The sequence below is a fragment of the Halictus rubicundus genome, chromosome 18, assembly GCF_050948215.1.
Source record: "Halictus rubicundus isolate RS-2024b chromosome 18, iyHalRubi1_principal, whole genome shotgun sequence".
Lineage (NCBI taxonomy): Eukaryota > Metazoa > Arthropoda > Insecta > Hymenoptera > Halictidae > Halictus > Halictus rubicundus.
Genome location: NC_135166.1, coordinates 5,491,886 through 6,645,318, shown reverse-complemented (window position 1 = coordinate 6,645,318; position 1,153,433 = coordinate 5,491,886). Strand labels below are relative to the sequence as shown.

At 41.7% G+C, this 1,153,433-nt stretch overlaps 12 protein-coding genes and 1 long non-coding RNA gene across 16 annotated transcripts; 6 read left to right on the top strand and 7 right to left on the bottom strand.

The window, feature by feature from the left end:
- The first annotated feature begins 54,223 nt into the window (after window positions 1–54,223).
- Ser (protein serrate) lies at window positions 54,224–133,068 on the top strand. The gene is made up of 6 exons (XM_076803282.1): window positions 54,224–55,054; window positions 82,040–82,339; window positions 113,817–114,108; window positions 126,925–127,543; window positions 128,747–129,387; window positions 129,992–133,068. Exons 1-6 carry the CDS (start codon window positions 55,007–55,009, stop codon window positions 131,704–131,706), a joined length of 3,615 nt encoding a protein of 1,204 aa, XP_076659397.1. The 5' UTR covers window positions 54,224–55,006; the 3' UTR covers window positions 131,707–133,068.
- Window positions 133,069–136,480: 3,412 nt separating this feature from the next.
- Window positions 136,481–139,280, top strand: LOC143362995 (uncharacterized). The gene is made up of 6 exons (XM_076803571.1): window positions 136,481–136,498; window positions 136,560–136,745; window positions 136,843–137,325; window positions 137,433–137,940; window positions 138,491–138,904; window positions 138,988–139,280. The coding sequence occupies exons 1-6, from the start codon at window positions 136,481–136,483 to the stop codon at window positions 139,272–139,274; spliced, it is 1,896 nt and encodes a 631-aa protein (XP_076659686.1). The 3' UTR covers window positions 139,275–139,280.
- Window positions 139,281–139,317: 37 nt separating this feature from the next.
- Window positions 139,318–140,366, bottom strand: Arl2 (ADP ribosylation factor-like 2). Its single transcript, XM_076803371.1, has 2 exons — window positions 140,199–140,366; window positions 139,318–139,983 (listed from the first exon to the last, which is right to left on the bottom strand). Exons 1-2 carry the CDS (start codon window positions 140,261–140,263, stop codon window positions 139,494–139,496), a joined length of 555 nt encoding a protein of 184 aa, XP_076659486.1. The 5' UTR covers window positions 140,264–140,366; the 3' UTR covers window positions 139,318–139,493.
- A 44-nt stretch (window positions 140,367–140,410) lies between these two features.
- Window positions 140,411–142,397, bottom strand: Hspbap1 (HSPB1 associated protein 1). Its single transcript, XM_076803643.1, has 4 exons — window positions 142,070–142,397; window positions 141,699–141,988; window positions 141,194–141,575; window positions 140,411–141,112 (listed from the first exon to the last, which is right to left on the bottom strand). Exons 1-4 carry the CDS (start codon window positions 142,271–142,273, stop codon window positions 140,744–140,746), a joined length of 1,245 nt encoding a protein of 414 aa, XP_076659758.1. The 5' UTR covers window positions 142,274–142,397; the 3' UTR covers window positions 140,411–140,743.
- Window positions 142,398–142,851: 454 nt separating this feature from the next.
- Window positions 142,852–144,021, bottom strand: Rrp46 (exosome complex component Rrp46). Its single transcript, XM_076803697.1, has 5 exons — window positions 143,720–144,021; window positions 143,549–143,662; window positions 143,344–143,465; window positions 143,125–143,268; window positions 142,852–143,052 (listed from the first exon to the last, which is right to left on the bottom strand). The coding sequence occupies exons 1-5, from the start codon at window positions 143,817–143,819 to the stop codon at window positions 142,870–142,872; spliced, it is 663 nt and encodes a 220-aa protein (XP_076659812.1). The 5' UTR covers window positions 143,820–144,021; the 3' UTR covers window positions 142,852–142,869.
- Window positions 143,165–146,849, top strand: LOC143363070 (prefoldin subunit 5-like). 2 transcript variants are annotated; one of them, XM_076803699.1, is made up of 3 exons: window positions 143,165–143,277; window positions 146,139–146,279; window positions 146,350–146,849. In XM_076803699.1, the coding sequence occupies exons 1-3, from the start codon at window positions 143,244–143,246 to the stop codon at window positions 146,628–146,630; spliced, it is 456 nt and encodes a 151-aa protein (XP_076659814.1). In that variant the 5' UTR covers window positions 143,165–143,243; the 3' UTR covers window positions 146,631–146,849. The 2 variants fall into 2 exon arrangements, with proteins under 2 accessions (XP_076659814.1, XP_076659813.1); XM_076803698.1 differs by lacking the exon at window positions 143,165–143,277 and having other exon boundaries at window positions 145,926–146,279.
- Window positions 146,850–147,249: 400 nt separating this feature from the next.
- On the bottom strand, window positions 147,250–224,518 carry LOC143363053 (uncharacterized). Of its 2 annotated transcripts, XM_076803672.1 has the most exons (7): window positions 224,412–224,486; window positions 223,808–224,200; window positions 166,945–167,147; window positions 160,930–161,065; window positions 149,719–149,852; window positions 148,362–148,596; window positions 147,250–147,787 (listed from the first exon to the last, which is right to left on the bottom strand). In XM_076803672.1, exons 2-7 carry the CDS (start codon window positions 223,887–223,889, stop codon window positions 147,711–147,713), a joined length of 867 nt encoding a protein of 288 aa, XP_076659787.1. In that variant the 5' UTR covers window positions 223,890–224,200; window positions 224,412–224,486; the 3' UTR covers window positions 147,250–147,710. The 2 variants fall into 2 exon arrangements, with proteins under 2 accessions (XP_076659787.1, XP_076659786.1); XM_076803671.1 differs by having other exon boundaries at window positions 223,808–224,518.
- A 21,302-nt stretch (window positions 224,519–245,820) lies between these two features.
- Window positions 245,821–300,586, bottom strand: LOC143362983 (autophagy-related protein 16-1-like). Its single transcript, XM_076803552.1, has 5 exons — window positions 300,470–300,586; window positions 284,649–284,828; window positions 283,202–283,286; window positions 280,872–281,018; window positions 245,821–247,001 (listed from the first exon to the last, which is right to left on the bottom strand). Exons 1-5 carry the CDS (start codon window positions 300,558–300,560, stop codon window positions 246,905–246,907), a joined length of 600 nt encoding a protein of 199 aa, XP_076659667.1. The 5' UTR covers window positions 300,561–300,586; the 3' UTR covers window positions 245,821–246,904.
- Window positions 300,587–366,883: 66,297 nt separating this feature from the next.
- On the top strand, window positions 366,884–757,499 carry Neo (ZP and PAN domain-containing protein neyo). Its single transcript, XM_076803529.1, has 10 exons — window positions 366,884–366,957; window positions 409,083–409,125; window positions 473,653–473,693; window positions 524,272–524,317; window positions 561,901–561,929; window positions 611,117–611,537; window positions 654,578–654,779; window positions 734,085–734,421; window positions 737,305–737,970; window positions 756,713–757,499. The coding sequence occupies exons 6-10, from the start codon at window positions 611,147–611,149 to the stop codon at window positions 757,274–757,276; spliced, it is 2,160 nt and encodes a 719-aa protein (XP_076659644.1). The 5' UTR covers window positions 366,884–366,957; window positions 409,083–409,125; window positions 473,653–473,693; window positions 524,272–524,317; window positions 561,901–561,929; window positions 611,117–611,146; the 3' UTR covers window positions 757,277–757,499.
- Window positions 693,771–1,138,328, bottom strand: Atg16 (Autophagy-related 16). Of its 2 annotated transcripts, XM_076803544.1 has the most exons (10): window positions 1,138,261–1,138,328; window positions 1,137,841–1,138,164; window positions 1,137,416–1,137,674; window positions 1,137,142–1,137,304; window positions 1,136,971–1,137,059; window positions 1,135,558–1,135,611; window positions 1,134,464–1,134,605; window positions 1,131,716–1,131,821; window positions 1,129,744–1,129,886; window positions 693,771–694,171 (listed from the first exon to the last, which is right to left on the bottom strand). In XM_076803544.1, the coding sequence occupies exons 2-10, from the start codon at window positions 1,137,968–1,137,970 to the stop codon at window positions 694,091–694,093; spliced, it is 1,167 nt and encodes a 388-aa protein (XP_076659659.1). In that variant the 5' UTR covers window positions 1,137,971–1,138,164; window positions 1,138,261–1,138,328; the 3' UTR covers window positions 693,771–694,090. The 2 variants fall into 2 exon arrangements, with proteins under 2 accessions (XP_076659659.1, XP_076659660.1); XM_076803545.1 differs by lacking the exons at window positions 1,135,558–1,135,611; window positions 1,138,261–1,138,328 and having other exon boundaries at window positions 693,814–694,171; window positions 1,137,841–1,138,244.
- Window positions 1,138,329–1,139,196: 868 nt separating this feature from the next.
- Window positions 1,139,197–1,139,817, top strand: LOC143363022 (uncharacterized). The gene is made up of 3 exons (XM_076803597.1): window positions 1,139,197–1,139,223; window positions 1,139,291–1,139,376; window positions 1,139,599–1,139,817. Exons 1-3 carry the CDS (start codon window positions 1,139,197–1,139,199, stop codon window positions 1,139,792–1,139,794), a joined length of 309 nt encoding a protein of 102 aa, XP_076659712.1. The 3' UTR covers window positions 1,139,795–1,139,817.
- A 463-nt stretch (window positions 1,139,818–1,140,280) lies between these two features.
- On the top strand, window positions 1,140,281–1,151,903 carry LOC143362973 (uncharacterized). Its single transcript, XM_076803537.1, has 6 exons — window positions 1,140,281–1,140,715; window positions 1,141,977–1,142,132; window positions 1,148,340–1,148,584; window positions 1,148,666–1,148,955; window positions 1,149,033–1,149,342; window positions 1,149,434–1,151,903. The coding sequence occupies exons 1-6, from the start codon at window positions 1,140,575–1,140,577 to the stop codon at window positions 1,149,711–1,149,713; spliced, it is 1,422 nt and encodes a 473-aa protein (XP_076659652.1). The 5' UTR covers window positions 1,140,281–1,140,574; the 3' UTR covers window positions 1,149,714–1,151,903.
- LOC143362718 (uncharacterized) lies at window positions 1,143,193–1,145,050 on the bottom strand. The gene is made up of 2 exons (XR_013083689.1): window positions 1,144,900–1,145,050; window positions 1,143,193–1,144,834 (listed from the first exon to the last, which is right to left on the bottom strand). It is a non-coding gene; the product is annotated as an uncharacterized LOC143362718 (long non-coding RNA).
- Window positions 1,151,904–1,153,433: the final 1,530 nt, after the last annotated feature.

The following is a 1,153,433-nucleotide window of genomic DNA, read 5'->3' as shown; positions in this document are numbered from 1 at the left end:
AGGGGATATTTTCTGCGGCGAGAGGATCACACGCGAGTTTAATAAAGCGAAGAGATGACCACTCGGATAGCAGGCCCAGCGACGCAGGACACTCGGCAAGAAGCACGCCGGTTCGAGAAAGAAAGCAACAATAGTCGCTCACCGGCGTCACCAATTTCCAAAAATTATGCTTCGCTCTATCCCCGATACCCCGGGGGATATTTTCTCCAGCGAGGGAATTACACGCGAGTTTAATAAAAACCGGAGATGGCCACTCGGATAAAACAGGACCAGCGACACAGGACACTCGGCAAGAAGCACGCCGGTTCGAGAAAGAAAGCAAATCTGCGATTCCTCCCGGATAGCGTCCGCGATAAGATACTGCGCGGCCTGGACCGGCGAGCATATCCGACTCTGTAATTACAAAATAAGGATTTCACAGGGAGCAGCGACACGAATCTCTAATTGCTTGGTCAGGATGGAAAGAGGGCGCGGTTTTCCACGTGTGTTATCCGGCTCGTAGGTGCGGCGGTGATCGCGTGCAGAGGGGTTACACGGTGAATCTTGGCGGACGGTTGGGCGGACACGGCTCCGGCGGGAAAACGGACGCAATAAAAAGCGGGAACGAACGAGCCACGCGGTCGCAGGAGCGCGGCGCGGGCCCGATCGCGGACCCGATAACGGGCCCGGCAATGCTCGTGATAAGCGACGCCTTGATAATTAACAGCCCCGAGTAGGGAACCGGCTCCTCCCCTTACGCTGCAACGCCCATACGCGTGTTAATTGTATCGCCGTCGCTCGTTACTCGGCGGGCCGCGCCGCGGGTACGCGTGTTCCCGAGCGGGTACGAGAGAGCTCGTTCGTTCTCGCCGTTAGAGCCCGACGCGACAGCCAGAATAATAACGGTACACGATCCCATGGATCAGGCACGTTAAAGGATTCCAGTCGCGGCCTCAACGGGCTCCTCGTTACGAGAGCCTGGATATCTTCTCCGCACGTACCGCACGACACAAACCGGGCACCAAAGCGAGCCCGGCGCTCTTACTACCGCTCCTGCTGCTGCTGAAGCTGCTGAAACGTAGGCGTCGATCTCTTCATTTTCACGGTGGCAGCTTCTCCCAGCCACCACGGGACCACGGCTCGGAAACCACAGCCAGTTCGTGGAATACATGAATATTGGATCTGGCCGATGCCCCGTGGAATTGCCGCAAGCGACCGGACTGCGGAATCGAATTTGTACGGGGATGCATGGGAATTGGGAGGCTCCGAACCCCGTGAGTTGTGGCCGGAGAGATGATCGCCGGGATACCGCGCGGGCTGCGCCAACCTGATGAATGAGAACGGCGCGACGCGAGAGACCCTCGTTCCGACGGGGACTGCTCGTCGAATGAATATTGAAATTTCGCGATTGCATCGTGCGGAAGGTGCATCGACGGCCCCGTCGACGGACTTGTACGTCAGCTGCCCGGATCGGGATCACGAGAGTGGCGAACCCTTAATCGAGCTCGAATTAAGACACGCTTAGGGTGTCTGGATTTAATAAATTATCCGTTCGATGATTACGTGCAATCTTGAGACATCTCGAGCTCCCAACGTTCTGATTTCTGTCATTTAACGCATTGCCTGCTGGCGATTTCTTAATTTTTAAACTTCCATGGTCCACGACTTCTAACTTTTTCATTCTTCTAGAGCAATTTCAATTGTGGACCAACAAGATAGCGCCAGCAACGTCATCTGAGAATTTCGTTACAGATTACAGTGATTTTTCTGTATATGTCGCCGAAGCCTGGATGGTAAACGTCGCGGAATTATCCCCACTACCGCGGGGAGTACCCCGTGAGGGGCCACGGACGCCTCTTGGACGATACACGACGCTGGCAAGACCTGTGTTGTTGTAAAATGTATGACATACCAGTGTATGATGTAAAATAACATTTCTGAACTTCCTTTTGGTACAGTACAGCTTCTGAAAATCGTGATAATAGGATTCCGGAAGGTAGTGTTAGAAGAATTGGTCTTTTGCCGACTGCGAATAATTTTTAAACCCTTTGCACTCGGCGCTATTTTCATTCTAAAACTAAATTTTTCTCTTCCGAATATGTTCATTTTATTCACACGAAACTGATCCGATTTCCACATATAATATTTAAATGTTTAGTAATCTGTTAAATACAAATTTTGTAATGTAACAAATACATTGTAATATTTGTTGTAATTTCTTTGAAATAATGCCACAACAATTTCTAGTGGTGCTTCAGAGTCACCACTCGAATGCAAAGGGTTAAAGACATTATTTCTCTTGAGAAGTGTCAAACCATCTTTTACCAAACACAACGCATCTTCCTTCATTTAATTCTTACAGACGCAGCAGTTCTTCAGTACGCAATTTCATGTCACCGAGAAAATGGATACATTAGAACTTTGCGTAAGATAAACATATAACACAAAAATGGAAGATTGCAAAAGCAGTAGAACGAAATCTAGCTTCGTATCGAGCTCGAAGAGGTTTTCGAGCGAGAGGTCCGGAAATGTACGAGCAAAAATCGGTCAAAAAAATCAGGTTCGTCTGAGCGTGCGACACACGTGACAGAATCTGAATGAGAAGCCCGCAAAACACTCTCACGGTTCCAACAGGAAGGGAAAGTGAAAACAAGACAGCCTCTGGTCACGTAGACGGGAAAAAATCCGCGTAACACAGCCGCGCGCCGGCAGGGACTCGGCGCGGCGCGGCGCGGCGCGGCTCAGCGTCTCGCACCCTCTCACCACCGCAGGCGAGTAAATAACCACCGCGCGTTCGTCCTTTGACAGGACTCTCTCGGATCGATATATTCCACGGTGTATATTAGTCCGCCGGCTGGTAATTGCTCGTATCTTGTCCGGTTTAAGAGTTCCGGAAGCCGAGGCGTTCTTTTCGCCTCTTTCCCATCGTCTCGGCTCGCGAAAGCAACCCCCCGCGGACACTTTCCACCAAAACTGGATGCAATCACCGGGCGATCCACGGATCTTGAGCGTGGTTGCGCGCAGTCGGCGGCAGGTGTTAAAAATAACTTAATTAATGCGTTAGAGACCGATGCGATAATTGGTCAGGCGAGCGATACGCTCGGAGGTAGAAACTATGATTAACTCGGCATCCAATTAGCTCGTATTAGGAGTAGCGATCAGTGTTAGCGTGATCGTATATATACCTCCTATCTCTCTCTCTCTCCCTCTCTCTCCTCTTCTTCTTCTTCTTCTTCTTCTTCTTCTTCTTCTTCTTCTTCTTTGAGCCCTCGTTAATCCAGTCCTCGATTCTCTCCCTCTCTCCGTGGCCATGGCTCTATCTCTCTTTTTCTCATTCTCGTTAGACCGGAATTATCGGCGGATTGTTCGCGGTCCACGAATGTCCCGATAATGGCGGCGGCCATTACGTATGTATGACGGGATATCGGTCTTCGGTTTCTTGCATTCGGAAAGACCGACTGCGCCCCCCGAACGCCTCATTACCGTGCCACCGCGTCCCGTGACATTTTCTTTTCCTCGTCGCGTTCTCGCTTTCCATCGTCGCACAACCCCCTTCTTTTTTTTCCCCGCTGCGATTTGTCTCGCGATCGGCTCCGACACGCGGATGCGACCGGTAGCCAACTCGACTAGCCGATATCGTCGCTTGTTTCGTTACACGGCCCCCGGTAGAATGTCGGTGCGCGGACCGTACCGTGTAATTGCACAATAAATTGTTGCTTAATTGAGCGGCGAGCGTCTCGTCTCTGATTTACATCGAGCTTTCACTTCTTTCATAAATCGGCCCGATATGTGGCCGTGCTGGGAAGCGTTTCGCTACTCTCTTCCGCCTACTCGGTATAGGCGATTCGACCGCAAAATGGGCCGTAGTATTGTTTAACCAGAAGTGGGTGCGGTTCAAGCTTCTTGAAATTGACGCCCCCCTTCTTTACCCCCTTCTTCATATAAAGAAAGGGACCAAATATGATGCGAAATTTATATATTAATGATATACATGCATATTTTATGATGGATGTTATTCAGTAGGCCAACATGGAGAAATATGAGGTTTGTGCGATTTTTGCATCCGAAGAGAAGAATTTGTTTTATTTATCTCCAGTTGATGTCAAAATATTGACAAATTTTGTACGATTTCTGTTAGGAAGCCATATTACCCTCACCTTTGTAAGAGGTCCAAGAGGACTTACTTTCATAATACATATTAACACTAAACCTACCACGGTCAAAATGACCGGTTTTATATTTTACAATTATTGAAACTATAAAAATTCATTTATGGAAAATAGCGGAATAAATTTCCTTGTCCACTCATTTATTGTATTGAAAATTACGGACAATCTCAATAAATGTAGGGCTGCCATTTTCTAAGGCAAGATTTACCAGATACTGTTAATGCGTGGTAGGTTTAGTGTTAAACTCAACGAAATTATTGTTCCTTTTAGTTCCGCCTTTTGTCACGCGTAACCTTATCAGTAGACAGCTGATATTATGCGTTTGCGATAAAAAATGAGTTGATGGAATTTAAAACAATGAAAACACTAGAAATTTAGAAATACTGTTATATTATTTTCAATCCATTGAACATATTAATTACTTCACTCCAGTTTGTTGCAATTCAGCCACAGAATTTTTATTTTCCATACAGATCCGCTGTCTTCGCATAAGTTCACCTAAATGTTAAGCAAAAGTTCACACAAATTTAAGTTATGCATTTTCGGCAGGAATATGAAACTGGGGGCCACATTACCACCGCGTCGTTTAAACTAAATGCTGAAACAGATAGAAGAAGAAACTACGTAAACCGGTCTGGTTTAGCATAAAATATTGACGAGAGTGGTACATGGTAGTCAACGTTAATTAAAATATATTTACACGAGGCTGAGAGTGCGTCGCGGGAGCACCGGGTTACGCGCAGGAGGATGATACGCAAATAGGCGCCGGCGAAAAAGTAAGGAACAAATTAGCGGTGGATCCGACACTTGCTAAGAGCAGTCGGACAGGCGAGCGAGGCAAATCGCGCGTATACTTTCTACGGTCGAGAGCGCCGTCTGGTAACGTTTTTTTCTTCCCGTGACACGCGGCTGACCCCTTTAAGAATGTTGCTCACCGGTCCAAGCTCGGCCTTACCCGTCACGGTTATTACTTATTGCCGATCTCAAGGAGATTCGCCCGTGTGCATTGTTTATGGTACACGAGATTGCCGCGCGATGAAGCGATCGTGAAATGCTTGTCGCTCTCGCGACGTCGGCGAGGGACCGCGATCCTCCGCGTCGGGTAAATGCACCTCGAGCCGGATGACGAAGTAACTCCGCTGCTCGATTGGAAACTTGTCTATTTTTGCTAAGACGGTAATAACGATGACGAGCCAGAGAGAGAGAGAGAGAGAAAGAAAGAACCCTGGTAACTAACGACCGTAGACGCTCGATGATACTTAAAACCCATCGAGCCGATCCGCGCCGCGCTGCGAAGCAGCCGGATTATTTTGGTTGCACGATCGACCGGGAATTATCGCGTTAGCTGCATTGATCCGCCTCTCTCGCGTCTTACCTCTCCGGACGTCGACGGGTTTCAATTAAAGTCTGAAACCAGGTGAACTACTCTGATCCGATCGGCGAACCTTCTCCTATAAACAACAATTGGATGACGACGATTAGGGACGCTTTTCCATTGAGTGGTAAGCGGAACTTTCTGATAATAATTATTCACAGATACTGTACAGGGCGTAAAAAAACCAACGATCGCCCATTCTAGGGGTGAATCTGCGCCTTTGGATTGGTGGACATTTGTAGGAGAAACTTACCGCAAAATTGTTAAAAATATTTCGTACAGCAGTACCGTCTGCTCGTCAAACAGTGAAAAGGTTTGAAAGGAACCGTATGTCGCAAACAAATAGTTACCGAGCTATGAGTTCTTAACGTTAAACCTACTACGGTCAAAATGACCGGTTCTGTATTTTACAATTATTGAAACTATACAAAATTCATTTATGGAAAGTAGTGGAATAAATTTCCTTGTCCAAGCATTTATTGTATTGAGAATGACGGACAATATCAATAAATTTAAGGTTGCCAATTTTATAAGGCAATATTTACCAGATACCGTTAATGCTTGGTTTTAAAGTTGCTGCAAAATTTGACTGTGTGGAGTTTATACGTGTAGATAAGACACTGCACCTGACCGTGTCGATGTGGAAGGACGAAATTTAAAATACTTGTGTATATTTTTTCCCTAGCGCCCGTAAACAAACATTAGTGTTTGCATAAAAAACCCCTTACTCAATGTTAACGTGAAAACACAGGGAAATTGTTGCAAGACCGTCCACTCGAAACGGTAAATCTTAAGCCCATTAAAACCGTAGACATCGACCACCGAAAAATCGGCAGAAGATAACCAGTAGAAGATTTAGAAGGTCGGTGGTTTTGAGTGGCTCGTTGAGACCATCGTCTCAATTGCGTCTACTTGAAGTAAATCATCTGCTTCATATATTCGATCCATTTCATCTGTTCATCGTTTGCTCCGCTTGTTCATTCTGTTTCGTCCACTTCACATTTCCCATGTTGTATAATGCTTACCCATTTCACGACACATTTCTGTCATCTGTTTCACCGATTAAAACACCGTTAAATATGTCGGGACATATCACTAACATACCACTATTTCTACCGTAGCTGTCAAAATACGGCATTTAAAATTTTAAGTAAACATTTATTGAGACTGCAAAGATTCATTAAGGAGAAATTATTCAATAAATATATCTCGTTCAATACACAAGATCAGTACAATCGAAAAGGGGGTGATTCTACAAAAAAAAAACATTGTTAAAAAGAATTGCGGTCTCATAAGTGCAAACGTAATTTTTGGATTTCTAAGGACGATTTATTGTGTATAACAAAGTGTTTCAAGATTGTCGGTTGGCTTCGCAGAAATGAACGCGTCTGGTGCATTTTTCGAAACCGACCGAGCCATAACGGACGACAAAATATTTTTGCGAGTAAGCGTGTCTCGTCCGTAGGTATCACTTATATCATTAATTACTATAACAAGCAGTAGTCACGTAATTAACAGGATTAGAGCTTTTAACGACCCGCCGCAACAAGTTATCGTAAACTTTCATATCCCCTCAACGACACGGGCACCATCACACAGGCTTGCCGACAGCCACCGCTGACATTTAAAAGCCATTTAATAATTGTCATTTACCCGGCGTGCATTTCGCGGCGCGGTACAGGGCCCGATTCTCCCGTATACAACGACGCCTGTAAACCAGAAAGAATCACGAACTCCGTGCACGTTCGTCCCGATGTGTCGTCCCGATGTTCCATTATCTCCTTCCCCGAAGCAACCGCAAGCAATGAAATAACACCGCTCCATTTCTCGATCGCATACCGTCTGCCAATTACACTACCCCTCCCCTCGCGGTACCCGTGACCGCATCTTAATGAATATTTTCCAGGATTCCCGTTCGAGGGTTTCGTGAGAAAAATCTGCCCGCGAACATCTCCGAGACCATCCTTGCCACGACTCATGCCAAAAAACAGTTTCCCCGTGAACGAACGGCGGGCACCACGCGATCAGAAAAACCCTGCTCTCTCTCTCTCTCTCTCTCTTTCTCTCTCTCTCTCCACGGTACTTATTACCATTATTCCTAAAAACTAATACCAACCGAACCGGCAGCAAGCTCTGCCCATCGGAAATCATACGTTCCCCGACGCTGGGCCCCGAGGCGACACACCAGATTTCGTGAATGAGTCCGCCGCGTTTAACGACCCTGGCCAGCCCTTCCGATACAGGTTTCGTACTCCAAATTCACCCTTTTTTAGATACATGTTCACCGTTTTGCAAACTAAACTCATCCCTTCACAGATCAAATTTAACTCTGGTAGAGGCCGCATCACGCGACCGGGTCGACAAATCGATTTCTCTTTTATTGCATTTTTTAATAGTACCTTAACCCTTTGCCCTCCTTTGTCGAGTGTGAGTCGACATTTCACAGGTGTTTACAATATTCCGGAGTGCAAAGGGTTAAAAATACTTTCCACAAATATAATGCTTAAGTTCATTGAGATGACAAGGTTATTACATGTCGGTACAAAGTGTTAACCCTTTGCACTCGAAGCTATTTTAGCTCCAAAACGAAACATTTCTTCCGACCTAGAATATTTCCCTTCTATATATTTTGTTCGTGTTATATATTTCATGTTATTATGTATGAAAATGGTGCAATTTACTTGTACAATATTGAAGTGTTTAGTAATTTATTAAATACAAAGAAATTTGATAATGTGAAAAATATTTTGAATAATGATACAGCAATTTTTAGGGGGTCCCTACATTCGAATGTTAAGGGTTAAACGTGTTTATTTCTTGGCGTAGATAAAATCTCAAAAACCACATGGAGGGGGGGTGTAACCACCTGGTTACTCTGAAATTTTAACAAACTACTTCGCGTACTACGCCATTAAATTAATTGTACGGTACATAACATAAATATCTATAAGCGTATACTCGTGTAATTTGTCTGTGGGAAATTGGATTACATAAGGATCGATATTTCTGATTACCATGTGCTTCGACAAAAATGGTCTAACGGGTAATATACTATTTTATTTGGAATTATACAATTACAGGGGGCGATCCATGGGAACAGGATTACGTGAATAAAAAGAATTCTTACGATGCAATAAAATATTTGTCCCATACCCATAAATACTGTCGATATTTACATAATCCTATTTATGTGATCCTCGTCGTATATTAGAGCGAGTGATAAAGCCATAGGTATAATAATGGTACCAGCCCCGTCCTATAATAATCTCCGCTTATCGTGAGAAGCCGGTGAAAGTGAAAATCGACGAAATGAAAAGAAACTGGAAGCGGTACATCAATATCGCAAAACAGAAATAAACCGTTAACCGTGTGTCTGGGGTCTGATTCGACCCGGTCAAAATTTCATTTCTCCATCCCCGCTCGTTCTTTCAATAATTGTTTCAAATTTCGAAAAGACGAAAAAACTCTTACTGATACAGGCTGGCTAAAAAATCACTAGATCATTTAAAAATAACTCAATCTTTTAACTTCCTCGTCTAAATATTCATATTTATTTCTTTTTAACGCTAAACCTATCACGGTCAAAATTACCGGTTCTCTATTTCACAATTATTTCTATTATAAAAACGATTTCATAGGAAATTACTGAATTGACTTCTTTACTTAAGCACATATTATAATGAAAATCGTACAAAGTTTAAGTAACTTCAGTGTTAAACAAATTCGAATTTTAAAGTAGGTTCGGTGTTAAACAAATTCGAATTGTAAATTACCCAATGACCGGGTAAACCTATAACAGATTTTGAAAAATGTCCAAAACTTCGGCACGTAGAATTTCACTAAAAAAATTAACTTTGCACAGTAATTATACTGTCATTAATTGCATTCCCAACATTCCTTGGAACTCGCATCTCAAGGGAGCTCGCTCCCATCGTAGCGTCGAAAATCGACAGCATTCCAGCGAGGATTAACGATAACAATAAATATACCTCGCGTGATCGTCCGTAATTCATTAAAAAAAAAAAACTGGGCAACTGGGTTCTTGCCGTTAGCCCATCGTTCGACACTCTTCATCTAGTTAATGAATTTACCCGTCTCCGGTTACGAGTAATAAAACACATGGTTGTGTGTGCGCGGGGCGGCCGCGAGTTCTGAAACGCTCGGAATCGAATCGGGTTCGCGATCGGCGCGGCGCGAGGAGAGCGAGCGAGATCGAGGGGGAAAGAGCGGGAACGCAAAGCTCTGGGACAACGGTTGTTGACCGACGAAAGGGCCCGGGGTTGGAATCACGTCGTCGGTCGTCTTCGTCTCCGTCTTCGTCGTCGTCTTCGTCGTCGTCGGTCAACTTTCTTCAGTGCGGTGCCGATGGTATTTGATTGCGGGTGACGAGGCGCGGGTTGAATGAGGGACGGCATGGCTGGTGGGGCGATAATACGGCAGTTAGTATGCAGCGGGTACTGTTACTTAATGTTAATGCCGGGGCCCCCATTGATACTTCTCGTCGGGTACGCGACGGAACGAAGAACAGATTCCAGCTACGAAACGAGAAGGCTTTCCTCCTTCTGGCCGGAGCGGCGAGCCGGGGTGGTGCACGAAGAAGCCGACTCTGGAATGCTACGAGTCCCGATCCGGTGTACAGTCCGCGCCCGCTCCAACCTGTCCGGCGTGTAGCCACGGAGCCCGAGAGCCGAGGCAAGAAGGAGAGGATCGAGAGAGGATCCACGCCGGAGAACCGCGGGGGAAGGGGAGGGGGGCTGCACGGGGCAACAGGGCACCGACAACAGGGAAGAAATCGCTTTATCGCGCCACCGGACCCGCGTGCCCCATTTTACTTTTGCGACCGCGAGCCAACAACCTGCGAGCTGCTTCGCCGCGGAAAAATTACGCTCCCAATCATTTTCCGTGCCCGCGCGAGCTGTAAATTTAAACGTCCGGCCGAGTTCCCCACTGCCGCTTCGACTTCCTTCCTGCGAAATCACTTCCTCGACGCTTGTACGCTTGTCCGCGCAAATTTAATAAATAAACCACGCGTACGCTCCGCCCCTCAGTCGACCACATCGAATAATTTTAATGTCAACAAGTTCGTTACCACGATTTCTTTGTGTAATGGTTTTTAGTTACACCGCTCTTTATTGGGTACAACTTGTTACGATTTCTGACAGGTGGTAGCTGTACATTTACCGCAACATTGATCGGTAGATGCCGAACGCGAACGAGTAAATGATACACGTGTGAAAAAATACAGGACTGGAAGTGCTCCTTCTTCTTCGGGTAACGAGTCCTGTTTGTTTATTTCATTGGATCCTTTCGCCCCAGAGTGTGGTCGTACTGGATTAAGAAAGAGGATAATCAGCATTTAATTGGTCGAGGTTTTGTCGTAAAACTAATAGGCATCGTTAAATCGCGAGAGGAATTAGTACGGGTATAATCCGAGTGATTTCAATGCGTGGTGATGGTATCGTCTACGGTTTCGACGCGATAAAAAATTGTACCGACGACGGGTATGTCGGGTTTGTATCTCACCGCGTGTTAATTAGTTCGCTTATCTCTCGGCGGAGAATGTGTACGCATTTTATTAATTCACTTAACACGGCCGGGTTTTCCATAATGAAATCGAAATTGTAATCGCATACCCGCGCGCGGTTCGAGTGATTTCAATGCCGGGCTGCGCGTGCTTACGCAACGCGGTTACCGGTTTCGATATACTCGCGAGTTAAAACGACGACGTTGCGAAGCCCTAAAATCTACAGTTCTGTATCGCGTTTAACAAAAATCATTTCGATTTAGCGTGCACGTCAAAAACAGTATAATGATCGGTTTATTCATTTTTAATGAGGTTCCTGTTTCTCGGGGCTTTCGTTAATTCGAGCGCGGAATAAATCCATAATGTCCGCACTCGATTCGCGAGAGATTGCGCTGTTACGGAATAAGGATATTCGTTCTGGAAACTAGTACTTTCAACGATATGATGAAATGTTTCCGTTTTATATTTATTTTACTCTCTCTCTCTCTCTCTCTCTCTCTCTCTCTCTCTCTCTCTCTCTCTCCATCTCGTCGCATTTCAATTTAACCGTGTTGAGTATTCCATTACGCAATTCGATAAGGATAACTAACGTGTAAACGTCGATCCCAGCAGACTCGGAGCGGAGCGGCCACTTTTACCGACTATTACCTGCTCGCCAGTATTTTAATGGGGCCGGGATGTCTTTATTACGGGGACACCTAGGAGAGCCGACCGGCACGGATCTACGGGTGTTTCGGTCCGGTCGCCGCGGCGCATTTGTGCTTCGCGTCACGTAGATCCGTTTAATCTACGCAGGTATAAATCAGGTTGATTTCTCAAATGAGGCAAACACCGGGGCTACATCTCCGAATTAACCTTGCACGCCGTGACATCATCTTGTGTATTTCTTCGTGGCTTTTTAATGGCGTCGAATAATTCACTCGGAAAGGGCGACGAGTGAAAAGAACAACGAGACGACCAGAAGAAACCGCGGTGGTGGGAGAAAAAAAGGGGAGAAAGAACGAGAGACGGAAACGTAACGAGATGAGAACTAGAAAGAGAAACGCCGGGAAGAGAAAGGGTGAGACAAACGGACAGCGTGTATGTGTGTGTGTGTGCGTGCGTGCGTGCGTGCGTGTGTGAGAAAGAGAGAGGGAGACGGCAGGAAAAAGAAGAAACAGAGTTTGGTCATACTTCGCCGGAAGAAATTTTTATGGGGCCCCATCTACGAGCTGCGAGCTCTCGGCGAGAACGCCTGGAATTTTTAGATTCATTCCCGGTTACTCGTAAAACGGCACGCCGTAATTAAAAGCCACGGTGATCGCAGGATCTCCGCGTTTAGTGTCGCGGACATTTTCATTACGGCGAAGTTACTTTCTCGGACAGATACGGCCGGAACTGTAATGGAACCGCCGCGAAACGGGTCGCGCCAAAAGCACCGTGGCGAATTACTTTATCGACCGTGAAACTACTATTTATCGGAGGTCGCGCCTGTGTAATTGACTAATTATTAAACAGCAAAAATCGGGCCGGTCTGTCGCGAACGAAAATCACCGACGTAAGGCGCTCGTGTCGCGGGCTCGCGATACGCGCCGCCTAAACCCCTTCGAATTGGAATCTTCACTGAAACGATCCAGCTTGCAGCTGGTTGGGCAGTCGTTAGGAATTATCCAGAGAAACGAACCGTTTAATAACAATCAATTTTCTGAGCAACAAAACTGTTTTTATGCCAGACGCTGCTCCATAAAGCCAGGAAAAATGAAATTATATGTCTGGCCGTTATTGCCTGCAAATAAATAGCAGCGCGAGGGGTTGATTCAGCTGCTCGGCCAACGACGCACAGTGGTCCAAAACGCTGGAAAAATGTTCAACTTCGTTCAATCGAATTTCAGGTTCAATTCTTAAATATCCATCGTACCGAAATTCGGTAATCGACGACGTTCTACTGTACCCGTATTTTTTTCCGCGTTCCGACGATTTTGGACCACTGCGCACGAGACTGGTCGGTGCGTCGAGTTCCAAAAACATTCCCGTCATTTCCGGCGGATCGGGCCCCCTATCGGGCCCCCGGTTGTTCGTTCGCCGGAAGACAGGGCGCCGCGGCAACGAAAGGAGAAAGGGAGAGAGAGAGAGAGAGAGAGAGAGAGAGCGGTTCGGTGCCAGAAAAAGTAGAAAGCACGTCGGAAAAAAGCGAAACAACCGGTGAAAGATATCGGAGAAGAAAGACTCGGATCGACGCAGAAAGACAGAAAAAGAACGGCCGGCGAACGGAGCCGAGTGCCGGGGAGTATGGGGGCTCGGGGCGAGGCTTGGAGGGGAGGCAAGGCGAGTGGAAGAAGGACGGACTACCGAAGATTCTCGAAGGATGGAACTATGGAAGCAAAAACAGAAACCAGTCTCACTGACTCAAGGCTGCCTACCCGAGAGTACCTGGGCCCGGAGCAGAGAGTCGAGAGAGCCGAGAGTCTTGGCTACCTGGTCTCTGGCTGTGAGTACCTGTCTGCCTTTACCTCCGACTCCTCTCTTCCTTCTTCTCTCTGCTGATCTTCCTCCGGCTCGACCTCCTCCTCCTCCTCCTTCTCCTGCTCCTGGCCGGCTCGCTCGCTGTTCTTCTTCTTCCTCGTCATCGTCCTCCTCTTCGTCTTCCTCGCGGGAGAGTCAGCTCGCTCGTCGAAGGGGGTCCCTCCGCCGTGGCTACCACCTTTATCCTTGGTCCGTAACACACCGATACGCGGAGTCGTTTCACGCAAATTCACCGGGAACGCCTTCGTTGAGTGCGGGACCCGAACTCGTTCCCCCGTTAAAACCGTGACGCATCGTTGGACCGGTCGAAGCCGGGCATCGTCCACGCCGCGCCGCGCATGTGTGCATCGTCCTCTTTGATCCTTCGACTCGGCGAAAGCACGGGAAAGAGAAAGAGATCCGGCGCGCTTCGATTCTTTCCACGTAATTATACGTGCCACGTACCACGGTGCTCTCGTCCGCCGATAACGTACCCCGTTCGCCGGGCTGCCCTCTCCCGGCCAGTCGTCGATCAGCCGTTGGATTAGACGATCCGCTCGAACAGAACTAATTAAGAAAGACGCAATAAATCCGGAAACCGATAGGGCCCGACCCGCGGACACGGCCGCATAGAACGTTAGCCACGGACAGGACGGCGACGCAAAGCATCTCTGATGAATCGATTTCACACGGCACGCCCGGAAACACGCCGGTAATAGCGCCGCCGCGAGCTGACACGTCCGGCTATGACACGCGAAACGATAAGCGCCGTAATGCGCCGCGGCGAATCGACGTAATTTTCGAGCGGCCGACGACGTTCCAGCGACCGCGTCGCCGAAGCGGACCCCGCTGCCAGATTGATAACGCGACGGGGCGCCGATCGATTTGTCGCGGAAAATTGCCGCTGCCGCTGTGTTCCGCGTTCGATCAACACCGCTCGCTAATGCGTGACCGCCGAGGAAAACGATCGCGATGACGCGCCGACGCGCAGTGGACCCTTTCTGTGGAATAATGGTGGAATTAATAAAATTTTTCATTGATATAGGTTACAACTTTAGGTTTAGCCGGTTAACTACGGAGTTTAATTTTAAAAATCCCTCACGGCGCGGAATTAAAACCAAGCAGTGACGAATATACACGTCGAACGCAGGCCAAAAGGAAAAGAAGGAAAGCAAAATGAGAAAGAATTACATTTTTATTCGATTAGAAATTAACAGTTCATTAACCTTAACCGCACCGCAATAGAGTTTTGGATTTACATGTGTGTACACGTCGAACACGGTTAACCGGTTAATATAGACTTGAACTTTTTGTAAGCTAATAATTGATTGGGTAGTCTGGCAAGGACATAGACGTCTGTGAGATCTGGGATGTACATGAAAAGTCTAAATTCTTTGTCTAGAATGAATTTTTACGCTAATATATTCATTGTACCAAATTTGATTAGGATCTGTGGAGTGCGAGAAAGTTGGAGGACCACTCGATATCGTACATTTAATTTTTTTCAATTTTTATTTCATTAAATTACTTACTTTGATTTTACGGAATTTTTGAGTTTTTGAATTTTTGTTTTTTTCTTGTTTGGCAGTCAAAGTGTTAAGGTAGAAGGTTTAACAGATATCTAACCGGCATTTTCTCTCTGTTCATCTTTCCGCTCTTCCTTACATTTTCTAATAAATTGTGATTTCATGTTTCGTTAATATTCGCGGATTATTTTAACGCATTTATTACCGGAAGCCTATTAGTACGATTCTCAATGACCTATATTAAAAAGAACTTGGAAATCGTATGTTAAAGCTATCTAATGAACCAACTGCTAGCTAATGATTCATTAGTAATGGTCTATCGAGATCATGGCAAATATTACCACTGCTTTCGAAGTTCTCAGCCGTGAATCATAAAGTTAAAAACCTATTAAATAGTTGTGGGCATGTAATATGTTAATTCATTTTGATTAAAAAAAATCTAGTCATTTATTCACTGCGAAACACGACTACTATTAGTCATTTGGTCGTTGTTGATTGGAATTGGTGGTTTCGTATGATTTCCTAAATTGTCGGTGAACGTAGCGTCTCGAATGGAATTTTGTCAGGACAGCAATTTGATTCTATTTCTTTTATCTCTGCACCTCTAATCTGGAAGCTAGATCATTCCATTAAGTCTATAATTTCATTAATGTGTTTTTGCTAATTCATTAGTATATCGACTTTATTCCACACATAAACTAACCTTGTCGAGGCTCGTAAAACAAGGTCCATTTGGCTCTCGGAGATGTCCAGTATCGCGAGTGAATGTCCTTCGAAAAAACCATAACATTTACGACGACTAATAATCTCCGTAGGAGCACGTCGGCCGCTTCTATTGACATCTTATTCGGCAAAAAACGCCGACAGAAGGAATATTTACAAGCATCCTCGAATACATTATCCGAGGAGAATAGAACGCGTTGGTCGCCTCGAGGGAGGGGGGGGGGGGAGGGGAAGCGGCGATTTTACATCGATGATTTTACATCGTTGCATTAGAAGACAGGCCGGGGGCCGTAAAAGCGTCTAACACCTCGTTAAAATGGGATATCAGAGTACTAGACGATCGTTACCCGAGGCTAACGAGAGCCATCATGTCGCAAAACTTGTGGGCTCGCACCGATCTCTCTCTCTCTCTCTCTCTCTCACTCTCTCCGGTCGAGAACTTCGTCAGGCGTCCCTTACGAAACTGTTGGTGTGACTTCATAACAGAAAAATACCTCTTTCTTCAGCGGCGGCGAAGAATGTGAACTCGTTATTTCAGCGAGCGTGGCCGGTGCCCGATCCGCGCGCTGTACAACACACGAAACACGCACGGCATTCCGTCGTGTCCGCGGTTCGATCGTTGCTCGTCTAAACAAACCCACCCCTTGGCCGGTTCGGCGGGCGGATGGTGGCATAAATCGTAATAACGCGCATATTCTCACGGAACGAGTAACTATTGCCTGCTCGCTTACCGCCCTCCGGGTTTCATCGACAACAACGTCCCACTTAAGCCGATAGGCCGGTATAACAAACTGCGACGCTGACAACGCACCGCGTTTACACACAGAGGCAGCTCACCGGTGATCGAGCCTGACCAGTCAGCCAGTCAGGCAGGCGGGCAGTCAGGCAAGCAAGCAAGCAAGCAAGCAAGCAACCAGGCAAGCAAGTAGGCAGGCAGGCAGTCGCCGGTCGCGTTGTAATCGCGGAATAATTGAATCTGTGCTCGCCGCACGCACCGACCGATATCCCTCTTTCTCTCTATCCCCCGATCTTTTCCCTTGCTCGCCTATCTACCGGCGAGATTCCCCGCCATCCCTCTGTCCGTCTCTCTCGCCAGGCTTTATTTATAAGCGCCTCCAGCTACCGGCATAAATGCAGCACCGAGGACCGCATTCATAAAGCCGGACTCTACGACCGCGCCGCCGCCGCGCCAGCTTTCCTAGACCAGCTCCGATGTGTTGTTGTTGTCCTCGTCGTCGGTGCAGCCGACGCTGGTGGCGCTGGCACCGCCGGTGCAACCGACGACCCCGTTTACATCGGCTTCAACGTGCTCCACGGGCCCCCGGGGCACGCTACCTCGCTTACTCGGGGCTCAAACGATCCCCTTTTTGTCCTCTCTCCTTCCACCGGCTCGTTCTTTCTCTCTCGGCCGTTTCACCGTCTTGTGCCTACCACCGTCTCACCTACACACCGAGAATCCTACTCTCGTCCGCCCGCTAAACGCCGACGAGATTATTGCAGCCGCGTCGCCGATCAGCTTCCCTCTGGGCGTGCTTCCGCACCCGCTCCCGAAACCTTTAGACGCGAACTTGTTGCAACCTCGCGCCAACATTCGGGGATCACGAATTAAATGAGCTACGAACGATAGGAGGTGTACGAATTTTAGAATTTTTGGGGTTACCGTGGATGGGATGCTGATAGGGGTTGAAAGGGAGATGTTGTTAGCCCTTGGTAGGCCAGCATATACATTTCTCATTTCTTATTTCTCTTTAGATGGTTATTGTCGAGGATTACATAAGCCACGAATTGCAAGAGTTTCAAGATTTAGGTCATTTTTGGGGGTTACCGTGGATGGGCTGCTGGTAGAGGTAGACAAGGAGACGTCATTAACCCTTGACAGGCTAGCATATACTAATTTCTTTTTAGATGGTTATCATCGAGGATTGCATAAGCCACGAATTGCAAGTGTCTAAAGATTTAGGTCATTTTTGGGGGTTACCGTGGATGGGCTGCCGGTAGAGGTAGAAAAGGAGACGTCATTAACCCTTGACAGGCTAGCATATACTAATTTCTTTTTAGATGGTTATCATCGAGGATTACAGAAGCCACGAATTGCAAGGGTTTCAAGATTTAGGTAATTTTTAAGGTTACCGTGGATGGGCAACCAATAGGAGTTGAAAGGGAGACGTTATTAACCCTCGGTAGGCCATCGCGTTCCCATTTCACTTTGGACTGTTATTGTCGAGGATAGCATGAGTCACGAATGATTAAAGTTGAGCAATTTTTTTTTTTTTGAGCTATGGGCTTCCAACCCATTCTTAGGGACAGATCATCAGCCCTAGGTAATGCAGGAGTTCAATTTGTCGAGTTATAGGACACAGACGATTCCGATGGCATGTATTAATTTAAGTTTACCAGATTATTGCAAAGTATTAAACGGGCTGCGAATGACAAAAGTTGAGCGATTTGTAGAATCTCTGGGGCTGGAATTCCCAAAAGGGGTTGAAAGAGGGACATCGTTTCTTTTTGGAAAGCCAAACTTTTCGAACCTATCATTTACTAGGCAAAAACAACATTGTATATAATTGTATGTAATTTATATGATTGTTTGAAAAGAGACATCGTTTCGCTTTGGTTGGTCGTATATCTGTGCCGCGCATTGGATGCTGGAGATTTCAATGCGCGTATAGCACATCGTTTCAGATAGCTTTATATACAATAGACGTGTTCACAAGATTTTCCTATACTAGATATCTCACACTATAAACAACATTTTATAGAACGGTAGCTGCTGAATTAAGCGTACATCTTTAATCATTTTTAACAACAAAATGTGTTGATTAATGTCCAGCAACGTAAATATCTTACCAAAATAGAACACAGGTCTCATAGAAGATTTTTGAAAATAATGAGACATCTAGATCATATGTGACATTTTTATATGTACACTTTAAGTTATGTAGTGACCTTTTGTTGCTTAAATAATTCACCCTTTGTGGACCAGGATTTTTGAATATACAAATACAAATACAAATACAAATACAAATACAAATACAAATACAAATACAAATACAAATACAAATACAAATACAAATACAAATACAAATACAAATACAAATACAAATACAAATACAAATACAAATACAAATACAAATACAAATACAAATACAAATACAAATACAAATACAAATACAAATACAAATACAAATACAAATACAAATACAAATACAAATACAAATACAAATACAAATACAAATACAAATACAAATACAAATACAAATACAAATACAAATACAAATACAAATACAAATACAAATACAAATACAAATACAAATACAAATACAAATACAAATACAAATACAAATACAAATACAAATACAAATACAAATACAAATACAAATACAAATACAAATACAAATACAAATACAAATACAAATACAAATACAAATACAAATACAAATACAAATACAAATACAAATACAAATACAAATACAAATACAAATACAAATACAAATACAAATACAAATACAAATACAAATACAAATACAAATACAAATACAAATACAAATACAAATACAAATACAAATACAAATACAAATACAAATACAAATACAAATACAAATACAAATACAAATACAAATACAAATACAAATACAAATACAAATACAAATACAAATGCAAATGCAAATGCAAATGCAAATGCAAATACAAATACAAATACAAATACAAATGCAAATGCAAATGCAAATACAAATATACACTGATCTTTCGTTACTACAATAAATAAGGGGTTAAAATTGTCATAAAGTATACGGTTCAGTAGTTACTCGCGGTGATCAAGTCGGCTGAGACACCCTGTATAGAGAAACAAGGTATCGTGGTCGTATCTCTTCTAGTTTCCATTTCCATAAATTAATCCCGAAATTTGCATACAGACGTTGGGTTTAATAACGAGTTTCATTAGCTTGACGCTAACGTCCGTCTCAATAAAATAAACGATAATGATTCGATAGTGGACCGAAATGTTTTTCCCCCGTGTGTAGGCATCCTCTCATAAAAATTCACACGCTTCGAGCGGCCAGTCGGCCGTCTGCGAGACGTTCCGCAAGGTCGTTAAGTAAACGCAAGGAACACGAGACGGGCATGTAACGGTGACCCGGATAAGCAGATCGAACGTGTCGCGAGGGGAATACGAAAATGAATCGATGCGGCACGCAAGCCGCGTTCTAAGCGTCCGCTTCGGTCGTCGTCGTCGTCGTCGTCGTCGTCGTAGTTCCCGGGACCTGACGTTCGTGACGGAGCTTTTAACGCGAGCCAGCGAGGTTGCGACAGAACGGCCTCGTTTGATTTTGTCTCGGTTTCCCAGGGATTTATGAGGGGGGCCGTGGAGAACGCGTACGATGGCATTTCGTTCGGCTTTCCGTCGTGCACGATGATCGCGCCGGAATTCAAATAGGATGGTGCATCGGGAGCCGCCGCGGAAAGGGTAACAAAGGTTAAGAACAACGTTTATCGAATACAATTCCCCGCTCTTCGTTCGGCATTTTTTCAGATGCTCAAGATTAGCCCAGACGCTCGGAATCGTATGAAACGCTTAATTTGTAAGCTGCCGCTTCGGCGACTGTGGGAACTTTCGTTTCGGTTAGCGTTTGATAAAGTTATGTAAACTGTGAATATCAATTCTCGCATACTGTGCAACACGTGGTTGCAGTCGACAGGATTTTCTACTTGTCGAAGAATAGTGACACTCGTGTATGTTATGGGAGTCGGCAGAGAATTAATAACTTCTAAACTAATCCACTTTCGATCCGAGACCTCTAACAATTTTTAAAGATGTTATAAATTTTCATAAATTTTTTGTGGGCTTTGAAAGGTTTTACAATTTTATACCGGAGAGTCTTTCGTTTTGTTTTATTTAGGAAAAAAACATTAAATACATGCAGGAATCACGTGACATTGGTGGCAAAAGGAAATAATCGCCCCAATTAAGGAAAAGGGAGAAAGTAGGAAAGAGAAATTCAGAGGGGTTACAATAATGGATACAATATGTAAAATATACTGTCAAATATACTCTTAAAATATGAGACCATTCTTCGTATCCTCGCTATATTCTGTTAGACACATATGTAATCAGTCAATCACGACAAGTGTTCGGTTATAAATGGATCCTCCGACATTCTAGTTGATAGAAACCCGTATCGGTAAATTACAAGTTGTTTCGTTAACAATTACCAAGTTCGATCTGACCGGTACCTATCATTATGATAAATGTATAATCATCGCAGCGGGATAGCGGATCCAATTCGAAACTACCCCATCGCGTTTATTTCCGAGGTGACTCCTCAAGAACCTGAGGAGCATCCTGGTGGCGCATCCTGATGGAAGCCATTTCCACGAAGAAACCAACGATCGTCCAACCGGGACAGAGAGCCTATTACGAGGGTGAGAGCACCCTTCATCCTCGGAGTAAATCAGTGTACCTTTCGCGCCGTGACAGCGGCGGGAATGGCAGCTCCTCTCGACTTTATTAGCAATAACAATGGCGCATCGAGGGCTCGCGGAACACTAATGTATCATTCGGATTGCGAGACGCAATAAACGGTATACGAGGATGCGGCGCTCAGAGGATAGTAACCCAGACTGTTCGCGGAGCCTGCCGATTTAATGCACCTGAGCAGAAGTTTAAACTCCCGTAAAGAGGATAGGAGCCTGGCGTGTATCCTTGGATGCAGTAAGGCTATTCCCCGGCCTTGGACGTCCGTTCGTTACACGTACAGACGCGAGAGTGTGGAAATACACCTCGCTCGTTATTTTCCCGATGCGTTGTGTAATGAAACACGCTCTCGCCTGCCCTCCTCGACCGTGCGAGCGTTCATTTCGAAGATTATTAGATCCGGACGAACGTTGTTAGCGCTGCTAGGCCGTCGCGGACAGGAAAACGACGTATACTCGGCAGCAATTAAAAAACCCGAACGATGCTACCGGGTACGTGGAATTATTTAGCCGGCTCGCTCGAACGGGGGATCCTCGATCATTCCCTCGCCGCGGGGAAAACGGGGCCCGCTGGAATCCCGAGGCGGAATCGCGCCAGCCTTTGATTCATCGGACAATGCGGATGTGTCGTCGATTTCCGCCGAGAACCACGGCCCTGGCGGATTACCCTGCATCCTTGAAGAAACGCTCCCGAGCACGCGGATACGCTAACGTTCTTTCAAGCTCGAGCGCTATCCTCGATCAACGGAATATGATGCACAACCCTGCACCCGCGGTGATAGAGAAACCGCTTCGAAAGAGTCTGGCAAACCGGGAGCCAGGTTGCGCAACATTTTATTCGATGACGAATGAAATTTGATTGATGAATTATTCGAACGAGAACTTATTCGGATCATTATTTGTTCAGTTTGCATATTCAACTTGTATCACCCTTTCGCGTCTAGAGCTTGTAACTGACTGACGAGTAGACTGCGGTTTTTGACGCAGTTATCACAAAAATGGGTAGGCGTGTTTTAAAAGAGTAAAACCATTTGAAAAATTTTAAAATGCTGTTACATATTATCTTCTCTAAGAAAATAAATTTCTATTTCACTCCTGTTTGTTGCAATTCAGGTGGAACATTTTTATTTCGCATAAAGATCCGCAGTCTACTGATTCGTACACATCCTATTCTGCTTCTGATGACGTGTTTCTGCCATTTTGTACTATGATACGAATCTGCTGATTGTATATGTTGTATTTCGACATTCGGTCGATTCACCTTATGACATAGAAGGACAAGGTCAACATAAACATAGTGCCCCACGACCATAGTACCTAGTAAGAGTGGGACTTATGGTGTCCATGCGTGACTGAATGTGTCCGTTCAAAAACGCTTTGATTCGCGAGCCAGGTCAAGCGTCTATAATCTCTACACTCGAACAGATCCGCAGAATAAGGATCTTTAAGACCGAGTACTTTTTAATATCCTGCGGAAGTAATAGCACTTTCGTTTAAAAAATTCGGTTATCTAACTGGACAAAGCAATACCGTGTCGCTTTGATCCATGAGTTGGAACAAGCGTCCAGTTCTCACGCTCGAAGAGATTCGAGGAATCGTGGATTTTTGAGATTAGCTAGTTTGTAGCAGTTAAAAGTAACCGGCCCATTCGACTGTGTCAGAAGCGAGGCGGTTTCCTAACGATCTTTTGAGACGGAGAGCAACCGGAATCCGGGATGGTCGAAACGATCGGTTCGGTTTTATTGCAGGACTCGATTAAAATACGCCTTTCTCAAGGATTCCGAGCGCGATTAAATTGCTCGCCGGTGTAAACGCAGCGTGACGTTCGGGCCGCGGCGACGCATCGATTAAGATCAACGGGATTCCTCACGCGAAATAATCCACCGAGGATTTTTGCCGGCTCATTAACCCGAACGTCTATGAGCGGTGCGTTTGCATTCGCTGGCCCGTTGCTTCGCCGATCCGCCGGCTAATTACGCGTGAATAATCATGTGTCCTATTATCGGCTCGTAAATTGGACCATTGCGGACCGTACCGCGCGCGCGCGCGAACAATATTCCCGAGGCCAGAACCCGTTAACATTCGTATCGTCGATGCAAAATCGTTTCGCACCCTTTTGCCCCCTGCTTCGGCCGGTGATATACGGTGCCATTTTTGCGCGCGGAAAATCGACGAGACCCCGATAAAGCCGTGATATACTGTACGCGATAGGAAACGCGCAAGAACACGGCAGCCAATCGGGATTTCATACGGTGTGATTCACAGAGAGAATTTCAGCCGGCAGCCTAATTGTGCCTCGCATAAATAACCGAGCCCTGTCAACGGAGGAAACATCTCCGGACATGCCCGGACCGTAATCCCGTTCTCCGGTCACGTGCATGCAAATGGCGGTATTTCGGAGGCTCTCGCGAACTTTTATGTACGATTTTCGGGTTTATACTGTATCCACAAGTGAGCACAGGCCGCGCCGTAACATTCCGAAATAAATTGAACCGACACATGGGAATGCACTTTCGGTTGTTGACTGTTCCCCGTCAATGGGCCCTCGGTGTTATCATTATTCGAAATTTATATCGTTCTTCGTAGATCGTAATTTCGATAGGAACGCGATTTCGAATGGTTTTAGGCTGGCACGGATTCCAAAAATTGAATAACAACTATTATTTGTCAGTCCTTCTTCTCGTTAAAGATGAATTTACACTTCTTCACCTTAGATGCACAGTACTGTTGGCTTTAAAAAGACTTTTGTTGGATTGTAGAAGATTCAAACTATACTCTCCCTTTTCTCCGAAATTCCTAATAAATGCAAACTGTGCGAAGCTTCAAATGGGACACCCTGTATAGCATTGTCATCTCCATATTGTTGTTGCTTTACGAATAGTGTGTTGATTGATCACCACATTTTGTGCTATTGTCAATGTGTTGTTTTTTCCATTTATAAAAGTAATGCGCGACAACCGTATTCATTGACGTTGCAATCATTTAAAAACATAATTAGACATCTCCTAAAAATTGAAGATACAAGATCAGCTTTGTATCTTAAAATTATACATATTCAACCGGAGGATTGTAGTAGTATTTCTCGATGAGAACGGTTCATAGCATTTGCAGTCTAAAATTTAGTTTGGTGTGGTCTATTCTTAACACTATGGTCAATGGTCAATTGTGTGATCTTTTCTGTTCATACAAAACTATTAAATTGATATACTGGCTGTCCCGAATTTCTTGGACAATCGATTGGAAAGTAATTCAACACGCAAGAGTTAGTCGAAAAGGAAGAGTAACATTTTTTCGTTTGGCGCGCTTCGTTTTCGAGTAAATCGAAAACAATCAATTGGGAAGTAATTCTACACACAAGAGTCAGTCGAAAATAAAGAGTAAATTTTTACATTTGACGCTCTTCGTTTTCGAGTAAATCGAGTTTGAAAATTCAACGAATACGCGTGCTATCAGATTCGGATGTGTCTGATCATGACCTAACGATACTACTTGGGCACACCACAGCACGCAAACCCGACGGATCTTTGAACTCGTTTTTCTCGAAAACGAGGCGTCAAACGAAAATATTTTATTCTTTCTTTTCGACTCACTCTTGCATGTAGAATTACCTCCCGATCGGCTGTCCAAGGTACGCGGGACACCCTGTATATTATCGCGAATTTTATGCAAAGAACAGTGAATTCTCGATATATGTCAATAACACGGGTCTTCCCAGCGTCGTGTACCGTCCAGGAGACATACCCGAGCCGTGTTATGTTTACACTCCTCGTGGGGATAGTTCCGCGACGTTTATCATCCAGGTCACGGCGACATATATAGAGAAATCGCTGTAGTAGGTCTAGAATTTTTCTAATCTTGATTCCATAGGATTGTCAAGGCTTGAAAGAAATATTTTGGAGATCTTGGTGAAATATAGTGCGCGTTTCAGAGGTGCTGATACTTGCTTTGTAGCCGAGTCTGCCGCCTCGTTACCCCGGCTGTTTGTATGGGATGGTACGACGGAATTATAAACTCGGAAATGAAGCAGGTAATCGATGCGATAATACGGGACCGTGGGTATTTATTTTAAGTGAAAATTGATTCGGGGAAAATGAGCAGCTCGTGATCGATCCTCGTTCGCGCGAACTTCGTGCGGCTTCGCGCCGCGCCTGGTTTCAGTAGTTGCGTTCCCCGACCCTTTTTCTCCTCGGGCTTTTACAGCGGAATATTATATGGGTGCCGCCGATTTACGAGGAGCATCCGGAGCTGTAAAAACGCTCCGTAAATTCGTGAAAGGACAAAGAAGGTGCCATATAATTTTACTGCTGCCCCGTGCTCTCATTTTCCCCGCCATCCTTACACCTGCGGCTGTGGCCGCCCTACCCCTTTACCTTTACTCGAACGTAACCCGGCGGCCGATATAATTTCCGGTCAACTTTCCGAACGATGTCTATATCAACCGTGGTAATTTTCTCTCGGCGTGTCTTAACTGTTCGTCGTGCAGTTTCGCCTCGAAATTGAAGACAGCTGAAAATTGAAACGAAATTACGGCTTTTTGCGGACCAAGTTGATTGGCGAATTTATTGCTTTATATATTACTTGTCCGAAGTACTTCCGTTTCTTCTTTTTTTTTTTTTCGGTGCCGTTAGACCGCCGCCGTGGCGTGCAACGTGTCGTATATCAAGTTAATGAGATTGTGATGCAATTTATACTCCGCGCGTACATAACCACGCTTTCCGAAATGGCGTGTCCGAACGTCGTCGATGCAATTACAAATGTTTCTGGTTTTATCGTGAAAATATCCTGGTAAATTTTATTGCCGTCGAACTAGTATCGCGTTTCGATCATCTTCGATCGTGTGGGAAACTGATTTGACACGGATTGCCAAACGGTAACGTAATTACCCCAGAAAAACAGGCAGTTTTTTCGAGTCCACGTTAATGGTGTCAATTACAAGACTAAATGTTCATAATAGCGCGGTACTAATGACGACGGTTGATCCAGGCAATTAGGATTTAACGCGGTTTAATACATGTGGCCAGAAGTCCTTCAGACATCCGATGTACGGTCCAAAAGCAGTTTCGTAAGGTAGCGGAACGTAAGGTCCGGTCCGCTACTACTTTTTGTGTCAATTAATATTTCGTCACGGATCAGAATCGACTGTGGGAGCAACGTCTAGAAAACCCCTGCGGGTTCTTATGGGCCATTCAAGACCGTATTCAACTACCAGGTCTCGAAAACGGGAACATCGAGCACCAATTTCTTTATACTCACCGCCCCGACGAGTTTGGCGATCACTAAACTGCCGTTTTTATATTCTAGTAGCAAAAAAAAAAAGAAACAAGCATGCTAAGCACTGCTGAACGAAAGTCCAATAAAAATCTGTTGTTATCCTCGATGTATCAAAATCGTTTACAAAAGGGGCCATTAATTTCAAGTTCTAAAGAGAGAAATCTTAGATTTGCAAAGTAGCATCACCAGAAATGAAAACTTTCCTAGCGTTGTCAACGCTTCCACTCGAAAATCAATTTTTACAATCTATTAAGCGAACCAAATTTTATTAGGATTTACGTTAAAAAATTATATTATAATTCTTGTATTATTGAATAATTGGCCATGAATTTTGCTTTGGTCCTGATGTAGCTATGTGTATCTTGAAGAAAAGAATACCTGCAGTTTCAAGAGTGATACTGAATGCTGTGAAGTAGGTATGATCTCAAATTCCCGGTTTATTTAATCTGTTTTGTCAAAAGACGATTCTTTTATTTCTTTTTCGAGCGGGTCGAGGGCAAAGCAAAAATTCGCGGAGCCTCGCACGCGCCTCGTCTAAAAGCACCCTAACGAGCATGTCGAGTGGGACTAACGTTGTCACCACACACCGAAAGCAGACCAAGAAATTAGCAGCAGGTGGATCGCAAGAGCGGCGAGCCGCGCAGCATGATTTACCCCGGGTTACCCGCGGCGTGTCGCGCCATTTATCGTATTTCGTGATTAGCTTGTCGCGGGCAATTACGTCCGCCTGACAGGCTCTCCCGCAGAAAACTATTTAACGCCGCCGTTCCCCGAAGCCACGCACGGCATCGAGAGACAGCAGGAGCCGACGCCACTTTCCATCAGGGAATTTCGTGTGTGCCGCCTTTATTCTCTCCGCGGGCCACGGTGCCGGCGAAAGTCGTAAAGACCTTTCCCGGGCCCGTCCTTTCACCTGTCACACCTTGACACTCGTAGGAGGCCGAAAGGCTAATGCGTTCGAGTAACCGGATTACAGGCCGCGGGATTAGGAACGAAGAAACGCTCGAGTTGATTCGCCATCTTGGGGAATTAACCCCGGGGGAATCTTTTAATTCTCACGCGTCGGATAATAACTGTTCCGCCTACTCTTTCTTTCCCCTTTCATTTCCTACTTCCCCTGTAATCCGATTTACTTTTTACCGACACTATCGACAGGACACGCCGAAAAGCAGATCTACCAATCTGCCCTTTAACCAGTTAAATACGTCGTTGTATACACGTCAAGCCGAAGCTCCATTACGGTGCGGTTGACGTGTATACTCGTCGTGTGAAATAAAATACAAACTGAAAATTTCGGTAAGATGTAATAAAAATGTCATTTGGTGCTAGGTTTCCTTTATATTACCAATAAATCTGCTATGTATTTTTTTTTTTTATTTGATTGCTGTATTTGCTATATTGGATATTACAATGTATTACTTTTTACTAGCTAAGTTGATTATTTTTTACCTTGCTTGGAAAAATACCACACTGAAGTTCACTGAATTTCTTAAAATTATTTTTTTCTTTCATTTCTCTTGTTGATGAATTTTATTCATTTTTGACAATTTTCAAGTTTTCAATAACAATAATCTTTTCAACAATGAATTGTTAATTTTTTAATCGAATAACAACGTAATCTTTTCTCATTTTGCTTCACTTTTTTCGTAAAATGTATAATAGGAGCATTTGCTCAGCGTTCGATGTGTACACTCGTCATTGTTTAATTTTAATTCCGCAGGATTTTTAAAAGCAAATTCCGCAGTTACCTGGTTAAACACTGATCCATTCTGTACGTTTCGTCGCTTCCTCGAAAATTACAACCCTGTCATTGTTTTTCTTGATTTTATCTTGACAATATTCAAACCAAAATATCTGCGAAGCTAATCATTTTTCGACATGTATGGATCAATACTTTTTTATAGAGCACAAAGAACCGCATCGATTGATACATACAAAAAGTATACGGTTCGATTTAAAAAACAAAAGTTGACCTTTAAATCTCCTAAACGCCTCCACCTATATAGAAGTCATGTACATCATATCATGTGCCCCTTGATACCATGTATCATCAGTAGAAATAATTTTTTTATACAGCGCATAATTTAAACGTTACTCGGGGTGATCAAGTTACGTGTCTCACTCTGTATAATAATTGTTTGATTAAAATATTCTCCAATACTAAAACTGATAGGGGGGCCACATCATCACCTGTTCCTCTAATAATATAGCGAAACGAAAATGTCTCGATTGCAAATTGCAACCGACATTCGAGCAACGTCTAGCCCGGTGGGATTTTTGCGATAAATCAATTAATTGTCACCGTCCCGTGTTCCGCCGGATAGAATAATCCAATTACTCCTAGCGGTTTCTAAATGCGCCCGGGGTTCGAGGAACCAGTCCGTCCATCTTGGACTTATCTTGCGGTCGAATGCGCCGGGGCCCGGAGCGTAATCACGGCCGGTTCTCCCTGTCCGAAAAACCGCTGGATATAGGACATCCTCCCCGTTATCTAAATATATCCCGAGGTGGAAACGGACCAGGACGTTTTAATTAACTAATTAACATTCCTCGTGCCGTACCATCCTCGGTTCCGCTATCGTCGATCGAGCCACAATTTGACTAACAAAAGTCCCACCGGATCCTTCCCAGAGCCTCTTCTCTCTCTCTTTCTCTCTTTCTCTCTCTCTCTCTCTCTCTCTCTCTCTCCCGGTTTCGTTGACTTTGTCGCTTTTTAGGTGGCCACCGAGATATTTCTGTGGAAAGTTCTGTTTAACCTCTGCCACTGCCGGGATCCTCGGCAACTTTCGCTTATCGGAAGGGGTGACTGAAATGTTGGGCCTGATAGCGGTGAAATTCCTTTCGGCTGGTCCCCCCTTTATTCCAACCTCCTTAACATTTATTTATATTATATTATAATCACGATTAAGTAACTATATTCTCATAAAAATCCGAGCTTTACTTTCCTTATCATATTTCATCAAGATTAGTACCAAACGTGCACGCAGCATTGCGTTCTTCCATTTTCTTTTTACCATTGTTCCATTTCTCGGATAACTTAGATTCAAGGAAGTGTCTCCAACGATTTATACTACACAATACCTACCAGTTTAACAGATTTTGAACGTCTATGTCTCTCAGCCGAGTATTTCTTAAAGAATTATTTAACAGCGACGACAATTTTAGAACTAATTATTAGTCCTCGGGAATGTGATACAACTGTTTCTTTCGGGACTATATTTTTCAGTTCCTTTTGCATATATCGAGCTGTCATTGAGAGTCATTCTAACTGGCAAATAATTCAATACGGATCTCGTGAGCCAGCTCCAGGATTACGAAAGAAGCCTACTGGAAACATTATTACAGTGAATACGTCAAATATTTCATGAAAAACATGACGACTGTTGCCAATTTAATACGAAGACATACGAACAAGTTAAATGAAGTTTCCAAGTAGTTGGCATCTCCTAAATACAGATGCGAAGCATGATTGCATAAAATGAGGAATACGATGTATAGAAATTCATTCGAATAAATTAGTGGAAGATTATCGGACCAGATGGGAGCGGGTTTTCGAAGGCTCGCATCGATTTGCCGTTCGAAGTGACGGGAATACAATCGAGTGTTAAAAATGCGAAGATCGAAGAATATGCAGAGATCGTGACCGAATGTAATGATACAATGAAGAAGTTCCCGTGGAATGTTAATTGTAATGTGTGACGGTTTAAGTCTGGCCGGACGCTCTGGAGACCGACGAATATAATATTAAAGTTACAAATTGCATAGGGTTCGTCTCACCTTCGTCGATACGCCCCCGCAAGAATGGCCCCCCTGTGGCAAGCCGAGGGCCCCGTAGAGTCGAGCTAATCGCCGAGGAGCTCTGCGAGCACGCTTCGCCGCCTCGGTTCTGCTCGAGAGGCTTCAGGGTTGGCATTAATAACCGGGCTTTTCGTGTAGATCAGAGGCCCTGCTCCCCTTGCTCCGCGGACTGTATTTAATCCACCTTTCTTTTCGTGTATCATCAACTTTGTCCATTATTATATCGGATGATCCTAAAATAACGTCAAGAATTTTGCAAACGCAGGAACGTTCGCCAAGTTCTTCCATGATTACTTTGAATGACTTTAAACTTCTACTCGCACTGCGTTAATCTTGAAATATACGTCATCATTTACAGTATAACACAAAGTAGAAGTATTCAACAGTTTTTTCAATTCTTGAAGAACATCGAAATTGTATAAAAATATAGGATACACAACGCGATACTTCTGAGCCGTATACTATCTTAACCGAAGCGTCGATAAAAATTTGTTTGCTATTTGGAAACATATAATTTTATATCTCCATTTTAATATCGCCCTGCACTTCCGCGATAATTAAAAATATTTTAATCTCGCCGTTGAAATGTCCGTCATAATTTACAGTATAACAAAGTAGAAATATTAAACAGTTCTTTCAATCTTTATGAACATCGAAATTGTATAAAAATATAGGATACACAACGCGATACTTTTGAGCCTTATACAATCAATCGACGCGTCGATAAAAATTTGTTCGCTATTTAGAAGTATATAACTTTATATTTCCATTTTAATATCGCCCTGCAATTCCGCGATAATTAAAAATATTTTAATCTCGCCGTTGAAATATCCGTCATAATTTACAGTATAACACAAAGTAGAAATATTCAACAGTTCTTTCAATTCTTTAAGGACATCGGAATTGTATAAAAATATAGGATACACAACGCGATACTTTTGAGCCTTATACAATCATAACCGAAACGTCGATAAAAATTTGTTCGCTATTTCGAAGCATATAATTTTATATCTCCATTTTAATATCGCCCTGCACTTCCGCGATAATTAAAAATACTTTAATCTCGCCGTTTCTCTGTTCGAGAGGTTAGCTACGTTGAAAAGTTATTAAAAAATTCAATGTACAGTTACCGAATGGTCCTGTAATAAATTGATGAGGGAACGAGTGTTCTAATCTCAACAAGGAAGCGTAAACAGATTTTACTGCTTCGCAATCTCTACGCCTCACCGTTTGCGGTTTAACGCGTTTCTCTTATTTTACATCCGGCAATCCGAGGTACTTGTTCAAATACTTCGAACGTGTGCACACAGTTGGTTAGAGCAACAACCACCTACAGCAAATGTTATATTTAACAACGTTTATTGGCTTACTTACCCGCCGGTGAAACCTCTCGTGCACAAATATTTTCTTATTCCTTAAACAATTATATTGTACACTCGTTTAGGCTGTCTGCTCTTTTTCTGTCTGCAGATAAACGATTCGTGCAAAGACGAAACGCAGCATTTCAATATTAATCTTGCGGGACTCGTAATTTTCTGATTGAATGCATTTCTAACAAAAATGAAGAAGTGGGATACAAAACTACGAAGAGATTCGAAAAATGTCTATACACCACTTTTGGCTTATTAAAATTATCCAAAGAAGAAATTAATTTTTATGTAACTTCTCTTTCGTACAATTCTTACAATTTCTGATCCTCGCATATTTCACAAGCTTGCGAAAATTAGTCTACGAACAAGAGACTGTAAACAATATTTCTTGCCCGAAAATTATTGTCGCAGCGTTGCCGAGGTGGCAACGAAAAAATCATTCTACCCACTTTTTATTTAGTACTATGAAGGTAATATTAAATTAATATCGAAATTATCCAAAGAAGAAATTAATTTTTATTTAACTTCTCTCTCTTACAATTTTTACAATTTTTATTTTCCACATATTTCACAAGCTTGCAAAAATTAGTCTACGAATAAGAGATTATAACACTATTTCTTTCCCAAAAATGATTGTCGCAGCGTTGCCGAGGCGGCAACGAAAAAATCATTCTACCCACTTTTTATTTAGTACTATGAAGTATTAAATAAATCTCGAAATTATCCAAAGAAGAAATTACTTTTTATTTTATTTCTCTTTCTTACAATTCTTACAATTTCTGTTCCTCACATATTTCACAAGGTTGCGAAAATTAGTCTACGAATAAGAGACAATAAACAATATTTCTTGCTCAAAAATTATTGTCGCAGCGTTCTCAAAAAATCATTCTACGAACATTTTTTTAATACTACCATGGTAGTGTTCAAATAAATCTGGACCGGAGCCGGCATTCCATCGCCGATTTCTGGCGATCGACTCGAAAATGTCACTCGGCGGGATCACGGGCTCTCAAAATCACGGTCCGGATCGACCGGTCGCGGGGCGATCGATCACCGAGCGATATCTCCTCGCGACAGGGGAAGAGATGTAGCCGTCGAACGGTTGAAAAATCCTCTCGAGTCGAGCGTGTCGACGTAAACAAAGTTCGCGTCGTCCTGTATCGCGACCGAAGAAACCGGGATGACCATCGCGCCGGTTTTCACCGTCCGGAATGCCCTCGACGGCGGTGGATCTAGGGGACGTCCGGTAGAAACTAATGATCGATGATAGAGACCGCGCGCCGTCCGCCGTTATCTGCGATCAATGTCAAGATTGTAATCGCCGACAGACCGTTCACCGACGCGATTTTCAATAACGACCGGGCCCCGATCCGGCCAATAATGCAACCCGCCACGGCTGCGTAATAAGCACGCATAATACTCGGCCTTGTAATCATATTATCTGCACGCCAGGAAAGCAGAAAGTGTGCCTCGGTGCACGGCCCGTCGTGTGCAGTAGTGTGCACGCTCCGCAGCCTGGAGCCGACAGATCTCGCCGGTCTCCCATCGCATTCGCTCGATCTTCGCTATCGACGCCGATCGGCTCTCTGGAAACAGATGTGGGGAAATGGCACGAGGTCATCGGTACCATTCACGATCGTTCTAATATACGGAGTCCCACAATATTAGGTCGTTCAATAAATTCATCGGGTTTTACAGATTAGAACTCGCGGGCCTCGACGGAGAAAAGAACCGCCGTAGCCGTGATTCAACAAGACTGGCATTACCGAGTTACCCTTTCGATGATTTCGACACGGTAACGCTGACGCAAAAGCAATATTGATTTTAATTGCATGCACTTTATTCCCTACCGTGCTTCTTAGGAATTCATTTAACAGAAATGAAGTGCCGTTCAGCGAATTCTCGGGACTGTGGCTCGAAACGAACGTGTGTTTGCGAGGCAGTAAAAAACGTGACAGTAAAGGATACAGCAGCAAAGGTTAATCAAATAGTCAACGACATGAAATACCTGCTGTAAAAACGGAAACTTTGTTTTTAAATTTATCATAACCTATTCGGTACGATGTCGCTCGTCTACCGTATAGGTGGATGGCCAAGTGTGACGCAATGTACTTTCGTACAACGTATATTTCTTAACATAATATTTAATGTTTACAATTTGTTCTTAGAGCGGTGATAGAGGAAAATTTAGAAAGCGGTGTCCCAAAAATGTCGGAGAATCTTGAAAGGAGCGGTTCCTTAGGTCTGTTACGTATGGAGACGTTTCTTCACGTTCATTTCGATTAGAAGTTCTAATCTCTTTTCTGAGAACGAAAAGCGTCCCAACAGGCCCCTTGTTTAATGATTGTACTCCGGCTGGACGCAGCTGGCACGAAGCATGATTCAGTAACAGCACCGTACGATTTCCTAAATTGGAAATCTTCAAAACATCCCCTTCTGGAATGTTTTGTCAAGATAGTCTTTGATAGGAAACATCCTGGCTAACCCTTCGTTTTACCCCTATAAACAAAAGATCCAGCTGCAAACCTTAATTTCACTAGAAACGACAAATACGAGTATGCGACCGTAAAATAAAACAGATACATTCCCCTCTCATTTTTAGGGTATATAAACCCATGCATTTTTATCCTCTTTGGTTAGTCGAGAAGCGGTTCAGTCAAGATTCAGACGCGGTTCAGTACTCGTGCAGTCACGTCGCGTCAAGTCTAGTGAGATCGGGTTAAAGTCCCTTTCGAATCAAACGTAACCTTATAGATTCCGTTAGTTCGGTATATATTCTATTTGGCATTCAACAATCGCTATCTAACCCCGCATTGCCAGTGCGTCAACGCCGTGCATCATTAGGTAACAATTTCTCTAATTGTACACTTACTACATCCACTCGCGACACAAACAATTACACTTGTAACTATTCCAAATCAGAATATATTTGTCTTGTTTGTTAACTCGCGTAATCTACAACCTTTAATTATTGCCTGATATCCTAATCTAATAATTGAACGTTCCCACATGATACGATCTTACCGCTCGGATTGTATCAATTAAATTATATATAAGTTACGAGGCTTACTAATCTTAGATTCAATTCAACGAAGATTTCTCCAACCTAGTGGCTCGCCGATTTCGCATTGGGTGCGTCCACGAAAACTATACCATCCTAGCGGATCCCTGATTTCGCATTGGGTTCTTCCGTATCCTAGCAGCTCCCTGATTTCGCATCAGGTGCGTCTGTGAGTTATCCACCTTCCTTTTGAATCGGGTTCGCCGCGTGTCTCTCCTAGTGACTCCCCGACTCCGCATTGGGTGCGTTCACGAAGTTTCATCCTCCTAGTAGCTCCTCGGTTTCGCATCGGGTGCGTCTGCGTTTGACTCCAACCTCCCAGAGGTTCCCTGATTTCGCATCAGGTGCGTCCTCGACGTCAACTATCCTAGCGGCTCCCCGATTTCGCATTGGGTGCGTCCGCGTACCTAACTAACAAATTGAAACCATATTCCTGGGGTAACAACCCCTCGCCGGCCTCTCGCGTTGCTCGCAGCCCTGACTCGTAACAGGTCATTTGAAGTAGCTTTCTCCTTAACGAAAATTTCCGCCACGGCTTCGTTAACGAGTTATTAACGAAAAACACGGACCAATCAGAGCGCGGCTATAGTGAATGCATTTCGGCTCAGCGACGTTGCCGTTGGCCCAGCCATAATATTGGGACACCCCGTAGCATGATAATTGTTAGCGGTGTCTCAGAAAAGTGCAAAGAATTAAGACTAAATAATCCGAATGTTTTAAAGAAGTTAATGAAACTCGATACAGTAATTTCTCTATATACGTCGCCAAGGCCTCGATGATAAACGTCGCGGAATTATCCCCACTACCGCAGGGTATACCCTACGAGGGGCGCCGAGGCTCGTAAACATAACACGGCTCGGGTATGTCTCCTGGACGATACATGTCGCTGACAAGGCCCGTCTTGTTGAATTCACTGTATTTGCAATTATCGTACACGACAATATCGAAAATTAACGTACAGAAATTTTATTGTGTTCACGATCGATCCCAGTACACTGCATAGGGTTACGCAGGGTTTCGTGTAGAGGAATTTTTTCAAGAAACCCTCGTGCGTCACAAAGGGAAACGCGAAACATCGGCGATGTTATTGTTGCATCGGACACGCAACGCGACCATTACAACGCCGGCCCGAAGCGTGGCCCGACACCTTGTCGGCGGGTCCGCAAACAGTCGATTTCAGGTTCGAGGCTCCCGGCGGCCTCCCCAGGGAGGACAAAGACCAGATTTGCGTGGGCCAATGCACCGTCTCCCGTGCTGCACCGATGCAATTACTCGTCGATCCTGTCCGGAGCACGGAGGAATCTTCATCGGTCATCGGCGATCCGGATGCCCGTCACGTGGCAGCGTTTTGCGTGAGTACCACCGTAAGAGCCTGAAGAGCGGTCCATTGAATGGAGGACCCGGCGAGGAGCGGAGGACGCCAGAAGAAAGAGACGGAGAACGAGGCGCACGGGTCCTGACGACTGTCGCGTCAATGCAAACGTCTAGACGTTGGCGAACAATGCGCCGTTCGATTGCTTTCTTTCGAATTCGGCTCCCGCGGCTACAAAAGCTCTATCGAATTTGTAAAACGCGGCCTGGAAACCACGCCAACTCGCTCGCTCGAGAGGAAGTTTTATCAACCGACGCCGCTGACATCCGTGTCTTCGACCGGCAACTTTTTCCCCCGTGCTTCATTCTTCGATGTCCTTGATCGCATGAACTCCGGGGACGCGACCACAAGAATTGTAACACCGGCTCGCAGTGGCAGTCGACGAAATCCTGGACGAAAGTAATATTTCTATACTACGGTAAACTGCGGTAAATTATTCGGATAAATCGCAATATTACTACTCGAAAATGATAACAGTGTACTTTTGCTGTAGTAGGTCCTTGAAGTTTATTTTACACAATTAATTATATCCTTCTTCATCTCTGAAAAACAGCAAAGAACTCGCGTCAGTAATCCTTGACCAAATTAAATTTGTACAATCTTAACACTACCTGTTTCGTATCTTCAATCTCATGCTGTAAATGTACTATTCACGAATAAAAATGGTAGGACTATGCAGGTTTAAAATTAGGCGTACTGAACAGGCGACGCTCCGACCCTGTGCCATAAATGTGCCAATCCACTAACGGCACGCACGGCAAAGAAATAACAATAAGTCGCAATATTGTAGGCAATATTCAAGCCTTATTTAAAAAGAAATTGCCGGATCTTGCTTGATATATTTCCTTAGGAGAAGAGAAAAAATGTATAAATCTTGTAGTCTGCACTAAGCAATAAAATCAAAATATATGTATATTAATTTAGAGCATGTTAGAAAACTACCAACGCATATAAATTCCAAGACGAGGAACAGTAAACTAACAAACCTGAAATATCTAGCCGAAGTTTTGCTACGTATACGCAGTGTCCAGACAATTGCATTGTATCAACCTGGCCCTGTACCAACTTGCCCCGGTCTCTCGTACGATTGTTACCGCTAACGATCGATCCAGATCCGCTAGAATGCGAGGCTAAGATTCTCGAAAAAATTCGCGGAATCTGCAGCGGCGGATCGGCAGAACTAGTCCGCGCGTGGAAAGTCGGTGGTGACACCATCTTGGTTCCAGGTAATGCAGGGCCCCCGTAGGCTGTTTTTCCACGTCGACTCTCGGCTCGCGAGGATGCGTCCTTGTAATTAAATACTTGTGTCGAACGCATTGGACGTTCCTCCTCCGGTATCGGTTCTCTGTCATCGACCATTACGAAAATAACCGCAGCTAGGTTACGGGGGAGAGGGGACGCGAAAACCTGCGAGCCTCCATTTTATTACGTAGGCGCATTCGGGTAAAATACCGACGACACCGATGACAGGGACGGTTCCCGACGCGACGGGAACGAGGCGCAAGAATTTTTAGCGTTCCGCGCGGTTTAATCGGCCGCGGCATTGCATCCCGGCGCGGCGCGGCGAGGCGCGCAACACTGTGCGACCATTTCGCCGCATGAGAAGCCGATAACGCTGATGCGTCCGCTTTATCTTTATTAACGGGCCGATCCTTGTTAACTCCTCGGGGTTAAAGGACGACCGATCGGCCGCCTTCCCACCACCTCCTTCATTCCGTCGTTATCCTACATCCGATACCTTTTTTCCGCGCCGGGGATCGACTTCGAAAAACTCTTCTGCGTATGTACCTGTGGAAATAAAATGCCCGGTGGCGGACGGGTGTGTGCACGCGAGAGCGAGCAAGAGAATGTTCGAGAGAGAGAGAGAGAGAGAGAGAGAGAGAGAGAGAGAGAGAGAGAGCGAGGGAGGGCAAGAGAGAAGGAGAGAACACACCGGGCACTACGGGTCCTGCGGAGCCAATGCAACCGATCGAGAAAGAGCGGGGGAGGGAGAAGGAGAAGAGAGGAGCCGGTTGGCAAGAAATTCCTGCAATTTAATGGGATTCTTTGATTGGTACTTGATGCCAGTCGCCATTGGCCCGATACATACGCCACTCACGTACCCCAAAGGCATTTATAAGAATCGCGGTTTCTGTCCGCGGCAAGGGATTCGGGCGTCACCGGTGCCAACCGATTTTTCCTGCTTTCGAGGAACTTCGCCGCGGCCTGGGAAACTTCGTGGTCCTCTTCAGCTCTTAGCATTCCGTCGATACGCTGCTCGCAGATAATTACGTGAAACATCTTTCGGGTGGAATGATTGATCACAGGATCGTTGTTGAGCGACGGGATACGTCATTCTGACGGGTTCGAAATTTTTGAATTTTTCATTATCGACACCACAAAGCGGAATTTATTTCTTTTTCACTCGAATGGAGATTTACCCATTAAAGAAAATATAACCGTACGATAAGCATCAATTTCTTTTTGCTTACAGGAAATTACGAACGACAAAGAACTTCTAATCGCTATAACTGTAAAATGAATCATAAGGTAAGGGGCTCGCACCGTCGTATTAGCTTCTTGCACATAAAATGTCTAGCTGAAAATCAGAGGACATGATTTTTATAGAAATAGTTCATTTCATTTATGTTGAAATTTCTCATCCACGCTTTACCATTCGTTATTTCGTACGAATAATTCAATTTAATGCCAACGCAGATACATTACAATTAAATAAAAAAATTATACTTTACATTAAATCTCCACCTAATTCTATCGATCATACAGAGTTAGCGCGTATCAACGATGGCGCAGGATCGTCGCGATGCTTGTTCGCGTAGGAATAACTTGACTCTGCTCTGATCACGGTTTTTATATATCACCGCAAAGAGGATTTTCCATATTTTTTTGATCCGCGGCGCGGTACATAAAGCGTTCAAGACCGAGGGCATCGAGCCGATATTGACGACCATAAAAGTCAGGCCGGCTCGCATTAAAATAGTCCATAAGGAATATTCTCGCGGCGCAGCAATGCATAATTCGCAACAAGAAGAGTGCGAGTGCGGGCGGCGAGCCTAATGCCGGGTCCACGCCGAGTAGAACCGTTCGTGTAGCAGTGTGGAGCCGGCATAACACGTCACAGAAGAACAGCGAGGGGATCGGTGGCACGATAAAAACCAAATTGCGCCGATCGCAAGCACAATAACGCCGGTTCGACCGTGCCGCATTCCAAGTTTTACCTCGCCGTGAAACTTCGGTGCAGCTCGGCCGAGTGATCGAGCGGCCGAACGATTTCAATCTGAAAACTAACAATCCGTCGGCTCGTTATTTACCGAACCGCTTCCCCTCGTCGTCGTTATAAGTTATAGTTCACCGGAGCCGTTCCGCCGAGGTCCCGTTGAAAGCACCCAGCGTCGTTAGCCGCCATTATTAATCCCGGAATCGAAACTCCCCGGGGAAAATTGAGCAACGAACGGGCACCCGGTATCGCCCTTATAAATTACGTTATTGAGAACGCGTAACTACGCCGGGACATATCGGTGGTTACTTGCTCGATATATAGTTCCTGACCTCTCTTTCTCTCTCTCTCTCTCCCTCCCTCCCTCCCTCCCAGATTCCACGTGGAATCCGCTCATAACGTATCAGGACGGTCCAGAAATCGTTCGCCGATCTCGAGGATACCGAGGATGGCGCCTATGTCGCAGGATGCATGCGCGATTAACCGCAGCTCCCGACCGCGTGTGAAAATCGGGCCTGCGACTAGGAATTCCTCCCGATGTACACCGAGTCACTTTAATATTCGGACAGTAAACAATTTTCCCTTTATCACCGATCAACGTACACATTCAGTTGCGTATACAATGTTCCCAGTCAACAGTAGTAGCAGTTTCGCAATTCCTACCGATCGCAATTTTTCGAAATCTTGTTTGCATGTCGTTTGGTAGATCAATGCTTCTAATTGTTCGAAAAAAGTCAAGTCGTTTGGGCAAATTTTGAAAAAGTTATTCTGATTTAACCCTTTGCACTGGAAGCTATTTTAACTCCAAAACGAAACATTCCTTCCGACCTAGAATATTTCCCTTCTATAAATTTTTTGTTCATGTTATACATACGAAAATGGTGCAATTTACTCGTACAATACTGAAATGTTTAGTAATTTATTAACACGTTAAGTGCCATATATCGTTCCCAGAGATTCTTACAAAATCAGAGTAATTTAATTAACGAAAGCGAAACTAGACATTTTAAATGTATTACAGGGGTTGCTGTTTTAACCCCTTTGAATTCTAAAGATCTTAATAAAATTCGATTTATCTGGATACGTCACAATAAAAATGAATGTCTAAACCTAGTAAGAAATCACTGTCAGTCACACGTGGCAGTTAACGTGTTAAATACAAACAAATTTAATAACGTAAAAAATATTTTGAATCAATGATATAGCAATTCTTAATGACACCTTACAGTCGCCATTCGACTGCTAAGGATTAAAGGACGTTTGAACACTTTCGTATTCCACAGTATATCTGTAACATTTAAAACGTTATCAAACGGCTGTATCGTGTAAATTCTAGAGGAACAAAAACAAACAATAATCACGTTTTATCACGAGATAACTTGATTGTTGCGGCCGACAAGAATCCGGTGCGACATGCAAATTATAAACTATTGCGATCAGTGACGAAACCAATGGAGACAACTGGCACGTGATTTTCCATAGTCGTTCCACTGTGCGACGACACATTTTCGAGTGATCACCACTTTCCCTCGGGTATTCAAAATATTTTCGATATTTATGCCGCGCGGCAGGCTCTCGCGCGCGATAACGGATGATCGGTGAAACCTGGCGATTACCTGGAAAATTCTTCCAAGCCTTCCGAGGACAGGGCGCGCACAGGTGCTCCCTTCAATTTCACGGCTAATCTAACATCTACGCGTCGTCGCGTCGTCGAACTCCGAAATCCCGGAGCCCCGGGGTCTATCGAGTACGATCTTTACCTCTGTCCTCTTAACGAAGAACGGACACTGCTCGTTAATAACCGACTGAGCGCCACCTAAGAGGCCGTCTAACAATTTTCACGGGGATCCGCCGCTTTTCGGGGGTGAACGCTCAATTTACTGCGAGGATAAGTATCGGGTTCAAGAATCCGGCTGGTAATTGATAGGTCACTCGCTTTGATGTGCTCGAACGGACGTCTTGAATGCCACTAAAAGTGGAAATCTCTCGATCTTGGTCTCTGGAGGTGTCCGGACTTTCTTTAACCCCTTGCGAGGTCGCATTATCTATGCTATCGTGGCTACAGCGATTTCTCTATATATGTCGCCGAGGCCTGGATCATAAACGTCGCGGAATTATCCCCACTACCGCGGGGTATACCCCCTCCCAGGGGGGGGGGGGGTCACGTAGCTCGAGAGGCCTCCTGGACGATAAACGACACTGGCAAGATCCGTGTTGTTGACATATATGGAGAATTCACTGTATTATTCGAATGGTGTCAGATTCCACTTTTTCATGGTTGTAATTACAAAGTTATGTTTCCCCATTCGCATCTTTGTCCTTATTATTCGAGACGAGTTAATTCGTTATTGAAGTTCGCCAGCAACCTTCAGGCATTCTTCGTTTTTTCCATGAATAATTCGCTTAATTGTGTCGTAGTGCCCATATTGGTATAAGTTACATTATATTTACATTGATCACGATAAGATTTTTACCTGAATTTTACTTACACGTTGTTACGTCTTCGTATGCGTTCATGATTGCAAAATGACTCGGTTAAAAGGGTAATAAAAACAAACGAGTTCGATAAGTAAAACAGGTTTAACACGTCCGCTACCATCGACATAAGCGTACATACAACGATAATTATCGCAATTTACTCAAAGATATTAATATTAATACTACACACTTTGCTACTTAATATCATAGTACACGGTATAATATTCAGAGAATCTATAACTCTCTTCTGTTAAATTGTCTTGGACGATTGAGTCGATCAATCACGAGTCGTTCAATTAAAATATTTACATGGTCAACGTCCGACATTTTGCTGTTCAATCATGGCTAATGGAGTGTGTAACATGATTAAAATTTTATCTCCTCCATCACTGTTCCTTTCAAATTGCAATTTTTATATGAATCGCTTCTAACGTTCCACGAGCATTCATCTGATTGATATAAATCTATGTCAATTTTGTCCCAATGTCATTTTGACATATGCAGTGTTGCAATCGTTTGGCAACACTGAATTTTCAATATTCACATAATCATCTACAGTTGAAGCGATCAGGTTGTTCAACCAGAAATGGGGCTACTTCCGATTGTCGTTCGACCAAAAATTGCAAAAGAATAAAACATTTGAACAGTGCAGTGAAGCAAACGGTAGTAGCGAACGTCTTAAGCAAAGATTTCAGAGGTAACCATGCACGATACGAAAAGAGACATCATTAACAAAAATTAGTGACACATAGAAAGATAGCCAATCTTCCCGATAATAGATTATTCGAGCGACAGGGTTCGAAAGAGAAATTCTCCAGCGACGAAAGAAAGAGATTTTAATCGGTAAAATGGGTTTCTTCTTAGCCCTCGTGCCGACCGATTCGTGTGTAATAATTAAACAAAGCTGGACGAATGCGAGGAACGTGGCGGCAGGTAGAGGAGACACCTGTTGATTCGAACGAGACCGAAAATCGTCTCCCACGAGGCGCGACACTCGAGGGCCTCGTTAAAAAGGCCAGCTCGCTCGCTCCCAATATATCACGTCGGTGGCATCTACACGGCTGACACGGACGGACGGGTCCTCCAGAAAACCGGGATCTCGCCGGGACTAATGGGATTTTAACTAACGATCGCCGGAGAAGAAGCGGACACCGCTGGCGACGAGCTGGACCGGCCGATCGATCGATCGCTGCCCCGATGGAATTAACGACGCTGCTCTCCCCGAGCTGAATCCTACCGACCTCCGTTAAATTGGATTCTTTTGTGCCTCCTCGAATCGATCGGCCCGTGCTCCTTGCCCGAGTTCAACGTTGCTCGGTCCCGGCTTTGTTTCGAACCGTCGAATTTTATCCACTCGATTCCGAACGACTCCCAGCTGAAACCCGATCGACAAACGACGAATTATACGGTGATCGACACTTTCAGTGCCGCGTCGCCACCGTGGGCCTCTTTTACATGTAATACAAAATAGGTGGAATTAATGCTAAAATTTTCGCAAGCTAACGGGTCTTTTCGCAAGCTAACATTTGAACGAGATAGACTGGAAAGGACACAGACTTATGTCTGATCTCATTTGGTAAATACAGAGTTTACTCTGTATAGAAGGCAGGACTCCATCAGAAAACAGGCACCAAAACATAGCATTCTATTTAAAAAAACAAAGGTGACCTTCACATTTCTGAAGCGACTCCACCTACGAAAAAAAGATTCACGCCATATTACAGCTCCTGTTGTTCCATTCATCTTTTGTTTCGAAAACTTTTCTGCTACTATCGTACTTTCGAAGTTATTCTAGATAGTTGGTGCCTCACCCTGTATATGTCGTAAATGCCTCCGCGATAAAAGTCCCAGAACTGTCCCCACTACCGCGGGGTATACCTCGCGAGGGGCCAGGAAGCTCGAGAGACCTCGGTCGCCGAGAATCAGAGAATAGTATCTCCTGGTCGATACATGTCCGTGACTAGACCCGTGTTTTGGACATATATCGAGTAAACACTGGTGAAAAATCAAGATGGTAAAAAATATAAAAGTAAGTCTAGGTGTCGTTCAATATTCCCTATAAAGATATTTTCATTGTATTCAATTACTGAAAAGAAATTGTTAATTTCACCAATAATTTTAATCTCACATGTGTACCCCCATTAAATTCGGTCACTTCCTTAATTCAAGCGATCTCTTGCTCAATTCTCGCCTATTCGAATTCATTCGTCATAATGCATACTTGTACAGACCCGGTTTGACCAGAGCCTCGAAGTCGAACACGTGCATCGTAAAGTTCACATTAATTATAAATGTAATCACGCTCCCGTAAAACTAATGATCCCGTAACCACACGTAAAGAAAGTGGTAATGCGTGTCGGTTTGAAAGTACAGATTCGTTAACCTCTTTCGAGAAAGCGGACGAATTACGTATCAACAGGATCGAGATCTCGGGCTCCTTGTTCTCACCAGAATAGGGACACGGGAGACATAAAGTTCCTCGAAACTGAACATCATCGGAATCGACTTCCCGTCCGATTACAAATTCACCGTCGGATCGAACACTCGATATCCCTCGATTACTACCAAAAAAAAAAAAAAAATCACTATCGAGTCGGGTCGGTTGGTCTCGATGTCCGTCGAGATCGTCGCTCGTTAAATCTTTAATTAGAAACCTCTGATCGACTTCCTCCCCTGTTATCTGGCTCCCTTCTCTTCGAATACAGAGAGGAGAAAGGGAGAGAGAGAGAGAGGGGGGGTGAGAGGGAGGGAGAAAAGGTGGTCGCATCGGTGGAGAGGCAGAGATAACGAAGAATATCTCGGTGAGACACGCAGGCTGGGCCTACTAATGATCGAGCCACGGGGCCCGTCGTTCCTGGATGCGCCGCCACGGCTTCGAAAGATTAGATAGGTCCTTACTCGAATTTTTACTTTGATCCACGCGCGATTATTTCGTTTAACGAGCACAATATGTATTCAGAGGGGGGCCCGGAATGGCGAGGAGGGGGGAGAGGGGGAGCACCACGAAGAAAGCACGGAGGAGGTCCGGTACATCACGCGAAATCACGCACGCACCGCTCGAGCCCCCTGCCAGCCCTTATCTCGCCCCCCTTTTCTCCGCCATTAATTAACCCGGGGCCCGGCGTGGGGCCCCTTATCGCGGGGGCCCCCTCGAGCCGCGGGAACGTGGACGCGCGCAGAAACGGTGACTCGTCGCGATTCGCCGCTGAAAATTGAACGATCACCCGGCGGGGACTGAGAGGGGTGGGGGAGGGGGGGCGGACAGACCCCGAACGTCATCGACGTGATTCGATTATTACGGAGCAAACGTCCCGGTCCCCGCCCCTTTTAACGACGAAACGGGAAGAACCCGGGCCCCGTGTAATTACAAATTTTTTTGCTGCCCCCGAAAAGCAGCTTCGTTGCGCGCCCCGGGCGGTCCCCGCTCCGAATACTCGTAATGCGAGCCTCCATGCAAGAACTTCACTACCTAGGGTTGCGAGAACCTTTTTCTTCGCTGATTATTGCTCGAAATTGGACTCGTTCGGTGCCTCCGCGCGCAACGATTTCTCTGTCCCGCTTTGATGCTGCATCTCCGACGGACTACCGAGAACTACCTAGACATGCGGCCCCCGAAAAATTTTCGAGTTATCTCTCTATTCTATTTGGGGCTGATCGGGACCAGCATTTGAAGTCACCGCCTGGTCCCGAAGCAACAAAGTCCAAATTTTTGTCGTAAAACATTAGTAATATAATGCAGTTTGCAATACTACAAGCAATTTTTATTAAATATATGAATTCATGGTTAGAACTGAAACGTAAATGGAATATGAAACGTTGAATGTTTACTCGATTCATTTGATTTTTACCAGTTATGTTCGGTATTATGAGGCCTATCAAATCCTACAAAAATTTTTTGAAAATATTAACAATTTGTCTCAATCCTTCATGTTAAATGTTTATCAACTTCGATTCCAGTTTTAAACATATATCGCAAAGTACCTAGCTGACTTTTTGCATATTAATTCTGATCACATTAATCTTTAAGTAGTAATCCATCATATTTGCCCGACCTCGCACGAATAGAAGAAACTGGCCGAAACGTAATGCTCGCACTTCCGAGACGTATGCACGCGGTAGCCGAGTGCACTCCCGAGGCGTCCGGATCGGTAGCCGTGTGCATCGCGTGTTGCACCTGTGTTGTCGCCCCTGTATCTTCCCAATGCGCAAACGTATCTCTCTGATTTTTGGAACATTGCTTCTGGACATATTACACTTTAAACGGCAATTAATTTTCTTCGGCCATCTCTGCCCGAATCGGAGAAAATTGCCGAAACGTAACGCATGCATCGCGTGACGCATTTCACGCATTTCCGATAACCTGATAAAACAAATTTCCAGACAAAGGTTGATCAACAATTATACGACAATAAAATGCAATTACAAAAAAAGTAGCAAACAGTGGTTTCTTTATATATGCCGCGAAGACTTGGATGCAAAGGTTGGTCAGCAATTATACGACAATAAAGTGCAATAAAGAAAATAGCAAATAGTGAGTTCTCTATATATGCCGCCAACACCTGGATGCAAAGGTTGGTCAGCAATTGTACGACAATAAATTGCAATAAAAAAAGTAGCAAACAGTGATTTCTCTATATATGCCGCGAAGACTTGGATGCAAAGGTTGGTCAGCAATTATACGACAATAAAGTGCAATAAAGAAAATAGCAAATAGTGAGTTCTCTATATATGCCGCCAACACCTGGATGCAAAGGTTGGTCAGCAATTGTACGACAATAAAATGCAATAAAAAAAAAATAGCAAACAGATTTCTATTTAATAAAATAGTGAAGATCGCTTCAATCTTTTTACTTTTATCTTTCACTTTTTCTTTAAAAAAAAAAAAGTATTATGGGTTTTCGGTCGGAAACGGATAATTTTGAAAATTATTAATATTCCAACGACTCCCATAAGAGTCCGAACAATGTCGCGGCTACCCGAATTAAAGCCTACCGTGCTTGATAAAGCTCTACCTCGAGGCGTTTCGAGGGCAAAGTATAATACCTTCGCGTAGGGCACACAGGGCAATTCTTCAGGGGAGGAGGGGCGAGCATCGACATCGCACTGTTGAGTTTTTTTGGGTTGCTTGCGCGCAGGGCCCCGGGTAAACGTGGCCCACGTTCGGCCGGGCCGTCGATAAATCTCCCTCCTTTATCCGGCCATCCATCTATACATCTCCGTCCGATCGTTATTGACAACGTCACTGAATTAACGGTACGACATGCGTCTTTCCACATTTCCCTCTGCCCTTCCCCCTCCCCCTCCCGAGTTCGTGAACAGTCTGAAAGGCCACGGGGGGACCGCGCGTCTTTTCAAAGAACGAATTAGAGGCTCGTATTCCTATACGCGTCAGGCTTGATTCCGCCGGCCGTTTCTTGTCCCGGGATGAATACAATTACGAATCGACGCGCTCCGTGTCCGATTCCGAGGCGCGTTAGCGCGAGCCACGACCACGGAGACGAAGACGAAGACGGCCGCATAGAAAGAACGTGTAATTTGCTGAATAATACGTTTTGCCGGGACGCATTATTAATTCATGAAATCGCCGTGTGTCCTCGCGTGAGCACCGATGCAAAGGTGTTCTCCGACCCGGGGTCCCAAAAATTACACATTGTTACGGAAAGGGGGCGGGCGACGGGGGCGAGGCTCCTTTTTTCCCGGCTGTTCCTACAGGGGAACGGTCAACGTGTTATTAGAGGTTAATGAATCGTCGTCACTCCTGAAGAACCCTCTCTCTCTACTTCTCCCTTCGCGCCCCTTGTACGTACAAGAGGAATCGATCGGATAGTGCTCGACGATTTTGATCGGCGAATGCAAATAACGCTTTTCGCGCCGTTTTCTCCGGGTTGAAACGAATTTACGGCACAGCGTAGCGGGTCGGGCAATTCGTTCGACCGAGGTGATGCTAATGCCCGTGGTTTTATACATTCAGCGAGAGTCGACGCGGTTTTAAGACGAGCCGAGCAGTGGCACGGAATGCGGTTTTTAATTCGCGGGTTTGCGTAACGGGCACGCGATTTCAGCGGAGCAATTAGCGTGCCGTGTCAAAAGGACATCTGACGTGTATTCGCGGTTAACGGAACCGGGGGAACAGAGTTCCTCCTCGCCAGTTTCGTGACATGCATGTCAAACGATACCTCTTCTTAGCTTTCCTCCTTTCGGAACGCGGCCACTTTCCTTGAGAAGGGAAGTCCCGATAAACGGCTTATTTTTTTAGCAATTTTTAGGAATTCGTTGTGTCCAAATAAAATAGTCATATTGTAAGGAAAACTCGCGTCTAGGAATGTCGGGACCTCGGCGTCGGTTCCGCTGTTACAATGTGACAATTTGGAAAAGCCCAGTGGAGTGTACGTCATAAGTCGAAATGAAGCGAAAAAATTTCATTTGCGCCAAACATGACAAGTACATTTTGTGTTCAGCATGTCAAAACGAATAGAATGGCGTAGGTCATGCGTTGAAAGGGAGGTGGGCGTTTTTCCAAGTCTTATCTAAAGTTAATTCATTCACTGAGGCTGTGTTTTGTGATAAGAACAACTCCGCTCCTATCATATCCTCAACACATTGCAACGGGATCAATACGCTAATCCTTTCAGTACATTCTTCAGAAATTTCAAAAACTTTTATGACGATGAAATTATGACAAATACAGAAGGAATAGCGCAACATCGCAAGTAGGTTTTTCTAAGAGGTGCCGCACGGAGCCGATTGATAATTACTTGAAACGGACCGATAAAATTGGTTGTCAATTTATTTAAAAATTGTAAGAATTTGAATCTTGAATGGTGTAAAAATTTGCCCTTTACGTGGTTACAATCAATGGTTTGTTTAAACCTTTAGGTTCACGTTCTGAGAAATATTACAAACGAAATGATTGTAAAATTTGAAGTTGATTGGCCAAATAGTTTTTGAGTTACCGCGGCGTCAACTTTGAAAACGAGTTTAAAGTTTAAAAAGAAGAAAAATTGTACTTTATTTATACTTACAGCTGTCACAACCTAAAAATTGTCTACCTCAATTACAACCAGCCGGGTAAAATAAAAATTTACTTCCGTCCTCAACAGGTCCAATAGGTTGAAAGTAACACAACAATATTTGGAAATTTTTCTGTTTTTACGGTTTTGTGTTCTTCCTAGTCGTTTCTGCCATAAATGCCTACAATCAGCGATATAGTAATAATGCAATAATTATTAACGGTTCGGAAGATCTTCTATGGTGAATGTGTATGTTAGTGTGTATAGTACGTAATGGTTAAGTAAGAGCTCCAACTGCATTTACGATTTATGGATTATTCTATTTATATTATAGCTATTTGCAAATCTACCAACATTAATCCTCTTTCTTCCAGACCAAGAATAAAGTCCGATTTACGAACAGAAAATTAATTTTTTCTTACAAATGGCGGCTATTCGTGTTACCATGTTAATAGCATGTTCACAGTAGACTAAAAGCAATTCGCTTAAGATAAGAAATCGCAAGGTAAAAAATGGCCGAAAAAGTTTGAAGCAGTGACCAAAAGCGAGTAGAAAGTTGGAATGTTTTCACAGGTGACGAGGTCAGTGTTGGGCAAAGTATGTGAAACGACCGGCAACAAAGGTCCCAGCGGTTACGAAACAGGGTCAAAGTAGGCGAATTTTCGTCAATTCCGCTTGCCATCTTCAATCTTTTATCGACATTCGCCCGTGGCTTCCGAACCGTGAGCTAGCAAAGCTCCATTGTTGCACGGCATCCGTCCGTTTTGAAAGGAGATGTTCGTTGCAGCGAGTCGTTCATCTTCCTAAAAGCTTTCCTCTCCACGGACACCAATTTCTTGACAAGCTATCAGGCACAGAAGCTTCTTCGTCCGGCAAGAAGCCACGAGCGGCGGTTGATTTCCATGAAGCGGCCCAGGTGGAATCTGGTATCTATGGCTACCCGACGAATACCTGAAGAAAGATCATTAAAATCCTTCTGCGTATGCGCCCGCGCGGTTTGTATCCCGTCGCGTATCCATTACGCCTTAATTTCGCGAAAGGCCTTTCGGTAAACCAGCTGACGGATAATGCCTGCGGGAATAATCGGAATGGAAATGAGCGGGAAACGTTCCGAGACGAAGTCGTCCCGAAACGTCGCGTCGCTGCCAAGAAAAAGAAAACTCCGAGGTCGATGGAATCATTCCGAAAAGATCAAAAACGATGCGAAACATTTTGGAAGAGAGAACAGGGACGCACGCGCATCGGTAACGGAAAGGCCGAACCGAGTCGACCGTGCTAGAGGCGAGCGAATGCAAAGTAGAAAATTCTGTAAGCGATTCAGAAGTCCGACGAGGGGAGGAGGAGACCGCTTATCGGGGTACGAGCGGAATATCAAATTCCTGAAAGGGATCATCCGGTAGAACATCCTTGTTCCGCAACAGTTTCTCCCATTTGGCCGCGTCCGAGGGACGTAAAAAAGTCCGGGAACTCCCTGGACGAATTCGAAACGATCTCACGACACGAGGGGAGACAACGAAGACAAGGCGGATGAGCACGGCAGCAAGCAACGGGCAAGATATCAGGCAGCACAGGTGGAATCTGGTATCTGACTCTCTCGGCGAGAGGAGCCGGTGGGACAGCCAGAACGACGAGGAGGATGAGAAAGAAGGAGAGGAGAGAGCGGAGAGGAGAAGAAACGAGCCGCGGAGCGAGGCAAACGATCGAGAGAGGAAAGTGAGAAGGGAATAGGGCGTAGAGGGGTGAAGGGCGATTGGACCACGGACGTACGGAGGGAGGAAGGGGTTGGCGCGGATGGTGGGTTCACCTAAACACCCTTGCGTGTACGCTCGCGCGCTTTCTCCGTCCGCCCAGAAGCGCGTGTGCGTTTCGCCTCGACTTTAGCCCCCTTCCGTGGGCCCGGGGGCCCCTTTGCTGGAACCCTCTCCTCGGCTGGGTAGCCTCTGTTGCGCTTGTAATAATGTGCTCACATATTGGAGTACCTAAGGAGTCCTAAGAGGAGAGAAAACAGCCCGAGGAGGAGGACGAACGGGGCGGAGGAGGGCCCGGAGGGGTCGAGGGAGACTGACGGGCCTCTGAGTTGGACCAACGCGGTACCATCTAACCTGCGTACATGTATACAGACGCACACACACACACACACACATGCACACACAGAGACTCGCGAACTCGTTGGTCAGCGTGTGCGCTTGGCCGCGCTCGCGAGCGCGTTAAGCGTGGCCACATGCTCAGCAGCGGTAATAAGAGAAAATAAGTAAAACCCTAAGGTACGAACCGGAGGGGGCATAGGGCGGCTCAAGGTGGAAGCGAGGTGGAGGGGAACCTCGATGGAGGGAGAGGAGGAGGTGAACCTGTTCCCGAGGGAGTTCCTTGACCCTCGGGGGGGCACACTCTCTTGCGAGCCTTCGAGAGACGCGAGAAGCCAGCCAGCGGTGTAGCCACCATGATGCCCGCCGGCTAACTCTGGCCCCTCGAGTAGTAAGCCAGTCCCCGGTGGTAGACGGAGATGGCGAGGAGAGATGGAGCGGGATACCCGGCTGCGGTAGGCAGACGGAAGAAGATGAAGGATGAGCGGCCCGATGGTAGAAAGAGACGACACGATCAGCGGCAGGGAGGAACACGCGGGGAGAGAAGACGAGAGGGAACGAAGAAGAGAAAGATGGACCAGGCGGCGGCGGCGGCGGCGGCGGCGGCAACAGCAGCATCCACCGCGCAGTATCCCACTACCGATGTCCGTTCGTCTGCTCGTCCATCCGTCCCGTGGACCACAGTGCACCATACCGCCACGCTACCACGGGCAACGTTGGGGTACGATGCTCGCGGATCCGCTCGACAGACAGAGAGGGAACCGGCGACGGACTCGCAGACGCCGAGGCGAACCGCAGCGCGGCGTATCGTCTCGGTAGGTACAGGTTCTTTCAGGGGATGCTGACCTCGGTGTTGTAACGAGTGGATGATCAGGGCTGCCGGGAGGATCGCGAAAATTTAATTTCGATCGCCGCGGGGTTCGTTAAATGGCCGCTCGTTTTTGCCCGGGCAGAGATAGATGTCTGCAATCGGCCGGTAGGTGATTGCCGCGGACGCACATAGCAGCCCGGGCACGGTAAAACGAATTTGATCGTCTAGAACGCTGAGCGGGCCCCTCGGATATCGATGATCGGGTTCGCCTTGAACGTGTCGGGAAGCTTTTCGACGCGGCGCGAAAATGTCCGCGGGAACGTTTACCGATTCCCGCGCGGTTCGATTCGCGGAATGACCTCTCGACGGGAACGCGACTAGAATCGAGTCCGGCCAAGACGGTCCTCGGTTAGCGACGATAATTTATTGCCGTTTAACCGGCCGTGTCCCTCTGGTTCACGCGATAACTCGACACGCGAATTACGTGGAACGTCGACGTATACGGGGGCAGAAATTCAATGACGATCCGCGCCGATGGCATTTCTCGCGAGAGCCGATTACCGTGTCCCGATAGTCGGTTAATGACGGTGGACACGCGACAGGACTTATCCATTATTCATCGGCCGAAATCATTCTTCCGGAATATACATAATTTCCCCTCGACCTGGTCTACCGAGAATCTCTCTCCCACGGGACAGTGTGCATCCCTCTCTCTCTCTCTCTCTTTCGCTGACTCTCTTCGTTTTTTCTCTCTCCTCTCTTTCCGGCCACGTATCATTATCGTCAACGTAACCGTACATTTAATAACTCGAATTCCCGTGGCTCTCGGATCACCGGGAACGAAAATTGGATGCTTCCTCGGGAACGCTCCGATCTCGATGGCCCTCCGAGGACCGTTTCCGCGCACGTAACACGGCCATGGGAACCCGTTGACCACCGATCCACGAAATCCGTATCAATGCCTCCCCTCTCCCCCTCCACCGATCGACCCCCACCCTACCCACGGGGGTCCGTTCCCCTGGGCCCCGGTGTGTCGTGCAAACGACTCGATCGGAGCCCCCCGGTCCGAGGTGAGAATACACAACGCGATGAAACCGATCGTAAGATATACAGGCGGTCTTCTCGCGGGTACCTTCTTCTTCTCGAGAGAGCGAGGGACCCCAGCATCCACGGACCAAGCGGGGCACAAGTGTACCATCGTGTAATGCCTTCTAGAAAGGCGAACATCGGTGGTTTGCCGCTGGATTGAACAGAGAAGGAGACAATCCTCTCCTCGTGCACCAACACATCATTACCCCGGCAATTCCCCTGTACACAATCGTATACACACCGGCGTTGCACGAAGACGCGGATACATGGGGGCCCCGGAGAGCTCTCGGGTGTCTTTAGGTGTACGCGCGCGGACGGACACACATAGCAAGAGAAAGAGAGAAAGAGAGATACAAACGGATGGGAGCAAGAGGCTCGCTGGACATACGAGAGAGGCCAAGCAAACGTGTATAAAGAGGCAACGATGAGGAGAACGGATCCATGGGTCGGTCGGGGCGAAGAGTAGTTCCCCGTTTGATGGTGGGAGTCGTTGATGCTCCCGGAGGAGAAGGTGGGGAAGGTTGGGCGGGAAGGGAGTATCACGGGGGTAGGGGACTAGCGCGCGCGAAAGAGAGAGAGAGAGAGGGAGGGAGCGAGACCGAGTGAGAGAGAGGAAGGGGGAGAGAGCGGCTTAGAGCAAAGAAGACACGGGGTAGGGAGAGAGAGCGAACGAGAGTATGGTCGAGCCAAGGGGGAGGGGGAGGCCCGCAGGCCGGCCTGCGGCTCCGACTCAGTATCCCCGGAGCGACCGACTCGTGTACCCCGCGGAGGTGCTGTGTTTCCGTGCTCCAGCGTGCGCAACACACTCTCACACACACACACGCACACGCAACCGACTGTACAGACGTGTTTGCGCGACCGTACACGCACGCGTGCACCGCGCACACAGGAACCAACGGACGGGAAGGTGCGCGTACGTACACGGGCCACGCGCGCGCGTGTGCTCCGATCTACACACCTGTTCTTCCGAGAGGGAGACACGCTGACACACCGGGACGACCGAAGCCGGACAGTTTAGCGACGCGTGTTTATCGCGACCGTTTGTGCTGCGCATGTGACAGGGTTGGATTCGAGAGGCCACCACACCGATCCCTCTGCTAGGCCCCCAACGCGGGAAGGATTTCGCACTGTGTCCTACGCACTGGTTCGTCGTGGATCGACTCGGTGACTCGGTGGGATTAACCGTTGTGCGATCCATGATCTTCGGAGTGTGACCCGAGGACTGTGACCGTTGGATTTCAGGGGTTGTCGTACGATTCTCGTTCCCGGTGCTCGTGTTGTTCCGTCGATTTGAGCAGTCCGAACACAGTGACCGGTGACCGAGCGAACTGTGTCGAGGGGTTTATGGTCGTGCCAGAACTCTGATCTTCTCATCCACCCCCCCCCACCCCCCACAGGAGAGAACGTGTTGTTCAGTGTATACGGAGATCTTTCGCACGACCACGTGTCAGGTTCGCGAGCCTCGAAGTGGGTTACAGGATCCGAGAAGAGGGGACACGGTAAACAACCGCGGCGGCGCACGGTGCAATTAATCGTCGGGGCCCCCGAAGTGAAACGATCGGGAGAAAGGGGGAGCACGAGAAGAGGATCCCGCGGGGCGATATCGCTCGATCGCGCGCGCGAGGGAAAGGTACCTGTCTCGTCGCTTCTTAGCGCGTAAACATCTCGGAGCGCCGTTGCATTCTCTGCTGTACGTTTGGAAAGAGAGCCTAAGCGGAGGCGAGCCGCGGCAGAGAAAAACCGGTGGACAGTATACACGAACACCGGGTCGTGGTGCGCGTCAGGAACCGACACCGGCTCTGGGAGTGTTAAACGGGTGTGTAACAGTGTCGTCGTCGTCGGCAGGATCGAGAACACCGCGGAGCGGCGCGGCGCGGCGCGGCGAACCGTCCCGAGTCGGTACAACAAAGTGGAGAACCGTGAGACCAAGTGGATCGTATGTACGGTGTGTGCGTGGACCGGAAGTAGCGTCGGATAGAAGTGTATAGTGTGCCGATCGCGGCGGGCGGATCTCCGGCCGATCGAGATCGTGGATACGGGTGTGACGAGTGTTGCAACGATCGATTCAGGAATACCAAGTCGGAACACAGATACACGCCGTTGATAAATCATTCGCGGCCGGAGTGGCTCGGGAAGACCGCAGGTGACCCACGGGGAATGGTGATGCGGTAGTCGAGGGATTCCTCGAGGGAAGACATGAGGGCGGCCGCCGCCTACGTCCTGTTCCTTGCCCACCTCATACAGGTACGTGTACGCTTTATCTGCCCTATTCGCGACAACCGAGTCGCTCTTCTCTTCCGTATTCGACTCATACGGGCATGTACGCTGTCGCGCGGCTAATGAGTCCGACGGGGTATCACCGCTTTGTCAGTTTTCAATTTCGATAATCCTACCAAATATTTGACCCTTTGCGGTTCGAAGCGCTTGCTCCATTTCGTTCCAGAACTCGCTTCGACGTCGCGTGATTGCTAATTACAATCGTTTTCACATACCATCCAGCTGTGGTATCATCGATGAACGCAGCGTAGATAAGTTGAACAAGTAGCTATCGGTGCAAAAGTTAACGTGGAGCACGATATAGGACTGCAAACGGTTAACAAATACGCTGTTTCTGCACCGGATCGTAGATCACCGAGAACAGGATTTAAGTCTCGAAATTTTAACGTAGCCCTGGCGGCTTCGTTCTTCTTTTATGTTGTTCGTATTCTTGCGAGCAACACAAAACATCTTATGCATGGTTGCTCTCGGATGGAGGGTTTAGCCGGAAAACAGTCTTCTCCGGCGGAATTTAAAGGGTCGACGGCCACTGCCGCGCGTCATGGCGGCCGAAGCGGAAGCGTACATGTTGCAGGGAGGAATTCCATCGTTTCCCTAAACTGGTAACCTTGAAGCCAGTACGAGCAAGATCTCCGGAATACTTTTATCGAAATACTCGATTTGAAAAGCGAATCGGTCGTCTTTCGCGTCTCTTACGGTATCGCGAGATCGGGAATTCAATGAAAACAGGATGGAAATGTAGGTGAGCAATTGAAATTGTCCACCGATCGGATTAGCATAATATGCGGAAGCTGTGCAGTTAGAAGTATTTAGAACGTAGAAAGCGCATCGGATCAGGTTCGAGCGGATTGCGATAAGTGCCGATAGGACGGAAGATGCGCGGCCGCCCGGCGCGGTGTTTCTCATGCACCTGAAGCCCACGCAGCACCGCGAAGGTGTGCTCGCGTAATAACATCCTACCGTCATCTACGATCGAGCAAATTACTCGGGCAAAAGTCCAGTTAGACGCGACGCGTTCGCGCCGGAGACAGAGCAATTACTCGCCGATGCTTAATGATAACGTCGAGGGCCGCGATAAACCGTAATTACCGGCCGCGGACGCTCCTGTCAGCCGTGTACGTATATCGATCCTGCCCGCGGAAAAATGTTACATATTAATTACATGCATCAGGGTGAACGAAGCGCAAACTGTCGCAAAGTGGAACGATTAGATAAGTAGCGGCGGGCACAGCGATGAATCACTCGATGCCGGTTTATTAACTTATCTTAGACACTAATTTGATGAATGCTTGAAGATGCTCGCCCAACACAGCTGCTCCCAGTCTTTACCTCTCCGTCTGGGCATTATCTTAATCAGCCTCCTTCAATTTTCACAAATTATTACGAATTTAGCTAAGGTCTAGTTCTCGTTGTCGTTAAAACGCGCGGTCATAATTTAAAGGCAAAATTGTTTTTATTGGTTGCATAAGGTATATGTGCCTGATTTCTACTGCCGTAGATACAACATTGTACGAATTTAAATAGCAAAGTGTAGCATAGTTATTTGACTATCTGTGTGTAAATTGCGCGACCGTGGTAGCAAACATGTTAAATAACTGCAAGTGACTTGTTGCTGCAGTAAAGTTGGTAAAATCCCTATTACACATAGAAGATAAAAATTCGATAATAAATCTCAGTAAAATGCTAGTTTTTGAAAGTTTATGTTCCATGTCTAAGGATTTTGTAATAGTCTTGCTTATGATTATTACATAAGATTTTAAGCTTCAGTAGGATCGCCCCATTTTGCACGCGTTGACTATCGGTTAATCGTCCCCCAAAAATTCCCCAAAATCAAAGGAATTTAATCATCGTAGTAATCACAATTGCAGAGTTGAAGTTTGTCACAGAGGTTGTTTCTTGAACTCTCTCAGATCGTACAAATCCGAATGACGTTCGGTTCGAGCAACTGCATTAACGCTCTGCACTCGAAGCCATTTTGATTCCAGAATTTGGACATTTCATTCGATTCATAATATTTTCGTCACGCACGATCTCTCATTTTGTCTATATGAAGTCGAGTGTGTTTATTGGTGCCAGATTTGAACTTCAACAATTTTTTAAACACAAAGTAAGTTTTAGTAATTGTTTTCAAATATAGTCATTTCTATAGGTGCCTCGAAGGGGACAGTCAGAGCGAAAAGGGTTAAGAACAAAATTGATTTTTAAAAATACACGAAGATGGATAAAGTATTAACCCCTTGCGCTGGAACGACGAGGCACAGAAAATTTTTCTCAGATATTTTAATATTTTTACTCCTGTTTCCTCTTGAAACAAATATATATTTTTACTGTACACGGTTGGGTCACGCTTATACGCGTGAAATAATAACCAACGAGTCAAGATTCCGTAGATTCGCGATAATGTAGAGTGACCACATGACCACATTTAGAAAAATGGTTTTGCGTGCCTCACTTTTCGTCCTTATATGAGAATGTTTTTCCCTGGGAAAGGGCTCATTCGAAAGAGGAAGGTTCAATCTAGCGTGCGCTGGTCACAATCTGACAAGATTATGCAGACATTTAGTGACATAAGCGTTAGAAGTAGGCCAAAAATTGACGATGTGTATGCCGTTGAATCCAAACATTTTTATGCCATTGGATGAGTTTTCTGGACGAAATCGAGAGCAGCGCGCGCTAGAAAATATCTCCAGCTACAAATTCAGCTATATTTTGTCCCAATTCTCTGCGAAATAAAGCGAAAAACTTGAAGCACGTTTCTGGCGTCAGAATTCATAATATCGGTAATACAGAGCAAGAAATGTGACAAGTTTAGTCAGAGACATAAGACCCGTCGAATCAAGACCAAGACGGATCTTAAGTCAGTGGCTGAAGGCTGCGAACGGAAATTATACAGCATTTATCGACTTGCTGACTCCGAAAAAGTCCCGTGACTACCCTTGTCCCTTAAGATGGCTGACTGCTGGAACGTAGTGACCGGTCTTTCGATTTCGCGGCGGACCGGCGCGGCGCGACAACGTCGAACACGCGAGCGTCGTGGTTGAATCGGCGATCGCGTATACCTTTTTTGCCGGGCAATTTCGCGACGTGAGTTAGGCGACAGCCGGTGCAAATACCTTGAAAAGCGGTGAACTTCCAGCCGCGTCGCATTTGCTCGCGCCGGTGTACGCCGAGATTGCGATACGCGCCGGTGTCCCACGACGGTTTCGCGTGTTTCCTCCTTCTCTCGGTTTCTCCGGCGTCTTTCGTCGCTTGCACAAGGATAGGAGGGCGGCGCGCCGCTCGTCCTTTCCTCCTTGTTCTCATCAAGGAGATACATACTTACGGTGTAACTACGGGCTTTTTTCCTCGGGATGTTGCCTCGTCACCCACACTTATCATCTTGCCTCTCTCGCCGGTACACGCCGCGTATTGTGCGCCTCTCGGCCCCGTCCACGTATCCCCATTGTCCGCGGCCGCCCCGATACACCGTCGAAAAATGTATAACACGTTGCATCGGTGTAATGGGACGGTCTTATTTGTATCTTCCTGCGGTTATTACACGCTCTCGTGAACGCGTTGTGTTTGTTCAGGAAGTGTGCGCGCTCCGGACACGCAGCAATGGAGACGCTCGGACGGAAATCTTCGCGCCGGGACGAATCGGACGGTGAAACGCGAATTATCTGATCGTCGGAAGAATAATACTGATTTTTCGCCGTTGATACGGAAAACGGGCTTGGTTACGAGGCAATTTTTACACTCGCCCGACTGGCACACGCATTCCATCGAATCGTCGGGATCTAGCATCGTACGGAAATAGTATAAAAATCCGTTTTCTCGCGTTCGTTCGACGCCTCTTCCTGAAACTACAATTTCGCAGTCGTCGGAGTACTTCCACCGTTCAATAATCTTCCATGTTTACTAGTCGTTTGACATTTACGGAAAGTTTTCCCTATTTTCTACCGCGCGCTGCACGTTGTTTCTGTGTCACGGATTTCTTCAATCTCTACAACATTCTAATCGTCTGATTGATGTGTCGAATGCTTGAGATATCTTCGTGAAAAAAAAAATCTATGCGTGCCACTTTGCGTTATGAAAGTTAAAAATCGCTTGTCGAACGAAATTCTCGAGTTTGTTTAGTTTGAGAACTACGATTACTGCAAACCGCAAACCAATTTTCTTTGATTGGACAGCGTTCGTAGAAAGCGTTCCGTCCTTGAATTTTAATATTGAAATTAAAGCGCCGGAAGTGCGAATTAGTGAAAACACCGGGGAATATTTTATGGGACAGACTGTGCAGCCTCCAGTCGAAATTTCAGAGAACCTAGGCGTCCAATTTATTTTCGCGATCGATGAAATCGTTCGCGGCAGACCGACGGTCGACTTAAGAACAACTTCGGAGCGTAATCTCGTTGACGGATAAACACAGCCTCCATGTCAGTCGGAAACCTCGAAACGGTCATCGGCGAGGCGATCTTCGATTTAAGCAACCCCGTGCTGGAATAATTGGAGCTTAGGAGCGAAAAGCTGCCCGCAACGGTTCAGAGTTATGGGACGCGGGGGGAGGGAGGGAGGGAGGACCGGTGGTCTGCTACAAATGACTTTCGAGGAAGAAGGAGAGGGCTGCGGCGTTCGTCGTTCCCTCGATGATTTCGGCCTAGTGCAATTAAGCGTCGCTGCTGCTCTCTTTCAATTACAGTCCGAGCGGAATTACCGTTATAACGCGCGGTGGTTGGCGGCCGAAAAAACGCGGCCAAAAGTATTCCGAGAACCCGAGGTGCTTCTGCTGCCGAAACTTCTGTCACTTTAGAACGCTCCCCCAGGCTCGGCTTTAACCCCCCACCCCCCAAAACATATGGATCTTCTTCGGAATAGTGATCTTGCACCGGGTCCTTGTAATTGAATTGAATTTTGACTCGCAAGGAATGATCCCGAACCACCAAAAATTCGAAAAATTACGAAACTTTGGGGATATGTACTACACGATGTTTTGCTACCAAAATTCACTGTAGGGGGTTGAAATCGACCGTCGGAAATTCGGCAATTTTTCGATTTCGCGTTGTAAGCAAAGTGCATATATGGGATAAGAAAAAGTTGTCTGATATTTTCAGATATTAGTTGTTTACATAATTAGAAAAAATAGCCGGATTTTCAGAGGTCGATTTCACCCCCTTTTGGGGTCGCTCTTTCTGCGAAGGGGGGTAAGACCGAGGGGATGAATCGCAGGATGGCCGCAAAAATGATGGGTGTCGATCGTAGGGGGGACGTGCACGCGAGCGGTGACCGGGGAGCCCGGTACGCCGGTGTTTTTCGTGTCGGAAGCCGCGGTCGATCCATCTCGAGAGCACGTTCGAGGCGGGTAATTAAGACGCGCCGATGGGGGGACGATGAATTATAATCGGGTGCCTGGTCCCTGATAAAAGTTGCCCGAGTGAATCCTTCTCCGAGCTCCGTTCGCCTCGCGGCCCGGCTCGCATGTGCATTCGCGTCCGTCGAGAGATCGATCTCCCCGCATGAGCCTCCATAACGGGGGTTTACGATAATTGCTGGAAGCATCCTGCAATTTCAAGCTTAATGGACCGTCCGTTCGTTCGGCCGGTTCGCATAGTGGCCGGTGCATAGAAATTCCATCGCATCGAAACGAGCCGAGGGTTTGGGGGATGAAGGGCGGGTGCCGCGGAAATTCGCGACGCGGGGATTCGCTGCGAACGCGGAACCACTTCGGGGTTGTATCAACAACAAACTCCCGAGGGAACGATCTCCGCGAACCGCCGTGAAATTGCTTTTTAATCGGCTCGCTCTCCGAGATCGAGAAACCCGCACCGCGAACGAGAAACAGTCGTGAAATTGGTGAATTCCTTCGGCTCGTTCCCTTCGAATCTGTTTGAACGCCGTTCAAACACGATTATTTTATAGCCCGACTCTCGTTTGAACTCGTAAATCTCGGACCAACTGAATACCTCGTTCACGCTTTGTCTTTGCCCACTCCCCCCCTTCCCCCTTCCCCGACACAATACTTGTCGTTTGCCGGCCTACGAAGATCGAGAGACACAATACACAGTTTTCAGTTTATTGCTCCGCCTCGTCTTTTATGGACAAGCACAGGAAAAAGATACTCAGGCGACCGGAAGCAGCAGCTATAATACCGTTGGATGCGCTACGTATTGACGTTGCGATTTCCTTAATGCATGTTTATTCTTCCCCCCTTTTTCTATTTTGTTTTTGCAACTACGATCTAGATCGGCATTGTTGGCCGTTCAATGGAGATCCAAGTACACGCGACGAACTACAAAGACTTTCGTTTACAAACGCTAAAGACTGGTTTGTTTACGATGGGATTAACAACCTTTTACGACACTCTATGTGTTGGTTCTTCCTGTACTTGTCCATCCGTCTCCTATCTTTACTCCCCATTTATCTATTTTCTAATTATTATATGAATATTATATTTCATAATTATTATCTCGAGGTGACCTGCGAGACTTTTCTTATTCCTTACTGCCAAGTTGAACGACTCCATATTTATTAGAATCTAACGATCGCCATAGACCAACTCTCCCTTCTTCGGTCGTCACTACATTTGTGTAAATGTCATTTACCTTATGCAACTGCCGTCATTATTATCACTGCCGCCCTTAGCCCCTGGCAGTATGATTTATGTTACGGTTTCAGTGATTAGATCATCTTGGTGGTTCATGAATTCTTGAAAATAGAAAGAAATTTATGTATGTTGTATACAACTAAACCACTACTATACTATAACTATACAACTAAAAATTGTTAAAACATTTTATAAAACTTGTTAATACATTGTATAAAACATTGTATAATTCAATAGTATTCCTATATGCATCTTTGCCGACTATGTGGAACGCTTGAGAAATACAACAATTGTGACGTACCATTTAATCATGGCATTCTTAACGAGTAAACAGTGAATTCTCGATATATGTCAACAACACGGGTCCAGGAGATATACCCTACCCCTGCGACGTTTATCATCCAGGCCTTTGCGACATACAATGTTTTTTCGATATATGTATCAAATATCCAGCCGATAAAAGTCCCAGAACTATCCTCACTGCCACGCGGTATACCCCGTGAGGGTCACTGTCCTTTTCTACGTTCGGTGTGGATCAAAGAACAGTGGCCAATATATGTCCCTGACTAGACCCGTATTTTGGACATAAATCGAGAAAACAACAGTGTTTTATACAGAAATCGCGGTATAATGTGTATCAGTAAAATAAGGTGCAAAAGTTAAGTCAGGCACGATATAGGACCGGAAGCTATCAGCAAATCGGAGATCATGAGAAAATGGCTTGCCCCCGTGTTCGAGAGAGATCGAAGACGAGAGACCTTGAAAAAGACTCGACACAATCTCTACGGCATAGAATAGGCTGGCTGAAAAGATCCGCGAGGAGTTGAAATCTTTTTTAATCGGCCTGTAACAGAGTCAACGGTGGATCGAGAATGGTCGGCTACCTAGATGGGGTTGAGAAAAAGACGCTCGTATGCCCCGCGGCGTTCGATGACGACCCGTTTAGCGCATTAGCGAGCCGCTTCCGCTTTTGCCCTGGGAACCGATCCCTGTCTACCCGCTCGTCGGCAGCCTCGTGGTCCGCCGCGCGTTCCTTCTTCCTCCTCTTCTTCTTTCGCCTGGTATCACCGCGGCCAATTATCAGCGGCTGGACGGCCCGTAGGCTGTGTCGGACGTGGACGCGCGAGATCGTGCATACGCGTCGCGTGTGCAATAGTGTTGTGCATACGTCGTCGCGGCGTGGCGTGACGCGAATTGGACGAAAAGAGGAAGGTGGGGGACGAGTCGATAGCTAGCGTGACGAAAATGATAAACGCCGGCGGGGCGGCGAGGAGGGAACAGGTGGAAGTACAAGGACGAAACGGGCGTAACACAGGTGCGGAAGTACCGTTCAGGAAAACCGCGATGCCTGGACCGGGATAAGGGAAATGCAAATGGGACCGGACCGACGGTGTTCGATATTAGAAAAACCGTGGACGTCTCAATAAATCGTTGGAACGAGAGATCCCGGCGGCTATCCGATGAAATCGAACGTAGAAGACGAGGAGGAAGCGAGCCTCGAACCACGCGAACGCCAGAAGGGGATCGCTCGCAGAAATGGTACATCGCGCGAGAGAGTGTGATGCGACGAACAGAGAAAGAGAGAGAGAGAGAGAGAGAGAGAGAGAGAGAGAGAGAGGGAACACGGGAGACGAGGAATACCGGGAAGAAGGTGAAAACGAGGAGAAAGAGTGAGAAGGAGACAGCCGGTCCAGCGGCTGCGGAGTTGGGCGGGTTAAAACGAAGCGTTTAGCTAGCGGTCACGCGAACCTCCTATAAAAATCAGCCCCGAGGCTCGCTTCGGCGGACGCGCACCGCAGATAGACAGATAATGCTGTCTGCCCGCGTTGATGCTGGTGGTGGTGTGATGTGGTTTGGTGTGGTGTGGTGTGGTGTGGTGTGGTGTGCTGCTGCTGCGCGAACCTGCGTGACGCGCTGTGTGTTGCGTTTCAGGCCCGCGTTCTCTACCTTATGGACCGTGGCGCACAGGTGCGTGCCTGCCAGTCCTTTTCGCCATGATGGCGAGCCAGCCTCCGACGGTGGGCGAGAACCGACCAGGAACTCGAGCCACGGTTTTATGGGTTCGCGGAAAGGGAACGCGAACGGTTCGGCGTCTTTCGCGTAACGCAACATAAATGAGGGCGTCGATGATCGCGATCGCTCGCTCGGCGAAAAAACGTCTGCGCGAGCCTTTTTGCGACACGGTGGCTGCGGGGCCACCGTTGCTTCCGGGATTCTCGCGAAAATAGTGTAACGTTCCAGCACAATTAACCCTTTGCACTCGGCGCTATTTTCATTCTAAGACTAAATTTTTCTTCCGTCTTGAAATATTTTCATTTTATTCATAGGAAACCGATCCGTTTTCCACATACAATATTTAAATGTTTAGTGATCTATTAAATACTAATTTTGTAATGTAACAAATATTTTGTAATATTTTTTGTGATTTCCTTGAAATAATGCCACAACAATTTCTAGTGGTGCTTCAGAGTCACCACTCGAGTGCTAAGGGTTAACATTTTTAAGGACAGTATCCGAACTTCCCTTTTAGCTACTTCTAACCCATAAATATGTTCGGGTACCCATTTGCGTGCAAAATACAATGATTTCTGTATATATGTCGCCAAGGCCTAGATGATAAACGTCGCGGAACTATCCCAACTACCGCGGGATATACCCCGTGACGCCAAGGCTCGGGGTATGTCTCCTGGACGATATATGTCGCTGGCAAGACCCGTGTTCTTGACATATATCGAGAATTCACTGTAGTAGCAAACTCCTTCTTTTAATCATTTTAATTAGTCGAGAATAGGGTAACAATACTCTTAAAGTCTCCAAATCTCAGTTTTCCGTTTCACTTGTTCATGTTGACCATAAAAGTATAAAATCCGCAGTCTAATTATGAACGACCAAGAAATTCGAGTCACTGTAACCGTAAAATAAATCGTGGTAGAAGGGGTTAAGGATATTGTCGATATAAGAAAGTATCGGCAACATATCAATATTATCGATATTTATCGATTACAGCGTCGATAGTCACACCTCTGCCTCTGGATGGTTTGAAGATTTTATCTGAAAAATTTGTGTACAGTTTTGTTGCTCGCGCCGGAGATTTCGGGTGGGCCACCTGGTCCGGCTTTCCCCGGCGCGTCGAGTATCGATTATCGATTATCGGGCCGCAAGATGCCGTCGTTTTTCGTGTTCAATGAACTTGGCCGGGCCTGATTTGAGCATGCACCTTACGGCCTGCACGGGATCGCGTCTCGGCTTGGGCTGGTCCCCCTCGAAATTCGTCTTTTTTCGTTTATTGTCGCGCCGGGCCGATTTAATGGGTCGGGCCACTGTCACGCGTGCTTACGCAACGTGTAATCGGGAGTAATCACCTCCGGGATCTATAGTCCGTTGATTAGAGGCTCGGCGAGCCGCTTTTTTCGCCTTTGAAAGGGGCTCGTCGGTGCCCCCGGCTGATCAGATTGATTGTTTTTCGCGATCGTTCGCACCGCCATGAATAAGCTGCAAAAAGGGCAACGAGCGTGGCCAAATAGCCGCGAAATTTACACCTGAGGAGAAGAGAGAAAGAGAGAGAGGGAGAGGAGAGAGTACGGAGCGCGTCGATCACCGAACGCGACACCACCCTTCTTCGTCATGCTCGTTAAATTAATTCAGTCCGGCCCATAAAAAGATGATTGAGTAGTCCCGCCGTTACGGTTCGAGCGAATATAACAGGGCCGATTTGAATACGTTTAAACCCGCGAATCTTCGCGCTGTCGCGACAAATTTCAGCGTGTCCAGATTTAATAGGGCGGCGGGGGAAAATGACAGTAGCCGGTAATTGCGGGAGTTTCATTCTGTAACTTTATAAACGCGTTACACGGGGGAAAAGCTTTGCATATACATTGCGAGCGGGCTGCCAGCCCATCAATTATTTCGACAGTCGCGAATCGCTAAACTTTTATTTTGCATCTTGCGTTTTATTATCGGGTCGTTCGGGAAGTAATTTCATTTTCCGTGTAGAGACACCATTGCTTCCATTTTTTATCACTAGACCTTTCTATGCATTTATGACAAAATTGAGCAGATAAAATTTAGAATTGTAGGAAAATTCAAAAATTTCAAACGTCAACACAATATTTCTCATCTATTAAAATTAGCAAGTGAAGAAACAACGTTCTACTTGGTTTCTATTTCTCTTAATCGATGCAGACAATTTTTATTCTACATAAAGATTCGCAGTCTAGTTATTGCTTAACGTACTGTCGTCTATTTGCGAGTACAGTAGAACCTCGATGATTGCACGGGTTGGGAATTATGGTGATTGCACTGGCATAATATCCCGAGCATCTTGGGAAGTGGGGAAATCCGGAGTAGGAAAATGGGGAAACGAATCGCGCTATTGGTCACGCTTGTTTCGTTGCGTACAACCAGCGAGGTTCTACCGTAGTCCAAGGAAATCTTCCCACGAATTTGGTAACTGGTCAGAAAAAGAAGGAGATCGAGTGTACTGGTCAGTAACCCGGTGCTGGAGGAGTTCGAAGAGCGTCGATGGTTATCAATCAGGTGATTCGCATGTTAATGGACGGCACGCAGGAAAAGAGGCCCAATAAAGGCGAATAAAGTTGGCCAGGAGAGAGAGAGGTCCCCGTTCGCGTCGGGCAGCGTGGTCGTTTGCATCCGAAGCACCCTCGTAAATCACTATTTCCCGATCGACAAAAGAAGGTAGCCGGCTACGAGGAGAACAGGTTGTTACTGAGACTCGGAAGTTTTCGGATACCATGTATGTTGGTTAATAGAGCGAGACCAGCGTCTGCATTCTATCGGCGCGGAGCTGGAGCGGGCGAACACGCTCTCGGCGGTGCGGAGCGGAGCGGAGGCCGCAAAACGGTCTTGACTCACACCTGTTCTTCTTGTTTCGAGTGTTCGATTCCCCCGGCAGGCAGGCAGGTAGACGGATCAGGTTAAAGAAACTGGATGATCCTCGGGGACCCGAGGTTCGATCGTGTTTCATCCACCCTTGACCGGGCTAACAAAAGCTCATCGATAACGGCCTGCCGTTTCTGCGCCGGCGACAAGTTCCCATGGCTCTTCCCACGGGGAACACGATACACCCACGCAACGATTACTCCTTAAATCGCCTGAGAAAACGACGATCGGCCTCGTAAAAATTTCATCCTGCCGGCCGAATGGTAGCTGCGACGAGGATTCCGTCCGCCTCGCTGCCAGCTACTCCAACACACGCCGGCGATCGTGCCCAGTTAGCTGTTTTTGACGAGTACACTCGTCATCAAGAAATGGCAATATTTGTGTTGTGACGAGTATACTCGTCATCAAGAAATGGCAATATTTTGTGTAAGGAGTATACTCGGCAAAAGAGCTAACTGTTTGACGAGTTTGCTAACTGTTTTTGACGAGTATACTCGTCATCCAGAAATGGCAATATTTTGTGTTTTGACGAGTACACTCGTCATCAAGAAATGGCAATATTTTGTGTTATGACGCGTATACTCGTCAAAACTACTAATTGACGAATTTGCTAGTTGTTTTTCACGAGTATACTCGTCATCAAGAAATGGCAATATTTTGTGTTATGACGCGTATACTCGTCAAAACTACTAATTGACGAATTCGCTAGTTGTTTTTCACGAGTATACTCACCATGAAGAAATGGCAATATTTGTGTTGTGACGAGTATATTCATCATGGAGAAATAGCAATATTTGTGTTGTGACGAGTATACTCGTCATGGAGAAATAGCAATATTTTGTGTAATGAGTATACTCGGCAAAAGAGCTAACTGTTTGACGAGTTTGCTAACTGTTTTTGACGAGTATACTCGTCATCCAGAAATGGCAATATTTTGTGTTTTGACGAGTACACTCGTCATCAAGAAATGGCAATATTTTGTGTTATGACGCGTATACTCGTCAAAACTACTAATTGACGAATTTGCTAGTTGTTTTTCACGAGTATACTCGTCATCAAGAAATGGCAATATTTTGTGTTATGACGCGTATACTCGTCAAAACTACTAATTGACGAATTCGCTAGTTGTTTTTCACGAGTATACTCACCATGAAGAAATGGCAATATTTGTGTTGTGACGAGTATATTCATCATGGAGAAATAGCAATATTTGTGTTGTGACGAGTATACTCGTCATGGAGAAATAGCAATATTTTGTGTAATGACTATACTCGGCAAAAGAGCTAACTGTTTGACGAGTTTGCTAGCTGTTTTTGACGAGTATACTCGTCATCAAGAAATGGCAATGTTTTGTGTTATGACGAGCATACTCGTCAAAACAGCTAACTGGTTAATTTTCGCAATTTAGGTACACATTTTTCAAAGAGATCGCAAAAGCTAACTGGTCAACTCTCGCGTAACAGTTACTAGTTGGATCCTAATGGTGTAATCTTCAATTATCGATAAATAGTGGATATTTAAATTGTAATCATTTTTCTCCAGGCTTTATGTAACACTGACTGCCGCGCGAATTTCGTGAGTTTCACACAAATTTTGTCTGTTTCGTACAAACGATCTGGGGTTAAAATAGCTTCGAGTACAAAAGAGTTACATAAATATGAGATTGGTGATGAGTAAACTGCGGATTTCGTGCATTTATCAGAATACACAGATGAAATAAACAAGATCAAATAGATGAAACAAAACAGTGAGACATTTAAACAATTTAGAAATACTGTTGCATTAATTTCAACCGATTAGAATAATCAACAAAGGAAAGAAATGTGTATGTAGTGCCTGTATCTGGCAATTAATGCAGACAATTTTTATTTCGCATAAAAATCCGCAGCCCTGGAATCAGCATGAAGGTGCTTTATAAAGTTGATTAATTTACGCAGATGTATGGAGGAATTTCTTTCGAGCAGGACACAGGACGCTGGCTATCTATTTAAATATTTGATCGAAAGGAATTACACTGGAACGATCGAATCCCCTTTGTCTGATCGCAGTGACTTAATCTACTGGGAATTCGTTAAACGCTCGGACATGTCAGCGCCGTGACTTTAGAAAGTGGAATCGACAAATTACAAAGAAAAAGAGTGTTGATCGTTTAAGATCAACAAGCTCTCGCATTAAAAAGAATAATTATACGAAAGTTACTTAACAATGTGAAATGCCTGCGAAACGTATCGATAGAAATCGCATGCTGAAGAAACGTATAATACATACTTAAACAGGCCGTAAATCACGATTCACTCGCGAACATAAATCCTTACGCTTCTCTGACTAAACGCCGGGTGTCGTAAAGATAAAAATATTATTAATTAATTAGAAACAGGCCGAAACTCTTATTGGGCCGCAGAGAGAAGAAATGAATTCTACGTAATCTCCGGACGGATCAAATTTAAAGCCGTCCGGTTAATTAACATCGTCGGATGAAAACCCGGCTTTCAGCTCTCCATTATTCCGGCTGATGAAAACTTTCACCGAAAAGGCACTAAATTCTCGCGTCCAGCCCCCTCCGAGAAGAAAGAAACGAAACGAAACAAAACCGAAACGAAACGAAACCGAAACGAGTCTCGGGCGTCTCCAGCTTCCCGAGAAGCGGCCGCCAAAGGGAAAGAAACGAATCGAATTAATTTATTCCGTCCGTGTCCCTCCATCCACCCACCGTGAAATAATCCCGGGTCGGTCGGGGGACTAGAAGACGACGGGTAACTTCGCAGCGAAATTCGCAATCCTGTTGTCGGGGAGGACGACGTGGACCCTGTTGAAGAGGAGTAGGAGAAGAAGAAGCGGAATGAAGAGAAGATGAGGACTTCCAGGACTTCCCACGCGCGCTCTAACAGTTTTTAATTATTTCGGTAATTTGTGGTCGATCGACGGGTCAGCCGGGCAGTCTCGACGGAATCGAGTGGGTAGCAAATAATATTAAGTATAGGCCTCTCCGCGGAGAGAGAGAGATATATATGGTCGATGGCTGGCCTCACACAGCTTCACGGTACGCGAATATCCTGCGTACACCGACGATACGTGTCCGTGAGGATACGTCCGTGAGGATCCGTCCGGTGTAAAATTAAATGGTGTTCGGTAGGTCTATTCCAGCGGGGCAGGTAGCGGCCACCGGTAATTACTACCTACGACTTAGGAACTCTCAAAGATAAAATGAAAGGCTCCGGACGATTTTCGAAGCCGAATTCGCGTCAGTTGTGCTCTGTTGTTGTTGGCCGTTCGACCGACGGAGAACGCTTCCTCGCACTCAGGGTCCCTGCTCCTCCTCGTTTTGCTCGTTTTCCGGTCCGGCATGGGTCGCGTGAGCGACCCGATCGTGATTTCGACAGCCCAGCGACGATCCGGGCCGCTCTCGATGCTGATCGGTAAACACCGATGATCGGCGATCGTGAATTACGGAGGTAGGTACCGACGGAAACGCTCTGTCCGGCCGTTAATTTCAGAACTACCTTCCGCCCTTGTGTCGGTACGAAATTAATAGCCGATCGGGAGTATCCGCAAGTCGTTACCAGTCGCGAACGAGTTTTATCCTCTTCGAGGCGAAGCGACTACGAAACTGTCAAGGGTGCCGGTTAGCGACACGCGATTTTCTAGATGAATTGGATCTTCGTCGACCAGTTTATCCAACAATACGGTGTCCGCTACGTTGCCCAATTTGCGATCTAATTGGAGCAGATCGACGCTCGAAGATTAGCACGTTTACCATCAAATGATCGGCTTTTTACTATACACTCGATGAGATTATGCGGACGCTGCCAACGGAAATGATTCGATACGTTTCATCAAGTACGTTGCTTCAAACATTGCGCACTATACAAATTGTACAATGGTATTAGTGACAAAATCATGATTTAATATTTCCTAAGTGAAATGCAATAATCTTTAAAATAAAGACAAAATTTCGTTCACTTTTAGCTACGATTTCTGTAAAAAAAAAAACAAATTTTGACACTGGGTGACGTCTCTAGGACGACATTTTAGGGAAAGGGGTTAACACAGTGTTTGGGTGACGCCGCTTGTGAAATTAGAAATTTTTAGAAACCGCTATAACTTTAAAATAACGCTATAAATAACAAAAGTAGTATGTCAATGTAACATAATCCGTCGTTAAAAGACCAGTATGAATACGGGAACCGACTTCCACCAACGAAAAACGGATTTTTACGTGTCGCGCAAACCACCACCAGTCTAAAAAATCGGATTTATCCGTGTCAGGACAAGAATCTGTTAACACGTATTCCAAAGAGAGTGTTACAATTTGTATTTGCAGAGCGCTGATTCGCAAAGAGGAAACGTACCTGGAAGTCCCTTATGGTGGTGTGTATAAATTGGGCTATAAATAGCAACGGGGTCTCTTTGGTCAGTTCGATTTCCTTATTCCCGAGTTTCCTGTTCTGAAACTTGCAATCACGATCCTGCAAACTCGGTAATTCGTGCTCTCCGGGAGAAAGATAGAGGGGGAGGGGGGTATTCCGAGTGGTTTTATTTTCATTGTAATTTTTCGTTGACCGAATGCGAGCAGAATCCGCTAATTGGCATGGTTGCGCGCCGATAAAGCCTGCCTTCATTGATCCATCCGCGGCGAACTAGCCGGTTAACAGGTTCTCAATTAAGATATTGAGAACGCACCTTCCGCGGGCTTTTACATAATTACATCCAGCTCTAATTAAGCATTTACATAATTACACGTATCCCGTTCATAGGTTCCCCGCCCCCGTTTTACGCGCGCTAATGAGATCGTCGATAACAATTAACCCGCGTAACTGGACAGTGCGCGCACACCGCCGCGCCGCGCCGTTTTACCTCCGATTATGCCGGACGATCCGCGCCGTTTTCGAGGAGTCATCTTGTTATTAACTCGTCCAGAACCGCTTCGCTAGATGGAAATAAAATTTTATCGGCGATCCGTTTCCTCAGATCGCTCTCCTGATGACCCTATTTACTCCGAACGATCTGCCCTCGGACTCCGCTGGCAAATTATACACTTAACCAGCCAATTATGTTCGTACATCTTCTTTCCTTCGTACCAATTACACGGTATATGTCCCTAAACTTCGTTCCCCGGTCGACCCAGAAAAGGATTCAAACCTCCCTTCGGAACAAGAACAAAACGAAACGATTTTAACTCGGTTCGTAGAATAGAAATTTCGCGACGAGACAATCCCACGAGAGGGCACCGTAATTTGTAATTGTGGCATAATGCTTTCGGATTTCTTTCGCGGAGAAACTCGATTCGAAATTACGAGAAATGATTTCAACCTAATTTCTTTCCTAACGCTGCCAGACGCTATCTCTCGCGATCAAATTGCACGTTTCCTCGGTGCGGTGTCGTTTGTATTTCTAATCACTAGATGTTTATGCACGTTTCAATTTTTGTAGACAGATTTCAAGAAAATCGAATCGAATAAATTCTTATTTTCCGTGGTAGTGGGCTTCTTAGATCTGAAATAAAGTCGTACTAAGTTCTGTCGAATTTCATATTGTGGCGTTTTTTGAAAATTTTCGGGAGCCATAATTGCATGAAGATCCGCAGTCTAGTAATCACGTTCTCGAGCATCCATACTTCCACTAAATAAATGGCGTCGCTTCGCCGTGAGTTTAACACATTTCTGCATTTTCAAGAAACAAAAATCAAGTGAAATTTCATTTCAAGGAAAACACACAGAGTAAGATTCTTGTGTCTTCAAGATTTCCACTAAAAATAGCAGCGTTTCTATTTCGTCAATTTTATACTCTACCATTTTATTATTTATCTATCATTATTAGACTGCGGACCTTTATGCAAAATAAAAATTGTCTGCATCGATTACAAAAGATAGAAACCAAGTGGAATGTTAATTCTTCGCTTCCCAATTTTAATAGACGAGAAATAGTACATTGACATCTGAAATTTTTTAAATATAATTTCAAATTTTGTTATAAATGCATAAAGATCCGCGTAATTGTAAAAGATTCTCTAAATTCAAACATTCACAAACCAATATTGGGAGCACTCGTTCAAAGACGCTGTAGTAGGATGAGACTCTCGCGGCCTACAATGTCTGCGAGATTGCGTACGCATAAATATGCGCGACCAGGTACGTCACACTTTTTAGCGCGAGTTAATCAGCTCGGCAAGATCAGCGGCGCGATCTAGGAGTCGTTTAAAAAACGCGGGGTTCCACGTCAAGCGCTTGTCCCGCGAGGAAGCGAGATTAAAACGCGGCAAGAGAGGGACGGGGAGGGGTGTACAACAAAGAACGCCGGATTCCTTCGATATCCTCCGGGAAGGAGGATCCCACGAGAAATAGCAGAAAGGATACGGTAGGCTCGTTCCTCAGTATGCGTTCGCCGGGCCGTTTTTTCGCTCGAATGAGTTATTCGTATTAACTCCCGCGAGCTTCGACGTGTATAAAACTAAGGGCAATCTCTCTCTCTCTCTCTCTCTCTCTCTCTCTCTCGGGGTATGGCTGGCTGCACCTTGGCTATGCGGAAAGGAGAGGCTGTTTCTCCCGCGAATCGGCACGCAGACAGAGGAAAGCGTGTGGCTCATCCTCGTGCACGTACACGGTTCTCTGCCAGGACTCGTAACAAGTCACGAACGATGTATACGCGCCGACGGCCACGGTAATTCTCGAGCCCGGGGTTTAAAACGCGCGTAAAACGCTCCGCTCTGCCCGCCGACTCCGTGCATCAGGTGTCCAGAAATCAATCTCGCGACAGCCTGTGTGCCCCTTTGTTTCCCCTCTCGCGAACGATCCGCTCGGTCTCCTTTTTTGTGCGCAAACGGGGGAGAACGTTGGTGGTCCAAGGGCTCGTGGGGTGAAATCGACGCTTTTCGTCACGGAGGATCCTCTGACCGTGGGATTCTCACGAACGGACGATTTTCGGACACCTTCTGCACGCGCTTTTGCACCTTTCCGCTTAATGGCCCGTTTCTATAACATTGGTGGAATTAATCAAAAAATTTCCATCTCTTGAAATAGGTTACAACTTGTTCGCAAGCTTGACTGTGACTGTCTAAAAAGGACACAGACTTGTATCTGACGTAATTTTTTAAATAAATAAATAGTCAAGTTCAAGACTCTTGGAGCAATGTGTGCCAGTCAGTTTTCTTGTCAATGGGTTTTTATAGCACAGTCATTTGTGCGTTTCTACTAAAAGAACTTTTACATTTTTACCTCCCGCCGAAGTCGTAGTTCACTGTTATAGTATCGTATAAAATAATATTCGTATCAATCGTGCCGAAATGTATTTATTTTTAAGGCTGGCTGACTCTTGATTTTCCACCACGTTAGCAAACGTCTCCTGTAACGATGGATGGATCGAACCTTTTTCTGCTCGCCGGCAAGAATTTTCTTAGCATAATTGATGGTGAAATTCTTTTTAGCATCGATGTCGAGCCGTGTTCTTCTTATTAGCATGCGCTAATGGGAACAGATTCCAACGTGCAACATTTCCTTCGAGCACGAACGCCGGAGACGAAGGCTTCGGACAGCATGATGGATAAAGAAATCAGCGGGAGAAACGTTTTTTCATTTTTACCGCGTCAGACGCGCGCGGAGGTCATTCGATGAGATTAGCTTTCGCATAAACCTGAATTACGAACGGGGCAGGGAAAAAAGTTTCACGAGAGAGAGGGAGAGAGAGAAAGAGGATTTCTTGAGGAAAATTAAAAGATGTTTCTTGTGGTGTACCAGAAAGCGATAAAAAGCAGGCGGTCCACGGACGAAGCGGAATGCATCGCTGAGTGGTCGGAGGTAGTTGACACTTTAATGACTGATGCAGCGAGAGCCCCGTTCGTCGTTTTCTTACGCATTTAACCGGTTGCCGCGTTAATGCCTGTTTATATTACGGTACTATCGCCGGCGATCGCGCGTGTGTTCACACGGATCGAAAACGAAAAATGACCAGTCGGTTCGTTGCAGTGCTCATCACGTTGCGCAGGTTTCTCGGGGACTTCCGACATGAGCTGATAGTTCCCAACCGTTCTCAGTGACAACTGATCCTAGTAATAAACTACGGAACATTCCGAAAGACGCTCAATTAATTAGCTACCATGCTCGTTTCGTTTCGACTTTCGCCTCATAACGTTCCATAATAGTCGTCTTGCGGGATACGAATTTTTCCCGTATGACACGGTGAACGCCATGGTGGTCACCGGTTACATTGCTTAAGAAACCGTAAAAACATTAGTAGAATTTAAAAGACCGTTATATTACTTTCAATCTTTTAAACATGTTCAGAACGAAAATATTCTATTTCCCACCAGTTCGTTGCTGTCCGGATAGAAAATTTTTATTTTGGTTAGAGCTCCGCTGTTTTCGGACCAAAAATATTTCCATTCCGTAGATTTCTTAAATAACCTTTTAAAGAATTTTTTCGGCTTTTCCTACTCTCCATATTTATTTGGTCTGGACGATCCTGTTCCCACGATTCAACATAATTTATTTCATTTTGTGGATGTGAAACTGATGTAATACAGTACTCGAATGTTTAGTAATTTCCTAAGTACAGACAAATTTAACACGTTAACTGACTGACAGTGATTTTTGACTGGGTTTAGAAATTCCTTTTTATTCTTTCGAATAACCTTTTTAGTCTTTCGAATTCAAAAGGGTTAACTCAGCATCCCCTATAATACATTTTAAATTTCTAGTTTTGGTTTCATTAATTAAATTACTCTGATTTTGTAAGAATCTCTGGGGTTGATATTTAGCACTTAACGTGTTAATAATGTAAACGATACTTTGAGTAATGCTGTATCAATTTTTAGTGGCTACAGTAGCAATTCAAAATTGGGTAAGAATTAAAATCTGTAGAGTATGACGCAATTTTGGGGATAGGAGAGGGGAGGACAATCGTGCAACAGAAACAAAAGGAATAACGGCGCGGAGACAATCGAGTGTACGCAAGGGGGCGCCTCACGAGAAAAATGAGCTTTCGCACAATTGACCTAATAACCGTGAAAGCGGGCAACGCGGGCGCAGTGATTGTTCTGAGGTTGAAAGGTGCGGTTCACGTCGGGAAGAGGTCGCTAATACGGGGTGTCCACCTTTATTACACCTCTCGACAGCTCGAATAGACGCCAATTATCGCTGGGTGGCAACTGAACCCCCGGCCATGTGGGAAAGTGCCGTGTCATGCCTTCTTTCAATGCTCAGTGTGATCGAGTCGCGCGGAAAATCGGGATAATTTTCTCCTTAGTCATGCAACGCTAATTTCCGGATCACGTCCCGCTGCAAACGAGCGAGGAATTAACAACGGTTCGACTGCTGTCGATTCAAGCTCGTATCAATTCATAAAATAATTTATTACATCCCGCTCGTTTTTTACACGGTCTTGAAATGTCCGGTTCGAAAAAAAAGAAGATACGTATGTATACACTGGTTCCAAAAAGTGTTTGAACACTAATGTTCCAAGCCTCGAGAAATTCTCGATGTTTAAACAGCGACGACTTCGTTAGAACAAACAGCACGAGAATAAAACAAGTCTCATTACATAGCATAAAGCTTCTACTATTACTAACCACGAGGGAATTAAAAACTACCGACACTATTCAAGTGATGATAAAATCGAATTCTCTATATAGATCAAAGGTATATACAGGGATTTCTCGATATACGTCAACAACCAGGGTTTTGCCAGCGACATATATCGTCTAGGAGATACTATTCTTTGATTCTTCGAGGAGTTTCCACTCCTCGGTGTCTGAGACCTCTCAAGCTTCGAAGTCTACACCCTGCGATGGTGGGGATAGTTCTGTGACTTATCCGCCAGGTATTTGCGACATATATCGAGAAGAGATTGTATCGGGAAAATGCAAATCAGGGAAATTAAGTTAGAAACGTTACTTTAAATGTACGCTCTAACATCTTGGATGAGCAAACGACGAAATACCGTAACAGGGGGGATCGTGGCGGAAGAAAGGCGAGAAAAGCAGCAAGGAGATGGAGTTGAACGGGTTGGAAAGTCCGCGAAAGAGGGAACAATTCTAGGCATTTCCAATTCCAATCGACTCCTCGGGTAAAAACGTGGAGCCGGTGGCCGGCTGCCGCGTGAGAAAGAGATCGGCACGGTCGCGGCGGGATCGACTGCTCAAAATTCCCGGCTCGTGTTACGCCCGATACCCATCCGTCGTATCATCGGAACGACCGATCCCAGTTTTCGAAAAGTCCTCTTCCGTGTCGGCGTGCTGGCTTTCAAGCGGGCCCCCGGGCCGCTGGGCAATTTCACGTTCGCACGTGATCGGACTGTGCAAACCCGATGGGGCCCGCGCGCAAACGGTTTCGCAGTTCGCGCTTGTCCTACGCTCCGCTTCCTCTCTCGCGCGAGAGCGATTCTCGACTTCTTTCGGGAGGCAACGGGTTACCGAGAGAAAGAGAGAGACAGAGAGAGACCTTCCAGAATAAGTATGCATGGCCAATAAAACGGTCGACGGTCGTTACGCCGCGTCGTCTCTCCTCAAACATGCGCTCCCCGACAGCGGGAACCATCCTCCGTCTCGGGATTTTAGCGTCCTCGGCTTCTAACGTCGTCGCACCTTTACGACGAGCCATCCGCGATTCCCCGAGAGCCTGGTTCTCGGACGCACGCCGGGACGTGCCATTTTACGGTCACGACGATTCCTCTTCATCTCCGCTGATACACGAGGAGCTGCGGAACATCTGGCGATGGACTCGGGAACAGATTAGGCGCGCGAAAATATTTCTGGTGCTCCGTACCTGGCTCTTTTTATCCGTACCTTGCGCTCGAATGGGAGCTGTGTGACCATTGACATCGTTATCCATAATTATCGGTGATATTAACCCTGAACGGTCCGGAAGTATTTCAAGTTCACTTCCCACCAGGTCCAGGCTATTTTTCATACGAAGAGAAAGTGTGGACTCAACATTTTTATATCAAGTATAGAAAGGAAGATATTTATATTTTATTTATATTTTATTTATATTTATATTTTATTTCAAGTTCACTTCCCACCAGGTCCAGGCTATTTTTCATACGAAGAGAAAGTGTGGACTCAACATTTTTATATCAAGTATAGAAAGGAAGATATTTATATTTTATTTATATTTTATTTATATTTATATTTTATTTCAAGTTCACTTCCCACCAGGTCCAGGCTATTTTTCATACGAAGAGAAAGTGTGGACTCAACATTTTTATATCAAGTATAGAAAGGAAGATATTTATATTTTATTTTATATATATTTATATTTTTTACTTTCTTAAAAGTGCCGTTAAGGGCTAATGATGTATTTGATGATTGAAGAGCGAAGCGTTTCGACCAAGAAATACCGTTAGAATCTACAAGTTCAGCGTATATGTCATTTTAACGTGCAAAGCAACTAACAAAACGCACAGTTACTGTCAAAGAACGGACATTTTCTTTTTATTTTTATTGTACAGTTGTAACCTCCGATAAGAGGTTATTCTTCAGTCTATATTACATATATAATATTACAATAATAACCTTATACTAATGTGTAGGTAATGTAAGAAGCACATATCAGTTGGAGTCACTTAATTGTTAATGGACGTGATAGTGACATTATATACAGAATCCACAATCTTTCAGGAAGGAACATAAGATCTTGCATAGTGTGTTTGTAGGTCTGTAGTATATTACACGACATGGTAAGAAGAAAATCCCCGTAATCTGAGGTTATATATAAAGTTCAATCTGTGAGTGTCACGTACAGAATATTGCCATAAGACCTGATCAATATCCTGTGTCTCATGACCACATGAACAGCCAGGGTTACCACATTGACCACATTGATTTTAGCTAGATAGAAGTAAAGACCACAATGACCAGATCTAATTCCGTTAATGGTCACAATGGTTTCTCGAGATCAATTTTTTCCCGTGTATCAGGGTTTCCTTCAGATTTCATATGCAACAACCTAATACAGTGATTTCTTTATATATGTCGCCAAGGCCTGGATGATAAACGTCGCGGAATTATGCCCACTACCGAGGGGTATACGAAGAGGCCTCGGACACCGAGAAGTGTAAACATAACACGGCTCGGATATGTCTTCTGGACGATACATGACGCTATCAAGACCCGTGTTGTTCACATATATCGAGAAGTCGCTGTAGATGGTGTTACCACTGCAGCGTGCAATTAGCTCCGTGTTGAAGGTGTTAACGAACGCGTTCCTGGGACAGTTGGGCCGAGGTTTTACGCACGGTTCCCCGCGTTTTGCGTCTCCGGTGGACATTATCCGCGATTTAGAGATCGCGTCGGTTCCCGCGAGGCTCGTCCGCGAAACCGCAGAAGCCGAGAGAGGAGAGGAGCTCTCTCGGTTCACCGGGGAAAATGTCATTCGCGGCACGGGGTTATATAACGTAGTAGGAAGCGCGTCGTGGAAAGCAAAGGCCAGCAGACGATCCTCCGCGCTTTCTACCTTCGATCTTACTCTTACGGTAATTACGGAGGGCCGCGCGCGGGGTACCCGGGGCAGCGTGTGCACGATCACACACCGATTCCTCACCAACACACATACACACTGACACATACGTGTGCGCGCGCGCGCGCGCCGTCAGGCCACCGGCCAATGCACGTGCTCCCCCTGCGATATGCAGTTGCGATGCAGTCGTCGCGTCGCCTCGGCCGATGCATTCGAAACCGATAGGTGTAGGTGAAGTGTACGTAGCCCGTGGGGTTTCGTAACCGGACGATGAAAGGAAGACTCTCTCGAGTCGAGCGTCGAAAGCAGACGATTTCGAGCGGAGCGGAGCGGCGCGGCGCGGCGCGGCGCGTTCTCGCTTTTATTATTAATCGAACTCTCCAACCGACGAAACAAACTCGTTCCACAATGGTTCGCCAGCTCGGAATCCATGTACTGGGTGGTCCAACCTGATCTAGCGATTAAATTTCTGCGTTGTTTTTTTGGCGATAAAAAATGACTTTAGTGGGAGAAATTGTTTAACCCCTCGCACTACGGTTTATTTTGTGATTATAATGATTAGAAGTTCTTCATCGTTCAGGATTTCATGGAAAAGGAAGATAGTTTATATTTATTGTATGCTTATGTTCTCTCCAAAGGATATATGTTAACTACAAGAAAGTAGAATTTTATTTCGGTTTAAAGGAAATTAATAACATACGTATTTAGTAGATTCTATTCAGAATCTTTATCACGGGGCTGATTCGATATTGTAGGTCAAGGGGTTAAGACAAAGAGGACTGTAATATGGCAGTAAAGCCTTTTTTGGGGGTGGATTAGTTTCGAAGACTCCAAGGTCACCTTTACTTTCTTAAAAATGGAATCATACTTTTTTTTATATGCTGTCTGATGCATCTCAACATTTTCTGTAAAAATATCAGACTATGCATGGCGAAAAATGATTAATTTAAGAGATATTTTAGGTTCAATATTGTATAACTTTTTATGTTCATTGGACGGTTGCGACTCTGAAGGCAATAAAGGTCACTTGAACTTACAATATCTTCTAAGTTAATAATTTCTCGACTTACGTAAGTTAATAGTTTTTTTTTAAAGAAAATTCCGAGTTGCATGTTCTTTACGTAATTTATGCACTAGAAAATGTTATGGTCAGAAATATTGTGAACAGATTTGGACGTGGAAAGAGGTGCCCGATTGGACATCGGTGACACGACTAATCGAATTTATCGAAAAATGAAAGCGTCCGTGGCACGGTAGTAAATTGTTCTCGGAGTGGACGAGCAAATGTCAGAGTTCACGGAAGATTTACGGGCTGATGTGCGCCCATAAAATTGTCATACTCGAAAGAACGGGACTGATAAAACTGTTGCTCTCGCGTCGGAGCGCATCGATCAGAAATGTTAATGTGTCATTTGACGTGGAAAGTAGCCGATCCTGAAATGTCAATGCGCGAGGTTTCTCACCAGGCCGATCGGAGAGTACAGCTCGGCGATTTAATGTCGGAAGGAGAGTCAATTTGCGGGAACGCACGCGGTAAATTTCAATCATCGTATGTAATACGGGTGATCCAGGGGGCTCTTCAGGAAATTGCCAGTTACATGTTGAAACTGCTCGGTTTCTTTCACCGAATCGGCTAGGCTAAGCTGCCGGCGTGCTCGTAACAGACACTCGAGAGAGGCCTTTCGCCTCCTGGGGCCGCGTGTCCAGTCTTCCGTTTTCACGAGGCCAGCTGGAAAATCCCGCTGTTTTATTATGCCCATTAGAAAGAACCGACTGAAATCGTGCTGTTTAACGAAGCGCGCTGTAATGAACTCGATAAATTCCATTCCAATTCCATTCTACAGTGTGCCCGGGAACGAGAGAGGCCCGACAGAGGGAGAGGAACGCAAAACTATCGGCAAAAACCGACCCGATTGGTTGTTGATAAATAATCCACTTTCGAAAGAAGTCTCTGTGGAAATCGGAGCAATGCGGAAAACTGACTAACGAATCGAAAAATTAGCAAATCCTTCGATCTAGAGATCCGGATAAGCTGTAAAACACGCCTGTACAATTAAAGATTTCGCTGTAGAAATCTTCCAATTTTTAATAAAATTTTATCGGTGTCCTGGTACCTGAAATGCCGTCTCGGGGTCCCCAAAGTTTACAAAGTTCGGGTATCCGCGACTTCGCGTACCTGAAATTGTAGTCGGCTTGCGTCGAGTCGGAGTCAAGAGTTACAATGTAAAATTAGATTGGATGGCGATGAAAAAGCGCCATACACATGTATTTACAAATTTTTGGAAGTCCAAACCCGACCCGACCCGAACCGACCCGAACCTGAAAGTTCAGAGACTGTTAAGAGACCGTTTAAGACCGTTTGACTGTTTTAAGTCTTGATAAGTTTCACGTTAATTTGATGATAGAATTATGAGTGAACTGCGGATTTTATGCGTTTGCGATAAAAATGGATAGCAGAAACAGTATAAGCATTTATAATTGTTCTTATACTATTTTTAACCTGCTGAACCTCTTGCACTATAACATCGAGTCATACTCGTGACTGATAAACATGTATGTTATTAATTTCACTTTAAATTGAAATAAAATTCAATTTTGGCGTCGTTAATGTACCAGCCATTGAAGAACATATAGGCATACAATAAATATAAATTTTCTCCTCTTTTTAGGAAATTACGAATTACAAAAAAGTTCTAATCACTGAAACCGTCAAATAAATCGTAGTGCAAGGGGTTAATTCTCTTCAAACCGAAATAAAATACTAATTTGTTTTTTTTTTTTAATACTGCATAGTCATCGGAGAAGATATGGGAATACAGTAGATATAAATTTTCTTCTTTTGGGAAATTATGAACGCCAAGAAGTTGTAATCACTGCAGCCGTAAAGTGAATTGTAGTTCAAGGGGTTAAGAGGAGAAATCAATTTTTATTTATTTGTTTTTATTCTGTTTGAGTTTGTCGCAATTGAGGCAGAGAATTTTAGCTAATTACGAGTGACAGTGTTGTAACGAGATGTTGTTGATTGTGCAGGCGACACACGCGAGCGGATTCTTCGAGGTGCAGATCCTCTCGCTGACGAACAACAGGGGCACCCTGGTAGACGGTAGGTGTTGCGGCGGGGGAGGCGATGGCGGAGGAAAAGGAGGATTACCACCCTGCACGACGCCGTGTTCGACGGCATTCTGGCTCTGTCTGAAAGAGTATCAATCGAATGTCACTGCCATCGGCTCGTGTAGCTTCGGCAACGTATCTAGTCACGCCCTCGGCCAGAACACCTTCACCCTCACCGAACCAGTCACCCTGCAACTTCACTTCACGTTTCGATGGACGGTGAGTAGACACACACAGCTACCTTGCTCGCTTCTAGTACAATCGAATAACTCGACTTCAAATTTCAGACTTTAAACAATTCCTAAGTTATTTGTTCTATGAACAAATTTTCCAAACAAAGATTTCGTGGTTTCCAGGGGGACATGCAGTGCTGTAATCTGTTTTTTGTTACTTTGCTCTTTTATCGAGTTATGGAGGTCAGTTTTTTAATACTGAACCTACCACGGTCAAAATGGCCGGGTTTCTGTTTCAGAATCATTGAAATTATAAAAACGTTTTCATAGAAATTTATTGAATTGACTTCTTCATTTAAGCACATATAATGAAAATCGTACAAAGTTTAAGTAAATTTAATCTTCTCCCTTCTATAAGACGTTTCATTTTTATATATTTTGTGCTGGGTAGGTTTAGTGTTAAATAAAATGCCCAATATTTTTTCTGGAATACGGATAGAACACCGAATTCAGAGTAAAAAGGTATTACACCAAATAGAATTTAAAATTAACAGTTTCTGAGATATTCTCAAACTCAATGAGGATTAAAATGTTCAACGTGAACAATTGCTCTATTTGCATCTTCAGAACGCACAATAATTGCTTTAGAAATGAACTGTCATAAAAAGACAGGATATTCCATTGAAAAAAATACAAAAGTTAATCTTCAAATCTCCTAAATGCTTGCATTTACAAAGAAATTATGCACACAACACGATGTCCCCCTAGATACCATGTGACATTCGTGGACTTTTTGTATAAAGCATAATTTAGAAATTACTCAAGGTGATCAAGTTAGGTGTCTCATCTTGTACATCGCTTGTTACCACAAACAATCCTACAAAATCTTTCAACGAGGCGTTGTGATCAAGTTGGCCAATGTTCCTCATTATCGTTGCAAACAATAAGCGAATTTCGATATTCGAGGACGCGCTACGCGTATAAACATTTGTTACCGCGGCGATCGAATCCGCACGATCTTGCAACGAATCTTTATCGCCCATTCGGGAACGTTAATTGACGCGCAAACACGGCCGAGGCGCGGTTTGTAAAATTAATTATCCCTCCGGGAATGCTCCGTTCAAATTTGCTCCTCCCGTACGAAAACGAAATAGAATTTGTACGAATAATTCCCCGGGTGAATCACCCGGGATAGTTCCTCGAACTGGGAGGATTCAGCGGCCGGCCGAGGAAATGTTTATCCACCATTACGCTTTAAACAAACACGGGCTCCTCTCTTTCGCGGCGTTCGAATCCTCGTAAACGGCGTTAATGATATTTTCTCAGTCAGCTCGAAAGACGAAGCACGGTTTCGAAACCGTGAACGGATCCTCGCGAAACCGACTCGCGCGGGCGCTGCGCAATCGTCGAAACCGACGTTTTCGATTCTCGTAATGAATCGGCAGAGGGTTCCCGGGGGCCCTTTCGACGACTATAATAAGTCTATCTAAATCAAGTATCAACCTACGAAAACTTCTGGTTTTGATGCATTGCCAATGTGACCGATCTGTGTGGGTACTTGTGAAAAATTTGCATTTTCGTATTGGGATTGTCTATAGCGTCCTTCAAGCGAATTTGTACGCGTGTTTTAGTGATTTGATACTTTTATGATTCGTACAAATTAAAACAGCAGTACAGTGAATTCTCGATATATGTCAACAACACTGTTTACACTCTTCGGCGTCCGAGGCCTCTTCGAAACCCCTCACGGGGTACGCCCCGCGGTAGCGAGGATAATACTGCGGCGTTTATCATCCAGGCTTTGGCGACATATATGGAGAAATCACTGTATTGAACTCAATCCTTGACGGTCCGGAAGTATTTCAAGTTTACTTCCCACCAGGTCCAAGCTATTTTTCATTCGAAGAGAAATTGTAGACTCAACATTTTTATATAAATTATAGAAAGGAAAATATTTCTGTTATAAATTTAAATATTTATATTATTAATTAATTTGATTTTGCCACCGTATACGCGGCATTGGTCCCAGCAAGTAAAAGTGCCGTGCCGCCTGGATGGCGGCATTGGTCCGTTAAGGGTTAAAAAGGACCAGACGTTTGCCCAGCCAGATCAGCTGGCAACGAATGTGTTAACCCTTAGCACTCGAATGGCGACTCTAAGGCGCCACTAAAATTGCTGTATCACAATTCAAAATATTTTTTACATTATTACATTTGTTTGTATTTAATAAATTACTGAACACTTCAGTATTGTACGAGTAAATTGCATCATTTTGATATGTGTAACATTGAAAAAAAATTTACAGGGGGGAATGTCCTAGGTCGGAAGAAATGTTTCGTTTTCGAGTTAAAATAGCTTCGAGCGCAAAGGGTTAACCTATTTGGCAACATGAAAATGTGTGAATCAATTCCGCGGATTTTGTAGAAACGGCCCACTGTGCGCCGTTCTCATTCTCGAAATCGTTGAGAGCCAGCCGAGTGAATCTCAGCGTCGCGTTTCGCAACAATACAGGGAGAGGGGGAGGGGCACCGCCGAAGTCTTCCACGGGGCCCATTGTATCGCGGCGCCGATCGCGAATTTCTAGGCCCGATTCCTTTGTCGATGGCCGGGCGCGCGAGAGAGCCATCGAATCCAAAGGATTTCCGGTCTGTTGATCCTCTATCGGTGAGCTGTTACGCAGAATTCCAGTTCGGTTCCAGTCGCTTGGCAACACACCACTTCTGTTCCTCTAGCTCTCCTTCTCGGCCGCACGGCCCGACCCGACCCCGTCGACCACGAAATCTTCGTCGTACTCCCGTTCGCCTCCGTTGGATTTACAAATCGCGGTATTGTAAAGCAAAGATTGAGGCTGCGCGATTGAGGAAACATCCGCGGGATCGCCCTCGGCACCTACAGCCGGCCGTGGTAACCGCGGAGCATTGAATTTCAAATTCACCCTCCGTCTGCCATCATTCGATACGGTACACGACCCCTGCCCGTTCGGTCAGATATCCCGATTTGAAGCTCGACAGTTGCGCGACAACGGGGGATGAAGATGCACGACTTCGGGGGATGAAGATGCACGGCATCGGGGATGAAGATGCACGCGAGGATTAAGGGTCACGCAATTGTCGTCGTCTGTTTCCGATCCTAATCCATTACCAGCTCTTAATCCACCCCGATCCAACCCTAATCCAATCACCGTCGGCTTGATACACGTCGCCGACAACAGCCGCGGGGGTGGATTACGCTATTATGACAGTTGACGCGGCCCGGGATCTTCTTTCGAACAATAAGACTTCTCACTTCTCGTTACGGTTTCGCACAGACTAATCCGCGATTCCAATCATGCTATCCGCTTTCACTTTGTCCCTTCATAATCGTATGGTTGTCCACAGAAACGGTGTACAGTGTTCACTCGATGTATGTCCAAAACACGGGTCTTGCCAGGGACATATATCGGCCAGGAGGCACTATTCTCTACACTCCTCGGCGACCGAGGTCTCTCGAGCTCTTTGGACCTTCCGGGGTATACCCCGCGGTAGTGGGGATAATTCCGCGACGTTTATAGGCCATGCCTTGGCGACATATATAGAGAATTCACTGTATGTCCAAAACACTGATCTGGTCAGAGACAAATATCGGCCAGGAGATACACGCCGAACGTAGAAAAGGACAGTAGAGGCCTCGATGCATGGCTCCTCATGGGGTATGCCCCAGGGTAGTGGGGATAGTTCTGGGACTTTTATCCGCGAGACATTTGGGACATGTATAGAGTCAACACTGTGCGCAGCGCTTCATCGAATTTACATAAACACGTGATAACAATCCGTTGCTCGTTGTAACCGTTAACACTCTCAACATGTTTTTGATGTAAACTTTTCAAAAATGACGTACTCTAGTATACATCACAAACTAAATGAATTAAATAACCAGTTTTACGTAAATATTAGTATTGAAATCTCTGGGACTGAAACAGTAAAAATATTAGAGAATTTGAAAAATATATTATCTGCAACCTATTAAACGTATTAACCCTTAGCACTCGAATGGCGACTATAAGGCGCCACGAAAAATTGCTGTATCAATATTCAAAATATTTTTTACATTATTAAATTTAATAAATTACTAAACACTTCAGCATTGTACGAGTAAATTGCACGATTTTCGTATGTATACCATGAAGAAAACTATATAGAAGGGAAATATTCTAGGTCGGAGGAAATGTTTCGTTTTGGAGTTAAAATTTCTTCGAGTTCAAAGGGTTAAGAAATAAAATAAACTTCTATATCACTCCAGTTTAGAATAAGTCCAGAATATTTTTATTTTGCATAAAGATGCTCAGTCTAGCAATAATGGACGAAAGTGTATGGTGACTTGTTAGGCCTCGCCTGGCCTCGTGTAACTAATCTTGAATCAGTCGAAGTCTTAGGGTTCTAGTTACTGAAGAGTTATGGAATTCGAGGGGAAACTCGCAACTGTTTTGTCCGAAGTAAGAAGGGCACTTGGCTGCGTCGAAGGGAAACTCGTTGGCAAAGTGGAAAAGTGTTCGACTGCGGTGCACGGTAGCAACTATGGCGTAGGTTTGTCCAATTATTGCCGGGTGTCCTCGAGAGGCTCTCGAGCCATCGAGCAACTCGAAAGACGCCTGGCACGATATATCTTCGAGTAATTAAAAAGACCGTGGCGTCCTCGAGCTAACCGGTGGTGGGACCGTGGGGGTCAGCTTCTGGAGTAGCGATTGCTGGTACATATATATATACATTTGTGCCACCCACGTGACGTGTCACCAGGGCCCCGGTCAGCCCTGTCGAGCGTAATTACGTCGAGACGAACGGCCGATTTCGAGGGGATCCTTCGGGAGGAGGATCCTCTCGAGCCGAGGATGACGACGTGTTTCCTTGCCGAGAGGTATACACAGTGACGGGTACACGTCAAGGGCCCTCGCGTTCGCTACGTAACGGACCGAATCGAGGAGAGAAGAGTCTTTGGGCCAACAGTGGATTATTTGAAGAGCACTGGCCGTGTTTGTATATTTCATAACTCGCTCGCGAGGCTCTAAGAGGGGACCAACGCCGGGGTCCGTTCCTCGAGGGGCGACAAAGGGTGTGTGGGGCCCCGGCGTGTTTCCCCTCTTTCCTCGTGCCCTTAAAGGGGGGGGGGCATAAACAGAAACCCTTGAATTGCTTCCTTTCCGTGAAGGATCGTTTTTTTTTTCTATCCACCCCGCACCATCGGTGGCATTCTCTTTCTTTTCCCGTCGCGGTACGTTTCCTCCGGGCATTTAGCGGCTGCCCGAGCTAATTCAATTATGGTGCCATGGACCAGTAATAAAAAAAATATCTATGGAAAGTAAACACGCCGTGTAAACCGCCGGGTTTTCGAGGGTACGCTAAGCAGACACGCCGGATTCTTCTTCCCCGTGTAATATCGACGGGAACGGGGCATAAGGCGAAGGGGGGGGGCTTAGGATGAAAGCCGCGCGGAGGTATCCACGGTTGCCACGATCATGGTTGCTGGCTGGCTGGCTGGTTGGCTGGCTTGGTAATAACTTTAAGATGATTTTCGCGGCGCCCCGCTCTCGAAAAACGGTACAGCCTGACTTTCATCACTTCGCCGGATAATTCCGTCATTACCGTCTCCGGTGATTGAATACGGTATACATAATCTTTTCCGAGCGGACAACGCGAGCGTTCCACGAACCTGCCACCTGCATTTACCGGGCCCCCTGGGAATCATTGCGTTCTGACTCGTGAATTCTCATCACCGGAGGCTGGGACGACTCGATACGCCAATAACGGAAACGTTTCGCCGCGAAATATGTACAGCATCGTTCGAAATCGTTGCCACGAAATTTAATGGTCCGTCGATCTTTCACCTCGGAAATGAGAATGAATCGCGGCGATTCTCCGTTACGCGAACGCCTTTGCTCTTCTCTGAAATAATCTATGGAAATGCAAAAATAGAAGCGATACAGTCACGGTGTACTCCGCCGTTGTACGAACGTCCTCGCGATGAAATAATTTACGGAGAAATGCGAACATTAGAAAAGAAACTTCTTTATATATTTTACGATAAGATCGAGTACAGTGCGTACAGTTCTTACGGCGTCCGGTTAATGGAAACGCGTGTAAGGTTCCAAACAGTAGTAACAAATCATTTGTTTAGAAGATACTTTCACTTCGCGTTAGAGCATGAGTTATAGTCTATTGCGCGTGTGCGTTACAATGACTTAAGGTTAGATTTAATAGCAGGCTCTCAGCGGTGCCTCGCCTTTTGCACGTTTATTTATGGATATTCATTACACCACTTGCATTTGCATTTGCATCTTTCTTTAATCAATACCGCGTGATTAAGCGAGTCGATTGACCGATCGATCAACCGGCTTCGGAACCGTCGATGCTACCATATCGCTGCTAGGGGTCCGAAAGAATGTTCAAGTGCAGTTAGTTTCACCGGTGGGACGAGACCGTATTGTAGCCCATTAGCTCGCAATCATCGTGCACATTTATCTGTGTCAATGTTACGACGAGAAGTCGAACCTTTCCACCGTCGTCTCTTAAATCTTTATTCCCAAGGACAAACGACCGCAATATTTTAACGTTAAACATTGCGCAAAACCGCCGACCGCGATGTTTGAAATTGTAAAAGTCCCCTGTGCATTGAAAAAATTTCAGTTTTATGTCAGACCGATCAACAACCATTAACGTCCTGCAAAATGAAACGATATTAAGCACACGGAACGAGAGGTACACGCTACCTCTCGAAACGATTATTCAGCGACGGTTTAATGACAGTTGTGCACCATTACATCGTTATAAAATCAGATTATGCCCCCTCGTCGACTGGAGGGTCCAAATGCTTTCCTGCGACGCATAGTAAGGTGACGTAATGTGCTGGACATTGGGAGGAAATGTCGAAATTCAAATTTGAATTTTTAAGATACTATGCGCCTTATGCTCTACAGTATTTTTATATTTCACGGCAATATTTATGGGGTGATGGGGTGACTATTTGTGGGGTGATCTTACGGTAATGTGTTGGACATTGGGAGGAAATATAGAAATTCAAATTTGAATTTTTAAGATACTATGCACCTTATGTTCTACAGTATTTTTATATTTTGCAGGACTATTTAAGGGGTGATGGGGTGACTATTTGTGGCGTGACCTTACGGTAATGTGTTGGACATTGCGAGGAAATGTCGAAATTCAAATTTGAATTTTTAAGAAACTATGCAGTATTTTTATATTTCCTGGCACTATTTATTCCAAGGCGTTCAATATTAAACACCTTGATACACCTTCTTTTATTCTGATGTTCATTCTAGCGTATCTATTTTACGCCTTCACTATCAACTTGATAATTTGCGTACAACTTTTTTTACCGTTCTAGGTTTTTGAAAAATCTGAAAAAATTCTGGAATACGCGTTGAAGTCCCTATCGTGATATTTAATCGTTTGACCGTCAAATGTTTAAAATCTTAACGGGAAAAAGAGATATTTGAAAGAAAGGAATTCAGGAGTAAAATTTCGCTCCGAACATAAACGCCTCGGGTCGCCCACGGAGGGTTAAACATTTTTCCGAATACCGCGTCGTTTTCGAGATATTTAAACGCGAACTTCTCAAATGTACGAATCGTCGTGCACGCTGGCCGGAGTGTGCGAAGTGACGCGGGTTCCCTCGGCAATAATGACAACCAAACTCGACGAAACTGGCGGTGCTGCGGTTGGTTGCCGAAAAGAAAAATGGCCCTCCTCGTCGAGCGTCCTTCGACTTTCTCCGTTTGCAATTTCAATAGCGGCGTAAAGAGCCTAAGGAGGGAATAACCGCCTTTGCAGCAGCGGTAGCATAATGGCACAGGAAACGATCAGCGAGATGAGAGTAGTATACGGCGAGCTTTTGCACAATCCTGTTCTATGTGTGTCTTCAGCCAGACGATACGTTTCTTTCCTTTCTCCGGCCACGTGTGGTCCTCTCTCTTCTTCCCGCGGGTCCCATCTCGGTCCCGCGACTGCGAAACACCATCGCGCATAAATCCGCTTCGTGTTCCGCGGGGCATCTTTGTCTTCGTTTCGAGGCCCGATAATTTCCCCGCTCTTTTCATCGCCGAGAGACTTCTTCACTCTTTCCCACATCGCGAGAGGCTCCTCCGAGTGCCGCCATCGCGTCGTCGCCGCCGCCGCGCCGCCGAGGATATTCCCCGCGAATCCGCACATGCACGTTGCACTCGCGTGCACACGTTGCAAACCCAGCGAATCGCGTCGAAACGAATAGGTAGAGGCGTCTATTCTCGGCGCACAATATCCGCGGCCGGTGGAGGCCTCCGATGATGTGGGCGCCTCTGTCAATGATGCGACGTCACGGCTGCCGGGCCCACGTGGACCTTACCGTTGCCCTCGTTCGCGTATTGTGCCGGGCGAATTAGCGAGACGCTTCGCTCGCCGAGGCGAGTACGCTTCGGGGGAGGCTCGATTGGAAACTGCTCTCGCTGATTCAATCTCTCTTTGATGACGGCTAATGGACGCGTTAATATAATAGCCCGCAGAGTATCGGCTCGAACGTCTCCGATCGAATCGGTCTAACCCCTCAGCCGAAGAAACGCCACACCCCGCTTAAACGGAAGATACCTTGTCCCTTTTCGTGTCACAATTTTGTACACAGGTGCAATGTCACATACCCGATCAGCTGACAGAATATTTTTCTACACGCAGTAGAATCTCAATTATCCGAATCTCCGATATATAACTTTTTCATTGTCCGAGTACGTTTCACGCGTAAATAGTTCAACGGGCTTACGGGACACGTCGAAATGACGGATTCTACTATTTTTAATTTACGATTATCGAGATTGTAATGATTAGACTGCGGATTTTATGCATTTATCACAATTATGGGTAAGCACAATTTAACGCAGTGGACGTATTAAAAAGATTTAAGGACATCAGCGTATTGGTTTCAGCTTAATAAACCAATTAAAGGAAGAAGAAAATTTTTGTTTCGCTCCTGTGTCTTGCAATCAATGCAAACATTTTTGATTTTGCATAAAGATCCGCGGTCTAGTAAGGAGTATATAATATTTAAAATATTTAAAAAATGACTAATAATATGGACAGACACTTTTTCGTTATATTTATAAAGTAAAACGGTCACTCTTAGTACTCCGTAAACCTAGTGTTAAAACAAACTATGTACATAATGTACAACACAATTTATTGTGCAACTCGGTCAAGATTTAAGTAGCCAGGTAACCGTTCTATTATTCGAACACTAGTGTTCCACTGACTAGTATAATCGAGGTTCTACTGTACTCAAAATTATACCTAGGGACAAATTTAAGAAATATTGGATACATGTCTGTTCTTATACTTCAGGACTTCTTGATACTTAAGATTCTTAAACTGTATCGAAGTCTTTGTTTCGCTGTGTTTGAAAGAAATTATTACTACGTAAATATTTAATTTACATCGTTCTCTTTTCCGACAGTTTTTGAAATCGATAAGCTTTAGGAAGCCTCGAGAGGACGGCCAAAGTGCTTGCAGGTAGGGTGACCAACAGATTGAGCTCGCTTCTTTCAACGTTTACGTCTCCGAATCAGTTCCGTGTCGCGCAATTACGATGCCAGCAGCACACCAAAAAATTGCACGAAATTCTCTCCCGGACGCGTTTAACATCTCGAAGCTAATTTGTTCGAGCATTTCGCGTACTTTCGAAGCAGCTGCGCGGTTCTCGAAACGAGTTGAAAAAGGAATCGCAAAGCACACGAGCTAATGGGCGACACACTAAATTGAATCTCGCCAGGAATATGAATCGTATAAAGTTTCCAGCCGCCGCCGGGTGGATCAATCAGCCGGCATTAATTACGTCGGCAGACTTTCTCACGTTCGTCCGCTAGAAATTTAATGGGTAAACATTGATCGACGTAACTGGAACCGGACCAACGGAACTCCGCCGACCCACTCTCGCGTAATAGAGAGAACCGTCGCGACGCGGTGCAAATCGTTCCGAGGCGTAAAGTTTCCCAGGTGGCAGAGAGAGAGAGCGAGAGAGAGAGAGAGAGAGAGAGAGAGAGAGAGAGAGAGAGAGAACGCTATCGGCGGTGCAATTAGCACGACCGTATTAAACAAACCGATATCGCGGCCGAAATAAGAAAAGAGAAAACGGGGTTCGCGTCATCGGGTCGGGTCGGGTCGGGTCGCGGAGCTAGGGAATCGGCGCGGTGCCTGTTACCCTCCTTTCTCCCGGTACTCGTGATAAATTTCGATAATTATAGACCCGATAATAGTCCGTGTAATGATAAACGACACCGGCGTTAACGGTGGACGGATAAAAAGCTCGGGGAACGAAAATGAAGGAGTCGACTGGCACGCCTCGTATCCCCGCAGGGGATCATGAGTCAGGGACCAACAGGTGTATTCCTGCGTCTCGGGCGACTACTCGCCTCGGTCTCTTCTGCATACTTTTCGGCTTATTCGCTGACCCTTTTGTCGAGCCTTTCGTTTCTCTCTTTTCAATGTTCCGCCGCGCCGCATTCGCTCGCCTCGCTCGCCTCGCTCGCCTCCGCTCGCCTCCGCTCGGCGGATAGAACGAGTTCGGCGGATGGAACCTCTCGGACCCCATGCGGACCACGCCGGCCCCGAAGAATGAACGACCCTTATTCACCGACTTTGTATCCTCGACCGTAAAACATCCCGAAATTGTTTATGGATTGCTCCTTGCGCGCGATAAGGCTCCGGCTGGGGCCTTTGTTAATTTCGACCACACTGCAGCGTCTACATCGATCCACAGATAAAACGGACACCGTTGCCCGGAGATTTGTCTGACAAGGCTACTTAGACGCCGGCTTGAATACCGGTGAATACCTTCACCGATCCCGAGGTTTTCGGAGTCCTTTTTGCAACCGGTGCGTTACTTCTCCGGAGAGTCGAAACCTTCGCGCGCAGCTCTCTTCGACCATACGCTTCTCAGAGATAGTTGCACGTAAGAACCCAGAACAATATTTCGCACTTTGATACAACAAATTATGTCTTATTTGTAGCGTCACATTTTAAAGGAAGAGATCAATCATTTTACAGTACACTAGCACCTCGATTCTCGGAACCTCTGATGTCTCAAGTCTTCGGTATCCCACGCAGTCTTCAGTAACATGCTTCATACGTAGATAGCTTGATCTAAGACAATCCACACGCAATACTATTTATTGTACAAACTCATTAAAATTGAGTTTAGATAACTAGACAGCGGATTTTATGCATTTATGACAAAAATGAGTAGGTGTGATTTAAAACGGCGGAAATATTCTAAGATTTTAAAAATCAGGTTGTATTGTTTTCAATCTGGTAAACCTTTAACACAAGATTTATGGGACCCGTCAAAATCACTGGTTCTAATATTTTTCATTTACTATTATAGAGACTGTGAAGATCCATCTACGTGAAAGTACCCAACAAATTTATTTCTTTGTGTATATATTATTTAAGAAATTGCGAAAAACTTGGATAGACACGTTCTTCTTATTTTTATAAAATAATGTAACATACTTTTAGTGCTCCGTAAACCTACTGTTAACCCATTTACATCATTAGCATCTATATACGCTCAATTTTCCTGGGCACTATCACCGGAGCGTATATATACGCTCAATTTTCCTGGTCACTATCACCGGAGCCGTATGCATACGCTGAATTTTGTTGGTCACTATCACTATTCGTTAGTTAAAAAATAGAGGAGGGTGTTGTTGGAGATGAAAGTAGTAATTTTTTCTTATAATGTATTCATTGTAGTCATTTTTGTATTTAAATATAATTGTTAAAAAGTTTGATGATAAAGGCCTTCTTTTCATATTTCTTTATGATGCAAATGGGGTAAGAAAGAAAATAAATTTCAATTTCACTCGAGTTTGTTGCGGTTCAGGTAGAATATATTAATTTTGCTTGAAAATCCGCTGTCCAATTACGACTGAGTAAATATTCTACTATACGAACAGCTAATTCCACACAATTTTCACCCTGGGTACGTTCGAGATGGGAACATAAAGATGACATCCAAGAATCGCGACAGATAGAAAGTATTCCTGTGACACGACAACCTCGTAAACTTTCCGAGGAACGTACACCCTCGGGATTGTTTTATTCCTTCGGCCTTCCAAGCGATTCAGCGGTCCTCCCATCTGCATTCTCTTCTAGCGGCTTGGCGTAGGCCGCTGGAAAAAAGTAAGCAGCTTACGTAATTAACTCCGTGATTAATTATCCATTGGGACGCGGCCGAGGGGGGCATCTAATGGCGAGCGTTGTACGCAGGGCTCAATAACGAAGCAGCTACCAGCCGAGGGCCGGGGTTTCAGATAGCGATCCGGCGCGGTCGCAAAAGTCGCAGTCGTCGCGCGGACGCCACTCAGTCTCCGAGTTCGTGTATCAGATACGCACTGCTTTACATATTTAAATGAAGACAACGATTCGAAGCTCGCGGTGTGCTGTCCGGATAGAGATATTCGTGGCGCATCATTTATATTTCCGAGCGGCCCGGACCGGGCCGATTCTAGGCGCGCGCTGGCATAAATCACGCCGAGGCCGCGGCGCAGTTACGGAAGCAGGATCGATTTGTCAAAAGGTCGGGTGTAGTACGCGAACCGGTCGTTGATCGGCGGTACGGCACCAAAATCGTTCTCGCGATGCCAGCGCGCGGAAAAGACCGTTTTCTGAACAAAACTCCACTTAGTAAACCGGTGCTTCTAATTGCTACAAAGAGGCAGGTCTGTTTGGCCCAACTATACAAAAGTTATTCTGTTTTAACTCTTCGGGGACGACGATTAATCTTCGGGATCCACGTGACATGGTGTTACAGATGTTACAATAATCTCCTGATGATTTAGACTTTTTAACCCTTAACGGTCCGGAAGTATTTCAAGTTCATTTCCCACCGGGTCCAAGCTATTTTTCATGCGAAGAGAAAATGTGGGCTGACCATTTTTATATCAAGTATGGAAAGGAAAATATTTATGTTATAAATTTAAATATTTATATTATTAACCCTTTGCACTCGAATACTGACTGTAATGCACCACTAAAAATTGCTGTATCATTATTCAAAATATTTTTTGCATTATTAAATTTGTTTGTATTTAATAAATTACTAAACATTTCGGTATTGTACGAGTAAATTGCACCATTTTTGTATGTATAACATGAAAAATATATATAGAAGGGCAATATTCTAGGTGGGAAGAAGTGTTTCGTTTTGGAGTTAAAATAGCTTCGAGTGCAAAGGGTTAATTAATTTGATTTTAATTTTGAATTAATTTGATATGCGGCATTAGACTCCGGTAAGTAAAAGTGCCATGCCGCTTATATGGCAGCATTGATCCGTTAAGGGTTAACATTTTCCCTGCCTATCTTCAAATTTTAGGAAATAAACAATAACGCACGAAACCACGTCGAATCTAACAATTTGACCATCTGTAATCGATTTTGAAGTATTTTGAAATATTTGAGTCAGCACGGCGTACTGATGTCGGGTCCGAGGGGTTACCGGGGCGTTCGAATATTAATGCGAGTAACTGTATCCTAGAAACACTTCTGTAAGGACTTGAAACACCAGCATGAAAGTTCACTTTTTGATTTTTATTCATTGCCGACGCGTCGTGTGCCTCGAGCAATCGAGCCATCGAGCAATCAGAAAGCCGATGGACGCTCGATCGTCGAGCGTCCGTGAGATTTACGTTCCCCGGTCTTGGAAAAAACCGCGCCGTCCACTTTTTAGCGGATTTTACGCGCGTTTCAGGTGTCCGGCTAACGATTGTGCTCTCCTGGCCACGAGGGAGGGGGAGAGGGAAGGCAGCACAGCTATAAAACGTGCAATTAGCGTACGAAATTTTCAGATCGGCACGGAGCGATTCGCTTCCTCGAAGGAACCGGCTGATTTATCGACGATGCGCCGCGACGATTACGAGCTGCGCGGTGCGCGGTGCGCGGCGGCCGCGGTCGATCGCCCCGAACGGAAGCGTCGTCGATTTGTCAACACTTCCGCGCTCGTTTTCGACCCGGTCTCTCGTCGACCGGGAAGATATCTGGCCTCTGGGACAGGGCAATTACGAAACCGACACGCAACAGAGAGAGAGAGAGAGAGAGAGAGAGAGAGAGAGAGAGAGAGAGAGAGAGAGCCCCCTCTCCCCCCTTCCGTACCCGGTCGGAGATTTATCGGTTTCGCGTGGGATTAATGCGTTTCCGCGTTCCCGATTCGAATTCAATCGCGGATTTTTTCTGCGGCTCGTTAATTACGCCCTGCGTCCCCATAACTCCCGGGCCCCGTGATTATTAATTATCCCCGTGACTGGACACCCCTCTCCCCCCACCCTATCCAGAAACGAACGGAGATACCGGGCTCACGAGATACGCCCAGAAACTCATCGATTACACGAAACAACCGGGCTGTGCCCTCGTTGACGCGGCAGGGGTCCCGGAATATCCGCGCTCACGTTCCAGATTTACGCTCGGCCGCGGACTTATTGGTCAGGTGGTGAGGCCTGTGCCGCGGACACGACACGCACCGTATCCTCTCGCACACAGGTGTACCGTCGCGTATGCAAATGAACGGGGCTGGGGGGAGACTGTCTCCCCGGTTTGGGCAATGCCTCCGACCAACAGAGCTTGTCCAGGCGGGACTCCCTTCTCCACCTGGCCCCGCGGATCGCTCGCTTTGGGCCCGTCTCTCTTTCGGTCCCGTGTGTGAACCCGCTGCGCGGACCGCATACCAAACTCCTCGCGTCCGAACCCTACTCCTCGTCCTTCTCCTCTCTCTCTATCTCTCTCTCTCTCTCTCTCTCTCTCTCTCTCTCTCTCTCTCTCTTTCTCCTCTTCTCTGCTAGTTAGCCGACGTGTTTCCCGAACCACGTTTTCTGCTGCCTCCATAGGCCTTGACTCTTTACCAAGGATGTGTGTGCGCGCGCCCAACGAGGCACTCGAAGGGACTTACAAATACCCTGGCCAAGATTTTCGCGTTTATTCTGCCCGATTGCTCCGTGGAATTCGCGTATCGCCGACTGCGAATGCGTGTACACCGTGCGACGTATCGGCTACTGCTAGAATCTCGAATCCCTTGCCGATGTACGCGCACGTATTTCGGGGACCCTCGGAATCGGATTTTGTACCGATTCCTTTGAATTTTTAACGCGTTCCCTCGGGTCACCTCTCGGTTAACTATTCGTCGACCTGCTTCGACGATTAATGTTCTTATGTGACAGTGAACAGTCTAGATCGGCGGGTTACTATTTTTAATCAAAATAATGGAGATATTCAAACAGTTATCAATTTCTTATGAAGCAAAATAATATTCTATTTTGTTGTTGACGATATAATTGGAGAGCACATATAAACTTCTTTCTCTTCCTAAAAAATTATGAACGACAGAAGTAAAGTAAAATAACTTGTAGTGCAAGCGGTTAAAGGAAGAATTAACTTTCTGTTTATTGATGTAAACAATTTTTATTTCGTATAAAGATTAAGCAGTTTAATTATATCGTTTCCCTTATCTAGAATTTTATAAAGTATGTAGATTACGAGAACAGAAAGACGTATAGAGTCGATAGTCACACAACAACAATTCTCCAACAAGCCTGGAACAGTTTAAAGTTTCACGGACCGACAGAAGTCAGATAAGTTGCCATTTCGTCAACTTTCAAAGTCATGCGAGCGGTACCATGACGCAAGTGGATTTAATAATCCACCGACTTTATGAAAGATTATTTGCGTTCACCAGTCATACATCAAGGCCCGACAAAAATATTCGAGACAGTTTTTCTACCCACATCGTTGGCTTGTCTCGCCAAGGAATGACTAATATTTTAAGGAATGATTGATCGGTTCCGATTTAATCGCCTTATCGAGCGATTCGATCAACGAGGCCAGCCCGAAGCACGCCTTCGAGATCCACCACTCTCTGGATCCAACGTTTCTGTAAACGTACAAACATTCTCACGCTGGATTCTAGCAACCACAGCGTCGTCAATCTTTATTGACACTTAGCACACGAATGGCGACTACAAAGCGTCACTAAAAATTGTTATATCATTATTCAAAATATTTTTGACATTATTAAATCTGTTTGTATCCAGTATATTACTAAACATTTCATGATTGTACGAGTAAATTCTACTATTTTCGTATGTATAATATGAAAAGAAAATATATTGAAGTTTCGTTTGGGAGTCAAAATGGCTTCTACAAAGCGTTAACACTTCTAGCGATCACACACATCAGCCTCAAAAATTCCATCAAAGCGAAGTGAATCGAATGGAATAAAAATCGAAAAGTTCCAAAATAATTCTAAGAATACTCTTTCGCCCTTCTAGTATTTTGCAGATTGTACCTAAGTGTGCCAGTAATTCAAAAATGAATTTACAAATTTAAACAAATAAATCCATCGCCTATTTCTGGTAGACATGGCAATACTCAATAACCGTTAACGGTGCGCCAGAACTTGAAAATATTTAGAATATATAGAAATTATTTAGGATCATTCTCGATTATTATTCGCGATTGAGGACATTTTCAAGGACCCGTCTCGACCCCGAACAGAATGTTCGACCGGAGATTTTCGCAGACGCGGTTTTTTCTAACCGGCATTTCCCCGGCGCGCGGCGTGATTACTCTCATAAACTAATTCAGGCTCCATCGATCAACGTCGCGCGGTTTCCCCGGCGAGATCCGCGGCAGGATTCATTGAGAGGCGCGTCGTTCTATCCATAAAGCGTCGATGAGCACATGGAGGCTCCGCGAGAGCTCGAGGGTCGGCGAGGCATTTAATACGAGGAATGCCGGTGTGTTCCGTGGGCCTCTGCCAGGATGCAGGTAGAGGCCACCGGCACACACTGGCACTGGCAACTGGCAACTGGCAACGGCAAACGGCAAACGGCCACCACCGTCAGAGAACCGCGCAGTGCGCGCGGGCCCGACTGGGCTGACTCCTCCTTCGGGCCCCTTTAAGCTCGGAGGAGCCGCGACATCCTATACGAAGGAGGCTTCTTGGCCTTGTGCCCCTGTGAATAGTGGCCGGCAACGGCGGATTCTCCTCGTCCCCTGTCGCTCGAGAATCCCCTTCGTTCTTTCGTCCCTTTCTGCTCGTCCAGCGTGTCCGCTTCCTCCTCGGAGACTGCGCTTTTTTCCTGGACTCGCGGTCCACCACCATGGCCTTTCTACGGGTTCCGGGGACACCGCGAGATTTATTAGCCGGCCGGCTAATTGGGAAGCGAGGACGGAGGGAAAGGATTCCAGAACGAACGAAGCGTTCGCCGCCCCCTCTCTTTCTTTCCCTTTCTCTCTCCTCTCTCTCTCTCTCTCTCTCTCTCTCTTGGAGAATCGTCGGAATTTCCAGGGAACCAACAACAACCCTGACTCCTCCGAGCTGTGCTTGGATCCCCTTCTCCGAATCTTCTTCTCAAGGGAGGAACGCGACTGCGGATTTATCGCATCGCGACACGCTCTGTCTGACCTCCATGTTCCTCCGAGACGTGCCCGGAGATTTAGGGTCAACCGGGGGGCGCACCTCTTTCGACCACGATCGGGAGCCAAGCTCCTGGCGGCATTCACACTTTGTCGAGAATCCAGGATTCCGTCGTATCCCGGCTTTTGAAAACGATCAGAGCGGAGAATCCCACGACGGGACGGGACGCTGGAAACTGTCCGCCGGGATGTGTATTATACTACCGCTCGTAATTATTCGGACGAGTCTGGACGAAAGACGGAACGCTGCTCCTGGGAAGCGAAATCGCTTCGTCTGAAAAGTAGCCGCTCGGTTCGTAAATTAGGACCGAGTAATTTCTGCCTTTATGCGATGTTCGAACCTGTGGAACCAATTTGGTGGAACTGCAAATGGATTGACCAAGTAAAACCGTAAAGACATTGCAAGAATTGCGACGTTGCGTCATTCTCAATTTGTTGGAATTATTTGAAGAGGAAATTTTCATCTGGTTTCTGTTTCTTACAATTGACTTGGACAATTTTGTACAAAAATCCGCAGTCTACTCGTCATGCTCTTTTTTCTCAGTCGAGATATACGTACACAGGCACACACATCAAACTACAGTTCACACTCACTCTTGGACATACTTCAGGCTACAGTTCATACTTCAGGATCTTGTTGCCACTTCGCGAGTGTGCATCCTCTTTCTCGTGGGAAGTATTTATGATCTAATTCGGCTTGTGAAGTTTCAATGGAAACAGAAATTGCGATCCAGGATACGTGTAATTAACAGCATTGTATGATGGGTGTTAGCGATTCTAATAGAGTCTTTTGTGCTGATATGGGACACTTGTCGTTAATTTTCAACAGACGAAATAGATAATCATTATTGTTCGGGAACGGTGGTGCATCCTCCATAAATATTTACACGTTTCGTCAGAAGCTTGTAATTATCGCGACACGAATGCTTTGACACGTTCTCGAAACTTATGTTCCTGATAGTCGCGCTTCTACCATTATTGCTTAATTAAAGGACTCTTTCTCATAGCCTCTGTGTCCTGAATATTACGACATTTAAAATAAACACTTTAAATAATTCTGTACATGTTTAAAACATTTGTTTCCGTTTAACGAAAGAACATAACAATAGGTACCATTCCCATTAAACCATAATTTTAATTTAATTAGCGTTTTCGTATGATCCAGACTTTTTAGTAAATTCGTGAGTGCCGTGGCATCAGTACACGGCATCATGTTGCTATAATTAAGAAAGAATGCGTCCTAAATATTACGACACTTTAAATATGAAATGAAATGCAGGCCAGAACAGTTTAAATAATTCTGTGCATGTTTAACTCTCATTCGTTTGTCAATTTGACACAAAGCTCACGGATATAGTATAGATAACGCAATTTCTGCGTATTTTTTATCAGTTGTGAACCACGAGAATAATCATAGTTTCACCCTCTATACCTCCGTGTATCTCCGAAGTCACTGATATATTTTCGAGTCTAATCTTTTTTAGTCATAACATAACAAAGGATCTTTTAATTGTTATTTTACACGTCCATTCACATTCAATTTTTTGTTTATACTATGAATTCATTGCTGATTGCACAGGGTTAAACTTGTCTCGGTTCAGCATAGGATTTTCGCACTCTTCAAAAAAGAATTTACAAAGTTCATTATCGTATACGCTTCCACCGCATGGGTTTTTTAAAAGTATTTTGTCAATTTAGCATCGTGGGAAAAATGAAGCTGTAGAAACGAGGGACCAGTGAGGATTACAAGGTTTATTCCCATTCGCCCAAAAAAGAAAAGACAATTATCCATAATTTCGACTTACATAATTGGCCTGCTCGTACCATCCACACTTTTTAGAAAACACACGAGTGTCCCAATACCCAAGACCTCAAATTCTCGGTGGTAGATCGAAAGGAACGACTTTCAATGAACGCCGATACCACCTCTCTTGGTGTCTTTTGCAAACGATCGAGAGCAGCTTTTTGGATCGCGTTGCGTTTAATTGAGGTATTACGGCAGACGGGCGAACGCGGTGAAATAATGCAGCGGCCCGATGAATAATGCATCGCGCGGCGATTTTACGTAAGGCGCTTTCACGAAATAAATTGGCGTAATCGCCGCGTAAATCCCGGTCGAAATTCGGCCGGGGACAGGGTACAGGTCTCTCCCCCGTTTCGACGGAGAAAGGTGAAAGATGAAAAACGATCGAGGCCGGGCGCGGTCCATCGTGGAAAGCCGATCTTCGGCACAACTCTCGACGGAAGCGTGTCCGCCTAATTAAGCCGGGGAATGTTTCCGAAATTCCTGGGAATCCGACGAAATCGAATTTCCGAGGGTCAATCGAATTCCCGCGATGTAGAATATATGTCATCTCGTCCCAAAAGTTTCTCCGCGATTGAATATTTTTAAATAACTTTAGAATATGCAAATGACACGATGTAAGTTAATATTAATTCATAACACTAAACCTACCAAACACGAAAAATAACTGAATCGTGGTACCTCATAAAAATGACTAAGCTGTACTTATTTAGATCAGTTCCAGTTGGGAATCACTTCCTGCGGGAGCATCTTTGTAATTTCAATAATTGCGATATAAAAAATATGAAACCGGTCATCGTCGGTGGTAGGTTCAGTCAAAAAACTGGGTTGAATTTGCAATCTAATAGTAGAGACATTACACGAGGTTCGATCGAATTTCTTGCCGGCGAGGATTCTACCCGGTGATCTGCTCAGGCCAGTTTGCGAAGAGGGACGCTGAAAACGGTGGAAGAAATCGAAGGAAACCATGCACTCTCATTCAAGGTTCCCCGATCGGCGCGGCGGCGGGCCTCGGACGTTCTCCTCTGCTTAGTACGCGTCCTCACGTTCCACTCGTTCGATCTTTTCCGCGAAACCAAAGACACGTCGCCTGACATAGAGAAGGAGACGCGTTCTATTCGGCGTACGTAAGTACCTACGTGCACTTACCGGACACACACGCGCACGCGTACACACACGCATACATATACAGCCAACCGAGGGATCGGTACGTGGACGCGTCCATCGTCGCCACGATGGAACGACAGCCGAGCCGAGCCGAGCCGAGCTGATAGAGCCTCCTCGTGCTCTACGTGCTCGCCTCGCTTCCGTCGATACCTTTCGATCACGATTTTCAAGGTACCCACGCTCCTACAGCCCACAATTCTTCTTCGAAATCATCGAAAATCTCTCCCCTCTCGATCCACGTTTCTTTCGCTAATTGCTCGACTTACAACTTACAACCCCCGACACAAAAATAGTACGTCTGTTCGAAAACTATCCCTTTTTATGTTATAGCAAGGGAAAGGGTCCGGAAACTATCCCTTTTTGTGCTATAGTAGGAGAAAGGGTTAATCTTGGTCGATAACGGCGATGGTTCCTTTTGTACGTTGTAGGTTTACAGTGTTCAGTAGTAGCGTGTAATACATGTTACGTTGTTGTCTTACATTTTCTGACATTTGGCCCCCTTTACATAGAAGGGTTTAAAGTGTTCGGATGCAGTGGATAATAGTATGGCAGAGTCAAAAGTATGTATTTAGCATCGAGGGGTTAATAATTTACAAAAGAAGATGTGTTTACTCGATATATGTCCGAAACACGGATCCAGCCACGGACATATATCGTCTAGGAGATACTATTCTTTGACCCCCGCGACCTTACACTCGAGCTTCTTGACCCCTCCCGGAGTATACTCCGCGGCAATGGGGATAGCTTTGGGACTTTTGTCGGCTAAGCATTTGGGACATATATACAGTATATCCTGAATAAATAAACTGTGGATTTTTATGGAAAATAAAAATTGTATGCATCAATTTCATGGTACAGGAGCTACATAGCCATTAATCTATTTCCTAAATAATTGTAGTAACCTGGAAATATAGCAACATTATTGTTGCAACTATAATTCATCCTCCGGTGTTGGGTCCATATTGGATCCATATTTCTACATTGTAATTTTTTGGTAGCCAGTTATTCAAATCATTGGCTGTTTTCATTGAATGCACTGAAAAGGAGATAAACGTTGATCTTTAAGAACTACGGTAGTTTCGAAAATATTTTAACAAAATTGACGCTTAGGGATTTGTCTAGCCCTAGGTCGTAGTGGTCATAAATTCAAAATTGAATTAAATTTATTAGGTGTTTTTATTGTTTTGCATTTGATCTACTCAGGAGAACTGAATTAGGTTCGTGTTTGTGAAATGCTGTTTGAATTGGTCGCCCACTCGCGATGTTGTAGAGCAAGGAGATCATGATCGACAGACACAGTATTATGAGTTGCATAAAAAATGTATGGTTTAGATACAGTGAAAACGTACTCAGAAATTGTTTAGACGAACAGATACCATGAAAAATTTAACGTATGCCCGCTCCATTGATTAGTAGTTCGAATGAAATATAGCTGGGCTCTCTCTCTCTCTCTCTCTCTCTCTCTCTCTCTCTCTCCCTCTCTCTGTTATAGTAAGGGAATTCATGCAAATCTTGTCAGGTTAATTTTGACAACAAAATTGATGATTGACGTCGTGATTCATATGGAAGCACACACGCCATCAATCACTGGTATGAATAAATTGTAATGTGTCAGTATGATATATATGATTTTGATTAATTACGATTTTATGCTCGCCTATCACTGTTTTCGTATTCTACCCGATACGATCGAAAGTGGATCTGTACGTGATTCGATTATGCATATAATTTTTGATGAATGGTGTGCCTATGCAAATAAACTGTAAATGTAAGATTTTTCAAAATAACAAAATTAATATATGTGGCTCGGTAAATTCAAGCGTAAACAGTTCTTTTTACATTATATATAGTATATTTTGAATTTACAATTATTGAGATTGTAATTATTCAAGAAATGTATTTCTTTCAGCACATATTATAATCAGAATGGCTAAAAATTTGATACATTCTTATTGTTTTCATAAAGTCATATAATTTTAGCGGTCATACAAGGTTACACAAGTATAAAAATTCGTGTGCGGAAAAGCCGAAACATAGTGAGTCGGGCAAACAGCATCAAAAGTGACAGTGGCCGATTACGCTCCGATAGAAAAACCGATCTCCAGCTGATCGGTGACAGGAAATTAATTAATTAGTCCTCGCGTATCGACATCTCGAGGAATAATATTCGAGTTAATGAATTTCCTACGCCCACGGGCGGAGACGGCCCACGTCGAGAGCAGATCGATCGATGATCGAGAAGCCCGGTGGTCGAGTCATGAATTTTACCGATGCTCCACGATAATTTATCGGTCGCTCGAGGGACGAGGCCGGTTTTCAGTGATATTTTGCCAGTGAAGGGGAAATTCGCGAAGCCGTAAAGCGGTTTTCTGCGGAACGTTGTGCGAACCACCCACACGAATTCCTAGATCCACGGTTATAGGTCTCTCTTCACGTGCTTGGATCACGGTTGCTTGCACTTCAACCGTTTATTCTTCTTCTTCAAACAGTGGAAGATGGTTTGACGTGCAATCAAAAGGTCTTCAGACCCAACGGAACGCTTGAACACACTGTCCTTCAACTATTTGGAGCACTGTTCTTCGGCATCGCATTCTATTTTACTATTAATAATCATATATACAATAATGATAATTCATACAATGATACAATTTATTAATGATAATATATACAATAAAGCGATTATGCTTTTCGTATTTTTGTCAGACTATTGGTGTAATCCCAGCACAAACTATTTACATTTATGGTAAAAATGAGTAGATGCAATTTGTAGCAGAAGACAGATTAAAAGAATTTAAGAGTTCCGTATAAGTCCCAACTTATTAAAATTGCACCTGTTCATTGGAATCGATGCAAACAATTTTTATTTTGTATAACAATCCACACTCTAATTATTGTAACACAACTTACCGGTTTTGTTTTTCCGAAAATAGCAAAATAAACCACAGTAAATTCCACTTTTATGGAATTAAAGAACGATGCTTAGCAACACGGGTCGCTAAGGAAAAGTGTTTTAACCAGTTAACTGCGTCCGACGTGTATACACGTCACTTCAAAACTCTTTTGCGATGCGGTTGACGTTAATGGATTGTTAATTTCGTATCGAATAAAAATGTAATTCTTTCTTATTTTGCTTTACTTTTTTCGTAAAATTTATAATCGCGGAATTTAGCCTGCGTTCGACGTGTATACTCGTCACAGCTTAATTTTAATTCCGCGCCCGTAAGCGATTTTTAAAATTAAACTCCGCAGTTAATCGGTATAATATGCGATGTACAACCATTCTTAAAAGTGTCAATATTGTGTATTGGTCGAAACCTTGATGTCCCAATTTTCTGTGCTATCTGATGTTCGTACCCTGTTCTTTAACATTTAGTAAAATCGTTCACGTGGTGCATTTACACGGGACCGATTCCTTTTTGGTCTTTTGAAATCGGTCGATCCGCTTTCTATTCACCCCGTTCGCATTCCAGGGGCCGGCCGATGCCGATTCAATCAGAAATCGTCGGAATAATAGAAATTTTATCTGATCGTAATTCCGGCGCTGACTCATATCGATTAAGACGCCCCGACAAAAGGGAACCGTCCGCGGCCAGAAAAGAGAGCCTGCACAAAGAACGGCTCTCTTTCCCCCGGGGGCAAGGAAGCGACCGCGACAGGCGAACGAATTAGAATATATATACGAGGTGTAACGAAAAAGAAGAGAGGAAAAAAAATGCGAGCATGAAAGTCGCGGGCGTGGGAACGCCGGGCCCCAAGCGAGCCACCAATTAACACCAATTAGCGCTCATCTGCTCTAGGTAGTGGCAGCGACGAGAACCGACTTTACATTTAGCACGAGACGTCTGACTCGCCACGGATTGGTCACAACGTGGCTCTTTGTGTCGGGCCAGATCGGGACCCGAGAAATTTTGCACTTCCGCGAGACCGCCGCCGGAGAGAACAAAAAAAATGAAATTGGATCGCCAGCCGTCAAACGAACGTGCCGCGAAAAAGTTTTTCTCGGTTGAACGCTGCGCTGCTGAAACGTGCGAATTATTTGGCTTCCGTTGCGTACAGCAACGGGAAACAATCGACGAATCATGTGTTTCATTGTATTCTATTTTTTCATAGTTGTTCCATTCATATTTAAAATTGAATCCTCGCCCATCCCTTATTTTCTCTGTTCGATTTTTCCTTTGGTATCAATCTGATACGATTCTGAACAATTAATATCCAGGAAAAGTAAATGATCAAATTTCTGAATTATTTCATTCGAGAGAACATTAACATTAACATTGTTCAGGGGTCAGAGAAAGATGAACATGACTAGACTGAAGATCTCTATGCAAAATAAAAATTTTCTGAATTTGTTATAAGTAGACTGCGGATGCATTTATGACTTCTGAAATTTTTCAAAAAATTTTATACCATTCAACAGAATTTAGTACAATTTTTATATATTTCAGATCTACAAAGGTTGCTACCACTGAAAATAATATTTTATTTGGATTCTCCTTTTTAAAATTCGTCTAGGAAAATTATAAATTGCATACATTTCCACAGTCTAGTTATAAGGTATAGGGGACACTTAGGAACGTTTTCGTTTGTTCAATAATTTTACTAGGTCGAAACTGATAGGTATATGACAGGCAAACTGAACTAGGTCGAAACTGACAGGTAGTATACTGATGTTATACCGAAATTATAAGTACTCATTTTTGTCATGGATGCATAAACGTAACCTCGTGATTAAGTATGCTATTGCTTACAGTTAGAAATGGTGTTTTAGTGAAGGTTGATATTTTTCAGTGAAGAAGATAAGATCGACTGCTTATACTGTATCCTTTAGAAAAATGGGACAATCTTTCATTTTCTTTTTTTCCCTCGGGATTGCCACCACAAGCGACTACGTGTTTGTAAGCGATAACAGTTTTGTCACGTACGGTGTAACAGATTAAAACGATCCTAATCTCGGTGTCACGTGGGAAGCACGGTTTCAATGTGTTAAAACGAGCGAGATTTTCACAGGTCTTTAGCGAAGGTCGCAGGAGCTACAAGCGAAACGTATGGTTGAAAGGTATATGGGAACGAGTACCTTAAGTGCATAATATGAGAGGAAACAAAGCAAACACGATTCCCATTTGCCGTCTCCCGGCCGTAGCCAAACAAAACATTTGAAATCACAAACTGGTGAACAATATTTCCGTTTAATACAATTCTTTTTGTTCTGCAGAATGTTAAATACAAGTTGACTGTCAACTCAGTGTTTACCGTAATCTATTAAGTAAACCTGTTGGGATCAACAAGGTATAATAATGTTATAAAAATAATCGTCAGAACTAGTCTGCGGGTTTTATGCATTTATGACAAAACTAAGTACATCAAAGGCAAAATAATGAACACATATAAAGAATCTAAAAATACCATTGTATTGTTTTCAATTCTATAAAATTATTCAGAAAAAAATGAATGTAGCTTCTGCATCTGTCTATTAATGCAGACAATTTTGATTTTCCTTCAAAATCCATAGTTTAACAGTAATATGTCGTTTTGTTGAATATCACAAGACAGATTGAAAAACTGACGCGAATATTTACTTAGCTGCTGCAGAACCGAAAAAGATTGAATAACAACTAGCCACGCCTGGGTACACAGACATAAATTCCATTGCACGGAACAGTTAACTAACGAGCTTTGCCTATCTAGCCAAAAATGTGCTACATATACAGTGTGTCTTACCAGATATTACCACTTTGATTTACGTCATTATTATTAATCGCAGCGAGAAATAGTTTCAAGAGATGCACATAACTGGTGTCATCAGTTTCTTTATCATCAGTTTTAAAAGAAAACTCCAGTGTTTACTCGTTATATGTCCAAAACACGGGTCTAGCCACGGACATACATCGGCGAGGACATACTATTCTTTGATCCACGCGACCATGCCTCGGCGACATATATAGAGAATTCAGTGTAATAACACCAACACGTGTATCCCTCGAAACCGTTTAATCTCCATTAAAACATTTCCCACGGCGATTAGTAATAATGACGTAAATCAAGATGGCAGTACCTGATGAAACACCTCTTACACACAGTGTCCAGATAATTTCATTCTATCAACCTGTATCAACTTTCCCAGTACGAGTGACGCATTCGATGATTCCCGAACGAGATCCACCTCGATCAGCCGATCAAAAAATCCGATTCCCACATTCGTTACGTCCTCGTGGGCTCCGGTTGCGAGTCCCTCGAGTCGGAACAAGAAAACGAGGTAAAACAAATGTCCCATCAAAACGTGGTCGGCGCATCCGCCATAATTACTGGTCCGCGTGTAATCGAGCCCACCCCCGCAATTTTTCACGGGATCCATCGATGTCCGTCGGCTGGGTCGTCCCGCCACAAATCAGAATAATTACAGCGGGTCTGCGCGAGTCTCTCTCTCTCTCTCTCTCTCTCTCCCCCTCTCTCTCTCTCTCGATACATGGCGTGGTTCCCCGGTGGTTCCGTTCCTCCATCGTGCGTCCACAGATCGACGGAGAAGCGTCTCCGCTCGTCGCAACGTCGGACCTGATTGGTACCACCAATCAAGGCCCGTGAGTGACGGTCGGCTAATGCAATAAATAAATTCCAATCGCGGCTGCCGCGGAAGACAGGGGCTATCTGTTCGTCCGTGCAGCCGCAGCAGCAACAGCAACAGCAACAGCAGCATCAGCAGCAGCAGCGAGCGAATCCCAAAGGGGTGTCCGGGAGTCCGGGGCCCGACGATAGAAAGCTGGAAGTGTTCCCGATGGAACCGGTCCCGCTCCGAGAAAAAAAGGATCACGCCGCGCCACGGTGCATCGGCGCATCGGTGCATCGGCGCATCGGCGCATCGGTGTCCCGCGCGCTCGACCGTGTGCGCGCCCGGTTTAATGAACTTGAAGATCCTCGCCGGTAGACAATGAGAGGAGGGACTTTCGAACCCACCGGCCACCACCTCGATTTTTTAATTAGAACCGCAGGTGTTTCGCGTGCTCGGGGACCGCGGGGGAGGGGGCTGCCACCCAACGAAAGTGAAAAATATGCGAACCTCCCGGTGAAACGTTACCAACGATCCTGGACAACAGGTTTTCCCTGATTTTTCGAAACACGACATTCTCCCTCCGAGCGCCTTCCGATGTGTCCGCACCTTAACTCTATATCTACCGGAAGCCTATCAATAGGATTTTCAATAAATGTGTTATGCCAAAAGAAAATTTAAAAATTTCTATGTCAATCCTAAGCGAAATTATTAGATTGCGGAATTTGGGATTAATTGTTGGTCCAAGATTAAAATTGCTATTTCCACTGAAGGATCTATTAAAAAATTGACCATAGACTTTCAAAAATTAGAGAATAATCTAGGTGATGTGTTAACAGACTTTCGACGAGGTAGTTGCCTTGACATTTTTTACTTTTGTTTGCTTCTTAACTCCGCAATTTGAAGAGTAGAGGAGATCGATGAAATAGTGTATATCCATTTTTTTTTCATTTTTTCGATGTTAACCCTTAGCACTCGAATGGCGACTATGTATCGTTATTCAAAATATTTTTTACATTATTAAATTTGTTTGTATTTAATAAATTACTAAACATTTCAGTACTGTACGAGTAAATTGCACAATTTTCGTATGTATAGCATGAAAAAATATATATAGAAGAGAAATATTCTAGGTCGGAAGAAATGTTTCATTTTAGGGTTAAAATGGCTTCGAGTGCAAAGGGTTAATAAGCCTGATTATTTCGAAAATTTGTTTGCAGATGCAAAGATTTGATCAGAAACAAGTCGAAAAAAAATGAATAACAATGTTTTCGTTGGACACTTCGGTTTCTAGTAGATCGAGTTTGAAAGTTCAGCGAGTACGCGTGCTATTAGATACGATTCGGCTGACGCGTCTGATCATGGCATATGATTTCTACTTATGGCTAAGGCATGCGGGCTTGGCGGATCTTTAAACTCGATTTTCTCAGGAACGAGACATGGAACAAGAAAATGTTATTCCATCTTTTCAACTTGTGTTTGCATGTAGAATCACCACTCGAACACTTGCACCATGATTTTGGAAACTCCGCGTATAAGGAAACTTGAAAGGCAGTTAAAATAGACCACAAGTAGTTTTACGTGAAAGTTATAAAGAGATTCAAGTAGCTGATATCCAATAAGTATAGAAGAATTTGGAAAATACATTTCTGAGACCGTAAAATTCAATTTTGAGGGTTTGTGAACATGGAAGATCTGTTTTACGTGGGATTTTCCATCGTGATGGATTGTGACGTCATTGCTAGACTGTGGAGTTTATGAATTTATTATGAGTAGGTGCAATTTAAAACAGCAAAAGTATTTAAGAATGTCTATGTAGTGTTTTCATCATGTTGAAATTATTAAAGGAAGAATGTCAATTTTCTTTGCCTCGTATTTCTTAAAATCAATGCAGACAAATTTCATTTTGCGCATAAATAAGTCTAGTCATTGCTCGACGAGGGAATGATACATCTATCAACGAAGATAAGCAGGTGTATTCAATTTTGTCATTCGCAAATGAAATTAAATTTTCATGTGAAACTGATTTTTGTGCCACCTCTTTAGCACTAGATTTACGGGGCACTAAATTATTCTACATTACTTTATAAAAATAACGAAAACGTATGTATCCACATTTTTAGCAATTTCTTTTACAACATATACCCAAAGAAATAAATTTGTTGAATAATTTCTCGTTCGTGCATCTTTGCAATTTCGATAACTGTGAATTAAGAATACTGGAACCCGTCGTTTTGACACAGTGTTAAAAAATCGACCATTGTGCGTTTCCCGAATTCGAGGGTATCGAAACAACGAATCGAACGGTTCTCCTGGCGATATGTGGGAACGGATTACTCCCGGTTGATCGATTCCTTTTCTGCTTTCGGAGTCATGTTCACTCGGCTAACTGCCTGATCGTGACTGAACTACCGATCTCGAATTAGCGAAAACATTCCCTCCTGCTGGCAACCCAAATGCTTAGATAACGCGGCTAATGTCGCCGGTTGCGGGGCCGTTTCTTACCTGCGAATTGCTTCCTTAAGCGGCACGACACTTCCACGATTGGAAGTCGCGTTAGCCTTACGCGCTCGCCGGCTTTTTGCCGCTGGTACCGATTTGGGAGCGAACGATCCTGCTAAGTGTCCGATAATTTTCAGCAATTTTCAAACCTGCGCAAAAAAAACGCCGCGATAGTATAACATTATCTTTTAAGATAGACCGCTCTATCTGGGGCGAAAGTTCAGCCCGAGTTCACGTCAATTTGTAAGCAAACGCTCCTGCTACGAAAGCCAGCGTCAATTTCCGTCTTGACGAATTATTTTATAGGAAACGTGGCACAGCTCTTTTCGTGCTAATTAGCAGACTGCGGATCTTTATGCAAAATTTTTCACCCTTTAATAATTTTAGCGGGCCGAAAATGATACATCGAGGTATCCAAATTCTCTTAAATTTTTTTAAAATTCTATCTGTCCATCCTTAGCATAAATGAAAGAATTACTATAATGAAAACAAATTAAGGAAAATTCTTATATTGTTTAAATTTTAGCTTGAATTTAGGGGACTTTCAATATAAAATTAAATTTTGAAAGAATTACTATAATGAAAGTAAATTAAGGAAAATTCTTGTATTATTTAATTAGTCTAGTCATTAAAGGGAATATATTTTCTACGAATTTTCTGTCCCCCGTAGTTCGCCTGGAAAGTTTAATTTTGCGCAAATGTCCGCAGTCTGGTCGTGATTGCGCGAAGTCAGAAATAAAATAGACTTCTTAAGAGCTGAAGTTTTACAGTGATGGTCCCGAGTGGAAAAATACACTAAGCTATTCGACGTACCGTCGAGGAAAGATTAATCGTCATTATTAACGTACAGCGATAAATCATAAAGAAAATGGCTAGCGTAAAAAAGCGCGTGTACAACGACGCAGAACGCATGTCCCATAATTTATCATCAATGTATTAATATTTTACATGGTCAATCCATGGTTGCGGCGGAGCGTCGCGTCGGTCGTAGAAGAAAAATGGTAATTTTATTCAAGCGTGTTACGCGTCAGCGCGCGAAGGGTCAGGAAACGCTGTATAAATTTGCGAAAGTTCATCTCGGAAGGTTCCACTTAGGGCCACGGCCGCCGAGGAATTATTCAAGCTGGGCAAGGGTTAATTGCTGGCTTCATCAAACCATCTCCTTTCCTCTGTCAAAGCAGCCCTAGACGAGGGTGACGTCACCCGTTCCGTATTCGATTCGCCTTTACCGGAACAGAGCAATTCCAGACTGTAGCATTAACGTCTGTTCCAGTGCTCGCGACAACAAAGACATTTTCCAAGCGTCTATTAATACCAGCATTTACGCCACAGTTCCTCCTTGATTCAACAATTTTCTTCTTTACATACTTCGTCTTTCCTCTGCGGAACACCAGATTATATTTATTATATCTCCGTTCGGTCAACGAGGGACCGTCATTTGTTGACTTTATAATATGAAATTATTTATATCGAAATGCTTTGCTTAATCTTCAGGTACTCGCACTCCATTTTCTACACAATCGTTCACGTGGAATTTTATTTTAAAACAACTATTTTAAGGCGAAGTTAATGCAGGCGACAAAAATTCGTTTGTGCTTCCAAGCAATAAATTCAAATTTATTGGAATAAATGTTTGAAACAAAAATGGGTCTTCAGTTCACCATGTAAAAATATAATAGGAAAAAACGGAATAATACTTTGCGCAGGTAGAGCCTTCAAGCTCTAAAATGAGCCCAGGCTTACGGCTGTACTATTTATTTTCACAAAATGATCACAACTGAAATATCAACAATTTTTTGAGAATCGGTAATGTAATTTAAATATTTTTTGGATCCACTGTATGGCTACAATTCCTCCAATCTTTCTATTGCTTTGAACTGGACTTACTCATTTTTGTCTTAACTGCATAAAATCCGCAGTCCGTTTACATTTGGACGAGCTTGTGGCTCTAGTGTGTCTTCTTTCAATTAAAATTGAATAGTTTCCCTAGTGTGCAAGGGGCCCCGGTTTAATTATTGAAATCGTGGTTTCGCAGAGGCAATTCACGCTGATCCTGCAAGCGAGGGACGAGGCGAGCGCGGGCGTGATCGAGGAAGCGAGTTACAGCGGCATTGTCTTGCCAGGACCCACGTGGCACACCCTCAATCATCAAGGAAGAAACGCTCATTTAGCCTATCGCGTTCGGGTCCAGTGCGCGGATCATTACTACAACGCGACCTGCACGAAGTTCTGCCGGCCACGGAACGACATATTCGGCCATTACACCTGCGACGAGAACGGCGACAAGGTGTGCATACAAGGATGGAAGGGCTCCGACTGTGAGACAGGTGAGTCAATCTTATTCTATTATCTATTCACCTAGTTTCTTCGTCTGCTGAAACGCTGAACGCGTCGAACGATTTTACATTGGATATTCTAGACTCTAGACAAACAACGTTCGCAGCCTTTCTATGAATCATAGCCTTCGCGCAAATCAACTGTTCTTCGTTATGTAAACTTTCGACAAAATCAGCGTGTCACACTCGAGTTTGTATAATCCATTAATCTGAATCCATACTGATCAGCGAATCGATCTTACCAGACGCGTTTGCATATGCATGGTGATTTCTCTATGTATGTCGCCAAGGCCTGAATGATAAACGTCGCGGAATTATCCCCACTACCGCGGGGTATACCCCGTGAGGGGCCATGGTGCTCGAGAGGCCTCGGACGCCAAGGACAGTAATATGTCGAGAATTCACTGTTATTCGAATCTGCAATCGAGATGAATAATGTACAGGACGTTGCGGAAGTCCTTTCGCGAATCCTTATCGCTAGAGGAAGTTTCATATGCAATTCTCTGAAATACGCTGTGTAACACAATCAAGAAACTTGTAATTCGTTGACGGAATATGTTGATTAGTAGAACGCGGATTTTCTGCATTTGTGGCGAAAATGGGCAGCAACGATTTTAAATAGTAAAAATTTTAAAACAATTGGAGAATCTTGTTACTATTTTTTAACACGTTGACTGCCATGTCACCCATATGTGGGTGACGGAATTATTTGTCCTGGTTTTTAAATTAATTTTTACGTTAATATATCCATTGTACCAAATTCAATTACGATCTGTAAAATGCAAGAAAGCTGGAGGACTGCGCAATATCATACATTTAATTTTTTCAATTTTTATTTCATTAAATAACTTGCTTTGATTTTATGGAATTTTTGAGGTTTCTAGTTTGGCAGTCAAAGTGTTAAAGAAAAATGGAAATACCTCATTAGCCCCGGTTTCTTGTCATTTTTATTTTGTATAAAGATCCATAGTCTATTGATTAGAATGATGCTGACTTCCATAAAAAAAAGGTGATGTTTGTTTAACACTAGGTTTACGGAACCTCATTAAGGGACTTTATTAAGACTCCAAAGATACGTGAGGAATTATTCAACAAATTTATTTCTTTGGCTAAAAAGGGTAGCAGATTCTCGTTATTTTTATAAAGCGATGTAAAATAGTGACTTTTAGTGGTCCGTGAACCTAGTGTTAACGTCACGGTTAAAAATCGGACACTTGATATGCAACGACCCAATAATATTGTCGCGGAGCGTAACCGGCTTCCGGCAAGTGACGCGTTAAAGGACGACAGGGCATCTTTCCGCGTGATTTATCGAACGGTTCGATTTCCAACGGAAATCGGCCGCTTCGCGTTGTGAGATCGTGAAAAAGGACACGGTTCCATGGGAGTAAAAACGACGGTAAAAAGGTGAAACACGACCAGGCTGCGCTCGGCGGCCGTCAGCGGTGAGCAAGGCGGGAACGAACGCCGCTTTTGTCGTTGTCGTTGCTGCCTCGTTATGCATGCAACGAAGCGTCGCGCTAGGTGTGTGTGGGGAGGGGGGGGGGCGATATTGGCGACTAAACGACTGCCCGGGTTTTTTGCTCAGCCGGCCGGGGGAATAATTAATCGATCTCCGAAGCGTGAAATCTCGCGTCGCGCGTAATCGCACTTGCGCGACTTGCGGCCGTGCCGTTTCGCTCGCGTTTCTCACGGACCGGTGCTCCCGAAGCTAACGAGAGTAACGAGCTACCATGCGATCGATCGAGGACTTTTCTACTTGCGCGACCGATGCGTGCCTCCCTTCATCGTCCTCGCAAAAAAATCGATTCGATCGATGAAAAAAAAAAATCGCCGAGTAATCGGTGACCTTAGCCTTGCCACGTCGCAACACGTGTTCCCCTGTCCCGATTCGTTAACGGCTCGACGAAGCGGTGAAATTGGATCGGGCGAGACCAAAATGGCCGATGACCAATGTTGCTCGATCCGCGTTCCATATTGCCGATTGATCGACTGAATTCTCCGAGGAGATCGCCCTTCGTCCGGTCGTTCCAGCAGGTTTACGAGTGGATCCGAGATCTTCGAGATCGTTTCCGGTGATTTAAGGAGAAGTAGTTCGTTAGCGAACTGACGGCTATAAAGTTGTAATTAAAAACTCGCTCGATTGTGGTTCGCAGCGGAGAATAGTAATAGCGATTCTTCGCCGGCGAAGAACCAGCCGAGCACCGGCTGTATCAATCGAGTCGCTGAAATTACAGCGATAAGTATCCGATTTTATTTGCCGGGGTATCGAGTGTCCCGCTTTTTAGCGTGAGATTCCACGATTTAGTATCCGTCGGACGTCGAGCGGGGAATTTCGCGTGTTCGGCAGAATGTTCCCGGCTACTTGAACTATAACCCTCGATTAATTGTTCGCTTAACATCGCGCCGTCTCGAGCGCGCAATAAATAATCGCGAGAGGTTGACGGGCGCGCCGTCAACTACCGCAGCGCACCTTGGCACTGCCGGCCCAAAAAACAATCAACCGGGACCATAAATGTCAGCGGGATCCGTGCGTGGACGTGCGGCGGGACGTTTCTCGCGAGTCGCTTATCCAGCCAGAAGGGGGAAAGTGAAAATCGGTTGGATACTCGTTAGAAGCATAAAACCGTGGATGGACGCGAGGATCTGTCGTGCATCTTCGTTCGGTAAATCGTTTCCACCGTGTAGCTGTTACGGGCTTCCGTGTGCACGTCGTCGCGTCGCCGTGGGACTCTCCTGGAAAACAGCGAAGTCCCGTGGGCACGTCGTCGTCGGCACAGTGAAACACACGAATTATCTCGAAGCGTGCCTCAATGAACGGACGTTAGACGCATGTCGTACGATCATATAAAGGTAGCAACATCACGCCAGATCCCGTCGCACAATGCTGGCCCGACCAATATGGCGGCTCTTTCTTCGCTGCTTAATCGTTACTTCCGCCTCCCCGTGTTAGCTGCTCATCCGAGCTGGTGGTATGTATTACACTTTATCCCTCTGCTCGCCGACATTTTCAAGGTGTCTCGCTGCGTCGAGAAAGTTTCCACGGTAACCCGCCAATAACACACCGTTCGCACTTGACGCTGTGCACGTACAGTGGGTCGCATAATTGATGGCACACACTCTGAGGGGTATGGCCACTGTAACGGGCCTAAGAACATCAATAATAACAATTTTTTCAATATCAAGAAATAAGAAGCACTGTTTACAACTCATCTTAAGGTATCTGAAAAATTTTTGCTTGTATTTTTGAGGCCCAAAATGGCGGCGCTATTGCTTACGAAAAACCTAATACTCTTGCCAGCGTCATGTATCGTCCAGGAGACATACTCGAGCCGTGTTATGTTTACACACCTCGGCATCCGGGGCCTCTTCTGTTTCATAACCTTTCACGGAGTATACCCCGCGGTAGTGGGGATAATTCTGCGCGTTTATCATCCAGTCCTTGACGACATATATAGAGAAATCACTGCACATATTTTTTGATCTTCCGAGGCCCGACGTCCACATCGTTTGACCTAGAACAAGAAAATTTCTTTCGAATTTATATTAAAATGGTTAGAGATGTACACAGGGGTTTTTGAAAATGTTGATGGTTTTTTAATTGGCAGGCATTTGAAGTCACAGTTGTAATTTTTGCAACACAGCACAGATGCTGAAAATCCCATTGACAGGCTTTTGGTAGATAAAGTGTGAAAATAATAATTTGATTAATGAATTATATAGTCACCACCATTTTAATTTCAACGGCATCGTTTTCTTTCGTCTGTTGAGGTCTGCGAAAATAGGATATTTGCAATCATCGAATATATTTTATCTCGAAATTACTGAAGTTATAAAGATCTTTCCAGGAGAAATGATCGAGCACGTTCTTTTATTCGAGCCCACATTATAATAAAAATCTTACAAGTCCCCAATAAATCCAGCCTTGTCGTTTTTATAAGATGCCAATTTTTATGCGAAGCAATGAAAGATCTTTCGAATCGTTTGTGACGGTTCGCCTTGGAAAAGACACGTCCTTCGTCGTGATTCCGAAAGCAAAAGTTCAGAACATTGGAAAACACGCAACGGCTTAATGGTGGGAACAGTATGTAAATACAGGTGCGTCTGGTTTTTCTCTTAATTGCTGTTTTTCTTGGCACAAGCGGCCCAGTAAACTAATTTGCTCTCCGAATGAATAACATGAATAGATATCATCAATGGCGTACACGCTTATGCAGAATTTCATTGACTTCCTTCATTTTTTTTCCGCGTCGCTGTTGCGTGCGTTCCACGATCGATTATTATTCAATGGGGGATATAAATAGAATCGGCACATCAGCAAACATCAGGCGCGAGTTGTTTGTTTAAGTGGATAATTACATCCCTCGGCTCATTGTTGGAAACTGATCTCGCACTTTGTGAAATTAAATTACGATAAATGTAATTTTAAGTCGAGAATTACACGCCGCGATAGGTGGGACTCTTCAAACATTATAGTCATGCACGTGAATTACGATTATCTCGAAAGTTATTGCTCAAGTTTATTACTCAAGAGTTATTTAAAGATGCATCCCGGCTTCGATGTTGCTCGCGGGTAAGTAGCAATTTATAATAATAAAGACTCAAAGGAAAACCGACGTCCTCGACGCAGCCGGTTTCCCTTGACACTGTGAACTTTAGGATTTTCTCGGCTCGCACGAAAGCGTGAGCTTCCTCTTCAAACTTCGACCGATCGAAACCTCGTAATAAGAAGCAGTTATTGATACATACACTGTGTGACAAAACGTTTTGCATCTGTGCACTGTGTGCAAATCCTGCATTTTTTAATGCAATACAATATTTTTGCAGTACAGAATTTTTGGATCACCCTGTATCATATCGAAATTAAAAAATGAACAATCTTAGAAGTAATAACTGGGAATTTTATGCATTTTGACAAAGATATTAAAAGAATTTAAGAATGTGAATATTTTATTTTCAACCCTTTCAAGGGAGTACAATATTTTTGGGACACCCAGTATCATATCGGAACTAACAAATGAGAAATTTTAGAAGTAATATCTACGAATTTTATTCATTTATGAGAAAGATAAGTTGATGCGATTTAAAATAGGAATGATTAAAAGAATTTCAAAATCTGAATATTTTATTTTCAACCATTTCGAAGGAGTACAATATTTTGGAACTCCCTGTAGCATATCGAAATTAAAAAATGAACAATCTTGGAAGTAATAACTGCGAATTTTATGCATTTTGACAAAGATAAGTTGATGCAATTTAAAATACGAATGATTAAAAGAATTTAAGAATGTGAATATTTTATTTTCAACCCTTTCAAGGGAGTACAATATTTTTGGGACATCCTGTATCATATCGAAACTAACAAATGAGACATATTAGAAGTAATAACTGCGAATTTTATTCATTTATGAGAAAGATAAGTTGATGCGATTTAAAATAGAAATGATTAAAAGAATTTCAGAATGTGAATATTTTATTTTCAACCCTTTCAAGGGAGTACAATATTTTTGGGACACCCTGTATCATATCGAAACTAACAAATGAGACATTTTAGAAGTAATAACTGCGAATTTTATTCATTTATGAGAAAGATAAGTTGATGCGATTTAAAATAGGAATGATTAAAAGAATTTCAGAATGTGAATATTTTATTTTCAACCATTTCGAAGGAGTACAATATTTTGGGACACCCTGTAGCATATCGAAACTAAAAAATGAACAATCTTAGATGTAATAACTGAAAATTTTATGCATTTATGACAAAGACAAGTTGATACAATGTAAATATAAATAGAAATGATTAAAAGAATTTAAGAATGTCAGTATTTTACTTTCAACCCTTTCGAGAGAGTACAATATTTTTGGGACACCCAGTATCATATCGAAACTAACAAATGGGAAATTTTAGAAGTAATAACTGCGAATTTTATGCATTCATGTCAAAGATAAGTTGATGCGACATAAAATAGGAATGGTTAAAAGAATTTAAGAATGTGAATATTTTATTTTTTTGAGCTCATTACAATTGCGATGTGAGATTAAATTAAAATCAAGTAAATCTTAATGTGTGCTATCATTTTGTCGCTTAATCAGAATGGTTGGAGGGAACAAGGCTCCCAACGAGCATCGTCGAACGGGACGGTCCATGTACGGATCCGAACAATGGCCGAGGAATAATCGTTCACATAGAAAGTGTCCCTAAGGTAACGAACGAGGTCGCATCCCCTTGACACCGGAATATTCAACAGTTTTACGATGCGGGAAGATCATATTATCGTCCCACAATTAGACACGCTCCACTTTCGTCGGCGCCGACGGAGGAAGAAGGACGGGACGACCCCAATTAGGGACTATCGGTGGAAATCGTGTACTCGTGAGACGATGAAACAGCCGGTCGGTTGGTTACGAGAAGGAGAGAACTGGCTCCGGCATTTTTGTCGCGCTGTGAAAGGTCAATACGAGAATTTCACTCGTGCATCGTCTTCACACGAGCTCCCCGAGCATCGCCGGCAACACCGTTCGCGGAGAGAAGCGTTATCCCGGCTCTCGGACGTGGCACACGTTCGTTTGCATTTGACCCCTTTTCGCCGTAAACCGCGATCGTAAAACGACTCTCGATGCTTCTCGTAAAATCGACGATGCTCGCGAACCAACCAGGGACGCTCGCAAAAACTCGTCCATTTCCGAAATGATCGTTAAGGAACTATTCCGTTTTTCGAGTCCGTTTCTCCTCGAATACTTCCGGCAATTTTTTTCAGAAAAACTAGCCAACCTTCCGGGTTGGGATTTTCCACACATTTTCATTGGTATTTGATGAGCGTGTGTGAATTTTTTTAAGTAAACGTAATCAAAATTACGTGAGTTACACGCCCTCAAAATAGTTGCACAAATTTAACCCTTAGTAGTTTCCACCCATTTTTATTTGACATTTTAATTTCAATCGTACACTTCATAAATACATTACTGTAGAATCGTAGACGAGCATAACATTTATTTTCCTTGAGTAAATGCTGTTGAAATGACTATTAACACTAGAACTACAGCAATAAATGCGACTGACGTATATTCATTTGTAACAGTGACAAGACTGTGCCCATTCAGACTTCATACAACTTTTATTGTAATATGTGCTTCAATGAAGAGGTTCATTAAAAAATTTCCGATGAAAACATTTTTACAATTTCAGTAATTGTAAAAGAAAAAATTAGGTACCAGTCATTTTGACTGGTCCGGTAGTTCTAGTGTCAAACGCACGAATAAGTGTCTGCATCATCGGTAGCCGTCGCCATTGTCCTTCAACTTTTAACCTCACTCCTAAATTTGAAAAGAAGGAAAACAAATTATAATAAGTAGACTGCGAATCCTTACGCAAATATAAAAGCTGATTTATAAAAATTGGAGACGAGAAAAGATTTGACTCAATCCTATTAAATTTTCATACAAATTTTACAACGCTGTGTCTTGAAAGACCGATGTTGTTATCAATGCCTAAAATCCGCAATCTAATTATAAACGAAAATCATACTGTCATTCTATTAAAAGGTTAGGCACAATAAAATATTGAAAGATATCCTTACCGCGTTGTTGAAGGATCATAGTGTTCGCCATTTCGCTTAGACACCGAGCTCGCTCGCTAGAAAGCGAAGCCCATGTTTGGAGCGATCAGTTTTCAGAAGTCTCGATTTATAATAAAAATGACGTCAGATGGAGCAAACGCGGTCCTTTGCATGAATGCTATGTCCTCGGATCCGCCGGTGCAGTTTCACCGAGCGCAGTTTATGGCTACGCAGCGGGTAAATCGTAAAATGTCGCGGTTAATAGCGGCGGATAAGTAAACGTTCGCTTTTCCATGGAGAGAGAGAGAGAGAGAGAGAGAGAGAGAGAGAGAGAGAGGGAGAAAGAGAAAAGAGAGAAAGAGAAAGAGAGAGAGATTATCGCTTCTGCCCGTGGCCAAAGGTAAACGTTACGACGTGAAAGTCGTGAACCTTCACCTGTAATTCGATTCTTCTCGCGGCAGCGTCCGTTCCACCGTTCGCCAGGATCGTTGGAACGGGTAGAGGAAATAAAGAAGCCAGCGTACGAAGACGAATCGCGCGAGTTTAATTTCCTCGGTGTCGGCGAATCGACAAAAAACTCATAGACGTGTAACTGTAGACGCTCGGTGCTGGATTTATAGATCCTGAACAACGGGACAACGGTACCCTATACTAGGCGTTAATCAAATATGAATAATCTCCGGGGCCATTAAGCTCGTCCGTGACTTTGCCTCAATTATATCTCGCGCGCTCGATCTACTTTGTTCGATTCGGTTCGGAGAAAAATCCGTGACCGCTTCTTCATCCTTGTATCCGCTGTGCTGATTGCAACGCAGCATAATCAGCCGAACAAAAAGAAGCGAGGGAACACACTTTATGCATTATAATATAATCGCGGAGAGGATACGAATCTACGTAATTTGCCTACCGTTGCGTTAACAGTTCTTCTGACGTGCGATTAACGTAAGGATATACACATGATCTATTCTAAATTGCGGATCTTTACGCAAAATTCAAATTGTCCGTATCAATTACAAGAAAGGGAAGTTATTATACTTGAAAATTGATCACTTCTCTTAGTCATTTTAATGGGTCGGGAGTAATAGTGATGTGAATCTCGTCTGATGTTTCATCTATTTTGGGCTTCGACTACTCGTTTTCCCGTAAATGCACAAAATCCGTTGTCCAATGATCACGTTTTAACAATTCCATAATATTAGGTTCCCGATTTTGAACACTAATGTTCAGCAAACAGAAATTTGTTCTAAATAATGCTTGGTGATCAACGCGAGCAACATATTCTCTCAATTACAAGATTCTTGCCTGCATTACCATAGAAATCGAATCCTTTGGTCGTCCACGTTCTTCATTTATAAGATTGTCATCTGCATTTTATAATATTTTCGTTAATCATCGACGAATTGTGTGTTTCTTAATCGGCACGTTTTGTCCAAACATCGTACAGTGCTATCGTCAATCGGTCAACGTCGGAAGAATTCACAGACATTTTTATATTCTTTTCAACCTATTAAGCATATTATCAAAGAAAATCTATTTCACTTCAGTTTGTTGCGATTCAGGTGGAAAATTTTTATTTTCCATAAAGATCGGCAGTTATTGCATTATTTCGGTTCTTCGTAACCTCAATCAGAACGGACACATGCCTTCTTTTCAGTCGCTGGTGGAAAGCGAAAATAAGAAGAAAGAGACCTGGCGAACGCAGAGGATTCTCCGCGCGGCGAAAGATAAATCTTGTTTTTGCGAGATTCGCACTACCGACCCCGAACTGGACGCGTTCCCAGGCAGCCCACATACTCGATTTACACGATTTCACGCGTAGACAAGTGCAATTAACCCTGGCGCTGGTAGCCGGCTCGATCGGGCAGCGTCTCGAGCAGGCGGTCGGTCGGTAATCGACTTTTCTAAACGAACCGCGAATCGCCGGTCACGAAACGACGATTCCTCGTCCGCTGGGTAATTCCCGCGCGCACCTGTTGCGTCCCGGGACGAGGGAAAACGAGAGAGGAAAAAAGGAAAGAGCGAGGCCGAGTCTAGTTCGCCGGAGAGCAAAACGCGAGAGAGTTCGTCCAACCAGGAGACGATCGAGCACGCTTATTCCCGGCGCGGTTCGAGGGCCCCGTAATTGCCCGCCCGGTAGCCGCGAGGGAAATCTAGATCCTCGCGGATCCAATCGGGAACCGAACGGTCTCGATCCCTCCAGAGCAGAACGAGATGGAAAAAGAGAGAACGGAAGGGTCGTCTTTATTTAGGGCCTCGGGTGTCGTGTCTGCGGTCGCATAAATATCCACGAACCGGCGGGTTTGTCCGCGCGAACGAGAGACCACGACTATTAATCATTAAAGATCCCGCGCGTCCTTCGTACTTACACGCCGCTGAAAATATGCAGCTGTGTACACGCGCCCCGATAGATACACATATATTCCGGCATTAAGGCTGAAAAATAGCTTGGACTTAGCCGTGTGTAAATACGCTGTCCTAGATTCGAGTGGACAGATCGTGACGGCGGGTTTCTCTGATCTTTTTGAAGAAGTGTCCGCCGGGAGTCCGAACACCGGCCCAGAGCCGCGTCTTAATCAACAGTTTTGTAATAACTGGTTTTACGTCGATAGTCGTGGAAAAGTTCTTTCCCCTGTCCTGATAGGAATCACAATTGTAGAGGAGTGGAGAGGAATATACCCATTTTATTTTTTAATCTAGAAATTCCCAGAACAGATATAAGTGGAAAAATCAAAAACAAATATGTAGAAAAAGGAATTCCACGTGCATTTATCAGAAAAATGTGTCGGAGAAATTCAAAACAATAGGAACATTAAAAACATTAGAGGGTGTCAATTTGTAATTTTCAATTTTTTTAAGTGGTGCAAAATGTAGAGGCCCTTTTTGCTATATTTCTTTACCGATGATGATCAGCGTCAATTTGTAATTTTCAATTTTTTTAAGTGGTGTAAAATGCAGAGGCCCTTTTTGCTATATTTCTTTACCGATGATGTTGATCGGTGTCAATTTGTAATTTTCAATTTTTTTAAGTGGTGTAAAATGCAGAGGCCCTTTTTGCTATATTTCTTTACCGATGATGATCAGTGTCAATTTGTAATTTTCAATTTTTTTAAGTGGTGTAAAATGTCCTTTTTGCTATATTTCTTTATCCATCGCGAGTAAAGAAACAGCAGTGTATCAATTGTTAGAATATTAAGGTTAAATTTTAGAACAGTTTTAGAACATTTTACAACAGTTGCAGACGATTTACCTAAAAAGGGCCCATAGACCTGTAGGCCCTTTTTCCAGAAGTGTTCTCAGATGGATATAAGACAAGTTCTTGCGACCGATCGTTGCAAGATGACGCTAGATGCTGGCGACTGTTGCTTGGACTGCCCTGTATGCAGTTCCGCCATTCTCTTCGCGGATAGCGGTATATAAAGCGTTCGTACGACGATTAAAAGTTTGAGGGATTCGTGCACGCGTGTCGCGCGACGTGAATTTTCGTTTCACGGTCAGAGGGATAATCCTTCTCTCTGTCACTTCTCATCCGTCTTTCTGTCCCCTCGACTAATTGAGTTGCTCGGCCCCGACCGGAGATCCCCGTCACGTTCCTTTTTCTTCTTCCAGCCGAGGGAACGAAAGCGTCGTTTCCACGGATACGGTACCTTGCCCGCACGAAATTGGATTTCGTCATCCTGCCACCTGTAAGAAGCATCGCGTACCTGTTGCCCCACCAATCCCGGCTTCTCCTCCGTCCAGTGTAAGATGCGACGAAGATGGCGAAAGAGAGACATATATACACACACACGCTCACGCGAACCGAAGCCATGATCGTTATAATCCTTCGTGGACGTGGACGCGGAAAATAATCCGACACTTATGCTTTCGTGGCCGTGGTCGGATTAATCGTTTGTGTTTTAACTTCCATTCACGGCTGACTTTTGTGCCGCTTGCGGTCCGCTGGCCATTGTTAACGGAGCAGGATTATTCGGTCGGAAAGCCGTCTGAGTTATGGCTGGCCGTGGTTCTTCTTCTTGTTTCGTCGCTCGACCGGCCGATTGAAAAGGAAACGAAGAAATGGTAGAATGGAAGAATAGCTTTGTGATAGCTGGCTCCGAGGATCTTGATCTGTGTGACTCGGCTTTCTGAGAACTTGAAAAGAATCGGTTTTAATTGAACGGATTTTGACCCTCGCTACGCGTCGCACAGTGGGCCAAATGGCGAATTTAGAATTTAGAATTTAGAATTTAAAAATTCTGTCTCTTAACATTCAATTTGTTTCCGTTCCTAAATGCCTATAAATATCTAGATGAAACTTTTCCTATGAAAATGTTTTAAATCGGGTATTCTCTGTACACAGAAATCTGCAGCCGTTGCCATTTTTAAGAATACCGTTAAACGGTAAATCCTTCTGTTTTTAGAAAACAGTCACATTATTTGCAAGTAATATTGCTCTTCGTGGATCTTGCAGAAGAAAGTACGTACTTTCATTCGGTATTCAAAAGATTTTCAGAATTAAATGACATTTAAAGACAGAGGTGCTGAAACGTAGCTAATTTTTTACTTTATGTATTGGAATTTTTAGTGTGGAAGTCAATGGATCCTCGCACGTCCGTCAAAGTTTTCACTGCATTTTGTAATACAGGCTTTGTTCTTCGACTGTTGTAAAGATCTTTGCAAAATATTGTTTAAATAAACTTTGAAGTTCGTGGTCGTTCGTAAAGAGGGTTTGCAATTTTCCTGGCTTATAGTCCTCACTGAGAGCAACAAAAATGAACAAACAACATACGTCTCACAATTAATCCCTCCCTTAATCCATCCCTTAATTGATTCCTCTATATATGTCGCCAAGGCCTGGATGATAAACGTCGCAGAATTATCCCTACTACCGCGGGGTATACCTCGTGAGGGGCCGCGAAGCTCTTCTGGACGATACACGACGCTGGCAAGACCCGTGTTGTTGACATATATCGAGAATTCACTGCACTTACGGTGTGAAGTATGATTTTATGTACTCCCCACCATCAATCAGTCCGTTCCATAACTTCTATTACCATCGACAATGTGAAATCGATTGTCCATAAACAGATAGAAACAAAAAGTCGTGCAATTCAGGAGGTAGGGCTGTGTCGAATAGTGGGGGTCCAGGAAATCCATGAGGAAGTGTGAGAACGAGGCAAATGTGGCTCGTAGATTAACAAATAAAATTCATTAGACTCTTATACTTTGATCGAGCATGCATACTAACCAGGACTTTCTCCGATTGTTTCAGCGGTGTGTAAAGAGGGTTGCCACCCGGTCCACGGCCACTGCAACGTGAGCGGCGAGTGCAAGTGCCGTCACGGCTGGCGCGGCGAGCTCTGCGACCAATGCACCCCGTATCCGGGCTGCAAGCACGGCTACTGCAACGGTTCGAGCTGGCAGTGCATCTGCGACACGAACTGGGGCGGTATCCTCTGCGACCAGGACCTGAACTATTGCGGGACCCACGAACCCTGCCAGAACGGGGGTACCTGCGAGAACACGGCGCCGGATCAGTACAAGTGCACCTGTCCCGAGGGATTCTCGGGACCGACCTGCGAGAAGGTCGACAACCCCTGCGCCTCCAACCCCTGCCAAAACGGCGCGACCTGCAGGGAGCTCGGGGAGAGCGCTCATTGCGAGTGCGCGGCCGGTTTCAGCGGAACTTATTGCGCGACGGACATCGACGAGTGCGCCTCGCAGCCTTGTCAAAATGGCGGGACCTGCGTCGACGGGAAGAACGGGTTCGTCTGCAACTGTCCCTCCGCCTGGCAAGGCGTCCTGTGCCAGTTCGACGTCGACGAGTGCGCCCTGAAGGAGTTCCCTTGCAAGAACTCGCTGACCTGCACGAACCTCGCCGGCGACTACAAGTACGTCTCTACAGGCTACCTTTTACTCGAAACTTTCGCGGTTTCGTAACTGGTTCACCTTAAAGTTTCTAGCCTTCCGAAGTCGAGTGGTAGCCGCGGATCCATTAACGCCGGTTAAATTAGAACGTCTTTATCCGCGCGGCACTCGTTAAATATCGCGGGACGAAGGTAAACGGCGATCGGTTTCAGACGTTGATCTTTCAGCCGGTGCCCGGCGCGCTAATTAATCCGTAGCGCAGTAGAACGTAACTGCCCTGACGCAACTCACCGGCGAATATTTGTTTGTTTAGTCGCGTTCTTTCCATGTGAACTTGACGCGTCACGGAGAACTTCGTTCAACTGGTGGAATTCGGATGAAACGTGACAATTTCGAAACGGTATCAGACAAGGAAATTAGCTGTGTGACATCCAAAAATGCAATTTTTGAAACCAAAAATGCTACTATAGTAGATTTGTTATAATTGGACTGCGGATTTTATGCATTTCTGACAAAGATGATTAGGCGATATGTGAACCAGTGAACAGATTGAAAGAATTTAAGAGTCCCATACATTATATTATTATTGCAATTAAAGTACATTTTTATTTCGATTAAGTTTTACTTCAGACTCGAGATTTTTTAAGATGTTGGAAGGATTACTTTACTAGGCAACGTGTAAATAATTTTTGTTTTGTATTGCTATTGCTCGGTAATGTGAAGAAAAATGTAAAGATCACAATTTTTATATTTTTTATTTGTACCCTTTGTAGATCTAATCACGCAGACTTTTTATTTATGCGGTTCCAACCAATAGTAGTTAAAAAAAGTGATTTACACATTACCTAGTAAACTAGTCCTACTATCTCAAAAAAAAACTCGAGCCGTCTAGTACAATTTTGAAAAAGTTATTCGTTTGTAAAAGTTGTGCCAGTATTTTGTGCACCTACTGTATATAGTTACTGTGTATAGTTTTTACCAAAATTAAGTTAAAAACAATGCTTATGTAGAGTGGTATTCGATTTTCCGTTTCGAATTTTGCGTTTCCGACAATATATCCGAATTCAGCAACCTCCCCAGAGAAAGAGTACCGATTTTCATGAAAATCGTATGAAATTTTGAATTTTGACCAGCTTTTCGGGAAAAGGGACCAGTGTTGATCGAAAGTTCATTATCCGATCGTGATCTCGGTTTCCCGCGTTTGACCGTTACTCATCTTTCATTAGGTGTCGCTGCACGAGCGGGTTCGAGGGCAAGAACTGCACGAAAAACATCAACGACTGCGTGGGACAGTGCCAGCACGGGGCACTCTGCATCGATCTGGTCGATGATTATCACTGCAGCTGCACCGCGGGCTACTCGGGCAAGGACTGCGACGTCGACATTGACGAGTGCGCCTCGAAGCCCTGTCAGAATGGCGGCGAGTGCAGGGACCTGGTGAACGCGTACGAGTGCGTCTGCCCGGTCGGCTTCACCGGTTATCAGTGCGAGATCGACAGGGACCATTGCAGCCCGAACCCGTGCAGGAACTCGGCGCCCTGCTTCAACACGCAGACCGATTACTATTGTCACTGCCCGGTACAATGGCAGGGGAAGAATTGCTCCGAGCCAGCCTCTCACAACCCGCAGTTCGGTGTCATGGACGAGGAGGCCGGCTGCGGAAGCGAGGGTACTCCGTGCGCCGGCAGAGGCAGATGCAGCGGCGGTAGATGCATCTGCGACCCCGGCTACACCGGGATGCATTGCCACGAGAACATCAACGACTGCAGGGGCGGCCCTTGCCTGAACGGCGGTACCTGCGTCGACCTGGTCAATTCGTTCCAGTGCATTTGCAGGGAGGGCTGGAGCGGGGATCTGTGCGATCAGGGTGAGTACTCGTTTCCGTTCGACATAGGGGTAGCCCCGGACACTTAAATGAAACACAAAAATATATGTGTGGAATCAGGATCCCCCCGATCAAATACGTTCGGAGATTTGGGAACGTGGATTCGAGTACCCTCTTTTCCCTAAAGTCCTACATATAGTAAAGTAACCTAATATGGGACCCAGTTTTTTAAAAAAATCATAACTCTCGATCAAGAACACTTTCATTAAAAATCACTACATGCTTTAAAGATACAATGTGTATTCTTTTGGATTATATGACCAGACATTACATTAAGAAAGTATTGGTCAAAGAATCGATAGCAATTATAGTACAAAATAATTTGTGAAGTCTGAAAATGGGTTGTTAATCCTGCCGCGGTTTGTTTGTCCCATTCACATTTTTACTTCATTAATGCCATTAAAATTGAGTAACTTCTTTAGTCCTGATGCTAAGTCCGCGTTGTGTTAAAGATGGTTTTATATTTCATAATTGTACGAAAATTGGACCATAGCAGGGTTAAGAAATCGACCTTAACGGTAGAACCGATCAAAAGAAAAGAATTCTTAAAGCAGCTGAGAGTAATAAAACAATGATTCTCTTGCAGATGTAGACGAGTGCATGAACTCCCCGTGCCGCAACAACGGCACCTGCGTGGACGGTGTCGCGGACTTCACCTGCATCTGCAGAGGCGGTTGGAAGGGCAAGACCTGCGCCCTCCGTGGTGGTCACTGCGAGCCGGGAACGTGTCGTCACGGAGGAACATGTCAGGATCGGGGGGACGGGTTCACTTGCCATTGTCCTCCGGATTGGGAGGGCGCCGCCTGCCACATAGCTTCTCCGTCGTGCGCGAGCAGTCCTTGCGAGAATGGCGCGACCTGCGTGAACACCGCCGACGGTAACTACCGTTGCGTCTGCAGAGAGGGCTTCGAAGGGCCCAACTGTCGGCGAGACGTCGACGACTGCCAGCCGTTGCCCTGCCTGAACGGCGGCAAATGCGTCGACGGGATCAACTGGTTTAGATGCGAATGCGCCCCAGGATTCACCGGTCCCGACTGCCGTATCAACGTGAACGAGTGTGCCAGCGATCCGTGTACCGGTGGCTCCACCTGCGTGGACGGTATAGCGAGCTATTCCTGCGTCTGTCCGCCAGGTAGAAGCGGCGCTCGCTGCGAGATCCGCACCGCCGGGGGTCCAGGATGCATGGTCGCCAGCTGGGACGACGACTGCAACATCTGCGAGTGTAGGAACGGAAAGAACCAATGCAGCAATATCTGGTGCGGGCCCGGCAACTGTCTGAACGGCACTTCATGCCTCGCTCACGAAGTTTGCGTGCCATCCCCCAGCGAGAGCTGTCTCTCGCCACCATGTCCGGCCTGGGGTGAATGCAGACCGGTGGAGACCGGCAGAAGAGTCGGTCCCCCAGCTCTACCGGCACCGCCATCCTGCTGGCCTGGACAATCTACCCCGGGTCCAACCTGCTCCAGGCTCACCATCTTGTTGAGAAGAGACAACTTGGCCGCGGGTACCTCGGTGGAAATCCTCTGCAGACGCCTGAGGAAGCTGCTGGCCGATCCCAGGAGGCCACAATCGATCGTCCTTCTGTGCGATCTGAAGCCAGGAGACAACGACACGGTGGAGGTGACCATCTTCTCGGAAGCCGCCGCGGACGCAGCCAGAGACCTCGGCGAAGCTCTCAGCAGACCCCTGGGCAGGCCTCTCGCCCTGGCCTCCGTGTTGGAGGTCAAGGTGGAGACGGCCTTGCTCAGCGAGCCGAGCTCTGTGAACTCCAGCAGCGCTGGCAGTTACGTGGCCGTACTCGGCGGTGCTCTAGCCACTGTGCTAGTGTTGGCCCTGTTCGGCGGGCTGTGGTACCTCCGGTCTGTCAGGCAACGGTCCAGCCTGACGGCGACGACCAGCAGCGAGACCTCGTTGCACAGACATCGCAGCGATCTGGACGAGAAGTCGAACAATCTTCAGAACGAGGAGAACCTGAGGAGATACGCGAACCCTTTGAAGGAACAGGATCAAGGCGAGCCGAGAGTCTCGGTCGTGAGGCCGCTCTCGGGAACCTCGTTGGGCGCTCTCACCGGAACGGAAGAGAGCTTGGAGATGGTCTCCGAAGAGGGTAGACATCGTCTGCCGCCTCTTTACAAGGCGCCGAGCGCGGAGGCGAGGAACAACACGGCCAGCTTCAGCTACGAGGAGGGACTCCATAAACCGTACAGCAAACCCAGACTACAGGAACCATCGTATTCTCATCAACAGCCGGGAACCAGCCAGACGTCGGTGCCCCATCAAGTGTTGACTGTACACGTGTAACTTTATGCCGACAGTTTAAGGACAATAAGAGCGTTGCGAGAAAGGGCCATCGGAATCACACTGTACAACGTAGTATGTTTGAACTTCGAACATTTGAACGGGCGTCCTTCTAGATTCTCGCGTGCCGAGAACGCTCCGAGATCTATAAGAAACGCGTACTCAAAGCTCGAATGGAGGTGGAAGTCTGTTGTGCAATGTTATTGGTCGATGCGAATCGTTTCTGTGCGTAGCAGTCGTACTGTGTATTTCTAAGCGCGAATCCGGAAGGGTATCGGTAGATCCTGTTCTGCAAGAGTTCGCAGACGGTAAACGAAACGGATGTAGGTAGATCGAGAACTGAAACGGCCTAAAGAATTTTCGCCTTTCCAAGTTGGACCTCCTACGAGTCGAGTAACGTTCATCTCTACACCCTGTGTCTCGAGGTGCGACCGGCTTAACGTTCTCCGTCTACCTGTCCCCTGTACTTCCAGCGGCTCCACGACACACGACAATAACCGATCGACGATACAAAATTATACCGATAACGCCGAGTCGTTCTATCGTTGTACATATGTACATAACTCGTACTTATTAATTTCGCTAAGCTTGTATCTCCTGTAAACCCCGTTCACACTACACACAAACACACCCCCGCCCCCCCCCCATTCTAATCACCGGAACTGTCTTAAGGTTTAAGATTCGACGTTGTATCCGCGTTAATCGTCGGCCATGATAGATCATGGTCCCCTTCCATTCTCCGAAGCTGAGATGTCCGAGTGATGCGGGCATTCGTAGAGACGTAGGCAAACTATTCTGCGCGAACGCAGGCTTCGGACGTTCCGTCGGACGACATTATTGTGATACTCGTAGAGAGAGAGAGAGAGAGAGAGAGAGAGAGAGAGAGAGAGAGAGAGAAAGAGAAAGAGAGAGAGGATATTGTGCGTAAGACTTTCTCATTCTCGCCCCCTATCACCGGTCCCCGTCCCATCCTATTGGTCCCCCGATAAAATGACTAGACTACGGATTTTATGCGTCTATACGAAAAAATGAGTAGATCAAATGCAAAGCAGCATGAACATTTGAACAATTTAAAAAATGGTGTTGCATTCTTTTGCAGCTCATTAAAATTATCGAGAAGAGATATAGACGTCTATGTAATTTTTATTTTGCATAAAATCCGCAATCTACTAATGACCGTCGGTGATCGATCACTGTCCCTGGAAAGAAAGAGCTCGAGACGTCGGCAAGATAGTTTCTCGCTCAAAAATCACAAACGAGAAGGACAGCATCGTGATCGACAACGTCCTCGGCCACTTCTTTCGCAGGAACAGTCTGTAGATCTTCCAGATGCCGAAAAAATATGAAACCAACTTGATAAATCGACACCATGTGCAGCTTCTCGCGAGCAGATTAGCGTTTTATTCTCAATTGTAAATCGATCAAATTTCTCCTATTTCGTGGATCGAGAGCGATCAACTTGACCGACGCCATTCGGAGCTACAATATGGCGTCGTCGGTGTAAATAGAGCCCCAACGTACATAGTTCCACGTCCTCACCCTTTTACCAAGCTCCCTTGAACCTCCCCTTTAGTCCTACGTTCTTCCTCGACCTCTTCCAAACCCTCCCCTCCCCCCCTTAGATGTGCAATTTTTATGTATCTATCCTTCTTCTTTTAGTATCGTTCCAGCGTGTCGCGATCAGCTGGTCGCACGAAATCGCGCGTAAACTAGACTTTAAACGAAGAGGAAGGCGCATAACTCGTATTAGGCGCGGTACCCGTAAGTTCTAAAACGGAAGGAAAAAAATTTTTTATAACAGATACTTTATTTTATAAAGAAATCTATATTATTATACAAAAATATATATATATATAGAACCGATGAAAAAAAAATATATATATATTATATTATTTTATATTATATTATTTTTATTTTATTGTTTTGTATTAATTATTAAGAGGCCACGGACAATAGTTCCTCGAACGTTCCTTCTTCCACGCGCGCCCAGTCGGTCGGCGAGACACGATCGACGACGAGCGCACAATTTCTATCGCACCCGAGGAATTAGTGCCCTAGGTCCACCGTAGATAGCTAATGGATAATCGAATAGATGTGATCAGCCCCCGTGTCAGATACCGAAGGAAAAAGATGTGTACGAGTAAGTGCGTGTAAATAAATAAGCTCCTTCCGACCGCGCCACCCACCCCCACCCCCCTCAACCCCCTCCGCGCCAAGTTTTTCTCACCTAAGGTTACGAAGATTGAAAAAGTTTCAATAAAAAGTACAACCCTTCGAGACCGTGTGTCGTCTTTTCATTGTTGACGTGAACCCACGAACGAATTCTCTCACGTGGCGCTCTACGCCCGACGCCCGCGCCGCGCCGCGCCGCGCCGCGCCGCGCCGGTTGCATTCAAATCACCGGGAACGCAGAATCGATGGTAAACGTGCCTTCCGGGAGCAGCTGCAGTTCGGCCTGCAACAGGACGCTTCTACTTTCCGAGCGTTTTATGCAATCTCAGCGCGCGTCCAAGGCTGCGAATCGGCCGCAACCAGGAGACAAACGATGCGACATGCGAGGACTTTAAAAGATTCGCGCAGTGCTCGATTTTCCTAAAAAATTTGGCAAAAATCGGTAAGACTTGAACATTTAATTTATCTGCCAATAATAAAATTTAATACATCTGTTAATATCCGTAGATGTATTACTCTTGTCAAGTACTTATTAACGCCTCCATCGGTCATGATAGGGCCTGCTATAACAAAACTGTATTTTTCAATTTACGATTATCGAGACCGTAAATTTGAAATTTATTTCTTTTGGTAAATGCTATGAAAAACGGATAAAAATCTGGATACAAGGTAACGTAGAATAGTCGCTTTTAGTGTTCCGTAAACCTAGTGTTAGGTTTCACTTTCCACACAATGGTCCCGATCCACACCCCAATTTTCGCTCTTACTTTGTCGTGACAATTCTTCGTGCTTGCGTCATCGTTGGCGATGACATGTTCCAAGGCAATCCGACGAGAGGGACTCGTTGAAAATCCACGGGGGCCTGTTTTCCGTTTGAGATATATAATAGGAGCGTAAAATGGTTGGAAAGCTGGCGGTGAACAACCTCGTGGCACACGGATCCGGATTTCGTCGCGCCACAGATTTCAATAGATCGTTTCATTGAGGATAATGCTGTTCATTATCATCGAAAGCGCGTCTGCGATCAACAAAGGCCCAGTGTGGGCAATTTCGTGGCCGAGACAACGGTAGGCATCGGGCGATCTTGACCACGGGCCGCGGACGCCCGCGTGACCACCGTTGAATGAACGATCTGTCGAAATTACAATACAATGGCCCAGAAGAGCCACTTGACGAATACCCGGTAAATGAGTCAGCCCTGCCGGTAGCCGAATAAGGCCCGTGTGAACCGCGTGTTCCGAGATCGACGACGCGCGCCGCGGCGTAAATCAGACGCCTTGAGAAAGCGCACGTCCAAGGCTGCGAATCGGCCGCGACAACCGGAGAGAAGACACGGCGACTTTAACGGGGTCATTACGGTAGTACACGGTTAAAGGGACAGCCGGATAAAGTGCCCCCAAATCATATCGATCTTTCATCGTACCATAGGGCCGTGGGGCCCAAAGAAAACCCTCTGTGGCAAGCTTCAAGTCGGTACCCCTGCCACAAGGGTAGTTGTAGAGTCAGCACGGTTTAATGAATTATGCTCTATTTCTTCTGGTCTGCTTAACAAAAAATTCACGAATATTCCACCTAATAGTAAACAGGATTTTTTACTGGAAAATCAATGTTTAAAGAAATTCCAGAATTTTACAATTACTGAGTTTGTATTAAAGTTATCCGATCGCCACGTTTATTTCATTGTGGTAGTTGCGTCTTATTATAATTAATTAATTAATGCGTATTTTCTCAGATATTTCGGATTATGCAAACATGTTAGAAAAATGCGTATTTCTCATAGAATTTTTAGAGACACCTGTTTTATAAAAATTCAGCAGTGAGATATCGTCGAGAGCAATGTTCTTAATTTTTGCAGATATTTTTAGGAAGTGCATCATCGTAGTTAATAAAAAAATCGATTTTTATCGATGTTTACTTCTCCGTAAGTATATTATGCAATATTGAACACTTCTACATTCAAAGCAGCAATGTACATAATTAAAAATGCAATTCAAAATACGCGTTAATTGGAACACGCGTTAAATTCAAACATTAGGTCGTCCCATAAGTTCGTGCTGTTTACTCTTGTACCATTTAAATTCTAAAAATAAAATTCCACAACCTCTTCTGACCATTTTTGGCAAAGACATCATACCGTCAATATAAAATTTCTGCGATTTTTCATTAAAATACTTTTCAATGGTGAATAATATAAACATATCCACGGCACGAACTTATGCGACGACCTAATATAATAACCCTCGATAATCCCGATTAGCGTAAGCTGTAAAGTATCCGACGGTGAAACATCTTTGGATCAGAATTTTTTAATCAATTATTCATGGCGCCTGCAAGCTTTCAGCCCCTTGACATCGCGTGGCTTCTTAAAAGCAACCGTTTATCAATAACAAAACAGTAAATATAACCTGAATCTTATTTCCATAAACTTCGCTCGAATTTCCATCGGCTCATTTTATTGGTACGTGTCGCACGGAGAAGAACAGAATCTCGTTAACGAATCAACGGAGTGAAATGAAACTTCATTTACGCGAAGAAAGCGTAATCGCCGACACATTTAACAGCCGGAGAAGAAAGGAGAAATTGTCGATTTAGACAGGCCTAAAAAATGGAAATGGAAATTGGGGTATACAACGATTTTCCTTTTCACCGAATCCTGATCAAGAAGTAACGAGATCATTTTTCAGTATGACCATCTCACCGAGGTATCGGACTACTCTGATTACCAAATATGGCCGGCGTATTACGAGGACGAGGCCGAGTGTTACGAGTACGAAGACGAGGGCAAAGAGTTCGACGAAGAAATTGAAGAAAAGGTGGAAAAGAAAACGAAGTTGAAGCCGCCAGAGCTGATAGACATATACGCGGACCTGGTGTTGAGATTTCGCGACAAAAGCGCCGAGAGAATCGCGGCTAAGTCCGAAGAGAGAAGGGAGAAACTGCGCCAGCTGATCGGTGTAATTTTATGCTCTAACTTCTGACGTCGACAACCGTAACTCGAGTATAAGAACTTCTACATCCGCATGGAACTTCCAGCTGAAGGAAGAGACCGAAGGATCCGAAGAAACGTTGATCACGCCCGAAGATGAACCCGAAGAGGGTAGCGAAGTGACCTCGGAGGGCTCTCGCTACAACTGTCTCAGAGACATCGAGATCAGCAACTCTCAGCTGAAACTGCGCAATCTTTACACCTCGTTTCCGGTGCCTGACGACCCTGGCATAATACCTGCATTTTGGATCCTCCAAGAGCATGCGGAAAGCTACATACACGACAATGTAAAGTTGTTCCAACACATGGTGAGGAAGACCAAGCTGCAGCCGATAAAGGCAATAGAAAAGATGTTGCACTCGAATAAAATCAGTCTGCAGTACTACGGAATTAATCCGAGGACAGTTAGACCCCTCTGCGAGGCCCTGATGACGAATCATACGGTGGAAGTGGTTAATCTTACGGTGACATCAAATATTTCTTATGTTTCTTATCTTCGAGTCTGGCTTGCTTGTCAAATCTTTCCGAGATTTTGGTCGACGTCTTCTGACACCGTTGGTTTTCGTTTCAGGGAAACTGGCTGTCAGAGGATTCTTGCTACCACCTCAACGAGTTACTCGAAAAGAACAACACTATCCATACTTTGCTGTTAGCAGGATGTCGAATAGGGGCAAGTGGCGCTTGGAGACTGCAAGATGGGATTTCAGAGAGCCACACGTTGACCAACTTGGATCTCACCGATTGCAACCTCGGCGCCGAGGGCCTCGAATACATTGGATTAGGAGTTTGCCAAAGCGATCACTTAAAGAAACTTGTTTTGAACGACAATCATTTAGACGAATCTGCCGTGAATGATCTGCAACATTTGATCGCGTCCTCCGACACGTTGACGTATCTAGGCCTGTCATGGAATTCCTTGTACACTGCGGAAACGTGGAAGAAATTAAGCAAAGCGATCGACGCCAACGACACGTTGGTGGAGCTTGATCTATCGTGGAACGCATTGGGCAACGAGTGCGCAAACCAACTTCGGATATTATTGTCCCGGTCTACACCCTTGAAGAAGCTACACCTGACCGGTAACATTTTGCTCGTCGGATATAGTTCTCGAACGTTAATTTTTCTGTTTCCGATGATCGCACAGTGCGTTGAGTGCAATGGGAATTGAGGGGAAAAACCATATCTTAGCTATCAATGACGTATGTATGCACACGTTAACAAATTAGTGTATTTTGAGTAATCTTTTTATAAATAGTATTTAGTATTTTTTAAAACCTTAAATAAAGTTAGCAAAAACGTGGAATTTTATATAGTCAATTTAATACCAATAAAGTAGAAAGAAAAATCACAAGAATATAAAAGTAGGAAGTACTTACCTTCAATAACAAACTCCATGAGGAAATAATGAAAAAAATTTAATGAAACTTGCACACTAGAAGGTATCCAGACATGATGGGCGCTCGTTTGTTTCTTATAATAACACTCCTTATCTTTGAAATAAATACCAAGAAACACTCCTGTGAGGATCCTCTGTCAACGTAAAAGTTGATTCTTTTATTTGTTGTCCATTAGACAACGCACTGTGGATCGTGGCACAGTTTGAAATAGTATAACAATGCCTCTTTCTAGGAAACAGGTTCAACGAGGAGGACGCTGTACTCATCGCCAGAGGTCTGTCAAAGAATATGATGCTAGAGGAGTTGTATTTAGGTAACAACCCCTTGAAAGCAGAGGGTGCGTTTGAACTTATCCGAGCAGTCACCCCGAATGTGTCTCCGGAAAGTAAGCTACGAGTTTTGGACCTCACGAATATTTGGGCGAATAAAAACGCAATACCCGAACTACAAGCGATCGAGGAGGGTAAACCTTGGCTTCAAGTTAAATTAGGAGGAATACTTAGCAACCACAAGATCGTAGGACCGGATGTGACGGTACTGCTGTTCAAGAGGGCGAACTATGAGGCAATGAAACCGAAAAAGAAAAGACAGCGTAGGAATTTCGGGCACTTTGTACTTTCTCTCGAGGATGGCTTTATCCCTAGATGTACGTAAAGTTCGTTTCATGATTGTGACGTTAGAAAAGCAGTACAGAAATGATTAATTAATTTTATAAATTTTCGTTTACAGCACGCTTTCTGCAACTAGTGAAAAGCTTTAAGCTGAAGCTGTCTCCAACTTTGGTAGACGCGATTACCAAGGCATTTGCTGGTCCAAGACATACTGTGAATCTAGCTCTATTAAAGTCGGTTTACATGGTGCAATATCCTAACACAGAACTTCCACCGGAAAAGCCTAAGAAGAAGAAGAGGAAAAAGACTAAAGGCATTGAATCAAAGAAAAAGAAGAAGACTGAAGACACTGAATCAAAGACGACGAAAAAGGCGAAGACAAAGAAAGTGAAGATAAAAAAGTAACAGAAGCAATAATATATAATTTGAAGAAAAGGAAATGAAACTGTTAAGAAAAATTATGAGTTTATTAAGTTCTTCTAACAATAATAATTGTGTAAACAGTTTGTCAAGTAAAAAATAATAATCTCGTAGCTTCACTTATCAACAGATGGAAAATAAATAAAGTAAAAAATTACAATACTAGCAACATTGAATTGCATAGACTGGGTCACTTTTGCAGTGTTAGTCTATATAAAATATTCTCGCAGAGATGTCGTCCACAATCCAATTTATTCCCTCTACCAGATTTTCTCCTGTGACTGCTGAACACTTAAATATTTGCCAATGATGTGTTTTAATATTAGGCAGCTCCAAAAGTTCTGCGATATCTGATGAGGACATTGCTCCAGACATGTCTTGCTTATTCGCTAGTATTAAGAGACTTGCACCCTCCAATCTTTCCTCTTTTAAGAGTTTATACAATTCCGTTTTGCAATCTTCCAGTCTTCTTCTATCTGCACTGTCAATTACCCAAATAAGTCCATCAGTGGATTCAAAGTAATTTCTCCAATAGGAGCGCAAAGATTTCTGACCACCGACGTCCCATATATTCAGCTTATATCCACGGTGGTCTAAAGTTTTGATGTTGAAACCGAGGGTTGGAGATATTGTGTCGATTGGTTCTCCAATGATCCTTTTTAACACTGTTGTCTTACCAGCATTATCCAAGCCTCTATAAAAACAAATGTTCTCATAGGTTAGGGAACACTTTATATTTTTACTGAATGCTCTTTATTGAATTACAAATATAAATTTTTACAAAAAGTGTCGCCGAATCGCTTCGAGTAAAATTATACTATCACTAAACAAACACTTTCGATGAAAGTGACAGCGAACGTTCTGATAACCTCAAAATTACTAAAGAGATAGCAGAAAGTAGATACGTACAACATTAGAATGCGCACTTCTTTTTCCTTTTGCTTCAATTTTTTAAGAACAGTTAATAAACCCATTGTAATTTATATGGACACCAATGATTTCAATAATAGATAAACACACAATGATTAGGTGGGGAACACTTCTGACATGTCAGACAGTATTAACCTATATCGATCAACAATGATATCGTAGGCAAAACTACATATGTATATACATATTTACATTCATTTGTATTAAAACATTTCTAATGAAACGAAGAATAGTTATGTTCAAATGTCAATCAGAAACATAAAAAACAAAATTGTTCATGTCTTTATCCATGTATATTTAATAAATTATGGATTTTATGCATTTGACAAAAATGAGATGCAATTTAGAAGAACGAATGAATTAAAAGAATTCTATCACATAAACATATTATTTTTAACTTATAAAAATATTACAGAAAGAAAGAAATTGCTAGATGGTTCCTCCATCTTGTAGTTAATAAAGAAAATTCTCATTTTACATAATGGTCTGCTGTGTAATAATTAACCATTTCTAGATATGAAGATTTAAGAAGATAGCAGCAAGTTTGTCACTTTATTAATAACATCAGGGTGACAAAATGCGTTTACAATATCTTCAGCCAATTTATGAGTTAAGGCATCTGTAGGGTCAGAGACAAACCCAACTTCAGATTCACACTCAGCTTCGGATTCAGAAGTGCTGATTATTACCGATTCAATATTGCCTTCAGGAAATCTTTCTCTTTTCATTCTTAAAAGATCTTCCAATTCTGATTTTTCAAGTTCCTGTAGGAGTTTCACGCAATGTGGATATTGCATTGCAAACTCATTTGCTGTCCATTTAGTATGGTTTGTGATTTTACAAGTTGGTTCTACATATTCTGTATTTTTACATTCTCCAAGAGCAACGTCCAGCTGTTGAAAATATTTTAATTACAGACTGAAAGAATTTTACAAAGCATAATAAAATGTTTGTACATTTTCATCGTATATTACCAATTTCATGCAACCAGATAATGAACCGTGAACCTTGTCAGAATTTCTCCAAATATTTTTACCAACTCTGGCTACAATTAATTTCACAAGAGCTTCTTTGACCCGTGATATATTGTCAGTTGCAATTGGTAGCCATATATTAACACTAATAGATAATTCCAATGACTCCACATAATGCCACCACCCCGCAGGAACAAATAAGACATCTCCTGGTTCGAGGGTTACTAATTTTGGTTTATCCTCTATTTTTAATATGTTTCTCTCATCTTCTTCGGTTGGGGCAAAGAAATTAAATTTGCTATACACTGTTGATTCTTCATACGGAATCCTTGTTACTTGAAGACCACTGGTCGAACTTGGGGGAAACAGCAACCATTGTTTCCTAAAATAATTTCTTTATTAATAACAATTAATTTACCGGAATTATCAAATATTCTCGAGAGTTTCGAAATTTTCGAGAACCAAAGAATTAATTATAGAAGAACAAAATTTAAACTCGATTAACCTTCCTTGAATCTGTGCTATTAAATTGCAGCCATAAGAGTCTTGGTGACAATTTGTATGTGCACCTTTGCTTCCTATCCAAAGAGTAGAATCATTTCCTGTCTTCTCAAAACCAAACCTTTTCCACTGTATAGATTCTAATATCTCAGGTTTATCTTTGAACCATTCATTCATATATTTATAGTCGAAATAGGACCATTCTTCAAAGTCATCACCATTCAATTCTACGCTTTTAACAAACTCTGATAATGTCATTGATGTCTCAAGGCAATCCACCTCCCATTGTGGACGCTAAAAATGAAAAATTTGAATAGTAGATGAAATTTACTAGTAAATGAAAAAAGATACACATGGAAGATGTTACTAATGTACCTTGGATCGAGAATTACAACCAATTCGGAAAGGCAGCTTGGAATTCCCAAACTTTTCGATCAACTCGGATAATTTCCAATCTAATAATTTCCAGGTATATGCACCTGCTTCATCTTGCAACATTTTTTTAAATAATAGTGGTTCTTCTATTTCTGCGATGGCTTGTTTTAAAATATTTTCTGATGGAAAATTTAATTTCTCCATATCGACTAATTTTTCGTTTCTATTGCTAGATACAATATTTAACTTTTATTCGCTAATCGTTGCAGGAGGTATAAACAAACGAGGTGTTGTACTTTCAACAGTGAAATAAACCCGCCAATGATCAAAACAATTGCACCGTTCAGATTCAAACTATGATTAGCGCCACTGTAATATTTCCGGATTTATTATGAACTACTACAAAACACTCAATATGTTTCAAATGATAAGTAATGTTGTTATATAGATATAAACAGAGGATATAAATTACTTTAATTGAATAATTACTTCAACACTAAACCATTTTGGTCCGAAACTTTAATTTTAGTATCATATTTCATAATAAATTAGATAATGTCTTTATTCTCTAACCACGATTGTAATCATTTATAAGAATAAATTCCTTGAATGATATAATGTAAATAATTTCAATACAAATTATTAGTAACAGAGAAATCTACATTCGTCACAGACGAATGGATGAGCTCCTGTATGAGCTACTATGAATAAAAATTCATTATCATCGTGATATAACTTTCAATAAGCTTAAAACATTGATGGGGCAACTAAAAGTCACATATCAGAAAAATATAGAAATGTTATATTGCTTTTGCATACTTTTTTACAAGGTTCCTATAAAAATCAAATACATGTTGACTGGCTTGTTTACACTTATCCATTGCTTCAAAAAACTCTGATTGTGTAAAGCGACCTACTGTATGACAGCATATGACATCCTTTTTCATGCTATCAAATCCAAATGTAAATTCAGCCCTAGCATTCTACAAATAAGAGATAATACATATATTACAATAATGTTATTTATAAGTATGTATAAGTCTTGACGATCGTACCTGCAATTGAGTATTGTCAGGATCCAAAATAATATTTTCAGTATCTTCCTCTATCATGCAACCAACTGCCCCAAAGGTAAATTTCATCGGAATTCCAGCATTAATAAGTGCTAAGCAAGATGCATTCAATATACAACATAATAACTGAAAGATGTATGTATATTTCGCATTATAAACTTCAAACATTCATTTATTATAATACGTGAAGACACGCCATACCCCACCAGAATCTTCCAATTCTTGTACATTAATACATATGGATGTTGCTGGATGAAACGTTGTAATAATTGCAGCTTCGCATGTCTCTTTTATATACATTTCTGTCATTCTATCATCAACCTCTTAAACAATTAAAAAATACAATTAGTACTTCATTGAAGTGTGGCTGCATATTGCAATGTTTACATGTCAGCTTTACACATACTAGCTGGACCCTTTATAGGAGCATACGACACTTCCACAGAGGCCTTGTCATACATCATTTTTTGTGCTTTGGCCTCTATTGGCCCATAGACACCAGCAGTAACCGTTGTATCTCCTAAAACATAAATTATTCAAAGATTTCGTCAAACCTAAAAGATTAATATTAATCTACCTTGCATCAACATCGCCGATCCATCCGGCATAGATAGTTGATTGAGCTCACAAATCATTGGCCTTAGCACGAACACATTTTCACTTGATTCTTCAGTCATTTTTAACAATAAAATTAAAATATAGGTTGCTTAAAAATGTTTGGCGGGAAATATAGGCTTTAGAGGTTAAACCACGGGCGAGGTATAGGAATAGACCAATCACCACATATGGGGTTTCGTGTCTTACACAAAAACAACTCGTTTTCTCACGCCCTCTACGCTGACAAACGATAAATGTTGGAACTAGATCCACTAAAATGATCAAATCTGTCAAATACAAATGACTGATTCGAATTATATTGTTATATTTGATATCATTATGTCATACCATTATCAGGCCTCAGAATTATTGGCACGCTCTCGTGGCGGTCATAGTTCTCGAGCCAGCTTAGGAGAGTACCATAGGCGCTATACATGGCGCATTAGGGCGAGACGGCACAGATAATATATATGGTTTGCCATAGGTTTATACGGTCAAAGGGAAGTACTGTCTAAAATATTGAGTGCCCTTATAGAAGGTTTCCCGTATCCACTTCTGCTCAGACCCGCCGCACGACGGTCGTGCGTCTTGCTGCTAAATCCGGATAGTTGTTACCAATTAGTTGTCGAGTCTACCGCTAGATAACGCTGACCTTAAATTACTGGACATTACCATGTGTGATAACACAGTTACTGACACGAAATCTATGTTACATGTAAACATTTGTATTGTATTTTAACACAATCATTTTATGTAAGAATCAACAATGAATAAGTAAATACAATGTAATGAAAAGACGTATCTGCGTATACAATTACTGAACCCTCAATCTTTCTCGAACATCCGACTTGTCGTTGACTTATACTACTGAATTTCGAAATTTACCTAATAGAAAATTCGGTTTTCGAAAAATTTCCACGGTCTGACTCGCTATTGACTTATACTCCTGAAATTCGCTCTACCTCTTTCATTATCATATTCTCCTAATGCAAAGCTCAATTTTCGAAACATTTCGGAAAATTTATACAGTCTCACATGTTATTGACTTATACTACTGAATTTTGTGCCACTTCCTTCGATATCATATTGTCCTAATACAAGATTCGATTTTCGGTATTTTCGAAAATTTATGCAATTTTCGGATTTCAACCAGGAGAACATGATAGCAAAAGAGGTGGCATGAAATTTCGTGCTGCCTGTGTTACTATCATATTCTCCTAACACAACGCTTAATTTTCTCTAATTTCAAAAATGTTGCTGTTCCCGAAATTTTCGAAGACATTAATTTAATTCTATTATCGAATGTTCATGTTCAGGGGGAGAAAGAAGAACACATTGACCGTTGCAATTAATATTCTTTATTTATGACCAAATAAATTACAATGTTAAACGTGTATACATATACAAAATAGAACTAAAATGTATCGATTTAGATACGTTTTACCCGAAGTCTACTGGCAGTCTCCTTTCTTGGCCTGATAGCTCCATTGTGTTTTTAAATGTTTTATAGACGACGTCATGCCGTTTGCAAAGAGGCTTCTTCGTGAACGCGAAAGATCCTGATAGGTAGAGCTTTAATTGTTGCCCTAATAATTTTCCTGGCTACAGAACTCGTGAACTGTAACAAGAAAACAGTGAAAAAATCCAACTGAAAACTATTTGTGTATATTAGTATTAACAAGATCTGAATATTCCATATACTTCATTTTTACTACGGGTGTGTAATATAATTTGGAGTCTGTATGTATTTGATCAGATTTGATCGCGTTTTCCTGGATCTAGTTTCAACATTTATCGTTTGTCAGCGTAGAGGGCGTAAGAAAACGAGTTGTTCTGTGCTTCTATACCTCGTTCGTGATTAAACTTATCACATGTCGATAGATTATTTGAAGATTCAGTTATCTGCGAAAGATGACGCTGCCATCTTAATTTTCAAGGAAAATGTACTGTCGGTAAAATTGTCTAAAAGTTTGAGCGTATTGCCACTACGCTGAGTGGCGCTAAATTCAGATTTTTCGGAGCAGTTATTTCTTGCCAAAATTTACATTGCTCCTTACAAAAATAGCGGAACGAATCATTCGTGCCATATGTATAAAATTTATTTGTAATTGAAAAATGCGTGCTGTAATTGTATCATGCAAAATTGAATCGTAATGTCATTTGATGTAATGTAACGCTGCGAGAGTCACGTATATGGGGCTCTCGAGTCTCGCAAAATCGAGCTACGAAAATAAATAGAATGTTAGTTCTATTCCTATGTCTCGTCAGTGACATAACATCGTAGTCATCATCTCTGCGGCACAGTGTCGAAACATTTGCGTTGTAATTTTTAATTAAAATGTCGGATTTATTAATGACAGACTTGAAACACTTGCAAAAACTTGATTTGACGATCTTAGATCTGCATCAACTGACGGCGTTGAAACAGCAACTGGATCACGAACTCGATATCTTCCAGGAATCATTGCAGACTTTAAAAACTGCTCAAAATGAGTTTCAGGAATCGGGATCATGCCTCGAAAAGATTCCCGCTATGAAAGGTAAGATATCGTTCCTTCTAGTATGTTTAATATATCATGATATAAAAATATGAAAATAACTCTTTTACAGGGAATGAAATTCTTGTACCCCTGACTGGATCAATGTACGTTCCTGGGAGATTAAAAGACGTAGATAATGTGTTAATTGACATTGGGACTGGATATTTTACCGAAAAAAATGTTGCCGAGGCGAAAGAATATTTCAACAGAAAAGTTGATTATATCACAGAACAAATGGACAAAGTAGAACAACTGGGTCTTGATAAATGTAAAATTAGGGATCAGACTGTAGACATCATCGAAACGAAGCTCCAAAATCAAGGCTATAAACGAACCACACGCAAGGCATAATATAACAATTTTTATAAATTAAGCGTTCGAACACTGTGATTTTTGTTGCTTCACCATTGTCATCAAATGGTATCATTATGCATTTAAACTGTAGTAGATTTGATTTATTTGAAAATGCTAGAATAAACTGCAATGTTGTTTATTTTTGCGTAGTATTGAAAATGTTCAATTATTTGTACATTGACGTAAACATAAATTCTGTAGAGAAAAATAAATATTAACAAACCGCTATGGGATTTTATTTCACTCCACAGACAAAATAATTTGATTAAACAGTCTGTTTGCGATACCATGTGACAAAATATAATTAAGTTTTTTCATTTTTGTCATTTAATGTGACGAGCGTCTATTGAAAAATTTCATAATGCAATGAAAAAGAGACTACGTTTAACAATTTTTGCTTTCAGTTTGAGATTAACTGTGTTCGATTAACTATACTTTATTGAAGTGTTTAAAACGGTAACAATGAGCTTGATAACATCTGACATTTTAGTGTAAATTGTTAAAAAATGTGAAATTTCTGAATCATGTATTTAAAAATGCTGTATAATAAAATAATTGGTTACCTATTCGGATGGGAGAGGCTGGTTGAGTAAATGAACAGACAAGAGTAACGAAGGTGAGTTATTTATTTTTTTACTCAAAATCTCATTCTCAAATAATAACAGCTTTCACCTAGAAATGTTGTAAGATACATTTCGGTAGCTATAATGTTACAGAAGAGGTATCAAAATCATTTTTGGAGGATAGAAAACACGGTTGTAATATCGTTGAAATAATTTCGCGAATACCTGCTGCGATGTATCTTCAATCTAATATGTAATATTATGACATATTAATCAGATTATAAATTCATCTCGCTGCGACGAGATTGCGTGCGGGCCGCAATTACACGTAGATAATTCGCTAAATTTTTATCCTATTTACACGAATAACATACGGTCGATATTTATGTTAACGAAAGATCCTTTTTCCTGCTTCCTTTCCCTTCATCGCACTTAATTTCAAAATTTTACAAACAATTCCCCCGTCTCCGGTACAGTCACATCCACAAAACTCGGAATTCTCAGTTCATCGATGTTATCTCAGGTTGCACAGTAACAACGTAACTGCAACATTAAAATAGAACCACCCTTCAATGTGTTTCGCTGCGCTACCTGCAACAGAAAATAGATAAACGTCAGTATAACATATATTATCGCAACTATTTGTTTATACAATGTCAATATTTTTCTATCAACTTCCCATCGCACCAGCAAATTATTAGGGATCTTTACAGATTGAATAAACATTTTATCCGTGGACTACATACTAATCGGATTTATTAACATTTACTTCGTAGTATGCTTATTGTGAAATTAAACTGTAATTAAAAATCTATACTAAATTTTCAGTAAAATAAAATTTTGTATAAACATCAAGAAACGATTACTCATGAGTATCGCCAATAGATTTTTAAACAGTCTCCACTGGTATTATTAAAAAAGAAATTAATCTTAATATTAGAATTACAAAACGGACGGAAATTACGGGATATCGGATATTTCATTACAATTATTGAAATTATAAATATTTTAAGAAAACTCTTTATTCGAACATACTGTACTAAATCTCTTCGTTATTATAAAGCCCGGCATTATAAGTGGCTCGCTTTTAATTTTATTCATATGGGGCAACAAATCAAGGAAATTGTTTACCGATCGTTTGTTTTGTGAGATTCATAGAACGTACCAATATGGGAAGATTCTCGTGTTCCTAAGACAGATGCCAAACGCGGGCGTTCCTCCATTAAATGGACAAAGGCTTCTTTTTTATACAAATGAAAGACGTTGGCGTGACAAATCACGTGTAATCTGCCGTTACCAAAACTATCTGGTATGATCTCGAAGTCCAGTCCTGCGATAGTCATTAGTTGCTGATTGTCACCAAGTTTGTCCGTCACATTCATCATGAAACTAGCGTTCACCTGCAACAAACGTTCTCATTCACATACGACCAACATATTTGCAACATACCAAGAGGTCACGATTTATTCTCATTATTCGTTAACGTCATACAATCGATCTTTTGCCGCAGATTCCATTGTTTCTTTTTGGAACAGTAGAGTATTGCAAAATTTCATTCGACAACAGAACAGAGAAACATATTTAATTGCATTTTTATTTGCACAGTGAATACGAAATCGAACATTTTCATTAAGACCAGTGCATTGAAACGAAAATGTTTATGTTTGTAATGAAGCAGAATGTAGCAGAATTCTATTTAGCCGAATTATTTTCAAAACTCTGCGTTGAAATAACGAAACATGTTCATCTTTCGATTTTTGTATTATTTCTCTGTGAAAATAATGGAAATGTTCGTCTTCCGTTTTTCCGTTCCGTATTATTCCCCCGTTAAGTAATGACCACATTCGCCTTCGATTTTCGTTCTCGCAACTCGTTAATCTTTCTCCTTTATATACAATTCTCCTTTTTATAGAATGCATTTTCACGGAAAGCATTTCAGCGATCAAATCCGGTGATCGTGGTCGTGACAGAGAGATTCTCTACCACGAATAATCCACCACTTACAGAAGTATCTTAATGCTTTCCGTAATGCTTCTCCTAACTGCTGTGCATAATGGCCAGGCCCGGCCATCAAGTTGGTCCCACATTATAATGCGCATTACAATCTTTACACCATATCTTCTATTGGAGTTGATAATACTTCTGTTATACAAAAAAAAAAAAATCAGCAATTTTAACTCTCCAACGTGTTCATCGAACAGAATTTCACCGTACATAGCAGCTCATTGTTGCGTGTAATAAAGATTACAACATGTTGTAACTCTAATGCACAGCCGTAATAAGGATAGTAGAAATAATCCTAGGAACTATTCTCGCCATTTTGCGAATTTTCATTCGCGTAATTTACGCGCGAGAAAGCTTGCGTTGCCGCGAAGTTTAACGTTCGAAATTTCCAATCCGGAAGAATTCGATACGCATTACAATACGGGCGAGTAACTAAAATATTGATCGTTATAATAACGACAGCTAATCGATACCAGCAGACCCACATTCCCCGAAAGTTTATGCATCCATCAACCTACCGGCACTCCATTGACAGTCCACGTCACATTTGCTGGTGGGTTTCCCGAAGGAACGGTACAGTTTCCACGAACAGTGTCGCCGACAGCGTAACGCTGCTTCTCCACTCTAATTTGAGGCTCGCCCTCAGGAAGACCTAAAATTTAGTGAACATTTATAACATAACAACCTTCCCCTTTTATTTGGGAACGTGGCACAATAGACATTACGACCGTATGGATAGTCGCTGAAACTGTAAGTTAACTTCTCTTTAAAAAACAGAGGAAAAGAACGTACTCTCGCTCCTACATTTCATTGTTAGACTGCAAATTTTTGTGCATTCGTGGCACAAACTTTGCACAATACAAGAATACGTCTATGTTGATCGAAATTCATATTGTTATTTTATCTTATATTGAAGACGTCTTTCGATAGATGAACTTCTTGCTTGTTCTGCCTTTTGTAAAACAGCAGTAGAAAAGTTTGTACAATATAAAGATCATTGCAGCCTGTTTATCATTAATTGACCGATACGTTTTCTCTTGCGCTCCTTTTGCGTTTATTCACACCGGTGAACACCACGACGAAGACATTTGTAATAATTAGACTGCGAACCTTTGTGCGAAATAAAAATTTGCCAACTGGAAGAACTACTAATATAATTTAGTTGAAAATAATATAACATCATCATTGAACTCATTTAAATATCTTCACAGGTTTATATTTGACCAATCTGTTTATGCTAAGTGCATAATAATCTATTAATAATGCAATGGTAAATGCATCTTTTTATGTTGATTCATTTTATATATGATATTTAAATTTTCATTATTTCACCAACTATTAGAATACAAAGAAGTCCCAAAGAAGACATTCTAAATAGTAGTATAACAAATGGATCTTTTAATGTCGACATTTCTTAGCATTTCTTGAAGTTGTGTATTTTTCCAGCGCAGGAGTTGCAGTGCGATTATTAAAATTGTAAATTGGTTTGACGTTGTACAAAGTAGAAACTACTTTTTAAATTCTTGCTTAGTAATTGAAAAATTATACGGTGCAGCTATAATCGAGTTTACAATATAACGTGGTCGAGATATTCGAATTATTCTGTTCAAAACTCTCATTATTTAACCGTCTGTTATAATATGGAGTCTAAAGAAAAGTCGCACAATGCCCACTTATGAGGAGGTCTGTCGACGGCGCAGCCCTCATCAAATTTGCATGCTGACCTCTATTTCTGGCAATATGCGCGCACCTTAAATTACGTAACTAGAGGTATGAGGTTTTTTTCAGACCATTCTTGAATTTTATGTGATTCTACGCGGAACAGTGGGCTCAGAATATAGAAACGACGCTGTTCTTTACGGTTCGGTCGTAAAACAAGATTTGTGAACGTCTTCAATGGTTTTCACCCTTTCTCTTAATTATTTTTTCCATTTCATTAATCGTATTTGCAAGAATTCAAGCATATCACTGATTTTTAATCCTTTAAACTCGAATGGAAACTCTGAAGCGTTAATTAAAAAATTATTCATAAGAATTTTTACATTATCAAATTAGTTTGAGTTTAATAAATTCCTACAAAGTGTGGTGTGAATAAGTATCCAATTTCATATGCATGAAATGAATAAATGAGTTCTGGAATTAAATTAGTTTTTATTGCACACGGTTAAATCTTCTCATTTGAGAATTTTACCTAGCATATTAATATATTCATACGAATTATATTAGTACAACTTGTAAGATGATATTTTACACGAACAGTGTGACATAAAATTTGTTTACATGAAAATCGAGTTAAAGTTCGCGCAGCACGTCTGCCTCGGTGTATAGATGAAGTAGAAACGGTAAGCCATGAACAGACATGTCAGCCGTCAGTAGCAAGTGTACCTTATGGACTTTTAAAACTCGTTCCTCATGAAAACGGAGCCCCATATAAAAGAATTTTATTCGCTACTAGTACAACTAATTCGTTCATAATTGTCACTGTATTTTAAACAATAGTTCAGAACGTTTCTGAAAATGTTTGATACGTTGTAAAAAACACCGCAATTATTTTTCTGATTTAACATATTTATAATTGCTGGACGATTATTGTTATATACTATGCATTTTCCAGTACTTTTATTTTCGTCAAACAATTGCATTCCTGGGCTATGGATATTTATTCGCGTGTCTAATTCGTTTTTAATTTTCACTGTATGTTTACTGCATTTGTTACGGACTGGCTTTCCATTAGCATGTTTATTTTCATTAAACAATTGTGTAATTTCCAGGCTATGAATATTGTGCAACGATTCGTTTTCGATTTTCATTGGATTTTAATAACGTGTCAAAGTATTTTTAAAAATATCTCGTATGTGGTACAGTACTCGATAATGAAATTATTAAAGACACAATATGTAAAATGTATTTATTGTGCGCTTGGCGGATAGTGTTATCTACAGCATTACTAAATATGCAATTTGCAAAGGTTATTACTTCGTAAAAAAATAATAATAGATGGTTTGTCATTTAATTAAAATTGATGGCTGTAATGTAAAGTCGTGAATCTATGCAAGTAGCTATAATAATTTGATCACCTACTGTAAACCGTACAACAATTATATTTCTGATTTAATTTATTTGCAACTATTGGATAACGGGGTGAACAAAGTTCCAGACAAATTCTGTCTCCATTCCCCGCTCCTTTTAATATTCTACCATCAAACAATTGTATTATACCCAGGCTATCTTGATGCCATATTTCGTGCTCTTCATTTGCCTCCAGTGATTTCCCTGGGTGTTTTCATAGTCCACCATTTTAATATGAAATACATCTTCTCTTCCGTTCGGGTCACGAAATGTGCCATGCGGGTTATTGCGTTCGAAAATCCACTCGGAACGTAAAATTAGTTCGCTTTAATTTCCACACATACACACCGATAAATACAAAGGCTCTCGATACTTCCGGCGGCGAGATGTTTTTTCGCGCGACTATGAGAGCTGTCCGATAGTAATAGTTTTCAAATCGATAACACGAAATTCACAAAAACAACAGTTCTGTTCCGGCGAACAGTCCTCGCGTGCGCTTTTTACCGTGCCGATTTACAGCCAAGATCCGATACGGTGAGAGAGATCCCCGGGCTGTGATAGGGGAGGGGAGGGGGCGGGGAGAACTCTAAAATTTCTTTCCTCGAAAATGAAGGCTCGTTTGTAAAAATTTTATTCCAAGCCAACCGTCCATACAGCGCTCATGAATATTCATTCGTTTCCAGATTGCGCCCGGCAATAATAAATCGCTCTGAAGAGCAATTCTGATATCGGCCCGAACACTGCGATGATAGCACATCAAAAATTATTTTCGCGAAAGACTCGCGTCGATAAACGTCCCCGCACAAATGAATATTCGCGTCCGGTTATTTAAAACGCCGCGTTACAACGGACACGCGTGATCCCTGCGAAATGATTGAAGTTATGAATACAGACGACGATCGACCGCCGAAATCATGATACTGATGCGAAGCCAATTTTATAGCGACAGAAGAGCCGTCCAAAAAATATGAACACCGTGATACATAAATTAACAGCAAACCGAAACCACATCTAAATAAATCAGTCGGGGATGAACGAGGGCTAGAAGCAGCATTTTAATTTTGCATTGACAAAACGGCCGTCCGAAAAATGTGAACACTGTGATGCATAAATTAACAGGAAACCGTGCCACGTCTAAATAAACCATTCTGGGATAAATGAGGGCTGGAAGCAGTATTTTCATTTTATATATTAACGAAAGATCCGTCCGAAAAATGTGAACACTGTGATACATAAATTAACAACAAAATGTTCCGCGTCTGAATAAATCATTCTGGGATGAACGAGAGCCAGAAACAACATTTTAATTTTATATCGACAAAAGAGCCGTCCGGAAAATGTCAACACTGTGAAAAATAAAGTAACAGGAAACCGTACCACGCCTGAATAAATCATTCTTGGTTAAACGACGTCCGGAAACAGCATTCTGAAGCACATTAAAAAGAACCTGGACGACGGAACAGTAATGTTTAACATATTAATACTTCGTGTGCCAATCGGCAACCTCAAAAGTCGCCTAACGTCAAAGTAATTAATTCACTAACTAAAATTGAATAGTTAAAAGACATATCCAACCAGCATTTTCTCCTGTGTTCTTTCTTATATTTTCTAATAAATTATGATTTCAATTTTCGTTGATGTCCATGAATTATTTTAATATTTTTCGATTTAAAGAAACACAGTCAATTGTTTACTGCAAGATACAAATGACCAAGGTGACTAATATTAATTATATTATGCCAAAGGTGTACTGTGTATATTCGAGTAAAAATTCAGTTTCACATCTAGACAAATAAATCCTTATAATAGTCATTTTATTAAATTCGTTACACAACATATTATTAGAATTAAAGAGTAAATTGTAAGAGTTTGAATTGCAGACAATTTATTACTAAGATTAAGGAATGTTACAAGGAATTAATTGTAGACAACTTAGGATGCAGGAATGAACTCTAATAAAATCTTACTAATAATAAAACATTAATCATCATAAAATTATATTAATGGAGAACGTAGAAATGTTAACATCCAGTTGCGGTTAGGGGACCGTAAATAACGTGTTTCGATGAGAAATATTTTTTACGTCGTTCGCGAAAGACTTCCGTCGATAAAAGTGCAGCATAAATGTTATTTACAACGGTACATTAGATGAAATCTAACGGTGGAACGGTCACGTTACAACAGGGGTGGGTTTGGGGTCGTGATCACAGCGAGGTTAAAGGTATGCGACCATGACATGGAATCTGGAACCGCCAGGTACGGAGGGCAATAAAATGCCTGGTGCCCCCGGAAAACGCTGATTGGGCGATGGCCTCCGCAAAAGAATATAAAAAGCGCTCTTCTCGCAGAAAAAAGAAACTAGTCGACTTCGGTTAGCCGAGCTATCAAGCTCCGCTTCGAACCTCACGAGAGTCGCACCAGAACTTTCCTGGCTGACTCATGTCAAGAGCCACATTGATAGCTTCCGAACTTACTGGGGACGGCCATTACAATTTTGTCGTGTGCTGTCAGGAATTTGTAATTAATTCGGAAACAAGACGGCACATCCAGTGTTCTATTCGCAAAATTTCACACACAAGGATTGCAATACAGCTGTTTGCATATTGTGCAGCGTGAAATGTAACGGTATATAAAAAGTAATGGTCATCCGTCCTAGGGGTGAATCTACACCTCTGCATCGGTGGACATTTGTCAAAGAAACTTGCCGCAAAATTGTTTATAACAACGAAAATTGACGAGAAAAGGAATCATAGTAAGAACCAAAGAAAAGGAACCATATGTCACAAACAAATAGTTATTGAGATACAAGCTGTTAAAGTTTTTGCAAAATTTGTGGAGTGTGGATTGTGTGGAGTTATACATATAGATAAAAGCCTACTACTACAGTCCACCTGACCGTGTCGATGAGACGAAACATAATCGTGTGCGTGTCTCGAGACAAACGAAATTTAACACTAGGTTCACGGAACCCGACAAAATGACGGGATCTAATATTTGTAGTTTACAATTATTGAGATTGTAAAGATGTATCCATGACGAGTTATTCTTGTTATTTTTGTAAAATAATGTTAAGTAGTCACTCTTAGTGCTCTGCAAATCTAGTGTTAAAGGGACATTCGTCGCTGGGCCTGTACCAAATAATTGTCACCCTGCCCATTCGGATCATAAATTTGAAGTTGCAAAATATGAAAGAAAACCTTGTATCCAATGTTCTACACACGAATACTAAACCTAAACATACGAGAACGAGAAATAATACTGCGATTTTAACCGCTTCGCCGTGGGCCTATAAACGCTAGATACGAAAACAGGGAATTCCGGGAAATAGGATCGGCAATTCTGACGTCAGAATTTGTTTACCTTGGTTTTGTATTTAGTGTTTATAGACCCACGGCGTCTGACCTGCATAGTATACCTGACCGTAACACCTCCGCGGGGGCGACGCGGTTAAAATCGCAGTATTATTTTGTTCATGGTCGGAGTAACATGTTCTCGTTCGCTGTCGCGATTTCATAAACTGTGTTGTGTAGTGTAGGTTTCGAAAGTATTCGAACGAGTGAATAATAGTGTGCTGTGGATCCGACGGAGGAACAGATGATTCTGACAAATGTGTAAGTGTACTTTACATTAGTATTTTATAATGTAGGTTTAGTATTCGTATGTAGAACATTGGATGCAAAGTTTTCTTTCATATTTTGCAACTTCTTTATGATTCGAATGGGCAGGGTGACAGTGATTTGGTACGGCCCTAGCGACGAATGTCCCTTTAAACTTCGTTTGTCTCGAGGCACGCACACGATTATGTTCTGTCTCATCGACACAGTCAGGTAGACTGTAGTAGTGGGCTTTTGTCTATACGTGTAACTCCACACAATCAAATTTTGCAGAAACAGCTTATATCTCAATAACTATTTCCTTGCGACATATGGTTCCTTTCAAACTGTTTCTTTTCTCGATGTATAGAAGGTGTTGTTGTAAAGAAAAACTTTAACAACAATTTTCTTTGTTATAAACAAGTTTGACAAAGGTCGAAGCGAGTTATACTGGTGACCTGTTTTAAATGCCCCACGCTGTATATTAATTTTTAATTAATTTCTGCTGCGTTCTTCCTTCATTAATACTGCTTTCGTCTAGAGTGGCTTATAAAGGATACAGTGAAATTATTTCAATATTCTGCATCGTGAAACACTGTATATTAATGGAATATATGTATATTAGTATTTGATTTAATCCTGTTGCGTTATTTGAATCTTCTTCGAGCTGTTTACAATAGTAATAAGTTATATTTACAGTATACTTCATTGTGAAAAGTGAATAAAAATTATTGTAACAACTTGCAGAAAATGGTACAATTTTTGGGACGGGATACCGTTAATAATCTCGAAAGTAGGGACACGAGATTCCTTTCTTGGGTGAAGTAATAAATAATTTTAAATGTTAGGGAGTTGTTACTAACAATAAGTTTCATTAGTACAAGGGTTTTATAAGATTGTAGGTGGTGCTTCTTCGATTGTCGTTTTATTTCGCAAGACAAAACGGGTGTAATTGTTTCCGGGTAATTTCGAGCCTTTGTAGAAATTCTGTTCTGTTCTTGGCATCGGTCAATACGATCATTAGCTGAAGTTCAACAGTTGTAGGAGAAATTCGAACTACCAATTCCACCACCTGTACACGGGAGTTCCTGAATGGTCACCCGACCGTGTCCAACAAAGTTTAACTCCTAATTTAAGTAACTCTTATTTCGGGATTAATGGCATATTACGATCGGATATTGAGCACAAAATCCGTATCTGCGCAAAAGTATAATCTCTCCATTTTAATAACAATGCACTTTGTACAGTTTCTGGTTCTTTTGATAGTATAACGCACGTACTTCGAACGTATCCACTATTTGATTAACTTTTCATGTGACGAATGAAACGAGACATCATTTGTTTTATTTTTTATATCTCTAGAACGAATGGAATCAATCTGGAAAGTTTTTTGCGACGTACTCCGCAGATTTATTAATAACTCTCACAATCGATAACAAAATCCTTTAGAAAAATTCGTGCTATTGTTTCAAACATGTTTAAATACTCGTGCAAAATTTCAATCTACCAAGTCGAATCGTTCTCTTGAAATTAATTCCCATATATGGTCCTGTCTGGACCACTTTCGTCAAGGCAAAACCGACGTCGCTCGTGAAATTAAATTGTTTATAAACATGAGAATGTTTAGAAGGTTCAGAGCAGTTCTCCGGGAACGTGGCGTAACCTTAAGGGGTTGAGATCACTATAAAAATGCAGAAATCTCGGAAAGCCTCGGCTATTATTCTATAATCGCGTCTAGAGTGTCTCGCTAGGCGAGCCCGTAGCGAGATGCTCCGTATACATAACACGCGATGTACATATATCGCGTCCGATCATTATACCGTCCGCAGAAGGCAGTCAATTTCCCTTTAGCGGCAGTGGGGACTGTCAAAGAATTGTCTGGCTTCACCTGAATGACTTCCGCCATGCACTCGAGCGCGGTTCGTCCCCATCTTCGATGCAGCTCTCAAGGACACAGTCTCCGTAGGCTGCAGATTACCATTTTGTACGTGTCTCTGGTAATATTGTGGATGCGGCCGATCGTCCCGTCTGGTGAGAATGGAGAAAACGCGGGAAAGAGAGAGAGAGAGAGAGAGAGAGAGAGAGAGAGGCCGAGAGAGAGAGAGAGAGAGAGAGGTCTGAGGTCTACAAGGTAGGATTCGAAGGCTCGATTCACTATCGAGCTTTTACGAGCGATCCGTGATCGGAAAGGAGAGGCAATCGCCTCGTTCCTTCAAAGAGGAATCGCTACCGAGGCTGTGGCGTCGTTAAGTTGACGCTCAACGAGAGTACGAGATGGTGGGAACAAAACTTCATGTTCTACCCTCTATTCCGCACAGTCTCGTCTCCACGCGTTCCCTCATTTTCTTTTGTTGCGTCACTACCTCCCGGTCCTTTCAATCTATGGCAATTACGGTGACAGTGGCACGTCATACGGCAGAACTATCAACCGTAATGACACCGTCCAACAAATTTTAACTACTCTTTTTTAAACCGCTCCTCCACGGCGCCCCCAATTTCTCAGACATTCCGTTTTAACGAGAAACCGACATTTTCAGCTTCGAGAATATTTTGTGCTCGAATTGTAAAAATTCCGTCATATTCTAGTATGTTCTAGTACATACTAGTATATTATAGTAAATTTTCGTATATTATGGTATATTCTGCTATATTCTGGTATGATCTATTATATTCTCGCATATTCTTGGATATTCTAGTATATTCTGCAATATTATGGTATATCCTAGTATATTGTAGTATGTTATAGTGTATTCTTGTATATTTTGAAATATTATGGTACATTCTGGTATATTGTAGTATGTTATAGTGTATTCTTGTATATTCTAGTATATTCTACTATATTCTGGTATATTTAGTATATTCTGGAATATAATGGTATATTCTAGTATATTCTACTATATTCCGGTGTATTCTAGTATATTCTGGAATATTATGGTATATTCTAATATATTGTAGTATATTATAGTGTATTATTGTATATTCTGTTATATTCTGGGATATTCTAGTATATTCTGGAATATTCTGGTATATTCTGGAATATTGTAGTATAATCTAGTATATTCTACTATATTTCGGTATATTCTGGTATAGTCTGGTATATTCTGGTATATTCATGTATATTCCGGGATATTCTGGTGTAATTTGGTACATTGTAGTACATTCTGTATATTTCGATATATTTTGATATATTCTGGTATATTTTGGTATATTGAAGTATATTCAGGTGTATTCTAGTATACTCTGGTACATTGTTGAATATTCTGTTATATTCTTGTACATTTTTGTATATTCTTGTATACTCTGGTATATTCTGGTACACTCTGATGTGCTCTGGTATATACCAGCATATTTTCCAAATCTGATTATAAATGTTTAAACAGTTCTCGCACGGTTTCTTCACAGAAAAATAAAAATTATTTTGACACGTTGCTCCGCGTCGAACGTTATGAAAAAAATGTACCGTTGTATTCGGAATGGTCTACAGAATCGATCCACGTGAAGAACATTTAGCTTTCGTGATGGAAGCACAAGAAATTCTGAAACTCGAATCAAGGTCAATAAGAATGACGTATTGGAACGCGAACCGGGTGTCGAACTGTGTAATTAGTGGGTCGTGGGTGGCTGAAGATTCGAGATCGCGAATTCGCGGAAATATAGCACGAGGTAGGGTCCTCGATTCGTCGCGGGCACACCGTGTGCTTAGTTTACAACTAATTCGACGTCCACATTGAAAACTAACAGTGCGTACTAATGGATCAGCTCGGCGAGAGCCGGCCGCGCTGGCAACTGAAGGGGGCTAGGGCTATATTTCGCTGGCAACGGGGCTGGTAATTATCGGTAAGTCGGTTAAGAGAGTCGCGGAACACGGACGAGGGCGAGATGATAAAACGAAAGACGCGAGTTCGGTCGTTTAATGAGACTAAGTGGCGAGATCTCTGCCACCGCGCGCAAACATTTTGTTTCGCGCGGAGCGTCGTTGGCGGCTTCAATGAAGCCGGGCCCACATTCAGCGACATTGTGAGCGAAAATCTTTCGAATTGTATCCACGATCGCGTCTCTCGTGCGGCAGTGCGGGCACGTTCGAGATTTACAGCGGGTTATCAAATTGTTAGAGCCACGAAAACCATATTCCTTGAACGCTTCAGTGCTGCCAAATGCACATTTACAATCCGCAAAATACTTCAGAATTTAGCAAGCTTTTCATTTGACAATTTGTTGTCTCAATGCATGCAACGGACAACGATTTGACACAGCGGATCTTTATGCGAACAAATTTTCTACCAGAATTGCAACAAACTGAAGTGAAATAGAAATTAATTTAATATGTTTTTAATATTTTTAATAGATTGAAAATAATATATCAGCATTTTTAAATCCTTCTAATGTTTTTACTGTTTTAAATCACACTCACTTTTGTCATAAATGCATAAAATCCGCTGTCTTACTTATACTGAACGGCAACTTTGAAAACAACTGGGCAGAAACGAAAAATAATTTCAAAGCATATAAATTAAGCAATCGATAACTCGCAACGAACAGTATAAACAATGATAATATTTGTTAGGAGAGAGTGAAAGAGCTTGACCATTTGCTGTGCAACTACGTGCATACAGAATAAAACAAAGTGTACACAACAGGATGCGTTCAATGATCGAGTTATGTACGTTCTTATACTATGCTCTACACAGTTCTTAAGCAGACAATTTAGATGTCAAGGGAGACTCGGCTACGCATATCTAAATCGTCTCTCGTTATCTAAACCCCTTAATATTTACATAATCAAATGGTAGACGATGAGCTTCTTCGGGATCGGCATAAACGCGGTGTTTATACACGGAATAAGTGGATAGTTGCAATTTTGTGCTACAATGAGGTACATCGAATGTCGTTCGCAAGAAGCGCAAGAGCAGAAACACGTATCGTCGTGAAGAATACAGGTAATTCGATAGGTTTCCTTCCGACTTGCTCGCGGGCGTGTTTAGTTTTTACAATGAGACTTAACGGCTTCGGCTCGTACTGTGTTCTGATACACGTTCGTTGGAAAAAAAGTAGAATTGCGATACTTACTGGCCACGTGCATGTAACCAATATCGCTGGCAGTATTAAACGACGGCGTATCACCAGAGACCTCGCAACGATATTTGCCGGTATGATTTGGCTGCACGTCCTGTATAACTACTTGATGGACGTCGCTTCGATTCTTCTGCAATGTGATTAAACACAGCATTAATAGTGATTTCGATAGGTATACTCAAATATCTTGCTACCGAACCCTCAGCATACACAGTGGATCCGAAAAGTATTTAAACACCACATTCCCGATTCCAGAAAAATTGTCGATATTTAAATCCCGATGATCTCCTAAAAAGAAACAATAGAAGCTTCTAGCTTTAAAATGTATCTTATTGAATTTTTTTTACGAAATTGTCACAATTGTAGTATAGTCAATTTTTCATTATTAATTGTAAACCATTTTCATGGCCGAGAGGCTGAAAAATAAACTTATCTATTTATAGGCTATTTTTCGAGAATTTATGTTCGAAAACCTCTTGGACCCACTGTATTCTGCATAGTTCGTGTAATCTGGGAGTACATCAGAGAAAAAGTTGAAATTACAATTAATTGTAAAATCGTGATACACGTCCCTTAGTCATTTTGTTTAGGAGCATTAATTTTAGATTTTGCATTCATGAACTGTTCCTCATGGTGGATGAAAGCAATTTTTATATTAGATCCTCAGACTTGCAGCTATTAACGAACTAGAAATTGTGTGGAATAAAGTTAAAAGAGCAAATGTTTATCTATTTCTTTAGTCGGACTGAAGCTTCGTATCACGAGTGTTTCAGCATGAAAAATATTTTTGTGATCGAAACCGGATCGCAATAAAGCGAAATTCCTAGAATAGACATACCTACACTTTTCCCTTGTGTTCTCGACGCAATTTCAGTTAATTTAGCATCCATGATTGCTGTACAGCACCGGGAACAGCAACGCGTGCACCGTGTATTGCAAATCGATTGCACTTACGTGTTCGCTTTGACATCCCCCGCACATTCACTCCTTCGCCCGACACAATACTTCATGGCAATAATTAATTACGAGTGCCGATTACAGCGTACAAATCACACTGCGAATTCCACTACAGCTCACGGCGCTACAGAATCCCGATACAAGGGTACGAGTAATTGAAATTTGATCAAACAAATGTTTCCACATTCCTAGGTTTTTTTCCCCCTGGGTATAATTACACGAATGTTTCTCCGGGCTTGAGGAAAAATCTTTTAATAATCACGCAAACATGGATTTGCGCTAGCGTCGTTAAATTTTGAATCCAATTAAAACCGTAAAAATGTACACATTTTCCAGCATTTTCAGAGAAACTGTTTCGTTCGTCTTTTTTAATCATTCATTAAAATCTTTCCGTTTTCCCCGTGGGCGTGCAGTTATGATAGAATTTTATTACATTTTCTAGATATTCATTTTTAGTCTAAAACGATTTTTAACATCACAGGTTTGTTGAAAATCGTTTTGGAAATTAATTGAACTGATTGGGACCAATTTGTTCCGAAAACGATTCTTTAGTATAGAGCTGTTCAGCGTCTGCCCGTAGGGGCAACGATCTTCTTGCCCTGGGCGTACACAGAACGGCGGGCACGAAGCCACGCCCACACGGGACACGAAGCCACGCCCCTGCGGACAGGGTTGCATGTATTTTTCACACGCATTGTCACAGCTACGTGGCCAGCTACGGCTGTGCTACGGCCTACCCCCTCTCCGCCGAGTCATTTGCCGGTAGCTGTGCCCGCGGGCATCGGTGGGCGCCATTGCCCGCTGACAGGCATGTTGAGCAGCTCTGCTATAGCATGTCGATTTATTGTTTTAAATACTTTCTAGGCTTTCACGGAATTCGATTCTTTCACTGCAAATTTATATGCAAACTTCCGTCTTCATAGATCATTTCTAAAACACCAACTTCAATTTGTTAACTAAAAAATTCCTTCCAGTAAATTCAGAAAAGAAATACAATTTCTGTTTGTTAAAATATACACTTTCTTGTACTTCACGTGTTTGTAAATGCCATAAATGTAGAAAGACCAGCACGAAACGCATACAATTCATAATCATACGCAGCTTTTACAAAATAAATTGGAGTTTAATGCAGAAGCGGTGTAAGTCAAAAGGTTAATTACAAGATAACGAGAAACGGAGTAAAAACCTCGGTAAAACGTAATAATATTAAATAACGTTACATCTCTTTCGCGCAAGCTGCTGTCGAGTTCTCCGGATTTTAATGTTCAACATAAAAACTTGTCACTGGTTAAATCGAACAGGCAAAAAGTTAATTTACACCGGTCTCGTATTAAACGGCTGATTTGTTCAATGCGATGCTTTGTATATCCTTGTGAAGCACACCGCGGAGATTTTCCATGTTTTAGAATATTATTAAACCAGTCTGAGCGAGCTGAAAATAGCCAGAGGATACTGGATGCAGTATGAAAACGCATTATACGCCTGGACTGGTGTGCTATTTTGGAGTCCGCGGCTCCAATTTGATGATTCCACATTCCGCATTTTACACGCACGTTAGAATGAGGAATTACCTGTTCTATGATTTTTACCGTGCGGCCCGTATGTCTTTTTCGCTCGACGCTAAACGTCCGTCGCGATTTATCGGCCCAGTTCGCATGTTCTGTCGGGAAAATCTAATTGGAAAGGTGCACCGCGTTGCATAACTATAGCGCCACCCATATTTTTCAAATTTCTGAACTTTGCGAGAATAATTCTGGAAAACCAGGTGCATGATAAACGACGAACTGCGGGTGTAAAAAATATTGAGATGCTGTGTACACGTAGAAAAATATACATTTTATTGTTACGTTTTGTTTTAGATAAATAATATTTTCACTCTCGTTTCGTTGTATATAATTTCTTTTTAACTATTTTCACGGAATGAATATTTGGACATCATTGTATAAATATTTGAAATACTTCATTGTATGACATCATTGTATAAATATTCGAAATACTTGAAAATTTTAACGATACTAATTATCTACGTGCCATGAGAGGTATTCGCGGTGGTCGGCTGGTTCGATCGGCGCATGCGTGTGTGAGACCATTCGCGAGCGAAGTCTTTTAACACGTTTTTAACCCCGGAATTCGAACTGTTAATTTTCCAAAGCGCGTGCCTTTCTTTTTTTTTCCCATTTCCACCTGCCGCTCTAGGTAACACGCAAACAGCGAGCGCGCTCTTCTTTGTAGATGGATCCAATCGATATTTACAGTCAGCTGCGGCACGTTCTAATTTGTAACAGCGAATTTGCTCAGAACAAACCGGCTCCGAAAAGTGTTCGAATCGACGATTTTCAACACTAAATTGTCGATATTTACACTGCTGCAATTCCGTAAATAAGAACAGTACAACAACAAAATTCGACTCGCATTCAGTCATCTACTTTTGCAATCGTACATTTCCATATTTATAAAAGCATCCGCAAATTTTTTCCGAGATCCAATTTATTTTAGAACTGAAGATTAATGATTCTCCTTTATTTATGATTAATGATACCTTAAAATTTGGTGTACGATTTTTTCAATCGTTTTGTTTAACTTGGAACGAAGAGTGCACTGTGAATTCTCTATATATGTCGCCGAGGCTTGGCCAATAAATGACGCGGAATTATCCCCTCTGCCGCGGGGTATACCCCGCGAGGGGTCAAGAAAAAAAATTTTTTTAAACGAAGATACGGAATATTATAATTTCAAACTTGGTACATCTATTAACTAACATTTATAGAGTGTACCCAAATTTTTGTGCCTCATTTCTGTTCCACAAAACAGCCAAAAAAATAGGTAGATCAAGTTTTAAAATCTATGGTGCATTTACAATGATGGAAAAAATGTACAGTCCACTCGTTAGCATTCCGAAAACGGTAAAATGTAACGATTCTCGTTTGATTTTCACGTTTCTGGCGTCAATTCGCAAAGTAATCCACGAAGTTAATACGATCATGGAAACTGTTATCGTTAATAAGTAGCCATCATATTAATCAGGATTTCTTCCAGACCATACCGCTGGAACAGCACGACACGTATCGCGCGATTGGCGATGTTTGCGCACCCTTTTAGCAAATTAGAATGCGTGCCCGGAAACGGATATTGCATCGTTCGACCGTGCATTGACGGAATTCGAATGTCAGCCATTTTTTTTTTACTCCAATTCCTTTGGAAACATCGATCCGCCGTTTATTATTTCTTCTTACGGTGGTATGTTGCACGCATGCACCCCCGCGAGCGTAAGATATGTACACCGCATTATCGACAATTGCATTCATGTTGTTCGTTGCACCTATAAATCGCAATAAAATACATTGCCCGACGTGGAACCGTCACCCACAGGCAATAAAACTGAGCGTGCTGTTCTCGTTTAACGAAATGTGTATTAAAAAATAAATATAATGCGAATCATGTTGAATGCTGGAATACTCTTTTTTATTGTGACGAAAAGAAGTGTTCTAAATGGGGATCGCATATAAATCATCCCGCATATTTCGATATGCGGTTGACGTAAACGCTGAGATTTATTGCCATGAATATTTCGCGCGAGCTTCTGAAATATACGTGACGTCAAAATTTGTTTTAATAGTTCAGCCCGCGTGCACAGCAGAAATTATTACGGGGGTCTGCAATATTTTTTTAACGTATGGCGGTCAAGAAATGTTCCTGCAATGGTTTTCTTCTATGAGTCGAATATTCAATTTAAAAAACTATTTAGATTTAGAAAACTTGTACAAGTGAATTATCCAAGCAGAAAAGTGGGCAACTAATTAGCTTATCAGAATTCAATGAATATTCAAGAAACAAGGTGCAACAACTGATAAATGGAAGTCAACTGACTAATCATTATTTGGCAAATTTTAATGAGCGAAGGACAAAAGTTAACCCTTTGCACTCGGCGCTATTTTCAATCTAAAACTAAATTTTTCTTCCGTCTTGCAATATTTTCATGTTATTCGTACGAAACCGATCCGATTTCTACATATAATATTTAAATGTTTAGTAATCTATTAAATACAAATTTTGTAATGTAACAAATATTTTGTAATATTTTTTGTAATTTCTTTGAAATAATGCCACAATAATTTCTAGCGGTGCTTCAGAGTCACCACTCGAGTGCAAAGGGTTAACAATTTACGTATTTTTCGCGATGGTCCCTGTTTGAATTCAAGATCTAATTCGAAATTCAGCTTGTCCGTGGCATTTAGTTCGTTCGTTGAAAAAAATCTGAAACGCGAGAGAAAAAGAAAGTCTGCGAAACTATGAAGCGCTTACCCCGTTCGCTCGCATCTTTAATTACTTAAAAGTCACGTCGGCACATATTTTGTCGAGCACGGTTATATAATAAAGTGAAGCATGAATGGCACTAACAAACTTCCACGCCCGGGCGAAACTTGGGGAAATATAATCCGAGGGACTCGCTTCTGTTCTCTCGGTTCCCGACGATTTCACGTCAGGTGCGAATGTAAAACGTGATTCGCAAAGGATCGCCTCGCAACTTTTAATAAGTAGGAAACTCCGAGGACATTTCTGGCGCGAAATAACCTGGCGACAATTCTCTGAGAAACGTGCAGCTTATTATTGTGCAGTCTCGAAAATGTTTTTATCCGACAGTCGCCGATTGCCGGTGGTCTATCGAGAAAATTAGTCGTGCGAAATGAAAATTATAAAACATACATATACACGAAGATACAGTACCGTGTCCTGAAACTTAGATTTTTCGCATTTTCTCGCCAAAATCTACAGGATTGCACAAAAAAATGTTAAAAATTTCTGGTTTCCCGAAGTGCAGTTTAGCCACACAGAATATGCCCGACTTTTTAAACGACTAATGCCTGAGAAATAAATTGTAATCAAATCGTACTAACAATATAAAGTCGAGCAGTGACGAAAGTGATGACCAAATTGTAGTGTATACGATCACTAAAAAGCAAAAGGGTGTGAAAAGTTTCTCCGATAGAATTTATTCGGCAAATGTAGTTCGTGTGTTCGAAGGTCAATATTTGCGAAGAAGTGCGTACTTACAATAACTTTCTCACCCAAGTCCCCGAAAACAGCGATCGGTGGCATCTCTTTCGGAACGTATCGAAAAAATTCAGGACCCTTGTACCATTTCACTGTGTACAAAGTGTCCGACTCTAGATCGTATCTGCAGCTCATATTGACGGTTGTGCCAGCTGCTACAGCCAATGGAATATCGATGGACACATTGCTAAGTCCACGGACGCCTGGAAAATAAAATCGCGTTATTTTTCTGGCAGCTCTGAAATTAACAGGTTGCCTTCTATATTTATTTTACTGGTTTATAAATCCATTGTAAAAGACACAAGGCGCGTTTATTTTATCAGATCCCCGTACGCTATATTTTCGCTACGGGATTCGAATAAAAAATATTAGACAACCTTCCCGGCTTTTCGATGCGAATATTATTTTCCGCACGCGAATATAAAATTTATTCCTTTCATTATGCAAATATAAAAACTGTACGTTTCACCATTGTATTTAGTGTTTTACTTTGAATATTGCACGGCTAACTTGAAAGTGGGCTTCCAAAGCAATAGCTAGATGAAATGTTTTGATGTTGGTTCTTATCCAATTGTTGAATGAAAATCAGCAAATAACCGTTTAAACATTATATATTGTTAGTGAATTTTAAAAGTGCAAGATGTGGCATTTGCGGTATTTGAGTATCAAATAGTTATTATGAACATGCATTAAATAAATATTATTTTAATAATACTTAAGGGTTCGTGGTTCAGAGCTTAAACAGTAGCAGAAAATATATCAAAAAACGTTGGTCCTGAGACAATCAAGCGTTGTTAAAATTGAAACGTGGACAAATGAAAATTGTGAGCCGTCTGACAGACGGTCTATACTACTTAAGAGTTAATGTAGCGTACATAGAATTATTCGAGCACTCAGGAAGAAGGAATTGAGCCTGATGCTGAGGGTAACCGGTGACCAGCATTGAATATGCTTAATACGCGGTCTGAATGGGCGAGAAACGTTCTTTCTTCAAACTGGAATCATGACCCTCTTCTTACAACCGGGATAAGTGGCGAGTACTTATCCTATGATAACTTAAACGGACAAGTGCTTAAGAAACTTTCTGCGTAAGCTTGGCAACGTCAGCGTTAACGTTAGCCGCCCTTGGGATTACCTTCGCCGGAAGAAAATTCTGCGGTATGACAGGAAAAGTTTCGGCATCGGCGTCGACTTTTTAATACGTATCTCTCGAGAGAATCGCGGCCCGCCGTTTACAGGCGCTCTACAAAAAGATGGTAATTCTTCTCCCTCGGCCCTTGATCCACTCGAATCGTGCATGAAGTACCACTGTCAGACATTGTACGCGTTCATGTGCAACAACGAATTGACAGATAATTCATAGGAGACACGAATTACGATGTGTTTACTGACCGCGGTAAATGGCGGTAGACTATCGCTGTTCTTTTCTACGTTCGGAACTTCATCAAAGAATCCCCGACCACGACAAGACCCGGGCTGCTGACATATAACGTGGATTCACTGTAGACAAATGAGTACTATATTCATTGATATTATTTGTTACCGTTGCTTTGGGAGTTCTGCGAGTTCTATGCCGGAGTCATTTCCAACTCACGCCGATATTTCACTGCTACAGTTTTATTCCGATATAAGACGATGGCCCCGGACCGGCTTTCGTCGTATTACGGATGAGGGTCGACTTGGTTAACCCTTTGCACTCGGAGCCGTCGATTTTAGTCTCATAACGTCCCCTTAGGGGGGACATCGGAGTGCAAGTCAGTGTACAGTGTCCACTCGATATATGTCCAAAACACGGATCTGGCCAGGGACATATATCGGCTGGAAGATACTATTCTTTGATACATTGCCGAACGTGGAAAAGGACAGCGAGAATTATATCATATTTGGTATCATTTTCATTAGAAAAATGCCACGAATATGTTGGTGAAAGGCCCATAAAAAGATAAGAAAGTTGTATTATTCGATTAGTAGTGGTCTCCTGGTCTCACACCGTATTATGTTTACACTCCTCGGGGACCAAGGTCACTCGAGCTTCAGGGGTGTGCCCCGTGGCAGTGGGGATGCTTCTGGGACATTCATCGGCCAGATATTTGGGACATTTGTATACCGAGTAAAGACTGTGTAAAATTCAGCGATATCTTTCGTTGGAAAAGAATAGAATATGACATACCCTCTCCTTTTGAGACTAAGCGGTCTCGAGGGAACAACTTCAGAAGAAGAAGAGGATTTTCTTGTTCCGAAATAAAAAGCGTCGTCTTATATCGGAATGAAATTGTACATATTGACGGTTCCTCACCTCACCGCTACCGCGACGGGTCACGAGTGACTCCGGCACAGCATACGGAAGGTTAATCGTTGTTTCGTATTTTTAGAGTGGGAATTTCTCCGCGAATTTCAAGTGAACCGCAGACTCTAAAGGACACATCGAACGGTACCATTTCTTCTCGCGCGTCTTCGTCCCAAGCATACTTTATTGTTGGACTTGCGGCGTAGATGAATATGCAATGGTGTTTGCGCGCGGTCGATGTTTGTGCACGAACGATAAAGGACGCGGCGAATACCTGGTTCAGTTATCGCCGACGGCCTCTCGCAAGTTTGTCCGTAGAGTGGACGTTTCGGCTTAACAGGGAAAAATCTGCTGCAAGTTAAACGATCGCTGGATCGTGGTCTCTCGTCCAGATCATCGTGCGACGTGCCTACGTGAGTGGAACTCGTTACGGCGGACCAACACCGCCATTTTCTCATTAATTAACAGACTTTTTCTCCGTGGTGATAAGTGCCCCGGTAATTACTTATAAGATGATACATGGCAAGCTTTCGCGGTAATAACGTAATTAATCTTTATACTTTAGCTGACGCGATTCGAACCTGTTCCACGGCACCTAAATAATACAACGCGCGCCACTCCGGAACGCAAAAGGGATAATGCAAATTCTGCATTAGTTAAACATCCGCGGTGTTAAATTGCATCTTTAATCGCAGGTGTACCTTTGATGCTAATCAATGTATTCATTGACGCGATTATCACCGTGCTGTGTTTCAATGTGAGAAATAATTGCGACTGCTCGCCGTTTATAATTGAAATACACTTAAAAATCTTTTGGTTTCGGCAGCTTTAGGTGCGCGCGTATGTGTACAGTTTGGATTGAAAATCGCACAGTGATCAAAATGCTGGAGTCATTTGCATAATTTTGTGTGGAAACAATCAATTTTTAGATGAAAGTCTAGCTACACTGAATTCTTATCATTTTTGTATGAATTTTGTATGAATATGTGTACAGTGTACAGTTTGGATCGAAAATCGTACCGTGATCAATGCTAGAGACGTTTGCATGAGTTCATAGTTTTGTATTGAAACAATCAATTTTTAGATGAAAGTCTAGCTACACCGAATTCTTGTAATTTTTTGTGGCGTCGATGTTTGCATATCTCAACTTTTCCATTAACACAATTAATTGTTGAATGCAATTCTACTACACTAAATTCTCAACATTTTTGTATGAAGTATTGGGGTTTGTAAATCGCGTTCGTAAATACTACTCAGCAGACGGTTAAAAAATGAAGTGTTCGCGCCGTGGCTCTAATAACTTTTCCGTCCATTGTCTAATCTGTTGCAGATAAATCATAAATAAATGTTCGTTTAACTCTTTGCACCCGAAGCTGTATAACTCGAGAGTCGAACGATTTCGTCCGGCCAACACATACAAAGAGAACGCATTTGCTCGTGCCGTGTTTAATCGTGCAACTTTTCAAACGCGAACCAGCTGAGTAACGTGAGGATAGTTCGAGATTATGGTGTTGAAGGTTAAAAAATCACCGGGGACCGTTACTCGGAACAACCTGTGTAATCGCAGCGAATTTGTACATAGGTTACAGGGGTCTATAATCAATTGTTCAGCCGAAGAATCGTTGGTACGCGCGCTCACACACACACACACACACACGCACACACACATCCACATACTCGCCGAGCGTATCGTTCCCGGGGAGATTTAAATAGCAGGTGGCTTGCTAATCACCTTGCTAATCCTTAATTACTGCCCGGGCACGATTGTTATTCCCATCACGGTCGGCGGAACACGTATCTTCCGTTTTTGGAAGGTGAAACCTCGCCATAAATAACAGTAGCCCGAGACAATGGCGTCGCATAAACTCTCTAGCCATACATCAACCCCTTGCCCTTAAATTATCGCCTGGAATAATAGGGGCGAGCGTAGCGAAATCCCCGAAATCATTTTTCTTCACCACCACTTCGGCCGAGCGTTCTTCGTCAAATTGCACGGGCAAACGTTAAACACAGACCCGTACGGATTAGGCGAGCCGGTATTCTGTTATTTAGGTACCACGGAATTTCCCCTCCCCTCCCCTCTGCCCGCTCCTGTAAAGCTGGAGCTTCTATAATCATAGTGAATCCCATGGACGATTGGCTTTCGCGCACAATGTTTCAGATTTCCTTAGGCGGGATGTACACGCGGCGAAACCGCATCGGTATTTTCCCCGAAGTGCACCGGCCTCGGAAATCGCGAAATGTGACCCTTTTGCACTCGCATTCCCGCAGAATTTGTTGTAATTCAATCAACCGTGCTAATTACTTCTCGCAAAAGCTCGCAGAAATTCCACGTTGTCCATGTCACAAAATAACTATGCGAGCAGCCATTAGGTCAGTGCGCGTATCGTTGTCAGAGGGATTTTACGCGTTCATGAGAAAAATGGGCGGACGAAACCAAACCTGCGAAAGACTTTGAAAGGCTTATTTAATCCTTAACGTAGATTATTAAAACTGTTTTTACTTCAGTTCTGTTTGTCACAATTGATTCGGACACTTTTCATTTTGTATACAGATCTACGGTCTAATTATCACAAATATTCTTGAGAAATTGGTGGGAAAAATTGCTGTTAACTTGTTTCACGAGGAACATGAATATTGTTAGCGTTCTTTTGTCTTCTTTTATGTCAATTTTCTTCATACGATTTTATAGAAACATCTGGAGGTATTGTGGTGTCTCGTTTCTAATAAAATACTAATGTTCTTAAAACGATTTTCTGGAAGCATCTAAATTTGTATTTTAATTACATTTTCATATCGAATTAAAATGAAGACACTTTTATAATCAGTATCGCGACTATTAAATGCTACCACAAACGATGAATGACCATATTTGTATTTCTCAAGTTGTCTCACTGATTCGTTAAGGGATGATGTCTTCTTATAAAGAAAATTATCCAAACACAATATATTTTATTTGCTTTGTTTAATCGACTTAACTTTCGCTTCGACTCCGTGAAAAATCGCGTTGGAAAACTGCTAGGTTGTTCAGGCAGAGGCGTTTAATCAAGCAGCATTTAATCAAGCACATTATAATTTGGTTGTTCCGCCGTTCTCATTTCGAACTCCGTAAAATCGTAGCCATTATCATGCGTTCGAATAAATTCCATTGTAAACGACCGTTCGCGGCTATTCGGCCGGGCTCTAAGTAAACGGTACCGGTGGAATCTTAATCAGGCCCTCAATTACTTATATATCTCAGGGCTCAATAGTCTCTGGCCCCCGGTAAAAAGTCTTCCAAGCATTATGCATATCCTTGGCAAGATCCCCTACGGCAGCGAAAACGGAAAAGCCAAAGGCGTAAAGAGCTTGTACTTTGAAATGAGATCCCTTTCTTCTTTCAGAACTCAACTATATGAAACCTCATCCCTGATGCACCGTCGGTTGTGGAGGCTTTTATTGTTTCGGTGAAAGATGAGAAAAAAGGACCGTGTGGAAGGGGTCTTTGAAAATATTTGTTGCGAGGAGGAGGCAGGGGAGAAACACGGTTGCGATCTATGGCCTGTTTGAGGATCAAAAGAGCCTCGGAACTAACGACTATTTTTATTAAACTTATTCCGAGGGTCTATCTATCCCCCTCGGAAGAACGCCTTGCTGTATTTAACCCGGAATTAGTTGTAATTAGCTCGTAAAAATGGCGGATGCAGAAATGCACAAGTACCAGTGTTTTTCTGGTTCTCGATGGAAAATGATTTTTGTTCAATTTATTCTTAGGCTCGTAGATTTATCCTCCGGAATAATGTCTTGCTGGCTATCAGCCTGGATTAATTATAATTAGCTCGAAATAATGGCGAGACGTCCGACTCGCTTGAACCAATTATTCGTATTAAATTTATTGCAAGATGTTCTATTCACAAATCCATCCTCCTCATCCTCCATCCTAATGTTCATCAACGTAGAATTATTTGTAATTAGCTTATAACAATCGCGATCGTAGAAATACGCGTCGACCGACGTCTCTGCGGTGGTTAGGGCGAGATGTTCGAGTTACGGGCAACGTCAACTTAATTTAGGGTTCCTCGGCTTAAGTAACACGATTCCGGGTACACTACCGCATGATTTCAATCGACTATATATCATAGCGGTGTGCGGGCACCCGAAATCTCGGCTCGGGCCGCAAGAAGTCGGCCGAGAGAGGCTTGCCCTCCGAAAGTATCTCCGCCACATACGATTGCTCCGAATCCTGAAACTTTTGGACAGCCCGAAACTTTTGGGCTATTCGGGGCTCGATAGGGGATTGCGGCCGCCCCTGGAATCGGAGTTTCTACGTGGAATTGTGGCAGATTCGAGAGCAAGAGTAATATTTGTGTAACGTATGGCATCCCGTCACTTTATTGTTCCTGCTCGTTACGCAATGTAAATGCATCGCTACCTCGTTGCAATCGATTGCTACTATTTCCCAAACTCTTACCCGTAGTCGACACTTACGTGTCTCCGCTGTATTGTTTCTGAAAAATTCCATTATTCGGGTAATCCTTGGCCACACGAGTGAGACTCGCGATGACGTCTTAGGTTCTACTAAAAATAAAATCCAATTCTCGAAAATTGGAATATATGCCTTTTGCAGACCTAAGTAAGCTACATACACGCACAAAGTTTCATAAAAATGAAGTTGCTATGCGCTATCAATAATTCAAAATGGCAAAAATGGCAACATTTAAAGATTCTAGCTCTTTCAATGCCTAAAAGAGCAATGCCTTTATAAAAAGTTATAAATCGTGGCCCTCTCTTTCCTCTTCCAAATTCCGAGCAATAGCAAATTTGAAAAATTTTTTTCTACACAATAGCTAGTAAGCTGGTCCTTTTAACATTTCAAGAAGACTCGAGTTGTTTCGTCCAATTTTTAAAAAGTTATTAGTTTTTACAGGGCGTCCCCTACATTTGTCCTCGACCGTAGATGTAATTGATGATAACCGCCATGATTTCTGCACCATCCTGATAGTTCGACCACGCGAATTTTTCTTCGAAATGGAGCTCTGGATGTCCAGATAGAGCGAAGATGCAGGTACGCTGCGATTGGACGAGAACTGAGGTCTGCTTTAAAATACGCTGACCTTGCGGTAACGAGGAAAAAAGAATTGAACACGGGTGGAGGGGGGAGGAGGAGAGATTCGTAGTTTCATTAAATCAGAAAGCATCGGGAACCATGATTTTCGAAATCTCGCCAGTTTGGAACTGAAACCGTATCAGCTCTATGTGACCAGCATGAACTTCCCCGAGGATTACGATGCCGCAAGGCAAACGTGTTACCGGAAGCTTCGAGAGCAATTCGCGATACTGCCGCCAATATATCGACGAATTCATACCCAGCAGTCCAACAGCTGAGAACCGACAAATTTCACCTGCTGTGCCTTCTTCTTCTTCTTCTGGCGTTTCCGCCTCCTCGTGACGAAGATGTACACTGACTCGCGAAAGTATTCGAACGCCCCTTAAAACAGTATAACTTTTTTTAAACTGGACCAAACGACCTGACTTTTTCTAAGCAATTAGAAGAATTGGTTTACCGAATGATGCGCAAAAAAGATTTGAAAAAATAGCAAATGGTAAGAGTTTCATGAGAAAATAAAAATTGCACTTTTTACAACTCTTTTATTTGAGCCTCTAATGAAAATTTAAAATATGTGTTTTGTAGATCTATGTTAGTTGTACACATAGTGAAGATTTCATCGAAATCGATTAATATATACACGAGCTACAAATAATTGGAAGTAGTGAAAATCGTGGTTTTCACGACTTCTGGTCTAACATCTTTCGATGCGTGCCATTTTTATCTGCGTCAACCGATTTCGATGAAATTCACAAAACGAAATCTACAAAACGCATATTTTCAATTTTCATTTTATTCTAATATTCTTTTCTATCATGTAGCAGGTGGGAACCTGAAGACCCATTTTTTAAAAATGCTGAAAATTTAGAAAAATTCTTTTCGTAACTAAAACCACCAAAGATTCAAAGACGGAGTCTTCCTCTTCACAACGACACCTTGAAAATTGACGAACGATTTTTATAGTCGTTTTATAGAGCTTTTAATGAGAGGGATGTCGCCAACTTTACAGTAGTATAAGTTACACATAAAATAGCGAAGAAAAGTCGTGCATCAATTTTTAAGGAGCAGTTGTAAAGAGGAGTCTTCGAATTTATGACACTTTTATGTACAAGACAAATTGTTTAATGTTCTTGGACACCGTTGAATTTGTAGCATTTTTGAGGAAAAGTGGGTCTTGGAAAAAGATGGAAAAAATATTAGAACACAGTGGAAATACGTTTGTGTTTTGAAATACTTTTTGCATCCACTGTATGTACACACGGGAGAGTAAATCATAGCCGAGCGCAAATATGCAGCGCACATTTCTAAAGGTAAGCCCGCTCTCGAATCAGGTTTCAGTTAAATCCGAGCAAAGGGCGATTGCCTCGCGATAGAGATCATCCGATCGGTGAATTTAATTGATTCCGCTTGTAATCGTCGGCAAGTATCGTCTAAATTGTAATGGCCAGTTCATCATAGAGTGGGGACTTAAATAACTCCCTCGGGAATGCCACTTGTAATTATACTGCAGGTGTTTGAGCGCTGATGTTTATTGTGAATGTTAGAAACGAGATCAAATATACGTGCAATTAAACTGTGAGTGGTATTTCAGCTCTCGTTTTTACATTTAGGGTCGTTCAACGAGAAGATAAACTTCAGAGTTAATTCTCGAAGTTGAACGTTCGCACTCTTCTAGTTATTAGACGTGATAAATGGGTATTACGCCTTCTTCATAATTTAGTATTGTACTTAGAAATTTACTACTTAATTATTATATTTAGTGTACTATTATCAAATTTTAAGAGTAGCATTTTTACCTGTAGTTGTTCCAATGACGCTAAAACCTAACGCGTCATAAAACTCCTAGCTGGAAACGACAAAACTGTTGTTTAGTCTGATTAAAAGATTTTCCCGAAGTGTCGGAACAACTTTTTAACGAGTCTTCGACCAACAGTTTGCAAGATGCTAACAATTTGAGTTATAGTTTCGAACTTGCCACAATTTTCATCGTGAATAATAAATGAAAAGCTGAGAAGAATTATGGATAAATTATAATACTCATTGAAATGCTAAAAAATCTCAAGCATAAAATATTCAAAAAATGAATTCGAAAACTACAGTGGTTCCATTTGGGAAGAAACTGATTTTCCGTATGTCGCAAAAATATTGCTCGTTTGCAAAAATGTAACGAAATTCCTTCGGTACTCAAATTGAAATCAAATAAACCAACAAGACATAGAATTAATAATTTTCTAAGGGGATAAAACTGTAAAATATAAATAGTCAAAATTTCAAGACGTAGGAGCTTCATATACGTTTACTTCTTTCCTTAATAATTTTTAAAAACGATAAAACTATAAAATATAAATAGTCAAAATTGTCTGCATTAATGTCAAGACGTAGGAGCCACATATAGATTTACTTCTTTCATTAATAATTTTTTAAAACGATAAAACTATGAAATATAAATAGTCAAAATTGTCTGCATTAATTTCAAGTCGTGGGAGCCACATATACATTTACTTCTTTCCTTGATAATTTTTTAAAACTGTAATATATAAATAGTCAAAATTGTCTACATTAATTTGAAGACGTAGGAGCTACATACACATTCACTTCTTTCCTTGATAATTTTAGTTAGTTGAAAATAATATAATTAGGTTGTTCAAGTGTTTACACAGCTTTACATTTGAACTATTAAATTATTGTCACAAACGCATAAAGTCCGGCGCCTAATTGTTCGACCAAAATGGTTACCGCCATTAAAAAAATAGCTTAAGAATAGCTTGAAGAATCCATCAGACGACGACCGGTACTCAACGTGTTAAGAAACGCGAAGCGTGGGTACCGGAACGCGAAAGAATGCGGGGGCGATGATGATTAAGCGTCTGATTAGACGAACCCCGGAAAGTTTCAAGTAGAACCGTAAATGCTTATGCTACTTGCGGCGATAAATAAAAGGTACAAACAGACGTAACAACAGGAAGGCGCATTTCTTGATCGCGCGGCCGGGATAGGTGTATCGGTAGAGCAGATATCAAGCGTAGCGGTAGAACGTGGACAACTTCGTCTGGAACGTGGAACAAAATCATTAAGGCTCGGCTACGATCGAAAGAAGCTTCATACATCGTTCAGCCGGCTTGTACAGTCGCCCGTAATGTTTCCGTCGATCATTCACTTAGAGAACATGAGAAACAAAGAACAGATCCCTGTTGAAAAAATTCTATCGATCCGGTCTTCCTGTCGCGTCAACACATTTTTCACTGATTCCGAATAAATACCGAAACTGAAATTCACAATGACCCCCAAATGTGCCTCTTTTATTAGATTGGTGCACAAATAATTGTTCAATTTGCATATCCAGAAATTGATTATTGCCGACGGAGATACATTTTTTTTTTCAATTCTGCTATTTCATTAATTTTGCCGAAATAAATTGAACTGTTCTGGTCAGCGTTTCAATCTGCATCGAAATCGTACGGAATTATGACAATCAACTGATAAATTGTGATGAACCATTCGGCCGTCATCAATCTGTACAGAAAAATCGTTGGAATTTAAACTGGTGTAAACCGAAATTATTTTTGCACGATGTTAATTAATTTGCGCCATTCTGTCAATCTAACGAGGACAAATTAAATTGAAAAGATTATGCACGGAAATCGCTCAGGGGATCGTGACACGTTAATCGAAGCCTGATCAAAAACGACAATTAAAAAAAAAAACGAAGAATTTCGAGAGGCACGTTCCTGAAACGTCGAAGTGGGCCAAACCATTCTCAAATCAAGCACCGACGTAAATAAAAAGTTCGGCAACATTCCAGCGGCGTCGCTATGAATTAGGAAACGCGACTGAGAAAGTTCGTGGCGAGCGATTTTCATTAGAACGCAACGTAAGGCGCTGAGAACTCGAGGGAGTGCTTAATTGATTTTATAGAGCTTTCGGAGCTTTCCTGATTATTTGTGTGAGAAACAGGCACCTTTACACGCAATTAACAGGCTCCGCGAATTCATGTAATAGTCGGAGTAATTACTCGGCGGGGAACGTCGCCAATTAACAAACTTCGTTTGCACGAAAATTCAATTTCTGACGTATCCGCAACTCCAATCTCGGTACGAAGATTGTCCGAAAAATAGAAAAAATTTTATTCAATCTCCACTGTTTCATCTTCGTAATTCCGGCTGATCGCAATTTCTCCCAAAAAGTAAACTAATCCAAGCTTGGCAGAAGAACCGTTGCAAAGAATGCATACTGAGATTCGAGTTGTGCGGCATGAATTATGAGACTGTATTTAAGACGACCAACTGGCGGGCTCTTCGCGAGAGCCTGCGAATTGTTCGGCGATTTCTCCATTCAATTTTCGCCGGTCGGCAGGCATCATTTGCATGTTCGTCTATGACGCGTCGGGCCGCGCGTTCGGGAGGGGAATAAAAGAAAATTGTTCGCGGAAATTCCGTCGACAGTCCCGCGCGGACGGATGAGATATCTCGAATTCCCCGTGTGCTCCTTCCCGGCCGTAAATTCTACGGGGGTTTTCGTGGGAATGACGGGCGAAAATAATTCGATGTAACGGCAAAAACCGGCAGTAACGCGTAAGTGGAATCGTGCAACGAGCGTCGTATCTCGTCGTCGAGCGTGCACACAGGCGGCCTTTCGTCGCGTTGCACCGCGTCGCATCCCATCGCCGCCGGGCGCGCACCGTCCCTGTACACATTGCACGCATTCTAGATTACGAAGGAGACATCAAATTCCACCGGGCTTATCTTACGATTGACGTGTGTTATTGTGTCGCGTCCAATGTCGACGCGGCCGAGCATTTACACGGCTCCCGCGGAGGGAAACATCCGTTCCCCGACGCCGAACTACACGAACGAAACGACACGTGATACTGACGGGACTTCTGTTTCCTGTGTCCTCCCGCTATTGGTAATCAGCTTTACAGCGACGAAACGATCCCCCGGATCGTAAAGCCTGATGTTCCACGGCAATATCTCGAAGAAGAGTAGGTTAAGACCGGGTGGATCCCCCTTGCCCCCCACCCCGACCTGGCCCCGACACCCCCCGTAATAGAAATCATAAACATTATAGGTCCATCTTCCGCGAGAATTGTAAAATGGATCCTTCATACTGCAAGACTTGCAGGTCATACGAAAAACCCTTCCAAATCCATTTACGTATACCGGGTGATTCACGTAATTGTGACAAGCTATCTCTTTGTTTTGGTTTAAATTAGGAAAACGCCAGTAAAGCGCCACTAAAACTTTGTGTATCATTATTCAAACTATTTTTCACATTATTAAATTTGTGTGTATTTAATAAATTACTAAACATTTTAGTATTGCACGAATAAATTGCGCCATTTTCGTATGTACAACACGAAAAAAAAATATATAGAAGGGTAGTTTTCTAAGTTGGAAGAAATGTTTTGTTTTGGAGTTAAAATAGCTTCGAGTGCAAAGGGTTAAATAGAAAAGATGAGCGGCTTCTGAAGGTCTACAAGATGGTGCCAATCGGTTTTCCCTAGCTGGAGGCATAGCGGTCATATGAAGGTCATTGACATATCTTTCAATGGATATCGATTCTCCTTGCTATTCTACATAAAGTAGTATTAGGAGCATATGGCCGAAAAATTGACAGTTAACAAGATATTTTGAAAAATTTTAGCGATTAAAGTTGATCTTTAAAGTGTTTAGAACGCAATGGAAATGAGTGATTGGGAAAAAATGAAAGTGGAATATGTAATACTGTTTTTTGAAATAATTTGTTTGTATTTCCACTATTTTTTTAGAAATGGAGGTGACCTTCGAATTTTTAAATGCAACACCACATATTTTGCTTCCTATATAATTTTGTGCTACAAATTCATTCCTGTATAATTTTAACGAAAAACAATGTTCTTGTAGCAGTGACACAAAAAGTACATATTTTATGTTCCCTGCATTAAAAGTGGAATACAATTAGCAAGCTGCGAATCTTTATGCAAATCCTCATTTTCATAGATCATTGTACAAACTGAAAAATTCATATTCCCAACCAAAAAATTGCTTACCGTAAGAATAAAGTAAAAACGATGCTAAATGAAATGAAAATGCCCCTGATCCTTTTTAATTTAAGCGCTCCCTTTACATTTTAAAAATGTCTTAGCGCCATAAGTGCATAAATATCAGTCTAAGAATAACTTGCCACACAACAGAGAGAAATATTGCAGATTTACCCAGCATTACCATATATTTACATGATATAGTACAATAAAATTGGCATTGAAACACGAAGTTCAAGAAAGCTTTGCAAATCAGATCGGACAAATTGCATCGAAATTACATCGATGCGCTGTCATGTGTCCTGAATTATCCACCATAAATCGCTTGGCAAAATACTATTTATTCTGCGGCTGCGAAATTTATGTACTTTGTTAATTGAAGACTCGTTTTAAATCTAGTTGGCTACTGTTTCACGCTAAGCCCTGCGAGCTGTGGAAACATAAACGGTGTGTGTGGGACCCCGGAGTTTTTAATTCTCGCATGAACTGGATTTATTACTTAATTAATGATACGTTTATTGCGGCACACTAAATCACGATGACATAAAGCGTCGCGTGAATGCAGCTGGAATTCTGTGTCGCTGCTATTAAGCTTAAAATTAAATATACTTTAAAGAAACACAGAACCAGCAGGGTGGGGGCAGCCATTTTGAAGACGCGGAGGGAAGCAAAAGCGGAAACTCGTGCGAAACACACAATAAAAAAAAAAAGTGAACTAACCTAAAACACTTGAAAGAAAGTACTAGATAAATATTTCAATCTACAAAATAAATATCTCAATAAATATTTAAATCAAAAATATATAAAAATATATGTATATGTATATTATATATATTTTATTTCGTTAATAATATGAATGTAAAAAAGATTGTTTGAAAAGACTGTTCTGCCTCGAAATGTACATATATATACATGTATATATATATAAAAAAAATAATATATGAATAATAATATATTATATATTTTTATATATTGTATATTATATATCCATATATATATTATAAATTAATATACATAGATTGTATATATATATATATATATTTTAATGATATATAATATATGTAAGTATGTATATAATTTTATATATATGTATCTTTTTTCACGTTTTACGAGAGGGTACTGTCGATTATAGATTTCAGAAGAAAACGAATAAATCAAAGGAATACTGAAGAAGTTGACGTGATGATTTGATGAACGTTCCCGACGCCCATAATTGAGCGCAAATGACTGCTCACCGTTTTGTAAAGGCTGCCTATAAATTTTCCTATCGTCTCGCATGGAAACGATTAATAATCTCCGCAAATGTATCATGAGCTGAATCGAGGATGCTGTTTTTTGTTGCGTGAAACGTGAGCGGATCAGGTTCGCCGATCGTCTAAAATAAGATTCAATATTGCTGGAAATAGGCGGCGGGGAAGGCATCAGTGATTCGACGCGTTGCTTTTATTTGTGACAGTGTACGCAGCAGGAATGCGGTAAAAAGAAGTATGCGCATCCTCGTTGATGTACGCACGGTGTTATGAGGAAGCAAGTGCGGCAACAATAGCTGTACATTATACTGACAGCGTGGAGAGGATAAGGCGCAATCCCCTTACACGTCTGCCGTCTCCGTAGTCAACAATGAACTCATATTCTCATGTTTTCTACGATTCTTCCCACCTCCGTGGTTGTTGAACCAGACTTCCCCGGCTTTAAACCGTAAACTCGTTTCAAACCTCAATGTTGTACGTGCCAATCGTCGCCGGTTAAAGACGTATTCGCTCCGAGCTAATGATTCGTTTGCATGCGGGAGGTCTACCAACATTTCCAGGGACAAAGGCACAGGAAATCGTTCCTTAGACACGTCCTGCCCTCTCAATGTCACGGGACAACGACGAATTTCGACTCCCCAAAAAGCTGGAAATAAATACATAGGTTACACGCTTTCCATCTTTTTTCATATTTACATTTTGTCCACAGAATTGTGGACTAAAACAAAATATTTTCAAAACACTGCTGAATTAGTGGAGAATAGCGTAATGATGTCGACTGCAAAAAATTATAATAACATATCTACTGTAATCACAAGCTTTTTCCTTAATCCTTGTTACTTAATTCCTTAATATAATTCTTTATATTATTTTATCATTTCACATAAACCCAATCTTTCAGTAAAAAAAAAGTTTATTTTTGTATTAGAAGCGTGAAACTAATATCCGTAATTTTTGTCAGATTTTTAGTATAATCCCAGCATAAACTATCTAAGTGCTGCACTAGTAGTTTCTTAGAAAAAAAAAAAAACTGAAAATATTAATGGATTTTCCGGCTTTACACGAGACTCTGCCTTAAGCGAACGATCATTGACCGCAGACTACGTCGGACACCCGGTAAAGCCAGTCGATTTTCATAACATTCGCGGCAGAGCATAACTTTTAAAAGTTCGGACTAGCTAATACGACAGGAAACCGAAAATCCCGCGTAAAGTTGGGAATCATCGAAACGTGAAGTTGTATCGCGGGCTTGGTAATGGACCCGGTTGGCATATTAAACGAGGGGAAACTCAATAAAGCGATCCGCGTATGGAAATATAGTACTATAATCCACGAAAAGCATTAATTCCGGCGACCGGCGTCGATTTACTTCGAGTGGCGGCCGTAAGGCGGAACACGATCTTTTAATCCATCAGATGGAAGTGTTACGATCGAACGGTATCGGTTACGTATCCGGCACGATTCCCGGCCATATTTAATTTCCAATGGAAATGGGGAATCCACGAGCCGAGGCGGTCTGGCTTCGGTTAATATTGCAAGATTCAGAAGCGCTTGTTGAATCTTTAAAGTTTCGAGACGACGACGAAGGCTAGTGATCGGGAGAGGGCGCAGAAAAAGGAGGGAGGCACAGCCCGGTTTGCCGAAACCGATGGGAGCCCTCCGAATGGCCTGGAACTTTTATACGATCCCTCGTAAAAAGTTTTATAATAAAATGTACACGAGCGCCGGGGCATTCCATATAACTATCCACTGATGTCGTCTACGAGCATACGAGCATCCTTTAAATCGTGTCCATTTCCTCGATCATTTCGCGGCTTAATGCCGCCACGCAACCAACGAAAGTTCTGCAAATCTTCTTGCACGGTTAAGCTCGCATTCCGACCGGGTTTTCGAGCGTGTAACAATTTCCTTCGTTTTCTTCTGTCCCCGTGATTCTCGCGCGTTGCCAGTCATTTAACTGATTTTTTCCGGCTGTACAATCCACTGCCTTTTAAATCGATTTTTCAATAGCGAGAACTCTGAAAATAAACGCGTCCATTGCGAGACGTAGAAATAACCTAACAGTTCTTTCCAGTTTTAATAATATATTGACGTTCTTGAATTCTTCTGAGTTTCCGGTCTGGTGATGATTAGACTGTGGATCTTTATGGAAAATAAACACTTCCTGAAATTGGAGGTAAATGGAAATTGCTCTCTTTGTTTACTAGGTTTAAGAAGTGGAGAAAAGCACGGGAGGTTCTAGAATCATCCATCTACGCTGTTCTTGTTTCATTCAAGCTCATTTAAACCTCTAAGCGAGTATAATTGAGTATAATCTGTATAATTGGTACTTATTATTTTACAAGTGTACTTAGGTACATTTTGCGTCTGTATATTTTAACGATATCTCGTGTAGCACTCGAATGTGACAAAAAAGTCTTTGATGTCAAAAGTTGGACGTTGGTGTTCCAGGCCTATTGCGGAGTCATTTCTGACCCATGGCGATATTTCACTATAGTTTCCTTTGGATATGAGGCAATGGCTCGGAACCGGTTTCCATCGTATAATGGACGAAGAAGAATTATTTTCTTATTTCGAAACGGAGAGCATCGTCTTATATCGGAATAAAATTCTACAGATTGACGGCCGCTCGAGCTTTTCCCCATCGCTACGGGTCACGAAAGACCCCGGTTCACTTGTAATTTCGCAACATTAAAGTTCGTCGTTTTAAAATAGAGAGAAAGAAATCATTTTCGGTATTTAAAAACAGAGAATGGTCAGATTTGTACCCTTGAGAACATACAGTAAGTGTGAAATTCTTTTAATATTATCACTGTTTTCAATTTCATCTACTCATTTTTATCAGAACTGCGTAAAATTCTTGGTTGAACACCAAAAAGTCATTCTCAACAACGTAGACTCATAATTTCTGTTAGAGTTTTTTCTTTAACAGGAAATTGCTAAAATTTTTTCATTTTTGATAGAGTACAGTTCAGAATCCCATTAATTGGCTTCTGGCAGTTCATGTTCGAACTATTTTAATGATTTTGGGTAGACTTCCTAGTGGTTCATAATTGTTTCACAGATACAATTAGCATTCTTTATTTATATAGATTTATATTTGTTTGTTATTACCAATTAGCCGCAAGTTTCTCGTTATTCACTGATTTTCAAATTCATGAACCGCCGAGGTAAGAATTAATCGTAATATGTACGTCAAGATTAATTTACCGTATCACTCTGCTAACGATCATATCGAGTCAGTATTTCTGAAGAATAAACATTTCGCTGGATATATAATAAACATTTTATCTAGATAATATCTTTCTAATGCAATACTTTATCATCCTTATCTCTCCTTATCATCGAAATCTTGGTTAAGATAATTAGGTATGAACAAATATGTTCTGTTTTTTGCAGAATTTTTAATTACACTTATTCCATTATTTAGCGTATTATATTTTATAATTGTTATTTGTGTTAACAGTAACGATCGGATATTATCGTCGCGTAATTATTCTTGCACGAGCGGTTATTCGTTTATTACAGACGACGAAGATTGTCTTTTTGTTTAATAATTGGTATAGTAAATTTCGTGAACGCTTCTATACCCTTGTATAGATCTCTCCTTACGTGGATAATTGCACGGGATGGATTATTAATGGAAATAATTCGTTAACCATGCTCTGTTTGCTTCACGTGTGCCTCTTTTTTCGTGCGCGATTCTCGTTAACTGACGCGCTTTAATTATGATAACTAAACACAAATTTCACTCCGGAAATGGTACTCTCGAGTGAACAACGCAGCTACTCTTACTTAGACATTGTATGCGCTAATTGTGCAGATTTATTTTCGCGTTCTGGATGTATGTATGTACGCTTGCCGGCAGTAAATTCAACTGTACCTGTGCTATTGTTCTTCTATCTACGAAGGAACTCTGTTGTCCCGAACAGTATAAGACTCGTTTAATTGTTTGTATCGCCAGTTTACTGAGGCCAGGCTTCACAGGACATCTTGCTCTCGGAAATCCGATAAATCGCGGTGGCCCCCATCGTCAGATCATTAATTATTAAGCTGCGGATTTTATGCATTTCTAACAAATAAATCAATAAGAGAAATGGAAAACTGTGAAGACGTTAAACGAATTCGAGCACGCATTATTTCTGACTTATTAGAATTATCAAAAGATGGCATACATGTTTATTTAATTTCTGTTCTCTACTCTGATTCTCAGTATATTAATTATTCACCTTATTTTTTCATTTTTGAAACTAGATATACGTTTTCTAGTGTGTAGGTGTATACAGGATGGAGCTAAAAGGGTAGGGGAAAAAGATCGTTCACGAAAAAGTGCAATTACACTTGCTTTTTGAATGGAAGTCTACTAATTTTTTACATTTATTGATTCTTCGTGCTATTCTGAACAAGAAACTGTTAGGATACTACGTCCAAAAAATTAATATTTGGTGAGATATTTTAACGTTCGTGCATCTTGAATAAAATTTGGAATATCTCACGAAATACTAATCTTTTTGACATAGTATCCGAACACTTTTTTGTTCAGTATGACACGAGTAATTAATTAATGCAAAATAAAGTGTAGGGCTCCATTTGGAAAATAAGTGCAATTACAAAAATAAAAAATTAAATGTATTTCCCCCAACAATTTTGTTTCTATCTGCTAAAAAAGCAAAGTTATGGCCCAGTTACTAGATCCACCCTGTATATTTGTTTTATAAAATGAACAACAATTTGTTTAGACTTTATCAACAAAAAGATTTTCGTTGGTTACGTTTAAGTTGATTCTGTTACGTACGTGTGTACAGATTTTTCACAAATTGTCTGAGATTGTTAATGCAATGAACAATCGGTAAATAAAATTTTTCAAATTTTGTTTAACTACTTTCATCGCCGAAGTCACGCTTTGGCAGGGTATCGACAATACAGGCAAGCAACAAGTTTTCTTCGAAGCGTTTTGCAATGCTAATCGTAATCAAGCAACGCGTGCAATTAGTTTCTATCATTTCACGGTAATAGCGGTAATTAGTCACTACTGTTAACCGAGATCGCGCGATTTATGGCCACGCTAACGAACAGGGAACTCCAATGGCGGTACAGTTCTCTTTCGGATCGTAATGACGTACATATGAAATTCGTGGAAAATCATAGGTAAAAGAAACTGCGAATATAATTCGTGCGCGCGTGAAATATTAAATAAATAAAAAAAAGCGTAACGATCTACGCGGCGAGCGGGGGAAAAAATGCGCGAATAATTACACGGGATTGGAGTTTTTGTTGACATTAAGTAAAATGCTTCGCACGTAGGAAATGGGTTCTAGGATGAGGGGCCAGCATACGGCACAAACTAGGCAATGCAATGCAAACACGATACGACGCGAATTCTGCAAAAGCAATTTGAATTTGCCGAGAGAGAATTTAAATTGCTTTTGAACAGTCTGAATTACAAGGTAGCTTCAAATTGTCTTCTAGCAATTCACATCCGGTTTGCATGATAGAATTCATTTCTAGGGCTCTCAATATTAAAACAGAGAAGTTAAATACGCTGTTCTGATAATTCGAGTAGATTATACTTTACGTTTCAGGTAATTTCTATAACCCCGCCGGCTGGCCGGAATAATTTCAGTCCCGCAATTAAAAAGTTTGCCATATTGTTATCGCATTAACTTCAGCCGAACGTGCGCTCCCTATTGTGACGCGCGCGCACGCACACTCTTTTCTCAAGTTTATCCGTCGGACTTTTATTCAATTTTGACAGCGACTTCGTCATAATATACAAATTCATTCACACCTCTCGAAAACGACAACTATCTTTCATTTATAATTAGCCTGAAGATCTGTATGCGAAATAAAAATTGTTTCAATTGCAAAAAAAAAACAGATCTCCAACAATTTCTTTTTGTACTAATTCTGATAAATTGGGAAAAATATAACAGTATCTTTAAATTCTTCTAAAGTTTTCACTACTCTATATGAGCCGCTTAAGTCTCCGTCCGCGGAGCTCGGGTCAGTTTTGACCCGCACTATTAAAATTGTCATTAATGACTCTATCTTTTGTGACTAAATTTATTGAATGAAATGCTATATTGACGACAACGGAAAGACTAGTGAATCTACAAAAATGATCTTAAAAAATACGTTCAAAGAAATTGACAAATAAATCTGTGAATGGTCCTAAGCAATATTAGTTTTCCAATTGCGAAAAAGATCCCGCGGTCTGCGAATTAATGCAAAAAGTGGAGTAAGTCGATATTTGTTTGTCTGGTTTATCACCGCGTCTCAAGGATTTATTTGTTATTAAATAATGTGATTAACTGTGTCTTGACTTGTACCATTTTTGCCTTAAACGGCTCGTACTTTACGTACCCATTATTGACAGAAATGCAGTCAACATACGCATAATAAATGACTTTCTGTTTAATACTTGTTTCATGTCCCGAGTTGTCGACCTGTGCGTTGAAATATTAAAAAGCGCTTTACAACGGCCATGACATTATTACTTGTCTTTTTTCCTAGCAGATCTCCGCTAGCAGATTTAATTAAATTCCACACGGATGGCTTTCGATTTCGATTATTGTGCTCATGGATGTGTTCAAACGTGAAACTGTAGACCAATTTCCAGTTCGCTTGTCGATGTAAGACGGAAAAATAAAAACAAAGCTCCGGGCGTATTAATTTCATCGGACTTTTGTTCTCGTGATGCGAACGTAACGTGGACATGCACGGTTACTGAAACATTAATGTTCAATCTCGTGGCGAAACCCTTTCAAATTCGAGACAAAGGCTTTTTCTCGTGCTGTTGTTCCACAAGATTTATTACGGTTTTGCGACCAATGAATGCTTTCTACAACAATTCCGAATCACTAACAGATATTTATACACGAACATAATGTTACACACAATTTTACCAGTATCAATTGCGTGACTCTTGGATTATGGATATTAATGTTAGATTAATCTCAGAATAAAATAGTTTCTCTCAAAACGTTTCACTAAGGAATTACAGTAAAGTCATGATCTAAGCCGAACGGAGCTACACGATCTTAGTCACTTGATCCAATTACAAAACTTCTTTACTTTTACTTTTTATGGGACTTTCACCAACTTATTTGTGTATACCGTGTTATTATAAACACGATATAATTTGAACTGTATTTACTGGTTTAATTGACGGTATTTAGTGCACCTTCCGTCCGTGTTTACACGCGCTGTCCTTTTCTACGTTCGACCCGGTCACAAGAAAATATCCTACACGATCTATGTCACAGCACGGACCCGAGGATTAGGCTTGTTAGATTAAGACTACTGTAGACATTTTATCAGACAAAAGCATAGAAATGAAATTGAAATCATTTCCTGCCGACAATGGAACGATAACAAACGCAACCTGGTCGCATAAGAAAACATTTGCATGAAAAGCTGCAGTTGTAATAAAACTCACAGTTTCTCACTTAGTAGTTGTGGAGCTTCCGGTTGGGACATAAGGCTCAGAAGAAGAAATTATAGTTCCGCAGTAGGGAATTTAATTGAAACACGTGATATTTGATTTCATTGCACGCGGCGTGTTCGAATCCACAAGCGATTGTGGCGGGCAAAGGGGCGAGAGGAAAAAAAAGGGAAGAACAACAATACCTCGTGCCCCCTGACCGAGCAATTTTCTGTACGCGCGGTCGACGAATAACGTTTAATTGCCACGCGCGCGAAATTGGGACAACGTTGGTTGTCAGGTACGTCTCGTAACGCGATTGCTTTCGTTCCTCATTTCTCTTTATTTTATCCGGGCTGTCTGGCCACCGTGTTTTTCAATTAAACGTGACTTCTCCGACGTCGGTCGAAAGATCATTTCGCGCGAAAATATAGGAAACACCGTGATCCTGCTTCATAAGCTTTCGCTGAACAATTTTGCTCATTGGTCCTCCATTTCTTACGAGGTAGAAGCTTGTTTGTTCGTGCTCGAAGGTAATACAATGCCATTCTTGCGCAATTATCCTTGTTATTACTAATAGAATATGCATATCAGTGAACACCACAGAATTTTAGAAATAAATTCTTGTCCAATTTTACAAGTTCGAATACAACTTGTCTCCACAGAACTTTTATTTTAGAAATTCTGAAATATCTGTTCCGTGAAAATACATTTTAAACAAATTCTTACGAGTAACACTATTTCTCATAAAAATTCCACGGGTACAGATGTGTTTTTAAACGAAACAAATGCGAGCAGAATTTTTTAAAAAACGAAAGATAATTGTTATTTTCGGTCTCTGGTTTGAATGGTTTCTACAATTTGAATTGTTGAAAAGAAATGATCTAGACGATCTTCTATCGAGAATCATTTAATATGAATGTAAATATCTATTTTAGGTCGACATGCTGAAAAATGCTATTCCAACAATACACTCGTTTCTTGTTGGATAATATTTTATGCAAATGCGATTGGCTCTAAATGATGCACACAAAATGCATTTCCAGTTAAAACACAAGCTCTGTTCGAGGTGAATGCTTGAAAAGTGCAATTATTCTTGCGGTCTTTCGAAATCTAATTATCACGGCACACTTTTTCGAGAATGAAAAATTCGACAAACAGTAATAACAGGTTTTGATGAACGGTTTTAACGTTGAACGCAATTACCATGTTAATTGCCAAACCGGTACCATAAAAATCCCGTAAAGCCGAAAATGACACGGATACTGTCGGGAACGGTGAGGATCTGTCATGCGCGTTTTTATGCTTTCATATCAAACAAAAATGCGCGAGATACAATAAAATATACAATTTGACGAAACGTATCATTGTTTGTAGTTCGGTGTTCAAATATCAGAAATAAATTTTTATTCAACTTTACACAGTATGCGTAGAAAATTTTATTTTGCATGATAATCGGCAAGGTGCCCATTGTTTACAGTGTCCTCAAAAAATTTTGCGTAAAAGTGGGCAGTGTAACCATTTATAGCGTTTTAACAAAATTGTGAGACACTGTATTGTTTGGAAATCTGGGGAAAGAATCATGACAAATTTTCCTACATCAAATTTTGGTTTTACGCCGTTTTGCGTGCTAATTACACAATGTTCACAGTATGCGTGTTCGTGACAAATACAGGCTCTAATTCGATCGAAATGTATATTTCAGATTTACAGCCATCGAGAAGTGAACAAATACGTTTTAACTATGTTAAACGAAACTGGACCGACACGAGGAAACAAGCAAATGGTAGAAGTTCCAACTTCCTTTGATCAAAATGGCGCTAAGTGATACAAGTGCGTATAACTGTTCTAGTGTTTTTCATGTTGCTAGTTTTCTTTATGTACGTATGGAAACGCGCGATAATTGCACAAAGCGTTCGCGTACTCCCGGCAAAGCAAATTCGCGCGAACGTGTTTTCCGTCGTAGAGTCACTGTCACGGCATTAAGTTTTTCACGAAACATCGCGTGCGAACTTTGGCGTTAACAACGTGAAATTAACCGACCAGAGATTTAGATATGCGCGAATTAATTGAAAAGTCTTGTACCGCTTTGCATAATCGATAAATCATTTCTTAATCCCTTTGTTACGTTTATTGCTGATTAATAAGCTGCCAGAATGGATCGTGAGTGCAATTCGATCGATCAATATCTTTCATTATTTTATCCGTACAAATCCATTATTTATAAACAAATCTTAATTTAACAGGCACGTTCGTGCGTTTGAACATTTTTGCGATTCAAATGAGAATATCATTGTAATGAAATTAAAAGTTATTGGACTGTGGATTTTTATGCACAATAAACATTTTCTGTCATTCGAATGATAATGTCGTTGGAATTGAATTCAAAATTATTTGACTGTGGATTTTTATGCACAATATACATTTTTGTGATTCGAATGTCAATATCATTCGGTTCAAATGGAAAGGAATTAAAATATATTTGTATTACTGTATTAATTACAATATTTTGCGATGCTGTGTTACTTGTTAAATGTAAAAGCTACAGAGACATTTATTTCTTTAATAACCGTAATCAGAAAAAAATAATAGTATTTTGAAGTTCTACAAATGCTGTGCCTCTTTTGCATTTGATTTAGTCATTTTGGTAATGAACGCACTTGTCGCACCCGCAGTCTACAAATCGTATTTGCAGTTTCTCAGCTACGTCTACGTATTATTAGAGTAATCAAGGCCCTATTGTAATTGCGATCGTATTTGTTTATGGAATCAATTTCGTTCAATAATGGCACGTTTGCGTTATCGATATTTCCATTCGCACAGTACACATTCCAAACAGCCGTGGCGCACTATAATCAACTTTACATTGGAGAAACTGCACTGAAACACTTCAGCATACAGTGCCAGGTGTCTGGTGACATAGGTTCGTCTGATTATGAGTCGTTAACGTGCATAGTATAATGAAGTGTAAACTGGTAAAAAGGAACATGTGTCGTCGCTGTAGGAAAGCACTTTGTTACGCGAAGAGTCACTATACCAGGTTACTTCCCACGATCGAAATTTAGGGTCATTATTTCGTTGGAGAATTGGTACATTCGTTGGGTTAACATTTGTATTTGATTTTGACGACTTTACTTTCTTCGCTAGCTTTGTGCTTAAACAATGCAAAATAATTCAGTTTTAGCTTTTTAGAAATGCTTTTAACACTCGCAAGGCGCATGCTTTTGACAATTTCATATTCATTTTCATATTTCATTTCAGTCGTGGCTAGATTTATTTATATTCTTATGCATTAATTATTTTTGTATATTTTCTAATCCACTTCTTTGAGATCAACGTCGATTTTCTCGTTGAATACAGTGATTTCTCTGTATATGTCGTCAAGGCCTGGATGATAAACGTCGGGGAATTATCCCCGCCTCGGACGCCGACGAGTGTAAACATAATACGGCTCGGGTATGTCTCCTGGACGATACACGACACTGACAAGACTTGTGCTGATGACATATATCGAGAGTTCGCTGTGTAGTGTAAAATATGTTTAAAATGGCCATTCAAGGGTTAAAGAAAATATCGTAAAAATTCAAGAATGTTTATGTGTCAGACTTTAGAAGTTATTTGTGCGTGTAGTCCACAGTATGACGAATTCCAACGTACAAGTGCTGCAAGTTTCGAAAATCATTTGGCGACTGTAAATGGCAAGTAAAATGTGAATTGAATCGTGACAGGTTCATTTACTAAATTCAATTCTCATTTACGTTAATTTTACAGTTTCGCAGCAACGTTTCCAGGGTATTAGAAAATGTCTCTCGCACCGCAGATATTATTTAGACCCATAACAATTTACGTGGTCGAGTTCTCCGATTCGAGCAATCATAAAGAACGACTATTCCGCGGCACGCGTGGCCATCTTTCAGAAAAATCGGATTTTAAATATCTCGGTCGGGGCCATTCGAAGTTCGAGAATCTTGGGTAATAACGACAAAAGTTGAGTCGGATCTCGGGGCCACATTACGCTTTATCCGAGGATCATAAATAGCGATCGAACATTTATATGCAAAGCAATATTTCATCGGCTCGATCATGTCCTACGCGGAGGAACTTCTCTCTTTTGTTCTTCGTAAGAAGAAAAAAAGCGAAAAAAGAGAAGGAAATAAACGAGCGAAGGTTTCGATGGGGTAGATGGGGGGGGGGGGGTGGACTAATATAAGGTGATGACTTTCTAAATGTTTTTACTTTCCACTGAATTCCCGCCATTGGAAAATGGGGGCGTCTGGGGCAATGCGATTTCGAGCCAGATTGGAAATGCATTCAGACGGTGCAACGGTGAAGTCACTGGAATTCGTTTCCCATCGAATGGCCCCGGCAAACTTTCGAGGGAGGCGTTGCAAGTTCCAGGCGATGTATAGCATCGGCGATGGTTCATTATAAAGGGGCAGTTTTCCTTTTCGATTTTTCCCGGTGATATTAAAACGAAGAAGCACGAAACGCTTCGCGACGGGTTTTTTTCTGCCCCCCTCCCCTCCCTCTCTCACTCGCCACTCCCCTCCATTCCGGTTTCTTCTTTTTTCCCTTTCCGTTTGCTAAACGACAAGTTCCCATTGAAAGCAAAAGCGCCTGATCTGAACTTTCTGGATGGAACGCTTTCCAGTCGATTACTGAATATAACAGACCATGCGCTCAATAATGCGCCGATGTTTTGCCTTAAATTGAATGCGATGCGCACCAAGTCACCGAATCATTCCCCGCAATTATACTAAACCACCCCCCGTTAACCGGGTCGGGAATATTTATGTCATTGCTCGCAAGTGTTCTCCAAATCTTTGCGTTCAGATCTTCTTATGGTCTCGATCAGCTAGAGATATTTATAACAGCTCTTCTTATAATGTTTTTCATTTTCGTAAAGTGTAGTGCAATGTACGTGTTGTGATTACCAGTGCACTTTCATCGTTTCAATTCTTTTTTATTATTAGATTGCGGATTTTACGCTACTTGTGACAAAAATGAATAGGTGTAGTTTAAAACAGTGAACACATTAGAAAAATTTATTGTAATATTATAATATTATTTTCGATGTATTAAACATATTAAGAAAGAAAACAAATTTCACACCAGTTTTTCGGTCATTCGGGTAGATAATTTTCCGCGGCTTTGTTAAAAAGTTACTAACGAAAAACACGGACCAATCAGGCCGTGGCAACAGCGGACCGTTCCCGACTCGGCCAATAACAACGCTACGCTCGGCGGGACCTATCGTCGAGCGGTCCGCTGTTGCCGCGACCTGATTGGTCCGTGTTTTTCGTTAATAACTCCCTAACAAAGCCGCGGAGAACATTTTCGCAAAGGAAAAAGTTACTTCAAATGAACCTCAGGAATCATCTCTTTCAGGGAGGCACATTTTAGGGACACCTTGTATGACGTCAATCATACAGAAAATGACGTCGTTCCTGAAGAGCTAAGAAGTGACGGTGAACTCGACTTACGGTGTACTCGGTCATCCCCAGTAAAAACATTGCTTAACACTAAACCTACCAAGTATTAACACGTTGAACGCCACGTCAGCCATATGTGGCTAACGGAATTATTAATGCAGGTTTTAAAATGAATTTTTACGTTGATATATTCATTGTACTAAACTTAATTAGGATCTGTAACATGCAAGAAAGTTGTAGGATTACTCAGTATCGTACATTTAATTTTTTGCAATTTTTATTTCATTAAATAACTTACTTTGATTTTATGGAACTTTTTGGGTTTCTAGTTTGGCGTTCAAAGTGTTAACCCTTAGCACTCGAATGGCGACTGTAAGGCGCCACTAAAAGTTGCTGTATCATTATTCAAAATATTTTTTACATTATTAAATTTGTTTGTATTTAATAAATTACTAAACTTTTCATTACTGTACGAGTAAATTGCACCATTTTCGTATGTATAGCATGAACAAAATATAGATAGAAGGGAAATATTCTAGGTCGGCAGAAATGTTTCGTTTTACACTTAAAATGGCTTCGAGTGCAAAGGGTTAAAAGTGTCTGGGCAAATATTGTGTCATAAAAATGGCAAAACTAAATCTATTGGGATTGACCGTAATTTTCAGGGAAATTTATTCCATTATTTTCCATGTAAATGTATTTTTACAATTTCAACAATCGTGAAATATGAAACCGGTCGTTCCACCGTTTTATTAAAAAAAAATAATAAATTTTTGTTAAACGAAGAAGCTGAGCAGAGAACGTTTCAAGATCCCGAGGGTTTGTTAAAGTTTGTTCCTGTTTCGCAGCGTTCCGCGACTATTTGACGGTACGGCCGGGTTGTTTATCGTGCCGGTATAGCGTGGGCCGAAGTTTTCGCGTGCTATCGAAGAGGAGCATCACCGTGGTTGATATGTTACCGTCGTTGAGCCGTGGCCCGTTCTCGTTATTCTCCGGTGATGATATACAATACTGGGTATTCTTTCATCGAAGATAACACCGTGGATGGCGACTCAATTACAGGATCAAGCATCGTTCACGGTGGGTCGCGGTAAATCACAATCAGCCTTAGCCTGGCGCGGTATAATGGTCCCGGAGAAAGCGTTATGGGGCCAAGCTACTCGAAGTTAAACCATTTTTCGTTAAACCGGTTTACAGTGTCAAACTTCGGCACCGGGAGCTGAGGATCGATACCCGGATGGCAGCAGCCACGCTAAAAGTCCCCGGTCTGATCCTAGGGATGACTGGGGACGAGATAGTGAGCGAGAGAAAGATGAAGGGAGAGAGGGAGAGAGAGAGAGAGAGGGTGAGAGGGAGAAAGCTTGGATCCGGGCGGGGGAGATAGCAACCAGCGAAATGTGGACTAAGTTTCGAGGAACTGATACCTGTTAAATAACATTTCCTCGAGGAAGCGTAGGCGAAGACGCCGGACAAATTCGATCGAGTGCGCTCACGTAAATCCTCGTTTCCGCTCCCCAACCATCTCCCGGGCTCAGCTGAGAGCGTAGATCGGCAATTCCGTCCGGATAATCCGCGGAAACTGGATCCGAATCTCGAAACGTTTCACTAATCCCGCTCGTTGTAATGCACGACGCCTGATCGCGGATTCTGACGTTTCGCGTGATGGGATCATACTAATTATGTATGTATCACCCGGGATATTCAGCGCCTAAGCGACCGGTTATTTTACTTTATCGGTCAACCACGCGAAAACCGAACATCGAACCTGACGAATATCTGATATCGTGCGATAACGATTATATTGGACGATTGTTAACCCTGAGCGATTTGCTCCACGGTTGCACTGATTAGAACTTGTTTGACGTTCAGAATTTCTTAAAAATAGAACAAAGGTTTTTTTTCTTAGTTCATAGTCGCATCGACGTCATAGGTTATAGAAGAAAGTTTGTGTTTACTGAATGTCCATGCATTCTCTAATGGCTACGGCAACAACCAAATAAAATTTTATTCGGATTCCGAGGAAATTAATAAAATAGAAGATTTTGATTGAAATCTTCATCATGGATTTGGCTTGGTTATGGTGCAAGGGGTTAACACATTGGATGCCATGTTGGTCATATATGGATGCACTGTCCTTTGACCAATAAATTAATTTTTATTGTAGTATAGTCGAGTAAATTAAATTGGATTAGGATATGCATAACAGGCATTTAAAACGAAGAAGACACGTTGAAATTTTTGGCTTTACAACTACAGTGAATTCTCGATATATGTCAACAACACGAGTCTTGCCAGCGTCATGTATCGTCCAGGAGCTGTGTTATGTTTACACTCCTCGGTGTTCGAGGCCTCTCGAGCTTCGCGGCCCCTCGCGAGGTATACCCCGCGGTAGTGGGGATAATTCCGCGACGTTTATCATCTAGGCCTTGGCGACATATATAAAGAAATGACTGTATTTGGTTCATGCTAAGAGGTAGCTGTATTTTTACTTTTTGGCAGTCATAACTATACTGCGGATCTTTACGCAAAATAAAAATGTTCCATCTGAATTCCACCAAATTGGAGTGGACCAAAAATTTCTTTTTCTTTTCTAACACGTTCAATAGGATGAAAGTAATGTAACAGCATTTTTAAATTCTTCTAATGTTTCGATTGTTCTAAATTACAGCTACTCATTTTTGCGATAAATGCATAAAATCCGCAGTCTAGTCATAACATTGATTATGGTAAAAATGTGGTCGTCTCAATTCGACTTGTCTCTTATTTCGCCCTCGTAACTGTTTACGATTGAGATTAGTCGTTAACGTAAGATGGTCGTTAAAAGGAAACTATTGCACTGATTTTAATATGTAGAAAAATGAATATCAATAAATAGATAAAGTTGGCAAAGCATGGTCGACCAAACTAGGTCACCGCTCCATTTTACGAAACTTCATTCCCGGCGAAACGTGCTTTAAACCTTAAAACACGCGCCGAGTCGAAAGTTGTCGAACATTGGACGAGAATTCAACAAAGCAATTTTCCTCTGGTGAAATTTCGCGATTAAATTCCGGAATGGAAATCCCGGACGTCAGCGACTTAGCATTCCGATTGCAAAAATGTTGTTCCTCTCTCTCTCTCTCTCTCTCTCTCTCTCTCTCTCTCTCTCTCTCTCTCTCTCTCACACACACACACACTCTCTCTCTCCCTGTCGAGTATCTATCCGATCGGCGAGACGAATTGATCTTGCAGCAACGTGTAACGGAAAATGTTACGTTTCATTTGACATGTGATGGTTACGAATGGCAGTAATTTCAATCTCCGAGGGCTACTGTTGCGGAACTTTCTGCTGAAACTGTTCCAAGTGAACCGACGGTATATAGCAACGATGAAAAGTGGTTTAACATTTAACAATCTTCCTCTCGATCGATCCGCGCCGATCCCGAGGAAACCGGGAGAGCGAGAGACGAGGAAAAGGCGAAGAAGTCGGAAGGCACATAATCATTCCGAGAATTCATTTGAGAAGTCAATTTAGACGCAACCGGTTCCTTCTCGGTATAATACGGCAGTGTTGAATTAGGATCACCCGACGCTTTCGATATGTTTCATCTCGTTTCGTTCGTGTCCTCGCGGTTTTATTGAAAGTTTTTCAATTTTCCCGGTCGCCGATTGGCGGGGAGCATGTTTTATGCATCTTTGACGAGGAATGAGTGCGTGAAGAAGCATTTTGGTACGTCTACAGGTAATCGTACAGTCAATCGTGCCATAATCGACAAATTTATAAGCACTGTTACTTTATTTAGATCAGCGAAACTGTTTCTAATAAAAGTAGCTTATTAAACGTCTGAAACTTTTGCCACTCCATTTTAGTGTTCGACGACGTGTGGCGTACGTGTTTTATACATTTTTGACGAGAATGAGAGCATGAAAATATTCGTTCGTTCTCCTTATTTTGGACAAGCTTTAATATAGTCTCCCACGTCACAGTTCACTGGTTACTAAATATTATAATTTTATTTAGATCACCGAAACTGTTCGTAATAAAACGAGTTTATGAAACGTCTGAAACTTTTGTTACTCAATTTTGGTGGTCGCCGATGAGAGCAGAGCGCGTTTTATGCATTTTTGACAAGAATGAGAGCATGAACAATTATTTTGGAGAGTCGACAAGTATTAATACGGTCACTCACGTTACAATTCACTGGCTGCTAAATATTACAATTTTATTCAGATCACCGAAACCGTTCGTAATAAAACGAGTTCATTAAACGCCTGAAACTTTTGTTACTCAATTTTGGTGGTCGCCAATGTCTGCAGAGCGCATTTTATGCATTCGTGTGGAGAATGAGAGCATGATCATGCGGACAGGTGTTCATGAAGTCACTCATGTCACAGTTGACACAGTTATTTAGATTACTCAAACTGTTCAAAAATAAAACAAGCTACCAGTTAAGATACCACTTAATGATTTAAGAAAAATCATGCCAGCAAGTGATTGACTGCAATTAGATTTTTTATTAAACAATTTCATGATCTAGGTAAAATCATTAAGTATACAAGTAACGCTGTTCGAAAATGAAACTACGAGCACGTTTGCAATTCTAAAATACAAAACGGTGAAATATTTCGGTTGAAACATGAAACGGCAAGTACGATTACCAGAAAAAGAATGACGCAACTTTGGACAATTTTGCGAGAATATGAAAAAATTGTTTGATGTGTATTTTGAAAGTGGAGATTATGGAAGACAAAATTGCTATTGGAAAGAAGTTTTATGCAATACCGAAGCGAAACTTCGATGAAATTATGCAGCAGGGTAAAGTGTGCGTTTCGTTCACAGTATATCATTCGATTACGGTTCGCCCGGGTAACATAATTTCTATCGGCGAACTAAATTAATATCAGGAACCAAAGAGTGGTGATAAATTTCTCTTCAGGGTGAGGTATCCCGTGAATCTTTCAGGAATATTACCGGGGAAGTGGAATCATCGAGACGAGATTCTGAATATCGATTTGTAATTTGGCACACTGGTCCCAGTGACAGGTGGATATTTCATCGGCATCTGGGAGAAAGATATTAGCCCTGATCGTGGCTGATTGCAGTGAACGTAAATTAGCCTGTTCCCTTTACGCTCGCGAAACCTCCCCCCAACCCCCCACTCCAATGAATTCAGCGGAAATCCTCATCGACGAAGTGTGTGTTTCCTTTAAGGATCCAGAAGAAGCGAGGACAGGCGTTGACACTCGTTTACATCGAACTATCGTTACACTCTGTCCCGGCCAGGCAAATCGATTACTGTTCACTCCATTGCGCTCATCCAATGGTCATGTACGAAAAAGGTATAAAAGAAAAAGGCGGGGTAATAAATATTGCACGTCCAAAAATCTATCATTTCGCTCAATTGACTTTTACGAGGCTGGAAATTCTCGACGCTATCAAGATTAATTGACTTCTCCAATTAGTAAACCCTTACTTCTAAAAAGGTGAATCTAACATCGTGTTTTCTGTCGTTTATAAAATTATATTTACGAAAAGCCGGTAAAATTGATAGTACACAAACCTTATTTCAAATGTAGAATACAATGACACTAGAATGATTTTAAAAAATTTATTCTATTGCACTGGAAAATAGAAAAATAAATATTGATAAGAAAATAGAAAACAATTAAGATACACAAGAAGAGTTTTTAATAATATTGGAATAGAAAACAAATATTAGAAAAAAAGCTTAAATTCTCAACTTAATTGGATGTTCATAAATTATATCAATAATAAAAGAAATTTTTATATTTAATTTCCAATATTTTTTAATATTTTTTTTTTAATTTTTAATTTTCAATAATGTTGTAGCGTTTGTTTTCATACAGAATGGGTTAAAAGTGTTTAAAAGTATTTCAATCGATTAAAGAAGTTTTTATTTTAAAATATATTTAATTCATTAAGATCGAGGTTAAAAATTACGGTGTCCATTAGGATTATGCTGTATTATATTATATGATTGAATTCCAAATTTGAAGCTTTTCGGCTTTGGAATTGACGGTCAAATATTTTCCCCTGCACTTTTCCAATTATAGGGAACGTGGTTATTATAAACGAACATTGCAGACGATGCTATGGCCCAATTAGTCGCGAATTAATTTCAGTGATTAAACAATGGATTTCGTTTTCGTTAAACTTTTATAAAAGCAATCGAACGCGGGTTTGCACGTATTTAACGATTTCGAGAGTTTTAATGGATTATTTTTGACTAAATTGAAGTATGCTAAAAGGTTACACGATGTATTATAATATATCCGACGAGAATAAATTGCGAAACAGTAATTTCGCTTCTCTCTAGGGCATGTTAAAAGCGTTTCGAAAATGTTCAACGGTAAACGCATGTAAAAAGTCATACGGTGCTTTACATTTTTAACTTTGCGAATATATTTATATATTTCACGAGCACCGATCGAATTTATAATATATACAGAATTAAGGACTTATTGCCTTAATGACATTTTCAATTGTAGTTAGTAACAAGCGTGCAATATATTGATAATCGATTGTAAAAGTTGCTGGTAGGATTTGTAGTCGCCCGGGGAACGTTTTGCGAACATTTTGGCACTTTAATTGGTAACCATGACTATCTATTATATATGCTACGTATACGAATAATTCTATTTATTGTACTGAAATTATTTCAACCCTTCAGCAGTAAATTTTGTTACGGAAATTTGCGAGTCACAATTAAAGCAACATTTTCGCGATATAATTTCAATATCAACCATGAAGGCAATTCCTAAAATTATTATAAATATAAACCATTCACTTCATTGCTGATGTGGTTTTCATAAACGAATAGTACCAACATAAAATTAAAAAATCATACAGAATGTATATCATAAACAGACACTCTTTATGCAAATTCTTGTTTCTGCATGTTGTTTCTTTGAAATTCTAATAAACATTTTATTTCGTTCAGTGAAAGACTTCTTGATACCAAGTTGAAATAAAAATTAATTTTAGTTAATATCCGTGGTATTTTGCATGCACATGCCATAAATGCTTAGATCTCCGCAGTCTGTCATAGGTATTCCAACGATTTTAGTTCCATAATGTTCTAAATTGTTTCAAATAATATTTTCAATCACACAACTACTCCTTTTGTTGCTTGTTGATTGCAAATGCATACACTCCAAGTTGTTAAATCAGAACGGTCCAGCGTCTGCCCGTACGGGCAGCGATTTTCTTGCCCTGGGCATACGCAGAACGGCGGGCACGAAGCCACGCCCCTGCGGGCAAGGCTGCGTGTATTTGTCACACGCATTGTAACAGCTACGCAACTGTGCTGTAAGTATTAGGCAACGCTAACACATACAAACAACGTGGTGACATTTTTTCTAATGTTTTAAAATTTTGTGTTCACGAAAATTTTGTGAAAAACTTTTGTGATAATTCAATAAATTAGATTCTGGACTTTTATGCATTTATGCCGTGTGCAAGTTTATGGGGCGCAATATAGAAAAAGAATAATAGGTTTGTTAATTGTTTAGTTGAGTTTTGCTACGGTGAGTCTTCGGGTCCTCAAAGAAAATGTTTCGCTTAGTTTTTGGGGAACAGTCGCAGAAAATGGGAAATTGCAAAAAGATCCGTATAGGTTACCGACAATTGAAAATCGTCAACGTTTTCAATTTGCTTTCACGGCAGAAAGGACGACGTGTATCCATTGGCGGATTTAGTGCGAGTACTTTGTCAAACGTTAGGTGTCGCGTATTTCATAAAGTTCTATCGCGGCCACAAAATTTCGATGATAGTGAATCACGGTTTATGAAGAAGAATCACTTAATTTACATTCTATAAAGTGGAGAATCCCGTTTTACGGGCTGCTTCCTCCGCGGCACATCCGCAGAAATATATATTTTGCAAGGGTTGTAAAGATAGTAGTTGCGGAGGAGTATGGAACCGCGGGGTCGTAATCTTAGCCAGTGTCGAGACGTCGCGACGCCCCGGTCAATATTGAATATACCTTAAACATGATTTTGTATACGAACGCTATCGGGATGGTGGCAGCGGTCAGGTATATTACCGGCCCGCGGAACGCGTAGTATCGATTTGCAATTTGGTAAATCGGCAACTGCGCTAGATGGATAGTCCATTGACTCGATACAATGGCGCGACCACTGACGCCGGGGGAAAATGTGCGCCGCGACGCCCGTCGTCTTGCGAACGAATGAATGGAAATTTCGAATTTTATCGCCGGCCAGGAATCGAGGCGATCATGCCCCTTCCACCATCGAAAAACTGACGTTGATAAATTTTTACTCGATAAGATCGGAACGGCGGCGGCTGCCTCAAGCTCATTTGATTATCCCACACCCGCAAAAGAAAGTGATCCCGGTAGAGAGAAAAATAAATTTAAGAGGGCACATTATAAAGAGAGTAGTTTAAAATATTAAAATCATTGTTAGATTACGGATTTATATTATTTCCAGGTTAGTGATGTTACGGAAGAAATAATTTTCTATTTGCCCCTACTTTCTTGAAATCGATGCGTACAATTTTGATTTTCTGTCAAGATTAAACTACAGTGGGACGACATTCTAAAATAAGTAGACTAGGATAAAATCATTATTAGATTGTGTATTTTGTACATTTTTGAACGAAATGAGTAGATGAAATACAGAACAGTAAAAATATTAGAAGGATATAGGCGTAGCGTTGCATTATTTCCAGTCTATTAAAATTACTAAGGAATAATTTTCTATTTTTATTTTGCATTAAGGTCCACTGTTTATGAATGATTAAACAAGTCATTCATTAATAATTAAACCCTCGGACTGTTACGAGGTCTAGGCCTATGCCGGAGTCATTTTTCTCTCGATATAAGGCGATGGCTGGGGACCGGCTTTCGTCGTATTTCGGATGCAGAAGAAGAAGAGGGGATAGCGATTTTCTTATTTCGAAATAAAAAGCGTTGTCTTACTTAATAATTTAGGAGTTAATAATTTAGGCTGTTTACTTTGGGTGAACTTTTTAATTCCTTAAAAGTAGATGCCACATATGGTTTAAAGCAATAAATACATAATAATAATAATTAGGTACAATCGGGGATCTGTTTGGGTTGAGGATGTCTTTTTAAGTAACATCTTTCTTCGTTTAATATTTTCTGAAGCATATTTCTTCTTAAAGAAATTTTAACTTTGACGAAATGTTAACAGAGAATTTTTATCATCTGATTTTTAATTGGAGAAAAGTTGCATTGAAAAGTATTGGATTGCCAACTCCACAAGTTTATAAAATGTCGTGATTTTATAAAGGAAAAAAACTTGGAACTGAACCTCTTCAAAATGCTGAATTAATTCTGTGTTATTAAATCGAACGTACAAATGACATAAACGATAAGAAACGCGAATCACGGTTGACCAAACGCAATTCGAACCTACTCACAAGGAAATAATGTTGAATTACTGGCAAAAATATATCAACCGACTCGAGATTATCACTTGCAATTAATCGCTTCAGATTTATAGAAATTAATTTTGCTTGCAGGATTTATCGAGGCGATTCTAAAGAATAATTACACAAGAGTGTACATTACAATACGCGTTTACAAATTTCGAAAGGAAACAATGACTAGTTTGCTCGAATTAATCAAATTAATTTTTGATATTGGATCTTTCGCTCAATTAAATGAATCCCTCTTCGTTAAATAAATTCTTCAACAATGAATGAAAAAGCACCAGAAATTAGTAATGTAAAAAATGTATTGGTTTGTATAAAATTACTAAACTAAACTAATGAATGAAAATTCGTATAAAATGCAATTCAAGTTCCAGATCTAGCTCCACCCATACGTTTACAAATTCTGTTAGGTGTACGCAAAAAGTTCTCAATTGTTCATACATGATGACTAGACTGCGAATCTTTATGCAAAATAAAAATTGCCGCGTCTTAATTACAAAAACAATAGCCATATAGAAGATCCTTTGTTTCTTTAACAATCTTAATGAATTGAAAATAATATATTAACATGCTTAAACTCTTTTAAACTTTCTACAATACTATTTATTACTAATAATGGTATTATTAATGTTAAATAATATTAGTAATAATGACTTATAATTATGACGGTTACAATCTTCCGCATTTGTGTCCAATTGTTTGTTATTGATGTGTCTAAGTAACGAATGCCATTATCAACCGTTAACATACCTCGTTTGTTCATAACAAATAAATGAAAGCAGAAGGAAAAGTTTCGCATACAGTTGATATGTTCAATTAATTTTAAGCAAGTTGTTTCCCGAAACGTCGCGTCGCCAGAGGATAAGGGAGGAGTTGATGGCTTGAAGATCCAGGAAAAGCAGACAGGAAGGAGAGAACTTCTAAAGAATGGTCCTTTCCACTTTCTCATTTTCCTTTTTCCATAAGAACAAACAGCTCTTCGCCTCTAGTCTATCCACGTCGGTTTCTGTATCCGTAGTCCTTGTTCCTCCATGGTCTATATTTCCGCCATCTTAACGAAACTGCGAGCAACTGCAGCGAAATATCCTTTCACATAATTAAACAGGCTCCCTCCGCATTGTCTCAGGCAATTTTCGAACTTGACTATTTCTGAAATCTACATTCACTACTATGCCCACTATTTATTGTCAAAGAGATTCTTTAATCCTTTGAGGACGAGAACTTTATTTTATTCTTCTATGGATCTCATAGATCTATATTTACCTTAAAATAAAAATAAAAATAAAAATTGTTTCTATTAATTGCAAGACACAGAAGCTGCACAGACATTTATTTCTATTTTTAATAATCACAAGGAAAATAATACAACAGTATTTTAAAATTCTTGATCCATCCTTTTTTATCATAAATGCATTAAATGCGCAATATAATGATTAAGAATTGAAATGTTCATTTTCGAGAGTTGAATTTGCAAAAATGTATATTGTGCTTGCGAATGTTTGTTGCATCCAACATTGAAAATAATAATTTTTTAATTATTTTATTTTGCTTCATGTGTTAATGTTTGCTGCCCATGATAATGCCCGTGATTTCAGTTAAATGTAATTTTCGTAGTCAAATTTTGGCAAATGAGTCTCTGCTGCGTACATGCAAAGATTAATATTTTCCAGATTATTTATGGAACGAATTTCCCAGGGTACATTATAATCCGGGCGTACTAATTCCATTGTTTATTTACGCTACAACGCGAATACATTGTTCTTAACGATTTCATTTGTTTCGCCATGCTTTATGAAATAAAACTTGGAAATGTGTACGCGGCAGTAGAAACCCTCGTGACAGCGAACACGGTAATTAATAGACCGTGCAGTCTATTGTGTTATTTATTCAGTAAGAATGGGATTAATACTTGCGTCGATCGAGGGGGATTTCAGTTGCGACATTAAACTTTCATTTTAATATCAGAACACCGTCATAATCGGTGCAATCCTCTTTCACTGTCTTTTTTCAATATTGATCCTCATTCTAAATGAGAGCCAGATAAAACTACATAATTTGTGTTTCTGATTAATTTATGCTTTCCGATAAAACTCTGTGCTCTTTTTCCACTTTTCGGAATTCAACAGGTACGTGTAAATTGTTTTATATTTTCTGTACGTTGTATTGTCTCAATTAAGACAATTTGCATTTCCTGTCTCTTTTCTTTAAATATTGATCACGACCTTAAATAAAAGTCTAGATCAAAGTAAAAATCTTTCTAGTAAGCAAAAATCTCAGCTCTGTTTTCATTTTTTTAAGAATTTGACAGATACACGCAGACCTGTTTAGATCGCCTGTATGCTTGTTTACTAAACTAACAAATAAATATTGTTCGAACACTGTCACTATCAAAACAGTTCACTTTTTCTGTCTCTTTCGATTAAATATTGCTCACGACTTGAAACAAAAGCACAGATAAGAAAAAAGGTGTTGCGTTTCCTATTGTTTTATATTTGCAAAGTCCCTTTTCCGTTTTCGAAAGTTCGACCGAGCACACGTAGACTCGGCCGTGCCATTATTTAATAAAAAATAAATTAATTTCGCTGCAGTAAATTAGAAAATTGCTCGTTGAAATCGCGCAGTCGGGACGACGAAGATTAATGGTCAGAACCGTCTGCTACAGAAGATTAGTGTTCCCCGGGCCGGGAGAGGAAGGTTTTCGAAAATAAATTCGCAAAAAGAGTTCGATCGAAAATTTCGATCTCGGCCATGAATTTTAATGAAAGTAACGTTAACGTCGATACATTTATCGGAGAAATTACGAGGCCGCGGCGGTACTCGATCCACCGGAAGAAATGTTCAGGCAATTAATCATCACCAAGAAGATTGTAGGAAGAGCTCGTCCCGCGATGGATTAGTTTATCAAACCTGTAACGAACCCTTACAGGCTCTTCCTCTGCCCATCGGAAAAGTTAAGAACTACCAGCCAGCTTTCCACGAAGAAACTTGTACACGCTGTTTCTCTCCACTATTCGCTATTATAATTGCAGATTCCAATTTCGGATTTTTCTCTGTGCTAGTAAATTGCCACGGTGTCTGATGTCGAAAGTCGGTACTCGTACCAGCTGCTAATAGCGTTCGAAATAGGATCTCGATTATCCGAACCGTCGACATCTGAAGTCTCTGTTAGCCTAACGTTACGAGTACAGTAACGTCTTGATCCAAGTCGAACGGAGCTACACGGTCTTAGTTAGTTCGCCTATCCCCTCCACTGCGTAGTGCACACATGTCTTTATTTTTCATTATTTTTTTATGGGACGTTCACCAACTTATTCGTGGCATTTTTCTGATTAAAATGACACTGAACACGATATAAATTAAACTGTGTTTAGCGCTGTCGTTTTCTACGACCCGAGGATTGGGCTTAGATCAAGACTGTACTGTAGTAGAGGAAACCTGCCTAATATGGATGGGCTATTCTTTTCATTAATCATACATTCTATGTTAAGAACAATTACCGGGACCGGGAAAATAAAGAGACAACGATGTACAGGGAATTGGAGGTTATTGTTTCGCGCTGTCTACTGCTACCCGTCACTGCCGTTAAGAAAGTCATACAAAAGAGTTGTCTTTTATTTTTTTTTTATTTGAAAATTTGTGTTTTAAAATGATTGGACAGCGTTTAAACCTTTCTGCAGTAATTGTTTGTTTTATTTGAAGCTCTACGTGCGAGGGGAAAACGGATGATTTTTTTTTTTGGATAGAATAACGAGAACAAATGCAAAAATTGTGTAGTTTGCTGGGTCTACGCAGTTCCACGGTTTGGAAAAGCATGTTTTGTTGCACTGGCGCACGCCTGTCACTTGTTTTAAATTTTGTTCATGTGTTGTACTACTTCCGGCGCTGATGGTTCAATTTAAAACATACGAAATGCGTGTTTGTGACATTTTTATAGTGTGTAATATTTGGTCACGTCCGTGTGTTATTTATATGCAAAAAATGTAACGATAGTCGGCGATTTTTAATTAATGGTAGTAACCAGATTTTGAAGTCGATGTTGCACTATTTTTTAAAGCTAGATTTGAATTAATTATCAGCTGTATGAGTTAATTCGTAGCCCTTCCTTCGCGAATTTGTTCTTCATTAAAAATCATTTTGTTCGTCACTTGCAAACAATCAGAATACACTCTATTATCGGAAATTATTCATTTCTGTGCATTTCTTCAATTTTTTAAATGGCGATTGTATCTTCGAGTTGAAAGATACAAAATTTGGATTTAAGTTTCAGTCACAACCGATTAATTGTGAAAGCCTAAAATTATAATATTATCTTATTATTATTAATTATACGCCTAAAAATTTAATTCAGTCCAGAAGCGAAGAAAGTGGTACAGGACTTGTGCTTGCAATAATTAGACTGCACATTTTTATATATTAAAGCTCATAACATTTTTTTAGAAATGTCAGAACAACGAGTTTAATGAAATATAGAATACTTGTTACATTTTTGGGCAGACGTTGGATGTTCGAGGCGAATCATTTCTCGCCTCACCGTGATCGAGTATTATGCTGTGCTTCAACTCCAATTTGCCGTTCAAGAGTGTAACTTATTAGACGATAGAGTTGTAAGAGCTATTCTCTAACAATGTACCTACTAATAAGTGTTGTCTCCACTTTCGAGAGAGCAACTAGGAGAAGTATGCCCTCGAGCGTACGTCGCGCGTCGGTATGAAAACTATTCCTTGTTAGTAGTGTCGACGAATTAACATCCAAAATACAGCTACGAGATTTTGGTAAAACTTCCATCACTCGCAAGTTTCTGAAATTGTGTTAAAGCTTCTGTCGTTAGCAATTTTTAGGTTATTTTCACGCAGTTGACTACAAGAAAGCTTGGGCTAGTTTTAATAAAAAATTATGGTCAGTTTACAACTTTTTAAAATTTCTTGCAACACTGAATCCACCATGACTTGGAAAATTAAAGCTTTCCCTTTACAACAACCTCCTAGAAATTGATACACACATTTTTTCGGTTAATTTAGTGTAATTTGAATGAGACTGCCTGCTTTACAGTAAACTGTAAAAAAGACCATGTAACCAAATTTGTTCTCTATTTCTGTTTTACACAACAGCAAGTAAAAATGGGGCATTTTTTATCGTCGCAAGCAGTATGCTTCAACCTCCAAATATGTGGTAGAGTCATAAACGAATGTTGTTACCGACGTTTCAATTTATGGAATTTTGTAAAAAACCTGACCAAACTATTTCTAGAGCAAAAACGTTCTTTCGGTACAAAACTGGCGATTCAGTGAAAACACATGCTACATCATGAAAAAATATCCGAGAAAACAGTGAACAAAAAGTAGAGGCTTCAATCATTAAAATGAGTCTAGATTTATTGTTGTACTATTTTCTATTACGAAATTATCGTTGTTCAAACAACGACAAAATCGGAACAGAATCGACAGAATCGGAAATTGAGATACTAGTTCAAACACTTTTTAGATCCACCGTAAGAGTAACATTATATCATTACCGCATAGAAAAACAAATGTACAATTATGTCAGAGTTGCATAACATGTTATGATGTTTACAGAAAGATTGTTACGAGCTGACGAGTACGAGCAGGATAACTTTTTCAAGCTTGATATTACGCGCGTCTTTGACATCGTGGTATTCGCGTTTGTACACAAGATGGAAACGAAATAGTGGCGCAGTGATTACGATTGATCGATACGCGTGTCATGCAGATCGCGGGGTGTATTAAAACTCGAAGGAAATTGCGGCAAATGGAAGAGAACGGCGCAAGTTTCAAGTGGAAAGGAGCTTCTATTATCCGAATCCAATCTCAATCAAATTATCGAACATTACTATCCCGCTCGGAGGTAGTACGTATACCGGGCGTGCAACCTCTATTAAGAACAAAACGCGTATAAGAACATCGTTATCTGCTAACTAGCGCTTTGATTCTGCGTCGACGAGTTTAGCGGCACGGACCGTCATCGCAACGGTTAATTATCCGGACGTTTTTCCCCCCTCCCTTTCTCGCGGAGGGTTTCCCTGTCCGAAAAGTTCCGTATCGAAAACTCCTCGAGCGTGGCCGAGTCAATTGAATTTATGATGTAAAAACAACATCGTGGTCGTTCCTAACGAATCGTTTGTGCGGCCTCCGGTGCCGCGTCGCGCCGGAGGATTCACTTTGACGCGACAAATCACTTGTCTCAGTTCCGGGAGTAGCACCGCGAGGCATTTTATCAAAAGTTTAATGCAAACGGTAACTTTCTTCGTTATTCTCTTCCTTCCGTCAACATTATTCTCGTATAATGAGGACCGAGGGAGTATAATTTTACTGGCGGACACGCTCTTATCGCCCGGGACTGTTCGCGATGAATCGAGGCAAACACAAACATCGCAACGCGGCCGCGCGGACGCTATACACGCCCGGTGTAATTCGTCGTGTAACCGAGAGCTCCGGGAGATCCTCCGTCGCGAGATAACTCGCGAAACGTGAAATGAAGATTTTTTTTCCCAGGCTGCCATCCGTCTCGCAGAAGAACCATTTCGGAGATCACTGACCGATAATATTAAATTCCTCGAACATATTTCATCAAGGTGCTCCACCGGTCCCATCTCGTCGACTAAATCGATGCGCATTATTATCGCACATTGTCTTCATCACTGTTTCACGATTCCCACTTAAATAACGTTTACGTTGACCCAACGAATGGATAATGACTAGGAGATGACGCGTACGTATCGGGACTCGGAATAGTATGGTCCCAAAAATTTCCCCCGTAGTAATGCGTGCCCTCATTTTTTAGTATTCTTATTTCTCGGATTGTTCATTATTTTTAGCTTTTATTTATCTAACTGCGCCGGTTACTAGCTTAAAACGTTATTGCAGCTTCGCGTTGTGTTCATCCCAACCCGAATTATATATTACAACACTGAATTTGAGATTTTCGAAATATGGAGGACCGAACTGTCACAATTTCGTAAAAAGATCGTAATTTTTTTCGAGAAATCGACTTTCGTAGGCCATTGAACATTTTGTACAAAAATATTTTGACATGATATTATTACACGATATGTAAAAACATTAGACAATTTTACCGGCACTGAGTGGACCATTTGAAGATTGGAAATTACACTTTACAACAAATCTTTAAAATTTATTGTACTTATTTATCTTTAATATTTGATTTGCTGTTTTATGGAACAGAAATGCGGAGTAGGTTTAATACGATTTAATAAGGTTTAATTTGATTTAGATGAATTTTTACTATCTCACTACGTTTCTATCCACCAACCATTTCGACAGGGACGACCATTAAATATAATTGAATTGAATTATTAAGGGTTAATACGCAACGTCGTGCTCGGGAAGATCTTGCGATAGAAAGTAACGAGTTATCAGTGACAACGTATCACCCAAAAAATGTCGGGTACTGCTTCCTCATTTTTCGAAAAACCTCGCATACGAAAAAATACTCGAGACGCGCAGAGAGCCCTCTCGAAGTGTTTTACGCTGAAACTCGTTATTAAAAATTCTGCCAGGAGCGTAGCGCGGAAGCAAAAAGCAGAAAGTGTGCAAAGGAAAAAAAAATAGGAGAGAAAAAAAGCGAAAAGAATAGGAAAAAAGGAAAAGATTTGAAGCGCAACGCAGGTTAATCGTCAATTGGGCCAGTCCCGGGGTTAACTCTTGCTGGATTTACACGCCGGCATAATTAAAGTGTCACGCAGCGAGTAACGTTGATAGCGCATAAAAGTAAGAAGGCCAAAGTAACGGGCGAGCGCCTTTGTTCTTCGACGCCGAGCGAGGGCTTAGTTGTGAGAAATTAAGCAATTAAGCCGCGTATTTTACTACCGGAGATCCGAGAGTTCCATGTGCAGGCCAGTCTCCTGCGACGACGACGCCTGAAAGTCGCCGCGCGTTTCGCGGCGAGTGCAACGAGCACGGACGTGGCGTTATTAAGACGTCGCGAAAGTCCAACGCGAATCTCTGGCCGAGCCAGACCGCGAAACCGCAGATTGGCAGAAAAAGATTAGGCCGTCGAAGTTCGCGCAAGTCGAGCGCAGAATCGCGAACAAGAGCGTTTGATCGGCGCAACCCGGTTTGCCCCACATGCTGTTTCGAGCGAAAATATTAAAAGAAAGAAAACGAGTGGCTTCGAGCTCTAATATGTGTCCAGGTTTACCTCCTTACGAAATTAAATTTAAAACTTTAATTTCACATTCGTTTTTCCTGGGAAAGAGCAGATTTTATTATTTTTTTCCCTCACCGCGGCGCGCACCTCACCAAAAAATTTGACAAAATTCGTGGACGATTTTTATACCGACACACCGACACTCTGAAAAATATAAATGATGTCGCTCTTAAACTTCAAAGCGAAATCCGAATTTTTACGAGTTTTTAATTTTTTACAACCAGGATTTCTAACAGAAAAATCCGAATTAATTGCAGTATATGTACCTGGGTATTCGACAATTTGTACGATTTTGTTCAGAATTTCTACATATGACTAATTAAGGAATGTAGGTCGAGAATTAATATTTTGCATTTTATCCTATAACTACTCTCTCGGTCAGAGTTAAAATTTTACACATGTTTTCTCTCGATGCCCCATTCAATAGCTCATAAGACGTTTAATTTGGTCCGTGGACATTCTTGATCAGTTGCATTATATTAATATGTATTGCTTTACAATTTCGACAAAGTACACTTAGAAGTTCATTCGAAACATTTCTAAAATTTTCGTAATCGTGAAAGAAAAAATTAGGAACCATTTTGACTCGGTAGTTCTACTGTTAACACTTTGACTGCCAAACTAGAACCCCGAAAATTCCATAAACGAAATCAAAATTGAAAAATAATTAAATGTATGATATTGAGTAATCCTCCAACTTTCTTGCATTTTATAGATCCTAATCAAATTTGGTACAATCAATATATTAACGTAAACATTTATTTTAAAACCTGGACAAATAATTCCGTCACCCACAGTCGACGTGTTGAGATTATCAGTGTGGTGTAATTAAAGATCCTAAGCAAATTGATCATTTCACTTATTACGTTTTACGTCGATTGATTTGACTAATGTATAACGAAATGACAAATTATATATCACATTTAAATGTTTGTTCACATATTTGTATAAAATCCACAATCTACTCACGACAGAGATTATGCGAATTATTTCGAAAACGAAAACGTTTAATACCTTCGCATCTTTTTCCTGCGTCGAACAAGAACCGTCGCGAACGCGTTGTGAAATTTGTCCGTCTAACCGTGATCGCAAATATAGGATGAATTGATGTCGAGATTATAGTTATTCAGTGTCGAACACTTCGGTAATAATGACGTAGACAACTGCGAGCGGAAGGAGGAGTATATTTACGGCGTTCTTTCGCAGTACATTTCTCACACGAGAGCTATCCATTATCGTGCACAGACAGGGAGGTTGACTTAAATCTGAAGCTTTATGCCGGATAATCAAAGCTCCCCGTACTCTATGCAACATCGATAACTGCGTCGCTATAAATGCGCGGAATAACCTAATACGCTAGCGAGCGAAAATCATTCTAGCCGGTGAACCGGCCGGATATAAAAGTGAACGGCGTGCATGCATCAGAGGTTACATCAATAACCTCGTATACTTTAATACATGGAGATGCATATCTGTCTAACAGCTGTCTACCGTGTCTGTATGCATTATATATTGGAACAATTACGTGTTTCCTCGCACGGAAATTCAGACGCTCGTTTATCGTCCCGCCGGCGAATAAGATGTCAGATTCGATGCAGCTACTTCAATTCTATAATACGTCCCTTTGTTTCGACGTACAAACGACCTGACTTATTGTTCACCCGAATAGTCGTCGTTCACTTGATGAACACTTTTCACGATTTTATTTATCGCCGTCACTCGTAATAATATTTAGACACTGTTAAAAACACGATAACTCTTTCAATATTGCATTTCTTTCGAGAAGCTGGAACAATTAGTTTGCTGCATCACTTGAGAAAGAAATTTTGAAAAAATTGCGATTGGTTGGAATTTTAAAGAAAATACTAAAACTTGATTTTTACCACTTTTTCATGTGGGCCTGTATTGAAAATTTAAAAAATACGACTCGTTGTTCTGTGCCATATCTATTAGGTTATATAGCATCCTATATATAGGATCTAGTCATAGTTAATTTTTAATGTTTAGAGTGCCTTAAGCTGATACATTTTATTGGTCGAGAAATGTTAAGGTTACTCTGGCATACAAGCAGAATGATTTCCAAATGAAAAATCCTGTCACACTATAAAAATGGTTGCTCAATGTTTACGAAAAGCTCGTTATAAATAGTTACGTTTATCCTCGCGGTAATTTTTTAAAATTACATCGAAACGATTAATGTATAGTTCATCCATTATATCCAGAAAGTATTTCAATCCTGGAACTACTAAACCAAGCAAGATTCTAATTTTACTCTTTCAAAAATATTAGCGTCGCACTCATTCTCCCACGAAATTGTGTTAAAGCGAAAGCGAGTTTAACGAAAGTGATCGCGCGAGATTTATTTGAAGTGGCAGAAGTTAAACGTGCGAACGGTGGGCAAGGATTGATACCGCGCAATCATAAATGATTGAAATTAAACGAGGATTAAATGACAGGTAAACTCAAACAAATCTTTTGAAAAAATAACTGCACTGAAAACTCGCCATGAATGTTTGCACGGTGCAAACGTTCGCCGTCCAATTTGTCAAAAGAAGAATTCTATGGAATCCCATTAAAGGGTTCAATTTGCATGTCCACTGATTGATTTCGCTGATAATTGCCGGTGGAGATACATCTTTTTCAATTTTGCGATTTAATTATTTTTATGGAATTAAATTGTACTGTTCTGGTCACCGTTTTAATCTGCATCGAAATCGCATGGAATTATAACGATCAACTGTTAAATTCTGACGAGCCATTCGGCTGTCATCAATCTGCAGCCACAGATAAAAAGCGGACACGTCGGTGAAGTATGACGGTCTGTATTGTTGTAAAATGTCTTGCGTCATTGTCCAATTCGAATTAGGTCGGTGCAAAAGTAAATTGAGATTTTGTTCTTGGATTGTGAAGCAATTATATTTTTATTTTTTTTTAATTTTATTTTTCTATATATTTTGCTTTATTTTCCAATTTGTTTTAAACGTCGAATGATTTTTGGATAATCAACTTTTTGAAGACAGATCACACGCCGAAGTTCGAACTGACGACAACCGCAATTTAGTCGATTTTGGGACACGGTTGTATTTTTATTAATAAAGTGAAACTTAATTCTTCCCAAAAACATATTCGAAACGATCAATCGATAGAGAATTGGCGAAGACGGCGAATACTCGTTTCCTTGAGAAGCTATTTATTCGAATTGCCTTTCGTTTGAAGATTAAGATAAGGCTTGCGCACGCCGTTCGTTGAATAAAACGCGTTTAAAACTAATTGACCTTTTAACTTCGATCCCGATAACACATTGGTTCTGTAATCCTCTGTAATCGAGGAATCGGGGAAACTTTGGGGGATTTTGATTTTTATCGCTTACAGCACTTTGATTCAGAGTTGCCGGATAAGGGAGATCCTTATTTAATTAGTCGGAGACTCATTTTACAACAGACACTCCTATAAATGCCATAAAATCGAAGTAATTTAGTCGTTGCAGTCAAAAGAATTAACACTTATGGCACGGGACTGCTTCTTGAACTATTCGAGACTCTGCAAATCCTAATGAGGTTCACCTCAAACAACTACAATACGAACAGAAGTAATTGCTGAAGATAGTCGAAGAATTGTGTGTTGAATATATTATATGTACAAATTAATCCGTGGATCTCCAAGTTAATTTTATTTTTATTTTCACATCAAGTCTTTCAATCGTCACGTTGGATATGAATCAGTAGACTCCGTAGGCTTTATAGTAAAAATGGCTGACTACAACATAACACTGCAAAGACGTTAGAATAATTTAAGAACATTGCTACATCATTTCTGACATATTAAAATCACTGGAAGAATAAATACTTTTTGATATAGCTTCCATTTCACACAACCGAATTAGAGTTTATTTTGCATAAAAATCCACAGTCTACTCATTAGCTTCTTGTAAGATTAATTAAATAGAAAATGGCGGACGAAACTGATGGAGACTGTTTTGGACAGTAGAATTTATTTTAGTGATCTGTAAACAATCAATAAATTCACGAAGGAGTGGCTACGAATTAATTTGCACACCTAACAGTGTTTCTCAAATATATTTGAATTTAGATCTTCGAAGAATGTATGTTTTCGAAAACACAGAGTGCAATTAGAAATAGTGAATAAAAGTTTCATGTTCTCAGCTTTCTGACTTTTTTATCGCAGCTCGTATTCTAGTCTACGTGGAAAATGTATTAAAAATGATTACTTATTGGAAAGTTAGTCGACAGCGTAAAATACAAGTACTTCGTACGGTCGCGTCATACTCTGCATGGCTGCCAATGAATATGTATGAAACATTGTAGTACGTTTTGACTCGGCTGTCTCTGAATTTTATTGTACTTCTGCATGTCTTTTTCATATGAAATTTTACTCTCGACAAATAAAGTATTTTACTCCCACGCGAGGAGCGAACGAATGAATATTCTACATAAAAGTGCAACCAAATTTATAAAATACAACACAAAGACTTTTGTAATAACAGAAATGTCCGATGAAAAATTCCGTTTCGCTTGCTCCGTTTGCTTTTAGCGAAATGGTATTTTTTTTTTGCGTCGCAAATTGCACTCTGTCCTTTGTATTTGTCAATAATATTAAACCTTTCATCGGCACGAAGTATCCTTTGATGAATTTGAATGCTTGAATTTTTCATAATCGTCGATAAATATTCACGCTTTTGCCGATGGGTGTGAAAGCAAACCAAAGAATAAAAAACAAACAAAAAAAAAAACGAAAGAGGTTTCAGAATGTTACTATCAGCGAATGATTCAATATGCATCGTAATTAAGTCTCGCCGCTAGTGAATAAAAACTTATAATCAGAAAAAGCAATTTCATCTTTGATATTCATTCCCATTCCCAGCTCGCGGCTCCCGATGGTGAAAATCTACTGAAATAAATTAAAAGTAACTTCTTTGCACTTTTTCCTTCAGGACGACCGACCTGATCGCGAAGATGGCGATCGAGAAATTCTGTAACATTCTCAGGGCCCGTTTAATAGTACCCGTTCTTGACTGTCGCAATTGATAGAAAGCAACTTTTGCTTGTGTTTGTGTGATGTCCATGTAAGTTTAGAATTCGTTTAAATTTTACTTTATCTGACGATTGTATCTCCCGAATCCATTTTACGAGGAAATTTTTCCGAAGATTCCTTTTTCGAACATGAACTCAGTTTTATTTTCGGCAATTCATATTTCAGTTTCACAATTGCAGCATCGTAAAACAGTTTTTATTCTCAGTTCATCCGTAAACGTCCGACTGTATGAATTGTACACTTTGAGAATGAAATAAAATGTTAGGCAAAAGTTATAGTGCATTATAGTGGCTAAATCTGCTTCATACAGGGGAATAAGTTTTTATGTTCGTTTTAGTAGAGTAGTCCATAAAAATTGAATTATTTTTCGAGTCCAAGTTTCGGTAAGTTTTGTTTGATGTTTGCTTTCAAAGCTTGTGTGAAACGATGAAGAATCATCAAATGTAAAGAAGCCATACTTCATTTGATATAATTTTTCCTATCCGAGAAGACCAAGTACTGTTCCATTAAAATATTGCTTACCGACGATTAAATTAAAAAACCGTTTCACAATTTTTTAGTAAATTTTTCAGCAGTAACAACGATTTCATTTGCGAACCAGCGAAGTAGAATCTAATCGTTCCTTTCAGGATTATAATAACGAACAGGATTTCGAAGGTTCCCGAGGTAAAACCGAGAGTTCTACAAACATGCTTTCATCAAACAAAGTTAAAAAATCGTTTGTCCGGCATGCAGCAGCGTTCGATCCACCGGCCCGACCCGCAATTACCGAAAGCTCCGAGCGATTTTCGTCGGAAAACGCGCGGTCCTTTCGCCATCGCCGCAATAATATTGATCCTTTTATACATTAAGGATCCAGAGCGGCGTGTACGTGACCCGTTTCACATAGCTCCTGGCTGATCAGTATTTCCGTCCCGACGTGATCGTATAAAAACTATTCTAATCCTATTCGACGGCGGTTCTGTTCGAGCACAAAAGAACGAAATCGTGACGTCTCGGCGTAGAAAACTTCTTTATTGTCCGCAATCGTCGCCTCTCGAGAGGATCCAGTAGGGCACGGTCATTTAACGGGGGAAGATCGTTCGAACTTCCGAGAGCGCACGCTGGCTTTTCGCGAAATCGAATAATGCGCGACGGCGTTTCTGCACTCGGCTCCCTCTACCTCGTTCCATCGCCCTACGGTGCATCACTATAGCGCCGCCCATATTTTTCAGAATTTTCAACTTTCGAAGAATATTTCTGGAAAACCAACTGCGCGATTTGGGAAAGTATGATGAAAAACGAACTTCAAAACAATGAAGTCGCTGCGAATATGTCGAGATCAAAGCGAGAAACATTTCGGAATCGTTGCAAAATTATGGCACCATCTACGTTATTAAGATTTTTTAACTTTGGAAGAATAATTCAGGAAAATCAAGAGCGCAATGTGAGAAAGCATCATAAATTGTGAGCTTCATACATATATAAAAATATATTGAAGTTGCTGTGTGCAGGAAGCGAGAAATAATTTTAGAAACTGCGCAAAACTATAGCGCTACCCACATTTTTTAGAATTTTCAACTTTCGAAGAATAATTCTGGAAACCAACTGCGCGATTTGGGAAAGTATGATGAAAAACGAACTTCAAAACAATGAAGTCGCTGCGAATATGTCGAGATCAAAGCGAGAAACATTTCGGAATCGTTGCAAAATTATGGCACCATCTACGTTATTAAGATTTTTTAACTTTGGAAGAATAATTCAGGAAAATCGAGTGCACGATGTGAGAAAGCATCATAAATTTTGAGCTTCATATATAAAAATATATTAAAGTTGCTGTGTGCAGGAAGCGAGAAATATTTCAGAATCGGCGCAGAACTATAGGGCTACCTACATTTTTCAGAACTTTCAATTTTGGAAGAATAATTCCGGAAACCAACTGCGCGATTTGGGAAAGTATGATGAAAAACGAACTTCAAAATAATGAAGTCGCTGCGAATATGTCGAGATCAAGGGAGAAACATTTCGGAATCGTTGAAAAATTATGGCACCATCTACGTTATTAAGATTTTTTAACTTTGGAAGAATAATTCAGGAAAATCAAGAGCGCAATGTGAGAAAGCATCATAAATTGTGAGCTTCATATATAAAAATATATTAAAGTTGCTGTGTGCAGGAAGCGAGAAATATTTCAGAAACTGCGCAAAACTATAGCGCTACCCACATTTTTCAGAATTTTCAACTTTCGAAGAATACTTCCGGAACACCAACTGCGCGATTTGGGAAAGTATGATGAATAACGAACTTCATACAAAATAATGAAGTTGCTGCGTATATGTCGAGATCAAAGCGAGAAACATTTCGGAATCGTTGCAAAATTATGGCACCATCTACGTTATTAAGATTTTTTAACTTTGGAAGAATAATTCAGGAAAATCAAGAGCGCAATGTGAGAAAGCATCATAAATTGTGAGCTTCATATATAAAAATATATTGAAGTTGCTGTGTGCAGGAAGCGAGAAATATTTTAGAAACTGCGCAAAACTATAGCGCTACCCACATTTTTCAGAATTTTCAACTTTCGAAGAATACTTCCGGAACACCAACTGCGCGATTTGGGAAAGTATGATGAATAACGAACTTCATACAAAATAATGAAGTTGCTGCGTATATGTCGAGATCAAAGCGAGAAATATTTTGGAATCATTACAAAACTATAGCACCATGTACATTATTAAGATTTTTGAACTTTGGAACAATAATTTAGGAAAATCAATATACGATATGAGAAAGCATCATAAATTGTCAACTTCATATACAAAAATATATTGAAGTTGCTGTAGGAAGGCAGAAATATTTTAGATTCGGAGCAAAACTATAACGCTACCTACATTTTTCCTATTTTTAAACGATCAAAGAATGATCGAGAAACACTAAGTGCGTGATAAATAACGAACTTCATTTATAAAAAATATAGCGCTATCTACATTTTTCCGATTTTTGAACGTTGCAAGAATGTTTGAGAAGCACTAAGCGCATGATAAATAACAAACTTCATTTATAAAAAATATAGCGCTATCTACATTTTTCCGATTTTTTAACGTTGGAAGAATGTTTGAGAAGCACTAAGCGCATGATAAATAACAAACTTCATTTATAAAAAATATAGCGCTATCTACATGTTTCCTATTTTTAAACGTAGGAAGAATGATCGAGAAACACTAAGTGCATGATAAATAACGGACTTCATTTATAAAAAAAATTGCAGTTGCTGTCTACATATCGAGATGAAAGCGAGTGTCGGATATATTTTATTATAATTTCTTCTAAATGAATATTTTTACTCTCTGTTCATTCTATGCAATTTCTTTTTGACTCTTTTCACGTGACGGTATCAGCATTAGGAAATCAATGTACAGATGTGGAAAACTCTCGAAAATTGTAGTGCTACATCTGTGCTCCATAGTGTCCCTCCCTCTGTTTCCCTTCTGTCTCTCGATTTCCCCCGATACTTTATTCGCGAAAGTTACGCGCGGCTCAGGCTCAAAACGCGGCGCGGCGTTCAATTTCTCCGGCGTGATTCCTCAACTAGCGAAAACCGTGGGCGTCGAGCACTCTCGCAAGACGGATCGCTTCGCTTGCCATTTAAAAGCGGCGAGAGCCGCGCCGACAAAACCCCGGGACAAAGATTTGCAAAAAAAAAAAAGGAAAAGAAAAAGAAAAAAATCCAGCGTTCCCAGGCTCAGTGCGCCAATTTGTTCAGCGAGATTACCCCTCGAACCGCGCGAAAAGATTTTTTCGCTAAAATGTTTCTGGCTCGCCTCGCGCGCGTCACTTCTGCAAGATAAACGGGACTCTTTTCATAGTCGAATTCTCGCCTATTCGACTGCCGTATTCTCCTCTCTCTCTCACTCTCACTCTCTCTCTCTATGTTTTTTTCGCACAGCACAAAGTACACCCCGCGCGCAAACCCAAGGATCGAACGGATCGGCAAATCGATTTCGCGAGGAGGGAATCGAAGTTCCCACGCGATACTCTCGCCGCCCTTCTTTTGTTCCGACTGACGTTCCAATCTCCGTGTTTCGCACTTCGAAATCTCATTAACGATCGCCGACATCTTGATCGCGGCCGACAGCCACGCCGCCGGTAATTTGTTGCAATCGGAATTTTCGAACCGCTGAAAAGTGCAGCGACTCCGGCGAGTCGACGGGGAAAATTGTTTGGATGCACTACGACCGTAAAACTGATACTCGGTGATTTATTGGATGTTGTAACTACTCGGGGGGATAAACACCCTCCTAAAAACTGTATCGAGGATCACGTAGCGTTCACTTTCGGGTAGATTGCTCTTCCTACTATCCTCGATCATTTTTCACATAAAATTTCCCCGTTGGCTCTCGAGATCTCCAATCTCTCCAGGACACCTGTTTAATCGGGAGCAATTGTTTCACTCTAGGAGATAAACACCCCCCTAAAATCGGTATCGATGCTCCCGTAACTGTCCTTTATCATCTTCGATTTTTCAGGATATTTCATTAGGGACGAAACCATTAAATCGTTGAAAATTTGAAAGGGAATAGACGCGACGACTCTAGGGGCAAACTCCACCCTAAGAAAATGTGTCATGGCTCCCGTAGCCTTCGCTCGCAGCTACATAACTTCCAAAAGTACCCTTGATAATCTATCCCATAAACTTGCGTTGTTGGTTCTCGGGATCACCAACCTTTCCGAAACACTTGTTCAATCGGAAGCGAACGCATCGAATCGTTGGAGAAATGGAAAGAAATAGATGACTCCGGGAGAGAAACACCGTGCTCAAAAATTGTGTAGACCCCGCAGTATTCGCTTTGAACTGGATTGCAACTATCCTCGATCGTCTCCTCCGTAAAATTCCTCCGCCGGGTCTCGAGAACCGATTTCTTCGAAACACTTGTTCAACCAAGGGTGAACGCGTCAAATCGACGGGATACTAAAAGAAATCGGTGTGACGCGACTTTAGGGGATAGACGCGATCCTGAAATCGGCATGAAGGATCTTCTGACTTCCACTTTAAACTAGATGGCTTCTCCAGCTATCCTCGATCGTGTTTGCACAACATCTGGAGAACACTTGTTTAATCAGGAGCAAATGTTTCGAATCGGTCAAAAATTGAAAGAAATGAATGTGACGATTCTGGGGACTACTCAGCATCCAAAAATCGGTATATCAACGCTCCAGCAATCATACATTTTTCCGAAACTCTCGTTTAATCAGGAGCAAACGCATCAAATCGGCGCGAAACCAAGGAAACGGTTGTAGGGTCCCTAGGAGGTAAAAACTGTATGGAGTTTTCACAACTACCCTCGACCTTCTTCCCCGTAAACTTCTCTTCCCAGGTCTCGAGATTCAAGATTTCTTCCGAACACTTGTTCAATCACGAGCGTACGGTTCGAGTTGTTGAAAAGAAATCGGTACAGCGATCCTAGAAGATAAATACTGTCCAAGGAACGGTATCCAGGCTCCTGTAAGCGTTCTCGATCATCTTTCCCACAAACTTCCGCTGCCGGATCTCGAGATCTCCGGTTTCTCCCAGACACTTCCTCAATCAAAAGCAAACGCTTCGAATCGTTGCAAGAATTAAAAGAAATAAGTGCAACGACCCTGGAAAGGGACCGCCGTAGAAAAAATGGTACCGAGGCTCCCTTCGCTTCAAATTAGATCGCCCCTATCCTCGATCATTCCGTTCATAGATTTCCTTTTCTGGAAATTTTTCTTAATCATTGATAAAAGGAAAAGAGATAGGTGCAACGACCCCAAGAAAAGACTATCGCCCTAAAAATGGTAGCGAGGCTCCCGCAGCTTGCACTTCACATTACACCGTTCCTGCAGCTTCCTTGATCGTCTTTCTCATGAACTTCCGCTGCCGCGTCTCGAGATCCCGGATTTCTCCCGAACACTTGCATCGTCACAAGCGAAGGTATTAAATTAACGAAAAACTAAAAGGAGGATGGACACCACCTTAAAATCGGTATCCTCTGACTTCCACTTTCAATTAGATCGCTCCTAGAACAATCATTGATCATCTTTCCCACAAACGTTCTCGTCCGAGTCCCAGAATCCTGAATCCCTTCGGAACACTTGTTTAATTTTAAAAGAAATTGTTGTGACGAACTTGGAGTGGCTAAACACCACCCTACTCGGTATCAAGGCTCCCGTAGCCTTCGCTTCGATCTTTTTTAGTTCTAGAATATTCCTCGATCATCAGCCGGGTCCCAAAATCCCCGATCCCTTCAGAGCACTTGCTTGATCAGTAGCAAACGCATGAAATCGACGAGAAACCAAAAGAAACAGTTATAACGACCCTAGGGGATCGACACCACCCTAAAATCGGTATCAAGACTCCAGCAACTATTCTCGATCATCCTCCCCGTACACTTGCGCCGCGGAGTTTCGATGTCTTCGGAACACTTGTTTAATCAAGAGCAAGCGCATGAAATCGGCAGGAAACTAACAGAAACAGGTGTGAGTACCCCAGGTGCTAAAAACCACCCTAAAATCGCTGTAAAGACTCCCCCAACTTCCAGTTTAAATTAGATTGCTCCCAGAGCAATCCTAGATCATCTTTCCCACAAATTTGCTGGTCCCGAACCCGAAACTCCCAAACTCCCCTTCACACTTGTTCCATCAGCATCGAGCGATACCAAAGGAAACATGGTCACTGATATTATCCTGTAGGACGTCAGGTCCTTACCGGTCACGAACACGGCGAGCACGATGAAGATCGTCGCGGAGAGGGTAGGACGCGCTTCCCGATGCCTTGCGACACTTCTCATGATGTCTCCGCGGTTAGTTTCCCGTAGTTACACACTCATATACGCGTCCGGCGTCACGGATCACAGCCCCGCGTTCATGTTAAGACATCCGGTTCCGCTCGGTCGTCGCACCTGCTCGTCGATCCATTCACCAGGGCGAAACCGACGACGAAAAGGAGGCGAACCAAAAAGAACAAAAAAAAAAAAAAGAACGGAAAACCCGAACAAAGCAAGAAACGAAGAACAGAAAGGGTGGGGGGAGGGGTGAGGAACACTTCACTGGAAAATTGGTGTCCGGTCTCTTTCGGCGTCCCCCGGTTGTCGCGAGAATCCTTTTTGGCGAACGGGGGTTCAGAGAGGGCTGTTGCGCGAAGGGGTCTCGTTCTCTCTTGTCGGGAAAGAGAGAGACGGAGAGAGAGAGAGAGATAGACAAAGCGCGCACCAACAGAAATTAAAGGGACGCGCGTCGAGGGTGTGTGTGCGGTCGCCGGAAAAAAAAAGAAACGTAGGAGAAGGCCGAAGAGATAAAATTCGATCACCGACGATCCCTCTCTCGTCGGCGATGGCGCGCTGCGCGTCTCAGGACGACGTGACGACAAAGAGCTCTTCCGGTCGACGTACAAGCGGCTACTGAGGCTCCCGCCGCAAGCACGGAGAGCTTCCAGTGCGTCGACTCGGTCGTGCAACCCGAAAGCTCGTTTCTCTCCCCCCTACCACACCCCCTCGCGGCCCCCGTTTCCTCCCCTCTTTCGCCTCTTGGCCCCTCTCCATCCCCCCTTTCGCGATTCCCCCTCGGACTCCCCCCACTCCCCCCGACTCCGGTGCACCTCCCCCGTTGACCCCCACCCCCTCCTCCTCGCCCTGTCGCCTCGTTCTCTTCTTCATCCCCTCTCCTCTCCAGCCCCCTTCGTTTCGCCCCCTCGGCCATTTTAGCGTCGTCGTCGCGATCAGCCGCCCCAGTGCGGGCTGCGCGCGAGCGAGAGAGCTTTTGCGTCCTAAAGCTGGATAGCTCTCGGGGAAGGGGTGATTGATTGGCGCTGAAACTTCGCGACTGATTGAATCTTTTTTACGTTTCAATATCGGTATCCTCGAGTGGGATGTATGCCACACTCTGAAACAGAGTGGCCAGGATCCGACTGTACACGGGTATTAAGCTCCTTCGAGATAGGGGATGTTGCTGCTGGCTGGTCCGATGCTGATGGCGATGGTACCATCGCCACGCGTCCTGGATCCAGGATCCAGTGGAGGTCGACTACTCTCTATAGATCCCCTCTCTTTCGGACCGGAGTTCGTTCTCATCCTTGACCACAATGGGAGTTAAGTTCTATGAGGATTACGACGGATCGGTTTGATGCTCTTTCCGAAATTTGTAGGGCTGTCCAGGCACAATGCTGTCTGATACCCTCTGTATAATTATTTCTTAAGACTTTTGGGGATGGAAAGGGCGAGTGGTGGTTCACGATTTGAGGGGGGGGGGGTATTGATGTTTTTGTGGGCCTTTTTGTAGGGTTGTAACTTGGTGATGATGTCTGGCACCCTCGGTATAATTATTTTTTTGACTATACTGAGAGGGGGTCTGACGAAAGGGGTGACTGTCTCATGATTTATGTGGCTTTTCTGTTATTTTTATGGTCTTTTCGGAATTTGGTGAGTTGTCTGATACCCTCTAGATTTATAATTATTTCTTCACTCTTTCGAAAGAGGGTGCAGAGAAAGGGGCGGCTAGTGGTGATTTATGGGGTGTTATTTCTCAAATCTCTCCGTATGTTCCGACAAAACAGAAGGGTGGTTGGAAGGGTGTCCAATGTTTTATCATTTTTATTGCTTACATTATTTCGATGTTCTTTTTCTGAATTCGAAGGGTTGTCTATTAACATTGCTGTCTGACACACCCTCTACAATACCTCTTAACCCCTTCGAGAAAAGGGCTGGCAAGTAAGGTGTCTACCTTTTTGTAGTTCATACGGATTCTTCCTAATTATCAAGTATAATCTCAAGTTATTTTGATGCTTCTTGCATTTGTAGGGTTGCCTTTTAATAATACTGTCTGATACCTCCTTTGCAATTATCCCTTAACCCTCCCGATGCCATGTCAAAGTAGAAAGGGTAGTAATAAGGGTTGTCTACTGCTCTATGGTTTATATAACTTGGCGCTCATATAAATAATGTGAGAGTCATGAAATTTTTTCTGAAATTCTATAGAGGTATTTTTAAAAATAATAAAATATAAAAATATAAGAAATTATATAAATTGAATATGTGTTAATTAATATTGTCGTGCAGTAAACGTAAGAATAGGGTCGCTTATTTATTCAGGTCATCTTGAAGGTCAATACCAGACAGGAAATAAGCGGTCGTCGTTTCAAGTAGAAACAGCCGTCAATGACCAGACAAAACACTAATCTTCATCGATAGCAAGCGTATTCGACAGATGTTCTTATTTCATTCTTTTGGAAAACGAAGCTTCATGCATATAACATTACATTGTCTTACTCTACATTTACATGTAGAATCACCGACCCTAAATCATTAAAACAGTATAACATACTTCGACGTCTGTATCGATGATTGTCAAATCTCCAGCGTGAAGATTGCATTGCCAAAAACGGTAAGAAAAGCATCGATAAAACTTCAATTGTCGCATAGGAATATCTTAAAATTTTCATTGCACAGGATGAAAAAACCGTGTTCTCTTTCATCTGCTTTTAATCTTCTCACTAGCAACAATATCTTCGCCAAGTGGTTCACAAAAATCCACGATACTAACGGAGCTATATTTAGAACAAGTGCACCGTGGTGCACAGCAATAAAAAGCGACAACTTCGGGTAAAATAACCGTGTAATCTCTTCCTGGATATCATTTCTTTTACGACTGCGCCAGCGTTTAGGGCAGCACAGTTAGAAACGTTTGTATAACACATTGTATACGCAACTGCTTGGACTCGGTGACTTTTAATTTTGATGTTGATACTTACTAATTTAATCAACGAAGTATTCGAATGTGGCTTATCATTTTCTCTATATATTCGTAAAAATTTACAGAATTTTATTTTTTCAAAATTTGACACATTCAGAGAAAATACCTCAAAGAACATCATTTTTCTGTGAAACGTTTTTCTTCGGAATTTTATAACGAAAATTTTTTAAGTTTTTTGTGTGCAGTGAAAACAATTCAATGAATTGAAAAGACATTTTTTTGTGAAATGTTTTCTTCGAAATTCTGTAATGAAAATTTTCCAAAGATTTTGAAAAGATCATTCTTCTGTTGACTGTATTTTCTTTGAGTTTCATAATGAACAGCTCTTTCGCACAGAGTGTCTCAGATTATCCTGAAACCCGTGCGACACGACATTTCGCTATAGGTCAATGTTGACAATAGCAGACCCGGCAGCTCGTGGGCTTTCTCCTACTTCGACACGGTTTATTCATCCACTTTGTCTACAGAAGTTCCTCTACTCTGTCATTAGATGCTACGTTATCTCCACGCGCTTTATACTACCACAATATATGATACCACGGGAGGCAAGGCCTCGTAAGGAGCTCTGTGCGTCGAGGACGTGGCTATAGGCTATTATGCTTGACATCACCTCGGCTGCATTGTCATGATATTAACCCTTTGCGGACGAGGATTTTATTAAATATTAAAAATCCTTCCATCTGGGAATCACACGTCATAAATCCACTGCTTTCAGCACCGAAGGAAAAGAAAAATGTGAACTCTTCTCTCGTTAATTAAATTATTGTATCCAATACGACGACGTTTTTAATCATTGGGATGAATGTTTAATGCTAATTGCTCAGCTAAAAGGGAGGAAAATGATTCATCATTTTTATCAGAGGATTCGAGCATCTAATAAAATGTTTAGTACTGGAAAATGACAAAAATTTTAGCTGTACAAATTAATACTCGTAGATCTTCATTCGAGATTTTTTTATAATTGTTTACAGACAACTAAAACTCTGCAAAATAATCTCCATCACTTCGCACGTACTTTTATTCTATTTTACATAGCTAATCAATCTCCAATATCGTGGTTGAAATATGTCGACCCAAAATAAAGTTACAATTTCTTTTTAATTTATTGTTTTTATTCGTTATGAATTAGTTTGTACATCTACTGTGTACTCATCTGTTGCTATTTAAATAAATAAACAAATAATTTGTATTCAATATGACGACATTTGTCCTCACAGGGTTGAATATGTGATGCTAACAGTTTCAATAAAAAGGAAGAAAATGATGTTTGACAATTTTTTCTAGGATAGTTGATCAGAGTCTTAAATATTGGAAAACAGGAAAAATGTGAACTTATTTCGTCTTATTTAAATAAATAAATGATTTGTACTCAATGTGGCGGCATTCACCCCCTAACGGATTCATGTAAATTGCAAACAGAGTTATTAAAATGAAAGACAATAATTAAAAAATAATCTAAATCATTGGCATACTATTTACTTCGAATTATTCATATTGAAACCGTCTCTGAATTGTCCACGGATTACTAAAATGATTTTTCTCATCGATTTAACAACGCAGTTGTCTAACTGCATAAACTGGGGGTTGTATTTGCAAGTTTCATTTATCAGAGCCGCGCGATCATTAAGTTAATAAATCGACGGTATACATATAGAAAAGGCAACTTGGAAAGCCTGATCCCAATTTCGTGGAGTTCCGCTAAGACCTCTGATTAAGAGATAGTCCAAGTCAAGATTTATGGGACCTCAATTATTACAGGAGAGCAGTTATATACCGTTCCGAGAGCCCTTGTCGCTCTCGGAAAAATGTATTCCTGCGTTAATAAATGATTAAACGTTGGGCGAAATGTTACGGAAATTTTATTAGTCTGTTGAATTCGAGTGTCAGAGTCCGAATGGCTTGCGGGCGACGCAACTGGTCCAACACGTCCTATCCATTTACTTGGCCGAGCCGGAGTACAATAATCACACACGACGTCTAATATCTAGGGGGATTCCGTGCAGAAATTATGGCGAGAAAATTTGTAAGACGAACATAATGGAACGGGTCTGGTAACGCCGCGGAGGCAGCGACTTCTCTTCAATTCATTAAAATAATACCTCGCTCAAGATGGGCTAAATAGAGTGCTACAAAGTGTTTCCTCCTTCGGTTCAGCGAACGCGTTTTTTCGAAATTAAATTCAACAGAGATTCCTGCGTCAAAGGATGCAATTTTTCAAATGGAGCAGAAAGTTTATATTCTGATCCCTTCCGAACCGAACCAAGAATGTTTATTGTATATCCAATCTATAATTTATAGTATTGAATATCCTTCGTCCACTTAGTTTGAAAATAGACTGATTTTACGCATTCGCGAATTTAAACATTACATTTTTTTAGAACCGGAAATGTTTATACTTTTTGCATCCACCGCACTTCTCACAGTTTCTTCGGAGAATTCTTTCGCAGATATTAATTCGATTTCAACAGCTCGCAGCTTTGAGTTTCAAGCTCTTCTCACGTATTTATCTTCCTAATTAGCTGCAGCACGCAGTCGGTGATAGGTCAGCGCGATATACAGCCAGTTGCATTGTCTGATACTTCCTCCACATCTTCGGGCGCGTACATCCTCGGTCCCTCCAGGTGTATATCCTTGCCAGACCTCTTTTTCAGGGCATCGCTGGAACCCGGTTTATATTCGTACACATTTGGCGACCACATCCCTCACAACACCTCGCTCCCTCATATAAGTCGTGAATACACTTGTCGGATTATTGCCTTGCTACTTTCGCCTCGTTTTCCGCGGTTCTCGCCGTTTCTTTGTCTGCTGCTTCCATGTTCGTTGTATTCTTCGTTTCACAGTCGCTCTTTACTGTTTTATATATATTTTTTTTTGGTCCCCGGTGAACCTTTTATGTCTAATCCCCCGATACAATTTCGTTATGTATTTATTGGTGATCGAGTTCATCATGTCTGTTCAATTTCCTGAGACAACTTTGTCACTTGATTGTTGCTAATAAATTGAGTCCATGAAAAGTGTCGTCTGGTTTATTGCGTACGATCAAGGTACCATCAGGAAGCTCTTTCAGCCCTTTCAAGTAATAAAACGAGTTGAATGAGCACGAAAAGACTGTAAAACGGAAATTACAGTAAAGTCTTGATCTAAGCCGAACGGAGCTACGCTGTCTTAGTCAGTTCGCCTAACCCCTCCACTGCGGGGCATAACCCGCGAGGGGCCATGAAGCTTTAGGCGCCTCGGTCTCCGCGAAGTGTAAACATGTCGCCGTAATCCGATACCAGTTCGGGTATATCGGTGTGAACCACTACTAATCCAATTACAAAACTTCTTTACTTTTCATTATTCTTTTATGGAACTTTAGCCAAATTATTTGTGGCATTTTTCTGATTGAAATGACACTGAACGTGATATAACTCGAACTGTGTTTAGCGGTTTAATTGACGGAATGCACTGAATGAAAGTAGTAGCCCTACACGATTTATATGTCACACCACGGACCCGAGGATTGGGCTCGGATATAGAAGACTATACTGTACAAAGTTCCCATACCTGATACTCCCATACTTTTAGAAGGAAGCCATGAGTTACATTTTCCTCCAACACTGAAGCTTTGCAAACTACAAAACGAATACATTCTTTAAACGAGCTTATGACACAAAGAACATAGTATTTCGCACGTCGAGAAAGGAACTTGTTGATCGCGACCAATCACACGAAAACAACGAACAGTTTGCATTAATTAAGACGGGATGCATGATTCAAGCTCAAATGAATGTTCCGAATTCGACATAAACTATTTGTTGCCTCGCAGCATGATTGATATACTACGCACACGGTATTCCGATTTTCCCAACAACTGTGAATTTATTTAAACGTGAATATGATACAGCAACATTTCGTCTTTACATTGAAAATATTGTCTCGTCCCTAAAATCACGCTTCGTCAATCCCCAATAATCGTATTACCATGCTGGCTGCTGTCGAAGACTAAAAAAGAAAGTCGTGATTAGCGATTAAATGGAATCAAAGCAGACACGACTTGATATCCAATAAAACGATCGTTGAATCGGTGTCCATTGTTCGTCATAACCGCGTTTTCAGTTCGATCAGTACGACCGTGGAAAGGAAATACTGCTCCACAATTTGTCTATTGTTTGATAAAAGATTGCGGATTAAAAGTATTTTCTCTCTCTTTCATAAGAAACCAATATCAGCTCTTCATCTTATGCAGTGATTCAATCTTCTCTCTATTGTTGAGGAAAATTTCTTGGGAGCTGTGAAAGCGTTTGACGTAATTAAAGAATTACTCGTCAAATCGGGGAACTGTAGCGAACATTTTCATTCGCTTATTCATAAATCGTTCAAACACGTTGCGTCGCTAGAAAATTCGAAACTCAAATTTAATTCTCGCTATTGGTCCTGAATAATTAATTATAAACTATCGTACGTGAGAATGTGATTGTACTGTTCTTGTTTAATGAAATCAAAATTAATAAAATTGAACACTTTCTACTAAATTTAATGATAAGTTTTATACAGTAATAAGAATCTTTTGCAAAGTGGTTCTTCGTAAAGACGTGGAATAAATGAAACGAAAATTGTTGTACCTGGAATTGAGTTTATTAATTCAAACAATTGGCAAATCATTTGATTGTCACCAGATTCAAATGTTCCAATCGACATTTTCACAGATGACTAATCATCTAAAGTTAATATTAATTATCATGTGTGCGTGAGACATTTAGTTCTGTACCCACCGGGGGAATATTTAGTATGCGAATTTCATGCACGTTACCCAGAATTGAATATCCCGGAAATGCAACGGCGAGTTGCACCATTGACAACTTTCCTCGCGAATTTTTTTCGGCAAATCCAGAAAATCCTTTCCCCGTGTGCATTCAAAGGTACACGCTCAGTCAAAATATCGGCCGGAGCAGTTTGTATTTCCATCTGACAGGACACGAAAGCATCCGCGATCTAGCAGAAGCCGATTCTGCATCAGCAGGCAAATATCACGCTTAAACTGAGGCTCCTACTTGCCTGATGACTGACGTGTCTGCCAAGCTTGCCGACAGCATCCGTTGCCTTTTGCTGCAGGTGACTGAGACCACCTGAACTCTCGTGAAAGGTCCCCCGAACCACGGGCTAATTTATTCTGTCTATTTAGGGTTCTAAATCTTCCGAGTTCTCCGCCCAATTCTTAAACCTCGAGCTCGGAACTTCTCACTTGAGAAAATTCGATTTAATGGCTTCTGAAATTCGTCCCAGATTTTTACTATTCATATTATTTATACTAGCACCAATGTCATTTGATTTATTAGATCTTTTCCACGTTTAACTCATTTTCTTAAATTTCATTTTTCATATTGACAAGGAACGACAACTCTTTTTCTACAGTGAATGGGTTCAGAATTTGATGAAGTCTATAACTAAATCGATACAGTCTCTACTCGATAAATGTCTCAAATGTCTACCCTATAATTGTCCCAGATCTATCCCCACTACCGCGGGGTATACCCTGTGAGGGACCCCGCCGAGGAGTATAAACATAACTCAAAAGACTTGTTTATTTTTCATAATCTTTTTATGGAACTTTCACCCACATATTCGTGGCATTTTTCTAATGACAATGATACCAAATATGATTTGTGAATATGAGTGTAATGAACGATGAAAGGTACTTCTCGTTACAATTATGTTAACGGAAAATTAGTGTAAATATGATCTGAATTATATGCCACGAATACGTTGGTGAAAGTCCCACAAAAAATAATGAAAAATAAAGAATTTGTTTTATTAGATTAGTAGTGTTTGTTAGTATTATGTTTATACTTCTTAGCGAAAAAGGCTTCGAGCTTCGCTGTCCCTTTCTACGTTCGGCAGTGGATCAAAGAATAGTATCTCCTCGTCGATAATTGTCCCTGGCCCGACCCGTGTTTTGGACAATTATCGAGTAGAGACCGTTTAATTTTAGTATTGTAGACATACGTCACTCTTAACACTGGAAATATTTTTTCCAAGATTTCTGTTTCAGACAGGTCCTTCGTTCTAAGATTGTTAAATCAGACTCAAAAGAAAATTCATAATCACCCAATATTATTACCGAAGCTAAAAGAAATATTCTTTTACATGATACATAATGAATACAAGGTGTATTTTAAACTGTAGTCTAAATTAGGCTCGCTCTTCTTGTAAGGCACTATAACAATTCAATTTTGCGGATACAGTGAATTCACGATATATGTCAACAGCACGGGTCTGGCCAGCGTCGTTTATCATCCAGGCCTCTCAAGCTTCGCGGCCCCTCACGGGGTATACCCCGCGGTAGCGGGGATAATTCCGTGACATTTATCATCCAGATCTTGGCGACATATACAGAGAAATCACTGTGTAAGTAAAAAGTCAAGATCAGATACGATCGATGTCCACGATTGGCAATCCTCGCGACAAAAGTTTTGATACGAATTCGATAGAATGATCGAATATTCAATATTTTCGACTTAGGATCGGCAAGTACAATTTCCGCGCTATTACTAAACAGTGTAGGAAACTTTGGTCGGTCGGACATCACGATCGTTTCATGAAAGATGGAAATGCCTCGTAAGGGAATCGTCCTCAGCATTTTTCAAAGTTATCCTCTTTTTGATCCCGAACTATGCGGGGATTTATCCTCAGTCTGCGACGATGGTAACCTTCATCGGAATACGTCTACATAGTTTAGAATAAAGTAGAGTTTCTGATCGGTGTATGTGTGTGGGAGAGGGGAGGGGGGATTCCCACTCTCAAAGACAGCAGATTTCGTCAACATTTGCCCGAAGTTCTTCATGGGAAGCTTCATCGACTCCAGGGGTTCACTAAATTTCCCAACAATCTAAGTTCAGGGTACAACCGGTCGGGAACCATCCGCAGATGACCGCGTACGGCCAGTGAATGGCCACTATCAACGTGTCCCAGCTGTTACCCTCATAAACCGGACCCATTCAGTAATAGTAGAGAGAGAAAAGTTCGGGCACGACTAGTTTCGCCCGCCCGAAAATTGTTCGAGCTGACGCAAATTAATTCTCAAGCTGTCAGATTTACTGCACGCGGGAACCGACGACGAATTCATCGACAACTAATCCTCCAGAGTCTAACGATACCTTTTGATTGCGTTTTTTCCTTCCAATTGCTTTACCCCAGACAACTAAACATTAAATGTTTCAATAAATTCAACATCGAATATTAGGTTGGCTTCAAAGGCTTCGATACGAGGAGACTCGACGAACTTCCGGTCACCGATTTTGTTGAAACTTTTAGTTATTTCCGCTTACGATAGCACAGTTATGCAGGATTAATGAAAAATTGAAAGAATTACAACCACAACGAAACGTTCGTCAGTTTTATTTGTGCTGGTTCAAAATCACTTTGAATACGCATAGGGAACAACTTTTGTGTAAACATTTCGATGAAAAATTCATCGCGTCACCCACGGGCGATTTTTCTTTTGTAGTAACAACTCCGTTGCAATAAAAAGATTTTGCGGTGTTTAGTTCTTTCGTATTCTGAAAACACGTAGTTTCCGGGAAGAGTGCAACGATATTTATCTCCTCGAAACCCGAATAATATTTACACAATTTATCGCATGGCGGACACAGAAGGGAGGCGCATCCGGTTATCACGATACGTTTCTAGATATACGATTCTCTGTAACCAAACATTTGCCAGCTGATTTTTTTGCGCACCTTTTCTGCGTTCCTTTTTCTTTGTGTTTCTCCGATACAGTGTCTAAATTGCGGAGCGGAAACGGGGTTCGTTGATTTCAAATTCTGGTTTCTGCAAAACCGTCTCCGACCAATTGTAAAATTGATAAGTTTGAAATAATTGGCTTAGCAATCTTAAAGCAATTATGAAAAAGAGTTGGACAGAATTATTCACCTAAACGTAGTCGCCTATCTCCGTCAACTGTAAAAACGTAAAAAATATTTTGTGTGCAATTCGTACAAAATAAATTTTATCATTAACTCTACTGTAAACATTATTAGAGTCATGCTACAAATAATGTGGTTATCACACTCTATAACGTGCACCGTTTTTGGACACTCAAACGCATGAAACGTGGACCATCGCTTGTCAAACATATCAAGTGACATTGTTCAAGTACTATTTACTTTTATTTATTTTCATTATCTTCATCAAGTATTATTTCATATATTGTCATTCATAAAACCTACCTCCTAAATGAATGTACTTTTATTTTGATCCTGAGGGAATTCACTTACAATTTGTTATTGCAAACAATGGCAAATATATAATTGATTAAGATACAATTGTCGTTTACTTTACGACGAATAAAATTCGTATATTACATAGAAGATTATAATTACAATTTGTCGAGCGCGTACACTAGTATACACAGCAAGTAGAAAGGGCTCGCCATGCACAGACACGCTAGCCTGTAACCATTTAATAGAATGTCCGATAGTTATAGACCTTGTAGTGATAACCGTGAGGAGTAAGAAATGCCTAATCATCATAGGTACTAAAAGCAATCCTTTCTCTAACCCTCTGACTATCATCTTTTCAGATATTTGGAGCATTATTTAAGAAATAATACATTCACTTTTGTAGAAGATGTAAGGAGGCACCTTCAGTCATATTTTGCTTCACGAACCCTGGATTTCTATAAGAGGGGGATTGAAAATTTGCAGGAAAGATGGCAAACTGTCCTTGATAATGATGGAGATTATATAATAAATTAAGAAATAAAAACCCGAATTTACTACAAAGTTTGTTTTAGATTTCAAAATAATTTGACTTATGGGTTCCCCCTAATAATTGATCGGAATGTTTATCCGGCAAACCGCGGGGGTGTAGCGCACGTGTGGCCGTGCGGGGGTGGTACACAAGGTTGCACACGTGTACCGGCAAGGGTGGCGTGGCCTGCAGGATACGGCGGTCGACGTGCACGAAAGAGAAAAATTTCGGTGGCCCAGATGCGGCCGTTCGATCGAACTTTAACGTCGTTTGCAAGCGGGTTCCCTGGCCGCTTCGCCGCATTCTCACGTTCCATTGCGAAACTGTCGAAACTGTCGAATCGCGGACAAAGGGCGTATAATGCGAAAGTTAGAAACAGAGAGACGCGAGCGCGGTGCATGCGCGAAGAGGATGTGCAACGCTCGCGCGATACGGCATAACGGAAGTTCTTCGACCGTATAATATTCCACGTGCGAGTTGTCACTTCGCGACCGCATTTCAGTGACTAATGAGCGCTTTTGAAAGCACATTAGGTACTGTCAGATACACGCCGCGGCTATATGTAGTCGAATACTGCGAGGGGGATCCCTGGATACATGTACGTATACGGCCAGCGAGGAGGCAACTCTCTGTGTTGCTTGGACTTATTATGCCTCACTATGCCCGATATATTATAAGCGTGCGCGACTACAGAAAAAGGAGGCAACACACTATCACCGTGTGTATCGCCGTCGTGTATCGAGGTTTGCTGTTCGAGAGAATTTATACACGCGTGTGTTGTTGCAGAACACCGCGCGACTCACTTCCGGAGGTCATTGTGCGGCTTTAAACAATGAGAAAAGTTCGGGTAAACATATGATCCGTCTGTCTTCGTTCAGGAGATGCGACGAATTTTGTACACCGCCCTGTATCATGAGTATGTGAGTATGAATCCGATGAAGTTTGGCTGTGGTTCGCTTCAGCGTGTTCTTTCTCCAAGTTTTAATCCTGTGATGACGGTGAGTGGCTTTATTTTGTCTAAACTTTGTTAAAGCATGATCGTCAGCCATTTATTTTAGGATTAATTCGTCAATTTTTATGATAAATTCACCCTTGTAAACAAATCTGGAAATTCCCTTGTTTGAGAAAGGCGTAAAGAAGTACTTTATTTTCAACCTCTGAGTATGAATGCTTGCTATTAAATTGGATAAACTTTGTCTCAGGAAACCAGAAATTTTAAACTATTTTTTATGCAGTCCTGTAGATTTTGGCGGAAAAATGCCGAAAATCCAAATTTTAATCCCAGGAGATCATTGGTTCAAATGTTATACGTGTTAAAAGTTAAAGCAAAAATATTAATTATTATAAGTCGACCATTAAATTTGAATGTTGTGACGTTTCTCGATACCATTAAAGAAATCAAGGGTATTCAAGCGTTCAAGTTTGAGTTAGCATCTTGCGCAAGCGTTGTTTACCATTCGCATTAAGCGAAGGTAATCAGCGCCGTCTAGATGGTGTTAGTATCGAAGTTAGATACTGCGACATTACTTGAGCCGTATGTATAAGCTGGCACAACCGACGCAACAGTTAACAAGTCGTCTTGTTTGGTAGCCGTGAACGGTAGAATTGCACCGTCAACCGTACGGAATTGATTTTTCCTGCAAATAAAACTGTTGTTGTGTGTCAACTAGCAATCAGATGTCGAATAACGGGAACAGGGCTGGACGTTGTATGTACATACACGTACACGTAGACGGTGTTGTTAATAGTGAACGAAACAATTGTACACGGGTGGATATGTTTTCCGACGTCACATATAATTGTCAGATCGTTATTGTGGCAGCTGTGAACGGTTCATTGATGCGTGCTATTCTAATGTAGATTGTTTAATGGATCCGTGTGTGTTCTACGTGTCGCTGTGATCGCGTTTCCCTCCGAATATTACGGAAACGGCAAACAATCGACCAATTGTGTGCTATTAATCAATTCAAGTTCTGCTAAAATAAATTATCTCTTGGTGATACAGTTAGGTTGACAGGAACTTGTAATATCATATACAGTGTTCTGGAAATTGGGAAATTCATAGTTTCAGAAATAAATTGGACCACGTTTGATGATTTCATTCTGGAAAATAATTTTTAACTCGCGAGCAACGTACACAAACTTTTGGCGTTCAATTAGTTTATATATTTGAACAGGAAAAATTACAGTTGAAAGCGAAGGTTCGGTTTTGGGTCAAATTGATTAGAACTATTTATTTGATTTAGGAACTAATGGAACCTTTGATCACAAATATTTATTTTATTTAGGAACTAATGGAACCTTTCGTCAGAAATATTTATTTTATTCAGGAAGTAATGGAACATTTGTTCAGAACTGTTTCTTTGTTTAGGAACTAGTGGAACCATTGATCAGAAATATTAATTTTATTTAGGAACTAATGGAACCTTTGGTTAGAACTATTTATTTTATTTAGGAACTAGTGGAACCTTTGGTTAGAACTATTTATTTTATTTAGGAACTAATGGAACCTTTGGCTAGAACTATTTATTTTATTTAGGAACTAGTGGAACCTTTGGTTAGAACTATTTATTTTATTTAGGAACTAATGGACCCTTTGATTAGAACAATTTATTTTGTGTAGGAACTAGTGGAACCTTTCTTCAGAACTGTTTCTTTGTTTAGGAACTAGTAGAACCATTGATCAGAAATATTAATTTTATTTAGGAACTAATGGAACCTTTGGTTAGAACTATTTATTTTATTTAGGAACTAATGGACCCTTTGGTTAGAACTATTTATTTTGTTTAGGAACTAATGGAACCATTAATCGCCTTTATTTCGATTTCAAGTTGATTGCAGAGCAGTAGTAATTTATTTAATGTAAGAATGGTTGAGTGTTTTGTAATAAAAATGTAAAATATATTTCTACAGGGGATTTTTTGACAATGGCGGTTTTACGCAGAACGAAAAATGTCTCGAAACGCTCACGGTTGTAAAGAATATTCGACAGGCAGTGAACGGCTCGGGGAAAATGTCGATTTTAGACGATGACTTATTTAGAATGTTTGTTGTTTGCTTTGGAAACTCGCGGAAAGGGGAACAAAAGATAAAGTACAGCGTGGTTTGTTTCTTTACTATGAAACAGCCTTTCGCTTCATGGTGAATCGAGACATTCTCGGAACGGGGATGGTGTATTCGGGATTTTTAAGAGAGACGGTTCGCGGCGTTCTCAGATCTTTGCAAGTTGCCCAGAAAAATCTTCGAATAACAACCTGTTCTGTGGAAGCGTGTCCTTCGGCCGCAACAAAGAAACTTTTTGCCTGCTACGACAATGCCAGGTTGAAAAAGGATTCCATAAAAATGAAAAACATGCATAGAATGTTTCTAGGTTTCTATACGTACCGTGTTTCCATTAAAGCAAAGCGAAATAATTGGATCGTGGGAACTTTCAGCGCAAACTTCCGACGTACCTCAGCACGCACACCAGATTGCAAATGTATTCGGCGTTTGCAAAAATATGACAGAAGATTAGAAGCAAATTATTACTGCCATTGAAATAATTGATCTGCTCCGGTGAACCGCGATGTGACAATAGTTTCTATATTATTCTATAATATCGTATAATTCAGTGGAACATCGATTATTCAAACTAATCAAGAGAATCTGTATGTTCGACTAATAAAACAATTACGTTGTTACTATGCTAAACCATTATTAATTTATACAATACACTGTGCTGTACGTGAATATTTTAAGAATTAACTGTTTGCATGTAACATGTTCGGATAATAGAAAATTTAGATATCACAAATTTGGACAATCGAGATTGTATTAAAATATATATTAACAGTTTGACTGATAATCAACCTCGAAAGTTTAATACAATTAAAATAGTTTATTTACTGAAATAAAATATTTAAACGTTAAATTAAACTTATCGCGCTATGGTACACAGTATGCATTAGCGCAAAAATTTATTTTTAAATCTAAACAAATATTGTGAAGTCTTGATCTAAGCCGAACGGAGCTACACGATCTTAGTCAGTTCGCCTATCCCAACTGAGGAGCATACCCTGCGAGGAGCCACGAAACTTTTTTAAAACTTATTTATTTTTTATTATAGTTTTATGGGATTTTCACCAACTTATTCGCGACATTTTTTTATTAATATGAGGCTAAAGACGATATAACTTGAACTGTATTTAGTGGTTCAATTGACGGTATGTAGTGCGCTGTCCTTTTTTACGTTCGGCGCGGTAGACGCTGTCACAAGAAAATAGTAGCCCTACACGATCTATGTCACAGCACGGACCCGAGAATTGGTCTTAGATCAAGACTTTACTGCACTTTCATATTGTGGTACTCAAAGTGCTAAACATGAATTCCTAAACTTTATTTAACGCGCGGGAATGGTGGGGGAATTAATTGAATGCACATAATATTTTAAAAAATACAAGAAGGAAACGTTTAATACATATTTACATGTGCGAACAGTGTATACAACGTTCCTGTTGAAATGAATATTAAGGTTAGAATAATGCAAGATTATAATTGTGCGACGTGCACAATGTTAAAGTAATTACGTAAATTGGACGCAAACAATAAACCTTCTTCATTAATACGCCAATAACAACGTATACCAAACGGAACAACGAGACCGAACGAATAATAATCAGAAAGCTTTTCTGTATTATTGTTCGAGATCGTGCCTCGACGCGTTTCTTCAGGAACCGATTGAACATCGTAGAAATTGATTGCGGACAATCACGACGAAAATTATAGAATCCGTATTTGAATCCTGCGCTCGAACACTTACAAAACTTACATTGTTAACAATATCATTCGTTACAGCGTTATCGTTCCCTCTATGATAAACAAATGTTAATCGCGACGATCCCGTACACGTACACCATTACCACATACAGTTTAGAACCGAGTTACATCAACGGATTACTTCATGTTAACAGTTTACAACGAACGATCAACGAACTTTCGCGAAACGAGACTTTGACGGTTCGCTCGTGCGCGAGCCAATCAAACTAAACGAAATCCATCGTCGACAGTCGGACCGTATCCAGTATCGTGAATGCGTGCAGAGTATCCGAATTAACGGATTAACTTAAGTAAGTATCAAAAATATGAAAAGCTATATAAATTGGCATATTTCCGTTTTTTTTTTCTTTCGTTTGTATGTCGCTGGCGATCGCTGCCGGCGAATCCCCGTGTGGATCACGTTTTAGAACCATTTTCGATCTTACCTCTAGACGTCGAGATCCAGCGACGGGCCAAGAGCATTTTCAAAAATATTCGAATGACAAATGTCAATTTTCAATTCATTTGTTGTTTTCGAATGCGAAATGTGTTTAGATAGTGGATTCAATGTCATCGCTAGACTGCAGATCTTTATGCGTTCATAGGACAGTGATTTCTCGATATATGTCGCGCAGACCTGGATGATAAATGTCGCGGGATTATCCCCACTATCGTGGGGTATGCCCCGTAGGAAGTGTAAACATAACACGGCTCGGGTATTCTCGTGGACGATACACGACGCTGGCAAGACCCGTGTTGTTGACATATATCGAGAATTCACTGTACTTATACGTTTTTCAAATGCCAGAAAGCATGTATCGTAACGAACACTACCAGACACCTCTATTCTGTTCTTACCATATTTTTTGATAAATTGAACTTGTTCTTCGTTTATATAATATATGCAGTCTAGTTATTAAAATACTTGTGTTGAATGTATAAATTAGTTGACAAATACTTTGGTATTTGTTATTCGATCATATTATGGAGCGAGAAATATTTCTGTAATTTGTATTTAAGAGCTCAAAATTCAAAGCTCTATGGTTGAAATGTTCATCTTCTCACTAATAAACAGAATTCAGTGTGCTGGTAAGAAAGTTTTCTACTAATACCATGGGAGCTTGTAATTTCCGCCAAATCCGAAAATCATATTCGTAAGTTTGGGGGGCGGATTTACTTTTAATTCGTAATAGATAAAAATAACAGAAGCATTTCCATAACAAGATCGAGTACAAAATGGCAAGATATTAGTCAATCGGTTTACGTATTCGATACACATGTTCTGATTACAAAAGCATTCGACGCTCCGCCCATCACTGGTCCAGATTAGCAGTCGCTTTGTTAATTATTGTGCTGTACGGCGGTGTGGCGAACTGTTTTTCAGGTTCGAGAACTGGTAAACTATTAAAGCGCGAGTAACACACGGAAAAGGTACGGTCGAAGAAAGAGTATTCGATTACAATGGTCGACGTAAGCCGCCGCCGGAACGCAGTGTACACACCGTCGTTCGAATTTCACGGTGAACACGGCGAAACGATACCTGCAAAACTCCAAACTGGTAACAACGAGCTTCTGGAAATCCAATTTTCAAGGAGAAATCGGGGAATGCTGGACAGAGCGTTTTTCCGACTGAATAAACACCCGAAACGCAGCACGTTTTGCTCCTTCACCTGTGCTTCTTTGTTTTTCTAATTTTTAATCGTAGAAGCGTAAGACGGAGAATTATTTGCAGGCTCGGTCAGCGGGAACTACTAATTAAAATAACTCAGTATCCGTTGGCTGTATCAAAACACTTTTCAATGGATTGTACAGAATTTTAAAGATCGCGTCGAGTAAGTACAACTTTATTTTTTTATACCTCATCTTCTCCGAGATATCAACCGTAACACCATGTTGTCGCATGGTATCGACCCATAATATGATGACCTTGAGTTGACCTTGAAACGGTTATTTTGATATCTCAGAAAAAATGAGATATGCAAAAGTCAAACTGTACTCGTTCGGAGCGTCCCTTAAAATGCTACAAAATGCAATAAAAAGTTTTTCGATACAACCAACAGAATCCGTGTTATTTTATGTAGTATTTCTTACTGACTGAGACTGTATATTTATGACTAGACTGCGGATTTTTATGCGAATTAATAATTTGTCTGTATCAATATTGCAGGCTATATAGAAATTTATTTCTTTGTTTAATCGTTTTAGAAAGCCGAACCCAATACAAGGGCATTTTCCAATCCTTGAAACATGTCCATCCTTTTCAATTTCGTTTATTCATTTTTGTTATGAATGAATAAAATTCGCAGTCTTTTCATGACAGCATTGAATTTTTTGACTTACGAAGAATGATCTCGAATCCGGAAATTCAAAAAATTATGAAACTTTGGAGATATCTAGTGCATATGTAGGCTTACATTATGCGATTTTTGTTTGCCGTCCAAACTCACTTTAACACTAGGTTTACGGGACTCGTCAAATGACGGGTTCTGGTATTTCTAATTTACAATTATTAAGACTCTAAAGATACATCTATGAGGAATTATTTTAAAAATTTATTTTCTTAGGTATATGTTATTAAAAAAAAGTGGCTAAAAATTTGAGCAGCATGTTCTTGTTATTTTTATAAAGTAATGTAAAATAGTCACTTTTAGTGCTCCGTAAACCTAGTGTTAAAGCTTGATATCGACCCTTGAAAATACTTTATTTTTTATCTTTCAATTTTGCGTAATAACTTGCAAACTATAGGGGATAGGAGACAATTTTTCCGACAAAAGTTGTGCTTTTTAACGAGGGCTATCGCCTGGTAAATTATTCATCAATTCTTTATAAAATTAGAAAACAAAATCAAAAAATAGTAAAGGTCGATTTAATTTAAATTTTCAAGGGATGATCTCACCCCTACGTGTCCCTAAAATTTCATAATTCTTGGAGTTCGCGGGTTGAGGATTTTTTCATTGATAAAATGATCAAAAAAAGGAAATCTTCCACTTCCAAACATAGAAAATTTTAATCTCGAATAAAGATCCGCGACAAAGGTACAATCAAATCCACGGCTACTCTGAAGTTTTTATACGCTTCCGGTGTTTAATTCCGAGCTTACTGATGGCGAATTTTACTGCACGAATTAATAGCAAAACAGCTTAAGGTGCTAAGATAAGATTAACTGCGTGATGTATTGGAGAAACGATTGAAATCGAGGATATCACGGTTCTCTAAATCGTAAATGATAGTTGAACGTATGGTTTTACGCTTTTCTGACCGCTCTGAATGTTTATAGCGTTCGGCCAGCTTCTTGTACGGACTATTAAGTTTATTACTTTTGGTGAAGCTAAAAGAAAGCACGGGAGAAAGTAAAATTCGCTTCAACTACAGTCGTTTTTGAAACGAACGCATTAAAGTTGTCAGTGGTTATGATCTAGATAAGACGAACAGTTTCAGTGGAGACGTTAAATAATTTAAATGTATACCTTTCCAATCTATTTCTGAGTCTATTTAAAAATTTTTTGAAAGATTATTATTCACCTTAAAAAATTGACTCACGCTTCGTCCAGCTTCTCCCGAATGGACTCTGCAGGGAGGAGTTTGAGATTTTGCAAGAACCGATTCGCTCGGCGTTGTTAACAAACACTGGCAGTGTAGCGCACACTGATGATTGCCTAACATGAAACAGCTCATTGTAACGTATCTTGTCATTAGATTGCGGATTTGCTGCAAGTATGGCAAATATGCGTAGGCGAAACACAAAATAGAACAGACATCAGATGAATTTAGTATTACTAGTACGCTATTTAGAATCCATTAAAATTATTAATGGAAGAAATTAATTATTAGGTCCCCTCTCTTCTAATTGTTGGAGACAATTTTTATATTCCATACTAAAGACTAAAGGAATATAAGAGTACAGAATTTGCTCGATATATGTCCAAAACACGGGTCTAGCTGGGGACATGTATCGGACAGGAGATACTATTCTTTGATCCACGCCGACCGCACAAAAGAATAGCGATTCTGTAAAGGCCTCGGTTCATTGCCCATCATGGGGCATACCCCGCGGCAGTGGGGATAGTTCTAGGACTTTTATCGGCTAGGCATTTGGGACATATATAGAGTAAACACTCAAATTCTAAACACTGAAACTACCGGAAGCCTATTGATAGAATTTTCAATGATGGTGCAATTCCGAAAGGAAGCTTTACAAATCTTCTATTACATAATAGTCTCAAGCAAAATTATTAGATTACGTCACTGGGGGAAGGGGGCGGACTTGTTTATGTCGCCGGTATATAATGCGTTAGAGAGGTAAGACATCCCTGAGTAATTTTTGTGTTCTCGCGACAGGCGCGGACAATTTTGATTTCGCTGAGAAATCCGCAGTCTAATTAGCATACACCGAAAACGACGTTCAGCATAATGTAACAGGTTACACGGTACACTGAACCAAACAAACCTTGTACAATGCAATTCACTCGGTATTATTATTATTGTTATTGTGGTTCTTCGCTTAATCAGTACACCTACTTCCATTTTATTTCTATCAGACTTACGACGAACGAGTAGACTCGACATCGCGCGGTTGCTTTGATCGTCCGCGTCGACGAAATCAATTCGTAGCCTCGCGGAAACAAAGACTTTTTCGGGGTTTAATCTACAAGAGAAATTATGAATAATAATATTGTGCGCGTCCTGTCGTTTGTTGCAAACGTACATCGAACCATAGAGGAAGGGGAACTTTGTTCAACGAGTACTTTGTTTGATCCCTCTTACACTGCTCGGATTCATTCGAAACCTTAATTTCTAGCTATACTTTTCCTCGTAGAAATATAACAATTAATCTAGTATCAACAAATTGCGTATGTTACAACCTAGTAATGCTTCTTATACCATAGAGCATCCCGTATCCAAACATTAGCATGTTCGAATGAAAATTTTGAAGAATAGCTTGGTTAGAATTTTATACGTTTTTTTTTTTTTTAGTTTGATCGAACTGTTTTTGGTCTCGCCATCTCGACAAACAATATTCAAGTAGTTTGATTCAATTTTAACCCTTTGCACAAAACTGACTCTCCTGAGTCCTCCCTCCACTAATAAAAATAACTATGATGTAGTGTAAAACAATTTCTACATCAGGAATAATAGAAAAATTGACTGTTTACGAGAAGTGCCTTCAATGTTTCAAAGGATTGGCAAATGAAACGGTGAATGCTATAAAAAGATCATTAATTATACAGGGTGGTCAATAACTGGCGGTACAAACGGAAAGCAGGTGATTCTACGTGAAAAAAATAAGTAGAAAATATAGAATCAAATTTTCTCATATGACGCTTTGTTTTCGAGAAAATTGACCTTGAAAATCCGCCAAGTTCGCGTGCATAGCATTTGTAAGAAGTAGAATCGTCCGGTCATGATCAGACGCGTCAAACGATTCCCGCTTCAATAGCATGCGCGTTCATCGGATTTTCAGATTCCATTTTCTCGAAAACAAAGCCTTCATATAAAAAAATGTTATTCTACATTTTCCACTTATTTTTTTATATACCCTTTCCGATTGTACCGCCAATTTCTGACCATCCTGTATAGTTATAAAAATAGTCCTCCCGAGGTCTTCTTGAAATCCTCACCACGAGTCTGACTCGTTATTATACGAGAAGGGGTTTAGTAAATTTAATAATAATTATACGTTGAACATCCTATCGACAAAACGAAAAAGATTACGCGCAACGAACATTATTCTAGATCGGATAAAACGTTGGAATCCTGCGATCGAAGTAGCTTCGCGTGCAAAGGGTTAAATAAATTGTTCGTTTTTAGGGATTCCACGGATGCAGTTACCCTCTATGCAGTTTCGGTGCAGGGTTTGCATTTGATTTCGAGACCGATTGAGCATCGAGACTAGAATTGCAACGGTCGCTCGAACGGCACGCGAGGATTGACAGAAATATGTAGAAAGAACGGTGCATTTGACAAAAAACCGAACGAAGTGGCGCGTAAAAAAACGTTTCGTATATTTTCGTTATTTTCCGGGCGAAACAGGGACGATCGGTCTCCCGGCACAGACGATTGGAACGCGGGAACAGTCTCTTACCAGTGGAACGATCTTCTATACGGTGAATCTCAAAAATAAAAGTAACTAAACCACAAGTTTGTTGAATTTCGCGGGTGCGCGGGGGTTGGTAGGAGGGGTGGTCGCCCCACGTGAAAGGAGTTCCCGACAGCCTTTAGGGGAGAGAACGGCGTGGTTTTATGTACAATAGACCCCTACCGTGTTCGAATCCACGACACGGTGTCTTTCGCAAACCGACGGAGCCCCGAACAGCCACTGATTTTCATTATCCTGCGTCGGCCTGTCCTTTGTGGCGTCGTACTCCTGCGAATGTGTTTCCCTGCTTCTTTTTTTTTGTATTACTTTATTTCTCTCTTTCCCTCTCTCTCTCTCTCCGAGTTTTTGCTTCAGCTCCGTAAACGTCCACCCCGGCACAAAAGAACGCGTCGACCTCCGCGCGCGAAACAATCGTCCGTTTCGGGATCACTCATCCTATCAAACATGATCGCCCCACACCGTCACCGTTTTTGCTCGGTCCACCGATGCCAGATAGGTGCCTTGAGGATGCCAGGACACCGCCGTCACCACCGCCCTGAAACAGACCATGCAACAGATCAATTAGGCTTCTCTCGTTCATGCATCACTCGGCGCTCGACGTGTTGCGCCAAACAGTTGCGAATACACGGAAGCTTCAAGTGAGTGAAACCAGCCTAACTCGATTTTTTGGTTATACTTTAAGGGGGGCTCCTCGCGGGCTTAACTTCACCTTGGCAACCCAGAAATTTTTAACTTTTTTTTAAAGACCTACGCGCGATGGCGAGTACCTTACACACGCATAACTTTTGAACCAGTGAATTCCTAACGTTAAAACTTGGACTTTTCGGCATTATCTAGTCAAAATCTACAGGATTATGTAAAAAAAAGTTAAAAATCTCTGGGTTGCCATGGTGAAGTTTAACCTCCTTGTGTAACGACAATGGAAACGAATAATTTTTAAGAATTTTTTAGAGTAACTATTGAATATATGGCTTCTTTATGGTATAAACGGATAGTCTTGAAGTACAAATGTTTTTCTTTTAGGGCTTTCAAGGGCGTGGAAGTTGAGACTTCAGTCTTTAAAATGAGTACAGACAGAACATTATAATCCATTGTTACACGAAGCTCGTAGAGTCGTTCCAATTTACAAAATTTCAAACAAAGGAAGTCAACTACAGATCCTCGTTTCCTTTTATCACAAAAGCAAGTCTTTTAATTGAGGCTACTGTCATTTCAAGGGTGCGAAAGTAGAAACTTCCGTCTTCGAGATGAACGCAGTTGAAACATCGTAATCCATTTTGACACGAAGCTACAGAAGTCCGAAGATCAAACTTTTCGGTCACAACGCAGTGATCCCATTGTTTCGCAAGCTCGATCTAAGCAGTTTTCTCTCGAACGACCCAACAGCGGTGAGCGAAGTTGAGGAACGCTGATTGTCATCAATGTCGAGATATCAAAGCGTTCATGGTCACCGGGCCACTGGTTACACGGGACGGGTGCCGAATCGTTTCCGCTAAAGATTCCATTTGAATGTGGAAATACACAGGGCGGCACGTAATTTTCTGGTCCAAGCGGCTTCGCTTGTGTAGCAAAAGGTCTATAAAACCTTGAATTCCCGTGGGTGATTCACAGGGTTCCGTGGAATCGTAAAAGGGTGTTTCTATGCGAGGACAAACGCGCTGAAATGACGTACCTTTCGAGTCCCGAGTAAAACTCCGCGGAGAGAGATCGCGCGCTCGCGCGAAACGAACATAAAGCAGCTGTATATTTTTGGAATACTATAAAGGTCAAGTACAACGGGCGAGCGGAACGATGTGCTAAAGAAAAATTAGATTCATAAAAATATGATTAAAAAGTTTATGCGGTGCTTGACTCTGTCCTCTCTCTCCTCACCCCCCCCCTCTCTCTCTCTCTCTCTCGCCCTCTCGTAAAAGATCGAGTCCTCTATAGGACGGTTTTCAAGGAGCGCATCTAAAATTGCTTTTAATATAGGCGGCACCCTTATCGTTTCGACACACAGTCGCCCATTTGTACAAAGACGAGAACGAGTCCTCGCAAAGTCGAGATATATTGTTAGCTATGCGCATACACAATTGCGCACTCTAATAAATAGATGTTTTCGCAATGAAACCCTCGCGAATAACCAACTCCGAATCCTTTGTACATTACCTGGACCAGACCGAATCTTTTCGACGAATTATTTCGACGGAGAAATCTGCGTTTCAGTTTCTTAATTAATCTGCGAATCGGTTAGACAATGTTGCGGAACGAGACATAATGTAGAATAATACGAAAGGTAGTTTTTGTATTATAACTTTTAGAAAAACTTTATTATGCAATAGTGGTTGTACTGCCGAAGAGAATAGCAACAACTGTATACAACTTGACATAACAGTGATAAAAAGACCAATACGAAATTTGTTGTACTAGTTTTTGGATGCATCTTTGTACCGAAAAAATTAGAAACTTCTATAGCTTAATAGTTTTCTACAAAAAAAAAACTTTAAATATTAGTCGATTTTCTTGGATTAGATGAGAATCCGCCCTTAACCCTCGGACTCCTGCTAGGCCTATGCCGGAGTCATTTCTGACCCACGCCGTTGTTTCGCTACAGTTCTCCTTCGATATAAGGCGATGGCTGGGGACCGGCTTTCGCCGTATTTCGAACGAAGAAGAAAAAAAGGGGATAGCGATTTTCCTATTTCGGGATAAAAAGCGTGGTCTTGTATCGGAATAAAATTGCACGTATTGAGCTTATCCGCGCCGCTACGAGTCACGAATGACGTAAGCGTGCAGAGGGTTAAATCGCGACACGTTTCCGATCGTCGATGAGGAAAATAATCGGTCGTGCTCGTAGAACGCGACGCAACGAAAGGAAAAGCGAGACAAAGAAGGGGTGGGAAAAGAAGGGAAGAGGAAAAGCAACGGCGTTCGAAAAAGCTTATTTCCACAGGCTGGTTCGGCAAAAACGGATAGGTCTCCTTTATCACGGCGGCAATATACACACCGAGGCCCGCGTAGGTAGCCGCCCCGTAGCTCTCGCAAAGGTATCCCCGGATACGAAGCCGGGACACTTTGAAAAATATGGTCGTTGTCATGGTTGGTAGCGATGCCTGTGGCGGCGACAGCGGTCGCCGTTCTCGACGGGCGGTCGTCGCGACGCTTGTTCCCGTTGAATACTTTTTCCCCGGCACCCGGTTGTTGTTCCCATCCTATATAAACCGGGGCTTTTTGTCAGGAACAAAGTTTACGTACTCGGGGCCGGCATGTCGGTCACTCGTCGGCCACCGGTTCGGCCCCCGTGGCTCCGTTTTCCCCTTTTCCCTTTTCCCCCATCATTCATCGCGCTTCAACTGTTTGCTTTGTGCACCGGCGCGGTCGAAGTTTCGTCAACAATTTTATCCAGATTTCTCGCCGGCTTTGCTCGTCTAATTATCACCGGCTATTTACATTACCCCCCCCCCCCCCGCCGGCGCCGGAGATCTGCTTTTTCCGGTATTTATCAGCCTCGTCCCTTCTTTCGGTACTTTTCCCCGCGCGCGGTATTTGTCTTCGTCGCGTCGGCAAATGTGTGGGAAACGTGTGTACACCGTCTGATAGGATATTGTGTGGACACAGGATGTATTATTGTTCGAGAAGACACTCCAACGCTCAATGTGTCTCGCACCCTCGACCCGCCGCAGCGTCGTTGACCGGAAAACTTGGATTTTCTTTGAGCGGTACGATTCTTTTGAGTTTGAGTAGAAATACAGTGATTTCTCTATATATGTCGCCTAGGCCTGGACGATGAACGTCGCGGAATTATCCCCACTACCGCGGGGTATACCACCGTGAGGGACCGCGAAGCTCGAGAGGCCTCGGACGTCGAGGAGTGGAAACATAACACGGCTAGAGCATGTCTCCTGGACGATACATGACGCTGGGGAGACCCGTGTTGTTGGCATATATCGAGAATTCACTGTAACTGTTTAACCCCTTGCTCTGTGATATGTTTTACAGATACGGTGGTTACATCTTCGTTGTTCGTGATTTTCCTTGCTGTTTCCTTTAACCCTTTGCACTCGAGTGGTGACTCTGAAGCACCACTAGAAATTGTTGTGGCATTATTTCAAAGAAATTACAAAAAATATCACAAAATATTTGTTACATTACAAAATCTGTATTTAATAGATTACTAAACATTGAAATATTTTATGTGGAAGTCGCATCAGTTTCGTATGAATAAAATGAAAATATTCTAAGACGGAAGAAAAATTTAGTTTTAACATGAAAATAGCGCCGAGTGCAAAGGGTTAACACTAGAACGACCGGAGCAGTCAAAATCACTGATTCCTAATTTTTTCTTTTACAATTACTGAAATTGTAAAAATGTTTTCATTGGAAATTTTTTTATGAACCTCTTCATTGAAGCACATATTACAATAAAAGTTGTATGAAGTCTAAATGGGCACAGTCTTGTCACTGTTACAAAGCAATATACGTCAGTCGCATTTATTGCTCGGTCGTTCTAGTGTTAATAGCTAAATATCGACAACTAAAGAAATACAATTATTCCGGTTTGGAGGAAACTAATAAGCAGACTGTGGATGATTGTGGGGAAGAGGGAGTTAAATAAAAATTGATTTCATCTTTTAATTGTTATGTTAAAAACAAAATTACAATATTCCTGAATTTCTCTGATGTTTTATTTAACCACGGTGTGGACGTCAATGCAACGCTTCGTTCAGAACGCCCAGAACGAGGAAGAAGGTGGTGCCCACTAAAACCCGTGAGAAGAACCACAGTAGATTTCGAGTTTCACCTCCGGACTATAGATTATAAGGAGCGTAAGGATTTTAACGAGAAAGGATACCGTCGCAATGGGGATTCGCTTAAGAAAAGAAAAGCTTTGGTGAATCAGCGTCGCTCATTCTGTCGCGTAAGTGCACCTTGTTTATCCATTCGCGCTCGAGATAATTAAAACAATCGTTCCTAATCGTCTTGGATCTGTGCTCGGATGATGCTAGACACGGCTCGAAGCGGACGAAATGAATGCCATCTTTATGGATTTGCTTGCTGTACGCCTGTCCTGCGAAGATTACCAGCCCGGTGCTTCGATCAGATTCTCCTTTGTTTGAACAGACTGATCATTACAGTCTACGTATTTCACAAACATGATTTTTGGGAAACATTTTTGGGAGACGTTTCTAGAAAAGATTTTCCGGGAACGATTATAGGGAAATCTTTTAATGTGCACAAAAATCTAGAATTTAATAATAATATAATATAAATAGTAATAAATTGACTCGTGTCTCAATTCTTAATTAATCATGGGACATTAATATCATTTTCAAGGGGACGCTGTATCATAAATCATGTGACAATTTTATTTTGTTTTATGTCTTTTAAACTATCAGATACGAGCACGTCATTTCATCGCGTTTTACATAATTATACCTGGAAGCCATATCGCGACGGGTCCAATATATTCAGGTCCCAAACAGGGCCGAAAACATAATCTGATTCCGGATTCGCACGCGTGTAACACATTCAAGGTTCCACTTTGTCAAAGTTCGGTCGGCTATCCGTGCAATGAATAATCCCCGCTGGATCCTCGCGTATCCCGAGATAAGACGCGTAAGCTAGTCGCGGTTCGCGCTTATGGCGAATGCGGGACGCAATCAAGAAAACGACAGCGGAAATCTGCAGTAAGCCTGGCGGTGTCGCGGCCGGTGTCGAGCTAAATAAATGAACGCGCTCGCGAACACTACGAGGCGGAACGAGTCGCGGAAGTGAACGATCGCGGGTAGCAATTCATAGAGGGGCGCGTGGGAGTCGCGACAATTCTGCAAGGAATTGCGCCGGTTATCGAGACAATCGTGGATCTCTGTCATCAATCTATGTGGCCGCGAGCGACACGCATATCTGAATGCTTGGTCGACCACGAACAGTGGCGCCTAATGGCGCGCTCATTGACATACAGTCGCCACGGATTTCAAGGGAGCCGGGCCTGACAATACCTGCAATGATTAGATTGCCGTCGTTCGCGCAGCAAATGACGCGAGACGTACCCGCAACCAATGTCACCGTAAAGAAGCGACGCCTGTGACAGGTCGTTGCTTTTCCTGGCGAGCTGGCATACTCTTGCTGATGTCCGGTAGCATCCTCCCCCGCGATTGCGTGGCAGATTAAACGAGCCAGTTCATTGTTCGAGTCCTAAACTGAAGTTTTATTGGGAAACGTTTCGTTCGATAGTCTGCTGGTGACTCCACTCTGCTCGAAGTACGAGAACGCGAAATGTTTGAAAGGTGTGTACACCTTTTGGATACTTAGCAATTTTATTTCAATAATATACCAATGCATAATATATGTGGAATAATTAGACTGCGGAACTTCATGCAATTTTGGCTCATACAAATTTTCAAAAAATCCTAGATCATTAAATTCGATAGAATTTAGTACGATGTTTATGTATTTTAGATACATAGGCTACATAGGCTATGACTATTAAAAATAAAATTCTATGTGATTCCACTTTATTAAAATTTGTCTACAAAACTTGAAAACTGCATAAACCACGACGAACATTGACTTACACCGCTTTTGCATTAAATGGCTCAATTACACTGTGGATTTTATGGATTTTAAAATGATTGCGTGAAATTTTTAACGCTGAAAAATTTACAATAATTGGGGGTGAGAAAATTAAAAAGAGAAATATATTTTTATATGATTCCTGTGTCTTGCAATCATTGTAAACAATTTACTTGCAGCCTAATAATAATAATACAGGGTGGCCCTTTTAAGTATGGCCACCTATATACCTCTCGCCTTATTGTAATGCAACAAATATTATTTACGTAATGTGCATGGTGCCAAACGACGAATATCTGATAAGAATTTTTTTCCCAAGGTCATTTTTTCCGGAGTTATGAAGGTTATCTGTGTTTTTTTTCATGGATAACTACATTTATTTCAGATATGAATAATATACATTCAGTAATCTATACTAAAAATAGAAATAGAATAGAAATACACATCCAGATGTGTATAATAGTATGACCTTGAAATGACCTTGATCTCCGCAAATTAAAGTTTTACGTGAAACCGATGTCGAATATTGATGGCCAAGACTGGATTCATGAATTCATGCTCGTACCGATCGATACCAATCTAATGGACCCGAAATAATATAATAAACCAACAAATTGTACAGATACTTCCGTATTTTAGTGTAAATGAGTTTAAATTTTGTGGGGCAACAGTACAAAGCCAGAAAAGTCTGAAACAAGTAAAATCCGCGAAATACGTACGTAAATAACAATATTGTGGGACAGCACTGCGAAGACTGGAAAGTACGAAAAACAGTGAAATCTGTGGAGTACCGTGCGTAAACTTAAATTTTGTGGGGCAGTTCTACGAGGAATGAAATTTACCATAACGTAAGTAACAATTTTCGAGGCTTTTAGACATGCGATTGTAAAATTAGATGTTGGCCTACTTTTCCACGACTGGGGTACCGAAATTTTACAGAAAACTTATGCACGTAAGTACACTTCATACGTTTGCATTAAATTCGTGAAATATTAAAGAGCTCGTTTTCAAACCCGTGGTAAGTTCTGAATTTCATTAATTATTTCATTAATTTACGAACCTAATTTTGTGAGTTTTGCCGTTTTCAACCCCAACTTTTCGATTCTTCATTCATTTCCGAAGCTAACTTTGCGACTTTTGTAATTTTCGACCCTAACTTTTCGATTTTTCATTCATTCTCGAAGCTAACTTTGCGACTTTTGTAATTTTCGACCCTAACTTTTCGATTTATCATTCATTCTCGAAGCTAACTTTGCGACTTTTGTAATTTTCGACCCTAACTTTTCGATTTTTGCAATTTTCAACCCTAGCTTTTCGATTTTTCATTAATTTCCGAATCTAACTTGGGGATTTTTGTAATTTTCAACCCTAACTTTTCAATTTTTCATTAACTTCTGAACCTAACTTTGTGAGTCTTGCAATTGGATGAGCAACGCTGCTACAGTATCCCGCATCGCTGAACTTCCGATGTAAAACTACAGTATTTTTAACGATAGAGAAACACTTTATAGCATAAAGTAAGATATCGGCAATCATAAAATACTTTGGAAGTTAATATGAAACATAGATAAGTCTGCGGGGTGAAAAAATTACCCAGTTAATTATTATGCGCGGCGACGCGCATCAACAGCGGAGAGATTTATGTTAATCTGATAGTGAACGTAATACGAGGATATTGTATTGAATATCATAGAAATTATCCGTATCTAGGTAATAAAGATAAGGACGCAACGAAGCCGGCTATCCTTTCCTTTCGCGTAGACCGAAATTAAGGTAAATTATAAAGTGAAAAGGAACCCGTGGGCGACACTTCGGGTGCAGAAGCTACATCACTTTTATCGATTTATAGTTCGCCTAGAGTACCGTCGATCCGACGAGATAAGCGAGCGTACATACATTCGCGATCTATATGCTGATGAATTTACGGTGTCTATTAAGTATTAATATAGATAAGTTACCTTCGAGGCAAACGAAACGTGCTAAACGGAACAGCAAGTTCTCTCTCTCTCTCTCTCTCTCTCTCTCTCTCTCAACGGGCCCGGAAGATCCCGGAACCTGACATTTTCGCTTGCAAAACATTGTTAGGATTTCAGTAGGACTATAACAGCGGTTTACTACGCGAGTGCAAAGAAACTTTGTTGGACTATTGTGAAGTTTGCCGCACGCGGAGATCGCCGTGTCATCCGACATTCCCGTGTGGTAAGGTGTTCTATAATATTTCCCAGTCGAGTCATTAGATGCTGTAATTTTAATGCTTGATACACTTTGGCTACTTTGGGAAATGACTAACGTGAATTGTTACTGGCAGGACCGTTTCATGATTCAAATGGTGTTACATGGTCTCATAATGGTTCTACAATGTGCCATTTTTAATATGGTCTAAAGTATGCGCTGAGTTAAATGTGCAAGATGAACAACGTGATTTAATTACCTTGAATCACTCGTTCAATTTTTATTGCAAAAAATGTTAGAGGAAAACATCGCTTGATTAAAAAAAAACGTAAATATTACGGTAAGCAGAAAATTTCCTTTCAGGAGCATGTTTGTCCAAATTTTAATATATTATAGTTATATATTATATTGTATACTATAATACAGTGTTATATGTTATTATAGAAGACATTCTGTTGGTTTGGATCTCAATTATTATGAAAATTTTCCTGCAACGTTTCCCCATCATTTCTTGAAATTCCTCCATTTTTCCTATCCTTAAAAACAAATAAAATATTCAAGGTAAACAAATTACGTTTGTATAGTGTCCTATAATAATCGATATTATTTATTTGACTTTCCTGGTAAGTAAAGAAGATGTGAGCTAGTGGGAAAAATATTTGTAAGTCAGTATTACCTATACAGATACCATGGCTGCACCATGTATTTATTCATATGTTGTGGTAGACTGCAAATAAACAAGAAATTAGGTAGAATGAAAACGATTATAGTGGAAAGCGTTCATTAAGCTAAACATGTCCTCATAGTAATAAATAGGGAGGTTTATTAAATGTTAGGTGTGTGGCTAGCAGAACAACGATTCATACATCATAGCTAAATTATTTGTTTATTGTTATTTTGTAATGGACCGAAAATAAATGAGGCTTACGTAGAGGGAAATCAATTTTCGAAGGTTTCAGCTGGAAGCCAAATCCACCCCCTACTGCGATAGAAGGGTTTATCGAGTTTTATGGGATAGGTCAGCGTTACAACGATTCATGTATCATAACTAAACCATTTATTTATCGATATTTTGTGATAGATTGTAAATGGATGCTTCACATATTACAATCCAGTCATTCGTTTACGAATCTTTCGTTACGTGCTGCGAACAACCAAGGATTCCGTAGCAGGAAAGATATTTTCGAAGGTTCCAGCCAGAGAAGCTAAACGGACAGCAATAGGTAGATTTTTCATCACTGCGAGGAGTAAATAATGTCTAATCAACCCTAAGTCCTGAAAGCAATCCTTTCCCTGTAAAATCAACTTTTGTGATTTATTACTGTTACATGTCAGAACTGGTTCCCTTCGCAACACATTGGATGCACTGCGTAGACACGACCGAAGATTTGTGCTACGACTTCTGTTTACAACCCTGTGTTTACGTGTACCTCTCGTGTTTACAACCTCGGACTAATACACCTCGAACTAATACACCACCAACTCTGTGTCCAAAGCAGAGTCACCAGATTAAGACTTGTCTCCACACTCGATCTTCCCCTGCTACGACGCTCCCCTCCACGGCCCGGTCACGTGACACGTTTCGCCTCTGTCGTGCGTGCGTCACGTGACTAATCTGGAACTGGCAGAGAGAGAGAGGGGGTAACTATTCTCCCTCAATTCGAGTCAATTCCCCTGGTCTGGCGACTCTCGTCAGAAGCTAAATACAGTGTTTACACGATATATGTCCAAAACACGGGTCTAGCCAGGGACATATATCGGTCAGGAGACACTTCGATCCACGCCGAGCGTAGGAAAGGACAGCGAAGCTCTAGAGGCCTCTCACGGGGCATGCCCCGCGGCAGTGGGGATAGTTCCTGGACTTTTATCGGCTAGGCGTTTGGGACATGTATAGAGTGAACACCGTAATATGATCATAAGATTGAGAGAGGTGATAAAAGTTGATTTCACAAGGAAAGGATTGCTTTTGGGACCAATGGTAATTAAACATTTTTTACTCCTCTCGGTGCGCACTATAGGGCCTAGAAGTATCGAACCTTTTTTTTCACCGCCCTGTATAATATAGGAAATATTTCGGTAGTAAAATCAAACCATCCGTTTGCGAATATTTCGTGGTGGACCGCAAACAAGCAAGAATCACGTAGCAGGAAAGAAATTTTCGGCGGTTTCGTCTAGCAGCCAAGAGCACCCCCGCAGCTGTAGGTGGAGGGTCTCGTCGAGTTTCAGGAGAGGTTAGCGGGAAGCAACGAGGGTGAAGAAGAATGCAGGGGTTCGGACTGACATGTATATCCGTGGCAACCGGCGCGCGCGGCGTCTCCTGGCACGAGGGTAACCGGAATAGGAAAAACAGATAAAAGAGGCCGGAGCTCCCCGGCATCGGCTACCGAAGACGCGACGAAGATAAATGACATAATATCGTGCCGGACCGGCCGATCATTGCCGTAGAAACGAAATCGAGTTAGGCGAAAGCACCGCCACGGGGCAATTGATCTCCGGCGATGCTTCGTTACGTTCGGCGACAATGAAATCGGTCTGATACTCATCAGGGGATGCCAAGGAGATTGGTTTCTTCTCGAGGACGTCCGTATCTCTCCATGTCCGTGCATGTATACATACACGTCTACACGTCCCTTTTCCGCTTCCCCTCCCCCACCCCCGAACGCCATCGAATCGGTATAACCTAATCTTTTCCACCTGACGTGTTTACGTTCGCCTTTTCGATCCTCATCCCTTCAGGCGAGAAGCAGCGCTGAATTTTCATTACCTTCTGAGCAGTTCAATCGGGGAATATTAACATGCACAGTTTAGAGCCTTTAAACCGGCGCCTATTGATTTCCTATGGACGTCTAAACAGAAAGGGCAACCCGTAAAATATATACCGGTGCTTCGGAATATAAAGTACAGTCTGACACACAACTATTGGATCGTCCCGCGAGTAATGCGGTTTTTCTGCCAGCCGAGCTTGAAATAATGGCACTCGTCACGAGCGCCGCTTATCTGCACCGTGTATGCAGCTACCTTTCGACTGCGCTGTGGCTGAGGCTCGCGAGCTTATGTCAAATATCACCCTCATTGTATTCGCTAAAGTGTAAGCCGTTGTCCAATGGCTTATTTTCCAGCTGGGATGGTTGCAGAATTTGTCTAGATTTAAACAGAAATTTTTTGGGCTTAAGTGTTCAGTGTGACAAATTCGTTGGGTCCAGTGTCGTTAGTCCTGACTTTTCAATTTGTGTTTTATTAGATGAATTACTTTGATTTTATCGAGTATTTCGCGTTGCTGGGATGGCCGTCAAAGTGTTGAAGAGCATTTACTCCGAAGTCAGACCTAATCGGTACCTGAGCATTTATTCCGAAGTCAGGCATCGTTTGTAAGAAGCAAGTACAGTGAATTTTCGATATTTTGTCAATAATACGGGTCCTGCCTGCGTCATGTATCGTCTAGGAGACATACCCGAGCCGTGTTATGTTTTTTCATAGCCTAAAATTCATAGTCTAGAGGTGGCGTCAAAATAGTTGAAGAAATGTTTAGCAGAAAATATGGTGGACATTTCCATTTGCAAATTTAATGAGCAGCTATGGTAAAATTAAAGTAACAATTTTCTAGGAGAGAATATGTTGAGGTAAATTCTTTGAATAAAAGATTTCTGACATTTTACAGAGATTGGAGTGTTAAAAGATCGTTTATTGTTACCTGGAACGTGTGAACATCCCTCTACAGATGATTTTCGTTCCGGGATCCCTGAAATGTTCGTTGAAGACATTTTGCGAATTATTGCTGATCAAATGACAATAACAATGCCCGCCGAAAAACCCGGATCACTTATGAAATAACCCAGTACTACCAATCTCGTTACAGAACATACAGAGTCTTCCCCAATACACGTCCAACAAGATTTTTTGCCATTGATAGGTGCGAATTTTTTCAAAGAATATTGCAAAAAACATATGCCACCAATTGTACAAAAATTGTATTAAATATATGAAAGGTTAAAACAACTGTTGCGATTCACTATAGTACAGACTTTAGTACGCATTAATAGTACAACTGCAATAAATTGATGTATAATAACTAAATAATACAATTTCTAATAGACCGATGATCATTCTGAAGATTCAAGGACCAACGTAAATACAAAGTAAAGTTAGTCACGACTAGACTGCAGAGTTTGTGCATGCATAGCAAAAATGAGTGAGTGTGATTTCAAACAGTGGAAAAATTAAATTTAAGAATATTAAAACATTGAAAACATAACCAAAGTCCTAATTGGTTCTTACATTTTGCAATTGAGAAGCTACAGGGCCACTTGCTTCCTACCTTAATAATTGTAATATGTTGGAAATAATAGTATTGTTAAATTCCCGAAATGTTTATACGGTTTTACTCTTGATCCACTAATTTTTGTTACAAATGGTTGAAATCCGCAGTCTAGGCATGTGACTTAATCACCAGCAGGACACGTCATAAATCTCGATTTCCCGGAGGGGTGACAGGAGTTAGCATTCAACCACTTGGAGGGTTAACGATCGTCGAAAGTCGAGCCGCGAATTTGAAATCTGGAGGGAAGTCCGCAATATTGCCAAGCTGTCGTCTGCTTTCAATAAGGTCATAGCCCTTTCCACTGGGAAAGAAGATAATGGCTCATCGGGAAAGGGAGAAAGTCTCTGCCGACAGGAAGTTACTTATAAGAATTAAATATTCCGGTATTGGTTAAGTCTTTAAACGAGTTGAGGCGGATTTATCGTCTCACGGCTGCAAGAAGAGAGATCGATCCTCGATTCTCTGCTTATTTTTAATCGAAAAAGAAATCCTTGGTATTAACTGAATCGCCGCGTGTCGCAATAAATCGGGGGATAGTGTCACAATACTTGTAAACTCTTCGAATGTCTTCACAGACTTGTTTTTTACCCATTTCAACCAAAAATCATAACTTCTTTCGTGACTCGAATGCTGAATGGATCTTAACAACATCTTAATTCTTAAATAACATGATTCTGAACTCGGTACACTTAAGAGCTTAACAACCTTCGTTAAAGCTAATTGGTTGTACTTAGATCTGTACCTATGTGTGAACGTTATTATTAACAAGCTGAGTCCTTGCTATAGTGTTACAAAAAATACAGCTTGATTGTCAATTTCAGATTATTGATATGACCGTGAATTTATTAGAAAAATTTTGGACGCTAAAAATAAAGAAATATCGAATAATGGTGTTTTAATGTCATTTTGTCGACAACTAAATAATTTAAAAACTTTTCAACTTGAAACTATGAATTAAATGAACACTGTCCAAAGAATGACAATCACAAAAATATTTCTAAGCACAGCCTTATTGAATAGTAGTAAAGGAATCATAGTAAGTGGGTACACGGTTACCGCCATAAGGGTGAACTAAGCCCTTATTTTCATCTCCCAGAAGAAATCCAATTAGTATTTTTAAAAAACAACGTTGGAAGCGATAAATCCTTCTCGATTCCTTCGATATATAGAAATCAGTGGAATCTCGTTTTAAGAGCAACAGGTTCTACGCATTATACGCATCAACTACACATTTGTAGCAAGCACTAAGCAGCGAATCACGTTTGTACGATGAAACGGGTTTCACAGTTGTAATAACTGTAACTGTACAGAAGCAACTGACTTCGTTTAGTTAAATCAGTTTGTTTTCTACGATCTAGTGATGACGTTTCCGATCCAGTCGATCCGCGCCGTGCGCTATCCGCAAGTTGCACTCGATGCAACTGGATGCAACTGAACCGTGATGTGTTACGCATCCTTCCGGGGAAACTAAAAATAAAATTTCGTGGATGTTCATTAAAGTTTACATCTGATTGGCACACCAGGAAGCTTACTATCAACTATTTTCCTAATCTTAAACGCAGTCAGATTCAATTAAATTTAATTAAAAGTCTTCTGCATTGATTGTAAGAAACGGCAGATGAACCGAAATGTCATTTCACTTTCGATAACTTTGATAAATGGGAAATAATACATCGATATTTTCAAAATCTTATCACCCTAATAAATTTTACCTACTCATGTTTGTCATAAATGAATAAAATCCGGAGTCCAAATATATCGCAGTAAAGAAAAGAAAATTTATATTTATTGTATACCTACATTCACTTTAATGGATGTTTATTTATTGTACGATTGATATTTAATGTTTTGTTTGAAATCTTCATCGCAAGTCCGACTCGCTGCTACACGGGAAATGGTAAATAAAATTGTTTAATTTCAAATGTAACCGCTTCTGTTTTATTTTTTAATTAGGCACGCACATTTGCAATCTGCGGATTGTAACATGGTAATAATCTTTCGGAGGAAACGGCGTTGAAATGCGTTGAAATTCAATTGCGATCGAATCACGCACCCATCGAGCCTAATTGCTGTAATTTCGAGTATGATTCCCTTAACGCAAACCCAATCAAAAACTTCTGTGCCCCGGAGAGGTTCAAGGAAAACGTGTTTCATTGGTGGAAACAGTCATAAATTCGTTAAAAATGGATTCTAGATCAACGATACATCGGCATGTAGGTATGCAGGTTCTGCTGGCCATGAAAGGAGCGATATTTCGATTGCTCGAGCGCACAATAAAATTTACTTTAGTTTTTCGAGAATTTATATACAACGTTTAGACATCGGCGAATTAATTAACGATTTTATAGCATCAGGAACATCGGCGTGTACAAATACATCGCGATTTTATGTTGCACGCGTAATTCGCGAAGTAATTGTTTCTATACGGGTACGTAATTCTTGCGTGCACATACACGATCAAACATTATTTTACTGTACACGTGATTATGCGGTTTGGATGCGCGAATTGCTTATTTTGGTTTTACGAGCGGTCTTGTGCTTCTTGGTACGAGAAATATACGGTGGCTTTTAGCCACGTGGAAAAATACCTAATGGTAAGATGGGATCAAATGTGACACGCGAGAAAAATAGTCTAATAATCGAGCATTAAGAACGAGTGTGTGGCTGTTTAAACATTGCAAGATTGAATTTAATCAGATATTACGTAATTTTGATCAGAATGTGTGACTGAATAAAGAAGTTTATTGAATAATTTCCTGTGGAAGTGTCTTCATATTTTTGTGTGTCACTAATTTTATTAAATGTTGCTGAATATACAGGGTGCTCCAAGAATGTACTTCCTCGAAAAGGGTGATTCCTAAGGACATTTGGAATAACTTGTTCCTTTACCAAAATGTTTTCCGCGGCTTTGTTCAGGAGTTATTGATTAAAATCACGGACCAATCAGAGCGCGGCTATAGTTGTCGGGACCCGCCTCGGCAACATGTCCCGCTGAGCGTGGCGTTGGCATTGGCCGAGCCGGAGTCCGTCCGCTGTAACTGTGCTCCGATTGGTCCTTGTTTTTCGTTAATAACTTCTTAACGAATTCGCGGTGAACGTTTCCGTAAAGGAAAAAGTTATTTCAAATGACCTTGGGAATCACCCTTTCCAAGGGTACACAACCTTTTTGGGACAAGCTGTATACATTGGGTGTACGCAAATACACCTTTTAGTCTCTCCAAATCATTTTTCATTCGGTTCCATTAGTACCGACAGTACAAAATTTAACAAACAGCATCCTTCTATTAGAAATTGAACAGATTCAAGACTATGAGAAAAGAAAAATGTGTTTTGAAGCGTAGAGAAGCCCAAACCGTTTCCACATGTGTTCTAAAAACATTTTCGCACGCGTGGCACGGTGTTATCGGTGTCTATCGCAATTATAAAACATTGTGAGGATAATTGAACGCTGACACGTTCTAAGCAAATTGATTCCGACAGGCCTCGGCATCGAGCGGCGAGGGTAATAGGATTTTAAACGCGGTCTGCGCGGCGCGTGCAGGTTCTTCGACGGGCAGTTTGTTTTCCGCGGAAACATCATCAGGCGTAGATTCGCGCGCGAATGCGGCCCCGTGTGTCGGGATGAATTCGCAGAAATATACGGGTGCCCGGGTCACAGTGCGCCCTCGACTCTCGCACGTTACGATCATTAGGACGCGGTTATATTTCATCGGGCAGCGTAATAATAATCTTACGAAATTTATGAATACATCAACTAATTGCTGTTGTTGTGTTTACGATGTCTGTAAATATTTACTCGGCGCGGCCGTAAAACATCGCCGTAAATCGTTCCCCCGTCTCGCTACCGCCCATTTTAGCATCATCGGCAGCTCGCTTATTAGAGGCCCAGCGCCTCTAAATAAGAGAGCAACGAATGCAAAGACGATTCCCATATTCAGGCCACCGGTAGTACATTATATTGGTACAATTAGAACGACCCAGTAATCCCGGCCAACCCCGTGGTCCCGGCCACTCGTGCTTAATACGTAACCCAATATTAACTGTTGATCGTGAGTCTCGGGCCGGGGCAATCACGTGGCCTATAGTCGAAGGTGGTCCAGTTCTAGAAGTCACTGACTGTCGCCTCTGTCTTGTTGCACATCGCATGCACAGTCCCGATATCATAACTGTGCTAACAGAGTCACTAATTCGTAATGCAACCATTATTGCTAATTATTCGCCATTCCTCAACGATTCCAACGACCTTGCAATCCACTATGAAGGTTAATAGTTCCAACTAATTCTCCCTGTTCATTGACAAATATTTTCTATATCGATACCATTTCTTTTTTTCAATTAATATGATGAATTTAGTCGAGCGCTAATAATAATACTGTGCTAATAATAGTAATTATTCGCATTAGGGAACTTTCGAACCATCTCAATGACCGTGAAATGCGTTGCCAAGATCAGCATTGCTTAAAGGAATTCCTCAAAGGAATTCATATCATCAATATCCAATGTTCTACATACGAATACTAAGCCTACATTATAAAATACTAATGTAAAGTACACTTAAAAATTTTTCAGAATCATCTGTTCCTCCGTCGGGTCCACAGCATACTATTGCTAACTCGCGCGAATACGTCCGAATAATTGTCCCTGTCTTTCGGAGCCTACACTACACAACACAGTTTAAGAAATCGCGACAGTGAACGAGAACATGTTACTCCGACCACGAATAAAATAATACTACGATTTTAACCCTTTGCACTCGAAGCCATTTCAACTCTAGAACGAAACATTTCTTTCGACCTAGAATATTTCCCTTCTATATATATTTTTTCATGCCATACATACGAAAATGGTGCAATTTACTCGTAGAGTATTGAATGTTTAGTAATTTATTAAATACAAACAAATTTAATAATGTAAAAAATATTTTGAATAATGATACTGCAATTTTTAGTGGCCCACCCCTTACAGTCGCCATTCGAGTGCTAAGGGTTAACCGCGTCGCTCCCACGGAGGTGTTACGGTCAGGTTATACTAGGCAGGTCAGACGCTGAGGCTCTATAAACACTAGATACAAAACCAAGGTAAACAAATTCTGGCGACAGAGGGGCCGACCCTGTTTCCCGGAATTCCCTGTTTTCGTATCTAGTGTTTATAGGCCCACGGCGAAGCGGTGAAAATCGCAGTATTATTTTATTCGTGGTCGGAGTAACATCTCGTTCGCTGTCACGATTTCGTTAAGTGTGTTGTGTAGAGTTTAGTGATTGTGGTCCAATTATTCGCACGTATACGCGTGAGTCAATAATTGTGTGCCGTGGATTCGACGGAGGAACAGACGATTCTGAAAAATTTGTAAGTACACTTTACATTAGTATTTTATAATGTAGGTTTAGTATTCGTATGTAGAACATTGGATACAAGGTTTTCTTTCATATTTTGCAATTTTAAATTTATAATCCGAATGGGCAGGGTGACAATGATTTGGTACAGTAGATGGTAACACTAGATTTACAGAGCACTAAAAGTGACTATTTTACATTATTTTACAAGAATAACAAGAACGTGTCTATCCACATTTTCATCCATTTTTTAAATAGTATATACCCAAAAAATAAATTTGTCGAATAACTCCTCATGGATGCATCTTTATAATGTCAATAATTGTAAACTACAAATATTAGATCCCGTCATTTTGACTGGTCCCGTGAACCTAGTGTTAAATTTCGTTTATCTCGAGGCACGCACACGATTATGTTCCGTCTCATCGACACGGTCAGGTGTACTGTAGTAGTGGGCTTTTGTCTATACGTATAACTCCACGCAATCAAATTTTGCAGAAACTTTAACGGCTTATATCTTGGTAACTATTTGTTTGCTACGTGTGGTTCTTTTCAAACTTTTTCTTTTCTCGGTGTTGATGTAAAACAAACTTTAACAACAATTTTCTCTGTGAGGTGTCAGAGGTGTAGATTCACCCCTAGGACGGATGACCATTACTTTTTATACACCCTGCATGTTTGTGTTCGTTTCGAGGTTAGTTTATCTAGGTGCTGTGTTAATGGTGTCATTTGGTACGACATTTAAAAAAAAAACAAGTTGTCATAAACATAAGAAAACCGAACGCAAGGAATATTCGAGCGAATGTAAAAAGTGTTAAGCTAAGAATTCCACCTAGAACGATGATTGATAGTGCTCCGATTATGTTTAGTGCGTTCTGTTCGTGGCGGAAATAAGCTCATTCTGGGCAATAATGATAATCTGTAGTGATGTACCGCGTCTTATAGGAGGCTTATCTATCGAACGGGTATATAATTAGTTTTTATTACCGGTATTTATAGCAGTCGCGACGATAATACGTATACAGATGTTCGCGTTTCTTATTTCGTGGAGGGCTCACCCGATAGGTATCCCTTTGCTATGAAACCCCCAGTGATTTCTAATACACTATATTTACTATTAGTTTTCCCTTCGTTATCTTGATTACTGGGCTTCGGTAATATCGTCGATCGGATGTTACTTTTATTGCTCGCGACTGTTGCTGCATCATGCAAACGATCTTAACTCGATTTCCATGCCGGAAATTCCGGACCCCGAGACAATTACTCGCGGAGCTAAGCTTGTGCAACGAGGAGTCGGGCGTTCTCGATCGTAATCTCGAACTTCTGATACAACAAATTTTTTAAGCAATTCGACGATGTTTCAAAACGTCGCGAACCCTTCGTGAAATGTTTCCGAACGACTCCTCTCCATGCACAAGCAACAGGAATTTTATAAAACCGCGGCAGGCAACGATACTTTTTCAAAGGTATTTAAACTGAAAATACTGTCATAAAACGGCTCATTCCGCTTCGAGTGCTCGAACGTTATCATTCGGTATTATATTTTATGCAATAATAATGGCTAACAGGTATTCAAAAAATTGAATCAAAGCACAAGTTCTATGGTACATTTACTTTTACGTAGCCTCGTTTATTACACAATAATCAGTTATTATTACGTTCTTTTCATTACTCGTATGAAATATTATTACGTATCAGCGCCAGCGCAAGGCGTTCCCCGGCCCCGCGCTTTATATGGCTACGCGTTGAATTTTGATGGCGTAATTGAAGGCTTTGCAACGAATCAGGCCAGAAAAATTATATAATAATACTCTACCTATATAATACGTCGTCCTATATAATACGTAATAATGTGTTTATAATAAATAATTTATTTATAAGTGTTTCCTTTTTGGCCCGAGAAATTTTTGAACTCGGCGCCCCAAAAGTTTACGTCGGCCATTTTATTTATACTACGTTCCGCGTCGCGTGATAAGCTGAAACGTTTAAGATACTACTCCCGATCTGTAAGCAAGCTTTTTTTAATAGCTACGAGCGCGCCATAACAATTAGTCATCTCCGTTTCAACAAACTTTAACAGCGCCGTGTATCAGCATATTTCAGTTTTAAACTCGCATTTACATATTCCGTAACGAACTATAAATTACAAAATATTATTTTCATATTTAATTACGAAACTTTCGAGCCAACGGTGGTTATTATCGAAGAGCGATAAAGTAGCCTTTTGCCGAGGAATGCGTGCACGATTTTTTCGAGAGAAATTATTGTAATGGTCGGATCGATTACACGGATCCCTGGGTGTAAATCTTTTATTTTTCCCGTGATCTTGCACCGGCGCGTATCGAATTGTCTGAACTCTCTGCACTTGTTGAACTCGCTGAACTCTCCGGTCTCGAAGACCAGAGGACCTTCCTCTTATTGGAGCTCCTTATAGGATCGTCTTTTGTCATACTCTTCCGTGAACGTCGTCGAGACTCTCGAGATTTCTCGAATCCTCGTTCTCGATCACTCGTTCCACAATCCCTTCTCAGATTCGACCGACCACGAGATTTCCGGTATTTATAAACCCATTTTGAAATGCAAAATTATCAATACTCCTAAACGATCCTCAAATTGATCCACGAAGTTTTCGTACAGAACGGCGAAATTTATTCAGCTTCTTCGATCATCTCTTCAATTTCGTGCACTTGCAGTCTCACTTTAATTGTGTACAATATTCCATTATGTTAAAAAATCAATAAAATTAGATTCGACGACAACATCGCGTTGTTTTAATTTCTATTCATTTTGTAAAAATTACAAAATCACCACGTGTTCAAATTTAAGACTTAAACACTGTATTGGTTTAAACAGTTGAAAATCCATCATTGAACTGTCGTGATATTTCTTGCAAATTATAAAAACATCGAGTGCACAAATATAAAGGAAAATATAAAGTTTGAACGGTTTCAAAGTACTAAACATTCCGATTGTATCGTTGCGCTATTTTCTAGAAAAATTTATCACAAAAGAGACAAGTGTAAAATTAGAGACAATTATTTATCGATCCTGAAACTGCAGATTCATTTGACAGAAAAATTTCAATCTCAATGAAAAGGGTACCGTAAAAACAATATTGCAAAAAACTCCAAAAAAATTTGTATTCATTTTTATGAAAAGAAGTGTAATGAATAAGGTGTCCAAGACTGTAGCTCACAGCCTAATAATTATGCATGCAATAAGGCATTTGAGAGAGTAAAATTGTATAAGTGATTCAAAGAAACTTTCTATGTACTTTTTCATAAAAAGTAGAATAATGAAAGAAAAAAGTCGACAAAATTGTACAAACAATTCCATGAAACTGTGTACGCTTCTTTCTCGCGAGAAGAGCTATAATGAAAGAAGTGTCAAGCTAGTGGTTCCCAACCGAACAATAACGCAGTTATTATTAAGTGGAAGTCCTGCTAACAAGTACTCCACGTCCACAAGCACTACGAATTCCAGAGAGAAACCCGTCGCAATCGTCGCAACACCATCAATCAAAAGAACAACGCCGAGCCCCGACACAATTTATTTGCGACTCGGTATGTCAAACATTTAAAACAGGAAACAATGTCTGCGAACTATAACGGAACACGCATTTCCTACGTGACGCAGTATCGGTGCTTGTTTCTGAACTTCTCTAACGGTAACTTCAATCTTCCGATCGAATGAAGAAGTGACTGGTGGTATGTATCCGAGGATGAAGCATCAAAGCGTTTAGCAAAAACCGACTGCAGAAAGATTGGTCTCAACTGCTGTTACTATTCATTGTCCGGTGAAAGAACCGGAGAAAAAGTATTCGATGTCGCCGGCGAACGTGACTGCGTATGAAACGTGAGTTGCTTCGACGGATAAATATTTTATGTTGCGAAAGACAGGCATTAATGGAAAGTAATGGCGATAACGATCGGTAATCGTCCTTCCGGAGAACGCTGAAATCGATGCTGAATGATCATCGATAGATCAATATTTCTTCGCGCCTTTGTGACATAAAATTAGTAGAAGAAACACGAAACGGTTAAAATGCCAGAAGAATTTCATACTAGGACTACTAGACGAGTCAAAATAACTTACTTTTGATTTATTCTTTTAAAATTATTTAAATTGTACAAATGTTCTTATGAGAAGTTTTTGTCCACTTCCTTATTCAGTGAGTTATTGCAATAAATGCCTTAGGAGATCTGGGCGTACTTGGTAATTTAAACGTCAAGGATACTACTTTAGAATTATTAAAATTCTGGAAAACAATGTCTCTAAATGTTTCGTTTCGTTATTAATTAAAAATTATTATTTTTAATATTTAGAACATTCTTAATTTGTCAATATTGCTAATATTTGTAATATTGCTAATATTTTTAATATTCCTAATATTTGTAATATTGTGAATATTTCGAATATTTCAAATATTTTAAATATTTTGAATATCTCTAATATTCCTAATATTTTGAATTTTTGTATATTTCAAATATTAAAAATTTTTCAATGTTCCTAATATTTGTAATATTCCTAATATTTGTAATATTGTGAATATTTCGAATTTTTTAAATATTCCCAACATTTTTAATACGTCAAGATTTTTCCGATTGACATTACCATACGGAGAATAAACAGTATGGTTTTCCGGCTTTGTTACGTGTAGAAAGTCGTTGTTGGGGATCACTCCATCGATCACAGAGAATCTTCCAAGTGCGAAGAATATATTTTACGAGTTATTTAGTGACCCTAAACACAGTTGATAGATCTTTCCGGATGGTCTGTTCTTGATAGGTTCATAGTTCTTCATAGACTTAGCTCAATGCAACCACCTACTCCGTTTCTTCGTGGTGGCTATAAACTGTACAGGCATGAAGACTCGAAATATGCCACTATCAAACGTGACGATAATTTTCCGGAAGTTTTATTCGTTTTTCGCGGTGGGTTCCTAATACGACTCCATTGTTCGAATTATTACGAGACTCTCCTCGTTTCCAATAAAAAGTACTTCCTTTCTTTTTACACATTTGTTCAATCATAATCCTTCTCGAATGACCACGTACAAAATTTTGTTTAGAAAAGCATAAGCTAGGAGAGGAAAAACCTTTTAGAAGGTATAAAAGTTTACGACCTTCTTGTTTCCGAATGTAACATGGAACATTTTTGTTTGATCAAATTAAGCGTCGTGTACGATGGAAAATTGTCATCTTCATTTTACCAACATTTTATGAAAACATATCAATGCACACACACGATTAGTGTAGCCTGAAATGAATGAGTTCTTACGTTGCCTTTTTGTACAAACCTTCAAACATTCTTTGTGTGAAAATTATTTCAATATGTTACGTTTCTTTCTGACGCAATTGAATTTTAATCTATTCATTTGAAATATACTGCCACGAGAATACGTAATTGTTGAATTATCGTATAAATGAAGAACAGAATTTATTGTGCAGCTATTTTTGAAAAGTGCACGAGGGTTCAACAAAACTCATGGCACCTGCCTATTTTTCATGCTTTCAAACATTTTGACAACAGAAATAATACACACTTCCTACTACTATATACTATAATATTTAAAACATGATGTATTCTTATTTAAATCACGAGACCATTCTTCACATGACTTCATTTAGAATTAAAGTGCGAAGGGAAAATGCAAGAATTTATAGTGCAACTATTTTTAAGGACTGTACGAGAGTTAAAAAAAATGACGAGACCTGTCTATTTCCCACGCTCCCCAACGACAAAATTCTAAAAAGAGAATAATACAAAATTCCTGTTTCTAAATACCATAAAACATTAGATTCCCCTCTGCGTTGCAACTGGATACATTCATTTAAAGTACGACGCCCCAAACGCTGCGAGTCGTCGAATTAAAGTGTAGATAAAAAAATCGGAGAATTTATCGCGCAACTAGTATGTGCGAGGGTCATGCAAGGAGCCGTGCATTGTGCATTTTACGTTTCGGATCGGCGAGCGCGTGCTCGAAAGTGTCAGGAAAGTGTTTTTCGCGATCGTGCCGGTGAAAACACGGGAGCCGAGCGGTGCCCCGTGAAATATATTAATCGAACTACTTCCTTGGGGGTTCAGTCATACAGCCCGAAGGATCCGCGGCAAAGTCGTTCGCTCGTAAAGTACAAGACAAAATCGCCATAAATGCGTGCGTGACTGAAATATGGCGTAGTAATATTTATGAGATGCTGTTACCTGTCAGTTACCGGCTGAAAAGAATAATAACCGGCTCGGTTACCACGCCTCGCCACGCATTTATTTATTAATAACAAGTTACACAAATCAAAGTATCGCTGCCTTCGCGAATGATAGCTTTTATTCGTGGCGTGCACGTGGGAAAATCTTTTGTGGGCTCGAAACACGTTTGTTCACCTGTTCCGCATTCTGTATTGCTGAGGACGGTAACTAGCCGTGCCAGTGATAACTGGTAAAAATAAATAATTTATTCCAAAATTAATTCGAAAATCAATAGATTAATAATTTCTTGGCGGAAATAAAAATTTTATTCTATATTTACGGTTGATTTTCTCATGTAGGTTCAATTGAGGAACGGTTCAATTGAGATCCATGGTTCCTGTGAGATTTTTGTTCCTCGCGATGAGTACTATGCGATGCAGCAATAAAATAATTTGACCTTGAAGAAAAGGGTCAAGGTCAATCTTACCGTCCACTGTTTTAAACAGATCTCCACCGATTCAGAGGCGCAGAATCACGCTATAGTGGTCACGGTACATCATTGTGAAACACTTATTTTTATTAGTTTAGATATACTTATTTCTAATAGTGTTAGATTAGTTCCGACATGTGTTAGTAAATGTAAAAAACTTATTGTCTAATACATTAGCTTATCTGTCAACGAGAGGCAACGCCGATGCCCGTGGCCACCGGTCGCGATCAATTAAATTTTTATCATATCGATCAACGCCGTCAGGCAAATTAAGGAACAATGAGACCCGCCAAGATTTAAAATGCAAATATCAATTTGATATCGTTAATTAGCTCCCGCGGGAGGGACTGGATAAACCGCGGATGCTCTTATTACTATCCAGAGTACTAGCTGTCAGTTTATTATCCGGAATAATATTTTAATGCGCAGGCTAATCTGCTATAACAATCGTGCCTCCCTTTGCTCTGAAAGCCTTTTCATGAAAATGCACGAACGCAGTTGAATCGTTCATTTTATCAAGTATTAAATTAAATATAATCACAGCTTAATCATACTGATAATACTAAAACGAGAAACGATGCCTTCCGAGCCTGCAGATAACATTTTTGCGTATCGCAAATTCTATTTAAACAACAACACGTTTCGCGAATTAATTACCGGATTTCGTGATTTTTCTCAGTGAACACAAATTTTTGCAACAATATTTCAATTTACACTACTACTGGTGCGTTCATTTAATGAGAATTCGAGGCGAGTCGGTGGTGCAAATTAATTGGAAATAATGTCGACGTTACATTCCTCTGTGGAATTTACGAGCGAGGTTGTCAAACTGCAGAGACACAACAGAGCAGGATAATCATAAGCAGACTAATATTATAACGTTATGAAATTATTGCGTTAGTTGAGAGATAATCCTGTGGAAAGAATGCAAGCATTTCCTTAATAAAGTTGTCCGACACGAGGCAAAAGCAAGCGAATTATGCAAAGGTAAGTGAAACAATTTCCACCGAATGAACTAACAATACGCGTTATCAACGGTTGCGAAGACGCGAAGCACTATGCGAGTTGACTTTTGATAACAGAACACGGATGCGATGTTAACGGTAGCGTGGTATACAATTACAGCCGGCTATGGTCGTGTCAATTTAAAAGTACGGGGACAGAGAACAATAAAGACGGTAACGTTATTTAGTCGCTAATGCATGCGACAGTTTGCAGTTACGCAGAAGCGAATGTCATTTAAATTGCAGAGCCCGTGCGAATAAATTACGCAATTTTATTAGCCTCCTTTTAGATGAATTTTTAATTGAAATATTTAAATGTAAAAACGTTGGGATCAGTTTAGAACTAATGGTATTATCTATACTTTTGTACGTAATTTTGTCAGCCGGTGAAATTGTTGCTTCCCATGTTGCGATTTTTCTGCTACAATCTATGAAAATGGGAATTTGCATAATGATCCGTAGACTAATTACGACCGGTGTTCCGTTAAAACGGTTTAGTATAGCGGTTCGGTTATATAGACATCAAGGGATATCGTTACCGACGTCAATTTAACCAATTTGATACACAATGTTGCAATAAATATTGCATAACTTCTTCGTTTGTATTAGAATTGAAGGAACTCTATCGACGCTTGTACTAAAATGTAACATTAGATAAGCAGCTTGAGAAGTTCAGTTAATTAGAATTGTTCGAAACAATGAGACTCGAGGTTACATTGTACGCGGTATATTACTTTAATTGGCTGCTTCTGATTAATCTACTTTATTAAGATCGCTGTCTTGGAGCGCACGCTAATGTACTTATTTATAAAATAGCAACGTACTCGATTTATCTTATATCTTTAATGAATTTTTCCATGGAACGATACTTGTACAGCATTGTGATATTTGTTAGAGACTGTGGATTCTTATGCAAAATTGTATTATTCGCAAGATGCAGCAGTTACAATTATTTTTTTTTGTCACACTGACTGTCCCACGATCAGTTTCACATTTTTTATTTTGTAATTATTTAAATTACAATGGTGCTTCCGTTAGAAATTATTAAATCAATTTCTACGTTCAAGCGTGTATTGTTATAAAAATTGCGAGAAATCTAAATAAATTCATTCCTGTAATTTTTATAAAACAACGTGTACCAGTCCCATTTTGTGCTCGGTACGGTTAGCGTTAATAGTTCTGAGTTGAGAACTGTACAACATGATTTTAAAACTTTTTTAATATCCTCAGTTTTATATTCTACCTATTCGTTTTTATTATAAATGCAGAAAGATTCTAGTTATGAAACATTCTACACGCGCGTTAAATAAATTCTTCGAACGGGGGAAGAAAAATATTTCTCTCTTAGATGTATTTTTACACGAACGCATCGCAAATGAGGAGCAAAATGTTTACGAAGTTTCGGTAAACTTTTCGGCAGTATCAATACGCCCTCATTTCTAACGAAGCGGAACGCAAACGAATGAAATTCGTTTATATTCAGCGTCGAATGTCTTTCATGTTTTACCCGGATACTTTAAATTATACACGAGTTATTTTCCGTAATTAATACTGCGCTCGCGCGAACAAATATTCATTTCCTATAACGCTGCAAGTTACTTTAACACTAAACCTACCGAGCCTTAAAAGTAACTGATACATGTTGTCTTAATATGCGTATTTAATGATTTCCCACGAAAGCATTTCATTATATTTTTTAATCACCTTTCACAATTTCGCGGAGTGTATGATACAAATCCCACTTTTGGTAAAATTTAACAGTTAAATGTGAAATTGCTTTCGAAAAGCTGAGCATGTGAATAGATCAAAAGTGATTACTTTGACCAAGCGTGTGAGATAATGAAGTGGAAGGTTTAATGCACTTGATGTACGCAGTTAATAAATTGCCAGTATTCTAAAAAAGATATTTACATGTTCTGAATCCGAAGAAGTATCTTTTAACGGAATACATAATTTTTATTTTAATTGTATCAGTTACATGTTTGTGACTACAGTGTTTACTCGATATACGTCCACAACACGGGTCTAGCCAGGGACATATATCGGATGGAAGATACTATTCTTTGAAACACTGCCGAACGTAGAAAAGGTCAACGAAGCTTCTTAACCCCCCATGGGGTATACCCCGCAGAAGTGGGGATAGATCTGGGACTTTTACTGGCTAGATATTTGAGACATATATCGAGTAAAGACTGTACACTGCCAATATTTATGCAAAGTGACGTTATTCGTCATAAATATCTATTTATGCATTTATGACAATGATCGGACACTTAGAATATAGTATACTTTCCTTAGAAATCCGCAGTCCAATAACCTTCGCACTCCTGCGAGTTCCAGGCCTATGCCGGAGTCATTTCTGACCCACGCCGGTATTTCACTATAATTTTCTTTCGATATAAGGCGATGGCTCGGGGCTGTCTTTCGTCGTATTTCGGATGGAGAAGAAGAATAGGGGGTAGCGATTTCCTTATTTCGAAATAAAAATTATCGCCTTATATCGGAATAAAATTGTACGTACGTATTGACTTTCATCAAATCATCAAATCAATTATGAATACGTCAATCACGAATTGACTGCGGATTTTTATATCCAAAATAAAAATACTAGTTATCAATTTCTACGACCGGGAGTCAAATAAAAATTTCATTCTTCCTTTCCCAATGTTGCCAACATAACCTCACTTCTCCGCAAAGCGTTCGAGAAATACTACGAGGAAATAAGAACGTGCGAGCGTTAAGAAAACAGCGTTTCGTCGCCGCAGATCTCGACACAGTCGGTTTCCCATGACTTATAAGCATCGCGAGGCACCGTCTCGCATAATCGACCAGGTATTACGATTCCTCGGGTAACAACCCAACATCCATCGGATCGGTTAGATTCGGATAAGCGGGATCCCGGGTGTAACCGGGGCGCAGAACACGGCGCCAAACAAATAAGAAGAAGATCACGCACTATAATCTGTTAACGCCGGCGACTAACCCGCCGTTACACATCCATTCCATCAGTTTGCATTATAGGATTTCACGAAACGACCGAATCTCACGCTTTATCCGTGATGGATGTGGCTACGTGTATCAGGCTTTCGAGAGCGCGCATTAAATACGAAATCGCGCGGCTCGCTCTTTCTGTCGGGGTGTGCGCGTGTCCGTGTATATTGCCTATGTGCTACGATGCAGTATGCTAGCGCAGGAGCATGACAGAGGCCGGGGCACCGATACCGCTGGAAAAAGAGGGCGAAAGGGCGAGGCGCTTGTTAAGTTAGTCCCGGGGATTCCTGAGTGCGCGCGTACACGCCGCTGCAACGTACGAATTACATGATCCCAGAGAGGAGAGAGAGAGAGAGAGAGAGAGAGAGAGAGAGAGAGAGAGAGAGAGAGAGAGAGAGAGAGAGAGAGAGAGCTTGTGCACCGATGATCACAAGAAGTCGAAGGGGAACGACAGAGAATGAAGGTGATGAGGACGACTAGGAGAGATGACGACGAAAGATGACGGTCGGCCACGAGAGCCTGCCTGGTAACGCTCTGCAACGCTCTGCAACGCTCTGCAACGCTCTGCAACGCTCTGCAACGCTCTCCAACGCTCTGCAAGGCTCTGCAGAGGCTCTGCTAGCCCCTGTTAGGCTCTGGTTCGACTGCCATCGGTCTGCCATGCTCTCTGCGTTTCTCTCTCTCTCGGTGAAAGTAATAACAGTGAAACGTGCGCATACACGCGGCGAAATCACGCACGCAGACCAGCTCACCGGACCAGCTTACCGGACCAGCTTTTACGTGACCGGTGCTTAAGCTATTTTTCGATACGACCGGTACTTAGGTGCACGCCGGACTACAACCGCCCGCTGGGCTCTCCCATAGAAACCACCACCGAAGATCTCCCGCGTCCTTGGGAAACTCGAGGAGGCCGAGGACGACGAAGTGGCCACCGTCGTATCTCCGCCAAACGGACAGGGAGGAGAACGAGGTATGGATAATTGTAGAACGGACCGACCAGAGAGACCCGCGGCATCACACGCAGCGCCGCCATGGTGGTTGATTTTTCGAGAAACTGGGACGAAAATCAGCATGATTTGAAAATTTAACTCATTCCCGTAGTCGAGCTTCATAGATCGATGCATCGGTCTTGTTGAGTAATGAGATTTCAGATCACTAAGAATTCTAGGTCTACGAATTTCAATACAAAATATTAAAAAAAATGTTTAATCCACGAAAAATCAAGGTCACCTTGAGTTTCTAAATGTCAATATGACTGACATTTGTTGATCTTATAATATTGTGGCCGATGTCGAAACGAATCCAACGACCTAAACTACTATACTAATATATTGTTTAATCCACAAGAAATCAAGGTCACCTTGAGTTTCTAAATGTCAATATGACTGACATTTGTTGACTGACATTTGTTGACTTTATGATATTGTACCCGATATCGAAACGAATCTAACGACCTAAATTACTGTACTAATATATTGTTTAATCCACAATAAATCAAGGTCACCTTGAGTTTCTAAATATCAATATGACTGATATTTGTTGACTTGATAATATTGTAGGTGATGTCGAAACGAATCCAACGGCCTAAATCACTGTACTAGTATACTGTTTAATCCACAAAAAACCAAGGTCACCTTGAGTCTTTAAATGTCAATATGTTTTGTTGGCTATATAATATTGTACCCGATCTCAAAACGAATCCAACGGCCTCAATTACTATACTAATAGACTGTTTAATCCACAGAAAACCAAGGTCACCTCGAGTCTTTAAACGTCAATATGTTTTAATGACTTTATAATATTATAGCCAATCTCAAAACGAATCCAACGGCCTAAATTACTATACCCTTAAACTTTCAACTAGTGCTGAAATCTTAATGGACAGCTGGATCCGACACGGGGACCACTGTGCGCCGTCAGGATCCCAGTGGAAACGATCAACGCTTGCCCACGTCGGACACTAGATCGCTTTTCAGGGCTCTCTGTGTTCCTCTTCCTGTGCGTCGGTGTTTTAGAATTTTTTCCTTTTTTAGGTGGGAGATTAGGGAAGGGAAGAGGGTTCGGGATGATCGAAATTGTAATTTCGTTGGACGATCTGCTGTGAGTTTGGTAATTCTCTTTGTGGCCGATGCAAGCGACGAGTTATCTACATATTGGGTTAGACATTTCGTTTGCATGAGAATATAGAATTGATAAAGAATAGAAAGAGAATCATGTATGGACGAATTTGTCGTACAGCGTTCGATGGACTCAGATATTTAGAGATTTTAATATAATTCAGCCAATTGCAATTTTTGAAGTTTGGAACCATTCTATTTTAATGCGGGAACGGGAAGAAATTATTTTCTTTGTCAGATCCGAGTTTGACTTGATTAATTACCTTTTTAAAAAAAAATGCAATAACTAATTTGAAGACAAGTGGATTTATAGGAATAAAATCTATGCTAGCAACTTGTATTGAATTTTTAAAAAAGAAACTAAAAAACTGTATTCTCCTTCTGAAAAGTAATTAATTTTCCAGAGGGTGGTTGAAAGATTTCACTTCCGAATTGCGATTAATTATCAGAGTCACAAATTAACTTGTAGATCTAGTATAATTTTTAGTTTACTTCACAAGACAGTTCCTGACTTGGAGTATATGAGCAATAGACTGCGGATCTTTATGCAAACCTTTCCAAGTCAATTGTAGGAAGACACTAAACGAAAATGCATTTCTCGTTTTGATAATTTCAAGAAGCCGAAATTAATATAATAAAATTCTCCTTTTTAATGATTTTACAGTTTTCTTTTTTCATTTTGGCCACAAATGCATTAAATCCGCAGCCTGATCTGCGGTTCTGTTCAGAGTAACAAAATTGGTCGAAATCAAAGGGGTTAAAAACACATTTCTCCCATGTCCATCTCAGTTGAAACGGGGCCAGGCAGCAGGAGAAGTCGAACGGGTTGCCGTATAAACTTTCGATATCGCGATGCATCGTATATGCATAATGCGAGTGTATGAAAATATTATGTATACCCGGTTTACGTGGAACGTTCTTGTGTGTCCGTAGATATACGGTTCGCTCGGACGCGGAGAATCGGGTCACGGCGAAATATTTTTCTGGACGTTTCGCGTGTCCTTGCTTTGGCAAAGTGCATGATTGGGGCGCATGCGTCCAGGATTGCGGCGCACCAAAGGACACTTGGCAAAGTGTTTGTGTCAGCGGGGTATGCGAAGCACACTCGAAACTTGTTCCTTTCGGAATTTTTCTCCGGAGAAACCATTAAACTTTTCTTTAAAGCGATCGCCTCGTTTAAAGGGACTAAACAGAAAATTCCGGTGTCCTTGCTTTTGGCAAAGCACGGCGATCGGGGCGCATGCGTCCATGACGAGGTGCGGAGGGCCAAACGATTCGAGGGACACTTGGGTAAAGTCTTCATATCGGCACACGGTATGCAAAGCACTCGAAGGTGCCTGCCGGAATTGCGAGCGCTTTGGCGGTTACGCGAACGAGATTAGCGATCATCCAACTCGAGTGGATTGGTCTTTATCGCGGGCAATGATTAGGGAGAAAATTAAGGGCGGCTGACAGGATGCCGGCGTGGTTTAATAACACGCGATAGAGTGATCCCCGCCGGAATGACTTTTAATTTCATGTTAACGCGGTTTTAATACCCACTTATTTAGTTGCGAACGCGGCCCGGCGAACGCGAGGAGTCGCGCCGCCGCACATTGTAAAAATTTCTATAATTTAAAGACTCGTCCGGTGAGCTCTCGGTCGCCGGCAATTTTGTAGTAAATTGCGTAACGGAATTTATTACCGATAACAATCTATTCGGATGCTCGTGAAATAGACGCGCGATTCTTTATAATACCTTTAAATAATGTACCGTCTGCGCTCACGCGTACGTTCTCGCTCTCGATCTCGAGAGGCGGTCCGCCGCACAATTATTTTCCGCGAGGGAATCGGAAAAATCGACTTGATTAGGACAGCATGCAGCTGTTTAATTTCATAGCGAGGTTTAATGGGATCCCCGCGTAACAGGCCCTATTAATCGGAACCAATATCAAACTTGCCGTTTACAAAGTAGTACACTGCGTGCTCAACATTGGTACTACGGGTTAATTTACATGGAATTGTTTTGTTTACAGAGGAAATTATCTTCGGCAAATAGGATTTATTTGTTCAATCGCCGCTATTAATCAAAATTGAACTATCAGTTCAAACGGATTGCGCGAATGCTTATTCCACTATTATTTTAACTAAAACTACATGGCCGGTAGCTGGATCTGCTCACGTTATTATACTATTACTAATGACGATTTGAAAGGGAGTTGCTTAACTATAATTGCGTGAAATAATATTTGAAGTCGGACGAGTTTCAGATAAATACATCTTAATCGTTTTCGAATAGAAAATGCTTCGGTCCAGTATGTAAACTGTTCAGAAAAATGTTTGACGTATAAGATAGTGGCGAGGCCTCGAGTAGTTGCATATGGACGTTAACAATTTGTTCAGCGATTCCCGAAGGCGTTTCAGACATTTTTACCGCGTCTCTATTTCGGCAGCATGGAAGATTTCATGCAAAGATGGCCGTCTCGAGACCAGGACCGAAATTTCACATTTTAATAAGTTTCATCGTTACTGGCAACGCAACCCATAAAATGTCAAATAAACTTTAACAGGTTCTCTGGCATGCATGGATTTTATAACGGCTAAGGGTTTAATATCGTTACTGCACATTCCAATCGATATCTATTTGATATCAAAACAAAGATTACGATTTTCGTTGCCCGCGGCGTAAAAAGTGATATTTGGCCCCGAAAATACACAGTGTTAAATTTTTACGGCGCAGCCCTACGCGTTGTATGAATAAAAAGTTTTTGGGGCATTTGCGATGTTGAATATTGATAAAAATATTACCCGACGCTAATACCGTGAAACGTAGAAGCGAACAAATATATTTTTATTTTATAGAAAACATACAGTATCGTATGAAATAGTTTCATTTCAATTCATTCTGATGGTAACAAAACGGGATTAAAATATTCCAAGTTGATGATAATAATTGTTGGTATTCTTGGGGCAGTTTGATCTCGCGATAAGTGTCGTTTAATGATTATTTATGGCTACGTGAAGAATGCTTTCTATAAGGTCTGTGGTGTTTTGTTATTGCATGATATACAATACTACTGTGAGATAACTATAAAGGAAATCATTGCCATAATTATGATGAAAAATGTGTAGGACAGAATTTATTGTGACAAATATATCCTTGGTCTAGCTACCATGCAAGACACAATCCCTTTCATAACGTGTTCGAATAAATATCATGCACTAGTTAAACCGTTGATCGATGATGCAGAAAAGTTACTTACGAATGATTTTTCAGCACGGTTTCGATCATATTTGTGAGGACAGACCAAATGAAAACGGATCCGTCCGAAGAACCAACAGAAATGTATTGACCATCAGGACTAAAAGTGGCTCGTGTCCAATCGAACCCGACTTTGAAACCGTCAGCACTGAAAATCAAAGAAAAACGTGTTAAAATCATTTTCCTAAATTTGTATCATTCTTCTAAATTTTTATCAAAATTGCACACGCGTACAAAAGGAATTTTTTCACGAAAGCTTTTGTTAAAGATTTCTCACAGTTTTTTCTAGTAAAAGATCGGAGATTTTCTAGTTCCCGAAACTGCGAATTAGGATAAAATTAGATTTATAAAAGGCTTGAGAAATGGTAGAGAATTATGCTAGTGCTTGGAACTGGGGAATGAAAATTGTCGAGAATCAGCGCAGGTAATCTAGGGTTGCCACGACCATCGCACCTCCGGTACGCTAATACAACCACGAGACATCATAAACTCGGGTTCTCAGACAGCTGCGCATCATGTGTGATCGAATCTTGTCTTCGAGACCTTATTTATGACTACCCTGCGGAAGTTTATGCAAACTTGCACTTTTATAGGCAAATTTCAACGAAATGAAATCTCCTCCATTGATAGCCTCCACGAATTAACTATAAAAATACTGTCGCCGAGCATTTTTCGGTCCTTCCAATTAAAAATTTTTAGATGCTATAAGTGAGTAATGCTTTAGTAAATTAATCTTAAAAATATTAACAGCGAACATTTTTCAGTCTACCCACTCAAAAAGATCCAAAGATACATTTACAAAATAATTTACTGAAGATATTTAGCTTCAAAGTATTTTCTGAAAATGCTTAGATGCTGTAAGTGAGTAATGCTGCAGTGAATCAATCTTAAAAATATTAACAGTGCATATTTTTCAGTCTACCCACTCAAAAAGATCCAAAAATACATTTACAAAATAATTTATTGAAGATATTTAGCTTCAAAGTATTTTCTGAAAATGCTTAGATGCTGTAAGTGAGTAATGCTTCAGTGAATCAATCTTAAAAATATTAACAGCGAATATTTTTCAGTCTATTCAGTCAAAAAGATCCAAAAATACTATATATTATATATATTGCATATAAGTGAGTAATGTTTCAGTGAATTAATCTTAAAAATATTAACAGCGAATATTTGTAAGTGCACTCTGTTAAAAATATATCAAATCATTTCCTGAAAAGTGTTTACTATCGTCTACGTCCACAAAAGATTGTAAAATCAATTGTGAAGTTAAAAATAAAATAAAATTGCACCAAGTTTCATTGAATCTTGTGCTGGAAGATTTTCTGAATTTTTCTGAACGCAAAAGGCACCGTAACCAATTAGGTACTAAACTGTTGACACCGTATAATTTGCGAATTATGTGCACGAAATTTCTGTCCAAGTGTTCCCTGTTCATATACACGACCGCCCCCACGCCACCACCACCACCACTAACCTACAAACATCAACAGAAACACGAACACACACACCGAGCAACACCCAAGCAATTCATACACACAGTCAACAAGAACACACGTAGCCATCAAACAGTCATCATCTAGACACACAGGCGACAGGTAACAATCAATCAGTCAACATCATCCAGACACACAGAACACTGGTAACACGCAGACATCGCATTTGTTGCAACTATTACAGTCACGATGTTACTTATACGCGCGGTTGGGTTAGTCATCGTATCACACCTACACGAATCCGATTAGCTCCGAGCTATGATGCCTTTGCCTTATAATAAGCGCAAATGGTGTTTTCGCTTAGGGTGAAATAAAGCAATGTTTAATATTGTTAATAGCTGCTCGACCAAGTTCAACCTTCTTCCTCTGTACGTACTTATTAAAAGATGCGAATTTATATGAATTATTCATAACCTAGAACATTATCACAACCATCAAATTTTATGAAGAGTTTACCATTTTCTAACAGATTTTTTGAACGAATAATACAAAAAAGGTACACAAAAATATAATCGTCACGAATCGTCGTCTTGTTGATACAATCTCTGGATAGTTAATAATCTTTTCGAAATCAATATTCAAGTCTGAATGATCATCGAAAATATTTTTCTCAAGAAGCAACAACTATGAACATTGAGCTACAACAAAGTAGAGTTCAAGTATTTCTTTTAGGATTATTATTTCAAAGAAAATGATCCAGCTCTTTTCTAATGAAACACAGTATTACAATATTCTGATAGAACACACATTACAATAACTTCCAAAGTTGCACACTCGAACAGACATTATGAAACACTCATGCCAGAGACGAGTTTGCGATTTCGAAGACACTCACCTAAACGATCCAATGATCTTCTTCATCCGCAGGTCAATAAGTTTCAGCGTGTCATCCCTGACGCAGCTCAAAAGGTAATTTGTATCTGAAAACAAGCAGGTGTCGCTACTTGAATTTGCATGTCGCCGATATCGAAGTTAAATTGGTCGCGCTAATACGGTTAGCCATACAACTCGCGTACGTGCCCGCATAAAGATAATAAGCAATCGTTGATTACGTTCCCCGTACCCCCTTATGGTATTCCGATCACGTTGCGAGGAAGTTTCCACGAATTTCCGTTATTTGAACAGACCGCCGGCCGGGAAAAAACCGGAGTCGGTGAACCGCCTTGAAATGCACCGGGACGAATCCCGCTAAGTAAGTAATTCCTTTTCGGCCGGTATAAATCTTACGAGGAGGCGTTCGGCGAAGGTATTCTGGAATCTAGCGGACACGCTTCCCGGGGAATGGAATATTATACTTTAATGGAAGTATACATAATGTATTACTGCCCAATGATAAAGGGAAAGCATTAGAGCGGTCCGCGCGGCGTAATCGCGTTCAACTTTTCAACCGGGTGGATATCGTTTCGCTTGCCATCTATCCCCGCGTTATCTGCATTAACCCTTTCTGGACGAATGTTGACATATGACATTGGCATGTCGCCATATTGCTAGTTATTTGACAGCATAGTGACCAACTTACGTTATAACCTACTCAATTTCAGCATTAATAAATTGATATTTAGTGTTATCAATTTTACAAATATTTTAAGAGATCGATATGTATTTTTAGTTTGTCTTAGAACTGAAGGCTTTCGTACAGGATTTAGAGTACCGAGGGAAATGTTTTTAATATTTTAAAAATTCTCGTCCGCAAAGGGTTAATATTAATCTTTGCTTTACGAATGATTCTTGTGATAACATCTTCACTAAATTCTATTTAAACTTGATATTTTCCACGTCTCTCGAAAATTATTCCATACTACAACTGCATGTATTTATTTGTTGAATTTTTAAGCTTGCTTTTGTCCAATGTGTAGGTTTTGAAAAAATAAATTACAAAGGACTAGAGGTTTTGCTGAATAGCTGGATTTTTATAAATCCTACAGAAAATTTGTTAGAACGCATATTTTGGTAGGATTCCTTGGTCAATAAAATTCAAGTGAAATATGCACACACTTTGATTTAACAACGATTGTTGCAATAACTCTTTTACCTAATTCAAACTGAACTCGCTATTTTCCACTTCTTTTGAAAATTAATTTTGGGCCGCGATTATATATATTTAAACCTCTACTTTTCAACAGAAATGTATGATGGGAATGCCTGTGACGGTTGCGAATGTATAAGCTTTTCAAAAGGATAAATTATAGAGCACATTTGTGCTGAACCATTGAATTGACGGAAATATAGTGACGATTATTATAATTTATGTGGAAAATTCGTAATATATATATAACATTTACCACGCGATAAATCCAGCGACGTGACCTTCCCTTCGAGCAGAATATCGTTTGAACTCGAATCCACTCTGGTGTCCCAGAATCTGATTCTCTGATCAAAGTGGCCGCTAATTATCGTCGAGCCTGCACCGTCGGAAGTCACAAGATCGTTGCAACTGGAGCCCGCAAATTTTGTTTCTATGCCTGCAACAAAATATTTGCACTGCATTATGTTCACAGGAAAAAGAATGAATCAGTAAAATTATATATTAATTGTCAAACATGATCTCAACATACCCGTTTAATAAAATTCGTTCCTAACATTTCATTATTAGAAAAATCATGCCAGTCAACGATCTTGAAAAACGAATTTTATTCAGAAATTTTTCTGATTAAAATAATAAATTCCTTTTTTCGACAAGTACCTTATTTGAAGTGACATATATGAACAAACTTGTAGGAATTTTTTTGTTGCAAAGTGTTAAAAATTGCCTGAGTAACAGCCTCTTTTTGTTTCAGATAATTCAACTAGGCCATTCTTCAAGATTTCATGACAAAAAAATTACTGCAAGTAGTACAATATATGCAATTTTATATACGATACTTGTTTGAAAATAGTCTATTATTTTTCTAAAAAGAAGAAATCCTAGAGATCACGTTTTCCTTAGATTGCTAACTTGAAACTTCTGAGATTATACAATTGTACATTTTATTTTATTTCTTGCCTAACAAGGAGCATTAACCAATTTAATTTGCAAACATATTTTTGTTTTGCTTAACCCTTAAACTGTAAAGGGGGCTCATTCGTGCCATAATACAGAATTTATTTATAATATTTATAATACAAGATATATTAGCAAATTATTTGCCAAAATCAATCTGATAATCTCAATTTAGGACGTCAGGAAGTAATGAATTTATAAAAATATTTTAAAGAACTATTGCTCGTTAAAAACTGCATCAGACATGACGCGCTCATCTTTACAATTTGAGGGTACCGCAGAAATGTTTACAGTCTAAGGAATAGTAATAAATAACAAATGATCAACTCGATCAATTGTCAACCACTTTCACTGGCTATCCTCTGGCGTCTGCATCGGTGGATCCCTGCATGTACAGCGCATTCGCAAAATGGTCGTATCGCAACAATGCAGTTCCCACCGATCAGAAAATTCAATCGGCACGCGGGCCACGGCATTCGCATAAAATCTGCTTACGTCGGTGCACCTAAGTCAACGGGAGTATGATGCATCGCCGCGAAGTAATGGGGGCCGAGTAATTCCATCCTCATAGGTAGCTCGGTGCCTCAAGCGATATCAATAACCTACGACGTATCGTTGCGGTAAATTCGACAAGCTAATTGATTGGCCGGTAAATCACGTTTGATTTCACCGCGACTGCCAGGGCGACAAAGTGAAGCCGCCGCGGCACAAACTGGCAGAAAATTCGCGGACGCACAAAGGGTCGCGCACGACTCCGAACGAATTAGCTAATGTTGTTTATAGTTGGCTTGTCGCAGGGACCAACAATTGTCCGCTCCCATCCCGGAATCTCTAAACGATCGCCATCGAAACGTTTCCATTGAGGCAAGATAGCACGGATACTGGATTTAACGATTTTACCGACGCTGTTGTAACAGTTCGGTAAATAAAATTGTTGAACCTCTTTTTAAAAATATTTTTCGAATTTCTACGCTTTTCGGTACGGTAGTCGCTTTGTATGTATTTGCAATCTATTCTATCAGCTTTGTTTGTTCCCATTCCGGAGTCGCAAAACGATTTTATTCGACGCGGCGTTGTAAGAATTTAACGAAACGCGCTTACGTTATTTGCAACTTTATACGTAGCGATGTTTTTGTAACTCGTGGTTATTTGTTGGTCTTATTGTAGCATCATTCGTAGAAGTAGTAGAATCTCTCCCACCACGTTTATACGATTTTGAGACACCCGGTAGACATAAACTTTAAAGTTGTTTTTTAAGAGAACGGTTGACTTGAGACCTATAGTTTCTTCGAGACTTTTGTTCTTCGCGGTGAGTACAAGTAGGGTGCAATAAAAACACGTGTTTGACCTTGAAAAAGGGTCAAGGTCAATTTTGTTATAACACGTTATCGTTATATCGTATATCGTTATATCATGTTATATATCGTTATTATTGTAGAGATAAATTGATGGTTATTTAATAAATTCTGTTTTCTTGAAAATGCGTTCTAGACGGAGCTTCGAAGGCAGACATTGACGTCATTATTATAAGACGAACATGTCGAGGATATCGGCCCTTCGGACCATAGAATGTAAATTCGATGCATTACAACATGATCCGTTTACAGGCGCCGAGGAAAAACAAGCTATCCTGTTACGTATTTATCCATTGTTCAACAACGCCCTCGCGGAACCCTCGGAAACATCGATACACAACGACTGCGCGCCGAAGGAAAGTAACAAAGAAACCGGATCGTGCAATTTCATCGCGCTTTGAAATACGAGTAGAGTGTATACGTATGTACGTAGGCAATGCCGCGCCGCGCCAGTTAACGCTGTTATTAAAAGTGCGTTTACAAGACGAGGGCGGTTTCCGGTTTCGCATTGTGGCTCCCAGTCCGGTCGTTTTCATAGATTTCCGCGCGGCGCAATAAGCAAGATTCCAAACGTGATTTACGCCCTTGGAAATCATGTTTTCGCGTCACCCGGTTACCGCGGGTCTGTCGGGAAAATGCTAATACAACTTTGACAATACTTTCATATTAGAAACGCGAACCGGTGAAATTACAGATCTTCGGCGAACAACCGTTGCTACCGATTCGTGGATCAAAGGTTGCCTTAATTATTAGCACCGTACAATGTTTTGCAGCCTAGCGACGTTTATCGTGTAGGCCTTGGCGACACATACAGAGAAATCACTGTACTTCGCTTGTTTACAAAGTTCCGAAAATATTTGGAACAAACAGTTTCATCTTGCGGGATGACAGAAAAGAGAAGACGTCGGCCATTTTTCGAGTCCGTGTTGCTCGGTGCACAAAGAATCCAGATTTATAATCGCGTTATATGCGAACCGTGCGCGCGCGCGAGCGTCTTAAAAGTCGAAAGCACGATCGAGTGTCATTTGCAGGGAGTCCTTTCAAGAGCGAACTGTATACGAGATTCCCCCGCAATGAGGTAATGAATAAATATTCCAAACTCGCCGAGCTTATTTGCAAACGTTAACGATGATTACGCGGTTGAATCCTAATGATAATGCCGGTGGAATACGAGGCATTACCACGACAACCGACCGCTCTTGGGTAAAGCTAACGTACCAGAGACAGGCTAAATGAATTCAGTTACCAACACTTATTGTTAGCAGTGAATCCCGGGGTACTTAACTTTCTGACGGGGAACAGAAATTACTTAAGTGTGGGTGCGATACACCGGCGTCATTAATCACCCGGCGAAATTCTGTGAGAGTAATGCACCCGCTCGATGGTCATTCTTTATTCGCTCGTGTCAGGGCCGATTCGACCTTGAACATAATACTTAGACCTGCACTGAGTCAGTGAGATTCAATTTTTCTACCGTAGAACTAAATCGACAGCTTTCTAAGTCCATCTTCATGACTCGATAATCATTCTTCGATTGAGACTTGTCTCCCCACTCGACCTTCCCCTTCTACGACGCTACACCCCCCACCCTTCCGCCACAGAACGGTCTCGTGACCCGTCACGCCTCCGTCGCGCATGCGTCACGATGTCACGTGACTAATGCGGTGCTGGCAGAGAGAGGGAAACTGTTTCCCCTCAATTCGAGTTAATTCCCCTGATCTGGCGACCCTGGTCAGAAGCGAAATAATATGATCATGATATGGATCGGTAAGAAATAATAAAAGTTGATTTTACAGGGAAGGATTGCTTTCTGGGCCTATGTTAATTAAACATCTTTTACTCCTCCCGGTGGGTATTGTAAGGTCTATAAATATTATAAATAATATAGGCGTAATACAGGAAGTAGGTTTATATGAGGGTTGATATCAATATTCTTTTTATTATGGAAGACACAAGACAAGAGAAAGCATCCTGGATAGAGTAACCTGTTTTAATATTTTTCCTGAAGTTATTTTTCTCGTAAGTAATAAGCCAAGGAGGTGCGGAAAATTAATTAAAAATTATCACGGTGTTTTGCAGCCGATGTTTTAATATAGCTGAAGCAGCGTTGAAGTGGTGGGGGAGCAAAAGGGATAATGCACCGATAGAAAATAGACGATCCACTTTAAGCGTCCTTTTTGTCTTAAACCGTTCTAGATAAACAATAATTCACGCTTAAACGCGCTTTCAGCGACGGCGGTCTCTATTGTCCGCTCCTTGCGTAGCGAGATTTATTTGCGCAAAACTTTTGTACACCGGCGTCCGCCTTTCCCAGATAGCTGTGCGGCTTGGTTTTCACTATTTTGCCGTGGGACCGTGCACACAACAAAAGCGTAAAAGCCCAAAACCGAAATGGATGTCCGGGGTTGGGTCTTTGTGTAACAACCTCGGCCCATCCCCTCCGCCAGGGAATTAACTCGAATTTACAGCGACTTCGAAGAGCATTTAACCACTAAAATTCCGATTTTCGGAAAAATAGTCTACACTTGTTGTAATTTCGTAAAGAAGAACTCGAGCACTTTCATCATTTTTTCTTTCCGACAACTCTGTGATCGTTAAACAATTTTCTTGGGAACTTCTCAAAATTTCATGCACGATTTTTTTTTAGTTGTTTTATTCAACTTTGAGTGAGGGATGTACTGCTAAGAACTTTTCCGTAGTTTGACTGTAAGGAAACTTCGGTAATTTTTTTAAAGGAAAATACTGAGAATTGTAATTACAGACTTGGCATACTTGTTAACTGACATTTGAAGAATGTATTCAAATTTTTTCAAGCACTAATAATCACTTTCTTCGAAATTACAACGGTGTAAGTAAGAACGTTTCCAAAAATTCGTTTATCGAAATTGTTCCTCATTTCTGATCCATGAAACATTTAAACAAATCAAGTTTCAAGGAGTCGTTGCAAAAAGGAAGCTTTAATCTTCAAATCTGTGGAAGAATCAGTCACGAAAAAAATTTTTTTTTATGTTTTCACAGACGTTTTCAATTTCCCACCCTCTGTAATGCAAAAGCATCTTGAATTAAATGAACGGTGGATTGTAAAAGTGAAGACTTGAATTGACATAATCAGTGCAGATTTATCCCTGTCTAATTAGTCGTTATGTGATTATAATCGTTCCAATATCGGCGATTCTTCGAAGACTGAAAAATGATTTCAATGTTCAAACACTTTTTGCAGTTGGAGAACCTAGTATGTGTGTAGAAGGAGGGAAGAGCGTGTAAGAGAAAGAAACATTTCACGTTGGTAGACAAATCACATTTCACCTCTGCGCATATAGTTTGCGGAGTGTTTGCATCCGCTTGGGGCGACTTGCTGAAATGAATCACTTTAAGAACATTTGTTCGCGTGCAGAAGTGAATTCACGACTGGACGTACTCCTACCTCGCGTGCATTTGAAAAATTTCGTTTGTAATGTCCTATCTTGAAAAGAACATGGATCTACGAGGTTCATTAACAACCTTATTTCGATGTTCTTTTCCAGATGAATATGTATCGCCGTTTTACAAATTGAGACGTTCAATGCGAGAGTGGCGCGAGTCGAAAAGAATTATTAGTTGCGGGTCTTTATGCAAAACGGGAAGAAACAGTAGTAACTTAAAAATGTATTACTCGAATCATTTTGATCAGCTGACCGTAATCGATATTTTTCAATTAAAAATATTTTTTGCCTCTTTCAAATTGCGTTTATTGATTTTTGCTAAATCTGCATAAAATTCGCAGTCTAATAATGAGGGATGCAGTCGAAGTTCTGTAAAACGCAGTAATGTAAGAATGATGGAGCAAGATAAATGACTAGTGCGTGCAATCTACACATGTGATTAAGATACAAATTAATGGAAATGTGAATTATTTCGACAGTTAACGATTCAGATTTTGCCATACTTAATCAGTACAAATAGACAGCGTGTAAACAGACAGTTAATTAGTATGCGTGCGTATATCGCAAGATCTATGAAACTGGAGTAAGAAAATTAATGGCGACACAGTGGGAAAGCTCCTCAAATTATGGAACTTGGCTAATAGCATTGTTCTAGGAACTAATTTTCGTATCTGACGTAGAAATCAGTATCGCGCTCTGAAGTTGAATGCTTAAATCGATGCAAATTAAGTGTACTTTTAACCAAGAGTTGGGAATATGAAACGAATTCTACGGTACGATTGTCTAAATGTATGTTAGTATATTACGGGCAGATATATGCTGATATATACTAGTAATTAATCATCTGGGACTAGTAAATCGCACATACTTTTCCTCCAGCGATTACTTAATACAGTTTGTGGCAGATAATTGTTAAAGGGCAATCATACCGACATTATAACACTACTGATCCAGTTACAAAACTTCTTTATTCTTCATTATTTTTTTATGGGACTTTCGCCAACTTATTTGTGGCATTTTTCAGATTAAAATTTCACTAACCACGATATAAATTCAACTGTATTTAGTGGTTTAATTGACGGTATGTCACAGGACTGACGCGAAGACTTTACTGTATTTCAATAATACTCATCGCTTCATTTTCCTCACAATTTTAATCAATGAAGGAAACATTTTCCTGATTTTATTACTATTAATCACTAAACACACAGCCTAGTAATTATTAGGTGTGCTATAATCAACCGAGTATTAAAAGAGCTGCCCTGGAGCTCTAAATCTTTCGCAAACAATTTACCCAACATCGGCGTTTTACGGCGGCAACATAATTCTCAAAAATACATAAATATCTCAAATACAATCCGCTTCGTTTTCCTCACAATTTTAATCAATGAAGAATATATTTCCGTGATTTTATTACTGCTAATCAGTAAATATACAGCCCGTTGATTACTAGACACGCTACAATCAACCGGGTATTAAAAGGGCTGTCCTTCAAGAGCTCTAAATCTTTCGCAAACAATTTACCGTACATCGGTGTTTTGCGGCAGCGTCTTAATTCTCAAACATCTCGAAACTAATTACATCCAAAGAAGGGAGCGAAGTAGTTAAGCAGAAGTGGTGTAAACACCGGGCGGAAAAAACGAAATTGTTGCCCGGATAGAGCGGGAGATTTATGGGTTTTAGATGTTCTTAGACGTTTCCTCGTAAAAGTATTTCCTGCGGGGTGTGTTTAATAGCGTGGATAAATTTCGCCAACATATCATCGCGAATCTCTGAAGCCACGACCGTATATCTGACGGAAGAAATTTAGTGTGATCGTAAAAGCTGTAGGGGGTACCTGGCGGTTTGTGCACCTGACTGACGGGAATCAAGATTTCAGGAACAAATACCGTGCGCTTCCTGACACCGTGGTGAACGCAAATTCAATTAACTGTTCAAGGTCACTTTCCCGACCATGAATGGGGCAATGAAGCGCCTTCTCTCCCACGGTGCGAACGCGCAACGCTATATTTAGAAGATAAAGAGCGTTGCCCCGCGACACACACCGTCGAATAGCAAACGATGGGACATCTGTTTTGACCCCATGCTGCTTATACCGCCTCATTAGATTGGCGACAGAGATCTCGAAGAAGAATTCCATACACAGAGATCATGCTTTATATTTGTAGCAACATACTTTTGATCGATGCGAAGCTTTTAGAGTCAACGGGGACGGAGAACGAAAGTGAAGGGTGTTCGTGAGTCGTGGGCTCAACAGTGACCTTGAACGAAACCGAGATGACAGCAGGTATTCGATAATTTATTCAAAAGTATTTTTAGTGTAGCGGGATCAGGAGGGTGGTTTTTGAATTAAATTTGGTGCCAGGATTCTTGTCATTTTCCCGATCAAGTGACGTGCGAAAATTTTGATAAAAATCTGACATGTTGCAGCCACCGAGACATATATTCAAGAATTTTTGCAGATTTTTTGGCTGAAGATCTCAGTTGTAAGAAATTGAAAACTATACAGGTGCCTTACCCTAAGAAAGTGACAGTATTTTCTTTTTTTTTTTAGGATTATTTAGTAAATTGTATCAGTATATTAATAATATACGAATCAATGTTTCAAATGAAGAATATTGTTGAATCATGAGGTCAACATGCAGTGACCTTGAATTTTATTATATCAAATTCGGTGTGTTGGATATTTTTCGACTTATTCGGTTAAATCGCGTGTCAAAATTTTGGTAAAAATTGGATAACTTGTTGCTAGTGAGACATCGTGTCATTTTTGCTAGTTTTTTGATTGAAGATCATGGTTGAGAGAAATTGAAAAGGTTTCTCGATTTGTGAAAGAGACAGATTTTATTTTCTCCTCTGTTCGTTTGGTAAGTCTTATAAAAATTTTAAAATTATAAGCATCAATTTTTTAATGCTCGGATCGATGCAGAATATGCAAACCCGAAGCATAGTAAAATATTTTTCCCTTTCCCTTTTCCTGACTCATAATTTACGAGGAAAACACTGGGCTAATAATAACACAAACACCCTGTATTATAAATTCGTTACGATAACTCGAGGGTTTCCGGTCGAATAACGACGAAGCGGATGGGTGCTGGATCATTTTGACCCAACGTAAAAGTTTATTACACGCATACTATGCTCGAAAGGTTCGAAAGGTTACAAATATTGTGAAAGTTTTGTATAATAATAGAAGGGACATGCACATGCTCGCACAACATTTTTATTATACCAGAATTTACTGCAATTTCTGCCAGCTGGGGGAAAATGCTCGTTGCCTGTCTGAAATAATTCTACGCTCTCGTAAAATCTGCTCGACAAAAATATGTTGAAAATATTCTCATAAAATTGACTTTCTTGATCCCGTAATTGTAATTTTGTGTGATGCTAACAATTGTTGTGTGTTCCAACAGTTATAGTTGATGAACGCGGAGTTTCATACAGAATAAAAATAGTCTCCTTTTAATTTAACTAACATTGCGAAAGAAATGTAAAATTTTTTACTATTTTCCATTTGATCTACCTATTTTTGTCATAAATGCATAAAATCATTTTTAATTTTGTTCCTAGCTACTAGAATTTTCAAAAATATATATCCACATTCTATAGTTATTTATCCCAGTCCACTATAATCACCCACAGTCTATTAACACGTTGTTTACCAAATTATAAATTATAAAGTCATTGTTTCTTCTGTGTCCTTCAGTCCTAATAAATATTAAATTTCTCCAATGCAGTAACAATGTATTTCTAAGTCGGTTGAAAACCCCGTCACCGTGTTAATAAAATATTGTAGGTAGAAGATAAACAAGGAATCAGATAAAGTGACGGACAGTGAAAATAATTGCACAAGTACGATTAATATCGAACTAAAATGAAATATAAAAGAAGTTCATCGTGCAAAATATTTACAAAATCAATATTTGCAGAATATCGACAGCTATTGTCCGATACCACCACCCTCGCAGAAACGTGTATTCTTTACCCGATATCGTCGCAAAACAGTCGCTGATAGAATTATCCTCTGTGCAGCGAAATTTGATTTGCAGTGCACATTCGTTGTCAAACCGAGAAGTACACGTTCCAGATAATTTAAGATGGTGCTCCCGACCATTATTGCGAATTAATACAACCGGTACATTGTCGTCGAATGCAGCTCGCAGCTGTGAATCCTGTGTCAATAGAATTCCACCCAAGTTGGGTCGTACTTCAGGATTCTATAGCGGCGTTGTCCAGAGTGTAAATCGATATCTGGAGAGGTCCTTCGAATGATATGGTTTCACGAGATTAGTCAGCGGTCCATACGAATCGAATGTAAATCCCGCATACATTTACAAACCGCTAGCCAGAAACCTTTCGTTCGTTTGGCTCATATCGGCCGGTCACTTTCCTGGCCCCGCCACATCCAATTTACTTTTCGGGTCCCTTAATGCCTCCCGTATTTGCCGAAAGAGCCATACGTTGTCCTTAGTTCGCCCCGGTAATAGCTACTTTCGCGTGCCAGCAAGTTATCACCTTTTTAGGATACTCCTATTACGCCGGACCCAACCACGGAAATGCGCCCAGGCCTAATTTCCTCAAGCTTTAAACTTTAAGATCCATATATCACTCAGGAAATATTTTGGAAAATTGCGATCACGCACACCGCGTTAAATTATAGAATTAATCTGCTCAGTGGATTTACCTCTGTTCTAATGCTTCAGAAAAATGTTTGACATGTATTGTTTAGTAGGTGCTACCTTTTCTTTCGAAAGGGCGAGGACCAACCTCCGCGTTAGGGTTAGAATGAATATTTCAGGATACTCCTATTACGCCGGATCCAACCACGAAAATGTGCCCAGGCCTAATTTCCTCAAGCTTTAAACTTTAAGATCCATATATCACTCAGGAAATATTTTGGAAAATTGCGATCACGCACACCGCGTTAAATTATAGAATTAATCTGCTCAGTGGATTTACCTCTGTTCTAATGCTTCAGAAAAATGTTTGACATGTATTGTTTAGTAGGTGCTACCTTTTCTTTCGAAAGGGCGAGGACCAACCTTCGCGTTAGGGTTAGAATGAATATTTCAGGATACTCCTATTACGCCGGATCCAACCACGAAAATGTGCCCAGGCCTAATTTCCTCAAGCTTTAAACTTTAAGATCCATATATCACTCAGGAAATATTTTGGAAAATTGCGATCACGCACACCGCGCTAAATTATAGAATTAATCTGCTCAGTGGATTTACCTCTGTGTTTTAATGCTTCAGAAAAATGTTTGACATGCATTGTTTAGTAGGTGCTACCTTTTCTTTCGAAAAGGCGAGGACCAACCTTCGCGTTAGGGGTAAAATGAATGTTTTAGGATACTCCTATTACGCCGGATCCAACCACGAAAATGTGCCCAGGCCTAATTTCCTCAAGCTTTAAACTTTAAGAACTATATATCACTCAGGAAATATTTTGGAAAAATTGTGATCGCATACACCACGCTGAATTATAGAATTAATTTGCTCAGTGGATTTTCCTCTACTATAATGCTTCAGAAAAATGTTTGACCTGTATTATTTAGTATGTGCTACCTTTTGCTTCGAAAGGACGAGAACCAACCTTCGCGTTAGGGGTAAAATGAATGTTTCAGGATACTCCTATTACGCCGGACCCATCCACCAAAATGAGCCCTGGTCTAATTTCCTCATGCTTTAACCCTTCGTATGCTATGCCGGAGTAATTCGTAGCGGTGGGGATAAGCTCGAGGGACCGTCAATATGTACAATTTTGCTCCGACATTAAATGACGCTTTTTGTTTCGAAATAGGAAAATCGCTATCCCCTTTTCTTCTTCTTCATCCGAAATACGACGAAAGCCGGTCCCGAGCAATTGCGTTATATCGAAAGAACACTGTAGTGAAATATTGGTGTGGGTCAGAAATGAACCATTTAGAACTCGCAGGAGTCTAAAATATTTTGGAAAATTGAGACCGCGTACTCTGCACTAAACTATAGAATCAATCTGCTCAGTGGATTTCGGTGTACCATGTTTCGGAAAAATGTTTGACTTATACTACTTCGTATTTGTTGCCCTTTGCTTTGAGAGGTCGAGAACATCCCTTTTCCATTTTTAATTTGTTGGTTCTCGCGAAATATATTGTGTATAATTACTGGTACACTGTAGCTGCTAAAAGCATTATGAAAATTGATATTCGTTGTACAAATTAATTCGTGGCCCTCACAATCAGTTGTAACTTTATTTAAAATTCCAATCATTTGTTCACTTGTTACTTGCAACATTGAGCGAATAAAACGTCAAAAACACCGAACGCCGACGCTTGAACATCACAAAACAATGTTCATTCATATCTACAATGTTCGTGAAATGTGATGGAAAAACACACAGTCTATGTGTGCCACAAGCCTAACATTAGAAGATGGCAATCAAACTCTAAACGCGGTCTAATTTAGGGAAACAAATGCTTAATTAAAATCCTAGACAATAGGACATTTCGTAAATGTGTAAAATCCGGAGTCCAATGATAATATCTGGTACGAGTAGGAAGCACGAAGGTATAATTACATTTACAATTAAAAATAATGAGGCGTAGGTAGACATTAACGAAATCACTCTGAGAAGTGTTAATATTCTGATTGTCTACATTTAAAGGAGGATTCTCGTGTAGCAGGTCCAGAAAATGAGGTTTTTCACTGTATCAACATTTCAAAGATGTACTCTTAAAATTTTGCAGTTGTATTCGCGAAAATAACGAAGCGTCGATTTCATGCATTTGTTGTATTTTTAATCCTTTCAAAACCTGCCTAAAAGTGTATTTATTTAAATTCTGCAGGAACGTAAGAAATTCTGTGTGTTCTTTAAAATATAACAAAATTGCCAGTGCGGTGAAAAGAAAATATTTTTCAGCTCCTTTTCCTACAAAAAATTTGCATTATCCCCTGTGTATTGATACCGAAAGAATACAATTGTGTTTTAATGTGGAAGAAACGAGGAAGATAAATCTGTAGTAGCTACTGTTCGGCCGCGAGTCGGTCTCGAAAATTAGAGGGCGGAGGGTTAAGCAGATCCACTGCAAAATCTTCCTATGAATTAGCAAACGCAGACTGTGTATTCAGTCAGGGAATTTGATTGGGCTCGCCCAGTATATCGGAATCAGTTCGAAGGTTTGCTTCCTGCAGAATTTCTTCGCGAAGCCGTTCCTATGCAGATGCGAATGATGACTGGTGAAACGGGCGAACCCATACTAAAGTCTGATCTCGGCTGGTAACAGTCGCCTTCGAATAGATAGTAGGTTCGTAGAAAGCACCGTATGTACAAACTGTACAAGGCTGTCCGTTGTTTTGCTACTGATTACTTCTATTTTGTCTTTGATTGATACGTTCGCGAACAGAAACCGGACGTCGAAGTTTACTAGCCGTGTACACTCGGATCTTGTACCGATCGCCATTTCTTTTTCTTCCTCTCTCCCTCTCTCTCTCTCTCTTTCGATCTTCTACACTGACTGATGAAACGCTTGTCCATCGATCTGTTTAAATAGATGACTACCGCGAGTCGTGCGGCGAGCATAAGTTCTTCCGGGCAGCTCTGATAAAGCTAATTGCAATGCTAGTGGAAACCCCTTTGAAAGGAGACGGTCAAACTTTCAATGGATGCACTGTTTGAGAACTGCATAACGTTTGAAATCTTGAGAACTCAACTTCCGCAACGTTGGCGGTAAAAAGTCTCATTTTGCTGACAAATGGTAGCCTGGGTTCACGCTTTCGGCCTTTGTGAAATAAATCTTAATTTATTCTTTTAAATGGACCTTTGTGCAGACTAAAAATTTTCTGCATCGATTGCGAGAAACAGGGGTTTAATACAAAGTTGTTTTACCTTTGGTCATTTTAATAAGATGGAAATAATGTAACTGTGCTCATAAAGTTTTCTAATTTTTCTACTATTTTGTATTTCATCCACTCATTTTTCTCATAATTGCATAAAATCCACAGTCTACTTATTGGAATAAAAAGAATGAAAAAATTGATTGCTGCGTCAGATTCAAAGCGCAAGAAGAAATTAATTGCCAGTTGGTGGTGTAATAAAAGTTGTTCTATTAAAATGTAAATACGAATTTTTTAACAGTTTCGAATGGTAACATGCCTTAATTATTGGACATTGTGCAAAGTATATATTTATGTTTGGAAGTGCTTCTATTCATGAAATAAATTTTTATTTTGTCCTTACTAAATGTAAAACTGAAGTAAAGAGAAATAATAAGTGCAGTAAGGATATTTCTATCAAAATAGTAAGTTGCATTTTTTAATGAAAGTTCGAAATGATAGTAATGCTTTTTATTGAATAATAACCGAAGTATTTTGCAAGTGCTTTAAGTGTCAGCAAACTAGACAAATAATTTATTTGGGAATTGTGTAAATTTTTATATGTTGAATTAAGCTTGTATGTGTAGATTACAGTATTTTTACACAATGTTCTCTTATGATTGGATCTGGCGAACCTGAAGGTATTCCCTACTGATTTACCAATTATTCTTATCAAGACCTCCTTTATCGAATAGCGTCATCTATTAGCAGTGTCAATGTTTGCGACCAAAAACTCTTCGCGCAAGGGAAAAGTGCAGATTGAAGCAAGTTAGGAGAGATTCCGCTAACTCGCGATAAGAACCTTATCGGCTTAATTAATCCCACAAAGCGACGGCGCGACCTAAGATCATTTTTAGTCGATCCTCCTCGTTAGAGAGCCTCAAGTTTCCCGAAAATAACGAATCCCCGTGGAATCGACGTCGCATTTCGCTCAGGCGTTTTGCAAGTGACTCGAGAAGAACAGGAGAATGGATAAAATAAAGTAGAAAACATGGCGAACACCTAAACCCAATTTTATGCAACAAATTAGTGCTTCGTTTCTCCTGCATCGTAATAGAAAGTGAAAATAGTAAACGTATTTCGTGACAAAAATTAATATTACATTGTTTCCAACTCTTTGAAAAATGCGAATCATTTTCTGTTTCACTTCTGTAAGTCACGATTGAAATAAACAATTTTTCGTAAAAATTAAAAGAGGTAATTTGTTATATTTTTGTCAGTAGTTAACAAATGGAACTTTTCTCTGAAACATATTCGGATTCATTAGATAATTGCAAACATTTTTCATCCAGATAGATAGCATAATAAAATACTATTTTTAAAGTAATGTTTTTCATAAAACATAAAAGTTAAACGCATAAAATGTCAGAAAATGTGCTACCATTTGTTACGAAAAAAATAAACTTTCAAGATAATCAGTTTGATAAACGAACTGTGTACGTATCAGTGAATTTTACTACCATATGTCTGCCTGTCTAGTCTGTCTGTCCACTGCACACCGATTCTACTTGCATCAAAGTCGCGTCAGTTTAACGGCGCATGATTCATTTCCCTTGAAGTTTATCTTACCCAGTAAAACTCGATTAAATTACTCTCACGTTTATGTGGACAATCTAATGAACCAAAACACGATCATTATGACCACTTGCTCCGGTTAACAGACGTTTTACGGAACGCAATATATCCGATGAATTAAAATCAAATTTGAATGAAAGTGCAGGTGAAAATGATTCAGGCTTGAGAAGTACCAACTATAAGTCTATTTATTTTCCTGGTAGTTAATCTATATTTCGCAATTTCGAATGCAAATGCAGGTTTATTATCATCGCTGGCCCCAGTGACAGATATTTTATGTAAACGCAATATAACCTCTCGACGAAAATAAAATTTGAATAAAAGTATACAGGTGAAACTGATTCAGATTCGATAATAGTACTACCAACCATAGGGGGCAAGTAAACGTATAATCTTGGCTTCGGGAATGGCACTTACAGCGGTACTTTTGCCACATTTGTGTGGTCTCATTAACGGGCGATCATTAAACAATTAATCGAGGCACCGGTAGGATTCTATTCGGCCCATAAATTCCGATCGACTTAGCATCCTTAATATGTTATAGACGATTAAATTTCCATAAAACAAGCCCGCTTCTTATTACCGACGGGGGTGGCCTGAAACTTATGGTCTGCGATGCATGTACCTACGAATGGCCGTGTATCGTTCCGCGTCACGTTTTTATTGTCATCTCGAGGCGCCCTTAAGTATATTAGCATTACGCATGACTAATGGGAATAATGAAGGACGCGATTACCGCTAATGCTGTACATTACTTTCTGTCTGTGCGGCAACGGAAAACGCGTTCGCCGTTTATCCGCGAGCGCGCGCGCGTGCACGGGGCATCGTTCGAACGTGTAAAACCGTGCTGCTCGTGCTGATAGGTTAAACGTTTCTATTTGCCCGGGTCTCGCCGCTGTTTGTTTGCTGCTTACTTACACGCCTTGCTACGCAGGTCCCAAATTTTTAGGGTACGGTCGTAACTGCCTGTAACTACTTTTGAAGGCTCGCCAAGAAACTTCGCCGCCATCACCTTCCCGCAGTGGCCCGTTAGAGTGTGCTGAAGCAGAAACGGGAATCGTCGTTTTAGAACATTTACCAACACGTTTTGCGTGATAATAGGATATTCGGTAACATACGTGACGTGTTAAAAAGGATTAAGAGTTACATCGCCCGCTCGAATTCTATTGCCAACTGCACTACCCCAAATATTCCGCCGAGACGCAACGCGCCGCGCGATTTCATGCTCGCACGTAGACTGCGGATTTTTACGCGAAAGAAAAATGATCAACTCTTTGCACGTGCTTAGTGCACAGTGCTATTTGCAGTTTTTTTTTTTATTTCGTTGAGTCATTTTTATCATAGATGCGTAAAATCCGCAGTCTTGTTAGAACAATGCGATAATAAATATTAAATTACAATCTTCGTTTCGAACATTTATTCAAAATTTATTCGATGGAGCTATTTGCACTTGCTTATTGCACAGTGCTATTTACACAATTTCGTTTAGTCATTTTGTAGAGTTTAGTCTTGTTAGAACAATGCGATAATAAAAATTAAATTATAATCTACGTTTTGAACATTTATTCAAAATTTATTCAATGATGAGGTGAGACATCATTTTATACCTCATTTAATCGTGCCAATAAATGCCAATTTTAGGATAATAAGATGCATAAATGTTTGTAAATTGACGGTAGGAGGAACAAACGGAAAATGCATATAATTGTTTCAAGGCCAGTTTAAATTTGGTTTTCAATATTCTAGAAAATGGTTAGAAAATGTATTCACATAGTGTGATGACTCTATTTCACACATTTTGCGCTATATATTTTGCTGCATTTTATTCCGCAATTTGCATCGTATTACATCAGAACCATATTCGTTGCACAATGAACAATCAATTAGTTTTTAACTAAGGCGCTTTACCATTATCACAGCTCATGAATATAACGTGAAACAGCAATTACTGAATATTATATTATAATTTACATGTAACTAGTCGCGGCCGTATGTTTAATCTAATTGGAAAATCCTGTATCAATTATGAATTTCCTATTATGCAAATTATTGAACCTTATTTACAATATTTTGATCAAATACATCGATTATTATTGTTAATGATACGACAAAATTCGAAGTATAAATACAATTACGTATGGACAAATACACAAGTTATTGTGCAGTATTTAGATTGTCGAATATTGCACACTTTCTACTAATTTCAGGTATTATACAATAAGGATCTAGTCTACTTTTCTCGGCTGTGTAATCTATATAATCTATTATTATAATTAAGGTCAGGTTTCATCGCGGTAGCCAGAGTTAGTCTCACGTTTGCGTACTTGTTTATAGTGATAACTTTTATCTTCTATTTTTATGTACCTGTTGCTTTTTTTCCCTCTATAAATACGCACTAAAAATACTACAAATAATGCTAATTACGTGGAGGAGCTTCGTGAATTCATAGCCCACAAAATTTTTTTAAAAATTTCATTCCTTTATACGTACGAAATATTCGTACAGAAAATAAAGTATTATTTTACTTTAATTTTGTGATTTCTAAACTTTGTGAACGTTTCTAAAATTTCATAAAAATTTACTGAGATAGTCGTAGATATATAATTTAATACTGAAAATCCGAAATATTCCAAAGAAATAAAAGAAATTTCTTATTTGCAATTGTCGTGGAATTCAAGTGAAATTTAGTGAATCAGACATTTTTTTGAGGTTATGAGAAATCTCACGATACCATTAAAATGGTTTCAATGAACTAAAATTAGGATCACCCAATCCAGTTTCAAATTGATCACCTAAATTATTTAGATGTTGCTAGACCTTTTATGACAATGATTTGCAGTTAAAAATATATTACCATTAATCGGTGAATAATCGAGAACGCGACCGAATTTGGTCTCGTACGAGGCATAACCTCGATACTATAGATCATTGTCCGCTATAAATATCAAAATGAGTTGCAAAAGGGGATGAAAAAAATCCGCAGAAGCTTTCCAACGTTGGGAGAGCTTAAAAATAGGAGCGGCGATAAAGTTAGCCCGCGCACAGGCCTGTCCTTTCCTCGCTGCCATTTAATGGTAAAGAATTCAGGCGTGACGTCGACAAGAGAGGGCACAAACAACTCGAGAGGGTTCTTCCCTGTAAAAGGGAGGGGAGGGAGCGAGGAGCCATGGAAAAAGAAGAGTTCGCCAATTTTAAGGGTACACGGTCGTCGGGAGCTCTTGAAAAATGTCCTAATGTAAATTAATGGCCCGGAAGTTTAGCCAGAAGGGCTCTAACGCGAAAGAAACACAGGTAAGGGAACACAGGAAGCGGCCACCTACGCTCTGCTACGAGCCAACGGAGGCGAACTTTTTCTACAATCTTGAAGAGGGAGTAAAGGAGAGAAGAGTGAACCGAACTATACGATAATCTAACGTCTCGAGAAGTTGGTCGAAAGCGTTGGGGCGAGGCTGCGTTTCTTACCGGAAACATTAAACGATCCACTAGACAATCTCTTTCTCCTTTTCTCTAGCCCTCTCTCGCGATCCTCCTCGAACAATCCGAGCTACGATTGCGACTTTGCGAAAAAAGCAATCCCGCTTTTTCGGAATAACTTTATGCAAACATGGCTACACGTTAATTCAACCCGGACTTTTTGGTCTACTTCGTTGTATCGAGTCGTTCCACGAGTAATGGCTAACTCCATTTTATATTTCTTTTAAAAGTACTTCACCTTGGCAACCCAGAAATTTTTAACTTTTTACCATATAATCTTGTACATCTTGACGAGAAAATGACAAGAATCGAAGCTTTAAGGCGAGGAATTCACTGGTTCAAAAGTTATGCGTGTTTAAAGTTGAGCGATTACGCTTTTTTCTGGGACAAGCTGTCCTCGAACAGTAATTAAAATATAAAGAATCATATACGGGATCTCACAGAGAAGGTATAATCTAAATTGATTGGGATTCGGTCACATAGTCAATTTAAAAGCGCATAACTTTTGAACCAGTGAATTCCTCGCCTTAAAACTTCGATTTTTGGCATTTTCTCGCCAAGATCTACAGGATTACGTAGTAAAAAGTTAAAAATTTCTGGATTTCCAAGGTGAAGTTTGATCAATAGTTACATTACGTTAGCTCGCAGAAGATGTCTCGATACACGAAAATAGTCGAAAGACGTTGATAATATTTGAAGCAAAGTATGAATAATGACGTGTTCACATAAAGTTATTATGAGCAAATAAGACGGTCGTTTTTCTAAGAGGGACAATAGACCAAGATGATCTGGTGCACGAAAATAATATACACGTTCAGCAACGTGAATAATGCACTATACATAAAATGTGAACAATGACGACCACGATCATATTCGTGGAATCTGTATACACAGTTATTACGAGCGGATATACGTCGATCAGAGTATTTTTGTTCCTAAGAGAAACAATAGAATAAGACAGTATCGTGTAACCATAGAGTGTACGATTTCGAGTATTCTACCGAAAGAAACCCTCAAAACGCAGAGCGTATTTGCGGAGCGATAGTAAGCTGTCTGAAATCTGCTTTCATCGTCACTTTTCCACGGCTTGCATAAAGAACAAACGTACATCACAATCCATTTGCGCTTCCGTTTCACCTCTGGAGAATACTGTGTACCTGGGGACGCCTCTTTCCTTGATTCTGTGTTTGCACAGTGTTCAAAATGGTTGTTCCGAGGCTGGGAATTAAATGCGCTGCTCGCCAAAATAAATATAAAATGTTTAACAAACCACAACTTCAAATATTTGATGAATTTTCACTTGTTTTTGTACAGTAGTTCTTCGTGGCACTTTACTAACATGTTGGCCTTCAAATGTACTCCGTGTCTATCTTCAGTTTCATTCAATTTTATTTTAGATCTCATTTTTATTAGAACGATCTTGATATGTCTTGAATGACGACTGAAAAACGTTCATGTTTAGGCGGCTGTGTGAGAAAATGTGCATTTTAGAATTTTTTCTGAAAAAACTAATGGGCCTCTTTTTCAAAAGATCATTTTATCCGAAAGTACATTACAAAAAAGTATTTAAATAATAGCCTCTTTTTTCCATGGTCACCGTTTTAGGAAAACAGCTTTTGGGAAAGAAGCTGTTACTCGGACACTATTAAAGATTCTCCAATAAAAAAATTACTGCAAGTCACACATTATATGTACCTTTAAGTGATGTATTCATTTAAAGACAAAGTCCATTCGTTTATTCAGAAAAAAATGTTTAAAGTAACTTTTCTCCAGATTGTTAACCAGGCCATTGACGAGGACTTTTGAGCTTAGTTTTTGTTGAAAATTATCAGGCTCGTTTTTGCGAGTCTAGTAGGTGTTTTATGCGACTCTGAGCGGCTCGACGAGATATTTCGACGGTTTTTGAAGTGGCGGAGCGTGTACCCTTGAGGAAAGTGCATAAGAAAGGTCGCTCGCTCACCTTTCTCGGAAGGTGTAGGGGAGCATTGAAAAAATGCAGCTGATATCATCTTTTTACGAGGAGAGCCGTGGCGCACAGAGGCAACAGCAACGCAGGATGCGTGCCAGATGCCTACCCAGAATAAAGGCAATAAACTGTTTCGTTGAGATCAATCGAGAGTGAAGTGGCAGCGAAATCCGAAGCGAGACGGAGTCGGAATAGTGAACCGGCAAGGAGAATAGGTTGATCCTCTCCGCGCCTGTACAAAGGTTCAATTAAAGCCGATAAAAGCACCGAAGAAGAAGCTGGCAACCTTCCTGGAAACAACTAGCGTCCACGGTTTTACAACCAGGCGCGTTCGTTTCGTTTTTAAAGCGCGTAACAGCGAGTTTCGCCAGCGGAAACGCGACCGCAGCCGTTGTTAGGCGAGAAAACTAAGACAATACCTTATAATAACTCGACTGCGAATGGCTGCATAAAATTCCATTTCTCCATATTAACTTCCCCGGATTAAACGGACATTAATTCCCACGTGAACTAGAAATAGTATTATCCTTTGCACTACAATTTATTTTACAATGACATATTTCTCCAATACAGGGTGTCCCAAAAATTGTTGTACTTCCATTTTGAGAGGGAGTGATTCCTGAGATCATTTGAAATAACTTTTCCCTTTGCGAAAATGTTCTCCGCAGCTTCGTTAAGGAGTTATTAACGAAAAACACGGACCAATCAGAGCGCGGCTACAGCAAAGCGTGGCGTTGGCATTGGCCGAGCCGGAATCCGTCCGCTGTAACTACGCTCTGATTGGTCCGTGTTATTCGTCAATAACTCCGTAACAAAGCTGTGGAGAACATTTTCGTTCAGGAAAAAATTACTACAAATTATCTCAGGAATCACCCCTTTTCAAGAAAGTACACCTTTCTTAGGACACCCTGTATATTGGAAAGAAAATAGAATTTTACTTTCTCTTTTATTAAATTTCTTAATATTCTTAACAGTGCCTTTAAATACTTTTTATATTTTCATGATTTCGTATTTCACCGATTCAGTTTTGCCATAAACGCATAAAATCCGCAGTCTAGTAATGAGTCACAACTAAATCGTCAGAATTAGAACACATTTGAATGTGCAACGAATTTATGTTACAACTCAATATCAACATTTTCCGCTTCCATGCGATCAAATTCGCGATAAAAGCAATTTGCCAAACGACTGTTTACCGATACGATAAACTACAATCATGGACGCGAAGCTTTAATTGCTGATTTGACTTTTATTAACGCACTTAATATGAATACATAATAAAATCTCGTTAGTGGTTCATACAGCTCGGAAATAAATAATGAATACAAGATGGCGGTACCACTGTTCTACTGCTCTTCGCGTGGTATTGATAATCGTGTGATTATTGCTTAGAGATACACGCAAATTCTCAAGGCAAACACCAAGTTCGATCTCCATTTTCAACCACGAAGAAATAACACGGTAGACTAACATTGCTTTGTTTGTGTATGTTTAGTCGACTGCTTCCATAGGCGACATAGGCGAATTGCGAGGCATCATTGCTTCAATTATTCGGGTCAGACAAATTCGGAAAATCTGTCTATAAAGTGGGAAAAGTGTGGCATATCAGTAGATTTCAAACAGTAAACTAATTTTAAAAATTTAAGAATGTCTGCATATTAATTCCAACTCCTTAACATTATTACAGACAGAAATCAATTTTTACCTGGCCCCTGGTTGTTGCAATCGATGAAGATAATTTTTATTTTGCATAAATATGCACAGTTCGCGTACGATTTTTTACTGTACTGTTAAAATCGATTCATTTTAAAAGATAATATCGGCGCGTTATCAGAAAGAAAATGAAGTAGAAATAGAAGTATCATGGCGTTCCATAGGCAATGCAAATTTTTGTGAAAGTGAAATATAAAAGCTTATTTAATTATAGTATAGTATAAGTTATACTTATATAGTTTGTATAGTTTTGAATACTTCATAGAACACGATTGTTATTATGATTTTTATTTGACTTCTTAAAAATAGTAAAGGGAAATGTGCAGGTCTAATGGGATGACACCTTGTAAAATTAATATCTCCATATTTGGCAATAGTGGAGTAGCAGTTGGTATCAGATTTCGTACACATGCAGGTCTCAAAGCGTTTTTGGCTAACCGCCCTTTTCATACTGTATTCAGGTGTAACGCAATATTTAATGTTGGAATATCTATCCAGCCAGCTCCGTGTAGCCCGTAATGGTGTGCGCTGGCTTTAAACCTTGAGCGTATTCGCAGCGCTAATTTGGACACCTTGCAACCCAGGTAAAATAGTCAAATTCCGCGATGGAACTGGCAAACTTGCCAGCGAGCCATACAGGCGCCCGCCAATATTTACAGACAAACGACGCAGCGAGCAATAAACGTTTCGTTTGCTAACATATCTATTTTTCAACGAATCTCGCTCCTCGCGTTGCACTAAATTCCAATCAAACGCGTTCTCGCTGTACCCTGCATGCACTGTGGTCTATTTTTTTTTTTCACTTGTCGAACTGTCGGTGTTCGCATTATCCCGGCAAATTTATTGTAAAAGTGCAATTTCGTTTCGAAGTCGTTCCTTGCAGCGAGTTCAGTGAATAAATAATAGCATAACGTACAATCTGCGTCAACGAACAATCAATAATTGTTATTAATAACGTCGATTCCCGTGGCGAATTAAATATTGGACGGAAAAAGCAATTATAAATTATATTATAAGTATAAATTAATTTAATATGGAGCAATTAGTTTATTACAACGTTGTTTAATTATGCAACGTCCACTTTTGTATAATTCTATTCGCTTGTTTTTCGCTTGTTTTTCGCGGACTGTGGATTTTACGCGTTTATGGCAAAACTTAAAACATGAGAACTGAAAAGATCTTGGTTACATTATTATTTTCGGTGTATTAATGGGAAGCAGGAGTACATTTTCATGTAACTAAGATTGACAAGAAATAATCGCATCGCAGTTAACAAAAATTGCCATGCCACAGAAGCAATGAATGCTCGAGAGGATCGCGAAAGGTTTGCGAGGCATCAGAATATGAAAATAATTCGCAATAATATTCTTCGAAACGAAGACATAGCGGTTCAAGCAGTTTCGAACGGAGGAAAAAGAAAGATTCAGCTCCACGTGTCCGCGAGGATCGGATGAATCAATTAGCGCAATTCCAAGACGCGGTTCGAACCAATTTATTCCAGCATCGTTCCCACGGGTGCATGATTACATGAGAAACGCGTGCAACGCGTCTGAATAGGATCGGTTCCATTCACTTTTCACGAACCGTCGGAAATATCTTTATTAATCACGATTGTTTTCGCCGAACAGATTCCGCGCGCGAGATTCACGGACGATACATAGTCGTGGCACGGCGATTAATCGCGACCCGGAGAATCGGTCTAAACGTTCCATTTAAACTCGCCTAAATGCAACGGCGGCGGCGGCGGTGCCCTGATTCTATGCAGGATCTTGATAAAATTTCTTGTTCGACTGTGTGAGAAATTACGGACTCCTTTTTTTCCGCGGAAGCTGAAACTGCGCTGCAACACTGCGAAAACCGGGGAGAGTAATGCATTCAGGTGAGAGAAAGTAATTTCGACGCGAACACCCGGCTCGCGTTTAGAGCTCTAAGCTGTTCTTCATTGTTGTCGATTGAATCAACATCCAGCGCTGAGGGGATTGAAAAGAAACACGGAGATTGTATAAAGCAATCCATAAACACGAATATTCGTTATCCGACGATCATTTGTCACTTAGCAGAGATCAACAAGGTAAAGATGATGGATAAGATGGTTCCGCATGGGTCGCTGCGCGCGAGCCTGCGTCGTTATTCCACGAACAAAATCCTGTTCCGAACGTTGCCTTCATTGACAGCGAGAACTAGTATTGCAAATAGTCGGCGGAATTGTGGCAGGAAAATAAATACAATTTTCTAAAGTGAAAGAGCGATTTAAAGATCGCTAGTTGATCGATAATTTTAAGACTGATTCAACATCTTATATTTTTATTTGCAACTAGAATTGATAAATAGTAGGTAATTACTGCACCGTGAATCTTCATGCAAATTCCAGTTTTTACAGGTTATCTCACGAAACATAAAGTTAGGAGAACGTTTCTTACAACGAGAATAAAATAACAGTACTGTTATTTTCTTTTGGTTGTAAGAAATTTGTTCCTAATTTTATGCTTCATAAAGATTCTCAGTGCAGTAATTGCTTATGATTTATCAATTTTAGTATCAACACAGACGCCTTGCATTTTACAAATTTTCACGTGTTTCATAAAAAGCTGCAGTTTAGTTATTGCATCCGTTTCCTGATTTTTCTGAGTGAAAAATGCAAATTTCGTTTTCCATAGATCGTTTTATACGCAATAAAATGATTGTATTATTGACAGACACATTTTCTTGCATTTTTCAAATTTGCATATGATGTAAGTGCATCTCATTTTCTTGAGTGAATCTTTAAGCAAATTTCCTTTCCACGGGTTGTTTTATGAACAATTAAATGTCAGTATTATTGGTAGACAAAATTTCTTACAAATTTTTCAAATTCGCACACGTTACAAATGCATAAAGATCCACAGCGTGATTGCATTAAAAGCAGCGCGGATCGAGCAGAAATGTTGAAAAAGCAGGATTCAAGGCCACTTGATCGATCTAACGGCATTACCATAAAAGTACCATATCACGTAGGAGTTACGTAGTTATAAAATCGCATGCTACATATCATTTTAAGACGGGAACATTAAGGCAAGTGGCGAATAATTTTGTTGTCAAATATCTAACTGTCCGGCGGTGCACGCTGACACTTTTATGGACGCATTTATAAGGATATGCATAATCCTAAATCGAGCAGTAAGTGCCCATATAACGGCGCGCATTGCGCCCATTATATAATAATACCGAAATATTCTAACCTCCATCACGAAGGATATACTAAATCCGGAAACCGAGCTGAATCAGAACATAATTTAACTTGAACTCGGAGACCCAGGCCTGTCAAGTATTACGACAATCACGGCACACGCATCAATCGCGCTTGTTTAACAAGTTCGCAGTCAAACCGCTCCGAAATATCCCACAAAGATAGGCTAATTAGTTTGTAACACCAAAACTGCAAACTTTCGCAACAATTACTTTTTGATTCGCGCAACCATGTTGCGAATTAAATTCGTGTTTAAGGGTGATTACCTGCCGGAAGTTTGTTAATACGATTTTATTTAAAAAGAAAATTATGGAAAGTTTGTTTAACCATCGGACTCATGCGACTTCTAGGCCTATGTCGGAGTCATTTCTCACGGATATTTCACTACACAGTTTTCTCTCGATATAAGGCGATGGCTCGGGACCGGCTTCCATCGTATTTCGGATGAAGGAGAATTATTTTCTTATTTCGAAATAAAAAGCGCCATCTTATGTCGGGATAAAATTGTACATATTGACGGTCGCTCGACTACTGACGGAATATTTACATCTAGTATACCCTACAGCGATCTACAGAGACCGTAGAATCATATCATGCTTCAAACTGAATTTCAATTGTACAATTGATTGAATATAACTCTGTACTTGATTAACAGGCAAAACGAGACACCAAACACCACCGTGCGCATCTACGTTACGACCCGATATATTTAGACAAACAGATTGTTCAACGTCCTCGGTGTCGTTCTTGAGATGAAGAAATCGCAGAAGAAAACGATTCAGCGCGCCTATGAAATGTAAAAGCATCATTAATGAGCGACGATATCTCAGACGGCGCAAAAATAATATTCTATTCTTCTATCGGGCCACACATCAGCCACACATTAAGAAGCACTCTCGCTAAAATTAGTGCCATTCAATTCGTTTTTGTGCAGAAATTACACTCTCGGGCGGGATAAAACGATGTTGCGGGCCCAGCGCGGCGCATTCTTCGGGCGCGAAAGCCCATAACAGATTAACACGCTATAATCTTCGCGGAAAGCCAATAAAACGGCAATATCTTGTATCGGTGGGAGTCCGGTGGCTGGCGGTGCAGCGTTTCACGATCTCGCTTAGTCACGTGTACGTACCGGTGCATCTTTTTGCAACGCTCGCGCGCGCCGCGCCGAGCCGAGCCGAGCCGAGCCGCCTTCACCGAGCTGTAGCGTCGCGGTTACGAGTCTCGGGGCTGCTCATCAAGTATCGAGCTTGCCGCGACAACCTTCGCCAATCAAAACGAAAACAACCGAGACCCCGGGTGGATGTGTAATTATGGCAGGACACGTTAGCAGGCGGAATTCTGCTTCGCGGAAACGCGTGCTCGCGTGTTGTACTAACGAAGCGGCGCGCCGTGCCGCGTCGCGTCGCGTCGCCGTTGCGTCGTGCTGTTGAAAAACTATGAGAGAGAACGCTATATAGAACCGTCCGCCGGTTAGCCGTGCAGGCATCTGCGCTGTGCGCAAACTTTGCTCAAAGCGGAGACGCACAAGCGAATGCTATCCTCGAGCACCGCCGCGAGAGATGTTTTCCGCGTAAGTAGTCGATGTTTGCGTTTCTGGCAACGATCCTCCGCGCGCTCATATTCTGACGCGACGCTCCGACCGTCTTCCTTATTTATTTTTTCTCAGTTCATTTGTCTCTCTCTCTCTCTCTCTCTTTCTCTCTTTCTCTCTTTCTCTCAGAGGAGCAGGATTCCTTCTCCAAGGAGAGCGGAATGCCTAGACGCCGCCTTCTTTGGGTCACTGGCTCAAGTTCGTTTCCTCGTTCCGACCGTGTCACGTGAAATCGGTTGTTACGAAGCCTTCTCAATCTATCGCGTCACGCACAGTCGACAAAATGAACCCCCCAGTTGGACAGAATCTAGAAATGAAAGCGCTGAACCCGTTCACATACGAGCGACAACATGCACAGGGTGTATAGAAATTATATAAAATGCATAATACAAATTTACAGGGTATATAAAAATTGTATATATATCCTAGCGAGATTCTACACCCTCGGTTCGGTGGAAATTGTTGTAAGAAAGTCGCCGAAAAGTTAACCCTGACCTTGAATCTCAAGGTCAAAAGGTCAACCATTCTTTTTCTCTGCATCCTATTCTATTCATCGCAAGGATAAAAACTGCAACGGGAACCATCGGTCAAAACTCAATGGTTTTCCGAAAAAATTATGATAAAGTTTCCTTTATTATCAAACTGCTTTTATTTATGTCAAAGTAGATATAAGTTGTGTGAAGCTAACGACGAATCTTTGGCAAAATAAAAATTTACAGCATGAGTTAAATGGAATTTTATTTCCGTTCTTAATAGTTTTAATATGCTGGAAATAATGTAACAGAATGTTTTATCGTTTTCTACTCCAGTACAATGACCGGTAATAACGAAGTGATTTACTTACGGAAATTAAAGGCAAAGCTTGACGCTTCTTAATGAGCGTAGAATCATGATCGCATGATTTTTCATTACGGAGATATCACGGCTTGAATATCACCTTCGCCGGAAATGGAATGATCCTTAAATTGTACAAGAATGTATCTGATAGTCTGTTATGTACGTTAAGCTGGTAAATTTGTTTGAAGAATTGTTACTGAAAGTATATTCCATTATATCACGGGGAATATAAAGAAGCAACATACAGGGAGTATGCGGTAATTATCATGTACCAGAAGATAAAAAGTAAATAGAATTTCAAGTCCCTTCTCTGGATGCATCAAAGGGAAGAGTTCAGTGACTGCCGCGGCTCTTTCAACGAGGATTGAATAATATGACCTTCAGACGACTTTGAACCGGAATGTTCACACTGAAAGAGGTGCATAAGGCTTAATGAATTCCTTATTGCTTCGGGTCACGAATCTGAACACCGTATGTTACCGTGTTTATGCAGCGTAATTTAAGCTCTGATATATATTTTCTATAGCATGCATTTACGTTAGACAGAAACTAATTATTATTCTGTATTCCTTCGCACCGAATACAAAGTGCTATAATGTTATTCAGAATGCATATACTTGCAACAGGGCCGAAGAACCTGTGCCGAGATATAATTTTAACTGACGCTGCTAGAAATGTTTATCGCTATCTGGAATTATTTATCGTTATTAAATTCACTATGCGTGCTCGTCGCTTCCGTAGCAATATCACCGGTAAAATAAAATCGTATAGATAATGTTACATCACAAAGTAACGAGCACTGAATGTTTAGAAACAAAAAAAAAAAGTTGCATAATAATATCTTGCTAGTTCTAATATTAGGAAAGGTATATTGGTATAATAATTAGACTGCAGCTTTTTTGCAATTAATACAGACAATTTTTATTTTCCATAAATATCCGCAGCCTATTAATGACAAAATATTTTATCGTATTGATGGCTCGAAGGAATTATTTCAATACGAACTCTACTATACAGTGGATGACCAAATTATTGGAAACACAGGGTGAAATTATTATTTATTTTCAATAGGACAGCTAATATTGCCAGCACCTGATATATATGCGAACGAAAAAAAAATTTTTTTATATTCAAAAAATACGGTGCACACAATGTCTTATTTAACAATTAATTGTTTCAGTGTGAACACATTTACGCAAGCGGCTCTAGTAATTCGATCACTCGCTGAAAAGACAGATTCGCAGTGGTAGAAAAGAAAATCGGCTGGCATCACTCTCAATTTCTCCGGCGCCCCATAATGGCACTGTCATTTCTATTCGCGAGGTTTTTCGCCCGCCACAAAGGGTGTAGTTTGCCCGTGGAATTGTCATGTTATGAAAACCGGCTTGCAGCGTCGATGCACGCGAAATGGCAGCACGGCGAAAAAGAAAAAAAAATGGCGCGGCTCGTACAGGCCGTGAGTCATAGTACATAGGTACTTCGACGCTTTTATCGAAGAATACTTGGGCGTGACCCAAGTATTCAACTACCCGGCTCCTTCAAACCCTTTAGCTACAGCCTAGTCAACCTATATTTTCAAGGCTGCGATGTTCGAAAGCCGGAAAAAGCTATTTCCCTTTCTTCTTTCTTACCCGGCTTTCGTTTTGCCATCGTTTTTTACCGGTTCAACACTAGTTGCTAGCTCTTGGGTCTCGATCGTGATCCCCGTGGGGGATCGCGAATGTTCGCAAAAATATTGGATAAGAGCAAAGGTTGCACGTTTCAACCTTATGCGAAAAACCAAAATTTTCTGCGACATTCAACGATATTCCATTTTACATTTTCAAACGTAAATTAATCTGTCATCATCCAAGAACATAAAAATCTACAACAATCTTGGTCAACATTAACATTGAAAAAGTGTTAAAAAGAAATTGAAGATAGACTGCGAAACTTTCTAGAAAATAAAAATTCTCCTCGTCGATTGCAAGAGACAGAATCCAGACGTTTCATTCTTTCTTTGGCAGTTTTAACAAGTTGAAATTAGTACATCGATGTTCTCCAATCATTTTAATATTTCAACTGTTTTAAATCGCTACATTTTTTTTTTCTAAATGCATACAATCCGCAGCACCAAGGTATCCAGTTACTGACATAAGGTAAACAGTTTCATTAATCAATGATGTAGTCACTACCAGCTTCTATTAGGTTGTTGCAAATGAAATATCCGACTTTAAAGTGAAAAAAAATGCTTAAAACCGAAATAATCTGCTACAACAGATGGTTAACACGATGACCAGCCTCAGAAAGACAGCCAGCGTGAAGCGTTCGCCCACTGGTTATGTTACGCAGTGAAGTGTGTGGTGATTAATAGCAGTACAGGCTCTTTCTATATGTTCTCGCGTGTCTTCTTCTGTAGTGGGTGCTTCACAATACACATTGTCTACTATTTCCTCAGACTGTGATCTGTCACACCAAAAACCTGCTGAAAATTCCGCAAAAGTTTACCGAGATACTTCAAAGCAGTTTAGGGCTACAAAACCCAAAGATTCCAAAAAAGCTAAAAAAAAAACTTAATATTTCCGGTTATCTTGGAAAACTCCAGCGAGAGGATGTACAGTGATTTCTCTATATATGTCGCCGAGGCCTGGATGATAAACGTCGCGGAATTGTCCCCACTACCGCGGGGTATACCCCGTAAGGGGCTGCGTAGCTCGAGAGCAAAAATTTTGTTAGGGTCACGTAAGACCCTGTACGAGAGGTAAATCCGGAGTCGTCAGATTAACACGTTGACTGCCATGTCACCCATATGTGGGTGACGAAATTATTTATCCAGGTTTTAGAATGAATTTTTACGTTAATATATTCATTGTACCAAATTAGATTAGGATCTGCAAAATGCAACAAAGTCGGAGGATTACTCGATATCATACATTTCATTCTTTTCAATCTTTATTTCATTAAATAACTTACTTTGATTTTATGGAATTTTTGAGGTTTCTAGTGTGGCAGTCAAAGTGTTGAAACTTGTCCCCCCACTATACCTTCCCCTTCTACGAAGCTGTTCCCCCACTCTTCCGCCATGGTCCGGTCACGTGAGGCAATGTCACGTGACTAATTCGGTGCTGCTAGAGAGAGGGTAAAATTTTCCCCTCGATTCGAATCAATTCTCCCTATCTGTCGACGATGGTTGAATCAATGGTGTCTGACAGTGAAATGTCCCATGACGGTGCTATCTTTCGATGGGTATTTAACATGGTACCCAGAAAAGCATTTGTGCCAAATTGCGATAAGGTTCGCACCTCTTCCGAAAATCGGACACGAGTTTTCGCACTCGTCTAACAGAAGCTGTCACTGTAGATCCGCGAGCCAGTAAATTACAACCGATGTGTAAATATTCTCGTTTAATTAATCCCATTAGCCGGGCGTTATTTACCGAAATTGAGACATCCCGTCCCGTTCGAATTGGATTAGCATAACGGAACTTTAATAAAGGTATTACTGTTATAATTACGTCGCAGAAAGGCTTGTCCCCGTTGAGCCATGTATCGATTATAAATCGTGCGAGCGCTCGCCGGGCGAGTTACCGTCGCGGTGACGTTTTTAAGGCTACTTACCGATATCGAAGCGGTTCATTCGATAATAAACTGTTTGAACGTCGTATTAACCTTATTGCCTTTGACCGTGGCGCAAAAAAAGACAAAAAAAAAGAAAGAGTTCAGAGGATCGATGGAGAGAGAGAGAGAGAGACAGGATTTCGATAAAACATGCTCGATACACGAGCACGGTCGGTTCGGTTGGCTCGTCAAATCAGTAGTTAAAGATAACAGCTGAATATTCATACTCGGCTGCCGGGTGCAGTTTGAGGTTTCGGGTCGCAGTTTAAACCTGAATCAACATTGTATTATTCCGCGGCCGGGCAAGAGTGATTTATCCCGTGGGATGCGCGGGAGGAGGGAGTAGACGGTACATTCTGAACTTACGTACGATTAAATCCTAAGTTACACAAACGACTGCAATTATATGCTGGTAATATTGCGCCCGGCCGTATTCAATGTACCGAGATAAAATAGTTGTCTGATCTCGGTAATGACATAAATGGTTATGAGCCGCGCTGGCTCCGGGCGTTACACGCTAACAAGATTATAAATCGATATTATTGCCGGTGCTCTATTCCTTTAACGACCGAACCGCGTACGACGACGGTGCGTACATCGCGAAAGTTCTCCAGAGGAAGATCTGATCATCCCATATTTATGCGACTTCGAACATCACGCATCGTTATCGCGATCTGACTTGATCGCATCGGGCGACCAAGTTGTAAGTCGACAATTATTGAAACGAGGGATTAACTCTTTTGGCAATTTAAAAAAAAAATAAAGAAAAATTTGCGTTTTATTTATTCATTTATTTTGACACCGACTATTTGCATTCTATATTATTAGGGGTACCCATAAGTAATCAATTATTTGCAAAGAATTTGTTTTGCCTTTAGTTCTGTGCCGATCGTTGAAGAGGAGACACGTGTTCTTTTACGGTTTTCGGTAAAGCAGCCTGTGTTCAAAATATTCTAAAAAGCGAGGATCCTATTCCGAGGATCATATTCGTCATTGCATACTTTTTCATTTTCATGCGGGATTTAATGCAACGGTAATAACAAGAAAATTATGGAGATGTATTGAAGGTCAACAAGTGTGAACGTTGGTTCAGAAGGTTTGCTGCTGGTGATTATGATCTCTCTGACAGGCCTCGAAGTGGGCGACCCGTCGAATTTGATAATGACACCCTAAAATCTCCAGTGGAGGCTGATCCAAAGTTAAGTATACAAGAATTATCGAGAAGCCTTGGGCCCACATGATCAACTATACAAAGGCACCTACACGAAATTGGGAAGGCATATAGGCAAGGAATATGGGCACCGCATCAATTATCTGAGACTAACGAGAATATTCGTCGATCAATTTGCACTTCATTGCTGTCCAGATTTCGTAGAGATCCATTTCTTAGCAGAATCGTTACCGGAGATGAAAAATGGATTCTTTATGATAACATAAAGCGTTCCAAGCAATGGCTTTCTGCAAATCAAACCGCAATATCAACCCCTAAACCTAGATTATCACTTAGAAAGGTGTTACTGTGCATTTGATGGAACTGTCGTGGCATAATTCACTTTGAGTTGTTGAAACCTGGAGAAACAGTTACTGCTGAGTTGTATTGTCAGCAATTACAACGGCTGTATTCAGAACTATTGAAAAAGAGGGCATCTTTAGTCCACAGAAAAGGTGTAATACTGCAAATTGACAATGCCCGGCCCCATACAGCTCACTCAGGAAAAAATCAAAGAATTGCAATGGGAAGTTTCACCGTACCCCCGTACTCACCGGATATTGTTCCCTCTGACTATCATCTTTTCAGATCTCTGGAGCATTATTTAAGAAATAAAACATTCACTTCTGTAGAAGATGTAAGGAGGCACCTTGAGTCATATTTTGCTTCACGAAGCCGGCATTTCTATAAGAGTGGAATTGAAAATTTGCAGGAAAGATGGCAAACTGTCCTTGATAATGGTGGAGATTATATAATAAATTAAGAAATAAAAACCTGAATTTACTACGAAGTTTGTTTTAGATTTCAAAATAATTGATTACTCATGGGTCCCCATAATATTTTCATTTTATGCAGACGAAATCAATCAATGCAGGCAATTTTCACATTACTTGAATTTGTTGATAGATAGTTGAGCAGTGCCAATTTACAAAAATGATGCTAGCAAAAACACCTCGCAATTTCGAAGCGACTTCGTGTCTGAACATTTCCTACAACCTCATGCGCCAGCATACAATTCCAGTCCGCCTCGAACAACATAATCGCGTCAGGCGGTCAACGGGCATTTATCTAAACCAAACACTTTTTGCAGCCATAAAGATAGCCTCTAAATCACAGTGGCCACTCATCCGCACAATTTCCTATCAGAAAAAGAAGGTCGCAGCGTATACTCGTCCGATGGAAATCGGCCGGACGAGTTCATCCCCGACAGCGCGCAGCATCTGGTAACAAGTATTTGTTATCGATAACAATTCACAAACCCCTGGACAAATTCACCGTATCATCATGACGTTGCGAGCGAACGCGGCGAGCGATTTTCTACGGCCATTCTTCGGGCGTGCGTGTGTGCTTGTTCGAGCACGGGGAATGCTTCGCTCGAGCATCTTGCCGTAGGTGTTGCGTTCGAGGTGGTCGGGTTCTTGCAGAATCACGCAGCTCTCTCTGCCTTCGATGGCTCGCCTAATTACCGGGTCCGGCGTTGTAGATCGAAGAGGCGAACGTGTATCGGGAAAACCCGTGGACCGTGGATATGACAAAGAAAATGACAAGGTGGAGGCGGATAGGTAAATCCGACCGACCACTTGTTATTTAGCCCGGGAGCCTACTCCACCGATACGCCAGAAGCACGCTGCAGGGTTAGAAGAGGTCCGGGATTCGAGACGAGGAAAGGTGGCGAACATGCCGGATAGGTACTCGAAGAGGAACAGAGGGAACGAGGAAGGGAAGGAAGGGCCGCAGGAAGCACTGGGAGGCACTTCGCTGACGCGTGTTCAGGGTATTTCGCAATATGTACGAGGCTGCACCCTGAGACCGAGCCCCGGAGTAAACAGACGTGTTTGCTGGCGTGCCATTCGGTAATGCCACTGGTAATCCGCTGGCCCTTTTTAACCCTGCTCTCTCGCTTCCCAACTTAATTTGCTCCTCCGTGTCAAACTGAACGAATGGCGCCAAATCCACGCGATTTAAGCAACCGAGCTCTTTCTCGCAAGGTGGTTAAGCGTAGCAAGAGTAAAGTAAATTAATGTTAAAATTAATCAGGTGAGGTTTAAATAAAATCCGCTGGGCCTCTTCAAACCTCCCATTTTTCCAATTTAATTTGCTCCTCCGTGTCAAACTGAACGAATGGCGCCAAATCCACGCGATTTAAGCAACCGAGCTCTTTCTCGCAAGGTGGTTAAGCGTAGCAAGAGTAAAGAAAATTAATGTTAAAATTAATCAGGTGAGGTTTAAATAAAATCCGCTGGGCCTCTTCAAACCTCCCATTTTTCCAATTTAATTTGCTCCTCCGTGTCAAATTGAACGAATGGCGCCAAATCCACGCGATTTAAGCAACCGAGCTCTTTCTTGCAAGGTTGTTAAGCGTAGCGAGAGTAAAGTAAATTAATGTTAAAATTAATCAGGTGAGGTTTAGATAAAATCCGCTGGGCCTCTTCAACCGTCTCATTTTTCCAATTTAATTTGCTTTCTGTGTCAAACTCAACGAATGGCGCAAAATCCTCACGATGGAAATTTAAGCAACCGAGCTCTCACTTGCAAGGTTGTTAAGCGTAGCGAGAGTAAAGTAAGTTAATGTTAAAATTAACGGGGTGAGGTTTAAATAAAATCCGCTGGGCCTTTTCAACCCTCTCATTTTTCCAATTTAATTTGCTCCCCTGTGTCAAACTGATGAAATGGTGCAAAATCCACGCGATAGAAAATTAAGCAATGCCACTGTTAAGCTCTTTCTTGCAAGGTAATTAAATGTAGCGAGAGAAGGTAAGATATTGTTAGAATTAACAAAGTAACGTTCAAAGAGAATTCACTGGCCTTTCTGCACTCTGCTTCCCACTTTTCCAATTTAATTTTCTCCTCCAAAAAGATAGAATGGTACAGTGATTTCTCTATATATGTCGCCAAGACCTGGATGATAAATGTCGCGGAATTATCCCGTAAGGGGCCGCGAAGCTCGAGAGGCCTCGGACGCAAGGAGTGTGAACATAACACGGGTCAGGTATGTCTCCTGGACGATACATGACGCTGGCAAGACCCGTGTTGTTGACATATATCGAGAATTCACTGTACTTGTATACTCTATCTTTCAAGATGATGAACTGAGGAAAGAATAAAATGAAACAATATTAAAACAAATAAGGTATTAATTTCTAAGTCTTTGCTCATTTAACCGCACCGTTTACTTACCGAAATTGAAATTCGCATTGTGCACATTCGTCGCAAACGAAACGAATTTTTAGGACAACAATTGCACAGAGAGGATAAAATGCTTCGAATGACAATTAGAGATTTTTAGGGGCTCGAACAAATTCAACGTGTTACACAATCCCTGATGAAACCTCTGAAAAGATCATCCCTTAGGAGGTGGTACGAAACAAATATCCGGAGCCAGCTAATTCATTTTCCAAAAAAACCTCCCGAATTCTGCTCGTCGATCGCGGCACCGAAAATTCCTCTTGATCCGGGAGCATCGCGGACGATTACGCTCGGACCGGTAACACAATTTCCGATCCACTCTGTATAACTGTCAAGGACAGGGTCCGAGCATCAGTCGGTGGTTCGCGCGCGCATCGCCGAGCGAGTTATCAGGAAGCAGAGCGCAGGCTGAAGAGGAGAAGGAGGAGGAGGAGGAGGAGGAGAAGAGGCGTTCAGGTGCTGGTGTAGGAAGAGAGGTAGAAAGGTAGAAAGCGAAAGAGGGTAGTCGAAGAGGATGGCTGGAGGCCGGGGTTCGGGAGGGGGAGGGGAAGAGGAAGAGGCCGCTACCAACGACTAGTTACACGTATGAAATAATCTATTATCTGGAAAGAGGATTTATCTGGTGCGGGCATTGAATCGCCAAGGTCGTAGTGGAGTCTCATGCGGTGGGAAGAGGATGCTAGCACGGCCGGTGGACGACGACGAAAAGAGACGGAGTGACAGATAGAGCGATAAACCTGGTGGAAGAGAGAGAAAGAGGGGGGGAAGCGAGAGAGCGAGAGCAGAACCGGCGTGAGAGGGTGAGGGGATGAAGGAAGAGAGAAGAAGTCTCACCGCGGTCAACGAACCTTCTTCGGTGCTGAGCACAGGCCGCACGTATGTACCTACGTTCGCTATGTTACTAACGTAGCGACGGATCTACGTACGTACGTACGTACGTAAGTACATACAGGAGGCAGCGAACTACCATTCAGCCGGTGATGCTCTCACTGCCTAGGCGCCCGTAATGCGCTCGATGTTTTTCACCATGTGGGAAGCGACCACAGGAACACCAGGATGTCCTGCGGAGGCCTGACTTACGCACAGGTTACGCAACGACGCCACCGTGACGCCTGAACGCGGCGTGAACCACGCAAAATGTCTCGTTTGCCAAAATACCTCTGCTCCACTACGATCCTCAGTGATCTATCAATGCAGATTTCAGTCTACTGAACTGAAAATGTAGTTGTTTGCCAACTAGCTTCTAGCTTCCAATCAAGGGTCATCAAATGGCACCTATACATGCTTAAATTGATAGAGTGATTAATTGATTGAGTGATCTTTTATTTTCTCTCTTATTTGTTGGTATATGCCATTTTCTTTTAAAAATAATTTCATTTCGATTGAAATTTAAAACATATCGGTATGAGATGTCAATGTAACTTTTTATTCTCTTTTTTCTTTATTGGTATATGCCATTTCGTTTCAAAAACAATTTCATTTCAATGACCGCCTGTGGACTTGTTTAATATTCTTACCCATAAATCGATACCTATGGCAGCAATAACACAATCAATGTTGGTTTCTCGAATGGCGACTGTCAGGGGTCACTAAAAATTGCTGTGTCATTACTCAAAGTGTTTTTTACATTATTAAATTTGTTTGTACTCATTAAATTTCTAAATATTTCGGTATTGTACGAGTGAATTGCACCATTTTCGAATGTATGACATGAAAAAAGAAATATGTAGAAGGGAAATAGGTCAGAAGAAGTGTTTCGTTTTGGAGTTAAAATAGCTTCGAGTGCAAAGGGTTGGAATAGACCATCGATTTAACATAACCCCGAAGAGAGTAATCTGAAGGTATTATGTCACATGATTTCATTTTCTCTGTTTTCTGCCATCACATCTTGTGTCTCGATTTTCACTTTCGTCGATTCGGTTCTATCCAGTTGCAACAAGTTTGCGACGCAAACTAGTACCGATTTCGACGGGGATTCGCTATGCCGGTGGTATGATCTTTTCAGAGATCAGCTGGAATGATGTACTGGAGTATTAATTTGGAAGTTCGGAATGTATCGTCGCGGACAACGGATAGCAGCTTTTAGCGATCGAGTATTACAGAGGCTAACATAGTTCGAACAGCCTCGAGAGGGCACGTAAGCCTAAGTGACAAGGCACAAGCCTCTAAATATGTATAGGCTCCGCTGGGAGCGGAATAAAGCTAGTTAACTATCCGTGGAAAAAGGCAGACAGATTCCCCCAGGATGCAGTACTCAATTTGCGATCCGTGTTTCTGTGCCTCGCCGATTGCTTAGTTCTCTTCGGGGGAAATCGTCGAATTAACCGTCTTCGGGGCTCCACGGTGCATGCGCGTCAGCCGCATCACGCTGTGAAAAACTCTGCTACACGAACGCCGACTGGCAACCAGTTTTTACGGGGAAATGATATATTCAGTAGTTTCGCGAGCTGTTGCAAGGGCGATTACGCTGGATGGCCAATAATCGGGTGGGATTTAGTAACGTACATGTGAACGTCCTCAAGGTCTCCTAGGAGAAGGTCTTCCGCGGTCATACGCGTTCAGCGGACAACGTTTGCACTCTGCGAGCTCATCGTGAAAATTTCGTCTAGATCAAAACAGGTACTATACAGGGTCATCCGTTTTTAAACGGCCAAACGTTAGCCAGCTATAGAGGACCCCAAATGGAACAACTTTCACCCCTAACACTTTTTTCGATTCGAAGTTATTTCATTCAGTCTCCACGGCGTGCTCCATGTCAAAAAAACCAAGATCCAAAGGTCATACAAAATAGTTGACTTAATAAGAAAGATGCCCCTATTTATTTTAAACCAAACAAAGGAAAAATCATCAAGATACATAATTGCAGTCCTAATATATTTAATCTTAAGTGAACGCAAAAAATGACGGGTTTTTGCAATTATCTAAAAATCAAGACCGAATCAAAAAAAGTGTTAGGGGTGAAAGTTGTTTCATTTGGGGTCCTCTATAGCTGGTTGACGTTTGGCCGTTTAAAAACGGATGACCCTGTATAGATGTTCAATGGAATAATGGTGCAAGTCGAAACGGTTAATCAATGGATAATGATTAACCCTTAAGTGGTACAGTTTTTACTCAGATTACTATCGTATTAGGATCTTTATAAAATATTCTTCTACACAGAATTTGGTGTTTTGTCCGAATTCGAGGGAAAATATTAGGCAAGCAATTTAAAAAAACTGAAGGTGACCTTCATACCTCGCTAAAGTAATAACAAATAGATCATGACATTCGATGTCCCCTTGGAAACCATGCGACATTTGTTTGATACATTTTTTCACGAGACAAATAACTTACGAGTTATTGGAAGGATTATTTCAAGAATTGACACCCTATGTAATTTACGAGTATAATCTAAATGTTCTAAAGCTTCATTTCAAATGACTCGAGTATATTGTTAATCTGAAGATAATAAGATGTGATACAGATACAGTACATCACGATTGCGGCGAATATTTTACTAATTTTATCTTTAAAGCAACTGAAAATGTGTTTGAAACGTGTTTCAAACTACCACGAAATCGTCAAAAGCGACCGCGTTTGAAGGATTAAGGGATTATGTCAGAATTTACCTTTTGAACCTGACTAATGATCATTGTGAGCGATCCCTATCATGTTGAAGCTGTACGAAATGTGGGACGCTGATTTTAGCTGCTTTTCATAAAGAAAATTGTATACTTGGATGACTTATAATTAATTTTCTGCTGCGTTCAGCATTGAAAGCAAACTGATATAAATATAAAAGCAGCAATGGTCAACACTGTAAAAAGAAGGTAATATTATCGAACGCCTGTCTTGAAAAAAGAAGAAGCAAGGGAAGAAAGGAAGTAGTTGAAAACGAGATAGCGGGCGAAGAAAATGGTGGCGAGAGCACGCCGGAAAACTCGGAGAAAGTGATTAAGCAGTGAAGAGGAAAAGTGAAGGGGTTCGTGTTGGCCTTATCAGCAAGTGTACAGTACTCCTGTAAAAAAAAAAACACTACAAAGAAGGCATTTTATGGCGATAGTGAAAGTAAGTCACCGGGCGAAAAAGATGTAAAAAGATTACGAGGACGTAACTGAAATTTTTGTGGAAAGTAAAATGGTCTGAACTGTGACGTTCCACATTCATACTATTCTCATAGCACTGTATCAAGAAATACCTTAAAAATCTTCGCTTAAAACCAACCTCAAAATAAATTAGCAGATACGTAAATTATTTACTAGCTTGTGATGAAAATTGTCATTCAAAAATTTATTGAAAAATCCTCAGCTGTGAGTCATGATTTTCTGAAAACTGTTAAACAATCAGGCGATTTGCTAACACATTATTTGCCAAAAATCTTCGTTGGAACGTGAAATATATCGGAAATATAATATAGATAAAATTAGTTTCATAATGAAAAACCTTTGCCATAATTTTTCAAGAGAACGATGGAGTTTTGACTGATGGTTCTTTTTGCATTTTCTATCCTTGCGACAAGTAGAACACGATACTATAAAAAAACATGGATTACCTTTTGACCTTGAAATTCAAGGTCAAGGTTAACTTTCATCAAACCTACGGTTTAGAATCACGTTATGATAGTAACAAAGGGTTTAGGGTCCCCATGTAAAAGTGTACAAAAAGATTTACACAGAAGCAGAATAAGTGGCAAATTGCACTATCAGCGAATCGCACAGGACTACGAAGGAGCGTCTCGCGAGCTTGGAGATCACGTCACAGATAAGTGTGGCAAGAACTATGAAGTCATAATTAAATGTTGAGGGGCCCGTTCAAGTGATCTCCACTCAACTGAAGCGGAAACTGTTGAACCAAGTTCAAGCGCAAATGGCTAACCGTGGACGCTATGATCGTGTTTACACGTCCGATCCATAGATTCATCTATTAGAACGATCGATTCGCGCGTACACGCATGCTTAATTAATTCGGGATTTTATAAAGCCACTTTTCGAATTGATCTCTTTGTTTTCTGCGTTTCATTGTGCTAACGCGATATTTTAACCCTTAGCACTCGAACGGCGACTGTAAGGCGCCACTAAAAATTGCTGTATCGTTATTCAAAATATTTTTTACATTATTCAGTTTGTTAGTACTTAATAAATTACTAAACACTTCAGTATTGTACGAGTAAATTGCACGATTTTCGTATGTATACCATGAAAAAAAATCTATAGAAGGGAGATATTCTAGGTCGAAAGAAATGTTACATTTTGGAGTTAAAATTTCTTCGAGTGCAAAGGGTTAAAATTACGTGTACGTTCATGGAACGTGTCGAAAAGCAGTCGAACAGTTCACGCGTGATTAATTTTTCAAAAATATTCCGCACCGAAAGGATTAACGCGGGCTGAATTATGAACGTGCTGATGTGTCAACCGATGCTCGATGTAATTTCCTTTGAAAGTGAAGCGCGTATCCAAATGATAGAGTTATTTATACGTGATGGACGTAACCGGCTCATTTTAAATTTAGTCTAGCATCGACGTGTTTTCTGCGGCGTCAATTTCGCGGAGTTATCAAAATCGTCGACACGTTAATTCCATCGACCGTTTCAAAAGCATACTAATTTGCTTTTAAGCCGAATTTAGGCGAAAAATGACATACCGCATAAACAGAAAATAATATTAAACGCTAAAATATTTCAAATTACTCTCAACAAGATTCCATTATCTTCTACGCTAGTAAAATACTATAAAAATATCCCTATTTAAGCCGAACGGAATGTACAGGAAAAATTTCATACTGCATAAACAGAAAATAATATTAAACGCTAAAACATTTCAAATTACTCTCAACAAGATTCCATTATTTTCTACGCTAGTAAAATACTATTAAAATATCCCAATTTAAACCGAACGGGATTTACAGGAAAAATTGCATAATGTATAAACAGAAAATAATATTAAATGCTAAAACGTTTCAAATTACGGTAATCGAAATATTTCCCAACAAGTCTTCGCTATCTTCTACACTATTAAAATACTGTAATATTTCAAACTATGAAACCATTAAATATTTCAAAGGGTATAGAAATAAATTAAAAATGAAATAACAAAATGAAATAACACCACCCAATAAAATATTAAAGACTTCAAACTGAACTGTTTACCTTTGTTGATTTCATCCTATACAATTTTTTAAATAAAGGCGAAACAAAAATTGCATTATAGTACATTTTAAAAATAAAACCCTTTGATTGATCCTCCTTAAAATAATTTTATATGAACCATATACGTATGAATTACGAATTGAAATGAGTGTTCTGTGTATTTTAATTTGTAGCCAAATGATCGCAGGAATCACCCCCTTTCAAAAAGGAACTACAACATTTTTGGGACGACCTGTATAAAGACGTCCGTCGTTTTGTATATTAATTTTATATTGTATCGTTCCCATCTTTGCTATATTAACTTAATTTTTCCCAAAACCTTATTTCCGTTTCCAGAATCGGAACAAAAATTTAAATGCACGGGTATAAAAGTGAGAAACAATTCAGAAACGAAATGCTTTGATTGTACTAACACCTGTAGTATTTTCTTTGTCGTTGGTGGTCCTCGATTTGCAGCACGTGTTGGCGCTTGGAAAGCATTTCAGCAATATTTTTCAAATTTCGAAATTTCACGGTAGGCAGTTCGGTTATGTTGTCTCAGAAACCGCACCGATTGCGCTCGCGTGTTTCAGTCGGTTCGAGCGGCCCTAAGGCGATAATCGGTATCGGCAGCAGTGAATCATTCACGCGTGATGTGTTATTAACGGAATGAATGTATTATGCGTGGAATCAGGTTCTGTTTGAAACCAACCATATCGGACACATTAATATCCTCCGCCAGTATTACACCATTAAGCGACTGGTTTCCGTTTTTATAGTACGAACGAGTTCCAGGGGATTTTTCCGGATATTGTGGAGCATTACCACTCTGGATCTGGACGGGTGAAGAGTTCAAGCCAGAGACTGTTGGCCAGAATTTGAATAGAAAGCCGTTGATTGGCGTGAATGGGGAGCATCGGCTAACAGGAACAAAGAAAACACTTTTCACGGACCGACTGCATATATTTCGCGTCATATTTTTAATTAATCTCTTTCGATGAAAACGTCGATACCGTATAACTCTCGCGGCAACTGTACACATTCGATCGATTGCGTGCAGTGTATCAACTGAAAAATAATTCCACCGAATTATCCGTATTCCATCCTGTGTCCCGAAAAGCGACCGTGATTTGAAGCTATTCTTCAAAATTTGTTTCGCTCACGGGAATTACAGATTCGTTAATCAGCGCCTTTAATTGGAATTTCGATACTCGCGATTTGCATGGTCGCGGTGTACAATTGTTTCGCATTACATCGTGCAAGAATAATCAGATAATCGGTGTTCATTGTCCCGCGGCGTGCTGGTTCGATGAAAAAAAAAGGACCGCGTTGTCCCGGCACAGTGTTAAATACCGATGCAAGTTTATTTATCTTTTTGAAAAAAAAAAAATGCACTTCGCGCTTCCACTATTCAAATCGATCCTCCGCCGAGCAAAACATCGCGTCGTCGATGTCCAACAAAACACGCGAAATCAAATCTCCTCTTCGCTCGTGTTTGATTTTTACCATGTGGCGCAACTTTTCCGCGAAAAATTCGACGTTTGTTCTCTCTCTCTCTCTCTCTCCCTCTCTTCACGTAGAGCTGTTTAATATTTCGTTGGAGGTTCGAGAAAATGCGAGATCAGCCCGCGTTACTCCGGCTTCAGATTTCTTACGTAAGGGAGACCGCCCGGTTCGGCTAGTCAGTTTTGTTTACCCGGGATGATGAATTATTCCATGTTTGTGTTCGACATCAAGTTTCGCCGGGGAATAGCCACGAAATATCTTCGACCAGCGAGCGAATAGCATCCGCGCGGGCCGGGAGATATATTACGTGACTAAAGTAGGGTGGAATAAGATATCTTTCGTCGATTTTATTCAGCTCTGTTCGATTCGTGCCATTTACATAATGCGAATGGATTGCATTACGCGGCCGCGAGTTCTCCGCGGGTATTTTTTCTCGGGATCGCGAGCGCTCCACCTCCCCTTCCCCCGCCCTCCTGCCCTCCTGCCCTCCTCCTATTTCAACCGGGGTCGCAACCCGGTTGCAATATAAATCACATCAAGTCGATTTGACTCCGTTGACAACGAGACCGACGTAGAGCCGACGCGTTTTTATTTGCCAAGTAAACGTGACCGGCTCTCGGCACTCCTGTCCTCAACCCTGGGAACCGTTTTGCAATCAATTTCTGGCCACGAGTAATACGCTGTGGTCGGCCATCGCCGGACCGCCGAAACCTACGTGTAACTGGATTACTTACTTTATGCTTCGACTAACTGTACCCGGTCGTTCTATAACTGTGAACATCACGAATCTATCTTCGCCAGAAGTGAGGATCACTTCACCGTTACGTTTACGGCCCTCCGGGACTGCCGCACCGGTCAAACTTTTGCAGTCACGTTTGTCTGACGCGATATTCTGGTATGAAGCTAATGTCACATCAAATAATTCTGAACTGTTCTTTATTATGAAGTGTAATTGAACGGAACTTTTAGAATTTCATCGGACGTTGGGGTCCCAGGCGGACCCAAGTGGACCTAGGTGGACCCAAGTGGACCCAAGTGAACCCAGAGGAGGACCCAGGGGGGCCTAGGTGGACCCAAGTGGACCCAAGTGGATCTAGGTAGACCCAAGTGGACCCAAGTGGACCCAAGTGGACCTAGGTAGACCCAAGTGGACCCAGGAGAACCCTGAAGCCCTTCCATCAAATTCCCTCTACCCTGGTCCATGGTTCCTCCATCCTCTTCCACAAGTCCTTCCACTCTGGAGCCTCCTCCCTGCTTTCTTCCCCTTCCCTTTTCCTGGGACCTTACCCCTACTTATCCCAAGGTCCCTCCCCTCCCTTGACCTCTCCTCTTAGCCAATTTCTTTCCCTCCCCACATCCCCTAATCCCCTTCATGATCCCATCCCTAGGTCGTCCCAAGTTTTGCCTCCAGCCTAATCCCTAGCGCCCTCCTCAGTTTCTAATAATTTCCCTAGTCCCTCATCATCCCTTGTCCCCAGTCCACATTTCCTAATTTCTTTTCTAGTTCCCTCGACTCCCCAGATTCTAAACTCTTCCCTAGTCCCTTCCCTAAATCATCGTTCCCTAGATCCTAATCCCTATCGTCTTTCAGTCGCGATTCTCACCTAAACCCTTCGCTTCCTGCAGCCCTCCGCAGGCCTTGCAGTCTCTGAATTAGAGAAGACAAAGGAAAATGTTCGGTCGACGGGAGAACAGCAGCTGCATTGAAATCTCTGCACCGTGCAATTCTCGCAAGTTAACGAATTCTTTTGTAGATCAATCGGATCATTTAGCTAGCGTAACGTTTCGGATATCTGGATCGTGGCTCGGCCCTGTACCGTCGGAATGTCCGTTTATGACGAGGTATGCGGCGAACGATTCGCTTTACCGGAGATTGCTATCTTCCCCATTACAATGTTGCTAGTTCTATAGACACAGCACAATGCATCGTGTAATAATATATTAACAAGCGAACCCCGCGAAGCGTTCCGTTCAATTCAAGAGAGGAATTTTTGTCGAGAAAATCGTGGATGTATGGTTTGTGTTACCTGACTTATTACTGTTATTGAATGTATAATCGTTTAAGTACTCTGTAAGCAGCTCGGTTGCTTCGGAACTGTGTTTAATAACCGTGCATCGATTTCTTTGGGATTTACGTGCGTCGCAAGCACGCCAATAGAGTCTAGAGCAGTCTGTGCAACGAGACTGCATTATGTGAAGACATAAGCTTTAGAGCTCAGAGTGGACAACGCTGCTCCAGAGTATTTCGTTCGCGGTGGGAGCTTCTTACGCGGTTCTGCATCACTTTACACGCCATATTATGTTTGTGCTGCGTTGATATCGACCATGCTCATAGGAACGTTGTTGCACCACACACCGCCACGTACCGCGATAACCGAGTCGTGAAAGCTCTCCCAGGAACTTCCGACGTTTCGCAAAAGCTTAAAAGTTTCGCAACAGTTGATTATACATCGCGGCGATATAATATTCCTTCTGAAAAATTGCAGCGTCACGCTGCGAACAACAGCGACAGACTGTTTTCATAATTCGAAGCAACTTTCCGCTCTACGACAATCGAGACCGGTTTAATTAAACATGTTGAGTTGGTTACAAGGCCAGTGTTCGCGCAACCGTTCAACTATACAAAATAGGGTTCACCGATACAGTTATTATCAGAATGAACAGCTTAATAATTTCCACGGATTAACGAAATAAACAGCAAACGTTTACTGAAGCTCGTGCCACCGAACACGGGAGAGCACTGTTGCAAACAATTAATCACCATACTGCGAAAACTCCGGTTGTACTGTTTACGGTCCGGTCGTAATGATATTTTCAAACGTTCCCCGCACGCGGGCGATACGTTTCATTGAACCGATTCTACATTGTTGCTCCTGCCGAACGCAAGTGCCGCCGCGCGAAGACTAACTTTTACATTTTTCCTGCATTGTTACTGTTACTTCCAGACCGTACGATTTTTGCATTCATAATCTTTACGTTCCGACAGCCATGAAATAATACGTTTACGGTTCGTACAGTGGCCACGATGGTCGCAAATTAACTGTTAATAAGCCACACGCGGTGGCAGACTGCCGAGGATTGTAAATGCGGCTAACCTGGAAGTCGTTTTCACTTGTTCACCAAGATACTAATTATCTCGAGGCGTATTATAGTTGCGCGATATTTTAATTTCATATTTCCGGAGTCGCTCAACCTGTTACATCATTCGACCCCAAGAGCCGGCATAGATGAAGAGATATTTTAGCCTTTACCGACAATCTATTTACAATTTTTATAGGACGAAAATCATTCTTTCACCATCTCAAAAAAGTTTCTCGTAATTTTTTGAGAGAACGGTAGAATTTTGATCTGTGGTTCCCTCTGCACTTGTTGTTCTTCTGACGAGTAGAATACGATACAATTAAAGGAAATGATTGACCTTTTGACATTGAAATTAATTTTGCCGCATCTTATATCAACTTATTCACTGTGGACTATTCGCATGTGGAACGCAGATCGCTTTAGACTCGACTGCGGCTCAGAGTTTCGTCACACGGTCGGCCATGTTCTAAAAATTGTTTCCCGATTTCTGCGCTCGCCGTTTCCCTCTTGCATCCGGCGCGCATGTAAATAACATCTATCTATATCGTCGCGAGATTGTCCGACTGAATACTTTTCACCAACAACCGAACCGTCTTCCGGCGTGGAATTCCACGTCGCCCGAGCAGTTTCGAAAATATCTGCGATTCTGGTGGCAGCCGACGTAGAAAGAGAGAGAGTCTGTATTTGAAAGTCTAGGTCCGAATCGGCGGTTAAAATAGGAGCAAGCAGAGCAAACCGAGGAAGAAGACGAAGAAGAGCAGGATTCCAGCCGGTGAGGGGGAGGGGGGGGGGCACGGGCGGATGTTCGCGAGGAGCATGCAAGCCGGAAGGAGGAAGGAGACGGAAGGAGCCTCGCGAAAGAAGCTCCGTGACTCCGGACGTCCAATTGCGTTCTCATCCTCGCTGTTCCAGACCCGTTCCCGCTGGCCGATCAGTTTCGTCGTGCCATCGGCTAACTAGAGGATGCAAAACCAGCGAGAGAGACACACGAACAGGAAACAGAAATCTTCTCCGCTGCGAGTGCATTTGCATTAAGGTGTTCGCAATCAGAGCTGACAATTTTAGTCAATTTATGCGGTCAAAAATTCTGAGGTTACTGTACAGGATGCCTCAGCTAAAAGAAGCCACTGTAAATGTCTGCTTCATTTCTAATTTCAAAATATTAAACGGTATCGAAGGAGAAGTACTATAGAAGAAAATTTTCTTTTGTCCAGTTATTTTTTCATAGATTTTTCGAGGTCATCGCTATTTTTTATCGGGAATACTATTTCTTTTATTTCATCTTGTAGCGGCTGAAAAAATATATTGGAATACGTTTAAGTCATGACCTTCAGGTGACCTTGGGTACCAAAAATGTGATAAAATTGTAGGATGAAATAAAGGAGATACGTAGGTGGCCTCCCTTAGCCGACACACCCTGTAGGTCGAGCGTTTCAACATTTTGCACACTCATTTGGCTATATTTCAGACTAATGCACTGTAATTTTCATGGCTGTCATGACAGTTCAATAATGAACTTCTTAATCGCCTGAAAATTTTACACGCGTATAAACTAGTCTAAACCGTAGTCGTAACTGATAGTCAAGTCTTTAAACGCTTTATTTTTTCTCGGAACCCTGTTATCTTATATGGCCGACAGCACATCTAATTGTGCGATTAATTTTGAGCAAAATCTCGATGCAAAACAGTCGGACGATTTCTTCACCAGAAATTTCCAAACAGTGGCTCGAAAATGGTTTAGACCAGAGACCTTAAGGTCGGCGCACACGGCTTTTCCGCGTGGCCGCTGCGGTTTTCGCGGGACCGCTGCCTCCGGACCCGTCGTCCGGCCGGCGATTATGCGAGCACCAGAGGAAATCGTGCTAAAAATATCCGATTGTCTCTCTCTGGAATCTCTATTATGTCGATTCCCCGCCCGTCGCTCCTCGCGAACCCGCGTCAAGAGGTTAGCCCTGTTAAATGGAAATACCTGACGCCAAACACTCGTACACCAGGAATTTTTCATTTCACGCCGAATATTTTTCTACCGAGGTTACGTGTGTCGCTGTTTCCGCCCGCCATCGGTTCTCCCGAGGCTTTTGGATATTGGTCCCTTGATGAATATTGTATTCGATTCCAGGCCCCGGACGATCTAGGAAAAATGCTCTCGAGCCGCGCCTGTTGGCGGCTCGATCATGCTCGCTCCCCTGACGGCCTGCTAATGCGAATAACGACGATCGTGGGAGTTTGCGTTTATGGATTGGCGAATCGAAAAGTGCGGTGGATTAATAAGTCGAGGGACTTTGTTGGTCATTGTTCCGGCTTCATTTCACTGGAATGTAATGTTCTTCGCACCGTACGTAACTGAGCCGTTTGTGAACAATACTAAAGTTGATACTAATGCAAATATAATATTATATAAATGTATAATAGTAATGCAAAAGTTTCCTAGTCAATTGTAGGGTTGGGCACAATTTAATTGAAATAAGACAACAAATAACCTGAAATGAATTATTTCAAATACTTTATTATTTTTATTTGATAACTAGCAATTTAAAAAGTATTTCTATTTTATATTCAATTGAAATGACACATTTTCAGTAACTTTTTATTTCAAATACTTTATCATATTCATTTGGTAAATAACAATGGAAAAAGTACTTTTATTTTGCGTTTCATTCAAATGAAATATTTCTAAATAACTTTTTATTTCAAATGGGACTCGACTCAAATAAAATAACAAATCATTTTACATGAAATGGTGAATTCAGTTGTATAACGGTATCTTCATTTGACAATGAGTTACATGTGTGAGATATTATACTATACAGGTATTCTAGACGCAGTTGACGATACTGAGAATTTATTCGAAAAACTATTTGATCAAATAAAAAATAAAGTAAAAACTTATTCCAAACGAATTTCAAATATATATATACTAGTTGAAAACTAATAGTCAAGATAATACGTTATCTCATTTGGTTACACGCTATTTGAAATAATCACGTGCTATTTTAATTGCGCAGACAAACAATTTTCTTTTAGATTATTTCGTTATCGCATCAATTAGATCCCCGCACACATTGTCTATTTTCCATGGGCAGAGTAAGTTATAAAATTTAATTGAAGGATGCTAAGTAATAATTCGCGCAATTAATTGTGCACTGGGTCGCCGCGTATTCCTTCGAGCGTGCCGGCTAAATTATTCAACAAATTGACCAGCCAACGAACAAATACATGTCCGGGTGGACTACGCGGGTAGTAATTGACTCGAACCAGTTTTAATGATGACTGCACGCCGCTCCGGCCCGGTAAGTAATTTTACATTCATAGAGTGGGAGTGCAGGGACCGCTCGTCCCGCTAAGTTTCGCATTTTCAAAAAAATGTTTTCACGCGGCTTGTTGATGGTCAATTCCGAACGCTTCGCGGAAACGTTCACCTCTCGTGCTCGACGACGGGAGAATATTATCGATAGCATATTTAACGATAATCATTGGCCATTGACCATTGTTCATACGACACGATACACCGTCCATTGCAGGCTATTAATATCTCACATTCTATCATAGAATGAGCGATCATTGGTCTGAGGCTCTTTATGCAAAATTAAATTGCTCCGACTCGAGTAAGACACAGAAGTTAAACAGAAACGTATGTTTCCTTTTTATAATTTTAAGACGTCGAAAATAGTGTAACAATATTAATTCTTTCAATGTTTTCGTAGTTTCGTATCTGACGATTAGAATGATCAGAATGCGGAGTTGAAAAAATGAATAGGTTATATACAAAAGACAGAAGAATTAAGGGATATTTTTACATTGTCATCGACATGTTTAGATGATTTAAAGAAAAAATACATTTTCATATAACTTCGGTTTCTTACCATCGACTTGAACAATTTTTATTTTTCATGAAGATCCGAACTCTAATAACGATCGTACCGAAATGTTTATTTTTAAAATCCTGGATAATTATTCTTTAGTAGAAATGACGATTGGAACATTCGAATCTTGTGATATCGAATAATTCGCTAAATGTTTCAATTGATAAATTAAATTAGTTGTCTTAGAGTTGAATATTTAGAGTTGAGAAATTTGTGATATTATTGTTATTCAACGCTGAAAATACACGTCGAGCAAGGATAATTTAGTCCCAACAATTTTGGCAATACATCAAAATATGTGCCCCGTTTAATTAAATCCAAAATTAATGAAACATATACTCGTATCAAGTCTGACCAAAATGGTCACTGAGAATTATGGTCTCCTTTTTAGATCGAGCTATATTTCGCCCGAATGGACAATGTAGGATTAAAATATGCAGCGAACACAGCTTATGGTCGCGACAAACTGAAATTCTCCTATAAAATGATTCATTGTCCTTCGCGGAATAACTTCCATGAATAATATGCGAAACAGGAAGTTTTAGCAGCGCATACGCATATTTCATTCTATGGGAACGTCTCGTTCGTAAACGAGAGTTCACGCCGAGGTGTGAACCGTTTACCATCGCGGAAACGTTATAAAACGTTAAACATTCGCCTGGTCTCGCTGTCTGCGAGCTGGTGGTAAACAGATGAGCGATGATACGCAAGAAAAGTGCCATTAGTTCACAAAACAGTCAATTGAAAAGTCGTGTGAGACAAACCGTAGTGCCATTAGCACGTGTTCTATGCATTCGCTGTTTGCTTTACGGTCGGATTTTCACAGTTGAACCCTTGTACGGTTCTCAATTGACCTGCATACATATCAAACAGTCTCGGGAAAAAGGGGAACAGATTAGCATAAATTTTATTACCTGACTACCATTAATCACGACGAGACTACAGATTTTATGCGCCTCCGACAATGATCAGCAGATCAAACGTTAAACGGGAAAAGGATTTGACGTATCCGAACATGGTGCATTCATTTCAACTTATTCAAATAATTAGGTCTATTTTAGCACAAATTTTCCTACCTGACTGGACAGCGAATTTTATGCATTTATGGCAAAAATGTGTAGATTGAATCCAAAATATTAAAAACATTTAAGAAATCAACAAAGACTCGAGGAACAAAAATGGCAAGAAGTCAAACATTTTACAGTATTCAAAAAATAAGGGAATTATGATCCTGAGGGACACACTAGCATTAATATAAAAGATACATTCAATAATGTAACAGAGCACGATACTGACCCTCATAAGTAAAAATTCATTAATTTTCTGTTTCACCATGAAATTCTTCTCTTCTCTATGATTTAATTTGTCTCTAAAGAATGCTGAACTTCACGTTGGCAACCCAGAAATTTTTAACGTTTTGCTGTATAATCCTGTACATCTTGACGAGAAAATGCGAAAAATCGAAGTTTTAAGGCGAGGAATTCGCTGTTTGAAAAGTCATGCGTGTTTAAAGTTGACCGACGAAGCGACGAAGAAAATGAACAGATGATTTTCTGTGGTTTCCGAGGAGACCAAATGAGTGAATAGCTTCGGCAAAAGGGGTGGCAAGAGATCACGACACAATGGAAGCTGTGCCCAGGAAACGGCAGAAGCCTGCCGGTAAAAACGAGTCTGGTATGTGCGAAATTTCAATGGAAATCGTCGCGGAATTTGTAAACATTTGCTCGGCAATGAACGTCTATCCAACGACACGTATGCTCGCCGGGCACAATGGCAGCAAACGTGCCAGTGGACGTAGTCAAATAGCCTTCCGCGTAGACGTGGCTACGGATAACTGTTCTGCATTTCAAAATACTTCCAACTTTTACAGTCGAGGGCTGTTCGCTTCGGTATGCGAGTCTCTCCCCTTTCGCGATCGTGCAAGAAACTGCTCGTGTAACAATTCGGTAGCCCCTCGAATAGGAGTCAATGGTGTAACCATGACTCGGCCTGGGTGCCGTTAGGCTACTGGCTCTTGGTCTTCTTCTTCGTCCCTTTCTGCGTCTCGTGGAGCCTCCCGTTTCGATGCCGCATTTCGGCCACCCGAACGACAGAGTCCCCCGACTTTAAAAGACACTCGGTCCCGGTGCCTGTGATTAATGGGTCAGGGATCACGAGCCACACATTCGAAGATACCATTCGCTTTTGCCATTCCCTGTTCCGTGGACATCTCCGTCCGAACGATCTACGGCGACCAAAGTGTCCCAGCTTTCACGATTCCACGGTCCTTTCACGAAGCAGACTATCGCGAAACTCAACGTCGCCGGTTTTTAACCGTATTCTACTTGTGCAATGTTTATTCGAAGCCTCTAACCGCCTTTTAACTCTCGCTACTCCTTTCTCTAATTTTACATTAATTAATATCGTGCAACTTTCGTGACCCAGCTTTAACAGACGAATCTATACACGGCGATACAGAATTTTTCTGTGAAATAGACTTGTCAATGAATGTGTTACATTCTGGAATAAAATTTTATAGTCCGAGGTTTCGTTTTAAAGAACATCAAATTTGAAGACCACTCAGGTACTTGTGCTACTGAATAGGAATCGACTGAAGTGTCTGAGCATGATTCGCCGAATCTACTGCGTGCAAATACTGATTCAAAGAACCAAAAGTACAGTAAAGTCTTGATCCAAGCCGAACGGAGCTACACGATCTTAGTCACTTTATCCCCTCCACTGGAGGGCATACCCCGCGAGAGGCCAAGAAGCTCCAGCTGCCTAATTACAAAACTTCTGATTCTTTTTATTAAAATATCACCAAACACGACATAATTTGAGCTGTATTTAGTGGTTTAATTGACGGGATTTGGTGCGCCTTCGGCCACCCGGCCATTGTTTGCTCGTGCTGTCGTTTTCTACATTCGGCACGGTCGACCACGACGTTCTACACGATCCATGTCACAGCACGGACCCGAGAGTCGGACTTAGATGAAGACTTTACTCTATAAAGATGACTTTTAGATGATTTTTTAAAAATGACTATAACTCGTACCATATACGTACTTTTGAATAAGGTTTAATGCTTGATTGGAAATGAGGTCTATTAATTTGTTCGTGAAGAATGGTTAAAGGCGACGGTCTCTTCAGACGGTTAACAAGACATAACTCGTTAATGCGGCTCGTAACCGCGTCACGATCATTTTTGCACGAGCGAGAAGCTACGGCTCGCGTTGGGTATGAATACCTGATTCCGACATTGAATGCAAATTTGATATTTTCGCGTTGTTCCTGTCCCACGAGCTTGGACTTCGGTGGGACGCCGCCGTGGGACCCTACCGACACACTGTGTCAAGCACGGGCTCTCGCAATTCGAGCCAACTAATTGTCTCTATCAAGATTTTCGGAGATATAATTAAGTGGTACGTACGACGTCCTGGCTACGCGATTGCCGAGATAATCGCGTAAGTTATTGAATAACGGAAGCTTTTCATTCCCGGAGTTGGGCTTGTCGGAAGGGGTTAATTGCGGTGTTGAATTTCGACTAGAAACTGTTTTCCAAATCACAATTTTGCATTTAGTCACTGATAAAATGTCCAACTAAAATGAACCTAGAATATATGTAGCAACTTATCTTTTTTTTTATGATTTGCTTAATAGAGTTGTTACTTAGAAAAATTAAACGAAGAATCGCATCTTTTTTTCTGGCACAATCGAATTATATTTTATGACCTTCTCCAGACAATTGAACAGAAGAATTAATAATTAACATACCGAAGATTAGAAATCACTAAAATTTGGTTTTATCAGAAAGGCAAGATTGTATCTCCATGAAAATATTTTTACAATATATAAAACAGTATACAGAGCTTAATATCGTGTTTAGAAACAGTTTTAAGGTACGTGTCAAACTAATTCTCGAATATATTTGTTGTACAAGTAGAATATGATTACTAAAAAGGTCTTCTTAAACCTGAAAGAACATTCCCCTTCCTTAAAAAATACAATTAAACAACTAGAAAGGTAAAACGTAACAACGAATATCAGTTGAAAATTTAAGTCTATTCATAATTTCAATAATTGTAGAATAAAAAATGTGAAACCAGTCATTTGACCGACAGTGGGTTTAACTCTAAAATAGACAGAATAAACTTTACACATAGCACATGATTAAAAAAAAAGTGATGTTGAAATTTCGAGAATCCCCATCCGACTCGAATAATTCCGACCCGATCCGAGTATCGGGTATCCGATATTTTCAGGTGCTCGCACAATTACACTCTCGAGAACCCAACCCGACCCGGCCCGAAAAATTCCGATCCAATACAGCTCATGCCACGGTTAAATTTCACTGCAATTCAACGAATGTAGTACCATTCAGTGACTACATATCTCGGTTAAATGTCACAGTGCCTCGAGTTCAGCAGAGCCTAATCTCAGTACATAAGGAAAAAAGTATATACAATGTTACAATGTTTAAAAAAAAACAGTACTCGCGAGAATTTCACTGCTGGCTCCGATACGTGGTGAAATATAACCGCGGATTACAGTAATTTCCCTATATATGTCGCCAAGGCCTAGATGATAAACGTCGCGGAATTATCCCCACTACCGCGGGGTATACCCTGTGAGGGGCCGCAAAGCTCTAGAGGCCTCTAGGAGAGCAAACATAACTCTGGACGATACAAGACACTGGCAAGTCATATATCGAATATAATGTTGCTGACATATATCGAGAATTCATTGTAGAGCATTTTCGGATTCTCGCACGGCTCTAGCGAACAGCTTGGCCGAGAAGTTTGTTCCCGTGCGAAACGGCAACAGGGTCGACGGGTTTCCTCGAATTCAGAGCAGAGTAGTTTGCTGGGCAGGGTTTTCGATCATTCGAACGATGAAAAACGAACCGGCCCACCTACGGTACTTCGTGTAACGAGGCCGCCGTAATCCCGCGATGAAGTCGCCGCGAATAAATCCTCTGGATCGTGCAGAAACGGTCCGCTAACTGGTCGGACGCGGTCCGACTTTGAATTTCTAACGTCCAGGCGGCAGAACGCTTCCGCCCGGTTGCAAAAAGAAGTAATCTGAACTGGGTCCGCGGCTGGTACGCGCAGGGGCATAATTTGTTTTGACAGGTGCGAGTCTAAGAAAGGAGTCTAAGGCTCGAGGAGGAGAGAGAGGAAGGATGAGGAGCAGGGAGAAAAAGAGAGATAGCGTGGGCGATCTCGAAACGGGCCTCGGAGCAGCGCGGCGCGGCAGGATGCATCGAGGCGATATCGGCTGCCCCTGCAACGCTGCACCTCCTGCGGCCTCTGTCGCATCGAAGGTTGCAGGACCCCTGCGCGATCCCACCGGCCAGGAAACGCGCGTCGAGAAAATTGATTCGTCATTCTTCGGCGTCGAAACCGGGGCTGTTGCAGGATCGTGTCACGGAATGCATTCAACGGTCCTGGCCATGCAGCGAAAATGCACCGAGATTCTTCGGAATCGCGGCCCCTGGCCTCTATGCAACCGATAATATGCATCGGCCTCTGTGTCGAATGCACTCGTCCACGTACACCGACTCTTACTTCTTTCTACTTTTCATTCTATCTGTATATATTTTGGATGCATTATACTGCGGATGATCAAATTTGTTAGAGTTAGTGAATATTAAAACAATTAATTTTTATATGAATGTCCAGCTATACCGAATTCTTGCTATTCTTATAAATGGACGATTTTATGCGTTTATAGCAGAAATGGACAAGTGGAAAACGAAAATGCAGAGGCATTAAACGAGACTACTGTAAATCTTGTAAATCCGTAAATGTTTTTGACTTTTGAAAATTATAGAATTCTTATTACGATCATTTCTTACGATCGATTTAGACAATTTTTATTTTCCATAAAGATCCACAGTAAAATAATGTATTTTATGAAGTATTAAAATTGGAGATATACGCTTAACAACACTATGAGCAACATTATCAGATGAAGTATGTTGAACAATGAAAATGTTACAATCTGGAATAAAATTTTATAGTCGGAGGTTTCGTGTTAAAGAACATCAAATTTGAAAATTCCTCAGGTACTTGTGCTACTGAACAGGAATCGACTGAAGTGTCTGAGCACGACTCACCGAATCTACTGAAATACTGATTCAGAGAACCAAGAGTACAGTAAAGTCTTGATCTAAGCCGAACGGAGCTACACGATCTTAGTCAGTTTATCCCCTCCACTGTGTAAATATATATTATATATATTAATATATCGCTGTGAACCATTACTAATCCAATTACAAAACTTCTTTAATTTTCATTATCTTTTTATGAGACTTTCGCCAACTTATTCGTGGCATTTTTCCGATTAAAATGACACTAAACGACATAATTTGAACTGTATTTAGTGGTCTGCGTTCGGCGTGGTCAACGCAGTCGCAAGAAAATAGTTGTCCTACACGATCTATGTCACAGCACGGGCCCGAGGCTTGGGCTCAGATCAAGACTTTACTGTACCCAGTAAAATTTTTAATGGTGATACTCTCGAAGGTGAAGTTTTGAATACATTTGAGATATTTTTGTCGTAGGTATTCGATGCTCCTACTTCTTTCTATGGATTCTGATATCGGAAACACCCTGTATACTATATCCAGGAATACGAGGGCCAAGTAGTTCGTTTACGAAGCACGTGATAAATCGAAGCCATTGGAGCTTGATGCGGGAACGGAATAAGAATGCACCACGAGGCTCGGATTATCCGCGAGATTCCTTTCACGGGCCTCCTCTTATTCACTTCCACGGAAACGCAGTTCGGGAAGCGAGGTTTTACCAGGATTATCGCGCGCCAGGTTCATTATACTTGGACACGCTTGCCACTTTGCCAGCCGTGTTACTATACGACGCACTGTGGGCTATTTGTACCGAAGACGTGGACAAAATTGGAAAAAAGAGCTATCCATGAAATCCAATTAATATTGATAGTAGATTGCCCCTCTCTGGGAGAAATACAATTTTTTCGATCTAAGCGTGAAAAACAAAAGTTAAAAAAGAAATACCAGCCAGCCTCTGTGCAAAATAAAAAGTTTCTGGTTTAATTGTGAGGAATAGTTAGATGGAAACGTATTCCTCCTCTTCATAATTTCGATACGTCGGAACTGGACAAACTATTTTGAAATATATTTAAGAATTAATATATATTTATATAAATATATTAAGAATTAATATATTTAAAAATTGTCTTCGTTTATCAGTGCAGTGCAGTTACTTTAAATTATAGGATTTTCTATGAAAGTACCCCTAAAATGGAGGATTGATAGTTACGAGAAATGTATCAAACTAAAAGTTGTTGCATAGCAAGTACTATGAAGTACAAAAAATATATTTTGTAATCTTCATGTATTCCATCAGAAAGTGTGATCATTTTGTTTTAATATAAGCCAGATCTCGTAAAGGAAGCCATGATTTTTAACAAAGGTACAGCCCTTTGAAAAACAATTTACACGAGTCTATACTGTGACTCACAAAGATTTGTTCACATATTCACAGGTTAAAATTGTATATAAAAATGGTTCCATCAACTTTCTCTGTTGAAGGTCCACTTTTCTCAACTTCATGGCAAAATTAAAAATGTCCCATGTAATTTAAAAAGCAGCACTTGACGACCATAACTTGCGACTCTGATTTACTGTCGCCCACGTGTAAAATCCCCGATGCAAACAATCCACCGAACAAAGCAAGGCCGTTCAACCGGGGAAAGTGTCGCGATATTATATCGAACGTATCCACCCACGTCAGACAAACAGGCGGTTACGTTCCCTTCCGATGTCGAAGTATCGAGGCTTCGCCAAACGTATACCCGGTAATGCGATCGACGAGTTTACCGTGTGAGCCAGATGCAAACTGATCTACTTCGAATAGTTAGCTGGTAACTGTTCCTAAGGCATACGCCGGTTGATGCTGGTTTAGGCGGAACTACCGGTGACTTTGATGCATGCTAACAGAAGAAAGATGATGGGACATTCGTCTTCGAACGATTCGCGGAGGAAATCACCGCGGAAGAGTAGCGACAGGACGAGCAAAAGATTGAATATTCGTACCAGCGCGGTGAATCGAATATATATTCGTATAGAGATCGAGCGGGTATAGTGAATCGATTTAGCGTCCCTCTATTGTTACGTTGATTTGAGCTTCTGGAGAAAATCTAGGTTCCGGGAAATGCTGAACGATAAATGTTCTTTATTTTTATTATACAGGACAAAGTTTACGGTATTTAGAACATGTCCTTTCATTTATATTTTAAAATTGTCCTTCTTCATTATACGAGACAGAGTTCATAGTTAAACTTCTCCTTGGTAACCCAGAAATTTTGGACTTTTTAGTATATAATTCTGTACATCTTGACGGGAAAATTTCAAAAATCGGAATTTCAAGGCGAGCAACTTACTGGTTTAAAAGTTATACTGTCATCGAACGGTAATAATTAAAATATTGAGAATCATTTACGGGATCTCAAAGAAGAGGGCCGGCCCCCAAAATATAGTGTAAAAAGTTAGAAAATTGTGGGTTGCCAAAGTGAAGTTAATCCTAGAATTGTTCTTATCGATTACACGTTACAGATTTGTGGTATCTACGACGTTTTTTCATTTGAATTTAAAAATTGGGAATTGTTATACTTTATAAATGAAGAAACTATTAATAGGAAAGCGATGCACGCACCAACAAAGTTATACTGTAATATGAAAATCGGACTGATCAAACTACAATGATTCTTCTCTCAATGTTTCTGTCTGAAAGGTTAGGGTTCATTAACCTCGGGAGACACGCTTGAAGAATGGAGTCCACTTTCTTGATTACATGTACGAACATAAAAGATCAAGATCCGAAGAATGTCGAGTCCAATTTACATAACACATGAATAGAGGATACTGTTGATGCACTGATTACGAAGTTGCAGAGATTCAGATCGAATCGAAAGAATTGCAGCACGTTTAGAACAGGTTCCTTTAAGGATTGAAGATTGCAAATTCTTGAAGGATTCATGGCTGCAAACGTACTTATCTTCGAGAAAAAGAGATTTATCATCTGCCTCGATCAAGAGGATCGACGAAAAAATCATACTTTCTTGCTGCTACAATAATTTCGTTTCCATCTTTCCTTTTAATCTTGCCTAGCAAGACGAAGATGTGGTTCATGGAAATCTCAATTTTTCATTTCTCCTCCGTTAGATCTGAGCAAAATGAAAAGAACTTTTAGAGGAAGCGTCTTTATCCCGTTGCAGCATCATTTTCCTAACAGTTACACTGATCAGAGTGTCTGAATCCTCAATAGTTTTTTACCAGAGCGAGAATATGTATATTTATCGTGTATGCATTTGATTAAAGTTTGAATATCTAAATATAGATTAACAGTAAACCAAGGTAATTTTTATAGCCACGAGGCTGGAATCGTAAACTTATTATTATTTTGTTCATAACAGTAAAATGTTATTTAGGTTCAAAAGAGACGAATAATATTTGTATTTAGCAGATTCTGTTTGACATCTTCATTTTCTTCTTCATCATCATCTTCTTGGGATTGAAGATTGTCATGTATCACCATTTTGTTAACACTTATCTACTGGAGAGAATATTGTACGAATACTAGTGGATCTATTAAGCAAAATGTACCGGTATATTCAATTTATAAATCACAAGATATTAACCTTTTGCACTCGGTGCTATTTTAATTCTAAAACTAAATTTTTCTTCCGTCTTAGAATATTTTCATTTTATTCATACGAAACTGATCCGATTTCCACGTATAATATTTAAATGTTTAGTAACCTATTAAATACAAATTTTGTAGTGTAACAAATATTTTGTAATATTTTTTGTAATTTCTTTGAAATAATGCCACGACAATTTCTAGTGGTGCTTCAGAATCGCCACTCGAGTGCAAAGGGTTAAATCAGAAAATGCAGAAAGTGAAACAACTAGAAATTAAAATAGCAACCTGTTCTGTGACATATAGTTGATTTTTCAGTAATGAAAACTTACAAAGTCGCAACACAAGGGAAATAAAACTAACATAGCAAACAATTCACCTTAGTGAACAGAAATATTATACAATTTGTCCAAACAAGGCCGTGACAATTCGATAAAACGAAAGAGTCGAAGAACCTACCAAGACCCAGACCAAGAAGTTGAACGAAAAAGTTGGTTCCACATCAACAATTCCGCAGCCGCATAATCCGAGCCCTATAAAACCGTACGTGCCTCCAACAATCAGAATTTCCGTAAAAAGTGTGCTACAGGTCTTCAAGTTACCAGTCGAGCCGCGCAGAAGAAGAAGAAGAAGAAGAAGAAGAAAACGAAGGTGTGTTGGCTGGTCTTGTCCGGTTAACAAGTTAACGCCCCTTAAATCTCATCAACGCCCACGTTTGGAAGCTATGCCCGAAGGGATTAGCGTTGTTTCCCGTGGAAAACCGATGTTGTTTCACTGGTAACCGGGTAGATCGCGTTTGCGAGGGGTCAGGGTAAAACTCGAAGAAGCGGCCGGGTCCTCGATTCGATCGGGCTCTCTCTCTCTCTCTCTCTCGGGTGGGTGGGCCCCGCGATCTCGATCGAGGTGTTGGGTCGAAGTTCCTCGAGCAGAAGCGGGCAGGGGATATCGAAGTTTCGGTAATTGGACGGTCGAAGGTGTCCATCGGGTTAACTCGATAAAGGCTCACCGGCCTTGCTGTGAATAAGGAAACGAGCTTTCCGCCATGGTGTCGGTGCCACTGGCCGGTAACGGAACAACGTTAGTCATCGCGAATTCGCCGGCCGAGGCCCACGCATACCCGAACGAGACTACAAATTCTTCAAAGTGTCGGCGCACTTTCAGATGACGATAAGACCGGGTCTCAAAAAAATATTCTGCATAGCTCCGTAACGAACAGTCGCGCGCGACGCGGCGCGGCGCGGCGCCGACAACGCGCGTGAACTCATCGCGAAAAATCACCGGGAACCACGCGTATATGCGCTTTGCGTGTGCTGCGTTAATAGGCAGACGACGACGGAGACTTTTCGTTTTTCTTTTTTCGCCATCTTTTTCTCGTCCTCCCTCCTCCCCTCTATTCCCTACCCGACTATCGCGGACCCGGAGGAAGGGTACACAGCTTTCGAGGTGTGTAACGTACTCGCCGGTGCGTTCTTGATGTTCAGATAAATCTGGCGACACACAGATAAGATCTCAGGCGAACAGCCGGAACGGGGAAGGAAGGGAGTTATGCGGATTTTTCCGGAGGCATATCTTGACTGTCCGCTGCTTTCCTTTGCCTCTCCCCTATCTTCGTGGACTTATCAGAAAAGAGAGGAAGAGAGAGAGAGAGAGAGAGAGAGAGAGAGGGAGCGAGAAGCGGAGGAGGATGGGGATCGGTAGAGGGACATCGTGTTTGCTGGCACCGGAACTGATGAGGTCTTTAGCTGCCGCTCTCGCTTGATGGATAGAGGGGCTCATATTGCGCCTGTAAACATTCCCTTTCATAAAGATCCATAAGCGGGATTACAAACAGACTCAATTAGGCCGCAACGCTCCGCGAGACACAACTCGCTAGGCTGCCGCGCGAGAGAGGAACGCCCCCGGAGACTAAGCGATTAACGTTCTTCACGGATTTATTCGCGCGCTCTTTATTATTGCACAAACGCCGCGCCGTGCCGCGCCGACCCGAGCCGAACCGAGGCTTGCCGCGATCAACGGTCTTCGGGGGCTCGCGAGGAAACGGGAATCCGCTTTGACGGGACTATCTGATGCCCATGCTGCTCCCGCATCCTGCGATTCTGCAGCTCGAAAGCGATACGCGTCACTTTCTTTCAAGTTTCAATAACGTTCAAAGTCACTGTCCATCGCGATGGACTATACCAACCTAAAGTATGCAGGCTTCGAGTACTCGATCAACAAATTTTTGTCCAAGGCGTTTCCCAAATCTGGATTTAGTCGTTCAGAATCAGTATGCGGGTGATCTAATTATTAGGGCCGCCAGAATGTATTTTTTCACCACTTGTCTACAGTGCTGCTAAAATGCAAATTTGTAATTTTTAAACATTGCTTGCACAAAATGATAAGAATTCAGTGTAGCTAGAATTTCATGCAACCCCTTTCGTATAAATTACTTTTGAGCGAAGTTCAACTTCGTAGCATTCGATCAAATTGCAAATGATTTGAAATTCAACGATTCGTGTGACCTAATAGTGTTAGTAAGTCTATCTAAAATTGTTTATCTGCTGTAATACAACCCAAAGAGAGCTCTAAGATGATACCTTTCCATTGGACAAAAATGCTGGTCTTGAGAAAAAGATGGTAACATTACACGTAGAAACATTGAAGGTGACTTTGAGAACTTACTACTGAAGGTGACATTGAAAGCTTAAATAACACTAATTTCACGGGACACTAAAAATAACTATTTTATATTACTTTCTAAGTAGACAAAAATTTATCCATCCAAATTTTTAGCCATTTCTTCTACAACATATATACAAAGAAATAAATTTCAATAAATGACAATTAAGGATATTAAAATCAGTCATTTCGACGAGTCCCGTACACCTAGTGTTAAGAAAAAATCGAAATCAAATTTCATCATCTCGAAGCTTCTTCGCACATAACACAAAAATTGTTACCGGCTTTGCTAATAATAAAAATGATTGAGGAGGCAAATTTCGTCACCTTGTAGACGAAATTATGCAAAAATTGTTCTATTTTCGAATGTTGTCATCAGACTGTGGATCTTTATCCAAAATAAAAAATGTTTGCAAGACACAGAAGCGAAACAAAAATTTTCTTTCTCTCCTAATTAGTTTACTAAGCTGAAACCAGTACGCTGGTGTCCTTAAATCTTTTGGAAATGCTCATTGCATTAAATTGTGCACGCCCATTTTTGCCGTAATTGCATAAGTCTAGTTATCAGTTTTGGTGTTTTTCCAATTTAGAGAAAAATGGATCACAGTGCGCCGCGTTAGCGTGCTTGAGGTTCTCGCACGGAAAGGGGAATCGGCTTTGACAGAACAACACGCTCGCAGCCCGTATCCGGGCTCTTGGCGAGCGGGATCGAACGATCGAAAGTCAAGTGGACGGAAGGAGGACACGGAGGAAGCGTGGAAAGTCCGTTGAAAATAGAAGGTGCACCGGGAACCGGCGTGTTATAAGCTTCGACGTAACACGGTCATTAATCGCTTTTCACCTGTCGTAAAGTTAGACTACCGGCCCTGGCAATTTATCGAGAACGCCAGTGAACGGGTAATTACTCATAAACAGTGGCTCTGCGCGACGAGTACCACCGATATTCGCTACTTCTCAATGTCTCCCCCTACTCGACTTTTGTGCGTCGATTTGTCTTCACTGTGCGAGGATTAACTGTAAAACCTTGTCATATTAACACGTTCGCTACCAGCGCTCGGTGCAAAAACAGTGTTTATGGTTGTAACACTCCTTTAACACTGGAACTACCGAACCAGTCAAAATGACTGGTGGATGATTTCTTCTTTCACGATTACTGAAACTATAAAAACGTTTTCACGAGAAATTTTTTAGTATATCTCTTCTCTGGAGTACATGTTACCATAAAAATCGTATGAAACCTGAGCAAATTCAATCTTGCTGTTATTATAAAGGGATAAGTCTGAGTCACGTTTAGGGCTTGGTAGTTCTGGTGTTAAACATTATAAAATGTAAAAAAGTTGGAAATTCTTCAAATATTATGCTGTACGTTATAATTTTAAGTAACGTCGTGCATAATGTTGATTCGATTTTCTTTATAGTAAATAGAAAATCACTGACGCTACAAATATTCTTTAATATTAATAACACTGAGGACACTTTTTCTTCTTACGGTGCATGGTGGTTTAGCCTAGGTGCTTTAATATACAATTAGGTGTTTTAATATACAATTATTCTCTTGTTGGGATTAATCTTATATTGTATTTCAATCCTTCGCGGGGTATGTAAGAAGGGTGTTGCATTACTGCGCATGCGTCGCGTTTTGACGACGGGAGGGGGCACGAATTGAGGGGAAAGTTACTCTCTCCCTCACTGCCTGTGCCGGATTAGTCACGTGACATTGTGACACGTGCACGACAAAGACGATACGCGTCACGTGACCGGGCCGCGGCGGAAGGGTGGGGAACAGCGAGGTAGAAGGGGAAATTAGAGTGGGAACCAGTAATAATCTGGCGACCATGTTGTGAGATTATGTGATCCGCTTCGCCCTCGTGCACGCATTGCTGTAGTGACTTCTCGTATCGTTCGATAAATGTGTATTAGTGATTTTTGTTTCCCTAATTAATACGTAGTCGCGACAATTCTTCTTGATCGTTTTATGTAGCTTCGAGCGAAAGGTGAATAAAAAGAGAATGATATTGTATTTATGTTAAATTTGGTACAATTTTTATTTTCTCAATTTCGCTCGTCTTTCAATTTTTTTTTGCAGACGTTTATTTTAAAGTGGTCGCATTAACGGATTTTATATATCCTCGTAACGAGATTGAAAAGCCACCCAGTTAAAAGGTTAAATGTATACAATTTTTCAGCAGGCATTCCGCTATAAACTATGAATGATTATGTGCATTATGAAACAACATCACGGGGATCGTCTCCTGTCAGCTCCAACCACGCGTTTCTTTCATCGTGAACGAATATTGTACGCCCCCGCCATAAAATACGGCCGGTGTCGAAAATTCGAAAATACGAACGCGTTAGTGCAATCGATACCGAACGGCGAACTATAGGCGGCTGAATATATCGACACAGATAATAATTCGCGTTAGTTAACTATTGGCGCTGATATCGTCGCCCACGATATCGCGCGCACCTGCGCTCTCTTTTTCATTTACGGGGCTCCGTATGCGCTTGTAAAATGAAAATTTCGAACGGGCCAGCGCGCAACGCAGCCAGCGCTTCGGAAAAATGGAAAAGAATACGCTGTCGAACGGAAAACAATTTCGTTCGGTTTTACGATGCGCAACGAAGTGGGCGTTTATTGCTTTGTCGGGGTACCAGTTGGTTACTTATTCATTAAGTCCTGGTTAAGATTACCTTCATTCACGATTCCGCAGTAGCAGAACAACAGTTTCCTTCTTACGTTAACTGTGCATTTTTCTTGGAGAACATGTGAATCAAGTGTTGCACCGTTAATTACTTTTAAACTGATTTCTGTACTCGATTACTTCTTTACACGCGTTCGCGATTTATTTTCGGTCGAGAACAGTCTTTGTGGCTAGGCAATTTAAAGCTAGGATTGTGCTAGTCGAACTCTGACCTGGAGTTTTACGCGGAATAAAAATGTTCTGTATTTATTTGCAAGAAGTAAAATTGAACACAGAAATCTGTCCTTTAACAACTTCAACAGGTTGTGAGTCGTACAACAATTCTTTTACATTCGTCAAATATGGTCGAGTTGTGCGCCATTAATTATTTTTGAGCTAGTCTCTTTACTTAACAGTTTGTAAATTATTTTTGCTGGAGAAGAGATTATGAGCAAATGATTTGAAACTGGAATTAGGAATAATTGCCGGATTTTTCTGCGGAACAAAATTTTTCTGTATTAATATCAAGTAATAGGAATTGAATTTCTTTCTTTCTTTAATAATTTCAACAGGTTGCAAATAATATTGCCATACTTCTACAGTCCTCAAATATTTTTATAGTGTTGTGTCTCATCTACTCATTGTTATCATAACCGCATAAAATCCGCAGCCTACTGGTAGTTTAACACTGGTAGCCATGATTATGAAATTCACCGTGAGCTCAATTGATTTTTGTCAAGATTTTTATCTCAGAATGTAAAATCTGAATAACCTAAATAATTTTCACACCATCTGCAGTTCCAATGAACAACTCAGTTTGTAGTAAAACGTGAATATTAAAAGATTCGAGTCTCTGCCGATACTGTTTACTGAGTCTAAGTGTGGATTTGACATTATTGGCGCTATGAAAACCTTGATTTTCGTGAAGATAATAAGACCGTAAAAGGAGTTTAGTGTACAGGAGGCCTGTAGGAGGTGTGTGAACGCCGAGTGTGGGAACGGCGTGGATCCAGAAACGGTTTACGATGCGTTGATTGCTATTGAGATCGGCATGATTGATATATTTGCCGAAGGAACGAACACCACTTTCCAGTTGACATGGTCTAGCGGTATCCGAGTCCTTGAAAACTGGCACGATAACCGGAAATGCAAAGAGAGCCTCAGAAACGACGTGTTCTTTAAAGACCACTCGTATAAATCCACGTGTTGTGGCACGTTCACATAACTACGCGGAATCGGATGACCAGCGTAAGATGTAATTCAATATTCGCGCTCAATTCCCCCTCCCCTCTCCGCCCGAACAACAACGTAATATTATTTATGAATTTTTCCTTTTTTTATAATCGTCTCAATTGATTTTATCATGTGGTTTATCCACGTTTTTACCCCCTCGCTTTTTTATTGTCCACTCCATAAATTTTATGAACTCCGCGGTTATGATTATGGGAACCAGATGAATTGGAATTATTGTTATATGCAAAGGGGAATTTTCATATGTGTAACAGAACGGCGCGACGTTCTATGTATTCGATCGTTGCGTTATGTACATGGGTTCCAATCACGAGGGGCCTAGCTGGTCAATCAGTGTCGACTATGATCGTGAATTATAGGCAATCATAGAAAAGTTTATACTTCCTTCATTAGGTATCGACTAGATTAGGGTTAATGACTCTGTTGACTACCATAAACAGACGCCGGACGTTAAAAGGGAAAGAATCGCCGAGATTTTTGTTCCCGTCTTAAAAGCGTTAGCGCTTTCGCTTGTTAAAACAGTAAATCAATTTTTAACTGTCACGCGAGCTTTACGGCGTTTCATTAAGCACCGTAAACTTGTCTGTTGGAAAATATTTTGCCACGAGATTGACGGAAAATTGTCCGGCGAAAATATTTATACCGGTAGAAGAGTCGCGAATGAAGTTTTATGAAAACGCTCGTAGCCAAAATTCATTACGAAATTGTTTTTTAATGGCCACTTGCCGTAAATAAATAACAAGAGTCGTCTCTGTGAAACGTTTACGTTGTAAATACAACTTTGATACATGCGAAAATTTTTGGAATGATACGTCATTTATATCGTGTACGGGCGCTTTTCTTTGTGCAAGTTAAAACAGTGATAAAACGTTGTTGTTTTTAATCGCGTTTTTAATGAAACTTGTACTAAAATATTCGTGACCTTTTCTGAATAGAATGACCCCAACCACGATACAATTTCGATCATATTTACTTGGTTAATTCACGATGTTGTAAAACCTCTATTATCCGAAATGATCGAGTAGATGATGGATTTGTTACCTAGTTGCATCGTTAGATCTTTACCGATTTGAATAATCAATAGTATTGCATGTGGACCACTTTAGATTGAACTGTTTTACATATGGAACACGTCTTAATGAAAAGTTCAAATGTCATCGGTTCGGATAACGGAGGTTCTTCTCTATTGCCAATTAGGCAAGTGAACATGATGCAAATATTAACGTGTTTGGCCTCATTTTAATCGGAAAAATGTCACAAATACGTTGGGAAGAGCTTCATAAAAGAACAATTTCATACAAAAGAGTTGCGATCAGATTTGCACACAAATATCGTGTACATGGCTTGCACATGTATCGAGACATTCCTATAGATCCGAGAAAACCAAAAATTTCATCTACTTTATTCATTTCTTATTGATTATTAGTAAACTGCTAAAAAATATTCTATTTCAATCGCAACAAACTGGAGTGAAATAGAAATTGATTTTCTTTCTTAATATATTTAATAGCTCTAAAATAATATAATAGTATTTTCAAATTCTGCTAACGTTTTCACTGTTTTAAATTACACCTGTCCATTTGTGTTGTAAATGCATAAAATCCGCAGTCTAATTATTAGTAATGGGACGATACCTCTGCAATTAATTCGAACAGTTAAATAAATTTGAACATTAAAATTTGCAAGATTCGGTAAACGTAGTAGATGTAACGATACAAATTTTGAACACTGTTGCACCGAGAACGTTTTCCGCTTAGAACGTGAATGTCAATAGTATTAGCGACGTTTGAAACTTTGCATCGATTAATCGATTGTACTAGAAGTTCCCACGTCAACGAATGGTTTGGCGCTTTCAATCGATACCGGTTGCTCATAAATTATGTCAGGCACGGATCAGTACATGAAATATATCTAAACTTCTCTTTCTGACCGGCGATCCGACACAATGATTTATTTACCGAATCGAGGGTGGGTCGGGTAATTTCAATTGATCGTCGGGAATGGGTCGCGATCGCTAATGGGAAAATTTGCCTTATATGCGATCAATGAACATTGACGGACATCAAAGCTGCATAAAACTATTGCATCAGCCGCCGCTGCCACTTTCAGTTGTATTATGGGAGAGGCGGAGGATGTATCAGGGCGCGGTACACGCAAACACACACACGCGCACACGCGCATAGACACACACATATACACATACACGTAGACAGAGAATCGGGTTTGACAACATCAAAAACGTGCGTGTCCGTGCGAAAACGAGGACCTAGGGTAGTGTCCGACAAATCAATACTACACTCGAACGGCATAATGGAATGGACAGGTACACACCGCGTATGCAGCCGTGTGCCAACAGACTAATGAAAACACGGAAACCGGCTGTTGTACAAAAGTTAATGATTTTATAAACATTTCCGGACTGTTAGGCCTCGTTAGCCACTGTTACTCTTTTGCCTTGGCGCCTGCACACGCTCGTTTTCCATCGAACAAATTCACCGGCGCACGTGCAAATGTTTTCTCTTCCTCTTGCACCGCGAGAAGGGTGGGGGGGGGGGGGAGGAGAGAGTTTGATGTACTGGATACACACACAGACACAGACATAGAGACAGGCGCAGATACAGAGTGTGCCCGGACCCGAAGATAGTCCGTCGTCTTTTCCATTTTGTTTGGGAAACGAAAGAACACTATTGTTGTCCCCGAGACCGGACACAATCCAAAAATACCTGCCGGGACCACTGTAAACAGAGTAAGCAGTCTCGCTGCGACGGCAAACACCGGTTCAACCGGGCCACCGAAACCGAAGCCAGCCGATTTTTCTCCTTTTTCGAGGATTGATATGTGGATTTTGGATAAGCGAGCCACTGTTGACAAGCGGAAATAGTATGTATTCGAACAACACAACCGTTGCAAGCCTTCCACCGACCCGCTCCAGCCTGGAAAACACTGATTCCTCACCTTTTGTTTCCTTTCTACGTGTGCACGGCGCAACTTTCGACCAAACATTTGCACGATTCCTGCAAAGATCACACTGTCCAACCAATTTTAACCTCTTCCTTCGCCTTCCGACAACCAGCTGACCATTCTTATGGATTTTCAATACGCTAGACACGCGTTAGAAAGTCTTCTCTTTCTCTGCGCCAAACTCTGTTTTTTGAAAAATACGAGGAGTCGAACAAGAATTTTTTCTGCCCCACGTGCACGTGTTACACGATGATGATGTTATGCAGAAAAAGTCTGTAAGCATATTTCTATGACATTATGAACATTTAGGCATGTTTAACAAATTTTTAAAAAGAGCGTGACATATCAATCTCATCAATTAATTTCGTACATAGACGAATAATTTTTACGTACACCAATTTTCTATACTCTGCCAACTACAATATATTTCGAAGATTTAGACATGTTCAAAAAATGTTTAATCCTCCGACAATATGTACAATTTTATTCCGATATAAGACGACGCTTTTTATTTCGAAATAAGAAAGTAATTCTTCTTCATCCGAAATACGACGAAAGCCGGTCCCGAGTCACTGTCTTATATCGAAAGAAAACTGTGTAGTGAAATATCGGCGTGGGTCAGAAATGACTCCGGCATAGGTTTAGAACAGGTCCGAGGGTTAAAGGTAGAGACACACTTTCAGCACAGGAATTTTGTCGAGTATTTTATCATTTGTTTTATAATTTATTTTAAAAATTGTGACTCTGAGGCAAGATATGATTGTGTCACATAATAGAGTGGACTTTCTTGTTACAAAAACTGTGAAAAAAGGTTCCCGACAAAATTGGTGTTGGATACACTGTGACACATTATTTGGTCTTTCGTCAATTCGTCTTTGATACAGGAAAATCGATTATACGATGGAAAATTCATGTAAAATTCATGAGTAGAGATAACCAAAACTTGTACGATGTTCATATACGTATATTATATTGTACACTTGTAGGCAAGTAGTATTATACGCGTGGACGATAAAAGAGAATGAAATTTTAATCAGCAATTTTTGTTTACTTTTTCAGAATTTCGTCACCTCGATTCGTCTCTTGATAAATATTGGCAATGTCGATCATAGAAAAATTCACTGTATCTTCAATCAATATAGCGCAGATATCGATGGTATTGTATATTAACATTTTGTAACATTCTAAGGAGGATTGTGTAATTTCAATTTTCAATGAAAATAGAAATACGTGATTGCTTTGTCCTTAAATAAATCATTTATGTCGAAGAGTTTTATAAACTATATACCACATATAAAACAATAATTCTACCACTATTCTACTAAAAATTAATTTTACTATTAGATATTGATTTTACTTGATTATTACATAAATTAATTAGAGAACCTGATACATAGTGTTTCTCTCAAAATCAATCCGGAACAGAAAACTCCAGAAAATATTTTGATATTGTACAGCAATTTTCCTGCACAAGAAAATATGTAAATTCGATACAGTGAATATTGGCTTCAAATAAAAATTTCGCTCGAATGAAAACCTATTTTATGAATCTATTTTCCATTTCATTGGACAGAATTAACGAGCACGTGTTCAATTTTGCTCTACTCTATTTTGCTATTATCCCTGGAGCGCAAGAATAAATAATTACTCCTATAAAAATATGCTTGATTTGCTCGTCACTTAATCGAGTACTTATTTGACGCTAATGAAAAGGATTATGTCCGTACTAAATTATATAAATGTAGTAGCAGCACCTATTTGCTAATATGGGAATTTCTCGATTATGGATCCTCGGGAGCCGGATCTAAGAGTTCAAGGAAAGATTTAACAGTCGTACTGAGAAGGAAGCAGGTCTCTTAAGGAAATTGATAATAACGTAATCAGATTATTTATGAAGCAGCGCCTGTCTAGTAACTGTTTGTTACAATGGCTTTCGATCGTTATCAATCCTTTCTCGTCTTAATCAGTACTGACCTTCCGCATGAATTTCTTCACAAAGTGCAACGTTATCGTTATACATGCATGTAACTTATTCCGCTAATTTACATTACAACTTATAACAAGATATTATCTTTCGCAGCAGACTCGACTGAAGAACGAGTAATAGTTTCGAAATCGTAATAAAGATGACAGATCATTAAAAGTTAAAATACAACGCATACTTCCTTCTCGACTAATGAAGCGATCGACTTATATCTTGTTTTTATACTGTTATTGGCAAAAAGATATATCTATTAAACGAGAAGAAGACATTTTTAACTAGGCTGTCGACGTTTTTGCGACTCGACAAAAATACACATGATTTATACCGGTAGAAAATTGCACTAAAATACAAATAAAATTATTTTTTTCACTGCAGTTTACAATCTGCAAACAAATAATAAATAAATATCCGCGGTTTACTAAATCTTTTCTTTTCTTTCAAGCGAGATTGGTTATTTCACCAGTCTGCTAAGTATAATATTTCCTTTTTTATGATAGAATGTTGTCTATTGACACGTTAACTGTCACATATGACTGACAGTGATTTTTGACTAGGTTTAGAAATTCATTTTTATTGTAACATATCCAGATAAACTGAATTTTATTAGGATCTTTAGAATTCAGAAGGGTTAGGACAGCATCCCCTATAATACATTTTAAGTTTCTAATTTCGGGTTCATCAATTACATTACACTGATTTAGTGAAATTTTCTGGGATTGATTTTTGGCACTTAACGTGTTAATTGAGTTGCTCGAATAATCTGTTTCCCAAAATGGAGTTTGCTGTGTAATATTCGCTGCACCGTCATTCAGTCTGCTTCTTGCAAAATAGAAAAATCGGTGTTACGTGTAAGACGAACGCAGTCTCGTCGCCCTTTTATCATCATCAGCATTCTTCGGCTCGTTCGGAGAGTTGCCGGCTCTTTTCCCGGAAAAGCGGGCGAAGATCGCAAGCACCTTCAATTTGAACGTGTTCGCGGCGAAATAAAATTTCGCAGACCGGCGGTTATTAACGGAATTGTCGGCGTTACTGTTAGGTGGCGGGTGTTATTCAGTAACTGACCCGGTATTACATTTATTACCAGGAAAGAAGTGCGTTTACGAGATACATCCTGTTAAAACGCGCTAATGCGCTTTATCACTGTTTTAATAAAAGGATTCCGCCGTGGAATTCCATTTTTTTCCTTTTCTTTTTTCTTTTTAACGCGTTAATGTATTAGTCATACGATCCGCGCCGGTTGGTAACGGTACGCTGCCGCGGAACGATGAAACATTAGGTGATAGGTATAGCATTATGACACCGCTAATCACACCGAACGAAGTGTATCACTACGCGGGCTTATTAACGAGTCTTCACCCCGCTTGAGGAGCGTATACATTTCACTTAGATCACGTTAGTTCTAGTGATAACAAACGGATTTATGTTCTCAGATTTATATTCATGTTACGTTGATTAACTGAAAAGATCTCTAGGGTCGTAAGACTGTGAATTCTTATGCATAACGAACAGATTTCTGTATTGATTGTAGGAAACAGCGGCTAAATAAAAGTACCTATATTTCACCTATTAATTTACCTAAAATCGACAGTATATTAACAAATAATATCCAAGTCGATATACAGGTAATTTCACCTGACTCGAGCATTGTAAAGTACAGAGTAAAGAAACTTTATTCCATCAAGGTCCGTTTATTTAAAACGGCGTACCTCATTTTCAGCATTTGCTACAATTCATGTTATTCAATGTTTTTTGTTCGAATTGTTTTCAAGTTGTATGCGAAATAAACGGTTTAATCACTACATTTTCCACGTACGTGTCAAAACGCATTGAAAAGACCTGAAATCCTTCGACATGCTTATACCAATTTAGCATCAAAATATAAAATTAATTAAACTCATTAGCCGTAGCGATAAATCATACAGGATCACAGAAAAATTAATCTGGATTTTCTTTCAGCTGGAATATTAAATTACATCCGTGAAAAATGAAACTATGTAATTAGACCTTTAGAATTTTAGTAAAAGCAGGCATAAAGAGGTAATTGATAAATAGGCGCTCGAAAAACTCGTTTATGAAATTATATTAAGCCGAGGTGTCGGTGTTGGGTCAGTGCGAATGCTCGAAAGAGAATCTTCGGGCACTCCGCAAAGTGAACTTCCAGGGAAATAAAACTGCGTATAAATGAACCATGAGTTCTCGATTTATATCATCAGAGAGGACAGTTATGATAATGAAAGAACTTGGAGCTACAGTAAATTATAGCACCATCTTTAGGACGCTTTATGCAAATAATTCAATTTTCATGCTCTTCACGCGAGTGTCCATAAAACCGGCCATATTATTTTGTTTGTCCACAGCTGTCTTAGAATCCATATCGCACAATTTTAGTTACTTCACATATTAATTGATTCACAAAACTATTTCATTTCATCGAATACCGCGTCAAAATAAAATTTTGTGAACACAGAAGCTCGCAGATGCACAACGTACGAAATTACCAGTAACTGATTTTTGCTGTTGCAGCTTTGTATTTTACGGCTAATTACCAAGCCAAGCAGCAAAATTACAAGAAACAGTAGCGCAGCCGTTATGCACGTCTGCATCGGAAACGAAACACCTAATTACCTCCGTTACATCTGAGAATGCGGGAAAATGCATTTCGAGGATCGAAAACATTTGTAGATAACCTCGCGATTTTAGAAATGTAAATTCTGGAATGCGCAACATTTTCGGAACATGTTGCAACTGTTCGAGGACAGTTCATATTTTATGGGGTCAAAACCTCACATTTTATATCATTTTATATCTCGGTCACTTCTGACCCACGCCGATATCTCACTACACAATTTTCATTCGATATAAGGCAATGGTTCGGGACCGGCTTCCGTCGTATTTCGGATGAAGAAGAAGAAGAAGGGACAGCGATTTTCTAATTTCGAAATAAAATTGGCAATTATGTAGTCAGAGGGTTCAGAAAATTGTGTTTAATTGTACCAAGCAAAATTTGAATAGTACAAACAAAAATGATCAATTTTACAATATAATCAGCTGGCATTTTCAGAAAAAGGGATATGAAGTTGTTTTGTGTTCTACGTATCGCAAAAATTTCCACTTGCCTTAATAATCGCGAAATGCAAACGATGATTTGACGAGGCATTGTGTCACGCGCAAAGATTTAATTCGCAGTTGTATAAAATTGATCCGTAAGTCAGGATCTGAGGATCTCTGTCGTTGACAAGATAATATCCCCGCGCCCTTTTTGCGTGAAATATACAGGGCCATATAAACGATACACGACATTTATCCGCGAAAAATCGCATTACAAATTGTGGAACGTCCCTTCTGGTCGGTGCCAGAGTGAGTCCTCCGGTGGTTAAACTGCACGTACATTTGTTATGTGCACACTTAACAACGCTTGCATGCATTGTACGCTGTAGTTGGGTCTAGTTTATGGGATCATGGTCGCGGATGTTCGTTGCGTGGGGCGTCGATTGGTGAATGGCTCGTGTTGTGAGTTTACGTGAGATATATGCTATTAAGTGTTATTGCAAGATTGCATATCCATGGGTACCGTCGAACGCATCCTGAATATGGGCATAAATGCGATCATAACACTTCCTCGGTTAATGATTTATGCTATCGGCCACTTTAGGTTGCTGTTACATTGAATCCGCAAAAAAAATCTGCAATCTTTGGTTGAGGATGTCTCAATTAATTTTTTATCAGTGGCAATTTCAATTCTAAATTAATATGTTAGCTTCAGTAAAACAATTTAATAATTTGTTTCGGGGTTAGTATTTAACTTATGGTTCAGGATTTCTTAAAAAAAATGTTTACAGTAGAATGTCTAATTCTCAATTGTTGTACATTCAGTAAGATTAAATTCTAGCGATCAATTTAATATATTTTAAAAATCGGTTTTTCAGAAACGTGGATTTTAAAGTATCTTTTCCAAGTGTGTCTGGTTCATTGTCATCCACTTCTACTAGCTGAGTTAATAAATATTATAATATTTAATATTTACATTAATATACTCGTTGCATATAAATGAGAATCGAATGAATTTTTACGTGCATTGTGCTCTACATGCTAATGGCAATATTAATAATTTATGAATATTCATTCATTCCACCACTGATATCAAACATATACCTGTTTAATATTAAAGACGAAACTTCTCGTATCGATCAATTTCGAAATAAAACATCGGTCTCGTCCAGATTATATTGAAAAAGTGATATAATATCATGCTATCAAAATCTATATTAAAAACTATTATATCTAGAACGAATGTAAAAAAATAATTAGCTCATACTTATCATTAACTAATCTACCGTTAAAGTGGAAATTTCTCGAGTTCACTGATTGCAAAATAAAATATCAATCTTCCGCAGAATATATTTAAAAAACGGTGTACCATGACGTCTCCAAAATGAATATGAAAAATACGTCGCGTCTACAAGAACTGTCGCAAGCAGATTATAAAATGAAAAATTTGCTGTGTACACAGTCTCCGATAGGAGCACAACAAAAGTTAGTGAAATCGTTAAAAAAGCTATGAACAGGAATCCAGTATTTATTTGGAGCAATGAATAATAAAGTGCAAGTGTTATGCTCGGAGTAGGTTTCCGAGGCGACTGTACGCAGATCCAACACCGCTTATTAAAAACGCGACGGCCGAGCACCTCTTCCATTTCTCCGAAGTTCAAATAAAATCACTGAAGCACCACCAGCGTGTCGGTCATATTATAATATTTATTTAAATTATCTGCGCACACAAACGCGTCGGTGCGCCGCGATAAAATTACAGCTACTTGCCGTGTACCGTCGCGGCATCGCACGAATAAGCAATCTACAATTCGCTGCCTCAGGGACTTCGCCGACGAATACATTAACCCTATCGAGAAATGAGCTTGTTCGGTATCCGGGCGACTATTAAAACAACTGAAATGCTACAAAGACGTTACCCGTAAGGAATCACGTACTATACTCCCAGCCAAAAATATCACTGGCCGCTTATTGCCTAACGTTTCTGCTCTTACTGTTTCAGTAAAGCACGCTCCAACGTTATTACGCGGAGCGCACAGAGCGGAAAATATTTTAAACTTTACACTATGGATTTATACCGGAAATGTATAGAACGAATTTAAAACAGTAGAAATGAATTTAACACTATTCCTACCGGGACCGGTCAAATGACCGTTTTTAAAATTTCGATTAGAATTTCTTATATACAACGTAATTGAATCGCCTTTAAACTTCACGACTTTTCCTAAAATATGCGTATAATACATTTTTCAATATTCACTTCGTTTTTTATTGTTTATTTTCTGAGAAAAATTTGTAGTCTGTCTTAGCTACCGCGACCGGTCATTTGACCGGTAGAACGATTTATATCTTTTTGTAATAGTATTCTTTCAAAGACTCAATTCCAAAACTATAAAGTCGTTAGAAACGAAAGGTAAGGCAGTTGTGGTATGATTTTAGCCGAAAAGTGCCATCCAGGGACTGCTTTACGGCACTTCAAAGTGTTTACAGTTCTCGCTCGCCTATCGGCAGTTCTCGCGGTATTTATTTGCCTAATTGGTATCCGAAGCGGTCCAGAACCTCGGATTTTCTTACACCGTCTTATCTACTATGACTGTAAAATAAATAAAATCATAGCCGAAGGAGATGCCTAGACGTCTTCTCACGAATTCAAATCGGTAAAGTCTTGTGAGCTGAACAGAGAGCATCAAAACGTGAAAGTTACAAGGAGCATATTCGGCAGTCTTTTACTATTTTGTATTTTTATTCTATTATTATTCTACTTTTATTTTATATTGTATTACGTGTTATAAGTGTCATTTTTTAAAAAGTGAACAAACCAACAATACTTCGTAGTAAGTTTCACATTTTATCTTTTGTTCATTTTTTTATCCATCTTGATTTACATTTTTATATTTTAATTTGTATTGTATTCCTTGAATATTCATTCCCAAAATGTCCAGACGTTCGAAATTTTTGATATTCAAAATCACAATACGGAAAATTATGATCTATTTGAGAACGACTCGAACATCGAAGAGGAGGAAGAGAATGTTTCGAACGTACGTAGAGGACGAAAGAGAAGGAGATTTTTAGTTACTTCTGTTGTTTTTATTAAAGGAACGGTGAGAGTAAAGAAAGGACACTTCACAAAACAGTCGAGGATTCCGAATAGACAAGAAACAAGACTTTATTAATTATATCCGGACCGAAATTACAACCGTCGATGTCAGCGTGTCGCGTATACTTGAACACTAAAAATCTCGACACACCGAAAATACTCTACAGTCCGAATGCTTGAATCCTAACTTTCTGCTGCGGGGTCAGCTCTATTTATACAAAAATTGACTGGGCGGAGGTATCCGCTAACGGGGGAAAAATCATCCCTATTCGTTAGACGACTTGGGGGAGGAGGGTCTTCTTGATCCGTGGAGGAGAAAGTCACTCCCTCAAGTCGTTTTAGTGCACTTCTAAAAAGTATGCCTCCCGGAGCAGCGCGTTTACGGTACCCTAAAATGGGCCTCTTAATTTATGGCCCCCTCGACTGGCGCAGGCCAAGGGTAGTGCCAATTGCACGGATGGCCTGCACATGTATTAGGACCCACTCTGTCCGTTCGGGGCCTTCGTTTACCATTTTATGGCCTCCTTTTCCGTAGTCATTTAGAAAACGGCGGAAAAAAGGGAAGGCCTGTTCGGAAAAATATGCTAAATAGTCGAGGGGCCATCTGTGCCGCTTGTAAATGCACGTGCATTTCTCACAACTTCCGATAGTGAGAATGAGGAAGAGGTAATCGAAACTGCTGTAGACGGAATTGTTTGGCAAGAAGTAAAAGAAAGGTCTAATCCTGGGAGAGCACCTGTTCATAATATTTTTAGGGGAACATCAGGCCCAACGGGGTATAGTAAACGAAATATTATGCGGTGAAAACGAATAAAATATACATTATATACTCCTAAATAAAAGAAACTATATTTTTATACTGTCAAATTGGCTATTATCTTCATTCTATATTAAAAAATACAAGTTGTGCTAAAGTCCGGTCATTTGACCGGTCGCGGTAGGAATAGGTATACATGAAGTGTCGGTAGGAATAGTGTTAATAATACTGGGGTATTAATTTCAATGTCCTCTTTCTGTCGGTGTCAATAGATATTTTTCAGTCCTGAACTTGCACGGAGGCGTGTTCCATCGCCGCCAAATGTGGTAATTGTTCAACAAAAAAATTAAGTTAAGCAACTATATAGAGTTAAATTTTATGTCGACAACTTTTACGGAATTCTTGTGGGAAATCTGCAAAGGTGGCTAAAAGGGAGACCTGTCACAGAAGCCGCAATTTTGACGATCCTTCCCGAAATTGGGTTGCATCCTCGTCCGTGACAGCCAGGTCGCACCCTGCACTTAAGTATGTAGCGGATCCAGGTGTCACGGCGGAGCCCTTAAGAATGGCAGAAGTGGTATTGACAGTGCCGTGCGCTTGTCACCGGAACGGCAGATGGACTGTCGGCGAGTGCGAGGAGAGGTAGGAGAGAGAGAGGGAGAGAGAGAGCCGAGGCGCCAAGTTACTCTGGAAAATTCATTGCGTAGTAATTACTCGACGCGCATTTGCACTCGGTCTATGTTCATTCACCGACGCCACACCGCAGAGGAATTCATCGTCATCCCGAACCGGAGGCACGCCGCTAATAGAAATGCCCGTTAGGATGTTGGCTACGTCTTGAAGCGTAACCGGCGCGCAACGCTGGAACGTAATCGAGCTCCTCGCACGATTCTTTCTTCGTCTCCTTCTTCTTCGTCTTCTTCGTTTTCTTCGTCGTGGTCTTTTCTCTTCTTGACCGGCCGCGAAACGATTACCGAGGACAACGGCGTCCCGATTGTCCCCGGCTACTTAACGCAACGCGGCTCTATCGCGAAACGATGACGCGAATCTCATTATTCCATTTCCACCGGGTCTCCTCTCGGCCCGTAATGACAGTTCCCAGGACTATTAAGACGAGCTTAGAGCGATTTCCGAGAGAGTATCGGGACTCTCAAACAGGGACAAGCATCCATGACGATCCGTTGACGAGCATGAGTCACATGTTGCCGGCAGCAATTCGAGGCGAATGGAAAAGCTTTCGAACAGGTTGCTCGGACAGGATCCACTCAACGTTTTCCTGGACGCGTAACGTGCTCGGATCAGACGGCTGCCTCTCGCCGCGATTGCTATGTCTACGACTGCTATGGTTGCGACTAGCTATGACCGCTTCTACTCCTGATACTGATGCTGCTCCTGCTCCCGATGCTGCTGCGTAGCGCGAAGTAGCTCCAAGATTTATGGCATCCGCTTTACTACATTTTGATGCGGCACATTCGCCCGGTTTAAAGAACGGGATCACGTTCGCCGGCAATCATTTACGATATTATTTTAACCGATGATAATATCGGACAGCAATACAAGCGTGGCTGATACGCGCCGGCTTCGCATGATCTGAACAGTTGCGCATCGCCGATATGGGGACGCCCAAGGTGTCTCGGGGAACTTGTCCGAGGAACGTCGTGGAAGTGTCTGCCCGTGGTTATGGAGTGCTACTGTGACCGATTTCGATTTTAGAAATATTAACGGTTTGTTGTTTGTTTTGGGTTGGAGTTCTCAGATGAACCGGTCCGAGAGAACTATCGCGTTTAAAACAGGACCGTGATGTTTGAGAGTATGGTCGTAATGTTCGAAACAATTGACCATCAAGGTGTGTGCAGGGTGTTTCGTTTATCTGAAGTTAGGGAAAAAATTGGTTTACCAAGAATTGTTCGGTATGAACGGAACAATCATATGGTGTACTTTTGTTGAGGATGAGTGGGTGTAATTCGAAACAGTAAAAAGATTAAAAGAGTTTAACAATGTCGATCATTTTTAAGATATAAAAATGATTAAGGAGCAAAATAAATTTTTACTTGGCTCCTATAGATTGAAATTGATGTACAGAAATCTTATTTTGTATAAAGATCCGCTGTGTATTTATAATATATTTTCTAATGTTTTGTAACAGTAAATAGTACAATGTCGATGAATTCGTCTCGGAAAATGCTATCGTATTATGATAACAAATATTCAGATAAACGAAACACACCCTGTACATATTTACGAAGGCGTCGAAGTTCAACGATCCCGTGCGAGTAATTAAAAATATATTGTAATAAGTTTAGAATGTGGAATGACAATTTTCTGTTTTTTGTCGTTACAGTGTTTGCATGGGTATAATATACAGGTTTGAGATTTTCAGTAGAAATGGTAAGTCATACACTGGCACGACGCGACGATTGAGTAGTACGCGACCTGTTAATTCAGATTAAATTCTCTAAAATCGCGAAATAAGCTGCGGTAAAAGTACTCCCATGATTGATTCTTTCACATTGCTGTGAACCATTAGTTCGCCGATACCGAGTACAACAGCTCATCAATTTGTCTGTCTATTACTTCCTTTCTCTACTAGCAATAAACAGATTGTAATATAGTGAACCGTTTCTAATCCATTTCGATCATCGTCCGTCTATTAATGTGGGTGAAATTGATACCGGAATCGATTATAGCCGTATCGATGTAAATGTTTACTGCCCCGAACGTCAATGAAGATATTAATAAAAATCTTTCATATAAAATCGAAAAGCAATCACCGTTTGCCTATAATTTGTAGATTAACAAGTTTGCCTGGAATTAGGTTCGATAACTCGGGACTCGGGACCTAACGAGGTCGAGGAAGTGTGTTATGTTATTCAATATTCGAAACAAACCCGACGAAAGGTAAACATTCCGATGCTGATGAACGGCAAGGGAATGTTGTTGAAATTCGGTATTGGTAGGTAAACACAAAGTCAATGTCGGTGAATTAATATTATCGGCGAAATCAATGTCGGTCGATTAAAACATTGTCCGTGATTGTTGGTAATTTGATACGAACCCGACCAATGTGTGCAAATTATTTCGACAAATGACCATTTTTATCGTCGGTGGAGCCTCGGAGTCGCCATTCGAGTGCAAAGGTGGAATGCACTATAAAGTAGACGACGAAGAAGCTATAAAAAGATTAGGCGAATCTACCACCCTAACTTCCTGGGTCCCATGCTGTTCTGCGCGGTAGCAAAAAGCCAACCGCTTTCACGGGAAAGCTATCAAAGAGTTGACCATGGTCCCCAAAGGGGGGGGGGGAGGTGCAAGGTGAAAAATCCGAAGGGTCGATTTCGCGGAAGGGACGGTCGGGTGAGCGTACTCGAAAATCGTGGTTCGAGTCCGAACCGCGAAGGACCTTCCTCCCTTGGTACCCCCTCTAAGGCACCGCTTCTTGCCCCCTCCCATAACCGTGCAAACACACCACCATCTCGTTCTCCCTTCCTGCGAACGTCTCGTCGCACTAATAATTCGTGAGTACGTTGCGGTGATGTTGAGCATTCCACCTGCCAACAGCAACCGGGCACATCCCCCCACCTGATGGTACCGGCAGGAAAAGTGGCCGCACGCCTTGCAATCCCAGCATTTCTGTGTTGGTTGTGGCCGTGAACGGGGCTCAAGTCCAAGGTTACGCGAGAGAGGGAGAGAGAGCGAGCGATCGAGCGAGAGAGAGAAAGAACGATCGAGTGATAGAGAGGGAGCGATAGAGAGACCGAGAAAGAACGATACCAAACGCGAGATACATAAACGGAGAGAGATTGAGAGAGAGAGAGAGAGAGAGAGAGAGTTAGAGGGCGAGAAAGCTTCGAGTGCTACGAAAGTCCTGCGTGCGAGAACCACCGCGTTCTGTCGTCGATCAACCCTGGTCTCGATCGAAGCGGGGACCGTTCCAGGAAGCTGAAGACGCACCAAGGTACGTACGTGATTCCTCATGAATGACAGAAACAACCTACTCTCTAAGAACGTGTACGGATCGGTTACCTCTTGCCGCTTCGATTCGCGCTTAAACTTGTCACGTTTGATGCTCGACCGCGTGCGCGGCCGCGCGCGCTAGCAAAACCGCGACGGAAGGACGTTGTCGTCGATAGCTCACTATAAACACTGCGATGTTTACGGTTCGCGATCTCGAAAGTCCAGGCAGCAGCGCAGGGTCCAGTTCTGCGAATCGCTCGTGAAAAACTGTGATTTATCGCTCGGGTCTCGAGAGCCGCATCGATCGGCGAAGATTGAGAGCCCCGAGGACCACCCCTGTGACCCCGTGAAGACCTCCAACGAGGGCGCAACGCCCGGAAGATATCGGGTCCGGGTTATTCCCGGAATCGGAGATGCCTTCGACCGGGGCTCTTTTTCCAATTAAACGCGAAAATCTGAGCCCCCCCCCCCCCCCGCCGACAGCCCCGAGCTCCGCGGGTTTCAACGGCCTCGAATTTTTTCCCATTTCGCGTTTTCACGTCTCGCCGGCGGTTCAACGAGCCCTGTGTGTATCCCCGGGACCTCCCGATCGTATTCCAACGATACGCGTTGCATTCTCCAACGGGGATCGATAAAGTCCCATCCCGCGACGGTAATAGCCAGGCCATTCTACGTATCGCGGATAGCGGCAAAACAATTTTCCATCTCGACGGTTTCGCCCACTCGAGAGAAATTTCGATCTTTCGGACGGTTCACGCCGGTCAAGAATAAATGACCGGCCGACCGGCGTGCCGAGGATCGAGGAGAGCAACCGGGGAGAGCTCCAGCCGCCGCCGCCGCAACGGGCTGCCAAGGTGATACTCGGCGACGACCTGGCAGCTTTATGTTTTCCTATTGTACACCGGATCGTCGGACACGCGAGTGTCGTATTGTTCTGTTCGCGGCGTGGTTCGCCGGCCCCGACGATCTAGTGTTTATCTCGCATTGTTCCTGGTATCATTAGTAGAACGGTCGAACGGGATTGATAGCGCGCGATTAACGTCGAGGAATTTATTTGGAGGATCGCGGAGAGCCTAATTGCCGGCAAGAGGTCCCGTAAAATTTCCTCGGTTTGCATTTACGATGTCGATGCGGGTTTATTGTTTGCGATTCACCGACACCAGTCTTGACCGTACTCGACTTTAGCAACTTTGACGTAAGCAACTTTGGCTGGCCAAGATTTTAATTAACCGGGGGCTATTGGTTGGATTTTGTTTCTATTTTATTAATTTATATGCTGGACGAGGCATCTAGCATTTTCCATCTTTCCCTATTAGATCACGGGAAGCGTAAACATCGTCCTCTGACGTCAGGTTTTGATTTTTGACGAATACCTTGTTAGAAGGACATTTGAAGGTCGACGGTTTAGTCATCGCCGGGGTATTTATTTGGAGGATCCCGAAGCCTAATTGCCGGAAACGGCCTCGTAAAATTTCCCGAATTAGAGTAACATTGAGAATACAGATTTATTGATAGCAATTCACCGGTCTTGATCGACAGCAACTTTGGCTGGCCAAGATTTTAATTAACCATGGGGTCTAGGTTGAATTCAGTTTCTATTTCAATATTCAATATGCATGACGAGGCATCTAGCATTTTCCATCTTTCCCTATTAGATCACGAGAAGTATAAACATCGTCTTCGGACGTCAAGTTTTGTTTTCTGACGAATACCTTGTTAGAAGGATATTTGAAGGTCGACGGTGCCATCATCGCTGGGGTATTTGTTTGGAGAATCGCGAATCCTAATTGCCGGAAACGGCAATAAAATATTCCGAATTCGAGTAACATTATCAATACAGATTTATTAAATAGCAATTCACTGACACCGGTCTTGATTAATGGCAGCTTTGGCTGGCAAAGATTTTAATTAACCATGGGGTCTAGTTTGGATTTAGTTTCTATGTCTTCTGATATGCAAGAATAGTTAACGCTCAGTTTCTATCCATTCTTACTAGAGTACTGCAAGCGTAAACATCGTCTTTGCACGTCAAGTTATGCTTTTTGAAGAATCACCTCTTAGAAGGACATTTGAAGGTCGACAGGGATTGATTGCTTTCGATTACCGTGGCGAATTTATTCGGTGTGCGATGGAGCCTAATTGCTGGGAGGAAGTCCCCGGGTTACATTAACGTCACCAACATAGTTTCATCGATAACAATTTAATGACACCAGAATTGATCGCCACAGAGTTTAATCGTCGACAGGGTCAAGGTTAGAACTATAGTTCCTTTCGTCTTTTTATAAGGCAACTATCATTTTCTATCTTTCCTCGCTGGTGTAAAGCGCGAGCATCGCCTTCGTACGTCATGTTATACTTTTTTGAAGAATTTCTCCGGAAAACCATTTGAAGATCGACAGGGATCGATAGCGTTCGATTATCCCGACGAATTTGATCGACAACAATTTTGATCGACAATGATTTTAATCAACGACAGTGCCTAGGTTAGATGTAGCGTCTGTTTCTTTCTTTTTATACACGGGATGAGTAACCTATCATTTTCTATCTTTCCCTGTTGCAATACAGGCAGCGTAAACATCATCTTCGTAAGTCATGATACGCTTTTTGAAGAATAACTTCTTCGAAGATCATTTGAAGGGCGACAGGGATTGATAGCGTTCGATTATCCCGGTGAATTTGATCGACAACAACTTGGACCGACAAAGATTTTAATTGCAACGATGTCTAGCCTAAAGCTGGCTTCTATTTCTCTTTTCTTTTTTTATACAAGATAAGTCACCTATCATTTTTTTGCTTTAGAGCACAAGGAGCATAAACATCGTCTTCACACGTCAGGTTATGCTTCCTAAAGATTTACTTCCCCGAAGGTCGTTTGAAGGTCACTGCGGTATTCATTGTTGATTGCGTCTTTTCGTTAGCTGTAATTAAGCTGCCGTATTTCAAATGTATTTCTAACGAACGTCAGAAGTATCTTTTCCCTGAAGGTCATTTGAAGGTCACTGCAGAATTCATAGTTGATCACGTCTGTTCAGTAGCTGTAACTAAACTGCCGTATTTTAAATGTATTCTTAACGAAAATTGATAGACCATACGCAAAACGACGAAACCATTTAACAGTAAACCTACCGAGCCTTAAAAGTAACCGATACACATTGTCTTATAAAAATGATGGGATTGAATTTATTTGGATTTTGTGTTCAAAATACGTTCATCTAATCATTTCTATGAAATCATCATTATAATTTCAGTAATTGTAAAATAAAAAATCTGGAAGCGGTCATTTTGATCAGCGGTGGTAGGTTTAGTGTTAAAGAATTAAAAACGACTGTTGTATTGTCTTCATTGAACCCAGTAAAAAAAAGGCATTTACCAACTAGTACAATGTATAGTGACTCCAACTAATATTCGGTCGCTCTTAAAAATCGTATAACATTGTCAATATTGGAGTATACTAAAAAAAAAGTTTGATTAAAATTACAGTTGGTCGAAATTGCGGAGAAAGTACTGCGGGCTTATATTAAAAATTTAAAAGTACGTTTTGTACATCCGTATCAATTATACATATTCTGAATATTTCATCCAAATCAGTCAACGTTGCACTGCGCTACAAACGTTTAACAATGAAAACTTAAGGGTGAAAGTCGCAGAATTTTGGCCTTGTCAGGGAGTTTCGCCCTTATGGGATCATTTTGAAGCATCTGTAGCTCATTGCAACGTTGACCGATTTCAATGAAATTCTCAGAATATGTATCATTCATACAGATCTACAAATCGTGCTTTCTAAATTTTCAATGTAAGTCCACGTAAAAAAGTTGCAAAATACAACTTTTAGTATTTCCCATGCAATTTCGACCAATTACAATTTTTGTAAAAATTTGTTTTCTCTTTATTCGGAAAACCAATTGTGCTAACTTCTTAAGAAAATCCAAGTGGTATGGTTCAATTTGAACAAAGTTATACGATTTTTAAAAGCGTCCGAATATTAATGGGAGTCACTGTATATTTCAGCAGTCCAGTTATCACGTTACCCTGACCAAAGTACTGTTGTTCTCGATAAAAGTCCGAACGCTGTATCGGTAAAATCCGCGTGAACGATTTCATCATCGCCGGAATCCCCGAAGCAAAGTTTCTCCTACTCGTTAGCGAAGGACGCGTCCTAAAATATTGTTTTTGACAGCCACCGGCCCGGGGAACACGGTATTCCTCCTGCCCCTCCGACGGCTGTACACCGGGTAGTATTCAATTCGTGCCCGCGCCGCGGTATTTGCGAGGAAATCGGTTTCTGTAATTACCTTAATGAATGGCAACAAAGGCGAAAGCCTTATATATACCCGGGCGATATTATGTTCTCCTTGCACTCGCTCGCGGTGTTCCTCCTCGCGTACTCGCTCCTCCGTCCTCTCCTCCCTTCTTCTCGTTCGTTTTTGGTCTATCTGCAGACCTCTCGGCACTAAGACCGTTTCCTTCGCCATTACATTGTGGCGAACTGTTCGACTAACTTTGAAATAATTAGTCTGGATAATGAAGTTCAGCCGCACAATGGCCTTAGCTGCGGAGGGTAATGAGATTCGCCCTCCTCTGTCCCGTCGTTTTCGTGCGATATTGATTACTTAAAGCCTTCATCCCCCCTCCCCGCGGCTCCAGCGTCTTTCTGAATGGTTTTACAAGAGGCTTAAGAGATATAGGCGAATCAATCTTATCATCCTTGAGTGGACGCCACATCGTTTCGCACTTGCAGGTACGTGTGTGATACGGTGTATCCCACGCTAATTTCCCTGTTAATTAAATAGGGAGGAAGAGATAGCCCGCCGGAGAGCGCAGGCCTCGTTTTCATCGTCTCGGGCTTTCTCTCTACGACTATAATGGATAATTCGTGTGAACACATTGCGACGGTTATGTGTACAGATAATTGGACGCTGTTGTGTGTTGCGTAGAAGCGATCGGTAACTATTTTCTTAACGAGAAGCTTATAGAGGATCGCGCAGGAATCGCGTGAAAATGGCAGAGCGATTAGCATGTTGCGCTTGCCGGGACTTTTCTTTCTGTTCGCATATTTTGAAATGCGCGTTCCGGTGGGCTTGAAATGTTTCGAAAGAGACGAAGAGCTTGCGCACGATTAAATTGTTAGGGGACCGAATGAACCGGCTGTAAATGGACCAGAAACATGGTTGAATTTATTTCATGGCCCTGGACGTTTGTTCGCGTTCTGTTCACTTCATTTAGAAGCGAATGTAAGACCTCGTTTTCCCAGACGATGTCCAATTTTTGCTAATGGACAAAATGAAGCGGTCTCGATGTTCGAAAATTGCTAGTTCGATTATTCTGGAATTATTCCGAATTGTTTCACATTCTTCCATGTTATTAACGGTTTTTGTCAGATCGTTAGAGAGCTTGAAAAGTGAGTCTTCATTTTTGTATCGACAACAGATTTTTGTGAATTTTGTGTCTCAGGAATGGCAGTCGAGTGGTTGGTCATTCTCAAATCAGTTCTGATGAGTGCTAATCAATTTTTCATTTTCGGGTCTGTGTTACTTATTTTTGTGTATCCAAATCTGACAATGAACAATGTCAGAACACTGTTGAAAAATGTGTACGCGTGTATGTACATTGCATTTCTCTAAAAAAACATTATTTCTGGTCTCTCGGATCGTTACAAAGTCTGTGTTGCAATCTGTAAAACTTTGTGCTCACTTAAAAAATTGTTCGATGGTCAATTAGATCTGAATTAAATTATCTCTCTAACGAATGAGAAAATCGAAATCATTTCCAGCGGTGGTTCTCCATTTTTTATCAATTCATTAAAAGATTAGGAAACCCGTGCTACAACATCGTTACATGAAACGTTATGAGGCATACGCCGGCTCTGACAACAAATTGGCGCGCGTTCGGTTGGGTCCGCATTAAATCGAGCCTCTAACGAGTAAGAAAATCGAAATCGGTGGAAGCAATGGTGGAAAGTGTGGCAGAAACGCGGCGCCGTGTGTTTGAATTCCGTAGGCGATTCGAGGCCGGGACGGGGAAACTGAAACTAAGGGAACGCTTTCTGCGCACACCGTCTTCGAGATAACAGGTTATCGATAAAGCTCGTCGTTATCGAACGATGCTGTACCTCCTTAACGGTTAACAGCCCATGTAGCCTCGCTAACGAAACGTTCATAAACCATAAGGAAGAAGTTCTTTCAATTTCCTTCGTGGAATTTCAGAAACGATTAAGCGATGGACCGATCTTATCATGGTACACGGGTCAACGAAGTCTCCTTCTGTGCTCGGAGCGATAGTATGCTCTGATTCCGTCGTTAATCGAGTAAAGGCACAGGGAAATATTCTTCTTCCCTGTTCCACAATATTCCGCTGCTGCGCACACCGGTTCTCGTGCACGTGGCCACGCCGGAATAGTTGCTACGATAGTGAAACGTGCTGTTCGTGACGATACAGTAAAATTTTCGCTGTTATCGGTGCCGTAATTAGACCGTGGACTTTATGCATTCGCGACTCAAGTGAACAGGCCGAATCTGAAACAGTACATTTACTCAAACGATTTTCAGAAAGGAATCAGCAGTTTCTATCTAGCTCGTGCTTCGTATAAATAAACTACGAAAAAGTGAGTACACCGAATCTAAAACTGTCGAAATCTTTTCTGAAATAGATTCAGGAACTATCTGCCTAGTGTTTCTTATAATTAGACTGCGATTTTTATGCATTTATGATAAATCTGAGTAGGTGAAACGTAGAACAATAAAGCGATAATAAGAATTCAAGAGTTCCGATTTTTTGTCAACTTATTCGATTTACTAAAGGAAGAAACAAATTTTTATTTGGCTCCAGTACCTTGAAATTGACACAATTTTTGTTCGGTTCTAGTATCTTGTCATTGACACGGACAATTTTTATTTTGATTATAAAAAGAAGACTGACGTACTATGTAAGAATTGTAACAAGTTCATAAGTGATTTACTGAGAAGTTCTTACAGAGGTATGGGACATAAATCTTCAACCCATGTTGCACTCCTGTGATAATCTCCAGAAGATCTAGTACTTCGTAGAATCGTAAACCTGCGAATTACTTCACGAGCCAGAATGAAACTGAAATTAACGCGTGACAATGCGCTTTGGACTGAATTGTGTACCAAAGTAGCACAAAGCACTATCTTCATTACTAGAAAAATCTTAAAAGATGTAGAACACAATGTTTACTGATATGGAACACAATATCGTACTGATTTGAACTGATTTCAATTACTGACTTTTTACTGATTTTAATTTACAACAGTGACAAAGATAGTTCAGCCCTTTGAGGACGAATGTCGACATATAATGCCAACATCCCAATTTCTGAAGTTGCATTTGAATTCGCCCAAAATATCTAAAATTGAAAGCAAATAATTTAGCTACGTGCGTGATCAAATATCGGTACAAAATTTTTCTCAATGTTTAAGACTTTCAAATCCTCGACCACAAAGTGTTAATTTTTATTTTTGGCAGTATTTAAGATTCCGATACAGGAATTATGGAAACTATGATCTCTCAGAAAAATATTTTTAGTATTCTCAAAAATCCTCGACCACGAAGTGTTAATTTTGATTTTTGTCAGTATTTAAGATTCCGATACATGAATTATATTAATTATAATTTCTCAGAAAAATATTTTCAGTATTTTCAAAAATCTCCGTTCGCAAAGAGATAAAGTGTGTAAACTTCGATACCTGATTCGAGGTAATTATGCTGTCACGTAAAAATGTTGGTATTTCGAAAAATCCTCGTCCACAAATCGAACGTCCCAATTTACAGAAATTCTGGCCCGTTTGATTCGGTATTTCGATATTATAGGATCGATACACTCCCGTGTTTATTTCCGGTGACAGTTATCGCGTTTCAAGGTAAAACAAATCGACGCCGTTATCGATTACTCGTAAAAATGATATTTGCTGAAAGCACAGTCACGATCCCGTTTTCCCCAGCCAATAGAATCTCGAAATGTAAACTCGAGCATCGTGCCTTTGCCAATAAGCGGGCTTTAGAAGTCCTTAAAGGAGTACTTTCGCGAGTTGGCCGTAGATTACAGGAACACTTGGTTGTTCTTAAGCGTAGTTAAATTTGATGGAATTCAACATCAACCGGCTGAAAAATCGTTTTAATCGACGGTCGTTTCGTTACTCTAGGTGAATGCTTCGGTGATACTGCGTTAAGATACTAGGCTACCGATCTTTTAATACTAGACTGCGGAGCTTTATGCAAAAGAAATGTTTCCTGTGGCAATTTCACGAGTCTGGCGCCTAATGGACATTTTGTTCTTTCTTTAGTAATTCTAACAAGTTGGAATCAATATCTTATTACTGCGGATTTTATAATTCATCATAATGCATCCCATCATAATCCATCGTTCATTTCATTCTACCATTGTTTCATGACGCAGCAGGCGAGAAACTGAAAACGCGTTTCCTCTTGAAAATGTTATACATTCAAACGTCTGTGGAAATTTAAAAAAATTTGTTTCGGGACTGAAGCTACCATAGGTTTAAAGATTGAAGCTTCCTCTTTACAACAACACCTTAAAAATTGATGTACCATTTTTTTCTGGTCGTTTTATTGAGCTTTCATTATGAGGTGTGCCGCCAACTTTAAAGTGACATAAGGTACACCATGAGGTCTTTACTCTACCGAACTGGATCCTCGTTTTTGTTCCATAAAACAGCGAAAAAAAAATCGTAAATCAATTTTCAAGGCGTCGTTGTAAAGAGCAGGTTCCAATATTTAAATCTGCGGCAGTTTTATTCGTGAGAAAAATTTTTTAGAGATTTTGGAGACGCTTCAAATTGCAGCATTTTTTCGGAAAAATCTTCAGTTTCCCAGCTACTCCATCATGTAAAAATATCTTAGATGAAAATGAAATGATACAATGAAAATTTTTCGAAAATTGGAAATGTAGTGTTGTTAGCAAATTAAGCTTTCCATAGTTTTAAACTACACCTACTCAGTTTTGCAATAAACGCATGAAATCTGCAGTATACTTGTTCCTTAGCAGGATCGTTTTAAAATAAGCAATAATCGGCCTAGGTTATCGAAACGGTATTGTTAATATTATTACTTGGTACGGTTACATCGTTAGTTCGAGCTGTCGCTTCGTGTATCGAGGGCACTTTATGCGCAAGCAGATTGCACTGATCGTGAAACGGGAATAAATCTTCGCCGTGAAGATTTTGAATGTTATCGCCGTCAGGAAGCACACGATAAAACATTAACGATTGCGCTTCGATATTGCTTTCCCGAGCAAAAACTCTGTCCAGGATGATCGCCGGCGTCGCGTAACATTCACGACTAACAAGCTGCGCGAATTGCGAACAGGTTCAGTTTCCTTGAATGGACTCGAACGGTTCTTAAAGCCTCGCGAAATCAGCGTTATTTTCCTCCACCGGATGTAAAACCGCTGTGGCCTCTTCGATATGCCTCTGATTAGGCTGTCGTAATTGCAATTGATTAATTGCACCCTCCCCCCCCCCCAACCCCGTAAAATGATCGATACGCAGTTTAATTGATTAGTAATAACTTTAATCAACACATTAGGTGAAACGCTCTCGATTGTTGCGTCATGCTTGATCCTCGAAACGTTTACACTGTTCCATTGTTACATTGATTTTGTATGAAAAAATTAGTTCACGATTTTAGTATTTGTAACCTCGTTTTCAAAGAAATTAAATTTCAAAATTTGTCGAGTGCGTATTTGGCTTGTTTCCGTGCGAATGTCGAAGCTGATTTTACGTGGACAAATATGTAAACAATGCAAAATCGAATTTTTTTCTCTATAACACAGTTTTCGAGAAAATCCCGTTCAAAAATTTAACCAATACCATTGTCCTCGATTAAATCCTGACAGTTGAACCTAAATTTTGTTAAAAATCGTACAAATTTGATTTCACACTTTTTTACTTTGTCGAGACGATCACTACGTTATTTTTAACTTCGATGTAAACTTATTTTTACTAAAAATTGTCCTTGATGACTTTTCCTTTCAAACGGAGAGTATAATCCTTAATGCAATAATCGTTGTTATCAGCTATTCGCTATAAAATAAGTATTAAACTGTTTATGGCCAAAAGCCATTAGTTTAGGAGATATTTGAGCGTCAATGTAGCTAAGTGATAGTAATAACATTTATCTTTTCAATGTCAATGTTGGAATATTCTTGAAAATATCTCGAAAGCAGCTCATGAATATTTCAACATTTTCTGATAGATTAAGATACAAGCGAATATTATTCGCGCCGTTAAAACAAATATTAAGATACAAGAAAACATTATCGACACCTCTAAGACTAATTTATATTAGTGGAAGCATTTCAGAATCCTGTTGGGTGACTCACCTTCTACACTTTTTATTCTCGCAATGTTATTCAAAACGTTTCGAATCTGTTCGAAAGATTTTCCTGTTATAAAATTAACAAGCTTCATCCAGGACTGGAGCTCATCCACGTGTCTGGCCCATATCGAATCGTTTTCACAAACCATTGAACGTTCTACGTATTCCATTAATGCGTATGGAACTGTAGTAATCTGTGTTTCGCGGAGCATTATGCAGACTAGAATTCGAATTACAGCTGCCTCAAAATCAAATGTTCAAATTTCTGGCGAGCGTGCCGCGCGAGGCTCCAACCGACGATAAAATGGCCTAAGTTCATACCAATTTTCGTAATATTCTCGTATAACGTAGCCTCACCAAAAATATTTTAAAGATTCATTTCATCCCCCAAACAAAAGAAAATCTAGCGATAAAACACCTTTTGTGCTCATTTACACCAAAATTTACATTTACAATAAAAATGAGTAGGCCAAGGACATCCTAACACTATAACTACCGAGTAATAAATACAACTGATGTATATTGCTTTGTAATAATGACAAGCCTACATGTTTTCGAACCTCATACTATTTTTGATCGAATATGTGCTTTAATAGAGGTTTATTAAAAAATTTCTGGTAGAAACATTTTTCTAATTTCAGTAATCGTGAAAGAAAAAATTGGGAATCAATCATTCTGGTTCGGTAATTTTAGTGTTAATAAATCAGTCAACTTATTAGTCACCATCAGTGGTAATCTAACAATATAAAAGAAAATTATTAAGCTTCCTTTTGATACGATTAAAATTTGGTATAACTAAAAATCCTAGGCTTCCCTAAATAAAGTACTAACTCTCGCAATCGCCATTTCCGCCAGAATCGCCTAACCAGCACGAAGTGTGCAGTGAGCGCATCCCCAAAAAAGATCTGCCCCGACTATACTGATGGTCGACTACTCGCAGCAGCCAGATCCTCGGTTAGATCACTGACGTGCATCGTTACCATCCGCAGTTTCGGGAAAGCATGCTCGGGAAAACGGCTTGCCGTATTTTAAGAAACACCCTGTGAGTGGACGTTTATGCGATCCCTCGGGACGGGCAGCATCCCTTAGGGTAGTCTCTGTGTCAGCGGAACTAATTACACGCTGCTGTAGAACGTGTTACGTGTTTCTTTCGCGGGTTCCCCGGCGCGGTATGTATTTTTATTATATCTCGCAATTAAGGTTACGATCCGCCGGCTAGGAAATTAACGTGTCAATTAAAGCCCGCGAAACGATATATGCTTGTCAACCTGAGCCACGACCGTTCGACTTTCATGAGATATACGGTGCAGTAAATTACTGTGCGGTTGCACGTGGACGCGACGACACGCGATCGGTGCACCGAGGGATCCTGTGTTTTTTATTTTTCGCGTTGATAGATCAAAATTTACTGGCCGGCTAAGTAAACGCCGGCCGTAACAGTCACTTTCGCTGGAAAATTGAAAGAGATGTTTACGTTTGCGACGTAATGTTTACAGTGCCGATTCCGGATGCGTTTCCAACCCGGTACACCCATATTTCTTTCGGACAGTATCTAACGATCGGGGACCGGTCCTTTATGCTTCCTCGATTCCTGCGCGGGATAGCGAGCCTCTTAAGACCGAGGCGACGACGTTTTTCTAATTTTTCAACCGGCGCGGTAAATTATATTAGCAATACCGACGTTGCCGCGCTAGTGTCGTTTAATGAATTGGAAAATTTACCGTCGAGCAAACCGTTGAAATCGGTTCCCCTCGTACCGCCGGACAAACACAGACTTGCCATTAGTAACGAAACTCGTTTGTTCCACTTCGCTTCGAATATCGTGAAATCCTGTCGACATTTAAAAATGTAAATGCAAACGGCAATGAAAATCCTACGTGATTTTTATGAATTTTTTGTTAGATTATGAACGAACGTCTTTTTTTAACGAGCTTCTCATTGGAAAGTATACATATCGACATGTAGTCATTTTTGCACTGCAAAATCTTGAAAAATGGCTTGGTTAGAATTCTTCCAAGAACTGTTTTCTGAAACAAGTTTGTCATCCGAAACGAAAAACTTCTATCGAGATTTTAATAATACATTGATTGATTTTTCAAGAATTTCTCATTCTAGAAATGAGTATTGAAAGATGAATAAACAAAACACAAAAATATGGAAATGACAGATCTACTTATCAAAATTATAGTCATATTAAAAGGCTTTTTGTGTACAGCTCCTTTCTCATAAAATCCGCATTGTCTCGCATAAAATCCGCCGGCTACTAATTACATTTATCTATCTAGGAAACGCAATTTCAACATCCGAATTCAATTGGGAATCTCGTTGCAGGTCTCGGCGACGCGCTAGTCGCTTTTACAGTTACCTCGGCAACATAAGCGTACAGCGTAAATTACTTGTTATCTCCCGTTTAAATTAAAACCGATCAGATCTATTTCCTATCGGCGTTTCCACCGCGCTTCCTGTAAAACGCGCGGTCTCCGCTTCGGATTTTCGCAAGGCTCACGGATTCTGTTCGAACGCGGGGGGGGGGGGAATCGACTCTTCAGATCGTAGAGGCGATTAATTAGTACCGAGCGAGAGCGCGCGACTCTTTAAGAATAATCGGATTCAGCGATGCGCCGCTCCGATCGCGCGCGGCAACAAGCGGGAATCAAAACGCGCAAGTTTGCGCGCGCGCGTTCGGCTTTCCGCGATGCTAATGCGTTTCTATCAAACACAAACGCGCGTTCCCTTTGTGTGCAAATTCCCCGGGGCAAGTGCGCTCGGTGCTGTTTATGAAAAAAGAATTGCAACGACTCCGACTCCCCCCTCCCCTTGCATCTTCCAGTTTATCAGGAGTGCGAACCTATTCTGTTCGGAACGTGTGCTCCAATTCTGCATCGCTATACTCGCGGAGATCCTTATCCTCTCAGTATCGTCGTTCTCGCGTTCCTGTTTTACGATTCTTTTACGAGATCAACAATTAAAGTTCCTGAAACAACTCGATTCATTCTTTGCGTACGAGACGTTTGTTTATTGCGCTCTTAGATGGTTTTAATTGATTAATTTTCTACATAAGATTATGTACCGAAGAGCTCATATGTAAATCGAAAGTGTCAAGTATTATTGCAATTATTCGTATTTTCAATCTGGAGAATTCTTTGCACCGAGGAGAATAGCAAATGTGGTTTGAACTTCACTTCGGGAGACCAGCGATTTTTAACTTTTTTAGATGCAATCCTGTAGATCTTGGCGAGAAAATGTCCGAAAATCCAAGTTTCAATCCTAGGAGATCGCCAGATCAAGAGTTATGCGTGTGTAAAGATGTGCCATAAAACATTCACGGGTCTATTTACTTGGTATAAATCGTCGATTCAGTTCCCAGGAGAAACGAACACACAGTTCAGAAAATCTTTGTCTGTTGCTGCAGGACTCCTAGAGAGGAATAGCAAACTGCAGATCGTCGTGCAAATAAAAAATGTCCCGCGTTAATTACAAGAAACAAGAGTACGACAGTGACTCGTTCGGGCCGTTGATTTTTGCAATAAAGTCCGCAGCCTGATGGCCAATGAGCGCACGCAGGAGATGTTGAGTTATTTGCGCCGGGTTGCTTTCGCATGAACCGAATAATTTCTCGCCGCGGCCGGAACCGTTCGCAGACTCGTTTATGCCCGATACGTCTTCCTCTAATAAGATTCAAATCGAGCGATCCCGTTCTTATCTGTACACGGAATGATTACATAGTTTCAACCACTCGACTAGACAAGTTGGCGGGCAGGGTAGGTAAATGCAGACGGCACGATTCGAAGTTTGCGAGACGCGCAGCTTCCTCGGCGGAGCCGCGCGTTCTTCTATTTGATACGCGCGGTGTCTCGTCAGAGACGCCGATAGTTCTGTCAGCTTTATTTCTCGTCGGAACGTTAACGTGGTATCTTCGAATCTACGTTCCCCCGTGGCATGATCCTTTTTCACGTGCCGGCCACCAAACGCGACGCGCCTCGCCCCGTGTATACTCCTGATCACATTAGCGATACCAAACTTACAGTCTTGCTACATATTCTTCATCACGCGGGGGGTATTAGTCTGACGGCTACGGTGGCGATAAAGTAGACGCGTAGCTGAAAAACGAAAGGGGAAAAGATGACCGGTGGACTCGTTAGCAAGACTACCTACATCGCAGGTAGACGACGGAACGCGCGGCGGCGTTCCCTCATCTTTCTCCTCTACAGCCTCCTTTTACTTCATCCTCTTACCTGTCCTATCACTGGCGAACCATTCGATCGGTGACATCAGAAAAACCGCAAATTATTTCACATATTTACCTCCGTCGTTATTCCCAGCATTATTATTGTGCACGGGTGCATCCCGTGCCAGGATAAACGGCGTATTAACGCTCCCGTAACGTCGCTTTTTATAGCGGCATTGATTTCAGCGAAATTTATGGAGCCCCTCGATCCTTTCGCCCGACCACTTTCCCTACGATCTCTTGATCTTTATTCATCTCTAAATTGAGTTTAATTGCTTCCGTTATTGTTCCCTCGGAGTTTGAAGTTTCTGTCGTGGATTCTTCGACTGGTAATGCATTTCGGGCATTGTTTTTGTGATTTTTAATGTGCATGGTTGTTAGTTACCAGATACCTGATACCTGGCAAAATTAGTTTCTAATGTGAAAGTTTGTCTGATCAAGAAAAGTAAATTTGATTTTCTTCAGTTTAAAATAAAAGAGGCTCTCAGACAGTGTCCATCAAAATTATTTTGTAATGTGAAATTTTTTGTGAGATTTTCTTTAAGTTAAAATACAAGAGGCTCTCAGACGATGTCCAGCAAAATTAGTTTCTAATGTGAAATTTTATCTGACCAAGAAACAAATTCGATTTTCTTCAATTTAAAATAAAAGAGGCTCTCAGACGATGTCCAGTAAAATTAGATTTTAATGTAGAAGTTTGTCTGACCAAGAAAAATAAATTTGATTTTCTTCAGTTTAAAATAAAAGAGGCTCTCAAACAGTGTCCATCAAAATTATTTTCTAATGTGACATTTTATCTGACCAAGAAACAAACTCGATTTTCTTCAAGTTAAAATAAAAGAGGCTCTCAGACGATGTCCAGCAAAAGTAATTCCTAATTTTTAAAATTTATCTGACCAAGAAACAGATTCGACTTTCTTCTATTTGAAGTAAAAGAGGCTCTCAAACAATGTCTAGTAAAATTAGATTCTAATGTGAAAGTTTGTCTGATCAAGAAAAATAAATTTTATTTTCTTCAGTTTAAAATAAAAGAGGCTCTAAGCCAGTGTCCAGCAAAATTAGTTTCTACTGTGAAATGTTGTCTGACCAAGAAACAAATTCGATGTTCCGGAAGTTAAGATAGAAGAGACTTTCAGACGATCCTGTGCAAAATGAGTTTATGATATGAGAATGTTGTGTCAGGTATCGAGGAACGATGCTTATTCGGAGCAGCCAGGTGTACGTTGGACATAATTTCGCCAACTATGGAAGGCGTAGCCATAGAACCGCTTCTGATCCTCGCAAACTCGCCCGGCAGCCGCGGGAAAGCAACGGGGGAAAAAAAAAGTGTTGCGGCGCATAATTCGCTCTGCAAACATCGGCTTCCTGCGAATACGGTTTCTCGGAAAAGGTGTTTGATGAAATGTAAAGATAAACCCGCGAGCTTCGAATCGAACGTCACAAGCCAGCTGGGAGGATTATCACCGCCTCGCTGTTATAACGGTACAGCCATGTGCGTACCTACGTAGAAGGCCTTCGGCCGCGAACAAAATCGGAATAATATTGTCGCTATTTCTCGGAGAATCGTTGTTCTCCGCTTCTTCGGGGCCTTTGTATATCGGAGGAAGTGACGCTGCTCATTCCGGCACGCTTCCGTGTACCGATAAAACTTTCCGACGAGAAACCTGCCATTAGAACGTGAGAAAATAACAGTTCGACGTCACTGGGATCGGTCTTGTTGGCTTCCTGTGAATACGCAGCTCGCCAGGCGTAAGAATCCCCAGTTCCTGGCCATTTTTTGGTAACGTTAACACGTTCTCTGCCACGCGAATATTTCACTCTAGTTTTGCCTATTTACAGCATAGAAGCGATCTGCGTTATTAATAACAATGGTTAGTTGCTTGGCACTGAAGCTCTCACCTTACACCGTAATTTAGTTTATTTAAAATTCCAGTCGACGTTAATAAATTGATAGCGGTATTAATTTTACTGTGACGTTCACCTTGTTAAGGGGGTATTCTGGTTTTTCATTTTCAAAATCGATTATTTTGCATGTTGCCTTGGTGGTACACGTGTCGTAGAATACGTGTGCACAAGGACTTTTTAATATAATATATAATTGATAATTAAATCTGTGCTTTCTCTGTCTCAAGTCTCTGTCTACCAATTCACTTGAAATTTTGAGAGTATCTTCAGCACATATACTGTTATTCCACGAACCAAAATTTTTTAAATCCGTCGTTTTTTCTTATTTTCTAACATGCTAAAGACGCAGAAATATAGAAAGGTCGGTAATTTGAGTTCAAAATGTCGTCATTTTGTAAATAATGAAGAGTTTTAGTTTCAAACAGGAATGGTAGGTTTATTTTTCTAAAACTCAATGATTATCAAAAATCTCGTTTATTTGAAACATATCTCCAAGGAAAATAAAAATTATCCGAATCCGTTGCAGGAAACAGAAACCATTTAAGAATGTCATCCCACCCTCAATAATTTGAATAAACGGAAAGCGATACGTTTCTCTATTTTAGACTATTTTTAACCCTTAGCACTCGAATGGCGACTGTAAGGCGCCACTAAAAATTGCTGTATCATTATTCAAAATATTTTTTACAGTATTAAATTTGTTTCTATTTAATAAATAACTAAACATTTCAGTACTCTACGAGTAAATTGCACCATTTTCGTATCTATATTATGAAAACATATATGTAGAAGGGAAATATTCTAGGTAGAAAGAAATGTTTCGTTTTAGAGCTAAAATGGCTTCGAGTGCAAAGGGTTACTTCTCGCAAATAAAATCTGCATTTGAGCGGTAAGTAATTTGCCAGTGAAAAGCGTTTCTGAAACGTCGATTAAAATCTTCGGAAATCGAGCAGGGACGGGGTGTGGGTATTTTTCTAAGACGGCCAATTGCTCGAATGGTCGTTCTACGTCAATTACGTTAACGTGTCCAGCGTCCAGTCGCCTCGAATATTCATCGACGTATGTATCTCGCGCATCTTAATGTATCTTGTTTCACGTACTCGGCGGACGTCCTCGTTGCTTTTATTTTATGTTTATTAAATTGGTCTCGTTCAGAATGTTTCATTGATTTCGCGACTATAAATACGATTATGGTATCGAAGCCGGTGCGCGGCTCGGGTCTCTCCTATCCCGTCGTCCAATAAATTAAAGCTAACGTAGTTAAACATGTGGCTCTTTACACGCGAACGATTTCGTACTGGTATGCTTCCCGACGACAGGGCCGCTGGTGGTGGTGGCGGCGCGCCACCATTCTTTCTGACATTCGAGACAGATGATGGGAACGCGGTTTGAACACGACCTTGCGGCAAGGTGAAGCCAACGATCCCGCAAATACGCACAGCTGTTGCTTCAATTTTCACGGAGTTTCGCGACTCTTCCCGAAGCGACTTTTTACCGCCACCCGGTTTCTTCGCAGCTGCCACGGGGTTTTTTTTATCCACCAACGCCGTAAAACTCTATAATATTGTGTTTCCAACCCGGCAGTTGATAATTGTCTTTTCCGGAAATCCGTGCGCCGCCGCAGAAATTGGAAAAACTTCGAAAGAGTCACCTCTTGTTTCGCGATGAGAAGGTCTACCTTGCGTTCTTCTCAAACGTAACATCACCTAACCAAAAACACGTGATATTTAGATATTTTAAAAAATATCTTGTTTAAAAGCACATATACTATACCGTATGCAGTAATTTTTGTACTGCAAAATTTTTAAAAACGTTATTGAAACCTTTGTGCTTCATAATTCCATAAAAGAAAGAAGCAAATTCGAGCTTGTGACATGACTGGATAAATATCTTGACAAATATTGAGAACAGAAAAATAGAAGAGGTGCAAAGAGAATTAGAAAAAGCGAGAGAATATTTAGTAAAAATAAACAAATAAATGTCTAAATAAATAACTTAAGTATCGACAGCAGAACAGAATTAGATATAGGTTTCAAATCAGTGCAGAAAGAACGTATAAAAGTGAAAGAATCAGTAGAATCAATTTAAAATGCTGACTCGGTGTAACGCGGGCAAAAGCAGAGTAATTGCGTATACGAAACAATTTAGCTGTTTCCGGGCATTTTAATTTAGCATTTTCATGGAACTTTTTACGGGCCTTAAACGAGCGGAGATATCACGCTCGGAATTGGCGGTCAGAAAAACCGGCGAATGAAGATATGATTGGCCCGAGAAAGACCTCAGGATGCGGCGGGGCTAAATACTTTCGTGTTTGAAGAAATCATCAAGGGAAGAACCGCAACGTTAATCAGTGTGCCCAAGTGGCACTTTGAGGCTGGTTCTCCCGACAGTTACGTGTTCCGTCAGACCCCGAGCATCTTGTCGACAGGCGAGTACATTGACGATGATGTATGATTCACGAGAAATTTGGGAAACGGTGAATTTCGACTCTACGACGATCGATTATCCATTGAAGTACGCGCTATTAACGCTGCGACTCGTGTACTCGCGTAATTACATCTACGCGGACCCGTAGCTCTTTCGAGAACTAGGCAAACGAAAATGTAATTTCGTTCTTTACATTTTTTGAAACTCCATTCCTGTCCAAATGGGTTCCTTTGCGAACCGAACTGCAATTCATGCCGACAAAACACGTAATAGCTTACTTCCTCTATATTTTTCTTCTTGGTTCAAGAAAGTCGGAGAGATGGCTTGGGATGATGAAAATGGCGTTTTTTTTTTGTGTTGAGTTCAGTCCAAAACTGTACACTTCACGATATTTTTAAACGAAATTACGATAGTTTGTTCTAGCAGGTTTCATAAACAGTTTTATCCTTTATCCTCGCAGTATGAAATCGGCATTAGTAATAATGACTCATAGGTAGCTATAGACCTTTATGCGTTTATGGATTATGAAAATTTTCAGAAAATATTAAAATATAAAGTTCGATTGAATCTAGCGCGGCTTTCATTTATTTTGTGATCTACAAAGACTATTGCCATTAAATACCCGCAGTCTACTCATTACATACAAGAATAAATAATAACTAATACTAATAATAATTTATCAGTTGTATCTACAGGGTATAATCCTTTTATAATTTTCTTTTATATTTAAATAATATACGAGGTATGTCGATAATGAAGTTGGTTATCTAGACACATCAATAGCAAACAAACGATTGCACACGAAGGCGAAAGTAAAAAATGATAACCATTATAATTACCGCTACATTATTTTCTGCTTATTGGCGTAATTAAAAAAAGAGTATTTCTGCTTGGTTCCTGTTCTTTGCATCTGATGTAAACAATTTCTATAGAGCAAACTCTACACAGAGATCAACTCCAAAGATCATTGTTCGCTATATCTTTAACAGTGGAACTACCCAACCCGTCAAAATGGCGGATTCCAGATATTTTCTTTCACAATTCTGAAATATTTTCTTGAGCAATTTTTCAATAGGCATTTGATTCAAGTAGTTACTATAAAAATCCTATGAAATCCGAATAAATTCAGTCCTATTATTATTATAACTCAGTCGGAACTCGACTGAAAATAATTCTAATTCTAATAATTCTAATTCTAGCGTGAACAAACTTGGAGAAACAACCGAACGAAAAAATTCCGCGCGCACCGCAAAGCAGCGCCGCGCAAAAGATAAAGTCTCCGTTCCATTTCCTCGGTTACGATCTCCAGAAGAAGCATAGCTGAGGAATTCGGCCTGTGCTCGCCTGAGAAAAGATGTCTGTCTGTAAATCAGAGCGTCGGGAGCCGCTCCGGACATCAATTAGGCGGCGGTGGGTGGCGAATTCCCATTGGTATAACGCGATAATCGTCGGATCTCTCGCGTTCATCTGAAAATTGCGTTGCTGCGGATGCGCTAGCGCGCGACCGCGCGCGCGGACTGGTCGTACAAGCCGCTCAATTAGGAGGACACTCGAAAGAGAACACACTCCCCTTGAATACCCTTATCTGCTGGTCTGTAGCTCTCGGTCCCGCTTCAGCGTTCGCCGGTCCTCGTCTTCCAGCTAGACTGGAATTGTGATAAGACCGGCGAACGGAGGGGGAGGGGGGGGGGGAGGAGGAGCGCTTCCGCTTCTAGATCATTGTTTGCGAACGGTTAATAGACCCGTGGGTACACCTATCCGAAGTCTGGTCGCTCTCATGGAAGCGCGAACCGTCTTGCTTCTCGTTTCCTCTTCTGCTTCGTCTTCCTCTTCTTCTTCTGCTGCCGGTACCGTCTTCGTCCGTGATACAATGGTCCCCCTTCTACGCCGCTCTCGTCCTTCGCAACTGTCTCGGTCTTTTCCTGGTTCACTCCCTACATCTTCGTCTCTCTTCAGCGTCGTGTTCGTTTCTGGTTGACTTCCTCAGGTTCGCGTCCCTCTCGCTTCGTTCTTCGTCGGTTCCCTCGAAAAATTATGCGCTCCGGGGAGGTGAACATCCGTTTTACAGGAGGATTTTATAGGACGTATCTGCAATACGGTGCGTGCGCCTCCTCCTCCTTCTCCTCCTACTCCTACTTCACCTCCCCTCCCGCCCCTCCACAAACACGCATTGTAAGCGTTGGACCCCGTGCGTGCACGGACCGTTTTTTCCCCCCGACGAAAGTGTAGGCTTCCTCGCCACGATCGGCCGTTCGCAGACAGTGTGTAATTGAAGACACTCCGGGCTAGAATGGGAGTGCCACGTGGACGGAGCGAAATTAATTGCCGTTAGCACCGTTAGCCCCATAGATCGTAGGTGGTTCGTCAGAGAGACTGCTGAGCCTCCTCGGAAACGGAATAGGAGATTTGTTCGCGGTTCAGTGACTGCTTATGAGCTCGGAACTCTTTTAATCATTCTCCTCCTCACCCCCCCGCCCCTCTCCCCCCATCGCAGGGCCTTGTACACTTTGATTCATTGGGAATGGTTGCCGGTTTCCGCGACCGGTGTCCGAGCAGATTTCGCACGCTCCACGGGTTTAGATTGGACTGCGGCCGAAAGGATTCGGCGTGGAACGATCGGGTGTCACGTGTTTCCGGGATGTTTCGCGGGGACTTCGCCAGTTTACGACTGTTTGCTTCGGTGATCGTCGGAAGTCGTCGGCCCCTCTCTCAGCTTCCCGCGATTCTTGACGGAAAATTCGCGAACTTTGTGTTCCCGGTCCTGCGAGATTTATTTTTCCCTATCACGTCTGCGAATCGTCGATCTTATTAATCTTTGACAACGAGCACACGGTTGTTCTAGAAGGCCGAAGACTATAACCATTGTAACTATAAATGCAAGAACGATTGAACTTTTGCATACACGTAATATAAATATGAAAGTAAATATAAAAGTTTGTTCTTTTTTGGTCTCTGTGGCATTGCAAGTCCAAAATTGTGAACCGAAGTGGACCCAGTTAAGGATCCGAAGAGCTTAAATAAAAATAAAATACAGGCAAGAATGTACGTAGTCTATCTTCGTCGTATTTTGGAAAATTGTGGCACATGGAGTGTTAATAAATTCAGACTAGACTGCATAGTGATCGAAAGTAATAATCCTACGAGGATATTGACTCGACAGTTCATCGACCAGACTCGCAAGGTCACGCAACAGTGTCTCGTCGGAATCGTTAAAAATAGGATTAATGTCTGCCATTGGTAAATGACATACTTTGCTCACTAGTTGGGACTAGCTGGATCATAATCCCCGGAAGAATTAAAAAGTCAGTGATTAATTGCGATAGAACGAGCGTAAAGAATTCGCGCATCTGTTAGCGTATAAATTATTAATGAAAACCGCATTCAGTCGGTGTATCTGAGGATTTGCGATTACAATTTGACAGTGAGGAACTTTACACGGAGATTAAACGGGGAATGAGGTGTTATGGCTTCGTCTCGGAGTATTTCATTCGGGAAAACACGGAAGTGTATGTACCGGCTGTTAGGGCAACGAAACGTAGTCTTCAAACGTAAAATTATTCTAGAAATATTCCTCGGTACAAATTCCTTTATTACTTCATACAATTATTTTTCTTTGCACTGAATTGTCCACTCTAAGGGAATATTCTAAATCTAGTCAGTCACTGTCAATTATGGTTACGATTATACACACGCGTGGGTATGATTACAATTATAAAATTGTGTAAAATTGTTGAATAAAGTCCTCCGAGTGCAAACTGTTATTACTAGACTGCGGATTTTTGTGCAAAATAAAAATTGTCTGGATTAATAGACTAAATAGACATCTCTGTTGTTAATCATTTTAATGGGTACATAATAGCACAGTATATTTGAACGCTCTAAACATTTTCTCCTTTCCGTGTTCGATCTACCCAATTTTATCATAAATGCACAAAAATCCTCGGTCCAATTATTACAGTTTTCTTAGTAAGAAAATCCAAAATGGTGGCATCGAAGTGTCACAGATTTAGAAATTTCTATAAATTTCAACACTTCGATGGAAGTTTCTATTTTTAAAAATATTCTAAAATAATTACTTAAACGCAGAAGCTGCAATTACCTGATCCCTTGATTAACGGAAACAAAGAAAAGTGTCAGTAGACAATAATAAGCGTGGCAGTAAAGAGGATCAGCGTAAAGGAGCAGTCCTTAAATCACCCAGGCGAGTACTGACAAATTAATTGTATAATTCGGCTCGCGGCGAAAAACATAAATCCCTCGGTGACAGTGCGTCGAACGCTAATAACATAACGATACACCGCGAATATTTATCTGTCATCCTATAAAGACATCAAAGACGCGACAGCAGCACGCACCGCTCCGGGCGAACAAAATTAATAACGCGGAATGAGAGAGAGAGAGAGAGAGAGAGCGAAGAAATCTTTTTCCCATTAGTCGGGCTCGCGCGGGCCTCTCGTTCGACATTCGCGGTTAACAGTGCAAAGAACGCGCAGTAGCTTGCCTCCGTATCGAATCTCTTAATTCGGATTCTTCTCGGCGGACTAGATCGCGCGGTTTCGATCGACGCGAACAATAAGCAGAAAAATCGGGGAACAATGTTCTGCAATTATCGGCCGGGAATGCGTGTAATCGACGAAAGAAACAGATCTTTTGAAAGGTGGCTCGGCGGTCGATGATATTGATACCAGTAGCACGCCGGAGAATGGTTTCACGGTTTCGTGCTGCGCTCTCGAGCGCTGACTTGCCAAGCGATCATCTTTGATACTGTTGCTGGTTCAAGGAATCGCTTCGCATCAGATATACTCTGCGCCAAGAGCGACATCTCATGATCAGCGTTACTTTGTTCTAATATAGCTGCCGGAATTCCGATCCTATCGCGGCTATTTACTGGAACATAAGTCTTTATTATTCCGGTAGATGCGGCGAGAAATAAGCGTTTATCTCTAAACGGTTCAGAGCAGCAAAAACGCTTTCGAATTTTCAGAGAAAAGTCTCGAATTTTTATCCATTGCGCTTCAAATGTTTCAAAGCGAAATCGCAGGTTAAGAAATTCTGCGTGATTTAGGGTAACAAGTGGCTCAAATTTTTAAACAAGTTTCTAATTTTTACTTCGAACTTGAAATGGTTTCAGGGAGAATCGAAGATTACGAAATGCTGCGCCATTTAGGGTAACCAATGGCTCCGAATTATTATAGGGAAGTCTCCAATTCTTATGAATTGAACTTGAAATGTTTTAAGAAGTAATCGTAAATCAAACTCTTTTTAGTAATTTATACAGAGTCGAATGCAAGGAAACTGTTATACTAATAGATATCAATGACGTCTTTCACCTTCAATGCGAAGAATCTTATAGTCGGTTAAATAAATTTTTCTCTCGTTTTAATCTTGATTAAAGTATGTGCGAAAGTGACGAATTGGCAATTTATTAGGAATTGATTAAATTACAAATTGATTTACGAAGCACCAATCAGAAGTACAATAAAGACTTCATCTAAGTCCAATTCTCTGGTCTGTGCGGCGACATAGATCGTGTAGGGCTACTATTTTCGGTACTCGCACGCAGTAGAATCGGTGAATCATGATCAGATACTTCAGTCGATTCCTATTCAGCAGCATAAGTACCATTTTATGATAATTTAGCTGTAGAAAGTGTTTCTATTAATAAGATTTACGGCAAAAATTTTCTTCTAAGACGATAATCTCAAAAGAAATGATTAAATCACATTTTTGTTCTTTAACCATACATTGTAGTTTCTTAAAAGCAGGACGAAGTCTGTAAGAAATGATACATTTCCTGTTTATCGCCTGTGGGAACAGGCAATTTTAAATACAGGAAGGACGAGGATCATTTTGAGTTATAAAGGATGCGAACGAACTGGTGGTAACAAACGCGGTAATTTTAAATTAAGATGTTCCTCACGGCTTCCGCGACAAACACATCCGAAACGTGTTCGAGATACAGACGTAGTATCTCAGGGTCGTTCGATTAATTCGGAAACAGGATGATCTCAGTCGGCAGAAGAAAGGACATACGTTATAGGAACGATCGTTTTTGCGGAAAAGCGAACGTGGCTAATTGGATCGACGTCCCAGGGGAGCAAATAATACCGATGCAAATAAGGCCGAACGCGGAGAGTAAGTGCGCACGCGCACGCTCGCGGGCAGCGTTCACAAACAGATATCATAAGCTTAATAATATCCGCAGTTTAATCCTGCATACGATCAGGTTAATTAATTCCGTGAGTGTTGCTCGCGGTTTCCTGTGTAGCCGAAATATTGCCTTGAAGTTTTCTACGGTTCCGTGGTCGCGGATTCGATATCGCCGTCACCGAGGGAACAACAACGTCCGGAAGCGGGTTCGCGAGAGCACAATTAAAGAACTGTTGGGGGATATAATGTTAACGACGAAACCTCCGTTTCGAGGTCGTACGGTTTTTCTGGATAGTTTCGCTATCTGACGTCGTTATCGCGTTGCGAAAATGCGAACACTCATATAACACGGTTTTTAAACAACGCGGCCTCCGTGTGGAATACGGTCTCGAAACTTTTAGATTTTCATCCTTTCATTTGAATTCATTTTTTAGAACACATACGAAAAAACATTCGTGTATTCAAAAATGGTGTTGTATTATTCCTAGCTTTTTACTAGTATGCGGATTTTTACTTGATATCTATCCCAAGAAACAGGAACCACTACAGAATTGTTTTATTCGTTCAATAATTTTAGTAGATCAGAAATAGTATGAAACTCTCCGATTTAGTTAATCTTCCTGTTGCTTCATATTGCAACTACTCATTTTTGTCGTAAATGCATAAAATCCGCAGTCTACTTGTTACAATTATTGAGAAATGGAATAAATGTCTATGTAGCTTGTGTGTCTTGCAGTTAATACAGACAAGTTCGATTTTATAGAAAAATTATTTCATGAAAAAAAATTTATAATAATAAAGTGGTTCCAACTAGTTACCAAAGTGCCTACTAGTTTCTCATATATTCTACTATATTATACAACAAAGAATAGTAACATAAATAAAATTGTATCAAAATGAGAACAAAGTGTATTTCAAAGAATAACAATGGTCATAAATAATTGAAAATACAATATAAATATTTTGGTACTACTCTCTCTTTTTGAGGAACATCGTTCAATTTTTCAATAAAAAATAAATACTTTGATAAAACGGTATGTATTTTGTACCCCGTAATATTTTTGTTAATTCCTTTTATTCCTTATAATATACTTTTGTGTATGTTACAAATTATTAATTTTAGTCGAGAAAAGGGATAATTTTTTTATGGCTCCTTTTCGGAAAGATCGTGTTTGAAAATTCGGGAAATATGCTATGCGATTAAAGGAGATTTGGCTGATGTGTCTGATCATGGTCTACTGATTCTACTTATTGTGAATATAGGGCCATGCGTATCTGTTGGATCTTCAAACACATTTTTCTCGAAAACGAAGCTTGGAAACGAAAAGTGTTCTTATCCTTTTTTAAATAATTTCTGAATTATGCACATTTGTGCATTTATACTGAAAAATTAATGGCTAGTTTGATTTTTTCGCATTCTATATAAAGTATAATGTAACTACACTTTCATCGGGCTTCGTAAAATTTTCTTTTTACAACAAGATATACAAGATAGCAATCTTCGGGTTTCGACATTTACTATTTTTATGCTTCCAACGTATAAAAATCGTATAACTTTTAATTCTATCTAAGTAACACGAGTTCCAGCATCGCGTCCTGTAATAATCCCCTCCATCCTCTTTGATTTTAAGTCCAAATGAAAAAGAAGCCCGACCACGTTTCTAAATTGTACAAAATTTCGGTTGAAAAAAATTTTTTGAAACCTTTTCGTGATATTTCAAATTCAAATAACATTTTCACACCTACATTTCATCTATTTGAAATTCCACATTCTGAAACCCATTTCGTTGCTTCGAAAATTTTGTGCAGCTCAAAAATATGTCCATTTCTTCCATTTAAATGTGAAATCAAAGTGCCTAGATATAATGCGGATTAGTTAAAAATCACACGACTGCTTTGTAAACTTCGTAAAAAATCGTACATCAAAAGAGCGTGCTAATAAATCTCAAAATCTGTAAATTTCTGTTCACTGTTCGATCCGAGAAAATTTTTTCAAGCCAACAAGCCTCTAGTCTGCTAATTCATGCCAATTAATAATGTTTGCCGGACCTGTCAAAATGACGTCTAATACTTTCAATTTATAATTATTGAAATCATCCAAATCACTCAAATCAAGAAATCATTCACCAAAATTATTTTTTTTTGGGGGGGAATATATTATAAAAGAAGTGGCTAAAAATTTGGATAGATAGGGTAAGGCACCCAATAGTGCCTATATTAATTACACTTATTTTTAAAGCATAGTGAATATTAAAAAAGAGATAATAAATTTTTTTCATTGAAATCAGATTCTTTAAAATACTTCAAAAATAAGTATAATTAACATAGGCAAAGTAGTTGGGTCCCTCACCCCAAATTTTTGTTATTTTTATAAAGTAACGCAAAATAGTGATTTTCAGTGCCCCGTAAATCTAGTGTTGATTAAATCGAAACCTGGAAGTGCTTGCCTATTTCCCGATGCGAAAAAAAATATTCTAAAACAACAATCTTCCGGTCTTCTACACCGGAACCCAACCTCGAGCACGTAGCCCCGTATCTTTAATTACATCGCGGCTAACGCGATTTACGTCACTCCGCGTCGAATATCTTCGGAACAAAGTATTCCGGTTATGCGAGGAGTTAGCTGTAATTGAATCGTTCTAGCGGCGGCGGCGGCGCTAGCCGTATGTATCACGGGAACGGTATAATTTTCAAGCAGAACACATATGTCGCGGTTCGAATGCTATCGCGGTTTTTCGAATCTTTCCGGTAACGCGAGCAGGAAGAATGGCATCGACACTTCCCTCAAGGTTCATCCGCGCTTGTAACAGCACAATGCGTCGCACAGCTGCGCGCGTTCACGTTTCGCGTTTCACGTTCACGTTCACGTTCGCGTTCGCGTTCGCGTTCACGTTCGCGTTCCGCCGCTAACGAGCATGTAATACTTACATCAGCTCCAATAGACGAAGGTTGTTCACATCGCGTAATCGAGAGGCGAGAGAAAGAGCGAGAGAGAGAGAGAGAGAGAGAGAGCGAGAGAGGAGAGAGTCCCGTACCGCGGCGACGGTCGGACTTTGCTCCGGAGATTCCGCAAGCACGGAATCGATTACTTTACTCGCGTAACCGCCCTCCTCGAAGTCCTTCACCTTCCTCTCGGTACTTCCTCCTTCGAACCTCTCCGCGGCCTTATGTACATCATCGGCGCAGCGGAATAGCTAATAATTCAATCCGGCCGGAGAACTTGCCGGCATGTAAGTAAACTGTGAAAGTATGAAAATTTTATGGGCAGAATAAACTCTTATCGGCCGCGACCACTGAGAGCACTGTGTTACATACTGTTGACCGCGAAAGTGCTACCACCAGATTATGCTGTTTACTCGATTTCGTTTTATGGGGACTTTACTATAGCCGGGCGTAGAACCCGGCGTTCTTAATTAGCGAATTCCCTCGCGTGGGTTCTCGCTTGCGGATTTATCCTAACGCGTGGAACGATGCTGTGTATAAATGCTTTTGGCACAGCAATAAATTCTGTTCATAATTTGTATCTGTCAGCTGCTGAATCGAATTTACTTGGCTGGGGATTTATTCTAACTCGTAGAACAATATTGTGCACAAATCTCGCGAACAAATTAATTAATTGTATTCAAAATTTGTATCTGTGAGCTACTGCATCGAATTTACTTGGCTGGGGATTTATTCTAACTCGTAGAACAATATTGTGCACAAGTCTCGCGAACAAATTAATTAATTGTATTCAAAATTTGTATCTTTGAGTTACTGCATCGAATTTACTGGCTGGGGATTTATTCTAACTCGTAGAACAATATTGTGCACAAATATCGGGAACAAATTAATTAATTGTATTCAAAATTTGTATCTGTGAGTTACTGCATCGAATTTACTTGACTGGGGATTTATTCTAACTCGTAGAACAATATTGTGCACAAACCTCGCGAACAAATTAATTAATTGTATTCAAAATTTGTATCTGTGAGTTACTGCATCGAATTTACTTGGCTGGGGATTTATTCTAACTCGTAGAACAATATTGTGCACAAGTCTCGCGAACAAATTAATTAATTGTATTCAAAATTTGTATCTTTGAGTTACTGCATCGAATTTACTGGATGGGGATTTATTCTAACTCGTAGAACAATATTGTGCACAAATCTTGTGAACAAATTAATTACGGTCCTTTGGAACGAATTGTCTTTGGTCAGGGATTTATGTTAACTTGTAGAACTATACTGGATCAAAATGTTACCAACGAATCAGTGCATTCAACGTATTTTTTAGAAGTTCAATCATGTCAGGAAGTGTTGAAGTTATTTAATAAATCAAACCATACTGTCGACCCGAAGTATAGTTTCGTCTGCTGGTTTTATAAAACGAGATTTAATCAATTTTCTATAGAGATTATTAAATTTTTTAAAAGACGTGACGTTGACATATACACAGCATTTTTCATATTGCTGGACTCACCTTGGGGTGTAATTTTGAACAGTGATTTTTTAACAGTTTACGTCCATTGAAATATGAAATCCTGGTCTAATTACTTTCATTTGTATAAGTGGAAAACACTCGGCAATCGGAGACAAATTATGTAACAATTTTATGACACAGATGACGAAGATGATATTTATTTGACATTTTTTAATGCCCATATAAGCATCCATCAAAAATTACATTTATCTCACATTTTCTAATATTTATTTTAATGTTCATTCTTCACTGTGATACACACGGTGAACGACAATTTTAATAACGATTTTAATGGAAGATATGGTAAAGGTGAAATGAATCCCTGTAGTGCATTAACAAAGTGTTCATTCATTTTTCTACAGGACAGTAGAGCAACGAAATGCAAAATGTTTGATATTTAGTTAATGGATTTTTTTGTCGGATGTATCTATATTTAACAAATTCCAAGTTTCGCGGGGATGATCAAGTGTACACGAACAAGCTAAGAATGTGCAACATCCTTTTACCGAGCTTACGGGATATGATGTGTCTTCAAAACTGAGTTTCTTAATAGCGTCGTAAATGTCAGGAAACATCCTTCCGCGAGCCAGCTGCAAGAAGCGTAATTCGAACACTTAAAGCAGATTGAAAGTTGTTTCATTGATAGAACGATGGTGCTTCCTCGAAAACTTGTTTTTCCGTCCGGCGAAATTTCGATATTTGCAAATAAACGACGGAGAAGAGAGCGATGCTAAAAATATATCTTACAAGACGAATCGAGTTCTTTGAAGTTCGCGAAAATATCAGCAGTACTTCTCTCATAAAAAAAAAAATCATTTTTTGCTGCCAATTTTCATTTCAGACACGAAGCTTCATAATTAATTTTAAGAACTCTGTAGGAACGCGCGTATAATTCTATTTTCTTTTTTTTTTTTGTTTAGCTAGAACCCTTTGTTATCTGCTTTCGAGCTTCAATGCAGTTTCCATAAAATTCTTAGCCTCTCATGATGTTAAACCTTATTAATGTTTTTCATACTTTGTCTTAAATCTCGGGTCTTACATTTTTCATATTGGCGTGGACGCATCATTGCATACTTATAACTGTGTTAGGTGAGCAAATTAATTTACAGTTCTTCTTCGTGAATTTACAATTATTTACGAACAACTAAAATGCATTTTACTTTCTAAAATAATATTGTATCACTAAAAATAATGTTTTAATTTGAAAATAATATTTTACCGCATCTTACAAGTGCATAATTAATCAGTTTGTATGCCTAACATTATTCTTATCTTATAATTCCTAAGACAGTGTGATGGGCACAGTAGGGGCCCCTCAAACGCGTGTTTCCCCCACCACCTTTCTTTCATGTTGCGCGCGCCTCCGTCGCGTTGGACAGTGTGCGCTATGGTGGGGACAGTGGGCGTTATGGTGGGGACGGTTTTGTCTCAATTGGGACAAAACTAGCTTCATTTTCCCATAAAAACTGTTCCTATATTGTCATCAGTGATGAACAGAATTTTATGCACGTATAATAAAGATGAGTAGTTAAAACATGAAGTGGTAGGAAGATAAAATAAATTTAAGAGTATCGATATATCATCAACCTATTAAAATTATTAATGGAAGACGCAAACTTTTATTTAGTTCCAGTACTTTGCAGCTGGCGAAAACAATTTTTGCATAAAAATCCACAGTGTAGCGATGAATAAATGTCTAGATTTTTAAACTAGTACGTACAGTTTGCACCTGCTAGAATAAAAGTGGACTAACATAATAATCGCACTTCACCTAATTCATGTACAAAAACTTCTGGATTTCTTTTCTGAGATCTAATGAAACAATATTAAAAAGTCCTTTGCATATATCTACGTGATATTTGCACATAATTTCCAGCTGCATAGCATCGCGTTGCCGGGAATAACGAGGACAATTTGGATAACAGCGTGAAGTAATTCACCGGTCAGAATAATACTATTTTATATCGGTGATAAACCAATCCCGGTAACATATTGATATTGACGCAAAGAGGATAATAAATTGACACGGTAGTGGGGGGGGGGGAAGGGTTTCTGGGGTCGAGTGGAATTCTATCTAGGGTTAGCAATCCCCGTGGCCCCTGTTCCTAGAGCTATTCTTCATTATCTCCCCGTTCCACAAGTTATTCTCCGACGTGAAACATAAAAATTATTGGCATCCAATTAGAGGGACTGTAGCTTGGTGATAAATGCGCGACGCGTGCAGAAAGCCGAAGGTAGTCTTAGGCCGAATGAAAACCGGGCATTACGTTCCCCATCGGGATCGAGGATGGAGATCGATTCGGTAATTTTCTTGAAAATTCACCTGAACGATGCTCTTCTAACCTATTAACACCTTGGCGGACCATTCCTCAAAATGTCAATCAATTTAAATCTAGAGATTCGAAGACATCCTGCTAATCAGTTTCTTTGGTGATTAAGTTCAATCGAAGCTTGTTTAATCGGGATAAAGGATCAATGGATCTCGATAAAGTGTCACTAAAAATGTGTTCGAGAAAATTGATATAAATGGTGCTAAACGTTGCCATCTGTCCAACTATGAAAATCGCTCTTATTTATTTGTACCTTCGTTAAGGTAATTCACAAAACAGGTTCCTTGGACAAAAATTAATTAAAACAGTGCAGGCAAAACGAGAAGCTAATTCTGTGGTCTTCTACAGTCTTTATCTTTTAACGATTCATATAAAAATTGGCGAAGTGCTTTGACGACTACAGTGAATTCTCGATATATGTCACCAACACGGGTCTTGTCAGCGTCGTGTATCGAACAGGAGACACACCTGAGCCGTGTTATGTTTACATTCCTCGGCGTGCGGGGCCCCTCACGGGGTATACCCCGCGGTAGTGGGGATAGTTCCGCGACGTTTATCATAGAGGCCTCGGCGACACATATAGAGAAATCAGTGTATTTCAGAAAATTCTAATTAAACTCGGTCAATCGTACAGTACAGCAACCATGAAGGATCGCTGCGAGGAATTCCCGAAGAATTGTTGCACGTGTACGTGTATAAACAAATTGCTCCAAGCCACGAAGCACCTGCTAAATGGTGTATTGCCGTAAGAATTTGACTAATCCCGAAGGAAGACGAGTATGAAATTTGTTATTCCACGCTTCAGGATCGGTATGCGTACAGCTGACTGATGCAATCGAATTGAAACTTCACATATCAATCAGTGGCAATATTGCTTCGATATCTTCACCAATCGGTGAAGATGAGCCTCCCTCGAAACAAAAGTTACAGAGGAATGTAACTTCCGTGTTGCCCAGACCCTCGTGGATGAGACTATCGGTGCATCGTTTCGAGTAAAAGAAACGTCCACGGAGGTCGCGTCAGTGTAACAGAGGAATAAAAATGATTCGATCGTTTTGTCCACACCTGGTAAGTGTAGGGAATTGCAAATCACTGGTCTGGAAGTACGAGGCAGGATTCAGATGCCCGAAGGCGCGCCTAGCGCGCGTTGCTCTCTTCCGGGAGGAGCAGAAGCCGATCGAAGAGGATTACAAACGTCGGTGCCGAGTGAGTTTGGGAGAGCGGACTGTACCAACGGTAATCCATAAGGTATTTCCTGTCCGAGGCGATAGTCAGGGAATATCGAATTCAACGTTCGATTTAATTTACGGAGTATGCGGTGAGCAGAAGTTCCGACGTTCGGCATTCCAGCTGAAAGGAATTCTTTCGGTGCTCGAAGGTCCCGCGTAAATCATCCGCGACAAGGAATTTTAAACGTGAAATTTTCTTCCAATCAGGCCAGTTGCCAGGTCGGCCCGGCACCCGTAATTAAAGACAGTCGAATTGCCACTCGACGATAACGAACTGGAAGAGAATAAAGGAGGCGGTCAACGAGCCAGACAACTCTAAGAAGCGTGACTAACAACTTCATAGGCTTCGCAGCATTTGTTTTCAGACGCCGGAGAGAGAGAAAAAGCGCGCGAGTGAGAGAGAGAGAGAGAGAGAGAGACCAGCTACGCCTCGGATTCGTAAGCTCCGCTGTTTTATACCGTATGTCACGTCACGTAGTCTCGTTACGCATGACGTACGCTTTCCTGGATGTAAGAATGCACTTCCCTCATTGTCGGATCGACCAGACAGATGCACCGCTAATTCGGAGAGTCTCGCGCCGACGCGAAAAAACCCGTAATTCGATAGTTAACAGGTCACCTACCCGCGAGGATTCAAGCTCCGCCCTCGAAATGCAGCACCAGAAACTACCAACAACAATTTAGTAAAATCCTCTGTGTCTAAGGAGAACGCAAGCATTTTTCTACACAGAATAAAAATAATAAATATTCGAAAAAATTGGAAGAGGTTTCCTGCAAGCAACGTCACGCCGCATGTAATTTCTTTTTGTGTTTGCACTATCTTCATTAGAAGCGAAGGTGACCTTCAATTTTCTAAACGAACTGCTGCATATTCTTGTGCATATCCTATGAAAACGCGTGTCAAGACAAATTCGTTCGTATACAACGCAATGACCGTGTCAAGGTCATACAAGGTCGGAAATGAAAGAAGCTTTTCGAGCGTTGTTGCGTTGGCGTTGTATTACACGACTATATGAAATGCGAATTCCATCAACGAATTTCTATTAAAGTATTTGTCCGTATATGTTTGAATTGCATCCTGTTTTTGATTAATTTTCGAGATGATGAAACACGATGGATGCAGAATGCAATGGCACACTAAATTGCGATTTGCAGAACGTACTGTTTACTCGGAACCAGAGAAAGAAAAATAATGAAAAGACAAGGAGGACAAACTGACTAACATTTTTAACAAATCTCGCTGTCAACGTCAAAGGCTAGTCGCGATAAAATGCATTTCAGCAGTGCACGTCGAGCGCAACGAAGCGGCGTCAGATATCGTCCGACGACGGGGTTGCGTTCTCGTCGAAGGACGGAGCGGATTTCATTGATCTGGCGAATCGCGGATGCGATTTCAGCTATGCAAAAAAAAAAAAGACGGACGCAAACGGATTGCGATTCTGTTGCGATCACTGGACCTGGGCAAGGTGAAGTCAATGACCAGCGCGGAAGAATGGTGGAAACCAAGAAACAGTGAGAAAGGGGCCGAAGCGAGTCAGAAGAGGAAGGTAACAAGAAGGAAGAGGAGGAAGAAGATGAAGAAGAAGAAGGGGATGGGGCGAGGGGAGAAGGAACGAGACGGGCGGAGACTTTCCGTTAGCCCGTAATTTTCGGATCCCGGCAGTGCATTGGGTGGGTCAAGGGAAGATGGATGTACCTTTTCGAGCGCTCCGCTACGCGTTGTGCCACTTTGATGCAACACCGGAGCGCGCGGATGGAAAGAGGGTCCATTAGCGGAGCCATTTGAATATTTGCAAAGCGTACAAAACCGAGCGTCGGGGGTTAAAAAGATGTGTAATACACGGACCGACCGACCGGCGACGCTGCCATTCCCTCCGCGTAAAATTGTCGCGAACCCAGCCGCGACTACCGCTCGCTTAAAATTTAATGCTTCACCGTTAAACAGCGTCTGTTGTTGTCCCGGCGAAACAACAGGAAAACGTCTCGCTGACTCGCGCTAGCCGGACAAAACATTATTTATGGACGCTTCGAGTCTCGATCTTTAAACGCAAGCGAAATCCTCTCGGACCGCGTCCGTTTCCTCGGTCCCGCGGATTTTCAAATATTTAATCCTCCGTCCCGTTCCTCGTGACAATTTGACAGATTTTTCTCGGGAAACGCGGCGCACGAAGCGACAAACACGGGAGACCATTCTGCCCACCGCGTCGCTTTATTATTTGTGAACGACCAACGATTTTATCCTTTCGATTTTCGATGGAAGTTTTGTTGCCGGGGTTGTGCACTCCGCGTGGAATTAGTCGTTCTTTGACAGAACGGAAATTCAACGCCAAGGGACGTGTTGGAGAATTGAAGGACTTAAGTCCTATAATCCGAAATTAATTTGAAGCCCCGCGCCGATGCTAATTTCGGTAATTATACGCGCGGGAATCGTTGCGCTGTCTCATTACCGCGAAACAATTATGTCGACTCGGTCCGACGGGAAGTTTTCCGCGTTCGATTAAAATTTTGTTGGAAATATCGAAAGCATCCGGATTCGTATTTTTATCTTCGTTTCGCGCAAAATTTTCAACTCGTCACAATTTTCCCGCTTTCGTTTCGCTACGTAAAAATTCAATCAACGTCTCATTCATTTCCAGTATTCCGAAAATGTTGAATTTCAGACCGACCCGTCTCGGAAGACTGTTTAATAGAGAGCTGTGTTCACGCATAGCATCCCTAAATTCAGTTTCCGTTGAAAAGCAGAGGAGAAACTTATTTCCGCAAGTTGCTTCCTCGGCTAAATTGATCGCATTTCGGATTCTATACTCGTCTCGCGAGTATCGTATTCAGGAAACATAATTGACGAAATGTCAATTGTGTTGCTACATACGGTGTACTCCCCTGGCAATATATAAATTGCATAGGTATACGCGAATTCCCATTGCCATATCTAATTCCGCGAAAACTGCGTCGACTTAATTTCTTCCAGTGACTAAAAAATTCCTTATCCTGGAAAAAAAACTGAAAATCTTCTATCTCAGAAATTTGCCGCAATCGCGTAAAAATACATATTTAACCATAAATAAATAATCGCGACGCCAATTGAAAACTCGGATTCCTTTTACTGTTCAATTCGACTGCCAATCTTAAAAATTCTATGATAAATCGAAGTGATGTTAAATAAAAATGGAAAAGTTAAAATATATGATACACCCAGTAGTCCTGAAACCTTCTTGCATTTTTTCGATCTTATTATTAACGAAATTTACACAGTCTTATAATAATTATTCTTCTAATCTAGTTAATTTCAGTCTTAATAAATTAAAATTCAGTGGCATTAATCTAACAAACTAAATTTATGAATTTATGACTGAATGAGTGCAATTTAAAGCAGTGGACAGATGAAAAGAATTCAGGAACACCACTTTCGAATTCAATTAAAAAAATAAATAAAGAAATTGTTTGATCGCCCCTGTTTCTCCAAATTGATGCAAACAATTTCTATTCTGCATAAAGAACCTCAGTGTTCAGGTATGAAAATGATTTTTTAATCCGTAGCCCTGGTCCAAGATGGCCACCGTCACATTTATAACGAGTTGATCTTTCTCTTATCTGCAATCTATCTTATATTGAGTATAAAAATACTACGGGTCAAATCGGACCCCGGTGTCGCCGGTTAATCCCGCGTACAGCGCGCAACAGAGTCCACCGTGTCCTTGAGCGTGTAAAAATGTGTCGCGGCAGATTCGGGTAATGGAAGATTACACGAAAGACGAACAACGCGATAACTCGGTTTATCGCGATGCCAAGAGAGCTGCGAGAGCTACGTTAGAGGCGTGCATTCACGATCAAAAGTTCTCCGCTTTCTTTGTAATAAAAAGAGTTTCGAGTTCCGCTGACCTAGCCGGATTCACAGGCAACTTAGCGGCGCGCTGGCGTGGGCGGTTTCCCGTTTTACATTTCTCTAACGTGACTCCACTGTTATCCTTATCGCCCCGGCTACGGCGAGCGAGCATGCGATACCGAGGATTCTTGTATTGATACGTTTCCGTGCGGCAGCGACAACGACGACGACGACGAGCTGCCAGGAGCAACTCCTACGGAGATTTCGACGGTTTCGTTAAATGGCCCGCGGCGATTTTGCCTGCTCCCATTGCCACTCATCAACGGCTGCTAAACCACTTCCGCGAGATTTCGCTTTCGCCAGACGTGCCATCCTGTGCTAATAATTGGCCAACTGTTGAATCGAATTTTTGGCGATCCTTGTTTACTCGACGCGCGACGCTCTCGTCGATACGCAATCTTTTACGCGGTATATGTCAACAATAGGGGTCTTGCCAGCGTCGTGCATCGTCCAGGAAACATACCCGTGTTGTGTTTACACTCCTCGACGTGGGGATTATTCCGCGACGTTTATCATCGAGGCCTCGGCGACATATACAGAGAAAATCACTGTATTACATAGCGGATCTTATGCGGTCATAAGAAAAATTAGTAGATCCAATTTAAGACAGAACAAGCATCAGAGAAATTATGGCACATCCGAGCCGTGTTATATTTATACTTCTCGGCGTCCGAGGCCTCTCGAGCTTCAGGGCCCCTCACGGGGTACACCCCGCGGTAGTGGGTACGTTCACGACGGGCCCATATTTTGGCAGTTGCATTTCTACCACCGGCGGTACATCCCGTCGCGAATGTGTTCATTCCGCGACGTTTATCATCCAGGTCGTGGTGACATATACAGAAATCACTGTATGTACTCCGAAGCTCGCGTTTTGTAATTTCAAACGTGTCGTAGTGCTGGATACGCTCATCATCAACTCTAGGTAATTAACCCCTTACGATTATCTACGTGGCTGAAATAATTTCTTTGAACACTGGGTTTACGGAGCTTCAGAAATGACTATTTCACGTTACTTTATAAAAATGAATGTATCTATCAAAATTCTTACCTATTTTTTAAATAATATATACGCAAAGAAAACAATTTGTTAAATAATCCCTCAAGAATGCGTCTTTACAATCTCAATATTCGTAAATTAAAAGTATTAGAATCCGTCATAATCCGTTAATAAATTCCTAGAAGAAGAATTAAATTGGTATACAGCGGCTTCCGGTGAGCGTGACGTCGGCCATTGGCCGAGGAATCCGTCCGTTGTCGCCGCGCCCTGATTGGTCCCGTGTTATTCGTTAATAACTCCTCAAAAAAGCCGCGTAGAACATTTTCGCAAAGGGAAAAGTGATTGCAAATGGCCTCGGGAATCACCTCTTTCTATACCTCGATAAAATCGCAGAAATATTTGGAATACACTTTACACCGCGAGTTCAGTACAGTATTCTTCAAACCGACCGAACTCAATTGCAAAATATTCCATAACTCTCTGAATAATATTTTATATATTCGGTACATTTCGGTAAATATTTTATTCGGTTACTCTTTATATTATGTAACGCTAAACGTACCACCACCGGTCAAATGACCGGATCTAGATTTTTTATTTGACAATTTTTGAAATTATAAAGATGCTTTCATCAGCAATGATTCAATAAATATCTTTAGTAGAGCGCGCATTGCAATAAGAATCGCGCAAAGTCTAAATAAATTAAATCTTTATTTTTATAAGGCAACATGTACCTGTTACATTTATAGCTCGGTACGTTTAGTGTTAACCCTTAGCACTGTAAGGCACCGCTAAAAATTGCTGTATCATTATTCAAAATATTTTTTAAATTATTAAACTTGTTTGTATTTGATAAATTACTAAACATTTCAGTATTGTAGGAATAAATTGCACCATTTTCGAATGTGTAACATGAAAAATATATGTATAGACGGGAAATATTCTTGGTCGGAAGAAATGTTTCGTTTTGGTGTTAAAATAGCTTCGCGTGCAAAGGGTTAAAAATTTTCGACCACCGGTGTCTGTCATAGAGTACGTAAAATCCACGGTTGGATGAAAATCGTAGACGCTCGGCTCGAATAAAAATTTGCAGCACGCTCTCTCGACGCTAAAGACTTCGCTGCGTCGTTCTCGAAAGACTCTGGAAGCGTTACTTCGAAGTGGTCGAAGTTTTCATCAGTGGAATCCCACGATATGCGCTGCAAGCAAGCAAGCAAGCAAGCAAGCAAGCAAGCAACGAAGAAAGAAAGAAAGAAGCAGAAAGAGATCGCGCAAACGGGTAAACGGAGTTAATCGCGGGAACGACTGTGCTCGGGCTAATTCGCCGTTTGAAAAATTACGGCACGCGCGTTAGCGAGCATGTTCGGCGGAAGCTTCGGTTGGAAAAATTCAGGGCGAGGATCTCGTTCGATTCTCTCCTACCGGTGCGCGGGAAGAAAGACGGGAGGGAAATGCTTGGGGTCCGGTCCCGTTATGCAGTTTCGCAGATACACACCGAAAATGGTTCTGCTTCAGTTGCCGCTAAAACGATGGGAATTTTGCGTTACGCGCGCGGCCAACGGCCAGATGAAAGGAGAAAGAGCGAGCTGCTTCTGCGGTAACAGCAGTTGCAGCGGTAATTTTACTTTACGCCGGCAATAAATGCGCTCCGCTCACGCACGCTTCCGCGATACCGCCGTTTCCTTCTCTCCTTTTCGCGTGTACATATCTCGCTTGCCCGCTTCTTAAAGTCGCCGCTTCTTAGCGCCCGCGGCGTGGCACGAGCCTCGAAAAAACGAATATTAAGTTTATATATATATATATATATAAACGAATATATATATATGTGTGTGTACGTATATTTCTCCGTGCGCCACCGTTTTCGCCGGCGTCGCGCACGCGAGCTCTTTATTAACACGTTTCACCGGCAAGTCCGTATTTCATTTCTCTGTCTCGATTCGTTCCCTCCTCCTTCTTCCCGTGACAAATTCTGCACGCTCGCGAGAACACCTCATAAATGCCCGCTATTGCAAGTATTTACTCCGATCGAAAGATAACGCCGAGAATTTACGCGGCACACAATGTGCACCCGTGTCGGTGCAGCCGCTTGCACTTCGCCTGGCGGGACGCGTTGGATCCGATGCGAATTCGACCCGAAGTTTTCACATTGAAATTTTAACCTCTTAATTTTCAGGCATAGGAACTTCTCGATGCTTACTTGCTTAATTGGTCGGCGAAACTCCTGGCGTTTTAACGCGTCCAATGATTTCGAGTCCGTGTGTGTTCTAACGTTATTTCATTGTACTGTGTCTTTGAAAATTCTGACGTGACGGACATAATCAGTTTTACCTTGTTGCAAGACAAAGTAAATGAGTTAATTTTCAAATTATGCTTCAGCGATGGCGTCACATTTTTAAGAAATGCCTCTCACAACACGGGCATAAACGAATCAATTTACAGTATGTACAATAGATAAATAGGTAAAGTATTTCTTAAAAATATGAGGCTATAAATGAAATTGATTTGTTTGGAGTATAAAATAAAAATTGGTGAAATATTGTCCTAGACTCATATGCAACTATTCCTGGGATTAATATTGATACTAATAATAATATTAATAAAGCTGAGCTATTTTATAATTCTCAAGTAAGATCACATATTAAATTGTACTTTAAAACATAGAACACTGGAGATTTAACACAGCATTTTAAGTACCGAAAGTAGTTAACCCCAATATTTTCATCCGAAGACATTTCTTCTAACCCTCTAAAATTTCCATTGCACATGATTAACTTCCTTCTGTGCGTACGAAATTGATTACCATTACTCGTGCTTAGGTCATTAAAATTTTTAGCAATTTCTTAAATATTAGGCTGGTTCGAAAAATTCCTTTCGCAATTTGTATGTTTAATATCACCAAGTAACTCGAACATACAAAAAAAAATCATAATCATAGTTCCATTAATGTTTCGTTTTTCCCCAAGCTATTTTTTAAGAAACTGATGCGAATTGAATGTATTAATTAAATACGAAACCGGGACCGACTAGTACATACGTAGCAATTTCAAAATTGTTTTAAATAATCGCAACTTTCAGTGACAACTTAAAAGCGTCGTTCGAACGTTCCAACGTTAAAATAAATGATCGTGCCAGAGAGTTAATTATTTCCTCGTTTGGAATTCAATCGGGAAAACAAGTTCCAAAGACAAGAAAAATGGAATTGCAATTAGCGAGCGTCAAGGGGCGTTTGCACTTGTACAGTCGAAGCTGGTAATATCACGGGTTCAAGGGGCAGAAAATGACATGTTCATTTTAGCTGCGCAAATAGAAGGCAACGCTTGAGTAGTCACCAAATACAATAAAAGTCGAGGGGCATTGTTTCGTGCAGCCAGCACGACAATTTAGTTTCGCGATTCGTGAGTGAGTGACAGGAAAAATTAATTTCACGCGAAACACTTTCTTCTCTTCTGTAACCTCATTTTCATGCGCTGGCGGCTGCCTTCTCGGCTTCCGTAAACTCGATTCATCGAAACTGTTCCGCAAACGCGTCTGGGGAAGGGGCAAACAATTAAAGAAAATTAATTTCTTCAAATCGATTCAGACGACGCTTATTACAAATAGAGTAATTGCGTAATCTCCACTGTGAGTCAATTCGATTTGAAAGCAAACCACAGACAAAGATTCTGTGAGTCTTTCGCCATCTTTAACGTTGGTTAGAAATTCTGTAATTGTAAATATAAGACATCGAGAAATTAATTGGATCTCCACTGTGAGCGAAATTAATTAAAAAATAAACCACAGGCAAAGATTCTGCGATATTTTTACAATTTTTTCATTTTAGAAACGTAACATTTTAGTAACGATTAAACAACTAGCAAAGTGTTTTGGAGACCCGATCTTACGAATTGTCAGACTGTAAAACATTCTATTTTAATGAATATTGTCTCCGCGATTGAACAACGTCGCTGCAAATGCTTTTTACAGACAAGTCCTCTCGCATCGCTAAGCAATTGTGTTAAATTCGATGCTCACGCTGTCTGAGTATTTGGGTTGTGCTTCGTTCTTACATCAGTTTTCACTCGGTAGACTTTCTCGTGTTTCTCCTCTTCTCTTGTATATTTATTTTCGTGCAAAGCAGTTCTTGTGTATCAAGTCTAACCTTGTCTGAATTTGTGTGTGTGCAGAAAAGGCAGAGGATTTCCAGACGCCAGCAGTTACAAGCGGAAGGTAAGTCTCCGGCGTTGTTTTAATTATTTTTACGTATGAAAATGCGAGAAATCGTCAGAAATATATGACACTGTACATACATCATCGATTTCCCTCATAAATTGCTAGGAAAAGTGCAAACAAAATTCCTTTAAACCATTTTTTGGGAACTGGCCATTTTGAAGAATCATCAGGTGTTCGTGTCGGAGGATACTGTTTGGTTATCGTGTTTGCGCATTATTCACTTTTTCAATTTGCAAATATTATCTGTGTACCAATATTGTTTGTTTCTATAGACAGATGATACCGCGGCGCAATTAATATTTATAAACATGATGCAGTATGACACCTGGCAACTGTAGTCTACATTTTTCATGTATTTTTATCTATCAACTCATTTCTCAAACTTTATGACTCGCTTCGAGAAGTATTTGTATCTCCATAAAATCTCCAAATATCGTAGGAACTGAAAAGATTGTACCAACATAAAAAATAACAAGGAAGCGATACAAAAATAATAAAGATTAATAAGAATAACAAAGACTGTAGGATATTAGTTTATAAATATTGCGGGGAAAGCCTTCCTTCCCCATGAAAATTCATTCCGTTTTTCTTTCTGAAGTAATTTATATTTTCCGAAGAGGAAATAATAAAGAAATAGTAAAGATCCTGTAGAAATTACAAATGGAATCTTACTCTGGAAGCTTAATTTATAATTTTCCATAAAAATATCAATTTATTTTTCATTCTATGATAATTTATGCTTCTTTATCGATACCGTGTCGTCGTGGTTTTTCGATAATCTTGAAACGCATTTAAATTTTGACTGTGAAGTCGAAGATAGAAAATGAAATATTTCGAGTACGAGAAGTGGGATTTTATAGCAAAACGAATACGTCGAGCGCGGATCATTATCTTCGATCGCTGGCTGACATCGGATTAATTCGCACGGGCTCTGATAAACCACGTTGCGTCACCTGTAACGAGAACGCGGATCGCACGAGTGCCTCGAATTCCCCCGCAAACATATAATTAATCGTTCTTCAGGCACGAACAAAGAGACTATGTCACGAGGCGCAGTTTTGTGGCTCGCAGACCCGTTCGCCGAATGAAATTCCGCGTCGAATAGCTCTTTGCTCGCTCTGAATTATATACAAGGACATTAGGTGAGCCAATTCCATCTTGTTTCACGCTCAGCTGTTACATGGATACTTGACTGTCAACAGACTGCTGACGTTCTCGCGAGTTCTCTGTTTTAAACGACACAATATAGCGATTTCCAGCGTCCCACCTTTGTGCATTTCGCACACTGCAGTGTTGTTTAAGTATGCTTTCCAACTGGTTACTAACTTAGTAAATTTATACTTCAACCCTTCGAGGACGAATATTGGTTGCCATATTGGTGACATCAGGCTTACGTATTCAATTACTAAAGTTGCTATTTAATTATTTTAGCGACAGATCAGTATTTTTTATTTGTTCCCAGAACTGGAAACTTTGATATAGAATTTAGCTTCTTAAAGAAAACTATTTTCAATATTAACAAAAAATTCTAGTCTATAAAAGGTTAGCAATTATTCCTAATTTTGGTTATTTCGTTCCATTTAATCTCTTGGTTGAAATGAAATTCATTATTAAGAGATGAATCAACTAATTGAGTTCGAGAAAGTGAAACACTTTTCAGTATTTTATGTTGAAATTCTAGTCAATTTTTCCTTATTTTGGAAACATAATTACCACTAGTTTTGTTCATGGTGCTTAGCCAACTGTTTCCTTAGAATCTAAAATTAATATTTAGCAAGACTGACTAATAAACTGAAGCTGTCCGGACAAAAAATAGAGTTAAGTATTGCGAATAAAATAAATATAAACAGTTATGGAATAAACTGTGTAAAATATCAGTCTTTAGTGAACATTCTCGTGTCGAAGGATTTAACAACAAATACGCGTTCAACATGGCATATGTGCATTCGATATAACCCGTCTGTCGCGACACCGCATTTAATAGATCCTGTAATTTAATCGATCCATTAAAGGGTTCACGGCTGTTTAAGATACAGGATGCATTAATGAAGTGACAGATACCGAATTGCATCTGTGATAGATACTATCAGAATATCCAATCGCCTTGGATAGACATTCACTGAAACAGATCACAACGACCGATTGCATATACGATAAACGTCAATATGTCAATCCCATCGTATATGACAGTTTCGAATCTTATCTCCGTACGATGTTTCACGGATAAATCGAAGTATTATCGATGTTAGTTTCATGCTGATAGACAGATTTTTCTAAACCGTACAGGAGGCGTCGGCAATCGTGCGGTGATTTCTTCTGATTGGAACGTGTAAATGATATCTATCGATACTTATCTAAGATTCACGATGATGCTCGCACTTATGTTAGTACGCGGCTACAGTTTTAATATGGGTTATTAGCCGATGTCTTGCGATTTTTTTTTTAGAGAACAAAGAAACAACACGGAGCTTCTCGCGAGAGCGAAAAGCAATTTTTCATTTTTTCCATACCAAATCGAGTATATTTACTCGTACCGCGCTTGGACATTTAACAATTTATTATATTTAAAGACACGTGGCAATGAATTATTTTGAATTATAGACATAGAAAGAATATAAAAATACTGTTTTACTATGGCACCTCAACCAGAATTATTCAGAAAGGAAATGAACGCCCACAATTTTTATCTCTAACATAAATGCGCAGTGCAGCGACGACACAGAGTAACATTCCAAACAATTATCCAACTGTCCAGCAAAGAACACCGTTGTCAACGGGAGAACTCGCTGAATCAATTCAGGGCTGCTTCAAGAATCGCATCCATTGGTCCCCGGTATTTTGCATAATCCGCTTTGCTCGAAGGAAGACGGTGTTTCCGAGTGTCCGCGCGGTTTTACAGAGTCCGCCCAGCCGGAAGCGCGAGGTGTCTTCCTGAGAGCTGAAAAGACAGCAGGAATAAGGGAGGAAGGCGAGGGGGAGGGGGTTGAGGGGGGCCTTGTCGCCACCAGCGGCGGCGGTCGCGATGAAATCGAGCGATGACAACGGGTAATTACTTTTGCGGATAAACAGCCTCGCCAGAGTTCGCTGGACAAGCCCGTAAACTCTCAGCGGGGGCGCTAGAACGCGGAGAAAGGACGGCCGATAGAACAAGGGAGCGAGAGAAAACCAGAGAGAAAGAGAAAGAGGAGAGAGGGAGATAGAGGGAGAGAGAGAGATAAAGAGAGAGAGAGAGGACCAGAGGCGACGTAGCTCCCTGCGCGTATCAAACTTTGTTTTGTCGTTTGCCGCACGACGATGTAACTTACCCTCGTGTTTACTAAACGTGGTTACGTTCCCTACCCCCATCCTACTCGGCCACTATTTCTATTTCCTCCTCATCTACGATCTACCCGGCTGTCTTTTACCACCTACCGAGCTCTTCGCTGCTTTCACCAGCCGCACAGGGGCACTCTAGTCGGGGTGTACACGCCATTAATCCCCCCAGTAACCACCCCCTCTATACCGCCGCCATACCTCTTCCAAAAAACGTTCCCGGGTCCAGAAATCTCAGATGTCTCTTTGCACCCAATTTCACGATCCCAAATGGGGATCATGGTGCGTAATGGATCGAGGTTTCACCTGCTGGCTCCTGAGCCGATGTAAATTTAACCGTGCACTATTTTTACTTCCTCATCCACGGTCTGCCCGACTGTCTTTTGCTGCGAACCTATTTTGCCGCTTTCACCGGCCGCACAGGGGCACTTTATTCGCGGTGCACACGCCATTAATTCCCCACCAAGCCCCTCTAGCTCCCCCTATACCGCGTCGTCATACTTCCCCCGAAAAACGTTCCCGAGCGCAGAAATTTCAGATGTCTCTTTGTGCGAGCGTTCCTTCGCTCGCTCCATTCCGCGGCGCCGTCGTCGACACCGCGTAGACAAGTGTGCTTGGAAATTGCGCGCGATGTGAAAACCGGGGGTGGAACTCTCCGAGCCGATGCCACCGGGGCCAGGCAAAGTGCTGGGAGCGTTTCGCGAACGACGCCGAGCGAAAAAAAAAAAGGAAAATATATAGAGAGAGAAGCACCGAGAGAACGCGCGCGTACGCACGCGAGAGCCACGCCGAAAGAAGCCGAGTGATGAACGGCAGTCGAATGTGGAACAGTTTTTACGGCGATGGATATTTTTCGCGGACCGCTTTGATCGCGAGCCCTGTTCACCCCTCCCCTCTGTCTCTCCCCACCCCCCTCTTTGCACCCTGTTTCGCCGGTTACTTCGAATAAATATTGTGAAGGGCAGTCGCCCGCGACCCTTTATCCGCGGCCCTCGAGCCGTTTTTACTGTGGTCAGCATGTCCCGCCAACCCCTTTCGCTATCGATCCCTTTACCAGTTCTTGTATTTAATTTTTGCATTAGTGGAGCGAGTGTGTGGATGGAGGGTGTGTTTCCTGGTGCGAATGATGCATGGTGCTACCTCTGTCAGCTGTACGGTAGTGTCTCGTTATGTGCGAAAATTTTGGGACTGAAAGGATGCTTATATCGTATAGTGACACTATTCTTTGACCTCTTATCGCTAGTGTTGAAGGATAACGAGTAAAGAAAATGTTGACACCGGTGTAGCGATGAGACGATACTAATTCGGTGACAAAATATTTTTGTTTTTAATTATTTTCATATGAAACTTTCAGTAAAATATTCGCGCCATTTTTCTGATTAGAATGATACCAAACACGATGCAGTTTAGATTACGTTCACTTGTTTAATCCACGATAAAGTAGAACCTCTATTATCCGAACTTAACTGGAACACGAGTGTTTGGATAATAGAACTTTGACCTAACTATCGTATTAGTATGCGTATACGTCGCTTTAGTTGAACTGTTTATATGCGAAATTCGTCTGAATGAAGAATTCAAATATCAGTTCGGATAACAGAGGTTCCATTCTATCGCTGATTATACAGGCAAATGTGATGCAAATTGTATCGTGTTTGGTCTCGTTTTAATCAGGAAAATGTCGCGAGTGTGATGGCAAAAGTTTCATGAAGAAATAATTAAAAACAAAAAAGTATTCTGTTTTTGATACCAGTGATTGTGGACCTAGTATTGCATTCGTTCGTCAATTCTGAAGTATCTCGTTACTTTCTAATTTGTTCAGTATTTTTAATTTCGTTTCCATAGCTGACATTCACATTTCCAATGTGAATGTTTCTTTTGTCAATTTTTAAACTGAATTTTACTTTGAACTAAATCCAGCAATTTTGTGAAGAAAGACATTTGTTTACACTGTTGCGAACAGATACACTGTTCAGATAATGGAGTGTTCCGATGGTAGAATGCTCGGATAATGGAGGTACCACTGTATTTGTATTTTTACGATGACAAGCTATGTTTAGTTTTAATTGTAGGCCATTATGCGTGCAATTTGTGACCGAGACGTGGCATAGTCTGGAAGGCTAACTCACCGTGACTGACAGTCGCATCCTGTTGGCGCGATCTAGTAGACAAATGCTATAGACGCACTGAAATCGTTCGAGCTATTAAATGTCACCAGAGAAAAGCTTCTTTCATCCTCGTTTAGTTGCGAATCATTTAGCAGCGGCGCATCAACCTCAATTAGCTTGATATATCCTTCAATTAATGACACGTATAAACTCTTTCTCCATTAACTTCTTATCATAAGTGCCGACACACTATCTTGACCCCATTAAAACACCTGAAGAAATAAATTTCTTTTCGGATGCTGGTCCTTCCAGAAAAATATTATATTTGACAGAAAAATTTCCATTTTGGTAGGTCACTACTTGAAGAGTTTTCGATCGTTATTTTTCTTTTATTTTTATATTTAAGTTGATACAATGGGACAACATGTGAGACTATTGTATTACATATTTTCGTGCATTTATCTGTTCACCAAATTACTCCAGTCTTTGTTAAAATTTATTTGCAACCATTCAGTCTTCAAGCAATAATTAAGTCATACAAAATTTTCTCTTTAACCACACAGAATGAATCCTAAAGACCCATTTCCACAAAAGCTCGACAATTCTGTACCACCTATAACAGAACGAAGAAGCATATTCGCTCGAAAACTCATCAAAAAAATTTTTTACCCCCACAATTCCGCGTTCATCTCCGGCAAACGGGCGAGACGCGTTGAATCGCGCTGTTTAATCCATTTCCCGGCGTCCATTCGGCAGCGCAAAATAATTTATCCGTTTCCTTGTAGCAGAATGCAAACACTCCGGCGGCGACCCAATTCCGTCGATGCATGGAACAAACGTGCAAGCCGAACGCCGTCGTCGAAAAATCATGCAAAACATTACGATACAACCAGAGTGGTTTCGCGCAGGGGGGGGGGGATCAATGTTTAATTCTCGATGGTCGTTTACCGCGTCGGAGCATGATGGTACCGTGGCGGAATCAATTTCTCAAGCAGCATTCCGCTCGCCGACGCAAGGAATAATTTATAAAGTGCCGGTAACGCGAGGTGGACAATTTTCATACAGCTCGGTGGACGTGGATGTTTGAGATAGGTGGAAGCGCCGCGATGAGAAACGAGATGAACTGCAGGCTCCGGGCGGCGGATTATGTAATAAGAAAAAGTCGATTTTCAAACGCAAACAGACCGTTCAGTCTGACGTCTTCCGCGAACGTGTATGCACTCACGGACACCGTGCACGCGTTCAAGGGTGGAGAGAGAGAGAGAGAACGCTGCCGAGAATTTGGTGCACCAAACAGGAAGCTAATCCCAACCATGTAACGCGAATGTACCGTTCGCAGAACCGGCTCAATATGAGCTGCGCTGCGAGCATGGTTTCTTTCGTATTTATTTTTCGTTTAACAGCTCCACGCGACGAATAATGTATGCACGCTTTCTGAGCGACGTTTAGATCCAGTTTGCGACTCTGTCTTGCTCTTCCTCCATCTTTCTTTCCCGTTCCAGCCACCTTTCTCGGTCAAGGTTCGCAGGGTTTGTTACGTTAACGAGAGCATTGAAGTTGTTCGGCTAATTTATACGCTTGAAACCAACTAATCCAGCCATCAATCATGGACGCTGATGAATCGAACACGGAGGCTCGGAGCGTATGAGCTTTCATATTTAAATTCATTTAAACGTCCTATCAGCGGACCGCTTGTATGCTGATGGAACCCGGTGAAGAGACATTCGCTGCATCGCGATCTGTCATGGATCCTGCGTTTAGCTTTCCCATGGTTAATGGCGAAGAGTGGTTTCCAATATAATCTAATTTGGCCTCTGTGTACACATATTTCGCCAGCCGGCAGTGCTATTCTTGTTGTGTCGTCGGACAACGTGGCTAATTAGTTCCGCGTTATTCGAAACTGTATAGCACTCTTCTAGCTTAGTCAAGGGTAGTTAGGGTCAGTAGCGAAAATTCTTCTTAGAATTGCTGATTACTATCGATACTAAATTAGAATTATTTTGTTACACGTGGAAAATAATTTTCACCGATTCTAGGGTAGAATCCAAATTTTTCTGATTTATAACTTTTGCTTTTGAGTATAGTATCGAGAACTCAGGATTTTTCTCTTGTCATTATCAGGACTTTCCATTGTCTCATTCTAGAATTATTTTGTTACACGTGGAAAATAATTTTCACCGATTCTAGGGTAGAATCCAAATTTTTCTGATTTATAACTTTTGCTTTTGAGTATAGTATCGAAAACTCAGGATTTTTCTCTTGTCGATTCTTGAATGGTGGCAAATTCGTTCAAAAGTGTGGACATGATCGCAAAAGTTGTAATTGAAACAGTTGGAAGAAGGCATAGAGTTCAATCATCGAAATAGTCACCGTTGTAATCGATAACCTTAGTTCAACTTTATAATAAATTGTGTGCACTGTCACGATAAAAATTCAGTGGCTTCGAAGTGATAAATTCACCGAGGAAGTTTGAACATCATCGGCTGATTTGGAACGTGCCTCTATTAAACAATGTCACAGCGACTGAAACAAATGGTTATTGGATAGAGGCATGACAGATGAATAAGCTGTCAGTCACAGTTCCTTCGCCGTTGGTAGGGGAGAAACCATTTGAGTGACTTCAATCATGCTTTTTCTTGGATTCAATTCAGTATGCAGTTTACTGAATGCATTGCATACTGTTGGTTTGTAAGATCAAAGATGTCAACTTCGGACAGTGTCTTATCAATTGCTATCGTGGCGCTTCGAAACTATAAAAGAGCGGAAATCACGAAACTGATTGAATGGATCTCAGTTTTACATTTAGGGGCTCTTTGCCTTTGATGAAACGTACTAAAATTTTGAAAAATGGTACACTCAATTGATATGTTCGAATAATCTTCTAGTTTTATATGGAAATTCATAAAATTGCTGGATTTACAGCTTGGAAAGTGCAGTTGTATTGCATGGTTTCAACAGTTAATTCAAACATAAAATACTTTGATCGCTTATTTTTATTTTTATTGATCAATTTGGATAAAATTTTGCCGTAACATACGACTACTACATAGTCCTCAACGAAGCAGATTTTTAATTCGTGCATTTGTCATTTTCTTACGAAAAAAAGAAGTTTAAATCGTAAACGATAAATTTGAGTTCAAAGAACTGTAACTGTGTTTAAAAAACTGATTTCTTCAAAATTGGGTCCGGATAGGACTATTTTCTTTCATCCAATTTAGTCTAAAATTATTTAATTTAATTTAAAACAAAATATGTGTTTGACAAAACCCCACGAAAATATATCTCGTGCCATAAAGACTGCAGGAGTGGCTTTGCAAAAGTAGCTGCCACGTTTTTCCAGTTTAACAAAATTAGTTCAAATTTTCGGTAAAATCTACTGAAATGTCATAGAGTAAGACGTACATATTAATTTTTTAAACAAGCCTCGTTTCGTAAATAAAAAAATGTTTGTGAGATACGTAACTCATGAGAGTGAGTTTCGCGGAAGTAGAATAGGCTGTCAACGATCAGACACCTGTTTCCGTGTAGCCCGATAGGAAAGATCGACCCGATGTCAGCGCCAGACGTGAAGACGTCTCGAGGTTAGCATAAAGAATCGCTTGGAAGTCGGATCGTGTCGGTATCCCCGGTATTTTCGGTAAGAACCGGCCGCTTGGAAATCAGCGGAACGCTCACGGGCGTAAATTCTAGGACGTGCTTTGGCTAGTCGTCCATTAGTACGTACGCTTAACGGGTTATCATCGGGAGCCTTCATAATTCCATGGCCGGTGTGACAGCTCAATGTACCACAAATAGAGCCCGCCGGAGGAGGAGGAGGATCATCATCCATATTCAGCGTGTTGAGGATTCCGTAACGCGGAACGCGGCTATCGTGTCAGCACGATGTCACGCCGATTCAGATTTCAGCGTAACGACGTTGCTACGGCAGCGTGAAAATCGTCACACGTCGTGTTACGACGCCTGTTTCCCTCTGATCAGCCAATTCCCGTAAATTCACCCCGGCTTCTTTCCATTACGCCTATCTCTCTCCCTCTCTGCCCCCTCTCCTTAACCGTGACAATAATTTAATAACGTGAGCAGCGATAACCGGCCAAATGAATAAGCAAAATTCCAAGATCGGTAAAAGCCGCGACGAATCGACAACAGCCTATTATGGACGCGTTAATGCCGGCAATCCTCGTTCCGAACCGGCGAGCATCGACACTTTTCAAATCGTTTCAATAAACAATTCCATTTCGACGCGAGAGCGACACAGATTCGGTCCCCGACGCTTTCATCGAACCATACAGCCGTCGTAAAATAAGAAACGATGTGACACAGAGACAGATAGAATTTTCTTCGAATCTACTATATATACAGGGTGTCTCATCTTTCCGTGGACAACCGATTCGGAAGTAATTCTACACGCAAAGGTGAATCGAAAAGCACGAATAACATTTTTTTTTTGTTTGACGCCCAGAAACACTGTATGAATATATTTTAGGTGGCAATAAATGCAATTGTCTAACAAGACTGCACACTTACTGCCACAGAAGATGCACATGTATTTTAGGACAATCTTTTTATCACGTTATGTGGGAGTGTACACAATGAACATTACTCTCGAACAGAATGAACATTAACACTAAATCTACCGAGCACAGAACATATAAAAGTGAAACCTTTTTGTACAAAATGTACAAAAAAAAAAAAACGTACTATGTACAAATGTTTTTGATTAAATTTACTTAAATTTTGAATTAAATTATTTATACTTATTTTCATTATAACGTGTGCTTAACCAAAGCAGTCAATTCAGTAATTTCCTATGAAAAGGTTTTTATGATTTGAATAATTGTGAAATAGAGAACTGGTCATTTTGCTCGTGGTAGGTTCAGCGGATATGAAACTCGTGTTTAGAGGGCATGCTAAAAACGTGCGTAAACGAATGGTTAGAGCCGATAGTCATCGCGAGAACGCGAGAAGATGAGCTCGTTGAACAATGCGAACCGATTTCCCAGTGATAATTAACTTCTTCCGCGAAAAGAATCGATCTTAATTGCGTCGGGCGCGAAAGAAATGGAAAACGGCGTGGAACGGAACGGATTCGAATCAGAAGTTGCAGTTTCAAGTGCACGAGGCCGCAATCAACGGCTCTTTAGCCAGCAGTTAGATAAAGCAATAACTTGGCCGGCGGCGGCGCGGGACGGCGTGTTCTCGAACGTATCCCGCGAGGCCAATTAGTGAAAGCCATCGAGATTGAACGGCGGCGCAAGAAGTTGACGGGGGCCTTGGTCAGTCGGTTTCCCCTCTCGGGATTAATTTCATTCATAAAACGATCGGTTTATCCTTTAACAAGCGGCGGGGTCGCCTGTGAACCGAGCGGAAAGGCGCGAACAATCCAGTTGGCGAGAGGCAGGGGGGCAGGACGCACGGCTCCGGGCCTCTGAATCATCACGCGAGCAAATGAGGTTTCAACGCGCATCCCGTTTCGCGATGCCCACGTGCTGTGGTGCACTCGTCCCACATACGAAACGGGATAACTGTACCGTTGCTCCATCGAGATCGAAGATTTTCGTGTTCGCCTGAAACGGGAATGGCCTGGCTTCAGACCACCGGCGAAATATTGTGAGAATCTTTATTCCTCTGCAATTCAGTCTTGCGCAAATGCAGTTTTATTAATCGATACCCCAAACGTCGGCTCGTCCAATCGCCAATTATTCCCCAATAATTACAACAGCAACGGATCTCTATACAAAATACAAATTTTCCACCTGAATTGCAACAAACCGGACAGGTTTCGCCGAGCGTTGTCGATCGAAAACTCGAAAACAAAGCGAAAAATAAGTTGCTCAGAATTCCCTCAGGCATCACCCCTTTCTATTTCCTACACTCGTTCTAGGACACCCTGTAGTGCACTTATGCATAAATCAAGTTGAACTGTAAAATAGCTTCAAACACTCGATCAATCAGTGTCAATAAATCTGTCAATGTGTACAATTTTATTCCGATATGAAACGACGATTTATATTTCGAAGCAAGAAAATCGCTATCCCTCTCTTCTTCTCCTTCATCCGAAATACGACGAAAGCCGGTCCCGAGCGATCGCCTTATATCGAAAGAAAAGTGTAGTGAAATATCGGCGTGGGACGTGGGTTAACCCTTTGCACTCGAGCGGCGACTCTGAAGCGCCATTAAAAATTGTTGTGGCACTATCTCAAAGAAATTACAAAAAATATTACGAAATATTTGTTACATTACAAATTTGTATTTAATAGATTACTAAACATTTAAATAATATATGTGAAAATCGGATCAGTTTCGTATGAATAAAATGTTAATATTCTAAGACGGAAGAAAAATTTTGTTTTAGAATTAAAATAGCGCCGAGTGCAAAGGGTTAATACTAATTTCATACATTCCGCACAGAAGATATTCATCACGGTGAAGATCAAATAAAGTTTATTTTCCTTTATTGTTCGCCAATGGTTGTTTGGGTACAACACACACGTGGCGAATAGGTGTAGCAAGACGTAAACTAGAAAAATTAACCCATTAACTGCCAAATTTTAGAATGAAAGAATGAAACTAATCTGTCAGGCGTACCAAATATATTTCTGGTGCCGATTGGTGTACGTAAAATTCGAAAATCTTCAAATGGGGATCGTGGCAGCTAATGGGTTAAGAAGTTACGATTTTGTAGTAATAATAAACCATTTTGCGCGCTGACCGCGATTACCCTGGACTCCCCTAACTGTTCACTCTCGCATTTGGAAATGTGATCGGAATTGTCAGGCTCGTCACGGTAAAAAAAAAAGCCGAAGCTGCCGTTGGCAACGGTGCTTGAAGCATTGACGGGTTTATAGTGCATCGACGTTGAGGAATGTAGCCGTTGGGCGATCGTTCGCGAAGCAGGCCAATAAACTTCACCGGAAGACAATTATTGACTGGCAACGTTATTGGACAGCCTAAAGGTCAGCGGGGCTATTAGAAAAGCAACCGCGCGCCTGATATGTTTGCGTATCAACTGTTATATCAATCAGTCTCGGCGGACGCGCCGCTGCAAATTCGCCAGTCGCCGACCTTGTCGATGCAACGGGACCGAACAAATCACCTGGAAAATAACATCTGGCCCATTGTTGCAACTCGACGCACCTGCCAGGAGTTTCAATTGTCCGAAGTGTTCGAATCGCGATACCAACACTGAGTTCTTATTGTTCGGATGATCGTCTCGCAATATTCCCGTTTCAACCGGACGCGAAAATTTTTGATAATGTGGAAAATAAAATCTGACCCATTGTTGCAACGCACTTGTCCCGGATCTCGATTGTTCGAAGTGTTTGCGGAGATCCTTGTGAAGGGGAGATTCTAATCTTCAAATCCACAGTTATTTTAATACAAAAATTTTTTTTTTGGTGTCGGCAGGGTTGTTTGCAAAATGTATATTCGATGATCCCGCGCGGTGCAGAAACTTCTTTGCAAAAATTGTACCGAAGAATCCGGAATGATTCTTACATAACTTTCTGTGACGGTGTTATAACAGTGTTAAATATTAGTGATTTCTCATATAAATTGATTGAAAGGAATATGTGAACTAGGAAGATTGAAACAAAAGTTTTGCATACACGTGTTCCATCGAACGCGACGTTTCAGTGAATTTTCTCTTATTATATAATTTAATCTTAGTTTCCCCAGGAAATTGGAGAAGAAATGTTAAAAAGAATCCTGGGGAGAAGGCGTCTGTGATGGTCTTTTGCTGCTCCTCTTTCTGTTGATTCAAACTGCAATTATGCAATTATGAAATATCTGTAATTTCTCTTTGACGGCTCGTTTTTTTAAAGGTTTCCCTACCTCATTTTTACACTATAACTTCTAGTGAAATTTATTACGTCACACGAAGCTGTTCAAATACTTAAAGATTATTACTTCCCTCGTCGTTTCTGTTAGCATTATCATTCCTAGGTATAAGAAAATGCTCAACCGCAGTTTTAATCGGAATGTATGCTACTGTCTCTCAATTGTACATTATTTTTTCTATGAACCCGTAATTTTTATTTCATATTACGCCTGACGAGACGTTAATATACACTGCAAAAATCTCCACACTCGTTCACAAATGTGCACGCACACACGGACGGAACTGGTTCAATCAATCTTTAATAATTTCTTCATCAGTGTTTTCCGTAATATCGCTGTACCTAATTAAAGATCTTAGTCGACAAACATTCGACGATCAAGAGCTTTACTTCCATTACATGTAATTCTCGAACACCAATAAAATTTAATCAAATAAACTCGATCGGTCTGTGCGAAGAGTTTTATGGACTCCGGTGCATACAGGGTGTCTCATCTAACTCTAAAAAATCTAACATATCGTTGACAATGACAAAAAAACGTTCTTGAGGTCACATTTTCAGAAATTTCGAGGTAATCGATGGTGATTTTTAAATGGGACTACATATGTACTTCTAGAATTATATACTCATTTTATTATTATTTATTATCCAACAACTTGTAAGATCATGCCCACAACTGACTTATACCTAGAAAAGGCATACTTTCAATTTTTAGGCACTTTTTCTTCAAAATTCAGAGCAATAGCAATTTCTAAAAAATTTCTCTCACACATTAATTTCTTTCATTTCATTTCCTAGTAAACTAATCCTAACATATCAAAGAAATTCGGGTCGTTCGGTTCAATTGAAAAATAGAGTGGTTTTTTTTAAAAGGGTGTCCACTTAATTTTGTCCCCAGCTGTGTGTTTCCCAGCACGATTGTCGAATGCATTCGAAAGTGCAGGGGATGCGTCCGAACAAGGAAGTCGGGTGTCGTGTGCAGGTCCCTGGTAACCTGTTATCCAGAGACGGAAGACTAATGTCCCGAAAAACCGTCGGCCGGCCTGGGGGACTATATCGGGGCGAAAATCTGGGCATGTTAAACAAACGGTTTCGTTACGTGGATACCGGTTTCACGTTGTGGCCGGCCAACGAAAACCCACAGCACGTTTCACTGTAACAGAAAACCGTACGCGCGAACTTCATGCGCGCGATATTAAAGACTATAATGGCCGGCCATTAATTACCGGTCTCGAGGCTTAGCTATGCCGCGAGAACCCTTGCAGTCCAGTAGTCGAGCATTCGTCTTGGCGAATTCCTCTCCTACGTGAGAACCAAACTCGGCTTCTCTGGGAGAGAAGCCACGGAAAAGGAAGGGGGATAAAAGAGTTTATCGTTAGCTGCGCGGGAATATAGTATCCCCGGTGACGCACGGTAGGGTTCCGGGAACAATCGTTCCTATACTCTATTGCGAACATTCGCGGACGTGTACAATTATCCCCTTGTGTCCTGTCGCCGGCTCAATTAAGTATGGCATTCCGCGGAATTTATACTCCTGCGCCGCGGCTGTGTCAGCATATGCGTTACCGGAAGTCACGCTGGAATATGTTTCCTCCATTCGACACCGGGGCCGTGGGTAAACTCCGTTTTAACCCTTCCGGCGACGCACGGGTCCGTTTCGACCCGCGGATGATAAACGTTCGACTAATTTTGTTAGTTAGGTTTTCAGGCATTTTCTCGGAGAAAGACACGATCATTTCGAAAGGACGTTGACCTTTTGCGCAATGATTTATTTTCAAGTTCAGTGAGTATGCGTTTAAGGCATAGGCGAGTAAGTCAAATGCAAAACGGGCACTAAGGAATTTAAAAATATTATATAATAAAATACATGTACATGGAGCTCTTGTATCTTCAAGGAAATGGTTTATATCGCTATACTCAATTTTCGAAAAATTGCCTACATTTAACCTGTGATAGTTTCGTAAAGTGATCGTACAACAATAAACTTGGACTCATTTTAAAGCTAGAAGCCTCTAGGTTCATAATCCATCAATCATTATACTCTAAGATTTTTTCGCAATGTAGCAGGCGAGAAACTGGAGACGTGTTTTTTTCTGGAACAAGCTGTACATACAAGCGCCCGAGAAAATTTAAAAAAATTTTTCTCGTGACTGGAATCACCACAGATTGAAAGATTGAAGCTTCTTCTCTACAATGACACCTTAAACATTGACATGCGATTTTTTTTAATCGATTTATCGAGCTTTGAATGAGAGGTGTGCTGTCAACCTTACAGTAGTATAAGTTACAACACGGAGGCTTTACACGACGAAGCTGCTCCTCATTTTTATTCGAGAAAACAGTGAAAAAAAATCGCACATCAATTTTCAAGAGCTCGTTGTAAAGAGGAGGCTTCAGTCTTGAAATCTGTGGCAGTTTCATTTACGAGAAAAATTTTTGGAAGTTTTTGCAGACGTTTGAATTTGCAGAATTTTTGGGAAAATGGGTCTTCAGTATCTCACCTGTTACGTGGGGAAATATCTTGGAGGAAAATGAACACTGCTTTGCGTAAGTAGAGTGTCCAAGCTTTAAAACGAGTCCAGTCTTATGGTTGTACTGTTTGTACGAAATGATCACAATTTAAATACCGACGATTCTCCGTATGCTTTTCAGATCCATTGTAAAATGACACTGTGAAATGGGTTCGAATATTTTTAATTTACAATTATTAAGATTCCGAAGACACATCCGTGAGGAATTATTCAACAAATTTATTGCTCTGGGTATATGTAATTTAAAAAAATGACTAAATATTTGGGCAGCACATTCTTGATATTTTTATAAAGTAATGTAAAATAGTGAGTATTGGTGCTCCGTGAACCTAGTGTTAATCTACAAACTGGAAATTGTTCATGCAGGTACCTCGTCCAGAGACGAGTTCCTAGACCGAGCACCGTGTTATGACAGTGAAAAGAAGTTAGTTGTTTACGCTGTCGCCGTTTCCGTCGAGGAACCATCCCTTATCTGTCGTCAGGCGAAACGTTTCACGGTGTTACGACACCGAAATAATTCATCGGCGTTCGACACGGGATCGTTTGTATTTACAACGTTGATTTAATGAGACAGCCCGTTGACGAACGGCGAGAATAAATTTCAAATCACGGGGAATGCGTAGCGAACCGTATTTCACCGAAACACCCTGAGAAACGCGGCCTCGTGACAAGTTTGAACCCTCATAAAGCAAATTCGCCATGACATTCCCGGATTTATGAAGATTTCCAAAGTATCTCGTAAAAAGTGTTTACTACTAGCAAGAATTCCAACGACCGCGTCTTACGAGAAAGTCGTGCACGAGCTTCCACCGAGGCTGTAGGCCTCTCTTGGTATCCTGGTGCCAGGATAGAGAGGTCGATGCTCCAGGAAAATCTCGTGAGTCGCAAATCCTTCCGAGCGTCCGCGAACCGACGTCCAGCGAGCGTGAAACATCGTTAATCACACCAGGATTCGGTATCGAGTTTCATCCCCCGCCCCCAGTCACTATACTCGATCCACTATCCTACGTTTAGAGTGCCCCTCTCACTCTCTCTCCCACTCTCTCTCTCTCTCTCTCTCTCTCTCTCTCTCTCTCTCTCTCGCTCTCCTTATCTTTCTCTTTCGCTTTGGCGCTCACGAGTCCAGTATCAGTAGTAAGAACGTGATTTCTTAATGAATCCCTACGAAATGTCCATCCACAACTGTCATTCAATGTACATTTCTACCGTCGTCTCTTTTTGCAATCATTCTCCGAGTGGAAATGTCATGTTGATGCGGATCTGCAGTTCTTATACTTCGGTGCACACGTAACGTAATTCACTGTGCACTTGCATACGCCCTGCACTTGTCAAGGGTGCATGAAATTATGCAAGAACTTAAGACTCTCGTGCTCGAAGGAAAATAAAAGTGTCATCATTATGCATTTGTGACAGCGGCGTAGAGTATAGTTCACTATTTTAGACGATGTAAGCTACTGAGTGTACAGAAATATTTGTTTGCCCGTTTCGAATAGAAGGATTTCTGTATTCATAGTGCATCGATTTTATACCATTCTATCAACTTGATACTAAAGAAAAAATTGTGTATGTCCGACTATTAAATATTGTAATAAGAACATATTTATAAGGAGTGTGCACTGAAATAAATTTTGAAATTATTTAACCATTTAACTATTTAACCCACATATTGTTTAACCATGTCACAAATAATGTTGCCTACAGTGCTGTCAAATGTACATTTGTAACTTGCAAATCTCAATACAAAGTAGCTAGACTTTCATATAAAAATTTATCATTTTAATAAAAAATCGTAATCCTATGTAAATGGTTCGAATACGTTGTTTATTTAAAGTTGTATCGCTATGTATATCAATTTAAAAAATTAGAACGCAAACGACACGCTTAATTCCAGCCATTTAACAATAGAATTGAAAATTCTAAATATTAAACATAATTTAATAGTAAATTGAAATAATTTCTATAGTAAGTTTATAATATATTACAAATATTTTTTTGATAAATTTAAATAGTAATTTAATCTCTCTTCATAATCAATTTTATATAAGAACAAATTTGTCCTTCGTTCTGCATACCGTGCGCATTGGCGGAGCCATACACCTCGATCAATTAATCCAATTAACAGATAAGCAGTCCAAGGCGAGAGTTTCTAAAGAGAACGAAACGACGTGGAAGACTGCAACGAAGATAAATAATGATTTCCCTAACATCCATCACGATTAATAAAACAAGCAGACGTGATTTTCTACGTGGCAGCATCGCAACTTCGTGTTCCAATTTTCATACCCCATAACTTCTGATTTTTTGTAGGCATCGGCTGCCTCACCAGGATAGATGTGTTAAGATAAAGTGACTAGAAACAAACTCGGTGCTACTAGTTTTCGAGGGCAAAGCAACTCGACCGTGCAGTCCCCCGACGTTATCAGTTTATCATCGGTTAGTCGAAGCGTAATTGGTAAAATTATTCGACACGCTTGCTACGAACCTGTAGCCGGACAACTTCTTATCGATATGATGCCTTGTGAAATATGTAGCAAGTGTTAACCTTGATTTTCAAACTGTATCGCGATAGTTTGACCGACTTCCTCGAATAACAGAATAATTAACAATTTATTAGATTGGCAAACCGGTGGTTGATTATGCAAATTCGTATCGTGTTCCAGTTTCACTGAAATGCATGCTGAACGCACGTGGTATTCTGATGTCTAAAATACACCATAAATTGAGTGCAGATTTCGATACACAATAAAAATATTCAGCATTAATTTCAAGCTATAGAAAATATATGGACACTTATTTCTTAATAATTGTCGCAAGCTGGAAATAATACAACAGTATAGTTAAATCGTTTCAATATTTTTGCTGTTTTAAATTCAATTTACTAATTTTCTAGGAAAAGTTATAGTAAGTAGAGTGAAATAAAATAATCCGCTGACAATGAAACATGAAAACTGCAGTCCTGTAATTATTTCGGAGCTAATGCGATTGCGTCGAAAATAAAAAATTACAAATCCCAATAAAGTTGAGTGATTAACAAATGTCTTGTGAGATTTTAATTTAAACAAATGATACGTCAGTTTTCCGGTATTTTCGCATTACACGTTCGGATTTGAACAGGAGCAGTGCTTACGTGGAAACACAGGTTAATCATGACGTTCGCCGTAAATACATTACACATTCCCAGCCGACATTTCGAATAAAGCTTCCATTATGATCATATGATAAATGATATTTAACCTGATGTACACGCAGCCGGTTGTAGCTGCGCGAGAATGTTAGTAACGATTAGTTTTGTCAGACGTTATTAACAATTCCACTTCTGTTATCGACATAATCACGCTATTGACCGTTTCAATATACGCTTAATTAATTTACAATAATAGCTCTCATTGCGTAACTGCGTACATTTGTTATGGTAATCGATGGGGGTGGTGAAATCTCTCGGATTTAGCTTTTGGTAAATCCCATCAATAATCGCTACTTTCGAGTTTTTCCATTTAACCTTCCAATTTCGATTAGTTCCGTGAATTCGTCTGAAATAACGATGCCGCGGTAAATTCATGTTGACCAATTATGCGCAATCTCAATTATTGTAACATTAATTTGTGATTTTATATCAACATTTCCTCTGGATCAGTACTGTTAAATCTTTTTCATCTCGTGCAACACAATATAATTCCTCAACTCACTGAAAAAATGTATTATAATTTTTTTGCTGATCCGACGAAGGGGTCATTCGTGACCCGTCGCGGTCGGGACAAGCTCTAGCGACCGTCAGTATGTACAATTTTATGGCAATACAAGACGACGCTTCTTGTTTCGAGATAAGAAAATCGCTATCCCCTTTTCTTCATCCGAAATACGACGAAAGCCGGTCCCGAAGGATCGTCTTATATCGGAATAAAACTGTATTAGTGAGATATCGGTGTGAGTCAGAAATGGCTCCGGCATAGATATTAGAACCACAAGGATTGAAACAAAATGGGGGGGGGGGCACACTTTCATCAGACAGCAACGTCTAACAAGGAATCGATTTAACGCGTCCCCGAAGTGCCTTCGCAATTAGGGTAAGAATTTGGGTAGCCGCGTGACAAGCGAATGACACGCGCAGGAATTAGATTGCACCCATTACGGTATCTCGCCGCAGGGTGCACGTGTTAGAGTTTCACGTTGTCCCGCGCTACACGATACATTACATCAGTGTTGTTGACGTTCTAGCGAGTTCGTTGATGCGAACGCATGCGCGCGACCGTGGTGCATGCGAGCGAGGACGAAGCGGCGCGTTGTGCATGGGAGGAGCACCCATCGCGACGCGTGTAAATCATAGCGTAATAAACCCTCTCCGATAATTACTAACGAAGATCAAAGTTTTCCTGACGACACGCGTGAAGCCGCCTCCCTATCTCTCTCCCACTCTCTCCCCCCCCCCCCCTCTCTCTCTCTCGCATTCTCTCACTCTCTCCGGTCCGTAAGGGGCGCAACAGTCAAAGCTCTTCGGCGCCGAACAACGTCTAATTAGGTATAGCGATTCCCATGCACACTCCTCGAAACGGTGCACTTTCGTGTTTCTCTCTCTGTCTCTCTCTATTTCTCTCCCTCTCTCTCTCCTGTTTCTCTCCCGCTCTCCTCCACTTTTACTTCCGCGCAAATGACGAGCTATCCGAAACTGGATGAACGTCTCCCCCGTTCGTTAAATCGTACGCCTGTGTAAGTATTCCCCCGGTGATCATGCTCTAAAGTCAGGTCGATCAGTATCTCGGACGAGTTGACGGGACTGCCCGGGATATTCGATGGCGGAAAATGCTTTCATTTTCTGCTAACCCTGGCAGAATGAACTCGATCGGGATGGTGAACGTGGGTTGTTAAGGGTTCATTCGGATGCATGGTAGAAGCGAACAGTATTACTGTTAGACGGCGGATTTGATGCATTTCTGACAAAAATGAGTAGACGTAATTTAAAACAGTGAAAACAATGGAAGAATTTAAAAATACTGTTATATTATTTTCGACGAAAATGTTCGAACGAACAAGTTCGAATTCACAGGAGAAGCATCATATGTAAAAATCACAAGATTCGCAGCTCGTTATCGATTCCCAACGCCGCCGCACTTCATTCCAATCGAGTAAACCTCGTCCCTCAGTCACTCTAATTACTGCAACCCGTTTCACCTTCCGCTGCAAAGGTAGAAAGAACGCGGAGGACTCTCTTATCCTGTCGTGTACACTTCATTAACGTGCTATTGTCTCGTCGACGACGGTGTCACGGCCGAAAATGCGTATACAGGTCAATCGGTAGCGACTCCGTTGACGAGACTGGCAGCGGTATACGAGGATCAGTCAAATATAAACCGGGCTTTTTCTCTGACATTGTGTTCAAGAGAAAAATACAAACGAGTTATTTTTTTGTATGCGTTTTATTACACTCTACTCACTTTTGTCGTTGCCGTGGCAATTTTTTAATTACAGTTTCACTGAAAGTAGAAAGTTGGTTACAAAACCAATTGCACACGAAGTGTTCCACGTCTTTGTTTGTTGGAATGCTCCAGACAATTGATATAAAAATATGCGCGTGATAGTTTTGATGCATTTCAAATTCGGCGCGTTGTGATTTAAACGCGTTTTAAAGACGAAGCGTTGTAATTTTGATGCGTGTCAAATTTGGCGCGTTGAAATTTTCACGCGTTTCAAATTCAGCGCGTTGTAATCTTGGAGCGTTTCAAATTCTGCGCGTTGTAATCTTGGAGCGTTTCAATTCTGCGTGTTGTAGTTTCGGCGTGTTGTAATCTTTACGCGTTGTAATTTTCACGCTTATCGAATTTGGCACGTTGAAATACTGACGCGTTTCAAATTTGGTGCGTTGTGATTTTACCGCGCTTTAAATTCGAAGCGTTTCAAATGCGGCGCGTTGTAATTCTGACGCCTTTCAAATTCGACGCGTTGTGATTTTAACGCGTTTTAAAGACGAAGTGTTGTAATTTTGATGCGTGTTAAATTTGGTGCGTTGAAATTCTCACGCGTTTCAAATTCAGCGCGTTGTAATCTTGGAGCGTTTCAAATTCTGCGTGTTGTAGTTTTGACATGTTCCAAATTTGAGGCGTTGTAATCATGGCGCATTGTAACTTGTACGCGTATCGAATTTGGCAGGTTGAAATACTGACGCGTTTCAAATTTGGTGCGTTGTGATTTTACCGCGCTTTAAATTCGAAGCGTTTTAATCTTGGGCGTTTCAAAAGCGGCGCGTTGTAATTCTGACGCCTTTCAAAATCGGCGCGTTGTGATTTTAACGCGTTTTAAAGTCGAAGCATTGTAATTTTTATGTGTATCAAATTTGGCGCGTTAAAATTCTGACGCGTTCCTTTGGGGCCTTGTAATCTTGGCGCGTTGAAATTTGAACGCGTTTTAAATTCGATGCGTTGTGACTTTTACGGGTATCCAATTTGGCACGTTGAAACACTGATGCGTGTCAAATTTGGTGCGTTGTGATTTTCACGCGTATCGAATTTGGCACGTTGAAACACTGATGCGTTTCAAATTTGGAGCGTTGTGATTTTCACGCGTATCCAATTTGGCACGTTGAAACACTGATGCGTTTCAAATTTGGTGCGTTGTGATTTTACCGCGTTTTAAATTCGAAGCGTTGCAATTTTTACGCGTTTCAGATTCGGCGCGTTGTAATGTTCACGCGTTCCAAATTCGACACCTCGCAATTTCTCTGCGTTCGAATTCGGCATGTAACAAATTCGTACGCTCCGTATATAATTTTCAACCTGTACCTCATCCGGTTACCATTTGACTGACCCCGATATATTTTCGGGCCCTTGCCTTCCGGTGGTTTTAGCGGGGGTTTTCTTTTTTGTACATGGTTTTTGAAACCGTTGTGAGGCAGCGCTGTTATCCCCGTTATCTTACGGTCGGTTCGCCGTTCCCGGCTCGTTATCTGCTGTTAAAGGTGTGTACAGGGTTGCGCGCATGTGTCGTCGTCGTTGGAAGATTCAGGCTCCGGCAGACAACGACTACGCCCCGAAGACACTGTCGGAGCAGACAGCCAGTCAGACAGCGCCGTAATAAATTGCTACCGTATTAATGACGCTCCCGCGCACCGACAGCCGGGGTTAGGTCATGACATCCTTTCGGTCTCTGTTAGTTCATGTGCACGCCTCTGTACCGAAGCCGCTGCTGTCTTGCGGCGGCGGTTCCCTAAGATTGACCGCGAAGCGATTATCATCAGCTTCCACGGTGCGAGGCATATTGCTATCATTATCACCTTAATGCTCCCCCGTACAAAGCCATTTTCCGTCGCAATGAATTCATTTTACGGTACACTTATGCCCTCGCGAGCATATTGAATAGGATGTCATACGAAATTTGGCCGGGATCCACACGACGACGACGAGCGTCGCGCCCGCCCTCCGCATTCGGGGCTAACCTGCTTCGAAATAACTGAACAAACTGTGCGCCGCTGTAATGCAAACGCCGGGAACCGTGCAAAGAAGATAACAGTAGGCGCTCTGCGGTCGCATAAGAATGATTTATAGAATCCAATTATTTTGGCAAATCCCAGGCCGGCTGGACGATGCTAACGCGCGCGCCGTGTCCGAAATGTGCAAAATGTTTCGGCTGTTGTTTTACCTTGTTAAGAGACGACACTCTTTCGTTGACAGACGATTGGTTCTCTTTGCACTCGAAACTATTTTAACTCCAAAACGAAACATTTCTTCCGACCTAGAATAATTCCCTCCTATATATATATTCTTTTCGTGTTATACATATGAAGATGATGCAATTTACTCGTATAATATTCAAGTGCTTATAGTAATTTGTTAAATACAAACAAATTTAATACTGTAAAAAATATTTTGAATAACGATACAGCAATGTCTAGTGCTGCCTTACAGTCGCCGTGCGAGTGCTAAGGGTTAACTTGTACTAGAATCATTTTCCACATTGCACAAATGGATCTTTTTATGTTTCTCTCGTAACACGAGGTTTATATATTTATAATCACTATGCAGACGAAGTGTGTAAGATTTTTAATTTTTTCAGATTGTTATTCTTGTTTCGGAATTACCACATTATTTACCACTGATTCACCTTCTCTACTTGATTTGCACCTTGACAAACAATGACAAAAATTGACAAATGATTTCCGTGACTGACAGATACTGCTAGACGGTAAACAAATTGATTAATACTTCACATGGTTGACAAATATTGAAAAAAGTGAATGTATAAATTCATAAACAATCAGTTTTTTAAATTCCATCTTTGAAGATGAAGAACTAAACTGCAGCAAACATAAAATAAAATCATTCTCGCCGTGGCCAATTAATAAGAGGACACGCAGCCCACGATGACGAAACAATTGAAAGAAACCAATACAGAAATTGAAGGATGAATAACCCATTTATTAAACAGCTTCCTGAATCAGAATGAAGTTAAAAGCATTCAAGTCGTTCATGAAAGGACGCCCGAAGCAGAATCGTCCAAAAAAGTCATCTACATCTATATTTAACTCATAATGATCTCGCGTGGAATCGACAGGAGAATCCTGTAACGATTACCTCGCGCGGTAACAAGAGCCCCGGAACACACTAAAACCCCATCAAACACCCCATCGACAGCAAATCAAGGAAGCCGGTCTCGCGTTTCCCGTGGCCGTCCGCTACGTAGTTGCACGCACCGGGACGTTGTCGGAGTATAAAAGAGCGCGGTGGAAGAAGAATCATTTAATTCCTCGCAGGGGCTAGCCGGGGCGTACGTGATTTGTGTTGAAAGCGTACGGCCGTTCGTCATTGCCGGCACCGTTACGTCCCACGGGCTCTTGAGATTCGAAAAGTCGAAGTTAAATTTAACGAGCTTAACCGATAACTCTTGGTTCGATCGGTGGGCTGCTTCCCTGGTACCGGTTCGTTCTCTGTATCCTACGTGTGTATGACGCTGGAGATAGATGCCAGAGCGGCAGCAGCAGTAACAGCAGCCAGTGCAGTGCAGTGCAGTTGCAGTTGCAGTTGCAGTTGCAGTTGCAGTTGCAGTGGCCGAAGGCCCGCATCGCACAGCATCGTACAGCATCGCACGGCATCGGATCGGATCGGTTCGGATCGGATCGGATCGGATCGCATAGCATCGCGTGTATCAAGCCATATGCCGTAGAGATTCGAACAGTGATCCTGTGTGTCAGTCGGCATATCAAATCGGGGCTGCATGTGTTTCTATTCCCAGGTGACGTTGCGTCTGTCGCTCGGAGGTTCCGCGCGCATTTAGTTTACCGGCCGTATGTAAACTCGGCGAAACGAGACAGCCAGATAACGTGAGAATAGAAGGCACAGAGAAGGTTAGACGACTAGGGACGCACACGCGTGCGTTATACGTTCCTGTGGACCAAGGGGTAGGGGGATGGTTGGTGGGAACGACGGTAGAGAAACGACGCGCGACGGTGGTGGCACCACGAAGGTGCCGGGATAGCCTCTGCCGCTCGCGTGTTTCTGAACCCCGTATACGCTAGAGACCGGCCCATAGGAACAATGATATTACGGTTATTTTTCAAACCGGGACCCGCCACCGCTGACCCGCTATTACTGCGGATGTAATTCATTACGCGGCGGCGCGTTAAAGTGTGTATAGCGTATCGCGGCGTATGATTGATCGCGCCGCGTGATCCGCGGAACAGCCATGTCCCATCTGTCACCAATAAATATCCAATTTCACGTTGCAGTGATATATAAGACACTTTAACGCGAAGTTTTTGCGCCGGGGTCCGCGTAATGGGATCATTTATTAAAGAAATTGGCTGTTGGAGGATGTTGATCCTGATCTTGTTCGCGGTCATTTAGTACTCGTCACGTCCTTGCTCGACGGACGATGAGTTACCAGCCGACTAGGAAGCGGCTTCGTGGCTCGTCCGACTACCTGCTTCTGACTATGCTACAGGCTGATTCATTGACCCAGCAGCAGTACCATTTTCATGTACCCACCTTAGCCATTGGCTCGTTGCGCGCGAAATGTCCGATTTCAGAATGCAAATGTTATCGAGTGCTTCAATCGAGAAAAACTATTACAAGTCTACAGGTTTATGTCGTTTGAAGGTGCAACGCTGATCTTTTGAATCGCCCTGTACCTCGCCCCGTTGTCTTTCTTCCGTTCTTTCTCGCCGGCTTTGCCTGTCCCCCGGCAGAGCCCCGGTAAGAACCCGGCGCTTCCGTAGCCGGCATATGGACGACAACGAAATGGATACAGTACACATCATTTTTCACGGCTACGGCCAACAGAAAACCAACGGGCCGGCAACGCGCGCCGTCCTCGAGATCGGGTAGACGCGCCGCGCGTGTGTTTGGCTTCGGGAGAGAGCCCCTTGTCGATATGTCACGCCACGCCAGGAAATAAAACTACCGGAGAAACACGGCGAACCGCTTTTCCACGTAACTGTTCGCCCCGCGAGCACTCAACGGGAGTGCCGCGATCATTTATGTCCCGCGCTCGCCGCCGCCGCCGCCGCTCGCTCCTTTGATCTTCCACACCAAGGGTACCTCGTGATTATCTCGTAAAGAGCCGGTGGATTCTTTTCTTAGGACCGAAACGCGCCGAGCGTCTTGATTCGGAATTTTAGACACCGATTTCGTCGAGAGCGTTGTGCGAATTCCTCTGCTGACACGGTTTTTGGAATCGTTCGCCTCGGACTTCATCGTTGTTTCAGCGGTTTTGGTTAAGCTTTGTTTCCGAGGTCAAACAGATTGGATAAATATTTTTCATGGACTGCTGAAATATCTTCGTGTCCAAGAGTAGCTCTCAATATAGATAAAAATCTGTTCTCTGCTTTCTGGTTAATGTTTAAGTCGTTGTTCATATATGCACGGTTCGCCAGTTTGTGTACACAATGGTGCATTTGGGGCTGGAGTTTATTTTCCAATATGGTCTGTCTTAACCAGAGACTTCTTTTATATTGAGAAGCTTAATATTTTTATAGAAGGTGAAGCCTTGATCTAAGCCCGTTCCTCCGGTCCGTGCTGTGACATAGATCGTGTAGGACTACTATTTTCTTGTGACCGCGTCGATCGCGCCCCCTAAATACAGTTCAAATTGTATTGTGTTTAGTGTCATTTTAATCAGAAAAATGCCACGAATAATAGATAGTTCAATTAAAAAATAATTAAAACTAAACAAGTTCTGTAATGGAATTAGTAGTGGTTCACATCGATATACCCGATCCGTATCGGCGATCGAGGCAGCTCTAGTTTCTCTGCCCCTCGCGGGGTATGCCCCGAGTGGAGGGGATAGGCGAACTAAGATCGTGTAGCTTCGTTCGGCTTAGATCAAGACTTTACTGTAGAAATGTAATTGAATTTCAGTTTTGTAGATCTGACTTGAAAAATTTGTATTTTGCATAAGGATCTAATCATAAACGCAGTCTCTTCTTAGTCATTATCCAAACAAAATTATAGATACGCGTATTAATCAATGTTATAACAGATAAAAAACTGCAAATTTTTTGGTAGGCTCGCCACGAACTCGACAATGAAAGAATATTTTCCCCGGATTTCTCTATTCTCTACGAAACGAAGTTATCAAGTTCCCATTTCGCTGATTGCCATTGTTCAGCGAGCAAAGCAACTTTGCAACGTTTCGAGGGAGGGAAATGGGATTGCAATCAGCTTAATCCTACAACGTCGCGTACACATTAGCGAGCCGTGCTATTCTTAAGTTATGCATCCATAGTCCGCGGCTAACAGTACTATACGCACGCCGGTTGACGATTCCCGGAGGATGTCCACGTCCGACCGCAACCGTCTGAAGAATTAGTCGTCTTCGGATTTGTAGGCAAACGCGTCGAGCGAAGGCTGTTAAAGTTGGTTTGCTGGCAAAGTAGCCTGGCAATCTTCTGTAGACCACATTCTCTCATACCATCCTATTTACTCTTTTACACTCGGAAGCCACCGACATGTCAACCGCGCGACGCGAGACGCGAGACCCGGCTGCCGTGCCGAGCGGTAACGTTTCCGCATAGCGAACTTCCTTATTAAACATAACAGGGAGGCGAACCTGTCAAACGGACCACTACTCGATTCTAATTTCTCCGGGACCGTGAAATATGGTCCGGGGATAAGGAAGAGTCAGTGATGCTGGCGTCAAATTGCACGTGTCAAACACGTTTGTTAGACGACGCTCGCTAAGCCAGCTTTTTGTTTATGCAACCATCCCGCTCGTTATGTTGACAGAACCACGGCAGAGTTTGTTCGGTTGTTAGCGCGCTGCGATCTTGTCTGCAACATTGTTCACCTGTTAGGTTCCTCGGAAGACAGGCTTCTCTCGTCTTTGTGCGAAATCATTTTCTGCATTAATTGCATTTTAGACTTTCTGAAGCATGAACTCGTTTCCGGTACGAAGCTCGATAAAGCAATTTAAAAAAATTTTTAAGGCTTCATTGTGAAGAGGAAGCCTCGATGTTTAAACCCATGGTAATTTCAGTCGAGAAAAAATTGTTCCAACGATTAAATTCCTTTTAGTTCCAACTGCTTTGGAAAATCTGTTTTGAAAAATTGAGAAGTAAAACACGGTGAACTGTTTTTCTCCGCAGGAATTCTTTAAGAAACGATCCTTTCTTTTCCAGTAAGCGTTCAATAGAATCTCGCGATTTAATTAATCGCGGGTAACAGTATTTTTTTTATTATTGCCCACCGTGCAGCGATTGTAGTTGTAGCTCGTTTCCGTCACGACACACGTCCAAAGAAGCATGAGCGGTGCTCGTCGGCGGATTGAAAGAAGAAGCAATTGATCGGACACGTTCGTGCGATAAATCCAGGTTTCGAGACGTTTTAACTGTTACACGAGTGAATATTAAATCTCGCAGATCCGAACGGGAGACACGGGTCCGAACGGCAGAGCTCATTTAACAAGCAATAAAGATCGATACGAAAGAGGACCGGGCGCATCGGGCCCCGAACGAAAAACTGGATCAATATCCTTCGCACAGTTATCTGTTTACAGCTGCCTGTTACACGGCGAGCGTTGTCTGCGAAATTACACGCGGACGGAAGAACGCGTTAATCACCGGCACAACTACCAAGCGCGGGCTTTTATATCCCGAGGAGCATAAAATCCAACGGGGCGCATAAACTTCGAATCTGGAAATTTCTTTTCCACGATGAAACAGCAAACAGATGTTCGTCGGGGAGATCGATACCTGACGAAGAACCGACGTGGCTCTTGCCCGTGGAACGAAGATTCGTTCCGTTTTTATGCCCCGCGCGCGCGGGCGCACTATAATGAACGAAGAAAGTAAAAACTTCCGATTGTTTGACTCGGTTCGTTACCGTTCCGCTCGACTTTCTTATAACGCGAACATGTATCGTATTATAGTTTACGGCGGCGTCCGGGGCAGAGCTCGATCGCATTTTTCTAGTTATTCTAATTGCCGGTGGAACCTCTGGAAAAACGTCTTCCGTATGCCTTCTGTTTTATCCGGATTTCCTTCTGACTCTTTCAAGCTAAATAAGTATAAAAATTATCGTCTTGTTTAAATCAAGAACGATTGTTCAAGGCACTTGATTCAGTGAACACAATGAATTGTTTAGAAAGACTGGGTGCCATATATTTACGGTCACATAGTACATCCGACTGAACTTTATTTCAGGAAACCAGAAATTTTTTACTTTTTTCAATGTAATCCAGTAGGTTTTGGCGACAAAATGCCGAAAATCCATGTTTTAATCCTAGGAGATCAGTAGTTCCAATGTTATGCGTGTGTAAAGATGTGTGACAATCGTCAGCGTTTTTGACAGGCAAGGGCGCCGCCATATTGCAAATCTACGTTATCGACATCACCGCGTGCTTGTGCTACCACCTAGCGGCTCCCTGGCTTACCTGTCAAAATCGCTCGACTTTAAACACGCCTAACCTTTGAACCAGTGAATTCCTAACATTGAAACGTGGATTTTCGGCATTATCTAGCTAAAATCTACAGAATTGCGTAAAAAGAAGTTAAAAATTTCTGATTTCCCAAGGTAAAGTTTAACCTCACTTTCAGTTTAATAAAATTAAGAGTCGAGATAGATTTTTCTTGCGATTGATGAGGATAATTTTTGTTTTGCATAAAAATCCACAGCCTAGTGATCAGTTCTAACTATCCTGAGCAAATCGACTAAATTACTTCGACGCCGAAAAATTGTTTAGAGTTATATCTTGAAAGAATGTATTAAATTTGTCTTGAAAAATTGAATCGGAAATGTCATTTGAAATCGCATGGTAGGCACTGCGGAATCGTAAATGAAATATTTGCGAACAGTTACAACGGCCTATCTGAAACTATGTGCATGATCACGGCATAGTCAGCGCCGTTTCGCCATGGAATGGCAAAAGCGAGGGGAAGAAAAGGAACGAGAGGAAGAAAGCCGCGCGGAGATCATTATTAAGGAGTAATGAATAATACCGGAAAGATTCAAGCATGTAAGGGTACGATACGCGACCCCGTCGAGTATAATTCTCGACGATTGCGTCATTACCTCTGCATAGGTAGACGATGGAAGATGCTGCGGCGGGAGAAGGATGCAGCGAAAGGCACTCCTCCGCGGAAAGCGAAATGTGCTACATCGTAACAGTGCATCACAATATAAACCTCGAAACTATTTAAGGATTCATGAAAACGGACCGGATAATATTGCCGCAGTATAATGGCGGCGCCGTGACTGTACGGAGTTTAATACTTCCGGGGATGGATCGGTTAAACTGCGTTTCTTTTTGCAGTTTATATAGAAAACATTTCCCTTAAAACCGCGATAGTTAAAACATCAACACTCAACGCTCCGGTTATTTTGTAAACACATGTTACATGTCTCCGTATCGGAGCCAACGGAGCGTTAAGGGTTAAGATGTTATTCAAGAGCTCTTAAAACTTTATGGTGTACAACATCCGATGAGGATTTATTAACACAATTTTTCATAACAAAAAGGCAATCACCGAAGAATATAATTTGATACCTTCTTTTAGGATCGATACTTAAAAGAAAATTGTTGACCTTCATTTTGTTAAAATATTTTGTAGATTTTTTTAACGACTATATTAAACATCTACTTTCATAAAATCTTGCGATTTTAAATTAGTCTCTTGAAATTATTTTACTTTTAGTCTTACGATTTAATTTTCTTGCTTATGATGAAACTAAAAATTTACAAGAATGTTCAATTGCGTACGTTCGTAATGTAATATTTTTCTTTCGAAAATTATTGTTTAAAAGGAAATTTTTGAACTGCGCTCGGTTGAAATGCTTTGTAGATTATATGATGTATCGTTTGAATCGTGTAATTCGTTTTCGGAACCGTCTAACTACGTGAAAGATTTATATAATGGTTAATTTTTATTTCTTTTTGGTGGTGATAAAATTTAATATTTACAAGAATGCGAACGAACAATTGCATTCTATACGTTGGAATGAGGAGTCTCGCGAAAATGGGTTTTGCAAATTTATTGCAGCTTGTGTTACATACCGTGCTACATAACAGGCCAGTGTGTCTGTCTATAGCTGGCCGTTTCTACTTGTAATGCGTTCGCGCAGCGATACAGTATGACCAGCGTTGCGTTCACCTTCTGTTTATAAATTTATATCGCATTATTGCCGGCAATAAGCAATGCTACACTACTATCAATGATTGCGAACATTATTACACGAGGAATTGATCCATATCGAAACAGACTATCGAATTCAAGCACGACGAAAAGCAATAACCTTTGAAATTTCTGTTCGAGCATTGTGCAACAATTCACACTGTGAAATTTACAGATAAATAAAATACTATAATGTTACCATACGAAATGGAATCAAACGCAAAATGAGTTGCGTACAGTGACTCAAAAATCACAGGCAATTGAAAACAAATTTTCTGAAATTCAAACAGAACAGAAAACAATAATGCTTAAAATTTTTCTTAGCATTGGGTGACTATTCGAGTTGTAGAATTAATTGATAAATGAGGTGGTGTGACGTTATTATACCAAATAGGATCAAAAGTAAAGGGGGCCACACACAGTGACTCAAAAATCACAGGCAATTGAAAACAAATTTTCTGATATTCAAACAGAACAGAAAACAATACTGCTTAAATTTTTTCTTAGCATTGGATAATTATTTGAGTTGTAAAATTAATTTTTAAATGGGCTGCTGTGATGTTATTATACAACGTGGGATCGAAAGTAAAGGGGGCCACAGACAGTGACTCAGGAGTCACACTCGAACTTAAAAATTTTTCGTTAAAATCGAGAGAAATGCTTCGCAAGTAAAAAGCGCCCAAAAAACAAAGAGCAGAGCGTCACGCAGCAATTCGAACACTCAATCTTCATTTACAACCTCGACTGGCGAGCGCGGGTCGCCGTAAAGAAGAGCCACGTCCAAAGATAACAGAAGCGGGGCATTCTTCGCAGATTTACTCTCGAGATGGGGAAAATAGATATCGCGTAAAGAGATCCGGGACTTCCGGGACAGTGAAAATCAAAAAGTTGGCAAAGTTCGCGGGATCGCTCGCGGAAAGAGTAAACATCGATATCAGATTCGCGGCGGGGAGCGTGTTCCTCGGGAGTTATCAAGCAACAAAAGCGTAAGCGGCGGGAAATTATCGTGGTCCGTCGGGCGAGAAAATTTGCGCTCGGTCGGGAAAAGTGCTCACGTTCCCGGCGCAACGCGTTCTGAATACGCTCCTTAATCTCTCCTTAAATTTCACCCGGGGAGCCTTAGTTTCCCGTATTACGGCGCGAGTGATACATTGCGCAGTGTGCCAGCTATTTCGTGCTTTTCGGTTACTCGAACTTCCTAAGCAGCCGGTACGTGCCCGCTCGCGTTATATCTGGGTACAATAATGTAGAATTATCTATTGATTTAGTTGCTGGCTGAGGGTCCACGGGAATTGCGGGGGATGAGGGAGGGGGGTGGGAGAGGTGGCGGCGGGTAGTTTAGAACTGCTATGCGCAAGAGCGCCGCCTTGAATGTGAGATTCGAAATTATCGCGACGATTCGGAACAGTTAGGTTCGTCTACCGGTCGAGAATGGCTCGCGTGAAAGAGAGAACGAGAAAGAGAGAGAGAGAGAGAGAGAGAGAGAGAGAGAGAGAAGCAAAGAAAACGGAACTGCTTCACCGAGCAAATGTATGCGCACTCCCGGAGATAACGCGAACGCGAGGAACTCTCACTATCTCTCTGTTTCTTCCCCGCTTTCTTTCTCCTTTTCCTTCTCGCTGGCATTAACGTGCTGATGCGGTCTCAAGCTCAAGAGTAGAGGTTAACTCTCGTGTCTATCTTCGCTCTACACGATGGATAATTCAGCGTTACTTAACCGTTCCGTGCAACGCGAAAGAAACGGCGACGCCGCGCTGCTAAATCGCACGCGGAACGATGACGGGCCCCGGCTTGTTTATCTTACGTTCCCATTGTCCTCGCGGACCCCGGCACACTTCCACGTCCCTGGAATTCCACGGCTATAGTCTTCGCGAAATCAACTGGACGCTCAAGGTTACCGGATCGACCCCGCCGGCTCGTTTCCTTGTACTATCTACACCCCCGTTCGGACTCGTCCGCGTTTATGCAGTTATTTCCGGATTTTCTACAAGTATCGTTCACATCTTCCCTGAATTTATCGTGTCGTCGTGTAATCTCGATGGTATGCTTGGGTAATACAAGCTCTATTCATTGCCATTATTATTTCAACAAATATTATATACTGTATTTATACGTTGCATGCGGTGTGAGCGATCAATAGACTGCAGAATTTATGCATTTCAGATAAAAAGAAAGAAAAATTTTCTGAAAGAAGAAAGGCACTTTTCTGATGCAGGCAGTTTTTATTTTGAATAAATATTCCATGTGACGAATATGTATATTAAAAGTTCATATGCATCAATTCGTTATGTGCAGTCCATTAAAATTATTGAAGAAGAACTTCCTATATCTATGAATTGATAAAAACAATTTTTATTTTGCAGAACAATCCGTATTCCAATGATACTTCGTTTATTTGTTCAAGAAACATTATTGTCACTGAGAAATAGGAATGTAGTTGTCCACTCGTGGACGTGTTGGTTGTGTTTCAAAAGCGAATATAGTAAGCGAAAAATTGTAGTTCCCGAATAATAAGATTAGAAATGCGAAAGTCTAGGGAAAACACGGAGTAAAAGTTTTTCGTTTAAGGCTTCGTTTACGAGAAAATCCAGTTTGAAAATTCGTCGGGAGCTCGTGTGCTGCTGGGTAGGAATCAGCTGACGCGTCTGTTCATGACCGGCCGCTTCCACTTCCTGTAAATACTCACGCACGCTAACCTGACGAATCTTCAAACTCGATTTTCTCGTGAATGAAGTTTCGCGAAAAAATGCTGCCCTTTCTGTTCGTTTTATTTTCGCCAGGAACATAATTTCTGCCGGATTTTACTGAAAATATAAAAGTAGAAATATTAGCACATTCGTTCGTTCATTGCAATTTAGCGGCTTACGAAAAGATTACGACGCAAGGAAACAGGAGAATCCATTAAAATTTGTCACGAGGTTTCTGTAAAAGTTGTAAAATTCGTTTTATAATTTGTAACGCGCGTTTTCTTGCTGTAAACTGAATTTCATAATTTCTCCCGTTTAATTTAAATTTTGAATCACGCAAATGTGAGAAATGTTGAACTTAACCGAGTTGATAAAATATATCAAATCCTAATCGATTGTCATCTGTTTAAAGTTTATAATGTACACGTTAATTTTTTGACTGACTGTGAAACTCAATAAATATTAATAACACATACAAAAGTAAACTAATATCGTGGACTCGGTTCATTTCTATTCATAGACATTCTGAAATTCTCATCCATAAATATTTGAACAGCATAAGTTTCCGACGACATTAGACTCGTGCAATATCACGAGTTGCAACAGTTGCATCAAGAGTTGCATCTAACTTTTCCATTCTTGCAAAGATTTATGTTCATCCGGAATATAACCAAATAAACAGTTCAACACAATTTTAAAACTACATCGTTTACGTCCGAGGATCTCCGAAGAAAATTTGCCGAGTTTTAATAACACGGATCTGCACCGGTTCGCGTTTATAAAATAGTTTGTTCAACGTGCGGAAACCACTAGCACGATTTTGTACACGAGAATTGCAACGGTTTGGAAAACAGAAAAATATCTTTCAATTAGATTCGTAACGAAAGATGACTTCTATGGCAGCGTTCGCGTTCAGGAATTTCGCGAGTAATTAATCGCGGAAGAACGGGCGAGTTTTCAACGCGGAATAACTGAAACATCGAACAAATACCGTGAAATCAATTATCAGATATTGAATCTCCCGCGTCGTCTATATCTGGTACCACCGGTGAACATTGCTCGTGCAGGTTCTAAATAAAACGGAAACAAGTTTTGGTATCTTCTATCGGGGAATGCTGCTCTTAAATTCCCGTGAAATGATGATCGGTTTCAATCTCTAACGGAAGCATTCCCATTGTCTTTCGAACATTAGAAATCTTCTTGTTCTACAGGATTCCGGGATCGGGCAGATTACGTAGATATGTTCCTGAGGAACGACACCGCGGCCACTGTCCCGAAGTCTTTATTGGCATTATTATACCGTAAAAGTTTATTTAGCCGCGATCGTATCGATCGCGGCCAACCGATCGGCGAAAAAGTAGCGCAGAGAACAGTTCCTCGGATCCACCGCAGAGATTCATTTGGTGCCTAACTTCTTCCTACATAGTACCAACAGCGACGAAAAAATTATTCGACCCTTCGTGATACTCCATCATGGGTGGTCTACCGATTCCGATAGCGATCTCCTTTAACGGTATATTATGCTTTAAGAAGCTGCGCTCATGGGAGGAAGACCTCTGCCACCGACGTGGTGAATATTATTAATAATTTCCTTCCAGCCAACTCCAATTTCCTGATCCTTCCCAATTAATTATTAATGTCGCCAGTCGTGTCACAATTCCACCCCCACTTTTCGCTTTTCATACTTTTCGCCTAATAAGTGCGGATTTTTATGCAAAATAAAAATTGTCTGCATTAATTGCAAGATACTGGAGGTATATAAATAGCACAGTACAATAAACTCTATTGGAGTTTATAACATGATCCAAAAATTGTTTAAAACGTACTTTATATATGCATCTTTCGTGGTAGTAAATGTACAGTTTTCTAAAATGATAAAATGCATATATAGAATTTTTTTAAAACAATCTTATGATCGCTTTATACCGGAGTCTACTGTGTTTTTAAATTATTTGAATGTTCTTACAGTTTTCTACTTGACCTGCTCATTTTTATGAATAAAATCGCCTGTCTAATGATAAGGCATTCTAAGAGTCGATATCAGATGTTTTTAAATAAAGATATTTTTCGATCGCGATACGTACCAGTATATTTTGCTGTTAGTACCGGTGTATCGATTTTCGGAGATCAAACCGATTCATCTAATTGCTAACAAAAGATCTCGCGGAGAATTGAATTAGATAAGTTGCAGGCGATAAAGTTCTCGACTGAAACAGTGTTTCTCCGAGGCTTGAATTACGGCGAGATCCGAGCCCCAGCGTTCAGCTGTATACGACCACAGAGACCCGAGTTCTTTGACAGAAAAGACGAATTAGCGACTAAAAAGGTTAGGTGCTAGCGAAAACGAAACCTGAGTCGAAAGAAGTTTTCCTGTCTCCACGTAGACACGAGAAATTACTAAAAAACGAAAGGTTGCCGACGTGATTGATATTTTATACGTACATAGATATTGAAGGAATACAATCTACAATTATTGAAGCACATAAAACAACAATAAATAACTTGTAATTTTACGAAGGAGTCACAAGTGAATAAATTTATTCATACATTGATACACCCAGTGAAATTAATATAACAATTACCGATGGCTATTTAATTAGTTTCATGATTCAGAACTGAAATATTCTTAAAAAATCACTCAATAGCAATTTTAGTTAATTTTCGGGAACGTAAATCAGTCGTTTCTTAAAGGGAGTGTTATTTAAGAGAACATTTTGAAATTAGGGCTTTAATATGGTCACTGCAAATCGTACTAATAAGCTTCCAGTATATGCCGGGAACACGAGCTAATCAAAATTAATATGTCGAAATAGTATACATCAAATTAATATGTAAACGAATTTGGGCCAATCAAAATCAATCCACGATTAAAACGACACACATTTTAGTATTTAATTTGAAGTTAAAATCGAAGTTTGAACCATTTGAAATCTTAAAGACCGCACATAGAATTAAGGAAATATTGGAGAGGAATTGGGTCAATGACATAACAGAGCCATTGAGGACCATAGCAAGAGACTTCTGGTGTAGACGTCAGAGCGGGTCCATTTTATTTTTTGAAAATTCCTTTTAGCCGCGGAGCAAGATTTACGCGGTCCATGCGCGGGTGGCATCGCAGTCAATGGGGTATTAGAATTTTTTCGCGCGGCACCCGAAATGTTTTCGACGCATAACTGGCCGAGCACGGCACGGTTATTCAAGCTGGTCCCCTTGTCCTCGGTTTCTCTGATTGTCTGGCCTACTCTTCCCTAATTTTCTTTTTCTCCGGTTTTCCCGCGGCCTCTCGTTCCCGTTACCTATCATTTTACCTCGCCCGTTCCACAGCTGGCTCGGCACCGGGAGTCAATATTTGTTCTCGGACCTTTTCTGTGGCCATGATATTCTGTGATTTTACTCATGCAGATTGGCCAGACTGACCTCTTTAGAGAACGGCCGCCGTATCTCGCGCTCCCGCGGCCATAAGCTCCCTCATTCGACGTAATTAGCGTCAACAGCGAGACATTAACGCTTACGCGAGACGCGGAACGGCTTTATCGAGTTCGCTTCGAAATATAAAGTATTCTTAAGCCGTCAGCGTTGAGATCGTTTGCGACCAGAATCCCACGCTAATCGCAACTTTCAAATGCTTCAAAATGGTAACAGAGTTGTCATTCTCTTTAAATTTGTACAGTGCTTCATCCATAGGAATGTGCTAATTGTCCAACATATAAAATTTCACTCAAGCAAATATTCTAACAGTTCAATATAAATCAATTACACTATTTTCGAGGGGAATTTTTTCTTAAAATGGTACCTTGAAAATTGTTCAGTCTAGGAATACGTGAAGTAACGCTTTAACCGTGCCGGAGTCATTTTTGACCCGCGCCGATATTTCACGAATACACTCTTGTTCCGATATAAGACGATAGCTCGGTCTATTTCGAATGTAGCGGCATACTATTATGTAAAGTGGTATTAAAATTTTAATTCACAGCAACTCGACTCGTACAAAGAAAAAGGGAACCGTCACATTTAAGGCACAGTGCTTTTAAGCAATTCGTTTTTACAAAATGGCTAACGCGAGGTTGAAAGCGGCAGACTTTTCTAAATGGCGCATAAGTGCTCGCTTACACTGGAAGAATGATAAGGTATTCTAAGAGCAGTTCCATTAAAACCATTTGCATTGGAAATGCCACACGTCGCTAGAGAAACATTCTCCAAATTACGAATGCTTGAAAGAATAACAAAGTCATTATTCTCCTCGGATCAGAATAAAATTTCACCCGAGTGAATGTCTTAAAACCAATTGTTTGAACTGTTTGTGGAGGATAAATTCGCATTAATAGACTGCGGGTTTAACGGTAGAAAAATTAGGATAATTCAACAATGTATTATCTTCAACTTATTGAAATTGTTAGAGGAGGAAAGCAATTCGTAAGTGGCTCGTATTATTGCAATGTTTGAAACGTTTTGAAAAAGAGCACAAATTGTACATAATTGTACACAATCATATTTGACAGTACAAATATGTACGATAAAGAAAATGCATAAAATCCTGAAGCTTAAAAAAAAAAGCACAAAGTATGCATTAGAGTATTAAAATTTGTATTCCGATTGACTCTACCGATACACAAAATAAAATAGAACTGTACTGCTTGGGAGACAATGGTCTTAGATAATTTGTTTTCGCAAAACGGGCGGCACGAATGCGAGAAGGGCCGAGTTTTCTGCACGACGACCCGTGCAGACTTCGATTACATCGAAAGAAATAAAATCCCACGTACGAAACGAGGGATAACAAAGCAACGGAGGACAACAGGAGATAGTAATCGAAATGTCGTCTAAACGGAATCGAACCGATTTACTGTTATTTGAAGTCAGCCGCGGTTCTACCCTGCATGTCAGAATAAGGTTATATCGGTTTCATCTAGACCTCGACATTCTTTGATAAGACCCGCATTAAATCTCGCTGGTAGATTCATTCGTTCACTATTCCCGCTTCTAATACCCGATCCCGCAGTCCCGTAGAGGATTCGTGACCTAAAGTAATGGATCTCGGAGCCACGGAGAGATCATGATAATTATTGCGTTCGGAGCTACCTCTCCACTTTCTATCAATGGAACATTCTTTTGTTCCCGTTCCATTGTGCGACGTTTCACCGTGTACATGGAACGCTCTCCTGATACACCCTCGTTGCTCAATTAATATCGAGGAAGAATGTTTTCTTGATAGGGTATCATTAGACGAGTACCTGTGCTCGGTCTCGAGTGTTTAAAACGAACGTCCTAATCGGAATGACGTATCTAGATGTGTATCGACGGTTTCTGTTCAATCATTTTCTTTCACTTTTTTTACGAAACGTTTGAACTTTGTATCTGTCAACTACAATGGATCCAGGAATTACTTGTACACCGAATTCCTGGAAAAAATTCTCGAAAAATTGCTGATATTTAAGCTGTGATAATTTCGTAAAAAGTGATCATACGACCATAAACTTGGACTCATTTCAACGCTGGAAGCCTCTAGTTTCATACTCAATTTTTCGTCAATCGAAAATGTAGTGTTTAACTAATTTTTAGAATTTTTTTAAAAGTCCCATAACGATTTAAGAAGTTGAGCATTCGCAAATATTATTAAATTTATTGTTTCTTATTTCACTTTAAGTGAATCTTATATAAATTTAAGAATTCAGATCCTTTGCATGTATGTTGCATGTTAGAAAGAGTGTTTGAACAACATTATTATTGTGCAGTGAAGTTCGTCCTCCATTTTTGACATCAATGAAATTCCGTACGAAATAGTAGCAATAAAATAAACATCAATGCACCGCAGTAAAATTTGTTCTCGGTTCTCCACTTAAGTAAAACACTGGAGGATAGAATAACGGTAAAATCAATTTCAACGCAGCGCAGTAAAATGTCCCCTCTGTTTTTAGCGTACACATTAAAAAAATAGAAAATATTTTTGTTCACAGCAGGCACAGTCTCGTAATCGCGCGTTCAAAAAGGTTCTAAGAACATCTGCGTTATTTGTTCCGGCGAGGAAGAATACTCTCAGTCCACACGCATTCTTAGACAAAAGGCATAGTGCGATCTCAGAATAGACTTGGTGTTAATGAACAGCTTAAATGGCACACGTAGACAGCCGGTTGTGTCGTTTAGTATGGTGACAACAGGCTCGTCGTGCAAGCCGGTCGTCGTTCGCTGCGTTGCTCGTGGGGATCTCGAGTAACGGACTACAAAAGATCATTATTTAGGTGTCAAAGGTTCATCGGGCGCAATTTGGAAACGTGGCCGATCGCTCAAGTGACTTTAATTCAATTTCCTCGATATACTTGCGGTGTATCTAATCATGTGCCGTTCGACCGGCGGTCGTGATGCTCGCATTAAGAAGCCCTACACGACGGATCACCGTTACTTCAAATTTGATTATAAATGCTCGGGATAATATTGCAACCAGAAGATAGCATCGACTCTTAACTCGTATCAATATTTCACTGTAATATTCGTTTTGCAATATTTTGATCAGTGCAAAGAACACTTGCAGTGCAGGTCACTTGTGACAATATGTACAATTTCATTCTGATATAAGACGATACTCTTTATTTCGAAATAAGAAAATTCTTCATCCGAAATACGACGACAGCCGGTCCCGAGCAATCGTCTTATATCGAATGGAAACTGTAGTGAAATATCGGTGTGGGTCAGAAATGACTCCGGCATAGGCCTAGAACTAGCAGGAGTCTGAGGGACACGCTTTGTGCAGAAGAAATTCTAAATGTCCCATAGTAAATATAAATATTTGTTACTGTAATATTTTTGAATATTCTTTACTCTACTTTAATATTCTTTACAACATCGTCTCTTGTCTGTCACAAGTGCTGTAGATAAAAATGATTAATTATTCAGCAATATAGATTTCATTTTATATTTTTGTCTACAAAGTACATTAGAATGTTCACTTCCTATATCGCAAATTTTTATTAAGAATGTGAAATAGTATATGTAACTGAAGACAGAAAATATTGTCCTGCAGTTATAGTTTAACAATGAATTCACAGTGACAATAGCATGCACAGTAACAATGAATTTACAATGACAATAGCGACGCATCATTTCCTTGGATACAATAGATCGAAATACGTTTGTCAAATTAGAAAATAAAATTAATAAACACTACAAATATTTGTGCATTTTGAGAAACTCGATGTTTACTAAGATGAGCCCGGATATATTAATTGTTCATCCGGCGCGCGTCACATAATCTTTCCCGCAGGGACCTCTACTCGCGTTAATGACACCTCGTACTTCCAACGGAAATTATTAAAAAGGCATCATATCGTGGTAATAACAGCAACGGAAATTTATTTTCATCGTAGGAACGACAAAGCTTTTCCTGTTCTCCTCACCGGAATGTCCTTAACATAAACCACGATTACACTTGGTTTTGGTTAGCTTGGTATGCAGCTACGTAACCGTGATAATATATTTTTCACCACAAAAATGTTGAACGTCAAAGACATTCCAGGACGTTGAACTTCATTTTCCCTGTGCAAACGTTCGTCACTCATACACGGAATAAATGTTCAATTAATTTAATATTTTGACAAAGACGCCTGACATGAAATGCTTACTCGATCATTTTAATAAGCTGGAAATAATATAAAACTGTTCTGAGAGGGTTTTAACGTCTCCGCCGTTTCGTGTTTAATCTACCCGTTTTTATCATGCATAAAATCCACCGTCTAACAAACTTTGCTCTACTCGGTAAACTGTACTAAAAATATGTACACATCTTTCGTAAACAAACTTCTCCAAAATTGAGAAAAAATGGTGCTCGGAATGATCAACCCACTGTTCCGTATTGACAATTGATATTGGTAAAATACAAAACGAATTTTCGAGTCTAACAGAAACAGCCGCCTCGAGGCTGAAAAGAAATAAACAAAAACTAAACGGCAAGCTCAGAATTTTTCGAAAGCCAACATGTTCCCTGTTAACCATCCACTCGCTCACGAGCCGTGGCGTGCAAATCTTGCGGCCGGCAAAAAAGCTGAAATAATCGAGCACGACGCCGGGAGTCGTACAAAACCACCAAGGCATTGTTCACGAAGAGACCCATAGAGCTACTCGTAATTGCTATTGGCCCAGTTGTGTACATTCAGGCCGGGTCATAGGCGATGACAACACAAGGAGCGCGAGAGGTGGTACGGGGGTTCGGCGATGTAGAGGAGGCCCTGGCGTAGGAGTGTGACAACGTATAGATACGATAGAACAGTATAGATACGAGGTAACGGGAGGAAATTAGAGGCTGGACATTGATCGCCGGGTCAGTGCCACGTGACATTGCCGAGAGCCTGACCTCTCCCGCGGTATCGGCTCGATTCTAATTAGTTGTATATGGTATCGGCGACACGTCCGACCGACAATATTTCCTGGCCGATACGCATATAATTCCAGTTTGTCCAGTTTGTCTGGTTTTACCAGCTGAGAGAGATCCCTATTTAGCCTCGCCCCTGGCCCGTCAGCATATTACGCGATTCCCCCTCCCCCCCTCGGTTAAGAAACCCGCTGATTTGCATTTACCCGGGTTTAGAGCCCTATAATCCCGCTCCCCCGCCTCGTCGGTCAACAAACCGATCGCCGTGAACTCGTTCGTCGGTTTCTCAGCTCCTCGGGTACGTGTGCGTGCGTGTGTGCCTCTCTGTGCAAATGTGCGAAAGTTCATGTTCGATCTTCAGAGATGGTGGGAATCTTATAGCAAGCTTATCGTCAAGCTGGGAATTTCTATCCTTCATGGTCTTTTACGATTATGACCTTGAATGACCTTGGCCATTGAAATTGCTCTCGGAAGAGCTACACTCGTAGGTGTTCTAACGTGCATACTTCCGTTTGAAGAAAAATCAAGTCGAGCAACTTTTATCTCAAATAGTTCGTCCTATCTCAAGAAATGTAAAAATTATTCTTATAAATTAATTATTATAAGAGTTTACGAAAAGGAGTGAGGACCATCCCGCTGATTTCTAGAAAATTGGTTTGGCAGATTTCGAAACGGCGATTTCACCCTAAACGATCCACCCCGCTCTCAGAGGTTCCGGCATGGCAAAACATTGCGCGTGCCTAAGTGCAAGATAACTCGAGGATCGAGGAGATCATTGCGAGGCTGAGTATCGATAATTCTCTTTCGGATCGAACGGTGACGGGTGATAAAAAGTGGATCCTGTATCGTTTTGTATGCAACAACCTGGCAGAAACCGGTAGCGGCTATATCGTAGATTGGCGGGACTGTCCACCTTGAATTGCAACCGCTTCTGTTTTATCTTCGAATCGGGCACGAACTTTTGCACTCAGCCAGTACGTGTCGGCGCGGATGTATGTATAGTTCGCGAGTCCTCGGGAGCAAACGTAATGACCAGGGCACCGCGGACGCGACGACGACGACGACGAGGACGAGGACGGTTCCAATCTGGCGTGTACCGTTAAACGCGGCGACGTTTACTGAGACAAGTCGCTTGCCCCGCACATACCGTGCCACGTGCAAAAACCACAGGAGTGCTCCTTTCGCAGGTAAACCGGCTGCCCCGCAGCTTCGGTTTCGTGACAAGAAAGTGGGACAAGTGAAATATGCGTCTGGCCAAGGCAGGCGCCAAAATAACGTATTATGCGGGGACAAGCTCACAACCGATCCGGAAGAGCGAATGGGAAAACGGAAGGGTCTGTGTGACGCACCTACAAAGATGTTGGCTGGATTATGTCACGGGTTCACGGTTTTATGGTATGAGGTGGGAGAGAGATCCTGGGCGATGTTAAAAGTTGCTAGATCATTTAAGGGGGGCTCTTCCCGTGTAACGGTAGCAAAAACAATTTTTAAGACTGTGAATTTTCACGTACAATTAAGAAGAAGGATATTACATTTTCTGAGACCTTTCACAGTAACACCGAAGCAAGAACGCTTCAAATTTTTGTTCATTAACACGTTCCGTTGAATTTTAAAATTGTGTACATTGTGTAAGTGCAGAGAGATTCACAATGGATTAATGAAGAGGATTTTAAATGTCATCGGTTTTCCAGCTAAATCGATGCACTGAAGCTTCGATTAACAGGGCCAGCGAAGGCTACACGGTATTCACACGCTCATGTCATTAGAACCGTGAGTCATTCATTTCCGGACAATGCAAGATACCAATTACTGTCAAGCTTATTGTATTAGAAGGTAAAAGTTCTATTCAAGACGGGAGAGTCACGAAATTATCTAATGATGTACGTCCGACTCGTTAGATCCTTTCGAATAATTTTATAGTGTGATTCAGTGCTATCCAGAAAATTATTTTAAGAATTACTAACTATTCATTGTAAGTGAAGCGCTCCAGAGAGCAAATACTGCAAAACAGTCGGTATTAGTATCATGATATTAGGGAGTGCATTAATTCTAGTATAGTATATCAACGTGCAGTACCAATACACATTAATTATACAGTACCCGGTATAGACAACGATAAACACTGCCAGTGAATATTAGTTCCAATATAGTCCATTGGTATACAGTATATGAATATAATGCACAGCACGGGAATAACCAATGTAATATAATGTAATAGAAAAATTTAGACCCAGTAGAACAATTAACGAATCATTTCTTTCGACACGAAAAGTGGGACTAGCTTTCCTACTATTAATTTAAAAAATGCTGTTTTAATGTCACTATCATTCCATTTCAAATAGTGGAATCTGTACATCCAGAGTCAGATTTTTTTTCAATTTTAGCTTCACCGCGTTCCAGTAAAGTTAATTCGAATTTTGAACACCGCTAAAAACAATCGTTTTGCTTTACAACGTTACATGCAGCGAGCAAAATTTATCAAACTAGTTCAATTTGTTTCAGTCAAAAGCTGCCACATTCCTGCGTGTAGAATCAGTGTTCGTTGATTTTTGTACAATTTTTCCTACACGATATTGAACAGCGAAAATGTAGTTTTCGTAACAATTGCTTTAGGCAATCAATGAAGGAATGCACAAAAGAAATAAAATAATATATAAAAGGCAAAAATATACATACTTTTCAGGAATCAAAATCGATCATACCAATACAGTAAAGTCTTGATCTAAGCCCAATCCTCGGGTCCGTGCTGCGACATAGATCGCGTAGGGCTACTATTTTCTTGTGACCGCGCCGAATGTAGAAAAGGACAGCGCGTGTGAACTAACATTAAGATCAAGACTTTACTGTACTAACTACATACTGTAATATAATAGTAAAAAATTCCTACATTGCTAAGTGTCTTTATGTTTGACAACTTTATAGCACTGAAAATATTCCAGAAACCAAATAGCTTCCTAATCCTAATATTAGCTCACCGTATAACTAACGTTGTTTCTTTAATCTACTTGTCAACTGGAAATTTAATGTACTCAGGAGAGTGGTATAAAAAAATTGGTCAAAGGATGGAGGGAGGGTCACAGATAAAAAATAAACGTACGTTAACATTCTCGTTGAAAAATAGATTGAAACACGACGTTGCTCGTGGGATGACCTATTACTTCGTGTACTTTACGACAAATTCGTATTGACGCAATATATTGCGCGAACATTCATTAATAATATAATTGCGCGTCGGCGGCTCATTTGCCACGGACAAATGAATCGAACGAACGTAGGGGAGCGCTGACAGAAGGCAACGAGCTGTGCGTTACGCGTTCACTAGCAAATCCGAGATCAAGTGCGGGCGATAAAGGTCCCAGCGCCGATAAATATCGGAGGCCCGATTGGCTCTATTACGTGATTTGTTATCTCGGTGATTCGGACACGACAGATTAAGATCACCGGTATACAACCGGTGAATTATTAATTCAGCTGTTAGCGGTAACGAGCTGGGGAGCCGGTACTCGTCTCGCAACTTTCACACGATCGATATAGGATCCACGGCGGCAGAGCAACAGCGAGCGGTTCGATTCGAATGAACACGCAACCGGGCCCGATGCTATCAGGAAATCGAAAAAGTCGCCGACTCTGGGAACTATACATTATCCCCAAGTATCAGACCGCCTGATCTAGTTATTAGCGAGCTTTCATCGTCGTGATCATGTTGTGTAATTAATGAATACTTCGCTTCGGAGGATCCTTCTAACGCCTGGCATTACAGACAGAATCTTGCATACTATTACGGGAGTGAGTCATGCGATTAGACAGGCCACGGGCTTCTGTTTCGATGCAGTCGGGGGGAAATGCATTTTTCTATGTAGTGTCGATAAAAGATTTTATTTATGCGAACGGATTGAGGAGACACTGACATGGACATCCAGCGAAATTGGTGAATTTTCTTCTGGGCTATAACTTCTTGTAAATATAAATGTTAATATTAACGCCTTATTGTCTATATTTTTGCAATTTTGTCTAACTTTTTACTCGGCGCTGACGGTGTTAGACAATATAATTGAACAATAAATGGGAATACTTGATTTCGGTCCAGCATCTAGGTTAGATATCATTTATAACTACAATGTTTGCTCGATATATGTCAATAACATTACGGGAGTGAGTCATGCGATTAGACAGGCCACGGGCTTCTGTTTCGATGCAGTCGGGAGGAGATGCATTTTTCTATGTAGTGTCGACAAAAGATTTTATTTATGCGAACGGATTGAGGAGACACTGACATGGACATCCAGCGAAATTGGTGAATTTTCTTCTGGGAGCACTATTTATCGGCTATAACTTCTTGTAAATATAAATGTTAATGTTAACGCCTTATTGTCTATATTTTTGCAATTTTGTCTAACTTTTTACTCGGCGCTGACGGTGTTAGACAATATAATTGAACAATAAATGGGAATACTTGATTTCGGTACAGCATCTAGGTTAGATATCATTTATAACTACAATGTTTGCTCGATATATGTCAATAACATTACGGGAGTGAGTCATGCAATTAGACAGGCCACGGGCTTCTGTTTCGATGCAGTCGGGAGGAGATGCATTTTTCTATGTAGTGTCGACAAAAGATTTTATTTATGCGAACGGATTGAGGAGACACTGACATGGACATCCAGCGAAATTGGTGAATTTTCTTCTGGGAGCACTATTTATCGGCTATAACTTCTTGTAAATATAAATGTTAATGTTAACGCCTTATTGTCTATATTTTTGCAATTTTGTCTAACTTTTTACTCGGCGCTGACGGTGTTAGACAATATAATTGAACAATAAATGAGAATAGCTGATTTTGGTCCAGCATCTAGGTTAGATATCATTTATAACTACAATGTTTGCTCGATATATGTCAATAACATGGGTCTTGCCAGCGACATATATCGTTCAGAAGATACTACTCTTTGATCCACGCTGAACATCCGACCCGTATTATGTTTACGCTCCTCGGCGTTCGTGACTCCTCATGGGGTATACCGCGCGATAGTGGGGATGGTTCTGCGACTTTTATCAGTCAAGTATTTGCGTCATATATCGAGAAAAAACTGTAAAAACGCGGACCACTGACAGCGCGGCTACAGCGGACAGACTTCGGCTCGGCCAATGCCAACGCCACGCTGGGCGGGGCGTGTCACCGAGCCGAAATCCGTCTATTATAGGCGCGCTCTGATTGGCCGGTGTTTTTCGTTAATAACTTCTTAACGAAGCTGCGGAGAATAATATCGCAAAGGAAAAAGATTCTTGAAATGACCTCGGGAATCGCCCTTTTCAAGGAAGAACTAAATTTTTTGGACACCCTACAGATCGATTAACATCAAAAACATGAAAATACGCACTTGATATATTAACACATATGTAACAAGGATTTTGCGAGGTTCAGTACCAAAAGTTCAGACCCGGAAGGTACCAGCGGCGTTCGTGCTGCCATTGACCCATCCGGTAACCAGCTCGAGCGGTCGCATAAGTAGCCTACATAAATTGCCAGCGAACCGGCGTGTATAACAATAAAGGGTTTCCGAGGTGAAGGGACGGAGCGCGGGCGACAAAGACGGAGGAAATGATGCTCGTATGGGCACGCGTGCACGTGCACACGCCGTTAGAGACCGTGCAGTAGATCGGAGTGACGCGGCGCCGTTGAAATCACTTGGTTACACCTATGCGAAACGCGAAATGGAAATACGACTGTGACGATCCGCGCGGTTGCGGCTGGGAATGGCGGGCGAGTTTCGGACGTGTGCAAGCGTACACGCTTTTCTCGTAACGGTGTTTACGAGGAGCAGTTTCGCCGTGGCGATCTTCCGAGACCCGGCACCCAAAGCAATCTGAAGTTGGACACTTTGTGGGTGTTATCGGGGAACACGGACCTGGTCATTGCACTCTCCCCGCTGACCACGTACGAGGACGTCCTCGCCGCGTCACCGCCGCAGAAAGAATCGAAGACGTCGATGATGAAAGCCGCGTTAAATCTCGCGCAGATAAATCACGGACCACGGAACACCGTTTCCCCCGGGACCCTAGCAATGATCAGCGGTAAATCCTGGATACTGTCCAACCTTTTTCCCCTCACTGTCTCGTCGATTTTTTACGACGAGAGTGAGCGAAGATCGCCCCCGCGAAGACAAAAATCGTGGACAAGAATATTAAAAATAAAGTAAAATGGAAAATATTGGTCTTAGGGTCTGTAATCGAGATGTTCTCCTATACGTCTTGTCCGTTCAATTTTTGACTGAATATTGTAACCTTTTTTACGTTTTCTGACTATGTCTAAAAGAGAATAAGTCAATGGATATAGTTGCAATAAACGATCTTAACTGTCTTATGTCCATATAGAGTGTTTTCTCGATATATGTCGCAAACACCGGGTTGATAAAAGTCGCAGAACTGTCCCCACTACCGCCGGGTATACCCCGTGAGGGTCCTCGAAGCTCGAGAGGCCTTGGACGCTGTGGATCGCGTCTCCTGGACGATATATGTCACTGACAAGACCCGTGTTGTTGAGATATATAGAGACAACACTGTAATTAAACGAATTTAGTAGATATATAGCAAAAATAGATAGATGACATATAAAACAGTGAAGGTTTCTTGATATTCTGAAATTCTTTTAATTTGTTTACTGTTTCAAATTGCACCCCCGTATTTTTTACATAAATGAACTCCGCAGTCCGTAATGACATCCGCGATCTAAAATCGGACATTTCACGTGCACCAACCTGATAAATAATTGGATATTCGTCGATCTATAGTGTGAAGCAGAAACGCGTGAAGTATTTTTCCAGGATCTGAACACATCCTGAACAAATTCTCTTATTTGTTCATTTACCGAGTCTCCGGTAGCTTGTAATCACATCGTAGCCGCGTTTTCTAATTACTAACCGATTTGCATAGCAACGGCGCGAATGAATTTAAAGAGCGAAAGTTCCGCGAGCTTATGTCGGACTAGTTCGGAAATCGTAATTTTACAATTAGCGAGCATCGCAATTGGGATTAGGTGGACTAACCGTGCGGGCAGCGTTGTCGGTAGCGCGTGTTGATGATAATGGGAAATGTGTGGACGATAATAGTCCGTCGTAGTGCGATGGTGGTGTCCGTGAGATAAGAAAAAATTTATTTCGAATTTTGACTCACCCTGCTTTCATAATCACCGGCGCAAATGCAATTTTGCCTGGATATAAAATCTCGCGCGCGTCTTAAGAGCCGGTAAACATCATAAACGCACACCGATCCACAATCTAACTATAACCAGATCCGTAACACGATTCCTCCACCGCCGTTTAATCAAGGGTAACACCGGTAATCACGTTATATCAGCTACACTGTAACTCAATCCAAGCAGATTTTATATTGCTGTCGTCGTCATATTTCAGGATGCATGTTAGTATGTCTGCCCCGCGTTCCTCGGCGCGCAAAAAGGCCTGCTCGTATTAATTTACTAATCCAGATTTACCACCGGTGCCCCATTTACATGATACACTGCCAAATAAAGCAATCCGGGGTATCGAGGTCTGGCGAATCTGTAGGCCAAGTAACTGTGAACGTGTTAACCGCGACTGCCGTACTCTGCTATCCTCGCTGCAACAACCTATCGCAAACACTAAACCCTCCCATTATTCCTCGTTACAATAAATCCGGCTAAAGATCGGAGCACTTACTCAACATTTCTCGTCCCGCTTTCCTCAACAACAACGGCCGAAAGAGCACAAATCTACAAAACGTTGCGATACCAATAAATCCGACTAACAATCGAATCACTTGAACCATCCCGATGCGCTCACTGTGACAATAATTCAAAGAACACAAATCTACAGAAACGTTTTAATAAATCCGGATAACGATGGGAGTCGCTTAAACATTCTCATCACGATACACTCGATAACAGTGATTAAAGGAGCATAAATCCACAGAACGTTTTAAATAGTAATAATCAAACCACTCGTGTTACAGAACGTTTCTCGTCCGGATGTTCTCGATAATAATTCAAAGAGCATAAGTCTCCAGAAGGTTTTAATATTTTATGATCTCCCCGCTCGGTACATTAGCAATATGGGGGACCTCTGTGCGGAGACATCAAACCCGAGAAATAAAATGCTCCTTCTCGCAGAGTAATTATTTCGGATGCATCGATTCCTTTCCCGTTCGCTGCGTTAATGCGCAACGGGGAAGATGAGTCTCCGTCTCGTCGAGAATGCCGCGCGACGCTCTCGAACGATCGAGAGCCACACAAGAGGAACTTATCCCCGGTACCGGCAGAAAATATTCCTACAATAAGCTCGCGTTCTTATTTGCCCCGGTCGCGAAATCACTCGTGGAAGCTCGGAAGCCCGCAGAACTGTGCGGAGAAAAAAAAAAGAGAGAGAGAGATTCGGTTCGTACGATCTGAAATGTCGTTCGAGGGTATGTGTGTTTCGAAGGCCAGGCCAGGTCAGGCCGACAGACAGAGATTTTTGGATTCTATACGCGTCGCTGCACAGTTTCGTGACCGTCGCGGTGGCTTCGTTCGCGAAATCGCCGGGAACTGGCATAGTTATGACCGGTCGTGGAGGTCGTTAGTTTGGTCGCGGGAAAATCAGAGCTCGGACGATAAAACGTGAGGAAATTTGGCCGAATATTCGTTAGGGACGTGACTCCGCGCGGAAGGTTAATAGGAACTGGTGCACGTAGCTCATTCTACGGTTGCAGCAGGTGCATATTATTCACGTCTTGGCCGGATAGATCTCGCGCAAATTCATAAAGCAGTCCTTTGTACGGCTACTTCTGCAAGGGTCGGCGATCTTTATGGAAATTTCCCGGGCTAGTGCTCGCCTTACGAGCCCCGGACCAGAGCAACCCGAGAGAGGGAGAGAGAGAGAGAGAGAAAGAAAGAGAGGAGAGAGAGAAAATGCTTGAGAACGAACGAGAACGAGAGACCGGGAACGAAGAGAACTGAAATTTCGAGAAGAACGGCTTAAAATATCGCTGACCCGCATTTGTGAAAAATTTCCCTACCGGACTCCTCGCACCCTCTCTTTCTCGTCATTATCCCTCATCTTTCGCTTCTTCACCGTGCATATCCAATCAACGTCGAATTGCGAACAATCGGATTTACCGTAAGCGTCCAGACGTATGCGCTTGTTGTGATCATTTTAAAACTTCCTTGTCTTCAAACATATTATTGTAGGTTTACAGTCACTTTGCTGCCTTGATATTGATAACCAGACTGCGGATCTTTATGCAGAATAAAAAATGTTTGCACGAATTACAGGACGTATGAACCGTAGTTTATTCCTCTCTTCGGTGGTTTTATTAAGTTAAGGGCAACTCGTAGATTTACGATCTACGAAACGTACTTTGTAAATTCCCAATATAGAATAACATTTTCTCTGCAATTCCGACGAATTCTTTTTCCGTATGGTCGGCTATTAAAAAAGTTATCATCTTTTTAATCCTCAGCACTCGAAACATTTCTTCCGACCTAGAATATTTCCCTTCTATATATTTTTATTTCGTGTTATACACACGAAAATGGTGGAATTTACTCTTACAATACTGAACTGTTCAGTAATTTAATAAAAACAAAAAAATTTAATACTGTAGAAAATATTTTGGATAATGATACAGCAATATATGACGCCTTACAGTCGCCAGTCGAGTGTTAAAGAGTCTCTAAATATTAATGAGAGTCTATATCAAGTGTTCGTAGAGCGCGAATTCGATTAACGCGACCAATTTCTGTGACAGATTACGCGCGCTAATTAAGACCCGTAAATACCGACAGCGTGTAAGGCTGGGTAATTCTATTCTTACCGCGTTACGAAGACGGATGCGGGACTGGAGCCCGGTCGGTGATCACTTCCGAACAATTGATAGTTTAATCAGGCTCGGTTTGGTGCTCTTTAATGACCGGCTACGAGGGTAAGATAGCGAAGACGTCTTGTCCGGTCTCGGTGAAAAATCTAGGCTCGCGGGGGCGACTCCTTCGCCGGTACGGGTCATGTAATCGACGGTCCACGTCGAAGCCAGGAGCGGTCCCGTTCGCCAGAGGGATTCAGTTTTCCCCGGGGAACAAATTGCCAAGACGTCCCACTAATTTTACGGTCAACCGCCGATGTATATACCTCGGTCGACGAGTTTTGTGTCCGCGGCGAGAGTACAAAGCGGGGCCACCCCGGTGTACTTTGACCGATAACGATACCAAGACGCTTTCCGGGGATCACGTGACGTTAATTATCCCCCCGACCAACTAGTTGCGAACTGTTGCGAGAGACGCAATAGGGTGCGCTCCGCGCATACTTGTCCCGCGTAAACTGCAAAAGTTCTCTCGCCTCTGCGAAACCGGGAAAACGGTATCTCGGTTGCACCGGGTTCTACCAGCCAGTAGTTCCCAGCCATGGTGGATCGATGGGGTTGCCAGTTGATCGATAACCATAAAAATAACCCTCGACGACCCGTCAAACTATCTGGCCTCGCAGATCCTACCCGTGATCGCTCGCGATAAAGATTCTATTAAACTTTCTAAGTACACGCGTGCAATCCAAATTAGTTTTGTTGTTTGACCTTTCAGTTCACTTTTATTGCGGGATCAACGGAGAGTCAAATCTCGAGACGAACCGGCTTTTCACTTTTGCCGTGCCATTTGAACCCGAGCAATTAGCGTTTCGAGAAGAGAAGCACAATACAATTGGTAAATTCCAGGACGAATGTAACTGTTTTTTGTTTCTCAGTAGGACGAAATACTTTTGTTTTTTACTTTTACAGAGACAGCTCAATTTTATTCGTGTTTCTAGCTGACGAAATTTCCATATATGGTAGCTTAACCCCTTAACGTACAGTTTTTTTTTTAAAAACCGGCCACAAAAATCAATTTTTGATATACTGCGCTTTTGTTCCATGGAAAAAGACTATATTTTATTCTTGGATAAATAAGAGTTATAGCTTACCATGTAAATGATAAATATCAATAAAACGATTTTTTTTTCTTTGCTTTCACATTGTTATTTTCAATTCTCGATTATATTCGAGTGTGAAAAATTATAGCAGCATAAAATACAACGCCGCTCGAATTATCTCGAGTGTGCACAGTTTGGCCTGGTTAGCGCGCTCGAATTAACTCGAGCGTACAAGTTAAGGGGTTAATTGTCTGAAGAATTAAATGTTGTTTTACACTTTAAATATTTCGTTGTGAGACCAATTGTACATCGATTTTTAAGGCATCGTTATAGAGGGGTGGCTTTAATCTTTAAATCTCAGGAAGGTTCCATGTAAAAAAAAAGGGCTTGGGTATTCTAGGATTTTGTATACCACTATTCCTGAGGAGCCTACGTGGATTGACCAAAAAAGAGACTTAAATTTCCTGGAGTATAAGCGACCTGCATAACCGGCACCATTGAAGTGTCTAGATTCGGTGCGCGATCGCCTAACCGAATAACCTCGCAATCCCGCTCGGACAGTTACGAGTGCTCGCCGGGCGTATTCAACCGGAAGCCACGGGGTTCGATCAGGCGAGCAATAATTCAATAACCGGGCGACGGTAACATTCCGAGGGCGCGCTGTACATTTAGAAACTTGGTCCCAAAGGGCAATCTTGGCTATCCTCTATCCGTGGGTAATGCCCGCGATCGTACAGCGGGGGACACCCCGTACAGGCAGCTAGACACGGCCGAGCGGTGCATCGCCTGTTCGCGACGATGAGCAGCATGGCGCACGGTCCCGTGGTAACTCTATACCTCGGTTATTATAAATTCCCTACCAGCGTCCGCGGGAGTAGGTAGCTACGTAACTACGTACCTGGATAATAGTCTGAAACAAGCACCGCCGCGAAAAGGGCGGGGTCAACTTGTCTGTCGCATATTAAAGACATTGTGCCCCCGTGTAGGGACCCTATTGCGCGAACGACAGGAATGCGCATCGGCGCCGTCTTCGTTGATAGGAGGCTCGTATATTCGGACAGCATGATGGCTCGGTTGGATCGAACAGGAAGAAATTTCGCTTGCTATGCGACACGGTCCATCGCCGGCTTCAGATTCACTGACCGTGTACTCGAGGGAACACGCGGCAGACGCTGAAAATGCTGGCTGGGATTGCGATTCGTTTAACCTCTTCAGGGACAATTTTTTTCGGGAGAAAATTAAACGACTTTTACCTGACAACGTGGTACACCTACTCGGCAAACATGCAGATTAGATCAAATCGAAGCAACGAGCGCCAGGAAAGGTTCTTCGGGAACAGTGTTCTCTTCAGGAACAACTGAGACGATTTTTACGTCTTTATGCAGCTTTGTTACGTTGGCTGTTCACTCAGCAATCGCAAAAATTGGGTAACAGCAATATAAGGAAACGCACAGAGAATACCGAAGATTGGTATCTTCTGATACTTTGTTTACATGTTGAATTGACTCAATTTGATTTCATCAATAAAACTGAAAATACCCCATTAAGCACTTCTCTGTGAGCATCCGCAGTGAATTTATATTTTTCATCCTTTTTTCCGTGTATAACTTCAGATGACCTTGAACGACCTCGAGTGACTACATCGTTGAAATTGTCTTGATAAGGGCTACAATCGTAGGAGGTTCAAAAATATTTGGTTCTATTTAAAAATATTAAGTTAACCTTCAAATCTCCTAAGCATCTCCACAACCAAGACCAACAACACTTTTGTCTGAAACATTTCTCTGCTACATCAAAAAATGTAGAAGTTACTCATTGTTATTAAGAAGATATTCGTTGTTCAGTTAGAGTGAACAGACAATCGCAAAGGATTAAATGAATGAACGTTGTATTTGTCTTAACACCTGCTGCAATGTTATGAGTACAAAAATGTAGGGTACCATTTTAAAGTACTATTTCGACTTCCAGATCGCTTTTACTATTTCTTTCATACAAAAATAATTTAGACTACGTGCTTCTTTAAACTAAACAACTTTTGTAGACACTAAAAGACACTTTTGTCTCACTTTTTTAACAGCTTCAATCCTTCACGAGATACTTTATTCATTCGTACTTAAACGTGACACCCTGTACGTACGCTGACTGTGAAGACAATTTCGAAGGTGCTGCTTTTGTGGTTGGAAGTTCGAGTCCAAGGCTCGTTCTCCGCGAAGGACGATATTAATTTTTGCAGTGGAGCTGGCTGGGAGGCCAGCCCGCACAAGGAACGAGCCTTTTGTGAGATTTAGAAGAGCAATTGCGTGGTTCAGGGGTCGGCGGAACCTTCGGATGAGAATTAGGCTCACAAAGGGAGACCACGAGGAGAGGCTCTGCTTTCTAATTATGCTCAAATTGTACGGGCTGACGAGTATAAACAAGCTCGGAAATTACTAGCCACTGGGTCAGCCATTTTTACAAAATCCTGATATTCCCAAACCATTTACTGAACCATTAATCAAACCTTTCGACGAAACAAACTAAAGATTAGAATTAGAAAATTCTACTTAATCTTCACAATGAAGTGAATCAAAGATTCGGTTGGGGGAAAGCCTGGAAGAGAAGGTGAATCCGAGAAAACGAAAAAATACCGAAAAATCATTATCTAAAAAATCTTTAGAACAGGATAAATTAAAGGTGAGTAGCAGACAGAAAAAGCGGAAAGGCAAATACCGAAGGAATGAGAGAAGACGTGAGAACGAGAGCGAGACTGCTCTTATTACAATACGATCGAATGTAGTAGGCATCTCACCGTCTGCGTCCCGGCAAAAATGCCTAACGCTCTTCATGCGCCATAACGAAGCCTTTAATCGCCGTCTAACCGAGCCGGCAAGAACAAGGTTAAAGTAAACAGGTCAACATGTTGCACCCGCGTCGGTGGTAAAAACACCGGCACTAAATTACTCGGAAACGCTCTAGCAATAAAACTGTTCCTAGGAAGCTGCCGACAGTCTCTATTCCGCTCGAGCACAAAGCGTCGACGGGTTCTCGAGATGGTAGATATAAGAAGAACGACGTCCAGCATCAGAAACTACGAAAGAGAGAGTGATGACAGGGAGGAGGGGAGGGGGGGGGTGAGGGGGAAAGTATTAATGCATAAGTCCGTTGAACGATGCGAAAGGGGAACGATGATGTTGCGGATGCGAGAGAGGCGAGAAGGCCGACCGCGACGATAGCGATGATAGATTCTGTACCCCTCGGCGTATTCGAACATCAAACCTGGCGGACTGCACGGTCGAACATATGTCACACGGCAAATGGCGTGGCACGAACTTCTCTACGGTGCACTTTACACTATAAACCGGTGTCCTGTAATGTTCTTTTCATCATTCCATCAGTCATTCCCCCGGCGTACTCTCCGATTGGCCGAGAGCGAGTATATCGTTGTCGTACAAGCCACTGAATTTTCTGGGTAGGCCCGTCAACCGGCAATTGCATATATACTTACGCGTCGAATGATGATGCAACAGATGCACGGGAAAACGACCGGTCTATCTCGTCATCCTTCCTCTTTCAACACTTTTACAACGTCAACCGAACGGAGAGCCCCGCACGCGCGCGCACGAACGCAAGTTATGGCTCCGGCCCGAGACACGCCGCGTTTACGATCGGCTAAAATTACTTTTACTTGATTTTAACTGCCCGTCTTGAGCACTCGCGTTGCCACGCTAATTGAATGACCGAATTCTAAGTGGAATCGATGATTTATGGATTGGCAGGCACACCGACGCGCCGCCACGCCACGCCACGCCACGCCACGCCACGCCGAGGGAACATGCCCGAGAGCTGCGAACTTGTTCCTCGAACGCGGCCTACGGCCGGCTCGGAATGGACGTTGAGGGAGCTGTCAGTTTTCTTGTAAACGGGTTTAGATTGTTTTTGTTACTTAAGGCTAAGCGGGGGAGTTATTCCTTCCGGTCGAGTTACGTGATTTCGGCTTGTTAGGCTTTTTAGCTTCGGCGCGGCGCGGCGTTTTGTTGCGAGCGTGGGCTGCTTCTGACTTTGAACGGTTTTTGTTTGATGGATCCTTAAATTATTTTTCTCTGGAGATTATCTTCTCTTTGTTCAGCGAACTATTGGGGCCGGTGCGACCCCTATGCGAATCATTACTTAAGGGGGCCGGCAGGCATTTGGCCTTGACTGTCATGCTATGTTACGCTGTGCCTTTTTTTCTAGACGTTTTACGTCTTAAATAAGCAAGTAATCAATTAAAAATGCATACCACCGTGTTTGTGTATGTCTTTGCTACGTCTGTACAGAGCCTTTTTTTCGATACGAACACTAAATCTCTCGAAATTAAGAGAATTTCTCTGCAATAGACGTATATAAACTTGCAAGGGTCAAAATCTCGACAAATTAACGCTTCAATATTGCAATGAGCAGTTTAAAAGTGGTCACTTGTGTTTCCTAAAAGTATTCATAAAAGTATGTTTCCTAATCGTGGAGTAATTTGTAATATTCGTCAGAAAACTCGCTTTCTGAAGCAAGTATGACGTCACAAGATGACTGCCGCAGAGAGATTCTCTTAATTTTGAGAGATTTAGTGTTCATATCGAAAAAAGGCTCTATACAGACGTAGCAAAGACATGTACAAACACGGTGGTATGCATTTTTAATTGATTACTTACTTATTTAAGACGTAAAATGTCTAGAAAAAAGGGCATAGCGTGACAATCAAGGCCAAATGCCTGCCGGTCCCCTTAATGTGTGACTATCGATAACCATTTGTGGATGAAATTTTACTGACTCACTACGTTACTATTTACCATTACGATAGGGACGAATATTAACCCCTTGCACTACCATTTATTTTGTGATTATAATGATTAGAAATTCTTGGAAAGATAGGTTATATTTATTGTATGCCTATGTTTTTATCCAAAGGATATACAGTAAATTTCTCTGTATATGTCGCCAAGACCTGGATGATAAGTGTCGCTGAATTATCCCCACCACCGCGGGGTATACCCTGTGAGGAGCCACGAAACTCGAGACTTATGTAAACATAATACGGGTCTCCTGGACGATACATGACGCTTGCAAGACTCGTATTGTTGACATATATCGAGAATTCACTGTAAATCAACTACGACAAAATAGAATTTTATTTCGGTGTAAAGGAAATTAATAACATACATATTTATTAGACTCTGTTCAAAATCTTCGTCACGAGTCTGACCCGATATTGTAGGGCAAGGGGTTAAATGTAAATATTATATATGATTTAATTGAATCGTTGCGTTTTCAAAGAATATTTTCAAGCTCCACCTGAGGGTTGTTATTATAGGTAAATAAGTCGGATTTTATTGGGGATTATAGAATGCAAAATAGATCCACTATGATAAACTTTAGCTACAAAAAAATAATAATAGATTTTGTGTGCATTTTGGGAATTGATTTTTGATGCTAACGCGTGAATGTAATTGTTTCTCTTGACATTGTACCTACCGGTAGGTGTTCGATAGTTTTAAACTAGTTACGATAGACAGGTTAACAGACTTTTAAGTAGCATTGAAAAATTCAGTAGTGAACCAGCAAGCCGCTCTCGTTAACGTGATTTAGTAATATCTCTATGAATCGTTATTGAAAGGAAGATCCCATTAATAGACTACTGGTAGGTAAAGTGTTAAGTAGTCTGTTGGGACGTTAATTATTAACTCTAGGACGCTTAAGGGATAGCCGAAAGTGGCTAGAGAGTTCAATCAGCTTTGACAGCAATTTTTAAGTTCATTGTTGTCTGCTTAAAGATTTTTCTCTGATTTTTGATGTTTTATTCGGGGAATATCTAAATGGTTACAATTTTTGCCATTTTCACTCATGCGAATGGTAATCCCTTAAATTGACCTTAAACTGACCTTGTAAATCGCAGCTGCTCATTTTCGTCATAAATGCATAAAATCAGCTGTCTACTAATAAATTGACCCTTTCTAGTACCAGAAGTCCTATTTTGTATGAAACACGGCCAAAGCATTTTTAATAGAAGCTGAAATTAATCACTTTACTGAGGTATGCTTGATTCAATTTGTTTATCATTTGTCCCGACTGAAAGAAGGCAGGAATTTCTTCATTTACTTAACGGAATTATACACGTTCATCGGATAGTCTTTCGATATGCTAGTTTCGAACATTTCCCTGGAAGTATGCGGATCAGATTGGATGATTTGAAATGATACGCGCAACCCGCTGTGCCGCAGCTGTGCCTATTAACGTAACTGGATCTTATCTAAAACGGGGAAAGATGTTTTTTCGCCGAGAGCTATGTCGCGTTCGTTCTACGATAATTGATTTCAATTGCGCAATCGCGGTCTCCGCGTGCACGAAATAAAAGAGCGAGAACCTGGTCACACAGGTTGATACTGATTCTTGACCCTGGTAGCGGGCTTTAAACCGTAACCTGATAGCAGAAGCCTATATTTCAATCAAGAACTACATAAATTATATCACTGATAATTCCTCTCCAATTTTTGGGTACGTTCATTTCAGAATGCAAAACAATTATTATATTTATTGAGAGAAATGTGACGAGTAATAATGAGACAGCTGTGTTATGTACATATACATTTTTTAAAAAGCTAATACTTTTTCCAGAGACTAGAAAAAGTTTCACTTTTCGTGCTTTTTAATGACAATTTTTGACATTTAAAAATGACTCGACGAATAAAATCTAAAAACCTTACTGTATTAATTTCAGCTCATTCAAATTATTGGAAAAGGACACAAATGTCCACGCAAGTTTTATTTGGTATAAAAACCCGCAGTCTACCAATAATTATTTGTTAGAGTATCTGAAGAAAGCCGAACCATTCACTTTTACTTGTAAAATTCAGAGTACAGTGATTTCTCTGTATCTGTCGGCGAGGCCTGGATGGTAAACGTCGCGGAATTATCCCACGCTTGTACTAGTTAATTATCATACAATTTGGGTATGTCTCCTGGACATACAAGATGCTGGCAAGACCCGTGTTGTTGAAATACGTAGTGAATTAACTGCATCTGTTGAGACGACTAATAAAATACTTTTTTACCTACCCCTTGCAAGGTTTACATCCTCCCCCTCAAAATTCAGCAGACATTAAACAATTCAGTCAAACACAGCACCTTTTATTAAACAAAAAGGAAACACTACAAATGGTTGATTCCTATGTATTTACACATTACCTTATTTACACTATTTTTACAATTGACTCTGTTTCTAACACTTTGTTACTAAAATGATTAATTACCTATAGGATGGGGTAAATGTATAGAGAATTATGATTTTTCAGACTTGACACATTTTGATTGTAAATGTACAAGCTAAAGAAAAGGCCACGAATTAATATGCGCGCGTAATAATTACCGAAGGACCCTCAGGGATCCGGGAACATAAAATCGCCTAGAATCAATGGTCAATAATTCGGAATATTTGGTGGTCGTTTTAAAAGTCCGTGGCAGCGGAAGCATTAGCCGATTCAACGCCGGTTGCGGAACGTGGGGGTGCGGATCTGCGGGAGTAAAACAGGTTCGCGTAGCAAGCTAGACAAATATGTGTATCTATCTCTTCGGGAAATGCCCATTATCGACAGATTAAACGGTACCATTTGAGATCTGGCTGGTGCCGGTGGCCCGGGCTCGTCGATTTATGTCGACTGCTGTGCTTAACGGTCGTTTCGGTCTGGCAGTATCGTCCACGACCGATGAAAAACCGTTCCCGGGCCTTCCGCGAGACCGTCCTGAGCCGGTAATGCGACCGAATGCCGCCGGACAAATCGCAAATGCCCGGCCAGATAGAGACGGGAAGAGAGAAACCCGAGAGCAGGGATCAAAATACAGTAGCGCTCGGTTAAATTTCACTGAAACTGCAACGCTTAAATTTTCACGACCTCGCCTCACTCTTCCCCCCTCCACTTACTGCCTCGAGCTGATCCCATCTCATCTCAGCAGACAAGGAAAAATACAGTGACTCATATCCTGCCACTCTTAAAAGGACGATAAATTTTTCAATACCGAACCGTACGATTTGGATTTTTCTTTAGAACAATTAGTTTACCGCATGACGTGGAAAAGAAATTTTAAGAAAATTGCAATTGGTCAGAATTACAGAGAAAATACTAAAAGTTGTGGTCTACAACTTTCTTATGTGATGCCATAGATCAGTTAGGAATTCTTCGTAACCGTAATGGCAGAACATTAGACCGAAGAAATAAATTCGTTTAATAATCCTTCGCAGATGCGTCGTTAAAATCTCAATAATCGCAAATTAAAGTGATTAGAACTCGTCATTTTGATGGGTCCTTAGAGTACAATCACCGACAATCATTTCCACGATTTCCCGATACCGAGTTACCGGACAATATTTATTTGCCGACGATCATTTCGTCGACGATTGTATTACCAACATTAGTTTCGACTTCGGGTCCAAGGCCTCTCGTCCCTAATTGTCACTGAAAGCATTGTCGACGAAATGATTGTCAGTGATTCAACTGACACTGATTTACCTGGTAGCTTGCACTAACCTGTACACTCGCGATCGGGATATCACGCCGTTTGCCACCATTTCGCTGCTTGATTTCGTAACGTGTTCCTTTTACAACCCTCCCAGGGCGCATTAGTCGCATGACAGCGCGTTACGTGCGGCGCACGGCTAATTATTAATGGTATGGTTATTACCGTTACAGTCGCCGCAGTTATGCGCCATAAAGTAACGCTTTATCGATTCCAGCCGGACCCGCTTTGTTGAGCCACTCGACGCAGCTCCTTCTGCCACTTTTAGATTCCCCGCGGTAATGTTTTATGGAAGAGTTATGCGAACTGGTTCCACGGTCGCTCGGCGCAACGGTGATATACGATCCGCGATTTTCCGCTAATAGTTTGACGAGAGAGTCTCGCGCCGTTTCCGCGAGTTATCATCGATAGCGGCGCCCTATAAGCGTTCACCGCGCCTATCTTTTCGGATAATCGTATGCACACCGAGCATAACCGGCGAGTGGTATGTTTCGCGGATAGGTCGCCAGAAGGTGGAGAGAAATATCGCGTATCGAGGTGATCTGGTCCGACGCGTTCCAACGGTGTGTCATTTTATTCGACCGAACTCGATTGGCAAGCGAATTTGTCTTTCAGATATGTTATTACCGTTCGTATTTGTATAGAGGCGTATCTTAATACGGATAGCAGAGGCGATCCAGGCCAGGAAAACGTAAGATCATGCGCTGGTCTTTCGTAGATCGTTTAGGTCGAGTATAGAATCGAATTCACAAGAAAACAAACTAATTCCCATAAGAAATAATTCACTTTTCTTTTCACTACAGTGTTTCCTCGATATTTGTCCACAACGCGGGTCTACCCAGTGACATGTATCGGCTAGAAGATACTATTCTTTTGATACACTGCAAAAGGGAAGCTCTAGAGGCCTCAGTGGCCGAGGAGTGTAAACATAATACAAGTCGGGAGTATCGGTGTGAGACCACTACTAATCCAATAAGAATACTTTATTTTCCGTATTATGTTTACGCTCCTCGGCGATCGAAGCTACTCGAACTTCGTGGCCCTCCACGAGGTATACCCTGCGGCAGTGGGACTTTTATCGGCTAGATATTTGGGACATATGTCGAGTAAAGACTGTACAGTTTTCTTTCGATATAAGGCGATCGCTCGGGACCGGCTTTCGGACGAACAAGACGAAGAGGGGCTAGTGATATTCTTTTTCCGAAATGAAAAGCGTCATCTTGTTTCCACCAGAAACGAGGGTCATGATGAACACATCCAAGCGAGTAGTAATTGCAATATTAATTTAGGAATAATAGCAGTGGTAATTGTAAAGTTCAGGCACGCGTTTCATGCAGTAACAACATTTCGAAATCAATTTTCGGAAACGCCTGCGAAGGGCTCATCTGGAAAATCCAGGACGGAGTTTAACCGAAGGGCTCGCGGCTGGTTGTTCAGCAGAGTTGAAGCATGTTCGATTTAGGGGTTCGTCATCGTAGGCATTATTAGCCCCCCCACCGAGACCCGGCCCGCGTTCATCCATTACGGGCTCTCCGAGACGGAAATTTATTCGTCTTTTCTACCTTCTTGGCTCTCCTCCGGCTAACCTCCGCTACGTACTTGGAATATGAGAGCCGCGCGTATAGTCACACCTCCTTACAGGCCGGGTGAGAGAAAAACCTGGAATTAATACTTCTTTCTCCGCATCCCCCTCCCCAACCCCCTTCGCCCACACCCCCGACCACTCTATCCTCCTCGCTCGTTTTCCAAGGCGGATCCTCCAAGAAACTGTGAAAAGAATTTAAATTCCGTGGCCCGAGTTCTTATAACGGCTGGTACGAGGGCTATGTGTCATATTAAAAAGTTCAGTGAAGATCTTGCGCTGGCATTTATTTCTTAGTCCGATGATAATAGGACGGCAGAAATTTTCATGGCATCGTCGTCGTCGTCGCTGTCTGCTTGTCCCCCCCTCTCTCTCTTTCTCTGGCTATCGAACTGTTCTAATTGATCGTCGGAATTGATTTATTTATCGAAAAGACCGAAAAGGTATGTTCTCAAACGCGCCCGTTAATAAGCACCGAGTATTTTCGCTACGATTCGATTGCGAAACGCGGACTCACAATTAAATTGAATTCTTTGCGACGGCGATTGTCGGGGACGACTGCGAGGAAAGAATGGTGTTTTAATTAATGGTAATGAACGTTATTGGGGCTTTTCATGGCGTTCTTCTTTTTCACGCATTGTCTTACCCGACGAGGAACGGTGTAAGAAACCCGTACAGGTCGGTTGGCAATTAATTTGACGAGCGTTTCCATGCGCCAGACACAACGGGATACGTAAATCGATATTCGAGGTTTTTCTAGTGGTTTTGTTCGTTTCCGTTCCAATATTTTGCAACGGTACGGTGTGCAACTGTAAATTTGTACATAAATTGTTCCCATTCCGACTGCTATTGGTGAATGGATACGTGATTTTTATGTTGAAAAATGCAGAGGCAATCAAGCATTATGCGAATGTATAGAGTCGTAGACGCGACAGTAAATTGTTGCATGTGAATACAGTTCGTTAGGGGCTTTAATTGGAATCTTCGTTTGATTAGGTGATATTATTGCTTTTATTAACGAATGTGAATTGACTGTTCGTCAACTTTTTGCGGAGAGCCGTGCGTATCAAAATGTTCATTTTCTGTTTCAGAAAATCAGATCTTGAAGACAATTTTTCTCAACTCTGAATCGGTGAGTAGAAAATTTTCATAAAAATGCTGTAATTAGCATCTAAAAATGATTATTATTATGACACTGCATTTATACCATGTGCCAAAAGAAAATATAGACAATTTTCTGTTTTCTCCCCGTAATTATTATTCGCAAAAATATAAATACTTAAAAAGCAGTGTTTCCATTAAAAATTTCTCGTGAACCATGCAGATCATCAAGATATAGTAGACCATCAAGAATTTGCGGCTCATAAACGAATTACTGCTTAGTATTGTTACCTAGAAGCTTTTAGCCCTGCCCAGTGAAAAGACATACTAATGTATCATACGTCGCAAAACCCTACCGTAATAAGCTATGCATACAATGTTGTTTACGATAACGCGTTTCAACAGTAAACTTTCGTATCCATTTAATTTTAAATATTTGCTGTACGAATTAAGTTTCTCGTCAACGTTTCTAATTGTTCATTACAAGAATACATTACGGTACGTAACTTGATATTACATTTTTCATAATGCACTTTAATCATCCGTGGTACGTTCCACACAGAAGAAAGATTTAATTTGCTGTAACCTACGATGCTATAAAACATTACTCCCAGTTTTTACCCTATCGCAGAAATTAACCTTCCAACCGAGGATGACGAGTTAAGCCGTCGGTAATGCTCGTCAGCGTCTTTCACAACCCTTTCATTCTCTTCTTAACGCTACATTCTTCTGATTAGAAAAATTCTTGCAACTTATTGCACCGTAGTGTCACGCGTCTTGATATAGTACCAAATTAATATACCATAATACTGTAAGAATAAAATTTACCGAGACGGTGCGCAATTATTTGTAACAAAAATACGAATCAATGTGTTTAGTAAGTAACCACAAGAAGATGTTGACAATCTCAACAATTGAATGGAAAAATCGAATGAAGATCTCCATCATATGTATATATATTCTCTGACTGTGACCTTGAACGACCTTGAGTCATTATAGTCACTGAATTCCTAATGAAAGGGACTATCTGTTTAAAACTTTATGTTTAAAAAGGGGTGGTCCCGTTTAAAAAAATGAAGGTGACCTCGAAATTTCTGAAAGAAAAATAACAAAAACAAATATTTTTATGGCATCGTGCGAGCCCCATTGAGCCACTCAACTTTCTCCTCAAGACATTTAATTAAAACATTAGGCGACTCGCTCTGCATATCGTGTAATGCAACGTGGGCCCTTATTCGAGGTCCCGGATTCAATTTGAGAATAAAGAATCGGTGGTGCTAGCGTCAAGAAGAAAATAAACAGCTTCTGGAACGTGACAGCGAACTCGGGCGACGAATCAGCTCGAACTAACTCAATATCGAGCCACGCCCATCTAACAGCAATAAATTCGACGAGCACGCTCTCAATAAAACCGCGGGCATCGGGTCTATCGCGAATTGGCCGCGCAGAAACAATAAAGAAGCACGCGAGGAAGATTCAGTGGGACACAACGAGCGAAACACAGGGACGGTATAGTAATTGCGCCGGAGATTCTATCATAGGCCGAATAAATCGGTCCTTTTATCGAGCTGTCGGGGCCGGCACAATCGAATTGAATCTTCATTGAAAGGAGCAAATTGACAATTTCTCGCGCGCGTACGTCGGACAATCGCGGTGTACGTTACGCTCGCGCGACAGTTGAATACGGCCGGTAACGTATACTTCGGTTTATTGTCGAAACGTCGGAATTAGCGAATAGTTGCGTAGCTCTTGGCAGCTCGCGCGGGGACAGACGAGAGCGTAGCAAGTAGATGCAAAAGCAAAAGCAAAAGCAAAAGCAAAGCGAGCATACCGGCGAGCAAAACGGCGCGTCTCGGCGACCGCAGGCTTGCAGGGCACGCAATTGGTTTCCCCATTGAAGTAGTCGAGCGCCCAAGGAACACTTTGCCTACCTTCCGAGAACGCGCACGCACGCACGCACCGTACACGCGTGCTTGCGTGCCCATTTTGCATAGCTACATTAATCCCCGCTACGCTCGAGTAATTGCAGATTCCGGTAGTTTGTGGCGCCACGGTCACGTGTGGATGCGGATTTTATTCCGCCAGCGAGACGCAATTACGCGAGAAGCATTCCAGCTCATTGCAGCCCGCGGAGTCACCCTAATCTCTTCCTCTCTCCCTCTCTCTCTCTCTCTCACTCTCTCCTTTCGAAAGGTTAATTGCCGGCCTGGCCCAGGAGACTATGCCAACGTTGTGTCGCGTTTCGCCGATTGATTTCGCGAGAACACCGTGCACGCGCGGAATCGACCTCCTCGATTCTTCACCAGCAATTATTTCATCGTTTTTAGAGGTCCATTAACCATGGCTGTAGACTTTTTAATGGATCCTTCAACAGCAGTAACAGTTTCATTTGTAAACCAACAAGTCACCCCCGGTAATGTCAGCTAATAATTTTGCTTGGGATTATTATGTAAGATTTCTAAGCACAAAGCTGCAGCTGCTAAGCCACAGCACAACTATTGAAAATCCTATCCTAGACTTCCGGTAGCTAAAGCGTTAACGCTGCGGGTTGCCCGTGATGAAAAATGATAGATCATGTGCTGGTAATGATGCAGCAGATAGCAATAGAAATCGAGGGGACTCGAAAAGTATTTTATACAGTCGACCCAAAAAGTATCTGAACACTGAGTTTAAATTTTATAATTTCATTTTGACCCATTTGCATCATTAGCGTATATATACGCTCAATTGTCCTGGTCACTATCACCGGAGCGTCTATATACGCTCAATTTATTTTTTCTTATAATGCTGAAAAATGAAGTTCTTTTACTTCTAGTCAATTTTGTACTTAAATATAATAAAGAAAAAGTGTAGTAAAAAATAGTAAAAAATAGTATCAGGATCCCACTCATCGCCAGCCCTACTAGCTCCTAAACACCCCTTATATTTACCATAATCTCTGCCTCTTCTGTCGAAAGATTATTTGTCCGCCTGGAGACCATGTCAACGCTACCTATGGCGCGCGTGCGCGCGCGGAATCCTTTTGTTTGCTTCGCGAATTTTCATTTCTTTTATGCTCGAGAGGTCTTTTATCAGCTGGTTTATGAAATTTGCCAGTATTAACGGAGTTTTAACATGAACAACCGTAAGCTCGGCGCAGCAATAAAATATAATAAAACGACAGTAATTTATTTCCCGATGTAATTTCTTTTACGGCCGCGCGCGGTTCTTCGGAGCTGTGACGCGCGGTTAGAGATGTTTAAATAGTGCGATTTTTTTTCCTCTGTACACTGGCTTAATGACTTCACGGTTTATTACTATCGGTTTTAAAATCTGTAAGCCTGGTTTTAAACTGGCTCGATCGCGGAGAAACTTCATGCTCGATTTCGCTCAAAGCTCGCTTGTGAATATTCCTCTATCACCGGAACTACGGCAGTGATACTTGGGCTTATCGTAAAGACTCTCATTTTTGTACGAAAAGGTGATAAATTAAGTCATTCGTTCCAAAAAATAAAATGTGACGGATTCTTCTTGCTTTCAAAAATAAATAGCAAGCTATACGGATTTTGTTTGAAGTACCGCTAAAATTGTAATCATTAAACTACAAATTATTATATTTTAAACATGCGTGAGTAAAACAGGGAATGGTATCGAAGAAGTTAAAAAATATTGTTACATTATTTTCAACTCCTTAAAACCTTTACAAGAAGAAATACTTGGATACTTTAAATACTGTTGATATTATTGCTACATATTGAAAGCAATCAGAAATTCTCTTGGTATCGTTTTAAATTCGTTTATATTTTTATTAAAGGGTTACAACGAATGACAGTTTTCTCATTTTAAAATGATTATTACGTTCGTCAACTCGACGTTGAGGTAGGGATATCGCAAATTTTCTTGAAGAGGAAGCGAGAACCAAAAAGTCACTTCGGCAAGTAGACTTTCAGCGGGGTTTCGCTGAAAAAAGATTCTCATTTCTGCGAAAGATAGGTTTATGGTCGCGGCCAGACAAGTTTATAGGAGTCCGGAGTAAGTAGAATAATTTAAGATGTTCCCGGACAGGAAGAGCCGAACTGAAATTAAAAAGTTCAAGTTGAAATCTCCGAACGGCGGCGAGCCTAGCACGATGGGCGTGCAGCTCGTACCCGTTGCGTGCCGATTCCGAAAAGAAATATCAACATTGGCTCAATTACGCGCATAATAATGCAAGCAATTAAAGTATATTTACTTTCAATTTACACCGTTTACGATTGAAGCGAACGGTATCGGGTAATTGAAGTTGTCCTGCGTCGTAATTAGCCCGCATTTAACAGATGTTGTACGATCGCATATATTAAACACCGATTTCCAATGGGGCGTACGTCAATAAGAAAAATAAAATGCATTAGCGGGCATAATCTACGTTTGTGATTACGTTCCCGACCGTTAATTCGCATTTCATTTGTGGCCGGTGATCAGACCTGCCAGATTATCCTGTTCGCTGTATATAACAGGCCGAAGTTTGTTACCGCAGACATTTTCCGTTTATCGGTAATATTAAAACGTACTGCTTCCGCATAATTTATGAAAATTTATACTTGTCCCGGCATCCTATCCACTGGCCGATCTGGTTCCAGTGGATTTACGGTATTCATTAGACTGCGGCTCATTATGCGAAATAAAAATTGGCTAGGCTAATCGTAGAAATCGGAAGATAAGTAAGAACGAATCGTGTTGTCGCAGGACCGCTGCCATTTTGTTGCAGTGAGACACGCTATGACACTCAAAATGGCAATTTAAAAGTACTCTCACGTATAGTGGACGCTCCCAAGTTTATTCAGTCTATTGCTTCTTTTTATAAAAAAAAAAGTTATTCAACGTCGTCTTTGAAGTCTATCTCTTTTTAACACATCCAAGCCCGATGACGCAACTGTTGCGTCATTTGCTATTTCTATTCGGTAGCCGAAGACGCAACAGTTGCGTTACATACATTCTAAAAATAAGTTTAACTGCAAATCAAGATTTCTAAAGCATTGTGGCCTTGCTTGTGGCTTTTGCTGTGATCTCGAACGCGAACAAGTAAACGGACGCAGACAAGTTTTCGTCCTTCTGCGTCTCTACAGGCTGTCCCAAAAATGTATTTCGTTGAGAAGGGTAATTCCCAAGATCATTTAAAATAACTTTTCCCTTTGCGAAAATGTTCTTCGTGGCTTCGTTGCGGAGTTATCAACGAAAATCACGGGCCAATCGGAGCGCGGCTACAGCGGACAGAATCCGGCTCGGCCAATCCCAACGCCACGCTCAGCGGGACCTATCGAGCCAGGATCCCTCTGCTATAGACGCGCTCTGATTGGCCGGTGTTTTTCATTAATAACTCTTCAATAAAGCAGCGGAGAACATTTCTGTAAAGGAAAAAGTTATTTCAAAGGACCTTGGGAATCACCCTTTTCGACCAAACACATTTTGGGACACCCTGTATATTAATGTTTTACAAGATGATTGAGGAAAATTATGTAAATATGAGATCCTGAATGCAGACGAGTTTGAGTTGTTTTACGCATTAATATTCCTGTCAACAAGCTACAACACGATCAAGAAAAATATCGTAAATAAGACATCCTAAATGCAGACGAGTTTGTGCTCTTTCACGTATGAATATTCCTGTCAACAAGCTACAACACGACCAAGAAAAATGTTCTAAGTAAGACATCCTAAATGCAGACGAGTTTGTGCTCTTTCACGTATGAATATTCCTGTCAACAAGCTACAACACGACCAAGAAAAATATTGTGAATAAAACATCCTGAATGCAGACAAGAATCCTTCCTTTTAAGTTGTCTGCGTTCCCACCAACGTACCACAACAAGGTCAAGAAAAATGTTGTGAATAAGACATCCTAATGCGAACAAGATCGCGTTGTTTTACGTATCTGCATTCCAACGAACGTTCTACATCATAATCAAGAAAGACGTTGCGAATGAGACATGCTGCACCTCTTAAAGATCCTCTTTCTGAAACTGTCGCAGCCAATCCAACACTGTATCGAGCACCCTGTACATTTTCTCGCGATCCCGTCGTCAGCGGCAACAAGATGGATGATCGCGGAGCTTGCATAACAGTCGACATATCATAAAAGCCTCACCTGTGCGACTAGACTCGCGCCGCGGGCACCTGGTCCGGTAATTAAAGTTTTTCCTTAATCGGCGCGGTCCATCCGAACATTATTTATGAGGCTCGCCGACCAAGCTCCGCTTGTCGTCGTCTCCCGTCATCATTCATGGCAGAATTAGAAAAGACCATAACGCAAGAATTTAATCTCACGCCGGCTGGCATGGGGTGGCAGATAAGATAAGGGGCTGGAAAGAGGGAGAGAGAGAGGAACGAGGGCAAGAGAGGATAGGCGAGCTCAGAGAAGAAAAGCCGATGCGTTCGGTAAAGAGAAAGAGGAGCCGGTGAATAGCCGGCGAGAAAAAGAGACGAGGCGTTCGAGAAAAGGTTCTCTCGCTCGCGTCGGCCGCGAGATATCTCGAATAGCAGTGTAACGCGGTAGGACGGCGCGTAATTAACGCCTCATGTAGATGGTATCGTGTTGTAGACGATCCGCGTGACGACCGGTGATGTACGGCCCCGCCGCCCTGTACGATAATGGAATATTATTATCGGTCAGCATCAAGCAGTCGGGTTAAACTGCCGTGTGCCGATGGAGAGCGCCGATGCCAACGAGAGAGACCCAGGCAGCGCCCGATTCCCCGGTCCCAGTAAACTATTCGATGATAGCCCGATGATCCCGCCGATGCAGCCGTGCGTTAAGACCGACCACGCAAACACCGAATAGTTCTTCTTCGGGTTGCCGAGGCTAACCGCGAGGGACAAGCCGATCTATCGTGGAACTTTCGCCGGCGCTCGATCATTCAACGCGAAACACCGCGTTCGAACGCCCGGCTAAACTGCGGAAGCGGTGAAGGGATGAAGAATCTCAAGATCGGTTTAGCCGGAAGCTTCTTCGTCGAGCAGTTTCTAATTAATAGATTCCGTAATCCGGTTTTTGATACTTCGACGACCTGTCGGTAGATCTTGCGAACGATAGGTGGGCTGGGCAATTGGTGGCTCGCGAGCCACACGCCAGTCCTCTTCCCAGTTCTGGGACCCCCCACCATGCTTCTATGGAGTGTGGAAGAGGGGGGCTTTGGGTTAGGACCCTATAGGAGGTTGTCTCCAAGAGAGATGAAAGCACGGCGGGGTAATATAAAGTGGCCAGTGGTGGGGGAACCTGCACACTGGTAGTGGGGGTCGTGAAGCGACGGCGGGGAAGAAGTTGCCCAGGTTTCCTACTTTGGTACTTTACTTTCAATAAATACAATTTTCTTGAGAAATGGGCTCATCGCCAAGGTTACCAATCGCCCGTAGGAAACAAAAACTTTTCCCAGACATTTTCTCATACAGTGCACAATATCACACACTTTAAGTAGAAAAGGTGAGTCTATACAGGTGTCTAACGGTTTCCATTGAATTTTTGCGTCGCACCGGGGGAAAAAGCAGAAAATTCGCGTAACCGGATAGAATGAAGGTCCCGCTAACCGTTCCGGCAAATGAATAGCCTGAAATTGAGGCGGGTAATAAGTGACGAGGCGACGAGATGAAAAAGAAACGGAGGGGTCGCGGAGTGGTCAGATGCAGCTACGGCTATCGTCGCAAGAAAACGAGGTGAGAAAAACGTCCTCGACGTCAATTTCCTAGCGAACTGCGGGCAGAGGAAGCGGGCCCCGGCCGTCCCGTCAGTTGTGGACAGAACCTCTAGCCGTCTTTTACAACTTTTTAAGAAGTCACAACAAAGTTCGACAGCGAGTTCCGTACAATGGCTTCTCGGATCTCGCTGCTTTCCCATTCCTTCGCCTCGTCCCCGGGGAGGTCGCGGCATTGTCTTCTCGCGTCGTTGAACGACGTCGCAGCGCGAATACGAACCCCCCCCCCACCCGTCCTCTTCCCCTTCCCCTCTCCCCGCAACACCCAGTCCTTTATGCCGATTATCCGAGATCAAGTTTCCAGAGCATACTCGTTAAATTGTTTTGAGATTACTGTGGCGCGAGAGTAATTAAGTTTCGAACTCCCGGGCCGCGCCGCGCCGCGACGGCAAGTGTTTACGATGAGTCATCGCCGAACCATAGGTAGTAAACCACAAAATGAACTGTAATCGTTTCCTGATCCCTCGGCGTGAGAGAACGCTCGCCCGGTGTAATCTCGTTTTCCAGTTTCTTATGGGTTCTGTATAGTCAGTCGTAAACGTAGTAGATGCGTGCGCCGATTGCTCGGATGATTCGTTTCAGGGCGAGTCTGTGAAAGTGAGAATTCTTTGAGTCTTTTACCTTTTAAATTTGTGCTGGAAGCCTTCTAGAGAAATTGCACTGCACTTAAATGACAGAGGACTCGTATCAGAGGGATTATTGCATAGAAGATTTCTCAGGTCCCCTACTTTTTAACACTTTCAGGAACGGGGACTGTGTCTGAATGTCAATTCCTTGCCCTAAAACTTCGATTTTTGGCATTTTCTAGCCAAGCTGTACAGGAATATATAGTAAAAAATTAAAAATTTCTGGGTTGCCAAGGTGAAGTTTAACCAAATACCGGACGAGAGACAGTGGTAGCTACAAAATTTTTAATGGTCCAGTGAAAAAGGTAGTGAAAGAAGTAAGATTGAAAATATAATTCTTTTAAATCAGGGGAATTTAATTTTTGTAAAAGTCTGTTCTAAAAATCGAAATAGAGACCATTGAAAGTAACAATTAAAATGTTAACATTTCCTCGATATCGTTTGTAGTTCGTGAATTATAAGCTCGAAAACGAAAAGGATAACATGGTTGAACAGATGATTTCTCTCTCCATGCATTACAAGAGCAACAATCAAATGCTGCTAAATTTTTTAATGGTCCCAATTACAATCGCGGAGAACTCGATCGTTTTTCGCGAACGATTTCGTTCTCATCGTTAAAATAAAATAGCAATGTCGATCGATCGCAGCCGATTAACGTTCGAATGAAGAATTCATAACGAGCATCTGCTTAAGCACGCGCAATCCCCAAAATCAGATACGTTTTAATAGAATTTTAAAGAGGCGGATTAAACGACAGATACACGCGATTGTTGCGGGAATAAATTTTAATTATTGTATTTACGATTGCTTGTAATATAATCCGGCGATCCGTTAAATTCCTCTTTAATATTCGATCCTAATTAAAAGCTTGTAAATGTTACAGAAAAATCAATATTGCATCGTTTGCATTCGTCGAATATTTATGATGTGTGCGGGGGAGAAACACGCGAGTCCGCGTTTCCCAGTAATTAGTTCGTATTTATTAAGTACAGATGTACCGTCCACTATTGTGTACATATTTAACGATTAAATCAGCACCGCGATGATTTATGATTACCGACAGTTTAGGGCTCTGTCGTCGGTTTCGTCGCCGGGGAAAGAATTGATATTCCCGTTAATTATGTTCGAGTTTTGGAACCGGGAGAAAGTTAAACATTTCGGTGACGTTTCCCTCGGTGTTTATAAATGATCAAATGGGACACTAAGCCGCGCGATTTCTTGTTGAAAAGAGTGCTCCGCGCTCTCGATCGAACGGAATCAATTATAAATACAAGCGTGCTTGAAATTCGAATGAAAATTTGTTTGCACTTTAAACAAAACAAAGGCAGGTACGCACTGCAGAATATTTACCTTTCGCGCTGACGCTTTTAATCATAAAGCTATCGACATTTTTGCAAATACAATAAATCCGTCGAAAAATTACGATTGTTTTCCAAAAGTAACAGTCACTGGACCGCACAGTGGAAATATCAAATTAAGAACGCCGCAGGAACAAATAATCTCGAGTTGAAAATAGAAAAAGCAACGGCTTGAACAAGTTATTTCTTATAAATTACGTCCCAAAAGTATTTCATATTTTTGCAAATATAAAATTTCCATCGAAAAGTCACAATTGATTTCGAAAAGTGAGAGTCACCAAATCGCATGGGAAATATCAAATTGATAACGCTGCAAGAACAAATAATCTCGAGTTAACAGTACATAACGAGAGGTTCTTTCGTCTGAAAGGATGAAACGAATTGAAACAAATTCAGTATTACAGAAAAGAGAAAAACCAGAGAAGAGATGTGCAACGCATTCCGGTCAAAGCGAACGCAAAAAGTAGCGGGAATACCGCGGCGAAGTAAATATACGGGAAAAGGGAGGAGCATTATATTCCACATAAAAGTCAATTGCGAGGCTTTTGACAAATATTGCGCCACAGTAATGGCGGAGGTGGTGAGACGAGCGCATTCTCGCCGAGCCAATGTTTTATGATTTTTCTGGGGCGGATAGAATGATCCTGATGCGGAGATTCACAAGGAAAACGCCCCATTTACGAACTCCGCCTGCTAAACCGGCGAATTGAGTTTGCTTTTATTCAGACCTGAAACGCGCGGGGATCAGCGAAATCGTGGCTGTTTAAAGCCAGCCCCGAGAGCGCTTTAAAAAGCTAGAATACCATCCTCTTGAATCGGATATCTTCCTGTTTGCTTCAATTATGTACATTAAATGTTGCAAGCCGCTTTGTTTCTATCATTGAAAAGTTCCCGAAACGCGGCGTTTTACTCGAACCGTTTCGACACAGTTCCTTCCGATGCTATTGGCCAAATCAAAAAGCGTCTTCATTTGTGTCGAACTAAACATTACATTTGTGCTTGAATTCAAAAGGATTTATTCGAACGTGAATTTAAAACATTTCATTGCTGTGTTAAAATTAACCTGTTTGAGTGAACAATACAAACGCTGAAGCATTTATTAATGCAAGAATTCGTATTATCAGTTCACGTCTAAAATGGCCGCTGCTGTTGAATGATTCTGCAAGAATTAAAACAGTCGCTGCGAATTATTGTGTGAATGCCAAATAAAATATCTTGAAATTAAAAGAGCGACGACCTCTATAAAAATCGTTTACCTCCACAACATTGATCCATCGACAATCAGATTTTTTCCTGCCATCAAAAATGCCGATTGTGACAAACGAAAGAACTGTTCGATCACGAGAAATAATTAAACAAACCGCACGCTCGCGATGCGCGCGCTGTTCGGCAGGTTCGGAAAAGAAGTTAATTTTGCGTTTTCGACTGGTTTTTGCCGAAGCAGTCATTTCACGGCAGTCGGGTGCAATCCAGCGGAGCGTGGAAAAAAGATTGCCCGTTTATTTATTCACCGTGGCAGCGCAAGATGCGCCGCGGCGAAAAAGTCCGGGGATAGAAAAAGAAGAAAAAAGAAAAGAGTCACCGATTGTGTCATCTTCCGTGGTCATCGTGCGCCGGTGAATTCTTGCGTGTAACGGGCCTGCGTAGAAATTGTATCGCGCTTTCGATCGAGCAGCAACTTCGCGTCTACGGTACTACGAAATTGCCGGGAATACCGGTGTGTCCCGTTGGTCTCGCTGAAAACGAACTGCGACAAATCTGATGTTAATGCGATCGGGAGCCGAAAGAGAAAGAGAGTGAGAGACAGAGAGAGAGAGAGAGGGAGAGAGAGGGAGAGAAAGCGCAGTTCCCGAAAGACCGGGGGTAACTTGCATCGTTAGATGCGATCAGGATAAACGTTGTGTCGATCGGATGATCGTTGGAATGCTTTTGATCAGCGCGAACGAAAGTGAAGAAGTTTCTAATCTGTGGTCGCCGCACGTCAGCCAATTAGAGTTCGTCGGGGATGGCTCGTTCGAAGTTAGATTGCCGGGACTTTCTGACGAACTTAATGAGCAGATCTATATGATTTCCACGTCGAATCATCCTGTTTCGCTCTAATCGCGTCCCTTCCGCCTCGGGTCCCCCGGCGCTGCTCTCCGCGCGCAGCTTTTTCCGAGTGCGACGAGAAAAAGACGTGAAAGAGGAACACCGTGGAGAGAGAAAAAAAAAAGATAGGTAGGAACGCAACTTTATTAACATGCGGTATGTTTCATCAATCGTAAATTGCTACCTGTTGGGAAGGGGAATAAAACGCCGATGACTGCTAAATTCCTAAAAACCTGTTCCAAGCGTGTACCGCTCGATGAGGGATCATCCCGTTCATTTATCAATTCTACACTCCCGGTGAGAGAATCCCTTCCTCCTCCTCCTACTCTCCCCCCGCAACCCCGCCCCACCCACGCGAAATATTCTCGCGGATTGTTGCTTGTAAAACTTTCGCCGCGGCCGTACGTCCGTCCCTCTTGCTATTCATTTTCCTTTCGCGGAACAGACACGGAAACACTCGAGGAATCCGTTTCTCCGCGCTCCTCCCGGATTCCACGGAAATGTTTGTTCTCTCGGACATCCCTTAATCCCGGGGAACCTTGAATGCTTCTTATCTTGCTATTTATCGCGCAGTGATATTATCTTCCGCTGCGGCTTTCTCTGCTTTGCCACGAATTTTTCGAAAGCAGTGCCTAGTAATTTTTTCACCAATAAAACCGTAGGTTCGCACGTGAACCACTGGTCCATGAAAATTAAGAAAAATTAAATGATTGCCTGTAAATAAATTGCAGCGGGATTTATGCAATCGCGAGAGGTACGCGTCGCCGTGCTTTTATTCGTCGAGGAATTTAGTATTTTCTGGAGAAGTTTATTCTCTCGGACATCTCCTAATCCCGGAGAACCTTAAATATTTTTTATCTCGCAATTTATAGGGTAGAGAGTGAAATTATCTCTCGACGTGGCAGCTTCTGCCTCTGATATAAACTTCCCAGCATCTTCTGGAACTACGCTCACGCTTTGATAACAGGCGTTTTGTAGCGTTCTAAAGACGAAGAACCCAACGCCGTTTCGGGAGATTCCTGTCGATTTATGCAATTTTTATAGGCACGCGTTGCCGCGCTTCATCTCCGGGAACCTGAAATATTTTTTATCTTGCGATTTATTGGAGTACACAGTGAAATTATCGCTCGACGCTGCCTCATCTATTGCGTTCGATCCGAATTCCCCAGCGTCTTAAAACTGCGTTTGTATTTTGGTGCAACGTGTTTCTCAACACTCAAAGATCGAACCTGATGTTCCAGTCGATTCACGCACGTTTATGCATGTTCCAAGCTGCATAAACATTGCTGCGTCGCCATTGCACCGCCCTGTATCGTTCCAGCATCACTGTCACCTGTGACAGAAGATCCCGAAGACCGCGCGAGCGCCGCCTGTTGGCAAGTTATACTGTTGGGAATTTTGATCGCCCTTTTAATGTTTCCATTCGATTCGGGCTTAATAGAACGAATCAGAATGGTTTACAACGCCGGGCAAAAAAGGTCCGCCGTCATCATCGTGGACCACCGTATCGGGACGAAATAATGAGAAACTTTTCAAATCACAGCCAGATCCCGATCTCTTCTATTTTCCCCGGTTGGACACGCTTGTCTCTTTCTCTCTCCCCCCCCCCCCATAGACGTGCGATCAAACAGCGGAAGAAGGATCCCCTCTATCGCAACGAAACGAGAAATTAATCCAAAACAGCGTCGTAACCGTTTACCTTGTATTGGCCTGGTTCGCGTGAATCATCAAACGAGAGAATGCCGGGCAATTTCGTCGATATATTATCGAGCACAAAGTTGCCTTCCTTGAAAGATCATAATTTGTTATAAGCACTATTTATTGCCGCGTTAGAGTTCTCTACGAAGTTAATGGGACATACAGAAACTGGATCGACGAATTCTTAAAGCTGGAAGCGAGTAGGCTTCCAATTGCTGTGACATACTGTGCTCTGTTATGAGTTAAACGTCGCGGTTTGTAAAAATTGTTCCATTTCACGGCGAATTTCTCAATACAGTAAATTCTCGATATATGTCGCCGAGGCCTGCACGATAAATGTCGCGGAATTATCCCCACTACCGCGAGGTGTACCCTGTGAGGAGCCAGGAAGCTCGAGAGACCTCGGTCGCCGAGGAATGTAACATAACACCAAAATAACATATTTATTTTTCATTATTTTTTTATGGGACTTTCACCAACATATTCGTGGCATTTTTCTAATGAAAGTGATACCAAATATGATATAATTCCGATGATATTTACATGTTTGATGAGCGATAGTCATCGCTGGAGGATAAACGACATCAAGGCCCGTGTCGCTGACATATATCGAGAATTCACTGTATATTTTTCGTTATCATTGTTTGTTTGAGCTTTTGTTGTTTTATTTTCTTAAGCTTATTCATTCTTCATTTTACTGACTCAATTTGTCCCTAAAATGTCAATATACATATTAAAAAGACGAACCATTTTGCGAGCTTCTCGAGAGTGATAAATAGGCTGCAGATATTTATACAAAATAAAAATTGTTTGTATTAATTGCAAGGCATAGGGAACGAGGCAGCAATTACATAAATGAAGGACATGGGAGATCATAAGATTTAATTTCTATCACAATGCAATTGAAAAAGCTGTACTTCCTAGGCAAAATGTATTATTAACATTTTTATTAAAGAAAAGATATTAGGTCAAAGTTACTTCTTAAGAATTGAGCATTATAAATGCAGCAATCTAACAAATTGATGTTCAGACTCGGAAACAGTGAGCAACGTATAAAATTGACGCACGCTATTTTCGCAAAATAGGACAGTGAAAAATAGACCAGCAATACTGCGCAACATTTTAGTTCACCGTGACCTATCGAATGATAAGAACCCGTCAAGAAGTCACATCTGTAGCAGTGAAAAAATCGCGCGAAATTCGAACTGGCATTTCTCACCGGGAAACTGCGCGTACTATAAAATTTTGAGAGGGCATTTCTAAAGTTCCCGTGTTTCTTGCGTCAAGAATGATCCCATCGGGACAGTGGGATCCCGGCCGAGCTTTGGGGGGGCAAGAAAAAGACAGGTGAGAGACTGCTTGGCGCAAACAGGAAGAGGCATTGCACCGAGCACGGAAAGGAAGGCAAGAAGAGAAGCCACTCGCATTCCTTCACGCTTATTGGTTTCATCAGATTGCTTTGCTTCTATTACGTGGTGTCTACATGGATACCACGTACCCTCGGCACGTTCTCTAATACCCCGGAGGAACACCAAACAAATGAAACGGTGTGCTCGCGCCGCACCCCCTATCTTATCCTACCCTCTCTATATACTCTCTCTTTCTCTCTCCCTCTCTCTCTCTCTCTCTCTCTCTCTCTCTCTCTCTCTCTCTCTCTCTCTCTCTCTCCCTCGTTCTCTCTATTTCTGTCTCTCTTTCGCTGTGGTTCGAGGGGAAGTTACGTAACAGAGAAGCTGGAAATTCTCGATTACACTTACACACTACCTATCCCCATCGGTCTACTTATACCTGTTTGCAAACATAGTCTCATTCATAGCATTACGTAACAGGTTCCCTCGGTTCGATAGTTCCTCCCGGCGAATGACGAAAATCTGAGGCGAGTCGGAAAGCCCCATTCGACCTGTTAATATGATCATGACCGTTGTTTACACCGGACACACTTTGCCCCGTGGATATGGCTGCGCGTCTGACGTGGATGTAATAAAAAGAGACTCGGGGTGGAGAATGTGTGTACAGTCTGACCGGGAAGTCCACGGTGATTTCGAGAGATGCTGGCGAATACGTAACATTCACGTTACACTATTTAGGGGATTTTACTCGCATGTTTGTCCGCTATAATGAAATTTGCTGGTTAAATAGCACGCCAGCAGGCACCAAACTTCGTGGAAATCTCATCAATTTTTTAATCGAACGTTTACACTCACCCACTTGGTTTTCAGATAATAACAATATGTTGGTTTCGATTAAATGCTGTCTATTATCATATTAATGAACGTTGATGTGTAACCGAAAACTATTGACAGGTAAATAACATTGGTAATTTTTGTATGTAATAATCTGTCAATTCTCTTTTTAACATTATGCACTCTTTTTAGCAGTGTATACACTAGTTTCGAAATTTATGTGAATATTGTTTCACTCGAATAATATTTCAGGTATTAAAGGATATACGCTTGCTAAAGGGTATTTCGCTTGCTTTTATAATTTTTCAAACAAATCTTTGTTTCACTTCTGCTCGTAGCAATTGAGGTAGGCAATTTTTATTCTGCACGATGCCCACAGTCTAGTAATAAAATTAGACGAATTTAAAAATACTGTTAAATCATTTTCAACCTGCCAAGCCTATTAAGAAAGAAAATAAATTCCTATTTCACTCCAGATTGTCGCAACTCGGTTAGAAAATTTTGACTTTGGACAAATATCCGCAATCTGGCAATAGAACTAAAAGAATTTAAAAACACTGCTAAATTATTTTCAACCTGTCAAACGTATCAAGAAAGAAAATAAATTCCTACTTCACTCCAGTTTGCCGCAACTCTATTAGAAAATGTTCAATCTAGCAATAAAATTAGAATTAAAATAAAACTAGAACTTAAAAGTACTGCTAAATTATTTTCAACCTGTCAAACGTATCAAGAAAGGAAATAAATTCCTACTTCACTCCAGTTTGCCGCAACTCGATTAGAAAATGTTCAATCTAGCAATAAAATTAGAATTAAAATAAAACCAGAACTTAAAAGTACTGCTAAATTATTTTCAACCTGTCAAACGTATCAAGAAAGAAAATAAATTCCTATTTCACTCCAGTTTGCCGCAACTCTATTAGAAAATGTTCAATCTAGCAATAAAATTAGAATTAAAATAAAGCTAGAACTTAAAAGTACTGCTAAATTATTTTCAACCTGTCAAACGTATCAAGAAAGAAAATAAATTCCTATTTCACTCCAGTTTGTCGGAACTCGGTTAGAAAATTTTGGAGAAAGATCCGGCGTCCAATAATGACGATGACTGGTAAACAGGTTTATCATCGTTGTCGCGCAGCGTTAAATAAATTTCAGCCGTGCAGACTTTCCGGGACGGCGCGGTACGGTATGAATGCGTGCATGAGCGCCGGGCACTGGGCTACCGCTAACAAACCTCAAACCGTAATAAAAGTTAGAATCTCGTATGTGCGGACAGGATGCCGGGACGAGTGTGTACATGTGTTTACCCGGGCAGAGTATCCGACCGCCACAATGTTGCTCGCCTACATCGACCCATCCGCGAATAAGTATCTCTCTCCAGTATGATGACCATGGACGGGAGCGGAGGGGAAACGGTTAAGAAATGGTAACCCATTCAGGACATAATGAAATGCCGCGCATACAAGCATGTATTATGTAATCAGTTATGTACCATCCGAACCTACCCCTTGGCATGTACACGTTACATGTTTGCGTAGCCGGCAGGTTAGAAACATTCGTTCTTGTTATTGATCACCGTTCGTCCCACGGGCATGGCTTTTCTAGAAGGAACGAGAGAGGACTTTCCGAGAGAGAGGGAGAGAGAGGGAGAGAGAGAGAGAGAGAGAGAGAGAGAGAGAGAGAGGGAGAGAGAAGAAGGTTGACTGACGGGAGAGCACAGGACCGGGCAAGCGTCCATTGTACCGTGGTCAGCCGCCGGAATATTACTGACAAAACTGCCTACCGAGTTTACTCTTTGCCTCGTGGACCCGATCGATAGGGACAATCTGCGGTCAACGCTGACGACGAAGGTCAATACTGACAACGGACACGGGTAACGACGATGACGCGGGCACAGAACCGCAATAATGACGCCCATGAACCCAATCGCGTGTAATAATCCGTAACTTAACCGATTAATAGGCTCTCGTTATCACGCATGCATTTCATCGCGACTCCACCATGCCCGGCATTTATAGCAATGCCGCTCTACGCACTCCTGCGACGACCAGCTGGGCTGATCATATGTTTACCGATTTCACTGAAGTCGGCCTCCGACAGCAGTCTTTTCATTGCTTTCGCATTTTATAAGGACGTAAATTGCAGTTAGTTGTTCGTGAAATTGCCACCACCACTTTATTCTTTTCCCTCAGAGCAGTGTACTCGACATATTTATTTGCCGTCCGAGATATTCGATAAATGTATGTGGCGTTTTCAGTAAAAGAAAATTTGTTCTTCTAATATTCATTCTAGAAGAATTTATTCTACATCACAGAACTGACTTCTTTGTTGTATTTCACTAGACAGGATGAAGATAAAAACTTCGGAAAGTGATTTTGGTAAAAATTAACGCTCAAAAACAGGACGACTTTTGTGATTGTGCGTACAGATTGTTCTCCAATTTTTTAAATATATTTTGAATCGTGCTTTACATCCTTATCTTTATCTGCTTCCTGTTTCATCTAATCGCAAAAGCGTCGATTTAACACAACCGAGACCGTCAAAATGGCGGACTTCAGATTTTTTACAACTCGCGAAGTTACAGTGCAAATCCTGTTATCAACTTTCGCCGGTCTCCCCTGCAGAATATAATAATATGCGGTAGTCCCTTCCGGTGGTCTTTAGGTTAATTTCGCCATCGTAAATACACACGTCGGCTTCGGGTAATCGCTCCGCTAACGAAGACGAAACGGCGGAGGCGATAACGGAAACTTTAACACTTCGGCACTTTCCCGCGAAGTTGCGTTGACTCGGAAAATTTCCCGAACATCACCGCGGGACGTTGGCGGCTGACGTTTGCCGGAGAATGAAGCGGAATAGGGGCGTCCATTGTGAGAGCGCGGCGCTATGAAATTCTGGCGGAAGGTGAATACCACAAACGTTCTAAGTAATTTTCGTGCCTTCACTATATCTTGCCGCGATTCAACTGCGAAGAAATTAATTCTCGGACGCCGCGCAGTACATGGATAACACTTGTCTGACGAACGAACGGGACCTTCAAGCGAAACTTAAGTGGAAACCCGGAAATTGAACGTTTTTGTTTCGGCTGGGGAAGATGAAACCGCCAGAGAGAGAGAGAGAGAGAAGCGTCACCGATGCTTTCACCTTTGATGTCTACATCTCAGGTGGAAGAGGAAAAAGTCCGGTTTTCAACGACGCCGTTAAAGGGGTTATGTTCCATTCTTTGCAGAAGAATGTTAAGTTGACTGCACGAACAAGTCTTGGACAGCACGGATACAGCATTGTCCCTTCCTGCGACCCTTCACCGGCCATGTTATCGTGTACTCACAGTTGTAATACAATGTGCACTATTATCATATAACTATCATACCGGAGGACTCGCGAGGAGCCACGCTACGAGCTTTCTGTGGAATGTGAGCGTCGGAGGCCCCTTCGCCGGGCATATATCCTAATCAAAGATTTTATTGTGTCGTTACTGGGACCAGGAAGTTTAATACTTTTTCATCTATCGTCGATATTTTGTCCTGTACAACATATAATAGTCGTCTACGCTCTTCGGACATTGTTTTCGCTAGTTCATTACGTTACCTATTTAATGTCCCTCTGAAATATCACTCGCTGAACATTCTTCCTTTATCGTACATAAAAATTGAGGTAGTTTTAACACTAGATTTACGATACCCGTCAAAATAACGGGTTACTCTTATCCGGGTGTATTGGTTAATTTACAATTATTGTGATTATAAAAATGCATTTGTAGGAAATTTATTTAACGCGTTTATTCCTTGGAAGATATATTATAGTAGAGGCTGCTAAAAATCTTGCTGAATATATTCTTGAGATTTTTATAAAATAATCCAAACTGGTCACTTTTGTGCTCCGCAAACCTAGTGTTAATATAAACACGCTACACGTTAGTAGGGAACTTTAATTTTAACAGAATACTTTTCTAGACTTGTAATTTACGACGAAAATACGAAACAGAGAAGAATATCATTTTACAGAAACACCATAGGAGACGTTAAGGCATCGTTCCATGAATTTCCGGGCAAGCAACCCTAATTTAATTACCGGATGAGTCAAAATGACTTGCTCCTAATTTTTTCTTTCAGAAATATTGAAATTATAAATATGTTTTCATAAGAAAACTTCTATTTCCCGAAATAGATATTTAAATAAAACTGGTACCGAATCTGAACAAACGCAATTTCGTTGTTATTATAAGGCAATGTATGCCAGTTGCATTTAGTATTTGGTAGTTCCAGTAATAATAAAAAAATTTGTCTTATTTAGTAATATTATATACTGTCTTACTCTTTTATATTTATCTTGTTCTGAGTAATTTCAAAGAAAAAGAACAACAAACATGAGAGCCCATTATCGTTCGTTTTTCATTCGCTACTTTTGCCGAAGGAAACACGTAGCTCCTAACTGTACAAAGGCTGGGCATCGATTCCGGTACATCCTCCCGAACGGATGATCATTTCGCCAACAAGCAATCAAATATTTTCGAGTAGCATCGTACACATCCCAAGACACAGGTCCTCCCGCAATCAACATGCACTCCCGTCCTATTAATATCCATCAACATTTTATTCCGCATTCTCGTCATAGCCAGTTGAACATTAAAACTACGTCGCATGTCGGGAGGTCATAGCTCGCATGTTGCGATAACGCTGTGTTTCACGTTGAACGCCGCATCGAGTAGAACACATTAAACAGATAAATTTTCTGCGAGCAGAGAGAGAGAGAGAGGGAGAGAGGGAGGGAGAGGGGGGTTCTCAGCCAATCATCGGAGCCCGTCCGGGATGCTCAAGAAAATTAGAAATCTGTTATTAGGAGAAACACATTCGCGGGGGAAGTCCATTACGCAGGCTTATAATTACGAGGCGGCCCAATAGACAGGATCCTGATCAGGGTTGTAGGTGGATCGAGTCGCGGCTCGCCTTCTAGTCAGGCGAAACGGACATACGTTATGTAAGAATACCTTCCGAGGTTGAAGACAGTAGAGAATCTGGAGAGCGAACCTTCGCCTACGATGCATACTAACTACAATAGGCCATTTCTATGGACGAAATTTGTAGAACATTCGATGAATTTTAAGGAGAAGGCTTGGGTTAACACACAACCTACCAAGCCTTGTTTCCGAATGAAAGAATTTATTTAAAATTACGAAAAATTAAACATAAATATTATATATTTTAATGACGATATAATTAGTATGTATGCATATTTATTCGTAGAACATATTATGAAAGCGATCATATCAAAACATTAAGAAAAAAGTCTAAAGGCACAAAAGTTGACCTCAACTCGCGAGAGGTCAGCTTCGACAAACATTTCCGAGGTGAAAACGCGTTCGTGCCTCTTTCTTTGTATTTTTCCCTTATTCTACAACGTTCCAGTGGTGATTTAAAAAATGTTCACCTGCCTGTCTAAATTCTGCTAAAAGTTCTACGATTTTTCTGGGCACCTCGCGCTAAACGGACGGGTCTACCTCGGCAGGGCCGATCATAACCATCCTTGTCGAGGATATATTCGCGTACGACGACGATTGCAAACGACGTACGAGCCGGGATCCCGGAGCCAGGGCAGGGCCGAACGAGTCTCGATACGGCCAGCCCGTTGGAAAAATACTGAAACCTATATCGTTAATCAGGCAAAAATTTCCGCGGTTACGCTGGCATGAACGAAGAGAGAAGAGCTTTGGGCAAGTGCCAATCTAGCATCAAGGCGTATAGCCTTCGCCAAGAACTGCCACGAACACACAGCGCCGGGGCCGGTACATGCTGCTTTCACAGAGGGAGGGGTTGAGGGGAGGAGGGACAGGGTCGCTCTACTCCCCCCACCCTCCGAAAAATCGTACATTTTTATTTCTTCCACTCGCTCTCCTCCCGGGGCGAATTCGCGTGCGCATCGCGTTTCCTGTGTTCGCCCCGGCGAAAAAATTTCTTTGAACGCCGAGCCGCGTCGAGTGGGTTCCGCCGGAAAATCTGCAATCCCTGCGCACTCTCGTACCTCCGCTCTTCTCGCCCGAATTTTCTTTTTTTTTTTTCTTTTTTTGTTTTCCACCCGGCTACCGAGTGCTCGCCTTGACGGGCCCGGCCTTCGATTAACCCTCCTGCTACCCTCGATTATCTTGAGCACTTTTGTTTCCGGGCGACGCTAACGACGCGACCGGAACCCGACGCCCGAGAATGTTGCGCTAGAAACGCGAGGCTCCGAACCGTCCCGCACAATCCCCTGAACGTGGCAGTCGTTCGCTTAATGGAAACGCCATTTTGAAAAATAGAAATGATCCTCAATCTTTTAATCGGATTGCAGTATGTTCTTTTTTCTAATGTCATACGGCAGCGTGAGTCAAGACGAACTAACGCTTCACTCGTAACGCAATGACTTCCAAAAGGTCATACAAGGTCACCTTCGTTCCTCGAAAAATAACGCGTATATAAAACATTGGCACAGGTTATCGTATTGCCAGTGAGACATACTGTAACTTCTTCCTCTTCCATATATTTTTTTTTCAAACTCTATAATCTATAATTTATTACTCTATATATGTCCCAAATTCCTATCCGATAAATGTCCCAGAACTGTCCCCACTACCGCGGGAAATACCCAGTGAGAGGCCTCTAGAGCTTCGCTGTCTAAAAAATAGTATCTCCTGGCCGATATATGTCGATTCATCGCGGACACCCTGCACATGCTCTTGTAACAGTGATATCATGAGCGTGCGCTCGATGCGCATCGCGATTGGAACTTTTGGGACAACCAGGCACATTCGGCGACACCGTGAACGCAATAATTGTGAATATATGATTCGAAAGAATGAAAACGGACCGAACGGGGGTTAATGCGATTTACGAGAGGAAAGTGGAGGCGACATTTATTTGTCGAATGCGATAGATGCAGAAGAGCGGATAGCAGCATTGTTAAAACCAGAAAAGCGATTGGTGGATGCTGACGGTGCACGTAGGAGCGACGGTGCAATAGCGTGGGCAACGCGATCGCGATTTTCCGTGTTCGATTAGCCGATTCCCGTGCGCTCGGAGGGCGAAAGGCGAACGATTCGAGGTTGGTCGGTTTGGATAGGTTGTGCATGCATCGTCGTGCGACGGAAAGAAGGCGATGATGAGGCGAATAGAGGACCGGGAGAGGGAACCGTGGTTGGGGAACGAGGCCGTGTAGCCCTTCGGGAAGAAAGTGAAATACGTTACGATCTTGTGTCTTAAGCCTCTTCTTCCGCGGACGATACGTCGTGACTGCTCTCGATAATAGGACTTCTCTCGAGGTGGGTGGAATATAATACGGAACCAGCTGGAGGAGGGAAACGAGAGGAGGAGGAGGAGAAGGAGGAACGGAGGGTGGCGGCAACAGGAGATGAGACGAAGCTTTCCTCTGGGTCCCGTTATTTCGCGAAGGTTCTTATTTACCTTTCTTTCCTCCGGCCGCTCTTCCTTCTCTCCACACATCGTATATTTTCGGGGCGGAGGGCTCGATACCCGACCTAACCACTTCGTGATCCACTGATCAAGCTCGCGACGGCCCGTGGAACGTCTACCGAACCGTGACCCGCAAACCGTGGCTCTCCTCGACGAGCATGATCGCGCGTACCGGCCGTGGCTGATATGAAGGCATTCTGACCGGTGCAGCGGATTATATCGATAATATCACGTTAACTATTAAATTTAAGACACATGACGACCACTCCATTTTTACGGAAAACTTGATCATCTATCAATTCGCCATACAAGAGGTAGGCCATTCCATTTAAACAAAGATTTAATCATTTTAAGGTACAATTAAGGACGAGGTGTAAAAATGTCCCCCACTATTATTAACACGTTGACTGCCACGTCACCCATATGTGGGTGACGGAATTATTTGTGCAGGTTTTAAAATTAATTTTTACGTTGATATATTCATTGTGCCAAACTCGATTAGGATCTGTAACGTGCAAGAAAGTTGGAGGACTACTCAGTATCATACATTCAACTTTTTTCAATTTTTATTCCATTAAATAACTTACTTTGATTTTATGGAATTTTTGGGGTTCCTAGTTTGGCGGTCAAAGTGTTAAGCTACAGATTACAAGAGCTTGTAATAATTGTGATAATGGTAAAAATATTAGAATAATTTGTGAACGCTGCTTCGTCATCTCCAACTTATTCAAAGTGTTAAACAAAGAAACAAGTCTATATTTTACTGTTGCCCCTTGCAATCCAATGATTAGAAAAATCCTCCCGCGTCAAACGTATGGAAAAAAATATTCCTAATCGTTTGCTTAGATGGAATCACCGCTCTGCACATTTTCCTTCGAACGTGAACACCGGGTTTCGTCTAGTTTGCGCCCACTCGAACTACGAGTCGGAAGAACTCGTGCTGTTTTCCAACAAGAAAGACAGAGGAGCGTGAGAAATCCACGGCCTCGTACCTAATGAAATGAGTTACGAAACTGGCATGATTTTTTACGATCGGCTACAGAGAATTGCACGGGGGGTCGAAACTTTTTGATGAAACGAGATTTCCGGTGGCCGAGTTCCAGCCGGGGATCTTTTCTCCTAGGTTTCGTCTTTCTTCGCTCTCCTTCCACGATATCCTCGGTAATTCCGTGACCGGCTGCTCGGTTTCTAATCTGGCGATGTACCGTATACGGCCGGTCGAGAGCCAGTTAATGAACGATCAAACAGCTCGTGATCCTCGTTTCCTGTGCACCGTCTCCCGGCTATCATCGGCCACGCATTCCTCCCGTCGAACGGATTTATGGAATTCTAGATAGAGCGTCTCTCGTCGCGGGTCACGCACAGGAAAACCAACACCCGATGTACCAACAGACCGGCACCGTAGTTTCGGTTATTCGACCAAAGATAAACTGTCGGCTCGTGTCGCCGTGCACGCGAATCTCGGAAAGCGTATTATTCCCTGTTACGGAGCAGCCGCACGGTCTTAGCGGATTTTTATTCGCGAAGCTTTATGCGAATCCGCTATTCGAGCTAGCTGTCGCGCGCGAACGGTACTTTCCGTCCTCGTCGTCGCCTGGCCCGAGATGTTAATTTATCGTCGCATGTACCGGCGACGAAATTATATAATAATGGTGACGATTGAATTTCAAGAAGGCCAACGACAGAACACGTACATGCGCACCGACACGCGAATTTACATTTGCGGTCGAATTCCCGGTCTAACGCAGCACCGAGACACGGCGCGAGGAATATTTAGTCCGTTGCCGGCGAAGCGGATCCGAGAGGAGATGACTTTGCGTCGCGAGGATCGCGCTAACGCGGCCGCGTTAAACATTCGCGGTAGCCAAAAATTGGCTCACCGGGAGACGGAAGTCGTCGTAGTGTTTGTGTAGTCTGAAATTCGAAAGACTTATTTAGCGTAAACGGTTCAGCGATGAAACTGGCTCCTCAAATGATCCATTTATCATCTCCCGGTTTACGATACATTGCCGCGTTCCTATAAAATGGTTTCGTGTTATGCGAGCTTTCTACGGTAGCCTAATTTTAGAAGGATCTAGAATGTTCTTAGCTCAAAGTGACATTCCTTTGGACGGACTTCTTTCTTCAACCCTCGTATGAGCCTTAGGTGAAAGTTCAAACATATTCTATTTACAGGTACTGTAAAATGATTTACTTTAATTGTGTAGACACAATCTGCTTAACAAAGTTTTTATTTTATATTTTATGTTATATAGGGGTACGTATAAGTAATCAATAATTTGCAAAGAATTTGTTTTGCCTTTAACTGTACCGATCGTTGAAGAGGAAACACGTATTCTTTTACAGTTTTCGGTAAAGCAGCCTGTGTTCAAAATATTCTAAAAAGTATAATTCCTTTTACAATCCTGTAATAAAATGGTGGCGTCCGTACCTTCGATCATATTCGTCATTGCATACTTTTTCATTTTCATGCGGGATTTAATGCAACGGTAACAACAAAGAAAATTTGCGATGTTTATGGAGATGTGTTGAAGGTCAACAAGTGTCAACGTTGGTTCAGAAGGTTTGCTGCTGGTGATTATCATCTCTCCGACAGGCCTCGAAGTGGACGACCAGTTGAATTTGATAATGACACCCTAAAGTCTCTAGTGGAAGCTGATCCAAAATTAAGCATACAAGAATTATCGAGAAGCCTTGGGTCCACATGGTCAACTATACAAAGTCACCTACACGAAATGGGAAAGGCATATAGGCAAGGAATATGGGTACCGCATTAATTATCTGAGATCAACAAGAATATTCGTCGATCAATTTGCACTTTATTGCTATCCAGATTTCGTAGAGATCCATTTCTTAGCAGAATCGTTACCGGAGATGAAAAATGGATTTTTTATGATAACATAAAGCGTTCCAAGCAATGGCTTTCTGCAAATCAAACCGCAATATCAACCCCTAAACCTAGCTTATCGCTTAGAAAGGTGTTACTGTGCATTTGGTGGGACTGTCGTGGCATAATTCACTTTGAGTTGTTGAAACATGGAGAAACAGTTACTGCTGAGTTGTATTGTCTGTATTCAGAACTATTGAAAAAGAGGGCATCTTTAGTCCACAGAAAATGTGTAATACTGCAAATTGACAATGCCCGGCCCCATACAGCGAAACTCACTCAGGAAAAAATCAAAGAATTGCAATGGGAAGTTTTACCGCACCCCCCGTACTCACCGGATATTGCTCCCTCTGATCTTTTCAGATCTCCGGAGCATTATTTAAGAAATAAAACATTCTGTAGAAGATGTAAGGAGGAACCTTGAGTCATATTTTGCTTGACGAACCCTGGATTTCTGTAAGAGGGGGATCGAAAATTTGCAGGAAAGATGGCAAACTGATAATAATGGAGATTATACAGGGTCATCCGTTTTTAAACGGCCAAACGTCAACCAGCTATAGAGGACCCCAAATGGAACAACTTTCACCCCCAACACTTTCTTTGATTCGAAGTTATTTCATTCAGTCTCCACGGCGTGCCCTATGTCAAAAAAAACCAAGATCCAATGGTCATACAAAAAAGTTGACTCAATAAAAAAGATGCCCCTATTTATTTTAAACCAAACAAAGGAAAAATCATCGAGATACACAATTGCAGTCCTAATATATTTAATCTTAAGTGAACGCAAAAAAAATGACGGGTTTTTGCAATTATCTAAAAATCAAGACCGAATCAAAAAAAGTGTTAGGGGTGAATGTTGTTTCGTTTGGGGTCCTCTATAGCTGGTTGACGTTTGGCCGTTTAAAAACGGATGACCCTGTACAATAAATTAAGAAATAAAAACTTGAATTTACTACAAAGTTTGTTTTAGATTTCAAAATGATTGATTACTTGGCTTAATAGAATTGGCCGAGACGCAGCGGCGACGTGTCCGAGCCAGCGAAAATGTTCGTCCATCGATTCGCCTGTAGGGAAAGAGACCCGACACGGAAATCTCTCTGCGACGTGGCGTGGCGCAACGACGACGTCGGCTCGTCGTTATATTGGTGCGTGTATAATGGCAGTGCTGCCGGTGCAGAGGCTAAGCGGGGTGGGATCGTAGATTCGACGAGTAACTAGCGCGCAGCTGGCGAGCCTTGCAAATTCACGATATTCGCGAATCGACGGAAGTTACCACGTACGTTCGGGAGGCAGGGTGGTTTAGGGGCACTTTGAACCAACGTGAGGCGAGGCTCTTGCCAAGCCCAGACCAGCTTCCACTCCCATTCGCCTCACGGTGGGGTTATTTCGGAATGGGAAAATTATTTCCCTCGGCATTCAGGCATCCCTGACGGGCGCAGCGCCGCGGCTGATCTCGATGCTACGTATTTCCTATATGTTTTAAATGTACCGCGGGATCAGGTCCGACAGTATATACTGCCGTTCGCTTCTGCCAAGTAGACAGCATGATGCTGCCACCCTTCTCTCGCTTCCTGCTCCTACCAAACCGAAAACCACTTGGACAACTCGCCGGATTTACGGGATGCCGCAACGAAAAGTATACCGTCTGAATATTCTAATTGCGTTGAAACTTATTAGAGGGATGCTCCGACTTCAAAGCTCCAAGGTACCCGGCCAATGTTCGCCAATCTTTGGCTTTGATGCTTTCCATTTTAATGCTCCCTTTTCGCGAATTTCTGGACGCTGTGTTCGCAAATTAATTTCAGTCCTCGTGTATTCTACAGAGTTATCCATTTCACTTTACACTTTAATCATTTGGGCGCTATCAATTCCTTGAATGTTTTGCCAAGAGTGTATGAGGGTTGAAAAGATTGACATCTTCAAAAATCTGAAACGGATCGTTTGACTAACAGGGGTAGTTTTAGTATTGAAACACTCGACAAGCGAATTATGTTTTAATCAGGATTTCTTCAAAGAGAAATATGAAAGTGACAGTATATATCTGGTGATAGATAATGAAAGAATGTTTACCAAAAATGTAGAACAAAACTTAATTCGTTTGAAATAATAAGTTTGATTTAACCCTTACCACTCGGATGTCTGCTCTAACAAGCCACTAAAAATTTCCATATCTAGTTAGTTAGTTCCATATCTATTTAACCAGTTAGCTGTTGCGACCTCTTTGAAAAATGTGTACCTAAGATGCGTCGCAAAAATTAACCGCTGTTTGAATTATAGCTGTTTTCACGAGTATACTCGTCACATGACACAAAATATTGCCATTTCTTCATGACGAGTATACTCGTCAAACACAGTTAACTGGTGAAAATAATTATTCCATTGCCAAGCTTGTACCCAAGAAATTGTTAAAAATGTAAGTGTTAAAAATACGAGTAATAAACGTCATATGCAACAGATTTGATAAAAATTTCAGTCACGTGTACCTTGATGAAGGGGTGCTTCCCCTTCCCGTTTAACGAACAGAAGGCACGTTTTCCGATCTCGGCTCGGTCATTGTTTGTATCACCGGTGACAACAACGCCTGCGCGACATTCGTTCGGATATAAATACGGGAAATACGCTTCGGGGGGTGTCAGCGGAAGCGATAGTGGTGGTAGTGGTAATGGAACGGCGAACGGAAAATCTAATTTTAAAGATACCCGGGCTGATGCGCCGCGGCTCGGCGCTTCAACACGCTTCGCCGCCGGTAATATAATAATATTAAATTACGCCCCAGCGTTTTATACGCTTTAGGAGTTACGCTAATATCGGGGGTGATTAACGTGCGTGCCGTGCCCTAATATGACGCAGCCAAATTCCGGAAGGTCGGTCGACCGTGCCGCGGGATAAGATGTGGAAGAATATTACTTCCTTTCAACTTCAACCCTCCCCCTCCCCATTTTTAACCGCGGTTTTCGCGGTCTGTTACGCGATTCGAAACGCCCGTACTCCGGTTACGTTGGGTGCTCGCGAGGCCTTTTCCAACACGGGCCAGCCCCGGGAATATAATACTCCGAAGACTTTCATTGCTCATTAACTGGCTTTCGGACGTGCAGGTAACGGGCTCGGGACAACGCCGCCCGTTAACGTTCATCATTTTTATCCGACCTACGATCTCGACGTAAATTTCACTGTACTCCCCTGGAATCTCCGACTTTGTCCCGCGATCCACGGATAGCGAGTTCCGGGCTCGAAGAATGTCCTGGGCGGTGTTCGGCCAACGTCCATCCGTCAGTTCTTCTTTAACCCTTTTGTTACTCGGTTGAGAAATGCGTGCTCACGGCCGGGGACAACATTAAGTGGACAGCCTTTCATAATTTATAACCTTCTTTCAAACGGGACCAATCGACTTTTGAGTTTCTTTTCCGATATTAGATGGATTAGTTTACGCGAAACTTTGCAAATTCGTTCTCTTATCCCCCTGCAATATTATTTCCTCCATAGATGATCGTAACGTCATTCTGAATAATTTCCTAGGAGATAGAAGAAGAAAATTTATATTTTTATGGTGTACGTACGGGGTGTCTCGCCGTTGATTTTCTCGCTATTGTTAATCGCAGCGAAAAATGTTTCGGAGGACGTATGGAGGTGGAATGAAGGCTAATTTTGTTTCTTTAAATGGAATGGGGTATTATTTAATATATCAATCGATATAGCTGCACATTCGTTATAAAACTTTTATAAGACACTGTAATATCGTTCAAAATTTACTTCACTGTTTCGTTATTGATAACTAGACAGCGGATTTTATGTATTTATGACAAGAATGAGTAGTTGCAATTTGAAGCAATCAAGAGATTACGAATATTTAAGAATATTAATGTGTTCGTGTCAGCTTGTTGAAATTTCTAAAAGGAAAAAGGAATTTTTACTTGAACCCTGTAACTTGTAAGCGAGGCAAACAATTTCTATTTTGCATAAAGATCCGCAGTCTATTGATAACAGAAGTGTAAAATTATGTACTGACTCGACTCGGTATTGCGCCGGGGAAGGGTTAATTGAGAAGTGAACATCCTCCAAACCATATGAAAATGGTGGATGCACATTCTAAGGAAGATAAATCTAAAGAAACCAATAAAGCTGTCAAGGGTGCAATACCGCGATGCAGAATCAACGGGAACAGCGCTGTACAGGGCCTGGCAGCGTGACACGAGAGCCGTGCATGTTATCGGCGACTAATTTATGGGATATTAATTGCGTTTCATAGACTCGCGAATTCGGTTAAACCGTGACGGGGCGGGTGTGGCGAAACGACTGGAACGAGGACGGGAAGCTGATGGCGGTACAGAGAGCGAAAGGGTGGAGCGCGAGAGAGGGAGAGAGAGAGAGAGCGAGAGAGAGAGAGAGAGAGGGGAGGCTGGAGAGAGTGGTAACACACGCGCTAACCGGTAATCCACTTTGAGTCTGAAATATAGAGCATAAATTCCGGGCTCTATCAAAGGACGGCTGCGAAAATTTAAGGCCCCGATAAATTAGCATGCTAACGAGGGGCGGTGGTAGAGGAAAAGGGTGTAGAATTGGATGGAGGGATTGTGGGAGACACAGGCAGAAAGAGAGAGAGAGAGAGAGAGAGAGAGAGAGAAACTTCCGTATTCATCCATAGCGATCCGGTCTCGGTCTGGTCGTTCGAGCAGCTTTTCCTGCGATAGTAATCAAGCAAAATATTGTGGCAATGGCCGCCGGGCATTTCTGTCGAGGTTCTTGACTCTCTGCGGAGCAGATCGTAGGCCCGTCGGTACCGGTACCTTGGGAGATCGGCGGACCTTCTTTTTCTCGTTCTCCCTTCCTGACTTATCTTTCAGTATCCGCCCCCCCCCCCTGCCACCCTTCTCTCCCTTCCTGCCCCCACCACCCCGATCATCTTCCGCTTCTCATGAGCTCGGTCGTGAATAACTCGATGCTTTCGTTACTTACAACCGAAACAAGAGGAAAAGAGAGCCGGACACCTCTCTCTCTCTCTCTCTCTCTCTCTCTCTCTCTCTCATTCTCGCCGGGTGGGAGGTGAACAAAGACAAGCGCCGGGAGACGAAAGAGGGCAGATCCCGTGGTAGATTAAGTTAAAAAGGGTTGGAGGAAAGAAGGTGGGGGATCAGATGGGGGGGGGGGTAGGGCTAACGAGGAGAAAAAGGTCGAAAAGACGAACGCGACAAGGAGAAGACGAAGTAGAAAGGTTAGCCGGTTATCCGATTCTATGCCAGCATGTTAGCTGTCACGGTTCAACTACCATGGCTAAAAGTTAGGAGAAACTTCCTAATGTATGTGGGAGACTCGGTCGACCGGTGGCTCGCATCCGCACAGTATGACCGGGCGGTCCAGGTCGTGGCCTGGCGACTCTCCCTTCCTGCCTTACTTCCTTGAGAGAGAGAGAGAGAGAGAGACCCTCTCAGTATCTCTCTCTCATCCCGTGTGCAGATAGCAGCTAAGTCTCCCCTCTCTCTCTCTCTTTCTCCGAGGCCTTTTGTCTAGGCTCTCTCCTCACCTACGCTCACACGAGCCAGAACACCTACTCCAGAGGAGAGTAGGTACCCGTACGCGTGTTCGATCGTGGCGTGCGCGCGTCCAATCGGTAACCTCCTAACCCTGTTCGATCGTACCCTACAACGGGTACGGGTACGGGCACGGACGCGCAGCTTCTCGCACGCTTTACGAGCATATGCGGTTAAATCCGACCGCCCCGGGGGGCCCGACAGAGATAACAGCAAGCCTCGGTTGCGTAACTGATATCACTGGTAAATACGTGTTAATGACTTACCGGTAGTCCCTGCTATTCCATTAACGCGCGCGCCGTACCCAAAAATTGTCCCACTGGAACATTCTTTCGCGATTTTACACCTGTTTTCGGTGCGAGTTTTCATTTTTTTAAATTGTGTGTGAAATACCAGAGATTTATTACGCTCCTGCATATGAAGTTCCCCAAAATTATATGACTAAAGTGAGCACTGGACTGCGGATCTTTGTGCGAAATAAAAATTGTTTGCTGCGAACAGGAGCGAAACAAAGCCCCTATTTCTCTTCAATTGTTTTAATAAGCTGGAACTAATGACGTTCTTTTCGAGAGAAAACATGTATTTTCGATATTTGTCAACAACACGGGCCTTGCCAGCGTCGTTTATCGTCAAGGAGACATACCACCCGACGAGCCATGTTTACACTTCTCGGCGGTTGCGGGGATAGTTCCGCGACGTTTATCATCCAGGCCTTGACGACATATACAGAGAATTCACTGTATTGAGTTTTCCACCTGTCACGTCGTGCGAGATAGCCTTAGGCAGAAATGAATGATGGTTGGCGCAAATAGAAGCATTAAACTTTCAAAAGAGTCTAGGTTTATTGTTGTACTATTTATTTTGACGAAACCATCACTGTGTAAACGTCGACAATGTCTCGAAACTGGAAAATTGCCAATAGAGTAAAATAATAATAGAACTAAATGCATCAACACTTCGTCAAAACGACAGGCTCTAAAATTTACGACTATTGAGATTATAAAGATGAGGAATTATTCAACAAATTTATTAAAATCCCTAACAATTTGGACAGACACATTCTTTTCATACAGTCAGTTTCAGTTCTCCGTGAACCTAGTGTGAAAAACAGTCTCTCAAAAATAGCGAGTAAGTGACATCCGTATCGTGGAACCATTAAACAAAATTCGTATAACCTTAACATAGTGGTACACCCAGTATAGCCGGGAACACGGTTCCCTGATCAATCGTAGGGCCCGCGTTTTCTCGGGACGATGTACAGCTCGGATACTGGAAGTTCAGCCGCGACTACTGTTATCACTATCGACACGAAGGGAGACACACACAGATTGTGTCCGTTCGCGGGATGAGAGGCATAGTCGAGGAGCTATTGCGCAAAGGCTTCTTCTTAGCGACTGACGGTTATCGTTCTATTGGATCTAAGCACGTGTTTAGCCGGCGCTCGGGTCCTTTCCGCTGATTGCCCGATAATGAATGCAGGTGTTTGCGGTCCTATATTCCGGCCTGGTATCGGCCGCTCATGGGAGACAATGTGCCCGAACGAGATGCCACCGGTTCTGCGAAAAGAGACACACATGGCTCTCCGCGCGTATGTATATGTACCCCGGCTTCGAGAGAGCCTATCTCGGTGTCCTAAATAACCGACCGTTTTGGGACCCGTTACTCGCGAACGCGTCCCCGCATAGTCTTTGCACGGCGATTTTCTACGCCGCGCCGCGCCGCGCTGCGCCGATCTTTCGTACATACCGCGCGCGTATCTAATATTCACGGTAACTTGTCGACAAGACTCCGTATGATAATAGCGAGCGATTAGATTGTTTGACAAGCAAGTGTTACAAGCGGCCCGCGGGTCGTGACATGCAGTCCTCGCGCTCCTTGGCTTTGCTGACTTACTTGGGACCTCCTTTGCGCCTCGACGTTTCTCCTCTATACGGTTGTTACCTCCATACTTCTCTGCCGACTCCTCACGACTCAACCGTATCCTCCAACCCCCTATTCAATTCAGGTGTGCGCAACCTGCGGGAACCTTATAGAACGCCGCCAACCGAGATACTATGGCTGCGTAGATGTGTACTTCCGAACAGTTTATGCAAAGCTTAGGACCGAGATTATTGCGGCACACAACGTGCCGGCGGACGTCCTTCGTAGAATTGAAAACGCGATCTTTCCCTTTGATTAATTGATCGAGGACATCGATTAACCGAACCTCTGATATCCCAGGTCTCCAGTATCCCAATACACCTAACTCTTCTTTTACACGATTTTGAAGAAACACGGTCCGAAGGAAAAGATATGTATACAGGGTGTCCTTATTTGAACCTCCACACCCAATTATTTTCCAAACTATAGCTCGTTGGAGTCACCTTATGGTCTAGCAGCTAAATTTTGAACGACATGAAATGACCTTGAGTGACCTTGGAAGACAAGGAGGAGTTAGGACGGAAGACTTTAACAGTTAATTAAACCCACCGAAGGTGTCATGTTTTCGTCAGGCAGACGTAAGGATTAAGATGCAAGTGGCCGAATACTTTTGAGCGAAGGTGTACATTCGTGACAGAAGATTTATGATTATTGTTCGTTTGCGAAAGTCTTCGGACTATTTCTCCGGAGATTTCGCAAATTGCTACCCTTCCCCGTAATATTTCCGTGGAACGTACCACTCACGATTTGACGGCAAATCGATTCGACCGGGAACAGTTTCGGAACAACTTAACAGCGATCATGATAACAGCGATAGTTCAGTCTTCCCGGAGAAGATATGTCCGCCATTAATTCACGATCCCGAGGAATTTTTTTGCGTGAGGCTACTGGCTTCGCAGTTCCCGAGGAAACTGCGATACTCCCTCTCAATGACGAATCGTATGATATTACGAAACCGGAAAAAATGACGACGGAAACATGGAAGTGGTAAATCATCCGGCGCCAAATAACACATCTGTGTACTGATGATATCATCGATAAACTTGCACACATTAGGCTTAGGAACAAGATGGAATCTGTGGGACGATAAGAGAGGGAAAGAGAGAGACAGAGAGGGGGGGGGGAGGAGAATCGTAATACAATCCCGTATCCAGATAATCATTCGGAGTCATATATTCTAAGAAGCTCTGCTGAAGAAGACAAATAAACGACCCGTGGAAAGATGAAACGGGAAAACTTCATCTGAACTTCGGATTTTTCTTCCCCGGCTAAATTTCACGGCCGAGATGAAAAATCCTTGCGTGTCACAGATGGAAATAGAAGCAGACGTTTCCAGGAATTTGCAATTTTATTTCTAATTCTTTGCCTACCTCTGATTCATACACTTCCTCTGATTTCGACAGAATGTTACCACCGCGCACGCAAAAAATTATTCCGCGCAAGGAAAAAATTATTCGATGAAACAAATCAAGTGTCTGCCATTACAATTATATTTCCAATGTGGAAAATATTTCCAGCAACGATAGATGGCAAGTGCGACGACAACAAAGAGAAAATATTAATATAAAGTTGACTTGTTTATAAAAATATTAGAATATAAAAATTCACTTCCAATTATTCATAACATTTGTGTGTTTTTTATTATTATTACCACCGTTAGAAATATTAGAAAATGTGCTTTGCAATTCTATTCAAATTTTATTTATGATTTTCGCCTGGAAGTAGACAATTTATTATTTTATATTTGATGAAAGGGCAAAAGAATTTATTAGTTTATCAATACTTTTCCAGAATACCATTATACCAGATTTGTCCAATATGTTCAATTTATGATAAATCATTCAACAATCTTATGTGCGATTTTGATCGACTAGCTTGTGTCAGACACTTCATACTGAACCTAACAATTTTAGAACAACGACGTAGTTTTACTATACCAATTCAGACGCTATTGTCGCATAATATTTTCCCGGGAAAGAGATGTTTCGCGCGATGAAGTTAACAAATGTAGCCTTCGTTTTACGACGGATTGTAAAGCAATAAAAATTGCGTGATTCCCGGCGAGCAGAGCGCGGAATGCGTTTTCAATAGATCTCAATAGTCTCTCCGCGATATATCCAGCAAACGTGGCCATAAAAAATCGAATCTCACCCCCACCCCTATAAATGTTTTCCATCCGTCGCTCCATTTTTTCTTTTACGCGGGCGTGCGCTCGCATGAAAAGGTAAAGGCGAGAAGTGAAACGACAAAGGATCTTCTGCAGGATTTATTCCCGCTTTCCATGAAACCTTCAGATGCAGAAAATGTGTACCGATCCACGCACACACACACAATCGTGGCACGTGCGAGAATACCTTGGAGGTTAGGTATTGTCAGCGAAGCTTAAAAATGCTTACGTGTCTTAAATACTGCGGATTCTTGTACTCTGCGCTCTGAGAAATCCACTCACCTGGAACAGAAAATATTAGGAATAATTTAGCAAGAATGCTGGGTCGACACGCTGGAAAATCCTGCTTAATCAATGCTAGGAAATCGTGCGCACTGTGCCGGTATTTGCAATGAAATTTCTACAATTACTGGAAATTGTGTCGGTAGGCTAAAATGATAATTCTTTTCTGAAAAGGAAATATATTTATTTCTAGATATTTAATAAGTAGACTGTGAATTTTTATGCGCAATAAAAATTGTAGGCATTCATTGCGAGGTATAGGAGCTACATAGACATTTATTTCTTTTCTCGACAATTCTAGTGAGTTGCGAATCTGGTAGTCTATCAATCAGTAAATATCGAGGGGAGGTTATACCCATATAAGGGGGTAAAATCTGCCCCCAAACCAAATTGATCTTTCTTCACCCCATTCGGTAGAGCCCCCAAAGAAAACCCTCTGTGGCAATTTTCAAGACGATATCTCTACCACAAGGGTAGTTATAGGGTGAACAGAGATTAATGAATTATCCTCCATTTCTTCTATTCTGATTAATCAGAAATTACGAAAAAATTCGTAGACATTCTGTCTGACATTATACACGACTGTGAATTTTATCCGAATTTTGCACTGTAAAATCGATTTTTAAAAAATTCCAGAAGCATAAAATCCGGTTTGGGGCATATTTGACTTATCCGGCTACACCCTTCGTGTGGAGGTGAAAATTCTTAAAAAATAATTTAGTTAACAGTCGCGTTGATCGTACATTTATTTTTCTTTCGTGGTTTGAACCAGTTAAAATTTTATATGTGTTAAGTTAGCTTCATTGTAGCGTATACATTACACGTTCGTAGACAAAACTGAATCCTTTCAGCGCAAGATATTTTCGTAGTATCTGCGGAAAGAATCGTTCCGGAAACGATTTCGTCGAGTGTTCCAAGTTGCCGCATCAAGCACATTATGCAAAGCGAATCTAATTTCTGTCGACGGAATTCAGCGTTTAATAATCTCCCCGGTAAGAGTATTATTTCCCCGGCAATTTTAAAACCACGCATAATAGAAGGGTAATCAGATTCTTTCGCCGGCCATTACTTCGCGCCGAAATTACACGGAAGTGCTAACGAACTCGTAACTCGATAAATACATTACGGAAGTTTAAGCGGATTGCTAACTTTCCTTGGGAATCCTGCGAGTTTGTTTTTTCTCTGCAGCATTGAAAAAACAAAGAGAGAGAGAGAGAGAGAGAGAGAGAGAAAAAAGGGGGGGAAAATATTATACATCGACCGGGGGTAATCGCATCTTCCGGGATGGCGTGAAACGCCGTACTCCGCGAGCGAAAACGTCGAGGCCTGTATAACGTAAACGAAATATTTTGCAAGTAACGCTACAAATAACCCCGGACGTAGGAGTTAAATGAACCGACGCCATTCGGGGGCGCAAAGAAAGACAAATAAACCGGGGCGAAACGGGAAAAAGACCGAAGTCTGTTTGCGATGTCAAAAATCAACACAAATTGAAATCACCGACGACCTGTGTTGACTGGAGAAAATCGACTTTCCTCGTCTTGGAGCCACCAGATTTTTCCACCGTGTGTCGCGCCCGTCTACGGGATTGGACATTCGATGAGAGACGAATCATTTCGCGAGGGAAGGCTTCCTCTGCCGGAGAATCACAATTTCACGCGCTGCACAATTCACGATTGCACCGACGCAATTGCGTGTTCACGCTCGCCCGCAAACATTCGATTGCTCTAGAATGGCTATTTTATATCACTCCGCCGGTGTATTTGTTTTGCACCTGTTATTGACTCTGCTCGTATATGGCGTCCGTTAAGTGCGAGATCGCGCGAAGAAATTGCTGCATTACGCCCGGAATTTGTTAAGCTTTCATTGGCGGTGGTAATTTTATCTTATCGGGAGGAGAAATTTATTCGATGGCTTTTTAGAATATTCTTACCATTTATTTAGGGAAAATTCAAATATTATTTTTGTACTATTATTGATTTTTTTTTTTTTTTGGCGATAGTATCGAAAATATTAACTAATTTCTAAACTTGGTTCTAGTAGAGAATTATTGATCGGGCAGATTGATGAATAGATCGAGATTCTTTAAGATTCTCCGATAAAAAAGTTTCAAAATCACCTGTTACGCTTTAGCCAGTTTTAGGCGATTCATCGTAATCAAAGAACGGTTACAAATTTAGAATGACCAATTTCACTGGAATGACGCACACTTCTCAGTTCTTTTGATCATACCCAAAATAATTGCCCGATCGAAGAACCGTCCGACTAATTTCTCCAGTTAATAGACTCCGGAAACGGGGAGCCGAAAAGTCATGCTACGAAATGGAACCGGTTCGAAGTTCCATCATGCATTCCTCGCATGACGGAGCTGTAGATCGGAATGTCTAATTCGGAGGAATGTTACGGCGCACAGCGGGACGAAACCCGAAGATGGCGACCAAAAATCTGAATAGAATATTTCCAGAATAGTGCTTTGTTTCTCTGGAGTTGTAGTGCGAGCGAGACATACAGTCGGTGTACAAAGTGTTCGTACAGTCTTTCTACATACTAATCCTACATTATAAAATACTAATGTAAAGTGTACTTACAAATTTTTCAGAATCATCTGTTCCTCCGTCGGATCCACTATTGTTGGCTTACGGGAATACGTCAGAATAATTAATCCAGTCTTTCGGAGCCCACACTAGACAGCACATTTTAGGAAATCGTGACAGCGAACGAGAAGAAGTTACTCCGACCACGAATAAAATAATACTGCGATTTTAACCGCATCGCACCCACGAACGTGTTACGGTCAGGTTATACTAGGCAGGTCAGACGCCGTGGGTCTGTTAACGTTAGATACAAAAACGAGGTAAACAAATTCTGGCGGCAGAATGGCCGACCCTGCTTCCCGGAACTCCCTGTTTTCGTATCTAGTGTTTATAGACCCACAGAAACGGTTAAAATCGCAGTATTATTTTGTTCGTAGTCGGAGTAACATCTCGTTCGCTGCCACGATTTTATAAAGTGTGTGGTGTAGAGTTTAGTTATTGTTGTTCAATTATTCGGACGTATTCGCGTGAGTCAATAATTGTGTGCTGTAGATCCGACGGAGGAGCAGATGGCTGAAAAATTTGTAAGTATACTTTACGTTAGTATTTTACAATGTAGGATTAATATTCGTATGTAGAACATTGGATACAAGGTTTTCTATTATATTTTGCAACTTTAAATTTATGATCCGAATGGGCAGATAATGGGAAGATAAATCGAGATCGTAGATTTTTATACATAAAACCGTGTAAATCGAAAACAAACTAAAATGTGCATAATTCAGTCATTTATTTCAACGTAAAATAAAACTAAATATATCTTAAAAGACATAAAAATAACGGTCTATTCATAAAATGACAAAAATATAAAGGTGTATGTATGTACTTCATTTTACATATAGAAACAAGAAATATAAATTAAAAAATTTAACCAAAAATTGAATTGAATAGAATTGAGGATTGAATTTTTTATTTTATTGAATTTAATTTTATTGTTATCACTTTCGTAGACTATTAAACTTTATACGCGCTAGTAAGACGGTCACTAGAATAAATGGAATTCAGAATAGTTTCAAATTTTTCTTAAATCCCATATTTTAAAAACTAGATACTAGATACTATTTTAAAAACTAGATACTAGATACTATTTTAAATAGTAGATTTTTTAGATACTATTTTAAATAGTAGATTTTTTAGATACTATTTCAAATAGTATAATTCAATGCGATTCAAATAAAATACTACTTTAAATAGAACGAAAAATTTCGGCAAATAAAATATTTTTGTTTTGATAACCAGATACACAAAATGAAATATTTAATGTTGTATTTCAAATATTTCAAATATTTCCTTCACATTGAAAATAAGTTGAGCAAATAGTTAATATTATAAATTATAATTTTTAACATAAGAAAGTATAATAGTTAGCAAAGTATTATTTGTATCTTAATTACGAATATTTGCATATAACATGTTGATGAACAGACGACGTAGTAACATTACACACAACAAAATATCAGAGAAGTATGTTACTGTCAACTATTTTAAATACTATCTTACACGATCCTACAAAATAAGTCTCACTATTTTCAATATTCTCAAAATAAACACTACTTTTAAATAATATTTCAAAAACTTTTTCTTATAAATGAAATAATTTATTTCCATGATATAAACTATTGACTATGTTCTATTTCAAATACTATTTTGCCCAGCACTGTTCCAAAGTAAGATTTCTCAGAACCATGAATTAAGTTGCGATTTTCTCCGAACTTTAAGCATCGGTCACAAGAAAACGAAAGCAAATATTAGAGAATGAAACTTAATTCTCTCTCAAGTGACACCGATCTTTCTGTAATTGACAAGTTTACGAGATTTTCGATCACCGTCAGCTTCGTTTCGCTCTGCGGCGGCAACGCGTCCAATCCGCAGAAATAAAACGGTTCGCTTGAAAGAAATAACGGGTCGTCAGCCGGTCCGGTCGAGGTGTTGCCGTGGCAGTCAAGTCATCCGGGCATCGAGGCGTTCCATTAATAATCGTTGATAATACGACGGGATCGGCGGTGTTCGTTTCTGTCGTGGCTCGGCCGGAAAAGCGCAACGTTGACTGAAGATTGAAAATCTGAGATCGGGGATTCTAATTGACTCTGCTCAACGAAGAGGAAACAGAGAGCTCAAGGGGAAACCGTGGGTTTCAGGAATTGCTACGGGATGACGAAGCAAGTTTCTCCCCTTTCCTTAAATCAATAACCCCCCTCCCTCCCCGCCGACACCCCCGCATCGTCCCCAAGAACCATCTCCTCAAGAGGATCCTGGCCAGATTACGTTTAACTTGTGTCGTTGATATGTGTAAGGTTGTACATCGAGCACAGTTCCAATTAGAATTTGTTCTTTGATGCGATCCTGCATTATTCAGCGGACCAACATTCGAAACCGATCTATACGCCACACTGTATCCGGGCCCGTTTCAGCCCATTCCCGTCGAGAACGTCATCTATTCAATTATCCGACTAATGCTCGTGTTTCTATGGAACGGGATAATGTAAATGCAGGAATTAAAATTAGGAAAATACGTGTTTCATGAACATTTTTATCATTCGAGAATAATCGTTGTTTCACTGGCATAGGGGTGACTGTCGTTCGCAAAGGGTTGACGCTCAATATTCATTTTATTCCAACATCGTTCCGAATGACATAACAGGAGGAAGAAACTGAAGACTCCTTCTTTTCCTAATATACAGGGTCATCCGTTTTTAAACGGCCAAACGTCAACCAGCTGTAGAGGACACTTTTCGATTCGGTCTTGCTTTTTAGATAATTGCAAAAACCCGTCCTTTTTTGCGTTCACTTAAGATTAAATATATTAGGACTGCAATTATGTATCTTGATGATTTTTCCTTTGTTTGGTTTAAAATAAATAGGGGCATCTTTTTTATTAAGTCAACTTTTTGTATGACCTTTGGATCTTGGTTTTTTTACATGGGGCACGCCGTGGAGACTGAATGAAATAACTTCGAATCAAAAAAAGTGTTAGGGGTGAAAGTTGTCCCATTTGGGGTCCTCTATAGCTGGTTGACGTTTGGCCGTTTAAAAACGGATGACCCTGTATACCGCAAATTGCTACAAATTGTGACGTCTCTGAAAAATTTTTATCGCCACTGAATCTACCACAGATTTAAAGATTGAAGCCCCCACTTCACCCCTATAAACTTGGTATAATGTGGAAGACACCTCCCCGAGAGGATCCCGGCTACGTTTAACTGGCGTCGCTAATTCGTGTAAGATTGTACATCGAGCAGCCTCGTCGCGCACAGCTCCGATTAGAATTTGTTCTTCGACGTGTTCCGCGATCCTTCATTATTCATCAACATTCTAAACCGATCTATACGGCATACCGACGCGCAATCAACGGGAATACCCGCAGGACACCGCCCGGCGTTTCAGAGTGTTTCGCAAAAATTCTACCGCGCCGAGCCGACCCAGCAATTTGTTTATTCCGTGTGATCGTCGTAGAATGCCCGGAAAAATCGAGTCCGCCCGGAAAATCGACGGAAAATGAATTGGAAAATGTCCGCGCGCGGAGCGATGGCGGTTACCGATGCACTGTGGGCTCGAATCGCGAAAGTTGGATGGAATTCGTGTCCCTGTGAATTCTGTTGAATAATTGCAATGTGGTGTGTCTGACTTGCAAATAGAATGCAAGTGGTTGCGTTTTGAAATAAGAGATTTGTTAATTAATTGTGAAGACTAGACTATTCAAAATTGCCTGCATTAATTTCCGAATACAGAAGCTATATAACATTTTTTTTTTGTTTTATTGTTTTGTGTCGCATCAACTGCTAGGTTATTACATTCGTTTTCCTGGTAATTTTAACGAATTTAAAATAGTACCATTTTCATATTTTTCATATATTTTCAAGAAATTTTAAATCGAAGACAGCTAAGTGTCGTTCGAGTGTTGCAGATCATCTGCAAACTTATCTTGAAGATCATACGAAGCAAAGAGGCTGTCAGGAACCGAGGAGTATGATAAATGGCCACACAGACTTTGAAATGACTGAATTTTTACATTCCCATTGAAATGATCTTTGTCTGCAACTACGTCTTGAAAATCGGGGACGAAAATAAGTGTGTATAAATCGCTCATTTATAATTAAAATGCATTGTGTCCATAACAAACACTTACTCGAGCAGTCCAATAGATTGCTTCAGAGATGGCTACTTCAAATAAACTGCATAAAATACACCGACGGAAAATTCATCGAGACTCCGCTTGAATTCTATTTCCGAAATCTGATTAAAGCGAAAATACGGAATAGAATAAGGGTTCAACAAAGGATACGTTCGAAAACACACACAAATGCGTGAAAATACACGCGCGAGATTTCACAGACACATAGTTGGGAAAATACTCTTGAACGCTACATAATTAGATTTAGGTTTCCTCCTCGTGGAAATGCAATTTTTCTGTAACAAACATTTTCCAAAGCTTTGTCAATGTCTCGGCAGACTAGTAACAAGGTTTCTGCACACTAACAGAATCTGCACTTTGGCGGGTGGTCTGTATCTAAAGTTTCACACAGAGGAAAAATTGATTTTTGCAGAGCGCTCTTGCCGGGAAATCGGAAGACACGAGGCATCGAACCGGTCGATGTAGCTTGTGTACCATAAATCGCGAATTTTTCGCCGTCGTTCGTTAAAGATGTGCGCAGCTCCCGGCGTCGGAGATTGCTCAAATTTCCCCGACCGCGCTAAAGTTCCTAACAAAGATAATATTTCACGGTCTTCTAAGTCCCCGTGGCCTAACTACGCGTCGTCGACAGATTTCTTTATCCAATTACCGTGCCGGGGGAGCGCAATTATGAATTTCAGCGTAATCTCTCTCTCTCTCTCTCTCTCCCTCTCTCCCGCTCGCGTGTAATTGATCGGCCCTATTTCTCGGAGAGGTTTATCAGCTCGGAGGCGATCGCTTCTCCGCGGTGCGCTCGGTGAATATAAATGACAAGTCGGTAACGAGCCGGAAGCCGGGCCCCGTATTGTTTAATGTCCCCCGTGTTTTCATCAAACGATTTTTCTGGCGGTGTCGTCGCCCGGTAATTAAAAGAGGCAGCGGGAGGCTCTTCTCTCTCCGGCACTTGCGGCATATTGATGGAGGAATTTCCCAGCGTGTAAAGCTGCCACGACTTCGGTATCCTCTCTCCTTCGATTTCTAATCTGACCGGCGTAATGTCGTCCGTAATTAATACAAGTTGTAATCCCCGGCAGCATTCCGGTTTTGCGCCGGACAAGATATTAGTTGCTCCGTAGTTGCGCCACCAGGCAACCGCCTGCACATAGATAGGGATCGGCATTAGAGGTAGCCTAGTCCTCCACCTATCTTGCTCGTTCCGTGTTCGCTCCAGTCTCTCTTGGTTTCCTGTTACATGTTACAGTTACTGGAAATACGCCGGCCTCCGCTTCCTAGTTTCAGCAATTTCCCCGATCGGACCAACCTTTCTTACACCCCCTCCCACCCCCGAAAAATGTTTCAAAATAAATCAACGATTTTTGGAGAAATTATTGACGTTCGAGAGAAATTTTCTATTTCGAAAAATTGTACGACGATAGACCCGGCCTGATTTTAAAGCTTGAAGTCTTGACATTTATCGTAGACGGACTTTTATCCCAGATGAAATTTCTCTGCGTTAACCGAGAGAAATGGCAACCAAATAGAAAGTTCGTTCCTCCTTTAACACCTAAAACATCGAGTCAGACTCGTGATGAAGATTCTGGACAGAGACTAATAAATATTACATGTTTATTAATTGCCCTCAAGCCGAAATAAAATTCTATTACGTTGTTGTTAATGTACAGCGATTGGAGAACATACAGGCATCCAGTAGATATCAAATTGAATATCGAACCGTAAAATAGGTCGTAGTGCAAGGGGTTAATTTGTTTAATCTTGCTACTATTTCAAATTTCATCAACTCAATTTTGTCATAAATGCATAAAATCAGCAGTCTGTTCAGCATACACCGTTCATCTTCTCTTCCAAGATGTTTTCGAATGACGTAGAAGGTGGGAAACTGGAGATTCGAATGATTTTGTAAAACATGATCCTACAATAATAAACGTGGACTCGTTAAAAAAAGTCTCTACTATCGTACGATTCTGTCTTACGAACTTACGCCAGTTCGGAGTTAATAATCTTCGAGAATTAAAAATGTTTCGATACTTTTCGAAGTTACTGTACACGGGGAATTTGTCCCTTCTTTTGTTCCAATTAAGAGTCGAAGCACACGAAGACTTCTCTTTATACTTCACGACTGGTCTTTTTAGTGCTGTCGAGATCATGATCTTTATCACTGATCACACGAACCATGTTAGTACAGGATGTCAGATTTTTTAGTTTATTAGGAATGTTATAATTACTGGCGAGATACTTCCTTCAATTATAACCAGAATAAAAAAAATTTATTTTTACACATGCTCGTCAATTACTTAGAGACAGGAACGTTAATTAAATGCAGCAATTCATCAATCGTAAAAAAGCTGATGTGTTTATATGCTTGAGTTATAGATATAGCAAAATATTTTATCCTGAGGGTAAAGAAAATGAAGAACAGAAAGATTCGGAAGCGTAAAGTGACAGAAATGAACGAGTGGTTGTCAAACAATTTTATAGTAATTTTATATAACTACATGTGCTATCGAATACTTCTACAATAAATTATTCATGGTTCATTGGTTGTTGGAAAACGTTCCTCGGTTATGAAGTTGCAAAGTATCAATTCGATTTTATTTATTAATTTACTCTTTTATCAAGACACGAAGGTCGTTTTTAAATAAAAAGTCTTCGGCATCTCAAATCCAAATTGAAGGATTAAATGTACAAAATAATTTTACCCGAAAATTACCGAGAACATAATAAAGACGCTGTCCCGAATGTTTGAGTAAGTAGAATTAGTCAGCATTAGTCGGACACGCTAGTGATGCATCTAGACATATCTAGTCAAACGAAATCGTGCACAATGCATTCGCAGCTTACAGAATAAAATCGAAATATCACTTATCGAGGTGTACCATTATTTTCTGCTGCATAAAAAATTAATTCTCGTCTAGAACTAATCCGGTAATGTTGTAATTCGACTAAACCCAGAGAACTTCGTAACGTTAAAGTACACGATTAAATGTCAGAATTCCGTTTTCGTTTTCCGTTGAACGGGAGAGTCTCCGGTTACAAGTAAAGAAAGACGAAAGTGGTTGTTTCGCAGTCGCGGGGAACGCGTTTCTGCAACACGATCGGAAAATATGAATCCGTTGACGAACTTGCAGAGCTTTATCAAACGCAGACGCTCGCCTACGCCGCGGCGAGATTAAGTTAAGCGCGGAGTTGACGTATTGCGATGACGTCGCGATGTTTTCCGCTCGGAATGCGCTTCCGGCCTACGTGCCCCCCGTCTATCTGCTAGTGAAGAAAGCTTTATGGAAATATTCGTAATTTTCTCACGTAGCCGAGCATACGTTGCTCGACATAACTAAATCTATTTCCATGCATGAATATGGATGGGCTTTGTTTATGATTCAGTAGAGCCGTTTTCGACTAGGGAATAATGGAATGGCTATTGGTTTTTTTCCTTCTTTTTTTTTTTGGTGCGCGAACGATTATTTTCGCAGCTTTCCGAGAAGGTCAAAACGAAATGTTTTATTGCGGATGCGCCCGAAATAAGTCCATTGATTATTCGACGCTTACAGATGTACTTTCGCGTGCCATCTGTTAGCCGGCTGTAGCCGTTTATGGATCCGTTAACGCTTTGAGTTACGCTAGTAGATCCAGTATACCGAATTCTGTTGGTATCATACGTCCTAACTGCGCAGTTTCTGTTTTATCGAATAAACTACGCTGGTTTTATGGGAGCTTTGAAACTATTGGACTGGCAGTCATAGCGTTAATAAAGTATGGAATTTTTGCTGCTGGTTAAGTGTCCAGCAAACGGAACTGTAATTACTCAATTTTTAGCACACGCTGTATACTCAAAAGAACTGTAGTTACTTGTCAAAATTGTTATGAAATTGAAATAATCTGAATAATATAATATGATGTGAATAATTCTTCTAATTTTATTTCGACTTTCTGGAATTTTTTAGTCTCTTGGGTTAGCGGTTACAATGTTAACCACGTACAGAAATTTCACTCAGCTGTTAGTAGTTGTATACTAAAAATAAGTACCTATTACTCGTCAAAATTTTTGTGAAATTTTTATGCAATTTTTTGGAATGCTAAGTTAGTAGTGACAGTGTTGTCATTGTCAGTACTGAATTGTCAAAATCTGAATCAAAGAAGACTATAAGCACGTATAAAGATTTGTATGAAACGATTCATATAATTGGAGTAAAAGTTCTGTAATCTCAATGCTATGAGCGAGCAACAGATGCTGTAGCAAATTTGCAACGAGCCATGCTTTTAACCAGTTACAGTGTAATAGCTTTTTGATGATGATTGTAGGTGTTCCTCGGAGGGAGAATGTGCAGACTGCCACGCTATAATAAGACACGTTCAGTCAGAGATCCAAGGTCCATTCTATCTTCATACAGATTGATTCTATATATCACGAAAAACTAGATAGCGTAGAACTGCGAAGCCGTCCCTTTCAACTCACATTTTCATGAGGTTTATAAGAAGTCACGTATAGTCAGTCTTCCACGAGCTTCCAAAAACCCATTCAATTTCTCGGGAACATCCGCTGGATTTTCTTCGACGACTTATCACCCGAAACTATCTTGTCAATCATATCTCTGCAGCGGGGCTTCGATTTTGAGACATCCGTTAACAGAATAAAAAATACATCACCTGATTCCAAACGTATTAAATTTCTAATTCGGATATCATCACCAAAATTAATCTTACGCACTTCTGTCCCATTTTATGCACTTCTTTATTCAGCGCCATTGTACAAAAACATCATAATTGTTTAGAATCTGTGCAATTTGGGCTAACAAGTTGCTCAACATTCAGAAAACGCACATCATTTTTCCGTTCTACTTGTTTAAATTGCACAGATGTACTACTGCAACTGACTGCATGTCATGAAGAGGACACGTTGCACTTTGCAACCGCGCGGTAGCACATTTTTTCTCAATTTTTTTTTAAATTCTGTACGTGTCAGACATAGTTCAAGATTCTAAAATGCAGGTAAATGTTTGAAAAAAAATTGAAGTAGCACAAAACAGTGTGTGCAGTCTATAACTAGCACACGCATGGATTATATTTGTTTAGCGATTTTCTGGAATGGAAGCTTTACGATTGCAATAATCGTGGAATGAAAAATTTGATACGAAGTATCTATTGAATTGCAATCACTTATTACACACAGTGTCTTAACTAATATTACCCAGTCGTTTGGGTTAATATTATAAAATGATTTGGATTCTCCAGTGAAAATTGTTTGAAAATGAGCATTTTCTAGACATGTAAGACATAAATTATGGCTACGGATGGTAGCTGCACAGCGGATGAACGTCCGAACCTGTTTATCGGAGAACGAAAGTTCATTCTAGTCTATACTTTCGGTTTTATTTTGTAACACAACTTTCTTCTTGGCTTCTACGATGCAGCTTCTTCCTCTATAGTCAGCGCATTCGTATTCTAATCGACACGTTTAATTAAATTGCTTGATATATACACGCCTGTAATTCGAAAACATGGTTGCTCCAAGTATAAGAGAACCTGTTCTTCTCGCATTCAAATTCATACCGCGAACTTGGGTCTATTCGATGCGTATAATGTTTCTGCAGCATCTCTTCTAATTATCCTCATTACAGCCAAACTGCGAACTTATTAATTTATGATAATATTAACTAAATGAAATTTTAAACAGTAGGGAGATGAACAAAACTCGAGAATATCTGCAGGGGAGAGTAGCCTACTATGCGTCGAGGTTGAATTACAATATTGAGAAAGAAAAAACCTTACAGTATTATTAACCGCATTCGTCGATTACTAGACCGCAAGGTAGAGAAGCTTCAGAGAATTTCCTTTCTGAATCATTTTAACGAGCTAGAAGTAACAACAGTATTTTCAAATTCTTCAAATACTTCTACTGTTTTGTATCTGACTATTTTTCATATTTATTAGACAGCGGATTTTATGCATTCAGCCTCTTCGAAATTCTTAAAGAGTTGTACTCACATTTGCGATTTATGTAATTTAATATCTCTGGTCTAATAATATTCATTATGCTTTAAAAAACATTTAATATCTCTGTTTCAATAATATTCATTATGCTTTAAAAGTAAGTATAATTAATATAGGTACAGTAATTGGTACCCCCATAGTAATTGGGTCCCTTATTGCGTGCCACGTTGTAAGAAACTGAGACTTAAAACGGGTCCGTTCTACTTTACCGACAGTGGCGTCCTTGACAATGATTACATCGACGCCACTTCCCCAATAAAAAAAAAAAAAAACATACCACTGTGCGGTGCCACTGTGCGACGTATCTGTGAATGGGATTTCATCAATGAATGCTTCTGCATTGTACGTCGAATAAACGCCAGAGACAGCTCACAACCATAGAGATCTCGCGTCGACGACCGAGAATCGAGTTTGAGCAATGGCCGCGTCCTCTAACTCGCGCCACTTTTGCGGCGGGGTTACACCGGTTGGAGGACAGGAGGAGAAAGGTCCTTTGTTATAAGAAACGGGGAGAACAGTGGAGGGTGACTAGCGGATCACATTCTGGCGATCGGCGCTAAGTTTACGACGATAAACTTGTTCTGGCAACTTCTATCCGTCCAGGTAGCTTAGATCTCTTCGTATCACCTCTCGGTTGCTTGATAAATCTAGTTTCGGCCTGAGTAAGCCACACTTTGTGTAACCTGTTAGACAGAGAATTCTAGACGACGAAGACGACGACGACGACAACGACGACGACAGCGAGAGGAAGCAAAGAGAAGGAGAGAGGAGAGGCAAAAGTTTTGCGGCAAAAAACATCGTACGGGATCCTCGACTGAAGACGTGGTATAGTTTTTGCAACAGAGCTGCACCTCCGCTGACCGCGAACGAGATTATCGTGGTATCGAATTCGGCACGGAAATTGCCAGGAGAAAATTTATCGTTCCCGTGGCCAAGAAAAATGATCCTCTCTATCGAACGTTAACGTGTAAAACCGCAACAGAGTCGACCTTAGTCATTGCGTGGCGGGGGGCAATTTCTTTCAGCCTACTGCTCGCCAACGCCCCTCTTCCTCGTCTCGCGAATAACGTAATTCCGCCGGCCTCCGCAGACATAATCAGTCTACGCTTTCGACGCGGAATTCCACGCGTTAACGCTACCGATCGCTATTTATTAACGCAATACCGTGTGCTCTTCAAGCGATTTTCGCGATTGCAATAGTTGCGGACATCCCATGTGACACACCCAGGCTTTTAACAATCCTTGACAAAGGGTGTAAGCCAGATGAGGAGGTCAAAAGTGCTCCCGAAAACCAAATTGAATTTGTAACAGGCCATTTGATAGCTTATCCAAAGAAACTACTTTGTGCCAATTTTCAACCCTATATGTCGACATGAGGGGTAGTAATGGGGTAACAGAGAAAATCAGGTTTTTCCGTAATTTCTCTTATCCTCTTCGATTGAAAATTCTCAGAAAAATCAGGCATATTTTAGCTGGTAGAATGCACATCTACGAATTTTTTCAGAATTTTTAGCTTCGAAACCGAATTTTAAAAAATAAAAAACCTGTGTATGTGCCGATTTCTTGTAGAAGTTACGAGACACTAAGTTTATATTTTTACAGTTTTAGCATCTCGTTATGGTTGTTAACATATGATTTTTCGGATTTTTCAAAGTGGAAGCACATTGTTAAAAAATTCAAAAACAGCTATTTTTTAACTTTTCTATCCTCGCACGAGTATTATGTTCATATGACTCGTATTATTAATTTCTTACATGGATATTATCATTAAAACACACTATGAAAAATTATATGTTAACAATTTCATAGCTATGGTAACACGTACTTGAATAAAGAAGTACAAAAAATATTTCTATAACGAATTGTAAAAGAAAGAATTGGAAATCCGTTGTTTCGACGGGTTCGTTAGTTCTGGCGTTAAAAACTGCTATATCATTATTCAAAATACTTTCCACCTGATTAAATTTCTTTATGTTTAATAGATTACATTTCTCTAATATTATTGATATTATTTTACAGGTTCGCTGCCCTAAACGACTACAATAACGAGGTCAACGATCCTACTGTAAGTAATCATTAAACTAGTTTATTGCACGTATTGGACCTAGATTGTAGAATACATTGTACCAAAAAATATCCAAAAATCGGAAACTTGATTTGAAAATATTTTTCCAGACATACTCTATAAAAAAATGTATAACTCACGTACTTTCGAATATTTTTAATTGAAAATAGATACAGTGAATTCTCGATATATGTCAACAACACGAATCTCGCCAGCGTCATGTATCGTCCAGGAGACACACCCGAGCCGTGTCATCTTTACACTCCTGGGCGTCAGAGGTCTCTCGTGTCTCGTGGCCCGCGGAAGTGGGGATAATTCCGCGACGTTTATCATCCAAGCCTTGGCGACATATATAGAGAAATCACCGTAGTCCAACAGTGACTCACAAATAAATTCCTAAAAATTCGTGGTAAAACGGTGTTAAAAACTGCGTCCACCTGGAATGATCGTGTTCTCGGTTACATCTCGCGTTGCACATAGTCCGGGCGACTCCGCCGTCCGCCAATTACAATCGACCATCGGCCTCGGTTCCGGATAATTCGAAATTACAGGCGATAGTAGTCCGAAGTGCGCGCGCGTTACACGCCGTTAGGCCGTGTCGCGGACGCTTGTAATCCGCTCAAAAATCGGGCACAATTTCCGTCGCTGATTGAGCACGCCGCGGGAGGCATCTCTTCCTCTCTCGGATCTGCTCGAGCGATCTATCTAATACACCGCAAGAGGAGGGAAGCCGATCGTCGTCGCCGTCTGACATTCGCGGTTTTTCAGAAGCGGTCCGCCTCTCGGCGGCCGTCGATTCCTTTTTATATATAGCGGGGGGCGGGCGGTGTGCCTCGTAGTCCACGGTTCTATCTGAGGCCGTGATCGGCAACTCGATGTTGTTGGGAGGCTGGGTGCCGCAAACGAGGAAGATGGAAAGGCGAACGGGGGGTCGATAGATAAAGGGACTCTCGGGGAGAAAGAGAAAAGATCGACCCGTCCAAAGGATGAACGGTGAAGGGGTGAGGTGGGGGGAGGTACCGGAGAGGGAGGACCAAGGAAAAATCCACGGCAAAATAGCGTGGCTGTTATGGCTGCAGCACGAACTGTCACCCGTTTCCGCGTGTTTCTTACTCGCCGCGTTCCACAACTCCTTTATCCTCGGTGGCGACACGGCGAGCCGCTGTGTGCGCCCTTGCTGATGCTTCTCGTACACACGTCGCTTTCTTTCCTTTCTTCTTCATCGGGCCCTATATCCCCCTTTTCTCCCCCCACCCCCCACCCCCTTCCCTCTCGCCCCGCCCTATCTGTCCCCCTTTATCTCTCTACGGCCGTATGATGAACAACAATCGAGGCATAGTCGCACGAATACGCTGAAAGCGTGTCCCATTGATCTACGAGCGAGGCCGCCGCGCGTTGTCTCGACCACCGTGGTATTTTCTGCACAGAGAAGAAGGGACTCTGAAGTCCAACCAATTTTTTAAATTTGTTCGATAGCAGAGGGATCGAGACAAGGTTGTATTGCCGATCCTCAAAGTTGCTCAAGTTGAGACTGACACTGTAGAGCTCAATCGGTTGTTGGTGAGCTCACTCGACGCTACCATGATCTGACTGCCGATCTTCGGGCAAAGACGAATTCGTCGAAATTGATTTCCTATTGGAAGGAACGAAGACGAGCTTCTATTGTCAATCCCGAAAATTATTCAAGTTGATACTGGTGCTACAGAACTTCGTTAACTCATGGTGATCTTTAGGCAAACGCGAATTTATAAAATTGTAGAAACTACCCTCTTCCCCAGTCTGTCTCTCCACAGTTGCACGAGCAATAACAATCGAGGCATAGTGGCACGAACGAAAGCGTGTGCCATTGATCGACGAGCGAGGCCGCCGCGCGTTGTCTCGACCACCGTGGTATTTTCTGCACAGAGAAGAAGGGACTCTGAAGTCCAACCAATTTTTTAAATTTGTTCGATAGCAGAGGGATCGAGACATGGTTGTATTGCCGATCCTCAAAGTTGCTCAAGTTGAGACTGGCACTGTAGAGCTCCATCGGTTGTTGGTGAGCTCACTCGACGCTACCATAATCTGACTGCCGATCTTCGGGCTAAGATGAATTCGTCGAAATTGATTTCCTATTGGAAGGAACGAAGGCGAGCTTCTATTGTCAACCCCGAAATTCAAGTTCATACTGGTGCTATAGAACTTCGTCAACTCATGGTGATCTTTAGGCAAACGCGAATTTATAAAATTGTAGAAACTACCCTCTTCCCCAGTCTGTCTCTCCACAGTTGCACGAGCAATAACAATCGAGGCATAGTGGCACGAACGAAAGCGTGTGCCATTGATCGACGAGCGAGGCCGCCGCGCGTTGTCTCGGCCACCTTGGTATTTTCTGAAGAGCAGAAAAGAGACCCTGAAGTCTAGCCGGACCCCGATCCGATGTGCTTCTACCTTCCTGTGTACCACCGTGTACATGATCGCGCGTCCAGTCGTGTAAAGGAGAGATGCATGCGTGCAACTGCATGCGGTCGGTGCCGGTGCATACAGGAACACCGGGATACCTGCAGTTGCGTGGCATAACGCACGCCGTGCCGCGCCGCGCCGCGCCGCGCCGCCGCGTCCACATGTCTTATTACATCGCTCCCGGCCGCGATAATATGAGACGCCGTGCACACCTACTTTTTAGCATACACGACGACACGCAGGAATTCCGGACGTTCGCGTATCTACCGTTCGCCGTGAACCTGACTCGATAATGTTACATGAACGAGGATCGACGTGGTGAAGGTGAACTGTCGATGCTGGAAGTTTTAGGGCGGTGGAAGATCGACTGATGGGAGAAATTTTTGTTTTTTTTTTTTTTCTTTTACATTTGCTTGCCGGTGATCTCGACAAGGCTGAATCGTCGACACCAAACATGCTTAACCCCTTGTACTGCAGCATCGAGTCGGACTCGTGATGAAAAATCGGAACAGGATTTAGTAAATACGTACAGTCGGTCGCAAAAGTTCACACTTTAAAAACGAATGAGTTTTATAAAATTGGTTCAGGCGGCTTGAGTTCTTTTTTGCTTAGATGTTAGAAAGATTAATATATCAGGTAATTCATAAAGAAATTAATTAAAAATTCACATTGGTCAAAATTGCGAAGAGAAAAGTAATGGTTATGGTTTTCAACTTTTCTGTCTGTGCCTATAACGAAAATTAAAAATACAGGGTTTATTCTATACATGTTCCAAATGCTCACTACCCCACTGCCGCGGAGTACAGTCATTTCTTTATATATGTCGTCGAAATCTGGATGATAAACGTCGCGGAATTATCCCTACTACCGCGGGGTGTACCTCTTGTGGAGACAAGAAGCTCGAGAGACCTCGGTCGCCGAGGAGTCAAGGTTGCGTAGATCAAAGAATAGTCCTGGCCGATATATGTCCGTGGCTAGACCCGTGTTTTGGACATACATAGAGTAAACACTGTATGCCTTTTGTAGATCTAAGTAAGTCATGTACATGCGTAGTTTCGTCGAAATCGCAGCTTCTCACAATTTTTTCATTTTCAATTATTTATAGCTCATAGAAACCTTAATCGATTTTGATGAAACTTTGTTGACGCATATAACTTACTTAGATCTACAAAACGTATATGTTCAATTTTTATTCTAAGCGCGGATGCAAAAGTTAAAAATCAAAAACCTTACAAAATCTTCTTTCACACAACAATCTCAAAAGAAATTATCAGTATCCATTATTGCGGGTGAGTTATTGTCGTTTTTGTTGTTGTTGAAGGATCTGTTAAAAAATCCTCACAGGCCATAGACTTCTAAAAATTATGAAATAATCGCCGGTAGACAATGCGTTAAGTATACAACAAAATCCTGTGGTTACAGGACGAGTGATGCCGAAATAATCTTGATCAAAGTGCTGTCTAAAAGGTGTAAAACGAAAGCGTTTTCCACTTTGGAATATTTTAGTGTCGATCTATTGACAGAAGTTCCATTATCGAATAAGCAGGCTCGTTGAAAGAGCATGCGGCGGCTCGTGAGGCAGCCGTTTCGCCACCCTAACCTCGCCTATAAGCATGCTCGACCGATTATTATCGCTACGGTTATATTCACCGGGGATACAGTACATCTTCGAGACTATCGAATGGTAGCCGGAAGGTAACTTCCTTGAAGTCCAAAGAGAGCCTAGGAATCTTTCCGTTTCAGCCACGGGTGCCGATTTCATCTCGTACAGTCTATCTCTACTCTGTTTTACTGTTGCAACGCGACAAGAAATCGTTGCACGGCTCTCGCTCGATTCGCCTCCCCCCTCGTGTTATCTGTCTCATTTTCCTCTCGAACGGTTCACCGACGTCTTTGGATATCAGCGAGGGTCTCGCAAAATCTTACAAGATCCACATTGGCGTCGAGGTGAACAGCGCAGAACCAGTTCGAGCAACAACTTCTGTCCCGATCGTAACGTTACTCGAAACGAACATGCAAATAAAATTAGATTCGCAAAATCTAGTCACCGTCGTCGCTGGAACAATCGTGAATTCGACGTAATTAAAACGGCATTTTGGTACCAGTCAACCTAATAATACGGACCATGTATATTAGACTCGAATAAAAGTGATATAGATATATTTGGCCTGGTCAAAAATGACCCTAATTTTAACAAACAGAGACATACATTTTATTGACACTTTTTTAAGTCACACTGAAGTTTATATCCGGAGTGAAATTTTACTCTTCAATATTTATATTTTCCAATTGATTTTTGAAACATTTGGGGTTCCAGTGATTATATATTAAAATAGGGCCCAGAGCACGTATTCCAGACTTTTTAAAGATTACTTGAGTCCTAGAACAGTGACAAATTAGCCGCGAATTAAATATAAAAATTAGGTTGCAGACAGAGGTTTAATAGTCTATTTGTTTGCTACCATTCCACGATAACATTACACCTTTTTATATAGAGAAGAGCCAAAGAACAATTTGAAATAAAAATGTTTCTAAAAGGAGAAGCCTAAATAAGCCTGGCTCGTGATTATTGCAAAGCAATAAAGGCCTGGTGTTAAAACTCAGTTGTTTTATTTTCAAATCGTGCAGAAACTTTTGCAGTGATCTAATAATTCTTATCTGACTGTTGGATCACACGCGTCTCCGATACATTGGAGGTGACGTCGCGGGAAAATGGAGAAGAATGTCGCGCAGAGATCATAACCATACTCTCTCCCTGAAAGGCGAGCAGCGTCACGTTACTCGGAGGGTTACGTGCTGCCGGGGGATGAAGAGATATAGTACTTTCTTCGGTCGTCGGCGTCGCACGTATTTTATTTATCAATCGAACTCGATACCGCGGGAATTCCTCTGGGGGCGGGGCGGTTGGTGGTCTCAGCTTTCAAATTAGTATTCGTCGTCCCGCCTCGCAGCGCGTCAGAGAGGGCTAGACCGCCGGAGACGAGCACGAAACCTGACGGGACATAGGGGGTAATGCGGTTATCTTGTAGCCGAATATTATTTCCTCTTTCAATATCGCCGCGAAGAACCGTTCTCCTGCTACAACTTTCTCATTGTTCCAACGCGGCAGCCTGTCTCGAAGCTCTCGTCCCCTTACATCAGTGTCTCTTTATCAAATACTACTAACTAAGACACTGCTCAAAACCCCAGAGGACTACTGCACTTTTATACACTTATCAGAAAACAAAAGCTCCTGCCGGGTTTCAGGAATCGAAATCGATTTTTAATTGGACACGAACCAGAAAAGAAAACCTACCGCAGTAATTCTTCAAATCTGCAGTGTCTTTCCGAATGTTAAAATATTTAACATTGCGTAATATACTTAGAGTTTTAAAAAAGCAAGTATAACTGTAATGAATCGCCGAAAAATTGGTTTTTAGATTTTCTGACTACGGCGCAACACATAAAAAAATTTGATAAAATTTTAGGACAGTGCTGAGGACGTTATCCCATTGCTGGATTAATTTCGTAAGTGTCGTTTTTAAACTTCGATAAGAGATCCGCAGTTTTTAGAATTTTTCCGTGTTTTTGATTTTTTGCAACCAAAGTTTGCAACGGAAAAATTGGAAAGTTTTCTTTTATGTGGCTCCATACCTGAAATGTGTCAGATTTTTTTCAGAATTTTCCGTTGTAAATGAATGGAGAAAATGGGGAAAAACTAGTTTTTCGATTTTCCCCTGTACCTACCCTCATAGATAAGTTATCGGGTTGAAAATTGGTAGAAAGGGTCCTCCCTTGGTAGGCTCTCGAATGAATCATGTCCGATGAAAATCGGTCGGTTTTATCTTGAATTTCAAGGTCAAAAGGTCAACAATTTTTTTTTTCTTGTATTGCACGTTATTAATCACAGGGATAATAAAAAGTGCGAAAAGAACCATCGGTCGAAACTCGAACGCTCTCTTAAAAAATTATCGTAAAGTTTTTTCATGATCAAAAACTGATTAACGTACAATCATTCTACTTGCAACACAAAGAGTTCATCTGGCACAAGCAGCCTACAGATCGAACCAGATCAGACGATGAGAAATTAGCAACAGCGAGTCGAACAGCTCGATGTCGACAACCGAGTCCGACAATATTGTAGGAAGTATGCTCCGCAATTGGATGATAAATAAAGAAGCCGTTGTAGCCATGTATCACCGGTAGGAAAAAATAACGCGGACGGAATAACGTGTAGCAGCGGCGCAACAGAAAAGGAAATCGGCAGCAACGGGGAATATTTAGTATCGCAGATACCGGGCCACACCGTACGAAAAACGTTTTGCATTTACATGACGACCTATATACCGGGCGGCCATATACATCGCGCGCGCCGGCGAATTCCTCGCCGAGCGTGGTATAGAAATTATTTTGCCGAGGTGGGAAAAGAAGAAAAAAAAAAGATGAAACTAAAAAATAAAAGAACGCAGAGGAGGGGGAGTGGAAACGAACTGGTAAAAACCATCCCGGGGGCGAGGAACGTACGGTTCTAGCATCTGTCGCGGTCGGCGGCGGCACGAACGAAGAATTTATAGAATTATGAGAGTCGCCGTTGTCATAGAATTATACTTCCCGGCTATTGTAATAGCAGCGGGCTAAGAGTCATCGAGCATGCTGTGCACCTGGAATAGAGAAAGAGAAAGGGAAAGAGAAATGGAGAAAGAGAGAGAGAGAGAGAGAGAGAGAGAGAGAGAGAGAGAGAGAGAGAGAGAGAGAGAGAAAGATAAAGGTTAAGGGCCGACGATTTCGCTGCACCTTGTACGCGCATTATCGCGTTGGTATCGTGCAGCCAGTGATAAACGCGAATGGAGAATTCAGACGTTACTAAGAAGCTGGCCCACGGTTTATACATGCGTGCAATCCTCTTATTCCTCGTTCCTCTATTGCTTCCTCGTTTACTCCTTTCTTTACGCTGTTCTTCCTTTAACAGACGGCTCCGAACGAACGTCTTTGAATAGCGGCCATCCACCAGGCCAGATAGGATAAATCACCGAAGGAGAGACGCAACGAGCCGTGAGATCGTTCGGTTCGTTAATCCTCGACGACGAAGACGACGACCACTGTTTTCCCCGTCGAATCGACGAAACCGGGACGACAAGGAAGGGAGCCGGTTCGAACGACGGGGAACGAAAGAGAAGGTCTCTCGCGAATGACAGCGAGAACGCGTAGAACGTCGAAGGTCAAGGCGCGCCGCCGCCGGTGGTAGGGAAGATGAAGGTGAAGGTGAAGGCAGCAGCGTCGCTCGGAGAAGATGAAGGTGAAGGTGAAATCAAGGACGGTGACAAAGAGACTGTCGAGAAGCGAGACAACGAAAAGAATACCGTTCGCGACGCGTTTGCCCATAAGGGACTCTCCGGAGCAACCTTGGTCACGACCGAATGGGAGCATCGATTGTCCTGCGCAATCAGGTGAATTTTCGAACGGCCCCTGGAAACAGGATACCTCTTGTCGAGAAAACCCCGGGGTGCACGGTTCGCTGTGCCGTGAAGATGCCAGTTCTCGTTAAGGGCTCGCGAGAGTGGCACGTTCGCGGATAATAGAATCAACGGGGACCGTAGGACCAGGTGTATCCTCGAGAACCGCCCTGGCGAACGATGCGACAGGGTGTACGCTCGCTAATCAACCGGATAGGAGGGGGAGGGGGGCCCCCCGGAGGATCAAGTGCGTCATAAACAGAGTACCCTGGTGTTCAGGGCACCGGGGTAAGTCGATCTCCGGCGTCAAGGATGCCCCGTCAAGGGGCCGGGCTGTCAGGTACAGTGGCGATCGTTCGAGGAGCCTTTATCCGAAAGCATCTGTACGACAAATAATAATAAGCCCAGGGTTATTAATGTGCCGCGCGGATGGGCCAAGAGAAGATCACACGAGAGATGCCGGCGATAAAGATTATTGGCTCCCACCCCCCTCTCTCGGTCTCTCTCTCTCTCTCTCTCTCTATCTATCTTGAGAAACGTATTATCATACTTGAAGAAGATCGCAGCCGCGACGTTGCTTTCGATGTAGCGGGAACCTGTGCGGGAGAGAAGACGGTGTTGTTGCGAGCAACTGCGACAGGGTTGAGGGAGGTTGCGAGAGAGAGATGAACGAGAATGAAGGGAGAGGATCGGAGAGAGAATCCATAATGGCGAGAGCCCTGGTTCTCCGGTAGTAGGGGCCGCGTAGCAGGACAGTGGAGAAGATGAAGAGGACGAAGAGGGAGGAGGAAGATCCGACGAAGAGAATGGGACAGTATCGAGAGGGTGACGAGGGAGGGGAAGGGGAGCAGGACAACGGCGGGCGCGGGCTGGTTTATAGAGGGGATTTAGATGCGAGCGAAACCAACGAACGAACTGTTCAAGGCATTGTTCGATATAAGACACGACTTCATTAAGCATTCAAGTAATGTTCAAACATTGTACATTGAATTGTACTTGCGTCCCCGTGGCCTCCTGCCCCTCCTCCTCCTTCTTCTCCCCCGTCCCTCAGCGATTCCTCGGCTATCTGTTCGTCGTCCGACGTCCCCTCTGCTCCTCGCCCCAACCCCGTGTTTCTTCTTCTTCCCTCTCCGCAGCCCTCAACCGACTTCGGTTTTGCCCGGGCGTCTACGAACATCGTCCACCCAGGCCAGCTATATGTATTGCCGAGTGCCGCCGCGGCATACAATGAGAATATCGTCCTGGGCAACTCGTGATGCCGCAATATCGAATAATGTATAACTATATCAGGCGAAACGCGGGGGAGTAACAGCCGGACGACCGAGCTGAAGAGAGGACACGGGGAACTTCGGGACGGAGACGAAGATGAACGGAGCGTAGCCTGCTGGTTCGCAGCGGGACCACTGTGTTTTACGCTCCTTCTTTCTACGAGTTCTTGCTTTCATCGTTCGCGACGTCTACGGCTCTTTCTAATAAAATGAAAAGTGCTTGCACGCGCGTCGACGTCCGTCAACTCCCGTGCCTTGCGATCGACGCAAACAATTTTCATTTTGCAGCCGTGGGCGTCGCAAACGAAGAAACCAAAGCACCCGGAGTATTAATGTTACCGTGAATGACCGAAATTGGAGAATGTCGACTTTCACCGGTGAATGTCAACAGATACCAAATACGTCGGTGAAAGATCGAATATTTTATTACATTGTTGTATATTCGGACCCTGTCCGGTGTATGTCGACAATCACAGATATGTCCCCCCCCCCTTCTACCCCCAAGTGATTCCCTAATCCTAACCCTAACCCTAACCCTAAACCTTTTTTATGAGGAAATGTAACGTAACGCACATAACCCGAAATTAATCACGACTTGGCGTGACGTTTTATAGCGACTGAATTACGGAGAAGAAAATATAAATCTCCAACATGTTCAACATTCACCATTAGTGCATGGTGAATGTCAACATTTACCGGTGTAAGTCAGAAATAAGGGTATTTAGCAAATATTTCGGACATACACCAAGCGACTATGTGAATGTTGACATTCACCGGTGAAAGTCGACATTCTCCAGATTTCGGTGTTTCACTGTAACATTAACACTAGAACTAACCGAGTAATAAATACGACTGATGATGTACAGGTAACCCTCCTGTAACACGGTAGATAGGTTCCTAAGAAAATGCCGTGTCGTATCAGACCCAGAGCCAGTACAAAAAGGGGGTTAAGTACAGGTAGCGAAACCGTGTTGTAAGATGCCGTGTTGTAGGAGGGTTACCTGTATGTTGCTTTGTAATAATGACAAGACTTCATCTATTCGAACCTCATACCATTTTTATTCTAACCTGTGCTCCAATAAAGAAGTTCGGTCAAAAATGTCCGATGAATACATTTTTATCGTTTCAGTAATTGCGAAAGAAACAATTAGGAACCAGTCGTTTCGACTGGTTCGGTAGTTCTAGTATTAAAATCGTCATTGGATTCCCGAATTTCTGGCTCCTGGATGAAATGTTACAGTGGGAACAACTAAGTACAGTGATCACAGAGCTGCCAGATCAAGACTTGTTCCCCCACTCTAATTTCCCCTTCTACCGCCACGGCCCGGTCACGTGACGCATTTCGTCTCTGTCGTCCTGCGACACTTCTCGCAGGGCACGGACAGTATAAATACGAGTTTACGGAATAACCTAGCTTGTGAACAAAACTGTGCGTGTTTCAACTGTGTATCAACAATCAAGACAACTTTTGCTACCATCTGAGTCAGCATTCCGAAATTCGAAACCAGCTATCCTCGAGAATGGGAAGATTCGGTGAACGTCATGTCGGCGTGATGTATTCGGGCCATCCGGTGGTAACTCCTTCGGAATAACTCGTCGCGGCGCGGGGCCGTAAGTTATGCGTGAGCTCGTATGCGAGAATTATGTTAACAATGCCATTAAGGCTGGCGGCGGCGAGGTGGTGAGGGGAGACGTTATATTTTTTATTCGTTCGCCGACGGCACGGGGGTGGGCGCCCCGGATGAAAAGCGTGTAAGCCCAGACTGGGGAAGAAAGGAAAGGGGGAGGGGGGTTGACCGGCTGGATACTCGAAAATTGCAGTCACAATTCTTCGGAAGACAGATATTATTACCGTTTCTGCCGGCGGAACGTTTCTATGCAGGTGTATACCTTCAATTACGCAAAATGCATTTAAACTCGATACATCTGGCTTACGGTTGCCACTGTACAATTGCGTACTGGAACCGAGAAACCGTCGGCGATCCGCAGACGTTCGCATAGTCTACGCCCGTCTTCTTCTTCATCCTCCTCCTCCTCCTCGTCGTCTTCTTCTTCTTCCTCTTCTTCTGGTGTTGCTGCCGCTGTGGCTGCTCGAGCTCGCTGATAGCCGGGATGATCTCCTCTTCCTGGGATCGTGAAAATTTTCTGCGTGCATAGCAGTAAACCACACCGTCATTGTTTCCCTCGGCAACGTTATACATCTTCGTTGGCAAGACAGCATCCGCGAGCACCAACCTCCGTCCTCCGTTGCTTCGCGCTAGGAGGATTTCGACTGTAATTTCGTTAAATTACTGCGCAAAAGAAAATGAAGGAACCGCGTAACGACGTTCGCGAATATATTCAATTTGGCCGCACGCGGGAGTCTCGCGGAATTATCGGGGAGCCTCCGCACCGTGAAAAATACGCCGCGAGAGCCGGCCAACATACAATTACCGCCCTAACGCCGGAAATTATGATAAAAACGCTTGCACTCCATTTAACCGGATCTTTCTTTTCCGGCAAATCGCACTTTATACGCCGCGCAACTGCCGACACGCGATTTCCGTTCGGTCTGCACGAAAATAATTAGTTGGAGCCCTTTAAACCTTCCGTCTGGGGGTGAACAAACTGTTGCTCCAGGCCGACGATTTTTTCCCCGTTCAACAATTATGGCATTCGATGTTCGACCACTTTGGACGCTTTTGTTTATGTCTAGACTGTATTCACAAATTTTTGCAAACTGGAAAAATTAAAATTTAGCTTGTTACGAGTCATTGAGCACGTCGGATGTAACATAAAATACGAAATTTATGTTTTAGGGCTCTGAAATTTGATAGTAATGAAATATATACACTCGGTACTTGTTAGTAAAAATATCGAACAGAGACTGCTAAATATGAAATACAATTTTATTTTTCTGTCATGACTATCGAAGTAGTGAAGTAACTCTAAATATAAAATAAATATAAATTTTCTTGGTCTACTAGAAAATGATTGAGCCCAAAGGAGTTATCCTGGAAAAAGAAAATTTTATTTATCTACTAGAAAATTGGTTCATTCGCGAATCGGATTGATCGAAACGTATGTTCCTTAAAATGTCGTTTAGGTTTCAATATTGTCGGTAGAGTCCCCTTCCCCCGAGCCCAGATTTTAAGCAGCTTATCGTTAAGAACATTATGGTAATTCTCTTGATTCACTTTTCTAGTTCGAACGGTTTTCTTTCCGGGGCCGAGACCAATGCAGAATTCCCTGGATATATTACTAAATTTGCATAAAACGAGTGTTCCCCGATACTTTATCCTTATCTCGTGTTAGTTTTAGCCAATGGAAATTTATCCGCGTCCGGCAGATCCCCCCCCCCCCCCGGAAAACCCATCAATTCGGTTAGCAATTTTCTGTTGAATTTGCGATCACTAGCTGACAAGCGATTGGATTGAAAATCTAGTCGAACGTAAAAGATGCGAGCATTATCGGAGGTGTCGGGCATAAATTTTATGCTGCCCCTGCAAGAACAATTGGCCCCTTATGCAACTTTGCACTTGCATAAAACCTGTATGGCGGCACTCAAAGTAAGTATTCTTATGGAACACCTTACGTAAAAGTAGATCCTCCTCGGGTGTTTATACGTGACGTAACGCTGGGAGGATGTATGCGTATCGTTCATTGTGTTCGCACTGACATAACCGGGAGCCATGATTTTTCTTCGTATAATTCAGACGCGACGCGCGAGACATTTTATGTGTCCTCTAATTGGAATACGTTATGAAAGTATGAATATGTGTGTTCGGTTATGTTAAATCGATTGTATCGTATTTATGCATATATAGCAAAAATGAATAGGCGAGATTCACAATATTAAACATATCTGAAGAATTTAGGAAATTGATTATATTGTTTGGAGTTTATTAAAATTGTGAACAGAAGATATAAATTTGTATGCCGTTCCTGTGTCTTATAATCGACGCAGATAATTTTTATTTTGCATAATGATCCGCAATCGAGTCATAACTAAATCGTTAAAATTAAAACATATCTACAATAGTAACCGAACATGTTACAACTCAATATTTCATTCATGTTCTACGACATTGCATAAAATGTTCAAAATTGTTTTTTGCATTTTATATTATATGATAGATGCTGACTGACCAATTTATTTCTTACTTCATTTTCTCACGTTTTACCAGAAGAGTTATAAAAGTTGATGAGATTTTAATGATCCTCCATGCATTCGAATTTCTAAGAAAATACGTGATCATTGTGGTGGAGAGTTAGTAGAGCGTATTCGTTTGAAGAATTAAAAAGATCATCTTCTCTTTAAAATAATTATAGATTCCTCTTCCTGGTGCAATAAAATCGTAGTGTTCTTAATTTTCATAAAAACGTTCTTAAAAATGTTTTTCATTGTAAATACTTGTTAAATGTCGTATAAAGTATTGAAATTCATACATAAATACGACTACATACATCTACTTGACTGTGGGATATTCATGTCTGGCCATTGCTCGCTGTTTCTACTTGCAACAGACATTGACAATGTGGCCGCAATGGCCCCGCTCTATTTTCTTTAAATTTTTCTAAACTTACAGTATCAACGCGCATAAAATCATTGCATAAAATAGGCAATTGTACGACACTATGAATACCAGAAAACAAATAATGTACATAAAATATTAATAATATATATCGGTCAGTTCCATCAGCCCAGTCACATTCATTTCGAACTAGGCTTAAATTTGTTCGCATTCTACGCTTAAATCTTGATCCATTATATATTTCTGTGAAAACTGGCATGTTTAATAACAGCTATAAATCAACGAAAGAACCATTTCCTCCTAAATAAAAGTCGAATTACATTTTAGTTATCAGACGTCTCCGCCGAAAACATTTCACAATCGACCGTTCCAATCTCAGGTCAGTTGCATGATCTCGTCATAAACCAACAGTTCCAACGAACCACGGGTCTCCTTAAAACCAGAAAGAATTAAGTCTCGTGCTCGTAAAAAGCGGCAAACACGAATAATTCGGATCGGTCTCGTAAATCTGCGTGCGCAAACAGGCGGTCTTAATAGCTCCTAGAAGAAAGTTTCGCGAGGTTCCAACGGCCTACCGACGACGCAAGATACGAATCATAAATTATTCGCGGATCACGTGTACGAGGTGGTTCTCTCGGAAGGAGCCGCGATGACTGCTCCTCCGCCTTTTGCAATCGAGGAGAGAGCGATTCTTTTAATCTTCCCGCCACGATCTCGTTACACGAAAAACCAGCGCAGCTCGGGTTCGGGCCCGGGAAAACCGTCCTGGGATGGATCAGCGGGCCGATTCGCTCTGTAGTTGGTGTGTCGATAGCATTAGGGGACATAAAATAGCGGCGGCATCAAGACCAGGCGGCTCTCTTTTGCCTGCAATGAATCAACCGGTGCAAGGAGTGCGGTGCACCAGCCGGTGATCTCTGAGGCCACGGGGATTTTACTTATATGGCGATGTTTTCCGTACGCGAGTCCTTCGTCCTTTAGGTATATCGGTTTATCCTGACGATCCTCCAGCCTGGACCACCTAACCTGACCACCCTAATTAGTCTCGTTATTTAACACTAGAATTACGGAACCCAACGAAATAACAGGTGCCACATTTTTTAATCGAATACTGGCACACACTTTAAATCAGAATCACTTTTTTATGAACGGAACTTTATAATGGACTTCAGTTTCTCTGCCAAACTGAGTGGATTAGTTTGCCAGATATGTAACAAAAATTTTGGAAAAATTGCTAAAAGTTGCTTTTTTCACCACTTTTTCATTTGAGCTTGTAAAATGATTTTGGTGTATTCTGTAAAATCACTCGAACGTGAATTTACACGTCTCTGCTTGAAGAATGCCATTGAACATTACAAAAAATCAAAGGAAACTGACTGAGAGGCGGAAACAGTTGAAAAAAGTATCGTTGCGAAGGGTAATTGAAAAGTTTGCTAAAAAGATACCGAGGAGAAACGTAATGATCTCGAAGACCTCACCGACCATGTTATTCGACAAATTATTTTTCAATTGGCTCACTAATAACGGAGTAATTTAAGACGATGCTGGTTCGTCTTGTGGTAGTTTGGGGAGGAAGTGTCGGATAAGAATTGCGTGCAGAGAGGCTCGTTGCATGATGACTGCAGACTTTTATGCACATACGAAGTGCTGTACACTAATTTACACGAAATACTAGGTATCTTATTAAGTTCGTAAAAAAGACTTCACTTATAAAATTAATTTAGTACCAACTTTACTCTTACCACAAGGTTAGGTTCGCTCTTAGTGCGACCGAACTGCCCTCTACGACAAAGTTTGGCCTCGAGTTGCTCTTGATTTGGCATGGAATTCTGCCCGCAAACTTTGCACTCAATTACCTAATACGGAAACAGATGGATCGGAATTTGTAGACAAATTTTGATGGTAAATTGATAGCAAATTGCTTGCCGGGTAAGTGGTCGCTCCTCGAACTGCCCCCAATCTTTCAGTTCTCGAACGGTGAAGTTATGGCAATTGTTTAGATGCTTTCTCAGGGCACGGATGAAACTGCAGACGAGAATCAGAGGGCGCATGATTTCGTATTCTCGCGGGGCAACAATCTGAAAGTTCTGCCGGCTGTAGTGCAACAGCTTTTTATCTTTTTAATCATCCGCACATAAAAGGCCCGGTAAAAGCCATTAGTTGATTGTCCTGGGCGAGTACAATGCGTCCTCGAGGTAGAAAGAGGGCGGATAGAGGGGGTGGACGGCCAGTGTCTGGTTCTGTTCTTGGAAGAAGCGGCAAAGTTCGATTAAGTTTTCCAAATGGCCAGTTGTCGGTGCCACGTACGCGGCGCCACTGCCTCCATCTTTATTACCGCCGCGAGTTCGCGGTTGTAACTAGCCGTTGATTATTTTTGTTAATGAATTATGAGAGCAATAATAAATCCCTACGCCGAATGACCGTACTAATACACGAGCGGTTTTTGTCCGCACATCTAATAAGACGTTTGTTACCTCGCGCAATCTTTTCGCTTATGCACATTCCGTCTCTAATAACATCTCGTACCACACTTACCAAGCCGTAAGACGCGTTCATCAGGCATATGCCCACGGTATATATCCGTGCCTCGCTTCTGCATTTCGAAGTCCATCATCATATCCATCTAATTAGACTAACTGCTAATAAACTTGAACCCAATTAACCGATCAATCTTCTTTCCTTTCTTTTTTTTTATGGCAACGAGGCAGCAGATAGGCACTTTTTGCGATAGGTGCATCTTCCATGTATTAACGACATCGAACATTTTCAGCTGAAAGCCAGATACCTCTGATCAGTGTGACGTGATGATGTAATGCAAGAGGAAACCAGAAAGCTTTTTTTCTTCCAGATTCATACCGGACAAAACGGATTTTAATGTTTTCGAGGAATGCGCGTGGACGAACGCGGCCCACAAAGAACGCCTGGAATTTCTGAGACGTAATAATTGCATAGATCGTTGCATTCTTCGGTTACGAATGCGCACTACTTCTTAACGATCGCTCGGATCAAGTAACAGTACGTGAAACGTACGTTTTATCGAACGGTAACTGTGGAGAAAAATGTTTGCTTCCATTCTGCGATGGTAAAAATAACACGGGAGCATTGGGAGAACGTTTAGAAACGCTTTTAAAAGTTGGATTCAATCCCTCTCGCTATTAATTTCAATGTTTTTAAACAAAATATTGCTACGGGGAAAACAGTTGGCAACGTTCGTTTGGAAACGAGAGAGATTTAAGCTCGATTCCAATTCCGCGTCTGACCATTACTGGATATTTCTACTTTACTTAGTCATTGGAAATGTTCGATTCAAACTTTTCGTGTTTACTATGATATTCGCCGATTAAATTGCAGATTTCATAGAAATAGACTTTGAAAGATAATTTCTGATTCGCTGTGACGGTGTTTAATCATTTCCGTAACGTTGACGGAGGAAAGAAGACAAATGTCTGAAAACAGCGACAATTTCACTAATCAGTCGCAATAAACGCCGCACACTCAATTTCCGTAATTGACGTCTCTAATTGTAACAATTTGCGAATTATACAGTTTCTTTTGCCAGGTAAAAGACAGCGAAAGATTTCATCGAAATAGACATCGAAAGATAATTTCTGATTCGCCGTGACGGTGTTTAATCATTTCCGTAACGTTGACGGAGGAAAGAAGACAAATATCTGAAAATAGCGACAATTTCACTAATCAGTCGCAGTAAACGTCACACACTCAATCTCCCGTAATTGACGTCCCCAATTGTAACAATTTGCGAATTATACAGTTTCATTTACCACGTAAAGGCACCGAAAACTCTCAAAAGGAAGCAGCACACGAAAGAATTCCGATCCAGTAATTCGATCGGACCTTTCGTTTGGAAAACAATGCATCGTAAATTGCGTTTAATTGCTCTCGGAAATGTTAACTCTATCGTAGGGCTATTAAGTTGTCCTTCTAATTTAGGGTTGCCAAAAAGTCCAATTTCTACAGGCCTGCTTTGAAAATCGAAAAAGCGGAACGAATCGTGAACGGTGCTCGGAATTGTGAACATGTTACTCTTAAAATATTCTTTGAATCATGATAAAATATTCATGAAAATTCTTACGTTCTCAACTCGTTAGAATTATTCAGAGAAAAATTTTTTAGTTAACCTCCGTGTAACACAAATGTTTTATTTTGTGGAAAATTTCATAATCTAGCCTCTTCAAACGACGCTCAATGCCGAGCTCGCACCAACATGGCGGCGCCCCTGGCTGTCAAAAACGATTGAAATCGTTCAACCTTAAACACGCATAACTTTTGAACCGGTGAATTCCTCGCCTTAAAACCTCGATTTTTGGTATTTTCTCGTCAAGATGTACAGGATTGTATAACAAGAAGTTCAAAATTTCTGGGTTTCCCAGGTGAAGTTTAGCAACCAATTTATATTCGAAACAAATTACTATTGATTGATTGTAAGAATTAATTTGTACAGGTGTTCATCTGCTCTACAATAGTTCTGTGAGCATTTCAGTTTATACACAGTCTAGTGTATTTATTTGTGTCGCAATTATTACCTAATATTAGGTTAAAGAAAAAGGTGTGTAACAAAGATATTCTAGAGTAGAACCGCTCGGAATCTGGAGTGAAATTAGGTTCGAGTGGAAATAGTTGAAAGCCGATCGAGCATCGAGCATAGGGAGGCGCGCGACGCGACGCGACACGATAAAAAAATAAAATGCGCAGTTCGCAGCGCGGCACGTCGAAAAGGTGTACGCGGAATTCGTGTATTATTATTCGTGCGCCTTTAAGGCCGGCAATAAAAAGGTTCTACGGCCGGCCGGTGCCGCGGTTAGGCTTGCCACCGGACTTAACTATAATTCCGTATAAGGCGTTCGAACGGTTCACAGTTCGAGAACGCGGCTCGCAGACATTCGCGCGGGGTGCGCGCAGGCATGCACCAGATGAGAACGTAATCGTCGGGTAAGCATCCGCAGTATCTAACGAGACGTATGTTCGTTTCGCGTTCGGACAAGAATTCCAGGCGTAATCGAAACGATGCGCTGGATGCGGCGCGGGCCCCGGATATACATATATACATATCGGACGGAACACGCCGTTGTATCTGTTATTGCCAGGCATCGTTCGCAACATATGACACCACGCTTTTGCGTACTAATCCGGCTGAATCCCATTACGAGTAATTCGAAGCTCCGCAATAATGGATACGGAAGAGTAAAATCCCACGCAGCCACTGGACTCGGCGCGGATCAGTAACAACGACGTTATTAATCGATGCCGGATAATAAATCTCCCGGTCCCGTGCTCTTCCACAAACTTCTGCGCGATCACATTTTACTATTCCAGAGAAATATCACTGCTCTGATATACGTAAACAGCGGAATCACTCGATTATTTCGAAGGAAAGAATTATCGTTCGACGTCTGAGCCTGTGTTATCAAAGTATTTCACTTTATTTATCACTCGCAACCGCTCATGTTCATTCCATACATTTACTTCCCACTTTCGAGGTACAATTTTTGGTTAAACTTTACCTGAGGAAACCAGAAATTTTTAACGTTTTTTAAAGTAATCCTGTAGATTTTGGAGAGAAAATGCCGAGAATCCAAATTTTAGTCCCAGGAGATCAGTAGCTCAAAAGTTATGCGTGTTTAAACTTGGGCGAAAACGTAAGTAGAAACAGTGGTCAGTAGACGGACACGATATCAAGCACGCTTGAAAATCTTTGTAGGAAATATTTAAATCGTAATCGTACAAAAGTATAACGTCCTGATTTTCCTCAAGTACATTTTTCAAGTAAGATGGATTTATTACCGTGTTCTACGCGATCTGTTTATTAAAATTGAGAAAAATCATACGCGACCACAGGCACGTTAACAAGCATTAATATTTTCTAGAACAGTTTGTAGACTGACAGATAGGAGGTAATAAGTGAATAGCGACAGGCGTATAATAATTCTCCTAACGTGCTCTTCGACGTATTTCTTGTACGGTCATATTTTACGATTCCATAGAAATATTGCTCTCGTCTGTTATACGAGTTCCACCATAAACATCGGAATTACCGCGTCAATTGTTTCCGAAGGAACAATTATGTTCTCATCATAAAAGTATTATTTATCATTCGAAACGGCTGATATTGTTCATTCGAAACGTAAAGTCTGCCAATTTATTTCTTTATTCTCTCGTGGCGAGGTATACATTTTACATTCTTATCATTCTTGGTTTGAGTCGCTTGTTATTGGGCTTGTAATTGTTATATTTACCCGGTGAGATGAATAAACGCGACGAAGATTAATTGGTACAGTTATCTGACGACTGTGCGATTAAATGAAACATTTTAAATATTTCAAGGGAAGCGTACAGAACCGGAAAGTCGGTATGCTGTTTCCTGGAAGTCCCTTCATCAGGCCATATCGAGCGCCAAATATGCAGTTTGGCCGCTGACAATTAGTGTCACTTCCACTACTATGAGTCACCATGATCTTCTTTCTTATACAATCCTTACTGGTTTCGGTCTCCTTGTAAACAGACGTATTTGGTCCTATACAAAACTGTCTGTATATTTTCTCTTTGGATCGCAAACAAAATCAGGCAATTTATTTTCACTCGCCTGGTGATCTCTAAATTTTACTCCTTAATCAAATTTCTTTATCTGTCATTTTTATGTTCAAGCTAAATTAGAATAAAAAGCTCAGCTGGAACACTAATCCTTTCGCTGATACTGTCACAGTAGTTCTATTTAATTCATCTCTGTGCCAGGGCAAACAATTTAAGATATTAAAATTTTCATTTCACCGAATCAAAGATAAATCATTGAATTTATTCGAACACATTCCGCGCCAATCTACAGCATTCTACCGCACGCTTCTGTACACGATTCCACATGACTGGACCACAAAAGAATCATTGAAGCCCAGGATTGTCAACAGAGGGGAATGATGGATAAACTCGGACAAAATTCCACAAAATCATCGAACCTCCTGACTCGTCACAATTATAACAGAAGGTGGTCTATTGTTAACGCTGCCATTCCCTAATGTTTCTTGCATGGCTCTTTCATCGACTGCTGTCGCGGCTCACTACATTTCTCGAGGAGCGAACTGAATTTACGCGGCAATAAGGATTCTTTGGAGTTGCTCGGGCACGGGCCTGAGTTAATCAAAAATCGCGTTGTAGAGCTAGCTATGATCCCGAGGGCTCTCCTTTTATTCGCTCAGCAGAAACAATTCCATCCGACAAAAGAGGCCGGGGGAACATTTCCAGCGGCGCGTCGTGCATATTAAATTTCGCAACGCGACTGAAGCACGCGGACCTGCACCTTTCGTGCTGAATGTCAAACAAATCCCGATTTCATCAAAAACCGATATCGGTCTATCTAGTCGTCCGGCGGCATGCGAATTTTGCCGTGCGATGGCTATCCCCGTGTGTTGTTCCGCCCTAAATACACGAACGACGGAGTAAAAACCAGATACCGTAGTATGTCAAACGTTCCAGCTCACGGACCCGCCGAAAATGTGAAAGCGTTGTTACCTTATCTGCGCTCGAATGCCCGTCGACCACGTTTCCTCCGCTGCAGCTTTTTCATTGAATCCCGATTTTCCGGCGAAATATTATTTCGGACCTAAACTTGACTGCCAGCCGTCGTGTGAAACGGTAAATCGACCGGAGGAAGCGAGCATAATCTGTACGAAGTTTATTATTAGGGTTACCCATAAGTAATCAATTATTTGCAAAGAATTTGTTTTGCCATCAGTTCTGCACCGATCGTTGAAGAGGAAACACGTATTCTTTTACAGTTTTCAAAATATTCTAAAAAGTATAATTTCTTTTACAACCCTGTAATAAAATGGTGGCGTCCGTACCTTCGATCATATTCGTCATTGCATACTTTTTCATTTTCATGCGGGATTTAATGCAACGGCAACAACAAAGAAAATTTGCGATGTTCATGGAGAGGTGTTGAAGGTCAACAAGTGTGAACGTTGGTTCAGAAGGTTTGCTGCTGGTGATTATGATCTCTCTGACAGGCCTCGAAGTGGACGACCAGTTGAATTTGATAATGACACCCTAAAATCTCTAGTGGAAGCTGATCCAAAATTAAGTATACAAGAATTATCGAGAAGCCTGGGGTCCACATGATCAACTATACAAAGGCACCTACACGAAATGGGAAAGGCATATAGTCAAGGAATATGGGTACCGCATCAATTATCTGAGACCAACAAGAATATTCGTCGATCAATTTGCACTTGATTGCTATCCAGATTTCGTAGAGATCCATTTCTTAGCAGAATCGTTACCGGAGATGAAAAATGGATTCTTTATGATAACATGAAGGGTTCCAAGCAATGGCTTTCTGCAAATCAAACCGCAATATCAACCCCTAAACCTAGATTATCACTTAGAAAGGTGTTACTGTGCATTTGATGGAACTGTCGTGGCATAATTCACTTTGAGTTGTTGAAACCTGGAGAAACAGTTACTGCTGAGTTGTATTGTCAGCAATTACAACGGCTGTATTCAGAACTATTGAAAAAGAGGGCATCTTTAGTCTACAGAAAAGGTGTAATACTGCAAATTGACAATGCCCGGCCCCATACAGCTCACTCAGGAAAAAATCAAAGAATTGCAATGGGAAGTTTTACCGCACCCCTCGTACTCACCGGATATTGCTCCCTCTGACTATCATCTTTTCAGATCTCTGGAGCATTATTTAAGAAATGAAACATTCACTTCTGTAAAAGATGTAAGGAGGCACCTTGAGTCATATTTTGCTTCACGAACCCTAGATTTTTATAGTATCTATATATATAATATCTGTCCTTGATAATGATGGAAATTATATAATAAATTAAGAAATAAAAACCTGAATTTACTACAAAGTTTGTTCTAGATTTCAAAATAATTGATTACTTATGGGTCACCATCAGTACAAAGACAAACTGGTCAAGAAACATCGCGAAATTTTATTTGAATCCAAATTGGCGCGCGTAGATTGTACGTAAAATTGTACATTGTACGTAAATATTAATAAAAAAGAAAAGTGAGAGTTTTGATAATTTCCGAGCTTCGCAGAGATTGTCGAATAATGAAAACTGTGGGGACCGTATCTGTATTCGGCAGAGCGTGCGTTATTTGTCCATTATATTTTGTTCACAAATCAAGATTAATGCCTTCCGCATACCGTACTTTTAATGCGAGCTGGCGAATTGTGATAAAAATTGTACCGGACATTCAGAGCGAACGTAATTATCAATTTAGAGATGAGAAACGATTTCCGGGCGCAGTATAAGAAATGCAATTAACGCGTAAGCCATTCAGAAACTAGAGTAACGACATCGCGCCGTCTTTAAAGCAAGACTAATTATTATCGGTCTTAAAAAAATTATTATGTTTCTCCTGCCAACTTGAATGTTCGGACAGCGAATGGATTCATGTAAATTTACCGAGGTTGGGCATCATGTTTAATGAGACCAGCGGTCGTCGTTAAATAGGGGAACCTATGTTTAGAAAAAGCCTACGCCCAAGAAAGTGATTTATTTTCCACATTACATTAAAAACTCACCAGCTGGTTTCAGGTTGAAACATTTTTTGTGGAGATTTTATCGAATAACCTCAGTGTTTGTAACAGTGGAAAAAGCTCTGGCGAAAAAGAACAAGTATCCTATTAAAACCTTCAACAATAGCTTCACAATTTTTCAAATGGGATTGAAAAATCTGTGGCAGAATAGACGATCTCCTCAACAGAACAAAAGGCATATTGTTATACTCTTCAATCCTGAGCAAATGTGTTCCACTGCCTCATTGAGGATTTTAAAAATTTTGCACATTTTTCAACTTATATATTTACACACATTTTCTCCTGACCTGGAAGAAATTAGGATAAGTTGGAAATTGAACAAGAAATTAAAAATTTCAAAGTTGAGTTTACTAAAAAAGAAAAAAAGTAACGTTTCCTTAACGTTAGTGTTAAAAATCGGACACGTCATATGCAACAACCTGGTACTATTGTGAAGCAACATTGTCGAAAAATGAAGAGAAGATCTTGCTCTTTGATTATCCTTCCCCTCGAATGATCAGGATCTATTCCTGCTCAGATTCGATCGGGAATCCCCGAAGATTGCAAAGCGGTATTCTCGGAGGTATAAAATTCTTAATACGTGGTAGAAGGAGCCCCGGTTGACTATTATCGTATTACGCCGTCATCTTTAACTTATCAATTATCCAGGAGGATCGATAGATTTCCTGACAGCGGCGTAAGGAAAGGAGGGATTTCATCAAAGAAACGAGCGGGTTCAAATCGAATCATGACATGACGGGATTAACACGCTTTCCACGTTTCGCCTCCTGCACGGTAATTCGTTTAATCGAGATCGCGTCTGGCTATAATCTCGTTTACGTCTATTCATCCATCATCTTACAGCTAACAGATCGTGATTTGCCCGGGTGGGAAACGATATTCGCAGCTGGTAACGCGAGAGACGGCAAATATGCGAATGAAGCTAAAGCCAAAGCAATTGATTGAGTTACATCACGCGTCATTGGCCTCGGATCCGCTGACCGAGTCGAGAGATGGCAAGAGAGAGAGAGAGAGAGAGAGAGAGAGAGAGAGAGATAGAGAGAGAGGGAGGTAAGAGTGATGCGTCATTTCGATCCGGGTAGAATGCCGCAGACACAGTGAATTCAGACGATTTTAGTACGGCAGGTTCGTCGTCCCTGAAAGCTTCTCGTTCTTAAGAGAGGGCGGAAAGCATCGATAAAATTGCAATAAACTCGCGTACCGTACCAGACAAATTCCTGACATTTCCGACAACAGAGAACGTCGTTTCGCGAGCTTGTCGGGACGCAAAAGCACGGTAATTATCTCCGTGTCCAAGTACAAAGTACATTTTAATTTATGCACCGCTTGATGGCCTTCGATACACTTCTTTATCGAGTCGCCAACCATAGAAAACAGCCAAACTGTTTCCGAACTCGTCGAATCATTTGTTTCTATCTATTTAAAGTTGCGTCGGCTTTAAAGATATTTACCACTGTTGCGTTCAATGTATGGAGAAGGATGCAACTATGCCGCGGATCCTTATGCAAAATACAGTAAAGTCTTGATCGAAGCCCAATCCTCGGGTCCCTGCTGTGACATAGATCGCGTAGGACTACTATTTTCTCGTGACCGCGCCGAACGTAGAAAATCACAGCGCGTGCGAATTGACTAATATCGTGTAGCTCCTTCAGCTTAGATCAAGACTTTACTGTACAAATTTTCTTCGTCAGAAAATGATTCGAATGATCTTTATAACTTGGAAATAATATTCTAGGGTACTTCGATTATTCCAATCTTTTTAATAGTTTAAATTGCACCAGCAGTTTTATGTTATAAATGCATAAGATTCGCAGTCAATAGACAATAGACGAATCACCTAGACGGTCTCCCGTTGCGAACGATTTTGTAGTTTTTGCTTCTTGTGTACGGGGTTTTTGTTGTATCTGGTGCAGCGTAGAAAGATATAATAATTCAGTGTACAGGTTAATGGAAAAATGCGGTGTTCGATGCTCGCTGCAGAGCACAAAGGCGATTACAGACGGAATTCACAAAGGGGACAATTCTTCGCATTCGCGGGATCGCTGAATGCTCTTTATCACACTTGATACTCGCGTTTAAACCGTTTTCGAAATAAACGAGACAATAACAAATTTCGTTTGATACCTCCCACTGCGTACGTCTCCTTTGTGCGGCGAAATCGAGGGGGATTCGTTTATACGTGACCACAGACGGATTAATTAACATTAACGTTTTCAACGACGATTCACTGTGAACGTAATACTATTAATACGGAAGCCGTATTGTAAGCTCAGTTCCTTAAATAAGTACAGCGATCGCTGGACAGACATTATTCATTGTACTGGGAAAAATTTTAAATAATATCTTCTACAACTCGATTTTTGCAAATTAAATACGTGCATTTGAATTGTACTGTATGGCCAATCCTCAGCTGGAATACTGGACCCTTCAACCCTTAGCTGGAATACTGGGGTCTCTCAGGACCCCAACAAAGTTATAGTCAAAGTATTGCACTATTTTTGCAAATATCAGGTTTCCTTAATTTTGTTTAAAATCCGTTGTTTGTCCATAAAATGACGGACTCGAAATTTTTTAATTTACAATTATTAAGGTTGCAAGAACGCAATAGATTCGTTTCTTTGAACAGATATTACAATAAAAATCGATGAAAATCTAAATAACTACAATTTTGTTATTTTTACCACGCAATGTAAAATAGTCGCTTTTAGTGCTCCGTAAACCTAGTGTTAAATTATATGCTTAACAGGTATCTGAGAAAATGTATACAGAATTTCAGAAAGATGCAAGTATGACACAGTGAATTCTCGATATATGTCAACAACACGGGTCTTGCTAGCGTCGTGTATCGTCCAGGAAACAGGTAGTGGGGGTAATTCCGCGACGTTTATCATCCAGGCGTTGGCGACATATATAGAAAAATCACTGTATTTCTTAACCCGAGCAAACGCCGCTGGAGGGATAAAATAGTTAGAACGTATACACGTCCAGGGACACAATAAATAAAAATGGCATTTCCAACGACAATCTCCGACAAGCTGCTAAACAAGAAGTAACAAGTAACTAAACACAGGGACCATCAATCACACTCGGAAACTCGACTCGGCGAAACTTCGCGATCGATTTGCTTTCGAACTGGAAATTCCCGAAAGAAAATCTAGCACGTACCGACTTCTTTTCCCACATACAAAGTGCGTCGATTCGGCCGCGGTGTTCTATCATCGGGCGCTTTGATATCTCGTATATAAATCAATCTATGGCTTTAAACGTCGGTTAGGTCGAGGTGGCAGCGGCGCGGCGCGGCGCGTCGGAGCGGGGCCTCGATAAAGGGAAAAATCGATCTCGATCGATCGAGCAAATCGTCTAACGGGTCCGTTTCCGCTATCAACCCGAAAAGATTGATTCATCGAGGACGTCGGCGCGCTGGAAGTGGCTGCGCTCGCTATTCTTCCCCGGGTAAAAGCATTCGTTGCTGTCCATTAACATTCCTCCGCGCCGTGCACGTTTGAAAAACACGTTCCTTCGGGGGTGTGAAGTGCAACCGGGTCGGCGCAACGCGATTTCCATCGACGACACGGCAGAATGCACGTCGATCGGATCGGACGATAACGCACAAGGAATTCCACGCGCCCGTTTACACGCGGTTCGCAAGAACTTTCTACTGGCCTGATCAACTTTTTATTCTAATTTATCTGAACCGTTTCAGTGGCACGGGTCTTTGCAAGAATCTGATCGAAAATTGCCGAGCGACTCTTTCGTCTCGCACCGAGAATGCTAAACAGTGCGATACCGCTACTCTACTCGATCACTTAACGCTCTAAGCTGCAAAGTTTGTGACACACTTCAGTTTAGTATAACTTCTATAAACCAGAAAGACACACTTTGACTCCTCGCAATTATTACTGGACTGCGAATTTTATGCATTTATGGCAAAAATGTGTAGGAGACATTTGAAGCAATAGGAAAATTAGAAGAATCAGGTGACATCCATATGTGATTTTTAACTCCACAAAATTGTTGAAGAGAGAAGGAAATTCCTGTGCAGCTCCCACGGCTTGCAATTGACGGGGACAATTTTTATTTCGCATAAAGGTCCGCAGTCTAATTATTCTGGAGAGTAGAGTGGCGTGTTGTAGCATGCTGGCGTTCTCCAATATTTCTTGCACGGTGTAGCCGGGTTTTTCATCGACCGCCGCGGTGCAGGTTCGAAAAACACGTTTCTTCGGGGGTGTGAAGTGCAACCGGGTCGGTGCAACGCGATTTCTATCGACGACACGGCAGAATGCACGTCGATCGGATCGGCCGATAACGCATACGGAATTCCGCGCGGCCGTTTACACGCGGTTCAGCGGAACTTTTATCTAGCTGGAACGTGCGGAGAAAACGAACCCCGGTACAGGGTTGCCGGCCCGGAGTGTTGCCCGGCACGGCGACATTTCCCTCAGCGAACTTTACACCGAACTTTCCACGAAATTATTTCTCTGATAAAAGTTCGCGAAGGCGTCACTGGACCCGATATATATATAACCGGATATTACACCCCTAAAAAGCCACCCCGGCCGGCTGTAAATACTGCTGAGGATGATGAAAACGCGTTCGGGAACTTAGGCTGACCCGAAACCGCTTAACTACCCGCTGCACCGCGAAACAGTATCGATTGCTGCCTCGAAACTGCCTCCGCTAGAGCCGAAAAATGAATTTTACATTTTACCAGGAAATACAGCAATTTTTCAGGCTACTTTTTATCATTTTTTGTGGCATTTGTTCTTTTCGAATGGTTCAGAAGCAGATCATTTTAGAGTAGGATTTTGTGCGTTTGTGATATAGTGAAAATACTAGATCGTAGACATCTTCCAGAGCGTCGTGATATTATTTTTATTTTATTATGATTATTGAAGGAGCAAGTGAGTTTTCATATAGCTCCTGTTTCTTACAATTTTATCGTAATTTTTATCTGAATTATATGATTGCATCCTTGTAAACGAATTTCAATCAATCAGAATTGATACGTAAAACGATACAATTAAACCAATAGACATCGAAAAAATTGATTTTGACTTTTTTAAACGACAATGCAATCTATAAAAAATTCTTGAAAACGTTAAGGACAATGCTTTCAACAATATCTCGTTACTAAATTTCTATAAAACTCCTATCTCTAGAACTTCAAACGTGTTCGCATAATCAGAACAATCGCAAAAAAATATACATTAATAATCACGATGCGATATAACTAACATGATAATATAAACGTGGTACTCTGAAAACTTTAATATAAAATCGGCAATCTTATACCTCCGGATTTTTTAAGAAATCGGTTTCGCAACCAAAAATTCTGAAATAATTCCCTATCATGTGTGCTATTACGTAGAGTGTTCATGAATTTTTTCGTAATTTTTTGTTCAGCCGAACAGAATAAATAAAGCATAATTCATTAAACCGTGCTCACCCTATAACTACCCTTGTGGTAGAGGTAGCGACTTGAAACTTGTCACAGGGGGGTTTCTTTGGGAGCGCTATCGAATGGTATAACAAAAAATCAAATTGTTTTGGGGGCACTTTTGATAGTCTGAAAGTTTGAAAAATTGTGACTCCCCTGCGATGGTGAACGATTCCACTAACCCTGAATTTATTAAAGGCTATTTCCACTGCTGTCTCGTTACTTCGCGTGATTATGATCGGCTTCGTGAACGATAATGCGTCGCTGATTCATCATCGGCGTTCACGCACGCGAACAATTTACTTGGTGGAGCAGTGTCTGTTCCTCGACGAATGCCGTCGCGGGTAAGATGGAAAATGCATTCAGCCGAAGACGCACGGAAGGAAACAAGACTGCGAGTAGAAGGCGGAGTGCCTAATGGTCTTCGGTCGGAAGGAAAACGGCTGGGAAAGTAAGTTCTTGCGACTTCCGGTAACTTGTTCGGGGCGGTGGCAGCCTCTTGGAGGGTCGCGACGGGGGCTCGTCGTTTAAACGGGATTAGAATTTCGAATGGGAGAGAGTCAAATAAATAAGGGCGTTATTATGCGGTCGCGTGGCAGAGTGTTTCATCGTGGCCCGAGATATCAGGAACTTTACCGACCGGCTTCCAAATGAGCCGGGTTAAATATTCTTGCCGGCCGTTTTCCGGTCGGCCAGCGGCGAGCAGCCGTGCCCAGAAATTGCGTTAAATATCTCGAGCAATTCCGGCAAGTGCTTTTATCCGCTAACGAGTAAGTTGTAACGTCCGGGAATTTAATAATCTCCGGCATTCGTTAGTTGTTCGATTTAAAATATCCCGGGCCCCTCTCGTTAGCTTTTTCGCTACTAGCTTTCTCCCCCCCCCCCTCTCTCTCTCTCTCTGGTTCGTCTGCGTATTCCGTCTCTCTCCTTTTTTACTCTGCTTAAAAGGGATGCGCGAATTGAAAAAAAGCGCCGGTCGAACAGTACAGGCACGATATAAAAAGCCCGCATGCGTCTGGGTATATCTGTGGCCCAATTGGTATCGCTGACGTTACCGTGAGAGGGGACGGGGGAGAGGGGAAGGAGGGACGAGTGTGAGTGACTCGTTGCCAGTCGCAGCTCATTAGAGATAGGGGTAATTTCCTGATTCCAGCCAAGCAGAGCGCGTGTACCGCTCCAGGTGCTTACAGTGTTTCGTTATCAGTATTCTGACAACAACGGCCATTCGGCTAAATTGAAGGTCCGTATGCCGCGCTAGGACTAGACTCCATACAGTCCGGTATGTAAAACACGATCGTGCGACTGCTCTCTCATCTTTTGGATTTACCCTATGTGCCCGGCAGACACATGCCCCGACAGCCACCGATGAATTCGCTGCTCGGCACCGGAGCAGATCAATATACCGTTAATAGTTATCGCCGCGATAGAATTATTTTTCTCCCGTGAACAAGCTTGATTCGATCGCCTAAACGCTAGATTCACGGAGCCTGTCAAAACGAACGGTTCAGAATCTTTTAATCTACGGTTATTGAGATTCTAATGATTGCAATGCGGATTTTATGCGGTCATGGCGAACGTGAATCTATCGGATACAAATTTGTATTAAAAATATTATTATATGCTTCCAAGGTGTGTTAAATCGCTCCCAATTAAAACATCGACGCAACGATCTGAGGTGTCCTAGTGTTGATCTTGAACCTCAAGGTCAAACAAAATGGTTAAGGTCACCTTGACACGGAAATTACATACACGACGAGTTTTTTTAATACAACATAATTCATTTCGAATATTTCTTGACACAACCTATAAAATCGAGTTAATTTTAACCTGCACAATTTGGTTTTTATGAATTAACATCATAACGTAAATTAAAATTAACTGCCAATCAACTGGCCTTTTCATAAGTTTGCTATATTCGAAATTTGCTGGTACCACGCTTGAACGTTTAGTAATTTATTGAAGACATCTAATAATGTGGAAATTGTTTAGAATTATACAGCAATTTTTAGTGCTGTCTCAGAGGGGACAGTCGAGTGTAAAAATTTATTAACCCTTTGCACTCGGTGCTATTTACATTCTGAAACTAAATTTTTCTTCCGTCTTGGAATATTTTCATTTTATTCGTACGAAACTGATCCGATTTCCACATATAATATTTAAATGTTTAGTAATCTATTAAATACAAATTTTGTAATGTAACAAATATTTTGTAATATTTTTCGTAATTTCTTTGAAATAATGCCACAACAATTTCTGGTGGTGCTTCAGAGTCACCACTCGAGTGCAAAGGGTTAAAAAGTCCACCAATTTGAAAGAACCTTTGGACAACCAGAAATAGACGAAGTGTGAACCGTTTGTCTCGGTTGGAGCGTTATAAAGCGATTTCCGCGGCAGATTTTCGCGGAACGTTGCTAAACAAGAAGTTCCACGATGCTTTAGTGGTGTCTGTTTGCAGTCTAGTGTAAAGGGTTCAGCTGACTTGTTAGTTTACGAATTAACTTGCCATCGCTATTGAAAAATGTATTAAGAGGACATTGTACCCCCTCCCACGTAAATTTCTCAATATTCAATGTTCTCTTTCTCAGGGACTATAAGCGACATTAACGAGGGAGTTTAAAAAAAATCATATTTATGAAAACTTTAGAAATTTTGGACCTAGGAAAATTAAAAGAATCCCACTTACAGTTAAATAATGTCTTAAGAAAGCAATATTTCGGAAAACCATCTCGTCAAAGTGTGCAAGGAGACAAAAACAATTTTTGAAGATATCGTTTATAGTTCCTGAAAGAAGGAACGTATTGGGACATTTACGAAGAGTTCTGTAATTTTACAGAGCCCTTAGATAACCAGAGGTAGATAAAGCGCGAGGCGTTTGTCTCGGTTGGAGCGTTATTTGAACTGATTTTCGCGGCGGATCTTCGCGGAACGTCGCCGAACAAAAAGTTCCCAGATGCACCGGACCATCGCCGGGAAAAAGTCCCATCACTTACGAGATGACCGAGCAATAGGTGGGCTTTTTGTCAGGTGCAGGGGAGGGAATATAAATGACTGTCGAAAATTCGTGACAAACGCGCGGGGTCGGTTTCGCCCGGTTCGAAACTTTGCTAGCAAAACTGTATTCGGCCGGGCGCGCGCGCGGCCTATGTGTACGTGCGGCGGATTTCGCGTGAAGTTTGCGCAATTGTGGAAACGGGCTGACGTAATTTACGCGGATACAAGCTCGCCGGTTATACGATACTGTACAAGTACGCGAGCCCCGAGTAGGTATACGGTACATTTTATCCATTAATTTTCGTCCAAGCTGCTTCCTCGTTGCGTCAGGAGCAGCGATGTTAGCCGTGAACCGGCCGAAAAAAAAGTTGCTCGATTAAACTGGATATCCCACAGAAACTCAACCGCGGACCCGGATTAACAGCTTTGTTATTATCACGCGGACCGCTCATTGGCTCCGGCCTTCTCTCTCTCTCTCTTTTTTCCCCACTCCCCTATCCCCCTCCCTGTCCCACTGTCGCTCTTCTCCTTCTCCTTCTCCTTCTGTTAACAGATTACGTAGGAACTTTTTGATTTGCGCTCCAGCCGCGAACCCATTTATCCGATAATATGCATTGCGGGATATTAACGCGTGAATTACGAGGCCGCGTCCGTTTAATAGCACTCGCTTACGGTAGCCAGTTCTGAACCGCGAAAGGTATGACGTTAAATCACCCCGATTCCCCATCGCCGATACATTGTTCCTTCGAGAGCTTTGATTCTTCTTCTTCTTTTTTTTTTTTTTCACCTTTTTCCACACCGGCGAATTCCTCGCGTTCCAACGTGTTATCGAATATTCCGAAGTGTCGAAGCTTTCATCGGCATTTTCGAATACATTTCCAAACAAAACAAGAGGGCGAAGCATTCCCCCCCCCCCCCCCCCCCGGAACGAGACGAACACGACAACTACGGGCTGCGAATTTCTTCCGGAGAATTTTTCAGGAACAAAAGATTTAGCGAATTTTTACCGCACGTCCGTTTGCGAAAGCCTTTTACCATTTTCCACACCGCTGTTAAGGTTTTCCTTTGACGGCATTTAGATGAATGAGTCTATCTGTCGAGTATGTGAAAAGAGGATGATAGACGTCTGTCAAAATTTCGGAGAGAAAAAGTTGTTATAGATTGAATATTTGCACTTTCAAATTCGTTTAAAAAAGAATCCATTGATTTATTCAGAAAATATTCCTACAGAACGTTTCTTTCTGACAAGGTACTGTTATGGTAGAGAATCACATACTCACTCATGATCACTCACGGTTCTATAGTTTAATACGGCTTAACTTCACCTTGGCGACCCAGAAATTTTTAATTTTTCGCTATATAATCCTGTACATCTTGTCGAGAAAATGGCAAAAATCGAAGTTTTAAGGCGAGGAATTCACTGGTTGAAAAGTTATGCGTGTTTAAAGTTCAGGGATTACACTTTGTTCTGGGACAAGCTGTCATCGAACAGTAATTGAAATATGGACTTCCGTTTAGACAGAAACTTGCACTTACTTCCATTGTGAACGGAAATTCCATAGGCAAGCAAGTGTTAACACACATAACTTTTGAACCAATGAATTCCTCGCCTTATAATTTCGATTTTTGGCATTCTCTCGTCAAAATGTTCAGGATTACATGATAAGAAGTTCAAAATTTCTGGGTTGCCAAGGTGAAGTTTAACCTTTAATCCTGATTGGTTGATGATATTTACATAAATTCGAGTGTTTGTTTATTATTAGAGACTTAGTGAGTAATAAAATAGAAAATAATAATCGTCCAATAAAATCTCGACTGTAACTTCCTTAGAATCCCTATCTCATTCACGTTTTCAATCTTGCTCACATGTACAGAGATATAAAATTGTGTAAACACAGTCTAATCATTAATCCGATCTTTTTGCACCCAATTCCGCACAAGGAAGCCTTCTAAAAATTTTACTTAAAAGGACTGTGTAGAAAAAGTCGAAACTGGAACAGATTTGAATAATGTGTCATCAACTGCTTTGGCTAGTATTATAATTGCGGGCACTTAGGAGGCGACAAGCGATAGATAAAGGCAACTGTCAAGCGAGCCACAGACGTAATATAGATGAACCAGTTTAGATAAACAGTCGCCGCTATCAGATATGTCGCTCCGCCTGTTCTCGTGAAAGAAGTATAGCTCTCCGGTATCTTAATCTCACGGTCGGTTTGTCAACATTTTGATCTTGGTCGTCGTTCAAAGCCCGATGACAAATAGAGCATGACGGCGGGAATTGGGATTCAACTTCATAACCACCTGGTATATACTAAACGCCCGGTGGTCGGCCAGATCAGATATTATTTGCATGCGACGATCTCCGTATGCCAATCTGGAGCTAGACTACTGTCACCATGCTCTCTTCTATTTTTGCCGCCACGATTCGCAGTTGCCTACATTTCTGCTGGCCGCTTTTGCCATGTCGCAGACGCATCGATGCGATAAACATTATAGTAAATGTGTTTAACGCGTGTACTAATCTGTCCTTTTACGAGCTAAATATGCTAAATGCGGACGGGGCTGTCTGTCGTTCTTACGAGGCGTTTGAGTTTGAGCGAATTATTCACGTAATTGGTCCATTAAAAAGTTGTTTAACAAACTCTCTGCCATTTATTATATCTGTTGAAGAAGAGGAACAAATTTTTTATGGAAATTGATCAGTCGTTCTCGTTGTGTGTGGTCAAGTTGATCTATACAATTTACTATAGCGAAGCAGCTGATCTCTTAAATATGTTTCTTGCTTTTGTTAGCACTAAAAAATGTGCAGAAACATTTTTTTCCTGTTTAGCAGAACATTTTCCTCATAATTCAGTTTTGTTGAGTGTTTTAAGCATTGTGAGTGGTGTTGCAAGACTCCACATTAATCATTTAATTATGGAAGAGAAGAGTTTGTGGTTTACAACAAAAGAAGTTAAATAATTTACGAATTAATTTAAATAATGGTGGTTTACAATAAAAGAATTTAAGTAATTTTAATCTTAATTAGGTTAAGATTTTAATTAAAGAATTCGATTCTTTTACGAGATATAGAACAATAAATTAACTAATTTATTTCTGTATAAATTTCATGGTGATTTGTAACGTTGGTAGGCGTGTTTTGCAACGTCTTTGTGCAAATGCGAGCAAGTATACGATTTCTGGCTGTGCCTGGCATATTTCTCTGAAAGTGGCCTTCAGCGGTCAATTGACTTTGCCCCAGCTATAATTAATATTGTGTTTCCGGTATTCGAGCACCGGTCTACATACCGCAAAGTACCGGTTGACACTCGGGAAAACCGGTCGATTCGAGGTTTTGTTGTTATGGCCGTGTCTTTTCGAACTGGTTGGCGATACAAGCTTATCCCTAAATTAGTCTCGCGAGATATCGTGGGAGTAGAGTCGTTTTCCTAAGTCACCTTGCAATTACAAATTACTGTTTATGCAAATGAAACAAAAATAAACGGTACCTCGGGAAAACATTCATCTTCCCGTTTGCGATTAGGAATGCAGTCGCTTGAGAACGTATCCGGATGTTTATATGTCTGTCTGAAAAATCCTAGACTGTTCACCTACTTTTCATATACGGTTTAAATTAACCATTTATATTTCATTTATAACGTTACAATTTAAAGAGGAGCCTACAAATCTTCTTAGACAATAACAGAAAAAAGCCAAACAAATTTAAAAAGAATATAGAAAAGGCTGTTGCACAGGCAGTTCTTCAGATTTTCTAGTGAAACAATTATTATAAATTCAAAGTACAGTAAAGTCTTGATCTAAGCCGCACGGACCTACACGATTTTAGTCAGTTCGCCTATCCCCTTCATTGGGGGGCTTAAGCGGGACGCGGTCACAAGAGGTTAGTAGCCCTACACGATCTATGTCACAGCACGGACCCGAGGATTGGGCTTAGATCAAGACTTTACTGTACTCGTTCAAAAAACAAGTCTAACAATCTTTCCAGAAAAAAATTATAAATGTTACGGTTCTTTCGTGCATCTTGCAATACAGACAGAATGAAATCGTTTTCCAGTATCTTGAAAAATGCTGTTCTGTTCGAACAATGCACGCGCTTTCAAACAAGGTACTCGTTCGAAGAAGGAACTTATGAATTTTTCTGCGAGAAATACCTAAAAATCCCATTACTCGCAGACAGTTAACAAGGCACGTTAACGAAGTGCGAGAAAGGATAATCCTGTTCCCTGTTCTATTGCCGTTCCGCAAGCACGGATTGCAACCGAAATACGTGAACACGTGGCGTGTTCACCGGCGAAATTCTCGGTGGCCAGGAGTTTTACGGAAAACTTTACGACGCCGCGGCATGATAGCAACAGAATGAGAATTTTCTCCGGTGCGATACTCCCTGGCTGTGTATCACCGATGCAGCCAAGGTTAACGATCCGGGATCGATATCTGTTTTCACCGGCGGACTTTACGACGCCGCGTCTGCTCGGATAGTCGCTCACGGGAAATTCGTTGGATCGAGAAGAATTTTTGCCTGGGCCATGTTTAATGCCAGTCTGCCCCCGTAAATCTTTCTTTGCCACTTTCCAGTATACGGAGACCAGTTTTGCATGCGCGCGCGCGCACGCTAGTCCGGTAACGATGTTGTCCATGCGAACACAATCATTAATGCAAGAAGAACGCATCAAATAGATTACACGTAACTTGCCCGCGGCGTAAATCAACGCGACGCTCCCGCCACGCTAGCCTAGCTCCCTGAAAATGACAATGAATCGCGATCACGGTGTAAATCAGTGTTCTGATTTATAGGCCGTACGATGCCCGCGCGCATTCTAAACGGAGACTGTGAAAGAAAATTAGATTTCACGGTGCAATTTCAATAGACGGGAGAAACAGCATCCGGGTTTAATGCTCGAATCCCATGGAAAGTGAATTACACGGATGATCGCCGATATTCTTCGACATTGGAAATTAGCATGTGCTAGGCTGCATTTTGCGCAATTTTGCAGCCCACGTGCAGAGGGGACATTACTGGAAACAATTTAAGGGTCACTAGATTATTAAAAAGCTATTGTTCCTCGAGCTCCTACGCGTGAAAAAATTATACAAAATTGTGCTTGCACTCGTTTTGAAGCGCGAAGTCTCCACTTTCATGATCTTGTACTCAATTTTTTGGAAACTACTTTTATCATTACGGAACAGTGAGAAAAACTGAGGCACTGTGTCTTGATTCGAGCGTATACAATTTTTGGCGAGAAAATATGAAACCTCGAAAAAAAAAAATCGCAGATCAATTTTTGAGAAGTCATTGTAAAGGGAAGACATCTTTTTATAGGATAGCGTTAATGTCAATACGGAAAAAAAATGTTTGAACTCCGCAGGGTCGTTTGAATTTATATTTCTTAAGACCCGGAAAGCTTCTTGCAGGATGAGGTAAAGCAATTACAGATTTCTTTACTCTGTTTTATAAAACATTAAGATCTTTGAAAAAGCTGGAATGAAAGTTCAAAGGACCGAAAATGGAGACGTCACCCTTTAAAATGAGAACCGGCAGAATGTTGTAAGATTTATGTGTGCGAAGTTACAGGAGTTCAAAGGTCGACAAGATGTAAGATGATAATTTTACGATTCTTTAATTTTGCGAACTAGGGCAGAAGTTTTGAAGAACTAAGACAGCATTTTAAAGAAGGAAGAAGATTCGTATTAATATTATACAACAATATTGTACAATATTATACATTGTGAGCAATTTGTTCATATATTAAACGGGTAGTACAACAAAGTTTCAATTTAAACAAGAATAATGAAATTAATCGTGGAAGAAATTATAAAACATTGAAGAAAATGTATAGCCATAATTAAATAAAACTATTACGTATATTTAATACTAATAGTAGACTAAGACGTTATAGTAATTGTGGACTCTTCTTTGCTTTGTTCCAGATCGACCAGTCAACCAGGCAGACTTATAAGTGAGTGTTCTACTAAAAGTATTAACTTTACGAAAACAGTTGAAACTGAAACTGTACAATTGCGATCTTTTGATGTGAACAAAGTACAGTAGAACCTCGCTCTTTGCAACCTCGTTTATTGCAGGGCATTCCAGTTCGTTGCATACTAACTACTTCCACCACGAGCTGTTACAAATTCTGGAACTCGTGTTGGAGATTCCGGTGGCTACATAACATTTCATAGTGGGGGAATACGGAGTATAAAATTTGAAAAACAGATCGCATAATTGGTCACCCGCTTCGTTGCATAGCTTCGGTTTTTGCACGCGTTTCCGGTCCCGTTTCGTGCAACGATCGAGGTCCTACCGTACTATTTCGATCACAAAGGCTGGCACAAAGCAGTTCCATACTTGGTGTCTCGAAAACGTCGCCTTTCAAAATATTAGCTTTTCGATCAATGCAAACCACGCAAATTCAGGCTAGTTTTTTTAAGACAGCAAATAAAGAAATGGCTATGCAAAAGGAAGCTTAGGAATAATACTTTGATGATCACGATGTTTGTATATGAAATTGATTAAAGTGAAGAAACGTTTGGAGACAACCTACGAAAGTACTCTCCAATTTCCATTCGGGTGAAGAATGTTTCGAGCACTGCCACATTTCTTGGAGCGGCCGGTACAAGACCTAAAACCCGGGTTTTCGTCGTTGGCCGTCTCTTTTCGCCGTCGCGTTTAAATTACAACGTCCGGGGAAAGAAATCCTCGACACCATTGAATCATCCGAAAGGTTCACGGTGGCGAGGCAGCGCGCGCGGTCGCTTGTAAATCTTCGAAATTAATTTTCCCTCGAAACCCGGTAACCGGCGGCGCGCGGGAATCGATTCCCATGGTGTCGTCGTCGTCGTCGTCGTCGCCGCGTTCGTTCGAGCGCTGCATTATGGAACGTCCTGTATAATTCACGGGGTATAAAGTCGCGGACAATAAAGTTTCACGTTACGCTTTATTTCACAGGGACGCATCGAATTTGCGATCCAATAAAATCTCACGGCATTGTTGATCGCCGGATCTCCCGCTCCCGGTGAAATAATAAAGCGAACGGGATTTGAACGAAGAGGTGAATGTTTCATCGGCGTCGCGGACGCCGCGCGCCGGGGCGCCTGCGCTGCGCTGCGCTGCGAATGACATTCGAAAGTTTAGCGAGCCGAAATATCAACGTTTAGCTGTGGCCTGTTTAGTTAATTCATTGGGTTTCGTGGTTTTTATTTGCCGCAACGGATCCCCCGGCCCGGCCGACCGGAATAAATGATTATGGCGATTAAATATTCATGCGCCGGAACCGGAGAAATTTATTCAACGGACGCCCGCGAATCTTTGTCGCGGCAGGCTGATTTACTGGGCGCATTGCACGCATAGAATCCCGTATTTTCATAATCTGACACGCCGACGCGGCACGTCTAATCGTGATCACATAATTTCTAGGCCGCGGTTTACTCTAGACTCCCGGAAAAACCCTCGCGACCTAACCGTTCGCTGGACCCGCTTTTATCATTCCGGTTCACTTCTCATTTTTATTATTCCCTTTGTTAGACTAATTATTAGCGGTTGTTGTACTGGCTACCATCGTATTATGGGAATGAGAATTTTTGATCAGATGAGATTTTATATTTTTAGATGATTGATGCTGTAGATTCAATAAATAAAAATATTGTCTGGTGGTCCCAGAAGTTCTTTTCGTGATGTACGCGAAAATTAACTTTCACCTTGAATCTCAAGGTCAAAAGGTCCTTCGCAAGGATAAAAAGTGCAAAAGGAACCATCGGTCAAAACTCAATCGTTCTCTTAAGAAATTATGATAAAGTTTTTTTAATATCGAACTGATTTTATTTATATTTTCATTTCTCGGTCTGTGTACATGTATAGCGTTCTATTGACGAGGCCATAGGAAATGATTTCTTTGCGCGTGAAATGTGTCGAAAATTCCCATTAAATCTAACACGTAAATAGGTCACTTTAAGGTGTTCGTTATGCATCATCATTTATTGTACGAATAAGTAAAGATTGAATCCAGCATTGTAGCGAAATAACTGTTCTATCGTTTGAACACTTAAACACGTTTCCCCGTTCAGTTCTGATAATCGAGGTTCTACCGTACTTTCGAGGCCCATTAATAAACGACACAATGAACGATAATGAACAGCGCCGGCCACGCAGGTGGTCTCAAAATAAGATCGTTATTATGGTACATCGTTGAAGCGGTCGTCTCGCTCAATTTGTCGTGGGCATCGACTTCCCTCTTTCGCGAGTGGACTTTGCGCGAGCGAATGTATGGTCTGACGGAAAACTATGTAACAGGAAGATCGATCGGGGCGTAGATTAATTACCGGCGATTACACAAAAGGCTGAAACGCTGCGCATACCGGCACGGTAATTGAATCAATAGTGACTGTTGAAATCCGAGTTGCCGCCGCAACATCTGAAGAAGAGAAGGAGCCCCGGCGCGGCACAGTCGAACACAGCGCGAATACAAATCGAGGCTTTCCGCGGACGACGTTTTGCGCAGTGGATATAATCCATCCGTGAATGGCATACCACAAAGCCGTCCATTTCTCCGGCGGGTTAAATTTCTGCGACTCAGCCGCGCGACATTGACGAATGCGCCGACCAAAGAAATCATGGCTCGCGTGGCAGCTGGATGGCAGCGGGGGGCTATCGTTTGCATGAAAAACCGCGGCGATTCCCTTCCTAAAACCCTAAATCCTGGTGTACGGCCGTTCGCCCAGTGTCGAACCCCGGCTCGGTCCTTGAGCATGTGCTCGACCAAAAGTTTTAGGACCAATGGCCGGGCACCGAGATTCCTAGGTTCCCTCGTAAGAATCGGCCACCGGGAAATTGGAACCTTTCACGCGAACCGCTTATTGATCTTCGATTCTTCGACTTTTTTTTTTAAACCCCTTGCCTTTGAACGACGTCTCACAGACGTCACCGCAGTTCCGACGCGAAACGTCGTTATGTTTGACTGACCGTCGTAAGCTAACGTACAGGTTCCACTGGTGACGCCTCCAGGAAGATTTATATTTTAGAAAGAACATTTAATGATATGCACCGACACTGGATCGATAAAACTGAAATCAAAAAGGTGATTGTAAAATAACCAAGTCTCTTGAAACTTGGAGTTAAAAGACTCTTGATGATGCAAAAGCCTGTGGGTTATACTTTTGAATGAAAAAAGCAGCTATAGAGGCGTCGACGTAGGAGATATATTTTATCCACACATTTGAGCGGTTCCCGAGTTTTGAAGCGTCCTGTATGTACATGAACACAGTGGTCTGTACAAAAATTAACAGGGTGTCAACCCAGGAGTCGGGAATTTGTCAATGAAGGAGAAAGTAATTTTTTTCTACAGGCTCGAGCGGGCCCAAGTTTTTGGAACGCCCTGTACATAAAGGAACACAGTGGTCCATACAAAAAATCGACATGGCGTCAGCCCAGGAGTCGGGAATTTGTCAATACGAGAAAAAATAATTTTATCTTCAGATTTGAGCGGTCCCAAGTTTTTGGAACGCCCTGTAGACGATGGGATAAACTAGTTGGCGGGAGAATCGTCAGGGTGCCCACACAGGACTAGAAATTTGACTGAACGATAGAATAGACTGTCTGTTACACGTCCCAATCATTGCCAACGTGGGAGAAAATAATCTTTATCTTCAGTTTTGAGCGGTCCTAAGTTTTTGGAGCGCCCTGTACATAAAGAAACACAGTGGTCTATATAAAAATCGTCAGCCCAGGAGTCGTGAATTTGTCAACGTGGGAGAAAATAATTTTTATTCACACATTTGATAGGTCCCTGAGTTTTAAAGCGCCCTGTATATGAAGGAACACAGTGGTCTATATAAAAAATCGACAAGGGTGTCAGACGAGGAGTCAACAATCTGCCAATGTGGGAGAAAAGAATTTTTGTCCACACATTTGAGCGGTCTCACGATTTTGGAGCGCCTTGTACATAAAGAAACACAGTGGTCTATATAAAAAATTTACAAGGGTGTCAGCCGAGGAGTCTGGAATTTGTCAACGTGGGAGAATATAATTTACATCTTCAGTTTTGAGCGGTCCCCGAGTTATGAAGCGCTCTGTACATAAAAGAACACAGTACTCTATATAAAAATCGACAGGGTGTCAGTCCAGGAGTCAGAAATTTGTCAACGTGGTTGAAAATAATTTTTATCATTAAGGTTTGAGCGGTCCCTTGTATTTGGAGCGTCCTGTACATGAAGGAACACAGCGATCTATATAAAAATCGTCAGGGTGTCATCCCAGGAGTCGGGAATTTGTCAACGTGGGAGAAAATAATTTTTATCCACTCATTTGAGCGGTCCCCGAGTTTTGGAGCGCCCTGTACACAAAGGAACACAGCGATCTATATAAAAATCGTCAGGGTGTCAGTCCAGGAGTCAGAAATTTGTCAACGTGGTTGAAAATAATTTTTATCATTAAGGTTTGAACGGTCCCAAGTATTTGGAGCGTCCTGTACATGAAGGAACACAGCGATCTATATAAAAATCGTCGGGGTGTCATCCCAGGAGTCGGGAATTTGTCAATGTGGGAGAAAATAATTTTTATCCACTCATTTGAGCGGTCCCCGAGTTTTGGAGCGCCCTGTACATAAAGGAACACAGCGATCTATATAAAAATCGTCAGGGTGTCATCCCAGGAGTCGGGAATTTGTCAACGTGGGAGAAAATAATTTTTATCCACTCATTTGAGCGGTCCCCGAGTTTTGGAGCGCCCTGTACACAAAGGAACACAGCGATCTATATAAAAATCGTCAGGGTGTCAGTCCAGGAGTCAGAAATTTGTCAACGTGGTTGAAAATAATTTTTATCATTAAGGTTTGAACGGTCCCAAGTATTTGGAGCGTCCTGTACATGAAGGAACACAGCGATCTATATAAAAATCGTCGGGGTGTCATCCCAGGAGTCGGGAATTTGTCAATGTGGGAGAAAATAATTTTTATCCACTCATTTGAGCGGTCCCCGAGTTTTGGAGCGCCCTGTACATAAAGGAACACAGCGATCTATATAAAAATCGTCAGGGTGTCATCCCAGGAGTCGGGAATTTGTCAACGTGGGAGAAAATAATTTTTATCCACTCATTTGAGCGGTCCCCGAGTTTTGGAGCGCCCTGTACACAAAGGAACACAGCGATCTATATAAAAATCGTCAGGGTGTCAGTCCAGGAGTCAGAAATTTGTCAACGTGGTTGAAAATAATTTTTATCATTAAGGTTTGAACGGTCCCAAGTATTTGGAGCGTCCTGTACATGAAGGAACACAGCGATCTATATAAAAATCGTCGGGGTGTCATCCCAGGAGTCGGGAATTTGTCAATGTGGGAGAAAATAATTTTTATCCACTCATTTGAGCGGTCCCCGAGTTTTGGAGCGCCCTGTACATAAAGGAACACAGCGATCTATATAAAAATCGTCAGGGTGTCATCCCAGGAGTCGGGAATTTGTCAACGTGGGAGAAAATAATTTTTATCCACTCATTTGAGCGGTCCCCGAGTTTTGGAGCGCCCTGTACACAAAGGAACACAGCGATCTATATAAAAATCGTCAGGGTGTCAGTCCAGGAGTCAGAAATTTGTCAACGTGGTTGAAAATAATTTTTATCATTAAGGTTTGAACGGTCCCAAGTATTTGGAGCGTCCTGTACATGAAGGAACACAGCGATCTATATAAAAATCGTCGGGGTGTCATCCCAGGAGTCGGGAATTTGTCAATGTGGGAGAAAATAATTTTTATCCACTCATTTGAGCGGTCCCCGAGTTTTGGAGCGCCCTGTACATAAAGGAACACAGCGATCTATATAAAAATCGTCAGGGTGTGATCCCAGGAGTCGGGAATTCGCCAACATGGGAGAAAATAATTTATATCTGCAGGTTTGAGCGGTCCCAAGTTTTTGAAGCGCCCTGTACGCGAAGGGACACATTATTCCGCGCGAGAATCGTGAGGGTGTCCGCGCAGGAGTCGCTTCTTGCGTCGGGTTTATTTCTACTCCGTCGGGGAAGAGAAACGTCGCTTAGACGACGGCGCGACGGTGGAAAGGGCCGGACAGCGTAGGAAACAAGGGTGCTCCCGGCCTGGTTCTCCCGGTGGTTTCGTTCCTTGACGTTGCCGCCGCCTCTAAAGGACGAATTAGATTACCTCCGACTCGATTAAACTGGCGTCATTCGAGGCTGGTCCAGGATAATCTCGGACGGTCGCTCCCCAAGGTTCCGTGTTGTCGACACGTTCCAGAGAAGCCCATGATTTCGTTCGCGGTGTATTACGCGAACTTTTCTGGAGCCGCCCGGTAACACTCCCGACGAATCCATTACTCGAAATAATTATGCCCGCGTAATTATCAACGAGCAATCTCACGCGGTAAATAAAAAAGCCGCATAATGAACGATAATTTCGCGCAATTTCCGGCCGCATGATAAATCTATCGTGCCGGTCGCCGAGCAGAACTCCGCATACTACAGCCGTAAACGATTTGTCAAGGTTTTTCGATTTTTGATTACGAACCAGTCTGTTAGTTAATTAATTTGTTGCGGTGTACAATTGGGCACCGCATTTTGGGCTCGATTATGTCTGTCGTTGGTTATAGTCTTTAATAACATCATTCTACGATTAAATTTTTTATTGAAATTAATGAATTTTCCCAATCAACTTTGCATAAAAAAAAAACAATTCTCAAGAGATTAAGTCGTAGTATGCACTCACATTTACTGATAAAAGCAGAATCGAAAAAATGCAGTTTCTGATATTTTTCTCTGTCAATTAATCATCTTTTTAATGATGAAAAATTTACGAAAAAATTTCATGAATCCATATCAGAAAGTATTGAAAGAATATTACCCTGCTTTTATAAGCTGTCATGTAATTCGACAACTAAACAGGAAACTTTACGTCAGGTTTAGTACTGATTGCAATTAATAATCCGCGTTTAATCTAATTACAGACATTTTACACTTCACCTATAAACGTTTGTAAATGTGGTCCCCGATAACCGTAAAGTAGATGTGGTTGAACTTTTGGATTGGATTAGTGGGAAAGTAATTTCTGCGTCACAATCAGTTTAGTATTGCGTTATCATCATCCTTAATCAATCATATAATGTCCCAACCGCTTCCTGTAATCCTGTCCTATTGATCAATAAAATTTTTAATCCTTCTAATAGCGCCGTATATAGTGCTCAATTAAACTTGCTGCTACCCAATTAGATGGTACAAAAATGTAGGATAAAATAACTTAAAAAATTAACGCATAGTGGTTTATATGTGCATTGAGTAAAAGCGATCGTTTCCTATGGGTGGGGCTCAATCGGGAATCAATAATAAATTCAAATAAAAATAAAAATAAACTATACTAGTAACAAGAAGCAGCAACCAGTTGAAAATTTCATTAATAATTGCTTCAATAATTTCTTCTGCAATATAATATCGTGTCAGACTCCTGACGAAGATTTTGAACAGAGTCTACTAAATATGTATGTTATTGATTTCCTTTAACACTTTGACTGCCCAACTAGAAACCTCAAAAATTCAATAAAATCAAAGTGAGTTATTTAATGAAATAAAAATTGAAAAAAATTAAATGTATGATATTGAGTAGTCCTCCAACTTTCTTGCATTTTACAGATTCTAATCAAATTTGGTACAATGAATATATTAACACAAAAATTCATTTCAAAACCTGGACAAATAATTCCGTCACCCACATATGGGTGACATGGCAGTCAACGTGTTAAACCGAAATAAAAGTTTGTTCTTGTCAATATACGTATACATAACCATTGGAGAACATACAAGCATAGATTTTCTTTGTTTTTCTAGGTTATTATGAAGAATAAAAATTAGAAGTTAAAAAGTAAAAAAAAAAGTAAAAATAAATCCTACTGTAAGGTGTTAATAATTTCGTCAATAACTTCTTTAATAATTTTACTAGGCAGAGAGGAATATTGACACCCTCGAATTTTTTAAATATTTTCACTGTTCCAAATTGGGCCTACATAAATGCATAGGATCCGCAGTCTAGTTATGACAAAAATGAATCGATACGAATGTATTATTATTTTCAACTCTCTCTCTAAGAAAACTTCGATGTATCTTGCAGTTCGTGTAGATAATTTTTATTTCGTATAAAGATAGGTAATCCTAAAACAAAATCCTAAAATAGTCCGTGCATTAAGTTTCCACGAATCCAACAAACGAAATACGATAGGCTTCGTTACAACAATCGAAATTGCGAGTTTCGCCAAACATTCGCCGAGTCGACACCGAGTAAAGCTGCATTTTTGTACGGCGATCGGCGGGCGCACGTAAGCGGTACGAAACGGGCAATCGAAATTCGTAGATGGGCGCAATCACGGAGTGCCATAAGTTGCATGCAGTACCATGTACCAGGCTCATTCTTAAATCGTCGTCGTTCCGGGTAACCTCAGCGCCTGAGCTGAAACGGGGTCATATCATATCGTGCCGAATTGCGGTGCCAGCGATACGGCGAAATGCTGTGCCCGGAGAAATCCCATGAAATAGGTGCACCCCCCCCCCCGGAGTAGTACATGGTGTGCAGTGCTCTCGATGCGACGCGACGCGACTCCGATGCAACGCTATGCAACGCGATGCAACGTCGATGCAACGCGGCCCGGGCCGGGCCAGGCTCCGCTCTGCTCTGCTTTGCTCGGCTCGGCTCGGGCCGACGCGGCGCGGCGCGGCGCGGCAGTAAACGTTAATTGAATGCGCTAATTCACTCTCTAATCTTGTGTAACCCTATTTACGCGTAATTGCAAAATACACGGCCGCGATATTGCCTCGCGGGCAATGCACTTCTGCGAGCTCGCGAAGGTCGGGCTGCATACAGCGCCAGGATTTTCAGGCACCTACGGGAATATTAATTTGCCGAGAGTCCGCATTGCTCTGGCGCCGTGGCAAATACCTATAGCCGAATATCAGGCACGTAACACGACGTATGGCTGGTCCCTGCACTCTCGTTCGCGCCGTACGGGGAACTACGCCCGTAATTATGCACGCCTCGCGAAAACCGCTCCTTCCAGAAAGTCGGGATTCCGACGGCCGCGAAAACGGTATTCCCAGATCTGACCGCGACGATAGAAACGTCCTGACGAGGCGAAGACACTTGTGTGTTTCTTCACTTTGGGACCAGTGGACTGCGGATTTTATTTCACGACAAAAATGAGTGTGTAATTTAAAACGGTTCATGACATCAGGAGAATCTTAAAAAAGAATTTTAAAAAAGAAAATAACTTTCTGTTTCACTCCTGTTTGTCGCAGTTCAGGTAAAAATTTCTATTTTGCATAAAGATCCACAAGTCTGGCGAATAGCAATCTCTGGGAAGGGCTTACGTACCTATTTGCAAACAAAAATAATTTTCTACATGATATTCCACTTTTTAGACATTTTGTTAACATACTTTAAGGGGGTCTTCTGGCATAGAATCTTGAAAAAATCGATTCTTTTGTGTGAAAATTTCCGAGAATTTTTAGCACCTACCTTGTCATCGCAAGAACCAAAATTTGTAAAATCCTAGAAATTTTTTCTTATCTTTCTACTGTGCTGAAAGCCGAAATTATTTAAAAAATCGGTTGTTAGACCGATAGATTTTTAATTTCTATTGGATCAACCTATAAGTACATTAATACTGATTAATAAACAACTTAATTTTTTTCGAGGCAACTCTATAAAAACTCTATAAAATACTATAAACACTCTATAAAAAAATAGATGACTCGTGTAATTTTGATTATGTTTACTTTATATAATTCACGCGTGCACTTCAAGTACCAATAAATACGTATGCAAAATCCCAGTGGAAAAGGTTCAATAGTTTTCCCGAAAAAATTCCCAAAGTTCATGTAAAATCAGCCTCGAAAACCAGAAAAAAGAATCTTCTTCCAAAGAATAAATTCAGAAGAAAATGATTAGATTGTATAAGTCGAGGTGATTTCGTACTTCACAATTACAGTTGCTATTGTTTCGCAAAAATGTTTACTAAACCAACTCACTATCCGTGACCGACCAATGTTTAAAAAATAATTAATAATGTCCATTGCACAAGCTAATCCCAGTTGGAATGAATTAACAATGACAACGAAAAAGGGATCCATTAGATCGAGCATCGGATAGAACGGACGGCGGCGTAGAACAGCGCATAAATTCCTTATGCCGGTGGAATGAAACGAAAATTCGCTGGTAACAAGCGAAACACGACTTCTGTGTGTCGACGACGAAAGCAAATTTCGCTTCGCCGAAACTGTCCCCATTGTCCGCGCGGAGCGTAATCCACTTATGTCCATACCAGTAATTTTAACATTTAAACCGGCCGCCATTTGTTAACAGGCGCTCCTAATTTTCCACGTTTAGCGGGGCCGGCCCGCCATCGGAAAACCCCATTTTCGCGGATAAAGCGAAAGAAGTCGTCATCTTTGTCTTGTCCGCAATCATTTCGTTGAAAATCTCTTCGTCATTACGACTTCATTAACAACATTCACCCAATGTCACATACGACATTGTCCGGTCTTCTATGTCTATCATATAATGTGGTTAAACGTTACCAGTGGAAACCAGAAAGTTTTAACTTTTCTTTATGTACTCCTATAGATTTTGGTGAGAAAATTCCGAAAATCCAAGTTTCAATCCTAGGAGATCGCTAGTTCAAAAGTTATGCGTGTGTAAAGATATGCGATCTTCAGTGTCTCTGACAGGTAAGGGCGCCGCCATGTTGGTATGTAGTGTCCGTCGCGCGTCGCTTAACGAGCCGCACGGTTTCTGGTCTTTGCTTTCTTGAAGTATAGTTAAGCCTATAATTTTTCTCGAGGTTGTAACAGGTTTAAAAAATTCCAAACAAATTCGTGAATACTCTTCCATATATGCACAACACCATCTAATTATTTCTATTACCACCAGCTACCTTAACTTTTCTAAACAAAGCGCAATTCGAGGGAAAGCATGAAAAATCACGAATAAACGTTGTCGACGACGTTATCATCATTGTCGTCAGCCCAGACGGTGACTAAATATTATCAACAAAGTTCGGTGTCGATGAGATCGCCTCGGCGAAACGATTGTCTCCGTGGCAACGTCGGCCAATGAGAAAGTTGAACAATTAATACGTTCATTCTCGCTTTCGGCGGACGAGCAGGTCTAAGGGGATGACAGGGGTCGGGGTAATCTCGAACCGCTGAACAAGAAAGGCTGATTAATACTCGGGGTATTGTTTTATGGAAATTTCCAGCAGCCCCCGCGAACACTTTTTATTCCTCCGCCCCCGCGGCCGTGTAACCCATTAAGGGGAAAGCCGGCTGCATTGTCATGCTAAGACACTGATTTTCTTCTGCCGCTGATTACCTGCTTTAAATCGTGACCAGGTCCGAGGCAAACTAAATAGAAACCCCGTGCTTTTTCCCACCCCCCAACCCCCTCTCTGGAGAAACCGCGAGACCGAGGGCGAAAGATTCGAAGAAGTTGCCGAGGGGAACGGGGAGGGGAGGGGGTAGGGGGTGCAAGATCTTTTGACTTAATTACGCCCGGTACAAAGGCGGGACGAAATCGCGGGCCAGGTTTCTTCGAAAGAAGGAGGGAAAAGGAGATTCCCTTACGAATTGCCCGAGCGGCCATCTTCGTTTTAACGAAGTTATGGCCGCTCGTTTGCATCCGTGTACGCTGATGGCGCCCGGTAAGTTACGTAATTTCCTAACATGGTCCGGGGAGACGTACAAAGAACGAGCCCGAACCGAAATGGAATAGAATAGGAAAGGACGGAATAGAATAGAGCACGGAATACAATGAATATATAAAGTAAGCCGAGCCATACCGTACTGAAAAGTAGTTCTACGAAGAGGCGAATCGTTATCCACGTGTACGTGCTGCTTTTTGCCGCGGACGTCTGTTGTGCCCCGATGCCCATTAGCGTGACATATCACATTTAAACATCGAACGGCTTTTTTTATTCCTCCCCTTTTTTTTCTGTTTTTTTTTTTTTCTTACTTTGCCCACTATGCCAGCGCGGAGACGCAATTGGCTCTTTTTTCCACGATTCCGTAATGTGTCGGTGATTCGGTAGCCGAGAGTCAACGAACCGTGGAAACAATGAACCAAGACCACGCCGATGGAATGTGCTGAAGAAACGGAGCTAATGATTTTTGAGAAATTAACGAAAATGATTCTGCAGGTCGACGGACAAAAAAGGTAATATATGGGGAATGCTTCTTTTTGTGCTGTGAAATAATTAGGGAATTAATAGCACCCCGTATGTGAGGTCTATTAGACTGTGGACTTTCGTGCGTTTAATCGAGAAATTGGCTGTGTGAAATGTAAAAAAAGTAAGTAAAAACATCGGAGAATATTTTTACGATATTTTCAATGTCAAAGATCTATTAAGGGACGAAATGAATTTTTATTTGACTCTTGTGGCCCAAAACCGTAGCGAAACATTTTTATTTTGCACACAGACTTATAGATTACATTTTGGTTGATATTTTACGTTCCAAAAACATGGGGAAAAAATTAGAAATTAAGAAATTAAAAGTATCATGTTTTAATCGTCGAAATCAGAGGACCAAATCCTTCCTGTTAAAATGCAATAAATAAAAGTTTTCTTTACTCTGCGAAATGATCGACAAAGAAGCTCTAATCGTTGTAGTCTTAAAGAAAGTCGTACGGCAAGGAGTTAAATGATTGCGTGGCCGATTCGCTGACACGCGGTATAGCAATCGAGTCGGATGCTCGCTCCGTGCATGCACCGGTTAATAGAGACGGTTCCTGGCGGGTTTCTGAAAGCGGAAATTATATTTTCACGTCGACTGGCATCGACTAACAACAGACTATGTTGTTCAGCGTGCGTTCACGAAGCCGCGTGTCGCACGCTTACGCGTGAACAATTCTCGTTGAGTCTGAAATGCCGATACATCATTCGCAAATATTTTATTGTTCGGGTACTCCACCATGTAAGTTTAAAATGATTAATTATTAATTGTTGAGTAAAATGAAAATATCTTTTTAGGGGACACTTAGCAACACCTTGACCTAAGTTTCATATTTTTTTTAAATTCTTTTAATTTACAAAATTGCGACGTTATACAATATTGTCGATCACCATGTTTGGCAGGTTCTTCGTTACTACCTCATTAGAAAGATACCACAAAATTGAAGCAATTTAGTCATTCTTGTAAAAACTAAAATGTTAAAGGTTATAATTGTAATAATTTGCTGAATTTCCTTTGAATACTACAAGTCCTTAAATTCGATTTAAGCAACTATAATATGAGAAAAATTAATTATTAAAGATAGAGGAAAGACGGTAACATATTACGGACGTTGCTGTCTACATATACATACGTATTTAGTAGATTTTATACTTCAAATGGTGCATGTGTGCCCTATCGGGAAAAAGTAGTCCCTTATTTGCGGACACCAACGATGCACGCTTTCAAATATTGACCGCCATTTGCAGAACCCGCATGCACAAATTGTCTTCGAAGTGAAACAAACTGACGCAGCCCGGCTACAGGAACAAAAAAATCTTAATTACTGCCGGGACTGTACAAATGAAATAAACGCGGGGGTTTTTGTATCGTCTCGCGTCTGGCATACATGCAAATAGAACTCTGTTCACAATGGAGCACCGAGATTGTAGGGAATAAATGCTGTTGATAAGAGTCGTTCGATATGAAGCATAACGCGATCCAGGCAATTCTAGATGTTTTGTTACGGAATGAAATTAATGGTTACGTACGAAAACATAATATTAAACGGGGCGCAGTAATGCAATGCTTTTCACTCGCTTCGATGTTTATCCTTAAATACGCTGGTGCACTGGTTTAACAATGTTTGTCGTTGTTCTTTGATACGTTAACGCGTTGACTGCAGAATAATTGTCACCAAAAATCCACAAAGTCCGAGAATATCATTTTCACGAATAGACGACGGACTTTACCCGTTTATGAGAAAAACGCGTCAAATGCAAAACGGTAATAATGTTGAAAGGATTTAAACGTACTGTTATATTGTTTTGCACTGCATAAATTGTAATCAAAGCGGACAATTTTTATTTTGCATAAAAATCCACAATCTTATGATTTATTATTGATTATAAATCCACGATTTATTGACCCTTTATGAACCCTTTTAGACCCTAAAGATGCTAATAGTTCTTAAAAAATTTAAGAAAAATTAATTTCTTAGTTTTCAAATATTTAGAATTAAAATCGTGAAAAAAATTATTCACTGCTCATTCCAATGGCCGATCAAGTAGTAATTGTTTAGATTGCGTATCCATCTTTTTCCATTTTCGTGTAATTTACTTTACGAGAAGTGTTGCACTTCCATTTTATGGAAAATTAATATCCGTAGTATGGTTAGAAGATTATTACGTCGTGTTTACAATATTTCGAGTGACATCATCCTAACGGGATCGATCCCCAAACGGAACTACTCGCATGACGTAAATGCGAGACAGCCCACACACGTTACGATTTATCGTCGAGTTGAGCAACTTTGTTCGAGACGAATCTTTGAACGATACTGTCGCACCACGCGATCGTGTAGATCACAGCATGAGTCTGTTATGAAATCTGTCGCAGTGCAGGTTAGATGCACGCGAAAACTTTGATACTGAAATATTGAACGAACCCATACACAAGAAAGGAAGACAGCCGCTTCAGAGATGAATTTATGGACTTTCAAACATAATTTTGTAATCCACCGCCGCATTAAATCAAAAAGTACAATATTAATACTACAATATATTTTTTTTAAAATGTTCCTTGATAATATAGCTAGATAAACGTCGTGTTACAGCACAAACATGCACTTTATCGTATAAATAACAAAGGCAAAACAATCACGAAACAAGAAATTGGTAATCATGAAAATAGCAATACAGTAAGTTCTTGATCTAAGCCCAATCTTCGGGTCCGTGCTGCGACATAGATCGCGTAGGACTACTATTTTCTTGTAACCGCGCTGAACGTAGAAGAGGACAGCGCGTGTAAACAAGGACCGCATTGCAGAAGGCGCAGTATATACTGTCAATTACAGTCTTTATTCGATATATGTCCCAAACATCTAGTGGATAAAAGTCCCAGAACTATACCCACTGATGGGTATACCTGGTGAGGGGTCTCAAAGCTCGAGTGGCCTTGGTCGCCGAGGAGTGTAAACATAATACGGGTATCAATGAATATTAGCTTCTAGCCGATATATGTCCCTGTGGTGGACATATATCGAGTAAGACACTAAATACACTTGAAATTATATCGTGTTTAGTGTCATTTTAATCAGAAAAATGCCACGAATAAGTTGGTGCTGCAAGTCCTATAAAAAAATAATGAAAAATAAAGAACTTTTGTAATTAGTGGTTCACACCGATAAACCCGACCAGGTATCGAATCACGCAGCATGTTTACAGTTTACGTGGCAACCGAAGCAGCTCGAGCTTCTCGGCCCCTCGCCGTGTATGTCCCCAGTGGAGGAGATAGACGAACCGACTAAGATCGTGCAGCTCCGTGCGGCTTAGATCAAGGCTTCACTGTAATTACGCTCCGACTAAAATTGTGAATCAGTGCGAAACTCTGAGTGTCTATAGCCACCGATAGAAAAGGGTGAAGCTGTAGACACGTACCTATTATTTCATAAAATGTTTCGCAGCGCATGCTCTGCGGAGTTAATCAATCTGGCGGATGAGGGGCTCAAATGATGACCTACGCGAGACCCTCTACCACTCACCGCGATCTCTCATTCTCGTGTGGTTAGGGGTCCTTCTGAGAGGAGGCGTGCTACACCTGGAGCATTAAATTACGCCGTCATCGGGAGGTCAAGCTTTCTCGTATACCCGCTAGACTATTAATTCAATAACAGCCGGGCACGGTCGTCCCATTAAAAAATGATCCGGTTTAGCGGTCGGCTCCGATAGCTTCTAGATCCCCGGCCGTCTTTGCCACGAAGTAATTGTAGAAACTCGGAAGGGGGTCTGATTTAATTGCCGGCCTCTGATAATCGGGATTCCTGAAGCAGGATTTTCCGCTGCGTCAAGGCATTTCCCGTGGCCGAGGTTTAATCCCTATCGGATTGGCTTCCTTATTGGCGATGCTGACGATTGATTTCCTGTTTCGTCGATACCCTCGAATTTCATCGGGCCACGCTCTCGGTCCAGGCCAACGAACCTGTCCCACGCAAAGCGTGGTATCGTCATTTTTCTTTTTTTTTTTATTTCGGAGTCGCGTCCGCTCCGATGGAGAACACGGCCCACGTGTTATTATCGATTTAAAGACGATCGATCTGCCCCGGCTTCATTATTACACGCGCCGTCGAAATTCTTCTAAACGACAATCTCTCCGCGGAGCTAACTACGCGATTGAATAAGCAGACTTTTAATTCGGAAAGTAATTTCGTTTTTGCCTGTAGATATCGCGTTGCTTCCATTTGTTATTACCACGGATTTTACGTATTTTGTAGCTGCAGGCAACTTAGTATGATCGCGATTTCACGATGTACCCAAAAATGGATATTGACCTTGGAAATCAAGGTCAAAGTGACGAAAAATTTAATCTTTAGTCTTAACTTCACCTTGGCAACCCAGACATTTTTAACTGTTAAACGCGCATGAATTTTGAACCAGTGAACTCCTCGGTTTAAAACTTCGATTTTTGGCATTTTCTCGTCAAGATGTAACGGGATTATATAGTAAAAAGTTAAAAATTTCTGGGTTGCCAAGGTGAGGTTTAACGCTTGCTTTTTCAAGTGTCTGCAATTTTGCAAATATTTTGACTGTACTTTAAAGTGACGAATAAAAAGCTTAGTCTTTTTCTCAGTACTTCAGAAGGTACTCGACAATAGGTCAACGATAAAAAAAATCAGTAATAGTACGAGGACACACGTGCACCGAAATCTATAGACTCCGCAGATAAACAGGAGACAAAATGAATTTTTATCGCAAGCTTAACCGCGATTTCGCGGAGACCCAGAAATTTCTTTTTTATGGCGTGCACGTTCTGCGAATGCCAACCGCAAGAAGACATACAGCCGGGCAAGTTTCAGATTTTGCCGTTCCCACTGGGGAATTAATACCGAATCATTCCGGCGATCCATAATTCAGTAAATCGTTACCAAAAACTTCTATAAATTATACATCCTCGATAGTGAACTTTGCATAGTCTTTACGCACTCAGTAAAAAAAACACACACACACACACAATTTCAGCCGACAGGCAAGATGAAGTACGTCCTACAAAATATACGACCAGATTCTACGGGATCGGAAAAATAAATGAATAGTAACTCGCAAGCTCTCGTAAAGCCGATCGCATTCTTTCAAATGCTCGGTCAGGTTCTTTTTTGATAAGTACACGACGCCGATGCATTATACAGCGGCGCAGGCAACATGCATCACAAGCCTCTGCTCTCGTACTCTCGTTCGATTTTAACGATTACCTCGCCGTCTAACTAGTTCTTCCAATATCCTGTATTATTAGGAATTTACATATTTATGCGCACGTAAAACGGTTGCTCGCAGCGTATGATTTCATTCGAAGTCCTTTAATATAAAGTTCAACGGCGAGAGGAGGCTGCACTCGCGTCGACGGGCCTGCTCGGCCCGAGTAACGGCCGAAGACAACGACCGGCTTGTTTACGATTATCATAAATACGATCTAGTAACATCTTCCTGTCCTCTACCGCGGCGCGACGCGAATCAATTTCACTCGAGGAGCCCTTGTAATCGTCTGCGACGAATTATCATCCGAGATACGCGGCCGGACGAACCTTAGAACGGCTCGAGTTCTCACAGAATTTATCAGGTTGATGGTTTCATTCTTCGGGCACGACGTGCGAACGCTGGTCTCTTTTTCTGCCATCAACTTTGTCCGGTGTCACCGACTTTGCCGTACCTGGACACTTAGATCCTTTTATGTTCTTTGTAGATTCAAGTTTTGCATAATGTTTCACAGTGTTTCGCTGATCACTCGATCGATTTCGAAACACCCTGTAGAGACAGTACACGGACCTTGAAAAATACCGGTCGTGAACAATATTAACAATATTAAGTGGATACCCCTTAGGAACTAACAATTATTTTTAAATTGCACCAAACAACTCGAGTCTTTCTGAGATGCTAGAGGAATTAGTATAGTAGGAAATGTGCATAATAATTTTTTCTTGAGATTGCTATTGCTCGGAATTTGGAAGAAAACAGTGGAGGTCACGATTTTTAACTTTGTACCTATACAGTGATTTCTCTATATATGTCGCCAAGACCTTCATGATATATGTCGCCAAGACGTTCATGATATATGTCGCGGAATTATCTCCACTACCGCGGGGTACACCCCAAACTTGGATATGCCTCCTGCACGAAACACGACGCTGGCAAGACCCGTGTTGTTGACATATGTGTATATCGAGAATTCATGTAATGAACATTGAAAATATGTCTTTTACAGAAGCTAAGTAACTTCTTCGATTGCAAATAGGAGGAACGAAGCGAAGCATTAGTTTGAGGGAATATGTTTCCGCAGAACTCGTTAGGGCCCGGGCAAGAAACTTGTCGCATAAATTGCGTGTTCTAAACGATACAGTTTATTCGTTCAATTTATCTAGGTAAATATCGTTAAATACAACGGGAAGCTGTAACAAAGTTCTGGGAATAACTTCGCTGACTGATAGCAACATGGCCGACGAGCTTCGGGCACTTGGTTAGGCAGCAATAATCTCTTGTTACAATATATAGGGAACGAATCCACGATGTTCGTACACACACGAAACAGATGATCCCTTTGACGTGTTTACATTGTCAGTGAAAAATACAAAAATTTATTGAACGATAGACCATGTTTTTCTTTGAAGAAAATAAAAATGAAATAATCAATTGAAGGTAACAATTTTTGAAGATATAGTACATTTATATATTTAATATTTAATATTTTAGTGTCATGAAATAATCTTGAAAGAAACGTTTCTTCACGAGTGGAACCAGTCTTGATGAATTAATGTAATTTCAAGATGGATTAAATCGTTCATTGTTTTTGCGATAATACTTGAACTCACCGTGTGAATAAAATTACTCAATCACCGCCGATCAGTCGTATTAATAATTTATATTTTTGGAATAAATAAAAAAGACTAGTTTCTGCAAACAGAATCCAAGAACAGAATCCGAGAACATTGACATTATAATTTATTGGATAGTCTAAAATGTAGGAACGGACAGGGAAAATTGCTGCAGCAAAAAGATTACGCAATTGTGATTTGTTTACGCGAGATTGATTTACGAATCGCCTGAATCGAGAAATATGGAAGCGCGTAATTTTTCTTGAATTTTTAATTTTTCCGTATCTAACGAGCTACGTCGCCGTGTTGGATAAAACGGTAAACCACGATTCATCGTCGAGTGACGTACGCTCGTAGGTTCGACGGTAAATCCAGCGATATTTACAGCTTCATTACAATTCAATATACACGGTGGTAGTCTCTAAGAACGCCGGTAACGATTTATCGTCTATGCACAAGAGCGTGAATACGGAGTCGGGCGAAATGGATTCGTCAAGGACTGCGTTAATCATTCTGTCCGGAGATTAATGCCGTCGATTTCGCAGTGCGCGAATACAGCGGCGAGTCGTGTCTTAAAGACGGGTAAACAACGGAGATTCACGCGGTTCCGGTTTTGACATTCTAATGGCGCTGGTTTTTGTCAGTCACGAGACAGAAAGAGAAAGAGAGAGAGAGAGAGAGAGAGAGAGAGAGAGAGAGAGAGAGAGAGAGAATGATGAAGGGATGAAATGTTGAAGAGTAGAGTAAGAGAGAGAGAGAGACAACGAAGCACCGATTAACTACCGCGAATGTATTGTGCGTGACGTCGTTGCCTTATGTATCCCCGCGTAATTAGCCGATCTTACAGCGGGGCTGGAGCTAATGAAGGGTACTCACACGCATCTAGCCAGGCTACCGAGTACCCCAACGATGACTAATCTCCGCTTGTGCCTCATTGACCGATCGTTATGGCCTCGGTAACGACAGAGAGCATTCCCTCCTCTTCTTCATCTTTTTCTCCCTTTAACGGAACAGAAACGGACGAACGAGGAAGACGAACAACCGAACGGACCGGCGTGCACCGCGATCGCTACTGGAAAACATTTACGACCCGGCGAACGATACCGCCGATCGCATACCGGTCACATCGACGCGCGATGGCTCAAACTATTTTATACTTTGACCCCCACGTCGCGCGATCAACCGGAATTATACATTATTAATTCCAAGTGGAACAGTTTTAGGGAATTTTGGGCTCGCCGAATCTAATTCTGGTATTACTTAGAGACAAAATTGGAACTTCGCTGGTTGATTCCTCGTGCGATTCTAAGCAATTAATGTCTTATACCCTCGGAAGTAAATAGTGAAAGAGTTAACGGAAGTTACAATTTTTACCGAGCGTGAGCTTCCATATATTTGGATGGGCTGAACTTTGCTTGAGGAAACCAGAAATTTTTAACTAATTTAAATGTAATCTCGTAGATTTGGAAAAAGAAATGCCGAGAATCCACGTTTTAATCCTAGGAGATCAAAAGTTATGTGCGTGTAAAGATATGGACTCAGATATCATCCATCGAGCGGAGCCGCGAGGAGGTTCCAGTGCTCTGTCAGTCTTTTTGAAAGTGAAAAACCATCGACGCACCCACGCAACAAAGATCAACGACTGGGTTCGATTGTTTCTCGCTTCGCGGACTGTTCTGTCTGGCGCAGAACGGGCCACCGCAATTCCCCTTGATGGAATTTGAATTATGATAAGAGATTACCGGGAAAGCTGATGCAGCCGGGGTTGCGAACGCGATAAAAATGTCCCGGCCGTGATGCTAATGTGCGGACTACACGTGCTTCGAATACCGTAGCGTTACCTTGAGTGCACCGTCGGTAATCCCTTCCCCACGGGCCCGTTCCTGCCTCAATCCTTTCGTGTTTTATCTTGTTCGTTTAATCGGAACGTCTCGTAAATTGGATTATCGCGAATTCTTCGATTGTTCGCCGACCCATCTGCATCTTGCGCACGGATTGCAGGGCAACGTGCACCGAGCCGAACGTTCGGTGAGGGCGTCTGTTTGAACGAATGCTAAATGAATGGTAAATTGGCTGCTTAAGCGAAATATCATTTGCATTGTCGTCCCCGTCGCGGAACGGCTCGGATCGGAAGCGTGTGAGAAAAATGGAACGGTGTTTCGGCACCATGAAACTTCGCGGTTCCGGAAATGTATTTTTGAACGATAATTTCATTAATTAGGGGAACAGGGTTGCTGGAAGTACTGTTGAGCTCGTTAAAATTTGCCTGAACGCCGGGAACGGTCCTGGGAACATTCCGAGCTCAAACTGGTTAGGTGTTTTATGCATAATTTTATTCGTTGCCTTCGCACATTTTTTTTTATCGGGTCAATCATATAAAAATATTAATGAAATTTATTTAACTTCGCTGCCTTTACGCGGAGTGTTTTGAACTTTATGATCATTGTGTTGTTAAGAATTTTATTTTATTGATAAAAATTTAATTTGTATTACCGTCGAAAATTTATATATGTGCTATCAACTTAATTGAATCTATTCCTGGTTGTGTACATTAATACACAACGAACTTGATTGTGTTGTTAATGTCAAGTAAATCCGGAAAAATAACGCTGCAGAATTCGATACAGTACACAATTTTATTGTAAATTGCATTCGCACATTTGTCCTCCATCGGGTTAGTCGAACCGAAATATTAACTGGATTTATTTAATTTTCCAGCTTTACATTGAATTTTTATAACTCTGCGATCTTTTCCCACTAATTGAATCTTTTCCAATTTACCGTTTTGTACATTAACACGTGACCAAATCTAATTTTGTTCGTGCCGTGAAATGATTTTTAGAAAATTGCGCCACGGAATTCAGTATAGAACACAATAGTTACCAACCGGCGACAAATAGTTTGTCTTTCATGCCCTGTGCAGATTTGATTGCGTTAACCGCATCCATTAAATCAATCCTCGATAAAATGGACACTCTCCGACGCGGTAAAGTAAACCGCACAATTACTGATAATTGGAATTCAACGCTAATAAAGAGACCGGCATATGCTCTTTGTTCGCACCATTAATTAGCGCATACCACTTTAGAAGCACATTCTCCCAAAGAAAAAATCGTAAACAATTTTTAATCGTCAGCATTTCAATTTTTCAGAATTCCCTAAATTATCTTAATTGCAAGAAACGTTCATCGAAACTGTGTATCTTTTGATTAAATCCATTTCTTCCGAAGTTCCGTTTTAATTCATCGACGCTGCCAACAGTAGATCGCACCGAACGATTTAACGATCAATTTGTGATAGTGTTTCAGAGCCTTCAATTATCTTCGCCGATAATGGGAAAAATCGCAGTTAGGCTCGTGGGAATTTCGGTGTGTGTGCGAAGGTGAACCATTCCTGCAGTTTGATCGCGGAATCCCACATTTAGAACGGTGAGCTCGCAAGGTAACATTGTGAACAAACGAGACGGTGACCCACGAAGTTGCATCACCTTAATTGCACTTCCCTGAAAATTTAATATCTCCGCGGTTCGTTCGAGGGAAGAAGAAAGATGCTCGCGGAAAATAAACTTACACCGCGGCCCATTTTTACGTGCGGTTAGAATCGCTCAATATAAATTCTAATTGCCCAGCGGGCAAGTCTAAACTTTTAGTTATTCACTATTACATCGATTTTTAATTTCAAAATAGAATTCCTACGAACAACTGGGACTCACCACTGGGGAAAATGGAGTCCATACTATGCGGGATAATCTAAACTGCAACCTTAACTGCAAACTTACACTGCGGCCCATTTTTACGTGCGGTTAGAATCGCTCAATCTAAATTCTAATTGCCCAGCGGGCAAGTCTAAACTTTTAGTTATTCACTATTACATCGATTTTTAGTTTCAAAATAGAATTCCTACGACCAAAACAAGAATATTAAAAATAGCGTATTTAAAAACGGGAATCTGAGTGTAAAAGTCAATAGTAACCTTCGGACGGTGAGGGTCCATTTTAACCCACGGGAAGAACCTAATTTAAATGACACCCACTCTTTCGTTACACGACCTCGATTTTTGCACGCGTTTTCGGTCCCGTTTCGTGCAACGAGCGAGGTCCTACTGTAATGGGAAACGTCGCAGTTGGGGCCCGTTCACATTCAGAACAATGCGCCCACAAGATAACATTGCTGGGACAATCGAGACCCACGAAGTTGCATCAGCTTAATTGCACTTCTCTGCAAAATTGAATGTCTCTGCGAGAGAGTGGGCTTCGCTCTCGAGTTCGCAAAAAGGAACCATCCTCGGGCATTAGGCTGCTATCGGTGCAACAAAAGGGACTTGGGGGAGGGGGCAAAAAAAAAAGGAAGGAAGCTCGCAGAAAATAAACTTACACCATTCGAGTGGTTTTGTGTGTGCATGCGAAGTACGCATTCACGGACGCGGAGCGGCGGGCTTTTCCAGAAAGATACACTCACCATAAAAGAACTGCTTTATTCCGAGGAATCGGACGCGGAATCCAAGCAAAAGTGAAGTCGAGTTTGAATGAAAACGGAACTGGAACGTTCACTTAAAGATAAAAACGTGGAATCAACGTGCTGTAAAGCCCCGCCGAGACTTATTTGTTGCGGGAGAAGAATCGCTGTTCGCGATTCTACGGCGGGACAAGCCACCATGACCAGATTTATTTCCACGTAACAGCCTCGGGCCGGCTGTTACTGCGAAAATTAGATGGTGATGTTTGTATTGCGCGTAGCCTGGCCCCGTCGATGCTTTCCGCCGCAAAAAAATAATAACCGCACCGGAAAAGAGCGGAGTTCCACGGTTTGTTTGACGGATAAACCGCGCGGGCCGTGCTTACTTGCGTTTTATCGCGGCGTAGCACAGTAAGTCAGGCGAAATTCCACCGAGCAGTCGAGGAAACGCGAAAAAATTAGGGTTACGCGTATATTTCTAGATAATACTTATCGTCGGCTAAAATTACAGTCCGCGGAAAATAAGATCGCCGGGAGTTTACCTGGCTACCGATTTCATGCATTTCTGACAAAAATAAAGTAAAATATTTTCCATCGCAGTTCACCTTCGACGATCTTGAATGACCTTGAGCTGTAGGTCATTGTACGCGTCCTAAAACGCCTTATTAGATAGCACATAGAAAAAGTATATCGTTCTAATTGAAAAAACAGAGTTGACCTTCATATGTCCTCTACGCGTCCTTCTGCAAAAGAACTATCAACATTTAATTATGTCACATGGAAACCATACAAGTTTCAGGTGCCTGATCCTGTATACTATAAAATATATGCATGTATCGGTTCGGTGTTAATATAATTCAGGGGAGGCTAATATTGCAAGGAGATGAACAAATGGTTTCGATGGGTGACTTTGTTTTAGCAGTGTTAATAGCGGAATAAACAAATCGATAATAGGACGAGCAACGCGAGAGTAATGAATTCTATTTTACGCGTATCGGCATTTGGAATGACGTCATAACAGCGCGATTAGCATAATTACAGGAGGATACGAATCTACGGTAAAAGTATGTGGCTGATTAGTCTAACCGAAACGATCGATCAAACAACCCGATGCAGTCGCAACGAACCCGATACATTTTCTATGCACAACCAACTTACCGTACATAGATTTCATTACTCGAGAAACTAACAATCCCCAATTAATTCCGATCCATAGCTCCATCCGGCGAGCGATAAGCACCGGCCGTAATAGGCAAGTGACAATATTAAAGCTAACAATTTTCCATTAGGTCGAACGTATGAATGTTGTACAATCAAATAGATTCTATAGCGTGTACCGCACAATACATTAACAATGCTAATAGAGGGGCCCTTCACAGTATGAATGCATTATTCAGTCATTACCAGTGCGCCAATTTGACATACAGCTACGCGGCCCGTGTCATGTCTCATTCGTTCGGCCACCATATCATCCGCCTGGAATTACGCTCGTGTACACATGCTGCCTGGATCATTTTTGCGGACTGTAATTTGATTGATGTTGCGTTATTAAAACGTACTTCAATTACGGCTATTCAGGATATAAAACGGCAGCTGGCTCTCTCGCCGATCAGGGCTCACAACACTGTCGTCCCGTTCGACACGACTTCCGAGGCCCGATAAATATTCCTCAATTAGCTTCCGCGCGATGAAATCATCCATTAACCTGTCGCGCGAAAATGAAACAAAAATCGCCGATCGGAATCGCTGATTACGCCTCATTAAAATCGGCCGTGCTTGTTACGCACGAAACACCAATTCCTGAGAGTTAACTGGCTGGGGACGCATAATCAAAATTTTATACATCGTTTACGAGAAACAGGTGACAAGCAGAGATTTCATTCTTTCCTTAATGGCTCCGATAAGACGGACAACGTCGATGTTCTTCAAGTCTTTTAATCTCTGCACTCGTTCAAATTACACCTACTCATGTCTGCCGTAAGTGGCCTCATTAAAACGAACATAATACATTGATCTTACTGTTATACACGACTTCGTTAAGATGAATATGATACGTTACTAATTTTGCAGGTTTTTAAGCTTCGTACTCTTTCAAATTGGCCTTAATAAAACAAATATAAGTCAGTTCGCCTATCTCCTCCACTGGGGGCATACGCGGCACGCGGTGACAAGAAAATAGTAGTCCTACACGATCTATGTCGCAGAACGGACCCAAGGATTGGGCTTAGATCAAGACTTTACTGTACTCACTTTCGTCGTAAATGGATAATTATCAGGATGGCCGCAAAGTCTTTTTACATTATCTTTTTTGGTCTATTAATGGTATTATTTACAAGAATAAATATTAAAACAAAAAAGTGGTACTGTAAGGTGTTAGAACGTTTCCAAATAAAATAAACAACATTCTGTTAATTTCACTTTAATGCAGTAGAACCTACTGGTAAACACTAAAACACACGAACAAATATTCTGATCAACTTCATATCATTAAAAAGATGAATTTCTATGAAATAACGTCCTCCTTTTTTTTTAATCTATCGATTTATATAAACTGTTATAAATTTATTTTTTGCTGTACCCCACCACAATGTAAATATGAACCGTAACCTTCTCTTCCATATTCGATTGTAATCCATGTAGCCGTTAATGCGATCACTTTAAAATAAACGATATATAATAATAATAAAAATCATGTTTGCACGGCAGGGACAAATTTTGTTGATGAATGTCTGTCTAAAAAATGAATGAATAGTCAAATGAAGTATGCGCAGCTGCGGCCGCATATAAATAAATATTAAAGTTGAACGAATACATCGCGTTTTCCGGGGATTACGTATTAATGGATCAGATTATTTGATTTCATAATTTGAACAGGATGAACGCATACGTTCGTGTTGTAGGGAAGTATGTTTGAGGAAGATAACCGGGAATAAAACGAGAGAGTCCGGTTTGAGAATGTGTTTGTAGAATTTTAAGGAGTTCACCGGCATTAAGAAGAATAGGGTCACGGGAGAAACCTGTTTCGTCCAAACGCCATAAACTCAGATTGGAATTTGGTCGCGTGTGCAGGTAACAGGTTGACTTTAGACCCCGCGGGCCGCTTGAATAAAACAGTTCTTTTTCGTGGGGACGAATGTGCATCAATGTCGGAATCCTATACCCGTACGATTACACTGCCGAAGGCGATCACTGAAAACAATGATTGCTTCTATTCTAAACATTACTCGGATTATTTTGAAAATACAATCTCCATTATCCGAATCGATGATATTCGATTTTTTGGAATTTTTTAAATATGTAAATCATTCTGAGTAAACTGGTCCGAGCGAAATTCAGCACTGAAACTAATTAGTAGTTCTATTAGACTAATTAAGATAATTGAGATTCTAGCGCATTCGTAAATATTTTAACGATTTCCGTATTCAATCGATCATTTTAGAAATAATTGCAATATACTTTTGCCAAAACTAACCAGGTATTTAACGGAAAATTAAAATAAAAAATGATTTGTCAACATTAACTTTTTGATACAAATTTTTATGGTGTTCATTATTATTGTCATAAAAACTTGCACCAAAGAGCCAATGCGGGAAATTCCCCTAACTCCACCCATAAGAATTTGCCTCAACTCTCCACAAGATTTCCTTGAAAACCCACAGAATTAATTTAACTTCAAAACTCTGTTGTCCAGTTAAAAATCAAGTGTTACCCCCAAAAGGGGTCGCGTTTCTTCTCGAAAGTAAACGAAGAAGCAGCATCACTGGAAGCACATAACCGAACACAACAGAAAAAACTTTGCCCCCATTCACCATAGAAGGAGCGACCGACCGAAGTTGTTAAAAGCCCACAGAATTAATTTAACTTCGTCGTTCCCGTCCTCGAATTTCTTCCGTGCGGCTGAGAAGCAGGTGTTGTCTCCGAAAATAAATCGCGTTTCGCGGGTAAAAGGTAAACGGGGCAGCGTTCGGTCGGCTATCCGGTAAATTTTAATTGAAAGTATTTATTCGCGCAGAATAAATTTACGGCTAATTTGAGGTCGCCGCGGATTCCGCAGTCGGTCCGCAGAAGCAGCGAGATCTGAAAGCAATTAAGGAGAGAAGCACGAGACGAGAAGGACGAAAGCGTGGAGCACAAGTCGTGGAAAAGTTTCGAAAGAGGCTCGGCTCGGATGATGTAGGCGGCGGGGGGTTGAACCACTGTTTCACCGAGACGTTTCACCAAGAGGAGTGGGGGTGGAGGGGAGGAGGGGGGATCTGAGCGGTTTGGTAAATCAAGCGTGGGTAACGTACGTTCCGCAGGATATCGCGAAAGTGTGGTTGTAGGCAGAATAGCGTCGCCGTCGTCGGTCGGTTGTCGTCGTGTTGCCCGATGAAATTTACGCTCGCCGATCCGCGGCGAGCTTCGTCGAGGTTATCGATTATACGAAAGGTGAGTTAATTGTCATCGTTCCTCCTCTTCCTTGTCGTTTCTCCGTTCGTGCGCGGTTTTGTTCCACGGTAGCAACCTTTAATTGCGTTCTTGCCGCGATTTCGCGAAACGGGACGGCGGAATGAACCGTTTGAAACGTCGTGGGTGAACAGGAAGGGACTTTCAGCCAAAGAAACGAGTGCGATCGCATAAAAGGACTTGGGCTATATTGTTCCGAGAGCAAAGGGAGAAAGAGGGAGAGAGAGAGAGAGAGAGAGGGGGAGTCAGGCTTTATCCGCGATCAACGTTTTCCTAGAGCAACGACTTCGCCGGTGTCTGAGCGCGGCAAACCCACGCGGCGCAGGCTCGCTGTAAGAAACTGATGAACGTGGAAAGCAACGGTAATGACAATCAGGGAGAGCGGTAGTGCCATTATACCGAGGGGCCTCCTAGCTCCTCAGACACGCAAGTGTCTCACGACCTTGTACGAACACCTTCCTTTAATCGTTTTTCATTTCCACTTTTCTTATCATCCCGCGTCCGTGCTACCGCGCCGCCGCGCCGCGCTGCGCTGCGTCGCGGCTGCGTTACGACAGGGCGACCCTCATTCGAACGAATTACAGCTCTCCGCTCCGGTTAGACCGCCGTTCTACGCGACTTTAATAACTCATCGGGAGACTCACCGGGGCTCCTTAAAGACCCGGGACGCGGGGGACGGAGAAAGACTCACTCTCTTCTCCCGTTGAGTTATGAAGTTAGACAACCGGAGAGAGTTAGGCCGCTGCGCAAACACGCACGTCTATTTTGTCGTGCGATTCCCACCCGATTAAAGACCGCGCGCCTATTACCGGGGATAACGCCTCGGGCATTCGGGGAATCCATATCCACGTTAGCCAGCCGATCGCCGCTTGACGATCGGCCGATTAACTTCTTACCGGTGATCCGCGAATTAAATCGGCGATTCTCTTTTTAACCCCGCGGCGCCCCGTGAAATTAGAACGCATGGGAGGGATAAAATACGTGGTTTCTTGATTGCGCTGTCGATACTATCATTTGGTTCGAATGGTTGTGCAAAAGAAAAATTGCCCGAATTAATTGCAGGCGACGTGGACCGGACGTGTTTTTCTTTTTTTTTTTAATGACTAATAAGCAATATGTTGATAGCCTTCGATTCTTTTAATATTATAATCGCGGTCTCAAATTTTACGTACACTCGATATTGTCGTAACTGCATAAAAGAAAATGTACACGAAAGGATTTGAATCGATCTGCCTTGCGCGTGAAGACATCGAATCGTCGTGCAAAATGAAAGCGTTCCGCGGTAAATTACGGAGAACAGTGGACAGAGAATATTGAAAATAACACCGCTGGATTCTCCGATTTTAGATTATACCCAATCGTATCTTCTAAAACACATAAAATCGACACCCCAGCCGCAAGCGTTCGCCTCCGAGGGGCCGAACGAAATCACCGATCGGAACTCCACACTAAAATCCCATAAAAATTCAATGATGCACCAAGCCCGCCGCAGAATTCCGTGAAATCGCATTACCGCGAGTTGCGGCAAATTTCACGCAGTTTAAACGGCCATACAGACGCCTCATTACCGCCCATCAAGCAAAGAGAAATCGGAACGTGGCATTTCCGATTTTTCCAAAACTGCCGCCCGTAAGAACTGATCCTCTTCAGCCTGCTCGGAGGTCTATTGAAAAACGACCGGCCACGGGATCCGTGCGTAGCCGCCGCCGCCACATTGCTGCAAATTCCCGTCATTTGAGCGGAAGACCCGATAACGCACGGTTGCGAAGGGTAGCAATCCTCTTGCGGGTAGATATCACGACCGTAGCACGGCAGCAACATCGGTTCTATCGATTCGGAAGCACCCTGTCAGAAGCACACACGCGGTAGACATCGGGAAGATAGGCTGCCGGCAAGACGGTCTTATTCGATCATGGCGTGTAGAATATCCTGTGTACGGGATCAAAATCCATATGCAGTTTTCTTGGGAATGGGAACAGCGCGCTGACACTGGTTCAGCCATTTCGATGCCGACGACGACTATAGTTGTCCGGCGTCTAACACGCACGGTCTAATACAATCTATTGCATTAGGTCGTTGCATATGAAATGTCCCGAGTTTTAATAGTAACTTTGTACAGTGTATTCTCGATATATGTCAACAACACGGGTGTCTTCCCAGTGACAAACATCGTGCAGGAGATGCTATTATTCTTTGATCCACGCTGATCTTCGTGGCCCCTCACGGGGTATGGCCCGCGGTAGTGGGGATAGTCCTGCGACTTTTATCATCCAGGTGTTTGCGAATTATATCGAGAAAAGACCGTATCGCGAACGATCTCGCGAGCAAAGCAGCCGGATCGGAACGGGTCGGAAGCAAGAAAATCATGGGAGTGTGACACACCGGCGAAACGGCGCGGCGCGGACCAGCGTTTATGCAAATAAAGCATTCTCGGCGGGCGTTGGGCGAGCTTGCGGATCTGGATGCCGCTCCCCGGCTTGCGACAAGATCTTTTATCGTGATTAAGCACACGAGTCGCGACACGTCACCTCCGCTGTACGGTCGCGATAAGGGGCCGAGCGGTTCCTCGAGAGACAGCAAAACCAGAAACGTCACGGCACGGCATACAACTTGAGTAGGACAACGAAAGAGAGCTGCGAGCAAGGTGGATGCGAAGGGAAGGGGCGGCCGAGAGCCAACAACCCAGTAGGGTCACTATCAATCTCTCCACGACATTCTCTCGGAGGACGCGTGAGGGATCGAGGCTCCAAAGAGGGAGAGGGAGAGAGAGAGAGGACGATATAGAAGAGACCTAGAGAGAAAGAGGGGTAGGGGGGGAAGTGAAACAGGAGAGGCAAGACAAAGAGAGTGGGGTAGGGGACGTTCCCGGCGTAATACGACCAAAGTTTAATTACCACATTACTTTGGTACGCTTTATCCATCTCATCCCGGGCGTTCATCCTTCTTCCGCTGAATCCATCAGCAGTCAAGATGCTTGATTACGAAACAGAGAGAGAGAGAGAGAGAGAGGGGGGGGGAGGGAGGGAGAGTGGGGGGATTGGAGGGCGTCGAAGCAAATAGCCTCTTCTCGAAATTCTATACACTATTTTCCTTGAAGTTCATCCTCGAGGCTCAATCACCCCACTACCTTGACGGGTTCGTGATCGCGGCCCTCTACGTGCACGCCAAGGTAACCGCTTCTTTTCTCTGTCCTTATCGTTTGCCACCGTTCTATCTAATGGCCGCGCGCAGCGCAGTCCACCTTTATTTCGTTCCAGCCAATCCCCTCCTAAGTGTTTCTCCTTCTAACAGTATCCGTGAACACGTAACATCTATAGATGGTAGTGGGCAGCCACTTAGAGGCGCGGAGCGTAACCACGCATAAACCAGTTTCCTGGTTATCCGACTCCCCGCATTTTCCTGGTCGACGCACCGCGCGTCGAACCCGTACGGAACGTACCATTAACGGAGGCTCCGCACGATTCCGCTGCGATTGGTGATCACCGGCAGCCAGGATAGAGAAAACCGGTGGTGGTGGTGTTGTGCCGATGTGCCGATGCCGATGCCGATGCCGATGTGCCGATGTGCCGATGCCGATGTGCCGATCCCCGATGGCCGATGCTTCAGACAGAGAGAGAAAGAGTACCGATGCCGATGCCGATCCTGATGCCGAGACGACGCCGCCACCGTTGCTGCTGCCGCTGCCGCCAAGGCTGAAAAGATGCTCTCTTAAAAGGCTCCCGGTGGATCGTTTTAAACGCGACGACTGCCAGACCCCGTCTACGTCATGACAACGAGCATCGAATAATTACGTAACGAGCTATCTGCTTTCTTCTTCCTCCCCTTCCTCCTCTTCTTCTTCATCGTCGTCGTCGTCGTCGTCGTCGTCGTCGTCGTCGTCGTCGTCGGCGGTTGCGTCTTCTTCCGATCTGTTCCTTGCGTCTGGTTCTTTCCTCTTTCTTCTTCGTCGTCCGGTAGACGTTGCCAGCAGAGACTGCGATTGCGAGACGCTCCTCGGAAGACGAAGACGTTAACGGATTGATTGGTATGCGTCCGATACAACGCCGCGGCAGACTGGCTAGCTTATTTTGTGTACCTAAAGACAACTTGATTAACCCAGTCCAGGTGCAAACAACACTGGAAAACGGCTCTCGGATTCGATGATCCCGGGAGGTGGTGTTGCGGGATTTCCGAGAGATCGCTGAATCTTGCACGTTTCCAACTGGTAATGTGTTTATTGGCAGTTAGGCAGGTTGGAGAGAAGTGCTTTTTTACCGTTAGATTTGATGGGGTTTTGTGACAGTGAAGAAAATACTGGAATATTATATATGAAATTTAACATGAAAATATTGAAACGAGTAAAGGCCGAAAGAAATTTCTATTTAGTTCCTGTTTTCTGCAATTATTTATTTATTTGATAATGCTTAATTTAATGTTGACATATTAAAATATTGAATTTACTATTAATATTAGGGTATTATAATATTCAATATAGTATAATATTAAAATATTTAATTGAATAGTAAATTTAATATTAAAATATTGAATATAATATAATATTAAAATATTCAATTGAATAGTAAATTTAATATTAAATTATTGGATACAATATAATATTAAAATATTCAATTGAATATTAAATTATTGAATACAATATAATATTAAAATATTGAATTTAATATTAAATTGAATATTAAAATTTAATTTGATAATGCTTCAAACCAGATGGTTTCCGCAAAATATTTTTGTTTTGCATGAATAAGCTTACAATTAGTGTAGGTACTTTTACTTCTCCGCAACAAAGCATAAGTGAATCGCATAATATAATAAAACGCAAATTTGTTGTCACCAGACTTGGGGATTTTTCTGCATGTACAGGATCTAGGATTCTTTCGTAAAATACAAGAAAATATATTAACCCTCCATGGCTCAGCGGTGGTACAGCCATACGTATATTGAATTTAATTACGCGTGTCCTCGTACAGCACGAATGTAAATCAACGTAAAGTTATTCTAGAAACAGCAAAGACTACAACACGTAACTGCAACATTAAAAACAGAAGATGAATATTAATCGCGATCCTCCGGTGCAAGAAATTAGTAATCCAAAGTTAACTATTATCTTTAATACGAATGTAAATCCAGATCGTACAACTCACTCGGTTCCACCGAGTAAGTGAAAAACGACTAATATATCAGACCCGCGGAATGAATGTATTCCCCGAATCGTTGAATATGCAGTAAATTAAACGCGGCAATAATCCGGAATTATTACTTAAGTTGATACTATTTTGATTTGTAACTGAATAAAACAGGTAACTGGCGGTATCAATCAGGGAATAATTGCAGGCTCTAAAAATGAACGGTGTAAAAATCTGAATATGCATGAACATATACTTTGGTTTAATGTACTACAGTAAGCACGCTCTAGGATGGCCGCCGTGCCGATAAATTAGAAGCAGAACTTCCTCGATCGTAAAAGACTGTCGACGCGAAATAATTAAACGGCCCGGAGACGACACGATTTGTCGCGCGACCGAGGTGTACGACAAGTTGCACGAGAGACTGTTGCAGTTTCTGAGACAAGTGTCCACCTGTGCTCACAAACCAGCGTTGATTCGCCATATATTATTTAATTTTTTTTTAACTCGTATCAACAGGTTATTATTATTAACTGTTCACAAACGGTTAAACCTCGTCGTACGACAGATTTGCAGCGCTCTACGAATCGCACAACCGCGCCACAAACGTTGCAATTGTGTTTCAAGCATCTTAATTTGTCGTACGATAAATTGCATCGCCCGCGGAGAAAATTGTTAATGGAGAATATGAGTTTTGAGGAGAGATCGGCGAAGTCACGAGAGCGAGTCGGGCTTCTCGGTATCGTAGACGGAACTGAGTGATAACCTTTGGCAATTTAGTACCAGCATTCGGCGGAGAGGCTTTCTCTTGCCCTTTCACGCGATAAACTGGTACAAATTAAATCAGCATGAGAGGATTTTCTTCGGGACGCAAACAACGTTCATAAATTTCAATGGATCAAAGGGGGCGAGCGTACATCACGGCCCGGAGAAGGCATTCGAAGCACACTCTTATAATCGTCTGCATAACTTTGAGAATCCGTTTGACCGAGAACCAGTATCGAGAACAGCCTTACGCCGTTATGCGATAAGTCGCGTGCCCATTAAACGTTCGCACCAGTGATTCGTACGATTCGTTTGTTGTGTGCTGCGCCTGTACGGGAATCACGGTCACAGGCGAACTGATCCCAACCAATAAATTAAAAGATCGCGTTGAATTACGATGCCACCGCCGTCGGGAATTTATTTTTCCCCGGGTCCCAACGTATTCTAGAATTGCTCGAGGGACTTTCAATGCGTCGCTCACTAATCGACTCTGGATTTTATGGTTTTAAACTGAATAAGGAAAGTTTACAAAACTGTTGCAAAAGGAATTGAGAGTCACAGTTGTTCCGGGGAGAAATCAATTTTTGTCGAACTCCCGTTTCTAGCAATTGGCACGGAAAACTGTTACCCGCAGTTTGCTCATATTTGTATGATTTTCAACTTTGAGTTACAATTATTGTAATATTGAAGAATTGAGAGTCATTGTTGTTCCGAGGAGAAATCAATTTTTGTCGAACTCCCGTTTCTAGCAATTGGCACGGAAAACTGTTACCCGCAGTTTGCTCATATTTGTATGATTTTCAACTTTGAGTTACAATTATTGTAATATTGAAGAATTGAGAGTCATTGTTGTTCCGAGGAGAAATCAATTTTTGTCGAACTCCCGTTTCTAGCAATTGACACGGAACTGTTACCCGCAGTTTGCTCATGTTTGTATGATTTTCAACTTTGAGTTACAATTATTGTAATATTGAAGAATTGAGAGTCATAGTTGTTCCGAGGAGAAATCAATTTTTGTCGAACTCCCGTTTCTAGCAATTGGCACGGAAAACTGTTACCCGCAGTTTGCTCGTATTTGTATAATTTTCAACTTTGAGTTACAATTATTGTAATATTGAAGAATTGAGAGTTATAGTTGTTCCGAGGAGAAATCAATTTTTGTCGAACTCCCGTATCTAGCAATTGACACGGAAAACTGCTACCCGCAGGTTGCTCGTGTTTGTATTATTTTCAACTTTGAATCACAAATATTAGGAGGAAAAATTAATTTTTATCGAGCTCTCGTTTCCAGCAATTGGCACAGAAAATTCTTATTTCGTATAAAGACCCGCACGTTTTCTCATGGGTATCCGGGTGATTAGCTGATTCAGTTGAACAGCCTACTTATGCTGCATTTTCATAATTATTTTTTGATAATATCGGTATTAGTAAGACAGTAAAGGTGAACTGCTTTTTAATGGTTCCACTGCTTGTTCCATAATCTTAAATGGCATTCTGATTGCAATTTAGCGATCGCTAGTGGCTCGAGTTTGTTCAAATCGGTGCAAATAGTTCATATTATTTAGAAATACTTTTATCATTTTTATCAATCATAGGCTTACATTCATAAATAAATAAATCGTGATTCGAATTCATTCATATGAGTACAGAAAACCAATTTATCTCGCAAATAATCACTAGACTGCGGATTTTATGCACTGACGACAACAATGAGCGGATAAAAAATGGCCAATAAATTGAAAAATACAGTCGTATTATTTTCGACTTGCTAAAGTGATTCAGAAGAGAAATAAATGTGCATGCAGCTTCTGTTGCAGTGGATGCAGACAATTTTTATGCAAAATATTTGAAAAATGGCCATTGAATTACAAAATATGATTCTATTATTTTCGACTTTCTAAAGTGATTCAGAAAAGAAACGAATGTGCATGCAGCTTCTGTTGCAAAATATTTAAAAAATGGCCAATAAATTACAAAATACAGTTGTATTGTTTTCGACTTGCTAAAGCGATTCGGAAAAGAAATGAATGTTGCGGTGGATGCAGACGATTTTTATGGACAATATTTTATGTGATCATTAAATACAGTACAACGAGAAGATCGACGACGAGATCGAAGCAAATGAAGTTGCCCAATACAGGATCCCATAATGCGATTCCCATGCTCATTTTCGACGAACATCCTCTGTAGCAACTTTTAAAGCGCCCTGTATTAATAAACGCTGGCCGGGTCGTTCGAAGATAACATTAACGGAGCGAAATAATAAATTAACGAAAGAACCGTAACGTGTCCGAGAGATATTTCGGTCATATCCGCAAGCCATGTAGGCGTTCGTGTACTTTTGGACGGTACTGTAATTCGAACGCGTCGGTGGTAATGGTAATAGGATTACTGGCACCGTTCAGTTAGTCGTTTAAAAATGGGCGCGACTTGAATAATCCCGTTACCGAGGCAGGCAAATGAAAAATCCACCGCGACCTATTGTAAAAACCGAATCGTCGATAGAGGAAACTATTCGCAACGGAGGTTAAAAGAATACTAAACTTACAGAGCCCCGGAAATAGATTAATTGGAAGTGACTGAAGAAGTTAGCCTGCCGAGTTTAAGTGCCCCTATTGATCGGCCTGGTAATTGAGTTTGACGAAATTCTTTGGATGTCGTTAAGCAACGATCTTTAAATTCTCCCACGACATATAAAGTCGCTTTTACAATTTAAACTCTTCGGTTTCAATCACCCGGTAATGAATCGGTCGATGATTCGGACGAATACTAGTCAGCAAATGCGATAAAGCTTTTACTCGTTTTCTAATTTCGTGGTAATGAGATTTAGGGAAAGGTTTAATCGTACTCACGCGATTGGAACAATTTTTTGGCGACGTCTTCGTCAGAAATATTACAAAGTGTTCTAACGCTTTATCATGCTATTTAAATTTTTAGAAGTAGATAATTTATTATTTTATATTTGGTAAAAAGGCGAGAGAAGTCTTGGCAATCGAGTTTGACGAAATTCTTATTAAAATATATAGAAGGTGTCCCAAAAATATTGTACTTCCTTGAAAGGTGGGGTTCCCAAGGTCGTTTGAGTTAACTTTTTCACGGAAAAACACGGACCAATCGGAGCGCGGCTACAGCGGACAGATTCCAGCTCGGCCAATGCCAACGCCGCGCTCAGCGGGAGCCGCTGTAACCGCGTTCTTATTGGTCCGCGTTTTTCGTTAATAACTCTTTAAAAAAGCCACGGAGAACATTTACGCAAAGGAAAAAGTTAACTCAAATAACCTCGGGTCGATATTTTTGGAACTGTGTAAATCGCTTTGCAATTCGATCGAAATTTCTCGGTAACGAATGAACGTCGAATACTCGATTGAAAATGCGATATAATGTTTACTCTTTTTTTTTATTCGCGATAAAATTCTTCTCCGAGGGGACAAGAAATTGTATTTATTGAGGCAGGAGAAAACCTTCGTCGCTATAGGTCTCGATTAGCTAGAACGGAAGACGCAAGCGGCGCTATTTCCATTCGAAATTACCGTCGCAAGTTCAGTTCAATTTGCGTAAGGTAATACGATTTACATTGGCTGTTAGTGTCGGTTTTGTGGCCAGTAAAGCGAGTCAATAGTAGTAGTACATCTGTAGTATTCAACTGTCATTATACGATGCCTTATTTACGCTGTTCTCGTTGGATTAGGCGAGCACGAACGCTATAATCCTCTAAACGAGAATAAATTTGACGGAAAAAGTACGGCTGTCGTTATAATTCAAAACATTTCTCCGTTTCTTGCAGAGACACATCATATCACGTACATCTGATTCACTGAATTATCACTGATAAAACACTTACTAAACAGACTGCGCTAATTACGCGCCGGGTCTAATCTGCATACGGCACCTTAACGATTATTTAAAATCATCTGATATTATCATTTCCCGTGCGATAAAGTACCGCAGATTATATCTTAAGTGACCGCAGTGCGGCGACCGCTGCAACCCAACATCACCTAATAAAACTAATTGCGTTAATTGCACATTAATTGAGTTGTTAACCGCGGCGCGTATTTTTCGTTTCTGGCGAAACGCAAAGCGCTGCGAAATGTCACCAGATTGCCATGGGGTTTATCTATAATGCGCGCAGTTATTACCGGTCTCCTGAAATTAATGCATTTATGGTCTTCCCACGAGTCTCAATAATGTAATAAATTTAACAAAGCGCGTTAGCGGGAACACAATAAAATCACGGTAAACAACTTCCTGGCCAATTACCTCCAAATGAACTTCTCGGCTAGTCAGTTCGAAGAAACTTCCCAGATTCGCGTTTTCATGGACAAATTTTGGAAAATGGAACTTCTGGGAAAAATTATCCGCACGCTATGATATCGTGTCAGACTCGTGATAAATATTTCAAACTGTTAAACACGTATGTTAAATCTACTAGATTGTGCTATTACATTTCCTTTTTAACATTTATTATGCTTTAAAAATTACTATAATTAATATAGACACAGTAATTGCGTCCCTGACCCCAGTAAAAGTTCTAGTAACTCGCTTCTTTCACTGATGGCTTGATTAAATAAAAAACAAACTGCCACTGTTAAACTGTAATCAAGTGGAGATACTATTCTGGGGGCACAATAAAATTCCTAGCACGGTGAACAACATTTAGACCAAGAAACTGTAGACAAATTAGAAACCAAGAAATCCAAATAAAAATACACTTTCCTCGAGGATGTAGTTGAATAATGGAACTAAAGAATAATTGTGGGGGTATTAGAAAAATTCTTAACGATTTCCACGGGTCCCAGCGACACTTCAGCGAGCGGAGAATTCGGGTTCACGAGGTCACGCGGAATCGGTTCGCAGCGGAGTGGAAAGACAGACCGTAGTCTTACTTTCCGTAAAGGACACTCGTTCTCGCTGATTGCGACTCATCCGAGCGAGACGCGCGGTGAAGGGGTGGGGGAGGGGGTGTAACCGATCGGTTTGCGTCGGTGGTTTAATAGGATCGTGTTTGCATCGGAGGGTAAGCAATCGGCGCTGGTGCGCGCCCGTGAGTTTATTAGAAACGAGTCCGTAGGACACGCATCAGCAGATCAAACGACACGTCTAGGGGGCCAATGGGTCGATCGGTACTCAAGGGCGAGCGAATAGCGGCCGCTCGTAAATCGACGAAGACTACCACGACGACAAAACGGTCGTTTCCTTGCGAAATTCCGCGGCAGAAGATTGCCGATTGCGATTGAACCCGATGAGACATCCAGGCACCGTTATTCCGGCATGGTGACGCGATGGTATGGGCACCTGGTACGAGCGTGTGCTTACGTCTCTCTTCCTCTCTTTCTCCTCCTCTTTTGCTTGCCCGGTGTGTGCCCGGGCCCGTTTCGCCTCCTCGCTCCTTCTACGTCGAACAGAGCTCTAAGCACCGCGTGAATCGACCGAGTTTACGTTCAGAGAGACACCACCGCCCGGTTAGGTCACACTGTTCACACATGTACGAAATTCTTCTCTTTTTCGGATCCTGCGGCCGCTCCCTCTCCTTTCTTCTGGTTCAGGAAGTTTGATCAATTCGCATGCTTGCAGACAAATTTTGGAAAATACATTCCTGGGGAAAATTCACTTGGTTCACTAATGACACATGAAAGTGCTACTGTATTCAACTTCAGTTAATACCCCTAGTGTACAGGGGAAAATTCACTTCGTCCAGTAATGACAAATGAAAGTGCTGCTATATTCAACTAATACTACTAGTGTCTCAGCTGATTTTTACATCTATTATTGGTAGTAGTAGTTATTACACTCTGCCATGATATGTAACAAAAATACTTTTAGTGATTTTTCTTTCTAGTGACCTTTTATGGGTGAATGCGTGAAGGTCACGTGAAGGTCAACCTTGTCTTTTTAAACAGAATCATATATTTTTCAATGCACTCATCGATGCAGCTCGATATTCCCTATAGAAACAGTATTAACGTATGGAAGAAATGTATGTTGAAAAATCATCATTTTCTGAAATAATTTTGATTTGAATATCGGTTACCTTCGTTTAGGTTACCAAGAATAGATCATAATCTGCCCCCTTCGAGGCCATTGAAACTCCACACCATGGTAAACCAAATGTCAAAATCAGACATACTGAACAGTATATAAAGTTTATTATATTCTAACAATTTCAGCCTAAATTTAAATCACTAAGAGTACCTATCGCTTTCAAACTCTGCTGTTTTCTTGGTTGATATTCAAACATGAAAACACGTGAGTGTTAACGCGTAAAGTGTTAAGTGAAGAGACATGTTTGAGAACGCTATAAGAGTTTTAGCACAGCGAGTGACTCACTTCTCGAACTGATGACTCGGACGAACGAGAAACAGACAGGTTACTGTAATAAACTTAAATTAAATGAAGGTACGAGTTTTGGTATAGCGCGCGGGCGGCCACCTCTTTCACCGAATGAATGAATGAATGAAAAACAAACGAAGATATATTTTTGGAACGTAGTTAAATTTCAATGGATAACCTTAAACTAAGAAACCAGGAAATCCGAATAACTTTATCGACGAACGAATCAGGAACGAAATACAGATTAATATTGAATGATTGATTGCTGGTGATTTCTACTGGCTCCAGTGATCCAGAGCACTAATGAATCGACCGAGTTTACGTTCAGAGGAACATCATCGCCCGGTTAGGTCACACTGTTCACACATGTACGAAATTTTTCTCTTTTTAGGATTCTCCATCTCTCCTCTTTTCCAGCTGATCTCTTCTCCTTCTCCCATTCTCGTTTTCTGTTCCAGCTTTCCTCTATTCGTCTCATCCGCTCTGCTACACGTATGTACAGCCGACGCGATACCTATTATTTACCCGATACGCATCATTTACCAGAAATTTCGAATCCACCGGCATTGCTTAATGACATACCGTGATCGGTCATCGTTCCGTTTATCCTGTTTTTCTTCGGGAACACGTTTTTGCTTTTGTGTACACTGGCGTGTAATTTTGCGGTAATTCTGGAACCACGCCGGCCAATTATTCTTCCAGTTAACACAATTCGATCGGCAGAGTAGTATCTGCTCGGGACGCCGTGCGCGCGGCACACGCGTACGTACGATTTCATTAGACACACCTCCCCTCTTCCTCCTCGTCCCTCCTCACCGTCCCCCGGCGCGTAATTCGCCGAGCGTTTTCGGAACGTTCGATTCAATTATGAAACGATTATGGTACGCTTCAAGGCGAGGATGATTGCCCGCGAATTGCGCGGGAAAGGTTTTAGGCTCGAAAGGATTTCGACTGTGGAAGCGCGAGCTCCTCCGGGGTGATTTAACCCCGTGAAATACGGACCGCAAAAATTCGATTCGTTCGAAGCAATTTTATTTAATTGAGACGAGAACTTCGAAGCTGAAGATTCCGACAGCAATTACCCGTCCGTGGATTCGATGTATTTACTATGAAGACGACTACTTGTAACTTGGAAAGGTTGAAGAGTTAAAAGAACCGGAAAGTGTCGGTACATAAAATTAAATTAAGTGAATCGATTCGAATAAATTAAAGTAATCAATTTTAAAATGAAATTAAAAGTAAATTTTTGAAGGGAGAAAAGAAGTTGCTGTAACTCCTGATTCTAATAGCACAACAATTTTTGTTTCGATTTGCGCTATATTTATTACTCTAGCCACTCGTTCGTAAGCAAATGTCCTCCACTCATTGTATCAGTGTAAATGTTTAAATCTAAACGAACCGAGACTGTCACCCAATTAGGCGAATGGGATTGTGGTTAAAGTGTGAATGCGCTTTCATTTAGTGGAAGAAATATTAGTCTCGTTAGGGATTCTGGGAAGACTACAATCAAGATTTCAGGTTCCAGTAGGGTTAGGATAACTAGAGATCCTCGTCTACGATTTTCAAGGAAAAAATTCTATCCATCGTAACATAATATTTTTTATCAGCTACTTACCCTGAGCCGATCCCAATCATCGTCTCTAAAATGTTAAGGCAGCTAGATCTGAATAAGATGATTATAACAATCGTGTTAACTTACCACCACTATAGCCAGAAGAACAATTTTTGTACGTTCTGGCTTACAATTAGTGAAATTATATGGATTTTTCAATGGATAATGATAAAATAAATTAGGTTATAGGCACATCAACATCATAGGTTAATTTGAGACTGAGATTTAGAAATTTTAAATAAAATGATTTCTCGTCATTTTTGTAACTCAACACAGTCACTTTTAACGCTCAGCGCCGAACTAAAGCCAAGCAGCGAATGAGTATACTTGCTCAGGGCAATGACCTCTATGACACACGTTAAGGTCATTGAAATCGGCGAAGTGGTCCCTAATTTACGTAATTACACAAAGTTCCCACACCAGAAAAGTATCTTAAATACTCAATCTCCATTATTCATGCTTGTGGAAATGATTGCGTCAATTCGAAATCTAAAATCTGGTATAATCTTAATATGGGAGTTATCGCCTACTGGTGGGCTCTGAGCAGGTCTGACGTCGTACATCGTTAGTCATCGGCCATTTTAGTTCCCACATTTTTAAAGTAATTTTTGAATCTCAAAAAGGAGTCCCACGCAAACAATACTGGATCTGTATAACATTAAAAAGTACGTACTATTTTACACTGTGAAAATAACAGAAACGTATTTGTTAAAATTTATAGCCATTTTTGTCACAAAATATATCCCCCAAAAAAATTAATTTACCGAAGAACTTCAAACAAATTAACGTTTCGTTAACATTTTCCGTCAACATCTCCAGGATCTTTTTGCCAAACTTGAAAACAAATTTGCACAATCAGCCAGGAAAATTTTATAAAAATCTAGTGAGAGGAAAGTGTCAGTTATAAGAATCATTGTTACAGTAATGTTCGTCTTTTCTATCGTATTATTAAATAAGTTATTTCGATTTTGTGTGACCTCCAGGGATTGTGGTGACCCTCAAAATGTCAATAAATATATTCTTCTAAACCTTCCTATGCACCAGAGTATTTTTCTCTGCCTACATTTTAAAAGATTCTCACATCATCTAATGTTTACTGCTCAGTAGGTTACACTGATTAGTTTACGTGCCCTCCAATCATAAATTAACTCTATGCACTCGACTGTCCCCTCTAAGGCCACCACTAACAATGACTACACTATAATTTAAAGCAATTCCCACAGTACTTTGTGTTCAATAAATTGCTAAACTTTTAAATGTGGAGCATTCGATTTCATATGGACAAAATAAAAAATATTCTAAATCTGATGTCAAAATTTCAGAGTTAAAATAGCTTCGAGTGCAAATGAATAAAAAATCAGGAACCCGTCAGGCCAACAGGCCCCGTGGTCCCGCTCTCAAAAACGACGTTACAAGCGGCCGAAAAACAAAAAAAAAAAATCGCAAAGGCACGTCGAAAATTCCCCGGAGCCTCTCGCGGCGTAACAGGTGCAGCGCAGAGGTCTCGCAGAGATCGCATTCGTGCATCGGCCGGTCGGAAATAATATCCGAAAGCGTCGCGCGTCGGTTGCGAATCGGAAGTGATTCAGCGTGTCCGCGTGTTATTCGCGGCGACAGGTAGAGTCCGCCGACGACGGTCTCCGGACGCAATTCGAGTCGGTTAGGCTCGCCACGGCGACGATGCCATCGATTCGCGCGACTCGTCGCGACTTCTTCTTGGCGGGGCCGGTGTCCCGGTGGCAGAATAAATTTCGTGGGTGTACCACCGCGGCAAGGTTACGTCAGTTGTGTTGGTGGGGCCCGAAACACCGTTGCTTCTGGCTAAGAATAGCATTCCAGCCAATCGTCTGGAAGTACGTGAACGAAATTCAGGTCTATCGGTAACGTCGACCTGCCGAGTGGCTCGGATAGGTAGTGGGAGGTAGGAGGAAGGGAGTCCAGAAGCCGGTAGGTAGAAGGTAGAGTTGGTCGAGAGAGAGAGAAAGAGGGTGGGGGAGGGGTAGAAGGTAGGGGGACTTAGAGGGGAAGGTGAAAAGGAATACTCATGATTTCGATAAGCGTACAGGTGAAGGGGGAAGGGTGATACGGGGGGGGGGGGAGGGCAAGAATTCGGATAGAGACAGTGGACAGGTCCTAGAGAGGTCAGGCTTGGAAAGAGGTTGGCTTGTTTTCAATGGTGTCGTACCTGCGATCGAATTATGCGTACCGTTCTGTCCTCCTTAGTCGGCAGCGGTCCCACTGCCCCCTACCCCCTTCTACCGATCGGTCGAGGAAGAAACGTGCGCCGCGACTGAGCCAGGTGTATCCAGTGCCTAAGAGCCAGCCGGTCGACGTCGTTATACCCTGCAGCGCGGTGCCTCGCGAGGTGCGTATTATCATTGCAAATCGGCCGCCGATTTCCGTGCTGGATCCATCGAGAACCGTACGCGCGTGTGCGATCGACAAAAGTCAATTGGTCTATCTGACGCGCGCTGTGCTTCGTTGGTGCGCACCCGGTTTTATTTTTCCTGGCCCTCCCCCGAATTTTTGGTATTTTGTGATCGGTGATCGGTGATCCCGCCCGGCACTCCACTTCGAGGCGATCGGTTATTGTGAGAAGACGTCCTTCGGTAGGATAACGCAGCCCGGACACAGGGGAATTTGGAAGAAACGTCCTCGTTCCCGGACCCAGCCGATTTCAGACAGGTACGATCGTTGACTCTGTTTTTGGGACTCGTGCACTTGATGTCGGTAGAACTCTGTTTTCTTACGGTCAAGTGTTACTCAATGAAAATTGATTATTCAGTGGGTTATTTTATCGTGGACCAGGAGTTTTGGATATTTAGGTTTTGGTAGACGTTTACGGTGATCTGGTTTTTGGGACTCGTAGCGATTCGTTGGCGGTACTATTTTCTCGAGATAAAGTGAAACCGATGGTACACCAGCACCCGATTATTTTAATTTATCGTGGGTTGAAATTGTCAGAAATGCAATTTTTAGCAGGCACTCTCGTTGATCCCATTTTTGGGACCAATAGTTCGTTGGTAATTTTTGTCTTTTACCAAAAGCGAAATTCATGATACATGACCACAGGATTTTTAGTTGTTTTATCTCACTGTATTCTGATTTTCAGAAATTCAGTTTTTGATGAGTATGTTCGTTCATTCGATTTTTGGGACTGATACCGATTTTACTTTTCAGCGTAAGTATCGGTGGTAAAATTTTCTTATGATAAAGTGAAACTGACGATACAAGTCCTCTCAGATACGTAGTTGTTCTATTTTACTGTGGACTTCAATTTTCAAAAATTCAATTTTTGATAGGTATGTTTGTCGATCTGGTTTTTGGGACCAATGTCGATTTTCTGAAAAAGTTATATTATCGATGATATTATTTTCTTATGGGGCTTAAATTCCGCAAACCTTCATTTCCGACAAATTTGTCAGATTATTAACTTTTGGGACCAATGTCAATTTTCTGTGCAAGTGGTATTGGTACTATTACTTTCTCGTGGGCCCCAAATTCTTAGTTTTCATCTATTGCGGACCTTCGTTTCCAACAAACTTAATTTCTGTCAGTTTATTGATTGGACTTTTTGTGCTTGATGCGGATCTTCTATGCAAGTTGCAGCATCGATAAAATCATTTTCACTTTGTTCTGATCTCCGGTCTAGTTTAATTTTTGATGGTGTATTAGTTGAATATTTGGGACTGATGCCAGTCTTCTGTACAAAATACAGTGTCGGTGATGTTACCTTCATATTTTTGTGAGCCCTAGATTTTACATCATATAATTTCTCCAAATTCCATTTTTGACAGATCATCCATTAATTTTTTGGGACTAACACATTTTTTTGGGTCTAACATGTAATATCTATGGTAATATTTTCTCATTGACCTTCGATTGGTGCAATTTACAAGGAACTTTCATTTTCATTAAATTTACTTTTTGCTTTTTAACTTAATTCATCCGTTCATTTTTGGGCCTGATTTTTGTGCGAGTAGTGATATTATTTCTGTACGAACCTCGAGTTCTCGATTACTTTATTTTACCACAAACCTTATCAAGTTAATTTCTGGGCCTCACACTGGCCCATCGCGAAAATGGTAACCAAGACGACATCATTTCTTCACGAAATTTGTATTCTTGGCTGTCTTGTTTTACCACAGGCTTCGTCTCCAAGCAATTCAATTTTCGACATTTCCGAAATAATTTTCTGGGCCCCACCGTCAAAGTGGCAACACCAACGTCGCGATTTTCTCTCCTCGTTCTCACTCACTTTACCGATGACAAAAAAAAAAGAAAAAAAAAACATTCCATCGAGAATCTACTTTACCCATCCGACCAAATCAAATCGGAAAATCCGTTTGGGAATCTCGACTCGATTGTGCGAGATTGAATTTCTGCGACTCATCTGTCACATTTCTGGAATCGTGCTGCAAGTGGCAGCGTCGATGATATTTTCCAGCGGACAAGGGAAACCGATGATGTGTCCGGGGGTCCTCGGCCGTTTTATTTCGCCGCGGACACGCAGGAATTTGTGCAACTTTGCTACTTGAGCTTTTGTTCGCCCCATCGAACCGTGAATATACAGAATCCTCGTACGCGGGGCGTAGCAGCTAGTGTCGGGTCCCGGGCCAGTGTGCGCGCCGGTTGTTATTTAGTTTCGCGCGTTAGAAAACAACGTGACGGGAATAAAGGCCGCGCGTGCGGCGCTCGTATTTTCGCGCTCGCATTTTTTTCCCCACGCTCCTCCCTTCGGCCGTTTTCGACTGGAAAACGGGGAACCGTTCAAGTTCCTATTCACCGCGGGCGAAAAAAAATTTGTACATACGTCCCCGTTCCGTATTGGACGTTCATAAAACGCGTGCACGACCGTGCTAAGAGAATTGTTCGGCCGGTTGTCAGCGGACTCGGTATGTAGACCGAACGTCTCTCTTTCGGTATTCAAGGCGCGCGCCGCTCGTAGAAGCACGTTCTTCTACAGTGACAGATTTCAGACAATGTTCTCATTTTATTATTATTACACGTAGCAGACCGCAAAACTAGGTTATTTACGTCCGAGCTCGGATATACTGGTTCCCCGTTGCCCGGAATCGTGAATTCGCCCGGCATTTGTATTCTCGGGCCGAAGCTGCTTTCCTACGTCAGAAATAATGGTTTTGTTTGACCAGAACTTCGTTCTTCAACTTGCACGCTTATTCTCCCTTAGTTGGAATGTCGGTTCCATTTTGCCGAAGTCGATGCTTGTTTATAATTATCTAGGGTGACCCAATAATTAATTGGATCGTTAGGTATTTGATGAAAAATCAATGATTTCGCGCGTAATTTAGTTGTGCGAGACTTGTATTGTCTTAGAACTGATCAATGGAGTCGACGATTTTTTAGCCGCGTTATTTCATATTACACCAGGAAATTGTATCAGTTTCGTGTATAAATGTGTACCCTCCAAAATGTATAATATGATACAAATAATCAGAATATCGGCTTCATTACATTGCATTTGTAAACAATTCGGAATAAAGGCAGATTGATTGAAATTGTTACTGTAATTCGATCTACGTGCTCTAACGCGATATCGCTCCAAAATGAAAATTTTCAAGTAATTGTTATTATGTGTTTAATACGTGCGTCGAATTTAATGTGCTCAAACCGGCTTTCGGTCGGGATAAACATGTACATAAAGTGACACGTTTATAATTGTATGTACGAGTGATAAAAGTGTGTTTATTGAAGCTGTGTATATTCGTTCAAATTCGTTGACTATATTAGCGCATCTATTTTGTTTCTAAAATGAACTTAAAAATCCTCTTTTGAACACTAGAGGTCTACAAAAGTTATTAAATTATGTTACTCGAGGGTGATGCTGGTAATAAAAAATTAATTACGAAAGCTCCAACCGCAAATCACAAATTTCGGAATATAAATAACTAATTCCCTGTAGAAAGTGTCTCAATACTAAAATTATTAGACAGCAAAATTACTGACATGTGTTGTCTCATGAAAATTCTCGAGAGTGAATGTATATAGATTTTACACGATTTACAATTATAATTTGTGCTTGAATTAAGAGGTTTATTTAAACTATTTCCCATAGAAAGATTTTTGCAACTTCAATAATTGATGACTATAGTGAAAACCCTAGTTAATTCGTGATATTGAATAAAATATTCAAATCTTCAACCTAATCACTCTGCTCTTTTGCTGTAGTCTTACATCAAACATTCTCGGAGTCAAGTACAATTTTATTAGAAAGTGAATTTATCCAGTTTTGCCCCAAGGTTTTCAGTTATAAAATTAAAAAAAAAAACAAAGCCGATCATTGAAACACCAGTGAAAGTAAGATTAATCACAAAAATACCTTAAAAATGTAATGTAATTAACAACAACATACTAAAATAATTTGAAACCTGTCATCTTGAAGCGTCTATTAAATAGTATCCTCCAGTATCAAAACAAATTAAATTAAATTATATTAAACAAATTTAATTTCTTGAGGGGATACACAGTTTTTCGAGGCAGTTTTTGGACGAATTTTTCAGAATTTTTTCAGTAGAACTATCGAACCTTTTATATATATACTTAAAATACATGTCCGATTTCTTTAAAGTAAAAATAATTAAAATTAAGTGAGTTATATTTCTTTTTATAGAGCATGTATCGAAAAACATGGGTAAACGGTTGATATGATTCCGGTTTTTCTACTGATCGGAAACCAAAAAATGAAGTTATTTAACGATCAGTATGAACATAGGTATGGTCCAAACCAAAGAGAATTACAAATCTAGATTATTCACAAAATGGCGGTATATTAGAGTCTAATTACCGATCGTTTTCATATTTCTCGGTCTTTAGCAGGATAAAAAATAAGATAAAAAAATTGACGGATTTTAAAAATGTGGTTCGTGCGACAGCAAAGTGTGTACTGAAGACTCTCTCAAAATTTCAATTCGATTGGCCAACTAGAACTCGCGATACTGCGGCAACCGTTTCGAAAAATGTGGTTTCGAGAAAAACGCCTTTAACACTAGGTTTACGGAGCACTAAACACGACTATTTTACGTTACTTTATAAAAATAACATGAATGTATCGATCAAAATTTGCAGCCTAAATTGCTCATGGATGCATTTTTACAATCTCAATATTCGCAATTTAAAAATATTAGAATCCGTCATTTTGACGGGTCCCGTAAATCTAGTGTTAAAGATTCAACTATCAATATCGTAGTATCAAACAAATCCTTCGGCACGCATATTCGACGGTGCTTGCGCTCAAAGAAACAGCGAGGAGGAAAAAGTGGTATTTTTCAAATGAAAAAACAAGAATACCCCGTTAAATAATCTTAAAAGAACCTCGAAGAGACCGGACCGCAATCTGACCCGGATCCCGTTCTGTTCACAGATAAGGTTGCGCGGCGACAGGTGTATCGGCATGATGACAAGGGAGTTGCTGAGGACGTTGCTGTTGGTGCTGGCGATCTCGAGGCTGGGTCGCGTGGCGTGCGCCGAGTCGACGCACGGTGCTGACCAACAGCAACAGCAACAGCAGCAGTCGGCGTCTTCTGCGATGCCGTCGGGTCTTTCTGGGCCGGATTACACGGGTCCGTCCGCCGGTTCCGACGAGTGCGACCCAGAAATGGTGGGCTTCGAGCTAGTGACCGGTTACGTGTACACCGCGCCGACGGACACGCTCGACACCATACCAGGAACTGTGATGATCACCGACTGCCTGGAGATGTGTCAGACGAACGACTCCTGCCAGGCGGTCAACTACGAGACGGGCTTGTGCGTGCTGTTCAGCTCGAACGCGGACAGCAACCCAGGTAAGACCGAGATTGAATCGTTATCGTATTCGCGAGCGAGCGAGCGCGAATAAACGTTAGGAGGGCGCGCGCAAACCGATCCGATCCGATCCGCCGATATTCCCAGCTAGAAACGTCAACGAGTTCAACAGTCTGAGAGTCTCAGCAACAACGTTTCGCTCGGGTTGCTGGCCAGGCTGTTCGCTGCCGATCAGTCTTTCCCTACCGACGCCGGTGGACACTGAACGGTGCCACGCATCCGGGGGATCGTACATATATGTATGTTCCACCGACCGAATAAGGGAATTCCATGAAGCGTGTAAGCGTTCCGCGGAATGATTAAATGGCCAGGACGATGGGTAAAATAGACGTGTGTCGCTCTCGTCGTGCCCGAGAACGCCGCAGCCCAGAGACGCGCGCGTACCTTTATATACCGCACGTGAGTCGCCTCGTTGAAAGCGTAACGGGTTCCCATGCCGATATTCGGTCGGTCTTATAATCTCTGTTCGATTGGGTGGGAAGCGGTCGACCAAGAATTTCGAGAATCTGGAACGCAACCATTCTGTACGGTACAATTCCGCACTATCGAGATGTTCTCCTCCCCCCATGTCGCGTCGCCTCTCTTCTTACAGTCCGTCCACGCTTCCTGTTGCTTTGCAGAACGCCCTAACGACATCCTGAACCGATACCTCCAACCAACTCCGGGATCGTTACGCGGTGATTACGACGTGCGACACCGATTTCGCGTTACGGTCACCGGTCGACGAGTCTCGACGCCATTGTGCCACGAATACGCATATCCGAAATCGTTTCTTTCCTCTCTTCGCCCTTCTCGGTTTCTCAGAAATTTTATTTTCAAATCAAACTATCATATTCTATGATTTTTTTTAGGTAACTGGCGGAGATGTATGAATGATTTTTACATGGAACGATATTCCGTAGAATCTCTCATTTTGCGTTACGGTGACCGTTGAACGAGGCTTTTAGGTTTTCGTTAGGTTCAGAAATTGAATTTTGAAACAGCATTTTCAATTTCATTCTCAAATGTAAGGGTATGTACTCCAGGCTCTCTCAAATACAAGGTTATATTTTTTTATAATATTTTTATGAGACAGTATTTGAAGAGACCCACAGATCTTTATCGCGTCAATTTTTTGTCGGCGAATTTGTAATTTGTCTTGAAGATTTTAAGTTTGCGAGAAAATCTAACTACAGTATAGTGCAGATAGAGCACTGTAGAGAACATCATAGAGTCACGGAGCATCGCAAAGTAGCTCATCTTCATTTCAGAACCAGTAAAAAGTGTTAGAGCGCACGTTCTGTTCTTGTCAACTCTTCGCCACACCGTGGAATTTTACAGCGGCGCGCACAAAGCGTGCAGGGAAATGCACAAAGAGAATGATAAAATTCTATGGTCAAAACGCAATCCTCTGGATCACGGTACGAATAAATCGCGCCAACGCCAAGTGCTTTAAATTTGCCAAACGCAGTTGACTCGGTGCATTTCCAGATATTACACGAACGGTGAAGTTCTTTTTTGAAAAATGTTCTTAACAGCGGCAATTCGTTACGGGAGTTCTGGTTATAATTGTTTCGAAAAGAATTTGATTCACTCGGCGGGCGAACTTTTGTCTCGTGGCCCGGTTGCGTTCGTGTCGCGCGTTTGATAAAATTCACCGGTTCGTACGGCGCCTGTCGCTCGTATGTACGTATACGATCGTTATTAATCGTCCATTTCACGGATTATACAGCGAAGCGTAGCGTAATCCGTGTTTGTCGATTGTATCGCGATATATACCGCGTATCGATTGCGTACGAAAAACGCGGCACTTTCCCGAGCATCGAAAAGCTGGTCTCCTTGAAACGTTTCGCGTATCCGAGAGTTCTACAAATTTTTTTCCCCCGCCCGTCCCTCCTGTCGCAAATATCGGAATCGAATTCTGCACTATAACGCTAGATAAAAGTTTATTGTTCCCCGCACGGACCCCCCCGTTTTTTTTTTTTTTTTTTTGACGAACGTAGTCTCCTATCCTTCTGCGAAACGGTCCATTCCAAGCTGCGGTAACACAGTTTACGAGGCTCTCGGTGCTACCGTTTTTCTTTTTTTTTTTCGGCATTTAATTCCATCGAACCGGAGAAAAGTCGCGGAATTTTTCGGCAGAGTGGGCGACAATCCGCGACTTCCGCACAAAGAAATTTCTCGGCGGATAAGTCGAGCGGATAAATGGTGCTCGAATTTAGCACGTCAATAAGCTTCCCTCCCGCGGAGTATTTAAAGCTGCCCGATTCCCAATCGCTTTACACCGCTATATCTGTCTCCGATCCGAGAGAATCTTATTTGAATTTTCGTGAGGAACGAGGCGGGGACGAGTTCCCGGTTGATTTTCCTCCACGCCAGAACGTCGCGGAAAAATATCGAGAGCGAGCCGGAGGATTTGTCAAGCGGTCCTCGACCTACTCTTTCATCGCGGTTCGAGGCGTTGGATTGAAGACGATTTTAAGCTATTTCGGCCACCAGCGCCGTCCGGATTACACGTTAAAGTTTCACCGTGCAGTCACACGTCGCCACACTCTCCCGCACAAGTTTCCCGCCGCTAGAAAAATCGCGTCTCGAATTCTCTCGCTGCGAACTCGACGGTTCCCCATTTCGTTAATTTCGGAAAAGGAAATTAACCTCCTCCTTCTAACAATCATTCTCAAATGTCACGATCAAAGGCTGCTTTCAAATTAAACCCGTTCGTTTTTGTCGCGAATTTATAAAAGCTTAAAAATATTTAATACCTTGACCGCCATGGCACCCAAAATAAAAATATTCATTGTACCGATTGGGATTTGTAAAATGCTAGAAAGCTAGAAGACTACTCGATATTCGTTTAATTTTTTTCAATTTTTATTCCATTAAATAATTTACTTTGATTTTATGGAATTTTTGAGGTTTCTAGATTGGCAGTCAAAGTGTCGAGGCCAGATTATTCGGAGCGATACGTTTTCATGCATAATTGCTTTCTGGAATGTCAGGATAGCTATGGAAAATATCAAAAAGCCTGAATCACATGCTTAACACTAAACCTACCACGGTCAAGATGACCGGTTTTCTATTTCACGATTATTGAAATTATACAAAAGTTTTCATAGGAAATTACTGTATTGACTTCTTTATTTTAACACTAAACCTACCAAGCATTAACAGAATCTGGTAAATGTTGCCTTATAAAAATGGCAATCCTAAATTTATTGAGATTGTCTGTAATTTTCAATATAATAAATGCTTGGACAAGGAAATTTATTTCACTATTATCCATAAACGAATTCTTATAGTTTCAATAATTGTAAAGTATAAAATCGGTCATATTGACCGTGGTAGGTTTAGTGTTAAGCACATATTATAATGAAGATCGTACAAAGTTTAAGTAAATTCACTCTTCTCCCTCTTATAAGACGATTCACTTTTATATGTTTAGTGCTGGGTAGGTTTATTGTTAACCTTAAAAATAATCCGATTAAACGAAACGAGCTTTGTTTCCCGGGTAAAAGTCGAGTTTGATCGACGCGTCCGTGGTAATTAAACCGGAACGAAATGTAATTTTCTCGCGTGACCGCTTTCGATTTGCATTTTGATAATAGAATCGAGTTTTTAGTGATACTTCATTAGCATCTGAACGTCCAATTATCGGACAAATCGTAGCTCGGGTTTCATTGGCTTCTGAAGCAGGTTTGTGTAATTAATTTCCCGAAGATCTCGAGCTGAAATAAATAGCTGTTTGCGCATCGGAATTTATTACGTCTTGATCGGATCTTCGTCGAGATGGATCGCGAGGGGCGGCGCGGCGCGGCGCGGCGGTTCGATGTAAATTCGCGGCGAACTTGGAACATGATCGAATTCGCTGCTAACCGCGGGAGTAACTGCGAAACTTTCTACGGCCGTTACAGCAACGGGAAGTTTTATCTGATTTGGTTGGCCGGGGTAGATTAAAAATGCTATTTGCTGCAAAAGTTACGGGGCGGGTTCCCGTTAGAGCCGCGCGAGCGCACGCGCGCCCGCGCGCGCGTTCACGAACACGGCGAAAGGTTCATTCGCCCACAATGTGGCAGGAACGTCGAAACTCCGATCCCGAACAATTAAGCACGGCTAGGAACACAACGCAACAGCGCAAGAATGACGGGTTCACACGCAACGTGTACAGCAACAGTTAAGATACAAGATAATTACTGTAGAACAAAGATCCATCGTAATAATCTTATTCTCGCGGTCGCCTCGCATGAACTTTAATATGTACCCATGGGGGAATGGTTAATTGCAAAAAAATAAATGTCCCCCGAATTACGAGGAAGCGTTAAATCATCCTGGATTCCTTCGTTCAAGCCGGAAGTTTCTCAGCCTTCCTTGACATTTAAATATTTAAGCAGGAATTACACGGTATTTTCTTAATTAGAGTTTCATTAGGGGGTACATACTAAACAGGATTTAGTGTAAGCTGATGTAATGTTTGGAATCCATGCGATTCCATGTTATTAATTTAAATGGAATGATTCCAGTGGTTGGGAGACATGAAAAATGTTAATAAATCATTCGTGTATTTGATGGTAAAGGAGATTAGGGAAATGCGCTCGGAAAACTCGCGGGAAGTGAAAGTTAGGGATACAGTCGTTGACCCTTGAGTCAAATATTTGATATTCATCCCTATCGAAATGGTAAATACACGTAGTGAGGTGGTTACATTATTAATATTTGCACACTAAATAATTATTAGCATGAATTTGAGTGACGCCACAACCCCAACAGTTCCATTAAAACAGCGTTCTCGGTTCCTTCGTTCTTTATATTAAAAAATATTACATGACTTATTAATCTTAAAAATCGCAAAAAAGTTCATTTCATTTTTAAACAAGAAAATTTAATAAAAATTCAATAGAAAGGAAGCTGTTCTCAAACTATAATCGCTTCGAAACGAAGCACGCGAAGCATTTGTTCACAGTGTTTCAATTTTAGCTGGTGAAATCAATATGGAGGATTCGCGATTAGATCAACTGCGATCTGTAGGTTCGTTGTTCGGTTGAAGAAAGCAGTTTCGACGCGATGCCGATTGTCGGATCGTTGGAGAGATTTTATTGGATGCACCACGGCGCCAAGGATAATCTTCGGATCGGTATCGAGTCTGTTAATGATTGCCGGGTATAACGAGCACCGGCAAAATTTCCGGCGGCATTAACAATGAAGCACGAGTGAGATTTTCATTAGCGGAGGCAACCTTACCGTCGAGGCTGCTCCAGATGCATTTTTATCAAATTCCATGTACGAAAATCTTCGCTGGAACAATACACTGTAACGATCACGTGCATTGTCAGGGCAACTCGACCGCGCGCCGGTTCCTCATGAATAATGGATACTGGTATAAGTAAGTGTAATGAGAAATGCACTAATTGAATCTTCCGGGGTGTAATTAATATAAACTATGCGTTCGTGGCTGGCCGACTCGTGAGCATTAATTACATGGTAAATAAGTTAGGCACATCTATAGAAAAACGGTGCCTAGGCACAGCCGAGATCTCGTGCGATTACAAGCGTTATTATTCCAGCTTGTTCATCTGCCAGTCCCGAACTTGTTTTGTTCGGCGCCTATCCGGGGATCGAGTATCTTTCCGTGCGCGTCAATCACCCGCTTATCCGTTCCGCTGATCTGCAACTTTGTACTTTTGCGCGAAAGTGTATTTTCAACGAAAACGAACGTCACCGCAAATCTAGAAAATCATCGATACACAGGGTGTCCCAAAAGTGAACTTCGAAAGAGTAGGTTTCTTCTTGAAAGAGTAGATTCCTCGGGTCATTTCAAGTCACTTTTTCCTTTGCGGAAATCTTCTCCGCGGCTCCGTTGAGGAGTTATTAACGAAAAACCACGGACCAATCAGGGCGCGGCTATAGCGGACCGATTCCGGCTCGGCCAATGACAGCGCCACGCTCAACGGGGCCTGCCGCCGTGCCGGAGTCCGATTGGTCCGTGTTTTTCGTTAATAACTCCTCAACGAAGCCACGAAGAACATTTTCGCAAAGGAAAAAGTTATTTAGTATCATCTCAGGAATCATCCCTCTCAAGGAAGTACTATATTTTTGGGACAACCCGCATATGTGCAATTTGCTTCGAATGCAGAATTTAGTATTTGTATCAAGAGTGAAATGCGAGCTTGATATACGTTCGCAGAGATTTCGGGGTCGAATAATTTCCGGTTTAATTGATTCGCTCTTACGGGGTTCGATTTGCTGTGGTAAAAACGAATGGTTCATTTTATTTGCGAAGCACTCGGTATCGTTCCGCCGTTCCAGAAACTTATAATGACCATTATAAGAGGCTTGGAAGACTGTGCCATAAATAGTTCACTGTTCTTGAAGCGTCCCAGCTCGTCCCAGTGATATTCGGTCTTTAACAATTTTACAATGTATTTCGAAAAATAAAATCAAACCTGCAACGCACAAAATTCACGATTACTAAACCGCGGATTTTATGCATTTCTGACAAAACTGAATAGCTGAAATTTGAAACAGTAGGAAGATTAAAATAATTGAGAAGAGCCGAACTATCAGGTTTAATCTATCAAAATTATCGAAGGAAGAAACAAATCAGAATAAAATATTTATTCAGAATAAAAATTTCAGCAAACCCGAGAAAAAAATTTAACGTTCCCTTTCGCCTAATAAGAAGACCACATTCTCTCAAAAAATACAAATTACGATTGCATTTGATCTTGCACTGTTCTGAATATATTAATAATAAGTTGAAACCGGCTCTGAAGGAAAATCTAGAAGTTCAAAATGAAAAAGAGAAAGAATGTTTATTGTTGTGTCTAATTTTTGCTACCCTCGGTTGGTCCTCGAAGCCGCAAGCTCGCGGAAAATCTGCTGACGACTGTTGTTTCCGTTCCGGAAGTTCTCGCGGCGGCTTCGAGGACATTTTGTTGCGATTATTTTCGTACACGTTCGTCCCGTTCGTTCGAAGCACTCGTGGACGGTTCGGAGCGTCTCATGACGTTTTCCATAGCGTTCCCGAGGCACTTGATCCCCGGCACTTATTACATCGCTACATTATTCGTCTGCGACGAGTCAAGAAAATTTCAGCGTGCTCGCGAAATTCGTAATATCGCTGTCTGCAGCAAGTTTCCGCCGTCGACGCGACTCAGTTCGGAATTGAATTTAAACAATCGGCGAAAAGGGACGGAGCACAGGACGCGGGGGAAGGGGGCACACTTTTACAACAATGAAACCCAATTTCCGCTGTTCCTGCCCCATGAGTTTCTCCCCCTACCCCCTCCCCTTCTCTCTCTCCCCCTTTGAAACACGTTCGAGGATGCAGCGTTCTGTAAGGAATGGAATTATTCAAAAAGTTGCGTTCACTTTCCCGAAGTACATAAATTTCCAAAGTTTCGGGCCGAGCGCAACGGGTCACGGTTACGAAAACATCGCAGAATCGGATCAACAAACGATCAACTCGGCCCCGCGCTTTTATTCATACACCTAGCTTGTTCCCAGTGTTCCCTCGTTGTTTGAAAAATAACGCGAGCAAACCGGAACGAGCCCGAGCCGTCGAGCATTGTTCGGTGTCAATTCTACTGTGCCGCGGCTCACTTTCAAATAATATTCCCTTTCGGTCGTTTAATTAAAGCTAGCTTTCTCTTCGCATTTCCGTTCCTAGACAAATTTATACGACTGCGAAATTTCGAAATTTTTTGGACATTCATCACGGTGACGTTAGTACCATCGTAAGTGGCGAGTACGGGCACAAATTTTCAATACTAATTTCCTCTACTAGACTCTTCCCTCTAAGACACCACGCAAAATTACCACACCATCAATAAATTGTTAATCATTCTAAAATGGTCATATACCATTTTTAGTGCCCAAGGTGACTCGAAGGTGATTGCGATTCAGGCATATTCCGATGCATTTCATCCGCTGCAAGACACAGAACAGCAAGAAAGAAGAAAAAATTCCGATGACGTCGAAAGAACCGCAGAACAAAGCAAAAGTTTTTACGCTGTGAGAATGATCCGCGAATTCCAGTAGCCTCGGCTTATTTTCGCGTCGTTAAAGCCGCCGTGAAGGGAGTTAAAAATTGATTTTACCCTCGCTCCGCATGATTAAGAATATTTTCGCTCGGCGTATAAAGATCCCGGCGCGGTCTAGTCGTTGCGCGCAATGAGCTTCAATTGCCCCGTTCGTGCCCGCGCGAATCCTAAATAATAAAATCCTCGAACGAAGAAGTGAAACGGCGCTGGCTTTATGTTTCCGCGAACAACGGCAGAAAAACATGATCGCGGGGAGGAATGCACACGGTTCGATAATTGGTGTAACTTGAACAGCGCATCCGGATGCGCGATGCGCTCTAACGAAGAAGAGTCACACCGCAAGCCGGTCGCGGACGAGATCAGTCAAGAGAAAGAGAAATGGAGAGAGAGAGAGAGAGAGAGAGAGAATGTCAGAAAAATTGATTCTCGAAGCACGTGCAGCCGGGCGATGATCGGCCGAGATCGAAAAAGAGAGGAGAGGAAAAAACGAGGAGACGAAGAAAGCCCCCGTAGCGGTCAGGTTGAAGCATAGTGGGGAAATAGGTGAGGCACGGCGAACATGCAAAATATTCGAGGCACCTTGGCCGATCATTTACCGCAAACTTCTCGAGTTATCGAGTTGACGTGCAGGTATACCTGCTCCTGACAGCTTGACGTCTGCAAAGTACTCTTTGCTTCTTTTAACAACACCTCTACCAGGGTTTCCCCCCACTCCCGCTCCCTCTCTTCATCTCTCTCGGACTCGCTCCTCTCGCTGCCACTCCCTTCAACAATTTCTATGCACGAGGGATAAAATAGGCCAGCGGCGAACGAAAGTCGAATGCGCCGCAGCTGGATTTTAAGGATAATTACGTGAAATTGGGCGTGCACTGTAAAATCGATCGTGTCAAGCTTACTGGCCTCCGCGGTATTCCATCTTTTCTATGGAAAAAAAAAAGAAGAAGATCCGCTCGGCAAGAAGGGTGGCATGAAACAGGAGAAAGAAAACCGAGAGACGGTATCGAAGATCGGCCAATCACGGTCCCGGTTCGACGACGAGACGGACATCGTCACGGTTTGATGGCTTCCTGACACGAACTTCCTGTATCAACGTACCGGGAGTAGCAAAACGTCGCCTTTTCACCGTTGTTGCGCGCCATTATCGGCGTAACGCGACTAATCGATCGTTATGAATGTTTTTGGACCGCGTGCAGTCTCGTTAGCCGTCACTTACTTGCCACCGTGTGCGAGCGGTCCCTTTTTGCTCGCGAGAAAGAGCAAATCTCGACACCCTTACGTGCTCGACACGATTGGTTCCGTTCACAAATTTTATTGGCAGAGCCCAGGCCGCGGAGCTGCTTTAAAAGAAACTTTCAGTGAGGTATGGTAAACAGTCCCGGGGGCCATTTTTGCTCGTTTCGGCTCGAGTTCGTTACCGTCATTTTTGTTCGTTTCAAATTGCTCGTCTATTTACATGTGCAAGCTCATTGGCATTTCTGCTGGTCTCCAGACATTCATTTGCAAGCTTGTTCTCGTTTTAGTCCATTTTTATATTCATTCGTTTATCTGAATACCACGTATAATTCTTCGCTTCGGTGGTCCATTCATGTTTGCACGTACTGAATTAACAGCGCGTTCGACGAGAGTAGAATAAAGTTGGGAACGGCGGGCATCGCGGTGACGTAGCGTTTGTTTACAACGGTAAAACGAAATGATCGGTAAACAGATATACGGGGAACAAATTTCGTTGGAGTGTTCCGCTAAAGGTACAGCTACCTCGATCAGGAATGCTGTGCGTTGAATATTTGTTTCTCGCAAAGCAATACGGAGTTGGTAGGTTCGCAGGCCCCGTGTACCCGTGGATCATGATCGACGATGGGACAATGACGATATAGCATGAGCGTCACGATCATGGAATTTCTGTACCCGGGCTCCGTTACTGAATGATAGGATCGTCTTACGGCGACCTGAGCACCGTCTACTTACCATTCCTTCTCATTCGTCTGCTAGCCGTCTTCTCTCCTCTCCGTGTTCGTTGTTCCCAAAGAACCACTTACAATTAGTGGATGCCACTATGGGACACTGCCGGTAATTAGGCTCCGGCATAATATATTCCCGGCAGCACGCGAAGATAAATGATTTTTCCCCTTCCCCTTCCCTCCCTGTCCCTTTGTTACACCTACACCGCCACCTCTGCTCCGTTACTCGTGAACTTTTGCGTTTCCTCTTCGCTTCCGCGACTGATCTTCCGCTTTCTGCTCCGCTGGAAACCCGTTGACAGCGAAATCGATTAACGCTCTGCACCTACCATCATCCGTCGCGAATGACCAATTTTATGGATTTTATTTTAAATTATCTGGCACGTCCAGACCATTGATCACAAATCACCAATTTTGTGGATTTTATTTTAAATTGTTAAATACGTCAGGACGACACGTTTGAAATTTGTTAGTTTTGTGGTTAAATTATAAAGCTACTCCTGTGGGAAATTGTTGAACATCTTGGTGCAGAAACCAGGTAGATGTAGACTTTAATAACTTTAATGTACATATAAAAATGTACGAGGTGTTTCCAGTTTGGAAATAATAAATTTCACAAAGAAATATAACCACCATAGGAAGAAAAATAAATAGAGAACTAGAGCAATTATTAATGATATATACATAATAACAATTGTCTAGTCCGTGGTTGTAATTTCAGAAAAATTGAATTTAAAGATTCATCAAGTACGCGTGCTATCGAATAGGAATCGGCAGGCGTGTCTGATCATGACCGACCGATTCTACTTCTGCGAAATATTATCCAGTACCTGGCGAATCTTGAAACCTGATTCTCTCGAAAGTGAAGTCTAGTTCGAAGCAATTTTATACCATATTTCTCTCTCCTACCAAGCTCTATTTTACTGTTACAAAAAGTGGATAATTTTGCCCTGATTTTGCACCAGTGTTCAATTAAAGCCACCACCACCGAGTGATCGATTTTATCATTGTGACATCCAAATTAATTCAATCTTGTGATTCTTATGAAGCAAAATGCTTGATAATTTAATTTTAATTTTGTTAAGCCTATCCGCGATTCATCGTGCAGGAGTAGTTTGTCTATCCTCCAATCTTCTCCGAGTAACGTTTATTTCAACAATAAACGGATGGATATTGAATTCAGAGAAACGGGGGATTCGCCAGAGATTCCAATAATTTTTTAATATCCAATCCATTTTTAAATAAATACGTGCAATCGTTAAAGTTTAATTTAACCTATAACTTCCAATCATCAAAATCTTCTTCAAACAGCCGAACACACTGTCTGTCTAGACTTTTTACCTATCAAGGAAAAAGGAAAATATTCCTCGAGGATTTAATGAAACTCGGTTCGCGAAATCAAATACAATTACTTCATCTACCCATGGCCAAAACTTGTTCGATCACCAGTGCTACAGGTCGAGTCACAAAATGTTGTAATAAAAGTTTCAATAAATGTTAAACCAGTGAATACATCGCCTTGAAAATTCGATTTTCGGTATTTTCTCGTCGAGACGCACAGGACTATACAATAAAAAGTCAAAAATTTCTGGATCGCCCATGTGAAGTTCTGGAATTCTTTCGTTTGCTTCTTACAATGATCTCCAAATTAGACTTCTTGACATCGTCCCTATCTTCAAGTTCTAGAAGGTGAACAACAATGCATACAGAACACATCAAATATTCGGACCTTTTCTAGTCAATTTTGAAATATTTCTCAGACTCAGTAGCTGAAACTGCACTCACTCATTTTTACCATAAATGCGTAAAGTCTAGTGATAACGACTCGGACGGCTAGTGGACCAGGTTTAACATAGAAGAAGCAACTAAAAACGACCGGCGATCCTCAGCGCAGCGCGCACGGTTCACAAAACCGCTTACTTGGACCCGGCGCATCGACGAAAGCGCATAAGTGCGCGTCGATCAAGAACTTTTCGGACCCGCGGCGTTGGAAGCGTCGCCGGCGAGTACGTTCTCTTTCGACGGGCGTTCATGATTCCGCTTTCACCGGCAGACGATTCTTTTCAGCAGCTTGTGTACAGGCTCGACAAAGGAGACAAAGGGCGGCGGCAGCCCCGCGCGCGCTTGTAGTCTTCGCGTCGGCTCACGGTTGCTCAGATATGTATATCCACTCGAGGCGTTCGAGCGTTGCCAGCGAGTCATTTTTCACTCTTATCGTTTGCCCTTTTATTTAAAACGCGAATCGAGTGGGCTCTCTCGCCCCGCGTATAAAGAGAGCGATCCCCGGCCGCCCCGTCGAAGAGAAAGAGAAGAGGGAAGTGTGTAGCGTCTCTTCCGGGGGGCGGGCTCGATCGAGAAAATCGCGACGGTATCGCGAGGAAACTTTCTAACGATATAGGTGGCTAAGTAGCCCCGAGAAGTGGCCCGGGTCCCTGGTCTGAAGTTTCGCCCTGCGCGTGTGCTGATGGGAGCCGTGCAACGGACCAGGCCCGATACCAACTTGGCGGCCTGTGTCCGAGAGATTTAAAGTTTGTTGTTGCGCATACTTGGGGTATTACGGGATTTTGATGCCTAGCTGCACGAAAAAGGAAAAACCTCGGGGGTGGGAGAAGGGCGGACGCACTCGTGGGAAATTGATTATTAAACGTTTCGAGGCCCGGCCACTGTTGAATAACTGATGCTACTCCGCTAGAGAATCGAGTAGCCGCCCCGAGTCCCACGGCATTCTCTCTTTCCCTGTGTGGTTCTCTCGCACGTGAAATTAATTCTGCGATTTAATGGAATTGCATCAAGTCACGGCGGATTTCTGCCGCCGTAATTTATGATCGTTATTTGGAAAACTGAAACAGGCGATCCGAATCTCTGTCGTCCTACCTCGACTCGCGCGCGCGTGTACGGAAAATATTTGACGATCCGTTTCGCCGTGGTTTTCCGATATTTCGATAAAAATTTGCTTAAAGCATCGCACAACAGACAATCCGTCGGTAAATTAATCCGGCTAAACTTAATAACTAGACAGCGGATCGTTCCGCCGTCGATCACGGGAAGCGAGAGTAAACTAAAAATTGATTTTGCCTCATAATAATTTGTATACATCGAAAACACAGTCTGCGCGGTCCACCCTGAATTCGCGCGCACCCCACGTACACGTGCACGGAAAATATTTGGCGACTCGCTTTGCCGCGGTTTTCGCTCTCCCGCGTCAACCGGTCGCCGCCTACGGTCGCGGAAAGCGCTATTAACCCAAGGCTCGGTGTAGGTGCGCGCGACAGAAAATTCCGGGGGTCGAAGGTGCTTGTTTAGATTCGGGCGAAATTTTCGCGGGAGCCAGTCAACGGAACAGACCGGCAATTATGGAGAACGATGCAAATATCGGCGAAGCCCCCGGGAGCAGAGAGCGGCGACCGGCAACACCGCGTAAAATAACAAACGGCACTGCCGAAGAATGAAAGTTTTTCGTGCGAGCTCCCATTTTTCCGAAGGAAAAACAATATCGGAAACTCCGCCGAACCATGAAGCGTATTTACCTGAACGCGTTCTCGTTACTTTTTCGATTATTTCCACACAACGGGGGGAAAAACGCCCTTCGGACAAGCGTTTCCGCCCAAGTAATTCTTCGGCGCTGCTTTTATTACCCCCGTTTCTGGATTATTTCGATTCACGGATTAGTTACCGGCCCGACATATTGAACCGTGAATCGCCGAGCGTTTTCTTTTTTCTTTTTTTTTTTTCCAACGAAATTTTTGCGTTACCCCGCGGATTTTGTTCGCTCGCCGATCGAACGACTGCGGCCTTCGAGAGGAATCGTTGTTCGGCGAATTTTCTGTGCAGCTGGTAACAAAATATAGCTTTTAGCATTTTTCATAGTCGTGTGGAATCCATCTTGTTGATTTTGGTGACCTTGGAATACATTTTGAAGGTCAAGGAATCTCCTTGTCGATTTTAGTGATTTCAAAGCATGTCTTAAAGATTACAGTCTTGAATAACTGTTCAGTAGACAATTTGTGGAGCTAGTAACAAAATCTAGTTTAGTGTTTAGCAGTTCTGATAGTTGCATAGGTTAGAGACCATCCTATTGACTTTAGTGACCTTGGCATACATTACAAAGGTCAAGGTCTTGAATAATATTGAATAAATTTAAAAGTATCACATGTTGCTTTATCGATTGTAGATTTTTAACTGTAACATTTTCTGCTACGTTACAATGCACTTCATAATAACTATAAACAAATTCTTATTCCGCTGCAAATCAATATTTTTCACTGAAACACGTTCCTATTTCGTCTGTAAGAAGACGTGGAACGAATACTTTAACTAATAAAACCTCTCCGCAATTTCTCAGGAAGAATGTTAGACGTCCCCGCGTTTGTGTTAGAATTTGCACAATGATTGCAAGTCTGGCGAACGAACCACGATTGGTCGAAGCAAGAACAGAGAAGCGGGCGAAAATCAGAGAGTTTTTGCAACAGCGAGAAGCGTCGTGGAAAATCCCGTTGGAAAAACGTGACAAATGTCCGAATAAAAGTAGCGCTAAACACACGTGCACCTGGCGGGTAAGCTTGTTTGCAATTAAAACGCGCCGATTTTATCCCCGGCGTGCGGGAGTTACGCGATCGTCACGGACCAATTATACAAATCTGAGGCGACTTGATCGGCAAATAGAACGCGAACAATACGCCTAACAAAGATTCATCATCGACGCGCGAATATCTGCGCGGGTAGCTCCGTTTTCCCGTGTTGCGGCTTCAGGGTGCTGCCGATGCAGTTCCATAAAAACGCATTCCGCCGTTCCAATTGTACAGAACGAAAGCTCTCGGGAGGAATCACAGAAGCGTTAACGAAAGATCGAGGAAATGATTTCACGATCTGATTGTCCGGTTATTTACTGTCACCCGCCACGTTACGTCGGGTTATTCACCATCGAACGGATAACGGGGCCTGGCCGCATACCAGCGGCCGCATCGCTGCAACACCATAATGCTGCACGTGCGGAACGCCAGGGACCGATGCATAATAACGATTTCCATATAAAACGAAAAGGCACCTCTCTCCCTCCCGCCGTGGGGGAGAACGCTCTCTCGCACCCCGTAATGAGCGATATTAACATTTTCATACGCCCGATCGAAAGCTACCTTTTCGGCCTTTGAAGAGGACGACTCTCATCTCCGGATCCGCGAATGCTAATCAAGTGATTCGCCCACACCATTATTCCCTGCTATTCGCAGTGTCGCGCGCCGATGCACCTTCGCTGCACAATAATACATTAATTCCTTTGTTATTTTTAACAAAGAATTAGTTTCTCCCCTATTTTCCCTAACTACTCCCATGCAAAAATTATGAACAAAAATCGGACATATGTCAGACACCCATCACGACGTCTACTGCAATTAATTCGGATTTTTAAGTTGAAATTCCTGGCTGTGAAAAATCAAAAACTGAGAAAAAGTCGGAGATGTGCAGATTTCGCATTGAATTTTAAGCGCGACATATATTTTTATAGTATCGACAAGGTATAAATAGGTATAAATTTGTTCAGATTTTGTTCGAATATTATCCGGCAATTTGCAACAAATTATGAGAAGCTTTGTTGATTCTTTTAGAAGCTGTCTAAAAAGTTGCGTTCCAAAGAAACACAAAAATCGTTCTGCGTAAAGTTAAAGAGACCTGTTCGTTGAACAATGGAGTTCTCGATTTTTGTTCACGAGTCGCTCGACAACGTACGGCGCCGAATTTCTGCCGATTGCCCTCGGCTGTTTCCGCTTAGGTATGAATATGTAACTGGTTCGGATAGCGCGCCTTTGACCGACTGCCTGTACCGTTAATGTTGCAGGCGAAGCGTGGTAACGCTGCCATTCCGCTTCGCGCGCGCGTGATTCCCTCCGCGAAAGTCGAGAAGAACACTCGCTAAAACTGATGGATCGGACGGATCTTCGCCGCGTCGGTGCGTAGATCTTCGCCGACGAAAATGATTGCTTACACGGCCCCGCTCCGCGCAACTTTATTGGTCTGATGGGAAAATAATGAGGGCAATCGTCGGCGCCGCGAGGCGAACCGATTCAATCGGCTTCTCCCGCGTTCCTTTCCATGAAAATGCCGCTAAGAAGCGGGCAGAACGCCGGAACGAAACCGTCGAAAACGACCGGCATTACGCAATTGTGACGAAACAAAAGAAGGAGTCGAACGGCCAGAAAACCGACTGTACTTTTCCCCGCGAAGTGCTTCACGCGAACGACTTTGGATCGCCTCGTGAATATTCGGTTTCGGCGCCAGTGGATCGTGAAAGACACTGCGAAATGAGGTTATCGTCTTCGGCCACTCGCGTCGTTCGACTGCGAATTTTATGGTAAAAATTACTCGGGTTCATTCAAACGAATAGCGACATTAAAAGAAGTGAACAGCGTCTATACATCGTTCTCAACTCATTAGAGTTATTCAAGTGGAATTTTCCTGGACTCTTGTTTCTTGCAATGGTTGCGTTACCATGTACCCGTATTTTGATTTTTCGTAATATATTTGAGGATTAGTCATTACTTGTCTATGATCGAAATGAGTAGATTGAATACAGAACAGTGAAAATGTTTATGAGATTTAAAAATGTTGTTGTATGTTACTCCCAAAGCATTCAAATTATTAGAAATACATGCCCAGACCCTGTATCTTACAATTAATTTCGACAATTTTTATTTTGTAGTAAATTTGGTAAATTCTCTAAAAGATAGAAACGACTTTTATTATTCTTTGAGTGTAGGAAAAATTCGATGCGAGACAAAATAATCGTGACAATGAAACGTGCAGTAGGAGCAACAAATTACTTTTTCACTGAAATTCGTGACACAGACAGGAAAAGACCCGAAAAAGAATTCGCAATGGCAAAACGTAAAGCGACGGCAACTACGGTGGTTCCTTCAGCGCGAACTAAACTAAACATCAAACATTTTCGCGCATTGTGCGCACAGAGCGGAAGTTTATAAAGTTATTTGGCAAGTGTTGCAGCACAAACTGAACTGTTTTAAAACATGGTTGGATTATCGCGCGAACAAGTGCAAATCCGTTTCAATGTATCACATATGAAATAAAACGGACAGCTCGAGCGTGTTCCATTCATACGCGTGGCCCGCTGGAAATTTTGCTTTGTAAAAACCACAACTGGAAAACACAGTTCCGGCGTGGTGTCCGAAGATACTGCGGTTTTTAATTAAAGATTGAAAGAGCTGGCAAACATTGCGGGTATTTAATTGCGAAAAAGAGCCAATAATTTCGCGCAATCAACGGCGAAGGAACAATTGAAAAAGCAAACATGTAATTTGTTTGCGGTTTCCATTTCCAGTGACTTTCCTGTACACCTCTTGTATAAAAATTCTCGCCTTTCCGGAATCTAATTACTGTAAAATGTTTGATTTCCCGCTGATTGCGTTGCGTTTTATGTGTTTATATTTTAAACACGATGGTCCATCTTTGATCTTGCAGTTACTGTTTACTGAATGAAAAGCTGTTAAAAATCAACAATTATGTTACAATTCTCTCGTATTCGTTTGCTCCATTCTAATGTAAACGAAAATAATGTTGCTGCAGAATGTTGCATTTATTACTTTGCAGTTCATTGTGTGCCTGTTACGAAAATATTTCCGAATTTACTGTCGATAATTACGAAAAGATTTTCGATGTTAATTTCGATTCAGTGTAACTCGTTTTTATAACTAATTCTTGTACGTATCAGAGGGTTTAGAACTTTCGCTATTTCTCATACTTTCCGTCTTCAAATTTTGGAAAAATATAATTATACTCGAGAGTGTTTGAAATATTCCGTGGAGTCTTAAAATATGAATATAAGAATTTCTCGGACGATGCAAACGTAATAAAACCGCCCAACTTTGCCAATAAGAAAAGACGAAACGAGCCTCCAAAATTGGCGAACACTAAGACTGGCGAACACAGTTGCGCACCGTCAAAACCAGGACGCTAAATCAGTGCGCTGTTCCCGGCAATCAACATCGAATAACTCAAAAGTGTTCATTAGTCGTGCCCGGAATATGCATTCACGCGAATCAATCCACAATTCAACATTATGCAGTGGATAGAGTCAACGCATGGTCGGACAGATCAGATATATTACTACGTATGAACATTACCGCAGTCCAATTACATCACGTGCAACAGATCGCGGTGTCCGGTAGTAACGCGTGATCCGAGCGCCTGAATGGAATTTCAAAAGCGGCGAGATCATCCCTGAGATCGGTAGGAGAACGAGGCGGACGCTCGTCAGACAGTGGGATGAAACTTTTAAACGTCCGCATCGATGCAAATTAATCGCCGGTCCGCAGAGATCGGCGCGACCTTTTCCGTGGATCCTTCGTCCCGTTTCCTTCCCGCGGGAACCAATACGGTGCGTCAAGTGATTCGTGAAATTCGACGCGGAGACACCTTTTTCGTTCCCGTGGGACCGAAAACGGTTCTATCGCCACTTAAGACCTCGTAAAACAGTCGATTCGTCGACGACGAACGATTTTTACGTTATCGTCTCTCTTCCTCACTCTCTCCGCGCGCGCGTTTGCGTTCCTTTCACGGTTTGAATCGTTCCTCGGGGTTATACACCGTCGTTGTACACGTACGCGTTCAACGCTGTCTTCCCTAGCGGGACAACCGTGTGTGAAATTGGCTCGTGAATTATGTGTAATTTGTCACACTAGCCTGCCAGCGGCGCCGGACCGCGACTTCGCGGTTATAGCAATGGCTGCGCCCAACGTAAACGATCCAGCGTACATGTCGCTTCACGTGAAACTGACCCCTTCGACTGTGGCCACTGTCATGGCAATTATCCTAAAGGTGCGTTTCCACGCGTGTAATGCGCAAGACACGCGACTACACGGCCCGGCAAACCATGTCGGCACCGAACTCTGTTCCGGCTACCTGTCCCAACGAACCGTGCCCAAATGCTCTTCAGACTCGCGAAAACGGCAATCCTCCGCTGATGGATGCGAGTGACGTACTCGGAAATCATTATACTGGCCGCGCACTGACCCTTCCGCGTCGTCCAGAAAATTGTCGCGTCGATATTTTGCAAATGAAACCGATTGAAAACGATTCTTTCTTCGAGCAGTTCAGGGAAGAAAATTTCGTGCAAAAATGCACTTTGGACAGTTGAAAATGGGAATCCTACATCGGTGGATGCGAGTGACGTACTCGGAAATCATTATACTGGTCGCGCACTGACCCTTCCACGCCGGCCATTGACTGCATCCATATTTTTGTAAAGTAAACTAATTCAAGATTAACGTTGGTTCTCGAAAAAATTAGAGGTTACGCGACGGTTGAATCGGCCGACGTGTCTGAGCACGACCGACCTATTCTACTTCCCGCGAATGCCAGGACACGCGAATTGCTTGTATTTTCGAACTCGTTTTTTTTGGGGAGGAATTTATATGAAAATTATAGAAGTAGATATTATACAAAATAATGTAGAATACGTGTTCGGGGCAATGATAAAATTTTCACGACCAAGAAATTGTATCCAGGTCTTTGAATTTTAGATGTCTCTTCAAATTATTAGAAAGACAGAGAGGGAAGAGGTAGTTTGAATTGTTAAGTCAACTCGGTTCGAACGAAACTCCATTTCCTTGTACTTAAATATTAAACCGCCGTGCTCATAACGGAGGAGAGCGAAACTACGCCATTTTTACTTTCCATTCCTGTAGACGTTCACATAAAAGTCGATCGAACAACCTGAAACTCATCACCAGCATTCTTGGAATTATTCCAGCATTCAGAAACAATTATAATTTATTTCAGGCAACTAAATAAATTCGTTTCAATTTTAAAAGAATCCTCCGTAAAAATCGTAGATGGCACAAATTTCATTTTGGGTGTGAAAAATGCAGATTCTTTGAGTAATCGATGTGAAATTTTCCCCGATCGGTTGGGGGTCTAATAGCAGGTTGACGAAACTGGCACCCGAGAATCAGAGTTCAGTGCGCAACCGGTCAAACATCGTGACGTAATAAAATCACAATGACCGTAAGCCGAGCCCAATGACGATGACGAGGCGGCAATCAGAGGGTAATGATTGACGGTGAACGGTTGCGTAGGCGGAGATAGCCTCGACAATGAACTCTCCCGATATCGAAATAACGTGAATGTGAAAGGACCCACATCGGGTTACACGGCGATCGGTGACTCTTTTCGTTTGTTCGACGGCGGGCAGCGCGACAGACAGGCACTGCGTGTCGACTGGTGTCGCGGCCAGCGCTGAATACCGAAAGAGTACTCGACGGGTAACACAGTGGATTCCAAATAGCCGTGGGAAGAACTGTGGGCCTGATGCCTTTCGAATACTAAATACCCTGGCCGGACGACCACGCTCTCCCGGTACACACGTAGCCAAGGTGGCAGGTGGTCTCTGCTCGGTGGCTCGGAACCGAAGCGTTAAAGCGTTCGTGGCCGTGATACGGGCGCCCGTGCCCATGATTGTGCCCGTGACTCTGCCCACGACTCTGCCCATTGTTGCCCCCGGGCCCCTCAATACTCGCGGAATCTCCAACACAATGCGAGCAGCTCCGAATCCGACCCGATTACTTCGCATGTTAATTCGGTAAATATACTCCCGCTCATAAGTCTTAGGATCATATTTGTATTGAACTGTGTAAAAATGAAATTATCGTTGAAGGATCCGAACAAATTTTTCCTTATTTAAAGGTTTACATGGCAGGGAAAAGATGCTGAACTCATACATCAAAAATCTTACCAAGAAGTAAAATATATGTATACTTTCTTTTCATCGAAGAATCCGCCACGTTTCTTTATTACAGTTTCCACTGTTCTTGGCATACGCGCGATCAATTTCTTCATACTTTCTGTTGTTATATTATTTCATTCTTGTTCCAAAATATTCTATAAATGTTTTTTCGAAGTAGGGCAAAAATTCCGTACCTGTCTGTCCCTGTTCATACCATAATTTTTCTATGGGGTTCGAATCCGTTGATCGGGGTGACTATTTCATAATTTTTAATGAATTATTTCATTGAAGTTGCAATTATTACTGAACATATGAGGATATTTACGTTAATACAATTAAAGGTTCATAATCTATACGAAATACCAGAGTTTCACTAAAAACCAGAGGTGTCCTAAGACTTATGAGCGGGAGTGTACGTCGAAAGATGAAAATAAGTGATCACTTTGACTGCTGCATCGGTCATACGTGCACGAGTGACTTTATTCTTTCATTAGGTTTAGTAGCACAGTGTCTTGACCAGATCTTTATGCAAATAAAAATTTTCTTCGTTAATTATAAGACAGAGCAGGCCAATACAGATTTGTTCAAAAATTCTATACAGCTGAAAATAATACATTGACGTACTTGAATTGATTTATTCTCTCTTTTAGATTACACGTACTCGGGTTTTCCGTAAATGCGTTTAGTTAATACGTTAAATACGAAATTGAGAGGCAGAAAGAATTTAGAACTACCGAACGAAATGACTGATTTCAGATTTTCTCTGTTACAATTCGTGAGGTTATAGAAATTTTTTAGTATGCTTGTTTGTTCAAGCACATGTTCCCATTCGAGCTACTTGAAATTTTCCCTCTTTAATAATTGGAAACCTGTGAAACTGTATTAACACGCGCGCCGCCACCGGGACACACATGTGACGTCCACGATCTCGCAGCTTACTTAAACACAGTCGAATTAATTTGGTACACCTTGTTGTTTCGAGTCACAGTGCACAGTATAATGTGCCGAGAGTTTACGGCTTCCTTCTGCTAAACAGTTTTCATATTTCATGGAGGGTAGTACGTTACATTTGGTAAAACATTGTACATACCGGAAGCCTATCCATGGGCTCGTGTTTAACTATGGATTTTCAAAAATTATGAAATAATCGGCAGTAGACGGAACAAACGGTGATAGCGAACGCGTCAAATTGTTCGAATAAAAATGTGAATGTAAAGCCGCCAAGTTGTTCAAGTGGTTTTATTTTACCACGTTTTTATTAACTCGCTTTCTTGTCTGTTCGATATAAATTTTGCAATCGATTTTAAACTAACCCGATGAACCCGACTAACCCGATCTCTCCCGATGAACTGGAGACTCGAATCTTTAAATATAGCTCAGAACTGAATGACTACACGCACAAGGCTGAAAAGTAGAAAATGAATAAATAACAAATTTTTAATGTACCACGTTTTTAGGACGGACTAGAAAGTATGAAATAATTTTTTCTAGCCCCGTACAGATTCCTAACCCCATACAGATTCCTAACCCCATACAGATAGTCCTGAAAATAGCTATGAAAACACTTGTAAAATTTGAAACGAAAAACGTGCGGCGCATGAAATAGGTAATTGATACATGAAGTAGTTAAGACTAAGTCACTAACAATTTTATTGCACTGCAAACGATAGAAACTGTTGTGCGAGTTTTCTCAACGGCAGCTATTGTCTACACTCCTTACTATTATCTTGCGCCCCACGTTTTTCGTTTTAAATCTTCCAAGTATTTTTATAGTTATTAAAAATTCACGATCTCAAATTCACAGGACTACCTGTATGGGATTAGGAAAAATTATTTTATATTTTTTGATCCGTCTTGGAAACGTGACATATTAAAAATTTGTCTGTATTTCAACAATTATTTAACAGTAAGCCTACCTACCGAGCCTTCAAAGTAACTGATACATATTGATATGTACGCATATTGATACATACCGATCTTACAAAAATGACAAGACCGAATTTATTTAGACTTTGTGCGGTCCTTGTAATAATGTGCTGTACTGAAGATACTTATATCCTTACAGTCTTTTTTAGTATACAGTCTTTTTTAGTATACAGTCTTTATAACTTCAATAATTGTAAAACGAAAAATCTGGAGCCGGTCATTTCGACCGGTGGTGGTGGGCTTAGTGTTAATAACTCGCTGCAACAAGCGGAGAGTAGTGGAACTATGTTATTCGAGGTCCATCGCAACGTTTGACCCGAGTCATGCCTCGATTTTCGCGTAACTCGAGCGTCGTGTTATTCGAGGGTTGCCTGTACATATTGAACTTGATCTCGTCGCTGCGAACGAGGGCAAGAGAGAGAGAGAGCGAGAGAGAGAGAGAGAGAGAGAGAGAGAGAGAGAGAGATCGAACCGGAGTAAGATAGGGAGAGGGAAAGAGAGAGGCGATATCACATGTGCACGCGTGTGTCGACTCGATCCGCAGCCGCGGATCGAGGTAAGTAAGGCGTACGTAAGCGAATACCTCCCCGTATACGTTTACACAGCGGTGGTATACGTTCACGGTGTCGTCAAACGACCAGCCACGAATACCACAACCGGGAGAAGGCGAGATCATTCGTGTCCGCCAGAATTTATGGGGTCCGCTCGAACAGCACCGCTACAGCCTGCCGCTGAATTTGCATAGAGTCAAGCGCTAATAGTCGCAGATAACTGAGCCAGGTATCGCCGGGGACGACGCCTTCGTGCCACGCGAACTCCCTCGGTTTGTTTCTCTTTTTCTTTTTTTTTTCTTTCTTTCTTTCTTCTCTCCTTTTTTACCGGAATCGAGATCTATGGGGCGCGAGAGGGAGAGAGACAGAGAAAGACACGGAGAGATAAAGGAGACGGTCTCGAACGAAACCGGCCCCGCGTTTCCGATTTTCTCTGGAAACCGAGATAGTGGTTACAGGGTCCCGCAGGACACCGGATGCTTGCACGACGACGGGAGTTTTGTTTTTGCAAGCCGATTGGCAAACAGGACGCGAATCTGACCATCACGGCACGTCAGCGCCGCGGAATATCGTTCAAAAGGGAAACTAATTGGTGGCCGCAGGGATCGGTGATCCGGAAACTGGCCGCCGCTTAATTAGCCGGATCCTGTTTCGAACCGTTTCGAATTGTAATAACGACGCCGAGGAGACCGTTTCTCGCTTCGGAGAAGTCGGGGATCTTGCCAGAGTTTAAAGTCTCGAGCGGTATTTTTTTTTTTTTTTTTATTAAATATTGCACTCCGCGATTCTTTCGGCGATTCTTGTTTCTTGAGCGTCGCGAAACCTGTTGCCGACGACGTTTCTGCTCGGTATCAAATATGAAGTCACGTCCAGGATAACGAGCTGATAGCAGGCTTAACCCTTCGCAGTTGGCGACATTGTGGCGCCAGCGAGGACATTATAGTTTAATATCGCTCGCCGATTGGTAAAGCTGGCGTGTAAATATCGTGTAACAGACCATTTGGAGATGTACAATGTTGATGGCTTTTAGCACTGTTTGTGGGTTCAATTGTCCACCAATCTCTTTCAACTTGCTATTTGTGGCGCTTCCTCTAGACACGTTAGACGTTGCATTGTTCTTAATGAAAGAGAATATTACTGTTAAATTTTTCTCAGATTCAATAAGAAGCCCAGGACTCTAGATTACAATACAAATTAATGTTTGCTGGTATAACAACGTGCATTTTATAGTGTATGATTCAGACAATAAATGAAGTATATTGTCCTGATAGAACATTTTTCCCAGATTACGATCGAAATTAATTTTTGCTGATATAACAACGTGCACTTTATAGTATATGATTCAGCCAACAATAGAAGTATATCGATCTGATAGAAGAATTACTATTAAATTTTTTCCAAGTTCAACAAAAATCCCAGGACCCCAGATCACAATCCCAATTAACTTTTTATGATATAACAACGTGCATTTTATAGTACATAAATCAAATAAATAAAGTATATTGATCTGATAGAAAAATGATCATTAAATTTTTTCCAAGCTTAATAAAAAGCCCAGGACCCCAGATTGCAATCCAAATAAATGTTTGCTGATATAACAACGTGCATTTTATAATACACAATTCAAACAACAAATGAAGTATATTGATCTGATAGAAAAATGACCATTAAATTTTTTCCAAGTTCAATAAAAATCCCAGGACCCCAGATTGCAATCCAAATAAATGTTTGCTGATATAACAACGTGCATTTTATAGTGTATGATTCAGACAATAAATGAAGTATATTGTCCTGATAGAACATTTTTCCCAGATTACGATCGAAATTAATTTTTGCTGATATGACAACGTGCACTTTATAGTAGATGATTCAGCCAACAAAAGAAGTATATCGATCTGATAGAAGAATTACTATTAAATTTTTTCCAAGTTCAACAAAAATCCCAGGACCCCAGATCACAATCCCAATTAACTTTTTATGATATAACAACGTGCATTTTATAGTACATAATTCAAACAAGAAATAAAGTATATTGATCTGATAGAAAAATGACCATTAAATTTTTTCCAAGCTCAATAAAAATCCCAGGACCCCAGATTGCAATCCAAATAAATGTTTGCTGATATAACAACGTGCATTTTATAGTACATAATTCAAACAACAAATGAAGTATATTGAACTGGTAGAAAAATTACCATTAAATTTTTTCCAAGCTCAATAAAAATCCCAGGACCCCAGATTGCAATCCAAATAAATGTTTGCTGATATAACAACGTGCATTTTATAGTACACAATTCAAACAACAAATGAAGTATATTGAACTGGTAGAAAAATTACCATTAAATTTTTTCCAAGCTCAATAAAAATCCCAGGACCCCAGATTGCAATCCAAATAAATGTTTGCTGGTATAACAACGTGCATTTTATAGTACATAATTCAAACAACAAATGAAGTATATTGATCTGGTAGAAAAAATTACCATTAAATTTTTTCCAAGTTCAGTAAAAAGCCCGGGACATTTTGCCGAGATAACGGTCCTCCACTGGACGTTATAAAATTAGCGAGGGTTCTTTGACAAATATTTCCCCACGGGGGTGGAGGAAGGATGAGGAAGGGGGCAGGACAACAAAAACGCAGAGGATGCTTGTCTCCTGAAAGTGAATCAACGTTCGGTACTCGGAACTCGCATAAGCGAGTCGTAAAAGTCGTCTAGTCATCGTCTACGGTGTTACGCTCGGCAAGCTCCCGAAACGGTAGACGGTGAAGTTGCATAATCATCGTGGGTTCAGGGGTTACCGACGGTCGTGAAGAAATAATCAGTAGCCATTGGCTTCCTCGTAGCCCGATACACCGGCAGACTATCTATCTCATCTCGCGGCCACAGAAGCAGCCAATCGTGCTCGATAAAGCGTGTTAAAGTGTTTGACGTCGGATCGGTACGCGGACAAGAGTGCATAAGGGGATATACCTCGGCCACTAAAGGATTCAGCTAACACATCATTAAACCCTCGACGCGCCGGTTATTGTACGCGTATGCAAATATTGAATAGTTTACGGAATTAGTCAGACAACACTCTCTCTCCCTCTCTCCCTCTCTCTCTCTCTCTCTCGGATGAAATCTTCTTAACGAGATAGAAAGCGAGTGATCGATCGAGAAACACGCGTGCGCTTTGACGCCTCCGCCACGTTGCGCGATTTTACATGCCAAAACTCCACTCGAAAATGCAGCTTCTTCTTATTAAACTCTTTTAAGAAGCCCTTCCGAACAACTCTGCTAACAAACTCCTTCAACAAACTCTTCGGAGAAATAATGTTCCGAGACACAGAAATTAAGAACGTCCCCAAAATGAAAAGCAAAAGCATTTCGTGCAACATTAAGCTAGTCGCATAGGAAGATACGAGCTGAATGATAACGTCCGAAGTAGCTTCGTGGAAATAATTCTTGTGATTCGCGACGAGAATGCTTAAACACTCTCGACGAAGATTTCAAGCGAAATCTACTAGACATTATTCATTTCTATCGGTGAAAATACGGGAGTACAATCTATATACAGATTTCTTTCATTTCTGGGAAATTCTGGCCAACAAAGAAATTGCAAAACGGAACATTTCTTCCGACCTAGAATATTTCCCTTCTATATATTTTGTTTTCGTGTTACACATACGAAAATATTTAGTAATTCATTAAAACAAATTTAATACTGTGAAAAATATTTTGAATAATGATACAGCAATTTTTAATGGCGCCTTACAGTCGCCAGAGTGCTAAGAGTTCAGTGCAAATATAGTGTCACTAATGGAGACATCACAGTTAAAAATGTATTTTTCGATTCCTCTCCGAAAGTCTTTTAGCTCTCTTCAAGGATCAGCTCGCGATCGCTCGGTTAAAGGGTTAAAAAATGGGCCCTGAAGTGGTGCTTTTTCGACGGACTGTACCGAGTTAAGAGGAACGCGCGTGCAAAGCTACACGGTTCGTAGAGACAAGTATCGCTGGTAATTGATGGGAAGACGCGTAGGGTTCGCGAGCGGTTTAGAGGCTGATCGGTAGAAATTAGATAGGGCTCGTTCTACGGCTAACTAGGGCTGTCAGTTTCGCCGGTTGTCGGTCCGATATCGGGCAAAAACGCGAGCGGAAATGGACCATAAAGGGTCCCGGCCTGAGCGAGAATGGCACAGACAGAAAGGGAAACAGATAGATAGAGTGAGAGAGTGTGAGAGAGAGAAGATTGTGCGTGTACCACGCGTGCATGCGTGCCGTTGCGCGGGCTTAGGTGCGCTCGCGTCCAAGTGTGAACAGTTTCTGGAGAACCATCGAAAGTAATTACGTTATTGGGCTGCTCCTTTGTTCGGTCGTGCGGAGATGGTCGCATGCTCGTGACTCAGGCTCGTCGGTGGCGTGCTCGAACGACACCGTTTGCACAGGACGCTCCCCCTAGGCTCGCCTAGGCGTGGTTTCGTGTATTAAATTCTTGCTGCGCCTGATGGGGTGCACGGTGCATGCACGCAAATTAGAAACATACCATCAGAGGGGACACGCCAGCCTGGAATGTATTCGTTCCGGCGACATTACGCGGCCGAAGAAAAACTGCGCCGAGCCTGCTCCCGACCGGCTCACATTCGCGACAATTATGCACTAACGAAATGCATGTTTTTCGTCGCGTCGCGTCGCGTCCCTCCGCGCGCAGATCTGCTTGGCCGAGGCCGAAGATTGCCGCGTGCTACTCGGCGTTGACAGTTCTAAGCGCTCGAACTTTCTTACGATCCTCTGCTCGAGCTGGAAAAACGTGTTCACTGCCTTCCCTGCAGGCAATGTGCGTCCCAAGAACCGCGGTGCAAGTGCAGTAACTGCAGCTGATCCCTAGGTTCATTTCGTAACCGCGATTAGAGGAGTAAGAGGGTCAAGAATAGAACGATTCGAAGTTTCTGGAACGAAATTTCACTGTGCAAGATTGAATGCCAACGTATGAAAAAAAAATGGCAAGATTGCAGTTGGTTGTCCATTGCATTCGTGACTGCAGAGATTAGACGTAAGAAGGTCAAGAACAGAATGATTTTTTTTTTTTTTGTTTAACGAAATCGCTGTGCAGGATTGAACGCCAACGTTTGTTTCGGCTTGTCGGCTGCTGAATGCTATTTCGCTAGCTTGTCTGTCCATTGTTGTCTGTTTCTGCTTGCTAGAGTCAGTCCAGCCGGTTATAATAAGGTATTGTTTCCTAATGTGGCCTATCGCGGCGTGCTGTGAGCTATTGCTCGCGTTGCTGAGATTTGCACCGTCTTTTAACTATGGCATTACTGCCAGACATAAACGACGGAATGCCGTGAGTACTTGAGTCAAGGAAAAGAAAAAATATTCAACGCTGTATATACATGTTTATCATTACGAGCACAACGAGCGCTCGAGTAAAGGAAATACAATTTGGATATTTCCCTATCAGTTCTACAAATTCATTTCCTCCTCACTCCCCTGAGTGTTAAATTAAATAATTCTGTATATTCTTCTATTTTAATGAAATCCATTTTAATCAGAAAGATTTCTATCGAAACCTCGTACTTCTAAATTCCGTTGTGTTTGCTTTAAGGATTAATCTAAAGCGAGAGGAATAACTTATTTTGGCAATAAACGTATGTATTTTCTATATGGAATGTAGATTATTGAGTTTATTTGGAAATTCAATTTTCTTTTTGGTTGGACTCAATTTGCAGTGTTTGCTGTAAACGCACAAAGAGCGAAGACCAATAACAACAAGAAGGGAACAAACATGTCTGCCCTCCGAGTTTTTTTCAGGTTGCTGGCAGTGCTTTATATACATCATGATTGTGCTCGGTTCTTTGAGCGGTCAGGTATGCAGCACAGGGTCGCCCTAAAGGATCCTAATTAAAGGAAACGGGTCCGTTAATTCTGAAACCGTTACGGTGGTTCTTGTACCGCCGCCCATTGCCCTTAAGGATGAGATTACGGTGCGTCAATCTCTATTAGGCACGGAATTCCCGAGTAACCTCCCCCATAGAGCTCATTAAAATTCCCACTTTTCGAAACAACAATATCATTATTGTCCAACTACGTTTCTGGCCGTTTTTAAAATGAGACGCGAGAGACAGTCAATTACTCGGCAAATTTATCAAAGCAACTCCAATCCTCATATAATGAGCATCACCTGCATCAATATAAAGAAGAATTGAAAAATAAAAGAGAGGCACTTTCTTCGTTTAAAAATGAGGCAAATATAAGTTAAATTCTACTTGACTCGAGTTAGTAGATTTATTAAAGCAATTCTAATACCGCGAAGTTGGCACACGCAACAATATCAAAAAAGTAAAAAATATTTACGAAAAAGGAGAAATAAATTTTTCCCATTTAAGAATCACGTACTCACTTTAGAAAATTATTTAATATATATTCGGCTCCACCAAGTAATGGACAGAAATAGTTCAAGATGCATTATAACATCGAGTTTATTTTTATTCCTGAAAAATTTAGACTCGCAGAGAAAAGAAATTACTTCATTAAAAAAAATAAAATTAGCAGATTATACAAAATATTCTCTGCTCGCTGAACATCAAAAATTTCTAAAGGACCCGTTGAAAATATATTGAAGAGTTGAATTTTCGAGTAGCACGAGCTTCAATCGTAAAATGTAGACACACTGGCAGCAATATCAAAAGAAACGAAATTTTCGCGAACGGAACAAATTTTCGCAGCTGTTCCGTGAAGAGTGCCGGGGCCGGACGTGCCGAAATAATTCGCCGGAATACGAAATGCGGCTCGGGGCCGCGAGTGTCAAGGCATTTTTGAAAGTAAAATTTCGAAGACGGCGCGGCGCGTGTCTGTGAATTTCGCGCGGGCTGCGCGGCCTCTCCGTTTTCCGGGCAACGGGGGAAAAAAGGGAAACGGGGCGATGGAAAAGTGGTCGTGACGAGAGGGCGACACGGCCGAGACAGTCGCGGGGGGACGTTAAAAGTACAAATGCATTCAATTTCTCGAATTGCATCACTGTCTGCCGAGCAGACAAGAAGGCGGCGAAAAAGAGAGGCGGCGGTTGGGAGCGCGAACCACGATTGGAAAACGCCTGGCGTTGGTTCAACCGAGAAACTTTTCTTATTCGTGCGTCGTGCGCACGCCTAACTTCCTTTTGCCTATAATATTGCTTTCCTAAATAGGTTCGTGGCGAACGAATTCGCGAATTCGCAGTGTTAAGCTGGCATTCCAGTCCGGTGGCTGTTTTATTAGAATTCTCCGCTAATTTTTTGCACAAATTCAGTAGAAGGTATCAATGCTAGTTCCACTTCTGCGTATTCGGTTGTTCTTGAGGTGTTATCACGAATTTTTAAAAAAATTATTGTCCATTGAAAATTTATGTGTAAGCTGGTATTCCAGTCCGGTGGCTGTTTTATTAGAATTGTCTGCCAATTTTTTGCACAAATTGAATAAAGGGTATCAACGCTAGTTCCACTTCTGCGTATTCGGTTGTCCTTGAGGTGTTATCACGAATATTTTCGTTGAAAAATTATTGTTTATTGAAAATTTGTATTCAATTTGATATTCCAGTCCGGTCGCTGTTTTATTAGAATCCTCGGCGAATTTTTTGCACAAATTCAGTAAAGGGTATCAACGCTAGTTCCACTTCTACGTATTCGCTTGTCTTTGAAGTGTGATGATTAATTCAAAAAAATTATTGTTCATTGAAAATTTATATTTAACTTGGCTACAAGGGAACAAGCCAAACTTGGTAAGAGAAAAATTAAGAAATATAATTAAATATTATTTAGCACCCCTCTGACTGTGGTCTGCACCAATGAACCAGAAAAATATCGAAAACTGAAAAAATGGCGGCATTTTGAACACGAAGTATTGATTTCCTCGGTTTTCTTTGTCTCCATCGGGCTGTAAAAATGAGAGAAAAATATATTTCGGCACAATTGTGGTACAGACGATAGTCCTGCATGTGCTGAAGACGTGTGCGAAATTCGAGTTCGATTGGTGCACTGGTTTTCGAGATATCGCAACAGCCAGGTCGAAGAGTGCGGTTCGAGTTTAAATTCTCTCGTCGCCAGCCTTGGATTCGTCACGGTACAAGCGATAATTTAATAATTGTCTGGATCACGATTACGAGATTTCACGATCCTACGTTTAATATGCCGCGTTTCTGATGCATGCGGGGGGAAAATCGGTTTTTTGAACTGGTTAGAGAGGAGTACCGCCTCGAACAAGAGAAACCAGCGTAAACAAGAAAAAGGGGGAAAGACGGCTGGGCAAAATCGATTTCATTTTGCCGATTAAAGGTTTAATTACGGCGGAACGGTGGGCGAGTATCTCGCTGGACTACGTTGTATCTCCGCGGAATCGAAATAAAAATAATTAACTCTCCGGGTATCGATGCCGAACGGAGCAAGCGAAACTGAAATCACGCTGGCCGCGCCGTTTCTGTCCAATAATCCTGCGTCCTCGAACCCGCGAGAAGAGGGTGAGAGGAGGGGAGTGGAGAGGGGTGGTGTAAAAAAAGGATACCTGCCCCGATCGGTTCGTATCGAATGGTATCGATCCGAATGGGAAACAACGGTGTGTGTGTGTGTGTGTGTGTGTGTGTGCACCTCCTCGATTGTTCATCCCGCGTGTTCGGCTGGCCAGCGAACTGGTAAATTAGCGACGGGACCCGTCATATTTGTCGCTCCTTTGCCCTCCACCCCCTCCACCCCCGTCCCGGGGAACAGCAGAAAGTAGTCGCGAAAACGAGCACAATTACGTAACGTCCGGTCTTGCGGCCACTTGAAAAACTATGACTTTACACGCCACGTTAAGCTCGTCTAACGACCGGCTGCAATTATGCGCCGGGAAACGAACATAGAAATTTAGGCGCGCGTGACGTTACGCACGGTGACCGAGAAAGCACCCAACAGTCGTCGCACACAGGAACGGAATTTTTCTTCAAAGGAAGCCCCCCGCTTTCTTTCGAACAAATTTTCTGTCACCGAAATTGTTTTAGTTAACAGAGTTTGGGTAAATTGTTCCAATGGACAGTCATTTGACGCCAGTAGTCGGCCATCTTAAGAGGACTCGAACATCGTACACCCTTCGATCTTCCCAGTATGCTCCTTCTCTCAGAAACTGTAAACGACATCTTCAAAAAAATTGTTTTTCTTTGATTCCTCTAGTAAAATTTTTTAAATTATATTCTTCACAAGTATTCAAAGCTTGGTCCTAAGAGAATTGAAAGAATTGCGCGGATAGCTGAATCATTTTTGAAGAAATATTTTGGGAGAATCCCAAGCTACAATATGCAGGAGAAAGTAAGGTATAAGATTGAAAAGAGTTTTGGAAGATGGTGGTTCCCGAGAAAAGGTATATTTTATGTGAAAAAATACAATTTTCTGATAACTCGATTCGGAGTTTAGGCCAGAGAGCAGAGACTGTAGAGATTTGCAGTAAACCCGAGATACAAAATCGCTTCTAGAGAACTGCAGTGTTTACTCTATATATGTCACAAACGTCTAGCCGATAAAAGTCCCAGAACTATCCCCACTCCCGCGGGTTATACCCCGAAGGAGCCATGAACCGATTCCCAACGTTCGGAGTGGATCCAAAGAATAGTATCTCCTGGCCGATATATGTCTCGACACTGTACTCGTCAGAATTGCGTCGTGTCGGTCTTAAACGAAACCCGAGTATGCGTAGAAGAAACGTTAGCTAAAAAGAGTCATATTTTCTGTAATGATTATCTTTAATAGTTTTCCAGTGGATAAAGTAGATTCATATTTACTGCACGATTATATTATATTACTATTCGTAGCATTAATCCTACGGGGCACGGAAAATAACTGGAGCGTATTGCTTCATAAAAGCAAGAAGATTGAATTTATATAGATTTTATACTCGACATTCGTCTAACACAGGTTCGAGTAGTGGAATTTATTCAGCCGTTTACTACACAAACGTCTTTACAGCGACCATGTTAGGATTAGTGTTAAATAATGATAACAGACGAATAAAATTTTATTTCAATAGGAAAGAAATAAACTTACGCTCGTATTAACTATTATAGATCCTGTTTGAAATCTTCATCGCGAGTCCGACTGGTTATTATACGGGAAGAGGTTAATTGCACAGAGTATAGTGGCCAGTTTATGAAATGGTCTAACCGTATTTTTTATTTCGACGCGCAACAAACAGTAAAAACGATCAAAACGATCGCGTTTAAATCTGGCCGGCAGTTCGCGAAGCATGTTTAACTTTTAACTGTAACATCGGTTTCTTCTGGAACAACTGGCGTTCTAATGGGACATAAATTTTTTTAACGGTATTTTTTTTTCCAACCGCACGTGTTACCAACCTCGCGATCGTGTCAAAACGAGTTCAACGACCCGGCGCGTCGCGATCCCGCGAGTCCTTCTAGCGCGGCTCTGGCCTCTCTCGCGCTCCGGCAGGATCGCACTTTTAGAACGGGATTATCTACATCGGCGGAATTATTTAGCATTTTTAGCATCGATCCGCGAGTACATGCGCGGCCATAAACGGTCCCGCAAAAAACTTGTCCCCCGGCTTGTAGGCCGGGGAGTCCGTAAAAATGTTTTACGAGGAACAATGTGGTAAGCGGCCTAACGTTGTCAATACGCTAATAAAGAGTACACACAATTTTACATGCTAACGACCGAGGCCTCGCGGAACGGAACGACCGCTCCGACATTGCGTGACTTCCAATTTAAGAGCATCGAAGTCTCCAATAAACCTAACAGGACCGTAATTTCAGTACATAATAACGGTCACGCCGGCAATTAGACTCGGTGTTCCAAAATCGGAGCTCTCTCGAGGAATCGGACTCTCCTATCGCGGAGTCGTGGAAACTATGGTTGAACAAAAAAAAAAAGATAAAGAAAGAAAAAACGTTAAAACGATTCGTTCGGCCGAGCGATCCCCAGGCTACGGGACGCATAATATCCGCCTCAATTATATCACCTAATTAGGCAAACCGCTACGGCAATTTGCAAGCCGCCCATTCAGCTTGATTCGACACGGAACGGTTTAAAGAACTCATCGCGACGATAATTGCCGATTTATCTCTACGGAGCAGCCGAGCCTTGCGACTCGCGGCAAAATATTTTAATGCTCCTGTTTATGTAAAACAAATAGGCCGAGTCCTGTGCATATTTTAAGTCCCGACACGGCGATAATCTTTTATGCTTATGTACCTAAGAAGCCCCTTAGCAAACCATCACTAATCAGGATATGGATATAAACCTCGTGATGAAAGAAATCAACCGAAACCGAAGCTACGCGTTCACTGGAAGTTTAAACAATTTCCGAAATTCTTGTCATTCCACTGCGGATCTTTAGGCAAAATAAAAACGTTGTGAAAATTTGTTGCAACTCCTAATCGTTTCAATAAGTCGACAAATATTGCTATGATATTAAATTCTTCCAATGGTCTCACTATTTCGAGGCTCGACTACTGATTTTTGTTAGAAATACATGAAACAGAGTTGTTATTTTACGGACGAATCGAAGACCAAAAACAAAGTAACCACCAGGACTCTCCAATAATCAACAAACCAGAACATGCACAATCTTCAGTGACTCCCAGTGCTATAACAGCAACATAAAATCCACAGAACGAAATCAACATACCAGAATTATACACAGATATGGCTAATAAAATATTTACAACCACTATCGCACAAATACCCGCTCGCCATAACGAAGAAGTAGATGAAACTGCTAGAGAAGCTACCCTGTTTCCGCTTAATGACGAGATCAGCATACCATCCGATGATATCAAGTATATCAGGCGTAAGATACTTGAGAAATAGCAAAACGAATGGGACTACCATAAATCTTGCGAAACCACATAAAGTAACACCGTTCCAGTTTTCATCCCTGATTAGACTGACATACAAATTCCTCCTACAAAATGAAACTCCGAAACAGTGTGAACTCTGCAACCGGCCGTTCACACTCCAACACATAATTTTGGTCCTTCGACGGCGTTGTCCGGGTCCATTTTGGCCCAGATTATCGAAAACATTCAATTACTTTGTTTCTGGCGAATTAACGTATTTACAAGAATTAGAATGAGATAAAAATAAATTAAATTTGATACAAATCGCAATTTTTGTTCCGTGTCATGTTTACTGTAATTATAAACAGTACAATAAGAATATTATAAACCCTTTGCACTCGGAGCTATTTTAATTCCAAAACGAAACATTTCTTCCGACCCTGGAATATTTCGAAAATGGTGGAATTTAAATGTAATAATTTGAAAAATATTTTTCAAATAGCCTTGCAGTCTAAGGGTTGAAGAAATATAAAACAAGTAATTACATAAGTATAAAACTATTTTTCTCACGGGAGAGATCCGCACGATCGTGTGATAAAAGTACGTTCCCACGTCCGCGAGTAGCTGCTCCCAGACGGATAACAAATCAAACCGGAGCAGTCGAAAAAATCCTACGGCGGACAATGGGAAGTTTTCTTAATTTGAAAGCGTCCTCGAGGTAGGATATCCATTAATATCTGGTTTCTATTATTTCAACTATCGATACAAGTATACCGTTCGTGGCGCTCCGAAGACAATAGGCGAGTTCTATCGGGGACCACCTTTCCTAAGAATCTTGCGGCAAAGGGCGGGGGGCGGGGGGCGCGGAAAGTCCACGCACGGAAGGAATTTCATTGCCTTTGTTCGAGGAAGGAAGTCGGAACGACGAAGAAGAAGAAGAAGAAGAAGACGAAGGAGAGGAATAAGAGCGTCGATCGGAGAAAAAGCGCGGCGGAAAGGGGCGGTGAAGGGATGAGAGGAGGATGGAGAAGAAGAGGATGAGGAAGAAGGTGGAGGAGGATGAGTACGAGCAGGAAAAGGAGGAGGAGGAGATAAAGAAAACCGAGATTATACATCAAGTTCACCGCGACGAAGGAGTCGCTGGGACAGCGAGCGTGGTACGTTGCCAATGCCACTTGAGGCTGAATCGTATCTAAATGTGCCTCGTATATCAGAAATCGAACTGTTCCGCGGTACTGGTACACACGAGGCGGTTTACTTGCATCATTTTGTGCGGTCGCCGTCCCGTAATACCGCCGCTGCAGATGCGCCCAGGTCGTTCCACATTTCCCTCGACGTCGTGACAACCTACACGTGGAAGTTCCCCTTTCCGTACTTCCTCGACTACGGGGCCGTTGCGCGGCTTCGAATCGGGGGGAGGGGGCAGAGAATCCCGTGTTTTAGTATGAAATGATGTAGCATGCCGGCGAAACGACGATGCACCGGCTGATAAATCACTGCAGATTTACGGCGATATAGAGCTATTTCGTTCCCTCTAAGTACAAAGGCACGTCCAGCACGGCCACGAAGAGTCCCCGATGATTTTTCCGCGACCGGAAGCCGCGGGGACGATAAGGAGAAACCGTTGATAGAACCGGGTCCCGGTCCTCGTACCCTCCTCATGGTCCTGTCTCTTAGCGATGCTAGACGTCAGCAGTCTTGGTAAACTCTTCGAGGTACAAAATAGATTGGTCATCGAGCCAAGTTATTGACCTCTTTCAGGTCTTCAAGACCATTTTCCATTTTCTTCTCGTCCACCATTCTCCCCTCCACATCGTCTCCGAAATTCTCTCTATAATCTCAATCCAAATTCTCTCGCCGGAGAAAAATCGGGTTTCTTGAAAAAAATTCATATTATCTTTAACACGTTGAACGCCACGTCACACATATGTGGGTGACGGAATTATTTGTGCAGGTTTTAAAATGAATTTTTACGTTGATATATTCATTGTACTAAACTTGATTAGGATTTGTAACATGCAAGAAAGTGGGAGGATTACTCGGTATCATACATTTAATTTTTTGCAATTTTTATTTCATCGAATAGCTTAATTTTTGGTGTTTCTAGTTTGGCGATCAAAGTGTTAATTATATCATCGCGCGTATTATCGTTATATTTCGTATGAATAATCCGCGAGAAATGTCCAACACGTTTCATCCCCGAGCCGCTTTTCCCAGCCGTCGAGTTAACGTCACCGAGAGTAGCATGCCCGGTTTCCGCCGGCAGAAATTAAAAGATTTACGACCGTCCGCAATCTTACCGGCGATCTACATGCATACGTGCCCGAAACCCGAGAAACGAAAACAGAAAGGAGGGGCTGCGGAAGTCTGGAACAGAGCCAGGATAACGCGCTCCACTCGCGGATTGACAGTTTCGGCGCAAGCCACCGACGCTTTATCTCCGGCACGTTCAACAATCGGCGCACAGTCTTTCATTGATAAGCGCCGCGATTCCTCCTGTGACAAGCCCGCGTCGGAGAATTGCTTAGAATTAAGTGGAACCGGGGAGCGTCTCTGTCCGCTGGTCTGGTTTTAATTGGAATGATCGGGGAGTCGATGAAACGGGTCGGAAGCTTTCCTTTGAGTCCTTAACTCCTCATGGATATGATAGTCAATTTATTCCTGTTCTATGAGGTTGCAAATGGCGCGAGCATCGTTTAATCTTACAAAATAAGTTGCCCTTCGGTACCCTAGAAAATATTACTAAGTATTATACAAAATAATTCGAATCATTCGATCAATACGTTAATTACAGTGAACTCTCGATATATGTCAACAACACGGGTCTTGTCGGGGTCATGTATCGTCCAGGAGACATGCCCGAGCCGTGTTATGTTTGCACTCCTCGGCGTCCAAGGCCTCTCGAGCTTCGTATACCTCGCGGTAGTGGGGATAATTCCGCGACGTTTATCACCCAGGCCTTGGCGACATATATAGAGAAATTCACTGTACTTGTAGATAGAACTTCTGACTGCGAATTGATTCGTACACCTAACAATTATTCTGTGTCCTGCCTCACAACGTTTAAATTGAATTTTCGAATTAATAAAAACGGAACAATATTGCCAATGATAAAACAGGATGTACAGGGTGGTTGGTAACTGGTGGTACAAGCGGAAAGGGGGTGATTCTACGCGTTAAAAGAAGTCGAAAATATAGAATAAACATTTTTCGTTTGAGGCTTTGTTTTCGAGAAAATCGAATTTAAAGATCCGTCGGGTTCGCGTGCTTTAGTATGCGTAGGAAGTAGAATTGGTAGGTCATGGTCAGACGCAGCAGACAATTCCTATCGAATAACACGCGCATTGGCTGCACTTTCGAACTCGATGTTCTCGAAAACAAAGCCTCAAACGAAAAATGTTTATTCTATATTTTCGACTTCTTTTTTCGCGTAGAATTACCACCCTGTATAACTCGCGCGAATTTCATAGAATTTTAGCTGGAGGGGGAAAGATTATGAATTACCGGGCGCGTTAATTCTGGAGAGACTGGTCGGTTAAATTGAAATCGATGAGGAACGAAGTGGAAAATGAGTAATTCGCCGAGAACCGCGTCGATGGAGGATTTTCGCGGCGCGAGGATTTTCCCTTCAGAAAATTTGTCACACATTTGTGGCGGTTCAGATATCCCAACAGCGGGGCGTGCGTTGTTCTGTGTGCGCGGGCGATATTTTTCACGGCGGAACGAGCGGCGCAGAAGAGAGCTCGTTAAACGAACGGTAAAAAACATGGAATGATAACAACGGTCGATACCGTGGCCTATGTATCACGCTTCCTTCCGCAGGATATAACTGATACGTTCTGGAGGACGTGGAATTACAGAATCGATCGATCGAGGAGAGAGAGAGAGAGAGAGAGAGAGAGAGAGAGAGAGAGAGAGAGAGAGAGAGAGAGGAGAGGGAGAGGACCGGTAATTGCACTCGTCTGGATCATTTTCGCGTTAGTCGACTCTCGCATTCGGCGATTCAGAAGTTACAAACACGTCGCGTTTCTATTGAAATAATAACAATCGCGCGGGCTCTCTGATTGCCACTTGTCACAGATCACTGATGAGACTTTGACGTGGGATGAACACAGTGACAGAAGGTATAATCGGGAACGCAGCCTTGGAATTACAAAGGTTGTCCCCGCCCCTACCCCCCACTCCTTGCTTGCGTGACGTGTTCTACAGTACAATTTTCTTTTCTCTCGGCAGAAATGATAAGTGGAGGCTATACTTGAAGCGTGATGATTGGCAAAAATGTTTGACGACAATGCATGTTTATCTTGACGAAATAAGGTGTGGTGAAACTTAATATGAAAGTCATCGTAGGCGATAGTACCACTAAAAACACTATAGATATTTCGCTTCGAAATGTGTGGTTAAATCGGGCGTAAAATATATATCATGTTTGCACTGCAGATTTTACATACATACGATCGAAATTAATAGAAGAAACACAAAAAGTGAGCATACCAGAAGAATTACAAAATATTGTTGTGCCCATTTTCAACTCGTGGAGACTATTAAAAGACGAGATTAATTTCTGTTTTGTTCCCATTTGTTGCAATCGATGTAGCAAATTTTAACCTTGCGTAAAGATCCTCAGACTGTTCGAAGTAAATTAGCACCATTTATAATCGTCCACGATGGTTCAAAATAAGGGGTACTGATTTGACAAATAAAATTGCCAAAGTTTATAGTGCAGAGGATACGTTCAGCATCGCAGATAAGATGGCGTTATAAAAGTCGTGGTTTGAGAGGAGTCGGTGTAAAATCGTGTAAAAACGTTTGAGATGGTTGTAGGAATGGACAAGACAGTGGCAAATGCAGTGAACAGAATGATCGGTGCTCGTGTAGCGTCTAATAAAAGGCAAACAGTGGTAGCCGGGACAATACGAGGCTCGGAGGAAGCTGTTCAGCCTTCCGATAAAATTCTATTCGTACCTGCGAAGTGCTTACAATCCGAGGATGCTCCATTATCTTGTAATGCGGTACCATTATAACGAGTAAGTGGTACTTGTTTCCTACATGTAGGCCCCCGGAAGTGACCGCTGATTACTGTAATGCGCCTACCCCTCGGTCCGTAACGAGGAACATCTTCCTACTGTCTAGCGTTCCGCGAAAAATTCCGCATCACGGACCGCGTCGAAGCCGCAAAAGGAACGGCCGTCCATTTTCTGTTGCGGTCGCGATCGCGGTCGCAGCTTCCACTCATTAAAATTAGTTACAGGCATTAGGCTCTCTCTCTCTCTCTCTCTCTCTCTCTCTCTCTCTCTCTCTCTCTCTCTCTCGCACTCTCTCTCCCTGGCGCGCGCGAAAGCTCCCGATAAGCCGGCCTGGTAATTGAATGTCTTTAACGCCTCCTACGGGAACGGTATTCCGTCACTTAGGCGAACCACAGCAACCTCGTTATAGCAGTGCACGGTTAAATTTACACCAGTTCGGCAGCCAGAAATTCTCGCGAGCAGGACATTCTTTTTTCATAGGACTCGAGTCGATCACGGCTCGACAAAGTGAGAGAGTCAGTATAATAAACGGACGTGAGATGATAAATGTCGAGCATCGGCGGAGAAAACATGCAATAGAAAATTGAATTTTCTGTAATTGTCGTCTGACCTTTGTCGTTGTAGTACCAATGGATGGCCGAAATTCTTCCGATTAAAATGAGTCCAAACACGATATAAGTCGAACTATTTTTATCAAGTTAAGTCCACACAGTAGTGAACACTTAAGCGTCCCTAGGCAGGATCGAATGCGGACACTTAAGTGAGGGGTGACTTCAACCGAAGGAAGGTAAGGGAATATGGCATCAAGTTTCAATTGGTCCGCTCGAAGCCGAGTCCGAGGTCCAATTTCCAGATATAGGTGGGGATAGCGATGGACACTTAAGTGTGCACTACTGTAACTAACAGTGCTCCATGTTAATTAGTGCGATATACCTCGTGTTTGGGCTCGTTTCAATCGGAAAAATCTCAGCTATCCAATGTTGCTACAATTATGAAGGTAAGATGATTATTATTGAAAATAAAAATTTCTTTATTCCATGATCACTTTTTCCTGTCCTGTGGGTGAGACACTGTGACACTGATTGGACATTTAAGATAATGAGTGGTGGGAGAAGAATAGGCCCGAGGTAAATTTAAGCGTGCGTTACCGCATTCCATCATTTAGGCGAACGACAGCAACCTCATTACCTGTCCCAGCGTATGTCCTTCGGTCGAGGAAAACTTTTCAACGAATCACCATCGAAAATCCCGTTCCTCCCATCGAGGCTCCCCCAGCGGCACAGTATGCTCGAAATTAATTATGATTTCGTAAAGGGGGATGACACGGCAACGGCATTACGGCGGGAAAAATTATTCCGCCACTTAACGGTCCCTCTCTCTCTCTTCGAGTGGATCGACAGCGGAAGAATAACGAGCTGCAACGATCCAGACACTGTCGCGAACACGGAGAATAGTAAGCATTGATCAGCGTCAGTTGAACACTGCTTCAATGAGCTGGCGCGACATTCGCGCCGATATTGGTTTGCGAAATGTAGAAGTTTTAAGGGAACCGCTTTTAAGGGAAATGCGTTGCAGAATGCGCCAAAGAAAATTTATAAATTTAATGGAAAAGTGTGCTGTTAGATTCAGTCTTTTGAAAATGGTATAAAATGCTTGCATTTTGTAATCATTCAATCCCCCTTGTCCACATTATCTTGAGAAAATTATGAATGATTTGTCTACGAAGCATTATTCTATTTTTTTCTTCAATTTTAAATAAAATTCGTCTACCTTTTGAGAGTCCAAAATGTGCCACTGAACTTGTCTCTATCATCTCGATTAGATAGTGTTTGTAAATATAGTAGTGTAATCTGTATTCGATATTACAATTGTCCTATTTTCTCTCAATTTTTAGAAAAAATTTGTCTTATTTTCGACATTTTAAAAATATGCCAGTGAATTGCCTAAATCTTGAAAAAATTGCAAAACATCTGAATTCAGAGTTACAATTATTCTACTTTTTTTACTGCATTCAATATTATGATTTTATTCGTATATTTTCGAATATCGTCAGAATAATTTCGTTCAAGTGGAACATACAATTCCAGAGAATGTAATATCGATTAAATAATGTTCACCGAGGATAATACCGTGATATTGGATCTCATTATGTAAGTTGCAATGGTGCATTAATTGGAATATCAATTGATTCGTGTTACAGTATGCATATAAATGAATCAATCTACCCAATCAGTTCCCGCACAGATGCACTTATATGTCTTTAATAATTTTATAATCAGAAAGTTGAATTTTATCGGATTTGATTTAATTATTATATAAATTACAGGACCGCATTTATTGCGAGATAACAATAGATTTTTATTGTCGTGTAATTGAATGTGGAAGTGAAACAATCTGAACAAACTTCAATAAATTTTACTTATACGTAATGCATTGAAATGAAACTTCGGACATATATTTTATATAACTTTTTATGTTCTCCTTTGAATTATCCCAACAGCGTTTGAGCATGAGAACACGAGTTAACTCGTGACCGGTCAACAATGTGTTAACCCTTAGCACTCGAATGGCGACTGTAAGGCACCACTAAAAATTGCTGCATCGTTATTCAGAATATTTTTTAAATTATTAAATTTGTTTGTGCTTAATAAATTACTAAACATTTCAAAAAAATATATATAGAAGCGAAATATTCTAGGTCGGAAGAAATGTTCCGTTCTGGGGTTAAAATAGCTTCGAGTGCAAAGGGTTAATAGAACATTCACTGATTGTGCTGTGCCAAAAGGAAGCTTAGAAATCATGTCACCGTTCTCGATTAGAATTGGTGTAGCTCAAGGATCTCTTAAGAAAATATACAAAGAATTACAGTATAATGTAGGAGGCAAATGGTAGAAAATGCGTGAAATTATACATTTGCGACATCAGGAATTAGACGTAGAGTCCCCCATTGCACGGACACTGGTTCCGAAGTGTTTAAAACCGAGGCATGATCGCGAGGAAGCAGGACGTGTCACGTTAACCCTCGCTGCTTGTTTTCTGTTCTCAGATGCGCTGTCGCAACCGGACTTGCCGGTGTTCCCCATCTACGCGCAGAAGAGCTGCTTGGCTGTGAGGCCATGCGAGCGTGCTTGGTGCATCGACAGGGTGCAAGGACATCGGTTGCAGGGGCACACGCGCAGAACGATGACCGCCTCTTCGCGGCAGCACTGTCTGGAGCTCTGTTTAGGCGAGACGGACTTCCTGTGCCGGTGAGTAGGGAGAGTGTCCCACAGCTATTTTTCGTTTTCAGCCTTGTATAGAACGGACTCGACGGACTCTACGGACGACGACAGCGGAGTATGAGACGGATAGAAGGGGACACGGGTCTGGAAAGAAGGAAAGAAAGAAGAAGACCGGCTAGCGGTCCTATTCAAGAGACAGTCGTTTTCCGGTCGAGCTTATATATCTCTTTTTCTTTCTGGTCGCGGGGGCACGATATCCGCCGATGGAAAAAGGCGGACGCACTCGTCCCCGAGATTCGTCACGAATCGACATACACCCACGGTCCTCTCCTCTCCTATCCTCTCTCTCTCTCTCTCTCTCTCTCTCTCTCTCTCTCTCTCGCTCTCGTTCCATCTTCCCTTCGTCTCTCCCTCGAGTAGGTCTTCGAGAATCGAAGGCACCTCTACACGCTCCGGTGCGTTTTCCAGTTATTGGATTCTTCGATCGGGGGCGGACGTTACATCACGCTCCTATAGACTTTCGAGTGTTTCTCGGTCATGAAGCGGCCGTCTCCGACGTTTCATGCGAGTTGGAACACCAAAGGGAACGAGCTATCCTTCTGGAAAAGTTGCAGAGAAATAGCTCTGGGCCACCTTGATTCCTCCGTATGTTTGTCGTTTCACGGGACGGCTATTCGCGATTTCGACCCCCATCCCACCCCCTCACCCCCTCTCTCTATCCGCGTCGATATTCCCATTTAAATATTTTTCATACGTTTCCGAATTCTCCGATGCCGATATTTTCCGAGTTGCTTCGGGACCTCGGGAAGAAGAACGCCGAGGAACGCCGTTGTTCAGCCCCGTTGCGCTTGGGAGCTTCGAGACGGAGCTATCGCTTAGGCTTGACACTCGATAATCTATTCGGTTGCGGATTTTTATGCGAAATAAAAATCGTCTTCGATTCCAAGGTCCGAGAAATATACGGACGTCGATTTTATTTTTTCAGTACAGTAGAACCTCGCTAGCTGCAACCTCCTTGTTCGTATTAGCGACCCCCACCACGAGGTGTTCAAGGTTATAGAACTCAAATTCGAATTTTGCGCGCGTTTTCGCGAATGACGGGTGGTAATATTTTTAATTTACGATTATGGAGATCGTAAAGATGCATCCATGAGGAACTGTTCAGAAAATTTATTTATTTATTTGATCTGCTAATTACGAGGGCTGGAACTTTAATAGTGGCAACCCTGCCGTGGCACTACTACCACCGATCTAATCTCATTCGATTCCGAAGTGTTCCCGAGATTATGCAAGCTACAGATCGCTCCGTCAGTGGTAGTAGTTTCACATCATTCTTGTATTATTAATAAATAAACAGTTGCCACTATTAAAGAAACATTCTCAAACCTGTTTCCCGTCGTTCTAACTAACGAACCCCCACCCGTTCTAATTCGCAATTAGGGTCATCGATGGGAATTTTCATCGCGTTCGTGGAAACGACCGGCCGTCTGTACCCTCGCATCATGCTAAGTACACCTCTCGAACACTCGTTAGGCTGCCGGGTCCGACGTTGCTCGTTGTCAGTGCAACAACGCGTAATCAGATGACATAAAGGCCTCGAGGACACGTTGTCATTACAGTTGCTCGAGGAATGTCTTAAAACGAGAGAAAAATCGCGCGGGGCGACGTGGGTACCAACGGGCCTGTGTTATGCGGCCAGCGAGTGTTGTTTAACGCGGGCTTTAAAGCTTACGGGCTATTTGCGACGTCGTTTCCGTTCACGGTCGAAAGGATTTACTATGCTTTTGCTTAGTTTACGCTTTGGTACTCACTTATCATCGTCTTAGCCACGCATTATTTTTTACCCACGCCCAGGGGAACGGATAAATTTGTAATAATCGGGATGTGAGCGCGGGTTTTACTGCGCCGCGCGGAATTTCGTTCCCGATTCGCACGGCGGTTCAGCTACAATTCCTCCTGATCAGAGTCGACGATAATGTGCCGCATCGATTTCTATTGTTCCGAGAATATGAGCGAAAGAGGCTTTGAACGGTCATTTGATACATTTCGTACGTGCAGGGTTTCTCAAAATTATAGTTTACTGACTATAATATGAATTGACCTTCACCTTGAATCTCAAGGTCAAACTTGTTTTTTGTTTTATCGTCTAGTACTCGTCGCGACGAACAAAAGTCTCGCGGGAACCATGGGTCTGAAGTCAACCGTTCTCTTAGAAAACGACCTCAAAGTTTCGTAAACTATTTTACTCCATATGTCTACAGGGTGTTCCACATGATTCACATCATTAAAAATAACCCTTAAATTTTGCCTCTGAAGATTTAATCGTTAAACTAACACGTTGATATTTTTACATTCTTTTAATCTGTCCTCTGCTTTACATGACCCACCCATTTTTGTCAAATCCTTGTGAAATTCTTCAATTATGAGATTCTAAATACGCGATCATACATGTTTTTAGTATATTTTTAAAGAGACTACTATGGACAACTTCTATAGCAGGGACAATAAGAAGTACCTGCATAAATACAGACACTAAGATGCAGCAGGAATTGACACGATAACAAATGTGTCCAAAAGATTTGCATAGTTGTTTTTCTCGAATACTGAGCGTCCTACGCGAAAACTTGACTCTATAGTTCGACCTAAAATTTTTCACGAGGAATCATCCCTTGCCTCGTAGCACTGTAGCCGGCGCGTATCAGCCGGTCATTTGAATGATCCGTTGTCCGCGCGCATAATTGCCGGTTCCAGCCAGTGTACCTCTCGACTTTGTACCGGCGGTTGTTGATTTATTCATCCCGTCATCTTGGTACTCCCACGAGCGAAGACACGAAGTGACGTGCTGCTCTCTCTGCAAACATTTCCGGCAGGCGGCAGATGAAGTGTTTTTGAAGTCGATTAGAAACACTGTACCACGGTGGAGCACCGACGAAAAACGCGTGAGAGGGGAAGGGCGGGGGCGGTGGGGGGAGATTGAACGAACAAAGGGGATACTGGGCAGTTTCAATTATACGCTATCGAACCACTTTGCCCGGTGGATTTTTGTGTTTACGGGGGCGTGCGAATTCGCCCCTCTGTGCGAAACGAACGCATCTTCGATTCCCTTTATCGACCAGTTTCAATTTTTTTCCTTGTGTAAATATTTAGAGGTACACAGAATGGAATAGAAGCTAAATAAACGGCGCGTTACTCACTGTGCCGGTGCAGTCACGCCACGGAAAATATAAATACGCGTAAATGCCACTTCCTTTTAACCGGTTATGGCTCGTCGATGCGCATAGTGACGTCATTGAAACGCTATACTGTGGCGTTGTAAAAATATACAGGTCACCTGGTGGAAATTTATTTCATCACAGAAAATGGTCTAGTAACCTCTGCTGATTTTTAATGAATTATTTTCATAAAATTGAGTGAACGCTGTTTCAGGAATTGCGACCCGTACAGAGTTGAATTATTATTTATTTATTGCTTGAGACCATGTAAGGTTTATATAGCCGATGCAATACAATATTATAGTTTTAGTCAGAGATTTATTATAGATCGTAAAATAATATTGATCGAGAGTATTTTGATTTAAACAACTTCTACGTTAAATGTTTCATTACACAACTATAAAGACAAATCTTAGGAAGATCGAAAAAATGGTTAAAAAGTATCACTAATGTGATGGGCTAGAGTACACTATAATATTATAGAATGTAGAGTAATTTACGAGAATGTAGTTCAATATACTAGAATATAGTATAATATTCTTGAATATGCCATAATATACTGGACTATACACCATGCCAGAATATAATAATAATATACTAGAATATACTAAAATGTGATACGTGATTATAAAAGATAAAATCGTCCATAAAATTTGTGTACGAGAAATTTGAAGATACATGTTTATAAAACAAGATTCCATACAAAAATCATAGCTGATAGTACAACGAGTGACTATAAAAAAAATGTTATTTTTCATTTCGATAACGTCACACAGACTGTAGATAGTAAAAGAAATATGTGCAAGTCCCTGTAGATCAAAAACCGTATACAGTCGGCCACCGAAAAATATTTCTACTAAATTTCGAATATTCGAAACTGTCTTTAGGATAAAATGCATGAACTCTATTATGAAGATATTATTGCGACAGCAACAATTTGTGCCTCACAGTGTACCTCATTTATTTTCAGTAAAATGAATGCAACATACATTGTCATCTGAAAATATTAATGAAGGGATTGCGGATCTTTATGCAAAATAAAAATTATCTTAATTGTGAGGAACAGAAATGAGATAGAAATGTCTCCACAATTTTATATATTGTTAATTTTTAACATAAATGTATAAAATAGTCTGTTAATGAGAAACCTAACCCTTGAGTGGTATGTAGCATGTTTACTCAGACTGCGAAATATCATGTAGATGATTTACTAATATAATAATATTATATAATATAATAATATAATAGGCTGTTGAGTATGTGATTTGAGACTGAAAATGGTACAACAAGTCAAAGAATATTTCCTTCAGTTGTGAAATAGACTAGCGACAATTAATGAAGATTATTAGAGTCATGAGTAGACTTTTGATTTGATACACTCATGACGTGGATTAATAAAATTATATTATTTTTTAATAATTTTGAGAACTTCATACATTGCTCGTATCAGTGACTGTATGTAATAGGAGCTCACCAACTTCGCTTTAAATAACAATTTCAGAAGAAGTTCGTACATTATATTAAATCTAAAAATTTATTGACCTATGAATTGTTGTCGTTTCTGACCAACGTATTGAAAAATCCTGATCTCTACTTTTAAAAATGCTACTCTAAAATTTCCGGTAAATAAAGTATCAGCACTATTACGTTAGTATGGCTCATTGGAATTATTAAAAGAATAATTACATGGTTATCTCCATTCTGTCTCTCACAATTGACTTATTTTGAATGAAAAGATCATAGAGACCCCATATAGGAACCCCGTATACTCATCAGAGACCCCATGGCAGGGTTAACGTCCTGAAGCCGAGGAAAATCTCAGTTTACCGAAGCATTTAAACCCGGCCAGATGCGCTTGGGGTATCGTGACCACCTGTACTCTCAAATATGAGAGCCAGCAGCGTATCAGAATCGACTGGTTGAGCCTCTGCGATCGAAAAGATAGGTAGCATCCTGTTTCCTCGAAGGAATTAACGAGTCACCGTTCACAGTGTAGCAAAGAGGGAACAGAACGGTTGGTGGACCGTTATGAAGTGTCTGGTAACGGCGGCGGCTATGGTGGCGGCAGGCGTCGGGTGCCGGCTCGCGCATAAAGGTTAATTAATAAACAACCGCGTCATAATCGTGACAAGCAACAATGCGTCGGCTCGGAAACGAGCCGCAAACAACGGGCCATTAGACGTCCCGGGGCCCGGGCACGGCTCTGATACGGTTGAACGCGCGGGAAAAGGCCTTATTTCACGTTCGTCCGGTAATTACGGTCCACCACCGATAGAAGGGACAACAGTTTAAGGTATTTCAATCCATTAGCCAGGTGAAATATCGGCGCCGTGGCTCGGGCAAGTATGCGGAAGGGCGAACCCCGAGGCCGAGAGGCCTCCTCCGTGGAGCAGCTTCTTCCGATTTCGATAGAAACGAACCTAACCGGCGCGGAGCGCTGCGGTGTGGTGGTTGGTGTCCATGCAGGCAGCAACGGGTAGAACGGAACGCACGTTTATGCGATATCACGCCGACGCGTCAAGCCCTGTATTCGCGGGCACGTTGAACGTGCACGTGCACGGCCTGCACACCTTGAAAGAACGTAAAGCGAAAGGTCTTTGCCAGCTGGTCGCTCACGACGACCCTCCAGCTCTGCTTCGACCCGAGGCAGGGTCGAGAGGTCCTTGCCCAGGCGGAACCGTATCAAAAGTGGCATAGCTACGCGTTCATGTCCGGGAAATGGCGGCGAGGGTGCCGCTGCCGCCGCGATTTGATCCCCGGATTGAAACGAACGGACCACGAGCATTCAAAACCTCCTAGACCACATTCAATCCCATCTTTATTTCCCGAGGACTACTCGATTTTCTCTTACCGCGATACCCTTACCGTGATCCTCTTCTCCGAAAGATACAACACGTACCACCATGCTCTGACCCGACGGCTTTGCCTCCATGTGTAAATAGTCTGTGTTTATTGCGACCCTCCGGGTAGCATGAACCTAGAACATTGTTACACACCTGCACACTTTTCTTTGGCGCTTTGACTTCAGTCACAACTAGCATCGGCCGGAAGTAGGTTACCACCCTCTCAGACAGGGTGGTTTTTTCTACTCTTGGTTTACGGGGCCTGTGAAAATGGCGGGTTTTGATATTTTTTAGTTACAAGTATTGTGATTCCAAAGACGCATTCACGAGGAATTATTCAACAAATTTGTTTCCTCGAGTATTATTTAACCCTCCGTGTCTTTTTTACTGTTCTAGGCTTTCAAAACATTTAAAAACGATCTGGCAAAAATCTTTTAAAATGGAGTAGGAATTTTCAGAGAGAACCAAATGATTTCGTCTTGCTGAGAAACTTAGGACTAGTTTAATCCGTGACGAAAATATTTAAAAACAATTGCCATTGCCAAAAGTTTCGGAGAGAATAGCAAACATTGCATTTCTGACTGGAAATGAATTTTTGCGCTAGTTTATCGACTGTTACAAATTTGGCTAGGATCTTCTTTTTAATTCCTCGTACGAAAATCATCCCCCTCCCCCTAAGAACAGTTGCGTTATTCCTCAATTATGCTCGACTATACACTTGACACACTTTTCTCCAACATTGGACTCACTTTCTTCGGAGTTACTGTAGATTTCTATCCTCTACTGTAGTTTTACATATGCTTTCGAACCTCTATGGACATGCAACGATGTTCGTGAACGATTCGCTTCCGATTCCGTTCGTTGCTCGCGTGCGTTTTCTTTTTTTTTTTTCTATGTTACCGATATCGACGACATTTTGTGCGTGTTGGATACCGTTATTTGCGGTAGGTATCGTGTCTTCGTTCAATTACGCGAACGGTCACGACACGAATTTCGAGCGTCGGATCTTTGGTTGGTCAAGGTTCCTGTTGCCGGTGGAAATGTAGCACATTCATGGGTCTGGGTTGAAAATCGAAGCAATCATGCGGTGGAAGCCGGAACGCGAGGCTGGTCAGAACCGCGGACGCCTAATCAGCCGATTGTACCGAGGAAATACCGTTCCCATGGAATGTTAATGCGATCTTCACCGGCGATCCTTAGAAACCGCGGGTTCCACTTACAGCCAAGGCCAACCGGAGCGTCGAGACAACCCATTTCACCGGGCGCACGCACATATCGTTGCGCAATAACGCCATTTTAGAGGCTTTCCTCGATTATCCCTCGCGAAACAACCCTGCAACCGACCCGCAAGACCAAACCTCTTCCTCGTCCGAGGGTCCTGCTCGTTTTAATGGAGACATTCGCCTCTTCCACCGATCCCTTCCGCGTTTCTTGCGCGAATCACCAGCCCTCACGCTGGAACGGAACGCCCGTTCCCTTGGACGAGATATTACATTTTTTTTTTTCAAACACAAATCCCCCTGGTATCTCGTAGAAAATTCTCCATCATCGTCGGATGCCCTGAAATGATGTAGCAAAGAATTTGCTCATAAAACCAACAGAAGGCAATTATTATCCTCAATTATTATCCTTGCTTGCTCCACCGTGACTTTGACGTTGCGTCTATTGTTTGTATCAAAAAATCCTGCATTGATCAATCAGTGTCCGAAAGAATTTGTTCATAAAACCAACGAAGACAATACCACTGTGACCTCGACGTTGTGTCTATTATTTTTATCAAAAAATTCGATGAATGGCGAAGAAGGTCAACTTTCCAATATTATTTCTTACGTCAGTCTGTCTTGTTTAAACAAGATACGTTTTTGTTTGCCCAAGGAAATAACCGTTTCGTTCCAACTGTGGATCTCCTCGAGGCTCATCTGCTTTGAAAGATATTCGACAGAACACAATGAGCGTAGGCTCACCCGATCATCGGTTTTGATAAATGACCGATCGCGAATAGATACCGAGATTAAAGCCATCTTCCGAAGCTCCGCGAGAGAACATATTACAACACGTTCTTTTTGGCGAGCTTAACTGTAGTCTAAACTATGGGAATGCCGTGGGTATAGATTATCGCACGTGATAACGCCACGACCATAATTTCAATAGATGTCGGCTGCGAGCGAGCGTTGGCGTAATGCATGGTTTATCAATTACGATTCAGTATTACAGACTTCGACGAAACCGTGGGCTAAATACGGGTAAAACGCGGCTTATCTGTTCCCGAAGATTCTGCGCGTTTTACATTCATGCTGCATCGTAGATAGTGCTTTTTGTTCAATCTTTGCCCGATCGTTCGCATAGTTTGTCAGATTGCTCGTCCTTCGACATTCTTCGCGAAAATGTTCCACACAGAAACAAAAGGAACAAATGTTAACCGTTCGATATTCGGACAGTGCGCATTGTCAATATAAATATTCATGTGTGAATTCGTTTCATAAAACGAAACTGAATAAAATATTTCTTAACCCTCTGCGACACATTTTGTTCCAGTCTAAACAAATTATACATACGCGATGAGAAGTGCTTAGAAAACTGAGACCAGTGTTGGAAAAACTGTAAAGTCACAAGAAAGAAATTTTTTTATACAGTTGTTGTTATTCTAGTCGGTAGGAAAACTCGAGGTTCTGTACTTTCGAAATGTACGAACCTCAAAAATCGATTTTTCGGACCAGTTTCGCGAGAATGGTCCCCTAAACGGGATCCAGACTCGTGTGTCGAATAAATCCGGAAGGAAAACGGTTCCGCTAATAATCGGCGAGGGAAAGTCAACGATACAAATGAATCCGGGTCCGACGGCGTAACAAAAGGCCTAGGGGGTGAAAGAATGGATGATTTTAATCATCCGATATCGCGACAAGATCCGTCGGCAGTCACGGGGGAACCCGAATATGTTCGAAGTGTGCAAATAACGCAACGAAGCATGGAGCTTGCCTCGGCACATTCAACACGGTTCTCCGCTCTCGAAACGCTGGCGATTTGTTACGAGCAAATGGTAAAGATCGGATGAATTCCAAGCGGCATTGCGCTTCGTTCTGGAGTGTTTGAGCCGCAGAGCGGAGGGTAGATAGCAGAAAAGAGAGAGAGAGAGAGAGAAAGAGAGAGAGAGAGAGGGAGAGGGAGAGAAGAAAGAGAGCGGATAGTCCGAGCTCGAGTGAGCGGGACAGAGAGCGTAAAATCGAGCGAGAGGAGACTCGGGTAAAAGAGAAAGCAAGAGAAAGAGAAAGGATGCACAGCGTGAAAAGAGGGCAGGTTGCCGATGCAGTGCACGGTTTACGACCGTCGGGACCGGTCGAGCGATCGATCAAACGCGAATCGGTCGTTGGAGGATCGGGTTGGCGCACGGTGTGCCTGGGTCTCTATGTTCGAAGGTTCTGGACCTCGTGAGAGATAGGTTATTACCGGCGCGGCAGCGGCGGCGACTCCGCTCGTATCCGTTGTTCCTTGTTACCGGATAATGAGTTTATTGTTTAAGAATCACGCCGCAGTTACATGTGCCGCGATCAATTACAATAATGTAATATAATCGTAGCAAGGTCTCGGCGCAAGCGTGCGCGCGCGCACCCGACCGTCTCCCCCGGTATAATGAGGTCCCTTTCTTTAATGAGAGGATTGCCGGCGGACCGAGTTTAGCCACGCCGAGGCCTTATTCACCTACGAGGGAAAACGCGCGAACGTGTGCGCGGCAAAACCACCGGCTCGCTGAATCGCACGTATTCTCAAGCAACGCGGCGCATTCACCTAACGTGTCTCTTTCTCTTTTTCTCTCTCTCTCTCTCTCTCTCTCTCTGTTTCTCTATGTGTACACTAGAGCAAGGGGATGAAGGGATGCGCGACGGGGGTTGGTTGGTCTCTCCGCCCGGAAAAGAAACGCGGAGAACGCGTTACTTCGTATATCAACGTCGGTACATCTAGTCCGCCACCGCGCACGCCTTACAAGAGGAAAGTTGAATTCAGTTTCAGCCACGTCGCGACGAGATAAAAAGTTAAAAGTTCGTTGCCAGCTAAAATTTCACCGGAGATACCGGTTGGCCAGGGTGCCCGCGAGACGGAGGAAGAGAGCGCCAGAAAGCGAGAGAGAGAGAGAGAGAGAGAGAGAGAGAGAGAGAGAGAGAGAGACAGAATGCGCAAAAAACCATTAACTTGAATCACGCCAGAGTTTCATGGCTAAATTCGGGTAAACCGGCGAAAATTCTACTTAAAACCTGGCCCGACCCGGCCCGGCACGGCCCGACCCTCTTTCTAAGAGGGTTTTCTGCTCTTGATGACTCGGAACATTGATTTCCCTTTGTAACTTCGTTCTGGTCAAGGGAAGGAGATGATCACATTTTCTCAAATTTTTGGATGCAATCCTTTTGTTCACTGTTCTGCGGCAGATGTGTTCTGATGGGAGATGATCATACTTTCTGAAATTTGTGGATGTAATCCTTTTCTTAGACTGTTCCGTAGGAGATGTGAACTGATCGGAGCTGATCATATTTTCTGCATTTTGTGGATGCAATCCTTTTCTTGGACTGTTCTGTGGCAGATGTGTTCAGATAGGAGATGATCATACTTTCTGAAATTTGTGGATGCAATCCTTTTCTTAGACTGTTCCGTAGGAGATGTGAACTGATCGGAGCTGATCATATTTTCTGCATTTTGTGGATGCAATCCTTTTCTTGGACTGTTCTGTGGCAGATGTGTTCAGATAGGAGATGATCATACTTTCTGAAATTTGTGGATGCAATCCTTTTCTTAGACTGTTCTGTGGGAGATGTGTTCTGATAGGAATGATCATACTTTCTGAAATGTGTGGATGCAATCCTTTTCTTGGACTGTTCCGTAGGAGATGTGATCTGATCGGTGCTGATCATATTTTCTGAAATTTGTGGATGCAATCCTTTTCTTAGACTGTTCTGTGGGAGATGTGTTCTGATAGGAATGATCATACTTTCTGAAATGTGTGGATGCAATCCTTTTCTTAGACTGTTCTGTGGGAGATGTGTTCTGATAGGAATGATCATACTTTCTGAAATGTGTGGATGCAATCCTTTTCTTGGACTGTTCCGTAGGAGATGTGATCTGATCGGTGCTGATCATATTTTCTGAAATTTGTGGATGCAATCCTTTTCTTAGACTGTTCTGTGGGAGATGTGTTCTGATAGGAATGATCATACTTTCTGAAATGTGTGGATGCAATCCTTTTCTTAGACTGTTCTGTGGCAGATGTGTTCAGATAGGAGATGATCATACTTTCTGAAATTTGTGGATGCAATCCTTTTCTTGGACTGTTCTGTGCGAGATGCATTCTAATCGGAGCTGATCATATTTTCTGCATTTTGTGGATACAATCCTTTTCTTGGACTGTTCTGTGGCAGATGTGTTCAGATAGGAGATGATCATACTTTCTGAAATTTGTGGATGCAATCCTTTTCTTGGACTGTTCCGTAGGAGATGTGATCTAATCGGAGCTGATCATATTTTCTGAAATTTGTGGATGCAATCCTTTTGTGGGATCATTCTATGGGAAAGTTCTTCAGGGTGCGTCGAGAACAGATGCATTCTTTCCCGACTTGTGAGATGAGATTGTAATTTTTTATAGGATTTGGAGACGTAACTTTTCATTGAGTTTCCTCGGTGAGACAATTGTAACATTTGTTGTTTAATTGAAAGCTTGATGAAACAGTCGTTGGAATCGTTTCAGAAAGATATTCAAAGTGCACTCTTCTTGACACTAAACTTACCAAGCACAAAACATATAAAAGTGAAACATCGTATGGAAGGGAAAAGATTGAATTTACTTAAACTTTGAACGATTTTGAAACGTCTTATGGAAGGGAAAAGATTAAACGATTTTCATTACAACAAGTTGCCTAGATCCTTACCCATTCTGTTAAGTTCTAAGGAGTATATCGCCGGTCTTGCCAAGTATATCAAGGATACAAATATGTATAATATATTGTAAGAAAATGTACCGTGTTGCTAATGACCTTTGATGTTGAAGCAACATTAAATAATTAAATTATATATATATGTACTTAACTGGAGAAGTCAATTCAGTGATTTCCTATGAAAACGTTTTTACAATTTCAATAATTGTGAAACAGAGAACCGGTCATTTTGACCGTGGTAGGTTTAGTGTTAAGGGTTGCAAAACGAGTCTCCCCTCGAATAGAACGGAATGAGGCCATTAAAATACGTGTCCAGGGGCCACAAAATTCCGAAAGGACGAGACAGGATTGACAATCGAAGGGACACGGGTACCTTCATACTTCATGGAACTCGTCGAAGGGACAGATCGCGAATTCGAGTGGGGAAGTAGTTACGCGGCATGACTGCGTGAAAGTGGCGAGAGGAGCACCGGTGGCAAAGCGAGAGAAAGAGAGAAAAAAAAAGCGAAAAAGATCAGAAAGAAAGAACGAAAGAAAGAAAAATTGGCGTTTTGAAACGAAACGACGTCGAGCACACTACACAATGAATGAAGCTGAAGTAGCGCTTTTGTGCAGGCGGGCGTCGGCGTCGCTGGGCGCTCTGCCGGCCAGACTTTTCCGCAGAAGGAAAACGGCGCGGCGCGATGCGACGCGACCCGACCCGACGCGGTGTTGACCCCGCGAAAATGTTCGCCTCGTGCAAAAACAACGACGCACCTTCTACCTTTTCGGTCTGTCATGATATATTCAGGAAGAACGACGCCGACGAATTATATGGGAGATCCTCGGCTCGCGACGCTTCCGGAGTGCTCGCGAAACGCTTGGAAATTCACGCTACATTGCTCGGATAGAGATGGCCGCGACGTACACGCGGTTCCGGTGAAACGCGCAGAAAAGGAAGCGAATGCTCGATGGAGTAAAACTTCATACACACTGCGACACACAGCGGCGTCAATCATTCCCTGACACGATTCAGAAATATCCTGACCCTTCCGTCTTCCCCGTTTTATTTCCTTTTTCGAGTACCTTTTCGAGTAGTGCAGTATCAAAATTCGCTACGTCCATTTTTGAAAAATTTTGGGATACTTATTAACCCCTTGTACTATAATATCGAGTCAGACTCGTGATGAAGACCTCGAACAGAATTTTCGAAATATGTATACTATGAATTCCCTTTAAATTGAAATGAACTTCTATTTTATCGTAGTCAATATTCAGCCATTACAGAACACGTGGTTATACGATAAATATAAATTTTCTATTTTTCCTAGTAGATTATAGGCATCAAAGAAGTTCTAATCATCGTAATCATAAAAGAAATTGTAGTGCAAGGGGTTAAATACTATTAGTAGTATTGTTAGCATTACTATCAACTAGTATTACCTTTTACAGAATGAAGAGGTATTTTCTCTTTTAATCATCTTAGGAAAATCGGAAACAATATAACAATATCCACATAATTTTGTGACCTACTCATTTTTGTCATAAGCGCATAAAATCCGTACTCTGAGTGCTACAATGCTAGACTGCGAATCTCTGTGCAAAATAAAAACTTTCGAAGCCCATTGTGGGGAACAAAAGTTGAATGAAAATCGCCCCTTTTGATAATTCTAATAAATCGGAAATAAAGCAGTAATATTTTTAAATCTTTGTGACGTTTTGCCATAAATGCATAAAATCCGTGGTCTATTCACGACTAAATATGTTACATACTTCTGCATACTCTAAAGGAACATATTTGTTCTTTTAATTCACATTGTGACTTGAATCGACCATAAATGGGAGAATATAAATGTAACGATGACACAGTATACAAGGGTTAAATCTTTCTCTTTGAACGCGAAACCGGTCGACCGTAAAATGAGAATTGAAGGGTTCAGTGAAAAAGGATGAGAACGAATAAAACCCCTCATTTCACTTCTTCCTATCACAGAATAGAGAAATGCAGAAAGGATGAAGGTCGTTTGTTACGTAAGCTACATTCTATGCTACGAATTTCCAAATCAATTTGCTTGAAAATTCGTATTTTCAACATCGCATCTTCGGGCTCCAAAGAATCGGCCACCGATCCGTCTCTCCACTATTGTTGACAATATTTCTATCTCGCAACAAAGAACGCACGAACACATAGCAAAAAATTCACAACGTCCCATAGGAACATGCCACGTTTGAATATATACAAAATAAAATAATTCAAAGGAACGAAACTTGCAAACTCCGAAAAATATTAGATGCTTCAGAGCGAATGTCCAGATTGCACCGAAAGTGTTCGACACTAATTCCAGAACTAATTCAACTAAAACTTTAAATAAAAATCGACTGAGAATGCAAAGATGTATTGAATAAAAATTATTCAATAATTCTTTGGATATACAAGGTGATCGGTAGCTGATGGTAAAATCGAAAAGGGGTGTGATTGAGACACTTTCGACACCTTATAAAATTTGCATCACAGAGGGTGTCTTAAACAATGGTCGACTACCCTACGAGCCTCTTACTAATCATCCCCTTTTGTCCCTACGACCCTTAGCATTTTCTCTTGAAATTTGCATACGGTCACGCAGCAAGAAAGAGAGACCTGTTCACCGAGGCGTCGCGTTCTCGTCAAATCTTATGGCGTTTTCACTATGGCGCGACATTTTCTTTCGGAAGATCGGAGGAACGAGATCGCAAGTGCGCCTAATCCCGAAAATTCGGGCGATAAATTCGGCAGGGTGGTAGGGCGAGGGTTCAAGGGATTAAAGTGGGAAACGGATCGATCTATCGGCGAAGTAAAAACTGTCGGAGGTATGGGTCGCAGATAATTTCGCAGTGGACGCTAATAGCCTTCCAGTTGTCTACTCCAGGTCCGATGTTTGCCGGCGCGCACACGTTCGACACATTAAGCAGTAACGGCACGTCGCCGACGATAGATATTGCGCTTTAGTTGGGCTACAATTTCCTCCGGTTTTCCCAAGGAAAGTAGGTTACTCTTCCGCGCGCGCGTTGCTTCTGCCGCCGGCTTCCCGTTGCAGCACTTACCATTAGGAGCAACGCCCGTAACAGCGACACATCCAATTATAAGTGCGAAATTCATTGTTCGCGGAAATGGGCAGCGGTTCAGTAGCCGATCTCTCCGCTCGCTTGTGCTTGAACGACTGCCAACTTGGGCGCGAGATACCTCTCGGCAGAGAGAGAGAGAGAGAGAGGGGGGGGGGTGTGTATACCGGTGAACTACTCGGAGGCGCCAACAATCCCGCAGTCAAGGAGCTCCCTCGAGAAATCTTCTGTAGATATGTGGCGAATAGGGGAGAAGAAAAGAGCCCTGCGGAGAGAACCAAGAGGATTGAAAAGTATCAAAGTGAACAAAGACGGGTCCCCTGGACATACACGGGGGCCATCGGACCGACCGAGGATTAATTAATTTATCTGTGTACAAGCCACCGACCCCGGGAATCGATAGACCGCCTCGCTCGCGGAATTATGCGAGCCCCGAGCCGAATCAGGAAAACACTCGACGTTCAGTCATCCGTAATAAGAGACTAATTGAACTGGCTGCTGCTGCTGCACCGGCTGAAAACAGGTTGCACGCAAACTACATAATTATTTGGTTAACATTCGTGTCTTGGCTTCGAAATTTCAGTCTGCTGCGAATTTTTAGGAATTTTCTTCAGAAAAACTGTTGCACCTTTTGCGTTAGGATTTTGCACACATATTTACTGGTATTTGAAGTAGACGTGTGATTTGTTCAAATTAGAAATAGTCAAAATTACACGAGTTATATATATATTCTTTTAGAGTACGTTTTGAGAAACATGGGTCGACGGTTGCCATGATTCTAATCATACCGATCGGAATTTTCTGAAGCTTCAAGTCTTGATGACACCCCTAATGAGGTAAAACTAGCTTCATGATGTTTCATATGGCAATGGTATTCCATTGTATATTTTTGGATTCATACTTTAAAATTGATCAATTTCCCCGATATAAAAATTGTATTAAAATTCCACTCATTCGAACGCATTAAATAAACTGCAGGTTTAAAAATGTATTACTTGATTTCTAATCAGATTTTGGTTGTGTACTGAACAATGGTTCCAGCAGCCTCTTCAATTCCTGTAATTTTTCTTTCTAGCGTTTTCTTATCCCTCAGCCGGGATCGATAAAAATTAATCTGAAATTCCATACGAAATGCAAAGAGGATAATCCGTAAAATAAGTGCATAGCTAAAAAAGAAGTATCTTTCTATCGGATTCCTTTAAATTCCTCTGCAACGACACATTATAATACGTAGGACCGGGGCGCGGTGCATATTTCGTATTAACTTAGGAGGGAAAATGAAAATCGCGGATCCTCGAATTTTCAATTAATTCGAGCATATTTTGATCCCCTTATCAGATCCATCGAGTTATTCGGAACGGGCATACGGACTGGAATATTCGCCGGCATGCGGCAGCAAATTGGAGACGCTCAATTTTCTGAAATTGGTCGGGTCTCGGAAGTGAAAGAAAATTGAAACGGCGATATCGTTTGCTGATCGAAATTAAAGAAGCTGAAGTGGGAACGGGGAGGGCCCATTAGTGCGCGGGAACGGGATATCGATTCCGAATCGGTAATCGTAACAATACGGGACCGTTCGGTGGTGCGTTTCGCGGGATACAAAGCGACTGCAATCTCGGTAATGTATCGGTAACGTTATTCGTGTACGGAGCTTATCATCGCGATGCATAATTTCATTCGTTTCGAAAGCCAGCTCTCGCTCGCTCAGGGGCTAGGGGAGGGGATGGGGGGAAGTAGGCAGAGGTGCATAGACTCGTGAAGCACACTTCGTAAACCACTTAATCGATTACCGGTCGTAATTTCAGCTCTCGAAGAATATCGTTGCCCCGCCGCCGTTGCCACTGAATCGTAATCAAGGATTAACGTTCGACACAGTTTACCCCGGGATTTACTGTTATCCGCCGCGTTTTTACGGTAATACATTGATTTAACGATTTTTTCATGGTCCCCGGAACGATGTCAAGTAACGCTATAATGGAACCCACCGTTGAAGAACATCGTGACGATCGTGGGAGGCGAAGCGAACCGACGCGACGGAACTGTCGGGAAGCTGCGAAAATTTTATGGAGGCTCAAAATTGTTGGCTTCGGAACACAGATCGAAAATTCTTTGAGAATACACTCGCTTCGAATCGGATCCCGACACACCCAACTGAACCAGGCTGGATTTAGTCGAATGAGTTCTTCAATTTTACGCTTAATTTTACGACTTGTTTCAGAAATAAATTATACGACAATAGTGCAACTTTTACTTATACTCTATATCACCAATCAGTTGAAAAGGTTCAGAGTCGTCGATTTTAGAAACAGTTGAAAATTCGTTGAGAAATAATTGGCTTTGTATCAAATTTAAATACCCTCAAATTAAGTAGGCTGAATAATAATCTTCACGAATTCTGCAAGCAGTGTAATGCGATTCAGTAATTACACTCTTATTCAATTTGAGAAATTTGTTTTTGAAGAAGTAATGACATGAATGACTAAATTTTACGACAATATCAAAATTAATATTTATACTGTATATCGTTATTCGTTCAGGCACTGTAAAATAAATGATTGCATGCAATCTTTGCGGATTAAATTAGGCCAAAAATGTCGTTCAATATTATTATAGAATTTGACAAATACACTCGAGTCAAAATTCTGTATTAACCTTCGTAAATGAATATATATTAACTAAATCAAAGTAGTAGAATAAAAATTGATTTTCTTTTCTGACGAATTTCAATGATTTCTTGTTCATTCGTATCATAGACGCATAGAATAAAAATAAGCGAGCTAGGATTCGTGGACAGATGACGCGCGGAAGCGCCATAATCAATGAACGCAATGTTGTATAATTATTAGCTCGAAAAGACAGATCCAGCGTTCATTACTGTCGTGGTCTCTCGGCAGGAGCACTGTCGATCTACACGGCGGAGCAAATAAATAAATCGGTCGAACAGGTCGCACAGAGACCGGGCTCTCGTTCAGCCACTTTTTCTTTCTTCGTCACCAGTCCGAGAGTACTTGCGTGACCGGACACCGCAGATAACTGTCGATTGAAAACAAGGCCGAGGATTCCATCGGACCCGATCCGCGGGGCCAATACCTTTCTTAAAACGAGAACATCCGGCCTGGCTCTATCGAGAATTCGAATCGAGCCCTTTCCAAGGTTACCCGAGATGAAAGGGTAAAGGTTGATCTGGAAGAAGGAGAGAAGGGCAGCCAGGCCTGATCATGAATAAAAAGATAAAAAGATAAAGAAATAGGAGGAAAGAACGTCCGCCGGCGCAAAGTGTGCTCTCTCGCCTCTGCTGTACGACCGGCAACTTCTTCGAGGAAGAAAGGGGAGGAGCTCTCCCACTCCCTGTGTTCTCGGATAAAGAAAGAAAGAGGAGGAAACGGCATTTCTACGTGGCGTGCGATGAGCAATTATCGCACGGCAACTACGGTCAGATGTTCGTGGTCTACCGTTTCCTCGGCTGTCCGAAAGCTACGCGTGTATACAGCGCCGTGCAAAACTTCTCGTCCGTGTCACCGGCCTCGGGAATCGCGAAACAAACTTTCGCGGAAGCTGCGGACACCGCATTCTTCGCGACCATAGTTGCATTCATTTTGCCCGAAACTCGGTTATCAACTGTACGAACGAAGTCCTTCTGATCTTGGAACGAAATTGCAAAATAATTACTTTGACTGCGGTTCTTTGTGCGACATAAAAACTTTCTACCTGAATTGCAGCAAACTGGGCTGATATGAATATTTCATTTCCTGCTTGATATGTTTAACACTTTGACTGCCAAACTAGAAACCTGAAAAACTTCATAATATCAAAGTAAGTTATTTAATGAAATAAAAATCGAAAAAATTAAATGTGTGATATTGAGTAGTCCTCCAAGTTCGGTGTGTTTGACAGATCCTAATCAAATTTGGTACAATGAATATATGAACGTAAAAATTCATTCGAAAACCTGGACAAATAATTCCGTCACCCACGTATGGGTGACATGGCAGTCAACGTGTTAATAGGTCGAAAATAATATACTAGTACATTTAAATTCTTCAAATTCCTCAAATTCTTTGACTGTCTTAAATTAGGCCATTTTCATCGTAAATGCATAAAATCCGAAGTCTAATAATTACAAAAGTAACGATAGAGACTGCGGATTTTATGCATTTCTGGTATGCATGGGTGGGTGAGATACAAAACAGTGAAAAGATTATGTGCATCGAAGAATGTCTGCACATTATTTGCAACTCACTGAGAGCATGGACCCTTCGTCATATAAAGACGTCTTTGATACGTATGTGTACGTACGCATTGAAGTAAAATATTGTTTAATATGAACAGTAAACATTATCAACAACACGTTGCAATTGATGGAGACAATTTTTATTCTGCATAATGATCCACAGTGTACTAACTGTGCTGACAGGGATTTTTTCCGTCTGCGTAAAATCATTTTATTTCTAACTAAAGTGTACCATTGACGGTACGTCCTAAAGCACTATATGGAAGCTGAACTAATTGCGTGAATTAAATGTGGAATAATTAATTTCTAGAACTTAATATCTTGTCCTTGATCTCCGTCGATTTTGTCCTAAATTTAATAACATTATGTTTTCATTAATTCGTGCACGTGGCTGGACCATACTGATCGAATGTTTAAATTTAACATGTCCGGAACTGCTCCGAGCAATCTCGTTCTTCGGAGGATCGATCACAATGATTTTTGCATACAGCGGACGTTTTCTCGCGGAACAATTATTCCTCTTCTGCGCAGGCATAATCAATCTCGAAGAATCGTTTTCATAGTTTTAATGCACCGCTCGCAGCTAAAATGCTTTTCCTACGGGGACAGAGGTTATCTACCGATCGGAGTGTATTAATCATGATCGACGTAGGTCTGTTTACTTCCTGGTCTACGCGAGACCCATAGCAAGTAGCCACGCTGACTATAAACATATGAACACCGATAGGCATCTTTGAATATACTTTTCAATTCTTCTAGAATCCTATAAAATACGGAATTTCCATTATCGAAGGAAATATCGTTTTGGTGAAATCACCCACCATTTCAATCTGCAGCTAGATTCATTAGCACATTGAAAGATACGCTGATTCTATATCACGAGTATCAATGCATCATTCAAACCCTATATAACGCTAATTGCAATGCGAACGGGATACGACGTTTTTCCTTTGTTGGTTTAGAAGCTCTGAAAATTTGATCCAACAATTCCAGCGCGCTGCATTTCGACATTATGCGAAAATTAATTACCGAGACATTACGTAATATTAAATACGTTCATTGACGTTCCAAATCCGAACAATAGAAGGCAATAAATGAGCCGTTTAATGTAAAAATGGCCAAAACTGGTTGGCGCAAAACGAAGTTCTATAATTCACAATACAGTAAAGTCTTGATCTAAGCCCGATCTTCGGGTCCGTGCTGTGACATAGATCGTGTAGGGCTACTATGAAAAGGACAGCGCGTGTAAACAATGGCCGCGCGACCGAAGGGGCATTACACACCGTCGATTAAAGCGCTAAATACAGTTCAAATTATATCGTGTTCAGTGTCATTCTAATCAGAAAAATGCCACGAATAAGTTGGCGCAGGTTTCATAAAAAAATAATAAAAAATAAAGAGGATTTGTAATTGAATTAGTAGTGGTTCACACCGATATACCCGACCCGGTTCCCCAGTGGAGGGGATAAGCGAACTAAGATCGTGTAGCCCCGTTCGGCTTAGATCAAGACTTTACTGTAATATCGAAGGATGTTACGTCTCTCGCATGCAAGTCAAAATTATATTACAATTTAATGATTAGACCGTGGATCTTTACGTAAAGTAAAAATATGTACAATTGCAGCGAACAGAGATGAAATAAAAATTCACAACTTCAATAAGCGTGTCAATCTTGTTAGCTTTCGTTAACACTAGGTTTACGGGACCCGTCAAAATGACGGGTTCTAATATTTTTAATTTAAAATTATTAAGACTCTAAAAATTTATTTCTTCGGGTATATATTGTTATTAAAATATTGCTAAAAATGTGGGTTGCACGTTCTCGTTATTTTTATAAAGTAATGCAAAATAGTCACTTCTAGTGCTCCGTAAACCTAGTGTTCATGTCGGTTATTGCACCTATTCCATTTTGGCATAAATGCATAAAATAAAACCCTCGATGCCACGGCGTTAAAAGCATACAGATATCGATTTGCACCAGTTTCGCATAAAACGGCCGACACGTTCTTGCTGTGTGCACGCAGCATTTTTAATGTCACGTTGTATTCTGCAAATACGGGTTTCGCTGAGACGTGCACGAAGTGTGCACGGTTGTACGATTGCGTATCAAACGGGCAACGGCAATATCTCTTCGGCTGGATGCAGAAAAGGATTAGCGATGGTATTCTATTACACAATGCAATCGATTGTATCAGCGGATGGGTTAGAATGCGAGTTCGCCATAGGTGGCCCATAAATTTTGCGGCGTGCTGTACGTGGTGCACGCGCGCGCGCGCCAGCGAGCGAGCGCGAGCGCGGGCACGTCGGAAAATTGCAAGCAAGCGAACACGGACGACGGGAGTAAAAGAGGTGCATCAACTTATTACATCGCGTGAAATTCGCGGTTACTCGAGGCGGCAAAAGTTGCGGAAAGCTGACACCGTAATTACCGGGTGGCGCGCGACTTAATCCGCCGGAAAAAATGAAACCGGCTAAAAAGACGGATTGTTACAAAGTGGTTGCGGATCTGTCCGGCGGTTTAATGAATTAGGGATTAGAGACGGTGAGGGGGGAGAGAGCGAGAACGGTGCGCGCGCACGCGTGTCAATTTGATCGGCGCAACGGATGGTTTAATTGCAGCCTAAGGACGCGGCCTGGAACCCGCGACGAATAAAAGGCTGTATTGAAAGAGGAGCTCGATGATCCGGAGACACAGTAATTACTCGAGCGGATATAATAACTAACTGGTACGACGTACGCAGACTAGACCGCCTCCCACTCTTTCTATCTCTCTCTCTCTCTCTCTCCCTCGGCCCTTCTCTCTTTTACAGAGATAATGAAGAAGCGCGAAACAAGGCGCAATAGAACCCCGAAGTAATTAAAACTGCAATTTGTTAAGCCCATCGGGACGCGGCCAGCGTCGGTTATTGGATTGTGAATTAAAGCTACGTTATTAGCGATAAGATTTACGAAAGGAATAATAAGGTGCGAGAATCAGTTACCCAAGCTAGGCCAGATTAGATACCGAACAAAGTACGGAACAGATAAAGAGACCACCCACCGCGTGGGTGGCGAACTCGCCGCGAGAAAGTTTTAACGCTGCCCCGGACCTCGTCGAGCAATCAATCACCCGGCAAAGTTGTTTAATCCCTTTGATAACTTGCTGCGAGAGTGCACCGGTGCATCGACTTGCTGAATTGTACGCGGAATTATCGAAAAGTCTGCGCTTATCGCCCATGCTTCTCCGTGCCAAACGAACGACCCCGATAAAGATACAATTCATCGTTGGCCAAACAGATCTGCCGTTCTGAGCTCGTGCTATTTTGCTGTCGATCTTCCCTGTGGTATCTGTCAGTTAGTAAATTATTACCATTGGCAATTGAATATATTGGAAGGAATTCGCAGTCATAGGATTGTCGCACATCTGATCGTTAAAATCTAGCGATTAACTGGGTTTACGGGGCACTAAACGGTCCTATTTTGCATTAGTTTATTCAAATAACAGAATTTATTCAGATTTATAGCGGTTTTTATCATATTGCATACTCACTGAAATAAATCCTTCACAGATGCATCTTTGCAATCTCGATAATGGTAAATTAAAAAATTTAGAACCCGCTATTTTGACACACTATTCCGAAATTCTAAAATACTTGCTATTCTGGGCCGTTTATTATGATAAAAGTCACTAAAATAAAACTCAACGAGCACCGTAAAGTACCATTCTTCATAAACGCCTCAGGTCAAAGCTCGACCCCGAATCCTAGTTGTATTTTAATACAAAATCAGGCACGCACATTTGCACATTTTTAGTAAAAACTTGATTTCTTTGGACGTACATTACGATAAAAGTTGCTAACTCAGTAGTTACACTATATTCTTGTTATTTTCGTAAACTCAATACAAAATGGTCACTTTAAATGGATCTTCTCAGACCAAAAAAAAAAAATTCTCCATAAATGTATTTATATTCTTGTCATCTTTATAAAGAACCTTCGTATAATAAATACGTCCTCGTTAAATGCATTTTTATTGACACCTTACGAGGTGTTCCTCATAAACGAGTTTCCATTAAATGCACCTTCATTAAACGCATTTTTATCAATTCCTTATTAGGTGTTGTTCATAAATGCATTTTCATTAAATGCATTCTGATTAACACCGTACGAGATTTCTATCATAAATGCATCTATATTGAGAAATTGATTTTCGGACACGCTTTATGAGAAAAATCTCAACAACATTCTACTCTTGTTATTTTCACAAACTAAAATTGCCATTTAAATGGACCTTCCGTGATCAAAATCGAATTCGCAAGTATCTTTATAATCTGAGCAGGAGCACATTAAAAAATTTAGCGTCCAGTGTTAACACTGACGTAACTATTATCGCAAAATGGTTCCGCGTCCCGGGCAATCGGAAGATTCGATTTCAATTACAACCAGGTTCCCGAGCCGCGAGTCGAAACACGCAAGACGATCGTTTTTCTATCGAGGAACTTCGTACACCAGATTTCGAGTCGACAATGGGTAATTGGAAAGCAGCTCGACAGAGGAGTGAGCAAGAACCTTCCGGGTAGGGGATCATTATTATCTTTCTTCAGCCGGCGAGTCTCTATTACATTTTCGAGAACTCGGTTATTGGAACTCTAGAAAAATCGGTCGGATCCATCAGCGTTGTTAAGTTCGCAACAGCAAAATCTGTTTCGCAGTGAAACTCATTTTCCCATTACAAAGCTATCTCCGTAATCAACTGGACATATTTGATAGAAAAGTAACTTAAACTTGAAATAATCTACTTGACCAGAAAAACAGATAATCGAGTCTAATATTCTATTCTTGCGACGCTGAATCGAAATTTTTCAGATTTTATCAGACTGAAGGAAAACTAGTCGCTTGAAACAGGTTTGGGGAAATAAATATCGAAATTACACGCATTAAAGTCTCCATACTGAAATGAGTTGATCAGCCCTAACGTGCACACTTGCAACACTGTCACGTTCAAAACTCTCGAGATTTTATCAGGGTAAAGGAACACTTCCTTTTAAAAACAGGTTTCGGGAAATAAAGATCGTAATTGTTCGCGATAAAAGTCTCAATGCGACATTTAAAGTGATTTCATTTACCACGTATGAGAGTTACGGTCTAATACTTACATGCACAGGGCTGTAAGATTTTTTTAGATTTTATCAAAGTGGAAAATATACTCGATTTCGGAATAAAGGATATTATTATTTTGTTGGTTTATGCGGAATAGTAATTCTGCTTCGAGGGTAGACTTCGTGTTCGAATAGCTCGCAGCATTTTCAGTGATCAATGATCACGCGATTCCCCTTTTGTCTCGCGATCTATTCGAGGTTCCCTTTGGATTCGTCGCTGACGGACAGACAATCTCTGGTTCGTTCAATGTCTATTACGACGGAACCGTCGGCGTATTTTTCTCACGAGCCAGATACAAAGCTCCGCCACTGTCGAAGCTCTACCTACAGACGACACGAGCATGAAAGCGTCGTTTTCCGCTTTCCTTTTTCTAGAGGGATCTCGTTGTCGCTATACGAGCGGCGCGCACTCGGAGCCACGAATATTTTTCCAAGAATTTCGATTCGTAAACGTGGAATCGCACCGGTAATTACAGGTACAGCGGTTCTGAAGCTCTAGCAAAAAATTCTTTGACGATTCAGCCGGTGCCGATGGCGTGCTTCGGACGGCCTCAAAAATAACTTGTCCCAAAGCTTGTACAATTTCAATTAAAACAAGAAATAATTCGGGGTCGGTTGTGTTCCCTCAAAATTGGTTCTCTGCCAATCAATTTCATAAATTCATGTTTTCTACGTGTATATGTTCTTTGTCTCGTTACACTGCACAGCCGCGCAATTTAAATGAAGTTAAAACAAGAAATAATTCAGGTTTCCTCAACATTTATTCACCCTGCCAATCAATCATTGTTTAATAAATTCTTGTTTTGTACCTATATATGTTCCGAAAGAGTGACTACACTTAATTAGACTGTACAGCTCCACAATTTAAATGAAATGAAAACAAGAAATAATCGAGTGTCAGAGGATGCCACAAAATTCGTTTTCTCTGTCAATCAATTATTATTTATTAAATTCTTGTGTTGTATATATGTTCTTTATCGTCGATATATTGGGTAAATTCCGTCAGACAATTTTCAACCGGTAGAAAAAGTAAATTAGATTTATTTTGCGAAGTCTGAAAACCGTTCGAACTCGTTCACACTGGGAATTCGTTGGAACGCCGAAGAAATCGAGATACCGATCTCGATGGGAACACGGTCGGGCTTGATGGTCTCAAAGAATGTCAAAAAGAGTACGGGGAAACAACATAATCTCGGGTTCGATTTATCTGATAATCGAAATGGACATTCAATCAAGCCGAACAAGTGAACGCCGCGGGAACATATGGGAGAGTTTACCACATCGTTTGCGGCATCCTGATCGCTCGATTATCAAACATTACTCAGGATTCGACTGTGGAATGGAAATCGATGGACTGACGCGCGATAAAGCACGCACTGAAGACGCAACGAACGTGTTATTTGTTTTGAAAAATTTCGTAAAACTCATTTCCCGTCTCGGCATCCATAGAAAAACAAAAATTCCAATCAAGATTTCATACGGTGTCCGAGTAAGCTATAATTTACAAATAGAGCGTTTACTCTATATACGTCCCAAATGCCTAGCCGATAAAAGTCCCAGGACTATCCCCACTGCCGCAGGCTATATCCCGTGAGGGTACGCTGTTCTTTCCTAAAGAATAGTATGTCCTAGCCGATACATGTCCCCGGCTAGACCCGTGTTTTGACAACTATCGAGTAGACACTGTAATCGGATGAGAATGCTGCAATTTGTTGTGATGGGATGAAATGGACAGAAAAAGTCTGGCGCATAGTGTCCCGAACCTGAACAACAATTGTGGAGACAATAAAAAAAAGCTTCAGGAAGAAACATTGGAATAACTCGTCACCTTTATCACGTCGAAGTGACATCTCAATTGAAAAATTAGAATTAATTTTACTAAGAAGTGTTCAGATTCGTAGAGAATTATTAAACCATAAGTTCATTTTTATCATAAAATGGGGACTTGACTAGATAGAAAAATATAATTAAGGAAACGGTAATATGATAAACAAGAAAGTATTTTTGTGGGAAGTTCAAAGCAATAAGGGCTTAAATTGGTAGATCAAATGGACATTTTTGTGTTCGGACAATGACGCGAGTCGTAGCAATTGAAGCGGATTCGACCAGCATGAAATCGAACGTCGAAGCCTGCAGTTTGTAACGACGTCATAAAAGTTGCGATCGAAAGCCGGTCCCGATGATTATGATTGTTTATTAACGGGAATCGGTGTTGGAGCTGGCGTGCGGCGATTGGCTTCGCACTTTCCATGTATTTATAGCGGTCCCGTGCAAAATGGAGGATCGACGGTAGCCTGATTGCGCGTGTACGATTCGGCTGGGACATGTCGTACAGTAGGCGGCCTACAATGGCGTCGAGTAACGGTGTCGTTGTCAAGGGTGTAAGCTGTTCCCGTCTCGCTTCAGCCCGCGGGCTCGATCTCGCTTCGAATATTCGTTTGCCCGTGTGTTTCCTGCGAGCTAATTGCAACGAGAGCGCCGTTACTCGTCCGTTGGATTATGCGAACGGCCGGTGCCGTTAATTTCGTGCCCCGGCCTTTAAGTGCCCATCCACAGCCGCGTTAAGGATGAAATCGCGCCGCGAACGGGATACCATCATAACGCGATTATCCCGGCACTGCCTTTTAATGACATCTTCGATTCCACGGAAAATTGAAATAATCCCTTTGCCTAGCCGCGAGAACCTACGCCGCCACTCTAATCAATACTTAGTTACACCGAAAGAAAAATGCCGAGTCCAACTGCCAGAAAGAAAATTTGTTCCGCGATCTTGATGAGCGAGAGGTTTCATCGCATTACCATAATCTTGCTTGGTCCCTCCAAAAGAGAAAAAATTGTAAATATTTCGAAAGGAAATATATCTTTCGATCTTAACGGATGAATTTTAATCACGTTGAAAGAAACTGCTTGAGAATATGTTTCTTTGAATCTTTCGAATTTTTCTGTGCCTGGTCTCGCAGAAGCGACTGAAAAGTTTCTTTTCAGAAACGATGGATTTGATAACGTTCGTCTGAAGCGGATGATAATCCAGTTTTGCTTTACGCGTGAAGGATGTTTTTATCGAGTTTGTATTCCACGAATGTTAAAGCTGATAATTCGAAGTTTCAGGATAGCGTAAAAACATGTAAATGCGAAACAGTTTCGCCACCGATTCGATCCGAAGGTAGTATATTAATACGGACCGTTTTTCGCGTAATTATCGTTCATGGCGCCGCGGTTCGCCACGGCAGCAGCGGTCCGCGTTCGCCTTAAACGTCCCCGGAACCGGCAACTTTTATTTGTTCATCCATAAATTAACGTTCATTCGGTACAGCTCACTTTCGGTCCGTTGAATATTCAAATTAATGCCCGTGCAAACATCGACTCGCCGAACGGGATACGAGATGCGAATTCCGTGGCGAGAACTAATAACGGAAAATCTGGTTTGTCAATAAATCTTCATAATTAATGAAAATAATTCCATTTCCCGCGACGGGCGCGGCGTGCTGGAACGCGAGCTCTCTCGGAGCGTCGATTAGGTGGCGGATAGTTCGGATCCCCTCGGGGGGTACGGAAGCACGTATGAATGACGCATGAATCAAAGTTTGTCAAAAACCGATATCGAGGTGATGTCTCGTTTTCGAGGATCGAAGTCGCCCGTGCTTCGATTACACGGCACGGATTGGCTCTCCCCCGACGGGTCGTCCTCCGAAGATTCGAGTCCTGAAAGTGTGACCGACCCGGAATGAAAATCAGAGTGGCCATAGCGGTCTTTTCTAATGGCGGAATAAACGTGGTGGATATTCGACGACGAATGGAATCGATAATGCCCGGCGGCGGCGACGTCGGCTCTCGTTTCTGGTCTATGTGTACGCGCGAATAAATCGTAGAAATCAGTCACGTACTTCCATCGGCCTTCGGAATCACCGTTAAGCCCTTGATCGCAATTTAACCCCGGAGGCCGAGTAATACCGGATCGCAACGTCCGGACGATTATCCAACCTCGCGAGAACTGTCTGCTGGTCCTCTTCTTCGTTCAGCCCGATCAACGTTCAAGCTTCATTTGCGTGCCCGTACACTGTCGATCGAGGGCGCGCCGCATGCGAAACAAAGGGCGCCACGATAACTGCGGAATTTTAAAATCGACCCTTCCCAGAACCGTTTTACTTCTTCCCTTCGCCTCCTCTTCTCTGCACTTCGTCTCCCTACGGCTCCGGCAACATTACACAGGGTGTCTCACAGCGACGCGAGCTCCCGCGATGCGATTCTATGCGAAAAATAAGTGAAAATGAACGAGTCACAATTTTACCAGCTTCGTTTTCGAGAGAAACGCCTTGTTCGCGAGAAGTAGAATTGGTTGGCCATGATCAGACAGGTCGGAAAACGTATATTCTACCACTTCTTTCGTTTTTGACCTTGTGTGACCTTGAATGTCATTGTATAGCACGTTCGCGAATTCGTCTTCCTACAGACTTCTATAGGAGCCCTTCCAAAAATATAAACGGTCCACACAAACGAATATACTCATTGCAAAAGAACATTAAAAAACTATTCACCGTTCAGAAGAAACATCCTGAATAAAAGCATCATGCGAAAAAAGCATGGAGCCGTTATTTTACACGATTAGTCGTTACTAGACTGCGGATCTTTATGCAAAATAAAATATATTTTCATTGATTCTAATAAACAGGAGGGAAATAAAAATTTCTTTCTTCCTTTAATTACTCTATTCAGCTAAAACCAATACGCTGATGCCCTCGAATCTTTTTAATATGTCCCACTGCTTTAAATTCTGCTTACCCATTTTTGTCATAAACCGCATAAAATCCGCAGCCTAGTCGTTATTTATCTAAGACGGCGCATGGGAATCGAAACTTTCCTTATGTTTTTGAACATTCAATTTACGATCGTTTACAAGCCAGAATCGTTGTCGGAGTCGGTGCGAACCACACGATCGATGCGGCCGATTGCCCGGGGGTGTGCACGGTCGAACAAAACCTCTCGCTTGGGCAGCCAACACGTCTCCGAAAGAAAAAGCGAGACAGGCCGATCGAACGGATCGTGTCCGAACAATATATCCGCGATCCGAACATTGTTCTAGTAAGTATCGATCGGCGATCATCGTCCATGCAAGTGGTAATTTGCGGAACGATTATAACAGTACCGCGATCATCCCGCATTATTTACGAGATTGTACAGAGATCGAGCGGCGCGGGCCACGGGACCGGACCGGACCGGACCGGACCGGACCGGACCGGCCGGTGTGTCCTCCAGTTATCTGTCCCACATTCGCGGCGTGTTCCACGTATATCTCATTAAAGGACACCCACCCGCGCGACCCGAAATAACCGACACCGGTGTCGATAGCGGCGACCGTGCCGACGATGGCTAAGCAAACACGCTGGGAGCCGGCGAGGATGCGAAGAGACCAGAGAAAGACAGGGCAAGTGATGGAGGGACTCGGAGCCAACGACGGAGCTATGGACAGCTAGAGATGAAGGGACTCGGAGCAAAAGTCAGAGCTAAAGACAATAAGTATAGAGGGATTCAGAGCAAAAGTCAGAGCTGAAGACAGTAAAAGATAGAGGGATTCAGAGCACAGGAACAGCAAGAGATGGAGGGACTCGGAGCCAACGACGGAGCTAAGGACAGCTAGAGATGAAGGGACTCGGAGCAAAAGTCAGAGCTAAAGACAATAAGTATAGAGGGATTCAGAGCAAAAGTCAGAGCTGAAGACAGTAAAAGATAGAGGGATTCAGAGCACAGGAACAGCAAGAGATGGAGGGACTCGGAGCCAACGACGGAGCTAAGGACAGCTAGAGATGAAGGGACTCGGAGCAAAAGTCAGAGCTAAAGACAATAAGTATAGAGGGATTCAGAGCAAAAGTCAGAGCTGAAGACAGTAAAAGATAGAGGGATTCAGAGCACAGGAACAGCAAGAGATGGAGGGACTCGGAGCCAACGACGGAGCTAAGGACAGCTAGAGATGAAGGGACTCGGAGCAAAAGTCAGAGCTAAAGACAGAGGGGTTTAGAGCAAACGTCAGAGCTAAAGACAGTGAATATAGAGGGATTCAGAGCAAAAGTCAGAGCCAAAGACAGTGAATATAGAGGGATTCAGAGCAAAAGTCAGAGCTGAAGACAGTAAAAGATAGAGGGATTCAGAGCACAGAAACAGCAAGAGATGAAGGGACTCGGAGCCAAATGACGGAGCTAAGGACAGCAAGAGATGAAGGGACTCGGAGCAAAAGTCAGAGCTAAAGACAGTAAATATAGAGGGATTCAGAGCAAAAATCAGAGCTAAAGACAGAGGGGTTTAGAGCAAACGTCAGAGCTAAAGACAGTAAAAGATAGAGGGATTCAGAGCAAAGGACACAGCAAGAGATAGAGGAGCTCAGAGCAAAAATCACAGCATATATAGACACAAATGAAGACAGAGCAAGAAATAGAAGAAAATGGAGCAAGAGATAGAGGGGCTTAGAGCAAACGTCAGAGCAAAATATAGACACAAAGGAAGACAGAGCAAGAAATAGAAGAAAATGGAGCAAGAGATAGAGGGGCATAGAGCCAACGTCAGAGCCAAATATAGACACAAAGGAAGACAGAGCAAGAAATAGAAGAAAATAGAGCAAGGGATACGGGGGGTTAGAGCAAACGTCAGAGCAAAAGACAGTAAAAGATAGAAGGATTCAGAGCAAAGGACACAGCAAGAGATAGAGAAGCTCAGAGCAAAAGTCACAGCAAAATATAGACACAAAGGAAGACAGAGCAAGAAATAGAAGAAAATAGAGCAAGGGATAGAGGGGCCTAGAGCAAACGTCAGAGCTAAAGACAGAGCCAGAGGTAGAGGTACTCGGAGCAAAAGTCAGAGCGAAAGACAGAGCAAGGGATCGAGGGTCTGAGAGCAAAATACACAGCAGGAGATAGAGACACAGCAAAAGTTAGAGCATAGGGCTCAGAAGAGAGAGAGAGCAACAGAGAAGGAGAGAGCATAGGAGAGAGCAAGATAGAGCAAAAGCCAGGCAAAGACAGAGACCTAAAGAGAGTAAGATGGAAGAAGAGATTGAGAGGGGGTCGGAGGAGGAAAGAGCAGGCTAAATGGATGAATAGGTGGACGGAAAGAGGGACAGAGAGAAGCGCATCGTGGTAAGCGATGAGCACACGCCTGTCGGATCCGACATAGCCGCTGAGAACAAGGTGGCATTGGGGGATACAGCCGGTCTCTCGATCGCGGTCGACCGATAGCTGCCGCATGACAAGCCCAAGGGGTGTACGTGAACGGGTGAATCTACCTAGCAGCATCTCCACTCTGCGCGATGCGAGGAGTCCCTTGTCCGGTGTGTCCCCCTTATCGTCCTTCTCCGTCTGACGCCGTTGTAGGTAGGTCTCTTGACTGGATTTGGTCGATAGCCTACATTCCAGGCCTCGCCTCTCGTACCTGCTACCATTTCGATAATTGTGTAAGCAATGCCCTGGTATGGATAGAATGACAACGTTGTTGGTCAGACTCCAGGGAACAGTGTGCCACCCGACCCGACAAAAGACGAGGGTCGACCGACCCGCGAAAACACCGAGAACCGACCGCACTGGACAACTAGGGCACCCCGATTCTACAGGTGCGTGGACACTTGGCAGCTAAATTGCCGCGAATTCGTGTCGATTCTGTCTCTTTGGGTGCTGCGTTCGAGGTCGATACAGTGATTTCCTTATATATGTCGCCGAGACCTGGATGATAAACGGCGCGGAATCATCCCCACTACCGCGGGGTATACCTCGTCAGGGACCCCGGACGCCGAGGAGTGTAAACGTAAAGGACATTTTTTGAGGATTTTTGTACCTGCATAACGAGTTTAGACCGGAGAAATTTATTCTTTAACATTGTGCCTACCTAACATTGAAATTGTTTGATATTCCGTGCTCCATAGGATGACAAGACTGAATTTATTTAAATCTTTTCCTACGTTTTTGTGGGCAGCTATACATTTTTGAGTAAACCGTAGATGATCAAACTACGGTGACTTCTCTATATATGTCGCCAAGGCCTGGGTGATAAACGGCGCGGAATTATCCCCGGACGCCGAGGAGTGTAAACGTACGGGTATGTCTCCTGGACGATATATGTCGCTGACAAGACCCGTGTTGTTGACATATATCGAGAATTCACAGTAGTTAAGCAGCTGTCGCTTGCCTGAGCCTCTTCTATGAGTAAAAAAGTGACCATTAAACAATTATTTTCCCTGATTAAAACGGGTTCGAATTTTGAAAGCGACACAGTTTCGATGACGATGATTTCGTGGGGCGTTTTGGCGGTGACCTTGTCAAAAGAAACGTTCCAAAAGAGAAGTCACCAGAAACGAGTCGATTTTCAAAGGACGCTGTGCTGAAAAAGTCCCATCAGGCAATGAACCGCAGGACATTCCTCCACTAGCAACATCGGCGCAAAAATGTCGCAAGCTGCCTTGGCGAAGAGTATTCTCTCGAGAAGCTCTTAAACGGACATGCATCTGGTGAGTTAGGTCATGTATCAGATCACAAGTTAACGGACACGGTTCTCGACGAGTTCTATCAGATAATGCACTCTAGGACAGTCCTCTACACTGCATCGCAGAGTAAACATTTCGGAAGTCGCTCGGAAACGCACGCGCAAAGAGTAGCCTCGAGGCGAAATTCTCAGATGGACACGCACCTTGCAGTTTGCCAGTGAGTTTGCACGCCTCTTCATGCCTTTCGTTACGTGCTAGATTAGCTGATTAACGAATCCCCGATCGTCGGCGGCGAAGGCAAGGAGCGGAGAGAGACAGAGAGAGACAGAGAGAGACAGAGAGAGAAATAGAGAGGGGGGAGAGCGATCGCCAAGAATGCCGCGTCGTAAATACGCCTCGGATCGCCTTACTGTCTATGAGGCTAATATACCGACTCCGGAATGCTCATCCTTTTCATCTTACTCTTACTTTCTCCATCCTGGCCGGCCGTTTACCGACGATCGCTATTTGAAGATGCGCCGGCTGAATCTCGCAGGGCAATCAACCGGCCAGCCATGAATCGAGGGAGAAAGGAACGAGAGAAAGGGAGAGAGAGAGAGAGATGGAGAGGAAGGGAAACAGGCTCGAAAAAGGGAATTAAAAACATCCGTTGGCGAGAAGAGGAAGAAGACCATCGGCGTCGGGGCTGCCGCCGCGATCCTCGATCGTCGCAGAAAGAGATGAATGCGCCGCGTTAATAGTGGACGAAGCGTAGCAACCTCGTAGAATATCCGATTCAACGTGACAGCGGACATTGTTTATCGCAATAAGAGCATCCGTTCCGCGGGATTCTATGGAGTGAATAATTATCGGGTGGACGACCCTTAAATAAACTTTTTTCGCCGCGTCGTAAACCAGATCGTGGCGAGCCGAGAGCGCGTCGAACGATGTTCTGCCGATCGCCGGGGGTTTTTCAGCCGCTCAGGAAGTATTATATATCGAGCGGGGCTTCTTCGTGAACGTTGTTCCGAGTGTTCTCGGCGACAGTACCACTCCGAGATTGTCGAGATGTTATCAGTGGGCTCGGACCTTCGCGCGGTGGAAAAATTTTATGCTTCCGTTGCAAGAAACACGGGCCATTTAAGAATTTCTCTGGGAAAATGCAGAATGCGGCGACCGAGCTAAAGATACCACGAAATACTATTTTTATGATCGAAACTGCAATTTTGCAACGACAAATCACTGAAAAAGTATTTCGCGATATTTTCACCTTCGTTGCTTGCTGTGTTTTCTTACATTTCTTTCTTCTTTTAACGATTTTAGGAGATCGAAAGTGCCATACAGTGAATTCTCGATGTATGTCAACAACACGCGTCATATATCGTCCAGGAGACATAGTCGAGTCGTGTTATGTTTACACTCCTCGGCGTCCGAGGCCACTCACGGGGTATACCCCGCGGTAGTGAGGATAATTCCGCGACGTTTATCATCCAGGCTTTGGCGACATATATAGAGAAATCATTGTAGTTCTGAACTATTCAGCCCTAAGTGGTGTGTGTTCCTTTATGATGATAACAGGATTGAATTTATTCGGATATCGTAGGACTTTAGCGAAAAAATTCCCAAAAAGGTGTTTCTATAACTGCACGAATTGTAAAAGAAAAAATGTTCTTGTAAATGACGATTCGAGTCTACTGTGAAGGCTGAGACGATGTTTGGAAGCGTTCTCGCATTGGTAAGCGGAGAGGATTCGTTGCTACGAAGAAATTGGACTTGGCGCGAACGTTTTCAGATCAGGATCCTGATCAGAGCCGCTTGCCTCGTTTTCGTGGCGCGATTCCGGCCAGCGATGCGTACGCGTACGAAGAATTAATATCCAGCAGACTGTAAGAGAGCGTTCGCTTTTGCCTTGTCCGTTCAGCATCGTCCCACAATAAATTCTTCCCGGTTTCTTTCCAATCCTCCCTCTCTCTCTCTCTCTCTCTCCCTTTCTTGTTGGTTAGTTCTCGAGCGTGTGCGAGCGAGCGAGAGGCCAGAGCCGAGGAGCGTACACGCGCAAACCCTAACGACAGTAAAGGAAATTTGTAATGAAACATGCAAGACATAATGGCGAAGGAGGCCGGTAGATGCCACCGGAGCGATTTATCACGAACCCGATGTGATTTGGGCTCGCCTCTAGCGCAGGGACGTTAATAACACTGACTGCGAATCACGAGAGTCTTATCCAACCCGCCACCACCTCCTTTCTCCGCCGTGTCTACCTCGATGCATACCTAATAAAGCGACGCGGCCCTCGCTTCCTCGGCGTCGCCTTTCCCGCAAACCGCTGCGCTGCTCGCAAGCCACCGGATAAAAAGAGGCAACAGCCGCGAACGACAGAGCGTTGACGGTAGCGAGGCGAGACGCCGAGAAAAACCGTCCCAAATCGACTGATAAACGCGCCATCGGACCTAGCGATGGCGCGCGGTTCACCTTCCTCGAGTGGAAAATGGGGAATAACCTTGCCGCCGCTAAGGTTACTCCTTCAACAACGTTGCTGAGAACGAACGAGTCAAATTCTGGCGCCAAGTATCCGCAGTCGACGGGTTCGTCAGTTTAGTTTAAACTTCACCTTGGCAACCCAAAATTTTTTAACTTTTTACTGTATAATCCTGTACATCTTGACGAGAAGATGCCAAAAATTGAAGTTTCAAGGCGAGGAATTCACTGGTTCGGTAATTATGCGTTGTATAAAATAGATAGTTTCATTGGAAAAGGTAGTCGATATCTCAACGTATCAATTGCAAATATATGGGCTACCTTCTTCCGCACAATTTCGCCACTAAGACTCGATAGACAAAGCACCGCTATTTCCCTGTTTCATTACGACTATTGCTTCGCCTCTAATTGAACCGAAGCTATATCGCTCCTCTAAAGTGTCACTGAATAAACATTTATTCCGAGCCGAAAAAGAGCAAGCCCCGTCGGAACGTCCATTTGCGGTCAGCGGAAAGTGTGGAGACATTCTCACGAGACGCAGCTTAATCGTATCTCCTTCCACGGAAGTGTGGGTCCATTTTCGTTGGTATGGTCGTTGTCTTCCTGGAACGACTGTTCCTTAAAACCTGACAAATGATGCCGCCTCGAATACCGTAATTTCGTAAATCCCGTTATGCCTGCTCACGACGATATTCACAGGACCATAATTTGAAAGATTAAAGATGCTCCCTGACGAATATGAAAACGATGAAATCACCGCAGTAAAGAAAAAAGATACTCGCTGACGAATATGAAAACGATGAAATCACCGCAGTAAAGAAAAAAGATACTCGCTGACGAATATGAAAACGATGAAATCACCACAGTAAAGAAAAAAATAAATGATATATATCATACACAAATGTATATGTTTCCAACTTATAATAATTTCACAATTTGGATATTTATCGTTCAAGTATTGTTGACTAACGGATGTCGACTTTTCTCATTAGTTTGAGGATGTGTCTGTAACAGTCTTGCCTAAAGTAGCGACGTCAGAAAAATCCTGCTCTATTGTCTCGGTATCATGATTCGAAGGTACAAAATCGCCTTTCCAATGGCTGATCCTTGCGAAGACAGAGCAAAACAGTGGATCCCCAAAATCTAAACACTGCCATTAAATAGAGTGAATTCTCGATATATGTCAACAGCACGGGTCTAGTCAGCGACAAGTATCGTGCAGGAGACATACCCGAGTTATGTTTACACTCCTCGATGCCCGAGGCCTCTTGAGCTTCGCGGTCCCTCACGGGGTATAGCCCGCGGATAAATACGCGACGTTTATCATCCAGGCCTTGGCGACATATACAGAGAAATGACTGTATCCCCGCTCTACCACTGCGTGCACAGTGATCAGCTTAGCAGCGACGATGGTGGCCCCCTCTCTGGCTATCCCTGCCAACCTAGACCTAACAAGAACATGACAAAAAGACGTTTCCCAGAAGGCTCGGCGCAGGAACGGTCTATCGTGTGCGGCAAACTGCGATCGCTGTATCACTGGCGGGTTCGACTCTTACTCTCGTCGTTTCTTCTTGCCATTTCGCTTGTCTCGTCAGCGGTTCGCATGATCGCCGAGGCAGCCTGTTGAAGCGCGACAAAAATCGGACGTGGTCCTGGTATCGGGCTAGACATTGACGGGGAAGGTGCAAAAACCTGGGTGGAAACGGAACGGGCGAGAGCAAAGAACCGAAACGTGCCAGGCGAATCCTGCAATCGTCGTCGTCGTCGACGCTCGGCCAGGTTAGAAACGAGGTAGCCGCTATCGAGTTCGAGTCTCGTTCCACGAGTTGGCAAACTGTTCCCGTAGCCCCCGCACCCCTTACAACCCCCCTGGGTTCCGTAGTATTACCTCTCGAGCAGGAATAGAGGCGAGAGGGAGGGGCAGGCGGGTGAAAAAGCCAGCAGGGTGCGCAACGCGTTCCCCGAGCCTCTTGTAACTTTTATGATCCACGTAAAGCAGTGATTTTCGCCGATTTCATCCCCGGAGCCGTCTCTTCCCTCTTTCTTTTGCCCCGTTCTCGACGGTCGTCCACGGCTCTAATTAATTCACGTTCCCCTCCCGAAACCGTCCACTCGTTACTCGCGCTTGTTCCGACGTGTACGAGCGGACGTAATATCGAAACAGAAGAGGCCGCTCGCGCGTAATGAAGAAAGTACGAATCCCAAGGTCTTCGCTTTCATACAGGCCCGAACGTTCCAGTTCCGCTGGCAAACAATCCCATTGTTTCGCCAAGTGTTGCCCGCGATACGTTCCAACCACCACCACCACCACCACCACCACCCCGACTTACGTTCGGATCATTATACGAGAGGATTATTGTTTTCGAGAGGGGCCCGAGAAGGCCACGCGATTATATTAGCCTTAACTTATGTACACTTTGTTGCGTCGAATGAGCACGAAGGTGACGAAGAGACAAGTCTGACAAGCGTGATGTACGAGTGCCGCGAAGAAACTGATGTCGCCGTGTCAGGTGTACGGAGAGGAAATCATTAGTATAAGTCAGTGACGGATGAGCTAAGGAGCTCGAGTCCCAGTCGCCGATGCGATGAACCCGGAATGGGAAGACGCGGGATATTTAATGCGATACTTTGAGTCTAATTTCTCGCGTCGAGGATCGATACGGTGTTCGAGCTGTTCTCGATGTTGCTCGTCCATTTTTCGATCGATTCTACACCGTTCGTATCAACACTTTCTAGCAATTTTTTCCGTTTTGCGAACTGCAGTGATTTCTCTGTATATGTCGCCAAGGTCTGGATGATAAGCGTCGCGGAATTATCCCCACTCCGAGGCCTCGGACGCCGAGGAGTGTAAACATAACACGGCTTCTGGACGATACACGTCGCTCGCAAGACCCGTGTTGTTGACATATATCGAGTATTCAATGTATTTTCATGGAAATTATTAATTTAAACAGATATCAAACACAATTTCCTCCACAGTTCATTCTTATACTTAGCTCCTCAATACATAGTTTCACAGGGTAAAGATGCATTCGAAAATAAAAATAATTTTAAAATAATTCCTAGTCGCAAAGGGTTAATGCCTTTAAGGGTGTGCCTTTTTTAATACTTTATGGTGGGATTTGAATGCAACTCTGATTTTGATATGAAAGAATAAAAGTTTTTGTTACTTCCGTCTGTTCTGATCAATAGTTCAGACTTGAATTAATTTTCTGCTGATGATGGTAAATATTGATGTGAGCTTTCTCACAATTTATGATACCGTTTAACCGAAAGTCTACTTTTAATATAAAAGGAAAAAAATTGTTTGTGACTTCCTGCAGGATCGAATACTTGCTACGGGGGTAGTAAATCTCTCAAATTTAGAGAGACACTAGAATTTCTGTCTCATTGTCATTAAAACGCATCCCAAAATAATCGCATTACTCAAATCCTTCAACCGTGTCTCACAGTGAATAAATCACTCCAGCTTCTTCAAATCGAAACGGATTAAAATAATCCACGGATTAATATTCGAAAAATGTCACCATAACTTCTTAGAAGATATCAAGAAAGACCAGAGAAAAAATGCCAACGGGACACATATCTCTAAAATTGTAGTTACAACGTTGAAATTAATGTCCACGGGGATTCCCTGGGGTTTAGAAAAGAGCTGCTCGGATTTCGCTCCGAGTCGGTGGCTTTTTCGCGGACCGATGTTCGGTTTCTGAACCGATGTCTTACTGTAAGAAGATCGCGAAAACTCGTCGACGACGTTTCCCGTCTGTCGGCGTCTCTGTAAAGGCGGACGATAGTCGTGAGCTGTTCTTAACTGGCATCCCGGCGACGGGAAAAATAATAGTGTCGTATTTGCGTAGCAAGTGTCATGGAGGAGCTTTTCCTTGTGAAGCTGACAGATAGCACGACGTTCCCGGGGTTCCATCGCAACACGGATACGAATACATCCGGATATACGTCACGGCGAGAGCTAGGCGTGCACACGAGCAAGAAGACACACGTACCATTTAGAGACGTGGGTAGTACCCCCACGACTTCCCGACAACCCGAAACCACCGAGGCTCCATCTTCTCCAAAGGGGCACTCACCTGTAACAGAGAAAAATGATTGCACGGATAAGCAACGGTGAACCTATAAAACCGATGGAGGGGAGAGCTTCATTGTACGTAACGAGCTGCCAAGGCACCGAAAGTTTATTGGTTTCACCGGCACGTAATCATTATTTTCTAAGCGAAATTCTTCATCCTTCGCCCCCTCCCCCTCGCCCCCGAAAATCGATTCCATCGGCTCGAATCGATTTAACCCGTCCACTCTGACGGAGCCGTGCTTAATTACTCAAAACACCGGAATCTCCTTAGGACCACTTAACCCAGACCCTGATATTAAAGTTAATTCACGGTTCCCTTCTTCGCCGGGCCTTGCAATAACGAATCTTCATTAGGTCATCCCTCGAGAGGTCCTTTTTTCAAGGACCAAAAAGAAAAGTTGCAATGCTCCTAATCAATTTTTCTGATTTTTAATGCACTGATTATTTTTTCCTTTTATTTGAGTGATGTTTCTCTACCGGGATACATAGGAGTTAATAAACGGAAAGCAATCTAATTCTAATTAATTTCGCTTCCTCACTCACAGACTCTCCTTCCTTTCAGTTATCTATAAGAATTTAGGTGACTAGTAGACTGCGGATCTTTGTGCAAAATATTTGCATTGATTGCAAGACACAGGAGCGAAATAAACATTTCTTCCTTCCTTTAACCATTCGCACTCGAGTGGTGACTCTGAAGCACCACCAGAAATGATTGTGGCATTATTTCAAGGAAATTACAAAAAATATTACAAAATATCTGTTACATTACAAAATTTCTATTTAATAGATTACTAAACATTCAAATATTATACGTGGTAATCGGATCGGTTTCGTATGAATAAAATGAAAATATTCCAAGACGGAAGCAAAAATTTAGTTTTAGAATGAAAATAGCGCCGAGTGCAAAGGGTTAATTGTTTTATTCAGCTAAGACCAATACGCTGGTGCCCTTAAATCTTTTCAAAGATCCGCAGTCTAGTGATCAGCAATAACAGTATTGTTCGAATAAAAATGTCGGGTCCATCAAACAGCTTCCGGTCGCCGAATCAGCGATTTCCTTCCGCGGGGGGAGGGGTGGGGAACAAGCTAATTTGTCCGGGGCTCGTTCCGGGCATAATTTCTTGATACAATGGCGCGGGTACAAGTTACAGTCGGCCGGTAATCAATTTCATTTTCCGCGCGCGGAGGCTCGCGGGTCTTGAAAAGTGGTGGCGCATTTGTATGCATCGAGCTCGTTGTACATTTAAGAAGATTCCGGCGTCGTCCTTCCGCGCCGGCCGTACAATCGGCTTCGTTAGACGTTTGCTCGCCCCCGTCGTTTATAATTGCCCGCGAATCAACAATTATGTATTCGTTCCACGGCGAGAGGGTCCCGGCTTCGACGGGAGCCGCGGTCGCATTATCATTTCCATTCGATGGGCGACACTCTCGAGCGTCAGAAAATGAAATCCTGATTTCAACTTCCCGCGGTGAAAAATTGATAGTACTCGCGACGATGGCTCGGAGCGCGGGGGAGGGGGGCCGGGAGGGCTCAATGCTGAAATTCCTCCGGTTTCTCTCTATCATCCCCTCCGTCTCCTTCTCTGCGCTTACTTCTCCTTTTCTCTTTTTTCTTTTTCTTCTCGATTGATACCCCGGTGAAAAATGAACGTATTGCAAACGAAAGAGAAGCACGAAAGTCTCCGGACAGATGAAAATATTCCGCGGCAGCCTCCCGAGAAGATGAAGTAATATTTTATGTGTGATTCCCCGCCGTTGCCTCGCGAAATAACCCTTAATTTCCGATCCGACAATGCCGAATGAAAAATAAACGATCACAGCCGAGGGTGTCCTAATTTTCTTAATAGAATCGTGTTACTCGCCCCCTTAATTCTAGACCGGCCGTGATATATTTCTTCCTCGACCTGTATCATTATCTCGGAAATTATACTGCGACGTATATGGTGCGTGAGCAACGTGTTTCTTTTTCCTTTAATGATATATCACACCAATTTGCATCGACCCTATCCGCGAGACAATCAATTGGTCGGCCGAGGGTGTCTAATCGACTGGGTTTACGAGATCTCGTTAATGGACACTTAAAAACAGTCGCGCGGGTTTTTAATCCGACCGGATAATAATCGGGTATTGTGTGCAAATGAATTTTGAAATTGCAAACGGTTTCGATTTTATGACAAGTTAGAGTCGCGGGGGGGAGGGGGTATAATTAAATATTGAGATCAGGGTCGTAAAATGTTATCTTTCCGGTTGAAGGGCTGCTAACTCGCGGCCGGTCAAAACAGAAATCGTAAGCGGTTACTATTGTAGCACGGGCTGGAATCGCGATAGGTGCGAAAGTTGCCGGAGGTAGACAGTTAACAGGAATTATACCCCTGGGGGACGTTCGGGAGAGCGACGAAGCGTATTCCTTTTGCCAAGCGAGGGGAATACGAAAATTACGTATTCGCACAGCGCTCATTACGAAAGATATCCCGAAAATTTCGCGACTTTCGCGAAGAGATGCCTTTCGGAAGACAACGGCCGCGGAAAGTTTGGCAAACTGCTCCCCGGCGGATAGATTTCGGGCCGAGTAAACTTCCACGGGGGAACTACACGCAAATAGTATCGCCACAACTCTGCTTCCGGGACGCGGAAAGATTCAACTGTTTCCGTATCGTTCTCTCGAATCGGACGCCATTTTTCATTCGACAGACTGCTCGCCTTCGGGCAACGCAATTGCAGATTAATCGGTCGAGCTTGTCCAAATTCAATTCAATACTTCCTTTATTAATTCTTTTGCTTAATTAACCCGTTGATTTATTTTACGGTTCCAGGAATTAAAATCTATTTGCACGTGTTCTTCGATAGCTGTACGTCAACAACGCCAAAATAGAAAGTTGAATTTAAAAGAAGAGAAACAGAAAATAGAAATTTATTTCGGTTTAAAGGAAATTAACACTAGATTTACGGGACCCGTCAAAATGACGGATTCTAATATCTTTAATTTACGAATATTGAGATTGTAAAGATACATCCATGAGGAATTATTTAACAAATTGATTTCTTTGGATGTATATTATTAAAAAGATGGCCACAAATTTTGATAGATACAATCATGTTATTTTTGTAAAGTAACGTAAAATAGTCATTTTTAGTGCTCCGTAAACCTAGTGTTAATAACAAACATATTTATTAGACTCTGTTCAGAATTTTCGTCGCGAGTATGACTCGACATTGTAGGGCAAGGGGTTAATTCTGTTTTTATGGGAAAAATTTATTCCATGAAGGTACAAAATCCAACGTAATTACCTACATAGAAAGCTTTGAAACTCATTTTTGAATGTACAGACTCTCGAACGAAATAACGCGATCATAAAGTAAATAATTCGTCGTGAATAAACGAATACGTTGTTGGATAGAAAGTATAAAGAGCTGTACGTTTGTTAACAACATTTCTGTCGTCAACTTCCGACAATAGACTCGTTCGCAAACGACAGGAATTTAATCACTTTCATCGCTTGAACCATTTTACCTGTCGTTTGTTCATGCTCGAATGCTCCCTCTAGCGCGGGGAACCGAATTATCGCTTGCTCCCAGTGACTCCGAATTAATTCCGTTGATCCTCTATGTTTTTCCGAATTAAAAATGAAATTCTGACGGAAAAAAAAGGAAAAATAGGACAGCGAGAGCAAAAGTTTTAAAAAATACTCGGCGAGTGAATCCATTTCGTTAGAGATGCTAGCTGGTGTCGCGGTTGAACAATGAATGAATAGCTCGTACGAGAGTGTATGATACGTTTCAGTTGAAATTGAGTCAACGGTACAGTGCAATCTCCGTGGATCGTTTTAGTGTTCACGAGTGGAACAAAGTGAATGTTTAAACCTGATCTAGAAAAACGAATTAGCTGTTTCCAGCTTATGGAGAACAATATTCCAACGAATTCTGTTCAGAAAATGTTGTTGCATTTACGTAATCAGAGCTGAAACTATCAGTGGACAAATAGAGGCAAAATAAATAAAGACTTGAAAATAATCGCCAGAATTATCCCATTGAAAACCCAGTAAGAAGTTTGGATGTCAAAGTTGCAAGTTATTAATTACGAGGGCCGTGAATTAATTTGTACACATAATAAGTCCATCAGAATTTGAAAGAATTTTTGTTGCAAATATAATTAACTGTTACAAGGTGGATACTTTCGATGCTTTCATGGCAACCATAGATCCATTCTGTTTCACACATTTCTGAGCCCACCTTTTTGTGTTCAATGTTGCTCTTAACCCTTTGCACTCGAAAGTATTTTACCTCCAAAACGAAACATTTCTTCTGACTCAGAATATTTCCCTTGTATATATAATTTTTGTATTGTACACATGAAAATGGTGCATTTTACTCGTACAATACTGAAGTGTTTAGTAATTTATTACGTACAAACAAATTTGATAGTGTAAAAAATATTTTGAATAATAATACAGCAATTTTTAGTGGCGCCTTACAGTCGCCATTCGAGTGCTAAGGTTTAATAGACTCAATACGAATATATAATTATTTGAATTGACTACTGAAAAATTAAAATTTAGGTGGAATGTTCGTAACTTTGGGTCCCAGTCCGTCCAAGGTTTAACCCCGTATCATTTTCTTCTGGAAACATTAAAATTTGTCCTGTGCCGTTCGGCGACGACCCTTTCTACGAACAGGTGGCCTTGTTTCCCATTGTTGCTAAAAATCGAACCAGTGCGGTCCCCGCAGCCCGGTTTCCGGTCGACTATGGATCTTACCGGGTTGTTGTATCTCGGTAGGTAGCGGTGGCTCGCGAGCACCCACCTAACGTGACCGTTGTGTGGCTAATGCTCGTTATCTCGACGTGTCGACTATCTAATGGTCCCTTGTAATGGCCGTCCCGGCGATATATTGTCCATTTCTCGCAATGCTCGCGCTAACTCGTCCTCCCAATCTATGGCATTATTTCCGACGGTTATTTTAGCCGGTTCACCGGTCTGCCCCACCGAGCCGCGCGGTCCGTTGCACCCTCTCCTCTCGATTCCCCCCTCTCCCCGGACACGTAGCTTCTCCGCCGTGGTTCCCCTCCCTCGGTTCATGGGCGCAATGGTTGTCCTTGATTCGCCTGGGTAGCCCAGCCAGCGGAGCCGCGGAGCCCGATTTGCATAGGGAAATCGCGGGACGCTCCTTTGACGGTGTTGCGCATCGCATCGCATCGCGCGGCATGCAATGCATGTAGCGCGCGCTCACGACTTCCGCCTGTTGGGGCTACCCTAAGACCCGAAGAAAAGAAGCCGAGGGGAACGATAGCAGCGCGCTGCGGCCACCAGAGACAATGCGAAATAAATATTGGGGCTATCAAGTCGGCTGAAAAGCCAGAGCCAGAGCTAGCCAGCCAGCCAGCCAGCCAGAGCCAGGCAGCCATGGTCGCGGCATGGGCGTGACGCGCGCCAGACTAGACATTCCAGATTTTCCGGGACGATAGTTCAGATTCCTCATGGCTGATTCGATCGCGCGCCACGGCACCCCCTCGGTTCTCTCCTCTGTCGGTCGTTAGTTTAAATGGAGCGACACCCAGGGAAAAAGGGCCGCGCGAGAGACCACCAAGAAAAATGCGACCTGGAATTTCAGGTACGCTCGCGAGCGCTCGAGCGCGCGCGCGCGCACCGCGCCGCTCTGGTTGCACGGCGACCAAGCTTCCTGAAAAAGGATCGGGTTCTTAATAACCGGGATTACACACCGGACCGCCCATCGTACCGGGAAATTATTTCGGCGTATCTACCACCACCGGCTGCCCTGATTTTCGTACTAAATCATTTTCGATGACTCGACGATTTTTATCGCTATTTTTGTCGTCCGACGGGACACCTCCAATAAATAGTGCACCGTGCTTGCGCTATTCTTCAGGATAACGCGGTTTAAGGTCTTCGGGGATACTGCCATGTTTATATAACTTTATTCTTTCTTAAATGAATCTTCTTAATTAATTAACACTTTGAACGCCAAACTAGAAACCGCAAAAATTCCATAAAATCAAAGTAAGTTATTTAATGAAATAAAAATTACAAAAAATTAAATGTACGATACTGAGTAATCCTCCAACTTTCTTGCATGTTACAGATCCTAATTAAGTTTAGTACAATGAATATATCAACGTAAAAATACATTTTAAAACCTGCACAAATAATTCCGTCAGCCACATATGGCTGACGTGGCGTTCAACGTGTTAATCATTCTTGGACTATCTTGAACTGCTTGTATAATCCACGTAGTTTGCTTCATGCTATTCACCGTGGAAAAGATTTCAACAAATTATTTGTCAAAAACATTGTGATAATCTCGACTTAGGACGTTTAAAAGCACTACATGTACTTTTTCAGATTATTTTTGAGGACTCACTAAAATCTGTATATGAAATACCCACTTTTAAATACCCACACAAAACAACAGAATCACTAGAGACTCGATTATGATGTCCCTGAAGAGGTGGAATTTAAACTACATCCGATAAACTGTCTCGGCACTAACATACAGGGTGATTCAGCTAAGTGTGCCACCTAAATGACTGGTGAACTATTTGCTGTATGAAAAAAAAATGATCGAAACGGAAGACGACGACGGAAGCTTCAAGACTAACGAATAATGTAACAATTAATTTTTTTTGTCCTGTTTTGCTCCTTTATCGAGACACGAAGGGTTTTCACAGCGACGAATAAATTTCAATCTTGCGATTGAACAACGAACCGAACCCCGAGTAAAAATTTATAGTACATGGGTACATGGGGTAAAAAAATAATTGTTACCGAAATATCCTAAAATTATTTTTAAAGCGAATAATGCTCCGAATGTTCTCCGTTCGAGTTAATACATTTGCATAATCGATCGAAGAAATTACAGTGATTTCTCCATATATATGTCGCCAAGGCCTACATGATACACGTCGCGGAATTATCCCCACTACCGCGGGGAATAGCCCGTGAGGGGCCGCAAAGCTCGAGAGACTCGGGCATGCGTCCTGCACGATACATGACGCTGGCAAGACCCGTGTTGTTGACATATATCGAGAATTCACTGTATAATGATAATTTCAATCGTTTCACGATCCCAATCAGATTTTATCGATCGGATCGAGCCGAAGAAGCGAATCATCTGTTCTCGACGAGGTTTGCAACGGTTCATAACGCTCCGCTCTCCCTATTTACCCGGACTGGTTACGCTAATGACCGTGCGGGACCGATTTGATAGCTACTTTGCGCATCGAAAACTGGACAGACTGTTGTTTAAATCCCGACGTAATCAGGAAGTCGGTGTTTTGTCGTGAAAAGAGCGGAATTAGTACCGTGAAACAGAAATTACCCGCCACCGAAGTTTGTTCTACGGCGGAACTGACACGGGGAATTACAGTGGTTGCCCAGTTTCTGCCGCGCTACTAATCATGGCATTAATGATAATTAATCCTGCGGCTAACAAAGTGCACGCATTAAACATAATAATAACCATACGGTGCCGCGACGACGATATCGGCCGCGGAATATCGTAATTTACAAATTACAGACTTTGTCGGGTATTGAATTCGCCAAGTGGATAAGCAGAGTTGTCTTAGTAGTTGACTTTCAGCTGCAATTGCCAATCAGAAAGCGATCCTCCCAATGTAAACGAGAATAATGGCGGCCATAAACTATTTTCTCACAGTACGATGGTCAAAATGCTCTAAGAATTAAAATTAAAAACTAACTCAAAGGATCAGTTGACTGTTGTTCAGACATGTACCCATTAACATAGAACATGTTCTAGATATTCCGGAGTGCCTCAAATTTTTTCATTAAACAACACACACACACGAGCACCGAACACAACTGTGAAAATGCTCTAAGAATAAAAATGAATTCACAGGTAGAAAAAAATTACAGAATTAATTTTACCGTTCAGACATGCGCCACTGAAATAGAACATTTTAGGTGTCACAGAGAATGCTTCAAATTTCTTCCTCAAAAAGTACACCCACGCTCAAACACACTTAACCTGAATGTGAAAAATCTGTTTAAAAACAGCAAAATGGTTTCGCGCGCAAAATCACATCGATAGGAGCTGGCCTATTCGAGGCAGAAGGACGTAAAGTAACCTGGGGAGGGGAGGGGTACGAGTAATCCGCGGCCGCGACAGATAAAGGTCGGTGTTCGGGTAATTACGGCGGATCGGGCTTAAATCTACCAAGAAAACGAATTAAACCGGCGCCGTTTCACGTTCATTAAAACGCTCGATAATACGTATCGGCGATAGAGGAGGAGAGGGAGAGAGGGGGAGGGTGGGGAGAGGAGAGGGGGTCGAGCGACTTGGCTGGCGGCTCGGGGCCGCAGCTCGTAATTTTAGTCCGCGCCGTTGGTGGGACGTTATAAAAGTGTTATTTAAAATCGTGCCGGGGAATAGTCGGCGAAGGCATTCAAGCCGTTGGTACCCACGCTAGATCTTGTGTAAAGAACAATCCTCGCGATGCAGGACGTTTCCTTTTCCGGCGAGGTAGATGCTGAGATCGACTCGGAGCCCCGTTTCCCCTTTCGCTGCCGGCGTCGTTCTCGTCCCATCACTAACGAAGAACAGAAACCGTCTGGTACGGATTTCTCTCGCGCTCTCCCGCATTATTGCACCGGCGCCCCCTGTGCCCCCTGCCGCCCTTTAAACCCCCTTTTGCACCAAGCGCGGTTGCTACAGTTGAATAAAGAGGCTGGCGAGGCAGCACGCTGCTGCAACATGCATAGAACAGAGAGACAGAGAAACAGTGTGTGTGTGTGTGTGTGTGCGTGTGTGCAGCGAGAGACCCGGTGGCACGATACCGTGCGTAATTTCCTTTGTTTCCGCTGCGCCGTTAGTTTCCAGGTGATTTCGAGAACGGTTCGACCACCTTCGACAATTTCGCGGAGCAGCGACCGTCTATCTTGCTCCTGCTGAATGTGTAATCATTGGAACGAAAGAATAAGCCGCGGACGCGCGTGAGAAAGAAAAACCGGAGGGTTGCAGCCAAGAGAGGGCAGAGCAGGGTTGGTAAGAGAAAAGAGAGGGGTTGGCCCCGAGGAGGACGGTTCGAGGGAACCGAACACAGCGGCGAGAGTAATTTTGACGTTTGCCAGGCCAGATTGTCGAGAGTCTCCTTCTGCCCTGATTCGCAGAAATACCGGATTTTTGCTCTTCTTATCCCCCCGGCTGCCGGAGCGTCGGCGTATAAGATCGTCGAAAGTCAATTCCCCCGCTAAACGAGAGGGAAATAAAAAGGGTATTTTCTCGTTACATCCGGCGGGCGGCCCCGTATTTCGAGCGTCGAACGATCCTACGGTACCCCCTTATTTCAGGCAATGCTGCCTAACGACAAAAACCATCGGCCGGGGCTGATTATCTTGTACACTCGCCGTTCCATTATCGTGTCAAGACGTAATTGTTATCTGACGGGGGCGCCGCGCTCTCCGGAGACCCCCCTCGGGAAATTATAGACGACCGTTTAAATGTGGGAAACCTGCCTTCATTGTAATGCGAGAGCACCGGCCCGCATTATGCCCGATCATACCTCTCGCGTCGTGCGGAAACCCGACTGCGAATCGCGCGCCGTCACATCTCGAACGGCTCGAATTATTGTCTTTTTGTCAGCGATAATTGAAAGATCCGACTAGCTGAAACGGACGGTGCTTGTTAGCTTAATGTGTGCTCTAACCTCCGATGGTGACTCCTGCTACGGGAGTTTGTTCTAATCGACGTTAGCGTCTTGCGAGCGAGCGATTCTTCAGCACCGAGATTTTTCTGTCTTCGTTGACTTATTTTTCGATTGTCAACCCTGGAACGACAAAATTGTCACAGCGTCAGAAGCAACCCTGAGACAATTTTAATCTTGTTCACGGACGAAGACTCATTGGGTATGCGCTTTAGAGTGATTTCTCTATATACGTCGTCAAGGCCTGGATGATAAACGTCGCGGAATTATCCCCAGTACCTCAAGGTATACACGAAGCTCGAGAGGCCTCGGATGTCGGAAAGTGTAAACGTAACAGGGGTATGCTATGTCTCCTGGACGATATATGACGCTGGCAAGACCCGTGTTGTTGACATACATCGAGAATTCACTGTAACTTGGTATGCGCTACTTTCTCTTTTTCAAAATAGAAATTGTGCAGCTGCCATTTCTTCAGAAATTTTGAGAAGAATAGAAATAGAATTTTTGGGGATTAGTTTAAGCATTTATTCTCACGGGGTGTGTGATTTTGATGTTATCGTGGCACCTGTGGTTAGTCCCAAGTCCCAAAATAAGATTTTAGTCCAAAGTTGTCCAAAGTCCAAAGTTGTGTCTAGATTGTATGCATTTATGGCTTCTGAGAATTTTCAAAAAATGCCAAAATATAACATTCGACAGAATTTGGTAGAATTTTTATTTATCTCAGCTCTACAAAGGCTGCTGAAAATAAAATTTTATCCGACTCCACTTTCTCAAAATACCTCTAAAAAATTGCAAATTGCATAAACATCCGCAGTCGAATTATGCCCCAAGTAAAAATACCAAGTTGAAATTTTATTTTTGACGTCACCGAGGCCAAACACTGGTGTCTTAGTAGAACATATAAAATTCGCAAGGATTCATACGGTAATTTTTTGGAAACGTGTACGACGATACAAGGACACCGACCGGGATATCAATCCCCCGTATCCAGAGTGAAAATCCGGTTTTTCAAGCGAGAATAAACGAGCGAGTTTTAATCTTTCAGTCGAAACACTTTCATAAATGCGCAGGTTTAATTAATTGCGTCCGCAGGAATTTCGAGACGTTTCACAGAGAAACTCATTTCACGTGTCAGTAAAAGTTAGATCGAATTAGTTTGAATATTCGAAACAGACGAGCCGACGCTTTAAACGACATCGCGAGATTCAGAATTCGCAGGACTCCCCGTACGGGAATAGAATATACAGCGTTTGAGTCGCTCGTAGAAATATAAAATTATAACCAATCCAACATTGAAATTATTTCCCAAACTGTATAGCTCGTTGGAAAAAAATATTTCAAATAAATCTTATGGTGGTCACAAATCCTCTCTAGGTGGACATGCTTCCGCCTGGCCAAACAAAATTTTGAAGAGTACTGAATGACCTTGAATGACCTTGGAAGACGACAGTGTTATAGGTCAGTGAATTCGTCTCGGGATAGGCTACACGCTTACCTAAACAAAAGCATACAGTTCTGTATATAAAAAAAAAAAACAAACAGAGGTCACCTTGAAATCTTGGAGTCCATCTAGAGAAGATTTGTAACCACCATAAAATTGGTTTGAAGTACTTTATTTGTAGGGGATAATTGACGTATTATGGTAACATTTGCGACGCTAGACAAGTCGATCGAATAAAAAGAGAAAAGAATCGTCGACCCTGAAAAGTCGACCATTTTGTATCATTATTCGTGAAGCCACTTTTGTCGCAAGGTGCCATAAACACGACAGTGACACGGACTACGACGAACCATAAAATTTATCAGCGCATTTACATCCGGCGAAGAGCACAATCCGGGCTCCTCCATTAAGCCTCCTCCGTCGCACACACGTTCAACAGGTGTTTACAATAATTTCGAAGTAAAAATAACGGTTTTTGCCGAAGAGTTTCCGCGTAACGAAACCCGATCCCCTTCGTGAATCGGTGAATCGTCCACCGGCGTTATCTAAATAGTGTCCGGTGGGCAATAATGTTTCAGAAGAACGAAGAGAAGTCGCCTCTTCGTGTGCGACTCTCGATGAGAAATTTATCTGGACAGCAGGGACACGTCGGCGAGCTTTGTGTTCGGCTGAGGCCATAATTTGTCGCTAATTAATGCTAAAAGCCGGTGGCACGATTTGTTTTAGTTGGCCGGCGTTTACGATAATGATATCTTCCGCGCACCGATCTTCTAAGTAGTTTAGTCACGTTCGATGTCAGAGCCGCGGCGTTTTCTCGACAAGGAGTCGAAGAGACGATCGATCTTTCGCTGTGCCTGGTCACCGTCTGTCGAAGACCTTCGCCGATTCATTGCAAAAATCGAAGGGAAGTCAGTATTGCGCTAGAACCACCACAGATTCCAGGCTCTTTATTTCATTAAGCTATTCTAGTTTTAAAGATTCAGTCGTGACTAGACTTGCGGACTTTATACAATCATGACAATTGTTTAAAAATACTGTCGGATTATTTCCTCGTTAAAATTATTCAGAGAAAATCCAAGTGTCCTTGTAGCTGCTGCATCTTGCAATGTTTATTTTGCATTAAATTAACAGGAAGCCACTTGCAGTCAGAAATCATGATAATCGATTGAATGTATTATTCAGAAGGTGTTTTTGTGGACTTAACAACTGACCAAGAAAATTTTTAATCCGCGGTCCAATACCACAATTCAGTACAGTGATTTCTCTATATATGTCGCCGAGGTCTGGGCGATAAATGTCACGGAATTATCCCCACTACCGCGGGGTATACCCTGACGGAGCTCGAGAGGCCTCGGACGACGACACGATACGCGACGCTGACAAGACCCGTGGACATATATCGAGACTGTACAATGTTTGCTAAGAATCGAATAAATTGGTAAAAATTGAGGATCGTTAGGAGTCAATGCGACTCAATTTCAGACGAATGAGAAAAATCGTGTACAGAATGAAAATCTTCTCGGAAAGGAAGGTCTGAGTCCAACAGTTAAAGCGGCTTCGTGTTGGAAAGGGTTGAATAGAGATACGTTGTTGGCGTGATGCCCGACGTCGTCCGCTAACAACTAACGATTTTCTGGCCGGGACGTTTATCGGGTGATAAATGAGCCGCGAATGTAACGACGGCTTAATCCCTTTGACGGCGCGGAGCCATCGGCCACACGGGGGGGGACACACGGTGGCATCATTCTTGAAGACGAAACGGAAATCGGGTTCAACGTATGAGCTGACAATAGACGCGGAAGCTGGCAACTGGAAGATGAATGTTACATGAATACTTGCTACGGGACCAGAGGATTGTCCGAGCCCGTGTAACCGTTCCTCGTTGAACGTGACGGAAAAACATTACTCTCGGCGGATTGCTGTAATTCGTAGGCCACATCCCCCCTCGTTCCACGGGACAGTGCCACCGTCGTTTCTCAAGAGACCCGCGGATGTATTATCGTCATGGCTATGCTTCTTTCAAAGGATCACAGTTGTTAGCCGGGAGAATAAACGGGTATTACTCGGGACCCCTGTACCACGCCGTTTCTCTATACCCTCGTTAACAGATTCCCGACGATGTGTCCGAGAATCTTGCATTCGTTACCCCTGCTGGGCAGCTCCAAGGACGATAACACTTACCACTTTCTCCACCGACAAAATTCACGACAAGAACAATGGTTCCAGGAAACATCGAAAGTCCCACTCCTTTCTTCAAGTTCTACTTTTGAAATATCACAGATCTTTATGCTAGGTCAAAATTGTCCAAGTTATCTACAAGAATTGGTCAATTCTCGATTGGGGATAATCAATTTAATCAGTTGGTAATATCGACCCCTAGTTCGAGAAATTTAACCCTTGCACTCGGCGCTATTGTAATTGTAAAACTAAATTTTTCTTCCGTCTTAAAATATTATCATTTTATTCATACGAAACTGATCCGATTTCCACATATAATATTTAAATGTTTAGTAATCTACCAAATACAAATTTTGTAATGTGACGCACATTTTGTAATATTTTTTCTAATTTCCTTGAAATAATGCCACAACAATTTTTAGTGGCGCTTCAGAGTCACCACTCGAGTGCAAAGGGTTAATTCGCACTAGGCCTACGAAGCAAGGAAAAGCACTGTTTTATAAAAATAACTAAAGTTGACTTATCCAGATCAATAACGATTTTAAATATAGTTTTAAAGACGAGTAATTTTCACGTCGCTCAACTTTGAACACGCATAACTTTTGAACCAGCGAGTTCCTCGCCTCGAAACCTCGATTTTTGCCATTTTCTCATCAAACTGTACAGGATTATATAGCAAGAAAATTAAAAATTTCTGGGTTGCCAAGGTGAAGTTTAGCCGTTTCAAATATAAATCGATTTTCTACATTCCCGACAAAAATAAAAAGATAAAATACAAAACTACGAACATTGTTATATTCTATATGGGAGTTATTAAAATCGTTGGAAGAAGAGATACGTTGTCGCGTACTCAAAACATTTTTACTTTGCCGTTTTTTAATTGGCCAAACGCGTCGGTAGGGGGAATCGTTCGCCGAGCAGTATCGACGCAACGGAATCGGCGTCCGGGTCTCCGGTGACTGTTTAGTCAAACGAACCGTGGTCAATTTACATTTTAATAGCTTGTGTGGTCCGGACAGTGTTACAGCCTGCTAATCTATTAATGGCCAGGCCCCGTTGTTAGCTTCGTCGGTTTCGGGACGTTCGCGAATTCGAGTCCGCACGATCGAACTCCCCGTTTTTTCTTTTCGGCGGCACTTTTTCAGAGCTGGAGGAAGCGTGGGTCTGATTAGGACGCAATCATCCGCGACGTTCACGTTCTTTCCTCGCACGTTTTATCCTTCGATCCGCACGCAATCAGCTTCGGCAGGTCCCCCTTGTTCCCTTTCGAACGGTCGTCGCGACGCCGCCGATTCGGTAGCGTCGCGTAACGACCGGTCCTCGTTCCTTTTGCGGGGGCACCCGGAATCTCTCTCCTCTTTGTGACACGGCCACACGTGGGAGAGACGGGGTTTCGCATGAGCGAGCGCAAAAGTCGACGTCATTCCTTCCGGAATGCGCAGGCGTCTCGTTTCGGCACGCGCTCGACCGATTGCCAACTAACGAGAAGCCTCTTTATCACCGACCTCGCTCCAGAACGACCCAAAAATAGCAAAAAGGCGGCAACAAAGAAAGTAAGACCGTAATACTGTGCGTTCATCAGTTTAGGCCAACGCGCGTTTAGAAACGATTGGAAGTTCATCTAATTTCTATTTTGGTATTAAATCTCGCACGCATCAATCCGTTTGACCAGTTAATCCTGTGCAAATATTTTTCAACGAACCACAATTTTTACTCGATATATGTCGTAAATATCTAGCCGATAAAAGTCACAAAACTATACCCATTGCTGGGAATATACCCCGTGAGTGGCCAAGAAGCTCGAGGAGTGTAAACATAATACCGATAATTGTCCTTGCCGGTCCCGTGTTTTTGACATATATCGAGTAGACATGTATGTTTACTCTTCTCGGCGACCGAGGCCACTCGAGCTTCGCTGTCCTTTTCTACGTTCAGCAGTGTATCAAAGAATAGTATCTGCTAGCCGATTTATGTCCCTGGGTAGACCCATGTTTTTGACAATTATCGAGTAAACACTGTATATCGTGCAAAAATCACATTATAATCATCGTGTCACACCTGGAAAGCGTCCCTTGTGAGGCTACCGGAAATAATTATTCTCAATTGACACCAAATAAATTTTTAACTTAACCTTTAAAGGACTAGCATTTTTCGTATGTATAGATTAAGTCATTGGAAACAGAAGGAAATTTCTACGTCGTTTCTGTTTCTTGCGATTGATGAAAACAATTTTTATTTTGCACGAAAATCCAAAGTCCAGTCATACCTCAATGAATTTCAGCGTCAAATGTTGGTGAAGCGTTTTTAAAGATTTATACTTTGGACAAATACACTTTTTTCGACGAGGTACAGCGGAATCCCTGCTTAACCTTTCGACCATTTGAAACTGCAGCCACCCGCTTCAGTAATAAATGCATAAAATCCCGTAGTCCACTTATCAGCAAAGGGAGGAATACTCAAGACGAAATTCCGGCCAGCGCGCTCTAATGAAAACCGATGGTTCAGGGATTCGGATAATAAGAAAAGTTTAAGGGTAACGATGACGAGAAAGAGGAGGAATGGTAGCCGGAATCGGTAGTCGGCCCGGGAATTGGTTGCTTTTTGTGATAAACGTCCCCGGCGATCGTTAATTACATTCCGCGTGAACGACTGCGATCAGAGAGAGGATTCGAAAGCCGAACCCGCTCGGTCGCATTAAAAACGCGCCGTGTCCCCGAGTCGGAAATTCCTTAAGAGGGCGAAGTTATGTGCGAAGATCGGCCCCGTGTTCTCTCCGAGGTAGATCGGGATCGAAGTACCGATCCCCGCCTCTGCTAGTTTTATGACCGTTCGAACGCACCCTTTAATTAGCTGCGACGTCCGGCCGCGAGGTTTCTTTGTGGGGGGTTCTCGAATCGGGATCGGGATCGGCAAGATTTGTACCCGGCCAGCGTTATACCGATAATCTTATCGGGGAACATTCATACCGACGTTAATTAGTTGTCCACCCAGCGGCTTTGATCCCCAATAACCGGCGACTAACGAAGCTATTTGTTGCTATCTAGGAATCCGCTCCAACTTCCCCGGCCGGATCCTCTATCGAATTTGTTAAGAAACGGGCAATTATCGACTTCGTACCGAGGTGTACAATAGTGTGCGCTCCGGTCGCCTTGCGCTTCCTTATGCGTCTCGCTTGTTCGAGAAAAGCGTGAGATGCACTTGATGCACTTGAAGCGCAACTGATTCGGTGTGAACCGAGACGACGGAGGGAGAAAGAACGGCGATTATGCGGTGGAATATGTGGCGGATGGTTCTGAGTAAATAGGTGATGGTTCTACACGAAAAAATGAATAAAAAGTATAGTATGACATTTTTTTATACGAGACTTTGTTTACGAGAAATAATAATGTTGAAATTCTATGAAGCACGAACAGTGAATTTTAGTAAGTCCTTTGTGGTTTTATGTTGGGACAGGCTTGACATTTATTGATGCACCAATTTAATTATTGTACCGATGGTTACGAGCGAGTAAATGGTGGTTCTACATTAACAAATGAACGGAAATTATAATATGAAATTTTTTGATACGAGGCTTTGGTTACGAGAAAAATAATATTGAAGTTCTATGAAGCATATGTTCAGTAAGAGCATAGGGAATAGAAGATAGAAAAACGATGTTAATTTGAACATTGTTAATTGATTAATTTGCGATATTGACTTTCGTACAAATAGTTAATTGTACGCAAGAAATATTTGTCGTCTGTTCTGAATAAGTTCTAGAAATAAAGAACTAGTTCTAGAAAAAAAAAATAAATTCTGAAATAAAATAGGCGGAACATCATGTACATGTACAACGTTCTGGCTGCTTCTGAAAATACAATAGGAGGATCGTCATGTACATGTATAACGTTCGGGTAACTTCTGAAAATACAATAGGGGGATCGTCATGCAAATGTTCTGACAACTTGTGAAATAAAACGAGGGGAACGCTTTGAGCAAAAGGGTTTAAAATTGCATTAAATTCAACAGTGGAATAGATATCAATTTTCAACTGCTCCGCACACGTCCTAACACAATTCACCGAATAATTGCTGTGTTATCGCCAAGTCCAACGTAATTATACCGTCACCTCATACCCTTTGAAGTGCCACGTGAAAGTGCTGACATTCGCAGATAATTGAAGATTACATTACCACAAAGCGCCGCGGTATTAATTAATCAATCCTTACGCAACGGACTGATAATTCTAACGTCACCGCCAGGTCGAACCTAATTGACCGATGCTGCCCTTCGAAGGGCTGCGAAAAAGAGGGAGTATTCAATTATTAATCAACAACCGCGAACCTCTGACCCGTTCATTTAACGAAAATGCGAACATGACGTCAGCATGTTCTTTTCAGTGTACTTGTCTCAGCATTGTCAATAGACAAATAGACAATTTCATTAAATCATTTAACATAAAATGTCGCGTTTTTAATCATCTGAAATTTCAATATTCTAATGGTTTCCTAATTTACTTCTAGAGGTATCTTAATATTCAATCAAGAATTATTAGAATTATAAAATTGAATTATTAACCCTCTGTACTCGACTGCGCCCTCCGAAGCACCACCAAAAAATGACTATACTACAATTCAAAATAATTTCTAAAGTATTAAACATCTTAGTAAATTTCTATGTAAATTGTTTAACCAAGTGTAGTACAAGTACAGCCCTTGGCTAAAAAATGAGTTCAACTTTTCCTGTGTTTTTAGTAAATTGTAAAGACCTGTTGATATGTTGTTATTACAATATAATGATAGTAAAAATATGCAAATTAAATTCTGTTCAGGTCCCTAAAAACCCGAGAAGAGCGTTCGTAATATTTTTCGACCTGGACATTCGATTCATAGACAAAATGAAAGACAGATGAGAAAGATATGCTAGATGAGCTGAAATGGTACGAAATCAACTTGTCACTTCGCATAATCCGATTAATTCCGCGAACTTGAAAATGGCAGTGACGGCAGGTCGATCGTTAATTGATCGGTGCAGGTGGACATCCACGGTGGGAAACGCGATCTAACGTAAAACTAATGGTCGAAAGTTGAGCGAAACAGGCCGGCATAGGCCGCATAGTTTAAGGGGCAAATGTACCGCGCGTAGGCTGCAATCAATTAGCCACCGTATAAGGATCAGTCTGCGCTCGGCGATGCATCTGCGGTGCAGTTGGTACGCATTGGGTACAGCCAGTGCAGTAGGTGTACCGACTGGTCAACCAGTAGTCCCGCAATCGTCGGTACTCATCTCGACGGGTAGAAACCCCGCTGGGTCCCATCGTACCGCCCCCATCGCTGGGCCCTGCACCTTGTACAACGACTTGATGGCAGTGACAGCGGTCCAGGCAGGCCGCTGCGGCAATAGGCAGCGGCCGAGCACCAGCGAACCTAACCACGGGCCCCGGCGATCATAGTGGCACACGAAGACCGACCGGTATACACCGGTACAGCGTTTGTTTAAACTAAACAGTGGCGAATCGGAGTAAATCATTCAAGGCAGATGGGGGAATGTTAAGGGGCCCACGTCGTCAGCCAGCCTTCTAATACGCATCGCTACGGCCAACCGGCTCTTTCGTTTCCTTGCCTCTTTGCTCAGTTGCTTGGTTGCTTGCTTGCTTGCTTGCTTGCTTACCCTCTTCCTTGCTTCCCCTGGTTGCTTGCTTGTCCGGCTACGTAAATACGTTTTCGATTTAACAGTCGCTGCTCGCCGCTTCACCTATTCTCGCTTATCTACGGGATGATTTTCTTCAATCGGAGCAGGCTATAACTCTTTTCCCGTGGTACGCCGCGTACGATTCGTAACCGCCGCGAATTCCACAGTTTCCCCTTCTTTCTTTAACTATTTTATAGATCGTTTTAATGTTCCAACACTTTGCCGCAACACAGGACAGCGAATTCTCGATATATGTCAACAACGCGGGTCTTGTCAGCGTCGTGTATCGTCCAGGAGGCATGCTCGAGCCTCTCGAGCTTCGTGGGCCCTCACGGGATATACCTCGTGGTAGTGGGGATAATTCCGCGACGTTTACCATTCAGGCCTCGGCGACATATATAGCGAAATCACTGTGTTTGATCTCGTGAGTTGTAATTGGGTGCACCTGATATGCTGGCGCAAAAATTAATTTTTACATCCAGCAGAAAACAATAATCTGAAAGGAAATCGTTAGGTTATACTGCGGTCAGATTGCGGGACTGACAGATCTCATTGTCACGGGAAAGTTTGTTAAAAAATCTTCAGCCGTGATGCGGATTTCTAAACGTAATCTGATACTCGGGTAAAGACAGTATGTGTAACATTGTAACAAATGTTCAAAGATGTTCTACAAATTTTTAAACACTTTTGTAGGATCAAATTTAGTTCACACGACCCGCAATATATTTGAACGTGTCCTATAACGAACAGATATTATAACGAACGCGGTTTCACATCTAATTAATTCGTGTTATCATACGGAAATTGGTGTAGTGTTTAAATACAATTGTAATTACGAGTTATTGGAAATAGAATGTCCTTCAATTTCACGAATCTCGTTGCGAGCCGAATATTATAATTTCGTCTGAATCCTAAGAATAAAACTATCCCCTATTCTATTCTATAATCAATTATCAATCGTTTCGGAATATTTGATAAGCTATATTTTCTAACGAGATCTCTCATCACTAGACTGCAGATCTTATGCATTTCTGGCAAAAATTAGCAGATGAATTTTTAAACATGCTGTTAGATTGTTTGTCGCTTATTTAAATTGCCAAGAGAAAAATGTGATAGATTGCTATTAAACTCGATGCAGGATAATTTCGCAAATTTGTATTTACAGTCGCAATGACATATTAGTGGAATCTAATCGCCGCGGAATATTTTCAAAAATATATTTCCCGAAGTAACAGGATCTCGCGATCGGGTACGCCGGGAACGGGAAATACGAGTTGCATTCGCATAAAAATTTTCCCGTCGCAACGTGGATTCGGTATTTTCCGTAGCCGGCGAAATACATCGCGCGCACATGGTTGAACGAAGATACACATTTTAAGTGTTTCGAGTGTCTTCCGCGCCGCTTCCCGGAGTAGAGGCTACACCGGAATCCATCCGTGCACGCTCAGCTCCGCGCCGCGCCGCGCCGCTCGTACCGACGCGACGGTGTAAACGCGCCCTCCGGTATAGAGTTCGGTTACAATTTGATATTCGTCGATGCACTCGATAAAAAGGTGAACTCGCCGAGAGTCGGCGAGCCAACTGAAACCATGTGATATTTCCTCTTATCGTTTCCCCGGGTCCTCGCTCTCGAATCTATGACTGCCTCGAAACGATTCCGCACCTCACTGTCGCGAGTGAAAACGTGCGAAGACTTAAACTTGCATCTCGACAATTGAAACCAGTTTTGTCCAAGACAATGCACAAATAAAGCACAGATTCATTTTTAAACATTTATTTCCGGTTCAGCCCTCGTATCAATAACCGGGTACCCATTTTCGATTTCTTTACAAAACTTTTTTAATATTTTTCAAAATAAAAATTTTCTATCTCTATTGTAACAAACCGGTATACAATAAAACTATTCCCAGTCTCAATCGGTTCAATATGTTCGAAACAGTATCACACTATTCTCTTAATGTTTTCACTGTCTCGTGTTAAGTGCATAAAAATGTGCCTTGTAAAGTGCAACATCACCGAATATCCTAGAAAATTTTGTTTATTGACATAAGTGTTAATATCAGTTTGTTTAAAACATTCTTTGATTAAAAATTGCTTTCGTAGTTTGTGATGTTTGGAGGTGAGTGTTGGATAAAACGATAAAAAATCGGGAAGATTTGATAACAGCTTGTTTTTTGTAACGATACAGTGTGCTTTGTCCGGGAAAGCAATTTACTTTATATTGTAGAATATTCTTTACGAGAAAGTCGATTTTGAGGCACAATATCCTATCAAGAAATATTAATTTGCTTGAATAAGCAGGTAGTGTACAGAGAAGAAAAAGAACGTAACAATATCCCCGGATGAACAGGAAATTGAGTCCAGTAACTCCATTTTGCAAGTAATATAACTGTTGGAATGACTGAAGTGAAAGTGTTACACTTAGGTGAGGAAAAGTCCGTCGAAAATGAAGAACAAAATTCTGTCCTAGAAAGATTCATTCGGAGGATAAACTTAATTCTAACGCTAGTGAAAATCGTGACAAAGAGGAACAAATGTTATACACTAAACAATGTCTTTACACCAATGTATAGAAATGTATAGTGCACAATTTGTACATGCATAAACCTGTGCAATTACTATGTTACATTCTACTGTAAGCAGAAAGAGATAACAGATTTTCAGACTTATTTACTTACTGATTCAGTTACAAGAAACCATAAAACTTGCCATTTTTATTATATTTGTATTATTTGTATTATAAGTAGAAACGGAAAACCATGAACAGACAATGAATTCTCCAACTCCCTTTTCTCAGATCAAGTCTCACCTTCCATTAATTTCTTTACGCAGCAAAAAATATTTCTCTCTTGTAAATCCATTTACAAGAAACCATAAAAATCCTTACTTAAACGATCCCATTAAACGAACTACTTCTCCAATCAGTGGAAACGGAAGACCATGAACAGACACTAAATTTTCAAACTCGATTTCCTCGAAATCTCATTCGAAAAAATGTAACCCTTATAAATCCAGTTACACGGTACCATAAAAATCTACAGCTGACCAGTTCCATTAAACGTATTACTTCTCCGAGAAGTAGGAAAGTAAAACCATGTGAACAGGAAACAGATGCTCAATCTCGATTTCCCGGGATTAAAAGCCTCAATTCATAAGTTCAAAAAAAAAAACCAAGTCATAAGAAACAATAAAAATTCATAGTTGAATAATTACACGCAAGAAGTAAAACGCAAAGTGAAATACATTTGTTCCCGTGGAATCCTCCTTTGTGAAATATCGTAAAAATCCTTAGTCGACTAATTCCATTATTACTCCTCCAATCGGTAGAAACAGAATACCGCGGACAGACATTAAATTCTTAAACCCGACTTTCCCGGACGCGAAATCTTATTGGAAACAATGTGGTCCATCGTTTACGAATTAGCTCTTACAAATCCAGTTACCGTGAAAACCATAAGAATCTGCAATTCCATTACACGTATTACTCCTCCAAGAAGTAGAAACATGGAGCCATGAACAGACAATAAATGCTCAAATTCGATTTCCTGGTTAATGCTCGAAAGAACGTTGGTTCTTTACCGATTTGTGTCGCAGGCTTTTATGGCGGTAGTTACACGAAACGCGGTATAAATCGGGGGCACGAGGGTGGGGTTGAATATGATCCAGATGAGTCAAAAAGGGGTTGAAAAATCAAGGAATAAGAAGGAGGTAAACGTGAACATTAATTTCCGAAAGAATTAAAAAATATTAGCCCGGTCCAATTCGAAAAAAGTTTTTGTCCACTTGACTTTGCCAGCGACTGTACATTTTTCGATTTTCGCGCCGATTTAAATGGGGTGTGCGGGTGTAGGAAAGAGGAGGGGAGGATGCTCGGTAAAAGCGAACGCACTTTTACCGCGTATCTTTCTCCCGGGTTCCAGGTTCGTCTCTTCGTTATTCTGCTTGCTTTTCCTGGCCTGTTTAACCCCATTTTCCTTCAGCGTTTGCACGACGTTCGCGGAGGGTTGGCGGCTGCTCGTCGTTACCGTGAGAAATAGGAGCGTGCATGCGCGCAGAAATCCGACCATTAAAATACATCCTGTCGGTATTCAGTGGTGTGTACAGAGATCCCCGGGTAGCTCTCGCGGGGCGAGATCGTGTGCGTACAAACAAGCGTGCACGGCGGCAAGCGAGTTCGCTGCCATACTCTGCCGCGGCCACGGGACTTCACCGTCCTCGCGTGTACGTTAGCAGCGAAAGCCCGACTTGGGGGAGAATTACGGCGAAGATAGCAATAAGAGAGATACGACTTTATCGCGACTCTGTTCCTATCTGTACACTGGTCGACGTTCTCCCCTTGCAACCCCTTCTACCCACGGCAACGCGACAGGCACCACCCCTCTTTTCTGCCCCGTGGACACTCTTCCTTGCTCCATTTCCGTTTTATATCTCCGAGCGTTATCAGATCGTGGCGCGACCCTTGGCCATGCCATTACGCCCCATAAAACCGGCCGCCGATTTTAACGGTGACGATACCCCATTAGATATGCTCGAAACTGTCGTTGGAGTTCATTAGACGACGCCCAACGTCGCCGGTAAAGGGTGCATAAACGTTGCGCGTTGATTGAAGCATAACCTCTGTTTATCGATGTCCCCGACAGATTCGACTGGCGCATTGTCGCACGGCACCGATAGACCACGAGCCACCGAAAAGTCTCGGCCGACAAGCACGTAATACTCTGTGCGAATCGGAAAAGTTTGGTTATGGTACACGCATCGGATCGTCGGAGATCTGTTAAAAAACTGCACTCATCGTTTGTAAAACTGTTCGAACCAAATAAAAATAGTTTACGTCGCGTTCACTTTAGAAAAATCGACACCAGAGTCCGCAAGTACAGTGATTTCTCGATATATGTCGTCAAGGCCTGGATGATAAACGTCGCGGAATTATCCCCACTGCCGCGAGGTATACCTCCCGAGAACCCACGAAGCTCGAGAGGCCACGGACGCCGTAACACGGCTCGGGTATGTCTCCTGCACGATACATGACGCTGGCAAGACCCGTTTCGTTGACATGTATCGTATACTAAAGCGATTATTATTCCTGCCGTCTGCGACGTCGCGAGGTATCGGTGTATAAATGATTTCGCTAAAATGCCCGCCATCGCGGATAAGTATGACCAGCCTGGAGGAGACCGTCTCCGCGGCGTTGAGGAAGTCTCATTGAATTAAATTTCCATAAAAACGTGAGTTTGCGCAAACTTCCGGGGAGAAAACTATGCTGATTCTATCGCGAATAATACACACATAGGGGGCTTTGCATCGATCGAAGATCGGAGATAATTGAAGCTTAAACGAATCAGAATATAGTGGCGACGGTGGCAACGACGTATTTGCATGGGGGCGTTATGGAGACTATAGTCCGCGTATATCGACCCTATCACGGGGCTATCAAGCGTCATTAACATGAGTAGCTACAAGAACGGCCGATAGGAATGAATTCCTCGATAAGTAGACTGTTCAGGGAATACACCTACCAGGCCAGCACCTTTGACTATCGTCAACCCTTCGACCCTTTCTCTACACCCCCTCCTCCCACCCTTCCGCGTTCCTTTCCCCCTTTCACCACGATTCTTCCACATCCACTGTCCCGGTCGCCGAGGCGATTTCCATATGCAAATATCGCCGATACAAGTAATTAATTTGCAATCAGACTGGTGTTACCGTTTTCTTATATACCGTACATATATACCGCGGTTATGTACGGCAATTCATTAGTCCCGGCCATATTTATTAATTAGAAACCGGCACGTGGGCGGATACCTACGATTACGGGGCTCGATCCTCATTATCGATGAATCGTCGCTTCATTTACACCTTCGGGGACCGCCCGATCGACGATCATTCGGACATTAAAAACCAAGCATTGGAAACAATGGAAACGATACGCAATGGAAACAATTGGAACCAATTAGAACAATTGGTTTTCGAAATGATGTGCAAAACAGATTCTGGAAAAGTTGCAATCGGTAAGAATTTGTAATGAAAATTTAAAGTATGCGTTTTGTAGATCTATGTTAGTTATACACATGCTGAAAATTTTATAGAAATCGATTAATACACATACGAGCTGTAAATAGTTAAAAGTATTGAAAACCGTAGTTTCTCACGACTTTTGATCCAACATCTTTCGATGCGTGCCGTTTTTGTCTGCGTCAACCGATTTCGATGAAATTTTCAGTAAGTGTACAACCAACATAAATCTACAAAACGCATATTTAAAATTTTCAATACAGGCTCAAATAAAAAAGTTTCGGAAAGTGCCATTTTTATTTTCCCTTACAATTCCTAGCAATTGAAATTTTTTCGAAATCCAGTTCTTCTAATCGCTCTGATCGTAATTGTAAATTGTAAACCAATTCTTCTAATTGCTCAAAAAAAGGTCAGCTCATTTGGTCCGATTTAAAACAAGTTACACTGTTTTGAAGAGCGTTCGAACACTTTCGTGAGCCAGTGTACGCGAGAAAGCGTGCGTTTATCATAGACAAAACATTCGTTCATAGTTCAATCTTTTTCATTGAAAGAGCGAGGCAACAATGGCAGCTATTACTCCACAGATTTCCGTCATAGTTTCCGGGATACATGGAACGGCGTCGGATCGGAGGTTCTAATGAGCAGGTCTCGTCCGTGCAAAAACGGGAATAAATTATCCGTCTTGTCGAATTGGCAAAGTTCGCGGGGTCGCGCCATCTATTTCTAAGACGCATCTGGGCTCATATCTTAACTGCTTGTTTGCCGCTCGAGAAAAGCGTTACACCGGTGCTCAGAAACTCGCGAGGTAGCACCTGTTACACCCGGAGACCGTCGTCGATCGAGCGTAGAACCAGCTGGGCCACCCGACACCCTTACATTAACTTTATCGTAATTACATCGAGCGGCCGTACATATAAACGCTAATACCAATGAGCGTCGCTGCGCGTGAGTGCGTTCGTACATGTGTCCTCGCGTGTGCATCGTCGGTGCACCGTCTAATTCCTTACACCTCGAGGTGCTTACCGTTCCCCAAGTTCCGAGAGACCTGGCTCCTCCCTGCTCTATTTCTCTCTTCCCCCCACCCTCTCTCTCTCTCTCTCTCTCTCTCTCTCTCTCTCTCTCTCTCTCTCTCTCTCTCTCTGTCTCGCCTTTCGGTAGACATCGGGGATAATCTCATCGTCATGATTTCTCCCGAATCGCCACCGAGAAATATCATTCGTAACGGAGCCGGTGAACGCGAACTGCACACTCGTGATTTTACTCGCAGTTTCTCTCTCTATCTCTATCTCCATCTCTATCTCCGTAGCTCTCTAGCTCTCCCCGAAGTGATTTGATGCCTCGTTTCAATTAATCTTGTTAACCGGAGATTCGCCGGAGCCCGTCCCCGCTACTGCGACTGCGGCACGGCAATGGAAAGAGAGAAAATCGCGCAGGTAACGCAAGCCAGTGCGCACCGGGATCGTGTAACGCGTAAATATATTTGTGTCAGAGGGAACGTTTGCGTCTGTGATTAGCAGCCATTCATTCCGGTAATCGCGCGCGCGCGCAAAAAAAAAGAACGGTTTGTAATTATCGCCACGCAGAGATTGAAATGGTTTAGCCGTCGTCGGTGGAGCGACTATGCAACGAAGTTATGTTCGACCGGGCAGAAATATTAACGGCTCGCGGTACGAGATTGCATTATTCCTTTTTTCCTCAAAGTTTAGTCAAATAGTCAGATTCAGCAGGACCTTTGCTCTTGCGGTGTTGATAGAATTTTAATAATCGTGACATATAACATTTAGTGGCGTCGGTTTGATTTGTGTTGACCCTTTGCACTTGGGTGCCCCCTCTAAGGGGACATTGTGAGTCTATAATCGATGGCTCAGAGTGCAAAGGGCTCTGCGGGGAGTGCAGAGTGCTTTTAAAGTCACGGTGCGAATTAAATTCTGGTAGCGAACGTGTGAAAATAAGTCTGTAGCTAGGATTATAAAAATTTTAATGTAGAAAAATTGTCGAAAATCGGAAATTCGGCGTGCCGATGCTCCCTGGAGCCGGTCTGCGTCGATAAAAATGGTCTCTGGCCGCGTTGCAAAGAAAGGAGTTGCGAAAGGAAAAGTGGAAACGAGAAAATTTCGAGCAGCATGGAGGAAGATCGTAGGTGTGTTATTGGACGCGAACGTCGCTGGTGAACGAACGACTCATAGTGGTGCACTTTGTTCGTTCTGTCGCGGAGGGGTTGAAGACGAGGCCCGGCGGTGGGTTATGTATTGGCACATGTACGTAATTGTAGCCATTTGTCGGGAAAGAAAAAGACTGGCGAACACTGTGAGGGATGAAGAGAAAGAAAAAGAGAGAGAGAGAGAGAGAGAGAGAGAGAGACTGTGAGAGAGGGGTGGCGAGACCGGTTGCAGCCGGGAAAAGTCGATGCCGACTGGGGAGGGAAAGAGAAATTCGAAGAGCGGGGAGGGTGTCTCGTCCGACAGTCGCGGCTGAACACGCAATGCATCACGGGATTGCGTAGACAGCACATATCTCCAAGCAATACCGCGCGAATATGCCCCGGAATACCCGGGCAATGGTTGCTTGTATCTGGAAACGCTAAAAAGCCTCTTTTCACAGCCATTATCACCTTCCATCATGACCCATCCCCCGTGTCATTCTGACAATTACAGTGAATTCTCGATATATGTCAACAGCACGGGTCTTGTCAGCAACAGCCTCTTTTCACAGGCATTATCACTTTCCATCTTGACCCATCCCCCGTGTCAGTCTGACAATTACAGTGAATTCTCGATATATGTCAACAACACGGGTCTTGTCAGCGACGTATATCGTCCAGGAGACATACCCCGAGTCGTGTTACGTTTACACTCCTCGACCCCCGAAGCCTCTCGAGCTTTCTGGCCCATCACGGGGTACACGCCACGGTAGTGGGGATAATTCCGCGACGTTTATCATCCAGGCCTTGGCGACATATGTATATACGCAAATCACTGTATCAATTTCTCACGATTAATCGATTGAAACTTTGTTTCAAATACTTTGTCAGTGAATTCATCTATAATCTGTAGGGGTGGTTTTTCAGACTTGAACGCATTTTGATTATCTGTAAACGACCACGAAATTTTTTGAAGATAGGGTCACCCATTTGTACACCTAACAGCAATAATAGTATTAGAACAGCTCTGACTTTCTAGAAGTAGCGTCCACGAAACAATGGATACTTTGAAAAAATTCAGGGGATAATTAGTTGGCACAACGAACGAAGCTGTCCGAAGGTACACAGTGCTCTAAGATGGAAATTATAGCGGGACACCGTACCCGGAAGTGTATCTGAAATGTTAATCTCGATAGTCAAGGTGCAGGAGCCTCCCGCTCGAATTCGGGTCCCCGGGGACCCATCAGCGTAGCCAGAATCTAACGATAATGCGTGCCAAGCGAATATTAGTACACGACAAGCGTGCATCATTAAAATTCACTGTGGCACGCGAGGCTGTCTATCGTCCACGAAAACGAGCATCCTCCAGAATTGCAGTAAAGAACCGTTCATAGTTTGCACTATACTAATTGGGGGCGCTATATTTAAAATGTTCATTACGGGCCCAAACAAGAAAGTTTCAAAAAGTGGAATTTTTATATTTTCACATAATTCTTACCAGCCGCAATTTTTCGGGCGTCATTTTGTAAATCAATGCTTGTAATTGCTCAGAAAAAAAGTCAAGTCATTTGGTGCAATTTAAAAAATTTATTCTGATTCAACCCCTTGCCCTACAATATCGAGTCATACTCGTGATGAAGTTTCTTAACAGAGTCTAATAAATATGTATGTTATTCATTTCATTTAAACCGAAATAAAATTATATTTTGGAGTTGTTAATGTACACCTATTGAAGAACGTATAGGCATACAGTACATACAAATTTTCTCCTTTTTTAAGGAAATTACGAATTACAAAAAAGTTCTAGTCACTGAAACCGTAAAATAAATCGTAGCGCAAGGGCGTACGAATACTTTCGTGGGCCACTGTGTACCAATGGAAAGCGTCACTTGATTACGTGTAAATTGCGAAAACCTTGTATAAATCAGGCGAGCCATCTTTTTGTCGGGGAGTGTAGCAGGGGGATGAAGTCTCGCCGACGATCAAGAGGAAAATTTCGTCGTGCGCGCCTGCGGGAGCGATAAAACACGTGTATGGGGACACGGTTACGTTGGTTTTGCGAATGGCTCGGCGTTGATCGCTGTGTGTGCGCGAGAAAGAAACAGAAAGAGAGAAGGAGAGAGAGAGAGAGAGAGAGAGAGAGAGAGAGAGAGAGAGAGAGAGAGAGAGAGAGTTACCAGGGGAATGAGCGTGCAAGGTAAAGCTGTAAAACTTAAATTGATCCGCTAACCGTCGCGGACGATAATGGGCAAACGAGGAAACATTATAAAATCCGTGGGGCGACTATGAATCCGATAACTGGTCGCGTGCAATCCGGCATTGGGCGTTTCCCGTCACGTACGCCGTATTTTCTGTACGCGAGTGGCCGTGGCGCCGGGCACCGGACCCGAGGAATACTAATTTGCATTACTCTTTCGCGGCCGCGTGGCTCCCCCTTTTGCGCACATGCCCCGACATCGGCGGAATAATCCGCGGATAAGCGGCGATATTAACGATCCCCCTCGTAAAAACAAAACCGCCGCCGAGCACCGGCCCTTCGTACGCCGAGACGAAACTGGTTCGTATCGACGACATTTTTCCACCGGAAATGAACTAATCAGCGACCCGGATTGTCCAAGCGCCACTCCCCCCCCCCCCCCCTCCTAGTATACCGAACGAAATAATCAGTGGATCGCGCACCTTCACGCCAATGCAAAATTTGTTTAAATTGAACGAGAAAACATTCTTCCCATTTGACTTACATTCGCATGCAGATTTACATCCTTGCGAATTATGCCACCAGATTGGCGACATTCTGTGTTAAATCAATTTTTACATTGGAATCTAGCTGCACGGAATTTTTACTATTTTTGAGCGAAAAATTCGTGTTTGTAAATTACAAACATACAATGCTACTGTTGCAAAAAACATTGTAGTTAATGTGGAAGATGTATCAAGCATTGTAGCGAAAGCACTTATACACGAGTGCATACACGCATTGCGATAAAAGCAGTTACAGTGAATTCTCGATATATGTCCAGGAGACATACGCGAGCCGTATGCTCCATAAGCTCACAGATTATACCCGTGAGGGGCCGCGGTAGTGGGGATAATTTGCGCGACATTTATCACCCAGATCCTGGCGACATATATATATGAAAATGTATACAAGAATTGTACCCATAGATCAAAATTTTGTGGAATTTTTAAAACTTAACCGTGCCGAAAGCACTTCCTGGACGAATTTCTTGCACACTCTTCCAGATGATGACTTCCATTCGATGATCGTGTTGTCACTGTCATTCGACCCACCGCAGATCATCCGGCGTTGTTTCCCCAATTTTGCATTCGTTAACGAGGTTACGCGGACAATGCAGCGCGTGACGCTCCCAGCGAGCGGGAAATTTTCTTCGAAAAAAGTTGTGACGGTAAAGCGGTTTAAATACCGGCAGAAATTCAATTACGGCTGAAAAGCCGCAAGAACTGTGTGCCTCGTAAATGGTGCTCGTCGCGCTCCGGGGGCGAAATTACGCCCGGAATACCGGTCTGATTCTCGAAATCGCAAAAAATCGTTTTTCCAAGACGGTCGCGGCCGCACCTCGTCGAGATTGCGTTTATTTATTCGGCTTATTTATTTTAGAACGGGTCTCTTTCCGCGTCGATACCCCCTACTCCAACTAGTGATGGGAGTGATCCAATTCTTTCTCGCGAGTTTCGAGTAATTCGGTAATCGAAGAATTATATGAAAAAATCCAACCATTTGTTGGGATTGGGGGGTATCGGCGGACACTTAAGTGTGCATTACCGTACCTATGCAAAATCGACGTTGTTGAGTAGGCATCATTTAGAAATTGACGTTCCTTGAAGCTCATGTATTCTTGAGTACCATAACTCATCCGTGGACAATGGCATGTTTTTGGCCCAATGGCAAACCGAGTCGATTATATCCACGGCTAATTTGTTTACTGTTCTAGGCTTTCAAAAAATCTAGAAAATTTCTGTAATACTTACTGAAGTCTTTATTTTACTATGCAGTCGTTGGCGCGTGAAATGTTTGAAGCATAACTGGGAGAAAATAAATATTCGAACGAAAGAAACTCAAAAGTGAAATTTTTGCGTAGACGTGAATGACCCATTGTGCCCACGGGGGGTTAGATACAATCATACTTGGTCATTAGTAATCGATACTAATTGAGAAGGATCATGCCCATCACTACCTCGAGCCGCCCCCGGGTCGATGGAAATGTAATGCGAGTTAGGGGAAAGGAACGGGGGCGCAGTCGATTCCGTGCGTATTGAAACACAATCGCAGACGAATAATATGAGATTCATCGAGATGCAGCGGGCCGAGTCACTTGTAATTCTTTTCCGTCGTTGCCTCCGGCGCCACCCCCGCGTTTTAACTCCCCATTCCACCCCTTTGTTCCAGCAGTTTCGCCTTACCCCGCCCAGACCGGGCTGATCCACGCCATCTTTTTTGTCTCGCCATTTGTTCGGAATCGCGGAAAGGTCGACGGGAGAATTACGATGCCGAACGAAGACGGAAAGAGTGAGAGACAAAGAGAGAGAGAGAGAGAGAGAGAGAGAGAGAGGGAGAGAGAGAGAGAGAGAATAAAGAGTCCCTTCGATGGTTAAAAAGAAAATCGGGGGAAAAGGGTTTGGGATACGAACATCGCTCTTGTCGAAGTTAACTTCGCATTTAACATCTGCCTAGCACGGTTAAAATTTCCCCCGAGGTTTACTCTAAGTTGTGCGCCGCGGCCGGCAAAGATCTTTTGTCTCTCGGTTCGTGGAAAGGAAATCAAGGGACTTTATGTCCTTGATTCGCGGAACACTTTATCCCTTGCACACGGCCTTCGCACAACGGAGTAAAACTTATTTTTCTGCACCGAGAACACGCGCCGCTTCTGCGCCAACGTGTACACCTGTGCGTTCCGTGCGTACGCGATAAACCGAACTGCTCCAGATTTTTTATTTTACAATTACTGAAATTGCAAAGATGCTTTCGTGGGAAATAAATATATTTAGGGGGACACGTACCATAACACGAACCGCACAAAATCCAGATAAATTCAATCTCGTCGTTTTGTATGAGACAGCATGACATATTAGACAAAGGAGACATGTTAGTAAGACGTACTAGTGAGACGTATTAGTTTATGTGACATGTTAGTCACTTTTCAGGCTCGGTAGGTTTAGTCTTAAGAGATTTCAGAACTCATTATGTGTTGGAGTGGAGGAAGCAAAAAATGTTTATGCACTGAGAAATTTTTTATGTCTTCATTTACAGCAATGTTTTACTGTGACAAAAATTAATTTTTCAGTTTAAGAGAATTTCTAACAGTCGGAATTTCGTTGAAATTATTTTTGGGAGTAGTTTAGACTGAGATTTGAGAACGTAAAATCCAAAATGGAGCTACAAATTTTTATCCAGATTTATTGATAAAAGTGTAAAAGATCAGCTCTTGGATGCCGTAAATTATCTCGTTAACTCAATCAATTTATTAAGCTGTATTATTTACCCCCAAAATTGTGTGATTTTTTCGGTGTTTCGAAAGCACGATATCTAAAATCGATTTACGAATCGAGTAAACAAATTTCAATCGGATCTGCTCGTGAAGGGGAAAAAAGTCTGCATAAATGTTCGCAGTTTAATTGAAACGCGTGGAACACGGGACACTTCATTTCTTCCGTGCAACAGTCTCAAAACATAAATTACTCTCGCGCAATTTGCATGGGAAACATCGTTTGACGTTTCTGTTAGCGATCGATGATCACGGAATGACGCGCAGCAACGCGTAAATCTTGTCGCCCAAACAATCACCGGCGGAATCTGCGAATCCGATAAAAATAATTCGCGATAAAAACGGTTCCCTGAACCGTGCACGCGCGGTATGAATAATAAACGCGGTTTCACCGCGTACATATCGTCCGCCAATTATTCGAGTCGCGAACAATTCGCTCGAAACATGTTGATTTAATAAACGCATAAATGGCTAGGACTTGTCGAGCTTCAAAATTCCCCTGTTCTATTTTATTTCTCCCGCGTATTTTTCGGAGAACTATCGCACGGATTTAGTCGACATGGTCTCCGCGGGGCTAACTTCTTTCAACGTGTCAGTCCTGCGTCATCGGAAGTTTAGATTTAAAAGATTTAAAAAGTTTCGGTGCTGCCGGACGAACTTAATTAATCCTTTAATGAAAACGGTTTAGTATTTCATACTGGAGTTGACGGAGTTGCGATTTTGCCTTCGCGGATTTAAAAGACTGCGCTAATGATATTTTATGAAAATCGCTGTAGCGTGTTCACCTTTTTGCACGAAGTTTGTCTACAACAATTTCAGAGTACTTTCTACAGTAATAAACTGACTGTGAATTTCATGCATTTTATATATTGTGATTGACCTACTGAATGTACTAAAAGAAGAAATGCATTTTCATTGAATTTGTCGTTTTCACAGTCGACTTGGAACATTTTTATAAAATATTTTCTCTGATATCGACATTGACAAATTAGCTTACGAAAATCAACAGTTTCAGAGTAGTTTCTACAGTAATGAACTGACTGTGAATTTTATGCATTTTATATATTGCACATATTGTTACATTGTGCTTGACTTATTGAATGTACTAAAAGAAAAAAAGCATTGTCACTGAATTTGTCGTTTTCACAGTCGACTTGGAACATTTTTATAAAATATTTTTTCTGATATTGACATTGACAAATTAGTTTACAAAAATCAACAATTTCAGAGTAGTTTCTACAGTAATAAACTGACTGTGAATTTTATGCATTTTATATATTGCACATATTGTTACATTGTGCTTGACTTACCGAATGTATTAAAAGAAGAAATGCATTGTCACTGAATTTGTCGTTTTCACAGTCGACTTGGAACATTTTTATAAAATATTTTTTCTGATATTGACATTGACAAATTAGTTTACAAAAATCAACAATTTCAGAGTAGTTTCTACAGTAATGAACTGACTGTGAATTTTATGCATTTTATATATTGCACATATTGTTACATTGTGCTTGACTTGCTGAATGTATTAAATGTAATAAGATTTTTCTAAAATATTTGATAAAAGACCCACAGTCTAGTAACCAAGCGTCTATAGAAATAAAAGTGTTTGTTGACTTTGGAATGCTTGGTCGATCATTTCCGGTTGGTGGAAAACGTTCCGGAAAATCATAGGCGCGATAATACGTGGTCCAGGTGGACGAAGGGCACGTCAACGGATTTTTCATCGATCGCATAAACAACTATTTGGTAATCGGTTGAACCGTGGCTGACCCTGGCTGACCCTGGCGCGCATTATAGCCGCCCTGACGGGAATTATGGAACCGAGTTAGTCTATCCGGCACACCGATCTTGGATTTAATAGAGACTGTGTGGCCAGGGTCGAGTGCGCGATAAAAAATGGGATCGTGATAATCGCTCGAAAGAACCGCAGGTCGATTCGATTATACGTTCGGTGAATGGGAGCGTTTATCGCGGCGAGCCGCATAAGGGCGCAGTGATTTTTCGACTTAGGTTTCGTTCCCGACGGAAAGCCCGGGCCGAATATTGAAATCATAACGCGCCAGCCATGAATATTATTCGGGCTCTAAGGCGATATAATTTAAAATCGATGGAGCGACGTGGAATAAATTTGGCACCCTACCGCTCACTTTGCGTCCTAAGCCCCGGTGTCGAGGGTTGGAGGGGGTGGCTACAGGGTACGCTAACGTCCGGGGCAAACTTCAGTTAGATAATGATAGCGGTTCAGCACCTGAGCTCCTCGTGATGGAAGTTTTCACTTCTTCGCTTCTTCGCTTCCCGCCCCCTCCCGTATCTCTTTTCTCGGATACTTCCTCTTTTTATCGGGAAAATTGAATAGCTGAATTGTTAATGCTTTAAGTGATTCGAAAAATTATGGCTCCTCCGTGGAACGGTCTCACTGTCAACCCTACATCGTATTTTTACTGCCCTTTCTAACGGATATGAAATGTTCGCTTTTAACATCAACGAAACACAACTTCTTTTCACGAATTAAAATTATTGATCAACGCATGCACCATTACACTCGACATTCTGGATTGTATCATGATCAAGTTGCTCTCCATTATGATATAATCAGGGATAAAAATCACAACGCAGGGATGTTTAAACATCGCAGTATTCATTTCCGATATTGAAAATTGGCAGCGCGCATCCGAATGTAAAATTTCATGTCACGTTTTGCAATCTTGAAATAATCCTAAAATTTACATGAGAGCATAACATTAATATGCAAATTACTAGATTACATGATTTGTTTTAAAGCAATGTTCGACATATTTTAATAATTGCGATTGCGACGAGTTGTTTGTTATTCAATATTAAAATTACAATATCATAAATGTTATTAACATTTGCGAGTATTCGTGCGAAATAAAAATCGTCTATATTTATTGCAAAAATATCCAAGAGGTAGACAAAAATGTGTTTCCTCTTTTAACTAATACGTTGAAAATAATATAATAATATTCTTAAATCCCTGTAATGTCTGCAAAAATATGTATTTCATTTTTGTCATAAATGCATAAAATCCGCAATCATTAGTCAACAGATCTATTATGAATATTGCTGTTTATCTTTCTGAACGCTTCAGGGCGTGACATAGTGTGCAAATAGTTTTAACAAATACGTGGTACGCATTTTTGCGTTTGCATATATTAAGCCTGTTTGCACAGGGCACGCACACGTCATGGATTATTCAGGCAAAACTGAAATTTGCAATTTTTTAACCACATTTGATACCGTTTGCCATAAACTCCACCGCAAGAAGGTAGCACGAAAAGTGTGTTAACATCGACGGTATTCGTGGTAGTTAAAAGCATTTGAACAAGATGTCTAGTTTCGAAAATATTCCCCTAGCGCATATAACATTTAAATGGAGTTATTAAAGGTTAAAACGCAGTCTCGCCATGCCACTCGACTGTGGAAGAAACTCCATCTTTTAATTGTACAAATATCGTTGGAAATAGAGCAGGATAGAGTGGTGTGTAGCATGCGCGGCGTAAAAGATTGGAAATCTGTGTTCGGATTCTGTCGCATCCGTCGTCGGGATGAACCGAAACGCAAACATTTGCAGTGCGATATTGTAATACACACCGGGGATATTTATATACACTCCAAAGTGTGCTCCAGATAAATATTTGCATAGCCGCAACATCGTTTCAGTGCCACGACGGGAAACAATTTTCTATAGTTATCGGTTACGTAGACTTTGAAAAATGAAATCAACCGACGTGTTTAAGAATTATTCCACCGACATCGATACTGATTAATTAGCATGGAAACATCGTATACCTCTGGAACACTATTCCAATATCAAATAAAAATTCTCACTGCTAAATAGACTTTTTCATATGTGTATTCCTTGAAGTAAAATTTAATCACAGTAAAGTGTTGATCTAAGCCGAACGGAGCTGCACGATCTAAGTCAGTTCGCCTGTCCTCGAACCGAAATTAGATTGAAAATGTATTTTCTCTTTCCATATTCACAAAAAGTTGAAAAGCGAAATAGTATAACAATATTACTTTTAAAAACTCCAATTTTTCAGCCTTCGTGTCTTTCATAATTGAAAAATAGATACAGTATTCTCGCTATTTAATCCAGTTCTCCAAAGAAAATATTGTTAATGGAAAAATCCTGTGTTAACTAGATTAAATAAGCACTTCTGTACTTCTGTATCGACATTTTTAACAACCATACCCGCGTTCCTCGTAGGAAAATTCAATTATTAAAATTAAATAAAAGCTCGTGCTTTCACATCGACTTTTTTAACAACCATACGGGTTCTTCGAAAGAAAATTCAATTAACAATGTTAAGTGAAAACTCGAACTTCTATACTGACATTTTCAACAATCGTACAGGTGTTGTTCTTCGGAGGAAAATTCGATAGAAAGCTACGAGAAAATGTAATTTCACGAATTCAGTGCTCGAGAGTGGAACAGGTTTTATCAGACGGATTAGAAAGGGGATGAAAAACCGTCGTTTTTCGCGCACTTCGCATTCATGGAGCCCAGGGTCATGCATCCATATTCCTATTAACTCTCATCTTGCTGCGAGCGCGGAGTATCGCGACGCGCGACGGTTCTCGCAGTATTTGCGTCCGAGCGGTGACAAAAAGGAGAACAGGAACGAACGGACAAACAAACGACGACTAAACGTTCCTATTCCTGCAGAAACCATCTGGCATTACGCTCGTCGCATGCAGACATTAACGACCGGGAAGAAATGGCTCGGTTGACTTGCCGGTAAATGGCAGTGAATTAGTGTTTTGCGGGCGCGGTGTGAATAATTCCAATCGAAGAGATTCGTTCAAAAACTGAGCTCGGAGAGATTTCATTTTTCGGAGGAAATCGCGAGAATTTATGACCGCTATACTGATCAGCAAACTCTATTGTTTCTCGAGAATTTCTTCTAACAGAAGTATCACGTTGAAACTGACCAAATCTGAGGGGACGATAACGAGTTGTGTGGACCAAATTTTGCAAAATTAGATAGAATAATCGAAATGCGTTCACTTAGAGTTTCGCAAAAACTCGTCGGACGAAATAAAATTGGCTTTTCAGCCATAGCAGTGGCTAAGCATACAAAATGGAGCCTTAAATCGGACTTGCCAAGAAGAATACGGCTTACCATAAGCTTCTCTCGACTTGTCAACGACTTTTTCCATGGTTTGCATTCAAAGCGCATTAGCATTTAAGGTGGCCACTCTCCTCCTTTTTTTTTCTGGGGCATCTGCTGAATTATTTAAACCACTTACGATTAGCAGTTTAATAAAAAATACGAACTACTTCTACAACGATCTCCGCAGTACTGAATTTCTTTAAAAACTACAATTGCTACGTCTGTAATCTTGGAATGCTAATTGCATCTTAACCGATCGCAAAGGAAAACGATGGCCATTTTTCGAGTACAGTAAAAGGAAAATGTTACTTTACCAATTTGTTAAATATTTTACTGTATTTGTCCTCCGGTGTAGACAGAATAAATACTGTTTTTTTTTTTTTAAAGAAATTGATGGAGCATGGTTGATGGTCTGTGCGGAACGATGCAATTAAAAGCGAGCAGTGCCAATACTTTTATTCGCGACAGGTCGCCGCGCGAGCGTGTATACGCCGTTTCGAGAAATACGCGAAAGGCGGTGGCAGAATTTGCGGTCGAGCGAGATTTGGCAAAGTAAAGCACGGAGTCTCGCGGAAATCCATTAACAAGCCACCATTACAATTTCTGGCCCGGATTCCAGTATGAGCCATTCAATCCTCCTTTATATAGAGCACCGGCACCGCGGTAACTTAATAAATTCGCATATTGTTCGACGGAGATCCCGCGATTTCGCTTTACAGTTTCGGTATAACGATAGTTTATTGTTACAATAACTTAATACCCGTGAGAGAGAACCGGAGAGAGGGGGGGGGGTATAGGATAGTCATTTTAACGGATCCCCGTGCAACAGGTCAATTTAATCGGCAACGTAACATTCCATCGGATCATCAAATTAAAAATATCTCTTTCGCGGCCATTAACTTATTGCAATAACGAGCCATCGACAGGCTCGCGCGTTTCCACGGGATGCGAGCGCGTCGAAAAAAAATTTACCGTTCCCCCGATTTTATCAGTGTGTCGTTACAGTGCGCCGACGGGATTTGAGAGCACTCGATTTTTCAATGCGTCGCTGTTCCAATTTTCAACGAACGACGATGCGCCGGCGTTATTGCATTACCAAGCTTTTCGGGACTACCGGCCAAGGAAGTCCTTTGTCATTCTCCTCGAAAATCATTTTCAAATTGCTTCGTGACATTACCAACAGACCCCATCTTTTACACAGTTCTTGTAATTTTTCTTACTGAAAGCAAAAACCAGAACATTGCACAGTTTATACTGTACATTTACTGTCGTATAAAATGCATATACAACCATCTTAAACAATTCTTTAATCGCGTTGCGCGACGATCTACTGTAGTCATCTAACAGATAGAACCAGTTACGCTAAACTTCACCTCAGGAAACCAGAAATTTTCAACTCTTTTTTATGTAACCCTGTAGCTTTTGGCGAGCAAATTCCGCAAAATCCGAGCTTCAATTCTAGGAGATCATCAGTTCAAAAGTTATGCGTGTGTAAAGGTGTGCAATTTTCAGCGTTCTTGACAGTGATCATCTCTTTTTTCGTGATATAAATAGAAAAAAATCTAGTATTTTTGGAAAGCAAACCCTTAAGTTTACCTAGAGCGATTAGAAATTGTAACAGGATTTTGTTCTTCAATTTTGATGCAGTGACAGACCAGCCAACTACTACGTCCATGTGCTAGACTATACAAATAATGGAAGATCTAATTTAGTGTATAAAGAATAAGTTAGTTTCGCAGAGACTTGAACGAGGGTTTTATTTCGTGTTGCAAACCCTTAAGTGTACCTAAAGCGATTATAAATTGTAACAGTATTTTGTTCTTCAATTTTAATACAATGACAGACCATTCAACTACTACGTCCATGTACTAGACTATACAAATAATGCAAGATCTAATTTAGTGTATAAAGAATAAGTTAGTTTCGCAGAGACTTGAACGAGGGTTTTATTTTGTGTTGCAAACCCTTAAGTGTACCTAAAGCGATTATAAATTGTAACAGTATTTTGTTCTTCAATTTTAATACAATGACAGACCATTCAACTACTACGTCCATGTACTAGACTATACAAATAATGCAGGATGTAATCTACTATATAGAGAATAAGTTATTTGCGCAGAGACTTGAACGAGGGTTTTATTTTGTGTTGCAGATCCGCTAACTACGTGAACGCAACGAAGCAATGTGACCTGTCGGACATGGACCGATTGACAGTGGCCGGATCGAACGCCTTCCAATCGGCCGAAGGATACGACTACCTCGAAAACCACTGCGTTGACGAACCCGTCAAGCTCTGCGAGTTCAAAAAGATCACCGGCCGTGTCCTGAAAACCGTGGACGCCGTCTACCAAGACGTCGGAACTGCCGAGGAATGCCGCGAGCTCTGCCTGAACTCGCCGTTCCGTTGCCATTCCTACGATTACGGTGGCACCGGTGACATGATCTGTCGTCTTAGCCACCACTCCAGAGCCACTCTTTCTGACATTCAGGTAAGAATGTAGATTGATGCCCCACTTTTCGTAATTAGTCGGATTCCTCCTCCTAATGGACCGCTTCGCGTGACAGCCAGAAGTTCAGACCCCGGAATCATTTGGCACTTCCAGTGCTGGATGTGCCAGCGCCGCGCATTCTTTCCTAATCGTATTGTCAACTGTGCTGCATGCACATTTTTCCGCGATTAGGTGTGTATAGTACACGAGAACACAGAGAGTATCATAAATTTTTTAGTTCTGGCTAAACTAAATCAACAACTTGCATTTTCGCCGCTTCCAAAAATCCATTTGTAAAACACAATAGTACAAAATACAAAACTCGTATTAAACAATCCATTATTATTGATAAACATCCACCAAACATGAAGTAACCGACAACGTTGGAATATTTGTATCTTTTTGTCTAAGAGAGCACAGTGTCATCAAGTACAGTTATCAAGTACAGTGAATTCTCGATATTTGTCAACACCACGGGTCTTGTCAGTGACATATATCGTCAAGGAGACATACTCGAGCCGAGTTATGTTTACCGAGGCCTCTAGAGCTTCCGCGGCCCCACTCGGAGTATACCGCGCGGTAGTGGGGATATTTCCGCGACGTTTATCATCGAGGCCTTGGCGACATATATAGAGAAATCACTGTACGTAGTAACATTTGACGTACACATATGTATACGCATAAAATTTGTGCGAAACAATCTATTATTAACTCTGAATCCGTACAAAACACCAACGATAACGTTTCTATCGTGTCAGAAACGTGTTGATAAAGCGAATGGTAACTTTTAACCAATACGGATGTATATGAAATTTTGATGAACCATTGTTGTAACGTTATAACGTGTGTAAAATCTGAAACGAATGAAAACGTTCGAATATCTAAATTTCCGTGAAAAATCTATTCACCCGGCGCACGGTAACTTGAAATCTCCTACACATATGCACAAAATTTGCACGAAACAATCCATTAACCATTAACACGCGTGAAACATGAAACGAATGATAACGCGTGGCATCTGCATAACACGGTTACGTGCTCGTCGAAGCTCGGGATCTTCGCATGAAATGCCCAACAGTTCAAACACTGGCAGCGCCAGGCGGCGTCCCGGCTGCATGAAAAATTGAATAAAACATTGATCAAACCTGATTTCGCCGCGGGTGGAAAACGATGTTTCTGAGCGTTAAATTTCTGCGCCGGGAACTTACTTTAATTCATTCGGCATGCGCGGGAGTAAAACAATTTAACGTCAATCCTGGTCGGTGGAATTCGCTTAGAAATCGTAGACCACACATTTCACACGTTCCACTCTGCCACGTACTCTTGAAAGGGCCGGTAGGGATTTTCTGTAAACCTGATTACACCGCACACGTGCAAACCAGGTCGAACAATTCGCCGAGAGCGCATTCGTGGAAAATCGAGTTTCCATCGCAGATGCTTACCCTATCGAGCCTGTGGGTGGCTCTTCAGCTCGTGCATACGAGAGAACGCCGCCTCATACCACCGAGGAAAGTCAAGACAAAGACTTTTCTTCTCGCCAACCTGTTGAAGAATCTGTTCACTCTATTTCCACTAGGCGTTTTCCATGTCGGACCGAATCACTGCGCATTCTTTCCTAATCGTACGAAAATTAATCGGTCTGACAAATCCGGGGACTATCATTATCGCCCGCTACAATTTTCAATGCGAAAAATATCTTCGTTTACCATAAAGTCACGTGCAACGATAAAACTCGTCGTATAGAAAGAAAATATTAATATAAACACGAATATGTTTGTTTCGCCATTCAGAATCATATTTGTATAATATATATACATATATTTTGACACTTGTTAAAAAATCCTGAATAGACTGTGGATTTTCGCACGAAATAAAAATTGTGTAAATTAATTCCAGGACACCAGAGCCACATAGAAATTTATTTTTAGTCATTTTAATGTGTCCAGAATGACAGAAACGGATTCCTAAAATCTTTTAGTGTTCTTACTGTTAAATTGTTGCTGTTTCATATATGATCTTCTGGTTTTTACATTCGCAAAATCCGCAGTATAATCTTGAATTATGTCGCGATTGAATGTCAGTGTCTCGAACAGACTTTTCTTCCCGGTTAAAGAAATATCTAAAGAAAGCAATTTAAATTTCTTTATAATTTTCACCTAGAGGTAGACAATTCTTCCTCCCCAAGGATTTATAACTCCTACAATTTCAAGTATTTTTAAATCATACTCTACGGTTCAAATAATGAAGAATACGTACACAAGACCGATTTCTCTAAAAAAATTGCCGAAGACCTACAAAATAACGCACCGCACCGGAAGACCCTCTAAAATTCCTTCAGGCATTTTGCGCTCGTCAGGAACAATCGGAACGGAAATCATAATTTGTTTACGTACACTGGTCGACGTCGCGTTTTCAATCCAGGCTATCGCGTTTCGTGTCCAAACGAAATTACTCCAATCAAATTGATTCGCTGAAAGAGTTCGACTTTCGAGCGCGTGCAACTGATATTCTAACGGGCCTCGAAAAGTATGTTTCGTAAAGCAAATGCTCGGATAATGGAATAAAGTAGAGCGTGGTCCAATTTGCCTGTGAAAAATGTCTGTGGCGCGCTGTATTGCGTGAACTGGATCTCGCTGCACGAATGGCTGCGAAAAGCCGACGCATGAATTGTTTATACCTAGACGGATCTCGTTTTCCTTGTAAATGCATAAAATTCGCAGTCAGATTATAATATATATATAATTTCAATAGGAAAGCTTTTCTATTGGTATCGAATAAATCAGAACGGTGCGCAAGGGAAGCTGAGAATCGCGCCTATGAAGATCGTATCGAAAAAATCGGTTCTGGAAATTTGCGAATGCGAAAATCTGTTTTTCGTTTCAGGCTCCGTACGTCGAGAAGCCCTACAGTTCAACGTACGAGTTGAGCTCCTGCTACAACGTCACCATCGACTGCCGTGCGGGCGACATGGTCACAAGGATCCAGACGAGCAAGCTGTTCTACGGTAAAGTTTACGTGAAGGGCTCGCCGAACTCGTGTGTGCAGGACGTGAAGGGCGCCCTGGAATTCGAGCTGCGAATGGCGTACGACGATTTGGAGTGCAACATCAGACAACAGGGCCTGGGTCGTTACCTGAACGACGTCGTGATCCAACATCACGACACGATCGTCACCAGCTCGGATCTCGGGTTGGCCGTCACTTGCCAATACGACCTAACGAACAAAACGGTGTCGAACGAAGTCGATCTCGGCGTCCACGGTGACATAACTCCAGCCTTGTCCGAGGAGGTGATCGTCGACTCGCCTAACGTCGCCATGAAGATCACCGACCGTGACGGAAACGAAGGCATCCCGACCGCCGAAGTAGGCGATCCCCTGGCGCTCAAGTTCGAGATCCTCGACCCTAACAGTCCTTACGAGATCTTTGTGAGAGAACTGGTGGCCATGGACGGCGTCGACTCCAGCGAGATCATTCTAATTGACGCCGACGGTTGTCCGACCGATCACGTCATCATGGGCCCGCTCTACAAATCGGCTACTACCGGCAAGGTAAGTCCTATGCTAACGGTTATCGTTCGTGATCCTCGAGAACCATCCCGACGCGACATGGGAAACCCGGCACACAAATATACAGTTAGCCTGCGCTCTCGACAAAATTCGAGCATTCAGTATGTCCGCGATTCGCTCGAGTATACAGGCCGTCCCGCATACCGTGGACATCGGCAAAGTACAGTAAAGCCTTGATCTAAGCCGAACGGAGCTACACGATCTTAGTCGGTTCGCCTATCCCCTCCACTGGGGGGCGTACCCCGCCAGCGGCCAAGAAGCTCGAGCTGCCCCGGTCCAAGAAAATAGTAGCCCTACACGATCTATGTCACAGCACGGACCCGAGGACTGGGCTTAGATCACGACTTTAACTGTAATTCAACACGCAAAAGTGAGAAAGATAGAATAAAAGTTCTTCATTTGACCCTTCGTTTCCGAGTGAACCGAATTTGAGAATTCAGCGAACCGGCCGACGCGTCTGATCATGACCGACCGATTCTACTTGTGGATCTTTAAACTCGTTTTTCTCGAAAACGAGGCGTGAAACAAAAAAATGTTATTCTTTCTTTTCGATTTACTTCTGCGCACAGAATTGCATCCCGATCGGTTGTCGGTATGCGGGACATGTATACGCTCCTGTGTAATTTCTGCTGGAAGAATTGTTACCTTTAACCACTTCTTTGGAAAGTTTTTCTTGAATCGGTATGATAAAAGTTTTCTGGGAGCGAGTTATTGGAGAACGGTTAGTAGAAGAGGTTCTGGAAGAGAAGCAGGATAGCTTTGAACTTGTGAACTAATTAAAATTGGTGTAGATTTCATTGGGAAATGTTCAGTATTTGAAACAATAAATGTAAACTCTTTTAGTATATTGGTTTGTAGCAATGATTGACTCGTTGTTACACAAAAATGAAAATGTTAACGGAATCGTCTCCTAAAAATTGGACATCGACAATCGGGAGCTTTTTAGTGCATTTTTTAGAGGCAACAGCAGTTTCATTCATAAGTCAACGAGTTGTCTTGAGCAACATTGCCTGACAACTTCTTTTGTGATGTTTACACAGAAGAAAATTATTGAACCTGTTTCTCATACAGCATAGTCATTAAAAAGCCTATTGACAGGTTTCCGGTGGTTAAGAGGCGCTAGAAATTCCTGCTAAAACAAGATTTATGGTTTAGATCATGACTGGACTGTGCATTTTTATAGACAATAAAAATACCATGGTCAATTCTAAAAACAAAAGTCGCAGAGTATTTCTCTTCTTATTAATTTACAATAGATGAGTCTAGAATGATGCAGCAATATTCTGAAATGTTTCCAATGTTTTTACAATTTTCTATTTTATCTATTCACTCATGTCATAAATTGTTGAAGAAGCTTACAAAAGCTCCACTAATTCTTCACATAAGTATAGTGGATCCAAAAAGTATGTAAAGACTAAATACCCGATTCTCGAAAAATTGCCTATATTTACACTGTGATAATTTCATAAAACATGATCGTACCACAATAAATGTGGACTCATTTTAAAGCTAGAAGCTTCTCCTTTCATAATAAATCGTTTAATTTATTCTAAGATTTATTACATGGTATAGCGAGCGAGAAAATTAAGACACTTTTCTTCTCGAAAACGCTGTACATTCGAATATCTGGAAAAACTTTGAAAAATTTTTCTCGTCACTCAAACCACTATAGATTTAAAGTTTGAAGCTTCCACTTTACAAAACCACCTTAAACAATGATATATGATCTTTTTAAACCGTTTTATCGGGTTTGGAATGAGAAACGTCCGGGCAACTTGACAATAGTAGATTTACTTGGTATATTTATTTATTTCGGTATAGTTATTTGCACAAAGTAACGTAAAATAGTCGCTTTTAGTGCTCCGTAAGTTAAAAATCGACAAATTTTCGAGAATCGGAAACGTGTTGATTAAATACTGGATCCACCGTAGATCCAAAGATGAGCACACCTGGACAATGACCGAATGACAAATTCGCTACACCGGAAACAAAGAGCTCTCCAATCGTCACCTTGCAATCTGTGTTCGCGAGAGGGCCGATCTAATAATCCATTGCCGCTCGTCAGTATGCGAAAAGATTAATGCGATCGCGGCGTTCCCGAGCGAAATTCCGATTCGCTGGTGACAGGTGTACCGTGGCAAACAGGCGGAGTTAATGCAACTGATTGACACTGATACCGTCGATACACGATGGCTGACCGTTATGGGAACCCGACGCGGCGCGGCGCGGCGGCGTTTTACGTTGATGCATGCAAATGGTTAGAAAGAGGAGGGGTAGACCTGATCGTAGTGGAAGAAGCCGCGAGAGAGTCAACCAGTTAGACCAACTTCATGCTAATCAATCACTCGGACGGATTTTACGACGGGAAGCAATTTGCTCGTGCCGTAATAGGTCGCATCCTTGATGCGCCGCCGTCTTAGCGATGACGCGTTATGACGTGCCGCGGAGGTTAGGTTTCCTACGCGAGGCCGGTCATTACTTTCTAGGTGTAATGTAATGCTCGTTGTCACGAAGAAAATTCGAGGAGCAAATAGTGCCTTGTTTCGGGATAAACGGGCCCTCTCGACACGTGTAACCGACGTCCGACGTCTCGCGGATGCATGCGCGACCAGCCGCAGAGCGTGAGAGTCGTGCTGCAAACATTTTAGTGCATAGCCGAACGAGGAACCCACGATGTTAATAGCTTGGTATACTGGGCCCTGAATCGTAATTTGCAGGGGAAAATTTTCGTACAGGACACCGTTGTTAAATATGTGCATCAAGTGCATCGTTGATTGTGATTTATTCGAAAAAAGGCTTCTCATTTTGTCAGCTGTATTGCCTGCAATCTTGCATCTCAATTTTTAGAGCGTTGAAATTAATGTAGAATTTTCATTGATATTGCGGATGGTGCAATTTTTGTAAATTCCTTATCTAGAATGAGAGGAAGTGAAATTTCAATGGTGCAGACTAAAAAGAATTCTGACAGAAGAATTTACTTTAAAAATAAAGTAAAAACGGTATTAATTGAGGCACCATAAATACATAAAGATCCCCAGTCTACTGATCAAAGCGATAAAGACATGTAGAACGAATTTTGACGAATGGACGAGGGTTGCTTCAAATTCTCTGGTTTAAAATTTAGTCTTTTTGGTATCTTGTGCGGCGTAATAATGCACGTCTGAATTTTATTAGGCAGCAAAGAAAAGTGTGAAAGCAAGTTTCAGGGTAGTGGGAACGTAAATAAAATTCCCTCGGGCTATCCCGGCCCATGTGTTCCAGTTACGAGTTAATACAATATCACTTACGAGGTACCGCAGAGACGTTTCCATTTTGATCTCTGTTTCCAAAGAAGCAGGAAGCAACGAGCGATAAGTAGGAAAATCAGTGCACCGCTGTGCGCATTAAAATAATTTTCCGATGGGCCGTAACTTCGTGGAAAATTTTGTTTTTCTCCACAAGGTCGACAAAACTCGCAAATTCCACCGTAAAAAACTATATTTAACGCTAGGTTTACTGTCAAAACAACGGGTTCCAATATTGTCAATCTAAAATTATTAAGATTCCAAGGATACATACATGAGAAATTAGTTAGCAAATTTATTTCTTCGGGTATATATTATTTCAAAAATATTACCAAAAATATGGGAAGCACGCTCTTTTTATCCATATAAAGTAATGCAAAATAGTCACTTTTGGTGCTCCGAAAAACCTAATGTTAATGTCGAAGAATTATCGAAGAATATACATAAATACACTAGAATATACTAGCTAGAAGAAGAAATAGATAGTATATTTTGCTCATCAAGTATCCATCATTCAAGCACACATTCCGAAAAAGAAAACGCATCCAACCGCCTCTTAGATTTCCATTTGCGAAAACCAGCCGGTGAATTCTAAACAGAGATAGATTCGCCAAAGGGACGAAGAAATGCAGTCAAACGTGTTCTCCGAGCAGGAACTGAAAGACGAATGATATTACTCGTGTAACGACGATTCGAACATTCGTATGATTATGTTAAGGTGTCAAAACACCGCTGATTTATCAATGAGCTGCAACTGTAGGTGTCAAACACAGAGTCGCGTCACGCGACTGTAAATCATAAGGGATAGATCGATTCGATGCAACCTGCGATTCCCACAAAAAAGAAAAAAAAAAGAACGTGGCCTCTCCTAATTACACTTACCGTTCAATTTTTATTACAATAAATAACTGACTTCGATTGTACAGAATTTTTGAGGTTTGGCAGTCAAAGTGTTAAACATTATCGGCCTATTTTAGCGCTAAAAAAACGACTGGATAGTATTCTCGAAGAACAGAATGGAAAAGAGTTGGTGCAATTGGAAAGAGTAGGAGCAAATATCAAAACAGGATTGTACCTAGACAGACAGACACACACACACACACACACACACGGTTTGCAATCAACAAGAAAACTCTGAAAATGCGACTTGCCCAAGATCCGCATTTTCCGTTTCGGACTTCTCGTTAGGACGATCGGTATCGAGTCGGTTCGGCCCGGTGTTCGATCGAGCGTGTTCCTAGATCTCGTTTTGGGCGACCGTACACGTTTGCGGTTCATCTGTCGACGAGTAAAACAAACGGATCGTTAGGATGGGTTACTGGGTAAAATGGGTAATCTGGAACGGGAATAAGCGCGGTATAATTTTCTTCGAATCCTAACCAGCACGAAAAGTGAACACGTTATTGGTAGCCGCTTAGTTCTGCTAGCATCGGAGATCTTGTGCAGTTAAGCGTTCGATAGTACAGTGAATTCTCGATATATGTCAACAGCGCGGGTATTGCCAGCGACAGGTATCGTCCAGGAGACATAACCGAGCCGTGATATGTTTACAGTCCTCTACGAGGCCTGCTTCGTGGCCCCTCACGGGGTATACAGTAGTGGGGATAATTCCGCGACGTTTATCATCCAGGCCTCCGCGACATATACAGGGAAATCACTGCATTTTGTAACTGTTTCAATGCCTTCTTTAACACGTTGTTTGTCCAGGTTTTAAAACGAATTTTTACGTTAATATATTCGTTGTACCAAATTTAATTACGATCTCTAAAATGCAAGAAAGTTGGAGAACAATATCATAGATTTAATTTTTTTCAATTTCTATTTCTTTAAATAACTTAATTTGATTCTATGGAATTTTTGAGGTTTCTAGTTTGGCAGTCAAAGTGTTGAAGTAACCAATTGGATCTACCAAAAATGGACAATTTTTCAAAATGCAGTTCCTCGTCTTCTTCGAAAGAGAACTTCGCGGAAAACCATAAAAATATATATTTCTAATGACACAGTGTGTGACACTGAAAAGTGAGAAATTGTCCACAGAAGTGACGTTTCTTAACACGGAATAGGATAAAACTCCAGTTCTTTGTCCTGATTAAGGAGAGATCTTTTCCAAGAAAATCATCATAGAAGTATGAAACGTCACGGGATAAACGTCTTATAATCCTTGCTCTCGTAGAATTTGTCGGAGCACCATTTTTTCCGGGTTCTAACAGTAAAAGCCGGGCCGACAGCGGCACGATGGCTGAAGACTTCCTAGATCTCGTTTTCGGCGACCGTACGCGTTTGCGGTTCATCTGTCGACGAGTAAAACAAACGGATCGTTAGGATGGGTTACGGTGTGGCAGAGGGACAGAGAGGGGTTCGACAACTGAGGAGGCATGCCGCCTCGTTAACTCGTCGTTCCACATCATTTGCTGGCGCGCGAGCCCGTGGCCGGGTTCTGCCGCGCCGAGCAATATCGCTTTATTAGAAAGTAATAACAGTCCGGGGCTGGAAGAAACGGCAAATTTATACCCGTTAATCCAGAAAAGACGGGGCGCATCGAGATATATCACCGAGTCGTGTGCCTCCCCGACACCCGAGCGACCGGCGGGCCGGTTGCAGGTTACGTACCCGGTTCCATTCGTACCACGATCTCGTACCACCGATTCTGCAGATCACGCGAGCTAACCTCATTTCCTCCCGAGACTTGTCCAAGTAACGAGGCCTGGATCTACGAATGGCCGGGCTGTGTACGTGCCCGCCCCTACACAGGAAATTACAATTCGTGGAACAAGAATCTAACTAGAAGAAGCGCCGCGGAAGAGCAACGAGACACAACGAGAGAGACAGACAGAGTCGCGAGTCGGTCGCTCCTCCTCAACATCGCCCAACGCCATTTACCCGAAGCCACGGAGTGATAAAACGACTGTCACGGCCGTTTGTGATGTATACCGGCCTGTCGATGGACATTTATCCGTGACGAACGCCGCGGAACGACCGCGATATAATATTAGGTGCGCGCGAACCCTTCCCCTTACCCCTGGCGTCGACTCGCTCGATTGATGGCCGTGAACTCACCACACACTTTTGATTTATCTGGACTTAATACCGCGGTTAGCTCAGACTATATATTACACACGCGATCCTAACCGCAGCCACGTGACAGGAAGATAGCGCTGCGGACGCGGGGTGGTCCGCCTAGGGCTCGCCGAGCTGATGTTGCATTCGGTCCTCGGTGAACTATGTTTTGGGTGCTGTTTTCATGGTGTCGAATGTGTTCCAGGAAAATATTTTTACCAGCACATTTTTGGGGGATTTTTGTACCCGCATAACGAGTTTAGACCCTAATGGAAATGGGTATTTATAATATAAGAAAATAACGCACTAGAATGCAACGTATCTGTTCTTTATTAAAACGAAGAAGAACCAGTCAGAAGACGTCTGTATAGTTTGCAAGCCGAAACTGAAGTGAAGCTACAGAGAAAGTTTTAGGGGGAAGAAAAGAAACCTCTGTTGGGTCCACTCGGGAAAACAGATGTGGGAGGACCCTTAATTTATTACTCAGGGCCTCTTTTAAGTGTAAGGTTGCAGGCCTTCCACTTCTGACCAGGGTCAATAAATAAAGACCCGAGGACCGTTAAAATATACCAGGACACTCTCAGTATCCTTCAACACTCGACTTACTTTTGTTGATGTTCCAACAGACCCGGAGGAATTTATTCTTCAACATTGTGCTCACCTAACATTCAAATTGTTTGACGTGCGTTGCTCCACAGGGATGACAAGACTGAATTTATTTAATTCCTTTCCTACGCTTTTATGGACATATTTTTGAGTAAACCGTAGACGATCACACTACAGTGATTTCTCTATATATGTCGCCAAGGCCTGGGTGATAAACGTCGCGGATATGTCCTGGACGATACACAACGCTGGCAAGACCCATGTTGTTGACAAATATCGAGAATTCACTGTATCAGAGCTAGTTGCACGAATCGATGGGTTTACACTGGAACAATTTATTTTTAACATTGAATCCATCGAGCATTTAAAGTTTGACACCGATTGAAATGAATTCTCGACAAGTTTTTAATTGCATCGAAACGGTGAACAACCTTTACGTGGAAAAGATTGCAAGTTTTATAGCGTATCACATGTACAGTCAGTGACGAAAGCCTGCATACAGCTGCTGAATGTCATACATTTAACGCTAGATTTACGGGACCCGTCACAATGACGGGTTCTAATATTTTTAATTCAATATTGTTAAGATTCTAAGGATGCATACATAAGAAATTATTTCTTATTAGCAAATTTATTTCTTTGGGTATATGTTATTTTAAAAATATTGCTAAAAATGTGGGTGGCACGTTAATCTTATTTAGCAAATTTATTTCTTTGGGTATATATTATTTTTAAAATGCTAAAAATGTGGTTAGCACGCTCGTGTTATTTTTATAAAGTAATGCAAAATAGTCGCTTTTGGTGCTCCGTAAACCTAGTGTTAAAGAGAGATATATAATATTCCTATCTTTATTATAGTCGAAAAAATTTGATTGAGTATAATATGGATATTTTGCGTCCTCCAAACCCGTCGTTCTCTCTCGGAGTCTATCAAAATTTTGCCAATAAATAAAATTTGATAACCACAAAGTGTTAAAAACATATTACAGTATTATCTATTATGCATAACATGTAGACTTCCATGATTGAATGCAAGTATAAAAATACTCATTCAACAGCACCACTTCTATTTCTTCCGGCTTGGAACATTCTGTTTTTTAATCTTGAATACCGCTAAACGGTCTTCCTTTAGCACGCACTCATCTCAATTATATTCAACGACGATCCGGCCAGCCGGTCAGAAATCCTGACATTTCATTAAACCAGAGGATGTCGTAGGTGATCTAACCGATTTTACGGCGCCATAACCGTTAACATTTTTCCATGGGATCGATCGTTTCCCTGAAAGCGGAGGAACGCGAGACGATACGCATAACAATAAAACCTAAACAGGTGTTTTACGCGACGTCGGGATGGGAACTTTTTCGTCCGGGCATGGTAACAAGAAGAGACAGAGGCCCGTCTTCCCTTCTCACATAAATAAGCGACATTGTAAGCAACAAAGATCGAAATTTTTCTAAGTAATCCGCGCGCAAGAACAGGACGTACGTTGGTTTACCTAGAAACCGTTGGTCGCGAACGGGTTAAGTGCCCGGTTCTTATTGTGCCGTGGCGTCCGAACAGTCTTGTACTTATCGCGTTTACCATTAATGAGATTTTCTCAGGTTGCGAACACGTTGTTTTTTCGACGCTTCTCTCCCATCATTCTCCCCCCTCCCCTCCTCTAGCGTTACTCGTTAAGCGTTTCCGTTGAGCATAACGCCGGGAACAGGGATAATTAATAAACGGAATCGGCGATTACGGTAGCGAGCGATACAATTATAGCTCGCTGGGAGATAAAGTTCCTCCCCGGGGGTTTCTACCGTGACGTGCAGGAGAGTCGACGAGCCGGTGGAAACTCGCGTGTGCGGGTCAAAGCGAAGCCGGCGGACGAATTGTTTTCCTGAAAATGATGCGCGCCGCCGTAAAAACGTTCCGCGGCGCGAAAACACTTAACAACATTACCGTGCGAACTCTCGTTCCCCGGACGAATTTCTCGCCGAGCAGAAGTCTAAATATCCTTCTCGACCGGCCGAACCGGAAAAGGACCAAGGAAAACGGGGGAAAACAGTTTTATGAAAATTATCCTCGTCCCCCTTTCACGCTTCCCTGCAGAGAGTGTTGCGGCGGGAAAGGGGCGTCGGTAACCTTGCCAATTACAGACATTCATTTTACCGCTACTGAAACCCGGGAACGAACCGAGGAGCACGCTTTCTGACCATCTGCGGAATTCTCCGGCTCCTTTTGCTTCGGACAGAGAAAAAAATATTTTATTCTGACGCCTTCTCGTCTTTCGACCCGAGGAAACGGATTGTCATCTTATTTTGCTGAATTTTCATCAATTCTCTTTAGTATGCTTCCCTGCAAATATTCGATACTCTTCGACGCAGAAATTAATTGGTATTTTGAATTTAATTCAATTCAGGCTGTAATTGCGCTAAGCAATTAGCATCCTTTTCGAAAGTGCTTCGAATTGTCTTCTAGCAGTAATGCTATACTGACTTCAAACTGCTGAAAATGTTCAAATAACACGTATGGAATTTGTAATAAATTTTTACAATTTTTGAAGCATAAATATATGGACAATTTAAATTGAATCAAGTTTTAAAAAATTTTAAGCAGTTCCTTAAAACTGTTTCATATTATAAGGCTTCTATGCTTGCTTCAAATATCTAGAACTATTCAAATAACAGACAATTTATAATCATTTTTACAGTCGCCAGGACATAAACACATGGTTACTTGAATTAAATAAAGTCTTGAGTAACTCTAAACAATTTTGAATACTGCTTCACAATGTAACTCCATGCGACACACAATTCATGGACATTTTTCCATTAGCCAGGACATAAACATATGGATACTTAAATTAAATAAAGTCTAAAGTAACTATAAACAATTTTGAATACTGCTTCATAATGTAACTATATGCGACACACAATTCATAGACATTTTTACATTAGCCAGGACATAAACATATGGATACTTAAATTAAATAAAGTCTAAAGTAACTATAAACAATTTTGAATACTGCTTCACAATGTAACTCCATGCGACACACAATTCATAGACATTTTTACAGTAGCCAGGACATAGACATATGGGTACTTAAATTAAATCAAGTCTGGAATAACTTTAAACAATTTTAAATATTGCTTCATAATGTAACTATATGCGACACACAATTCATAGACATTTTTACAGTAGCCTGGACATAAACACATGGTTACTTAAATTAAATAAAATCTAAAGCAACTCTAAACAATTTTGAATACTGCTTCACAATGTAACTCCATGCGACACACGATTCATAGACATTTTTACAGTAGCCAGAACATAAACACATGGGTACTTAAATTAAATCAAGTCTAGAATAACTTTAAACAATTTTAAATATTGCTTCATAACGTAACTTCACATGTCAAATTCTTGAGAGAACAGTCATGCGATGTGCAAACATTTTTCCAGCCGTCAGGACACGAATGTATTGGCCCTTTGTGTAGAAGGATTGCCGAGTAATTTTTTTAAGGTGCCTGGGAGAAGACAAAAGGAGTAACGATCAAAGCGGAGGTAATTTATCACGACGTCGATATTGCGCCGGTGTTTATCAGTTTTCTGTCCCATCCGTCGCCGGTTAGGAATTTTATTAGCCCGTGGTGGTGGATGGGAAGAAAAATGAGCGAAGAAGAAACATTTGGTCGGGGGCCTGAAAGGGCTGGCAAAAGGATCCGTCTCGTCTAACCAGGAATTTGCCAAAAGTCAGGTTTTCCGGTATGTCTGTCACGTAGCCAAGCCGCGGTACGAAGCTCTTCCATTTCACAATCGGTTTGAATGAAATTGGAAACATCTCTCAGCCACCACACTCACGTCCGCCGGCCGACGGTGGTGTAAGTGCGAATACATACGTCGTGTTTTACGACACACGAGGCACCGTTCTCTCAGGATAAAGTCGGGCGTCATAACGAACCGCCTGCGGACCTGTGTTTGCTTTGACTATCGACTGCTTCCGCCGGAGACAAGTTATTCTTCACATCTGTCAATCTTTCGATTCATCAAGCCGTTCTTAACGATTCAATTATTTCGTGACAAGTTGTTATCTCCTTTACAAATACTCGTCTTGCTGCCTAACACTTTAGACAAGAACCGTTCAGCGTCTGCCCGTACGGGCAGCGATTTCATTGCCCCGGGCATATACAGAACTGCGTGCTTGAAGTCACGCCCTACGGGCACGAAGCCACGCCCCTGCGGGCAAGGCTGCATTTGTCACACGCGTTGTCACAGCTACGTCACTTGCCCGTAGCTTTGCCCACGGGCATCGGCGGGCTAATAAGCATGTTGAGCAGCTCTGCTTTGGCACTGTAATAGGCCCGCGACATCTTTCGACCCGGAGTTGCAAACCTCCCTTCTAAATTTTAATTTTCTAACATTCGTTTTAAATCGTTCACTATTTGTGTTAAGTCATAAAGTCCGACGTTGATCTTGAAGAAGTAACAAGGTAAATATGTGAAAGGATTGTTATGCGAGGATTTGAATGAGTATAGCCAGAGTCGCCAGATGAGGGGAATACGGTTACCCCCTCTCTGCCAGTATCGGATTATTCGCGTGACATAGTGACACACGCAGACACGCATTGTGACAGGGACGAAACGCGTCACGTGACCTGGTCGTGGCGGAAGCGTGGGGGAATAGGGTCGTCGTAGAAGGGGAAGGGTAGAGTGGGAGACAAGTCTTATGATTGTTATGAAGTCAGCAAAATCTCATCTGCCTTGCGAGGGGTAAAGGTAATTTCTCAAAAAAAGGTATTATGTTAAAAAATTAAACCTTATGTTTCTTTCTCGCATTTCTGCATAACTGCACGAAAATCCGCAGTCCAGCCATGAATTTCATAATTCTGTGTTTAAAACGATTCGAACCGGACTGCGAATTAAACGCAGCACACAAACTTTCATATACAGAAAAATTCCGACTACCTCCAAAAACTTGGAATCTAATCCCCATAAAAATCTGGATGAACCATGAACAAAGTTAGCGTTAAAGGGAAGTGTAGAGATTGCTTTTTCGACTGCTCGCTCCGGTTCCCCGGCGTATTAGGGCCCGTCATTTATTCTTGACGGTCACGCGCAATCTCCGGGATCGCGTGCAAACGTTACACGCGACCATTTGTCTAGGCGGTCCAGTTTTATAGTAAGTCGGGGGGGGGGGGGATCAAGTTAACCGTGGTAAAAGCATAACTCTCTCGACGCGGACATCGCGAGCCGTGGCCAAGCTTTCATGGCGTCTCTGTTGTCCGCATCTCGGACACGATCTGCCGTCGTTCTCCCGACGGTGACGGTCTTTGTCGCCGTCACGTCCGTCGACGTTCGCGCAATCTTAGGCGAAAGGGAACGCGGTATCCGCGATCCGTTGCGGCGGCTAGGATACCCGTGCAGATGCCGCGGATACGCGGCCGCGTTCCTTTTCCCGCGTTTCACCGATCTCCTCGCGGTTTTCCTCTCTCGGCCGCGCGGCTGACGTGGAGTTAATAAAGTTCCGCTCGTTCCGCGAGACGCGTCCGCCAAAGAAACAGCTAAATGAAGCTGTACGCGGAATGAAGCATATTTTAATGTCTTACTCCCCTTTTACCCCCTCCCGGCCGATAATGTACGTGCCTGGTGTGTAAATATGATGAACTTGGTAATGCGCCGTAGAAACCAGTTCCCCGGACCGGTGCACGCGCCCGTGCACGAACGGAATCGCAACGAAGAGAGCGAAAGAGAGAGAGAGAGAGAACAGCGAACCGGCGAACATGATCGCAGAATAGGGACGCGTTTTCCCAGTTCGATGAAGAAACGACTAAAGAACCCCTGACAGGAATCAGTCCCGTTGATTTTTTCGCCGACGCTGTCGGATCCCAGCTGGCGATCGAACCCGCGGCGCACGGTGCGTTGACAATCAACAAAAATCAAATGTTGCTATTTAATCCTTTGCACTCGGCGCTATTTTGATTCTAAAACTAAATTTTTCTTCCGTCTTAGAATATTCTTATTTTATTCATACGAAACTGATTCGATTTCCATATATAATATTTAAATGTTCAGTAATCTATCGAATACAAATTTTGTAATGTAACAAATATTTTGTAATATTTTTTCTAATTTCCTTGAAATATTGCCACAACAATTTCTAGTGGTGCTTCAGAGTCACCACTCGAGTGCTAAGGGTTAAAACCTTCGAGCGTTCCCAGATGTCTATCACAAAGGTGATTAGTAGACTGCGGATGTTTAGGCAATTTTTTTAGAAGTATTTTAAGAAAGTGGAGTCAAATAAAATGTTATTTTTCAGTGGTGGCATCCCTTGTAGATCTGAAATAAATAAAAATTCCAATCAATTCTGTCGAATATTATATTTTAGGATTTTTTGAAAATTTTCATAAGCCATAAATGGACAAAGATCCGCAGTCTAGTGATTAGCAGTGCACATATTGAAGAGCTTGAATGACATCAGCGTATTAGTTTCAATTTAATAAGATAACTAAAAGAAGAAAGAAACGTCTATTTGGCTCCTGTGTTTTTCAAATTAAGCAAACATTTTTTATTTTGCAGAAAGCAATGATATTGAAATCAAAGGATACCAATTGGAATGAAAAATACAGGTTTCCACTCGAGGTCCAATTGTAGTGTTAACGGAGCTTCCCAAGGTTACTGCAAGGTCAAACAAACGCAATCGCCGTGTACGATCTTCTGTATTTTACGACTTTCGACGGGAACATTTTTTCGCATAACCTATAATTTTCGAGTAATGGAATTTTATTAAGGAAACGGGCTTTTCAACGCCATTGTGGCGGCGGCGGATGAAACGCGGCCGGATAAAAGCTACGGCTAGCTGTCGGAAAACTCCTCGATTAAAGGGTTCCGGGTGATAGAGTGCAGATGCGCGATACACGCCGTTGACAGGATGTCGTTCGCGAGTACGCATGGTTTCTTGAAATAAGAGCATTTAGTAATCTGAAATCGCGCAGTAATCTGGAACGGGAATAAGCGCGGTATAATTTTCTTCGAATCCTAACCAGCATGCAAAGTGAACACGTTATTGGTAGCCGCTTAGTTATGCTAGCATCGGAGATCTTGTGCAGTTAAGCGTTCGATAGTACAGTGAATTCTCGATATATGTCAACAGCGCGGGTATTGCCAGCGACAGGTATCGTCCAGGAGACATAACCGAGCCGTGATATGTTTACAGTCCTCTACGAGGCCTGCTTCGTGGCCCCTCACGGGGTATACAGTAGTGGGGATAATTCCGCGACGTTTATCACCCAGGCCTCCGCGACATATACAGAGAAATCACTGAAGTTTGTAACTGTTTCAATGCCTTCTTTAACACGTTGTTTGTCCAGGTCTTAAAACGAATTTTTACGTTAATATATTCGTTGTACCAAATTTAATTACGATCTCTAAAATGCAAGAAAGTTTGAGAACAATATCATAGATTTAATTTTTTTCAATTTCTATTTCTTTAAATAACTTAATTTGATTCTATGGAATTTTTGAGGTTTCTAGTTTGGCAGTCAAAGTGTTAAAGTAACCAATTGAATCTACCAAAAATGGACAATTTTTCAAAATGCAGTTCCTCGTCTTCTTCGAAAGAGAACTTCGCGGAAAACCATAAAAATATATATTTCTAATGACACAGTGTGTGACACTGAAAAGTGAGAAATTGTCCACAGAAGTGACGTTTCTTAACACGGAATAGGATAAAACTCCAGTTCTTTGTCCTCATTAAGAAAAGATCTTTTCCAAGAATATCATCATAGAAATATGAAACGTCACGGGATAAACGTCTTATAATCCTTGCTCTCGTAGAATTTGTCGGAGCACCATTTTTTCCGGGTTCTAACAGTAAAAGCCGGGCCGACAGCGGCACGATGGCTGAAGAGGTCGAGTATTTATGACCAAATCTGTAATTCCCTCGGCTAAACGTCGTAGTGTCGGACAGTGATTAAAGAGGATCGTTTGAAGCGGTAAATACATGTTCCAGCGGAGTGGACGAGTGGAAACGTTCTCCCCGTTGCAGTTTTTCGCCGAGCTCCTTTCATCCATATGATTAAGGAATCCTGTGTTTTGACTTTCAATCGGATCTCGGAAGTGACTGGTTCTACATAATGCACTCGAAAAGAAAGAGAGAGAGAGAGAGAGAGGGGGAGAGAGAGCGTTACCTTTAAATAGTTCATCTAAATGTACATCTAAAAAGCGTGTTTCCACTTCTGACCGCGCTTCCAACGTCGCGATATTAAAATCACCGATGCAAATTACTTGCTTACATATACAGAGGAGTAGAAAAAGTCGATATCAGCTCGGCCAAGAAAGCAAAGGGAATTTGTCCGACGCGACTCGGACACAGAAGAGGAATGACCTTCCCGAAGAGAAACGGTCGGTTCGCGACCGCGGAGGATGCGCGCGGGCTTTAATGGCACCTTTAAAAGCCGGTACTTAGGACGTTTCCCATCTCATGATCCCGTGTAATTGTCGTTACACGCCCTTACCTAATGAAGGTGAAAAAATTGGGCCGCGCAGCCGCCAGGGGAAAAACCAGTTTGCCATAACCCCGCCTTCAGCCAGCGCGGCGAGCGTTGCGTGCCATTTCTACGCGTGCCAATTCTCTCTCTCTCTCTCTCTCTCTCTTCCACTCGCCATTTTCCGAAAACACCAAAAACCATTGTAAAGACTTCTTGTCACGTTAACATTCCCAAAGATTCCCGCAAAACCGAAGCAATTTATTTAATAAACCTGTCCTCGACCAAAAAATTGGGACTCCTCGCCATTTTGAAGACTCGAGATTAAATGTGTCGGGGTTTGAAATATTGAAACCGTGTGTTGTCCCAATTTTTTTAGCCCCCTTCCGGAAGCCGTTTACTCGAACGCGACGCGATAAACATGAATTTCTAGAGCTACTTAAAGATTAGTACAGCTCATATATGAACATGATCCGGTAAGAACGTCCGAGGACTCGGGGAAATGAATTTTCAACGCCCTACTTTATGTTACGTCGCAGGCGAATCGTTTTACACTTTATGACTTCACTAAGACTGGCGAGAGCCAGTTGTAAAGGGAGCGGCGACAAATTAATTTAATGCGATGGTTGCGAGTATTTTTAGAATAAAAGATGAGGGTCTTCATTTTTACACTTTAATCCCCTTTGACAGCGGCCGACACGGTGTCGCTTGCTTCGGAATTAAAAAGACGCTGCGTCGTCGCACGGTGGTCTGTCAAGTCGTTTTGCTAGTTTAATTTATTTAAGTCGGAAACGAATCGAATGGAGTTCGTCCTGAGGAGAATGACTTATAATGTGCAGGAGAGACGAATGCAAAGTAAAACAGTACGTTTTGATCTGAAACTTTGGAAATAAATTGTAAGAGGTTGACAAACATTTAGACCTCTTCAAGTTTTTCGTGACACTTGAGGAAGGTGCTTGTGCTGGTTCTTCCAAATCCCGATCTAGGGCCACAGTGAACCGCAGGGTGACTTAAAATGTGTAGGAGAGACGAATGCAAAGTGAAAGAGTACGTTTTGATCTGAAACTTTGGAAATAAATTGTAAGAGATTCACAAACATTTAGAACTTTCCAAGTTTTTCAGAACATTTGAGGAAGGTGCTTGTGCTGGTTCTTCCTCTAAATCCCGATCTAGGGCCACAGTGAATCGCAAGATGACTTACAATGTGTAGGAGAGACGAATGCAAAGTAAAACAGTACGTTTTGATCTGAAACATTGGAAATAAATTGTAAAAGGTTGACAAACATTTAGACCTTTTCAAGTTTTTCGTGACACTTGAGGAAGGTGCTTGTGCTGGTTCTTCCAAATCCCGATCTAGGGCCACAGTGAATCGCAGGGTGACTTAAAATGTGTAGGAGAGACGAATGCAAAGTGAAAGAGTACGTTTTGATCTGAAACTTTGGAAATAAATTGTAAGAGATTCACAAACATTTAGAACTTTCCAAGTTTTTCAGAACATTTGAGGAAGGTGCTTGTGCTGGTTCTTCTAAATCCCGATCTAGGGCCACGGTGAATCGCAGGATGACTCATAATGTGTAGGAGAGACGAATGCAAAGTAAAACAGTACGTTTTGACCTGAAACTTTGGAAATAAATTGTAAGAGGTTGACAAACATTTAGATCTCTTCAAGTTTTTCGAGACACTTGAGGAAGGTGCTTGTGCTGGTTCTTCTAAATCCCGATCTAGGGCCACGGTGAATCGCAGGATGACTCATAATGTGTAGGAGAGACGAATGCAAAGTAAAACAGTACGTTTTGATCTGAAGCTTTGGAAATAAATTGTAGGAGGTTGACAAACATTTAGACCTCTTCAAGTTTTTCGAGACACTTGAGGAAGGTGCTTGTGCTGGTTCTTCTAAATCCCGATCTAGGGCCACGGTGAATCGCAGGATGACGTTTTTGCCGCGCGGAGTCGGTAGAAAACGTCGAACCGTCTGTCTCGCGATGGTCGCATGAAGCTGCAGATTCTGTTTCTTGTTATTCTGCTGCGTCTAACTTGATGAAAAGGCAGGGAAAACGCGATATCCCGGAGCCCCATGAAATGCAAATTTCACCCTCTTAGCATCGGCCGGCTGATGGTATTTTAATTCGCGTCCTGTCCCAGATAAAATCCATGGAAATCCTGCGTCCGCGGCGTTGTTGTATTCAGTCGCGGAAGCGTTTATGTTTCTAACAAGGAAAAAATGAATGAAAGAACCATGAACGACAACTTATAGCGGTACTCACTCGGGCTCTCTTGTCCCCGGCAACGGTGAGGTTCATCAACAAAACTGCGCAAACATCCTTAAACTGTTTTACCGCGGACAAGGATTTTTGCCACGGTTCTTCCGCCGACGTTGACGCATTGTCGTCGTAATGAATAACGGCACTAAATGATCCCCCTGCACGATCGACAGCGCACTATTCTGTCCGATTTCAATTGTCGATCCTGAATAATTACACGGTCTTCAACCTTAATACGCTCGGGACGAAGAATGCGAGAATGACGCAGGCTTATCGTCAAAGTTGGGAAAGAAATTCAATTGAAAATGGTACTTCGTTGTGTGCAAGCGAAAAATATGGTACAATGCACACATCGATTATTGGTAGCTCTATGCAAATTCAAAAAATAACGAGAGCAACATGAAAGTGAAATTGTAACTTTGGCCAATCTTTTTGGAAATGATAGTACTCTCTAGAAGTTCTTTTTGGAGTGTCGGAAAATATCGATCTCTGATACGTTTATGATGAAAATAAGTAGGCGAAATTTAAAATAGCAAGTGGATTGAAACAATTTAACTACTACACAATAATAAATACTACAGTAAAGTCTCGATCTAATATCAATTCTCAGGTCCGTGCTGTGATATAGATCGTGTAAGGCGTATTACAGTGATTCCTCTATATACGTCGCCAAGGCCTGTATGATAAATGTCGTGGATTTATCCCCACCACAGCGGGGTATACCTCATGAGGGTCCACGAAACTCGAGGGCCTTGAACGCTGAGGAATGAAAACATAACAGGCCCGGGTATGTCTTCTGGACGATACATGACGCTGGCTAGACCCGTGTTATTGACATATATCGAGAATTCACTGTATATGTTTACACTACTCGTTGGCCGAGGCAGCTCGAGCTTCACGGTCCCTCGCGGGAGGGATACTCAGTCTATACCCCCAGTGGAGGGGATAGGCGAAGTGACTAAGATCGTGTAGATCTGTTCAATAGCTGTATTCGCGAATCAAGTTGCATTTCCGTCGTTTCTTACAAGATGCTTCCGGTTCATTTTCAGATCCTGCTGTCGCACTTCGACGCCTTCAAGTTCCCCAGCTCCGAGGTGGTCCAATTCCGCGCGCTGGTGACACCTTGCATGCCGACCTGCGAACCCGTGCAATGCGACCAGGAACAGTCGACCGGTGAGATTCGCTCGGTGATCTCGTTCGGCAGACGTCGTCGTCGTCGTTCGGCAGTCCTCTCCTCCCAGAACCGCGAAGACCTGCTCCTGGTGCAGTCGATCCAGATCATGGACAAGTTCGGCTTCAAGCCCGACAACAAGGCATCGAACGCTAGCTCGGCGGCCAGGAACACCGTCTTCGTCGAGAGCGAGGACATCTCGTTGTCGATGGGCATGTGCATCAACCTTGGCGAGGCGATCGTCGCCGGTACAGTCTTCCTCGTCGCTCAAATCGCCGTGATCGCCGCGTGGGCCGTCATCTGGCAGAGACGCCGGCAGATGCTCAAACACCAAGACGCTCTGTCGGTCTCTGTCTCCGTTCCCAGCATGCACTCTGGCCCGGGACGCACCGACAGCCTCTGTAAGTTGTACGACACCGGATACTCTGCGCGCCGTTTCTGAACGACCACCGTACACCGTCATTCGCACCCCTAATCTCGTCTTCCTGATCCCTTGGCTATGTTACGAGTCCTCGGGGGAGCGTCTCGGTCGGCTAACTTTCTTGCTTCTTTCGGACGACCAGACGACCCTCGCGACTTCACGCCGAACCTACCGAGCTATAGCGACCGGCATGCGTCGCTTCAGAAGATTGACAAGCTCGAGTTTTTTAACCCTTCCGATACCATCAACGTCTGACGCTCGCTGGTCATAACTTTGACAGAGAGAGATAGATTTGATTTGACTTTGATAGAGATAGAGATTTCTCGGATGAATAGCGAGGGAAATGCTATAGTCCGAACCTGGGTGACGTCACGACGCTATAGTGTAGTCTATCCCGCATGGTGGCGCCACTGTTAGTTGGTGGAACAATTCTCGGACCGTGACGTCACACGAGATCGCTTTGAGGAACTTTTCACCGGGTACAGCAGGGTATACCTGTTATGTTCTTTTATGCCGCGATGCGATTCAGGTCTGCGTCGAAATTGTTAGCGCATCTGCTGCGAGCGAACGTACCGAAAGGGTTAAGAAAGTTCATTCGCTTCGAAGAAAGTTTGTAACGGTGCGATCGGCGGCCGGTAGGTTCGGCGTCGAAGGAGCCCAACCCTCTCGTAACAGAGCTAATCCGGCAGGATCATTCGAGGACTGAATTTCCGCAAATCTCCACGGGGGTGTTCGATACCGTACACGCGATTCCACACAGAGCGGATAGAGCAATTTTGAGGGTATTCGCCGAAGAGTTTTCTGGATGGGAATTGGCCGTGTTCGCCCGCGAGACGGTTCGCGCTTTCTCCACCTTGTGGGAAGAACCGTCGCGTGAACGGAGACGATCAAAATCGATCCGGTGGGCTGTTCTCTAAGATCTATACTAGTTATTAAAATCATGCACAATCATCCGAGGAGTGATCCCGAAAAGAGGAGCCGTGCTAGAACGATCGCCCAAACTTCTCTGTCATCATCTTCCTCTCGCGACACCTTTCGAAAAGATCGATCGATCTATCCGATCGTCTTCGTCGTCGGCTTGCCAGGTGTCGCGCCATTGAAAACAGCAGACGGACGCGCAGTCGCTGGAAGAAGAAGCCAATTACAACCGTGGCATCAGGGAGCAATTAAGAGAGGCGATCGGCGGGCAGGGGTCCGATCGAATATCCGGCAACTCCGTCATCCTTCATTTAAAATAGCGCGTAATCTTCCTCGGTCGGTTTCGTCCGACCGTGTACTAACTCTCTAACCCCCTTTTCTTTATACAACTTGTTCTATCTTCTTCCCCTCCCCCGTCCGAGTTTTTTCCCGTCCGTTGAAACGCGAGACGAGACAAGACAAAGCGAAACAAGCCGAAGCGGGATCAAGCGAGGCGTGGCGTTGCTCCAAAGGCGATGGAGGTCGACGTGTACTTGCCTGCGTAGGATAGGCCACTGGCACGGACTCTAATTAGCATTGGGAATCGAGCATGATTATGCAGATGCTCCAAGTAGGATATCAACAGGAGGAATAGTGGACCCTTGGTCCTGGGGAGAGGACCAGGGAGACAGGGTATATAGGAACGACTGGAAACAGTAGGAGACAACCGTAGAAACCGAGAGAGCCTGGGCGGCATGGGGTTTCCAGGGGTGGTTCAGAACCGACGGGGGTGTGCAGAGGGGGACAGACGGAGAGAGAGAGAGAGAGAGAGAGAGAGAGAGAGAGAGAGAGAGAGAGAGCAATGCGCGTAAAGGGGTTGGCGGAAGGTTAATTGCCTCTTGTGGCGTCTCGGGGTTAAGCTAAGCTCCGTGGGGTTGGACGAGAATTCGGTAGCGAGAAGGGCCCGGAAACGAGACAGCGAGATGGCGTCGGATCGCATCAAGGATAGCTATCTAGAGCGTACTGGGACCACGTAACCTCGATCCCCTTCCGACTTAACCTTAGCCGCGTCCCGACCAGCCGTGTCGGTCCGGTTAATTTACATCGCGACACGTAAGCTTATCAATCTGGACCGCTCTACGCGCGCGCTTTCTCTCTCTCTCTCTCTCTCTCTCTCTCTCTCTCTCTCTCTCTCTCGAAGTCAAGCCGGCGCGACGCGTCGCGTCGCTGCGTAATCACGCTCGCGATCAACGCTGACCGGCTGCGTCACCGCGACCATATTTCCCGGTCGTTTCACCGTGACTGCGGAGTTTCCTTTATTCGAGACGCGACGGCCCCCGCTGACATAGTTTTCGATAGTTTATCTCAGAATTTGTCACGGAGCACGCCGAGGCCTTCTGTTAGCGATGCGGCGACGTTCAAGACACGTACTTCAGTGTTGCGATCAATGTGGAACAACAGACATCAGGCCACCGGAAGTCCTGTTTGCGGTGTTGATCTGGTTTCGATTGTGGCTGGTCTGTCTCTGGGTTTGTTCTTATTTTTGGGGGACTGTTTAAATTTACACTATTCGAATCAGACATGTTCTAGTTTCATGTATATGAATATTGTATTTGTTTCAACGCAATGACTGCCACGTAGACCATACATAAATGACTGGCATATATGTCATACACATACATGCCATACATATATGTCATAAGTGACATATTCATACTGGTCAGCATATATTTGCTTAAATCCAATTTCACTAGAATTTGTCGTATTTAAATGAATTCAAATATTAAAACATATCTCTTCATTATTAAGAAAAGACAAAACAAGGAGCGGGTCATTTTGACCCATCCGATAGTTCTAGAGCTAAAAATTCCTTGAATGTTCATCCCACATAGCAAGTCTAACTATAAACCCTTAGCACTCGAATGGCAACTTTAAGACGCAACTAAAAGTTGCTGTATTATTATTCAAAATATTTTTCACATTATTGAATTCGTTCGTATCCAATAAATAGACTGTGGATTTTGTGCATTTATGACAAAAATTAGTACATACAATTTACGATAGAAAAAACATTAGAAGAATTTGAAAATACGATTATATTATTTCCAACCTACAAAACAGATTAAGATTGAAAATAAATTACTATTTCGTTCCGGTTTGTTGCAATTTAGGTAGGAATTTTTTATTTCGCATGCAGATCCGCTGTCTACGAATAAATTACTAAACACTTCAGTGTTGCACGAAGAATTTGCTCCATTTTCGTGTGTATAACATGAAAAATATATATATAGAAGGGAAATATTCTAGGTCGGAAGAAATATTTCGTTTTGGAGTTAAAATAGCTTCGAGCGCAAAGGGTCAAAATAGTTTCGAGTGCAAAGGGTTGAAATCCTTCATTCTGAGCGTAAACAATGAAACATCGATCGAGCCAGTAGAATCGAAACCGAAACCTCGAAACCCAGTTCAACCGATCCGTCCTTCGAACATCTCATTGACGTCACTTAAAGTACACTTTGATCCACGTCTCGCGAACAGAAGGCCTAACCGTGCACGTATGCCACAGTACGCGCGGATGAGGACTATACTAAAATTCGGAAGTTGCCCGCGGATAGCCGGGCCCGTTCCAGCACGAAACGAACGTCGTTTACATTGGAAAAGTTATTCGCCGGGTTTTCCGTCGGCACGGTTCCCGTCGAGTTCAAATACACCGGGGTTGCCACCGGGGAAGTTCTAACGGGGCAGAGTCGATCTTAACTTCGGGAACATAGATCCGACGTGCAAACGTCGCCGCACAATGCGCCGGAGCGCGGAGACAGTACGTTCGAACGGATTACATTTCGCGTAGGATTGCTGTTTAACATAACAAGCCTCGCGGTCGAACTTGCCCGGGAACTGGGGTGCTCGGCGGAGTTTCCGCCGAATTTTCCCGCGGAACAAAGTGAAACTGCGACCGAGCAACCGGTAGATCGGATCTCTGACGAGGGGGATCTATGAGGGGACCCGGCAGATGGGGCGTGCGCGATACGTCGGGCCACATTTAAATCGGCTAGCTCTCTCTCTCTCTCTTACGTTCTCTGGCTCTCTACCAATGTCTTCATTCTCTCTCTCTCTCTCTCTCTCTGTCTCTCTGTCTCTCTCTTTCGATCGATTCCGATACAAAGACTTTCGGAAGGGATCGGGTTAATTGAGAAACTTGAAGATTTGAATACGGCCCCGCCAAGACAAACAGACTGAACGGAAGGACAAGCAAAAGAGAAAGATAAAGACAAGCAAAGTGCGAGTCTCCGATTATGGCGAAACGTTTGCATTTCAGTTAATCGAACTTCGTTCACCAACGCTCCCCGATTCGACGTTTCCCGACCGTCGACAAGCACCGAACACCCCGCACACTCTCTCTCTCTCCCCTTCTCCCCCCCCCCCTCTCTAGCTTCTCTTAATTTGAATGATCGCCCGGGACTTCTTGCCGAAGAGATCCCCGCGACAATGTTGACGACAGAGAAATTCATCGTCGCACGCGCCAATGGTGTCATTTCCATCGAGGGTGCAAATGCGATAACCCTTGAGTGGCGATTTTTTTATTTCTGACGTTAGTTCTCGATTGACGATCAGTTTTGTAGAGGAATTTTCACCGGCCGTATATGGTTTCGAAAGTGTTTAGAAATGTGTCTTGTAGTAACGAAAAGGTTGCATTTATTCGGATTTTGGACAATTTTCATTTAAACATTTCGCCTTCATTAAATATTCCCTATGAAATGTTTCAATACAGCAGTATGCTCAATAATTTCTTATGTAAACACTTTGGTAATTTCAATATTTGTGATAGAAGACTATTGCAGTTACTCGGATTTAGTAATCCGGATTTCGGTTTCTCGGATTTCGTAGAATTTTCATTTAAATATTTCGTCTTTGTTAAACACTCTCTACGAAATGCTCCAATACAGCAGTGTGCTCAATAATTTCTTATGTAAACACTTCAGTAATTTCAATATTTGTGTCAGAACACTATTGCAATCACTCCGATTGATTTATCGTATTAGTGTTAAAATATTTCGCTTAAGAAATGTTATTTAGAAGAGAACTCTAGCAAAATAGTTTATACAAAATAATTTTGAGAAGTCTCCACACTGCATAATTACCATTGTTTGGCACTATTTCATGAAACACTCCAACTGATTTCTCGTTCCAGTGTTAAAATATTTCGCTGAAGAAATGCTGTTTAGAAAAAAAACTGTGTAATAGAATAATTTTCAAAAGTCTCCAAACCGCATAATTACCACTGTTTGGAACTATTCCTTAAAATACCATTTTCAAGATTCTTCTCCAAAAAATAGAGTCGAATCAATTTTCCTCCACTAGATGAAACAGAATTCATGTGTAACTCATCCGACTCGATATTATGAGACAGAAGGTTCAGTGAGGGTTTCCAACTAACCCCCACCCGAAGCGCCACCAATAATAAATCCCAAACAAATGAACCCCAAAATAAGGTGATCCAAACGCGCATCTGTTGTACCCGCGTCAAACTTCTGCGGTATTCGATGGTCAGAGAAAAATCGATCCTGGGTCGGAAAAAATGCGATCGTACGCACCGGAGCATTGTGCCGGCGTTGAAACGTCGGCGCGCACTTTAATTATCGGTTCTAATTGCCGTGGAAATAGCCGGGCTTTCTCCGGCGCTTGACGCGGGTCGCTTGTATTCGGCCGAATTCTGTTTTCGGCTCGAACGGACCGCTGATTGAAAACATAGATCGGCAGAGAGTGAGAGAGGGGAGGGAGAGAGAGATATATAGAGCAAGGTAGATAGAATCGAGTTTTTCCGGAGTGATTAGAGCACGCCATGTTTCGCTGGTCCCGTTTCGCAGCTGCAATATTATCTCCCGTAGAAAGAAAGAGGACGCGTGTCCCACTCGCGCGCGCGCACGTGTGTACATCGACGATAAGATGCCAACGAAGGTGCCTACGCGTATCAGTAAGCGACAATACTTAAGAGTTTTATTCTACATTTACGTTGTATGCTAAGGATTTTTCGCTAACGCTGACGTAGTATATCCAATTTGCTTGTGGTGAGAGGGTAGAGCCAATTTTTATAAACACCGTTCGAAACACGGCGGACACAGCCGTGCCAGAGCGACAAGCATTGCGAGCCGCGAGCTTTTCCACATGCTCGGGAATGAACAAGTAACAAGAAAAAACAGAAGAGCATGTTTGCTCGCCGCTCGCGATCTTTTAGACGTACGTGCGTAAACGCATAATTGCGATACGAGATGGTGCATGAAGAATCTGGTTCCTGCTCGCCGCATGAGAATAACCCGCGAGAAAACAATCGCCAGGTGAACAGGGGGGAGCTGGTCCGAGATTTTCTCGCGCCATCTTGTCAAGAAACATTTCTTCTAGTTCTAGGATGTGTCGAGCACTTTTCATCGACTTGATCGAACCGATATCCTCGCGAAGCACAGCGCTGATCGAAGCGGTTCCGCGAACAGCGTTTGATCCAAGTCAATGGAAACTGCGTTGTCCCAGCGACAAATAACTCTTAACGAATACGACTGTCTATTTTATCCAAACGCGTATACGATGAAAAATGGAAAGCTACGAGCTGCATCATGTATCGTCACTTTTGATTACGTAATTAAGTTTTAAGTTAACAAGGCGGCCTGCCGAGCGAAGGAGGAGCAGGGACCGCTTCATCAAAACGTTAATATTAGGCTCGAGGACGACCGCTCTCTCTCGATGACACGAGAAACCGTTTCCACGCTCTTCTGCAACTTCTTCTGCTTCCTCTTCTCCATCCTTAGACCCTCTCCCGGGCTCGCACACCCCTGCGAGTTTGTTTTTCCTCCCCTTCCAGCACGCTTCCTTCGTCGTCCTTCTTAATGAGCCTTATACTCGCAACCCCTCCGCCTTCTTCTTCTTTATCGTGAACGTTCACGAGCATGCTGAGACGCCGGTGCTTGTCCTCGAGCCTGAGGTGCGCGCCTACTCCGCTGTAAGCTTGAGAAGCTCGAGTCTGTTCTGTACCCTGACGAGCGTACATATTTCCACAGCTTTTTCACCTCTGCGACCTTCCCCTTGCCATCTCCACCATCCCGGTTTTGCTGTCTTCCACTGTCGCTACCCGTTTCCGCAGATCTACGATTCAGAACTAGAGCTCTGCGGGAACCCGAAAATCTCGGGTCGGGTCGGGCCAGGTCGGGCTGGGTTCAAGGAAATTTCGGGATTCTCGAATGTAGCGGGATTCCTGAGAAATTTTTCGATTCGAAGTGTTTCGGTTCTCCAATGCGTCGGGATTTTCGAGAAGTTTTGAGATTCAGAATATTTGGGTTCTCGAATTCGTTGGGATTCACAATATTTGGGTTCCCGAATGCATCGGAATTCGGAAAATTTGGGTTTTCGAATGCGTCGGGATTCGGAATATTTGGGTTCTCGAAGCGTCGAAATTCGGAATTTTCAAGTTCTCGAATGCGTCGGGGTTCGGAATATTTGGGTTCTCGAATGCGTCGGGATTCGGATTATTTGGGTTCTCGAATGCGTCGGGATTCAGAATACTTGGGTTCTCGAATGCATCGGGATTCGGAATATTTGGGTTCTCGAAGCGTCGGAATTCGGAATTTTCAAGTTCTCGAATGCGTCGGGGTTCGGAATATTTGGGTTCTCGAATGCTTGGGGAATCGGAATGTTTGGGTTCTCGGATGCGTCGGGATTCGGAATATTTGGGTTTTCGAATGAGTCGGGGTTCGGAATATTTGGGTTCTCGAATGCGTCGGGATTCGGATTATTTGGGTTCTCGAATGTTTGGGGAATCGGAATATTTGGGTTCTCGAATGCTTGGAGAATCGGAATATTTGGGTTCTCGAATGCGTCGAGATTCAGAACATTTGGGTTCTCGAATGCACCGGGATTCGGAATATTTGGGTTCTCGAATGCTTGGGGAATCGGAATTTTCGGGTTCTTGAATGCGTGGGGAATCGAAATATTTAGGTTCTTGAATGTGTTGGGATTCGGAATATTTGGGTTCTCGAATGCTTGGGGAATCGGAATTTTCGGGTTCTCGAATGCGTGGGGAATCGAAATATTTAGGTTCTTGAATGCGTTGGGATTCGGAATACTTGGGTTCTCGAATGAGTCGGGATTCAGAATATTTGGGTTTTCGAATGCTTGGGGAATCGGAATATTTGGGTTCTCGAATATTAGGATTCTCGACTATATTTAGATTTCCGAGAATATTTGGGCTTCCTAAGCTTTTTAAGAATTCGACTCGATGGCTTCCTAGCCCGGTTCGACCCAGCCCGACCCGGCCCGACCCGACCCGACTATCCCGTACCCGACATTTTCGGGTTCTCGCACACCGCTAGACCACGCGAGTCACGTACAGAGCTTACCCGACGATCAAGCGTATTTTACATAACACGCGCACCAAACCGCAATGGCTTATTTATTTTGTACGTTTAACGTGTACCGTCCCTTCAAGAATACTCGTACCTTATCACAATTTATATCCATCCTCTCTTCATGTGTTTTTTTTTTTTTGTTTTAACTTCGTTCCTTCCGTTCTTCCTTAGACTTTTGTAACGCGTCCCACGTCCGGCGAAGCATCATCTATATATACATATATCGTAATTTTCGTTTTTCCTTTCCTTTCGTTTTATTATTTTTTCTTCTTTTTTTTTAACGACGTCCCTTCGTCAATCGGACGGAGCACGCGCACACGGGCGTGACGACGAAACCGGGACAACGCCGCGACGAGTGGATGATTAAACGAATTAATTGGACCGACCGGGAGAGTTCGATGTGTGCGCATGTTTAATTAATTCCGCACTAGTTTCTTTTCTCTCTTCTTTTACCTGTGTTTTTTTTTGTACCAGTATCGAGACGTCACCACCCTTTCCGGCTTGAACGTCGTATATGTCAGTACCGTAATACACATGTTGTACATAGCATATATGGTACAGAGAAAATAAACTCATTTTATAATGAACCAGTGCGTACGATTGTTTGTATACCTGCTCGTTTCGTATTGTATTTTCTCTTTTCGACGAAGCGTTGTTCCGCTGGTGATTGGTTGCTGTTGGAACTCTGATGGAAGCCTGTCCGTGGTGTTATTTACACCAAAAACAAGTATTCAAAATAACTGGTAAGTATTGCCTTACGGATTAATTGCAGCATTGAGTTTATTCAGATTTTTCGTCGTTTTTATTCCAGTAGCTGCTTAAAGATTAAAATTTGTCTTGTGTAATTTCGCATATTTTATGCAATGCACATTTAAACACTAGGACAAATGCTAAGTCCGTTGTGTTTTCATTAAATTCTGTACACGTATTTAAAAAGCGAGATATTTAAATTTTAATTCATTGCACATTTTCCATGAAAGATAATTGTTATTCTTTTTATTTCATTACGATTTAGTAACTGTTTCACATCCGTAATTCGAGTCAATAGAACAATCAAGCCTCTAACATTTTATATTCTGGAATCGGCACTGTCAATTTATTTTTCGTAAAAAATCTTTTATGCAACATGATCGAAGCCAGTATTTCTTTTCCATCGAAATTGATATCGTTGTAGGGAATTAAACAGAGACAGAAACTTTACAATTCTTTTCCATTTAAATGCAGCTATTAACGGTACTGTCTTCAGCTACTATATTAAATTTCTCTAGTCTCTTTTCATTACCATAATTTATTTAACCGTGAAATTTCTTTTCACTTTGAAATTCCACTAGTTTATTTCGAGATTAATTTCATCGCTGTGTTCGTGAAGTATAAAACGAATATATTTGCGTTTATGTTTCTGACAAAAAAGGATTAGGAAGATCGTTGTAAAAAGTGAAATAGGATAATGGCGAGGTGAAACATTCACAAGGTGTGGCAATAAATGTTTCTTTATTGACTTAACAACTCCCAAAGTAAGGACCTCCGTTAACGTTTGACTATACAAAATAAATTCTAATATCAATAATTTCCGGTACATCAATTATTTGCGTTATTTATTTACATTCAACATTCTTTTAGCGCGACATTTCTCTCGCAATGTTTTCCAGTAAATTTATATTATTAAATTAATTATTTTGCATGTTGTAGATATAATAAGTGGTTTCAAAAAATCAACTTAGTATTTATATCACCTATTACTTCTTGCACCTGAAAGTTACAATATTTTGAAATTGCACTAATCACAGAACTATGATAAATCAATTCTATGGTATAAAACTTACGTTTTAAATTACACTGCCTATATATTTTACATCATAAATTACTTACATTCCTGTTTTAAATTATTTCCTGTGCACGGTTCATTTCTGTTTTACATGGTTTCCTGTACACGGTTAAAAGTAATCAATAATTGTCCGTGTGAAAGTCGTGTTGTTTCGTTGCTTGGGACTTAATGGGTCAAGGGAGCGGTATAAAGCGACGCGAGCCATCTCGAAATTTCCATACTGCATTAATATTATTTTCGATTAACGGTAGACGTTGGTTTATATATGCAACGAGCCGATTATTACAACGACGAATAGAGTCTGGCTCGGGGCTTTAATGGCGGTTTAAATGGGTTTCCTGGTAAGATGTTACGGCGAACAATTGTACACGATTCGGGCTCACGAGAAACGTTACACAGAGGACCAAGGACCATTCAAAGCGGGCACGGCGAAACGAATTGCGCATCCCTAACGACACCCGTTTGACCCACGTACGTATCAATCAACGAATTATTATGCTAAATGTAATCGTGTCTCGCCTGTAAATGTGCCGAACTATCGAGCAGAGCCTGAGCCACGAGGTTCATCGATTCGAGCGCATTACACGGGCTCTGTTACGTACACTATGCCGGTTACGTTCGTTACGTATCGGAAAAATTGCGAACGCGCTGAATACCTCGACCACGTAGAAACATCGGCCGAGTACCTTCTGTTATATTATTTACACTGGAAAGAAATAGTTCAGCTCATTCTATGGAAATTATAACATCTGGCACATCATACAATTCCGTACATATTATCTTTTAATTACGCGCGGTGCACACAAGGGTGCGTGATCTCATGTGTGGAGAAAAGTAAACGTTTAACGAAGAGTGCGTCGGGATATTTAATATTGAGTCGGTATTTAAAATATTTCGTATTGAAATGTCGAAGTTAAAGAGATATATAATTGCTCTTCAATTTCCGAGATAATCGTATCGAGATTCAATCATTTTCTGGCGTACGAGATAACGGGAAAGGAGATTTACATTTTATTTTAATGAAATGTAATTTTCATTAAGCAGATTTCTATTTTACGTCGTACAATATTTATGTTTTACGTGACCTCTGAAGAAGCTAGCACCGTACTTTGTGTGCTGTCGTTACACACAATTTTATATACGTGTGCTCTACACATGTGCTGTGATCGATGAAATATTTAAAAATGTTTGCGAAAGACATTATAAATTAAGCTGTGCGTTAACGATATTAGGTTTTACACGTTTCATGGATATTGATTAAAATAAAACAGAATCTTCACAAATTATGCTTCCCGGATGTATTGTGTTTCCGGTTCGTGTCCGTCTCCAGGCAAACAAATATAAAAAATATTCACACAAATCTGTCCAATATTAACCCTTAGCACTCGAGCGGTGACTCTGAAGCACCACTAGAAATTGTTGTGGCAATATTTCAAGGAAATTACAAAAAATATTACAAAATATTTGTTACATTACAAAATTTGTATTCAATAGATTACTAAACATTGAAATATTATATGTGAAAAATCGAATCAGTTTCGTATGAATAAAATGAAAATATTCTAGGACGGAAGAAAAATTTAGTTTTAGAATGAAAATAGCGCCGAGTGGAAAGGGTTAACGAACACTTAGGAACGTTCAAAACCTTCCGCTTTTTAATTGATATTTTTAAATCACTAAACATACACAACCTGGACACGACTCCCATTACAGTCTCCCGGCAATCTCGGCCGAAAATAATTTCCGAAAAAACCGTCAACAAACAAATTAGCCGGGCAAACAGACAGTCCATCGTGTTCAGTCCTATTCCGTCGACTTGCGATCAGGATGGTCGGGCCGGAGGCCGGAATTATGTGCCTGGAAATTGGAATTCGCACACGTTGCGCCTACTCGACCAAAACTGATCGCGGTCAGCGTTCAACAACGAGCCGTGTACACAATGTCGGGTGCATTTACATTATACATTCAGTTAGCAACGATCCCCCAGCTCGAGCGGAACACACAATGCCGGGCAGGACGATCGGTCGCGGACGCGGGGCCAATGAAAATTAGATCCCCTCGTGAGAACAAAAAGCCCTCTCTCGGTGTTTCAAGAACAACGACCCGGCCACGGTGTCGTGGACGACCTGAACACGAGAGTAACGGCGGGGAAAGAGGGGGGGGTGTACAACGGGGCGAAAGGGGGTACAGAGGTTGAATGACGCGGGGGAGGAGAGGAGGATCGATGACGGGACACCTAGGCGACGGCGGTGCACGTCAGGTGCATCGTGCAGCACGAGGCGAAAAGTGGACCACGATATCCAGGATTCTGGTAAATATCCACCGGTTTCCAGCCTCCGTTATACAGTATATACGGAGAGCGAGAGAGAGCGAGAGAGAGAGAGAGATAGTCGGCGCTTCAATCAGCGTGGGAATCGTGCTCAGTGACCCTGAGAACGAAATTTATGAGCTCGATGCCGCGGCGAAGATGTTTCTGTCCGACGGCTGAGAGATCGAGGAATGCTAATAGACCGATCTCGCCACTCGATATCTCGAACACGAGACTTGTTCCCCTTTTCGAGCGATTAATTTAGCAACAAAACGGGAATTACGCGTGCTTTATTGCCCACGAGAGGGACCGCTCGAGAATTTAACGATTTTTCGTTCGGCACTGTTTAATCCTCGGGTAGTAATGAAGAACAAGTGGCTCGATTTAGATTAGGGGTGTGGGGGGGGGAGGGGCACGCAGCGAATTTTCGAAGCGTCCGCTAATCTAGACGTCCGTTTCCCGAGTCCGGGGGAAGTTTTCCTGACACTCGGCTGTTCAGGGGAAGGGAGGAAGATTATTTTCTTCGGGTGGAAATAGCGTCGCTATCTTTGGACCCCCGGCTGAATAAACTGCTGGATTATCGCTTCGCAGGCTGGATCGAAGAGCCCCGGCGGGCGCAACTTATCGTGCATTAAACAAGAGTGCAAGTCGGCCGGGAACGATTCGGCGAGTCCATTCGACGGGTCGGCTATGTTAATGAACTGGATCGAGATAATGGCGTGCAATGCTCGTAGTTTACGGCTGTAGTAATGCAGCAGGAAGTATCCAGCCGTGGCTACCGGGTGACAGGACATGGTTCCGTGCTGTCGACCCCGTCCGGGAGATCTCTCTATATAGAGGATCGTCGATCCCGGACAGAGGAGACGCGCCGCAAGAAGTCGAACGATTTCTACCGTCGATGACATAAAAGAGCCCCGATAGCTTCCCGCCGTTTCCGGACAGTTCGCTCCGGGGACGATCACGTCCACGGACCGCTTCCACCGTGACTCCCAAACGAGCTTCGATCCATTCCCGATCCGCTCCGGCTCTTTCTGCCGGCGCCCCAGTCGGAACGGAAGTCGAAATTAAAGCGTACGCTATCGGAGATCAAGAAATCGCCACGTCCTTCGGCTTTTTAGGAGAATTGTATTAGATCGCTGCGTATGAAATATCGGACTTTTGAGTGCAAATGTTGTGAAGCGAGTTTCCATCGAGACATACTGTTCAGACCTAAGCTAGATCTAACCCTAATTTTTATCATTTCATGGCAGTATAATCCAGTCAAATCTTTCCAAAATTTAGTTTGAAACCTACTTCTTTGACATCAAATAACCACACGCAGATAATGATGGAAATTGGGTACTAAAATATCTCTGGGTCAGAGTAGACCCGAGTCCCGCCATTCTAGGGTTAAAACCATTTTCTGATTTTGTGGAATGCCCGAATATTTTAATTAGAATTGGTGTGTAATTAGTTGAGAAGCAAGGGAAATTCAACTATTTTGTAATATATTACAAAATATTTATATTATATATGAAATTACGGTTCATTAAAATATGAACACATACAACCTATTACATAATGTCTAAGCAGTATTTCCTGAAAATTTGAGCTAAATATCTTAAACCAAAAGAACTTGGCAGCCATTTTTTTAAAGTATATCTGCGAAGCATCATTTATTGTACCACATATATCTCCATGAATTTAAATTTAGTTCCCCTTTTTTCAAATTTTACATTAAACTAGATAACCAGTTTTTGTAGATGCCAATTTTAACAAAAAAAATTTTGTTAAAGTTGCTAGTCATTTCAACACAAACATATACTTTTTAATCTAAATTTTCAGCTTCTTTTGTTGGTAGATTTAAAGCTTCCTATTTAAAGTTGCAAATTTGAGCAAATAGTCTAATAGCAGAAGCTGATTATTGAATAAAAACGTTTTCTTCTGTTAATAAATTGAATAAAAAGTAAAAATACTGCCGAGGTCACCTAAATGTTTTTTTCAGCCTCGCACTTCGCCCACTCATTTTTATTAACCATGCATGAAATCCGGCGTTCAATAATTCGAGACAATTTTATTCTATTTGATTAACTTTTCAGGGAAACGTTCGGCATGTCAAAAATATTGTGCGAACAAATCGTGTTTGCCGTACAGATACGTGAATTTTTGCTGTTTTGCAAATTTGTATTAGGAAATACTAAAATATTTCTACGTTCGAGCACTTTTTACTGCGATCGTTAATTGCCGAGGTATTTCGTCATATTTTTCAGTTCTAACTTCGAGAACTATTTTCACCCATCGAAAAAAGCACGATTGTACATATAAAACACGCGTATCGCATATTTCTTCGAAAAGCGCATTAAAAGCAACGTAGAGTGGAAAGTCGGAAAGCTATATTTTATATTGGCGAAGCTTTTGTCATTTATAATGCACATAGACCACTTTTTTATGAAATAGAAAGCTTGGGTATTATTTCAATCCGTTTTTATTATTCGTCTGTGTACGTGGAATGGAACGGTGTACGTGTGAGATTCTCTAGACTCTAGATTTATGTATTTGTTATTTACAGATTATAAACCGTACGCGTGCCTGTTGATTTTCAATCTATTACCGACACAGACATAGTCTACACGAACATGAACAAAAAATACTCCACGTCACTCTAAACCTGCAAAATAAAAGCCGAATTAAAAAAATGGAACGTTGCATTTTGGTTAAAAAGCTGAGATTAGATTAAAAAAAAATAATAAAAATGTAAAAATAAATGTAATTAATAATTATACCGTTCGAAGAGGCGAATGAAACGGGAAAATTATATTGAATTAAGAGGAAGCGGATGAGAGAAAGAAGATACTAATATCAATTCAAATTGAAGAGATCTCGATTTCAAGCGTTTAGTTTTCTTTTCGCGCGGCCGGCATCCGTCGTCGAGATGTTATTATAAATAACGACGTGAGAAGTACAAATCGCTCAAGAAAATTGGAATGCTGTTTCTATTACGCTAAAATGATGTCCTAAGGGAACAGCGGCAACCGCGATGGACCATCAGTCACCGTACATCATCTTCTATAAGGAAGCTAACTATAAGATATCAACTGCGGGCCATTTGTCAAAAGTCGAAACGGTCCTCGCGAAGTGTCTCTATAGAATTATCTGCCCCTGGCGCCAGACCCTGGGAATTCCGGACAATCTGTCTCCCCTCGAATTATCTAACATTAACCTTAGGCTATTGATCTTTCGATTTCAGTTCCCCTTGTTCATTATTTCGCGACCGTCCGTTTCAATCACGGGCTTAACCTGAAAATTCCACGGTTCGTTTCGCCGATAAAATTACCCCTTTATCGACGAAGACACAATCGAGCACGCGATACCAAAAATAATTGAACCGAAAGGGGAGATCCCTCCTCAAAAAAGATCACATGTTGCAACCAACCCTTTACCCAATTAACACTACATATATGCAACACTAACAATGACTATTACACATCAATGTACACAAAATAACAAGAATGTACTTTCTCAGATTTTTTAAACACTTCTATCACAGTATTTGTCAAATAAATGCTTTTTTACAATTTTAGTAAATCAGAAAACGTATAACCCCTCATTTTGACCTATTAATTTCTATCACAGCATATGTCAAATAAATGCATTTTTACAATTTCAGTAAATTAAAAAATTTGCAACCCCTCATTTTGACCTATTTGACCCTGGAGTTCTAGTGTTAAAATTACTTAGTTCCTCATTATCCAATGATTAACTGTTTTGGCTTGGACTGTTGTAACTGTTTCTTGCAATTTTTCTAGTAGCCAGGATACAATTATTTTTTTGCAAAAAGGGCAAAAATATTTCCTACTTTCTTGAAAATATGTTCTTAAGTATATTAAATTCTTCCCGTGTTTTTTCAATAATTTATTTGGCAGGATCCGCAGTCGTTCGCCTGGAGCATTTATTTATGAACGTTTTATGCCGTTCATGTTTATTCGAGGGCCCATCGGAATTTCATGGAACACATCTATGGCGCCGAACTATCCTAAAGCACTCCGATAGGTTTCCACAGCATTTTAATTGGCCGTGAATTACATCCGCTTTCGTGACGGGAACGAGGCAATATAAGTTTGGAGTTCAGTCTCGGGAAAGGGATTAAGTCAAGATATTTGAAATGGTAATGACCGGTTTCAAGCATTCTTCGGGGTGTTATCTTGATTTTAATTACACTTGACAATACCTGACGGTTCCAAGTTTAATTCCTGTCCTACTCAAGATAACTCGATTATACCAATTATCAGACCGCGAATATTTATGCAAACCAACAGTTTGATGTACCAATCCACTTCGTCTGGTCAGAGTTTCACGGTTGAACAGCCGGCTATACTTAATTACAGAAATCCCGTCTTTCCCGGCGCCTCTGAATTTTCCCCACAAAGTAGAACCACGATGTTAACGTCTACCGTTAGGATTGCGTTCGCCGATTCACACTGCATAGAAAATGTTGATGCGTATCGTGTTACATTCTTGCCACACACGGATACACGCGGAAAAAGTGTGAAACCAATTCTCGCAATCTGTGCTAACTAGGAACGACATGAAGATTGAATTGCAAAGCAGAGTTATCTCAACACTGAAGTTTTTAAAACTAATTGCACGTGGTAACGGAAGAGGAGCCTATTCTCCGGTATAACACAATAAACTTTTTTATCTTCATATGCAAATCTTAGCTTCAGCACAAAAAATGCGAATAGCGAACGACGAGCTGTTAAAAGGCTAATTAAAATAATTGGGAGCGCCGCCAATTGATTCAAAATTCATTAGAAAGGTATCAGACTGTAACATAAGCACGTTCGTTCAACCCTCCGTATGCTATGCCGGAGTCATTCTTTTTTATTTCGAAATAAGAAAATCGCTGTCCCCTCTTCTTCAGCATCCGAAATACGGCGAAAGCCGGTCCCGAGCCATCGCCTAATATCGAAAAAAAGCGAAATGTCTATGTGTGTGCGAACGTTACTTTTTGCATCAAAAAGTATAAATAAAAAAATAAATAAATTATGAGTCACTAAAAAAAAAAAAACAATGAACTCATTAGAAAGCTGTCGTGAACAATAATGAAAATCACATACTAGGGTACTAAACATTGCCACCATATCCGTAGGCTATATACACTTAACAAATTTATTAACTTTCATTATCTTTTATTAACTTTTAATTTAGTGGGATTATGGGGAAACCAATCTGTATTTAATTAATCTCTACATCTATAAATATAGCATCTTTTATTAATCTATACATCTTTAAATACAGCATCTTTTATTAATCTATAGCATTTATAAATGCTGAGTAATATTATTAGATTACATGACTAACTAGAAACGAAATTACTAATTATTTCTTGAATCTGTGTTACGATCCGTGTTATATTACGATATCTATGTTATCGTCAGAGATGCAAGAATTATTATAATGATCCCGTTCCTTCTATGCAGTAATTTTATTTCGCTGCATTGCTAAAACTAATTAAACTGTGGCTGGACTGGATAAATTCGTCCGGTTTATCCATGCAAGAACCAGTTTTCTAATTTCAGCATTTCCAAAAAAAAAACCTTCATGGAAAAATGCAAACTATCTAGAGCGACCAAGCATGAACGTTATCAATAGACCTCTTATCCGAATAGCGAAAACGTAGCGAGCGAAGACAAACGTGGCGTGAGAGCAAACGGTACGAAGAACCCGGGCAGATCAGCTCGTATCTAATCATCAAATCAGGACAACGTGGTCGTGCGTTACGCTACGTTCATCGACTCCTCTGCATCAAGAGCAAACTGACGGTACATACACATACAAGTTGATGACTTCCTCGGAGCAATTTGCATCTTGGCCGACTTTTATTTCCGATGCATTTATCACGTTTTATATTGCCTCCTCGAGATCTATGCGACCACGCATGTAGCTATTTCAAAAAACGAAAAGTATTTCTTCGTTTACTGAAGACATTTGCAGATTTGTTCCTATCATTTTGCTCGTGACGAATCATGCAGCATTTACTATTATTTCAACCCAGCAACAATAACGCGCAACTAGTTTGATCTAGCAAAAATATATTTCATTTAATTTATATTTCATTTATATTTCATTTATATGCCATTTTATAAAATGTTAAAATTTTCATAATGTGCAAACTTATGAAGACAAGAAATATTTACACGGTTTAAAGTGCTGCTTTGCATTAAAACTATAGTTCAAGGCAGAGATTAAATTATACGTTGAACAGTTAACTGCGGAGGTTAATTTTAAAAATCCCTCACGGGCGCGGAATGAAAATCAAGCAGGTCAAATGCCGCTATTATAAATTTAACGAAGAAAGTAAAGCAAAGTGAGAAAGAATTACATTTTTATTCGATAAGAAATTAACAATTCGTTAACGTCAACCGCACGGCAATAGAGATTTGGTCCGACGTGTATACACGTCAAACGCGCTCAACTCGTTAATCGTTAGGAATGATTAACCCTTTGCTCTCGAAGCTATTTTAACTTCAAAACGAAACATTTCTTCTGACCTAGAATATTGCCCTTCTATATATATTTTGTCATGTTATACATACGAAAATGGTGCAATTTACTCGTACAATACCAAAATGTTTAGTAATTTATTAGATACAAACAAATTTAACAATGTGAAAAATATTTTGAATAATGATACAGCAATTCTTAGTGGCGCCTCAGAGTCGCCACTCGAGTCCTAAGGGTTAAAAGCGTGTTTAAATGTGCTATAACAATCACCAATTGATCCAAATGCACCAGCGGAAATTTTCTTTCTCCGCATAAATATGAAACGGCCTTAAAAAATCTAAATTACCCCCAACCTTAATTGAACATTTTCCTATCGGTAGACTGCAGAATTAAATATAAAATAAAAATTGTCCGCAATAATTTGAAGCTACAGAAAATATATTCCTTCTTTCGTTTCTTAATAATTGTAAGAAGCGTAATCAAATTCTTTAAATGTCTTCACTGTTTTGCAATCGATCCACTCACTATCGTTATAAATATACAATATTCACTCAAATGAAAACTCAAACGAAGCCATGAAAAATCACCACACCTCGAGCAGGTAATTTCGAAAATATCGCACTGTAGGGGGTAAGAGCAGAAAATCTTTTCGCGAGATTTCTGATGCACGGTGGTAAAATTGAAGGGGGCCTCGGAAGAATTTCCTCCATTTGTCGGATTCGAGGGTCTCGCCGCGGATTTCGTCGGCGTTTTATTCTCGCCGGTATGGAAGCCGGCCACCGAAATATAGCGTCGCGGAGAGACCGATGCCAGCTATTGGCCGCGAAGAATGCGAGTGGAAAATACTCGGTGGATGGCCAATGTAACTGCGGGGGCGGCGGCCCGAGAGAGCAGAAAAGAAGAAAGACGAGGAGGTATTTTCTTTGGGTTTACGTGACACCACGCGTGGCTCCGATATAACCGATCAGATCGAAGCGGAAAGTTGCTTCCATCCTGCGGTATGCTCGGTCGCCCCCCGGGAATGCGAAGAGGAGCAGAAGCAGAAGCGAAGGCAGAAGCGGAGGCAGAAGCGGAGCAGAGCATCCTCTTCGTTCTCTGCTCACAACAGACTGTGTTTCTTCCCTTCTGATAGTCTCCAACCCCCGTCGCCGTTGAGAAGATCCGTTGCTTTATTTCTGTCTTCCCGGTGGCTTGGCTTCTTCGTTCATATACCAGACACCTTCCCCCCCCCCCGTTTCTCTTATCGACTACGTGTGTGTCTACCCCCGTCTCCTTCCATTGCCGTTTCGTTTCGTTTCGTTTCGTTTCGTTTCGTTCCGTTTCTCACGTTTTCTGGCCGCGCGCGCTGTCGGGCGACACTTAACCTAACCCCAGCCGGGTAAACCCGGACCAGCGAACCCCCTCATTCCAGTCAGTCACTCACTCGACCCCCTTACCCATTCCAACCAGTCGAGAGAACCCCAGCCGCCACTTACACCAAGGCTACTTCCTCGACCTCGCGACGAGGCGCCGCGCCGAGCCTGCCGCACACTTTGTTCGAGCTTTCCGCCTTTCGTCACTCGCGCCCACTTTCACAAGCACCCGGACCCCGAACAAGTGATACCAGAGACGACCGGCGTGTGCGTTGTTCCACGGATTAACCCTTCACCCTTTGACCGAGCTCCGGCCGAACACAAAACGCGAGCATCGAGCGCCGCGAACGCGAACGTCGCGACCCACGCTAAGAAACGCGATACGGATGGAAATTTCGGACAGGATGTGTCACTTACATTGTGTACAGACGCTATTTCTCAGTCTCTTGGTGCTAACTTTGAATATAGAATATCAAAGCGAGCACACAAGACGTCTACACCAATACGAATAAATTAATAGAAATTTTCTATTTCGAATGAATTTTTCTGTGAAACTGTTATCAACATATTCCTGACGTTTTTCTGATTAAAACGAGTCCAAACACGACAAAGTTTGGATCATATTCACCTGCGTAATCCACGAACACTCGCGTTCCACTGATTAGTTCGGATAGTCGAGGTTCTACCGATCCGTGAATTGCACAGGTAAACGCGATCCAAATTGTGTCGTGTTTGGACTCGTTTGAATCAGAAAAATGTCAGGAATGTGCTGGTGTTAGTTTCATAGAGAAATCAATGGAAACAACAAATTTTTGTCTTTGGATTAGTATTGTCTCACCGATGCGCTGAGGTGCAGACACTTTGTGTACTCGTAATTCTATTCTACGTTCAACGCTAATGGTAAGAGACCGAGGATAATAGAACTGTTGTCTAGCTACAGCGTTAGATTGTACTATAAATCGTGTTGTATATGGGTCGCTTTAGATTGAACTGTTTCCACTCGATGCACATATTTGGATAGTGCATACGTACTCTGATGCGATCGGTTTAGATAATCGTGGATCTACTAAATCGCGAACTACTTTATATTCGTTTCTAATCAATTTATTTTCACATTTCATGGAAATTACTATAAGAGAAATATCCACCTACTGCGATTGATTAATGAGTCTTCATTGTGCAAACACAGCAAAACTATTAATAGTTACAAGTGACATAAATTCATAAAGACTACTATTATAAGTAGACTGCGGATCTTTATGCAAAATAAAAATTTTCTGCCTGAATTGCAACAAACTGGAGTGAAATAGAAATTTATTTTCTTTCTTAACACTAGATTTACGGGACCCGTCAAAATGACGGATTCTAATATTTTTAATTCACGAATATTGAGAATGCAAACATGCATCCATGAGGAATTATTTAACAAATTTATTTTTCTGAGTATATATTTTAAAAAAAATGGCTACAGATTTTGGTAGATATATTCATGTTATTTTTATAAGGAAATGTAAAGTAGTCATTTTTAGTGCTCCGTAAACCTAGTGTTAACATGTTTAATAAGTTCAAAATAACGTGACAGCATTTAAAAATTTTTCTAATGTTTTCACTGTTTTAAAATACCCATTTTTGTCATAAATTCATAAAATCCGCAGTCTACTTATAAGTCAAAGAATGTCGATGCAAGCGTGTTTAAAAGATAGAGGTAGATTCTTACAAATGTAGTAAACTACTAGTATTTATTCGCCTAATTTATCGTAGTAATACGCAGTTGTGTTTACCAAAATTATTTTATTTTCCAAGATATTATTTCACGAATGTACTGAGTCTGCAAGTCCCATCACGTTCAACTTTCTCTACAACAGTACCACGTCCATTAAGATCCGTTCCAATTAAATCATTCGTGTACACGTTCCGAAAGATCGTGGCGGGAAAATTGCGTTCGAAGGATCAGGAACTGCGAGTAATTAGAACGGGAAATTTCGGGGTTGTTTAAACGAAAAGCTTTCTACAGCCGGGAAGTGAAAAGCCCCGGGCCCAGCAAGAACGCAATCCATTATCTTCGGCAATCAATAGTAGTAGAATGAAAACGCAATCATCGGAAGGGAAGTTCGTTCTCCTCCGCAAATATTCTGTCTGGTTGACCGGGTTATTTTTCCGATTCATCAATCGAATTAATTCCTCGAGGTCCGATATTATCGAGCAGACAAACTGCCCCCGAGGACGCGGAACGTCCGACGATCGCGTACTCGGAAAAGTGCTTTCGGATATTATTCCATCGTACTAATCCAAGTGAGCGTATGAAACCCGACGGAACTGTTCCCAGCCAGCGAGCATGCAGAAACCTTTTTGAATAAGGATCGCATGGTTGCAACCCGGAGAATACTTGAAGTTCGGCAGTGTAGCGAGAAGTCGGGCGAATTGACTGTTGGAACGACGCCTGGGAGACGGAAGCAGACGTTTGGTCGTGAGAGGAGTGAGGGGAGGGGGGGCGAAGGAGGGAGCAAAACGAAGAAGAGCAACGAAGGAAGGGAGGAGGAAGAGGACGAAGGGGGGAAGGCATAAGTAGAGGAAGAAGAGGTCTGCTGCTCCGGGAGATTCACAAACCTTGAAATGAGAAAACGTTCGGGATCTCAGCTTCCCCGTTTCTGCCCCGCGTTTCGTGGGGCTTTAATTAAGAAAAAAAGAAGCTAATAAGATCGCGGTTGAACAACGCTAAATATTTATGCGTGGGGAAAACAGTTCGGCTAAGTGGCTTCATGGTCTTTCAAGGAGGTTTCACATTTCTGTGAAATAAACCTTCAGAGACTCGGGGAAAAACGTCTGGAATATACGCTCCGCCGTTTCCTGTTCCTTTATGTTACCCGTTGTTCAGCCACTCCGATTATATTTCCGCGTTTTCATCGTCTAAACAGCACAAAGCGATGTTTAATCGATCCTTAACGAACGGAGATTTTCTAGCCCAAGGTTTAGCCTCGGTTTTATATTCTGTAATCATTGAGATCGTAGAAACGCGTTTGTGGAAGCGAACGGAATGCATTTCTTGGTGTAAAAATTGCATGTTCGCCGTTTGAAATAAATATAAAGTAAGCAGAGGAGAACGTGAAGTAAAACGACGAGCACAGTCGAAGAGTTTCCATTTTTCAATGCTCTAACACGGTACGCTCAGAGAATAAAAGTAAGCAACGTGGAACTTGAAATGAAATAGCAAAAAGAATTTCCATTTCGACCTTTTCGGGTCCATTTGCACGTTCCCTCGTACGACAATTTATCAATACCGTCTCGCGCGGAATAGATCATTCAATTCCGTTTGCTCTCGTATCTCGGAAAACTCCATAAACAATATGGCAACTTGCGAGAAACAAACGTCCGCGACGCGACCGGTTAACCGTCAAAGCGACGGAGCCGGGCCGAAAGTTATTCGACGGAACGGTAGTAATACAAGTAGCGCCGACGTATCGTCGCGAATCGAGTCGACACCGGAGGACATAACGCCGGGTAGCGTAGAAAAGGCTGGCATAAAGCGGCGCGGTCTATGAAGCGGAAATAACAAAGTCGTTAAAAACAATCCTGCTCTACACGGTGCTATCGTCCGTATATAGCATTAATGGTCGAATTACGCCAACGGAGTGGCCGGTATCTTACGTGACAATGGTCGACATTCGGCCGATCAACTCTCAAGAGTACGAGGTGGTCAATAGGTGGAATTAATAATGAACGCAAAAAAGAAAGAATTATACTTTATCGCGTTCTTCCCGTTTTCGATAGATGTCTAAACGGCTCATTATACCATTTACTAGATTTATCTTTGGGTAAAAATATAGCTTGAAATGCGAAATACAGTGCAGTCTTGATCTAAGTCCAATCCTCGGGTCCGTGCAGTGACATAGATCGTGTAGGGCGGACATTCCCAGAGCCAGTTCCCCATAAATAAATAGAGATAAAATTCGAAGTAAAATATCTACCGAAAACCGGTTACGCAACGAAAGAAATTGTTAGTTGGTCAGAAATTCCCGAAAAACTGGGAAGAAATTGAAAGTCAACTTTTTCGGCTGATTAATGGAACCGTCCTCTTGAACACATATAAGGCCATAATTCGCTCCAAACTTGATTATGGAGCAATAATTTACTGCTCTGCAAGTAAATCCACACTTAAAACACTAGAACCGATTAATAACACTGCACTGAGGTATGCGATGAGAGCATATCATACAAGCCCAACCATCAAAATCCTACTTGAAGCCTGTGAAATGTCCCTTACTGACAGGAGACAACTACTAATACTAAACTTTGCAGCAGCAAGAGCGACAACTAGTACCAATCCAGTCTTCTCAAAGATCTTCTGTAATCATAATTCAAAATCTTTTTCCTCTCACCCCCAAGCACCTAAACCTATCTATTACACACTGAATCAAATTCTAAAAGAATTAAATTTTTCTTTCCCCAAAATATACCAAAAAAAAGCTCCACACCTTCCCCCCTTGGGTCAAAATGAAGTTTGAAACTAATATGAGCTTGGAACAATACCCCAAAGATTCGACAGATCCTACGGTATTTCAATCACTGCATGCAGAGATTCTAAATAGTGACCCATTAGCAATTAATATATTCACGGATGGCTCTAAAACAAAAAATGGTACAGGCTGTTCCGTAATAACCCCGACTGTAACAAATTTTTATCGACTAAACAACATCTGCTCAGTTTTCGGTGGCGAGATCCTAGCTTTATTCAAAGCACTAGAAATAATCAAAAAGTCCACTGGGAATAGATTTACAATTTTTACAGACTCAAAGAGTGCTACTATGGCCATTGAAGATTTGGAAACAACCGATGAATGTATACAGGAAATACAAGAAAGTTATAACGCGGCTGTTGAAACTGGCAAATCCATTACTTTTTGCTGGATTCCATCGCATATGGGTATACAAGGTAATGAAAATGCTGATAGAGCAGCCAAATTAGCAGCCTGCAACACAAAAATGAAACAAATCACCCATTATACCAGACTAAACGATCTTAGAAACCACCTGAATGAAATTTTTAGGAAACAGGTATTTGACAAAATTAAAAGGAATTATATACAAAAATATCATAATGAAGGAGCGGATTTTGAGTGGCACAAATTTCCAAGTCCAGTAGATCGTCAAATTCAAACTTCAATTTCTAGAATCAGAATTGGGCACTCAGAAATAACCCATTCATATTTGTTAAATATATATATATATATATATATATATATATATATATATATATATATATATATATATATATTTCGGATTCGGTCCGGTTTCTCTCAATTTTCGGGTGCATTAGGCAGCCCCGCGATCGTCTTTCCAAAATTGCATGTAACAAGCGCTAAAATATGCGATGCAAATTGGCGGACCGATAGTGCGTCAAGAAGTGACCACGCGGAGCCATGAAATTTTATTTGTTGCGAGGGAAAAGAGTCCGGTTTCTTTTCGATCACACCTGGTGTCCTCCGATTTTGCGTTTCTGCGTGGCTGATAACGAGGGGCCGTTACACGCGACAATTATGATTATATCCGTTCCTCTCGGGGACGGTCTCGTAAAATTCTGCCGCGTAGTTGCGATACGGTGTTCGATTAAAACGTTGATTGCCGCGAATTACCAGCGTTCACGCGATTTTTCCGATCGCGGTTCTCCCGTATCTCCGTGTTGTTATCTATAATAATATTAGCGGCGGTTCACGGTGCCTTTCGCGGCCAGGCTTTCCGCCGGGCCGGACTGATAAAACGCACGTCGCCGGCACTAACGAGCTCCGAAACTTTTGTTTCTCCGCGCGGACCGTTCAATTTAAAGTTACACACCACCCTCCCAATTATTTACGCAGCACGTGTACGCCGCGCCCCCGCAACGCTTATCGCACGGCGACTCTTATTATTGTTGTTACCCGGCGAACGTATTTCAAATAAAGGCAATTAATACTTTAAGCTTTCCGTTGCCGGGGTCAAAGAATTCCACGGGAAGCCGGAGCTCTTTGCGGCGGCTGATTTCCCGCGGGATACTAATCCTATTGTGGACGAATAACTTTTTGCCGGATACTTCCAACTAACCTAATATACTTCTAACCGGCCCGCCCCGGCCACGTTGAAAAATATCCGAGGGAGCCGTGATGCTGTTCGGTTAATGAAGTGGCATTTTGTTGTTGTCGTCCGCTGAAATGTCGCCCCTCCCTCCGCGAGGAATGATGATGCTGGCGTATGTATGTATCTGTTCATTAATTCTATCGCGTTCCTGTTCTCTTCGGTACAAAATTTGGAATCGGTATCACTTACCTAATCGGATCACTTTTTTAACAAACGATGAAAACACTGTGGTCTCGTAGACTCACCTGAAACAGAAAATTAAATAAAACATTAGAATATTTGTTGTCTCGCTTTGTTTTAAATACAATATTTGAAATAATGAAAACTTCCACTGTGAATCTCATATCACATAAAAATACATTTGCTTAATTTTTTAATCTAGAAAAATTATAATAAATGCAGATATACAGAATGGTCCAAAAGACTCGAATGTTCATATAAAATTCGAATATGTTTATGACAGAATAAATGTGAATTTTTGAGAAATAAAAGTGTTATTCAATTGTAGAAATGGTGTGGTGTCTTTTGAGTCACCCTGTACATTCGATTAAATTCATAATTATAGTTCGTATAATATTTGCACATTCGTTTTCCTTCCGCGGTAATACAAAATCGACGAACACAACATTAATGAATCCGCAGGGTACAAAAAAATCAATATGCTCGTTTGGAAACGTTAATCGTTTCGCGTTTAAAAAGAGCTCAGCGAAAAACAAAAAATATCGTGGTCGTTATACTGGAATTGTACACGCATTACCATTTGATGAAACATGTTCTTCGGGAATAGTTGCAAATCAGAATTCCCCCTTTACTTTTTTATGGTGTATTAATATTCAGTTGGAACGTACTACAAACGCATTCGCGCAAACAATTTCAAATTGAACAGTTAAGCGATATTACTTCCGTTCGACACATATACATAATTTCTTTCTCGCGTCAATCGCGTGCAGCATGTTGTTTCAAAGCAATAAAACATTCCTCCCCGACACAAATAATCTGCGCCACTATCGACCGGATCTCCGATAAAAAACGAACAGTATACAAAAACGTGTATAACTTTTTATCATTTCCAATATTTACATATTCAACAAAATCTCACTTTTGCATGGAAAATATCTTCGGTATGACGAAAGTTCTCCCTATTATACATTCGCATAATACACAGTCGAAGTAAGTCGATATTCAAAACACCGAGCTATTTTTTTCAGCAATAACGATTTCATCCTGCACGGGTCTTTTTGAGTAGCAAAATTTGAAATGGAAAAAAATTCAAACTTCAAAGTCCGATCATGAAGTCAGTTGGCAAATCAATTTGAACCGTGAAGTTAAATTAAACAGTAGGTTTTGGGGAACGGCTCAAATCGGGGTTTTTTGCAAAAAATTTTCATTTACACAATTTGATATTTTTCTAACATTCAAATTAACCCTCTGTCAATAGGTACAATTTTATTCCGATATAAGACGACGCTTTTTACTTCGAAATAAGAAAATCGCTATCCCCTTTTCTGCTTCTTTATCTGAAATACGACGAAAACCGGTCCCGAGCCATCGCCTTATATCGAAAGAAAAAGTGAAATGCGTGGTTCAGAAATGACTCTGAAAATGACTCAGAAAAGGCTTTGGCACCGAATGCGTTAAAGAAGGAAAGAAGAAGGAGAAAAAATTGAGATTAAACTTACAAATTACAAAAATTATAAAGTTTTTATTTTAAAATTTAGAAATTAAATTTACCACAAATTTCACTGTAAATAAGTAGGTAATCATGTTTAGAAGCAACTGAATAAAACTAATTTTGACCAAAAGCGCGCGCACCTTTCGCGCGAGGTCGCAACGGAATGTTATCATGGGTCGATGTGTCATTATCGAGTCCGACGAGCACGGAAATTGCGTTATTCTTAACGAACGTCCGCGCATATTTCTTAACGTTCGGCGATCGTATCGGGCAGACGCGCGACGGTATCGGCGCCGTTTATTAAACGGTACACGGTGTCGCGCAATCGAGACAACCGCTCGTGGGGCAGTTTACGCGCCTGTTACGGGAACGGAATGGCCACCAGGGGGTTGTTTTCGAGTTTGTGCCCGCTCGTGTACACCGATCGACGAATTCCTCTTTTTTCCCCCTCCTCGTTCCACATCGGTCCGTTCCATGCACCCACACTAGACTTCGATCGTCGTTTCGACGCGCCGCGCGAAACAAGTCGAACCGCTCCCGTAACCGTCCACACGGTTCAATTAACGAATTTGTGATTGCTGGTATTGCCTGGGGGCGAATAACATCTTCCCGGAGACGGTTTTTCGGGTTACAGGGAAGTAGCCGACCTGGGATTTTGACAATGTGCTCGTAACGACGAGGTTTCCACGATTGGACGCAACGAAATGACTCGAAAGCTTCCGGTTTGCAAAAGAGAACCATTCAAATGCAACCTTCACAATACCGGGTTCATCGTGGAGCGCATACACTCAGTCACACAAGTGATGGCACATACTTTGAATCGGAATCATTTCAAAAATGGATTGACTTCAGTTTTTCTGCCGAGTAAACCGTATGAATCCATTTTTTCAAAAAATTGTGCAACTTGTGCCACTTTTTCCCGTAATTCCAAATAAACGCAATTTTTCTAATTTCCTATTCCATTTGAACCGCAAAGAAAATAATTGTAAAAAGCAACTGGTGCCATTTTTTTGCGCAATTCCGAATAAACGCAATTTTTCTAATTTCCTATTCCATTCGAACCGCAAAGAAAATAATTGTAAAAAGCACCTTGTGCCATCTTTTTGCGTAATTCCGAATAAACGCAATTTTTCTAATTTCCAATTCCATTTGAACCGCAAAGAAAATATTTTCGGTCCGATCACCAGCGAAGAAGACATGTAGACGTCTAGCTCCGGGCGAACCACCCTGTACGCGAGGGTGTGTAGACGTGTGATTGTGGGGGTAGAACAGAGGACGGACGGGAAAGGCAGTTGAAAACGGGAGCTCCGTAAACGTGGCAAGCGCCAATGCAGCATAACGACACAGCCAAATGGTTCGACCATTACCGTGCCAATATTACCTGCTCAACTGAATTATTGTGTCGAGCGGCCGCGCGAAATATCTGGCATCGATATTGAATCGGTGGCGGTCGGCACGAGAGCGGCTCATAGAAACGGAAAACGGGCTGATGAGGATGAGGACAGGGAACACGGGATGGCCGAAAAAAAGAGGGATTTTTAACGAGAATGGATCTCCCGGGCACAAAAGGTCGCTTTCGTGGAATAACTTTCAATAAATTTGATCGCGCCGCCATTCCGCCGAATTAACCGAAATAAGCTGGACCCTTCTGGCCTGGTGACGTTTCGGCTTCTGCTCTCGTAATTCCTGACAGTCGATCGACGTTGCCAATAGCTAGCAATAATGGTAGTTTGCTTTTGAAAGCTTTTGCTTTTTGTATATTGTGCGAATGGTTCAATTTTTCCATGTGGATTGCGATTGTTGTCAATGGATTGCAAATTTTGATGAATTTCAAATAGCAGAAATATTAAAAGAATTTTTTTATCAGTGCAGATATTATTTTCAAGTGATTGGGATTAGGTTAAACTTTACCTCAGGAAACCAGAAATTTTTTACTTTTTTTATGTAATTCTGTAGATCTTGGCGAGAAAATGCCGAAAACCAAGTTTTAATGTTAGGAATTCATTGGTTCAAAAGTTATGCGTGTTTAAAGCAGACCGGTTTTAAGCGTTTCTGACAGGTAAGAGCGCCGCCATGTTGGTGTGTACTTAGGGTCGTGCGTCGTCTAACGAGCGGAGCCGCTAGGTGGCAGCGCAAGCACGAACCTAATCTCTACCAGCCTTCCCGCGGCTCCGCTCATTGGACGACATCTGAGTACATATCAATATGGCGGCGCCCTTACCCGTCAAAAACGCTGAAAATCGCACATCTTTACACACGCATAACTTCCGAACTACCGATCTCCTAGGATTGAAACGTGGATTTTCGGAATTTCCTAGCCAAGATCCACTGGATTACATAAAAAACATTCTAAAATTTCCGGTTTCCTCAGGTAAAGTTTAGCCAGGTATTATTAAAGACCCCGTTATAAATTTTATTTTGCATAGTCTATGGATTTATGATAGACAGGAAATTGAAGCTAATTTGTTTTTGATTCTACAAGGTCCTCGATTGGTGAAATGGATTTGTTCGTTGATCCTGGGTTTCGCGAATTAGTTCACAAAGAGGGAAATTTGCATAAACACGTAGCGCAAACAGAGAGGATGTTTATGCAAAATCACAGTTTCATGGGTTGGTTTACAAGAACCGGAGTTAAATTAAAGTTTGCCTCTGGTTAAAAGGTCTGCTGCGTGGTACGGGATACGTTAGAGTTGTCTAATAATGATTGTTTAACACTGGAGATTTCCATAATGATTGTTAATAGCTCCCAGACTGAATTAGTCTACCTTGCTTTTCGAAATTTTTCTAGGTGCCCGTCCTAAGTATTAGATATTTGTAACAAAAAGAATTATACAGCACAACGGTGTATAAAAGTTCGAGCAACAACAACAATCGATACGGATCGATAACCGTTGATTTAATATCGATACTGAACCAAAGCAAAACCGACATACAATTTTTATGGAAGCTGTTAACTCCCGATATCTTATGTATGGAAGTTCAACGACGCAGCGACAGCTGTGTTTGCCTTAATGATTTATTCAACATAGAACTCCGAATTTCCGCTGTCTCTTGTTCGTAATTAATGCGGATGCAACTTTGGTCGGTACCGTAACGCAAAAATCACTGCACGTGTGATTCCATGTAAAATGTAGAGTCGAAGAATATTGATACGGAACTGATTAAAAAATGAGAGCGCATAGAACGGATGCAACGCGCCAGTGCATACGACACTCCGTTATAATTATAACTGGATCACTTAAATGTGGAAATATTAATCAAGATGTAACAGCATCGGAAACGGTATCGCATGACGAAACGGTTGCATTAACAAACATTAATTCTTATTTTACATCAACTGGTACAAATTACTCTGATTTTTACGAAACAATGTATACCCATTCTTTTTTTAACATTTCTGGACAGCTTACACGAATCAATTTTGTTTTGACGAAAGTCTGCAATGTTAGGCGTAGGCATAGGCAGAAACGCGACGATAACGGGGTCGTCAAAACGCGACGATACGGGAAAAGTACCGTATTACTACTCTGTATAAAATACACATAAATTTCTCACGCGTGTAATCAGCAAGTCTAATAAGGATATACATACCGGTTATAAATATAGCAATTAACATGTAAATAGAAGTAATTAACGCACTAATTTCGTGCTACAATATTCTAGAAAACGATGAAAAAGGTGTTTCGTAAATTAACGTTTCTCATCAACGTTTTTTGATCCAATGTATCCTATACGCTTCCCCGTAGCATAAATCCCGTAAAATCAGCATCCCGATCATTATTCACAGACAATAACGTACGGCATCCCTCGATATATTGGACTTTTATACATTTCGCGATGTTATTCGTTAAAAACGACCGAATATTACTCAACGAGGGTCTCGTTAAGCCGTTGTTCTGTGCTTCGCGAGCGTACATCTTACTTCACAATTATGGAAATTTATGGGCTAAAGCTGTTTCAGCTAAAAATCCATAAGCTCCGTAACGTTTCCTGTTTCAAGGGAAACAAATTGCTTGAAAAAAAGGCGGCTTACCTTGCCGTAACGAGGTAATAGTGAAATACCCATCTTGCTTCGGACAGTCGTGAATCTTCTTCAGACGTCGTACATTTATATGCATACGTGTGCCGCGAAACCTCGAAAGAACCACTCTAATTCACTTAAATAAATTTTTAAGACCTCTGCCCACGACTAATGCGTCTTACGATATGCGTCACCGTGTACCTACATATTTACATGCATATGCAGAAATCAAGCACGTATGTCTTTTAGGTAAAGGCTTCCATACATGTACGAGATATTCGTCAATTTTATATAATTATTCCTCGACATTCTAAAAAATATTTTTCAATCATCCCTAAATTCCTTTTCTACGTTTGAGCAATTTTATAGAATTTTAAGAGAGAATGTGTAAGCAAAATTGATTCTTTACAGTTCTCTGGAAAAGATAAAATGCAAAATAATGAACCATGACCTTTTAAAGAAATTAAAAAATGTCTGGATGGTTTAAAATTTTTGCTGGAAGTATTAGTGAAAAGAACGGGAAATGGTCACAGGTGTTTTTACTTTAGAGATAGTGGCGGACGGTACGCTGGATGCAAAATTAAAAAGAGAATAAGCAGTCAAGAAGTATAATCAGTGATAATAGCTTTCTACCTCGGTGGGAATTAGAAATGTTCCATTTAAATTCTAATTTTGTAGCGGACATTCTAAATTATTAGAAAAATGAAAATTCTCTGAATTAGTTGGAAGATCAAAAATAATTTTTAACGGCCGAAAATAATACTACAATAATCTCTTAATTCTTTGAATGTTGCTCCTACTTTGTATTCAATCTAATAATTCTGAACAATATTAATACGTTGGAAATAATACGACAAATTATAATAACTTTTGACATTTTTTCACTGTTCTACATTCGATGCATTCAGCTTTGTCATAAATGTATAAAATTCACAACTATTTTAATCACAACATTTATGGAACAGTAGATAAGCATTCATCAGCTCCGAAATTAATTAATATGTCAAAGGAAATCGTGATGAGATTTCGTCACTCGTCAGAAAATCATGAATAAACATCACGACTTGTATGCACAATGAAAATTCTCTGCATTAATTGCAAGATATAGAAGCTACATGGACATTTATTTCGCTTCTGAATAATTTGAATGAGTCGAAAATAATATAATAGTATTTACAAATTTTTTCAATGCATTTACCTTTTTTTTGTATTCGATTTAGCCATTTTTATCGTAGATACGTAAATTCGGCACTGTATTTATAATTGTTTCGAGCACGACTTTTACGCAACAGTTTGAAATAGTAATTTTCGGAGCTGTTTCGAGCTGGAATAAACGCGCGGAGAGAATCGCGTTCGCGAAACAGGCAGGGATCGCGAAACCGTGGATCGTTTTGCCGGTAAATAAAGGCAGGGGAGCATAGTTCAGTGATCGACAGTGCGATAAGTCGATCGGCACGTTAGGTCGTCGAAACTCCGTCCCAATTATCTGATTTCGTTCAGGCTTTCCGACCGGGCACTCGATAGGTTCGGTGGCCACGAGTGGTTCTCGCGGGTAGCAGCGAGCAAACCGAATGAAAATCAGATTATTTGGTGCGTAATCATTTTCCACGGGCCGGGGTTAAAGTTATTTGCGAGGGTGCAACGAAGCATACAGCCCGTCCGGTGCATTTACTTCGAGCGCTGCGATTCGCGAAATCGCAGTTTATGGACTGTGCTCGGCTTCCCGCTAATGTTCATCGAATTCATTTTGTTGACGTCAATCAATTATGAGTGGGGCTGGTACGGCCGAAAACGGGGAGAGACAGAGAGAGGGAGAGGGAGAGGGAGAGAGAGAGAAAGAGTGCAACACTTCGGTTTACGCAAATATTATCACGTGTTGCGTTTTCGGACGCGGATTGTTACTTCGCCGGTCTTTGCTCCACACCAAGAACCACCTCGATGGGAATTTCATCGCGAAACCAACGCATCATATTATCTCGCTGGCCCAGATTGACATATTTATTTGCACTTTTTGCCGGAAAATTACGTGTCGTTCGGTTACGGTTTCTTGATCATTTTTATGTGTAAAAAATTGTGTCATTTACGCGTGATTGACACCGCTATTCGAAGGTTAAATTGCATTCGTGCGTTTGCATACATTTGAATTAGAATTGACACATTTTCGGGAACTTCTCTTCCCCAGATTGATCGCAGACACAAATTCCTTTAATTTTAAATGTTTCTTTGCTGCAACGTGAAAAATCTTAAAAAATGAAGCTATTCATTCTTTCGTATAATAAGGTTTCGAATGATTTAATGAGAAAAATCATACAAAATTTCGCCAAAAGAATTTTTTGTAAAATCAGAAACTCGAAGCAACCTTTAAGCGACGGAAATCAAAAGGAAATGTAGACAAAACGGCGCCGATTTGGTGAAAGAAATCAATCCAAAACCAATCTAAAAAGTCACTCGGTTAACGCTGTACAAACAAATAGAAATTTCTTTGGAGCTGGAAGGTAACAGACGAAAGACTGATAAAAATCGGAATGATAACCGCCAATGTAAGAATTTCTAAATTAATGAAATCGTGAAACACTGTGCAAACCATCGAGAGGAATTTTCAGAATCAGGGATGAAGGTAATAAACGGAACGGCCATAAAAAGCGAAATAATGAAAGCTGCAAGCAGTGGACTGGGTATCCGAAGCTCGAAAATAGTGAGGAAGTCACGTTCGTACCGTAAACCTAGTCCGCGACTTACGGGTCTCTAACGACGGGGCGGGGTTATTAAAAATTGATCGTAATACTTGGGTAGCTCGTTAGAGCGAGTTAGGTGGATGGGATCTGGCTAGATCTCGTGCGAGGGCTCTCTCGCATAAACCCGCGAAACACGGCGGAAACTATTGGACCAATCCGTTTCCTGCGATGGGGAGAGGGAGCCAGATAGAGCAAGAGAGAATTATATGCTAATAGCTATACACACTGGGGAAACTGTGAATGCAGAGGAAACAGATACAGCAAGAGAGACGTAGATATAGAGAGGTGTAGGTAGCTGGAGCAAGAGATAGCAAGATAGAACAATAGAGAAATATATAGAGACATCGCTAGACAGAGCAAGAAAGGGGTGTATAGAGCAGGAGAGAGCTAGATAGACCAGGACAGAGCCAAGTAGACAGAGAAAGATGTAGATAGAGAGGGAAATAGCTAGATAGAGCCAGAGAGAGAGAGATAGAGCAACAGAGAAATAGATAGAGCATGACAGAGAGAGATAGAGCAACAGAGCAATAGATGGGTCAAGAGAGGGATAGATAGAGCAATAGAGAAATAGATAGAGCAAGACAGAGAGAGATAGAGCAACAGAGCAACAGAGCAACAGAGCAACAGAGCAATAGATGGGTCAAGAGAGGGATAGATAGAGCAATAGAGAAATAGGTACAGCACGAGAGAGAACTAGATGGTGCAACAGAGAAATAGATAGAGCAAGAGAGAGCTAGATACAGTAACAGAGAAATAGATAGTGCAAGAAAGAGAGAGATAGAGCAACAGAGCAATAGATGGGTCAAGAGAGGTATAGATAGAGCAATAGAGAAATAGGTACAGCACGAGAGAGAACTAGATGGAGCAACAGAGAAATAGATAGAGCAAGAGAGAGCTAGATACAGTAACAGTGAAATAGATAGTGCAATAAAGAGTTATAGAGAGCACCGGAAAAGATAGAGTAAAAGAGAGGTAGACAAAGAAATTTCTAGATAGATGAAGAGAGGAAACTAGATAGAGCAGTAGAGAAATAGAACGAGCAAGAGAAAGGTAGATAGAGCAAAAGAGAAAAATAAATTGTGCAAGAGAGAGGTTGATGGAGCAACAAAGTAATATATAGAGCAAGAAAGAATTAGATAGAGCAACAGGCAAAATAGATAGAGCAAGAGAGAGGTAGATACACAAATTGTTAGATAGAGCAAGAGAGGGAACTAGATAGAGCAACAGAGAAATAGATGGAGCAAGAGAAAGGTAGATAGAGCAACAGAGAAATAGAGAGAGCAAGAGACAGATCCAGATAGAGCAACAGAGATATAGATGCAGCAAGAGAGAAGTAGATAGAGCAACAAAGAAATAGATAGAGCAAGGTAGGAGCTAGATACAGGAACAAATAAATAGATAGAGCCAGAGAGAGGTTGATAGACAAATTGCTGGATAGAGCAAGAGAGAGAACTAGATGGAGCAACAGAGAAATAGAACGAGCAAGAAAAAGGTAGATAGAGCAAAAGAGAAAAATAAATTGAACAAGAAAAAGGTAGATAGAGCAAGAGAGAAAAATAAATTGAGCAAGAGAGAGGTTGATAGAGCAACAAAGAAATACATAGAGCAAGAAAGAATTAGATAGAGCAACAGAAAAACTAGATACAGCAAGAGAGAGGTAGATACACAAATTGTTAGATAGAGCAAGAGAGGGAACTAGATAGAGCAACGGAGAAATAGATGGAGCAAGAGAAAGGTAGATAGAGCAACAGAGAAAAAATAGATAGAGGAAAAGAGACGATGATAGAGCAACAAAGAAATAGATGGAGCAAGAGAGAGAGAGAGAGAGAGAGAGAGAGAGAGAGAGAGAGAGAGAGAGAGAACTAAATAGAACAACAGAGAAACAGATAGAGCAAGAGAGAGGTAGATAGAGAAATAGCTAGATAGAGCAAGAGAGAGGTAGATAGAGAAATAGCTAGATAGAGCAAGAGAGAGGTAGATAGAGAAATAGCTAGATAGAGCAAGAGAGAGGTAGATAGAGAAATAGCTAGATAGAGCAAGAGAGAGGTAGATAGAGAAATAGCTAGATAGAGCAAGAGAGAGGTAGATAGTTCGAGATATGGAGGGAGTGAGCGGGCGACGGGGTGGGGGAAAAATGTTGTGGAAGTCGTCGAATGGCGAGCATCGAATGGTATCAAGGCGGTCAACAAGCGATCGGTACATAAACACAAGTCTCCGCAGGTAAGACCAGATCCCCTGCAGCCCTGTGGCTCGGCTGTTGGCCGGCTAATGCGATTGTTATTACACGTATTATCTCTTCGTGAGCAATCATGTTTCACATTACCATAGCTCGTTCCTCGATCAAGCTTGGAACCTCCGTTGGATCGGGGTGGTGCTCGTGGGGGCAGAGAGAGAGAGAGAGAGAGAGAGAGACAGAGAGAGAGATAGAGAGCCTCGAAACGCCCACTCGTACGCAAATCACCGTTCACAAACATGTATGCACTCTTTCGACATGTTCATACGGAAACCGAGAGTGGGACCGGCGCGGTTGTAATACACGGGCACACACCGCAACCGGGATCTTCGCCACTGGGCGAACGCTACGAATAGTTCCTGATCGCTCCGCGAATAGTTTACATGGCAACGGAGGCGTGGTACAGGTGTACCGGCCGGGATTGGAATAATACGATACAGAATTCATGAAGGAAAGCAGCGCACTGATAAAGTGGTTTCGTGCTGCGTTACACGCCGCCAGAAGACTATCATTTAACCGGGCCGGGCCGGCCCGGCCCGGCTCCGGCCCGACCACGGGGCCCCGCCGACTCTCGCCGCGGAACGGCTCCGGGAGGATGCTGCGAGGATTTTCTACGAATGCCGCGTTACATACGATTTAGATATCAGATGCCTCTTACAAATTGCACCAAGGAAATCGAACGCATCCGCGACAACGCCTGGCGATTCGCTGATAACCCGCCGCCTGACCGGCAATCTAGTGCATGGTGGAACGAAACGACTGTTCTCTCGGACAACGATCAGACGATCTATCCGGCGAATGAAACTAGCACATGCGCAAATCGTTATTTAATAGTGGGTAGACATAATTTTGCAGTGCGCGATGATATTAGATACGTCGACGATTTTTAGGTTCAAACGATCAGTGTTTAAATGAACGCCTAGCTGAGCGGAATGGTTATTCCGTTAATTCGGGGTGGGGGGGGGGAATGGTATTTTCAGGGCAAAAGTATAAATAAATCATGAACCGTAGCTCAAAATACAACGGTTCCTAGATTGCTTACGATTGCAAGAACGAGAATACCCTCGCTAATGTATGCAGCGTGAGTACGTTCGACCGTTCCCATGGGCGAATACGTGCCCGGAACATAATAGATACGTCGTACAGTAAATACTTCAGATCTTGATATTTTCAATATTCTACTCTGCCGCGATATAACGCATAGTAAAAACGTTCCGATACTGCGGAACGTGTGAATCTGGCCAGATAACCGTGGAGGTTAGCACGCGCGTTGAGAACCCCAAGATTCCCCATTAATTCTCAAGCTTATGCCAAGAACCAGTTTAATAAAATCGCTTCCAATTACCATTCCTTGAACTTTCTATCTAAAATCTTTACGTCTTCCTGTCCTGTCCAAAACGTTTCTTTCTTTAATGAACAAATCGATTTCTATCCATGGTTAATCTCCAAGTTTTCAAGAACATCCTCACCAAGCACAGTGATTTCTCTATATATGTCGCCAAGGCTTTGATAATAAACGTCGCGGAATTATCCCCACTACTGTATACCTCGTTAGAGGCCACGAAAGCTCGAGAGACCTCGGTAAACATAACTCGGGTATGTCTCCTGGACGATACAAGACCCGTGTTGTTGACATATATCGAGAATACACTGTATTTGGTAAAAACGCTCAGCATTAACAAAGTTACAACTAGACTGCGGATCTTTATGCGAAATAAAATTGTTTTATATCAATTGCAATCTGTAGGAGCTGAGTAAAAATTGATTTCGCTCATCAATTTTTATATATTAAAAATAGTATATCGATATTGTTAAACTCTTTCAATCTTTTCATAAATGCATAATATCCGCAGGCTAGTTACAACAAAGAAAAATGTCCTAGCTGTTCAGCGTACATCTTCCTGTACTGAGAATTATGCTTCGACCGTGTTTCTTACATTTTCCGCGAACTGCGAAAGATTAATAAGTGTGGCAGTAGTAATTCCCGGTGATCACTCGGCCCGCTCACCCTTAATTTACTTTCAATACTAAATACTAGTTCCATTTCCCAGCAGATTGCTTAAGGTACATGCTCCTTTCATTAGCGAGTATCTCGTCCCCATAATTTATAAGTAGGATTCACCACTTAAGACCATCACAGTGATGAATGGAATCTCATTGAATCACAGTTACATCCCACCACTGTAACCGAAGAAGTTGACTAAGGCAGGTAATACGGTCGATCTAGAAACGAGATTCGAGTGAAGCAGAAGGAACGAATTTGACTCGCGCCGTGACGGTAGAAGTGGATTTAAAAGAACTCACCACACAGAGAAAGAGAGAGAAAGAGAGAGAGAGAGAGAGAGAGAGAGCAAAGTTATTAGCGCGACACCCTTCATACGAGTAATTAAATCGAAACTTCTAATTATGGAAGCCTCCGTTCCTTTGCTTTCCTTCTGAAGGGAAAATAAGTATTTAAGATCACATTTACGTGTATAATATTTAACATAGCAGTAATATTCACGTAAAATATGCATCTTACAAGCTTCTTTTTTCGATACAAATATTGATGTACTAGAAATTAATTTTTCACTTCATTTGTTCAATATGAGATCAAGGAATAAATGAGAAATATTTTTCTATAATCGAGTCTTGATTCTACATTAAATAAGACGCTTAAATTACTGTACATCTAATATATCTAATATCTAATATCTAATTGATATACTAGAAAATCATTTATTTTGTTGATCATAAGATCACGGAATAAATGAGAAATAGTTTTCTATAGTCGAGTCTTGATTCCATATGAAATAAAACGCTTAAATTGCTGTACATCTAATATATCTAATATCTAATATCTAATATCTAATTGATATACTAGAAAATGATCTTTCATTTATTTTGTTGAACATAAGATCACGGAATAAATGAGAAATATTGTTCTATAGTCGAGTCTTGATTCCATATGAAATAAAACGCTTAAATTGCTGTACATCTAATATATCTAATATCTAATATCTAATATCTAATTGATATACTAGAAAATGATCTTTCATTTATTTTGTTGAACATAAGATCACGGAATAAATGAGAAATATTGTTCTATAGTCGAGTCTTGATTCCATATGAAATAAAACGCTTAAATTGCTGTACATCTAATATATCTAATATCTAATATCTAATATCTAATTGATATACTAGAAAATGATCTTTCATTTATTTTGTTGAACATAAGATCACGGAATAAATGAGAAATATTGTTCTATAGTCGAGTCTTGATTCCACATTAAATAAGACGCTTAAATAAGGCGTTGCTGTACATCTAAAGATGGAGATCCAAAGTTTAAAGTAACGAAAAAGGAAATTCTTTTAGCACCGACCAGATAGCAATCGTGCTCAATAAAAATGAGTGCGATTAAAGGTACATTTCGGTGGACCTTGTATCTGCAAATAGTGAAAAATGAAGGAGGGAAAAATGCTTTTCGGTAGAGATATTGAGAACGCGCCAGGTGCGAGCGGACCGTAAACGCATTATTTTGGGAAATCGTAAATTGGGAAGCTGGGAAAATTCCGGGGGGTAAATTTTCCGTGGCGGTCGTTGAAGCGAAAAAACGTTTCCGCAGATTGCGCCCGCAAGTTGATCTCGGTCGAAGAAAGTTGGCGCGTCCAAAATGGGAACGATCCCATGCACCGAAATCAGAGCGTCGCCTAGTCGTACACGTAACACGACTCGTATTTCCTCGTCACAACGAGCTTTGCTTACCCGATTGGAATGAATTCCATTCGACGACGAGGAGAACTGGGGGTAAAGGCGACGACATCTCCAACATACAGGAAGTCGTAGCCGGCTACTTGTGCCCTCCTGCACGCTCCCGTCACCGTGCCCGAGAAATTCCGACAAGAGGCCTCGTTAAAGATTCACCTACCCCACGTCGACCGTATTAAGGTCGGACGAATCCACTTTGCGAATAGTGATTTTCCAAATGCATGTGTACGTGTACATCGCACTTATATACCCCCCTTATACCTCTGCCTATTTAAACGGGAATACACGAGTGTGTATACAAGGTGGCCCCGAAAACTCGCACGAACACCATCCCGCGGAAATTCGATCGGCAAACGTCCGTTGCCCCGGCATCGACACCATGTTTTATTTATTTATTTACGTACCTCCTTTCTCTTTGTTTCACTCTGTTACCTTAGTTGGAGATTGTTTATTCACTTCGGGTGCTCTCGTCTATTCGTTTCTTGGATCTTTAGCTATCTGTTTATTTGTTTTGCTTCAATTCTAGGATGGAAAATAAAAGTTTATACACACCGTGACAATTATTCTTGTTATTGTAAGACTGCTGCACTCGTCTAGTGCATTGTTCATCAATTTTTATGTTTGTATTGGCTCTCGAGTAAGGGAATTGCGTGTTCATTTGTGAGCGAGAAATGGAAACTTGGGGAAATTGTTTTGAAGTATAAATGTGTTTATTGTTAGGCAGCCTTTAACGCAGATATTAATGGTAATTAGACCGCGGATTTTTATGCATTTGTGACACATGCTCATTTTCAGAGGAACAGAGAACGCGTGCTAGAACTATCAAGTTCAAAATGTAATTGATATACATATATTCATTTACAATAATAACTATTTTCATGAAAATATTTTGGTAGTCTCAATACTTGTAAAAGAAAAAATCAGAAATCATTTTGATCTATCCAGAACTTCTAGTGTTAATTGTACGAATGTAATGCTTAGATATAAGCTTAGAAATAATTGTTTTTAATGTATCAAAATTATTAAGGGACGAAATCAATTTTTATAAAATTCCTGCCTCTCACAATTTTATTTTGCATAAAGATCCCAGTCTCTAGATTACCATTCCGTCGACGTCAACTTGCCCCATGATCAATAAAATCACGATCACCGATAAAAATATGCAATATTTAAAATACGCATAATCCAGTATGAAAAGTGAACTTGTTTGGAGCGATCTCGTGATCGCATCGACACAATGCTAAAGGCAGTTCGAAGCTATGGTCAAGCCATCGAAACCAGCACAAGATGTCAGCGAGAGTCGACTGAAAATGGAAGATAGTCGAGGCAAGAAGCACAATCGTAGTCGGTAAAAGTAAACTGAAAATGGAAACTAGCCGAGAGGAGAAACGCGGATCGTAGTCGGTAAAAGTAAATTGAAAATGCAAGACCGTGAAGAGGGCACAAACACACATGCGTACTAGTCGGTATGATTATTTCATCCCACGGCGCTCGCCATTAACCACTATCGTTACTATGCGTAGCATAGCCCGAGGATCTTTATTTATTTACAACTGACACGAGTGTAATAGTCTGCGATGAAGGCGCCGGTTTTTTCTGCTACGAAAATTGGTATTTCATTTCAATTGCAGTGTACCAGTCCGAGAACATATAAAAGTGCATGAATGATTTAGTAATTGCGGGACTGCAGATCTCTGTTCAAAATAAAAAATAAACATTGTATAAATCAGTTGCAAGAAACAGAGACAGGATGAAAATGAACTTCTCTTTGGACATTTAATTAGTCGAATATAGCGGAGTGATATTCTTAAACTGTTTTTTAATGTTATTACAGTAAATCATTGTTGTAATTGCATCATATCAGCAGGATACTAATGACAAATACTAAGTTCAGTCAGAACTGTTTTGTGTGTTTCATCTAAAAATTGAATTCAAAATAGATGATAATATAAATCCCAGTTATTACGATAACAGGTACAAAGTTGTAGTCACTGGTTTTCGTTAATTATTTTATAATTCGACGATGTCGAAAATCAGCACACGTGACGTAATATTCAGGCTTTTTGTTATATTAAATGAGCTCTAAAAAATTGAATGCACAGTACATTTTTTTTTATCATTCGTTCATACAATTAACACCTGGATTATGTCCAGCCAACATGTATCATTCAAAACACTATACACTGAGACAATATACAGCGTGTTGAAAATGAATTCTATCATTTAAAAATTCAAAATAAATTCAGCATTGAGCAAATCCTGCTAAAAATGCACGAGCTAAAAGATATGAAGAGGCTGTAGTTCGGACCTACAATTATGACAAAATAAGCAGACATCATAACGAACCATGCTCTGGAACAGCACAGTCGCTTCTGGCGTACAGCAAAGATCGATTTATTCACTGAGAATCGCGGCCAAGTACGCAACGCGCAACAAAATGTCGAAACAAGGAGGCGTTCGTGTGATCCATGGGGAGCGAGCTCTAAATCTTGACAGCCCGTTTCAGGGGCACCCGGTAGATGTTGGTGTACGTAGTGTGATAGCCGAGAACGCGTCGATAAATTTCTTATGCACCAGCACTCCAGCACGCGCGTACAAGCGACGACCCGTTTATCCATCGATTTATTTACCGCTTTGCAGACAAGCCGGGCTTCCTTTTGGCTAGCGACAGCGAACGAATGGCGGAGACACCGACGGGACGATGGGGAGACGAATTTTCAGGGGACCCCGTGACTATTAGCGCCAACGGGGTATCTGGGGAACAGGGTGAATCGTGCGGCGCCATTAACCCTTTGAGACCGAGGATTTTTTAAAATACTGTACACCTTTTCCTTCATAAACAGTTTCCTCCAGCTTTTCCTGAAGCATTAGATTGTGTGTCAAAGTCTCAAAAAATGGTAAAAATGGATAGCATATACTCAGCTTTCGGTAATAATTAACCATTTGCACTGGAAGATATTTTATTCCAAAAACATTTTCTTTCCACGCATTAGATTGTGTGTCAAAGTCTTAAAAAATGGTAAAAATGGACAACATATACTCAGATTTCGGTAATAATTAAACATTTGCACTGGAAGATATTTTATTTCAAAAACATTTTCTTTCCAAGCATTAGATTGTGTGTCAGTCTCAAAAAATGGTAAAAATGGGCAATATACACTCAGCTTTCGGTAATAATTAACCAATTGCACTGCGAGATATTTTATTTCAAAAACATTTTCTTTCCAAGCATTAGATTGTGTATCAAAGTCTTAAAAAATGGTAAAAATGGACAACATATACTCAGCTTTCGGTAATAATTAACCATTTGCACTGGAAGATATTTTATTCCAAAAACATTTTCTTTCCAAGCATTAGATTGTGTGTCAAAGTCTTAAAAAATGGTAAAAATGGATAGCATATACTCAGCTTTCGGTAATAATTAACCAATTGCACTGGAAGATATTTTATTTTAAAAACATTTTCTATCCAAGCATTAGATTGTGTGTCAAAGTCTTAAAAAATGGTAAAAATGGATAGCATATACTCAGCTTTCGGTAATAATTAACCAATTGCACTGGAAGATATTTTATTTTAAAAACATTTTCTATCCAAGCATTAGATTGTGTGTCAAAGTCTTAAAAAATGGTAAAAATGGATAGCATATATTCAGCTTTCGGTAATAATTAACCATTTGCACTGGAAGATATTTCATTCCAAAAACATTTTCTTTCCAAGCATTAGATTGTGTGTCAGTCTCAAAAAATGGTAAAAATGGACAACATATATTCAGCTTTCGGTAATAATTAACCATTTACACTGGAAAATATTTTGACCCCAAAATTAGGACAATTTATCTCACCTATAATATTTTTATTACATATCTTGACTTTTTGAAGTAGCTTTATTAGAATCGCTAAAAATTGCTTTGCAACGTTAGTTCTATACGGCATTAGGCAATTTGAAATTTTCTTAGGATCTGTGAAGTTCCAGAAAATTAAAGGAACGATAAGTAAATCTTGGTTCTTCGGCTGCGGGTTCGATTAACACTAGGTTTACGGAGCACTAGAAGCGAATATTTTACATTACTTTATAATAATAAGAAGAATGTGTCTAATCAAGTTTTTTAGCAATTTTTTAGATTATATATAGCTAAAGAAATAAATTTGTTGAGTAATTCCACGTAGGTGGATTTTCACAATCTCAATAATCGTAAATTAAAAATATTGGAATCCGTCATTTTGACGGGTCCCGTAAACCTAGTGTTAAAAAATTGAGACGTCGGTGCATAGTGACACCGAACGTTCTAAAGATGGGAACGTAAGCTGGGAAAAAGTAACAATCGTACGTATGCTTTTTTCGTGGCTACCTTTGTAATGAGGCTCTGCGTTCCCGCGGGAGATTTGTACGGAAGCATCTGGACAATTTCATTACTCTCTATGAGCGAAAAGAAGTTTTCGGGAAGAATCCAGGTCGGCCGGATAGATGCTGCGAACGCAAAAGAATCTTCCCCTTTGTGGTGGCTTTCATTTGTCTGAATGTCAGCGAGATATTCGTTGATTTTATCCGCGGGAGCTGGACCGTGAGTTTTATACTCCGACGTTGCATACTCTTGTGCATACAATGTTTGTGTGATTCTCGCGTGCTCTAGTTTTGCAGCATGATCGTCCGGGTAACCCTACGGATGAGCATTCATCTCTATAATGTATTTAATTAGGGCGAACTAGATTATATTAGCGTGCATAAAATGTTTATGTTTCTTCTGTGCTCTAGTTTCGCAGTTTGAGAGCAGCGTGACCCTGGATGAAGAATCATCTTGTTAAGTGGAACATATTTAATTAGTGTTCGCTACAGTACATTTTTATGCATCATTTATCTATCATTCCTGGGCGATCCACATTTGCAATTTGATTGAAGAAGAATTATCTCTTTTACATGAAAAATCATCTGTGTAAGTGGAACATATTTAATTAATCATTTTTGTCCATAGAGTATTTGTTACTCTTGTGTATTCTAATTTTACAATTTGATCCTCCTGTGGATGAAGATTCGTTTTTATATATAAAATATGTGCGAGAGCAATTAAATCTGACCATTGGATCAAACTACGTATTTCCAAAAAATGAATAAATATTTTCTACGTTACTGACAGTGCAAATAAACTGTGTATTAACTAGATGCAATCCAGCCACGTGTCTTAAAGAAAATATATTTATACCATTATTGCAAGAGTAAAGTGGTTGCAAATCATGTATCAGTCCAATTGAACGAGTCGTTTCCATTGTTCCTTCGCCCATTGTTCCTTAGTTAACTGCAGTACATTATGTTCGAGAAGACTAAAACAATAATTATTGTGAATCACGTTGTCGGATGGTTTGCGTGATTTTTAAGGGACGTCGAATTTTTCGGAATGGAATGGGAAAATCCTGTCCCAGTCCGCCGTAATAAAAGCTAGTCAATAACAATTACTCAACACATTTACCAACGCAATTGTTTACAGAAACTCCGGCCAGATTAATAGGCTGCTTCTTGTACCACCTAATTAGTATCGGGAATATTATTCGAGTAATCCCGGTGATCAATCTTTCGCTGTCGTGACTCTGAAGGGTAAGTAGGAAAGCTGATAGTTACTGAACGTGCTTATTAGACGTAGATATAATCTCAAACGCCCACACAGAGAGCGAGAGAGAGAGAGAGGGGGGGGAGAGGGAGAGAAGAGAGCCGGGGCTGCACAGTCACTTTCCTACGTATACTACTAATTAGAGTGTTTAATGAGACTGAATATTATTGCAGAATATTCCAGGTAACCAGCTCCTCTTAGACTTGTTTTCAGCATGGAAAGGCGGACAGTCTAACAATGATGCAGAGAGTCGATTTGGACCCGTATCAAATCCCTTCATTGCAGCGGAGGAAGACATGTGAGAAACATGATAATTTCCTTCTCGTTTCATGCGAACACAACGTTAAAAATAATGTACAAATCCAGAGGCCTTGAAATCAGACTTAAACTTCCTTATTATTTATTCTAGTGAATGTAACTTGTTACCAAGTTTTTGAAAGCATAAATTTATATTCTACACTGGAAGTGTCAGTATTCTGTCAGCACATCTTATTTCCTTCAGGAATACCGCAAAATCTTGTGAAGGTCATTTGAATGTCAACGGTTGAACGTGGTCGAATGTCACTTGAATGTCACTTTTTATTTGTTTGAATGTCACAGTATTGGCAGTATGTTGTTTTGTTTAAAATTAAATTCTATATTGTCTCAAAATGATGACATAAAACATTTTACGAGATTATTAACCCTTAAATGCATGAGTGGGGTCCGCAAAGGACCCCAGTGTTGGATTTTGTGTTAACATTTTTAGCCGCGCCATTTTTAGTTTACAGAAATTTTACAGTTTTACAGAAAGTTTACAGAAATAAATTGTTGCTGTAATCAAAGTTAGCAAGGAATTAGATAAGTGGGGTCCACAATGGACCCCATGTATGCATTCATGTAATATTTAGTTTACCTATGCACTTAAGGGTTGAACATGATTGAAGTCGACTTTATGTTCCTCTGAATATTGAAGTAGTAAAAGTACATTATCCCATTTAGAAGAAAATCGTCAATGACCTTGAAGTTTTAGAAGAGATAACTATGGAAAGAATTGGTCTCAGGGGCACAAATAGGGAGAATGCATTGACAGTTGGTCTCAGCCGATATCCCCGGTATAACAGGGTATACTAATGGAGTAGCAACACAGTTAACAAGCGAGTTCGCACTTGCCTGAGGGTGAAATTAACCCTTGAAAGAGCCAGCAGAGGTACTGGGCCCAAGGGAGTCCCGCAGCGGACTCATTGACTGTCGTGACGCATCAGGAGGTATATGGCGACTGTCAATCGCTATTGAGTTGCAAGACAGAACGCCAGAACAACACCGACTGCAGTATTAATTTGTCGACAGTTGAAACACCATCTCGAAACGAAACTAATTTCAATCATCCGTGCAGCCAACCGGGATGCACAATCTATAAAACGTGGAGGTTTATGGCACATCAATCACTATTGAGTTACAATACACTGGAACAATACTATCAGCAATACTAATTTGACGACAGCTGAGAATACGCTTCCGATGCATTCGGTCGTCTATATAACAAACCACGTTGGAGAATAATTTTCATAAAACGTAGAGGTTTATGGGACATTAATCGTGTTGCTAGGATAGCAAGTACACTAGTTTCAATCGTGTGTACAGTGAAGTATGAGATACAAAAGTATTCATAAAACGTGAAGGTTTATGGCATGTCTATCTATTGAGTTGATAGTCTTCATGCTAGAATAACGCTAGCTTGAATATTAACATAACCGTACCGGAAAACACCGTCTCAAAGCCAACAAGTTTTCATCGTCTGTATGTGCATCGTTACCGAGTAAGTAACAAGGCAGAATACTAGTAAATAAAAATTTCTCTACTGTTTCCATTATTGTATCAAGCTGAAACTAATTGATGTGCTTACATTTTTTTAATACACTGATTTCTCTATATATGTCGCCGAGGCCTGGATGATAAATGTCGCGGCATTATCCCCACTACCGCGGGCCACGGAGCTCGAGAGGCCTCGGACGCCGAGGAGTGTAAACATAACACGGCTCGGTTATGTCTCCTGGACGATACATGGCGCTGGCAAGACCCGTGTTGTTGACATATATCGAGAACTCACTGTATATTTACTTCTTTAAATTATACGTACTCATTTATGTTAAAAATGCGTAAATGTCCGCAGTTCAATCGTGATGCTAGAATAACACACAACATTACCTGTAATAAGCACTCTTTAGTATTGTCATCTGGTGCACTGTACTGACAAATTTAAAAAATTTAACAAGGTCTGATTATTGAGTAGGACACCACCCTTGCTTATTATCGTTACAGAGAAAAATCAAAAACTACCGTCAATAGATAATGGCGACGCCAATAACAGCAGAAATAATCGTATGCGAGGAAAAGGAGAATGGTCGTGTTCCCGTAAGATTAATTTGACGACAGGTGAGAGTAGCATCACGAAACCAACAGGTTTCGATCGTCGAGTAAACCTGGATGCACGATCATTTCCATGAAACGCGACTATCAAACGCCACACGGTAGAGCAGCTTTTATGGTTTCGTCGCTCCGGAAAAGTCACAGTATACTTTATACGACTGTTGTGCGGGGATTGACTGTCGCGGAGACGAACTTCGACGAATTGGGTCTAATTGATCCGCATACAAAGACAAAGTTTCTCTAAAGGAGAGGCGAACTTTCAGGCGCATTGTCTTCTGTTTGACCCCGCCACGTTTGTGGTTTCACTGCGCGAAACTGCACGGACTGAATTGGATTCTTTGTGTTAGGGAGAAGAAGAACATCGCGTTTCGTTAAGGGGATCGTCTGACGAGTCCGTCGGGGACACGTTATTAGGGCTGAAAAATAGTTTCGTGAGCGTTCGTTACGACGCGCTTCGATATTCCAACTTTTCCCTTGTAATTTCTTCTGCGACCGTGCTTGTCAAGCGGCAGAGCCAGATGACGTTCGAAGAATATACGAAACAGTAAAAGGCTAAACTTTATCTCGCGGAACCACAAATTTTTAACTTTTTTTAATGGGATCTTGTATTTTTTGGTGAGAAAATGCTGAAAATGCAAGTCTCGATCGTAGGAAATCACTAGTTCAAAAGTTATACGTGTGAAAAGATGTGCGATTTTCAGCGTTTTGAGTTGGTCATAGATCTTTTCAACAAGATCCAATTGGATGATACGAAATTAGGTGGGATTTCGGCATCTGGAAATCCGATTATACTTCAGGCACAAAATATTGTATTGGTTTGTCTTTACATGTGCATAACTTTTGAACCAGTGATCTCCTACGGTTGAAACATGGATTTTCGGAATTTTCTCGCCAAAATCTACAGAATTATATTTAAAAAAGTTGAAAATTGCTGGCTTCCTCAGGTAAAGTTTAACGACATAAAATCATACAGCCGTGGAATAGCCTAGTGTATGATGTCATCTGCAGACACAATCTGCGATCTGATCTTCTAATACCATAATGCAGGGCGTTTAGAAAATAATGATGGAACTTAAGAGACACGTGACCAGTTTTCAGGTTGTGTTAACAAAATACGATTAATCTTTTATTTCAAGTTAGTAAAATATCCGAGTCATCAGGAAAATTGGTATTCCAAAAATATTCCATCAAAGTCTTCCTCTCACTTCAATTGAAAAGCAATCTCAATTAACGCTCTAAAATTCTATCCGTCGAGTCTGCAGTCATGTTTGTAAAATAAATTAGCATCCTTTAAAAATCCGAAGTAAATATTCCCCGACGCGGATCCGTCTTGCCAGATATTTCAATTTTAGCTTGTTTTACATTTGCCTTTGCGTTCGACTCTTTAAAACACAAATAAAGGAAAAGGAGCTTGGAGAGTGTAACCGTTGAGCGTAAATTAAAATTGTAATAAGTAAAAACGCGAGGAAAGTTCCGAACATGTTCAGAGTTGTAAGGGAGAAGGAGGGAGTCACGTTGGGGGGAAAAAAATAACGATGCAATTTATACATTCGCTGGAATTACGGGAACATCAAAGAAAGTCCTTATACAACGAATCGCGCGGAGGGTTTTGTAATTAGCACGAGAACAAGAAACCATTGTCAAAAGAGAATGCTACAACATCATTCCGAAATTACCATTAAGACTACAATGAATGCGCTAAAGGAAGACACTGTCCTTTGTCAGGAGCTTCGTATGCCACTTTAATTAATCTCGTTAAAATAACTCCTCGCCGCACGGCAGACGGTGAAAAAGGAGAACTAAGCGGGAACGGCCTGATGTTGCTGCGGAAATTTTCAGCCATTTCGGAGCACTTGCTTCGACTATAGACGCAAATATTTTGATCATGTTGCGTGCAGATAAGACGGTAAATATTTTAACCCCTAAAACTGAACTTTAATTCGTTCTAAAGGCGTAATTTTCGCGAGTCGAATAAATTGCTGATAGAAGCACAAATTATTGCAATTATTACTTAATTATTATTATTTTTACGAGTTACTTTTCCCTAGAGAATCCCTAGATTAATCCCTAGAGAAATATACGAGGGACAAAATTAGCTTTGATCGAACTAGATTAGTCAATCAATTGTTGAGTTATCCTGTACACCATTTTAAATAGCATCAAATTTTGGGAGAGAATTTTTAAGGTTCTGCATTTTTAAGAAATGCAGAGAAAAAAAAAGAAATTTTGTGTACCAGTTAGACGAGAATCCCCCCTTAAATTATCTTCATAGCAACGGTAAAGAACGGCAGACTTCCGCCATTTTTTGGGTAAGATTCTGAACGCCATTTGTCAATTGGTGCAACGCATGGGAGTCGACAGGCAGCGAGTCGAACGCAGAATCGCGAAACAGGCCGAAGATAAAGCGATTCAATTTCACCGGGAGCGTATCGGAACGTATTAACGAGGCAGCAATAAAACAAGAATAACGTTACAGGTAGCTGGTTGTATTAATTGGGTCCACCGGCCTCGCGGTTCTTTCGCGGAATCACGGTAAGATCCGTGCGAAATAATTGCAACCGTGACCGTCACTTTTACACGTAACTGATTTGCTCCATTACAGGTGTGCGCCTCCTCGCTATTGAATAATTTATGCGATCGAAAGCCGCTGGTGGGTGGTACCATAAATCAAGGGACCACTATCGATAGAATGTAGAAACGGCAACGGACTGGTATTCGCACATGTGGGCGTATATAAATAAGACAGCGTGTCGATCTAATCGATCTGCCGAGGAACGTCCGTGCATGAAGCTGACAAGGGCTGATGAACCCTCCATGCTGTTTCCAGCCACGTTACGCTGCACGTTGCGCAATCATCTGCTCGTGCAACTCGTGCACATATTAGATCGAACCACCGGTAATTCCTAATCCTCCTACCCGACTGCATTCTTCTGTTTCTGAACGTTTATTTCTGCGTTCTTCGTGCTCGATTCAATTTATTGCACACGCAAATGTCGCGGCTCTTGAATGTTCGTGGCCATTTTGAAAATTCTTGCGTCTTCTAATACAACTCTTTTTAAAATCGCAAAACAGTTCTCGTTCATGAACAAGAAAAATTAATGAGTAATTCAAAGTACAAAAACTTTAATCTTTTTGATTTTTGAACAGTGTCTATATTGTTTTATATAACACTTACGATACAAGTATTAATATTAACTTGATCTTTCCTATATTATTCCGTGAATTTACATTGGTCTTTACCACTGAAATTCACATTAGTACATCTATTTGTAACATAATTATAATTATAAATTTTCCATCAGCAATTAATAATGTACGTATGTACACGTACAAGGTGTGCACATTATGTTAAGCTAGCTATTATAAATTTACTTTATTACAGTGTTACTGGCAAACGTTATTTACAAATATCCACTGTACACATTGCCCGTGCAAAATTATTTCGTCTTTACGAAGATGATAAATTTACATTATGCACTGGTAAAATAAAATATTATTTATAAATATGACGATCGCTCTATCCCAAAATGCACTCAGGTGCAGCAGAGACTTTACCGGATAAAATATTAATAAGATAACCGAGTCGTGTTAAGTGTAAAAATTGAGACAGTCGTTTGTTGCTCGCCAAGATGACACTGCCATTTGTACGGACATAACGATATTGATGCTTATACATTACACTGACATTATGTCCAATGATGTGCCTGCAGAGGTCTTCCTGTCTGCAGCGTTGGCAAACTAGACGTTACTTTCGAGCGTCGCAACGAGTCATTTACTAGATAATTTCTGCTTAGACAAGTCGTTTCACGTCGACCTCAGAAACAATATACTTAGCGTAATCGGCTGCACGGTAAAAGTGAGAAGGCTCGGAGGAGAGACAGTCCCGAGTGGCGTCGCAGGAGACGGAAAAAGGAAACATTCGATTTCACTGCAGGAGAAAATTATAAACTGCCTGGGTCCAAGGTGATCCAAGGACAGCAGTGATTGCGGTTGCAAATCTCCGGGTGCGCGAACTTTACCGTGCAGAGATTGAATGAGACGGCGAGTTTAGCGCAGTTTTGCCCCGGGACTGGTTATTTTTAGCGAATCCGGAAAATTCTAATTGAAAACGAGGAACAGTTTCGAGATTACGCAAACCAGACATCGTGTGGAGACGGCGAGGCTTTACAAGTATGAAAAAGATAATAAAATGATTTGTACACAATTATTTTTCTTCTAATTTAATACGCGTTCGTTTGCAATAAAATGTCAGATTTTTAACACGGTCGAATATTTTGCATCGATTCTGATTTTCAGTGATGTTACAAACAATGTTTGCAATTAAATAATTTAATAACCGTCGCCGGCTAATTGGAATCGACCGAGGGTTTGGACGAGAGGTGGAAACTTTTAAATATTTCGCATTCGGACATGTTCACTCGGCCGAGTTTATCAACGGCACAGCGACAGACACAAACTATTAATCGATTTAATAGTTTCCATTTGAAATTTAGTGGGAATTGAGACGCTGACGGCGACTGGCAATAATTAAATCTCGTGCAACTTCCGAAAGTCTGAAATTGACATTTCATTACCTGCGAAACGTTTCCAAATTGCAGATCTACGTGAACGAATTACAATAATCAAATGTCACTTCCCGATTAGTCGCCGTCGACTTGAGTCGGTGCTGTGTCCTAAATAACAATTCACCTGCACGGTGAACGAATTCTATACGTCATTCTTACGAAATCCACACGCACAAAATTCATTTGATTTTCTTCGCGCGATATACAAAATTGTGATTAATTTGATTGAGGTAATTCAAACGAGAAAAATTAATATGCCTGTCCATTTTAAAAAACAAGATGGAATATCCATTATCCCTTCTGACTAATTTCTATCAATACTTTGTTTACGAAGAAAATGATTCAGATAATTTTTAAATAATGTCAATTAAATTTCCATTGAATAGGGCATTTTTTTTTCATTTACCTGTGACTTATAGCCCTTCACAGTTCAATCTTCACTCGTGAAACAGATTTTCTGTCAGAAAGATGCCTGAAAGATGCCTTCTTTTTCAATAGTTCTGAATACAGCCGTTGTAATTGCTGACAATACAACTCAGCAGTAACTGTTTCTCCAGGTTTCAACAACTCAAAGTGAATTATGCCACGACAGTCTCATTACATGCACAGTAACACCTTTCTAAGTGATAAGCTAAGTTTAGGGGTTGATATTGCGGTTTGATTTGCGGAAAGCCATTGCTTGGAACGCTTTATGTTATCATAAAGAATCCATTTTTCATCTCCGGTAACGATTCTGCTAAGAAATGGATCTATACGAAATCTGGATAGCAATGAAGTACAAATTGATCGACGAATATTCTTATTGGTCTCAGATAATTGATGCGGTACTCGTATTCCTTGCCTATATGCCTTTCCCATTTCGTGTAGGTGCCTTTGTATAGTTGACCATGTGGACCCCAGGCTTCTCGATAATTCTTGTATACTTAATTTTGGATCAGCTTCCACTAGAGATTTTAGGGTGTCATTATCAAATTCAACTGCTCGTCCACTTCGAGGCCTGTCGGAGAGATCATAATCACCAGCAGCAAACCTTCTGAATCAACGTTGACGCTTGTTGGCCTTCAATACATCTTCATAAACATTGCAAATTTTCTTTGTTGTTGCCGTTGCATTAAATCCCGCATGAAAATTAAAAAGTATGCAATGACGAATATGATCCTCGGAAGGTACAGACACCGCCATTTGATTACAGGGTTGTAAAAAAATTATACTCTTTAGAATATTTTGAACACAGGCTGCTTTACCAAAAACCGTAAAAGAGTACGTGTTTCCTCCTCAACGATCGGTACAGAACTAAAGGCAGAACAAATTCTTTGCAAATAACTGATTACTTATGGGTACCCGTAATATCCAGTCTCCCACACATCGGTTCGCCAAAAAAGGAGCACTGCCGGGGCCCATTACCGAAAGAAAGTTGTGCAAAGGCGGCTCAAAGGCGCCGAGAAAACCGAAAACCGCAGGCACGACCCGCCACCGCTGAAAATTGCGATAGGTAACCTTCTATCAGCGCGGTGCGGCGCGGAGCGACGGGCACGAAATTAGTTTCATCGGCAAAAACCCGGCAGCGCGCGTGTAATAAATACCGTCCTCGCAGCGTGGATTCGCTTGCTACATTGTGGACAGAAATTTTTTTTCCCCCCTCGGTTCGCGTACATCTCGGGTAGCAGCGGTAAAACGGCGATCGACCGCGAACCTGCGTGTAATCGATGACAGGAGTCCCTTGCGGTGTTTTGCCTTGCAGTGGACAGTGGATATCCTGGCGCGCTCGAAATACACTGCATCTCGCAGAGAGACAGAGGCCGGCAGAGGCAGATGCAGCTCGTACGCATTCAATTTGCATCGGACAACGAAAGGCGACGAAGAGTGGTGTGTCCCGGCGCAGCGGTTGCAAATCGGGGAATCCGCAAACGCAGAAAGCGCGCAACCCTTGCTCGAGTTTAAAACACGGCATTTTTCAAGACATCGGTAAACGTCATTTAATAATACACACCAGGGCCCGCTCTAGCGGTTACGACGCCCCGGGCAAAAAAACAAATTGCCGCCCCTTTTTAAGCACCAAGCACCGCGCTGAACAAAATGACCTTTTTTTTTTAGCAAAATTGTCTGGCAAGGATAGTCTGAAATTTTCTATTAATTGAATATTTAAAACATCAATATTTTTCTCACACTTACAGCCAATGCCAAAATGGCGCCCCGGGCAATTGTCCCCCCCCCCCTCCCTAGAGCGGGCCCTGTATACACATATTCCAATCGGGATTAGTATGTTTCTCTTAACACTTTGAAACTAGAAACCTCAAAAGTTCCATATAATCGAAGTAAGTTATTTAATGAAATAAAAATTGAAAGAAGTTAACCCTTTGCACTCGAGTGGTGACTCAGAAGCGCCATTAAAAATTGTTGTGTCATTATTTCAAAGAAATTACAAATACTATTACAAAATAATTGTTACATCACAAAATTTTTATTCAATAGATCGCTAAACATATAAACATTGTATGTGGAAATCGGATCAGTTTCGTATGAATAAAATGAAAATATTCTAAGACGAAAGAAAAATTTAGTATTAGAATTAAAATAGCTTCGAGTGCAAAGGGTTAAATATATGATATTGAGTAGTCCTCCAACTTTCTTGAATTGTACAGATCCTAATCAAATTTGGTACAATGAATATATTAACGTAAAAACCTGGACAAATAATTCCGTCACCCACATATGGGTGACATGGCAGTGAACGTGTTAAAAGAAATTGCCGAAACGTTTATTCCAAATGTCTGAAAGTCAATCACATGACAAAATGCCAGAAACTGCACAACCCTAGTACGAGCTTCATGTTTGTTAAAAATTCGACAAATATAAATTCGATACATGTCAACAGCACGGGTCTCGCCAGCGTCGTGTATCGTACAGGAGACATACCCGAGCCGTGTAGCGGGGTATGCCCCGCGGTGGTGGGGATAATTCCGCGACATTTATCGTCCAGGTCTCGGCGACATATATAGAGACGACACTGTATGTATCTTTTGAAAGAAATTAGCAAAAACGTTCGTGAAAAAGGTAGGAAGCTCCGCTCGGGTGTCCGGTTGCATGATGGTCGCGGCGGGTGTAAACGAGGGAACCCGCAAACGCGCTGTTTCGAGCAACAAACTCATTCGCAAGAAACGACCGCAACTTCAATTCCATCCTGTGCGTCTTCGGCGTTGCTCGGTTTTTTCGCTGCTCGAGGGGCACGTCCTTCCTGGTTCAGCCGCGACGTTCCCCGGCAGTGGTGGATGTAGCCCGTGTGCGGACCGAGTTTATTATGATTATAAGTGAAACGGAGGTGATACTCACGACTCTTGAAGACCGGATCGGCCTTAGCTGGCGCTCCCTCTTTAGGCGGTTCTGCCCCACACCCTTCGCGGCTTCTCGAACCGGTTTCTTTTTATCTGTTTTGTTAGATCGTTTCGAAGACGTCTCATTGCCTCGCTATCGGGAGCGTAGCTCTGCCGGCCGCCGCCACTGGCTCTGCCAGCCCTACCAGCGCTCCCTTCGTCTTCGTCTTCGTCTTCCCCTTCTGGCCGGTTCTGCTATTCTTTTCATGAACTATTCCGCTCGTATGTCTGCCCCTAGCCTTTATCTGACCGGTCGAAGTCTCGCGCCCGCTAATCGCGAGGAGGCGGACCCTGGAAGACCAAGGTGGAGCGGAATCAAGGGTGAGGATGCGCCGGTTGCGACCGCAGCTACTCCTTTCAATGAACGCTGCCGGGCCTCCCCGTTTGCGGTTCCGTTTTCAATGAGGGCGCCCGTAAAAACTTTTAAGTACTCCTTCCACGTTGCCCGGCAGGGAAAGAAGGAATCGTGCACGGACTTCAGCCCCGGCAAGACGGTAGGCAGTTAGCAGACTCAAAGAGATAAGCCCGATCCCCCACCCCCCCAACGGCGCCGCGCGGAGCGGAGCGGAGCGGCGGGCGAGGCGCGGGACGGAGCTGAAACGGAAACTGGCTTTGAGTTCTTACCGACTGCTTTCCGCCGGTTTCGGCTCCTGCGAAACCACCCGTCCGTGTAGTTTAATTAAATCGTTGAGACTAGAGCCGCGTCATGCATTTCGTAGACGACCCTGTTCCGCCGCCGGACCGGGCAACTCTTTGGGCGCGAATAATTCCGCGCCCGGCATTCAATGCCGGCATTCTCCACGCAAATGGATCCCCCGTGTCAATGGACTGGCCCCGTATTGCAGCGAGACATTTTTACTTTGCCCTCCGAACAGATATTCTTTTTAATGGACAAGCTAACGAAGTCGCTCGACCGGGTGTCCTGGTCTCCGATGCTGTTTTCGCAAGAATTTTGTAGGGGCTCGCGTTGGGCGACGGTTTTATGGCAGGGGCCTTGACATTTGCCAGCGGACCCGGTACGTGACTTTTCGTAGTTTGGCTACGGCGATGGGCCTGTCATCGCCACTTAGATAATAATGTTACCGTCCGTGCCTGGGTCCCGTCAATGCATCCCTTGTCATAAAACACTCGAAACCGTTCGCCCCTTAGGCTCAGCGCATCCGGGTGCTTGAAACTGCAGTCTGAATAGTTTGCAGATGTTTGGAAAAACCCAGGGTTCGGTCGCCAAGCGTGTGTGGCCTTGGCGTGCCCTGGGCCTGTTTCAAGCACCCAGCCCCTAGATCCTCCCACCAAACCCCCGAAGCAGGGTTAAAAAGCTAGAATAGTGGGGAGAACGGAGGTTAGATTTCTGGTGACGCGCGTTCTCCCAAGCAGATCGCTCTGGAAGTCAAACTAGCGCAGTATAGTTCCTTAGATATCTAGTTTGTAGCCTCGACGGGATTTGGCTCCTTCCAGCAGCTCTCTCGCCTCAGTAGTTGAATTATAGTTGGTTTAATACATTCTCGCATTCCATTCATTTATTTCCTTCCGACCATTGGAAGGTGGTCCTTCGAACTAGCACTAGTTAATTAGCGGGCACCTCGCAGTGCAAAAACATCACAGGTCCGAAAGATCACCCAAGGATCAACCACGGGCATAAACAAATTTTTAGGATTTTTTCCGACAGAACTATTGGACCTTTTGCATTGGGATTTCGCAGGCATATTTATCGGTATTTTGAGTGCACGCCCGAATTTTTAAAAGCAAAATTAATCAAAATTACTTGGATTATACATTCTTTTGTAGAGCATGATTCGGGGAAACATGGGTCGGTTTGATATGCAAAATTATGTGTGTTTCGTTGTTGCTCCGGTAGACAATCTCCCTGTTTCGTCGATGGCTCTGCGAGCATCTCGAAATCACATTGCATCCACGCTATACGAGACGACAACAGATTAATTTTGCCTATACTAATGACGTGCTATTTCAATACCCATTTGATACCACAGCATGATACTCGGGAATTAGTATCACGCTATTTCGTACGTATTCGTACTAATGAGTATGCCATTGAATTTGTCCCACCACTAGCAATTATAAGCAATCGTGTGCAACTGTCGGTTTCAGAGTAGTATAAATCGTTATTCTCCTCTTTCGATCTAGAAAAGACACCTATTGTCGAAGAATTGAATTTGTGCATGAAATATTGGCAGAAATGAACGCAGACGTTGATTGATAAAATTAGCTGAATCGAAACATGAAATTTTGATGCACATAAAACTTGAACTATTGGATAACTTGTTCAATTTAGAAGCGGTAATTATGACGAAAAGGTTTACCGTCAATCAAGTAAAATTGTTATTCTTTATTGACAACGCTATCGCGGTAGAGATTTGAAAAAATTTTTCAGACTTTTTGGAAAACAGTAAAAAAAAATAGACATAAACGACTTAGTGTGTCTAGGGAGGAGCCAAAAATAAGCCTAATTATTAAGGAAATTTATTCTAAATGTAAAATGTTCAGCAATAATCAAATGCTTTAACAACAAAATATAAAAAACGGATGATTAATCGATTTCGCCTTTGACAGCACAATTATGTCTTTCCATTAAGATATTTATGACGCAGATTTAATTGATTTTCATATTTATCCAACTACTTAACCATTTGAAACTGTGAACTATATAATTCACAGCGTTTCATCTTAATTAAACAACTGCAACAACATAAAATTCACCTCTAAGTGTAGAAATCTTCATTGCTCCTCTAGAAATAAATATCAGCCTATATGTTTCTTCATTCCTAAAAAAGTGTAATTTAAGAATTTAATATCTCAATTAATTTTATCTTTGAGTTTCAATTGTAAAACGCCAGGAATTTTCATTCCAAGCCAGTACAAGAGTGAATTTAATAAAGATGCAAATAATAATTAATAATTTATCGATTACTTCGTATCCCTATAATGTATAGCTGAACGAACCCCGTACGAGACTGCAACTGGTAAATAAAATAAAACCGCAAAAGAATCGTGCACACATCTCCAAAAGAAAATCCCTGTCGGATATTCTTCAGCAAACACTATCATACAGAGATTTCATTAAAATCATCGTGTTGCGCTTAAGTGACGTCCCTCGTCACTGTCGCCGCGCGAGTAAGCCCGCAACAGAAAGCAACAAAGAACAAACCACAATAACTCGAAGTCCTCGCTCACTTCAGCAGTTGACTTCGATGGAAGTATAGTAGCGTCCGGGCAACTCACGCGGCCGCATTATAACGATACATCGTTTCGGAGCGGGTAGGTATTACGAAAGCAGTTATCGTCGAAGCACCTGTCATCCAAATTGTTTCGCGACGAACCGATGAAAAAAAAATGTGTCTGCGCGATGACACGGTGCGTTGCCAGGGAACGATGATTTACCAACTGTTTCATTCGTTACTCTGCCGGCGGAGTCTTGTTTGAAACACATTATGCCGAGAGGTCGATACCGTCGGCTCGTTAGAGGGATGACGTGGCGCGAATCCCGTGACAGAGAGAATAAAAGCGAAATGTTACTGCAATTATATCGAGCCCGCGTTTCGTTTCCCCTGATGATTTTTCCGGTCGCGTAAACGGCCGCGTCATCCTCGATCGCTCGCGCACTCCGATCGCCGGCGGTTTTATTATCGCGAATCGATTCTACCTCGAGTTAGCCGAACATTTTTTACCGAACCGGTTGGCACCGATGTTGAAAGCGTCTCCTGCAACTGGACCGATCGTAACACCTGCCGCGCATCGGGACAGTGCACGAGACCAAGGTCAAGCACAAAAGGGAGACCCTTCGTTCAGAAATGGGGGATGCGCGACGGATTAGAAGCTCCGGAACCTTCGAAACGGATAAAGACCGACTGTCAGCCGCCATGACGAACAGGGCGCCCAGCTCTTCTCACGTCACAAAGAACCAGGATAATCTGTCTTTTGTGCCACCGAACGATTTCCCCGTCTTTTTTCTCTCGCCCTGCTAATGTTAATAGCGACCTGAATGCCAGGCCGCGAATCGCGCCAAAGTGGATTCATTTGTTGCGCGTGGACGATTGTCGCCGCTGCTCCCGGCGGAAAGGGATTGCACCGCGATTAGGCGATTAGACGACAATTCAATTTTTACCGAACCAACTCGAACGACCTGAGATCGTTGCTCTCCGCGGAGCGTGCCGGACCACAAGCTTCCGAGAGAATCGGCAGAAAACCGAACGCCTCCGAGAGAGGAGAGTCCGATAAATGGTTCGAGCACGGACCATCGAGGCTACTTGGTGCGTTTTGCAAAATGAGGAAGAAGAGCACCGTCACTTTTTAGACGAGCCGTCGCTAATGGGTTTTTGAATATTCCAAGTGAAACTTCTATTCCGACGCTTGGCCGCCTTTTTATCTACCCGGCGGAGCTTTCCGGCTTTTAGACAAACGTTTCGGTAATTTCTTCCAAAAGAAGCATTGGTTGGCTTCCATTAGAGTAGCCGGAATTCGTGAAGTGATCAAATTTTTCACCAAATGTTGAACGATATATGCTCGAAAAGAATTGTTAGAGTATATTTAATTCGCGCGCCACGTGTTATGTTGGCAATCCTGTGTGTGTGTGTGTGAGATTGCGTCGCTTTTGGCTGTGTGTTCCTTCTTCTGGTTTTGTTCCTCGAGCGGTTAGCACGTGGTGTTACATAGGTCGTCACTCGTACGTTGTACAAGTGATTGTTGTCTAGATGTAATATCCAGTTTGGAATAAATATCATAGCTCCAATAAGCATTCTGCTGATTAAAAAATGTATATTGTTTAGTTTTCTAGAGCTTCGAAAGGCTTGAGGTGCCACAATACATGAGCTACAGCAACAGTAACAATTGTCAAGGAAACAGTAATAATTTTAATAAATTGTCGTCGTAAAATTCCTGGTGGTATATGCGACTCGCGCGGCACCAAACGTGTTACGAAAAATACTCATCACACAGAAAGCTCCGTTCCACGTGTGAGCAGTCTACACGCGCAGCCTAATAAAGCGTTCAACGGACTATAGGAGGAACAGATCGGTATTGTATCGCCGGTGAACCGTTCGATTTTCCATGACGTTGAATCGTCGCGCAGACCGGGCAGGTTTCATCAGCAGGGTCGACGCTACTTTCAATTTCCGCTGGCGCGCAGTTGCTCAAGGCGGGGAACGTGATGAGCTCGCGGTTTGCTACAGACACCTGCGGGATTTTGACAAACGCGCTTGTCGAGGGCAGAAGAACTTTATCGATCGCGTCCTAATAAGATACGGGCCGATGGAGCCTGGTAGACGCGAGCAGGGACGAGCAGAGAGTCGCCGAGTGAAAGAGAGAGAGAGAGAGAGAGAGAGAGAGAGAGAGAGAGAGAGAGAGAGAGAGAGAGAGAGAGAGAGAGAGAGAGAGAGAGAGAGAGAGAGTGAAGGAGAACCGTAGCAAGAGACAAGAGCAGGACGAGGAGAAACACGATGGTCGGTACACGGTTCTGGGAAAGAGAAGAAAGGAGGCGAGACAGCGCGAAGAAAAAGAGAGGGGGTGGAGGGTAAGATAAAGCTGATTAACGCGATGTCTTGTCCCATCCAGCTACCCGCGTCCCGATGGGATGATTCGGAGCGATAAGCAGTTTATGAAGCAGCTCGGCCAGGAATAATAGATTAGCGAAAGACTGGCGCGAGAAGGCGGAGGAGGAAGTGGAAGAGACGGGACCAGAAATGAGGGAGGAGCTGTTAGAGGATAGAAGGAGAACGCAGTAAACAATGATGGCCAGTCTTCCGCGTCCAGTAACTGCCACGGTGCTCTAACATGGAAGCTCATTACGGGGTCTCGCGTGAGCGCATCCACCTATACTTGATTGCATTATAATATGGTCCGACCACTCTCTCTCCCTCTCTTTCTCCCTCCATCTCTATCATTCTCTCTCCCTCCATCTCTCTCTCTCTCTCTCTCTCTCTCTCTCTCTCTCTGGTTCGTCGTCAAGTGCTGCACCACTGGCCTCGCAGCTATATCGGCGATCCTTCTGGCCACCCTATGCGCGGCTTGTTCGCGGCTATTTCGTTATCTGTATACGTACATACATACATATGTAGACCACCGTCGCATCAAACTTTGATATCCCTTGACTTACAATTGCCTAGGCACATCGGCAATGAGAGTATGAATATTTATAAGCGCCGGATCAAATATGGAAGAGGGTTTTGTTTTACAAATTCAGTGGACCCACGCCTCCAACTAATAAACGCCCACGCTTTCGCGATGGACCCGGTGCATGCTGCGAGAGCATAAGTTCAGCGTCTCGAGTCGCCATTCCGGCTCGTTAACACCATTCGGAAATTTCTCATTCTCTTCGAGGCGGCCACTTTTCACCAATTTTTAGAAATTTTTTTTAGAGATTCTCAGATTAAAAAGAAGGGATTTTCAGATATTTTTGTATTGAGATTTTGTACATATATTTACGGGAATTTGAAGTACATAAGCTATTTTTTTTTAAGTGAAAATAATCGAAATTATATGGACTATATGTTCCTTTATGGAGTACTAAAACTATCGAGTAATAAGAGCGACTGATATTATTGGTTGGATGACGAAATTGCATCTGGTCTGATTTCATAAAATTTTTATTGTAATGAGTGCTTCAATGGAGAAATTCATTGAAAAAATGTCTGATGGAGCACTTCTATAATGTTAGTAATTGTGAAAGAAACAAAGAGGAACCAGTCGACTCTCAACCTCTTCAGGGACAAATTTTCTAAAGTAGAAAGATGAGGTGTATAACCCTTTCTTGTTTGATTAAAGTAATATCAGTGCTTCCATAGACCAATTTTTTGTTTTTATATATTTTTTTAATGGTTTTATGTCGCATCAACAGCTGTTGAAAAATTCTGTAGTGATACTGCTGTTCTCCAACAAATTTTGATTTTGTCTTTCTTAGAATAATTTCACAAAATTATGAAACTTTGGGGACATGTAGTGCATACGAACATATGCATTACGCAATTTTTTGTTGCCGTCCCAATTCATTTAAAAGGGGGCGAAATCGGCCATTGAAAATTCTGCTATTTTTCGACTATGCTTAATAGCTTGCATACTATAAAAACTAGGAAAAAAGTGTGCAGACAAAAGTTGTTCTATTTAACGAATCGGTTGTTAAAACATGTATCAGTTGTTTATACAATTACAAAAGAAAAATACCCGAATTATCAAGGGTCGAAAAAAGATCGTGAAACACGTATTTACGTGTGCACATACAGTGACTTCTCTATATATGTCGCCGAGGCCTGGATGATAAACGTCGCGTAATTATCCCCACTCTGGATACCCCGTGAGGGGCCACGAAGCTCGAGAGGCCTGGGACACCGAGGAGCGTAAACATAACATCGCTGGGTCACCTGGACGATACATGACGCTGGCAAGACCCGTGTCGTTGACAAATATCGAGTATGTATTCCCAAAGTTTCATAATCTTTCGCGTTTCCTTCTATATTGCAACAAAGGGTTCGTATCGAAGCGAACATATCAGAGCTGAGATCGTGGTGCGCTTGCAGCTTCCCAGTTGCACAACATTTTTGCAAATCATAATTGCGTGTGGGCATCCCCGGCACGTCGTTACGACGTCGCGAATCAAGATCGCCGGCCGTCCGGTAAGAAGCCTAAGCTCTTGTTCATTGTGGACCGTCGAATCTCGCGAATCTCCGGGTTCGCGAAAATCTCCGGTCATTAATCTCCGGCGTCCGGCCCGTCACGAAAATAGTGTACAGTGTGACTATTCCGTATCCGTTCGTTCATCTATCCATTTATCTTTCGGTAGGCGTCGCGATGTCAAGTACGGATGAGTACGCAGCGGGTGAAGTCATCCCCGGGTAGATCCTTACGCGAGATATGACGAACATCTCCCGGTACGTAAGTACGTACACACCGCGGGTACGTTGATGTCGTCCCGAAGACGTGTGCTTTATTTTCCGTGCACGTATGCACGTACCAGGACCATGATAAATAGCGTGGAGAAGTTCGCCTGGCAGAAGTGGAGAACGCTCGAGATAAATACGTAAAAAGAGGGCCCCGACCCGGCATCGCAGAATGAAAGAAAATAGAGAGGAGGCCCGTTTGACTCAAGAAACCTTGTATTTCCGACACTCATTACTCGCGTGACTGATGACACGTGAATGGAGGCGACAAGAAAACCACGGTCGCCTCGCCTCCCTTTTTCCTGCTCCTTCTACACACCTCCTTCTTTATCCTACCATTTTCTTCCCTCCTTCTCCCCCTCTCTATCTATCTCTCTCTCTCTCCCTCTCGCTCCTGCTCGCCAAAGGCACATCGCATATTGGCCCCCTTTCTTTATATCGTTCCGCTCCTCCCGGCCGTGCTAGTGCTCGTCGACCTGTTATCGTAGCCCCGGCAATCCCTTCGCAGGACACGGCGTTTCGCACGCAATCCAACCACCCCGGTAAATAGTCCGCTTCTTCAAGAGAAGTCGCCACCACGCAGCATCCACCGCCACCATCGTCGGCGTTAGAACGACTCCCCGCTGTTCGATTCCGAGGTTATTATTCGCAATTTACCGACTAATCCCGGCCACTTACTTTCACGGCTACACACACTCTCTCTCTCTCTCTCTCTCTCTCTCTCTCTCTCTCTCTCTCTTTCTGCACTGGCTCTTTCACGGTTCTGTCCGGTCCCGGCTCGTCAACATCGGATGAAACACCTCGGCCGGAGTCATGCCATGATTTATCGCGAGATTCCTCGGGACGTTCTCCTTTTACACGCCGACCGGCCGATGTTTGTTGAGCGAACGATCGACTGATTCTATGTTGCAGCGGCGAGACCGTTTATTAACCCCTTCAGACCTGTTCCGTTTCGAATTGCTAGAGATTGCAAGGGTTTCAGGCTGACGAAGACGACGTTTTTCTTCAACCGAGATTTCTTTCTCGGAGCTCTCTGACGGCCTTCCACAAACGTTTCGGCAACGTGAACTGTTCTGTTTGTGTTCATTGTAACGGATACTTTGCTAGCATTGTTTTCGGAGTAAACAGCGTGATTCGGTCCACTCGAATGTCTCGGAAAGTATTAACGCTAGGTTTACTAGCGAATTCTCGATATATGTCGCCAAGGCCTGGATGATAAACGTCGAGGAGTTATCCCCACCACTGTGTACCCCGAGAGGGGCCACGAAGCAGACTACGAAGCAGTGTAAACATAACACGGCTAGGGTATGTCTCCTGGACGATACATGACTGATGGCATGATGACAGGACTGACATGTAATTTACGTTAGTTTGCAAAAATAACGAGCATCTGTCTATCCAAATATGTAGCATTTATTTTATAATTAGACTGCGGATCTTTATGCGAAATGAAATTTTTATACATGGATTGCAATCTGTAGGAGCTAAAACTTATTTTGCTCATGAATAATTTTTATATGTTAAAAATGGTATATCGACATGGTTAAACTACTTTAATATTTTTACTGTTTTGAATTACACCTACTCCTTTTTGTCATAAATGCATAAAATCCGTAGTCTATATATAATATATACCCAACGAAAAAGATTTGTTGAACAATTCCTCGTGGATGCATCTTCGCAATCTCAATATTTGTAGATTAAAAATATTATAACCTGTCATTTTGACGGGACCCGTAAACCTAGCGTTAACGGTATCGGGAAATGGGTCCGTATGGACCCAGTATTTTCAAGGCATTACCTAGCTATCCAATAAATAAATCCAGATAAAATAACATTAAAAATATTTTTTAAAAAATTGCCTAAATGGAATCAAATATCTCTTACAAAATTATATGTCGTGACCACGATTCTGCATCTCTGGATCGGTGGAGATCTGTTTAAAAACTGGAACGCAAAATTGACCTTGACCCTTTTTCCAAGGTCAACAATTTTTATTATCGCATTCTATAGTACTCATCGCGAAGAACAAAAGGAACTATAGACCTAGAGTCAACCGTTCTCTTCAAAAACCACTTTAAAGTTTAATAAACTATTCTATTACATATGTCTACAGGGTGTCCTAAAATAATGGTGATTTTACATTTTCCAGAGAATCCGAAATAATTAGGATTGAAACAGCTTGATAATAGCTGAATAATCATAGCATCCCATGCGGGACGGAGTTAATACACCGCACGGTACACTACAACAAATATTCGAGATTTTATCCGAGATAGTGCACACGCGTATTTCACAACGAATAAAATAGTGGCGCGTTACGGGCACAATTCTAAAGGAAAGTCTATGAAAACTGGCCATATTGTAGGGGAGTTTCGTTTCCCGTGGAATGAGAATACCCTCTTGTACACGTTGTTCGGGGTGGGTCCATTGTTCGCGCACGAGGAAATATTGTTACATCGCGAAGTTATTAAAATTCCGCGGCGCTCGGATTTTTGTTATCCGTTTCGGATTAACGCGCCGGGGCTCTTCCGCTAACCGCGCCGTTCCCATCGAATTTTAAAACGAAATCGGCCGTCCGCCGAACCTCCGCGCAGAAAAGCTCCGCGCGTGGAAATATTTAGAAGACGCTGAATTATTCAGTCCTCGGCACCCGCGAGTAGTCGCGACGAGACGCGGGCAGAAAACGGGGGGCCGATTAACATGCGCGACGGCGTTTAACATTGAAATTCATTTTTCACCGGCGGCTCCAATTACTCGTATAATTAATCCAGCCATTCACGGAGTCGGGCGGCGGCGGGTTGGGGGTTGGGGGTTCGCCGGTGAATACTAAATTTCGTCAACCGCAAAATAATAGTCGCCTGGGTCCGTAATAGATACGCGGGTGTCGATAAATTCGAGCGGTGAGTATCCGTAGGCGCGATACACAATTAATCACGAAAATTAATAACGAAAGATTCATTGCGGCCGAGTCCCGCGAGCCATTCATAACCGGCAGCTTTGTATCCGGTTCATCTCAACCGGCCGGTTTTTCCATAGAAATTGCACTTTGCAGAATTGCGTTCGACCGGGTAGTCCGCGCCGCTGGTTGACGAAAGAGGGAAAAAGGGAGGGAAGGAAAGGGGAAGAGAGAGAGAGAGAGCGGAAGGGCGGAGATATAAAGTGGTACTTTGCCTCCAAGAATCCTCGATTCTCTCGACTCGATATGACACTCGAGACCGTCCTTTCGCTCCTGATGGTCCTGCTTGTCGTTTCTGCCGGAGGTAATTTAAAGCGAGGAATCTCGCAGCAATTTTAACACCATCGCGCCGAAAAGGATATAATAGAGGGGAAATTGCTTACCGGCGGAAAGAAACGGGGCCCTGCGTAATGAAACATCGTTACAAAAGTACTCTTTATTAACGAACAGCACGGGATCCTCAGCTTCCGTCCAGCCCGAAATGGGATTCTGGAGTGGCTGATCCGGGAACAGGCCGCGCAGAACGTCCGCTCGATGAAATTCTGTTCCGCAACAATGAACCCGCGCGACGTTCAAAGGACTCTTATGATCCACCATCACATGCCCTTAAAAATGAGCCTGCAAGAGGATTTGTTTGAATTCGTAAAAGTAACCGAGTTATGCATGCTCGGAGGACGCAGCTCTCACTCCATCATTGTCGCAGTTAGCAAAATTAATTTCAAGGTCGAAAAGTCGTAAGGATAAAAAGGATCATACGTCATAAGGATCATAAGGATCATACTCGTCACAAGGATAGAAAGTGCAGAAGAAACCATGGGTCAAAAATTCAACCGTTCTCTTAAAAAATCATGATAAAGTTTTTTCGTTATCAAACTGATTTTATTTATATGTTTCGATATAATTCACGAGAAAAGAAATTATTTCCGACGGCTTCGTCAGTAGCACGCTATACGTATAAACTCCATCTGACAGAGAAATGGAAATATAATGTAAACAAAATCAGTTTGATTTTGACCGATGGTTTCCCTTGCAATTTTTATGCTTGGAATGAATGGAATACGATGCGATTAAATTTCGTAGCGTTCGCATGACATTGTCAACTTAAGTCGATACTCCGAGCCAGGCAAAACCGGCTACACGATGATAACAAAGCATCCCCGAGGTCTTCCTCTGTTCACTTGTTGTTCGACGTTATTAACTGTCCAAAGATTGAATATCGAGCCCCTATGCAGATACGGTATATCGTGGATATTGCAGTCGACAGACACGTAATTCATTTAAGATGCCCACGCTGGACGCATACGCTTGCTCACAAAAGCGACGGATCACTATAACCCTCGGACGCCTGATCGCGCGACAAAAGCACGAGCAGACGATCTAAGCCGACCTGGGACTTGTATAGAATTTTAATTTCCAACGTACCGAACTGCTTATGATTTTATAGATTTAATTGTGCGATTTTCTATAAAAATGTACAATAGAAACTTTCCTGATGAGCATACATATATTTTTTCTCCTGTATTAACAAAGTACAGATTCTTATAAAAATGTACAATAGAAACTTTCCTGATGAGCATACACATATTTTTTCTCGTGTATTAACAAAGTACAGATTTTTATAAAAATGTACAATAGAAACTTTCCTGATGAGCATACATATATTTTTTCTCCTGTATTAACAAAGTACAGATTCTTATAAAAATGTACAATAGAAACTTTCCTGATGAGCATACACATATTTTTTCTCCTGTATTAACAAAGTACAGATTTTTATAAAAATGTACAATAGAAACTTTCCTGATGAGCATACATATATTTTTTCTCCTGTATTAACAAAGTACAGATTTTTATAAAAATGTACAATAGAAACTTTCCTGATGAGCATACACATATTTTTTCTCCTGTATTAACAAAGTACAGAATTTAAAAAAAAAATTATTGACCGTTGAAATCGTAAATCCTTTTATAAAACCGTTGGCTATAAGTGGATTTTGTTTAATCACAGTTACATTTTAAAATTAAAGCATATTTAAGTCTGCAATTCAACGTATTTATGTTGCAACCTGATATAACATTTTATTTTTTAATAACTTAAATTGGACATGCATCCATAGTGTATCACAAGTATTTAACTGTAATCCGAACTTCAGATTGGATGGATGGAAAACAAATATTTATCAGCCACCACGTAAATCGTTTATTTTATGTTCCAGTTATTTTATTTATATATAAAAATAATTACCAGGAAATATTTTTAGTGGCACTTGTTTCATATCCATTCGTTTGTTTCTTTTTCAACTAATTATTCATTGGTTAGAAGATTTGTTGTGCCCCGAGGCACAGTCATGAATAGAAAATTGAAAAGATCTAATGATCTCCGGACAACTGAGGATTGCTCTTCATAATTGATTCATGAATATTTGAATCTATGAAAAGGTTCTTCGAGGATGCAATTATTGTAATGAAAGTGCAATAATCTAGACAGTGAGGAAAATAGTAGCTGACAACCTGTATATTATTGACTCGCAATGAGTATGAATGCAAGAAAGTGATCGTCTGACAACCTGTACTGTCAATGTGACTTTGAATCTGGACCTCACAGGTAGACTGCATTCAGTTCCAAGTAAAATAACGTAACTTTGAAACCGTCAACACAGATTAAACACAATTCTATTATTTAAAAACGCAACGTGTCCTGCGCACTGTTGCTTTTCCAAATTCTACAAAAATGTAAACTGAACTTAATATCATCCTTCTGCAATATCACAAGAACAAGATATGAACTCAATAGGTATCATTCTCATGATTTTATTAATAACCAAACGACTTTGAATAGAATAATTTTTAGACCAATTTGATCTGGAAAATACACAAGAAAGGCGGATGTAAAAACGATTTAATTGATTGTTAAGACAAGTTTTTCAGTACATTGCAAAAAACCGCGCAAAAATGTACACCTGCAAAAAAAGAGTGCTATTCGATGGCAACGAATGATAAAATGATCAAGTTTTCGTCAAAAATGCACCCATAGGAATTGTGTTGATGAGAAGAATGGATATATGGTTGCAGTGAAAAAGTTCAATGAAAAAATTCATATGTTTCAGTATGTCGCGTGCCAAGAATGGAAACTGAGATTCTCTTGGGGACCAGTGAAAAGAGATTGGCTCGCATTGTTAGAGCGCATTCCATTGGAAACACGTGGCCGAATGTTCTCCACTCATGATGAGACTCCGACCCATTCCAACCGCACAGCTCGAAACTACTGTAACACAAAGTGTCTCGCTCCTCGAATCGGTAGAGACGGACTAATTGCATAGCCCATATGTTCGCCGGACTTCTACACGGTAGATTTCGTAAGTTGCAGGCACCTTAAACAGCTGCTGCACAGAGACTGATTAATAATTTACAGGACCTCCACGACTACATGGTCCAGGGTTGTCACGAGATTCGGAATATGTCAGAAATTTCGAATCCGCTCGATAACTCATGAGACGGGGTCGTGAATCCTGTGTTTCCCCTGCCACCTACGCGAGACGATTTTGAAGTGAAACCATCCTGATTCGACGAAATCCACTGTCACTATAATCACAATTCCATATCTCAAAATATTAAAAAACCCCACGGGTCCCTAAGAGCCTCACTTGCAAGTTAATCTTTTGTGGGCGACAATTTTTTAAAAAAGAATATTTCCCTCAGAAATGATACACCAAATAATTTAATAATGCGAAAATTGAATACTGATATTTTGGTAAGTGTATAATTAACACTTACTGGCAATTTTCCAACAGGCTTTTTAAAGCCAAAGATCAACAGTAATTTCATTTATAATCCAACAAATTTTTAGGATTTTATAATTCAACAAATTTTCAGGAAATTATTGAGCTTCTTTTACAGCTCAATAATTAACCCTTTCACGTACAAAGACTGTGTCCATGATGTATGATACTGTACACATTCGAGTAAAGTATTGATCAGTATTAACAGCAAATATTACCCGTGACATGTCTATTATAATCCCGGAACACATGTCTGTTCCGAAATTATAGGAAAATGCATTGTTAACCTTACACAAATGATACGTCAAATAATAAATGGAACTATTGGCTACATGTCATTCAATTTGTGTGTGTCAGGGGATTAATAAGCTTCCAGTAGATAAAATGTTAAATTGCACATTACTACAACTGCAGGAATTAGATGAACGCTCAACATGTCGTCAGTATGTCGACATTCGCGCTCGGGGGTTGAAAAATTAATTTTCTTCGCAGCAATCATTTAAAAGCCAATGCGTGTACAATATGTGAAATTTTATTTTCTCAAAAATCGAATATCGTATGGAAATCGTTTTCCATACTTCGATATCGTATCCAAGTAAATGATCAATTACATTTTACGCGAACAACAGCCGAGGAATTATTACGTAGTTATCATTTCACCAATTACCATTTATTGCGAACAGGTAATCTGCTAACGGGTGTACTGCACTAATCCGTTACGAGGGGCGAGTTTTGTTGCGAATGATTAAAATGCGTTATCGGGGGTAGGATAGTTCGTTCGGCTTTTCGTCTGTGTGAAGAAGACTCGTGTACCGCATTGCGCATACACGCATTAATAAACGTTAATAAATGGTCAGGTGTATAAAGTAGAGGAGCTCCTCCGATAAGAGAGTAACGAGTAGGGGGGAGGGGGAGGGGGAAGAGAGAAAAAAGATGATCACAGAATTCTAGTGAAAGGAACTCAGTGACACATAAAACGCAAAACCCTCGCGGTGGGAGAGCACCGCATTCATCCTCCGACGTTTAACCGCGGCATCATCATCAAGGTTACACTTTAGTTTCAACGAAGGTGACGCTGAACGCGAGCAGCCAGATCTCTCGTGCTCTTAATGAGGTCAGATTAATTATCGCGATGCATTATTAAATGCTGCTGGGTGTGCTGCCTTCTGCCGAATGCTGCACCGGCAAGTGCTATAATAACGAATAATTAGAACTACAGGGAAAACAAAAGTGCACGATACATTGCTATTTATAGCGACTTGTTCGTATAGTTCTGCTTGCTATGACTCGTTCGCATACAGGGTTCACCAAAAATGTTGTTGTTCCTTGAAAAGAATGATTCCCGAGGTCATTTGAAGTAACTTTTCCCTTTGCGAAAATATTCTCCACGGCATTGTTAAGGAATTATTAATGAAAAACACGGACCAATCAGGACGCGGATTCCGGCTCAGCCAATGACAACGCCACTCTTAGCGCACTGCTTGGTCCACGTTTTCCGTTAATAACTAATTAACAAAGCTGCGGAGATCATTTCTGCACAGGAAAAAGTTACTCGAAATGACCTTTCAAGGAAGTACAATACTTTTGGGACACCCTGTATTTCTACTATAACTCGTTTATAACCCATCATAGCAATCACTATTCCAAGTAAATACTAGACTGCGGATCTTTATGCAAATTCGCACGTTCATACGTTATTTTATAAAAATCAGAAGTGGAGATACATTTTCTTCCTCCTTTAAGGGATCCCTCAATGTAAAAATTAAATAAAAATGTTATTAGTTCTTGTTAGTTTATGCGTTTCTTCTTAGTTTGCAAACCTGTGCATGCCATAAACGCATAACGATTCACATTCTAGTAATTGTTCATGAAAGAAATTTATTTTAGTAAACAATTTGACGTTGGGTGACGTATGTCTCAACTTCATGTAATTAGCAAGAAAGGCGAAGAATGGCATGACGTTGCTACATGCTCTTAACTTCGCTTAATGCAAGTGTTTTAAAGGTTTGAAAGTGCATGGATACTTTCGCTAAGAAAGTTTTTTGGCTGGAAGTGCACTCGTGCATCTGCTGCTGCACCTCTTCGGACCCGACGAACTTACGAAAGAATTTATAACATCGTTTGGGAACATTCTAGTTTACCCGTACACTTCTTGCGGTAACAGACACGAATCACCATACTGAACTTTCAATCGCCGGTGAATTTTGAAGCGTTTCATCCCTGGGCCGCGGGAAAAAAAAGATGGTAAAACGTTTTTGATGCATGCCGTGGCTAGGATAATCGTTCTTGCATCGCCAATCGATCGTCTGTTAATCTTCAACCAATGAGCGCCACTATGACGACGCTCATTCCTACCGCATTTTCAAAATCATCGTTTCATTCAAATATAATTCAAAAAAAGCATCAAAAAGCATCTATAGTACGACACAGGGCTGCAAGATCTTTAGAAGGCTGCAAAAATATATTTTGAGTTCGATTGAGTTTTGCCAACTTGTGCAAATTGCGTCACGCATAAGTGACGATCAACATTTGGTATTTCATGCGAAGAAAGTCAATAAATATGCAAAGAATTTGTAAGTTTCCAATGATAATATTCTTCTGCATGTTTCATAATTAGGTACTTTATCGATTGATTGTTATAACATGAATTTGCCCACTTGTGCAGATGGCGTCACGCATAAGTGACGATCAACATTTGGTATTTCATGCGAAGAAAGTCAATAAATATGCAAAGAATTTGTAAGTTTCCAATGATAATATTCTTCTGCATGATTCATAATAAGGTACTTTATCGATTGATTGTTATAACGTGAAGTTACCCACTTGTGCAGATGGCGTCACGCATAAGTGACGATCAACATTTGGTATTTCATGCGAAGAAAGTCAATAAATATGCAAAGAATTTGTAAGTTCCTGATGATAATATTCTTCTGCATGTTTCATAATGAGGTATTTTATCAATTGATTGTTATAACGTGAAGTTGCCCACTTGTGCAGATGGCGTCACGCATAAGTGACGATCAACATTTGGTATTTCATGCGAAGAAAGTCAATAATTATGCAAAGAATTTGTAAGTTTCCAATGATAATATTCTTCTGCATGATTCATAATAAGGTACTTTATCGATTGATTGTTATAACGTGAATTTGCCCACTTGTGCAGATGGCGTCACGCATAAGTGACGATCAACATTTGGTATTTCATGCGAAGAAAGTCAATAAATATGCAAAGAATTTGTAAGTTTCCAATGATAATATTCTTCTGCATGATTCATAATAAGGTACTTTATCGATTGATTGTTATAACGTGAATTTGCCCACTTGTGCAGATGGCGTCACGCATAAGTGACGATCAACATTTGGTATTTCATGCGAAGAAAGTCAATAATTATGCAAAGAATTTGTAAGTTTCCAATGATAATATTCTTCTGCATGATTCATAATAAGGTACTTTATCGATTGATTGTTATAACGTGAATTTGCCCACTTGTGCAGATGGCGTCACGCATAAGTGACGATCAACATTTGGTATTTCATGCGAAGAAAGTCAATAAATATGCAAAGAATTTGTAAGTTCCTGATGATAATATTCTTCTGCATGTTTCATAATGAGGTATTTTATCAATTGATTGTTATAACGTGAAGTTGCCCACTTGTGCAGATGGCGTCACGCATAAGTGACGATCAACATTTGGTATTTCATGCGAAGAAAGTCAATAATTATGCAAAGAATTTGTAAGTTTCCAATGATAATATTCTTCTGCATGATTCATAATAAGGTACTTTATCGATTGATTGTTATAACGTGAATTTGCCCACTTGTGCAGATGGCGTCACGCATAAGTGACGATCAACATTTGGTATTTCAAAGACAGTCAATCAATATGCAAAGAATTTTCATGTTCTCAATAATAATGTTGTTCTGCAGGTCTAATAAGAATTTTAGGAGGCAAACAAATCCGGATAGCAAACATGTTAAACCAAGGTCGCCTAGGTCGTTCACAAACCAATAAAAGCGACGTATCCGCACGCTGTTTACTCAGTCCTCCTAAAAACTGTGTCAAATGGACAGGAATCAAGGTCCGAGCTCCCCCTGCACTTCCGCTCAGCTTGTATGCACCGGTTTTTGATTAGCCGATGCATCTCTGCGGCGAAGCGGATAGAACAAGATCGAGGGGGTCGTCGTCCGGCGATCCGGAATTATGATAACCGTAAGGACGATCGTCGGTGCAATCGTATCTGGCCAACTAATCTGCTCTCGGCCAAGGCCAAAAAGTCTAATGTGCTTAATTAGCAGGCCAGTTATCGGGTCGAACGCGAGCACCTAACGTCAAACTGGTAACGAGCTACGGAGGGTTGCGCCGGCGAGCCATTTAAATTGACTTGCATAACCGCATTGCCAGAGAAAGGGAGAGGCAACGGCGGAGGGGAGGGGCGAGGACGAGTTGTCTCCGGCCCGTGGTCCTGGTGGAAAGCCAGTAAAAACACGCATCTATTTCCATATAACAAGTTTATATATTACGCCGTCACTGGCAGCACGTAGTTACATTTGAATACGATGTCCTAAAGCCCGGAGAGAGACAGAGACAGAGAGAGAGAGAGAGATAGGGAGAGGGGGGTGAGAGTGCAAGCTAACGCAGCCTAGGTGCACATAGGTGCACATCGTTCGCGAAGTAGGGCCGAGTGGGGCGACGAGCACCCAGAGCGTCGATTACACTCCACGAATTGCAAAATGCAACTTGGCACAGAGCGGACGCTTAACTTTGGGTAATTAGCGCGGGACGTTAAAGTATTTCGCCGCGCCAAACTGCCAATTACCACGGCTACTCCTTCGTGTTACGATCGTCATACACCGGGAACGGTTTAAATTTCTTCGGACAAGCCGAAATTTATGATCCTTTTACCGTCCAAACGAATCTCGAGACGCCTTCGTGCTCTCTCTCTCTCTCTCTCTCTCTCTCTCTCTCTCTCTCTCTCTCTCTCACTCGCTCTCGCACCGCCTCCTTTTTTCCCGACGTTCCACGTGTCCGTCGCGGGCTCCATTATGCAGGGACCGCGTGCGTCGTGAAATTCGATTAAATGATACACACCGGGGGCCCCCGTTGTTGGCAAACGTCGGTTGCCGGACGACCAGAACCGGGGTTATTGGCTCCAGCATTGTTACAACGTGGTAATCGATCTGTTGCTCGCGGTAACCAAATTCTAGTCGATAAATTAATATTGTGCTGCTAATTGAACACAGGTGTGAGGTTTGGCGTTTGAACGGCTCGGACTGCTGATGGCTAAGATTGCGCCGCTGATAAATCTACACCAGAGTTACTTCGATTGGAACATACTGTAGCATACGAAACGTCCGATATAAAAGGAATGAACAAATTTACCAAAATGAATGAATTCATTTAAAAGTAAAATTAGAGGTCTCAATAAAAATCGAAGATAGAACCTTAAAGACTATGTGCTTGAACATAGACCAGCTATGTGCTTGATATACAGGGTGGGCGGAAATCGTAGTAGAATCGGACGGGTGGAGGAGGGGTGATGCTGCATAAAAATAACAAAATTTGGTATAACATACGCCGGATACAATCAGCCTAAAATTTTTGAATAAGGGGTTAGTGAAAACCAACGATTTCTAACAACGATTTTGGTGTTTACAAACAATCCAACGAGACTTCAGTGTGTACAGGTTCCTTTGTTGGTTGAACGTTTCCATTGATTGTTGCACGTCGACGATAAAAGTCCGGAAAACAAAATTTTCCAAACGTACGATATAAAATGAAAGCGTATATGCTTGCGCCCAGTATAAAACTGAACAAAGATGGCGACCCCGTGACAAGAAACTCTGGAGAGAAATGTCTTCGTCAGGGAGAATATCACAGAACAAAGACTTTGAAAGCTGCTGAGTACACACATCGAACCCTTTACGCGCGGAAGTTGAGCTACTTTTGACGTACCATTTCGTTTCAGAAGTTCCGACGTGAAACTATACTCGATATTAATACTGCGAATATAATACACATCCACCCCCCGCATTCTGGATTATAAATCGAATTATTAGCGGAAAGATTGACCAACGATATTAATTATTCAGAATCTCTAATTTGGCACAACAAAATTATTACTCTATTCTCCTATTAATCAAGTGTCTTAGGAAATAAGATTGAATTTTCCGAGATTGTCGAAAGCAATTATACAGTATAATCAAAGCTCATCTTCTATTTACGGACGCATCTTATCTGTGAAATCACAGTAACGTCGCGCGCAGGTTTTCTCGGTACCCAAGTTGATCGACGCTAGCATAATCAGAGAAATGAAGCCCGGTGAACTATCATTTATAATTAGCCTTGCCCTATCCAGTTTCGCCGGCAATCCCTTCGGAATAAAACGTTCAGGAAACCGTAGAGGCTCTCCTTGATACACTTTTTTGGGGGGCACAAACAAGCTGCGCCGAATAAAAATATTGTCGCGCGGCCCGCCACGAAAAATTAGCATACTCGCACGAACGAGTTCCTGGGTTACGGTATGCACACGCACTCGTATATATCCGCGCGAACGTACGCACACGAACGCGCGCGTCTATAAATAGTTTCTGCTCGGAAATAAAACTCATTACAGGTCTTAAACCTTAATCGTCACCGAGCTGTGTGTATCGGCATCGCTGCACATTATAAGACTGACATTTTAATTATGCTAAACGCCGGATGTTCGACCTGCTGCTCCGAGTGGCGACTCTATAGCCGGGATATCAAATAAGACAGGTAGGATGTCGAACGATCGTCTTACGTCGGACGTCCACCTTATGGACGTTGCGTCCCCTTTCCTGTTCTGTTCTGTGTTCCTCGGTGTACGCTAAGCGCGTTTAACCCTTATGTCAATAACCCGGTGCCCGGGTTCTCGCTTTCAATTTATTATTACGAATGGAAAAAGATTATTGCTCACTTTTATGCTCTCGCGGAATCACAGAATAATTTAAATTCGAGGCGTAAATGTATCGCGAAGCATTGACATTTCGATGACAACGGATTAGTACTTTTATAGGCAGAATAAAAAGTAAAAGGGATCGATTGGGTTGCAGTAAAGAATAAATTGCAATTGCACCTGGAGGATGCATCGGTGCGTTCACCTAGAAAATAAGGTCACAGGAAGTTAGGGCGTATGATTCTTGCCTATATCATTTTTTTTTTTTCTATTTTTTCTTCAAAAAGAGATATCCTGTCTATGCTCGATTTATTTAAAATAAAAAATCTGAGACCGTTCATTCGACAGGCGCCAGTAGGTTTAGTGTCGATACGGCTCGCGTTACCAACAGAAAGAGACCAATCGTTTTACAGTGTGTAAAAATAGTAAACAGGTGAATTTTCACCGTGAGGAACGGATGACGGTTAAATTGTAAAATTTTACGCTTCCATCTTCAAACGAACGATATTTCATACCCCTTCCAAGACGTCGCGGGACATATAGAGCTATCGGGCGGCGGGCGGACGATCGTAAACGGCGAGAGTAAGATTCAGAACACGGAAAAGTAAGATCGCCTGACACCTCGCGATACCAAGGCAAAAACGCCCGGCCGGCCGCTAATGCGACATTCGGAATGCGGGATACCGTTGATAGGACCTTCCGGCGAAATAGACCGCGACAGAATGGACAGTTGTAACGACGGCGTTCGCTTCTTCATGAAGACGTAAACGTCCCCGGCGAAAAATATAGATGCTTGACCCGTCGAGCGATAAACTCACGCATTTTAACCGTGATAATAGGATTCCTTTACCGCAGTGCTACTCAATCTTTCTGTCGCGACCCAGCATTATTGTTTGCAACAATTGATTGTTCGCGATGGTTGCGTGTTACGATCGTTTGTAATGCCTGTGTGTAACGACTGTTTGTAAGGGAGACATTAGAAGAATTTAAACGTATAGATATATTATCTTTGACTCGGTAAAATTATTAAAAAAAATATGTGTAGCTACTGCATCTTGCAATTAACATAGACAATTTTAACCCTTAGCACTCGAGCGACGACTCTGAGAAGCGATTGAAAATATTGTTTACAGTATTAAATTTGTCTGTATGTTATAAAATGAAAAAAGATCATAATTTCAAAATCCCACTGAAAAAGAAAAATTTCAGTTCCACTGGGTGTATTGGTCCGACGGCTCTTGTATACATAGAATGGAAATATTCCAGGTCAGAAAAAATGTTTGGTTTTCGAATTGAAATAGCTTCGAGTGCAAAGGGTTAATTTTGTAGAAAAATCCACAGGTCGTTCATAATACAAATGATTGTTCTACCTCCTTTAAGGATTTTTTCATTCAAGGTGGTTTGAAGGTCACGGTGTTGCAAATTGTTCAACTCGTCTTGACGCATGCTACAGCGTCACAAAATAAGTAACCAGTGTTGCCGCGAAAATAAATATTGACGACCTTGGAAACCCGCAAGAAATGACTTTGAGGGAGAAAGAATCATGTATCATAAGATTCGTTGTTCTAGATCAAACAACTTTGGCCAGGAATAATTATTTGTAGCGGCAATACTAATACAGATCCTAAAAAGTGCAAAAAGAAACATTCTGTGTATCGTTGAAGGTGGAAAATATTTACAGTGCTCTTAATTAACTGTGACCTTTAAATTGAGTCTAAAGTGGACGCTGGTCCAAATTTCTTTACTCTCTTCTAAATACTCCAATTTCATTTTTATATATTGTTATGAACAAAAAAAAAATAGAAAACGATCCAAGATAATATTTAATTATCTTTCTGTTCGAAGTTAATAGTCTTTGATTTACTGTGACGTGAGAACTATCGTTTCAGTGTCCAATCGCGAACGATAGGTTGAGAGACGCTGCTCTATAGGACTAGAGACACATAAGTACGATATGATAGCTGACTTTTCAATCGTTACTGATCTTCTCCATAAAGACGAAGCTCGGGTTGCATATATTAGAAAAACAGCATCAAGTCGACCGTATATTTTCATAATGTCACAGTAATTGGGAGTTTGAATGTTCGCAACATCCCTGTCAGTTCCGACGTCAATACTTTGCTGCAAACGATTTTATGAAGATCACTATACTGAGGAAACAAAATACTTAATACGTTTACATGTTGGGATCCGCCCACGAAAAACTATAATGCCAGGCGAAATATTTCTCATTCAGATGATTACATGTTGAGTTCAATATGAAATACCGGCAAGTACGTCAGTATAAATATTTCGTCCGTTTCTGACCTTGTGGGTGTCTGAAGGTCATTGACTCATAAGGTCATAGAAGGTTGTACATCACAGAATTCACTTTCATACACGCTTCCATGTAAACAAGTATGTAGGATTCAATGTAAAAAATTGAAGGTCACCTTCAGTTCTTAAAACATAGTGTGTATAGAAAAAACTTCTGTGCACCGTTATATTATTTATAAAAATCAGTGCTGTTCTCTGTTCCAGTTTTCCTTAGCATTTACGAGGAAAACGTTGTATAGTTTGGCAACGCGAACTGTATATTTCACAGCGAATTATCATAATTTATCAACTACAGAAACATTAAAATTTATTCTCCTTTAAGGGTAGAAATGTTCATCGTTTCCGCAGATATAAATGTCTGTTCATGTGCTCTTTCTTTTCGAGAAAAGTGTAATTTAAGACTGTCACACATTAATTATTCCCTAAACGTATAGCGCACAGCTAAATGAGATTCATACGTGATTCAAATTGCTTCGCGGAAAAGAGACAAGTTTCAGACGCAGAAACCTTCACGGTGCAATCGGTGCAATCGGTGCATATCGCGCGACTGCGACCGACAACAGGAAGCAATCGCGATTCGTTGGCATAGCACGTGGCCGCGTGCATGGGAATTAATTATGATCGGAAGGGTCGAATAGCCGCCTTATCGGCGTCCGGAAAATTATTGTAGGCTTGATTAAATACCTCTGTAACAAATATGCATAGATGTTCGTCTGCGTATGCGCGTGTGCGCGCTCGCGACTGGGTCGAGGGGGTGCGCGTTGGTTGTGGGTGGATTCACGAGCTGGCTGGCAGAACAACCACCAACGGGGGTTGGGAGTGGTGTAGTGATAGCGTTCGAGGGGGCCGCGGGTTGTTATTAGCGTTAAAACAAACGGCTGCGATGTAATTATCGGCGCCGTGCCGCAGCAGGTAACAAACGATGCCCTACGATAGCGTAAATATTCGCCGAAACGAAAAACGGGAAAACAAAGAGGACGCCCGGAGGTGTCGGTGGTTGCGAGAGAGAGAGAAACGGAGAGAAATACAGCGAGAAAGAGAGTGAAGAGGAGAGAGAGAGAGAGAAAGAGGGGCGGGGAAAATGGAAGTGGAGAATAATCGGGAAATAGATGAAGAAAGAACAAAAGGGGTGGGTTGCTTTTGTCGACGAGACTGGACATTGCTACAATGCCGGGGCAGCGTTACAGGGAAGTCAGCGGCGCCACCGTGAACAAAGAGTGTTCGGCACCGGTATGCGTTCGCTGAACATTTAGCCCTGTAATCGAGGAGTCGTAACGTTTTGACAGAGAAATACAGTGGCTAATAGAATTTGCAAGTAAAACCGAACCCGCCGCGCGAATCGCGACAACGATTCGCCGGTAATGTATCACCGCGGAAGCGCGAGCGGCGCGACTCGCATGCGCAATTTTAATGTTTATTGTTCGTTTCGCAGGCTTCCTGGTTACGGGGTCGTTATACCGCGCGGGCCGTGGAAACGATCCGCGGCCGTTTGCCTCGCCTCGGAATCCGCGAAACAATGCCAAGATTTTTCGGCTTTTAGATTCACTTTTTAACACTTTTTGTTTTCGTTTTGAAACGATTGTCGTAAAATTAGTACCGCTCAGTACCAATTCATTCGTTCCCAAATTAACTACATTGTACCGGGGGACCCAATTACCGAGGGGTGTACAAATTACTGTACCTATATTTTTACAGCGTATAATGGATATTCGAGAAGAGATATGTAACGTATAGATAAATTGATTTTAATGAAAAAAATATTCAATATCTCTTTTTTAATATTTATTATGCTTTATAAGAAGCTAGGTAATAAAAGTGTAATTAATATTGGCAAGGTAATTGGTACCCCCACAGTAATAACGTCCCCTACCTTATAAGGTGCCAACATTATTGCCAAGCAACTAATTATTGATACCTCTGAATTAATATTGAAACCTCAGACTTGCGTGAAACACATGAAATTCGAGTGATAGTGAACGTGTTAACCATGTGCGCTCTAACGTCGTGTCAGACTCGTGGTGAACGCTTCAAACAGAATCTGTTACGTTATTAATTTCCTCTAAATAGAAATTAAATTCTACTTTGTTGTTGCCGACGTATGAGCTATGAAAAATTAAATTAAAAATATATGTACAGACATTGAGGAACATTTTGTTCATCTGCTAGAAAATTATGAATAGACTGCGGATTTTATGCATTTATTGTAAGACTGAATAGGTGAAATACAAAAGAGTGAGAGAGTTAAAGGAATTCGAATTCTCAGTTCCACAATTTTCAGCGTATTAAAATTATTAAAAACGGAAAACAATTATGTAACTCCTATTCATTATAATTGAGTCGGAAAGTTTTTACTTTTGTGTAAAAATTCACTGTCTACATACGAACGAATTTTCTACACCAAAAAGACGCTTGAAAGTCTTCTTTTAATTCTCATCCACCTCTTGTGTTAATTTGACACGTTTTTCATTGTATTTAGATAAGAAGAACATTCTGAACGTTAAATTTTATTATTCGTGAATGATTTCAATAATTTTAATTAAATCTTCTCTCGCATTACCACAATTTTTCAATACTAAGAAAAGAATCAGCACATTTTGTCTATTATCTTTTCACCGTACCAATTTTTTTACCAGAGGATAAATCGAATCAAGAAAATGGGGAGCCAACGAGTGGTCAAATAATAATCCAGGAAGCAATAATCAGGTTATAATTACCACGGCAATTAATATTATCTTTATAAATACAGAACGTATATTATCAGTAGACTGCAAATTTTTTGTGCAGAATAAACATTCTTCTAATTAATTGCTACATACGGGGGATTCTTACGCACTTATTTCTTTGCTTAATAATTTTAATAGGATGGAAATCGTGCACTATTTTCAAATGCTATAGAATTTCCACTGTTTTTCACTTGATCTATTTCTTTTTATCACAAATGCATAAAATCCGCAGTCCAATTATTATTAATGTACAGGCAATTTTATTTCTTGAGAACTTCCTCAACAAAAACTTCGAACGTGTGTTTGAACTGAAATCGCGATAGGGTTGAAATACAAAACACATTTGCATGCCACTCGAAGAGGATATCGCGATTAAATAAATGGCAATAGGAACGATTCGGAGAATCGTTTTTAATGTATATCTCCTTCCACTTATCATCGAATTAGTTTAACCCTTTTTACTCCGCCGGGAAAACACGATAATTCCACGGTTTTAGCGCTAATTGCACACACATTCAGCGGGTAAGACAAGGCATCGAGCGTCAATCCCCGCGTGGACGATAGTAAAATATTCTTGCGCACGACTTCCGCGCAAAAGAATTTCCAAAAAAACCCTTATAGATGGCTTCATTACAAGAATTATCACACACATTCCTGTGACTCAATCACAGCGAGCCATAAATTTTGCGCTCGGGCTACCACGCAAAAACCGGAATCACGACCTTACCTGGAATTTTAATCATCGGTCGGACATACGCCTGGCGCATTAATATTAATATTCAACGAATTAATATTGCAAACGCGTCGTCCGAAGTGGCATATCTTCAATAGCATAAACAATCTTGGAAATAATATCGGGGGGGCCGAGACGATGCCTTTGAATTTTATTTGAAACTCGACTCGAAGCGATGGACGGTTCGAAAACATTTCTATGTAAATCATTTATATACCAAATTTATGTGACATTTATTTCTCCTCTTAATAGTTTTAATAAGTGACAAATAAAATCGAATTCTCAAAATCTTTTGATATTTTCGTTATTTTCTCGTAGACGCATAAAATCCATGCTCATCGGTAAATTGTGAGTATTATGCACTCGAAACAAATGTGACAAAGCGACAGGCGATAGAACAAAAATTTTAGCAAATATGCACAAGCTACATATTCCTGGCCACGTAACAAAACCATTATCGACGAAGATTAATTTTTACTGAACGGAAATAAATCACTACTCGGAAAAACAGAGAAATTAGCACGAACCCCGCAATCCGTAGATAAAAAGTACAATATCCTAGAGTCGTAAAAATGAGGCTAGTTTAGGGGGCACTAAATCAAAACGTTCGTTAGACCGACTGCCGGTAGGGTTAATAAATCTCGCGATAATAAAAGCGTTAAACAAGAATCGTTAGAATCGAAGCAGAGCGGACGTGTTACATAATTACAATGAATCCACCTGCATCGCATGGATCGCGTGTATACTTATTCGACGTTGCTCTGTTCGAGCCGTCTTTCTTGCACAATCTGTAATCCACGTTCAGCAGATTAAATCGGACGCGTGCGAACAGCCTTAATGAATCTGTTCGTGACCGACTACTGATTTCCCGTAATGAATTATAGGAACTGACACTCCCTCCAGTCACCGTGAATCCAGACGCCGATCAATTCAAGGTCCACCCCTCCTGGAAAGAAATATCCGTGTACCCGTTCGTCGATGAACCTATTCGACCGTAACGAGCTTTTTAAATTACCTCGGGACACTGTTCGGATCGTCGCGAAATTAACGAGCGTTGGATGCACTGCGCGATGCACTGTGCAAATGCTACAGAGCCCGGAGAAGAGCGGCAGTTTTTAAATATCTTATAAATTTTCACGCATAATTCTTTCAGTCAGTTTCCTTGTTGTGTACGATTTCTTTTAGTCGATTTGTTAACGTTTAAATGAAACGTGTACAGCCAAATTTACAGTGACATAAGGTACACCATGATGTCTTTGCACCAATCGAACTTGGTCCTCCTTTTTGTTCCATAAAACAATGGGGAAAAATCGCACATCAATTTTGAAGGTGCCATTGTAAACAGGAGGCTCCAATTTTTGAAATCTATGAGAGATTCATCGACGAGAAATATTTTTTAATGTTTTCAAAGAGAAAATGAGTTTTCAGTTTCTCTTCTGTTACGTACAAATATCGTAGAGGAAAATGGATAACGGTGTGCGAAAGTAGAATCTTCAAGCTTTAAAATGAGTCCAAGTTAGTTGCTATACAATTGTTTTTCACGAAATTACAGCAAGTTGGTTTCGTCGAGAATCAGAAATTTTACGTTCAAATATTTTTTCGATCACAGTGCACATTTCTCAGAATTGTTATGAAATCGTCAAATCACCCCATTCTGTATTATTTTCTGCATTATCACGTATTACAGTAAATTCTCGATATATGTCAACAACACATATGTCCAGGAGACATACCCGAGCCGTGTTATGTCTACACTCCTTCTCGAGCTTTCTTGGCCCCTCACAGGGTATATCCCGCGGTAGTGGGGATAATTCCGCGACGTTTATCACACAGGCCTCGGCGACATATATAGAGAAATCACTGTATTTGCAGATCTTCACGTGTTTCTTCTGCAAAATTTACTCAGATATTTTCCTGTGCACAGATAAGAAATTTTCTCGAGGTTTGTTGCAATGTCGATAAACGAATGAACGTATAATAAATTATCTGAACAGTTGCGCGTGCGTTGAAAGTTCTCGGAATTGAACTGGGACTTTTGCATCGAACTGTATGTTACGATATGCGCAGGTTAACACGTCACTTCGTGCACGCAGCGATGATGCTCGGAGAGGAGGGCGACCTTCGGAATCGCTGTTCCAATCATTTTTCGACAGGGATCTGCACCGAGCGGTCGGGATTCAATCACAAAGCGATCCAATTATGGAATGCTCTTCGATGAGACAATCATCGTTTCGACAATGTCTCGTGGAACAAGAACAATGACACGTCGTACGGTTTCCATTCGAGTGGTTTGAAAAGTCGAACGGCCGGAGTGCACAATAACGAGGTCTCTCTTTCTCTTTCTCTCTTTCACTCTCTTCCGAGTGACAATGAGATTGGACACGAGCAGTTTTTTCAGCGTTTCTTAATACGATGCCTCTCCGCACGCTGCAAGAGGGAACCTTGTCCTACTTTGCTAAACAAACCGTTTCAGTAGCTATAAATCCAGTTAATTGAAGAACTCGCATGATCTTACTCGTTCCACTACCATTTTCTTCCCTCCTGTTCGGCGAAGAACTTCTCATTTGTGTTTCATAAGGAGATCAAGGATTTTCTGTGTTCACGACAGAAATTAGTAGGTGAGATTTTAACCCTTAGTAAGGCGTCACTAAAAATTGCTGTATCATTATTCAAAATATTTTTCACATTATTAAAATTGTTTGTAGTTAACGCGTTAAGTGCCGAATATTAACTCCAGAGATTCTTACAAACTCAGAGTAATTTAATTAATGAAACCACAACTAGAAATTTAAAATGTATTACGGGGGATGCTGTCTTAACCCTATTGAATTCGAAAGACTCGAATAAAATTCGGTTTATCTGGATATCTCATAATGAAAACGAATTTCTAAACCCGGTCAAAAATCACTGTCAGTCATATGTGACTGACGTGGCAGTTAACGTGTTAATAAATCACTAAACGCTTCAGTATTCTACGCGTAAATTGCTCCATTTTCGTATGTATAATATGAAGAAAAAATATATAGAAGGGAAATATTCTAGGTTGGAAGAAATGCTTTGGGACTAAAATAGCTTCGTGTGCAAAGGGTTAAGGATTATGCAATTGTACGAGAAAATGGTACAGAAGTTTAAACAGCACCAGGAAGAAATAAAACCGTTGTTCTAGAATCCAACGATTACAAGTGCTCCACGGCAATAATGGTTGCCCTGTCGAAGAGAGTAACAACAATTCTAATGGAACATGGTGTAATAGTGATAAAAAGAGAGATACCAAAATTAGTCTTTCTAGTTTTCGGGTACAGCCTCGCACCTACAAAATAAGTACTCTTTTACGGCTAAAAATCATCCAGAAAAGAAATTGTTAAAATGTTACTGGTCTGTTTTCCTGGTTAACAAGTGCGCCGAGCGTGTGCACGCACCGAAATCGCGAGCGCGCGAATTGCGTAATCCGGTCGGCGAAAGAATCTCGTGATTTACGCATCCGCAACAATGGTATCATCTACACCGGGGCACGTTTTCCGATTCCCCTTCCCGGTACGGGGCCCCGTAGACAGACACCAGCGTTCCACCCGTTTGGGCTCTCTCTCTCTGGATGCATTCGGGTTCCATCTCACCGTCACTCCCACCCCGATGCACTTCCTCTTCTTCTGGCCGGTTTCTCGCGGTTGCGGCCTTGCAATGCTGCAGAAAGGCCTGTTACCCCTCTCTCCTCGCTCCTCTTTATGTACGTGCACCGGCGGCCCCCATCTCGGTTCCCGGTTGCACCGTTGCATCGGTGCAACCAGCTAGGACGACGGCAGTGGCGGCGGTGCGGTGGCGGGTTTAGGCGCACACCATCGCATCGCAGAACCGGCACAGCGAAAGAGCTGGTCGCGAGCAGTAACAGCAACGGCAACAGCAACAGCAACAGCAACATCCAGCGCAAAAGCGGCAGCGACGGCGGCAGCAGCAGCAGCAGCAGCAGCAGCAGCAGCGCTGGTTCACCTCGAACGAGACATTGACCTACCACGCTCGACCTTGCCAGTTCGTTACTCTTCCTCGGTTCTCTTATGCATTATACACGGCTATCCGGCTACATCCGTGCCATCCTTCCCTGTCCTTTCTGCTGCTCTTCCTTCTTCCCGCTCGGCCGCTCTTTCTATTACTGCCTCCTGGTTCCCCACTCTATTTCTATAATAACCGGTCGCCGTGCGCTTCTTCGTCCCTCTTTCCTCATTCCTCCCCTAGAACGGCCGCCGATCTAACCGGCATTTTTTCGTTATTTCTTTTGTCCTTCGTTTTCTTTTTTTTTTTTTTTTTTTGTTTTACAGATAGCCGCGTCTATTAGGTGTAGAAACGAGTTCTTTCCCCGATTCATTTTGTCTATTATGGCGATACGGTTTACACTGTTCAGGCTCTTTCGTTTGCCAGCCGACCCGAGTAATTCCTTCTGGAATTGTTTTGTCCACCGTCTCGCCGAGCATTCACCGCCTACCTTCATTCTAGCCACCAGCGTCCGGAACTAATATTCGGACGGACACTCTTTGCGATAACTCCGTCAGGGTCGAAGCAAACGACTAAGAGTTCCTTCGAGCGGCTGGAATAGCATTTGTTCGCTAGCTGACGAGTGGAAAAAGATTTTGGAAAGATTGGAATCGTCAGGGAAATAGTTGCTTTTCACAAGTTTCTTTTTTTTTTATCTGGACCTGTACTGGATATTCGAAACGTCCGATCGATAGATTTCTGTCGGTCGCTGAATGAAATTAGAAGAGATAGCTGCGCGCTTGCAAAACACGGTGAAAACAATTCTAGGAGGGCGTAACTGACGTCCGAAACGATAGAAATTGTAGGATGTTGGACAGTGCAAGTCACAAATCTCTGATTGCATCGGTACAGCTGATCGAGCGAACAGTTTCTGCTTAGGTATGACGGACGTATGTCTCCATCAGGTTCGGGTCGATATAAAAGCCGTGTCACTGTTGCGGTATTGTTAATTTCGAGTGGATTGCGTCAGTAGATCGTACAGTATGCTGTATTAACTATAGTGTTGATGCACTTTCTGGTTAATTGGTGCCTCGTCTATATTCTTCAGCAATATTTTAATAAGACGGAATGCGCGTGACTTGAAGAAAAGACCTAAAATGGACGTGTAATTTAGAACATTTAAGAAAAACCTCACGCGTCTGACGCCTGTTTGAAATTTTCATTGCAGCGTTATAATTTTGCACGTCAGTGTACTCCGTGGTAAAATCTCCGAAACGCGCAGAAACGATCGAAACGGCGTCGCGCATTCGGCGCATAAATCAGCAGCGATTCAATTAATGAATATAGTATCGAGCGATCTTAGATAACGCAATCTAGAAGTATAAATTTTCCCGATAATTGAGAATTGCCATTGACACAGACATATTACATTAACGAACACTCGGAGCGTTTCCATTAATAAATGTGCCATCCCCGCGACCGGCTCGTCCATCGTAGGTCCCCAACGAGCGCAATAAATCAACCGCGTCAATGTATATCGACCTTTTTAATTGCTCGAACGGAAAAAGGGGACGTCGACGATAAGGTGGCGGAGCAATCGATCCCGCGCCATTATTGCGGCCCGCAAGGAAACGATTCTCGCTGTCCGTGATCGGTTTAACGCTCGATCAGTGCAATTTGCGAAATTTATGGTCCCAGCGGCCGCGGCCGGGACGTTAACGAAGCTTGATGGGGGCCGGCGGACGTATTACCGCGCTGCGGGCCGCATCGTTCGGCGCATTGTTGTTAATTAATTATAACTCGCGTCGCGAGGTCTGACGAAGCCTTCCCCCCCCCCTCCCGGTCGCGGATCATCGGAGCAGGACCGATCAACGACATTGCGCGTCTCCCGATATATTCCTTCTTCTCGATCGGGCCCGGTGCACCGGTGCATCTCCGGGGAAATGCACCCGCAATCGATGACATTGCACGATCCGCGGCTTACGCGCCGAACGCATCATTCGGCGCAGCAAAAGGGAAAAATAGACGACCGAATGGTTACGCTTTTGTTTATCAGCTCGGTCAGATAGTTCTTTGAATTTATAGTTAAGACAATCTGTGCTGTAATGTCTGGTTAATAATTTCTTTTAAATAGTCCCCACTGGAAACAACGCAGCGGTCTCTTTCTTCTGATGGCCTTCCTTCCTGGCCTTTGTACCCTGCAGCTCGAAATTCCGTGGACACTTAATTGTCATCATCTAAAAACAATAACGAAGCCATTCGTACCATTTTAGACATTTACGCCATTTTCTATTGCTTCTTCGAATTTCTTTCTAGCGTTTTTTATCGTAACATATGTCCAAAGATTTATTGAATAATTTTCCACGAATGCATCTTTGCAGTCTTCGTAACCGTGAATTTAAACATTTAGCTACCCGTCAATGTGAATGTAAACATTTTTAGATGTAAGAGCGAGGTGCTGAATTTACACCGGTGCCTAACTTGAACGTGATTTACAAATTGTAAATAATCACAGTGATGCAATCCAGTTGCTTCGAATAATTTTTAAGCCTCACTTAATTGTTTCCACTTTCCTCATCTTGTGGGACACATTAGTTTCGATAGATTTGTAGTTCTACCAATTTTCGATGTTTCTGGAGGGTTAAATTATTTCATAAAATGCTAAGTGTTAATGAAAATAGACCCATAGAAAAGTCATGAATAATATGCATAAAATTTTGCTCCCGCCGCAACGACACTAATTAATACGTCCTTCAGGACAACATATTCGCGATTTCATATTTCCCACTGATCCGCATCTCTAATCACAAAAAACACTTTTCAAAAAATGCGTGGAATCTTTCTTCTTTTCATATATTCCATTCAAGCCTGCATAAATTCTAGTGGTATACGCAATATTTTAGTGTACGAGCGTGGATTCGATTTGGTATGTCGCGTTTATTGATACTCAATTAATGTCCGCATTCATGCTCCCCACTACCCCGGTGTCTGGCTATACCTGTACCGGGTGGGAAATCTATAAAGAAGCGAATGCTTCGAATTCCATGTACGTTTCAGACTATGTCAAAAGAGAAGACACCGAGAGTCGGGGCTCTAACTGTGTTCCCATTGACCGTTCCTGTACAACGTAATATTTAAAAGGCATCTATAATATTTACGTTACTGTAGCGAAATCAGTTCTCCGGGATGGCACGCGGTCGCAGCACGCATTAGTAACGCACCAGCGGCGATACCTGTGCTGCCGCCATTAGATGCCGCGGTAGAATGAAAATAAACCGAAAGAATCATCCCGGCGTAGGTATGTAATGTGGGGCACGCGTTAAAAATATATATCATTTCGAGCCGTTTAAGCCGTAATTTGGTTTTCTCCCCGATCCTCCTTTATTCCGTTTTGCGTTGTTGCCGCGGCCTTAATAGCGATTCATAATGGATAGTTCGTCCCAGATTGCTATTCGTAATTCTGGTGTAAATTGCTATAACCAATGGGTGAATCGTTTAGCGCGCAATAATACGACGACCACGTAAAAACCGATGTAATCTCAATGTACAGTCCCAGCAGCGTTTAACCGCGCTCGTAGCGTGTCATTAGCTCGAAAATATTATGCATTAAGCATCGGTGTGTTCAGCATATGTCATCGAATCATTTCTATTCCGTAGAAAAGCCTTTTCCGCTTGTTTTTATCTCGGGCAACGTGCATGGAAAAAGTTCGCACGTATAGAACTCCCATTTCTTGTGATTGATACAGACAATTTGCAATTTGGCTGAACTTCGCTTCGGGGGACCAGAACTTCTCAACTTTTTTTTATATAATCCTATAGACTGTGACGAGAAAATGCCAAAAATGTAAGTATGAATGGCCGGAGATCAATGATTGAAAAGTTATACGCGCGAAGATTGGCCGATTTCAAGCGTTTTTAACTCTTGGATCCGCTAGATGATAGCACACTAAAATGACTGCTGGTATGTACTTGTGGTAGGAGCTCTGCTCATCGGATGACTCGCAAGTACAAAGCAATATGGCAGCGTTCTAACAATACAATGTAAAAGTTCCAGCTTCCTACTTCATTCCGCGCGGAGTACATTATTAATATATCATGCTCAGGAGTGTGTTGCTCGGGATTTACAGCCTCCCTTTCGCGAGTCAACGGTACACAGTTTCTCAAAGACTATAAACGCTGTAACGCACTATAGATAATCGAGGGTCACAATGACTATCGCACCTCAGGTCAGCTAATACGGCCTCGGGACGTCATAAACTTCGGTTCTTGGATAGGTGCATGTTAGATGCAATTGAATCTTGTTATCCAGAGTGTATTTACTGCTAAAGAAGTCTTCGGATTGTCAATCCCAGAACAGTATACGTATAATTTTTGTCAAATAATTCCCTTTCCTCGTTCGCAGACAATTTATGCGTACCGCAGAGCATAAACAAAAATCAAACTATCAACGTTTCGACGCACGAGACATTCGTTATCATTTTATAGCCAGATTTCAGACGTTTATACGAATTCCTATTTTTATAGACAAATTTTCAGGAAGCTCAGATAAGTGGAACTCCGATTCTTGTAATTTAAACGCGTTTAATAGCGGTAAATGAGGATCGCGATCACGGATGCTAATAAATATTCTGTTAAATTGTTCCAGCTTGTAGGAGCAACGTATTTAGAACAGTTTGAAGCTGGTCGACTAGGAAATCGTTCCTCGCTGTCTTCCCAGGGTCAAAGTTTAATTATGCTACCTGTCCACGTTGTTCGCATCAAGTCACACCAATCTCGAACGATCTCCCTGGTATTAATTTACCAACGAGAGCATGCACGAGTAAGGGCTCGATCGAGCATCCCGATCTCGAGGTGTGCCATAACAGTAAGACCCGCATTCTTCCGTTCCGAATGATAAACGATCCCGGGCATGTCGTCGATAATGCATTGTGTCTAACGATCCAGTAATTAAAACCGTTAAGCAGCATCAAAGCCATAAACGAGTCCGAGGATCATCGAAGCAGTATAGTGACCTCGACAAAGTCGTAGAGCTTTTGATGGTATTAAGACACAACAAACAGAAAAAAGAACAAGAATATTTCACCTTGAAAATATTTATTCAAGGTGACCTCCGCCTCGGGAATGTTGTGGTTTGCCCAAACGTGTGACGATCAAGGTCAAATCTGATTAGAACACTTTTTCTGTTGTTTAGGTAAACACATAGACATTCACATCCTTCATTAACGATCTATTAACTACCATTTAGATTAGTACCAGAAATATTGAAAAATCAGATAAATTCCGTGATCACATTTGAATTTCCGACACGTCAGGATCCACAGTGAATGATGTACAAAGTGTCCAGGAAAAAAGTTCAACCGCAGGTGCTAATGGTCAGAAAATGAAGGTTCAACAAAAACGGCCGACAAGGAAGAAATTCGTTAACTAAATCCTCCACGAACGCACGATTTCTCGTGTCCGAAATCGAAAAATGTTAAACCCTTCGATCGGAGGGTGCCGGAGTTCCAGCATCGGCTGGCCGCTTCCTGCAAAAATCTCTTTGCAATCGACTTTCTTAGGAAGGACCTCGGTTAGGCGATTTCTTGCCGGCATCCCGTTTCGACCCGCACGTCCGCTGCGGCGCGGCGACCGGAGATAATCGAGACGAATGTTTCGTTCAGCGTGTAGTCGATCGAATTCTCGCGACGCGACGCGACGCGACGCGACGGCCTCGAATGTTTCCGGGGAGGTTCGTCGGAGGAAGAAGAGAGCGCAGAGGCAGAAAGAAGAAGGGTTCCGAAGAAGAAGAAGAAGAAGAAGCCGATCCCGCGCGCGCGCGCGCGCTCACGGCGAACGAGCGAAACTTTTCTTCGCGGGGACTGAACGGTGACAGGTACCTAGTCCATGTCAAATTGCGAGTCGATATCCGGCCTGGATCGTTTTGTTCCTCCGGCGTCGCGTCCATTCTAGAGATATCTGTTGGCCGAGGATGGATGTTCGGTTGGTCGGCTCGTTCCAACCGGGTACGTTGAACCCGATGCTCCCGCCGTGGTGCAACGTCGAACGCATCCTATGCTTAGAAACCGTAACGACACGTAAAACTAACGGGCTTTCGCCTGCACACCCGTCTACACCCGCCGAAGATGCAGTCGAACAGACAGCGTGTCTTGTCCTGCACTTTCCGAATTGTTTGTGGTAACGCAATCTCTACGAGAGGTGCTCTTGCCCGTACCAGCTCGCATCTTCAACGCTGGCGTTTAAAGGCGAATTTACACTCCTTCCTTCAACAGGAATCATGAAAATCGGATTCCTTTTCAATGATTGGAATTAAATCACTGGTCCTCAGAATCAGAAAGACAATCCCGAAGTTCGCTGGCACAAATATATACAGTCTTTACTCGATACATGTCCCAAATATCTAGCAGATAAAAGTCCCAGAACTATCCCCACTGCCGCAGGATATAATCCTTCACTGTCCTCTCCTACGTATGGCAGTGCATCAAAGAATAACATCTTCTACCCGATATATGTCACTGGGTAGACCCGTGTTGTTGACAAATATCGAGAAACCTTTGTATTCATGTACATCCATTCAATTGAACAGGTAACCTATATGTTAGGTTGGTGAAATGGATGTATAAAAATTTGTCTCGCGCACCTATTTCCAATTTGAAACTAGTAAAGCCAGAAAGCACGAGTTTTCAACTTATCGCTATGCATTTTTAATCTCACATAAATAGAATAGAGTGCTGAAGCAATTAAAAGTTACACAGCATGTATATCACCGATTTGACTTTATGCTAACTTTAGACACATGAGAATTATCGACTTAAAAGTCGACTTAAATCCATTTCTAATGAATGGATTATATAATAATATCTAATGAAGCATCTGTTTGGCCTTGGGGAGGAACGAGACGCGACACACGTCTTCCGCGGATTTTTCGTTTTCGATTGTGGCGTGGCACACGCGCGAAATTGCGCGACTCGCCACGCCGAGTGATTCAGCCACCGGCCGCCGAGTCATTAACTCGCTGGATGGATGTCGTTATTACCAGGCCAGGTGCAAAGATGAAACGGACACGCCACGGCCGCGGAAACCTTCGCCGCCGCCGCCGCCGCCGTTCAATTAATGCGTTTTGATTGATGGCCACGGTTTGATCGTGTTTGTTATTGTTCGAATGGCGCGGCCGCGGTGTCCGACCAATCGTTCATTTCGCCGGACAGTCGGCCCGGCCTAAAACCGAACAATAGCCGGATTCGCGCGCGGAATTTGTTTCGCTAATCCGGGACGAAGGTGCACTGACTTTTGACGTCGACCCAGTGACCGGGTCCATTTTAACGCGGATTATCGCAATCGTTCAACGCGTTAAAGGGGTATAGCCATTCAGAGCTACCAATTCTAGACAACTTTCGATAGTCGAGAATTTCGAAATATTGTACACTTGCTTCACTGTGTTTCGGAATAACGCAGTGTAAAGCGGAAATTGGAACTTTACTAAAGACTTAAAATTTTCGGCAATAAAAAAGAAAGTGTCGATATTTATATAATTTTAGTTCATCAGATAAAGGGATTTATACTATATATACGTGTGAAATTTGAAGAATATTGATCAATCCATTATTGACACCAAGAAAAGTGATATGCTAATGCAATCACATAATAATTTAAATAATAATGAAAATAATTACACGAAGATTACGCAATGTTATATTAAAATTTACCCAAACATTTATACAAAATTATAAGACAATACAAACCTAACCGTTTTTAAGTGACTCATATCTAGCTCAAATATTAAAGAATCACAGTAATTAATTCTTCAGGGAAGACGTCTGTACATCATACCGAATCTAAGAATTTTATTATATTTTTATATTAGTATATTGTATATTAGTATATTGTATATTAGTATATTGTATATTAGTATATTGTATATTAGTATATTGTATATTAGTATATTGTATATTAGTATATTGTAGTGTATAGTATATTGTAGTGTATAGTATATACACTAAAAAAGAGTCTTCTAGAATTTTGAAAACGGTTACAACAAAATATGAACAAATCTGATTGACTCCATTGGACAAAGTCTACAATATTTTGTCTGAAATTAATTCCTCGACGATTGTACCCATTCCAAATGCCTCAAATGTTCATTTCATTCCTCCGCGTATAAAAGTACATTAAACGCACACATCGTCCTCTGGACAATTATACTTTCAAATTCGACTGAATTAATCGCTACCTACTCCATGCGAAACACATGACCCCGGTGGTGGCGGTATTTTGAAATTTATATTTTTCTTATTACTTCGAAGCGTCCTTTTTCCCTTGTGGATCGTCGTAGTTCGCTTTCACGTTTTTCCTTTTTAAAATCTGCGCCTTTTCGCTCTGATTTGCGATGGATTACTTTTCCACTTTGTGGCCAACCGTTACTTTATTTTTGTTCTCATAATTAAGTTCTATCCTCGGCATTCACGGCCCCTTCTCGAATGGGGATCTACAAGTCCACTCGGACCGAGTCCCTTATCCAAGTAAAGCGATTTACATACGGGATGGTGCTAGGTACCCCGGAGGGACCGTTTACGACCACGGTATTGTTCAACCCGTCGCCATTCATCCCCCGGCACGCTGCCTTACATGTTAAGTTAGCGCAGATGTATTAGGTCTTGTCTGGCCTGGTTAGATAGGTCGAGAGGATTTCTTTATCTCCAAACCGGGTTATCAACTCGCCGATTGGGAACCGGGAATATTGGTTTTAACGTTGTACTAACGCCAATGCCAACGCCGAACTGCTGGAACGTACCAAACTAATTTCAAAGTAACTATATACTGGAATATACTAGAATACACTGGAATATACTAAAATATACTACAGTGTACTACGATGTATTAGAATATTCCAAAATATACTAAGGTATACTACAATACAGTAGAATATACTGGAATATATTACATTGTAGCAGGATATACCAATATATAGCAAAATATACTACAATATAGAAAAATATACTAGAATATAGCAAAGTATACTACAATATAGCAGAATGTACTACAATATAGCAAAGTATACTACAATATAGCAGAATGTACTACAATATAGCAAAGTATACTACAATATAGCAGAATGTACTACAATATAGCAAAGTATACTACAATATAGCAGGATGTACTACAATATAGCAAAGTATACTACAATATAGCAGAATGTATTACAATATAGCAAAGTATACTACAATATAGCTGAATGTACTACAATATAGCAAAGTATACTACAATATAGCAGAATGTACTACAATATAGCAAAATATACTAGAATATAGCAAAGTATACTACAATATAGCAGAATGTGATACAATATAGCAAAGTATACTACAATATAGCAGAATGTACTACAATATAGCAAAGTATACTACAATATAGCAGAATGTACTGCAATATAGCAAAATATACTAGAATATAGCAAAGTATACTACAATATAGAAAAATATACTAGAATATATCATAGTATACTACAATATAGCAAAGTATACTACAATATAGCAGAATGTACTACAATATAGCAAAGTATACTACAATATAGCAGAATGTACTACAATATAGCAAAGTATACTACAATATAGCAGAATGTACTACAATATAGCAAAGTATACTACAATATAGCAGAATGTACTACAATATAGCAAAATATACTAGAATATAGCAAAATATGCTACAATATAGGAAAATATACTAGGATATATCGTAGTAGACTGCAATATAGAAAAATATACTAGAATATATCATAGTATACTACAAAACAGAAAAATATACTAGAATATAGCAAAGTATACTACAATATAGCAGAATGTACTACAATATAGCAAAATATACTAGAATATAGCAAAATATGCTACAATATAGGAAAATATACTAGATTATATCGTAGTAGACTGCAATATAGAAAAATATACTAGAATATATCATAATATACTACAAAACAGAAAAATATACTAGAATATAGCAAAGTATACTACAATACAGCAAAATATACTAGAATATAGCGAGATATACCACAATAGAGTGGAATATCACCGAAATCAACGGTTGAGAGAACGAATTTCACTGTAACTTTCGTGTCATTTTCATTTGGAAAGTGTAGAAACCGAAAGCAAAAAATGTACACATTTGCATCGACGTTAATCGTTTTTCCATGTTGTAATCTCCGCCCGGATCGCACATGGCAAGCGAAAATTACGGGCGGCGGACGTTTATCTGTCAGATGACGTACTGCGAAAGTTAAATGCTCGCAAGAAACAGAAAGAAGAACGCGAGTAATGGACAGATACAAATTTCATCTTCCAAAGAAGCTCGGAAATGGAAAAATAGTTTCGTCCTGCATATTCAATTTACTTTTGCATGAAGAATCACCTTTCTCGACGGTTGTGCCGCACACGCAACGGTTGCTGGAGCTGTTTGATCGCAACGAAACGGTTGGCCAGATTCTTCCTAAATTATACTGAAATATCATTCCGAAGGCGTTCCATTGCCTAGCTTTCTACATACCGTCATTCTTTCATTTCGTGGTTCACTAGATACTAACTGTATCTCGCGTTTACTCTACGAATAAAACGCGAAGTATACGGCTGTTGCAAGAATTGACCACCTTCGAGCGCAACAATATGGACGCTAAGCGTTCTGTAATCACTGTAGTCATGTGCTGTACACTTTATCGCAAATCATTGGCTTATCCTCTCTGACTCCACGGCGTCAGGGGAAAAAATGACATGCGCATGAACGATAAGGTATCCCAGTCTGGAAGTTTGAAAGCAGTCGATTTCTTTGCAGTCCTTTAAAGAATGGACTTTCGAAAATGTGTTCTGGAAGCGGTGTGCCTAAATTGCCGAGATTGGAAAACTTTAAACGGGTCCGTTCTTCCCAGAACGTGTTCTCGAAAGGGGCCAAATAATGGGAAACATAAACGGTCGCAACGACAATTTATTTCGACTTGGGTAAAACGAGAAATATTGAATTATGATTACTTTTTGTGGCTGTAACTCTTTGCCGAATATAAAAATACTCGATTGCATTTATAGGAAATTTATAGAAAAATTTTGTAACATTCTTCTCGGATTCGAAGAACTATGTCAAAAGGCAGGAATATAATGTTAGATCGGCATAAACCGAAGGACAATACCAGGATGGAAAAGATAAGATCCTAACTAGGTCAAGAGAGGGTTACGGCAAAGCCTCCAATATAGTTTTGACCGACAAGAATCCACCGGAAGCAAGTTTGGCTGACACCAGAATTAATCGACAACAATATACCGAAACTAGGTTTGACCGGCACCAATATTAATCAACGACAATATTAATCAATATTAACTTTGGAAGGCATAGATACATATTCATCGATTTGTATACACAACGATCGATAATTCCAGGATTATTGTTTTCTTACCCCACGCTGCTTGCTCAATCAACCACCTGTCTCCTTCGGATTTAATGAAATAGGGTTGTAAAACGATCATGCGTTGCTTTAATGGAAAAGAGCACCAACAAAGTATAATGTAAAGATCGAGATTTTGTAACAAAATGTTGCATTTACTATTATACGAATAGTTTTACTTGAATACTTTCAATTTGCCTTCAAAATTTTATAATACATTTTTGTCGACAAATAGCACAATTTCTACTTCCAATTTTTACGATTGAGGTATATTATCATATGTGCTAAAGATTAGAATGCTACAGAATGCCATGTCAAATTTTTTATATTGACAGAACAGTAAGAATTCAACTTTAAACACGCATAACTTTTGAACCAGTGAATTCCTCGTCTCAAAACTTCGATTTTTAACATCTTCTCGTCAAGATATACAGAATTGTATAGTAAAAAGTTAAACATTTCTGGGTTGCCAAGGTGAAGTTTAGCCTTCTATAAATTTCTCCAGATTATTCTTGATACAATTCTTGAATATTGCAGAAAATCTTAGGTGTTAACACATAAATGTTAAGAATTACATTCAGGATCGTCAGGAAATTTAGATTTTTAATATTTACGCAGGCTTGTGCAAGATATTAGCTCCTAATTTATCTAGGATAGAAGCAGAATAGATAAACCACCTGGTTACCTCTTTCGATCGGACACTACAGGAAGGAAATATTCACGAGCGCCGTCCGAGCAGACGATACCTAATTTTCGAACATGCCGAACATCATCTTCTTCTGAGTTTCAGTCACGAAGCCTGGTGATGCCTACCTGAACAGAAGACAGTAAACCAATCTTTCGGACGTACGGTGCGGATTGATATCCCCTTTGCGTCCGGAGGAAGCGATACGTTGCACGGTGCTTAACGAGCACGTACACATCGTCGTCTCTATGCTTTCGAGGATCAATCAGCCGGAATAATTTATCAAATATAATCGGCCGATCGTCGATCCACGGACGTTACCCCGGCATTTTCGCCTACGTGACTCGTTTTGCCGGTGATCCTCTTTCAATCCGAGCCTAACCTTGCTGTGCAACCTTGTTGTGTCTGAATCATGTGCCAGAACGAACTCCGTGATCCAGATATATTATTCTTAGAACAGGTACAAAAAGATCAGCTGTCTATCATGAATTCTATAATTACATAGATTTGGATTTTTATGAGAAATTGTGACACATCAATAGTTCATCATTTTTCGAAATTGTGGTTCTTTCTTGTTATAGGAAATCATCATTTAATAAAACTGAAAGAAGTAAAATATGCGATGCACGCCTCAATTGTTCCTTAAATAATTTTTAACAGCGAGTTCGTGCTGTATTTTAAAAAATAAGAAATAAGAAAACCGCTGTCCCCTCTTTTTCTACTTCATCCTAAATACGGCGAAGGCGGGTCCCGAGTCATCGCCTTATATCGAAAGAAAACCGTAGTGAAATACCCGCGTGGGTCAGAAATGACTCCGGCATAGGCCTAGGACAATTTCAACGATACTGTAAACGCATCGCTCGGTATTTACTCCACGATTTGATTACCGCGTTTCAATCTTGAAATCGCCAATTTCAGGTCCTCGAAGCAACCGCAAAAATTCGCAACAGAATTCCTAGCCGGTTTTCCGATTTTAACTTCGAAAACTGTAAGGTGGTAGATGCGCTCGTAATGACGTCGCGTCGCCGAATGAATTTGATTGGTAATTGCGCGCATTGTTACCTGAAGGTTACCGGCGGAATCCGTTCCCATGACACGCGCGCAACTTTTCCCGCGTGCACACGTGACAAAATCGATTACGATCCGCAAACAAAATCCCATGGTGGGCGGACAACTCGTTGCGCAGCCGAAGGGATCGCCCCGGTGTGTACACGCGCATAACGATTATTGCACGTAAGTCCGACAATTGCGTGACAATAATCGCGTCGACCGGCTGCGGAGCCCGGGACCGTTAATAGTTTCTCATTGCGGTAACGGTTAGATTGGATCAGCGAGCTTCTCGCAAGGGTCGCGGCAAGTTTCAATTACGCCTTTAACAGGCAACGACTGTATTATTTTCGCCGACTGGCCACGGGAGTTCCATTAACGAGAGAATGATCGAGGCGAACGAGGATCGACGCCGGCTGCAGTCCGCCAATGAAAATTTCGCTGTTCGCTTGTCGAAAAATCTATTTTCTTCTTCATGGCGTTGTTTATCGAATTTATATTGCTTTCTAAACGATCTTCCGCTAGCGGCGAGAGTAATAACATTCAATCGAAATTGCAATTAAAACGCTTCACAGATGGTACTCTTTGGGCAAAAAGTTGTTCTGCTCTTTTCGATGACCTGACGACCTTAGACAATATTTGTTTTAATTTGCTTCCTTAGGAGTGCATTCTTTTTAACACGTTGACTGCCACGTCACCAATATATTCACCGTAACAAATTTTATTAGTAGCTGTAAAATGCAAGAAAGTTGGAGGACTGCTCAATACCATACATTTAATTTTTTTCAATTCTTATTTCATTAAATAACTTCCTTGGAATTTATGGAATTTTTGAGGTTTCTAGTTTGGCAGTCAAAGTGTTAAAGTATTTTTTTGAATTTCAATATGGGCCCGCGTAAAGGAATTAGTTTTTAGTATTTTCTCTCGTCTTGTAGAGAACTATTCATTAACTCGTTACAGGTCCCTTCGGAGTCAATAAACGGGAGAACACGGGGTTTGGCAGAGGAGCGCCTTTCCGACTCACGGAGCACCGTGTGTCGTCGATCCGGCGAATTGAATTTATTCGCAGGCTGACAGGGCGATAGAAACGAAGGTAATACACCGAACAAACAATAATTGCACGGCGGCTCGGCGCGGGTACGACATTTTGATCTGTCCGTATCGCGGTCGGGGCTAAATGTACCGCGCGTTACATTCTATCGTTAATAAGCGCGGCGGCAACAACAACGACAACCGTTGCGCGTCCACGGATAGAACTTGGATGTGGTCCACGTTAACTGTATAATTTGTCGAACGCAGAATTCACTGTACCGCCGTCAAAGTGAATCCGATGTGCACAACTACCCGTGAAAATGTCCGGACGCGCACCTATTCAAGGAGCATAATAATTGCGACCCCCGGAATGTAATGTGTCATAGTAATCCGTGCACCCGGCCGCACAAAAGACACGAGTACTAAATTAATTCCAGCCGAAATTCAATTACTCGTTTCTGTAATTAACGGTGACTCGGGGCTTTCGTCGGCCGCGTCAACGCGCGTCGATACGCGCGAATTATGCTATTTCGCTCGCACGCGATTGCGAAGAGCACATTCTGCCATCGCTGTCTGTTCCGGATCACTGTACCGACTGTACAAGTTTTTGCACACAAATGCACAAATAGATGCACATTTTTGTACACAAATGCGAAATTATGTACAAATTTTTGTACACAAATGCACAAATATCTGCAAATCTTTGTACACAAATGCGAAATTATGTACAAATTTTTGCACACAAATGCACAAATATCTGCAAATCTTTGTACACAAATGCACAAATAGATGCACATTTTTGTACACAAATGCGAAATTATGTGCAAATTTTTGTACACAAATGGATAAATATGTGCAAATTTTTGTACACAACTGCACAAATGTATGCAAATTTTTGTACACAAATGCTCAAATATGTGCAATTTTTTTTCACACAATGTACTCACATACAGTTCCTTAGAAAATAATTTTTTGTTCATCGAAACAAATATTGAAACATAAAATGTACTTTGGAAGCAAAACTGCAATTTCTTTTTTTTTTTTTATTATGGAAACTCGTCACTTGGAATGAATTTTATTTAGATTTGCAGGACTTGGAAGGTTCAAACGGTTCCATCATCAAGATGCTTATATTTTAACTTTCCAGTTTCCGCTTCGTTAAATAAATGACTTCGCTTTTATGAGTTCAGCAGTGAACGTGTTAATTAGATTAACTCTGAAACTACCGGTAAGTATGTCTAGCTTCAAAGCTTTCGTTTCGAAATGATCAAAATTGTTCAGACACTTTTGACGAAAATTATGAAAAATATACTGCAAAGTACTTTGAACAATTAATCGTTTTATTGCTAAATATATTACCGCGAGTGTTGTGAGGCGAATTTTTGATAATGTAATGTTTGATGTTGTTAATGAGATGTTATTAATGAGATGTTATTAATGAGATGTTGCTAGAACATCAGAGAAAAGAGGCTCGGGTTTGAATAAACATTCTCAAAACGATAACTTTCAGACCATTAGATTAAGCAAAATAAAGAATATTTAGGAACACGGACGTGAATTCAATTAAACAAGTAACTGCATGGATATAAATGTTCATGTAAATGTTATAGCAATGTTAAAAAAAGTTCGTGAATTTTTCGAGCACAGTGTTCTTCTCTGTGACCAGGAAATAGCTCTTTAAAGAGTATTTCTGCAACAATAAATAATACAACGGCAGAGAGAAACACTTCATTGAAATGTTTCATTTTAATACTGTTCTATACGGAAATTTGCATATTTATAATATTCCGCGGAGTCGTACACTTAATGTATTCCTCATTAAATTGCAATTGTGTCCAGAGGAGGTTTGTTTCTGCAAGTAAAAGCAGCGAAATGGTAAGCAAGCAAAAAAAAAAAAAGAAAAAGTAGTAACGCGGTCTCTGCTTCTGAGCGTGAAATAAAAATTTATATTGTGCAATGAATAAGGGAAGACAACGGTGATTATAATTATTTTAAATCGTTGCCGGGAATGAACGTTTTTCAACGAGTAAAATAGTAGCAAAACACTGTGTACGATTTATGTACTTTGTAGAAATGTTTATTAGTGAATCGAAAGGATCGAGCACACAGATCGACGGAGCGAACGGAAAATCACGATGGCGTCTTACAGTTTTTCACGAGCCATTTCGTGGGATTCTTTACGGTCCGCCGGCTATCAGGATGGATTAGCAATGATCTTCCTTAACATTCAAGTATACCGCGTCTATTACCATATCGCACAGCGGTGCACAGAACGTTAAACATACAAATGGTTTTATTTCCGGTTACTACATTTCTCAGTAACAGGTAATAAACGTTAGCCTTTATCGTCCCCGTTTTAAACACCCTGCGGCCACTCATGGCCAGAATGCAAATGGCACTTTACTTGTACCGTTCGGCCGACTATCGGTACAATGAGTAATAAAAATACTATCACAACCGGTGGATCTTAAATTCTGCCAGAAAGACTCCGGGACTCTCTACTGTCTCCCGCTGCCTAACTTTCTAAGGAGCCACCGTTCGCTCACAACAATTCACCAGCTCGTTCCAAATTCTCAAAAACGAAACAACAATTTCTCTCCCGATGCAATCATAAAATCGAATAGACTCCGAGAAAGCGACAGTCCTGCAAAATTTGTTCCCAGCAACACAACGAATTTTATTCGTGTGAACATACGTCACACCGCTGCTCATAAAAGTTTGTCTAATTTTGACAATTGTACAATTTGTATAGAAATTATATATCCCGCTCTCTACACCCTTGGTTTCGTGAAAATTGATGTCAGAAAAATGCCCCAAAATTGATCTTGAACTTCAAGGTCAAAAGGTGAACCATTTGTTTCTGACCGCATCGTGTTTTATTCATCGCAAGGATGAAAAGTGCAGAAGGAAGCATCGGTAAAAACTCGATCGTTCTCTTAGAAAATTACGGTAAATCTTTTTAATATCATATTTCCATTTCTGAATTTTTGGCAGCGTGTTTCATTAGATATATCTCGTTCACGTTGTGTCCCCGACATAATCACTGCGATCACCCGTAATTTCTGACAATAATAAATAAGTAACAATATTTCTTGATCGAACGCATGGTGGTGTGTAACCCGATAGTTAGAAAAACGGCGAGGCAAATAAATTTTGGACAGGGAACGCTGAGGAAAGTGGCAACGGAGTATCGAGAGACCGAAACTCGAGGGATGGTCCAAAATATTTTCCGGGCGTGCTTATCCGCACGTGCAGCGCGTTCCACTCGTGTTTTTGCACGTTCTCGGCCGACACTTTGCCGGGCGGTTGCGAGCGCGAAAGAAGCCAATGATCCAAGACCAAGAGAAACGAAACGAGACGAAACGAGACGAAAGGGAACGAAATGAAACGAAACGAGACGAGACGAAACGAAACGAAACGCTGGCTGAGAGAGGCTGCTCTCTCTCTCTCGTCTGAGGAGCACGTGTCGACGCGCCGGGACGTGGATGAAGAAGCATGGTAGATCAGTCACGATCGAAGGAAGAACATCGTATACCGCTCGAGGAAATAATATCGCGGGTCTAACGGCGTAAGAAAAGTTATTACGGCCCGTCGGGGGTGGAGCGGGGGTGCGACGGCTGAAAAAGGCAAGGCCAGCATTAAATTTAATTTCTCGTCGCTGAGGAAACTTTGTGTCTCGACGGACGCCGCGCCCGTTTCGCGCGGTGTTGATCGTTAAATTCAATGAGTTCATCGAATGTTTCTTTGCCCGAGCGATTTTTCCGTCGCCGAGGCTCTTTTTCTCGCCACCCCGGGCGGCCGTAAAATATAGCATGCAATTAAATAACGCACAATACGGCCCGTAACGCGGAACATGTGTCGGCTCGAAGGAAATTCATAATAGCGGCGATTCCGAACTTGATTCATTGCGAGAAAAAAGCGAAAAGGCTGACGTTCCCTTTTTGCCAGACAGCCGGCTGCTGTCTCTCGGATAACTCGAGGGAATCTCGCAAAACGTGATTAGGCTCCGACGGGCAAACACTGCGAGCGCGACCGGTAAAAAATTCTGTTCCTCTGCCGGCCACATGTTTCACGATTTCAAGATCATCGATGTGTGTTCTTTAATGGGACCGTATATAGTTTTATTACCGCCACGTAATAGCAGGAGTCGGCCAATCAACTAAGGGCGGAATGAGGATTTTATGCATTTATGACAAAAATATGCAAGTGATACGCGGAGCGGTAAAAACGTCCGAGGAATTTATGAGTATTCTTATGCTCTCTTCCGTTTATTAAATCCAATAAATGCGGATACACGCTTCTGTTTAACGCCCGTTCGGTACTATCGATGAAGAACATTTTCATTTTGCATGGAAATCCACTGGCTAATGATCTCCAGTTCCAAAAATTAATGAGAATATAAAGGTTTCCCATTTAAGCATTTCGAACAAATATTACAGCTCAAATATTACAGTGAACAATCATTTTTCCGTCAAGGTCACGCTTCGAGATGTCAAGGTCATTGCTCAGTAGTCATCTAATCATTATGGTGCCGGATCTTCATGCGAAATAAAAATTGTCCAAGTCAATAGTAAGAAACGGAGATTGAATGCAAGTTTTTCTCCGTCTTTAAATTATCTTAAGTGAAGCATGAAAACGTAAAGTTACAAATCCTGAATTCTATACCCTGTTTGTGCTTTGTACATCTAGAATAAATTCGCGGAATTGTGACTCACAGTTTCTACGAACCTTAGAAACACTGGAGCCTCTTTTCATACGACACGATTTCACATAAATAATTTTTATAGGTCCCGTTTGTTTTTATCTGATCGTTATACACATTTCACCGATTTTCATGCAGTCTTTCGGGCACGTTTTCGTTATTTCTGCACGGCTTTTGATACGTTTTCCATCGCATAAAAGGAGACTAAAATGTGCCGTGTTTTGTGTTCACCATTTCCAAGTTAATTGAACTAGCCGCAGCCTCGTCGAGCCAATATTCACTATAGAATATCGTTTTTCAGGCCCCGGGAATCACGTTCAACGAAGAACGTAATCCACCGGTGATCTGGGTCGGGCGTGTATTCTTCGAAGAAGTACGTACATTTACGTAACGCACCCGGAGCGAATTTTTCTGAAACATTAATGTGATTAACGTTATAATGCCGCGCATCATTCAGACCTCGCAAATGACCACTTATATCCGTCTGTTTTTTTGCCCATGGGAACACACCGGTACGGTCACGGTTATGAACGAATGCCCCAGAGATGCGAGTATACCGAGCAATCGTTCTCCATTAGAAAAATGAACCCAGGTTATGATTGCTGGGTTGGACCCAGTGGAAGGCGAACCGCCGTTGGCGCGAGGTGACCACAGGGCGAAAAGATTTTCGATCGATAAAATTCAATAGCGCAACGTCTCGCCCCGTGGACGCGATCGATAGGGCAAATCCGAAAACCTAATTGGACCGACGATGAAGAAACGTCTTCATCTTTAGCCGGCGATCGAACGTTATCTGATCGAATCGGCGGGGTAACGTGCTTACAAGTTATGACTTAATCCTGCGCGGCGAACGCTAAATGCTAAACCGCGGGACATGATACACCATGAGGCACCGACGAACCGCCATGGTTTATGGCACGGCCCGAGCACGCACATAATGCATGAGAATCAGGCATAAAGGGAGTGCGTTACGCAAAGTGCGGAGGCAACGATATCGATCACCGTTTCGATCCGATCTCGCGAAACCCGACTTCGATCGGGACGAATCTGCGATCTGCGTTCGGGGTTCGAGGTTCGAGGTTCGACTTCGAGGTTTAACCGAGATCGACGATGTAGCTTATGGTTGTTGGGATGCGGAGACATTCGCTTTTTTAGGAGGAGGAGGAATTATTTCACAAATTAATTTTTTGGGGTATATATTGTTTAAAAAATTGCTAGAAATCACTAGGTTCACGGGACCCGTCAAAATTATGGGGTCTAATATTTGTAATGTACAATTATTGAGATTGTAAAGATGTATCCATGAGGAGTTATTCAACAAATTTATTTTTCTGGGTATATATTATTTAAAAACTTGCTAGAAATCACTAGGTTCACGGGACCCGTCAAAATTACGGGATCCAATATTTGTAATTTACAATTATTGAGATTGTAAAAATATATCCATGAGGAGTTATTCAAAAATTTATTTTTCTGGGTATATACTATTTAAAAAATTGCTAAAAATCACTAGGTTCACGGAACCCGCCAAAATTACGAGATCTAATACTTGTAATTTACAATTATTAAGATTGTAAAAATGTATCCATTAGGAGTTATTCAACAAATTTATTTTTCTGGGTATATATTATTTAAAAAATTGCTAAAAATCACTAGGTTCACGGAACCCGCCAAAATTACGAGATCTAATACTTGTAATTTACAATTATTAAGATTGTAAAAATGTATCCATTAGGAGTTATTCAACAAATTTATTTTTCTGGGTATATATCAATCATTTAAAAAATTGCTAAAAATCACTAGGTTCACGGGACCCGTCAAAATTATGGGGTCTAATATTTGTAATGTACAATTATTGAGATTGTAAAGATGTATCCATGAGGAGTTATTCAAAAATTTATTTTTCTGGGTATATACTATTTAAAAAATTGCTAAAAATGTGGATAGACACGTTCTCGTTATTTTTGTAAAATAATGTAAAATCGAAACTTGTAGTGTAAATCTAGTGTTAAAGAGACATTCGTCACTAGGCCCGTAATAAATCATAAATTTGAAGTTGTAAAATATGAAAGAAAGCCTTGTATCCAATGTTCTACATACTAATACTAATTCTACATTACAAAATACTAATGTAAAGTATACTTACAAATTTTTCAGAATTATCTGTTCCTCCGTCGGATCCATGATTATTGACTCACACGAATACGTCCGAATAATTTTATTCCTGTCTTTCGAAGCCCACACTACACAGCACACTTTAGGAAATCGTGACATCGAACGAGAAGTTACTCCGACCACGAACAAAATAATACTGCGATTTTAATCGCATCGCACCCTCGAACGTATTACCGTCAGGTTATACTAGGGAGGTCAGAGGCCATGGGTCTGTTAACGCTAGATACAAAAACGAGGTAAACAAATTTTGGCGGCAGAGAGGCCGACCCTGTTTCCCGGAATTCCCTATTTTCGTATTTAGTGTTTATAGGCCCACGGCGAAGCGGTTGAAATCGCAGTATTATTTTATTCGGGGTCGGAGTAACATCTCGTTCGCTGTCACGATTTCGTTAACTGTGTTGTGTAGAGTTTAATGATTGTGGTGCAATTATTCGGACGTATTCGCGTGAGACAATAATAGTGTGCTGTGGATCCCACGGAGAAACAGACGATTCTGAAAAATTTGTAAGTACACTTTACATTAGTATTTTATAATATAGGTTTTGTATTCGTATGTACAGGCCATTACATTTACGGAGCATTAAAAGTGACTATTTTACATAATTTTACAAAAATAACAAGAACGCGTCTATCAAAATTTTTGGCCATTTTTTAAATACACCCATCCCCCGATTTACACTGAAGATAAGTTTCTTAGAAAACCGTGAAAATCGAGATTGTAATTTGTCATACATAAAGCCGTGTAAATCGAAAACAAATTAAAATGTGCATAGTTCAGTCATTTCTTTGAACGTAAAATAAAACTAAATATATCTGAAAAAAAAACATAAAAATAACTGTCTATTCATAAAATATCAAAATATAAAGGTATATGTAAGTAATTCATTATACATATAGAAACGAGAAATAGAAATTAAAAAATTTAACCAAAAATTTAATTACTGTTATTACTTTCGTAGACTATTGAACTTTATACACACTAGTAAGACGGTCGCTTCAGAATAAATGGAATTCAGAATAGAACGGAATTAAAAAATGAATGCAGAAATTTTTTGTTTTTCTTTTAAATCCCATATTTTAAAAACCGTGTAAAAGTGAAATCGTGTAAATAAAGTACCGTGTAAATGTGGGGATAGGTGCAGTATATACAAAAAAAAAAAAATAAATTTGTTGAATAACTCCTCATGGATGCAGCTTTACAATGTCGATAATTGTAAATTACGATTGTATTATAATTGTAAGTTAAATTTTGACGGGTCCCGTGAACCTAGTGTTAAATTTCGTTTGTCTCGAGGCACGCACACGCTTATGTTTTGTCTCATCGACACGGTCAGGTGGCCTGTAGTGGTAGGCTTTTGTCTATACGTACAACTCCACACAATCAAATTTTGCAAAAACTTTAACGGTTTATATCTCGATAACTATTTGTTTGCGACATATGGTTCTATTCAAACTTTTTGTTCTCGATGTATAGAAGGTATTGATGTAAAAAAACTTTAGCAACAATTTTCTTCGTTATAAACAATTTTGCGGCAAGTTTCTTTGACAAGTGTCCACCAAACCAGAGGTGTAGATTCACCCCTAGGACGGATGTCGTAATTCGGACGAATTTAGATGTCGTTAATATGTCGAAATTAGTCCGGAAGGGATTAAATAATCGTCCAACTCGCGTAGCTGTTCCAAATAAACTGTGATCTTTAGAATAACGATACCAGGATGGTACTTAACGCTTTTAATTACGAGAATTCAGAGAGTACTTAAGCGAAAGGTACGCATGGAAAGCAACAACATGAATTTGCGAGACATTTACGAGTCACTACACGAACCTAATCGTAATTTTGTGGTCCGCGATAGGCGCAAGAGAGCCGGGAGGAAACGCCCTCTTCGAGGCAGCCCAGCCCTCTTCCTCAATTTCATAGTTCTCGTAAATGAGGACCTACGCCGCTGCTATCCAGCAGGAAGCAATGCAGGCTTCTTCTGCGCGGCGACGATATAGAATGACGCATCCTGTCTTTTCTTTCGCTTTTTCGTGCTCAATGCCATCCATGATTCAATTAAACAGCATCAAACGCTGCGGAACCGCGAAGAAGATTCTGATCTGCACACCTGCACGCGGCCCTAGAGAATCTCGAAGAAAGGTCGTTCTCGAGTAAACCAGTTGCGGAGTGGTAAAAACGTGTTCGGGATTGTTCGGTTTAAAATGTGCTGCGGGGAAATGCATGGTTCATCTATAACAACAAGCGACGTAAAATCGATATTTCAGGTCTGTAAGTGGACAAAGAATGTTATGCATTCGCGACAATAATGAGTAGGCACAATCCAGACGCGTGTACAGGGTGTATAAAAATTATCTGTCACGACCACCATAGCGTGATTCTACATCTCCGAATCGGTGGAGATCTGTTAAAAAAATACACCGCAAAATTGACCTTGAAGATCAAGGTCAAAATGTCGAAAAATTTTTTCATCGCATCGTACAGTACTCAGCACTCAAATTTTTCGGCACTTTAACCAAGGACAAATCTCGTTATGGTGATCGTGACGTATAATTATTATACACCCTGTACAGATTGAACAAATTTAAGAATATCAGGGTATACGAATATTAATTCAGGCCACTGTATGCGCAAGTGTCTCACACCAAAAATCGAAACTTTCAGTCGTATACAGGGCACAAAGGGATTAGAAAAGAGTCGGAGCCCGCGTGTAAAGATCAAGATCGGTTCTCGAAGTGTCATTCACGGGAAGTTCGTAGGGCATAGTCCGCCAACAAATATTGTTTCGCAGTTCGTTCCTCGAATAAACTGACTATTATCAAAAGCTTCAAGTGCACCGCACACGGCGAGTCCCGCGCAAACTAAAGAGGGCAAAACAAGAATCGGAAATTTCAATGGCAGCAAATTCCTCCATCGACCACCGGTGTGCGATACCTCCCACGTCGAGAAACTATGTTGTAGAGTCATCCAGCAGAGGTTAGATCCGCGATGCGGCGATTTTTCCGTATCCCGAGGTACTGAAAGTTGAGGACGCAGTACTCCACCGGTGTTCGAGGATGGACGGTCCGAGTGTGTTTTGCCGAGGAGTTTTAAGGGCCGATATCGGTCCTAATATCGAGGCGGATAGAGTCGTTTCTGTCTGAAAAGCCGAGGAACTGCTGCGTAATATAGTCGGCATTTACGGTGTGTGCCGTGAACGCGTATTGCGTGTCCGAACGACAGCGAACTGCCCGCGGTGACCGCACGCAGTCGTAAACATTCGAAAACAATTTAGTCGCGGCTGATAGTCGTTCTTGAGGCACTCTAATAGCGCGTGAAGGTGGTACGTGTCCGGACACACATGCATCCAGCAACGCCATGGGGTGTTCGCGGACGGGCGCATGATGAGCACGGTTATTACGGGCTCGCAGCATTGTACGATGATTCGCGCCTCCTAGAGCCACCGACTGTGTCGCGAGGTTAGCCTCTTTTATTCCGGGACCATAAACGGATTTTCGTAACAGTGTTCCTGTGCGAACGCGACGGGGATCTAAACGCTACAGTAAATTATTCGGTATAATCGGGCCGATAGCGTTTCAAAGGGCCCTTCGAATTTCGGTGCTTGGGAAGGCAAAAATAAATTATTCTATGTAGAGTGTGGATTTTATCATTTATGATGAAAATTGGTAGGTAAAACATGAAACACTAGAAGGATAAAAGGGACTTGAGAGTATCAGTATATTAGCATCGATTAATTAGAATGATTAAAAAAGGAAATCAATTTTTATTTGCTTCCAGTGTCTCGTAACCGATGCGGAAAATTTTTATGTCGCATGAAGATCCCCAGTTTAGTAATCAGTGTAATGTCAGTTTAGGGTGTATTGAGTATTGATCAAATACTATTTAAACCAGAATAATTTTGTTAAAATTGGAACAATTTTGGAACAATTCGAGTTTTCTTTTAGAAATTAGGTGGATTCGTTTGCTGAATGACTAGTCAAAACAATTTTGGGAATATTGCATTTCGTTTCAAAATGATTGGAGTCCTCTTAAAAATTGTTAAAAAAGGAAATCAATTTTTATTTGCTTCCAGTATCTTGTAATCGATACGGAAAATTTTCATTTCGCATGAAGATCCCCAGTTTAGTAATCGGTGTAATGTCAGTTTAGGGTGTATTGAGTATTGATCAAATACTATTTAAACCAGAATAATTTTGTTAAAATTGGAACAATTTTGGAACAATTCGAGTTTTCTTTTAGAAATTAGGTGGATTCGTTTGCTGAATGACCAGTCAAAACAATTTAGGGAATATTGCATTTCGTTTCAAAATGATTGGAGTCCTCTTAAAAATTGTTAAAAAAGGAAATCAATTTTTATTTGCTTCCAGTGTCTCGTAACCGATGCGGAAAATTTTTATGTCGCATGAAGATCCCCAGTTTAGTAATCAGTGTAATGTCAGTTTAGGGTGTATTGAGTATTGATCAAATACTATTTAAACCAGAATAATTTTATTAAAATTGGAACAATTTTGGAACAATTCGAGTTTTCTTTTAGAAATTAGATGGATTCGTTTGCTGAATGACCAGTCAAAACAATTTTGGGAATATTGCATTTCGTTTCAAAATGATTGGAGTCCTCTTAAAAATTGTTAAAAGAGGAAATCAATTTTTATTTGCTTCCAGTATCTTGTAATCGATGCGGAAAATTTTCATTTCGCATAAAGATAAAATTGGAACAAATTTGGAAAAATGCGAATTTTCTTTTAGAAATTAGGTGGATTCGTTTGCCGAATGACCAGTCAAAACAATTTTGGGAATATTGCATTTCGTTTCAAAATGATTGGAGTCCTTTTTTTTTGGAAGCTAGAGAAATGTTGTGGAAAGCACAACAGAATCATTTGCCAGAAGCACTTTTTACCACCTTTTCATTTGTACATGTAATGAAAATTTAAAAAGTCCGTTTTATGGACTCCTGTCGGCTTTGCACATGCTGAAAACTTTATCGGAATCGGTCAACATGCAACTACAAAGATTAAAAACTACCAAAAATCGCACTGTTTTCGATTTCCTGTCAATAGCAACAGACTTTGATGATTCAATTTTCAGCACGTGTACAACCTACGTAGATCTACCAAACGCGATTTATAAAATTTTCATTACTACACCAGGTATCAAAGGTTGCAAAAAGTGACATTCACTATTTTTTCGCATTTTCGACCTACTACAATCTTTTTTCTAAATTTTTTCCTCGTCATCTAGTGAAAGAATTCATCCAGCTTCTGAAAACACTCGAATCGTATGGCTCCATTTTCAAAAAGCTAATCTGTTTTTTAAAAACTGACTGATACATTACGTGAGCTACTGTAATTCTTAGTTAAAGTTCAGCCCGTAATGTTTTATATTTAAAAAAACCTTCATCATCATTTGTTTTAAAAAGTTCACACGGTATATAGATCGTTCCTTGATCGTCGTGATATATCTGTAGAAACAGTTTTTCACGAATATTTAAAAAATTAAATAGTGGTTACATGTATAGGAAAAAGTTGCTCGGAATGTTGAGTTTTACAACATATTTAAATAGTATGAAAATCTGCGAGGAGCAACTTTTTGTACACAATTACCCAGAATACCATTAAACTTAAAGCCATCGGAATTCATTGGACTCGACATTACGGAACAAGTAATTAATTTGTTAATCAGCTGATTTCTCAATTACAATCATTTCAAATTAAAAAATGCTCTCATTCGACGTCGTAAACATAAGTATGATGTAATTAATGCTACTGCAAATAGTATAATACAATTAATAAGTACAAGAATATATAATTAGGAAAAGTTAGGAGGCCGATAAACTATTACAAGAATCAATTGAATAATTACGATTAGATAACCGGTAATTGCCGGTTAATTATGTGCCCATATTCCATAAGGAAAACCTACCTAATTAACAGGCAGCTCATCTGTCGTTTATATACCACATTCTAATTGGTAACAAAACGAAAAAAGAGAAGTACGTCATGACTGTTAATCCTGTTCGGGGTATTAAATTTTAATCCATTGCCATGTTATCTTGACCTAGACATAACAATTAATTTTATTGGAATAGCTAGATGTCTAAACGATCTACAAGACTTTTTGCTTGCATTACGACTGCCCATAGCATGAATACATTTTTAATTTGTTAAACGTAAATGACTACGGTGGTGATTTAGAGTCTTCCTACTTTGGCGATCCAGCAATTAATTGCGAGATAAGAATAGGTTGCATTAAGTGCAAAATATAGAAGCAACATAGACACTTAGTTCTGTTTTATTGAGAAAGAAGTGATACAACTTGAAAAAGTTGGAAATAATAATACAGTGTTCTGAAATTTTTTAAACATCTTTACTGGTTCACACATGACCTATTTATTTTTAGGGAATTTTATTATTATGTTGGGACCGTTTCAGAACATACACACCAATTCCCAAAAATTTAAAAATGAAGATGCAAAATTAAATAAAATTGAAATTAATTTCATAAGTCTCAAAATAAATCTCACAGAATATCAATTTGCTAAAATGCACCAGATTGTAGTGCACGGTGAGAACTTCGTTGCCATGTAACCATTGTCATTAACAATGAAGATCGTTTCCATGCATGAAACAGGCGAAACCTGTCAGCCTGCGTGTCAATAAAAATTTATATCCCGACACACATAGAGTTCTACACAGCGTACAAAAAAACAATTGATTCCGGATGCGTTTCGAGATTCCAGAGACAGCAGTGAGGAGGAAATTATACAGTAACAAAATGACAAACGTTCTGTCAAACGGGCCTCTCGAGGCAGGACAGAACTTTCCATGAAATTACGGAAAGATTGATTCGTCGAAGGCAGGGGGGCCCCATGATCGTTTAAAGCAGAACACCGTGTACGTGGGGGCACGGAGTCGGCCGTCGTCCCTGTTGAATTTCACATGTCAAGGGAGAAAAAACTATCTATCCATAAGTGATCATCCCCTGGCAGAAACGCAACGATGTTACTATCAATATCGTCCCACTGACGTATGCGGCATTGTACACGCCGCATGCATCATGGGGGCGTAATGAATGCGGCCCTTTAAAGGGGTCGCGAAGCCATTCCCGCGGAGATGGATTAGAATATTACGTGATTGGACGACGCGTTTAATCAAACGTTTCGTTCCGTCGCCGGTTACTCTGTTTCTCTCTGAAATTTCATCCGATCGGCCCGTTGCATCGTTGCATCGTTGCATCGCCCCTAAAGGCGAATTTAAACTTTCACTTTGGATCTACACATTAGGTTCTCGGATACGAACTGTCCGATTTTTAACAACCACAAATTCTCTCGAAATAAATTTTCTCTTATTCCCAATAATCTTCAATTGCTAATTTTTAAAAATAATTAAAATAATTTTTAAAGATAAAGTACTATATATTTTTCATTTATTTAAGAAAAATATAAAATTTCCGGCACCCGGAGGAACTCCCCCAGAACCGCGTATGTGTGTGCGGAACAGTGTGGCAGCCGGGCCCCGGCGATTCTTTCATAAGTGTCCGAAGTGTTTATACAACCTCTGTCATCGTATAAGGCAATTCAAGCGTTGCCGGAGTGTTCAGGAATAGAGACACGATGAGCAAAGTCATTACAGGATTCCGCGCGCAGTGCCGTATAAGTGCACGCGGCATAATGTCACGGTACCTGTGCAACTCTGCATTCTGGAGTGTCCGGTAGACTCCGTGCCATGCATTCGCCGAGAAGTTTCCCTTGCGGAAACATACCGAATGTAACAATGGCTGCGACGCTGCGTGGAAAAGTTATTAAGTCGCGAATAATCTGCCGCAGTCGGCAATGTTATTCGCGAGATCGTTGAATTGCCGATCGGGCTTGCGATTGTCCAAAACGGGGAATAAAACGAGCCCAGTGTCAACTGTGGCCCATTTACATTATAAGAAATACAGAGGAGTATCTTTGCAAGCTTTTTGATGATATACTCTACGATGATCCTATAAACATCATATTCAGTAAAGTCTTGATCCAAGCCTAGTCCTCGGGTCCGTGCTGTGACATAGATCGTGTAGGGCTACTATTTTCTTGTGGTCCCGCCGAACGTACAAAAGGATATCGTGTTTAGTGTCATTTTAATCAGAAAAATACCACGAATATGTTGGTGAAAATCCTATAAAAAAAATAATGAAAAATAAAGAAATTTTGTAATTGGATTAGTAGTGGTTCGCACCGATATGCCCGACTCATACTGACCGATATGCCTCGGCATGTTTACACTTTACGCTTTACGCATGCCCCCAGTGGAGGGGATAAGCGAGCTGACTAAGATCGTGTAGCTCCGTTCGGCTTAGATCAAGACTTTACTGTAGATCTATAAAAATTCAGCAATTAATTCACCAGTGGTCACAAAACTTTTTGATTTTTACTATTAAATTAATTTGACTTAAAAGTATCGATTTTTAATAATATATCTTCATAATTACGGTTATGGTATAGCACCGTATAAATGTCTGAATTTTCTATCGACATTTGAGATTTTTCTGGACAAATCCAATATTAAAGAAGAATATCGAGATTAATATTATTAGCTAATTTGAAAGACAATAGCCATTGTGCAATAAGAACTTGAAATTCGAGTTCCGTGAATGTAAACGTTTCGGTTGTGAAACGCGCGACGGGAGTTTCAGCAAAATATATTTGGCGAGAACATTTTGCACGTTCGCAGGCGTGTCACCGAAACTACGTTGACTCCGGTGACTTCCACAACAGACCATAATTAATTGCATTCAAGTGTCCGGGCGTTAAGCACTTTGTGTCACCTAGCAATCGTCGAAGTTGTTTCTGCTGCGCTTTTCCCCGCCCTTCAGTTTCAGTCGTCATGAAAACTGAAAGCGCCGCGCGGCAGTTTCGATCGGAGTGCTTGTAAAAACATCGTTGTTCATTAATTTCGCAATTTTCATCAGACCATCACTGTCATCAATGTTTTGTCCGGCGGCGTATTTCGCACGACTCACCGCGCGATGACGGGAACCATGGCCAAACTACCGGTGGCCTTCCACTATTTTACCACCGTAACGCAAATCGACTTTAATGGCTGTTCCTAATGATCGTCGATGGGGGACGGTCGTCAGTAATCTTTTTTGTCACGGTGAGAGCGAAATTTTCACTTACCTGTAGGCAAACGAGGTTCTGGTAATCTTGAAAACATTCAGAAAACACGACGATAATGCTGTAGACGCGCACCAATCGTTTTTCGCGCCACGCTGTTGAACGTACAGTCCCGCGCGAAAATATACACAAAAGCCTACACCCTCTGTTATATTCGATGCAATATTGCGCGAAGTTTCTCAACATTTTTCACGGACGTTATTCCTTTGAAATTTATAAGCAAGCCCAAGCTCATACCATTTTCATCGCTCGCGATTTTTATGCATTTAAAATGTGCAAACATTTTCAATGACGTTATCCTTTTGAAATTTAGAAGCAAGCGCAATCTTGCACTATTCTCATTTATGCGTTTAAAATGTCTAGAGATTCTGAATATTTTTGTGGACGTTATTTCCTTTGGAATTTATAATGCAATTACGTACCATTTTCTTCACTTGCGATTTTTATGCGCCTAGAGTGTGCAGAATAGAGCAATATACTAAATAAGAATTTTTTAAGTGAAGCTAGTACTTTTACAGAAAATTGTAAAGATGGAATGGAAAAAAGATTAATTTTCTTGGAATTTCTCTGACAGGTTCTAAATTTTGTTAGTTTATGATTATTGAAATAGTAAAAATGCGCTCATAGGAAATTAGCGAGTAAATTTATTTCTTTGTATATTACAGTAAGAATGGCTAAAATCTGGATAACTATATTCTTGCTATTTTCATGAAGTAATGTAAAATGTTGATTTTTAGAGCTTCATAAAGACAATTGAAGAAGAAGCGAAAACACCTTATCGAATCTTTGTATATCTAGTATTCAATTGCAGAAGGGGCGAAAGCACTTTATAAAATCCACCTAAAGGGAACATTCGTTATTCAGTTAATTAAACGCCGGTGAAATTTGCTTCGCTATTCCTAGGAGAGGTCCGCGCCACGATAAATTAGCATGCCGAGTGATTTACTAAAATTGATTTCGAAGAAATCGTTTGATAAAACATCGACTCCTTTTATCGGAAGCGGGAGCAGCACCGACGCAGCCGGGTTTCACTGTTTCTACCTGCTTCCTCCTTCTCTTCCTCCTGTCGAGAATTTTCGCGTTGCCATCGTGGTCCATTGCTTTTCCGGATGGTGCGCGGGATCCGTGAGTTACATGTAGCCGGCGACCATAAATTTTCACGAGCGAACGAGGGAAGCCGGAGCCAAGTAACGAACGATCGAGAGCACTTAGTGAAATAAATAACGCGGAGCGACCTCTTTGTCGCCAATTGTCGAACTTCCCGATGGAAAGTAAATGTTAGGAGCGACCGCGTTGATCCAGACGACGCGCTAAAGTGCACCCTTTTCGCGAAATTTGAAACCGATTCCTGATAACAGATGCAATCCCTCTTCTTGAACGGGGCACGTTGCTGCGCCGTCGATCGAAATTAATGCGGGCGTATTTAAATAGGCGATTCTTATTTCGGGACGGTATCGGCGCAACATTCACACGCAGACTGCGGATTTCATTTATTTGTGGCAAAAATGAGTGGTTGAAACACGGAGTGGGAAAAGCGTAAGACGAATTTAATATTACTGGTTTTGATATTAATTATATCCTCGTAAGATCATTAGGAGGAGAAATCAATTTTAATTTACATTCTTGTAATTGATCTGACAATTTTTATTTTGAATAAGGGCCCACAGTTTAGTGATTGACAAGGGGAACGATTATCGTAGATTCTCACTTTCTTGGACAATTATAAATTGAATTTTCATTTGACACATAAAAATGTGTGTTGGAGTTATAAAGTGTAGTAACGACAATATTATTGAAATTTGTAGAAAATTCTGGGGGTTGAAGTAGTATATATGTATTATAGTAGACTGTGGATTTCATGCCAAGAGTGAGTAGATGAAGTACGAAACAGTGAAACCATTTAAAGAATTGAGAAATACTTATTATTATGAATCTTCTGAGATTAATAAATAGCGAAATAAATTTCTACTCAATTCTTATTTGCCGCAGTTAACACGAATTATTATTTTGCATAAGATTCCGGCGGTCCAACAATGAGTACCCAACTGAATTTTTAATTTCACAGATTTGTCTTCAGGATGCAGTATAGGATCACAGAATCGTCTAAAGCGAGCAATACTTGGTACATCGAAGGTTCGAAGGATGACTAATAACTGGGCATCAGAAAGAACGTATGCAAAATATTAAACAGCTGACAGGAATAAAACAATTCTCAGACCACGGTACGTCAGATCCCCGAGATCGACATCGATCGCGAATACCAGAAAGCTTGAAAAGTCGTCTGTAATAATTCGTCGCGCTGTAAGGTCCAGGTTCGAAAACTGTAATGGCTGGTAATCGTATGCAAACGATAAATATCAGGATAACTCCGCACGGCTAGGCAACCCTGATTCACAAACCGATGGCCGAGCACACATATCCGGATATAAACGCGGGTAGCAGAGCAGCAGCGAGAGAATTCTATTAAGCGGACCGAAAATTGGTTCGCCTCGGGAGCGGAAAGTATTACAGGATGCCATTGCAGTTTTCGCTATCCGGTCAGCGATACGATACCACGGGAGACCATGATCATAAAGCACCAGTCGAAATGGCTGCGGTCACGCATATCAAATTTAATGGACATTTTTCATCGTGTCTCTTTTGCTTCTACTCTCTCTATCATTCTCTCTCACTCTCTCTCTCTCTCTCACACACTCGGTTTCCATCTCGGTCCGCGATGCGATATCTCAGCGATCTTAACGAGAACGACCGGTAAGCTGAGCCCTGACCCCGGGCACACGCACGACACACGCGATTAGATCGAGCACGCGTTCTTCTGTGACCCGCGCAGACCCATTATCAGCTCAGCAACGGCGCCCGGGCTCGTTCTAATGCGCGAATCGCACGCGCCCATTCGTAAAGCTCGAGTAATGGGCCACAAGTGGCTTTTTAACGGCATCGCGGCCGCGGTATTTCACGCGGGCACCATCCACATTAGGCGCCCCGGTGATCTCCTCAGGCGCCAGGGACCAATTTCGCGAATTATTCGAACGCTCCTTCGCCGTGTGTATTATTGATGGCCCAGGCGATTCCTGCGCCTTGATTCGCGATTTATCGACCGCTGCAACGTCACTTTTTAACCCTATCGCTACCGAGGAGCGGATAGTTCCTGCACATTGTTGTGTTTCGTCCACGAGCACTTCGATCGTACAACTCGACCGGAATCATGCTGATAATGGAACAACTCGACGTGACGTTGACAGTTTGTAGGGTGACCTGGCCAGCAAATCAACATAATTCGTATTAAACCAGTTACCTGTTTTGACGAGTATACTCGTCGTGAAGAAATGGCGATATTTTGTGTTATGACGAGTATACTCGTCGAAACAGCCGTACGGTTCATTTTTACGACTCGATTTAGGTACACATTTTTCAAAGCGGTCGCAACAGCTAACTTCTTAAACGATGAAGTAACATTTACATTTGGAAAATGTAAGACCTCTCTCGAGGGAAAAAAATATACAGCTTGTCCGACTATTGATGGTACAACCGTGGAGGGGGTGATTCCGCGTGAGACAATAAGTCGAAAATACGGAATACATTTTTTTCGTTTGAGGCTTTGTTTACGAGAAAATCGAGGTTAAAGACCCGACGGGTTCGCGTGATTGGTATATGCAGGAAGTAGAAATGGTTGGTCATGGTCAGACACGTCAGACGACTCCACTCGAATGACATGCGTATTCGCTGCATATTCAAACTCGATTTCTCGAAGACCGGATGAAAAAATTTTATTCTATATTTTCGACTCATTTTCTCATGTAGAATCAACCCCCTCCACGGTTGTACTATCAATACCCTGGGGCACCCTGTATAGAAGATGGGGCGGAAATCGTAGTATATCCGGGCAGAGGGTGATTCTCCATGTAAAAATATATCGAGAAAAAGGAATAACATTTTTTTGTTTGATGCCTCGATTCCCGGAAAATTGAGTTTAAAGATTCGTCGGGTTCGCGTGCAGTAAGTAGAATTGGTTGGTCGTGATCAGACGCGTCTGACGATTCTGATCGAATGGCGCGCGTATTCGTTGAATTTTCAAACTCGACTTTCTCGAAAGTTAAGCTTCGATGGACAAAATATTATACGAAAATTTGTTCTTATTTTTTTGTTCCGAGCCACGTGTACCATCGATGGTACACATAGTTGTTGCTTCCTGACCAAAATTGATATTAAACTATTTGTTAAGAAATTCTCAGCTGTATGAACGATTGAAATCTATGTGATAGTTGCTATTATATATTGCGGGTTGAAAATACATTTTTTGGGAAACTACAGTAAGGTGTAGGACTGTAAAATTTCGTTTCAATTGTGTGTTTTGAACGGAGAATTTGCTGGCACTAGAAAATTTCAGAAATAGTGATTTTTAAAGAATATATTGGAGATTTTAATTTTTTGCTATTTTTGTAGGAACCTATTGACATTTACTAGAAGAATTCGAAGTTTCTTCTGTAAGTGAAATTTGATCACATTGTGTGCATTTGTGTCCCATGTTTTATCCTATCTTGTATGTTAAGCTTACATGTTACTTCGAATTTTGATAGCACGCTGAGGCTATATGTTGTCACTCTCCTTAAAAAAAACTAGTAGTATTCGATTTCTCAAAGACGAAACTAACAGTACCTAGTAAAATGTGTACGGTGTCCAATTGCAGTAAACATATCGAAATATGAATTTGCTTATGCACGTGCAACCTACTTATCAGTTGATTAGTGTTTGAGATAATGTTTGCACGAACTCTATGACCACGGCAATCGGAGACATTTAATTCGAATAATTACAAAACAAAATGCTTGATCATCACGTTCATATTCACCAAGAACTTTAATTTCAGGTATTCTAATATATTGTTAAAAGATGAACAATATTCAATCGAGTAAATTCCATTATTCCATATTTTATGCTGCAATCGACAGTTGTATGCAATGCATTTAATATTATCTCATCGTTATTAATATTATAACCAATTCAACAGAAACGTTGTTAAATAATCATAGAACGATCAGATTGTAAATGAAATTGGCTATACATAGAGGGACGCGAGTGTTCGACGAAATGGGGGTATTAGAATAATTGAATATACAGTTAAACGCGGTGGTCGAATGATCGAATGCCCCATCAAACGGCGGGAAGCTAATCCATGTTTTACTGCATTTTTCAAAAATATAATACGCTAACACGCGACAGACCACAGAACAACCAGTACCGTTTACCACTCCGCATCAACTGTGGTGAACGAAATTGCCTGGATCATGTATCCTCCAGATGAATTTCGAATCTGAGCCCGCGAAAAACTGAATAACTCAAATTACATTGAATCCGCTTGAAATTATACGCTAACTCGAAAAGAAATATTCAAGTCTACTACAATATTACACACATTGATAAGCCGTAAAGAAAAAACTAGAATTGATAGTTTCCAAGCGACAGTACATAAAATTCATTGAAATGAATATTAGAAAAATTCCTTAAAATTAGGCTTTTAAAAATTATGAGATAATGGCCGCTAGAAGTCACTTTCCAAAAATATATCGCACTTAAACAGCCTAGATAATATTCAGTGAATAAAATAAATGAGTACTAGAGTCAACAAATTCATAAAATATATTTGTTAATTGTCAGCGAAGAAACAAGAAAAATATTTTGGCACACCCTAGTACACACACCTCCAGTCTTGCGCACTTATTTTATAAATAGCTCGACAGTAGCTAATTGGAAAAAATCTGCAACAATAGTCACCACAAAACTGATCGAACAACGCACGGATATGAATATTTTTAATGAAACCCTGTCTACGGGCTGAATCCTATAACTGATTCGAGGCAATCGGTCGCTATGGAAACATCGGCAGTACTCTTGAAAATTCCGTCATTGTGTGTGCACGCAGCCGGAGTCGCGGGTGCAGGCGTGCATCGCCTCGAGTTCGATAATTATGACCGTTCGTTAAAGTTACGCGGTTCGTATGCATCATATCGTTGCACGCGTTTCCATTTCACTGTACCGGCTGCGCGCATAGGGGCGCACGGAAAACAGAATGTAACTAAGGGTCACAGATTTCGAAAAAAGCGGACTTTTCAAGGTCTTAGAACAGCGAAAATATTAAGTCAAAAAATCTAAACAGACAAATGATAAATGCATGTATTTGTAAAAAAAAAAACTTCTATAGAAGGAAAAGCGAAATGCAGTGTGACCGTTCGCAAAGGAGCGAATTTAATTGTTTGTTCGAACGCGTCCGTCGGAACGTTAGCTTGTCAGAAAATGCATCGAGCAAACCGCAGCCTTAGGCGGCCACAAAATGCCGCCATTGTGGGGGAACAACGACCGCGCGATTCACCCGCCACGCCGACTTTTTCGCGGCAGTAATTTAAACAACTTGCAAGCCTGACCCCGGGATTCATTCATCTTCCAGTACCGAGATTTGCGGCGCGCGGATGCATCGCCCGCGATAACTTTCCGCCGCTAAAATATCTGTTCAATTCTGGCCGCGGTGAACACCGAAATTAAACGGTTTGAAAAGTGGTGAGGATATGGCGCACGCATAAATGATTGGCGCAATTGTATCGGGCGCGACCTGGATGGATGAAATATACCGGGTGGGTCGCCAGAAACCGGATACCGAACATCTACCCTCAAATGAATCGCGGGAAACAATGCTCGAGACGAAAATTGCATCGTCACATACAGCACATATACGTTTACACAATGGAATTCTTTCGCTTAATTTTCAATATCGTCTGATGGTCGTGAATAATTTATTTTTAATAACGTTGCATTTCTTTTTGCTTTGACAAAGCTTGGTTGATACCGAGACAATTATAGTAGCTCACTATCGGTCTCAGAAATTTGTAAACCAATGTGGTTACAAAATTACTTTCAAAGTTATTCAGAGGTCGTTAATAATTTGTTTTCAATGATAAATTCTTTTTTATTTTGAAAGAGCTTAGATGATACCAAGACAATTATAGTAGCTTACTATCGGTCTCAGAAATTTGTAAACAAATGTGCTTACAAAATTACTTTCAAAGTTATTCAGAGGTCGTTAATAATTTCATTTCAATGATAAATTCTTTTTTATTTTGAAAGAGCTTAGCTGATACCAAGACGGATATAATACCTTCGTATTGGTCTCAGAAATTTGTAAACAAATGTGCTTACAAAATTACTTTCAAAGTTATTCAGAGGTCGTTAATAATTTCTTTTCAATGATAAACTTTTTTTTATTTTGAAAGAGCTTAGCTGATACCAAGACGAATATAATAGCTTAGTATTGATCTCAGAAGTTTGTTTGTAAACCAATGTGCTTACAAAATTACTTTCAAAGTTATTCAGAGGTCGTTAATAATTTCTTTTCAATGATAAACTTTTTTTTATTTTGAAAGAGCTTAGCTGATACCAAGACGAATATAATAGCTTAGTATTGATCTCAGAAGTTTGTAAACAAGATCTCAAGCATCTTTTGTTCAAGATTACTTTCAAAGTCATTTACAGGTCTTTAATAATTTCTGTTCAATAACGTTATTTTCTTTTAATTTTGAAAGAGCACAGCTGATATCAAAACAGATTTAATATTAATTTTCAAAAATTTGTTTGTCTTTTATGCATTGTACTACCAGCTTTTATATATGACAAATAAATAGAGAGGACTTAGAAGATCATCTAACTTTTACGAAAATAGTATATTTTGGATTTACAGATTTCCTTTTATGTTTAATTCGAATAGAATATTTGACTGATCCGTTTCTGGTAACTCACCCTGTACACCTTTGACGTCACGAATGTTAGGTTGTAATTACGGAATGGAAATTACGAAGGATATTTCAGAATCGTTCAGATCGAACGTTATCGGATTGAAACAATGTACTAGGCGTTTATAGGTATCGATTCATTTGCAGTCTCCTTCATTGTCAAATTAGTGTGATGCTGAGCGACAGAATTAGGTTGATTCGTTTCATCGCGAGGAAGCTCGATTATTCTGTTTGATAAAAGCATCTTCGAGATGGTTTGTAAATTGATGATACTGTAATTGGTTTTTGAGACGAAACACGTGAATTCACAGTATTCTGTTATACTTGATTTAATCTATTGCATTACGTTCCTTCATTTTTTTCACTTTACACGCGAATATTATTTGTATTCGTTGATTTTAGCAATTAAAATGATTTACCAATTACCGGTTAATAGTTTACGTACAGAATAACAAATTCAATAATAACAATAATTTCGCGAACGCCAAAATTTTCGTCGACAACAATAATGCACAAGTTAAATATGTACAATCAATTCTGAACCGAATGATTATTATTTGCTGTCAAAACGTAATTTCCCCAATAAATTTCATTACGAATCTCTGCTACGGCTTCTAAAACAAATAACAATCTCGCGTGTTCTACAGTCACTTCACCATATTACGCTGACAAATATTCATTCGGTATCAAGATAATTCACCGATAATTAGAAGTAAAAGGAACGTAAAATCAATAACGAATTATAGTAACCTCCTTCATTATCGACAGGAATATCAGCAACTGTATTTAAAGGTAAACTCGCAATGAATTCAATCGCCAAAGAATCACCTAATAAAATACAAATTTTCTGAATCAATTGTAAGGAATAGAAATTGTACAAAAATGAATTCTTTCTTTTAATAACATCAATGAGTCTGGGACAGTGTATTAATTAGACTGCGGGTTTTATGCAATTGTAGCAAAAATGGATGAGTGAAAAAACAAAACCGTAAATATATTTAAAAAAGAACTTGGGAATGTTGTTGCATTATTTTCATACAAAATCTTATTTTCATCTTATCTCACAAAATCATGTCGGAAAATTTTTATCTTGCATAAAAATCCGCCGCGTGATCTTTAAACGTTTCTTTTTAGAATTGCACAATATCTGAGGATGTTTATGCGACTGTAACTCAGAAGAAACAAAAGAAGAACGAAGGAAATAATCACAATAAATTCTTGGTATAGTAGTAAACGTATAGTACGGCCAAGATTAATGATTTCTCTCGAGCTCACCGGTGCCAGGAGCGAAGACAAAGATTTATGAAATGACCTAATTGAATAGTCAGCGGTTTATTACTCGTTGGTGGAGGGGGGTAAGGGGGAATTAGCGGTACGGTTAATGCGTGTTGATGTTGAAAAATCCCCGAATCACGGGACATTATACGCGGCGATTTTCCGGGGCGAGTTTCGCGACGCATCTTGGTATTAATGTGCGTTAATTAATCCGCAGTTGCAAGCCGCAAGTAATGGGCCGCGGTATTTCACGGGACTCCAACGCAGACGCCTCGCAGTGTCGGGGGTGACCTCGTATGAAGCATGGACCAATTTGTAACGCGTGGCGCGCGAGGCAAGAGGAAGAAAAAACGAGCGCCAACTGCAATGAATGGAGGGAAATCTGAAAAGCGGAAGCCTGCGGTCCAATCGTGGTCGTACGCACAAACTTTTCCACGAAATTCGCCGAGCCGAGCCAACCCGGGGCCCCGGGTCTTGCCAACCCGTTACTCTCGTCCACGTGTCGTTCCTTTTTCACCCACCATTTAAAAGTAAACTATCGAGAGAAAAAAAAATAATAAAACAATAAAACGACTCGCGCTATCTCTTGACAAAGAAAACATTTGAACATCGCGCGCCGCCGAACCGTATTTTGCCAACACATTTCCGCGCGAAAATTATTAAGCGCGCTTGCCTTGGCGTGCTACTTGACAAAAAACGTGATATTTGAAAAATTCTCCCGGGAAAAATTAGTACGCGTTTCAACCGAATGAGAATTTTATTTAAAAGTACATATATTGGGCCGTCTGTAGTAAATTTGTCGCTGGAAAATTATGCGAAATGAATTTTTCAAATGAATTGCCTCTTTGTACGAGCATAAATGGCGGTAACAATCATTTACAACTGTACGAGGAATCCAAATGAATTTCTCAATGCTTAATTATTGTGTTCTCAATGTCTGAACGAATTGATTACTGAAGATTTTTCAAAGAAGACACGACGAGCATTGAAAGCGCATAGAAATTTTTAACCATGCGGCTCGAGAAGGTTGTATAGATAACGAGAATGATTTTTAGCGCGACGAAGAATAGCTTGCCTCGTTAAATCGGACGTTCTCGATCTGCCCTTCCGAATAATCGTAGATCCCATTATCGATCGGAATCCTCGTTAACTAGTCGCGACGCAAATGACTTGTAAAGCTACCCCTCTTTCTTCGGCATCGCGGAAAATTCCACGAGAGGGAAGCGGAAACGAAAAAAAAAAGAACAACATTAATAAGGACAAAAGGGGGAGGTTCCCTGAACAGCGACGAAGTTTCCAGCGTAGCGCGTAACGAGTGCTTCGCGTTTTTAAGATACTTATTTCACGAGGGAATGCGAAAGGTACAAAGAGAAAAAGTCGGGCAAAAGCGTCGAGAGTCTACTCTTATCTTGAAATGAATTGCTTGCAAATACTTATAGTTCTCGAGCCCTGGTGTGTCCGCAGCGAATCAATACACCTACTTATCGACTGATTGCTGTAATAAGTCGTAACAAGCATCCTTCGGATAGACGATTCAGACTTTGTCAATAAATTGTCCACGAATTGAACATTATGGCAAGCGACACACTCAGGATTTTCAACTTCCGTTCGGGATAGAAAAATGTCTTTTTTTTTCAGTTATTATGCAGGTTGAACTTTACAGCCGTCGCCCGATTTATTCCCCGGCAGGAGGAATCAGGCGCGTACCGGATTTTATTGCATTTTCCATCGCGGCCTGCATAAACAAAATATTTTCCGGGTGCGCGGGCGTCGTCGTTCCCCCGGAGAAGAAGAAGAAGAAGAAGAAGACAATCTAACGTTTTTACGCGTCGCGTCCGCCGTGCAACGTGTCCGTTCGCATACGAATGCCGATGTAGTTCGCTATTTTCGCGTGGATCAATCGGCGAACGAAGGATGGCGGGCTCGGGGTGGGGAAAAAGGTACACGACGAGATCGTTTCGGAGTCGTGACCTTTATTCACGGTGTGGCCCCCTTTGCGAAATCCCTCGCGCCCTCGAAGGATTTCGCTTGTACGTAAAGAGAGGCGACGGAGAGAGAGAGAGGGAGAGAGGGAGAGAGGGAGGAAAATCCAGAAGAAGAAGAGGAAGAGGAAGAAGAGCGAGGGAAGAGGATTCCCAATATTATTTCCGAGCAGGCAGGGTTTATAGGTTCGCGTTGATGGGACACGTTGACGGTGCCACATCTACTCACGGCTCCGTCGCTCGTATAAGACCTTCCTTTCCCCTATTCCCCTAAACCTGCGTCTACTCGAACCATCTCCACCTCTCGGCCCCGACATCTGTCACAGTTTCGAACGAGCATGGAAATCGCTCACGGCTAGCGAGAGACCAGAAAGAGTGTGCTACCCCGGTTAGACGACACTGTTTCATCGCAGAACCTACGGACTGTATTACGGTTACGCGGCCAACCAGCTACTGTACGGAGATCGTAAGTTGCTCCGAGGAGATCTACAGGGTGATTCGCGCGGCACCGTACTCGAAGGCAGTGTCAGCGTTGCCGCAATAAGTCCCTCCGAGGGATACTTGACGTCACGTTCCGAGAATTGTCCAACAAACGTAATCTTCGTCCACGAAGAAGGCGACACGAATAGTACAGGGCCAACGGAGGTCCGAGACCCCACTCTTAGTGCTAGCGTAGTAGCAGTGACACCAGACCAGCGGAATCGAGGGGAATACAGTTAGTATTGGGAGCTGAGAAGAAATCTGAGACGGCACAGGGCTTGTCCCCACCATCGATGCCTCAGTAGTCCCAATGTTTAGGTTTCGACGGCACACGCTACGTCAGTGATAGGCACGGTAGGGGCCCCTTGAACGCTTGCTTCCCCCACCAACCTCTCTTTCATGCAGCGCGCAGCTTCTTCGCGTTCGCTATTGTTTCGCGTCTTCGTTGCCCCACGGTAATGGCGCTGGAAGGGCACAGTCGGCCCTATGGTGGGAACGCTCTTGTCTCACTTGAGACGAAAATGTCCATCCCTGCATAGTATATGTGACTCCTTAGAGACTTCTTTTCAGCTCCCAATAATACCCCCTCTCCGTCATTACCGGATCAGTCACGTGATATTGTGACACGTGCACGAAACGCGTCACGTGGCCGGGCTGAAGCCTATTCTACAAAATATTCTAAAACTCGCTTGTTTTCTCTGTCGTTACACGAGAAAACCAATTAACACTTTGACCGCAAACTAGAAACCTCAAAAATTCCATGAAATCAAAGTAAGTTATTTAATGAAATCAAAATTGAAAGAATTATATTTATGATATTGTGTAGTCTCCAACTTTCTTGCAAGAATGCAAGAAGATCTGTAGAAACAGATCCTAATAAAATTTGGCGCAATGAATATATCAACGTAAAAATTCATTTGAAAACCTGGACAAATAATTCCGTCACCCACATATGGGTGACATGGCAGTCAACGTGTTAACGATCTCTGCACGGCACCAGTACCGGAAAACAGTGTGCTTGTCTTTTGGTCTACGAACCTACCAGGCGCAGCTTTGCTCTTGAACCGCCCTCGGGTTTCCTCCAGATTCTCCCCTAACAAAGCGTCGAGACACATACCTGCAACAATTAAAAGAGCACCGGGCGTTAATTAACCTGTCGCCGAACGAATAGTTCTGATCGTGCTGCAATTGCCGGGATTACGCTTAGACCTAATTGGGGAGGGTACGTGAGCGGTGGGGGATGTTACGAATTTCCTGTGAATGTTTGTGTTAAATTTTTCAACTTTTTGAGATGAACGGTGTCTGTATGCCAATTTCTGAAGTTGGGCACTCGCATAAGGGCGAAATTTCCCAACACCGTCGAAAATCGGCGATTTAACCTCTCATCTTGAAACGTTTTTAGCTCATTGCAACGTTGACCAATTTTGATGAAATTTTCAAAAGTTACCGAAATCTACAAAACGCATTTTTTAACCCTTTGCACTCGAGTGGTGACTCTGAAACACCACTAGAAATTGTTGTGGCATTATTTCAAAGAAATTACAGAAAATATTACAAAATATTTGTTACATTACAAAATTTGTATTTAATAGATTACTAAACATTTAAATATTATATGTAGAAATCGGATCAGTTTCGTATGAATAAAATGAAAATATTCTAAGACGGAAGAAAACTTTAGTTTTAGATTGAAAATAGCGCCGAGTGCAAAGGGTTAAATTATCGTTATAAGATTAGATGAAATAGTTCCACCGGTTGCAATCTAAAAAACTTTTTGTGTACTCATTCTCCAGCAAGCTAGTCGGTTTAACATCTCGAAAAGATTGAAGTAATTCGGACCAATTTAAAAAAAGTTATTCCGTTTGAAATGGTGTCAGTATACTTTCCGCGTGGAGTGTACTTGAAACATTCGTGCCGATCATTACGCGTCTCTTTTCCGGATGATGAAACCGCTAGTATTGAATTAAACGAAGATGAAAGTAACGCACAAGTTGTATGGAAGAAGAGAGGTCTGCTTTATGCTTTCCGGATTAATACGGCAAAATTGATGTATCGCACGAGCGGGTATTCAATATTAATAAATAATACAAAGCAATAGCCGGCTGAATATCTCCGATGAATTATTAGTTAATTTTGATAGGCTATTGGCGAATCATATTCGTACAGAGTTGTAATGGAGAACGTGCATCGAGAATGCTTCGATATGCATACGATTCTCGTTTATATGACAAATCGCCCGCTGAAAATTACACGAGGCGGAATATTTAGAAATGTTCGCACCACGGTTGATAACAAGCTCACGAGGTATCGAATTCACGTTCATAGCGCTCGCGATCGTTTTAATCACCTCCGAAATTGTCGACCGTATTTACTTAAATATTCTCGAAAATGTCGGACAATACTCTTCTCGCGCGAGCATTTTAGCGAGATAACGCGCAAGACGGGACGAGCTCTTAACCATTTAAAAGCATCACGAATTAAGCATTAACTGTTCCGAAGGAACAAGGGAAAGTAGGAATAATGGAGACAGAAAAAATGTGCATGATAAACGGCGGAAGTTATCTTACTCAAAAATAAGCTCTCGCAGCGCGGAATGTCAGTTTTCCTTGGGAACCTTTGTTCGGAGAAATGTTCTTTCCTATTGGAAACGCTTTTAATTAAGCTACGATGTACTTCAATTTATATTTCTTCCTCATCGAATCAATAATATTTCCTCTAGCGAAGTAGAAATTGCTTTGAATCGATCGCAGGTGTTTCTACCGTGAAATATATTTTTCTGAGCAGTTTGCAATTTATACATTTATTTTATGACGTATCTTACCATACTATAGATTCTAATATTTTGTTGTCCTATACCTGGTGTACATAAAACGAAAATGTTGTGAACAAATTGTGCTGACCCCCTCAAAATGTTGGTTTAAATATTATTGAATAGGTTTGGGATTACTTTGACAGAATTGCAAAAAATTCCAATCTAGGCTATTAACCCTCCGACGGCGGAGCCCCTGGGTCTATTTTGACCCAGAACACCAAAATCGCCATTTACTTACTCGGTTCGTGGTGATTAAATTAAATAAAGTTTCATTATAGCCACTAGAAAGACTAACGTCTCTACAAGAGATACCACCAAGAATATGTTTAAAAACATTAATAAATAAAGCAGTGAATAGTTGTAATTATTATCAATTATACAGTTGCAAGAATGTACCACCGTCGGAGGGTTAATAAATTATGTGTAAGCTGTACCGAGGCAGAAGGTGGTCATGCAAAATATTAAAGTTTTTGCTAAATTTATAAATAATTTTTAGCAGTACATTAGACCTGTAACCATATTGCTATTATAAAATATGACCGCCAAATATGTGAATTTCTAGTTAGATGTAAGTGAGCTAAAACTTTTGCAGAGTACTGTAGCCGCGACCTTTATAAACAAACGCTAAGGTATAATGCGAATGACGATTTTAAATATTGCTTTCAATGACCATTCGGAAGTTCCAATCCATCCGAGCACTCGTAAAAGGAGCATTACCATTTGCGAGCGCAACTGCCGCAATAATTACTTTGTTACATTTCGCGAGGTAATTGGCAAGGGAGAAAAACAAAAGGACCGTTCAAGTTTCGCGACGATCCAGTCGAAATTGGCCAACAGTGACCATAAACGTCGCGGTCCGAGCAACAATGGCTCTAACGACCAGCAGGATCCAACATTACATCGGAGAGGGACCGCTAACGTACCGGCGGCGAAAGATCACCGCCTCGCGATAAACAGAACAATTTATTCATCGAATCGTTTCGCTTGTAAATTAACGAGCACACTCATTAACGTGTTATCGATTACCCGGCCAGTCGGAGGAGAGGTTGATTCCTCGACGGACGGCGCGCAGTCGGTCGTTTCTATAAAATTGGTCGAATTAACTAAAAAATTGTTCGTGTCATGAAACATTATCAGTTGAAACTAGCACTCTTCGTGAGCAACTATTTAACACTAGGTTTACGGAGCACTAGAAGCGAATATTTTACGTTACTTTGTAATAATAAGAAGAATGTATCTATTCGAGTTTTTTAGCCATTTTTTAGTTTTTTAATATATACCTAAAGAAATAAATTTGTTGAGTAATTCCACGTAGGTGGATCTTCACAATCTCAATGATCGTAAATTAAAAATATTAGAATCCGTCATTTTGACGGGTCCCGTAAACCTAGTGTTAATTGAGATCGACCGAACGGGGCACACAGTTACATCTGATCTCATTTGTTAAGTAATAGTCGAGTTCAAGCGTCTCGAGTTCTGTTTCTGAGCGTTCTGTTTCTCTGCCAATTATAATCCTAACCAACTTGGATTATACCTTCTCTTTGGGACCCCCTATACGGTTCTCCATATTTTAATTACTGTTCGACAGCTTGTCCCAGACCAAAGTGTAATCGCCCCTCTTTGAACACGCATAACTTTTGAACCGGTGAATTCCTCGCCTCAAAACTCCGATTTTTGTCATTTCCTCGTCAAGATGCACAGGATGATACAGTAAAAAGTTAAAAATTTCTGGCTCGCCCAGGTGAAGTTTACTCATAATATTCGACATTCTTTGTACTGGACTAGGATAGGAATGGGGTAACTTTTTCGGTGCGGTTAGGAACACCAAAATTTACGCTGCAGCAACTTTCAGCTTCGTCTTCGACCACAAAACCTCCCTAAATCCGTTCCGTTCGCAATTAATAATGTATAGTTAACAGACACGGATTTCGTCCAGCTTTTTGCGGCTCCGGGTCTACGCGGCGGTCAGTGTTTTACATGGATTCGGGTCGAACATGTTTGTTCGCGTTTCCCGCGAGTTTAGAGGCGAGCTGGAGGGAAAGACGAGCAGCGATGGAAGAAGAGAAGAGAGACAGGGAGTCGGGGCCATGAAAAAGAACCGTTCCCAAAGGGCGAAGCTGCATCGAGATAGTCGTAAAGGTAGCGTTACGGTTGTAAGAATAAGCAGCTTCCATTCTTGAAATACCTCGTGGCTCTGCGTCGGTATTTCTTGGCCACTTTGTTCGGAACGGCGATGATTCCGGCTATGGAAACGACCAAGACGCTTCGACGTCGACGAAAAACGCGTTGACGATCTCGCGGCTACTGTCTGGAGAGCCGGCGTCATACGTTCGCATATCGATATATCGGTAACCTTGAGTACCGTGAGTCTGTCGCGGAATCGGCACAAATCTCTCTCTCTCTGTCTCTCTCTCTCTCTCTCTCTCTCTCTTTCTCTCTCGCCCTCTACTCGAAACCCGAGGAGCAAGGTAGCAACGCCTATTCTTCAGGTACTTTACGCTTTGGAACGTCGAAGATACTTCGCCGGCTTCGGGCACGTATCTTGTCGGCTGTTTGGACGCAGATCGTAAAACACAGTGGGCACGGTAAACACGTTCCAGTATACGATCGCTTTAACAAACACAGCATTAACCGACTGACTGCGTCTGCCGACGATTATTTCGTGAACCAGGCTTCTGCCTGCTTGCTCTTTTCTCCGGGAGAATGGGAGGAGGAAACCGGGCTGGAGAAATCGTGCCAGTGCTGGGTCCGGCTGCTCGAACTCACAAGGTGGCCCGAAAGTACTGGACCGACTTGTCCTCGACGGGACGATAGACTCTTCAATATTTTTTAAATGATGAGGGCATTCTCCTAACCCGTTGACTTATAATTTGATTCCGAGGTTTCGGAGTAGACGTCCATTTCGTCTGACGCTCTAAATACGCATCCGTGAGAAATCAAATTATTTCGAAATCAGTGTGAAATGGGTACGTTAATACTGCGTATGTGTACGATGGGAGGTTGAAAATATAATCAAGTTTTGGAGATACCGGGTTTATATCAATTAACCCTTTGCGCTCGGAGCTGTCGATTCTAGACTCATATAATGTTCCCTTGGAGGGGACATTGGACTGCAAAGGGTTTTGGTGCAAATATTGTGCTTGATAGTATTAGTTACTTTAACCCATTTGCAGGAAATATGAAAAGAAGGCCTTTCCCACCAAACTTTTTTTTTATTATATTTAAGTACAAAAATGACTACAAATAAAAGAACTTCATATTTCAGCATTATAAGAAAAAATAAATTGAGCGTATATATACGCTCCGGTGATAGTGACCAGGAAAATTGAGCGTTTATATACGCTAATGGTGCAAATGGGTTAAATATTGTCGATTATTAAATATTATTAAGTGAAAATATTGTCAAATCAATGTTCTGTATATTTTCCAGAGTATTCTCCAGACGTCCGGGCTGCGAATCCTCTTTTGACCAGGCAGTGTCGCCAGATGGAGAAAATCGAGGGGAATACAGTGTACCCCCTCTCCGATGACCAGAGCAATATGCGACACGTTGCGCGTGCGCGACGGGGATTGAGTGGGGCACCGCGTCACCTCATTCGCGCGCGGCATCACGCGGCACGTCACGTGACCAGTCTACGGTCTTAGTGGGGGACGTTGGAGTGTGCTCATGGAGGTGGAATGAGACAGTGGAGGGGAAAAAGGAGGAGAGGAAACGGATACCCAAATGGGCATCTTCAGGATATTTTCTTTGGGGGTCCTGTCGAATGATATGAAGAAAGAGCACCACGCGGCACGTCACGTGACCAGTCTACGGTCTTAGTGGGGGACGTTGTGCTCACGGTGGTGGAATGGGATAGTGGAGGGGGAAAAGGAGGAGAGGAAACGGATACCCAAATGGGCATCTTCAGGATATTTTCTTTGGGGGTCCTGTCGAATGGTATGAAGAAAGAGCAGCACGCGGCACGTCACGTGACCACTCTACGGTCTTAGTGGGGGACGTTGTGCTCATGGAGGTGGAATGAGACAGTGGAGGGGGAAAAGGAGGAGAGGAAACGGATACCCAAATGGGCATCTTCAGGATGTTTTCTTTGGGGGTCCTGTCGAATGATATGAAGAAAGAGCACCACGCGGCACGTCACGTGACTAGTCTACGGTCTTAGTAGGGGACGGTTGGAGTGTGCTCATGGTCGTGGAATGAGACAGTGGAGGGGGAAAAGGAGGAGAGGAAACAGATACCCAAATGGGCATCTTCAGGATATTTTCTTTGGGGGTCCTGTCGAATGGTATGAAGAAAGAGCAGCACGCGGCACGTCACGTGACCAGTCTACGGTCTTAGTGGGGGACGTTGTGCTCATGGTGGTGGAATGAGACAGTGGAGGGGGAAAAGGAGGAGAGGAAACGGATACCCAAATGGGCATCTTCAGGATATTTTCTTTGGGGGCCCTGTCGAATGGTATGAAGAAAGGGCACCACGCGGCACGTCACGTGACCAGTCTAAGGTCTTAGTGGGGGACGTTGTGCTCATGGTGGTGGAATGAGACAGTGGAGGGGGAAAAGGAGGAGAGGAAACGGATACCCAAATGGGCATCTTCAGGATGTTTTCTTTGGGGGTCCTGTCGAATGATATGAAGAAAGAGCACCACGCGGCGCGTCACGTGACCAGTCTACGGTCTTAGTGGGGGACGTTGTGCTCATGGTGGTGGAATGAGACAGTGGAGGGGGAAAAGGAGGAGAGGAAACGGATACCCAAATGGGCATCTTCAGGATGTTTTCTTTGGGGGCCCTGTCGAATGGTATGCAGAAAGTCCTTGGCTAAGAAATGAACCATTTAAATGGCCACAGTGTCTTTGAAATTTGAGTGTTGGGGAGAGGGGGTTAGTAGGGCAGCGATAGTCGTCGAAGGCGCGAGTACAGCAGCGATTACGGCACAGGTCTCCCAAGTGTGTCATGAGGTGAAAACGTTTGCCGGCGGGTTCACAATCCTCTCAATTATGGGTCTCGCGGAAGACGGCTGTAACGAAGTTTGTCTCGGCGGCGTTTCGATCCTCGCGGAAGCCCGCGTACAGTCGGCGACGCAATTTATGTTGCCGAAGGATCCGGGCACGCTGAACTTCGGTTACATTTGCGGTTAAGCGGCGGGCTCTTAACGCGCGTACCATCTTACAGCAACGAGGCAACTTTCCCCCTCGGCTTCGAGGATTAACTCTTTAGGCAATTCCCCGGTGTCACAGAGTAATCGCGGATTTTACAACTGTGACGCGCCCGCGCTCGCGCTCGCGCTCAGGCGCGTTCGCGTTCGCACACGGGCTCTCACTTGCTGCGCGAATGATTTAATATTTCGGCATTCCCGTAACTTTCGCGCCAGGCCAATAAATTCTCCGGTTCGCGCTGCTGCCGTGATTGTTGAAGTTAGGACCGGCCCCCGGCCGGGTCCCGGCCACGGGCAGCGCGAGAAGGTATAGTTGTAAAAACGTCTCGTAAAGCGACTATTTTTATACGAAGTCGTCGAAGATACGGTTTCGGACAAAGGAGAGGCAACTTCGCTCGAACGGCCAAGTAAAATCGGAAATCGTTTTTCGAAAGATTGGACAGATATCGTGCGGAAACGTATAACAACGAAATGTGCGATGCGCATACGGTTTTATTAGAAGCGCCCGGCACCGTATGTATTTTCGGATTGAAACGTTGCTCGACGACTGTGCATATTCTCCTTTTCGTTCTTAAGAATAAAAAATATATTGGCCTGAACCCTTTGCCTTGCGATTTAATTCCAAGGTTTCAAGTTAAAACATAGGGTAATTTCCGTTGTTACAGTCTTCGAAACAACGTTGGCGTCCGAAACCCATGACGTCTCTGAGGTATAATTTTAAGGCAAGTGAGTTCAGATAGTGACTCTTCGAAATTTGTAATTCTTCAAAATTGGAAACTCTCGTGGAGGCTATGAAAACAGGAGATGTTGTTTCGTAATTACGATGGTGGATTGTTCCGTGGATTTCATCTGCATGGTTCTCCAACTGTCAGAGAGGACAGCGAAACATTTGTAATTCTTCAAAATTGGAAATCTTTTATGGAAGCAGCGCAGATAAAGAGATGTTATTTCGTAATTATCAGAGTGGAGGGGTCTGCGGATATGATCACAAGCGATTGTCCGTCCAGCTTCCAATTCGTTCCCATTTCGAAACAACCGTGGCCACGGCAACGGCGCACAATATTGCAATATGATATTCGCGAGGCACGGTGCATCTCGATACACTCCTACGACCACTTTTACAAATCCATTACACATTTTGTCGCTATCGATGCGAGAGCAAAATCGCCGATAACTTTCACGACCACCGTAAACGTAGAAAATAAAACCACGTGAATGATGGGGGAAACAAATACACTACACGCTCATGGCCAATTTCTCAAAATGGGGGGAAAAAAAGCCGACAGGGGAAAAGAAAAATAGAACCGAAAGAATCGAAGTGAAATAGAGAGAATAGAAAGAACGCGCGGCGAGAAGCGCATTTTTGTGTTCCACGATTTGCATGCGGTTCTCCGGGACCGCGTTTCCCATTTTTAACAATTTCTCGAACCGCGTGCCAGCTCGAAAACGAAAAATCCTCCCGAAAATTCGTATTTCAATAAATTGCCTGCGCGAGAATCGAAATCGCCGGAATGAACTGTTCAGAATAGATGGCGGGATTACTCGAATACTATTGTCCGTACTAAAGAATTACCATCCAGATCGAAACTGGATCAAAACGGATCCGAGTCTTCGAGAGGGAAACAATTGTTAGCTATTAAACTGTAAAAGGCTCTAACTGACGAATATTTCAACAAATTATTTTCTATGTATATTGTTATGTTCGAAGATTTTTTTAAGAACCAATACTTTAATTCAAGAACGACCCTCCTTTACAATTGACAATTGAGCCGCTGAGTGCACACATCGATTAACTCCACTTTTTGAAAAATCTTAAATTTAAGTGTCAAAGCACTTGGTATAGTCATAACTTTTTATATTTATAATAACTTTCCTGAATAATAAAGATTAACACCATTAAACGGCAAAATTTTTTTGGCCATTGAATAATAAGTAATTTATTTCAGAAGCCATTTTGATTAACTGCATACTGTAATGTAAATCGTTTCAGTAACGCTGTATCTGTTCCGGCCGTGCATCAACGCTTAATCCAAATGACCCACCAAGATTTTTTGTCAACAAAACCTTTAGAACAATCAATCATTAACAGAAAAGTAACCGTCACAGGGCTTCCGGTAAATTGGCTTAAAATACGCTGGATAAAGTTAGAAAGGTCCAAACCCCATCTCATACAATTCAAATGTGACTATAATGAAGATACAGAATTGAAAGCCATTAATATAAGAAAATCTGTAGTAGGTAGACCGCAAAGTTTGAAAAATATAGATCAGCCTTTATTATATCCTAAAAGTAGAACTGTGACAAGGGAAAAAAGAAGAGACATGATGGACCTGCTAAAATTCATTCCTCCTGTTAAACATGATTACTATAAAAACTTGACAACAAATCGAAATGACAAATCCTCACATACAGCTGATGAAGAATACATTATTTATAATATTGCTGAATTATCCCAAAGAATAATGCTGCTAAAATAAAGCTGCTATGAATTAATCACAAAAAATATATTATAACAGAACTGTCAACATTCATTTTTATGGAAAAGCTGTAATAAAAATATATAATAACTAACGTTTTCTGTAATAAAAACCTTAAATATTTAAAGACTGAATTTAACTTTATTACTTTTTTCAGTTGCCAAATCGATTAACTCCACCAGTCACATAAAAACTGTAACATTACTGACGATTATTTTTTGGCTATTCTTTCTTATTAATTTTATATACCGTTAGATGAAAGCTGTATCTGTATTTATGCATTCTACATTATATATTTGAATTTATATTATAACAGGAATTTCAAAAAACAATATACATTACTTCATCGCATTTCTCAACTTTTTGTTTTATGGAGTTAATCGATGTGTGCACTGAACGGCTCAATTATAGAATAATTATAATGTAGCAAATACAGTAATTTCTCTATATATGTCGCCAAGGCCTGGATGATAAACGACGCGGAACTATCCCCATTATCACGGGGTATACCAAGTGACGGGCCACGAAGCTCGAGAGGGCTACGGTATGTCTCCTGGACGATACATGACGCTGGCAAGACCCGTGTTGTTGACAAATATCGAGAATTCGCTGTGTATGGCGCTGGGTGGCGAGCGATCGCGACAGAAATCTACGGGCGGCGGGCGTGTAAACCTAATTAAAAGTTGCGTGCCGCCACGTGCAGCGACATTCATCGCAAACAATAATCGCGCCGCTAGAAATCAATCCCGTCGATGTTTTATTAGCCGGGCGACGAGCCACGTCAACCAGACATCGACGAGATTGTTCCCCGAACTTCCATTGCTGCTATCGGGAACGAAAAAACGAAAAAAAAAGAAGAAAAAAAAATATGCGACCGCGTACAAACGACCACCAATACATTTCACCAACACCGCAACTCGCAATGCATCAACGCCGGCAATTTTTAGGCAGCTGGCGGTGGCCGGTGGTAGGGGTGCCTGGCTTTTGATGCATCGCCGTAATATCGGCGATACATTAATTCAAGGTGAATGGGAAATATATCAGCCGACCACATAATTTTCGCTCGGCCTCCGCTCGCGTACGCTTTTCCCTATTTATTTCCTCGAATCGTCCCTCCGCGGTTTGTTAAATAAGTCTCCAATGCGTCCGCGCGGAATCCGTGATTGTGATCTACGCTCGTTCCCCCACCGCGACGCGACGGTTCTTGAAATTTTTCAAAAATTACATTAACCTTACCGCTAGGTTCACGGGAACCGTCAAAATGACCGGTTCTAACATTTTTAATAATTACGATGCTAAAGATACACCCATGAGGATGATTATTCAACAAATTTAGTTCTATGGGTACATGTTATTAAAAAGAATGGCTAAAAATTGGGGCGGCACATCCTTGTCATTTTTATAAAGTAATCTAAAATAACTTTTAGTGCCCCGTAAACCTAATGTTAAGGCTGCTCATCATCACTGAGAATGGCTGCAGCACCAAAATTTTAAATAAATCGTTTATTAACGTATTTGCACCTAAAATTTTGGTTACGTATATTACACGTCATAACTAAAAAAGTGTAAAAAATTGGGCTGCATCCTTCTCGCTGCAATGCTCTCGATTGCGTTGTACTTCAATTTTTGCTTTATCGTTACACTTTTACAACATCGTTAAAATCGTTAGTGACGATTGCTGACGCGAATTTCCACAAGAAAATGCCGAATTCTAATACTTTTAATTTACGAATATTGAGATGGTAAAGACGCATGCACGAGGAATTATTTAACAAATTGATTTCTTTGGGTAAATATTATTAAAAAAAAAATGGCTACTTTTGACAGACACATTCACGTTATTTCTATAAAGTAATGTAAGGTAGTAATTTTTTAATGCTCCGTAAGCCTGGCGTTAATTACAGTTAATTAGTTGACGAAGTATCGTATCACATCGTCGTGTGCCGAAGAGTAAGAACTAATAGAATTTCGCGGAGTAATTTATCGCTTCTTGTAGAATAGCGCGTCCCGGCGAAACAGAAGAAAATAAACGAGTCCCGCTTTAAAACTTGAAGAAGGAAATGTGTTCTTCTGGAAGTACTTTATGCGCCACTTTCTTCTTCGCTTCGTTTTGTAGTATTCCATATTTATTAGTTCCGCAAGCGGCTAACGAAAGGCTATCTCGTTGAACCGGGATCTCGAGACAATAGTTTCCGCCTCTTTGTCTACGTCGCCTACGAAACGGACTGCTTAATTCTACTCGCCCCGTATCGACACTTCGACCGTGGATTAATTCACGGCGCTAATTAAATGGTAATTTTTCTGAACGGAACGCGGCAGTCCCTCTTGCGCTTCGACGTCACGTTATTGTTGGGCCCGGAGAATTCGATTAACGTTTGCCAAACCTTTACTTCCGTGACCATCCAAATATATGTTTCCGGTTCTTAGTTTGCATTCTGGTCAGTACTCCGTTCGGTGCAAACGGATGGGTCACAGTTTTCTTCAGGGTCATTAACACTGAACCTACCACCGCCGGTCAAACGACCGGTTCCAGATTTTTTATTTTACAATCACTGAAATTATAAAGCTACCTTCGTGAGAAATGATTAACTGAATATATTTAGTAGAATTTATTTACAAATAAATTCAATCTCGTCATTTTTTAGTGGTAAAAAATAGTACCAGAATATATACAGCTCACGAACACAATTTTCATTCTGCAACGAATAAAAATTGTTCGTATCGAGGTGTCGAGATTAACTTACAGAAGCATCAGCTAAAGCAATGCACACTTAAAAATAATTGTACAATTCTTTTGCCAGGGATAACGAAGAAATATATTCGTAAGTAATATAAAAATTCCTTCATTATGTAACATAAAAATTGTCACAGTTAGTAGTAAGAAAAAGCAGCTAAACGAAACTGTATCTCTTCTTTTAGAGTTTTCTTTCGATATAAGACGACGGCTCGGGGCGGCTTTCGACGTGTTGCGGATCAGGGTACCTATTCGACACGACATTGTCCTTGAGTGTCGCCGCGGCATAAAACTCGCAGTCTATCAATGTTCCTGCTGAAAAACTAGATTAAAAGACTGATTTTCTCGCAACCAAGAGTGGCATTGTTCTTCCAACTCGCCCGAGTATAATATTTGATTATAAGACACGAGCGAGCTTCCATTTTGTTACGAAAAACTCGTGCGTTTGCTCGTGTTTGTCCACTTACGTAGAAAGTATTTCACTGCACGCGGACTCCGCTATAACCGACACATGTGCAGAGCATTCAGTGAGTTTTCATTAAAACTTTATGAGGTCTGCGTTTCGCAAAAAATCCTTATATTACTTCTCTATATACAAATAATAAAGTTGTTTTCATAGCTGAAGCATTCGTTTCTTTCTAAATGCATCTATGAACAGGGGACGGGAGGTGGGGAGGTTGTAATTGAAGTACAATATGTTGCGCGCATAATTTCTCCTTGCCGAGTTTGTCATTTTCCTTTCTCGCCTAACGAACTCGCCGTGTGCGGATAACATTCGCCCCGAGACAACGCTAATAGTAAAAACGAACAGAAATTATAGGCGGCCGCACGCGAGCTTGCTCAATTACACGGCTTTTCTAGGAAACTCCTGTTATTACACTTAAACTTCGCTTACTGTAATATGAAAGGGGCCAGGCTTTTCGGAGACCTCTTGCAACTGGAAAGTAAACTTTTTACGGGAGAGAATATTTCCATAGTTTATAATTAAATATAATTTCGAGACGTTCGAGCATGTTCTTGAACATTTCATTCGACAATTTATACGATTATTCTACGGACGCCTACTGGGGACCTTCATTTTTATTCTGCAAGGAATTTTCACTTTTCATAACATTTTATGAAACAACTACATTATAATCCCAAACGAGATTACTAAATTACGTTAGCGTGAATTGTTGGTTCACGGAAGATCTATTGAAAAATCCTTGGCCATAGATTTTCCAGAATTATGAAACAATCACCAGTGGTGCTATTATGTATTTATGACAAAAATGAGTGGATGAAATAGAAAGCAGTGCAAAACATTTAAAGAATTGAAAAATACGTATTATTTTTAACTCGCTAAAATTATCAAAAGTGAAAATGAATGTCCGTGTAGTTTCTGCGTTTTTTAACGGATACAAACGATTTTTATTTTGCATATAAAGCCTCAATTTAGTCATAAGAATTCTTAGAATTACCAGTTTAGTAACACGTGCTGACAAAACCTTTTTAAATAACCGATGGAGTCTTCATTAACATGATTGCTTTAACACGTTGACTGTCAAGCAGTCGGTCCCAGAAAATGATGCAAAATCGAGCAAATTTAATCATTGTAGTCAACACTGCAGAGTTAAAACTTTCCACGGAGATTATTTCTTGAACTCTTTTGTTACGTGTTGAGCACAGTTTCAGGGGAGCGACATAGGCGTAGAGCCACGGACGAATAGAATTCCATAGGCGGAGCGGAATGCCTAAAATTGGCGCAGCATAAATCTCTAATTGCATTAGAAGCGAGCTAAAGCGTCCGCAGTGTGCGTACAGAAAGATATTAATATCGTATGCAATAATAATTCGGCGACGTGTTCACCGTAGCGGATGGACATCGTATCGATGAGCATTGGCCGGTCGAATTTCCAGCGTGAACGTTGGTAAGGCTCGCTAACAATGCGAAAGTGGGCGGCCCGGTCCGGCCCGACCCGGCCCGGCAAAATCTGGTCAAACAAAACACGTGTGCCATACGCACATATCGAATTATAACTCCGCATCAACCATTTATCAAATGCAGAACACATTCAGTGCATGTCGTTCGCCATTTGCGTGAACGTCGAGCGAGGGTTGCGCGTATATGCCGGACAGCCCGTGAACAGAGAAAGAAGACCCTGAAGTTGAACGAGGATCCACGGGAAACCGTAAACGGGGACAGACAAATCTGCACACAAAGGTATCAGCGGCGGGAGCGTGGGCGTGCGCGTGTGCGTGTGCGTGTGCGTGCGTATGCATGCCTGGAGGAGTACGAGATACAACCGGGATACACGTCGAACGGACAAAGAGAACCAGAGAGAATCCAAACAGGTAGTTATAGAGGTCAGGGAATAATCAGCACGAAGCCAACACGTCCAACGTTCCATGGAATTGACCCCTTCCTGAGTGGCCGAAATACAAACAATGATGAAACCTCCGCGAGGATCGATCGATTATGGCCCGTACGTTTCGCCGGGTGCTAATGTTCGCGGCGATGCTTGGCCAGAGTCTGATATTTGTCGGTCACAATTGCACGACCCGCCGGAACACAACTGTTCCGAAAACGCCGAAATCGCGGCGCACCGCTGTTTTGCCACGTGCGATTGCCAAACGTTCGCACACCGTGCCGGAAACCGTTCGAAGAAACGAGCCGGGCGTCTATTGTGTTGCCTATCCTCTGTCTTCGGCTAGGTGCTCATTAATATAATTTCCTTTATTGTCCTTCGCTGTGTTTTTTAGAAGAAGATGGAGAAAATGATAGTTGAGCCACGTAAAACCATTTATCGCCTATTTATGTCGGTAACCTGGACACTCTACCTTACCGCCAATCTACGGAGTCTCGGCTCTTAAGGGGGCCGGCATGGTTTGAAATCCATATACGTATGCAAGGGTCAAAACCTTTTCAAGCTACCATTTCAATATTGCAATGAGCAGTTTAGAAGTGATCAATTGTGTTTCTTAAAAGTAATTTGTAATATTCGGCAGAAAATTCGAATTCTGAAGCAAGTATGACCGTCACAAGATGGCTGCCGCTGAGAGATTCTCTAAATTTCGAGAGATTTAGTGTTCGTATCGAAAAAAAGGCTCTATACAGACGTAGCAAAGACATGTACAAACACGGTGGTATGCATTTTTAATTGATTACTTACTTATTTAAGACGTAAAATGTCTAGAAAAAAAATGCACAGCGTAACATAGCGTGACAGTCAAGGCCAAATGTCTGCCGGCCCCCTTAAGGGGATATTAGGTTTTAATTTTTAAAATTGATAATATCTATCAAATTTATCTTCTACAACCCATAGAAACAGTTCCTGTTTCTGTTAAATTAATTTTTTACAATCCCTAGAAACAGGGGTAAAAGTAGATTTCTTGATTTTCGGGTTTCATTCGAGAAATGAAACCGGACGCTGTCATTGGCCACCGGCTCGGTGCAAAGTTTCCGCGAGGCAAACAAAACTCGGGTAAATCAATTACGGGGAGGAGGAGGAGGAGGAGGAGGGGAGATTCGAGAGGCAGCATCCGACGGCAGTTACATTACCAGTTAGTTTTAATATCGGTCATGAATTATTTAAAGTATCGGCTTGTCCGCGATAGACCGGCCGGCCAGAGGCGAGCTAGGGCGCTAGTCTGGGTATCCTAATTCTCATTCACGGACCGTCTCCCGATCTCTTTAATCGGTGCACCGGGTAGAATTTAGGATTTTTCGAGGCGGTCTCCTCGGCGGAAGCCTGTGTCGGTGGTGGCGCACGCGCCTCCGAATTCGAATTATCTTGGTATTCCGAGAGCCTGGAGAGAGTGAGGAGAGGGAGGGAGGGGGTTGGGGGTGTGGAGTTGGGAACCGAGGAGGACAACGATTTCCAGGAGCGGAGAGAGCGTTGCGTCCCGTTCCGTTCTGTCCGTCGGCCATTTATTCAGCCGCTGGTCCACTTTTAAGGCCGTAGGAAAGGAATTAGAGATTCAAAAATAAGGGACCTTTTCCTCGTTAGCGAGTTCGGGATCCCGTGGAATGGGAGAGCGAGAAAGGATGGCCAGCGCAGAGACGACGGACGAAGAAAAGGCCGAGAGAGCGTACGACGACGACGACGAGGGGAAGAAGAAGGAGGGCCAGAGACTGTGAAATGAAACGAACTTAGGCTGGAATTCGAGCATTCGTAGTTTATTCCCGTACTTTAATTGCCTAGTTATCCTCCGCCGATTTACATAATGCAGTTCGGCCATCGCGCTCGCGGGGCTGGCGACTCCGCAACCGAGAGTTTCCAATCGGTTCGACTACTCCCTTGTGGATAGTTAATCGCGAGCGGTGGGACGGGTTCGGGGTCGTGCTAAGGGTGGAGAAGGGTATTAATTCCTTTAGGCTCTCTCGATCGTTATAACCCATTATTCCATATTGGTTCTATGGTAAGAACCGTTCTACGAGGATTCTCTTGTGTACGAAGCACGGTCTCTTGAGTTGGGATCGTTCGAGGAAAATGGACCGGGAGTTTTGGAATATGAAGTGATGGCGGAGTGGCTGGTGGAACTCGATGATGTTATTAATAGGCGTCGTGAAGTACCGTGTGGAATCTTGCGCGTGGGCATACCTTCGGGCAAGCTATTTACGAATCAAATACCTAGTGGAGCTTGACAAGGGAGAGGGGGGAAGAGAGCTTGGATAGGGTGGGGGAACATCTAGGGAAAGCAAGGCGGGATGTAGGAAAGGAAAGGTAGGGGAGGATCTAGGAACGGGAAGAGCTAGGAGAGGATCTTGGGCACGGAGAAGGAGGTGGGGATCTAGGTCCCTATCTTGGGAGGAGGGGGTGTAAGGAGGGGTGGAAGAGAAGTTCTAGGGAAGATAGACGAGGATCTAGAGGAAATAATAAAATCTACTATACGATTATTTCTAAGGAGCACTTGAGGGTTAATAACTCTTTACTTCATAATCTCGGAAGGGTTAAGAACCGATTGCAATTAATTGCAAACCAGATTCAAAACAGAAAGTAGATCAAAAGCTTACTAAAAACATCTACGTATTATTCACGACTTTCCAAAATTATTAGAGAGCAAAAAGAAAATTGCTACTTGGTTTCTAATTCCTACAATCAGACAATTTATATTTCACATAAAGAACTCCAGTCTAATTGCAACAATCCTTATCACGCCGGTGTAGCGTTCACGACTTCTCCTCACGAAAAAGCGCAACTTGCACGGAAAACACCAACGTCCACCACGCAATTACTTCCAATGGTCGACCCCTGGTTCAAAACCGCATTACTTCATAATCCCGCGAAGGGTACGGAAAAGCTGATCACACCGTCCGATTGCAATTAAATGCGAACCAGATTGTTGCCCCGGTGGGCAAACTGGGCCGCGGGAAGATGTACGCGCAGGTATCACGCAGCTCCACACCTTGAGGAAACGTGATCCGGCTCTGTTTCCCGCTGGTCGACGCCTCGGGACGACTTACATGCGTTCGTCGCCGAAGGATCCGGGCTGGGACACGGTGTGTACATCAGGGACCCTGGCGAATTCGAAGACACGCGCGCGGAATGTTGCCATAACTCGCGAAATCGTCCGCAAGCCTTCCGCGTCCGTTCGGCCGGTGGGTTTCGCCAGGATCCCACGCTGGTCGAAGGAAACGTGACTGGGCGATCATAACTCGAAAGTAGTCGTCGTAGAACCGGCCAGGCAGCGGGATAACGAGACCGAGCTGCTAGGGTTAATGGGTTAACAGGACAGTGAAGCTGGTGTATCGTGGCCGCGTCGCCCTTAATTCACCACTCGTGGGATCGACTCCGTTCGAAAAAGAAAGGAGGAGCACCGCCGTAGGTATCGGGCACATTCAGTCGGCCACCTTTCCCTTGCCAGCGCACACGTGCTCGCTTCGTCCGGTGCTAGATCCTCCTGCTGGCTGGCTATTGTCCGTCCGCGAGAAGATGCCACGCGAAATGACAGAGGGGCACCGAGGAATCTCCCAGATCCTACTCTTAACTAGTAGGTTCCTAGGCTTCTAGCCTGTTGGGGGTCTAGGGAGATATAGTCAACGCAACGCTCTGTTCCGGTCACACACGACTCGGGCTATTAGGATATCCGGTAGTGGGGCGTAAATATTCTTTATCCACGAGAACAAGCCACAAAATTTGACAGAGGGGCAACGGGAGATCTCCGAGACCCCACTGTTAAAGGGCTTGTAGGGTTCTGGAGGGACAGCGAGATGCTGCGACCTTCTGTTTCAGGCAGGTTGTTTGGCCTCTGGACTAGACTATAGAGTTGTGACGTCACTCGATTCTGACCACAGCATTTCCACTGCTACCCTACATCGCTGTGGAGGAGGACAGTAGGGGTGGTAGCCGCAGGTTGTTTCACCTCTGGACTAGACTATAGACTTGTGACGTCACTCGATTCTGACCACAGCTTTTCCCCCACTACTCTATATCGCTGAGGGGGTGGGCAATATGAGTGGGAGCCGCAGGTTGTTTCACCTCTGAACTAGACTATAGAGTTGTGACGTCACTCGATTCTGACCACAGCATTTCCACTGCTACCCTACATCGCTGTGGACGAGAACAGTAGGGGTGGTAGCCGCAGGTTGTTTCACCTCTGGACTAAACTATAGACTTGTGACGTCACTCGATTCTGACCACAGCTTTTCCCCCACTACTCTATATCGCTGAGGGGGAGGGAAATATGAGTGGGAGCCGCAGGTTGTTTCACCTCTGGACTAGACTATAGAGTTGTGACGTCACTCGATTCTGACCACAGCTTTTCCCCCACTACTCTACATCGCTGTGGAGGAGGGCAGTAGGGATGGGATCCGCAGGTTTTTTCACCTCTCGACTAGACTATAGAGTTGTAACGTCACTCGATTCTGACCACAGCATTTCCCCCACTACTTTCCCCTCAGTTCCGTCGATCTGGTAACACTGGTTACGCTGGTTACGATTTCTATATGACCCGCTATGGCTCTCCATAATCGTCTTCGGTCAATAGCAACCATGTGTGTGGTAGTAGGAGAGCCGGGATAGAGTGAGACAGTATTCTTTGCCCAACGATCATTCTACGAACGGATAGTACGAGTTTTTCTATGCCTTCTTCTCGCGGGCGAAGTATACAAGTTTCTCGGTGTATTCTACTCATGTACGAACGATATTTTCACGTCGGAAAAGGGACGCAGAATAAGGCGCGCAGCCTTCTGATTGGCTGATCCTTGGGATGAAAGAGCTAGCTCGAACCTAGCCGGGAATAAAACAGTATAGAGAAAGCTAGCAAAATAAAGAAGAAGAAAAAGAGAAAGAAGAAGAAGAAGAAGAAGCAGCAGAGGCAAAGGAAAAAAGAGGGACAGTGTGAGGTAGCCTGGATACGAAACGAAGCACGTCGAGGATCGAGTCTACTCGAATCGAGTCGACAAGGGCTGGCGTAAGAGGTGACACAACTGACACCTCGTAATACCAGGACTTGGACTGACGCCAGTTTGCATAAGAACTGCACATCCGGCGCGCACCCGATGCGCTTGTACGGAGCCAGTAACCGTGTAGCAACCGCCGTTTCCTCCGGCGTGCAGCTCTCGCTATCTATTCGATAGTCAATATTACGTGACACAACAGACTCCTACGTGCACACTCTCGGCCTGTGACAGCCCGGCGGCGTCGTGCGCGCTGCCACCGAGCCAAGGTAATGGAATATTGTCGTGTTGAATCCACGACGGATATCGCCTATGACTTTCGTATGCGAGCTACCCGCAGACGCCGACGCCGACGCCGACACCGACGCCGACGCCGACGACGACGACGACGCCCGCCGTTCGTAATCGCCGTGGAAACCGGAGCTATTCCGAAGGGGGAACGGAATTGCGTTCGCGAGAATAATGTCCCGTGTCAGTCGGCGAGAAGGTATTCGCGATGAGGTATTCGCTAACGCGGAAAAGAAATGAGCGGTTAACGTTTCTTGAATACGCCGCGACTTTTTCGCAACAGCCGACGACGCTACGGCCAAAGAAAACCCGCGAAGAACCTTCCCACGTTTAACGGATAATTTCGCGTGTCCTCGGTTTAGCACATCTGCAACCCGACATGCTGACACTGTCAGCGTCGAACCTGCGCGGCGCGTGGCTATGGAGTTAATGCGCTGAGAGATGGTGCAAGCTTACGTGCCCCGTTACATTGACATCGTTTTTCCCCAAGGAAAGTGGTTTGATGGCATCGTTGTTCACGTAATTGATCGGTAATCGCCGGAAGATGAACAACGGTTCCCACAACCGGGCGGTTGGAGATATTTCATTTTGACCCATTTGGAGCGACTTCAAATTTGTTAAATATAGTTTCGACACCAATTTCTGACTTCTAGCTGCATCTCGAGCAGGTGTTCATTTAATTTCATCGTTTCAGACTGAATTCCAGACTTGGGTCAGAACGGACCCAAGCAGACTTTAAGGGTTACACTCGTTTCTATTTTTGAGAATTCTAAGGGCGTGGGTCAGAACGGACCCAAGCAGACTTTAAGCGTTACACTCGTTTCTATTTTTGAGAATTCTAATGGCATGGGTCAGAACGGACCCAAGCAGACTTTAAGCGTTACACTCGTTTCTATTTCTGATAATTGTAACCGTTTGGGTCAAAACGGACCCAAGCAGACTTTAAGGGTTACACTCGTTTCTATTTTTGAGAATTCTAATGGCATGGGTCAGAACGGACCCAAGCAGACTTTAAGGGTTACACTCGTTTCTATTTTTGAGAATTCTAATGGCTTGGGTCAAAATGGACCCAAGCAGACTTTAAGCGTTACACTCGTTTCTATTTCTGATAATTGTAACCGTTTGGGTCAAAACGGACCCAAGCAGACTTTAAGGGTTACACTCGTTTCTATTTCTGATAATTGTAATGGCATGGGTCAGAACGGACCCGAGCAGACTTTAAGGGTTACACTCGTTTCTATTTCTGATAATTCTAATGGCATGGGTCAGAACGGACCCAAGCAGACTTTAAGCGTTACACTCGTTTCTATTTCTGATAATTGTAACCGTTTGGGTCAAAACGGACCCAAGCAGACTTTAAGGGTTACACTCGTTTCTATTTTTGAGAATTCTAATGGCTTGGGTCAAAATGGACCCAAGCAGCCTTGAAGTGCTACATTCGTTCCCAATTTTGATAATTGTAGATTTGGGAAGATCTGTCTCAAACCTAGATTCTATATACAAACGAATATTATACGTATATTAGAGAGGAGCATTATAAATATTTATAATCGAATGAAAATACTGTTAATAAAAGTATTCGGACGAAATCATTCTCCCAACTGGTATAGTTTGTTTTATTAAAGAAAGTAACGAATAAATGGGATTTTAAGGACTGGTTACTTGACTCGCATGTCTGTCTATGGCTGGCTACTTCTACTGTGACTGACATATACCTATACGTAACAATTTAATTGCGTATTCTATGTACTCGTGACAAAGATGAGTAGATGAAATATAAAACAGTGAAAACATGACTATATTACTCTTTCACTTATGTTAATCTTCAATTCATTAAAATTATTAACAGAAGAAATATATTTTTATGTAACCCATGTTTCTCGTAACTGGTGCAGACAATTTTTAATTTGCACAACGATCTAACAATGGTAATGATATTGCACTACTATTAAATTTAGGCAAATCCCATGATGTCTTGCAATATTTATCTGCAAATTTTTATGCACTTTACATAAAAATTTGAAGAATCAGTCCCTTATAAAATTCAGTAGAATTTAATGAAAGTATTATTACAGAAGATAAAGTATTCTATGAAATCCTCATTTTTAAATTTATTTATAAAAATCGGGGTGTGTATATCAACTGGTTGCCATCGATTGATTTTCGGTTACAATGTATAATTTGGAAAATACATGGAGGTGGACACCCTCGGTAAATAGATTTATGGAAATCGTTTCGGCTGGAATAGCCCCAGCATTTTGCGAGCGTATATTCGACTAAAATCATCGTGCATTGAGAGCACTAGCGGTAACCTCGAGTCATTGATCAAGGGATTTGGCGCTGCGGGGTTTAGCCACTGAATCAAATTCACCGGATCGACCAAAAAAAAAAAACTTCGAAAATGCGGAAAAAGTGGAACGCGTAAAAATTTCAAGCTGCGAAAATACGCATCAATCAGTTCGGGAACAGGATCTGGAAATAAACAATGGGTTGGTGGATTCAACGCCGGAGTACGGTCCCGACGAGATGGAACGTCAAACATTCGCGTCAGCATTACCTATGGGTCGCGGAATGTTTTCGGGGAAAACTCATTTCACAGGAAAGTAACTTTTTTATGGGGACATCTCAGGAGTCGTGTTTATACCAATAATATGGCACAGGCGTTTCGAGCATTAACCCACGGATTGTGCTCACGCCGCGACTATTGGCTTCCTGATAAAAGGAAATTCCTCGGAAACCCTCCCGAAATTAAAAATCAAGATCTTTCCGAAATTTAAGTGAACATACGAACTTTGATGGCACGAGTATTTCGACGAGAAATCTTTCTACAGGAAAAAATGATGAAGAAAAATTGAACCTGTTGAAAAACTGACTGTAGATCATCCTGTGGATAATGTTACGTACCACAAGAATATTTTTCGTTTCTTAACAGTACTATTACCAAATGTTAACTGTCGTTGTGCATCGTTTACATGACCCATTTCTGAACGATTTCAAGGGAGAATGTCTGCAGGGAGAAACAGACTGTAGAACCACCTGCTAACTAGATTATTGCCATCCACGTTCTACAGTATAATAAGCATCATTAGATACAGCAAAAATTCATTTACAATATTGAATTATGTGCAAATCTATTGCAACTAATTTTTTAATTCTGCATCGTTCCGTTTTCCTGTAATAAATTCCCAAAAATGACCTGTTTCGGTACCATTTTTTAGGAGACAGCTTTCAGGAAAGAACAAATTGTAGAACAGATATAATAAGCATCGTTAAACTCAGCAGACAGCAAAAATTCCTGTACAACACCGAATCATGTGCGAGTCTATTGCAACTAATTTTTCAATTCTGCGTCGTTCCGTTTTCCTGTAATAAATTCCCAAAAATGACCTGTTTCGGTACCATTTTTTAGGAGACAGCTTTCAGGAAAGAACAAATTGTAGAACAGATATAATAAGCACCATTAAACCTAGCAGACAGCAAAAATTCATTAACAATACTGAACCATGTGCGAGTCTATTGCAACTAATTTTTCAATTCTGCGTCGTTCCGTTTTCCCGTAATAAATTCCCAAAAACGACCTGTTTCGGGACGATTTTTAGGAGATTGCCTTCAGGAAGAATGCAAACTGTAGAACCACCAGCAAACTGGATTATTGGCGTTCACGTTCTACCAGGTGGGCATTAAACAAACTTTTAAGCAAATCAGTGCAGCGACTCGGCAGGAGAAGTGGTCGAGCGTCAGCGATCGGCTCCGCTAATCGATCGAAAATCTCGTCGAACTTAACGAACAGAAACGTTTCCCTTCCGGGTAGCCATCGATACGAGCTGACGCAGCTCGGCAACCGAACTGCTCGGAGCGCAAAGTGATTCCGGTGTGCGTTCTAACACTCGCGGCATAGATGACGATGGATGCTCGCAGGATTGTATTTATCTGTTGGCCGAGGCTGCCGCGACTTCAGGCGGTGCTGCTGCGCCAGTACAAAGTACCGATTACAGAATTCACGGACCGTGTTATTTATCGACTATTGAATTTCAGATCGTAGATTTTCCTCTCTAATTCATATCTAACCGGCGATGTTTATGGCCGAAACGAACGCCGGCTATCACGAGCGAGATTATCATAAGATGACAGATTTTTCCGCGGCGACAGAATCGTCCGAGTTAATTGTAAGATATGGAAGGTACGCAGACGTGGATTTCTTTATCAATTTTTAAATAGTATTTCTGCCATTAATCGTAAGATATAGAAGCTGCGACGTGCAATTTATATTGACATTCACGACATGTATTTCGTTACTAACTTTTAAATCGTAATTTCTCACGTCGATTGCAAAATATAGAAGCTGCGACGTACAATTTATGCTGACGTTCGCGACACGTGTCTCTTAACTAATTTTTAAATCGGTTTCTGCCAATAACTGTTAGATACAGGAGCCGCAAAACTTACATAGACATTTCCGAATTACTTCCCTTAATAATTCATAATACAAGAGTGTTTTTGAATTCTTCCAATGCTTATAGTATTTCGTTTTTGTCCAGGAACCATATATAAATTTTGTAAGCGATATTTTTCGTAATAGTTTCTGGACAGTCTCAGAAGCTACGTTGTAGCATATAGTCCATTCAAAAATTGCATAACTCCAAAGTTACGAGGTGTAACACCATACAAAACAATTTATACAGTGTTTTATACATATACAGTGTTTGTTTCATGACAAAGGCCTCGTATCTAGATTTAAAATAATGTTTAAATTATGAACAGTCTCAGAACTTGTAGAGTTATAGACAGTCTGAGAAATTGCATTATAGTCCACTTAAAAGTGGCAGAGACCTGAAGAGCTCCGAAGAGTAAGATCATATAAAACGATTTGTAACATTTGCACCATTTACACCGCCATATACAATATTTGTACCGTGGCAAAGGCTTCGTATCTAGTTCTAAAATAATGTTTAACACGTTAAGTGCCAAGTATCATTCCCAGAGATTCTTACAAAGATAGAGTAATTTAATTAATGAAAGCGAAACTAGAAATTTTAAATGTATTTTAGGGGATGCTGTTTTAACCCTCTTGAATTCTGAAGATCTTAATAAAATTCTGTTTATCTGGATATGTCACAATAAAAATGAATGTCTAAACCTAGTCAAAAATCACTGTCAGTCAGACTACTGACTTGGCAGTTAACGTGTTAAATTATGAACAGTCTCAGAAATTGTAGAGTTATAGACAGTCTGAGAAATTGTATTATAGTCCACTTAAAAGTGGCAGACCTGAAGAGCTCCGAAGAGTACGATCATGTAAAACGATATTCAGCATTTGCATCATTTACACCACCACATACAATATTTGTATCGTGACAAAGACCTCGTATCTAGATTTAAAATAATGTTTAAATTATGAACCTTCTCAGAAATTGTAGAATTATAGACAGTCTGAGAAATTGCATTATAGTCCACTTAAAAGTGGCAGACCTGAAGAGCTACGAAGAGTACGATCATGTAAAACGATATTCAGCATCTGCATCATTTACACCACCATATACAATATTTGTATCGTGACAAAGACCTCGTATCTAGATTTAAAATAATGTTTAAATTATGAACCTTCTCAGAAATTGTAGAATTATAGACAGTCTGAGAAATTGCATTATAGTCCACTTAAAAGTGGCAGACCTGAAGAGCTTCGAAGAGTACGATTATATAAAACGATATTCAGCATCTGCATCATTTACACCACCACATACAATATTTGTATCGTGACAAAGACCTCGTATCTAGATTTAAAATAATGTTTAAATTATGAACCTTCTCAGAAATTGTAGAATTATAGACAGTCTGAGAAATTGCATTATAGTCCACTTAAAAGTGGCAGACCTGAAGAGCTTCGAAGAGTACGATTATATAAAACGATATTCAGCATCTGCATCATTTACACCACCACATACAATATTTGTATCGTGACAAAGACCTCGTATCTAGATTTAAAATAATGTTTAAATTATGAACCTTCTCAGAAATTGTAGAATTATAGACAGTCTGAGAAATTGCATTATAGTCCACTTAAAAGTGGCAGACCTGAAGAGCTTCGAAGAGTACGATTATATAAAACGATATTCAGCATCTGCATCATTTACACCACCACATACAATATTTGTATCGTGACAAAGACCTCGTATCTAGATTTAAAATAATGTTTAAATTATGAACCTTCTCAGAAATTGTAGAATTATAGACAGTCTGAGAAATTGCATTATAGTCCACTTAAAAGTGGCAGACCTGAAGAGCTACGAAGAGTACGATCATGTAAAACGATATTCAGCATCTGCATCATTTACACCACCATATACAATATTTGTATCGTGACAAAGACCTCGTATCTAGATTTAAAATAATGTTTAAATTATGAACCTTCTCAGAAATTGTAGAATTATAGACAGTCTGAGAAATTGCATTATAGTCCACTTAAAAGTGGCAGACCTGAAGAGCTTCGAAGAGTACGATCATATAAAACGATATTCAGCATCTGCATCATTTACACCACCATATACAATATTTGTATCGTGACAAAGGCCTCGTACCTAGGTTGAAAATAATGTTTAAATTATGAACAGTCTCAGAAATTGTAGAGTTATAGACAGTCTGAGAAATTGCATTATAGTCCACTTAAAAGTGACGGATCTGAGAATCTCCGAAGAGTACGATCATGTAAAACGATTTCCAGCGTTTCTATCGTTGCGGAGGCCTTTTGTTTCCGCTTCTACAATGATATTTAAATTGATTATGAACACCGTGAAATGATCTACGAGTCTTTTTCCATCTATACTGCCGATTGGTTCCAGCGCGCTGTTGCCGGCGGCCATTCGTTTCCTCTGTCAATTGGCACTGTCAGTCGGAATTCTATAGCGAAACGGCGTTTCTTCTTCCGTGACAGGGATCGACTGACGGTCGAAGGGAACGGCGGAAACGTTAGTCGTGTACGTCCCCGTTTGCGGATTGTTCCGGGGCAGTTTGAAATTTCAGGCACGCGTCCCGTTTCGTGGCCAATACACACACACACAGAGACACACACTTATAGACACACGATAACGAGAAACGCATAGCGGTTTACCGGCCTGACAAATTTTCAATCTTAAAGTTACGGTCCCTCGGGATTATGTTTCGCTTCCCACGATCCCTATAAATCAGCTGCACCAATTAATGGCTACGAAATGCGGGACGTTCTACAAGACGTTCGCAACACGTTCGGTCGAACTTGATTAATGTACGGCGGTGCACATAGTGTTAGATTCTGGGATAGGTACATCGGGTTCCGTTCAATGCAAATGGTTATTGTCGGTAGGTGTGCGAATTTCCGTTAGTGAAAAACGAGCTGATATATATCGGGTAGTCTGCCGATTTTATGCGATTATTCGATGCCGCTGTGTGTGTATGTGTGTGTGTGTGTGTGTGTGAAATATTGTGAGTGAAGAAGAACGGCTTGGGAGAGACGGCCTGAAATGTTTAATACTAGAAGGAAATTTATTAGCGAGCCTGATTGTGTCTGCAAATAGACGAATATATTTCAGAATTTGTCGATGCGAAATAGACACTGGAATAATTCAGTATAATACATTTTATGATTGATGCTAAATCTGCGACTTAGCAAAATTTAATTCTAGACCTTAATTGGAGATTAACAGACGAAAATGGTTTAATAATGTTTACATTTATTTTGAAGAAAGAAACTTAATAACCGGATCCCGCTTGATAATTTTTCACACTACATCATTGCAAAGACATCATCGGACGTCTGAAGAGGAAACACACAGTTTCAAAGTAACCTAACAACAGCATAAAACACGAAAATAGTATGAACCAGGACAGGATCAAGTTTCTAAGTGTCCGAGGTATACATCCTCAACATCAAGCGTTCCACCTGTCTCATGAAAGTGGACAATTGCACATATAAACGCGAGGCTCTCGACCATTTTCTAAAACTATAACTGATACAACTACCCGATAGCAGCGTACTAACGACGGACATAATCTGCCGCAAGAATTTCCTCAATATCTAGTTTTACAGTTGCACTTTTTTCTTCTCGCTGGCCTAATTTTATAATCACGAAATCAAATTTGCGCCAGCACGGCAGCAGAAGCACCGTAATTATCCGCGATTATCAATCGTTTCCACGCATTAACGACACAAAGCTGATCCCAACAGAATCAGTAAGAATCGACCCGACAACTCGTACGACTCAAACCTGATTCCAACCGAGTCCGATAGAACTGGAGCTTACTATGCACGATTCGATTCGCTGAGCTCAGAATTTAGCACCGAAGGAAGTCAGATTAATAAATGAAACAGTAATCGATTCGGCCGATAGCTGAACGATGAAAAGTTACACATATTTTCCACAGGAAAATATTAATATCTAGTTAGAGCTGTAGACTGTGTCTTTACCGATCCAACTTTATAATCACGGAATCAAATCTGCGTTCGAGGCAACGCAGGCCAATCTCCGCAATTATCCGCGATTATAAACGGTTGCTATGCATTAACGACTCAAAACCGACTCGAGCGCAAGCGTTCCCCGCTCGATTCGAAAGGAATGACACTATTATGAATGATAAAGCACCAATACCACTGCTCGAGCAACTTGTAACGATAAAAAATTGTACACGACTTCCACAGAAATTTTTATAATATCTTGTGCCGGTCACACTTTCTTCCTCTTGCTGCTTCAACTTTGTAATCATGAAATCTAATTTTCGGCTCAGATAACGCAGGCCAATCTCGGCAATTATCCGCGATTATAAACGCTTGCTATGCACGAATGACTCAAAACCGAATCGAGAATAATCATTCCCCTCCCAATTCGACTCGATGCGCCCGCGATTTAACAGTGAAAGGAATGACACTATTATGAATGATAAAGCACCAATACCACTGCTCGAGCAACTTGTAACGATAAAAAATTGCACACGACTTCCACAGAAATTTGTATAATATCTTGTGCCGGTCACACTTTGTTCCTCTTGCTGTTTCAACTTTGTAATCATGAAATCTAATTTTCGGCTCAGATAACGCAGGCCAATCTTCGCAATTATCCGCGATTATCGTTCCTACGCATTAACGACTCAGAACCTACTAGAGCACAAACATGTTCGGCGAGTTCGATTCGACTCGTTGCGTCCGCGATTTTTAACATTGAAGGGAATGACACTTTTATGATGCCGGTGGCGTCAACGCGGCAAGTGGAGGATCGGTAAAATGATAACAGCCACGCGTCAGGTAACTGCCACGCAACCGCGTGATATAATACACCGGCCGCGATGGTTATCGACGCTGTAAATATCGTATTACAAGGAATATTTAACGGACCATTAAACCCGAATTGCACGGCCACGGATTTACGACGGATCAATGACTCTCCTCCCGGTTGCCCGCATCCCCTCCCCGCCCAGCCACGGGCTTGTCCGATGTCTTTATTTTTTTTTTTTTTTCCCTCCTCGCGAGATTGAAGTTGAAGAGAAACCGGGGCCCTGTGTAACGGCCAGTTCGAAGGCGTGGTGATTTCTTGCATCGAACACTCCGGGTAAACGCTTCCTGCTGATCAGTGCTGTACCAACAGCTGCGTCATTCCCGGGGAGATCTGATTTCCAGAGGCGAATCGTCGCTGTGTGCGTCCAATGTCGGCAGAAACGCGAGACGATTTACGTTTAAATGATAGGTATCGTTAGGGCAGCGCAACGCCGCGCCGCGGCGGCCGTGCCCGAGTTGCATGCGCCGGTATTCTCTCTTCTTCAACGGAGAACCAGGTATCCCACCGGCAATCTGCTCGAAAATGACGATAAGAGCGTGCCTCTCTCTCTCTCTCTCTCTCTCTCTGATAGAGGATAATAATAATTAACATGTAGATGCGCTATCGTTCGGGAGTCCGACTTCACTTATCTGCCACGGCCGCTTTACGGCGCGGTATTATTGCCTCGTAAATGAAACGCGAATCATTTACTTCGCTATCCTGTCGTCCATGCAGATTACCGTTCTGTTACGCTGTTTTCCAGGCCATCGCGGAAACTAGTCCTCCACGAGGATTATACGTTTCGCGCGACTCCGATGATCTAGGATTTTTAAAATGTACACAAAAACAATTTATTCCATATTCTCGACGTGTTGTCTCGCATAGAATCACCCCCTTCACGTTTATACCATTTTGGGACTGTATGCAGTAAAATATGTTCACGAAACATTAAAATTAATTTTTATGGGAACGGTTCACTTATAGTTCCTTCGAGACCTTCGACGGGTAATTTTGGAACACCCTGTATGTGTGTAATATTGCACAGAACATTGATGATGAACATTGATACGTGTATACCATTTTAGGACACGCAGTGGATGGAATAAAATATGTTCACGAAACTTTAAAATTATTTTTTAAGAGAACGGTTGACCTATAGTTCCTTCGAGACCTTCGACGGGTAATTTTGGAACACCCTGTATGTGTGTAATATTGCACAGAACATTGATGATGAACATTGATACGTGTATACAATTTTAGGACACGCTGTGTATGGAATAAAATATGTTCACGAAACTTTAAATTTATTTTTTAAGAGAACGGTTGACCTATAGTTCCTTCGAGACTTTCGACTGGTAATTTTGGAACACCCTGTGTAATATTGCACAGAACAGGAAAGAAAATTCAGAGCCGACTCGTCCGAAATTTTGTACAGTGTTTACTCGATATATGTCCAAAACACGACTCTGATGATACACGATGTTTAAAATGAACATACAAACAATTTAATCTATATTCCCGATTTATTTTCTCATATGAAACCACCCCCTCCACGTTTATACCATTTTGGGACACACATGTGGAATAAAATATGTTTACTAAACTTTATATTAATTTTTTAAGGGAGCGGTTGACTTATAGTTCTTTCGAGACTTTCGACAGTTAAATTTGGAACACCCTGTGTAATATTGCACACAACATTGACGAAAGAAAATTCACAGCCGAAATTGTGTACAGTGTCCACTCGATATATGTCCAAAACGCGACTCTGATGATACATGATGTTTAAAATGAACATACAAACAATTTAATCTATATTCCCGATTTATTTTCTCATATGAAACCACCCCCTCCACGTTTATACCATTTTGGGACAGACATGTGGAATAAAATATGTTTACTAAACTTTAAATTAATTTTTTAAGAAAGCGGTTGACTTATAGTTCCTTCGAGACTTTCGACAGGTAAATTTGGAACACCCTGTGTAATATTGCACACAACATTGACGAAAGAAAATTCACAGCTGAAATTGTGTACAGTGTCCACTCGATATATGTCCAAAACGCGACTCTGATGATACATGATGTTTAAAATGAACATACAAACAATTTAATCTATATTCCCGATTTATTTTCTCATATGAAACCACCCCCTCCACGTTTATACCATTTTGGGACAGACATGTGGAATAAAATATGTTTACTAAACTTTAAATTAATTTTTTAAGAAAGCGGTTGACTTATAGTTCCTTCGAGACTTTCGACAGGTAAATTTGGAACACCCTGTGTAATATTGCACAGAAAATTGATGAAAGAAAATTCACAGTCGGCTCGTCGGAAGTTGTGTACAGTGTCTACTCGATATATGTCCAAAACACGGGCCTAGCCAGGACATGTATCGGCCATGAGATACTCTTCCTTGATCCACGCCGAACGGGGTATACCTAGGGGCAGTGGGGATAGTTCTGGGACTTTTATCGGATAGGAATCTGGGACATGTATAGAGTAAATACTGTAAATGGTTAGCCCAGAATATTTACAAAGTGTCCAACAATTTCCATCGATCCCGAACCCCATTAAAGACATCGGGTACCCGTCGCGGTGTAACTACTAACTTCTTGTCGGCAGCCGGAGGAAAGTTTCGAGGCCTTGATCCACACTGTCGTAGGAAAAAGATAATTACATCGATTCGGAATCCCTCCGATCCACGATCAGGCTCCGTTAAGGCCGACTATCTCCTGGCGGAATCAATTGCGTTCTTTGATGCAACGCGGAAGAATCGATCCAACCGGCGATTGTAAAAGGCCACGGTTGCTGAGTGCTCGTTGGGTAATTGATTTTCAGCGGTCCATCAATCCAAAGGATTTTGCGAAATTCTTGCGGGGGCGGAGCGCACTCAAAGCGAATGGCCGTTCAAATGACTACACGGTTGATGGCTTTGAGAAAGTTTCCACCGTGACGAGGAATTTACAAAAAAAGGAACCTCCGGTTTCCGCGTGCGTTGCGGAAAAATAGAACGGCGGTCCTCCATTGTTTCCCCGGTAAAGCGGAACAGTTGTTATTGTCGAATCACAGAATTAAACACGCGTAACTCTTGAACCAGTGAATTCCTCGCCTCGAAACTTCGATTTCAGCCATTTTCTCGCTTAGATGTACAGGATTATACAGTAAAAAGTTAAAAATTTCTGGCTTGCCGAGGTGAAGTTCAATCAATTAATTATCAAATCATAGCGGGAAGATTGAAAATTGAGTTCCAGGTTACTATTACAAACATTATTGATCTTTAAGTAATCTTTAAAGTGTCTTGATGAAATTGTAATTGTTTTATGGGTATCGTGGTTATTCAATGGTAGAAATTCTGATTGTCGTTTGCCATTTTCCTGCGATTATACCATTCGAAACTTCCGGGAGCACATGTCGCGTAATGGATCGACACACTCATGCAAAAGCGGAGAAATGGCGAACCGTGGAAATTCTCGTGGATCCTCTTTCTCTGCCACATCACGCTTTGTTATTGGCCCTCGCGGTTAACGATGAGTAGCGCGACTAAAAAGCCCACAGCTTCAGGCAGTTTTTCTTCCCCCGGCCTTCTCTTTCTTTTTTGGCTTCCTCTTGCTGACATCGTCTACTACTTCCAGACTCGGTCACTTCTTGCCAGCGTTTCTTCCGTGTGCGTGATTTCATTGATGTAACCGCTTGACCAGGACCCTTTCTGCGGTAATTAATTTCGCTGGCCATTCCCGGCACTTTGTTACTTGCAATTCGACTATTGTGCATGGACCAAAATCTTTCGTGTACCAAACGTTTTGTATTTTCGTTGCTCGAATTTGTCTGTGAATGTATCGTAGAAACATTTGTTCGTAATGCGTGGCAATTAACGAAATGCAGTCTTGTTTGTTTACCCTCGAGATTTTATTTCTATTTTCTGTTGTGTCTATCGTTCCTTTTACGGATCATTAAGTTGCGGTTTTTGTTCCCTGGTCTCTCTTAAACTTTTACTTCTTTTGGAGCGTCGTTGGTACCCATAAATAGATTGTACAGCGGCATCTTCAATACCAAAGTCTAGCATAAGCCTTAAGCGCGTTGTTTTACACGGTGCAATAAATTTCATTCTAAACTACGCGAGATAAAGTGTCTTGAGTAACCAGGACACCTGGTTATAGGATCGTGAACGGTAAATAGACGATTATATGCTCTCCTATCAACCAAGACACGTTGAAAAAAACCTTTCACGAAGTAGACCGTTGGGTCGAAGTTCCAGAGGAAAATTTATTTAATCGCAAAACAAGCTTTGAACGAACTCTGCGTTTTAAGGAGACTGTACCCGCCCAAAAATTGACGTTGAAATTTTAGTCTCGAGGCAAATGAACCATCAAGGGTCAAGAGCAAATTTTAGTCAACCATATGCCATACAAAATTGTATACAACATTAATCGAAAGAACTTAATGGAAATACTTTGTGCCAATTTTCAACCCTATATGTCGACATGGGGGGTAGTAATGGGGAGGCAAAGAAAATCAGGATTTCCTATAATTTCTTCAATTGAAAATTCTTTAAAAAATCAGGCATATTTTAGCTATCAGGATGCACATCTAAGAATTTTTTCAGAATTTTTAGCTTCGAAACCGAATTTTAAAAAATAAAAAAAGTTTTGACATGCCAATTTCTTGTAGAAGTTATGACATACTAAATTCGTATTTTTAAAGTTTTAGCGTCTCGTTGACATATAATTTTTTCAGATTCTTCTAAGTGGGGGCACATCGTTAAAAAAATCAAAATCCGCTATTTTTTTACCTTTAACATGAACCAGAGTCCACCTGCTTCCGGAAAATTATGCAACTCACAGTACGGTATTACACGGCCGGCAAAGTTTACTGCAAGTCAAAAACTTCCCTCTACCAATTATTTATGCAGATTTCAGGATCGTCTTTAATCTTTAAGCCGGATGATCCTCCGATGAACGACTTGGGTCAGGTGTTATAGTCCAAGTTCGATCGAAATACACTTACCGCAAATCGGGTGGCAAGTATCTCGGAAAGTAAAATGAAGATGGACTCTCTTCTTTCAATTACCGTCGAACTATAGAATTTTGAACTTGAATAGCTTCGGAGACCGAGGATCAGGATGACAGGGATTAGACAGGATTTTCGGGACGGTTGGAGTCGACCGTAAACGAGCGATCTATCGCCTCGATTCCCCATCCAATCTTCGAGTTAAACGATTCATCTCCCGCGTGGATCAATGGCGAATTTTTTTATGAAAGTATCGATCGGTAACTAAAACGGACGACCATCGGTTTATAGCCGGACCATCTTTTTTGTGACTCTGCGTTTTATATATCGGGAAGATCGCCGAATTTAGGTAAAGAGAATCGTCGAATAATGTGAAAATTTGGAAAGACCAGAATTCGGGCAAAGGAAATTCTAAAATAGCGAGAAAATTGGAAATAATTTTTATTGTTGACATTTGAAATCATTGTTAGAACAACGCGTACGATAATTCAACTTCCTCGTTCAGACAAGGCCCACGTGACGAGCAGATAGATCATCCGACGATCAATCAGGACGACAGATGGTTCCGTAAAGGGGTAGGCCTAAAGCTCTGTTCATCTGCCATAGAGAAAAATATTACCCGGCATACGTAAATCGATCGCTATAAATTTCATCGACGAAATTCCGCGCAATGTTGTGCGATGAAAACGCTGTCATTTGCGTAATTGTTCATTTACATGCAGATATATTGCGGTCGCTTGAAATTTTATTGAAAAATGTATTACTTTATTTTGTCCGCCGTTTTCAAGCTCTTGCGACCTTATAACAATTTTTAGGTGGACCCTTTGTTAATATAAAACATCAAAAAAGATTATTGTAAGGTTGCTTCTCTTCCTTAGAAATTTTATAAATTCCTACGGCATACTTTCCGTTCAAAGTGCAATAAATTCGCAACAAAAAATCGCAGATCAATTTTTAAGAGGTCACCGTAAAGGGGAAACTTCCTCTTGCAAGATCACGTTGAAATGAATCCAGACCAAAATTTTTTAATCCCCGTACGGTCTTTCGAGTTTGTACAATTCCCAGAGAAGCGAGAAGCAACTTCAGTTTCTCCTTTTGTTTCACAGCAAAATAGTCTTCCAAAAGGTATGGCAAATTCAAGGAAGGTGGCTTCACAAAGGTAGACTATATAAAGGTAGAATATTCCAAGAATATTTTACAGAAAGTTACGGTCGTTCAAAGATCAACAATTTTATAGTTTAAGCTTTCAGAGTAGTATTTATCCTTTTGACAAAATTATTTCAGAGGAAGGGCGTCCGAATTGCGGCGCTGAAAAAGGTCGTCACTTTAGAGGAGAAGAGCCATCAGTTCCGAGGGGTGGGAGCCGTCTCGAATTTCCAAATTGAAAATTTTCCGCCGTCAAAAGCCGCGCCGGGACGGGCGCGCACGTCCGGCGGAAAAGTTTACAGTTCCTTCATTTTTCCGTGCAATCTCTTTTAAAAATAAGACAGGAATTCTCGTCAAAATGGCCTCCACTCATCATCCGACATTCCAGCAATCTCCTGGACTGGGCTGGGCTGTGTACCGGGGGGTGCCCTGTTCCTTCTTGGCCGGTGGATTTTCTGGAATGCGCGGTGCGCGCTCGATATCTTGCGCCGACCGCGCTCGTAACGCCTCCATCGTGCCGCAATAAATTGGATCTAGTTAACTTTAGAACCGCGATACGTTTCTGATAGAGAATTTAATACTTCACGGGGCGGCGGTGGGGTGCAAAGCAGCCGGAGCTACACCCGGAGCCGAGGAGAATTTTCCCCGGCGATCCTGTTCCTCTATTCTCGGCACGGGAGAACCCCTCGCGGAAGCATAATAAAATTTCCGTAAAGAAAACGAAGAACGCCGCGACAGACGCCGAGTAGAATTTCCTTGTCTTCTCGAGACGTCTCCGTCGACGACGCCGACGCCGACCAAGCCGACGCGCACTGGAACGATTCAGGAAAATAACTAGACACGCCAACTATTACCTCTTCGTTGTTCTTGAGATTATGGAAAAGTTACATTATTCCGAGGGTGCCCACAAGGGCCGAGAATATTCATTTTCACGAGATTGCAGTTTTATTTGTAATTTCTTCTCAAATGGAATTCCACATATTCCTATGAAACAAGAAATACCTATTTTACCATTTTATAATTCATGTTTGTAATTTTTTAAAACGTATTTTTGATGGTACCTAATCGTCGAAGGCGGAGCAATTAATTGACGATTTTGATACTCTGGGTCGAAATAGACCCAGCCGTCAAAGGGTTAATAGACAGAAATACACCTTACCGCCAACTATTATCTCTTCGTTGTTCTTGAGTTTATGGAAAAGTTACATTATTCCGAGGGTGCCCACAAGGGCCGAGAATATTCATTTTCACGAGATTCCAGTTTTATTTGTAATTTCTTTTCAAATAGAATTCCACATATTCCTATGAAACAAGAAATACCTATTTTACTATTTTATAATTCATGTTTGTAATTTTTTAAAACGTATTTTTGATGGTGCCTAATCGTCGAAGGCGGAGCAATTAATTGACGACTTTGATACTCTGGGTCAAAATAGACCCAGCCGTCAAAGGGTTAATGGACCTTATACACCTTACTCTCATCCGTCCCTTATTTCAATTTGACAAAATTTTGATGAATATGTATGTTCTGCAGATTATATTATTAATTACAAAACGACGAGCAAAATAGTGGATTTTTATGCAAGAATAAGTGGAAACTAGTAGGACAGTGATTTTTAATTTCTCTGATGCTTGTTCTGCCTTAAATTGGATCTACTAATTTTTCTTATAAACGCATAAGATCCGCTGTGTAAAACAGTGATTTCTCTGTACATGTCGCCAAGGCCTCGATGATAAACGTCGCGGAATAATCCCCATGTCGAGGAGTGTAAACATAACACGGGTATGTTTCCTGGACGATACACGACGCTGGCAAGACCCGCGTTGTTGACATATATCGAGAATTCACTGTAATAGAAAAGTAAAGCTTTGACATTTAAATATTTTGTTAGATGTCCAAGAAAGTAGGCGTTTCGCGGGTGACGACGCGCTATGAAAGCACCCTCGAAACCATTTCATCCTTCGGCTCCCCTTGGAAAAAGTTTTGTTGATTTCCGCGAATTCATCTCCGCTAATAGGATTTTAATAAAACAACGACTGAGAAACTTGGTTGAATCGGGGACAATTGGTAGCAATTAATTATGCCGCCGCAGCGGATTAGAACTTCCCGTCGCCTTTCCGCGCCCCTGAAAGCCACCCCCGCGATCTAGTTAGGCGCCTCGCGTAATTCCATGCTTCTCGTGTTTTGTGCGACGACGCTGTAAGGCGGCGCATTGTGAACGCAATTATCGAAACGGATATTATTGTTGCTCCGCGTAGCCGGGGAATTATGACGTCGCTGGGTCGACTGTTTATGCGATTGCGCCCCTGACGGAGTAATGAGCTAATTACTGAACTAAATTCGTGCTCTGTTTGATGGCCGATTCGGGGGGAGAACAACCTTCACCCGTGCAACGTCGAATTGGACGATTTCGATCAAAAATTTTCGAAAATATTGTTCTTGGCAAACCAGATTACGTGACAAAGTCTTATGGAAAGTTTCATTCGATTTGTGGCAAATAAACAAAATGGATGTTGCATTGGGGATATCAGAAAGACTATTGTGTCTACAAGAAACTTCTTGAAATATTTTTAAAAATTATTAATTGAGGCTGTGTGGGGTTAAAATAAAAGTATGTATTTTAGCCGTTGATATTTAGATAATTATGTTACTTGTTTGTAGCATTCATACACACGAGCCTATCGTCACCAACATGGCGGCACGTGTCCTCAAAGGGTTAAACGTGAATGTTATTCGTTCCTTCTAATTCGTAATTTTTATTCGTTTCTATTGGAAAAGTTTAAACTTCTTTCTATTAAACTTGTCTAATAGCTGTAAGCGAAGTTTCCACAACTGCACATATTCCGTGCACCCCTTAGCACTCGAAACCAGTCCCCATTAAAAATTATGACATAGTTAGAAACACTTTTCACATGACCACATTTTACAAAGTTCGCATTGCAAAGTAATTCTGAAGTTCCCTAAATAATTACAAAGTTCCTTTTCATGTATATAATTACATCACAGGGCGAAGGGTTAACTTCAAAATAATACTAAGAAATTGTTATGTACTTTATAGATTTTGGTAAATTGCATTTCCGATTGTGAATCTTGTGAAATTATGCGAGATTTCTTGCGTTTTATCTTGCAGAACTTATTAATTGTACTGTGAATTGTAAGATGATAGTTTCCTAATTTTTTCCTGGTTTACTTTTCGGGGGTTGCTGGTTAAGAACGAGTGAAACGATAATGGGAACGAATGTGATTTTGCAAAATGTTCGTTTGCATTAAAATTCTTGGATCCACCAACCCGGAAACAAAAACGGAGATTAACCGGATTATTATTTCAAATTTTGTATTTTACCTACTTCTGCAGACATTAATTCACAATTACTTATACGAATGTTTCCAGTACAATTCAGAGCAATCATCGTACAGGTAGATTTATTTACAGCGTAAATAAGCGCAGCGTTATTTGCTGCGTTCTCGCAGCATAGAATTGCATAGTAATTTTTCGAAATAAATGTCGATACAATTATTGCATCGATGTACAAATTTACGATCACGCGAATGACTGTATTTTTAGCATACAGAATAACACACTACATTTTTCAATAAAATTCCACGCGATCGCAATATATCTACATGCACGTGAACAATTACACAAATTACACCGCTTTCGCCCATTACAATCAGTTCGAGCAAAATGTTATATGATTTTTTTACGCGAAGTTGCAGGAGTACAGAGGTAACAAACTTTTTCATCGTTTTCGGTCAATTTAGCGAATTTCGTGGCACACTGTGTTCGTTTAAACTGATCCTTGTAAAAATATATTTCAGTATTTAGTTGCGTTACAATTTTATTCCATAACGGTACTAAATGTTGTAGGGGTTTTCAATAGACTTGGCATTAGTGCAAATATAAAATACAATACAATATTGTAAATATTTGGCCGTGCTACAATATTAAGACAAACAGTGCAGTATTCAATTTTAGGTTTTCGATAGAATGCGTCGGATTTTCGCATCTGAAAGATTTGGGCATTGCAATTTTCTGGATCGAAGTGATAAAATCGGGAAAAAATTTATTGGATAATGGCGATGAATGTAAAGCAAGCGTGTACATATCGTAGGAGAGGGTTCTAAGAACTCGTCGAAACGCCGAAAACGAAAACGTGTTGAGTAGATTTTTTCGCGAGGAACGCCCGATTTCTCGAGGACCTTTGCAATCGGAAATAGCAGAAAAAGATGAAGACGACTTTCAGGGTAAGTGGGCGTTGCAAGATCGTTGGCACGCTTCCTACTATGAACCGCGATATTTCAGAAACTTTTGAAGTTGTCTCGTCCCCTTAGGGCGGAGACGATTTGCCAGCTTTCGCGTAAGTAGTGACGAGCATTCAATTCTCTCTCTCTCTCTCTCTCTCTCTCTCTCTCTCTCTCTCTCGCGCGAGTTTTCAAGCAATTTGGTCATGTAAAGAGTCCGATCGCCTTAAATGTTACTCGAAACTTGAACCGTTTGAAAATCCCGGCGAACTTACGGAAGACTTATAAGACTCCCGGGGAGCTCGTAATGAATTTAAAAGAACTTCGAGAAACCCCGAAGTTATGAACAATTGATATTGTTCGGACGTTTTACGCGCCATAAATATTCCGCGAAGCGTTAAACATCGACCTAACCGGGCAAAGGTATTACGTTCGCCACGTTTACTTTTATATAAACGTTTTATGCATATTTGAACGACTTGGGCACTGGGTTTACGGGACTCCTCGAAATAACGGGTTCTGATATTTTTAATTTAAGAATATTGAGATTGCAAAGATCCACGTGGAGTTATCTAACAAATTTATTCCTTTGCGAATATATTATTTTACAAAATGGCCACTTTGGGTAGACACATTCTTCTTATTTTCATAAAGTAATGTAAAATACAGCGATTTCCTTATATATGTCGCCATGGCCTGGATGATAAACGTCGCGGAAGTATCCCCACTACCGAGAGGCCTCTGACGCCGAGGAGTGTAAACATAACCCGACTCGGGTATGTGTTGTTGACATATATCGAGAATTCACTGTAGTCACCTTTGGTGAACCTAGTGATAACGATTGAAATGTATCAAGAATTTGCGATTCGTGTTATCTTCAATTTAATGAATTGCGTACTGCGATAATAATATCAAGATGCAGTACAACGAGGATGTCACGGCCCGATAAGACCAAGACAACAACCCTCGCAACACGTCACCAGGCCCAAGTTCACGACTGATTCAGCACCCGACAACTTTGAACCATTAAACAGTCCCAAACCTTTGTACCCCAAATAAGATTACCCATTAATATATAAGACCCCAAACCCGTGTAGCCAGCAGTCGACGATCACCTCTGCTACGGCACGTCTCGCCGATCCAACTTTCAAAATAAAAAGCAAGTTCAAATTCCCGAAATCTTCGAGTATTCAATCGCGAAAGTGAAATACGGCGTTCCTTCGCGAAACCAGCCATTTCACCGTAACATTTTGGCGATCCTGCCAGGATACCGGTTCATCTGCTGGAAGAAAATCTTCAACGGCAACCAACCACGGCTGTTTGACCACGAAGACGGACTACGAGAGCCCTTCCGAAGCAATACATCGGTATCGACGAACCAAGGTCAGGACGACATCTTAAGTTATCGAGAATAGAATCGAACAGTTCCCCTACGTTAACCAAGAAAATGGCTAAACCAAACGGAACCGTAATGGTAAGCGAAGAGATACTCAATGGAATTCTCAATTCAATGAAAGAATTGCAATCCGCGGTTACCTCTTTAAGCAAAACTACTGCTAAAGAAAACGAAAACCGACAGAAAGAAATTATAGAATTATCCAAGTTAATGAACATCACCGCTACTATGACCGACGACAGCGCATCTCAGAACAGAGGCCAAAGAAACTCCTCAAGAAGACACGGGGAACATTCATCAGGGAGCAACTCGGAAGATGATGAACCCGAAATAACTGCAACTTCCAATGCATCAATTGGACAAACGGCGTCAAACGCCATTCGTACTATCCGAACGCTGAAAGGAAGAGACGACCTAGGAGTAGAAGACTTCATAAGTGATGTCAGGTACGCCAGATCCGTATGTCGAGACAAGCATATGCTTCTGAAACTCGTAATTGCGGAGAAAATCACGGATCAAGCAGAGCGAGCTATCCGATACTTACGTATAGACACCTACGAACAGCTCTACGAGGCCCTCAGGACATACGTCACCTCGCCCAATACCGTCAATGCCAGCAGAAATAAGCTGCAAAACACGCGACAAGGACAAATGGAGAGCGTAATGAGTTTCAATCTGAGATTCAGACAATCCCTGAACGAATTAAAATACGCTATCCAGTACAAACACAACAACCCAGCGGCAAGGAAGATTGCCATCGATGAAGAAGAAGACGCGGCCATCGCTACATACGTAACCAACCTGAAACGAGAATTAGGAGCTCTAGTCGTCCCATCGCAACCCAAGACACTAGAAAAAGCTCAAACTCTAGCTGGAGACATGGAGAATTGGCTTCGAGACTCGAGAGGACCATCGCAAAGACAGATGTTCCCGCAACATCCCAGACCGAATAACTCAGTATTGCCACCGAGAGGACCTTTCCATCCTATGAACAGACCTCAAGCTAGACCGACTTCACTTGCAACAATGCCTAGACCCATCAATCTTAAATGCTTCAAATGCGGACAAAACGGGCATATCGCACCTAACTGCACAAATTTTCGGTCAGCCCCTCACGGCAAAATCCCACCAAGAGTCAACTACACCATCGACGAGACGCCAGCGGAACAAGCGGACTTCCCCGCATTAGGAGAATATGCAGCATACCAGGGAGACTACAATATATACTCGGAGGATTCCAAGGACTCAGAAGACCAACAAGATTCCTACTGGACACCGGAGCAGGAATCAACCTCATAAAAAATAGTAGTATATTACCCGAACATCCCAGGGAGAATAAGATCCAAAATATACTAATGGGCAACGACAAACACGAATCCAAATCCAGCACGCAGTTCCAAGCACTAAAACAAGACCATATATTCCAAATAGTTCCCGACTCCTTCCCCATCCCTGAAGACGGAATCATAGGTTTACCCTTCCTACAGAAATATAAATATAAGATCACTAATGATTATCTGTTTTTAGGTGAGACACGCATACCTCTAAGATCCGACATCAAATTACAACCAGGCGAGAGTACTATCAAGGAAACTTTCATTGACCACCAAAGAACCCAGGTTTGCTTCATCAACACAGGTGAGAGAGAAATTGAATCAAACCAAATTGAATTAGATGAATCTCCCAAATTAGACAGAATGCAATTATTAATGCAGAAATTAAGAACCAAACACATTGATCTTTCATATAGAGACTCGGTAGAGAAAATAATCCTTTCATACGCTGACGCCTTTGCATTAGAAACCGATCCACTCCCATGCACCCAACTCACGTCACATAAAATAGAATTAAAAACAGAGAAACCCGTCAATATAAAATCGTATAGACCCCCAGAGTGCCATCGCGAAGAAATTAAAAGACAAGTCTCAGAATTGTTGGATAAAGACATAATTACACATTCAGATTCCCCTTATAACGCACCAGTGTGGGTAGTACCCAAAAAGGCAGATGCCTCAGGAAAGAGAAAATGGAGAATAGTAATAGATTTTAGAAAATTGAACGAACTTACAGATCAAGACGCGTATCCCATCCCCGATGTAGAATCAATCCTTTCGCACTTAGGAAACTCGAAATTTTTCTCAGCATTAGATTTATCGTCAGGCTTTCACCAAATTCCAATGGACAAAGACTCAAAAAAATATACAGCTTTTTCAACTCCCGAAGGACACTTCCATTACAATAGAATGCCATTCGGACTAAAGAACGCACCAGCTACGTTTCAAAGAATGATGGATAGAGCATTAAACGGATTGATAGGAAAACATTGCTTTGTATATTTAGATGACGTCATAATATTCGGACAAACGATTCAAGAACATAACAAAAATTTAGCGATCGTACTACATAGACTGTCTGAACTAAGACTAAAATTGCAACCAGACAAATGTGAATTCTTAAAACCGGAATTAGAATACTTAGGACACGTTATATCAAAGGACGGAGTAAAACCAAATCCCAATAAAATCAAATCAGTAAAGGAATTTAGACAACCCAAGAACCCGACAGAAATAAAGCAATTTCTAGGGCTAGCAGGTTACTATCGTAAATTTATTAGAAACTTTGCCAAGATAGCTAAACCACTGACAGACCTAACAAAAAAGGACATTCCATTCCATTGGACAGACAAACAGCAAATCTCTTTTGACACGTTGAAGCTAAAATTATGCGACGAACCGATTCTTAAATACCCAGACTTCAACAAAGAATTTACACTAACGACAGACGCATCGAACGAAGGACTAGGAGCTATATTATCCCAAGACGGACACCCATGTTGTTACGTATCCAGAACCCTAAATCCGGCAGAAAAACATTACACTACGACAGAAAAAGAATTACTAGCAATAGTATGGGGCGTTCAAAGATTAAGACAATACCTATTAGGCAGAAAATTCAAAATTAGGACAGATCATCAGGCACTTAAATGGCTACATAATGTAAAAGACACCTCATCCAGACTAATCAGATGGAGACTTAGATTAGAAGAGTATGACTATGACATAGAATATCACAAAGGAAAAGACAATACCGCCGCGGACGCACTATCACGAGTACACATAACCCTAGGAGAGATGACGGGAGACCAACTCGCAGACTTAGCAAACGAGATAATAGAAACAAATCAGGGAAACGAACATCCAGATACTACAGACAATAACGCAAACGATAGCGATACAGATACGGCAGTGAGCAACGACTTATCGGACTTGGACGACATTTTCGAATATGACGAATACCTATTGTATCAAGAGACCCCTGATAATTTCAAAGAGACACCTAACCGAAGACAATACTTTCAACTAAATACGGTACCCGACAGAGACAGAGAAGCTCTTCAAGCTTTAAAAATAATATTAGGAAAACACCAAAAGATAGGAGCCACCCGACAACACTTTAATATTAGACAAATTGAAATGATCAGGAAAATAATTAGATTCATAGCATCACGAGACCCGAGAAAACTTTATGTCTTAGCCACAGAACCAGTAATAGAGATCACGCCAGAGAGAAAATTAGAAATATTAAAAGAAAATCATAACGGTAATTCCGCTCAACACTTTGGAGAAAATAAGACGATAGCTAGAATTAAATCAAAGTATTTTTGGGAAAACTTGGAGAAGGACGTGAAAGAATTTATAAGTAAATGCGTTTATTGTCAAAAAGAAAAACTCAATCGAATTAGGCACCGAGAAGAGGCATGTATCCCGAACACTCCTGAATCCCCGAACGACAAAATTGCAATGGATATCTTTGGACCACTACCGATAACCTCTAAGGGTAACCAATTCGTTTTGTCCATCCAAGATCAACTGACCAAATACCTAATCCTTATTCCGATGAAAGATCAACGTGCAGAATCCATTATCGACAAATTAATCGAACATTTTATTTACACCTTTTCGGCACCCAAGCAAATATTGACAGACCAAGGTTCAAATTTTATCTCAAACCTGATGCAGGGATTTGAAGAAGCATTCCAAATTAAACATATCAAAACAACTAGCTTTCATCCTCAGAGCAATGGATCCCTTGAAAGAACTCACGCTACGGTTAAAGATCTTATTAGAACTTGTATTAAAGAGAGACAGAAAGAATGGGACGAAGTATTAAAACTTATATGTTTCGGTTACAATACGGCAGTCCATGAAGGAACAGGTCATACACCCTTTGAATTAACTTTTGGTAGAAAAGCGAATTTGCCAAGCGCGATATCTGCTACGAGTACGCTCACGCAGAATGAACTCTTTAAATTATGGAGCAAGAAACATGCAGAGTATCTAGAATCCGCAAAGAAAACGATAGAAAAAAATAAAGCTAGAAATAAAAGAAATCAAGATAGGAAAATAAGGTTGCAGAGCTTATTTAATGTAAATGATAAGGTATGGATTCACAATGACCATAAGAGTAACAAGTTAGACTCGGAATGGTTAGGACCAGCGATCATATTAGAAGTTAAAACGCCGTACTATATATGTAAAAAATTAACGAATGATAGCGTGATAAAAATTCACGGAAATAGACTAAAGTTGTATAAATCTTAAAATTTCAGATGTCGCCCACAGGAATAATACTAGGCTTAAGCATAACCTTAGCAAGTAGTTTTACACTAACACCTCTAAATGATAGTAGCGTATTCATAGAAGATATACAAGAAACGTATTTATACCATAACGTAGTAAGAATAATTGCAGGAATGAAAAAAAAAAAAAAAAAAAAACCATACGTAAAACTAGATGATACTACAGAATCATAGAAGCCACCGCACCTGTACCATAACAACAGCAGCCCTCCATCGAGTTACGACCTGAACGACACCGAATTCAACATCGCACCTGTCAGGAGAAAACGAGTTCGTTTCGGAGCAACGAAAGTCTAATGAGGGGGGAATGTCACGGCCCGATAAGACCAAGACAACAACCCTCGCAACACGTCACCAGGCCCAAGTTCACGACTGATTCAGCACCCGACAACTTTGAACCATTAAACAGTCCCAAACCTTTGTACCCCAAATAAGATTACCCATTAATATATAAGACCCCAAACCCGTGTAGCCAGCAGTCGACGATCACCTCTGCTACGGCACGTCTCGCCGATCCAACTTTCAAAATAAAAAGCAAGTTCAAATTCCCGAAATCTTCGAGTATTCAATCGCGAAAGTGAAATACGGCGTTCCTTCGCGAAACCAGCCATTTCACCGTAACAAGGACTTGGACTGTTACCAGACTACAATGTCTTACAGCTTGTTAGCATCAAAGCAATGTAAGCTGATGTAACCAGATTAACTCCTAAAGTGCCCTTAGCGCGTTTGTATAAACTCGCAACGTTGTTTCCCAGATGCGTTTCTTGTTTCAAGCAGATGAAAATGCTCCTACTTCGTTCTACAACGAACCGTTCCCAGAATTAATGCATTACCTGAAAGAGACAGTTTAAAAAATTTCATTTGCGTTTCCGTGCTTAGCGTACGCGTTCAAGAATTTAATCGTGGCGAACACTGATCAAATTTTTTTTAGGGAAACACATATATTTTGTTAGAAGAAAATTCTATAAGAATGGTTCGCGGTTCAGAGATCAGAATTCTCATTAAAAAGTTGACGAGGTATAGGTAGTCCAGGGCAACGAATATTACAGAGAAATATTGATCTGTGGGCTCTAGCGACACTTGTAGAATAACAGTATTTAGCTTGAACCGTGGACGCGTTAATACAAATTAATGTTAAATAGCAAACTATCATCGAAAAGGCTAATTCATTTTCCTCGAGTACTCAGGACTCTTGCCTTCGAGAATAAACGTCCCACAGCAACCGGAAACGCCTCTACGCCTCAACAATCATTCCGGCAAAAATTCCTGCGGCCAAACACTGCGCAGTTCAATGAAAACCGCATCATTCTTCACGGTCATTCTTCGCCATTCTCAATCCACGACCAGCTATTTTACAAATCGATATTGTTTGAGCAGAAACAATATTGAAAGAAACGCAGCGACGAACGGAACGTAGAACACTCGACAAAACAATATATTGATTGTTTAACCCAGCGTTCGTCAAGCTATTGTTACAGGTGTCCAAAATTGTCGAGATTAATGCGATCCTGAAATCGATCACTTCACTTTGCGTGTGAATTTATAAAAATCCAAGCGAGCGAGTGACTTTGATTTAAAATTGATATACAAGGAATTTTCATTAAATAATTCCTGAATTCTAGTACAAATACTCTCGTCCTACAGTAAAGTCTTGATCTTAGCCCAATTCTCGGGTCTGTGCTATGACATAGACCGTGTAGGACTCCTACTTTCTTGTGACCGCGTCAATTAAACCACTAAAAACGGTTCAAATTATATCGTGTTTAGTGTCATTTTAATCAGAGAAACTCCAGGAATAAATTGGTGAAAGCAATTTTACATTATACAGTTAAAAAAGTGTCCATTCAAAGAGGAGTCTAAGGGTGTCCATTCAACCTTCTTCGACACCCTGCATAATTATAAAAATGGTTTGGCTACGCTCACTACTTTTTATTTATTATAGACGCGTAGCTGAAATAGCAATGCGGTTCGGGTAAAATCTCGCGGACTGATCGGTCGCATGAAAGTTCAGGAAACGTATGTATACAGCGAATCGATGGTGTATCGTCGCATTTTAACGAGCCCGTTCGCGGAATGACCGTCTCGCAACGTCGCACTCCGCTTAATGAAGCGAACATGTCCCCGGGAAAATTTGAATATTTTTAATAACCGTGAAAGTCGTCGCACGCTCGACCCGGGAAAATTCGCTAGTCGGGTTTTGAAGTCCCGTGCGCGCGCTAGCTCGCTCTTGTAACAGAGAACTCAAAGCAACAGAAAGTTTCGTCATCGTTCCGTCACTTCGGACCGAACTTCTCATTACGCAAGAACCCGGGGTTCTGCTCCCGGGCTTCACCCGCGCTCGCAGATATTACTTTCTCGGATTTCCATAAAAACATTGAACCGGAGGGGGTCTTTCATCTGCCTCCCCTGGTCCGGCATTACTTCGCCCGTTCCTCCGATTGCTCGGTGCCGTTCCGCCACTAAGGTCCAAACATATTTTTCAGTCCTTTTTATCACTCGTCGTTCTGAGTAAGTGCTTCCCCTTTTTATTTCCTCCCGGCCAATGTGAACGTATTCAGAGCCATTCCTAATTCAATGCAAGCCCCCCCCCCCCCTCTCTCTCCACTTCTTTCTGCATCTTTAGCTCTTTGTCAACCTCCAAGCCTCTCGATCGCTCTCTTTCTTTCTCGATCTCTAGTTCTCTCTCAAGCTCTAGATCTCCATCAATCTATAGGTATTCATGCTCTAGGTACCTCTCAAGCTATAGACTTCTAGACACCTCTAGCTCTCTCCCTCACGCTCTATGTAGATCTCTCTCAAGCTCCAGGTCTCTGTCAGGCTCTAGGTCCCTCTCAAATATAGATATAGCTATAGCTTTTTCTCAATATCTAGGTCTCTCTAAAGCTCTAGCTCTTCCTCAAGCTCTAGCTTTCTCTCAAGCTCTAGATCCCCCTCAAGTTCAAGCTTTCTCTCAAGCTCTAGATCTCTATCAATCTCTACGTATTCAAGCTCTAGCTTTCTCTCGAGCTCGAGGACTCTCTCCAGCTCTAGCTTTCTCTCAAGCTCTATCAATCTCTAGGTATATTCAAGCTTTAGCTTTCTCTCAATCTCCAGGTCTCTCTCAAGCTCTCGATCTCACTCAATCTCTTTCAAGCTCTAGATCTCTCTCAAGCTCGAGGACCCTCTCAAGCTCTAGGACCCTCTCAAGCTCTAGGACCTTCTCAAGCTCTAGGACCCTCTCAAGCTCTAGTCTCTCTCAAGCTCTAGCTTTCTCTCAAGTTCTAGTCTCTCTCAAGCTTTAGCTTTCTCTCAAGTTCTAGTCTCTCTCAAGCTTTAGCTTTCTCTCAAGTTCTAGTCTCTATCCCAATCTCCAGGTCTCTCTCAATCTCCAGGTCTCTCTCACGCTCTAGGTCTCTTTCAATCTCCAGGTCTCTCTCAAGCTCTAGATCTCTCTCAAGCTCTAGATCTCTCTCAATCTCTAGTCTCTCTCAAGCTCTAGCTTTCTCTCAAGCTCTAGTCTCTCCCAATCTCCAGGTCTCTCTCACGCTCTAGGTCTCTTTCAATCTCCAGGTCTCTCTCAAGCTCTAGATCTCTCTCAATCTCTAGGTATCTCTCAAGCTCTAACTTTCTCTCAAGCTCTAGATTTCTATCAATCTCTCTAGGTATTCAAGCTTGGTATTCTGGTCTCCTAGGTATTCTAGCTTTCTATCAAGCTCTAGGTCTCTATCAAGCTCTAGGTGTCTATCAAGCTCTAGGTCTCTATCAAGCTCTAGGTCTCTATCAAGCTCTAGGTCTCTATCAAGCTCTAAGTCTCTCTCAAGCTGTAGCTTTTCCTCAAGCTCTAGTTCTCCCTCAAGCTCTCCTTCAAGCTTGGTATTCTGGTATCCTAGGTATTCTAGCTATCTATCAAGCTCTAGCTTTCTCTTAAGCTCTGGGTCTCTCTCAAGCTCTGGGTCTCTCTCAAGCTCTGGGTCTCTCTCAAGCTCTGGGTCTCTCTCAACCTCTAGCTTTCTCTCAAGCTCTAGATCTCTCTCAATCTCTAGGTATCTCTCAAGCTCTAACTTTCTCTCAAGCTCTAGATTTCTATCAATCTCTCTAGGTATTCAAGCTTGGTATTCTGGTCTCCTAGGTATTCTAGCTTTCTATCAAGCTCTAGGTCTCTATCAAGCTCTAGGTGTCTATCAAGCTCTAGGTCTCTATCAAGCTCTAGGTCTCTATCAAGCTCTAGGTCTCTATCAAGCTCTAAGTCTCTCTCAAGCTGTAGCTTTTCCTCAAGCTCTAGTTCTCCCTCAAGCTCTCCTTCAAGCTTGGTATTCTGGTATCCTAGGTATTCTAGCTATCTATCAAGCTCTAGCTTTCTCTTAAGCTCTGGGTCTCTCTCAAGCTCTGGGTCTCTCTCAAGCTCTGGGTCTCTCTCAACCTCTAGCTTTCTCTCAAGCTCTAGATCTCTATCTATCTCTAGGTCTCTCTGAAGCTATAGCTTTCTCTCAAGCTGTAGGCCTCTCTCAAGCTCTAGATCTCTCTCAAGCTCCAGGTCACCCTCAATCTTTAGCTCCCGCGAATCTTTAGTTCCTTCTGAATCTTTATCTCCCTCTCAAACTCTAGATCTCTCTCGATTTCTAGCAATAGCTCCCGCTCTCTCTCTCTCTCTCTCTCTCTCTCTCTCTCTCTCTCTCTCTCGCTCTCTCTCTCTCGCTCTCTCTCGCTCTCTCTCGTTTTCTTTGTGTTATTCTCTTTGCGCCTCTCTCTGTCTAGCTCTCTCTTCTCCCTTTCTGCCTAGCTTCGTCGATCGCCGAGTTTGTCGATTTCTCTCTTTCTGCGGGCACAATCGGCGATCCCCCCAAAGAACTCGCGTTTACGGGAATCTCGCCAGTGAAGCGCGGCCGTCGCGTATTCATGAACCGCATTTCCCGTGGAATAGATACGCCAGACCGACGTTAAGTCGCGGTAACATACTTGCCAGAAACTATGTGTGTTCGAAAGCTTGCCGCTCCGGAACCGCGCAAACCTACACAGAAAGACGCCACTGATGCGATCCCGAACGATCCATGCTAAATGAGAAACGGAATTAGCGAGCGGATTCCGCGGTAACGCTTAACTGCTCGTACAATCGGAATCGGTTACAGAAATGTACAGGGGGCTGACTGTACGAAAGCCAAATTTTCCGAAACCCGTGAAAACGCAAACAAGTGCTCGAGCGGTACCAAAACTTTGGTAAAAGCGAATTTTAGTTCGTTTAACACGTCGACTGCCACGCAAGTCGCGTACGACTATTATTCTTTGATCAGGTTTAGAAATTCTGGTGAGGTTTAAGTAAAATCGATTTAATTAGGATTTGCAGTGCGTAGAAGGGTTGCACGAGTTATTTCGGTGTGAGCAATTTTAACTTTCCAGTTTCGGGTTTACAGAATTTATAAAAATTGTTATAAATAAAAACATTACTGGCCAACAAGTCAATCAGACTGTAAAGACATTAAAAGATTTCGAGAGTACTGTTCTCTTCAATTTGTTAAAACTATTCACAAAGGATGTGATACATTTTTATTCAACTCCGCTGCTCATGATTTTCCGATTGTCATATTAAAATAAGCTGCTGCAGATTAAATTAATCTGACATGTAAAAACGGTCGGAGCGAAAAAGCTGACGAAAAATAAGTTTTAAATTCATAGCTTTCTATCACACGAGAGCCCACATTCTTCCACGTACTCCGAGTTTCGTATAAAAAGCTTAAAGAGTTAAAAGTTACAATAGCTCGTACAGTTGGCGGAGGAGGTGCGTTCGCGCCGGCTTTTTCTTTGTTCGATGATTTCTGAAAGTGAAAGAAAGTAGCTTCCATAAAAGCTGGCGAAATTTGCGAAGAAAACCTATTGAAATTTTATTGGATCCCGAATAGACGTATCAATTCTCTGTCCACTCTATCATTTCAAGCTTGTCAATCCCAAATTAGCATATCGAAAAACTGGAAACTTTTGTCAGCAGAATGGTTGCAATACAGTGATTTCTCTGTATAAGTCGCCAAGGTCTGGATGATAAACGTCGCGGAATTATCCCCACTACCACTGGGTCTACTCGACAGGCCTCGGACGTCGAGAAGTGTAAACATAACACTGGCTATGTCTCCTGGACGATTCATGTCACTGGCAAGACCCGTGTTGTTGACATATATCGAAAATTCACTGTATTTCGTAATTTCCGCTTTCGATCCGATCGAAAGGATTTTATACGAATTAACGATATATCCGATAGTTTCCACAATCACTTTCTCTATGTATCGACGAAAATATCGATTCTGAAGTTTGTTCAGCATCGTATTGTTTATTGAACTTCGAGTCGGAAAGACAAATTCGGAATGCACGCCGGGTCTGTGCAGAATATTTTTTAGAGAAATAGCTGGCCGTGTTTACCGAACGGCTTTATTTTACCGGCTGGGTTATACACTTTTTTTAATAACTCAAATAGACAGTTTGGGTAAACAATCGGGCAGGAGATCAAAGATATAGGAACTTTTTCATTTGAAAAAAAAAGGAGAACACTTTTTATTGAAGTATTTGCGAAATAACTACGAAGCTGAAATTTAACTAAATTCTTAACGCAGGGAGCTTCCGATCTGCGAATGGTAACAAGCAGTTTTTTTAGAAATAATTTTAGTAACAAAAGTATTAATTTCAGTCATGATAAATGAATGATTTTCTTCATTTCTCCTATTTAAGAATAGCAATTACTTTTTTATTAATACATTATCTGGTTCCTTCAAAATTTTTTAAAGCCTATGGCTAAAAATTGTTTAACGAATATTTCAATATCAATAGCAATTTTAACCGTGAACTAACAAGTCACTCACAGGGAAGTAGTCTGATAATTTTGTGTGCTATTATTATGTAAAACGAGATGCCTAAGCTTCCTTTTGTACAACACAGTTATAAACAATCCTGTTAATATGATTTCCATCGATAAAGTGCTACAAGCTAACAAACAGTTTGTGTATACGCTTTTATGTATAGATTGCAATGTTTTCACTATTGAACCAATGTAGAACATTTTTCAAAAAAGGTTGGAAAGGAAGAGGAAACTTTTATGAATACATGGCGCTGTTGTTATTACTTTACAATAGAAATAGAAAACTCTTATGTGCAGATTGCATTGTTTTTACCACTTTTCCAATACACAAAAATTTCCAAAAAAACGTTCAAAAGGGCAAGGAGACTTTTATGTATGTATTGTATTATTTTTCCAGTATAGAAAATTGTTGAAAAAATGTATAAAAGGAAGCGGAGACTTTTACGTACGAATTGCAATGTTTTTATTACTTTCCCAATACCGGAAATTTCCTAAAAATTTCAGAAGAAAGAGGATGCAAATTTTCCATGAAAATTCGTACAAAAATTCGCCAGCTCATCGTCGAAGATGTTCATCAAGGAGGAACACCGCGGAAGAGGTCAGAACGACCTCCACAAATCATTGAAATTTGATTAGCCCGTAGTTCATCTTTTCCGGAAGTGAAAAGTTGGCTTAAGAAACTTCAGGTCTGAAGAGCACTTTATGGATCAATTATTAGTTGAACGAACTACGAAGTTGCATAGACTTTGCCAACTTACCGGCCGTTTCCATCTTCGAGGAACGCGGTGTTGCACATAACAGGGATTATACCTATTTTAATGCTCGAACTCCGACATGGATCAAGCTGATGGGATAACATTATCGCGAGCCTAGTTTCTGCCAAATATCACCTTCCATAATGAACGAGCGCATCAGCATTAACAATTCTACGTTACCGCTAAATCATCCTCGAATTACGTACTTTAATTCTCCACGACTGTGAAACATACGTTGATGGAAAGAGGATTGAAAATTATTCGAGCACCGTAAAAAGGAATTTCGAGTAAAATAGGCTGGAATGAATGCATTGTAGGGTAAGGGACCCAATTACTTTGCCTATCTTAATTAGATTTATTTTTAAATCATAATGAATATTAAAAAGAGGTATGTAAAAAATGTAATATTCATTATGCTTTAAAAATAAATATAATTAATATAGGCACTGGTACCCCCACAATAAGTGGGTCCCTTATCCTATATACTGAAAAGTGTCTGAGAAAATTTGTATAGAATTGTAGAATTTAATTTTTCTTTTGAAAAATCTGGGATTTGATGTCTTGCTCTGCCGTTAAATTCGGATAGCGTTGTTTTCAGGAAAATTCTTTCTTCTTCAGGGTGAATTTTCCAAGTTTCTGGGAAAGACACTGCTGTTCGGATTTTCCCATTTTCCGCCGTCCCATTTTCGACGGCAATTAACGTATCGTGGGACCCCACGCAACGCGAGGACTTCCAAAAAGATTCATGGGTTTGTTTTCTCCCCAGCCAAGTCCCTGTCGGATTTTCAGCTCCCCACTTAATTACATTTCCTGCCAAAAGGCGTTCGGGAAACGAATTATGGCTTGCACGAGGCAGATTGTCAGGATTTTTAGTTGAAAAATTAATTTTTCAAAGTTTCCCAATTTTCCAAATTTTACAAACCAGTACGGTATTTTTAATACATTGTTTCATCCTCGCAGAATTCATTTACGGTCCATCGTCAACTAAAAGTAAGCAATTTTTGTCAGATTTTAATTGCATATTCTTGGTTTTTCTAAATGATTAGTATCTGCTAGATGAGGTCTAAGGGCCCGAAATTGAACGTTTACAATAACAGTTAACGACGTAGTAAAAGTCAAACGGGCTCCATTCGTTAAATTCCAATAAACCGTACGCTCATGCGAATGAAACATAAGTATGCAATTTTCAATGGGATCCCGATCCGCCGCTTAACTCGTCACACACGAAATCATTCCATTCATTCTTTATTGTCAATTTAACTTTAAATTTCCGATCGTAACTGCATACGTATATAAATATTAATCAAATACCAGAACGTGTAATTTGAACGTTTGCTCTTGTATATTATAATTTTCACATCAAAATTGTATCATTAATTGCGATTATAAAATTACAGCCGGATATTCCAATCGAATCTAATTTAATATCCCTCGGACATTCTAGGTTATTAGAATCTCAATTATTTCTTTATATTATATCTCATCTGGTCTGTCCAAGTAAGACTCACTGTTCTATAGGTCAACAAATTCATCTTCCCGTTCTTCTCTTGCTAGTTCTCATTTGTTTTAATGTAGATTTTAACAATGTTCGTGTTGCTTAAGAACTTTACTGCACTTTTTATTTCAGATGAAATGTCCTCCGGCCTCGTCAATTAAAAATCACTGTGTTTTAGTACAGAATAATATTTCTTCTGGCTTCTTTAACTAAAAATCACTGTGTTTTAGTACAAAATAATATTTCTTCTGGCTCCGTCAACTAAAAATCACTGTCTCATAGTACAGCATAATATTCCTTTTGGCTTCTTCAATTTAAAATTACAGTGATTTCTCTATATATGTCGCCAAAATCTGGATGATAAATGTCGCGGAATGATCCCCACTACCACGGAGTATACCCCGTGAGGGGCCGAGGAGTGTATACATAACACGTGGTATGTCTCCTGGACGATACATGTCGCTGGCAAGACCCGCATTGTTGACATGTATCGAAAATTCACTGTCTTGTAGTTTAATAGTGTTATCTTGTCTTCCTACTCTTGCCATCTTTCACTATTTCCCACATATTTTAACTTAGACAACAACCACATTAAACATTAAGAATCTTTCTAGAATTTTCATTTTATTCAGCTGCAGCATAGCTGGTTCCAAGTCTAATCTCCAAGAAGGCGAACAAAATCATATCAAAAATCATTATACTCTCCACAAACGGACCAACAAGACCGCAAACGTTCCACTCGATATCTCCACTAATTTCCCCAAAATCTCCTTATCCTTCGACCATTAAACCAGAGAACAGTCTCTCAAGAACCTCTGCGCCAAACCACAGACAAACAAATCCTCGACCATCTCGTAAACATCGTTCAAATATAATGAACGTCCGCTTTCATAGCTCATTCTACAAAACTCCGTAGCGCATTTAAAGCGGCCGGATGAACGAACCGGAATAACCAGCTAATATTATCGATGAAATACGAAGAACAGTTCCCGGGGCTCGCGGGAAGTGGGGGCGGCTTCTGCGAGCCATTAAAGGACGCTAGGAACTATATACCACACATATTTATTCCCCATCCAGGTTCCCGAATGGGCAACGGAAGCGTGAAATTCCCAATTTCTTTTCCCGGCCGACGAGAATTTCCCAGCTCCCTGGCCTTTCTCTCACTTTCTCGCCCTTTCTCTCCCTTTTGCCACATACAGGGTGTTGCCGATCTGGTCGTGCAATACCAAAGAAGGCGAATATAAAATTTGTTCAGCCAAGGCTTTAGACATCGGAGGTTGTCAGTACAGTGTTTACTCGATATATGTCGAAAACACGGATATAACCAGGGACATATATCGTCCAGGAGATGCAATTCTTCGATCCACGCCGAACGTAGAAAAGGACAACCAACGGGGTGTGACCAGAGGAAGAGGGGATAGATCTGGGACTTTTATCGGCTAGGAATTTGGGACATAGAGTAAACACTGTATTACTGTACAGGGTGCATCAAAAGTATATGCCACGATTACCATGGTGGGTGGGATCCATACCTCTGGATCGGTGGAGATCTGTTTAATGGACCGCAAAATTGACCTTCAGCATTTTTTGAAGGTCAACATTTTTTCATTGCACCGTATAGTAGTACTCACCGCCAGGAAGGTCACGAAGGAACAGAGGGTTTCGAGTCAAACGACTTTAATATGTCGTAAACGATATTATTCCATATGTCTACAGGGTGTCCCAAAATAGTGTAAACGTGGAGGGAGTGATTTCACCCCATGAGTACCATTTGGGTCGAGATATACGGTTAATTTTTAGCACATGTTTTTCTCGATGCCCTATCGAATGGTGGCTGTTCAATTTTGTCCAAGGGCATTTTGACCATCTCGTTCGGCTGTACCATTTAACCCTTTGCACTCGGCACTATTTTCAATGTAAAATTAAATTTTTCTTCCGTCTTACAATATTTTCAATTTATTCAAACAAAACTGATCCGATTTCTACATATAGTATTTGAATGTTTAGTAATCTATTAAATACAAATATTGTAATGTAACAAATATTTTGTAATATTTTTTCTAATTTCTTTGAAATAATGCCACAACAATGTCTGGTGGTGCTTCAGAATCACCGTTCGAGCGCTAAGGGTTAACACTTCGACTGCCAAACTAGAAACTTCAAAAACTTCATAAAATCAAAGTGAGTTATTCAATGAACAAATTAAATGTGTGATATCGAGTAGTCAATATTAACGACAATATCAATATTAACGTAAAAATTAATTAGAAAACCTGGACAAATGATTCCGTCACCCACACATGGGTGACACGGCAGTCAACGTGTCAAGTGAACGCTACTGTGCTCCGCACGAAATAATTCTATAATATCTAGAGAATTATTAACCCTTTGCGCTCGAAGCTATTTTAATTCCAAAACGAAACATTTCTTCCCACCTAGAGAATATTGCCGTTCTATATATTGTTTTCATTTTGCACTTACGAAAATGATGCAATTTACTCGTACAATACCGAAATGTTTAGTAGTTTATTGAATACAAACAAATTTAATAATGTAAAAAATATTTTGAATAACGATACAGCAATTTTTAGTGGTGCCTCGCAGTCACCATTCGAGTGCTAAGGGTTAACAGGTGAGTAACGATTCCTGGAAGAGCAGCCCTGTCCGAAAAATTTGACTTTCGGGATCGCAAGCTTTTCATGCGAGCACACCCTGTGTAACACCCTGTATATCGAGCCACGAGAACCCGAAGACTGTTTTCGATCCACAGGCACGAGGAGGATGCCAGGTACATGCACGCCGGACGTGTGTCGGCGTGTCCTTTACCTCTTGTCTCCTTCCGGCAGGAATCACGAATCCCGAATTGGACGGGCCCGCCGGTAAAAGGAGCAACGAAAGGGCAAAGGGGCGGTCATACGGATATACCGGAGGAAATTCCCGCCGTAATTTCTACCAGCCGTCCCTAACTCTCGGAACGATCCTTGTACACGACCCGCGGGAGACACCTGTTCCTCGTATTGGTTCGTATTCCTAGCATAAGGCGGAGTTGTTATGCGAATCGATACAAGTGCGACCGGCTACGACACGCGTTCCCCCCGCTCCCCACCCCTCCTCACGCCGTGTCAACCCCATGGATTGAATGTTTCAGGCGATGTCACACGTGGGATGAAACGCGAACCCTAGCCTCGGATACTGCATGCTCAACGACTCGTCTTACCGGCGTCGTTCGGACCTGAGATTGTTCAATTATTTGTCGCTCGTAACGGAAGAGTAACGCGAGAACGGATACCTGGATGCACAACGGTTCAACTCGATCGGTTTTCGATCCGCCGCACTGCTAGCCTTGATTTCTCATTCGAGAGAGAGAGAGAGAGAGAGAGAGAGAGAGAGAGGACATTTTCTTTCGAAGAAGCATCTTTTCTGAAAAATGCTGCAAATTCAAACTACTACAAAAACTTTCAAAAATTTTTCTTGTCAATGAAACTCCTATGGATTTCAAGATTGAAGCATTCTCTTTACAACAAGTCCTTAAACATTGATGTACGATTTTTTTAAACTGTTTTATGGAACGAAAATGAGGAACAATTTTGGTTAAGTAAAATCCTCGTGAGGGTAACTTGTACTACTATAAAGTTGACGGCACACCTCTCGTTCAAAGCTCGATAAAATGATTAAAAAAAAATCGTACATCGATTTTTGAAGTGTCGTTGTAAAGAGGTGGCTCCAGTCTTTAAATCTGCGGTGGTTTTAGTGACGACAAAAATTTTCCACAGTTTTCGCAGAGGTTTAACACTAGGTTTACGCAGCACAAAAAGTGACTATTTTGCACTACTTTATAAAAATAACAAGAACGTGATATCCACATTTTTAGCAGTATTTTTAAAATAATATATACCCAAAGAAATAATTTCTCATGTATGCATCCTCAGGATCTTAATAATTTTAAATTAAAAATATTAGAACCCGTCATTTTGACGGGTCCCGTGAACCTAGTGTTAAATGTATACTATTTTTGTGGAAAAACGCGTCTTCAGTTTCTCGCCCGTTGCATCGCAAAAAAAATGTTACTTTAAAATGGAAGATGAATTATCAATCCAGGGGCTTCCAAATTTATTTTCGCACAATCGGTTTTTGTGAGATTATCGTAGTTTAAATGCAGGAAATGTTTCGCAAATTTAATGTTCAAACGCTTCTTGGATCCATTGTATTTAATTTCGATTAAATTAAAATGAAATTGTATATCCGTTGTTGTCGATATATGGTCATTGGAAAATACGTGGGCAGATTAGGATAAATTTTCTTCTCCGAGAAAAGTGACGGAAAAAGAAGTCTAATCCCGGTGAAAGTATTATAAAAATCGTAGTGCAAGGGGTGGGAGGAATTGAGTCGATTTTTTCAAGCCGATAAGAATCGTAATATTGCGTCATCGGCAATTTTCTGTTAACGGTGGTGGGAAACGGCGAAATTCGCAACGCTTTAAGCCTTGTCAACGATTCCGATCTCGGCAGTTTATGGAACGACGACGCGAAGGAACAGCTGGCAATCTGCGCGATCCATCGCGGGGTAATATTCAAACGACCAGGCTAACCAGAATAGAATCGATGTTACGCTTAATTATGTGCGGGGCGTGCGTATGTTCGCGAAGATTGCCGTGTGTTGAAATCACCGTCAGTCTCTCGGCTATCCCGGCGATCCTCCATTGATTCCCGGCAAACCGCAAATTTCATCTCTTTCCCGGGGCCACGTGTTTCGGAAATCGACGAGAGGAATGCGCCGATAACGTCGACCGGCAATTCGGCGCACTATGCTTGTTTCCTGCAATCGCGCGGTCCCGTAAAAATCATAATAATCACCGTCGGTACAACGGGCAACAAGGATATACATTCGGTGGCAAAGGTGGACAAAAAAACTTTTCTCAAACTGGACCAAAAGACTTCAAAATTTCTTTTCAGACGCTGCGTAATGTATGAAATAATTGAAATTAAAATGGCGAAGAGAAAAGTAAAGATCACGATTTGAAACCGTGTTATTTATGCCCGCGATAAAAATTTAGAATATGCCTAGGTCCAAGAAAGTTATAATAAATGCTCATGTAATAAAAATTTAAAATATGCGTAGATCTAACAAAGTTATAATACATGCTCATGTAACAAAAACTTAAAATATGCCTAGATCTAACAAAGTTATAATACATGCTCATGTAACAAAAATTTAAAATATGCCTAGATTTAACAAAGTTATAATACATGCTCATGTAACAAAAATTTAAAATATGCCTAGATCTAAAAAAGTTATAATACATGCTCATGTAATAAATTTTAAAATATGCCTAGATCTAAAAAAATTATAATATATGCTCGTGTAATAAATTTTAAAATATGCCTAGATCTAAAAAAGTTATAATACATGCTCATGTAACAAAAATTTAAAATTGCCTAGATCTAAAAAAGTTATAATACATGCTCATGTAATAAAAATTTAAAATATGCGTAGATCTAACAAAGTTATAATACATGCTCATGTAACAAAAACTTAAAATATTCCTAGATCTAACAAAGTTATAATACATGCTCATGTAACAAAAATTTAAAATATGCCTAGATCTAACAAAGTTATAATACATGCTCATGTAACAAAAATTTAAAATATGCCTAGATCTAACAAAGTTATAATACATGCTCATGTAACAAAAATTTAAAATATGCCTAGATCTAAAAAAGTTATAATACATGCTCATGTAATAAATTTTAAAATATGCCTAGATCTAACAAAGTTATAATACATGCTCATGTAACAAAAATTTAAAATATGCCTAGATCTAACAAAGTTATAATACATGCTCATGTAACAAAAATTTAAAATATGCCTAGATCTAAAAAAGTTATAATACATGCTCATGTAATAAATTTTAAAATATGCCTAGATCTAAAAAAATTATAATATATGCTCGTGTAATAAATTTTAAAATATGCCTAGATCTAAAAAAGTTATAATACATGCTCATGTAACAAAAACTTAAAATATGCCTAGATCTAACAAAGTTATAATACATGCTCATGTAACAAAAACTTAAAATATGCCTAGATCTAACAAAGTTATAATACATGCTCATGTAACAAAAATTTAAAATATGCCTAGATCTAACAAAGTTATAATACATGTTCATGTAACAAAAATTTAAAATATGCCTAGATCTAAAAAAAATTACAATACATGCTCATGTAAGAAAAATTTAAAATATGCCTAGATCTAAAAAAAATTATAATACATGCTCGTGCAATAAAAATATAAAATAAGCCTAGATCTAAAAAAAATTATAATACAGGCTCGTGTAATAAAAATTTAAAATATGCCTAGCTCTAAGAAGGTCCTAATAAATCCTCGAAATCGATCAAGGTTATCAAAAACTGCGATTTAGATCAATCGTTTCTCCAAAATTCAAAGATTCTTGCATATTTCAATGCCCACAGCTTTCATATACGTCAACCGATTTCGCTGAAGCTTTGTGCGTGTGCGTAGCTTGTTCGAATCTTTACAGTTCCGCACAGGTGTGGCTGAACGGCCATAACCGGTGGACTTGCCGGAATATGTGTGGCCAGCTTAATTAGAGTCGAGTCTCGCGGAGCGTAGGCTCGTAAAACTGTATATGGCGATGTTAATACGTCGCGGATCGACGTTATCGAATCGCGCAGGTAGTCGATTCGCGTTCAAACATGGTAGCGTCGAGTAAAAGCTAACGCGCATTGATAACAGCACTCCCCTCGTCCCATTATCGCCCTTTAACAAGCGCAGACACGGAGGAGCCTGTTGATCGGCTTCCGGTTGACAGGCGCCTTCCACTCCGAGAGCCGACTTATTAAAACGCTTCCGGTCCGCGGGCCGATAATGAACGTCGGCGCGACGGTGATGCGCGAAGAATCGCCCGACGATCGGCCTTCCCTTCGGTTTCTGGCGGCGGGATCGGCCGCAGAAAATCGCGTTTCGAAACGAGTTTCCGAGGCGGGCAGCGAAGCGCGGCGTCGCACAGGCGGAACAGGACTTCGGATAGGAAACGAAGAGAGGACGGACCACCGTCGTCGCGCGTTAATATCATCGATACGTAGCGAAGCGTTTACTGGCGACACGCCGCGCCCGGATCGCCAAGACGCGGCACACGAGGCAATTAACTGTAACGCCGGTGCCTGTGGCGATCACGGCAATGCGTGCAGTCAACGAAATTTTCTAAAGGGTGTCCCAAAACGACCTGACAATTTAAATTGCGCGCTATTTTTTTTTTTTTTTGTGGTGAACATAGAGTATTAACCCTTAGCACTCGAGTGGTGACTCTGAAGCACCACTAGAAATTGTTGTGGCATTATTTCAAAGAAATGACGAAAAATATTACAAAATAGTTGTTACATTACAAAATTTGTATTTAATACATTACTATATATTTAAATATTATATGTAGAAATCGGATCAGTTTCGTATGAAATTTAATTTCAGAAAAATTTAATTTTAGAATGAAAATAGCGCCGAGTGCAAAGGGTTAATCTTTGGCAACCGGCATCGGGAAGTATTGAGGTTTAGTCATGGAGAATCGCACGATCGAGCAACGCACAGAAATTGTGAAAATTCACTACGAAAATGGTGGGAACTTTGCAGAGACGGTTCGAAAAGTCCGCATGGATTTTAGTCATCGTAACGCACGCAAAATCATTTTCAGCGATGAGTGATGAATTTGGGGGACCGAAAATCCACGAGTGATTCAACAGCTTCCCATGCATCCAGCACGAGTCACCGTTGTGTGTGGATTTTGGGTTCGAGGAGTGATTAGGCCGTACTTTTTTGAGAATGCTGCTGGAAACGCGGTTACCGTCACTGGTGTTAGTTATCGTGACGTGATAAGCAACTGTTTATGGAATCGATTGAACTGCATGGACTTGGAAGACATGTTGGGGATGAAAGTAGTAATTCTGATTATAGTGAAGAAGAAATTGGGCCACTGAAACGAAGACGAATTATTGAAATAAGATCCGACAGTGATGATGGCCTTCTTTTCATATTTCCTTATGATGCAAATGGGTTAATAAATTATAATGTCAGGTCATTTTGGGACACCCCTTATAACACCGATTTACAAGGAAAATACAGAGAAACTTCACGTACTATACAGTGCCCTTGAAGAAACGATAATTCGTAATTATTTCCAGCACAACAACGACTCTGCCAAAAGAGCATCAGCTTAGAAAACTCGACAGAAATCGTGGATCGAGCTGTCGATTTCCCGCCGCTATTAATGTCCGTGCGACATCGTTGTCGTCATTTTTGTCGCCGGGAGAACCAACAAATCCCGAACAGACAGAAGAAAGTAATCCCGCGGGAGTCGAGGAACAGTTTTCTCCTCTCTGCAGCGGTGAAATTTTTCCGTTCGACGGTATTGCCGAGCGTCGCGTCGCCTCCGCCAGGCCCTTAAGCCCTATTTTCAAATCGCTCTCCACCAACGGCCATGAAACCGTTCGAAAACCGGTATCTGGATTGTCGTTACACATACATACATGCACGCGGCGCAGAAAATTGATTCGATTGAAAATCACCGAGCGCGAAGAGATAACGGCAATAATTCCCAAACGGTGTTTCGTTTCTCTCCTTTTATCGAAAGCATTATTCGATCTGTCCAATCGCCCCTTTCCGCTTCCATGTTTTGTTCCGGTTTCTGGCCCAGCGATGGCACAACCGTCCCTTTAACCCTTCGGTGCCACGGGTCGGAGGGGTTCCCGGTGACATTTCTTCAAAAAAAAACTCGCAAGGTTTCTTACGTAACGCTGTTGCTGTTGTGATGTGTAAAATGTGCCCTGTTCTGAATAACAGAGTAGGAAAACCGTCGAAAGTTATGGGGTGGAGGGGTTGGGGGTAGAAAAACGATCACGGACAAATTAATACGATGTAAGAGAGATTCGAACAGTCGGCGAACAGATGGAAGGGAGAGGGAGAGAGAGTGTAGGGCCTTGCTCCCGCGCAAATCGTGTACCAGCATATGTGTATGAGACAGATAACATCTTCTCGGGGGGCTAAGTGCACCTGCATCCCTGCGTCGCGGCACCGTGATGTCCCATGGCCTCAATGACCCCATCTTCTCCGTGGTTCTGCCCTTTCTCACTCTCGCTCTCTCTGTCCCTCCAGGTCTCCTCTGATCCCTCCGGTCGAGCCCCGCCGATTGCTTCTTTCTTCTTTCTTCTTTCTCTCCGTCTTTCTCCGTTACTCCATCGTCCGATGCTGCTACCACATCGAGTTCCTCCTAGGCACTTCCAGCTCCATGGTTCGCTGGCTCCCCGTATCGTGCGGCCACTTTTTTTCTCCTTCCGTAGTTCCATCTCGCCTAACCGTCTTTCTCTCTCACTTTCTCACAAAGAAAGAGAGAGAGAGAGAGAAAGAGCGAACGAAAGGAAGAAAAAGAAAGAGAGAGAGAGAGAGAGAGAGACTCATGCACGCAGACGTGACCACGCGAATTGCCAGCCGGACCGCCGAGCATAAGTCTTTCGGCCAGCGATTCACCTCAACGAATCGATTCTCGAGTCGATACGGAAACGAAATCTGAGAATCGATTCTCATGAAAAATCGGAATCTAAAAGATTTCGTAAGGATCGACAGAAAAGAATTATGTCTCTCCTCCTAGCCTATCCTATCCCCTATTCTAGCTTATCCTATTTTCTCACGGAGCTATTATTTAAACAAGTTTGAAAGAATCGATATAGAAATCGATCTGGGATATTGTGTTTCAGAGCCCAGGGTAGTCACGTGGCTTTTGCAGTGTCAGCAGGTCGGTATCTGCTGTATAATTTTCGTTGACAGCCTTCAGTCACTGACTTAAGGTCCTTCTTGGTCTTGATCCGACGGGTCTTAAATCTGTGACCAAACTTGTCACATTGTGTTTCAAGTTTTTGGTTTTATTTCGCAGAGAATCAAGACAAAATATAGCTCGATTTGTAGCTGGAGATATTTTCTAGCGCGCACTATTGTCGATTTCATCCAGAAAACTCATCCAATGGCACGAAAATGCTTGGATTCCACGGCATACGCACCGTCAATTTTTGGCCTAATTCTAACGCTTGTATTACCAAATGTCTGCATAATCTCGTCGGCTCGTGACCAGCGCGCGTTAGATTGAACCTTCCTCTTTCGAACGAGCCCTTTTCCAGCGAAAAATATTCCCATACAAGGACGAAAAGTTGAGGCACGTGAAACCATTTTTCACCTATTTTTGTCGGTAACGTGGTCACTCTACCTTACCGCGAATCTACGGAGTCTTGGCTTTTGAGGAACTACTGTGTCGAAGTGACACGTCGAAAGGATCGAATCGCAATTGATCGTCCGTAGTGTGGATCCCATAGGCGCGATCGCTTCGGTGAGGAAACCGCGCGGAACAGAAACGGAACGGAACGGAACGAAACAGATCGGAATGGAACAGAATGGAGGAAGTTTACGCCGGCCGCAAGTCAAAGCGGCTTTCCGCCGCAGAGAACGTTTCAATCGAGCCGCGGCAGCCTTGGAGGTCCACTGAGCCTGATCTAAATCGATAGCCAAGTTCAACGGAGTCCGGCAAAATCTTCTTCTGATCCCCGTTGTCCGCGGGACAGAAACTTCGCGGACCGACCGCAAGCTTGATCATCGAAAGTCAGCCCCCCCCCCCACTCCTAGCCAGTAATTGCCTTTGTCCGGGATTCTTCGGCACTGGTCCGAAGCTACCGCATACCGTTTCCGCATACTTCGAAGAATTATCGAAGAATAAAGAAATATCGCCGCGACAGAACCCAGCCGCGAAATTCGCCGACGACGGCTGACGACCGGCAGTTTATAATTGGTGGCTGAAGAGGCTGCAGCTAATCAACCGATTCCAATTATCTTTACAGGTACTTAGAAAGTTTCCGATTCACTTGGTTGCTCCTCGATCGAAGTCAAAATAATAATATTAAAAAATTCGATAACGTTCATTAGATGTTGTTTTCTTATGCTTTTTCTCAAAATGAAATCGCCCATGGAAAAACGAGGATAACATTTAGTAAAAAGTAAAAGCATTGCAGAAATGAGAACGTTCGAATGAATTGTTCAAAGAAGAGCAGCATTCATTTTATTGAAATTTTATATACCGTAAATCCTGGTATAATACCATCAACAAGCTATTTGCATAAATTGCATATACAGGATGTCCCGTTTAAATCGATCCCCACGAATATCTCTGGAATTATTTATGATACCGGTGTTCGAGGAGGACAAAATTTAATGTCGATAGTTTTGTTTGTAGGCAGAGGCATAGAGGACATACGAAGGTCAACTTTACTTTTTTAAATACAAGCATATATTTTTTAATGTATTGATCGAGGAAATTTGTCATTCCATGTAAAGAAATTACGAACATAATTACACACGTTTACACATGCGTAAACAATTCTTTTATTACATTGACAATTTATTGCGTTAACAATTAAATTGAAGGGCACATTCCAGAAAAGAACGATTCGTCAGAAACCTATAATACAATTTCTTTCCGTGTGAAATTTTGCTCTAGAAATAATCGCTTTCTGCCACAGTAGAAACGGTCGGTCGTGATCAGACGAACCTTCGGATCGAATTACTTTGCCAGCGAATCGTGATGCAAATGGAGTTTATATTGCACATTTTTGACTCCCTTTTTCATGGAGACTTCCTGTGGAAATCTTGTAGGATTTGTTGTATATCATATCATTTGAATATTATATATTATCTTATGCATGCAAATGGTTCTAGCACAATTTTTGCGTCGATTTAAATTCTCGCCTACGTTTCTTCCGATCGTAATAAGCTCTTAACTAGTAATAATAATACATCGTCTTTATTGCAGATACAGTCGTTAAAAGTAAAAGTCGATAGAAATAAGAAGAGACATATTATAATAACTACCTACAGTGTAATATAAGGAGAGTCGTGACGATATGAATGGGTAATATTCCGTGGGTTTTAACAGCTTCGCCATAAATCTAGCCATGGGGATTGCAACGTGTATCTGCAACTCCGAGAAATATCAGCGAATAGCTTTTTATCCCGTGAAAAATTGCTGCTAAAAACTATATGTCAAAATTCTAGCTCGCATGCCGGGAATTATTTCGGAGATTCAAAAATGATATGCATATCTGGAAATTTCTGCAATATTCATTTGGATGAATTAATCAAAACAACATTGTTAAGAAAAAGCTTGTACAAACATATCGTGAGTGTAAAAGTCGATTTTTTTTTTAAGAGAAAAGTTGACTTGAGGCCTATAGACCCTTTGAGAATTTTGATCCGCACGATGAGTACTATACGATGCAGCAACAGAAAAATTTGACCTCGAAAAAAGAGGTCAAGGTCATTTTTGCTTTTTAAAATTTCAAGATTTATTTTTGCTTTTTAAGTTTTGTAACAGATCACCGATCCAGAGGTGCAGAATTATGTTATAGTAATTACGACATATAAGTTTGAAACGTCCTGTACAAATTGAGTGTTGAGCCTCTTGGTTTTTCTGTTCTCTGTTGTGCAGAATATTATTTTATTGTCGGAAGTGTGCGATTAAACTTCGGACAAATGGGAAGAACGAATTCGTGTTGTTGTGCAGCTTAAAAGAATTAATTGTTCGAGTATTGGTTCTGTTGGATTGGAAAAATAAATGGGCTTCTGAATCCACGTTCATTAAAGCTTCCTTCCCAAGAGTTCTATGACTAATTGTAAGCGTGCATCAACAGTCCCGAAGCATTTACCACGTGTACGTGAGTAATTGTACGTGGAAAAGTTGGTTGGCCAACATCGAGTGCGGATTAAATCATGGACGACCCGTATCGGTCATTAGGAGCCCTTCTTACAGCAGAACGCACGATTTTGAAGAGACGGTAATTTAACAAATTGAGAAAAATCACTAAGCGAAGTTGTTATATTCATACCTCTTTTAAGCGTTACCGGGCATTCAGGGTTCATGATACGCCGAGTTATTATTATGTATCATTCAGAAGGCTTACGGCGGATGATAACATAGCGCGCTCTTGCTTTTACTATTCTGAAGCGAACTTCTGCAAGGAACAAATTGTAACCGAGGAGCAGAGAAAGTATTAAGAACGATACACGGTGTGCTAACGTTGTTATACGCGTGTGTTCAACGATTAAAGGCGGCTCAGAAAAAGCTGCAGAATGGCGGCCAAAGGAAATTTTCTTAAGAGATTCTACGAATAAAAAGGGGACTAATTATCTGAGAAATGGTAAGAAACGAAAATATACAGTCGTGAAGATGCACTTTGATGCATAGAAAAGCTGAATTAAATATCTGATCTCTTGGAAATGTTAAAGTTTGCTTAGTTACCAAGGAATGCTTAATTAATGAGAGTACAGTCTGGTTTTAAATTATCTAAAATTCCATATAATTTGTGACTTCAATATGCCACAACAATATTTTTGTAAAAGTTCAATAAGTCGTACGAAATATTGTACACGTCATAGAATAATATATTTTATAGGTTCACACTTTCAATTTTGCAACAAGCATTTACAATTTTATAAATTTCATAGTCCTCGATACATTTGATCTATTTCTTTGTTGTTTCTTTTTTTAGATATTAATACGATGCGGAAATTAGTAATAAAAGAATTTTTAATGACAGAAACTATTCCCCTACCTTCGAAATTAGTATTTGCAGGTTTCAGTCTACCTATTAACTATCCTTTCGTGACCACTGAATTCTGAAAATGACTATGAATGGTCGGTCAACCAGTCTTGCTTGAACAATTTTTACGCGTCATCTAGATGGTGTCAAAAAACAGGTGAAGTTAGCTGTTTTTGTAAGTAACTTGAAAATACATACCCGCCTAATCAAATTACACAAAAATCACAACTTCCTCGAATCTGTTCTTCTGAATAACATTTTAACGAACAACGGGCGATGGATAAAACCTCGTGTGGGGTAACTCGGGAAAGCATGAGAAAATACATGGAGGTCTTGACCATTGGTGGTCCCCTAAACACCAGTTCCACTATCATCGATTCCAATCGATTCTCCGGTGGCAAATGATAGAGCAATAAATATCGAAAAGGGGAAGAGGACGAGCGTACGCTCGTATACACATTAAAGATTTAATTATCTATTTTCCCATCACACTGACTCTTCCATAAAATTCCACATCGTTTTCAAAATTTGTTCAACGTTCCTTCACAAATAGAACTACAGACTTTCCTATACAATTGCCAACTGATTTCCAGTAAAATTTCACTGAACGTCATAGAAAGTACGTAAACATTTAACCGGGCATACTGTCTGCATTCTACAATACGTATATCACATTTGACAGCCAAAATGTTCGTTGAAACCATCGAGTAATAATTATTTCACTAAAAAAAAATTTTAACATAACACGTTTCTAAGACAGACTACAAAGTACAAAATAATTTTTCCCATACAGATAGTCCAGAAAATTTGCGATTGTGAATTTTGAATAGCTATGAAAATACTTGTAAGATTTAAAACGAATACCCCACGGTAGTGGGGATAATTCCTCGACATTTATCATCGAGGCCTTGACGACATATACAGAGAAATCACTGTACTATCTTGCGCCGCACGTTTTTCGTTTTAAATCTTCCAAGTATTTTCATAGACATTCAAAATTCACAGTCACAAATTTTCAGGGCTGTCTGTATGGGGCTAGGAAAAATTGTTTTATACCTCTTAGTCCGTCTTAGAAACGTGGTACGTTAAAAATCCTTTTTATTCAAATAATTATTTTCTGCTTCTTAATCTGGTGTGCGTGTTGTCGTATAGTTCTGATCTCTGTATAAAGTCTCGAGTGCCTAGCTCACAGGGAAGTTAAACTTAATTGCAAAATTTGTACGGAACAGACAAGAAAGCGAGTTGATCGCTTCTCATTCTCGTTAATCTAGTCTCAACAGGAACTCTATGTGCTTCGGCTGCAGATTTCTTTTGAATAAAGCAGCGCGATAAAATTCCCCGCAAATACACTTTATTTGGCACAAAAGTAGACATTTTCAGAACTATGAAAAAATTACTTTGTTCACACTAAAGTGAACTACCGTACACTGAAATTTAAGGTTAGGTACACTACTGCCTTGCATGTGTGTCACCATTCGAAATTCCCCGAACGGGGTACTGCTACTGCCATTTTTGAAGAAACAGCGAGAACTTGTTCAAGGTCCTAATAAAAACGTGGTGAAATCACACGGAAAATATCGCGTGACATAAATATTATAGAATATTGAACGGGACAAACGATGGAGTCGATGACGATCGGAAGAGCCAAGCATCTTTCGGGTTCCCATCGATTCTCCGGTTGGCAAACGCGCGCGAGGGACGGACAGCGCGGAAAGAGGGGCGTGAGCTGGCTCGCTCGCGATGGAAGAGGACGGCGAAATGAGTTAGGTAAACGGAAGCAGAGAGACAAGTGAGGAGAGGTAGGCAGAATTAGAAGCATTGCGAACTATGCGGTAGCAGGCAAACCACGACTGGTCTATGGCTCGGAACTGGGATAACTCGATACACACCGGCGGGCATGTATGACCCTAGCGCGTACATTGGGATATGCAATTTACCAACCGCCGAGTCTGTGCGGTTGGTAAATACACGCATGTCAAAAGTTCCGTAGGCAGCGGAGAGGAGCTTGTTGGAGTCAAGTCGAGCCTCGGCTCTCTCGCATACACACGGAACCCTGGCCATAGAGCACAGACTCCCCTCGGCTCTTGGCACGCGAATGCGTTAATATAGCGTAAAAACCGGGAACGAGCGTTCCACGTTCCTCCTCCGAGACCGGCAGAAGAGAGGCCAAGAGAGAGAGAGAGAGAGAGAGAGAATCAGGAGAGCGAGAAAATCTCAGAGAGAGAGAGAGTGAGCAAGGGAGAGGAGATGCCGCGATAACGGCCGTAATAATTGCGTGCGTTAATGTGACGCAGTGGTGAAAGTGAAAAGATGAATGAAAAAGGGGCGCGCCGCGTGAGCCAGCCAGATTCCAGGATTACCCAGCAACGCTCGATCTGATCATGCACACCCCGGCCGCCGGGTTCTCGTACCTCGTTTTGCTGCCGTGTAACCGGGGCTGAAGTATGAACAAACATGCTTATCTGCGAATACGATAAGACAGACTATGAAAGACCCGGAAATTATGGCGCAACGGATCAGTTCTTAATTAATGGTCGGACATGGAATTTCGCTTGTTGAAATGGCCACCGAGCGCGCCGAGGAACGCTGTATCAATTCATTGTAACGTCCTGAAAATTCTAATGCCGCTGCACCCTGCGCGGCGGCTGCGAGCCTCGCGTAGAAATTTAACTCTTCCGAAGGGGAAAACGTTCGCGATGTCGATGATATTCGAATGGTTCGAGTCATCTGATTTTATCGGGGAATGATCTCGAAGACGATAGCAGCTGCATCCACGATGAAATTATCAGTTGGATCTGATGCAACGCGCGTATCGCTACGTTAATTCTCTTTTTGTTGAAAGCATCAAAGATTTGTTCTTCTTTTGGTGGTGCATGCTTTTCCGTTCCAAGGACGATTCGTTTATAATTGTCGAGTTAGGAATGCTTTAGTTGAGAGTTAACCCTCCGTACGCTGTGCCGGAGTCATTCGTGACCCGTGCAGATCGGCTCGAGCGACCACCAATTTGTACAATTTTATTCCGCTGTAAGACGACGCCTTTTTATTTACAATAAAATCGAAATAGGAAATAAGAAAACCGATATAGTGTATCACTTTGCACAACAAAGTCAAGCCGATTAGGCACTCTCGTCCGAAACACGACGAGAGCCGGTCCCGAGCCATCGCCTTATATCGGAATAAAACTGTATCGGTGAAATATCTATAACTATGATATCAACCCTTTGCACTCGAAGCTACTTTAACTCCAAAATGAAACATTTCTTCCGACCTAGAATATTGCCCTTTGATATATCTTTCTTTCATGTTATACATACGAAAATGGTGCAACTTACTCGTACAATACCGGAATGTTTAGTAATTTATTCAATACAAACAAATTTAATAATGTAAACAATATTTTTAATAATGATACGGCAATTTTTAGTGGTGCCTTACAGTCACCATTCGAGTGCTAAGGGTTAATAACATGAGAATAGAAAAGACGAGATTTATTGTAGCCAGACTGCGAAACGTTTTGTACTCGCGACGAAACGGCAGAATTAAATTGCAGCAGTTACACCAATAAACAATTTCAAACTGCACGCGTTGACCCTTTGACGGACATCGTAAAGCGAGCTCCTCGCGAACCTAACACGGTATCGCGTTAAAAATCGAAACAGCCAATAACCGATAGCAAAAGTCAAAAGCTGTCGTGATTTTTCATCCGCTCTTCCATTTGGACGTCTGCAGGATCGAATGGAACTTGGCCAAGCGCGCTCGCATCAATTCCGTGGAACGTGCTGGACGACGATTCGCGGAGGAATGGAATAAATCACAATGAAGAAACAATTACCGAAATATGCGCCTCACCCCTCCGGTGAAGGGTGAGGAGAGGGGGAAGGATACCGGTTCGCCAAACAGCAGACAAGCCAAACATTATCTTTAATCGAGCATAGCTCGCGAAAATACGGGGCATTGTGCTCGAAAACCTGTGTGCGATGGTATAGCGAGAGAGAAAGGAATAATACAGCGGGCTCGTGTATGACCTAACGCTAATTTCCTCGGGGCCAGGCCAGGTTTTCGAATAACCCAACGTAAATCCAGCAAACCGGGGTCAGATTTTCCGCGAGCCTGCTAAGTCGCGGATGGGTACATTAATTCTCCTTAAGCCCACCGTTTATATTAATACCCGGCAATTAATAACAGTTAAAAGACGTTTGTTCGCGCGAATTGCAGCCGGACCCCGGCGTGTTCCGCAGTTGCCATGGTTACGTTCTGTCCTCGACGGAAACGCGCGGAAAGAGCACCGTTAAATTATACAACAAGCGACGGGATTTCTGACGCACGCGAGCCGAGGATGATTTTCTGCGCGCGGAGAGTGATAAAGGCGGATTAACGCTTTCTCCCCGCCCAACCCTCTCCGTTGAAAACAGTTTTCGAGAATGATTTTCGCGATTGTTGACTCTACAGGAATTATGCGACCGGAATGAATTTTCCCACGAAATTAAAACCGAACTATATCAAGGTTCAGTGTGCTCGAGAGACCGCCAGCTTCTTGACGAGCATGATTCGGAATTTCAACGAAAGCGTACGACCACGAGCTTCAGACTAGAGTAAAGCATGAATTTTTATGCAAAATGAAAATCTGAAACAATCATTACTCTCGTAAATAGGTGGCCCCTTTTGATTTACATTTTAAATCGACGCATTGTGCGCCATTTGTAATACTATGTTTTCAAGTCAAACATTTTACAGTGCTCAGTATTCAATTTTACTGTGTTTAACCCTTGTGGATAAATTTTCACCCTGAAGAACGTACGGCGATTCGGAAACAAGGATAAAATGTGAGTCTCTTGATTCGTGATAACTAATAGACATTTTTGTACAAAATAAAAATGTTCTCAATTAATTTTTAGGAACAGGAGCTGTATAAAAATTTGTTTCTTCTTTCAAGTGAAACTAAATTGATACGTTTAAATTCGTTTAATCTTTACTCTGTTTCCTATTTTGCCAGTTAAATTTCGTCATAAATACATCAAATCCGCAGACTAGTAATTATAAATTCAAAATGAAGTGATGTTAGACTGAAAGTACGTGAGTTAAGTTAGATTGTTCAAGTCAAGTCTGATGTACATTCTCGGCACCATAAAGACCAAAAATATAAGGGTCAATTTTGTCGACCTTTTAACACTAGGTTCACGGAGCACTAAAAGTGACTATTTTACATTACTTTATAAAAATAACGAGAACCTGCTTGCCAAATTTCTAGCAATCAATTTAAAATAGCATATACCCAAAGAAATAAATTTGTTGAATAATTATCCTCAAGGATGCATCTTTAGAATATAAATAACCCGTCATTTTGATAGGTCCCGTGAACCTGGTGTCAAATAAGGCGATTATCAAATAACAAAAGCCTTCATCGACACGGTGTACACTGTCAAACACAGTCTTCAATTTATGATTGTATAATAGAGAGCTTCTGCAACAAGGAAGGAAGATTCAAGGGGAAGATATCGATAGTCGGATGCGGATCTCTCGATTAATTCGTACAAACCGGAGGCTGTCGTTTATCAAGCGGCACGGGGGCGAGACGTGTATCGGGCAGAACGAACCGGAAGGCCTCGGACGCTTTTAGGGTTACGAGCTTGTAAGCCATAAGTGATACAGTGCCGACAATATACAACGGCCCCGGTAGATCGGAACGACAAATCGGTGCCCGGTATCAACAAGGTGTTCCGGGCCGAAGATAGAGCCCCGATAAGAACGTAAACGTTTTAACTTCCGCGGCGGCTTCGCTATTATTCATCCAATTCAGAGCGCTCGATATCTGGCCGATACCTGGCAAAACTCAGCGCAGAACTTCCTTCGGAGCTTTAGGCCGGGGCCCGAGAGTAAGCAGTAACATGATTCATTCGTCTATTTGTACAGGCCCGTGAAGCTACGGTCTAAAGTGGCCGTTGCTATCAAAGACGATCTCGAACGTCTGTTTATACGGGAACCGCGCTATCAGATACAGACTGGATTACGAGGTCGGTATCGTCTACTTAATCTTACATCGGTAACCGCGGGCCCATTTGTATCGCGTGTACCCGAGCTGCGTGCCCTAACTCGCATTCTAAACACTCGCATCCGTTTTCCCCCGCCCCCCCCCCCCCTCCCCAGCAACAATCCCACCCTCTCTGACAGTAACATCCTCCTCGCCGTATCAGCTGGCAACGAGAAAAATTCATTAGCTTTATCACGGCGCGCTCGTATGCTCGCTCTAGGGGTGATTTCGCTCGGTTTCCTGGTGTGGTCGATGCGAACAGCAGGTTAAGCACGAACGAGCTTAAAAAGGCTCGCCTCTTTCTAAGCCGAGCATACTGTCGCATCATCTTCAATTTATAATTTTCACTTCTCGGTTCATTTTTTACTTTTTCGTTTCTCGGACCACCTATTAGGGGTACCCATAAGTAATCAATTATTTGCAAAGTGTTTGTTTAGCCTTTGGTTCTGTACCGATCGTTGAAGAGGAAACACGTACTCTTTTACAGTTTTCGGTAAAGCAGCCTGTGTTGAAAATATTCTAAACAGTATAATTTCTTTTTACACCCCTGCATACTTTTTACAACAACATTGCATACTTTTTCATTTTCATGCGGGATTTAATGTATTGGGATATGGGTGTTTATAATGAAATCACACTCTTCATCTGTACACGAAATAATTCTTCTATTTCAATTGATTCTCTAAAAGCACGTCGTCAGACACGTCTTCACGGTTTGAGAGAAACGTCGCGAATGAAACAAGAAAATGAAACGGAGGAGCAACAGTCCAATATGAACAACTGAGGATCGAGGGTCTCATGCCGGGGACAACATACAATGTATATTAACTGCAGATACAATGTATATTAACTGCAGATACAATGTATATCAAAAGCCGATTCAAACGATCCTTCCTTCTAAAGAAATAACAGATTCATTTTGTTCTATTTATGAAATAAAATCCAACATAATGCAACGGTAACAACAAGGAAAATTTGCGATGTTGATGGAGATGTATTGAAGGCCAACAAGCGTTAACGTTGGTTCAGAAGGTTTGCTGCTGATGATTATGATCTCTCTGACAGGCCTCGAAGTGGACCAGTTGAATTTGATAATGACACCCTAAAATCTCTAGTGGAAGCTGATCCAAAATTAAGTATACAAGAATTATCGAGAAACCTTGGGTCCACGTGGTCAACTATATTAGGACCTTGAATAAGTTCTCGCTGTTTCTTTTACAAAATAAAAGCTTTTACCCAATGTCCTTGCTTCTGGATCATTCCTAAAACTTTTAAACGTTATGAAACAGTTGACTCATCTACTTGTAATGTTTTTCCAAGTTCTGCTAGCGTCTGACATCGGTCTTGATCGAGTAATTCCTCGAACTTTTCGTCTTCAAATTTTTTCGGTGCGCCAAAACGTTCTTTATCCTCAAGTTCAAAATCATTATTTTTGAAGCGTCGAAACCAGTCTCTGCATGTCGTATCCGACAAAGCATTGTCACCATAAGTCTCAACAAGAATTCTATGTGCTTCAGCTGCAGATTTCTTTTGAATAAAGCAGTGCAATAAAATTCCCCGCAAATACACTTTATTTGGCACAAAAGTAGACATTTTCAGAACTAAGAAAAAATTACTTTGTTTACACTAAAGTGAACTACCATACACTGAAATTTAAGGTTAGATACACTACTGCCTTGCATGTGTGTTACCATTCGAAATTCCACGAACGGGGTACTGCTACTGCCATTTTTGAAGAAACAGCGAGAACTTATTCAAGGTCCTAATACAAAGGCACCTACACGAAATGGGAAAGGCATATAGGCAAGGAATATGGGTACCGCATCAATTATCTGAGACCAACAAGAATATTCGTCGATCAATTTGCACTTGATTGCTATCCAGATTTCGTGGAGATCCATTTCTTAGCAGAATCGTTACCGGAGATGAAAAATGGATTCTTTATGATAACATAAAGCGTTCCAAGCAATGGCTTTCTGCAAATCAAACCGCAATGTCAACCCCTAAACCTAGCTTATCACTTAGGAAGGTGTTACTGTGCATTTGGTGGGACTGTCGTGGCATAATTCACTTTGAGTTGTTGAAACCTGGAGAAACAGTTACTGATGAGTTGTATTGTCAGCAATTGCAACGGCTGTATTCAGAACTATTGAAAAAGAGGGCATCTTTAGTCCACAGAAAAGGTGTAATACTGCAAATTGACAATGCGCGGCCCCATACAGCTCACTTAGGAAAAAATCAAAGAATTGCAATGGGAAGTCTCCCTCTGATCTTTTCAGATCTCTGGAGCATTATTTAAGAAATAAAACATTCACTTCTGTAGAAGATGTAAGGAGGCACCTGGAGTCATATTTTGCTTCACGAAGCCTGGATTTCTATAAGAGGGGGATTGAAAATATGGAGGAAAGATGGCAAATTGTCCTTGATAATGATACTGATATTATATAATAAATGAAGAAATAAAAATTTGAATTTACTACACAGTTTGTCTTAGATTTCAAAATAATTGATTACTCATGGGTCCCCCTAACATATACGTTCTTCATATTTTCTCGTGTTGTAAGATACATCCTCCAGCGTAGAACAGAAAAAGCAACTGCAATTTTTCCAAAACTTCTTCGACACCTGACTCAAAAGAAAGGTCCCTCTCGAGACTGCCGAGCTCGTTTGTTCCAATTTGGAGGTTTCTTTGTCAAACAGGTTTCTTGCTTGATCGAGTCGGTTTCGAGGGGTGTCCGAATATTAATGGCGGTGTTTCGGTCCGAAGAAAATCCTAAATGGAAGGAAACAATTCGAATCGCATTACAGTTCGCGAGGATCGCGGCAAGAAATCCAGAATTTCCATAAAGATCCGGGAGCCTGCACGGTAATAGCGCGAGAATGTAACCGGACTGCGAGCAAAAACACAGACGAGGAGGAGGGGGAGAGGGGAGGGGGGAAGGGAGGAGAAGCTGTTCGTACCGCTTCAACGGCGTAGCTCATCTTTATTGAAAAATACCGATGAAGATGAGCACACGGGGTCATTTTGCGGACGGGGGAAACGCATTGTCGGAATCTCATGATACGGCGTCACATCGTTAGGCCGCGTCGTTAAAGTCTCGGGGCAGCACGGTGCCAGTGATTACCCTCCGCCTGGTCACAAGGTTGTCTTCTATGGCGACTGAGTAATCAGTAAAGCCCTCCTGTAGGGAGGTACGCGTGTGCGTGTTTCTAAACGACGGATGTGTACGCATCAGTGGCAGCTCGGTATTCGTACGCATCAGTAATCTACGGTATTCCGCGAGATTCACGGAAACCAAAAGGAAAAACCAGCTCTTTGACCAAGGGCTTAACCTCGCTGGACAGCGTGAGATCAGATCAGCCGGACCCAGGGCTTAATTCAACTCATTCAATCGTAGAATCGCGTAATAAATCACCGGGGAACCTTCTGTAATTTATCGGAATCTCGCCGCGAAGTGCACTTTGAATCACTGAGACATCGACTCGACCACTGTTTTGTAAAACGCGTTCTTTTCGGCAGCCGCTGCGCTGCAAATACTTGCCGTTTCCATTTAACCCTTGACGGGAAAATTGCAAAGATTTTTGAAATATTAAATCAAGAAAAAAATATTTAAATATTAAATCTTTAATTTGAAACACTAAATCACAGTCTTCAGTTCTAGGGCGAAATAAAAATAGATACAGATCTCTTGTCAGTACACTAATTAAATTATTTCCTGGCAATTTTAAAAATGAAGTACGTAGACCTTAATGTTGCCAATATGACAACGTTCGTCCTCGAAGAGTTAACCAATGCGGTGTTCACTGTTTCTTGTAATTTTATTCGAACGTTCTGTTTTTTAATTAGATTTTATGCATCTCTGACAAGAAGGGGTACACTATTCCGACTTACTCGAATTATTGAAAGAACAAAAAAATTCATAAATGGCCCCTATTTCAGTCCAGTGATCAACAAGAAATTGATTAAATTGCTAATAATGGAAATCTCAAAAATTCCATAAAATCGAAGTTAGTTATTTAATGAAATAAAAATTGAAAAAAATTAAATGTATGATATTGAATAGTCCTCCGACTTTCAAGCATTTTACAGATCCTAATCGGTACAATGAATATATCAACGTAAAAATTCATTTTAAAACCTGGACAAATAATTCTATCACGCACATATGGCTGCCATGTCGGTCAACGTGTTAATAAAAAAGTTGAATAGGAATTTATTTAAGTATGAACATTTCGAATGTTATATCCTAATTACGCTCGGTATGTTAATTAATACGCAGTTCGCGTTACATCTCACGAATAAATTCAAATTATTCTGGTGTATTTCAGTTCGTAATCCTAATAAATAAAAATTAAATATGAATGTTTCATCAATTTTGAAACTGTCAACTACAAAGTACTCGTTACTTTACATGGAAAATAAAATCAATTTCACGTAACGAACAAATTCGAATGATTTTCATCTGTTCGCATTCTCCGCGAAGAAGTTAGGAACGATTATATAATTTTTCGGTCCGATCGTGGATATTTCGCAACGGGAACTCGCGTTTCGAGTTCCGGTACGGACGGCGGATAAAGTAAACAAAAATGTTTGTCTGAAATAGGGGGATTCGAAGTTGGGGCGCAATAGGAAAATCTGTTCATGCAATTCGAGCAAGGCAGAAAGTTGGCCGGAATTTCGAAAGTTCCGCGGAATCGGAGTTGTGGAATTCGTTTCAGTAGAACAAGAAGGTGCCTGGTCAGCCGGCGGGAACACTCTCCTCTCATCACCTTTGAGAGTCGTTTGTACGGGTCCACTGTGGAGGATAATTTTTATTTCGCCAACTTTTCCCGCGCACCTCCCATTCGCCGAGCGGTTACTTCCGAAAGAAACGTTATCAATAGAATGATTACCGGGAATCGAATTTCGCCCGGGAGTTTCGAACGAGTCAACCAACTTCGCGATTCTGTCGCGATTCTGGCCAGGTGAACGGGGAGTTTCGCAGAATTAACTTTGATTTTCTTTTTGCTAAACTCTCTCGCCGATGCTCGCATCCGGCGGCCGTACCAATTCCGACGCGATTCGTTCGAGATGTGTCCGCAGTATTTCATCCAAAAGATAACGCGATTTTTATCACTTTTTATGGTGTCAACTGGATGAAGAGCATTCAGATAATTCTGATAATTTTATCTATTAATCCCAATAGTTATTTTTCCGTGTGTTTTGCATTTTCTATAAATATTTCTATTAATTCGTTTACCTGCGAAGCTACTCCGATTTGGAATTGGGTATACTAATCGACGACGAAACGTACTTTTCAGAAGATCTATTATGTGGAATATATTTGTGAAAGGACAAAGATCAAGTGTGTAATTTTTGAGAAAATCGCGGGGGATAAGGCTGAAAAATTACGAGAAAAACGCGTTTAAACTCTCGGAGAACGCTTTTCAGATAAATAGTCGGCTATTTATGGCACTTGTCCTATTCTGCTATCTCAAGGCCATAAAGAGGACTTTTCTCTGCACGAAACAGGTCACGAAGTGCCTCCACTTCTCACTGAAGAATTTTTGCGACTTTCGAAGTGCTTTCGTATTTGTTTCCACCGTTATTCCACTTGTCCATTGTTTTCGTTGAATTCATCACATACAGCTTGAAAATATTTCCGACGACATCGAACAATTAACAAGAGCCTCCGCGAGGGTTTTATGTGTATTACTATGATACACTTGTCGCAAGACTGCGAATTTTATGCGTTTGTGACAAAAACGAGTGGGTGCAATTTAAAGCAGTAGCATAAAAGCATGAAAAAAATTTCTATTCAGCTCTTGCATGTTGCAGTTGATGCAAACAATTTTTACCTTACATAGGGCGAGAGACCCAATTACTATGGGAGTACCAATTACTGCTTATATTAATTATACTTGTTTCTAGAGCATAATGAATATTAAAAGAGAGATATTACATTTTTTCAGTTTATTCACCAGTTAGTATACATTAAAGATAAGTATAATTAATACGGACACAGTAATGCTACTCCCACAGTAAAATAAAAATTGTCACATGCATTGTCAGATACAGTAGTTGCATAGACATCTACGTTTATTTTTCAAAAATTGTCATTAAGTATAGTTTTGCAACAGTATATTGAAATTCGTTAAATGTTTTTAATATGCTATATCTGAAACAAACTTCTCGCCGGAACAAAGTTGCAAAGGCACCCAAAAATTTGTTGTTGAAACTAAGTTTTTCCATTAACCGGGTCAACATGGCGCCGCTTGAGTTCGCAAAATTCGAGCAGCGATTTCAGCAGCACGCAAGAATTGAAAATCCAAGGGCCGCGAGAAGCACAAAAAATACAGCCGACCGCCTAAGTCAACGTTAACGAAGGAGGTTAGCTCGGAAGTTCGCGGTTACGCGGCAATAAAAAGAATGATAATTACCGCTGTAATAATATATTAAAAGACTCGGGGGAGGGGGAGGGGGTGGGAAGAGTGAACGGCAACGTAACCGAAGTTTGTCGGCGCGGTATTGAGAGCCTGGCGGGCACGGGGCCGACTTTCCGAAGAAAGTTCCGCGTCGAGGCGTTTCATTAAGCTTTTTCCACGAACTGTTCTCCATGTGGGCATGTAGACCTTCGCCCGGTCAAAAGTTAAATTGTTCGGCGGAAGTTGAAGCTGGCCGCAAATGAAAAATCCCGGTTCGAACCAGCCGGCGACAGGCGAATTTCTCTGGTTCATTGAAACGCGACGCCATTAATTACCGCCACCCGAAAAGGGAATGAAGTCGACCGCAGTCACGAGGCAACGCGTTATACAAGTTTTGCAACGTGACTCGGGGACTTTACGGATAACTTGCCGAACGACGACGGCGACGCACGACGCGAAATTCCACGGCGCCATCAGCAGCTGGCTCTCAGCCGCCGCCGCCATTCGATGTAACGTGTTTCTCGCCCGTTTGCGGAAATTTCGCGATGATTTCTTGCCCCATCGCTCGCTGAAAGAACCGTAGATGATATCTGGCCCGGATCGTGCGCGCCACGGCGCGTTTATATTCACGTGGCTTTTGCTAATCAAGACACGCGCCCGCTGTCGAGATGCTGGACACGTACCCGCGGGGAAACGTGAATTGCGCAACAGCCGTTCTCTCCCTCTCTCTCTCTCTGGCAAGTTCATTAATTCGATAAATTATATACGGGATTCGCAGGCATCGGGGATCGCGTTAATGTTTTTCAATGGGCCGCCGGACCGTGGGCACGTTCCGCGATATGCCCTCTGTTACACCTCGCTCGCAATGTGGATCTGAATTTTGCAAAGCTTTTTGTGCCGTCGCATGGTCAAAGTAATTATACATTGCAGTGCACCGTCTATTGCTGTTCAGATATACCCGGTATGAGCAGTGTACTCGGCTGAAGACAGCAGATTATATCGAGATTTAATGAAATAGAATGACAATATATTTCCCCACTCCGTTTGATCTCAAGTGACCGTCGTTTGTCCTTCACTTTGCCGAACTTCACCTTGGGGGACCAGAAATGTTCAACTTTCTTTTTATATAATCCTAGAGACTTTGACAAGAAAATGCCAAAAATGTTGATATGAATGGCCGGTGTTCACTGGTTCAAAAGTGACACACGTGTGAAGTGGGCCGATTTCAAGCGATTTTGACAGATCAGGGCGCCGCCATATTGGTTTTTACTAAGCAGATCCGCTAGGATCGCAAGGTGATTAAAAATTATCTCATTTTAGTGCTTGACACTTAACCCTTAGCACTCGAATGGCGACTGTAAGGGCGCCACTGAAAATTGCTGTATCATTATACAAAAGATTTTTTACATTATTTAATTTCTTTTCATGTGATAAATTACTAAACATTTCAGTATTGTACGAGCAAATTGCACCATTTTCGTATGTATAGCATGAAAAAATATACAAACTGTACTGTACTGTTACTTACTTCAAACTGTTATATCTCATCATGGAAGTATCTGACAAAAAAATGTTTCAGACAAAATTGACTTGTTTTTTCCGGTAGAATCTAAATATGTAACATTTGATAGGGGGTTCCATTTAAAATTATAAAGGTACCTCCCCTCCCCCGTTAAAAGGGTAGGGAGGCCACTTCACGTTTATGTAGTCAGAAAGGCCCTTCAGTTCCATGCAATTTAAGACTAAGAACTTTAAAATCGATGGCATAGTTTTCGAGATATTGAGCTGTTCAGAGTTATGTGGGCCACCCTGTATATAGAAGAGAAATATCCTAGGTCGGAAGACATGTTTCGTTTTAGAGTTAAAATGGCTTCGAGTGCATAGTCTAGAATTGGCATTTTATAATTTTTAAAGGTTCCAAGACTTTTTGAGAATTTTTTATTCACCGAAACTCTAATTTTCCGTACGATGTTCATTGTAAGGGGATTGAAAGCTTCGTTTTTTCTCGATGTTTCGCAATGAATTCCGAATAATTCGGCATAAAAATCGTATGCAGATATTACGACAAGAGTAATCCAGCGGACTTCAGCCTGGTAATCAATTTAAAAATGCCCGCAATACGATCCAATAGCTGTTCTGTAACAAGCAATTGTCCAGTCAGCAGACGCTGATTTAAGCATGAATATAGAATCAAGATTCAAATATGAAATCGCATTTACGGTTGCGCTGCTTAATAGAAATATCGAAATATCGATGGAATATAAGATTGCATCAACTGATACAAACCAAAACAGAGACACACGGTACAGTACACAATGCCGTATAAAAATTGTGTCCTTTTTCCATTTGTGGAAACTCGAGGAAGGACAATGGACTGTTCGCTGTGTCGAAAAAGTTCAAAATGGCAAACAAGTTCCAAACGATGTGAACACAAGATTGCAGAAACTGATACAGAACAAATAACAGCTATGTCAAACAATTAAAAAAATTACATAAAAAAAATCATCAGAGTATTCAAACGGTGAGCAAAAATGGACCTGTTTCTGTCGTTCTCGAAACTTTTCCTTTAAATTGCGAAGATTTACTGGTTCGTTTTATAGTCCTCCAAAACAATGCCACAAGGGTGCAATAATATTCTGACGTATTCTGATAATAATTCCCCGCCGCCCGGACGGAAAGCAGAACGCGAAAACCATTTGTTCAATGCACTCGTCTCGTTCGAATGTTCTCGATGCTTTTCCAAATTGCAGTCAACACACACTCAACGGCCGATACGCTTGTCCATTCGGAGGCAATAATTTCCCAATACTCCGGCTGCAAACTTCCTGATTCCAGTAGGACTATTAATTATCGAGGGTTTCGTCCCGGTTTCGAACTTCACCGTGCAAATCGGAAGTGCGTGTGCGGCCACGTATACACGCGAATTCGGCCCCGAGTATTACGGAAATTACAACCGCAATACGCGTTCGAGCCGAGGTGACTGGGGAGCGGAGGCAACTTTGCCGATTTCGAGAACACTTACGGTTGTTCCCGTGATACTGCAGCGAGATTTCAGGTCGGAAAAAAGTTGCGAAAAAAATTACGATCCGTGAAAAATAAAAGATCGATCTCAAACCATTTTTGAACCTCGTTTGTCGTGTCTCTGAATACACAGAGCCAGTTTCATAATTGATGGCACACACCACAAACCGGAACAACTTTTCCAAGAAACGGACCGAACGACTTTAGGTTCTCTGCCAAGCTAGATGAATCGGCACCGAGTTTAGTTTCTAGGAAATTGCAGAAACGAAATAGAAATTTGTTTCTTTCTAAAAATTAATTTTTAGAATAGTAATGTAAAGTCACATGTGTTAAATTACAGAGCAATGTCACTGCAAACGGATCTGCATCTAGTAGTAGGACACTTTTTTAAAACAATTAAGGCTGGGAGCTAATTCTCCGTACGTCACACTACAGTACTCGCAGCATACGTAACACCAGCAGGTAGCAGCTTGGGGACAGGTTCGATTCGCAAAGGTAGGATCCCGGAACAATCTCCTAATCAATAAAATCCTAGTGCCGGCAATCTGTTCGCGAGGCTTAAACAATATCAGACGTGTCGGGGGATCAGAAATAAAGGGCGGCGTTCGGGGCAGCAATTTATAGTGTACACGTTCTGCATACGCGACACATACACGTATTTCTCTGTAGGTTTCTCTTCCCTTTTCGGGTCGTCTCTATCGTCTCCCGCAATGGTGGCCAACCGCCGACCATCCCTCACGCCCAATTCGGATTCATATGCAAATGCGAAAGAGAGGAGAGAGGAACAAGGGAGAGAGACGGACAGAGAACGAGAGGGAGAGAGAGAGATGACCGCACAGAAAGAGAGAAATGGGAGAAAGGGATCCGGACGTAGGTGTGCTCGTGAGATTTCGGCAACGTAGAGGGTTTTTAGTGGGGACTGCTAATGCGGATGGCCAGTTTTCAGTGATGCGGTCGATATATAGAGCCCCGGAAGGGGGGTGAGGCCGAAGGGGGAAAAGGGGTGAGACACACAATGGCAAAGTGAACGAGTCGATAATCGATACCGGGTCCGGGCACACTTGATTCCGCTCTTGATCGCGCAACCTTCGATGTATCTACTCTATTCCCTGACCTTTCGTTACTCATTGTCCATCCTGCTCGCGCGTCACACCCTCACCTGTCCCCTCACCTGATTCCCTAACCCCTTAGTCCCCCCCCCTCTCTCTCTCTTTCTCTCTTCGTGCAGCTCGCACGGGTTCGCAGAACGAACGAGCTCGTTTTCCAACCCCCTCCCACCCTCTCTCTCACTCTCTCACCCTGGCTTTTTTTCCAAGACATCGTGCAACTGCAACGGGATTTGCATAATTGCGAGCGATTGTTTGTCCCCGTATCATGGCCGGCTACGTACACGCTCGGAGACCTCGGCGCGCTCCTCTGATCCTGATTCATATGCAAATGACGGGGCTACACTGGCGCTCCGCAGCGCGGAATTGAAGAGTGCCGCTTACTGGACCACACACTCACCCCTAATTCCCTTCATTCCTCCTTCGTTCTAGCCGCTACCCAATCCTACCATCCCCCTCCCTTCCCCCGCCTCTTCTCTTTCCTCTTCGCGCGCCCTTACCCGCGCGCATGCACGCATACACATACACATACACACGAACGCACACCACTTTCTTTTTCTGGAAGCGACGCGACATCTCGTGCGCGCCCGCTATGGGAACTTCAATCATCATCACGAAATCCCTCTTTCTTACAGCCGGTTCTTTGCCCCGGCCATCGATTCATTCAAATGAAAGCCTTCAACGTCGGAACCCACGTCGCGTTACGGCCGCTCCACGCTTGACTGACGGCTCTATTCGATCGGACCGCTAACTAAACTCACCTGAAATCGGGAGTGCCTTTCCAGACTGTCTCTCGTCACGATCCTCGCGCGATCGACCGGCCCCCCGGGTCGGAAAATCGCGTCGCTTTGCATTACACAGATCGGGAACGAAGGCCTGCCTGATTATTAGCGGATCGAGGGTCCTATGCATACACGACAATCCAAAACAATGGAGACATCAAGAGAGCTGTCTCGTGTAAACGCCGAAAATTTTACCAATTTTTCATGAATTCTTTCCAATGTTGTGTGGTACGTCCACGTTATAATTTTTTTTTTGTAATTGATTTTGGGTACACTTTTGTAATATGGAATCATTTTTTATACAGTTTTAAGAGAGCTTGAAGACACCAGTGTAGTATTATTTTCACTGAAATTGGTGAAAGAAGAGAGAGCTATTTAATTGGCTTCTGTTTCTTAGAATTGATAAATAAAAGTTTTGTCTCGCATAAAGATCCGCAGTCTAATTAGTAGAATTATTTTCAGCGGTAATTGCGAGGTACCGGGATGAGATAAGAATTTGTTCCTTCCTGTTTGAATGAGTTGAAGATATGTAGATACCCTTACATTTCTTTTACGTTTGTGTAGTGTTCCAGGTTTTACTCGTTTTTGTCGTAAATCCTTAAATTTCTACTATCCGAGGATTTTATGAATTTGTGACAAAACAAGTAGGTAACGTTTAAAACCTTGAAAGAATTGCAAGAATTTAGGACCATCGGTATATTAGTTCAATTTTCTTAAAACTTTTAACGAAAGAAACAGACTTGTATATATCTGCTGCTCCTTGCAATTGATGTAGACAATTTTTATCTTGTTTCCTGATAAGCAGATTCTTTTGACGCCGTTAATAATATTGTGCAAATTTCCATGTGATATATCATGCGAAACGAGAACCAAAAGTTGAGTTAATTGGCTATGCTAATTCGGAAATATTTCAAACAGTACGCGCGACGAGAAAAATTCAGTAGTACGAGTCAACGATTCCGACGTACGTAAAGACGTCCACTGACAATCGGAGGTTTCCACGTGGGGTCCGGAAATTTCTAACAATTTTAATGATCGAATCAAAATTAATTATTGCTTTCTCGCGGAAGTAGTTGCCCAAAAAATTGCGAGTACTACGAATAACTTTTTCCTATCGACAACAAAGGAAAAACGCGAAGGTACCGGAGTAGCCCGTTTCACTCGCCAGCTAATTTGCCATAAAGACCGCTATAAACCGGCCTAATTGCTCCCCTTGTATCGGTTTCTAATGAATCTTGGCTAAAGCATCGTAAAGCTTGTCTCGAGCAGCGCGGAAGCTGTGGTTTGCGAACAGGGGGGGACGGCGACTTCTAAGACACGGAGTCACGTGGAAGTGGGAAACTTCTCTTTCCACCGTCTAATAAACCATTATACGCTAGTCCGGGACTCTTGCCTCGACTCGTACACCGGCGTAATTTTCGAAACGTTCCCAACAGGGCAAGAGAGCACGAGAGACTAAGGGAGAAAGAGAGAGAGAGAGAGAGAGAGAGAGAGAGAGAGAGAGAGAGAGAGAGAAAGAGAACGAGAGAGGGTGAGCGAAGCATACGTTGCAATTTGTGCGTGTTAAGAGCGAAACTTACGGGATTATTATGCGAGGCGTGTACATTAGGGAACGGGACCATGGGATATTCGCTCGATTGCCGGATGAAAATTATTCTTTCGAGCGTGAGCGACAAATTGCCGTCCTTATTGCCATTATCGGGCTCTGCTTATCGCACATGGTAAAATCGTGAGTGAAATCCCGGTACGTTTAAACGCGTTCCATGCAAATGAGAAACGCGTCATCCCCTTTGCGGCTCGCAACCGTCGCGTTAACATTCACCCTCCCACGACATTTCGATTCCACGATAGCCGGACCGAATAAAAACGCGAAGCTATACGCGATAGACGATCGTCACGGTTAACGCTATCACGCGATTTTTCGTAGTTAATGTGTCGCGTGTGTCGTTGATGAGGAACTATAAACGCGAAATAAGTTTCATTCTCGGATATCAGGGACGCTAGTGTCTCTCGTTAGACCTTCAGATAGATTTTAGATTATCCTCATGCAAAGGCAAAGTATGTACTCTGAATAAACTCCTGGTTGCGGTAGTTGGACGTTCATTTCTACTGTCAATCATTTGAACTTTCTGCTTTCACTGGTTTGTAGATCATCTACTCGCGCAGTCTAGGTATTATTATCGTTCACTACTGTTTTCGATCTGTCTCTATTTAGTATTCAAAGTAGCTAGTTTGTAGTCTAATATTACCTTAGAAGGACTGTACTTATTTCGATTGTGGACGAGTAGCATCTAAACTTTTATGGAATAAAATAGAACAGTAAAATTGAACAGCACAATTGAACAGTAAAATTGAACAGTAAAATTGAACAGTAAAATTGAACAGCACAATTGAACAGCACAATTAAACAGCACAATTCAACAGTAAAATTGAACAGCACAATTCAACAGCACAATTGAACAGTAAAATTGAACAGTACAATTGAACAGCACAATTGAACAGCACAATTGAACAGTAAAATTGAACAGTAAAATTGAACAGTACAATTGAACAGCACAATTGAACAGTAAAATTGAACAGTAAAATTGAACAGTAAAATTGAACAGTACAATTGAACAGCACAATTGAACAGTAAAATTGAACAGTACAATTGAACAGCACAATTCAACAGCACAATTCAACAGTAAAATTGAATATTATAATTGAACAGCACAATTCAACAGTAAAATTGAATATTATAATTGAACAGCACAATTCAACAGTAAAATTGAATATTATAATTGAACAGCACAATTCAACAGTAAAATTGAACAGCACAATTCAACAGTAAAATTGAACAGCACAATTGAACAGTAAAATTGAACAGCACAATTGAACAGCACAATTGAACAGCACAATTAAACAGCACAATTGAACAGCACAATTAAACAGCACAATTGAACAGCACAATTGAACAGCACAATTGAACAGCACAATTAAACAGCACAATTGAACAGTACAAATGAACAGTAAAATTCAACAATAAAATTGAACAGTACGATAGAACAGTAAAAAGTACACATTTATTCAAAGTGAACAAATTCAAATAAAACGTATAAAGTGTCCGAATTAGTATGAGAACTTTCTCGAGACGGGTTGAAGTTGAAAGTAAAAAAATATAAAGTAACAGATAAAAAATCTTTTTTCTCGTGGATTTTATTGGAGGAAAAAGGAAGCGAAATTTGTGTTTAATATGATGTAGCAGAGGGACGCCAGGTAATTTTTCATAAAAATTTATAAATCGTTGTATCAAAGGGTGAACGTATTTTATCGGTTAACTGTAGCATACGTGTATTCGGGTAACCGTAACCCTATTACCCTTATACCCAGGTACTCGGTTGCCCGGGTATCAAGAGCTCCAGTTTATACGTGCCCAATCCCTTCTGCGTTTCATCCTGGATCAGCTAGTTGGACTCATCAGTTAGGCTTTGTAGAACGTACGTCAAGATAAAGCAAGATAAAGATCCCGCATTTGATTCCATGCGTGACGCGTCCAATTTTTGGGCGAATTGCACCCATAAATGTACACAACGAGTATGTAAGATCAAAAACAAAATTGTTAATTATACACAGATACTGGAGTATTCGTTTTATTTTACTGTAATGAGCAAGGCATTTATCAAACACGTGACTGAATAAACTGCTTCACAGAGTCAAGAGACCAGTAAATTATGATTGCGAAATTGTTGATCTTTGAACTCCTGTAACTTCTTGTAAACAAATCATATTATAGTCCGTGCTGGTTTTAAAATCCTTATTTTCACAAATTTGAGCAATTTTAAAAATTTTGTTCGTCATGAAATGGAGGGGGGAACTAAAGTCGCTTTTTCGAAATTTTACAGATTCCTTTTTCCGAATTTTTACGGATTACAGAAGTGATCTTATAGAAGAAAGTCTCCCCATTAAAATAACTCTTTAAAAATCGATCTGTAATTTTTTTGTCGCCATTTTATTGCACTTTAAACGAGAAGTGCTTTGCAATTTTGTAAAGCAGTCTAGTTTTGGATATTTCTTGATGTCTTACAGCACAGAGAAATAATAAGAACTTAATCTAACAACTCGTTACGAATTAGATACTAAGCATCCTCGTTTTCTATTCCTCTGGGGTCCTGTAAAATGCAGTTAAACATTTTTTAACGTGAGAAGACGAGCTTGTAACATCGAGTTAAATCAACGCTGAAGAATATTCGAGCAAATCAAATGTTCCCATAAAAAGGTCGGTGTTCTGATATTCGCTGACGAGGTTCCGTCAGAAGTTATCTCTCAGACCGAGACTCTGCCCGAGATTGTCATTAGTGCCGAGGAATATAGGTATATTTGAGTTTGCAGCGTGCCGCGCGGCACAGATTCTTTCTTTCAATCCTTGTTACCTGTAAAGGAATTACATCGCTTTTGTCGGGCAGAGTAAATTTCTTCGTCGGCAACGGTGGACTGTGTAGCTGTGCCATATGATTTCCCAGGGGTTCGTCGCACCAGCATTTTGCAAAACGCGCGTTCTACAGGTATGACCAAATATGTACACACGGTTGTGTCACACAATAAAAGGAAATACGGGAAAACAGAAGGCTCGCGCGGATAGATGAAAAATCTCAATCTTTGCGGTGATAAATTAATCCCACCGAGCTCCCACCATCTTTTTCTCGATTCTGATAACCGTCGTTTCTTCTCATCGTCTTGCAAAAAATCTCTGCTCTCGTTTGCTGTGATTCTCACATCGATTTGCGACGTACCTAATTTTGAACCGACTTCTTCTTTACGTGAAATCGTTCGGCTAAACTTCACCTCGGCAAGCCAGAAATTTTTAACTTTTTACCATACAATCCTGTACATCTTGACGAGCAAATGGCAAAAATCGAAGTTTCAAAGCGAGGAATTCACTGGCTCGAAAGTGATGCGTGTTTAAAGTTGAGGTGTACAGGATTATATGGTAAAAATTAGAAAATTTCTGTTCTGTTGTATAAAAAGTAAAATTTAGGCCGATTTCACTGGCCGCGATAACTTGGGACGCAGAAATGGGAAAGCAAAATTGATTTTGGCAAAATAAAATCAGCCAAGCAATTTCGCTTTGACGTAACAGAACGTGTTCGTAACTCACCGCAGGCAACAATTAAAGCCCGAAATTCGCAGTAATCGTCGTCCAAGGCCGATTTCACCGGCCACGATAACTCAGGGCGTAAAAAGGGAAAGGCAAACGTAGGGTCAGGGGTTTAGTGGCCGTAGCAAAACAACCCCTAAAAAAGATTACGTTCGGGCACAGGTGGTGAACAGTGAAGGGCTGGCAATTAAAGGAAAGGGCAGAGAAAATGCGCCGAGGGTTCCCGTGCGCTGGTATTATTATGTATCCCTTTTAAATTAACGCAGACGTATATTGCCCGCTCAACAGATGCAGACTCCGGTTGTCATTGTGTGCCTGTCTCTGTGTACTTTTAGCGTCCCTGTGGTGGAAAACGGGGGGAAGCGGGGAAGAGGAGGCAGGAAGACAGACGACGCGGAAAAGCGAGAAAAAGGAGAAGGGGGACCGAGGGTTTTCGAGGAAGAAAGAAGTCGAGCGGCGAGAAAAGGACGGCCGGGGAGAGCAAGAACGAGCGAAACAAGAAGATAAGAGTCGCAACTCTCGCAAGGCCACGCGACATTACGCGTAATTATAGTGACAGCAAGAAGCGAGCGCGAGTTAAAACTTATGATAATACGACGCCGGGGTTGGGTAGCTTCTATAAATGTACCGAGGTATGTAACGCCAAGTGTTCTTCTGTCTGTATCGCGTCTTCCGCGCGCACTTGTGGAACCGCCGACAATCTCTTTCCTGCTTCTCGACAAAATCTCCGAGCCCCTCTGTCACCCTATACTCTCTTCAGGTCCCTACATCGCGCCGCCGTTATTGTTAGCGCCTGTGAAATCCGTGTTAAGAGGATTACACGCGCTAATGCGAAACCGAAGTCCGTCAAACACGTTCGGGAAGGTCGTACACATTTTACGGTACGACCTCCTAATTATTAAACATCGACTTCGATCTGGTCGACCATGGGATCTTTTTGTAAAAGAAAAATTGTTTTCAGTAAAGATTTTTTGACTTGGGATATTTATACATGATTTACTTCCTTTCATGCATATGAAATTTATCACTATTACTCCAGCTTACAATACTTACATTTTTAGAAATTTGTTAGGTACAGGAATAGTAATGTAACAATTATTTTAAATAATAGTGTGGCAATTTTTAGTGGCACATTAGAGTCGTTCCAATGCTAAGGATTAGTAGGTGCACACAGGAGTTAGATACACATTCATCGCTTTTTAGCAAGGCGAACTCAACTCAACTCAACTCAACTTAAATCAACTCGAGTCAACTGAACTCAAGTTAACTCACGGAACTAACTGAAATCAACTGGACTCAACTGAACCCAATTCAACTCAACTGAACTCAACTAAATTCAACTGAACTCAACTAAATTCAACTGAACTCAACTAAATTCAACTAAACTCAACTGAACTCAACTGAACTGAACTCAACTGAACTCACTGAACTCAACTTAACTCACGAAACTCACTGAACTCAACTGGACTCAACTGAACCCAATTCAACTCAACGGAACTCAACTAAATTCAACTGAACTCAACTAAATTCAACTGAACTCAACTAAATTCAACTGAACTCAACTAAACTCAACTGAACCCAATTCAATTCAACTGAACCCAATTCAACTCAACTGGACTCAACTAAACTCAACTGAACTCAACTAAATTCAACTGAACTCGACTGAACTCGACTGAACTCAACTTAACTCACGGAACTCACTGAACTCAACTGGACTCAACTGAACCCAATTCAACTCAACGGAACTCAACTAAATTCAACTGAACTCAACTAAATTCAACTGAACTCAACTAAACTCAACTGAACCCAATTCAATTCAACTGAACCCAATTCAACTCAATTGAACTCAACTGAACTCATCTGAACTCAACTAAATTCAACTGAACTCAACTAAATTCAACTGAACTCGACTGAACTCAACTTAATGATTTACCTGCTTCCTTTAACCGGCACAATGGCTTTAAAATGAGACCAGAACGAATATTCCACCACGCTTCTTCACAAATTTACAACGCTGAGCATGGGCAATTTTTGAAAGAAAATTATTTGGTTCTTTAATTTTGCTCGTCGGTGTATACTTCCTTTCTTAATCGTCAGATTTAATAAACGCGAGTACCCGCGCGAAAACAACGTTTGCTCAGAACAAATTTGACGTGCAACTCTTCAGCCTGCACGTTCCGCAAGATTGTACGAGCCGCAAACAAGAAAAAGGCATAAATTACGACATACGAAGTGCGCATTTTGACTTGAAGTCTTTTTTTTCTGCTTCATAAAGAAGAAGCATCACTTCAGACCGGAATAAATCCGCCATTAATATAAGTGGCAGAGAACAGCATACTCGGAGGAAACGTACTCCGAACCGTTTATGCGCCGGGTCGTTTTCTTTCCATTCATTCTCGAAACTGTTAGAACAACCTGCGTTATTCATGCTTGGCAACATCGAATTTCCTTGCAATTACTGGCATGCCGGGGTTGTTCGCATGTCCGGAACCGAGCCGCGCACACGTACGCGACGACGTGTTCGTGTGTCGTCATTATTTCCCTTTTCTTTTGTCATTCTGTCTAACGACGTTTATCTCGTATTTGCATCGCGCAGCCATCGTATAATTTTCTATACATCGCATGACGCCCAAATCGAGTTCTCGTCGTCTCCACGGGCCAGTATCTCATTAAATGGCGGGCAAGGACATCGCAATTAGATAATTCACAGTCAACGACGCATCTCGCGGTCCCGACAGAGTCTTCTCTTCAGACAAAAGGTTCTCCCCTCGATGCTCGACCTCCAGCCGCATCGTTGGTACACACAGACGTCATCTCGGACAGAAAGCGAAAATATCACCGACATTCGCAGTCATCTGAAAAATTCCCTCTTGACGAAATTGCGCTTGTTTAAAGGCCCGTGCAATGGCGAACGAATTTCTTCCTCCGGGAGATTCTTCTTAGGTACGCTGAGTGCAACGTCGGACCAGCATACACAACAGCAACCAAACTGTTTTACATTGATTTTAAAGCAAGCCAAATTATATTATTTTCCAACTATGTACATTTGGAGCATCAGATGAAATAGAATGTTTTAATCTGGAATCTTGGAATTGAATTTTAAGGGATTAAAATTCTTCACGAGGCGATTCAAATTATTCTATTATGTTAATTTATAAGGTAGAACCATTTTTAAGTTCCATAAACAGATTCATGCAGACGATTTAAAAAAATCGATCGCTCCGTAATTTTTCAGGCTAGTCTTTCGCGTATTTGAAAGCAGTCTCGAATTTACGCTTGCCGAGTAAACACAGCGAATTGCTGCCGAAAATGGCGTCCTCGGGGAGCAGCATTTTTTTCCGAAATGGGTAATGGTCGATGATTTTCGTTTGCACTTCGTTATTCGCCACCGGTCAGTTGCGCGAATAAATATCTGTCTGCTCGGTTTATCGGTGGGGTTTTGGGTTCGTAGGAAATCCTCGGCGATTTTTTTTTCTGGCATCGGCTCTCGCTTTGCATTTCTGTGCCGAGGGGTGCTGGAATGAAACAAATTTGGCGCACACGGGTTCCAATTTTCCGAGGGATGTCGTAACGACGAGTCTCGAGACGCGGGAGGGAGAGAGAGAGAGAGGGAGAAAGCGAGCTGATACGGAGGGACGGGAACGAAGTGGAAACTCTTCGGCATTGCTCATATGGAGGAAAATATATATTCCGTCCGAACGTCCCGGATCACCCCTCAGTAACCTTATCGCCGCTTGGTCCATCAACTTGACTCCCAGGGCTCGTCGTTGCCGGGGATCGGCCATCAATTTCGATAGCGAACCCTTCCCGCCGCGCTACTTCCACGCTAAATTCACTGGAATCGGGCCGGGCCGGGCCGGGCCGGGCCGACTCGCTGGATAAAACTTCGAACATTGATCTCGATTCGCGTACCAGCCAGTTGTCACTGCTTCCTCGCGAGCTTCCTGCGACCTGTCGACCGTGATGCACGACTTACTCTCAAGGAACATTAGCATTCTCGATTGTTTTGCTCGGAGTTGTCGTGCGAATTGTTTCGAAGAAATATTTATCGGAAATCACTATTCCAATAAATCACTTTCAGTCGAACATCTTATTCGCAGAACAATTATTCATTATTCGTAACAAGTCTATTTAATCGTATAATTGAAACTCGGGCTACGCCTTTTTTCAGTGAAATTGTATTTGTACATGTTCTTGTATGTTGTGGATTGCTTGAAGTAAGAATTAAACGATGTTCAACGTCTGCACTTACTCAGTTCCTGCACCAAGGTCTTCAACTCATAGTTATTCATTCGAATATTTTATTCGAATATCGATTACAAAGTTATTCGAATAACGATGTGAATCGTTACTTTCGATTTTACGTAAATTTTCCAAATGGTTTTGTACATCACAATAAGCCCAATTCTTACTACGCATCGTGATGGTGACATTGTGTTCATGATTAGTTGACTGCGTTCTTCTGAATCATAACATCTGTATATTTAAGGGAGCACAACGTCATGCAAGTTTAAAGTAATCGTCACCATTTTCTAGTGTTAAATAATACAAGAAATATGAAAATCAAAGTGTTGCTAACTAACCCGTAAAAACATATTTTCCTTCTGCTCAACAATTACTGAAAACATTTTTTATTCAACCAATAAATTTTTGCTCAAGTTTGCCTTGGGCACTCACTAAAGTGATCTGAATAACAAGGATCTATCTGCACAAATTATTAGCCATTTTTTTATGATATATAATATACATCGAAAGAAAGAAATTTGTTGGATAATTCCCCGTGGATGCGTCTGCACAATAATCGTAAATTAAAAACATTAGAACCCGTTAGGCTGACGGGTCCCGTGAACCTAATGTTAGATCGAATCGTGGCATCTCGAGAAGACCCGGGGAGATATAAAATCTTGCGAACGGTGAAGCGAGCGGTTCGCATAATTAGCCGCCGACTCGCGCAAGTATTTCGCGGCTTGTACCGGAAGGCCTGGGTCCTGATGAAACGCGATCGATCATGGTTAGTCCTAGTTAGTAATCAGGCTGGTTGCCGGGGCGCAGCGCCGCCGCTAAAACGTGTATTCGGGGCCGAGCATTTAATAACGTTCAAGCATTAATTCGCGTTTCAGTGGGCGACCTGGCCGGCAGATTGATAGCACGACCACTCCGTACGCGATGATTCGCCGATAAAACCTCTTATTAGGGGGAAGGGCAGTGCTCGGTGTGTGCTCGCCGCGCTCTCGGAGCCATAAAGGGCCCTGGCTGCGAGGAAAGGGCGCACGAGCAGAGGGCATACAAGGTGTGAACAAGCGCGCGATGTAGCTCGGACCGGCCGGCAACAAATCTTACAATAACGAGCAGGCATCGATCGCCATCACCGGCAGTCGCGGAGCTATCAATTCTTCCCAGCTGGCCTCTCAAAAAAGACGGCCGTTTAGTGCCCTTAACACGCACTCGAAAGTCGTTTTACGGCTACCCGGTTGCCTGCGTAGGGACGAGCACGCCGCCATTGTCCGCCGTTTAACGCGTCGCTCGCTGACAACGGAACGATTTTGTTGCCTGCTTGTGACACCGCACACAGACGACCGGCCCCGGAAACGATCCTGGCCAAACGAGAGGAAAAACGACATTGCACGAGCACTGGCAGCCGCCATGTTTAAGGTAATTGTTCCAGTAGCCAGCCGTTTCAGGTCAGTAGTCACCTACCTTAAGCGTTCTTATTATTAATACATTACGCTGGGTGTCCCACCAGGTATTACCACCTTGATTTACGGCCACTATTATCATTCGCAGCAATTATGTTTTGATGGAATGGTTCCAAGAGATGCACTTGTGCTGGTCTTGTAATTTTCTCGTACGCGGACGCGTCAAGGGCTTGTGAAGGTCAACTTTGATATTTTAAATGGTATCGTATATTTTACACGAATCGATACGGCTTTATATTCTGTATAAAATACTGTTAACGCATGTATGTCGAAAAATGATTAGTTTAGGAGATATTTGAATTCAACACTAAACCTACCACCGCCGTACAGTGGGCAATTTGGACAAAATCGGATTCAAAATCAAGGAACTTTCGATAGGAATGAGGTAGAGCGATGAAATTTTTTTTAAATTAAAGCTGAACCTTTTTAGAATATGGGAAAAATAGGGAGATTATTATCATCCAATCATTTCAACGAAAAAATGACTTCATTAGTTTTTGTCACAAAAATCTATTTTTTACAAAATCCTGAGGTCGTAGACAAATTTTGAGACCAGATTTGAAATCAGCGTGAAAAAATCTATGGGAAATGATGTATAGCATGTTAAAAAAAAATTTTTTCCGCGCTTGGTATTGGAAGAACTAAAATTTTCTTGAATTTGTGCGCGTTTAACGAATTTTCTCGAGGTTAAAAAACGTTCGTACCACAATCTCTCTATTTTTCCCATACTCTACAAAGTTGCAGCTTTCGTTTAAAAAAAATTTCATCGCTCTACCTCATTCCTATCGAAAGTTCCTTGATTTTGAATCCGATTTTGTCCAAATTGCCCACTGTGCGCCGGTCAAAATAAACCATTCCAATTTTTTATTTTAGGATTACTGAAATTGTAAAGATGCTTTCGTGCGAAATGATTGAATAAATATATGTAGGAGAGCATGTATTATAATACGAATCGCACAAAATCCAAATAAATTCAATCTCGTCATTTTTATAAGACAACACGTATTAGCCAATTTTAAGGCTCGGTAGTTTTAGTGTTAAATATTGCCAAGGCTACCTTAGATCCAAATACAGTTTGTTGTAACCATCGCGCTCATAATTACGACCCTTATCCGGATTTTTATGCGAATGGATTGCAGGAAACAGGTACTGGAAGTTCATTTCAACTCTTAATGATTGTAATGAGTAGACCGTGGATTTGACGCGTTTATGACAAAACTGTGTACTATTAGATTGTTTCCGGCTCGTTAAAATGGTTAAAAAACAAAATTCCTTCCTTTCTGGGTTTATAACATTTTTACGTTGCATAATGATCCGCAGTCTAGTAATTAGTCACAAATTGAATTCTTCCGATAGTTTCACCATTTTTTGCTTTCACCGGTTCATTCCTGCCCATAAACGCACACGATCCGCAGTCTAATAATAACAATTTCTGCGGATCTTCGAATGGTTCATCTTCCGTAATCAATTTCGCGCGTTTTTGATCTACCTTCCCGACAGATGTAAATTGGAAAGTCTAATTTTAGCTAACAAGTTAATCAGCCTCGACGAAACGCGCGATATATTTGCCTGTATCGTTGCATTACGTGTTTGCGTTTCGTCCGGCGGACGCAGACTTTCGTGACCGGTTGTAGAACGGGCTGTATTACTTCTATCGGTTTGAATTAGTTGCATCGTACGGATGCACGAGCGAAATCCCCCGTAGAATCAATCTTTCACGGTTACCGGTGTATTTTGTAAATCTCTGGAACGTGCTGTTGCGCTCTATTTACTTCAATGAAACGCTCATATTACCCCATCAAAGTGTGTATTCATCACACACACACTGCGGTTCCCTGTCCCGCGGACGAATCTTCATTAAGTCATACCGCGGTCCGCTACGAATCGCATCTGAAATTTGTTGGTTTACTGACGAGATACGATATTATTAATATATGGGGCGTTTATCATCGCGGTGCTATCGTCGAACATACACTATAGCGTGACGGCAAGTTTGTTCAGCCGTTTCTTGCGTGTCTGTAAGACAGCAACGAACATAGTAAACTGCGTTTGTCTCCCTTTTCGTTCATACCTACTACTTAAATTGACTTTTATGGTCGAAACTACGATTGGATATTTTTTTACATTTTTTAGACAATTCTTTAACACGTCGAGATAAAAGTTTGTTATTGTTGTGGGTTAAAGTTTGCCTCAGCAATCCAGAAATTTAAAAATTTTTTAAATATAATCCTGAAAATCCAAATTTCAATGCTAGGTGATCTTTACACACTTCTAACTTTTGAACTAGTGATCTCCTAGGAATGAAACTTGGATTTTCGGTATTTTGTCAGCAAAATCTACAGGATTACATTTAAAAAGTTAAAAACTTTTGGTTTCCACTTAATGAAGTTTACTTGAGCTTCTCGGCCCCTCGCGGAATTGACTGACTAAGATCGTGTAGCTCCGTTCGGCTTTGGTCAAGACTTTACTGTGCAGTCTTTCTGAACAATTGTTTGCACATCTACTGTACCTTTACTGCCACATTAAGTACCTACGTACAGTCATTTTAGACAATGTTCTTCTCCACTCACTGGAGAGTAAATGTCGCAGAATATCCCGAGACTATAGACAGAACGCGCAGCTTGCGACATTCAGGACCGTTGTGTAATTTCTGAGAAGGGAAAAACGAATAAAAAGAGGAAGTACTCCAGGTGCTACTAAGTCTGCCGGTAATAAAAAAAATAAAAAGAGCAACCGTTCGTTCGTTCTTAGTTTCGAAGGTCCGGCTATTAACCGACGTGTCTCCGAGTTCTTTAATAGCCGAAAGTCCAGTAATCAACGAAACAGAGGTGTTCGTGCCAAGAAAGTTACTTCCTGCAGCACACTTCGGTCGATTGAATATCTTCCACTTGGCAAATCTCTCGTTAGCCCCCGCTACTGTTATTTTTAGTCTCTGAACTTTTAGCAGCTGTACTTTGGAAGTACAAAAAAAAAAAAAGAGAAAAAACGCGATGAATATTAATAACGCGGATCTGCCGCATAAAGTCTCCGCGTCGCCGGAAAATTCGTAGAACACCAACAAAAAGATTGTTACGCGAGACTGCGAAGCGATTTCGCACGGGAACCTAGCACTTTAAATTTCATCCTGATTAAGTAAAAATCTCCACCGAAAACCATGTGACGGATGATCCACCGAGTTCATTTAATACGAAAATTCGTAGAACACCGTCTAGCAAGTTAACCCTAGGTAACTGAGGATCTACACTAAAAATCTTGTGACATAAAATGGTTCACCAAAAACGCTTTAATTAATAACAAAATTTGTGGAATACTGATAGTAAAAAGATTGACGTGTGACACTGCGAAGCATTTGGAACCTAGCACTTCAAATCTAATCCTAGAATTCTGTTATATCAGATTTTTCACCAAATACAGAAATAACAAAAATGCTAATTTTTCATTAACACAGAAATTCATAGAACACGTTTATAGAATACGTTTGGTATGTTTCACGTACCAATATCCAATGTACATGCTCTTAGGAACTATATACAATATATATATATATTTTCAAACATTTTTTAAAATTATATTTTTCACAAATGTTCAAAGTTTGGTCCTGAGAGAATAAAAAGAAATTGCACGGCTAAATAATATTAAAAAATATATATTTGGAAAACCGAAATTTTGTTTAAAAAAAGAGTCTTCGAAGTTCCTGTGAAAGGGGTACATTTATCGCGAAAAAGCACAATTTCGGGATAACTTAATCCAAAATTTAGGAAAGAGAGCAGAGATTGCAGTGACCTCGGCATACAAAAATTCCCCTAAAGACCAAACTACTGGTCAGAAACGAGGGATCTTGGTCTGAAATGAACCCTGAGAACACGTAGCGAGAAAGTTGTTTGAAAAACTAAAATTCGAAATTTTGTCACTCAAATGAAAGAGTCTGTCTTTCCGTTTGTCATAGGGCACGTTGTTCCCGGAACGGCGACGGACTTCTGCAGATGAATTCTTGCGCGGCGTTTGCGTTCGTTCGCCGCGACCACGCATAAACGCATACGCCATTTGATTGCCCGTGAAAGACTTCCGAGCTTCTGGGGATCGCATGTGCTCGATAAGGGATCGGTCGTTATCGAAACGCGAACAACAGGAATTGACTGCCGGCCGGGGCGAGCTTGAACGTAAACGACAAGAATAAACCGGGCGGGTTATCTGCTGTATGGGATAATGTACTCTGAAATAGTGCACATTCGGCGGGACATTAAAGTGAAGAAACCGCAGCCGGCTCGCAAAACACGAGTCCCGCCGCCGATGCGGTGAACTTCCCCTCGTTCCGAAACTATTTTCATATTTGATAAGATAGCCATCTACCGGTCCCGGTTTATGGGGAATATTGAATTGAAGGAAACGCCGGTAAACATGTTGGTTGGGGAGGGGAAGGGGAAGGGGAAGAAGTTTGCCGGATAGTTCGAACTCGCACGCTTGATAGCGACAAATTAACTAACACCCGAGTACTCCCAGCGGCCAACAAAGGGGTGAGCGAAAGAGGGTGAGCGAGAGGGGAGAGGGAGGGACAGTTTGGGAAAGGGAGATCGTTCGAGTGTAAAGCGTTTAATGCTCCCCCGGAAAACTACGTAACACGTGACAGTTATAAGTTGCATCGTGCTTTGCACTTTTCGAGAGTTGGCCGAACTTTTAAATATACTGCACTTTTAAAGCCCGGGGAAACTTGAATTCTATAAATAACGAAACTATCTCGGCGCTCCATCCCGCGGATAACCGGTGCCCCGCTCCGCAGCTTCCGCGCGCTCACAATTTCGCGAAGCGGAGCCGGCCGGCCGGCCGGCGTAATAAACAAAATTGCCCGTTTAATAATTAATCGTTGCTACGGATCAATTTATGGACGCGTAAACGGCACCGTTTATTAATGCCCCGCGGTCGCCGTGTCGTAAAGCACGAAAGGAGGGTAATGTCGAGTGAAAGAAGCCGCTCGCCGCGATTAAAATGATCCGTAATATTCCTTAATACCTCATACGGGAGAGTGATTAAAGCGCAATTAATATCGGAGCTGTTAGGCCGCGGCGAGAGGAACCCCGGCCTTCGAATAATGCGCCGGGGATATTTAATGGCTGCGAACACGCGAGCCTGGCGAAGTTATGTCTTCCTTTCGGGATAGCCAGCAACACTTCGTTCGTCAGCGGGTTTCCGATTTTAATCGCGGTTGCAAATTTCCCCTCGAAATTTGTTTACGAGCCGAAAATAAACGACCCCGCGACAGGCCGTCCTCCGATTATCGAATGACATTTAAAACTGATTGCGGTAGTTATGCTTCCTACCGATACCGATGCGCTTCATTTCCTTCTGAATTATACTCGTGCGATTCTCGTTTTCTTCTGCCGCCAATGATTACACCTAACTCGTTATCATTGACACACGGATAGTCACCGATGTGGAATCAGTGTCATAACTGAAACTATGTGGTGCCTCGATGAAGGATTCCGAATTTATGCTTTCCACGCGATTCTTTACGGTACGCTAATCTTTGTCTACTCGGTTCGTATCATTTTGAATCCAGAATTAAATGTACAACAACTTAATTAGTTAATTCGGACGTCGAATATTCTTTCGCGTTTCGATAACTAGCGATCCCGTATCGAGCACACGATCGCAGAATAGTCTTCGGGGCAATCAAATCGCGCTGGTATATGCGTTTATGAGTTTATGAGTTTATGCGCGTTCGCGTCCGACGAGTGCAACAGCGACGCACGAATTAACGAGCAGATTCCGAGATTCCAGTTTCGGCAAAAAGATGCAATACAGAAAAGCTTGAGGCAATCGCGTGTTACGTCGTCGCTCGCAATTAAATGGACAATGTCCCCATTTAGATACAGCCCCCCAAGCAAAGCTGTCGGCTTCTAAGCAGCCTGATTGGGATGCAGTATACTTGTGCCTCGTTATCGCGTTGCAACTTTATACCTCTCCCACCAGCCGGAGAAATCGAAATGCTTTTAATTGGGAGTTACCGATCGACCAATCTTAATATCATGAGTTCCTGTTACGAGCCCCTACGATGTCTGCAAATGCTAATATACTCAACGGTTTCGCGTAAGTCGCATCCACAGAAAAGCCTCAAGTGTAAAACACAGTTACCGGTTCTGCATCGAGTTCAGCTTGACATTAACCTATGCACAGCAAGGTAATTAGTGCGGGTTTAATACGTTTATGACAAAAACGTGCTGAAGCAATTTAAAATAGTAGACGGATAAATTTATTTTAAGAATGCCAACATTGAGAGATTATTCAAGAAAGAATTTTCTGTTCTGTTTCTTGCGATTGATGCAGACAATATTTCGCGTAGAAATCCGGGCTGAACTTCGCCTTGGAAACCCAGAGATTTTTTACTTTTTATTGTATAATCCTGTACATCTTGACGAGAAAACGCCAAAAATCGAAGTTTTATGAAGAGGAATGCACTGGTTCAAAAGATATGCGTTTTTACATAGGCTTTGTATAGGCTAACAAAGCTGCAGATGGGAGTATGATTGAATTATATGGTGTTGAAGCAGGTTTTAGAATAGAAGAGAGTATTTTTTTACTCAGAACCCCCCTTCCAACATTTTTTGGTAAACCAACACTGTCGTTAGTATGTCATTAGTGCTGTCTACGTTTTGTACAATATTGTTAGTCGACTTTTAATACCATGAATACAGATTTCATGGGTTAATGTCCCAGTTTCGCGAGCTCTATTCCCATTTGTGGCCATTAAACATGAACGCCCCTATATTAATCCGAGCGTTATAGTACATCAAACGGGCATAGAGCTGTCGAACAGCGGACACAATTTGTGATCGTCCGAATCTATTGGAACGGTCAAGAAACAGACGGGCAAACAGGCATCATGCGATTTTAAATATCACGAGAACGATCTGCTCTCCCCGCTATAAAACCGAATCACCCGTGGAAAATGCGAGGAAAATGGATAGTTTACGATAATCGCGGGATGTCCACGCGATTAAATTCTGATAGACACGTAATAATCGTTTTGCTGCTCGAGTCGGGAATTGTCTGAGAAAGACATTAACGTTCCGATTTTATTGTTCGCCTCTGACGTGCGATCCATAAACGAATGTGTTTCAGTTAGATGCGGAATCGATATCGATTACTTTTAACCGTTCACGGCTGTCTGTCACGAAGTTTCTGCAGGTATTGGTATTCGAATAGCGGCTGATGGAATCTCTCAATTTTGTAATTAACTTGTTTCCAATTCTGTCTAATTATTGACCGACGATGATCGTACGAGAATAGAACAGATTCGGAGAATGACGCTTCAATTAGATTGCCGGGCTAATTGCGAAGATCTCCGAGTGGTTTTATCGTGTGTAGAATTTTATTTCGGGATTATTGTATACCCCGCGGTAGTGGGGATAATTCCGCGACGTTTATCATCCAGGCCTCGGCGACACATATAGAGAAATCACTGTACAAGAAATTGGGACATTTATTTACTCTCAACTGGGACATTTGAGCCGCTCAGTGCACACATCGATTAACTCCACTTTTTGAAAAATCTTAAATTTAAGTGTCAAAGCACTTGGTATAGTCATAACTTTTTATATTTATAATAACTTTCCTGAATAATAAAGATTAGCACCATTAAACGGCAAAATTTCTTTGGCCATTGAATAATAAGTAATTTATTTCAGAAGCCATTCTGATTAACTCCATACTCTAATGTAAATCGTTTCAGTAACGCTGTATCTGTTCCGGCCGTGCATCAACGCTTAATCCAAATGAGCCACCAAGATTTTTTGTCAACAAAACCTTTAGAACAATCAATCATTATCAGAAAAGTAACCGTCACAGGGCTTCCAGTAAATTGGCTTAAAATACGCTGGATAAAGTTAGAAAGGTCCAAACCCCCCATCTCATACAATTCAAATGTGACTATAATGAAGATACAGAATTTAAAGCCATTAATATAAGAAAATCTGTAGTAGGTAGATCGCAAAGTTTGAAAAATATAGATCAGCCTTTATTATATCCTAAAGGTAGAACTGTGACAAGGGAAAAATGGAGAGACACGATGGACCTGCTAAAATTCATTCCTCCTGTTAAACATGATTACTATAAAAACTTGACAACAAATCGAAATGACGAATCCTCACATACAGCTGATGAAGAAGACATTATTTATAATATTGCTGAATTATCCCAAAGAATAATGCTGCTAAAATAAAGCTGCTATGAATTAATCACAAAAAATATATTATAACAGAACTGTCAACATTCATTTTTATGGAAAAGCTGTAATAAAAGTATATAATAACTAACTTTTTCTGTAATAAAAAACTTAAAAATTTAAAGACTGAATTTAACTTTATTACTTTTTTCAGTTGCCAAATCGATTAACTCCGCCAGTCACATAAAAACTGTAACATTACTGACGATTATTTTTTGGCTATTCTTTCTTATTAATTTTATATACCGTTAGATGAAAGCTATATCTGTATTTATGCATTCTACATTATATATTTGAATTTATATTATAACCGGAATTTTAAAAAACAATATACATTACTTCATCGCATTTCTCAACTTTTTGTTTTATGGAGTTAATCGATGTGTGCACTGAACGGCTCATTTATTAACTCTTAATGGTCAATTTGACTGAAGGATATTGAGTAGAAGAAAAATTGTGATTAAAAGCAGAGGTAGAAAGGTACTTGTGGTATCAAGAATTGTAGTGAACTACTCGACAAGGTGATTTAAGCACCACAGGGACTAAAAGCGTGTTTCTCACGCAGCTATTTTCGATTCAATTTTGCGTGTCCATGAAGGAGAGAAGGGGTTTTCGATTTGAGACCCTCTTAGGGGTCTGACAGATTGCGGTGAACAGAAGCAATAATGTGGCCCGGGACAGGCTGTTCTCGAAGTCTGGCCGGTCAACGTCACATTTATTCGGTCGGTAGAAAACGGAACGCGGCCCTCCCCTTCTCCCGGAATTTATGAGCATTTTTGGTGTAACCTCGAGCGTGTATCGGGGTCGATGAAAAACTGTAGCCAATGTCGAACAATATTGCGGAAACAATATATTCGACGAACGACTGGATGAATAAACGGCTCTCGCGCCTATCGATTTTCACAGATCGATAGGTATGTACTGTTTCGTTTGCCTTCAATCCTCGCAAGGGGGTCGGAGCTGCTACTCTCCGCCCGTCGCCACATCCCCGCTCGTTTATTGGTTTCAGACTGAAAACAATGCCCTTACGCAGCCGTCATCTCGACACGATGGATGTGCCCGTACACTTGCCAAAATTGTGGTTCGATCGCGTGACCAAACACGGCATTTCAACAGGCCGATCATGGTAATATTTGTTCAATGCAAATTCATAACGCGTCGCGGTGCACGGAGGGGGTGGGGGAGGGTTACACCGCGGCCGCCCGATATAAACAGGACAGAGATGATCTTTTGTCGTAAAACACACCCCCTACCCCCTAACCCCGGCCCCCGGGCGGAACGAAAACGCCACCGTTTCATACCGACGCGTACACAACGCGGGGTTTACGAACACATTTTTGGTATTCGCTGCCGCGAACCGATAGCAGGCTTCCTATCTTAAAACGAACACGCGTTTCGGAGTCAAGTGTCCAATGAAAAGATCGTATTGTTGCGTACTTTGTGCTTTTACGGCCTGTCGCCGGAATGAACGCTGCCCGGCGACCGGGTCATTCGGTCTGTTTAAATAAATTTCACTGCTTTGACCCCAGAATTTTTATAACATAGTCGGAACGCATTTTGCCCCGTTTTGATGAATGAACGAGCGAACGCGTCTTCCAGAAATGTTTTGGGACGCGTACACGTATAGAAATTTAGTTTATATAATATAGTTATGTATAGCAATACATAGTATAGTATTATGTAATATGCAATCTTCTTGTCAAGTTTCTTCATCGAGTAATACGAATAAAAAGTCAAGGAGCATCGTATCTCCCTGAAAAATTTGTTTAAACAAGAACGCAAACGTAAAGAATGATTTTTTATCAAGTAACACGAATAAAAAGTCGAGAAGAAACTGCTCCACTTGAAAAAATTGTAAATTTGCGAAGAAAGGTCGCATACTGATCTACCAATGCTCATTTTGCAGAGCGAAGCCTCCACTTTCAGCCCCTCGCATCGTACCTCCCTGAAAAAATTTTTGAAACAAGAACGAAAACGTAAAGAATGATTTTTTATCAAGTAACACGAATAAAAAGTCGAGAAGAAATTGCCCCACTTGAAAAATTGTAACTTTGCGAAGAAAGGTCGCATACTGATCTACCAAGGCTCATTTTGCAGAGCGAAGCCTCCACTTTCACCCCCTCGCATCGTACCTCCCTGAAAAATTTTTGTAACCAGAACGAAAACGTAAGGAATGTTTATTTTTATCAACTAACGCGAATAAAAAATCAAGAAGAAACTGCTCCACTTGAAAAATTGTAACTTTGCGAAGGAAGGTCGCATACTGATCTACCAAGGCTCATTTTGCAGAGCGAAGCCTCCACTTTCACCCCCTCGCATCGTACCTCCCTGAAAAAATTTTTGAAACAAGAACGAAAACGTAAAGAATGATTTTTTATCAAGTAACACGAATAAAAAGTCAAGAAGAAACTGCTCCACTTGAAAAATTGTAACTTTGCGAAGAAAGGTCGCATACTGATCTACCTAGCCCCATTTTGCAGCGCGTAGATTCTGGTTTCATCTCCTCGCGTCGTATCTACCTGAAAAAATTTTCGAACCAGAACGAAAACGTAAGGAATGTTTATTTTTATCAAGTAACACGAATAAAAAGTCGAGAAGAAACTGCTCCACTTGAAAAATTGTAACTTTGCGAAGAAAGGTCGCATACTGATCTACCTAGGCTCATTTTGCAACGCGAAGGCTCCACTTTCATCCCTTCGCATCGTACCTCCCTGAAAAATTTTTGTAACCAGAACGAAAACGTAAGGAATGTTTATTTTTATCAAGTAACGCGAATAAAAAATCAAGAAGAAACTGCTCCACATGAAAAATTGTAACTTTGCGAAGAAGTATCGCATAATGATCTACCTAGCCCCATTTTGCAGCGCGTAGATTCTGGTTTCATCTCCTCGCGTCGTGTCTCCCTGAAAAATTTTTGGAATCAGAACGAAAACGTAAGGAATGTTTATTTTTATCAAGTAACGCGAATAAAAAATCAAGAAGAAACTGCTCCACATGAAAAATTGTAACTTTGCGAAGAAGTATCGCATACTGATCTACCTAGCCCCATTTTGCAGCGCGAAGACTCTGCTTTGATCACCGTAAATCGCATCTTCCTCAAAAAACGAATCCGCCTGTCAAAAACTGCAAAACAGGCACGTTTCGAAGCGTTTCACGGAACCTTTGAAATGCTCGGGAAGAGCGGATAAATTTTTCCTCGATTTCTGCGCCCGGTTTTAAAAAAGCATCTTATGGTAATTTAAACGCGGTCGAATGTTACGAGTTCTGAGGCGCACGACGAAGTAGGTTAACCTTTCGCCCACCGGTGAATTTAATCAAACAAAATACTCGCCGAGAATCGGGCGAAGGTTTCCGTCCCGATTGTAGTCCGTCGAATAATTTAGCGATGAATAACAGTGGGACTGGATCTGGCACGTTTCAAGCTGTGCATGAATTTATTTGCCATAGTGATCGAAAGAAATTGGATACCGTGGAGAAGGTCGAACAAATCCCAACTCGTGAAACACCATGTTCACCGGATCTTTTTCCGCGTAACGTGGATACAGCGCAGCTGCGGATTGCGAGTGGGGGCGGTCGGAAAAGCCGGCGAAACGACGCGACCGAGGGTTAAAGTAAAAAAAGACGAACAAATATTCTTATTCACCGTAGACCGGCGTGTATCCCATCGGACAACCGAGGCAAGAGAGCCGAACGATGTGGCTTTGCTGTGAATAAATTCAAGAATTGTATCGCAGACATCGCCCCAAGGAAAACAAAAATCCCTGCGGCAAATTTGAGTTTCGCCGAATCTAAGCGACGGACATTTCTACTGGCAAGAGCGTTTTCTCTCCGAAACTTTGTCGCTCCGAATGATTTTATCTCTTTGTATCGTCACACGCATGCATACACGGCCGTCGTTAATATCATTTTAATTCTAGGATGCACATTAATCCACTTTATCGCCCGCGATAATGGAAATCGATCGCGGTAAAGGAGAGTCGTTAAAAATTTATACAATCCCGTTGCAGATATTCCCGATAAGTTATCCCTTTAATTACAATGCGCAAATAAAAGTTGTTCGTTAGACACGTAATTTATATTCGCTTCGTTATATTTATAATTTACACGTGATTACACGGCGATTGTTCATTGCCCCAAATTTATTTTAATCCCGGCCCCCCGCGGTACAACGAAACAAGCGGGTGAAACGTTTCGCGTGGCCCGATGGAGAATAATAAATGAATACAATATTGCGAAAATCGCGAACGCGGGAACTGTAATGCGAGTGTCGCGAATCTCTGAATAATTATCGGGTTGCTGCGATCGTTGAAATCGCTTCTGAAAGGATATTAACAAAACACGATGTTAATATTGTAACGGAAAACGCGTGTGCGTTGTTCGCAACTGTTTCTGTCACAAAAATTGCATATGGGGGCCTAAATAATTCGTAGTCGAACTGAGTGCCATAGGGAGGCAAAAAACATTAAACAATTTTATTGTGAGAGAGGTGCAGACATTTACGATGTTCAATGTTTGCATGCCAATATAATATTTGAACGGTCAAACATATTTTCCGGTAGCTTAAATATTTCATGAAATTTATTTTTGGTACAAACAACTATGTCGTTGTTTCAATAAAGTGTCTAAATCAAATGGGATTAAGTTAGTAAATCCGAACATGCACTTTCCTGTCAATGAAATCTTCAAATCCATTGAGCAGAGGCTAATTACTCATCCAAGGGTCCTGCAAACTATGTCAAACTTGGTCAAACCATCTCAATGCAGATCCTCGTCTGATTCCGAATCTAATGCGATCTACTATTAATAAAATCTTCAAACTCACATGAAAGAAATTAACAATTGATCTGAGACCTCTGGCACACAACGTCAAACTTGATCAAACTAAGTCGTTGAATTTTATCAACTTTAGTTTTTAGTCGAATGCTATTCTCTTTGAATAAAATCGTCAAACCAGGTATAAAGAACTAATAAATCCTCTGGGACCACTACAATCAACGTCAAACGTCACCAAACCGAGTCACAGATCTTTCCTGAGCCCTGCTTTTTGACATGACTCATTCTACCTTCAATAAAACCTTTAAACCCAATGAAAAAAATGAGCAAATGATCTATGGCCTCTGCAAACAAGTCAAACTTGATAAAACTAAATCGTTGTACTTTTTCAACTTCAGTTTTTAGTCTAATGCTTTCTTCTTTCAATGAAATCCTCAAACGCAGTATAAGGAAGTAATATAAATCCTCTGGGACCACTACAATCAACGTCAAACGTCACCAAACCGAGTCACAGATCTTTCCTGAGCCCTGCTTTTTGACATGACTCATTCTACCTTCAATGAAACCTTTAAACCCAATGGAAAAAATGAGCAACTTATCTAGGACCTCTGCAAACAACGTCAAACTTGACCAAACTAAATCGTTGTACTTTTTTCAACTTTAATTATTAGTCTAATGCTCTCTTCTTTCAATGAAATCCTCAAACCCAGTATAAAGAAGTAATATAAATCCTCTGGGACCGCTGCAACCAACGTCAAACGTCACCAAACCGAGTCACAGATCTTTCCTGAGCCCTGCTTTTCGACGTAAATCATTCTACCTTCAATAAAACCTTTAAACCCGGCGGAAGGAAGCTGGCAGATCCTCTAAGACCACTGCAAGCAACGTCAAACCAAACCAAACCAAGTCGCCGGACTTATTACTCCCGAAACAATCTAGTTAAATGACGCCGCGTGTGAGAGAGCTGGTCGAACGAGGACGAGGAAGACAGCCCGGAGGAGTAACCAGTATTTGAACTGGAACATAGCAAACGCAAACGGTTGTAGATAGAGAGGATTGGTAGGTGCAGGAGATAGAAAGGGATCGGTGGATGGCAGAACGCGAGTACTTCTCATCCGAGACTCCCCTGAGATGCTTAGGGAGACGCTATCGGCTACTTCATTGCTCATCACAACGTACCAGTTCCAGCCTGAACAAAGCTTCCTAGCAGTGCTTTTCTTGCGGCTCCCTAATCTGGCTTAGAGGAGTCCTGCAAACGCTCTCCATTGCTCGCTTCCGTCGTCCCAATTTACCTCGGAAGGAGCCATATCATGCTAGCGCGGCAAGATATCTTAAATAATGTCTACGACGCCCCGGCTACGATCGGCACTATTGCACAAGATTATGATGTACTGGGAAGGAAACAATTGGATCATAACCGCTGCAATTCCGTGCTAACAGAAAACCGGGGCCTGCATTCATCAAGAATTCCTCGGCCACTTCTATTGCCAGAATAAACTTTTATAAACCCTAAAAAATAATACGGGACTTGGTCTTCTGTGGAAATTAAAATTCTTCCACGGAAAGTTAAGATTACAATTGTACGAAAATTTGTTTTAACGATTTCATTATTACAGCACATGTCTCGATACATGTGAAAGATATGTACGCGATATTTGTAAAAAAATGTTACACTGCTACGATATTGGTGAGATGACACTAATCCTATGACAACTTGATTATTTCTAATTGCTTCTTTATGAAACTTTTACCGACACATTTGTGACATTTTTCTGATTAATACGCGATTTAGTAAAACCTCTATTATCCGAACCGGAATGCGCACATAAACAGAGTTTAATCCAAATCAACCAATACATAACACTAGCTAGCAGTTCTATTATAACGTCCAGCTATTATCCAAACACACATGCTTCATTGTGTAGTTCGGATAATCGAGATTGTACTGTATTGTGAATCAAACAAGTAAATATGGTTCAAATTTTATCGTGTTTGGTGTCGTTTCGATCAGAAAAATGTCGCAAACATGTTGGTAAGAAATAGAAAATCATACGAAAATAATGAAAAACAAAAGAGTATTACAATCAACAGTCTTTTCGATTTGTATGATATTTTGAAGCTGTCTATCAAAATGTACAACCCATTGACTGGACTCGAATTTTAGGGTCTAACGAACGAACGTATTCTCTTCAATTTGTTATTAATTACCCGGAATGCGTAAAATCCACTGCGACGCGGTGGTACTCCTTGGATCAGGACAATTTCGATTTGAATAATTGTGAGCTGACATAAAATTTGCACGGTTAAAAAAGTATATCGTTGAAAACGGAGCAGGTTAAACAGCGCGCGCTTCAATTCGGATTGGGAAAAAGAAGGGACGGGGTTTCCATAATCGACGGACGCTTGCGCGTCAATCATTAGAACTGGCCAAAAATATCACAAAGGGAATGGCGATCCATGCCTCATCATCCGCAATCACGTTTATACCGGAAAAATTCCGGGGAATGCATTTTGCCCGAACCGAAGCACTTTGATGCGGTGGAAATTGCTTGAAATCCGTTTTGCTTGAACCGTTGGCGCGCCTACAACCGTGATATAATTCTGAGGGAAAAATTCTGCTGTACCGATTAAACTCGCAACGTCAAAGGGACATTCTCCTATATATGCATGATAACCTGGCAAAAGAGGACAGGAGAAGAAACAGGGGGGAAAAAAGGATTGATCTTTTTCTATCGCGCCACGAGCAGGACACGATCCGTTGCGAAACTGGCAAAGCTTTTCGCAATTGCGTCGATGATAATGGACGTAAATCCCATTTGGTCCTTTCTAATATCACTCGCAAACACCTTCAACACTTTCCGAATTTATCAATCATTCTCTAATGGAATTAGCTGTATGCGAACGTTCGGGTAATTTTCAATCGTTCACACTTAATGACGTAATTATAAAGGGCACAGATTTTTATGGGAAATCAACATTGCCATTTATTTTCTTAGTAATTGTAAGAAGTCGAAAATAATTCAACAGTATTTCCAAATTCTTTGAACATTTTCACTTTTTCTATTCAATTTCTTTTTGGGCTCGATCTACTCACTTTTAGGTAGGTTTTCACATAACAATAGTTGTAATCCTCTGCCTTTTTATGCGATTGTTTGTTTCTCGTGAAAAAGGCACTACAAGTTTCGAATACGCTTAATATTGTATATTAGAATAGGATTGTTCAATTTGAGGAGCTTGTCTCTTTGGGATAAAATGTTCAAGTTTCAAGAGGTACAATTTTTTATTTGAAGTGGAATCAGAGTTGGTTGGAAATTGTAATTTGACGGACGACCGAACATCATGACCATCGGAAAATCGTATTAGCGACTAATGAGCACGATTACTCGGTAATCTAGGAATTGTGATTCGCGAATAATAGAAATAATCGTATCAAATATAACCGACGCATTAATGAATATATGCAAAGCATTATTGATTTCATGATCGATTAGCTCACAAATTGTGGCAAACGCATGGCGAAATATTTGACTATTTACAACGAAAATACGACCTGCGATATATGTAAAGTACCAATTAACATAAACCACCTAATAATAGAATGCAAAAACTATGAAAATGAAAGGAAAAATGCTATGTTGCCTAGATCCTTACCCATTCTGTTAAGTTCTAAGGACTATATCGCCGGGGTCTTGCCAAGTATATCAAGGATACAAATTTGTATAATATATTGTAAGAAAATGTACCGTGTTGCTAATGACCTTTGATGTTGAAGCAACATTAAATAATTAAATTATATATATATATTTACAACGAGAAATAAAACATTTACAGCTCTAAACTAATCTGTCTAAACGCAGCTTAAACAAGTAGATGTAAATTAAAAACTAGACAGAAAACAAATGATCTCTTAGGAAGATGAAAATTAAGATAGTTCCTGTTCAGTTTACAAAAACTGCACCAGCCATTTCAAAATTAGTATTGTCAAATTAAAACAGCAACTAGTATTTTATAAAGCCCCGAAACCAGTCCCAGAATTTGTTATTTCATGGTGGATCGAGAACGGGCAGCAAAAATATTTACGGAATCAATCCGGACCGGGTTTGCAGCGTCAAGAGCGACTCTAACAAACGTTCTCTCTCTCCCTCTCCCTCTCCCTCTCTCTTTCCTCCAGTAGGGGGATGTCATTCGTGATTTACGAAATGACTTTAATTAACTCGATTTAAATTGTCGGATAGAAAGCGACGGTCGAACGGATCGGGGTAGCACGAGCCGGGTCGGGCCGGGTCGGGTCGGGTCGGGTCGAGGGGGAGGGCACGGAACAAGCGGAAAAAGGGAGTGACAAAAAGCCAGCGGGTATTTCGCTCCTCGTCACCCAGAATACGCCCGCCACAGGCCTACGTGTCCGATCGTAATGATTACCCGCCGCACGCTTACCAGATACAACAGGGCGACGGCTGGTGACGACATGTTAAACTATCATTCGAATCCGGTGGTCGGACTTCGTCGTGCGCGTGCGAGTTCAATTAAACAAGCGACGCGCCCTCCCCGGTATTAACCAAGAGCACGGTGACAAGCGATCAAGTAAACGTACAACGACCGCGTCCCAGCCCCGGCCCTGCACACTAGAATATAACCTCCTGGACGAACTACGGATTTTATTTATTCGCCGCAACACACAATCGCGAATCAATTACACGACGAACGCCGCTTTCCAACGAGTCGGCTGGACCCCGTCGCGCCTCGATCGGAAAAGTTTACACGCGACAGCGAAATTTCAAAGATTTTCTATGGACCGGTCGAGTTTTCTTGCATAAACTGTTGCCAGTTTTCGCGATTTAATATCCACGCTTCTTTGTCGCTCGTACTTTTTTTTATTTATGCGTCAGCGTTAGTGGACTTGCGGACTTTGTGCGTTCGTGACAAAAGTTAATTGGTCCGACACAAAACTGAGAAAACATTAGAGGAATTTAATCCTCCCGTAAGTATTTACAATTTTGTTCCGCTATGAGACGACGCTTATTATTACGAAATAAGGAAATCGCTGATCCCTCGATTTCGTCTTCGTCCGAAATACGACGAGAGCCGGTCCCGAGCAATCGTCTTATATCGAGTGAAGAATGTAGGGAAAATATCGACGTGGGTCAGAAATGACTCGGACGCACAGTGGGCAATTTGGACAAGATCGGATTCAAAATCAAGGAACTTTCGATAGGAATGAGGTAGAGCGATGAAATTTTTTGGAAATTAAAGCTGAACCTTTTTAGAATATGGGAAAAATAGGGAGATTATTACCATCCAATCATTTCAACGAAAAAATGACTTCATTAGTTTTTGTCGCAAAAATCTATTTTTTGCAAAATCCTGAGGTCGTAGACAAATTTTGAGACCAGATTTGAAATTAGCGTGAAAAAATCTATGGGAAATGATGTATAGCATGTTAAAAAAAATGTTTTCCGCGCGTGGTATTGGAAAAACTAAAATTTTCTTGAATTTGTGCGCGTTTAACGAATTTTCTCGAGGTTAACAAACGTTCGTATCACAATCTCTCTATTTTCCCATATTCTACAAAGTTGCAGCTTTCATTTCCAAAAAATTTCATCGCTCTACCTCATTCCTATCGAAAGTTCCTTGATTTTGAATCCGATTTTGTCCAAATTGCCCACTGTGCGGCGTAGGCCTAGCACTCGAAGGAGTCCGAGGGTTAAAGATCTTGTTGGGGTAAGGGATCCAATTACTGTGGGGGTACCAATTACTGCCTATATTAAAAACACTTATATTTAAAGCCTAATGAATATTAAAAAAGAGATGTCATATGACACATATATTAACTGATTTTAATGAAAAAGCTTAATATCTCTTTTTAAATATTCTTTATTCTGTAAAAATAAATATAATTAATATAGGCACAGTAATTGGTACCCCCACAGTGGTTGGCTCCCTGACCCTATTTTATAGCGAAAGGATAGAAACGGTCAGTAACAAACACGAGTGTTTTCTCTGTCTCGTCAGATTTCCAAAATCGGCACCTTTCCCTGGCGAAACGGATTGCTATTTGCGAGGGAAAAAATTCTGGGGGAATTTACATCAGCCCGGTCTATAAAGGTTAATTCGCGAAACTGGAGGACCAGCGTTCTGGTAATCCGGCATGCGAAGTCCCGACAGTTAGCGTACATCCGTCAGGTGGAAAAAAGGGTAGGAACGTGCAAAAAAAGAGAGAGAGAGAGAGAGAGAGAAATAGAAGGGAAAACAAGAAGAGAAAGCAGGAACGGGTGGAAAATAGTTTACTTTTTTCCTGCACGAGCCCATCTTCCGTTTTTTCCAGGTTTCCATCCCTTTCATCAGCGAACCGGTGAATAGAAAGGGGACGCGCGGTGGCCAGCTATAGGGGGAGAACCCGAGGTATCCATCTGTTTCACTTGAACAAGGCACTTTCCCGTGGCAGCACAATAACCAGGACCGGTTATGTACGTGCCTGAAATAAAACGGGACCTTCGTTCTTAAAGCGTTCCGTCGCGTTCGCCCGCCGCCACACTCGCCGAGAAGGGAAACGCGAAGCCCCAGACTCTCTCTCTCTTTCTCTCTCTCTCTCTCTCTCTCTCTCTCTCTCTCTATGTTTGGATAACAAAATCGATAGACCAAAAGGCGGTAGAAGAGGATATACCCTCCGCGGATCTCTTCGGAGATTTCGCTTGTATCTCGCGATATTTCGGTGGCCCCGGGACCTAGTGTGTCTTCGCGACGTTTATTTAATACCTGCCAATATCAGTGTTCGTCAAGCGCGCGCTCTGAAATCGGCACAAACAGCCCTATCTCGTCTGCGAATCGGATCCGCTTCCCCGGAACGCATTGTCGAGCATGCTGACCCGATGGATTCACAATTGACGGTAATATTGAATAATTCGGAACGTGTCGTGAAATATTGAGAGCCCCTTAACAATGCGGTTTCCCTCGGAACAGACTTCTTTCACTGTGGATAATTTCTGCTTTCGCGGGACCTTACTGTGACAGTTAACCAATCCACTTGGCTTGCGGAGCGCTAAAAGTATCTATTTCGCATCACTTTAGAAAAATAACAAGAACGTGCTGCCCAGATTTGTAGCCATGATTTTAAAATTCCCAGAGAAATAAATTTGTTGAATAATTCCTCGTGGATATATCTTTAGAATCTCAATACTTATAAATTAACAATATTGGAAACCGTCGAAATGACGGTAAACCTAGTGTTAAGTGAAAATCTTTAAATTCCAAGTTCAACCACGTTCGAATTTTAGAACAAACGTAGAGTTGTTAAAAAGTGAATGTTCCAAAAATTGCCACAACAAGATGTTCTTATAATTCCCATAATTGCACTCCGTATCCAACGCACAACAATACGAACGGGGGCTGTAGTACCTGTGCTGTGCCTTTCATTATACATCGTACACAATCATGTAAAATTTAAACTCGAACTTCAAACCAACACGTTCGCATCGGAATAAACTCGATTGTTGTGACAAGCACGACGCGAAATTGTAAAGCATATTTGAATTAACTTGCTATGACAGAATAATATAATACATTACGATAATAACAATAATAATAATAACGTTGAACACGAGAATGAAATGAAAACGTGCCGTATTTATTATAACAAACTGGGCCGCAAGTGCCTGGCATGACAAGGAATTTGTTTAAGAGAGAATTTATTGAATGCAACCGCAGCACCACTTTGTACTTATTGAACCACGTAGAATGATATAAAGTGAAACAGCCTGAATGAGCTCTTCTCTTAATGAAAACCCAAAGAATATAAGGTTAAACAACCAACTGTTAGTTGTTTAAGTCTGCTTTTATTAATGTAAACTGAATTTGCATTCGATGTACGAGGGACCAGTTATTAATAAAAATCAAAATAAATATAAATCTTCGTAATTACAAGTTGCTCAGACTCGATGAAATTTACATTACACACATTTTCAATGTATAAATCATGTTGCTCCGTGCATTCTTCACGTGTCCAATCGTTACATCTTTTAAATTTTATTTAACAACAAAAAGCAACAGTTAATAGGTGAAGAGCGTTGAGTGACGATCAGTTTCACATTCACAAAGATCAAATTAAAGTCACAATCACAATTTTAAGCAACTAAGAAAAAGAGTTATTTGAGGGTTACCAAAAGGTCATTTTGGTCATTATACAAGTTAATTGCATATCTCTGTGATTAAATTAACAGTGTACATGTTGGAACAGTGTTTTCGCATAATATACCAAAAATTCGCAATAATAACGGCAATTACTGTTCGCTATTATCAGAACGCGCTTTAATCAGTTCTTAAGTTGTAGAAGAACGTTACGCAAGACCAAATTGATCCGCGCCGATGCCCGAGTATGGTTCGCATTAAAACCGGCATAGTTATCCAGCTCTCTCCGGGCAGAAATTACGCAATGCCGTGGAATTATGACAGGCGATCGAAGCCTCTGATTAATTAAACGAAACTTAACTTCACGCTCGTGCACATAGTATTAGCAGCCCTTTGTCGTCTAGAACATTGCGAAGAGGTACGGGGCGAGAGTTGCCTCGGTAACAATCTCAGAGAGCCACGGTTCGTTCCATTAGCCCACTCGCTCACCGGATTAAATGAAATTCTGCTCGCAAACAAATTAATTTCCCAACGACACCGCCCAAAGAACGACGAGGGCTGCGCGGGGGAAAAAGGAGAAAAACCTAACCGTGGCCGTGGGAAATCGTTCGACAAAACATCCCACGCTGGACCCGATACAAAAGCAGAGACGCGGCAGAATTTACACCTGATTTTCAGTCCAATTGAACACCGTGCCCGGAGTTAATCAAATAATGGACGCCGTACCTCGAAAAATGCTTACGCCGCGCAACCCGGATAAAACCCGGGACATTCCGTCACTTCCCTGCGACACATAACCGTCACATTCAATCACCGCGAAGAAACGGGACACGGTGTATCGATCGTCGCATATTTATCTTCCTCTCGCGAAAACCACGGCGAATTAATCTGACGTTTCGATCCAGGTGAAATATATTTCGCGAACTCGTGTTAATTTTCAGCAATTGCGTGCTCGTATCGTTGTCGTAGAATAAATCTCGAAATTATTACGGAGAATATGTTCTGCGTTATTTTTGCTTTTGGAAGTGAAATAAATCCTCGTGAAACGAAATTGCGAAGGGGTAAAGAACGGCGGAAAATAAATCAAGCGCTGTTCCCGCGGCCTTTAATGCCACTCTTTGTGTTAGCACATTAAAAATAGAGTTGCAATTACACGCGGAAGAGATTTTAAATGAAACTAGAAGCGAGTAATTCAGCGTGGAGTAAATTCAACGCGAATAAATACAAGAAAACACGACGTTTATGGAACCGTCTTGTCTATTCTTCAAGGATCCACACCGTACGGAATATATTCTTGAAGAAGAATCGAAATGTGTACCGTTTTATCATTTTCCCAACGGTCCATGCGCGCGCGCTATACTCCGAAGAATCATTTATTCAGTTTCGAACAGGCAGAAGGGAGCCGTTCGCAACGAAAGGGGAACAAAGCATTTTTTACCCGGCAGGTAATTTAGTGCTTTTAACGCGCGGGAAGGTAAATTTACGTCCCGCCACGAGAGATCGATATTTCAAACGGAATCCCTGTTCGCCTTTTCCTTAAGGATTGTTTACCGCTGGAGGAACGTCGGGAACACTCTGAGGAACGATGATGGGACATCGAGCTGCGACGAAAACACGGGATCTATGGACATTCCCTGATCAAACCAGCGAAACTTAGTCGATGACTTCCCGGTATTTGTTATGCGAGTCCCTTCTGCGCGGTAGATGTGAGCATTGGAACTGCCGAGGGGAAAGTAAACCGATTTCGATTTTATTTCGATCGCTGGAACTTTAAGGATCATTTTCTAGAAAATTATTAAACGAATTTATTCTGTGTACATTCGCGGCCGAGACTCGTCAATTTTTTAACATGATCCTGGTTTTTCCTTGAAGCCTAAGTGCGTCTCGAATGTGTCTCTCAAAATGTGTGAACATTTTTACAGGAATACATTTTAAAATTGACTCGAACCACTGACCACTTAAAATGGAAGCATTTTCCTCCGAGATGAAATTTATCAAATTTTCAAAATAATTTTGAATTTTTATTCAGACACAAACGGATCTTGTCACAACGTGCGTTTCTCTAGCTTTAATTTGAGCCCTCAAATATCCCAAAATTCCAACACGAAGACAACTAAAAATTGATTCGAATTAATCCCTTATAATCCCATCACTTTTCCCTGCACTATCGATCGGGGTTTAATAACATTTGATTTAATCGCGAGTAATCCTCGAAACCAGTGTGTCACTGTCATAATGTGTCATCATTCCACTTTAACTTAAGGCATCGAACAATCAAAAGCCCTACGGGACTCTCAAATTCATCCGAAGAATATTCTCAAAATCGAGTAAATCCTGATCGAGTTTGCGGTCGATTTTTCTCGATACGTCAACACGATTTCGTGATTCATTTTGAATCTAAATGCACCTATCGTAAAGCTAGATCCTCTAGCTTTCATTTAAGCCCTCGGACGTTCGAAAATTCTTATGGGAATACAGTGATTTCTCTGTATATGTCGCCAAGGCCTGGAGGATAAACGTCGCGGAATTACCCCCACTACCCCAGCGTGTACCCCGTGAGGGGCTGCGAAGCTCGAGAGGAGTGTAAACGTAACACGACTCGGGTATGTCTCCTACACGATATATGTCGCTGACAAGTCCCGTCTTGTTGACATAAATCGAGAATTCACTGTACGTTCTAAAATCGATACGAAGTGCCATTCACGTGCCATTCATAAAGTGCTATTCTCCGTTAATTTTAACCCTTACCACTCGAATGGTGACCGTAAGGCGCCACTAAAAATTGCTGTATCATTATTCAAAATATTTTTCACATTATGAAATTCGTTTGCATTTAACCCTTTGCACTCGAGTGGTGACTCTGATGCACCACTAGAAATTATTGTGGCATTATTTCAAAGAAATTAGAAAAAATATTACAAAATATTTGTTACACACCCTCGCAAGGCGAATAATTTCTACGATTTCGTGGTAGCCATAGTTACATCCATTCAAATTCTGACGCGTATTTTTTTACGTATTTTTAAGCCTACTTCTTTCAGACCAACGTTGATCCTTTTATTGGATCTAATACGAATAGATAATAATTTGAACTGGCTGGTAGAAAATTAGAACTTAGAAGCCCAAAATTTGAATTGGCTATTAGAAAATTAGAATTCAAATTTAGCTAACAATTTGAACCAGTTGCTAGAAAATTAGAATTTAAATTTTGCTAATAATTTGATCTGATTATTAGAAAATTAGCATTTGCATTTAGTCAGCAATTTGAACTACCTATTTGAAAATTAGTGTTTAGATTTAATATTTGTTACATTACAAAATTTCTATTCAATAGATCACTAAACATTTAATTATTATATGTGGTGATCGGATTAGTTTCATATGAATAAAATGAAAATATTCCAAGACGGAAGAAAAATTTAGTTTTTCGAATGAAAATAGCGCCGAGTGCAAAGGGTTAATAAATCACTAAACATTTCAGTATTGTACGAGTAAATCGCACCATTTTCGTATGTGTAACATGAAAAAAGAATATACAGAAGGGAAATATTCTAGGTCAGAAGAAATGTTTCGTTTTGGGGTTAAAATAGCTTCGAGTGCAAAGGGTTGATTATGTATCTCCCACAAGATGAGGAGACGCACAAGATGATAGGCATTGCGAGAGGCTTGTAATAGTTATTATGATCGAATTTTTCCCATGTTCCAAGGACCCGACTCTCAGTACCGAAACTGTGGGCATTTACTTGAAGCATCTCGAGCACACCTCGTATCCGAAGAGTATCGTTTCCACGACTCCGAGTAGAGCAAGAATCGGTAAAAAAAAAAAAGAAAAAAGGTGTGGTATTTGGGCCGTAACAAGCTCGCTCAGAAAACCCGTGCAGGCGGCGGCGGCGGCCGACTGACAAAAGTTCTTCCCGATAAAATCGCGCACGGAGTGAGAGAGGTGCGTCTACGCTCTCTCCCGGAGTCCATTCGAATTACAATAGGTCTGGGTGGAGAGAGGAGAGAGAGAGAGAGAGAGAGAGAGAGAGAGAGAGAGAGAGAGAGAGAGAGAGAGAGAGAGAGAGAGAGAGAGAGAGAGAGAGAGAGAGAGAGACACGGGGGCGGTCGAGGAGCTCGAACGGAGATTATTTTCGCACGATGGACTCCTACGATCGCGATGCCGGGGCTTCCAGTCTGCTCGGGGAACGGTTTAAGGGTCGGCAGAGAGTTTCAGAAGTACCGCATAGAAGGAGAAATACAGTTGAAGAAAGAAAGCTCCGTTTCGAAGCCGATTCCAAGTATGTCGGCGGGAGTCAGTGTGACTACGTACGAGCTGTGTGTGACCTGTATTACCGTACACCAGCCGCCGCCGCCTCCGCGGAGGAAACGCTCCGGTTTTCTGCGGGCAGGTTTCTGTTCCGGAAGATTCCTCGAGTCACCGCATTTCGCTCGCTCAGGAACTCGACGACGACGAGGAACTCGGGGAGGGTTGGGGAGGGCCGTGTGGGCGGAGAAGAGGACGTTCGTACGGACAATTTTCCTTTAAATACAGCCGGCAAGAATGGCGGTCCTTTGGTAACGATCTACCTCCTATTCCCCATCCTGCCAGCCCGCCCTAAAAGACTCTTCCGAAGACTACGACGACGTCTAACCTTAAAGAGACAACGGGAAGATGGTTTCCCATCTTACCGCATGGTTTTCAGCTCACAGAGGAACATATGGACTCTTCCTCCTTTTCTTTCCCTACTCGTTCTATCTTGATTCTATCTCGCTTTTCTCTCTCTCTTCTCCGTGCTTCTCCCTCCTCCCATGATCTTCACCCAGGCCAAGGCCAGAAAAATCACCACCCACTCGATAATATTTCCTCTTTTTTATTGAATTATTTAGGTCGCATGTTGTTGAATTGCTCGTGATTATCCCGAAGGGTGTTCGAGCTTACGATGTATATTTACACGCGATGTGTCGACAAAGGATGGGAGTTTTCCTCTTGTAAGAAAGGAGACCAAGTGTAACGAAACTAAAGCAGTGGACTGCATTTACAAGATTGATTTGAGCCGTAACCGAATACAAATGAATAGCGTACAGGAGAGCAGCTAGAGAACGTCGTTTTCCCTAGCGTGCTTGGGAGCCAATTGATTGGGAGGATCGAGCCAAGAACCCACGTAAGGGTAGATCCTCCCTCTACCTCGGGATTTTCCTCCCTTCCCTGGATGACGAGAGATATCCCGGATTGGCCAAGACGAGGACCAATTGGGGGGTGGACGGTTGGAAAGTGGAAGATGGGACCGAGGAACATCCTGATGGCCCCAAGGCCAGCCTGATGAACCAAGGGCCATCAACCACTCACCACGGGTGAAGAGTTACCAGAGCCTGGGAAAGACCCAGGGCGTCTGGCAATCGTCAAGTGCGAAACTAGAGAAGGGCAGGATGGGACCCCTGGCAGATTTATGGCATGGGCCTAGAAAACTATATACAAGTGCTACGCCCTGGGAACGGACACGAATGGGACATTAGCTAAAACGGTGACAAGGTCACTCCGTACCTAATTTCTAAAAATCCCCAAAGTCACGTTCCAAGAGCGTAAAGCAGTACCCATGCCATAACCAGATGTCCGAGGCTGGCCGCTACACATGTCCCTTGTCCGGTTATTAGCGATCAGAGTGTATTTGCAAAGACGGTTCTATGGAGTGGTTCTTCATTAGATTTATTTATTCTTTATTGTTATTTTATTATAGGTGGAGGCGTCAAGGAGATATGAAGGTCAACTCTGTTTTTTCAAATGGAACACGGTACGGTCGTTTATTTACATCCTGGTAGCGTGTTTCAGGACGAATACAAAGAGCTATCATGAAGGTCGTTCAAGGTCATTCCAGGTGACTCGAGGTCAACTGCAGTAGAAAATAAATTTTCCGGAATTTAATCAGTAAAAATCGCATTTGGTCTTTGTATGGGTTATAATTTGGGGTGCAAAACCAGTATTGAGGATTGGAGAATGGATCTTGAATAAGAATTTATCTCGAACCTTTGTTCTAAATGATAAACTTCACCCGCAGGGCCGCCGGGAACTTTCCCTACAAAACGTCCGCCGATATGGAAAACATCTCGCAACTTTAACCCGTGACCCCGATACTTCTTTTCTGTATCTTATCACCGTTTCTTTTTTTCTTTCTACCTCGACCAAGTCCGTTTTTATTCGCGATCGGTGATCTCGATGCGGATAGTTTGGAAACAGGAGGAGCAGGGTAAGGGGGAAATTGATCGATATACTGTGGGGGAAGTTTGAATGTTATTTTTGAGTCTCGGTTCTCGGTAAGGTGTCTTTGGCTGATTCTTGGATTTATTGCCGGAGATTTGGAGTTATTGACGTTTTGCTCCTGGAATTTTGAGATAAAGGATTTTCCCACCCTTATCTGGTCGAGGCAGGTATTAGGATCGTATGGGGGTACATGGGGTTTCCGGTTTTGGGACGTCAGCAGCCCTTAATTCCCGGCGAGTAACAGAGCTGCTTCTAGAAAATTTTCCGAAATTTCGGAAAAATATTTACATAATTTCTGTACGGTAAAGACGTTCAGTATATCGTGGTTCGAGGATTAATGTTTCTCAGGACATTTTTAGTTTAAATACAGTCAAACCTGTTTTTGTGCGGTCCTCTTCTATGCGATTTTTTCTTTTGTGCGATTTGTTATGTGCGCTGTACAGTATCATTTAAATAAAAATATCTGCTAAACAAATCATTTTTCTACTTGCATGGGTTAATACTTTTTTAATAGAAAATAGAAAACTGCATCGACTGATGCATTAAAAAGTATAGTGTTCCATTTAAAAAATCAAAGTTGACCTTTCAATCTCCTAAACGTTTCCACTTACACAGAGGCCATGTACAGGGTGTATAAAAAGTAATGGACATCCGTCCTAGGGGTGAATCTACACCTCTGGATCGATGGACATTTGTCAAAGAAACTTGCCGCAAAATTGTTTATAACACAGAATATTGTTGTTAAAGTTTGTTTACAACAACACATAGACTCCGAAAGATAGGGACGGAGGTACAGCTGATTCTGAAAAATTTGTAAGTGTACTTTACATTAGTATTTTATAATGTAGGCTTAGCATTCGTATGTATAACGTTGACACACGGTTTTCTTTCATACCTTTTTACCTTTGACCTTTTTATATACCCTGTACACCACAGGATGTTTGCCTTGATACCATGTAACGAAATCATTTTTTTGTGCAACGCATAATTAAGAAGCGAGGCGATCGAGTTAGGTGGCTGTATATATTGACTGGTTCTGGGCACAATGAACATAATTAACGAAAGTTTCCTATTCCTCCGGTCAACGCAAACCATCGCGCACCATCGTTCGCAAGATATTGCTTGTCCCAACGGCGAAACTAATTAAGGTTACGTAAAGTGAATCACGGTGGACAATGGACGGGAATCAATTCGCTGTTTCGATGGAAGATGGCGTGTAGCACAAAGGTGGAAAAGGATGGAGAAGTAGACGGGCGGGGCAATGGCTTTCATGTTTCGAAAGGGGCGATCTCGCGAATGGTAACAAGATTTTCCTTGTGTTCAATTTCGACCGGGAATAAATGAAGTAATTGCCGGGAAAGATAGAAAAACTGTGTATAACTAATGAACGGGGTACGGTCAAGGACGTAATTATAAAATGTATCACGATACGAGACCCTTTGAATTGTTGGCGCAGAGAGAGCGGGCTTTTCTCGATGTTAATACGAACTACCACATATAATCCGACCTCTGATGACATTTTACGTTTCTCCTAAATTAAAGAACAACATCGCCGGAGAAAAATCTGACTCTAATCCTATGCCGAGATGGAATGAAAATAGATCTTTACTGACCCATCAACGTGAACCCGGGGCTTCTTCAATGAAAATGCAGAGAAGGAAAAACTTTAGGCTATTTCCAATCCGAGGTAAAAAGGTAAGCCTAATTAGAATACTGAGTTTGCAATTTTATACTTCCTTTAACCCTCGCAAGGCGAATAATTTCTACGATTTCGTGGTAGCCATAGTTACATCCATTCAAATTCTGACGCGTATTTTTTTACGTATTTTTAAGCCTACTTCTTTCAGACCAACGTTGATCCTTTTATTGGATCTAATACGAATAGATAATAATTTGAACTGGCTGGTAGAAAATTAGAACTTAGAAGCCCACAATTTGAATTGGCTATTAGAAAATTCGGATTTAAATTTAGCTAACAATTTGAACTAGTTGCTAGAAAATTAGAATTTAAATTTTGCTAATAATTTGATCTGATTACTAGAAAATTAGCATTTGCATTTAGTCAGCAATTTGAACTACCTATTTGAAAATTAGTGTTTAGATTTAATCAGCAATTTGAATTAGCTATTTGAAAGCTAGAGTTTAAATTTAATCAGCAACTTGAACTAGCTATTTGAAAATGAATATTTAAATGTAGCTAAAAGTTTCAACTTGCTACTAGAAAATTAGAATCTAGATTTAACTAACAATCTGAACTGGCTATTATACAAAATTAGAATTTAGATAAAATGTTTGTCACTCTGGGACAAAATGGACCTAAGTCCACCTGAAGGCTAACGCACAACTTTAGTTACAAGGCTGACAGTATCATCCAGTTGATAAATTGATTATAAAATTAGTATCAGCAGGATGTTGTCAGATGTTCATAAAAATCTAAATATGAACTCATGCCGCGGTCCATTGAAAATTAGAAAACCGTATAGTATCACAAAATTAGTTATATTATAATAGAGAAAGCCCACAGCATTAAGGCGTAACTCAAACGCTGCATGAACAGCGCTTATATGAAGTTCAAATGGATTTTGTCAAGTTACATATTCACGTTGCGAAACTACCGGACGCTCATGCTAAAGGTATTATCTGAAACGGCAGTTACCAAGCACCTAACAATCGCTTTCGCAATGTATAACCAACATTGTTCGACGACGTCGAGACGGTCACGTATGAATAAATAAGTACTTGAACAACCGATTATTTCAATAATATACGTGGATCCAAACAAGTAAACATTGTTTTCTCATGCAAATTTTCAATCTATACCGATCTAACTTACCGCTACAGCAATTAACGAGGCAACAGGTACGAAAATGCTTACCTGAAAAAATAAAAAAAGGCATGGTTAAATTTGTAAACATTGATTTCGCGCAATTCTTTTCAAATCCAAGTGTTGCTGTTATAAAGAGCGATACATAATTTCCCTATTTTTAATTGAAGCCCTCAAACGTTAAAAAATTCCTACCGGAACGCATTCTAAAATTTTCTCGCATAATCTCTTCAAAATGAAATTAATTTTCACCGATTTTTCGAAATTTTTTTAAATCGTAGGAATTGCCGCAATAAGCGATGTTAAAACGTATTGCGGTGCGGGGAGCGCTGCAATTTGCAATTAAAAGCGTCCAAGACAACAATTCAGCAATACCGATGGGGGACCAGTTAAATAACAATTATTCGTAGCCAGCACAGCTTCGTACCGCTGATTGGCCCGAAACGATCCAATCCAAAGGCCACTGGAAAATTAAAACCGAGGATTGGCCGCGATAAATAAGTTCGCCGGATAAACATGGCGGCGCTAAAACGGGACCCGAGTAATTCAAGACTTACAACGGTAGCGAAACGACTGTGATCTTTGCAATACAAAACTGGCCGTGGCATTAAAACTCGCCCAAGTGATAGAACATTCCCACGGCGATTTGGAGCTGGAAAGCTCGACTCGCGCTTGGTTCAAGCTTGAAATGCGAGAGCTCGATTCTTGAGGTTCGCTTGAAGATCCTCGATTCGGGGCCACAGGGGGCGAGCAGCGGGAACGCGTGATATACAGGGTGGTTTGTAATTGGTAGTACAATCTGCTAATTCAGTGCTTCCGCGAGGAAAAACACGTCCGAAAGGGAGAATAAAAATGTTTCATCCGACACTTCGTTTTCGAGAAAATCATCTCCAGAGATTTACCTGGCCCAATACATTCAACTCCGGACAACTAAGCCATTAGGCGTGCAAGTAACGTCGCCAATTAGAAACGGGACCATAATTGAACTTTTTATCGAGCAACAAAAATACTTTACCTGGAGAGCGAACAGAATAACTGGAAAAGTCGGTGTTGAATTTATTTATTGAAGTATTTGGTGCATTATCTGATGTCACAAGCTTCGAGTGTTCAAAGGAAGGGTTGATTATATGGCTGGCAATACTCGACCAAATAAAATTACAAAATCGAATTAAGATGAAATTTTCGATAGATGACAGCAAAAACAAATGACGAGTTAACTCGTCGTCCCCAGTTAAAAGGTGTACAAAATTCGATTACGGAAATAAAAATCGATACGATTTAAATGAGATTTAACAAATTTATGTTCACTTCGGAGTTGATTTTCTCGGAAACAAGGGGTCTTACAAAAAAATGTGATTCCACATTTCCGACGTGTTTGTTTATGCAGAATCAGTTGGTTTTCGGTCGCGCTGCCGGTTACCGACCCACCCTGTATAACGCTCCTCTAATTTTCAGGCAGCGCTCGACGGTCTTCAATAGGGCGCGAAATAAAAAGAGCCAGTGGAAGTAGACCGAATTAGCCGCAGCGCTCCGAGTAGGCGTAAATTGCTCGACGCACATTCGCGCAAGCCTACCCCGCTGCCTCCCCCCGGTGCATGTGCATGTGCATAAAAGCCACCCGAGTGGGCGAGAAAGAGAGAGAGAAAGAGAAAGAGAGAGAGAGAGAGAGCCGAATAGACACACTTACGTGTGTGTACACGCGGCGCAGGTTAGAATACTCTTTAAACTTCTACTCGTATTCGCGGAGAGAAAGCAAATCAATATGGGTGCGGATAGCATGCGCATTGCAATGCCGGACTTTGCAAACCGGTGCGCAGGGAATTTATATTCCGTGCCTTCTTTTTTTTTTTGTTTTGAGCGAAACCTGCACCGGTTCATATTGCAACCGCGTTTCGACCGTGTCTCGCCCCTTTCGCTGCCCGAAAATCTGCTAACATCGCCACGTGCGCGCATTGTAATATGAATGATGAGCTGATCACATACTAAACCCCTGGCTTCCGGTTGTCCTGTTCGAAACACCGGAATTTCGATATTTCTCATTAAAACGTACACGTTAAATCGTAAGCTGCCGAGATTTACTCTGCTGCGTTTTCTCTTCTTATTTTTATTTTTATTTCTTTCGCTGTGTAGTGATTGATCAGTCTGTTAAAGGTGGTTCTCTACTTTAGAAACGTGTGGGCGAACTGTTGCACACATGTTCCCGTTTTTATAAAATTATTTCTAAAATGTTCTCCGGTATGTCCAGAATAATTATTTTTATTTAGTTGTGCTATATTTATTCAGTTGAAGATGGTTTCATGTAGCGGAGAAGTATGAGGAAACTGTTGCTTGTATACCTGTTTCTATTTTCATAAAATTATTTCCAAAATGGTTTCCAATATATCCAGAATAATTATCTTTATTAGTTGTGCAATATTTATTCAGTTAATGATGGTTTCATGTAGTGGAGAAGTATGAGGAAACTGTTCCTATTGTACTTAAATTATTTCCAAAATGGTTTCCAATATATCCAGAATAATTATCTTTATTAGTTGTGCAATATTTATTCAGTTAAAGATGGTTTCATGTAGTGGTGAAGTATGAGGAAACTGTTCCTATTGTACTTAAATTATTTCCAAAATGGTTTCCAATATATCCAGAATAATTATCTTTATTAGTTGTGCAATATTTATTCAGTTAAAGATGGTTTCATGTAGTGGAGAAGTATGAGGAAACTGTTCCTATTGTACTTAAATTATTTCCAAAATGGTTTCCAATATATCCAGAATAATTATCTTTATTAGTTGTGCAATATTTATTCAGTTAAAGATGGTTTCATGTAGTGGTGAAGTATGAGGAAACTGTTCCTATTGTACTTAAATTATTTCCAAAATGGTTTCCAATATATCCAGAATAATTATCTTTATTAGTTGTGCAATATTTATTCAGTTAAAGGTGGTTTCATGTAGTGGAAAAGTATGTGGTGGTCGTGTACCTGTTTCTATTTTTATGCAATTATTTCGAATGTATCTTTTACGGTTTTGTATTTCACCTATTCGATAAAATCCGCAGTCCACTCATTAAAGTCAATTTCCCAAAATTAAATAAACCTTCTTTCAATACGACGTTAAGGGCACGAATTTGAAAAATAGCCATGCAAAATCATTCCGACAAACAGCGTCCACCAAAAAACTGGGAAGGATGGATGGATCGATCGGTTTGTAATTCGGCATTTTTCATTAAAAGCGTTCGTTTGTATCGTTCACGATCGGACACGCGGCGCTGTCACTCGCAGAAAACATTCGATGCCCGAGCCGTTAATTACGCGAAACAAATCGACCCATAAAAAGTAAAGTTTTGTTTAGCAAATAATTGGTCCGCTATACAGGGTATCCGCAAAACGGACTGCGAACTTTATTTAATGCATAGCGGGGGACGCGAAGTTCCCGTACGGAACCGGCGAACTTAAATCAATTGAAAAATTGTATAGATTTAACGCAATTATCGGCACGTTCGATTGAAGTTCAAACTGGCCGCATTTACGTTCGTGGCACCGGATTCATTTACGGCGTGCAATTAAAATTTCGGGAACGCATCAAATCAACGAACCGTTGAACACCGTTTCGAAAGTAATGACAGAATTTGTAACTCGAAGCTGAAGTACGTCGAAGAAACGAGCGAGCGCACAAATTATGTGTAACTGCCGAGTGCTCCGGATTTCAAGAAGAAAATAATTATCGCGTTTTCCGCTCGGCATTACCGGCCGGAATAATTAATTTTTGGTCGCCGTTGCTCGGGCTGTTTAAAAATTAAAAATTCGACAATCGATGAAAGTAACTCCGCCCTTTGTAATTATAATTTCGACGATAATTCCGCATTGAAATGCGTCAATTCCTCTGAGAATTTCATATTAAATTGCTATTTTTATATTATAATTGCTGTTTTTGTATGCTACGCCGGAGTCATTCGTGACCCGTCCGAGTGTACGATTTATAATAAAATTACAAAATCGCTATCCCGCTTCTTCTTCATCCGAAATACGACGATAACCGATCCCGAGTAATCGTCTTATATCGAATGAAAAGTGTAGTGAAATATCGGCGTGGTTCAGAAATGACTCCGGCACAGGCGTGTAGAACTCGCACCACTCCGAGAATTAATTAACGCGCGAGAGTTTAATCATACACGCTCCAGCAGTTCAGATTTACATATTTGAAGATGATTTCAATTAAATCGCGGCGGCACAGGAGCTTCGTAGATAATTAGCGAATTATTCTTAATCAGACGTCTCGAAACAAAGAAATAATTTTTCCGTTATTAATTGTCGGCGGTATCTTGATTGCACAACGGCCGCGTCCTACATTGTTTGGAAGTTAATTGTGCGGTGTTGACAGTGCTTTAATTAAAATTTTAACAGAGACATCTTTGCTAAAGAAATTACGGTTGTAAAACAGCCGAGTGTAATGCGAGCGGAGGAAAAAGTAAATTTCAAAGAATAATTAAAGCATCCCCGGACTTTCCTCCCGGTTCATTACGTATGCGCCGCATTTCCTCTCTCCATATGGACTTAACAACGTTTTACTGCTATCTCGAGAGTGGCGGTCACAGCGGAGTCATTCCGCACCAAAACGATCACCCTTCTCGCTAATGTGCTTCCTTCCAATATTTTCCAGGCACAAACGGCGAGTTTCGAAAAAGCCCGGCCTCGTTATCTTCCCTCTATTTGTACACAATCTCGCAGAATTACGCGTCCCGCCTCTAATTGCATAAATACATTCAACGGTCGCAAAACTATTGCACGAACTGCTAAATGCTAACAACACAACGCCTGCCGGTCGCTGTTTAACAATTTTCCAAACTCTGTGAGCCACAACCACAACAATTCTAGTGTCTCAGCGACTCAGTGTCGCCAGATGAGGGGAGGGAGCACGAGTCGAGGGGAAAAAGTTACCCTCTCCCTCTGCCAGTACCGGGTTAGTCACGTGACGTGACACGTGCACGACAGAGACCGAACGCGTCACGTGATCGGGCCGTGGCAGAAGCGTGGGGGAATAGCGTGGTAGAAGGGGAAATTAGAGTGGGGGGTACCGCGGTAGAAGGGGAAATTAGAGTGGGGGATAGCGCCGTAGAAGGGGAAATTAAAGTGGAGGATAGCGCGGTAGAAGGGGAAATTAGAGTGGGGGATAGCGCGGTAGAAGGGGAAATTAGAGTGGGGGATAGAGCGGGAGAAGGGGAAATTAAAGTGGGGGATAGCGCGGTAGAAGGGGAAATTAGAGTGGGGGATAGCGCGGTAGAAGGGGAAATTAGAGTGGGGGATAGCGCCGTAGAAGGGGAAATTAAAGTGGAGGATAGCGCGGTAGAAGGGGAAATTAGAGTGGGGGATAGCGCGGTAGAAGGGGAAATTAGAGTGGGAGATAGCGCGGTAGAAGGGGAAATTAGAGTGGGGGATACCGCGGTAGAAGGGGAAATTAGAGTGGGGGATACCGCGGTAGAAGGGGAAATTAGAGTGGGGGATAGCGCGGTAGAAGGGGAAATTAGAGTGGGGGATAGCGCGGTAGAAGGGGAAATTAGAGTGGGAGATAGCGCGGTAGAAGGGGAAATTAGAGTGGGGGATAGCGCGGTAGAAGGGGAAATTAGAGTGTGGGGTAGCGCGGTAGAAGGGGAAATTAGAGTGGGGGAACAAGTCTTGATCTGGCGACTCTGCGCTCACTGCCACGTCAGCCGCATTTTATGCTAATATATTCATTAAAACAAGATTTTTAAGCGCCTTTTTACTAAGCATAGCCATTGACACGATCCGTAAAAGTTCGATTAATCGAAAGTGTTAATGGTGTAAAATAACAAGTCGTAGAGCCCAGTGAATTTTCGAACTAGTTTGCATAGATTTTTGAACGTGTGTGTATGAACACGTTTTAATGGGAACGCTGGCTGGTGAAGCTAGTTTGCAATTAGAGGACCAGTTTTTTATACTAAGACGCCAGAGATCGCTGATTTCACACATTTGCCAAGCAAGCAGCTCTCCAACAATGGCCGTTCCTTCGCAATCTCTTGGGGCTGGTGTCTGAGCCTCCTCCAGGTACATTCCCTTTCATTACGTCCTCTTTCCATTTCAGAAAGAAAATAATATTGTCCCGTGTAACCCTTCTTGACAAGGCAATTAAAAAAGAGGATACCTCGGACCCGCTCACTACGTTGACGAAGAAAAATCGCTTCTTGCGTAAGAATCTAGGAAAGGTGTACGTAGCAAGTGCGGTTAATTATGCAATTTTGTTTCATTACTCTATTGCGAAGCGCTTTCAAAAACTGTGGAAACAAACAAAAGTGGAAAATTACCCACGAATAGTTCACCGTTCTTTCTTCAATTGTTCAAACAATTTGACTTTCATTAAACACATTGGTCTATCATGTTAGTCACATTAGCAGAATTTTTGGTTCATCTCGGAAAATTAATTTTTGTTGTAATATGATGAAGCCGGATAATAGGATTAAATAGGACTTGCAGGATCTAAAACGGTCACAAAAGTAATCTCTGTTGTAAATGTTAACTGTGTAGTTTTGATTTCAAAATGACTGAAATCAAAATGGAAGTTAATGAAATTAGTTAATGAAAATCTGAAGTCACGTTTTATCGAGGATATTAACAGGGCGCGTTCAGGAAGCGATTAAGTTTGAGAAATACGATTATTTGGCATAATCACGGCGACTGAACGAGATACGCGCACATGCGCGTTCAATTTTCTGAATTAATCGCAATTCGCAGCATTATTTATTGCCGAGTAGCTAATCTTGTAAAGACACTTCAAAACCAGCTTCTAACCAGCGTCTGGTTTGTCTTAATAAAGCTCAGGGCCGAAGATAACTGGGCTGCTTATCAGAAAGTAGGTAAGAAGCATAGTAAATTTACACTGCGGATCGTCTTATCTTCCATTACGCTAAGTGAGTGTTCTACTGATGCATTGTGCCTCAAACATGATCTTCCCCCCCTTTCCATAGAACGGTTACAGGATACGGTGTATCTTCTCAGATAGTGCTACATTATTGCACAACGATTAGACTATATTTCCATTAACGATATTTAGAACGATACTAAAATTGAAATATAACGCTGCCGCGATTCTTGGGAATTTATGGTTCCCACATTCTCCTTTCACTCCTCAAGCCTACGTTTCCTTAAGGATGTCAATTTTTCCGACTGGGGAGTCACGTATTCGCTATCATTCTCAACGGAAGCTGCGATACGAGGATTTAAAAATTCGTAGAATTATCTTAACAATAGAATAAAGTGTATCGTAAACTATACAATACTGGAACTACAGAACCAGTCAAAGTGACTGGTACTTAATTTTTTATTTCGCTATTACTGAAACTATAAAAATTCATTGGAAATTTTACAACGAATTTCTTTGCTGAAACACAAATTACAATAAAAATTAAGGTCTTGTCATTATTGCAAAACAATGTAGTCGTATTTATTCTTCCAGGTTTAGTGTTGACATATTATCTGAAATATAACAGGGAATATTTTAATTTTGTAGTTTAGGCATGTACTTAAAACATTTTTATGACCCTAAGTACTATAGTATTTGCAAATTTACTTCATCGAAACGAAAATTCAGCACTGCTACTTCCAACATTCACAAATAAAATTGCATCTATAACACTAATTTTTTAATTTTATGTTCTAGACGTGTGTGTACTTAAAACATTTTTGTAGCTTATAAGACTATAATACAGTGAATTCAACACTCATGTATCGTCCAGTCCACTCACGTTTCGGCGACCCTTATGGGGTATACCCTGGGGTAGTGGGGATAATTCCGTGACGTTTACCATAGAGACCTCGGCGACAAATATAGAGAAACCACTGTACTTGGCAATGTACTACATGGAGACCGAAATTAGGGTAACAGAGAAGTAAAACTACTTAGAATCGAAATTATTTCTAAACGAAGCTCCACTAACTTTAGCATTGAACAAATAAAACTGTGTCTCTAGACTCTGGTTTGCAACATTATCCAAGAATTAGGGGTGTTTATGTTAAAGCAGCAGTTGCAACATTGTCGCAGATAATTAGGAATTTTCATTTTAAAAGCTGCGCATGCGATTGAAGCTTGCCAAATGCAAAAGAAAATGATCCAACAACGATAATTATGGATCCACGGAACCATAAACGTCTGAATAAGAAACGAAGGATCCTTGGAAAAATGGTGTTCAGAGGCGCAACCATAGCGGTTGTTGCGCGGAAAACGGTCGGCGGAAACGACGGGGCCGCGTGGCCAATTAAATTCAAAACTGAAGGATCGGCCGCGTAAATTCGTCACTAATGGAAAGAAGATTGAATTACACGCAAGAGGCGAATGTAAAACGAAGCGGCAACGGCCGGCGCGGCGGTTTGCCATGGCGGTGCCGATTTAATTGAAAAGAATATCGGAGCCCCGCCCGTCGGCGAACGTGTTTGTACATCGAGAGGAACCTACGGGGAAATCGATCGGAGAAGCTTTCTGGAGCTTTGCTTTTCCTCGGAGTCGGCTAAGTGTTCAACGTATCGCTCTCTCCGCTTCGAATTTCGCGGAAGGCTCGCCGTCCGAGCTTTAATTGAATCGGCTGAAATTAATTTCAGCTGTCGTGGCCCACGGAAGGTTGGCCGGCGCGGCGAGGCCGTGGAGAGAGAAAGCGCGCAAATTGCTACCAGGATGAATATCGTCCCTTAAACTTTAACACTCCATCGAATGCAACTGCACGGCACTCTCGCACGTGTAATCCCGGATCTATACGCGAGGCTGTTTTGTGCCGGCACACCTGCATCCGCACCTCCGTGGAAACCGTATTTCGCGTGTGCCTGTAAAGGTGTCGTCCGTCACGAATCACCTGTACTACAAGCTACGGAACACGGAGACCGTCGAATATCCGACGACTTATAATTCCGATATCGATATTCACCGCCACTTCCAACGCGTCGCGATAATTCAGTCACTCTAAACGCTTTTCCCCCTGCCCCGGGCTTAATCGAATTATCGCGATACCGGGGCGCCGATCCACGGCAAAAAATTTTCGCCAATCTCGATCGCCGCGGCGCGCTCCGAGTTTTCCCCACCGTAAGTCGTTGATTACTGCTTTCGCTTTGTTCGTCACCGGAATCTGCAGACGTTCTGCGATGTAACGCGATTTTTACGCTGAAACGATAGTGAAGTTCAACATTTAGCGATTCGACACGCTTAGAAATATTAGGTCGTCCCATAAGTTCGTGCCGTTTACTCTTGTACCATTTAAATTGTAAAAATACAATATGTAATTCATTCCACAACCTCTTCTGACCTTTTTGGCAAAGATGTCATACCGTCACTATAAAGTTTCTGCGGTTCTTCATTCAAATACTTTTCAATGGTGAATAACATAAACATACCCACGGCACGAACTCATGGGACGACCTAATATTTTTTAATTTGCTTTAATCAATTTCCCCGGTACACAAAAGCATACCCTAGTATATTGAGAAAGTTGGAACTTTGAATTGTATAAGATTAAACATTTTTCGAGCTTTGCGAACGAACGTGTTGGAAAATGAACGATAGCATGCAGAGAGGGCAAGCTGTTTTCCACGGAACAAATCGTTATGGTGTCGTATTGCGTCTCGTATCGTGGTCGACTCCACTACGTCTCCCTTAGAAGACCATTTCCAGTCTTATCTTCGCAATCAATGTGTTCTGTAACAGTAACACGTGGACCAGACAGAAAAATCGCACGAGACGATTTATCTCGAGCGTTTCCACGGTATGGATATAACGACTTGATCCTGTATAGATTCTATACAGTAAAAGAGGTCACAGTGACAATTCCCGGTCGCAAACGTTGATACGTGAAGAACGACCCGTTTCGCTTCCCAATCGACAGACCGAAAGTTGTCGATGGCCGCGAATCGATTCGGTCCCAGGCCGAACTTCTTCAGAATCCTGCCATCATCCTCGCCTCCACCACAATGGCGCCTCTGGCGCTATATCTATATAATTCTTTCTTATAATCTTGCTTCGTCGGTCCCTCTACAATTGCATCACTATCTGCTTTAAGATAATTCCTCGACAGTGTCCACAAATTTCCAAAAACTACCCCAACGACACGACTGACAGCAGTGTCAGTAATACAGACTTGAGCTGCGCGTCTGTTGAAATTAGCATTCGCGTGGAAATTAATTATTTAACCATTTGCACTGTAACATTTTGAACAGAATCTATTAAACATGTATGTCAGTAATTTCCTATAAATTCAGATATGCATCTTTATACTTGAACCATGGGGAAAAGAAATTAAGTGTTAAACTTTGCCTCAGGAAACCAGAAATTTTTAATTTTTTCGAATGTAATCCTGTAGATTTTGGCGAGAGGATGCAGAAAATCGAAGTTTCAGTCCTAGGAGATCACTAGCTCAAAAGTTATGCGTGTGTGAAGCTGTGCGCAAGCGATTTCGATTTACGATTCCATTTGAGATATTCTATAATTTATATTAGGAGCGTGTAGATAATTACTGAAGGTGTTTAGACCATTTATTTATTGACAACAGCGTGTTCAAGTTTCTGCGAATTCGTTATTGCCTACAGTGGTCGGAAAAAGTGGTTGCCGGGTGCTTATGTTTCTCGAGTAACTTCGCAGATGTTAGATTATACTATAAAAGTCTGTGGAAATTCACAATATCCCGCATTGTGATAAACTTTGGAACAATGCGGCTGACAGGGCGCTACGTTTTCTATCCTTTCAGGCGCACTTATAAATATGTTGAGCGTGCAAATAAACGCGACGGAGCTCTGTACAATCGCGCGGCAACATTCTGAAAAGTGTGTTCGGCGCGGCGCCGAAGAATATTTTATAAAAACATTATCCCGGGAAAAAACGAGGTTCTCTGCGGCACGGCGCGCTCCAAATAAATCCGACCGCTTCCTTTTCCATCGTATTATCACATTTCCAGAAGTGATGCATTTCTGGGACACACCGGTGAAATTTCAAACGGGGCAGAAGGTTTATTATCATATTTCAGCGACCTGTTCCGCGGCGCGCACGCGCGGCGCTGATAATATGCCTGTAGCATCTCGTAATAGTCAAATTTCATCGCGGCACGGAAATATATTCGCATTTCGGATTCTTCGACCGGAATGCTTGCGCGAATATCTCCGGCTCGATCCACCCTCTGACACGTATTAGGGGAGGCGTTCTCGTGGCCTCTGAACGACAGCGAACCAGTCTTGAAAAGCATCCGAGCTCCATAAAACGCTGTTTTAAAGAAACCCCGATAGCGTTCGTGCACGAAAAGCCGCGGATTTTTCTGTTTATTCCGCGCTTCGACCAGAAGCACTATTTAAGAAGGAACAGCTGTCCGGCTCGATGAAAGCGTTAATAGATTAGTATACTTGCACCCCCGAACAGCAGCACAACTATAAAATTCATGTGGCTCAAGACCATTCAAAATTATCAATTTTCTAAAATATATATTTTAACCCTTTGCCCTGAAACCCTGAAACATTTCTTCCAACCTAGAATATTTCCCTTCTATGTATATTTTTTTTTCATGTTATACATACGAAAATGGTGCAATTTACTCGTACAATACTGAAATGTTTAGTAATTTATTAAATACAAACAAATTTAATAATGTAAAAAATATTTTGAATAACGATACAGCAATTTTTAGTGACGCCTTACAGTGGCCATTCGAGGGCTAAGGGTTAAATATTAAATAGAATTATTAAATTAATTTAAATATTAAATAGAATTATTAAATTAATTTAAATATTAAATAGAATCAATTTTCAAAAGATTAATCGTTTTGATATTCCTAATTCGATATTTTGTTCGTTTTATTCCATAGAAATTGAATTAAATATCGGTTTTAGTAATCTGGTCAGAACAGACCCGGGCTCCGCTGTCGAAGAGTTAATGAGGGACAAAAAATTGAAGACCATGCAAAAGCCGGGCAATTCCACTTTTTAGTAAAACGGAGTTTATTTAAACTATTAGTCTGATTCATTAAACGAGTCCTATTTAATTCGGTTTTACTCTATTTTCTGCAACTTTCAAAAGTTGGACTCGCCCGGTTTTGCAACAATAATTCTTCGTATTCTTTTAGTATTTAATGCGCACCGGTTTGCGAAGAACGTGAAGTTGTATGGTCAGAGGACGCATAATTATGTAAACTCAAATATTTCCCCCTCGCTTTCAACGAGTGTGCAATTTATTTTAGATCTCGCGAAACGAATGCAGTACAAATTACATTTACCTCTGTAAATGTTTATCAATGTCTTCGTTATTTGAACATTTAATTACAATCATTTATGGATTGTCACAAACATGGAAATTGCATTACTTTGCCAGGACGAGAACGAGTCCGAAGAACTCGCAAAACAAATGCCATCGAAGCGACTATTTTTTCAAAATTCTGCCATTTCTATAAAATACTGAATATCCTAAAAATTCTACGCTACATTTTAGCTAACACCTTCTACCTTGGGAATAAATAAATTATCCACGTCGAACGTAATGGCGGCCATCTATCAATGTACCAATGAAAGTCCGTTTCGAAATCGGCGAATAACTCTGGCATTTTTTAATATTTTATTCCGAGAAAACTGGAGAATAAAGTCGAGAGTTATGTGAACGTCGCTGTAGAAAACCGGAATTTTTCACGTATGAATTATTCTGGAAAAAAATTCTCGAAAACAGTACATGTTTAGGGTGGTGTAGCCCCTTGGAAGGTTAAGGATCGCGAAACTGTGAATAATTTGGCGACGGTGGGCTTTTAGGCTGTTCCCAGTCAAAGAATAATATTTATTATTCGGTACTGGCAGCAGTTACAGGCGCCGCGAGACATCCGGGTAGGTAGTTGGCAGTGCGGCCGCTTTTACACTTGTCGAGACGGTCGTCTGCATGCGCTGGTGCGGGTTTTAAAGGGTCGGGGGAGGGAGAGCGTGTTGGTGAGCGTGCATCCGAGGGCGAAACGACGGACAGTCGCGACAACATGAATTTCGTGTGATACTCGTGATTTTTCTCCGCTTTTCCGGGCCCCGCTCCTTCGCCGAGGGGCGCAGCCGTCTCTTTCGCTCGCACGTCGGCCGTCGCAAACACAGGTGCATACGCCGCGTCAGACACTCCCAAACCGGCGAGAGTTAAGATGACATGGCGACAACAAAAACAAAAAGAGAAAAGAAAAAACACACTACTCTGAAATGGTTCCAGAGACTGCTTTTGTCGGCTAATGTGTTTCCGGGGTGTTCCGTTACACGTTGTCCCCGCTGATCGACAAACTGCTGCCACGCGAGCTGCGAATGGCTCCCGCAAGACGCTCCACTCACTCTCCACGTACTCAATTAACCGGATAAAACACAAACAAAATATAAATATGATATTTTTCACATGTATTCATGTTACCAGGTCGATGACCCCCGAAACAGGGGTTGCAAAGTACATTTGGTGGTTGATCTCAGAAACTAGTAACCCTTCGCACTCGAATGACGTAACTGGGGTGCCACTAAAAAAATTGTCACGCCATTATTTAAAACAGTATCTATACTATTGTTCGATATAGAGTCGCCTTGCCGCAGAAATGCCTTGCGATGAACAACCCCTAAAGAAATAATAGAAGAGAGTAGAAGAGAGGGATTGTGAAGAAACTGTTGGACAGTTAATTACTGTAATCGCATATTTGTATATCTATATTTCTATATTTCTCTATTTCTATTCTTATATTCTTCTATTCCTCCATATTTCTATTTTTCTATTTGTATTTCTTTATATTTTTGTATTTCTATTAAAAATTGTAAATCTGTTATTTTCAAATATGGTTAAATTCTTCCGTATTCAACAAATTGCTACGTAAATTTCTCGTTACGTATGAACAGTCGGATTAGTGAGAGGAGAATCGAGAAATAATGGGAACGAAAGAACAGCGATGCGGTTATTGGCGCGATTAATTTGACAAAAAGCCAACAATGGGGATGCCACGGATTCTAGACGAATCGTTGCGATTTGCGAACAGATGCCACGACGACGGTGGAAAGCAATCAGCAGCCTCGGTGTCAATGGATCGCGCGATACGACACGGAATAGCTCGTACGCCGCATACGCTAAATATTTCGGATTACAACAGCCGTTCTACATTCACGGCCGGGGGTGGTTTCTTTCGCAGCGGGGCGAACGTGCCATGCATTCCACTGACTAGGTTGTGAACGGGTGCACCGGGTTCCCCGGTTAGAAAGAAGATCGGACAAAACAACGGGACGCTCCCGAGACGGATTTTCTTAGCCGGAACATTCCGGTGTTCATGCTCGCGTCACACGCTGCATGGTGGCCCGTTTAAATAATCTAGCGGGGGAAAAAGTCGGAAATCAGCAGTTACGTGCAAATATTTATTATTTGTTTGAAAAACACCGCCGACATTCCTTTCTACCCCTTGAAACTTTCACCCTTCAGCCTTAAGGGAGTTTTACAATAGAAATTCGAATTTTCGGGTTACTTGGACTGTGGGAAACGCATATAAAATATTCGTGGAGAAAATTTTATTTTTAATCAAGAGAGAACATTTGTGTCTCAAGGTCAACCGAAGGTCATCTTGTAGGTCGTACGGTTCCGTTTGTACCGGTGGTAGAAAATCGATTTTGAAAATCCGTCAAGTTCGTATGGCTAGTATTTAGAGCAAGTAGAATCGGTAAGTCATGATCAGACGCGTCAGACGATTGCTATACCACGGCACGCGTGTTCGTCGAATTTTCAAACTCGATTTTCTCGAAAAACAGAACTTCGTATGGAAAAATATTATATTTCTTTACGTAGAATCAGCCGCTTTTCGGTTGTAGTTACCGGCCACCCTGTACAATGATTCAGACCACCGTGGGTCACCGTGGCAATGAGAGAAATAGGAAGACCGATGATCATGAATTATCCTACACCGTTTTTCGTTTGATTTCGCCGGCAGTGACCCACCCCAGGTTGGATTAAGCTGATTTATTACGGTAATAACGATAAGCGTTAGAAGATACTCCTTTCACAGTGGATCCACGTACGTCCCGTACGAACGTAATTACCTGCGAACATCTGTAGGAATTGCGGTTAGTTTTCAAACTGCGTCGGTCGCCCCGGTCCGCTGAGTTTCTCCCGCGAGAACGTCACGTGGAATTGGTATCATTATCACGAGCTTATCGTTATCGCCGTACGCGGTAAAAGGATCTTCCTCGGCGGCCTTTCAGCGGGAGCTTCCTTTAAACAAAGACACCCGCCGAATCCTCCGGAGAGGCTCGGAACAATATGAACAGAAACACGGCGGCCGCAAAAAGCGATAGGAATTCCGTCTGCCGTGCGAAAAAGTCTATAGAAAACCGTGGCCGCTTTAAAGTTTGCCCGCCGGACGGGAAACGTTGTTTTGCTGCTTATTATCTCCGCTGGAATCACTCCTGGCCTGACTCGTAATTGTTTAAGCGGCCGTGAACGTGAAATTTATGTTTCACACTGCCCGCTGGAAGGCTGAGATCGTAGAGATAATTAATAAAATATAAAATAGAACTAATTGTCCCCCCTTCTCACGCACGCACTCTACGTACTGTCGGTACTGTCGTGCACGTACCGTCGGTAAAGTAGAACGGACCCAGTCTAACATCTTTTAGTAATTGTACTTTGTCTGAAAGAAAAATCGTTAGACTGTTATTCGAAAATTATTTTCAGTAGGTAAAGCGCTAATACAGAGAAGCTAGAATTTGTAGTATTTTTCTAGCTCCTGTATCGTTATTTTTTGGATAGATGGTCTCATTGGCTGGCGAACATTAATTGAGGTTTTCAAATGGCCAGCTTCCGCGCAGCAACCATTCTGAAACTTTTACGCGTAATCAGGGGCTAGCCGGAATTGTTATTGAGTTTTCGTCCAATTATAAGTTTCTAATAATAATCCAGCTTGTCTCTTCCAATTAGCGAAACTATCGTCTGTTACGGTGAATGCGCTACGGACGGTTCCATGGAAGAATTGACTTCGGATACCTCCTATTAGTGTCGTCCTTGGAACGGAAACATTTTTCCGCTTGATTTCTTGATCGATAACTTACATGCGCCGAAATCCAGGCAGATCCATATGTGCAGTAGGTATCTTTATCAAGGTAAATATAAAACTATTCCGAAATGGTGCTAAAGATTCTGCTAGCAAGTGTGCTCGCATTTCTAAGGGTAGTTAAAAGGCAAGACTTTGTTCAATTAAAGTTTATTAAACTATCTATTACCTATTACGCCGGAGAACTTTCTGCCACCTTTCAAGTAGCTTCATTACACCGCGCCCGGAAAAGTTCTTGCTTGCACGAACGAAAAACTATATTGAAAAATAAAGCGAGTGAACTTCATAGTCGATCCTAACAGTGCTGAACAAAAACCGAGCTAGAATAATTAAATCTGTATTCGTAAAGCACACCGCTGTAACAACCCCCACGGAATTATTAATATTGTTCACGATTACATCAGTCCAACAACTTTTATCTGTGCTCTACGAAATTCTGCATTTCACGCATCAGTGTGCACTACATACAAAAATGCGATCGTACATCTTTACACACGCATAACTTCTGAACTACCAATCTCCTAGGATTAAAACTTGCATTTTCGGCATTTTCTCGCCAAAATCTACTGGATTACATTTGAAAAAGTTGAAAATTACTGGTTTTCTGAAGTAAAGTTTAGTCACTATTTGCATCCTATTGCCTTTGACCTCAATCAAATTAATATCAGCGATAGCCCGACTAGCGGATGTAATCCGGCGATGAATATCTTACGAGTTGAAAGGACGTCTCTGTGTTTACACGTGCACGGGATACGACGAGAGTTTGCACGGTAAACTATAAGACGAGTTAGGAACCGGTGCGTCGGCGTATTTGTCGCGATCCTGGGGATACAGCGATGTGATTGTTTCCGCAATGCGATGTAAGATCCCTTCTAATGAAATGAAGTGTTTAACGTTAAATCTGCCACAGTCAAAAGACCGGTGAATAAAATTACAGTGCGGGGGGTTGAACTACCCTAACCAAGAATAGCAACAGGGTCCCTGTTGTCAGATTTGGTCAACAGAAAATTGTGAGTACCGAAATAAGGGTGAAACTGCTTTGCATAACTAAGAAAAATTGAATTTAATGCGCGGAAATTGCCTGTAAATAAAATTGCAGAGGGTGGCACTACCCTAAGCAAGAACGATAGCAACAGGGTCCTTGTTGTCAGATTTCGTCCACAGAAAATTGTGAGTATTGAAATAAGGGTGAAACTGCTTTGCATAACTAAGGAAAATTTTAATTTATGCAGGGATATTGCTCGCATTACAGGGGGTTGAACTACCCGAAGCAGGAACGATAGCAACAGGGTCCCAGATTTCGTTCGTGCATTAATAAATCGAAGTTGGTGGAAAAGTTAATGGAACGTCGAAAGAGCGATACATCTCGAAATCGCACGAGGATTATTCATTTCGCCTGAACAACCCTTAAGGGAGTTTCACAGCGGAGGAGTCGGACGTAAGACGTAGTTTGTACGAACCGCAGATCCCTTGGCAGCGATTTCAACCCCAGCGATCTCAACCTTGCTAATTCGAAATGCCCAGCGAAGCGGTGACACTTTAAAGCGATTTTGAAATAATGGAGCAAGAGGACAATGCCGAGAAAATACACCGAATGGATCGATTAAACGGATGATCGATCGCGGGAAGCTAATTATAATCGTTGAGGTCGATTGAAGTGAAATGAATATTAAATTTACCCTCGTCCAGCCCTCGTTTCTCCGACTTAATCTGTTCTTTGGTGTCTAATTGACACGGTGATAAAGTAACAATATGATAACGAGATGAATAATCTAGTCTGTAAAATCCTATTCTGAAAATTCAACATTAAGGTAAAGTGAAGTATGTTTAATTGAAGAAAGAATTTAATTGTTAAAATTGCGAACAAATAATTTTATTATCACAGTGTTAAAATAAAACGAGCGTTAGAGGATGTCAGTGTTAAAATTGGCGCTTTTCTTGTACAGAAATCGTAACGCAACCATTATTATAACGATACGTAAGAAATTGGCGCATAGACGAGAATCGGAACTGAAGAAAATTGTGTTTAATTGGAGACGCATTATCTCTTTTTGTCTGCAACGAGCAAATTATATTTACAGTCTTACTCCGAAATGAATTTCTTTGTGTTTTATATTACAAAGGGAATTTGTTGAAGGGGTTGGTATTTACGGGAATTAATTTTATTTTTTACTAATTTGAAGATGAATGCGAGCATTTCTGCCGAGTCCGAGTAATTAAATGCCCAGTTCCTTTTTTGCAGAGAATTCTCGCCTGGCGGAATCTTTTGCTGATTATTCGTCTATAATTATTACCCAGGTATACTGAAGCGCATACGCCATCATTTTTATCTTAAATAAATCACCAATCAGGTGATTCGAATATATGTACTTTTTTATTTACTCTTACCCAAATTTGTAAGTAAAATTTATTCAATTATAGATGCTTTAATTTCAAAGTGTATAATATCTTCGATAAGATTTTTATACAATTATTCACAAAAAGATTGAAAAATTTTTTCCAGAACTGAGTGTACCATATATTCGAAGTGTGAAGCTTGATCTCTACAACGATCCCCTAAAATTTGATATACGACTTTTTTTTTGGTTGTTTTATTGAGCTTCGAATGCGAGGTATACCCTCAATTTCACTATAATATAAAGTACACCACGAGGACACCACACGACCCAACTCAATCCCCATTTCTGTTTCATAAAACAGTAATAAAAATCGTATATCAATTTTTACGGGTTCTTCGTAAAGAGGGTGCTTCAATCTTCGAATCTATGGCGGATTCAGCCACAAAAAAAATTTTTCAATGCCTCTATGGATGTTTAAAATTTCAGTACTCTTGATAACAAACATGTCTTGCGTCAGTAGATACGGTCAGCCGTGGTCAGACGCTTCTACTAGTATTACTAGATTAATACTTGACTACTGTGGCAAGAGACAGAAGCCACTTGTTCTAAATTGCGATCACTCATTTCTACCACAACTGCATAAAATCTAATTATACAATTCCTCAAAATTTCGAAAAGTTAATGATAAAATTTGTTTGCAGCCACCGCAAGTGCGTTTGCAACATTCGCTGCTTGTTCCACGATTGAAAATGAACTCGCGCGCAACGAGTAAGTAGATCAGAAGTATGCGCGTCGCAGCCCTGTCATTTTTAAGTAGCACTCGGATCTGATGAAATGCGACTCGGATTCGTGAGTACACATTGAAGCAGGGAGGATCGGTTGTCTGGGATCGGCGTGAAAAAAGAAGAAGACAACGCGAATACGTAATCAGCTTTCAATCGCGTAATCCCGAGACCGCTTCGATCGGTTTCATCCCGCGGGAGAATTGACATAGACGCGCGTCAGCGGGAACGTTCCGCTCGTGCAATTGGAGCTGAATGCTCGCTCATGCACGGAGGCATCTGTTCAAACACCATAAACGTCTGTCACAATTGTTTCCCGCGGAGGGTAAAGCAATGCATGCCGAAGAGGATTCTCGGAGGCGCGACGGGTTCGCCGCGTGTTCTGTAAAATGCAGGCGTCTCGGATGCCGCCGCCGGTTTTCGGTGCAGCCCTGGGATGCAGTTAGATCGCTTTCAACGACACCCAGTGCAACCAGCACCTGCTCTCGCATGTAGCAACAGCGTGAACGCCTTTCTCCCCTCGCTTTCCCCTTTTCCCGCCGATGATCCATTTCCCTCTGGCTTCCAATCCCCCGTTTTCTTTACAGGCTCGCTCGCCAGAGCTGTCTTACTTGCCACGCATCCTTCTCTATTTATCTAGCTGTCTCTTCGCGTCCAACCCCACCCCCCGCGCCACACCCGTTCGCCACGTACAAAGCAGATTGCCAAATATCCACAGGTTGTTGATTTTAGCGGCTGCGTGCCGTGGATAGCGCATTACCGTACGTGTCAAGACGAGTACGGACGAACAGCGGACGGACTATGAATCCGGGATTAGGTTGGGATCTGGATTATCGTTCTCACAACCGAATTTCATGAAATAAGCGTGTTGACGGTGGATTTCGGTTGCGAATGTTTAACACTATTCCTACCGGGACCGGTCAAATGGGACCGTTTTTAACATTTCGATTAGAATTTCTTATGTACAACGTAATTGAATCGCCTATAAACTTCACGACTTTTCCTAAAATATGCGTACAATACATTTTTCAATATTCGCTTCTTTTGTTATTGTTTATTTTCTGAGAAAAATTTGTAGTCTGTCTTACCTACCGCGACCGGTCATTTGACCGGTAGAACGATTTATATCTTTTTGTAATAGTATTCTTTCAAAGACTCAATTCCGAAACTATAAAGTCGTTAGAAACGAAAGGTAAGGCAGTTGTGGTATGATTTTAGCCGAAAAGTGCCATCCAGGGACTGCTTTACGGCACTTCAAAGTGTTTACAGTTCTCGCTCGCCTATCGGCAGTTCTCGCGGTGTTTATTTGCCTGATTGGTGTCCGAAGCGGTCCAGAACCTCGGATTTTCTTACACCGTCTTATCTACTATGACTGTAAAATAAATCAAATCATAGCCGAAGGAGATGCCTAGACGTCTTCTCACGAATTCAAATCGGTAAAGTCTTGCGAGCTGAACAGAGAGCATCAAAACGTGAAAGTTACAGGGAGCATATTCGGCAGTCTTTTACTATTTTGTATTTTTATTCTATTATTATTCTACTTTTATTCTATATTGTATTACGTGCTATAAGTGTCATTTTCAAAAAAGTGAACGAACCAACAATACTTCGTAGTAAGTTTCACATTTTATCTTTTGTTCATTTTTTTATCCCTCTTGATTTACATTTTTATATTTTAATTTTTATTTTATCCCTTGAATATTCATTCCCAAAATGTCAAGACGTTCGAAATTTTTGATATTGAAAATGACAGTACGGAAAATTGTGATCTATTTGAGAACGACTCGAACACCGATGAGGACGAAGAGAATGTTTCGAACGTACGTAGAGGACGAAAAAGAAGGAGATTTTTAGTTACTTCCGATAGCGAGAATGAGGAAGAGGTAATCGAAACTGCTGTAGACGGAACTGTTTGGCAAGAAGTAAAAGAAGGGTCTAATCCTGGAAGAGCACCTATTCATAATATTTTTAGGGGAACATCAGGCCCAACAGGGTATAGTAAACGAAATATTATGCGGTGAAAACGAATAAAATATACATTATATACTCCTAAATAAAGGAAACTATATTTTTATACTGTCAAATTGGCTATTATCTTCATTCTATATTAAAAAATATAAGTTGTGCTAAAGACCGGTCATTTGACCGGTCGCGGTAGGAATAGGTATACATGAAGTGTCGGTAGGAATAGTGTTAAATGGACGAATTGCGTGGTACCATTTGTACTTGAAATTGGCAGGAGCATCGGTTGGAGAAATCTTGACATGAAAAGGAATAGTATTTCAATAATTTATAGAAAGGCAAGTGTTAGCTAATATAGTGTTGTGATCAATACAAATTTGAAGATCGTCTACTTTGAGAACGGACGAGTCCTGCAAAAATAGTGTGAGTATGCTAAAACGCTAAATGAAAAGCTGAAAGCACCTTTCAAAATTGATAGTCCAAACTAATTCTCTGATGCACGGTATACACGTGTGCAGAAGCAGTGTGCCAAATCGAATCTTATCAAAACACCGACCGGGTTAATAGAATTTTCATTGGAATAGTGTTCGCTGCAAGCCACTATGGCCAATAACGCACCATGATATAATGCAGAGGAAGCCTGTAGACTTGTTCAGTCGTGTGGCTTCCACGTATATGTTGGTTGTGGTTACGATCTCGGTCTTCCAAACTACACTCTGATTATGTGTATGCGCTTACATTTTACATCGATCACGTTTGTTGCGTTCGCATCGCTTTCAATTTGCTCGTGCCACTACAGTTCCGCCCTTCGTCGCGTAACATTGCCAATGAAAATCCTTTTCTAATTAAAAAGGAGTTTCATACAGACATTTTATTATTTTAGGATAATTTATTAACTTATTTAATCTACTTTTGTGTTCAATTTTGTTGGTTACTTTGAAATGTCGCTTTTCACATTTTTTAAGGTCCATTAGAATATAAACACTGACGTACCTACAAGTTTGATCTATATCATGTGTCAATTATTTTGGTTAAACTTTACCTCAAGAAACCAGAAATTTTTAACTTCTTTTATGTAATCCTGGAGATTTTAACCAGAAAATTCCGAAAATCCAAGTTTGTATCCTAGGAGATCATCAGCTCACAAGTTATGCGAGTGTAAAGAAGTGCGATTTTCAGCGTTTTGACAGGTAAGGGCGCCGCCATGTTGCTATGTAGTGACCGTCGCGTGTTGCTTACCGAACGGAGCCGCTAGATGGCGCCGCAAGCACGAGGTAATGCCGATAACCTAAAACGCCGATCTTTGAGAGGAAATATCATTTCCGCACGCATAAATATGAAAAATGTTATCAATATAACTTGCAATTCTTAATCGCTTGCATGGCTGGAGGTCTCCGTCCCCTTAATTTCGGCTTATCCAATTGGATCTTGGTGAAAAGATCATCAATCTCGAGAATGCTCGTGCTGCCATCTAGCGGCCCCGCTCGTCAATCGACGTGCGACGGTGACTACATACCAACATGGCGGCGCCCTCACCTGTCAAAAGTACTGAAAATTGCACATCTTTACACACGCATAACAGTTGAACCAGTGATCTCCTAGGATTGAAACTTGGATTTTCAGCATTCTCTCGCCAAAATCTACAGGATCACATAAAAAAAGTTAAAAATTTCTGGTTTTCTGAGGCAAAGTTGAGCCATTATTTTCGCAATTAGGTTAAGTCTTAAAGTAACAACAAACGCTAAAGAATATCCCATTTTGTCCCGGAAATCTATCGCACTGAAATTGATCCAGGAAGAGACAAAGCTTATATTGACGATTAAAACACACCGAGGTTCTCTGAAACATTGACGCATTTCTTAATTATGTCCCAAGCACTCTCTCACACGGATGAAATTCCAGCGAAGACCAAGCGCCAAAGACCGTCCAATTTCCTCCCACAATTGTGTCGCGGAGAATTTTTTCGTGGCGATTTCCAGCGACTAAAGCGGAGCAAACAATTCCGGGAAAATTATGCGCCGAAGGATAATTGTGCAGAGTTCTTGAAAAGTTGGGGAACGAAGCGTTGGATCACGCGAGGCAACTCAATAAACTCGACGGCTCCGTTCGTTAATTCCGGGGCGTACGCGAGCTGAATTTCGAGTGCTGTGGGGGGGGGGGGGGGGGGGTTCGATGAGCTTTCGCCGCGGCCAAACATGATCACGCTCGGTGCGTCCAAGATCATCGAGGAAATTCAATCATCCCGACATCGCGATTTCAGCGAATCGAACAGACAGAGCGATAGAGAGGGGGGAAGGGGAGAGAGAGAGAGAGAGAGAGAGAGAGAGAGAGAGAGAGAGAGAGAGAGAGAGAGAGAAGTTCGGGAGACGACGTTCGGCAACGGCGTCGGCGTCGGCGCACCGTTCCTTTCCCATATAGCCTTTCTGGATCAGCCGCATCTGCTCTCAATGCATCTCATATTTGAAGCCTTACGACGTCGAAGCTTGAGAAGGCGATAAGCGGTCGAGTGAGAGTTTCCCGGGGATTCCATCGAGGATTCGAGTGATGTTCGGCTTGTCGTGCTAACCAAGAGAGCGCGGAACTACCAGTCGAGCGGTTTACGAGGGGCGCCGGGGGAAGGTTAGAGGCGGAAGTAGGTACTTGGATATGGAAATGGGATGGCCCCGGCGCAAATGCAAAGCTCGAATCTATCAATTTCACTCTACAGGTAACCGCGATTCCCGGTGATGCTGGAGAAGCCAGCCAGCTTCGGTAATCCGCTGATTCGAAGAGTAAACACAAAGGCCCCCGGAAGTGCTCGATTCCCGCTCCGGGGATAGGAGTGGATGGAAAATTGGGAAAAAGAGACACCCAATCAGACCCGGCGGCGAACGGAGACGGATATACGGGTATACAGGGTGTCCCGTTTCGCCGCGATCCTCACCGAATAGCTTTTTTAATTGCGAGAACGCGGAAAATATTTTATACGTAGGCTACCGTACGACGCGATCAAAAAATTGCATAGAAAGATTAAATATATTCGATTTTTATAGTTTTAGTTTTTCCCATGCCATTTCCCTTTTGGAAAGCTGGTCTGAATTTACATTATATTTTCATATTGCATCGCGTAGATCACGAATATATACGTTCAGGTGTGAACCAGGTCATATGACCTTCAAATGACCTTGAACCTCGAAAATGAAAGTTAAACTTGAAATCCGTAATTGAGAGGAACACAGGGTTTGTGGGGATGCAAGCATCTGTAAATTTGTGGGAGAAGTTATTTGTAGCACAAAGAACATTTTAGATGAATCTAATTACTTTTGTGTAATGTTAAATTTTAAGTATTTAAAACGCTGCGCTTCTAACACGATACATTGCTTTAAACACAAAAAATACTGTACTAATTTTTCATTAAAAAAAATATTTAGGGAGTCACGGTATTCGGAGACACCCAGTATGTATTCGACGCGAAAAACCGTAGCCCGGCAATTTGTCCGAATTGCATAAATGAGTTCTCGATTTTACATTTTGATCAGTAAACTCCATGGTTATTTCGTATCGATTCATTCGATTCATTCGATTCTTCGGGACAAGGATATTGAAACGAGTTGAAATATTTCTCGTGTGAAATAGACTTCAAAGGTATTTAACAAGCTTTGTTTAATACTTGATAGTTTCGTCAGTTTTGAGAAACGTATGGATTTGAGAGGATCGTTAATAATTCAATCGCAATAGAAGACGCAATTTTACACAAATTTACGAGGCCTGTCTGGAGCTGCCGACCCTATCCTGCAATTTTCTTGCAAATTCCCTAGGACCTAAACGGAAGATATATTCAAGACGACCGAAGATAAATTGCTCTGCCAGCCAACTACGACCCAGACCTAGAAAACTGAGTGCACTAGCTGTAAATGGAAGTAAGTCGCGTGGGTTTTGAAGCGTTTGCGATGCCAGTGAGACAACCATAAGATAAGGAAGTCATTATTGAAAAGACTTCTAAGACTAAATTGTAAAATAAAATCATTCGTGGAGCTTCACAGTTATTTTGGGAAACACGAGCAAGAGTTGCATAGTTAACATTCCACTTGTACACGGAAATGACTCGCAATTTTATTGTCAATATTTGAAGAATAGATGTCATAAAATATGTACACTCTACTACAATTTTATATTCGTCCAAAATAATCAAGAAACTGTAAAAGGCTAGAGATTTAGATCCACATTCATAGAAAAATAAATGAGAAATGAAATGAATAAACACTTGACATATTGAAAATCGAAGACACATGATGGACGATTTTTTAAGAATTTTTCAACAACGATAGAAATTACATAAAACGACAAATAACGAAGATTACTACAATCTCTGAACTTTCCTGCATATTATTGATTAACCCTTTGCACTATAATATCGAGTCAGAATCGTGATGAAAATTTTGAACCACTTTGAATAAACGAAGCCACTCGATAAATATAAATATTTCTCTCTCTTCTATAAAAATATTGATGACAAAAAAATTTGTATTCATAGAAAACTGTAAAGCTTCTTTTAGATATGACACAGCCTTGATAGGCTTCTCGCAGCTAAAGTGTTAAAATCGCGTTCTAAAATTCGTCGAGCAGTGTGCATTAATAGAACAAGTAGAATCAGTTGGCCATGATCAGACATGTCAGCCAGTTGCTTCCGAACAAAATCTGTGTCTTACAAACTTCCTACACAGTTTCATACAAAATGAATAAATTAATTACGCATTTAGCACAAAATTCTCAAGACAAAGAGGGGTATTAAAAAGTGGCCAAATTTTTGGTAGCTCAAACAAAATCTGTCTTCATTCTTTCCACGAATGTAAATTACATTTTTAAGGATAGGCTTTGAATTTTCACATTTCTACTGATCGATAACTACTTGAAGTTAACACTTTACCAACCAATGGTGGATTTACGCTTTCTCGGGATCCAAATAACCTTACCAATATCCTCATATTTATTTTTGAGCTACCCAAAAATTGGCCACATTTTAACGTCCCGCTTAGAATCTACCGCAAGCGTGGTAGCATAAACATATTCAGAGGCGGCATTTGACGGCGACACGTGTAGAAAAGGGGCACCGGAGGTACCGGGGATTGCATAAATATGTTGTTGGGCTAAGTCACGGTAGACGTTAGCCGGGAAAAGATGTCCATCCGTTTCCATACATGCGTTACGAAGGGAATCGATAACACGTGCTGGACGTATAGCGGCTGGAAGGATGTGGGTGGTCCTCGCCTTGATCGCAATATCAGAGCCCGTGTAAGTGGAACTGCCTGAGCAAATTTGCTGCGTGAATTTCGTCGGGAGCAGAAGGATGCTTCTCGGTTGAACAGGGTCGGGTGGCGACCCTTCGGCCTGTGCTTGTACGGGCCCACATTATGACACGCGTTCTACGAATGCTTTGATATCTGTCGTTGATAATGCGATGTGCAAACCGGCGTGTAGGAGTCACCGGGGAATTGTTGTGCCGAGTACACAGCCTCTTCCTCTCTGCTCTCTGCTCTCTCTCCCACTTTGTCTCTCTGTTCCTCCGCTGTCGTGGCCGGTGACCACACGCGTGATAACGAGCTTGTCGTGTGTGTACGATTCGCAGCTGCGAATTCGACCGAGCCCGTGTCACTCGATACACAAAAGCATCTGCTCGATTTACGAGCGCGTAGAGTTTCCTGGCGGACCCGGCCGTTACACAATCGGAACCGTGCCTCTCGAGTTCCTACTTTGAGGCCGCGAACGAGTATGGATTTTTGTTTTTCGCGTCGCGTCGCTCTTCGAGCCTGAAGACTTTGTGTCGCGACATCCGGTGACAAACGGACCGAACGCCGCCGCGTCCGATGTCAAAGGCCCGAAAGAGAGCTCGTCCTTTTTCAGTTTTTCAGAGAGAACAACCTAGACACCGTTAATAGAGCAGCTCGGTGTTCTGCAGGACACTTAGTATGGCGTCTGGAATGCCTCGAGGATTCTCAAGTATGTGTTCGGCAGCGACCCAACGCCGAAGATGACCCAGTCGGATAAATTGAGCTGTCGCCTTTGATCGCATCGCCGGGACAACGTGTTATGAAGATCTTCGCTCTTCAAGGGAGCGAACGTCCTGGATCGGCTGTCCATGGGCCGATGGATGTTGAGGAACTTATTAGCTGCGGCGTAACTTCTTGCATAGTTGACAATCAAGTTTGTCAACGTGGCACTGAGATGTTTACGTTAGGTGCATGCAGAAGTTTTCGTCTTGTTCGAGCCTTCGTTCACAATGATTTATAATCTGTCGCCATTTTGTGCAATTGTTTCTTTGCAACTTTATTGTCGACTGGTGTGTTGTGCACAAATAGAAGTCAATTAAGGGGGGACTACACCTTTTGCATACACCTAACAAAATAACCTTAATAGTTAGTCAAGTGAAATAACTGAGGTAATTGAGTAATCACATTCAGGTCTTCCAAGTTTACTGAAAACACGAAAGACGTGAAAAATTGTGAGTGACTCCCTGTCACCTTTATCCTGACGACAATGGTTGAACAAGAATTCTTACGCGATCCTGACGGAAAGGGTGATCAAAGGACATCAAAAATTGCCCTCCCCTTTGCGAGCTAATTTCTAAATAAATAAAACGTTTCGTTAGCCCGTCACCTTTAGTACGCCGGGCACTTCGGACAAACTAACTTCACCGGCGTCCATTAATCTTCATAATCTTGCCTCTCGAGGTAAACTGAAAAGGGCTCTTTCATATATTGCGCAGTGAAAATACGCTGAAAGTAGATACTCGAATGAAAAATAGATTTTGTTCGTTCCGAGACCAAAGAGGCCGCATTCTCTTCTATTAAATATTTCAATTCTTAGTTGCCAACTAAATTCACGAGCTCGTTATGTGTTTGGCGGTGTTACACATTTTCCACTATACTATGTTTCTGCTTAAAATCCACAGATTCTAACATCCTTCGATGCGTGCCGTTTTCACGTATGTGTATGACTAACATAGATCTACAAAACGCGTTAAATTTTGATTACAGACACAAATAAAAAAGTTGTAAGAAATGCCATTTTTATTTTCTCATGTAATTCTTACCAATTGTAAGTTTTTCAAAACCTTTCTTGCACATCATTTCGAAAACGAATTCTTCTAATTGCTGAAAAAAGTCGGGTCGTTTGGTGCAATTTTTAAAAAGTTGTACTGTTTTAATTAAATGATTTTAATCAATAGGTTTGATCTAGGAGAAAGAAGTAATATAACCTAACCTAATATAATAAAATTGTAATAAACAATTTTGTGGAAGAAAATAAGAAGTTCGGTAACATAGTTACCAGCCTAATAATATGAAAAGTTGGAGAGAAATCGACACGGATTTAGCTATCCGGTGGGCACTCAGGAATTCAGTTCGCATTTTTCCGTCCGGGAAGAAGAGATGCGCGGAATGGCGGCAAGAGAAAAGTTGAATGGCTCAAGGCGAAGCCTGCCTACCTATGCAAGTGCAATATGCAGTTTCTCAGTTTCCGGAATCACCGTGCGCATGTTTATCATCGAAAAGTGGCACAGTTTTCAAGTTTGCACACAAGCTTTAGCAGAACGAGCAACGCAGCGGGCCGAACACACGGCCTGACGAACGACCCAGATTCGGCGAACAAACTTTTCCAATTAATTCGCGCTATTTTAATTTATCGCGTCGATCTTCTCCTCCGAAATTGCCGCGCGAGCGAGGAAAAAAGATTCAATCTGGAACTGCAGCGACAGTGGATCCCCCATTCCGCTCGTCCCGCCGCGATTAAATGAGAATGCGCCTTAAGTCGCCGTCGGGCGGCTATCAGCGATTTTATCGAACGGCGCTTCGATTTCAACCGGAAAAACACATTTTCGAGCTGGAATACTGGCTTTCATAAACCCTCCGTTCGGTCTCTTCCGTGTGCATCTGTTTCTCATTTTCAAAGCAATTTCATCAAATAAATTTATCGCGTCTCCTTGTTTCAAGTTCTTCAGCTTCGCGTTTCTTGTTTCTGTTTCTACTAATTTCAAAATCGACAGATGAAGTTTCGCACTTTTCATTTTCGCGTGCTGCACGAATGTAACGGGAAAGAGCGTAGCTTCAGAAAAATTGCTGGCAGTTTAAACCGATGAAAACCGTGATTATGTTTGCACGAACCCAGTGGAAGGAAACACGGACCGCCCGCTGTAATATCACCTCCAGCATCGAACTCAACAATCTTGCTCATTGGAGGCAATTAAGTCCGGAGGGCACGGCCACGCAGCGCAGCTAATTGATCCTGTTTTGCAGCGAGTTGATCTACAAAACCGTTTTATTAAACGCGGCGTGTATCTCGGCGAAAGCGAGCACAGTCTCTGTAATTCGGCACGGATCCCCCGGCCGCCGGAATTTCTAGGTTTCCTATGAAATTAACAAAGCGCGACGGGAACAAGTATGAAATAACAGCCTTACGATATCCTATGCCATCAACGATGCACAGCCACTCGAAAACTCCCTTGGCAATGTGCAGGACGGTAAACGAACCGTTCATCATCGACATACACACAAAGCCATCGGATCCGCTATATCTCGATACGGCTCACGCGTTAATTAGTACTCCATAAATCATGCTAGCAGTGCACTTCCACGAGGCTGATCAACGGAGCGCAACCACCTGCGTTAATTTCGTCTACACTATATCGCGGTATATCGCGATCCTACTCGGGACGCCAAAGAATAGTTCCTTCACGTGCTCGATCGCAAACTGTTGGGCAGGCTCGCATGCGACTGCATCTCGGCAAATGAACCGTGCGTCTGGATCTACATGCAGGCTCTCGTGGACGCACCGTAGCCATTAGCAGAAAATACCAACACTAACGTCGAGACGAATAGAAAATCTATACAACACTCCATTTGTTTAACGAGTTATTTCACCGTTTGCGGTCCCAACGGTCTTTTCTACTTCAGAATTTGCTACAAGATGATACTGTTCAATCGAGAAAATAGAGAGCTGAACTTCACTTTGGGGGACCAAAAATTTCCAACTTTTTCTTTTATAGAATCCTGCATTCGAAAGCTGTACGCCTGTAAAGTTGCCCGATTTCGAGCGTTTTTGATCGGTTATGGCGCCGCAAAGTGTGACGAATGGCCTTTTTAGCTGGACAAAAGTAACTTTCAAGTCAACAAAAACTAACTGTGCCAATATAATCTAAAATAACCATGTATTAAAACCCTTGAATATTAAAACCTAAAATTCTTTTGTTGTATGTTTACAGAGCGTGTAAACTTCACCTAAAAAACGAACACCTAACCTATAAATGAATGGGCACATTTCCATACGCGCTAGAAATATGTTTAAATGTACTAAGGAGTGTTTAAATTTCCTATATATGATGGATATAACATCTCAAAACATGTATTTTCACTTTAGTAATTCCAAATTATCGATAACATTCCTCTATTTTTGTAAATTAAGTGTCGTCAGAAACGCCCATGTTACTACTCTTCGTTAATGAATTAGTATATGCCCCACGTCGCCCCACGCGACGATTTTTACATATAAATAAAGTAGAGATTCTCTGCTTTATTTTAGTACCAAAATTGGCTTGCGCAACGTTGCGCAACTATACTAATTTTTACAATGAAGTTACGTCGTTTTACGTACACGCTCGTGACAATCATAGCTCGGGCCGGGCGTTTCGAACGCAGCCGATACCGATTGCCGTCGCCACTTATTGTTAGCGGTTTGTTTAGTCTCATTCATTGTATATTGAAGGAATAAACAATGATAAGATCCCCGAGTTTTCCTCTAAACTTTCTTCGTATGAAAATTCGTTTCTCCAGTCGTAAACCCAAACATTTGTCGTAACACAAATACGTTTAGATATATTCTATTTACATTTGTTTATAAGTTATTAGTTTATAAGTTATTAGTTTTTAGCAACCGAATGTTCCTATTGAAGACTGATTTTGATCTCTGTTATTTGTTTTGTTTTATTTATATTTTCATGTTATTATGTTTTTATTAAAATAGTAAACAATAATATGAAACAGAGTTGTTATTTATAAAGTGAAGCCTTATACTAAACCAAAGAATAATTCTTTCCCGTTAGAATATATCTGAATCTCCAAAAAGTAACATGTACTATAACTTTTCCAAAATTACATTGTTTTTGTCCCAAATTAAAAATGACGTCTTCTTTGATAATATCTACTATTTGTTAAATCATTCTGTGTTACATAGATCCATTACCAACTTTGTTGTATTTTTTATTTAATTATAAATCGCTTAAAATATATTGTTTAATTAACAAAAACCAACTAAATGTTGTAAAAAAATTAATAATTATTCATATTTTATACAACTGTAAACATATTAATCGATAAATATAGAAAAATAGGCGATTTAGAGTTTTGTCCAGCTAAAAAGGCCATTCGTCACACTGTGCGCCGCCCTAATTATCCGAATATTTCTGGAACACAGTGATCGATTAACCGAAGTATTTATCGAACTTTCAATCAGTCCCTCGGATAATTGGCGCATTTTTGTCGAGCAACATTCGGACAATCCAAGTATTTACGTCGGACCAAAATTTAAGTATCGTGTGAACAACCAATAAGGAATTTCATAATGCCACTCGGTGAAGACGTTATATTAAGTGTTACACGTAGCCGAAGGCGAATCGCGCGTTATAATTCACGCATCAGAATTAACATGCACGCAACTTATATGATCCAGATTGCGTGTGTGTCGCAGAAATACGCGCGATCCCGTGCCTCGCGGCAACCGAGAAATGGACCAGACGTAGTCATCGGATGTATAAAAGGGTTTAATGCGTGTGTTTCCACTTTCATTTGCCGGTCCTCGCAATTAGGGCTCCAATTAAAGTCTCATCAAAGCTTTCGTTCGGGCGCCGAGCGGTTTTATTGACGTTAATAATCCGGCGACCGCTGCGCCACCAGAATTGTCCACGGTTATTTTACGAAATCATTGCTAACTAAACGATAAAATTTTATGCATTAGGCGAGCCGTATAAATCATCCTGGGCAGTCGAGGAAGGCTTGGCTTTATCGTTGTATTCGTCTGTCGTGTTCTCGCCTAATCGGTAGCCGGTTAAGTCGAATTAGAATTGCGAATTTATGTGATACGAACAAATCAGGTGAACTTCTCGATTTTGTGTAATTAGACTGCGGCAGATTTTGTGCGCTTATTACAAAAATGAATAGTTGAAACAGCGCAAAGATTAAAAGAATTACAGCGTTTACACGATACATGTCCAAAACACGGGTCTAGCCGGGGACATACATCGACCAGGAGAAAAATTATTGCATTAAAAAATCAGTATTTGGGAAGGTCCTTTAAATGTTCCTTATTGTGAAAAATTCTTTAGTAGTTTATCTTTTGCACAATGCAACGACTTGTTTTACACTCGACTACTCCTTTGTTGAGATGTGGAACTAATTTTGAATTTTTTAAATGTCTACCGCCCAAAGGGTTATTGAACGGTCAAGAAAAATGATTGCATTAAAAAATCAGTAATTGTAGAGGCTTTAGAAATGTTTCTTGTCGCGAGAAGTTCTTCAGGTGTACATTGCCTTTTATTCTATTTAGAGAATACAAAGGGATCTGAATGGCTCGATAAGCGAGCTCTTGACTTTTTCACGCGCACGCAACAAACTGACGGAATTTTTGCGCGGATCACGTTGACCGTGGATTGAATACTTTTTACCGAAACGGTATTGCGATAGGTAAGTGGCTATTACATGGTTGGATCAACGGTTTATCGAGTAATTTTACGTTTAAACGAATGTCGCAAGACGCGAAAGCGTTTCCTACATCCTCCAATTAACTTCTTCTGGCTGCTATTGATTAGGTCCTTTCGCGGATGAATGCCATCGAGCATGCCGCCGTCGGGTTTCGCGTTATACTGTCGGAAGTCAACGTTAACCGTGACAAACGGCTAATTTCCCTGCGTCAGAAAAACCAATACATATTTTACTCCATCCCGATCGAAGTCCATCAATTATCATAAGGGAAACGTGCTTCTCTTTATGGAAATTAACACCGATTATGCTTCTTGCCGCCGCCGCCGCGCCGTCCACCGACGAATATTTTCGTCGTCGGGCGGAATGCATTAACCGGCGCGGCGCGGGCAGTCTAAATAATTAAAATTTCAAAGACTCCCGTAAGCAAGAAACTATTTTATCGTTATAAACTGATAAGCAAGAAATCCCGCTTCCGTCGGCCATAAAAGGCCCTCCCCCCACCTACCCTCCACACCCCCCCTACGCGAAAAAAGTTCCAGTGAATATTGATCCCGAGGCCATTTGTTTTTTCGCGAATTTCACTTCGAGTTACCGCTTGAATTATGGCCGATGCTTCGAGGCTGATATAAGGTGATTTGCGGCCTGGAATTATGTGAATCACGCGCCACCGCGTCGCTGTAAAATGCTTGACAATCCCGATAAATCATGCGAGACGCGGTTTAACTGTTTCTAAACGTGTCAAGGCGATTTTTAATGCCACCTCGCGATTGCTATTCACTTATAAATTTAATGCCCGCGTAAACGCCCGGTTCGTACAAACTAAGAGACATATTAAATTGATCTTACGTCTAAATCTATGCGGCTCGTAAAACTCATACTCTGCTACAATTATCGATCGTTAACACCTTCATTACGCACCGGCAAAACCGACGCAATTTATTCGACGCAACAAATAAATTCATTCCGTACTCTTTCCGCCTGCAGTGCCAGCGCTTAATGCGCCAAAAGGATTAATAAATTCTGCATGACGCTTTAAAATCGCGGAAAAATCCGAGAATCATCTAATCGCGATTTCAATACGATCGCGATGGAATTTTTGCGCGTTCGAGGCCTTGAATTAAAGGGGGAAGATTACACTTTATGATAGGCGCTCTTAGAAATGCGATGAACCACGACGATATATCGTAGCTCCGGTATCGTTAACACTAACCATATCACGACCGGTCATATGACCGGTTTTACATTCTTTTATTTTATAATTACACTGGAATTACAGAGACACTATTTCACAAGAGAATTTTTTAATAAATCTCTTCGCTGAAACGCATATTATTACACAAATTGCGAGAAATCTAAATCAATTCCAGTCACGGTTTGTGATCGGTACGATTATTGTAAAGTTTGATTAAAAAATCTGTATTAAGATATAATCCCCCAAGTCCCAAATCAAATTTGGTGCACAAAAAATGTAGCAGCAACCGATTGCACGTACGCTTCAATTTGAACCCGCTGAAATCTTGATTACACCTCGCTATTACAATTGCATATCGTTTAACACCGACATTGCAGCACGATTAAATATTCCGAATCGCCTGCAGATAGGCTGGTGCATAAAGTTGCACGCACCGTTCGCACGCGTATGCAAATCGGCCGTAAACGATTCGAAAAATGTTATTCACTGCTGAACCGTCCGACGTAAAGCGACGCGAAAAGACATTGTGCAACCTAATTATCGAGCCCCATAAACACTTTACGGTGCGATAAAATTCGACTTGCATATTAATTAACTGGCCGAGAGGTGTAGGAACACCGCGACCGGACCGGCGAAAGATGTCACTACGCGTTGATTGAATGTATCGCGAATGTGCCACACAAACGTTCGACCCCTCGCTTTGCATTTATGGTCGCGCGGCAACAGCATCTAACATTTCATTTTTGCACGCTCTAGGCGTCGTTGGTTCAGGTTATGGAAATTGGCTCGTTCCCTTACCGGCTGCGAACCGATCCTACTTTCGTTCTATCGACGACATTAGCCCTGTGCGCCGGTCCCATGCGGTTTCCGTTTTCCCCTTTTCAGTTTTACGCGATTAGAACGACTCGCGTGTGCTCATCGCGAAAATGAGCCGACGGAATTTCCTAACCTACGTTAGTCACTAATACATGATCATAGTAACCTACGATTTGTCACTAACACAGTTTTACTCCGATATAAGACGATGCCTCGGGACCGCCTTTCGTCGTATTTCGAATGTAGCGGCACAGCCTCGCTATTCGAACGCCCTTTAAAACAGTATAACTTTTTTTTAAATTGGACCAAACGACCTGACATTTGTTGAGCAATTAGAAGAGTTAGTTTTCCAAATGATGTGCCAAGAAGATTATGAAAAAAATTGCAACTGGTAAGAATTACATGTGAATATAAAAATGGCACTTTTCAGAACTTTTTTGTTTGAGCCTGTAATGAAAATTTAAAATATACGTTTTGTAGATCTATGTCAGTTATATAGATGCTGAAGATGTCATCGAAATCGATCAACATACACACGAGCTACAAATAGTTAAAGGTGGTGAAAATCATAGTTTCACACGACTTTTGATCTAACATCTTCCCATGTGTGCCATTTTTATCTACGTCAACCGATCTCGATGAAATTTTCAGAATGTGTACAACTGATATAGATCTACAAAACGTATATTTTAAATTTTCATTACAGGCTCAAATAAAAAAGTTTTGGAACGTCAATTCCAAGTTTTTAGCACATCGGTAAACTAATTCTCCTAATTGCTCAAAAAGAGTCAGGTCAGGAAAAGTACTTTCACACTAGGTTTACGGAGCACTAAAAATGACTATTTTACATTTCCTTATAAAAATAACATGACTATATCTGTCGAAATCTGTAGCTATTTTTTAAATAATATATACCTAGAGAAATCAATTTGTTAAATAATTCCTCGTGGATCCATGTTTGCAACCTCAATATTCGTGAATTAAAAATATTAGAATCCGTCATTTTGACGGGTCCCGTAAATCTAGTGTTAAAGGGCGTTCGAATACTTTCGTGTGCCCGTGTATGTATAAAGTGTCGAAACCAGCTTTCAACAGAACAATTTTAACAGAAAAAGAGGGGATGGCGATTTTCTTATTTCGAAATAAACAACGTCGTCTAGTATCGGAATATTGCATACTTGAGCTCATCCCTACCGCCACCGAGACCGGTCACGAATGACTCCGGCAAGCATACACGGGGTTAATGCGTTTCCAACATTTATGCTAAAGACAGTGGCCGCGCCGGTAGCAAACGTAGCGTTGCTAAAATCTGCAGGCACTGTGACAAAATTAAGCGTCCCGGACGCACCTTTCGCAACACACATTTCGCGACATGATTCATGCGTTTCTAGTGTCCCCCGAGGTTCATTTGTTACCGTTCGCCAGGTTCTCCCATCGGCGAGCACTGTAAGAAAGATCATTTATAAGCGACTTCCCACAAGACTCGCGAAGCGTCGTTTGACTGGTTTTTGAGGCGTGATCAGCTCAACACCTGTGTCGTCCACCTTTGTAATTTCAGGCTAATAACTGGAATGCGTACGTACCAAGGCGGCATGCAAATGTGTCGTAGACAGTGGAACGAAATAATAGAGGAGCTTCTTCTCCCTCGTGGAAGCACGCGAGCACAAGGCGTGTTTAAAAATCTATTTCCTGCATTTGTAGTTTGATTTTTGTCCACGGGAACATGGGAATATTCTCAGGCGATCCCCGGCAGAGATTCCAGCCAGTTCCTTAATTTGAGAATAAGTGGACGGGGCTGGGAGGATAATGGTATATCGATTAATTGCATCGACGTAATGAGGGAACAGTGATGAAGAATTCGTTGGGATATTGTAAGAGAACGCGAAACTAAATTTGTTCTTCCAGGCGATTATGTAATCACTACTTGCACTATAATATTGAGTCAGACTCGTGATGACTCGGTATTAATTGATTAATAAATTCCGGATTTTGTGGAGAACCAATAGGTGAAATACTAGTCTGTGAAGACATTACTTCAAGTTTTACGAGTCTTCGACTCGCTAAAATTATCAAATGCAAGAATACACTTTTGCTCAATTTCTTCTCGCTGCAAATGACTTTGGAAATTTTGTATTTTGCATAAATATCCGCAGTGTAGTCATTAATTTCCTTTGAATCTAATAAATTTAACAAATTTGGTAAATTGCTTTTCAAATTTTCTTCTTCTTCCAGTTCTAGTAGCTGTAAAATTATTCGTAAAGGGTTACATGCTGTAACTAATAATAATAATATTTCTGTAATATTAACTGTGTGGATTCAGTGAAGTTCGCAGAACCTCGTAATATTTCAGAAAATGTTATGTGGGGAAAGAATATTTTATCGAGGCTCCGACTGAATAAAAATTTAACGTCCGCATCTTGTCGAGTATGATAATGAACACGGCGCTCGGAAGTTTGCAGCAGCTTCTTGTTGCAAAAAGGGAAGATGAAAGCATTTGCAAAGGGACGATAATAGCATTTCGCCACTTCGATTGAAACCCGCAGAATGTTAATTCGCGGCGACGATGTTGTTCCGATTCATATGTACAGACGTAAACATAAATACGGTAAAGTCGTAGAACCACTAGGTGGTGTAGCCAATATGCAAATACAATCCGCGGCTTGTAGAACAGTGATAAAGGGTCTTGATTCTACCCCAGCTAAATACAGATTGCGATCCGGCAAAAGTTCTACCCGACTAGAAAACCGATTTTATTGCTAGACTGATTAATACACTGGTCCCCGGCATACACTTCATATTGACATTCGAGGTGATAAAAACCTGGGGGGGATAACTAATTATTCGCGGTAGCGAAATGAGCGGACCACTCGATGAATAATTCTTGAACCGAGAATGTTATTTATTACTCGTATTTGTACCGGAAATATCTGCGACGAAGTGAGTTATAACCTAGACTATTACGCGTAGAATAATCTTCCTGGTATCGCATCTGGCCGATTGGTTGTTTAATTAACTTCTCGAATAATCAAGTTCTCGGCGAGAGAACTGATAGGCTGGAATACATTCCTGAAGCTTTTTCCTATTTTTAGAAATTCAAAAGATCCTGTTTCCTCGTTCGTTCTATTGTATCTTTATCAGGCATAGAGCTTGCTATTTCAAACGATTATCAAATATGTTTATGTTTGCGTGGAACAGAATTTGTTACTCTCGTGTAGGATGAAAATTGTTTACTATTGTCAGAAACGAAAGATAAACAGAAATGCATTCCCAACCTTAACAGTCGTGGTGCGTGGAAAATATTAGGACAATGGTATTTCATTTCTCTGAAACCACTATCGTTTTGAATTTAATCTACTCATTTTTCTTATAAATGCATGAAATCCATTGTGAGCAACTTCAAGACAGAATTCTGTTAAAGACAGAAAGCTAAATTTTCTGAAAGAAGAGGTCACAGCGTTGCCGTAAAAAATATTTTTCATTTTTATTCCGACGCTCTTTCATTTATTTTTCTATTTTCCTAGAAATGACAAATCCGGGGACAATTGCTTAAAATTTATATCGTTTATATCAAAACTAATATGGTTGATGCACCTTTGAAGAAAATAAATGAAACAAAAATTATTCTTCAAAATCATGTAAAAAAAGGAGCATGTCCTAAAATTTATATTTCTGGGCTTTAATTTCTCCGATTTTGGCACAGTTTTAAATTTTGGTACAGTTTTAAATTTCATGTAAATGCATGAAATCCAGAGTCTATTGTGAGCAACTTAAAGACAAAAATCTAAATTTTCTGAAAGAAGAGGTCACGGTGTGTCGTAGAAAATATTTTTCATTTTTATTCCGACGCTCTTTCATTTATTTTTCTATTTTCCTAATTACACAGTGTCACCACGAAAGAGAAGAAATAACAAATCCGGGGACGGTTTCTTAAAATTTATATCGTTTATATCAAAGCTAATATGGTTAAATACACCTCGGAAGAAAAAAAGAAACACAAATTATTCTTCAAAATCATATATAAAATAGGAACATGTCCTAAAAGTTATATTTCTGGTCTATAATTTCTCCGATTCTGGTACAGTTTTAAATTTGATCTGCCCATTATTCTTACAAATGCATGAAATCCAGAGTCTATTGTGAGCAACTTAAAGACAAAAATCTAAATTTTCTGAAAGAAGAGGTCACGGTGTGTCGTAGAAAATATTTTTCATTTTTATCCCGACGCTCTTTCATTTATTTTTCTATTTTCCTAATTACACAGTGTCACCACGAAAGAGAAGAAATAACAAATCCGGGGACGGTTTCTTAAAATTTATATCGTTTATATCAAAGCTAATATGGTTAAATACACCTCGGAAGAAAAAAAAGACACAAATTATTCTTCAAAATCATATATAAAATAGGAAAATGTCCTAAAAGTTATATTTCTGGTGTATAATTTTCCCGATTTTGGTACAGTTTTAAATTTGATCTGCCCATTATTCTTATAAATGCATGAAATCCAGAGTCTATTGTGAGCAACTTAAAGACAAAAATCTAAATTTTCTGAAAGAAGAGGTCACAGTGTGTCGTAGAAAATATTTTTCATTTTTATCCCGACGCTCTTTCATTTATTTTTCTATTTTCCTAATTACACAGTGTCACCACGAAAGAGAAGAAATAACAAATCCGGGGACGGTTTCTTAAAATTTATATCGTTTATATCAAAGCTAATATGGTTAAATACACCTCGGAAGAAAAAAAAGACACAAATTATTCTTCAAAATCATATATAAAATAGGAAAATGTCCTAAAAGTTATATTTCTGGTGTATAATTTTCCCGATTTTGGTACAGTTTTAAATTTGATCTGCCCATTATTCTTATAAATGCATGAAATCCAGAGTCTATTGTGAGCAACTTAAAGACAAAAATCTAAATTTTCTGAAAGAAGAGGTCACAGTGTGTCGTAGAAAATATTTTTCATTTTTATCCCGACGCTCTTTTATTTATTTTTCTATTTTCCTAATTACACAGTGTCACCACGAAAGAGAAGAAATAACAAATCCGGGGACGGTTTCTTAAAATTTATATCGTTTATATCAAAGCTAATATGGTTAAATGCACCTCGGAAGAAAAAAAAAGACTCACAAATTATTCTTGAAAATCATATATAAAAGAGGAGCATGTCCTAAAAGTAATATTTCTAGTCTATAATTTCCCCGAGGTTGGTACAGTTTTGAATTTGATCTGCCCATTTTTCTCATAAGCGCGTAAAATTCACCACCGCGAGCAGCTCGGAGATAAAATGCTGGATTAGTGGATGACGTTTACGGTGCAATAAAATTGGCTGGATCGCGATCGGTTAAACTTGTCGGAAGCAAGTGTATACCTGTTCGTTTAATTTTTAGTGTGCACGGTCGACAACAGGTTCCCGTTCATTAATAATTAAACCAGCTGAAATCTCGTGGACATTAAATCGCCGGGAGCCCCTTTGAGACAGAGATTGAGCCGTGCATCCCCTATTCACCATGCAGCTGTATTTACGGCTGCGAGCGGAATTGCCCGTGTCGATAGGTATCCTGGAAAGTCGTCTATTTACAGGCGGAGAATTGGCTTCCCATGACAACGAAGTCATTTCATACATTACAACGAGCGGGACACTTTAATACAAGCAGGTGCCCCCGTCACCTATGCGCGCGGAACCGAGGGCTGACAATTTTATAGCTTGCATTTCATCTGGCCGCGTATTTTATCCGGCGGGACAGTATATTCTCAATTCGAGGCGATCGATCGACCGGCAATCAACCGGATACCGTGGCAACAAGAAAGCAGAGAGGAGAAAGAGCAGCAGCAGCCTGGCATCAAAGAAAATCGTTGCTGTGTCTTCTTCCCCGATAAATCAGCCGCGCGAGCAACAGATCGTCCTTTCTTTCGCGGGGCAGCAGATCCTGACAGATCTTGCCATATAAAGTGTGCTTTACACGAGGATCCCATGCCCACGGACACGTGTGCGACCGTGCAACCAGAAAAGTGGCCGATTCCGGCGTTTCAACCGGCGGACGGCCGCGGAAAAGAACCAGAAAAGAGCAATGAAAAATCCCGCGCAGCACCGCTCGGTATACTGTGCTGAGTCATCGTTAGCGTTCGGACTTCGCTGCCGAAGTAGTTTTCAACGATAATGGCTTTGAACGCGGCTCGCTCGCACAAGGAACGCCGCGCTGAAATCGACGCCCCGTCATTTCACCGTAAACGCGGGAAATTCGAGGCGACTCGACGCGTCTCGACGCGACGCGACGTGTCAAAGCCCCGTTCTGCCAGGCCGAGTATGCTAACAACCCCGACAAAAGTACGCCCTGGCCATTCGAAAGAGTGCTCGGAAGTGTTACACGCGATCCTACACCTTCTCCCACAGTCGGTTTCAGCTTAGCTCTCTCAGATCCAAATCTCGGAAATTCTGCATGCGATTTGCATAAAATCGAAGGAAACCGAGAGCACCGCTGCTAAACCTACCCAACACGTCCTGAGAGAGAAGACGAGAATGATATTCGATCATAATCGCGACAGTGAATCTCTGATTAAAGGAGATAAGTTTCAAATGTAATCGAAGACCCCAATTAATCGATTAGCTCTCTGTGTCTCCGGGAGATCTGTTGCCGATCGAGAACGGGACTCTTCGAAGCATGGACACCCGATTCTTCAAATAGTATCATGAATATTTACGCCTGCACTTCGCCGGGGCGAGTCAATATATACGCGTAGCCGGAAGGCGTCTCGACGCAGGCCGTGTTCAAGAAGCAAAATCCTCGTCCTCCGTCCTTGCCGGTACCGTGAACAGGACTTTTCCTTCCTCTTTCTTCGCCTCCTTTTTTTCCACCCGGTTTTCCGTCCTTACTCTCTTCGTTCCGGCAGGGGGCGGAGGGATCAAGGAGATTGGCCAGTGCATCTGCTCTCGCTAATCCCAGAAGAAAACGCGACGGAAGAATAAGGAACGAGGAGAATCCTAGCGAAAGCATGACATAAACGATCCTTTTTTTCCGAGCTCCACCACCTGGGGTAACACCGCATCATAATTCTACCCGGGAACACCGGGACCCGTTTGTTAGAATTCGCAGACCGAGATGCTCCCGGCGTTATTAAATAATGACCGGGAAACGAAGAAATTCGGAGACAATAATTTCGGTGCAACGAGCTCCGGACCGAGCGCAGAAAAATTCCGGCAGATGCGGAACCGTTCCGGGGAATGTTCAGCGAAGGACCGAGTCGTTCGTGAAATTTTTAATTGCTATTTTAGGTTCCTATACTGAATAGTGCATTTCTGATTTACTAGAAAGAGAATAGTGCATTTCTGATTTACGCTTGATATCGAATCGTGCTTAGTTCGTAATGTAACGCTCCAATGAAATGCATTATGTGAAACAAACTGGGAGAAATCGATTTTTTTACAGTGTCCAATATGATTAAAGTGTGTCACTGTGTATTGTTGATTCGCGAGGAAAGTGACTGCTTAAAATCTTGAACACGGTACTAACGCGTTTGTACCGCCACCAATTTATTTTCAAAATGTTTGATTAAATAGTACGTACGCCCCTGAGAAAAGACTACAATAATTTAGCAAAGGGAAGTAGACTCCTCGAAAAGTAATAAATAAATCCTCGATAAATAATTCTCCTTCATTTCGTATGTGCTACAAACTCGTGCACGTGTGATAGCCGTGCTAATCCAAGCTGTTGCAAAAAGCTGAATCACTTATTGCAAAATAAATAACTGCACAAATAAATTTTACAGTGTATCGAGTGTACAAGCGAACACGACAATATTTGTGTTTTCAGTATTATAAATGTGCGATTTCACTGCGGCGCTGGGGGCAAAACGAACAAGACAGTGAACGTGTTGAATAAATATTTCGAGGCGGGTGAGTATGATTATTAAATAGTGCCGGGCGTCGCAGCGCGTCGATTTAATTTGCCGTTAAAATATTCTATTGTCGCGGAGTCGATTCGCGACGATGGATGGCGCGTGAAGCTCCCCGGGGCTAGTGTCTGACTACTTGCAGGGAGATTCTACTTATCTCTGAGCGCACGTCAATTTTTGACGCAGCCCGGTGCACAGGTACGTAAAGAATGGAGAATGAACCTTTAAATATTTCATGACGGTCGAAAGATGTGAATTACATCATAGACCGGGACAAGATGGCGGGTGGAACGGTGGCCTACGCTTCGACATGGAAACGGGGCGAAAGGTGGAGGGGTGTAAGGGTGCGACGTTAGGGAGGTCGAGGGAAACAGGAGACGGTGGAGAGGGGGTTCGGGTGTACATTGGATGCGGGCGGGTACGAGCGTGGTGTGGCATATTATACCGTTAATACAGTGCATATCGGGATGCGAGCAGCTGGCGAGAAAATCATAACCGCCCCCTTTCTAACCCCTTCAACTCCATCTCTTTTTACTACAGACGAACGTGCGCGCGGTACGTGGCGCGTTGCTTCGTCCTTATTAATATATGCCTCTCTCGGCACAAGTACCACTATTTCAGGATTACCGGGACCAAAAGTTATTGGAGCGCGAACCGAGAACCCTTTTCCCCCAGCCAGTCGCCGCGCCGCTGATCGCACTTACGTCACTTTGAATTTGGAACTCGATGAATACCGCAGTGCGAACACCGCGATAGCGACACCCGCTATAAGCGCTCGCGAACCAAGATCGAACGCGCTTCTATCGCAATCTTTTAACTATTCCAGTGCCGAATATCGACCGCTGCAATCCCTGCGAAACCGAAGTTATTTAAGGGAGTATTCTCATTCGGAGTCGTCGACTTTTAATTGGGATCGGTGGACTGCCGATTTTATGCATTTTGTATTGTTTTCTTTTAATTGTTAAAAAAGGATACAAATGTTTGTACAGCTTCTGTGTCTCGCTATTAATGCAAACAGTTTGTATTCACCATATAAATCCGCAGTGCTCAAGTGTTTGAACATTTCGTGTACGTGTTTGGCCGTATTTCGAGATGACATTCTTGTGCGTTGTAAACTGAATATCAACGACAGTTTTATCACTTATTCTTGAATTTCTGCTTTGTGCGACTGTTTATGAAAAAATTCATGATCAATACCTGTACGGTGATACTGTAAAAATACAAATAATGTCGCTCTTAGAATCTGCATTTCTCCGATCTTTCTCGAGTTTTCTGTTCTTTACAAGCAGGATGTTCAACTTAAAAATCTGAATTAATTACAGCATACGTACCCGGGTATTTGACATCTGTTAGATTTTTTTCAGAATTTTCGCATACGACTGAAACGGGGAAAACAGGCCAAAAACCAATGCATTTTACCCCATAATGGGTTTTTCTTGATGCCCTATCGAATTAGCTTTTTAATTTGGTCCAAGGGCACTTTTGATCACCTTATCCCTTTCCCTGCTACATATTTACTATTACAAAAAATGTTATGGTTGTATCCGCTGCTCAGTTATACATGCGTACACCAGCCAAAATTTGTGATTGACAGTTAGGTGTTTCTTGCGAGTGACGTGTCAATATTACAAGTCACTTAAAAATTGCTATAAAGGAAAGGAAAAATTGTTGAACGTCGCGACGTGAAGAGGGATTCCGGCTGAAGAGTAGTGTGCGTTAATGAGCGGGGTTATCAGCGGCTTGTAAAATTCAGATAATGGCAGGGTCAAGCTCCGTCGGATATACCAGCTGCGCGTTTCGCCGGGTTCTCTCTTCCGGGCAAACATCGGCGACCGGCGATCCCTGATGAAGACATCAGGACCCGGGGATCAGCGGACAGGAAGCGGAAAACTGAAACGTAGCTGCGAGGGACGGGCCAGGTCTGGCAAGACAGACGAGCAAAATCTCCGGGATCGTGGCGAATTAATGAAATGCAAATTGCGTTTAAGTGTGAACGCCTCCTCGAGCTTTCGACACGTTCGCTTTGGTTGCGAGTACAAGTAAAGGTCGGTGCTAGGATTTAATTAGCTCTATCCACAGAATCTAGCGGAGAGAGAGAGAGAGAGAGAGAGAGAGAGAGAGAACGTCCTTGCCATCGTTCGTTCGTTCATTCAAGTCTTACCCCTGACGACAGCGACGGCAGCCCGCGGAGTTTTCATCGCTTTTCGGAAGTTGTTAATTAAGAAGTCGACGAAACAGTCATTCCGAAAGCACTTTTGAATGTAACCCCACCTTTCGGATAACGATATAGCGTCCGCCATGCTCTCGGGATGTAAGCACCTCGACGCGTAGACGTAAGTTCGCCAATCTACGCTATATCCGGAACACCTCCATTGTATTGCTATTGCTATACAATATCAATCACATTTATCCGTCGCGAATTTCGCGCGTGTCATATCACGCGTACAAATTAATGTGCTCTCGCCGCCACTCGAGTGTAATTTCAATTTAATGATCCCACTCGGAGCCGTCGATTTTCCACGATTTATGGAACACGAAATTTCGATGTGACTGTGGATTGCTCTGAAATTTTACGTTCGTTCATGTCTCGAGATAGTACCACACCATTTTTTTTTGCAATACCTTTACCATTACACATAATGTCCCAGCATCGGTGGTACAACCGAGGAGGGGATGATTCTGCGTGAAAAAACAAGTCGAAAATAAAGAATAAAAGTTTTTCGTTCGAGGCTCTGTTTTCGAGAAAATCGAGCTTAAAGATCCGTCGGGCTCGAGTGCTATAGTATATGCAGGAAGTAGAATTGGTTGGTCGTGATCAGACGCGTCTGACAATTCCTATCGAATAACATGCGTACTCGGTGAATATTCAATATCGATTTTCTCGAGAACGAAGCCTTAAATGAGAACATTTTATTCTGTATTTTCGATTTGTTTTTTCATGGAGAATCACCCCCTTCTCTGGGGAAATGTCACCCTAATTGGCTTGCGCGATTTAAGTTGCCGTCTAAAAACAAAGATCGAAAGTGATCTGAATCTATCTGAATCTTATCTCGTAAATTATAACGAAGCAAAATTTTATATGTGCGTAAAATTCAAGAAGCATAATTTAAAAAATTTAGGGGTTGTATAAAGTTTCTATTTTTTTAGAAGGAACTCGTTAGTCACGTACCAAATGGAGGAAACGCATAGAAGACGTCGAAGATCATTATCCGATTTTTAAATAAAAAGCCAGGAGTTAATACGCGCGCGAAATGCGACACCGCCTCGCGCGCATTTTTCGAAACCCAGCAAATATGGTAGGGGCTACATACGAGATGAGGCACTTACGATGATCGTCCTCAAATAACTCGTAAATTATGCAAGCTGTTTTACATAGGCCGCGACGAACCGATGAAGGAGCTACTGTTTAGTAGAGAGGAACGTGTCCGACGACGTGGAACCAAATTTGGTCCGGACAGGGTCTCGTCTTCGGAAAATTCTATTTGGAAAATTGGCGAGAGAGAGGGGCGGGGCTGGTTTTCTTCGGTTCACTGGTCTGCGGTAGACTGTATAGCAGTCGACGAAAGAATCGATTTGAGGGAACTGCTGCTTGTTGTCCTGTTGAGCGAAATTCCTCCCTACTTACTTTCTTGACCGATCACTTCGACGTTGCGAGTTCGACGCCGCTCGGTCGAGGTAGCGATGGGTTCGAACCGACTTCGAGTTCCTGGGCTTGTTCAAATATTTCTTTTTCCATGTACCTCGCGATCGTTCTAATTCTTGGACGTATTACTAGAGTTTGGTTACATGAATATACAGCATATTATTCAATGACGTTTGTTAACAAGTAGTTGCTGCAGATGGTGTTCTCGTGATTTCAGAGGTTGTTCATTATTTTGTAATTTTCTATTTATATTGATTTAATTGCTATCTATGAATGTCTATTTTGTGACATCCTTTATTCGACATCCTCTTTCAGAATTTTGAGTAATTAAATTCGCACAAAATTATATGATGTTTTGCGCATAGTATCTGTGTTCTGAAATAAATATGGAAACATTGGCAGTGTGAAAAATTATGCATCTGGCATAATTAAATTTCCTCGATCAATTTGAGGGGTTGTTCGTTGTTTCCCAATTTTCTATACCTATATTTATTTTCTTTTTTGTCTTTTAGAAGCTCCCGAAACTAAACTCTTGCAAAACTAGCAATATTTAGAAACAAAAGATTGACAAGAAACAATGCATCTGTAAAAACCTTGCAATTCTGACGAAAAAATCGAACCTCCTTAATCCGAGTCAATTAAAGTTGCCGCTGTGAGTACAATAATATTATAAATGAATTTTCCCGATTTTGTTCTTTATTAAATAGTCTTTTTTTTTAATATCATTTACCGAGCTCATTAACGGAGTCCGTTTTAAAATCAAGACCGAAAAACGATTCGAACGACACCGGTGGAGCAGTTTTCGGGATTAAACGAAATTATTGGGCAAAGTGAAGCGACGCTGCAATAATACGACGTTAATTACTTGATAATACGATCGCGTTCAATTAGCGAGCATGAATTATTGTCGGAGACAACGTTCTCCGAAAATAAATGTCACCGAACAAACGGGCGGGCAGGTTTGTACCTGCCCGCGCTTGTCTAATCAGTAAATGACCGTATTTCGCCGGCGATGCGTTAGCCGGCCGTCGAATAGCCAATACTGCAAAATTTCGTCTAATTAGGTTAATGGATAATGGGAAAACTTGGCTGCCGTTGACGGTTAATTGTTGGGTGCCGGTTCCGGGGAAACTCTCAGGATGACGCATAGCTTATTCGAAGTTTGACTTGCGGGGTTGAAGATGCTGCGGGCGTCTTCGACACCGTGGCCCGGGATTTCTCGTTTCTCGTTAAGCAGCCGCCGACTTCGCGAACGATTCTCGTCGAAAACTGCATTCGCAGTTCCCCCATATCATCGGGAATAATTATATCGGATATTTCGGTGAACGAGCCCGATGCGGCGCGGTCCCAGGCGACGATGTAGACGCGCGAACCCGCCCAACGGTGATAATTGGTTTCGCGTGCGAATTGTTAACCGAAAATCTCGCTGCCGCCACCGCCGACGCGATACCTTACGCGCTGACGTTCCCATTTTCTGCGAGAATATCACTTGCTCGCAAACCGTGCCGCGCGCTCCTATTCGATTAAAACAGTCCGCACCCGCACCCGAGACAATTACGCGGCTTCGTCGCACCGGCACCGTTTACCTGCAACGCTCAACTGATTTCCGGCGAATTTTTTTATCACAGATTATAGCCTTTAGACTTTTGCAGAGCCAGCGGGTCGGTAACTGCTGCATAATTTCCGTTCACAGCCTTCAGCCACTGACTTAAGATCCGTCTTGGTCTTGATCCGACGGGTCTTGAGTCTGTGACTAAACTTGTCACATGTTTTGCTCTGTATTATCGGTATCATGAATTCTGACGCCAGAAAACTACTTTCGATTTCGTCCAGAAAACTCATCCAGTGGCATAAAAATGCTTGGATTCCACGGCACGCACATCGTCAATTTTTGGCCTATTTCTAATGCTTATATTACCAAATATCTGCACAATCTCGTCAGCTCATGACCAGCGCGCGCTAGATTGAACCTTCCTCTTTCGAATGAGCCCTTTCCCAGCGAAAAGTATTCCCATACAAGGACGAAAAGTTGAGGCACGTGAAACCATTTTTCGTCTACTTTTATCGGTAACGTGGTCACTCTACCTTATCGCGAATCTACGGAGTCTTTACAAATATTGTTTAAATATTTGATTTACAACACTTACGCTCACAGTATAAATTAAGAGTGTAAATCAGTAGTAAGCGTATAACAAAAGTAGTCTTGATCCTACGAGTCCTAAGTCTGTTAACTTGTCACATTTTTTGCTCTGTATTATCGATATTATGAATTCTGAAACGTGCTTCAAGTTTTTGGCTTTACTTCGCAGAGAATCAAAATAAAATATAGCTCAATTTGCAGCCGGAGATATTTTCTAGCGCGCGCCACTCTCGACTTCATCCAGAAAACTCATCCAGTGGCATAAAAATGCTTGGATTCCACGGCACGCGCATCGTCAATTTTTCGCCTACTTCTAACGCTTATATTACCAAATATCTGCATGATCTCGTCAGCTCGTGACCAGCGCGCGCTAGATTGAATCTTCCTCTTTCGAATGAGTCCTTTTCCAGCGAAAAATATTCTCGTGTAAGGACGAAAAGTTGCGGCACGTAAAACCATTTTTCACCTATTTTTGTCGGTAACGTGGTCACTCTACCTTATCGCGAATCTACGGAGTCGTGGTTCTTGATCATTTCTTTTAACCCTGCGCCGCATGGTGGGGTATTTGGGCCGAAAAAATAAATCGGGGAAAACTATCCTGACGTTATGAACGTCAGCTCCTGAGATAGAAAATGAATTTTAACAGTTAACCCTTAGCACTCGAATGGTGACCGTAAGGCACCACTACAAATTGCTGTATCACTATTCAAAATATTTTTTACTTTATTAGATTTGTTTGTATCTGATAAATTACTAAACATTTCGGTATTGTACGAGTAAATTGCACCATTTTCGTATATATAACATGAAAAAAAAATATATAGAAGGCCAATATTCTAGGTGGGAAGAAATGTTTCGTTTTGGAGTTAAAATAGCTTCGAGTGCAAAGGGTTGAAAAATCGAAGTGAAAGCGAAGTTTTACAGCGACTTTGTAATAAAAATTACACTCTAACAACCACCGTTGAACGCGAGAGAACACTGTTTCTCGTCTAGCTCTACGGCTCCGAAAACATTCGTCATCAAATAAGTGATCACCGCTTATGCTAATCGGAACGATAAGCTAGAAATGCGTGTGCAAATATCAATTTTTACGATCCAATTCATAAAGACAGAGATCAAATAACTGTATTTTGCGATGGTTGTCCCGCGAGTCGAGTTCATTTTACAAAAGATCGATCGCAACGATTGAATTACAAGGAACACTACCTAGGGCGCAATTCAATAACGATTCCGAGCGATCTAGTAAATATGAATTTTGGGAAGACGATTTCTTGCACGATCGACTGAATCTAGTTCTAGAATAGATCGCGAATAGAGGAAGCACAGTAAAGGCTGTCCCACTTCTGGAACGTTGTTAAATCGATGGAACATCTTTTAAATTGTAGTAAAAACAGTTCGTGCTAACGATCAGGCAGTAATTCTACCAGGTCAGATAGAAACGAACCGAGTTATTACCCTTCCTCCACCGTCGGTGCTGACTAAATCAATTGAAGGTCCCGGTGCATGCGATCGGGGTTTAGGATTGGTAGAACTCGCTTTAAACCCGGCTGATGGGTATTAGGTCGCCGATGGATCCTTTGAACGCGCACGAAGACATACTTCTCGTGAAATTACTACGGAATAATTATAAAGTTTATCGCCGATCGGTTCCCTGACCGCGTAAACCAACTTTATAACAATGCGTTTCTATAGCACCGATCCGAAACGAACAGGAAAACCATGCGAGCGGCCAGAGCTAACTGTTCTAAATGATGATCGATTTCACGATCGTTAAATAGTGATCGTGCGGACAAAATTGCACCCTTTGCAATGAGAATACTTCCTCCGTTCTGTTCCCAAGAATTTCCTGTTATTTTAAAGGATTTACCCGAAATGTACTTGAAAGGACAGTTTCTCGGTTGGTACAGTGTTTACTCTATATATGTCCCAAATGTCTAGCCGATAAAAGTCCCAGAACTATCCCCACTGCCACGGTAGTAACAAATAGTATCTCCTGGCCGATATATGTCAAGGGCTAGACCCGTGTTTCGGACAAATATCGAGCAAACACTGTAATAATTTTAAAAAATTTTCCTTCACTAAAATATAGCTAAATATACGTGTACATGTTAGTTCATCCACAGTCTGAATTGCAAGATCCTGGTGATGATAATATATTCTCTGGAAATATGAATATACGTTTTTATTTAAGCAAGTGGAGTCCTATCTACTGTTAAAAAGAATATCAGAGATCACAGCTTTGACATTTACAATATTCATAGACGCAGTCTAGTAATCACTTCAGAAAATTCCAAGAAATCGAGCATCGCCGTACAGTTCCCAACGACCCCGACGAGATCCACAGATCCGCTACATCACTTAATGGCAAAGTATGGCGTCTTGTGACGCGACCCACCAAGAAGAATGATTCCCGAGCCTCCGACTTTTCCGTCGGTTTTCTTGAAGGGAGCATCCGTCATGTATAAATGAATACAGATCCGGGGTTTCGGTGTTCCCAGACGGTGGTATTTGGCATTCTAATGTATTAATAACGGTACAGGCCACTTTGCAAGGGACAAGATGGATGTCGTAGCGAAATTGTCGGCCATTATGATGGATCCCGTGCCCGAAAGGTTTAATAGAGGCCACGGTCGAGCCTATGATATTGTCCGAGTGAAAAACTCGTATACGCCGTGATCCCGGTGGTATTCGATCGGTGGACGATGCCTGTCTGGCGTGGACCGCTGGCAAGACAATTTTTTTTGTCTCCCCGAATGTATCATCATGTCCTTGACATGCACGGCTCCGTCCATCGATAAACCGTCGAAAATAAAAGGCGGAGACGACAGGCCTCTCTGCCGGGGGTGGAGCGAATTTCGTCGTCGACTTATCATCGATCATGCCCGGGGAACGCGTACGGCCCGGTCCGGCCCGACCAGGCGCCGGTGGACCTCTATCTGCTGAACGTGGCCAACGTAGAAAAGTTTATTGACGAGCCGACTAGCCCGCGGCCTTTCACTCGGGTCCGAGGAGAATAGGCGATCTCCCGAGCAAAAGGACGTGGTAGATGCGCAGCGGCCTCCCCCCTCTCTCTCTCTCTCTCTCTCTCCTCTCTCTGTGTCTCTCTCTCTCTCGGATCCGCGTCCATATTTTCGGTGCACACGTAGGTAGGTAATGTCCGATTCGAACCTGGCCAGCGAAAGCAATGGGGAAAGGAAGCGGTTCTCGAGGATATATAGCGCGGCCACTAACGATAAGAGATTGAGCATAATAGCAGCCAGCTTCCCACGGAATATAGTTAGCCGAGTCCATGAAAAATATTAATGGGACGAGGTCACCCGGCCCGTGTAAGTAAATTTCGCAGGTGGATGGTGAGAGCAGAAAGAAGATAAGACCGCAACGAGCCTGGATTTCGGCCGTGTTACACGCGAGGCACCACAACCTCCTCCCACGGGATTACCTTCTACCCTAGCCTCTACGGTGTTCTTGATCGATGAACAAATTATGCCAGCGGCCCTGCAATTAGTTCCACAACGCCCAGATCGTGGAACGCATTCTTTTTCACGGAATATACTCTGGCCACGTTCTACTCGTTTTCACTTGTGACGCACGATCTACGATGGATCGAAATTGTTTCTTTATCAGCAGTCCTTGAATTAGTTGGGATTAGTTCTACTTATTCATTGGCCCTTGCAGATTATAGATTTTTCGGTATTTGCTTGGCCAACGTGGAAAATTTTGCTCCATGTTCCTACATGGGAAATTGTGGAATTTTTTAACACTAAACCTACCGAGCCTTAAAAGTGACATGTTGTCTTGTAAAAATGACGAGATTGAATTTATTTGGATTTTGTAGGGTCCGTATTATAACACATGCTCTCCTAAATATATTTATTTAACACTAGAACGACCGAGCAATAAATGCGACTGACGTATATTGCTTTGTAACAGTGACAAGACTGTGCCCATTCAGACTTCATACAACTTTTATTGTAATACACGCTTCAATGAAGAGGTTCATTAAAAAATTTCCGATGAAAACATTTTTACCATTTCAGTAATTGTAAAAGAAAAAATTAGGAAGCAGTCATTTCGACTGCTCCGGTCGTTCTAGTGTTAATCATTTCCCACGAAAGCATCTTTACCATTTCAGTAATTGTAAAATAAAAAATCTGGAACGGTCATTTTGACAGGCGGTGGTAGGTTAAGGGTTGATATCGGTTCCACAATTTGTTAGTACAAGTGGTGGGGAGTATTTTTTCCTGGACTAGCTTGCTCTTTCCATTTGCAACAAACGATTTACTTTGAATTTAACCCTTTGCACTCGGCGCTACTTTCAATCTAAAACTAAATTTTTCTTCCGTCTTACAATATTTTCATTTTATTCATACGAAACTGATCCGATTTCTACATATAATATTTAAATGTTTAGTAATCTATTAAATAGAAATTTTGTAGTGTAACAAATATTTTGTAATATTTTATCTAATTTCTTTGAAATAATGCCACAACAATTTCTAGTGGCGCTTCAGAGTCACCACTCGAGTGCAGAGGGTTAACCCTTTGCAGTCCATTGTCAACCTCAGACCTAATTTCTTCTTTTCTTGAGCTATTGAAAAATCTGAAAAAATTCTGAAGTGCTTCTCGTCGTGCCTAATTTAAGCAAGAGTAATATTTACGACGAAAGTTCAAGCCTTTTTACAACAAAGCTAAAAATTTGTAGAAGAATTGTTCAAAAACTGGGAATTTGCCAGAGTCGACTCATATTGCTAGCGCAGGGTTAATTTTCACGTTCCAGCAAATTATAGTGAAAGGTCCGATCGGAATTTCTGTTGGCGTAATTCGGGTTGCATATATCGCGGCCTCAAGTAGACACGTGGGTTTCGAAATTCGGATGGTAGCCGCGATTACAAATACGCTCCGACTGACACGTTTTCTATTAGTGAAGAGATATACGGGAGGCATTTCTTTCAGACGTCAAGAACCTCAAGCTCGTTTCAAACAACCAGGGCACGTAGATAAGTTCCGAGGAAGATCGCACCTCGTCCAAACACCTGCTACGACGATTTGTCATCCATAACAGAGCTTTCGGATCCGGTGTGTTCCGGCTGTGCGTCGGAACAGCTTTCACCGAGCGCTTTAAAGTACAATTTGTCATCCCAGCCGGACACTGGTTCTTCCGCGTATTCGACCGGCCGGCCGCCTCCTCTCTATCCTAACTGTATTACTTGAGGACAGCTAAAATTCGATTCGCAGCTTCCCCTGATATAATTCGAAATCCGATGTCGGGCCATGTCCCATCACGCTCCGCGGCTCTAATCCATCGCGATCTTATCAACGCGTTCATTCAACAAGAAATTCCCTCCTCGGATTATGTATTATCGAAAAAAGAAATGTCCCCCTCCGTGTAAAAAGCAACTGTTGCCGACGGATAAATCCGTATAAATAGAAAACTCGCATTTCATTTTGAAATCGAAAATTTTATCTTTAATCCTAAGCCACGGGACTTCAAGGCTCCGCCGTAATTAAAATGCAACCGCGAAGCAAGCTCGCTCAATTTTTATATAAAATGCAGACTGTTCGATTTCACAGCGTACGTATGGTACAGATTTATGCCTTGATTATTCTGGAAAATATTCGGAATTTATGTTCACTTTTGAACTTCGAAAGAACATCGATGTCCCGTTATATTTTGCGAAGAAATTATGCCTCGATGATTATAGAAAATATTTGTACTTGAATTATACTATTTTTGAAAGACCTTCTTAAACTTTGGAAGAACACCGATGTCCTGTTATATTTTGAATGCGATTGCGAAGAAACTGTGCCTCGATGATTACAGAAAATATTTGTACTTGAATTATACTATTTCTGAAAGACCTCGACAAACATTTTCAATCAGTCATTTACTTTTACGAACCGTCAAACATAAACAAGACCATCAAACACTCACAGGAATCCGCCGATAGCAGATTGAAACCGAATATTCTCTAAGTTATACGCCGGAGTGTTTACCTGCTCGATTTTATTTCTCTTTCTCTTTTTTTTTTTTTTGTTTCCAGTATGCGCACGATCGCCGCGCACGGGAATAGCTGTTAAAGTTCAATCAAACCCATTCGCTCGGAGTGAAACTTCTAGAATGAATTGGAAAACGACGAGAAAGTCCAACGAGTGCCCAAAATTTTTTTCCGGCTGAATGTTCATCACAGTCGCGCGGAACGCGGAGTTTAATAGCGACGCTTAATACGAGCGTCGAAAAAAAAAAAGTTCATTTTAGAATCGTCTCAAGTGTCCACGAACAAGGACAATATATGAAGCAGAGACACGAGATGCGAAAGAACGTTGATTAATCCTGGACTTTGATTGCGATGTCATACTATTGACGGTTCGTGCATTGCAAATTTTATGCGCTGACATATCCACGCGTGACAAATTCGCTGCGTTGTAATTTTTATACGTTTCAAGATCGGCAAGTTGTAGTTTTCAGCAGATTTCGAATTCGGCGCGTTTCAAATTCAACATATTCAAATTCGTCGCGTTTCAAATTCAGCACATTTCGAATTCGACGCGTTGTAATTTTAACGCATTTCAAATTCGGCGCGCTTCAAATTCAACACATTTCAAATTCAGCGCGTTGTAATTTTAACGCATTTCAAATTCGGCGTGCTTCATATTCAACACATTTCGAATTTGTCGCGTTTCAAATTCAACACATTTCGAATTCGTCGCGTTTCAAATTCAGCGCGTTGTAATTTTAACGCATTTCAAATTCGGCGCGCTTCAAATTCAACACATTTCGAATTCGTCGCGTTTCAAATTCAGCGCGTTGTCATTTTAACGCATTTCAAATTCGGCGCGCTTCAAATTCAACACATTTCGAATTCGTCGCGTTTCAAATTCAGCGCGTTGTAATTTTAACGCATTTCAAATTCGGCGCCCTTCAAATGCAACACATTTCGAATTCGTCGCGTTTCAAATTCAGCGCGTTATCATTTTAACGCATATCAAATTCGGCACGCTTCAAATTCAACACATTTCGAATTCGTCGCGTTTCAAATTCGTTGGATTTCAAATTCAGCGCGTTGTAATTTTAACGCATTTCAAGTTCGGCGGGTTTCGAATTCAACAAATTTCAAATTCAGCACATCTCGAGCTCAGCGCGTTGTAATTTTGCCGCGCTCCAAATTCGGCGCTTTGTAATTTTGCCGCGCTCCAAATTCGGCGCTTTGTAATTTTGCCGCGGTCCAAATCGGGCGCGTTGTAATTTTAACGCGTTCCGAATTCGACGCTTTACAAAATAGACGCGTTCGAAACTGGACGTATTTCGATTCCGTCGCGTTTCAAATTCGGCACGTTGCAATTTTGACGCTGGAAGGACAGAACTTAGTTATGAAGACAAAAGGATGAATATAAGGTGCATCCTCGCACGGGATGCAACTGTCAGGATTCAGGTATCGACGCATATATCTGTATATGCCAGCAGAAACTGAAGCAAATGATGAAGTTGGAAAGCCCGCGAGTTTTCTCCGGTCGGCACTTCCTCAGCAGCGGTTCGCCTTTCGCTGTTTCGCATCGCGAGGCAACGCTGTCAAATCTTTCGTTTGGACGAGAAACGAAACGGAAAAGCTGACTCTCCCCCACCCCTCTTTCTCTCCCTTTCCTCGGTACCACCCACCGCGGAAAGTTAGCGCGAGCGATGCAAAGTTTCTGCGATTTTATTGATCGCAAAGTTTTCACCCACTCGCTCTCACTCATTTCACGGAATTTTCCAAAAAAATAAAATCGAGAGGAGAAGAGAGAAGGAACAAAAAAAATATAGCAAATTGCACTCCATCCTGGCACGGTTTATACGGACGCGAAATTCGTTCCGTGCGTTTCATATGCAAGCGAGCTGCGAGCTGCGAGCGAGGCGGACGAAACTTTGGAAATACACCTCTAATTCCCGATAGCAGCGCTGAGTTCATAATTTCGGAAACGCTCACCGTTGTTCCTGCTTCGGCTCGAGGGTCGTCGAATTTTTTATTTCGCCGGCCCCGATTCTGTTTCGTCTGTTCTCACACCGGCGATACCTCGGACGTCATCGGAAACGTTTCGTTCGAGTGGAACATTAATTTTTGACATTGGCTCGAGCCGTGTCTAAACATTATTAACTCATTATTCACTGGGGAATATCTAACTCGTTTACTGCCAAAAAAACTATCACTGAGAATCATGCTAATAAGCTTCCTGCAAATAATATGTTAACATACTGCCTGATAAATTACAAAATAAAAGGAGAATCATTTGAACCCCCATGGACCCCTTAAAAAAACTGAAGAAAATATTCTTGCTTAATATTCATCCCCTATCGCTCCTCAATTCCACCACCTGCGATTTATTCATAATCTAACACTTTGAACAAATATACCGCTCTGCAACTTAACAACAGACTAACAGTACAGTTTGCAATATGTAACACACAAAATGGGCGAACGTATTTTATTCGAATAGGTCATTAAATCAGGGGAATTTTCTTGAACGGAGTCTCGGCAACATTGATTATGAAATTAGAAAATACCTATCCCCGTAGCCACGTATTTTCATTCCGGATCTAATCCATAAAAGAGCAACGCTCAAACACGACGATTAATCAACAAAAACACCGATCGAGGCTGCTTTCAAAGTCAACCCGGTCGCGCACAAGACCATAATATTTTGGTTGATCTATAGTTTCCCAAACGTGTGCGGATTGCACGTAAGCGCGCCTCCAAAAGGAAAGTAAACACCGTCGAAGACACGGGGCGTGTATATTTTTGTTTCCGGGAATATGTTGTGATCCGGATAGCAGTTTGCCGGTTGGTTTTGTAAATATTAATGCTCGCAGTGGTTTCCACGAAAGGAAAAAGGCCGAGCCAAGAAAAAGTTAACGCGATCCTCGCTCTGAAAAGACGGGAAACTTTTCTTTCGGAAAGATTGCGGAGGCTATTAAGAGCCCTGCGGGAAAGTAGTTTACAATTTGCTGAAAGCCGGTAAGAAATTAAGGGCGCGATTTCAATGGCGGCCACGTTTTATTTCGAGCCACCCGGTAGATACGTCTGCAGACAGGAGAGCAAGCTTTTATGGCGCGGCGTCGGTCGACCCAATTTTTGTTGCGCACACAGTACTTTCAATCACGCAAACATTGTTAGCGACTTAGCTGCCGCCGCCTGCAAATAAAGTTCGAAATTCCGCGAGCTTTTTTTACACGCGTGTTTAGATGCAAATTGGACAGGAACTAAGCACAGCGACAGGGCAAAGGGGAATATTTGACTGTACACTGGAATTTATCGAACCATACTGACCCAGTATTACTTATTATTCATTTGCCAGGTATTATACTAGTTACATTATCGAGCCGTGTTTACCGTTCAAACAGCTACCCTCTAAAGATTCATTCTGTCACGCAGGATCTAAATCAAAATGATGGGTTGTTCGGGTTAGATTTAAAACTGTACTGCTAGGATTCACTCAATCTATTTTTTTAGTGCCACTATTCTCATTATTGACCGCGTGGACTCGTTTAGAGGCTACAGTTCTTTATGCAAAATAAAAGTTGCAGGAAACTGGAATCAAGTAGACGCTTCTTTCTGTCTCTCGAAATTTTAAAAAATCTCTTTCCGCTGTTTTAAATTTGCGTAAAATCTGCAATCTAATCGTATGCACAAAAATGTTCTACATTCTTTTAACACTAGGTTCTAACCTAATCTACGTGGAATTACTCAACAAATTTCTTTAGGAATATATTATTTTAAAAAATGACTAAAGACTTCGATAAACACTTTCTTCTTATTTTTATAAAGTAATGTAAAATACTCACTTTGAGTGCTTCATAAACCTAGTGTTGATCACTGTACTGTTTTAAATTTTACGCATTTGTTTTAAGTTCGCAAAATCTCCGATCTAATGATACACAAAAATATAATATATTTTCATTCTTTTTTTTTTAATGATAAGTAGACTGTGGACTTTATGCTTGCATGGCAAAAGTGAATGAAAAATAAACGTTTAAAGGCATCGGAAGAACTTAAGGTTGTTGTTACATTATTTTCGACTCATTGAAGTTATTGGAGGAAATCAATTTTCATCTAACTTCCATTTCTTCGCAGTCGATAAGCGAGTTGCGAAAACGAATGATGAATGAGGATAAAATGTAATTACAAATTTCCAGTCCGGCCAATGAATTGTTGCCAAGGAAATTTCCGTGTTCGACAACGAAACTCGTGTCGCGCAGAAAAAGGAACGGAACGGAACGAAGAGGAAAGGGAGTCCGGCTAAAATTTCAGCAAACGGTTTTTCTTTTTGGTTCAACGTGCACGGGCCAGCGATTGCGGAAAACGAGCAACGCTTTTCCCATCTGTGACGCCGCAAATAATAAACGCGCATAACAATCCCGCCGTCCGTGGCGAAACATTTCCACTTAGTGTATACACGAAATCCGATACTGGTTTTTCGCGGTCGACGAGCTCCCTCTTTTCTGCAGTTTCCGTAATTAAAGTGGTAATTGAAATCTAATATCGTTCTTGGAAGAGAGCAATGTCTGGGAAGATGTTCAGAGTTCAAGTGCGTTTCAGTGCATCCGTTCGAATCCGTGTTGCAGACAGCTGTTTAACGGAATTTGTTGACTAATTGATTGCCACGATTATCGTCAATTATTTCCTCGAGTATTTATCATTAAAACATGGCAAAAAATTTTGATAGACGCGTTCTCGTTATTTTTATAAAGTAACATAAAATAGTCACTTTCAATGCTTCGTAAACCTGTTGTTAAAAGAGTTTAAAAGGTGTTGTGGAATTTTTTCTTGTTTAATGTGGTAACGTTGGTAATCGTGGGAGTTAATACCGAACCCAAATGCAGAGATCAAAGAACGCGCACTTGTTAATGCGATTCAATCAACTTTAATAATTCTGGTCGATCAATTAGCCGACATTTTGAATCGAACATAAACTGCCAGAATTACTGAAGATATAGGTCAATTACATGGCATGACAGCCACCCTGGTAATTTAGCGAAAGCCGAAAATAATTATTCTAAATAATTTAATAGCTTACGCGGAAAACCTTTTAGAGCCATTCCGCGTCAAACGGATCGCATTTTCGACGAGATGTCCATGATTTTGATGAAATTTAAATATTTCGCGGAACCGAATTCGTTCGCTCGTTAAAAACCGCGAAATATCAAAATTCGTTACCTTTGCCTATTCTCGCAAATTAAGTCTTGGAAGCCGTAAGTTTTAATGAAAATTTTTGCTTGATTCCCACGACTTTTTGATGGCAACAACGAATTTCCGTAAGCCAATTACACTTTGTAAATTATACGTGCATTATAACAAAAAAGGGACGAACGTTGTTTAAGGCGAGCACATAAATTGGGATCAAGCGTTTCATTAAGGGCAAAAATTTGAGCGGGAACAGTGGAACTGTACGTTAAATCCGGGCTATCCACTTTGGCTGTTGCAGACGCCATGATAAGCTTCGGAATAATGAGCCAGACTGTTGCTCAAAGGAGCTTCTACAAATAAGCCTGGTCCCCTCTTAAGACTGAGATTTCATCGTCGGCATTTTCCCTTCCTTTGCGTCGGATAAAGTGATTTCTGTATTATGACGCGACATGAGCCACCTGAATACTGAATACTGAAAACTGTCTACATTACACTGCTATGAACTATTTACATAATTCCTCGGTAGCCATAACCACGCCATAACCGCCATTCCAACGGCACGATCGTTATCATACCTAGACATCACGTAGACTACACGATTTAATTAAGCTGTTATCTAATTAAGAAAATTTAGTCAACAATTTGTAAAAGTTGTCTCTTCACAATTCGCCAAACAAAAAATATATTGATGCAATTGATGAATAAAAATCAACAGCTTGACAGAGTCGAACTATTTCATTACAATTTGCCAAACAAAAAATATATTAATGCAATTGGCGAGTAAAAATCAACAGCTTGGAAGAGTCGAACTGTTTCATTACAATTTGCCAAACAAAAAATATATTAATGCAATTGGCGAGTAAAAATCAACAGCTTCAAAGAGTTGAACTGTTTCATTACAATTTGCCAAATAAAAAATATATTAATGCAATTGGCGAGTAAAAATCAACAGCTTGGAAGAGTCGAACTGTTTCATTACAATTTGCCAAACAAAAAATATATTAATGCAATTGGCGAAGAAAAATCAACAGCTTGGAAGAGTCGAACTGTTTCATTACAATTTGCCAAACAAAATATATATTAATGCAATTGGCGAGTAAAAATCAACAGCTTGACAGAGTCGAACTATTTCATTACAATTTACCAAACAAAAAATATATTAATGCAATTGGCGAGTAAAAATCAACAGCTTCAAAGAGTTGAACTATTTCATTACAATTTACCAAACAAAAAATATATTAATGAAATTGGCGAGTAAAAATCAACAGCTTGGAAGAGTCGAACTGTTTCATTACAATTTGCCAAACAAAATATATATTAATGAAATTGGCGAGTAAAAATCAACAGCTTGGAAGAGTCGAACTGTTTCATTACAATTTGCCAAACAAAAAATATATTAATGCAATTGGCGAGTAAAAATCAACAGCTTCAAAGAGTTGAACTGTTTCATTACAATTCACCGAACAAAAAATATATTAATGCAATTGGCGAGTAAAAATCAACAGCTTGACAGAGTCGAACTGTTTCATTACAATTTGCCAAACAAAAAATATATTAATGCAATTGGCGAAGAAAAATCAACAGCTTGGAGGAGTCGAACTGTTTCATTACAATTTGCCAAGCAAAAAATATATTAATGCAATTGGCGAGTAAAAATCAACAGCTTGGAAGAGTCGAGCTATTTCATTACAATTCACCGAACAAAAAATATATTAATGCATTAGCGAGTAAAAATCAACCGCTTGAAAGAGTCGTACTGTTTCATTACAATTTGCCAAACAAAAACTATATTAATGCAATTGGCGAGTAAAAATCAACAGAACTGTTTCATTACAATTCACCGAACAAAAAATATATAATGCAATCGATGAACGAAGATGCAATGCATATAAATGTATAGTAATTTGAATAGTGTATTACGCTCGAGTGATTTCAGGGAAGTCGAAAAATATATTCGCACATTGATAAATAATGCTTCGTTTCGCGAGCCATTCATCATTCGATGAACTCGGCGAAACCATAGAAAATATTTATTACGTTTCAGCGGAGGAAAAAAAAAAGAGCGTTGCACGCAGTGCCATTTATTCGAATAATCATCCGACACCTGATCAATGCAATTCAACAGTTGCATCTCCTACCAATTCGGACCTTACTGCAGGGGGTAACCAGAAGGAGTGATTGATAACTTTATTAAAATTCGTTCGATAGCTTCATTAATTCTCGTTCTAAACTGTTGCATTATTTATATCCTCGTCTCTCGATCCGAAAAACGAGGAACACATCTATCCAGAAACCAGTCTCCTCGATGCTACTGCTAAAAAATTTATCATTCCACGAACAGTGCTCCCATTTAATAAAGTTTATATTAAAAAATATTCTCCTTTCAGTGCTACGACAGCAAGATTAAAAATGTTAATCTGAATGTTGATCTGAAGAGTACTTAGAAACGATAATCTCGTTTCATCGTTACCTACATTAAGAAATATAATTTTCTAATCTAAAAAGTATGTCAGAAATGAAGCAACAAAAGCTCATTTCCAGATGATTAATTACTGCATTTGTAAAATATTACCAAAGAAACGTCACAGGAGCTAATCACCTGAAACAAAAGCAAAACGTCGAAGAAATATTCCCGCTATAAATTTCGCCGAATTAACAGTTTCGCGGATCGCAAAAGGGGTCGGCAAATCCGAATGGGATCTAAGAATCAACTGGCACGCGACCCGAGGATCAACAGGTTATAAATAAAACGTTCTCCCAAGAAAACGCGAAAAGATTTATTCCCCTTTCTACTTCCGTATATGCGCTTGGCAAACAAAGCCAGTGGTCCGCCCCGGTCCCATCTATTTCGGCTTACAAATTATCTGGCTCCGTTGTAATAATGTCCAGTCATTTATCTACATACACATGGCGACCGGGAATCTTATTCTCGATCATGTTGTCTCGCTGCGAAACGACTGTTTCCGCGCGGCTCGCACGATTTGAATTCCGAGTTTCGGGTAAATAACGTCCGCTCGTAAAGAAGATAAGTGCAGAAATATACCAAGAGAGCAAACGTCGCTATTACGAGAGCGTATGCGAATCGTTTACCACTTTGACCGTCGCTGTGAATTTTTCGATCGGGCACCAAGATCAATTTTTATTGCGATCTATCCGGTAGTCGTGTGGCATTTTAATTTTTGCAACGAAAGTGTTATTAATGATTTTTTTTTTTGGTTCTAGTATTATCCTGGTATATCCAAAGGTCTTCCATTTTATTGTAGAAATGTTCATAAAAGACTAGCAATATCCTGTGTGACGTTTTTAGCTTCAAGCTCTTTGACTTCAAAGGATAACGATTGTTATGCATGCAACTGCTAACTTGATTAAATTAAGCTTTGGACTACAGGGAGCTAGGGACTACAGGGTGCACGAAAGTTGCAAAAGTAATTGCTGTAATAAATTTTATCTTTCCTATTTTTACGTTATGAACCCTTGCGCACTGTTCCGGAAATTTGGAAGTTTATACTTTGAGAATTAAAATGGACTACAATTAACTCCTCGAAGTAGACGTCTTCCACAAACATTTTCTGTATCGGCTGTACGGAACAGAAATTAAATAAAAATATGCTTTCTCCTTTAATAAGCTGAAAATAGCATAACAGTGCTTTCAAATTCCTCCAGTATCTTCGCAAATATTATATTTTGCAGATACAGTTGCGGATGCACAAAATCCGACACGTTTTTTCCTCGAAAATGCAGCACATTCAAACGTCTGTGAAAACTTTGAAAAATTTTCTTCCTGACCGAAACCACCACAGAATTACAGATCGAAGCTTTCTCTTTACAACGACACCTAAAAAATTGATGTACGATTATTTTTTCGTCATTTTATCGAGCTTTGAATGGGAGGTGTGCCGCCGACTGTACAGTAGTATAAGTTACGAACTTGGTCATGATATTTTTTCCATAAAACGGTGGAAAAAAATCGTACATCACTTTTCAAGGACTCGTTGTAAAGAGGGTGCTTCAATCTTCAAATCTGTGGCGGTTTCAATTACGGGAAGAATTTTTGAGACTTTCTAGAGACGTTCGAAAATGTAGCTTTTTTGGAGGGGAAAATGGATCTTCAGTTTTCCACCAGAGACGCCATGTAGAAATGTTCAAATACTTTATAGATCAGCTGTATTATAGGAAGAAAAATTGCAATTAACGGCAGGAACAGCGCACGAGGATTAAATAAGTTGGATTCCGTTCGACGTTTATGGGCACCGACGCGACGTTGACGTGTTAAGAAGTCGAACCAGCCGCGTCGAGAAAACAACTTTCTTAGCGCAGAGAAACCGATTCCGCAAAGAAATACGATCGTGCGACATCAACCTTCGACGTTCGTTTCTTGTTTTTATGATACACACTTTTCACGTTAATGCCTGCTCCTGCTCGAAGGAATTATAGAGTTATTACGTACTGAAACGAATGCAGTTTCAAACGACCCCTCTCCCCGTACGCATTAAAAAGCGAAAGACTAATAATTTAATAACCATCGAAAGCACTTTCGCAAATATTTCATGGGGAATGCGTTTCGGAAAGTAGTTCAAACGAACCCCCGGCGAAATATCAAGTTGTCCGTTGCTTTTACCGGAGAAACGTAATTAAACGATTACTCGCTTTGCCTAGCATTTCCCGTTTATACGACGCTAAAAGCTCATCGTGTGCAACAAGATCGATGCGACACGGACGATTTATAACATAAATCGAATCTCCGTGTCGTCTCGAGAACTGCATTCCGAGCTTTGTCCAAAAGGAGCTGCAGATCTCTCGAAAAGGAAAATATTAGACTTCGCAACGAACTTTTATACAACAGTTTAGCTAAGCATAACTTGAAATAATTGCTTGATCAGGCGATTTGGATAGTTTATAAAATTCGTAAGAAAATCTTCAACTGTACTATAAATAAGACACGTTTTTAAAAAACTGCTAACGCACAACCTTGCTGCAATACAGTTTTCATAAAATTATTTGACACGCGTCTTTTACAATTTCCAATATTTATATCAAAGCTCAGGACAATTGTTTTCCACTATACCAGTTGAGTTAAGCTTCAACTGATTAATAGAGCTGTGTTGAAAAAGAGCTTAACAGGTACAATAAATTTCAAAAACCTACTGCTTTCAATTAATAAACATTTTTCTCGCTCCCTGAAGTTGAGAGATTGCATTCAACGAAATATTGCAATTATAGAGACTAATACAAAGAAGCTACGATGAATATACGAACATTAAAGTCTTGATCTAAGCCCAATCCTCGGGTCCGTGCTGTGACATAGATCGTGTAGGACTACTATTTCCTTGTGAAACACGAATGAAACGAGAAGAGCACGTTAGTCTCGTTTAATTTTTAAGCAACGTGAAAGGAGGATGAAGGAACCGTAAAAAGATAATGAAGGAACGTGTCTACTCCAGAACGGGCATCGACAAGTTTGATTCCGAGAGTAGAATCGTAAAACGATAACTATTAGAGAATTTCTCTCGGCTCCGTGACCGCTAGAGAGTTCTACCGAGTGTTGTACCACTGAAAAGTAAAACTTCGAAGTCGATACGTGGCATTAGACTCCCGGCGCTGCTCGAATACTTCGGATCTGCTTTTGTCTGCTGGCTCGCCTAATTTACAACTTCCCCTTTTTCTTCGCCGACAACTGCAATAGCACTTACACCGTTAGCCAAAAGTTTCAGATCGCTGCTCCGACCGTGTATTCCTTACATTTTCGAGCAACTACTTCCTATGTATTTCCTCCTTGGAGTCTCTGACTACAGCGCCGCTCAAAAGTTTCGAGCAACGTCTCGGAACACGTGAAACCGCTGCATAGACATTAACAAATACTATACTGATGAACATTGTGACCAGACTGCAGATTTTAACACGTTTATAGATACGTTCTTATATTTACACATATGTGTACGTTTATATCGACACGTCTGTATTTTATACGATCATAGTTTAGAGATTGCAAAAATCTTTGAAAAACAGCGAAGTTATCGTTAACTAAATTTAATACAGTTTTTGGTTATCTTCTAAATCTGTAAATTATTGTTACAGGAACTAAAATTCTATTCAACTCTTCTATCAAATTTAACAGAATTCTTGATTATCTTGTACCTCTAAAAATTATTGTTACAGGTCACAGCTGCTCAACTTGCCTATTAGCGAGCAAGGGCGCCCGCCAATGCCCGCGGGCACAGCTACGGGCAAGTGACCATATCACAATCACGGCCATATCACAAATACATGAAGCCTTGCCTGCAGGGGCGTGGCTTCGTCCCCACATAGGCGTGGCTTCGTGCCCGCGGGGCGTGGCTTCGTCCCCACACTGAACAGCTCTGTTATAGGATATAGAATCCTACTGAATTCTTGAATAAATTTGATAGTCTTGTGCTCCGAAAAATTATTGTTAGAGGAAATGGAATTCTAATCAACTGTTCGTTCAGAAGTACAGTACCTATACGGTTGCGTTCCATCTCCGAAAATGATTGTTACAGGAACTCGAATACTATTTGACTCTACCACGACAAGCAACCGTGCATGAATGTCCATATTCTAGTTGCGAGTACAGTGCCTCCAATTTCCAATAGAGACGGAATAATAAAAAAATCCGCATAGCGGCGCGTGTTACGAATTGTCGACGAGCTTTTTTAATAGAACCGTTCGGAACGGTGCGCGAAAGTTTCGAATCCGACGCGGGAACAGTATAATTTGCGGGGATTATTTTTCGATCGTTCGGTGGAAGACAATAGTTGTAATTGTTTCTTTTTCACTCGGAATTACCTGGCTAGGTTTTCGCCCGGCGCGCCGCGGCGCGGCGCGGCGCGATGCGGCGCGTTCCAAGCGAAATCCGCGAGTACAATAGGGCAGCTCAAATTTACGGAGCGAGAGCAGCAGCGCACAGGGTCTCTCTCGATCGGTTCGATCGTCGCTGGCAAAACAGAACGCTGTATTCAGCGTATGTGCACTGCATAATGCAAAACGCTCCGGCTGATGATAGCTTATCCAATCACCGCACTGTCAGTTACAATCCGCTGGCTCCATTACCTATCGATTTATCTTAATGGGACGTGATCGTTATTTATCACTATTTTCAGTCCCAACCACCGGCTCAATTTCTCTCGGTCCGCGCCGCCGCCGTGCTCGAAAGAAAATAAGAGAACGAACGAAAAAAAAAAAAAAAATATCGCCGGTGATGGAGAGCCGGCGGATTGATCGAAAAAGGAAAAGAAAATTTCTACGTTCTGTTCGCCGGGAAAATAAATTGTAAACGATCGCGGTATGCCCGCGGATCGCGCCGCTGTTAGTCCGGCAAAGGTTTCACGCGCGCGCGCGCACGCGAGCACGTACGCGTGTACGTGCGAGCTTGTACGCGCGCGAGCCAGTTTCGCATCGATAGGTCAATTTGAGTTTCAATCGAAATTTCGTCGGGCCACGAAAATTCAGTATTCGATAAGCGTTACACGTAATTATTTTACGTTCATTGTGCAGTTCCCTTAGTGTATAAACTTACTAATCCCGTCAGAATTCACCGGAAGACAATTCGGTTTCATGTGCGAATGAATTCGATAACTTCCGCCGAACTGTTCGATCGATACGCATCGCACTGTTTTGCAGTTCAGATGCTTATCGCGGATAGTTTCGACTTTGTCGCGCGGTTCATTCAACAGTTCGAATATTGGGTGTGCAAATTCATTTATAAACAATTGGGACTGTCTTTGAAATTCAATTTTTTACTGTGTCATCAGTTACCTTTAATATCGTGGAAATATATATATATAGAAAATGATGGGGATTATTTGCAATTGAACGAGAAATATATGAAGACGAGGCCACAAATTAATTCGTGCATTCAATAATTAACCCACTAGTAACGTACGCGGCTACCTAATTTTGCAGATTGCTACTTTGGAAATTCCCGCCGAAGAATGGATGTAAGGCATTTTTTATTTTGAAATGCTCTATTGCATCGTAGGTAGCGTGTTCACTATTTGTTGATGCTTAATGGGGGTTACACATCAAACAGTTATGTAGGTCCATGATGGAAGCTGTCGGAGATACAAGAGAATTTTTCAGGGAAATTTTGTGTCTGAGCAAAGTCGTTTCTAGCAGCTGACGCCATATTGTACATGAAACATTGACTGCCCACCGTCGATTGAAATAGATCGTTGCGATTACTCAGTTTCTGTTGTTGATTGATTCTATGTATACATACATATAATATCAATGTGAAGTAAAATAAAGCTTCCAAATGTTTTTTCGTCAAAATAAAAATATCAATTTAAAAATATCGTCCACTTATATTGCTGGAAAAGAGACTCTTTTGTGATTTTTTGACTAGCATTTCACTGACGCTTATACATTATAGCAAAATATGAAAGCATTTGTGAAAATAATATAAAAGATTTAAAGAATTTAAATTGTGTGTGAGATTCTTGTAACTTGAGGTTAATGCAAACAATTTTTATTTTGCATAAAAATCCTTGTAAGATCCTTGTGAGATGTTCATGGGCTTCGCAATGCTCTTAACTCTTTCGTCACAGAAGGGCATTATTCTTCTATCGTAATCTTTTGTTCAAATAATTAAATTTCCCCGCTTTCGTTAATACCTTCACAGTAGATCATTGTTAAAATTTGGACAAGTACACAGACATTTGTCTAAGTGACATAGAGAGTTTGTTTAAATATTTATGGGTAAACGCCTATATCTTTTGGGTTATTAAATTATCGGGATACTAAATTCCTCTCAGAACTCGTTTAATCGAATCAACTGTTGCTAGGAGACGCTCTATCGTGGAAGCAGAATGTCCAGATAATAGGGCATTCGAATAATGGCTGTTCGGATACGAGAGACCCCGCTGTAATTTATCACTGGAAACCTGATACTTATGCTATATTATTTAAATAATTTTATAGTTCGCCGAGAACTCGTCAATTGTTGTATAATTAATTGCGGCGAAATTTCATGTTACCGCAGTGAACATAAAATATGAAAATTATTAAGGATGCGAAGATTTATAGTTTCCTCGGATGAAAAAGCAAAGGACCGTTCGGAGGTTCTTTATCCTACATGCGCGACGGTAAGATATGATAAATATGTTGGTCAGAAAAAAAAAGGAGAACGATCATTGAACACATGTATACACAGTAACATTATTCTTATAAATCGTTACCGATGCCATTAATAACCACACCTGCTCTATCATTGTATTAAACTGAAATTTTAAATGCAAATTGCATGATTACAGTTGCGAATATATTAACGAAAATGTACATTATCTTCCATCTTAATTATGAGCCAATTACGATGGAAACGTATAATTTAGGTTGCGCCGCGAACTAGGCCATAATCGATACATCGAAATTTATTTTACTTTAAATAACGTACCGATTACTCCACAAATCCTTGCACTCCGCAAATTCGCAGCAGCTTTCGCAAACAAGACAAACAGCACAACGTGAGTATGATTTGGATTTAAATACAACTTATGCGACACACTTAGCTACCAATCTACTTAATTCCTCGTTTTATTAACTTAAAGTCTCTACAATCAGACTTTATATATGTGTTTCAGAAGAGGAAATATAAATTCATAAAACTACAATTAAAAACAAAGTTTATTTTTAAATTTATACCTTCTCCATCAAATTATGTTCTATACTTTAAGTACAGGCTCAAGTTTCAATTTTAAAAATTTATCAAAATCTGTACAGGTACAACTAAAAATGAACAAAAAGGTCTGTGCTGCAACTTATTTTAAATTAAACAGCAAGTTACATTAACACTGATATTGTCATGAAAATAATATCAACACACAAATTTTTAGATGAGCAAACAAGCTGATGAACCTGTGGGAGAGTATAGTTATAAACTACGTACGATGAATTCACTCGTCAACAAATTCAGTATACCGAATACTATTTTGTCGAATTCTCACTCTAGAAGGTGTACCGAAAATCGTGGCAATTATATGCGAAAAAAAAATTCCCCATCTCTGAAAAATGTTCCAAAAATGAGATCTAAAATAAAAAGTCTATTCTACGTTCCCTATTTATTCCCACGTATCGAACAACCTCTCGTCGATAGTACTCTATTTAGTCAGGAGATAATCAAGTGCGTGCTCGACAGATATTCAAACTTCACTTCTAGAGAACGTGGTATAGAATGAACAGTTGCATTCCATCGATTGACTTTTCAAGAGTGCAATTGGAAGTGCAGTATAGGTTGCAAGAAAATCGATTATGAGTGTCAGAGAAAATTCTCCCAGTCGCCTTGAATTTTAAAGGAATTACAACCGGTACCTACTGGAAGTAGATACGGTAGCTCATGCTCAGACACATTAGCCGACTCCGCTTCAATATGGCGCGGTGCATTTTCAAATTCGATTTTCTCGGAAACGAAGCCGCAAATGAAAATATTTTATTGTACAGTTTTGGTTAATTCTAGTAACCAGTTCCAATCTTTCATTTGTACTAGGTCCGATAAAATGGTCAACGCTCATCTTGAAGAAGTGGGTTCAAAACCACGTGGAAAAAATTAATGAATAAAGATTCTACCCTCTATTTAATGGATCTGTGTTAGGTGAGTGCTATAGGGGTGTCGATTAGGTTAGGCTACCAGTTGCAATAAAATTGTCAAAAGCATCTGCAGCCTTGCCAGGACCAAATACACTTTCCCAATAAAACTTTTGCGTTGTCCTATTCAAAAATTCGGACATTAACATGTACAGAAATGATTCCAGTTAATGACAACAACAATACAATGCGATTTTCAAGCATGTACACAAATGATTTCAGTTTGAAAATCGCATGGCATCGTCGAAAATGGCGCAGTCTTCTTCGCCAAGCCGAAAACATCGAATAAGTTGTCGTAAAAATCGGGAAAGGGCGTGAAGAGGAAAATGAAAATTGAAAGTAAACATTGCAAATGCATCGGTAAGTTAACAAAGCCAAAACTTGATGCAGTATTTCGTCAAGTTTGCTCTGCGTTCATTCCTTGTCTTATCTTTTAATTCCCGCGTCGTATACCCACCGGGAATGGCGTCCCTGGTCCCGGGGGTGCGACAAAAGGAATTAGCTTAGATTACCGTTCATTAATGAATTAATAGCGGGGGTTAGGGGAGGTCGTGGGGGTCGGGCATCTGCTTCATCGTCGACACCGAGTTGAACGGCCGTTATTACTCCACTAGGAGAGCGACGCATTAATTTGCCGAGCGTCCCTTATCAGTGACGTTTCATTTGTCACCAGGTTGTACCATAAATGTCACCTAGGGCGGCTGCCAGAGGCCTTTCTAGTCAGAGCGCGAACTTGCGTCTCGCGCAAAACGTTGGCCTCGGCTGGGCTGACAGTAAATCTGCGCGCAGGGAGAGAAGTTTACAAGCAAGAAGAGAGAGAGGAGAGAAAGAAAGAGAGAGAGAGAGAGAGAGAGAGAGAGAGAGAGAGGCACCCTCTCGTCTTCCTCCGGAGAAGTCGTCTTAAACCCGGCGCACGGGCTTAAATGCATCTCGAGCATCTCTTTTCGCAACGGCCTTTATGCATCCCCCAAGGCCGCCGCGCCTGGCCCCTTATCTCCACGAATTTCGAAATGTTTGGACGGGTGCAGCGTTAGTTAACCTTGCACAATTGCTGGCGGATCTCTGCCAGCCCCCGAAAAGCGAAAGGGATCTCTCTCTCTCTCTCTCTCTCTCTTTTTCTGCGCTCTTTGATATCGGAAAACGAAACGATCCCGTTCAAAGGACGGATTACTACTTATTTTAAATGGGCGAACAAGCGGCAAGTTAATATTTAGATTCTAACTTTATCGGGCTCGAACGGGGGGTGGGGAGAGCGTTTACTCGGAACCCGAGTAATGAATTATAGATATAATTCCTCTGTTTGCAGAAAACTTCCCGGCTCTCCGCTTCTCAGAGTTGCCAAATACTTTCGTCGACGGTGTTACGTCTATATGGCCTGACAAAGAAACTGTAGCGGAGCCTTCCAGAGTATTCCTACTCGCGATTTAATTAGCTCCAATGCGGTGCAAGTGCACTTTCTTTGGGCGAGCATTACAAATCTTGTGACGTTATTCGATACTGTGTAGGAACTCCATACATCATGACAACGATATCGGGCTTTGTGTAATAATTGCGTTCTACTTAATTGTTACCTGCGTTAATCATCTGATAGGTGTTGCATACTGAGCTATGCGCTGAAGTAAAATCGAGCAACCTTTTGTCGCCTCCCGTTACCTTTTCCTGTTTTGTCACCGAATAAAAGAATTTAGTGTGGACAAAGATTTATTCTAAATCCGAACGAGACATGGAATTCTTGTTTTCCGCTCGATTCTGACATCGAAAAATCTTCCAAAAAATAACAAAAGTGGATTTTACATGGACAGATAGCTTCCACGGTTGATTAGACATTTCTCACTCCTCGCGGTGAGTATTATAAGGCCTATGGACCTATTTTCAATTAGCCATTGAAGAATATATAGGCGTGCGATGAAGAGAAGCTTCCTTCTCCTAAGAAATTATGAAAAAAGTTATAGTCATTCGAATCGTAAAATAAATAGTATAATAGTAACAGTAATGCAAGGGGTTAGGTTCCTCGAGAGGTTCTGATCTCGACGACCTCGATTTTTGCAATTAAAAATCTCAAGAGCGCCGCTCGACGAGAATTTATCGCAGCAAGTCGAGGTATTAACATTCCTCGGCGATCGCCAGCTCGCTAGCATAACGACCGGGGCCGTATCAAGGAAAGAACGGTATCCGAAATCACGGCAGCGGTGGCGAGCAACGCCTCCGCTTACTTATAATAATCGAATTTGCCGGCTCGTTTCACGATAACTATTTCCAAACATCGTAAACCGTGGAGACTGGTCGGGGCCACCTCGGTCTTCTGCGCGTTTAAACGGTAGAAACGAGCTGCTACGTGTTGCATGTTGCTTTTCGCTCATTTTTCTTCGGTCGGGCGGGAGAGCAAACGCCATTAACCGTTAACGGAGAGAGAGAGAGAGAGAGAGAGAGAGAGAGAGAGAGAGAGAGAGTCGTGAGCGCGCGCGAAGGATCAAGGGGGTTCTCGGGCACTTCCGAAACAAAACGTTCAATAACCGGGCACCGTTACCCTGTGATTCCCATTGGCCGCGCAGCCAGCCTGGCTGCCCCCGCAAAAACTGTAAGTAAATACCGCTTATAGATTTCGCAGTTACGTTCAAGCCGGATAATTAATTGATACCCCGATTCGCGGAACCGGAGCCTAGTCGACGGACCCCGGAAACCACGGCCGTTCGTGGCCGGAATCCAAAAGCAATTAGTTACACGCGCAGTGGGTTAGCTGCAAGACCCGAGTTCCTATTCCTGCAGATCCTCTCGTTACGTGCATGCACACACACACACACGCGCATACACAGGCGTACGTATACAGGGTGAGTCACCTGAGACGAGCCACCTGAATAACTTGTATATTTTTGTTAGATAAAAGTCGTTTGGTTATCGACGAGTCCATTGTTCGGTGTACAGAAAATGTTCTTCAGGCAGAGGTGCTTAGGACGTTTGAAGATCAACCTAATTTTTTTACGCTAAATCTACCACAGCCTGTCAAATGGCCGGTTTCAGATTTTTTATTTTACGTTTATTGAAGTTATAAAGGTAGAGCCTTCATCGGAATAATTTTATTTATGCAATCGTATAAAAATCGCACAAAGTCTGAATAAATTAAATCTTGTTATTTTGGTAAGACGAGACGTACTAGCCAACCTTAATGCTCGGTAGGTTCAGTGTTAAATCATGTGCTTTTGAACATCTGTGATTGTAGCCCTTCTGAAGGCAATGTACATGGTTCCATTTAACACTCTGACTGCCAAACTGGAAGTCTCAAAAATTCCATAAAATCAAAGTAAGTTATTGAATGAAATAAAAATTGAAAAAATTGAATGTATAATACTGAGTAGTCGTCCAACTTTCTTGCATTTTACAGATCCCAGTTAAATTTCGTACAATGAATACATTAACGTAAAAATTAATTTTAAAACCTGGACAAGTAATTCCGCCACCCACATACGACATGGCAGTGAACGTGTTAAGAAAGTCAGTTCCGTTGAAAAAAGTTGTGTGCATCACGCAATCGGCCCCTCGAAACCAAGCAACTTTTGTCTGAAACGTTTCTTCCTGTCTGAGAAAACATAGAAATTATTCAGGTGGCTTGTCTTAGGCGACTCACCCTGTATACAAAAGCATACAGAGAATCGCGCACGTAATACGGGAGCACACGCAGGGATAGAGAGAGAGAGAGAGAGAGAGAGAGAGAGAGAGAGAGAGAGCAGCCGTTCTTGCCCGTTGAACAGCTGGAAGCGGATCTTTTCGTATTTCCTCCTTTACGGTGTTTCGACCTTCCAACGCTCCCCTCAACCCTCCGACTGCCGTGCCAGTTAGGCAACGCGTTCGCATAATGCAACGCGCATCCCGCGCACTGCAGAAGGTACAACGCGCGCGATGCCGCGATCGCTAATCGCGTAACGACGTTTCCCCTTTAAATTGTTTGCAGTCCGCGGATTCCCCGCATCGGACCCCAACAACAATGCACGCCATCGGCCAATAACGTTACAATAGAGGGACTGCGTGATTATCATTGACAATGTTCGAGCTTACGTAGAACGGCGGTATCGATTTCCCCCGGTACCCGTCGAATTAACACAGACCTAGTCACGCCGGAGGATGACGAATGTGTGCAAGGACTCGATCAATCCCAGTCGGTAACTCAACTATTTCCGGTGCTGATCCGCCATCCCTCAAAACTGTGTACACAACCGCCGAATTTCGGGTGTCGCGTGCTTCCCAGAAATTGTGGCTCGAAAAAATCTTTAACGCGCTTTCTTTCGATATAAGACGACGATATTCGCAACAAGAAAATCTCTATCCCCTCTTCTTTTATTGACGTTCTTCGCATCCTCTTCTAACGACCACTTTATGGTCTGCCGGATAATTTCATGGGACCCACAAATTCTCGGCCCACTCAAGAACAATGTGAAGCCCTCATCCGCAATACGTCGAAAACCGCCCCGAGCCGGGGACTTATATCGAATAGAAACTGTATTTCTACCACGGTTTATGTATGTAAGTGAATTCTCGATATATGTCGACAAGGAGACATGTGTATCCTGCAGGAGACATACCCGAGCCGTGTTATGTTTATTTTGTAGTGGGGATAATTCCGCGACATTTATCATCCAGGCCTTGGCGACATATACAGAGAAATCACTTAGACCTACTGCCCCAACGTCCTGTCTGGTCCTCGGACCATTCTTATAACTAAGGAATTGAGTGAGACATAAATATTTTACAGAGAAATGTAATTAAATAGAACATTTAGAATAAGAATTAAATTTCATGATGAACTATAAATATTGTACAAGACAGTTTGCCATCGAAAATGTTCCACAGTAGAGAGTAACCGTTCATGCTTCAACCCTTAGCACTCGAGCGACGACTCTGAGGCGCCATTGAAAATATTGTTTACAGTATTAAATTTGTTTGTATATTATAGAATGAAAAAAAGATCATAATTTCAAAGTCCCACTGAAGAAGAAAAATTTCAGTTCCGCTGGGTGTATTGGTCCGACGGCTCTTGTGTACATAGATTGGAATTATTCCAGGTCAGAAAAAACGTTTGGTTTTCGAGTTAAAATAGCTTCGAGTGCAAAGGTTTAATAGTCGACGTTGTAACGAAATATTGATAGAATATTGCGGAGTATAAGTTTGGACAGAATTCAAAAGCTGCGTACGTGCTGCGCCAGGAGAATACTAAAGTACGACTTTCAGAATCCTCCTTCCGCCAGAAGTTTCTTTGTTTTAAACTATTTATGCTGCAATTAATCTTTCTCGTGGAGCAAGTAGGTACGTATACAGAAAATAACAGGAAAATATATCTTCGCTAATCGTGAGGAACTAAGAAACTTTCTCGGCGTAGATCATCCTGCAATTCTTTCAATATTTCAGCACTAACTTCTTGCTTGTCGCCTGTCCCTATTTAATTTATTCCCCTACAATTGACTTGTGGAAAGTTTTCATTAAGGTCCACAGTCTAGATACATTCAATGAAAATATTCCGGATCAGACAAAATGTTCAGATTCTAAAATCAAAACAGTTTCGAGTGCAAGAGGTTCAATATTCTGCACCTCTAGACAATGCACGCACTGCACTGTTGCAACCTCTGCATTCCACCGAAACTCTTCGTTACGTACTTCGTTTATTATTTCGGTAACCGTTCCCGCAAGCCCTCGTTTTCTCAGACCTTCGAGGCTTAATAAAGTGTTTTACAAGACTTCTCCTCGCGTAACAGCCTCTCCCATTGTTATCGTATCGCCGCGCCGTTGGAAACGCATGTCGTATCTCTCCCGCTCGGATCTTTCCGTTAATATTTTAATTCTCGGCTATTGTTCCTACCCCCACCCCAGCCCTCTTTGTCTGAAAATGTCTCTCAGCTTCCGAGGAGCGACTTTGACTGCCGTGGTACTCCACCCACGCGAACGCAACATTGTCCTAGACCCGAAAGTAGCTCAGTGAAGTAGATGCCTGTGTGTCGGCATTGACCCCGCGGCTGTTTATTAGTCTATTTATGGCAGACGAAGAGTCGGGACATTAGGGGCGCACAAAGCAAGGGCTTTGAAAGAACCACGAAGGGAAAATTTATGCATTCACTTGACTGAGACCAAGAAGAATCGCGCGAGAGCGTGTGTGTGTGTGTGTGTGTGTGTGTGTGTGTGCTACTTGGGATATGCGGGTTTTCGCGAAATGAGATACGGCAACGGAAAGGGTCGCGGGTAGCGTGCGTCGAATAAATTGATGCTACCACGGCCAAATAAAGAGCAATTCAAGAAATAACGCACGATCGGTGATCGATAATTGATCGCCATTGTCCGGGATCTTTGTGTCGACGCGCTGGGACCAGCGAGGGCCTCGAGCATGTCAGAAACGGTGGAACTATGGTCGTTTCGCTGTCTTCGGTACTTGTTTTTTTTTTTCAGTTTTCAGGTTGAACTTCAGTTTGAGGGACCGAAAATTTGTTGACTTTTCTTTATGTAATTCTGTAGATCATGACGAGAAAATGTGAAAAATGTGAGTTTTAATGGCCGGAGTTCACTGGTTCGAAAGTTATACCGAGATTTCAAGCGTTTTTGACAAGCTAGGACACCGCCCCACGAATCAATCAGAGCAGCGTTCATGTTGATCCGTGTTTTTCGTTAATAACTCTTCAACAGAGCCACGGAGAACATTTCCGCAAGGGAAAAAGTTACTACAGATCACCTCGGGAATCACCTCTTCCAAGTACGTTTCTGGATCACCCTGTATAGTAGCATTCTGTGTAAAATTATCTCTGAGAAAACGCGTCAAGGAAATGACAAACTATTCCGTTCAAATTATTATTAATGGTACCTGCAGCAGTGACAAAATAATTATTCTCCGTCCAAGCTACTTATGAAAAATCTTGGAAGTTCTTAGTTCATAACAAACTAAGTGCATAACACAGCCTCGACTCTTTCTCCCGGTACTACCCTCGGCAGAAAGTGTGATTTGTATATTAAATATGTATAACAGTGTATGTATAACAGTATAGATATTTCAGAATAATCAATTGTTTCGAATTGTTTTTACTGGAGATATGAGAAAACGACTTATGACACTCGCGAAAAAGTGGGAAAAATTTGCAGCTAACGATGAAAAATACTGTGAACAAAGTATTAAAACGAAGGAGTTTCATTTACCAGAAGGACGACAGAAACTTAGTCGAGTGCCTAATAAGTCGACACCTGGGAGTGCCTCGAGATCGGCGGTGGGGTCTCGTCGAGTCGTTCGAGGAATGCTTGGCGGCGAAAACATTTTGTTAAACACCGCATACATAAATCCACAGTTCTCCCAATAATAATGCTCGAAAGTTTCGGTCGGAAGTCGAGAAGAAAAGTTCCAATATCGTGGGACGCCGGTTAACCGGCGGTTGCCGCGCCCGAGCAACTTCTCGCGGAGCCATTTTTCGATCTCTGCCAACTTTGATATTATTCGCGCCTACGTCGTACATAAATTCAAACACTCCGCATGCATATATATCGGTCATACATATATGTATGCAAACCGCATATACACAGGGTGTTCAAACAAAAACCATTCAATATTTATATGGTACATAGAAGACACTGTGTGCCGGGCAAAAAAGCCTTAGTAAACGTGGGTCAAAAGGTCAACCGTTTCTGCGACATGGACATTTTCGTTCGCCAGCATTATGATCAACTTAGTTACAGCGCATGCTTACTTCAGTGTTTGTAAACCGCGTTCTGAAGGTCAATGAGGACACGTGGAAAATCTTCTGCAAATATCAAAAGGCCAGTAATGAATTAATCGTGATGTTAGCAAACGAAAATGTTTACATCTCAGAAACGATTGATCTTTCGACCTATGCTTACTAATATTGAATGGTTTTTTTTTTTTAACGCCCTGTATATATATATATACACCGACTCCGCTGCCTGGCGAGAGTGGGTATTATTAATTCGCCTCGTACATTACCTCGGTCCCACGGATTGGTTCGCCTGGACGATTTACCGAGGGTTCACCGAGTACTTCGGAACATTGTTTTTTGGATAACTGTCCTGATTGGCGAAGGTATGCACGATCCGCCAGTCGGAATTATTTTTCACGTTCACAACGCTCCAGAAAGTTTTGCATACCTGTACGCGCGCATACGAGACCGGTCGATAATTTGAAGCTGCATATTTTGATTACTTAAAATATTACGGGTAATTATTAGGTACATGACACGTTATATTTCGCCAGTTTATTGCGAGATTAAAGCTACAGAGATTCGGTGAAAAATGATAGTTATTGATATACTGCAGGTCTTTATGCAGAATAAAAATGCTCTGCACGAAGTTCGAGAAATAAATTCTTCCGGTAGTAATTTTTATGAATTAGAAATAATGTATTGATATTCTTAAATTCATTCCATCTTTTTATTGTCCTTTGCCGTAAACGCAGAAAATCCGCAGTCTAGTTATCAGACGGATTTTTATAAGATTATATTTTTTGGACAAAAATTATGTCAACATTGTTTAACACGTTGACCGCCATGTCACCCTATGTGGGTGACGGTATTATTTCTACAGGTTTTTAAATGAATTTTTACATTAATATATTCATCGTACCGATTAGGATCTGACTACTCAATGTCATACGTTTAATTTTTGACAATTTTTATCTCATTAAGTAATTTACTTTGATTCTATGGGTTTTTGAGGTTTCTACTATGGCAGTGAAAGTGTTAAAAAAAAAGTTAAATTTACTTCGACGTACATATGAAATAAGAACTGATGCAATTGAATATAGAATAAGATTGTGCTGGTGGTTCTAATAATTTGAAGCAGAACCTCATTTTTCAATAACAAATGGACCTGTTCCTGGTCGATTGAATATTCGCGTGATATTCAGCGCACGGTAACATTCGTAGAAGCGAATACGGGAGAATCGAGTTAAAGAAGTGAGATACGCATTGGAGAGATGGATATTAGATGGATGCCCCTTTCCGTGTGTCGAGGATAATGCGATTTCACGAGGTTCCCACGCGCCCGCGAACGCACGGCCGTCGTCTATTTGAATTTTATATTCGGTGTGCATTGTTCCAGGAGGACAGGCTTGCAACGGTCGATCATTCGGCATCATGGGAACTACATAACGTGCTTGCGTTTCGCGGACTCGAATTGCGCGAATCGCTAGAATTACTGGAATGGCACAAATTTAATGCGCAGGGTCGCGAGAGAATCGCTCGAACCTATCGAGCACGGCCAAATTTCCATCGATCCGTGCATGTCACAGGTGTGTCGAGCCTCCAGGTGATTTGTCACGCGCGGATTCGAATTGAAAATTTGAAAAACAGAAAATCGTTTCCCTCCGAGGAGACTCAATTGACGGTCCCTCTCTCTCTCTCTCTCTCTCTCCGCTCAGAAAAAATTGCACCTGTAACGCGGCGTTTTTTTTTTTTTGCTAGATTTATTTTATCCGCCGGCGAATTATTATATGAATATAATGAATCGGGAAGATCAAAATGAAATACGCGATAAAAAGCTTCAGTTTTATCGACTGACTGCGAAAAGTTTCAACAAAAACTTATTCTCCGCAGAAAGAACATCGACAAACTCGATAGAATCTAGACATTTCGTTAAATTCTGTTTTAACGTTTCAGAATTTTTTGTTATCAGGAATACATACTCGTATGCTTTCTGCCGTATTTTATAATTGGATTTCGAAGTTGTAAAATTAGATGCAGAATAATATTCGTATGTTTTCCGCTGTATTTTATAATTAGATTTCGAAGTTGTAAAATTAGACGCAGAGTAATATTCGTATGTTTTCCGCTGTATTTTATAATTAGATTTCGAAGTTGTAAAATTAGATGCAGAATAATATTCGTATATTTTGTAATTAGATTTTGAAATTCTGAAATTAGATGCAGAATAATATTCGTATATTTTATAGTTAGATTTTGAAGTTCTAAAATTAGATGCAGAATAATATTCGTACATTTTACAATTAGATTTTGCAGTTCTAAAATTAAATGCGGCATTATTTGTCCGCGCGTTTGAACGTCGTCGACTAATTTCTTTCGCCTGTTTGATTTTCGCTTTGAAGCGGTTAAATTCACGTAGACAACAAATTTTGTAGAATATTAAGGGAGTATAGTTCGTAGCCTAAACGAGTTATATCGTACTTGAAGCAAGTACAGTTCATATTAATCCCAAACTCAAACTCCGAGGAGTTTACTTCAGACTCTTGCATGCACCCACTTACAGGATCGTCTACGAAATTTAGGGATTACTGCAACTAAACGTGACAAACCATACAGTTGACTTGATAATTGCCTTGTTGTAGTATGGTATCCTGTTAAGCAGTGTTTTCGTTCGGGAACTACTCTTTATTAGGTAACCGAATTTGTTAAGTATCGAAACCTGACCGCTGTTTAAGTTCGGTTTATCGATACAGTTTACCGTCACGGGCAGTATTACACTTCAATTGAGAAATGAAAAATAATTTCTCGCCGCGCAGAATGTATCGAAAAATACGAATTTTTTACATAGAACGAAATCTCGCTAATTGCCTCGCACGTATCGTTGACACAGTTTCAAGCACGGCGGATTCCTTTCGTCAAAGGCCGCTCGTTAATCCTGAACTTTTGAATACGCGAATAATAGAAATCACTTCTGTAAAATTCTTCACGCGTTCACTTTGTGCCCGATGGAATATTGAAATATCACGAGAAGGTCTTTCGCCCCGAATTTTCAACTCGTCGTGAAACTGCGCGAGCTCAAAAGATATCCAATTTATAAATTCATTCAAAGCAGTTCCAACACTCTTTCGCCTATTTCAGCAGAAAACGCAATTACACCTTTGACGTCTCTAATCCGTCTCTCATTTCATTAAAACGTGTGTAATACGAGTTACAAGCTCCATTTAGCTTAAACCTAGATTCTCCGCTGTATAAAACGAATAATAATTCTGGTTCGCTATAAACGTACAGGTACGTGTTTCACGGTAATTATAGTGGATTCCGTCTATACTTCTAGAGGAGGATCGTTCGATCAGGTCCAGAATTATTCGCCGTGCAAGCATGCCGCGTCTTAATCCGTTGGTTAGCTTGTTTCGCGACAAATAAGGCGCCGTGGTGCCGTGGAACGTGGAGGAGTAAGTAATTTAGCGATCTTCAGGGATCGTCGTATCCCATCAGGATCAAGCAGGAAAATGCAAATCGTCTTTCGACGACAGATCGCTGAATCCTCTTGAGATCTGCCACGGCACGGCTCTCGTCTCGCGCACGAAAATACCTGTGCGACCGCGAACGATTCCCTCTCCAGGCACTCTCGGTCTTTATCATAACACTTAGAGAAGACTCCGGTAAATGAATTCCCAGGGTTGCCGTTCGCATACGGAAAACCGAGGCGGATTGGGGTGCTAAGTCACGTCGGGATACCTTTCCTATCGATGCTTGCTGTCGCTGATTTTAAATGCGATCCCCGTTCAACCGTACCCTCTATTCGGTTAATAGAATCTGCCGCGATGCAACGCATAGAAATAACCTGCAGTTTTCACGCTTAGGGATCTGTAGCGTCCGGTCGCACGCACACAAAAGAGTCTTTCTTTCGTGCAAACGGCCAACGCAATTTACCACTCTCGTTCGACGAAGCTATTTTTGAGTGGACATTTTCCAGACCTATTCGAAGTATGTTTATTAGAGTTTTGTCCCAAAGTCCTCAATAGCAAACTGAGACCGTCACAAATTAAGAGACGAACTGAAGGGCACTTGAAGCGGACCCAACGGTCTATCGACACTTGGGTCAAGCATGGGTGACCCGGAGGAAAGTCCCATCATCTTCTCCGATCACCTCGCCGTTCCGAAAACAAACACGCCAAGGGCGAAAGGAACGGGGGTGAGACGAAGAAAAAGAACAGCTCTGATTGGAAGGACCCAAAGCGTGGGTTAGCCAATCAGGGTTGTTTAGGATTTTTACCAGGGCAAACGAAGGCGTTAGAATTAAGTTGTACAGGACTTTCGAAGCGTCAGTCAGAAGTCGTCGCGAGATACACTTCGGAGTAGTAGACAGTCGTCGAGCGTTGTTCGAAGACACCTCGCATAAAATTGTACAGTCGCGAACAATACGTGTATATATAGAGATTAAATTGAGTTCGCCAGCAAGAGTAGTTAATGATAAATAGACCCTACCCACAGATCCTTACTATATCACATTACAGTGAGTTCTCTATATATGTCGTCAAGGCCTGGACGATAAACGTCGCGGAATTATCCCCACTACCGCGAGGTGTACCCCGTGAGGGGCCACGGCTCGAGCGTGTCTCCTACACGATACACGACGCCGGCAAGACCCGTGCTGTTGACATATATCGAGAAGTCACTGTACCTAGTGTTCCGTCGTAAAAACCCTCTGCAAAGGGACATCTGCACGACCGTGAAGGTCAACTAGACTAACTACCCGCGGCACAACGACCACCGCCATAAAAAACCCAGCATAATTTAGCGTAGTCAAAAACCCGAGTATACCTCAGCTGACGATCACATGTTGACGCCTGTAACCAAATGTACCTTCCACCCCCACTCTTCCTAATTTTCCACCACTTCCAACACCTTCCAAACACATCCTTCAACCAATCATAGATGACTTCCTAAGACCACACCCACATCCGAGCCTACCTTATTCCAAAATATTGTAACAAGATCTAGAACTGTCTGATACACCGAACTGTCTAGTACACCGAGCTGTCTAGAACTATCGAGAACCGAATTCCTTCAAACACCGAGCTGCTTAGACGTTACCGAAGGCAAGCCGAGTCTTGCATTTAGAAATAAAGACTAGTTCACCGGAGTTTGAAATTACACTCATTCGCCGTTAACACTTACCCAGTCGCGAGCCGATTCTCCCCAATTCCGGGATCGACGCGACACCACACCTAGTGTGACCCCAAAGTGAAGCTCAGCCTCCTCGGCTGTCTCTATCATAAAAATGTGTTCGTAAATATTTTTTGAATCGTAATAAACAAATGGGGCATGCTTGGATTATGGGTGAAGGAAGATTTTTGGGGCGTGTATTTTCCGAATAAATAACGACGGTGCTTTTTGCTCCACTAGATTAATTCAGAACTGATAGAGTTTTTAGGAGGCGATAGAGATCGAAACCGTCGAAACTCGTTTCGCGGGAAGATTAGGGGTGCTCGAGTGATGTCGTGCGGCAGAAAATGAGCGTTAGGCGGTTCGCGGAGTCGGAAGGATACATAACCGACTTCGCGACTCGCCGAAAATCCCGCCAAGAATATCGAAACTTCTGATTTCAACAAATCGAGGAGTCCGAACGCGTTGTCGGCGTCTCGCGTCGGAAACTTCGGCCATGTTGCACCTGTCGATGCTGTTCGAGTTCGAAGTTTTCAACTTACAACGAGGATGGAGGGGAAACCCCCGGCGGAAAAAGAGCCGCAACAGAATGTAAGAAAATTTCGTGGCGAAGAGAAACAGAAAAAGAGAGAGAGGGTGGGTGGAGGAGGGGATGAAAGAGGATACGGTACGTAGGAGGAAGCTGATTGCGGCGCAAACCGTGTCGCGTGAAAAAGCAAAGTAAGTTCGCCGCTGCGAATTACAAGGGAGAGCCACGATACACGCCCGAGTGGCAGCTCAATTTACCTCTTGTTTTACGGTTTGATCGTTCGATACGATCGGCGGGCATGTACGGCCGCGTTATCGATCGCGTCGATCAATGAACTTTCGTTTTCGTTCGTTTGATCATCAGTCATCGGCGCACTCGACGCGCGAGTGACTTTGGGTTAAGGTGCGCGCATACCTCGCAAACTCGAGATCATCGTTCTCGTCTTTCGAACGCGTTGCAATAAGGCGGAATACTTGCAGATTATTGCGTCACTGTTGCAGGTACACTCTGCGGCAAAATGTGCGCTGCGGCACGTTGCATCATTATTCCAGCAAATTTGTTATTCTCCTCTTAACTCTTTGGGGCTAGGTGGGTTAAAAACTATCCCACTATAAACTATCTTTTGCTTAGCGTTTTATGCATGGTGGGATATATTTTAACCCACCTCGAAAAGTTGAAGTTACTCATGGTCATACAGTTTAATATTTTATTTAAAGTTTTTCATTCAGTTGGCAATGCTTTGCACCAATGGTGAATTAAATAAGTGAAAAAAATGTATGCAAATCAAAACGCATCAGTAAGTTGTGTGTGCTGCTGTGATTGATGCATTGTGTGACGCAATGAATTCGCAAAATTCTGTGCAACTAAGGTTTTTATTGTCTTTAAAAGCGTGTGCCTCAAAGAGTTAATTCAACAATTAGTACTTTCAATTCATTGAGCCATAATACCCACATTCGTGTGAACTATATCGTGTTTACATTGACTGTGGCAAAATTTGTCTTGTGTCAATTTTAATTGTCTTACGTCTACCTTCGTGATTGAAAAGTGACTCGGTGAAGTCAGAATAGTGGTAAAAATCGACATCATAGGAAGACAAATTAGTGAAAAGAAGAGATCAGACAAAACTAACAATTATTCACATTGTTCACAATGTGGTACTCTTTCAGAAGCTTAATTTGTCCATTGGCGTTACAAGCACATAATGGTACAAATGTGTATGACAAAAAGACAAATAATTTAGAAGAAGAGACGAGACATGGTCAAAATAAGATTGTTCACACGTGGTACATCACAATGTGGTACCCTTTCAGAAGCTTAATTTGTCCATTGGTGTTACAAGCACATAATGGTACAAATGTGTATGACAAAAAGACAAATAATTTAGAAGAAGAGACGAGACATGGTCAAAATAAGATTGTTCACACGTGGTACATCACAATGTGGTACCCTTTCAGAAGCTTAATTTGTCCGTTGGCGTTACAAGCACATAATGGTAAAAATCTGTATGACAAAAAGACAAATAATGTAAAAGAAGAGACAAACCAAGATCAAAATAAGATTATTCACACATCACAACGTAGTACTCTCTTAAAGTCGGTGAAAAATGTGCGAAATTGGCATAAGTTATGGATGAATAGTACTGTTTCCTGTAATGCAGCACAGTGTCTCAAAGTTAAGCAAAATTTTGTAAGAACAATACCAGTGAACGGTGCACGGTAAGAGATTAAACAACATCGAGACTACGGAATTCAAGTGAATAACTTGCATCTCTGTAGAAATATTGCATGTATCTCTAAAATTGCAGGACTAGATGTCACGGAATGATTTATGACCCATCGCGAAAGGTCGAGAGCAATTTTGTAAAAAGCATCGAATCCCGCAGACAGTGGAACAGCCGCAGATGCCGGATCAAATACAAAAACGAGCAATGAATAACGAAAAGATGCATTAAATGATTTGCGCGAGAAGATGCATCGGCAAACGTGTTCGTAATTTGTTAAAAAGAACAGGGAACCGTGACAGGGGAAAGTTTCAACGTGCACGGGAAACTTATGGGGCAAAAGCGAGACTCGAAACGGGCTGGTCCGCGCAGATTATCCGTTCGAGCGTGTGAAACACCAGTAAGTAATTCCATTACAATGGCATTTAGTGTACCGGCCAAAGATATTATTCAGCGGTTCGCAACGTGCGCAACTATTCTCCATTATACGGGCGCGCGAACAAACGCGATGAAGTTTAGAACGCCAAGACACGACGAAAACTGCATAAATTAACGCCAGCGTCTGGTGAAATTAATGAGCATTAAATTACACGGAATGCTCGCGTATTATTTACGACGCGCGAGAGGGGTGGACGGCACGGTGGAAGAAGTTTCGAAGGTGAATTAATACCGTTAAAACCAACCGGGAGAGAAAGAGTGTGTGAGTTAGGGAGTAATTTTTCTCCGATTTTTTCCTCTTTTAATTCGACGAACACGATTGCTCACAATACTCAATCCGCGCACTATATCACGGTAGACTCCCGTACAGTGTGATCGAAAAATTGTCCAAATATTGTGGTAATGAGCACACAAACAATATCCTTCCTTGCAAACAATATTTTGTATATTCACTGTTCATCTACTTCCACATGAAATATCTGTATGTAGTGTTTTCAAACAATTTTTTATATGGTATATTTTAAGCCGTGGGATTAAATTATAAAGCAAGCGATTAAGAAGGCTAAATAAGAGGAAGCTTGAGAAAAAGTAGGATACTGAAACAGGTGATTGCATTGTTTGTATATGCAGTGATTTCTCTATATATGTCGCGAAGGCCCGGATGATAAACGTCGCGGAATTATCCCCACTGCCAAGTATACCCTGTGAGAAACCACGAAACGCCTCTGACGCCGAGGCGTGAAAACATGACACGGCTCCTGGACGATACATGACACTGACAAGACCCGTGTTGTTGACATATATCGAGCATTCACTGTACTCCTGTTGTCGGACAGTGTTAAACATGCACGCGACGAAAGAAACTTTTGGGACAACTTAATATCGACGACACCTGATGCAGACAACCTGTGCGCAACAGATTCGCCAACGACAGACGTGCGCAGGTGCGTAGCAACGTCTGCATTCCGATCGCGTTGCAGCTCAAAAAATTGATCTCGCGACGAGAATTAAAGATCGATCGCGTTATCCACGAGAGTCTACTCGTCCGCATTCCCGTTGGCCTAACGAAGAATGTGTACTTCGCGGCTCGTCCCTCGCAGACAGGAGTTTATTAAACATACGATGAGGCGAGCCGGTCGGTATGGAACGTTCGTTTCTTATATTTTTTTTCTTTTTCTTTTTCTCCCCCCTTCCCGAAGACCTTTCATCCTCGCGGCTGAGGTATACGCTGTCTAGATAGAAAATCTCAGACGCTGGCACCGCGAACTGCCGCGAATCAATCTTCGTCCTTGCTTCTGATAGAGGTAACCCGCGTTTCCTTTTCCGCCGGCATGGCAACTTCGCCCCGGCGAAATCCGAGGGACGCGATTTTATATCGCGAACGTTATGCCGGGAGTGTTTACGCCGCCGTGAATTTCTACTCCCGCAGAGGAGAGAGCCGCTAAGATGTACGCCGTCAAAGGAACGGCGTCTATTTGAAAATCTGACGCTTTGCCCCGCGCCGCCTAACCCTCCAACCCCCCGCCCCTGGCCCTCCCGCGCGCACATGAGCTCCGCATCATGCTCTGTCAGTGCATCATACATCGGCGCATGCATAATTGATGAATACGCCGAGAGACACACGCGCGCGTGTCATTCCACGCCGAATCAAGCCCCCGAGCGTGACGCGCGCGGATCCTTCGAACAGGCGGCGCCGTTCATTGATAACCTCGAGACGCTAATTCCCAAGGAAGTTAGCTTCGTGACGGTGTCCTCGAAGAAAACGGTAACGCGCCACAATATTTTCACCCCTTTCGGGGGCTCTCGACTTAGTCCTCTTCGTTTCTTTTCTCTCTGTTTCGTAGACTCTCAATTTCATTACGCTATCCATTTGGTGTGCAAATGAAGTTGAAGCTCTTCGCAAATCTGTTGATTATTTGCGAACAGTTCACCCTATGCACTCAGATGTCCTCTCTAAGGGGACATTATGACTCTAGGAGCTATGGGCATTTTCCAAAGTAATTTCTACCACAATTTCTCCAAAATACAGGACGTCCCAAGAATGTCGTATTTCCTTGGAAGGGCAGATTCCAGAGGCTATTTGAAGTAACTTTTTCCTTTGCGAAAATGTTCTCCGCGGCTCCGTTACGGAGTTATTAGCGAAAAACGCGGACCAATCAGCGCGCGGCTATAGCAGTGGAATCCCGGCTGGGCGGCGTCTCCCGTTGAGCGCGGCATTGGCATTGGCTGAGCCAGAATCCGCCTGCTGTATCCGCGCTCTGATTGGTCCGTGTTTTTCGCTAATAACTCCTTAATAAAGCCGCGGAGAACATTTTCGCAAAGGAAAAAGTTGCTTCGAATGATCTCACGAATTATCCCGTCCAAGGAAGTACATTTTTGGGACACCCTGTAAGTGTAAAGGAAATTAATTTCAAAAATAAATTCATTGCGAGGGACACGAATTAATTTGTACACCTAATATTCCTTTTGAACAGAGTTAAATGACCCATGTGTCATTGGACTGCACATTAACGCTAAACCTACCACCGCTGGTCAAAATGGCCGGTTCCAGATTTTTTATTTCACAATTACTGCAATTATAAAGATACTTTCGTGGGAAATGATGAAACAAATATATTCAGTAAAAACAAAATGATTAAACAAATATATTTGAATCTAAATAAATTCAGTCTAGTCATTTTTGTAAGACAACATGTATCAGTTACTTTTAAGGCTAGGTAGATATACTGTTAAACGTTTTAACTGTGGTTTGAACGCTATGTCTTGATCAGATGTTTCCACGTATTCGGATGATACCGTAATGTTGCAGTTTAAGTAACATAGAGGCGGCTGCAGTTCAAAGGAAACTGGAGATGCAGGTATCAAGCATTCAAAATTTATTTGAGGAGCATTTGATGCACCGTTCTCAGAACAGATGAAACAGCCCGCTTTGTAGAGAGATAATTGAGGTGTCGTGTGTGACGTTCGTGACAAAAGACGTTACCCCAAGTGATTCTCTCAAATTTTTGTCGAAAACATGTACAGGGTGTTCAGAAAAACCATTCAATATTTATTTGGAACGCTTGTGTTTGTTACGCTTTCTGCAATGTTTCTCTCCTCTTACAAATACAAGCGCGCATTTGCACGCGGATAATGACTAGGAAGCCACGGCTGTATTGTCGGATGTGTACGTTGTGACACGCGCGCGCGCGCGTAAAGTCACGCACGTGGGTCAGGAACGGAAAGAACAATGCCGCCGCGGCAGCTGCGGTTAAATTCTAGCTAAAGCCTTTTACGAGACACCGAAGTATACAATTCACTCAAGGAGATAATAGGGCAGCGGTGATTCTTAAAGGGACAACTCTAGGACCGACAGGGGCGAGTAAGTGAATGAAAACATTGGAACTTACTTCGGAATTCATTAGGGACTCCCCTTAATTTGATAAATCCAACAAAATTTTTTCAAAAGAACCGAGGACAAAAGAAAACTTTGTTGCACTCTCTGGAAATTAGCAACCCCTTTTACCTCTTTATTTAATGCCACATCTCCGTTAAATCATTTTGGTGAAAGCGCATACAAATAAAGAAGAAAATGTCACTCTTTGAAGATCAACAATCTTTCCTTTTCATTTGACGTCACATCACGGTTAATCATTCTAAAATGCTCCTCGAGTTTTTCATAAGTAAGATTCATAAATAAGATTCGCTTTAAAATCTTGAGAAATGGTGTCGTTAAATATTTGATCGGTCGCTCAGAAATAAGTAACAAGTTTTGGTATAAAATTAGTACATTGTTTTCTTTTTAGAAGGAAGAAGAAGTTTAGGTGACATTAATACTGCGTATTGAAAATGTATTGAAACTACGTTCCTACTATTTGAAAAATTATTATGCTCCCGCATGGCCGAGTTAGGGGCTGCACTGCGCGTTTACAAACCGGCGCGTTGATTATGTTCCATCTCAAAAAATAATCTGCTCCACGGTGAATTTTGTCCCGGGAGGGCCATTTTGCAGGTAATAACTGTGTATTTTCTACGAGCATCGGGACACCGACGCACCGAGTTCGTGATTTTGTAATCAAAATATCGACACGCCGGGCTCGGTTCACTGCATATTTTTGCCGCCGATTCAAAAAGAATATGACCGCGTAAATTACGCATATTCTACTGCGTGCATTTAGCAATTCGTTTCAAATTCGTTCAGAAACTCGGAATCGGAATTTAACTTTGTTCTTCTTATTTTCGAGTTATTGAGGATTTTACGATTTTCTACGTACCAAATAGAAGCATCGTCGCGTGAATTAAGGGATGAAATACATTCACTCGGCAATTTCAAGCGTTCCACGGAACACATTTATTTATTCTTTCGCGTTCCGTGGAAAATAAAAACAAACGGGCGATAAAGAGGGCGTGGACGCTAATGAAGACATTTACCTAATTTCGCCGCGCTTTTCTCTCGCCTGAATTTTATTCCCAGAATCTAAATCTCTTGCGGAAAGAATTATAAAATGAACCGCAATTTTTTGTAATATTAAATATTTCAAATGAAAATGCCATTAACTTCATGCTAATTGCAAGACGCGCAAATTGCCACGGAAGGGAACCATTTTAAACCTACTATTCGAAATAAAGGGCTGTCATTAGCATTGACATTTTTTTTTTCATCAAGCAGGATTCTTACCTATTATTAATTACAACGTCTAGACGCGTTGCTTTAATATTATTTGATTAGCCAGAGGACAGGGCGCATTGTCAACACAGTGTGCCGACACAAAAGCAATGTCGAGGGGTTCGCAACTCAGTCATAAATTATCATTATTTGTACCGGCGGTGGTACAAGTTTCCATGAACGTGATTTCAACACAAAATATTCAGCGCAGTTCAAACCATTCATCACGACAAATCATGTTAAGCCATGCCGGTTCAACAACAGAAAAATATACCTGGTGTAAATGTCGTCAGAATCATTATCCTGCCACACTATTTGTCACCCGAACCTCATAAAAACCTGACGCTTTCGCTCGCATTAATCCTTGTTTTGCAATTATACCTAAACCACGCGATCCTAACTCTGCACTGAAAGTCGCAAATACCACTGCTCTGCTTTGACGATTGTTAATATTTCTGAACTCTGTGAACTTTCGTCAAACAATTCAATGAATACGTTCAAGACGAAATATTATAACTGTTTCATTTATTCTATTGATTAAAAATCGCCTAGTTCCACGAGGACACAGATTGAAAAATTTCCCGAGGATACCACTCCTTTCTATAAAAAATCCACAGGCACAGATGCACCTAAATGAAGCATCCAAGTTCGAGTATATCTTTTTTTTGCCGGAGAAAAGCTGTCCGTTGATTAGGTGCGCCAAAAACTGTGGCTCGCGCGTTTGTCGGCGATATTTCAATTGTTCGACGGAATGGCGGGTAATTGGTCGCGCTGCTGGCCGGATGGGTATTCAATATTATTTTCTGCGTTGAAACACTTTCTTCTTCCCGTCCGTTAATTACATCGCTTTGTGAGTTAATAACTTCATTAAGGAACGCGGACAGCTGAAAACAAGCTCGGCGATCCGTGTTCCTTCGGATCGGGAAGACTGGTCCGCGTCTTATTCCGCCGCGGAACCGCTCGGGGAACGGGAACACGGAATTCCCACTTACTTATACTTCAGGGAATTAACTAATTATCTTTTTCTCCGGCGCGTCGCAATACCGTCCGGGCACACCCCTTTCTAACACTCGTGCTCCTCCACCCTCTCTCTGGTTTCTTTATTCTCCTCGGTGCCAACTTAACCGAGCGAAAGCTGTGAGAGAGAGAGAGAGAGAGAGAGAGAGAGAGAGAGAGAGAGAGAGACTAGTGCAGTTGCCTCGGTCGATATTCCTGTCCGCTTTCATCGTAACTATAGCAACGCCGGATCACGAAGAGACCTTCCGAACCCGTCTGTTCCGAATAAAGATTTGTCTTTAATTATAATCTTTGCAGGCTGGCCCAAGAAGCCCGACGTCTTTCGGTTACAGCTGCAGCCGCCGCCGGCCCGGCCCGGCCCGGCCCGACCCGACCCGGGCTTCCGCGCGCTCCCGAGGACGTAACGACTCCTTTGTGCCCCGCAATCAGACATCCCTCTTTGCCCATCCACCCCCTCTGCCACCGTCCAAGTATGTTCGTTCTTTCGCAATGAGAAATCCCAATTTCGGGCATTAATTTTTTAACGACTCGTTAGCCTTTTGTAACCCGGCTCTTTGTCGGCTGATCGCGTGCGAGCCGGCCGAAGCAGCTCTCGAACACGAAATGTTCCACGCTTGCTGCATAGAGATTAAATGGTATATGTTCATCTACGCTTATGAACATTCTTAACCCTTTCCACTGAAATACCGAGACCCCGAGGCGTCGCTAAAAATCGCTGCACCATAATTGAAAACCATTTTTACGTGGCCGAGGCTGTTTGGGTCTGCTGGAAAGTCGATTCTGCTGTGAGCAAATAAGAAGATACGTATAAAGAAAATGTTCGTGTGCCGTGATCGAAAACATTTTTATGCTAGCTGTTTGGGTTTGCCGGAGATTCCACTTGTGGTGGGAACAAATACAGCTTGGCACACAGAAAATAATAACTGCATAAAGAAAATGGTCTTCTATCGTCAACCCTGCAATGGCAGCGTCTCTCATGATCCCAAGAAAATTTCTGTACGCTAATCGTGTCGCACGACAATTTGCAAATACGAAGATTCATTAACTTCCTTGGAATTAGGATGACCTACCATGTATAATATCATATGTTGACCTTCAAATGACCTTCGGTGGAATTATTCCCCAGAATATCAAGTAGCGTGCAAATATCTAAGCACTAACATCCACGATTTTCACCAAATAAACAAACATTCTCTGCGTTACGCTTTCGAATGACATTTAGAGGTCAGCACACTGTACACAGCTGAATCTGTCTTGACTAACTACGTTAGTTAACGTAGTTACGTTACAACATTGCACAGACTTTGAATGTTCAACGTAATTTCCCATCCTCATGGGTTGTTCTTCAAAAATTTAATGCAAAAGAATATTACGAATTTTCTTCTTGATAATATTAGTTCGAAGTGTTACATTGACAGACTCCAATTCTTTTAATCGCTACCCAGTTTGCCATAAATGTATAAATCCACAGTTCGATAATTCGACGTTAAAAGCAACGAAGGCGTTTCGGGTTGAAATGCCAGGCGACTCGCGCGACATAGTAGATCGGTGCACGAAGAGAGATTAGAGTGTGGAGCAGCGTCGTTATCGCGGGTACATGAAGCGGCGACGTTACGGGGGCAGACAGACCCAGTTTATGCATCATTCGCGTTTCCATTTGTCGGCGAACCAGTGGCTGGAAAACGTCGGAGAACGCGCGGCGTCTTCCTCAGACAGACATTTGTTTATTTCGCCGAGTTCGTCGATGATTAAGGCCTCCGCGTCTAATTGAGCTGTCACCGGTTTCGCGGATAAGCCTGTGCACGCACGCACACTCTATTTCGGGCGTACAACAACGCCGGGGACGTTGCGTGCAAAATTATCCGACACTGTGCCATTATAGTCGGCAGTCATCCCTCGATCTCGACGAGCGGGATCTCCAGAGAAGCACAGAGAGCAAGAGAGAGAGAGAGAGAGAGAGTATAGCAAGAGACCACGGGACAATCAGTAGACGGGAAGGGACGGAGAAGATGAGAGGGTGTCTGCGAAAGGGGTTTGCGAAGGGTGCGGGTGGCGGAAGGAAGGAAAACGGAGGGTTTACGTTTATCTGCGGCGGAGATCCATAAACTAATTCCATTAAGTTAAGACTAAGGATTAACGAACGACGCGCAGTCACGTACAGGCGGCCCGGTAAGAACTGTAATTAGATATCCTTCGACGGGAATGATTTCGACACGTGAATCCGCTCGACCGAGTTTTCAGAAGTTCGGAACAACGGACCGCCCTCTTTTCACCCCCAGGATCACCCCCATGAACCAAACGGAGGACTGGGAACATCGTTGGAAACGTTGTTGTCTTTACGCCGCACAGTGGGCAATTTGGACGACATCGGATTCAAAATCAAAGAACTTTCGATAGAAATGAGGTAGAGCGATGAAACTTTTTTTAAATTAAAGCTGAACCTTTGTAGAATATGGGGAAAATAGAAAGATTATTACCATCCATTCATTTCAACGAAAAAATGACTTCATAATTTTTTGTCACAAAAATCTATTTTTTGCAAAATCCTGAGGTCGTAGACAAATTTTGAGACCAGATTTGAAATCAGCGTGAAAAAATCTATGGGAAATGATGTATAGCATGTTAAAAAAAGATTTTTTCCGCGCGTGGTATTGGAAAAACCATAATTTTCTTGAAATTGTGCAAGTTTAACGAATTTTCTCAAGGTTAAAAAACATTCGTACCATAATCTCCCTATTTTTCCCATATTCTACAAAGTTTCAGCTTTAATTTAAAAAAAGTTTCATCGCTCTACCTCATTTCTATCGAAAGTTCTTTGATTTTGAATCCGATTTCGTCCAAATTGCCCACTGTGCGCCGCACAGTGGGGTATTTGGTCAGTTTAGCGCGCCAAAAGTCGAAATTTTTAGTTTGTTCAAAATGACTGAAACTTTTTTCTCGTGTATCTGAATATATATGCGAGTAATATAAAATAATATTTTTTCTATAAACAGTACTATTTAGTAACATATAGACACTTGAAAGTGACATATTCTCGTGACCAAGAGAATGGTCGAAAAACATGTGTTAAAGAAATGATTTTTTTCACAAGTGTGGTGTATGGAATCGGGATAAAAACATATCTAGGATGTAAGGGAAGGTATATAAAGTAATTTTATAGCTTTTTGTTCTAAACGCTTCGGTGGTTTTGATAGAATAAACAATCGAAAATGGTACAATTTTTTTCAGAAAATCAAAATGTATTATGTAATAACTTTTTTTCTCCGCAAAACACCTCTCTAATTTTTTTTTTGAGGTTATTCAGTAGACATTGCTTTACAGAATCCTGAAGAGTTTAGGTGCGGCATAGTGCGGCAACATGGAGAAATTTAACTTTTTGTGCGATACATATCAGTATGGCATGAATCGACCGTATAACATATGACTGATAATGATGAAATAATTGATCTGTAGGATATAGATACTTGGAGGTAAATGAAGGCGAATGAATGTCACTATTGCTAGAATATTTAGTTTATATTATTGGAAAAATGTAATCGTGGTTAAACAATCGAGTGTCAGTCTTTCTTTGAATACTGTGGTGAGCATGAGCAAACATCCTTGCTAATAAAGTAATCAAGGGTTAGATTTATATATCAGTGCCTCTCATAACAAACAATAGAAAATTGCATAAAAAAGTGAAAAAGAAATTATCACCAGAGGTTATAGATATGCTTGTACCCTCCGCTGAAATTAATTACGACAGTAGTGCCTCATCTAACACATCTATACAGTCCGAAGATTCGAATTTAGAATATTCGTTATAATTTATTTTATAAATATTATATAGTTGTTGTAATATTGTATATTGTATAGTTGTAATATTGTATATTGTATAGTTGTAATATTGTATATTGTATAGTTGTATTTCGTTGATATTTAGACTGTGTTTAAATTTTTACTACGGTACGCGTGAAAGTTTGTAATAACAATTTCTCAAAATCTGACAAAAAAATGTTTCGAATAAAAGTATAACAGTATTAAGAAACGTATAAATTGCAATACAAAAAACATTAAAAAAAATTGTTTAAAAGAAAAAAAACAAGATCGCTTCGATTTTTTAAAGATTAAACTGTATTTTTGATTTGATAATGTTGTAGGTGGTATTAAGACGAATTCAACGATATATAATATTATGACCTTCACATTATGAATAACGTCGTAATAGTTTTGGCGCGCTAAACTGGCCAAATACCCTTCGCCAAATACTGTGCGCCGTGAGGTTCTCCGCTGGTTCTGGCTAAATGTTTTAAATGATCGTTCGCTGATTAACAGACCGCGAATTTTATGCATTTGCGACAAGAACGAGTAGGAGTAATTTAGAACGGTGACAACATTAGAAAAATTTAAAGATACTGTTACATTATTTTGAATCTATCAAACATGATCAAAGAGAAATTAAATTTCTATTTCACCGCAGTTTGTTGCAATTCAGATAGAAAGTTTTTACTTTGCATAAAGATCCGCAGTCTATCACCGCTCAATTCCACAGAATAAAAGGCAAAGAAAATCTGTGAAATATATTTATGCGTGAACACTGAAGCATCAATCAAGTGCTTTATCTACCGTATTGATTATGGTTTATACTTTGCGTCTGTCTGTCTGGTCTCCCAAGTATGCGCCAAGTATGATATAAAGGAACCGTTGTACGTCATTATAAAGAATTCCTCGCACAATATTATTCCTCTCGTGTGAAGCGCCGAAAAAGAAGAGCGTCGTGTTTAAACCATTTTCGCTCGAAATTAAATTCTCTAAAGAAGATGAATATTCATGGTAATTCGTCTAAAGCAGACAGTGGCCGACACCACTTACCTCAGATTCATTTTTCGCCAACAAATACCGCTCTTCCGCGGAATCATCTCGGAAGTGGGAACGAATGCAAAACGAACGCCGGTTATGCATAAACCGCGAAGCACATAAACGGGAGGCGGGGGAAAAAATTGAGACGGCCGGTGGTGAATCGGAGGGGAATGCATCGGCGAAGACGCGACACTTTTAAAACTCGGGCGCCCCCATAATCATCAATTATCGCTATCCGCCGCGCATAATTCCCCGCGATAACGGTACCGTCGGGAGACGGAGTTACAATACTAAGATCCGCAATAAGCCCAGCTCCGAATTTAATTAGCTCCGAATTCAGCAGGTTGGTCGAGGCTGAAATCCCGGCGTTAAAGTTCTCAACACTTTTAATTTAAATCCGGTTCATATCTGGAGCAGAGAGGGAAAATACCGTCGGATGGCACCGTGAATAACATCATACAAACGGTGTCCCATTAATTAAATTCCTAGCCAAGGAGTTTAGCTACCCTCCTCGACAGAGAGTCTGGGCGACAGCCATCGGCGACCCGCCCGCCGTTCATTAGGTCTGAATGGCTCGAGCGATATCGAAAATAGTTTCGTTCTCAATTTGCGTTCGAACGGTGTCACGGAATTGAAGGTTTTGTGTCAGTTTGCGGGGCAAACGACGACTGAGAAATGCGGGAAGACACAGACCGGTGTGGGCCTTCGAAGCCCGTGAATAGAAGAACGGGCCACGACAAATTCGAGTCACGCTTATCGCATCGGCATCTGCCCCGGCGAACATAATTTTCACTGGCCGGGAAAGGGAGCCGGTAAGCTCGGTTGCCTCCGTAATCCCCAACCATGAAATATTTACATGGTATTTCGCCAAAGGGAAATCTCATTATCGAAACTCCCTAAAAAATGTCCCCCGAACCAGAACACGGGACCATTGTCCCTTTACACCGGCGAATGGGAATTCGCCTAACGTCGGACACTTTACCGAGCGATTCGAGAGGAATTTGAAAAGCAGCAAAAATCACCGCTGTTTCTGTCATACCATTGCGATAGTATTAGTTGTAAATGCATTAGAAAATACAGTACTGATTTCAGTATTTTATTTTCAAACCCTTTTAATGACCATTTAGCATTTTTTTTTTTTTTAATAAGAGTGTTAGCAACTCAATAGTAATTCAGTGACAAAACTTTGTTGCTTCCACTGAAACTTTTTTTTATAGAACTTGTACCAGCATATTCGTCACACTTTTCTCATTAAAGTGACACCAAACACGGCAAAATTTGGGTCACATTTGCACGTTTAATTCACGATTTAGTGGAACCTCGATTATCCGAACCCATCTCTGAATTCTCCATTAACCAAGTATATTCAAAGGAATAAAATCGAATACATCCCCTTTAATGTATCTTTGCAATTTCGATAATCATTCATTTAGAAATTTGCTCGACGTTAGTGTCAAGAGATTGAAGAATAGTGTCTGTACACGATATAAGTGACATTTCGGTCCTCAAGACATATATCGAGACATTACTACAGTTCAAATAATAAAATTTTATTCATTCCTGCCTGTCAGTTCCAATGAGTTCATATATTTGCAGCTTCGTTCGTACAAACGAAGTACAATTAAACAGAGCTCTACTGTGCCTGAAGAGGTTGATCTAACAAGGAAGCTACACTCTTCTAGGATAGGGTAGGGTTGAAAACGACACCAAGAACTAATTAAAAATCAATCGTAACACAACAGCAAAATTCTCCACGTGGTACAAACCCACTATACTTGATCTTTAATCACTTCTCGAAACTAATCGCGAGTGGAGCAGCCTTCTTATTACAGAAACCCTTCAATTAAAGCACTGAAACAAGATTCCAAGGACTAAGAAAGATTGACAAGTGGCGATTGCGAAAAAATTGAAGGCAGAATCTGGCACTTTCGAATAAGTCACACAATAGCAAAATTTTCCACGTGGTACAAACCCACTATACTTGATTTTTAATCACTTCTCGAAACTAATCGCGAGTGGAGCAGCCTTCTTATTGCAGAAACCCTTCAATTAAAACACTGAAGCAAGATTCCAAGGACTAAGAAAGATTGACAAGTAGCGATTGCGAAAAAATTGAAGCTAGAATCTGGCACTTTCGAATATAAGTCACACAACAGCAAAATTTTCCACGCGGTACAAACCCACTATACTTGATCTTTAATCACTTCTCGAAACTAATCGCGAGTGGAGCAGCCTTCTTATTACAGAAACCCTTCAATTAAAGCATTGAAGCAAGATTCCAAGGACTAAGAAAGATTGACAAGTAGCGATTGCGAAAAAATTGAAGCTAGAATCTGGCACTTTCGAATATAAGTCACACAACAGCAACATTTTCCACGCGGTACAAACCCACTATACTTGATCTTTAATCACTTCTTGAAACTAATCGCGAGTGGAGCAGCCTTCTTATTACAGAAACCCTTCAATTAAAACACTGAAACAAGATTCCAAGGACTAAGAAAGATTGACAAGTAGCGATTGCGAAAAAATTGAAGCTAGAATCTGGCACTCGCGAATAAGTCAGGAAAAAATCAACGAGACTTGAAAGCCGCAGTTAGGTGAGTCGAAAAGTGAGCAATTAAAAATCCTTTAGAAATCGGTCCACCCGTCGCAGAAGAGGTAAGCCGGATCCAGAGTTCCCGCAAATCGTTGCATCAGGAAAACGGTGGTACTTGGCACCGGGTCGGACAAAGGGGCTCGGTGGATGAAAAACAATACCATTCTAACGAGAATCGTCAAAGAAGATGCAGCATCGTGCTCGGTAGCCCCGTTCCTGTGCCTTAATTCAACGAGAAAGCGTTTTGCCGCGGCGCGGTGTCACGCGATGTGTAACAACACGCTCGTCGACGTCGTCGTCGTTGTCGCCGTCGTCGTCGTCGTCTGGGAGTATAATGGATACAATAAATGCGCAGTGTCGCTCGAAAGAGGCGTCGGGGTTCGGTGGCGACTGGCTAGAGTCAAAAGTGTAAAAGCTTGCACTTTCCAGCCGATTTCACCCTTTCGCTTTTAACTCCAACGAGGACCTACATACACGGTTCACGGAGCGTTTTAGCTTACAGCTCGGCCGCGTGCGCGTGTGGTCAGAGCGTTGTACGAGTATCAGGCATCCGAAGAATGGAGGACTCGAATTGAAGCTAAATCCGATTTAGATCAAGGGGGGTAGTCATTGTGCCAGATCTATAATCTCTTCGAAAGCTCTCGGCATCGTAATTGGAGCGTGTCCTTTCTTCCTTGTTTCCGTTCTTCTCTACCCTACTTCCCCTCCGCCCCTTTTCTCCGCACGCTCTTCTTCTGATTCTTATGAAATGAACGATCTTCGCATCGCGCGCTCGAGCGTTCGCTGAACGAGACACATGCTGCGGTTATGCTCGATGCGTTTTGAACGCGCACGGACCGCTCATTCGGTTTAAACGACTCGATCGCATTCAGACAAACGAGGCTGTTCGCGTTCAATCGCGAACGCAAATTGGTCCATTCGTTTTGACATTTTCCCGGGACGCGTCGTCGTTCAATGTGCAGTTTGAACCGAGCAAGATTATTTCTCAATTCTTTGCTTCTATCTTTGGAATGAACCGTTAAATGAATTGAACGCGTACGGTGAATCTGAAATTTGACGACCGGGAAGAAACGTTGCCGCAAGAACGGTTCGTATGCAATTGCAAATTGCACGCAGCATAACCGCACCCGTGTCCGCGCACAGTAGCCAACGGATTGTAGATTTCAATAAAACAACGAACGAAGAAGCAACGGTTTCGGGTTTCCGCCGGCAATTACAATGCCCGGCGATCGTTCGATTCATCATTAGAATCGCGGCGGACGCCGGACGGCGGGCAGTTCTTCGTCCTGTAATTACAACTTCTAATTGTTCGCAACGCGGTTTATTGGAAGCGCGGACGTTTATAGGAATGCCCGTTTTCATGGGGCTGTTCGCGAAGTCCTGAATCGGCGAAAAATTTATTTCGTTGCGACACGCTCGCCAAGGTTAGAGCACAATAAAAACTTTTTTAATCTTGGCTAAACCTTTTCGCTATGTGCTTGCAGCTCCACGCATCCGGCTGCTTTATGGCCGTATAAACTTGGCGCACTCGACTGTTACTCAACATATTAGGTTTAAGTGTTTTTTGAGTAATTTAGTACGTGCATAAATTATATATTTAATATTGTCCGGTGGGCGATACTTTATCGCCTGTTTTAACGTTTAACTGCGCGAATAAATCTGCGCAGATTCACTGTACCGAATGGAGTCTCGTCGGGCATCGACTTTATTCGATAATATTCTCCAGTTATATTCGTTTATTTTTGCAATCGCGACGCCACGTTTCGAAGAGAGACGTTAGGAACGCGCAGTCGACCTAATATATATTCCATAAATTCCATGCATATTGCAATAAATACCACCCTCGCTTTATTAGAATCTGTACCCTATAAACTATTTTGTTATTTATTTAACATGAGTAGGTGCAATTTGAATGAACAAGAGGACTAAAAGAATTTAACAACATGCATGTGTTATTTCCAGGTTACTGACGTCATTGGAGACAGAACGAAAAATTGGTTCCTGCTTCTTGCAATTCTATTTTGCACAATGCGCTTCATCAAATTTCATACGCAGAATGATTTTCAAAATGCTATTCCGATTTCAATGATAATGGTTCACACGTTAGTTCGAGACGAATGCATGTCGGACAAAAATGTGCAATAAACAAAAGTCTCTAAGACTGAGTAGTAAAACGTTTAAAAACTAGCACACCTTCTTAGGATATTTCATCAATTTATTCCAAATAATATCACGACACTGTGTTCAACAATTAAACACTTAATTTATATTTCATCTTGATTAATTGGGGATCGATGTTCATAAAGCCTCGGTCGAACAACAGCTTTTTAAGATTTATATTTCCGAGGTTGTCGTTATAAGTATATTTTCAAACATGAAAAAGCGTCGAAAGCAGGCCGGCTAAATAATTAATCACTTTAACCAAAGGCTTGTGCTGCTATCCTCTTCTTCTCCTGGCCATTTATATTTTTCATTCATCCGCTCGCGTAATAAATTCTGCTTCATAGACTTCCGTTCGAAATATTAATTCCGGCCGCGACGTCCGCTATCCGATGCACAAAATTCCGGTATTGTGCGGTTGATGGGTGAATGTGTAACCAACAATCGCGATGGTGAATCTCAGCGAACCGTGGTTGACCATTAGCGCCATTCAAGACGCGCCAGAAACTGGGCATTAATTTCTAATTAACGTCTAACTGATACAGGCGGAGGGTTCGCTCGGAACGTCGTATCAGTGCTGGGCCAGTTCCGTTTCTGTGTGTGTGTGTGTGTGTTCGTGTTACGTGCGCGAATAGGTCGACACGGACACAGGCGCACAGGCGCGCCGTTCGCCGTACAAAGGAAGGCGTTATTTGGCCGGCCGCTTTTATGAATTCTCGAGGAAAGTTCATGGTTCTCTGCATTACGCCGCGTTAAAACATACTTCTGCGCGACGAAAGAAAAGAAGACACCGGGCGCCGCTTTTGAAAGTGGCGTAAATACTAATTACTTTCGCGGCCCTGGTTATGCAACCGGGGTCGAGCGTTTTCGCACCGAGGACATAAAGAAGAGGCGAGGAAAAAGGGAGAACGAGACGTGAAAAGAGCTCGCTTCCGCCCTTCCGCGCGATAATGTACAAGGCGATTCAAGGAACTGGGACACACAGGCTGTGTCCCTTTAATGAACGACGATCTAACGAGATCTCTGCCTCGCAAAAATCGCGAGCACAACCACTACAGCCGGGAAACGCGAACGGCATCCGCGGGATAGATCTTTGTGACAGATCAGGGGAATTGACTGGAATCGAGGGGAACGAGTTACCCCCTCTCTGCCAGTACCGGATTGGTCACGTGACGTTGTGACACGTGCGCGACAGAGACGGAACGCGTCACGTGACCGGGCCGTGGCGGAAGCGTGGGGGAACAGCGTCGTGGAAGGGGAAGGTAGAGTGGGGGGACAAGTCTGAATCTGACCACTCTGGTACAAGGCCGTTCGGATAATTTTACACAGCTCTACTAAATTGTTTATAACGCGTATTGAGACGTTCAGAGGAGCCGTAGCCAAAGCCGTCAGACTTATATCCTCGCAAGGAAATTGAGTGCGATTTCTTTTCGACTGTGCCTTGTGGATTTGAAATGAGCTCCGTGTGCCCGTGCATCGATTTTCCCCCGTCGTGGAAACAGAGAAGCGGAAGAGACAACGTGCACAACTCCGTTTCCGAGGGAGTTTTCCCGTGGAAAATGCTAAAACGTTGACTTCCCCTTTATGACAATCCCGAATAGGGTAAACAAGAAGGATCCAGGAAAAGAAATTGTCATAAATTCAGTACATCAGGAGAGCTTGACTTTTTAATCTTCATTCCGCTCCTCTGAAATTGCTTTGTTTGAAGGAAGAATATACCTGGGCTAACTCCTCGCAACTTTGTCCCCTGTTAACTCTTTTTTCCCCCGGTCGTATTTAGAAAGGACTTGTACAGTCTGGCCCAGTTTCGACGATCCGGTGTGTACACTCGGGCCATTCAAAAGTTCGGGGTCACTATCTCACCTTTCACCCAGTTAGCGATTCTTAACATTCGATGAACAATTTTTCTGCCGCCACTTCGGCCGCTCCGGCCCTCCTCCGGCAAGTTACCAAACACGCTCTCATTTTCGAACAGAGAGGTACAGTGGTGTGTACTCCTCTTTAGAAGTTCGCAACTCGCCTCGGTAAATATGCTATGAGCGGAAACTGGTCTCGCAAAATGTCATGAGAAGATTAGTTTCAATTAATCTTCTCTGCTCTGCAGAGTGCGCGAAGCCTGCACTTTTCATTCTGCTTGTTAGCAATACAATCTCCCCCTGTTCCTGCGTTAACGATTTACCATATTTTAAGAATTATGAATACGACATGTACCAACGTTCATGTGACAGCTTCAATTAGTTCAAGCATCGTGTCTTTTCGTTGCACTTAAATTTTCCTTTTTAATCAAACCGAAGTCCATTAAATGTCTCAAATTATGCCCATCGATCAATGTCTGCTTAGTTTTTGGTATAATCCCTCAAATTACTCAGACTGCCAAATTTCGAATGCTTCGGAATTAGCTGCAGTGAAAACTTTTTGTAAAACGTTTAGATTCTTTATTTTACAATTACTGAAATTATTTATGGTACAATGAATGTCTTTGCTCGCGTACGTATTCGATGCGTTTATTTTAAAGTTCAAGAATCGTTAGAAAATAATTCTGAAATATATTTGCTGTCTGCAAACTGCGAACCAGTTACCGCGTCCATTTATTTCCTAGAAAACAATGGACTCTCGGTTTAACTCTCGCTTCTATCGATACGTGATCCCGACTTCTTGAAAAACGGTGCAATTTTCTAAAGTGAAAATGTTGTTCTTCCAGAAATCGAGTAAACCGGAGCGTGACCGTCCGCCATCCTCCAAGACATAGTTAGCTGGCCAAATATCTACAGGTTGTTCATTGTTCCGCGTGGGTTATTCAATACAAACGTGCTGATTTCATTAAACGTTGTCCCTGGCCAACAGCCAGAACATTTACACCGCTCGGGAACACAGAAATTGCAAAAGTTTCCGTCCCCGCTGTACCAGGTGTTTCTCAAAAACATAAACAGACCAGATGCAAATTTCGAATCCGTGTTACAGCCTACTGATCTGTACAATGCGCCGTAACAGGTTGTACCAGAAAGGAATCATTGGCACTCGAACACGGGTGTTCACTTGAGAACAGCAGTAAGCCTCTCGGGCATTAATACTGATACATTTCACATGTTGTTTGGTAGCTTAATCGCAATCGCATAGTAAATATGTGTCCAACTTGACAGTAATTATACTCTATTGACAGATTTAAATCAATCAAAAAATTATAAAATATGAAAATTGATTTATTATTTTTTATATACCATATAAAATGGCAAATAAAATCACAAATTAAATAGGTATCTAATTCGAAAGTAACTGTGCTCGGTTGGCAAATTTGAAACGGTTCAAAAATTCTAGAAGATACAAATTCTATTATTTTTCCAGATAGAATCTATTTCTATTCTATTATTTTGTAATTACAAATCATAACTAGTTCTAACATTCAGGATTATACACAGTTTTGCGATCTCCAAAAAACGCTGCAGTATTTCCGGTTATTGAAAATGTTCGTCAGACTTTTATGAAATTAATCCCGAATGCGGCATCTCTGGAAAAGTATCATATGTACAATAGACACGGTGCCACAAAAAAAAAGCGTGTGAAAAATTCCATGGAAAACGTATTTCCACAAAGGTTGAATTGAAAATGAAATACGTCTAAATAAAATCGAACGAATGGATATCGTGGGCATTGTTGCCGCCTTCAATGATATTCATTTTTGCATTTCGTTTATGAAAAAATATCGCGCGAGCGCAATTAAAAGAACCGTTTTCCGCGTCAATTTTTATCTGCGCAATATACAAGTCCCCAGAGTTACACGTTCGCCCTTATAATCGAATTAACCGAAACAGCGTACTGCGCATATTATGAACCTCGCCCAAGTTATCTCATTATGATAATAATGATAATAATAGTTACAGCATCATGGGATATCACGGGCACCGTGATATTCGCCCCTGGGCAGCTTCTGCATTAATACAATAAAAAACTGATTTAAAAATGATTAGCAAAAGAAATTCAAATGGGCACGCTACGTTGTTGTTTGAATAATACTGCAAACTCTTTGATCGAGGTAACGAATATTTTTATTCTGTTAATACTTTACTAGACTGATCTTTGTGGAAAATAAAGATGTTCTGCATCGATTGTGAGAAGCAGGAGTTCAATAAAAATTGATTCCATCCCTCCATAAGTTGTACACATTGAAAACGATGGAACAATATTTTTTTTTTCTAATCTTTTACTTCAGTATAATTCTCAATGACTGTTCCTGAGGCTTCAGTGTTAGTACATGTCTAAAATTGTTATTACTGTTGGATAATTCTCTGAAAAATACTCGGCTGTGACTCATAAACGTTTAAAATCGATTAAATTGGTATTAAGTGCCGATCTGTCGGAATATTTTGGATAATTATTGTCATATAAAAAAGATGGTACAGAAGGTAACAATTGGTCCAGAAAAACTGGAATTTTTACAACGTTCTACATTCGCAGTGCTGCAATTGCTGTACCCCGAGGCTTTGAAAAATCGCAGTGTCGTTTTTCAGGGAAATAAAGCTGAAATGGGGATGAAATGGAAAACGTAGCAGAGAGATGTGCAAGAACGGTAATTCCTTTCGGTGCAATCGCCTACTTGACGCGGTGCATAAGACGTACACGACGGATAATATATGGCGAAGTGGTTAACACGCCCCCTAATGGGATTGCGAATGGGAAAGTCCGCCTTTCGCGAGTCTTAACGAATATCGATGAATAATCAACTCACCCCGGGGTATGACGATACACCCAGTACAACCGCTGAAACATGCTCCCCGGTAAATTGAAATTCACGGCGGCCATGATATTATAGGGAAACCGTAGTATTCGTACACCGTAACGTTTTCCAGATGTTGTTTACTCGGCGCGTGCATAAATGAAATTACTAAACAAAGTCGATGGGGGGAGTGAACGTTAATGCGGTGGCAATTTTGTAATCGCCCGGTAGTATAAATCAATAAAAGACGAGATCGCTCGGCCGTTGGACAACCGCCGCAGCTCACCCCCTGGGATTCAATAAGAGTTACACGCGATTCGAGCTTAATTTCATCAAACTGATAATTACCGTCTCCTCTGCTTCCTCGTACCGAATAAAAATGTCTGCGGAAAGCACGTGAGGTGGCCTTGCTTTCACTCGAGACTGTGTTATGCTGTACGTTCACTTGAGGATTGCCGGTGGACACGAAGATTGTGCAAAGTTCAATTAATTCGACAGTTAATCCGTGACCGAGGTTATTTTATTCTTTGAAGAATTTCAAATCTTCTACTTCCTCAATTTGCGTCTCAGATTGTTGAATGCTGGACAGTTTCAGAGAATGAGATTGGTTGTGTACGACTACTTATGGATACAATAATTATTCAAGATATCACGCAAATTATTTTGATAAAATTATTCATTTTACTGAAGTATAACAGCGCACTCGGTTCTGTTTTCTTGGAATGAATCTTCTAATCAATGAAAGATTAGGAAAGATTTTTCTCTGGACTCAAGGTTTGGAAAATCAACTATGAAAATGAGAAATTGGATGAAGCTTTAATGGATGAAGTATTTAAGTGGAAGAAGTCGCGATTTTAAGACATTTTTCCACTTAAATCGCCTTTTTCTCCAAATTCCGGTAAAATCCGTCGAATTTGGATTTGGCATCATAAAATCTATATACCAAAATTATTTTGGTGAAATTGTACATTTTACTAAAGTATAACAACGCACTCGGTTCTGTTTTCTTGGAATGAATCTTCTAATCAATGAAGGATTAGGAAAGATTTTTCTCTGGACTCAAGGTTTGGAAAATCAACTATGAAAATGAGAAATTGGATGAAGCTTTAATGGATGAAGTATTTAAGTGAAAGAAGTCGCGATTTTAAGACATTTTTCCACTTAAATCGCCTTTTTCTCCAAATTCCGGTAAAATCCGTCGAATTTGAATTTGGCATCATAAAATCTATAGTGAATAATGCATAAAATTTTAAGAATAGAACCCGGAAGCAGACTCGAGATTTTTCAAGGCGAAAAATTGTTCCTGTTGCTTTCTGTATAATTTTCTCTTATGCTGCAACATTCAGCTTTAACACTAAACGTACCGAGCTATAAATGTAACAGGTACATGTTGCCTTACAAAAATGGCAAGATTTAATTTATTTAGACGTTACACGGTTCTTATTGCAATGTGTGCTCCACTAAAGATCTTTATAATTTCTAAAGCATCTTTATAATTTCAAAAATTGTCAAATAAAAAATCTAGAACCGTTCATTTGACCGGTGGTGGTACGTTTAGTGTTAACCTCGTCAAGGAATCATCGGTTCTACGACTGGGACAGAAAGTTTCTCGGGTGTAGCGCAGTGCGCAACGAGGGTTGAGCCGTCCAGCGCAGCTTCCAGAAACGGTTCGCGGTTCGGAACAGTTTGATTTTTTCGCTGTGGCTGCAGTGGCGCGGCAAAACGATGAAGTGAAAGTAGCACGATAGCCTCGCATAGTAAAATCCGGCTGTTCTCGGCGGCAACGCGCGGAAATTCAGAAAGCGCAAGAAGTAGATCGCGCGCGCCTTGCCGGGCCGCGTCGGGCCGCGTCGGGTCGCTAGGTTTTACAGCTTGGCAATTTCATGACGTACTCGATAGCCGCCGGTCCCTAAGTTGCATTGTAAGGCTCATTGTGGGTAACTCGGCGTGCGGTAATATCGCCGTTTATAGGTTCCTCCGGAATACAATGTGTAATATATCCGGGGCGGGAGAAACGCGCGGATCCGAGAGGCGGGAGTATTGTTCGCGTATCGTTCCGATGGCGGCGGGCGTGTTAAATGTGATTATTCGTCGTCCACAGATCTCTGGGCCCTTATGTACGACCGGTGGCAGTTGGCGGTAGGATCGCTTCAGGATCCAGGTTGCTCCCGTTTCTCTTCTCCTCGAGCTGTCACGGCGTGCACACATTTTTCTCTCGTCTCCTCGTCCGTGCGTTCTTTTCCCGATGACTTGGCCAGACGACGACGTCGGCGCGGCGGTTGCTCCCTTGTATTTTTTCGCCGTCTCGTTCTCGAAGCAGCAAGGCAGCTCGGAATCGCAACGGCGCGGCGGTCAGCGACGACAGTTTTATTCCGAAGATTGGCGGCCAATGGGGCGTAAACTTGCGGGGGAAACATCGCGAAACTGCGATGGATTCGAGAGAGCTGCGCGAGTAGTCGAGCCCCGGCACCAGCGGAGGGCTATTCACGTTGAAAGGTGCGAGAACCGACCGAGACTCTCTCTCCGGCTGATGTTTATTCTCCGGTACTTCGTCCGAGCCCGCGTAACAACGTTTCCCAGACGTTATTCTCGGAACAGGAACCCTTCATCAATTTCTTCGCCAGTTCTGGGCCAGTTTCACCGTGGCAACTCCCGTCGGCGAAGCCTGCGGTATCGCGGCCGTGTCAACGCGCTCTCCCGCCTCTCTTTCTCGGTTCCGTAAATTGTGCTTCCCTTTATTCGGTTTCCCCTTTTTCCGCGGCCGCGAGGAAATAAAACGCCCTGCCTCCCACGCCTTCGCGCACTCTCGCTCTCTCTTTCCCTTTCTTTCCCTCTCGCGTCGATTATTCAAAGTTCATTGTTCGGCAAAGGAGCGACCGCAATTACGGAACTTCAATATTTTCGTTCGAAACGAATTGCCCTCTAGGAAGCGGAATCGTTCGCGGATAGATTTTATTCAAGCAGGTATAACGGATGCGGCCGAATTCATGAATAAAGTTTTTACTTTAATCATAGGAGTAGCTACTCTATTTTCTCGTTTCTCGTTTCCTTTTCTTTCCTTTTTTTTTTTCGCCATCCACGGCAGTTTTCCCGAGGAGGAGGGAAACAGAATGGGATCTTTCTAGAGATTCAGTGGAATTGAAAGCCATGGGTTATCATCTGTTTCTCTTACCTTGTCTCACAGTTTCCTTCCTTCCGAGGCTCCTGCGCTACTACGCTGGTGCTTATTCCTCTCTCTTTCTCTCTCTCTCTCTCTTTGTATTCCGAGCTTTTCTTTCACCACTGACCTAGGTTCTTAAATTTTATATTTCTTGCCAGGACCCTTGTTTGTCACCCTCCTGGCAGGGAAACGATGCGTTAAACGAATATGGATGGTATTGGAGGGTACCTGGCCAGGGCGATAATGGACTCAATTTCGCGGCAGTAGGGCGCCAGTCGTTTGGATTTCTCACGTCCCGACACTCTATCGATTCCCCTGGCGAAGCTCTCAGTGATTTCCTGGTCGGCCACCATTGTGGAATCGTCATATCTTTCAGCCACTGCCACACGATCTTCCAATAGAGGTTACAAACACTCGCGTTTCTTGTCATGCTCTGCCCATTGTTCGCATTGTAAGTTATACCGAAGTAACGATGTTGTGAATCTGCCTGCCTGCCCCCTCCCCGCCCCCCTCTAACTCGGCCCTGTCACCGGTATCGGTTGTAAAGTTGAATAGAACACGTGTACATTGATCCACTGTAAATTATATCGACCTTGTTTCCCATGAATGGAACGCTTCACGTTGGACAATCTTATGGCGCGTTTGGATCGAACGAACTTATGCCCCTCGGCCCCCGCTTCAACAAATTCGTACTCGTTTTAATGTCGAACGCCGGTTTAACAATAGATTTACCTGTCAAAATGACGGGTTCTAATATTTTTCATCTACAATTACTGAGATTGTGAGATGTGTGAGGAATTATTCAACGAATTTATTTCTCTGGTTCTATATCGTGGAAAGAATGGCTAAAAATTTGGATAGATACATTCCTGTTATTTTTATAAAATGTACAATACGTAGTGTTGAAAGAGCATGGACGAATTTTTCACACTCCAGGTCTTACAGGTTTTGAGAGATTTTTGAAAAATAGCCTTATTCTTACGTTTTCTGTCTCCCATTACCACGACTCGATTTTCTTTTTAAAAATTCGAGCTTGTTTTTCTCCGAGAATATAATATTCCCCCTAAACGCCAGATTTATTAATCTTTTTGAGAGATTTGTGAAAAATAGCCTCATTCCTACGTTTTCTGTCTCCCACTACCACGTATCGATTTAAGTTTCCTTTTAAAAATTCCTGCTTGTTTTTCTCCTAGAATATAATATTCGCTCTAAATGCCAGAGAGATTTGTTAATCTTTTTTGAGAGATTTGTAAAAAAAAGCCTCATTCTTACGTCTTCTGTCTCCCACTACCACGTATCGATTTAAGTTTCTTTTTAAAAATTCCTGCTTGTTTTTCTCCTAGAATATAATATTCGCTCTAAATGCCAGAGAGATTTGTTAATCTTTTTTGAGAGATTTGTAAAAAAAAAGCCTCATTCTTACGTCTTCTGTCTCCCACTACCACGTATCGATTTAAGTTTCCTTTTAAAAATTCCTGCTTGTTTTTCTCCTAGAATATAATATTCGCTCTAAATGCCAGAGAGATTTGTTAATCTTTTTTGAGAGATTTTTAAAAAAAAGCCTCATTCTTACGTCTTCTGTCTCCCACTACCACGTATCGATTTAAGTTTCCTTTTAAAAATTCCTGCTTGTTTTTCTCCTAGAATATAATATTCGCTCTAAATGCCAGAGAGATTTGTTAATCTTTTTTGAGAGATTTGTAAAAAAAAAGCCTCATTCTTACGTCTTCTGTCTCCCACTACCACGTATCGATTTAAGTTTCCTTTTAAAAATTCCTGCTTGTTTTTCTCCTAGAATATAATATTCGCTCTAAATGCCAGAGAGATTTGTTAATCTTTTTTGAGAGATTTGTAAAAAAAAAGCCTCATTCTTACGTCTCCTGTCTCCCATTACCACGATTCGATTTTCTTTTTAAAAATTCGAGCTTGTTTTTCTCCGAGAATATAATATTCCCCCTAAACGCCAGATTTATTAATCTTTTTGAGAGATTTGTGACAAATAGCCTAATTCTTACGTCTCCTGTCTCCCATTACCACGATTCGATTTTCTTTTTAAAACTTCGAGCTAGTTTTTCTCCGCGAATATAATATTCCCCCTAAACGCCAGAGAGATTTATTCATAGACCAAAAAAATAGTAAGAATTAAGCAATATGCTCGCGATGCAGATGACACAGTAGTCAAACCGCAAATGCACGCGCTTTTATAGCACGATTTGCCATGCCGAACACGATAAAACAGCTACAATAAAATTTCAGAAAATTTACAAGGCACTTCGGGCGCATTAAAAATCCTTTTCAGTGCCGATGACGGTACGCGAAAGTATTCGAAATTTTACTGGCCGGACTAATTAAAGCGTAATACTTCATTATGAAACAGTACCATCGTAAACAGAAAGGTCACGAGCGTTCTCCGGATTCCAAAAAAAAGTTGTTTTAATTAGTCGTTTCGTATGGCGGGGCACCCATAGTCGAAAGCCACGAATTAAACCGTAACTTCTGTGCATACATTCGGCCAGCAGCGACAGAGCAAAAACCGATAGATCACTCGTTGATATTTATCGCAGCAACAAGCCGGTACCCATAAAGTCAGGGTGCAAGAAATGCAGGTCGCATAAACTAGAATCGAATTTCCGCGTCCCCGCGAACGACGCTATTAAATTCAATAAAATATACAAACGGATAAGCAGGCGACGGCAAAAGTAAAACAGCGACGTTACAGATGTAACATTTTAACGAGGCCGGGAGACCGGAAGCAGTTTCAAAGTATAGTAAAACCGACGAACTATGGAGACTCCGGGCGTTCGAACCCGATTCCCTTTGAAGTCTGGCAACAATCGTCGAGGGGTTGTTTTATCCCGTCACGTTTCTGATCTCGTCGCGCCGAGAGCCAAGACGAATTTCGACTTTTCACCTGGGACGTGAAACGTCTTCCCGATTTTGAGAAACTGGTAAATTACAAGAACTATAAACACTCCGAAGCGATCGATCGTCCGTTGATTACACTTTCGCATGCCACGTCTTCAAGTTCATCCGTACGCGAGAAGGGGCCGGAAAGTTTCGTTTCCTGTACGGAGGAAAAAAATTCTTCTTCCGATGACTTTCCGGCATCGAGCGAGTGGTCTTCCGAAAGAAACACAAAAGGGAAAAAGAAAGGCCGGCTACCGCGAGGAAGACAACCGCGAAACTTTTCGTCCCCTCCCGATATTGGAGAAGAACAAAACTGGGACGAACTTTAGATGAGGGAATATCGATATCATCGGCGAGAGGAGACAGTATTATTCTTCCGTCGAAGATTACGAAACTAGAAAGCATCTCTCGAAAGAGAGAGGAAGAGAGAGAGAGAGAGAGAGAGGGGGGGGCTTTTTTCCAAAGCGAAACGGAGAGGAAGAAGAGTCCCCGTGTGATTTCACGGAACGATATCCAGCCGTGGAGCTTCTTGCGAATCGTCATTAGGTTTACGATCCTGGCTGTCGGATTTACACGGACCGGCCGGTAATAGGTCGTGGAAGAAGGTGACGATAAATTTCATATTCTAGTGCTGCCGCTAGATTCGCGGATCGTCTCGCCTCGCCTCGAAATGACCCTGTAATTTAATGCGCGTTTTGCGAGAGGCATCTGTTTATACACTTCCTACGACGTGTCCGCGGAGCCAATCATATTTTCATGGCGGGAAAGTAAGTACGCCTCGTTACCATGCTTTCTCGGTCGCTTGCTCCTCCTCGATGCAAATTCTCCGTCCTTTTTTTTTCTTTCTTTTCCTCCACCTCCTCCTCCTCCTCCTACCACGTCCGCTTTTGCTCAATGTACCGTACACGGTAAAACCGCCATTACCCGAACTAACGCCGAGACGTAAACGCTCGTCAAAATGAATTCTTCGGATAATAATACTATAACTTTCTCCGACGGTTCGACCACGCCCCCCGGACGGAATTAAACGATAAACGTTAACGTAAAACCACCGCGGTGAAAGTGCTCCGTTGACTCGCGATCTGTCTTCGGACCCTCCTTGCAAAAACGGTGCACGCTGCCTAACCGACCAGAGAACAGCCCTAAGTCCGAGAACTAACTTTGGACAGCGGTGATCTAACGCCGCTTGGCCGGGCTTTAGAAACTGCAGACAACGAGTTCACAGGGAAAGAAACTACACAGTTGCTGGCGTTTCTTCGCGGTGGCTCCAACGAGGTCGAAAAATTAGTTCGAGACAAAATCAGTGTGCAAATCTGTTCGTTTCAATTATATCGAGCGGTGAGTTCCGAAAAATTCATTTCCAAAAATTGACCAAGTTAAAGGCAAAATCAGTTTGCTATACATCAATTATTTCAAGCCATAAGTTCGAGAAATTCACTTCTAAAAATTGACGAAGTTAACACCAGGTTTACGGGACCCGTCAAAATGACGGATTCTAATATTATTAATTTACGATTATTGAGATTGTGAAGATCCATCTACGTGGAATTACTCAACAAACTTATTTCCTTAGGTATATATTATTTAAAAAATGGCTGAAAATTTGGATAGACACATTCTTCTCATTTTTATAAAGTAATGTAAAATACTCACTTTTAATGCTCCGTAAACCTAGTGTTACGGGCAAAATCAGTTTGCTATACATCAATTATTTCAAGCGACAAGTTCGAGAAATATACTTCTAAAAATTGAGCAAGTGAAAGGCAAAATCAGTTTGCTATACGTCAATTATTTCAAGCCACAAGTTCGAGAAATTCACTTCTAAAAATTGACGAAGTTAAAGGCCAAATCAGTTTGCTATACGTCAATTATTTCAAGCGACAAGTTCGAGAAATATACTTCTAAAAATTGACCAAGTGAAAGGCAAAATCAGTTTGCTGTTACATCAATTACATCAAGCGATGAGTTCGAAAAATTCACTTCCAAAAATTGACGAAGTGAAAGGCCAAATCAGTTTGCTATACATCAATTATTTCAAGCGACAAGTTCGAGAAATTCACTTCTAAAAATTGACGAAGTTAAAGGCCAAATCAGTTTGCTATACGTCAATTATTTCAAGCGACAAGTTCGAGAAATATACTTCCAAAAATTGACGAAGTTAAAGGCCAAATCAGTTTGCTATAAATCAATTATTTCAAGCAACAAGTTCGCAAAATTCACTTCCAAAAATTGACGAAGTTAAAAGCAACATCAGTTTGCTAATACCATCAGTGATGGTGGCTTGAAGACTGTTAACGCTGTTAACGCGGTAAACTGGGGTCTCTCGTGACCCGAAACAAATTTCCGTACACTATCTTTCGCTACTGTAACGCGCGATAATTGAAAATATCAAGTTTCTTTAACTTGTTTAAAACATTCGATATAGTCTTCAATACTTAACGGTATCTGAGAAAAATGCAGAACTTTAGGGAGGACCTCATAAGGGTTTAATCATTGGTCTTTTATGAAGTATAGTTGCTTGGGAGTTGCGAATATACATTTAACAACTCTGCAGGTAATATTGCTCGTTGTGTGTATACACTCATTATTAGACTGCGGATCTTTATGCAAAATAAAAATCGTTTGCATTGATTGCAAGACATAGGAGCCAAGTAGGAATTTATTCCTTTCTTTAATAGTTCCTTTAAATTGTAAGAAATATATTGGCAGTGTTGAGTTGTTTTAATCCTTTATTGTTTGAAATAACACCCACCCATTTTTGCTATAAATGCATAAAATCCGCAGTCTACTCATTGCATATACAGGTGCAGTGAATACTGCAGTATTAAAGTAATCTTTCTAAAATCTCCAAAAGAACTAAAGTCATTTTTTCCAATTTAAAAAAACTTATTAGTTTCCAAAGGGTGTCCACTTAATTTAGGAGTATACTTTAGGTAGGTGCTTACAGTTATTCCTAGTTCAAGCTAAAATTGTTAAAACCTAAGGCTTCGACCTTCAAATGAAGATTCTGACTGCATGAGCTGGTCTCGGCTCGGAACCGCCGGTCAGCAAAATGTTAAAGTTCTCTTATCTTTAAAACATTACAAGGACTACTTTAAAATCGTCTGCTCTCAGATCTCCCGGTTGACCTATTAAAGCATCCCCTTTAGGATCTCCACCCGTCACTTCTTTCTTTTTTTTTTCGCAGCGAATAGAAAGATTAACGCTGTGGTAAATATTCGGACAGATTCCGAGAGTATTAACTCCGGGGCGACGGAGCGGGCTCGATAAATCGATAAATTTCCGTGCGAAACGAGGAAACATGCAAAGTTTGTCATTCACCTTTAGACGTAGATCGCTGACAGTCCACACCCGGCTGGCGTAATCGTTCGATGCCCCAAGGATCAGCGTTCCCGTTGAATCGAAATCGACAGACATCACTCCCGCGTTGCTGCCGACGAGGATGCCTTTGCTCTCCGGCGCACCTGAAACCGAATATATTTCGTATCAAACGGACAGCTCGAAAAAAGACGAGAAAAAAAGAGAACACCGATGCTCTTATCATTCACAATGGCATTGCTCGGACCTCGATCTCGTCTAACGCGGTCGTGTATACACTGTCGATCCTTTTTTTCCCCGGTGGAGCTGCCGGACCAAATTAAATTTCATTTAGCTTAATGCGGAATGTCAACGAACCGGGCACGTGCAATAGGGGCGGATGAAACGACGAGAGAGAAAGAGAGAGAGAGAGCAACTAGATTTCGAAAAGGGGGAGGACGGGAGACAATGTCGGAGGCCGGTGTTGAGAAAAGGGTGGATCCGTGAGGGCGAACACGCGAGGAGACACGGGAAAGGGCAAGTTAAGCGGATATAACCGGTACAATAAGGACGGATGTTTCATCCAATTTGCAACGCGGCGAGGGGATTACATTCAGGCACGTTATAACGCGCGCGATCGTTTCCCCATATACCCGGGGAAAATGTTTCTGCCAGCCGGGCAGGCCTTTAATAGGCGGGCTCTATGCTCGCCCGTGCGATAGCGAGCGCGAATTCCACCCAAGTAACCTGTTGATTCGTTAACATACTTCATTAAGTGGGTGGAAAAGAGCCTTTCGCGAGACGTCACGACACGCGTGCATCCGCCGGCCCCGCTAAACGACTTTGCCAGCTTATAACTTGGCAGGCAGGCACAGAGATCTCGTCAGTTGCCGAGGATCTACAAAATGAACGGCAAGGGTTGGACTTCTAGCTCTACTAGATCTAGCAGATCAAAGATGGCACTTCGTGGAAGAAATTGTGGACCCAGAAATATAGGGTCGCTTGTCCTCGATCAGTCTGTAGGTGCCCGATAATTTTCATTCTTAAATAGTACCGTGATCGTGTCAAATTGAGATGCGAGGCGGATGATGTCCTGATTTCCTGGAAAGGAAGAAAGTACTGTACATAGATCGTAAGTTGCGTGTCACCTACAAACCGACTGCTGGCTCTACCTAATATTCCCTAGGGAGCTACTAGATTATTTATAACAATGGCGTTCGTATCATCGTCTACTAGATTATTTACAGTAACACGTTAATCGTAGACGCAACGTGCTATCTCCGCGCTATGCACAATAACGCTCGGATCGATTAAACTGGAACAGACGCCTAATAGCCAAACGTCGTAACGAATGATCCGTCTAACGGATCGTTATAGCAATCCCGGCGAATTGATTCCTCCGGCCGAACCGTTCCCCGAGTAAATCCTTCTTTCGTCCCCCCGTAACAGAACCAGATGTCTGGCGCCGCGTATTTGTATTCATGAACGGGGACGGAGGGGATGCTAACAAAGTTTTAATTACTTCATTATGGCAAGTTTTAATGAAGTTCGAAACTGACTTTCATATCACTTTATTGCCGAGCCCCGGCCCGGCCCCCGTTAAACGCAACAAAATGATTATCCATTGAATTATCTCGAGCTAACATTGAATCGGCAAACGATCGCGCGGCGAGGGAGAGAGTGGAGGGGGTGTTTTAATTCGGTTATCGATCATCCTGGATCCCTCAGGATCGACGGGGCAAATTGTTTAGAAGTTCGGGGGGAATTACGACACGACGCCGAGACGTTTGATAATTCGATTCTATTGCCGGTTATTATGCTTATGAGTAATAACGACCGCCGCTAAATAGATTAGAGGCTCGAGGGAGGCGACGCTCGCATAATGGGGGTCGCGGTTCGAGATATCGTTGATTAATTGCGCGTTGTACCCGGGGCCGCGGGAACAGTCCGATTCTGGGTCACTGTTTTAACGATACGATTTTGTTTAATTAATCACCTTTTGTAATGCTCCAGAGCTTCACCTTCCTGTCAGCTCCACCGGTGGCGAGGATCCTCTCGACGGGAGACCACTTTGCCGCATAAACTTCCCCGTCGTGTGCGTTCTGCAAGGGTTATTAAACGCTTGACGTATAAACTTTTGAAAAACTCGCGCATGCAGGAAGCAACGGTTAATGTATCAACCGCCGCCGTATCGAATTAAAATTTCCGCCCGGAGTTCCACGCGCGATAACTTCCGGGGACACCCGGCCGGAGTGAAATTAAGAATTCAGGCGAGCCGCGGATCTACTCGCTTCCAAAGAGAAAGAGAGAGAGATAGAGAGTGAGTGAGAGAGAGAGAGAGAGAGAGACAGAGAGTGGGAGGGAAAATTTTGCAACTATTCTGTATGTTTTATCGCGAGCGACGTGGTTGATTCACGATATTCGTTGTGCTAATATTGCGTCGCAGGCGGGCGACCTCGTTCGAGGTCATTAGGAAAAATGCGCCGGAGATTTTACGAGTTAATGGGAACCAACAAATAGCGATGATAATGCGGCGGTGAAGTATTGCGTGCATAGTTATGATCGTTAGTAGAACACACGAAATGTTGCGATAAATCGGTACTGTCTAGAATTTTCCTACGCGGACCGTATATCGACCGCGGTTCGAGGGTAATGTGCGCTACGTATGTAGAATACTTTAATGATGCAAATATTTTCCTCTTTGCAAAACATTAACTACTAATACTGTGTACGTATGTATGGATATGTGCGTGCGTGTCCCGTGGTTTGTCTGCATTTGTTCGAACTAAATATTTTACGTGCCTAAAGGATTTGAAAGCTTGTACAGCCGACCATCGGGGGCTGGTGATACGTACAACGAAAACCGAGGCGCTTCTACATGAAAAAATACGGTGAAAATTTCGAATGAAATTTTTTCATAAGAGGCTTTATTTGCGAGTAAATCCACAATGGAGGTTTTGTGGGAACGGGCGCCGTTCGGCGTACCGTGGCGCGTGTGTTTTTCCATTATTGTCTAGCTTCGGTTGGATTCGTGTTCGAAAAACGCAACGGTGAAACGTGTTCGATCATTCCGGCCCCCGCAGTATTTTAATATAAAGCGGATAATGATCGAGCACGGCGCGCGATTAACTCTTTCGAAAAAGAAACCTCGTATCGACAATATTCTATTCTATATTTTCACTGTATTTTTCATGTGGAACTCAGTTTTCTTTTTTTGAGATTGTGCCAACAGCTTCGTGTGAATACACTTTGAACTCTGAGTGGTCTAAACGAAATTACATCAAGGAGACATGCATGTTGTCGACTGCTCGAAAAATACGGCAAAAGAGAATATACAATATTTCTGAAAAATGTATTTCAATGTTTATAATCGTTTCTCTTTAGATCTCGAGTAGTTTGAGAACTGAAAACAACTGTGACTAAACTGTGTATATGTATATACATATATGTGCATATATGCATATGTGTATATATGCATATATATATATTTAGATAAATAGGTATTAAATACATCGATATAATGGTAAACACCAAACAAGCATACTTAAGTTAAAGTGGCACTTAAATAGTATATTAAAGTTTATATCTTACAAATAATAGGTGTCTCTTAATTATAGTTAGCAGGAATATAACGAATGACAGATTATCTGATAAATGCAATACTAAACGATAAATCAGTACAGCGATGAATACGTTAATACTCGAGTAATGTACCATGCTCTGAGAAGAAGTGTACGACTCGTGAAAAATAATAAGCACTCGACTACCAACTATAATCCCACAAACATCGTAATAAGTACAAGACATTAACTTAAACCAAAAGACACGTGTCCTGGTGTATATACTTTAATACAAACAAATACAATTCCTTACTAACAAGCTACATTGATGTCCATGAAAAATACTGAAATATCGTCCAAAAAACGTATCAACAAGATCCTATATACTTTATATAGATTATATATAAGTACTCTTGCGTATAACTTTAACGTATACTTTCGTCACCCTGCGGTTTAATAAAATATGTATAGTACGTCAGTCAATCTAATCTTTTTAATCAGGAATGTTGCTTACTCATTTAAAGCCACGGTACCGAAATGAACGAACGTATGAATTACGTCGCGTTTGAACAATAAGTTATAGTAATAAATAAATTATCCAGCGATCACGTCGCGAAAATGATTACATGATCCCAGAGACGTCATAGGTACCATAAATCCGCGTCGTCTAGATGAAAATAAATAGTTAACGATCTACGAATTTTTACTTCATCCTGTGAAAAAAGCTTAATTGACTGCAGTCCGTAGGAATAACAATTTCTTTTCAGTACATATAAAAATAACTCCGTATTAAAATTTGAACTCTTACGTAAATTAGGTTTATCGTAAAGCTATTGTATAGCTACTCGCGATTTTACCTCCTTCGACCGAAATTACTCTCTAACTGCTAATAATAATAGTGTAGAACAGAAAGAGAGCGAGATAGTGTGTGTGAGAGAGAGAGCGAGAGAGAGAGACTCGCGTGAATTCCACGATACAAATTCGATTAGTTGTTCACGCATCGCGCTCGACAGTTTTTCTTATTCAATCGTACAAAACATGCAGTTCTGTGTTACAACAAGTCAACGGACCGTTTGTACTAGAATTTCCACAGCGACAGCATAACGTATACGTATATATATATATATCTCTATGTATATATGGATATATAAAATATGTCATAAATTAAAAGTTTGTCAACGTACAAACGTAGCGGACACTTTTGTTGGTACAGCGGTAGGAAGACTCTTAAAGATTCCTTCTTTTAAACTGGAACGATCCGGACTGACGGGTCGAGTGTCGCGAGCTGCGTCCTCCAGCTCCTTTTGCACCTTCGCTTGCCTCTTTCTGGAAAACAAACGGACACGAGAGAAATTAACAACAGAAAAATCGTGAACGATACCGACATCACGTCGCGTATAAATACCCCATATGACACGTCGGTGTCTGTGAACGGATCATCCAATTGTTATACTTCATGCAAGAGAAAACTATTAGTGGGACCGCCTCTTTGCTGCTGTTACTCATTAATTGTTCATTGGAATGTCGATGTTGTGTCGTATTAGTTGCATTATCCGACTGCTTGACAATCGTTATGGCAATATTCATTTTAATGTGAACAGCGTATTGAATGGAAGAGCTCGAGACTTCAGCAATCGGTCATACTCATTAAGCTGAATGTGAAAACCCGAGATATTCCTATCTACCAAGGCCATAACAATTTTTAAATGTACTATAGCTTCATCCTTTATGCCCCAAACTATAGTAACTTTATAATAATACTTTAAATTAAGTTAATAAAGTATCTCGTAAAAATGATACTTTTAAAGTACCTACAGGACACAAGAGCTACATTTGCTATTTATTTCGGAGACCACATGATTTCCTACTATTCTTCTTTGTACTATGTCACTTGTATGAAGTCATAATAAATTCCAGGTGATGGCTCTTTTATTTTAAACACAATTTTACTGACACTAATCTGTCGACTGCGTTGGGGACCATTTTTTCCTTAAAGTAATGAGTACCGTCCACACTGAAGAGCTCGAACCTTCGCTTCAATACCGTGTATGCGTTTAATGATAAGCACAACTGCCCTTTAAGCATTTTTACAGATAATGTTTCAGTAAACATTAATTCGTCATTATTGGTAACAGTATATGACACACTGCTGTACACCAAACGTAAATAAAAATGATGCGTGTAAATACGTAATCAGGTACGTTTAGCGAACCGCTAAAAGCTGCAAAATGGTATGTTAAGCGTAATTTTTATCACGTCTCTTGTTAAAAAGACTTACCCGAACTTTGATAGGGTATGCATCAAAAAGGCTGTTGGACTGGAAAAACTCTCACTGAAACGAAAATGTCAAGCAGTGTGATGTGCTAGTGCAGGAAAACCCTACAGCGACAGAGTCTCGTGTTTCTCTCTCTTTTATCTCTGTGAAAATCTTAACATTGTATGAGTAGTATTAACAAACGTTGTCGGTATACGTTGTCTAAACAATTATTACCGATGTGTGTTGAGTTATATGGAAAATGGACTATGAGACATGAAATTGTGAATTTTTAAATGTCACAACTGTGAAATAATTTATTATGGGTATGTGACGCAATTAGACTGAACTAATCATCCGTCAAAATATCCACACAACAATTTAAAACTACTTTTAAATACATCATAAAAATACCATCAATCATAAAACACAAGTTAGTATAAAAAAAATAATAATAACGTAAATTTATGATTTTTAATTAATGCATCATTGTATCAGATTAGTAACAAGGGAAATAGTATAAAATTTGTCATTGTTTCACAATAACGTATGATTAAAGTTTAGCACAAAACATTTTATTAGAATGAATTGTAAATTGTGAATTGTTGTTGGTCGTCTTGCTAAAATATTATTCTCAAAATATTACTTTTGTTAAAGGAACATGATAAAAGCATAACATAAAACGATAACACTGATAAAAGAATCTTACATAAATAAATATATGAAACAAATATAAATATAAATGATGAGACTCTTTGACCAGTAATCATGTTATAACTTTAACATATGAATTTAAAAGCATGCAATACAGACACAAAAATAATACAAGACACAGCAAGCTAATTAAACCAAAAATTATATTGCATAATGCAACAAATAATAAAATGGGCTCCAATTTTTATAAAGCCGAGATTTCATTTTTTACCCTGAATCTATTTATATAACATCAATCACATGTTCTTCTTATCACTTGCTTATCAGCTTCATAATGAATTATAATATAAGAGTGATGATAATGCAACATGACAAATAATTCTTAAATCTCTCCTACAAACTTCATTATACTTTATAGTACAATATATACATCCTTAAACAAGTTTCATCATTATATGTTTTCATTGCTTTATATAAAGTTAGTGAAAACTGTTCAAAGGTCAAATTAGTAAAGATTTCAATACTACACATCCACACTAAAATTCTACACTAACTTCAACACTAAAATCTACAAGCATATATTCTAACTGCTTTACACTCCAACAATTAAAACCTAGATTAAGTACTAATCTACAAAAGAAAATGAGCAGGAATAGAGAAAAACAAACGACACACTATTTACAATTATTATATAAAAATATGAACACACAGAATGTTAATTATAAGAAAGAAGATGTATTAGTAAAAAGCTAAGAAGAAAAATATATATACATGAGTACTCACTTCAAAAAATTATCATTTTCTTCATTCACTTTCTCTGCGTCTCGAGTTTTATACTTGATTAAGCGTTCTATTAATTGACGATTTTCTTCCTAAAAATGGTCATAATTCAATTTATTAGAACAAAGCTCAATGTAAACAGTTTTAGACAATTCATCCATGCCCAATAAATACCTGTGCTTTCCTAAGTTTCTCCTCTAAAGATGCAAAAGCAAGTTGCAGAGCCTGGTGTTCATCTTTCAGCATTTGATTAATACCTTCCAACTCTCTTTCTCTATTGTGGCAACTCACTATTTCTGTATGTAAATTTTTGTTGATCTCTATAGTTTCAGCAAGGCTGTAAATATTAGTAACTGTTTTAATGCTGCATTAGAAGCATTTTTCGCATTATAGTTATAGAGACTATTCATTGCTTTAATATTCATAGAAATATCAACAAAATCTATACCCAGCTTCCTTCATTTGTAGTTCCTTTGTCATTTCTTGTAATTTATTATTAAGATCTACTATTTGCTGCGTATGTTCCCCTTTTCTTCTATGCAATGTTGCTAATTCCTCAGCCTGCTTCAAAAGGCGGGCTTCAAGATCTGCATTTCCACTGGACATAGGGGTTCCACCGGATGTATTACGACGAAGAGTTTCATTAGCTATTGTTAATTGAATGTTTTCACCACGTAATGTGTTTGCATTTTCAAACAGTCTGTTGTCTGCAATATGAAAGAAACATAACAGATTCTGAAGTTGGTATTTTTTTACATTATAAACAACAAAAATGATGTGCGCCTATAGATTAATATCATTCTAAATTTTTCATAGCAGACATTCCATTTACAAAGACGATCATATGAAAGTATATAAATTATGAAAACTTACGTAAACTAATGAGATCGGCAAAACAATATGTTTGTCTTCTATTTCTCTCTTGGAGTTGTAAAATTAAATCTTTTCTCCAGTTGTTGTCTTCTCTGGAATATGACGATAGACCTGGTTCATTTGCAGCCATTTTCGCGGTATTAAATAAATCGTAGGTGCACTGGTAGTCTTTCCTTATTCTCGCCTTTGCTTATCAAAGTCGCATAAAAATCATTTGACAGAACAGTTGGTGGATATTGTGACAATCCTCGCTTCTCAACATACACTGATTTCCCACGAAAGAATTTAGTTATTATCAGCAACGTCACATTCGAACATAAATCACTATCAACATCGAAAAATACTGTATTAATCACATGTCATTTAGATCTTCCACGAATATTTTTAATTATGAAAATAGTTGCCCTAACCTAAACGTACCAAACACTATACTGTTACCCTGAAATTGCCGGTTGTCCGGACTATCGATATAGTCTGTTTGCGAGTATGCAATATCTGTGTCCCCTAACTTCACTTCAGTCGATAACGAATGATAAAATGTTGCTTTTGGATTTCATGTGTTACATATTCTATCATAAACATTGCGAATAAATTAATACGAGGAATAAATAGAGTCATAAATAACAAGAATGAAATGTTTTCGAAGAGATTAAAATGAAACGTGCTGCAGATGATAAAGCAGTTCCCTTCTTCATGCCGTAATCGACTTATTCTAGGTTAGATATATTCAAATTTCAATTAACCGCTCTTTTTTAATTTGCAAATTAAAATCAACAAACGAAGTTCTTACAAAATTACATTCTGTAAATTATGTAATAAAATTATTACAAAAACTCGTATTATTCTAAGAATATCGCCTTTCGGAAATAGATTTTAAAATTGTGAAAACTTCGTTACCCATTTTAAAATTTCTGTTGCATTTATTTAGCTGATGACAAGACCCGATGTTGAAATGCAGGAAGAAATTATTGTTCATTTACATCTTTCAAGTTTAAAGAGTTTGTACTATAATGAAATATCGGAATAAAAATGCACAAAGATGTAAAAACAGGTACAAGTCAATTTGTCGGTAACAGACTATAAATAACCAGATTATTTTTATTGCATTATATATTATAATATATAATATACTATAACAGATTTTAATTACATTGGAAGAACCCAGCTTCTAAATAGAATTTAAAATATCATTAAAATTCATAGATGGTATAATTCGATTATAGAAAACCCGGTAAAATGATAAAAAAACAGAAAGATCAATTTTACAAAAATCCCAAAAAACTTAATACCGACGACGTATCTTTTGCTGGACCATCAGATTATTTGTTTTACTCCGTTTTAAATACTGATATACAAATGAATCAAGGAACTGCAGCAGCACTAGTAAGAATAATACCAGATATGTCTACTACAATTGTTACAATAAATATTCTTAGGTCATTAATTTTAGATAGCACAAGGTTTGATCGCACTTTTTGCGATCTTGGATATGGATAACGTGAAATCTCAATTTCTTGAAGTATGGATGCAAAAAGGGTACGAATGATTTCAGAATTTCTGAAAAACGTTTGTTCGTTCTTTAACCCTCGCAAGGCGGTCGTCTTTAACCTCGCTACTAGAAAATTAGAATTGAAATGGACATATATAATACTGATTCAAAATGGACTCTAGTTCTGCCATACGAGGGTTAATCTTATGCTACGAATAAGGGAAATTGTGAAATGCACATAATACATCTAACCTATTCTGTAATAACAGAAAAACAATAATAATCTTAAAGGGATATGATCACAAGCATTTAAAATATCTTAAAGAAGAAGTAAAGTACACAGCAATTGGGACGCATGCCGTTCGTGAATCTTGGGGCCGGAATAGAGCAATTCTCACATTAGCCGTTTTTGGGCTGAGGGAAGAACTAGAAGAAGCCTTCGATGGACTGTCATTATTACGATGATAATTACAAACACTTAGTTCGCTATCAAATACCAGCATCGTTCAACTGCACTTTTTATGTCTTACAATAAGTTGACCAAGTAATAAATAGAGTAAATTAATGACTTATGTCTTGATTTCCAATTGAAATGTGATTCTAAATCCTAAATCATACATCTGGCAAGTCTTACATTCTACTATACAATACTAACGAAAATTCCAAGTGCGCAACTATTAGTTCGACATTATCCGCTACTTGTAAGCAGCACAGGCTTTTAAGATCACTATAAATATTGCATCTTATGGGCATTTTTATCTTGGCCTCAGGGGGTCCAAAAAGCCCCCGTACCATTTCAGTGTCGCGCCTAATGTTACCGATACTTCGCAAATTTAGTCGTATTAGCAAGAACTGAATATTCCGTATACTTCATTTTCACTACGTTCAACTGTTTTACCGACAGATACGTTGTTTTATTAATTCATTCGGTCCCTTGTAGATTAGGTTGCATGTCGCGCAATGTGGAGCCAGGCATCGTTCATGCTGGACAACAGTAGCGACAGGGAAGGCTACAAATGTCTTGATCAAATGATTCTTAGTTTAGTTTTGTTAAGGATTCGTATTTGTTCAAATTCGTCGGTACTGAATCAATTTTTGTTTGCTAACATATTCCAGCCAATAGTAAGTTTGTGTTGCGCCGACGGTGACCTATAATAAGGAAAAGAATTACGGGAAGAAGTACGGTCACGGTCGACGTAACCTATCCAATCATTGAACGCTTGTGTTTAACCGCGATTTGAGGTAATGGCTATGAACGAAGATTTCAATTTCGCCGAGTTGTGCAGACTTTGTGCACTGAAGAGCAATCACCAACTCCAAATCTTCGATAAAGAAGGCGAGCAAAGGGCTTTACTATTCAAAATACGTTCCTGTATACCTACTGTGGTGAGTCAAATACTTTCATTCTGGTGCTACTAATAATCTTTCCATTCGGTTTGAATTCTACTAATCTGTATTATACATTTATATAATCAATGCAGAAATCAATCCTTCATAGCACCAATATTTTCACCATTATTATTAGTTACAGAAATGTAAATACATATACCTCATATTGCTATAAATGCAACTGTTCAAGGATTAGTAACGTGTTTTGTACTATAATGTATTAAAGTTTTAATGAAAGGGACTGAAATTCGGAATATAGTACAGACTTACTATAAAGGCGTATTGATAGGCATTTAAATTTAAACCCATGCTTGTTAACGTTATATAAAACTTATTGTGTTATTTATATTGCATGCCCGTATAAGATTTGAGATTTTAATCGAATAAAATTAATATTTAACTTTCTGATAAATTAATATTCACCTAGTTTTGTATGAATGCTGAATGTATTTTTGTATTATGCAACCTGGTTTACTATTTTGGAAATTTCTGGAATAGTGGCTTAAAACCTATGTTTTGGGACTTATGCCATTTTTATTTCAAGTTATACTACGATAAATAGTACATTTTAAATTTATTTTTATACAATAAAGCTACATTCAATTTCGTGCATGCTGTTGTACATTTTGAAATTCTTTTACTGGTGTATGGGCGAAGAAGTTACAAACGATCCGCTGCTTTAAGTCAATTCAATTCATTTCAACTATGCAAACTGTATCTTCTGCTGTTGTTTATTTATCGTCAGTATCTCTGTATCAGGGATTTTTAATGGTGGCGTATGGAACAATATACACAATGTTCCCAGTATTTTCTTTGGTGTTGGACAAAGACGTGTCTGGAAGAATTATGCTCACTTATCCAGAATTATATAAAGAATTAATGTTTCTCATAAAATTTCTTAACAAAAATATTGTATTTTGTGTATTTACATTTTTTAACACTTTGGAGTAATTCTTTTGTTCCCATTCATCTATGTCAAAGAGGGGGCCCTTGTGCAATAAATATTTATGATGCGTACTATTTATTAATATACATGTTTATGTTTCATTTGTCAACGTGAAAGAATTTTTGAGTTTCAAATGCTGAATAAAACAACACATAATTAAAAATAAAATAATGTAGTAATAGTTGATGATAAACTGGAATAATGATAATCGATTAAAAATAAAGCACTAACAAGTATATGATAAGTAGGAACGAAATGATATTTCGCCTCTTTTTTTACCAGCAACACACTGAAATATTTAATCAATTGCAGATAACTAAAGAAGATGGACTACCAAATAATATCTGCCAGAGATGCGTGTATAAACTGGATATGTTTTATGAGTTTCGTGTGAGCTGCATGACCACGGACACAGTGTTAAAAAATTATGCGGATAGTTTGAAGCACCTTGCTGCATCAGTGAACCAGGTGAGTGGAAATTTATTTTTGCTATATTTTTATTACTAGCAGAATAATTTGTGTTCATTTTATATATTTTCATTAGCATTTACTCTAATGCTATTTACTCTATCGCATCATTTTCCAATGAAACAGTGGTAGTAAACGCTTCCACCAATCAATGTTATCGTCAAAGAGTGAGTTTTCACAATAATTTACAACGGTATTAAATCCTGTGCAGTCGCAAACATGGTATATAAACGGCAGGTATAACCGCCGGTCGCTGCTCGTACCGCGCTTCGCGTCATGCATTGGCCGTACGAGGCGGAACATATATCGTGGTGTAGCGTTCATTTAAAATAATTTTCATTTCGCCAATTTCAAAATGTTTGCATTTTTAAAAACGGTCCGTAAAGAGGAAATTTGGACTACATTCTAATTTTCTCCCAAATTTTTAAATTTTCCCCTGCTATGAAAACATTACATTTATTTAAAACAATTGCATAATAAATGGTGAAAAAAAAATCTTTTTCAACTGAAATAATTTTTATTAGGTTCTCGTATGTTTTCACTAGAAGCATTTAAAAACTTATTTTCATCGATTTGTTAGTTTAGCCGTTATAATTTAATGGAAAAAAGGTTAACACTTTATTTTACACGTCTGGAAAACCAACAATTTTCAAGATTTCGAACATTCCTTTCGTATTGCATAAATGAGCAAAAATAAAAAGGAGGGATATCAATGAATTGTTACGCGATATACGTTGTTGCTAAACCTATTAAATAAATAATATATATTTCGTTTTTATCAAATATATACAATTTTTAATGTGGCCATTATTTTATCGTATATTGTAAAAATATCTATACAGCATCAATTTTACCGATGTGTGCGATACAAATTTCTATAAATATGCTCTTAAATCAAACGTTCTCAAGCTATTACTTTCCCGAATAAACAGGGAATTTACAGTCAATCCGGTCCTTGTATATAAAAGTTATAGTACGTAGGTGTTAATTGCAACGCAAACTTCTAAGTACTATAGAAATAAACAGTAAAATTTATTGAATAGGCGGCAAATATAAAATAACATAACAGATACGTTCTCTATTGAAGCTCGTACACGAATATAACTCGCCAGTCATATTTGTGAGATTAAAAAATTGAATATTATATGTAACGGTGCGACGTGCGATAAAACAAATAAAAGATGCGCGCGCGAAGGTAATTGAATTTTCCAATGTTTCTTGTTTGCATCGCACCTCAAGAATCCAATTATGCGCAGCGCTGAATGTAAATTCGCCAATTATTCCGAGCGAGTATATGCATATATTCCATTTGAATAATACGATTGAAACATTCGATAACCAAGGGACAGTGAAATTATTCATAAGCTTACCGCTAAATATAGTGGCGGACGTGCAATTCATAGCGCGAACTGTTTACGGGGGTACCAGTTTATTTGCTTCTAATTGATTTCACGAGACATCAGACACGTTTAAACTCCGCGAAGCCACGTGCTTTACGACTGGGAACAAGTGCGGTACAAATGGAGGCGACAGCGGCGCTTAATAAAGGTGCATTAAAAGTCCTGACATAAAGCTGCGCGCGTATCGCGATACGGTGAGGTTGCTCATTTTTCTTTTTTTGGTTTCGGTCGGACGGGGCGGTGAAGCGGGTGGCAGAGGAGGAATTTATCGTCATACAAGCCGGACACGTATAGCCGAGGAACCAGGTTATCCGAGTCGCTCGTATGTATCCTAGGAAGTACCGGTGTGACTCTTTACAAGCTCATAAACTCGCGCGGCAATTTCCGACACGACGCGTTAAAGTGAGTTTATGCGTCGAATGGGTGGCCGACACGAGTTCCACATTTCGAGCCCCGCGTAAAAAGCCCTTTACGCGACACGCGCTCGTGTCGTGTACCACCTATGCGTTTCCGTTCTACCTTCCTTCTCGCGTTGATCCCGCTCGTAGTAGGTGCTCGATAAGCGGCGAACACGAGGACGAGAAAAGGAGGCGATAAGCCCGCGAAATAGAAGCAACAAGGACAGAACGGACAAGGGGCGTTACTGATCGGTAGCTGGAGGTCCTTGGTCCTCTCTGTCGCTCTCTACCCCTCCGTTGTCCAACGAAGCGTGATCCCAATAATTTCACCCTCACACACGCGACTCATCGGTCGAGACAACGGATGGAGGGGGTAATATACAGATAACCACCACGGATGACTAGATAGGGCAAGAATGAGTGAGAGAGAGAGAGAGACGGATTATGCGAGAGCACACCGAGAATGGTAGGTTTATATCCGTGCATGCACGTATGTGTGTGTGCAACCGTCGCGGCGCTATTGATCGACGCTCCGCGGCTAGGCTGCGTCGCGCACAGAAAGCGAAAGTCAGTTCTCCTTTTCTTCGACGTCTCGCCTAGTCCCCTCTTTCTTTCCCTTTCCTTCAATACCATCGAGACTCGCGTTCTCTCTCTCTTTCTCCCTCTTTCACTCCTCCTCTCTCTCTCTCTCTCTCTCTCTCTCTTCGTCTCACTGCTCACCTCTTCTCTCACCTTTTAAGCTGTTCCCTCCTTCTCACAGCATTTCCATTTTTCTCTCTCGCTCCAAGTGTCTCGTCGCTCCCCAATCCAAGATCGTTCGATCCCCACCCCTTCTGGTTGACCCCTTGGATCTTCTTGTCCCGGGCACAGGTGCAACGAGGAGCCGAGCCACAGGTCTGCATCTCTGAAAACCTGTTTCTAGACTTTCGAATAAACGTCGTAAACGGTCTCGACGAAGTCTCTCGTTACCCCGGTTCATCGTTGATCCCGCGTTCAATCCGACGAGGGGACCGGGTCGAGCAAAGAGCCTCGAGCAGGCTCTCTTTTTATATCTCTCTCTCTCTCTCTCTCTCTCTGTCTCTGTCTCTGTCTCTCTTTCTCTCCTTCTATCTCTTTCCGACTGTCTCGTCCCTTGCCCGTTCATAGGACTCCCGACGCGATGTATCGTCTCGCGTTTAGTTTCGGTTAATCGCGCGTATCGTCGGACGATATGCACGTCCCCCGTTTCGTCTCTCTCGCTCGCTCAGTCAATGTCAGTGTCAAGGTCAGCGGGCCGACGCACTGCAGAGCGCCGCTGCCGCTGCCGCCGCCGCCGTCGCCGCCACCGCCGCCGCCGCCGCCGACGCCGCCGTCGACTACTGTTACGCTGTTCTCTTCCGTCATTGTGTGTATCCGGCAGCCGAGTCACACGGTAGTCTGTGTACACGAGACGCAAGGTATACACGGTCTCTTCGCGCGCATACCTGTCTCTCTAGGGCTTCCCTATCTTTCTTTCCTTCCTTCCTTTTCTCCCTTCGTCGGGCCCTCCTTGCCGATCCACCCTTTATCCCCCTATCCCCCTCCCCCCTCCCCCGGTTTCCCCTTTCTCCCTCTCGCTCTCGACGTCGCGCTGGCCGCGATACGTTCCGCGGGGATCACCATTCGATATCGTTGCACCGCGCTGTGTCTCGTCCACCGTATCGCTTCTCCTGATCCTTTATTCATTCCTTCTTTTTTTCTCTTCCTTTTCGGTTCAGTGTCATTCAGTGGCCGTGCCACCCTGTCGCCGTCGACCTTGCTCCTTCGTCATTGTAAACCCGGTAACCTCGTGCATCGTGTACGAACGATTACGCGACGATTTCTCTGCATAGCCGTTGCCAAGCACGTTCCCTCTTCCTGATTCTGGGGTCCATCTCTGTCTACACCGTTTTGTTGGCCCGGCGGTATCACTGTTTTTCCCTCGCTCGAAGGCCCGGCTGCGCCACCACGGTGCATTCCGCGGGGACCTCCACTCGATATCGTTACGCCGCGCTGCATTCGTGTGTCACCGGCTATTTCGTCTCTTTCTGTCTCTGCTTTCTTAGCCGTGTCTCCTTCTCCCCCTTTCCCGTGATTGGCTAGCTCTGTTCTTCCCTCGTGTACCCTCGTCTTTCTCTGTCTCTCTCTCTCTCTCTCTCTCTCTCTCTCTCTCTCTCTCTCTCTCTCTCTCTTCGCGCTCTCTTGCTCTCTCAGAGTTACCCCGGCTCCCTGCTCTCCTTCCATCCCTGTGTCTCCCTCTCTCTCGCGGCTATCCCCTCTGCTTGCCCGCCAGGCGGTTTTTTCGTCTCTTTGTCCTTACATCCTCCCGCGCCGGGAATCGGCGGCTAGCTCCACGGGACACACTCCGGTTGCCCCGTAAAACGCGAGATTCTTTCGTGGCGTCGCGAAAAGAAAGAGCGCGCGTGCCGGCCAATAATCCTCCTGAAAAGGCCGGTCGAACCTAGCCGGACCGCGAATCGGTGTCCCGGTGTGCATCGCGAACCAGCCGGATCACCCAGACGAACCGGACCCTTGTAGTCCCGATTTTTTTCACCCAGTTCGGCGATCACCACAGCCATGGGAACCAGGACAAAGTGACGTGCTGTACAATCGCTTGTGACATCGTCAGTGATATCGCGTTCCTCCAGGACGTCCGACCGTCCCTGTTAATTGGAGGTTGCGTTTTTCCTCTTCGTCTGCATCCTGTCAAAGTGTAGGTATGTGAGCGCAAAAATAGCCCGATAACTTTTCCCGTCATCTGTGGGAATGATCGTGTCTGGCTTTGTACGCCGAGCTCCTTCTATCTCCGTGTTCCTCCACCCGACCCTTCTTCCCTTCCCTTCGACCCGTCTCTCGCTCTACCCCTCTCTCTCTCTCTCTCTCTCTCTCTCTCTCTCTCTCTGTCTCTCTCCCTCTCGCTTGCGCGCTCGCTCTTTCTCTCTCTCGCCCCTCTCCATCTCCCTCTGTCTGTCTGTCTGTCTTCCTTTGTCTCTCTTTTCGGTCATCGTTCTCTCCAGGAGGACCTTGACGGAGGAGTCTGCTTCGAAAGATCTTTTCGGCTTCTTCGAAAGTTCTTGTCTTTTATGTATTCGTTGTCTCCGGCGATACAGGCTTCCGTGATGTTTCCCGGCGATACGATGATCTTCGATGCGGCGATACGTCGCCTCTGCGATCGATCGTCACGTGGATGAATTTATCGTTTGTTTCGCTCGTTTCCGGAAAGTTTCTGGAACGTTTCACCAATTTTTTACTCGTCGAACGAACTCGTTCGATCGCGGCAGCTCGCACGACCATTATCGGAGGCTTGTAAATAGAATTTCGTTGTGCAAACGATTTTGCTGTACACGACCGGTTGTTTACACCGATTTACGTTTGCGGTTGTAATTGCAGGAAATTCTTCCGCAAAACATGTTCGTGGTCCACGATCAGTTTCGAGAAGCGCACAAGTTTTTTTCCGCGGAGTGTGAATCCGCGATGCTCTGTTTCTCCTAAATATCGATTATCGTTAACAGATATTTGGCACAGAATGCGCCTTCGTGCGCGCTCCGCTCGCTTCTGTCCCCGTGATTAATCGTTTTCCCATATTGGCTCCGAAGCCGTTACGCTTTTGTTCGCGAGTTGATAGAAATATCGCGAAATATTGTTCGCTGGTGTAGGGCCACGATTTTGTAGCAACAGCGATGCATTACAAGAGAGGCTACACACACACACACACGCAGCAAACGCTGTTACTATTGTTCTCAGACTGTTATTTTTGTTTCGCTCGATTGTGCCGCGAATGTGATTCTGTCCACGTTTAAAAAAAAAAATTCCAATGAAAAAGCTTCTTTTCTTTTTTTTTTTTTTCTTGTAATTTCAACGTTCATCGTACCCGAAGCTAATTGACCATTTAAATCTCGTGTTTTTAGAAACGGTACTTGAAATGAAAAACGTTATCTCTCCTTAACCGTAACTCGTTGTACTCCCTGATTACGGATGAATGCTAATTCCAATTGTAGCACAGTTACGAAACTTACGTGTACAGAGTGACACAAACTTTCGCGAAATGTTTTCTCGATGCTAGTTTCTGCAAATTTAACTTCACCGTGTAACTTGTTCACCTTTGTTATCATATATCTCTTGTTTATTGTATCTGACTATGCGGCACGGGATATATGTTTCGAATTAGTTTCATTTCAACATTTGCCAGACAGAGTTTTAAAATCCAATTTTGATTGATTTGTGCATTCAGTTGCAACGATTAGATAACAGGGGTGGAGATGTTACGTTTGTCCGTGTAACAGAGGTAACGTAACCCGTGGAATATAATTCTAATAATATACCTCGGAGCGTGTTCGCCGAGTTGCTCTGTAAACTGTAGCCGAGACGTCGGTGTAGACGGTACGATGTAAGAAGGAATAAACGATTAATAGGGCGCGGACAAAGACAAGATGTCTAATGGTAGCCAGCAGCAACAGCAGCGATCCGCTTATGTAGAGGCGCACGCGGTGGCCCATGCTGCAGTGCAGCAACACATGGCACAACAAGCTGCACAAGCGAGACTCGCAGGACCCGGCCCGCCTGCAACACCTCAAACTCCTAATCCTACGTTCACGTTGCCCGACGATGGCCTTGGCTACGACGACGGTGTGCGGGTGCTTCGTTCGATTGGAACGTGGTGAGTAAATTGAGATCACTCGCGAAGTTATTAAAACTTGTACAATGAAAACGTTATCGCCATCGAATGAACTTTAAATAGGTCTCCAGATTACTCCGCAGCGATGCGCCCTGGCGGAGTGATGGCCCCGTTTCCTGGCGCGATGGATCAGCAATTCGGGAGCAGGGCTCCGTCGGTGAACCAGCCTTTAAGAACGACAAACAATGTACCTTCTCGTCCGGGATTTGCGTCTAAAGCTACTAATACGGGTGAACCCGCGACTAAAGCGTTCGCTTGCACCGTTTGCGGCAAAGGACTGGCCCGTAAAGACAAACTTGTTATTCATATGCGTATTCATACCGGAGAGAAGCCGTACTCCTGCGAAGTTTGTGGTCAGTATATTTTGATACATTTCAGCTAATCTATGCGTTGAAATTTCGTTGGACTTACGATTTTTATCGCTTTACAGGAAAAGCGTTTGCGCGTAGGGATAAGCTAGTTATTCATATGAACAAACTTAGACACAGACCGGGGGTAGCGCCGCTTTCTACGCCGACTGTACCGAATTCGGATCAACAACAGCAACAGGCCCAGCAACAGCAACAACAACAGCAGGCCCAACAACAGCAACAACAGCAGCAGCAGCAGCAACAACAACAACAACAACAACAGTCTCGTCCGGATACTATACACAAGCTAAAAGAGGAGCCAGTCAGTTGGGCGTGCGAATTGTGTGGTCGAGCACTGGCTACGAGAGAAGAATGGATGCAGCATGCTCGGTAATTTTTCTTTCGAAAGTGTCGAGATCGTGTTGTATGATTTCGGTGTTCTGTATTGTGTTTGATTGTTTGCAAATGCTTTTTTTCGTAGATCCCATTTGGAAGCGTCGGCTCCACCGCAACACGCAGCACCGTATTTCCCGGGATCCGCGGCGCCGCCGCAACCGTACGCCTCGGAAAGGCATTTCTGCCTGATGTGCCGTACAGATTTCACGGATAAGGCTGAATTTATGTTTCACGTTCGTTCCCATTTCGAACCTCACGCGCAGCAAACTCCTCCGCAGCACTCGAGCGGCAAACAGGCCGGCGACCCAGCGACGGCGGAGCTGATTGCGCGCGGACTTGTCGATCCTTCGGGATTATGCAGCTAGAATTATCCCCCCTGTCAATATGTACCATCGATTCGTGTCTTACCATAGTACAAGTTCTCCACTCCACTTCGACCAGAACTTTTTGCATAGGATGTCATGCATATTGTGATTGTAATGAATATGTACTGATTTATTAAGGAGAGATGCACAGTAGTATGCTCGTTGTATGTACAAACATCGGTGAGAGTGACGTAGTTCTTTGAAAGCCGCCGACGAAGATTTTGTTTTTTTCTTTTTGCCTCGGTATCGAACCTCGTGCCCCGTTATCAGTGAACAAAGATATTTGTTTGCCGTCGCCGTTAGAGCGGAACAGAGAACAATATTTTTCGCATTATGCAACATATCAGGAAAATAAGAAACTCGACGGGATTCGTGGAAGTACTACTGTGCGTCCCGCATGTATGTATCTGAATTAAGACATACGTTATTCATAAAATATTTAGGTATTGACGCGATATTGATTATATGGTAAGGAACTCCACTATTGCGTCAGTATTTAAATGTGATTATACTTAATAGTATACGTTCCTACATAGCTAGCTTCCCGCCATTTTTAATCATTAGCAGTATCCGCTATTCGATGTACAGGTTTGTTCTCAATGCTATCGTATTTTTTTTCTTTTTTTATCACTTTGTACCAACGTCTGGAGAATTCACTGTTTCGAAGTAATTGTTTCCTTTCTTGAATAATGCTAAAACGATTGTTGCGATTGTAGGAAATTATTTGCTGAAACCTATTCGACTAAGATGTTTGTTTAAAATAGAAGTATACGAATATTTTATATTGTTAAAATCATTTATTATTGGATGATTATACCAGCCACATATAAAGCGTATTAAAGTTAAGAGTATATTTCGATCATGTGATTTTTTTCCTTTTTTTTTCTGCTTAGTTTTCTATAAGTGAAACTCGAAGTTTATCTTTGGAGGCAACATATTATTAGCCGCATTATCAATTTCTAATACCGAACGTGTAGTTTTCACTGTGGTATAGTGTAAGTGTTGAAAATATTACCGATGCATGCAGCGCAAATGTTTATATTTCGAAACAATTTAGGGCAATTAAATCTTTTGTTTCTCTCTCTCTCTCTCTCTCTCTTTCTTTCTTTCTTTGAATTACTGTTTTTTCGTTACATTTCTCGTTGGTACCTGAAGTATCTGCATGTACTTAACCAGGGATGCGTAAGATTCTGTTCATACACGACGCATAATGCACGAGTGTTTATACAAACCGTGTATGTTACGAAGCGTACATTAATTCTAATCATTCTCGGACTTTTCTTCCAGTTGTTGTAGATTCGATTGACGATCACACGATTCGTAGAGAAAGACAAAAGGAAGAACTCTTCTCGTTTTTTTTTTTCGAATATTAATCAAATTTTAGGCGACAATAATTGTATATACACTTTCTTTGTTTGTACGCGAAACGATAGAGTGCAGTATTGTCGAATGATGTTCTTCGTTTGTCAAGTGTCTGACCACAGAAGAACCCCTGCATTGTGAACAAACTGTTTCTTCCAGTGACTTCGTTGAGATCGCTTTTACAGCGTTTCCTTTCGTCTATAAAATAGAACCACAAAATAGTCTGTACGAGACCGACTGTTACAGCCGACTGCCGTGCCTCCTGCTTCCTCACATACATACAGACCACCACTTCCGGCTTCTGTTCGAATCCAAACTATTTCCGGAATGACTGTGCCTAAAAGGGTATACTTCAAAAGAGAAAAAAAAAGCTAAGCCTACCGTTAGATTATATATTTTATATAATTATAGCTAGTGCAATATAGAATTTAATCGACAATAGTTGCGATTGTTACAAGGAAAAAATGAAGGGGCGAAGGAAAAAGGAATAAAAAAGAGAAAACTTTGCATGTAATTTTGAAAGAAAAACTGTTCGTGTGCTCGTGCGCGACGAGGTACTGTTGTTTATAGCGGTTTAATTAATGCAGCGACGAGAAAAGGAAAACAGAAAGATGAAAATGCCGGCCTGTCTTACATAATTACGAAAACTCTTTTCACGTGGTTATACGTAGTTAGATTAACTTCGCGATGGAACGCCGAGCAAAAACTTGCACCTCGAGTTCTATGCACTAACCGCTGAATTTAATTGCAACTTTAATTGCAACGCGAAATTTGTTACATAGCCTGACTGACTGGGGGACACGTAATCTGTTATGAAATTCACAAGCAGACGTTCATTCCTAAGAAAAGTGAAAACTCAACAATTTTTTAAATTATTTTTATTGGTTCACTGGCTGTAAAATCACGCTTACATTTTCACACTGAACACGTCATAACTCTAATTCAATCGTTCAACAATTATTCGCAGGAGTTGCATATTCAATGCAAAATATGACACATTATTTACTTCAGTTGTTCGAAAGTATCTATCCTTTAAAAATTTTGTACTGGACAATTACGAAAGAAGTACTGCCACTTTCAGTATTTACAAATGTAAAATACTGATAGATTTACGGTCTTTACTCGATATATGTCCTATAAACCTAGCCGATAAAAGACCCAGAACTACCCCCACTGACGAGAAGTGTAAACATAATACGGGTCGGGTATATCGGTGTGAGACCACTACTAATCCAATAACAAAACTTCTTTATTTTTCATTATTTTTTTATGGGACTTTCACCAACACATTCGTGACCTTTTTCTAATGAAAATGATACCAAATATGATCCAATTCTTACTGTTCTTTTCTACGTTCGGCAGTGTATCAAAGAATAGTATCCTCTGGCCGATATATGTCTCTGGCCAGACCCGTGTTTTGAACATATATCGAGTAGACACTGTACTCGGTTCCGTATTATCCTGTGCACGAGGATTGTTACTTTATAATGTTCGTCTATCGTTTCTGATCGCAAATTAGCGATAGTTAACGCGAAGATGCAATTAAATTCTATTCAACACGGAGGTGCAATTAAAGTTGTTTTCCGTTTGATCTAGATTACTTTGTTCTCACTAGGAAGGAGCGTCAGGTATTAAACGCGTTAATTCATCAAGTTCTGACCGTTCGCAATGATCATAAATTTATGGCAACGTGCAGCCTCCAGAGCGCTATCGGCGATCTGAAATTTTTCTTTTAGCGGGCTCCACAAGAATTTTTACTACGTCGTAACGAAAAAATGTTTACCACGTGGAGATATAAAACACAATGATTTGTACCGTAGTACTTTGTACGATCGAGGGTCGAAATACTATATTGAATAGACGTATAGTGCCTTTTCTCCGGGACTTATCCGACTTCTTCGTTTCGATCATTTCAAATCAAACGTGTTAAGGAGGCACATTTAGCATTAAAAAAGTGTTTTAGATATCATAAGTTAGAGTATACGCAAGACAGGAGGTTTATCTTTAATATTCTTTCTTCCATTTTTTTTTTTCTATGTCTGTTTTGTTGTGAGGAGTGAACGGTCAAAATGCCACTGCCTCTAATAGCAGCTGTTTAGACTACTTTTATACTGTTGATGTCACACGCAACTACTCAGAGTCAGTTATTACTGCCATAATCATAAAATGAAATGTATACCCATGTACCTTTATAAATAAAACACGACTGAAAAAGTGAATTGCCGAACACCTTACTTGTTCTTTGGTAATGGCGATTTGGTAATAGGAGTAACAATAAATTTTACGATGGTTATTATTTAGTAAAAAATATGATGATAGTTTAAGCATCTTGTTATTAATTATTATTATGTGTCACAG

Excerpts from the sequence above, each read along its gene's own strand:
- LOC143362983 (XM_076803552.1), bottom strand. The coding sequence starts at position 300,560 with ATGGCGGCGAAGTTTCTTGGCGAGCCTTCAAAAGTAGTTACAGGCAGT. Across the intron at positions 283,287-284,648 it reads GTCGCTGGATTTATCGCGTG|ATACAAATTACCTTTTGAGC; the intron begins GTAAATGTTATA and ends GCTTGTTTTCAG. Across the intron at positions 281,019-283,201 it reads AAGATCATTGGATCGTTTAG|TGCTGACGGTTTCAAAGTCG; the intron begins GTGAGTGTCTTC and ends TTTGATTTTCAG.
- LOC143363053 (XM_076803671.1), bottom strand. The coding sequence starts at position 223,889 with ATGAGAAGTGTCGCAAGGCATCGGGAAGCGCGTCCTACCCTCTCCGCG. Across the intron at positions 167,148-223,807 it reads GCTCGCCGTGTTCGTGACCG|GCGTCCGTGGACTTAGCAAT; the intron begins GTAAGGACCTGA and ends TTTATTTTCCAG. Across the intron at positions 149,853-160,929 it reads TGGTTACATGCACGTGGCCA|GTCTTCCTGAGGGCGAGCCT; the intron begins GTAAGTATCGCA and ends ACTAAATTTTAG.
- Atg16 (XM_076803544.1), bottom strand. The coding sequence starts at position 1,137,970 with ATGGCTGCAAATGAACCAGGTCTATCGTCATATTCCAGAGAAGACAAC. Across the intron at positions 1,137,305-1,137,415 it reads CTACAAATGAAGGAAGCTGG|CCTTGCTGAAACTATAGAGA; the intron begins GTATAGATTTTG and ends TAATATTTACAG. Across the intron at positions 694,172-1,129,743 it reads TCAGCGATCTACGTCTAAAG|GTGAGTGCCCCTTTGGAGAA; the intron begins GTGAATGACAAA and ends TCTCTGTTACAG.
- LOC143362973 (XM_076803537.1), top strand. The coding sequence starts at position 1,140,575 with ATGGCTATGAACGAAGATTTCAATTTCGCCGAGTTGTGCAGACTTTGT. Across the intron at positions 1,140,716-1,141,976 it reads GTTCCTGTATACCTACTGTG|ATAACTAAAGAAGATGGACT; the intron begins GTGAGTCAAATA and ends AATCAATTGCAG. Across the intron at positions 1,148,585-1,148,665 it reads CTTCGTTCGATTGGAACGTG|GTCTCCAGATTACTCCGCAG; the intron begins GTGAGTAAATTG and ends AACTTTAAATAG.
- Neo (XM_076803529.1), top strand. The coding sequence starts at position 611,147 with ATGATGACAAGGGAGTTGCTGAGGACGTTGCTGTTGGTGCTGGCGATC. Across the intron at positions 654,780-734,084 it reads GAGACGGACTTCCTGTGCCG|ATCCGCTAACTACGTGAACG; the intron begins GTGAGTAGGGAG and ends TTTGTGTTGCAG. Across the intron at positions 737,971-756,712 it reads AATCGGCTACTACCGGCAAG|ATCCTGCTGTCGCACTTCGA; the intron begins GTAAGTCCTATG and ends GTTCATTTTCAG.
- Hspbap1 (XM_076803643.1), bottom strand. The coding sequence starts at position 142,273 with ATGGAGAAATTAAATTTTCCATCAGAAAATATTTTAAAACAAGCCATC. Across the intron at positions 141,989-142,069 it reads GTTGTAATTCTCGATCCAAG|CGTCCACAATGGGAGGTGGA; the intron begins GTACATTAGTAA and ends TTTCATTTTTAG. Across the intron at positions 141,113-141,193 it reads TATCTGGTTGCATGAAATTG|CTGGACGTTGCTCTTGGAGA; the intron begins GTAATATACGAT and ends TATTTTCAACAG.
- Arl2 (XM_076803371.1), bottom strand. The coding sequence starts at position 140,263 with ATGGGTTTATTAACTGTTCTTAAAAAATTGAAGCAAAAGGAAAAAGAA. Across the intron at positions 139,984-140,198 it reads GAAGTGCGCATTCTAATGTT|AGGCTTGGATAATGCTGGTA; the intron begins GTACGTATCTAC and ends TTGTTTTTATAG.
- LOC143362995 (XM_076803571.1), top strand. Across the intron at positions 137,326-137,432 it reads TGGAAGTGGTTAATCTTACG|GGAAACTGGCTGTCAGAGGA; the intron begins GTGACATCAAAT and ends TTTTCGTTTCAG. Across the intron at positions 138,905-138,987 it reads GGATGGCTTTATCCCTAGAT|CACGCTTTCTGCAACTAGTG; the intron begins GTACGTAAAGTT and ends TTTCGTTTACAG.
- Rrp46 (XM_076803697.1), bottom strand. The coding sequence starts at position 143,819 with ATGACTGAAGAATCAAGTGAAAATGTGTTCGTGCTAAGGCCAATGATT. Across the intron at positions 143,466-143,548 it reads TCCTATAAAGGGTCCAGCTA|AGGTTGATGATAGAATGACA; the intron begins GTATGTGTAAAG and ends TAATTGTTTAAG. Across the intron at positions 143,269-143,343 it reads AATTGGAAGATTCTGGTGGG|TTATTATGTTGTATATTGAA; the intron begins GTATGGCGTGTC and ends TACATCTTTCAG.
- LOC143363070 (XM_076803698.1), top strand. The coding sequence starts at position 146,078 with ATGTCGGATTTATTAATGACAGACTTGAAACACTTGCAAAAACTTGAT. Across the intron at positions 146,280-146,349 it reads AAAGATTCCCGCTATGAAAG|GGAATGAAATTCTTGTACCC; the intron begins GTAAGATATCGT and ends ACTCTTTTACAG.
- Ser (XM_076803282.1), top strand. The coding sequence starts at position 55,007 with ATGAGGGCGGCCGCCGCCTACGTCCTGTTCCTTGCCCACCTCATACAG. Across the intron at positions 55,055-82,039 it reads TCCTTGCCCACCTCATACAG|GCGACACACGCGAGCGGATT; the intron begins GTACGTGTACGC and ends TTGATTGTGCAG. Across the intron at positions 127,544-128,746 it reads AACCTCGCCGGCGACTACAA|GTGTCGCTGCACGAGCGGGT; the intron begins GTACGTCTCTAC and ends ATCTTTCATTAG.
- LOC143363022 (XM_076803597.1), top strand. The coding sequence starts at position 1,139,197 with ATGAATCAAGGAACTGCAGCAGCACTA. Across the intron at positions 1,139,224-1,139,290 it reads AAGGAACTGCAGCAGCACTA|ATAGCACAAGGTTTGATCGC; the intron begins GTAAGAATAATA and ends CATTAATTTTAG. Across the intron at positions 1,139,377-1,139,598 it reads GAAGTATGGATGCAAAAAGG|AAAAACAATAATAATCTTAA; the intron begins GTACGAATGATT and ends CTGTAATAACAG.